The sequence below is a fragment of the Hemiscyllium ocellatum genome, chromosome 7, assembly GCF_020745735.1.
Source record: "Hemiscyllium ocellatum isolate sHemOce1 chromosome 7, sHemOce1.pat.X.cur, whole genome shotgun sequence".
Lineage (NCBI taxonomy): Eukaryota > Metazoa > Chordata > Chondrichthyes > Orectolobiformes > Hemiscylliidae > Hemiscyllium > Hemiscyllium ocellatum.
In genome coordinates, this window is record NC_083407.1 from 39,649,698 (window position 1) to 40,475,618 (window position 825,921).

Below are 825,921 nucleotides of genomic sequence, written 5' to 3' on the forward strand. Positions count from 1 at the left end.
CTGGATTCTACCTTAGACCATGATACCTTTTAAATAGGTAAACCACATTGTCTCAATTTAGTTTTGCGCCCTCTTGTTTGATAACCACCTACTTTCGACCTACTGATTATTTAACTTCTCTATTTTCACTCCGAACCCTCTATAGTGTGATGACTATGGGTCATAATCCCAATGGGCATATTAAGCTTTTAATTGCAACATGACTTTTTTTTCAAAAACGGACATTGAGCCAAAAGATAATGGCAGGTGTAAATTCAGTGACTGTCTGGAAAGAAAGCCTGGACTGTCACACCTGAAGATTTCAAGGCAGTTCTTAAAGTAAGAAATGCAGTACAAATTGAACTGTAATCTCCTCAGTGTAACTGACTGTGAATATAATAGGAAAAGACAATATTCTAACACAGTCATTTTCCCTTTTTAATAATATACAGGGATAGTGTGTGCTAGTACATTAAGGTGACCATGTGTGTCACTGGACTGAAGTGCTTGAGTGTACTAGCCAGAGTTCAAGCACCAATGTGCGATGAAAGTCAGTCAAAGAATAATCCATTAGGCATCCCTACATTGCAGGAAAAGGAATCTGTCACTCTGCGTAATGGCAACTAGTCAAAAGGAAGTAGGACAAAAGAATTTCAGCTAACCTGTACAGCCAAGAAACAGAAACTAACTGTTCAACAATCAACTTGTACTTGCCTACCTCTTTTCAACAGCCCTGAAGTTGATCCTTTCTTTGCTTGTTTTACTCACGGGATGTGAACATCACTAGCTGCATTGGGTAATAAATGCTCGAGGGCAGTCAAGAGTCACCTACAGTGCTGTGTGTCTGGAGTCACGGGTAGACCTGATCTAGTAAGGGCAAGTTTCCTTCCCTAAAGGACATTAATGATCCTGATGGGTTTTTCCAACTATCAACAACGGTTTTATTAAATTCACTGAATTCAACAGTGACAAGATTTGAACCCAGGTTCCCCAGAACATTACCTAGGTCTCTAGATTAATAATCTAGGAATAACAACACTAGACCATTGCCTCCCCCAGTTGATGCCATTAACAAGGCAAGAAGAGATAATGATTAATAGTTATATGGCATTATTGATATGCTCTACAGACTAAAGTTTTAAAACAAAAAGTCTAATATGAATCCAAAATACAACCAGGTCCTCTTTTTAATATCCATACATCTGTAATGTCACTTGTATGCCTGCAACTGAGGTAGAAGCATGTTGCTGTTCAGGATGTCTTGTAGCTTGGGGTGTCCTTAGGTGTATTCTACTGCATATTGGAAGTGCTAGGGTCTCTGGCAGAGGGGTTGAGAAACTCACCTGCAAGTTGCAGAAGAAAAAAAAAATCACTGACCCACTTATGACATTGCAGCCAATGTGGTCAGGAGAGAAGGGAAGTGAGGCTAGGCTTGGTGTGTCGGTCTGTGCCTTTTGTCCTTGGGTTGAGGAACTCTGACCTGGCCCTTGCACGGACTAAAGAAGATCCTGTAGAGGGACATCATTAAACTATGGAGCTACTTAGAATTGTCTCTCCATCCAACTCCTTGGCTGATTTTGTTATCTGTTGCAGGATGCCTCTGCAATTTTGCTGAAATAATTGTTTTAAACAAGATAGTTTTGAATATAAGGTTGACGCTTGTTTACATATGATAATAACACCAATCTCTGAGCCAGCTAACAATGTATTAATACCTGATTCCTTACCCTGCTATTTAATTAAACAAGTTCTGTGCCTCCAGTGAGTTCAATAACCAGTCGTCAACCAATAGCATTGCATCCTCCATTGCATGCCATCAGTAGCTGTAGCCTTTGAAGAAAGTTCAGTATTTCTCTAAACATGATAGCATCTCAACACCATGCAATGAAGGCCACAAGCACTAACCATATAATTCCATTGTCAGTTTTACTCAATGAAACACTAAAACTTGAGTTGAGAGACTAAAATGAGCACTTTGCACATCAGAGAAAACCTTTTTGAAACTTTAAATTATTGGTGCTTGGGTCGAATAAAACTAGTTAATGAGTTAATTAGAACGAATAATGCATGTTAGTTTTGCAGTTATATCGATAGGAATACAGCGAACAAAGGCAAACAAAATGGATTGCTTAAGTTTTAAATATCAACTTGTTTGAATTACCAAAAGCTAAACCCTGAACTAACTTTGCTGAACCCTTTCAAGTTTCACAATATCCTTCCTATAGTAGGGAGACCAGAATTGCGTGAAGTATTCCAATAGTGACCTAACCAATGTCCTGTACAGCCACAAAATAATCTCCCAACTCCTATACTCAATGCACTGACCAGTAAAGGCAAGCATACCAAACACTGCCGTCACTACCCTGCGTATTTGCGACTCCACTTTCAAGGAACTATGAACCTGTACTCCAAGGTCTCTTCGTTCAGCAACATTCCCCAGGACCTTACTGTTAAGTGTATTCGTCCTGCCTGGATTTGCCTTTCCAAAATGCAGCACCTCACATTTATCTAAATTAATTTCCAACTGTCACTCCTCAGTCAATTTGTCCATCTGGTCAAGATCCCATTGTACTCTGAGGTAACCTTATTCGCTGTCCACTATACCTCCAATTTTGGTGTCATCTGCAAACTTACTAACTAGACCTCCTATGTTCACACCCAAATTATTTTTATAAATGACAAAAAGCAGTGAATCCAGCACTGATCATTGTGGCACACCATGAAAAACAATCCTCCACCACCATCCTCTGTCTTCTACATTTGAGCCAGTTCTCCGTCCTTCGATTCCGTGTGATCTAACCTTGTGTTATGGACCAGGCCAGACCCCCTCAAAATATTTCCACAAAATAGCCTGCACCCTAACTTTGTCAGTTGTTTTAAGCAGGCATAAAGTGGATATTCCAGGATTGATGCAGGTGATCAAACCACTTAGTTTTAAACATATTATTTGCAAGATTACTGAATGAAACACAAACAAAAGAAAACACAATATAGAATAATTTACCCTATCTGCAAACCAAACAGACTATCCCAACTTATTGATGTTATTCCAAATTCTTGCAACAATCCCCATAAATACCCCTTGACAAAAAAGGAAACTTCAACACAGGTTCTTACAGGAGAGAGAGAGAGATGATAAAGCAATTCAGCATGGAACACCTTCCATGTGGCTGTCTCTTTGACCAGCAGCTTCAAAACTGGTTGCTGTGAACAGGCAGACTGCTAAAACCCAAACCACAACAAACCAGAGGAAAGCTGAGCTGGGAGAACTGGCCACTCCCCTCTCATTGTACGTGTTTTTTTTTAACTTAAAAGCTTCCCTAAGAAGATCAACCTAGACATTTCAGAGTCTGTCTTTACGACCTTGAAAAAAGAAAAGTCAAGGACAACCTAACCTTGTTAAAGGATCAGCAGCACCAAACCCTGCTCCCCTTTTTAAAAAAACATCAATAAAGATGACATAATTTTAAAACCCCTTAATCTTGTTATGGTCTGTTTCTATGCTGTACACCTCTATGACTATGATTATGTACACATTACATTGACAATAATTATGCAAACATGTGCTACGACATTCTGTTTCGGTCTGTTTTACTCCTGCCACCTCTGTTTCTCATTCGAATCTCGACAGTGCGTTAGCAATCACATTTTCTCATCCTGTCACATGCACTATTTCTAAATTGAATGGCTGTAACAACGTGCTGCATCCAAACAGTCTGGCATTTTTATCTTTAATTTCTCCACAAACCTCAATGATTATGATCAGTATATATGATTGTCTCAGATACGTTACTGGTAACATAAGCATTGAAATGTTGTAAAACCAACACCAAGCTCAACATCTCCTCAACTATTGAATATTTCTACAGATGAATGTCCCATTTCCTGGAGAAATATCCAATAGGCCACAACCTTCTCACGTTCCTCTAAAAGCACAGCACCAACACTCCTCCACGTGATGAAGGAGCAGTGCTCCAAAAGCTAGTGCTTCCAATTAAACCTGTTGGACTATAACCTGGTATTGTGTGATTTTTAACTTTGTAACCAATTACAATCTCCTTTGGCTTTTCTTCCTTGTCAAAATACCTTCTGAGTATATTCACATGACACACTCTGAGATTACTTTCAGTCTGGAGTCCTTATCAAATAGTTCATCTCACTCAATTTCTTTTCAACTTGATAAGGTCCACTCAATCTTGCTTTTAAAGGTTCACCTATCCCTTGAAGTAACACTAATACCTTATCCCCGATAGCAAAATTGTGAATTTTTGATTTCTTGTCTGCTTCCTGTTTCATTTTATGCTGTGATACTTTTAAATGCTGTCCAGCGAACTCCCCTGCTGTATTTAATCACTCCCGAAAATTTGACATATAGTCCAATATGTGGTCTCTGAATTATGACTTACCAATTTATCCTTAATCAATTTTAGCAATTTATACCCAAAAACTAATTCAAATGGACTGAGTTTGGTTGATTCATTTAGTGCATCTCTGATCGTAAAAAGTATAAACAAAATTTCCTTATCCAATCATGTGGATAGTCCTGACTATAAGTCCTCAGCATGGTCTTTAAATGTCTGATGCCAATCTTTTAGCACTCCCTGTGTTTTTGGATGGTATGCAGCAGATTTGAATTGTTTTATTCCTAAACCGTCCAAACTTCCTTGAATAATGTTGATGTAAATTTTGACCCTTCTGAACTGATTGTATCTCAGTGAGTAGTCCATATCTAGTGAAAAATTTGAGTAACTCTTCTCCAATCCATTTCGCTGTGATATTGCATTATATAATGGTCTCTGGAAATCTAGAGGACACATTCAATATTGTTAACAAATACTGATTCCCACTTTTGGTTTCGGATAGGGGTCCTATGCAATCAATTAAGACTCTTGTAAAAGGTTCCTGAAATGCAGGATCAGGTAGTAAAGGTGCGGATTTTATTACTGCTAGTGGTTTTCCAATTACCTGACATGAATGACATAGAACATTACAGCGCAGTACAGTCCCTTTGGCCCTCGACATTGCGCTGCCCTGTGAAACCAATCTGAAGCCCATCTAACCTACACTCTTCCATTATCGTCCATATGCTATCCAACGACTACATAAATGCCTGTAAAGTTGGTGAGTCTAAAACTGTTGCAGGCTATGCATTCCATGCCCATACTACTCCAAATAAAGAAACTACCTTTGACTTTATAAAGCTCTGGTTAGGCCCCATTTGGAGTACTGTGTCCAGTTTTGGTCCCCATACCTCAGGAAGGACATACTGGCACTGGAGCGTGTCCAGCGGAGATTCACACGGATGATCCCTGGAATGGTTGGTCTGACATACGAGGAACGGCTGAGGATCCTGGGATTGTATTCATTGGAGTTTAGAAGATTAAGGGGAGATTTAATAGAAACTTACAAGATAATACATGGCTTGGAAATGGTGTACACTAGGAAATTGTTTCTGTTAGGCGAGGAGACTAGGACCCGTGGACACAGCCTTAGAATTAGAGGGGGTAAATTCAGATCAGAAATGCGGAGACATTTCTTCAGCCAGAGAGTGTGGGCCTGTGGAATTCATTGCCGCAGAGTGCAGTGGATGCCGGGACGCTAAATGTCTTCAAGTCTGATATTGATAAATTCTTGATGTCACAAGGAATTAAGGGCTACGGGGAGAATGCTGGTAAGTGGAGTTGAAATGCCGATCAGCCATGATTGAATGGCAGAGTGGACCCGATGGGCCGAATGGCCTTACTTCCATTCCTATGTCTTATGGTCTTACCTCTGACATCTGTCCTATGTCTGTTATCCCTCAATTTGAAACTATGCCCCTTCAAGCTAGCCATCACCATTCTGGGAAAAACTCTCTCACTGTCCACCCGATCCAACCCTCTGGTTATCTTGTATGTCTCAATTAAGTCAACCTCCTTCTCCCTAATGAAAACAGCCTCAAGTCCCTCAACCTTTTTTTTCCCAAAGTTCCAAAACAATGCAAACAGCATATAAAACAGTAAAGACAAGCCAGGGAACTGTAGATCGGTGAGCCTGACCTCAGTGGTGGGCAAGTTGTTGGAGGGAATCCTGAGGGACAGGATGTACATGTATTTGGAAAGGCAAGGACTGATTTGGGATAGTCAACATGGCTTTGTATATGGGAAATCATGTCTCATAAACTTGATTTGAGTTTTTTGAAGAAGTAACAAAGAAAATTTATGAGGGCAGAGCAGTAGATGTGATATATATGGACTTCAGTAAGGCGTTCGACAAGGTTCCCCATGGGAGACTGATTAGCAAGGTTAGATCTCATGGAATACAGGGAGAACTAGCCATTTGGATACAGAACTGGCTCAAATGTAGAATACAGAGGGTTGTGGTAGAGGGTTGTTTTTCAGACTGGAGGCCTGTGACCAGTGGAGTGCCACAAGGATCAGGGCTAGGTCCTCGACCTTTTGTCATTTACATAAATGATTTGGATGCGAGCAAAAGAGGTACAGTTAGTAAGTTTGCAGATGACACCAAAATTGGAGATGCAGTGGACAGCGAAGAAGGTAACCTCAGATTACAAGAGGATATTGGCCAGATGGGCTAATGGGCTGAGAAGTGGCAGATGGAGTTTAATTCAGATAAATGTGAGGTGCTGCATTTTGGGGTTGCAAATCTTAGCAGGACTTATACACTTAATGGTAAAGTCCTAGGGAGAGTTGCTGAACGAAGAGACCTTAGAATGCAGAGTCATAGTTCCTTAAAAGTGGAATTGCAGGTAGATAGAATAGTGAAGAAGGCATTTGGTGTGCTTTCCTTTATTGGTCAGAGTATTGAGTACAGGAGTTGGGAGGTCATGTTGTTAGGCCATAGTTGGAATATTGCATGCAATTCTGGTCTCCTTCCTATTGGAAAGATGTTGTGAAACTCGAAACGGTTCAGAAAAGATTTACAAGGATGTTGCCAGGGTTGGAGGATTTGAGCAATAAGGAGGGGCTGAACAGGCTGGAGCTGTTTTCCCTGGAGCCTCGGAGGCTGAGGGGTGACTTTATAGAGGTTAAAAAAATTATGAGAGGCATGGATAGGATAAATAGACAAAGTCTTTTCCCTGGGGTTGGGGAGTCCGGAACTAAAGGGCATAGGTTTAGGGTGAGAGGGGAAAGATATAAAAGAGACCTAAGGGGCAACTTTTTCACGCAGAGGGTGATACATGTATGGAATGAGCTGCCAGAGGAAGTGGCAGAGGCTGGTACAATTGCAACATTTAAGAGGCATTTGGATGGGTATATGAATAGGAAGGATTTGGAGGGATATTGGCTGGGTGCTGGCAAGTTGGGTTGGGATATCTGGTCGGCATGGGCAGGTTGGACCGAAGGGTCTGTTTCCATTCTGTACATCTCTATGACTCTTTCCCCAAAAGACCTTCCCTCCATACCAGGCAATATCTTAGCAAATCTCCTCTGAACCCTTTCCAAAATTTCGACATCCTTCCTATAATGCGGTGACCAGAATTGCACGCAATACTCCAAGTCTGGCTGCACAGAGTTTTGTGCAGCTGCAGCATGTCCTCATGGTTCTGAAACTTGACATCTCTAGTAATAAAAGCTAACACACCAAATGCCTTCTTAAAAACCCATCAACCTGGGTGGCAACATTGAGGGACCTATATATCTCGATTATCCAAACGAGATGAGTAGGAACTACTTCGTTCGGATAATTGATTATTCGGTTAATTGACTCAATGCCTTTCTTCTGAGGTTTGGAGTTTTCTGTTAAGGATACGAAGTAGCAGCACACCGTGCCCCCCAGCCCTGTCCAACACCACACCCCCATCCGACTCACCCGTGCCCCACCCACACCCCCAACTCTGTCTGCCCACACCAAAACTTCCACTCCTGCCCCCTGGCTGCCCCCACCCCATCCAACACCACCCCCTCCCTGCTCACCCCCCCGTATGCCCCCAATGCCACACCCCCACCCGCTACGACCCCATCCACCCCCCAATTCTGTCCAACGCTGCTTCCCCTGCCTGTACCCAACCCCTATCCAACACCACCCATCCCCTCCTCACACTGCAACCCCGTCCTCCCCCTGCATGCCCCCCAAACCGGTCTAACACCATCCCCTGCATACCCCTCAACCCCCTCCAACCAGGCTACTGTCTGCACACACCCCACCCTCTGCCTGCTCCCCAACCATGTCTGCCCCACAACCCTGTCCAATTCTGTCCGCCCATCTGCCTTCAACCCCGCCCACCTCCAACTCTGTCCAACACTGCAACCCAACATGCCCCCACAGCCCCATCCAACACTGCCCCCCGCATGCCCCCAACTCCATCCAAAACTGCCCTCCCCGCATGCCCCTAAACCTGTCCAACATCACCCCCCATCTGACCCCAACCCCTGTCTGCCCCACAATCCTATCCAACCCTGCCCACCCCCAAACCCATCCAACACTGCTACCCAGCTACCCCGTGCCCCCACCCCACCATGACACGTCTACCCCCCCCCCCCCCCCCCAGGGCAGACAGACTGGACACCAACAAGAATGCTGCCGCCTTTGGGGAGGTGAATTTGCAAATAGCACACACATGCAGCTACACACACAACTTTTTACTGCTACATTTTTGACAGGTTCTACGTTTACCCTGTACAGGACAATGTTGGAGAGATTATCTGGGGAAGGGAGGTTTAGGGTACATCCCTGTGTAAAATTCCAGGGAAAGTGTGGGGGAAGAGAGAGAGGGTGGGAGGTCAGTCAGTTGGAGATTGTGCTTGGGCTCCCATCGATGTTCAGGACTGTTCTCAGTAGCATTTCAGTAAACCAAGTTAACTTTTAATCACTGTAAACAAAAGGTACGATCATTGTTGGAAACACATCATTGACGTAATGTTTCTATCGGGACCTTGAGATTTTCTGTGGCTAATCCGAAATTCGGGATAATTGACATTCGGATAATCGAGGTTCCTCTGTTCATGGACACAGAGATCTGCTCATCTACACTACCAAGAATCTTACCATTCACCAAGTAATCTGCATTCCTGTTACTCCATCCACCGTGAATTACCTCACACTTTTCTGCATTAAACTCCATTTGCCACCTCTCAGCCCAACTTATCGTTGTTGCTCTGTAACCTACAACATCCTTCGGCACTATCCACAACTGTACTGACCAAAATGTCATTCGCAATTTTACTAACCCATCCTTCTATGCCCTCATCGAGGTCGTTTATAAAAGTGACAAACAGCGATGGACCCAAAACAGATCCTTGCAGTACACCACCAGTAACTGGACTCCAGGGTTAACATTTCCCATCAACCACCATCCTTTCTTTCAGCAAGCCAATTTCTGATTCAAACTACTAAATCACCCTCAATCCCACACCTCCATATTTTGTGCAGTAGCCTACCATGGAGAACCTTATCAAACACGTTACTGAAATCCATGTACACCACATCATCTACCTGTTTGATCACCTTCTGAAAGAATTCAATAAAATTTGTAAGGCACGACCTACCTGTCACAAAACCATGCTGACTATCCCTAATCAACTTATTACTATCAAGATGATTATAAATCCTATCTCTTGTAATCTTTTCCAACACTTTGCCCACAACCAAAGTAAGGCTCACTGGTCTATAATTACCAGGGTTATCTCTACTTCTTGAACAACTATTCCTGTCGACATTGACGACATAAAGATCAAAGCCAAAGGCTCAGCAATCTCCTCCCTGGCTTCCCGGACAATCCTTGGAAAAATCCCATCCAGCCCAGAGGATTTTTCTATTTTCACACTTCCCAGAATTTCTAACACCACCTCCTTGCGAATGTCAATCCCATCTAGTCTCGTAGCCTGTTTCTCAGTATTCTCCTCGATAACATTGTCTTTGTCTTTTTCCAGTGTGAATACTGACAAAAAATATTCATTTAACGCTTCCACCTCTCTCCTCTGACTCCACGCACAATTTCTCACTCCTGTCCTTGATCGGCCCTAATTTCTCTAGTCATTCTTTTATCCCTTATACACCTATAGAAAGCTTTAGGATGTTCCTTGATCCTCCAATCCGCCAATTTCCAAAATTTCCAAGTCCCTTCCTCACTCATCTTAGCTCTGCCTTTACATATCATCCTGACATAAGCCTTCTTCTTCCTCTTGACAACAAATTCAGCTTCCTTAGTAAACCATGCCACCTGCGCTCAACAACTTCCTCCCAGTCTGACAGGTGTATATTTATCAAGATCACAGTAGCTGTTCCTTGAATAAGCTCCACATTTCTATTGTGCCCCCATCCCCTGCAGTTTCCTTCCCCATCCTATACATCCTAAAATTAGTCTAATTGCACTGTAATTGCCTTTCTCCCAGTTATAACACTTGCCCTGTGGTGTATATCTATCCCTTTCCATCGCTAAAGTAAACATAACTAAATTGTCACTACCTCCTCCTCACCTACCTCCAAATCTAACACCTGGTTGGGTTCATTACCCAGTACCAAATCTAATATGGCTTCGTCCCTTGTTGGCCTGTCTACTGTGTCAGAAAACCCTCCTGCACATAGTGGACAAAAACTGGCCCGTCTAAAGTACTTGAACTATATTATTCCCAGTCAATATTTAGAAATTTAAAGCCTACATATTAACAACCCAGTCACTCTCGCTCCTATCGAGAATCATCTTTGCTTTCTTTTCCTCTAAATCTCTGGAACTATTCGGAGGCCTATAGAAACCTCCCAACTGGGTGATCTCTCCTGTTTCTAATCTCAGCCCATCTCAGTTGACGAGGTCTCAAGCATCTTTTCTACAGCCATAATATTGACTAACAATGCCACACCTCCCCCTCTTTTACCATCTTCTCTGTTCTTACTGAAACATCTAACTCCTGGAACCCGCAACAACCATTCTTGTCCCTGCTCCACGTGGATGACACCCTTGTCATCACTAAATGAAACAACTGAGAGAAAACCTTCAAGACCATCAATAATACCCTTACTGACATAAAATTCACTAAAGAGGAGGAAAACAACAGCAACAAACTGCTATTCCTAGATGTCACAGGAGAGTGAACAGCCAATGGGGAACTTCAAACCAGAGTCTACAGGAAAACAACACATACGGACCAAATATTGAACTGCAGAAGCAATCATCCCAACATCCACAGAAGCTGCATCAGAACATCATTTCAATGAGCCACCACACACTGCAGCACAGAGTAACAATACTGAGCATAGGAAAATCACCTATACAATGTACTCAAAAAGATGGGAACCCAATAAACACAGTCTGTCGATTTCTCAGCAACAAACCCAAACAAGCAGACAAAATGCGTCCAAAAACCCTAGCCAATCTCCCCTACATCAAAGACATTTCAGAAATGACTGACAGACTACTCAGACCCTTTAGCATCATGGTAGCTCACAAACCCACGAATACACGAAAACAGCAGCTAATGAACTTGACAGACCCTATACAGACAAGTAAGACTAATGTTATTTACAAAATACTGTGCAAGGAGTGTAACAAACACTGCATTGGATAAACAGGCAGAAAACTAGCCACCAGGATAAATGAACATTAACTAGCCACAAAAAGACTTGACCCTCTCTCACTAGTATCCTTATTTACGGATGAGGAAAGACACCACTTTGACTGGGATCACACATCCATCCAAGGACAAGTCAGAGACATTCACAAGAATTCCTAGAAGCGTGACATTCCAACCGGAACTCTATCAACAAACACATTGACTTGGACCCAAATTACCACCCCCTGAGAAAAAGAACAGGAAATGGCATCACCACAGGAAATGATATCACCACAGAAAATGACATCACCAACCCAAGGAAGCCCAAACATATAAATTAAAGCAGGAAACACCAGCAGTGCTTCGTCCAGAGGCTCACTGAAGATATTACCTAGTAGGGTGATGAAACGTCTGAAAATGAACCTTCCAGCTCAATGAGCAAACCCACATCCAGAATCTCAACCTGAGCTACAAAAAATCTTCTCAAAACCCACTCTGCCTATGTCTCTGAAGTGGCCACATCGAAATCCCAGGTACCAACCCATGCTACAAGTTCACCCATCTTATTCAGCTGCTCCTGATGTTGAAATAGACACACTTCAAACCACCCTTTTGCTTGGTATCCTCCTGCATCCTGAAACCTTATTTCAGACCTCCCTACTGTCAATCTCCTCTATACGCGAACTACAATTTTGGTTCCCATCCCCCTGCTGAATTAGTTTAAAGACACACAAAGAGTATTAGCAAATCTCCCCCCTCCTCCTCCCCCCCAGGATATTGGTACCCGTCTGGTTCAGGTGAAGACCATCCTGTTTGCAGATGTCCCACCTACCCCAGAAAGAGTCCCAATTATCCAGGAATCCAAAACCATCCCTCCTGCACCATCCCTGTAGCCACATGTTCAACTCCTCTGTCTCCCTAATCCTCACCTTGCTAGCACATGGCACAGGCAACAAACCAGATCTCAGTCCGCACGCCTAACCCCGCCACCACGCCAATCTCTGTCCCCGCCCCAATTCCCACCCCCACGCCTAACCTCTCCCCCACTCCCAGCTCCAGCCCCACACCAGGTTCTAGCTCCCAGCCCTGCTGTATTTTCACTCCAGAACTACCCCTCTCTGAGGATAAAAGATCAGTCCTCAGCAGAGGCCTCACCTTCATTCTTCGTAGGATATTTGGAACAGTCCATCTTCTGCAGCTACACTGGCACCACCCCCCACCTTTTCCTCCGCTACATTGATGACTGTATCGGCGCTGCCTTGTGCTCCCACGAGGAGGTTGAACAGTTCATCCACTTTACCAACACCTTCCACCCTGACCTCAAATTTACCCAGACTGTCTCAGACTCCTCCCTCCCCGTCCTAGACCTTTCCATTTCTATCTCGGGCGACCGAATCAACACAGACATTTACCACAGCTAGACTACATCTCCTCCCACTCTGCCCCCTGTAAAAACGCCATCCCATATTCCCAATTACTTCGTCTTCGTCGCATCTACTCCCAGGAGGACCAGTTCCAATACCAAACAACCCAGATGGCCTCCTTCTTCAAAGACCGCAATTTCCCCCAGATGCTCTGCACTGCATCTCCTCTACTTCCTGCTCCTCTGCCCTTGAGCCCCGCCCCTCCACTCGCCACCAGGACAGAACCCCATTGGTCCTCACCTACCACCCCACCAACCTCCATATACATCGTATCATCCGTCGTCATTTCCGCCACCTCCAAACGGACCCCACCACCAGGGATATATTTCCCTCCCCTCCCCTATCAGTGTTCCGAAGAGACCACTCCCTCCGTGACTCCCTCATCAGGTCCACACCCCCCACCAACCCAACCTCCACTCCCAGCACCTTCCCCTATAACCGCAAGAAATGCAAAACTTGCACCCACACCTCTTCCCTTACTTCCCTCCAAGGTCCCAAGGGATCCTTCCATATCTGCCACAAATTCACCTGCACCTTCACACACATCATTTACTGCATCCGCTACACCCGATGTGGCCTCCTCTATATTGGGGAGACAGGCCACCTACTTGCAGAACGTTTCGGAGAACACCTCTGGGACAGCCGGACCAACCAACCCAACCACCCCGTGGCTCAACACTTCAACTCCCCCTCCCACTCCACCAAGGACATGCAGGTGCTTGGACCGCTCCATCACCAGACCATAGCAACACAACGGCTGGAGGAAGAGCTCCTCATCTTCCACCTAGGAACCCTCCAACCACAAGGGATGAACTCAGATTTCTCCAGTTTCCTCACTTCCCCTTCCCCACCTTGACTCAACCCTTAAACTCAGCACTGCCTTCCTAACCTGCAATCTTCTTCCTGACCTCTCCACGACCACCCCCACTCTGGCCTATCATCCTCACCTTAACCTCCTTCCACCTTTCCAACATCCCTCCCCCAAGTCCCTCCTCCCTACCTTTTATCTTAGCCTGTTTGGCACATTTTCCTCATTCCTGAAGAAGGGCTCATGCCCGAAATGTCAATTCTCCTGCTCCTTGGATGCTGCCTGACCTGCTGCACTTTTCCAGCAACACATTTTCAGCTCCAGTTTCCTACCTAAGTGCCAATTTCTGAAGTTCAAATTCCCTCTCTTTCTTCCTTTCCTCTGCTTTTAATGGTAATTTAAACCGTTCAATTTCTGTTACTCTTTCCTCTTCTTTTGCCTCTAACTCAAGCTGCTTCATTTTCAATTGAATTTTAGCCATCACCAAAGATCCTGATGGCATTTCCAGCAAATGTAAATGCTGAGCTATTGCTGTAATTATCTCTCCTTTCCTCATGGAAGGAGGCAGTTCCAACTCCACCTTGTCTGCTAATTCCAGTAGCTTTGCTTTGTTCACCTTTTGTAAAACCCCTAAAGTCACTTTTTCCAGCCCCAGAAAACTATTGGTGACTGCCCCAACTATTGTTTAAACCAACCAAATTCAACACTCAGAACAAAAGACATTAACACCTACCACTCACTCACTGCCTTAGAGTCCCAAATCAGAACCACAGAACAAATCCTGCAAAGAGTGCCCAATCTGTAATGGACCAGGTCGGACCCCCTCAAAATATTTTAAGAAAGTAGCCCAGATACTAACTTTGCTGGTTGTTTTAAGCAGGTGTGTAGTGGATATTCCAGGAGTGATGCAGCTGGCCCAATCACTTAGTTTTAAACAAAATAAAATGTATTTGCAAGACTACTCAATGAAACACAACAAAAACACAATATGGAATAACAATTTATCCAAAAACCAAACAGACTATTCCAACTTACTGATGCTACTCCAAATTCCTTCAACAATCCCCAATTCCCCTTGGCAAAAAAGTAAAAATCAAAGTTCTTTGAGGATGTTACTAGACAAGTTGATAAGGGTCAAGCAGTGGATGTGGTGTATATGGACTTCAGCAAGGCATTTGATAAGGTTCCCCATGGTAGGCTCATTCAGAAGGTCAGGAGGAATGGGATACAGGGAAATTTAGCTGTCTGGATACAGAATTGGCTGGCCAACAGAAGACAGCGAGTAGTAGTGGAAGGAAAGTATTCTGCCTGGAAGTCAGTGGTGTTCCACAGGGCTCTGTTCTTGGGCCTCTAATTTTGTAATTTTTATTAATGACTTGGATGAGGGGATTGAAGGATGGGTTAGCAAGTTTGCAGACGACACAAAGGTTGAAGGTGTCGTTGACAGTATAGAGGACTATTGTAGGCTGCAGCGTGATATTGACAGGATGCAGAGATGGGCTGAGAGTTGGCAGATGGAGTTCAACCTGGATAAATGTGAAGTGATGCATTTTGGAAGGTCAAACTTGAAAGTTGAGTAAAGAATTAAAGACAGGATTCTTGGCAGTGTGGAGGAACAGCGGGATCTTGGTGTGCAGGTACATAGATCCTTTAAAATTGCCACCCAAGTGGAGGGTTGTTAAGAAAGCATATGGTGTTTTGGCTTTCATTAACAGGGAGATTGAGTTAAAGAGCCGTGAGATCTTGTTGCTGCTCTATAAAACTTTGGTTAGACTGCACTTGGGATACTGCATCCAGTGCTGGTTGCCCTATTATAGGAAAGTTGTGGATGCTTTGGAGAGCGTTCAGAGGAGGTTTACCAGGATGCTGCCTGGAATGGAGGGCTTATCTTATGAAGAGAGGTTGACTGAGCTCAGACTTTTTTCATTGGAAAAAAGGAAGAGAGGGGATCTAATTGAGGTGTACAGGAAAAGGAGAGGCATAGATAAAGTTGATAGCCAGAGACTTTTTCCCAGGGCAGAAATTGTTAACACGAGGGGTCATAGTTTTAAGCTGTTTGGCGGAAAGTATAGAGGGGATGTCAGAGAGTTGTGAGAGCATGGAATGCATTGCCAGTAGCAGTTGTGGAAGCGAGGTCAATGGGGGTATTTAAGAGACTGCTGGACATGCATATGGTCACAAAAATTTGAGGGTTCGTACATTAGGCTTACCTTACATGAGGATCAATGGTTGGCACAACATCGTGGACTGAAGGACCTGTTCTGTGCTGTACTGTTCTATGTTCTATATTCAAACACAAGTTCTTACAGGAAAGAGAAAGAGAGAGAAAAAGAGATGGAAGAGGGATTTGATGTGCTGAGAGGTTGATGTGGTGTATATGGATTTCAATAAAGTGTTTGATAACATTCCCCATGCAGAAAATAGAGGCATGGAATAGAGGATGATTTAGCAGTTTGGATCAGAAACTAGCTAGCTGAAAGAAGACAGGGTGGTGATTGGTGGGAAATATTCTTCTTGGGGTTCAGTTCCTATTGATGTAATGCAATGATGTTTTGAGGTCGCTGCTGTTTGTCATTTCTATAAATGGCCTGGATGAGGGTGTAGAAGGATGCGTTAGTAAATTGCAGATGACACTACAGTCGGTGGAGTTGTGGACAGTGTGGAAGGATCTTGTGGGTTACAGAGCGACGTAGATATAATTTTACATTGAGTTTGTGATATGCAGAGGGTACTTGGGGGAAATCAGGAGGGCAAAATGGGGATATGAGATAGCTTTGACAAATAGGATTAAGGAGAATCCAAAGCGATTCTACAAATACATTAAGGACAAAAGGGTAACCAGAAAGAGAACAGGGCCCCTTAAAGATCAGCATAGATAAGCTGCAGAGCTGGGCTCAGAGGTGGCAAATGGATTTTAATGCAGAAAACTGAGAGAAGATTCATTTTGGAAGGAGTAAAAGGAATACAGAGTAAAAAGGAATACTAGGCTACCGATAAGATTCTTGGTAGTGTGGATGAGCAGAGAGATCTGTGTCCATGTACATAGATCCCTGAAAGTTGCCACCCAGGTTGATAGGGCTGTTAAGAAGGTGTAAAGTGTGTTAGTTTTATTGGTAGAGGAATTGAGTTTCAGAGTCAGGAGGCTATGCTGCAGCTGTACAAAACTCTGGTGCAGCCGTAGTTCTGGTCACTGCATTAAAGGACATGAAAGCATTAGAAAGGGTGCAGAGGAGACTTACCACGATGTTGCCTGGTATGGAGGGAAGGTCTTAAGGGAAAAGGCTGAGGGACTGGAGGCTATTTTCGTTAGAGAGAAAGTTAAGACGTGACTTAATAGAGACATGCAGGATGATCAGAGGATTGGATAGGGTGGATAGTAAGAACCATTTTCCTCGGACGGTGATAGCTAGCATGAGGGAACATAGCTTTAAATTGAAGGGTGATAGATACAGGACAGATGTCAGAGGTAGGTTCTTTACTCAGAGTAGTAAGGGCATGGAATGCCCTGCCTGCAACAGTAGTAGACTCACCAGCTTTAAATGGTCATTCGATAAATATATGGTTGATAATAGATTCATGCAGGTTACATAGACTTCAGGTTTGTTTCACAGTTCAGTGCAACATTGAGGGCCGAAGGGCCTGTCCTGCGCTGTAATATTTGATATTCTATTCCTGATGAAGGGCTTTTGCCCGAAATGTCGATTTCGCTGCACTTGGATGCTGCCTGAACTGCTGTGCTCTTCCAGCACCACTAATCCAGAATCTGGTTTCCAGCATCTGCAGTCATTGTTTTTACCCCTCTGAAGAGTAACCCACCCAGACCCATTTCCCTCTGACTAATGCACCCTAACACTATGGGCAATTTAGCATGGCCAATTCACCTTTCCTGCATATCTTTGGATTGTGGGAGGAAACCCACAGAGGCACAGGGAGAATATGCAAATTCCACCCCCAGTTGCCAGAGGCTGTAATTGAACCTGGGACCCTGGTGCTGTGAGGCAGCAGTGCTAACCACTGAGCCACCATGCCACCGCTAGTGTAGTGTTTGACCAGCAGCCTCCACGCAAATTGACTGCTTGCTCTGAAAAGCCAGGCTGCTAAACCCAAACCAAACCAGAGGTCTGTTTCCAAGCTGTACATCTCTATGACTCTAAAAGCTGAGCTGGGAGAACTGGCTACTCCCTTTTAATTGTACAAGTGTTTCTAAAAACAAACTTAAAAGCTTCCCCTAGTAGATCAACCCAGACATTTCGGAGCCAGTCTTTAGGACATCCTGAGAAAAAAACAAGTTCAATCTAACCTTGTTAAAGAAGCAACATCATCACACTTGCTAACCAGTTTACCATGAGAACCTTGTCAAACACCTTACTGAAATCCATCCAGATAAACTCTAACAACACTGGATCTGGTTGTTTAACAGCATTGAAAACAGCATCCTTTTCACTTTAAATCTGATGAAAAACTAAAGGCTTGTAGAGCAAGTTAGTTATAGGTACATTAATGTAGACAAATCCCCAACCTAGAAAGCACTGGAGTCTAGGTTAGGCACATATTTGAGGTAGAGTGTCCAGGGTTTTTACAAGAAAGAAAACACCTGCTTAAATAAGATTTATTAATGCAATAAAATCCTTCAAGCATCCACAACAAGAAATATCTTGGAAATAGAGTACGTTACAGACATATTTTTTATGTGACAGTTCCAAAATCCTTCCACAGCATTAATAATAGTTCAATAAACAATGCTACTATTCTTGTATTGACCAATACAGCAACTGAAGTAATGAGCATATCAAAAATTCACAGTGCATTAATCAGTTTCATTTTACAGGAGTCACATTTTACATTGGAACAGTGTCATAATTATAACTATGCAATTTTAAATATTTGTACTGAAATTGAAATTCAGACCATTATCTACACTACTGCCAGAATCAATACAAGTTTTCTACATGTGCATGCATTGTACTTGTTACATGGTCACTTGAAAAACATTTAATAGCAATTTAGATTGGGCCACTGATGTTTAACATAGAGCCCAAAAATATTCCTTTAAAAGTCTGCTCAAGTATGTGAAAATATGCGGGAATGACATGGAATTATTTTGTATGATAATATTTTAATGGATTAATGATCAAATATTCCAATTTTAAAAGAATGATGTATCTGATGAAAATGCTCCAGCTAGACGGAATTCATCTTTTAACATAACACAGTACATGCGCTGTGGTAAAGATTTGGAGTATGGTGCAGGACGTGGTACAGATGTCCGGAGAATTATTTCACGTCCAGTTGGAGGAGGAAATTCTGAGACTGTTCCTGAGCTTGATCTATGCTCATCAGAAGAACCTGGCTTTCTAAGTTCATCATCAATTGGAGTCAGAGTAGCAGCCTTCAAAACAGAAGAGATTTTGTTTTACACCAATTACATCTGAACAGTGGTTAAAATTAAATTAGCAGTCACAAACAAAAGGCAAAGCAATAATTTAGTGATATGCACAAAATTTAATGAGGAAGCTGTAAGTTAAGTTGACCAAACATGTAGATGCTGAAAATGATTCTGGCAAATATGCTTAAAATAATTCAATAGGCTCAGTGCTTAAAATCATTCAATACCTCTGAAAATAGACTAATATTTTAAAAATGAAAATTAATGAAATGTGAATGTACATTTTAAAATTCAAATCCAACTCATGACACACAACTGACTTGCACTGAATGGACACTCTTTTTGCTGAAAATTAACAATTGATTACAATGTGAATATTATTTTAAGATTTTGAAATATGTAAAAATAATTTGGTAAGAAACACTTTCCATAATATTAGTGACATTCTCTCTGAATCATCTGATGAAGCAGATGGGCCATTAGAATATCTTGTATTTAAATATAATAATGTAAAAGTCAGAGAAAATCTCTATGTTTTACACTAGATTCCCGCCACTTATAAACTATCCTAAAAAGAACTGCATCTACATGAGGCATGATATGAGGGTAATGGAGGAAATGGCTGGTCGTTACCTCTTCAGTAGATTCAGCCAGCTTGAGAAGGGTTGAGAGAATAGTAGTATTAGGAGAAACAATGATGAAGAAAGGAAAGTCAAGTCAGATGGTTAATAAGGGGGTTAAACTAAAGTTAAAATAAATATATTCTTTTTAAAATATGAAAACATACCCCTTTGGCATAAAGCGATCACTATTTAAACTTGGTCATCATTGGTATTTGTTACATAAATCAACCATTAGAAATATCAAAGTAATAGGTACATCAACAGCAATTCTAAATGAGATGGTGATTAATCACCAGAAACCTGTTAATGGCATGCAGCAATTCATTAATTTTACTTCACACTTTGCTGTTGCTGTTTCAAAACAAAAGGGACAGTTTTCTTTGTTATGCCCATTGAACAAATACTGAACCCCAAGTTCTGTTCTGGCTTGTTACTAATGCTGCCATTGAATCTCTTGTTGCCACCATAATGTGCTCTACTGTGTAATATCCGTAAATACCTATAGTACCTGATGCACATATAAGCATTCGTATTGAGGGATAGATCTTAGGGACAACTCCCCTGCTCCTATTCAAAAACTGTAATTATGACTTGTTGAAATGGTTTAACATTTCACCTGAAAGACAGCACATCCAGAAGTGCAGCTTCTCCTCAGAGTTAGAACAGATTTTTGTGCTTAACTCAATACGGAGAACTTGTACCCACAATCACTATTTCAGAGGGGACACCCACCAAGTCATAACTAACACAGAGGACTGACACACTAAATGGCAAGTCATTTGACTTCATTTCGTGGCATTCTGTATAGAGAGCTGAAATGTGTTAATGCAAACAGCACTTCAAATGATTCTGCCCATGTTACGTTGAGCAAAGTCTGAACTGAAAGCATGAACAGCACCGCAGTAGTTCCAAAGATGAGAGTTATTTAGCTACTGTGCATTTTACTTATTTCTTAAGTCCCTTCACATACTTATTTGGATTGGAGCCGTGAATATATATTGCATTGCAATATGTGCTCGGCAATATATATTGCATTGCAAACCATATGGTTTCATATTTAATGAAGAATGAAATTGACAGTGTTCACTTGCACATTCCCTTGATCTATGTCATTAACTGAAGGGAAAAAACTGTACTGCGTTCCATCATCTTTACAAATCGGGCAGAACACCTGACAGAAATAATTAATCAAATCAGTTTTAAGAAATCTGACCGATTCAATTTCAGTTTGTCCTTACCCTCTGTGCATTCACAAACAGTTTGTAAATAATGCTCCCTGTGGGCCCTCGTCCTGCTCCAATGACTGGCACTTCAGGCTGTTCCAAAAGTTGGCTGACAAACCTTATGAAAAGAAAATTAAACCAGTAAATGATAAAAGTCTTCTCACATGCCAATCTTCTGAATGTCTACTGGTATGCCCATTTCAGTTCAATTTTAGACAAATTGTAAAGCTAGATTTGTGTGAAACTGTTAGAAACATTAAACATAGAGCACATATTACACAAGACAGACAAATAATCATTGAGCACATTAAATATATTAATACATTAATAATCCAGACTTAAGCAAAATCACAAATATTGTATTATCGTAGTTGTGGGTATGTTCGCTGAGCTGGGAAGTTGATTTGCAGACAGTTCGTCCCCTGTCTAGGTGACATCTTCAGTGCTTTGGAACCTCCTGTGAAGCGCTGCTGTACTGCGTCCTCTTGAACTTATATGGTTCCATTCCTGTTGCTCGTTGTAGTGGCTGGTATATTGGGTCTAGGTCTATATGCTCATTGAAGGAATCAGTGGATGAGAGCCATGCTTCTAGAAATTCCCTGGCTGTCCTCTGCTTGGCTTGTCCTATGATAGTTGTGTTGTCCCAGTTGAATTTGTGGTCCTTGTCATATATATTTTGTGTGTGTGTGTGTGTGTGTGTGTGTGTGTGTGTGTGTGTGTGTGTGTCTCTCTACACAAGGAACAGCTGGTTTGTGGCTAGTTGGTGTTCGCTGATGTGGATTGCTAGCCGTCTGCCTATTTGTCCCAAATAATGTTATGTGCAGTCTTTGCATGGAATCTTAAATGATGTTTATCTGACGCATGATGGATATAGGGTCTTTTGTCCTGATGAATAGTCGGTTTACAGATGGTAATGAATCCCAGTGGCCGGAGAAGTCTGGCTATCAGTTCCGTGATGTTGTTTATGTAAGGTAGCGTAGCTAGTGAGTTAGGTCGTGGCATGTCCTTGTCGTGTTGTTTGCATCTGCGGTTGAAATTGCGGGAATATCTGTTCTCGGCGAATACTCTGTAGAGGTGTTCTTCTTCCCTTCCTGGGTCGAGTGTGCTGCAATATGCCGGCCACCGTATTGAATAACTGGAAGCAGCAGCAACGGAAATAAATAGATTCCAGAAGACACGGTACAGCAGCGCTTCACCGGAGGCTCCAAAGCACTGAGGATGTCACTTAGACAAGGGACCTGCAAATCAACTTCCCAGCTCGGCAAATATATCCTAACTACGGCAACCAACACCTGAGCTACAAATCTTTACGCAAACCTTGAATACAGTATTATACTAGTAACATTGTAACATTCTAACTATGTCTAAATCTGTACGATAATGCTTCTATTTCAATCCCACTTAACTGAGAACAAGGATACCACTGAATTAATCAATTATTTGCTCATGTAACAAGTGCCACAGCTTGATGTGATACAATTCCCCTAAAGAACGAGGTGCTGCTGTATGTCTACAATGTCACCAAGGCAAGGTACTAAAGATGAAGATAAAAGTGACCTTCTGCCCAGTTCCCAGGGTCATTTAAGTTTCTCAGGACCCTGGATCAAATTGTTTGTGTACTTTCTCAGCCTGCGAAGAATATACCAATAGGAAATCATTTTAGAAATCAAAGCAGCATTTTGTTTTGAACTGCAATATTTATTTTAATGCTTCTGCCTTAATGTTCAGCATGATAAAGCAAAATACAGTTGACTCTCAAAATATTCATAGCAACCTTAGGTCAAAGTTTTATTTTCAAGATATAATCTCTCAGTTTTTAAACAGTAAATTGATTAACATTTTCTTCATTGTTTGAAAAAAACTCAAGTTAAAGAAGAATTAAAAGAAAACAATTACAAGTTTTGAAGGGTAGAGCTTTGCTGTTAAATGGAGAATGGTAACTTTCATTGAAAGTGTCTTGAACATACTGTAATGTTGCAATATGTCAATTATGCATGCTAGCAAAAGGACTTTGACAGTTAGCCATGAATGATTTAGGACAGGTGACCAAAAGCTTCGTCAAGGTGGCACATTTCAAAGAATGATATGGAGGAGCAAGTGTGGGACTAGGGAGCACAAAGTTAAAAATCACACAACACCAGGTTATAGTCCAACAGGTTTATGTGGAAGCACTAACTTTCAGAATGATGCTTCTTCATAAGTGGTTGTGGAGTGTTTACAGGCAAAAGAGTACAGTGTCATGCAACAGAAACTGTATATTGAACAAACCTCAATTGTCAAGTCTTTCCTCTTTGAGAATGGGTTGCAAATTTTGGTTCATTAACATTAAAATTCCAGAGCTTCTTTGAAGGCACCTTAAGGTTTTATAACAAAAGGTGACATCTCAGGTCAAACAATGCATTAAACAGATGAGGTCACAGTCTGTCTGTATTCCAATCTTTAATCAGACTGGTTCTGTTTTCAAAGTGGAACTTACAAAATGTTGCATGGGTTGACTGCCTGCAGATTGTGCATTTTTTGAGCAAAATAGAACGTTTCTGTAAATATAATTGCAAATATAAATTCACCCCACCGACTTGTATATGTGTGTGCATGCATGTGACCGTATGTGAGAGTGTGTGTTTGTATGTGTGAAAGTTTGGTAAAGTATATGGGTGGGTATGAAGGCGTATAAGCCTGTGAGAGGGTATGTGCATGGTGAGTGTGGGAGTGTTTGTGTATGCACATATATGAGATACAGCATTTGCATCAGAGAGGGTCTGCATGAATGTGATAGCATGCAGGAGTGTGGGAGGGAGAGAGTCAGTGACAGTGAGAGTGAAACGGAGATTGACTGTATAGTGCAGTGGGGTCACCTGTAGTCTGACATAAATTTAAGATCCCGGTTGAGGCCATCCTTATGGTTACCAAACTTGGCTATCAGCCTCTGCTCAGCCACTCTGCCTCGCCTTGGAGGATGGTGACCTGAAGATCCGAGACTGAATGTCCTTGACCTCTGAAGTGCTTCAGAACTGGGAGAGAACACCACTGGGTCTGTTGATTGTTGTGTAGTGTTCATTCATCCGTTGTTGTAGCGCCTGCTTGGTCTTGCCAATGTACCACGTCTCAGGGCATTCTTGCCTGCAGTGTATGAGATAGTGCCCCCAGGGGTATTGGTGGTATCTGTGTCGACACTCTTACACGGAGTGGTTAATATGTCTGGGCTGTATGTTGTTGTGGTCGATGTTGTCATAAAGACTGGGCGAACAACAGTCTGTTTAAGGTTTGGCGTTTAAGGGCGAGAAGTGGAGGCGTGGACAAAGTCTTAGAGTCATAGAGATGTACAGCATGGAAACAGACCCTTTGGTCCAACCCATCCATGCCGACCAGATATCCCAACCCAACCTAGTCGCACCTGCCAGCACTCGGCCCATATCCCTCCAAACCCTTCCTATTCATATACCCATCTGGATGTCTTTTAAATGCTGCAACTGTACCAGCCTCCACCACTTCCTCTGGCAGCTCATTCTATACACGTACCATACTCTGTGTGAAAAAGGTGCCCTTTAGATGTCTTTTATATCTTTCCCATCTCCCCCTAAACCTATGCCCTCTAGTTCTGGACTCCCCCACCCCAGGGAAAAGGCTTTGTTTATGTATCCTATCCATGCCCCTCATGATTTTATAAACCTCTATAAGGTCACCCCTCAGTCTCCGACACTCCAGGGAAAACAGCCCTAGCCTATTTAACCTCTCCCTCTAGCTCAAATCCTCCAACCCTAGCAACATCCTTGCAAATCTTTTCTGAACCCATGCTCATCCTCATCGATAACGTGTCGTAGGCTGCGAAGAACATGGAGTAGTTTTTCGGCTCCTGGGAGTACTGGACAATGAAGGGTACCCTATTGGTCATATTTTCAGATACATTCCATTTTGCTCAAAAACTGCACAATCTGCAGGCAGTTAATATACTGTGATAACGAGTTTTATCCCACCATCAGACTAACTATGGACTACTCTTTGGTATCTGTCTTATTCTTGGACACATGCATCTCCATCAAGGATGGGAACATCAGTACCTCACTCTACCGCAAACCCACAGATAATCTCATGATGCTACACTTCTCTAGCATCCACCCTAAACATATTAAACAGCCATCTGCTATGGACAAGCCCTATGCATACACAAGATCTGTTCAGATGAGGAGGAATGTGATGGACACCTGAAGGTGCTTATGGATACCCTCATAAGAACAGGGTATGATGCTCAACTCATCGGCTGCCAGGTCCAATGTACCACAGCGCAAAACCATAATGACCTCTTCAGGAAACAGACACGGGTTGCAACCAATACGGTACCCTTCATTGTCCAGTACTTCCTGGGAGTTGTTGGGATCCATTATTAAGGTTAGGCAGTGTAAGAAACTTTATTGTTAGGTAGTGCTCACGTAAGGTAGTATTAGCAAGTCTGGAACTTGTTAGCTTCACTAGACAACAGTAAGCCATTATGTTACACTAAGAACAGACTGAAAAGCTGATGGCATAGCCTGAAGAGGCCCCAGGGAGGGTGAGAGATAACAGGACATTAGAGCCGTGTCTAGATACACGTAGCTCAAACTGAGGTAATAGAACGTTATCAGGCGAGACCCAATCACATACGAAAATTCTGAGTTTTACCAAATAAGGATGTAACTCTGGAATGCGAGAGAACAAAAGGATAGACAAATTAAAAAAATAGTCAGAACGCCTTCTCCAGTGAGCTGAAAACCTCACTGTATTTGTGTACGGCTCTCTCTCATTAAAACAGCTTATATTTTGAATCAGATCCAGTGTTTCTCTCCTTCAAACGAACACGGGGACGGTAGCCCGTCCTAACAGAGTCAAGAACTATGCCATGTTCTTCACAGCCTGCAACACCTTATCAATGAAGAGGAGCATCTCACCAAGACCTTACCCTACTTCTCACCTTTAAAACAACGGCCCAACCTTAAACAGACAATTGTTCACAGCAAACTGTCCAGCCTTCAGTACAACATTGACCACAGCACCATACAAGCTTGTTATAACAACCACTGCAAGACATGTCGGAGTGTTGACACGGATACCACCATTACCTGTGGGGACACCACCCACCATGTGCATAGCAGATATTCATGCTACTCGGCCAACATAGTCTACCTCATACGCTGCAGGCAAGGATGACCCAAGACATGGTACATTGGCAAGACCATGCAGACTCTACAACAACAGATGAATGGACACCGCACAACAATCAATAGACAGGGGTGTTCCCTCCCAGTCAGTGAGCACTTCAGCAGTCAGGGACATTCGGCCTCAATCTTCAGGCGACCGTCCTCCAAAGTGGACTTCAGGATAGGCAACAACTCAAAGTGGCCGAGCAGAGACTGATAGCCAAGTTCGGTACCCATGGGGATGGCCTCAACAGGGATCTTGGGTTCATGTCAAACTACAGATGACCCCACTGCAACACACAAACACACACGCCCTCTCTCATACACACACTTTCTCACACACACATCACCTGCCTCCACACACACACAGGCTTATACTCCATCACATCCACACACACTTTACCAAGCTTTCACACATTCAAACACACACTCTCGCATGCACTTACACTCACACACTCTCTCTTGCATGCACACATACATATAAATCTATGGGATGAATTTATATTTGCAGAATTAAGGAAGGAAAGTGGAGGTGCGAATTATCAGTTCACTATGAACTCACTGAATACTGGAGCAGACTCGATGCGCTGAACTGCTTACTTCTGCACCAACATCTTATCGTCCTTATGGGTTTTGGAATCCTGGTCCAGTGACATTAGCACAGTTACCCCACTCCAGAATCCAGTTTCCTTTTTATTTCAATAACCCACCTTAAATTTATTAAGTCCTCATATAATGAGGAAGTTCCCTATTGGTTAAGTTCCATAATGAAATCTTCCTCATGGACCAAGGAACCCTGATGTCAGGTTTACCTCTTCAGATCAGAAACTTAGTTCCCTTGGTCAGACCATATATTGGGTTGGCAATGGGACCAAAGCGAAACTGTTGGTTATCAATTGCAAAAGTAATTATCAAGTTACTGATGAGGAAAGCAATGTAATACATCCTTTACCTCTCCAATTCTTCACGTTCCTCTTCCTTTTCACATTTCTTGATTCCAAATTTAGCTTGAAGTGATCTGGATCTTGCAATAATGGCTTCTGAAGCTATTATCTGACCAATTATCTCCTAGAAGAAAAGGTCATATAGTTGTTTCCTTATTTTCTAAAGGCCCATTTTACACAAGTATGAATATTCCTGACAGATAATGCCAGCAAAACTTACTTCCAATTTTTTGATATCAGGGTTTGAATATCTTAGAAGTTTGCTAGCATGAGCAATGATGTGCTGGATTATTTTTCTTACAGAGGGGATATCTTCCATTGATTCTGTTGAAGATGGTAAATAAATTAATTGTACCATTACTACTGAAAGCACAAAGATCAAGCAGTACACATAGAGACCCCATAAATTAGAATACTATGAAGGCTCAACAAACAATAAGATTTAAGAACATAAGAAATAGGATTGAAAGTAAGGCCATTTGGCCCGTCGAGTCCACTCCGCCATTTAATCATGGCTGATGGGCACTTCAATGCCACTTACCTGCACTCTCCCCGTAGGTCATGATTAAGTCAATTAACACATTAGATTAGAATTTTATGAAATGCTGATAACTTCCAATTATAAATATCTTAAAATATTAATGTTATATCTGGTCTATAAACATAACAGTTTTACCTTCTTCTTTAACTTTCAGCAATGCAGCATGCAAAATGCATGGTAGTAAATGTTGAGTCAAATCTGCAGGTTTTAGGCCAACTAAATAGTGAAGAACCTAAAAGGAAACACGTCTCATTAAATGGGTCTAAATCTGTAAACAAGTACAATTAAATATGACTAAAATCCCATGAGTAGAACCTTTACAAAAATTGCAGATACTATTTTATCTTACTACTCAAGACTTTGTAAATTACATCGTCCCTCCTCCCAATGCAAAAAATACCCTTAAGCATATCAATTTTCTGCTGCACATCTGAAAATTCAATCAAATTTAAAACCATAAGTAACAAGTCATATTGAAAAGTTTTCCACGTGGAAACAGTTTGATACCACATGAAATACAAAGCAATACAAAATTACAATACAGAAACAGGTCATTCTATTCAACCAGTTTTTGTTTTCATTTACCCTCAACTTTACTAATCATCCAGTTTTATATTTTCGAGTTAATTTCCTCCTCAACTGCTAACCCAGGCACTAAATTTAAAGCCCTGAGTTCTAAATCACTTAAGTTTAAACTTTATTTATAGCTTTTCATTTTTAACTCCAAAAGAGGTATTTAATGGAATCCTTCTACATTTGGAGCATTTGTTTTGAATCCTCACTCTTGCCAGGACAAGTATTTTGCCACAGAATCACTGAACTTTATATATAAAAAAAGAGGCTACCTTTCAGTCAGTCAGTCAGTCAGTCAGTCATACTAAAGAATCAATTCAAGTTCAAGCTCTTTCCCTTTAATTATTCCTTAATAAACTACTCAACATTTTCTTCCACCCAGTGTTTTCAGTATGACGTTCTGTATCCTAACAACTGAAACTGTAAAAAGAAATTTCTTAAACTCTCCTTTCCATCTTCTATGTAGAGCCTTTAATTACTGACTCATCGACCAATAGAAATAGCTTTTCTCAATTTACCTTATGAAAAATGTCTCAATTTTCAAGACACCCATGTAACTTCTCAGTCAACTTTGATCAAATTAAAAAAAGGTTTCTGTGGTCTCTGCCCATAAAGTCCATCATGTCTGGTATGTGCTAAGTAAAATTTGTTCTGTACTTTCTGCTTGTACTGGATAACCTTACTAAAGAACTGCAGCCTGCATGTTTTATATAGAATTACTGTTGTGTTTGATTTTGTACTGTGTGCTCTGTATTAAAAATTTAGAATCTCTGTAGCTTTTCCAACATAGCCTTATCAACCCTTTCTCCCAGATATTAAAGATGTTTGCATGTGAATTAAGTTTCTGTATTTTGCTTTTTAAAAATTTACTATTGAGCATACATTTCTTGTCCTCCTCCTCCATAATTTCATCTGACGTCTGCTTAGTTTAGCAACTTAACTTCCTGAAGTTATTAAACATAGTTTACATTTCTATTACCTGTAAATTTTGATACTGTGCATTTTTACCTGAGAAATATAACCATTCGCATCCCTTTTCCCGCTGAAAAAAAAAGACTAATCACATAACACTACATTGTACTGAGAACAAAATATGCTGGAGATCAGAGTCGGTCAGGCAGCCTCCATGAAGACAACAAGCTAGTGTTGAATCTAGGTGATTTTTCAACAGAGATACCATATTGTCTGTCCTGTCATCAATATTTTGTAACGGATTATGATCATCTCCTTTTTGATACTATATACATATTATATTTAGACAGCTTCAATGCAACACTTATCAAATGACTGAAAATCCATACCAACACCATTCACTCTATTACCTTTATCAACACATTCCATCATTTCTCTGAAGGGATCTATTAAATTATCTTTCGTCAAAGCCCTGATGGCTATCCTTAATTAACATACAATTTTATTTAATATTATGCCTGTACAGCAGCACTGCCCAATAAAACTGCTGACTAGACACACTTGTGGTTATTGCCACAGAATTTTAGCTACATACACTAATTTTAGACAATATCTTACATATATTCACAACACAACAATTGAGCTTTACATGTCCATTTATTTCAACTTGTGTTATTATTCAATACCAAAAATGCTCAAAGTACTCATTTATATTTTTTGTCTTAGCTCTTTACTGATATACACACAGGAAACTTAAGGTACACACTGTGCACTGACGAGGTCATATGTTTGACAAAGGCATTACTCATTCACTTATCCCGCAGTTAATAATTTGGACAATGATGTTCCCTCAAAGCTTTTCTACAATTAATATTAGGTTATGGTTACTCAGTTGTTACCTTGTAGAAATATATCCTCACAAATGTCTGGAAAAACTTTTTTATTGTGACAGCCAGTCATTTATGGGCTGACTTCCACCAATAATGTGCAACAGGCCTATGTTTCTTCACTTTGAAGGTCACCAACATTTTCAGTACTGTCTCCACAACTATTGTTAGTCTATTTAATTGCTACACCTCCTGCTCATGAATCTTTCATTACCAACATCAGTACTCACCTGTAAAATGAAGCAAAGAATAACTTCATCAAAAAATTTCTTCTCATCTCAAATTCTCTCTAATCTTTATTGTTTTGCTTTTCAAGTGCCCAAGATCCTTTACAATTTTCCCACTCTGCAACCTGCTTTCATATCTCTCAGCAATTTTTGCTTCTCTCGTTATTGCACCATTAATGTAACTATTTAAATTAGTTATACCTTTTCAGCTTCCCTGGTGTCATCAAAGAGGCGTCTTTGTCGCCGAACTGGAATCGGCTTTGCTGTTTCCCATGCCTCCACCCACATGTTACCAGGAATTTTCATTCTGGCACTTAATTCTCCTCTGAGAACCTTGTCACCTGTTTCATCAGTGAATTCTTCCTCAATGTAGTCACGAGGAGAGTACCATCTCACAAAATCTTCCAGACAACAGCCAGGGTTTGCAGCCTAAGAAACAAAATTATTTTCATTGAAAAATCTAAGTTATTTTCTTTGAGACGCAATGGTTATCACTCAAGTATTTATTAAAGAAAATTTACTTCATGTAACCCCATGGAATAAACATCAGCATATTTTTGCACCTAGCCCTGTCCCTCCTCTCCAAAAGGTTATCAATTGGTATTAGCATTCATGGTCTTTCCTCAGTTGCTCTTGATAAGCAGCTTTCTTGACCAACTGCATACCCTCCAACAATGCTATTGGGAAATAGCTCCAGGACTTTGACCCATGGACATGGAAGGAACAGCAATATATTCAGAATGATGAGTGGCTTGGACAGGAACGTGCATGTGGCAATGTTCCCACTTATCTGTTTCCCTTATCCTTTGGGGAGTCAGGAGTCTGAGTCTCTGACCTACTCTTACTGCCACAGTATCTATATGGCTAATCCATTTCAGTTTCTGGTCAAAGGTAATCTCCCAGATGTTGGTCTCAATGCCATTAAAAATCAAGAGATAATGGTTAGATTCCCTCTTGTTCGAGATGGTTGTTACCTGACACTTATGTGGTATGAATATTGCTTGGCATTTGTTCGCCCAAAGCTGATATTGTCCAGGTCGTGCTGCATTATGACATGGACTCTTTCAGTATCTGAGCAGTCATGCAAAAGAACATAAGAAACAGAAACAGGAGTAGGCCATCTCACCCTTCGAATCCATTCCGTCATTCAATAAAATCATGGCTGACCTTTCTGTGGACTCTACTCCATTTAACCTCCCTCTCACCATAACACCTAATTCCATTACTGTTCAAAAAATTCTTAGCTTTAAAAGCATTTACTAAGAAAGCCTCAACTACTTCACTGGGCATGAAATTCAGATTCACAACCCTCTGGGTGAAGAAGTTTCTTTTCAATTTGGTCCTAAATCTGCTCCCCCTAATTTTGAGGCTATGCAATCTTGTCCTAGTTTCACCTACCAGAGGAAAAATCCTCGCTACTTCTATCTTATCTATTCCTTTCATAATTGTATATGTTGCTATGAAAGATTCCCTTTCATTTTTCTAAATGCCAATAAATATAATCCTACTCAGTCTCTCCTAATAGGCCAACCCCCCCAACTCTGGAATCAACCTCGTGAACCTTCTTTTCTGCATCCCCTCTGGTGCCAGTCTATCCTTTCTCAAGTAAGGAGATCAAAACTGCATGAAGTACTCCAGGTCTCTACTCACCAGCACTCTATTGAGCTGCAACATAACTCCCTGCTTTTAATCTCAATTCCTTTGGCAATGAAGGACAAAATTCCACTTGCCTTCCTAATTACCTGTTGCACCTGCAGACCATACTTCTGTGAGTCATGCACAAGGTCACCCACGTCCCTCTGCAAGCAGCATGCTACAACTTTTTGTATTCAAATAATAGTCCTTTTTAGTGTTACTCTACCAAAATAGATGACTTGACATTTATTAACACCATACTCCAACTACCAGACCTTTGCCAACTCACTTAAACTATGTCCCTCTGCAAAGTTTCACAATCCTCTGCACACTTTGCTCTACCATTCATTTTCGTGTCATCTGCAAACATTGACACACATGGTCTCCATCTCCAAATCATATGTAAATTGTGAATAACTGCAGTCCCAACTCTGTTCCCTGAGGCACATCACTAGTCACTGATTGCCAGCCTGAAAAACACTCATTTATCCCCACTCTTTGCTTCCTATTAGTTAAACAATCCTCTATTCATACTAAGACATGACCCGTAACACCATGCATGATGCAGAACATTGCACAATCATGAAGAAACATCTTCATTTCTGACCTTATGGTGGATAGAGGAGCTTAAGATATATGGGTATAGGACACCACCCTGAGAAACTCTGAAAGTGATGCCCTGGAGTTAAGATGACTGATCTCCAACAACCACAATCATCTTCTGTTGTGCTAGGAATAACTCAAACTAGCAAAGTTGTTTTCTGTCTGTCTGATTCCTACTGAATCTAGTTTTGATAAGGGCTGAAAATCTCATCTTACCTTTGGAATTCAAGAGTGAACCAAGGCTAAAATAAAGCCAGAGGCTGACATGGTCCTAGTGGAACCCAAACTGAATGTCAGAAAGCATACTATTGCTAAGCAAAGACTGCTTGATAGCATGTTCATAATCCCCTTGACAGCAGAATGATGGGGTGGTAATTGAGCAGGTTGGATTTATCCTGTTTTTCACATACAGGCGATAAACTGGGCAGTTTTTAAATTATCAGTAGATTCCAGTGGTGTAGCTATACTGGACAGCTTGGCTTGGGGTACCGAATGTTCTGAAGCACAACTCCTTAGTACTGTTACTAGAATACTGGCAAAGCCTATAGCTTTGTGCAGTTTCCAATGCTTTTAGTCATTTCTTGATATCACATGGAGTGAATCAAATTAGCTGAATACAGGCATCTATGATCCTGGGGATCTCTGAATGTGAGCCAAGATGGATCAGTCACTCATTAGTCACATTGTTCAGGCAGAACTAATGTTTCAGCCTTATCTTGATTGAGAACTACTTGGATAGCACATCTCAGGACGTGGTCACTGCAGCTTAGGAGTGTATTGGCAGAGGGGGAAATGGATATCTAATAGGGGTTTAAGAAAATCAAGTAGGTAATGCAGGAGTCCTCCATATTTATCTTGCTTGCTAATTAATATTGTAGCGGTGACGGTGATGGTTCCTCAGAGGAATACAACCACAGCAAAGTCAATGACAGAGGGACAACTTATGTAGGGGAGGAACCAATTAAAGAATACTATTTCGGATCTGGCATTATGGAACAAAAAAAGAGCTAATTAATAATTGTGTTGTTAAAATACCTTCAAGAATGAGTGACCACAATATGTGAGAATTTTACGTAATGTTTGAAAATGAAGTAATTCATTCTGAAGCCAGAGTATTAAATTTGAAAATGGGAAAGTTATGAAGGCATGAGGAACTGGGAAAATACATTAAAATAAGTGACTATTTTTTTAAAAAAGACTATCCATCATCTATTGCATGACTTAAGCAACAGTACATAGAAGATAGGAGCAGGAACAGGCCTTTTGAGCAGCTGAGCCTGCTCCGCCATTCATTATAGTCTTAGCCAATCATCAAGCACAATACCAACCTCCCCCATATTCTTTGATCCTCTTTGCCACAATCTCCCTCTTTCTTGAAAATACATGTCTTGGCCTCAACCACTTTTGTGACAGTGAATTCCACAGGCTCACAACTCTCTAGGTGTTGAAAATTTTCTCAGTCCTAAAAGCTTTACCCCTTCTTCTTAAACTGAGACCACTGGTTCTGGAATACCTCATCATTGGGAACATCCTTCTGCATTCAACCTATCTACTCCCATTTGAACTGTATAGGTTTCTAGGAGACCCCCCTCATTCTTAACTCCTGTATACATAAGCCTAACTGACACAATCTCTCCTCAGTCCTGCCATCTCCAAAATCAATTCAGTAATCTTTGCTTCAGTCCTGCTATAGCAAGAACATCCTTTCAAAGGTAAGGAATACCTTGAAGATGCAAAAACTCAAACAAGGTCAGTCAACCGTGGCTAACAATTGCAATAAATCTGAGGATTGGGAGGTTGAAACTAATCAACAATGGAAGAACAGAATATAAATGCAATCCTGTTGAAATCATAAAAATAGACTTGTCTCATTTCACCTCCCCTTCACCAATCTATCACTATTCAGAAAATAAACAGCCTGTCTGTTATTACTACCAAAGCGGATAATCTCACTGTTATCCACATTGTACCTGCATCTGCCATGTACTTGTTATCAAAATTCCAGTGAAGCTTCTCTGCATCCTATTCTCAGCATAGCCTCCCACCCAACTTTGTGTTATCTGACATGTAGTTTCCTCACTTAAATCATTAATATATTGTGAAAAGCTGGGGTCCAAGCACATCGCTAGCAACCACTAGTTACTGTCTGCCACTCAGAAAAAGGCACATTTATTGCTACGTTTTGTTTCCTGTCTGCCAACCAGTTCTCAATCCTTTTCAGTACATGACCTCCAATCTCATGCATTTTAATTTTGCATGCTAATCTCTTATGTGGAACCTTATCAGAAGACTCCTGAAAATCCAAGTAAACCACATCCACTGGCTTCCTTTTATCCATGTTACCATTCTCATAAAACTCCAGCAGAGTAGTCAAACAATTTCACATCCATAAATTGTTTGGCTAATAGAAATATTGATCCATTACAGAAAGAGTCTGGAGAATCTATAAAGGGGAACAGAAAAGCTTCAGAGAAGCCAAGTCATTACTGAGAAAGATACAAAAAATCTCTCCGAACTAGAGATCCAACTGGCTAGAGAAAATGAGAGAAGGAAGTTAATATTAGTCAGAAGATTGAACTAAAGGAATGAAAATTACTGAGAAATCCCCAGGATCTGATATTCTACATTTCAGAGTGTTGAAGGAGATGGCTGTAGGATTATCTACTAAAATTCTACAGATTCTGTAATGATTCCTGCAAATTGAAGGTAACAAACATGGTCCTGTTATTTAAGGGAACCAGAGAGAAAACAATGAACTTCAGGCCTGGAAGCCTTATATAGATAGAGAAAAACTAGATTCTATTTTAAAGAATGTGATAAATAGAGAAACGGATGATAATGATCTGATTGGGCATAATCAGAATGGAATTACCAATAGGAAATCAGCAGATTCATTAAACATCATTTTTTGAAAATGTTACAAACAAAATTAATAAAAGACTTCAGTGGTCATAAAGTGCTTTGAAAGGTTGGTCATGGCATTAGTCAACTCCAGCCTCCCCACTCCTCTTGACCCATTCCAATTTGCCTATCAGACCAACAGATCCATGTCAGATACCATATCACTCGCCCTTCACTTCTCCCGAGAACATCTTGACAGGAAGAACAGCTATGTTAAGAATCCTGCTCATTGACTACAGCTCAGCCTTCAACACTATTATCCTCGAGATTGATTACTAAACTTAGTGATCACGGACCAAACCCCACTCTCTGCAACTAGATCCTCAGTTTCCTGACCCACAAGCCACAATCAGTGAAGATTGGCAACAATATTTCATCTTTACTAACACTCAACACTGGAGCCCTCCAGGGGTGCATACTCAGCCCCCTACTGTGCTCACTGTGTACCAATGACTTCATCACAAAATACCAGACCAACCCCATTTACAAGTTCGCTGATGATACCACCATAGTTGATCGAATTTCAAATAGCAATGAAATAGACTACAGGCAGGAGGTGGAAGACCTGGAAAATGGTGCATAGGGAACATCTTGACAGGAAGAATGCTAGCTCTCAATGCCGGTAAAACCAAGGAACTCATTATTGACGTTCGGTCCCCCTACACATTAACAGCACAGAGGTGGTAGGGTTGGAGAGTGTCAAGCTCCTGGGAGTGGTCATCCATAACAAGCTTTCTTGGACTCTTCATGTGGATGCACTGGTTACAAAGGCCCAACAACATCTCTTTTTCCTCAGGCAGCTGAAGAAATTTGGCATGACAGCGAATACCCATCCCAACTTCTAAAGGTGCACCATCGAGAGCATTCTGTCTGGATGTATCACTGCCTGGTATGACAACTGTACTACTCAAGATCAGAAACGGTTACAGAGTGTGGTGAACTCGGCCCGGACAATCACAAAGGCCAACTTCCCATCTATAGAATCTATCTATCAGGCCCACTGTCAAGGAAAGGCAGTCAGCATTCTCAAAGATCCATCACACCCTGGCAATATTTTTCTACAACTTCTACCATCAGGGAGAAGGTACAGAAGCCTGAACACTTGCACCAACCAGTTTCAAAACAGTTTCTACCCTACTGTTGTTAAAATACTGAATGGAATCTCAAACTCTTAAAGTTCACCTGCACCTTTGTTTTTGTTTTTGCCCTGACTACCTATTATTTACTATCTATGCTACTTAACTATGTGATCTGCCTGTATTGCTAGCAAGACAAAACTTTCCACTGTACCTTGGCAGAGGAGAAAGTGAGGACTGCAGATGCTGGAGATCAGAGCTGAAAATGTGTTGCTGGAAAAGCGCAGCAGGTCAGGCAGCACCAAGGAGCAGGAGAATCTATGTTTCGGGCATGAGCCCTTCTTCAGGGAAGAAGAAGGGCTCATGCCCGAAACATTGATTCTCCTGCTCCTTGGATGCTGCCTGACTTGCTGTGCTTTTCCAGCAACACATTTCAGCACACATGACAATAAATTCTATTCAATTCAATTCAAGGACAGTTTGACATTGTTTGTTTATCAAAAACTCTCTGAAAACCTAAAGTCCACCCAGAAGGCTAGTGAAAAAAATTAAACCACATGGGATAGGAAGTAATGATTGGCTAACAAACTGAAAACAGAGTGTAGGAATAAATGGATCATTCACACATTGGCAGGTTATTATTAGTGGGGTACTAAAAGAATCAAGATTTGGGTCTTGATTGTATATCTCTCAATGAAATGGGGGTGGGGGGGAATAAAGTGCAATTTTTCCAAATTTGAGAATGACATGAAGCGGGTATGAGTGTTGCAAGAAAGACACAAAACTACTTCAAAAGGATTTAGACAAGTCTCCTGACTGGGTATGAATATGGCACATAGAATATAATGAAAGAAAATGTGAGGTTATCCACTTTGCTCATTAGAACAGATGTGCAGAGCATTAATTAAATGTTAGGAGGTTAGAAAATGTAGTGTACAAATGGACTTGGATGTTCTTGCCAATGAGTTACTGAATGCTAGCATGCAGACTATTCAGAAAACTAATAGAATGTTGGCCTTTATTGCAAAATGGTTTGTGTACAATAATGAAGTCTTGCTTAAAATGTTTAGGAGCTTGGTTAAACTGCAGCTGGAGTACTGTGTGCATTTTTGGTTTCTTTATCTCATGAAAAGTACTATTGCCATAGAGGGAGTGGTTCGTTGAAAATAAATTGGGCAAACTGGACCTATGTTTTCTTGAGTTCTGAAAAATGAGCAGTGATCTCATTAAAACTGCCAAAACACTTAAAAGGGATAACAGGGTAAATGCAGGTAAGATGTTTCCCCTAGTTGGAGAGGGAGGCATTTGAGGAAGAAATAGTAAGAGTACAAGACAAATATATTCCAATAAAGCTAAGAGGGTGGCACCAAGACCAGGAATCCTAGATATCATGGAGCATAAAAGATATAATTAAGAGATAAATAGAAACTTATGGCAAGTACCAAGCACTGAATACACAGAGTCAGAAGTATAAAAATGGGAACGTAAAGGAAATCAGGAAAGCAAAAAGATTGCATGAGAAAGAATCTGTGGATAGAATAAAGAACAACCCAGTGGGAATTTATAAATATATAATGAGCAAGAGAATAACTCGGGAAAGTGTAGGGCCCATAAGAGACCATCATTAAACTTTTAATTCCAGATTGTATCAAACTGAAATTCCATCACTTGCCACAGTGGATTCCAAACCCACATATTACCTCGGTCTCTTGATTATTAGGCCAGAAATAAAACTACTTACACTGATCACCTTCTTATCTATTCATATGTATATCACTTGACCTTCTACTGATTTTGAAGTGATGTTATTGAATTTCTGCTGTTGCACAATTGTGGCTCAAAATAATATATCTAATTAAACAAATTTCTGTGCATAATAGCAGGAAATTCTTTCATTCTGAATTATACTAAATAACAGAAGTACTCTGGCCAATCCTTTCTGTTCCATCAAAAGACAGTAATAACACTTTTAATTGGGTATTATTCTCTTAAATTTTGATGATTAGGGAAAATGAGATTTTGAAAAACCTTTTTACCTTGAAAGATTCCATATCAGACAGCAAACAGGCGCTCTGCATTCTAGCACGCAGATGTGCTCCTTCAGCCGACGTTCCTAGTTTAGCTAATACTTCTGACTGTTCTTCCAACAAATCTTCTGTCATTGGTGCTGGTTCCTGATAGGAAGTTCAGTAAATCAAAAAGATTGTGTTAGGTTTGGTAATTGTGGAAAGGAGGATGGTGAGCAGAAAGCCTGATAAAGAGCAAGACAATACATCTTAAACTGATCTAATGATACACAATCATAATTTGATTATACAATTTTTTTAAAAAATTGTGAAAAATCTAATAAACTATTCCTTTGGCTTTACCACAGCTCTTTTCCAAAATTTGTTGATTTGGGCATAGTTACAAGATCTATAATCCAAGCTGGAAGTGGTGCAAGGGAATGGAAATGGAAAGTATCACATTATCAGTGTATTAATTGTTTCATAGAATATAACTGGTTCCTTTTTCTCTATCAGTATTTCTTGAACAGATGGTGATGCACAAGTATGTGCATATAAATGTGTGTTTTTTTTTTCCATTGATTGTTGTTGACCAGTCTAGCACCAATGATCTTGCTTATTATGACATATGGATATTTTAAAACAAATGAAAATTCTAGGTGTTTACTTTTCAAAGTATTCTGGGAAGAGAAAGTCTGCTGATATCTCTTTACCTCCTCCTGTCACTTTTCAGTTGTTTAAGCAAATCCTTCAGGGACTTTCAATTTAATAACAACGCAAACATATACATTCCATGATTATCACTGAAGCACTACAGTAGGAAACATTTGTCATTTACTTCTTTGTTGCATGGAATCTTCAAATGTTTTGAAAATGTTTAAAAATAACTTTTGAAAGTTTCAATCAAATTTGAAGGAATCAGTTGAAATTTTCTGCACTAATAAGAAATACTCTTCCATGTGACCTGGAGGCCCTCAAAATGAAGGTAAGACGAACAGAAGAGGTTACTAAAAGAGCCAAGTGACTTGCAGACAATAAGGAGAACCACAGACACGAAGGAGAGCTATATGCAATGGAGCTGGAGGATGATAGCTGGGTTTCACACACAGAGAAGGCAGACAGGAACAGAAATAGGAACACAATGAACTCCTGGGAAAAAAGCATATTACTCGCTGGAAGGGGTCAGTTTTTTGTTGGACAGAAACAGAGACAGGAGATTTGGGGGTCAATGTGCAAGCTGCTAAAAAGAAACAATAATTCATGCATTCACACACATTACAACTGCAATCAGATTTAGTAATCAGGATTGGAAATCCTGTCCAATTATTTTCAAGGTGAATTTGAATGTTTCAACTATTAACTCAGCCGAGATCAACAAGTTTAGCAGGGACCAGGAATTGCTTGTCAGTTTGTTTTCTTGGTAAATGCATCCACTTGGCCCAGAGGTCTAACGAAACATAAGGTTGAGGAAACAGGGTTCAGACAGAGCAGTGGAGGGATACAGGATAGCCAGAAGGGACCTGAAGAAAGGGATTAGGAGAGCTAAGAGAGGGCATGAAAAATCCTTGGCGGATAGGATCAAGGATAACCCCAAGGCATTTTATGTGTATGTGAGAAACATGAGAATGACGAGAACGAGGGTAGGTCCGATCAAAGACAGTAGTGGGAGATTGTGTATTGAGTCGGAAGAGATAGGAGAGGTCTTGAATGAGTACTTTTCTTCAGTATTTACGAACGAGAGGGACCGTATTGTTGAAGAGGAGAGTGTGAAATGGACTGGTAAGCTAGAAGAGATACTTGTTAGGAAGGAAGATGTATTGGATATTTTGAACAACTTGAGGATAGACAAGTCCCCCGGGCCTGACGGGATATATCCTAGGATTATGTGGGAAGCAAGAGAGGAAATTGCAGTACCGTTGGCAATGATCTTTTCGTCTTCACTGTCAACGGGGGTGGTAGCAGGGGACTGGAGAGTAGCGAATGTTGTGCCCCTGTTCAAAAAAGGGAATAGGGATAACCCCGGGAATTACAGGCCAGTTAGTCTTACTTCTGTGGTAGGCAAAGTAATGGAAAGGGTACTGAGGGATAGGATTTATGAGTATCTGGAAAGACACAGCTTGATTAGGGACAGCCAGCACGGATTTGTGAAGGGTAGGTCTTGCCTTACAAGTCTTATTGAATTCTTTGAGGAGGTGACCAAGCATGTGGATGAGGGTAGAGCAGTGGATGTAGTGTACATGGACTTTAGTAAGGCATTTGATAAGGTTCCCCATGGTAGGCTTATGCGGAAAGTCAGGAGGCATGGGATAGAGGGAAATTTGGCCAACTGGATAGAAAACTGGCTAACCAGTCAAAGTCAGAGAGTGGTGGTAGATGGTAAATATTCAGCCTGGAACCCAGTTACAAGTGGAGTTTCGCAGGGATCAGTTCTGGGTCCTCTGCTGTTTGTAATTTTTATTAATGACTTGGAAGAGGGAGTCGAAGGGTGGGTCAGTAAATTTGCAGATGATACGAAGATTGGTGCAGTTGTGGACAGTGAGGAGGGCTGTTGTCGGCTGCAAAGGGACTTAGATATGATGCAGCGCTGGGCCGAGGAGTGGCAAATGGAGTTCAACCCTGCCTAGTGTGAGGTTGTCCATTTTGGAAGAACAAATAAGAATGCGGAATACAGGGTTAACGGTAGGGTTCTTAGTCAGGTGGAGGAACAGAGGGATCTTGGGGTCTATGTACATAGATCTTTGAAAGTTGCCACTCAGGTGGATAGAGCTTGTAAGAAGGCCTATTGTGTATTAGCGTTCATTAGCAGAGGGATTGAATTCAAGAGTCGTGAAGTGATGTTGCAGCTGTACAGGACTTTGGTTAGGCCACATTTGGAGTACTGTGTGCAGTTCTGGTCGCCTCACTTTAGGAAAGATGTGGAAGCTTTGGAGAGGGTGCAGAGAAGATTTACCAGGATGTTGCCTGGAATGGAGAATAGGTCGTACGAGGATAGGTTGAGAGTTCTCGGCCTTTTCTCGTTGGAACGGCGAAGGATGAGGGGTGACTTGATAGAGGTTTATAAGATGATCAGAGGAATATATAGAGTAGACAGTCAGAAACTTTTTCCCCGGGTACAACAGAGTGTTACAAGGGGACATAAATTTAAGGTGAAGGGTGGAAGGTATAGGGGAGATGTCAGGGGTGGGTTCTTTACCCAGAGAGTAGTGGGGGCATGGAATGTGCTGCCCGTGGGAGTGGTAGAGTCAGAATCATTGGCGACCTTTAAGCGGCAATTGGATAAGTACATGGATGGGTGCTTAATCTAGGATAGATGGTCGGCACAACATCGTGGGCCGAAGGGCCTGTTCTGTGCTGTATTGTTCTATGTTCTATGAAACACTTTGAATTTATTCCACCGGATGACTTTAGAAATTTATGAAGGTATTCAAGTATTCTGAAAGTACTCTAGTCAGACTTAAATCAGTTACATTGGAAGAAATGTTTCCTTTTGTGCAGAGATTGATAACATTGGGCAAATATTTAAATCTCTTGAACTTTACCTTTAGAGGGGGATTTACGGAATAATTTTTCACCCAGAGGGTAGTGGATACTAGAACTCACTGTCTGCAATAGTTGTAGAGGCAGGACCCATGACAACAATTTAGTATTTGGATGATCACTTGAAGCACCATAGTGTACAAGGCTACAGGTAAACTGGTAGAAAATAGGACTAGAGTAGATCAGTACTTGATGACTAGCAGAAACAATTAGAGGTAGTCCATGACTGTCAGCAAAAATATAAAACAAAACAGATTGGGAGGGATAAACCAACCATGGCTAACCGAGGAAACTAAGGAGTGTATGAAGTTGAAAGAAAAAGAACATAAGAAGCCAAAAGCCAGTGATACTCGGATAAATTCAAAATCCAGCAAAGGAGGACTACAAAGAAAACAAAAGTAGAGAAAATTAACTATGAGGGTACATTACACTGGGGAGGCGGCTTTGAAAGCAAGGAATTGGCAGAGGAATTAAGCAGATACTTTGCATCAGTCTTTGTGGTGAACATCCCATTAATACTAAAGAATATGAAGGAGAAACAAAGTACATTCCCCATCTCTAAAGAAATAGTATTAGACAAACTAATAGGGCTAAAGGCAGGTAAGTCCCCTGGCCCTGATGGCTTGCAATCCAAGATCCTAAAAGAGCTGCCTACAGAGATTGTGAAGCATTGGTTGTAATTTTCCAGAAGTTCTGGAGAAATTCCAGAGGATCAGAAAACTGGAAATGCTAGAGGGGCTGAACAACCTATTCCTGTTCCTATTTTTTATGGTCTTACTGTGCTGTAAAACACCATGACTGCATAATACAATAACACTTCATTTTAAAATGCAGAAGTTGGAAAGTAAAGTTTGCTTTATTCAAATAATTTCTTACCTGCGTAACTGGAATATAAAGTGGATCTCCTGTACGAAGCAGAGTTAAGTTGCCATGCTGATGAAGACGTCCTTCAGGTCTCCACTTATCTTTCTTTCCACCATCTTTCTCCTCTCCTTTTGTTGCGCCTTCTTTCATGTCACTGTCTTGCAATTCTTCTGTGTCACTCAGACATTCAAAAAACTCATCTTCGCTATCACTCCATGAGTCCCAAGATTTCTGTTGAGAAGTTTCTCCTTTGTTATTAGGATATTCTGGTGTTCCTTTGCTATTTGACACCTTCCTTTCCATGCAGTCGCCCAGTGCATTTTCAGCTGATTGTCTCCTTCCATCGTCTCTTGCTTTTTTCCTCTCAATGCAGCAATTCAACATCTTAAAGTTAAAAATACAAGTTTTCACAGGAAGCTAAAAACTTCCACCATTGCCCTTTTCATTCTGAACCTTCCTCTAATGTTCAAGGGTTCCAATGCAATCTCCAAAATAGTGCTGCAGAAACCAAAACAACTCAGTGCCCCTGCTTTTACACAATTCTATGATCACAACGCACACTGCTGATTCTAGCACCTGCCACAAAATTTCAGTTTGGCATTTTTCACGTATGTTTTGATTGTAATTGAATTGCTTCCAATGAATGGGGTGCCATTGTATAGTGTTCTGATTTAAAGTATTGACAATTGAGCAGAGACGGGAAGAGAGGAAGAGGCAATGAGAGAATATTGCATATATAATGACAACCTACCCTCCACCCCCCACCAAATGTTCAAGATTAAATGATATTCTGCTTTGCAAGAGTGAATTAAAATTCAAATAATATGTTACAAACAATGCAAATTAATGGAAGTTGTAATTCTACGTCGGTATGGCAGTCAAAGAATACATGCCATACAAACAGGCCATTCAGACCAAATAGCCCACACCACAATTCCACTAAGAGTTTTGCAGCTTTTCCTTATCAAAATATACATCATTGCAAACTTCTACGCAATCCCCTCACCCAATATATTTATCTAGCCCCCACCAAACGCAATACTCACTACACACATTTCTTGAAGTTGTATGTTCCACATTCACACCACTCCCAAGGTAAAGATACTTTTTGTGATTTTCCTACTTGATTAGTGACAATCTCAGTGATGAACTCTCATGTTTCACAAGTGGACTTGTGACCACACTATCAAAAACTGTTGTAATTTTAAAGAACCCTAAGTCACTTCTTAGCCTAGCTTCTCAAGACAGAAGTGACCCAAACGGTCCATCATTTCCGGACCAGAATTTACTGATTCATCTGCATATATCTTCACTTCTTCTTCAACAATTTTTTTTTTCATGATACTGTAAACACAAATGTGTGTTGGACTCCATATGTGGTCAAACCAAGGTTCCATAAAAGTTTTTAACATTTGTGACCCTTTTTATTCTCTCTTTCTAGAAGTTCCTGGCGCTGAGGCAGCTGTACTAAACACTTTATATGTCTGCTCTGATTCAATCCTCAACCTTGCATCAAATCCTGCCTTATTTGGTTGTTTTAACCCTTTTACCTATCCCTTCCAACCAATTAATTGAAATTGTTGATAACTCTCAATTATTATTCTAGGTTTTCTTTCCCTAATTTCTTCCTCCATCTCCCTTCAACTGTTATGCAGATATGTCCAGTAGTGTGCTTGATGCTTTATCATGTTTGACCAGTTTTGACAGATTCCATTTTATTTGGAAGGGAATACCAAAAATACCAGGGATGATTCCCATTTAGAATTGATATCGTGAAAAGTACCAGACGTTTAAAGTGTATGCGCAGCTCCAATAAATATCAACTTGCCAGAGATATTCGTTAAATTAGTGACACTGAAACATTCATATAAAATGCATATTTCACAGTTCACTAGAACTAAAGGGGAACAATGTTCAATATTACAAAATATCAAGTCAAATTATTTTCTGTTGAGAGCTTATTTTTAAGCAGTGCAATGTATTCAAAAGCTTAATGAGATGGTATAAACTTAATATTTAAAGTTTTTTTCATTCTAAGTAAGGACACAAAATGTTGACCTAAAGTCAAGAAGAACTTTGAGACATTCAGTCAATTCAACACAAAACATTGTAATAAATAAACCTAAAAACGTCTGTCATGAAAGTCAAATGGTACAATTTTCCATCATACCTGCAGTTTTTGATGTAACAAGCAGCATTTTAAATCTGGAGCTCCAGTAGCTAACCTGAAAAACAGAACTATTAACTTGACTCTTTCTTCATGATAGAACTGGACAGCAATACTAAACTTAACAAATTCATCCATAAAAATCTTTTTCTTAAATTTTCACATACTCCAAAACATCTTAAGATTTGGGAATCTAACATCAGACTCTCTTTATAATCTCTGTAGGTTTCAGAATGCGGAACATTATCTTTCATCCCAGAGTTTGGTCCATTAGTCGTTTTTCATGATGCTGTACCAAACGAACCAAAAGTTTGTAATCTGGGATTACAACTGGAAATGCTAAGATTCAAACCTGGGCTACTGAATGCATGGCAGATACTTCACAGTTTAAAAAAAAACTTACCCTGGGATAAGATAATTATTTTCCAATCTGTACCGCATTTCTAACACAAACTCCTGCCATAAATGGGCTACGCCTCTCATTCCGCCATGATAAAAGTTAACCATACAGAGACACAAAGCCAGCTTGTATGTCAGACTGTCTGAGGGAGCAGATTTAAATTGGCAATAAAGATTCTGATAAAAAGAAAACAGAAAATATAATTAGAAATAATTATTTTTATACAAGATATTTACAATTTTTATGACCAGAGCTAATTTTACTTCAATGAAAAAAATGTGGAAGACAAGGTAGTATGAACAGATAATACACCAGATCCAGTAAGACATGAAATGGAAAAGCAGTTCACTTTAATCAACCAAAAAAAAGGAATTAAAACTTTGACACTTTAACAATGCTGCTAACCCCCAATATGCTTTACATGCAATTAACTATCAGGAATGCTAAACCAATATATAATTCCCAACTACTTTTAAGTTGTACAATGTCATGCAGGTTAGTATTTATGGAAATATTCAAAAGTAAAATGAAACAAAACCTTCCTCCATGAACAATATAGCGTGTAAAAATGCAAACGAGAATGTTTAGAGTTCATCGGAGGATAAAAATCAATACAGTTCAAACTGTTGTTAGCAGTACAGAACTTGAACACTGCTGAAAAAAAACTTTTATCAAAGCCCTTCACATTGCACCCACCAAGACAATTTACAAGAATCACAAAATAAAGGGAAAACAATATTTATTTGAGAGGAGAGTCACAAACAGCACAACAAAGAGCCTTTGGCCCATCTCATCTGTGCCAGTCAAACACAACTGTTCTAATCCCATTTTCCAGCACTTGGCCCGTAGGCTGGCATCAGAAGTGCACATTTAAATACTTCAGTGTTACGACAGTTTCTCTCTCTACATCAACGAGTCCCAGAGTCCTAAACTTCATCATGTATTCCCTTGCCTTGTTTGCCCTACCCACATACATTTATCGAAATTGAATTCTATTTGGCACTGATCAGCTCATCTGACCAGCCCCTCAAATCCCCTTGAGTTGAAGTCTATCCTCCTCAGTACTTAGCCAACAACTTTTGAATCATCTACGAACCTAACGATCAACCTTCCTATGTTCAAGCCTAAATCATTTAGACTAATCACAAACAGCAAGAGCCCCAACAATGAACGCTTTGGCTCCCCAGTGTACAAACTTCCAGTCAGAAAAACACCCCTCAACCATCACCCTCTGCTTTCTGCCACTCAACCAATTATGGATCTGTCAAATTTCCATGGATCTATGGACTCCTTCTCTTTGCAATCAATCTTCCACGTGGGATCTTATCAACAGTGTTGATTGGCAGAGGCATGAAGAATGCACCAGTTAGATGATGACAGACAGTTAACTGCCAAGCTTTCCATTTTAAACTAGACAGGTTGACTGATTAGTCAAGGTTTTGCCTCAAGAAATGAACCACAGAATGGCAGTCACCTATTTTGTCAAGTTGAAATTGGTACTGCATGTACAATTCTTTGCCTACTCAGGGTGGTTCAGCACATGTTATCCAATTGTGGAATCACATTTCATGTTGGATATTGTATTTTAAGTTTTGCAAGGGCACTCTGGTTGCACTGAACCAATTTACAATGGGGTTCATAGCATGGCAGACATACAAATCACAAACTAGGTACGTAAAATACACAGGTCCCTCTCTTTTCTGTCCATATAAGAACAGTATACACACATTATACCTGTTCCAACTCAACAAATTAGAAGATAGGTGATAACCATTTTCCGGTTCGTTTCTCAGGGCAATGCCTTGACTAATCAGTATCAACCTGCTTGGTCTAAAAATTAACTAGTTTGGCAGTTAACCATGAATCATTATCCAACTGGTTCATTCTCTATGCCACTACCTAACAAAATCCACTTGCCAACCAATCAGTACTCTCCTCTGAATTTATAAATGTTGCTTTCCCCTCACTTGGTACTTCTTGTGAATTATCCAGGGGAGTACAAGACAAAAAAAAATCCATTTACAGATAACGCAAGAGGCAGAAATGAAGGGGAGAGAAACTTCAGAATACAATATACTTTCAACGTTACTGTTGTGATCCTCAAGGGTTATTTAAAAGTAATGGTTGTACGGGAGAGCAACAAATTTAATATAGGATGGACTAACTAGCTCTGTTCAAACGATTCATTAAAGATGGTTGATTATATACATTTGATTTTCCTAAAAGTTAATCTTGGACACTACATCTTCCTACTCTCCAGTCCTCACATATAATATACAGATTAATCTGTATTGTCTTTCTACTGAATGGGATTACCTTAATAGTGAAAGGTTGCAGAACTCTGAGAAACTGAGAGATCTGGATGTCTTAATGCATGAATTGCAGAAGATTAATATGCAGTTACAGCCAATATAATCAATATGAAAGTTCTGTTTTATTCCAAGGGGAATTGAATGCAAGTCCAGGGAGGTTACACTTCAGTTGTATAAAGCATTGATGTGGTTGCATCCAGAATACTGTGTACAGTACTGGACACCAGACTTACAAAAGAATGTTAATGCATTGGAAACATTTCAAATGAGGTTGCCGTATGTGAAAAACCTAGGCCTGCATCCTCTGGAGTTTCGAAGAGACAGAACTGGCTTAATTTAAACAAACAAGAAAGTCACAGATTTGACCAGGTGAATGTTGAAAGGATATTTTGTCTTGTGGGAGAATCTAGAATTGAGGTCATAGTTTAAAAATAAGGAGTCACACATTTAGAACAGGGATGAAGAAACAATTTACCCCCTCAGAGTCATGTCTCTTTGCATTCCTTCCTCAAAAGGATGCAGATTTTCAATATATTTTCAAAGGCAAAACTAGATAGATTCTTGATTACTAAGGAATGAAAGCTTATCAGGGAAATGCCAGAATGTGGAGCCGAGGTTACAATCAGATCAGTTATGATCTTATTGAATGGTGGAACAGAATCGAAGGACCGAATGGCCTACTGTTATTTGTATGTCCATATGAATCTAATCATCTGAACTGTAATTCTTTCATGGTGCAAAGTTTAAGGACTCAATAACAGAAACTGAATAAGAACTCGAAGCTATATATAGTCTTCCACGACGCTCAGTCGTGCAAGCCACTTTCCTATCCATTTGATGTGTAGACAAATGACAGGAAAAAAACAGCAACTAATTTGCATGCAGTTAGGTCCCACAAATAAATTGAAATAAATTATATCTTGGTCAAGTGATAAATATTTGCTAGGACACAAGGTGAAATTCCCTGATCTTCCTCAAATACTACTTTTGGATGTATTCAGAAGGATAGCCTTTGAATGTGGATTTATGACCTGCACAAGACTTTGAAGTGTACCCAAGATCATGTACTCAAGTCTCGAGTACATCATTTTTGACTCATAAGCAAGAATGCTAATAAAGAATCCCCAGAAGACACTTATGATTTTTGCTTGTGCTTCAAAAGGAATTACATACATAAATCAACACTAAAGTTCATACTAAGTTATAGTTTAGAACAAGAATTTAATAAGAAATAATAATTAGTGAACAACAATTTGTACAGTGCTTTATCAAATTCTGTGGCAAATTTAGCACCTTCAACGGTGACCACACTACTACCATCTGATGTGCTTAGATTAGGATCTTAAGCGCAGAGTTAGGTAGTAAGGAACAAGTATGCCTAAAAACTTATACTAATCATTTATCAAATAATATTTTTCTGCAACATAAGAAAAAAATTCAAGCATCCAACAATTAAATTATTTCAAAAGACTTTCTAGGATTGAATTGAGATGATTCTAGAACGTACATAACTCTCTTCCTCAAATGTAGCGATATTGCTTCCTCTTGAGGTACTACGCTTAGCATTAGACACATCACCAGTAGCATCTGGGAACAGAAACTAAAACACGGAAAATACAAGTTAGATTACATTTAATTTTTCTTTGTCAAAGAGTTGTGTGTGCTTGGTAATTTAATTGAATTGACTATTTAACTCTTGTATCCATATTTAAGATAAATGTATTTTCCATTACAATTCACAACATTTCAATGATTGCTTTGCTAAAGAAACAGAAAATAACTCAGTAACATAAAAATAAATTGCCATCTTATTTCATCAAAAGTCTGAAATTTTTATAATGTATTTTGAAAATGCTTGTGATAAAATTTGGGTTCTTCATCCTTTGGCACAGTGCTCAGTCTTAAATCTTATCAGAATGCATCGCCTGTTTAAAAGCCAACTGCAGTCAGATGCCTCTACCAAGTTTACAGAGAGAAGGTTAATGCAAAATTTAACAATGCCACACCATTATTCAGTTTGCAGTTGAATGACAGTTTCTTAAATCGTTACATTTTCAAAACTGAATAATGGCCATCAACCACATTTTCTGAGTATTAACAATAAAACTTATATAAAGTGAAGACCCTTGTAATTAATTATTTTGGAACTCAGAAAAAGTCATCAGTTTGAAGTTACCAAGAAGCAGCTTTGCTTAATAGAAATGCTCATAGTAATAAAGACAAAGTAGTAAAGAAAACTCATTGTGCTATATTTGAAAAGGGACTTGTGGGACATTAGCTTAGTCTTTCGACCAGAAGTCACCATTAGCCATTCAACCGTGGTTGATAAGTTTCTTAACCCATTCTCCTGCTTTCTCCCCATAACTCTTGATCACCTTGATACTCAAGAACCTGTCTGTCTATCTCAGTCTTAAATATACTCAACGACCTTTGGAGTTATGATCTTCTTACTGTTGGTTGCTCAAGAAGATGAGAGGCTGGATTTTACAAACAGAAACAAAACTGTTGACCTCAAAGAAAGTGCCTACAAAGAATTAGCAACTTCCTTTGCCCAGAGTTAGTATCAAGTTAAGGGAATCTCAGCTGTCCAGCAAAAGTAATGTCATCAAACAGAATAAACAATATTCACAAAGAAGAATTCTCAGAAACCAAATCAGGAGTAAATTACAATGATCTTTTCAGTCTTATTAATTCACTTCACAAATTCTATAAATGATGGATACACATTACAAGGTAAAGTACCAAACTTCAAAAAAAATTGAACAGTACAGAATTTTCTTAATGGAAAAAATTTGCATTATACCAAGTTCTTATTTTGTGGGGAGAATAGGGGCACAGACTTCCCACAGATAACAAAATATGTGAATACTGCTCCTAAGCAACTATCCTATGTATCATGAAGAACCAGGTGAGTCAATGAGAAAACAAAGCTGATGGGGTCTGGGACCAACCGCACAAATATGCTGACGAGCAGATTATTAATCAACGGATAACAGGAATAAGTGTATTTAAATATTAGATCAGTTCACTGGGAACAAAGTGATTGGTCAGCATTATGTCTCGGGACTCGTAGTAAAAACCTAGTTAGACCTCATTTTCATGATACAACGTTTTTATGGGATTTTAATAGCAACATTACAACGTGAAAAGGGAATCTCTCATTAATTAAGTGATTATTGTTTTAAGATTGCACCAGTAAGGACATCAACAGAGTACCCTGTGGAGGAGCAGCAACTTCTGGATTTGTGCTATTGACTGAACACCTGCAAGCACACTGTTGTATGTTTAACAGAATACTGATGGCGAAAGTAGCTTGTAACAACTAATTAGAGCAAAACTATGCCAAACGTAGTCTGGGCCAACTCTAAATATCTAGCTATGACCATGAATCATTTATTTGTCCTTTAGTAAAAAAAATGCACTTAATGAGTTGAACTTGAAAACTGAATGTGAGGGAGATATTCTATCTTCTCACTAAAGGCAAGACAACTTAAGATACATTCAGTAATTAATAGCAATCAGGAAGTAAAAGATAGATTTGAGTTACATTACTGAAAGTGCATGACTTGAAGCTTATTTAGATCTTGAGGCCAAGATAAACATTATCAAACATTTAGGATTCCCCACAACAGTGGTTTAATATGTGAGCTGAAATAATATAGAACAATAAAAACACAATTAGCTGCATTTAGAAACAATTACTTGCCAATTTCCCTACTACTCAAAAATTATCAAGAAGCAAGATTACAAACAAGGTTTCTGTTATTTAATTCTTCAAAACTAACGAATTTTATAATAATATTTAAACTTTTCAGAGTTAGTGGACTTTTAAAAAATCACCTATTATTTTATGATACAACATACAAAACCTTTAGGCCAATCTTGAGTAATTTATACTTTCTCTCTGTCAGAGACAGCAAAGCTACACAAAGAATACAGGTGTTCAATGGGACTGATGTGTGATGATGACTTCACTGAAGAGGTTGAGATTGGTATGAAGCAATAATGTTCATCGGCAGGAGGTCAGCAGCTGTATCTAAACAATGCAACTTTTTAAATAACAATGTTATAAACTTACAAATCAAAGTTTAACGTTTATTTTACTGCTACAGTCTCCTTATCTAAAGATTTCTATAATTTTTGCTGTCTTGAGAATTCAAACTTATTTTCACCCCAAATTTGTCATTGGTTGTATTATTTTCATTGCATAAATTCTCACAAAAATAGCAATTTTAGTAAAGAAACATGTTTATCAGTAGACCAATACGTTCAAACAAAATAATGACTTACAATTAAAATAGAGTTTAGAACTTCATTGTTAATTGGTGACTCTTCCACACGTCTATGCCTATGCATCCGCTTCCGAGCGCTATGAACCATACTTGACATAGTGGATAGTCTAGGCATGTGAACGGTTGTTGGTTCTGTGAGCTTCTGCAATGCTTGGCTGATATCTGTGTTTTCTGCTTAAAAGAAGTATTATTGTGAGCATCTAATTTAGTACAAAGCAACTGTATTTGTTGTGCAAGTCAATCTGTTGTTTTAACCTTTGGTTTCATCTTCAAAAGCTGACCTTCCAAGAAGTTCATCAGTTGATTCCTTTCGACGACAAAGTTTAAAGAACTCGGTAAGAAAATCTCCTATATATATATACACACACACATAAATATGTTAAACCATTTAGAATTTCTGGTAGAATATTATAGCATAAAAAGTGTTACATTTATTTTCATTTGCAGTGCTCCATGTCAAAATGAAATAATTCATACCCAACAAGCACTGGGGGTTATCAGCCTTCCTTACTCTAACAGACCACTGGGGTGCCTGCAGAGCATCAAGGTCCCTGACAAAAAAAAAGTTAATAAACTGTGAAAAGTATTTACAGTTTATTAGCAAGTTAATAGTGCTGTTTCAAAACAGTTGTTACATTGTCAAATTTCCTGACACACAGATTAACATTATTAATTGCTCACAATCTCAATTTAGTTTTCTATTGCACAACTGAAGAATTCAAACCAGTTGAGTTTCAGATGTATTCCTAGAAACCTTCACCTATTCTTTCCCTGCTTGCTTTCATCAACAACAACTTTATTTATCTATACCTTCGTACAATACTCAGAACTTCTGACTGTGAATTAATTGTCACACAGTGTTAATCAATCTTATAGGTTGAATGTGCTCAGTATTCCTCTCAAATTTCAGCAAAACTTAAATCCTAAGAGCTTGTGAAATGGATTAAATAAGAGACTGAATGCCCTAAGGATTTATTCTGTACAAATATGTCATCTTAAGGTAACAAAATGCAAATTATAAATGCTGTTGTATTTTGAATTCTTTCAATAGCAAATTTGCTGTTTTGCAGAAATGCCAAAAGATGAAATATCAACGTTTGAACTTCTATTCAATCATATTTATAAATTTGCTTTAAAAACAATTTTGAATAGTATAATCAAAATTTAAGAAAATCAGTACTTACGAATATACATCATTATCAACAATAATGCCTTCTGTGAGATGAGGCCATGTGGTGGCTAAATGTAATTCACTGAAACACAAATATAACAATAGTAAGGATCCTATCCATCATCATTAAAACTCTTCTATTATTCTTTGACAATTTCTGTAAGTTCCTTCTGGTGAAGGAACACCATTAAATGAAGTTCAATAAACAAGTGAAGTTCGATATCCAACTCAAAGAGTTCAGACAAAATTACAAGGGTGAAAGCACAATTTAGCTACACTGATCTTATCTTTGTGATGCCATACTGCCATAAATCAGTTTTTCATTGTTAAAATTACACACCCTGGGGAGGGTCATCTTATTTACTCACCTGGTACGGTTGAATAAAGATTTCTGGATTTGACAGAAATAATCTTAACTTTAACTTAAAGTTAACAAACAAAAATGTTAACATTTTAGAAACAACTTATGCTATCTAACTGAAGCTCAGTGTTTGCCATGTTAGTTGGCTAGGTAACAGATGTGAGAAAACCTGAGCAACACGTAGGCTACTGATACACCAAGGCCAATAATTTCATTTAAATGATTTACAAAACTATTTTTTCAACATATTTACAAAATGTTTTTCCAAAATAGTATACAAATTTAATATCTATTTCATTGGGGCATTTTAAAAATACAGATGACTTTAATTCTTCAGCCAAAACAAAAGATGTATTTTCATATGAAATTTAACTGGAACTAGTGTAGGAGCATGCCTTTTCTTGTTAAAAATTTCTAAGGACTTCAACAAATCACTTAAAATAACACAAGAACAGTAGACAGAGTACATTAGAACAGCAGGAGTATGGTGGAAACAGTCCACTAATTAGTGCAAGAGTACAAAAAGTCTATGAAACAGCACAAGAAGGTGTGGAGAATCCTCTAAGTAGCACAAGAGTGATGAAGATAGCTCATAAAACATAACAGTAAAATAGATCCTATCAAACAAAGGACAGAACAGCAAAGAGCCTATTAACATGCACAAGTGTCAGAATAGATCTATCAAACGCCTGAGGCTTGAAGAATTTCAGTTCGGAGTAAGTGAACTGAAGCCGAAGCTGCAGACACAATAACACATCTGGGAGAGCAAAGGTTACGTGTACATCTAATTCCAGAGAGTGGATATGGTACATTGAATTGGGTCTTTTCTCTTGGTCAGCTATCAGGAACAGCAGGGTGCATCTGTGAGAAAGGTAAGAGAACCAACAAGGTGGGAGTCATGGAGATTCAGCCTTTGAATTTGTCCAAGAGGTTCAAAAATTGTTTGTATGGATGCCAACAGGGTCTGTATGGTGGATAACAATTGAATCAGACAGCTATGTTGCCTGCCCGGTGCCAGGATTCAGGCCACCTCCTCAGGGCTAGACAGTAACTTGTAGAGGAAAGGGGAAGCTAGAGTGGTGGTGCTTCATGGAGTACCAATGACATAGGTACAACTTGGAAGAAGGTTTTGTTTAAAGATTATGAACAGCTTGAAAGATAATTATCTTTGCAACAATATCACAGCCATAAGTAAGTTGGCTTAGGCTAAACAAAATTAGAGATGAATTTGTGTCAAAGATTGTGGGAAAACTAAGTTTTGACCTTCACACAGTCTTCATCCGAATAATCCTGCAAACAGTATTCTGCTATGTCATATAACTAGGGTGGTAGAGAGGGCTTTAAACTAACCTAATGGGGGTGAGGATCAAGTTTGGAAAGATTCCATGATTCAGATAGAGAAGACAAAAATAAGGGGAAGAGCGATCAGAGTACAAACGAAGTGACAGAGTTTACAAGCTTAACAATTTAACAGTAGATTGGGCTGGGCATTTCAAAAGTAGTAAAATGACACATATTTGAATATGCACAGGATCTGTAACAAAACAGATTAATTGCTTGCATAACAAAAAACAAATATGTACGAGCGGATAGCAACTACAAAGGCATGGTCATATGATGGCTAAACAAATTCCAAGATGGAGGACGGGAAAAAACAGTGCTGTAAGAGTTGGTCCTTTTTTGATGTATTTTAGTTGTTGGAGGTGATTTTCTTGAATTCCAGGAGCAGCAATTACTGTTTTATATACTGTTGCATTGTTTTGGAACTTTGAGGGGAAAAAAAAACAAACCAATGGCACTCAGCACCAGGGTCCCAGGTTCGATTCCAGCCTCGGTCGACTGTCTGTGTGGAGTTTGCACATTCTCCCAGTGTAGAACATAGAAAAATACAGCGCAGTACAGGCCCTTCGGCCCTCGATGTTGTGCCGACTGAAGCCTACCTAACCTACACTAGCCCAATAACCTCCATATGCTTATCCAATGCCCGCTTAAATGACCATAAAGAGGGAAGAGTCCACCACTGCTACTGGCAGGGCATTCCATGAACTCACAACCCGCTGAGTAAAGAATCTACCCCTAACATCTGTCCTATACCTACCACCCCTTAATTTAAAGCTGTGTCCCCTAGTAACAGCTGACTCCATTAGCAGAAAAAGGTTCTCACGGTCAACTCTATCTAAACCCCTATTCATCTTGTACACCTCTATCAAATCTCCCCTAAACCTCCTTTTCTCCAATGAGAACAGCCCCAAGTGCCTCAGTCTTTCCTCATACGATCTTCCTACCATGCCAGGCAACATCCTGGTAAACCTCCTCTGCACTCGTTCCAATGCCTCCACATCCTTCCTATAGTATGGCGACCAAAACTGCACACAATACTCCAGATGAGGCCGCACCAGAGTCTTATACAACTGCAACATGACCTCAGGACTCCGGAACTCAATTCCTCTACCAATAAAAGCCAGTACACCATATGCCTTCTTCACAGCACTATTTACCTGGGTGGCAACTTTCAGAGATCTGTGTACATGGACACCAAGATCCCTCTGCTCATCCACACTACCAAGTAGCCTACCATTAGCCCAGTAATCCATCTTCTTGTTACTCCTACCAAAGTGAATGACTTCACACTTAGCTACATTGAACTCCATTTGCCACCTTTCTGCCCAGCTCTGCAACTTATCTATATCCGGCTGTAACCTGCCACATCCTTCTTCGCTGTCCACAACTCCACCGACTTTCGTGTCATCCGCAAACTTGATCACCCAGCCTTCAAGCCTCTCCTCTAGGTCATTTATAAAAATGACAAACAGCAATGGTCCCAACACAGATCCTTGTGGAACACCGCTAGTAACTGCACTCCAAGATGAACCTACACCATCAACTACTACCCTCTGTCTCCTTCCAGCCAGCCAATTCCTAATCCAAACCTCTAATGCACCCTCAATGCCATACCTCCGTAGTTTTTGCATTAGCCTGCCATGGGGTACCTTATCGAACGCCTTGCTAAAATCCATATACACCACATCTACTGCTTTACCCTCGTCCACTTCCTTGGTCACCTTCTCAAAGAATTCAATAAGGTTGGTGAGGCACAACCTGCCCTTCACAAAACCATGCTGACTATCCTTGATCACATTATTCCTATCCAGATGTTCATAAATCCTATCCCTCACAATTCTCTCTAAGACTTTGCCCACAACAGAAGTGAGACTCACTGGCCTATAGTTACTAGGGCTATCCCTACTCCCCTTCTTGAACAAGGGGATCACATTTGCTATCCTCCAGTCTTCTGGCACTATTCCCGTAGACAACGACGACATAAAAATCAAGGCCAATGGCTCCGATATCTCCTCCCTAGCTTCCCAGAGGATCCTAGGATAAATGCCATCAGGCCCAGGGGACTTATCTATTTTCATCCTTTCCAGTATTCCCCAGACCTCTTCCCTACATACCTCAAGGCCATCCATTCTAATCACTTGTGACTCAATATTCACATCAGCAACAGTGTCCTGTTCCTGAGTGAATACTGACAAAAAGTATTGATTTAGTGTCTCTCCAATCTCCTCCGCCTCCACGCACAACTTCCCACTACTATCCTTGACTGGACCGATACCTACCCTAGTCATCCTTTTATTCCTGACATACCTATAGAAAGCCTTTGGGTTTTCCCTAACCCTACCAACTAAGGACTTTTCGTGTCCCCTTCTCGCTGCTCTTAGCTCTCTGCGTGGGTTTCCTCCCATAGTCCAAAGATGTGCAGGTCAGGTGAATTGGCCATGCTGAATTGCCCATAGAGTTAGATGCATTAATCTGGGGCATACGTAGGGGAATGGGTCTGGGTGGGTTGCTCTTCGGAGGGTCGGTGTGGACTTGTTGGGCCAAAGGGCCTGGTTCCACACTATAGCAAATCTAATCTGATATAATCACTTTAAAAAGGAGGAAGACAGACAAAAGCAGTGACCACATGGTCAGAGAAAGTAACCTATACTGCTGTCTGACACAGGAGTGAATCTGCAGTTACTGCCTTTGCTGTTTGAGTACAAGTATCGTTGGACATCAGAGTACATCTAAGAAAAATGAACAGTGAAATTCACAGCTGAACCTCGGAGAGTTCACAGCACAGGAATGCATAAGTGCATAGTTTTTAAGTGTAGCCTTGCTATAAGTCTACAATAGTGAGCAGACTGGGTTCTTTCTTGATTTCTGTTCTATTGCAATCTGTTTTTTGATTAAATTTTAAAAATATAAGCCACAAGTATTAAGTTAGCAGTAAGACGGTGCTATTTTCTGGATCTGTACATTGTGATGATTGGAATCTCTTCTGGGGTAGAAGTGACCTGTACAAGAAGGATGGATTGCACCTGAATTGGAAGGGGACTATATACTGGCAGGAAGATTTGCTAGAGCTAATCGGGAGGATTTAAACTAGTAAGGTGGGGGAGTGGAACCCAGGGAAATAATGAGGAAAGAGATCAATCTGAGACTGGGGTACAGTTGGGAAAAGGAGTGAGGGCAAGCAGGAATAAAGCAAAGAACAAGGTAGGACTGATAAATTAAACTGCACTTATTTCAATGCAAGAGGCTAAACAGAGAAGGGAGATCAACTCAGGCATGGTTAGAAACATGGGACTGGGATATCACAGTAATTACACAGACATAGCTCAAGGATGGACAGGAGTGGCAGCTTACTGCTCCAGGATACAAATGCTGTAGAAAGGATAGAAAGGGGGCAAGAGAGGAGGGAGAGTAGCATTTTTGATAAGACATTGCATTACGGCTGTACTTGGGGAGGATATTCCTGGGAGTACATCCAGGGAAGACAATTGGGTGGAACTGAGAAATAGGAAAGGGATAATCACCTTATTGGGATTGTGCTATAGAACCCCCATAGTCAGTGGGAAATTGAGAAACAAATTTGTAACGGGATCTGTTATCTGCAAGAATAATAGGTTAGTAAAGGTAGGGGATTTAAATTTTCCAAACATAGACTGGGACTGCTATCGTGTTATGAGTTTAGATGGAGAGGAATTTGTGGAGTGTGTACAAGAAAAATTTCTGATTAAGTAGCTGCATGTACCAAGTGGAGAAAGTGCAAAACTTGACCTATTCTTGGGAAATAAGGCAGGGCAAGTAACTGAGGTATCAGTGTGGGAGCACTTGGGGCCAGCGACCATACTTATATTAGTTTTAAAAATAGTGTTGTAAAAAGGGTAGACAGGATCTAAAAGTTGAAGTTCTAAATTGGAGAAAAGCCAACTTTGATGATTAGGCAAGAACTTTTACAAGTTGACTGGGGGCAGATGTTTGCAGGTAAAGGGACAGTTGGAAAATGGGAAGCCTTCAAAAATGAGATAACTAGAGTCTAGAGACAGTATATTCCTGTTAGGATGAAAGGCAAGGCTGATAAGTGTATGCAGTGCTGGATGACAAGAGAAATTGAGGTTTTGGTTAAGAAAAAGAAGGAAGCATATGTCAGGTATAGATAGCAGAGATCGAGTGAATCCTTCTAAGAGTAAAAAGACAGTAGGAGTATACTTGAGTGGGAAATCAGAAGGGTAAAAAGGGGACATGAGATAGCTTTGGAAAATAGAATTAAGGCGAACCCCAAGGGATTTTATAAATATATTAAGGACAAAAGGGTATTGAGGGAGAGAAATGGGCTCCTCAAAGATCAGCAAGGCAGCCTGTGTGTGGAACCACAGGAGATGGGGGAGACATTGAACAAGTACTTTGCATCAGTGACTACTGTGGAGAAGGACAAGAAGATATAAAATGTGGGGACATAGATGGTGACATTTTGAAAAATATCCGTATAACAGAGGTGGTGGTGCTAGATATCTTAAAATGCATAAAAGTGGATATATCCACAAGACCTGACCAGGTGTACCCTAGAAATCTGTGGGAAATTAGGGAAGTGATTGCTGGGCCCCTTGCTGAGATATTTGTATAGCTACAGGTGAGGTGTAAGAAGATGGGAGATTGGTTAACATGGTGCCACTATTTAAGGAAAAGCCTGGGAACTATAGACCAGTGAGCCTGACGTCGGTGGTGGGCAAGCTGTTCGAGGGAATTCTGAGGGACAGGCTGTATATGTATTTGGAAAGGTAAAAACAAGGACTGCAGATGCTGGAAACCAGAGTCTAGATTAGAATAGTGCTGGAAAAGCACAGCAGTTCAGGCAGCATCCAAGGAGCAGTGAAATCGACGTTTCAGACAAAAGCTCTTCATCAGGCATACAGGCAGAGAGCCTGAAGGGCGGAGAGATAAAGAGAGGAGGGCGAGGAGAAAGTAGCATAGAGTACAATAGGTGAGTGGGGGAGGGGATGAACATGATCGGTCGGGGGGGGGGGGGGAAGAGGAGGGTGGAGTGGATAGGTGGAAAAGAAGATAGGCAGGTAGGACAAGTCATGGGGACAGTGCTGAGCTGGAAGTTTGGAACTGGGGTGAGGTGGGGGAAGGGGAAATGAGGGAACTGTTGAAGTTCACATTGATGCCCTGGGATTGAAGTGTTCCGAGGTGGAAGATGAGGCGTTCTTCCTCCAGGCGTCTGGTGGTGTGGGAGTGGCAGTGAAGGAGGTCCAGGACCTCCACGTCCTCGGCAGAGTGGGAGGGAGAGTTGAAATGTTGGGTCACAGGATGGTGTGGTTGACTGGTGCAGGACTTCAACAGTTTCCTCATTTCCTCTTCCCCTACCTCACCCCAGTTCCAAACTTCCAGCTCAGCACTGTACCCATGACTTGTCCTACCTGCCTATCTTCTTTTCCACCTATGCACTCCACCCTCCCACCCCCCCACCTATCACCTTCATCCCCTCCCCCACTCACCTATTGTACTCTATGCCACTTTCTCCCCACCCCCATCCTCCTCTCATTTATCTCTCCACCCTTCAGGCTCTCTGCCTATATTCCTGATGAAGGGCTTTTGCCCAAAACGTCGATTTTACTGCTCCTTGGATGCTGCCTGAACTGCTGTGCTTTTCCAGCACCACTCTAATCTAGACCCATGTATTTGGAAAGGCAAGGACTGATTTAGGATAGTCAACATGGCTTTGTGCATGGGAAATCATGTCTCACAAACTTGACTGAGATTTTTGAAGAAGTAATGAAGAGGACTGATGAGGGCAGAGCAGTGGTCGTGATCTGTGTGTACTTCGGTAAGGCGTTCGACAAGGTTCCTCATGGTAGATTGGTTAGCAAGGTTAGATCTCATGGAATACAAGGAGAACTAGCCAATTGGATACAGAAATGGCTGAAGGTAGAAGACAGAGGATGGTGGTGGAGGGTTGCTTTTCAGACAGAAGGCCTATGACCAGTGGAGTACCACAAGGATCAGTGCTGGGTCCACTGCTTTTCATCATTGATATAAATGATTTGGATGTGAATATAGGTGGTATAGTTAGTAATTTTGGAGATGACACCAAAATTGGAGGTCTAATGGACAGTGAAGGTTATCTCAGTGTATACCGGACCTTGATCAGATAAGTCAATGGGCTGAAGGGTGGCAGATGGAGTTTAATTTAGACAAATGTGAGGTGCTGCATTTTAGAAAAGGCAAATCAGAGCAGAACTTATATACTTAATGGTAAGGTCTCAGGGAGTGTTGCTGAACAAAGAGACCTTGGAGTGCAGGTTCATAGTTCCTTGAAAGGGGAGTCACAGGTAGATAGGGTAAAGAAGGTGGCATTTGGTACGCTTTCCTTTATTGGTCAGAGCAATGAGAATAGAAGTTGGGAGGTCATGTTGCAGCTGTACAGGACACTGGTTAGGCCACTTTTTGAGTATTGCGTGCAATTTTGGTCTCTATCCTATCGGAAAGGGTTCAGAAACGTTGCACAAGGAATTTACCAGGATTGGAGGATTTCAGCATACAGGGAGAGGCTGAACAGGCTGCCACTGTTTTTCCTGAAATGTCAGAATCTGAGGGGTGATCTTATAGAGGTTTATGAAATCATGAGGGGCATAGATAGGGTAAACAGGTAAGGTATTTTCCCTGGGGTAGAGGATTCCAGAACTGGAGGGCATAGATTTAGGGTGAGGGGGGAAAAATTTAAAAGGGACCTAATGGGCAACTTTTTCACGCAGAGGGCGGTGCGCATATGGAATGAGCTGCCAGAGGAAGTGGTGGAGGCTGGTACAATTACAACATTTAAAAGGCATCTGGATGGGTACATGTAGAGTGAGGATTTCGAGGGATATGGGTCAAGTGCTGGCAAATGGGACGAGATTAGGTTAGGATATCTGGCCGGCATGGACAGTTGTACCGAAGAATCTGTTTCCGTGCTGTACATCTTTATGACTCTAATAGAAACTGATAGGGATAAATCAGTTGAGATACAGTGACAGATACTTAAAGAACTATTTCAGGATATTCAGAATGGACAAAGTGTAATTCCTGAAGGTTTAGTGAGTAAAGGAGTTTTAAACTTTTAGATTAACTGTTTACTATTTTAACAGTTAATGTTTAAGGGATGAACTTTTTTTTGAAAAATCTCATTGTGCTTGCTTGCAATTTGTCATAGATTCAGAGTCATACAGCACAGAAATAGACCTTTCGGTCCAACTCATCCATACTGACCAGCCATCTCAATCTGACCTAGCTCATTTGTCAGCATGTGGCCCATACCGCTTTAAACCCTTTATCTTACTTAAATTTACTCTTTTACATTTCTTCCAGGTTTGGATTGATCTAATCAAGCTCTCTGCTGGAATGAAGGTGAGATTAGCTCATTAAACAGTTGGCCGAAAAACACTCGGTCAATGCCAGACACTAATAATCTGAATCTTGGTAGCACAAATAAAGGGATTAAATGCAGTGGAATTAGAGAGTTTGTTAAGTATGGGATTAAGCAAGGAGAGGAGGGAGAGACTTCTTTTATCTTTCTATCTTTGCTAGCTTCCATGAGACAAAGCTGCAATACAGGATGGAGTTTGAAAATAAAAATCAAAGAGCTACATCACTGGAGAACTGTTAAATTCATTAACCTCTAATCTTCTGCTCATAGTAATTAGAAGAATAATCTTCATTTGTTGCAAGACACCTCAGCCATAAGGAATGCCCATTCTTTGGCAAGTGGCATAAATTGCTGACATATACAAACTCAAGCAGAAACGTGATTTCCATGTGTCAGAACTTGAACAGCAACTGGAGTGGTGCAACTCCCAAGCAAGTTCAGACAGGTAGCTACATCACAGATTCAGAGGATTTGGGCAGGCAAGGAATAGGTGACCACCAGACAGGTACTACAAGAGTACAATGAGTTCCTACTTGAGAATCAGTTTTGCATTCTGAATACCTAGTGAAGACAATAATCCTCAAAGGAGTACAGCAAATATTAAGCCTGTAATACTACAGGAAAACCACCTGAACAGGAGGCATGACACCAAGGCTCCTTCAACAACAGATTCTAAACCTACAATGACTCCTACCTCTAAGGATACAGGCAGCTGGTGCATAGGAACACCACACCTGCAAATTCCCTTCCAAATCCCTCTCAATCCTTATTTGGTGCTATTTCAACATTCGTTCACTGTAGAGTCAAACAACAATCTGGGTGCCCATACACCCAGAGGACTGCAGCAACTCAAGACAGCTCACTGCTTCTTCTGCAAGGCACTTAACTACAGATCTTAAATTCTGACCCAAATCCCATGAATGTTTTAAAAATAGGAAGACAGGAAGAGCAGTGGATTCATTTTTGGGGAACAGATAGGCATTTCAACAGCCATAGATGTGACTCCAGGATGGTATATTGACTTTCTGGTGATGAGATCAAGAATGTCACAGATTGGCTCCATGACATTCTTCCAGAGCAGGGTGATCAGCCAAACATCCTGGTCAATGTTAACAACAATAATGTAAGTTGGAAGAGGGATGTAGCCCTGCAGTTAGAAATGTAGGGAGACAGGTAGGAATCCAGCAAGCACGACATCAAATGTAGTAATTTCTAGATTACTCCATTATTACCAGGGACAAGTGTGTATAAAAACACGAGGGAAAGACAGATAAATTCATGACTTGAAACATAGTCCAGGAGAAAGGCAACAAAACTGAGGTCAAAATGACTAGCTCTGGGGCAGATGACTTTAAACCAATTCTCCACGGACATGGGAACCAAGGAGGAATGTTAGACAGTAATATCAGGGTCCATAAATTGCTGGAAGAAACAGATAGCAGAATATTAGAGAATCATACTTTAATAGGTTGCTCAAAGTCAAGGAGAAATTCAAACATTCAAAAACAAGGTTACACTGTGTGTATCTCCTTTTCTTATATCCATTCATGACATGAGGGCATAACTGGCTGGGCCAGCATTTATTGCTCACCCCTAGTTGCCTTTAAGAAGGTGCTAGTAAGCTTCCACTTGTGTGGTGTATGCAGACCCACAAATTCCTTTAGGAAGTAAGTTCCAGGATTTTGAACCAGCGACACTGAAGGTACCAGCGATATATTTCCAAATCAGGATGGTGGGTGGCTTGGAGGGAGTGAATGTTTATGGATGTGGTGCCAATCAAGTGGGCTGATTTGTCCTGGATGATATCAAGCTGCTTCAGCTGCATTCATCCAGGCAAAAGTGGAGCATTCCATGATCCTATCTTGTGCATTATATGCAATGACAGTCTTTGATGAGTCAAGAAGTGCTCTTGCTGCAGTATTCCAGGCATCGGACATGCCCCTAGTGTGACAGTACCAAGTTTCTGGTCACTGTAACCCTCAGAATGTTGGCAGCAGACAATTCAGCAATGTTAATAATGTCAAATGTCAAAGGGTGATCGTTAGATTCTCTCAAAACACGAGGTCCTGTTCATCAAGCTTAGCTCGAGTTTCAGTGGAACTGTGCAGCAGGCCAAGGACAGAAATATTAACATGAGGACAAGATGAAGAATTGAGTGGCAGGTAAACAGAAGATGTTAGAGGCAACAGAGTTGACAGATGACTGGACCAAGGTATCACAGAAGGAACTGTCCATTAGGAATGCTAAAACAGTTGGACAGAGTAAAATATGATGGTGGCATCATGAAGGAGTTGGTGAAAAGCTATCCATTGAACACAAAGATCTGTGCAGTGCAAAGTGAGGACAAGGAAAACCCCATTGTGGTCTTCAGACATGAAAAAGGGGTGACAGCAGATGTGTGGAATATGTGGTGCAAGCAGCATGGGCCTTGTCAAACACTGAAAGAGGACAGACAGGACAGACAGGATAGCCTCAGTTAAGGACAAAAGAAAATGACATTTCAGAAACAGTATTATGGCATGATTTAGTTTTGGAACAGTTGTAACACAGAATCAGGATTCTGGCGAACAGAATGGAGTCCTTACAGAATCTAAGTCAATGGGCTTACATATTAGTTATCGTTTATCACCAGAAATTGAGACAGACAAGTCAAGGGAAAAGTATTGAAATTGATTGCATGGAATATTTGTGCAAGAACTTCAGAAAAACTTAATAAGGAGAGACAAGCAGCCTTTTAAGCAAACCTCTCAAAGATTTGTAGCACCAGAATCATTCATTGTAGCAAAATTGATCATCTTTGCATGCTGGGCACAGACACTGAGGTTGTATTATATTCAGCAGTTATGTTTATGCTTCAGTCTATTGTTTATAATTGGTAGTAATAATTATATTTAAATAGGTTATATTATCTTGATCTAGTCCAGTGGTAGAACACTTTAACTGATAACAGGTAGGCAAACAAGATTAATTACCAAAACGTAACTTATTAAACTGAAAACCTTTCTTCCACTACAACATACTTCAGGATCAGAGAAATGAAAATAAGAACAAGCATAACCTTATTTTTATATACTGCTTTTTGCATCAAGGAATGGCACAGCCTTACCTTATAGGGTCTTCACATGCTCCAAATGGTAATTTTCCAAATTCTAGACCACCTACTTCTCCTCCAACCAATGCATCAAAATCTATACATGAAGGAAAATTTTGTATGAGGCAATTCGCTCCCATAAGATGTCAGAAACTTTCAAAGTCTTATGTAGCTGAATAACATCTACCTTACATGAATTTACTTTAAATTCCTGAATTATCCAGTCCATTAGATAAAATACAGCAATACCATAGAACTTAAATCAGGTCCAAGAATAATGTCTGGTAAGCTAAGATTTATCCCATACACATCAGTTTTTTTGACTATTCATGATTTTCATAGAATTTAGGCTCGTAATGATATCATTTTGCTCCCCTTAGTCTTGTTTTCAGCAGCTCTACCTCTGACTGGTACCCACGAACATCACGGAACACAAATGATGTACTAACTGTAGAAACAAAAGACTTGGGCATGTATCTAGCTTTCCACAACGTTTCAAATGCTTTTTCAACCTAATTGCTTTGTGATATTGAAAACATGCCAGTTAATTTACACACAGCAATTTGCCACAAATAGCAATGTAATAATGACCAGATAATCTGCTCTTGCAACGTTGACTGAGGGATAGTAACATACAAGCTTTTTCTATCCACCTGGGAGACAAGATGGGGCCTCGATTTAATGTTCCATCCAAAAAGTGGCACTTCTCTCATAGAATCCTACAGTCCATGCTGATTGTCTAAAGAGCACCCCCCACCCTATCCCTGTAACACTGCATTTCCCATGGCTAATCCATCTAGCCTGCACATCCCTGGACGTAATGGACAATTTAGCATGGTCAATCCACCTAATCTGCAAATGAAACATCAGTTTTGATTTTTATGCTTTGGGCGAGATTTAATACATGACTACTAGATGAATTTAATTGCTCAACTGGCCCGTTTCAATATCCCCACTGGCAACAAAATCTCCCTGAATGAATGAAGCTGGAACGGGTTGAACTGGAATTCTCAGCAACCAGAAGACATCTATTCGACTGAGGAACCAATTGATACCCAAGTTTGTAAATCTATCCTGATTTAGTGGTAACTCAGGGATTAAACAGGCACTACTTGGCTTTCACACAATGTTGTGTTTGTGGGTATGTTTGCCGAGCTGGCAAGTTGACTTGCAGATGTTTCGTCCCCTATCTAGGTGACATCGTCAGTGCTTTGGGGCCTCCTGTGAAGTGTTGCTGTACTGTCTCTTCTGGAATTTATTTTGTTCAGTTTCTGCTGCTTCTGGTTTTTCATTGTAGTGGCCGGTATATTAGGTCTAGGTCAATGTAACTGTTGATGGGAGTCCGCGGCTGAGTGCCATGCTTCTAGAAATTCTCTGGCTGATCAATGTTTAGCTTGTTCTAGGATTGTTGTGTTGTCCCAGTCAAATCTGTGGTCCTTGTCATCTCTGTGATGGCTATTAGGGACAGTTGGTCATGGCATTTAGTGGCTAGTTGGTGTTTGTGGATGCTGATTGCTAGTTGTCTGCCTGTTTTCCCTATATAGTGTTGTGTGGGGAATCCTGTAAATTACAGGATGGCACATGATGGTTATAGGGTCTTTTGTCTGATAAGTTGTTGTCCGAGCATGGCGGTTCGGTGGGAGGGCTGTTTGTTCCACCTTTGCATCACTGCTTCTCCTATGAAATGGGTGAGTCCATAGATATTCCATTGATCTATTCAGATATTTGTTTAGGCGAAAGCAAGGACTGCAGATGCTGGCAATTAGAATCGAGAGTGTGGTGCTGGGAAAAAAAAATTCGATATTTCAGGCAAAACATTGATTTTCCTGCTCCTCGGATGCTGCCTGACCTTCTGTGCTTTTCCAGCACCACACTCTCAACTCATATTTGGCTGGTGAATGAGAAGTGCGTCATCAAGCACAGGTCTAGTAGTTTGAGTATACAGTCCTTGTTGATAGGTTCCCATTATGTTGCCTGTTCTGCTTGTCCAGGAGGTTGACTATTGTCTCTGATGGCTAGAGCTTTGTCAGTTGAAGTGAACGGTGCTGTTACATCAAATGACACCATTGTTACGTCCTTGCTTATGTTTATGATCTTGATGTTGTCTAGGAATTCTTGCGATAACTGCACGGAGTGTGTGCCCAAGCACAAATCCATCCCAAACTCTGGATCAGACACGTAGACGATACTTTTGTTATCATTAAGAAAACAGAAATTGAGAACATACACCCGATTATCAACACCATACTCACAGGGATCATTTACGAGAGAGGAGGAAACCAATCAACTCCCATTCCTGGATGTGTTGATACAAAGAACACAGAATGGTGAATGCACCACAAAAGTGTACAGGAAAGCCCCACACACTGACCCAGGACCTGAATTACAACAGCAACCACCCAGACACACAAGAGAAGCTGCATTAGGACCCTGTTAAAAGGGAATACAACACAATACAGTACTTTGAACCTACGAAGGGAAGAACATTTCTACAGGGTATTTGCCGAAAACGGACATCCCCAGAAGCTTAAGAGACAAACAACATGACAAGGACATGCCATGACCTAACTCACCAGCCACGCTACTGTACATAAAAAAATCGTCTTGGAACTGACAGCAAGACTTCTCCGATCACTGGGATTCAGGACAGCCCATAAACTAACAGTCACACTCCAATAACAACTCAGCAGGTTAAAAGACCCAAAACCCATCATGCGTCAGACAAATGTAATTTACAAGATTCCATGCAAAGACTGCATGCAACACTACACAAGGCAAACAGGCAGACAACTATCAATCCACATCCACAAACATAAACTAGCCACGAAACGCCACCACCAGCTGTGGTAGCCACACACACAGATGACAAGGAGTACAAATTCGACTGGGACAACACAACAATCATAGGACAAGCTAAATATAGGGCAGCCAGAGAATGTCTAGAAGCATGGCACTCAGCCACGGACTCCATCAACAAGCACATTAACCTCGCCCCAATATAACGGACACTACAACGAGCAAGCGGAACCGGCAACCGGACGCAGCAGAAACAGAACCAAATGAATTCAAGACGACACAATACAGCAGCGCTTCACAGCAAGCTTCAGAGCACTGAAGATGTCACCTAGACAGGGGACAAAACATCTGCAAATCAACTTCCCAGCTCAGCGAACATACCCACAACTATGACAACCAGTACCTGAGCTACAAATCTTTACACAACCCTTTCTTACAATGTATCCAATCAAGGGACCTAGCTTCAGATCATATCAAACTGGCACCTCACCCATGACTCTCTCATGCCTTTAGTTGCATTTGGTCTCGGGTTCCATAATAATCCAAGGTCTCTTGTGCAACTTCTCATTTAACTGATGGTGGACTCTCCCTCTTTATGGGCATTTAAACGGGCATTGGATGGGCATATGGGGGAAAGTGGGCTAGTGTAGGTTAGGTGGGCTTGGATCGGCGCAACATCGAGGGCTGCAGGGCCTGTACTGCGCTGTATTTTTCTATGTTCTATGTTCTATGATGGGGAGATGTCTGTTGACCCAAAGAAAGTGGACTTGAACCTATAACTTTCTGACTGCATGGAAAGAGTAATACCAACTCAGTCATGGCTCAAACTTCAAAATTGTCATAAAACTTGCCAATAACTACACAGCCTTTCATTTAAGGTCAGAGCTACGAGATTTATGCATATTCTTTTAAAATGTGATTAAGCTTCACCGTGGGGAATGTTGCTGCTGTACAAGAACAGCCAACTCTGCCCAAAAAGTCACATTAATAATTAATCCATGACCATCTGGTCTAATGCTTTCTAGCATTACTTTCCCCTTATTATTCCTCTTTCTCCAGGTAATTAAATCCCTTGTAATATAGGATATACATGGAAACATCACCATCTGCAAGATTCTCTCCAAGCCACTTATTGTCCAGACTTCAGAATATATTGCTGTTCCTTCACTATCACTGGGTCAAAATCATGGAGTTCTCTAAGGGCATTCTGGGTCTATGTACAGAACATGACCACAGCAAATTCACGAAGGCAGCTCGTCACCATGTTCAAGGAAAATGCTGGCCAGACAGCAGCGCCCACCTCCCATGAAAGCATGAAACATACATAGATGGCGTTTCAACAACCTATGGCAGAAAATTTCAAATTCTTAACACCTCTATAAAGAAAAATACATACCGAAATAAAGGCCTTTAAAACATAATGTTTACCTTAAGATCAGAGGAGCCAACATCTATCCATAGCCATATGCAATTATTATTGACAAAATTAAATTGCAATATAATGTTCAACTGTGAAAGGGACCAGGTGTTACTAAGGCAACAGCTTCAAAATATACATTAGGAAGGGCGAAAGGGAAGGTCATAATGTTGCATAAATTGCAGAAATTCAAAACTACAGTATTATCCATGTCCATAACTTATCACAATCTATTTCAAACAGCCAAATTTGAACAAGTAGCCTGAACTATTATGCTTGCCATAACTCTTTCTCCGATATATCAATGATATTATCGGTGCTGCTTCCCTCTCTCATCCAGAAATGGAAAAGTTAATTGATTGCACTTCAAAATTCCAACCCCACCCTAACTTTCATCTGGTCTATCTCTGACTCCTCCCTTCCCCTCCTCGACATCTGTTTCGATTTGTGGGGATAGACTAGCCACTAATATTCACTGTGAACCCAACAATTCCAACAGCTACCTGGAAAACACATCCTCACACCCAGTTTCCTGTAAAGATTCCATTCCATTTCCTCAGTTCCTCCATCTCATATATTCCGATGAGGTTAACTTCTACAAGGGAGTCTTCAAAATGTCCACCTTCTTCATCAACCAAGGATTCCCCAACACCATTGTCAACAGGGCCCGTCTATTGCATTTTCACTCTCACCCCCCTTCCTTCCCACAGGGTTCTCACCATTTACATCCAGAAGATCAACCATCATTTCCGACACCTCCAGTGAGATGCCACCATCAGACACATTATCCTCCCTTCCCTCGTCCACCTTCCATAGGCACTGTTGACTCCAGGACATCTTGGTCCACTCTTCCTTTATTGCCAACACCGTCTCCTGCACCATAGTCCCACAGCACCTTCCCCTGCAACTGCTGCAAGTGTAACACCTGCCCATTTACTTCCCCCCTCCTCAGTATCCAACCAAATATACCTTCAAGGTGAAGCAGCACTTTACCTGCACTTCTCACAATTTAGTCTAATGTATTCGCTACCCAATTGGCAGCATGGTAGCTCAGTGGTTAGAACTGCAGCCTCACAGTGCCAGGGACCCAGGTTCACTTCCAGCCTCGGGCGACTGCCTGTGTGGAATTTGCACATTCTCCCCATGTCTGTGTGGGTTTCCTTCCACAGTCCAAAGATGTGCAGGTCAGGTGAATTCGCCATGCTAAATTGCCCATATAGTGTACAGGGATGTGTAAGTTAGGTACATTAGTCACAGGAAATGTAAAGTAATAGGTTAGGGAATCTGTGTGGAATACTCTTCAGAGAGAGAGTTGGTGTGGACTTGTTGGGCCAAATGACCCGTTTCCATGCTATTGGGATTCTATGAATCACATGGTCTCCTTTACATTGGGTAAAAGCAGCATAGACTGGGTGACCATTTTGCAAAAATCTACCTTCTGCACACAAAAAGGACCCTGAACTTCCCATTGCCCGCCACTTTAACACAACACACTGTTCCCTGACCAACATCTCTGTCTCAGGGTTGCTGCAGTGCTCCAGCAAAGTTCAGAGCAAGTAGGAAGAACAACACCTCAATTTCCACAGATTTCTGGACTCAATATTGAGTTCAATAATTTTAGGGCCTGAACTGTGCATGTCCTAGCCTCCTAGGCTAGTCTCCTATCCTCCTATCACACAGTCTGCCATTACACACATTGTTAGCCACTAACAGTCTCCATCAACAACTATTCATCCACCTAGCCTAATCGTTATCGACCACCTTTTCTGTCCAACTGTTCTTTTCTCTTTTGAACTCTCTCCTTATCTAACGTTTACTCCTTATCCCCTCCCCCAACCCTATCTTCTGCATATAAACTGACATTTTCTTAGCTACCATCAACTGAGGAAGGGTCACCAGACCCAAAATGTTAACTTGATTTCTTTTCACAGATGCTGCCAGACCTGCTGAGCTTTTCCAGCAACTTCTGTTTTTGTTTCTGTTATGCTTGCAAATGGATTGAATATAGTACTGTGAAAAGCACTGCTGTGATATACAGTTACACTGGACCCAAACCATTAACTCTGTTTTTCTATCGCCTTGCACTCAGAGTCATAGATTCCTACAGCTTGGAAGCAGATCCTTTAGTCCAACCAGTCCACACCAAACATAATCCCAAACTAAACCACTCCCACCTGCCTTCTCCTGGCCGGTTTCCCTCCAAGCCTTTCCTATTCATGTAATTATCTAAGTATCTTTTAAAATGTGCACACATCCACTACTTCCTCTGAATTCATTCCGTATGCAAACCATCCTGTGTATAAAAATTTGCTCCCAGGTCTTTCTTAAGTCTCTCTCCTCTCATCTTAAAACTTTGTCCCCTAGGGAAAAGACATTTACCATTAAAATCATGAGCATCAGTAGGGTTATTAATATCTATAAGGTCACCTCTGAACCTCCGATACTCCAATGAAAAATATCCCAGCCTATCTAGCCTCTCTTTATAACACAAACTTTCCATACTTGGCACCATCCTGGTAAATCTCTTCTGAACCTTCTCTGGTTTAATGATACCCTTCTTAGAACAGGGCAACCAGAAATGGACACAGTACTTCTCAAGACATTTGGAAGAACACCATTTGAATGCAGGATGGAATCCATTATAAAATTTACAGAAGGATACAAATATAACACAAGTATCATCTACAAATCAGAAACATTCCAAAGGGTAGGAGGTTAAATATCACTGAATCAAAGACAAGTTCATGGGACCTTACAGAGCTGGGCATAGTTGGGTCTCATGCAGCACCATGTATTCGAGAACATATAGTGTTGGTAAAACTGAATTGAACTGCGTGAGTTGCTGAATTCGGGGTTTAGTTTGCCATGAAGTAACCGGCCATGCAAATGTCAATGAGTGCCTTGAGTGGAACATCAGTGAATAAGCTAGCAATGTCAAATAAACTCCTGAACACTGAATCCTTAATATTTGAAGGAGGTGTTGCTCAAAATTGTTTGTAGCACATTATCTAACTCTATGGGCAATTAATGCTGCAGAACCAGCCATAAATATGATCGGGAGTTAAGGGATTTTATTTTTGTGCATCTTGGGCCACCCACACTTTCCAATGAGCTCGCTTTCTTTGGCTTGCTAATCGAGAAATTAGCCATAAGCATGGGTGATGACTAGTGGCAGCTATTGTTCTAAGTTAAGCAGCCACTCAGCCAGTCTGCAGATTGGCAGGCCAACATATTCACTTCTGGGTTCTCCAGCCACTGCCACACGCAGACCTCAGAAGTCTGTAAAGCAGCTGGAAAAATTAGAAGGAATGTAGCCTACCTTTATTGCTCAATATACACTTGAGGATTCCTTAGTTCCATGAGCTAAAGAAACATCATCATCAACAGCCTCAAATAAGAACCCCAATCATTTGCTCACCATGCATGCTTCTTCCTGAAAGAGGGTGCAAAGACAACTTGCAATACAATGGCTACCCTGATCTCTCACTGTATAATGTGCAAACGCTTGATCTCCTACATTAACTCAGTTCCTCTGTGCACTGCTGCCAGATCTGCTGAGTAACTCCAGCATTTTCTACTGTTATTGGTATTATTAAACGTTATTTCAAAGTGCAAAACTGGATGTATCTCAAAAATTTGAGCAACAGGTAAAGCTAGCTGTTTCACACTGCTACTATGCAGTAACATTAGTGGTGTTCACTACAAATAGAATGCTGCCCACAAGCCAAAAAGATGATCTGTCCATCACACAGATGAATAATGTGGTAAATGAATTTCCCTGTCTAAGAGGTGCTAGGTATGTAAGTCATACATCCTAAAGACTGCATATCAAACAGCATGTCTGAACTGAAAGTTCTGAAGAGTCATACTGGACTCAAATATTCATGCTTTTTCTCTCTTTGCACTTGCTGAATTCCTCCAGCATTTTCTGCGCTGGTTTCACATTTTAATCATCATCAATATTTTGATTTTAATGCTGAGGGTATAGGTTATGTTCTTGAACCTATCAGCTGAGCAAATTTTTATTCAATTAATAAATCTGGAACTGAAAAATGGATTGGGACTGCAGGTGGTGATGAAGGAACCAAGAGAAGAAAACCTACTGAATCTTATCTTCACCAATCTACCTGTCACAGAGTCATCTATGCATGACAGGATAAGACCATAAGATAGAGGAGCAGAATTAGGCCATTCAGCCCATTGAGTCTGCTCCATCATTTTATCATAGCTGATGATTCTCAATTCCATTCTCCTGCTTTTTACCTGTAACTCTTGATTCTCCTACTGATCAAGAACCTATCTCTGTCTTAAACACACTCAATGACTTGACCTCCACAGCCTTCTGCAGCAATGAGTTCCACAGATTTACCATCCTCTGGCTGAAGAAATCCTTTCTTATCTCAGCAGTAAAGTGTTGTCACTTCACTCGGAGGCCAAAGTGAATCCTAGTCTCTCCTACGAGTAGAAACATCTTTTCAGTGCCCTCAGTATTCTGTAAGTTTCAATGAGATTCCCCCTCATCATTCTAAACTCCTTTGAGTAAAGACTCAGGGTCCTCAAATGCTCCTTATATAATAAGACTTGCATTTAGACGTGCACTTGTGATGTCAAGGCATACAAAGCAATGGACAAACTGCTGGAAGATAGGATTAGAATAGTTAGGAGGTTATTTGACCAGCAAGATGCAATGGGCCAAAGGGGATTCTACTATGTTGCAGATCTCTATGACTCCGCAAAGTCCTTAGAGACAAAGGCCCATCTTTACATTGAGGATACCCCCCACGGCATTGCATGGCAATACTACCATAAATTCAAAGAGATTTAGCATTTTAACAGTCAGCTATCAGCAGAATTTTATTCTGTAAATGTAATCTCACAGCCTGGCATATCCCTCATTGTACCATTACTATCAAGCAAGGGGTGAAGGTACAGAAGCCTGAACACACGCACCAGCCGATTTCAAAACAGTTTCTATACTACTGTTGTTAGGATACTAAATGGACTCACAAAGTCTTAGCTTTCGCCTGTACCTGTGTTTTTGTTTTTGCTACTGATTACCTATCATTTCCTTATCTATGCTATTTAACTATGTGACCTGCCTGTATTGCTCGCACTACAAAGCTTTTCACTGTGCCTTGGTACACGTGACAATAAATTCAATTCAATTCAATGTTCTTCATTGGATACCATTCCAGGAGCAGCATCAAGCATACCAGAAAATAAGGTAATAAGCTAGTTAAGCTACAACACAGGATTATTTGCTTGCCAAACAGCAGAATCATGCAACTGGTGATTCCACAACCATTGATTATATTAAATCTCTGCACTCCTCTTACATCAAGTTGGAGACAATTCAACAACTAACCAGAGTATACTGAATATTACAATGACTCGGTTCACCAACGACACCACAGCAGTAGCGCCGCCAGCAACGTAGAAAATTGCTCAGGCATTTATACTCAATGACCACAGCAAATCCAATCATGCAAATTACTACCAGACTATTCTTGATCATCAGAAAAGTGATGGAAGGGAACTTTGATAGTGCTTATGGTATTTTCATAGCAATAACCTGCTCACTAATAGTCAGGTTGGGTTCTGTCAAGGCAAGTCTTCTATTTCAGCCCCAGCAAAATTGAACACCATGAGATTCGGGGGAAAACATTTCACTGCTTAAAGTCATAGGATGAGGACTGTGGCTGTGGAAGATCTATCATCCCTGCCCCAGGTTATTAGTTCAGCTGTTCCTCAGGCTAATATCCTAGTTTTAACTATCTTCTTCCATAAAGTGGCCATCTTTTCATCAAGTCAGAAGTGGAGATACTTACATTATGCTCAGTGGACTGCGGTATTTCAAAAAGGGAACTCACCACCACCACCTTAAGAAAAGCTAGGCTTGGGCAATAAATGTTGGCTGGCCAGCCAGTGACACCCATGTGCCATGAGTGAATAAATAAAGTAGCATTCCCAACTCCTTTATATATAGCAAGACTAGGAAAACATTCAGGCTTGGGCTGAAAAATGTCAAGTAATAGTCCTGTCACAAGCACTAAATACAGACTATCACTTCTCACTGACATTCACTGGAATGACTACCATTGAACTGCCTACCGTCAACATTCCAAGAATTACCATATGACTATAAACTGAACTGGATCGACCATTTACTTACCATGGCTACAAGAACCAATTGGAGACTGGAAATTCTGTGGCAAGTTACTGAGCCCCTGGTTCCCCAAAGCTTCCCTGATTCCTGAAGAAGGGCTTATGCCCGAAACGTCGAATTTCCTGTTCCTTGGATGCTGCCTGACCTGCTGCGCTTTTCCAGCAACATATTTTCAGCTCCCCAAAGCTTGCCCATTATCTGTAAAGCACAGTCAGAAGTGTGCTGAAAGACTCGTCATTTATAGAGTCATAGAGGTTGACAGAATGGAAACGGCCTTTCAGCCCAAACTGTCAAAATGAATGGAGCTTCCTCAGACTCAAAAAGCTCAACAGATTCCGAGACAAAGCAGCTTGCTTGCTTGGCACCTCACCCACCACCGTAAAAATTCAGACCTTACACCACTGATACACAGTGAGATATATACAAAACTAGCAAATGTTGTCGTCCATCTTGTGTCATATACAAGATGGACTACAACAACATACCATGCCTCACTGGGGACCATTAACCAAACCTGGGCCCTCTAACAGTTTATAACAATAAAGACAGTTGACATATGGGAATACCACCTTCCAAGTTTCACTCCAAGCCACACACCATCCTGACATAGAACCAAATACTTATGGAACTAAATCACTATTTCTTTATTGTCGCAGCATCAAAATCCTGAAACTCTGCTCCTAATAGCATTGTGGGCATATTTAGTATAGATCTCCTGAAGCAGGTTCTTCACCGCTTTCTGAAGGACAATTCAGGCAGCAAATGCTGGTTTTGTCAGAAACACCGCCACGCCACGAAAGAATGAAAAAAATTTGCGTAAAGGTAATTTTGTTTTAATTCATGGGATGTGGGCATCGCTGGTTAGGTTGGCATTTATTAAACATTCCTAATTTCCCACAGGACAGTTAAGAATCAACCGCATTGCTGTGGGTCTGGAGTTATAGGTAGACCAACCAGTGAGGGTGACAGATTTCCTTCCCTAAAGAGCATTAGCGAACCAGATGGGTTTTTACAACAATTGACAGTGGTTACACAGTTGACCAAGAGAGAAAATGCTGGAAAATCTCAGCAGATCTCACAGCATCTGTAAGGAGAGAAAAGAGCTGATGTTTCGAGTCTAACTGACCCTTTGTCAAAGCTTTAACAAAGGGCCAGTTAGACTCAAAACATCAGCTCTTTTCTCTCCTTACAGATGCTGCCAGACCTGCTGAGATTTTCCAGCATTTTCTCTTTTGGTTTCACATTCCAGCATCCGCAGTAATTTGCTTTTATATAGTTACACAGTTGACATCAGGCTGTTTTTTTATTCCGATTTTTAATGAATTCAAATTTCACCATTAGCCATGGTGGGATTTGAATTCATGTCCCAGAACACTAGCCTAAAGATTTTGGACTATTAGACAAGTGATATTGCAATTCTGCCACCATCTTTCCACAAATATATACATGAAAAGAATTATGACCTGCTGTTTGTGTTTTTAATTCAATGATAGTGCAGAGAAAGAGAGCTTTGTTCAATGACAACCAACGCAACTCCAAACTTTAAACTGAATAATTAGATACATATTTACAGTCTATGCCATTAAATACGATCTGCCATGTTCCTACCTGGAGGTTGCTGAGGCCAGGAGTATTGTTGCCAGTCTTGAAGGACATATGTAAACCGAATAGCTACACTTATTGGGGGCAAAGGTGTCAAGGGGCATCCCTAGAAGAGAAAAGACACATAGGCAGCTATACCTCCAATTGAACACATCAGTAAATAGAAAAGATTTAAATTTCTTACAATATAGAAGACACTCCACCTGAGCTAAAAACATCAGCAAATTTATCTCAAACTAACAGGTTCAAAAAACTAAAAGGATCTAAAGGCAATAAAAAGGTAGGTGTTTTCAACATTTTTGCTTTGGAGATCATTTCCCATTTTATAAAACAGTTTTACAGATTATTTTAATAGAACAATTTTTTTTGTATAAATGAACTCTACTCAACATACATTTATTACTTAACAATGATACTTTTCCACATGCCAAGCAGAGAGAGGTTTGTGTGAGGGGCATGGGCACCAAATCAAAAGTTGAGTTTGAAGTGTAGCATTGTGTTGCAGATGTAAATTTTGCTTCACCTGTGTAAGTGACAAAGCTCACTAACTGGCTGTTGAATCGAATGGTCATAGCGCTCAAGTGCAGGTACAGAGAAGCATAGGTAGATTCAGGATTAGAGTGGTGCTGGAAAAGCATAGCAGTTCAGGCAGCATCCAAGGAGCAGGAAAATCAACGTTTCGGGCAAAAGCCCTTCATCAGGAATACAGGCAGGGTGCCTAAAGGGTGGAGAGATAAATAAGAGGAGGGTGGGGGTGGGGAGAAAGTAGCATAGTGTAGGCTGTTTCAGGATATGGTTGAAGAGCTTCAGGGCAGAGGAAATGGCCTGGGAGTTGCAGTGGGAGAGGGACTCCTTGAGATTCTTGTAGAGAGAGAGGAGGAAATCTTCTTCAAGGCAGGCATCCTTGCAAGAGGATTCACAGTAAGGTTAAAATCAACAAAGTAAAAGCAATGACTGCAGATGCTGGAAACCAGATTCTGGATTAGAGTGGTGCTGGAAAAGCACAGCAGTTCAGGCAGCATTGAAGGAGCAGGAAAATCAACGTTTTGGGCAAAAGCCCTTCATCAGGAATACAGATAGATTCAGCAAGTCTGGCAACCTACTCATTCTCACCACAGATGCTACCTGAAGTCCTAAGCTTTTCTATCTTTTTTGTTCTTACTTCAGCTTTCCACGATTTGCTTTTGTCACTTTAAAGAAAATATTACAGACCAGATGCCAATGTGAAGACAGGCATGATAAATGCATGAACTTGGTATGGGCTAAGACACAAGCAAAGGTATTTGGATGAGCTGAAGTACATTCTGTAGATAATTGAATGCTCGGTGTTTCTCAATAGTATGTATTCCCTCTCTACAATACAATGTATAAATGAAGTTGGAAAGTTGCCTGCAGGGCCCTGGATCAATTAAACAATAACACTCCACACCCACCTACGGCCACTATTCTGTCCCAAGCAAAACTAAAGGGCTTTTTTTTACACAAGAACATAAGAACTACAAGCAGGAGTCGGCAATTCAGCCCCTCAAGTCTGTTCCGCCATTTAATACAATCATGGCTAAACTCAGCCTCAACTCCTATAACACTTCAACCTTTTACTAATTTAAAAAATCTACTTCCTCCTGCTCAATGTCCAGGGATCCACTACACTCTGGGGTGTAAATGCCACAGATGTACAACCCTTAAAGAGAAACAATTCTTCATCAACTCACTTTTGTAAACCTGCCACCCCTTATCCTAAAACTATGAGCTCTCATTCTAGATTGACCCAAATGAAGAAACACCATCTTCATGTATACTTTGTCAATCCCCTTTAGCACCTTGCATATCTCAAATTAATTACAGTAAAGTGACTGAAGCAAGAAAAAAACTCTGTACCTGCAGAGACCTTCAGAGACAAGGTCAAACAACCTGCATTAACAGGATAGGAAAAAGAAAAATAATGCAACAATAACCAAGGTAAAAAATGAGGTCTGCAGATGCTGGAGATCACAGCTGCAAATGTGTTGCTGGTCAAAGCACAGCAGGCCAGGCAGCATCTCATAGGAGCTCAGAATTGTATGCCCGAGTTTGAATTATACAGAGAGGCTGAATAGACTGCGCTATTTTTCCTGGAGCACCGGAGACTGGCGGGTGACCTTAAAGGTAAGGGATACTGATAGGGTGAATGGTTAAGGTCTTTTCCCCAGGGTAGGGGAGTCTAAAACTAAATGCCATAGCTTTAAGGTGAGGGGGAAAGATTTAAAAGGAACCCGAGGGCAACTTTTTTTTTTACACAGAGGGTGATGCGTATTTTGTAACGAGCTGCCAGAGGAAAGAGTTGGAGGCAACATTTAAAAGGCATCTGTCTGGGTATGTGAATAGGAAGGATTTAGCCGGATATGGGCAAAGTGCTGGCAAATGGGATTAGATTAGGTTAGGATATCTGGTCAGCATGGAGGAGTTGGACTATTTCCATGCTCTACTGCTCTATCACTCTCTGAAAAACAACGACAAAGAGAAAGCAAGAGACCCCAGCTTCAACCTCTTAAAATATAATATTGATCAAAATACATAGACGCAAGTTCCCTTTGAAACCTCATTCACTATTGAAGCACAAGCATGTATAGTGGTAAACTTCCAAGGTTTCAATGTCCACTCACTTGCATGAAAGACTTTTGAAATGTAACATATCAATGGCTAATAATCTTTATCTTTTATGAATTTACAAGTAAAAGCAGCCCACTATGGTTAAACAACAGGAGGGGTATAAACCTTAAAGAAGGAAACCCGATCCACTAACGAGCAAGCTATCTTAAAAGGCTATGGAAACTGGAGAAGGATACAAGGTTTAGATAGGAATTATAATTAGTATCCAATGATTCTTATATATGCTGCAATGCAAAATTCTACCACAGGATTTACATAATCTTTCCAGAAGATGTGGAGCCACGTGAAACACTTGCCTCAGTTATAATATTATTATAATACTAAGTTCTTCCTTGGCATCCTTTTTTGTGTCTGTGCTTCCAGACTCAGCCCTTATGGAACTCATTTCAAAAAATCCTCTGTAGAAGCAACAACCCTTAAACATACCTATCCCACTGAATCATCAGCTGAAATATATGCAGTCTTGAAGATTTCAAAACAGCAATAAGCATTTTGGCGGGTCACAAAGAAGAAAGCGCAGGTGAAAGAAATGGAATTCCTCTACAAATCAGAAGGAGCACCAAAGAATCCAGAAACAGAATTGGCCATATAAGGTGTTGCTGTCGATCAGGAAGTCAGTTGGGGTATAATGTAGTTGTCCTGTTCTCACGTGATCTTGTGTTATAAGAAAATCATGCAATAGATATGCTGTTTAAACAAATGGGGCTGAAATCGCATTGTAGCCAACATATGTAAGGAAAGTTCACATTCCACAAATAACTGTCTAAATTCTTCAACTGCATTAAAGCCAATTTGCATTGAAGAAACACACATTATATCAGAACTGATTATGCTTCCATATTATTTGTCCACCCTTACCCCAGTACCTATTCAAGGCAGGCTGGGCCAGCCAAGCTGTTGCTACACCAGCAGATAGTTCATAGTCTACAGGATGAGTCAAAACCTGCAACTTAAGAGTTCAACATCTGCCTCATTCTCAACACCATTGACATTCACTCCTAAGACACAAGTAACAACTCTTATCCAGTGTCCTGTCAGCAGAAGTTCACTTCAAAATAAAAAGGACTACTCTAGATAACTACACAGACAGAACATGGAAATGGAAGTACTGTGGTGTTTCACAAATACCACATTATAGTAAATCACTGCAGCAACTTAAATCACTTTTCTATTTACATTTTTGGTCTATAGATCAACAGATAAATGAAAAGAATGTCTGTTGATTTAAGATCTGGGATTTGAAAGCAAGTATAGAATGGAAATAAAAGCTTTTCTTTGTATTTAGAGTCAGAGATGTACTGCATGGAAATAGACCCTTCGGTCCAACTCATTCGCGCTGACCAGAGATTCTAAATTAATCTAGTCACATTTGCCAACACTTGGCCCATATCCCTCGAAACCTTTCCTATTCAGGTATCCATCCAGATGCCTTTTAAAATGTTGTGGTTGTACCAGCCTCTAACACTTCCTATGGTAGCTCATTCCACACACACATTACACTTGGGGTGAAAACTGTGCCCCTTAGGTCTTTTTTATATCTTTCCCCTCACACCTTATATCTGTGTCCTCTAGTTTTGCACTCCACTACCCTGGGGAAAAGACTTTGACCATTCACTCTATCCATGCCCCTCATGCTTTTATAAACCTCTAAGGTCATTTGTAGGTTCCAATGCTCCAGGGAAAATAACTCCAGCCTATTCAGCCTCCAACACTGGCAACATTCTTGTAAATCATTTCTGCACCCTTTCAGATTTGTTGTGGGATGAAACTATTAGATGGACAAAATAGGTGGAATTCTTTTCTTTGCCGGTGAACCAGTTGAGAAGCGATGGTTGGAAGGTTGGGGGAAGGTGGCAGAGGAATTTGTGCATCTTGTGCTCTCCTTCTGCAATTTGCCAACCAATCTTGCAAAACTAAAAAGGTGATTATTTACATAATCTATCAAACATGGCATCCAGTGAATCAAGTTGTGTCATACTTTGCAACTATTTCAGAAGCTGATAAGAAGTTTGAACACACAAGTCTCTGACAATCACTTAAAATGTATTTTGTATTACTTCACCCTCCACAGATAACTATATTAAGAATTCAACTTTAGTGACAGTCAAGTATAAATCAGGCCAAAGGATTAGTACTCACTTTCTCTGCAATCACACACATATTTTAGGCACTGAAAGTAGTAATGTAACTTAATGTCATAGAGGTTTACGGCATGGATAAAAGGCCCTTTGGCCATCAAGTCTTCTTCATTTAGTTTATAAATTCATTCCTTTGGGAAAGATCTCAAGATAACAAAAGCACAGAAAAGATTTAGCAACATAATATGAAGGATAAATCTTTATTCAAGAGGGGAGACTAGAGAAACTGGCTCTTACTGGAAGAGCCAAAAGTATCAGATTTTCAAAACTGATCAGTTTCTTAATGATCTTTGCTTCTTAGCAAATGGGAAAAGTCAGTCAACTACCAGCAAATTTCCAATCAAAAGCCATATTTAAAATCATACAAAATGAAAAATGAAGCTGTTGGCATTTGCAAAATTCTAACAGGAATAGTAGAAGCAGCATCCACCCGGCTTTCAGAAAGAAAATAGTAGAAGGCAAAGAGAATGGGGAAAGCTTACAGCATGGAACTAAATAGAGTTTCTTTTTCAAAGAACCTGCACTAGCACAATAGGTCAAATAACTTCTTTCTGCATTGCAAAATTCTATAATTCCAATCATTGTTCAATGCAAGTGTGCACATGTGCATTAATCTGGATCCTCAATTGACCAGTGGCACAACAGAGAAAGTGCCCAACTGTGGATCAGAAGATTAAATGCTGGCTAGCATACATTTTTAGTAGAGGTCTTGCGATACAGTAGAAGTGTCCCTAATTCTGGGTTCAAATGTCTGGTTTTAAGACACATCTGCCTTGGAAGGGTGCTGTAATATATCTGAACAGGTTGGTTTTTAAAAAATTTGTGCAGCAACCTGGAGGATACCAACCACACTGCCCACAATTGCCCCATTTAAACTTATATATGAGATATGTGCAAGTCACAAAACAAAAATTAGTTGGAAGAAACAATCATTCAAATGAAATCCAGAAAAGTATATTTCAAGAGATCAGTTAAAATGCATTTCAAAAGTACTTACAATCTTTGATTTAAAAATATCTAGTAGACCAGACAAATGATTATATTGGTTTGGCACTTTCCGAAGATGAACCATTTCAAAATCTGTCCGCACACCAGGACCTTCGCATGCGCCCACGTACATTCTCCTAGACTTTTGCTGGATTTGCACAAATAGAGTCACCTGACTAATTTAAAATCCACAAATTAATGATTTGCTAACCTCAAAATACTTCATACATTAGTTACATTTAGTCACCACTTCTAAAATAAATCAAATTTATGATGAAACATCTACAAAATATGTTCCAATTTCTTTTCAAGCCTAGTCATCCAGATTTTGTGCGATTTCTTTTGATGGCAATCTACCAACATTTACCACTGACCTGCTGAAATTACAATAACTTCAGGATTTAGCACAAGAGCAGAATGTAAATCTTGAAGTTGCAGTGTCACTCATTGCCCAACTTAGATCAGGCTGTGGTCTCATACAGGCTCATTCTCTTGTAACTCAAATGGCTGAAATGTAGCAAGGTTTAAAAAAAAATTTAATCACTGGTTAGCCAGCATTCATCGTCTGTCCCTAATTGCCTAGAAGACAGGTAAAAGTCAACACTGTTGCTGTGGGTCTGGAGTCACAAATCAACCAGATCTGGTAAAGAAGACTGTGAGCTTTCCTAAAGGACAGCAGTGGACCAAAAGGTTTCCTAACAATGGACAATGGTGTTATGACCACCATTAGATTCGTAATTTCAGGTTTTTATCGAGTTCAAATTTTACCATCTGCCAAGGTGGGATGTGAACCCAGGTACCCCACACAATACCTGAATCTTTATGTCCCAGTGACAATAACATAAGACCATCACCTCACATTGCTGTTAGAAAGCCCATTCAATATTACAGTGTGACCAATTAGGATTTTTAGTGTTGATTTGAGTATTAACTCGAGTCTGAATAACAGATTTAGTGCTTGAAAATACATTTTTTAAAAATAGATAGTGCATTCTTATATGTCACCATTATGCTTAATGAATTTTTCAGACAAATGCTTTTTATAGTTTGTTCGTGATATATTAGCTCGGTCTTTATCTCATGTGTATGCCCCAATCTTTTCTTCACTCTAGACAAAATATTTTCCAAAGTGTTCTGATTTTAGAGCTTTTCACTTCCTGTTTGACAGGGTAAGAATTCTTGAATGTGATTTGCTGCTTGGACAGTTGAATATTAAACATTACAATTGGCACATACATGAGAAAGTAAACTGCTCTGTTTCATTTTAGTTAGATTATAAAATCTAAGTAATTTTAACAGTATCTTGGATTAGAAAATTTATTTTTCAGGGCAGGTTCTATTGTTCACCAAATGTTCTTGGAGATAATGCTGTAAAAAAGCCAATAAAATAGACCATTTTATAGTGTTTAAAACAAAATAGGGTTAGGAAACTTGAAATTGATCGCCAACTCTAAAGGGGGCCTGTATCAAAATCCTATGTAATTGATCATAACTTCAAGGTTTCCACTCTAATTCATGAATGCCTGATACCCTAGAGAGAGTTATAATTTAAAGAGGTACGCCGATGAATGTTGGCTGTTCATAGTCAATCCCACCACTTCCCACCTCCATCAAAATCTGGCCACAGTTTCACCAAATTGACAATTTACTCTCAATGTCATAGAACATTTTTATGATCATTTCTTATTAACAAATGTATGTCACAAACAAGATTCACATTAAAGACGACAGGATTAATACATAAAAAATCTTCAAATAAAGGCATTGATTAGGAAATGTCTAATGCTTAATTACTTTCAATTAGAAGGGGCTTTGGACTTGAATAAATTGACTGACTATAGGTATCACATGTTAATTCAATGACAGACCCTCAGAGATGATTGGAAAGTACCTTGCAAGATTAAACTAAACAGAAGTCTTGTTTTTCAGTCTCTTTGAATTCCTCTTTATCATACCAGTTGAAATCTCCATTCAGAAATGCAGCATTACTACAGCTGGAATTGTGATACAATGTAGCAATCTTAGGATACATTTGAATTAAAGTGCAGAGAAGTGTGCATTTACATGGAGTTGATAGGTTACGTTGTGCTGTAGCACATTAGTGTTCCCAGCTTTCCATCTCCACAGGCCACTTGTGTATGTGGAGAAGCTTCAGAAGGCACTAGGCCTAACCCAAATCCCCAATTTGTGTACATCCTAAATTGGTGATAACACATCTTTACTTCAAAATTATCCACCAGTAAATCAACAGGCCTTGGTAAACTTTCAGGATATCTGAACAAGACAAACTAACTAAGAATTGATATCTAAAGCACAAATGAAATGCATGGGCTACAGTCTGGATATTCTTGCTACAATACACATCAGAAAAAAACGATCATCTTTCTCATTAAAGTGATCACGCAAAGTAAAAAGACATGGAATACTTATTCTTGCAAGTCTTGGAGACCATTTACATGACTTATAACCTAGATAGCTAAAAGATTTTGGGAGATGAGAAATAACAGGTGGGCTTCTAATCTTCTCCAAATAAAAGAGAATTGCCAGAGGATTAAAAACTGGCAAATGTGATTATTCCTTTTTCAAGCATGGTTAAGAACATTCCTAGCAACTAAAGGCTGGTCAGTACTACAATAATCAGGGAAAAAAATTAACAGTCAGTCTTAATGGAGCATTCAGCGCATTTGTTTATACCAGCTCCCTGTACATCAACCTATTCATTTACTCTATTCCTGGAGCTCTGCAAATTAATTTCCCTGAAGTATCCATCCAATTTCAGTTGACTTGGAGAGCTTTGAGATGATTACGGAGAGGCTGCTGAAATTTATGAATGGCATGTCTTATTTGACTAATCTAATTGATCTCCTTGATGGCATGCATTGGATATTTAACAATATGGATTTTAAGAAAGCTTTCAACTAATTGAAATTTGTGCATGGAGAACGACCAAAGATGAAAAACTGATTTTTGAGGGACAAGAAATCATGTCATTATAGCACTTCTAATGATTTATGTGAATGCTTTCGGCCATCTCAGATTGCTGGAATTAAAAGACTTTGTTTTTTTTTGTCTTTGTTTATCTTCTGTTACTATCAAGTCAGCTGGACCATTACAATCGTATAAAATCAAAGTGGCCTTAGCATTTCGATATTCAAACAATAAAGGACAAAGTCCATAATACTAACACAGCTATGGAAAATGTAGGGTTAGTGATTAAGGGGATGGGTCTGGGAGGGATTTTCTGAGGTCAGCATGGACTTGTTGAGCCAAATAGCTGGTTTCCACACAGAAGGGATTCTACAGCCTTGACGAATTATATACATGTGAACAGAAGTAAAGGACAAACAAAGTGATTTGCAAATTATCTTCTAACACAATTAGGAGTAAGAAGAAAAACTGGTCTTGCTAACAATAGCATATCCTACTAATGACTTGCATATTAAAAATATCTTGGAAATGATCCCAAAGACCAATAAAAGCAAAACAGCTAAGCAGCATGGCTTTCCTTAATCAGCACAGATTTATGACTTTGTAACTCAGTGACAAAGAGCTCTTCACATTTAATATTGATGACAATGGTGGAGGAAACAACAAAGGTTTAACAAGATAGATTGCAGTAGAAGAGTAATTTATGCAGACACTGCGGGAGAAAAGCAGTGAAATGTTCTTGGTGCAATTTTTATTATCTTACATGGAAGGGTGATGGAGGTAGAGGAAAGGGAAATGAATGAAATAAGGCAAGACTTTTCAAAGGATGAGATTGTGCCAGTGAGAAAGGTTGTCAGGCCAAAATGCGATCTGACAATAAAGTATCACACTGTCACCCTAAAGTCTTGATAGGTAATTGGTGCAAGGTACAAGCAGACAGGGAGGCAACATTAAAGAGAATGGCATCATTACTTCTTAGCTAGGTTTCTGTCAAGCTTTGCATGGTCAGAGAGAAGAGATCACATCCAGAGTGAGACACAGCCTTAAGTGGGCATAAAGTTCAAGGAATTCAGGCAGAGAGGAAGAAGTGCTTTTCGTTTGCTTTTTTGGCTATGAGTGTTTTTTTTTAAAGAAAAGATAAATTGAAGCTCCAGGCTCAGTGGCGCAGCACTGAACAATGATATCACAGATAAACTACACTGAGTTTGATTTACTGTTGTCACAAAACGTAGGGGGTGTTCAATTTACTGGGGAACGTAGCACGAACAGCCAAATTTCTGGTATTGACACTGGCTCTAATGCAACAAGGAGTACGTCGGGTTCCAAGACATCAATTATGTTAGGGGATTCTCTAGTCCGAGGTACAGACAGACATTTCTGTGGCCAGCAGCGAAAAATCAGAATGATGTGTTGCTTCCCTGGTGCCAGGATCAAGGATTCCTCAAAGGGGAACAGGGGCCAGCAAGAGGTCAACATCCACATTGGAACCAACGACATAGGAAAGGAAAAGGTTGAGATTCTGAAGAGTGATTAGAGAGAGTTAGGCAGGAATTTAAATAAAGAGGTCCTCGAGAATAGTAATATCTGGAATACTCCAGGTGCTATGAGCCAGTGAGGGCAGGAGTAGGAGGATAAGGCAGATGAATGCACGACTGAGGAGTTGGTGTTTGGGAGAAGGATTCACATTTTTGGATCATTGGAATCTCTTTTAGAATAGAAATGACCTGTACTAGAAGGTCGGATTGCACCTAAATTGGAAGGGGACTAATATACTGGCAGGAAAATTTTCTAGAGCTGCTCGGGAGGATTTAAACTAGTAAAGTAGGGAGATGGGGGGGTGGGGGTGGGGGGGCGGCTGTGGAACCCAGGGAGACAGTGAGGAAAGAGATCAATCTGAGACTGGTAAAGTTGAGAACAGAAGTGAGTCAAACAGTCAGGGCAGGCAGGGACAAGGTAAGACTAATAAATTAAACTGCATTTATTTCAATGCAAGGGGAAGGCAGATGAACTCAGGGCATGGTTAGGAACATGGGACTGGGATATCATAGCAATTACAGAAACATGGCTCAGGGATGGGCAGGACTGGCAGCTTCATCTTCCAGGATACAAATGCTACAGGAAGGATAGAAGGGGAGGCAAGAGAGGAGGGGGAGTGGCGTTTTTGACATGGAATAGAATTACAGCTGTGCTGAGGGAGGATATTCCTGGATATACATCTAGGAAAGTTATTTGGGAGGAACTGAGGAATTAGAAAGGGATGATCATTTTATTGGGATTGTATTATAGACCGCCAACAGTCAGAAGGAAATTGAGAAACAAACTTGTAAGGAGATCTCAGCTATCTGTAAGAATAATAGGGTGGTTACGGTAGGGAATTTTAACTTTCCAAACATCGACTGGGATTGCCTTGGTGTTAAGGATTTAGATGTAGAGAAATTTGTTAAGTATGGACAAGTAAATTTTCTGATTCAGTATGTGGATGTACCTACTAGAGAAGGTGCAAAACTTGACCTACTCTTGGGAGATAAGGCAGGGCAGGTGGCTGCGGTGTCAGTGGGGAGCACTTTGGGGCCAGTGACTGTAGAGAAATAGATGGTGACACCTTGCAAAATGTCCATATTACAGAAGAGGAAATGCTGGATGTCTTGAAACGCATAAAGGTGGGTAAATTCCCAGGACCTGATCGGGTGTACTCTAGAACTCAGTGGAAAGCTAGAGAAGTGATTGCCGAGATATTTGTATCATCGATAGTCACAGGTGAGGTGCCAGAATACTGGAGGTTGTCTATCGTGGTACCATTGTTTAAGAAGGGTGGTAATAAGGACAAGCCAGGGAACTATACACAAGTGAGCCTAATGTCGATGGTGGGCAAGTTGTTGAAGGGAATCCTGAGGGACAGGATGCACATGCATATGGAAAGCCAAGGACTGATAGTCAACATGGTTGTGTGTGTGGGAAATTATGTCTCACAAAACTTGGTTGAGTTTTTTGAAGTAGTAACAAAGAGGATTGATGAGGGCAGAGCGGTAGATGTGATCTATATGGACTTCAGTAAGGCGTTCAACAAGGTTCCACATGGGAGACTAGTTAGCAAGGTTAGATCTCTCAGAATACAGTGAGAACTAGCCATTTGGATACAGAACTGGCTCAAAGACAGAAGACAGAGGGTGGTGGTGGAGGGTTGTTTTTCAGACTGGAGGCCTGTGACCAGTGGAGTGCCAATAGGATCGGTGCTGGGTCCCCTACTTTCTGTCATTTACGTAAATGATTTTGGATGCGAGCACAAAAGGCACAGTTAGTAAGTTTGAAGAGGTCACAAAAATTGGAGGTGTAGTGGACAGCGAAGAAGGTTACCTCAGATTACAACAGGATCTTGACCAGATGGGCCAATGGGCTGAGAAGTGGCAGATGGAGTTTAATTCAGTTAAATGCGAGATGCTGCATTTTGGGAAATGCAGGACTTATACACTTAATGGTAATGTCCGAGGGAGTGTTGCTGAACAAAAAGAGACCTTGGAGTGCAGGTTCATAGCCTTGAAAGTGGAGTCGCAGGTACAGGAGTTGGGAGGTCATGTTGCGGCTGTACAGAACATCGGTTAGGCCACTGTTGGAATATTGCGTGCAATTCTGGTCTCCTTCCTATCAGAAAGATGTTGTGAAACTTGAAAGGGTTCAGAAAAGATTTACAAGGATGTTGCCAGGGTAAGAGGATTTCAGCTATAGGGAGAGGCTGAACAGGCTGGGGCTGTTCTCCCTGGAGCGTCGGACGTTGAGGGGTGACCTTAGGGAGATTTACAAAATCATGAGGGGCAGGGTTAAGATAAATAGACAAAGTCTTTTCCTGGCGTCGGGAGTCCAGAACTAGAGGGCATAGATTTAGGGTAAAATGGGAAAGATATAAAAGAGACCTAAGGGGCAACGTTTTCACCCAGATGGTGGTACGTGTATGGAATGAGCTGCTAGAGGAAGTGGAGGAGGCTGGTACAATTGCAACATTTAAGAGGCATTTGGATGGATATATGAATAGGAAGGGTTTGGAGGGATATGGGCCGAGTGCTGGCAAGTGGGACTAGATTGGGTTGGGATATCTGGTCGGCATGGATGGGTTGGACCGAAGGGTCTGTTTCCATGCTGTACATCTCTCTGACTCTATGAACTGAGACACAGCGAAGTGCGTTATTTTGCGGATCGTACCATACAAAGTGCATAAGGGAAGCAGAAAAGACAGCTACTATTTGAATATCTATTACAGGTGACTTTCAGACAGAAGGTAAATGTTTACAGGTTGCAAACTAAAAGACCAGTGCGAAATGTTTGAAAATCAAATTAAGGACTAATTAAAATAGAGATGCAGGGCCAGGCTACATGTTGTACCTGCGTGAAGGTGTGAGAGCTAGCAGACCCAATTGTGACTCATAGTGACAACATCTGTCACAAGTATTGGTTGCTTGAGGAACTCTGACTCAGAGTTAACGAGTTGGAGTCTAAGCTTCTAACATTGCGATACATCAGTGAGTGGGAAAGCAGCTAGATGCTGTGTTTTGGGAGCCAGTAATACCCTTTAGATTGACTACCTCAAATTTGATCAGTGGTCAGGGACAGGAGGGTAGGACTACAAGCGAGATAGGAGAGTGATCTAGGAAGTAATGCTGAAAGAGCCTCAGCCCTTGAGCTTGTCTAATTGGTATGAGATTCTTGCTCCCTGTGTGGGTGAGAGGAGATATAGAGAGGATAAGAAAACCGACCATAGTACCACGGGACCCATTCGGTGGGGTGGGGGGGAAGAAAAGAGAAATGTAGCTGTAATCGGGGATACTATAGCCAGAGGAATAGACACTGTTCTCTGTAGCCAGGATAAACAGACCCAAAGGCTGTGTTGCCTGCCTGGTGCCCAGGTTCAGGATATCTCATTTGAACTGCAGAGGAGCTTGGATTTGAAGAGAGACAATTGAGTTGTCATGGTCCACATAGATAGCATGATACAATAGAAAAAGAGGAAAGAGGTTCTGTTGAAAGAAAATGAGCAGCTAGGGGTTAGGTTAAATGCAGAACCAAAAGGTAATAATCTCCCTGTTACACCTTGAGCCACGAGCAAATTGGCAAAGGGTCAACAAGATTAAAGAGGTAAAGGCTTGGCTCGAAAATTGGTGAGAGAAACAGGCTTGAATTCATGAGACATTGGCACCAGTACTTTGGAAGGGAGCTGTCATGCCAGGACAGACTACAGCTGAATCATGCTGGGACCAGAATCCTGGCAAATCGCATAACTAGGGCTGTGGATAGGGCTTTAAACAGGTGCAGGGGAGGGGGGATGCAGGGGTTCCATTGCATGGAAAAAAAATTAAGTGGGGGAGAGTGCTCATTAAAGATGATTAAACTTTCCTAAACTCGCAAGGAATTAATGGCTACGGGGAGAGTGCAGGTAAGTGGAATTGAAACACCCATCAGCCACGATTGAATGGCAGAGTGAACTCGATGGGCCAAATGACCTTGCATCCACTCCTATGTCATATGATCTTATGTTCTAAACTAGTATTGGCCAGACTATGGGAAATGTTGGAAATCTAACTTCAGGTGCAACAGATAAGGGAATGACTATAAGAAGGGGGCAGTCAATGTAGGTCTGAGGATGTTGTACTTAAATGCAAGCAGTATATGAAGTGAGGTAAATGAGCTTGTAGTGCAGATTGAAACTGGCAAGTGCAATGTTGTGGGTTTCGCAAAGACATGGCTGCAAGGGGAGGAAGGCTGGAATCTAAATATTCAACGATATGTCCTCTATTGAAAGGGCTGGCAGATAGATAGAGAATGATGGGATACCTTGTTTGTAAGAAATGAAATTAAATTGATAGCAAGAAACAATGTAGAGTAGAAGGTGTAGAATCTGTGTGGGTAGACTTAAGGAACAGTTAAGGGAAAAAAAGACCCTGATGGACTGTATACAGGACTCCTACCAGTAGTCAGCATGTGGGCAACAAAATAAATCATGAGACAGAGAAGACGATATTACAATTACAGGGGACTTCAATATGCAGGTGGACTGGGAAAATCATGCTGGTAGCAGATCTTTAGAAAAGGAATTTGTGGAATGACTACAAGAAGTTTTTTTTAAGCAAGTTGTGAGAGAGCCCTCTACCAAATTCAGAATTGCTTGTTCCCTAATGTGTAACAAGGCAGACTTCATTAAGAAACTTAAGGTGAAGGAATCTCTAGGAAGGGCAGTGACTATTATATAATGAAATTCACTCTGCAGTTGTGGGAGAATCTGCAATCAGATGTAATGGTATTACGATTGAGTAAAAGGTAATTACAAAGACATGAGGGAGGAGCTTGCCAGCGTTGACTGGAAGGAGAACCTAGAAGAAAAGATAATGGAGCAGCAATGGCAGGAGTTTCTGGAGGTAAATCAGGAGGCACAGTAGAATTTCATCCCAAGGAAGAAACAACATATTAAGAGGAGGATAAGACAACAAAGCATACAATGTGGTGAAGATTAATGAGAAGCCAGAGGATTGGGAAGCCTTTAAAAATCAGCAAACGATAACTTTAAAAAAAGCAATTAAAGGGGAAGAAAATGAAATAAGATTAAACTAGCTAGTAATATAAAATAAGTTTGCAAGAGTTTGTTTTTAGATGTATAAAAAGTTAAGAGAGGCCAGAGTGGACATTAGACTACTGTTTCCACACTGTAGGGATTCTATGATTCTATGAAAATGAGGCTGAGGTAGTAATAGGGAACAAAGAACTGGTGCGGGAACTGAATCTGTTTTTACAGTAAAGACATTAGCAGCAGACCAGAACTTCAAGAGAGTCGGGGAAAAGGTGAGCATAGTGGCCATCACTAAGAAGGTGCTGTGGAAGTTGAAAGGTCTGAAGCTGAATAAAATATGCAGACCAGATGGACTACACCCAGAGCTCTGAAATACATAGCCGAGGAGACTGCAGAGGCATTGGTGATGATCTTTCAGTTACCACTGAAGTTAGGGAAGGTCACAGAGGACAAGAAAATGGCTAATGTTTAAAAAGGGGAGAGGGGCAACAGACAGGAAATTATAGACTAGTTAGCTTGCTCTCAGTCACATTTAAGATTTTAAAGTCCCTTATTAAAGATGAAGTTGCGGAGGACTTGCAAGCGCAGGGTAAAATAGGGCTGAGTCAGCATGACCTCATCAAGGGGAGGTCATGCCTGACAAATCCGTTAGAATTCTTTGAGGAAATAACAAGCAAATTAGACAAAGGAGAGCTAGTGGACATGATCTATTTGGATTTCCAGAAGCACTTTGACAAGGTGCTGCAAAGGAGGCACTAATAAGATAAGTGTTTATGGTGTTAGGAGCAAAGTATTAGCATGGATAGAGGATTGTCTGACTGGTAGAAAACAAAGAAGAAGAATAACGGGGCTTTTTCAGGATGGATGTCGGTGACGAGCAGGGTTTTAGCAGGGGTCAGTAATGGGACCACAAATATTCCCAATATACATTAACAATCTGGACAAAGGAACTGGGAGCGTTGCTACTCAGTTTGCAGATGAAATAAAAATAGATGGAAGGACAGGTTGTGTTGAGAAAGCAGAAGGCTACAGAGGACTTGGACAGGCTAGGACAGAGGGCAAGGAAATGGAAGCCAAAAATGTGGAAAAGTGTGAAGTTATGCACTTTTGTAAGAAGGATAGAGGTATTTTCTAAATGGGGAAAAGCTTCAGAAATCTGAAGCACGAAGGGACTTGAGTCCGAGTTTGAGATTCTCTTAAGATTTTTGTAAGGAACTTGTTAGCATCTTCCTATGACTACCATCCCTTCACCCAAAGGATATCTGCTCATGGATCGTGAGCAGAAATGTTGCTTCATATCAGGGTGAAAGATGGAAGGGAGTTGAACAAGTCATCATAGGATGGCATGTGAGGTGCAAGACCAAAGATTTCAACAGATATTTGGGTTTTCATTTATCAGCAAAGTGTGGGGGAGTGTCAAGAATCCAAGAAGAAAGATGCACAGTACTGTGTTGCGGAGTTTGATAGAGCAAATGGTAAGGTCTAAACTGTTATGGCAGCAGCAGCATTCACATTAATTCAACATTTTGGTTAGAAGATTGTTTCTGGTTCCAAGATGCCAGAGGTAAATGGAGTCAAGCCTGGAACAGCATTAAGAGAGCAAGAAGATCAAAGAGTTTGGAGGGATGGGGTTTGAGAACTTGGACGGCAAAGTACTTGAGAGACGAAAAGTGAAAGGCAAGATAAGAGAAGAGAGGTCTAAAGAGAAAAGGAGGAAAAGAATAAAAAGGAAACAAAAAATGGGCTTGAATCCATAACGATTCAATTAATTGATCATAAAGTGCAAGATTCCTTCTCTTAGTTTCCATACCAATGTTCCAAATGTTACAGCCCATATAGCATTTTAAATATTTACCTACCAACCAGTGTTTCCCAATGCAATGGAGATGGAGCTGAGCAGAATGTTGCACTTTGATTCACTGATGACTGCATCATTACTTGCTGCTGGAGCAATTATCACAAACTCTCGTAAACCATACCTAGGATGGGAAACATCTGCAGATGAATTTGCTATTGATTGCTATTCACAAATTTCTACACCAATGAAAAAATGCAAGGAGTAAATCCAAAATCTCTACAGATTTTGCTGAAGTATGTCATTTACTATTGACGTTCTTGGGAGGGACTTTTCACAATCAAATATTCTACATATTCAAGCAATATTTCAAAACATATTTTTATTAAACCTGAGTTTCCCCAGTTTGCATTATCAAAATGACAGTGTGCAAATGAAAAGTATTTCTAATGTTGCTGTACAAGGCATTAGTTAATCTGGATTCTGACATTTAGCAGATCTCTTCAAAATATTTTCAGAAGGTGGCCTAGACCCTAACTTTTTCTTATTTTACAAGGTAGATGTGAAGTGCACATGCCAGATGTGATATGACTAGTCAAACTACTCAATGTTAAGCAAAACACAATTTATTTAAAAACTATATTTAAAATGCAAAAGAAAGAGGAATTTAGAACACAACTATTGGAAAACTTAACCAAATAATAGGTACAGTACCAATTACTAATTAAGTGTTCCAATATGGTAACATCCCACAAACACCACTTGCTAAAAAGGTAAATTCAGACACAGATTTTTATATGCAGTTCTCCAATCCAGGAGGAAATGACATCAAGAGAGATTTCAGGGAAAGTAGCAGCTAGGAATCATTCACAGAAACTTCCACCTCTCTGGGACCTCAAACTGCTTCTGACTGATAAAGCTAAAAAAAAATCTAAAAGGCTCAGTCTGAGAGAACCAGCTAGTCCTATTCAAGCTCCTTTCATTGTTCCAACTTTGGAAGAAAACCTAAAGATATCCTAGGTCATTTACTTAGGCCATCTCCAACAGCCAGTTTGACATCTCTGCCTTTACAAACACTCATCAAAAACAAAAAAGTCCAGGGCAAAATTATCTTTTTGAAGTGACAGCACTGTCACACATGCTTTGCTTTGCGTGGGACTGACTGAAACTATTAGCTACAGTTTTAAAGTAAGGGACGCCCAATTAGGGTAAAGAGGAAGACAAGTTTGTTAGTCTGTGGAATGCTTTTCCCAGAGAGCAGTGGAGGCAGAGTCACCTCTGACAAAATCAATTGTGTTGTGTTTGAAGCTGGCAGTTAGTTGGACATGGTTACATTTGAAGCACAAGATGCTTCAATGTTATTACGTTTGATCTTACCTGAGAACACACCAAAGTTTGTTACAAGCGTTTTAAGTATGTCACTCAGATCAATTCAAGACTCAGTCATACAAGGAGTCCATTCAGTTTGAATCTGTCAAGAGTAGAGGCCCCTTGCTGTTAGCTGGCTATGCAGCTGGGGTTCAGGAAAAGTTCCTGGGAAGAATTTACTGATTTTATGCTGTGGCACAGTTTAGGAATTTCAAAAAAAAAACCTCAAGAGCCTTTGATGCTTCAATGGAGGTGAGAGAAGGTGACTGTCCGTAGGCATCTGAAAATCAATACAGCCTTGAGAAACTCAGAGACAGCGCCAACTTAGTTCAGCTGAATTATTTGACTGATCCATGGAGTGGGAATGAAAGAGTCAAATGTGACAGTCACCAGGGAAGAGATTACAATGAGGTAAGTAATTGGTAAGCCAAGTCTGTATTGCAGTTGCTTGAGAAAGTTCTGAAGTTAGATAGTTAAAAATGCAGAACTGAATCTCGTGTGAAGAAAGCAAAGTTTTAATGAGATTTGGTGACTCAGTATCGCTAACATCTGGATGGTTGCTGAGAAATACATGGAATCTATCTTTATTGTATCTATTTTATATGCTCTAAGAGGTGTATGATCACTGTTTGGCGACCTATATTTATTTCATGTTAACTTTGGGTATTCAGAGCATAACTGTAGATTACTTTACTTTTCAAAACTTTGTAAAATAAAACTTATTTTGTTTGCTCAAATATATTGAATCATATATCTTTATCATTAGTAAATACATGGGACTTCAAACTTCATGTAGCTTAAATAAAAATGTTACTGGTCCTTAGACAGATATCAGAATTTAAATGTTTCATCCAATAGCGCTCTAAATAATTTTAAAGCTGAGTTTAAATGGTTCCTGGTTGATAAGTGTAATGACATTACAGCTTTAAGGGATGTATTTTGTCCTTTGTTTTTAAAATGAAGAGAGGTTGAGAGCGGTCTGCTCAAATATAAAGTAAATAGCAGGTGAGGACTTTTTTTTAAAATTGGAACAATAGAAGCAGCCTGACTGGATGGGGTCAAGTTCCCACAGAACCAGAATTTTTAGTTTAGTTTTTAGTAGCAGTTGCTGGGAGTCTTGAAGTTGGATATGGAACTCTTTTTCCTCAATCTGCTACATCTAAAAGATGGGGTTCTCTTCCTGCTGCTAGAAATGCATGTGAGATAATCTATTTTACTGAAACTGCCTTTGCCAAAAGTGCTTATGGGATATTCCTATATTGGAATAGTTAATTAGCCGTAGTTTATCTATGTATAATTATTTTGTTAAGTATTTTGATAGAGTAATGCGTAAGCAAATTCTTTTATCTATACTTTAACTGTAGTGTCAAAATAAAATGTGCTTTGTTTAAAGTCACGTCATTCAATCAATTGACTTGCATCTGGAACACCTGATACTTACCTTTAAAATAAGAAAAAATTAGGGTGTAGACTATCTTAATATTTTTAAGGGGATTTGGGCTGGCCCAAAACACAACGGAATCCTAGGTTATGGGCAGGTAGAGATAAAGTCACAACCAGATTAGCAATTATCTTATTAGATGGTGGAGCAGGCTCAAGGTGCAAAATGCAGTATTTCTGCTATTAATTTGTGCATTCACATGTATCTAACAATTTCAAGATAGATGTAATTGGCTCAGCATTCAATGTATTTTCAGGGCGAGTTTCAGATTTCTTTTGTCCTTCGTAAAAAGTCCTAAGTCTTTCTGATTTCATGTCTGAATGGCACTTGGCTCTAATTTTAAGATCATGCCTTGTTTTTCTGCTTCTGTTACCAGGGAAATTGATTTTTAACTACTCTCAGATCATTATACCATTTGCAAGCACAATGATTACATCACCCCTCAATCTTTTACACTTAAAGAAACAGAATTATGAATAACCTGTCCTTATAAGTTCCAGTAAAGCAGTAGAGATACCACAAACTACGCCGACAAACGGCTTGTTTAAGAGCAAGAGGCAAACGCCTTGTTCAAGCTGGCTTCCCACATGCTTAGTCAGGAATGGGGAGTACAATAAGAAAACCAGAGTATGGAATATTTCAATAGTAGTAGATAATTTTTTTAAATATTGGACTTTTTGGAAATTTTTACATCAAACTACATTCAAATAATTAAGCTAATTAATAATCAACAGTATCTTCCATTCATTCATTTATGTGACTTCTCCATGGTTGCCTTCCCAATGGAGAATATTGTTCTCAAGGTGCTCTGTTATAGCTATCCTAAAATGTGTCAATTTATTTCAACAGTAGTGTGCAATAGAGAGGGACTCAAGATGAGAACTTGTAATACCAGCCCAGGCAAGACTCCATTGTTGTGGATAACTTTACCATACCAACAATACGTATTACCCATCCAGAATGTGTTTTTAAAAAAGGACAGAATATGCTTGCAATCAAAACACATTATCTAGTATCCCTTCACCATTAAAAGCATAACTTAAATGCATAAATGCTTTTAAGACAGCCACTGCTTCCATATAAAAACAAATGGCAGCATGCATGTTGCAATTAATGGGCTGTTGCACTGGGTCAGAATTCAAGTCTGGTTAATACATGTGAACATGTCCCCCCACATAAGATTTTTCCTATTGCTCACTGGAGAGTCATCAATTCTAAATTTGTATGGGCCTAACTGCACTGTGTCATTTGACATTTGCACAAAATTAGAAAAACAACAAAGAGCTTAACAACACTGAGAACATGCCTACCATCTGACAAGACAGTGAGCCCTGGGTGGAAAATCATTGCTCATGGATAGCATATCCTGCATTGCTTCAGGAAGAGCATCTGTTAAAATATAAATTCCTTTTATTTAAGAAGAATAAATCTTCGGTAAGAAAAACAGGAAATAATTCTGTCACAGAACAAATCAAATCCTTTGTGCATAGGCAAGCAAAACTATTGGTAATTAACTGAATGTGATAGCAAGCAAGACCAATTTGCAATATCCATACTTCAAACAAGAATTTAATAATAGGTTAAATCCTAAAAGTTCTACCCGTTTGATCCCCCAGTTCTCTTCACTCACTTATAGGGTGACCTCCTTGGGGAAGTATGGTTGATTTGATTTAAATGATCCACTGCTATAATACGCAAACATATGCACACAACTGGAAATTGAATAAATCCAACTCAACACCTTCAAAAATGTATAACAGAACTCAGTATTTCAATTATACTTTAATATAAGTTTATGATCCCAGCAGATGTTATTACTGAACAAGTCAGATCCCAGAATGAAATCTAACTCGATAGATCATATTTTGATTTTCTTAATTTATTGTGGCAGTCTTTCACTAAAGCATAAGCACACATGGCTGTTGATTTGGATTTAATAGTAGAAGTTCATTACATGAAAGAAATAAAATCAAAACAAATTAAACAAAGCAATGTACATTGAAAGTTTCAAAACACATGGCAAAACAAAACCCCATATAGTTCTCAACATTGGTCTTGAGTAACTACAACGTAACAGAGAAAATTCCCTATTCTCTCAAATTTGTAGGTTTGATTTAACTGCTTCTTCTCTGTTCTGGTTCTGTCACCTACAAAGCCTTTTTCTTTGATTCATACAACTGAAATCTTAGACAGCCCCAGCTTGGAATCACTAATGCAGGTTTCTAATCGAACACTCAGGATTGGAAGTTGTCATAAAGTACAGTCTTGGATGGAACTCAACCAGCCTAGTGAATTCCTTTTAAACTGCTTCCAATACCAGTATACCATTTCTTCAAGACAAGAAACAAAACTATATGCAGTATTCTAGGTGTGGCCTCACCTAACTGCCAGTAAAGTTGTCACACGACTTTCCTATTTATAGCCTTAGCTAATAACACTTAATCATGTCCTGCCATCTTAAGGGACTCAGACACAGACCAAGGTGTCTCTCTCGCACTCTCTGATCCTTAATGCTTCCCAAGATCCTACTATTCATCATGTACTCCCTTGCCTGTTTGACCGGCCAAAGTGCATCAGCTCAGACTTATCTAGATTGAATTCCTTTGCCACTGATCAAACCATCTGGACAGCCTGACTACGTTCACCATCCCAATTTTCATATCACCCCCAAACTTACCGATCAATCCTCTTACATACAGTAAAAGTCCCAACACTGATCCCTGCAAAATCCCACTGGGCACAGTGTTCCAGTGACAAAAACACTTCCCAGTAATCATCCTTTGCTTCCTCCAATCAGCCAATTTTGTATCCAATTAACCAATTTTCTTGGTTCCCATGAATCTTACCTTTGCTGTCAGTCTTTCATGAAGGACATTATCAAAAGTCCAAAGAGACTACGTAGAAAGCAGAGCTTTCACCTGGTCACCTCTTCAGAAACTTCAATCAAGTTGGTCAAACATGACCTCCCCTTAATAAAACTTTGCTGACTATTCTTGATTAATCCCTGCCTGTCCAAGTGCAGATTAATTCTAACCCTAAAATTGCTTCCATTAGTTTCTCCATCACTGAGGTTAGTCTAACTGGTCTGAAGTTTCCTGGTTTATTACCTGCACCCTTCCTAGAAAACAGTATCATGCCGGCTAACTTCCAGTTCTCTGGCAACTCTCCCGTGGCTTGAGAGAGTTTGAAAATTATTGCCAGTGCTCCTGCTATTTCCTCCCTTGCCTCATTTCACCCAGCACTGGAGATTTATCTTCCCTTAAGCCTGACAGATCGCTTAGAACCTCCTCGTTGTCTATGTTAACTTTAAGTACAGGACAGTTCTTCCAATTTCTATACCCACATCGTCCCTCTCACTAGTGAACACCAACATAAAATATTAATTTAGAACTCTTTCCACAAATTACCACTGTTGTCCTTATTCGCCTTCACCTTTCCCTAGTTATTCTTTTATCTTGAATATACATGTAAAATAACTTCCTACATTTTACTTGCCACTGTCTTTTTTATTTATTCATTGTGAAATTTTGAAATGCCACATCAGCATTTATTACCCATCCCTAACTGTCCAGAAGGCAGTTTAAGAGTCATCCACATTGCTATGCATCTGAGGTCACATGTCGATCAGGCCAGGTAAGGAGGGCACATTTTCTTCCCTAAAGGACATTAGTGAACCAGATGGATTTTTCCAACAATAGACAATGAATTCATGATCATCATTAGACTCTTAATTCCAGATTTTCATTGAATTCAAATTTCACCATCTGCCATGGCAGGTTTTAAACCTGGGTCCCAAGGATATTAGAGTCATAGAGATGTACAGCATGGAAACAGATCCTTCGGTCGAATCTGTCCATGCCAACCAGATATCCCAACGCAATCTAATCCCACCTGCCAGCTTCGGCCCATATCCCGACAAACCCTTCCTATTCATATACCAATACAAATGCCTTTTAGATGTTGCAATTGTACTAGCCTCCACCACTTTCTCTGGCAGCTCATCCCATACACGTACCACCCTCTGTGTGAAAAAGTTGCCCCTTAGGTCTCTTTTATATCTTTCTCCTCTCACCCTAAACCTATCCCCTCTAGTTCTGGACTCCCTGACCCCAGGGAAAAGACTTTGTCTTTTTATCCTATCCGTGCCCCTCATAATTTTGTAAACTTCTACAAGGGCACCCCTCAGCCTCCGACGCTGCAGGGAAAACAACCTCAGCCTTTTCAGTCTCTCCCTATATGAGTCTTTGGATTGGTAGTCTAGCCATAAAACCAATAGGCCATTGCCTCCCTCTTTCATGCCTTTGTGTTGTTCTCCTGATTTCCTGGTGAAGTCTCCCCTTATACATCCTGTATTTCTCAAGGGCTGCTTCTGTTTTTAACGTTCAGAATCCACCATTAGCTACTCTTTTGTCTTTATTCAATTTTGTTTATTTCTTGATATCCAGTGTTCCCAGGATTTCTTGGTCACACTGTCTTTATTGGAAGATACTCTCCCTAGTTCCGTCCTGAATTACCCAAAAGCTCCCAGTCCAATTTGGCCAAATGATATTTGAACTTACTAAAATCAGCCCTCTCTCATTTTGAACTTTGATTTCAGGTTTTAAAAAAAAACTTACTCAACATAAATAGCCAGTCATACCTTCTTCAGACTCTTCTTTTATTTCTTTATCAGTCAAATATTCTTGTTTGAGATAATGGTGTGTTATACTGAATTTATAGTCCGCGAAAGAAATTTCATCAGATTTCTCCTCCCACACTCCAGAAGTGAATTCGCCCTGTAAATTCACAACGTTGAGCATTGTTGCTTATAGAACAAATTTTAAATACATAAATAAAGAGTCAACACAATGGAGTTTAGAGGCATGTTTACACTAAAGTCCTCTCAAAAACTGAAGTAACAGAAGCTGAAATTATTATTCCATGGATATGGGCCAAAGAATGTAGACAACGGCTAGTGGCAATTATGCCAATTTTGCAACATTATTTCCACAAATTATGCTAGAAGATGCTTTAGAAACTACCATAAATGAATCCATTATAAACATCTGTGGAAAATTTAATCAACCCTCTAAGCAAAGTAAACATAGAAAATAGGAGTAGGAGTTGGCCAGTTGGCCTTTTGAACCTGTTCTGCCATTCATTATGATCATGGCTGTATTTAAATTGCCTTTATTTTGAACAGTTTTGCTTTTTGTTTTGAAAATTTCTTGATAAAAACATGAAACAGCAAACACTATTATTTTATCTATCCATTTAAGAATATTTAGTAAAACAAACCTTTTCCAAAGGATTCCTTGCAGTGCTTCCAATCAATTTCCAATTGTTCAGCACTTCTTCAATTCTTGATACAAACCTAAACATTTTGAAAGTACAATGTGATGTTAAAACGCTTGAAGTTTATTAATACTTAAATAAAGCCTTAATACATGACATGCAATTTTGGAAGCTTTCTTGATTTTTATACTTACATGTAAAAACATTTCTTAAGACTGCTCTCCAGAAATATTTTGAAACATTTGTTCACCAATTTGAATATACTAGTTTGGACAGCTTTCATTACTTACCCTAGTTGCCTAGAGATTAGTTCAGAGTGAACTGTGGGTCTGGAGTCACATATAAGCCACAATTAAGAATAGCAGATTATTAAAAATGGACCAAAGAGGTTTTTTTTATACAACAATCAACAGTAGTTACACGGTCACTATTAGACCTGCACATGACTCTTAGATTTTACAGAAAACAAATTTCTGCCATGATGGGATTTCAACCCATGTATCCAGACCATTATAATTTAAGAATTGAAGGATCAGTGCTGCGTCCCTCTGCTTTTCATTATTCATATAAAATGATTTGGATGTGAACATAGGATGTATGGTTAGTGTTACTAGATAGCAGTGAACTCCTCTGTTAATTAAACTAAACACCCAGAAAAGCTCACCTCATCTCATAATCTGTTAAAATATATGACGGAGAACTCCCAAATTTCACTATTTAACGAATATAATATAAATTTATTCCTTAACTCTAAAAGTGAACATTAAACAACAACTATTCACAACTCTATGCTCCCCCTTTCCATTAGCTGCTTATTACCTGTCTCCAACTCTACAACAATATACAGTTCCAATAAAACACATTAAAATTATGCCAGCTTAGTTTCAAAACCATACAGTGGCTGTCATCATTGGTGTCTTTCTTTCTTCAGTTAAGCTGTCCCTGGGTCGTGGTCTTTCTTTTTACTGTGAGGATGTTTCATATGAAAAGGTACTTTTAGATCGAGAATATTTCAATCTTTTGGGTCTCTCTCTTGATGGCAGTTACTCTGTCTGACTTTCAACTGCCTTTTTTTAAATACCCCCATGATCAGATCGTCTCATTGGTTCGAGGTTGGCAAAACAATAAATTCAAACTCAATTGGGTTTGGTATTCTGAGGCATAATTTAAACTGATTGGTTAAATTTGAATTGGTGTCAAAACAGCAACCAACTCAGGTATACATTTCACAGCCAAATGTTACATATTTTTCAATTTTCCAATACACTCAGATTGCTAGCTAGTCATAAGCCAGGTGCTTGTATGCTCAGTGCAAAATAGCATTCACTCTCCCTCAAAGGTACATGCCTTCGACTTCATAACAGTTAATGATGACACCAAAACTGGAGATGTGGTAGACAGTGATGAAGGTTACCTCAGAGTATAACAGGATCTTGATCAGATGGACCAATGGGCTGAGGAGTGGCAGATGGAGTTTAATTTAGAGAAATGTGAGGTGCTGCATTTTGGAAATGCAAATCAAGGCATTACTTATACACTCAATGGGAAGGTCCCGAGGAGTATTGCTGAACAAAAATTCCTTGAAGTGCAGGTTCATAGTTCCTTGAAAGTCACGTCGCAGGTAGACACGATAGTGAAGAGGGCATTTAGTATGCTTGCCTTTATTGGTCAGTACACTGAGTATAGGAATTGGGAAGTCACATTGTAGCTGTATAGGACATTGGAATATTGCGTGCAATTCTAGACTCCCTGCTATAGGAAGGACGTTGTGAAACTTGAAAGGGCTCAGAAGAGATTTACAAGGATGTTGCCAGGGTTGGTGGGTCTGAGCTACAGGGAGAGGCTGAATAGACTGGGGCTATTTCCCCTGGAGCGTCAGAGGCGGAGGGGTGACCATACAGAAGTTTATAAAATCCTGAGGGGCATGGATAGGATAAATAGACAAGGTCTTTTCCCTGGGGTGGGGGTGTCCAAATCTAGAGGGCATAGTTTTAAGGTGAGAGGGTAAAAATTTAAAAGGGACCTAAGGGGCAATATTTTTATGTAGAAGGTGGTGCGTGTAAGGAATGATCAGCCAGAGGAAGTAGTGGAGGCTGGTACAATTATAGCATTTAAAAGGCATCTGGATGGGTGTATGAATAGGAAGGGTTTAGAGGAATATAGTCAAATGCTGGCAAATGGGATTAGATTTATTGAGGATATTTGGTTAGCATGGATGAGTTGAACCAAAAGGTCTGTTTCTGTTCTGTATCTCTTTACAACTATGTAACTAACATAATACAATATACTGTACACCAAGAATAAGGATGAATTCATGTAAAAACGTGCCACATTTGCACTTCTTTTCTGATTGCCTCAAGGTACTGGAATTTCTCAAATCAGCCAATCTTTCAATTTAGTGTCCACAAGATATTTTTTTGCCTGTTGTAAAACTGATAATTTTTGGAATAATTTACAGAAAACATAACTTACGCAACTTTTTTTAAACAATGAGGACAAAGTAGCTCAATTTTCAAAAAGCAATATTTTAATTGCACAAAAATTAAATCTGCATAAATTACTGACATTTAATTAACAAAAGCAGTGATACAAATGCAAGTGGTCATAGCAATAAAAACAATTTTCATATACATCAGCAGACCCAAAAAACAGAACTGAATCCATGCTTTAATATATTATGAATCCTTTAATATCCTCTTCACCTTTATCAGATACAGTAAACGCTCTGTATTTAGCATGTTTCATTTTCTCAATTCAAGGTCCCTTAAATTAAACAATACGACAATGAACATTTTTTGAACACCAATTTCCCTATTCACTATTTTAATGCTTTAATCATCATTCTGAGATCATTTAAATATTTTTAACTGAAAAACGAAATTGGAGATATTAAAAGGAGTAATGTATAATTTTGAATTCCCAGAGTAATCCATTACTTGCATCAGTCCACCACAGCTGGGTTAGGCCATAAGACATAGAAGTACAAGTAGACCATTCGGCCCATTGAGTCTTCTCAGCCATTCAATAAGATCACGGCTAGTTTGATTTTCCCCAAGCCTACTTTCTTGCCTCTTCCCCATGATCCTCTTTCTCCATACAAGCACTAACTATACTTAACAATCAAGCCTCCACAGTCCTCTGTAGTATAGAATTCCACAATTCACTATCTTCAGAAAAATTTCATCCTTCTTAATACATGACCCCCTTACTCTGAGATTACACCCTCTGATCATTGACTTTCCACAAGAGGGAAAACCTCTCCATATCTACCTTGTGAAGCTAAGAATTCTGTGTTTCACAAAGGCCAAATCTCTTTTTTTAAAATTCTAATAAATACAAGCCCAACCTACTCAACCTCTCACCATAAGATAATTTCCCCATATCCAACCAAATGAACCTTCTCTACACTGCCTACAAGGTCAAATTATTAGATTCGATTCGATTCAATTAGATTAGATTAGATTCCCTCCCGTATGGAAACAGGCCCTTTGGCCCTAGAAGTACACACCGACCCTCTGAAGAGTAACCCACCCAGATCCATTTCCCTCTGACTAACGCACGTAACACTATAGGTAATTCAGCATGGCCAATCTACCTGACCTGCACATCTTTGGATTGTGGGAGGAAACCAGAGCACCCGGAGGAAACCCATGCAGACATGGGGAGAATGTACAAACTCCACACAGTCGCCCGAGGCTGGAATTAAACCCAGGTCCCGGGAGCTGTGAGGCTGCAGTGCTAACCATGAAATAAGGAGACCACAACTATTTCCAATATCCTCAGTATGGTCTAACTAGTGCCTGTATAATTTTAACAAGACTTCTTTTTTTTATATTCCATTCGATTGAAATAAAAAGCCTATATTCCACTAGCCTGTTCTATTATCCGCTAAATTCTTGTTAGTTTTTTGGGATTTATACACAAGAATTCCCAAATCTCTGTTCTGCAGCTTTCTGAACTCTTTACCCATTTAAATATTATTTAACTCTTCTATTCTTTCTACCAAAATACATAACCCCACATTTCCTTCACAGTAAAGCCCATTTATCACATTTTTGCCCACTTGCTTACCTTGTCCAAATCCCACTACAGACTCTGTCATCCACATCACTTGCCAGCTCAGCTATTTGTGTGTTGTCCTAAAACTTAGGAACAGTACATTTATTTCTCTCATTCAAGTCACTAACGTAGTATAATAATTGTGGCCCAGCATTGATCCCTGTGGCACTCCACAAGTTACTGGGTTGCCATCCTAAAAATATTCCTTTATCCAAATCTCAGGATAACCTCCATCCATATTAATGTTACCCCAACACCATGTAGCCTTACACATGGTACCTTACCAAACTGAATTGAGTAATTAGTTTTGAATTTGATTACTAATGAAGGAATTAATTCCTAAAAATTGCATGGTCAAACTGACAGCCCTAGAAAAGGGAAATTACAACATGAAAGTATTCTTCTTTCTTTTCTTCAGAGGTGAGAGCACAGAAAGACAATCAATTCGCACAATGATGTTGTGAACCAGCCCTTTGGGGATTCTATTTCTTCTTTTCCAAACCAAATCACATCAAGATAGCTTTGAACTTATGTCACAATCCAATTAGTGTCCTTCACACTCAGACATAAAGAAACTATATATTTTGACATAGTGAGTTTCGAGAAGATTTGTAGCTCTGGTTGAGGTTCTAGTACAGTGATGAAATGTCTGAAAATGTACCTCCCAGCGCAGCAAGCAAACCTACATCCAGATATTTTCACATTCACATTCCTATAATTTTACAGATTCGTTAATTAAAGTGTCTTATAACGAGTTACTATTTAATAAACTACAATAGCACAAAGTAGACAAAACATTGTTCCATTCTGAAATGCTGCATGGCTTCGACAAAGAAAAAGGCTTATAGAGCAAATGATTCAATAACTTCAATAAAAAGGTGTCCTGAAGATTCCTTTAGAAGGGAATGGCTTGGGAGAGCTGTCATAAACGACAGATCCCTGAACAACCTAAACTCGTAAAGTAAGTGCAAGCACCTGCGGGTTACGCACTGCCCCGCGTGTACGTCACACACAGACCACAGGCAGTTAATGTACAGGACAGAGCAACAGAACCAGCTGCTCACGCGGCTCTGCCACGGCCGCTCGCGATTCCCAACAGCCACAGCCCTAGCTTCCCCTCAGCCTACCTCTCCCACTCCGACGCCGTCGTAAAGTCCGTGATTTCGAACACTTCCGACTCCGGCTGCCGGAACACAAGAGAGCACAGTGAGAACCATCACGGAGTTGCCGACTTTAGCAACAAACAACATATTTTCACAGGAATAAAGATCCGATCACTCACGTCACTGTCCGCCGCCATCTTGGAATCTGTTTGTTTGTTTGTCAGGCGGTGCCTTGTGGGTAGAGACCCGCCTCCTGCTCCGGAAACACCGACCATCCTCAGTCATCATACCCGGGTCGGTATGGAAACGCCGGTCATCACTGTCATGGGCAGCCTAGAGATGTTACAGTACGGAAACAACTCGAACCAGCATCACTGTGCTGAGGCAATGTTGAAATACTGTTGATCATTGTACTCAGGGGCCTTCACTGTTCTGGGGTGGTCTAGAAGCTCCAGTCTTCAACGTCAGTCATCACGTTCCCAGACCGGTTTGGAAACACCAGTCATCATGATTGTCCTGGGCGCAATGGAAACACTGGCCATTACTACTTTGGAGCGAATTGGAAACACTGGTCATCTCTGGTCATTACTGTCTAGTGGCGATCTAGAAACATTGGTCATCATCACCAGTCACTTCCGACCAGAGACAGTGTAGAAACATCAGTCATCACAGTCCTGGGGTAATGTGGAAACAGAGGTTATCATTGCCAATCATCACTGTCCTAGGGTGGTGTGGAAATATGTGTCATCACCAGTCATCATTGACAAAAGCATCGTCAAGAGAAATTAGAGTTAAGGTTCAGGTCAAGAGCTCCCTTTTGTCTCTGATTTACAGCATCTGCAGTTCTTTCCGATTTTACTGGCTACCATTGTCCTGCAACAGTTTGAAAATAGTGGATATCACTGTCCTGGGGTGGTCTAGAAACACTACTCATTATCTCAGTTTTGGGGCAGTCTAGAAACACAGGTCATCACTAGTCTGGGATGGTCTTGAAGCACTAGACATAAACATCAGTCATCACTTTCCTGAGGCATTCTGGAAACACCAGTCAACATCACTATCCTGGGTTCCTCTGTAAACGTTGATCATCGCCATCCTGGAATGGTGTGGAATCACTGGTCATGTTCACCAGTCTTCAGTGTCCTGGTGCAGTCTGGAAACAGTGGTCATCTTCACTTGTCATTACTGTCCTGGGACAGTGTGGAAATATCAGTTATCATTGGCCATCACTGATCTTTGGTTGGGGGGTGGGTTGTCGTCTGGAAACATAAATAATCACTGTCCTGGAACAATCTGGAAACACTGGACATCATTGTCCTGGGGTATTATGAAAACTGATCATTACTATTGTGGGGTGATGTCAAAAATCAATCATCTCTAATTATGACTGTTGTGCAGCAGTCTGAAAATACTGATCACCTCCAGTCATCATAGACCTGTGGCAGCCTGGAAACAGCAATCATTTCTGGTCTTTGCTGTCCTGGGTGGGCTGGAAACACCAGTCACCACTATCGGCATCCCTGGTCATCCCTGACCTAGGCAACTGTGGTAACACTGGTCATCATCATGTTCATCAGTCATCCCTATTCTGTGGCAGTGTGGAAAAAACAGTTATCATTTTCCTGGGGAAGTGTGGAAACACCAGTTGTCATCACCATTCATCACTATCCTGGGGCGATCTTGAAACACCAGTCATCACTTTCCTGGAGCAGCCTGGAAACAATGCATATCAGTTTCCTAGGTGGTATGGAAACACTTGCCACCTCTGGTCATCACTGACCTGTCTGGAAACTCCACTCATTGCCAATCATTACTGATCTAGGGTTGTGTGGAAACACTGGTTATCACAGTCCTGAGATGGTCTGGAAACAGCGGTCAACATCACTGGACTTTAGTGTCCTGGAGCAGGTTGGAAACACTGGTCATCTCAGTCATCACTCATGTGGTGGTCTGGAAATACCAGTCATCACTGTGAGAAAGCTGATAGCCTTACACATCTGCTACAGGAGATGCGGGAAAGCACTTGACCATGGGGGAGGGGGGGCCATTTGTTCAAAAGAATTAATGACGTTGTTCTTTGTATCAATGGATTGGTGTAAATAAGATGATAACATTTGTTAGCTTGTGGAATATTATGGCAGTACTTCCTTCTCCGGCGGCTGGAAGCTCACATATTTCACAGTTGGATGTTGGATAATTAAATTTCTGGTTTATATTGATGACTCTCAATAAAACTCATACTCAACAGAAAAATAACTTGAAATTTAATAACTTGAGCAGAATATGCATGTAGTAGAACAATCCTCATATATTTTCATGTATACCACACTGAGCAGATTTGAATTTATGAAGCTCAGCTCCCTAATCTTGACTGTTCTGGAATGTGAATGTCTCAATACCCTGACAAGCTAGAAAAACACAAAGGCTGAAACTGACATAGAAAGTTGGAAGATGTTCATGTGAGCGAGAGAGAAAGAGACTGAAAACATTCTTCTGTAAATTACATTCACTGACCAAAGGTTCAAGGAACACTGAGAGAGAGGGAGAGACAGGATGGAAACTGGTGCAAAGGTTAACTCTTTGTGGTCTGATTTGAGTGTCATGGATTGAATGCTTATGTGTTGTTCCCTGGAGCTCGAGATCAGGGAATGTTATGAACTTAATTTGCATTTTGGGAATAGAAAATGATTTTAAAAGAAAAAGTCATTTTGTAGGACAATGGTACCGGGCATGTTAACTAAGAGAGATTGCCTCATGACCTTTTCCACATAGTTTAGACTAGTCTCTCATTATGATATACTGTTAAAAGGGAAGGTTATCTAACCAAAGCAATTGGCCATTTGGCCTGGCTTGATTAGGGTGTCCCACTTTGATGTGCATGGAGCTTAATTAATCAAGTGTACTCAGACCTGTCAATGAGTTTCTCTTCCTCTGCAAACTTTTGTCATTTTATTGCTGCTTATCTGATTAAGGACATATGGTGTTTTTGTAATTTTAATACCAATTTCTGTACAAAGACAACTTGTTTGCAGCAATAAGGACAGTAGCCTGATAGAGCTCTTAGGGGTAACAGCTGGCACCGCTACTCTGCTAATGGTTTTGAAACCTTAGCTCAAGCCTGGCTTGTAGGTATCTATGTTATCGTGTAACATTGATGCCATTGGTAACTAAAAGTAATAATTTAAACTAAACTGTCTGTCAGAGTTTTATATTCCAGACTGCCGTAGAGTACGATCTCCAAGAGAGATGAACCAGAGAGGCTTACAGTTCGAGTTCATTAGGGATTCCCTGAGTTGTCTCAAATAAGTACTTTAACAACTGTCCTGGAGCAATCTGGAAACACCAGTCATCACTGTCTGTAAAAGGTTCACTGGAACTGAAATGTTAACACTGCTTTCTGTCCACAGGTGCTGCCAGACCTTGAGTTTTGCCAGCAATATCTGTTTATGTTACCAGTCCTGGGATAGTTTGGAAACAGCAGACATCATTGTCCAGGGGTGATCTGGAAACATGGTCATCATCACTGGTCATCATTGTCCTAGGGTGGTGTGACAACGCAGGTCATCACAGTTTTCCCAGGACCCTGGACTGTGATGACCGATGCTGATGATCAGCAATTCCATTATACCCCACGACAATGACGACCAGTGTTTCCATTACGTCCCAGGACTGGGATGATGGCCGGTTTCTTCAGAATGCCCAGAACTGAGATGACCAGTGATTGCACTTTGCAACCATCTGGAAACACCGATCATCTGCAGTCATCACTGTCCTGCGGCACGGTGGAAACACCAGTTATCATCATCTGTTTCCTCAGTCACTCCTGGCCAAGGGAGCTGTGGAAATATTCATCACCAGTCCTCAGGTGGTCTGGAAACACTGGTCATCCTGTACTCAAGCAGTCTGGAAACACTGGTCATCCCTGTACTCAAGTGGTCTGGAAGCACTGGTCATCCCTGAGTTGGGGTGGTCTGGAAACACCAGTCATCATCACAGTCATTTCTGTTTTTGTTACCAGTTATCACCTTCCTGAATGGTCTGGAAACAGCAGACATCACTGTCCTGGGGTGATCTGGAAACATGGTCATCATCACTGGTTATCATTGTCCTGGGGCGATCAGGAAACACCGGTTCATTGCCATCATCATCCCTGACCTGGGGGATTGTGGAAACACTGGTCATCATCACTGTCGTGTGGCACTGTGGAAACATTAGTTATTAATTTTCTGGAGTTTGTGGAAACAGTAGTTATCGTCTCTGTCCTGATGTAGTCAAGAAACCCCGGTCACCAATATTGGTCATCCCTGTCCTGGGCCAGTGCCGCTGATCAATGTCCTGGCGTGGTGCCATCACCACTGTCCCAGGTTGTGTGGAAACACCAGTCATCATCATTGTCCTTGGGCAATTTGGAAACACAGGTTGTCATCATTGGTCATTTAGTCCTGAGGTCATCTAGGAACACTGGTCAGCACAGTCCTATGGTGGTATGGAAACACCGATTATTATCGCTGTCTGAGGGCAGAATGGAAACACCTGTCATTATCAAGTCACTATTCTGAGTTGCCTGGAAACACCAGTCATTACTCTGCTGGAGCAATGTAGAAATACCAGTCATTGTGGATCAGTCTGGAAATAGTAGCCATCATCACTGTCCTGGTGTGATCAAGAAACACTGGTCACCAACACTGGTCATTCTCAGTCATCATTGACCTGGGGTGGTTTGGACACTTCAGTCATCACTGTTCCAGGGTGGTATGGAAATGCTGCTGATCATCACCAGTCATGACTGTCCTGGGACAATCATCATCACGGGTTATCTCTGTGCTGGGGATGTCTAGAAACACCAGTCATTCTTGGTCAGGGCAGTGTTAAAACACGGTCATCTCTGCTAGGGCAGTGTGGAAAGTTTGAGGTGCCTTTTCTTATTGGTCTGCCAGTGCTTTACCTCAGGGGAAGATAGAATTCCACAACATTGTGCTCTTTAAACAGCACATTCATATCAATTCTGCACACTTAAGCATCATTCTTCAAAGGACACGTCATTTGCAAGGGCTTGTTTGGTCTTTCTGTTGCAAACACTGATCTCAGACAAGTCATATCTTTCACGGGTGTATTCCTTTACTCTTTCATAGAAAGTTGAAAATTCTTTATCATGTTTCCTTGTCCCAATCCATCTCTCCTGGTTCCTCATCTCACACACCAGCTTATACACGATGTGACCAGTAAACTTCAACAGAGTCTGTGAAGAGTTTCATAGCATTGCTGAAAAAAGAGCAAATAGAGTTCAATGACTTAATTCTTTTGTAGAAGCATAACCATAATATTTTATGGTGCTGTTCTTCAACGAAACTTTGAAAGAAGCTTCTTATAAGTTTCCAGAATTTCAGTAATCTGTCAATAGTTGGTAGTAGAGAAAGCCAAACAATACAGCATGCCAGGCTAATGTACAAGAACTCATGGGGTTTTCCCAAGTAGATGGCAGCTCATTCCCCTTGATGCTCTCTCTACCCAATTTTGGGAATAGCAGTATGCTGTGTAAGTTATCCATCCGAATCCTCTTGGCCAATAACTGCAGGCAGTTCTCATAACACCAGGCTGGCTGTTATCTGCTTGCCTGCATTCCTTTGAAGATTAATTGCCCCATTGGTAATAGGGAAGTGTGGTACACAATAACTCTTTGACATCAGTTATGGCCTCTGATTCTATGGCTTTTTCTTTGTTTTCATGTGTTTTTATATTTGGAGAAGACTACTTACTGATGTATTACTCAGGTGCACAGAAAATACTAAATATGAAATACTAAAAAAATTCAGCTTTAAAGGGGACCCCAGCTTCCATCACTTAGTTAATATTGATATCATTCATTTTGAACTCTTGGTGAGTGTGTACAAATTAATGGACCTAGCCCTTGGCTGGGTCAGTACATTACAAATAGTTTGAGCTTAAAAAATAGCAGAACTAAGTGTATCCAATATTGTAGAGCTAGTGAATAATTGGTGTGGTGAAATGTAGTCACCTCCACTATAAACCCGGTTGTCTGACCACCGTACACATTACTTTTAATTAAATATTATGAAACCATTGACTTCAACCTCTACCACAAATTACAATTATCATACATTTTAGTTTATACATCTGCCTCTGTCTTAGGTCTAACTAAATAGTTTGTGATAATACTGTTGCTGCTAATGGTGCTCCTTTACTCAACTATTCCAATGTTGTAATAAAAACAGTAAGTGCTTTATTCCAATTCTGTCCTTGACAGCCACTCATCTCCTGCACTTGTTAAAAACTCCTGATATCTCCTTTATTTAATTATGCCTCTACAGGGTATTTTGGTATGTTAAAGGTAAATAAATTTGAATTATGTTTCTTTTGGTAATTTGTCACATGAGAATAATGTTGACGTGACAAATATAAAATGCTTATCAAATGTAGTTAAAGGTGAATGTGCTATAATTACAAATTAATGTACGGTTTAATTCTTTAACTGGAACATAAAGGAATGAATAATGATGAATAGTTTGGGCAGTTGAGCAGTCATTACTGATTCGCCAGTAGATTTATATATTTCAGCAACATCTGGTAAAGTTGTCCTGTTATTTTAGAAGTGTATCATCTTAATTAATATATAATAATATATAAATAATCTTATAAATGTATAGAAATGTTCAGCCTTTGATTTCAAATTATTTTATTTATCTGAAACTTCTCACTTTATAAATTTAGCAAGGTTAAAAACTCGTGAGGAATTCTAGGCAGAGTGCTGCATTAATGCCACAGTACATTAATACACAAAGCTATTACACAGCTTTAGATTTTAATTATTGAAGTGTTCATTCAAATAGTGAATTCTCGCATCATCCTAGGGATCCAGAAAAGTTAAAGTATTTTTAACAATAAAATGATTATAGTTTCTGACATACATATGAATAGATTTAGAAAGCTAAACATAATGAATATTTATTCACAATTATATAGTAATGCATTAACATTTCAACACAAAAAGGACATTCAACCCAACGTAATCCCATATGTGCACACAGCTTCTCGATTCATTCATCTTCTTTACACACCCATCCAATCTAATCTTGAAAGTTATTAGTGTTCCTGTCTCAGCCAATAACACAAGTGAATTCCACACGTCACAATACTGCTTGAAGAGTGTTCTTCTTCCCTGTATTCTAAATCTCTTAAATTTAATCTTCTTTCTAGCTGCTTGTTGTTATTCCCTCAACTACTAGAAATAGTATACGTCTATACAGAATCTGGATTGTGGACAGGTTCTGTTCTTGAGTCTGTTTGCAAGTCAGTTTGTACGGACGTCATAGCACAATATATTTGTAAGCCATGTGTAAGTACTGGAAATAGCAGCTCTTTAAAATTACACCCCTGAATGAGATCACAATTGTAAATTGCAGGCAGAGGGAGACTTGGTGAAAATATAATCATTTAAGGAAATGGTACTGAGCAATCCGATGGAGCTACAGGTTGATACGTTTTTGGGTCCTGATGGACTGCTTCCTAAAGTTTTAAAGAGGTGACTAATTAGTTAGTTGATGCATGGTATTTTCCAAAATTTGATAGATCCTGGAAAGGTTCCATCAGACCAGAAAGTAGCAAATGTAACTGCCCAGTTCAAGAAGGGAAGGAAACAGAAAACAGTAATTTAGCATGACATTTAACATGAGAAAGGTCAAAGAATTAACACTTAAGGAGGTCAGAATTGTGTAGTCGGAAAAGCAAGGTAATCTGGAAGAGTCAGCATGGTTTTGTGCAAGGGAAATTGTGTTTAACCAATTTTTTTTGGAATTTCTTCATGGATGAAAGGGAAGCTATTGGCATAATGACTTTGGATTTCTCAAATGCATTTGTCAAGTTTCCACATAAAATGCTATTACACAAAATGCATTGTGTAGGGACAAACACACTAGCATACATAGAGGATTAGCTGGTTGGCAGAAAGCAGGGACTATGCATAAATGGGATTTTCAGGTTGACAATGTGACAAGTGGGAATCCACAGGAGTCTATGGGGCCCTCAACGTTTTGTAATTTATATCAATGACTTGGATGAGGGGATTGAAGGAATGGGGGCTTAATTTGCAGATGACACAAAAATAAGTAGGATAAAATATTGTGAAGATAATAATAATGCAAGATCACACAAAAATGTTGAGTAGATGGGCAAAGGTCTGGCAGATAGAATGTGGGAAAATGTTTGGCAGGAAGGATAAGAATATAAAATGTTATTTAAATGTAAAGCAACTGCTAAATTCTAAGTGCTGGAAGGATCTAGATATTCCAGTGAATAAGTCACAAAATGTTAGTATTCAGGTACAGTTGGTGATTAAAAAGGCGAATGGAATGCTATCTTTTATTATGAAAGGAAGTGGCTGGAGTTTACAAGGGTGAGGGGCAATTTAATTGAATTTGTAAGATCTTAAATGTAAAGAATGCATGTTTTTGTGTCTTTAAGATCTGTGGATGACAATGAGGAAAAAAAATCTTATTACTTATAATAATAATTCTTGTTAAGTACAGAAACATAGTCAACCTTGGACTGAAAATCAGATAAATCGGTAAACTGCATACCTTAAAAATAAATGAAGATTTGGTACAACTCTGGGAATAATGGGCCTTGATTTACAGTGTGCTAACCCAATGGGTCAAACATGAATGTTTCTGACAAGGTGAACATGGAAAGGATGTTTCTGCTTCTGGGTGAGTCCAGATTATAGAACACTTTTAAAATTAGGAATCACTCTTTTGGGACAAAGCGAACAAGTCTTTGTTTCCTCTTATAGGGCTGTGGGATGTTTAAACTCTCTAGCTCAGAAGTCAATGGAAGTGAAGCCATTGAATGTTTTAAAGGTGGAGTTAGATTGATTCTTGTTAGACAAGAGAACTAAAGGTAATTAGGGTTAGATGGGAATGTAGAATTCAGAATACAGATCACCATGATCTTATTGAGTGACAGTGCAGTGGCAGTCCTTCAAATGCTCCTAATTCATAAGTTCATAAATACGACAGCAGCTGTCAACTTAGAGATTGTTTGACCTATGTGGACCTATTCTTTGATCCTCTTTAGCCTTATAGTACTTAGTTTGATAAATAGCTCTTTTCAATTAAGAGAAGAGACATACATTTATATGGTGGATTTAGTAGATTTATGGGCGGCACGGTGGCACAGTGGTTAGCACTGCTGCCTCACAGCGCCTGTAGACCCGGGTTCAATTCCCAACTCAGGCGACTGACTGTGTGGAGTTTGCACGTTCTCCCTGTGTCTGCGTGGGTTTCCTCCGGGTGCTCCGGTTTCCTCCCACAGTCCAAAGATGTGCGGGTCAGGTGAATTGGCCAAGCTAAATTGCCCGTAGTGTTAGGTAAGGGGTAAATGTAGGGGTATGGGTGGGTTGCGCTTTGGCGGGTCGGTGTGGACTTGTTGGGCCGAAGGGCCTGTTTCCACACTGTAAATCTAATCTAATCTTAGTAGCTTTAGGATTTTCCAATTGCATTGCAACTGAAACAGTATTTTTACAGTTTAGTCATTGTTTTAACGTATGACAGCCAACTTGCATACAACAATGTTCGATGAACAATGGTGAGATACATGACAGCAAGGCATTTGATAAGGTTCTCCATGATAGGCTCATTCATAACGTCAGGAGGTATGGGATACAGGGAGATTTGGCTATCTGGAATCAGAATTGGTTGGCTGATAGAAAGCAGAGAGTGGTTGTAGATGGAAAGTATTCTGCTTGGAGGTCAGTGTTGAGTGGGGTCCCGCAGGGCTGTGTTCTTGGGCCTCTGCTGTTTGTAGTTTTTACGAATGACTTGGATGAGGAGATTGAGGGGTGGGTTAGTAAATTTGCAGACGACACAAAGGTTGGAGGTGCCGTTGAAAGTATTGAGGACTATTGCAGGACAGGATGCAGAGCTGAGCTGAGAAACGGCAGATGGAGTAACCTGGGTAAATGCAAAGTGATGCATTTTGGAAGGTTGAACTTGAATGCTGAATATAGAATTAAAGATTCTTGGCAGTGTGGAGGAACAGAGGGATCTGGTTTTCAAGTACATAGATCCCTCAAAGTTGCCGTCCAAGTGGGTAGGGTTGTTAAGAAAGCATATGGTGTTTTGGCTTTCATTAACAGGGGGGTCGAGTTTAAGAGCTGTGAGGTTTGCTGCAGCTCTACAAGTTCCTGGTGAGACCACACTTGGAATATTGTGTCCAGTTCTGGTTGCCCTACTATAGGAAAGATACATAGGCTCTGGAGAGGGTGCAAAGAAGGTTTATCAGGATGCTGCCTGGACTGGAGAGCTTGTCTTATGAAGAGAGGTTGACCAAATTTGGACTATTCTCTCTGGAGAGGAGGAGGAAGAGAGGTTATCTGATTGAGGTATACAAGGTAATAACAGACATATAGAGTCAATAGCTAGAGACTTTTCCCCAGGGCAGGATTGACGGGGACAGGGGTCATAGTTTTAAGATATTAGGAGGAAGGTTTAAAGGAGACATCAGAGGTAGGTTCTTTATGCAGAGAGTTGTGAATGCATGGAATGTGTTGCCAGTGGTGGTGTTGGAAGCAGAGTCATTAGGGACATTTAAGCACCTGCTGGACATGCACATAGACAGCAGTGAATTGAGGGGTGCATTGGAAAGGTTATTTTATTTTATATTAGGATTAATCCTCGGCACAACATCATAGGCCGAAGGACCTGTTCTATGCTGTACTTTTCTATGTTCTAACAACAGTTCATTACCAGGTGGTGATTTCATTAATGATTTCTCCACAAACATCTTCCCGTGAGTGATCATTATCATGCTTTCAAGTTGCAGAAGTGATGTCCTTGATGTTCGTAGCTTTATAATATTTCTGACTCTGGTCCCTTGGCTGATAAATCAGGTCATCCATTCTGGCTTAACATCCTCAACTATCCCAGTGCTGGTTTGTTACAAGAATGCACAATTTCTGTGTACTTAGAGCCATAGAGTCATAGAGATGTACAGTATGGAAACAGACCCTACGGTCCAACTTGTCCATTCCAACCAGATCTCCCAAACCAATTTATCCAACCTGCCAGCACCTGGCCCATATCCCTCAAATCCCTTCCTATTCATATACCCATCCAGATTCCTTTTAAATGTTGCAATCGTACTAGCCTTCACCACTTCCTCTGACAGCTCATTCCATACACGCACCACCCTCTGCGTGAAAAAAATTGCCCCTCAAGTCTCTTTTATATCTTTCCCGTCTCATCCTAAACCTATGTCTTCTAGTTCTGGAGTCCCACACTCCAGGGAAAAGACTTTATCTATTTATCCTATCCATGCCCCTCATGATTTAATAAACCTCTATAAGGTCATCCCTCAGCCTCCGACACTCCAGGGAAAACAACCCCAGCCTATTCAACCTCTACCTATAGCTCAAATCCTCCAACCCTGGCAACATCCTTGTAAATCTTTTCTGAACCCTTTCAAATTTCACAACAAGGAGACCAGAATTGTACACAATATTCCAACGGTGGCCTAACCAGTGTCCTGTACAGCTGCAACATGACTTCCCAACTCAATACTCTGACCAATAGAAGAAAGCATACCAAATGCCTTCTTCACTGTCCTATCTACCTGCGAATCCACTTTCAAGGAGCTATGAACCTGCACTCCAAGATCTCTTTGTTCAGCAACACTCCCTTGGACCTTACCATTAAGTGTATAAGTCCTGCTAAGATTTGCTTTCCCAAAATGCAGCACCTCACATTTATCTAAATTAAATTCCATCGGCAACTTCTCAGCCCATTGGCCCATCTGATCAACATACCATTGTAATCTGAGGTAACCTTCTTTGCTGTCCAATATACCTCCAAATTTGGTGCCATCTGCAAACTTACTAGCTGTACTTCTTATGCTCGCATCCAAATCATTAATATAAATAATGAAAAGTAGTGGATCCAGCAGAGATCCTTGTGACACTCCAGTGGTCACAGGCCTCTAGTCTGAAAAACAACCCTCGAGCACCAACCTCTGTCTTCTACCTTTGAGCCAGTTCTGTATCCAAATGGCTAGTTCTTCCTGTATTCCATGAGATCTAACCTTGCTAACCAGCCTCCCATGGGCAACCTTGTCAAATGCCTTACTGAAGTCCATATAGATCACATCTACACTCTGCCCTCATCAATCCTTTTTGTTACTTACAGTCATCAGCATGGAAACAGACTCTATGGTCCAACCCGTCCATACCAACCAGATATCCCAACCCAACCTAGTCCCAAATGCCAGCACGCAGCCCATATCCCTCCAAGCCCTTCCTATTAATATACCCATTCAAATGCCTTTTAAATGTTGCAATTTTATCAGCCCCGCAACACTTCCTCTGGCAGCTCATTCCATACATGTACCAACCTCTGTGTGAAAAAGTCCCTTCTTCAAAAAACTCAATCAAGTTTCTGAGACATGATTTCCCAGCACAAAGCCAGGTTGACTATCCCTAATCAGTCAGTGCCTTTCCAAATACATGTATATCCTGTCCCTCAGGATTCCCTCCAACAAATGGCCCACCACCGAGGTCAGGCTCACAGGTCTATAGCCCCCTGGCTTGTCCTTACCACCTTTCTTAAACAGTGGCACCTCATTAGCCAACCTCCAGTCTTCTAGCACCTGAAGATACAAATATCTCAGCTAGGGGCCCAGCAATCACTTCCCTAGCGTCCCACAGAGTTCTAGGTTACACCTGTTCAGGTCCTGGGGATTTATCCACTTTTATGCGTTTCAAGACATCCAGCATTTCCTCCTCTGTAATATGGACATTTTTCAAGATATCACCATCTATTTCCCTACATTCTATACTTTCCATGTCCTTTTCCACAGTAAACACTGATGCAAAATACTCGCTTAGTAGCCATAGAGATATACAGCACAGAAACAGACTCTTCAGTCCAACTTGTCCATGCCGACCAGATATCCTAAATAAATCTAGTCCCATTTATGAGCACTTGGCCCCTATCCCTCTGAACCTTTCCTGTTCATATACCCGTCCAGATGCCCTTTAAATGTTGTAATTGTTCCAGCCTTCACCACATCCTCAGGCAGCTCATTCCATACACACAGCACACTCTGTGTGAGGAGATTGTCCCTTAGGTCTATTTTAACTTTTTTCCCTGTCACCCTAATCCTATGCCCTCTTGTTCTGGACTCTTCCACCTCAGGGAAAAGATCTTGTCTCTATACCATATCTGTGCCCCTCATGATTTTATAAACTTCTATAAAGTTACCTTTCCATCTCCAACTCTCCAGGGAAAACAGCCCAAGCCTTCTCAGTCTCTCCCTGTAGCTCAAGTCCTCCAAACCTGGCAACATCGTTGTAACTCTTTTCTGAACTCTTGCAAGTTTCGCATTATCCTTCCAATAAGAGGCAGATCAGAATTGCACACTATATTCCAAAAGTGGCCTGACTAATGTCCTGCACAGCCGCAACATGACCTCCCAAATCCTACACTCAGTGCTCTGACCAATAAAGGAAAGCATACCAACACCTTCTTCACTATTATATCTATCTGCAACTCTACTTTCAATGAATTATTAACCCTCACTCCAAGGTGTCTTTGTTCAGCTACACTCCCCAGGACATTACCATTCACTATATAACTCTTGATTTGCCTTTCCGAAATCAGCACTTCACATTTATTTAAATTAAATTCCATCTGCCACTCCTCAGCCCATTGGCACATCTGATCAAGATCCCATTGTACTCTAAAGTAATCTTCGCTGTCCACTACAACTTCAATTTTGGTGCTATCTGCAAACTTACTAACTATATCTCCTATGTTCACATTCAAATCATTTATATAAATGACGAAAACTAGTAGACCCAGTACCGATCCTTGTGGGACACCAGTGGCCATAGGCTTCCAGTCTAAATGGCAACTCTCCACCATCACCCTCTGTCTTCTACCTTTGAGCCAGTTCTGTATCCAAATGGCTAGTTCTCTCTGTATTCCATGAGATCTAACTTTTGAAATGGTGGGGAATAATATTCACACAAACTTGATAGGACTTTGACTAGTTAAGTTATTGTGGTAAATCATCAGGTGATTAGCCACCATCTTGTGACATACCCTGACATATCTTTGTTTGGGTGTATCCCTACTCTAGTTAAAGACTGTTGCTGTAGTGCCCTGCAAAGATGCTTTCATTTGAAATCCTTCTCTCTTCTCAACTTCCATCTTTCTGCCATCTAAATTTGAAATGTGGATGATGGCAGACCTCATAACTAACACAAGATCAAATACAAGAATATTGAATCAAACTAAGGCTATATGTTAAAGCATAACAGAAATACACAAAGTGTAAAAAAAAATGCATCATAGCATGATAAATATGTGAAACATCAAAATGCCTTTTATATCACTTCCATACAACGCAGTTCATTCGGGAATCAGATCTCCAACCCCAACTGTAGCACATGCATTCTTGCATCAATTTGGTGCAAGAGCATGTGAAATACAATTTCAGTTAATTCTTTTTAATACCTGAATGAATCTATCAGATGCCAGTGTGTGTGTGTAAAAGACTGAAATCTTAGCTGAAGATCTTATTGAAACAGAGGAAAAGGATTTGGCCATTCAGTGTCTTGAACATGATCTGCTATTGACTAATTCTTTGCCCTATTCCTTGATATCCTTAGTCAACAAAAATACCAATAGTTGTCAAATATTGAATTCTTGTTCAGAAGTTTTAGACTGAATTTCAGGCTGAACAGACTTTTTCGCAGTTGTGAGACATTGTGTTACAGGTTATCTATTAACTCATTCGATTTTCAGGTTCCTATTATTCCAGGTTCCTGTTTATTCATTCACAATCCTTTATTAATGTGATCAAGGATAGTCAGCATGGTTTTGTGAAGGGCAGGTCGTGCCTCACAAACCTTATTGAGTTCTTTGAGAAGGTGACCAAGGAAGTGGACGAGGGTAAAGCAGTAGATGTGGTGTATATGGATTTTAGCAAGGCGTTCGATAAGGTACCCCATGGTAGGCTAATGCAAAAACTACGGAGGTATGGCATTGAGGGTGCATTAGAGGTTTGGATTAGGAATTGGCTGGCTGGAAGGAGACAGGGGGTAGTAGTTGATGGTATAGGTTCATCTTGGAGTGCAGTTACTAGCGGTGTTCCACAAGGATCTGTGTTGGGACCATTGCTGTTTGTCATTTTTATAAATGACCTAGAGGAGGGGCTTGAAGGCTGGGTGAGCAAGTTTGCGGATGACACGAAAGTCAGTGGAGTTGTGGACAGCGAAGAAGGATGTGGCAGGTTACAGCGGGATATAGATAAGTTGCAGAGCTGGGCAGAAAGGTGGCAAATGGAGTTCAATGTAGCTAAGTGTGAAGTCATTCACTTTGGTAGGAGTAACAAGAAGATGGATTACTGGGCTAATGGTAGGCTACTTGGTAGTGTGGATGAGCAGAGGGATCTTGGTGTCCATGTACACAGATCTCTGAAAGTTGCCACCCAGGTAAATAGTGCTGTGAAGAAAGCATATGGTATACTGGGCTTTATTGGTAGAGGAATTGATTTCCGGAGTCCTGAGATCATGTTGCAGTTGTATAAGACTCTGGTGCGGCCTTATCTGGAGTATTGTGTGCAGTTTTGGTCGCCATACTATAGGAAGGATGTGGAGGCATTGGAACGAGTGCAGAGGAGGTTTACCAGGATGTTGCCTGGCATGGTAGGAAGACCGTATGAGGAAAGGCTGAGGCACTTGGGGCTGTTCTCATTGGAGAAAAGAAGGTTTAGGGGAGATTTGATAGAGGTGTACAAGATGATTAGGGGTTTAGATAGAGTTGACAGTGAGAACCTTTTTCCGCTAATGGAGTCAGCTGTTACTAGGGGACACAGCTTTAAATTAAGGGGTGGTAGGTATAGGACAGATGTTAGGGGTAGATTCTTTACTCAGCAGGTTGTGAGTTCATGGAATGCCCTGCCAGTAGCAGTGGTGGACTCTCCCTCTTTATGGTCATTTAAGCGGGCATTGGATAAGCATATGGAGGTTATTGGGCTAGTGTAGGTTAGGTAGGCTTTGGTCGGCGCAACATCGAGGGCCGAAGGGCCTGTACTGCGCTGTATTTTTCTATGTTTTATGTTTTCTATGTTTTTAACCTGTTATTTACTATAATACAGTTTCATTTATTCTTTCATAAACACATGGTTTTGTAGTATATTTTACCAGCATAAGATAGACCAAATTAAAATAACCCTTTCTAATTGAAACAACCCTTTCAACCATTACTGCTTTTTCATACCTTCAATTCTTATCAGCCTTTGCTACAAGCAGTGTTAGGCCTAGCTACCTCTGAATAGGTGTGAATATTGTAAACAATATCATCCCTATCAAGTCTCCACGAAACATTATAATATTAATTAGCCTTTACCAACCATCTCCTAGACCTGAATAGAGTACAGAACATTAAACTGTTTCCCCATTAGTATGAAGTTAAAAATCACACAACACCAGATTATAAGTCCAATAGGTTTATTTGGAAACATGAGCTTTCAGAGAGCTGCTGCTTCATCAGGTGGCTGTGGAGTATAAGATCATAAGACACAGAATTTATTGCAAAAGTTTACAGTGTGATGGAACTGAAATTATATATTGAAACCCACCATCAAACTCACCATGGACTACTCTCAACTATCTGTCTCATTCTTGGACACATGCATCTCCATCAAGGATGGACACCTCAGCACCACACTCTACCGCAAACCCACAGACAACCTCACAATGCTACACTTCTCCAGCTTCCACCCAAAACATATTAAAACGACCATCCCCTATTGACAAGCCTACGCGCACACCGCATCTGCTCATTTGAGGAGGAACGTGACAGACACCTGGAAGTACTCAGGGATGCCCTCACAAGAACGGGGTACGATGCCCAACTCATCGACCGCCAGTTCCGACATGCCACAGCAAGGAACCATAATGACCTCCTCAGCAGACAGACACTTGCTGCAACTGACAGTGTACCCTTCGTTGTTCAGTATTTCCCAGGAGCCATGTTCTTCGTGACCTGCAACACATTATCAATGAGGATGAGCACCTCACCAAGACCTTTCCCACACCTCCACTACTTGTCTTTAAACAACCGCCAAACCTCAAACAGATCGTTGTTCGTAGCAAGCTGCCTGGCTCTCAGGACAACTCCATACAACCCTGTCACGGTAGGCGCTGCAGGATGTGTCAGAGTGTGGACGTAGATACCACCATTATATGTGGGGACACTTCCCACTCTGTACATGACAGGTACTCATGTCACTCAGCCAACATTGTCTTACTTATTCGTTGCAGGCAAGGATGCTTGGAGGAATGGTACGTTGGCGAAACCGAGCAAAGGCTACGACAATGGATGAATGGGCACTGCACAACAATCAACAGACAGGAGTGTTCTCTCCCAGTTGGGGAACACTTCAGCAGTCCAGGACATTCAACTTCAGACCTTTGGGTGACCATCCTCCAAGGCAGACTTTGGGACAGGCAGCAGCGAAAAGTGGCCGAGTAGAGACTGATAGCTAAGTTTGGTACCCATAGGGAGGGCCTCAACCGGGACCTTGGGTTCATGTCACATTACAGATGACCACAATTGCACTTTACACACACACAGATACTCCTACACACACACACAAGCACTCCTATACACACATACACACGGCCACACATATACACAGATACGCACACAGACACCCACACACACCCTTACAGACACACACAATCCCACACTCACACATGCACCCCCTCACAGACATAAGACACTCTGCACTCACTACACACACACACACACACATACACTTTCTCACACTCACAACCCCCAATCCAGACAGACAAAGACCAACATGCACACATATATTTTGTGGGATGAATTTGTACTTTCAGGGTTATATTGTACTTTGCTCAAAAACTGCATGAATTCATGTAAAACTCTGTTATCTCACTTTTTTGATTAGAATCAATCTACACATCATGGCATAGACAGAGAACACAGGGGGCTAACACCTTCAACATATTGTCTAGCTATCACCATTGTTAACAGCTAACCCGAGAATGCAACTTTTTAAAATAAAGGTTTTGTGATTTACACATGAAAGAAGTGAAACTATCACGGTATTCTAACAGATGAAAGGCTTAACAGACAATCAATTTTCTCAATGTATAATTTCAGTTACATCACACTGTAAATTTTTGCTATAAATTCTGTGTGTTAGGATTGAGCCTTCCACTACCACCTGATGAAGGAGTGATGTTCCGAAAGCTAGTGTGCTTCCAATTAAACCTGTTGGACTATAACCTGATGTTGTGTGATTTTTTACTTTATTGAAAAAGACCTGGATTGTTTGTTAAGTTCCTCATCTTTTAGAATGACCATGTTAGTTTCAGTTCTTTCATATGTAAAACCCAGAACTTTTTTTAAAAGTTGCATTCTCAAGTGAACTTTTAACAATAGGTGCCATGTTGTCTCAGATAATGCGTTAAAGGCATGAGGGGCCCTGTGTGAGGTTGTCTATACCCCGATGTTCAGACTGATTCTATTTATAAAAAAGGGATTTACAGAATCTTACATGGATTCATGCAATTTCTGCAAGTACAAATTCACCCCAAAAATGTGTATGTGTGTGAGTGTGCATGTAAAGGGGTATAAATCTGTGAAAGGGTGCGTATGGGAGTGAGTGTAGGTGTGTATGTGTGAGCGTATGGGAGAACTTGTGTATGAGAGAGGGTCTGCATCAGTGTATGGGTCTGTAGGAGTGTTTGGTACCCATGGGGATGGCCCCAATGCACTACACACTCACAAACACAATCCTACAGATCTTGTAAGAACGGTATTTCTAAATTCTATTGCCACTTTGAACTTGTGCTCTTACAATTGCTGAATAAAAGAAGCTATTTTTCACACATGGATTTCGGTCTTTATTTGAATACGAAGCCACACAGTTGCCTATCATCTCTGTATGAATTTAGGTGTTTTCTTTAAAAATAAGCCACAAGGTGGTGCACTTTATTACAGGGTTGACAGATAATGCCTTTTCCCATGGGGGAGAAATATAAGGATCAAGGCTCAACATCGAAGTCCTTATCAGAGAACCCTGAAACAAATCTATGATTATACCTTTAGCCTATTTGCAGCCATACTGGCACGCAGGAGGGGCAAATCATTTCTCTTACAACTAGACTTTCATTCAAAGCATTTTGATGAAAATCAAAAAGTAGGAGTTGTGATTGCCAGAAAGATTCAGTTCTTCACAAATAAAAAGTTGCCATATAAAAGTAAATGTTTTGGTCAATGTGATTTGGGCCACAAAATATTCTCATCACAATTATATAAAATATTTTTAAAAATCATGATTGAAAATACTGAATAATACTGAGTATGGCTGAAAATAAACACTGTTGAAGCTTTTCATCTTGCACTCATCAGGACAGAATCACAAAAATACGAAATGTTGAAGAGGACAATAATTTATACTGCATGACAAGATGGTGCTGATTGGTAGCCGAGTAGACACTGATCGGTAGAGGTGTTGACATGGAAAACACATTAGGGAATAGTTATCAGTCAAACAATGTAAATGAAATCTTGTCAACAAGGTGTGGTTTGAACATGTCCCAGATTTAAAAATATTTCTGTATGTATAGCTCTCTCATCTCAAACTCCACACTTCCTTGATCAATTTCTTGGAAACACCTTTGTCTATTTATTTAACAAATTGGGCCTGTGTTCTTCAGAATTTAGAAGGTTAAGATATCATCTGTGTGAAGTCTGCAAGATATTAATAGGAAAAGAGAGTAGATAAAGACAAACTATTTATACTGATTGGGGATTGTGGAACTTGGAGGCAGTCTAAAAATAGGGACTAGACCGTTCAGTGAGGAAATGTTTGGAAGCATTCCTACACAGGAAGAATGATGATAGATGTTTGGAACTCTCTTCCACACATAGCAATGGAAGCTGGATCAGTTGTTAATTTTAAATCTGAGAGTTTTTTGTTAAGCAAACATATTAAGGGATATAGACCACAGATTAGCCTGAACTCATTGACTGATGGTACAGGCTTAAGGGGCTTCTAGTTAGCTTTCTATGCTTCTAGTTAGCCTTTCTATTCAACATGGATGAATATGCCTTTTTGAAGAACAAAGGACATTACAGAATAGGAACATGCCATTCAGCCCCCAATCCTCTGCTAACACATGATGCCTTTCTAAACTAAAACCGTTCTGCCTCCATGCCTTTATTGCCTGCCTATTCACATATCTGTCAAGGTGTCTCTTAAACATTGCTATTATATCTGCTTCCACCACCTCCTCTATACTTTTCAGGCACTTACCACACTCTATAAAAAAACCTACCTCTCACATCTCCTTTAAATTACTCCCTCCTTTATCTTAAACTTATGATCCCCACGGTCATTAACATTTCTACTCTTGGGAATAAAAACACCAACTATCCATTCTATTTGTACCTCTCATAACTTAGTTAAAAATCACACAACACCAGGTTATAGTCCAACAGGTTTAATTGGAAGCGCACTAGTTTTCGGGGTGACGCTCCTTCATAGGAGCGTCGCTCCAAAAGCTAGTGTTCTTCCAATTAAACCTGTTGGACTATAACCTGGTGTTGTGTGATTTTTAACTTTGTAAACCCCAGTCCAACACCGGCATCTCCAAATCATGTCTCATAACTTGATAGATCTCTATCAGGTCTCCCCTCAGCCTCCAGTGTTCAAGTGAAAACAAACTGAATTTTTCTAATTTCTTCTCAGAGCTAATACCTTCCAAACCAGGCAGTAACCTGGTAAACCTTTTCTGTACCCTCTCCAAAGCCTCCAAAAACATCTGGTAGTACGGTGACCAGAACTGTACAAAATATTCCAAAAAATACAGAAAGAATTGCAGATGCTGTAAATCAGAAACAAAAACAGAAATTGTTGGAAAAGCCCAGCAGGTCTGGCAGCATTTGTGGAGAGAAATCAGAGTTAATACTTCAGGCTGAGTGACTTTTCCTCAGCTCTCAGCTGTATGCTTGTCATACCAGAAGAAAACATGTCATTTGCAGCTCCAGACTTTGCTAAAACATCCCCCTGATTTCAATCTTTCTCAAAGCTTGACTTCTGAAAATAGTTCCTGTGTTTTTTTACTGGAAAATGCATCAATTCCCAGTTTATAACTGCTGCACCTTCATCTGATATCCAACTGCATTTGAGCTCTTGTGAAAGGGAATCCTATGCACAGAAAACTGAAAGGACCTCTAGCTTTGATTTACTTGACTCTAATTCATGTGAGCCAATACCAATATTTTTAATTGTAAGAAATTTGTAATGTGTAGCTTAACTTCTTTCTCTTTTTCCCTTAGGGCTAATCGGCCCTAACCTGCACATCTCTGGGCACTATGGGACAATTTTCCATAGCCAAACCAACCTAACCTGCACATTGCTGGACACTATGAGTTGGAAATATGTATATGTGAATGTATGCTGTGAACTATTGAATTTTGAATACACTAGCAAACCCAATTTATTTCAACTCCAAAGTACTTGCTATAGATTATTTTTAGGTTGGACTTCACAAACGGAAATGAAAAGTAAGCAGTTACTAAAATCATTCTGTTGCATACAAAAAAGTAGACATTATTAAATTCACTTCTCCTCTTCTCTGTGACAGTAATCACAATGAAAATGTATCTCTGAAAAACTATAATCGACTCCATGCTAGATCTAATAGGCCAAAGGTGATGAGGTTGACTTTCTCACATGACCAATGTTTATACTAGTATGTGGTGCACTGCACCCTTATTAGATGGTGCTGCCACTGGCCAATGAATCTCCAAATAGAGTTAGTTTGTAGAGCCAAGTCTGTTTTCCTGATCAGCAATTTTATCTGCTTTATGTGCCTCCAAATCAACTGTGTCATGAACATTAATCCTACTTGGTTCAGGAAAATAAAGCTACTTTTGTCCTTAAGATGAATTGAAAAATCTTAAATAGAGAGATCCATTTAAAGGATAATTGAAGTACAGGATGTCAGGACATGGAATTTGGCTAGGCCAGTTATTGGAGGTGTATTTATATACTCAGGGAAATATTGGCACTCCTGTGATGTCCCACCTCTTTGAAAGCATTCATTAAAAATCTTTCACTAAATGTTAAAAAAAATTGTATCCTAATCGATTATCTTTATAACACTCATGGGTGGACAGTTCCTTTTGTTCATGCATGTACTTAATTTTAAGGTAATCCATGATGAACTAGTACTATATTTACACTATTCTTACACCTTCATCTATGATGCTACAAATTTATTGTGAATAAATGCATTTTGTGAAAAAAGTTTCCAAATATTTTTCTGACTCCACCACTAGCTCCAGTGTCAATATATATAGTAATGTCACCGGAAATGTATTAGTTCATAAGATGAATTATCAAATTTAAACTAGCAATTTTGTTTTGTATTACTTAGATAAAAATGTTCAACAATATATTCTGAGAGATGAAGAAGGGAATGTTTTCAGTATTTCTTTTTCTGCAGGTTTTCAAATACATTTTCAGATTATTGGGCCCATGCACCAAATTATTCAGGACCTCCTCCATCACACTGCCCTCAACTCTGCCCCACCAACTCTCCAAACAACTATCCATTAAAATACAAATTATGTAGTCAAAAAGGACAAGAAAATGCTTACATTATTGTTTATATATTGTTTCAATAAAGCAAATTATATCATATCACAATATAGAACACTTAAATGAAAGTGTCCCATTAGTTACACAAAGCATATTTAATATTATACTAAGCTAATTCAGGGACCCCAACAAGTGTCCAAATGATCCAGGCATTAATCCACCCTAAATATTATGTGACCTCTTCAATTACATGCATGAATCTAGCTATGAATTATTCAAATCCATAGAACTTTAACAATTATTTATGGTCATTTAATTACCTTGCACTATTGAAACTATTTTTTTAAAAAAAGTCTCAAACTATTGCTGATAAATGCAACTTAACCTTCATAAGAACTTTGTATGCACAATTGACTTAACTTCATATTTGGTGGCAGTGGTGTGTTGCATTTCATTCGGGCTCTCGGAGTTGCTATGCAACATATGATTTTACGTACAAGGTTGTAATCTGGAGCATTTTAATGTTGATATTCAACTCTTTTGACTGCATTATAAAACACTCGAGATGGGATTAGAACCTAAAACCTGTGATTCAGAGGCAGTGAAACTATCCATTGCACCACAAGACCTCATAATTGGTAAGAATATTAAAAATTAACTGGAAACAATTATGAAAATAGTCTAGAAATTCGGAATCATTTATTGTTTTCCTTAGTACTTTGTATAGTCAAACTTCTGCTATATGCGTTCTTATATATATAGTCACCCTTGTTTTAGTAGTTACATTCTTAACCAAGAAATCAGAGACTGTAGGTTCAAGTCTAACATGAGCAAACTATCTGCATTGACATTTCAATGCAGTACTGAGAGAATGCTCTATTGCTGTAGGAACTGTGTTTCAGATGAGACATTAAGTGAGGTAATATTTGACTGCTCAGGATCCCAACACTTTCAACTAACATTCCTGTAACCAGGCTAATCATTGTATTCAAACCGCCTGCTGTGCTTTCCCATATAATAAGTGACTATGGTTCCAATGTATTTCATTATCGTGATGTGCATTGTAACATTTTTTGGGGGGCTTACTATGGTTATGTAGAATTGCAAGTATTTGTTATTTATTTTTTGCCTGTTTATATTAGTTTTACCAGTTCTTGAAAGACAAACAAAAATCTTGTAACTAAATGCAAATAGAGAAAAATGCTTTAGATATTCTAGGCATGTTGTATAATACTCATGCATGAGAAAATAATTTAACAGGCACACTGAAATTTTTAGAGTGAGAATGATAGAAAATGAGCCAAAACACTGCTGTACTTGATACATATTTTCCAGTGTTGATCACAGCAGCCATATTCATAATGACCTGGTGATTAAATTCAGCTGAGATAAAATACAATAGTGCTTATAAAATTTGCTGTACGAAACAGTGATAACAGCCTCAAGGATATTTGACAGTGATTGCTGTCTTTTTGGAGCAATGGAGTGGAGTCATATTAAAATAAATGAACTTTATTTAATATATATGTACAAAAAAAATACATATTGACAAATCAATTCATCTCGATTTACTAATCATCTTCTCTGCATGAGACTTAAAGAACTTTTACTTTGCTCTTCATTGCTTTTCCCTAGACTATTTCTTAAAATGACTAGTATTTTCCTCATTTCACGTACTCATCACCTAAATATGAAATATAACCTATAGAGGTATCAGCACATTCTGTTGGAACAATCTATTTGCCATTTGCTGGAAAGTGCGGACACACTCTTGTGCAAAGTGTGTAAATTAACTGGTGCTGTCAAATCTTTGAAAAAAAATCCAATGACAGCAAATATCTTAGTCAATTCTCACACAATGCCCAAAATTGAAACTTTTGCATTAAATCTCTTTATAAGGTCCTTTTGGCAGTACTTGGATTTAGAAAGCTTCTGTTTTGTTCCTCCTCCATGAAAGATTATCCTGAGTTTCAACAAGTCCAACCGTTGCTACGGGCAACCAGGATGTAAACTGTAGACGTGTAGACAGAACAACGCCGTGTCTTCGGGAAATAGCGCCGCAGTTTCTCTTTTAGATGTTAAGATAAGACGACCATTGCACTTTTCGGCAGGATTATTCCGAGACCAACGCTCAGAAAATACTGACAGTAGTTTCAATCTTCTTGAGTGTATCGGAGTCCGCACGGGTTCTTTGTCCCACTTTGATTTGACATGTTAGCATCTTCAAAGGTAACACTGTGAGTACATACAGCAAAAAGTTCTGAATAAGAATAATTGGTTAATTTATAAGATTTAACGGTTGTGGTTATTAATTGTTTTATTTTAGATATTAACTTCAGAAAGCTTATAAATCAAAACTGGCAGGAACAAATCGTAACCGATGCAAATTCCTACCAAGTGAGGGTGCTGACACTTTTAGTCAGCAGTGGCCCTGATCTCGACCTCTTTACAGGACATTTAAAGCCTTCTGCACCTGGTATTCCCAAACATTCTTCCATCCAAGTACCAACTCAGCCTGAGTCTGCTTAGCTTCAAGATTAGATTGGACATACGGCACAGAAACAGGACATTCAGTCTGTTTAGCTTCAGCTTCTTGCTACCTTTCTCCAATTATATCCATCATCCCAACCTTCTTTCAGGAGTTTGGCCTTTTTCCCTTTAAATGCACTTTAACCATTCCTGAGACGGGAGTTCCACATTCTCACCATTGTCCGAGTTCAGATGTTTCTTCCGAATTACTTGGTGACTATCTTACATTGATGGCTTCTAGTTTTACTCTAGGAGATCTTGTGGTGCTGTGTGTAAACATCCTTGCGTCTGTGACTACAGATCTAGGGGTTTAAGCCCACACCAGGATTTGATGTGAAAGTACTGTCAATCATGATGCAGCCAAACAGGTGGATGTAAGTCTGCAAATCCTTCCAACATATAGGAAAAGGAAGAGCAGGAGATATTCCTGCCAAGCCATGTGATAGTAAGAACATTGGAACTTCTATCATCACTATTCAGTAGCTCTGGACAGCAATATGTACGTAAAGGTACATGCTGATGCAGCAACTCAGACTCCATGAATAAACTGACACACCATGCTGTTCCCCACAAGAGGAAACATCCTCTCTATATGCTTTACCAAAACATTTAATACTGTTTGAGATCACTTAATCATTCAGCCCTTAGTCTTTCCTTCAAAAGAGACCAAGCATGTCAAATATATCTTGATATGTATACAAATATATTTCTGGTATTACCTTTGTCAACCTTCTCTCTCCTCTGCTCCAGTGCCTCTATATAATATAGCCATCAGAACTGCACAAAATAATCTAAATGTGGTCTAATAAAGGTTGAATACAGATTTAGCACTACTTCCTTGTCCTTCAATTCTACCCTGCAACAAAGATCCCTTTGTTTCTCTACCATACCAAGACATACACATAATTTTGAAAAAGTGGTAACACAGCTAGATTTTATTTTTTCATCCCTAAGTAGCCAAGAACAATCAAAAGTCAGCAACGTTTTGGGCACACCAGGTTTGGATGGCAAGTTTTTTTCCCCCTAAAGGATTTTATAATAGTCTACTTGTGGCATTCAGTTGTCAATTATCCTTTGATGATTGTTGTTTTAATCTTTATTTATAAAATTGAAATCTGTTCCACTACATGTGAATATCCATAAATTGAAGAGGTAGAATGCCAATTGATTCAGAAAGGTGGAAAGAGGAAGAACACCCTCCCTCTTTGCTCCTGATTTTGAAGTACATAATCCCAAGAATAATGCTAATATAGTATTCTATTAAAACCTGACTAGCAACTTCAAAGAAAATCTAACACTAAACTCAAATGCTGACGATTAAATAACAGTCCTGATTATAATCCATTGGGGTGTGAAAACAAATGATACTGCTAGCTTTGCAATCTGAGCCACATACTCAAATTTCTTCACTTATATTGAAAGGTAAACGAAAATCAAAAGGGGAAATCCATGTGGTAATATACAGAAGTTACAGTGAATTTGTAGGATAGTCTTTGAGTAAGATCTTCACAAAATAGTTATTTTATTACATTTAGAATGATGCATTATGGTTAAGAACAGAAAACATTACAGCGCAGGAACAGGCCCTTTGGCTCTCCAAGCCTGCACCAATAAATCTACCACCTATTTTCTAAGGATCTGTATCCCTTTGCTCCCTGCCCATTCATGTATCTGTCTCGATGCATCTTAAATGACACTATCGTTTCCGCCTCTACCACCTCCATTGGCAATGCATTCCAGGCACCCACCACCTTTTGTGTGAAGAACTTTCCACATATATCTCCCCTAAACTTTTCCCTTGTTCACTTTGAACTCATGACCCCTAGTAATTGAATCCTCCAGTCTGGGAAAAAGTTTTTTGTTATCCACCCTATATACACCTTTCATGATTTTGTAGGTCTCAATCAGGTCCCCCCACAACCTCCTTCTTGCCAATGAAAATAATCTTAACCTACTCAACCTCTTCTCATAGTTAGCACCCTCCATACCAGGCATTCCTGGTGAACCTCCTCTGCACCCTCTCCAAAGCATCCACATCGGTTTCCTCCCACAATCCAAAAATGTGCAGGTTAGGTGAATTGGCCATGCTAAATTGCCCATAGTGTTAGGTGTAGGGTTAAATGTAGGGGAATGGGGTCTGGGTAGGTTGCACTTCGGCGGGTCGGTGTGGACTTGTTGGGCCGAAGGGCCTGTTTCCACACTGTAAGTAATCTAATCCAATCTAATCTAATCTAATCATCCTTTCAATAACTTTTCTCTTGAAATCTAATTAAGTTCTTTACTCCTCTTTCACCCCCTCTTTTCAAGCTGGCACTATAATTCTTTCACTTATATTCACATTATTTATCCAATTCAAACCAATGTCTAATCACTCACCGCACTCATTTAGTTAATGCTCTCTTCCTTCTTCTCTATTTTCACAGATCTGGTTGCAGCATACCACCACTCTGCCTAACATTTTTTTAAAAATCAGGTTGATTTCTTAATTGTCTCAATACTGTTTAGCTTCCTTTCCCCTATCTCTACACTTTATGATCATTCATGTTTCACCTTTTCTCCTCATTACCATGCATTCTCCTTGCCATTCATTTCCCACTTTTGGCTTTTCCACCCCTTTCATTGGGATAAATGATCAGGAGAAGGCCATTCAGCCTTCGAAGGTCAGTCACCATTCATAATGAATAACTGATATACTAAACCTATTCACTTATTTCCTTTATTAGTAACAATCTATCAATCTCATCTTAAAATTTCAACTGAGGCAATGCCTGTTACATTTTGTGAGAGATAGCTCTATACCTTGATCACCCTTTGCATGAAAAAGGTGCTTCCTAATTTCTCACCTGAATTGTTGGTTTCTTATTTTTCTCTTGATTCATTCACAGGATGAGGGCATCACTATGCAGGGTGCATTTCCTGCCCATCACTATTGTTATCAAGCTATGATTCTTAATTCTAGGATTTCCACCAACAGAAAATGCTTCTCTCCTTCTATGCTATGAATTTATTTCAAAATCTTAAAAATACAATAATCTCACCATATATCTATCCATATTGTATGAAATGCAGGCTTAATTTATATAAATTCTCCTCATAATCGAACCCTGGAGCCATGGCAACATCTTGGTGAATTGCTTAGCACAGTTCGCCAGATGCTGGTTTGTGACACAGAGTGAAGCCAACTGAGGTCACCACGAAAGCCCTGCCTTATTGACATTGCTTCTGGCCAAGGTTGGTGATCTTTAGGTTTAACTACCACCAGTCATCACTCTGTCTCTAATGATAATGGAGCCTTATAAGGGCCTGTGAAGACTGCTCGTTCCAGGAATAATCCAACCAAGGGTTTGTAGTGTTGCAGCAAAATGTGTTCCTCTTTATTATTACCCTCTAGACGAGTGTTTGCAAACTTTTCAGTAATACAGCACGTTTCATTGAGACAAACAGTTCCATGGCACACCCACTTTTTTCACGGTTATTTCAATTTTGTCCTTTGGCCACATTTATGTTTTAGAATCAAATGATCGATAATGTGCTTTTAACTTAGAACTTAGAACTTAGAACATAGAACAGTATAGCACAGAACAGGCCCTTCAGCCCACGATGTTGTGCCGAACATTGATCCTTATGTAAGATAAACCTAATGTACAAACCCTCAAATTTCTGTGACCATATACATGTCCAGCAGTCTCTTAAATGTCCCCAATGACCTCGCTTCCACAACTGCTGCTGGCAACGCATTCAATGCTCTCACAACTCTCTGCATAAAGAACCTGCCTCTGACATCCCCCTTATACTTTCTGCCAAACAGCTTAAAACTATGAGCCCTCGTGTTAACAATTTCTGCCCTGGGAAAAAGTCTCTATCAACTCTATCTATGCCTCTCATTATCTTGTGCACCTCAATGCGGTCCCCTCTCTTCCTTCTTTTCTCCAATGAAAAAAGTCTGAGCTCAGTCAAGCTCAGTTAGCTCTCTTCGCAAGATAAGCCCTCCATTCCTGGCAGCATCCTGGTAAATCTCCTCTGAACCCTTCCAAAGCATCCACATCTTTCCTATAATAGGACAACCAGAACTGGACACAGTATTCCAAGTGTGGTCTAACCAAAGTTTTATAGAGCTGCTGCAAATGTGTTGCTGGTCAAAGCACAGCAGGCCAGGCAGCATCTCAGGAATAGAGAATTCGACGTTTCGAGCATCATTCCTGATGAAGGGCTTATGCTCGAAACGTCGAATTCTCTATTCCTGAGATGCTGCCTGGCCTGCTGTGCTTTGACCAGCAACACATTTGCAGCTGTGATCTCCAGCATCTGCAGACCTCATTTTTTACTCGAAGATTTTATAGAGCTGCAACAAGGTCTCACGGCTCTGAAACTCAATCCCCCTGTTGATGAAAGCCAAAACACCATATGCTTTCTTAACAACCCTGTCCACTTGGCTGGCAATTTTAAAGAATCTATGTACCTGCACACCAAGATCCCGCTGTTCCTCCACACTGCCAAGAATCCTGTCTTTAATCCTGTACTCAACTTTCAAGTTCAACCTTCCAAAATGCATTACCTCGCATTTTTCCAGGTTGAACTCCATCTGCCACCTCTCAGCCCATCTCTGCATCCTGTCAATGTCACGCTGCAGCCTACAACAGCCCTCTATACTGTCAACGACACCTCCAACCTTTGTGTCGTCTGCAAACTTGCTAACCCATCCTTCAATCTCCTCATCCAAGTCATTAATAAAAATTACAAAGATAGAGGCCCAAGGACAGAGCCCTGTGGAACACCACTCACCACTGACTTCCAGGCAGAATACTTTCCTTCCACTACCACTCGCTGTCTTCTGTCGACCAGCCAATTCTGTATCCAGACAGCTAAATTTCCCTGTATCCCGACAGCTAAATTTCCCTGAATCCCATTCCTCCTGACCTTCTGAACGAGCCTACCATGGGGAACCTTATCAAATGCCTTGGTAGGCTTGATGATTAATTTTTGTGAATTTTATGAGTTGTAACTTTAGTTGGATAGAATATTATTTAAGATGAAACAATGTTCGTTTTACTTTGATTTTCATAACTGTTGTACAAAATTTCATGACACACCTGGACAGCTCTAATGCACACTAGTGTCCCGCATCACATTGGTTGAAAACCATTGCTCTGGTATGATGATCATTTTGTACTTGATTACTACATCTTAATGATTTGTTTAAAAACCTATCTTTTTTGGTCTGAAATAGATGACGTCATATTTCTCTGCATTAAAAGCATCTACAACTGCTGTGTCCACTTATGTAATATGTTACAGTACTATCTGCGATATCACTAATCTTCGCCAAACTTGGAAAATTGATCCTGCATTGTATTCATCTAAGTAATGAATGAATACAGGCATGGTTGATGTTTTGTCATCAATGGAAAAGCAGAGACATTGTCTCCAGCTTTGACGAATGCCTCACCGAGAGATCTGGTGAATCCTGTGCAGAAAACATGAACCCTTTCCATATGCAATTGATTATATTGCTGCTAATAAGAATTCCTAGCAATGAACTGCAGTGGTCAAGCTGTCCAAGCAGCAAATTACATGAAAGAATTAAATAAGAGTAATATATAATTAACACATGATCTTGCCTTTACAAAATCATAGGGATTCCTTCTGAACACCTCAAATTTATCTAAATCTAAATTCATCAGTGTGTCCTTAATTATTGGTTCTAATAATTTCCCTGGATTTTGCTCTGTCCTCTAACCTTCCATTCTGTTCCTATCTCACTGTTGTCAAATAGAAAAAAATCAGGGCATAGGTGCTGAAGGAAGGATAGTAAGGGGACCAGGAGAGGAGGGGGAGTGATAGTTTTGATAAAGGATAACATTACAGCTGTACTTGCAGACAGTATTCCTGGGAAAACGTCCCAGGAAAGTTATTTGGAGGAAACTGAGAAGTAAGAAAGGGATGATCGCCTTATTGGGATTGTGCTATAGAACCCCCAATAGTCAGCAGGAAATTGAGAAATGAATTTGTAAGAAAATCTCAGTTAACTGTAAGAATAGTCGGGTGGTTATGTAAGGGGATTTAACTTTCCAAACATAGACTGGTACTGCTATATTGTTCAGGGCTCGGATGGAGAGGAATTTGTCATGTGTATTCAAGAAAATTTCTGATTCAGTCTGTAGAGATATCCACTAGAAAAGGTGCAAATCTTGATCTCTTCTCAGTAAGTAAGGCAGGGCAGGTGACTGAGGTGTCAATGGGGGAGCACTTTGGGGTCAGCGACCATAATTACTTTAGTTTTAAAAATAATGATGGAAAAGGATAAATTGGAGGAAGACCAACAGTATTAGGCAAGGATTTTCAAAACTTGATGGTGGTGGTGGTGATGGGGGGCGGGGTTGGCGTGTGGGTGGATGTTTGCAGGTAAAGGGATAGCTAGAAAACAGGAAGCTATCAATAATGAGACAACAAGAGCCAAGAGACAGTATGTTCCTCTTAGGGTGAAGAGCAAGGCTGATAGGTGTATGCAATGCTGGATGACTAGAGAAACTGAAGGTTTGGTCAAAAATAAGAATGAAACATATGGCAGGTATAGATAGCAGAGATTGAATGATTAATTAATCATCAAGTTAAAAGTATCAGTTTTTTGATTCTAAAACATGAATGTGGCCAGAGGACAAAATCAGAATAACCATGAAAAAAGTGGGTCTGCCATGGAATTGTATAAATGCAATAGGAATATACTTAAGAGGGAAATCAGGAGGGCGAAAAGGTGACATGAGATAGCTTTGGCAAATAGAGTTAAGGAGAATCCCAAGGGATTTTATAAGTATATTAGGGACAAAGGAGTGTCTACAGAGAGAATAGGGCCCCTTAAAGATCAGCAAAGCTACCTATGCGTGGAACCACAGGAGACGGGAGAGATAAACAGTGATAACTTGACGAACGTCCATATTACAGAGGAGGAGGTGCCAGATGTCTTAAAATGCATAAAGGTGGATAAATCCTGGGATCTGATCAGGAAGATGGAGGCAAGATATTCTACTTCAACTTTCAGAGGCAACACTTTAATATCAATTCCCAAGATTCCAGTAATTACTTTTACTCAAATACATTTGTACTTATAGTTATCATGTAAATAAGCTTTCTTGTTCTTTAAGAACAGTGTTAAAAATCATTCAACACCAGGTTATAGTCCAACAGGTTTATTTGGAAGTACTAGATTTCGGAGGTCACAACCACCTGATGAAGGAGCAGCGCTTTGAAAACTAGTGCTTTATAGTTTGGACTATAACCAGGGGTTGCATGATTTTTAACTTTGCCCACCCCAGTCCAACACTGGCACCTCCAAATCATTTAAGGACAGTGCCTCTTATTTCCAAACTCTACAGTGCTGTACCTTCTACCACTAGTCACTAGATAGTTTATCACAGGACCATGCTAAAGGAGGATTGAGGACAGAGACAGTCATCCGCAGCTGGAATCGAACCTAACTCCCTGGCATTGTGAGGCAGCAGTGCTAACCACTGAGCCACCATGCTGCCCCTGTCTCCCCTCATGCTTTCTCTCATATTGCACGTAAGAAATATCTGCTGGTCTATCAATACAATTCCCACTAGATTGCTAAGCACACAACTTACACATATGAATTTGCATTTCTGTGCAATTATGTAACAAGATAAGGCAAATCAATTTTTAAAATTTGATCTGTTTACCATTTTGATGCAGCAAGATGAAAAAGGATGAAATGAATCCAATGCTCGACTTCTTGGTTACTGCAGCGGAAGGCAAGCTGGAAACTATAGTACAGAGTCGAAATCGAACTAATGACACAGAAACAAAGAGCTTCAGTTTAGAGCACCCTGACATGGGCTGTATGCCTCTCACTGATGCAGCTGAGAAAAGTTATACACAAGTAAGACCCATATTATGTCATACTTTTACCAACTATCATGACCTAAGTTCCCTTCCCTTTATTAATAACTTTATAAGACTACACTTTACTAATTTATAGAGTAAAGTTTCTTTCTGTGCTATTTTCCCAAATGACCACTCTTGGTAACTTGTGAGATTTGCTATCATTGCTAGTGTGTGGTACTCATTAAGACCTACTTGTGGTCATTTGTTGTCCTTGTTTAAGATGGGGATAGCCACAGGAGACTCCTGCATGACCTGCCTCCCTCTCCTACCTTTCCTGGAGGTAACCCATTAACCTGACTGTATCTTTGGTTTATCTCCCTTCCTGCTAGCTTCTGTAAATTCCTCATTGCCTCTACAGCCATTCCAAACACCTATGATTTCCCATGGATTTAACTAGAGTCATAGAGTCACAGAGCAGTACAGTATGGACACAGGCCCTTTGGCCCAAACTGATCCATGCCGACTAAAATGTCCATCCACACTTAACTCATTTCCTTGCACTTGGTCCATATCCTTCTAAACCTTTCCTTCCCATGGATTTGTCCAATTGCCTTTTAAATGTTGTTAATGTACCTGCCTCAACCACTTATGCTCGCAGCTCATTCCAAATATGTACCACTCTCTGTGTAAAAAAGTTGCCCCTCAGGCTCCCGGTTTTTCATTCCCCTCTAACCTTAAACTGAAGACGACTAGTTCTTGATTTCCCAACCCTGGGAAAAAGACTGAGTACATTCACCCTATCCATGCCTCACATATCTTATACACTTCGATAATATCCCCCCTCAGTCTCCGATGCTTTAAAGAGAACACTCCTGGCTTATCCAACCTCCCCCTGTAACTCAGACCCTTGAGATCTGGCAACATCCTTGTAAATTTCTTCTGCACACTTTTCAGTTTAATAACATTCTTTCTACAGAATGGTGACCAAAACTGAACACTCCAAGTGTGGCCTCACCAACAAACTGTACAACTGTAACATAGCTTCCCAACTTCTATACTCAGTGTCCTGACTGAGGAAGGCCTGGGTGCCAAAATCCTTCTTCACTGCCGTATCTACCTGTGACCCACTTTCAGAGAACTGTGCACCTGACCTCTAAGATCCCTCTGTTGCACTACACTCCTTAAAGCTCTACTATTCACCATGAAACTTCTACCTTGATTTGACTTTCCAAAATGCAAAACCTCACACTTACCAATATTAAACTCCATTTGCCATTTCTCGGCCCCATCCCCAGCTGATCAAGGTACTGCTGTAATTTCTAATAACCTTCCATACTGTCCACAATACTGCCTATTTTACCATCATGTACAAACTTACTAATCATGCCTCATACATTTTCATCCAAATCATTGATATTGATAACAAATAGTAATGGACCCAGCACCAACCCCTGAGGCGCTCCAATGATCACAGGTCTCCAATCCAACAAGCATCCTTCCACTATTACCCTCCGCTTCCTACCATTAAGCCAATTGTGTATCTAATTCGTCAATCTCCTACATTTGGTCCACTAGGAAGTTGAGCCATCAGTTTTCGATCCATTAGTGATTCTGATGGTGATAAGACAAATTGAAGTAGAATGGTCATGTAACAAGGTCAGCAATTTTTTTCAAAGGGTTTTAATGCCTGGACCCCACAGTAAACTTCCCCACTTCACTGTGGCTATCTGGTGAACTTGTTCAAACCCTGAACTGGCTTTAGACCAACTGAAAGTCATTAGCAAACTGTGATCCATTATCTGACATTACCTAATCACAGATGACATGTAACAAACATTTCATTCAAGAATCTGACAACTACCCCATGGGTAGTGGAGTTTTCACTTGTATCCAGTGGGAAAAGTAATCAGCGGCAACAAGGTAAAAGCATCCATCAGAGATAAGTAGGTCTGTTCCCATTCATTCTTAAAATTGATATCTGTAACTTTTGTTGTTCAGGCCTACGAATAGCACAGGTTTCACACTCAGCTACAAGGTCCTCAATCTCTTTTGAGATCCTTAGCTCCTTTTCCAGTTCTGAAGAAGAGTCATATCAGACTTGAAATGTGACTCTTTTTCTCTCTCCAAAGATGCTGCCAGACCTGCTGAGTTTCTCTGACATTTTCTGTTTATATTTTAGATTTTCAGTATCTGTAATGTTTTGCTTTTAATTATATAGAAAAATATGTTGTGAAGGAACCTTAAGGAGTTTGCAGACAGATATAGATAGGCTAAGTGAGTGGGCAAAAATCTGGCAGATGGAGTAAAATGTGGAAAAATGGAGAGTGATTTGCTTTGGCAGGAAAAGGAAAACAAAACAGTAAACAATAAAAACATCTGTGGATGCTGAAAATCTGAGAAAAAACAGAAATTGCTGGAGAAACTTAACTCATGGTTCACGAGAGTCAAAACATTAACTCTGTTTTTCTTGCTACAGATGTTGCTAAACCTGTTGAATTTCTTCAGCAATTTCTATTTTTGTTTAAGAAATACAGTATTACCTAAATGGAGTCCACCTGCAGAATTCTAGGGTGCAGAGGGATTTAGGTGCTCTAGTGCACGAGGGCACAACTGCATGCAAGTACAGTAACATAATCAAGAAGTCTAATGGGATGCTATCCTCTACTACAACAGTGTTGAATATAAAAATAGCAATATTATGCTTCAGTTATGCAGAGAATTGTTGACACCATGTATCAAAGACTGTCCAGCGTTATTGTCCCCTTACTTGCAGAAAATGGGAATGCAGTAAAGGCGGTTCGGAGGAAGTTTACTACGTTGATACATGTCATATGGGGAAAGATTGGACAGACTAGTCTTGTGTTCAGTGGATTTTAGAAAAAAGAGGTACAATTTGATTGACATTTGTAAGCTGCTGAACGATCCTGACAAGGTGGGCGTGGAAAAGATGGTTACACTTATGGACGAGTCCAGAATAAGGAAGTGCATTGGAAACAAGGTTGTTAAATCTTTTTATGACAGAGATAGATAGGTTCTTGTTAGGCAATCAAAGGTTGTTCAGAGGTAGAACATGGAATTTGGGATATAAACAGATTAGTTAAGATCGCATTGAATGTTGAAGCGGTATCAAGCAACTGAATAGTTTACTTCTGCTTTTATTTTGTATATTCATAGTCATGCACAAACATAATTTTGACTAATTGTCCCTATGACATGGAATAAAACAGAAGTTGTAGCATGCAGACCAGACTGTGTGTTTGATTCCAGCAAGCAATGAGATTTTATATGAGGATGAGGCTCTTTGTAGAATGAGTACAAGTAAGGATGTGAGTCTAGCAACATTTGCTGATGAGAACTGATTACATAAAAGGTACCTCATCAGTATTTATAGTAAACGATAGAACTATTTCAACAAAATGATGGTGAAAATTGCAACTGACAGACCAGATTAGTAATGTAGACTTGAAAGGTGTGAAACATGATATGTCTATGACATTGTGTAATCATCTTTCATACGTAAATTGGTGGGTATGACACTGGAGACGCCCTTCAAGTTATCTTCATCCTTCTTGGACCCTCTTCTATTACCGGCAATGTTTCATTCCCAAGCCTAAATTCCTGAGGCAGTACCTCAAAATCAGTACCCACAAAGCAGAAGGTTCTACAGGTTGCAACAATGTTCTTTGACACTTTGATTTGCAAGTTTTGATGCCAAAGTTTGACAGTAATGCTAGACTTCAGAGGCTACTGGAGCAAAGTCCCACAACAGTGAAATTTCCCTATCTGCATATAGAGGAATTACCAGTGGAGGCACTGCCAATTTCTGGTTTTATATTTGTTTACTTTAATTTAGCTGAACCCAGAAAATATCGTTACATCAATGTTAGTGTCATCTGGCTGATGGAAGACCCATCCCATTACACTTTGCTTTATCACTGTTCCACAGATTGCAAGCTAGGTTTTTAAGAAAGGATAGATATCATGTTTTTTTTAATCACAACAATGAGACAGTCATACATGTAACTAATTCTGGTGTCTCGGGAAACCAGCTGTCTGCTGTAACCAGAACCAGCTTTTCCAACAGATGTCTATTAAAGTTTTCCTAAATAGGGATCTTCACCAAGTGTTGTGATGTAATGAATAATAGTGTTCTGGAGAATCTATGATGTAACTGTAAGTATGTGAAGGGAGCAAAGAATGACATTACTATCCAGTTACAATTAATGCAATTAGTAAAAGCCAGGCACATTCGTTAAGGTTTGAGGGGAATCACTATGAATCAAGCACCATTTTTGCTGAATGCCCAAAAAAAGGAATGAATTGGGCTTAGCATGATTTTTGTATTTGTTTCCTTCTTAATTGAAGTGGTTATAGCCAAGTGAATTCAGCACATGAATTTTGCCAATTTTTGTAATTTATTTATTGGCCATAACTCGCCTGAGAAGAAGGTGGTGCCACTGTTTTCTCACTAGATTTCTTCCTGAACCATATAACTCACAAGACAAATTCAGAGGATGGTTACAAGACAGTCACATTTGGGTAACACAGGCGTTGCATTCTGGTCAGATTGGGTCAGTACTGCTGATGTCCCTCCCTTAAGAATATTAGTGAATCCACCAACTTAATGGTCATTTTACTCCTGCCACACTAAAACATCTGATAATTTACTTTTCTGAATTATTAGTCCAGGCATCTAAATTATGAGTCCACTAACATATTACACTACAGTTTGAAAGATACATGCACACTTAGAGAAATATATAGAATTCGTATAAAGTACCTTTCATCTTCAAGCTGTCACCAAGCACTTCACAGATTAGTTTCAAAATGAAATTGTTAATTTGTTGACAAAAATACAACCAATCTTCACACAGTAATGTCCTACAAACAGTGCTAAGACAAATGACTAGTTAACACCATAAGACCAGAAGACATTGGAGTGGAAGTAAGGCCATTCGACCCATCGAGTCCATTCCAGCCTCCACTGCACTCTGCGGCAATGAATTCCACAGGCCCACCACTCTCTGGCTGAAGAAATGTCTCCGCATTTCTGTTCTGAATTGACCCCCTCTAATTCTAAGGCTGTGTCCACGGGTCCTAGTCTCCTCGCCTAACGGAAACAATTTCCTAGCTTCCACCCTTTCCAAGTCATGTATTATCTTGTAAGTTTCTTTTAAGTCTCCCCTTAATCTTCTAAACTCCAATGAATACAATCTCAGGATCCTCAGCCGTTCCTCGTATGTTAGACCAACCATTCCAGGGATCATCTGTGTGAATCTCCGCTGGACATGTTCCAGTGCCAGTATGTCCTTCCTGAGGTGTGGGGACCAAAACTGGACACAGTACTCCAAATGGGGCCTAACCAGAGCTTTATAAAATCTCAGTAGCACAACGGTGCTTTTATATTCCAACCCTCTTGAGATAAATGACAACATTGCATTCGCTTTCTTAATCACAGACTCAACCTGCATGTTTACTTTCAGAGAATCCTCGACTAGCACTCCCAGATCCCTTTGTACTTTGGCTTTACGAATTTTCTCACCGTTTAGAAAGTAGTCTATGCTTTTATTCTTTTTTCCAAAGTGCAAGACCTCTCATTTGCTCACGTTGAATTCCATCAGCCATTTCCTGGACCACTCTCTCAAACTGTCTAGATCCTTCTACAGCCTCCCCACTTCATCAGTACTACCTGCCTGTCCACCTATCTTTGTATCATTGGCAAACTTCGCTAGAATGCCCTCAGTCCCTTCATCCAGATCATTGATATATAATGTGAACAGCTGCGGCCCCAACATTGAACCCTGCGGGACACCGCTTGTCACCGGCTGCCATTCCGAAAAAGAACCTTTTATCCCAACTCTCTGCCTTCTGTCAGACAGCCAATCCTCAATCCATACCAGTAGCTCACCTCGAACATCCCCATAGGCCCTCACCTTGCTCAGCAGCCTCCCGTGTGGCACCTTATCAAAGGCCTTTTGGAAGTCTAAATAGACCACATCCACTGGGTTTCCCTGGTCTAACCTATTTGTCACCTCTTCAAAGAATTCCAACAGGTTTGTCAGACATGACCTCCCCTTACTAAATCCACGTTGACTTGTTCTAATCAGACTCTACTCTTCTAAGAATTTAGAAACCTCATCCTTAATGATGGATTCTAGAATTTTATCAACAACCGAGGTTAGGCTAATTGGCCTATAACTTTCCATCTTTTGTTTTGATCCTTTCTTGCACAAGGGGATTACAACAGCGATCTTCCAATCATCAGGAACTTTCCCTGACTCCAGTGACTTTTGAAAGATCTCAACCAATGCCTCCGCTACTTCCTCAGCCACCTCTCTCAGAACTCTAGGGTGTATCCCATCGGGGCCAGGAGAGTTATCAATTTTAAGACCTTTTAGCTTTTCTAGCACTTTCTCTTTTGTAATGGCAACCAAACTCAACTCAGCCCCCTGACTCCCTTTAATTGTTGGGATATTACTCATGTCTTCCACTGTGAAGACTGACGCAAAGTACTTGTTAAGTTCTCCTGCTATTTCCTTATCTCCCATCACTAGGCTCCCAGTATCAGTTTGAAGTGGCCCAATGTCTACTTTTGCCTGTCATTTGTTTCTTATGTATTGAAAGAAACTTTTACTATCATTTTTAATATTACTGTCTAGCCTACCTTCATATTTGATCCTCTCCTTCCTTATTTCTCTCTTTGTTATCCTCTGTTTGTTTTTGTAGCCTTCCCAATCTTCTGATTTCCCACTGTTCTTGGCCACTTTATAGGATCTCTCTTTTTCTTTAATAAATTTCCTGACTTCCTTTGTCAGCCATGGCTGTCTAATCTCTCCCCGGATAATCTTTCTTTTCTTGGGGATGAACCTCTGTACAGTGTCCTCAATTATACCCACAAACCCCTGCCATTTTTGCTCTACTGTCTTCCCCGCTGGGCTCTGCTTCCAGTCTATTTTTGTCAGTTCCTCTCTCATGCCCTCATAATTACCTTTATTTAACTGTAACACCATTACATCCGATTTTGCCTTCTCTCTTTCAAACTGCAGACTGAACTCTACCATATTATGATCGCTGCTTCCTAAGGGTTCCCTTACTTTAAGATCTTTTATAAAGTCTGGTTTATTACATAGCACTAGGTCCAGAATAGCCTGCTCCCTTGTGGGCTCCATGACAAGCTGTTCCAGAAAGCTTCATTTAAGGCTGTTTTATCATAGTGTTAGCAGTAAGACTATGGAAGATCGTCCTGCTCTTTTTCTTGATCAGTACTATGGGGTCTTTTAAAGCTACCCATATGAATAGACAGTACCATAACTAAAAACTCATTGAAAAATGTGCACTTCCAAGAAAGCTACATTTTCACATATTTGCACAATATTGTCTGTTGGATTATTTTCTCAAGTCTCTGAAGAAGATCTTGAATCCAAACTTCCATTTGAGCTACTAAATGAATGTGGCAACATAGTATGCTGTGACTTCAAATGTCTAATGACATCCATACTGACTATACACACTAATCCTGCCTATGTAACCTTTGACAACTAGGTGAGTACTTAAATTCTTTGAAGTTAGACCACAGAATTCCTGACTACCACTTTTGGAAATAAAAGAAATAAAAAGCTTTTAACCAATGATGCATTTTAAAAATATGCTAGGAACAAATTTTGAAGATTGTGACAAGAATCCATTTGAAGTTGCTTGATAATGCAAATGTTATCCAGTAATGAGGGAGTGGTGCAAATGTTTGCCTTAATCTGATTAGGATTGAATCTTCATATACTGAATAAAGTAACAAAAATTTTGACAAGTTTCATAAGACATAATTATTACTCAAATTTCTTTGATAACCTTTTATTTGTAGTCCACATTTTATAGATTCAATGAAATAATCCTTTCTTATCAATCTTCAAAGAAACTGTGATATCCCCTTCAAGGTTCATGGGGAATCAATAATTAATCTTCCTTTGGAGCTGGCTGAGTATGAATTTCCTGAGTAGCAGGCAATGCCCTGCCCAGCTGAAACTCATCACCGGAAAATTTGACCTATTGAGTAGAGTCCCTATCCCTGGACTGGGAGGCCAGGGCTCAAGTCCCACCTGCTCCAGAGGTGTGTAATAACATCTTTGAACAGGTTGATCAGAAACATAGGTGAAATAAAAAAAACTTAAGAGATTACATTTAAAAAAAAACCCAAAATAAATAGACTCTTCATTATTGCCTGCGGCCATATTAATTTGAAAACACCCGATCGCAGTCTTCACTACTAAACAGACTCAGACGTGTTAGTATGATTAGATTAGATTCCCCACAGTATGGAAACCCGCCCTTCGACCCAACAAGTCCACACCTTCGAAGAGTAACTCATCCAGACCCATGCCCCTCCCCTCTGTTTATCCCTGACTAATGCACCTAACACTATGGGCAATTTAGCATGGCCAATTCACCTGACTTGCACATCTTTGGATTGTGGGAGGAAACTGGAGCACCCGGAGGAAACCTGCGCAGACACAGGGAGAATATGCAAACTCCACACAGACAGTCGCCCGAGGCTGGAATCAAACCTGGGTCCCTGGCCCTGTAAGACAGCAGTGCTAACCACTGAGCCACCGTGCCACCCACTGAAGGAAATAAAAAGAATAGTACTTGGACTGGAGACCTCTTGGGAAAACAAAGTGTAGTAGACTTGGGGGCTGTCTTATGACATAGTGGTAGACTCCTTATGTCTTGATAATGAGGCCCAGGTTCAAGTTTCACTTGCACCAGAGGTGCATAATACTTTCTCCGAACAAGTTGCTTAGAGAAATAAACCAAACCCAGGGATGAGTCTGTGGAACTGTCTGTTATAAGCTGGGATTAACCTATGTATATCATGAGCAGTTGCTGTATTTTGGTGTTGAATAATAAAGGATGTTCCTTTTCAGTTGGGTTTCCTGAGTTATTAGAGAGCCAGTCAGACAAGCCATGCACCAACAATTGTTTATTAACTTCAGAATCAAATTTAATGACATCTAAACATATTCATTGAGTTTCCAGATATTTAGTAGATATGCTAACCTCTTATTGAGGTAAATCATGCTTAATCCACAACATCATTACCTTTATCTCTAATTGAACACAGAGACAATTCCAGGATCCACTCCACCTGGAATGGGGATCGAATCTGATTGACAGCAATCAGAAACAAACTGGCTGTCCAGTCAACTGAGGTAGACAAGCAGAAGGCTGGAAGAACACAGCAAGCCAGGCAGCATCAAGAGATGGAGAAATTGATGTTTTGGGCCTAACCCTTATTCAGAACTAGGGGGTGGGTGTAGTGGGAGCTGCACATAAAGGGGGTGGCAGCGGCAGGGTGGTGAAGTGGGGATAGGTGAAGACAAGCAGACGATACGACCCGGTTGGTGAAAGGGAGGAATGAATCTGGTAGGTAGCTTGGAGTAGTGGAGGGGAGGGGGAAGGGGCTGGGAAGGGAGGTATGGGATGTGAAGGGAGGTTATTTGAAAATGGAGAACTCAATGTTGAGTCCTCCTGTCTGCCCAGTGGAAGATGAGGTATTGTTCCTCTAATTTGTGGTTTGGTTCATTGTGGCACTGGAGAAAGCCAAGGATGGTCACATTGGAAAGGGAATAGGAAGGGGAATTAAAAAATGGGCGGTGACTGGGAGATCCAGTTGACCCCTGTGAGCCCGGCTGACATGCTTGGCGAACTGTTCCCTAAGTTTATATTTGGTCTCCCTGATGTAGAGAAGCACCTGAGGCAGTAAACTAGGTTGGAAGAGAGTCTCTGTTTAAGCTGGAAGGACCGTTTGGGGCCCTGGATGGAGGTGAGGGGGATGGTGTGCCAGCAAGTTTTGCATCTTTTCCAGTTGCAGAGGAAGGTACCTGGAGATTCAGGGGTGTTGGTGGGGAGAGTGGTGCAAACCAAGGATTGGCGGAGAGAACAATTCTTGCAGAAGGCAGAGAGGGGTGGGAAGGGGATGATGTTCTTGGTGATGGGGTCGAGTTGGAGATGGCAGAAGTGTTTAAGGATGATCCGTTGGATACCGAATTCTGGTGGGGTGGTAGGTGAGGGCAGTGGGGACTTTGTCTTTATTGCATTTGGTGAGAGTTGGGGTTTAGAGCAGTGGAATGGGGAATGGAAGTGGTGTGGTGGAGGGTCGTCTGGATGACTGAGGGGGGAAAAGCATGTTGTTTGAAATAGGTGGATATCTGGGATGTTTGGGAGTGGAATGTCTCCTTGTCCGAGCAGATACGGCAGAGGTAGAGGAATTGGTAGAATGGGATGGAATTCTTGCAGAATACTGGGAGGGAGGAGGTGTAGTCCAGGTAGTTGTGAGAGTCTTGTGGGTTTGTAGTAAATTTCTGTCTGGAGACTGTTGCCAGAGATGGAAATGGAGAGGTCAAGAAAGGGAGGTGTCTGAGATGGACCTATTGAATTTGAGGGCGGGGTGGAAGTTATGGGTGAAGTCGATGAACTGCTCCAGTTCAGCCTGGGTGCAGAACGTTGCACCAATGCAGTCATCAATGTAATAGCAGAAGAGTTTGGGGCACAGTGCCTGTGTATGTACTGAAGAGGCACTGTTTTTACTGTGTGGGAGGAGGTGCAGTCCAGGTAGTTGTTTTTACTGGGTGGGAGGACCTGAGGCAGCCAACCCCCACAAGGATGCTGAGTTGCTCTGGAAACATATACCTTTACATGTATAATATAGCCTAAGCTATGGATCATGATAATAGAATCCAATTTCTTTCCTTCACATGGCTGGTCATGAATCACTCCCATTCCTACCTGCCATTGGCTCATATTGGAAAGATTTGCAGATCAAAACTCATTGACTGCATTATGAACATGCCTTTGTTGACCATCAAGACCTCGGTTGAGCTTTTGGACAAAGGGGCAGGGATGCTATCCATTGTGCCACAAAACCTCCTTTAGGGTTACTAACAAAGTTAGTTGTAAGGGTCACAATTAGTTCTGTCACTTTAGCTCAGCATTAGCTATTTTATAGATTATGAATGTATGGACAAGACCAGTGTCAGAGATTGATACGTACTAATAAAATGAGTTTAGAATTACACTGACATAATAACATAGACAATCAATTTATTAATACTTGTGTCTTACTAATTAATGTTCCATGAATTTCTTCAGCCTTGCCGAAAGGAGCTGACCAATTCAGTTGCTTATCTCACCTTCCTAAACTTCATGGTAATGTCCTTCTGTGGAGCTGATATCTACTGTGTGGATCAATAAGGCCAACCTATGAGCTAGCAACTATATCTGGACTTGCCAGTTAAAGACACTGAAGATGAACATTTAGGTTAACAATTTTTTTCTTAGTTTCTTTTTATATGTAAATTAATATTTCCTATCATTGTTTCCTTCTACAAGTTGTCCACCTGCAGAAAACAATCATTGAGTTCCTCTTTACTGTCACTGTGACAATTCTTTAATAGAATTAACCAAATGAGATAAATAATGTTGATAAAAAGCCTGAATTGATTGTTTGTCAAAGTCTGGCATTGCTTTAAGGATTACTGTCTGTTGCAAAAATTTCAGTAGACCGGTGATTGTAAGATATGGAACTTGAGGCCCACAGATAACTAAAAATATACAATTGAAAGTAATTTTATGATAGTTTATTTTTAAGAACAGCAGTTTATAGATGATACATTGTTCATCATAAATGAAACTATGTATCTGTGGCAGTGGACGTATTTCACAGATACCAAAGGACAGAAGGATGGTTTGGCAGAGTATATTGGTCTCAATAGCTCGTGAAGATTGGAGACACCGGTGTTGGATTGGGGTGTACAAAGTTAAAAATCACACAACACTAGGTTATAGTTCAATAAGTTTATTTGGAAGCACTAGCTTTCGGAATGCTGCTCCTTCATCAGGTGATTGTGGAGTATAAGATTGTAAGACACAGACTTTATAGCAAAAGTTTACAGTGTGATGTAACTGAAATTATATATTGAAAAAGACCTGGATTGTTTGTTAAGTCTCTCATATTTTAAAATGACCATGTTGGTTTCAATTCTTTCATATGTAAATTGCAAAACATTTTTTAGAAGTTACATTCTCAAGTACACTTTAACAATTGGTGTCATGTCGGCCCAGATAATGCATTGAAGGTTTTAACTCCCTGTGAGGCTGTCTCACAGGGAGTTAAAACCTTCAATACCTTATTTGGGCTGATAGTAGTCATGATTTGGAGATGCTGGTGTTGGACTGGGGTGTACAAAGTTAAAAATCACACAATATCAGGTTATAGTCCAATAGGTTTAATTGGAAGCAATTTAGCTTTCGGAGCGATGCTCCTTCATCCGGTGGTTGTGGAATACAGAATTGCAAGACACAGAATTTATAGCAAAAGTTGACAGTGTGATGCAACTGAAATTATAGATTGAAAAATACCTTGATTTTTTGTTGAGTCTTTCAATTGTTCGAATACCATGATAGTTTCACTTCTTTCATGTGTAAATCACAAAACCTTTTTTTAAATTTGCATTCTCAGGTTAACTGTAACAATTGGTGTTAGGCAGACAATATGTTGAAGGTGTTAGTCCCTTGTGTTCTCTGTCAGTGCCATAATGTTTAGACTGATTCTAATCTTAAAAGTGAGATAAGAGTCTTACATGAATTCATGCAGTTTTTGAGCAAAGTACAATGTAACTCTGCAAGTACAAACTCACCCCACAAATGTATATGTGTGTGTGTGTGTGCGCGCATGTGTGTGTGTGTGTGTGTGCGCATGTGTGTGTGTGTGCATAGGAGTGTCTGTGTGTGTGTGTGTGTATAGTGCAATGGTGGTTACCTGTAGTTTGACATGAACCCAACGTGCCAATTGAGGCCCTCCCTATGGGTACGGAACTTAGCTATCAGCCTCTGCTCGGCCACTTCTGGCTGCTGCCTGTCCCAAAGTCCGCCTCGGAGGATGGTCACCTCAAGGTCAGAGGTCGAATGTCCTGGATCACTGAAGTGTTCCCCAACTGGAAGGGAACACTCAGAGTCATTGAGATGTACAGTATGGAAACAGACCTTTCAGTCCAACCCGTCCATGCCAACCAGATATCCCAACCCAATCTAGTCCCACCTGCCAGCACCCGGCCCATATCCCTCCAAACCCTTCCTATTCATATACCCATCCAATGCCTCTTAAATATTGCAATTGTACCAGCCTCCACCACTTCCTGTGGCAGCTCATTCCATACCCGTACCATCCTCTGTGTGAAAAAGTTGCCCCTTAGGTCTCTTTTATATCTTTCCCCTCTCACCCTAAACCTATGCTCTCTAGTTCTGGACTCCCCGACCCCAGGGAAAAGACTTTGCCTATTTACCCTATCCATGCCCATCATAATTTTGTAAACCTCTATAAGATCACCCCTCAGCCTCCAAAGCTCCAGGGAAAACAGCCCCAGCCTGTTCAGCCTCTCCCTGTAGCTCAAATCCTCCAACTCTGGCAACATCCTTATAAATCTTTTCTGAACCCTTTCAAGTTTCACACATCTTTCCGATAGGAAGGAGACCAGAATTGCATGCAATATTTCAACAGTGACCTAACCAATGTCCTGTACAGCTGCAACATGACCTCCCAACCCTTGTACTCAATACTCTGACCAATAAAGGAAAGCATACCAAACGCCTTCTTCACTATCCTCTCTACCTGCGACTCCACTTTCAAGGAGCTATGAACCTGCACTCCAAGGTCTCTTTGCTCAGCAACACTCCCTATGACCTTACCATTAAGTGTATAAGTTCTTCTAAGATTTGCTTTCCCAAAATGCAGCACCTGAATTAATCTCCAACTGCCACTTCTCAGTCCATTGGCCCATCTGGTCAAGATCCTGTTGTAATCTGAGATAACCCTCTTCGCTGTCCACTACACCGCCAATTTTGGTGTCATCTGCAAACTTACTAACTGTACCTCTTATGCTCACATCCAAATCATTTATGTAAATGACAAAAAGTAGAGAACCCAGCACTGATCCTTATGGCACTCCACTGGTCACAGGCCTCCAGTCTGAAAAACAACCCTCCGCCACCACCCTCTGTCTGCTACCCTTGAGCCAGTTCTGTATCCAAATGGCTAGTTCTCCCTATATTCTGTGAGATCTAACCTTGCTAATCAGTTCCCATGGGGAACCTTGTTGAATGCCTTACTGAAATCCATATAATCATATCTACTGCTCTGCCCTCATGAATCCTCTTTGTTATTTCTTCAAAAAACTCAATCAAGTTTGTGAGACATGATTTCCCATGCACAAAGCCATGTTGACTATCCCTAATCAGTCCTTGCCTTTCCAAATACATGTACATCTTGTCCCTCAGGATTCCCTCTAACAACTTGTCCACCACCAAGGTCGGGCTCACTGGTCTATAGTTCCCTGGCTTGTCCTTACCACCCTTCTTAAACAGTGGCACCATGTTTGCCAACCTCCAATCTTCCGGCACCTCACCTGTGACTATCGATAATAAAAATATCTTAGCAAGAGGCCCAGCAGTCACTTCGCTAGCTTCCCACAGAGTTCTCGGGTACACCTGATCAGGTCCTGGGGATTTATCCAGCTTTACCCATTTCAAGACTAACAACACTATTAACAATACAATCTCTATGTTGGCATTTTATTACTTAAACCAGTAAACAGAACATTCCCCTTTTGCTTTCAGCACAATCAAACTCACACTTCACAGTCTGTCCAATGTTAGCATATATAAACACCTTGCAGCCTTCTTTCTAATAAAACAGTCTGAGGTTATTGTAATCTCATACAATCAAATACACAAGTGTATTGAGTTGCAGATTGCAAAGCAGGTCATATGAGCCCCTCCATTTACCTTAAGTCTCAGACAGAGGATAGAATTTTCTGGTCACAGTGGATGTAAACTCAGAGGTTGGAAGGGCATTTAATCTGGTAGGGTAATGGTGCAACTGATTGCCATCTCCTATCTCCACCAGTATTAAGTTCTGGACAGGATGATCCATGGGTGAACTTCCCAGCCCATTGTTAATGCAGGTCCTTAAGTGACAACTAGCATTGACCCAACTGTAATGGACTTACTGACAAGAGACCCTCCCAGAGATTAAAAAGGATGCAGACTATTTGATGGCGGGGCGGGGGGAAACGGGGAATTTTGATCAAACATGCTCAAAGAATGGTTATGTGCATGGATATGGGGCAGTATTGATGACAGGGAGATGCCCACAGCACCACGTCCTGCCATTGCCTCTGACTCCCTGATACCCTGTTCCCATAACCTCCATCCTTGGAAACCTCTCCCTTTCAGAAATCATCTACTTTTGTCCTGTATCCTTGGGTTAATGCCATTGTCAGTGAAGGGACTCCATTAATGATGCAGTAGGAAGTTCATCTATGGATTTTCCTGCCCAGAATGTAACTCTGGCGCTCCTCAGGCAGAAGTCGTGACCTGTTCTGTGACATTGCTGAGTGCAGGAGTTGCTAGCCAATAGTTATTCAGCATTTCTTACTACAAGAGATTTCTGCCTGTGGGAACCTAATTCTAGATGAAGGCCTGTCTGTGGCTTCAGACTACCCTGATCAGCAGAAGATCCAGTCTTTCATTAAAAGATGCAGAGCAGGTACCTCACCAATTTTGCAACAGCTGGGAGAGACCCTTGCCGCCCCCAGAAGATTCCACCCACAGTCCCAAATCATATTGATCTTCTAATTCCCACAATTCTAACAGGATATTAACAAATGGTGAAAGGAAAAGTTTTTCACTACTCTTTTGAAAAGTACAAACTTAGAAATATTTGAAGTGATAGTGTAGGGTAGGTTGTTGACCTCAAACAATGATGCAGTTCACTCGTGACCAAATTATTGCGGCATTGTTTTTTTTCCTTAAAGCGATGGCTTGGAAAGCATATTTCTAATTCTACCAGTTAAAATCCTTGCACAAATAAGTTATTCAATATGTTGTAATATTTTATTATTTTCTTTCAGTTTGGAGAAAGATTATTGGATATAAATTACAACAAACATGATGGCCACACTCCCCTTGTATTAACTGTACAAGATGTGGACATGTTGGAAAAACTGAGAGATCTTAAACCTGCAGAATACAGACCAACAGAGGTTGTTCAAGAATTTCTTGAACATAACAAGTAAGTTTAAATTTAGTATAATGGAATATATACTGTCTTCAAACTGTCGATTTACCTATTTTGGTATTGGATTCAGGACAGTTTTTCTTTCTTATAAACTATAAAGCAGGTGTAAATGTAAGCTAACTGGGTCCAAATTGCATTGATTGGAAGTTTTCCATTTTTTGTTGAAGTGTAGGGAGTGAGTGTGTTAGGTAGTGACTAACACATCACCCCACTGCCAAAAAAACTTGCCATATCATGTAACGAAACACAGACAGGCAGAGAATAGGTGAGTTTCTTGGTTAATCACAGACTTGGATGTTAGTGCCCTAAGTCCTAAAGTGTGTAGATAGAGCTGTACTCCTCAGGGCTCCAGTGGCGAGAAGGTAGGTTTGTTTTCAACTATTCTTGTGGATTTGAGGTTGCAGAGAGAAGGCAGTCAGGGAGGTCAGTGGCTTGGACAGTGGGGTGGCTTTCAGAGACCACCTTCTTGCACCCTCTTTCTTGCCTCTGATTGCTCTGGGTACATTATGGTGGGCAGGTTAACCTGGCTTCACAGTTGAGAAATTCTCCAACTTTATCACCTTAAAATCTGATTGAAGATTTGTAGCTCGGGTATCCGTTGTTGTGGTTCTGCTCGCCGAGCTGGAAGTTTTTGCTGCAAACGTTTCGTTCCCTGGCTAGGGAACATCATCAGTGCTGTTGGAGCCTCGTATGAAGCGCTGCTTTGATGTTTCTTCCGGTATTTATATTGGTTTGTTCTTGCCGCTTCCGGGTGTCAGTTTCAGCTGCAGTGATTTGTATGTGGGGTCCAGGTCGATGTGTCTGTTGATGGATGTTCTTGCCGTTTCCGGGTGTCAGTTTCAGCTGTAGTGGTTTGTATATGGTGTCCAGGTTAATGTGTCTGTTGATGGAGTTTGGGGATGAATGCCATGCTTCTAGGAATTCTCTGGCTGTTCTCTGTCTGGCTTGTCCTATGATAGTGGTGTTTTCCCAGTCAAATTCATGTTGCTGGTTGTCTGAGTGTATGGCTACTAGAGATAGCTGGTCGTGTCGTTTTGTGGCTAGCTGATGTTCATGGATGCGGATTGTTAGCTGTCTTCCTGTTTGTCCTATATAGTGTTTTGTGCAGTCCTTGCATGGTATTTTGTAAACTACGTTAGTTTGGCTCATGCTGGGTATTGGGTCCTTTGTTCTAGTACTACAACAACTTTATCACCTGCCAGGGAGGATGTTGGTCTGGAAGGTATGTTTTGAGTATGTGGCCATTAATTGACCATTGAACAGCCTAAATTGCTGGCAGGCCAGGAGGTCACGTGTGCATCTTCTCACCCTCAACGCAATTAGTGAGGTGGTGAGAAGGGAATGAGTTTCTCTCCAAATCCTCACACAATTTTCTTTTGAATTATTTCTCTTGCCACCTCCAGAAGGGCAAAATCACACTTAACATCTTGAGCAGCGATTGATATTAAATTGCCAGTTCATGCTAGTTCATCAAAGGCAAAGTTAAATAAACAGTAATATTTTTAAAGAACAATTGAATTAATTTTTTTTATGATTCAATCAGAAGGTCGGTTAGTCAGTACGCAGCCCAAGTGAAAGAAACAGCAGGAAAACATCTGACAGATCTACTACCAAATCAACTATCACTACAAGGTAAAAACCAAAAAGAAACTGTGGATATTGTAAATCAGAAACAAAACCAGAAATTGCTGAAAAAGCTCAGCAGGTCTGGCAGTATCAATGGAGAGAAATCAGAGTGAACACTTCGGGGCAAATGAACCTTCCTCAGAACTCAAGACATCAGTCGACCCGAAACATCAACTCTGATTTCTCTCTGTCAATGCTGCCAGACCTACTGAGCTTTTCTAGCAATCTCTGTTTATCACTCAAAGGTAAACTTCCTTCTATCTGTTTTAACAATGATTTTAAAGGAATTAGAGTGTCAAAATTGCTTGTTTATAATATACTTTATTGGAATATAATGTGAAATAACTTAGATAATGATAATCAATCAATGTATCAATAAATTTGAGACCATTAGAAGGTAAATGCTTGAACCAGCAAAATATTTATTTATTAACAAAGACAAATGAGTTAAATTAGAAATATCTGAAACACTATTAAAAATAATAAATCATGTAAGATAAATGTAAGATAAAATATATGACATTATTTTTATTTCTTTTAATCTGTAAAAGATCTGTCATATCCTAAGAAACTTTGGATACTATACTTAGCCTTTTTTTGTAGCTAACTATCTACAGGAGCAAGAATCAGTTTATTTTCTGTTTATGGATGTTATATCCAGTTCTGAAACCTGATTAAGAAACTTGAGAGTCAAATTGATCCAAATAGAGCAAAATATCATATTAAATTCAACATCACACTGATTCTCATAGCTGAGAGATAATTGCACAATTGTGTATGGCTTTATATATTCACCAGATAATGGTTTTACAATATATTGGGCTGAACATTTCTCTTTTGGCTAAGTGTCAGTTTAGTGAATTTTCATGCAGGTTTTCTCGTAATTTACTAAACCCGCCTCATCAGCTACTGCACCCCTTTGACCTGATTCTAGCCACATCCTACCACCCGTTGTCACTATAAGAACTTGTCTCTCACCAACCATCCCCCCCAAGAGGCTGGCATACCTGGCACCCATGTCTTTTTAAAAAGGCTGCTGTGCAACCAGACAAACATTGGTAATCCTTTGTTGGCAATGAAATGGCACAGCTGCCACAAAGCCATGCTGTCAGTGTTACATAGCTGGCATGGCTGACTCTGCCTCGTATAAACATTCTCTCACCTTTATTACTGGTTAATTGCCAGGCCCTTGAGTTTACCTGTCCTTAGCTATATCCGATCTAAACAACCTCTCTAAGTCACTGTCACTCTGTTTTCAGTGCCCAATTATCGACCCAAAAAGTCACTGTCACTGATCTCAGTTTCCAATATCAAACCAAATCTTGTCAATGGCCAGCAGGGATAATCCACATACAGGCAAGTAATCAGACTATTTCAAACATATGTTTTTGTTGCAATCAGTAAAAGCAAACACAAAAAAATTATAGGCTGCATTCCATCAAGATCAACAACGAAAATTCTTTGCAGTAAGCAGTGAACCCAAAGTTGCTAGGTACATGCCCTGACTCCCATGTCAAGAATTCTCAGAGTTTAGATTGCTTGTGGCAAGTGGTATGATATGAAGTTACATAATCACGAGATAGATGTAAGGGGGTTATGAACAAGCAATAATCCCCCTTGTTGGGCACATTAACTAGTGACAATCACATCTCAGTGCCTGGAATTTGCTTTAAAAATGTAGTGAGTTGCTCCCAATATCAAAACAGGCTTCACTGGACTTCTCATGCAATTCTGCCTGTATTTCTCACAATAGCCCGTGTGCTCAGGCCCCTATAAAATTCCATTTAGAATATTCATTGAACCTTTAAATGGTAAGAAAGAAAATATTATATTTGAATAGGTGAATGGCAAAATATAAGAAGAAGTCTTAAGAGCAGGAGCAAATTTTGCAGATATTAACAAAAATTAAATTAGGCTCTGCTCTTAAATAGAAACAAAATAATTTAAAGGAAGTGCTGTCCATATTGGTTAAAGAAAGTCTGTGGTTTGCAAGCTGAGGACCCTGTCATAATGCAGCATAACTATTTTTAGGTAGCTTCCTGGCATACGGAGAACAGAATTGTCTAAAGGTTGATCTGAGCACCTGCGGTTCACAGGTAACAATGTGTTTCATTTCTTATTGAAAAGAAATTAAATCTGAGCAAACAAAACCATTAAATTTAACGTAAAGGAGTTCTTTTAATCTTCAGTGATGTTGATTAGCTGGAACTTATAATTATTCTAGAAATAAATATTTTGATACTTTTGGCTCGAGAAAAACAGGGAAAAATGAGAAAGTATTTGAATTAGTTGCTGAATCATTACAATGGGAAGGTACAACATATAGTGCCCTTGTCCATTAGGTACAAGATTCTTGTGTCTGGTAGAGATGAGAGCACAGACGGCTGGGAAAAAAATGAAAGCAAGATGCAAAATTAAAACTGCAAGCTTGCAAACATACTTGCAGACTGATTCTGAAATTTCTACACCCTGTCAGTGTTTGATCTTCCCGATTGACCTTGACCAACCATATCATCTTCCTCTGAGCTAGGTCTGACTTCAGCCAGTGGAAAGCCTTCCCCTCCCCTGATTTCCACTGATTCTTGTTTTGCTGGGGTCCTTGATGCCACATTTAGTCAAAAGTTGCCTTGATGTGAAGGACAATCACCCTCTTTAATCATATTTGGATCAAGGCCATAATGAAATCAGGAGCTGAATGAACCAAGCAGAACTCAAACTAAAGTCAGTATGCATGTTATTACTGAGTTAGTACTATTTGATTATCACTCAAGATTAGAGTGGTGCTGGAAAAGCACAGCAGATCAGGCAACATCCTGGAATGGTCAGGAATGATGAAGAGCTTTTGCCTGATTTTCCTGCTCCTTTGATGCTGCCTGACCTGCTGTGCTTTTCCAGCACCACTCTAATCTTGACTCTAATCTCCAGCATCTGCAGTATCCACTTCTGCCTATTTGATATCACTGTTGATGACACCTTCTGTAGGGGTGACCCGTACCTGTTTATACCAAAGTGGGCCATGTCTGCTTACACAAAATGGTTGACAAATAAGACGGTGCAGCCTGTCCCAGCAATAAAACACAAAATGGCGGAGAAGCGATAAACAGGATGAACAGGAAGAATAATTGTCCCAGTAACTGAGGGCATCGAAGGTGTTGGTGGACACTGAATTTTCCTTCTCTAAGGACACCTGGACAAAAGTCCTGCTTATTTTTTTGTTCTACCCACACACTACTGCCTAACTGCGGTAGTGCATATTTTTCCCAAGCACCCATGTTGTGTGTGTGCAGGCGTAGGACACAATGAAAAACAACAGGTGCTTAAATCTTTATTTTTATACCACCACGAGGAAGAAAGGAAACATCCGAGTGGCCAGTGACAAGCAATGCCCTTCTCAAAGGGCAATGCGAGTCTTGCTTATATTTGTCAGCCAGGGCTCCTGAATTGGCCCAGGTTAACAACCCCAATCAAGAATCTCATAGTCAATGAGATCCACCTGGCCCTCAGGGAAGTCTCATTACAACTATGCTGGGTATTGGTGAGGCTGTACCTGGAATGCTGTGTTTGGTCCCTGTATTTAAGGAAGAATGTACTGGTATTGGAGGCAGTTCAAAAGAGGTTCACTTGGCTGATTACTAGGATGAAGAGTTTGACTTACTGAGAATAACTAAACAGGTTAGGCCTTTATATATTAGTGTTTAGAAGAATGAGGTACGATCTATTAAAACATGAAAGATTTTTAGGGGCTTGACAGAGTAAAGGTTCAGATTTAAAAACAAAATACAGCAGATGCTATAAATCTGAAGCAGATTCAGAGAATGCTGGAGAAACTCAGCAAGTCTTGCAGCATCTGTGAAAACAGAAACAGACAACTTTCTGAGTCTGGTATGACTTCTTCAGACTGTTGAGAATGATATTTCCCAAATGGTAGGGGAATCTTAAACGAGGACACATAGTTACAGAATAAGGTGATACTCATTCAAAATTGAGATGTGACAGAAGTTCTTCATCCAAAAGATACTACTGAATGCTTTACTCCAGAGAATTATAGATGTCAGAGTCATACAGCATGGAAGCAGACCCTTCGGTCTAACTAATCCATGCCAACCAGGTTTCCCAAACTAAACTAGTCTCATTTGTCTATGTTTGAACCATATTCCTCTAAACCTTTCCTATTCATGTATCTGTCCAAATGTCTTTCAAATTTTGCAGCTGTACCTGCCTCTGGCAATTCATTCCATATACGCATCACCATCTATGTGAAAAATTTGCCCCTCCTATCCCTTTTAAATCTTTCCCCCTCTCACCCTAAATCTATGCCCTCTAGTTTTGAACACTCCTACCCTAGGGAAAAGGTATTTATAATTCACCTTATCTATGCCTCACATGATTTTATAAACCTCAATAAAGGTCGCCCCTCAACCTTCTACACTGTAGGGAAACAAGTCCCAGGCTAAACTGCCTCTCCTTATAACTCTGTCCCAGTAACAACCTTGTAAACCTTGTTTGTACCCCTTTCAATTCACTAGCACCCTTCCTATAACAGGGTGATCAGAATTGTACACAGTACTCCAAAAGTGGGCTCACCAATGTCCTGAACTGCTGCAACATTATGTCCCAACTCCTATATTCAATGCTCTGACCAATGAAATTTGCAAAATGCCATCATCACCACTCTGTCTACCTATGACACCACTTTCAAGAAACTTTTACTTGAACCCCATGTCTCTGTATTCAACAACACTGCCCAGGGACCTACTATTAAATGTATCAATCCTGCCCTGGTTTGTCTCACCAAAATGCAACACTTTGCATTTATTTAAATTAGTCTCCATCTATTATTCCTCAGCCTATTGGCCCTGCTGATCAAGATCCAGTTGTATCCTCAAATAACTTTTATCACTGTCCACAATAGCACCAATTTTGGTGTCATCCACAAACTTATTAATCATGTTTCCTATATTGTTTATTTAACTAACAAACAATGGGACCCAACACCAAACCCTGTAGAACACTACTTGTCACAAGCCTCCAGTCCGAAAAACAGTCCTCTACAACCACGTTCTGTCTTCTACTGTCAAGCCACTTGGCTAGCTCTCCCTGAATCCCATGTGATCTAACTTCACCAACCAGTCTACCACATGGAAATTTATCAAAGGCCTTGCTAAAGTCCATGTAGACAGCATTTACTGCTCTGCCCTCATCTATCCTCTTGGATGCATCCTTAAAAAACACAATCAAGTTTGTGAGACATGATTTCCCACATGCTGACTATCCATAGTGAGTCTTTGCCTCTCCAAATGCAAGAAAATTTTGTCTCTCAGAATCCCTCCACCTATCACTAACATCAGGCTTACTGGTTTATAGTTCCCTGGATTTTCCATGTGGCCTTTCTTAAATAATGGCACATTAGCCACCCTCCAGTCTTCTGGAACCTCACCCATGGCTGTAGGTGATACAAATATCTCTGCAAGGGATGTCAGGGATTTAAGGAATATGAAGAGCCGGCACGAACAAGGAATGGAGCCCAGGGCAAATCAATCATGAACTGATTGAATGTGGGGGCGTGCTTGAAGATTGGAATTGCGTACTGCAGATCCTATTCCTGATGTTCCTCAAGTTTGCGTTGAGCTTCGCTGGAATAGTGCATCAGACTGAGGAAGGAAATACCAGTATGAAAGCAAGATGCAAAATTAAAACTGCAAGCTTGCAAACATACTTGCAGACTGATTCTGAAATTTCTACACCCTGTCAGTGTTTGATCTTCCCGATTGACCTTGACCAACCATATCATCTTCCTCTGAGCTAGGTCTGACTTCAACCAGTGGAAAGCCTTCCCCTCCCCTGATTTCCACTGATTCTTGTTTTGCTGGGGTCCTTGATGCCACATTTAGTCAAAAGTTGCCTTGATGTGAAGGACAATCACCCGCTTTAATCATATTTGGATCAAGGCCATAATGAAATCAGGAGCTGAATGAACCAAGCAGAACTCAAACTAAAGTCAGTATGCATGTTATTACTGAGTTAGTACTATTTGATATCACTCAAGATTAGAGTGGTGCTGGAAAAGCACAGCAGATCAGGCAACATCCTGGAATGGTCAGGAATGATGAAGAGCTTTTGCCTGACTTTCCTGCTCCTTTGATGCTGCCTGACCTGCTGTGCTTTTCCAGCACCACTCTAATCTTGACTATAATCTCCAGCATCTGCAGTATCCACTTCTGCCTATTTGATATCACTGTTGATGACACCTTCTGTAGGGGTGACCCGTACCTGTTTATACCAAAGTGGGCCATGTCTGCTTACACAAAATGGTTGACAAATAAGACGGTGCAGCCTGTCCCAGCAATAAAACACAAAATGGTGGAGAAGTGATAAACAGGATGAACAGGAAGAATAATTATCCCAGTAACTAAATAGACACAAGGTGTGAAATAGAGGCCATTGACTCCCAAACATCTGAGCGAACAACAGCTAAAATTATCTTAGAGTAATTAGCTTTTAGGACTAACATTATAACAGAAATCAATATTACAAGTGCTATAGCATGTAGTTAATACTAACTGTCTCTTGTATTTTTACACATATTAGAACAATGGGAAATATAAAGCAACAGATGAATTTGATAAAGGCAGCACATTAGAATACAGTGAACATAGAACAGTACAGTACAGGCCCTTCGGCCCTCGATGTTGTGCCGGCTTTTTTCTACTCTAAAATCAGACTAACTGACATACCCTTCATTGTGTATTATCTTCCAAGTGCCTGTCCAAGAGTTGCTTAAATGGCCCTATAACTATGACTGCCAGCATTGCATTCCATGCACCCACCATTCTCTGTGTAAAGAACCTACCTCTGACATCTCCCTTAAACCTTCCTCCAATTACCTTAAAATTATGCCCTTTCATGATAGACATTCCTGCCATGGGAAAAATGTCTCTGGCTATCCACTCTATGTATGCCTCTCACCATTTGTACACTGCTATCAAGTCTCCGCTCATCCTTCTTCACTCCAGTGAGAAAAGCCCTAGCTCCCTCAATCTTTCTTCATAAGACATGTCCTCCAGTCCAGGCAGCATGCTGGTAAATCTCCTCTGCACTCTCTCTAAAGCTTCCACATCTTATGAGGATTCCAGAACAGAACACAATATTCCAAGGGTGGTCTAACCAGGGCTCCTTAGGGCTGCAGCATAACCTTGCAAGTCTTAAAATCAATCCCCGCTAATGAAAGCCAACATACCATATACCTTCTAAACAACCCTATCAACTTGGGTGGCAACTTTGAGGAATCTACGGACATGGACCCCAAGATCCCTCTGTTCCTCCACACTGCCAAGAATCTTGCCTTTGACCATATGTTCTGCATTCAAATTTGACCTTCCAAAATAAATCTCTTCACATTTTTCCAGGTTGAACACCACCTGTCACTTAACAGCCCAGTTCTGCGTCCTGTCAATGTCCCTTTGCAACCTAGCACTTGTAATATTGATTTCTGTTATAATGTTAGTCCTAAAAGCTAATTACACTAAGATAACTTCAGCTGTTGTTCACACTATCCACAACTTCACCAACCTGACAACCCACCCTTCCACTTCCTCATTTATAAAAATGCAAAGAGCAGACGTACCAGAAATGATCCCTGCAAAACGCCACTGGTTACTGAGATCCAGGCTGAATAGTTTCCATCTACCACCACCCTCTGTCTTCTGTGGGCCAGCCAATTCTATATCTATCAACCAGATATCCCTGTACCCCATGCCTCCTTACTTTCTGAATGAGCCTATCATGGAGAATCTAATCAAATGCCATGCTAAAATCTATGCATACCACATCCACAGGTTTACCTTCATCAAAGTGTTTTGTCACATCCTCAAAGAATTCAGTAAGGTTTGTGAGGCAGGACCCCTCCTCACAAAGCCATGTTGACTATTTCTAATCAAGCTATGGTTTTCCAAGTAACCATAAATCCTGTCTCTCAGAATCCTCTCCAATACTTTACCTGCCACTGATGTAAACTGCTGATCTATAATTCCCAGGATTATCCCTCTTCCCTTTCTTGAGCAAGGAAATAACATTTGCCACCCTCCAATCATCTGGCACAAATTCAGTGGAGAGGATGCAAAGATCACTGCCAAAGGCGCAGTAATCTCTTCCCTCCCTTCCTGAAGAAACCTTGGGTATTTGCAAGGTTTGTGAGGGTTTGTAGCTCAGGTTGAGGTTTAGGGCGTAGGTTTGCTCACTGAGCTGTAAGTTTGATATCCAGGCGTTTCATTACCTGGCTAGGTAACATCATCAGTGGCGAACTCTAAGTGAAGCGAAGCTGTTGTCTCCTGCTTTCTATTTATATGTTTATCCTGGATGGGGTTCCTGAGATTTGTGGTGATGTCATTTCCTGTTTGTTTTCTGAGGGGTTGATAGATGGTATCTAGATCTATGTGTTTGTTTATGGCGTTGTGGTTGGAATGCCAGGCCTCTAGGAATTCTCTGGCATGTCCGCTATGTAGATTACACCTTTGTCATCACAAAACGAAACAAGATAGAAGAGACATTTAATATCATCAACAACACCCTCACAGGCATAATGTTAACCAAGGAGGAAGAAACCGACAACAAACTCGCATTCCTGGACGTCACAGTCGAAAGAAAGGACAACGGAGAACTACAAACCTGTGTATACAGAAAACCGACAAACACTGACCAAATACTGAACTACACCAGCAACCATCCCAACACACACAAACGAAGCTGTATCAGAACACTATTCGAATGAGCCACCACACATTGCAGCACAGACAAACTTCGGAAAACAGAGGATAACCACCTATACAATGTATTCAAGAAGAACGGATACTCAAAAAATACAGTCCGCAAATTCCTCAAGAACAAACCACGACAAGCAGACCAAACACAGCCAGAAACCCTAACCACCTTACCATACATCAAAGAAGTTTCAGAAATGACAGCCAGACTATTAAGACCCCTCGGAATCCTAGTAGTACACAAACCCACCAACACTGTCAAACAGAAACTAACAAACTTAAAAGACCCAGTACAACCCATGGACAAAACCAACGTCATCTACAAAATTCCATGCAAGGACTGCCACAAACACTACGTAGGACAAACAGGAAGAAAGTTAGCCACCAGGATACATGAACACCAGCTAGTCACAAAAAGACACGACCGTCTCTCCCTTGTAGCCCTATACACATATGAAAAAAACCCACCATTTTGGCTGGGACAACATATCTATCCTGGGACAGGCTAAGCAAGGACATGCCAGAAATTTCCTAGAGGCCTGGCACTCCAACCACAACACCATAAACAAACACATAGATCTAGATACCATCTATCAACCCCTCAGAAAACAAACAGGAAATGACATCACCACAAACCTCAGGAACCCCATCCAGGACCTACAGCTCAGCAAGCAAACCTACACCCTAAACCTAAGGTATATCCCGTCTCTCTCAGATCTAGTCTACAGGATTCTTAAGGCGAGGGGAGTGAACAGCCAGAAGTCATAGTACACATTGGTACCAGTGATGTAAGTAGGGAAAGTTAGGAGGACCAGACAGAGAATATACAGAGTTGGGTTGGAAGCTAGAAGGCAGGATGAGCAGACTGGTAATCTCAGGATTGCTACTGGTTACAGGTGCTAGTGAGGCTAGGAACAGAGAGCGAGTGCAGAGGAACATGGGGCTGCAGGGCTGGTGTAAGAGGGCTTTAGATATGTGGATTATTGGGATTACTTCTGGCGAAGGCGGGACTTGTACAAAAAGGACAGGTTGCCCTTATCTAGAGGGGCACCAATACCCTGGGCAGAAGGTTTGATATAGCTCTTCAAGGGGGAGATTAAACTGGTTTGGCAAGAGTGTGGGAACTGGAACTACAGATCAGATGATGGAGTAGGTAATGAACAACCAGATACAGTGTGCAGAGAGTCTGTGAGGAGGGATAGGTACTTGATAGGGCAAAGGTGCACTCAGTGTGATGGGTTGAAGTGTGTCTATTTGAATATAAGAAATATCAAGAATAAGGGTGACGAACTTAGAGCATCGATCAGTACTTGGAACTACGATGTAAGCCACAGTAAGGCAGGTGATGGAGGAGATTTTGTCTACAGAGTCAGTATGTGTGAAAGTCAGAAACAGGAAAGGAGCAGTCATTTTACTGGGAGTTTTCTACAGAGCACCCAATAGCAACAGAGACACAGAGGAGCAGATTGGGAGGCAGATTTTGGAAAGGTGCAGAAGTAAAATGGTTGTTGTCATTGGTGACTTTAACTTCCTTAATATAGATCGGAACCTCCTTAGTTCAAATAGGTTGGATGGAGCAGGTTTTGTCAGGTATATTCAGGAATGGTTCCTGACTCAATATGTAGATAGACCAACTAGAAGGGAGGCCATATTGGATTTGGTGCTTGGCAATGAACCATGTCAGGTGGCAGACCTCTCAGTGGGAAAACGGTTCGGTGATAGTGATCACAACACCCTGACCTTTGCTATATTAATGGACAGCGATAGGAGCAGATGGTATGAGAAAGTATTTAATTGGAGGAGGGGGAATTACAAAACTATTAAAGCAAGCACTGTGGTATCTAAATTGAGGACAGATGTTCTCAGGGAAGTGCACGATAGAAATGTGGAGGTTGTTTAGGAATCACTTGCTGATAGTGCTAGACAGGTTTGTCCCACTGAGGCAAGGGAGGGATGGCCGACTGAAAGTATCTTGGGTGACAAGGGACATGGAATGTCTCGTCAAGAGGAAGAAGGAAGCTTACTTAAGGTTGAGGAGGCAAGGATCAGATAGGGCTGTAGAGGGTTACAAGGCAGCCTGGAAGGAACTGACCAATGGACTTAGAAGAGCTAAACGGGGGCATAAAAAAGCTTAACCAGGTCAGACTAAGGAAAACCCTAAGGCATTCTACACTTATGGGAAGAATAAGAGGAGGGCCAGAGTGAGGGTAGGGCTGATCTGGGGTAGTGGAGGGAACTTGTGCCTGGAGTCAGAGGTGGTAGAGTAGGTCCTTAATGAATATTTTCATTCAGTAATCACTACTGAGAGGGGCCTTGACATTTCTGTGGACAGCATGAAACAGACTGATATTCTAGAACATGTTGATGTTAGGAAGGAGGATGTGCAGAACATTTTGGAAAATGTAAGGATAGATAACTCACCTGGCCAGACGAGATATACTCTAGGTTTAAAGGAAGTGAGGGAAAACATTGCTGTGCCTTTGGCAATGATCTTTGCATCCTTACTGTCCACTGGATTTGTGCCAGATGATTGGAGGGTGACAAATGTTATTCCCTTGTTCAAGAAAGAAAATAGGGATAATCCTGGGAATTACAGACCAGTCAGTTTTATGTGTGGACTGGGTAAATTATTGGAGAGGCTTCTGAGACACAGGATTTATGATTACTTGGAAATCATAGTTTGATTAGAGATAGTCAGCATGGCTTTACCTCACAAACCTTACTGAATTCTTTGAGGATGTGACAAAACACATTGATGAAGGCAGTGCAGTGGATGTGGTGTCCATGGATTTTAGCAATGATAAGGTTCCCCTTGGTGGGCTCATTCAGAGAGTAAGGAGGAATGGGAAATCTGGCTGTCTGAATACAGAATTGGCTGGTCCATAGAAGACAGAGGGTGGTGGTTGATGGCAAATATTCATCTTGAAGCTTGGTGACCAGTGGTATTCTACAGGGATCAGTTCTGGAGCCTCTGCTCTTAGAGATTTCTATGAATGACTTGTATGAGGACATGTAAGAGTGGGTTAGTAAGTTTGCGGATGATGCAAAGTTTGGTGGAGTTGTGGATAGTGTGGAGGGCTGTTGTAGGACATTGACAGGATGCAGAACTGGGCTGATAAGTGGCAGATGGAGTTCAACCTGGAAAAGTGTGAAGTGATTCATTTTGGAAGGTCAAATTTGAATGCAGCATGCAGGGTTAAAGGTGCAGGATTCTTGGCAGTGTGGAGGAACAGAGGGATCTTGAGGTCCATGTCCATAGATTCCTCAAAGTTGCTACCCAAAAAGGGTTGCCAAGGAGCTGTATGGTGTGTTGGCTTTCATTAGCAGGGGGATTGAGTTTAAGACCCACAAGTTTGTGCTGCAGCTTCAAAGAATAGTGTGTCAGTTCTTGTCGCTTCAGTATAGGAAGGATTTGGAAGCTTTAGAGGTTGCAGAAGAGATTTACCAAGATGCTGACTGGACTTGAAGGCATGTCTTATGAAGAAAGATTGAGAGAGCTAGGGTTTTTTTCATTGGAGCGAAGGATGAGAGGTGACTTGATAGAGGTGTACAAGATGATGAGAGGCACAGATAAAGTGGATAGCCAGAGACCTTTTCCATGGCGAAAATGTCTATCACGAGGGGGGGCATGATTTGAAGGTGATTGGAGGAAGGTTTAGGGGAGATGTCAGAGGTATATTTTTTACACAGAGAGTGGTGGGTGCGAGGAATGCACTGCCAGCAGTGGTAATAGAGTCAGATACTTTAGGGACATTTAAGCTACTCTTGGATAGGCATATGGAAAATAATACAAAGGATATGTAGATTAGTTTGATCTTCCAGTAGGATAAAAGTTCATCACATAGATTTTATCTTTTTCAACTTAATATTGAACCTTATTATTTTACAGTCTATATTTCCCAAATACTCTCCCACTTTGACGTTCTCCATTTGGCTTCCCCCATTTCCAGTGAAGGGAAGGGGTGTGCTGGATTTGGTCGCAGGAAATGTTCTGTTCCAAAAAATTCTCCTGCACACATTGCAGGAATTTCTCCCATTCCGTGCCCCACACTCTTCCTTTTTCCCAGCCTACCCTAGGATAATTTAAAGCACCAACTATCCTAAACCTACCTGCCTTGCAGATTTCTATAATCTGCTTACAAATGCTGACTTCTACATTCTCCCCACTATTTGGAGATCTATAATAAGTACCCAACAAGATCACTGCTCCCTTTCTGTTTCTCACCTGCAACCATATAGAGTCTAACTCAGGAATGATCTCTCATTCAAGGACCATGACACTATTGTTGACCAAGACTGCTATACCTCCTCTCCTTTTACCTACCCTTTTTCCACTAAAAGCCTTATAACCTAGAGTACAAACTGTTTTAGCTTAAGCCAAATTTTTGTCAATCTCCCAGAGCAAATTCCGTTTCCAGTTCCCCAATTTTGTTTTTTACATTCAGTGCTTTTATATACATACAATTTAATTCTGGATCAGTGGTGCTGGAAGAGCACAGCAGTTCAGGCAGCATCCAAAGTGCACTGAAATCGACGTTTCGGGCAAAAGCCCTTCATCAGGAAGGCTTTTGCCCGAAACGTCAATTTCAGTGCATTTTGGATGCTGCCTGAACTGCTGTGCTCTTCCAGCACCACTGATCCAGAATCTGGTTTCCAGCATTTGCAGTCATTGTTTTTACCTACATACAAGTTAATCCTGCCCTTATCTCTTTTTGCCCATTGGAAGGTGATCATTTCTTTGTTCACTGTCAACAGTGAAGCCTTACCTTACTTCCTTTTCCCCATTCACCATCTCCTCTCTTTTGCCCTCTCTGATACTTACAAATCTAGGCCCATTTGTATTTTGAAGTAGACAGTAGGAAGCAATTTGAACTAAAAATATTTATTCCAAACTCTCTGCATATAACTGTCATATGTATTAATGTGTTGACATAATATAAACAAACCTTTTGGAACAAACTAACAGAGTAAATACCCCCAGCATTTATTCATGTTTAAGAACATGATAAACAATTTATGCTTTTGAAAGCTCTTGAATCAGATTGCTTTTTTTTAAAACCGAAATTAACATTTTTATAATGTCAACTGATAATGTGCCTACTGATTACCCAAAAAGATAGATACCAGCAATCACAGTAGCAGAAATATGGTCGTTTTGACTATATTGGTTAAAACTCTTCCACACATTTGTGACATTGTTAAAATAACATTCTTTCAATGATCAGAATTCAAATGTATTCATTTCTGCACAACAAAGCGCTTCGAGTTGATGTTTTTACATACGTGTTTACAGGATTACAATTAAAATTTATATTGTCTTATTCCATTAACTTGATCCTACTTTATAGAATGATATTTTCAGAATTTAGTGTTTTCAGTTTATCCAGTATTATTATAAGTACTGTAATGTAGAAATATAGACAAGCAGGGGTTAGTTGATTGTCTTTCCCAGCAGGCATTAACTTAAATTGGACTTTGCACTTGTGCAGTTTGATACATCACTGTAGCTTTATTTATATCACCTTTGCATTAGCTGTTGGAAAAATGCCTGCATTGAAATCAATAGACACAGCTTAATCACACATCAAACTTTTCATTAATTTTCAGCAGTTATAGAATTTAGCCCTCTCAGTACCAATTGCACTGGAAAACTTGCAATGTTCATATGATTTTTCTGGCCTCCAGATGTCAACTGTGAATTCAGAAAACACAAACTGTTTCATGAGAAGAAATGAGGGTTCAGCTTCTGAAAACGACAACATTTTGGTCAAACGATCTGATGGAACAAATACAGAATTTCAAAGACCAACACGAGGTATTATTATATTAAATTGTGGATTTTAATTATTTTGACAGAAGATGGAGGATATACAGTTTCTTTATAAAAAGCCTTCATTCAATTACTTCTTTCGCACACTTATAATAGCTTCTTTGTCTAAGGCTACTGTAACTTTAATAGCTATGTATGAATGAAGAGTACACTCATATTTCCTTCTTTAGAATAGGTCATTATTGTTCTCTTTTTAGCGATGCAAAGTAACATCTGGGCATGTTCACGTTGAACATACAAGCAATTCTATGTGATCTGATACATCTACAAATTATACAGACTAGTTACATGCTACTTATGCTGCAGACAGCCTGACTGCACAATAAAGACAAAGGTTGCTAAATATGCAAGCTTTGCAAAAGCTGCAAACAGTGCTCAGTACTGCAGATAAATACTGTGGTGGAGAATAAAGGGAATATTCGTTCAATCTCAATATATAAACCTCATTCAGGTGCTACTGACCAATACAGGTACATCTTGCTATAGTTTAAGATGTTTAACCACAATTTATCTAAGACTGTCATTGTCATGTTATATTTGAATAATTTAAAGGCTCCTTCATTAGGACTGTTCTGATAAATTTTGGTAAGAAAAAATGTTGATGCACCTTTTAATACAAAATCAAATGCAAATGGTGAAGTGATGTGTCAGAATGCAATTTGTGCATTTTAAACAAATGTTTGTCAATATCTCTTTCACCAAGATAGTTCTCTTTTTAAACAGTTCTCTATCTGTAAACATGTATCAAACAACATTTCTATGGCTTTGTATGGATATAGCTTAATAGAAGCAATGTGATGAAATGCAGAACAAACAGAGCACTCTGCCCCCTGAAGAAAGATGCGATTGTCACATGTATGGCAGAAAAGATACTTTCTTTTGCTGTGAGGGTCCTGCCAATCACTGGAGATGTGTAGTGAATAATAAGAATGACAGAAAATATGAAACATTTCAGTTCTTATAGAATACATTTTAAAGATTTTTCCTCTTCCTTCTGTTAGATCTCCATTTGCTGTTTTGTCACACTGCTTTTTTTTTTAACTGGGCAGGTGAAGCATTCTGGGACAGAGCATTTTTTCTTGAGCATAAATATTGCTCCTTCACTAGCCAAGAGAAGTATTCTTGTATAAGAAAATTCTTTTTCAATTAAAATTTTAAGTGCTCTTTTATCTTAAAGCTCTCTACTTCTTCCCTCGAAGGAGATCCCAACAGTCAGTGATGCTTCCTACTTTCATCTGGAATTAGAAATATTGACTAATTTTACTGCAAATTTCTGTCCTTCTCTCAACTTTATCTGGTCCTTGATTTCTTTATTTCCATTGCAAACTCACCATCGCCCACAGTTATCTTGACTATATTTCCTCACACTCTTCCTGTAAAGATTTAATTGTTTTCTCCCAGTTTTTCTGTCACTGTTGCATCTGTTCTGATGATGACAACTTCCGTAGTGCCTAACATGTGTTCCATTTCCTCAAATGAAGATTTCCCTGCACTCTGATTGACATGGTTCTCAGATTCTGCCAACTCCTTCCCCTCTCTCCCAGAACAAACAACTTTCCGCTTTGTCCTCACATTCCACCCCACTTGTCTCTTCAATTATCATCTTCCACCATCTCCTGCATGATTCCACCACCAAACACATCTTCCCCCCCCTCCCTTCCCTGTCAACACTCCACAGTGACCTTTCCCTTCATGATACCCTGGTCCACTCCTCCATCACTTTTAACACCTCTTCAGCTTCAATGACACCTTTCCATGCAATCACAGAAGGTCTAACAATTATCTATTCACTTCCTCTTTCTTCATTGTCCAAGGTCCCAAACACATTTTCCATGCGAACCAGTGATTTACTTATAATACTTGCAATATTCTCTATTTAATTCATAGCTCACAATACAGTCTCCTTACATTAACAAGACCAATCAGAGACATGATGTCTGCTCAGTGGAACATCTCTACCTACAGGAAACTAGATATCAGTGTAGGAGCTATGATGAGTAAGTTTGCAGATTGATGAAAATTGATGATGTGGATAAATAGTGAGGATGATGGGCTGGTCTGATGGGCTGAACAGTGGCAAATGGAATGTAATCTTGAAAAGGATAAGCTGATACATTTTGGGAAGACTAACAAGCCAAGGGAGTACATGGTAAATGATAGGACTATAAGAAGTACAAAGAATCAGAGGGACCTTGGTGTGCATGTCCCTATATCTTTGAAGGCAAGACAACAGGTAGAAAAGGTGTTAAGGCAGCATATTGGATACAAGCTTTTATTAGTCAAGGCATTAAGTACAAGAACTATGGGTTATTATGGAGCTGTCTATGATATTAATTAGAGCACAGTTAGAGTACAATGTGTAGTTCTAGTAGCCACACATCTTGTAGATAGAGCAGAGGTATTCCACTCCGTGGTCATCCACACTGTGATTGCAAAAGATGGGTCATAGAAAATATTCAACAGGATGTTGCCTGAACTGCAGTGATTCAGCTCTGAACAGAGACTAGAGAAAATGGGGTTGTTTTCCTGAGAACAGTGAACATTGAAGGGGGACCTGATTGATATAATGTTCTGAGGGGCACAGACAGTGTGTGGGAAGAAACTTTTTGCCTCAATAGAAAGGTCAAGACTGGGGGCAATTTTCAGGTAAGGAGCAGGGGGACTTATTGCCTGAAAGGGTGGTAGAAGCAGGAGCCATTAAGACATTTGAGAACTATTTAGATGAGCATACAAAAGCTACAGGTCAAGTTCTTGGAAATGGGCTTAGAATAGATAGATGTTGACTGAACAGCATGGATACAATGGCTGAAGAGCCTCTTTCTGTGCTGTACAAAAATGCTCTGACTCTAAGAAGTACCCTTGAAAATGTGTTGCTGGTTAAAGCACAGCAGGTTAGGCAGCATCCAAGGAACAGGAAATTCGATGTTTCGGGCCAGAGCCCTCCTGATGAAGGGCTCTGGCCTGAAACGTCGAATTTCCTGTTCCTTGGATGCTGCCTAACCTGCTGTGCTTTAACCAGCAACACATTTTCAACTGTGATCTCCAGCATCTGCAGACCTCACTTTTTATTCTAAGAAGTACCCTGACCATCTGCTTATTTGCCATTTCAGTGCACCATCTTGCTGTCACACTAACATTTCTGTCCTAGGGCTGCTGCAGAGTTCCAGTGAAACCCAAAAGCAACCTGGAGGAACACCACCTCATTTTCTGCTTAGGTATCCTACAACATTGAGTTCAACAACTTCTATCCATGAACTCTGTCCTCTATTTTGATTACTGACCCCCACCCTTTTTGTGTCTTGTTTGCATAGGTTTACTCTCAGTACAGCTGTGCTCTACATTAACCTTGATCATTAACATCAAATCTTCATCTACATTTCTTCTATTTTACTATCAGCATTCTCTTTGCCTTTTGCTCTGGGCACCTTTGACGTCTATTCCTCTTGATCTTCCTCCCCTCCTTTTTCTACAGCATTAAAACCCATCACTTTTTCAGACCTTTTCAGTTCCAAAGATGTGATTTTGAACTGGAAACATTAACTCCTATTCACTCTCCACAAACACTTGCAGATTGCTGAGTTTCTCCATCATTTTTTGTTTTTAATTCAGATATCCAGTGTTCTCATTACTTTGCATTCTCTTTTAGGACAGACAGAACTTTAGTTTAACTTCCCATCCAAAAGACAACACTTGTGAGACCACTTCTTAGAGCTATACTGGAGTGTTGGTCTAAAAATTTTGGTGCTTGCTTAGGATGTGAACCTAGACCTTTCGGATGTATAGGTTACCAAAACATTGAGACAAATTCAAATGCAAGAGGCCGTGGATTATCAAAAGCATATTAAAATATAATCTATGTTCGTGCCATAGGTTTGATACTGTGAGGAAATCAAGTCCATTAGTTATTCAAACCTTAATACTCACAATGGGCCAATAATGGAATTCATTTAAGAATTACATTTCGTGACATGTTATGGAAATTATGTTCTAATTTAAATGAATTTATTATGTTCATTAATCTTTAAAAATATCTTCAATAGGGCCACCAATTCTTCTTGCTTTCAATACTGCAAAAAATGCATTACAAGAGATGATTTATCTTTACAATGATTTAGAAACAAATAGGTAAGTGTAATTGCATCAATGTTCTGCTGTAGAATTTAATACTTGAACCTTTAAAGTGTAACTTGCAACTTCAAATAAAAATATCATCCATCTGAACTGTTCGAACATAATGGAAATAGTTGCGATTGAACTAAAAGATTTAAAATGATGTTTAGTTGTAAGTTATCTAAACTTTCATAATGCTTGGTAGTTTCAGTAGTTAATACTTAGATTTAAAATTGACAAATTTGAAAATTAGTTTCATGCTAACATATATTTCCTCTTATTGCAAATCAAATCTACATTTGCTGACATTGTTACACAGTCACCATAGAAATAGGAACAGAAACACAAATAGATAAACATGACCTGTTCATAGCCACAACTTTTATCCAATAAGTAAGGAAGCTTTATAAGCCAGACTGTAGGGAATCACATTCCTTGCCAGTATGGGTGGCCTGACCACTCAATCTATCTGCAATCCAAAAAATGGCAAACCTATATGCAGGCACCAACTACATTTGCATCAGTTGGTGCAAATGTAGTTAGGAAACAAAAAAAAGTTTTCTGTTTCTTGAATAAGAAGGGATTTTGTAAGTCAGATATCAGGAACCAATACATTATTTAACTGCTGGTCTATTGATAACTTTGGAATGAAAATTGAATGTTACTTTAAAGGGTGAAAGATCTGTTCTGCTACAGGTAATGGCCAGATTATTAATCCAGAGACCCCAATAATGATCTGGGGACTCTGGTTTTAATCCCGTCATGGCAGATGGTGAACTATGGATTCAATTAAAAATCTGGAATTAAGAATCTAAAGGTGGCTATGAAATTGGTGTCAGTTGTCAGAAAAACCCATCTAGTTCACTAATGCCTTTCAAGGAAGAAAATCTACCATCCTTACCTGGTTTGGACTACTTGCAGTTCCAGACTCTCAGCAATGTGGGCAGTTAGGAATGGCAATAAATGCTGGCCCAGCCAGTGACATCTACACAACCTGTGAATGGATAAAAAAATTACCAAGTCAACAAGTAAAATAATCAACTCTAATTTGTATAATTTGTATAATTTGTATAACAGGTAGTCAGCAAAACAATAATGGACTAATTTAGTGAGGGAGCCATACTCAAAAGGGACCAAGGAACAGAGATGGGGACTACAACACTGTAGCTCCAATTCTCTGAGCTACAAGCTCTAAGAATACAGTTATTGAGTTAGCTTATCACAATGTTGCTTGCTAAAATTCCAAGTATTTGAGGGTGAATGTGCAAATGCATTAGTTAAAATAGGTCTGGGTGGTATATGCTTTGGCAGGTCGGTGTGGACTTATTGGGCCGAAGGGCCTGTTTCCACACTGTAAGTAATCTAATCTAATCTAAGAATAATTTTATCAGTATAAAATTTGCTTATTTTATCTCAAAATCAATGTTAAATAAATTGAAGGAGTTTGCTGTTAGAATAATATACACAAGTTAATTAAGTACCTTTTTTTTAAATGAAAAATGAATTTTGTAACACTGTTCTGTTACATTTGGTGGTTGCAATGGGAAATTAATTTCCAGATTGTTTTGGTGATAAATGTGCATCCTTACTATTCATCATGGTCAGTATACGCCTATCAAGTGTGACATAAAGGGAGGAAGGGAAACTTAATTTGCAGAAGAGGTCAAAATTCAGGTTCCTGGTGGTAGCATAAAGTTTTGGCATTAAGTTAGAAAAATATTTCAAGCCCGTCAGCATTCTGGACAGTGATGATTAGGAAGCTCGTCTGCATTCATTACTGTGGCATGAATACTCATCAACACTGCTGAACCTGTGCATAACAAAAATGTCAAGGAGAGTACATAATCAAAAACAAATGCATACAAAATGACAAATATTAATGATAAACCAGACGAATGGGTATTTTTTGTAACCAGCAGCGGATGACCAAAAGCCAAATAAACATTGATGAAACATTGATGGAAAATTGATGAAAAAAGAAAATTGGCAAGAAATATAAAAAAACAATCAAGAACTTTCACAGGTTTATATAAAGAAAAAGTAAAGTGAGTATGTGATGCTTGGACAACGTGATTGAGGAACTGATAATGAAGAGCAGAAAAAATGGCAATTAATTTAAATCAATGTTTTGCATCAGTATTCATGGTGGAGGACACTGTAAAAATCCAAAAGATATGAGATAAACAAGTTACTATTCGGACAATAGATCTTGTATCAGTTTCCATCACTAGGTATTAAGTAGTTGACAAACTAATGGAACTAAAGCTAGATAAGCCACCAGGATCTGATGGCCCACGTCCAATGGCGTTAAAGCAATCACTGCAGAAATGGTGGAGCTATTGCTCAAAATAGGAGACATTGTGCCATATCAGGGAGGGGTAAGTCACCTGGAAGCTTTTCCCTAGGAGGCACTCACACCCCTTAGATTAGATAATTCAAACTTGATCTGTGATAAGAAAATAACAGCATAGGAACTAGGAGCAGGAGTAGGCCACCTGGACCTGCAGGCCTGCTCTGCCATTCAATAAGATCATGGCTAATCTTTTTGTGGCCTCAACTCCACCTACCTGCCCCCTCATCATAGCCCTTAATTCCTTTACTATTCAAAAAATTATCTATCTTAGCTTTAAAAACATTTACTGAGGAAGCCTCAACTACTTCACTGGGCATGGAACTCCATAGATTCACAACTGTCTGGGTGAAGAAGTTCCTTCTCAATTCAGTCCTAAATTTGCTCCCTCTAATTTTGAGGCTATGCCATCTTGTCCTAGTTCCATTCACAAGTGGAAACATCCTCTCTATTTCTATCTTATCTATTCCCTTCATAGTTGTATGTTTCTAGAAGGTCCTCATTCTTCTAAATTCTAATGAATATAACCCCAGTCTACTCAGTCTATCCTCATAAGGCAACCCCCTCAACTCTAGGATCAACGTAATGAACCTCCTCTGTACCCTCCTCCAGTGCCAGTACATCTTTTTTCAAGTAAGGAGACCAAAACTGCACACAGTACTCCAAGTGTGGCCTCACCAGCACCCTGTACAGCTGCAACATAACCTCCCTGCTTTTAAACTCAATCCCTTTAGCAATGAAGGACAGCATTTCATTTGCCTTCTTAATTACCTATTGTACCTGCAGACCAACATTCTGTGATTCATGCACAAGGTCACCCAGGTCTCTTTCTGCAGAGCAGCATGCTGCAATTTTTTACCATTCAAGTAATAATTCTTTTACTGTTATTCCTACCAAAATGGATGACTTCATATTTATTAATATTCTTTTATTGGTCAAAGTATTGAGTACAGGAGTTGGAAGGTTATGTTGCAGCTATACAGGATATTGGTCAGGCCACTGTTGGAATATTGTGTGCAATTCTGGTCACCTTTCTATCGGAAAGATGTTGTGAAACTTGAAAGGGTTCAGAAAAGATTTACAAGGATGTTGCCAGGGTTGGAGGATTTGAGCTATAAGGAGAGGCTGAACAGGCTGGGGCTGTTTTCCCTGGAGCATTGGAGGCTGAGGGATGACCTTATAGAGGCTTACAAAATTATGAGGGGCATGGAGAGGATAAATAGCAAAGTCTTTTCCCTGGGGTTGGGAGTCCAGAACTGGAGGGCATAGGTTTAGGTTGAGAGGGGAAAGATATAGATTAGATTCCCTACAGTGTGGAAACAGGCTCCTTGGCCCAACAAGTCCACACCGACCCTCCGAAGAGTAACCCACCCAGACCCATTTTGTCTCTGACTAACGCACATAACACTATAGGCAATTTAGAATGGCCAATTCACCTGACCTGCACATCTTTGGACTGTGTGAGGAAACCGGAGCAGCCAGAGGAAACCCACGCAGACACAAGGAGAACGTGCAAACTCCACACAGGCAGTCGCCCGAGGCTGGAATCGAACCTGGGTCCCTGGTGCTGTGAGGCAGCAGTGCTAACCACTGAGCCACCATGCTGAGACTTAAGAGACCTAAGGGGCAACTTTTTCACACAGAGGGTGGTACATGTACGGAATGAGTTGCCAGAGGAAATGGTGGAGGCTGGTACAATGGCAACATTTAAAAGGCATTTGGATGGGTATATGAATAGGAAGGGTTTGGAGGGAAATGGGCCAGGTGCTGGCAGGTGGGACTACATTGGGTTGGGATATCTGGTCGGCATGGACAGGTTGGACCGAATGGTCTGTTTCCATGCTGTACATCTCTATGACTCTATGACTCTATTCCTTCTGCCAGACCTTTCCCCACTCACTTAAACTATGTCCTTTTGCAAAGTTTCACAGCCATCTGCACACTTTGCTTTACCACTCAACTTCGTGTTATCCGCAAACATTGACACAATATATGTGGCCCCCAACTCCAAATCATCTAGGTAAATTGTGAATAAATGCAGTCCTAGCACTGATCCCTGAGGCACACCACTAATCATCAGTTGCCAGCCAGAAATGCACTCATTTATCCCTACTCTTTGCTTCCTGTTAGTTAACTAATCCTCTATCCATGCTAATACATTGCCCATAATCTTAATCTAATGAAGCAACTTTTTCTGCGGCACTTTGTCAAATGCCTTCTGGAAATCTGGATACACCACATCTACTGGGCCCCCGTTGTCCATTGTACTCAATATCTTCACAGAATTCCAGTAAATTAGTTAAGCATGACTTGTATTTCATGAATCCATGCTGTGTCCGCCCAATGGGACAATTTCTATCTAGATGTCTTACTATTTCTTCCTTGATAATAGACTCAAGCATTTTCCCCCTATAGAAGTTAAGCTAGCCGGTCTATCATTCCTGATCTTTAATCTACCTCCTCAAGGGCAGGAGGGATATGTATACCTGAAGAGTTACAATCCCTGAAATTGTCCAATAGTTCTTGTGAGATCTGTGGATGAAAGTGGGAGGGCAGGGAGGCTGAACGTCGTGGTATTGGGAGCAATTCAAGTGGAGGAAAGCAATAGGAATGGAGTAGTGGTAGAGGACAGTATAATTCAGAGATAGACACTGTTCTCTGCAGCCCTGAGCATGAGTCCCAAAGACTATGCAGCCTGCCAGCTGCCAGCAATTTAGAGAAACTTGAAGTGGCAAGGAGGGATCTACTTGTTGCCATCCATATTGGTACTAACAACATTGCTAGGACTGGAAAGGATGTTTTGCTGAAAGATTTAGAATGATATAAAGCTGAACAAAAAGGCAAAATATCCAAGGTATTAATCTCAGGATTACTATCTGAGCTACAGGCAAACTGGCTCAGGGTAAATAAAGTGAAGGAGTTCAATGTCTGGCCTAAAGATTGCTGCATGATGAATGGGTTTCAGTTCACAGGGCACAGGCACCGGTATAGGGTAGAAGGGAGCTGTTCTGGTCAGATGGGCTTCACTTGAACCACACAATCTGCAACCTCATGGCTCAGCATATTCCCCAGTCTACTATTACCATCAAGTCAGAAGAGTCAACTGTGGTTCATTGAAGAATGCAGGAGAGTGTACCAGCATCACCGGGTGTACTTAAAAGTGAAGTGTCAACCTGATGAAACTGAGAACAGGACTACTTATGTACCAAACAGCATAAGCAGCAAGTGATAGAAAATGGCTAAGCAATTCCACAAGTGAATCAGACCACAGTCCTGTTACATCTAGTTGTGAATTTCTGGTGGACAAGTAAACACCTTACTGAGGGAGGTGGCTCCATGAATGTCTCTGTCATCACTATTGGGGGAGCCCAGCATGTCTGTTCAAAGGATAAGACTGATGCATTTACAACAATTTTCAGCCAGACATGTCAGTGGATGATCCATCTTGACCTCATTATAGTCTAACTAGAAACAATAGAAATCTGGGGGCACATTCTCCCCTAGTTGCAGCACAAAAGAAGATGCTGATGATTACAGGTTTGTCATCTCAACTCCAGGACATCACTGCAAGAGTTCCTCAGAATAGTGTCCTAGTCTCAATCATCTTAAGCACTTCATCTATCAGAAGGTCAGAAGTCAGATAATAGTACAATGTTCAGTATCATTCATCACTCCTTAAATACTGAAACTGTCAATGTCCAAATGTAGCAAGACTTGGACAATAGTCAAGTTTTGGACTGACAAATGACAAGTACCATTTGCATCACAAGATTATCAGGCAGTGACCATCTTCAAAAAGAGAGACTCTACCATAGAGGTTTACAAAATTATGAGGGGCATGGATAGGGTAAATAGGCAAAGTCTTTTCCCTGGGGTCGGGGAGTGCAGAACTAGAGGGCATAGGTTTAGGGTGAGAGGGGAAAGATACCAAAGAGACCTATGGGGCAACTTTTTCACACGGAGGTTGGTACAGGTATGGAATGAGCTGCCAGAGGAAGTGGTGGAGGCTGGTACAATTGCAACATTTAAGGGTCATTTTGATGGGTTTTTGAATAGGAAGGGTTTGGAGGGATATGGGCCAGATACTGGCAGGTGGGACTAGATTGGGTTGGGATATCTGGTTGGCATGGATGGGTTGGGCCAAAGGGTCTGTTTCCATGCTGAAAATCTCTATGACTCTATGTGAAGGGGATAGGGTAGAACTTCAAAAGACATTGAATCTTTCCACACCACCATCATGTCTATGTGGAGAAACATGAGGTGTCGCACTTCCTAACGAACAAACAGGCAGTCTAAAATAAGTGTCACTATTCTAAGTAGAGTGCAGGAGCACAGCAACCTAGATATACAAGTACACAAGTCATGAAAGATGGTAAAACAGGTAGAGAGAAATGTTAATAAACACACAGTGTGACATTTAATACAAGAGTGACGAGGTTATGATGAACTATGTAAGACATTTGTTAGCCCTCAGCTGGAGTACTGTGCACAGCTTTGGATATGAACATAAGAATTTTATGAGAATGTTCCAAGGATGAGGCACTACAGTTATAAAGAAAAGTTGGAGAATTTGGCACTATATTCCGTGAGGATGAGATTTGATAGGAGTTTTCAAAATCATAAAAGGTTTGGACAGAGTGGATAGGGAACTGCTGTTCCTGCTTGTAAATAGATTGAGAATACAAGGGCAAAGTCTTAAAAGGTGAAAGAATCAAATGCAAGGTGGGAAAACACAAGTGTTTAGGGTATGGAATGCACTGCCTGGAAATGTAGTGGAGGGAGATCCAATTGAGGCATCAAGATAGCATTGAATGATTAGTTAAATAGGAACAATTTGCAGGATTACAGGGAAAAGTCAGAAGTTTGGGACTAAGCTAAAATGCTCAAAAAGCTATTGCAGACATGGGCTGAACAGCCTTCGGCTGCGTCATAACAAATCTGTGATTCAGTAATTCCATGAAAAGAGATGAAGTGACTTAGCTCTCATTTATAACCATAAACCTCAAAAATTTATTGTGTGTTGTTATGTTTTTGCCATTATGAACATAAACACAGTGGCTAGAAGATCAGGTCAGAGGCTAGGAATACTGTGGTGAGTAACTCACTTCCTGACTCCTCATCAGCTCCATCAGCTCCAAGACACAAGTCAGGAGAAACTCCTCACTTGTCTGGAAGGGTACAGCTTCAGTGACGCTCAAGACTTTTGACATCATCCAGGACAAGGAAACCTTTTTTGATTGGAACCACATTCTCAAAATCCATTATTTAGACCATTGCCCAGTAGCAGCAGAGAGCACTATCCTCAAGATTCACTACAGAAATTCAAAGATCCTTAGACAGTACCTTCTAAACGCACCCAGAACGGCAAGGGCAGCATATATATGGAAACACCACCAGCTGCAAGTCATTCACCATCCTAACTTGGAAATATATCACCGTTCCTTCACTGTCACTTTGTCAAAATCCTGGAATTACCTCCCTAATAGCATTGTGGGTTAACTCACAGCATGTGGACTGCAAGAAGGCAACTCACCACTATTTTCTCAAGGAAACCTTGGGATGGGGATTAAATGCTGACCTAGTTACTGATGCCCATGTCCCATGAATGAATGAAATAATAAAACACTTTTCTGGATTTTGTTTTTCCTGAAAACAAAAATACAAATTTATTCCCATTATAATGGTTGATCAGTTAGGTTTATGCGACAATCAAGTTAATTGTCATTTTACTGGAATCTCACATTTTCCCTTTTCACTCTGCTATTGCTTGTTGCATAGAATTGAACTTCATTTCTTACCATTAGTAAGCAGAACTATTGAAAGATTTTTGAGATTGCAGAAACGTCAACACAATGCATAATGCTGGTGCAGACAATTATTATACATTTTGTTTTAGAAATAGAATCCCAACAGTGTGGAAACAGGCCATTTGGCCCAACAAATCCACACTGACCCTCCAAAGAGTATCCCACCCAGACCCATTACTCTACATTTCCCCTGACCAATGCACCTAGCCTACACATATCTGAACACTATGGACAATTTAGCATGGCTAGTTCATCTAACCTGCACATTTTTAGATTGTGGGAAGAAAGCAGAGCCCCCAGAGGAAACCCACACAGACATGGGGAGAACGTACAGCCTCCACACACACATGGTGGAGTCAAACCCAGGTGTCTGGTGCTGTGAGGTAGCAGTGCTAACTACCGAGCCACCGTGCCACCCCAAGATATCCCCAGGAACTAGATGTCCTAAATATTAGACATGAATGTACGATTATTAGAGTGGAAATGCAAATTCACATCTTTAAAGATATCTTTTTTAAAAATTTCAGTGTTTTACAAGTTTAAAATGATGCATAAAAACTAAATCTATGCAGTAGAAACAAGAACTAATTATTAGTACACATGAATTCATCTACTGTCAATCTGGTCATTGATTTCCTTGCACAGCCTATGTAATCATGGGAGAAAAAAATACTCTAAGCTTTTAAATGTGACAGGGATATGACTAAATAGGGTCAGAAAAGATAATGTTATGTATAATATCATCTATAGTCCAGAGATCACATTGGAAAATAATTGGAAAGGTCTCAAGAGAGAAAAGCTACGTCATTCATCTCTCCCAGATGAAACATTGCTGGCTTCTATAAAGCTAAAGGAGCCACCTTCATTAAATGTGCCAACCCGAAGGAACAAGTGGGGTAAAAATGTGCCGACTACTGAAGACATCACTGGAATGCATGGCTCGGAATCTGAACCAAATATCAATTATACTGAAGCACACCTGGATTACTTGCGAGATTCACAGACTCATAATCAACAAAGTAAGCAGACTTCCATTCTTTTGCTCACTCTTTTTCTTAGTACAACACAATTTTGCAGAGACATAAAAAAAATGCATGAATAATGGCTACTTGGAAGTGATTACCAAACCCTCAAGAGTTTCAGAAATGGTTCAACAGGGGTATAAGTCTAGAACAGATTGTCTTGAGAACAAGCATAAAAATATAATTGTGGTTATCTAACAATTTCTACAATTAAAGTTTAACTTTTTTAAGGAAAGTCTGATTCTAGCAATTCCAGAGCAGGAATATTGATCAGTGAAATATCTGTCAACTTTCTGAACAAAGCTGTTTTAACAAACCTTACTCATCAGTTTACTCAGCAGGTTGCTTTTGGCAGCTCACTTCCACTTTGTCAGAATTTCTGAAAGTGAATGTAGCTGTTTAAGGAGCGGAGCAGGTTCGTACTGAGAAAGGTTCTATGCAACAAAATGGAGTTTCCAGATTGGTCACAGAGTGCTTAGTTGGAACAACTTCTTGATTCAATAGTGCAAGAATAAAATTATTGGTGTGTTTTGCACGCAAGAAAGCCCCCACCCTAATCCCTCAGGAAAAAAGATACAAAAATGATACAAAGGTTTGATTTGTATTGCATACTTCAAACAGGAGGATCAGTATATCCATTTCCAACTACCCCTGTTTTTTAGGGGATTTTCCCTTTGAGAGTTTCCACTCTAGGGTGAACCAGAAAAACAGAGCAATCCCTGAAAGGAAGTGGGTGTCAGAAAAAAAGCTGCATCTAACAGCTATGTATATACAAGACCTGTCTGTACCTTGTATGTTTAATTAAATTAGACTCTCCTTCACAATTTACTGTGCCAAAATTGAAAAGGCATTACAACCCTCAGACTGTCATATCACTAATTATATTCAAGCTGATTAGGAAATGAGTGAAATTGTGATCAGGAACAGGCAGATTAAGAGAAACATTGGATTCCACTTTCAATGTAGATTTGATCATTTCCTGTTATTTAACAGAATTTTAATTTTAATGAAAGAGCTCAAGAGCGGAGGAAAAGATTTTCAGGTAGTTCCCTTCATGTGGTTCAAACATCTTACTGGTTTTAACTAGGATTATGAGTTCCTGTGAAGAATTTCTCTGAAGGGCTTCTCAAAGCTCATGGGAGGCTCTCTAATGTGAAGAGTAATTATCTAGCAAGGCCGTCTTTCTCTGCCATCTCTCTCTTCAGCAAATCATTTTCTTCCAAAATTATTTTCCAGACTTGTAGAGCCGATATGGTGTTGGAAACCGTTGGGGATTAAAATTGAAGGCAGGAATAATTAAGGTCAGGTTTAGTTTGAAGAAGCTACAAGAGTGAAATGAGTCAATCAACAGGACAGTGTGGCTGAAGAGCAAGAATGGTCAAAGTGAGGTGGGGTTTCAACAAATTCTAAATCAAAGCAGCATTTGAAATTCTGTTAGAGCACCATCCCATGGCATTGCAAGGAAATGCTATGCATAAATACAATGAATAGGATCAACCTGAGTATTCTCATTGGACATCTAAATAAGATCAGCTTACATGTTAATTTCAAAATATTGTGGATTGATAGCAATACTGTAAAGTTTTTAGGGTGTGACTGTTCAGTTTGGACCATAACATTTGTGTGCATGCAAACTGCAACATTCCCACCTGTGATACAATCAAACACTTATGAAATGACAATCCATTAGCAAAATAAAATAATTTGTTAAATAATAAGTTAAACGAATCATGTATTCATGATATGGACATTTAATCAGCTTTTCTTTAAGATGTTTTCTCATTTGATTGGAATGAAAACAACTAAACCTCAAGAAATTATATTGATACAAAATTCAAAAATGATATTCAGACAGATTATCTAGTTTTTATTGTAAATCATTTGAACTGCCTTATCAATATTATAATTTCCTTCCAAAATGTTGCTAAATTGCAGATTTATTTGAAGGACAGAAATTGAGATAAACGCTCTGACCCTATATGATTTCATTTTTAGCGTCAAAAAACAAAGTGGCAGCTGATTCAAAGAATAGCAGCACCAATTTCAAGGTTTGTTCCAAATTTATCATCTTAAATGTCAATCACACATAAGGCCTTAGCTTTATTGTCATGAGGGGACTCACCAATACCTTAATTTTCAAGTTTTCCATTCCTTTACATGCTGTTATTCCATTTCTTTTTGGCAGCAAGAGTTTTTAACTCTTGACAACTCACTGCTACCTGGGACCCCAGGGTAATTGCTGACCTTGTTCTCAGCAGTAATTTATTCCCCTCTCTATTCACAGCAACTCTCCAAGATTCACACAAGGCTGTTGAACTACAAACTGGGACACCTTCTTGGTTCAACCACAAACTCCCTGTCATCACCTAAATGCACGGCAGAATCTCCAAAAACTTAGACAAAAAGCAAAATACCATGGAAGTCTCAAAGAAGTCATATTCAACTCGGGATTGCCACCCTTTTATTCTTTCCACAGATGCAGCCAGACCAGTATATTTTCAGTATTATTTTCATCTCCATGTATTCAGCCTGCCAAAGTCCAAACGTAATTTTCAATTGGCAACACAAATCCTCAAAAGAGAAATCATGTCCTTTTAGCCTTTGGTACATTGGCTCCAAGGATATCTTACAGGCAGCATCTGCAAGGAAAATTGACATGATATTGGTTATTACATGTTTTAAAAATAACTATTTCCCTGGCTTTTATTACAATTCCTGACTAAGATTTATTACTTTCATTGAAGTATTTCATGACAAAAGTACATCCCTATGCATAACTATATTAGAAACTCTTTAAATGTAGTTTTATTATCAATGCTGTTTCCATTATAAAAAAATGATTAAAGCTTTGAATGTGGTGTCACTTTAAATATAATGGGGTAGAGTCTAACTCTAAAAACAGGATAAAATAATCTGTGTAACTCCAGATGAAATCTAATCTTTATATTTTTGCAAACCACAGCTGTCTTTACCACAACTGGGCACCAACAATGCAAAGTCTTCGGTGCCTGTGCAACATTTCCCAACACAGGGAAGAAGAGTCACTGATGAATTAAATGAGAGTGATATCTCTAATGCTACTGTTATAACCTTGCCATCAAAACAACATCTATGTCATTTGTTATCACCACTTGAATCAGTCACAAGGAGAAACGGATTTAGTAAACAATCTCAAGCATTGTCTTGCAGCCAAGAAACTTCAAACGATTTCTCTAGTGCCAATGTACCTAGCAACCGAGAGTCAGTCAATATTGCTGAATGTCCTGAATACACTCAAAGCCTTGAACCACAAGACACACTGACATCAGAAACAGGATATGACATTGAAAATAATAAATTGAGTTTACCTCTTCCTATGCCCCTCAGTAATGACTCAGAGGGTGTAGCTTCTGACAAAAAAATCAAACAAGAACTTATAGACGAAGAAACATCTAAACATCTGTTTGCAAATGATGTTACTAATTTAACATCTACAAAAAATACATACTGTGCTTCAGCTGGATCAGAGAAAAAATGCAACCACAAAGAAGCTGAAACTGCAGAGACAATCTTAGATGAAGAACTATTTGATGCTAGTTATTGCAAAGATGATATTGCACTATTGGATGCAATTCATTCTGGCCAGCTGAATTTCGAGACTAGGGAGACCCTTACTAAAGGGAGCATGAATGCAGATCTTTTTAACTGTATAGCCATGGACCCAGAGGAAAATACAAATTTCCAGGCTGCACAAAATTCAAGAATATCAGCTAATGAGGTCCTTCCATGCAACGAAGATATTGAAATAAGCAATAATCTGTTTCCAGACAATAATGCAAGAGAAAACATAAGCCACAAAAGCACTGCTCAAAAGAATTTAGCAAAGAACTTTGGACAAAATGTAACTATTCCAAAACAGGCTGTCAGGACAAAATATGCCACTTTTAGAAAAGAAAACGCAGCACAGAAAGATATGAAAATTGACTTAAAATGTACTTCTGCCATACATGTCACAGTGGCAAAACAATCATCAACCAAAGCACAGCACTTTTCGAAAATGAACCATCTTAAAATGAAAAACACTAGTAACAGCATGTCTTACAAAGCCAATCAAAGTCTCAACATTTTAACGTTAAAAGAAACAGAAAAGAATAAGAAAATAAGCAAGATTAATTGTGTCAATCAAAGGACTATCCCCACTCCAGAACGTATCAACAAATGTAGTGCCAAGTCATTACAGTGCCTCTCCATTCCAACACAAAGTTGGCTGAGGAAGAGTATACTTATGCCCTCAACTGCTCAGTTACTAAAATATAAAAAAAGGCCAAGCCTCCCTACACTGGAAAATCCTGATCTACACCAAGTTGTACCAAAAGTGAAAACAAAAGAACAAGATGGAATTAAGTGCCTCTTGAGAAATGGATCAGTTCCTAATGAACAAAATCTTCCAAATATCAACAGAATTTCAAACAGTCTGAATAAATCACCAGTTCTGCGGGTTTCAAGATCATATGTCACTGATAATTTCTCAGCATTAAAGTATAGTGATATGTTTCAGGAAATAAATCCAACTGAGAAAGGTCCAGGCATTTATGAAATGTTTGGCACTCCTGTATACTGCACCGTGCGAAACTCCACTACTCGTGAAAGTAGTCATAAAGCTATTCAGTCTATGCCACCTAAAAGGCGATCAATATGTAAGAATTCCAAATCAAATCAAACAACTTCAAGAATTACTGCAAAAATTTCAAAACGTAATCTGAATTCTAAACATAAGAAAAGTCCTACAAATGTCATAAAAAAGAGTGTTGATGAGAATGCAGGAGAGAAAAACACTCCTTTATTCGGTGATGAAGGACAAGAAAATGTGATCATTTCTGGCCACAATTGTCACAAAAAAACCTACAGGAAAGAGGCACTATCCTTTGAATTAAATAACCAAGAGAATAATGGTAATCCATCAGATGGTGCAAACTCCCTTCATTCATTATCAAATTATGAAGTTGATCTAGATAACCAGTATTTGTCAACCATTACAGAAATCTCACTTAAGCAAACTTCAATGAAATCTGACATTTCAGAAGATTTATGTAAGGAATCATCATGTACTTCAGTTAATGGAGATGATCTAGGACATGATGCAACTCATCAGTATAAGTCTTCAATGCTCCCAAAGAGTAAGGATGCAGATAGTCTTGCTGCTAATTTATATGAGATACAACAGCAACTGAACATCACACTTAAAGATGGTGTCGACTTGGATAAAGGAAGTGTAACTGTAGAATGCCAGGGGATTACAGATGCACAAGAATCTATAACTGCTATGTCTAATCAGGTTATCTGGAATGTTAGAGAGGATGAAACAGAACCTATTGCCTTATGTACTGAAGACCAAGATAACACCATCTCTTCTACAGTAAAAGCTGCTTCAAACCCAGATTTCAATTATACTGGTCTCTCAGTTCAACCAACGATCAACACCTGGACTGCAGAAGAGGTCTGCCCTCCACATTGCTTTAAGCATGATAGTCAAGACAGTCTTACAGATGATTTGCTTCGTTGTCTGGCATCAGCATTGTTGTTAGAAGAAAAAATTACTTGTACTGACAAAATAGAAGTGACCAAACAGTTTCTACAAAAGGAAGATGATAGTAAGAATGGCTTGTTTCAAAATGGAAATGGAAGAGTAAATGAGAATAGCCTTCAGGTAATTAAAAAAAATTCCATTGATCTTTACGAAAAATCTCTCATGTCAGTAAAAACGTAACAACACAATAAATTGCAATGGAAACTTAAAAGAAAAAAATCAGTTTTTAGGAAAGTTTTTAAGCGTGATTATTTTGTTCCCAACAGAGTGCAGAATATACAGTTACAAAACTATCTAAGACTTCTAGCAGATCAAACAGTTCACTTGGCCATTCCATAGAGTCTGAATGTAGCTCCAGTTGTAACGATGCCATTATATGGACCAAAGGAAATGTGCTTGGCAAAGGAGCCTATGGCACAGTGAGTATCTGTAAATTGCTGTTGATTTTAAAGATGAAATTTTAACACTCAATGAGAATAAATTGTAATACTTTTCTGCTGTTACAAAAATTGTCTATTTGAAAAATATTAAAGGATTAAATGGGCAAAATTGATACAAATAGATTACAGTGCAAGATAATTTGATATTATCCACTTGATACCTAAAAAGGAAACAACAAATTCCTAAATGGTAAAAAGCTACAAATGGTGGACTTTCAGAAAATCTTGTAGCTTATGTACTGAGCTCATTACATTACCATGAACAGGTATAGAAAATAATCAAGCTCTTGTTACACCAGGGCTGGAATGCTGTGAACAGTCCTGGGCACCACACCTTAGGAAAGCTACACTGACTATGGGAGGAACACAATGCAAATTAACTAGAATTACATGTGGAATCCAAGATTTTAAAGAACAAGGAAAGATCGAGCATCTGTTCATTAGTGTATAGCAGGTTACATAGTGATTTGACTGAAGTTTAAGATAGTAGATGAAGCAGATAAAATAGCTTTTGGGGAGGGGGACGGAAATCTATGTTCATTAGTTGGGATGTTTAGGAATTGAGAGCATACTAAGAGTTAAAGCCAGATATTTAAACTGAAATTAGAAACAGCTATTTATTCAAAGGTTGGTAGCAGTTTGGCACACACATTTGCAAACAGCAATATTGATAACTCAGTTAATTTAAAACTGGGATAGATAGATTTCTGTTAACCAGGTATTATGGCATGGGGAAGGGGGCACCTGTAGCCATCAGCAGGTATGCACAAATTAACATCAGCAACTCATGGTTCAATCTTGGTCACAGCTTGATGTCAACTCGGACCCATCTTCCTTGCCCTGCCTTTTGTTTTAAAGAAAAGCAACACTTTGCAATGGTTTGGTGATCAAGGACCATTCGTCAGGCAGAGAACTCAAAGAAGGAGGATGGCACGGAGCCTGGCTCTGTGACTCAGAAGGGAAGAGGGAAGAATAGTAGAGCAATAGTGACAGGAGATTCAATTGGTCGCAACCAAGTCTCCCATGGTATGTTGCCTCCCAGGTGCCAAGGTTGGAGTTGTCTCTGATCGAGTCTACAGGATTCTTAAGGGGGAGGGAGAGCAGCCAGAAGTCATGTTTCACATTCCCTACCAATGACATAGGTAGGGAAAGGGAGGAGTACCTGAAAAGAGAATATAGGGAGTTAGGTTGGAAGCTAAAAGGCAGGATGAGCAGAGTAGTAATCTCAGGATTGCTACCAGTGTTACGGGTTAGTGAGATTAGGAATAGGCAGCAAGTGCAGATGAATATGTGGCTGCAGAGCTGGTGTAGGAGTGAGGGCTTCAGATATTTGGAATATTGGGTTACCTTCTGGGGAAGGTGGGACCTGTACAAGAAGGACAGGTTGCACTTGAACTGGAAGGGTACCAATATTCTTGGCAGGGGGTTTACTAGAGCTCTTCGGAAGGGTTCAAACCAGACTGGCAGGGTTGGGAACCAGAGCTATAAATCAGATGATGGAGTAGGTAGTGAACAGTCAGGTACAGCCTGCAGTCAGTCTATGAAGAGGGAAAAGGTACAATCAGTGTGATGCATTGAATTGTGTCTATTTTAACGCAAGAAGTATCAGGAATAAGCATGACAAACTTTAAGTGTGGATCAGTACTTGGAACTATGTTGTTGTGGCCATTACGGAGACTAAGATATCACAGAGGCAGTAATGGTTTTTGGATGTTCCAGGGTTTCAAAAGGAATAGGGAGGGAGGTAAAAGAGGTGGAGGAGTGCTATTGCTAATCATTATCACAGCTGCGGAAAGGGAGGTCATTGAGGAGGGTTTGTGTACAGAGTTAGTATGGGTGGAAGTCAGAAATAGAAAAGGAGCAGTCACTTTCTACAGACCTCCCCAATAGCAACAGAGACATGGAGGAGCAGGTTGGGAGGCAGATTTTGGAAAGGTGCAGAAGTAACAGGGTTGTTGTCATGGGTGACTTTAACCTAATATTCTTTGGAACCTTCTTACTTCAAATAGTTTGTTTGGACCTGTTTTTGTCAGGTGTGTCCAGGAAGGTTCTTGACTCAATGTAGAAAGGCCGACTAGAGGGGAGGCCATATTGAATTTGATGCTTGGCAACAAACCATGTCAGGTCTCTCAATGGGAGAGCATTTTAGTGATAGTGATAGTGATCACAACACCGACCTTTACTATACTCATGGAAAAGGATAGGAGCAGATGGTATGGGAAAATATTTAATTGGGGGAGGGGGAATTAAATTGGGCACTTAATTTGGGAACAGTTGTTTTCAGGGAAATGCACAATAGAAATGTGGAGGTTGTTTAGGAAGCACTTGCTGAGAGTGTTGGACAGGTTTGTCCCACAGAGGCGAGGAAGGGATGGTAGGTTTAAAGAACCTTTGGTGACAAGGGATGTGGAACACCTAGCCAAGTGGAAGTAGGAAGCTTACTTAAGGTTGAGGAGGCAAGAATCAGACTCAGGGCTCTAGAGGGTACAAGGCAGGCCAGGAAGGAACTGAAGAATGGACTTAGGAGAGCTAGAAGAGGGCATGAAAAAGCTTTACTGGGCACAATTAAGGAAAACCCTAAGGCATTCTACACCTGTGAGCGACAAGATGATGGCCAGAGTGAGTGTAGGGCCAATCATGGATAGTGGAGAGAACTTGTGCTTGGAGTTGGAGGTGGCAGGGGAGGGCCTTAATGAATACTTTACTTCAGTATTCACTAATGAGAGGGACATTGATATTTCTGCGGACAGCATAAAACAAACAGATTGATATGCTCAAACAGTTTGATGTTAAGAAGGAGGATGTGCTGAAAATTTTGAAAAACAAGGATAGATGTTATACCCTTGCTCAAGAAAGGGAATGGGATAATCCTGGGAATTACAGAGCAGTCTATGGTGGGCAACGTATTAGAGAGGATCCTAAGGATTTATGATTACTTCGAAAACTACAAATCTTTAGAAATAGTCAGCATGGCTTTGTGAGGGGTAGATCATGCCTCAAACCTTTTGAATTCTTTGAGGATGTGACAAAATACATTGATGAAGGTAGAGCAGTAGTGTGGTGTACATGAACTTTAGCATTTGATGAGGTTCCCCATGATCGTTTCATTCAGAAAGTAAGGATGCATAGGATGCAGGGAAATCTGGCTGTCTAGATATAGAATTGGCTGGCCCATAGAAGACAGAGTGTGGTGGTAGATGGAAAGTACTTAGCCTGGAGCTGGGTGACCAGTGGTGTTCTGCAGAGATTGATTCTGGAATCTCTACTCTTTGTGATTTTTATAAATAACTAGAAGTGGAAGGGTGGGTTAGTAAGTTTGCCAATGATACAAAGGTTGATGATGTTGTGGATAGTGTGGAGAACTGTCGTAGGTTGCAACGTGATATTGATAGGATGCAGAACTGGGTTGTTAAGTGGCACACGGAGTTCAAACTGAAAAATTGTGAAGTAATTCACTTTGGAAGGCCGAATTGAATGCAGAATACAGGGTTAAAGGCCGGGTTCTTGGCAGCGTGAAGGAACAGAGGGATCTTGGGGTCCATGTCCGTAGATCCCTCAAAGTTGCCACCCAAGTTAATAGGGTTGTTAAGAAGGCGCATGATGTGTTGGCTTTCATTAGCAGGGGTATTCAGTTTAAGAGTTGTGAGGTTATTCTGCAGCTCTAGAGTGCCCCGGTCAGACCACACTTGGAATATTATGTTCAGTTCTGGTTGTCTCATTGTAGGAAAGATGCGGGAGCTTTAGAAAGGGTGCAAAAGAGATTTACCAGGATGCTGCCTGGACTGAAGGGCATGTCTTATGAAGAAAGGTTGAGAGAGCTAGGGTTTTTTTCATTGCAACGAATAAGGATGAGCAGTGACTTCATAGAGGTGCACAAGATGATGAGAAACATAGATAGAGTGCATAATCAGAGACATTTTCCCACCTTTCTACTTCAAGTTATTTATAAAAATCACAAAGAGTAGAGGTTCCAGAATCGATCTCTGCAGAACACCACTGGTCACCCAACTCCAGGCTAAGGCATTTGATCATGTTCTATCACAATGGGGCATAATTTTAAAGGTGATTGGAGGAAGGTTTAGGGGAGATGTCAGAGGGAGTTTCTTTACACAGAGAGTGGTGGGTAGACATAGATTTGCTTGCTGAGTTGGAAGGTTTATTTCCAAATGTTTCATCACCCTACTAGGTAACATCTTCAGTGGGCCTCTGGGTGAAGCACTGCTGATGATTCCTGCTTTCTATGGATTGGTGATGTCATTTCCTGTGGTGATGTCCTTTCCTGTTCTTTTTTCAGGGGGTGGTAAAGGGGTCTAACTCGATGTGTTTGTTGTTAGCGTTCCAGTTGGAATCTCATGCTTCTAGGAATTCTCATGCACATCGCTATTTGGATTGTCCTAGGATTGATGTGTTGTCCCAGTCAAAGTGGTGTCCTTCCTTATCTGTATATAAGGATACTCATGAGAGAGGGTCATGTCATTTTGTGGCTAGTTTTCTGTGTTTGTCCAATGTAGTGTTTGTTACAGTTCTTGCATGGTATTTTGTAAATGACATTAGTTTTGCTTGTCTGTATAAGGTCTTTCAAGTTCATTAGCTGCTGTTTTAGTGTATTGCCAGGTTTGTGGGCTACCATGATGCCAAGGGGTCTGAGTAGTCTGGCAGTCATTTCTGAGATGTCTTTGATGTAGGGAATGTAGAGTTTCTGGACATGCTTTGTCTGCTTGTTTGGGTTTGTTGCTGAGAAATTGGCGGACTGTGTTCATTGGGTACCAATTCTTTTTGAATACACTGGATAGGTGATTTTCCTCCGCTCTGCGTAGTTCCTCTGTGTTGGCTCTTTGAAATAATGGTCTGATGCAGCTTCGTTTGTGGATATTGGAATTATTTCTTCTGTAATTCAATATTTGGTCCATATGTATTGTTTTCCTCTAGACACTGGTTTGAAGTTCCCGACTGGCTGTTTGCTCTACTGTGACGTCTAGGAATGGCAGTTTGTTATTGTTTTCCTCCTCTTTAGTGAATTTTTTTCCAAAACCTCAACCTGAGCTACAAATCTTCTCAAAACTCGCTAAGAGTGGTGAGTGCATGGTTCTCAAAACTCGCTAAGAGTGGTGTGTGCATGGAGTGCACTGCCAGCAATGGTAGTAGAGTCAGATACATTAGCACATTTAAGCGACTCTCAAGAGTAAAATGAACAGTATGTAGGTTAGTCTGATCTTAGAGTAGGATAAAACGTTGGCACAACATTAACTGCCAAATGGCCTGTGCTGTGTTGTACTGTTCTTTGGTCTATGTATTGAGGAACATTGACATAGGCAGGCGTGAGCAGTTATATTATGGGTGACCTGTGAACTAATTGAATGATCCTGCTGTATTTGTTCATTAGGTGTTGGAATATTTTACACAAATATTTAAAGCACAGGAGGTTACCATTCAGGCCAGGTGTACATGTTGATCCCACACACAAATGAAAATTCCAATCTCATCCTACCTCCATGGTGTGGTTCTGATTAGATTAGATTCCCCACAATGTGGAAACAGGCCCTTTGGCCCAACAAGTCCATATGTACAAGAACATTTTCTGATTCAGTATGTGGATGTACGTACTAGAGAAGGTACAAAACTTGACCTACTCTTGGGAAGTACGGCTGGACAGGTGACTGAGGTGTCAGTGGGGGAGCACTTTGGGACCAGCGACCATAATTCTATTAGATTTAAAATAGTGATGGAACATATTAGACCAAATATAAAAGTTGAAGTTTTAAATTGGAGAAAGGCCAATTTTGACAGTATTAGGCAAAAACCTTTGAAAGCTGATTGGGGGCAGATGTCACAGGTAAAAGGGACGGCTGGAAAATGGGAAGCCTTCAGAAATGAGATTAAGAGAACCCAGAGAAAGTATATTCCTGTTAGGGTGAAAGGAAAGGCTGGTAGGTATAGGGAATGCTGGATGACTAAAGAAATTGATGGTTTGGTTAAGAAAAAGAAGGAAGCATATGTAAGGTATAGACAGAATAAATTGAGTGAATCCATGAAAGAGTATAAAGGAAGTAGAAGTATGCTTAAGAGGGAAATCAGGAGGGCAAAAAGGGAACATGAGATAGCTTTGGCAAATAGAATTCAGGAGAATCCAAAGGGTTTTTACAAAAATATTAAGGACAAAAGGGTAACTAGGGAGAGAATAGGGCCCCTCATAGATCAGCAAAGCGGCCTTTGTGTGGAGCTGCAGAAAATGGATTTTCATCAGTATTTACTGTGGAAAAGAATATGGAAGATATAGACTGTAGGGAAATAGATGGTGACACCTTGCAAAATGTCCATATATACAGAGGAGGAAGTGCTGGATGTCTTGAAACACATAAAGGTGGATAAATCCCCAGGACCTGATCAGGTGTACCCGAGAACTCTGTGGTAAGCTAGAGAGGTGATTGCTGGGCCTCTTGCTGAGCTATTTGTATCATCGATAGTCACAGGTGAGGTGCCGGAAGACTGGAGGTTGGCAACTGTGATGCCACTGTTTAAGAAGGGTGGTAAGGACAAGCCAGGTAATTATAGACCAGTGAGCCTGACGTCGGCGGTGGACAAGTTGTTGGAGGGAATCCTGAGGGACAGGATGTACATGTATTTGGAAAGGCAAGGACTGATTAGGGGTAGTCAACATGGCTTTGTGCATGGGAAATTATGTCTCACAAACTTGATTGAGTTTGTTGAAGAAGTAACAAAGAGGATTGATGAGGGCAGAGTGGTAGATGTGATCTATATGGACTTCAGTAAGGTGTTTGACAAGTTTCCCCGTGGGAGACTGATTAGCAAGGTTAGATCTTATGGAATACAGGGAGAACTAGCCATTTGGATACATAACTGGCTCAAAAGGTAGAAGACAGAGGGTGGTGGTGGAGGGTTGTTTTTCAGACTGGAGGCCTGTGACCAGTGGAGTGCCACAAGGATCGGTGCTGGGTCCTCTACTTTTTGTCATTTACATAAATGATTTGGATGCAAGCACAAGAGGTACAGTTAGTAAGTTTGAAGATGACACCAAAATTGGAGGTGTAGTGGACAGTGAAGAGGGTGACCTCAGATTACAACAGGATCTTGACCAGATGGGCCAATGAGCTGAGAAGTGGCAGATGGAGTTTAATTCAGATAAATGCGAGGTGCTGCATTTTAGGAAAGCAAAGCTTAGCAGGACTTGTACACTTAATGGTAAGGTCCTAGGGAGTGTTGCTGAACAAAGAGACTTTGGAGTGCAGGTTCATAGCTCCTGAAAGTGGAGATGCAGGTAGATAGGATAGTGAAGAAGGCGTTTGGTATGCTTTCTTTTATTGGTCAGAGTATTGAGTATAGGAGTTGGAGGGTCATGTTGAGGCTGTACAGAACATTGGTTAGGTCACCGTTGGAATATTGCATGCAATTCTGGTCTCCTTCCTATTGGAAATATGTTGTGAAACTTGAAAGGATTAAGAAAAGATTTACAAGGGTGTTGCCAGGGTTGGAGGATTTGAGCTTTAGGGAGAGGCTGGACAGGCTGGGGCTGTTTTCCCTGGAGTGTCGGAGGCTGAGGGGTGACCTTATAGAGGTTTACAAAATTATGAAGGGCCTGGATAGGGTAAATAGATAAAGTCTTTTTCCTGGACTTGGGGAGTCCAGAACTAGAGGGCATAGGTTTAGGGTGAGATGGGAAAGATATAAAAGAGACCTAAGGGGCAATGTTTTCACACAGAGGGTGGTACGTGTATGGAATGAACTGCCAGAAGAAGTGGTGGAGGCTGGTACAATTGTGACATTTAAGAGGCATTTAGATGGGTATATGAATAGGAAGGGTTTGCAGGGGTATGGCCCAGGTGCTGGCAGGTGGAACTAGATTGGGTTGGGATATCTGGTCAGCATGGATGGGTTGGACCGAAGGGTCTGTTTCCATGCTGTACATCTCTCTGACCAACCTTCGAAGAGTAACTCACGCAGACCCATTTCCCTCTGATTAATGCACCTAACACTCTGAGCAATTTAACATGGCCAATTCACCTGACTTGCACATCTTTGGACTGTGGGAGGAAATCTGTGCAGGCACGGGTAGAATGTGCAAACTCCACGCAGAGAGTTGCCCAAGGCTGGAATCAAACCTGGGACCCCGATGCTGTGAGGCAGCAGTGCTAACCACTGAGACACCATGCCGGTTCTCTAGCAACACATCAAGTACACATCCAACAAGTAGCTTTATTTAATCAGAATGTGTCTTCGACTTATACAATCCTTTCAGGCAGAGTTTCAGATATTCACCACATCCTAAACAAAAGCAAAAAAGCTCCTTTAATCCATTGACAAAATCAATTTCAATCAAAGTTCCCTGGATTTTGATTACCTTAACAGAAATAGCTCCTCCTTGTCTGCAATATCTATAACTTCCATTTCATAACTATATACACTGAAATTAAATATCTGCCAAGCCTTCTTTATTCTAAAAAGAATAGCCAAACTAATCCTTCCAAATAGCTGAAATTCTTTACACTAGAGAGAAGTTTTATGAAGAAGTTGCCAAGATTGATCCAGTGGAGGCTGAATCTTTTCTGTGTTTCTTGAGATGGAGTTAGATAGATTTCTCAATTAATAAGGGAGTCAAATACAATTGGTACTGCTATCACATCAGTCATAATCTTATCAAGCCACAGACCAGGAATGAGGGGCCAAATAGCCCACCTCTGACCTGCTAACCTCAGGGATCTGAAGACATAAATTCCAATGTTCTTCTGATCTTATACATATTGCACAATCCTTCCAATCCCTGTCCATCCCATTGTGTTCCTCATCTTCCCTAACTGCATACCTGTCAATTCTCTAGATTAAGTTCTATTGTTACCTTTCTGTTCAAATGGACAGTCCAATGACATCTTCCTGCAGTCTAATTTTTGTTCCATTGACCACATGACCCTTTTCATACCATCTGTAAACTTCCTACTTACATACCACCCATGCAGGTTTAATCCATATGTGTATTAAAAAGACAGGACAGGGACACAGTACTGAGCCCTTTAGAACTCCACATGCTGACCCTAGCAACTTGCTTTCTTTCACTTAATTTAATTTCCTTGGGATCTTATGAGCTGTTAGTCTTATGATAAACACAGCAGTTCAGGCAGCATCTGAGGAGCAGTAAAATTGACATTTTGGGCAAAAGCCCTTCATTTCCTGATGAAGGGCTTTTGCCCGAAACGTTGATTTTCCTGCTCCTCGGCTGCTGCCTGCACTGCTGTGCTTTTCCAGCACCACTCTAATCTAAACTCTGGTTTCCAGCATCTGCAGTTATTGTTTTTACCTAGTCTTCTGATAAACCTGCTTCTTGGATATTCTCAAAAGCCTCACTAAAAATCTTCATAGCCAGCCTCATTGTCCTTCCTTGTTACCTCCCCCAAAAATTCAAACTACTTTGGCAAATATCAAATACATCTTCACTTTTTAAATTAATCTCTGCCTCCCCAAATTACTTATGCTGTTTCTTTATTTCAATAGTCTTCCCATCACTGGGTTCAGTTCCATGACTTGTCATTACATAGGCTTGCTTCTTTTGCGATTCTGAAATAATTAGGAACAAAACATGTAGTATGACTACTAAAACACCTTTATTGTTTACAAAAACAGAAATTGCTGGCAAAACTCAACAGGTCTCACAGCATTTCAGGGAGAAAGCAGAGGTCTGTAGAAGAGTCACCAAAATATTACTCTGCTTTCTCTCCAGAGATGGTGCTGGACTTGCTGAGTTTTGGAAGCCATTTCTGTTTTTGATTTAGATCTCCAGTTCTTTGTTTCATCACCTCGATTATTCGGCTTATTTGAGATATCCAGTGGTGAAATGTGGTTTTGATTATCTATGGTCATTCTTTTTTTAAAAAGTTACAACATAAAGCTATTTTCTATACAGGCAAGTTTATTCCAATTATGTCCTTTTACTTACAAAAAAAGTGCTATATATGTCATTTCCTTTTTCAACTTTTTAGGTGTACTGTGGTCTAACCAGTCAAGGAAAATTAATTGCTGTTAAACAAGTTTCTTTGGATGCAACAAGTCAAATTGCAGCAGAAAAAGAGTATCAGAAATTAGAAGAAGAAATAGAATTACTGAAAAACTTGAAACATGTGAACATTGTGAGTTTTCTCGGTACAAACCTCGAAGCAAATGTTGTTAGCATTTTCATGGAGTTTGTTCCTGGTGGTTCCATTGCTGGTGTCATCAGTCGATTTGGGCCATTACCAGAACCTGTTTTTGGTACATATACTAAACAAATATTAAAAGGAGTGGACTATTTACATGATAACAGGGTGATTCACAGAGACATAAAAGGAAACAATGTCATGCTTATGCCTAATGGTGTGATAAAACTTATTGATTTTGGATGTGCCAAACGCATGAGTTGTGTGAACATGAATGATACGCACAGTGAAATGTTACTGTCAATGCATGGAACTCCTTATTGGATGGCACCTGAAGTGATCAATGAGACTGGACATGGCAGGAAATCTGACATTTGGAGTATAGGCTGTACAGTGTTTGAAATGGCATCAGGGAAACCACCTTTGGCTCATATGGACAAAATGGCAGCCATGTTTTATATTGGAGCACATAGAGGTCTGATGCCTAACCTGCCCGAGGAGTTTTCTGAGAACGCAAGAGACTTTGTACAGATTTGTCTCACAAGGCAAGTATGTTTCTAAATACCAATAAATTTTGTATGATGTCACAAAATAGGAAGTAATCTATCAATTCAACATCTAGGCAATAGCATGGCAGTGTGGGTTGTGTATTCATTATAGGGTTTGTTCAATTTTATATTGATATAAAACACAAAAGCTCCATGCCAGTATTTAAGTTCCAAAATCTGCTCCTCTTTCTTAATCTAAATGCAACCCTTTATCCTTATATGCTTCCCAATTGCCGCTTCAAATGTATCAAGCCTATTTGCTTCAACCTCCACATTCTTCACACCCATTGGGTGAAGAGATTTTTATCCTACTGAAAGGGGTTGGTGCCTGTTGCACCACAGGAAGATAGTTATACATCATTTCAAAAATCATGTTTATTTTTATATTGTTTCTATTTTTTAAATCATAGTGAAATAGAATAGAAAATTCAATTTTGTAAAGCAGGTAGGTGGAATTGGTTGAAGCAGAGAGAGTTACCTTCGAGGAGCTAAAAAAAATGTAAAACAGCAGCATTGGTGAAACTGCATTGTTTCAACCTGATGCATCTGAACAAGTCAATTTTCAATGGCTTGAAGAGCTACTACCATTGTTCAGTTTTAAGGAACAAAAATTTAACTGCAGTTTGCAATGCCCATACGTACATAATTAAAAATAAAAAATCAAGATGTTTCTAAATTGCCCTGCTTGTCTTTAGGTTTAGTTGCATCAATAACTAGCTGAGATTTCAGCATGCAAATGTGGAGGGTATGACATTGCGAGGACTTACTGTTATGGTTTCTAATATGCTTAACCATCATCTGCTGTCACAGTTTTATTAGAGACGGTCAATGTTTAAAGAAAAAAATCTGAACTCTGCCACAAGACTTTTTAAGAAACTTTATTTTCTACCAAAACAAAGCAAGCTTAACATAACTTAAAATTAATTAAGCTATTCGTTTATTTTCAAAATTTTCAAAGTTAATTTTTGCTAGGACCAATCCAAAAGCCTTGTTACAGTTCTGCAGAATTTACTTTCTTTTTCCTTGATATTCCAATTATTCCCAAGGTAAGATTCTGTAGGGAGGAAGTCCAGCCAGCCTTCAGCTTCCCTTCACCAATCTCTTTATTCAGCTTGGTGGTAGAACCAACTGCCTTCCCAGTTTTTGAAGCTAGCTCTGCTGACTTTCTTTCCCCCCCAATCATAAAACTCAAAAGAACCATTGTGGATTATATCAACTAACTACAAACTATATAGTTGATGCAATGATGATTTTTCAAACTTCTGCAGACACTGGAGTGTCTCCTGTGGATTGGAAAGTAACAAACATCACTATTTAAGGGAGAAAGAACTGGAAACTCCAGACCGTTAGGTTTATACCAATAGTGCGGAAAAATTCTAGAATCTATCATAAAGATGTTACAAATAGACACTGTGTCAATGTGGATTTGCAATGGGAAAAACGTTTGATGAACATGGGGAGCTTTTTTTTTGAAGATTTAATTAACAAAATTGATAAGTGAAAGCTGATGTACATAATGCACTTAGGATTTCCTGAAAGCTTTTGATAAACTGAAGCACGTAAGGGGTAATATACTGACAAATTGAGGATTGGATAACAAAACAATGGGAGAAAGTGGGTCATTCATATCAGTGGGCTGTGTCTAGTGGGGTACTGGAAGCAGTAATTGGGGCCCCAGTTGTTCACAATATATAGCAACAATTTTGTGATGGGACCATCTGCAATATTTCCAAATTTACAGATGATAAGATGTTGAGGAATTTGTAAAGTGGCTTCAGATCAGACTTAGTGAATGGGCAAAAACATGGCAGATGGAAAATGTGGCAAAATGAGACTTTATCCATTTTGGTGGGAGGAATTGAAGTATCAAATTTGAAAAGTGCATAAATGAAAGGAATCTAGATGTCCTTGTCAATAAACATTTGAAGTCTAACATGCAGGTGCCACAAGCTATTTGGAATACTAATATCAATGTACTTTTTGATATCTATATTACAAAACTTAGCATTGTAAGCTGTACGGAGGGTATCTACACACTAAAGTATAGGTCATTAACGTGTACATCAGGAAAAACAAATAAAGGTCCCAAAACCACAGTATAGGGAAACACGGCTATGAAACTTCCTTCAGTGCTGAAAAATATCTCTTCACCACAATCTTGCTTATCACTCAATAAAGTTTATATCCATGTTATTACTGCCTTTTTTAGTCCACAAGCTATAACTTTTCTTAAGCATGTGTGGCAGTATATTAAATGCCCTTTGAAAGTTCATGTACACATCAAAAGCAAACTCTCCTTGCCAATTACCACTTTATAAACTCCAGCAAATTAATTAAATATAACTTTCCCTTTAGAAATCCATGTGGGTTGTTCCTAATCAATCCAATGGATTACTAAATCTATCCTGAATAACTGATTCTAGAAGTTGCCCTACCAAGTTAAACAGACTGGTCTGTAATTGATGAGCTAAATCTTCAGCGTTTTTTTGAACACTGATAGAATGGCTGCAATTCTCCATGCCTTTGGCACTTTACCAGAGTCTAGGGAAGACAAAGTTTGTGGCTTGTGCTAGAATTTTCACTCAGTGCCTTTATTAATCTTGGATTATCTCATATGGTTTAGGTACCTTGTCAACTTTAAATATTGATAATTGACACTTGCTGACTAATTTTGTACCCTTCTAGTATCAGAACTGCCGTCAGAGTCACTATAGCCTAGTTATATCTAGCTCATTGGTAATGACAGATGTGAAGTATTCAGCTCATGCTCGATTTGTAGCATGTAAATAATTTTGGCTTTAATTATTCTATTTTCCACCCTTTTATCATGGATGTGCCTGCATTGGCCAGCAGTTTTTAATTCCCACAATCCCTCTTTGTTTTTGCTACTCCTGAAATTTCAGTACAGGTTCTCACTTATCTTAGACATTTATCTAAAGAAGAAAAGTCGTTTATCTCCTTCCTTTCAACTAAGAAGCTCCAATTTATTTGCCGTTTCCCTTAAGAGGAAAGTTACCCTGACTGTATCCAAACCAACTTTTGAAAATGCTCCACTTGAAGATGGTTCAGCCAGTTTTCACCACTAATCTTTTGTCTTAGATTACCTGACACTTTTGCTTTAGGTCAGTGAAGTTAACAAGCAATTTTCTGAGTTATCTATTGTCCAGCATTATCATCTTAAACCTTATAACAAAGATTATGTCTCTTAAATGTTCCCCCACTTACACGATCTACATAACTCAGCTCAATTCCAAATAGATCCGGCATTGCATCCTTTCATGTTTAATGGGACACATACTATAGACATTTTCCAGAATAAACTGATGCCAATTGTATGAACAAACGTCTGAAACATTTTATTGGAATTATAAACATGTCCCAAAGTAATGTATCAATAATTTTAATTGACAATCTTCTTAAATCCAGTGATCAGCATGAACGACCTTCAGCAAAACATCTTCTGCAACATCCATTCATCACAAAGAAACAAATCAAACATTTCAGGAAGACAACATTATAGCAGAAAATTTCAAGCAACAATACTTTCAAGAGATCCTTTGGACAGCATAAAAAAGGTGTTTCATAAGGAAATAATTTGCATAAAATAAGGCATTTGTGGAACATATTTACACATTCTAAAATGTTTGTGCTATAAACTAAGTAGTATTTTATACTTTTTTTTCCTCAAATGAAGGATTTTACTAACTTTTGAAATTCATACTATGAATGTCATATTTATTTTGCAATTGGATAACTGGGGAATTTTTCACAATGCTCCCTTTGAAAATTTAAGCACCCATGAAAAACAATAAAAACAGCTTCCCTGGGCAATTCTTTTTAAAAAAAAAGGGTTACTGCTTGCATCAGCCTAACTGCAAAAAAAAGTTGAGAATTAAAAGTAGGAAACTGGAGTAGCCACTGCTTTTGAGGTAAAGATCTATCACTTTCAATGCAGATTACAATCGCTGCAGCTTTATTGAATGCACACAAGTAGAAAATTGCCCAGATAGGTTTTGACTGCAAACAGGACTGACAGCCTTCAAAGAGACAAGTGATATTCTCCACTTTCTCTTCAAGTACCTGCACAACTTTTTCAGGGACCAAATGCCCATCTGTGACAGAAATTCACCGGATTCTATAATCCGATCATTGCCCAATTGGTCTGTTCTTAGCCATGAGCAATTTGAAGGTCCACTAAGCATCTAGTAATCTGCTTACAATTGCTCTTTGGGTTGACCTCAACACAGTTATGGTCCATGGAGACATGGTGGTCAAAATGGCTGCATCTCAGGACAGCTAATCAATGAGGGCTCTTCCAGTGCAGTGAGTGTTTCTCAGCCAAGAGGCCTAGTTTCAAGTATACATTTTTGGAGCAGTTAGGATTAACATTTCTGTACTGATGGTTTAGAAAATATCTGCAGCTGTGGCTCAAACATGGACAACAGCTGATCTCAAGTAAGGTGAAATGAATGACTGACATCAAGATCAGGTGCAGGGTGGTGGGTTGCAAGTAACACACACCACATAAGTGTCATGGTAGGACATTGCCATTGGCAAAATTATCTACACTCAACATAGATGAACATTCTTTCACTCCATCATCAAAACAGCAGCTTTGTACATTAACAAAGATCCACTGCAGCAACTCCAGTTCCTTCAACAGAACTTTCCAAACCTAGAAATTCTATTACCTAGGTGAAGTCACAGAGGTTTGAGAACATCACCTACAAGTTCACCACCAAGCCTTGAGACTTGAGAACGCTAACGATTGATCCGAATCTGCATAATCCTTTTGTGCCTTCTTCAAACCATTCCCTTTCCTCAATTCACCCCAAGGTATTAGATCCGGTCCCAGGAAAGTTGGTAGAAGTTCTGGACTACCTTCAGATGCTTGACCAATGAATGGGCATATTTCTGGCAAGTTAATGTCAGTATAAATCAGCATGTGCTTGCTACCACTAGACACACCATGTTAATTTGCAACCAGTTCAATCAGGAATGCCATTATCCACAACATACATCACAATTGTTGTTATGATCATGGCCAAAAGTCAGTTCAAAAAGTGTTGAGTAAATGTTGTGGAAAATAGAGAGAGCTTTTAATTTGTGGTGTCAGCTTTAATTCAGGGGTAACAATCTTGTTCAAGTCAGAATGCAAGGCTAGGTTCCAGCAAAAGAGTTTGACCACAAATTTGAGAGAGATTGCGGTGCAGTACTGAGAATGTAGACATTCTGGATGAATGCTAAACTGAAGTTGCCTCTGCTCATTAAAAGGTTCCATGCACAAATTCCTCTGGTAATAAAAAACACCCAAACAACTACTGGTCATCACCACATTGCAGTTTGTGGAACTTGTGGGTGCAAATAAGTTATTGTAATTTTGGAACAAGTGTCTGCACTCTACAAAACTATTTAGGGTTAGTGTCATGGAGATGACTTGACAACTATTGTATAATTTTGAAACATTTAATAACCACAAATACCAGTATATGGCCATAACTAGTTAAGGTTACTGACTTTATATTTGATGCTTATTTTAAGTCATCCAAAAACGTGCAGGTTAGATGAATTGGCCATGCTAAATTGTCCGTAGGGTTAGGTGAAGGGGTAAATGTAGGAAAATGGGTCTGGGTGGGTTGCAGTTCGGCAGGTCAGTGTGGACTTGTTGGACCGAAGGGCCTGTTTCCACACCAAGTAATCTAATATAATCTGGATGGATATAGGAACAAGGTGGCTTTAAGAGGGATGTGGGACAAATGTTGGTAAGTGGGACTAGATTGGACTGGGATGCCTGATTGGTCTGCACCAAAAGGGTCTGTCTGTTTCCATGCCATATGACTACGATGTTATGAAAGTTCTAGATAGATGCCAAAACTTCAAAATTCAGAGCTAGAGATTAAAATGTTGACGTAGTTGAGGATTGAATGCATCTAATGATTTAACATCTGTAGGTCAACTCAAAGTATATTTTGAGACTTTAGGATACATGTTCATCCCCTCGTATTTTTAATTCATATGGCTTCAAATGTCTGAATACAAAGACTGCAGGTCATTCTGGTATAATGCACATTTCACCAATACAAATAAACTATAATGTGAGATTGGTGAATTTTGGGACACTGGATAACAAATATTCTATTGAACACGCATTGCAATTTTCTGTCTTCTAAAACCCAATTTTGTATAGCAGTTTTCCGTACCATGATTTTCTATAACATAAGATTGCAAAGGAACATAATTGTCATGTTATAGCAGCAATACCTGAACCTTAAAAATTTTAAATCAGTATGGTTGGAGATGAGTCTAATATAGGACATGAGTAAATTCATGAAGTTTCCCAAATTAAAATATGCTACAAAAAAAAAGTCACCAAATGTGACCAGTATCCTAGAGACTTTACAATTCCTCAAACATCCCCCTCTACAGCCACAGCTTCCATCTGAAAGGTAAAGCTGAATAGCTCCTTTAAAAATTTACCAAATGTGAACATTAGAAAAATAAACTACCACTAATAAAACCTATTTATCCAATACAGTTTTTTGAGGGGTGGGGGTGGTGATGGTTAACACAAATTTCACTTCACATCTAATGACTTTTCCAATTACACTGAAAAGGTCTGGGCATTTCACAAAAGACCAATTACACGATTTAAAATGCACTAGTGAAACCTACTAATATTGTGCTAAATGAACAGAATTGATAAAGGCAGCAATATTGTTTTCTGAACATCTGAATAAAAAGCTTCCTAGAAGGCATTCCATCCTTATTGTCTTATTTTTTTGTCTTTTCACATCTTTGGATTTAAATCCTTCACAAACTGTGAATGTTACCAGAAAAGAGAAAACAAAATCATGGTTTTACTCTTGGTTGCATTTCAGTACAGTGGTCCAGATCATTGGCAAGTATGACAGAACTCAAATACACCAAATGCATTACTCAGTTTAATTACAGACAACAAGAGTGAAAGGATGAAATAAAAGAGAAAAAGTTATTTCTCTATCTATCCCAAGAGGTAGAGCTAAACTTTCCAGTTACGCCATCTACACAGCTTTCATTTTGAGTCATAAAGGTGTTCAGCACGGAAACAGACCCTCCAGTCCAACTATTCCATGCCAACCAGATATCCCAAACCAAAGTAGACCCCACCCACCAGTACCTGGCCCATACCCCTCCAATTCATATATCCACCCAAATGCCTTTTAAACGTCGCAATTGTATCAGCCTCCACCTCTGGCAGCTCATTCCACCCTCCGCTTGAAAAGGTTGCCCATAAGGTCTCTTTAATATCTTTACCCTCTCACCCTAATTACCTCGAATTCTGGACTCCACCACCACAGGGAAGAGACTTTATCTATTTATCCTATCCATGTCCCTCATGATTTTATAAACGTCTATAATGGTCACCCCTCAGCCTCCGACACTCCAGGGAAAACAGCCCCAGAGTTCAGCCTCTCCCTATCGCTCAAATGCTCCAATCCTGGAGGAACTTTTCAGGAGTTTCAACTTCAGTATGCTAAGTGGTTCTTCCTAATAGTATGGCCCACTCGTGAAAATAGTCATTATCCAGTTAACTTAAGCACTGGAACCAAAATGGGGTAAATTCTATGAACGAGGGTCATAGATCTCTTTTGTTTTAAAAACAAAGTGCACTCTGACGGTCAAGCTTTTTGCTGTCGGCACACATGCAGACAATACTAGTCAAACTTGGCAGTTGCCTCTGCCATCAATCATCTTCACACTATAGTTCAAGGTTAACCATCGAAAGCAGCATGGAACAAGGTTGAAAGCTTTTAAAATTTGAATTACACCAATGTTTGTTTTCTGTGCAATATCTCATAGCAAGATAAATTTAGTTGAGGATTAGAGATTTTGATTTGAGGAGCTCAAAACGCAATGAACTGCAATGACCAGGCAGAGCCGACAACACAGGATTTCATTATTTCGGTACTCAAGGAGGTTCAAATAAAAAAGTGAGAACTGCTTCAGTAAAATCAGATTTTTCAAGTGCTAGAAATGGCACGATGAAAAGCATTTTACAAATTCATGTGATTGCTTTACCCATGCACACACTTTGTGGCACCGAGAACTGGCACTGATGTGTCCTATAAATAACATAGGCATATGATACTGTTCCTTGGTATATACCTGGATCATATTTAACAAGTGTCTTTAAGAGAAGGGTGGAAGACAAGAAAACTGCAAGATTGCAAACATGATTGATTTCTGACAATTTTCTGATTTGCATTCATGCTGGATGAATACCAGCTTACTGAAATTTATAATTTGACTTAGATAAAATGTAAGTTTGTCACTAAGTCTTTTAACGTTGATAGATTTTAGATGACAAAATCCACTTAATTTGTTGTTAGCTTCCATCAGCATTTGTGTCAATTTAGGTGTAGACATAAGGCACATTGAATGGTTCTGACGGTTTAAGAGCAGCAAGAACTATTTATCAGCATTATGGAGTAAAACTGGACTGCTGTACTTTTTTTCTATGCCCTTAAACAATTTGCAGACATTTTGAAGATCACAAACATCTATGCAACATCTAATAAATCCCAGTTTCTCTCTGTAGGGTCAAACCATCATTGGCAAATGGGAGGCATATTTCCAGGAAAAGGCACGACTGGTTTTACACTTGGAAACCTCAAATGTGTTAAGTTTGGACTTAGAATTCCAAATGCTTAAAATAAAAGCAGTAAAAATATCTATTTGATGGATTAAAAAAAACCTAAAATTCACCTACTGTTCCTGTGCAAAAAATTATATACCCTGATCCAACATCACCCCCATATTTTGTGGCTCAATTATGATTAATACTGGGACAGATTGACATGTCAAAATTAAGGTTACAAAAACCTTGTAACAAATACTCTGAAGTGCTTTGACATATTGCCATCCATGCAGCAAATTAGTAAGAAAACAACTAAGACTCACCCATTCATAGTTTATCTTTTAAGCGAAGATGGAATCAGACTGCATGCTGTATCAGGTTACCAGCTGCATCGAGATGAAAATTGGTCAATTGTTGAACCATAATTAAAACATATCTAGCTAAGCCTAATGATGGACCAGAAACATTTCACCTGAGAATGTAACTCATTAAAACAGTTTTCTTAAAAAAAACTTGACTGCAATCAAGAAACTGAAGATTAAATTATTACTTTCAATTGATTTGACCAAAGTTTCCTGATAATAGTTTTTTTTAAAAAAACTGAGTAGATTTCAGTACATGTTCTGAAATTCAGGATAAAATGATTTGTAAATAAAAAGCATTCCAGGTCAGTAAGAGACAAGTCATTCTTTGCTGTTGAGATGCAGTTTATTTTATGTATACATGGAATGCCTTTGTATTACCCAATGCAAAAGCACACAAATAGCATGAAAATCACCAGCATTCTAGAATTGACAGTTAGCTGATTTTAGGCACTCAATAGGAATTGCAAAGCAGTAACACTGAACTAATACATGAAAATATATCAATAGCGAAATACAACTCTTTGTATTTACTGGGATACAAGCAGCCACGATTAGTGTTTCAGACTACTTGAGAATATAAACCTGCAAATTCATAGATAATCTTAACTGGCTAAGTAACTACAAATCCTTTGATGTCACTTTAGATTGTCTTTGGAGGAAACTATGAAGCCTTTCACCAGCACAAACCTATAATGGCACTACGAACCAATAACTGTTTGCACTGATTGCAGGAATAAACGTCGGTAAACAAAAATCAAATGCAGAACAGAAAATGGAGTTAGGGAGTCAATGAAAAGGGAAATTAAGCCAGATGTGAATGGAACCTACAGCAAGTAACCAAATATAGGGTACCATAAGCAAATGTCTTACCTAACTGAATCTCAAATAAATTAACATGCCTACAAAGGGACACAGTAAATACATAATCGCACAAGCGAAGGATTAACTATTTCATATGTTGTAGGTATAAGCACAAGCACTCTCGATTAGGCAGTATGTTTTAATGTGAAAGATAAATGAACATTAATGTACCAGTGTTGAAAGTGAGTTGCTTCCAAATCAGTTAGGAATTTGCAAAGACAAATTTGAATATTGGGAAGCTCTACTCAACACCAATATTAGGAACAATGTCAGTAAGAAAACTAAACACCTTAAATTTATTTTGATACAGTATACTGGTGTGAAGGCAGCTTTCATGCACGTTATCTGGATTGAAGCCCATACATAACTATTCAAAAATACAAATAGCTCAAAATACACTCTAGGGTTGACAGGAGAGAAGGAAAAAAACAAATTGAAAGTAATAAACATGTTCAAATATGGTTTGTGAAGTCTGGATAAAAATCGTGACTTATTTTAAAAGTACACTTTTTGCTCTAAAATTCTCTACATGTAGGGTGCATTTTACATAGTTAACAAATTTAAGTGAAATTTCTTGAGCTGGACAATAACTTTTGTGGACACCTTAAATATTAATGCTTATGCTGATACTGCTACATTGCCCTGGTTTTCAGCAAGTTCTTACACCAAGTCTGAAGGCTGTGGTGCAACTTGTTCTTCTTTCTGCCACAACAACAGTTGAAACTTTTACGAAAGCATAAGTTGCTGTAAATGCTCAGCAGGTCTGGCAGCACCTGTGAAGTTAAATCAAAGTCAACATTTCTGATCCGGTGATCTTTGAGGAACATTAACTTTGATTTCTCTTCACAGATGCTGCCAGACCTGCTGAGCTTTTCCAGCAACTGTTTTCATTTCGGATTTACAGCATTCGCAGTTCTTTCAGTTTTAGCTCATTACTAATACAAAGAATTCCACCGCATACAAGGTGGTTGGTTCACAATAGGCACTTGCTGTTAAAGTAACCAACGAGTAAGCAATTGTTAGATGTTGCACTGTGTTGACGTGCTTGCAACTCGAAAAACATTGAAGGGTTGCATTTCACAATGGCATGTCTGCAAACAAACCATGAGATCCTTGTAACGTCGATTCACTGATGCCGCAGATGTTTCTCTACCATCTCATACATTACATTCATCATAAATACTGTTGGCTCATTTAGTTCAGTTGAGTATCACACATTTTCCCATGGGCAGGGGAGCCAGACTCTCAGCAAACTATGATGAGAATAGACACTCAAGTCAGGTTTCCTCACTTTGATCATGATATTGAAAAGGTACAGGTGTGATTCTACAAACATGAAGTGTTTAGAAGTAACAGTTAAGATCACTAACAAATCTGTAAAATATTCAGTTAACAGCTGACATTATCAAAACTATACATTGAAGCTGAAGGGGAAGGTGGGTTTCCAGGATCAAACTGCATTTACAGGTCAATTAACAAAGATCAGTACAAAGTAAACTAAAATTTGAAGTGACAGAAAAGCTGGATGCTCTAAATTACAATCTTAAATATTTACTTCAGACGAGGATAATTACACTGTGGCACAGGATCCACTCACACTGTGAAGCAATGTACCATAGAATCCTACAAGCTTACCATGGAAATTTTGTAATTAATTACCCCTTGCAAAAACAGAAGGCATGCACAAGCCAAACAACTTGTTTATTTCCAACTACAAGAACAATAGTACTAGATACCTCCCTGAACTTTTGGTTGATGAGAATTCAAAGAACTGTCTTTGCTTAGAGGTAATAGAAGTTTTGGTAGTGTGAAATTAGAAAATGTATAGCTAAACAGCAATGTTAACGTAATATTTCATTCACCATTGCATTAGGTTCAAACACTTCAAAGCTTATAGTTTTATTATTTAAATAATGTAGCATTATTCACAACAAAGAAAGACAACACAAAGCAACGTGAATAACTATCACATTTATTGATGAATTCAACTAAGAAATTTTCAATGTTAAGAAGGTAATATCTGACCACTGACAACAATTTGTTTTTACATTACTATAATGGCATGAACAATGCTCCAGTCTCGATTACTTAAGACCCAAAACAGTTCAGTTCTGAAACAACACTCAATCATCTTGTAAGCTTTTCTTGCATTATCCTCCACATACAAAATAGTTGGTACAATAATTAAGCTGTGTTCTATCATTTTCAACAGTACTATTTTGGTGTTTCCACAAGTCATAAAAGGTCAGATAATACCTTTTTAAGATATCCTTACTTGTATAGTTGACTGCAAACCTATATATATATATATATATGCCTGAAAAAAAATCACATCATTAACAGTAAATTGTTCCTTTTACTTTATAATCCAAGCATACAGAAGCTGGAAAGTTAAGAGGCTGATTGACACTTTGATCCCTGTAGATTAAGATTTATTTAAAGTAATACTTAGAGCTAACCTAAAAAAATACAGCCATCATACTTATGACTCAACTTCTCTCCTACATGAGCCTTGACAATTTTTTAAATGTTACATTAATAACCCAATGTAATCAAGAAACAGCACATTGCCTGGGTAAATTACTTCAACAAGCCATGAAAATTGTTAAATGCACTTTATAGCAAATTCAGTCATATGTAAACCTCTCTTTTTTTTTAAACTTTTTATACTTACAAGCAGCTCCAAACCTGAGTATTCATAGTACATCTAAACATACAAAAATGTATGTACATTTTTCTCCACTTTCTGGTAAACTAATACAGTTGTCTCTAATGTCCATTTTACATCCCTTTTGTCCTAGAAACATGCAAAAAATCACCATACAATAGAAGGACAAAAATTAAATTTGAAAAAAATTGCACTCCTTTGAAAGATGTGGCAATATGAACATGGGCTTTGACAGATTGCAAAACCAACAAACTGCCACATTATCAGTGTGCACAACGTATTAGGCATTAAACCTTCACAAGCAGCAGTCTGCCGTCTTTAATTTTCAATTGCTGAAATATCGGCAAAATTAAATATGCACATTTCATGCTAGAAGTTACAGTTTTGTAATAATACTATGTAGAGCACAACCCTTTCAACATTCACCTCTGATTATGCTTACGCTAATCTCCTTTTCAAAGTGGAGAATGGGGAAGCAGTGCTCAGATCTAATGGAAGCAGTGGCAGCAATGACTTTTGTCACAGCTGAATTAAGAGGGAGAAGAATTCCAACTTCAAACACAGGCTGCGAATTACGGCTACATGTTCACTCCTTGAGCACTTAAGAGTGACTCCAGCATATCGTAAGTATCTTTGTAGTCCATGTGCTGACTGTTTGCATTGTATTCTGGATTGGCGTTGTGACCGTTGGCCTCTGTAGGTTTCCTATCCAGTTTCATGAGGGTGCTGAGTTGTCCATAGCCCACCTGGTATGTGACAGTGGGAGGAGGGGAGGAGGGAAGGTTAAGAATTAAGTTGTAAGGGTATATATACTGCTTCACAGAGGAGGAAGAAGAAGAGGAAGAGGAAGAAGAGCTAGATGAAGTACCTGCAGTCTTGGAGGTTTTGCTCATTTTGGGATGGTGGTTGTGAGAGGTATCACTGGTGTGCGCCCTCTTGCGTGAAGAGCTGGAGCCAGTGGAACTGCCATCACCGCTCAGACCCACAGGACTCCGCAAAGCTCCTCCTTTCGATGCATCAATACCGTGTCTACTACTCCCACTACTGCTGCTGCTGCTGCTATGCGAATGCTTGTGGCTGCTATGGTGGTGATGATGAGAAGAATGGTCCTTCCGTTTTTCCTTATGATCCTTGTTTGCACGTGGACTTGTGTGCTTGCTCTTACCACTGCCCTCATCTGAGGAGCTGTGTCTTTCAGATGAGGGAACTTTAATTTTCATTTTTAGCTCATCCTTAGAAGCCTTTTCTGTTGGTGGGATAGGTATCCTCAATTTAAGCAAACCCTTGTCCTTTTTATCAGCTGCATGTCTTTCTGATTTTTCTGATGAAATAGGGATTTTCATCTTAATTGGTGAAGTCACAGCATTACTATTATGCTGAATTTGCTGCTGCACCGGTGCACGTTTTTTCTGTTGTTCAACCAGGGCTTGAGCAGCAGAAGCATATTGTTCTTTCACATCAGACTCCAGTGTTTCTAATTTGCGTTTCTGTACTGCAAGTTCTGCAGCAAATTTTTCCCTGTATCTGTCCAAAGCTAATTTTTGAGGAGCTGGTACAGTTGGAAGGGGGAATCCATGATGTTTACCATTACCAGATTTAAGATGTTCATGTTTACTAGATGAGTGCCCTGAAACTTTTTCAGATCGATGATGGCTTTGAGCTAACTGTCCAGATGTTGACTGCTGAATGGAGATCATATCATTTTTGTTGACAGGTACTGACAGATCTTGTTTATGAGAATGAACTTGCTCCATGTTCTGGTGCGGATGCTGAGGCCACTCTTGTTGGGAGGTAGAACTGAATGAAGTGGTAGCCATCATCTCAGGGACATGTGCTGGCACTGAAATACCACCAGAGTTCAATGATGCAGGTAGAGCCGTTGTGGAATTTGATTTAGGAAAATTTGCACTTGAAGCAGGATCACCACCAACAGAACATGTAGATTCATGGGGCCCAGATGAACCAGGAAGAACATTATCAGCTATCTGACCATCTATTTTTGGTTTCTTTGCAGCCTGATTAGCCTTTAAAGAAAACAAAAATGAAGTTAATACTTTAAAAAAGTTAAAATGAAAAAGAATTAATTCAACATTGTAAACTAGAAGCTTTACCCGCCAGTTGCGTATCCTCTTCAATCTGCTTGGAGTTTTCTCCAGTATTTGCAGAAATTCATGTGTTAACTCTGCAAATAAAACCCAAAACAAGGTTAGGCCATAAAAGCATGGTACTGACAATAATTTGTATATGCACAGACAAAAATCATTTTTTTTGCGCAACAGTCAGAAGCACTGGAAGTTTTGAGCTATGTTTGCAATTCTAAGAGCTTCCAGCAAAATAACTTGATCTTATGCAACAGGAAGATAAATTAGATATACTCCTGTGTCTTTTACTGAAACCGCATGTTTTAAAAAGGGGTCTTATGACATTACATCATGCTACGTTTTGGAAAACTAAATTTTGAAGAGCGTGTCAAATTCATCTACTTGAAATTGATTAACTATCAAATCATCGCAGAATATCTAGCAAGAGACATTCAATGAAGATTGCACATATTCACATAGCAATGCAATTTTGGAAAAAAAAAATCGATGAGGATGCTTTTTGAATATCATCCTGAGTTTAAGTGGTGGCATGGGCACGGTGACTCAGTGGTTAGCACTGCTGCCTCACAGCGCTGGAGACCCGGGTTCAATTCCCACCTCAGGCGACTGTGTGTGGAGTTTGCACATTCTCCCCGCGTCTGCGTGGGTTTTCTCCGGGTGCTCCGGTTTCCTCCCATAGTCTAAAAATGTGCAGGTTAGGTGAATTGGCCATGCTAAATTGCCCGTAGTGTTAGGTGAAGGGGTAAATATAGGGGAATGGGTCTGGATGGGTTGCGCTTAGGTGGGTCTGTGTGAACTTGTTGGGCCGAAGGGCCTGTTTCCACACTAAGTAATCTAATCTAAACAAAAAAATAGACAGTGCAATGCATAATTTAAATAAACGTAGATCCTCAGAATGGTTTGTCACACAATATACTCTATGTTCTCTAAAATGAAACAAAACTTCAGGAGATAGATTCTGTACTCTGTGTAGAAACTTGTCACTTTGGGCCTTTTCCCTAAACCACTTCGATAAATTACAGGATACAGACTAGTCCAACCACTGTTCAGGGTGGAAGGAGACACGTGCATACTGTGCATTATTGAGGGCTGATTACGCAGCACACTGGAGCTGCGTAAGATTATTTTGCTGTACAGTTCTATAAATATTAAATTTATATACCATATTAGTACAGTGTTACAAAACAAAAATCACAACACTAGTTATCCACAAACTTACAACTAACCATCAAGTAATTCCAGAGTTACAGATGGATCCACATATTCCCACCAATGTTTTCCATCTGTGGATACAGGTATTTCCCAGTTGGACCACTTGCAAGCCAGATGTATACACACACACGCTATCACGGTAGGTTTGTACTGCAAGCAAAATGTTGTCAGATGCAAACTGCAGTGGAGAATATTGATGATCGGTGAATCATGGAGTGGGGAGGGAAGAATACAAGAGACAAAAGAAAGGAAAGCTTTTTAATTGTGGAGTGAAAAGACAGTCATCAACATCTGCAGAAGGTGGGTCACACTTCCAGCATAAAGCTGAAAATGGGTTCGCTCCAGATAAAGCACAGATGAATTGTCATAAGTGCCCAATGGTAGTATATGCACCACTGTACATTGGCTTAATGAAAAATTATTTTCTTGTTCCTTACTAGATAGTCTCAAACACAGACCTTTTGCAAAATATTTACTAATTGGCCATACTTTATAAGTCTTACAACATTTAACAGTGGGGATAATTTATATTGGTCCAAAAATGTAACAATTCACTCCCACTGAAGTTTGAAAAAAAAACCTATCTGGTAAGGAAAGTTCTCACAGACAAATAATGTTGGAATTTCAGGCAGTAATTCAACTGACATTCAAGTTTTATTAGGCCAATGTACACTGGTTGTTTATACATTTAAATGTGGGTATGCACAAAATATGGACCTACAAACAACAATATATGGCCTGTTCTAATTTCTATATTCTTCCCCATTTCAAACTATATTTTATGCAACATCGGTTTGCACAAATTGTTAACCATCTAAGTAGCTACACATTAACATTGATGCTGGTTATCAAAAACCCATTTCAAATAAGTTCGTAGTAACCTGCTACAAATACCAAATTAGATAAAATATATTGAGCACTTTTATGAACTAAAAGGATACTTGAATGTTTTGGCAATGACAGAACCTCCTACATCAGCATTTTTATTACCCACATTTGGTATCTCCAGTTATTTTAGGGGGCCATTGAATTTCCATTGTAACTGGAAGTACAACCCAACAACTTGCAGTTCTTAAAATGTGCTGCAATGTTTTAATCTGAAAATATCAAAATATTGTTAGAAATCAATTAATTTTGGAAAACAAATTTTGCAATTCAACGAGAAGTGTAAAAATGTTAAATGCTTTCATACTTACCATGATGCTTGTGAATTCTAGGTTAAGTATATCTCTTTGTAATCTTTAGTTGCTATTCAGGCTACCAATTTTTAGAGTTATGCACTCAGAATCGAATTAATGTAACCAGAGAGCACCACTACACTTCTCATTGTGCATTTAACCCCTTAGTGCCCAAAATACCCTTGTACAGTACACCGCACTGCAAACAGAGAGATACCATCACAGTAGATGAAAGGACATTTCTCTGTTGCAACAAGGGTTTGAGACACTTGTTAGGGGGCCCTGCAGTAAGGGAAGCAATAGTGTGCCTGAAACAGTGCAACAAAGAGGGTCAGGATAACAACCTGTTGGTAGCCATGAAATAGGATGTCTGTGCCAAATCCTTGCTTGCTGTAACAAAAATAAAACAGAATTAGCTGAAAGAAAAACTAGACTGTGGACATCAGCATGTACTTAAGTTCAAAATAACCATTGTTCTGTGTACGTCACAATGTTAAAACCAATTATGATATAGGTGGCAGCCATTTGGCCCATCATGCCTGTTATGGCTTATATTATTAGTCTGGCTTCTTCACCTGTTGCCAATCTCTTGCTTTTTCCTCATATACCTGCACGCCATTACTATCCAAAAAAAAAACCAAGCTCCTTTGAATGCCTCCACAGTACCTGATTTGATACCTTAACTCGCTGTGCGAAAAATTTCTCTCAGTACCTTGTTTTTACACACACCACCTTCTGCCCTCTTACTCTGGATTCTTTTACAAGCAAAAACAGCTTCATCCTATCTACTGTCTAGCCCCGTTCATGATTTTGACAACCTGTCAGATATTTTCGCAGCCATCTCTCAAGGGAGAACAATCCCTACTTCCTCAATCTATCCTCATAGCTGAAGATTCTCATGTGGAACCATTCTAATAAATGACTTCTCAACACATTCACATCTGTCCTGCAACATGGTGCCCACAATTGTAAGTAATACTCCGGATGAGGTCTGTCAAATGTCTTCTACAAGTTCAACATCACCTCCTTGCTCAATGTCCCTATTAATAAGGCTGAAAATGCTATAAAACTCTACATGGCCTGCCATCTTCAGTTATCTGTGCACAAGTACATGTATGTCCTTATTTTGGCTCTGTGGTCTTCTGATAAAAGCACACCACCTCACTTCTCTGCAGCGAGATCTTGATAGACAGAGATAGGTGGCAGATTTGGGGGGGGGGGGGGGGGGGGAGGGTGTTTCAATGTCCTTTTGGAATTCCACACTATCCTCCTGGCATTTACACATTTAGGGTAATCTGCAAATTTGGAAATTGTCCCTTACATGCCAAGATCCAGATTATTATATGCCAAGAAAAACAACAGTCCCAAAGCAAATCCCTGGGAATTCCACTACCAACATTACTCCAGCCAGAAAAATATCCACTGATCATTACTCCCAGATTTCTACCACTCAGCCAATTTTATATTCATTTTAGCTTTTCTCATGTCTGTTGGGAGGCATTGTATTCAATTATTACTGGAAACCCTTGTGTACCACATCATAAGCATTACCCTCATCAACCCTTTCAAAGCTCTTCAAAATGTTTGTCTTCAATAAGTTAATCAAACATAATATCCCTTTTAGAAATCCATGCTGACTTTTCCTAATCAACTCCTCTTTTTCTATGCGACTAATGATTCTATCCTGAATAACTGTTTCTGAAAGTTTCTCAGTGAAGTAAAACTAACTTGTCTGCAATTGCCAGTATTAACCTTACAACCTGCTTTGAACAGAGCCATAAATGGGGACAACTCTCCAGTCTTCTGACACCAGAGTCCAGGCAAGACTGAGACTGAGTGGGCATATAGCTGGAAGCCACACTCACTAAAATTCTTTGTGTTTTGGAAATTCATTACAGAATTTTTTTCCTCCACATTCTTTCCCCTAGTTAGTGGTCTGTAGACTTTATTGAGCAATTCTTTCCTTTTTGATCCACAGCTCTAATCAAATGGTCTCCATCCTTGAACTCTCCGAAACATTCTCTTTCAGCTCTAATGCTCTCTTTAGGCAACACTTTAGGCAATGCCCTCTTCAACTTTCTATCTGTCCTGAACAATTCACACCTAAGAATATTTAATGCAGAGTCTTATCCTTAAGCCAGTTAATCACTGTTACATTGTAAATCTACACTGCATTCTACATCTAACTCCTCTGCTTTATTTCCTACATACATGCACGTTAAGAATAGCTTGGACTTTCCCCCGTTCTAACTTCAATTATTATCTTACTACTAAAAAAATTAGTCAGCTGTATCCGTAAGTATTTTGTAAGCCCAGCTAATCAATTTTAATATATATTGGTTCCCAAACCCTAGCCAAGTCAGTTTAAACTCTTGCCAATTTAAATAATTACTCAAAATATCAGTTGTACCCAATGTATATTTACCATTAAATGAGACTTACCTCTCACTAACTGGGTACATTTCACCACATCAGTATGAGGGTGTTCTATAGTAATCTCAAAACCTGCAAAATTAAATCAGTTTATTTAAGCTCAATTCATTTCCAAAAAGAAAATATACTTTTAGGAAAATGCTGATTGCATCTTATCCAAAACTGAATATATCAGTACAAATTGTGGGAATATGATCCAACTTGACAAATAATGTACTGCATACACATGCTTTTGCAGATCAACAACTGTGCACAAACAGGACCGTCTAGAGCTTGCAATAACCTACCAGTTCATCCTCAAAGTTACTGAATATTAAACCCCGAAAGTCTACCCAACCTCAAATCATGACAGCCCCACAATGTGTGCCTGCTTCATTTCAGCAGTTCATGGCAACCCACTTTGACATACTGAAGGACAATAAAACACTAGTTTTGCAAGTGATGCCTGCGGGAGAAAGTGAGGACTGCAGATGCTGGAGACCAAAATTGAAAAATGTGATGCTGGAAAAACACAGCAGGCTAAGTAGCATCCGAGGAGCTGGAGAATCGACATTTCGGGCATAAGCCCTTCTTCAGGAATGCCTACATCCAACTATTGAAAAACATTACATCATAGTATGCACCATAGTACACTGAAGACTGAAAACTTTTTACAGTCTGCATGAACAATAAAAAGTGACTTCAGACGTTTATAAAATCATGAGGGACACAGATAAGGTGAAAAGCCCCAAGTTCTTTCCTCAGGATAGGAGAGTACAAAACTAGAGGGCATAGGTTTAATGTAAGAAGAGAAAGAATAAAGTGGGACCTACTGGGCAATATTTTCCACAGAGGGTGACACATATGAAACGAGCTGCCAGAAAGGAGTTGAGGTGAATACAATTACAACATTTAGAGATATTTGGGCAGATACATGGATAGAAAAAGGTTAAGTGGGTAGACACCAAATGTAGGCAAATGGGGTTAGTTCAGTTTAGGAAACCTGGTGTCATGGATAAGTGGGAAAGAAGGATCTGTTTCCGTATTGTATGATTCTATGACTAATAAAACAAACGGTAGTTGAATACATAACGTGCTCAGAAAAAAAAAGTTCTTCAAAAAGGCTGAAACTTGAGTTATGTGGAGAGAAAAAGATCTAGAGATCACAACACATTTGCTAGGGGATGTGTAACAGGACAGTTATGTACTAAAACTGAGACAATATTGATGCAGTAAAATATCCAAAGTGGCAAGAAGCAGTCTTTGCCCTTTGCTAACAACTGTCGGGGAAGGAGAAAGTGAGGACTGCCGATGCTGGAAATCAGAGCTGAAAGTGTGTTGCTGGAAAAGCGCAGGTCAGGCAGCATCCAAGGAGCAGGAGAAATTGTTGGGGTAGCCCAACTCCAAGGATTTGCGATAAGGGGTCTGTTTAAGGCCAAGTGTCCTACAACCGCCTCCTAGCCAGATAACACACAGGAGGCCTGTAGTCCTCACTTTCTCGCAGAGAAAAATAAATGATGAACCTCATTTGCAAGTCCAGTACATTAAATTTCACAGGACTGAAAGTAAAGTTGTAAAATAAAAACAATGCAGGAACCAGTCACTCCAAAAGCATCTTTATGCATTTGAATTCAGAATTTATGATTGCAGAATCACTCCCCTGAAAGTAGGGTAGTGCCTGCAAGATTTAAAACTGAATGATCCACAAAACAACATTATGAATAGCAATTACAGTAGAAACTCTATATCATTAAGTACTTAACATTTAGTAGTACAGTAATTACTGAAAATATTATCAAAGCTTTTGGTCTTGCACTCATCAGGACAACTTACAAGAACACCAATAATGAGTAAGATCAACACTGGGAAAGGGGTGATAACTGCTATGTTACTCTGAAATAAACAAGTTCGAAAGTCTGGCTGACAATCCTTGAACAGCTGTCCAATTCCTGCTCAGCGTGAGCAGGCATTTCTAATTGAAAGCAAGTTAAAAAAGTGCTTGGAGATTCAGGAGGACCAGACTACCAGATGATAGGTCTCATTGTCATGGCTTGTGTCCACATTGCCCAGGAGACATGAATGACATCCCCTTATCAGGAATTATTCTAGAACTGGTTAAGTGGTTAGGGGAATTGCTAGTTTTGAGCAGCATTCCAACTCAGCGAAGAGCTCCTTTGCATTTGTGAGGACCGTACAGGACATGCATAGCAAAATCAATGCCATGACCAAGTGACATTGATAACCTGATCACCACTTAAGAGGCGGCATGGAGGCTTTCCCATTCATAAGGTATGTTTATCAAAGCATATTTATCAAACACCTTCTGGAAGTACAAATATAACAGACATTTTCAAAAAAATCTTCAGATTAATCAGACACTATTCTCCTTTCATGAAGCTATGCTGACTGTTTGGTCAAATCACGATCTTCCAAAAATATTGATACCATTTTCTTAATTGATTTCAATACTTTTCCAACAATTCACGTTAGACTAACCAGCATGTAGTTACCCACTTTTGACCTCCCTTCCTTTTTGAATAGGAATGTATTATTAGCAGCTTTCTAATCTTTGGTACTTTTCCAGAAAGAAACATGGTTTTGGAAAATTATAATCATTGCATGTACCTCTTTTGGGATCCTACAATGCAAGCCATCAGGGTACTTATCTGCTTTTTGGCCCATTAGTTTGTCTAATACTACTACTAGAGACCGTAATGCCATGTGTTTGTTCTCCAAAACTGTCTCCCCAGATTCATTTTTTAAGTGACACTGACTTATTTTGACATCTCCCTTCCTTTTTAAAAGTATCTAAAAACATTCCTATTGTCAGTTTTTAGATTTTGTTAGTTTACACTATTTTTTTCTCTCATTATCGTTTTTAACCATCCTCTGGTGGTTTGAATTTATTCCAGACTTCAGGACTAAGATGTAATCACCATATACGAACATTGGAAGGAAAAAAAGGCAAACGTCATTGAAGGTTTTAAGGCCAGGCTATTTACCCTTTTCATAATGCTGATTTATGATAATTTCTAACTTGGAACAAAATTACTAGCATCTGAATTTTAAAGTTTTCATAAATGCGGAACAGTAAATTGTGTCATCCACTGTTAAGTAATATCACATCAATCACTAATAAGAGAACAATTAACTTCACTTATATCCCTGTCATTCACTACCCCTGTTCCAAGGTAGAAGTAGCTGAAGTTTGTGCGTCATAACAGTATCCCTGGAAATAATCATTTAGAGTCATAGAGATGTACAGGATGGAAACAGACCCTTTGGTCCTACCCACCCATGCTGACCAGATATCCCAGCCCATATCCCTCCAAACCCTTCCTATTCATATACCCAGGAGAAAGTGAGGGCTGCAGATGCTGGAGATCAGAGCTGAAAAATGTGTTGCGGGAAAAGCGCAGCAGGTCAGGCAGCATCCAAGGAGGAGAATCGATGTTTTGGGCATAAGCCCTTCTTCAGGAATCAGGAGAGTGTGCCAAGCAGGCTAAGATAAAAGGTAGGGAGGAGGGACTTAGGGGAGGGGCACTGGGAATGCGATTGGTGGAAGGAGGTTAAGGTGAGGGTGATAGGCCAGAGAGGGGTTGGGGGCGGAGAGGTCAGGAAGACGATTGCAGGTCAAGAAGGCGGTGCTGAGTCCGAGGGTTGGGACTGAGAAAAGGTGGTGTGGGGGTGGGGGTGGGGGAGGAATGAGGAAGGTGGAGAAATCTGCATTCATCCCTTGTGATTGGAGGGTTCCTAAGCAGAAGAGGCGGCGCTCCTCCTCCAGGCGTCGTGTTGCCATGGTCTGACGATGGAGGCGGCCAAGGACCTACATGTCCTTGGCGGAGTGGGAGGGGGAGTTAAAGTGTTCAACCCCGGGGCGGTTGGGTTGGTTGGTGCGGGTGTCCCAGAGGTGTTCTCTGAAACGTTCCGTAAGTAGGCGGCCTGTTTCCCCAATGTATAGGAGGCAATAAATGGTGTGTGTTGAGGTGCAGGTGAATTTGTGCCAGATATGGAAGGATCCCATGGGGCCCTGGAGAGAAGTGAGGGGGGAGGTGTGGGTGCAAGTTTTGCATTTTTTGCGGTTGCAGGGGAAGGTGACAGGAGTGGCGAAGGGAGTGGTCTTTCTGGAACGCGGATAGGGGAGGGGAGGGAAATATATCCTTGGTGGTGGGATCTGTTTGGAGGTGGCGGTTCCTTTGTCATTTCCGCCACCACCACCCTCTGTCTTCTAGCTTTGAGCCAGTTCTGTATCCAAATGGCTAGTTCTCCCTGTATTCCATGAGATCTGACCTTGCTACCCAGTCTCCCATGGGGAACCTTGTTGAACACCTTACTGAAGTCCATATAGATCATATCTACTGCTCTGCCCTCATCAATCTTCTTTGTTACTTCTTCAAAAAACTCAAATCAAGTTTGAGAGACATGATTTCCCACCCACAATGCCACATTGGCTATCCCTAATCAGCCCTTGCCTTTCCAAATACATGTACATCCTGTCCCTCAGGATCCCCTCCAACAACTTGCCCACCACCGACGTCAGGCTCACAGGTCGAGAGTTCCCTGGCTTGTCTTTACCGCCCTTCTTAAACAGTGGCACCACAGTTGTCAACCTCCAGTCTTCCTGCACCTCACCGGTGACTATCAATGATATAAATATCTCAGCAAGAGGCCCAGCAATCACTTCTCTAGCTTCCCTCAAATTTTTCGGGTACACCTGATCAGGACCAGGGGATTTATCCACCTTTTCAAGACATCCAGCACTTCCTCCTCTTAATCTGGACATTTTGCAAGATATCACCATCTATTTCCCTACAGTCTATATCTTCCATATCCTGTTCCACAGGAAATACTGATGCAAAATTTTCATTTAGTATCTCCACCATTTTCTGTGGCTCCACACAAAGGACGCCTTGCTGATCTTTGAGGCCCTATTCTCTCCCTAGTTACCCTTTTATCCTTAATCTATTTGTAAAAACCCTTTGAATTCTCCTTAATTCTATTTGCCAAAGCTATCTCATGTCCTTGTTTTGCCCTCCCGATTTCCTCCTTAAGTATACTCCTACTTTCTTTATACTCGAAGGATTCACTCAATCTATCCTGTCTGTACCTGACATATGCTTCCTTCTTTTTCTTAACCAAACCCTCAATTTCTTTAGTCATCCAGCATTCCCTTTACCTACCAGCCTGCCCTTTCACCCTGACAGGAATATACTTTCTCTGGATTCTTGTTATCTAATTTCTGAAGGCTTCCCATTTTCCAGTTGTCCCTTTACCTGCGAACATCTGCCTCCAATCAGCTTTTGAAAGTTCTTGCCTAATACTATTGGTCTTTCTCCAATTTAGAACTTCAACTTTTAGATCTGGTCTATGCTTTTCCATCACTATTTTAAAACAAATAGAATTATGGTCACTGCCCCCAAAGTGCTCACCCAGACACCTCAGTTACCTGCCCTGCCTTATTTCCCAAGAATAGGTCAAGTTTTGCACCTTCTCTAGTCGGTACATCCACATACTGAAACAGAAAATTGTCTTGTACACACTTAAGAAATTTCTGTGGCTTCATAACCATTCTGGCCTAAAACGTTAGCCAAAAACTCAATTAAGGCAATTTGTTAAAATTGAATCCAACAATATCTCAAAAATTACTGCGGTGCTGATAGCGTAATATGTACACTATAAATCAAATAATTCGACAGCACCAAGCCTCTTGGCCTTTTATGATAAGTTTGACAGCTGTAGGATTACGGCATCAGCTCTCACATACGATAATTCTTTCATCCTCCCTGCCCAACTTCTTGAATTCTAACACCATAATGGCAACACCACTACCTCAAATGCAGTTTCAAAAAAGCAACTGACCACTCCAGGGTGAGGAAGACTGGCCAAAAGCCAGAACTCAACCATTATCAAAACGTTAAGGGCAAAAAAAAAAATGCAGCATAGAAATCATTATTGAATGAAACCTAACCTAACATTATTGTTCTCCAGTTTTAAAAAAATGCTAAAATATAAACAGATCAAAATGTTGGTGCAAGATGTAAAGCATTAACAAGACTCGTCAACATGGTTCTCGCACCTGTGAAGTTAAATGCTTTGCCCTTTAAAGCATAGCAAGTCATTGTAATCCAAACATGTATTCCAACTTACCCAAGGTTTGCAGAATAATACTTTCAAGTATGACCAGATCTTGGGCCTGTTGAAGGTATGCCTGCAGTTTAAAGAACATATATTAGAGATCAATGGACAGAAGAGTCAAAAGCAGACAAGCTCATTCCTTCATCACTTAAGAACAGCACTTTTCTATAAGTAGTTAGTAAAAGAAATACATATTTTGCAAAGTTACAATGCTAGACCACATTTGTAATTTAGCAGAATTAGAACTTGTAGCTGCACTCAATGCAAAGGAAATTATACTGATTAAGACAAAACTTGGCAGATAAAAGGTATTTTTATAATTTAAAATACAAATTTAAACATTGCATTCATACCTTAAATATTACTGTCATATCATTTATAACTTACATCACTCTTAACATCTAGTGGCTGTTCTTGAGGATTCAAGCAGGCATGCACCACCTTTATGACATGCTCAAGTTTACGTGGCTGTTCCTCTACCTTTGCAGCCAAGAACAAAGCAGCAGGGGAAATAACCTGTTAAGAATTTACAAATGTGAAATGCTTTAAAAAAGACAATTTTGCTTCAATTAATGCCTGTATTAGGACTTCAATTATTCATATTACTTAATGATTTGGATAATTGCATAGAAAGTTACATGTCCAAATTTGCTGATGACAGATGATGTTATGGACAGTACAGATAATAGCTCAAAATCACAAAAGGATATTGATGAACTAAATGAATGGGGAAAACTATGGCAGATAAAGTTCAATGTATGCAAGTGAGAGGTTTTCCATTTTGGACCAAAACAGAATAGATCAGGCTACTTTCTAGATGATGTGACGTTAAGATGAGTGTCCAAAAAGACCTGGGGGTTCAGATGCATAGATCTTCAAAATGTCACAAACAGATGCAAATATCGCCAAGGCAGTTAATGGAATGCTGGCCTTTATATCCAGAGGACAAGAGTTTTAGGACATAAATTATGCTGCAGTTATACAAAACTTCGGTTAGACCTTCTGGGAGTATGAGGGGAGATCTGGGCACTACCTGTTAGGAGGGATATATTGGCATTGGAAGGAGTAAGAGTAGGCTTATAACAATGACACTTCAGTTTGAGGAGAGAGATTATATGAATCAGACCTGGTTTCTCCAAACTTTAGAAGGTTAAGGGTGATCTGATCAAAGTCTACACAATACTAAGAGAAAGGGACTGAGGATAAACTATTTCACAAGCTGGGGAATCTAGAAATAGGGGGCATAGTCTGACAATTAGGGCTAGACCATTCAGGAGAGAGGAAGCGCTTCTACGCTTGAAGGGTGGTAGAAGTTTGGAATCTCTTCCACAAACAGGAGTGGATGCTGAATCAGTGGGTAATTGTTAAAATTGGATTTTTTTGTTTAAGCAACGATACGGAGATACGAGCGAAAGTCAGTTATATGGAGTTCGGCCACAGATCACCATGATCACAGTGAATGGCGTTACAGGCTCAAGGAGCTGAATGGCTCACTGATTGTTACTTAAAACATTGTGCACTTTGATCAAGAATGTTTGAAATGCCACTAGTCTTAAATCAAAAACATTGTCTCAACTTGTTTTCACAATGTCGTTTTAAAGCTCATCTTCCGATATGTAGCAATGTAGTGTTTTTAAAAAAGCCACGTTGTCTTTTAGTATAAATTTTTAAACACCATTAACCAGGCAAAGATGGAAAGATTCAATTTCTGCACGTTTGTAGATAATATTACTCAAAACTTAAGACGGATACAGTCTTTGCACTGATACTAATGTGGACCCAAAAGTCACCCCTTACTATATGACATAAAATATAGTTAATGAAACATGCTGTATGCAGGTAAATAAATAAATCTCACTCCAACCCAAGTGGTTTCTGAAGGCAAGATCAATATTTGTACATGCATAACAGACACTTACCTGTGCATTTAGCTCTAAAACCATTCCAAAGGCAGTTACTTTTTCCTCTCATCACAGTTCAGACAAAGCAACAAATAAACAGGTTTTAAAGGAGGTTGAACTTCAGCACAGGAGAAGGAAGACCTTATTTTCAAATTAATATTTTCATTCACTCCACTTCAACAGATTAAAAAAAATCAATCAAGTAGGCTAGGGGCTGAAGACCTAGCTTGCTTTCAGCAAAGTTGTAAAAGTAAACTGATTAATATGCATCCCATCTTTCAACAGGTGCCAACGGAAGAGACCTCAAATGAGCTTCATAAGGTATTCTATCCCAGAAACAGACATAAAACTACACCCTACAGTACTTTTTAAAACAGATTTATCTGAACTTTCTCCCCTACAAAAAGTTGATCCATCACCTAAAATCATAAGAGCCAAAAAACAAAGATTGCACAGAAGGATCACTGGATCTGAAATACTGACTCTGCTTTCTCTCCATGGATGCTGGCAGAGTTGCTGAATCTCTCCAGCAATTTGCTTTTATTTAATATTTTCATCATCCACAGTTCTTTGCTTTTTAGATTAGAGCCCCATGTCTGGATTACAGGCTCGTGCAATCAACAGACTTGTTCAGCCCACTGTCCCTGCACTGGCTCACTGAACAGGCATTGACTAAGTGTCATTTCTGTGCTTTTTCACAATAAGTTGTTTAAAGGAGGGCAGCATTTAAGGTTAAGACTATCTTAACATCAACTGAACCTCCCTTCAACGTAGGCAGGACATTCGAAACACTAATTACTTAGTATAAAAAGATTCTCATCATATTTGTTTCTGTTGCAAATTACCCCAGTTCTCAAATCAATAACTGAGTGAAGTTTCTATCAACTCAGTCCACCCCCCTCTCATGATTCTGAAAACCTTGACCAAACACCATCTTAATGTTCCCCCCTCCAAGTAAAACAATCCCAAGTCCTCCAATCTATCCTCATAACTGAAGTTTATCATCAGCCCTGGAGCCATTCCAGTAAATCTCTTCTGCGTTCTCTCCAGCGCGTACACAGCTTTCATGAAGTTTGGTGCTCAGAATTGTTCACAACCCTCAAGCTGAAATTTAACTAGGGATTAATACAGGTTCAACATAGGTTTGTGGATCCAGCATTCCAAGCCTATTTTAATAACTTCTGGGATACTTTATTGACTGATCGCTCTACCTGTTCTGCAGCTTTTATTAATTTATGCAAACACCTGAAAACTCTGCTCCTATACATGTTTTAGGATAGTGCCCATTTATGCTGTCTCTACGCGCCCATTCAACCCAACTTGAACATCCCCAACTTCCCTGCATTGATAAGCTGTTGGAATGGCCAAATGTGTTAGACAAATTTCAATGCGAAAGAGTAGTTCTGTAGAGTCAGAGATGTACAGCATGCAAACAGACCCTTTGGTCCAACCCGTCCATGAGGTAAAAACAATGACTGCAGATGCTGGAAGCCAGATTCTGGATCAGTGGTGCTGAAAGAGCAGAGAAAAGTGGATTCCTGATGAAGGGCTTTTGCCCGAAATGTCGATTTTACTGCACTTTGGATGCTGCCTGAACTGCTGTGCTCTTCCAGCACCACTGATCCAGAATCGCCAACCCGCCCATGCTGACCAGATATCCCAACCCAATCTAGTCTCACCTGCCAGCACCCGGCCTACATCCCTCCTCCAAACCCTTCCTATTCATTTACCCATCCAAATGCTTCTTAAATGTTGCATTTGTACCAGCCTCCACCACATTCTCTGGCAGCTCATTCCATACACTCACCACCCTCTGTGTGAAAAAGTTGTCCCTTAGGTCTCTTTTATATCTTTCCCCTCTCACCCTAAACCTATGCCCTCTAGTTCTGGACTCCCCGACCCCAGGGAAAAGACTTTGTTATTTATCCTATCCCTGCCCCTCATGATTTAATAAATCTCTATAAGGTCACCCCTCAGCCTCCGACGCTCCAGGGAAAACAGCCCAGCATGTTCAACCTCTCCCTGTAGCTCAGATCCTCCAACCCTGGCAACATCTTTGTAAATCTTTTCTGAACCCTTTCAAGTTTCACAACATCTTTCCGATAGGAAGGAGACCAGAATTGCATGCAATATTCCAACAGTGGCCTAACCAATGTCCTGTACAGCTGCAACATGACCTTCCAACTCCTGTACTCAATAATCTGACCAACAAAAAGGAAAGCACACCAAATGCCTTCTTTCATTATCCTATCGACCTGGAACTCCACTTTCAAGGAGCTATGAACCTGCACTCCAAGGTCTCTTTGTTCAGCATTACTCCCTAGGACCTTACCATTAAGTGTATAAGTCCTGCTAAGATTTGCTTTCCCAAAATGCAGCACCTCGCATTTATATGAATTAAATTCCATCTGCCACTTCTCAGCCCATTTGGTCCAGATCCTGTTGTAATGAGGTAACCCTCTTCGCTGTCCACTACACCTCCAATTTTGGAGTCATCTACAATCTTAGTTTTACAGTCTTCAATTTACAGTGCAACCAATTTTTCTTTTAAGAAGATTTGGAAATCATTCCTTATGCACCAAAATATAGATTGTTATATAGTAAGGAACAGATAGGGTTGCTGGGAAATCCCATTGAAAATGTTCCCCTAGCCAGAGGAATAACTATGAACCAACCTTTGCCAGCCATTTCTGCACTCATGTTGCTACTGTCCCAGCTATTCTATGTGCTAAACTTTTCAAGATATGTGGCGATGCACTAAATGCATTTTGGAAACCCACATACACAACAAAAACACTACCATCTAACGGTCACCTTTCAAAGATAAACCCACCAAATTCAATAAGATTTCCCTTAACTCATGCTTGCTTTTCCTCATTTGCCCACATTCTGCCACGTGGCTCTTAATTCTATCCTGAATAACTGTCCAAACAGTTTCACTTCTCTGAAGTTAAACGGACTGGTCTGCAATTGCTGGGCTTATCCTTACAATCAAGGGTTCTTATGGCACACTGGTAGTGGTAGTGCCCAAGTCTCACCTAGTCAAGAGGTTTTCATTACATGTCTGAACCAGTTGATTAAGAACATCTGTTTGCAACCACGTTTTGAACAAGAGGGTTAGGTTTACAACTTTCCAGTCTTCTGACACTGTAAGAGTCTTAGGAAGTTTGAAAAGATTGTTGGTGTCTCTGTAATTTTCACACTAACTTCCTTTGATTTCAGTGCACCTGGTCCTGTTTGATTTCCTGCAGCCTATCCAATATCATGTCAATTTTAAACATTCTACTTACCGAGATTCCATTTCTCTTACAATGACCTGGATAGCATCTCCTTGCTTTGAAAATGCAAAATATTCATTTAACACCTCAGCCATAACCCTGACACCACTCAAATCCTCCCCCTGATCAATAAAGGCCCGACTTCTCCCTTTACCAGTCTTTTACTGTTATTGCGCCAACACTTTGGGATAGCTGGCCCTCTGTGTTAGTGGCAAGCCTTTTTGCATAAACCTCCTTTTGATACTAACTAAACACCACTATGATAGCTAAAAATTAGAATACTGAAATTCGGATTTGCCCTTTCTTGAGCAGGTTGCTAAATTACACAAGTAGTATGTATATCTTCATGGAACATTCCAGCCAATGCTTGCATATTCAAATATGGTCAGGTTCTACTTTTTTCTGAAGAAATGTGTCTAATGGCTTCAAAATCTATCCCTAAATCATCAGTTACAACTTGCAATAAACTAATATAGCCCCAAAGCATAAATGACACTGCAGTCTCAAAATCACTTTCACACTGCAAAAGCAGTAATCTAGCTTTCGAATTCTGCTTTTTTGCATTCATAATCTAAAGCTTTACAATTCTTACAAAATAGCATATAACATTTTATTCACCGAGGAAGAAAACCATTGAGGTAACAACCTCTGTTCATATTAGCTTTCTTTACATTACACTTCAAATGATTAAGTGATAAAGGAGGTACCTAAATTATTTTCAGATTGAAAACAATGTGAAAGTCAAAAAAGTAGAAATTCCAACACGAGATGAATATGAAAACCTTGCCCAAGCCTGCAGACGTGATGTTACATCAAGGCCTCATCAACCTGCTCTAGGTGTAGTTTAATTCATGAATACCAACTAATGCAAAGATCCTGCTATTCACAAAGCAGAATAGTCTGGTCCAAAGTGCTCACTGAAGCACGACAAAGAAAAATCAAGATATTCGCTGAACCGATTTGCTGATGGTAGGACTTTGCACTCATTAGCGGTCACATTTGATTGGATATCAACAGTGAAGCATTGAGACATTCCAAGGAAGTGACAGCACACTTAAATGCAAATTCTCTGAATCAGAATTTGGCAGTGAGCAGGGCAGGGATAGCTTAGTAAGAAAGTGTTAGTTTTTGGTGTGTAGAATGGCTAAGTGTTACGTACTGAACTACGTCACTTATCGATTGCAGACCAAAGTGAAAAAGTAAACCTCAAATTTTAAACACTATTGAGCAGACAGAGAATGGAAATTCATGTGCATATTTTCGCCAAGTGTTTGCAAAAGGAAATTTCCTAAGATAGATGCCAGATTTGGAAAATTTTAACAGCAGCTAGAATCCAAACCTTATAATAATGCTTTGAAACCTTTAATGCATGAACCATTTTGATTTGGCACTGCACATTTGAAGAAATGTTCAAAGCTCAAGTGGTAACCACCATTGACAGAACAGCTTGTCTTCTCAAGACCAAAACCATCAAGTAAGACACAAAGAAAATTGCAAAATTGATCACCTTTGCTGATCAAGCGATCAGCCACATCCATGGATCTATTGACCAGTGTGGGATTTTAAGACTGCCTTTTCCAAAGACAATTGATCTTAGGGTGCAGGGTTAGGAACAAATGTGGTGTGCCAGCAAATTCTAACCCTAGAGCTTCTACACTTGTAAAACAACAGCAAGCTTCTAATCCAAAATGCAGTCAATAACATCCCTTGCTGGAAAACCCCACCTGTCAAAAAGCTGAGCTGTCTCCTGGTTTTCTGTCGCTGCAGCCGAACTGTCCATCCTCAGAGAATCCACAGCGATATTCTGCACGCCTGCAAGCTGTTGAGCAGAAAGGACTGAAGTTGTGACACAAATGCCAAATCTGCACAGTATCGAGACAAAAGTCAGGAGTAAGTGACATCCTGCTTGTTTGCATATCTCATTAGGTGGTATCACCTATCCAGACTATCGCTAATACGTTGTTCACAGGACAATAATACTAAAGAAGATTGGAGGGCAAATCTAATCGCGAGACAAGAAGAATGTGGTTGGGCATAGATTTGTGCTTTCACCTCGCAAAAGCTCACTTTTTAAGGGACATACTCCAACAAATATTTAACCTTTGTTCAAAATTAACCTACTTCAGGAATCTACCTTTGAAACATCTACATCACAGAATGAATCAGCACCAATATATAAAAGAGCTCCAACATCGTATGTTTCTCATCAACGAAAAACATTCGCTTAACTCCAGGACCAGACTTTCATAAGATTGTTGAGAAATGTATCGCTTCAAACCTTGAGAGGTTCTGAAGTGTAAGATATCAATCTCATTTAGGATGTTCCTCGAACAATTCAACTTCTACTACAAATTGTGCAGCACTTTCAACTCTCACCAAGAAAGTGACAAGTTTTCTTGCAAGGATGATTTATACCACTTAATTAGAAGATAGACCGCAGCATAGAAATCCAGGACAGGTGAATAAAAGAGAATTGCTCACTAAGTAGTGGATCTCTGGACTGTTGGTCAGGCCTGTGCATTCCTCAACTTCTCTCAAAAAAGTACAGTAGGCAGAACACATGTAATGAATTAAGATCAATTCACAAAAGCCACGAGAAATTCTCTCCTTTGACAGACTTCTCTGGAATTGGATCAAATAAATGCATTACAGGTAACCAGACTGTGATAAAGAATCAGTACATAAGGATGAGGTACCTCATTTTTTGCCACATTAAAAAGGACATTTTGACATGATCCATTTGTATTGCTAACATAAAACCATGCCAAACAATTGCTATGCAATTTATGGCAACGTCTGATCAGCTGATGCCAACGCTAATATTTTTAACCGTTGCTTTTATGCCAGGCAGCACCACAGAAACAATACAGCTCACAGACTGAGTAAGTTGGTGGCAGAAATTGCAGGTAGTGGGTATAATCTAATCCCCACCAACTAAGTCTTAAGAATGAAAACGTTAAAACTGTGGGTTGCATTGAACACATTCTTTCTTGCTGATGGCAGACTTCTTCAGTGAACTGGAATTCAGTGTCACCTCTTCGTAAAGAAAGAAGGAAAATCATACTGATCCAATGGATTTCCTTCCAGCAAATCTGATACTTGCCATATCTTGTTGCCAAGTTTACAAAAGCCTGCACTCAAAATTCTGCTGCACTGAAGGATGCAGACAAGTATTAGAATAATCCAAATTAGATCCACAAAGATTATACATCTTGATTACAGGCGTCAAACTGGCCAAATTTGACCAATCAACCCTGAACATCCAAAGATGGATCAGCTGGATGTATTTAGCACAAAAGTGCACTTAAACTTTTGAAGACATAATGCAGATAGAAACAAGAGTAGCTTTTCTCTGTGCATAAAACAAGGTAATTGAAAAGATACAAATAGCACTGATTCGGGCAGGATCCCTTCTGGCTAATGGGTTGGGATGGTCATATGATCAAAGATTCAATTTCTGTTGAACTTCAAGACTGGCAACAATATAATTGCACGTGTGTGACACGGTCATGTTGAAATGTCTCAGTGCTTCAAAGATAACTTCCCTTATATACAGACTGAAAAAAAGGCCCAGACCTTAACTTCCTGTAAACAAAATCATTTAAAAATTACATTTTTTGTGAAATACAAATTTGCAGTGTTGCATTACCTTAATGATTTTAAATCTTGCCTGCCTATTCTAATTTTCTTCTGGTTGCTCAGTGTTCAATCTGGCCTCTGGTGTTCAGCCAGAGGCCAGATTGCAACATAATACATGTAACTCATGTATACAAAATTGTCAAACAAGTTGTATACCTAGCAGCACCCAGAATGCACAAACTTACAGCACTACGATTAATTAGACGCCAGCACAAACAGGTGACCAGAAACTATATAAAAAGAATAAAAAATACATAAGTGGATATTTCACAGCATCAATGTGCAAAAGGAACTTGCTTGTAGATGCATTGTGCAGTAGGTACAAATTGATCATTTTAAATGTGCACTTGCATACTGATCCTAATTTTGTAAGGAAGTGATTTCCAATTCTGTTGATCTTGTAAAAACATGGAAAATGTTTTACCTCACCCCCAACACTGCCAAGGCATACTTCATACTCGCACCAGTGTTCATTGCGATTTTTTTTATAGAGCAAGCAATAGATGTCAGCAGTTCCCAGACTGTGGGTCATGATCTGTGTTAGGGTCACAAGCTCAAGCTGAGCCAACAATGGTGAATATTAAGCAGATATTTTGGGAGGACAGTCTTGTGAGCAATGATGAGGATCCAGTACATACATATGCATCCTCAGAATATCTTAGATAAAACCACTGGCTTTCACCAAACCCAACCCACATTAAACATTAAAATTGGGTCAGAGAGAAAAGCTCAGCTTTTGGCTTACAAATTAATTTATGACAAAACCATTGCGTTAAACTCTACAGATCATACTAGAACCACATTAAAATGTTATCTGGCGCAAATACAGTAAAGTGACAAATTACAAACTTTCACTAACAACAATTAAAACAGCATCAGATATTCCCCACATCTTCATAGGATCTTTCAATATGAGGTGCAAAAATCAATTAACTAACAGTGCTACCAAATTCTGCTCAGTAAAAAACAAAAACACTTACATTTCTATGAAACCTTGTGAAAGAATGTTGCATATAAAATCTGTGCATATAAACAATTGCAGTGTTGATGGTCAATTGAGAGCTAAAACATCTGTCAAGGAAAGTGCACCCTAAGGACATCAAGGAAACATTGCTTAAGCTGTGACCAAAATGAGACATTGATAAAATAGAATTCAGTGGAAAACCAAAGGTTTAGAACAGTTTTAAAAATTCACCTCAGATATAAAGCATAGGAAAGGAACACAAACTTGAATTTATACCATTGCTTATGACAGAATAGTGCTTATAATAGGTGCAGAAATATTTGAAAACAAACTTAACTAAGAGACCTTAATTTTCATTCTACGCTAACATTGAAAACTTTTATTCAGATAATTGATGCAGTACATCAACCAAGGTATGCCCTGCGCCAGGATGATTCTGGGAGAAAAAGTGAGGACCGCAGATGCTGGAGATCAGAGTTGAGTGTGTGGTGTTGGAAACGCACAGGTCAAGCAGCACCCGAGGAGGAGAATCAATGCTTTGGCAAGAGCCCTTCATCAGAAATTAGACTTGAGCGCTAAGGAGGTAGCGATAAATTGGGGAGGGGGGGGTGGTGAGGCTAGGGGAAGGGTAGCCAAGTGTGTGACAGGTAGATGGAAGTGGTTGGAGGTTGGGGCAGATAGGTGGGAAGGAAGATGGACAGGTCCTTGAGGGCAGTGCCAAGTTGGAAGGTTGGAAACTGGAAATGAGGTGGGGTGGGGGTAAGGGTAACTATTGAAGTGGGGGGCTGTAGGGTCCCAAAACAGAAAATGAGGTGGTGTTCTTCCTCCTGGTCTCGGGTGGTTAGGATGTAGTATGGAGAAGGACTTGAAGTGTTCAGTCACAGGACAGTGGGATTGGTTGGTGCGGGTGTCCCACAGATGTTCTCTCAAACAAGTAGGCGCTTTACCTGCAAGTAGGCGTGTTGTCTCCCCAATGTAGAGGAGACCACAATTGGGAGCAACGGATACAGTAAATGACATACGGAAGTGCAGGTAAAACGGATTGATGCGGAAGACTCCTTTGGAGCCTTGGATGGAGGTGATTGGGGGGGGGGGGGGGGGGGGGGGGGGAAGCTACCAGGAGGGGATTGTGCGTTCTGGGGGGGGGGGGGGGGGGGGGGAGAGAATGGGTGAGGCGTGGACCTACCAATGCAGTTGCAGAGGGAATTGTCTTTACGGAAAGGGTTAAGGAGGGAAGTATATCTCTGGTGGTGGGGTCTGTCTGTAGCAGAAATTGGCACCTACAAACGGAATATATTGCATTAACCTCCGCCATTTTTGCCATCTACAAAGGGACCCCACCACCACAGATATATTTCCCTCCCCACCCTTATAAAGACCATTCCTCCACAGCTACCTTGTCATCAGGCCAATGCTCTCTCTCCCTCTCCCTCCCCTCCTGGCACCACCACTACAGGAATTGCAAAATCTGCACCCACACCTCCAAGGCATCAAAGGAGCCTTCCACATTCAGAGTTTTAGCTGCCCTTCCACACGTCATTTATTGTATCCGTTGCTCTCAATGCATCTTCTCTACACTGGGGAAACAGGATACCTACTTCTAGAGAGCTTCAGAGAACATCTCTGGGACACCTGCACCAAACAACCCCTACATCCCGTGAGGACATTTCAACTCCCCTCCCACTCCGCTAAGGACATGCAGGTCCTGGGCCTCCTTCGTTGCCACACCCTAACCACCCAACGCCAGGAGGAAGAACGCCTCACCTTCTGTCTTGGGACCTTCCAACCACATGACATCAACGTGGACTTCACTCGTTTCCTCATTTCCCCACCCCCCACCATATCCCAGTTCCAACCTTTCAACTCGGCACCGCTCATGACCTGCCCATCTCCCCTCCCACGTATGTGCTCCACCCTCTTCTCCAACCTATCATTACCCCCACCTCCATCTACCTATCAGACTCAACTATCTTTCCTCCCCCACCACCTCATAACTGATGAAGGACTCTTGCCAGAAACACCAATTCTACTGCTCCTCGGATGCTGCCCGACCTGCTGTGCTTTTCTAACACCACACTCTCGACCAGAATTATTCAAGCACATAACAGCAGCACAGAACACCCAACTCTTCTGCACCAACCAGACATCCCAATCTGACAAAGCCTCATTTGCCACTATTTGGCCCATGTCCCTCTCAATCTTTGCTATTCATAGACCAATCCAGAAAACTTTTAAACCTCAGGCCTTTTTCTTTAATATATTTACCCTTTCACTTTAAATCTATGCCATCTGGTTTTGGACCTCACTATCTTAGGAAGACACCTTGGGTCTTCATTCTATCCATGCCCCTAATGAGTGTGTAAACCTCTATAAAAGGTCACCCTTCAGCCTCTAACATTTCTGGGGGAAAAAAGCCCCAGTCAATTCAGGTTAGTTCAGTAGCATTAAATTAAACTCTTGTGGAAACCAAGTAGGACATAGAACATGCAATCTTTAAAAAAAATCTTTGATTAGATTCCCTACAGTTGCCCAACTAGTTGACAATATCTATTAAAGTATACATATTATTTAAGACTTTAGTATAAAAGCTTGGTCTTTGGAATTAACTGATTTCTCTAAGGAGCAAGAGAAAGCAAACAAAAAAAGTAGCCATTTATCTTAGTCATAATAGCATTGAAATACATCAAGTTTTTAAAAATGTAGACATGCACCAAGAATGTATGATGCAGGAAACCCTCAGAATCTGTATATCTTCAATTGTTCCCATAAGGCGCAATTAAAAGGTAGGAACAGAAATTGATTCAAGTGACCAATTTTGGCAAATGGACATGTTGGCCCAAAAGATATTCAAATCGCAGTTCAGAAAGGGACATCTGAACAATATCTTGTCTTATTCAAACATTTACTTGGAACGATGTTGTGATTCCAGTGCCTACTAACCTGTTCACACTGCTCACAACTTCATCACTATTAGCAATGAGCATAATTATATATTTATACTTAGAGACTTCCTAGAAATGTACTTTGAACAAAGACACAGAATTAGCCCGTCACTTCTACTTGCTCACAGATTGCTTAATTATGTATTATAAAATTGACATATTAACATGTAAAAACCACGTTTGTCATAAACTATATAGGTAATGGCCGTGTGAATTCCTTCACTAACAAAACAGAAACAACAGATTAAATGCATCGCATTTCCTTGGTACAGGGCACGTCACTTTAACGCGAAATCATCTCAACAAATTTCTGGCTGCACACCTTTAAAAAAAAGAGGAAACGCGCATCCATATTGTCACAAGAGTTAGATGGCACGACATGATTAGAAATACATTTTCCTATTACCCTTAAATACTTTTCTAATTCATTTTAGAAACAAAAGTCACTAGCACAAAGGCCTTTTTAATATTTACGCTCCAAAATTAGAAGAAAATTCAGCAACTGCAGTCCAGAGAAGGATAAACTATGACCAATGATATCTGAACTAATTGATAACATTCACACAAACAAATGTCCGGGAAAAAAAATCAATTACTTCCCCTCCCTCGCCCAGATATATGATAATCCTCACGAATGAATCACGAACTTATATTTTGCATAATCGACGAGCCTGCAAAATATAAATCTAAATGCAGACGCTTGGGTTTGTTCTTATCTGATAGATTGTATGACTTCAAAGCGTGGCGCCATTAGCACGATTGCCGGTCTGCTGCCGGCAGCCATGTTGTCTTTTGTGCCCTGTTGCACCCTCCAGTTCCATCCTGGATCCGGGCCTCGCTACACCCTTTTTCCATCCAGTGGAGGTGAAGATGGGCGAGAAACGGATCACCCCTAAGTTGGGGATAAGATCGCCCTTGGTCTCGTAAGGTGACCCAGAAACATCGGCAACCTCAGCGGGAAACCGCAAGGAAACGAGGTGCCGCCAAAACGGCGCCTGCGAAAATGAAGCGCTCCGGCATCGGCCGGACTCCGGGCCCCCGAAGCCGCTCCCGGCCACCAACTCAGCACCGCCGACCCTTTAAACACCGACAAAGCTGCTCCCATTCGGCCACCATCCCCCCCCTCCACCCCCTACCCCACCTTCCCTACGGAGCAGGGGGCCGCTCCGGCGCCGCCATGTCAGGCCCGGTAGCTAGGCCTCCCGCTCCCTAACCCTTAATCGCCGACATTTCTAGAGATCGTTTCATCTCCCCGACGGCAAGGATACACATTGAGCCGCTGGCCCATGTCCTGGACTAAATTGGCGGCCTGTTGCCGGTACGAGAGCTCCTTGTCGGTGTCGATCCCGCACCGCCGGGATGGCGTGTTCTCCAGCTGCTCCCGAGTGAAATACCATTTCGACGATGCGGCTGAAGCTGCCATTTACCCGACACCGCGACCAACTCCCAGCGTCGCGCAGCTCGCATGCGCACTGTGGCCCACAAACATGCGCGCAGACAATTACCGGAAGTGAGGGCACCAACCCGATTCTTACCTCGCCGGAAGACCGGGCTGCAATGCATGTTGGGATCTGTAGTCCGGAAGGTGTCTGGGGCAACCTTGCAGTAAAAATCAAGTTTTAGGGCCCCAGTAATGTTATTCTCTTCGTCTCGTTGTCTTCAAGCAACAACAAACACACGATCTGTATGATAATCCAAAGTGGATACAAATTACTTCAAAATGTGAAGTGATTCACTTTGGTATGAAAAAGGCAGAGAGAGAGCGAGAGAGACAATTAACGGCTCCAAAACTGCACATTCCCAGAATCCAAAATAACAGGAAAAGCTGGAAAACCACAGGAGGTTCGGTGGCATTTCTGGAGACAGACAGAGAAAATGTGCAGATCGATTATCGATTACCTTCTTGATGAAAGTGGACGGGGCGCCATGGCTTGTCGGAAATCTACATCAGAACAGAGGGGAGTATCTCAAAAAGGAGATAGTGAAAGTGCAGAGCCAGCACGTTCCTGTCAAGGTGAAGCGTGGGACAAAGTTTTGATTAAATATTGAAAAATGTATAGGATTGGAGAATGCAAAAATAAAGTGACTAAAATAAATTCATAAGGCATTGGTATAGTGGGCAACGAAGATGGTCACCTCGGGATCTTGATCAGGTGGGCCAATGGGTGCAGGAGTGGCAGATGAAGTTTAATTTAGATAGGATGTAAGGGGCTGCATTTTAGAAAGGTAAATCAGGGCAGGACTTATACACTTAATAGTAAGATCCTGGAGAGTGTTTCTGAACAAAGGCACCTTGGAGTGCAGGTTCAGAGTTCCTTGGAAGTAGATAGGATAGGATAGTGAAGAAGGCGTTTGGTATGCTTTTCTTTATTGGTCAGTGCATTGATTATACGAGTTGAGAGATGTTGCAGCTGCGCAGGTTACGCCACTTTTGAAATATTGTGTGAAATTTGGTCTCTCTCCTATAGGAAGGGTTCAGAAAAGATTTACAAAGATATTGCCAGGGTTGGAGAGTTTGAACTATAGGAAGAGGCTGATTAGGCTGGGGCTGTTTTCCCTAGAGTGTCAGAGGCTGAGGGGTGACCTTCTGGAGGTTTATAAAATCATGAGTGGCATGGAGAGTATAATTAGACAAGGACTTTTCCCTGGGGTGGGTGAGTCCAGGACTCGAGAGCATAGGTTTAGGGTGAGAGGGGAAAGACATAATAGAGACCTAAGGGGCAGGTGGTGCTTGTTTGGAATGAGCTCCAGAGGAAGGCTGGTACAAATACAACATTTAAATGGGACTAGGTTAATTTAGGACGAGTCGGACTGTAAGGGTCTGTTTCTGTGCTGTACATCTCTGTGACTCTGTGACTCTATGACTCTCCCCCCCAAAGAACTGTGCAGTGGTCACTCTTATTGATTGTGTCCTGGACAGATGCGCAAGTGGCAGGTCGATTGGTGAGCTGAGGTTAAGTATGTTTTTTTTCCTCTTGTTAGTTCCCTAATTGCTGTAGAACCATTCTGGCAGCTATGTCCTTTTGGATTTGAGGCTTTTTGATGGACATTTAAGTCCCACACCCAGAGTACATTCTGTGCCCTTGACATCTCAGTGCCTCCTCCAAGTGTTCTTAAACATGGAACAGTACAGATTCCTGGAGTGTAGGGGTTGTGGCAGTGGTGGGGAAGCTCTGGAATCATGTATAGGTTATTACAATAGTTTTCTTTTCCTGAAGTTGGTTAGTGATCCAGATGTTTTATGACAATTGCTTCATCGTCCTCATTACTTGTTTTATTCCATATCTTTTATTGAATTCAAATTCCACTATCTGGCACAGTGGGATTCAAACCCAGGTCAGCAGCACATTACATGTGTCGCTGGATTACTAATACAGAAAAAGACTACTTCGTCGCCTGGATAGATCAGATTCCTGTACTTCTATTCTTATGTATGGTTGTGTCACAATATTTTTTCCTTTCCTGTATGTTCTTACATGATTAGACAACTCATTTGGGGTACTAGTATCAGTGCTGGGTAAAGTGGGGACGATATCATTACCACACTGGGATCAGTGTTCTTGCAAATCAGATAATTAGGGAACTAGACAGGGCTTTAAATTAAACAATGAGGGTGAAGGATTAAGTTTGGGTAGATACAGCAAATCAAGGAATATAGTCAAGACAGGAGAGCAAAATAGTAATGTGAGTATTAAGAGTCAGAATATGGCAGGAAGGGATAGGAAGAATAAACCTAAAAATACATCAACAGTCAAGAGTAGATGTTAGAATAGAGTATCTGGATCAGTGGTGCTGGAAGAGCACAGCAGTTCAGGCAACATCCAACGAGCAGCGAAATCGACGTTTCGGGCAAAAGGCTTCATCAGGGATAATCCTGATGAAGGGCTTTAGCCCAAAACGTCGATTTCGCTGCTCGTTGGATGCTGCCTGAACTGCTGTGCTCTTCCAGCACCACTGATCCAGAATCTGGTTTCCAGCATCTGCAGTCATTGTTTTTACCTTGTTAGAATTGAGTAGTAGAGTTGGGGCAGCACGGTAGCTCAGTGGTTAGCACTGCTGCTTCATAGCACTAGGGATCCAAGTTTGATTCTAGCCTTGGGTGACTGTCTGTGTGGAGTTTTTACATTCTCCCTGTGTCTGTGTGCGTTTCTTCCCACATTCCAAAGATGTGCAGGTTAGGCGAATTGGCCATTCTAAATTGCCTGTAGTGTTAGGTGCATTAGTCAGAGAGAAATGGGTCTGGGTGGGTTACTCTTCGGTGTGGACTTGTTAGGCCGAAGGGCCTGTTTCCACACTGTAAGGAATCTAATCTAATCTTTAAAAAAAAGGAGTTTATCTGAACATGCATAGTATTTGTAACAAAATAAATGAATTGAATACACATATCAAAGTAAATATGATCTGATTGCTGTTACAGAGATGGGGCTGCATGATGACAAGGATTCCATCCTGAACATTGAGGAAATATATGACATTTAAGAAAAATAGGAAGCTAGATAAAGGGACAGGAAGCTAGATAAAGGGACAGGAAGCAGATAAAGGGATAGGAATAGCGCTGACAGGTAGAAAACAGAGAGTACACATAAATAGGTCTTTGTCCAATTGACAAGATGTAGTGAGTAAAATACTGCAGGGATGTGTTGTTGGGCCCTCTGTTTTTTGCAATTTATATCAAAGGTTTTGATGAGGGGTATAAATGCAAGGTAGCTAAATTCAAGGATGACAGAAAGATGGGAAAGAAATTATGTGTTAAGAGCACATGAAGCTTCAAGATGGATCGGAATAACCTGAATGAATCGGTAAAATCTGGCAGATGGAATACAATGTGGCAATCAGAACTGTTGTTCACTTTGGCAGGAATGATATTACTTCAGAGTATTACTTAAATGGAGAACCACTACAGAATTCCAAAGTATAGAAAGATCCAGGTGTTCTAGTGCATGAGTCATTAAAAGTCAGCATGCAAGCAAAGGAGGTTATTAAGAGTAATTGGGTGTTATCGTTTATTGCAAGAGAAGTTGAACATATCAGTAAAGATGTTTTGTGTCAATTATACAAGATATTGGTCAGACCATCTGACCAGAATTCTTATCTCCTTTTCTAAGAAAGAATATAAGATAGCATGATGTAAATGCAATGTAAATGTAAAGGCAGTTCAAAGTAAATTTACTAGATCGGTATCTGGAATGACTGGGTTAGCTCATGAGTTAGGTTGAACAGGATGGGCATGTGCCTACAGAAGTTTAGGGGAGTAAGTGGTAACTTAACCTTTCCATCAGGACGTAACATATTTCAATTAAGTGGCCAATGGATAAACATATGGATGATAATGGATCCATATGGGCTTTAGACTGGTTTCACGGATCAGTGCAACATTGAGGGCCGAAGGGCCAATACTGCGCTGTAATGTTCTATGAAGAATGTAGAAAAGATGTTTTCTCTTGTGGATGAATGCTAGGGGATCGTTTTAAAATGTAAAGATCTCCCTTTTAGGATGGAAATGGGTAGAATTGCTTTGTCTGACAGAATTGTACACTTTGGAACTCTGCCTCAGAAAATGGTGAGTGAGGCAGGATCCTGATGAAGGGCTGTGTCCCGAAACGTCGAATTTCCTCTTCCTTGGATGCTGCCTAACCTGCTGTGCTTTAACCAGCAACACATTTTCAGCTCAGATCTCCAGCATCTGCAGACCTCACTTTTTACTCATTGGTTCACACACGAGGATTAAAACGGAATAAACTAGGCGTACTCAATTATATATATTAATTATAGGAAATATATATTAAAATGATACTTCTTAATAATTCTTACAATTTTGTCAGTAGTATTAATTTAAAACTTACGTTATGATTAAATATTAACTTGCTCCACTATTTGCCAGGAGAATAACTAAAACGAGCTTTGGAGATTACTTAAAAATTTCTGCTGTTGAAGTAAATTACAAGAACTACTACAATACAGATGACTCATAGTGATCAATAACTTATCATATTTCGTAGCCAATGGATCCAACTTGCACAGTCAGGGGAACTCACTGCCACTGTTCTCTCTAATAGCCCTTTGTTGTGCACAACGTATATTATACTATGTGCATGATCCCTTTAAAGAAACAGCTGTTGGTTGGTGCATGCCTTGCTTGTCCTTTACCCTGCTTTTTCCCATCTGTCGCACAACTTCTAGGAAACATTGCAGTATTCATTGAACTCCATGTGTCTTGTGCTAACATGCATCTCTGGCATTCTGCTGGCTTAAAACCAAAAATCACACTCTTAGAAGGCAAGGCTTTAGAGAGCGTACGTTGCAGATTCTCTAAGCTGCTAATGGTGTAAGGAATTCTAAACAAAAGCAATGCATTAGAAGTGTTTACATTAATGAAAGGAAACATTGTTTACAATGTCAAGAACAAGGGTTATAAAAGCAATATTAAATGTAAGCAATCGATAATAAAGGTCAGAGGTGACATATTTCAACAGCTTTGGAGTTTGTGCAGTTCATGTCCAAGGTTACTGGTAGATGCAACCTCTATTTCAATATCCGATTGGATAGGGAGACAATGGGTTGGAGGAAAGGGTGAGAGAGGTAAGTGCATTTGGAAATATTTGTTTGGATGGTTGGTAAATGGTAGTACAAACTGGTCCTGCTGAACAACCTTTCTTCGAATAGTAACTTCTATGTTCTAAGTCTGTTGTTTAAAAACGATATAAATATTCTGTGTTGAATGTAAGCATTTTATTGATGCCCACATACAGTGTCTGGGTACTTTAAATACATGACTTTATGCTATTGTAATCGTGCAATAAAACGTGAAAGACCTAATAGTTTTAGTAGATAGCATTTTGTGTTTTATGGGGATTTTCACATTTCTGGCATCAGTGTGATTGGGATAGGGACAGATTGGCACCTAACCTCTGGATTGTCCTCAATATACAGGTTGATTCCATCTCTTTAAAGTGGTTACTTAAAAATTAATACTGATATTTAACAATAACTACTTTCATCTACTCACAGATAGATAAGGGTGAGCATAACTGGCCTATATTTTGCAAATATAAAAGTTTAAAATTTAGTTGTTCTCTGGAGTTTTGCTGTTTTTCTGAGCAGTATGCAAATTTTCACAAAGCATTTGAAATTGATATTTCTACCATTGGTTTCTGTTACTGCTGCTCCATATATAGTTTATGTTAAAATTGCCTTTCTAATACATTGCTTTTTTTTCTGTTTAATCATCATTAAAAATATGTTAGGAACTGATTCTTTGTGAAGTTACCACGATGAGGCGATGCAGACGTTAAATACTCAGTCATTTTTTAAAACATGCCTGTTTTGTTTTGAGTTTTGTAGAATTTATTTAAGGTCATTTTTCTCCAAAGTGAAGAGCCGGGAAGCATCTCTGTTAAAGATGTAATGAAAGAAAATGTACATTTATATGTTGTCTTTTACCAGGTTAGAATTTTCCAAAGCTGTTTTTAGTGAACAAAGTATTTCTGAGGTGCAGTGACTAATGCAATGCCAGAAACACGAAAACTAATTTGTATGCAGCAAAGTCTAACTAACAGCGATTAAATAATGGTCAGATAAACTGTATTTATGATGTTGATTGAGGGATAAATATTGCTCAGGGCTCAAGGGATTGCTCTTTCTTCAAAATAATGCTTTGAGGCATTGGCCTGAGAGGGCAAATAGAAATCTCATTTAACACCTTATTTAAAAAAATTAAACAAGATTCCCAAAATAGGTTTATAATACCGATAAATGTGAACATTGGAAATTAGGAGAAAAAGTTAACCAGACATTCTGGAATTCAGCTGGTGCAGACAAGAAATCTATGGAAATATAGAACTTTTAAATATAATTGTTGTTCTCCATGGAGTTTTGCTGTTTCTGTTAGCAGTATGCAACTTTTGACTAAACATTTGAAATTGATGATTAAGATTTAAGGACTTTAAAGACTGCTTCTGTTGGTCAACACAAGTCAGAGCTGTTTTACAGTAAACAATTAAAATAAACAGGGTTAGATGTCAATTTTAAAATTGTAGTCATCTTATCCTATAAACTGAATTACACAATTTCATTTTGGAAGGTGATTATATCGAGTGCCAAATCCAACTATGTCTCAAACGGTATAGATATTTCTGACCGGACGAATAAAATACATTAAAAAGTGATGCATCAAATAAACTGTTTCTTTTCAAAGCCAAGGAACTCCAGTGCATTTTTGGCGAGGAGCTTATCCTGAAAGACAAATGAAACCATTTTATGATAAATTTGAAAGATTTCTCATTTATATGGATTTAACTTTATTCAGACCATATTTGTTGGATGGTTGTGTTTTCCCACCCTTCCATCTGAAAATTTGATGGGGAATGTATTCCTACCAATGCTCGCTGCACACTTAATATTTAGCATGGTATTAACTAGCTAAGGATGAAACATTTGCTTCCAACTGGGGAGGAAGTTGCACTTTAGAGAACTGCTGGTCCGTTGAATGACTGGCACTTTTATAGCCCAGCTTCGCCAAGTTGAAGCGGTGGGAGAACAGCCAATCCTGACAAACAGGAGGTAATGAAGACCAGACTTGACGGTAAGTTGAGGGCACCAAGGGCAAGTGTGATCTAGGGCTGGTGCCTTTACAGCTGCAGGGGACCTCAAAAAGAGATACCTCCCTCCTTTCACAACAACGATCCAATGCAGCTAAACCTGGCTGGCTACCTTGTTGGGATAGGCCTTGCCCCACCAAAGGTGAAAAAGTAGTCTCAAGAATTTTGCTGGGACAGACCAAGTGAACAGGGTTGCTACTGATACCAAAAACAAAGAACTGCACACATGAGTGCTTGAGTTTTGAAGAAAGGTTCATGGACCCAAAACATTGACAGTGCTTTCTATCTCCACAGATACTGCCAGACCTGCTGAGTTTCTCCAGCTATTTCTATCTTTCTTTCGGGGTGCTACTGCATTTGTCTTGGAAGCAAGTGGTTTGTCCAAACCAAAATCACTCCGATTAACCTGCAGCCAATCTAATGTTTACTATATCTATCATCTGCAGCAGTGCAAAGTCTGTAACAACAACTTTGTCTGAAACACTCCATATACTGAATCATAAAAAAAAGGCTTCCAAAATTCCAACAAATGCAACCACTGTCCCTGTTTGAGCAGGACCTGTTGAACATTTTTCTTTGGAACAAATGAATTTTGATATTGGATTTATGTGAGTGAATTTTCAGTATTTGCCTTTTTGTGTCAGTTATTTATTTATAGAAGTTTATGACTTATATGAGGAAAGTTGGACAGCAGGGATTTGATTGGATTGGATTGTCCAATGGAGATGATTGGATTGTGAGGTGATTTACACCCAAATTGAAGTGGGTAGAGGCAGAACACAGCAGTCAGTTTCCGAAACTAAGGAGAACTAACTGTACATTAAATTTACAGATCAGTAATACTGAAAACAAATTAATCCAAATAACATCTCATAAGAATGTTAATTGTCTCAATAATTACATGTTCACCAGCACTAATTAATATTCTGCCTGAGGTGAGTGGATGACCCGTGTGTATCCAAATATGCCTCTATTAAATAGGAGAGTGATGTGCTGAATTGTCAGGGGTGAAATTTTCCTTTTATATTTGAAAACCAAAGGAGCACATAAGCAACTGACCTGAATGTAATTTAGAACATTGTTCAAGATTGATAGTAAATTTTTACGTCTTCCTAAACTGAGTCAGCATTAAGGATGGAAAGTAGCAATTGACTTTAAGTATTAATCCAGATGTTTCTGCACTGTAGTTAATATTCAGATAATATGTCAGCTTGGTTCAGTTGGCGTCATCATTTTTTGAGTTAGGAGCTGGTAAACTAAAATTCCAGTCCAAATGTTATCACATTCTAATTTGTCACTTCAGTGCAGTATGGAGTATTACATTGCTAAATTGGAGCCAAGAGACTGGAGAAATGTCAGAATGGGAGTTGTATATGTCGGGAGTCCATCTTAAATCTAAGATGAGGAAAAGCTGCATCTGGGATACAGAGAGCAGAATAAAGGCTCAAGTGTGAGCAGGGTGGAAGTTTGACAGGCGGACAGAGAATTATCACAGTGGCCAAAAATTGGAATTCCTTTTCAATAATCCAGCTGGCCTATGATGCTATTGTTGTTAGCATGGGGTAGTTGCCACTAATGTAGACATGTAGTATTATCATATTATGCACACACAATGCTTTGAATAATGCAGATCTCAACATTAATCTTACTTTAAGTTCATCACTGAATTCTTCCATAGATTCGATAAGAGCTCCTGGTTTCAGTTCACCCAATGGGAATGGATAATCTGTCCCCAGCATCACCCTGTCCTAAACCCAAGAGACAGTTATTGGGATCATGTATAAAATTGATTATTTTACAGATAAAGGTTTTAGTACTTTGTTCAAGAGGAAAAGTGCTGTAGAATCCAAAAATCTGAAGTTAAAACAGAAAATGCTGTAAATACACAGGCCAACCAAACACCTCCTTTCAGCCTACAAGTGTGACGTGTGAGATTCTGGTTTTCTGTGTAATTTTCAGTTGGTTTGTGTTCAACTAAGTGAGTCACCATGAGATCACGGACGTCAGAGCATTGCTTCTTATTTGATGTTAGCACAATAGGATCTAATTTCAGGAGCAAATCTACTGTTATTTATATTTCACTCCTGTGACACACTTATTCAGGCTTATGATGAGTCATTGATTTTGATTTGGGGAATAATCACACCTTCAGTACATCACAAAGATATTATCCTAAACAGGTTCATATTCTATGTAGCCAAAGGCAGAGCTTTATGGGAGTAAGCCTTAGCTTGGTTTCAAACTTAGAGTCATAGAGATGTACAGCATGGAAACAGACCCTTTGGTCCAACCTGTCCATGCCGACCAGATATCCCAACCCCATCTATTCCCACCTGCCAGCGCCAGGCCCATATCCCTCCAAACCCTTCCTATTCGTATACCCATCCAAATGCTCTTAAATGTTGCAATTGTACCAGCCTCCACCACATCCTCTGGCAGCTCATTCTATACATATACCACCCTCTGCGTGAAAATGTTGCCCCTTAGGTCTCTTTTATATCATTCCCCTCTCACCCTAAACCTATGCCCTCTAGTTCTGGACTCCCCGACCCCCAGGGAAAAGACTTTGTCTATTTACCCTATCCATGCCCCTCATAATTTTGTAAACCTCTATAAGGTCACCCCTCAGCCTCCGACGCTCCAGGGAAAACAGCCCCAGCCTGTTCAGCCTCTCCCTGTAGCTCAAATCCTCCAACCCTGGCAATATCCTTGTAAATCTTTTCTGAACCCATTCAAGTTTCACAACATCTTTCTGATAGGAAGGAGACCAGAATTGCAAGCAATATTCTGACAGTGGCCTAACCAATGTCCTGTACAACCGTAACATGACCTCCCAACACCTGTACTCAATACTCTGACCAATAAAGGAAAGCATACCAAACACCTTCTTCACTATCCTATCTACCTGCGACTCCACTTTCAAGGAGCTATGAGCATGCACTCCAAGGTCTCTTTGTTCAGCAACACTCCCTAGGACCTTACCATTAAATGTATAAGTCCTGCTAAGATTTGCTTTCCCAAAATGCAGTGACTCGCATTTATCTGAATTAAACTCCATCTGCCACTTCTCAGCTCATTGGCCCATCTGGTCCAGATCCTGTTGTAATCTGAGGTAACCCTCTTCGCTGTCCACTACACCTCCAATTTTGGTGTCATCTGCAAACTTACTAACTGTACCTCTTATCCTCGCATCCAAATCATTTATGTAAATGACAAAAAGTAGAGGGCCCAACACCGATCCTTGTGGCACTCCACTGGTCACAGGCCTCCAGTCTGATAAACAACCCTCCACCACCACCCTCTGTCTTCTACCTTTGAGCCAGTTCTGTATCCAAATGGCTAGTTCTCCCTGTATTCCATGCGATCTAACCTTGCTAATCAGTCTCCCATCGGGAACCTTGTCGAATGCCTTACTGAAGTCCATATAGATCACATCTACTGCTCTGCCCTCCTCAATCTTCTTTGTTACTTCTTCAAAAAATTCAATCAAGTTTGTGAGACTTGATTTCCCACACTTAAAGCCATGTTGACTATCCTGAATCAGTCTTTGCCTTTCCAAATACATGTACATCCTGTCCCTCAGGATTCCCTCCAACAACTTGCGCACCACCAAGGTCAGGCTCACCGGTCTATAGTTCCCTGGCTTGTCTTTACCGCCCTTTCTTAAACAGTGGCACCACGTTTGCCAACCTCCAGTCTTCCTGCACCTCACCTGTGACTATCGATGATACAAATATCTCAGCAAGAGGCCCAGCAATCACTTCTCTAGCTTCTCACAGAGTTTTCGGGTACACCTGATCAGGTCCTGGGGATTTATCCACCTTTAACCATTTCAAGACATCCAGCACTTCCTCCTCTGTAATCTGGACATTTTGCAAGATGTCACCATCTATATCACTACAGTCTATATTAGATTACTTACAGTGTGGAAACAGGCCCTTCGGCCCAACAAGTCCACACCGACCCGCCGAAGCGCAACCCACCCATACCCCTACATATACCCCTTACCTAACACTACGGGCAATTTAGCATGGCCAATTCACCTGACCCGCACATCTTTGGACTGTGGGAGGAAACCGGAGCACCCGGAGGAAACCCACGCAGACATGGGGAGAACGTGCAAACTCCACACAGTCAGTCACCTGAGGCGGGAATTGAACCCAGGTCCCTGGCGCTGTGAGGCAGCAGTGCTAACCACTGTGCCACTGTGCCGCCCTATATCTTCCATATCCTTTGCCACAGTAAATACTGATGCAAAATATTCATTTAGTATCTCCTCCATTTTCTGTGGCTCCACACAAAGGCCGCTTTGCTGATCTTTGAGGGGCCCTATTCTCTCCTTAGTTACCCTTTTGTCCTTAATATATTTGTAGCTTGAAGCTGCCATTGGAGCAGACATTAAAATGATTAACAATATGGACAATATAAGCCAGAATCTTCCTTTCTTTCCAGATTTGGAGAGATTAATTGGTATTGTCATGTCCCTCTTGTGGACATATCATTCCTACTAGGTTGGCAAAATTTGAGATGCTTGCTGTTTCCAATCCATATTTATTACCTCAGCTCCTGTGGCAATTTAGAAGCAAATGATAAAATTGAGCAAATTGATTAATCTTCATGAATTTGCAATCTATTCATTGCATAATGCAAAAATGGTGAACTTAGACTATACATTCACTTTGAAATGGTTGGCAATGTTATTACAATTGTCCACTTGCTTTGATCCACGAATTATTCGTATCTCTAACAGAGCAAAGTGGATGCTTTTTGTTTTGTTACCCATGTTTCACTCGTGCAGAGTGCTCTTTGAAGTTGAATAGCTAGAAGCTAATTTTTATCAATCTTGTCAAATATTGAAGTACGCTTAGTCTACTTTATGACATTGTTGTCCCAGGAACAGTACAGATTGCTGTTGATCAGTGGTACTCACTCACCTTGCAAAATAGTTTTATACTCAACAAGGATTTACGCCTATTTATGGTATCCAAGATTGACTCTCAAGGGTATGAAGTGACATCAACCAGAGTAAAGTCTGCACCTGATAATGTCCAAGCCATTCATGTACTTCACCCTTACACAAATGTGAAAGAATTGTCATTTTCCTCAGTATTACAATCGTTTCTATCTTAACCTGTCTCTAAGCACTCAGAGATAATGGAGTCTACTTGAAAATTATTGCAAAAGGATACATGATGGGAATCGACAATTACACAGCAAACAACATTTTAAATGTTAAAGGCAAACAACATCTGTGGTAGACCTTTTCAACCCACATGCAAAAGCTTTTTGTCACAACTGGTACAGCAGGAACTACGATAGGAACTGTCTTTTCCCAGTGCATTGAAGGAAGCGAAATCCATTGACAGAAACTGCAGGCAAATACTTTATTGGAGAACAGGAAGCACTGGCCTGCATCTTCACTTGTGATCATTAGCATGTATTCCCAAGTAGAAAATCCACCTCTGCATTGATTGCTAAATGCTGACTACATTGTTAGTCTGTCAGTATCTGATCATTGATATCTCTGCATCTACTGATGGTCAGATCTTATTCATTAGTATGACTTGGGGTCAAGTATCTCACAAACAAGTTGATCACATAGAACATCAACCTCAAGTTCACAGTTCTAAATGCAGATGAAAGATACTTCCATTTAGATTAGATTACTTACAGTGTGGAAACAGGCCCTTTGGCCCAACAAGTCCAGACTGACCCTTCAAAGAGCAACTCACCAAGACCCATTCCCCTACAGTTACCCCTTCATCTAACACTATGGGCAATTTAGCATAGCCAATTTACCTAACCTGCATATTTTTGAACTGTGGGAGGAAACCGGAGCACCCAGAAGAAACCCACTTCTCAACGCTGATTTCTGTACTTAGGAAAAACAGGCAAACTGACCACTAAAAATCAACATGACATGTGTTTATTGTTTTGGAAGGTTTAATTTAAAGTAAGGTTTTTAGTTTGTCAAAAGGAAAAGATCCAATTGTTCAGTGTTTGACTATGATCTGGTGATTGATCTAATCTCTTTGATAATGATTGGTGACTGATCTAGTCTCAGTGTATTTGATTGGTTAAGTCTGGGTATTGACTTTGAGCTTCAATTAAATAGAGAAGCTGCTGGAACCTGGAGCTGGGATAAGCATGAGGGTAAACATTTTGTGATTGCATGGATATTTTAAAACTTTTTTATATAAACATGTTACACATTTTGAAAGTGGTGTTATACCTAAATTTGAAATGTATAAAAATTACAACACTTGAAATTTAATTCATCGTCTTGTTCCCAATCTAACCTCTGTCTTCCTCCTGCAGTGTTTCAATGAAGCTCAAGGTAAACTAAGAGCAACAACACTTCACCTTTTCATTAGATGTTTTACAGAAAATAAACGTTGAGTTCGACAATTTTAGATAACTTCTGCCACCATTTTGTTTCCATTTTTTTTCTTTTTATTTGACAGAAGCTGATTCTGCCATTCATACCTCAGCTAGAAATGACTTCCTTTATTTGACTTGTGCCATTGCCACGCTCTTTTGCTGAAATCATGTCTGCCTTCATCTGACCACAGACCTTTTTGTTCTTTTCCACTCACCATTACTTTCAGTGCCTCTGTACTAGCTGAAAACTTATGACATCTGTATCTTTTTAATTGAAATGTTACCTCTTTCTCTCCCTACTTGTGAGACTGGCAGTGTACTTTCAACATTTTCTGTTTTTATTTGAACATTATAACTTTTTAGGCATTGTACTGGTTAATCTTCAATTCAAGCAATGGACTGTGAACAAAAATGTAACAAAATATCCAAACTCACTTTCCCTATCACTTCCACCAACAGCTTTAGTGCAAGTGGATCATGTACTAATGAGTCTGTGTAAAAATGGTTCAGGTACTTTCGAGGGTTTGCCTTGTTGTCCCTCGCACACAAGTCAGGGCGGACATTGAATCCATGTTCAATCCTACCAATGGTATATGGAAAAGCACCACCTATACAGGAAAAAAAGATGGAGAGAACTTTCTTGCTTTTTTTCCCACAGTTATGCAAAAAAATCATTAATATTAAAGTGCTGATATCAAAATATCTCCATATGGATATTTAAATTTTAAATGATAAATGTTATAAAACAGATTAACAAATATGCACATAGTAAAACAAAACTCTTGTAGTTCATAGTCTATTACTTTAGTTAACCAAAATAATTCTGTTCTTTGATACCATGATGCTACTTAATGATTCATTTTGTTGCAATTTCTGTAATTTTGTACAGTAATGAATCTGCAAATAGCTCCCAACTGGCTCATACAAACATGACATTTCCACATTGAAGGTATAATCATTAAAAAAAAATGCAACATATTTATTGAAAGAGGTTGATTTTGGGAAAGGCAGGTTAACTTTTAAATTTAGAAAGTTTCTGCTTTGAGATTCCACTTAATTACACTCGTTCAAACAAATTTGACTACTTGGTATACATCATAAGGCAGAAATATATGCCATAAAGCTTCACAGCCACCTTTCTTGCATTTTGCAACTTTATCTAACTGAAGTCTAGCCTAGAACTTGATTTCCTGGTATTAAGTCTGATGCTTGGAGAATTTGTATTGGAAGAAGTTAGTACATCATCTTGGATCTTTCTGTGGTCTTTATAACTATCAATGTGATGTTTGTGAGATATCTTTCATCTTTAAAGTTGTATTTCGATGCAGCAGTTGTTTTGCTATATGGGTACATCCAAACAAGTTCAATATGTATCAGTGTGAAATGGTTTTGCTTTAATAAATGGTCAATGGTTTTGCATTGACAATAAATCGACTTCAAAGCAAAGCCTTTCCAAGAAATTCCATTCAATTTTAAGCAGATCTGGATTCTATATTTTTAGGTTGAGATTTAGTTTGCTTAACTAGGGTAGTTTTAGAAGCTGTTTGCAATACCTACTGTTTAGATTAGATTAGATTAGATTAGATTAGATTAGCACTGCTGCCTCACAGCGCCTGAGACCTGGGTTCAATTCCCGACTCAGGCGACTGACTGTGTGGAGTTTGCACGTTCTCCCCGTGTCAGCGTGGGTTTCCTCCGGGTGCTCCGGTTTCCTCCCACAGTCCAAAGATGTGCGGGTCAGGTGAATTGGCCATGCTAAATTGCCCGTAGTGTTAGGTAAAGGGTAAATGTAGGGGTATGGATGGGTTTCGCTTCGGCGGGTCGGTGTGGACTTGTTGGGCCGAAGGGCCTGTTTCCACACTGTAAATCTAATCTAATCTAATACCTCAAATTATGTTGTCATTAAAGAGTAAGTAATTAACAATCAGCTGTTAAAGGCTGGATTATATATATTGTTTCTAATATACTCCCTGTACATGTTTCATTTTAGAAGTGCTATGAAAAGTAAGCTATGGGAGTGGGAGAGAAATAATTGACATATCTACTCTTTTCATGTGTAGATTAGAGTGGTGCTGGAAAAGCACAGCAGGTCAGGCAGCATCCGAGGAGCAGGAAAATCGACGTTTCGGGCAAAAGCCCTTAGTCTTATCATCAAGACTGCTGTTAGAGCATCAAAAAATGTTAATTTATATCTGTATCTGTTTTTAAAACAAAGTCACAGTTCAACAAGGCTGCTATAACCATGTAACAGGACAAGACTCTCTGAAGTCACCATCAGCCAGACTATCTATGTTGAAGTATCGATAAAATGGGGAGCCGGAAAAGCACAGCATGTCAGACAGCATCGGTGGAGCAGGAAAGTTGACATTTTGGGTCAGAACCCCTCATTGGTTTGGAGGGGGTGAGGGAGCTCAGAAATAAATAGAGGGGGGTGGGGCTAGGGAAAGGTAGGTGGGATGGTGATAGGTGGATGCAGGTAGGGGTTATTGTGATTGGTCCGTAGGAAGGGTGGGATGGTTAGATGAGGAGCTCCCTTTCTCTCTCCCTAGTCATGACCCAAAATGTTGACCTTTCTGCTCCTTCGATGTGTGACCTGCTCTGCTTTTCCAGCTCCACATTTTATTGACTCTGATTTCTAGCATCTGCAGTCCTTGCTATCTTCAAGTACGCTGAAGTATCTTTTGATCGGGTTGGAATGCTAACTATTGTGTTTTAATCTTCTACAGACGTGATCCTGTCCAAGAAAAAAAGCTTATGGAATTGCAAGTTACACCCATCCCTACAAGACGTACTAATGGCTTTCCACTTTTCCCCTGGAATGGGTTACACACACTTGCCTGTTTGGAATGCAGGTTTTTGTTTTAAAGTTGTTTATGGGATGTGGGTGTTACTGTCTAGATCAGCATTAGTTGCCTAGCCCTGAATGCCTATTGGGCAAGTTAACAGTTAAGCATATGGCAATGCATCTGGAGTCACATCAGGTAAGGAAGGCAGATTTCTTTCCCTAAAAGACATTAGTGCAACAATTGAATTCTTACAACAGTCCACAATATTTCACCATTTATCTCAAAGGTAGCTGTTTTTCCTCCCCAGGAGGCATGGTCACAAGACTCCATAGTAATGAACACAACTGCCTTTTTAATTATAAAATTCTGAAATAGCAGACCTGTTGAAGGAGTTTGTTTCTCCATAGCACATGACAAAACATACACCCTAGCTCTCGCTACGATGGAAAAGCTTCTGGTCTGTAAAAAGCAGCCAGCAACCTATGCAAGTAAAGGCCTTTCATCAAGACAGTGCTAGGCAAATGTACTGTTTTAACTTAATAAACTTGGATATTCATTAAATCAGCTTCCTAATGTGCCTGACAGTTATTTCTGTTGATTCTGAACACTAATAATCAAAACAACTTTAAGTGAATCATAGTTTGCTACAGGAATCAATGTCATAGTCAGTTATATTTAGACATTCCCTTGCCCTGAAAAACTAAGATGTAAGTTGAGATACTGACCTGTACATATGCAGCACTGTGCAATAAATCACTAAAGGTAACAGACATACTTTACACAGTTAAATTAGATAAAATGCGTGACTCTTAAGCCCGAAATTAATGACTTCTGAAGATATATTTCAAGCTAACAGATTTTAAAAATGCAGCATTAAAGTGGAAAAATGTTAATTGGGTTACACAAAATGAGGATTAACTGTATACAAGTTGGCAATATTGTATAAGTAGTCAAATGAATATGGATCTGATTCCATTCAGAAAAGGGTATGTTACCTTCCAAGAGGGTTACTACTTTTTTGTTTAAGCCTTTTTAGATGTGTTTGACTCTCATTCTACTCTTAAGTGGCCAACATGAGGTGATGACTTATGCACTGAATTTGTATAAACAATGGCTCAACAAAAAGGCCAATCTCTAACGTTTTGAGACCAGCTAGGAATGGACATAAAGTCTTAAGTGTTATCAATTATATGAAAATAATTTTTAAAAATATAAAATCATTAAAGTAATTGAGAGTGAAATTGGTCACCAACAATAATGCAACATGATCTTCTAACAATTTGTTAGTCAATTGACAGCAAAAGAAGATGAATGGGCATGATGTTTTTAGGTAATCAATTTTGTATTGGTCTGATTTGCACTATAGAATTGATGGTATTTCACAGACATTGGCACATTCTTTGAGAAACTAAAATGTAATGCTTACCTCCATGGGCAAAACACACTTTCAATTTTGGAAATCTTTCAAATATTCCACCAAACAGCATGCAGCAAATCGCAGTGGTTGTTTCAGCCGGCATACCTAAGAAGAGTTAAATTAGTAAATAGTTCCACATTGAGCAATCAGCAGTCTTTAAAATGGTATTGGATTTTGTGTCCCTTTCCTTTCAGGATAAATCAGCAAGGTTAGATCTCATGGAATACAGGGAGAACTAGCCATTTGGATACAGAACTGGCTCAAAGGTAGAAGACAGAAGATGGTGGTGGAGGGTTGTTTTTCAGACTGGAGGCCTGTGACCAGTGGAGTGCCACAAGGATCAGTGCTGGGTCCACTATTTTTTGTCATTTACATAAATGATTTGGATGCGAGGATAAGAGGTACAGTTAGTAAGTTTGAAGATGACACCAAAATTGGAGGTGCAGTGGACAGCGAAGAGGGTTACCTCAGATTACAACAGGATCTGGACCAGATGGGCCAATGAGCTGAGAAGTGGCAGATGGAGTTTAATTCAGATAAATGCGAGGTGCTGCATTTTGGGAAAGCAAATCTTAGCAGGACTTATACATTTAATGGTAAGGTTCTAGGGAGTGTTGCTGAACAAAGAGACCTTGGAGTGCATGTTCATAGCTCCTTGAAAGTGGAGTCGCAGGTAGATAGGATAGTGAAGAAGGTGTTTGGTATGCTTTCTTTATTGGTCAGAGTATTGAGTACAGGAGCTGGGAGCTCATGTTGCGGCTATACAGGACATTGATTAGGCCACAGTTGGAATATTGCGTGCAATTCTGGTCTCCTTCCTATCGGAAAGATGTTGTGAAACTTGAAAGGGTTCAGAAAGATTTACAAGCATGTTGCCAGGGTTGGAGGATTTGGGCTACAGGGAGAGGCTGAACAGACTGGGGCTGTTTTCCCTGGAGCGTTGGAGACTGAGGGGTGACCTTATAGAGGTTTACAAAATTATGAGGGGCATGGATAGGGTAAATAGACAAAGTCTTTTCCTTGGGGTGAGGGAGTCCAGAACTAGAGGGCATAAGTTTAGGGTGAGAGGGGAATGATATAAAAGAGACCTAAGGGGCAACGTTTTCACACAGAGGGTGGTACGTGTATGGAACGAGCTGCCAGAGGAAGTGGTGGAGGCTGGTACAATTGCAACATTTAAGAGGAATTTGGATGGGTATACGAATAGGAAGGGTTTGGAGGGATATGGGCTGGGTGCTGGTAGATGGGACTTGATTGGGTTGGGATATCTGGTCGGCATGGACAGGTTGGACCGAAGGGTCTGTTTCCATGCTGTACATCTCTATGACTCTAAATCATGTTTATGTGATGGGGGACGTTGAATTTGGAAAACAGTATATCCTGAAATCAGTTTATCCATATTCATATCCTGACAATTGAATTACATTTTTACCTAACAGATGTCGACTATTGTGTTGAATAATTTGTTTCACCTCTATTAAATAAGAAAAATAGAATGGGGATAGTACAGAACTCTCATGGAATTAGTTGGAATAGTATTGATGTTCTCACCAGTCACGGAACAAGAGAATTGAAAGATAAAGGTCACAAAAATTGTCCTCACAGATAGGTGTCACTAGAGCCTGCAGATGTTCCTGAACAGATACTGGGGAGTCTTCTGACACTTGGACCTCTCAGTCTCTGATATAGGGTAAACAAAGAAAAGTAATTTGGGGTTAAAACGATTGACAGGTGGAGGTGATCAGTCTGACTAATTGGATAGTGGTCCTGTATTTATTGGTTAGAAAGGTTCATGCATACGATTGACATTTGGTTAATTAACTACCCCTAGGAATAAGTTAGAATAATGAATGCTTGGAGACAGGGAGTAGTCCGTCTTCAGATGAAAGAAGGATCAGGGAAGATGGGGGAAACTTGAGGATAGAGCTCCCTAATACTTCAGTTGGAGAGCTGTATGCTCCCATCACAAGCTAATCAGATGATCACACTTGGTGATAACCAATTATTTGTCCTCGGGGATTACTGAACTGTTCTAAAGTGTCACAGGTCTCATTCATTTCCTGGCTAGTGAGCTAATGAATAATTTCTAAACTGCTGCTTCTTCATAAACTCAATTTCAAAGAGCCCTTCAGCATATTAATCAAGCACTTCTGGCCTGGAAAGTTCACTAAATAAATTCCACCGAGGTAACCTCTTTCTTACAGTTCTAACCTCGCTTCTCCCTTTCTCAGGAGCAACTGTTTTATACATCTAGTTTCAGTCACAATTCTTCCAGAATTCCATAAGCAAATTGAAACAAATACTTTCCTTTGCCCCTCATTACACTCTGTACCATAGACAGTCTGGCTGAGAAAACAGGCATGTCTGGAGTGAAAAATAACACTGGGTATTATAGAAGTGTGCAACTGAGATTACAAGTATAATCTTGAAACGTTTTCTAAAGAGATTCAGGAGATTAAGTTAAATAACTGTTTACAGAAAGTTAGCATTCTGTGCAGATGTGTGTTTCTTACAGATAGATTAAAACATAAAAGTTAATAGTACAGGTCAAAAAGTTGCAAAAGGAAAGTGATTAAATTAGATTCCTTAAGGTATGGAAACAGGCCCATCAGCCCAACAAGTCCACACCCAGACCCATTCCCCTATCCTATATTTACCCCTGACTGATTCACCTAACACTATGGGCAATTTAGCATGGCCAATTCACCTGACCCGCACATCTTTGGATTGTGGGAGGAAACCGGAGCACCCGCAGGAAACCCACGCAGACACCGGGAGAATGTGCAAACTCCACACAGTCGCCCGAGGTACCTGGTGCTGTGAGGCAGCAGTGCTAACCACTGAGCCACTGTGCCACCCCAAATAGTTGGGAGGAGTTTTTTACTTTTCAACACAGTCAGTTACACTGGGAACAGGCTGTGGTCTGCCTGGTGCCTTGTAGATGCTTAATAAAACCTCTCTACTTTTATATGACACTCCCTTTGAAATAAAACATTCAAGCTAGTAGGGTAAAGTATGCCTTAAAAAGGGATTGAACTCAAGTTGTATAGCTGTGAAAAGACTTTTCAGTTTGTCTTTTTTATCAGAAAAGTATTAAGAATATAATTTATGTAATGTGACTCAATTTCCTTCATTTTTAGAAGTTTTGTTTTAATCCTTTGTAAAACAAGCTGGCAATTAATCCTTTCTACTGACAACTAATTCCTTTAAAATTTACCACACAACATTTGTGTTGCTAAATATTCATTTTGGGCATGATTAAATTCTGAATTTATAAATTTACAAATATAATGAGACATTATTAACACATTGTGCTCGTAACCAGAGTCACAGTAAATTTGTGTGTGTGTGTGTTTTTAGCAGGTTTCCAGGATCACATAGGTAGAATGAAATAATACAAAGGAGGCCCATGGATATAGAGAATTCAAGTACATATCTACAGACATGTATTTGGACTAAAGGTTCTGCCTTCCCAAAGCTTGAGACTGCAGACACTCTTGAAGCAATAACAGGGAGTTTTCTAGCTCCCTATGTACCCTGGTCGCCAACATGAGGTAAACAAAATAAGTGACTTCGCACTAATGTTTTGGCAGAGGACATGTGACCATAATTTGGGAACCAATACTGTATTTATTGGTTAGAAAGGTTCAAACAAATATAATTAAAACAGGATAAACCACCAGACAGAGTGGCTCCCAAATGCAAGGTTGTATCCCTCTTAAAATGGATAAGTGATATTTGTTTGCCAATCATTTTATGTGATAACATGCATCTTTTAATTTTATCCTTTGTGTCTACCTATTTTAATTGAGCCTTCTGGCAAGGAAAGTCAGGACACTATAAAAGCAAAACAAAAAGATACAATATGGTAAAGATTAGTGGGAAGCCAGAGGATTGGGAAGTCTTTCCCAATCAGCAGAGGACAACTAAAAAGGCAATAAAGGGAGAGGAGATGAAATATGAGGGTAAGGTCGTTACTAATATAAAAGAAGATTTCAAGAGTTTATTTCAGAAATAAAGAAGGTAAGAGAGAGGCAAGAATGGACATCGGACCGCTGCAAATGAGGCTGGAGAAGTAGTAATGGAGAACAAAGAAATGCTACAGGAACTGAATAGGTACTTTGTATTAGCTTTTATCGTGGAAGGTACCAATAGTATACCAGAACTTCAAAAGTCAGCAGGCAGCGGTGAGTGTCGTGGCCTCACCAAGGAGAAGGTGCTGGGGAAGCTAAAAGGTCTGAAGATGGATAAATCACCTGAACCAGATAAACTACACCTCAGAGTTCTGAAGGAGATAGCTGAGGCGATTGTAAAGGTATAGATAGTGGTCTGTCAGGAATCACTGGAGCCAGGGGTGTTGTCCGAGGACTGCCTAGTGGCTAATGTAACATTTCAGTTTAAGAAGGGAGGGAGGCAGGAAATTATAGGCTGGTGAAAGGTTAGATTCCATTAATAAAGATGTGATTGTGGAGAACTTGGAAGTCAGCATGAGTGAGCACAGTTTTGTCAAAGGGAGGTCATGCCTGACAAATCTCTTAAAATTGTTTAAGGAGGTAACAGGGAGAAAGTGAGGACTGCAGATGCTGGAAATCAGAGTTGAGAGTATGGTGCTGGAAAAGCACAGCAGGTCAGACAGCATCCGAGGAGCAGGAGAATCAACATTTCAGACTTAAGCTCTTCATTAGGGCTTATGCTCGAAACATCGGTTCTCCTGCTCCTCAGATGCTGCCTGGCCTGCTATACTATTCCAGCACCACACACTCGACTAAGGAGGTAACAAGCAAGCTAAACAAAGGAGAGCCAATGGGTGTGATCTATTTGGATTTCCAGATGAATTTTGGCAAGATGCTTCACAGAGGCTGCTAAATAAGAGCCCATTATGCTAGGGGAAAGGATAAAGAATTGGCTGACTGACCGAAGGCAGCTTCGGGCGGCATGGTGGCACAGTGGTTAGCACTGCTGCCTCACAATGCTAGAGACCCGGTTCAATTTCCGCTTCAGGCGACTGACTGTGTGGAGTTTGCACATTCTCCCAGTGTCTGTGTGGGTTTCCTCCCACAGTCCAAAAATGTGCAGGTTAGGTGAATTGGCCATGCTAAATTGCCCGTATTGTTAGGTGAAGGCCTAAAGAAGGGTAATGGGTCTGGGTGGGTTGTGCTTCGATGGGTCAGTGTGGACTTGTTGGGCCGAAGGGCCTGATTCCACACTGTAAGTAATCTAATCTAATCTAAGCTAAGATAATGGGGGCAAATTGAGTCATTTTCAGGGTGGCAGCTGGTGACTAGTGGAGTTACAGAGATGTCAGTGTTGGGACAACAACTATTCACATTATACATTAATGATCTAGTTAAAGCAATGGAGGGCATTGTTGATTAGTTTGCTGATGAAAAAGATAGGTGGAGGGACAGGTAGTGTTGAGGAAGTGGGGAGACTCTAGAAAGACTTGGGCAGGTTAGGAGAGTGGGCAAAGATATTGCAGATGGAATACAATGTGGGAAAATATGAGGTTATACACATTGGTTGGAAGAGTAAAGCTTTGACTATTTTCTAAGTGGGAAAACATTTTCATGAATTTCAAGCATAAAGGAACTGACTAGTTCAGGATTCTCTTAACACACATCATATCAGCCATGATCGAGTGGTGGAGTAGACTTGATGGTCTAATTCTGCTCTGATATCTTAAGGTCTTTTCACTTCCAAAGAAATTGATTTCTTACTAGCATATAGTTTCATGGGAGGTCAATTAGCTCAGTTAGTTCGAAGGTTGGTTTGTAACAATAAGTGATGTCAGTAGTTTGGGTTCAATTTCTGAACTGGCTAAGGTGACCCCGGAAAGACTTTCCTTGTCAACCTCTCTCCTTGCCTGAGGCATGGTGACCATCCAGTTAAGCTGTCACTAGTTGTCTCTCTCTAATGAGATAGCAGCTGTATGGTCTGGGAAGATTCTGGTGGCTTTATAGTTTCATGGATAATGGTTATTTTAAGGCAATCGTTATTCATGAAACCTTATGCTACTAGTCAGAATTCTAATCAATCGATCTCTATTTCTTGATTCAGGGAATCAATTGTCCAGTTCCCTCGGGTTGATTTGATTTGGTTAAGACCAGCTGCTCTCATATAATTTTAGGGCTTGATCTGCAGTCTTTCAATTTTTTCATTTTCCAGCTAATGTTGACTTTTCTTGCTTCATTTAGCACAATGGGATTGTAATGGACATTAATTTCTCTTGAAAAATCACTTCTAAATTATTTAAAGCAATGTCCATTTTCTCATTTGATATTTTCTTAATAATAGAAAATTAGCTTAGAATTTGTAATGGAATTTTCAGTTATTTTGGTAGTCTGCATGTTGTAATGCACCTTTTGATCAGCAGGCTGAGTATAACTTTGCAGTACAGCCTACAATACTTGTATTGACAGTGATCATGGTTTCAAAAAATAAAAGGTGAACAACAAAGACGATGATGTATGCTATACAATTATTTAAATTCATGTAATATAAACAGCAAGATCAAGCTCAGGACAGAGCAAGGTGCTGTGCAGCCTTGAATCTAATTTAACATAAAGGGTTAGTGTCGAATGCTTTTGTTGTATTAATTTCATAGTTCTCTGTATGCAGGTATATTTCTATAGTGGGTTCAGCTTTAATGCTATTTTCAAACTAAATTCTTAGTTTATGGGCATTGCTTCTGTATGCTCACACACATTACTTTCATTTTAGTATTCATCAGTCTTTCTCTCGACCTGCTCATTAGAGTATAACATTATTAATTTTTCTAACATTAACACACCAATGTACTGACTGTAATTCCATATATACAAATCTTGTTAACAAACCATATCAATGCACTTTGACTGCACTGTAGGATCAAGTCTGGAACTTTCTTCCTGATATAGAAACAAATTTCATCTCTGAGCCTTTAATTTGTAATTGTGGGTGGAGCCTAAAAGGGTCTGAGCAACATGGGCTATGGTGGAATATGTGGCAGAATTGGATGGGAGGTTCACTGAGGATCGTCTTGACATTTGAATAAGGAGTAGAGTACGGCAGCACTCCCAGGGAGGAACAGGACAGCTACCTCAGCCCTGCAAGAGTCCAACAGTTTGCCCACACCACTGTGATGCAGGAACTGGCCCAGTAATGAGACCTTGGATAAACAGATGTTGGATTTCTGACAATTCTAGAAGTTTTAAAATCACTAGTATTAATGTGTGCAGCGTTAAATCAACTAAGTAATGCATCTCCATGTTGGATTACCTGGCCACTGTCAAAGAGGACCTCCTGTTCCAGGAGGAGTGAGGAATACTGCACCTCAGCAGCTACAGGAAATGGTCGAGCTTGGGGCCCCTGGGCCTTCGATTTGGAAGTGGTAGGTGGGCACTCCTTGTACAGAGACTAATTAACATACATGCCCTACTGGTAAAGAATGAGCAGCTGGCCATCCTGCACCAACTCCCACAGCTGTTGGTGAAATCCAGGTCAGTCATTCTGGCCAGAGGCTTCAACTGTATCATCAATGAGGGTGGATGATCCGGAGGTGCTGATGGTGAACTGGACTCCAGAAACAGTTAAAGACGCCAACCTGCACAATGTCTTCAAGCCCTGCAGATAGAGTGCAATGTAGATACAGATGGTCGCAGTCAGACAGACCTATCTTGTTTGTGTCCTGTACATTCTCTGTCAGATCCACCATCATCAAGCCAGTGTTCTTCTCTGACCACTGCCTCCTGCTGACTGACTGTCACCTACAGGACAATCAGCAAACTGGCAAGGGTACATGGAAGCTGAATATTGATCCCAGGAAACATCGAGGAAATCAAAAGTAATTAAGTTGGAGAACCGTGAAACCCCTCTTTGAGTGTCCAGCAGATTGGTGGGAAACAGTCGAGGGGAACATCAAGAGGCTATTTATTATCAAAGATCTTCAGAAGACAAGAGAGATGGGGAAAGCTTTCAAAACTCTAGAGAAGTATGCAAACCTGTTCCTGCTGCAGTCAGTGGAGGATCTCCATGAGGTGCAGAGCTAGCAAGCTGTAATCTTTGCCTTAGAGGCCCTCAAGGTAAACTTCCAGTCCTGGGTCTGCTCTGTGAAGGAGAACAAGACATACTCGCTTTTCTTCTTCCAGAAGTTGTACAGAGAACGCTCTGTGATCAGCAGCCTGAAGGAAGAAGATATCTCGGTAAAGTATTCTCAGTCTGATCCTGAGGATCGACAAATACTTTTATGCCATTCTGTCTAACAGAAAGTCCACTGATCATGTCCTCCCAATTGTTCCTGTCCTCTATTATGGCGGTCTGAGATTACAGCATGTGGGAAAGGCTGGACCAGCCATTATCTCTAGATGAACCGACTAAGGCCCTCGAGTTCTTTGAAAAGAATAAGGCTCCCTGAAGCGATGGCTTACTGGCCGCATTATATTCTGCTCTGTGAGCCTTGATTGGCCAGAACCTGCTGGAGGTATACAAAGTGTGCTTCTGGGAGGTACCATGTGCAAATCCATGAGGAAAGGTATTATCACTCTCATCTACAAGCAGAAGAGGGAGAGGGAGGAAACCAATTTCACTGTTGACTGTGGATTACAAAATCCTGTCTAAGGTCATTGCCACTTGGGTCAGGTCTGCTCAGAGATTGGTGATTCTCCCGATCAAACCTGTGCTGTACTGGGCAGGAAGATCTCTGAGAGCCTCAGACTCCTCAGAGATATGTTTGCTTACATGTAGGACAGGGGGTGGACACCTGACTGGACCAAGAAAAGGCCTTTGACAGGATATCATGCACTTAAATGAGAGATATGCTATCCAAAATGGGCTTTGTGGAGGGTTTCTGCACCTGAATCTGACTGCTGAATACCAACTTCAGTAATACAGTCTCAATTAATGGGTGAGAATTAGAAAGCTTCCCAATCAAATTCGGAGTAGGCAGGGCAACTCACTTTCTCCTGCCTTGTTTGTGTGTTGTATAGAATCTTTTGTCAAGTCCACTAGGAAGAATATGAGCCTGAGAGGGGTTACTATTTCAGGCAGTGGAGGTCTGCGGGTCAAGGACTCCCAGTACATGGATGATGTCGCTGTTTTCTACTGCCATTGTGTGGACTCATGAACATCGGCGACCAGTTTGAACTGGCATTGGGTGCCAAAATAAATTGAGGGAAGAACGAGGCCATGTTCTTTGAGAATTGGGCTGATTGATCCTTTGTCCCCTTTCCCCCTCAGGACAGATTACCTGAAGGTGCAGGGTATTTGGGTTGGAGGGGCTGTGGCATGTGCCAAAATTTGGGTGGAGCATGTCACCAAAGTGAGGCAGAACTAAGCAGATGGAGAGACTGCTCTCCATTGTGGGTAAAATCCTGGTCCTCAAGTGTGAGATACTCTGTGTTGATGTATGTGCCTCAGGTCTGGCCTACTCCCTGAACTTGTGCTGCTTCAGTCACCTGAGCCATCTTTTATTTTGAAGTCACAGATGGACCAGATACAAAGAGACGCCATGTATAAAGTGCTGGACAAAGGAAGAAAGAAAGTACTCAATGCCTTCACTCTGATGGCTGCCTTTGTGTGAGGCTGCATCAAGCTGTGTGTAGACCCTTGGGACGTAAACATCAAGTGTCACTACTTGCCCCTAGTGTTACAAAGGATAGGATTGGCCTTGCTCCCTTGGAATGCTCCAAGTAGTTGGACAAACCTGTATCACCTATCGCTTGTGGAGAAATTTGTGAAGAAAACAACTTTGATCATAGAATCCATATAGTGGCCTGTCAAGTCCATACAGAGCTTCCAAGGAACATCCCACCCAACCCAACCCCTGCATTTCCTATGGCTAACCCACCTAGCCTACATATCTCTGGGTACTATGGGCAAATTAGTATGGCCAATCCACCTAACCTGTACATCTTTGAACTGTGGGAGGAAACCTATACAGACACAGGAAATACATAGTTGCCCCGAGGGTGGAATCGAACTCAGGTGCTAGGTGCTATGAGGCAGTAATGCTAACCATTATCAGTCAGTATTCACAAGGCTCAGTGGTTAACCCTGCTGCCTCACATCACCAGGGAGCCAGTTCGATTCCAGACTTGGGCAACTATCTGTGTGGAGTTTGCACATTCTCCCTGTGTCTGCGTGGGTTTCCTCCGGATGTTCCGGTTTCCTCCCACAATTCAAAGATGTGCAGGTCAGGTGAATTGGCCATGCTAAGTTGCCCATAGTGTTAGATGCATTAGTCAGGTGTAAATGTAGGGTAGGGGAAGGGGTCTAGGTGGGTTACTCTTCGAAGGGCCATGTTGGGCCAAGGGACCGGTTTCCATAATATAGAGAATCTAATCTAATCTAATCAAACATGGAAAACAGTGTGGGTATCTTGCGAATTCTGTCCTGCTGTGCTGTTTAGCACAGATACAAAGCAAGAAAGTTTGTCATAGTTGTCAGCAGGCCTCAGTCAAGTCAAGGGGGATACTCTTCACTCAGGGATCCGGGGACAGTAAATCCAGGTAGCCTTTGATACCGGTCCAAGAGTATGGAAATGGTCAGTGTCAGGATACTGTCCACATAAGGGTTGACAAGCTGAATGTCAGGCAGACCCCTACTCATCTTGACTCTCTGTGCGAATGGGGGCTGTATTTCTTATGACATTAAATAGAGACAAGTTTTAAGGGAGCGGGTTTTGAGAAGATTTGTAGCTCAGGTTGAGGTTCTGAATGTAGATTTGCTCGATGAGCTGAAAGATTCATGTTCAGATGTTTCATCACCATTATGGTAACATCTTCAGTGAGCCTCCCAACGAAGCATTCCTGCTTTTTGTTTATATGTTTGGATTTCTTTGAGTTGGTGATGCCATTTCCTATGGTGATGTCATTTCTTGTTCGTTTTCTCAGAGGGTGGTAATTTGGGTCCAAGTCAATGTGTTTGTTGATAGAGTTCCGCTTGGAATGTCATGCTTCTAGGAATTCTCGTGCATGTCTCTATTTGGCTTGTCCTAGGATGGATGTGTTGTCCCAGTCAAAGTGGTGTCTTTCCTCATCTGTATGTAAGGATATTAATGAGAGAGGATCATGTCGTTTTGTGGCTAGTTAATGTTCATGTATCCTGATGGCTAGTTTTCTGCCTGTTTGTCCAATGTAGTCTTTGTTACAGTCCTTGCAAGGTATTTTGTAAATGACATTATTTTTGCTTGCTGTCTATATAGGGTCTTTCAAGTCCATTAGCTGCTGTTTTAGTCTGTTGGGTTTGTGGGCTACCATGATGCCAAGGGGTCTGAGTAGTCTGGCAGTCATTTCTGAGACGTCTTTGTTATAGGGGAGAGTGGCTAGGGTTTCTGGACGTCTTTTGTCTGCTTGCTCGAGGTTATTGCTGAGAAATCTGCGGACTGTGTTCATTGGGTACCTGTTCTTTTTGAATACACTGTAGAGGTGATTTTCCTCTGCTCTATGTAGTTCCTCTGTGCTGCAGTGTGTGGTGGCTCATTGGAATAATGTTCTGATGCAGCTATGTTTGTGGATGTTGGGATGATTGCTTCTGCAGTTCAATATTTGGTCCGTATGTGTTGTTTTTCTGTAGACTCTGGTTTGAAGTTCCCCGTTGGCTGTTCACTCTCCTGTAATATCTAGGAATGGCAGTTTGTTGTTGTTTTCCTTCTCTTTAGAGAATTTTATGCCAATAAGGGTATTATTGATGGTCTTGAAGGTTTCCTCTAATTTGTTTCAAACCAGCGTCTACAGGAAAACAACAAATATGGACCAAATATTGAAGTACTACTCATAAAACATTTAATCTAATCAACATCTATGAGGTCTCTTTTTTAGGTTCATAAGAAAAGCCTATTGAACTTGTCCTTCAATTCAATGCAATCATGAATAATCACACACATCAGTGCCTTTTAATCATCTCTTCCCCAAAATCCTGTATACATTGGTAATCAGAAATCTTTCAAACTCCACCTTAAACACACCCTGAGTCTCTCTAAGTTTCAGCCTTAACAGCCCTCTGCAGTTGAGAATTCCAAAGGTACACAGCTCTCGATGGTCGAGAATTCCAAAGGTGCACACCCGGTCTGTAGTAGAGAATTCCAAAAGTGCTCAACCCTCAGTGGTAGAGAATTCCAAAGGTGCACACCCGGTCTGTAGTAGAGAATTCCAAAAGTGCTCAACCCTCAGTGGTAGAGAATTCCAAAGGTGCACAGACCTTTGTGATAGAGAATTCCAAAAGTGCACAGGCCTCTGTGATAGAGAATTCCAAAGGTGCACAGACCTTTGTGGTAGAGAATTCCAAAGGTGCGCAGCCTCTCTAGTGGAGAATTCCAAAGATGCACAACCCTCTGTAGTAGAGAATTCCAAAGGTGCACAGCCCTCTGTGGTAGAGAATTCCAAAAGTGCACAACCCTCTGTTGTAGACAATTCCAAAGGTGCGCAGACCTCTGTGGTAGAGAATTGCCAATGTGCACATCCCTTTGGGTAGAGAATTTCAAACGTACACACCCCTCTGTAGTAGAGTATTCCAAAGGTGCACAGCCCTCTGTGGTAGAGAATTCCAAAGGTGCACAACCCTCTGTAGTAGAGAAGTCCAAAGGTGCACAGCCCTCTGTTGTACAGAATTCCAAAGGTGCACAGCCCGCTGTTGTACAGAATCCAAAAGTGCACAACCCTCTGTGGTGAAGAATTCCAAGGGTGCACACTGTCTGTAGTAGAGTATTCCAAAGGTGCACACTCCTCTCTGGTAGAGAATTCCAAAGGTACACAGCCCTCTGTGGTAGAGTATTCCAAAGGTGCACACTCCTCTCTGGTAGAGAATTCCAAAGGTGCACAGCCCTCTCTGTAAAAAAAGAAATTCTCCTCATCTCTGACCTAAGTGACATGTCCCTTGTTTTTAAATTTTGACCTACTTTGTAGGCTTTCCAATCAAGGGAAAGACCATACCTGCATGTACTCTGTCCACCCCTTTTTAAAATATTTTGTAAGTTTCAATGAGATCACCTTTTGTTCTTTGAAACTCTAGAGAATACAGGCACAGTTTACCCAATTTTTCTTCATGGGACAGTTCCAACATCCTGGGAACAATCTGATGAACTTTAGTTACAATAGTTTTTTTTCTAAGACAGGGAGATCAAAGCTGCCCCATTTGAAAATTTCAGTTGTAAATAAAAGGTCATTTAGTCATAGAGATGTACAGCATGGAAACAGACCCTTCGGTCCAACCCGTCCATGCCGACCAGAAGGTATACTGAGGTTTATTCAAAAAAACCACCTTGTTGTGTTTTCTACCTGAATGCAAGTGCTACATGATTATTCAGCAAGCCACTGCAAATAAATTGATTTTCTGCAATGGGTAGGGCATGATGACAGACCCTTGGTCTGCCTCAATTAAGTATGGATCAAACCTTGTGCAAAATTTGTTCCACATTTTGTATAGCCAATTAAAATAACTGGTCCCTGCTTGGAAAATGTCAGTCTGCATCAAAATATATCAGTGCATGTTGTATAAAAATGCCACCTGATGTTTCCTTAAAAGCTTACCCATTTCAGCTGGTGGAAAGGCAATGTGCCAAGTGAAATGGATCGGAGAGACCACCTGCCTTTGACAATGCCACAGCTTTCCTCCTATGATTCCAATTCACCGAGCACAGTCTTTGAATAAAATAACAGGCAACAACTGGCTAAGTATCCCCAAGATTTTGTGTTTTCATCTATTTGTTATCCTGTAATCTACCCATAACTTAAAGTTGGAGGTATTGACCCTGTACGGTGCCCCACAGCTGAGAAGAAATGAAGAGCGTGAAAAGCCACAACCAAGTGCAATTCTACAGTACTGGGATCATTTGCATTACATTGAGGCTACAAGTTCTGAGCATAAACAGGTAGTTTTTCTGCAACCTACTGAAGATTTTAAGTCCATAGTGAAATAGTAAATAGTGAAAAAGAGCCACACATGATTGCAGTCACATAAGTGCTGTCAAAGTGTACCACCAACATTCTTGAATGATATATTGACTGCTTCACAGCTATCAGCAAGCTGAGAGATATTCAATGCAATCTGTATGTAGACCCATTGTATGCCTAAGATTGCTTCAGTGCTGCCAAATATCATTTCACATTGGAATGCAGGCAGAGAAGGAATGTCAGCACTTACTTGACTTTGATATTAGTAAGAAAGCTTCAGATGAGCCTATCTTTGAGTCTCACTCATTCACATTGCCAGAAATCCAAAAGTGAGAATCAGATTAGAATCTACGATTGATCTGCAAACACTAAACCATTCAATACAAGAAAGATACTGACAATGACAATGATAATATAGAGAAAGTGAATGACAATAAACATTTCACTAAAATTGGTTAAGTTATTGGCTACCATTGAATTGAGGTTGCAGAAGAAACAAGGTATCTTATTCTATTCTATATTCTCAACTTTGGAGTCAGTCAGCAGCTGTATTATATCAGCAAATGACTTAGTCTAGAACTAGGGCACACAATGCCAGTGATGCCATTCACAAATACCATTGTACTGAAAATGATGTTAAGGCACATCCACATGCATGCCTACAATGTCTTAGGTAATGCAAATACATGTCAAATAAAGTGTTTGGTCAATGAAAGCAAAAGTGAATTGTTTGGTTATGTGTTCAGTGATGAAGGAGGATCACCCAATCCATGGAAAATTGAAGCCATTGCAAAACCCATGAATTGTGGAGGAAGTCCAGAGTTTGTTTACTGTAATCACATCATTCCTGGCCTCACTATCTTAACTGACCCTTTGTGATTCAACAAAAGAGTCCACTAAGTGGAAGTGGATTAAATTACACAAACATGCTGTGTACTAGGTCAATCACCACCAGTCCGTCTTTCTCTAATGAGAGAGCAGCCCTATGGTTCAGTAAGACTATGGTGACACAACAACAACACTCGATCAAAGGATGGTTGTCAGCAAGTTACAAAAATAATTATTTACTGGGAAAAAATGCTCAGCTAGTCATAAATACAAGTCTGGTGGTTTTGATTTGTTTTTGTGCAGAAAGACAAGATACAGAAGCCATCAATCATTATGATGGCAAGCAGAATGCTATCACCTAAATAACAACATTATTCTCAAACAGAGGAGTTCTCTTAATCACATGAAGAATCTTACTATTTCATTTCCATATGGAAGCTAATTTGAAGTAATAGCTGATCACAGGCATCTTAGTAGGCTTATTGAACAAACCATCTACTTGAACACAACATTGGTTACGTAAATTACAAGTATAAAAATTCTGTGTTGAGTACTAGATAGGCAAGAGAAACCCATTGGAATATCTTTCATGACATCTGTTGCTGACAGTCCTGTTGGTCTTAAGGAAATGTTTGATGAACAATATTGAACTTTATAAACCAAAACACAATGCCAAAGATGTTAAAACTAGCTGATGCCAACAAAACAGTGTGTGGTATCGCACCTTTGTATAACAAGTATAAAATCTCAAAAACTAGAAAAATGCGGTTGAGAGCAGCTACGAACAAATTCACAGACATAACATTGTCTTCATGATGCTCAAAATAAGCCCTTGTTTTATGTAGCAACTGCATTATCATTCTGCAATCATTTTGAGAACATGTTGTACATCTGGTACATGAAGGACAACAGGAAATGCCGAAAACAAACAACTCCTTAGGGCAAGGTTTGGTGCCTTTGGAACTGACTGCCTGGTAGAATATAAAATCAGTGTGTTTGCCAAAGTAAGCAACTACAATGTTCAATCTTTATTATTTGCTCAAGATGTCTGAATTTTCTCGAGATCTCAGAATTGAACTTAACTTTGCAGACTTACCCTAAAGCGCAGTTTGACATTTTGCACTACTGTAATTTATTTTCTTATTTTTGAATATGATCATTCTAGTAAATGTTGTCTAGCTATCACCATTGTTAACAGCTAACCCGAGAATGCAACTTTTTAAAAGAAACGTTTTGTGATTTACACATGAAAGAAGTGAAACTATCACTGTATTCTAACAGATAAAGGCTTAACAGACAATCAATTTTTCAATGTATAATTTCAGTTACATCACACTGTAAATTTTTGCTATAAATTCTGTGTTACGATCGAGCCCTCCACAATTACCTGATGAAGGAGTGACGCTTCAAAAGCTAGTGTGCTTCCAATTAAACCTGTTGGACCATAACCTGGTGTTGTGCGATTTTTAACTTTAACAAGGAGGGTCAGCATACATGTATAGTTGTTGAAATTGTACTTTTGTTCTTCCATCTGAATAATCCTATGTTTCTTGTAATTGTGGCCTGCTGGTTGTCCCTTTAATTTTCCATCTTGCTTCTTGGAATAATATCAGGCCAATTGTTGGTGCTCTCCAAAGTAACGTGTTTGAGATTAAAAAAACAGTTTATAGAGGATTACTGAAATACAGGCTTACCGTGACCTGTGATACAATATACTGCCCACTATTTGCAGCCCTCTGGAGTAGTACTAACCTACAAGCCACGGAAGCCAGTACTTCGACATTCTCCCGTCTATCTTCATATCCCAAGGGTGTACAAATATGGCACATTTTAACTTTTCTGCAGCCTTAAAAGAAAAATAATGCAAAGTACTTAGTTTTCCAATCAATAATAATAGGTTTAACAATAATCCATGATTTTCTCCATTGTCATTTCAAAGCTAATAGAATGCTATCCTTTATTACAGAGGAATTGAAAAGTAATGATGTTATGCTTCAGTTATAAGGGCATTGATGAGACCATGTTTCAAATACTGTGTGCAGTTTTGGTCTCCTTGTTATTTCATAACGAAACTTGAAAACTGGGAACAAATATGAAGATATGACTCTATGGTTTGTCAAGTTTCGGACCAGTGGAACACGAACCTAATTCATCACTCTGGCATTTCACTTCACTTTTGGAAAGAATCAATGGAGTAAATGCTATCATTACAGCAGAGTTCCTTACGGCTGAACAGAAAGCCAGGACCGATACTTCCTTGGATGTTGGCAGGATTTTGCCCTTGTGTTTTTGGAGGTTAGACAATTAATTAGTTGTTATCCAACACATTTTGCTAGCCATTTAGAATGAGTAGCAAATTAATTCGAGCCTCAGCAGGGCCATTGGGAGAGGTGACCGCTGCTGCAACTGTGCCTGGAAGAGAGAAGAACATGAAAGTAGGCTGCCCTCCCAGATAAGTGGGCTTGAGGTGGCATGGGGGGAGGAGAGAAACATCAGAGTTGTACTATGCCTCAACATTTCTGAAGCAACCTGCTGTCGGACATGTGGAGCTCTCTTATAAAAACAAGGGTGCAGGTTGGCAATCTGCATGAGATTGCCACTCCTTGGAAAAAAACAGTCCTTAATCTATTTCCAAAATCTACGCTAGTTTGCATTTAGCAACTATAACTGCATTAAAGATAAATTTCTTTCACTCTTGGGTAGGGATATACAAACTCACTGCTTGAGAGACCGCTGCAAAGAGTGAATTGGATGGCTTGTTGAATTCATTTTTCTAGCCAGCCTTGCTGACGCAGCTCTGTTGAATTTAGGCCAATATAAGTGCAGGTTGCTTTACTAAGTGCACAAAATCTGCAGCATGAAATCAGCAGTTCATCACTGGGTACATCGAGTTACATTGTGCGAGCTTGGAAACTTGGTGAGTAAAGGAATTTGGTGCTGTGAGGGAGAAAATCCAGGCAAAACAACGGACAGATTTAAAACTATAAAGACTAAAAAGTAATAAGTAAGTAATAAATAAATGAGATCAGAGAGAGCAATGAGATGGATGAGGGGGAGAGGGAGCAGTGAGGGGAAGAATGAGAATACTAATGGTTAGAGAGGGCTGTGAGAGGGGCGATAGTTATTCACTATTATGTCTAGTCTGCTGTTTAGATAATCAAAGTGTAGCATCACAGGGAAGCAAGTAATTGGTTGCTGAGCATTTTGCTCATTTCTTTCAAAATTAATTTACATATAAATATTAGGAAGGAAGAGATAAAAAAGAAAAGTAATTAATTGATTGGTCAGTGACTATCTGCTGTAAGCATTTGAGTCGAAATAGCTGGATTAATTTATTACATTTAGGACAGATGTGTAAATAGCTGGATAATAGAAAAATTACACACCTCTTAAGTACACACCTTCCAGGAATGCCAGAAAGAGCTACTTAGTGAGTAGTTCTATTTTTAGTCTGCAGTTTATAGTAAATAGTCTGAAAGTAAGCGAAGGTTTGGCAAGGTAACTTAACCCATATTCAAGGCTCATCCTGTGGCATGTAAGGAGTTCATCATAGAATCCCTACAGTGCAGGGAGAGGCATTTGGCCCATCAACTCTGCACTAACACTCCAAAGAGTGTTCCATCCAGACCCATACCTATCCACATAATGCAACATCCACCTAGTTTGCACATCAAGGAGCAACTTAGTATGGCCAATCCACTTAATCTGCATACTCTGGGAGAAAACTGGAGCACATGGCATGGGGAGAATGTGCAAACTCTACACGTATTGTCACCTAAGACTGGAATTGAACTTAGATCTCAAGTGCTGTGACATAGCCGTGCTAACTACTGAGCCACTGTGTTGCCTGAAAGCTTTGCATGGCTCAGACAAATGTATGTGTATGAAATGTTACAAAATGCAGCAACTTGAACTGAGAACTCAAGTGATGGTGAGAGTCAATGTGGTGCATCAGTGAAGCTGAGAAGTATGGTGAGGCTCAGGTTAATACCATGCTGATAAAAGGGAAAGTGTGGCCGCCAGACAGTCTAGGAATATTAGCCAGGTAGTACAGGATTCCCCTGAGTCCATTACTGAATACTCAATACTGAAGTAGTTCATGTTCAAATGCATCAAGATTTGGACAATATCCAGGCTTGGGCTGATAAGTGGCAAGTAACATCTGTGCGAAACAACTGCCATGCAATGACCATCTCTAATAAGAGATAATCTAGCCACTGCCCCTTGACATTCAGTGGTGCTACAATCACTGAATCCCCCAGTCTCAGCATTCTTGGGGTTACCATTGACCAGAAAATCAACTGGACTCACTTTACAAATATAGTGGCTACAAGAGCATGTAACAGGCTAGTTTCCCATTTAAATACTTACCTAGTGGAATCAGTGACCTTCATTTTGCAGCAGCAGCGAGATCAAGGAGCTGAGTGGGAGCAGTCAAATTGCGCTCTGGGAAGGTGAGTGAACTGATATATTCGGGCAGTGGCTAAACCCGAGACACTACATGTGCAGTGTCTCCCACCCGCCTTCTTCCTCTGACCACGTGCTCCAGTTTTCTCCCATAGTCCCAAAGTATGTGGTGTATTGATAAGGTAAGGCTTTCCTTTTTTATCGTGTGCTGGTAAGTAGTGTGATTGGTAAAAAAAATTATTTCATTTATCTATTATTTGATATTATAGTTGGACTAAGTCAAGCTTAAGAGTGAAAATGGCAGGACTAGTGTTATGCTCCTCCAGCTCAATGTGCGAGCTCAGGGATGCTGCTGATCTCCCTGGCTCCTTCACGTGCAGCTGCAGCTCTTGTTGGACTACATGACGGCTCTGAAACTGTGAATGGACTCACTTTGGAGCATCCTTGATGCTGAGGAGGTCATAGATAGTATGTCTAGCGAATTGGTCACACCGCAGATTAGGATTGCGGAGGAAGAAAAGGCACAGAAAGAGCAGGAAGGCAGTGCAGGTGTCCCTGCAGTCATCTCCCTCCAAAACAGGTATACCTATTTTGGATACTGTTGGGGAGATGGCACACCAGGGGAAGGCAGCAGTAACCAGGTTCATGGCACTGTAGCTGACTCTATGTGCATTCTAAAGGGGGAAGGTGAACAGCCAGTTGTTGTGGTGCTATAGGCACCAGTGATATAGATATTAATTGGGTTCTACAAGCAGAATTTGGGGAGTTAGGAGCCAAGTTGAAAAGTAGAACCTCAGAGGTAGTAATGTCAGAATTGCTATCAGTGCCACATGCTAGTCAGAGTAGAAATGAAAGAACAGGCAGGATGAATGAGTGGCTTGAGAGATGTGCAGGAGGGAGGGCATCAGATATTTGGGACATTTGGACTGGTTCTGGAGGAGGTGGCCCTACGACAAATCGGACGGTCTATACCTGGACAGGATTAGAACCAATGTCATAGGGGGTGCTTCTGCTAGCACGGTTGGGAGGATTTAAATTAATGGGTGGCACAGTGGCTTAGTGGTTAGTACTGCTGCCTCACAGCGCCAGGGACCCAGGTTCGATTCCCAGCTTGGGTGACTGTCTGTGTGGAGTTTGCACATTCCCTCCGTATCTGTTTGCATTCCCTCTGGGTGCTCTGGTTTCCTCCCACAATCCAAAAGATGAGTATTGAGTACAGGAGTTGGGAGGTCATGTTGCGGATGTACAGGACATTGGTTAGGCCACTGTTGGAATATTGTGTGCAGTTCTGGTCTCCTTCCTATCAGAAAGATGTTGTGAAACTTGAAAGGGTTCAGAAAAATTTTACAAGGATGTTGCCATGGTTGGAGGATTTGAGCTACAGGGAGAGGCTGAACAGGCTGGGGCTGTTTTTTCTGGAGCATTGGAGGCTGAGGGGTGACCTTACAAAGTTTACAAAATCATGAGGGACATGGATAGGGTAAATAAGCAAAGTCTTTTCCCTGGTGTCGGGGAGTCCAGAACTAGTGGGCATAGGTTTAGGGTGAGAGGGGAAAAGATATAAAAGAGACCTAAGGGGCAACTTTTTCACACAGAGGGTAGTATGGGTATGGAATGAGCTGCCAGAGGAAGTGGTGGAGGCTGGTACAATTTCAACATTTAAGAGGCATTTGGATGGGTATATGAATAGGAAGGGTTTGGAGGGATATGGGCCAGGTGCTGGCAGGTGAGACTAGATTGGGTTGGGATATCTGATCGGCATGGTTGGATCGAAGGTTCTCTTTCCATGCTGTACACCTCTATGACTCTATGTGCAGGTCAGGTGAATTGGCCATGCTAAATTGCCCATAGTGTTATGTGCAGTAGTCAGGGATAAATGTGGGAGATGGGTCTGGGTGAGTTACTCTTCGAAGGGTCGGTTGTGGACTTGTTGGGCCAAAGGGTCTATTCCCACACTATAGAGAATCTAATCTAATCTAATCTAATGCGGTGGGGGATGGGAACCAAATGAATAGGTCAGTGGACAGTAAGGAGGTAGTAACTAAAGTCTGTAAGGAACTAGAAAATGAAGTCAGCATGACTAAGGGGAAAAGTACACTGGGAGCAGATGATGAACGTAAAGGGACAGGTGATCTGAGGTGCATTTGGTTTAATGTGAGAAGTCTAGTAGATAAGGCAGATGAATTTAGGGCTTGGATTAATACCTGGGAGTATGATGTTATTGCTATTACTGAGACTTGGAAGGGCAAGATTGGCTATTAAATATCCCAGGATATAGATGCTTTAGGTGGGATTGTGAGGGAAGTAAAAGGAGTGGAGGAATTGCATTACTGGTCAGAGAGGATATCACAGCTGTGCTGAAGGAGGGCACGATGAAGGACTTGAGCAGTGAGGCAATATGGGCAGAGCTCAGAAATAGGAAGGGTGCGGTTACTACAGGCCTTCCTACATTGAGTATGAGATAGAAGTACAAATATGTAAATAGATTATGGAAAGATGTAGGAGCAACAGGGGGTGATGATCGGAGATTTTAGTTTTCCCAACATTGTCTGGGATTCACTTAGTGGTAGAGGTTTAGATGGAACAGAATTTGTAATGAGCATCCAGGAGGGTTTTATAGAGCAAAATGCAAATAGTCCAATTCAGGAAGGGACCGTACTGGACCTGGTGCTGGGGAATGAGCCTGGCCAGGTGATTGAAGTTTCAGTCGGGGATTACTTTGGAAATAGTGATCACAATTCCATAAGTTTTAGAATACTCATGGACTAAGACAAGAGTGGTCCTAAAGGAAGAGTGCTAAGCTGGAGGAAGGCCAACTATAGCAAAATTTGGCAGGAGCTGGGAAACATGGATTAAGAGCGGCTGTTTGAGGGTATATCCACATGATGTGTGGGAGGCATTTAAAGAGAGGTTGGTTAGAGTTCAAGTTAGAGATGTCCCTTTGAAAACGAGGGATAGAAATGGCAATATTAAGAAACCAGATGAAATTATGAAACTAGCTAAGAGGAAAAAGGTCGAGGCAACTAAAAACAGATGAAGCTTTGGAAGAATATCGGGACCAATCTGAAACAAGGAATTAAGAGGGCTAAAAGGGGTGATGAAATATCTTTAGCAAACCGGGATAAGGAAAATCACAAAGCCTTTTATTCATATATAAGCAGCAAGAGGATAATTAGAGAAAGGGTTGGATCATTGAAGGACAAAGGAGGGAAGTTATGCACGGAGTCAGAGAAAATGGATGAGATTCTTAATTAGCACTTTGAATCAGTATTCATTGAAGAGAGAGAAATGACGGATGTTGAACTTAGGGATAGATGTTTGATTACTCTAGGCCAAGTCGGCGTAAGGAGGGAGGAAGTGTTGGCTACTCTAAAAGGCATTAAGGTGGACAAATCCCCAGGTCCAGATGGGATCTATCCCAGGTTTCTGAGGGAAGCGAGAGAAGGAAAATAGCTGGGGCCTTAACAGATATCTTTGCAGCATCCTTGAACGCGGGTGAAGTCCTGGAGCGTTGGAGAGTTGCTGATGTTGTACCTTGTTTAAGAAGAGTAGCAGGGATAATCCAGGTAATTATAGACCAGTGAACCTGACATCACTGGTAGGGAAGCTGCTGGAGAAGATACTGAGGGATAGGATCTATTTACAGTTGAAAGAAAATGGGCTTATCAGTGATAGGCAGCATGGTTTTGTGCAGGGAAGGTCATGTCTTAATAGCATTATTTAAGGAAATGAAAAAGTTGATTGATGAGATGTAGATGTCATATACATGGACTTCAGTGAGGCATTTGGTAAGGTTCCCCATATTAGGCTGATGGAGTATGTGAAGTCACATGGGGTTCAGGGGGTGCTAGCTAAATGCATAGAGAATTGGCTGGGCAGCAGGAGTTTCTCAAAGTGGAGAACTGTGATCAATGGTATACCACAGGGATTTGTGTTGGGACCACTGTTGTTTGTGATATAAATGAACTGGAGGAACGTATAGGTGGTCTGATTAGTAGTTTTGCAGATAACTATAAGATTGATGGAGTAGCAGATAGTGAAGTCAACTGCCAGAGAATGCAACAGAATAAAGATAGATTGGAGAGTTGGGCAGAGAAGTGGCAGATGGAGTTCAATCCAGGTAAATGCAAGGTGATGCATTTTGGAAGATCCAATTCTAGAGCGAACTATAAGGTTAAAGGAAAAGCCCTGGGGAAAATTGAAATACAGAGTGGCCTGGGTGTTCAAGTCCTTTGTACTCTGAAGGTGGCAACGCAGGTCGATAAAGTGGTCAAGAAGGCATATGGCATGCTTTCCTTCATCGGACGGGGTATTGAGTATAAAAGTTGGCAGGTCATCTCACAGTTGTGTAGGACTTTGGTTCGGCCACATTTGGAATATTGCATACGGTTCTGGTTGCCACATTACCCAAGGGATGTGGATGCTTTGGAGAGGATGCAGAGGAGGTTCACTAGGATGTTGCCTGGTATAAAAGATGCTAGTTATGAAGAGAGGTTAAGTACATTTGGATTATTTTCATTAGAAACACAGAGGTTGAGGGGGGACCTAATCGAGGTCTACAAAACCATGAGAGATATAGACAGAGTGGATAGCAAGAGCTTTTTTCCCAGAGTGGGGGACTCAATTACTAGTAGTCACAAGCTCAAGGTGAGAGGGGAAAAATTTAAGGGAAATATGCGTGGAAAGTTCTTTACGCAGAGGATGGTGGGTACCTGGAATGCATTGCCAGCAGAGATGGTAGAGAAGGGCATGATAACGTCATTTAAGATGTATCTGGACAGATATGAATGGGTAGGAAGCAGAGGGATATGGATCCTTGGAAAATAGGTGACAGGTTTAGACAGAGGATCTGGATTGGCACAGGCTTGGAGGGCCATAGGGCCTGTTCCTGTGCTGTAATTTTCTTTGTTCAATACTGCAGCGCATAGCTCACCTTCTAACTCCCAAAGTCTGTCCACCATCGCAAGGCACAAGTCAGGAGTGTGATGGAATACTCTCCACTTGCCTGGATGAGTGCAGCTCCAACAACATTCAAGAGGCTTGATACCATCCAGGACAAAGCAGCCCACTTGACTGCCACCACATCCATAAGTATCCACTTCCTCCATCACAGATGCTCAGTAGCAGCAGTGTATACTATCTGCAAGATGCACTGCAGAAATTCCCCAAAGATCCTGAGGCAGCACCTGCCAATCCCACAACCACTTTCATCTGGAAGGACAAGGGCAGCAGATAAATGGGAACACCACCACCTGCAATTTCCCCTCCAAGCCACTCACCACCTCAACTTGAAAATGTAGCGCCATTCCTTCACTGTTGGTGGGTCAAGATCCTGGAATTCCCTCCCTAAGAGCTTGTTGAACTCTCTATGGCACACGGATTGTAGTGATTTAAGAATTTCACCACCACCTGCTCAAGGGCAACTAGGGACAGAAAATAAATGCTGGCCAGTTAACGACACCTGTGACCCATAGGCAAACAAAGGGAAAGATAAACAGTTTTCCATTTTGGATATTAGTGAGGGTGATGATTCCTCAAACAAATGGAGCAAGAGCCAAGTTCATGCCATCACAAGTGGTTGAGCTGCACAGATGGTAGGGGGAAGAAGAATTTAAGGGTAAGATGGCAATAGATTGAATAGGTAAAAACAATGACTGCAGATGCTGGAAACCAGATTCTGGATCAGTGGTGCTGAAAGAGCACAGGATGCTGCCTGAACTGCTGTGCTCTTCCAGCACCACTGATCCAGAAATAGATTGAATAGTTAGGGGAATTGAAAGCTATTGCTGCAGCATTTCATGTGACTCCAGGGTAGGTTGATGCCTGCCTGGTGCCAGATTCAGGGAGGTCATTGAATGGCTGACAGCGTTTGGGTGAGATGGATCAGTCAAACATCACGTTTTACATTGATACAAGGTAATAGGTAGGAAAGTGAATGAAATTCTGAAAGCAGAGTTTATTCTTCCCAATACTATGTGGTAATGAGTTTAGAAATAATAAGATGAGGTGAATATACACGTGAATGGGAGGACGTTAGATTTCTGGGGGGACATTGTAACCAGTTCGGGAGCAGATTGAACCTTATACAAGCATATTGGCTTATATCTTAGCAGGATCGGGAAACTATGATGCTCGCAGGGAGATGTACTCGGGCTGTAGAGGTGCATTTGAACTAGCTTGTCAGGATACATGAAGGAACTTGGTTAGATGGGTGGTGGTTTATCTTGAGGGTCACCACATCTCAGGTGAGGAGAGAGGTTGAGAAGAAGTGTTTCATGGTAACCTCAGCCAATGTGGGGATGTTTTGCTAGCATCATTCTGCACCGCAAGCCAGTCATCCAGCCAACTGAGCCAATTGTTGAGGGCATATGCGTGCCTGACTTCATCTCTAGCTGAAGTTTGATCATGGAGGGGTTCTCCTCCATAATGGTTGTTGAGTGCTAAAATTTTCATTTTAAAATTCAAAGGTCATTTCAAAATCAAGATTCCTTCTCTCTAATTGATCTGGAAAAGCATCTCTTTCTTGAAAGCTGGAGAAAATCTTATATAGGTATCGATGGGGTCTCACTGGGGCTAGGTCAGCACTTATTACCCCGTGGACAATTTACAGTCAAATACATTGCTGTGATCTGAAGTTACACATAAGGCTGACCAGCTAAGGGCAGCAGTTACTCTTCCCTAAAGTAATTAACTGAACCAAATGGATTTTTTTCCTAACAATCAACAAAGGTTTCATGGCCATCGTTAGGCTCTTAATTCCAGATTTTTATTGCTACGGTGGGATTCAACTCCAGGTCTCCAGAATGTTACTTGGGATCTCTAGATTCATCATCTAGCAATGATACCACAAGGCCTTCTCTTCTCCTATTGGTCCACCAGCCTCTAGAGTCTGCTCAGCATCCTTAAACAAGTGAGTCTGCTGCCATTAATTGGCAATTCGAGGCACATCATTGGGTGTCTGTTCCCCACACATTGAGGGTCTCTGACCTCCAGCTGACCCTGATTTTGGTCAGGCTGCCAAAACCGTACAGGGAAAATCCCAGTCTTTGTTAACAAAATGTTACCACAGTCATGAATCTAAGAAGTAGTGCCAATTCCTATTTCTTCCACCTGTGCATTTACATTTCTCATTCAATAAGCATGTGGCACCTAGATTTAGATTGGATTACCTACAGTGTGGAAACAGGCCCTTCAGTCCCAACTGACCCTCCAAAAATTAAGCCACCCAGACCCATTTCCCTCTGACTAATGCACCTAACACTAGGAACAATTTACCATGGCCAATTCACCTGCCCTGCAAATCTTTGGACTGCAGGAGGAAACCCGCCAAGACACAGAGAATATCCAAACTCCACACGGACAGTCACCTGAGGCTGGAATTGAACCTGGGACCCTGAGGCAACAGTGCTAACCATTGGGTCATTGGGCTACCGTGCTACCTACGCTATTTCTTTTAGCAATCAGTCAATGTATAAACAATTTAAAAAGATGTTGGTGCTTACAGCATACACTGGGTAAAGTTCTGGGCAATTCAGATCCCAATCGTTGATATGGGAGCCAATTTGAACTCCAGGAAATCCCAAATCTTTCACACAACGATGCATTTCCTGAACAGTGAGTTCTGGGTCTTGCATGGGCAGTGTACCAAGGCCAGTGAATCTCTTTGGGTGCTCACGTACTGTGGCTGCAATGTCATCATTCAAAATATGGCATAGATCCAGGGTATCCTTGGGTTTTGCCTAACAAAAAAAATCAATGTACTTTTATTTGATATAAGTAACCAAGTTTTCTGAGAATATGTTCTGATAATTCTGTAAATATCATTCTCTGTGCAAGTCATAAAGTTTCTTAAATCCTGAAGAATAATACAAATACTTTTCTATTCTAGTAACAAAATGTACATAAATATGTTGGGCACAATTTTATGCAGAACCTTTTGAGGTTGGCAGCAGGGGGAATATTTAGTTGGCTGCTAAGATGCCAGACGGGCACCTTGCTCCCTACCTGCATTTACTGGTGTTAAGTCTGGGGTGGAAAAGCTCATGGTTGACCTTCCTGTCCAAACATTAACTGACGTCCTTCGGTGCGTGATTTATGCCCACTTAATGACCTCATTCTCCCTATTGCTGGTATTCCAAAATTGGGCAGAGGAGTGTCCATGCAGGAAACCTTATCAGGTTTGCTTGAAAGTCCCTGGAAATGGATTCCTGTTCAAAGACACTCAGTGTCTGAAAGCCACACCCTAAATTCTTGCCTGCAAAACATCTCCCCTCGACATCAAACCCCAGCCCACAATTCCAATTCCACCCTCACTCACTCCTACCCTCAGGTCCATTGTTGATTTTGGGCTCTGTTGGATACATTGCTGGTAGATGCCATCATTCCTAGTGGCACTGCCTGCAATGGAGACCAATGGATCCTATCATTAGTTAGCAGCTCTCAGTGTCTGGATTTCCATCCCCAAGATAGTTAATTCCAGGAATAAGTGATAATGGTCACAAATGCTGGAGTTGCTGAATGTAACCTAAGCAATGCGACAATCTTGCTGTCCAAGTGGCAAGATGGGAGCCTATCACCTAGATTTAATTCTGCCCATTGATTGCTGAAGTGCCTCAATTCAATTATAGAATCATTGATCTTATAAATAATAAAATAATTTCACCAAAACTAGAGTTACATTTTGTTCATTGTTAAAGCATTATGTACATATTTATTCAAAAGACTAGCTACCTGATGTACTAAAAGTGAATGTTTATAATTCATATATAACATATTGTGTGAACTATTAGGCATGGCTGAATAAATTGGGACGTATGTTTTCTGAAAAACTAAACATGGAAAGGTGACTGGTGAACACAGGCGGGTCTCAGTCCAATTGGACTGACACGAGCTGAAAAATGTGTTGCTGGAAAAGCGCAGCAGGTCAGGCAGCATCAAAGGTGCAGGAGAATCGACGTTTCGGGCATAAGCCCTTCTTCAGGAACCTGAAGAAGGGCTTATGCCCGAAACATCGATTCTCCTGCTCCTTTGATGCTGCCTAACCTGCTGCGCTTTTTCAGCGACACATTTTTCAGCTCTGATCTCCAGCATCTGCAGTCCTCACTTTCTCCCAATTGGACTGACACCCCTCTTTGCTTAAGAAAGAACTGTAATGTTTAGCTTTTTACCTTCATTTCTTTATTTCTTCACTTTAATATGAAGAAGACTGTAGTGCTGAACTTTTTCATTTGTATCTTTAGTTTTCTAGTTCTATAACTGGGATTTTGTACTTAGGTATTTTGTAACTATTATACACTTTTGAATTACACACTGTTGTACCACGTACTTGAGTACACATGATAATAGAGCCTAAATTTAAATCTAATCTAGATTTAAATTTATAGTAAGATTCAAAGGGCCAGCTATATATTTTGCAATTCTAAATAAAAATTATTCACTGAAAAAAAACCCAATAAAGATCTCATGTGAAAATTGTTTAGAATTGTGATGATGTAGAACTGGCTATCACAGAGAGTGGCTGAAGCAATTAGCATTTAAAAAGATGTTAATTAAATATATAAGCAAAAAAGGGAAAAAGAATATATTCAAAGGGTAAAATGAAATACAATAGAAAGATGATTGTGAGAAGAATGAATTTTGGTATACACTTGTTGTGCCAATCGACTTGTTCTGTTCTGTATGTTATCTGTAATTCTGTGTATTAAATGATAATCAATTCTAATTGGTAATGGTTGTACAGATGCAAGAACCTGAGATGGCTGGACAATACATTTTTCCAATACAATTGCCTCTGCCTCTGTTTAACACTCACTGAAATCATCACTCATGCCTTTCCTTTCTCTTGGGTCAACTATTCCAATCTTCTCCTGGCTGGCCTCTGTAAGTTTGGACTTACCAAAAATATTACTGCCCAGAATCAACTTCCAATCATTTGTCATCCAGTACTTCCTGACCTAGTTTAACCCTTTGTCAAGAAATATCTCAATTTTAAAATTTTTGTCCATGACTTATGTCAGTCACGAGCTTTTTAACCTCCTCCACACATACAATCCCCTGCTATATCTGTATTCCTCTAATTTACTAGCTCTTGCACATTGCTAATTTTAATTACTTCCTATTTGCGTTCAATTGCATTGGACCTAATTTCGGAAATTCCCTCTGCTTCCTGCCTCTTTGCTCTATTTAAAATCCCCTAAAATTGTATTTCTTTGACTAAGCTTTTGGTCACCAGTATTAATAACTTTTCATGTAACTCGACTCAAATTTATGTTTCATAATTCTACTGTGAAATACCTTGCATTTAAATATTATAAAGAACTGTTAGAACAGTCCCTCCCAACCCTCTAAATCTCTATCATGTTTCTTCCTTCTGATTCTTTTCATTTGCAGTTTGTTTTTTACACGTCTTGGTTGAATCATTTGTTTTCTTTCCCTATTCTAATATCCTGTGTGTTTTCTGATTCAGACACTTTTGATTTCCATCTCTTCCCATGCTATAGAGTGAAAGGAAAACTGTTGAAACAGAAGAAGGAGGGAAGTATAAAGAAAGACTAGCTACTTGATGTACTAAAAGTGAATGTTTACAATTCATGTATAACATATTGTGTGAACTATCAGGCATGGCTGAATAAATTGGGACGTATGTTTTCTGAAAAACTGAACACGGAAAGGTGACTAGTGAACACAGGCGGGTCTCAGTTCAATTGGACTGACACGAGCTGAAAAATGTGTTGCTGGAAAAGCGCAGCAGGTCAGGCAGCATCAAAGGAGCAGGAGAATCTGAAGAAGGGCTTATGCTTAAGGACTTAAAAGAGAAATGAATAAAAGTGAATTGGGATACTGAATGTAAGTGATAGCAGAGACAGTCAAGGTGGATAGGAACACAAAACCAGAAGAAGGAGCCAGATACAACATTTCACTACAATTTAATAATACTGTATTGATAAGACTTAATTAGCTATGAATTAGTTTATGACATCATGTGGTCATGAAAACAAAGATGCAAAAGTGAGAAGATAAAATTGAATCACAAAATAAGGGATGGAAGTTCAAGGAAAAGTGATAAGAGAATGAAAAGAGAAGAGCAAAGGGACAAAAGAAGAAGTAATGAGTGTGACAAAGTGAAAGAGAAGTTGGAAAGTGAAGGAAAAACTACAGAATGAAGAATGAAAAGAAGAAGTGGTGAAAAGGGAAGTAAACATTGAATGAAGGAAACTAGAGAACAAAGGTGGAAAAGGAGATTGTGAAGCATTGTAAAAAAGAAGTGATGGAGGACAGCAAAATAAGAAGTAAGATAGAGAAACATAATGCTATTGAACTGTGTGAGAGAGAAGGGTTTTTGCATTATTTATAAGCAATACAATTTTGTACCACTTTTTTTGTTACTCTTGCTTCTTTAAGCGTGTCTTCTTCGCTATAGTGTAGGATCAGTGAATCAGTTCTGTACAGTACAGTATAATTTGAAACCCTGTAAACCTGATTATAATTTGCACCTGATCAACATTTTATTTTCTACACTCTACATTTCTTTTTACTACATATTCCAAACAGGGCGTCCTATATAATTGACATACTACATTTATGGTTGTTATACCTTAGTTTTTAAGAAGTGTCAGAGGTACAGATTTGATAATAGACAAGCCTTCAGATGGACAACCCAACTCTGCTGTGAACACTATGAAGCATGAAAAAGATATAACTTGTTACAAGGTACTTTCTTTTGCAGGGACAGTGAACAAATAATATAGCCAGAATGGCAGTGCTCAAATCTGGTCTGGTCCACAAACTTACCCAATAGTTGAACATAACAGGAACAGTAGAAAGAGCCTGCATTGTTACACCTGTAAAATAAAATGTTTTGTACTTAAAAATAAGTTTGATTATTTCTGTTGCATTCAGTTTTCAGTTCCATAGGTTACTGATTAATTGTGATGATGGAGTCACATGAGCAGACAATAACTTGCACTGACTGTGATATCCAATTTTTAATTGTTCAATATTTGATTACGAATGTCAATGCAACTTCTTTGTTCTGTGTGCTGTTCGTTAAGTCTTACCTTTTTAAAAATATAATTCAGGGAATGTGGGCCTCATTGGCTGGGCCAACTTTTATTGTGCCTCCTTAATTCCCAGTCTGTGAGAAGATTTGTAGCTCGGGTGCTCGTTGTTGTGATTCTGTTCGCCGAGCTGGGAATTTGTGTTGCAGACGTTTCGTCCCCTGTCTAGGTGACATCCTCAGTGCTTGGAGTCTCCTGTGAAGTGCTTCTGTGATCTTTCCTCCAGCATTGCCGGAGCGCTTCACCAGAGGCTCTCAAGCATTGAGGATGTCACCTAGACAGGGGACAAAATGTCTCCCTAATTCCCATTAAGAAAATGGTGGGAAGCTGCCTCTTGAACCACTGCAGTCCATTTGGTATAGGTACACCCACAATGCTGTTAGGAAAAGAGTTCCAGGATTTTGACCCAGGAATATTGGAGGAACAGCAATACGTTTTCAAGTAACTTGGAGAGAAACCTGCGGATAGCGGTATTCCCATAAATCTGCTGCTATTGTCTTTCAACAGTGTGGTTACTGAAATTAAACTGACGTAAAAAGCTGTAAGCATGAGAGCAGATATAAAAATTACTCAGTAAAACTCCTGTAAATATATGGTAGTATATAGTAGGTCATCTTTGAATATCTGAAAGGTATAAAACCGAACAAATGTCAAAAGAGATAGTGAACCAAATGTTCCCATACTTTAAATGTCCCTTTTGACTGAATGTTGTAAGTCCCTTAACGGATGTCTTTTGTCCCTTATTTCGAGGATGGCTGTGGGGAAATGAGCCTCGGGCCTCATCTTGCCTTGCCTATTGACTTTTTTTATGAGCATGCACACCATGACCGCTAGCCACCAGGGATAGTTATAGTTGCTGCATACGGTATTGTTTCTGAAAAAATTGTTAATATTATTGCTTTAGAGTTCACCTAATCTGATGATAGTGAGTTGGACGGTTATGTTAAGGTTGCACAGGATTTTGGTTAGGCCACTTCTAGAATACAGTGTTCAATTCTGGTCTCCCTGCTATAGGAAGGATGTTGTGAAACTTGAAAGGATTCAGCATAGATTTACAAGGATGTTGCCAAGGTTAGAGAGTTTGAGCTCTACGGAGAGGCTGAATAGACTGGGGTTATTTTCTCTGGAGTGTTGGAGCTGAGGGGTGACCTTATAGAAGTTAATAAAATCATAGATAGGGTGAATAACCAAGATATTTTCCCCAGGTTAGTGGAGTCCAAAACTAGATGCCATAGGTTTAAGGTGAGAAGGGAAAGGGCAACTTTTTTTCATGCAGAGGATGGTGCATGTATGGAATGAGCTGCCAGAGGAAGTGGTGGAGGCTGGTACAATTACATCATTTAAAAGGCATCTCAATGGGTACATAGATAGGAAGGGTTTAGAGGGATATGGGCCAAATGTTGGCAAATGGGACTAGATTAGTTTAGGATATCTGGTTGGCATGATGAGTTGGACCAACAGTCTGTTTCCGTGCTGTACAGCTCTATGACTCTATGATTCTATAGTACACAGTCCTGGGTGGAGAATTGAGGAGTCCAGCTTGAGATGTTGAAAATGTCAGATGTACCATTCCTGGTTTCTGACAGTCTTGGTAATTATATTGTAACTACGCTATCATGTAACAAAGGAGAAAGTGAGGATTGCAGATGCTGGAGATCAAAGTCGAAAAGTGTGGCACTAGAAAAGCAAAGCAGGACAGGCAGCATCTGAGAAATAGGAGAATTGATATTTTTGTCATAAGCCCTACATCAGAATTTGTTGGGGGTGGGGAGGAGGCCGGCTGAGAGATAAATAGATGGGTGGGGGTGGGAGTAGGAGCAACGTAGTTGGGAAGGCTATAGGTAGGTACAGGTGGGGAGTGATGGTGATAGGTTGGAGGATAGGGTGGAGTGGATGGGTGGGAAGGAAGATGGACAGGTAAGACAGTTCAAGAGGGTGGTGCCGAGTTGGAGGGTTGGAGCTGGGATGAGGTGCAGTGAGGTCCAGGTTCAAGTCACACCGGCACCAGGGTATGTAATAACATCTCTCATCAGGTTGATTAAAAAAAAGTTAAACAAAGCATTTAAAAAAGTAGACCCATGCCGACTCTGGTTCTCTTCCATGGTTATGTTCATGCTCAGGTATTATTGGAGAAGGAGCATGTGGTGCCCACCAATGCTCTTGATGGCTTTAGAGAGAGGTGGGCACTGCAGGAGATGCAGTGCTTTATGTTCCCATCCAACTCCATCTTGATTTAGTCCCTTCTCGCTCTCCCTTCCACCCTCACTTCCCCTCTCCCCCCCGGCACCTTTATAGTTTGCATTGCCCGCAATGGATTTGTTTGTAAATATTTAATTGGCTACCTGGGTGTTTTACTGATGGGCAATAGGTAAAAAAACAAACAAAACGTCAGTGACTTTGGTGATGGGAAGGTCACTCAATTTTGTGTGATAACACTTCAGGCTAGAAAAAAAATTAAAGCAGACCCAGAGATGGGTCTTCAGAACTGTTTGTCCTGGGATGTTTATTTATTTATAACTGTATATAACTATTTATGCCATGAGTAGGCTTTATTTTGGTGTTTTTTTTTCCAGTTCCTGCATTATTATGCATATTAAATCCTAAGTGGTCTTATTAAGATAGATGTGGAGAGGATGTTTCCTTCTATGGATCAGTGTGAAATTGATAGATAATGGAGTTCAGATTTTAGTTGCCCACTGTGAGGATGGACAGTCTAGGTGTTGTACATTATCTCAGAACAGAAAGCCAGCAAATATCCAAGCAGTTTGTAAAAGACATGACTACATTTGATGCAGTATTAAGTACAATCGAAAGATATTCTGAGCAAATTAAAACAATGATAATTGATTGGTAAACATTCTACCAGAATTACCAGAGAAATGGGGAGACCATTAAACAATATTTGGCAGCTTTATGACAATCAGCTTCGACACATACGTTTGGAACACTAACTCATTTCTGACCTATTAAATTGAACATACTTCAATGCCAGGAATTAGTGAACACCTTGTTGTGGAGAACAATTGCAATAGTGTAAACTTCAGAACTTTAATAACTGTTCTTGGATTGAAAGACTCAATAAAGATAAACTGTTATAGATAGAATGAAGTAACAATAATTCTGTCTGGAATAAACTATTAAGGGCAAAGACAAACCTATTCAGGAATTGAAAGCAATTAGTCATGTCTGGGAGTTTACATGAATAAAACATTTGACATCTGCTTGATAACTAGTTGCTTTATGCCACAAGGATAAATGACTGCCCTTAATGTGTCTTCAAGCAGACAGTCAACAATGAATGTTACAAGGAACAGGGGAGTTACTTCTGATAAAGAAGCTAGTTTCAGTCTCAGGGACTCTAAAAGAGTAATTAATACTTTGGATGAAAGTACTCTAAAAATCATCAATAATATCACATCATGGACATGAAGGATGAAAATCAAACACCCAAACAATTCAACAGCAGAACTTTGAAGAACACCACTGCACCAGGATTAAACACTGGACACTTCCAGAGACAGACACTATTGGTTGAAATTGTAGCTAAACTCCGCCATTAATTTGGTAATAGCTAAGTTGGGTTGTGAGGTTTAACTTGCCCATTTGAGGGGTTTTGTTTTGCTATTATTATAAATGAAATAATCTTTTAATCAATGTTTCAGTACATGATTGTGATTTCTTAATAAGTAGCCAAATTAAAGGTAATTTGTGGTGAAAAGCCCACAACACAGTGACTTAACCTCAGTAAAAGCTATGATGTTAGAAGTCCAAATTGAGTTTGTTACAATAGATTGGAAGGGGTTTCATAGAAATGCACACTCAGACTCAAGGTCAGAGGCACAGCTTGAAGGAGGAAGGTATAAAGGCAGAGAGTTGTGAATGCATGGAATGTGTTGCCAGCTGTGGTGGTGGAAGCAGAGTCATTAGGGACCTTTAAGCGACTGCTGGACATGCACATGGACAGCAGTGAGTTGGGAGCTGTGTAGGTTAAGTTATTATAATTTGCATTAGGATTAAACCTCAGCACAACATCATGGGCCAAAGAGTTTGTTCTGTGCTGTACTTTTCTATGTTCTATCTGATATTCAAGGATTATGGACAGAGAAATCTCATCAGTCTCAGCATCACTTTTCACATTCCAGTAAGATACCTTCAAAAAAATGCCCAGATTATGGAGGCACTCATTAACTCATAGCACCATATTCAACTCAAAGGATAAAGTGATAGCATTTGCAAAAACATGCCGGCTGTCAAAGAAGTGGACTTCAACACTTGACACATCGGTATGTCTCTGTCCATCATGGACAGTAAAGCAGCACCAGTACAGTTAGTCGCCATTTAGGTTTTGCTTCTCATCTGTGTTGGTGCAAAGTACAGTATAATGAGAGTCAAATTTTTGTCACCAGTTCCTCCCACTCTCACATAACAGCCAAAGGTAGATGGCTATGGACCCTAGTATGAGAAACAACTTATTCCTTATACTGACCTTATTAAATGGATCATTGAACCTATCTTTTACATGTTTGATGCTCTGTAAACAATTTCGCAGAAATACTTCTATTTACCTTTACAAATCAAATTTAATTAATAAAGACAATAAAATTTGTGCTTTTACTCTTGTGTTCATGCAGAATTATTTATCAAAGATTATATCATGTCAAAAACCATTTATTTGACCATTATTTTCAATGGGCCTTCTGATACAGATTTCTGTCATAATTCCTGGTGAAAGGACCAGTGGTCAAGCTGGGACCAGATAATGCAAGGTTGTGGCCTTCTGTGCTAGTTTCTGTGGGACCCTAGGTTTGGACATACCCAAATAAGGGCACCTACCTCAGAGGAGATATGGCTGTGAGTAATGGAGTCTCCAGATGAAGATGAAAACAGGTCACAGGGTTATTGCAGAAGTCAATATTGGGGCTTCTCAGTACCAGTTATGGATGGCCAGATTCCATGGCAAGTGCTGACCTTACCAAGCAGGTAGACACTTAAAATAATGGTCAAAAAGTGTGGGGCTGGTAAGGCACAGCTGTTCAGGCAGCCTCCGAGGAAAAGGAGAGTTGACATTTCGTGTATAAGCTCTTCATCAATGGGTTCATGGCAAGGAAATTCATCTTCCACAAATCAAAATGTGCCAAATTCTTTCAAGTATTTTTCTAATAACTTCACTTTGTTTCAAACAGTTGTGTAGGTGCCTGAAGGGAATATTTTGAAAGGGGAGCTGTCTTTACCACTTTTTCTGACTCTTGGTGCCTTTGCTAAGTGGAAATAGTTCACACAGAATGCCAGCATATTCACCCTGAACCTGCTATATCTGAGTTTCACCTCATTCAACATTTTTACAAACTGATTTGTCAACAGGGTCATCGGGCAGAAATTAGGGGTTAAAACTCCTGCTAATTTTGTTCCTTACATATCACAGAAACACCATCTCTGACAAGATGTCTAGTTAAAACAACAAACCATAATCCTGGTCTCATTTTGGGTTGTACTGACACAGTTTTCAGAGAAATGTGAATGTCCATGCATACAAAAATGACAATCTGGAAGTGAATTGCTGATCCATCCAGGCTAGATTCTTTATAACATCAAAATTTAAAGCAAGTCTCTTAACTTTATAGTAACAAACTGGTAAAACAATACATCTGGAGACTTGCCTATAGAGTTTGTCAAAGCTTCCAGTACCACTACAGAATCCTTTCAAATAGAAGTCATTTTAAACCCAGAAGATACATTTCAATGAGTAAGTCACTGTTTATATGGATGAATTTGGAGAAATTATCAGAATAACATTGGATCTTCATTTACCTGCTTGATCCATTTCTTGAATCCGTACTTGTGGATCCCAGCAGTTTTTTTGTACCACTCTGAATATGTTGCCATCTTTCATCATTTTTGCTTCACCCTTTTAATAAACAGGACATTTTAGGTGATCAGTTGTGGATCTATAGGATGCTATTGCCACAGTGTGTAGAATTTTGGTGATCAGGAATAGAGAAATTGTGTGCTTGGGTGTCTTATGTTGACTCAATGCATTCTGTATAAATTTCCATTGGCAGGTTATCCACAGCTGAACTGTACTAATGGCACGCAATCATTGAGTGATATTTGGAATATTATGTGGAAATCTGTTAACGAGACACTTTCATGATTGTATCAGGCAGCAGTCTCAAGCAGACTGGTGTGGCAATTGTGGAGTGCATGTAAAATGTGACAAGAAACTTTGTAACAGATAAGAAAATTAACTAGAAAATACATTTGAATACAATTTTCAAAATTACAGAATGAACCAAAGTTAAACTACTTTTATTAATTTTGCTTGTCTTATCATTTAATTAACTTAATAATGATGATGCTATGCATAATCATACCTCAGAGTGATGGTGAAGTTGGACCCAACCTTCATATCCATATCTCTGGTAAAAAAGGGAAAGTGTTTTTAGTTGTATAGATATATGCAATTTATATAGCACCTTTCACATCCTTAGATACCCAAAGTGCTTTGCAACAAACTGATTACTTCTGGAGTGTTATTCCTGATGTTAATTATTGTTATTTAAGTAAACATGTAATTACTGATCCAGAATCTGGTTTCCAGCATCTGCAGTCATTGTTTTTACCTTGTTAGAATAGAGTAGTAGAGTTGGGGCAGCACAGTAGCTCAGTGGTTAGCACTGCTGCTTCATAGCACTAGGGATCCAAGTTTGATTCTAGCCTTGGGTGATTGTCTGTGTGGAGTTTTTACATTCTCCCTGTGTCTGTGTGCGTTTCTTCCCACATTCCAAAGATGTGCAGGTTAGGCGAATTGGCCATTCTAAATTGCCTGTAGTGTTAGGTGCATTAGTCAGAGAGAAATGGGTCTGGGTGGGTTACTCTTCGGTGTGGACTTGTTAGGCCGAAGGGCCTGTTTCCACACTGTAAGGAATCTAATCTAATCTAAAGCTAATTTACAAAGGTCCTGCATCAATATTCAAGTTAGCAACTTTATATCTTAACTATGCTCTCTATTTTCTTGAGGATAGCAGATTCTAGTCATGCACCAGAGTGAAAAGGAATGGAGACTTGGGCTGTTGCTTAGGATCAGGATGGTCTATTGGAACATGGCTGACAGGGTGTTCACCCAGCCTCCTGGCTTTACCTTTTCACTGCCGCATTTGAAGCTACAGGAACCTCTTTACCTTTGTCAGGTTTTCTTTGCACTTTGCTTTTTAATGTTAAGGATTTATGCCTCCTACAGACTTGTTTTGTTTCTTTTTACTCGTACCAACTCTATAGATTTGCATCATCATTTTATCGCTTAACCACTCCTACAGTCCAGCCTGCCACATTTCTGTTTTTATTTCTTTCCTGCCTTCTTCTTTTTCTGGTTTTGCATTGGTTTAAAATATACGAATCTTAACATATTCCATTTCTGATGTAAGAAAATTGACCAGAAATGTTGGCTTTGATTTTAACTGCTACCACCCCTCAATGCATAGGGATAGTCGGTGCAGTGTTTAATATCAGGAGTGGTCAACCAGTCCCAAACACTACATTCCTACCCCTTTAAATTTTAAAATGCAGAAAATAGGCCACACTCAAGGCAGCCAAGTCAAGGCCTGATCACTGTACTACAATGAAATCCTGCTATTAAAATCATAAAGCTTTCATGTCCTCAGTCCCAAAGAAGTTTTCTGGACCTGTGTTCCACCAGGTTTACCCTATAAATATCTGTGTTCTTAAAGTTTATTTTCTTTGTCATTGATGCTGCCTGAGCTGTTGGGAGCTTTCATCATAATTTATTCTTATTTAGGAGATCTTGTTTTTGTTCTATTAGAATCATTAGAGTTCCATTAGAGTTAACAATTCTCCTTGGAGAGCTGCTGAAGAGCTAAGTATGCTAATAAGCCAAGGAGCAGGATGACATCACATGATCAGTTGTTTGCTAGACTAAGGATGTACACATAAGTTGTTTTGTAACTGCAAAATATCACTTTGTCTGTTGAATAAACCTGTTTGAGATCTTCAAGTAAATTGAACCTATGCTACTGACCAATCAAGTATAGAACATAGAACAGTACAGCACAGTACAGGCCCTTCGACCCACGATGTTGTGCCAAGCATTTATCTTAATCTAAGATCAACCTAACCTATACACCCCTCAATTTACTGCTGTCCATGTGCTTATTCAGCAGTCGCTTAAATGTCTCTAATGTCTCTGACTCTACTACCGCCACTGGTAGTGCATTCCACGCACCCACCACTCTCTGTGTAAAGAATCTACCTTTGACATTTCCACTACACCTTCCTGCAATCACCTTAAAATTATGACCCCTTATGACAGCCATTTCTGCCCAGGGGAACAATCTCTGGCTATCTGCTATATCCATGCCTCTCATTACCTTTTACACCGCTATCAAGCTACCTCTTTTCCTTCTTCTCTCCAGTGCAAAAAGCCCTAGCTCACTCAACTTCTCTTCATAAGACATTCCATCCAATCTGGGCAGCATCCTGGTAAATCTCCTTTGCACCCTCTCCTAAAGCATATACATCCTTCCTATAATGAGGTGACCAGAGCTGGACACAATATTCCAAGTATGGTCTAACCAAGGTTTTATAGACCTGCAGCACATTTTTGACTCTTAACCTCAGTCCCTCTGTTAATGAAAGCCAAAACACCATATGCCTTCTTAACAACCCTATCAACTTGGGTGGCAACTTTGAAGGATCTATGTACATGCACCCCGAGATCCCACTGTTCCTCCACACTGCCAAGAATCATGTCTTTAACTCTGTATTCAGCATTCAAATTCAACCTTCCAAAATGAATCACTTCGCATTTATCCAGGTTGAACTACATCTGCCACATCTCAGCCCAGCTCTGCATCATGTCAATGTCTTGTTGTATGAGAGTGATAATTTTGTATCAAGGAAAACAATACACAGGTACAGCATGGTGATCAGCAGTTAATTTTCCTAGAAAATGAAAATAGTGGTGTAAACAGGGAAACCACAAGAAAATGCCTTAGACAAGATTTGAAGCAATGGAGATGATACATTTACATGAAGACCAAGAAAATAAATCACTACACAATGTAACTGCTGGTCATGTGATGATATCCTGCTTCTCACACTCAAGTCTAAAAGAAGCACCAAGCTCAATTTGATTTTTGAGCTGGTTAAATTGGTTGTTGACATGGTTGTTTTTTGATCCTGAATTGGGCCATTAAAGCTGTAGGTCCAGCAATGGTGAGGACTTTTGTGTCAGAGAACATGACTGTAGGGGTGCTTTAGGGCTTTGCCACATCAGTAATAAGCTAAATTTGGGGATTAACATGAGAAACTTGCTCGGTCTCAAGGAGACGTGCTGCATGAAAATTGCCCAAATCACAGTTAGCCAAGTATTTTCATGGATTACCTTTCGGTCTATCTGTTATTCAGGATTTGTTTTAGCAGCATATGGACAGTAATAAGGAAAGAGTTGCAAAGGATTTCAGGAGCAGGAGGTATTTTCTAACTCCCAGAAACTGAATGTTGATTATTGAGCCTGAGGTGAGTGGTTAAAATGTCACCGTGTGCTCTACATATTGTAGGCTTTGTCAATCAGGCACTTGGATTATTCAAGTGAAAGTAAATGAAACCACATCAAAGTGATTTCAGGATCAGGGAGATCAGGCAGTATTTGTACATGCCTTAGGAAACGTTAGGACAAAGTGAAGATCTTTATTATGCACCAGGACGAAACTTGCTCAAAAGTGACCTGATCGAAGTTTGTAAAATAATAAGGGGTATAGATAGAGTTAATGGTAGTTGTCTTTTCCCTAGGATGGGGGATTTCAAGATTAGGGAACACATTTTTAAGGTGAGAGGAGAGAGATTTTAAAAATCCATGAAGGGTTTTTTTTGCACAGGGTGGTTTGCTAGTGGAATGAGCTTTCTGAGGAAGTGGTTGATATGAGTACAATTACACATTTAAAAGGCATTTAGATAATTACATGAAAAGGAAAGGTTTGGTGGGATCTGGGCCAAGAGCAGGCAGGTAGGACTAGTTTAGTTTGAGATTATGTTCAGCATGGACATGTTGGACCAAAGTGTCTGTTGCTGTGCTGCATGAATCTATGACTCTATGATTCTTGGAAGTGCATGCATTGCTGATGATTCTCTGGTGATGGGCAAAACCATCGAGGAGCACAACTGAAATCTACACTCACTGACAATGGCACCTTGTCATGAAAAACTTCAACACCAAGAAGTTGCTAGGTAAATGTAGGCCAGACCAATTGTTTTGAGCTCAGTCTATTTAGGTTATGGAACTGTTCCAACTTCAACAACATTGAGGTTGTATGACACATGCCTAGCCACAAAACGATGTCTAGATTTTTTTAAACTTCCTAGTATTGCACATGTCAAATATTTCTGCCATAATATAATCATTAAAAGAGCTCCTAAGGTAAGATGCCTACATACATGGACCAAAGGACTGAATGAATTTTATGAGAATACAGAGGCTCTTTGTGTAGCTCTGGTTGGCAACTGTGGAAAGTCTCTCATATCTGCATTGTCCTCTCATTCTCATTGTTAATCCTTGGCCAATGAGGGAATCGTGGTTCTGAGTTAATGAAAACCACCCAACAATCTAAGATTCCTCAGCAAGGCTTTTCATTTAATATTTAATTGAGACACAGCATCTCTCTTCTCTACATATATCGAAAGATGTCTCTTTATTTGAGTGGTTGGATAGAGAAATTGGACAATTTTTCACAGCACTAAAGCAGCTGGAGAGACTGGAATTTTTTTTTGGTTCTGACAGCAGGCCAATAAAATTTATGCAAGGTGCAACATTATGATAATTGCCTATTGCTTCCATGGTATATTTTTCCTCACCTTCTCACACAAATACAAACATATCAAAGATGGTTAAACATTCATGCAAACTACTAACATATTACCTCATTAGCACATGATTGAAAAGTTATTACCAGATTGAGAATGTTAACCCATATTTTGCTGCACTTTGCCAGAATCAGTGGCATAGTCAGTTAAACGAAGGTTTGCTATCTAGTGTAAATCTTGCCTCTCATCTTCATACAGAGGCCTCTCAATGTTTTACATCCTTTCTGCATCTATTTTTCTTAGAGAGAATTTTATTTACTCTGTTGCTCAACGTGACCCCTTCTACTCAATTATCAAAAATTCTGAACCATATCACCAGACTGTTACCTGTTTTAGATTGGGCCATTCCTTGGGCAGGATGTGACAGTGTAAGTCTATCTTCATTCTTGTACAACAAGCAGATTACCTATAAATCAGACACTTCTGACTGTTGATCTTTGATACAAACGGATGGCTCGCTCAATTTATTCCACCTTACTTTAAGAGGTGTACTAGTACTCTGGCCAATCACAGTTCAAGTAAACTTTCACTAACTGCAAACGAATCATTAAAGTACAAAGTGCAATGTAGGAGCAGAGAAAACATATTCATTTGTAACTGAAAGCACAAAGTGTTTTTGTCATTATTGTTTAAAAAATGATTTATTTTGGAGACTACTCATTCAACTAATGCCATTGCTTATATATCAAGATTTCAGGGACATCGATAGGATAAATATTACACTTCATAAATGCTTAAATAAAACTAAGAGTACAGGCAGAGATATGAACAGTTATAGATTATTGGCCAAACTGTGAGCTGGAATATAATGATATGAAGGAAAACAGACAGACGTTCAGGCACAAGTCACCATGTGGAATCGTGATGTGAGTGTTAGAACTTGGCACAAACGAAAGGAGGTTTCAGGAATTAATATATCTGACTACCTAATAACAGGGAAGGAAAAAGAAGCTGATATGTTGGTATTAAAAATTAAAGAAGAAGTTTTAACAAGGGGAAAGGATGATATGTTTGAGGGGTCAATAATAAAACTGATTTCATTAACATGTAAGGAACAGTATGGGATCATCTTAATGGATCGTACTACCAGTGTCCATGATAGTGCTCAGCTGGGTTGGGCACTACAAACCAGACAGAATTTTATTGCCATCTGCTTTCATTAGAAGAGAGCTGGGTGCATTAGGCAATCATGGATTGTCAAATATTCTTTGGTCATGATACAAAAATCTGGTTTGCATTGTCAGGACAAACCTCAGCCCCAACTGGTTTTGTTTGTTTTGTCCTTTGCTTTCTGTAAATAAAAGTTCATGTTTGTGGTTGATTGATTAGTTGTCTGTGTATAATGTTACACTACTGGGCAAAGATAGTTTGTGAGTATACAATGGGCCCTGGGGACAGGGTGGCCCTGTCAAAGAGTGTACAGAAAAGGTGAAGCTACAGACAGGTAAAGTGTGTGGTGTGGTGGTTAAACTGTGAGTGAGAGAATGATGTTGTATGTGTAAGGGACTGTCGGCCATGCTGACAGCCATGCCAGCCATTGGCTGGTGGCTGTACCATGACATTGGTGGAGAGGGGGAATCTTAAATTTCCAATGCTTACCTGTCACACAGTAATCTCTTAAAGATGTTGCAGACATAAGGGGTGCCACCTTTCAGTAAATGACTGCTGAGTGGTGAGTTTGTCAGGGAATGGTGCAAGGTAAGTCCGGCTGGAATTCAATGTGAGAGATGTCAGAGGAGTGGGCCAGGTAATTAATGTGGTGAGTCTGGTAAGACATTTCAAAAGAACCTGTTAGATTTCATTAGCCACTATAAAGATACAGCCCAAATTATTAATGAGGAAATGGAGACAACATCATATTCCAGCCAAGAAGGAATGAGCATTTATGCATCAGATGGTAGTTCCCTCTGATTTTCTTTATTCACTCACTTCTGGGACATGGGTATCACTGTTGGCCAGAATTTATTGCCTGTTTGTATTTGCCCTTGAGAAGGTGGTGCTTGGCTAGTTTCTTAATGAGAATTTAAATGTGGATTCCAAGATTCCAAGTGGAAGCCACTAATGTATTAGAAAAATACAGGCTAAAAGACGAAAATATTTTTACTGGCCAGGATGACTTAAAGATGTAGTTAAGTTTAGTTGGAGATGCCATATAGGTCATGGGGTTACCCAACCATCAATCAAGCCTTTAATTCTGGTACCAGCTTTCAAAGGACTATTCAGCAGATCCTTAGTGTGTGATATTCCTACCAAAACTAGAATTGAGAATCAGTATTTTTCAACAATTCTGGATATTTCAACAAGATTTCCTGAGGGAATGCCTTTAGAGAAAGTGATAGCAAAAATAATAGTGGACAAGTTAATTCAAGGTGTGGAGAGCCCAAATAAATACTATCAGATCTACCTTCAAACTTTAGATTACAAATATTCAAAGAAATAGTGAATGGCTTGGGAATAAAACAACTAGACTAACAGTTAGAATGGGTGGGTTTTAAAGGAAGTTGGACAGGGCTAGAACTTGTCTTTGCTGAGGTTTTTGAGTGAAACATAGAGTCATAGAAATGTACAAACATGTGAGACCTTGAGAGGTCTTGATAGGTTGGGTGAGGAAAGGATGCTTCCTCTTGTGGGAGAATAATAAAGGTCCACTCATTTAAGACAGAGATTAACAGAATGTTTTTTCTCAGATTGTTGTGAAACTTTGAAGCTTTCTTTTTTCAAAAGGTAGTATAAACAGTCTGAATATGTTTAAGGCGGGATAGATCCTTGACAAGCAAAGGGTTGAATGATCATCAAGAATGGGCAGGAAAATGGAATAATCAGATTAACCATGACCTGATGAAGAGAACAGCAGTTTTGAGGGACCAGTGGCCTATTTCTGCTCCTAATTTGTATGTTCATAAGTTTTGGTGAAAGCACAATGATTTGTAGAGGTTGATAAGAAGACTCAGTGAGTTGCTGCACTGGAGGATGTGTATTATTGTAATGCCAGAAAATTTCAAGGACAGTTGTTGAGATTCTCCCTTATTGGAGATGGAAATCTCCTCTAATATGTATGATGCTTATATTGTTAATCATGTATCTGTGAATAGTTCATAGAATCACAGATTGGTTCCAGGAAAAAAGATGGTCACTCGGCCCACTGCATCTGTGCCAGCTTTCTGCAGGAGTATTTCAACTACTGTCACTCCTGCAATGTTCTTCTTCTTTAGGAATGATCCAATTCCCTTTTGAAAATGTCAATCCCAAGTCCAGAACACTCTTCAACAGTGCATTCTAGATCCTACCCAGTTGTTGTAAGAAGATTTTTTTTCTTAGGTTGCAATTGCTTTGAAAATGTTTCATTGGCTATGAAGCATTTTCGGCAATGTCTTCATGTTGTGCAAGGGACTTAACAATGCAATTTTTAAAAAAATAGCTTGTAGTATGTTAGAACTAACACTAAAGGATTATTACCACAAATGTATCATGATTGGTTGCTATATTTTCTTTGGTGCTAATACAGACTTTATTTTCACAATGTTGGGAACCTATTGGAGAGAATTCTTAGGGATATAATTTATTTGCAATTGGAAAAGCATGGCCTATTTAGCATGAATTTGTATATGACAAGGTATGCCATAGTAACTTGATTGAATTTTTTGAGGCAGTGATACAGATGAGGGTGTTGTCTATATGGATTTTAGTGAAGCTTTCGACAAAAGTCTGTCATGGTAGGATTATCCAAAAGCTTAAGATACATGGGATCCGTGGTGACTTGGCTGTGTGGAGTCAGAATAGGGTTGCCCATAGAAGGCAGAGTGTACTGGTGGAATGTTGTTTTACAGGCTGGAGGTTCATGACTAGTGTTGTTCCGCAGAGATCCAAATTGGGACCTCTGCTGTTTGTGATATGTATAAATGACTTGGATAAAAATATAGATGGGGGGTTAGTAAGTTTGCAGATGCTACAAAGATTGGTGGAATTGTGGATAGTGTAGAAATTTGTCAAGGGATACAGCGGGATATAGATCAATTGCTGTTATGGGTGGAGAAATGGCAGATGGAATTTAATCCAGGTAAGTGTGAGGTGCTGCACTTTATGAGATCAAATGTTATGGAAACGTATACAGTTAATGGCAGGACCCTGAATAATATTGATGTACAGAGGGATCTTGGGGTTGACGTCCAAGGCTTCCTGAAAGTAGCCATGTAAGTAGATACAGTGGTATAGAAGGCGTATGGCATGCTTGCCTTTATTGTTTGGGGAATTGAGTACAAGGGTCAGAATGTCATGTTGCGGCTTTATAAGACTTTGGTTGGGCCACACTTAAGAGTATTGCATTCAATTCTGGTCGCCACATTACAGGAGAGATGTGGAGGCTTTGGGAGAGTGCAGAAGAGATTTACCAGATTTTGCCTGGATTAGAAAGTATGAGGTGTAAGGAGAGGCTCGAAAAACTCAAGTAGTTTTCTCTGGAGCAGCATAGGCTGACGGAAGACTTGATAGGAGTCCATAAAGTTATGAGATGCATAGATGAGCTAACAGTCAGAATCTTCTTGCCAGAGCTGAAATGTCCAATACTAGGAGGCATGCATTTAAGGTGAGGGGGAAAGTTCAAAGGAGACATGAGGGGAAAATGTTTTACGCTTAAATGGTAGGTGTCTGCTAGGGTTGATGTTGGAAGCAGATATGATAAGGGCATTGAAGGGACTCTCAGAGAAGTATATGAATATGCAAGGAATGGAGGGATATGGACCAAAGGCAAGCAGAAAGTAAAAGTTTAATTTGGCATCATGTTTGGCACAACATGGTGGACCGAAAGGCTGAGCTGTACAGTTCTATGTTGTTCTGTGTTTAATGCACAATTTGAAAGTCCTGCATTTCTATGATTTAGCTAAGTTTGCCTTTTAAAAGAAAAGTTAGATTTTCTCTTATTTTAGTAGACATTTTAAACAGACTTGTACATTCCTTAGCATTTAATTGTTAATTCCTATGATTTTTTAAGCACATGTTCTCAAAGTATTGTAGTATTGTTAGTCTTGGTCAGATATGTAGCAGACTTGTTAATAATGTGCAGAAGCTCTTAAAAACAGAAAGTGACCTGTCTTCAGCAAACATCAGTGCACTTTTAAAGGATAAGGGCGTGGGCCAACAGATTGTATGGTGATTCATTTTGTTAGTTCCTTGTTCTATTTACGTATTGCTTTATCATTCAGTACACTCAATTTCTGAGATGTTTGAAAGCTGCTGATAAACAGCATGTGGGCGGCACAGTGGCTCAGTGATTAGCATTGTTGCCTCACAGTGCCAGAGACCTAGGTTCGATTCCATCCTCTCGTGACTGTCTGTGTAGAGTTTGCACATTTTTCCTCTGTCTGGGTGCTGTGGTTTCCTCCCACAATCCAAAGATGTGAAGGCTAGGTGGATTGCCATAGGAAATGCAGTGTTACAAATAAGTTGTGTCCAGGTGGGATGCTCTTTGGAGAGCTGCTGTCAATTTGATGGGCTGAATGGCCTGCTTCCAGATTGTAGGGATTCTGTGAAACAAAATGTTGCCAGGGAAGTCTGTCTCCAGAAAAGCTGGCCAGCCTGCAATCACCATTATCCACAGGGCTGTGTTTAGAGATCATGGTTCACCCGTCTAGAACTATTGAAGAGCTCTGTCTTTTTAGATTCAGGGTCAGTAGGGATGCCATGATGAAATTGTGTCATCTGAAGCAAGCTGCCTTGCAGATAACGTCAACAACAGGAACTTTACTGCCAGAAGCAGTATCCTTCACGCACTTCGCAGAAGTGGACATGTGATTGGTGAGGAAATATGGGAGAAAATATAAACAATGGTTGGGCCTAATAAGTAAAAGCATAATCTATCATCTTCAACAGACAAATAGGGTGGATCTTTGGAAGTAGGAAAAATCCTCAGAAAATGAAAAACTCGTAATCCTTGACATGGAGAAAGGTTTTACAAGTTTCCTCCTTGGCTTTATATTATGATTTCGGAATCTTGTTTATTTTATTTATTCATGGGGCATGGACATCTATAATGCTGGACAAATAGCAAGGATCACCTCTTCATAATTGCCCAGAAGTTTGCTAAGAGTCAACCACATATCTGGAGTCACATGTAATCCCAGGCTAGGTAAGGATGACTGATTTACTTCTGCTACAGGGCATTAGTAAAACAGATGGGTTTATACAACAACTAACAGTGGTTCCCTACACTGGCTTTGGACACTGCTTTTTTTTAACATGACATCATAATTCAATAGTAGAGTATCTGAAATAATTTTAAATATGGCCAAATATTAAACAAAATGCTCTAACAGATAACAGTACATTCTATTTATTCTCTCGTAATAAGAGGGGGTAATTGAAATAACCCTTTTTAATTATGTTGTTTAATATTTCCTTTTCATGGCATCATACTTAGTAACCAAATGATTGAATAAGTTGATGGCAGTTGTGGGTGTAATATTCACAAAGCAGGCTCTGAGGGATAATGATAACAAATTAAATTTTTTAATACTATACTATTATGCAACATTAACTAACTGTTTTTGTAATTTATGAAAGAAGGAAAATCTCTTATTAAATATTGTTGCCGATTTGATTCTGTTACCAACAATCTACCAATTAAAACTAATTGTTGAACAGATTTATATTGCTCAGGAGTTAAGTTGTACCTGAATATTCTCCAAACACATAAACGTAAAACTAAGAAATCCTGCAAGTCTGAAAAGGAAAGGCAAGATTTTACAGCAGAGGAATGCTTTAGTGCATCCAAACAGATTGTGTTGGTATAGAAAGAGAGCTTAATAATGGCCACACAGCATGACTGACTAAAGCCTTGTCAGGGGAAAATAATAAAAAATTGAAATGCAAATTTACTGTATCTAAATAAATGCAACAACCATATCATGATAGATGAAGCAAAGGTACACGTGGAGAGAGGGATGGGATTGACCTAGTAGCTATAACTGAGATGTAGTTGCAGAGTGATCAAAGCAGGAAACTGAATATTATGGGTAGCTTAATTTTCAGAAGAGATAGATAAAATGGAATGAAGAATGGATATTTATCACAGTGAGGATTGGGAGAAGAGAGAGAAACTATCTTTGTCCAGAAAATCAAAATGTAAAATCAGTATGATAGAGCTAAGAAATAGTAAAGGGAGTTAAACTGTTTATAGAAAGATTAATTTATTGAACCATGAATATCACAGTTCTGGAAAGAATATAAATCAGAAACCGAAAGTGTTAGCGTCTATAGAGAGAGAAACAAATTTAATATTTTGAGTCCAATATAACTCCTTTACTTGCATTTAACCAGGGCAAGTGGAAAGTATTCTATTGCATTCTTGACTTGTGCCTTGTAGGTAATGGAAGGCTTTGGGGAACTGGAAACTGAGTTGTTTACTGCAGAATACCAAGCCTCTGAACTACACTTATATCCATAGCATTTGTAGGTAATTTCCTAATTAACCCATTCAAAGTTGTTATTACACACCTCTGAAGTGGGTGAGATTTAAACACAGGCCTGTCTGACTCAAAGTGGCAACATCACATGAACCTTCACTGCTGCATTTGTACAGTTAATCCAGTTTAGTTTCTGATCAATGATATTATTTGAGGCCATTCATGTTTGGGTATTTAGTGATAGTAATGCAATAGATTATGAAGGGGAAGTTGTTTTTGTGGTTGGAAGTGGTCATTGCCTGACACTGGTGTGGCATGATGTACTTTAATGCTATCTTGCTGCATGTTGGAATCAACTGCTTCATTACTTGAGCAGTTACAAATGGGTCTAAACACTGTGCAATTATCTGCAGACAACACCATTTCTGACTTTATGATGGAGGGAATTTAATTGATGAAGCATTTGAAGTTGTTTAAACATAGTAAATAGAAAAGTACAGCACAGAACAGTCTCTTTGGCTGAGGTTGTGCCGCGAATTAATTCTAATGTAAAATAAAATGACCTAACCTACACATCCCTCAATTCATTGTTGTTCATGTACATGTCCAGCAGTCACTTAAATGTCCCTAATGACTCTGCTTCCACCACCGCTGGCAATGCATTCCATGCACACACAACTGTCTGCGTAAAGAACCTATTTCTGACATCTCCTTTACACCTTTCTTCTAATATCGTAAAACTATGACCCCTCGTGGCAGTCAATCTTGCCCTGGGGATAAGTCTCTGGCTATTGACTCCACCCATACCTCTCATTACCTTGTATATCTTGATCAGGTAACCTCTCTTTCTTCTCCTCTCCAGAGAGAAAAGTACGAGCTTAGTCAACCTCTCTTCATAAGGCAAGCCCTCCAAGTCCAGGCAGCATCCTGGTAAACGTTCTTTGCACCTTCTCCAAAGCCTCTGTATTTTTCCTATAGTAGGGTGCCTTGAACTGGACACAATATTCCAAGTGTGGTCTCACCAGGGACTTGTGGAGCTATAGCAAAACCTCATAGCTCTTAAGCTCCATCTCCCTGTTAATGAAAGCCAAAACACCATATGCTTTCTCAACAACCCTATCCACTTAGGTGGCAACTTTAAGGGATCTATGTATTTGAACATCAAGATCCCTCTGTTCCTCCACATTGCCAGGAATCCTGTCTTTAATCCTATATTCAGCATTCAAGTTCGACCGTCCAAAATGCATCACTTCGCATTTATCTATTTCTCAGCCCAGCTCTGCATCCTGTCAATGTCACATTGCAGCCTGCAATAGCCCTCGATACTATCAACAGCACCTCCAACTTTTGTGTCATCTGCAAATTTACTAACCCACCCCTCAACCTTCTCATCCAAGTCATTTATAACAACTACAAACGGCAGAGGACACCATTCAATGCTGACCTCCAGGCAGAATACTTTCCATCTATAACCACTCTCTGCCTTCTGTCTGTCAACCAATTCTGAATCCAGATAGTCAAATCTCCCTGTAACCCATACCTCCGGATTTTATGAATTAGTCTACCGGGGGAACCTTATTAAATGCCTTGCTGAAGTCCATATATACCACATCCACTGCTCAACATTTGTCGACCTGTCTTGTCACCTCCTCAAAGAATTCAACAAGATTAGTTAGGCATGACCTGCCCCTCACAAAACCATGCTGACTGCCTTTAATCACACTTTCCAAATAGTCATAAATCCTATCTCTCAGAATTCTTTCCAAAATCTTACTGACCACAGACGTAAGACCGACTGGTCTGTAATTGCCAAGGATTTCCCTATTACCTTTCTTGAAAAGAGGAACATTCCTCTCCTTCCAATCCTCTGGTATGGCTTCTGTGGAGAGTGAGGAAGCAAAGATCTTTGTTAACGGCTTAGCAACCTCTTTTCCCACTTCCTAGAACAGCCTGGGATAAATCTGGTCTGGCCCTGGGGCTTATCAATCTTAATGTTTGTCAAAATTTCGAACACATCAACTTCATCAATCTTGATCTGTTCAAGCCTGTACTCCAGCTCCTCAAAGTTCTCATTCATAACAAAGTCTTTTCCTTAGTGAAAACTGAAGCAAAAAATTCATTTAGGGCTTCCCCTATCTGCTCAGACTCCACGCACAAGTTCCCTACGCTATCCCTGATCGGCCCTACCTTCTCCCTGATCATTCTCTTATTCCTTACGTCTGAGAAAAATGCCTTTGGGTTCTCCCTAATCCTTCCTGCCAATTCTTTCTCATCCCCCCTCCTGGCTCTCCTCAATCCATATTTGAGCTCCTTTCTAGCAAGCCTGTAATTTTATAAAGCTATGCTAGATCCTTGTTTCCTCTACTTTACGTAAGCTGCCTTTTTCCATTTGATGAGAAGCTCCTCTTTTCTCGTCATCCAAGGTTCCTTAATCTTATCCCTCCTTCTTCAGAGGAGCAAATTCGTGTATCACTCGCAACAACTGCTCCTTAAACAGTCTCCACATGTCTGCTGTGCCCTTTCTGTGGAACAATTGCTTCCAGTCTGTACTTTCCAATGCCTGTCTGATAGCGTCATAGTTTCCTTTTCTCCAATTAAATATCTTCCCTTGGTAAATGCTTCTTTCCCTCTCCAAGGCTATGCTATATGTGAGGCAGTTGTGGTCACCGTCACCAAAGTAATCTCACACCACGAGATCTGACACCTGTCCTGGCTCATTGCAGAGCACCAAATCCAAAATGGCCTCTCCCCTCGTCAGCCTGTCTACATACCGAGTAAGGAAACCTTCCTGAAGACAAAAATGGCTCCATCCAAACCATCTGCACTAAGGAGGTTCCAGCCGATATTGGGAAAGTTGAAGTCACCCAGAACAACAACCCTGCTATCTCAGCATTTTACCAAAATCTGCCGGCCTATGAATTCTTCAATTTCTCTACTGCTATTAGGGGGGGGGGGGGGTCTGCTCCCTTGCTGTCCCTAACTTCCATGCATACTGACTCAGTAGGCAAATGTTCCTCAACAACCTTTTCTGTAGTTGTGATGCACTCACTGATTAACAATGCTACACCCCCTCCTCTTTTTCCATCCTCCCTGTTCTTATTAAACATTTTAAACCCTGGAACATCTAGCAACCATTCCTGCCCCTGTAAAACCCATGTCTCCGTTATGGCCACAACATCATAGCCCCAAGTGCTGATCCATGCTCGAAGTTCATCACTCTTATTTCTAACAGTCCTTGCGTTAAAGCAGACACACTTCAACCAAGCCTTTGTTTCGTCACGTGAGAAACCTTCTCAATAGATTCACTATATCCTGTCATTGCCCCATCTACATCTACCCCCCCTCTCAGATATGTAGCTCTGATTCCCACCCCCCCATTGCCAAACTAGCTTAAACTCTCCCAAACCACATAAGTAAATCACCTACCCAGGACCTTTGTGCCCCTCCAGTTCAGGTGCAACCCATCTTTCATGTACAGGTCCCACCTTCACCAGAAGGTATCCCAATGGTCTAGGTATCTGCAGCCCTCTCTCCTGCACCAGCCTCGCAGCCACGTGTTAAATTGCATTCGCTGACTGTTCCTCACCTCACTATCTCGTGGCACTGGTAGCAAACCTGAGGTCACCACTGTACTCACCCTGCTCTTCAGGTTCCAACCTAACTCTCTGTAGTCACCTTTCAGATCCTAAATCCCTTTCCTGGCTATATTTTTGGTGCCAATATGTATCTCAATCTCTGGCTCCTGAATTCTGGCTCCGGGAGGCAACATACCTTCCGGGAGTCCCGTATCTGACCACAAAATCTCCTATCAATTGTTGTAACTATTGAGTACCCTACCACTAGTGCTTTTCTATTCTCCCCCCTTCCCTTCTGAGCCACAGTGCCAGGCTCAGTGCCAGAGACCTGATAACTATGGCTTTCCCCTGGTAGGCCATGCCCACCAGCAGTATCCACGACAAAACTCTTATTGCTGAGGGGAATGGCCACAGGGGATCACTGCCCTATCTGTTGGTTCCCTTTCCTCTCCCTGACTGTAACGGGTGGTAGTTTGGTGCACCGATCTTTACACCGCTGAGGCTAACTGCCAGCTTGCAGACACCTCCTCCTACTGCTCCCTTGACCATGACCCACCTCCCACCACCAAACCATCATCTCCCAGACCATCCATAACCTCATCACCTTAGGGGATCTCCCATCCACCGCCTCCAACCTCATAGTCCCACAACCCCGCACCGCCCATTTCAACCTCCTGCCCAAAATCCACAAACCTGACTGCCCCGGCCGACCCATTGTCTCAGCCTGCTCCTGCCCCACCGAACTCATCTCTGCAAACGTCGACACGGTCCTGTCCTCTTTCGTCCAAGAGCTCCCCACCTATGTTCGGGACACCACCCACTCCCTCCACCTCCTGCATGATTTTCGCTTCCCCGGCCCCCAATGCCTTATCTTCACCATGGACATCCAGTTCCTATACACCTCCATCCCCCATCACGAAGGCCTCAAAGTCCTCCACTTCTTCCTTTCCCGCCAAACCAACCAGTACCCTTCCACTGACACCCTCCTTCGACTGACCTAACTGGTCCTCACTCCAAACAACTTTTCTTTCCAATCCTCCCACTTCATCCAAACCAAAGGAGTAGCCATGGGCACCTTCATGGGCCCCAGCTATGCCTGCCCCTTCGTCGGATATGTGAAACAGTCCATCTTCCGCAGCTACACTGGCACCACCCCTACTTTTTCCTCCGCTATATCGATGACTGTATCGGCGCTACCTCGTGCTCCCACGAGGAGGTTGAACAGTTCATCCACTTTGCTAACATCTTCCACCCCAACGTCAAATTTACCTGGACCGCCTCAGATTCCTCCCTTCCCTTCCTAAACCTCTCCATTTCTATCTCGGACGACTGACTCAATACGGACATTTACTATAAACCGACTGACTCCCACAGCTACCTAGGTTACACCTCCTCCCACCCTGTCCCCTGTAAAAACGCCATCCCATATTCCCAATTCCTTCGCCTCCGCCGCATCTGCTCCCAGGAGGACCAATTCCAATACCGAGCAACCCAGATGGCCTCCTTCTTCAAAGACCGCAATTTCCCCTTAGACGTGGTTGATGATGCTCTCCACCACATCTTCTCCACTTCCCGCTCCTCCTCCCTTGAACCCCACCCCTCCAATCACCACCAGGACAGAACCCCACTGGTCCTCACCTACCACACCACCAACCTCCAGATGCATCATATCATCCGACGTCATTTCCGCCACCTCTAAACAGACCCCACCACAAGGATATATTTCCCTCCCCTCCCCTATCAGCGTTCCAGAAAAAACACTCCCTCTGCGACTCCCTCGTCAGATCCACACCCCCCACCAACCCAACCTCCACTCCCAGCACCTTCCCTGCAACCGCAAGAAATGCAAAACTTGCGCCCACACCTCCCTCCTCACTTCCCTCCAAAGCCCCAAGGGATCCTTCCATATACATCAGAAATTCATCTGCACCTCCACAACAATCATTTACTGCATCTGCTGCACCTGATGTGGCCTCCTGTACATTGGGGAGACAGGCCGTTTACTTGCGGAACGTTTCAGAGAACACCTCTGGGACACCAGCACCAACCAACCCAACCGCCCCATGGCTGAACACTTTAACTCCCCTCCCACTCCGCCAAGGGCATGCAGGTCCTTGGCCTCCTCCATCGCCAGACCATGGCAACACGACGCCTGGAGGAAGAGTGCCTCATCTTCCGCCTACGAACCCTCCCACTACAAGGGATGAATGCAGATTTCTCCAGCTTCCTCATTTCCCCTCCCCACCACCGTATCTCAGTCCCAACCCTTGGACTCAGCACCGCCTTCTTGACCTGCAATCTTCTTCCTGACCTCTCCGCCCCCACTCCCTCTCCGGCCTACCACCCTCACCTTAACCTCCTTCCACCTATCGCATTCCCAACACCCCTCCCCCAAGTCCCTCCTCCCTACATTTTATCTTAGCCTGCTTGGCACACCTTCCTCATTCTTGAAGAAGGGCTTATGTCCAAAACGTCGATTCTCCTGCTCCTTGGATGCTGCCTGACCTGCTGTGCTTTTCCAGCAACACATTTTTCAGCTCTGATCTCCAGCATCTGCAGTCCTCACTTTCTCCTCAGTAAATACATATCCAGGTACAGTCAGCGATTAAGAAGGCAACTAGTATATTCGCTTTTACTGCCAGGTAATTGGAGTATAAGAGTAAGGAAGTCTTATTAAATTAAATAGATCTTTGTTGAGACCACACCTCATGTACTGTGTAGAATTTTGGTCTTCCTCCCTGAGGAGGGATGTTACTTACCTGAAAGTGGATGCAACAAATGTTCACTTGGTTGATTTCTAGAGCAAGAAGGCTATTCTATAAGGAGAGGTGGCATGGAATGCACCAAAATTCTCTTGAATTTAGAAGAATGAAAGATAATTTCCTTGACATTTTTCAAAGTTTTAGAGATTTAACAGGGTAGACGTTGAGAGATGTATTTCTCCTGATTGGGGGCTGAAGCTCGTGGTCATACTCTCAGGGTTGGTTTGGGATCATGGGGTAGTAATTTTGTACAAAGGAGAAATGTTTTCACTCTGTGGTGTATGTATCTTCGAAGTTCTCTGTCTCTGAGAACTATCAGTACTTAATTGATGAGAATACTCAAGACTTATATCAATAGGCTTTTGGAAGCGAAAGGAACAAAGGGTATGGGAATAGGGCGGGAAAATGGTGTAACCATGATCTTGTTGAGTAGTGGAGCAGGTCTGATCAGATTTATGGCCTGCTCTGCTTTGATGTCTTATATTCTTATCCAACTTCTTAATTTTAAAAAGAAAATCTTAATTTGCTTTTGGTTGGCATTCAAATTGCAGTTACCCCATTTCTCAGACATGAGAACTGAAACATATACTTGAGCAATTAATTTAATATGCAGTACCATTGCTACACACTAGCATCAATTGGAACTTGTCTCAGCTACAGAGATATTCAGACATGGGCAGGTGTTCTATATTAAATTTAATTCTTTGGAGTTGTAATTTTCAGCGTGACTGTGGATCCTCAAGAAATAGATTCCTTTGTAAGACGTGAACATCTTTAAGATTTGTTTCCTATGGGTGTATTTAGGACAAAATGTGAAAGGCATAATTTATTACTAGCACTGAGCATTGATATCAAACCATGCTATTTCTTTCATGCACAAAAAATGCAACCTTTGTGTTTGCATAGACATGTTAAAAAAAAACTGGCAGAGATTCATTTACAGCAACAATCTGGCCAAAGAGTCTGCTTCTGTCTCGTGTGCTGACGTACATCATGCTTTCCGTCAGTGATAACTCATTACAGAGTCAAAGACAAATCCATCTGAGCAGCAAATTATGCCTACCTGATTAGCAATGGTTGAAGTAGGAATGAGCTTTTGGCAGTATGGTGGCTTTCCTGTCTCTCTGTCTGAGTGTGGAAGGTCCAGTCAACCCCCATGTGTAGAGACAAGAATTCCAGCACGGAATTTTGTAGTGATAGCCAGTAAGTTCATTGTGCCAGCAAAACATAATTCACTAAGACTTGGATCATTCACCCACTAGTAAGCAGCATGATCTGGTTTAGACTGACGTGACATAGGTTAGTTTTAACCTATTGATGAAGTGTCGTAACAGTAGTAATGCTGCTCAGTATAAAAGGAACTGAAAATTTGAATTCTTAATTCTCTAGGTATGGCAGCTCTTAATCCTTCTCTATCACCTACTGTACACCACCCTAATAGTAGGCGGCAAGTAGATCATGGCCATGGAAGATGGTTTACATTATGATCCTGTCAGACGATTATACAGCATAATTAATATTGAACTAATAATTAAACAGCTTTATTATTTCCCTTACATTATTCTTAATGGTAACTCCAGGGACAAAGAGAATGTTGAGAATAATGGGACTAATTTAATAGAGGAATGTGTTCCTCTCAGATCCTGTCCATAGTCAAAAAGTCACTCAGTACTGCACTGACTTTAAATCAGGCTGTTCCACAGTTAAAATGTACTGGAGGCAACCTCCATAAGTTAAGAGTGGGACTTCTGTCCTTTCAGAGACAGGGTGGCATTCTGTTGAGAGGTGTCAGCCAATCTGATTGATCGGCAGCTCTGTATTACCAGCAGCAGCAGAACAACATAGTGGACTCTGCCGCAACTACAGAGAATCCCAGCAAGAACTGAAGACTATCAGCTAAGTCTCGAATTTTGGTCACAGCATCTTTTGTGACCTTAGAGATAATGGGGAGCAGATGAGAGGTTAGGTATTAGAGGCTGTGAGGATGCACAAAGTTGGGGATGATTTTGGAGTGGTGCTGCTAGTGGGCAAAAGGTTTACGTCTTCCTTTAGTCCATGCAGTGAAATCTATCAGGTTGATCACTTTATTTCTGTCTTCTCTGGCCAAATGTGCTACTGAGGCAGAGTTGGCGTGAGTTCCTTAAGTGACTATTAAATGGCGCTTCTGTCTGTGAACAACTTCTTTGCTGAGATCACTTTTAATTTTAATAGGTTGTTTATCTGGTTTTGAAATGTTGACTTCTTTAAATCATTGCCTTACATGTAGTCAGAACAAAGTAAATTAAGTTGGGGGATGCGTTTTCCAAGTGAGTGTTGGAAATTTTGTGGTCAGTTGCTGGCTATTGTCAAGTCCAGCCTTACTGACGATTGGGAGTAGACTCTTCGGGTGGTAGTTGGTTGGATTGGATTTGTAATGCTTTTTGTGTACAGGACACACCTGGATAATTTTCCACAATGTTGGATCGATGCCAGTTTTGTAATTGTGCTGGAAGATCTTGTGCAATGTGAATAAATCACTTGACAATAAAAGTTAGAGTTGCAGAATTTTACATCATAGAAAGAGCCCTTCAGCTCATCAAGTTTGCACCATTCATTAAGCACCTATCTACTCTGGATCCCATTTTCCAGCACTTTGCCTGTAGTCTTGAATGCTATGGCACTTCAAGTGGTTATCCAAATAGTTCTTAAATGTTGTGATGGTGTCTGTCTCTTCCAACTTTCCAGGCAGTGAGTTCCAGATGCCCAACACATTCTGAGTGAAAGAAGTCTTCCTTAAATCTCCTCGACACCTTCTGCCCCATAACTTACATCTAAGTCTCTTGGTTATTGATCCTTCTACTAAAGGGAAATGTTTCTGCCCTATTTATGTCTCTCATAAGACCATAAGATATAGGAGCAGAAATTAGGCCATTCAGCCCATCAAGTCTGCTCTGCCATTCACTCATGGCTGATAGTTTCTCTACCCCATTCTCCCACTTACTCCCTGTAGCCCTTGATCCCTTTGATACTCAAAAACCTGTCTATCTCAGTCTTAAATATACTCAATGGCCTGACCTTCACAGCTTTCTGTGGCAATGAGTTCCATAGATTCACCACTTTCTGACTGAAAAAGTTTCTCCTTATCTCTATTCTAAAAGGTCTTCCCTTTACTCTAAGGCTGTTCCCTTGAGTCCTAATCTCTGCCACCAATGAAATATTTTCCTGGCATCCACTCTGTCCAGGCCATTCAGTATTCTGTATGTTTCAATGAGATCTCCCCATTTCTTTCTAAATTCAATCGAGTATAGATCCAGAGTCCACAAACATTCCTCATACGGATGTAAGTTTGATCGCTGAGCTGTAAGGTTAATTTTTCAGATGTTTCGTCACCATACTAGGTAACATCTTCAGTGAGCCTCTGGACGAAGCACAGCTGGTGTTCCCTGCTTTCTATTTATATGTTTGACTTTTCTCATTTGTTAAGGTTTTCATTCCTGGGACCATTCTTGTCAACCTGCTCTGCACAAGCTCCAAGGGCAGTACATCCTTCCTGAAATATGGGGCCCAAAACTGCACACAATACTCCAAATGTGTCTGACCAGAGACTTTTAGAGCCTCAGAAGTACAGCTCTGCTTTCATATTCAAGTCCTCTCAAAATAGATGCCATCATTGCATTTGCCTTTCCTAACTACTGACTTAACGTGCGAGTTCACCTTGAGAGAATCCTGAATGAAAACTTGCAAGTCTTTTTGCACTTCAGACTTCTGAATTTTCTCCCCATTTAGAAAATAGTCCATGACTCTATTCTGTTGACCTCACAATTTCCCATGTTGTACTCAATCAGCCACTTCTTTGCCAACTCTTCTAAACTTTCCAAATCCTTCTGTAGCCACCCTATCTCCTCAATGCTACCTGTTCCTCTACCTATCTTTGTATTGTTTGTAAACTTAGCCAGAATCCCTTCAGTTCCTTTTATCTAGATTGTTAATATATAAAGTGAAACATTATGGTTCCAACACTGAGCCTTGTGGAACACCACTTGTCACCAGCTGCCATCCTGAGAAGGACCCTTTTATCCCCACACTCTACTTTTGCTAGACAGCCAAGCTTCTGTCTATGCTAGCTCCTTGCCTCTGACACTACGAGCCCTTATCTTACTCAGTAGCCTCCTGTGAGCACCTTGTCAAAGTCCAGGTAGATAAAATTCATTGGGTCTCCTTGGTCTAACCTGCTTGTTACTTCCTCAAAGAATTATAGCAGATTTGTTAGGCATGACCTCCCCTTGATGAAACCATGCTGACTTTATCCCTATTTTATTATACACTTCCAAGTATTCAGAAATCTCATCCTTCACAATGGATTCCAGGATCTTACAAAGATCGAGGCTAGGCTAATCGATCTGTAGTTTTCTGTCTTTTGCCTTGCTTCCTTTTTAAATAGGTGTGTCACATTAACAATTTTCCAGTGCTCTGGGACCCTCTCTGATTCCAGCGATTCCTGAAAGATCACCACTAACGCCTCCATTATCTCTTCAGCTATTTCCCTTAGAACGCTGGGGGTAGTCCATCTCATCCAAGTGATTTATCCACCTTCAGGCTATTCAGTTTTTCTAACACGTCCTTGGTGATGGCCACCATACTCAGCTCTGTCCCTTCACTATTGAATTTTTTTGGTATATTCCACCATGAAGTAATTATTCAGTTCCTCAGCCATTTCCTTGCTCCCCACTTCTATTTCTCCATCATCATTTTCCAGAGGCCCAATGTCCACTTTTACCTCTCTTTTGTCCTTTTTCTATCTAAAGAAACTCTTACAGTCTTCCTTTATATTACTGGCTAGCTTACCCTCATATTTAATCTTTTTCCTCCTTATTTCTTTTTTTGTTACCCTCTGTTGGTCTTTGTAAGCTTGCTAATCCTCTGGTTTCCCACTGCCCTTCACCACATTATATGCTTTCTCGTTTGCTTTTATGCTATCCCTGACTTTCCCAGTCAGCCATGGTTGTCTCAACCTCCCGGTACCATGTTTCTCTTTATTTGGGATGAATCTCTGCTGTGTCTCCTGAATTACTCCCAGAAACTCCTGCCATTGCTGTTTCACTGTCAATTCTACCCAGTTCCTCCCTTATGCCTCTGTAGTTGTCTTTATTTAGCTGTTACCTCTAATTCTATCTTCTCCTTCTCAAATTTCAGAATAAATTCAATCATATGATCACTGCTCCCTCAGTGTTCCTTCACCTTATGGTCCCTTATCAAGTCTGCCTCATTGCATAACACTAAGTCCAGTATTGCCTGTTACCTAGTGGCTTTCCACCACAAGCTGCTCCAAAGGCATCTTGTAGACATAATGTACGCATCTCATTCAAGTCCCAATCAACCTTCTCAGCTCTAAGGAAAACAACCCCACCCAATGAAGCCTTTCTCATAGTTCAATTGCTCCAGCACAGTCAACATCCTGGTGAATCTCTTCTGTATCCTCCCCAGTGCAATCACGTCCTTCCTATTGTGTAGCAACCAGAGTTGCACATAGTACTTCTACAATGGACTAAATAGTGTCCATAAGACCATAAGACATTGGAGTGGAAGTAAGGCCATTCGGCCCATCAAGTCAACTCCGCCATTTAATCATGGCTGATGGCATTTCAAATCCACTTACCCGCACTCTCCCTGTAGCCCTTAATTCCTTTTGAGATCAAGAATTTATCAATCTCTGCCTTGAACACACCCAACATCCCTACCTTCTCTGTGCTCCTTGGTGATGCATTCCACAGGCCCACCCTTCTCTGGCTGAGGAAATGTGTCCTCATTTTCATTCTACATAAACCCCCTCTAGTTTTAAGGCTGTGCTCATGGGTCCTAGTCTCCCCGTCAAATGGAAACAACCTCCCAATGTCCACCCTTTCTAAGCCACGCATTATCTTGTAAGTTTTTATTAGATCTCCCCTCAACCTTCTAAACTCTAATGAATATAATCCCAGGATCCTCAGCTGATCATCATATGTGAGGCCTACCATTCCAAGGATCATCCGTATGAATCTCCGCTGGATACACCTCAGTGCTCATATGTCCTTCCAGAGCTGTGTCTTAAACAGCTCCATCATAACCACCCTGCTCTTGTATTCAATGCCTCAGCTAATGTAGGCAGGTATTCCATATGCTATCTTGACCACTTGTCCTGTTACTTTAAAAGACTTGTCAATATGAACTTGTCTCCCTGATCCTATAAACCTCCCAGGGTCCTAACATTCATCATGTACTGTCTTGCCTTGTTAAGATTCTCAAAGTGCACCACCCTATACTTTTCAGGATTACATTCCATTTGCCACTGAACAGGCCATCTGACCAGCCTGTCTCCATCATCCTGAAGTCGAGGCTTTCCTTCTTGCTATTTATCCACAGCAACAGTTTTATATCATCTGTGAATTTATGATCAAACTCCGACATTCATGTCTAGAAGTTGACGGTTTTTGTTTCTGTTGGTTCAACATCTGAAAGCCTGCAACAAATTTGTGCTTTCCTCCTCATTGAAATAATATCTTTTTGGCTTTTTGTAACGTTCTTTTATTTTGACCATGGGAGAATAAAACTTAATTTCTTAAAGATGCAAAGTGATTAGCAATTGATCAGCTGAAATAAAAGAAAATCTGGTATTTGACAGCCATGTCTATTGACACCATATGCATGCTGTGATGTTCACTGCTAAAATTTGCATATGAGCATTGAAATGGGTTTGTCTTCAAACTTGGCTTAAGCTTTTTAACAACTACAGCTTGCTTTTATAAAGGGGCAATTAACATATAAAAATATCGCAATGCAGTTCACTGAAATGCTATCAGAGAAAGATTCTTACTGCACCCAAGAAGAGTCTCTTCAGAAACATTATTAACAGCCTGGTCAAATTAATAGGCCTTCGGGGTGCTTTTAGAGCAGGAGACAGTGGTGGAGAGGTTTCGGAAGGGGATTCCAGAGTTTAAGGTTTAGATGGATACTGGTAATGAGAAATTTGTGGGTGTTGTCACTCACTTCAGGGTCAAATAAGATAGCAAAGTTGTGAACAATTTCATTCAATCTGATACAGTGGTTGAGAAAGGAAATTGAATTGATTGCAATGGTATAGAGTTTCTGGCAAGGACCGTAGATGATGACTTCAATCTTTCCAATGTTTAAGTGGAGGCAATGTCCTTCATCCAGGACTGGATGTTGGACATGTAGACTGAGAATACTGAGGGAGTGGAGGAGTTGAGAGAGAGAGAGAGTTGAGAGAGGGCGGCACCGTGACTCAGTGGTTAGCACTGCAGCCACCAGGGTCCCAGGTTCAATTCCAGCCTCAGGCGACTGTCTGTGTGGAGTTTACACATTCTCCCTGTGTTTGCGTGGGTTTCCCCCGGGTGCTCTGGTTAAAGATGTGCAGGTTAGATGAATTGGCGATGCTAAATTGCCCATAGTGTTAGGTGCATTAGTCAGACGAAAACAGGTCTGGGTGGGTACTCTTCGGGGGGTCGGTGTGGGCCGAAGGGCTTGTTTCCACACTATAGGGAGTCTAAAAAGAAGAACTATGGTAGATGCTGTCAGGTACATGTGAAGGCTTTCATCATTTCTTCAGATGATAACAACAAGGGCCAGAATAGATCCTTAGGGGTTTCCAATATGGATGCTGGGTCAGGAAGGGTTGGAAGTTGGTAGAAAACCAGGATAAGACCCGTGAGTTTAAGTGCCCAAGCTATGGTGTTAATTAGCCTGTGATTGTGAGGAGGCCAACCTCAAACTTCCCCATCCATGACTTAATTGAGGGAAGGTAGGAAGTTGACATGCTCTTCATGAAATGCACCAATTAAATATTTCCCCACCTCCCAGCCCACTCTTGGAGGTGAATTTAGTTCTGATCTAGATCTCTAATGTTTTTTCTCCTTCTTTTGATGACACCATACTTTAAGCATCATCCTTCCTTTGTCACTCCTTTCAACTATAGTGCAATTGTGATCGATACTTCTATGAGTGTGTTAATAATAAACATTCCATTTTTAATATTAATTCATAGGATATTGGCATCACTGACAAGGACAATATTTATTGCCCATCCCCAATTGCCTTGAAGAAGGTAATGGTGAGCTGATGTCTTCAACTGCTTCAGTCTCAAAAGATAGCACTTTATGCTGCAATGAAATCTTATATAGTGTCTGCATATACAAGAGGTGTGCATGTTTTTTAAGAGCTTATTTTCATCTTTTTTTTACATACTTACCCATAACTAAACTAAGGTGAGTGGGAGAGGTGAAAAGATGACATTGAGGTCTGGAAAAACAACAGGCTGCTGAATGTCTCACAGTTTATGACACTTATTGTGATTAATTCACTGGCTTGCACTTATTCTAAGTTTATTCACTGACACACACTCATGTTCATTCCCACTCATTGACTCACTGCCTCCCTCACAAGCTTTCTCATTTTATTTACAGTCACTTATTGTTTTACTGTCATTTACATGTAGGAAAGGATGTTTGTATGTTCTTTGGTGGATAGAGCCTTCATGCTGATGGACCCCAGGACTGCTACATAGGAGGTTACCTCCATGAGGCTGTCAGTATCAGCATATGGTAAAATTCAGACAAACCTAATGAGGATCTTAATTATGTAAACTTGCTGCCTGATTCTATATTGTATACAAAAATATGTATTACTTCCTGCCTTTTGGAAAATTCTTCAATGACAGGACATCTTGGCTAAGCTCCCCCTTCTTTTGCTGGCCACCCAGTCATCAAACACACTGTTATAAAATCTGCTTTGACAGACTGACTCAGTTTAACTCTCTCAATCTCTCATTGCCTGAGTCTATCATAAGAACATAAAAACTAGGAGCAGGAGTAGGCCATCTGACCCTTCGAGCCCTCACTGCCATTCAATATGATGGTGACTGATCTTTTCATGGCCTCAGCTCCACTTACCCACACTCTCATCACAACCCTTAATTCCTTTACTGTTCAAAAAAGTATTTATGTTAGTTTTATAAACATTCAATGAGAAGGCCTCAACTACTTCACTGTGCTTGGAATTCCACAGATTCTCTGTGTGAAGAAATTCCTTCCCAATTCAGCCCTAAATCTGGTCCCCCTAATTTTGAGGCCATGCTCTCTTGTCCTAATTTTGTCTGCCAGTGGAAACATCCTCTCTACTTTTAGCTTATCTATTCCCTTGACAATTTTATAAATTTCTATAAGAGATCCCCCCTCATTCTTTTAAATGAACATAATCCTAGTTTACTCAGTCTCTCCTCATAAGATGACCCTCTCAACTCCAGGAACAACCTAGTGAACCTCTGCTGTACCCCCTCTTGTGCCAGTACCTCCTTTCTCAAGAAAGAAGACCAAAACTGCATACAGTACTTCAGGTGTGTCCTCATCCGTACTCTGTACAGCCACAACATAACCTCCCTGCTTTTAAACTCAATTCCTCTAGCAATGAAGGACAAAATTCCATTTGCTTTCTTAATTACCTGTTGGACCTGGAAACCAACCTTCTGTGATTCACTCAATCGAAGAATGGATATGCAAATATGGAGAAAAGAATATTTAATCTGAAAAGCAGAGAAAGGATTTATAATTGACGCAATGCATATGTTCCATTCTCACATGTTAAAGCGTTTTGTTTAAAATTATAAAGATACCTCTGTTACTTCATAGCCATTTCAGTAAATGGATAGGAATGATGAACTTAGTTAGATTTTATGTTTGAGATGAGAATTCTGGATAATTAATTCTGATAATTAAATATCCTATTTGCTTGTTCATTGTTGTTGTGCCAGAAAACACGTAAGAGTGGCAATTATTTATAATTTAAATAACTAGCTTGGAATGTGTATTTTTGCTAGCAGCAAATTTGCTCTTTTAAATGAGCTGCTGACAATATCTTTCATCCATTGGGTTAGATCTTCTACAATCACTTGACAAATGTAAGTTAAATATTTATTGTCAAACTATACCATGTGATTGATAAAAGGCAGACACCATGGGATTTTTCCAGCCTGTTTGTAGTCTTACATATATTAGCTGAATAAGTAGTGAAATGAATGGTGCATGACATTAATCCACAAGTCACAAGGTTCCATTAAATAATTTATACCACACAGTCAATAGTTAAAGGCACAAAAACACGCACTCAAATGCAGGATTGAATCCAAAATCACTAAATGTTAATGAAGCTTTGGTAAGCTCAAAATCAATCTCATTTTCATTAGTTTGTAACTATAAGACCAAAAGACATAGGAGTGGAAGTAAGGCCATTTGGCCCATCGAGTCCATTCCGCTATTCAATCATGGCTGATGGGCATTTCAACTCCGCTTACCCGCATTCTCCCCATAGCCCTTAATTCCTTGTGACATCAAGAATTTATCAAGCTCTGCCTTGAAGACATTTAGCGTCCCGGCCTCCACTGCACTCTGCGGCAATGAATTCCACAGGCCCACCACTCTCTGGCTGAAGAAATGTCTCCGCATTTCTGTTCTGAATTGACCCCCTCTAATTCTAAGGATGTACCCACGGGTCCTAGTCTCCTCACCTAACAGAAACAATTTCCTAGTGTCCACCAAACTGGACACAGTACTCCAAATGGGGCCTAACCAGAGCTTTATAAAGTCTCAGTAGCACAACGGTGCTTTTATATTCCAACCCTCTTGAGATAAATGACAACATTGCATTCGCTTTGTTAATCATGGACTCAACCTGCATGTTTACCTTTAGAGAATCCTCAACTAGCACTCCCAGATCCCTTTGTACTTTGGCTTTATGAATTTTCTTACCATTTAGAAAGTAGTCCATGCTTGTATTTTTTTTCCCAAAGTGCAAGACCTCGCATTTACTCACATTGAATTCCATCAGCCATTTCCTGGACCACTCTCCCAAACTGTCTAGATCCTTCTGCAGCCTCCCCACTTCCCCAGTACTACCTGCCTGTCCACCTAACTTCGTATCATCGGCAAATTTCACTAGAATGCCCCCAGTCCCTTCATCCAGATCATTAATATATAATGTGAACAGCTGCGGCCCCAACACTGAATCCTGCAGAACACCACTTGTCACCGGCTGCCAGCCCAAAAAAGAACCTTTTATCCCAACTCCCTGCCTTCTGTCAGACAGCCAATCCTCAATCCATACCAGTAGCTCACCTCGAACACCATGGGCCCTCACCTTGCTCAGCAGCCTTCTGTGTGGCACCTTATCAAAAGCCTTTTGGAAGTCTAGATAGACCATATCCATTGGGTTTCCCTGGTCTAACCTACTTGTCACCTCTTCAAAGAACTCAAAGACATGCGATGTGAAAAAGAAAATGTTTCCTCTGGTTGAAACTTGTTACTCAATCAAACTTAAGAAGATGGTAAAATAGTGGTAATGTCACTGAACTAGTAAATCATATGCCTCACTTTGTACTAATGACAGCGATCCAAATCCCATCATCACCACTAGTGGAATTTAAATTCAATTAATAAATTTGGAATATAAAGCTAATCTCAGCAATGATAGCCATAAAACTATCATCAGTTGTTGTAAAAACCAATCTGCTTCATGAAAGACTTTGTGGAACAAAATCTGCCATCTAAAAATGATCTGGTGTACATGTGACTCCGCACCAACAGAAATGTCGCTGACTCTTAACCATGCTCTGAAGTGGCCTGGCAAACCATTCAGTTAAAGGGTGTTTTGGGATACAGTCAACACTGGTGCTGCTCACACGCCATGTGAAGAATTTTTTTAAAGGTTCACATGAATTTTATATTAAACTGTCACTCCTTATCTCGCTGGTTCTGTGTGCAGCTGTTAAAAAGACCAAACCATCGTCCTCTGAGGTCATTCCACTGTTATTTTAATGAATGGAAGTGCACTCTCCTGTTTCTGCTCTTACTGAGTTAATGACAGTGAAGATATTACTTGCACTGCCTTCTTTTCCCAATCCTGCACCATCACCTTTGTCAACCCTAAAGAACTACCCATAGCTCCCTCCTTTGTCTCATGTATGTGCTGCCCTTGAATGATATTATCTGGAAACATAATGAATGAAGGAATGAATGAATGATGACTTATTAATGGTGGCACTGGCAAAGTAGGCAGTGTTTAGGATCCTGAGTCTGTTTGCTCCAGACAGCCACCAGCTCCATTCTTCCCTTTCCCTTTTTGTCTTCTCTCTGTAATACTTAATAAAAATACCCAGTGTTAAAAATATACGGATTGACCTCTGGTGTTTTTAAAATTGCAGAGAAGTAAAAGTAGCAGGTGATGGGATCGGCCTGTGAATGGGATCTGGGTATTTCGGAGGCAACTACAAAGAAATTACTTTTTAGCAAGGCATATTGATCAAACATCTTGCATTTACAATTAAAACAATGTCCTTCACACTTTTGGCCACACAGCCAAAACATCGACAAGGCAATGGGCCTAGAGATTGGCATGGAGCTTAGGAAGGCCCTGCAACTAATATAATCATAGGCCCTGATCTCATTTCCAGAGAGTATTCAAACAGGAATACCGAGAGAGCATTTTGTCAGACTGACAGCAGGTCTTAAAGACCATCGCGACTGACTATGCTGAAAGGAGCCGAGACTGACAAAATTTGAAGCACTAACTTACCTGTACAACATTAAAACTCCTCAGGTACAACTGATGTGAAGACTGAGCTGACAAACCAGCAAAAGGAAAGAAACCCGATAGATCCAATATGCACCTAACTGCATTGGCAGACTCAACTCAGACTGAGTTCTAGCTGTGCAACCAGTCCCTACCAGAGCAACTGCATCAGGCAAACTTCAAAACTGCACTTGGAATGGTGAGCATAACCTCTAGACTGCAGAGTACTAACTTAGTCAGCAGTAGGAGGCAGGTGATTTCAGTGTACTGTGGTTCTTAAATAATAGTGTATTTTAAATAATAGCATGTAATTGTTTTACCTTTTCTTCTATTGTTGAGATACCTGTTTCCTGTATGTTATGTTACCTTTTCTGTGCATAAATAAATGCAGACATTCTTTTTCCCTCACATATCTTTTGCTATTTTTTCACGACATCCTGATTAATGCAGTCTATGAAGAAATTGCGCAAAGGCTGGTATCCCATCACCATGTCACCCTTTATTTACACGTGCACAGTACATTGGCTCTGGCCAGCCAGCTCTGAGTCAGTCACCTCAACTGAGGAGATTCTAATCTCCTGGTTATATATTTTTCTTTTCTTTTGTACTACTGCCGTACAGCAGTGATGCTTATATTTCCAGCACCCATCTTGCGTATGTGTAGGTGCACGACACAGTGAAAACACCAAATGTAAATAACTTTATTATTACTCCACTACTAGGAAAATCACCCATGTGAAAATGTGTTGCTGGTTAAAGCACAGCAGGTTAGGCAGCATCCAAGGAATAGGAAATTCGACGTTTCGGGCATAAGCCCTTCATCAGGAATGAGGAGAGTACCTATTCCTTGGATGCTGCCTAACCTGCTGTGCTTTAACCAGCAACACATTTTCAGCTGTGATCTCCAGCATCTGCAGACCTCATTTTTTACCTGAAATCACCCATGTGGCCAAGGAACCAGTGATAAACAAAGCCCACACTGAGTAATGCTGACTTGTCTCCTATTTACATTCCTTCTTTTCCCTTTTTAAAATTTTAAAAAATTTTTCCCAGCTCCTATGTTGAGTGTGTGTAGGTGTAAGACACAGTGAAGAACAACAAGTTCATAAAACGTTTCATAAAACGTCACCACTAGGAAGAAAGGAAACACCCAAGTGGCCAGTAACAAGCAGAGCCCTCCTCAACAAAGGCAATGCTGAGTGATCAAAATGTGAAAAGAGGGGGCAGGGATTAAATCAAAATGGAGTTGGAGGAGGAAATAAAGCCTTGTGGTGCCCACTTCTCCCTTCCCCAAGTTACATTCTTTTTTTCTTTTCTTAAAAATCCCCACGCTACCGCCTAACTTTGGTACTGTTTATATTTTCACCAGCACCCATGTGGTATGTGTGCAGGTGTGAGACACAGGTGTATAAATCTTTATTCAATTTCCACCACCAGGAAGAAAGGAAAACACCAGGGTGGCCTTTTCAGAGGGCAATGCTGCGTGATCAAACAGTGAAGGGGAGGGTAGGGATTAAATCAAAGTAGAGTTGGAGGGGGAAATAATACACTCCACACCCTGTGGTGTCCACTTCTCCCTTCTCCAGGTCCTAGGGAGTGTTACTGAACAAAGAGACCTTGGAGTGCAGGATCACAGCTCCTTGAAAGTGGAGTCGCAGGTAGATAGGATAGTGAAGGGGCGTTTGGTATGCTTTATTTTACTGGTAAGAGTATTGAGTACAGGAGTTGGGAGGTCATGTTGTAGCTGTACAGGACATTGGTTAGGCCACTGTTGGAATATTGCATGCAATTCTGGTCTCCTTCCTATCGGAAAGATGTTGTGAAACTTGAAAGGGTTCAGAAAAGATTTACAAGGATGTTACCAGTGTTGGATGATTTGAGCTATGGGGAACGTCTGATCAGGCTGAGGCTGTTTTCCCTGGAGCGTCGGAGGCTGAGTGGTGACGTTATAGAGGTTTACAAAATTATGAGGGGCATGGATAGGATAAATAGGCAAAGTCTTTTCCCTGGGGTCGGGAAGTCCAGAATTAGAGGGCATAGGTTTAGGGTGAGAGGGGAAAGATATAAAGAGACCTAAGGGGCAACTTTTTCACACAGAGGGTGGTACATGTATGGAATGAGCTGCTAGAGGATGTGGTGGAGGCTGGTACAATAGCAACATTTAAGAGGCATTTGGATGTGTATATGAATAGGAAGGTTTTGGAGGGATATGGGCCGGGTGCTGGCAGGTGGGTCTAGATCGGGTTGGGATATCTGGTCGGCGTGGACGGGTTGGACCGAAGGGTCTGTTTCCATGCTGTATATCTCTATGATTATGAGGTAAAAACAATGACTGCAGATGTTGGTAACCAGATTCTGGATCAGTGGTGCTGGAAGAGCACAGCAGTTCAGGCAGCATCCAAAGTGCAGCGAAATCGACATTTCGGGCAAAAGTCCTTCATCAGGAATAAAGGCAGTGAGCTGGAAGCATGGAGAGATAAGCTAGAGGAGGGTGGGGGTGGGGAGAAAGTAGCATAGAGTACAATGGGTGAGCGGGGGAGGGGATGAAGGTGATAGGTCAGGGAGGAGAGGGTGCAGTGGATAGGTGGAAAAGAAGATAGGCAGGTAGGACAAGTCCGGACAAGTCATGGGGACAGTGCTGAGCTGGAAGTTTGGAACTAGGGTGAGGTGGGGGAAGGGGAAATGAGGAAACTGTTGAAGTCCACATTGATGCCCTGGGTTGAAGTGTTCCGAGGTGGAAGATGAGGTGTTCTTCCTCCAGGCGTCTGGTGGTGAGGGAGCGGCGGTGAGGGAGGCCCAGGATCTCCATGTCCTCGGCAGAGTGGGAGGGGGAATTGAAATGTCGGGCCACGGGGCAGTGTGGTTGATTGGTGCGGGTGTCCCGGAGATGTTCCCTAAAGCGCTCTGGTAGGAGGCGCCCAGTCTACCCAATGTAGAGGAGACCGCATCGGGAGCAATGGATACAACAAATGATATTAGTGGATGTGCAGGTAAAACTTTGATGGATGTGGAAGGCTCCTTTAGGGCCTTGGATAGAGGTGAGGGAGGAGGTGTGGACACAGGTTTTACAGTTCCTGTGGTGGCAGGGGAAAGTGCCAGGATGGGAGGGTGGGTTGTAGGGGAGCGTGGACCTGACTCTATGATTATGAAATTGGTCAGCCAAAGCTTTCCTTATTGGCCCAGGTTAACAACCCCAATTAATGACCTTGTAGTCAATGAAGTCAACTTGATTCCAATCACTGCAGTCTAGAATCAGGGGTTGGGAGTGATTGAACTGCTTAGAGGGCAGGAGTATAATTGACTGACAACCAAATCCCCACATTTCTTTTTCTTTTTTATCATCTTCTTCCTTGTGATGGCAGAAGGGGTGACTAATGTCCAGGGGACCAGCTAGAATGGGACCCTTGGTGAGGCAGCAGCCTGGCCTGGTGATGGAGCCATGGATTCCTGGTTTTGGTGGACCCAAAGCAGGCTCTCCTGGTTATAGGCATGGTGGTGGTGACAGCCTCTGGTTGTGGTAGGTCTGGAGCCGAAGGCTCCTGTTATCAGAGAGGAGGTGGCAACAGAGGCTGGCTCTCCTGGTTATCAGCAAGGCTGCAGCAGTGGACCCAGGCCTCCTGGTTATCGTTGAGGCAACGGCAGCAGTGGAGCCCGGGGCTCCTGGTCATTGGTGAGGCAGCAGCGGCAGTGGAGCTAGGAGCTCCGGTGAGCCAGAAGCCGCAGTGGAGCCAGGAGCTCCTGGTTATCAGTGAGGCAGCAGCGGCAGTGGAGCCGGGAGCCCCTGGTTATCAGTGAAGCAGCAGCGGCAGTGGAGCCGGGGCCCCCTGGTTATCAGTGAGGCAGCAGCAGCAGTGGAGCCGGGGCCCCCTGGTTATCAGTGAGGCAGCAGCAGCAGTGGAGCAGGAGCTCCTGGTTATCGGTGAGGCAGCAGCCACAGTGGAGCTGGCGGCTCCTGGTTATCAGTGAGGCAGCAACCACAGTGGAGCCGGGAGGTCCTGGTTATCAGTGAGGCAGCAGCGGCAGTGGAGCCGGGGCCCCCTGGTTATCAGTGAGGCAGCAGCAGCAGTGGAGCCGGGAGCTCCTGGTTATCAGTGAGGCAGCAGATTGGAGCCGGGAGCTCCTGGTGATCGGTGAGGCAGTGGTGGAAGTGGAGCAGGGAGCTCCTGGTTATCAGTGAGGCAGCAACCACAGTGGAGCTGGGAGCTCCGGGTTATCAGTGAGGCTGCAGCGGAGCTGGGGGATCTTGGTTGCGCGACGAGTGTGGATTTAGCATGGGATCCTGCATCAGCAGCGCATCGACAGAGTGGGCCCAGTGATGAAGATATGGGCCTGAGGAGTAGTGACTCTGACAATTGTGGGTCCATTTTAAAAAAATTCATTCATGCACAGGATGACATCATCACAGGCTAGGTCACCACTTATTCCCCATCCCTAATTGCCCATAGAGCAGTTAAGAGCAAATCATATTATTGTGGGTCTGGAATTACATGTAGGCCAGATCATGGCAGTTTCCTTCCCTAAAGGACTTTAGTGAATCATGGGTTTTCCCGACAATTGACAAGGGTTTCGTGCTCATCATTAGACTTCTAATTCCAGAATTTTATTGAATTCAAATTCCACCTTTTACTCGAGTAACTTTCAGCAAAGGTTGTATATTATATTAACCTTTTATCTTGTTTAAAGTATAAGGTTGTTTGCTAGTTATTTTAAAATTGAAATACTCGTGAAATAAAAGGGAGCTACAAGGGGGTTATACATGTTTGTAGTTCTTGGACTACTCTGACGTTATACCTGGGGTGATCAAAAGTCATCCCCTCCCCAAACTGTACCTCAGCTGCTGGCATTATCCTTCTTCCTGGCTGAGATTAAACAGATTCCTCTTTCTGAACTTGCTGTCCTGAAACTGCCTTTGCCAGCTTCTGTAATATTACCTAACTTCACATCTGCCTTAGCTGGTGTGCTGTTGATATCCCCACTCAAACTTCTAGATTTGTTACCTCTAGATTAGATTGTTCTAATGCACTCCTGTTAGTCTGTCCTTTACAAGCTTGAGATCATTCAATGTTCTTTTGTCAATGCCCTTGCTCAGACCAAGGGTGAACTCTTATGGACCTCAGTGTGGGTTTGAAGGTGAAGAAACTTTTAAAGAAGCATGTCTTGCCTAGTCCTCACCCACAGCACTAACCTGTCTCCCATTTAATGGAGTGCAGGTGTAGAATGGTCTCCACACTCATGGGACTGTTGAGGCCAATGCATGGTCAGTTAAGGGCCATGTAAGTACCTCAATCCAATCCCTGTTACTATTTCAGCCATAACAGGGAGAGACCCAGATCCCTCTGCCAAGTGAGTAGCCCAGAACCTTTTATGGGTCAAATTGTGTCAGGACTTTTTGGGGGTGGAGGGGGGAGTCCCCTGTGCCTATCGAAGATACACTCCCAAAATGTGACAATCTCTTCAACCATCTCCGTCAATCGTTCAAACCTTACAGCTTACATCTCCAGCCCTCTCGCTAGGATCTGCCATCCAGGCCACACCAATACCCTATACTCACCTGGAGTTCAGCCTTTATTAGCTCCTCTTCCTTGGACACTGTCTATAGACCCAGGAATGGTTATTGCTTGATCTTGGTACCATTGGGACTACAGAGGTGTTGGGAGAAGTGGGTACTGCAGATGCTGGAGATTAGAGTCAAGGTTAGAGTGGTGCTGGAAAAAAAATAGCAGGTTGGACAGCATTTGAGGAGCAGGAAAAATCGAGGTTTCGGGCAAAAACCCTTCCTGATGAAGGGCTTCTGCTCGAAACATTGATGTTCCCTGCTCCTAGAATGCTGTCTGACCTGCTGTGTTTTTCCAGCACCACTCTAATCTTGACTACATAGGTGTTGGCCAATCCCAAGTGCACAGTCAAGTGCACAGGCAGAACTTCCTCCTCGGAAAGGAGCAGAGGCCTCATGGATAGTTAATGAACATGTCTCTGAGTGGTCTCCTCAATGGCAGGGAGGAAAACCCAACCATTTGCAAGTAGAAGTTGTTAAAGATCAGCATGTTAAAAAAAAACAATTTGTTTTATAAATAATCCAAAACCTGCTCCTTCATATACACATAAAGTTATAATTATCCAAAAATTGTTTAGCTGTTTAGATGTCAGCCTCACTTGGTGGTTTAGGCCAGGATTCTAGCCTGAATCTCCAAAAGTGTACCTTATAATTTAAACATTATAAGGAAGTCACTTCTGTCAGACACTGGGTTATCTTAACATTTCTTTGTCCACATATTTGGCAGCCTCTGAGTCCCTGGCACAGACATTGTATTCTCTAGAATCTTCCATGGTCACGTGTCTCAAGTGTGCCTCTAGCCTGTCTTCCAGTGATTCTGTAAACTTTGGCAGGGCCAAAAGCACAAATCAAAACTGGGCAGCTTACTCGCACTTGTAGGTCGAAATAGAGATAAATTGTTTCTTGTGAAAATTGTTTCAAAATGTTTTGACAAGACTGGGCAACTTCAGTAATATTATAATTAAGTAATGTTATTCCACAACATTTCTCACTAGAAGTGACAATTTGCAAAATCAGAACTGTATTTCTCCACAGTCCCAATCTTGCAAAACATCCAGTTACTAATAGAAGTGGATTAACACCATTGTTTAACTGTTTACACAGCAGTTTAAAAAATTAGGTTAAATCTGTTTTCAAATGTTTATAATCTCTTGCCTTATTCTGCATAAATGTTTTATAATGATTTCAGTTGTTGCAGTAATTTGTATACTATTTCCATGTATTTAGCATGTATAACTTCACTGAAAACAGCAACTGTTTGAAATAGGCACCTGTACTTTGGATAGCAGTTGTATAAGATTAGAAGGTAAAATAGTACTGATGGAGTAATGTGGTAATTCACATTTTGTAATAGAACAAGATGTGTAATACTTGGACTGCTACAGTTCAAGAATGTGGCTCACCACCACCTTGTCAAGACAATTAGGAAAAGACAAGAAATGCTAGCCCAGCCAGTGACACTCATACCGTGCAAATTAATTTTTTTGAAAAATGTTTGTGATGAACAGGATCTGGATCAGATGGGCCAATGGACTGAGAAGTGGCAGATGGAGTTTAACTCAGATAAATTTTGGGAAAGCAAATCTTAGCAGGACTTATACACTTAATGGTAAGGTCCAAGGGAGTGTTGCTGAACAAAGAGACCTTGGAGTGCAGGTTCATAGCTCCTTGAAAGTGGAGTCGCAGGTAGATAGGATAGTGAAGAAGGCGTTTGGTATACTTTCCTTTATTGGTCAGAGTATTGAGTACAGGTGTTGGGAGGTCATGTTGCGGCTATACAGGACATTAGTTAGGCCACTGTTGGAATATTGCGTGCAATTCTGGTCTCCTTCCTATCGGAAAGATGTTGTGAAACTTGAAAGGGTTCAGAAAAGATTTACAAGGATGTTGCCAGGGTTGGAGGATCTGAGCTACAGGGAAAGGCTGAACGGGCTGGGGCTGTTTTCCCTGGAGCGTTGGAGGTTGAGGGGCAACCTTATGGAGGTTTGCAAAATTGAGGGGCATGGATAGGCTAAATAGGCAAAGTCTTTTACCTGGGGTCGCAGAGTCCAGAACTAGAGGGTATAGGTTTAGGGTGAGAGGGGAAAGATATAAAAGAGACCTAAGGGGCAATTTTTTCACACAGAGGGTGGTACGTGTATGGAATGAGCTGCCAGAAGATGTGGTGGAGGCTGGTGCAATTGCAACATTTAAGAGGCATTTGGATGTGTATATGAATAGGAAGGGTTTGGAGGGAGCTGAAAATGTGTTGCTGGAAAAGCGCAGCAGGTCAGGCAGCATCCTTCTTCAGGAATGCTTATGCCCGAAACGTCGAATTTCCTGTTCCTTGGACGCTGCCTGGCCTGCTGCGCTTTTCCAGCAACACATTTTCAGCTCTGATCTCCAGCATCTGCAGACCTCACTTTCTCCTCGAAGGGTTTGGAGGGATATGGGTTGGTGGGACTAGATTGTGTTGGGATATCTGGTCGGCATGGACGGGTTGGACCAAAGGGTCTGTTTCCATACTGTACATCTCTATGACTCCATGACTCTATGATAAATCTGAGACAATATGTATTTGGTATCCATCACACACAAACTAGTATACCAAAAGAAGCACCTGGTTAAACGTGGAAAAATGTCCTCCTCATAAACTGGTTTATCTAGAATGAATTAAGAAGGGATGAAATTTATGAAATTGTGGTTTTGATGTGCAAACACAGTTGAAATAGTTAGAGTGCTGATGGTTAGTTAGAAATGTGGCAATTGCCTTTGTTTGCATATTCTATATATTATCAAAATCCTGCAATTCCAGTGCACATTACTTTCACTAATAATTTATCAATATTCATCATGGAAGCTTCCAATATAAATATTTTGCTCACGTGGTTGATGATGAATGAACTAAAAAACTCAAAATGTGTAAGGCAAACCTTTCTTCACCATTTTATTGTTCTTGGTAATTGAAATATTAATTTCAGAAGTAAGGCTTAAAACAGCTAAAGTCCAAACATTTGTTTCACAAATGTAGCTACATTTATTCATTAAATTTATACTTTTTAATATCTCCATTAACGCTGTTATTGGAGATTCTTAAAGCCCTCGGCTTGTAGTTGTAACCATTAAAATCAATGTTGCTGTTTGCAAATTCTGAGGTGGGCAGTGTGGGTTTTGGGCAGGACCATTTTAAAACAAAGATCTTCACCACCTCTAGTGGATGTTGGGACATTCCATCATACACAGGAAGAATGCACTAAGAGAACCTACGACAGATATTGTTTATTCCTTCTGCAGTTAAATCTGGTATATTGAAAGTATATACAAAGCAAACATTCTTTGCCAGGACCAGCTTATTTTGACTTAAGAAAGGAACAGAATTTAACTAAGAAGGAAAGTAGAAATCATATACAAGTCCATTTGTGATGATCATTATAATTGTTGCCTGCATATTTGAAAAGGCAGTCTCCATTTTTATTTATGTTCCTTTAATTAAACTCAAGGACTTCTGTAGGATTTTCAAATACTTTCATTGAAAAGCCATTCAGAGCCTGAGTTTTAGTTAATTTGATTGTTCCCTGAAGGAAACATCATGCCATTTAGCCCAAGAACATAAATTTCTTTAGAATGCTGAGCATAGGAGTGTTCACCGTGGGACTCCCTTTGTCTGACCTTTCTGCAGAACAACAAAAAACTGAAGGATTGAGTGGGGAAGAAGTGCATAGATGTTCATGACAGCAGTTCCAACCTGTTTGCCTCTTTCTCAGTTTACAGTAACATGTACTCATAAGTGAATCTATGTGAAGAGTCATACAACTTCAAGTTTAATTTGGGTTGAGCCAGTGTTTGGGTCCTCACCTTCACCAGGTTTTATGATACATCATCCTGTCAAGCGATATCAAAATAAACAATACTTTGAATTCTTTTGCCATGGCTACCATTGGTGACTTTCATGATTTTGTATATAGCTGTATCTGGGGTCTTTTGGATGTGAGCATAAGAGGTACAGTTAGTAAGTTTGCAGATGACACCAAAATTGGAGGTGTAGTGGACGGCGAAGACGGTTACCTCAGCTTACAACAGGACCTGGACCAGATGGGCCAATGGGCTGAGAAGTGGCAGATGGAGTTTAATTCAGATAAATGCGAGGTGCTGCATTTTGGGAAAGCAAATCTTAGTTAGATTTATACATTAATGATAAGTTCCTAGGGAATGTTGCTCAACTAAGAGACCTTAGAGTGCAGGTTCATAGCTCCTTGAAAGTGGAGTCGCGGATAGATAGGATAGTGAAGAAGGCGTTTGGTATGCTTTCCTTTATTGGTCAGAGTATTGAGTACAGGTGTTGGGAGGTCATGTTGTGGCTGTACAGGACATTAGTTAGGCCACTGTTGGAAATTGCGGGCAATTCTGGTCTCTTTCCTATCAGAAAGATGTTGTGAAACTTGAAAGGGTTCAGAAAAGATTTACAAAGATGTTGCCAGGGTTGGAGGATCTGAGCTACAGGGAGAGGCTGAACAGGCTGGGGCTATTTTCCCTGGAGCATTGGAGGTTGAGGGGCAACCTTATGGAGGTTTGCAAAATTGAGGGGCATGGATAGGCTAAATAGGCAAAGTCTTTTACCTGGGGTCGCAGAGTCCAGAACTAGAGGGTATAGGTTTAGGGTGAGAGGGGAAAGATATAAAAGAGACCTAAGGGGCAACTTTTTAATGCAGATGGTGGTACGTGTATGGAATGAGCTGCCAAAGGAAGTGGTGGAGACTGGTACAATTGCAACATTTAAGAGGCATTTGGATGTGTATATGAATAGGAAGGGTTTAGAGGGATATGGGCCGGGTGCTGGCAGGTGGGACTAGATTGGGTTGGGATATCTGGTCAGCATGGACGGGTTGAACCGAAGGGTCTGTTTCCATGCTGTACATCTCTATGACTCTATGACTCTAAAAGCCTTGGGTGAGTTTTCAATAGCATTGAGAGGAAGAGTGAGGTTTTTGCTGTTCTACATATTTGCAAACTTTGGACTGCTACACGTGGAACTTTCTTCCACCATTGGATCTAATCCAAGGCATCATAAACTTTCCAATCATGAAAAAAAATCCGGTAACTGAATGGGAAGTGAGCATGCAATGGACACTTTGCATCCAAGTGCCTCTTATGCCTACACCCATCCTTAAACTTTTCAGGATACGGCCTTCCAAAATATAATACAAGTACTTTTTGCAGAGGAGAAGAAAATGTTGTAAACTTCTCAAAGAAAGCTTGAGACAACCGTTGGTATTCTGAAAGGTTGTTTCTGGGGACTGGAGCATGGCGGAATGAACTCTATAATATGTTCCTGAAAAGACCTTCAGCTTTGTGTTTCTTTTTTCTCCATATCTCCTTGTTTGCAATGAGGCCTTGAATTGGAGACATTAGAATGGAAAGAAGATGATTTGGAGTTGGAGACCATATGTACAGTGTCAAAATTTTCATATTACACTAAGATGAGTGGCAGAGCAAAGTGTGCAGAGGTCTGTGAAATCTTGCAGAGGAACATAGATACTTTGAGTGGGCAAAGGTCTGGCAGATCAGATACAATGTCAATAAATTTGAGGTCGTCCATTTTGGTAGCAGTAACAGTAAAAAGAATTATTACTTGAACTGTAAAATGTTGCAGCAGGTTGCTATGCAGAGGCACCTGGGTGACCTTGTGCATGAATCACAGAAGGTTGGTTTAGATTAGATTAGATTACTTACAGTGTGGAAACAGGCCCTTCGGCCCAACAAGTCCACACCGACCCGCCGAAGCGCAACCCACCCATACCCCTACATATACCCCTTACCTAACACTATGGGCAATTTAGCATGGCCAATTCACCTGACCCGCACATCTTTGGACTGTGGGAGGAAACCGGAGGACCCGGAGGAAACCCACGCAGACACGGGGAGAACGTGCAAACTCCACACAGTCAGTCGCCTGAGGCGGGAATTGAACCCAGGTCTCTGGTGCTGTGAGGCAGCAGTGCTAACCACTGTGCCACCGTGCCGCCCCTGGTCTGCAGGTACAACAAGTAATTAGGAAGGTAAACGGAATTTTGTCCTTCATCGCTGAAGGGATTGAGTTTAAAAGCAAGGAGGTTATGTTGCAGCTGTACAGGGTGCTGGTGAGGCCACACCTGGAGTACTGTGTGCAGTTTTGGTCTCCTTACTTGAGAAAGGATGTACTGGCATAGGAGGTATAGAGGAGGTTCATTAGGTTGATTCCAGAGTTCAGAGGGTTGGCTTATGAGGACAGACAGAGTAGACTGGGATTATGTTCAGTGGAATTCAGAAGAACGAGGAGGGATCTCATAGAAACATATAAAATTATGAAAGGAATAGATAAGATTGAAGAAAAGAGGATTTTTCCACTGGCAGATGAAATTAGGACAAGAGGACGTAGCTTCAAAATTAGGGGGAACAGATTTAGGACCGAATTGAGAAGAAACCTTTTCACCCAGAAGTTTGTAAATCTGTGGAATTCCATGCACAGTGAAGTAGTTGATGCTACTTCAGTAAACATTTTTAAAGCTAAGATAGATTTTTTTTGAACAATAAAGGAATTAAGGGATACGATGAGAGTGAAAGTAAGTGAATCTGAGTCCACAAAAAGATCAGCTATGACCTTATTGAATGGCAGAACAGGTTCTAAGGGCCAGAGGGCCTACTCCTGTTCCTAGTTCTTATGTTCTTATGTTCTAAGAGCAGCATCATGTTAAAACGTTCATTGGTGCCCGGGTGCAGCTGCAACTACCATCAAGAAATTTGACCTCATTCGGAATTGAACAGTGTGTTCAGCCATCACAGCATACCATAGCTGCAGGACCATCTACAGGCTGCACTTCAGCAACTTAGCAAGATTGTTTCAACAACATTTATGTTAAAACTGAGAAGTAAAAGGTCAACAATTTTGTTTGGAAATCTGAATTCCAATGTTTCTTTCCAAGTCATACTGACCATCCTGACTTGGAAAATTGTTACTGTTCTTTCATAATCACTGAGTTACTTATAGTGTCAGTTGTTGCTCGGTCAGTAGGAATCTTGCCTTTGAAATACAAGACTCTGGATTTAAATTCTACATTAGAGTCTAGTGAAAACATCAAGACTCATTGAGTACTATTTAGTTAGAAGCCGAATCCATGTCCTTTCATTTGAGATGTTAAACAGAAACATCAAGTATTGATAATGATCCTATGACTTAATTTGAAGAACAGTGTCATTGTTCCCAGCGTCGAGACCAATCTTTATCTCTAAATCAACATCACAAGAACAGATGTTATGTTCATCATCATCATATTGCTGTTTGTAGAAGCTTGCTGTGTGCAAATTGGTTGCCACATTTCCCATATTAGAACAATAACTACACTTGAAAATATACTTTATTTGTTTGAAAAAAGCTTGCAATGTCTGGTGGTCATAAAAAGTTTGATGTAAATGCTAGTCTTTAGATTAGACTTACAGTGTGGAAACAGGCCCTTCGGCCCAACAAGTCCACACCGACCCGCCGAAGCGAAACCCACCCATACCCCTACATTACCCCTTACCTAACACTACGGGCAATTTAGCATGGCCAATTCACCTGACCCGCACATCTTTGGACTGTGGGAGGAAACCGGAGCACCCGGAGGAAACCCACGCAGAAACGGGGAGAACGTGCAAACTCCACACAGTCAGTCGCCTGAGTCAGGAATTGAACCCGGGTCTTCAGGCGCTGTGAGGCAGCAGTGCTAACCACTGTGCCACCGTGCCGCCCATACTAAAGTTTACATTTGCACTATCACCATGAGAACTAAAACCAACACGCCCATTCTAAAAGATGAGAGATCCAGATTTTTCTATGTAATATCAGTTACATCACACTGTAAACTTTTCCTATACATTGTATATCCTATGCACATCGGCACCTCCAAGTCATGACCATGAGAACTGTAACAGTAAAAGAGTAAGATCTACCACGGTGCCTGCAAAATAACAATAGATAGGATATGAAAATATCATGCAATCTTGCCAATATTAACCACATCTCAAGAACAAATAAGCAAATCTATTTTCAGTTTCCAGAGTTAGCTAGAGCACTTGATCTGCCTGTAGGTGGTGCAATGTAGGTCATGCTGATATTGCAAGTCATCTTAATTCCCTACTAAAGTTTACATTTGCACTATCACCATGAGAACTAAAACCAACACGCCCATTCTAAAAGATGAGAGATCCAGATTTTTCTATGTAATATCAGTTACATCACACTGTAAACTTTTCCTATACATTGTATATCCTATGCACATCGGCACCTCCAAGTCATGACCATGAGAACTGTAACAGTAAAAGAGTAAGATCTACCACGGTGCCTGCAAAATAACAATAGATAGGATATGAAAATATCATGCTATCTTGCCAATATTAACCACATCTCAAGAACAAATAAGCAAATCTATTTTCAGTTTCCAGAGTTAGCTAGAGCACTTGATCTGCCTGTAGGTGGTGCAATGTAGGTCATGCTGATATTGCAAGTCATCTTACATTCGATTCTAAAACGGTAATATTAATAGTAGATTAGATCTGTGAGACTACATGCATTTTGAAATACGCAGCAGGGCATTTATTAATATTGTACATAACTTATATTTAGGGCAAGACTTATGAGGCGTTTGTGAGTTGTAATATAAGAGTATGTAAAAAGGAATGATTTTTGTGGACTACAAAAAAAAATCAAAAGCATCTGTAACAAACTATAATGGCTGAAATTTGTGTCCATGACTTTAATGCTATTGATCCAACAATTTCAAAGAACTCCAAGTTGGGCCCCGTTCTCCATAAGTTCCAGTTTATACATATTCTACTGTCCAAATCTTACCATGCATCAGGTTGTGCTCAAACATTATACAGTACCTGTCTTTGCTGACCTGTATTATTCATGCCTCCCAGTGACATCACTGTGAAATGCTGATCAATACGTTTAATTCCCTTCATGGCTTTGACCCTTCACTTCTTGAGCCTTTTATGATCTCTAGAATTCTTCATTGCCTTAGACCATAAGACCATAAGACATAGGAGTGGAAGTAAGGCCATTCAGCCCATCAAGTCCTCTCCATGACTGATGGGCATTTCAACTCCACTTACCCATACTCTCCCAGTAGCCCTTAATTCCTTGCAAGATTAAGAATTTATCAATCTCTGCCTTGAGGACATTTAACATCCCGGCCTCTACTGTGCTCTGTGGCAATGAATTCCACAGGCCCACCACTTTCTGGCTGAATAAATGCCTCCTCATTTCCATTCTAAATTGACCCCTATCTAATTCTAAGGCTGTTACAGAAACAACTTCCCAGTGTCCACCCTTTCTAAGCCATGCATTATCTTGTAAGTTTCTTTTAGATCTCCCCTCAATCTTCTAAACTCTAATGAATACAATCGCAGGATCCTCAGCCATTGGGCTAACTATGTTAGGTCTACCATTCCAGGGATCATCAGTGTGAATCTCTGCTGGACTTGCTCTAGTGCCAGTATGTCCTTCCTGGGGTGTGGGGCCCAAAGGACACAATATTCTAAATGGGGCCTAACTAGAGCTTTATGAAGTCTCAGAAGCACATTGTTGCTTTTATATTCCAACCCACTTGAGATAAATAACAACATTATATTCGCTTTCTTAATCACTGACTCAACCTGCAAGTTAATCTTTAGAGAATCCTGGACTTGCATTCCTAGATCCCTTTGTACTTTAGCTTTATGAATTTTCTCACCATTTAGAAAACAATATTCTTTTTCCCAAAGTACAAGACCTCGCATTTGTCCATGTTGAATTTCATCAGCCATTTCCTGGACCACTCTCTTAAACTGTCTAAATCTTTCAGCCTCTCCACCTCCTCAGTACTACCTGCCTGTCCACCTAACTTTGTATCATTCGCAAACTCCACCAGAATGCCCCCAGTCCCTTCATCAAGATTGTTAATACATAAAGTGAACAAGCTGTGGCCCCAACACTAAACCTTGTGGGACACCACTTGTAACTGGCTGCCATTCCAAAAAAGAACCTTTTATCCCAACTCCCTATCTTCTGTCAGACAGTCAATCCTCAATCCCTGTCAGCAGCTCACCTCGAACACCATGGCCCCTCACCTTAGTCACAACCTCCTGTGAGGCACTTTATCAAAGGCTTTTTGAAAGTCTAGATGGATAACATCCACTGGGTTTCCATGGTCTAACCTACTTATTACCACTTCAACGAATTCTAACAGGTTTGTCAGGCACAACCTCCCATTATTAAATCCATGCTGACTTGTTGTAATCCGCCCCTGCACTTCCAAGAATTTAGAAATCTTATCCTTCACAATGGATTTTAGAACCTTACCTACAACCGAGGTTAGGCTAATCAGCCTATAATTTTCCACCTTTTGTCTTGATCCTTTCTTGATCAAGGGGGTTACAACAATAATTTTCCAATCATCTGGGACTTTTCCTGACTCCAATCACTTTTGAAAGATCACAACCAACGCCTCTGCTATTTCCTCAGCCACCTCCCTCTTGGACTCTAGGATGTAGCCCATTGGGGCCAGGAGATTCATCAATTTTTTGACCTTTTAGCTTTTCTAGCACTTTCTCTTTTGAAATGCCTACCATATTCAACTCTGCTCCCTGACTCTCCTTAATTGTTGGGATATTACTCATGTCTTCCAATGTGAAGACTGACACAAAGTACTTATTAAGTTCTTCTGCTATTTCCTTAGCTCCCATCACTAGCCTTCCAGCATCAGTTTGAAATAGCCCAATGTCTACTTTTGCCTCTCATTTGTTTCTTAAGTATTGAAAGAAACTTTTACAATCATTTCTAATATTACTGGCTAGCCTACCTTCATATTTGATCTTCTCCTTCCTTATTTCTCTCTTTGTTATCCTCTGTTTGTTGTTGTAGCTTTCCCAATCTTCTGATTCCCAGTTGTCTTGGCTCTTTATAGGCTCTCTCTTTTTCTTTGATACATTTCCTGACTTTCTTTGTCAGTCAAGGCTGTCTAATTCCCCCACACCCCCAACCCCGGATGATCTTTCTTTTCTTTGGCTGAACTGTGTCCTCAATTACACCCAGAAACTCCTGCCATTGTTGCTCTACTGTCTTCCCCACCAGGCTCTGCTTCCAGTCGATTTTCGTCAGTTCCTCTCCCATGCCCCTGTAATTACCTTTGTTTAATTGTAACACCATTACATCCGATTTTGCCTTCTCTCTTTCAAACTGCAAACTGAACTCTATCATATTATGATTCTGCCTGGTAAGTGTTGCCTTACTTTAAGATCCTTTTTAAAATCCGGCTCATTACATAGCATTAGGTCCAGAACAGCCTGCTCCCTTGTGGGCTCCATCACAAGCTTTTCCAAAAACCATCCCATAAGCATTCCATGAATTCCCTTTCTTTGGATCCACTGGCAACATTATTCACCTAGTCCACCTGCAATTAAAGTCGCTCATGATCACTGTGACCTTGCCTTTCTGACATGCTCTATCTACAGGGGAACCACGATTATCCGAACGTGATGGGTGGGCACTATTTCATTTGGATAATCGATTATTCGGTTAATTAATCAAATGCCTTTCCTCTGGGGCTCAGAGCTTTTAAAGTCTGCCCCCCCCCCTTCAGGAGACTGCATCAGCATACAGCACGTGTGTCCTGCCCCCCGCCCACAACCCCATCCAACATCACCCCCGCACCCAACAATCCCTGCTCCTAACCCTGTTCAACACTGCCCCCTGGCCCCAACACCGGTCCTGCCCCCAACACCATCCCCGCACCCAACAACCCCTGCTCCTAACTCTGTTCAACACTGCCCCCTGGCCCCAACACCAGCCCCGCCCCAACATCACCCGCCCCTTACTCCTGTCCAACACCACCCCCCTGTCCCCCAATCTCATCCAACTCCGTGCGCCATCAAACCCATCCAACACCGCCCCTCCCCCAACCCCGTGCTACCCGCCCCTCCCAACCCCTACCCCATCCAACTCTGCCCTGCCCCAACACTGCGCCCACTCCCAAACTCGCCCCTGCTCCCAACCTTGTCCAACACTGCCCCCCAACCTCCTCCAAAACTGCCCTCCACCCCAATACTGACCCCCCCCACCCTCAACACCATACACACCCGCTCCCTCTCCAGGTCAGCTAGACTGGACACCAACAAGACTGCTGCAGTTTCCTTACACACACACACACACACACACACACACACAACCTTTTACTGCAACTTTTTGACAGGTTCCACCTTTGTCCTATGCAGGACAATGTTGGAGAGAATATCGGGGCGGGGGGGGTAGTTTAGGGTACACCCCTGTGTAGAACTCCAGGGAAAGTGTGGCGAGAGAGAGAAGGCAGGCAGACAGTCATTTGGAGACTGTGCCTGTTTAATCACTGCAAACAAAAGATGCGATCACTGTTGGAAACACATCTTTGATGTAAGGTTTCCATCGGGACCTTAAGATCTCCTTCGGATAATCTGATTTTTGGATAACTAGTATTCGAGTTTATACAGTATTTCCCGGTACATCTTGTGCCTCTGATCCTGACCACTGCTGGGAGATCTATACGTAACTCTCATTATGGTTTTTTTGTCTTTGTGGTTTCACAACTCCACCCTAACAGACTCCACATCATCTGACCCTATGTCATTCAGTGCCATTGATTTAATTTAATTCTTAACTAATGAGACAACCCACCCTCCCCCTGCCCACCTCCCTGTCTTTTCAATAAGTTGTAAATCCTTGGATGTTTAATTGCCAGTCCTGAACCCTCTGGAAAAATGTCTCTGTGATGCCTACCACATCATAATCTTTCACGATGATTTGTGCTGTTAACTCAACTACCTTGTTACGAATACCACAAGCATTCAGGTAAAGTGCCTTAATGCTAACTTTCTTAATATTAGAGATATTGGAAATCATAAGATGTCCTAAGTTATCCTTCCTTTTTGCTGCATTCCTAGCCTGTCTCGAGCTGAAACCCACCTGCACACATGCCCTCCTGCTGCTTATCTTTCCAGTTAACTTTTCACTCGCTGTCGCTTTCACTTTTCCTTCCCCCACCCCCGAGTCAGGTTTAAAGCCCAACTAACCACCCTATTTATCCTTTTCACTAAAACATGAGTTCCGGATCGGTTCAGGTGGAGACCGTCCAAATGGTACAAATCACCCCCCCCCACCCCCCCTCCGGATCCAAAGCTGATGCTAATGCCCCATGAAATGGAATCCCGCTTTCCTACATGAATCCCTTAGCCACGTGTTCACTAACCTAACTTTATTATCCCTATGCCAATTGGCACGTGGCTCGAGCAGTACTCCAGGGATTATGACCCTTGAGAACCTGTACTTCAATTTCCTTTGAGTGCTTGATAATCTCCACAAATGCACCCTAGCTTTGCCTATGTTGTTAGTCCCAACATGGATCACAACAACTGGATCCGCCATTCCCGCTCCAATATCCTTTCAAGCCGGTCGGTGATGTCCTGCACCCTGGCATTGGGTAGGCAGCACACCACGTGGGACTCCCGATCCGGTTTGCATAGGGTATTATCTGTCCCCCTAATTATAGAAACCCCTATAACAACTACTTGCCTTTTTGCTCCCCTGTCTTGAATGGCCTTCTGCACCATCGTGCTGTGATCAGCTAGCTCTCCTGTAAAAAAAAGTCTTGAATCTTATGTGAGTCTTCTCGCTTTGCTCTGAGCTTGACTGGAAGTAAGTCTAAGCATTTGGGCCCAAAATACAGGAATTTTCTGTTTAAAACATGTTGTATCTCAATTTCTACTTTTTAAAAAAGTTTGTTCCTAAAGCCCATAATTTTTGTCATGCCCTTTTGTCATCCCTCCTAAAATTTCCATCTTGGCATCCCTTTTGGTCGGATTGTATCTCTGTGGTATGTCTTTGACCATTTCTCAACAATAATGGCCATGAACAAATGCAAGTCTTTGGAACTATTGTTAATATTACCTTATTTAATTCAGAGAGAATGAAGAGTTGCTTGTCTTAGATCTGGGAAATGTAATAGATAAAAGTAAAAAGTGTAAAATATACCAGTAGACTGAAAACAAGGCAAATTTCAACAAAATGAAAATGGACAAGGTCTAAGCTAAGCAGAAAGAAAAGTTAAACAGGTTGACAATTCCTGCAGTGGGGTATTTTCACTATAGGATGCTAACAGCACTGAAAATGAATAGGCTAGCATTGCTTTGATTGGTGTCCAGCAATATTGACTTGACTGAAATTTGTTGATTTAGTGAAAGTGTACCTTGCTCAGATAGAATTGGTTGGACTCACACCAACTGACAGGCCCTGAACCAGGATCCTGGGAATTCTGGTGCCTGCTTAGCCCTGAGGTGGGGGTGTATTGGTGTTCAGGTTTGTTGGACACACGTCCTTCCCTTCCCACTCCCCCAGAGACATACAAGTCTTGGGCCTCTTCCACCGCCAAGTCAAAGCCACTGGCCAACTTGAGGAAGAACGCCTCATCTCTGCCTCAGGAGCCTTCAATCACATGGCATCAACACCAACTTCATCAGTTTCCAAATCTATCCTCCCCCCCACCTCATTCCAAGTCCAACCCTCCAACTTGGCATTGCCCTCTTGACCTTTCCTACCTGTTCATCTTCCTTCCCACCGGTCTGTTCCACCCTCCCCACTGACCTATCACAATTACCTCCCACCTGCATCCACCTATTGCCTTCCCACCTACCTTTCCCTGAGCCCCACTCCCACCCCTCCCCCCACCTCCTCATTTATCTCTCAGCCTCTTCCCCCTCCACATTCCTGATGAAGGGCTTAAGCCCAAATTGTCGACTCTCCTGCTCCTTGGATGCACTCTTCATTGAACCAGGTTTGATCCCCTGACTTGATGGCAATGGTAGAGTGGAAGATATGCCATGAGGTTTTAGATTGTGTTGGAGTATACTTTGGCTGCTGTTGATGGCCTACGGTGCCTCATCATGCCCAGTCTTGAAGTGCTGGATCTCTCCAAAGTGTATCTCATTTGGCACAGTGATAGTGCCACACAAAACAATGGAGTATGTTCTTAATGTGTCAATGGAACAGTATCTACACAAGGATTGTGTGATGGTCACACTTAGTAATACTGTCATGGACAGTTTCACCTACGACAGGTAGATAGGTGACGGTGAGATCAAGTATGTTTTTCCCTCTTGGTTGTTCCCTAACCACGTACCTGCAGTCTCAGAGATATATCCTCTACTGCTTGACCGGCTCAGTCAACAGTGGTGCTGCTGAGTCACTCTTGGTGGTAGACTTTGAGTTTTGACTTTGACATTCCTGATGAAGGGCTTATATCCAAAACATCAACTGTCTTGCTCCTTGGATGCTATCTGACCTGCTGTGCTTTTCCAGCATCACACTTTTTAGCTTTGATCTTTCTCCACCCAAAGTATATTCTGATTCCCTGCCATCCTCAGTGCTTCCTCCATGAGATGTCTAACATGTGAGAGTACTGATTTATTAGTGGTAAGGTGAGAGGGTTGGTGGTGCATGGCACTCAGCAGCTTTCTTTGCCCATATTTGACTCAATGACATGATACTTCATGGCGTCCACAGTCAATATTGAGGATGCCTTGGGCTACTGTACCCTAACTCTACACCACTTGTATTATCACCTCTATTGGGTCTGTACTGCCACGGGTTGTGGTGGTGCTGTTATTGCTGCCTGAGAGATTGCGTATAAGGCAGGACTCTATGTGTATGTCAGTGTCAGATTTGACTGCTTTGTGGGACAACTTTCCCAATTTTGATATGATACCACAGAAAGGCCATTGTAGAGTCACAAGGCTGTGTTTGCTATTGTCATTCATTTCCAGTGCCTTAGTCAATGTCATATGTCCTGACTGGTTTCATTCATTTGTTCCTTTCTAGCACTTGACAAAACTGAATGACTTGCTACCCTATTTCAGAGGGCCATGAGATTTAACCACATGGCTGTGGGTCTGGAATCGCATGAAGGTCAGACCAGGTAAAAGTGGCAGATTTCCTTCCCTAAGGAGCATTCATGAACAAGATAGATTTTTATGACAAACAATAATGGGTTTATGGTTATCATTAGATTTGTAATTTCAGATTTTTATTGGATTCAACTTCCACCATCTGGAAGTGTTATGATTTGAACTCATGTTCCCAGTGTATTGCCTGGGTTTCTGTTTACTATTCTAGCATCAATATCACTTGGACACACCATCCCATTTGTGAGGTTTAGAGAACAATAGGAAGGGTTAGAAGGGATAAAGTGCAAAATGAAAAGGTCAGCAGATTGCCTAAGTAAAATTTAGTAGTACATTTAAAGAAGATATCAGCATTGAGGGATAAATATTGAACCTGAGCTATGAAGGATGAAAGAAGGTATTTTGCATTTATTATCACAAATGATGTGAGTGAGAACTAGGTTTATATTTACAGATAATAATATAAAATGTACAGATCAACAAATCTTCACTCTAACTCTCTATTCCCAGCTTTCTCATTTAGTTTCCACTTAAATGCAATCCCCTTCAACTTATCTATATGTCAATAATCTTCCCTTTCTTTCCATTGTTCCTATAAAGAGATTCTTTCTAAATACTTATGAGGTACATTCTTATTTTATAATAATTAACCCTTATTCTGAACTAATTGTATAAGTGGTGACAAATCTCCCTTTTTGAAGACATGAATTAGATTTACTAGAGGAGGACATGGTACAATTAGTTAGGCCAACAGGAGAAAAGTGATTGGTTTCAGTGCAGAATTCAGTGGTGCCATCTGTTGCTCTTGATATTTACACTGCTTGTTTAAATCAATTGACTGGAAAACATTGAAGTAAGGTCCTTAACTTACAAATAGGCAACAGTATGAGCAAATGAACATGGAAAATTAAAAGATCAACTCTTGATATGGGATGCACTGGCTAACTTCATTACTTGTTTAAAATAGATGATTTTAATACATTTTATATAATGAAAACAAGAAAAAAGACTTGCCTATTCAGTAACATCCATGAGCAGATTTGTGATGATGAGACATTCATAATATGAAAATGCATTATGCAGTGGGAATGCAGAACAGAAATTTACAACGGTGTCCTCACCAGGTAAAAATTACCGCAGCAGCTTATTCAGCTCCTACTCCCATAATGTATAGGAAAAGTAATTTTCAAGTTATACGTGTAAGTTTGGAGTCAAATCTCAGTCGGATCCAGGGCTTCTGAAGTCATCCACAATCAATTGTTGTAATGTAACTGATTGGAGGGTTTATCAAAGTTCTTTTCTTCCTTTTTGCCATCCTTTGTAGTAATACAATTGTTCCAGTTGTAGAGAAGAGTTTGATGCATATATAGATGAGTCTCTGAAGTAAGCTGTGATGTCACTGTGACCTCAGTAATCATGTGTCCACGTTCTACTCATGAAGAATGTTGTGCTATGACTTTAACATTATGCATAATATAATAACATTGTTTAACAATTACTAAAAAATCTGGTCTGAGCTTGTATTAAGAGCCAAAGAACCCACACTAGAATCCAATCAAATATCTGTTTTTTCTTAATTGCTCCTCTTCAAATTGAAATGTTTCCCAAACAACAAATATATTGATTATTAGTTCCTTGATTTTCCTTTATTTATAATATATTCTGGGTAAGTTACACAATTTGAACTTACACAATAAACCACCCTCTTGCAAATGTAAATTCTAAAGAGCACTTATTACTGTGATTTTTATTACTTGTTTTTATAATTGTTGGCAAAATGCAAGGATGTTAATAAAGGCATGAAAATAGAGAGTGTTAACTTATTCAGAAAAGCTTGAGAGCAGAGTTGCAGGGTGATTTTCAAATTAATCTACCTGAATATCATTTCACAGAAACAATTTTTTCACGCAGAGGGTGGTGTTTGCAAGCCAGATGAGGTGGTGGAGGCAGTTACAATTTCAACATTTAAAAGGCATCTGAATGGGTACATAAATAAGAAGAGTTTAGAGGGATACAGCTGAATGCTGGCATGTGGGACAAGATCAGTTTAATATATGTGGTCGGCACAGACACGTTGAACCGAAGGGTCTGTTTTCGTGCTCTATAACATTAAGTATTAGAATTTTTAATCACTGTTTATTTAACCAATAGGGAAGAACAATCTGAGTTTCAATTACATGTGTGATATGCTAGTTTGCAGCTGGTGTGATAATGAGATGACTTTATATATAATCACTAGAATGTGCCAACATTTTTAGGCAGATACCAGTTAGTGTAAAACCTAAGCTGAAATAGGTGCAAATATGCCATAAAAATTGTGGCTATGTAAGTTCAATCATTGACCATATTCAAGACAGAAATCCATGGTTTTTTGAGATTGATGACATCAGGAATGGGAAAATGGCATTGAGGTAGCTAGCCAGTCATAACCTAACTGAATGACAGAGCAGGTTTGATTGGATGAATGGTATATTGTGCTCCAAGGTGAATTGGCACATTTTGAGATCACAGTAGCAGAATGATTTGCAAAGCATTGTAAGGCAAAACTGGACACAATATTTTCAATAATTACAACAGGAATTACAGCAATAGTTTTAACTCATTGTTGCACAAAAGTTTCAGCGTTTATTTTCATATTCTGTTATTTTGTATGATATGTTTAGAACAGGGAGGGTTGGTAAAATTAAAAATTTTAACTCGGAGATTGTTTCCTGGTTCTTTTAGAAGATTCATGCTCATATTTTGAGCACAGGCCATTTTACACCAAAGGGCAGTATTGTAGAATAATGTTTTTTAAAAATGGTTTTGTAGCTAGATAATGATATATGTTAAACATGACCTAAATATGTAGCAATGATACATGACCTGCTAACTTATGTAATCAATGACAACTTTTACATATAATGTCTTCATGTAAAATCCGCAGTATTTCCCCATTTTTCTGAGTATAGAATCATTTTTCTGAAACACTATTTCCATTAAACAAAAATGAGGCTCTTTGTTAATAGTCATAATTTCCTAATTTATTGAACATTTATTTATTCAAACATATTAAAATGCTTTTGAATAATTTAGCTCCATTAATCAGCTGCTTTGGATTATTATTCAACAATTCTATGACTCTATAACTAAGAAAGATACAGTTGTTTGTTATCTATTATGGTGTCATTAAATGCAACATCTATGCAATTAAGTCTGCAGATTAGGCAACCAATTAAAATGAATTGGAATTTTTAAACAAAATCCATAGTATATCTGTGTGTGTAGTGCAATGGGGATCACCTGTAAGGTGACATGAACCCAAGGTCCCGATTGAGGCCCTCCCTATGGGTACCGAACTTAGCTATCAGCCTCTGCTCGGCCACTTTTCTCTGCTGCCTGTCCTGAAATCCACCTTGGGGGATGGTCACCCGAAGATCCGAGGCCGAATGTCCTGGACTACTGAAGTGTTCCCCAACTGGGAGGGAACCCTCCTGTCTGTTGATTGTTGTGCGGTGCCCATTCATCAGTTGTCATAGCCTTTGCTCGGTTTCCCCAATTGAAATAGTCATACAGGCACAAACTGGGAAGTCCTTTTCCTCATCTTTGGCGTGAGATTTGATGAATTGCTGCATGGCCTTTAAATAATTTGGATGAGGAATGATCATGCCTGCCAGTTATTCATGACTTTGTTTTGTTTTATCATTGCTGAATGCTTGCTTAGTACACATCATATTAGATCCCATTGTTCTAATAAATGGTCTTTCTGCCAGAAAAAAAACAAAATCCATAGTTTACTTTGGCGGCTGTGCTCTCTCAGGAATTCTCTATTTTTTCCCACTGGCAAGACAGTTGTTATTTCCAGCATAGATGGCAGTTTCACATGGTCCCTGCACAATCCCCATTGGAGCAGATTTTGAAGAAATTGCCCAGAAAATTGAACTTTCCATTGGGAAATTACTTTGCATCTGGAACTTTCCTAAAATCTCCTTTTAAATGAGAGAACCTTGGAAGATTCTAACAAAATTAAGTAAAACAGTTACTTAAGAAAAGTTAGACTATTAAACCTATTATGCAATTTCTGACTAAAAACTAAACTAACCCCACAATTGCTTTGCAAACTCCAACTACATTTTCCCCAGAGCTCTAAACCTCTCCTAGACCATGACCTGCCCTCCCTCATCCTCCTCAAAGAACCTGACTCCCTCAATAACTTATCGCTACCCCCAAGACCGACATGAAACAACCTGCATGTCCCATGACTCAAACCATCTACTGGACCAGAATATATCAGACCCCATGCTGTTTGTAAAGCTAACTCCATTGTATCCAACCCAACCCTGACTCGAGCATCCCTCACCTCCCCAGACCAAATTCTCAAAACACTGGTGGATCCCACCCAATTCTGCCACACCCCCCCCTACCCACACCCCGGTAGACTGAACCTGAGCACTCTCCTGCCATTGGATTGAACCTGACCCAGTACCCCAACCAAAGCAAGACCTGCAACCTACCCAAACTGATTCCACTGTACCTGCTCCTGGAGCCATTCTGATGCCAGCCTGAACAACTAGGACATGACCCAATCCCTCTAGGCCAATCCAACTCAACCCCATCCTTGTTGGACCCAACCTAATCCAATCTGATCGGACCCACTACCACATTTTTTTTAACTTGTGCGATGTGGGTATGCCTTGCCTGGCCAAATTTTTACTGTCTGTCTCTAGTTGCTCTTAATAAAGTGATCGTGAGCTGCCTTCTTGAACTGTTGCAGTCCATGTGCTGTAGGTTGACCCACAATGCCTTGAGAGAGGGAATTCCAGGATTTTGGTCCAACAGCAGTGAAGAAACGATGATATATTTCCAAGTCAGGATGTTGAATGCGTTGGGGGGCAACTTACAGATAGTGGTGTTCCCATGTATCCCCTGCCCTTGTCCTTTTAGATACGAGAGGTCGTGGGTTTGGAAGGTGCTGTCTAAAGTTCTTGGGTGAATTTCTGCAGTGTATCTTGTAGATAATATATGCTTTTGAATGTCAAAGGTCGGTGTTTAAATTGTATGTTATTGAAAATAGTCATTGCCTGGCATTTGTGTTGTGTGAATGTTTCTTGCTACTTGACAGCCCAAGCCTGGATATTGTACAAATCATGTTTTATTTGAACATGGACTACTTCAGTATCTGAGGAGTCATGAATGGTGCTGAACATTATGTAATCATCAGCAAATATCTCCACTTCTGACCTTACAATGGAGGGAAGGTCATTGATGAAGCATTGATGAAGTTGGTTGAGCCTAGGACACTATCCCAAGGAACTCTTGCAAAGATGTCCTGGAGCTGAGATGACTGAGCTTCCTATGCCAGGTTGACTCCAACCAGTTGAGTGTTTGCCTCCCATATCCATTGATTTTCCAGTTTTGCCTGGGCTCCTTGATGCCACAGTCAGTCAAATGCAGCCTTCATATCAAGAGCTGTCACTTGTCACCTCATCTCTGGAATTCAGCTCTTTTGTCCATGTTTGAACCAAGGCTGTAATGAAGTTAGGAGCTGAGTGGCCCTGGCTTAACCCAGACTGGGCGTCACTGAGCAGGTTATTGTAAGCAGGTACTGCTTGATAGCATCGTTGATGACACCTTCCATCACTTTACTGATGATTCAGAGTAACACCATCCTTGCCTCTGAAACTGACCTACCACCAGCCCTCCATCCTACCTCCAAACACACCCTACCTGTGCTGGCCACACCTGACCTCCAGGGACCTGCTCTAACCCAAACTCTCTCTCCTATCACCAGACTCTAAACTCCTTACACCTACTCTCCCAATTCTCTGCCAGACATGATTTCTCCACCCTTCTCAACCTACTCACTGCATCATTTACCTTGTCATTTTGCATTCTGACACAGTATTTGATTGGCACATACTCCTACCAGTTATCACCCTATTTCCTAACCAGCTGGCACCTGACTAACCTTATATCCAACATATTTCTCATCTAACATCCTACTCACTTGGCACCTTCCCCCCACTCATCTCTCATCTTACCCCAGCACCCGATGCCCTACCCAGCCAACAGCTTGTTTACCAGACATCCTATCCAGCTAGCACCATACTAATATGGCATCTTATGAGTGGGACATTAGACATTAAGCACTTCCCAGCTGGCATTCTACTTAACACCCTATTTCCTAACCAGCTGGCACCTGACTAACCTTATATCCGACATATTTCTCATCAGACGTCCTACTCACTTGACACCTTACCCCCACTCATCTCTCATCTTACCCCAGCACCCGATGCCCTGCCCAGCTGACAGCTTGTTTACCAGGCACCTTATCCAGCTAACACCATACTAAACTTGCACATTAGACATTAAGCACTTCCCAGCTGGCATTCTACTTATCTGGCACCCTACTTAGCCAGCATCTTCCCCACCTAACCGTCTGGCCTTCCAGCACCCTAACATCCTACTTGCCTTATGTACACAGTTTGACAGAAATTGTCAAAGTGGTTGTGAGGACCCTTAGATTTCAGAATTGTGACAGCTGACTGCAGTGAATCATAGAATCCTGACATTTGTTAACAGCCCATTTTGCCCAAGAAGTCCACTCTGACCCTCCAAAGAGTATGCCACCCAGATACTCTATTACTCTACACTTTCCATGACGAATGTACCTAACCCACACATCCCTGAAAACTATGGGCAATTTGGCATGGCCAATTCACCTAACCTGCACATCTTAGGACTGTAGGAGGTAACCCATGCAGACACAGGGAGCATGTGCAAACTCCACACAGACAGTCAACCGAGGCTGGAATCGAATCTGGGTACCTGGAGCTGTGAGGTAGTAGTGCTAACCACTGAGCCACAGTGCTGATTTAAGAGTGAAGTGTAGATGTTGTTTACCTTTCTCTGATTACTTCCTCTGGACTATGAAAGTACTGTTAAAAAGGAAGTACTATTGTGTTTCTGAGGAACTGCTGAGCAGACCCTTCTCTTAGAAATGTGGAACTCACTTTTTTCATAAACAGAACAGCCAAAGGGACAATCTGCATGAGATTACCACTTCTCAGAACATCAGGCCCATTATCTTTTTTTAAAAGCAGTTAATATGGACTATCAAATTTTAACTTCCATCATCTGATTGCTATGCCTGAGAAAATGGTTTTAAAATAGGACAAACATTGACTAAAATGACTGCCATGATCACCTGACCAGAGACTGTGACACATCTAGGAGAACAATGTGGAATAAATTTAACTGTTCATACTGCAATTAGCGACATTGAAATCAGGTAACTGAGCCAGCATCAAAAAGTTTATATTTCATGTGGAACATTCTGCCACAGAAAGCAACTAGAAAAGGTGAGGACTGCAGATGCTGGGGATCAGAGACATGGGTGGGGTGTTGGAAAAGCACAGCAGGTCAGACAGCATCCAAGGAGCAGGAGAATCGACGTTTTGGACAGGAGCCCTTCATCAGAAATGAGGCTGTGGGTTGAGGGGATAGAGAGATAAATGGGAGGGAGTGGGACTGTGGGGAATGCAGCTGAGAGTGCGAAAGGTAGATAGATTTGGGATCATGGTGATAGGTCAGAGAGGAGGGTGGAGCATACAGATAGGAAGGAGGATGGACAGGTAGGACAGGTCATGAGGATGGTGCCGAGTTGGGATAAGGTGGGATGAAAGGAAATGAGGAAACTAGTGAAGTCCACAATAATGCTGTGTGGTTGGAGGGTCCCAAAGTGGAACATGAGGCTTTTCTCCTCCTGGCCTTGTGTGGTTAGGATGTGGCAATAAAGGAGGCCCAGGACCTGCACATCCTTGGCAGAGTGGGAGGGGGAGTTGAAGTATTCGGCCACGGGATGGTGGGCTGATTGGTGCGGGTGTGGGAGAGGTGTGGGCAGAGGTTTTGCAATTCCTGCAGTGGCAATCCAAACTAGTCACACCTGCCAGCACCCGGTCTATACCCCTCCAAACCCTTCCTATTCATATATCCATCCAAGTGCCTCTTAAATAATGCAATTGTACCAGCCTCCACCACTTCCTCTGGCAGCTCATTCCATACACGTACCACCATCTGCATGAAAACATTGCCCCTTAGGTCTCTTTTATATCTTTCCCCTCTCACCCTAAGCCTATGCCCTCCAGTTCTGGACTCCCAACGCCAGGGAAAAGACTTTGCCTATTTATCCTATCCATGCCCCTCATAATTTTGTAAACCTCCATAAGGTCACCCCTCAGCCTCCGATGCTCCAGGGAAAACAGCCCCAGCCTGTTCAGCCTTTCCCTGTAGCTCAGATCCTCCAACCCTGGCAACATCCTTGTAAATCTTTTCTGAACCCTTTCAAGTTTCACAACATCTTTCCGATAGGAAGGAGACCAGAAACACATGCAATATTCCAAAAGTGGCCTAACCAATGTCCTGTACAGCCATAGCATGACCTCCCAACTCCTGTACTCAATACTCTGACCAATAAAGGAAAGTATACCAAACGCCTTCTTCACTATCCTATCTACCTGCGACTCCACTTTCTAGGAGCTATGAACCTGCACTCCAAGGTCTCTTTGTTCAGCAACACTCCCTAGGACCTTACCATTAAGTGTGTAAGTCCTGCTAAGAGTTGCTTTCCCAAAATGCAGCACCTCTCATTTATCTCAATTAAACTCCATCTGCCACTTCTCAGCCCATTGGCCCATCTGGTCCTGTTGTAATCTGAGATAACCCTCTTTGCTGTCCACTACACCTCCAATTTTAGTGTCATCTGCAAACTTACTAACTGGACTTCTTATGCTCGTATCCAAGTCATATATGTAAATGACAAAAAGTAGAGGGCCCAGCACCGATCCTTGTGGCACTCCACTGGTCACAAGCCTCCAGTCTGAAAAACAACTCTCCACCACCACCCTCTGTCTTCTACCTTTGAGCCAATTCTGAATCCAAATGGCTAGTTCTCCCTGTATTCCATGAGATCTAACTTTGTTAATCAATCTCCCATGGGGAACCTTGTCGAACGCCTTACTGAAGTCCATATAGATCACATCTACTGTTCTGCCCTCATCAATCTTCTTTGTTACTTATCAAAAAACTCAATCAAGTTTGTGAGACATGGTTTCCCATGCACAAAGCCATGTTGACTACCCCTAATCAATCCTTGCCTTTCCAAATACATGTACATCCTGTCCCTCAGGATTCCCTCCAACAACTTGCCCACCACCGAGGTCAGGCTCACCGGTCTATAGTTCCCTGGCTTGTCCATACTGCCCTTCTTAAACAGTGGCACCACGTTTGCCAACCTCCAGTCTTCCGGCACCTCACCTGTGATTATCGATGATACAAATATCTCAGCAAGAGGCCCAGCAATCACTTCTCTAGTTCTTGTGTACACCTGATCAGGTCCTGGGGATTTATCCACCTTTAACTGTTTCAAGACATCCAGCATTTCCTCCTCTGGATATCTGGACATTTTGCAAGATGTCACCATCTATTTCCCTACAGTCTATATCTTCCATATCCTTTTCCACAGTAAATACTGATGCAAAATATTCATTTAGTATCTCCCCCATTTTCTGTGGCTCCACACAAACGCCTTGCTGATCTTTGAGGGGCCCTATTCTCTCCCTCGTTACCGTTTTGTCCTTAATCTATTTGTAAAAACCCTTTGGATTCTCCTTAATTCTATTTGCCAAAGCTATCTCATATCCCCTTTTTGCCCTCCTGATTTCTCTCTTAAGTATACTCCTACTTTCTTCATAATCTTCTAAGGATTCACTCAATCTATCCAATTTTGACTCGTGAACTCCCTATGAATTGAAACATGATCACTACAGGCTCAAAATAATTTGTTGGAACTGACTGACAGGGGGGTTAAAGGGATGCGAGTCCCAAACGCTTTTTCACCTGCTCATAACATATCGTACACACAATTAACATTCAGGCTGTAATTGATATGTACTTGAAAGGCTTTGCTAACTGCTGCTGTGAACACGACAATAAAACCCCTGCGTGATTTGAAGCTAAAAAAAACGCCTTCCGCCATCTGACCTGAAGATTAGATCGAAACCTGTCAGCTCAGACTCCCCGAGGAGTATATATCGATTGTACATGTTTGTGAAGGAACAGCAATTGGAATAAAGCCAGTTACATTCAGTCATATCTTAAATGCACATATTCAAACACACCAATATAAGCCAAGCACATTTCACAGGAGCGAGATTGTTTACTGTCATAAAATCTTCCCGGATTCCCTTCTGAAACTTTTTTTTACAGTGAGGGCTGAAGTTCCGGCTTGGAACAAAGCTTCTTTCACTGACGCCTGAAGTTGACACGGAAAGCCTGAACCGAAAGCTGTGTTTAATCCCTGCAGCGCCTCGATATTTCCTTATTTTGTTTTTTTTTCGAAACAAGGCAAACTTGCCACACTGTGAAGCAGCCTCACAGCAACTCCGACCAGAAACAGGGCTTATTGTTATACTCGCATCGAAAAGCGAAGATGTGAGATTCACTGAGATAGAGGGACGCTTCCTGTTACTTAACGTTCCAGCCTTGGAGACATAAACTTAAAAGGAAAACATTTCTGCCCATTTGTATCTCGAGGCGGGAACACAAGCACACGGAGTTGTTGAATGCGATTAACTTCATGTCTACGTTTTTAACTGCAGCTTGATATGAATGCATCATCAACACAATCCAGTCACAGCTCGACGAGAAGCTGACAGTGGTTCAGAACTGATCTGACGAACTCCGAATTTTAATTAGAGTCGGTTCGTCAACGGCTCTACCCCCAGTCAACCCCACCCCGTTCCAGTTTGCAGCTCTGTGCTGATGAGTCGGGAGTCCTTTTGATAACGCAAGCTCGCGTTGCCATCTCTGCCTTTCTCACTCCATCCCCCTGCGGGCTGTGCAGATATTCTCGCCAGAGTGCCACATTCCCCCCGCGCACGGCTTTAAGGCATGGACTCGCCAGCGTCTGATCCCTCCCCTGCTGCCACAAACCAGGCGGTGACTGAAGCCAGGGACGGCCAGTTCGCCCCGGCATCTGGGCAGCAGAAAGAGAGGCGCAAGATGGACAGAGACACCGAGATGAGAATCAGTGAAAGCGCGCAGTTCGGAGATACAGTGGAGAACCGAGGTGAGTGTGGCTGATAACGGTGGAGGGGAGAGAGGGGCTGGAGGCTGGGAGCTGGCTCATTGCTGGACAGGTCGGGACAACTGGTCTGCGAATCAGTTACCAAGGCTCTGAAAACTTTGACACAGGCACCACCTCACTATTATACAGTGTAAAGCCTTAATTGGCATCGCTGTTTGACTTCAAACAGAAAGAGAAAACCTTACATTAGAGCCATTTGGCAAGTTCATTTATTAATTCTTGATCAAGCTTAAATGCCCCTTCATGCGGAGGCTAAGTTGTCCGCAGCACAGATGCTTTGAAATACCTAAGGCTGTTTATTATTATTAAAACTCCCTACAAAAGCAAGTGCTGATTTTTTAAAAAAAATAATAAAATTTAATCACCAGCCCATGTAGAACTCCCTGGTCTTCGCGGATTTAAGGTGCTGGTGTAAAATGTACAGTCATTCTCGTTTTACACCCAATAATCCCTGCACTCACCTGGGACCATGACTATCAAGCACGAAGTCGCAAAGGATAATTCATTTCTGCATTGACCTTTCTTATAGGTTTACTGGAAAGCAGCCAAAAGCTGAAACCCCATGAAGCTCAGAGCTACCGCAAGAAGGCGTTGTGGGTGTCCTGGATCTCAATTCTTATCACTCTGTCCCTGGCTGTGGTAGCCTTCAGTGAGTACCCAAACATATTCCCTTGATCTTGCAGCTTATCAGAACTCCTTTAATCTTTAAAAGATAATATCTCTTGTCTTAGGCCACTATCAAGTGAATGGGCGATTCCGATCAACAAAGTGAAGGCACGGTAAAGGGCAAAAAGATAAGGAATGCTGATATTTTGGATCTGTTTTGTTATACTACTGTACTGAGGAAAATATTTTCTTCACCCCACCCCCACAACCCTTCTACTGAGACCTAGCGTTTTATTAAACTTCCTTCAGTTAATGTGATATGTGCACAAGTCATTGGGAAATGAGCTTTTTTCTTTTAAAAAATGCATCATTTTGGGCAAGATGCTGTCTTTAATAACAATTTATTGTGAAATAAAACCTTGACTAAACAAAGGAGCAAATCCTAGTGAACCAGGATGTCAACATAAGCTAATGTCTTTTTATTGCAGTTTTGGCTTCCGAAAATGGAATAAATAGTGGTTGTAGTTTGTGGTTGATAGGATAATGCAATAATAGTGTCCTTTGTTGGCCTTTATTAGTTATTAGTACAGGTGTTGAATGTTTTGTGAAAGGTCCATTCTTTGATATGCTTCAGAGAAGGAATTTACAGTGACCTGAGTACAGTTCCTGAATGAACACACGCACATTGGCATCTGAGATTGGAGTGGTTTTGAGTTTGGATTGAAGACTGCAGAGTTTGAAAAGATTCCAGTCTGGTCTGTAGATGATCCCCCACATTTTGGTGAAGTGTTGGAGGTGAGGTGTTGAAACAAAGAGAATGGAGAAAAGAGTTGGTGCAATGACACAGCCCACACACAGACTTGTTTGACTTCACTTTTCACAGAGATGAGTTTTGTGATAATTCTGGTGCTGACACTCATGGTTTACATGACATCATGGAGTGATTATTGAGGGCAACTAAATTTGAGGAGGATGCTCCAAAAGACTTTGAAATTAACTGTGTCTAAGGCTATTAGGATGTTTTAAAAAAAGACTAACTATAGTGGTTGGTGTTGCTTGTTGCACTTTTCTTGAACTAAGTCATCTTCCCACAGCTACCACATCTCCCCAAATGATTTAAGATTAATGGTGAAATCATGCAAAATGTATCTTGGGAATCTTCTGATGATGAAGGCAGACTTAGATAGTGGGGATGATGTGCTAACTAAGGAAAAGATTTGGCAGGAGAATGGGGCACAGAACAGATGTTAAGTAGTAAGCAAGGTCCAATTAGATGTAGAAGGAATGGCAGGACAGTCAAGTAGGTAGAAAAGACATGGTAATTGATAAGGCACATAAGAGTTCTGGATGTTCAAGCAAGGATCTTGCCTGGTAAGATGGATGATGTTAAGGGCATTGATCAACGCATGGGTATGTGATATTGCTGCAATCATTGAGGCAAGGTTGAAGAAAGGACAGGACTGGCAGCTTAACATTGCAGAATAATGAAGTTTCAGGTGGGATGGTGAGAAGAAAGATCGGTGGGGGCATTGAATTATTGATAAAAGAAATCATCACTGCAGTAATGAGGAAAGACATCATAGAAGATCTTCAAAGGAGGCTTTCTGGGTAGAATGAAAATGAAAAAGAGATGATTACATTGCTGGGGTTATACCACAGGCATCCCAACAGCCAGAGAGAGAGAGAGAGAGATAGAGGAGCAGATATATAGGCACATCAGAGAAAGGTGTGAGAGAAACAAGGTTAGAATTGTTGTGGACTTCAACTTTCCCAACATTAACTGGGATCAGATGGGGTGGAATAAGCATCCAGGAGAGCTTTTTGTGCCAATATGTAGATAGTTCTACAAGAGATGGGCAGTGTATACCTAATCCTAGAGAATGAAGCCAGTCAAGTGGTTGAAGTATCAGTGGGCAAGCATTTTGGAGATAATGACCATAATCGTGTACGTTTCCAAATCATTATGGAAAGAGATAAGGAAGTGCAGAAATTAAATGTCTAAATTGGGGAAGTCCAATATCAATATCATTTGACAGATGGAGGATGGGAAAGATTTCTGGCTGTAACAGACTGGTCCTTTTTTGAGGTATTTTAGGTGTTGAAGGTGATTTCCTTGAATTCCAGGAGCAGCAATTATTGTTTTATATGCTGTTGCATTGTTTTGGAACTTTGGAGAAAAAAAAAGTCAAAACAATGACACTTTTAAAAGGGAGAGAAACAGACAAAGGCAGCACATGGTCAGGTCAGTGCAGGAGAGAGAGAGACAGAAACCCACACTGCTAACTGACACAGCAGTGAAGGCTGCACATTTACTGCCTTTGCTGTTGAATTCATGTAACACTGGACATCAGAGTATATCTAGGAAAATTAACAAACAGTGAAATTCACAAATGATCTTGAAGGAATCTGTTTGGGGGAGGTCACAGAAGCAGATAAGTGAATAGTTGTAAGTGTGGCCTTGCTGTAAGTCTGCTGTAGTAGAGTGGGTTCTTTTTTGTTTATATGTTTTATTGAGAAATGTCTCTTGATTAAATTTAAAAATATAAGACCTCGGTGATGGGCAAGTTGTTGGAGGGAATCCTGAGGGACAGGATGTACATGTATTTGGAAATGCAAGGACTGATTCGGGATAGTCAACATGGCTTTGTGCTTGGGAAATCAGATGGGCCAATGAGCTGAGAAGTGGCAGATGGAGTTTAATTGAGATAAATGCGAGGTGCTGTATTTTGGGAAAGCAAATCTTAGCAGGACTTATACACTTAGTGGTAAGGTGCTAGGGAGTGTTGCTGAACAAGAACCTTGGAGTGCAAGTTCATAGCTCCTTGAAAGTGGAGTCGCAGGTCGATAGTATAGTGAAGGAAGCGTTTGGTATGCTTTCCTTTATTGGTCAGAGTATTGAGTACAGGAGTTGGGAGGTCATGTTGTGGCTCTACAAGACATTGGTTAGGCCACTGTTGGAATATTGTGTGCATTTCTGGTCTCCTTCCTATCGGAAAGATGTTGTGAAACTTGAAAGGGTTCAGAAAAGATTTACAAGGATGTTACCAGGGTTGGAGGATCTGAGCTACAGGGAGAGGCTGAACAGGCTGGGGCTGTTTTCCCTGGAGCGTCAGAGGCTGAGGGGTGACCTTATAGAGGTTTACAAAATTATGAGGGGCATGGATAGGATAAATAGGCAAAGTCTTTTCCCTGGGGTTGGGAGTCCAGAACTAGAGGGCATAGGCTTAGGGTGAGAGGGGAAAGATATAAAAGAGACCTAAGGGACAACTTTTTCACGCAGAGGTTGAAATGAGCTGCCAGAGGAAGTGGTGAAGGCTGGTACAATTGCAACATTTAAGAGGCATTTGGATGGATATATGAATAGGAAGGGTTTGGAGGGATATGGGCCGGGTGCTGGCAGGTGGGACTAGATTGGGCTGGAATATCTGGTCGGCATGGATGCGTTGGACCGAAGGGTCTGTTTCCATGCTGTACATCACTATGACTCTATGACTTTAAGTATTAAGTTAGCCTAGAGCCATGGTTTGTAGAGGAATAAGACAATGCTATTTTCTGGGTCTGCAGATTGGAAGAAGTAAAAATGGCCCTTTGTAAATGATGTGCTCTTCATGTCGGATATGGGAGTTTAGGGAGAGTTTACGTGTTCATGAGGATTATATCTGCAATAAATTCCTTTGGTCACGAATGGATTGGATGGAGCAACAATTAGAGGCAATGAAGAATTTATAAGAGCAAGGGGGTGTGATGTATATGGGATGCTGGGTCCTAGAATATAGGAGCAAGAAAGTCTTGTTCAAACTTTATAAAACATTGATTAAGCCAGAAATGGAATGCAGTTCTGGTCATCACTCTATTGGAAGGACATGATTGCACTGGAGACGGTGCAAAGAAGATTCATTAGGATGTTACCTGGGATGAAAAGTCTCAGATATGAGGACAGATTGGATGGGCTGGCTTTGTTTTCCTTAGAGCACTGGAGGCTGAAGGAGATTTTGATTATTGTATACAAAATTTTGAGAGACATAAATGGGCAGCACGGTATCTCACAGCATCAGGAACCCATGTTTGATTACAGTCTTGGGTGACTGTGTGGAGTTTGCAAAGTCTCCCTCTGTCTTCGTGGGTTTCCTCCGGGTTCTTCAGTTTCTTCTCAACAAAATGTGGCCTTGTGTCAAGTGCTGTCACTCTGACCTTCATCTGGAAGTCAGCTTTCTTGCCCATGTTTGAACTAAGGCTGTAGTCAGATCAGGGGTTGAGTGGTCCCGGTGGAACTGAACTCCACCAGCTTACTACTGAAAGACTGATACGTATTTCACATGAAACATTTCCATCTTTAGACATCCCAGGAATTCCATAATTGTGCAAAACAAAACTTGACTTGCTGTCATTCCCTTGCTGTCACTGGATCCAAATCCAGAAACTTTTCCCTGAACAGCATTGTGTGTCTACCTACACCCATTGGACTGCAGCTGTTAACAAGGCACATCACCATTACTTTCTGAAAGGCATCTGGGAGTGGGCAATAAATACTGGTGCAGTCAGCAATACACACATCCAATGAACAAACAAAAATCTCTGAAATATTTAATACATTTGATAACAGATAAACAACTGTACCTGATATTTCTCTAGCAAGAGATCAAACATATTCATCTTAATTAACATTTCATTTAAAACATTTCAGTGTGCAAGATTTGAATCGGAAAAAAGAGGAAAAGATTGAATACTGCAGCAAAAACTCCTACTTAAGACAGCTTTAATGTATTTGCATTCAAGGCACTTTCCAGAAGAGTTATCGAACAAAATTTGACATATTAGGACAGGGAATCAAAAACTTGGTTAAAGAGGCAGACTTTAAACGGTGGCTTAAAGAGATGGGAGAAACAGTGAGAGTTAAACACTGAAATTGAGAATTTAGGACCAAAGCAACTTAACATTCAGTGTGCTGTTTTGGGAATGTTCAAGCGATCAGAATTAATGAGCTTAGAATCTTAAAGGGTTATGGGACTTAAATTACAGCGATGGAGAGTGTTGAGGCCAATGAAAATGTTGAGAACCTTTTAAATTAGGGATGTGCAGCAGGTCTTAATTAGACAAGTGCAGAGATTAGTGTGGGTTCAGGGAATAGCAGAGCTGCAGAGCTTTTGCAGCGTCAGCTCTGTATTTAAGAAAAATACTCCTTTTCATGCTCTATATTGAACAAGCGAAGTTCATTACTTCTCTTACACATTTATACATTGAGCATATTGTTGTATACATTCATATAAAATGCATGAGTAAATGATCTGAGAAATGATTAAGCTTTGCCTTTTCATGAAACTCAATTATTAAAATGTAGTAGTGCACTTTTTCTTAAACTTCAATAAAAACAAATATTTTAGTTTCTCACGTTTTTAATAAAATTTATCCTCAATCAAAAACAAATATCCATTTTCAGTTAGGACTAAATTTGTTTCTGAAAAGTGCAAATTCATTTCTAGATATCCAAATTTTATTCAGTCGAAAGCAAAATAAAGAGCATTGTTTTAACTAGAATCATGGCTATTATTAAAATTCAGATATTGATGAATTATGATTCAAAAATACACATTTCTCCAAAAATAACCAAAGTAAACAGAACAAATGCAGACTGAATTAAGCATATAATGAACAAGCCAGTTTACAAGACTGTAGTTTCAGAGATTGACATAATACCCAAATACTTATTAATACCTGCAACAGTCTATGCCTCATCTGTTTATTCTAAACAGCAATTTATATTTATATAGTGCCTTGAGCCATAGAGCAAGAAGGAAATGGACAGAGAAGATTTTTGTTATATGTAAATGTTGATTGAATGCTTGATTCTAAGGGTATGTTTCAAGCAGTACAGAGTTAAAAATGATATTGAGGTGTTTAGGGATGAAATTCCACATCACAGAGCCAAGATTCTAATGGAACTGTTATTAATGGAACAGAGGCGTGAAAGATGTACAGGCATTAGGTTAGAGTTAGAAGAAGGCTACATCATCATGCATGAGAAGATGCAAAGTTGCATAGGTATGGACATTTTGTATTTATATGGTGTGGAATTCATGGGATCTATGGAGGGTGGCCAGTGGCAAAGCAAACTGGCAGAATCAGATTCAAGAGGACTTAGTCAGTGACAGGTATGAGGAGAAGAGGGAGGAAGAGATATTATAAAGTCCTTAGTGATAGATTGGTGTTAAGTTTGAAACACAAAGAACTCAGGAGAAACTTGCTGACACAACAGGTCCATTGTTACAGAGTGAGCTTGGAGGATGGTCATCCTCAATAGTGAGGTCCATGAACGAATTAGTTTCAAGTTATTATTGGTGTCAGTTAAAGATAACACCATACAAGATACATGAGATTTATATTTTTGAATATGCAAAAAAATCTGTTCACCATCATTAATACCAGAGGTACACATTGATGTGCCATCTTTGTTGCATTGCTTTTTAAGAAAGAATGAGAAAAAGTGTTCAATGTTTTTTGTTATTATTCTGAACAGATTGATTCAGCAGTCTGTTCCATCAATTGTATCTGACAAAATTACAAAGTTAAAATCGACATCTGAATCAAAATGGGTACAATGCGCAAAAACAGTGAAATGTTTTATTTTAGCAGAGCAATGAGGGATACTAATCTGTATCATTGTGGATGATGTAGTTGTTAGTTATTGTGGACCCACTTGTTCAAAAATGTGATGAGAGAACATATTGTTAACATGATATTTTTGGGCTGTGTATTTTAACTTGTAAGATATTGTTAACTTTTCCTGCTCCAAGAATATATCATTGGTCCCCTCCTATTTGGCAGTGACATACTGTCCCTCAGCAACTTCATCTGAAAACACAAGGTTAGCTTTCCAATATGTCTTGGTGACAACCAGCTCTATTTCACCATTGCCCCTCGTGACTTCTTCCCCCTTGCTAATTTGTCAGGTTGTTTGTTTGACTAATGGTTGTCAGGTTGTTTATTTGATTAGTGGCCATTTCCCTCAAATTGAGGTAAAATTAGAAAGACTGAAGCAATTATTTTCATTCCCTCCTCTAAATTCTGTTCCCCAGCTATCGCTGCTCAGTCTGAGATTACGACAGTCTCAGTTTCCAAACTCCTCCAAATTGCCATCACATTTCATCCTTAGGTAAGCTTCTGATCACATATTAATGCCATCACTAAGACACGTATCTCCACCTTTATAACTTTGTCCACCTTCATTTCTGTTTAATCGCTTCTGTGCTGAAAGCCTCTTGCATATTTATGCTACTTCTAGACTTGATTACTCTGATGGAATTCTCACTGCTCTCCCATATGTTACACTTTGTAAACTTGAGGCTATCTAATCCTTTTCTGCCAATGTCTTAGCTTGCACCAGGCCCCCTTCTCCTCAGTGACTTACATTGGCTTCTAGTCGAACAATGTCTTACTTTTAAAATTCTTGTTGTTGTTTCTTAAATCTCTCAAAGGCCTGCCCATTGCTGCATTTGTAAGTTCCTCCAAATCACAACTCTCCAAAATATGTGCATTCCTCTACTTCTGCCTCTTGTACATACATTATTTTAATCATTCCAGCATCAATCATTGCACCTTGAGTGGTCTAGCACCCATCTTTAGGAATACTCTTCATTATTTTCTCTGCCTGTCTACTTTTCTTCATTCAATCATATTGGCCATCATTAGTCGCCTTTGAGAATGTGGTGGTGAGCTGCCTTCTTGATCCACTTCAGACCGTGTGCTGTAGGTTTACCCACAATATCCTTAGGGAGGGAATTTGAGCCTGTGTCATTGAAGGAATGATGATATATTTACAAGGCAAGATGGTGAGTGGCTTGGAGGAGAACTTGCAGGTGGTGGTATTCCCATGTGTCTGCTGCCCTTTTCAGATGGAAGTAAGTCATGGGTTTGGATGTTGCTGTCTAAGGATTCTTGGTGAATTTCTGCGGTGTATCTTTTGATAATATACACAATGCTGCCAAGGAGTGTCAGTGGTGAAGAATATGAACATTTGTGGTTTGGTACAATCAAGCACGCTGTTCTACTCTGGATGGTGTCAAGCTTCTTGGGTATTTTTGGAGTTGAACTCATCAGGAAGTGGGGAGTATTCCATCATACTCCTGACTTGTGCCTTGTTAGAAGGTGGATATGCTTTAAGGAGTTAGGAGGTGATTTACTCTCTGCAATATTCCTAGCCTCTGATGTGCTCTTGTAGACACAGTATTTATGTGGTGGGTCCAGTTCAGTTTCTGGTCAGTGCTAAACCCAGGATGTTGTTAGTGGAAGATTTGTTGATGGTAACAATATTGAATGTGAGGGTTAGGTTGACTTTTGTTGGAGGTGATCATCGCCTGACATTTGTGTGGCATGAATGTCACTTGCGTCTTTTCATCACAAGCCTGGATACTGTCCAGAGCTTGTTGCATTTGAACATGGACTACTTCAATATCTGAGGAGTCATGAATAGTGCTGAACATTGTGCAATCATCAAACAGCTCCACTTCTGACGGTATATTGGAGGCAAGGTCATTGATGAAGGAGCTGAAGTTTGTTGGGCCTAGGACACCTGAGGAACTCCTGCAGAGATGTCCTGGAGCTGAAGTGATAGACTTCCAACAATGAGAATCAACTTCCTATATGTCAGGTATGACTCCAACGACCAGAGAGTTTGCCCCCGATAAATATTGATTTCAATTTTTTTAGCATTCCATGATGCCACACTTGGTTAAATGCAGTCTTGATATCAAGGGTGATAACTCTTACCTTGCCTCTGGAACTCAGTGCCAGGTAGTTCCACACTGTAAGTAATCTAATAACCTTGTAGATTTTGCTGGAATATAATTCTGCTGCTGTTGATGGCCCACAGTACTTCATTGATGCCCAGTCTTAAGCTGTTAGATCTGTTTGAAGTCTGTTCTATTTAGCGCATTGATAATGCCACACCACAAGTCCACCTTCACAATGTATTCTCAATGTGAAGATGGACTTTCTCTCTCACTCATAGTGATAATGTCATGGATAGATGTATCTTTGGCAGGCAAGTTGGTAAGTATGAAGTCAGGCATGTTTTCCCTTCTTTTTGGTTCCTTCACCACTTGCTTCAGATCCAGTCTAGCAGCTATGTCCTTTAGGACCTGACCAGCTCAATCAGTAGCGTTGCTGCTGAGCCACCCATGTTTGTGCACATAGAAATCCTCCATCCAGGGTGTATTCTATGTCCTACCACTCTCAGTGCTTCTTAAAGGTGGTGTTCAACATGGAAGTGTACTGATTTATCAGCCGAGGGAGGTGGTATCTGATAATCAGCAGGAGGTTTCCTCAGCCATGTTTAACTTGAAGCCATGAGATTACATGGGCTCCGGAATTAATGATGAGGACTCTCAGGGAAATTTCCTTGTGATTCTGTATCACTGTACTGCCACATCCACTGGGTCTGGCCTGACAATGGGGTGGGACTTTTCCAGGGATTGTGATAGTGGTGTTTGGGACATTGTCTATAAGATATACGATTCTATGAATATGACTATGTCAGACTTTTGGCACTAGTCCCCAGAGGTTAGTCAGAAGGAACTTCCAGTATCACAGGGCCTTTTCTTTGCCATTGTCATTTCCAGTGCTTTAATAACTCAGGAGACCCAAATGGAAAGGAACATCATTTATAGTTGAACACCAGAAGAGCCTCTACTCACGGTGCACAAAGGCTAGTCCCACCCGAGGACCGACAGTTCCACAGTGCTATGACACACTTCTGGAATAGGTGGGTCTTAGATCCAGGTCACATGGCTCAGAGGAAGGAGAACTTCCACTGCACCACAAGACCCTGAGGGTCGTGGATCTACTTTATTTTCTTTCCATATCCAGAAATGCTCTGACGCATAGCTAAATATTTTCTCTCCATTACCAACTCACAACGACTTATTTCTATTTTTAGCTATTAGACTTCATGGCGATTATTACAAATGAGCAGTGTGTGGGCCATTTCAGAGGGCAGTTGAGAGCCACCTATATTGCTGTGGATCTGAAGTCAGGCCAGATAAGGACAAATTTCCTTCCCTGAAGGATATTTGCTTTTCACCCTTTGAGACATACCTTAAAACCACACTCTTACAGCTTTGAGTTGTCTGACAAAATACCTCCTTTCCAGTAGGACAATGGCAACGTTTAATTATTTTGTTTTATAATGTTCCTGTGATTTTTTAAAAACAACATTTAAGCACTATAGAAAAAGAAGCTGGTGCAGCTTTAGAAATATTCAGTGTAATAAATCTGAGAACAGCTGGTTTCCAATCTGTACTGTCAAAAAGTCAAACCCTCCTGGAGTGCCAAAATATAATAATTAACAGTTGGCCTATAGAAGACTTTGGAAATATGTTTCTCAAAAGCTGGGTGTTATATACTTGTGAATGTTCTGGCTTTGGAAGAAGGAGTGAAAAATAATTCGTGATATGAAATAAAGCTGTGATTTTAGCTTCAATTATTAGAGTTGGTCTTTCTTTCATTTTACTGAAAGTGCTGTAAATTCTGATGTTTAAACATTCTTCCACATAATGTGGGTATCACTGCTAACAGAATGTTAACGATCTATCTTTAATTGTCCTGGAGAAGTTGATAGTTAACAGCCTTCTTGAATCATGCAGTATTTCTAATGTGTACTTTTTTTTAATTGAAAAAGTTTTTTTTTACAAAATTACACAAAGTACAAAAGGTAGTATAATAACTTCATATTACAAAAACATTAACAATAAACTACCTACTACTCTACAAAACAAACCAAAACTATCACAAAGGTGCAGAACAATCTTTCCACATTACAACTCAATAATTAGTTGAATTGGCAAGTTAGTTTAAATTAGCTTACTTTATACTAAACTGACCTAACTTAATTAAATTAAATTAACTTACACCACCTGGGCACATCCCCACCGAAACTCCCATCCACAGGAGTGTGAGCCATTACATCCATCTTTATTCAAGTGCCACACCCCCACCCCACCAAGGTCCCTGGACCACTAAGCCAACCCATCACCGCTGTATGAAGGCCCTGGTTAGAATGGCTGACAAGTCCGTATCTATATAATTTAAAAAGGGCTGCCACATCTTATACGTTTTCTGGTGCACTACATTCATAAGAAAACCAAGGGGAACATGCTCCATCACTAATCTATGCCACCCCATCAGACCTGGGGTTTTTCTGAGGTCCAGCTCATTAAAATGTTCTTCCTTGCACAACATGTGAGAATGTTGAATAGTCTCTTCCCGTGTTCATCTAGTGAAGGCAGATTCGGTAGTCCCAAAAAAAGTGATACTGTATCCGCCCTAACTTCAATTCCCAGGATCTCCTCCACCTCATTCACTATGGCACCTCGGTACCTAGGGATTTTATGACACAACCACAGACAATGTGTAAGGGTGCCAGTGCTTATTTTACATTTCGGACATCCTGGAGATACTCCTTTCTTGAATTTTGCTAATCGCTCCAGGGACATATGGGCTTTATGGAGAAGCTTCAATTACAGAGCCTGCGCTTTATTGCACATCGAGATCTTCTTCATATTCTCCCATATGTCCCCTATGTTTCAGATGAAATTTCTACCCCTAGTTCCTGACTCCAGACTCCATAGAGTTTTTACACATCTTCCATGGTGTCCCCTCTCTGTAAATGGTATAGAGTACTGACTGAGAGAGTGTCTGTGCACCGGAACACTCATCTCTTCATGTCAGACTTGTAGGACTGCGTTAAGAGTATGATCCTTCTCTGTATATAATCCCTAATCAGAAAATAACAGAAGAGGTCCCTACTGGGTAGCCCATATTTGTGACTTAACTGGTCATAAGATATCAGGACCTCTCTGTCAAATGGGTCTCCCAAAACAGAAGACTCCCTGGACCTCCCATGCTTTAAAGCTGGAATCTATTGACCCCGGCCTGAATCCTGGAGTTCCAAACAAGGGGTAAATGGTGTGGTCTTAGGCAGATTATCCTTTCCCTGCTGCATGTTTATAATAATTGGACTTCTACAATGCTTTCTAACAGATTTCATCTTATCCATAAACAACAAACTGAGGAGGGGGCACCTTGTCTGGGAGGCCTCGATGTCAAGCCATATCGACCTCGGATCCTTCCACACCCAGTCACTCACATAAGACAGTAAGGCACTTATTTAGTGTGGCTTAAAATCTGGGAGATCTACCCCATACCTTGTGGGAGTTGCACCTTGGTGAATTTAATAAGAGAGAGCCCAAATAAAGGATCCAAACCAACCATTGAGCCACCGCAGCATTTTCATGGGGTATAGTAGCCAAGGAAGAACATTTTGATCAGGGCTATTTGGCCTAACCATGATATTGGTAATCCCTTCCAATGCTGAAGATCTTATTTTATCCTTTCAAACGATTGCACAAAGTTAGCACTGTACAGCTTGTGGAAAGGTTGGAGGGGGGGGAAGGGGGGAGGGTGCGGGGGGTAATGAAAATACCCAAATAAAGAAAACCTTTTTGTGACCACCGGAAAGGGAATTCCGTTCCATCCTCCAGATCAGGCACTCCCGCCAAGCCCCCATGGGCATGTAAAAATAATATTATACCTCAAGAACATGCCAAATAAATTAATCTTTTGTAATAACCGAGGTACAGACTTTTCTGGGTTAGCCAGAAAAAGAAGAACATCATTAGTGTAAAGACTAATTTTGTGCTCTCCCCTTCCCACCTTTGAGCAACTATTTCAGAGTCCTTCCAAATAGCGTCAACTAGCAGTTCAGTTAGTAAAGTGAACAGCAGCTGTGTGGGAGGACACCCTTATCAGCTCTCTCAATACTAAAATTATCTGATTTTGTGCTGTTCGTGAGGATCGCCAGCATAGGGTCATTAAACAGCACCACCTTTCACCTAGTGAAAGCCCGTCCCCAAGGCCAAAACGTTCCAAGACACCAAAAAGACTTCACCCAGTCAAGTACCTTTTCCACATCCAAGGAGTTCACCAAGTCCGGAATTGACCTCTGCTGACATACCTGTACTATATTCAACACTCTCCTGATATTATTGGAAGAGTTAGGACCCTTAATAAAACCTGCCTGGTCTTCCTTTATGAAAGTGGGCAACATCTTTTCCAATCTCAAAGGTAGCATTTTTGACAGGATTTTAAAATCTAGATTCAGCAGCGGGGTAGGCCTATACAAGGCACAATCCTCAGGGTCTTTTCCTCTCTTTAAAATAAGGGAGATATTGGCCTCTCTAAGAGAGTGCGCAAGGCAGTCCTGACTGTATGAGTGTTTGTGCATACCCAATATTGGCTCGGCCAACATGTTTATGAACGCCTTGTAGAACTAGCTTGGAAACCTGTCCGGGCCAGGTACTTTGCCACTTTGGAGTTGTTTCTCTTGTATAGCTAGGTGTGCTTCAAAAGGGAGGCTTGTTCTGTATTTATTCCTGGGAGGTCCAGATTCTCAAAAAACAATTCAGACCTTGCTACTCCATCCTCAGAACCCTCTGTCCGGTGTAACTGCATAAAATTTTCTAAATGTCATATTAATCTTTTTAGACTCACAAGTAATAGTACCAGTTCTGTCTCTAATGGACACAATGGACTACAGGATACTTTTCTTCCTGGCCAAATATGCCGGGTATCTACCTGGCTTATCCCCATATTTAAATAACCTTTGCTTCGCAAAGGAGACCTGTCTCTTCATCGCCTGGGTAAGTACTGAACTCAAAGCAGCTCGGAAAGCAGTGACCCACTGTAGCTTAGTCATTGACAGTCTGTTATAATATGCTGTCTTGGCTGCCTTCAGTCAGACCTCAAGCTTACCTTGCTGTTCTCCACTCTCCCTCTTCCTGGTTGCTGAATATGAAATAATTAAATCCCTTAAATAAGCCTTGGTGGTTTCACAAAGCATCGATGGGTTACTGCCGAACCCAAATTTGAATTCATGTCCCAGAAGGTCCTAAACTCCCTTGTGAAGTACTTGATAAATTTGCTATCCTTCAAAAGAAATGGATCCATGTGCCAATGCTGCATTTCTATTCTATTACATCTGGTCTTAACATCTAAGTACACTGCCACATGGTCCGAAATGGCTATATTCCCAATCCTGCAGGATAACACCGAATCCAGACAAATTGATCGAACAAAGGACATATCAATTCCTGTGTGGTAGTTGTGTGGGTTGGAGTAAAATGTAAAATCCTTACCATTAGGGTGGAGACACCAACCCCAACTCCCCACATAACTCCACCAACTGTCTAGATTGTGGGCAGATACCCAAGAGATCCCTTGGCATCCTGTCCACCTCAGGGTCAATAAGACGGTTAAAGTCTCCTCCTACAATTGTAAGGCACACTCCAAGAGCCATCAATTTAGAGGATGCATCAATTAAGAATTTAAGGATGTGCGCTGGAGGACAATAGGTGTTCAGGATGCCATACTCCTCCCCCTGTATTAAGGCCTTAAGGATGATGAACTGTCCATGTTCATCCTTAATTTGGTCTACTATCTGAAAGGGAAGTTCTTGTACAAGTATGGGCATTCCTCTGCTTTTAGAATTGAAAGAGGAAAAGATTACCCTACAAAACCCTCCCTGCTGTAATTTTAAATGTTCATTTTCATTCAGGTGTGTCTCTTGTAACAAGGTGATGTCAACCCTCACCTTTCTAAGGTTTGAGAGCACCTTCTTCCTTTTGATTGGGGAATGACTCCCTTTTATGTTCCAGGTGCACCATTTAAATGAACTATTAGCCATGAGTGTACAAAGCGGCCTGCAGCCCCCCTGAGGGGAAGAAGCTTACTCATGGTGTGCTGAGGGGAGAAAGAATAGGATTCATAAAATCTAAAAACTACAAATACTACAAAAACTAAAAAAAACTAATCACTACTCTAATTCAAACAAACATACAAACAATAAATAACAGGAGATTTCCCCTCTTGCCCAAAGGGGGCACTTGTCCCAATCCCTACTACCATCATGATTCCTTCCAGCTCAGGCCGCGTCCCAAACCCAAGCAGTACGGAGACAAAAAAAATCTATTATTTACACTCATGAAAATCAAAAGTGGACGCCCAACCCATCCCCTCCATACATCAGTCAGTCCCATTTATCTTAAAAGAGAAAACCACCCACTCCCAGAAAAAAAAACAAGGAAATAACAAGAATTAGCAAAGATAAGGAAAAAAAAGAAATTTTGTATCTGAACAGTGCCAAGCATATAAAACCAGCAACCAAGAGAGCAAAGGATATACTTTTGTTCGTAATTGTTTCCGACTCAGACAATCTATTTCAAAGAATCAAGGATATCCCTTGCTTTCTCCAAGGAATCAAAGTTGTAAACGGACCCTCCATGGATGAAGCACAGTACTGTCGGGTATCTCACAGACTACTGGATATTCAAGACTCTCAACCTCCTCCTGACTTCATCAAAAGATTTCCTCTCCTTAATTACAGCCCCAGAGAAGTCTTCGAAAAGCGTAATTTTTGACCCCTTGTACACCAGGGACTGTGAGTCTTTTCCCAGCCTTCTGGAGGCTTCCATTATCAGTTGCTTCTCTTTGTAACACTGGAGTCGCACTAAGACCAGGTGGGGGCGCTGCTCCGACCCAGACCTGTGCATCGCGATCCTGTGGCCCGCTCCATATACACCAGCCCAACTTGACTTGCAGCCCTAGAAACTGCGGGAGCCACTGCTCCAGGAAGCTGACCAGGCTCTCACCTTCTTCACCTTCTGGGAGCCCGACGCACTGGAAGTTTTTCTTTTGACTTCGATACTCGAGGTCGTTGACCTGGTCCAGTAGGGCCTGAACCTTGCCTTCCAGTGTTCGGATCCTTCCCTCCGAATTCTCTGCCGCAGTCTCCAATGCCGCTGTCCTTTGTTTGACCACCCCGATGCATTGATCCAGCACTTGGAGCTCCTGCTCAGGCTTCTGCAGCATGGTGGAAATCGGTTCCAGCGCTGACTTGATTTTTTTCTCTGACTTTTATTAAATTTTGTTGTTCCAACAGGTTCCAGGGCATTGCCGCGGGAGTCGGGGCAGTGGCTGTGGGTGTGCCCGGCACTGTAGGGGAGTGCCTGGCTTGCAATAATCCTCATGCTCTCTTCCCTTTAGTTATCTTAATTTCCTCCTTAAAGCATTACAATCAGTATTTAAAGGGTTCTAGTGGTTTTATTTCAATCTGTTCTCTTGATTTTTCATACAGATGGCTAATGAGAGCACCACTTAACTTGGGTTATGGTGCAGAACCCAGCACAGCAGGCCCATAGATTGCTGCCACCTTGGATCCTCCATCTAGTATATATTTAAGTACTGTTAGGGAGGGAGTTTCAGAACTTTGACCCAGTGACAATGAAAGAAATGTGATATCATTTTAAGTCAGGAATGTGAGTAATTTGGAGAGGCAACTTGCAGGCTGTTTGTTCTGATTCTTCCAATGCCCTTTTCCTTTGATGGTAAGTTTGAAACCTATTGCAGGTTTGAAAGTGAGTGAGTGAGTTGATTTAGTGAGTTAGTGAAGTGCACCTGCAATTTGATTCAGCATGTGGATGTACCTACTAGAGACGGTGCAAAACTTGACCTATTCTTGGGAAATAAGGCAGGACAGGTGAATGAGGTGTCAGTGGGGGAGCATGTTGAGGCCAGCGACCATAATACTATTAGATTTAAAATAGTAATGGTAAAGGATAGATCAGATCTAAAAGTTGAAGTTCTGAATTGAAGAAAGGCCAATTTTGATGGTATTAGGCAAGAACTTTCAAAAGCTGATTGGGGACAGATGTTCACAGGTAAAGGGATGGCTGGAAAATGGGAAGCCTTCAGGAATGAGATAACGAGAATCCAGAGAAAGTATATTCCTGATAGGGTGAAAGAAAAGGCTGGAAGGTATAGAGAATGCTGGAAGACAAAAGAAATTGAGGGTTTGGTTAAGAAAAAGAAGGAAGCATCTTTAAGGTACAGACAGGATAGATCAAGTGAATCCTGAGAAGAGTATAAGGGAAGTAGGATGTATACTTAAGAGGGAAATCAGGAGGGCAAAAAGAGGACATGAGATAGCTTTGGCAAATAGAATTAAGGAGAATTCAAAGAGTTTTTACAAATACATTAAGGACAAAAGGGTAACTAGGGAGAGAAAAGGGCCCCTCAAAGATCAACAAGGTGGCCTTTGTGTGGAGCCGCAGAAAATGGGGGAGGTAATAAATGAGTATTTTGCATCGGTATTTACTGTGGAAAAGGATATGGAAAATATAGACTGTAGGGAAATAGATGGTGACATCTTGCGGAATGTCCATATTACAGAGGAGGAAGTGCTGGATGTCTTGAAATGGGGAAAGGTGGCTAAATCCCCAGGACCTGATTAAGTGTACCCTAGAATTCTGAGGGATACTAGAGAAGTGATTGCTGGGCCTCTTGTTGAGATATTTGTATCATCAATAGTCACAGGTGAGGTGCCGGAAGACTGGAGGTTGGCTAACGTGGTGCCACTGTTTAAGAAGAGTGGTAAGGATAAGCCAGGGAACTATAGACCAGTGAGCTTGACGTCAGTGGTGGGCAAGTTGTTGGAGGGAATCCTGATGGACAGGATGTACATGTATTTGGAAAGGCAAGGACTGATTAGGGATAGTCAACATGGCTTTGTGCGTGGGAAATCATGTTTCACAAACTTGATTGAGTTTTTTGATGAAGTAACAAAGAAGATTGATGAGTTCAGAGCAGTAGATGTGATCTATATGGACTTCAGTAAGGTGTTCGACAAGGTTCCCCATGGGAGACTGATTAACAAGGTAAGATCTCATGAAATACAGGGAGAATTAGCCATTTGGATACAGAATTGGCTCAAAGGTCGAAGACAGAGGGTGGTGGTGGAGAGTTGTTTTTCGGACTGGAGGCCTGTGACCAGTGGAGTGCAACAAGGATCGGTGCTGGGCCCTCTACTTTTTGTCATTTACATAAATGATTTGGATACGAGCATAAGAGGTAGAGTTAGTAAGTTTGCAGATGACACTAAAATTGGAGGTGTAGTGGACCGCGAAGAGGGTTATCTCAGATTCCAATAGGATCTTGACCAGATGGGCCAATGGGCTGAGAAGTGGCAGATGGAGTTTAATTGAGATAAATGCGAGGTGCTACATTTTGGGAAAGCAAATCTTAGCAGGACTTACACATTTAATGGGAAGGTCCTAGGGAGTGTCGCAGATCAAAGAGATCTTCTGTGCAGTTCATAGCTCCTTGAAAGTGGAGTCACAGGTAGATAGGATAGTGAAGAAGGTGTTTGGTATACTTTCCTTTATTGGTCATAGTATTGAGTACAGGAGTTGGGAGGTCATGTTGCAGCTGTACAGGACATTAGTTAGGCCGCTGTTGGAATATTGCGTGCAATTCTGGTCCCCTTCCTATCCGAAAGATGTTGTGAAAGAGACCTACAGGGCAACGTTTTGACACAGATGGTGGTACGTGTATGGAATGAATTGCCAGAGGAAGTGGTGGAGGCTGGTACAATTGTAACACTTAAGAGGCATTTGGATGGGTAAATGAATAAGAAGGGTTTGGAGGGATATGGACTGGGAGCTGGCAGGTGGGACTAGATTGAGTTATCATATCTGGTCGGCATGGATGGGTTAATGTTTCAGATCCAGTGATGCTTCTTTAGAATGTGGTGTGCAGTTTATTGCCATTTAAGTGCCACTTGATAATACTTTTGACAACACCTTCCAACACTTTGACAATGATCCAGAAACACGTTTCTGAGCAGATAGCAATGTTGAGGCTGTCCTTGAACAGCTTGGCTGGGGACAACTTGTTCTGGAGTTTCAAATTCCTCAGTCCTGCTGCCAGAATGTTATCTAGGTCCCTAGGCTTTGCAGCATCCAATGTTTCTGACTTATTTTTTAAATCACATGAAATGAATTGTATTGGCTGAGGACTGGCATTGAAGACAAGGGCTTTTTGCCCTGGGCCCCAACTCTTGACCTGGTTACAACGGTCCCACTACTGACCTGAGATCAACTGTCCCACTCCCAGCCCAAGGACACTGAGCTCCTAAGAGCTTGGGCCCATGGTTATTGTGCCTACCGTACTCCTTTGTTCCGGGCCCTATCTTTAATAGTGGGTATGGCTGAGCTGAATCATCTATTAGCACTTCTGGTTGAGCAACATTGTAAATACTCCATCTTTGTATTTTGCACTGATGTACTTGGCTCCCCATCATTGAGCTGGGGATGTTTGTGGAGCTTCTTTCTGCTGTTAGTTGTTTTAAATGTCCACCCCTAGATGCTTGAGTATGGAAACTTAAACACTTTTTGCTGTATTTTCTGTAAAAATACAAGTGACAATAAATTTTTATTCCATTCATCATTTATAGCTGGATGTGTCAAGACAGTAGAGCTTTTATCTGATCTGTTAGCTGTGGAATCACTTGTTTGAGTGTTGGTTATTGTCACTGGAGTAGTTTTGTAACAACTTTTATGACTTGTCACACATTAATGTTACATAACCATCATTCCCTGTTTCATTTGAGTATTTCAAGGACAGGTAGAAAAATGATCTTTTATTACAAAAGGTCTGTGATGTACACATCTCATTCCTTCGTTTAATGAAATACCTTTTTCACTTTGTTGTTAAATTTCAAGGTGAAGGCCAAATGTAACTTGTTGGAGCAGACAGGTGGGACTAGTTTAGTTTGGGATTATGTTTGACATGGACTGGGTGGACCGAAGGGTCTATTTCTGTGCTGTATGTCTCTATGGCTATGACTCTATGACTTTGAGGCAAAGGAATAAGATCTTTCAGATGAAAGAATATCTCCCGTTGTTTATTTAATAACTACATTACTTAAAACAAAGCTATTAACAATATTTACTGTGATTGAATTTACTTGCTAAATAGAAGGTCTCTGAGGGGTTTGACATTCTTTCATGTAGGAGGTAATGAGAAAGAAGCATTTCATTTTACACTCAAAATATCTCAAAGTGCTATACAGCAGATAAATTGTTTCTGAATTGTAAAACTGTAATTTTATACGCAAGCTCAACTGTCAATTTGCCCATAGGGTGATTCAACAATCAAATATTGTGCTCTTGTGATATTAGTTAAGGGTGGATATTCATCAGAACACAAGAAGTAATTCTAACTCACTTCCAAAAGTGCCATTGCAATTTCTGGCTCCAACTGTAACAAAATGTGGGATCGTGCCTTAACATCCTGTTGAAAAGAAAGCACTTACAGCAATGTTGCTCCACTTCAGTGCAGAAGTTCTCTTTTAAATTATCTACTTAAATTCATATTGTCTGAAAATACAGCCTTCAGTTTGAGGGAAGACTGGTACCAGTTGAGTCAAGTCACTCTTAACCAAAGGATTCATGTTGTATTTACACTGTAATATGTGACAGTGAGAGGTGAACGATCACTGTAGTCATAGTGTGAAGGTGACCTGAAAAGTACATGATTTCTGAGAATCGAATTTAAAAAAATCAAGTGCAATCTACTTGGAGTAAAAGTGTGTTGCTGGAAAAGTGCAGCAGGTCAGGCAGCATCAAAGGAACAGGAGAATCGACGTTTCGGGCATAAGCCCTTCTTCAGGAATGAGGAGGGTGTGCCAAGCAGGCTAAGATAAAAGGTAGGGAGGAGGGACTTTATTCTGAGACTATGCCTCTGGTCCTAGACTCTCAAATGAAGAGAAACATCCTCTCAGTATTTACCCAGTCAAGCCCCTGAAGAATCCTATACATTTCAAAGAGATCACCTCTCATTGTTCTAAAATCCAGTGAGTAGAGTCCCAATCTGTTTAGCCTTTGCTCATAAACCAATCCCTCCATACAATGGATCATCCTTGTGAGCCTTCTCTGAACTGCCTCCAAAGAAATTATATCTCTCCTTAAATAAAGGGGCAAAAACTACTTCAGATGTGATCTCACCAACACTTTGTGCAGTTCTCGTAAGACCTCCTTACTCTTGTACTCCAACACCCACACCCACCACCCCCCCCCCCACCTTAATTCTGCATTTCACTATGTGGCATTTTCAAATTATGTTTTTTATTTATAAGCAAAGTGTCCAGAGTATATTCTATTTGAAAAACCAACCCACTTTTACATTGAAGAACATGTGTAGAAGAAGTATGCCATTTTAGCAAAAATAACGAGTTTGCTGATTTATAGCTTTATTCAATTCTTGTGGATTTTTTGAGGAACTAACAAAAATGTATTTGCGTACTTTGAACATGCTTTTGGTAACCTGCACTAGTGCCTGTTAATGAAACACTATCATGTGCTGGTATTTTCTACTGTAAAGAATAATGACTAGATTTTGGTTGGAAGTGGAATCACCTCAAACATGAAGAGAAGACACCAAGCAGCAAGAATATCAGCAATGCACTTTTGAGTAGAGTACCTAATGTAGGAACACATACCAAGATGCTTTGCTGAAGGACAATCAGGGGAAAGAAATCCAAATTAAAGAACTACTGGAAATAATTGTGGCTCTAAGTCAGATCTGAATGTAGAGAAGATCTATGTAGGCCTTAGTGAAGAGTCATCTAGACTCAAAGCGTTAGTTTACTCTTATAGATGCTGTCTGACCCACTGTGAACTCCAGCATGTGTTGTTTTCGGTATAGATTCTAACATCTGCAGTAATTTGTTCTTACGTGATGAAATCTTAAATGGATGAGCATTGTGATGAAGATTCATGATATGATTATTTTGAAACATCCATTTTAAAGTAGGCAGAACCATGTATAACTTTACATTTGATTTATGTTTCTATATTTTGTGGGCTAATAAATTAGTTTATTTTTTTCAGTTCTGGGAGTGGTGCTGAGGCATCTGAAAGTTTGTTTACATGCACCTAAATGATGCTTTTAAAACCTTTGAAATGATTAGTTCAGTACCTTAACATAAGAGTAGAACAGAAGAGGTCTGTTGCATAGCAACAAGGTGTCCTGTGACACAGGGAGATAGAGACAGAAGCCAGGTTTTATTTAGAGTCGTAGAGTCATAGAGGTGTACATCATGGAAACAGACCCTTCGGTCCAACCCGTCCATGCTGACCAGATATCCCAACCCAAACTAGTCCTACCTGCCAGCACCCGGCCCATACCCCTCCAAACCCTTCCTATTCATATACCCATCCAAATGCCTCTTAAATGTTGCAATTGTACCAGCCTCTACCACTTCCTCTGGCAGCTCATTCCATACACATACCACCCTCTGCGTGAAAAAGTTGCCCCTTAGGGGTCTTTTATATCTTTCCCCTCTCACCCTACACCTATGCCCTCTAGTTCTGGAATCCCCGCCCCCAGGGAAAAGGCTTTGTCTATTTATCCTATCCATGCCCCTCATAATTTTGTAAACCTCTATAAGGTCACCCCTCAGCCTCCGACACTCCAGGGAAAACAGCCCCAGCCTGTTCAGCCTCTTCCTGTAGCTCAGATCCTCCAACCCTGGCAACATCCTTGTAAATCTTTTCTGAACCCTTTCAAGTTTCATAACATCTTTCGGATAGGAAGGGGACCAGAAACACATGCAATATTCCAACAGTGGCCTAACCAATGTCCTGTACAGCTGCAACATGACCTCCCAACTCCTGTACTCAAAACTCTGACCAATAAAGGAAAGCATACCAAACGCTTCTTCACTATCCTATCTACCTGCAACTCCACTTTCAAGGAGCTATGAACTTGCACTCCAAAGTCGCTTTGTTCAGCAACACTCTCTAGACCTTACCATTAAGTGTATAAGTCCTGCTAAGATTTGCTTTCCTAAAATACAGCACCTCGCATTTATCTGAATTAAACTCTATCTGCCACTTCTCAGCCCATTGGCCCATCTGGTCCAGATCTTGTTTAAAAGTGAGAGAGCTCTCCAGAAGGTCAAGTGGTACAGTTTTCCATCATGAGATTTGCAGGTTTCTTTCAGAGGAAAAGATCTGTATTAAGAAAGTACAGGTTGGTAGCCTCTAAAAGCTGCCTACACAGAAGAAAAGTTCTGAACTGTTTAATTTCACATAAGAAAAAGCTCTAGAAATAGAAGGCTGTGAAAGAGGAGTTTTAAGGACCCATGTTAATGACTTTGGGTTGGAAATTTTGTTTTGAATGATTTTTATTGTCACGTGTATTTCCAGGGAGAAATACAACAAATTAGAGTGAAAGCTTTAATTTGTCGTCACAATTCTTGACATTTTGATAGTTTACGAATTGAGAAAAATGATAAGATATAGCTTAAAGAGACGTCCATCTACATTTGAGTTCTGAGCAGGTTTAGAGCCATCACCATTTCACTGCTATTTATGCTGGACCCAAATAACGTTAAAGTTACCAATCCTCAGGTGCCCTCTTTCGCTGGACCGACAATTTCGGAGTCTCTCACTGCAGTGCGCCTCATCTATGTTGCCATGATGTCTTTCTGACCCCTGCTTCACTGTCACCAGTGCCGAATCCAGCCAACAGCAGAGTCACCATCTTTCACCACTGGACCTACCTGCCTGACATCGCGTCAGGGCTCACTCCCCTCCGCCACAAGTTCGCACCAAGATAATTTTATAGAACATATAGAACATAGCACATTACAGCGCATTACAGGCCCTTCAGCCCTCAATGTTGTGCTGCCCTGTCATACTAATCTGAAGCCCATCCCACCTACACTATTCCATGTACGTCCATATGCCTGTCCAATGACAACTTAAATGCACTTAAACTTGGCAAATCTACTACCGATGCAGGCAAAGCATTCCATACCCTTACTATTCTCCGAGTAAAGAAAATTCACCATCTATCCATCTTATACCTATCTCCCTCACTTTAAAGTTGTGTCCCCTCGTGTTTAATGTTCCCATACTTGGAAAAAGGCTCTCCCTGTCCACCCTATCTAACCCTCTAATTATCTTGTATGTCTCTATTAAGTCACCTCTCAACCTTCTTCTCTCTTACGAGAACAGCCTCCAGGCCCTCAGCCTTTCCTCGTAAGACATTCCTTTCATACCAGGCAACATCCTAGTAAGTCTCCTCTGCACCCTTTCCAAAGCTTCCACATCCTTCTTATAATGCAGTGACCAGAACTGTACACAATAGTCCAAGTGTGGCTGTACCAGAGCTTTGTACAGCTGCAGCATAACCTCCTGGTTCCGGAACTCAATCCCTCTATTAATAAAGGCCAAAACACTGTATGCCTTCTTAACAACCCTGTCAATCTGGGTGGCAACTTTCAGGGATCTATGTGCATGGACCCCGAGATCTCTCTGCTCATTTGCACTCCCAAGAATCCTACCATTAGCTCAGTACTTTGCATTCCAATTACTCCAGCCAAAGTGTATCATCTCACACTTGTCCACATTAAACTCCATTTGCCACCTCTCATCCCAGCTCTGCATCCTATCTATGTCCCTCTGCAACCTACTACATCCTTCGTCACTATCCACAACTCCACCGACCTTAGTGTCATCCGCAAATTTACTAACCCACCCTTCTAAGCCCTCATCCAGGTCATTTATAAAAATGATGAACAGCAGTGGACCCAACACTGACCCTTGCAGTACGCCACTAGTAACAGGACACCAAGATGAACATGTTCCATCAACTACAACCCTCTATTTTCTTTCAGCAAGCCAATTACTGATCCAAACTGCTATGTCTCCCACAATCCCATTCCTCCGCATTTTGTATAATAGCCTACTGTGGGGAACCTTATTGAATGCCTTGCTGAAATCCATATACACCACATCAACCGGTTTACTCTCATCTACCTGTTTGGTCACTTTGTCAAAAAACTCAATAAGATTCGTTAGGCACGACCTACCCTTCACAAAACCCATGCTGACTGCCCCTGATCAGATTATTCTTTTCTAGATGGTTATAAATCCTATCTCTTATAATTTTTCCAACACTTTACCAACAACTGAAGTGAGACTCACTGGTCTGTAATTACCAGGGTTGTCTCTACTACCCTTTTTGAACAAGGGAACCACATTTGCTATCCTCCAGTCCTCAGGCACTATTCCTGTAGACAATGATGATTTGAAGATCAATGCCAAAGGCTCAACAATCTCTTCCCTTGCTTCCCAGAGGATCCTAGGATAGATCCCATCCGGCCCAGGGGACTTGTCTATTTTCACACTCCACAGTATTTCTAATACCTCTTCCTTGTGAACCTCAATCTCTTCTAGTCTAGATGCAAGTATCTCTGTATCTTCCTCGCCAACATTTTCATTTTCTCTAGTGAGCACTGTCAAAAGTATTTATTTAGTGCTTCCCCTATCTCCTCTGACTCCACACACAACTTCCCACTATTATCCTTGATTGGCCATAATTTAACTCTTGTCATTCTTTTATTCCTGACATACCTGTGGAAAGCCTTAGGGTTAACCCTGATTCTATCCACCAACAACTTCTCATGTCCCCTCCTGGCTCTTCTGAGCTCTCTTTTTAGGTCTTTCCTGACTTCCTTGTAACCCTCAAGCGCCTTGAGTTTTCACATTTTGTCCTAACATAAGCCGTCTTCTTCTTCTTCACCAGGGATTCCATTTCCTTAGTAAACCACGGCTCACGCGTTCTATATCTTCCTCCCTGCCTGACAGGTACATACTTATCTAGGACACACAGGAGCTTTTCCTTGAATAAGCTCCACATTTTTAATGTGCTCATCCCCTGCAGTTTCCTTCCCCATTCTATGCTTCCTAAATCTTTCCTAATTGCATCATAATTTCCCTTCCCCCAGCTATAACTCTTACTCGATGTAGTACACCTATCCCTTTCCATCGCTAAAGTAAACCTAACAGAATTGTGATCGCTGTCTCCAAAGTGCTCACCTACTTCCAAATCTAACACCTGGCCAGGTTCGTTACCCAGTACTAAATCTAAAGTAGCTTCGCCCCTTGTAGGCCTGTCTACAAACTGTGTCAGGAAGCCCTCCTGCACATACTGGACAAAAACTGGCCCATCTATAGTACTCGTACTGTAGTGATCCCAGTCAATATTTGGATAGTTGAAGTCCCCCATGACAACTACCCTGCCTCTCTCACTCCTTTCAAAATTGTCTTTGCTATCCTTTCCTCTACATCTCTGGGAGTATTCGGACGCTTAAAGAAAACTCCTAGCATGGTGACTTCTCCTTTCCTGTTTCTAACCTCAGCCCATTCCACCTCAGTTAACGAGTCCCCAAACATCCTTTCTACAACTGTAATATTGTCCCTGATCAACAATGCCACACCTCCCCCTCTTTTACCATCTTCTCTGTTCTTACTGAAACATCTGAATCCCGGAACCTGCAACAGCCATTCCTGTCCCTGCTCTATCCATGTCTCCATGCCACAACATCGAAGTCCCAGGTACCATCCCATGCTGCCAGTTCACCCATTTTATTTCGGATGCTCCTCGCATTGAAGTACACACACTTAAAACTTCACTTCGGAGCAGTGCGAGCCGGGAGGAGGTGACGTTGGTGCGAGGTGATTTTTGGGAAGGCCGGTAAGTATATTTAAACTTCTTACCTTCAGGCTTGCAAGGGAGGAGCGAGCAAAGGACGTCTGGGAAGGGTAAGTAGAACAGTTTATCTTTGCGTGGTTGCATTACCTGAGACACTGCTTGGGTAGTGTCTCTGACCCATCCTCCTCCTCTAACCTAAAAAAAATGTTGTGGTAACCAGATTGACAAGGTAAGTAGTTTATTTCCTAATCCCTTTTTTTAGTAGTCACTTCGGTAGTTAGAACAGTGGGAATGGAGTGTAGGGCAGAATGTGGGAAGTAGTGTCCCTGCTGACTACATCTATGGGAAGTGCACCCAACACCAGCTCCTCGAAAACCGCGTTAGGGAACTGGAGCTGGAGTTGGATGAACTTCGGATCATTTGGGAGGCAGAAGAGGTTATTGATAGGACTTAGAGAGAGGTAGTCACTCCCCAGATAAAAGATAAAGACAGATGGGTGACAGTTAGGGGACAGAAAGGGAACCAGCAGGCAGCGCAGGGATCCCCTGTGGCCATTCCCCTCAACAATAAGTACCATTTTGGATACTGTTGGGGGGGAAGACTTACCATAGGAAAGCAGTGGGGCACCTGCTGCTCAGAAGGGAAGGGGAAAGAGGAGCAGAGTAGTAGTCATTGGGGAGTCCATAGTTAGGGGGACAGATAGGAGGTTCTGTGGGGACAAGAGAGACTCACGGTTGGTGTGTTGCCTCCCGTATGCCAGGGTCCATGGTGTCTCTGATCGTGTTTTTGGGATCCTTTGGGGGGAGGGAGAGCAGCCCCAAGTCGTGGTCCACATTGGCACCAACGACATAGGTCAGAAGAGAGATGGGGACTTGAGGCAGAAATTCAGGGAGCTAAGATGGAAGCTTAGAGCTAGGACAAACAGAGTTGTTTTATCTGGTTTGCTGCATGTGCCACGTGCTAGTGAGGTGAGGAATAGGGAGAGAAAGGAGTTTAACACGTGGCTACAGGGATGGTGCAGGAGGTTGGGTTTCAGGTTTTTGGATAATTGGAGCTCTTTCTGGGGTAGGTGGGACATCTACAAGCAGGATAGTCTTCATCTAAACCAGAGGGGTACCAATATCCTGTGGGGGGGGGGGGGGGGGGGGGGGGGGTGGGGAGGTTGGGGAGATTCACTAAGTAAGTAAAAAATGAGGTCTGCAGATGCTGGAGATCACAGCTGCAAATGTGTTGCTGGTCAAAGCACAGCAGGCCAGGCAGCATCTCAGGAATAGAGAATTCGACGTTTCGAGCATAAGCCCTTCATCCCGAAACGTTGAATTCTCTATTCCTGAGATGCTGCCTGGCCTGCTGTGCTTTGACCAGCAACACATTTGCAGGGGAGATTCACTAAAGCTATTAAGGTAGATTTAAACTAATACAGCAGGGGATGGGAACCAAAATTATAGGACAGGTACAGAAGAGGATGAGAGTAGGGAGTTCCAAAATCAAGTATCTGACACTGGCAAGCGAGTTTCAGGAAGAGATATTAACTAAGAACATAGTATTGGGTTCATGCAGATGTTTGTTGAAAAGAAGTCAGCCGCAATCAAATTCACCGAACAAAGGACTTTAAGGTGGAAACTGGGTGACCTTCACTGTGGGTTGAAGACGTATAAGGTTGCTGTTGAGGATAAAAGGTTTGAAGCTTTATTTTTGATACATGTAACAAGATAACGTCAACTAGTTCTTGTATAGTGTAATAGCTTTTCTTTTTGTTTATAATAAACTTTAATACTCAAATGTTAAAAATAGCAAAATGAGAATGTGTTCACACTTACTGAAAAGCATGGTAACCAAATTGTAGAAGCAAAACTTACTGGCTTTCAAACCAGATTTCACTCTGGAATCTAACCTGTCCTGTATTATCATCAGCTGCAAACATAACAGTATGCAAGGGAAAAAGAGGGTCTCATTGGGACAGGTAATGAAACAAAAGATGAGTCTAGAATTAAATATGGTCAATATACATTTGGGACATGACTCCATTTCCTTGGGTGACATCATCAATGGATATCATATAGATTGGAATGGATGGAGAAAAGGTGGGGGCGTAATATTTCCCTTGGATCTCATCCCACTGGTATTTGCATCAAGATATGTATTTTAGGGGGATGGTTTTAAAACCTTTTCAGTGTTGTGAAGTTTAATAAAGGGCACAGTTCATGCTTTCTTGTTAAATCAAATCTAAAGAAAATATAGAATCTTAGAATTTTGCAGTACAGGTTGCTCTTCAGTCCCTCATATGTATAAATGCTTATCACACAACACCATAAAATATAAACTCAATGGAAACACTCAGTCCCTCAACAATGCCAACATACAAACAGAACTCAAGGATCACAGAATCCCTACACTGTGGAAGCAGGCCATTCAGCCCATTGACTCCATGCTGACCCCTCCGAAGAATATCCCATCCCCCTACGCTATACTTTTAACCCTCGCAGCATTTCCCATGGCTAATCACCAAGCCTACACAGTCTTAGATAATATGGACAATTTAGCATGGCCAGTTCATCTAACCTGCACATCTTTGGACTGTGGGAGGAAACCACAGCACCCAGAAGAAACCCGCACATACACAGGGAGAATGTGCAAACTCCATACAGACTGTTACCGAAGGGTGGAAATGAACCTGAATCCCAGGCATTGTTAGGCAACAAAGCTGACTGCTGACTACTGAGCCACCGCGCCTCTTCAGGCTTCCTGGAGGAGGTTAAGACAGTTTATCCATGCCATACTTCTGGATAAAGGTTTTTCTTATGTTAGAAAATCGATCTGTGTGCACTGGATTTATTCAGTTTGTACGGGTTATATTTCACATGCTATTCAGGCAAAACTTGATTCCAGAGTCAATCTTTGCTTTTCTTGTGTAATATGACCAATGTGCTGGATTTTACAATTTCCCCCCCCCCCCTCCCCCTCCTCCCACTCCGTGGGCTGGTACAATTGGTAAGGAGGTGGCTTTTTTTAATTCACTAGTGGGACTTGGACATTGCTGGCTGACCAGCATGTAATACCCATCCCTAGTTGCCCCTTGAGAAGGTGGCATTGAGCTGCCTTCTTGAACTGCTGCAATCCATGTGCTGTAGGTTGACTCACAATGCCCTTAGGGAGAGAATAATAAAATATTCAACAATGCGCATGAACACAGGTATAAATTTTAAAGGTGAGAGCATCTAGTGTGAAAGGAAATATCAAGAGTATGCATTTGAAAAAATCCTTAAGCCATGGTGCTGTTAAGTTTGACCTGAGACCACGATTGTTTAAATGATGACTTGTAGCTTCCACAGTAGCAAAATTTGTAAGTACCTTTTGAGTTTTCAATAAATGGATGTGTCGCTGACTTGTTTTTCACTATCTATGGTCTTCTGCATGCTGAAATGATATTCTGAATTCCTGATTCTTCTCTGTCTCTCTACACTGCCCAAAAGCTGTTGCCTGAAATATGTTCATTCACTTATCCCATGTCAAACTTCATTGTGTTTTTCACACTGAATAATTTGGAGGTGATTTTCATTGTAATATCTGAAACTTCCACAAGTGTGTTCATCAAATCAATCTGAGTGCTTGGTTTCAGTCATTTTGATGACAATTTAATTTCAGTCCAGATTGAGTTTTATTTATTGATAGTTCATTCAGTTGGGTTCAACTTGATCACTGCAGCCAGCTTAATTCAAGTATTTTCCCTTTGAAAGGGCCCAATGAAAGGCCCAAATATCAAGATGAGATAATGGAAGTCAAAACTTGCCAGTCCATTTTTACATAAGTGCCCATCCCCTAGCTGCCTGCATACCCTTCAGCTGTCCTCTATAGCATAATAGGTGGAGAGATGCTGAAATTGGCATTCCATGTGCCATATTTTTGAAAGGTCAATTAAATTTATTACCAGTCTGGTTGCATAGGGTAATATACTCTCTGTGCCGTAATCTGGTTGTAAAAACCGAAAGAACTGCAAATGCTGGAAATCAGAAACAAAAACAGAAGTTGCTGGAAAAGCTCAGCAGGTCTGGTTGCATCATTGAAGATAAATCAGAGTTACTGTTTCAGATCTGGTGATCCTTCCTCAGAATATGATTGTAATTTGATGCGATGAAGTGTTTGCGACTTATCGGAGAATCTAATATTTAGTGACATAAATACAAGAGCAAAGTGCTGCAGATGCTGAAAATCTGAAGTAAAAATAGAAAATGCTGGTATTCAGGAAATCTGGCTGCATCTGTCAAGAAAGAAAGCATTCCAATAGTGTGATTATTCATCAAATATACAAAACTAGAAGATAGTTACTAATAATTCAGACAGGGAAATAAGATTTATTTTAAAAAAATATAAGACAGCAATGATATTGTCGAACTCCTTACTACAGGAAATGATTGAGGTCCGTGGTTAGATCCTTTCAGAAAGGAATTAGAAAAGTACATAACAACATGGAAATGTAATATAATACTGACAGACTGAGATTAGATGGGTATTGTGGGAGGGGAGTATAAACATCAATTTAACTGAATGGATTGTCTTGGTGCTGCATTTTCTGTGTAAAAACATGATAATTGCCAATAAAAGAATAAAGAATTTGGGAAACCTCTTTACTGAGAGAGTCATGTAAATGTTAAACTTGCTGTCACGTGGAATCATTAAGGCAATAGGCTAAAATAATTAAGAGAAGGCTAGATAAACATATGAGCAAGAAAGGAATAGCATTAGTGTGAGATGATGTCAGGTAAAAGGAAGCTTGTATCAATCTCTGATACAGATCTGTCTATAAAATAGACTGTTTATTTATATTCTATGTAATCCTGGAGTGTGTAAACCCATCTAATGTAACCACTAAACCAGTTGAAACAGTTTTCTTAAAATATCTACTCAAAATCATTGATGTCAAAAGCTTTTATTTTTTTTCTGCTCTTGACACCAAGGCAGCATTTGACCAAAAATAATGTTGAAAAGCCTAAACAAAACTGTCAGTCATTTGAAATAAGGAGAAAGCTCTCAACTGTAGTCATACTTTCCACAAAGGAATATCACTGTGGGGTTGTTGGTGTTAATCATCTCAGTCCTAGGGCATAGCAGTAGAAGTTTCTCAGCGTATGGTTTGAGCCAACCATCTTCAGATGCTCTATCAATGATCTTCTGTCCATCATGCAGTCAGAACAGGGAATGTTCAGTTACGATTGCACAATGTTTAGCACCCTTCATGATTCCACAAATACAGACAAACTCTGTGTGCTTGTGTATCAATACTCACAGTAGTGGGAAATGCTCATCCTTGGGCTGCTAACTGGCAAGATACATTCATTCACACAAGGGGAAGTCAGCAACCTTCACCAGCAAGAAAGAATCCAATCATCTTCACTTGGCATTTAGTGGCATTGCAGTTGCTGAATACCACACAATCGACATTTCAGGTGTTACCATTGACCAGAAATTGGACTAGATCAATCATGTAAGTATTATTACATGCACAGGTCAAAGGCTCGAAAACCAATGCATGTAGCTCATCTCCCCCAAAGTCTGTCTAGCATCCACGAGGCATAAAATAGGATTGTAATGGAACACTCTCCACTTGCTCAGATGACTGCAGCTCCATCAACACTTGATCTTGATTCCAGTTTGGACAAAGTAGCTCACTTGACTGGTATTCCATCTACTACCTTCAACATTCATGTCCTGTGCCAGCCACACACACTGACAAAGGTACTGCAACAAACCATTAAGCCTCTCCTACAGCATCTTTCAAACCCCCACATCCTCGATTAGCTAGGGAAGCAGATGCAAGCTCCCCCCAAGCCATGTACCATCCTATATTACTGCTTTATCACAGGCATTGTGCCATAATGTTAGATCTCCCTAACAACATTGTGAGTTTCCCTACACCAACTGTTCAAGAAGGTGGCTCACCACCATCTTAACAGAGCATTTGGAATGGGCAGTAAATGCTGAATGTTTTCTTGTTGGTGTTTTTATCTTGTATGTGCATGCTGACTCTCTTAATTGGGCAGTGAGGAATTGATAATCTTTTAAATGGTCTACATGGCCTTGACTAAGAAAACAAGTGTTGTCAGGGAAATTATAATTGTTACTTAGTGCCAAGATGGAGACTCTTAATTTTGCTTTTAATGTAGTTGTAATGGCATTATTGGAAATAATGTAAGCAGACAAGTTACATGAAGCACATACTGATTTGTAGATTTGGAATTCTGCAGTATTGTAGAAATAATTGTGAACCTTTGGCTTGCTGTCTTGATTAGTGACAGCATAATCAGTGACATAGCCCATTTCAGTCATTTATATTGTCAGATTTATCCATAATATAACTGTTAAAGTCTGTAGTCTTGATGGAAATTACAGAATCAGATGGTGAAGAACGCCAGTGAAAGTCGCTATGAGATTATTTCATAAGAAATGCATAGTATGAAAGCATGAAGGAACATAGAAAAATGGACACACTGTTTCACTCTTCAAGATCATAGTTTCTCTGTGACCTACTTTCATATACCCATCCTTGCCTCATACCACTTATCACCTTCTGATAACAGGAATCGATCAGTGTCAGATTTTAAGTAAACAATTTACTGAGAACAGAATTCCAAACCTCCAACCTACTAATACAATTGCTTCCTAATTTGTATTATAAAATCTTTGACTCTAATTTTTAGGCTATGTTACAATTCTGATAACTAGTTGGTGAAGGATAGTACTGGAGCCACAGTCTGCATTTATTGAGAGAGTTAAAAGTTTAAGGAGTGGACCTCCTAACTTATCCCCACCAACATTTCAATGATCATAACTTTAGATATTGCTATGGGCAGATCAAATCCCCTCAAGGAGGTAGCCTAGACCTGAACTTTAATCTTATTTAGAGGCAAGTGTAAGAGCTGCATTCCAGATGTGATTCAATTGGTCAAACTCCTAGACTTTTAAGGAAACACACATTATTCTTACACCACAGTTAAACACAAACAAAAAAAAAGATTTGGCACAACTTCAATTATATTAAACTATTTGACAAAATAATAAATAATAACTACTACTAATCGACCTTCTAATACGGCAACATGCCATAAACATACCCAGAAGCAAAGGCAAATTTAGCAAAACGACATTTACTCACTTGCTATCTCTGTCAGTTCAAGAGAGAAAAAAAATAATGCAATGAATCTAGCAGCAGATAGAATTTAAGTTTTTGCAGCAACAGAGAGAAACCTGTATCTAGCAGCTTCAACTCCAAAACTCCAACTTCAACAACTGAAACCAAAAAAAAACTCTGGGTTTGTGTGAACCTGACTCCACCCACTCATGCTTCTTTTTAAATTAAAAAAAGCCCCAAAACTGTCTTCGATGGAGCAGACCTCAGCACCAGGTTTACAACATCTATCTACAGGAGAAACAGGACAGAATAAAACCTTCTTAAAGGCACATATTATCGCAGTGTGCTCAAGTGAATCCCCACTATCTGTCTCCCTTCTGCATACAATTAACACAATTAGTTCAACATGATTTATGCACTTCTCTGCCTTTAATGGAAATTAGAGTTAATGCACAGAAACAATTTTTCAGAAGAAATCAAGTGAAAAGCCTTCATAATCTGTAAAGAACTATATTATGCTAAGTTCTTCTTGAGAACCCCCAAAAACCTTTTCATGCATGCATATTTTTATAATATATCTTGATAGTTAATGATTTGCACCACCCATTTATTTGCATGATGACCACATGGATTCTGAAGTCTCCAGGTACCCACTCTGACTGAATTCTCAGCATCTAGTTTGCTCGCAGTAATAGAAAGTGGATATTAATGAGTTGAGACCTCCAGTTACAAAGGTCATTAATGTGGGATTGTGTTCAAATAATGACCAAAATCGGTGAGTGGCAAAACTAGTCTCTTTATTCAGCAACCACATTAGCACATGTTTGAGGAAGGGATAGAATCCTGAAATATAGTTCTGATTCTTTGTACACAGTTCTTGAATATGTTAAAATTCTATTACTATGTTTTATCTGTGGTACACAAAAATTTAAGGGGCTTCTGTCCTGGGAGACAGGAGATAAGTTAAAGCATGTGCTAATTGCTGGCTGCTCTTCCTGTCTGGTCCGCTTGCATAATGAAGAGGTGTTAGTCATTTTGTCTTTTAAGTTAGTAAGTGTAAGTATAAAATGCAAGGCCAATATGCTCTAAATAAGTTAGAAATTATACCTGTACTTAATAAAAGAATAAAGGATATTATAATGATTACTGCAGCTGGGTTATGAGATTTGTTTGCTACTTGCCAGTATGAGTTTAATTCATTCATACCATTTCACTTAAACGCTGTTTTGACAGTTTCTTTAAAAGGGATAATGGCCTAGTTAAAAGGTATTTAATAAATACATACTAATTAGGGGAAATTGTTTGGTGTTCTGTAATCTACACAGGTCCAAGAGACATTTGGTAAGGGCTGATTAGTATTATAATCTTTTGTGGAGACATGATGGCGTGCATGGTATTGTTCTGAATATGCTACACGTATTCAGAGGTGGCTAGGCCTAAACACTGCTTGTAGCAAAGGCTGACAAGAATTAAAGGTGTGAAAAAGCAGTAATGGTTAAAAGGGTTGATTAAATTAGAAAGTGTTATTTTAATTTGGTCTATCTTATGAGAGTGAAATATACTACTTGGTTTTATGAATGAATAAATGAATGAATGAATGACTGTGTTATAGTAAGTAATGGGTTAGTACAGTGTTATGAATGAATGAATGAACAGGAACCTGGTGTTAATGAACATAGTGAACTGGTGAATGAGTTAATAAGGATAACCTGTAACACAAAATCTTACATTAACAAGCATAAACAATAAACAATCCCCTTTAGTTGGCAACTTTCTGCTGCCTAGCGAGAATCTCACCTTGATTCCTGGAACTTAGTTCGAAGATAAAATGAGTTGCTCTTGACCTTGAGAGAGGCCTTAGTGGACTTTTCTTGTGATTCTACATTTCTTGCCATACCCCATACCATTCAGCCACTATACGATTCTGTTCCTAGTCTCCACTACTTCCAGCTTTTCATTAATAAGAAAGTAGTCATAAGTGTGTAGGTTAGCTCACTGAGCTTGAAGGCTTGTTTTCAGACATTTTGTCACCATGCTAGGTAACATCACCCAGTGAGAGTCTCAGCTGAAGCGCTGGTGGTATGTCCCGCCTCTTTATTTATAGGTCTTGGTTTCTTAAGGTGGGTGGTGTCATTTCTGGTTCTTTTTTTCAATGGAAGGTAGATAGGGTGTACATCAATGTGTTTACTCGTGAGTTCGGGATAGAATGCCATGCCTCTTAAGAATTTTCATGCAAATCTTTATTTTGCCTATCTTGGGATGTGTGTGTTGTCCCAGTCAAAGTGGTGTCCTTCTTTGTCTGTATGTATAGAAACTAGTGATACAGGGTCCTGTCTTTTGGTGGCCAGTTGATGTTCATATCTCCTGGTGGCAACTTGACTGCTAGTTTGTCTGATGTAGTGTTTTTTACATTTCTTGCATGGTATCTAAATGATGTTAGTTTTGCTGGTGGTATCTATTGGATCCTTTAGATTTGTTAGTTGCTGTTTAAGTGAGGTGGTAGGTTTTTGGGCTACCATGATGTCAAGGGGTCTGAGTAGTCTGGAATTCATTTCCGATATGTCTTTGATGTAAAGTAATGCGGCTATAGTTTTTGGTTGCATTGTATCTGCTTGTTTGGATTTGTTTCTGGGGAATTGGCGAATTGTGTTTATTGGTACCTGTTTTTCTTGAAAACGTTGTAAAGATATTTTTCTTCTGCTTTTTGTAGCTTTTGGGTGCTGCAGCGTGATGTAGTTCATTAAAATAATGTCTTGATGCAGCTCTGTTTATGGGTATAGGGATGATTGCTTCTGAAGTTAAGTATCTGGTTCATAGGTGTTGTTTTTCTGAATTTTATGCTTGTCAGGATATTGTTGATGTTAATGTAAGTTCCCTCTAATTTCAAGGTTTGTGCGAAGATTTGTAGCTCGGGTGCTCGTTGTTGTGGTTCTGTTCGCCGAGCTGGAAGTTTTTGTTGCAAACGTTTCGTCCCCTGGCTAGGCGACATCATCAGTGCTTTGGAGCTTCCTGCGAAGCGCTTCTATGATGTTCCTTCCGGTATTTATCGTGGTCTGTCCTTGCCGCTTCCGGGTGTCAGTTTCAGCTGTCCGCTGTAGTGGTTGGTATATTGGGTCCAGGTCAATGTGTTTGTTGATGGAGTTTGTGGATGAATGCCATGCCTCTAGGAATTCCCTGGCTGTTCTCTGTCTGGCTTGCCCTATGATAGTAGTGTTTTCCCAGTCGAATTCATGTTGCTTGTTGTCTGCGTGTGTGGCTACTAGGGATAGCTGGTCATGTCGTTTCGTGGCTAGTTGATGTTCATGTATGCGGATTGTTAGCTGTCTTCCTGTTTGTCCTATATAGTGTTTTGTGCAGTCCTTGCATGGTATTTTGTTGGCTATCCTTTTCTTCTTCTCTCGTGAATCGGATTCCTGTGAGTGTGGCGTTGATGATCCGGTGTGTATTTTCTATTTCCGTGTTTTTGATGATTACAAACGTGTCATCGACATATCTGACCCAGAGTTTGGGTTGAACTCCCATTCCTAGACGTGATAGTACAGAGAACACCGAACGGAGAATTCACCACAAGGGTACACAGGAAAACAACACACACAGACCAAGTCCTAAACTATGAAAGTAACCACCCCAACACACACAAACGAAGCTGCATCAGGACACTATTCAAAAGGGCCACAACACACTACAGTAGACCAGAACTGCAAAAAGAGGAAGAGGAACACCTATACAAGGTATTTGCCAAAAACGGATACCCGCGCAACTTTATCAACAGATGCCTAAGAGACAGACCACGGAACGAGGACATGCCACAACCAAAAGGACTCGCCACACTACCATACATCAGGAGCGTTTCAGAGCTGACAGCCAGACTACTGCGACCCTTAGGACTCATAACGGCACACAAAACCAACAGCCACGCTCAGACAACAACTCACTAGAACAAAGGACCCGATACCCAACATGAACAAAACTAATGTCGTTTACAAAATACCATGCAAGGACTGCACAAAACACTATATAGGACAAACAGGAAGACAGCTAACAATCCGCATACATGAACATCAACTAGCCACGAAATGACACGACCAGCTATCCCTAGTAGCCACACACGCAGACAACAAGCAACATGAATTCGACTGGGAAAACACTACTATCATAGGGCAAGCCAGACAGAGAACAGCCAGGGAATTCCTAGAGGCATGGCATTCATCCACAAACTCCATCAACAAACACATTGACCTGGACCCAATATACCAACCACTACAGCGGACAGCTGAAACTGACACCCGGAAGCAGCAAGGACAGACCACTATAAATACCGGAAGAAACATCAAAGAAGCGCTTCGCAGGAGGCTCCAAAGCACTGATGATGTCGCCTAGCCAGGGGACGAAACGTTTGCAACAAAAACTTCCCTCTAATTTGTTCTGTTTTGTGATGACGTAGCAGACCCAAAGTTTGAGTTGGATAGATGGGAGGGCAGCTTGTTCAAGTCGCTGCATTACTGCTTCGGCTATGAGCCCTGACTGGCATAAAATTCACAAAAGAGTAGGACAACAGACTAAAGAGAAGCTTAGTGAGTTGTTGCAGTACATTTCATAATGGGTCCATACTTCTGTCAGTGTGTGTGTGGCTGGCACAGGACATGAATGTTGAAAGTAGTGGATGGAATACCAGTCAAGTGAGCTACTTTGTCCAAACTGGAATCAAGCTAAGTGTTGATGGAGCTGCAGGCATCAGAGCAAATGGGGGGTGTTTGATCGCAATCCTGTCTTATGCATCGTGGATGCTAGACAGACTTTGGGGGAGATGAGTTACATGCAATAGAAGATTTTTGTTGTAAAATGGCATTTTGTTTGATGTATTTAAGCTTTACTAAATTTGATTGGAGTCCAAGCCAGCTGTCTTTGAGATGACATTATCATCATAGCCTTTGGATGAAGTCAAACTAATGTCTTCTGAAAATTCTACTTAAGATCCTATGATATGTCTCAGAGATTTATTTGCAATTCATCTGCTTCAGCAGCAACACATTTTGTCAACATATTAAAAATGTATTCCTCTCCTTCATGCGTATCTTTTGTGCTGCACACGATTACTTATTCAGGAAATGGAACACATAAATTGGTTCCAGGCACTTAGTAATGCCACTCTATAACTGTTGCATTTAATAAAAGCAACCTCAAGGACAGTTTTAACTGTCCTCCAGTGGCTCACAGGAAAGTGTATAGCCTCTGCCCAATGTTTTCTTGAGATAAAGCAATAAGTTTTGAACTCCAACCTTATGGAAAATTGTTAGTGAAAGTAAAACTGGACACATTACCACATGGCCAGTTTGGACAGTTGGCTTGCCTATAATTTAGCCATATAAAAGACGAAAGTAAGAAGAATGGTAGGGTCTATTAGAGACCAAGAGGAGTTCAACACATGGAGACAGAGGACATAGTTCAGATACTAAATAAAAAAATTGCATCTGTCTGATACTGCAAAATATATGGTAATGGACGACATAGTTAAGATGAAAGGATGGATACTGAGGAGGTATGAAAAGAAATTGAGCGGTGCGAAAGTTGATGGGTCTCCAGAAACAAATGTTAAAGCCATGGACCATAAGATAAATTCTTGCAATCTTCTTTTATATTACTAGTTATCTTACCCTCATAATTCATCTTCTACCCCCTTATCGCTTTTTTAGTTTTCCTCTTCTGGTTTCTAAAGGTTTCCCATTCTCTGACTTCCCTCTAATCTTCACCACATTGTAATATTTTTCTTTTGTTTCTATGCTGTCCCTGAATTCTCTTGTTAGCTATGGTTCTTCGTCATACCCTATATGCTTCTTCTTCCTTGGGATGCATTTCTACTGAGCCACCCAAATTATCCCCAGAAAGCCCTACCATTGCTGCAACATCATCTTCCTTGCCATGATCCCCATCCAATCAACTCTGGCCAGCTTCTCCTTTGTCTTTGTAGTTTACTTTTACTCAATTGTAATACTGTTGCATACAATTCCAGCATCTCCCTCTCATACTGCAGGGTGAGTTCTATCATACTATGATCTCTGCTCTCTAGGGGCTCCTTCATCTTCAGCTCCTTAATCTCCAAATCAAGAATTGCCTGTTCCTTAGTGGGCTCTATCATAAGCTGTTACAAAAAAAACCTCATAAATATTCCACAAATTCCTTTTCTTTGGATCTGCTATCAAGTGATTTGCCCAGTCCACCTTCATATTGAAGTTCCCGATAATTATATTAATAGTGCCTTTCTTATATACCTTTTCTATCTTCTGACTTATTTTCTTGCCCACATCCTGATTAATACTAGGAGGCCTGCAGTTAACTTCCATCTCGGAATTTTCTCCTTTGAATTCTTCAACTCTACCTACACAGATTCTATGCCTTCTGAAACTTTGTCACTTCTTGCTACTGATTTAATTTCTTTTCTTACCAGTAAGGCCAATCTTCTCCCTCTGTCCACCTACTTGCCTGTCCTTTTCGATAGGACACTTGTCCATGGGTACTTAGTTCCGAGCCCTGATCCACTTACAGCCACGTCTCTGTAATACCCGAAACATCATACCCGCCAATTTCAATCCGAACTACAAGCTCATTTACCTTGTTTCCTATATAGTGTGCATTTCAGTACAACACCCCTAGTCCTGCATTGACTGCCTTCTCATGGTTGTCCCCTTATCTGCTGTGCCCGAAGTTAGATTCCTGACCTTTTCCATACTCTCTGTCCTAAAACTTTTTTGTGGAAACTTTAATAATCTCTGCTGACCCTTCCCCCGCCCCACTTTAACTTTATCCCCAATTTTCTATGCAACTGAATTTATTCAAAGGATGTGTCTGTCACTGGTTAGGCCAGCCTTCATTGCCCATTCCTAATACACTCTTAAGTTCCCTCTGGACCATCACATTACTGTAGGTCTGGAGTCAGATGTAGGCCAAACCAGATGAGGATAGCAATTTGCTTCTCTAAAGGATATTAGTGAACCACATAGTTTTTTTTCCCCTGACAATCAACAATGGATTTATGGTTACTAATAGACAATTAATTGCAGACTTTATTGAATTCAAATTCAACCATCTGTCACGGTAGGAGTTCAACCCAGATCCCTAGAACATAACCTGGGTCTCTGGGTTAATAAACCAGTGACAATACCACTGGACCATCACCTCCCCCTATACGAAACGAGGTATCCTGAGCCCAGGCATCAGGCAGGCTGCACAGGCTTCATGACTCTCGATCCTTGCCACAGAGAACAGTGTGTATTCTCCTGTTTGTTCTTTCTCTGATTACAACCATATTTCTCTTTTCTCCCCTCTCTTTTCTCCCTCCTCCCCATACCATAGTGCTATGGTCAGTTTGCTCATCGTCTCTAAACTCCTGCTGTCATCCACACAAGAAGCAAGAATCTCAAACCTGTTAGACAAACTTAATGTAGGTCTTGGTTGGTCTCCTGCATTGTACCCTTGAACAAACTTGAGGCCATTGAAAACTCTGCAGCCTATGCCATAATTTGCAGCAAGTCCCAGTCTCCTGTCGTCAACTAACTAACATTGGCTCCTAATCAATCAATGTTGATTTTAAAATTCTTATTCTTTTCTTCAAATTTCTCCAGAACTCATATCTCAGTATCACTGTAACCTCCTGCAGCTCCATAATCCTCCAAGATATCTGCTTCTCTCATCTGGTCTCTTATATGTCCCTGATTTTGATTCTTTACCACAAGGCAACTGAAGTGTAAAAGTCGGGATGTCTTGTTACAAGTGTACAGGGCATTGATGAAATCATACTTTCTTCTTAGAGTTCCTGCTGTCCTATGGCTTCTAAAATATTAACATGTACTTATTTCTCATTGTTCAACCTTCCAAACTGAATCATGTTACACTTTTAAATATTAAATTTCATCCAATTTCTATCAGTCCAATTTACTGATCTTCCAACTTTCTGAATTAATTTGCTGTCCAATCTACAATTAATCACAGTTCTATTTTATGCCACAGACAAATTTAATGTTTGGCCCATAAATGTCTGAAACGTCGAATTCTCTATTCCTGAGATGCTGCCTGGCCTGCTGTGCTTTGACCAGCAACACATTTGCAGCCATAAATGTCTGATATGAGTTTATATGTATGTACAGTATGTATATGCATCTTTATATATATATATATATATATATATATATATACACACATACATTTGTGTGTGTGCATGACCTGATCTCTGGCAGTATCACTGTACTTATATCTCACCAAACTGAATTACAATTATGAACATAGTAATTACTGGGAAAAGAATATTAAAAATCCATCTAGTTTATCTTCGGTGATCCTGTTGTCACATGATCCAACTATAATAGATTTGTCAGTAACATATAGGTATAAAGTGGATAAAAGACCCGCTGATGAAAACTTTTGGGAAACTAAAATTCAATGTCACTTGTTCCTCTGCTACGTCGACCATATGTCTCGCTTCAAATTATACACATAAGGCATCCTAAAATATTATTTTCTGAAAGAAATGTATCTAATTTGCATCTGAATGAGTAGACACCATCTGCCTCCACTATACCTAGAAACATATGCTAATCATTTACCAATTACTCACTGAAACATTGGCCTTGAAATTTGCTGAGGGATGTACTGAAATTGGGGAAGATTGTCCAAAATGACATGGGCAATCTGGAAGTAAATTCAGAGCATTGGAGGCTTTTTAATGCAATCAACTCATTGCCACTTGTTATTTTGTTATCAATATCATCATAGATTGATTATCAATTGGCTACAGTGGGCTTGAGTCAGACTACAGTAAACTACAGTATTTAAAGCGATAGTCCAACGATGGAACTTGTAGGAGCTTGGAGTTGAAAACAACACGATAAAAAGCTCAGTATGGATTCAAGGTAATCTAAGACTGTACTCAGCTTTACTGATGTTGCATAGGTGTGCTGTCAAGGTGAATGAGAGAGGAGAGAGATAGTCTTTCCTAGCAATGGGAAGGAGAAACCTGCTACATTTGCAAAGACAACATGGATGGATGTGGCCTAGGAGGTCATCAGCAAGAGGTGCCATGATCCTGCATTCAGTTTAGGAAGCACCTAATGCTTTAGGAAGTGTAATGACCTAATCAGGTCAGGAAAAATTATTACCATTGCACATTCACCCACATTGTACTGTGCACATTATCCCTCTTCCTCATTCTGCCTTGTTAAGCCGACTGCATCTTATCATTCTCCACAACCACTTAACTTGCATGTCCACCAATCCTTTGATTTCTGTACACCACCCCACATCATGATCTACCGCTCCCACTCACTCTTTTCCTTAAATAGTTTCATGCCTGTGCTGACTTTGTAAGCCAGGATGTCCGTAGCTTTAAATAGGATTTCAGCTACCTAAATCTTAATGTAACAGGATCTCACTGACCTGCACCAGAGTGCTCTGTATCACAATGCATCCAGTGCATTTTGAAATGGGAGCTCCATTTAAAGTGCTTGCACTTCTCATCCATTTCACTCCCCACCCGACATGCTGCCTTATTGCTTGACAGCCAAGACTGTCACTGCACTGTTGAATTAACAAAGGCTGGGCCCAGGGGGAATCCCATGGCAGTGCTATCTATTTGAATGTACATTATGTCATTGATACTAAACTCAACTGCATTGTTACTGATTTCATGAGTTCAATGAGCACATATTCATACTTCAGTGATGCATCACGATTGCCATCATATCATAACATAGAGCAATATCAATGACTTCCTTCAGTTGTTTATTGGTAAAACATTAGCAGTGAGAAAAGAGTACAGGGAAGTGTTATTGCTCTCAATATGTAGGACCTGTATGATCTTCATTAAAGGGAAGGTATCCATCACAATGTTGAAACTCATTTAAAGCTGGTTGCTGGACACAGTGAATTCATCTCACTGTTCAATCAGATATATTAACAAGGATTCTGCAACTTGCCACACATCTGGATGTGCAGATCTGTGTAGTGGCAGATTCTACAGAAATAAACTTCAAGCAATTGAGCGCAACATACGTTTTGTTATGGCAGTCCCTCAGTTAGATTTATAGTTTCCTGGAGATTACGCAACACCACCAGTCATTCAAGTTGATGTGATAACTGGTAACACATTTCATGTAAACACTCATTCAAAGCTGGTATTGAGAAAGCTCCGGAATTTTGATGCAGCAACATGGAAGACGTGGTGATACAATTCCAATTCAGGATGGTGAGTGCCGAAGAGGGAAACCTGCATGTGGTGGTGTTCTCATGTAATTTCTGTCCATGTCCTTGTAGATGGTAGTGGTCATTGATTTGAAAGGTGCTGCCTAAGGAGCCTTGGTGCATATATGCAGTGGTTCTTGTAGATGGTATGCACTGCTATTATTGAGCATCAGTTGTGGAGGAAGTGAATTTGTGGTTGTGGGGCCAGTCAAACAGGTTGCTTTGTCCTGAATGATGCCAAGCTTCTTGAGTGTTGTTGGAACTACAATCATCCAGGAAAGTGGGGAATATTCCATCACACTCTTGACTTGTACTTTGTAAATGACAAAAAGGCTGTGTGGAGTCAGGAGGTGAGTTGCTCAGTGCAGAATTCCGAGCCTTTGATGTCTCCTTGTAGCCATGTATTTATGGGTCCAATTAATGTTTGGCCAATATTAACCCCCAGAAAATTGATAACGTGGAATTGAGTGATGATGCTATTGAATATCAAGCGGAATTGGTGATGCTCATTGCCTGGTACAAATATGACGCGAATGCTACTTACCACTTGTCGGCCCAAAACTTGATATTGTCCAGATTTTGTTGCCATTATGTATGAACTGCTTCAATATCTGAAGAGTCATGGATGGTGCTGAAAAGGGTATAATCATCAGCATAGATCCTTAATTCTGACCTTACAATGGAGGGAAGGTCCTTGATGAAGCTACTGAGGATGGTTGGACCTAGGATGTACATTCTACAATTAGACTTCATTTACTAAATGATGTGGATTGGGTGAAGAATTGCACTGGAAACCGATTTAACATAGTCAGTTGGGTTCGCAGTTTGATGCAGTTGCCTGTGCTAGAACCTTCAGATATTAATGTACAGGATCCTGCTTTGTGCATTCAAAAGTAATTCATACACACACTGGAACCTTTTCTCGTGTGTAAATAAAAGGAGGTTATAGAGATAACCAATCTCTGTTACATTTACCATGGCTACATCTGCATCATTCAGAGCCCACCTACCTGGTCTCAGAAGTAAAATTGATGGCTAAGTGTTTCTGTTGCAATTCCAAATCAATGATGACTCAACCAATCAGTACCCACTTTTCATTTTGTATAGACATTGTACCATTTTTCAAGTCTATTTCTTGTATCCTCGCCATAATGAATATGCAAGAAAAGTTCAGAGTCTCCTTTTAGTAATGTTCAAATTCTTCATACTACCAATCAATTATCAGCTAATCATCCAATTCCCTTTTGAAAGCCATGGTGGAACCATAGTCTCAAGCAGTGTACTTTTTCATTTTTCTCATGAAGCCCTTGGCTCACTTTAGAGTCATTAAGTCATAAAGGTTTGCAGTGTAGAAAAAGCCCTTTTATCTATCAAATCTGTGCTGGTCAAAAACAAGCACCTAACTACTCTAATTCCATCATCCAGCCCTTGGTCCATAGCCTTATATGCCTTGGGTTTCAATTGCACTTCAAAATGCTTCTTAAATATTATGGGAGTTTGTGCCTCTATCATTCTGACAGGCAATAAATTCCGGATTCCCACACTTTCTGGGTGAAAAGTCTTCTAAACCTTCTGCCACTTTGCTTAAATCTATACTTCTGTTCATTTATCTTGCCATCAAGGAGAATGGTTCCTTCCTATCTACCTATCTTTGCCCCTCATGATTTTATGCATTCAATCATGTCCTCCCCTCTGTCTCCTCTGGACCAAGACAAACAATCCCAGTCTATCCAATCTCTCTTCATTACTCAATCTCTTCAGTCCAGGTCACATCTCAGCAAATATTTGTATCCTCTGTAGTGCAATCACATCCCTCTTGTAATGTGCATTCCAGAACTGCGCACAATACTCTAGCTGTGGTCTTACCATGTTTTCTACAGTTTCAGTAAAGTCTCCTTGTTCTTGAAGTCTGTGTCTGGTTAATAAAGGCAAATGTCCTAAAGCTTTCTATCCACTTTACCTACCTGTCCCACTACCTTCAGAGACTACCCACTACCTTCAGGGACTGCTCCATTACCTTCAGGGATTGGTGGACATGCACACCAAGGTCCCTCTGATTTTGGTGCTTTCCAGAGTCCTACCATTCACCATGTATTCCCTTGCCCTACCATTCACTATGTATTCCCTTGCCCTACCATTCACTATGTATTCCCTTGCCTTGTTTGTCCATGTGCATCACCTCACACTTATCCAGATTAAATTCTGTTTACCATTTATCAGTCCATCAGAGCAGCCCCTCTATATTCATCTGCAATATAAGGCTGCCCTCTTCATTATTCCTTACCCCATCAATTTTCATATCATTTGCAAATTTACTGATCATTTATTCTACATATCCTGAATTGAACAAAGTACAAACAAAGATCACCCAACTTGATGAAGTATTTGTTGCCTGGACAGTCCAAAGGGTCCTCCATAAAAGTCAGACTGGCATAATGTCTATTTGTTAGGAGGTGTAATTGAAAGGGGCAAGATAATGGATCGGGGGAGCTATGAAAGGATGGTGCAATTGGTGTTAGCACCATGGTAGAGATTGTTATGTAATATACAGAGGAACCTTGATTATCCAAAGGACACAGGCGGGGTGTATTTCATTTGGATAATCGATTGCTGGATAATAAAATGCCTGATAACATAGTTTAGCCAAGCATCGGGACCCTGCGATCTTATTCAGATAATCTGAAATTCGGATACTTGAATGCCGGATGATCGAGGTTCCTCTTGTAAAACTATTACACAAGAATGGCAGAACCATTGTCGCTTTATCCCTTTATTTCATTCAACCTATCTTTCACTTGCTTACTTTAAAGGATTCCTGATGAAACGTCGATTTTACTCTCCTCGGATGCTGCCTGAACTGCTGTGCTCTTCCAGCACCACTTATCCAGAAAATACTTTAAATTAATGTCTTGTTTCTCTACCCTTTGCTATTGTGAAACTTTGTTCACATCTACTCTGCCCAGACTCCTCATGATTTTAAACATCACTTTCAAACTTTCTCCCAAACCTCCCTTCTGTAAAAAGATGAATCCTAGTTCTCCAATCTATTCTTCCAACATAAGGAACTATCCCTAGAACCAGTCCTGTACACCTTTTCTACACCTCCTCTGATCTTTTTACATCCTTCTTGAAGAGTGGTACCCAGAATTACTCTAGCTGAGGCTGAACCATAAATGTTCACCATAAACTACTTGTTTTTGCACTGTATAGCCTTGTTTATAAAATTCAGGGCTCTGTATGTCTTATTAAATATTTTCTGATGCTTTGCTGCCATTTAGTTTTATACATATAGCCCAAAGTTCCTCTGTTCCTGTAACCTCTTTAGAAAGAAGTGTTTTCTGCATTTTGTATTGCCTTTTTCATACTTCACTGTGTGAATTTTTTCTAGAATAAACATCTGACTGTTCCACTAAACTATTCAAGTTCTTTTGAAGTCTGTCCCCATCTTCCCCATCGTTCACAATATTTCTAAATTCTGTTATCTGAAAATTTTGAAGTTGTGCCCTGCATACTCAAATCTTTGCAATTGATATGAATAAGGAAAAGGGATAATCCTCGTAACTACTCCCTGGAAAAACCTTGGTTGATCAGCCTCAGATCTGAAAAACAACCTTTAATCTTTATTTTGTGTCTCCTATCTTTCAGCCAACTCTGTATTCATGCTATAACAGTCCGTTTTATTTCATGAGCTTGTTGGAACGTTTTTTGCTTTTTAATTCAAATTCAAAACCTATTTGTTTGCATAGTTTTCCCATCATGTCTGTACATGGTTGTGGGGCCAAGTTGCTTTTTAACTTCGTATGATTTAAAGCAAAAAACAATGAACAATACAGCACAGAAACAGACCGTTCAGCCCACCAAGACTAGGCCAAATCATGATTCCTTTCTAAACTAAAATTCTTTTGACTCCAAAAGAACCTCTATTCCCTGCCTAATCATATATCTGTCAAAATGCCTCTTAAATGTAGCTGTTGTATCTGCTTCTGCCATTCCTTCTGCAGCACGTTCCACCCTCCATGTAAAAAATATGCCTCTCACATCTGCTTTAAACCTACCCTCCTTTAACTTAAGTCTATGTCCCCAAAAAATTGACACCATTACCTTGAGTAAACATCTCTGACTATCAATTCTATCCACACCTGTCATAATTTGGTAAACTTCTATTAGGTCCCTCATCCTTCGACATTCAATTGAAAACAAATTAATTTTGTCCAATCTTTCCTTGTAGCTAATACCCTCCAAACCTGGTAACATCCTCGTAAACCATTTCTGTACCCTGTCCAAAGCTTCCACATATTTCTTGTGGTGTGCCAACCAGAACTGTACACAATATTTCAAATGTAGTCGAACTAAAGTTCTATGTAACTGCAACATGACTTGCCAATTTTTATACTCTGTCCCCCGACCAATGAAGGCAAGCATGCTATATACCTTCTTTACCACCTTATCCACTTATGTTGCCACTTTCAGGGAACTGTGGACCTGTACACCTAAATCTCTCTACTTGTTGATGCTGGTAAGGGTTCTGCACACTTCCCTCCCGCTCCACTTCACATTTGTCCAGATTAACTCCATCTACCATTTCCCTGCCCCAGTCTCTAGCCTATCTATGTCCTGCCATATTCTCTAGCAATCCTCCTCATTGTCTGCCCTCCCACAATTTTTGTATAGTTCACAAATTTACTGATCAGGCCATTTACATTCTCCTCCAAATCATTTAGATACATTACAACAACAATGGTCCCAGCACTGATCCCCGCAGAAGATCTCGGCTCACAGATCTCCAATCAGGAAAACACTCTTCTACCATTATTCTGTCTTCAATGGCCAAACCAGTTTGTATCCATCTTACCAGCTCACCATAGATCCCATATGACCTCACGGTTTGTATCAGCCTGCATGAGGGCTGTCAAAGGCCTTGCTAAATCCATGTAGACAACACCTACTCTGCCCTCATCAATCATCTTTGTCACTGTCTCAAAAAAACTCAAGTTCGAGACACAACCTGCCCTGCATAAAGCATAGTCTGTTCTGATATAACACGAGAATTCTGTTCCCATGTGATTCCCATGTGATGCATAATAGCAACACTATTTAAGCCAATGGGACTGAAATCACTTAATAGCCAATACAGGTAAGGACAGTTCCTGTTCTACAAATATTGAAATTCTTCAATAGCACTCTTCACATCGAAGAAATGCATATTATCACAGAACTGACTGTGTCACTTATTCAAGGCTATTTTGTTGGAGATCAATGGTGGGGTATGAAAGTAATGTATGCTCATTGACAGGACTGTTTTAGTGCCATTAGTATGAAATTGATGGGGGAATGGGCCTGATGTATTGAGTCATGGGAGTCAGAAAAGTGGTTGATCCTGGTGCTTCCAATTCAGCTGCTCATCTGAGGTCTGGTGTAAGGCAGCCTAAGTGCTATCCATCCTGATGTGATTCAATAAACTCCAAAACTGTGTGAAGAAAATTCTTAACAGAACTATTAGAGAAAAGGTCTTTTCCTGGTAGAAAGCAGCTGTGAAAACTGAGCATTAATGCAGTACTTCAGTGAATTTGAATCCATGTCCTCAATTCTAATATATTCTTGCTTTGCTTTCACTGATGGGCTCAAGAAATCCATGAATGTATCAACAAGTTTGCAAGTATTTTGAAATACAGTTCAGGAAGTGATTAGCATATACTAATAGGTAACCTATCTCTCCTGAGAGGCTTACACAGGAACAGAGTAGTTGCTCCAGTTAAATGCAAAATTAGCAGGTTGGAGCTGGCTTCCAGATGCGCCTGCATTGTTCTGAATTTTCACCCCCATCTATAGCTAAACCCATGTGCTCCTCAAGTTTAAAGCCTCTCCCAATGCTTCAGCAGATTAGCTTTTCACTGATTCCCTCTCAAGCAGAGGTTTGTGCGCTTTAGTTCTACTATGCTGGGCTATGAGTTGGCTTGCATTATCTAGTCCTCTGGAATCCAAATCTGCTTGTATTGCTTTTTCCTCTTTCCTATTGTCTACCTGCTGAATTCACATAATTGGTCTGTGTAACTTAATTCCCTTGGCCTCTCAAAATACTTTAGCTGCCTTCTTTTTTTCAATCCTTTCCTTTAGCTACAATATCCTTTTGTACTACAGTGACTGGACAGCATGTATTCGTACCATTGATTTAGAAAGTAGATTTGCTCATTGGTTTGATTCAGTTTTAAACTTTCAGAATATGTCAGCATCAGATTTGCTTTACGTGCTACGTTAAACATCACTACAATAGTTTCAATTTTTTCACTGTTTCAATTTATTACGCATCAAGATAGTGAGTTGGTTAGCTTAGTCAACTGGCTGGTGCTTTTGTAAAGCAGGGGAACACCAACAGTTTCTGCTCAATTCATGCACTGAATTTACCATGAAAATCCTGCCTGCTCAACCTCCCCCCTCACCTCAGGCATGGTAACCCTCAGGTTAGACTCACCACCAGTTGTCTTCCTCCCTCTCTCATGAGATATCAAAACTATGATGACTTTACCTTACATCAGGATAACCAGATCTGTCATTTTTCACATACATCAATTAATAGTCCTTTCCTGTGTGCTGACTCTACATACAATGTTTTACATTTCTCTCCACTGAGTTTCATTTAACCATCCAGTTCTGATATATATTCTCATGTTTCTGTCCTGTTCAGTCTGCCACTTTCTTTAGCTTTGAATTGCCTGCGAATTTAGCCACTGGGTTTGCGATGTGCTCCGTATCATTTGTTAAGATATTAAAATAAATAAGCCCTATGGCAAACAATTGATGGATGCCTGCCAGGATAATGATAATATCTGTACCATACAAGTTTGAAAATGCCAAACTCATCTGATTTCAGAAGCTAAGCAGTCTCAGGCCTGTTTCATGCTTGGATGGGAGATTGCCTGGGAACACCAGGTGCAGTAGGTATTGCCCTCTTGTGACACAGTATCCCTACCCCTGGACCTGGAGCTGAAAATGTGTTGCTGGAAAAGTGCAGCAGGTCAGGCAGCATCCAAGGAACAGGAGATTGGATTCAAGTCCTACCTGGTCCAGAGTTGTGTAATAATATCTCTGAGCATGTTGATTAGAAAATAGATTAAATTTTTAAAAAGTCTGTACCACCACTATTCTCTGGGTTTAGTTTGTCAACTATTGTTGATTGTTTCCACTGATCGAGAGTGTGGTGCTTATCCCCGAAATGTCGATTCTCCTGCTCCTCGGATGCTGCCTGACCTGCTGTGCTTTTCCAGCATCACACTCTCGACACTGATCTCCAGCAGCTGCAGTCCTCGCTTTCTCCTGTTTCCACTGATGCCCACTTCATTATTTTCAGCATCAACACTTCTAGAAAAAAAACCCCTTGTCAAAGGTTCTACTGAACAGATGTTCATCTGTTCATCGGCTGTCTTACTCATGTGAATATTCCCTGCCTAAGATTGACCTAAATAGTTTGAATGCCCGGGAGAACTGAGACGGTGATGCACATCCACGCTTACATTCAATATAGAGAAAAAATTGGAAGTCTAGGATGAGATTCGATCTTTATTTACTTACAATTTGAAAAGGTGAATTTGGTGCCACTTAAATTCCCCAGACAACGTCCTTGTTCTCCTCTTTGATCTGGTTGCCCCTGTCTCTTCCACATTCTTACAGAAAATTAATTAATTAAATTGGCAAGACTTCCATTTATGAGTTTATGTTGCTGTCTTATTACAGATGATAACAATATCCCAGAAACATGGAATGGAAAGTTTCTTTTTCTTTGTAAAAGGCTATATAGAAATTTAATTTGCAGTAAACACATCTGATTGATACACAACATGTAAAGAAGTTCACACATAATGAATTACGTGGCTGGCAGAAGGGATACATTTCCTGAGGTGGAACGGACTCATTATAAAATTCTTCAGAAATTAAATAAGCTGATGCTTTGTATTTTTGGGCATGTTGAGTGCATTTCACTCATTTACTGGTGAAGTACTGAGCACTGGTGGATGGCAAGTGTAGTGCATGTATCCAAAAATGTAGGATGGGTGAGTAAACAATAGCTACATTGATATATTTTTGTATCATGGTGCATGACAATGGGAAGAAGGGAAGTTCTTACATATAACCACGACATTCAAAATTAGTGAGTGGAGAATTCTATAGCCTTGACATTACAAGGAGAGTTTAGTTTTTCAAGAAATGTCCTCCTGTATGAAATATAAAAAAATTGCAGCACACTCAACATGATGACCCAACTGAAACCTGAATTAAAATAGCTATATATATATATATATAATTAATGATTTGTATAAAGGGCGAAGACTGCCTTGAATAAGAACTGAATAATTAAGCATAAAGCTTTCTTCATCACCAGGCAGCACAGAAGAGCAGGCACTAAGAATGACCAGATTTATTGCATTTTCTTCATGCATTAAGTATCAATTGCTATAGTTACAAATACACGGGGGAATAGTGGTGACGATGTGATTACAATGAAGGACTTAACATTAGAAATTGAATTCAGAAAACATGAATGCACCGCTCTAGTAGGGGTTTCAATTCCCAATCACCAATTTACATTGAATGATAAGGTTCTAAATTGGGAGAGGAGTATTGTGGGATTTCATCTCTCCAAATGTAATAATGTTTGAGCACAAAATCAATTTCATGATAATAATTATCCCTGAAAGTTGCCACCCAGGTGGATAGTGCAGTTAAGAAGGCATACGGTGTGTTAGGTTTCACTCGTAGAGGCATTTGGTTCCGGAGCCGCAATATCATGCTACAATTGATACAAAACACTGGTGCGGCCACACTTGGAATATTGTGCACAGTTCTGGTCCCCATATTTCGGGATGGATGTGGAAGCATTGGAAAAGTTGCAAGGAGATTTACCAGAATGTTGCCTGGTCTGGAGGGAAGGTTTTATGAAGAAAGGCTGAGAGACTTGGGTCTGTTCTCATTGGAAAGAAGAAGGCTAAGAGGGGATTTGATAGAGACATACAAGGTGATCAGAGGGTTAGATAGTGTAGACAGTGAAAGTCTTTTTCCTGGGATGATGACATCAGCTTGTATGAGGGGGTATAACTACAAATTGAGGGGTGATAGACTTAAGACAGATGCCATAGGCAGGTTCTTCACTCAGAGAGTGGCAAGGGTGTGGAATGCCCTGCCTGATAATGTAGTCAACTCAGCCACATTAGGGAGATTTAAACAATCCTTAGATAAGCAACTGGATGATTTTGGGATAGTGTAGGGGGATGAGCTGAGAATAGTTCACAGGTCGGCGCAACATCGAGGGCTGAAGGGCCTGTTCTGCGCTGTATTGTTCTATATTCTAAGACAGTGAGTGGATTTGAGTAATAGCACTTACAGCACTGTCCAGTAAGGAGTCCAGGATTTTGTGAATGAAAGGGTTGCATAAACAAAATTATGTAAGGAGTTAGGCAAATTTGGTGTAGAAAAATGTCCCAAAATAACTTAGAGTTGTAATTAAACAAAGGGAACAATAGGAGGACTGATTACATTGCATAAGGCACTGATCATGAAAGAGTATGTATGAGTGATGCTGAAACTCTACTCAGTCTGATATTTAGCACAGCTATGAGGCACAGACTGGGACAATCCTAGACAGTTGGACAGGAAGTGAGTTGGACACTGGCATGGCCTCCTGATTGCTAATCATTAAAATACCTGAGGGTTCATGTAAACTGTAGAAAGTTAGTTATGTAATAAAGCAAAATTTTGTTATCCAGGACAAGTGTCTCTTCTACTGACACTTATTTGTGGTCTATCCTTCACCATGGAAGACAGGGCAGCCTCCTGGACTAACATAGGAAGGAGGATTGGTGGCAGCAGTCTACCCAATCACAAGCTACCAATAGTTGGTGCTCAGGCATCTGGTGACTATTATTAACAGACTGAGGAAGTAGAGGAAGTAGATTTTAAAAAAAATCCATAAGGATAAGAAAGAGATGGAGGAACAGAGGGATTTACTTAATGTTGAAAATGAGACAACAATGGCCAGTCAAGGCAGCAAGAATGCAAGATGCCATGTCCAGAAAGAAATAGCTGTTAAACATGTGAATGACATGTACTCATCCTATTCATTTTGTGTACTTCAAAATGGAGGTCCAATACAACCAATTGTTCATTTCCACGTATTACCTTTTTTAAATTGTTTTACCGACTGGGTGTGTAGAAGAAGGAACAGATTGACGGGCTCTTTGGGTTATTGAAGAGTATAGTGATAAAGAGGGACACACCCATGAAGAAATTTCAACATAAGAATTTGGAGACTGCTCTCCAGTGTAGGTCAGTGAAGACAGTGGTGAGGTAGATTTGGTGGAGGTGAGATAGAAATAGCAGAATTTTGGATACGTTGAAGTTATGCAAATTAATGGACTATAGGGAAGTCATTGGCATAATGAAACCTGGAGATGATAAAGGCATGGGTAAGCTTTATAGGGGCTGATGGATTGTTTGTATGGGTAGAGGTGGCAATGCAACAGCATTGGAAATAGGTAGACAGTGAGCAGTTTTGAAAAGACATACTTGCCTTGGAGTTGCTATGGTGAAGATTTACTGGACTGGTTCCAGGAATAAAAGGATTATGCTATGATGAGCGGCTGAATAAATTGAATCTTTACTGTCTATAGTTTAGAAAAAAGAGAAGTGAACTAATTGAAACAAACAAGATTCAGAAGATGCTTGAAAGGGCAGGTACTGAGAGGTTGTTCCCCCTTCTAGGGGAATGCAGAATTAGATGGCCCAGTCTTGGGGTAAGGCACTGATTGTTTAGAAATGAGGTAAAGAATAATTTCTTCACTCAGACAGCGGTACATCTTTAGAATACTCTACCTTAGAGGGGTATGGATGCAGTATTGTTAAATATGTTCAAGGCTGAGATGGATAGATGGATAGACAAGCAGACCTTTTATTTCTCAGGGCATCAAGAGATTTGGGAGGTGGTGGGGTTCGGGAAGTGAAGTTGGGCCAGAAGATAAGCAATGATCATATTAAATGAAAGAGTAGGGTTAAGGGGCAGTATTCACCCTCAGACCTTTGGATATGAAGGACAGCATGTAAATTTAAAGGAAAATTATGGAGAAAAGATTAGATGTTCACAATATTCATTAACAACCATTTTTTCACAGAATCCCTGCGTTGTAGAAGCAGGCCATTAGTCCACATTTACGCTCTGAAGAGCATCCCATCCAGACTTTATCCTTGTAACCTTGCTAATGGCTGATCTATCTCGCCTGCACATCTTTGGACTGTGGGAGGAAATAAGAGCACCCAAAGGAAACCCACACAGACATGGGGAGAATGTGCAAACTCCACACAGTCAGTCACTTGTGAGTGGAATCAAACTAGGTCCTTGGTGCTGTGAGGCAGCAGTGCTAACCACTGAGTCACCGTGCTGCCCTTAGATATCACCATAAAATGTGAAATATCCAAATTTGCTGATTACACAAAAGTAGGCAGCATTGTAGACAGTATTGACGACAGCATAGAAATATCACAGGATATTAATAGATTAGGTAAATGGGCAAAGCTGTGGTGGTTATATTTTGATGTAAGCATGTATGACGTTATCCATTTTACAGAAAAAGGTTGATTGGGATTTTTTTTTAAAGACACAAAGTTGATGTCTGATAAGATATGGAAGTTCAGGTGCATATTTCTTTAAATTGCTATGAACAGGTGCAGAAAGTGGTCAAGGTAGCTAATGAAATGCTGGCCTTTATACTTAAAGGGCTGGAGTATAAAGTTCAGACATTACGCTGCAGTTGTCCAACACCGTTCATTCCAACATGATCACAATGGGGGAAACTATTAAAGTACAAGAAAAGAGTCAAGAGAAAATCAACTGCAGCATCTCCGAATATCTGGCAGACCCCACGTAGAGTACTGTGAGCAGATCTGAGTACCTTACCTGAGGAAGGATGTTTTGGCCCTGGAGGGAGTTCAACACAGATTTAGAAGGATGATACCGGGACTTCAGGGGTTAAATTATGAGAAGAGATTAGACAAACTAGCCTTTATTCTGTAGGATTTAGAAGGTTAATGGGTGATTAATTGAGGTCTTCAGGATATTAATGTGAGGTAAATAAAAATAAATCATTTCCACTGGATGATGATTCTAGAACTAGGGGACATTGTCTAAGAATTAGTACTGGCCATTCACAAGAGATGTTAAAAAGTATTTCTACATGCAATGAGGAATGGAGTTTTGGAACTCTACTCCTGAAGTCATGGTCAATGCTAATTCAATTATTAAATTTGAATCTGAGACAACTTTTTATTAAGCAAGTTATCAAGGGATATGGGCTCAAAATAGCTGCATGGAGTTAGGCCACAGATCAGCAATGATCTTATTGAATGGTGGAGCAGGTGAGGTGCTGAATGGCCGACTCCTGTTCCTATGTGTTCCTGTATTGGAAGAACTCTGGAGAAGAACTGAAGACTGCTGAAGAAATAGAATGAGAAGACATTAACTGAGGGAAAATATCAGATGAAGATTACAATGCAGAAAATGGGGACAAACATTAATTACATATTGAACATGTGGAATGAATATTGTGATGTATTGAAATTGTCAAACTTGTCTCTGGAATTCCTACATGACTTTTCAGATATTCAGAGACACTGCAATTGATTTTCTCTTGACTCTTTTCTTGTTCTTTAATAGTCTCCCCCATTGTGATCATATTGGAATGAATACCTGGTGTTTGAAATCAGAGTGGAGCCATTAATCTTTTAATTGCCATGATTTTCACGGTTAGAGCACTTCTCCTTCTGGCAGACAATTATATAATCTGATTTCCAATCCCTAATATGCTGAAGCCGCCTTCCCAACTTCTGTGCTTTAAATGTTTAAAATTCCAGTATTTACAGGTCACTTCCATTTTTGTGCAACCTCTCTTGTGATTTCACTCCCGTTCACTTTGATGGATAAGAAATAAGATAGTGAGGACAGAAATGGAAAAGCCTACCCTGTTGCTATGGTGAACATAGTCCAGCATTAATTGTCTCCTCCTTCTCCATTTTTGAAACCCATTATTATAAATACCAAAACACGTTTGGCTGCTTGAGGGATTGTGAAAGCTAACTGCCTTATGCAAAGATGTGACTGTGAAAGAGTGATTAGAGGCACCATTTGCCTCATTAAAGGGAACTTTGGTTGACTAATATCTAGGCTCAGCAGTACACTGATCAACACACTCTCCGTGATTCATCTGACTCATATGATTTGTATCAAAACCGAGTTGCTGTGCATTTGTTTTGAATTGACAATTGGACAATAGGAGATCCAACTTGGGGCCCTCAAGTGTCCCTACCCCTGGGCCAAGAGATCTGGGTTAAAGTCCACCTACTCCAGATGTGTATAATAACATCTCTGAACAGGTTAATTAGAAGAATAAATAAATGAAGGGCTTATGCCCGAAACGTCGAATTTCCTATTCCTTGGATGCTGCCTGACCTGCTGTGCTTTAACCAGCAACACATTTTCAGCTGTGATCTCCAGCATCTGCAGACCTCATTTTTTACCCGAATAAATAAATGATCCAATTTCATCCCAATAATGGCACAATATCGATGTTTTCTTGGGGAGAGCCTGAGAAGCTGTTCAATTCAAATAATATACAAGCAAGTTGTAGATTTAAGTAAACATTTTGATTTGTAGTCATTATTGAGTGGAACATTTGAAATTGCTTTGTCTTGGTCATTTTTGATAATGTATCTAAGCGTGATTTGTTTTAATTAGGAAGTATAGGTGCTGAAATTAATGGATAGAGATGGACATATTGGACAGACACTAACAAACCACCATGTAATTAACATTCATGCTTTTTTCTATGATACTGTACAAGCACAGCCTCTTACTGATGGGCACAGCAACTTCTCCATTAACAACTTTAAGCCGGTTATAACCTAGACCATTTCCTGATGAATTCTTTACTCAAAAGTCTTTGTAAAGTGAAGATGATCATGTAAAAGCATGTGGCATAATCAGGAAATTGAAACACACAAATAAGAGTATCAGAAAATATTATAAACTCCCTGAGGCTCAGCCAGAATCCGTTGTGAAAGCTTACATTCAAAGCATTAACTTGTCTGTCATTCATGGATATAATTTGCCCTGTTCCACCTTAATAGAACTTTGAGCATGTTTTTTAGCAGCACTTTCATTAATTTTTCCTGTTTATATTTATTCTGCTTAATATCCTGACTCATCACAAATTCTTTAAATAGTGAATAGGGGCACTCTCACTTATAAGGAGCAAGGGATAAAATAAACAAGTTTTCTGAGATATTGAACCTGAGAAAAATGTCGACAGTGAAGATCCAAAGTGTGGGCCACAGGGTGGTTCAGTGGTTGGAATTAGAATGGGAGTTAGAATTAGAATAACCTTTACTGTCACTTGTACTCACGTACAGGAGTAGAGTGAAACGTTTACAATGTTGCCTGTTATGGTGCCATTCAGGTACAAAGTACCTAGGTATAAGTCTTAGACACAAATAAGAAAGAAACCTAGCTGCATTACTTTACAGTGATTCAAAGTACAAATTAGAAATATGATGGTTAAAAGCATAGACAATATTGTCATAGAGATGTACAGCATGGAAAAGGACCCTTCGGTCCAACTCATCTTAAATTAATCTAGTGCCATTCGCCAGACATTACATTGCAATAGCTCAGTGCAGGGGCTTCCATATGTGGTCTGACCACCCGTGCCAGACCCAGACTAACAACTGTTCCCACTCCGCTTCAAGCCCCCATTCTGCTCTGCACCTGATCTGATTGCTCCAAGGTAGGTTTTTTTTGGAACTCGTTCCCTGTGTCGGCCTCCACTCCAGGACTTCACTTCCCCATGCCCACCTCTGCTCCGAGACTTGTTTCCCCGCACCAGCCTCCTCTCCCTCAATTCGTCTCTGGGACCCTCTGGCTTGGATTCGCCTCCTCCATTCCCCTCCGGATAAGTCAAACATTGAAAAAAAATGCAAGAAAGGAAAATAAAATGAGAGAAGAAGAAAAAGAACAGGCGAAGCAGAGGAACTCTGGTTGGAGCATCTTACTCTGCGCCAACTTGTCATGTGTACTGCTAACTCATAGCGCCAGGAACCTGGGTTCAATTCCACCCTCGGGCAACTGTCTGTGTGGAGTTAGCACATTGTCCCTATAGCTGCGTGGGTTTCTGCTGGGTGCTCCAGTTTCCCTCACAGGCCAAAGATGTGTAACTTAGGTGGATTAGCTATGCTGAATTGCCCATTAGTGTCCTGGGATGTATAGGGGAGGTGGATTAGCTATGGAAAATGCAAGGTTGAGGCCTGTTCCTGCTACAGTTGCTGTGTTACTCCTGCTCTCACCGTGGCTACCCTGAGCTGCCTTCTCCTGCTCTCACTGTTGCTGCTTCAGGCTGCCTCCAACTCGGGAGCAATTGCCTGCTCTTGCCACTGGCTGCCTTGGGCTGCCTGTTTACCATCTCCTGCTCTAATCAAAATCTAAAAACTGGAGATTTGTTTTTGATCAGGAAATGTATTTCAAGTGATGAAAACACACCTCATTTTATAATCTTTGTGCCTTGTGCCTTTTCCTTTATTCCCTCTGTGACTTCACTTTTATCTGTGTGGGTTGAGAAAGGACTGGCAGCTTTCCTGCTCACTGCAGCTGATTACATTCAATGGAGTACAATAATACAGAGTCTTTGGACTAAATTTTAATTCAAAATACATGTTTTGAATTGGTGAAAATGGACTCAGATTCATCATATAGAGAGAATTTGTGCATTTGGCTTACAGTAATAGGTTCAAAGAAATGAGGTGAATCTACTGTAGCTATTGGCAATGTATAATACTGTTAATTAGAAACCAGCAATAGTTATCAGTTTTGCAAGTACAGAGATGAGATAGCTGACTTTAATGTTGTTGTGTAATTTGCTCAAAATAAACTGTGTTTATTTACATGAAACCTGATAGCAGTGTTGTGAAACTGCTAATTTCTACAATGCAGAATAATGGGTGTAAGAAAGATTTTGACTTAGTCATAATATTTCAGAAATATTTTTCACATTTTAAATTGGTAAAGAGGAAGCCTGCCATGAAGATAGGTACACAATAACTGGCAGCTCAATTGAAATGTTTCTTTACGCACAATTGCAATAGCTAGGCTTTAAATTTCTTATTGCTTTTATTTGAAGAGGTGCTTTTTACTTTATAGTTTGTATGGGTAATATGTGAAAACACTGCAACCACTTATTTTTTATTTACTGATGAGATATCAGCGTTGCTAGTGTGGTCAGCATTTGTTGCCCATCTGTAGTTGTCCTTGAGAAGATGATGGGGAATTTTCTTTCTTGAACAATTGCAGTCCCATGAGTTGTAGGTAGACCCACAATGCCATTAAGGAGGGAGTTCTAAGATCTTGACCCAATAACACGAAAGGAATGGTAATATATTTCCAAGTAAGGACTGGATGTGGCTTGGAGGGGAATTTGCAGGTGATGGCGTTCCCATGTATCTGCTGTCCTTTTGTTCCCAGAAGATACATTGAACATAGAATAATGCAGCATAGGAACAGGCCTTTTGGTCCACCGTGTCTGTGCTGACCATGATGCCATTCTAAACCCATCCATATCCCTCTATCCCTGTCTGTTTCTGTTTCTGTCTAAGTGCCACTTAAGCTTTGCTAACGTACCTGCAAGGCAGTCATTGTGGGTTTGGAAAATGATATTTGAGGAGCTTTGGTGAATTTATGCAGTGCACCTTGTATACGGTACACATTGCTTCTACTGAGTACTGATGGTGGAAGGACATAATGTCGATGTGGCGACAACCAAGTAGGCTGTTTTGTCTTGGTATCAAACTTCTTGGGTGTTGTTGGAACGGCACTCATCTAGGCATCTGGGGAGTACTCCACCACACTGCTGACTTGTGCCTTGGAGATGGTAGACAGTTTTGTCAGCAAAAGGCTTTTGTATCTGTGAGATAATGCTTACTGTTTTAACCATGAAATGGGTAACTGCAAAGATAAGCATAAACATTAGATAATAGGCACTAAACACTTTATCAGACAATTATAGTATTTACCTGACTTTTAATTTGCATATTATAATTTGTACAGACTAACTAAGGTTAAGATACAATTTCAGATTTGATTTCTTAAAATATGTGAGCAAGTGACTGTCGTGCCATATTATTTTCAAACACTTACATGGTTTTCTGTACTGTAAATTTAAAAGCCATCTGGATCTAGGCAAACAAAAGAATGCACAATGTATTTGATTCTTTTTCCACTTAGCCCAATTAAAAATGTAGATTTGATTTAAAAGGGACTTTTCCATGTGAAAATCAATTGCTAATAGAACATTTATTTAATTGACAGATCATGTATATTAATTTTTCTTCTCTTAATAAGCAATGTAGTTTCAAGAATACTTGACTAGAGAATGAATAGCACTATATCCAATTCTTGCTTCTGGTGTCCATCCAGCAAGCTTATGTGATGCTTCCTCTCCTGTTCCACCTCCTCAACTCCAGTTCTCCACTCAAAGAAGATCTCTTCTCTCTTCCAATATTGATCTCAATTGCATTCTTGATTTTCATCACCTCACCATTGGCACTTGTCTCTTTATTTGCCACGGTCTTAACCTCTGGAATTTTCACCCTAAGAGTTTACATTTTTGTCTCTTTCAACTCCTTTGTTTTGCTTCTTCAAGCCTACTGCTCCCTCTATGGTCTTTTATCCAAAAATAGAGGAATGAAGCATCCTCTATGGTGACAAACATGCTATATAAATGCTTAATGCTTTGTATAGTGCCATGCATTTACATGTAACTGCACTAACAAGGTAACAAGATTCGCAAAGCAGTTTTGAAATACTTCTCATTACATTTTTAACAAATGATTGTCAGTATTAACCATTAAAACATAACTTTGGAGGGAACCAAGATGGCGGCAATCTAGGAGGATCATGTTGTAGAGCTTCACACCCCAGCACAAGCGGGACAAACTTTTAACCCACCCAACCTGGGCTGCTGTGATATCCTGGGACTTTGGAAAGATCGTGGAGTCCAGGAAATTGTGGAAAATTAACTTACCTGTGTTTTTGCCGTCCAGGGATGCCGAAGAAGGGAGAAGGAGCGTCCGAAACTGGGCCCGTGACCCAGCCTGCGGGATCCTCAGACTCGATTACTTACTAGGTCCTGGTGAAGGAACTCACGAAATCTCGTGAGATGTTGGGTAAGCAGATATAGGAGAAGCTGGCCCCAATCTTTCTCATGCTGCAGAAGCATGAACAGCAGCTGGGAGACCTGGAAAAATGGACTGTTGGGGTTGAACACAGAATCACAGTGGTGGAAGCTGATACCAGTTCCTCTAAGGATAGGATCCAAGCCCAGGAGACTAGATCCGCAATTTGCATGACCAAGTGGATGATCTCAAGAACAGGAGATCCTGCCCCGAGACCAGGGGGCAGGAGAAAAACTATTCAGATTGTTGGTCTGCCGGAGAGTAAGGAAGGTGAGCAGCTGGCGGAATTTATTGAGGACTGGTTGCCGAAATTCCTTAACTTTGAGGCTGGAATGAGAGGCTTGAAGATCGAGAGAGCTCATTGGGTCACGGTGCGGAGGTCAGATCTGCATCAACGTCCTTGTCTTCTCTTGGTGCGGTTTCATCATTATCACGATAAGGAGAGAATTGTGGAAGCTTCCAGAATCCAGGGGAAAGATCTGAATGTCTCAATTTACGAGGGCTCGAAGATCATGTTCTTCCAGGACTTCTCAGCAGTGATCCAGAAAAGAAAATCCTATGACGGTATCAAGAGAAGACTGACGGAGTTTGAGATCCAGCACTCTCTGAGATATCTGACAGTGCCTCGGTTCATCTTAGATGGATCTGTACATCTCTTTGACACATTGGAGAAGGCAAGAGACTGTAGACAAATTAACTAATCTGAACAATTTAGCATGTACAAATAGTATTGTTGTTTAGGTATGTTTTTTCTTTTAAAAAAAGTTTGGTTGGGGCGTTATTTTCCTTTTTTTATTGGTAGTAATCTTGTTTAAGTTATGTTTAGTGGTGGTTGAGATGTATATTTTAAATTTATAAGTTAATTTATACCAAAGGATGAGTGGGGTATATACTCCTTTAGTTTAGAAAAGTTTCTTTATTCACGTTGCTATTCCATGATGTATTTTCTTTCTTTTCTGTTTGTGTTTACGTTGTGGCTCTAGCTAGGAGGGGGGGAAATGGTTGGCATGGCTAGATGCCTACTTTTGAACTGTTTATACCCAGTTTAGGTATTTAAATGCCTGGGCTGCAGTCTTGGTAGTGAGGTGGGAAATTGGGTTTTGGGATGGGTAGTTGCCCCCTTTGGGCTGGGAGTGAATTCTCCTATTCAGCGCCGTTGGCACTTTATGTGTTAGTTTGCTTTTTGGTTTTTGTTGTATATAAGCTTTGATAGCTTTGTAGGTTTATTAACTGTAGTGATTTTAGTTTATGTAGTTTTTATGTTTGATGGATCTTGTGATGCTAAGGCTCAGTGATTTATGGTTTGAGTTCCTCCTCTCTGGAATTTAAATGTTACTGCAGAAGGCTATGGCTAATGACTCGATTAAACAGTGAACCTGGAACATCAAGGGGAGTCAGTCACCAATTAAGAGGAAGAAGGTACTTTTGAGCCTTAGAAAGGAGAAGGTGGATATTGCTTTGTTACAGGAGACACACTTGGATGATAGGGAGCATTTGAAACTACAGCAGAATGGCTTTGACTGGGTTTACTTTTCAGCGTTTAATACCAGAAATAGGGGAGTAACTATATTGGTTAGAGGAATCTCCCATTTAAGTAACTAGAGTATGTTAAAGACACAGAAAGGAGGTTTGTAATTGTCAAAGCCCCGATAAATGGGGAAGAATATGGTGTTTTAAATGTTTATTGCCCTCCGCCCCTTCCCCAGAAATTTCTGGTAGATGCATTCTCTAAACTGATCAGTCTCGAGTCCCGGCATATCATTATAGGGAGAGATTTTAACTGTCTCATGGATCCCACAGTAGGGAGGTTGCCCAAAGGCCCCTGATACCCTCTGTACAAACTAAACAATTAACGGATCTGTGTGTGGATTTAGGGTTGGTGGATGTCTGGAGGCGTCTCCACCCTTCAGGCAAGGATGTTTTTTTCAATCCACACAGATGTCACACCAGGATTGATTTATTTTCTGACCCCCATGGCAACCCTGGACTTTTTTTTTAGATTAGACTTACAGTGTGGAAACAGGCCCTTCGGCCCAACAAGTCCACACCGACCCGCCGAAGCGCAACCCACCCATACCCCTACACTTACCCCCTACCTAACACTACGGGCAATTTAGCTTGGCCAATTCACCTGACCCGCACATCTTTGTGACTGTGGGAGGAAACCGGAGCACCCGGAGGAAACCCACGCAGACACGGGGAGAACGTGCAAACTCCACACAGTCAGTCGCCTGAGTCGGGAATTGAACCCGGGTCTACAGGCGCTGTGAGGCAGCAGTGCTAACCACTGTGCCACCGTGCCGCCCACTTGGTGGCATCTTGTACAATTGTTAATATTACCATCTTCAAACATGCCCCCAGTGCACCTATCGGTTAAGATTAAGGATATTACAGTGGGTCCAAGGCACTGGCAAATGGATTCCTTTATCCTCAAGGATAATAAGTTTGTGGAATACTTCTCTAGGGAATTTTGAGTGTTCCTAGATATTAACAGAGGCTTGGTTAATAGCCCATCCATCCTTTGGGAAACTGCCAAAGCCTATGCTGGGGATTAGTTATTTCCTACTCTGCCTGTAGGAAGCAGCAGAAGAGCGAACAGCAATGTCTCCTTGAAGCACGGTTGAAGGCAGCTGAGAAGGCTTACTTTGACAGACTCTCGTTGGTCAAGCTACAGAGGATTCTGGTGCTACAGAGAATTCCATGTTTCATGCAGACAGCAAAGAAGGAGCTTACTTTTGCAAAGCAAAGGTTACGTGATCATGGTGACAGGCCAGACAAATACTTAGCATATCTTGCCAGGAAAAGGAACGCCCCTCAAGCCATTACAGTGATTAGGAAAGGGTCTGGGAACCTAACATGTGACTCTTAGAAGATTAATGTGGCATTACAGAGATTTTACTCTAAGTTATGCCAATCTGAGGGTTGTGAGGAGGGGCAGGCTAAAATGGAGTCTTTTTCAAGGATCTGGAGCTCCTGGGTGAGACCCCTGAACAACAGTCTTTTCACAGTGCCCCCTTACCAGAGCACGACGTGCAGGAGGCTGTGAATCAGCTTCAGATTGGAAAGGCTCCTGGTCCTGATGGACTTCACAGCAAATTCTATAAGGAATTTATAAACATATTGTCAGGCCTGATGCTCAACATTTTTAATGGCTCATACAGCCAAGATTGTCGCCTGCCATCTCTGAGAGGGACCAATATTTCGCTTATTCTTAAAAAAAGGGAGGGTCCCAGAGGACTGGGTTTCATACAGGCCCATTTCACTCTTAAATGTGGACTTTAACATCCTCTCTAGAACTCTTCCGTTAAGGCTGGAGACTGTGTTACCTTCTATTGTTAAAGAGGACAGGATGGGCTTCATAAAGGGCTGCAGATCCTCCAATAATGTTAGGAGGCTGCTTAATGTAATTCTAGCATGTTAACAACAGTCAATACGGGGATTAGTGATTTCTCTAGATGCAGAGAAGGCATTTGACTGAGTTGAGTAGCCGTATCTTTTCTACACTCTGGAGCGGTTTGGCTTGGGCAAAGTCTTTATAAGATGGATAAAGGTTCTCGACAGTGACCCTCTCGCTGCGGTCATCACCAATGGGGTGCGATTAAGCAATTTTAACATTCTTAGGGACAGTTGGCAGGGCTGTTCCCTTTCACCACTTCTTTTTACATTGGGACTTGAACCATTGGCAGAGGCCATTCATAGTGATTCCAATATATCAGCTCCAGAAGTGGGGTCAAAATTACATAAGATTTTGTTGTACATGGACGATGTCCTTTTTTTGTCAAACCCAGCAGTTTCGATACCTCGCCTGATACAATGCATCAGTACGTTTGGTGCCTTTTCCAGGTACAAGATTCATCTTGCAAAGTCAGAGGCTGTGCCTGTGGGTGGTCTTATGAAGGTTCTAGGTCTTGAGGCCGAATATCGATTCTCATTTAAGTGGTCACATAGGGGCTTTGTGTATTTGGGCATATTCATTACTCCATTTCTGAATCAGTTGTTCAAAGCTAATTTTGTTTAATCATTTGACAAAATCAAACAAAACCTTCAACGATGGGAGGCACTTCCGGTCTCATGGTTGATTCGAGTATCGCTTATTAAATGAATATTCTCTTCCATTTGTTGTACCCTTTACAGATCCTCTCCCTGATTTTTGATAAACAAACATTCAGGAGACTGGGCTGCTGGTTCAGCTCTTTTATTTGGCATCATAAGTGACTCCTTATTAAATTAGCTAAACTGCAATTGCCTCACAAATTGGGGGGAGTGGATCTCCCAGACATTAAAAGCCAGCAACTAAAGCTGGCTTTTATCCTACGTGAGTGATTGGGCTTGTGGAGACCCTCTTTCAATATGGTTAGATTTCGATACCTCCCAGGCAAGGTACCCCCTTACTAGCTTGCTGTTTTTGGACAAAATGAGGATAGTTATGGGATATTGCCATAACCCAATAGTTATCAATAGTTAAAGCAGAGGGAAGGCAATAATGGCAAAACATCGTCTCTTACACCTATAGTGGGTATGCTGGATTTTCGACGGGGTTGATAGATTCAGGATTCAAACACTGGGCAGCTGGAGGTGTGTCTTGCATGGGAGATTTATTTGAGAGAGACACAATGATGTCCTTTGATCAGTTGGCACAGAAATTCAAGCTATCTAACAGTGACATCTTCTGTTTTTATCAAGTTAGGGATTTTATTCAAAAAAAAACTATACTTTTAATTGATCCCTACAAATCCAACATAGAGAGGAAGGTGTTCAGTGCTAAGAGTACACTTTCTGCCAGTACTTTATGTCATCAATTGGGGGGTGCCCCATCAGATGAGTTCGGTCAACTCTGCAGTGTGTGGGAGAGAGAGCTAGGCATTGAGGTCTCTTCAGAGCCATGGGAAGATATTTGGGAAAACACAAGGAAGATATCAATTTGCAATAGGACTCATGCTTTACAGTTGAAGATTCTTCACAGGGTCCACTTGGCTCCGGACCGTTTGTCAAAATTTAAGCCAGTGGTATCTTCAACATGTCCCAAGTGCAAGATTGGTAAGGGCACTCTTACCTATTGTCTCTGGTCCTGTGTAGGCTTCAAACATACTGGAGCATGGTGGCAAGTGCAATTGGGTGTAAGGGTAGAGAAGGACTCAATCTCTCTTCTTCTTGGCCTGCCCAGGCTGTTTCCTATAGATGCACATAAGAAAAAACTTTTCAACATCCTCACTTTCTGCACAAGAAAGAATATCTCAGACTCTGCTGTGAAGGCTGGAGACTGTGTTACCTTCTATTATTAAAGAGGACCAGACGGGCTTCATAAAGGGCTGTAGGTTGGGTATCTGAAACCCCCTGGGCCTGTTAGGTTGATGGAAGCTTGTTATGGAGCATATCCCCTTGGATTTTCTCACAAGTATGGTACACCACAAAACTGGAATTTCTGTAGGACAGCTCTTTTTGCAACACCTGGACACAGATTTATCTGCCACACTAATAAGGTTTTTTATATAATTGTAACGATTGTGCTTTATTAGTCCAATATCCATGGAGGAGGAACTGCGAATGTATGAGTGTTTTGTTTGGCTGAGTTAATTATTACTATTTATTAATTTGTTGTTGGTTATTATTTGTTTTGTTAAGTAGTTAGTTGGAGTTTATTAATACATATTTTTCTGCGTATATATTTATACATGAGGTTAGGTGGGTTTAATTTTTCTTTTTTGTGTTTTTTCTTTATTCTTTGTTTTGTATTTGTTGTAATATTTTAAGAAATCTATTTTTCAACAAATACATATTTTTTAAAAAACTTTATTAGATTCCTCTCTGAACTATTGTTCTGCATTAGCAGCTTCAATATGTTCATTTCTGCATAAATACACCAAATACATTACTTCCATATTTCTATGTACTTTACTGCCTGCCAAATCAGCAGAAGGCCTGGAATCAATGAATTTCATGCCAACTCTAGCTAACATACAAGTTCCGCAAATCTATTTCCTCCCTGTCAGATCTGTGGTTGAGCTCAGTATGCTCCTGCATTTTTTCTCAAAATCCAACTTTCTTGATCAGTGATCTGTGTTGACACAAAACCTATGCCAACGGCAACAGTCATGCTTAGTTACATATTATCTTTGCATGCATAAGGCATCCCTAGTTACTTCAAGGACACTAACAGGAACACAGAAAATTTGGCACTAGATCAAATAAAGAGATATTAGAACAGATGACCAAAAGCTGGGTCAAAATAGTCGGCTTTAAGAAGCAACTGAGTTAAAGAGGTAGAGAGGTGAGGGTAGAGAATTGTCATTCTTTCAGCCTGGATGGATGAAGACATTATTACCAGTGACAGAGGGAAGGAAATTGGCACTTGTAGAAGTGCAAAATTAGAGAAATGCAGAATTCTTGGGAAATGATAGGGATTAAGCAGCTGGCAGAGTTAGCACAGGCAAGAACATAGAAGAAGTTTTTGATGAACTCAAAGTATGGAAGGTGGAAGGTGGGAGGACAGACAGGAAAACATTGGAGCCATTGAGTCTGGAGATAACACCTAAGGCACTGAATCAAAATCTTGGGACTCCCTCATATCACTAGGTTGCACCTACATCAGATACAATGCAATGGATTAAGAACATAACTCACCACCATTTTCTCCACCATTAGTAGGGATAGACAATAAATGCTGGCCTTGCCAGTGACTTCCACATCCCATGAACAAATATATATATAAAAACCAACATAGTTAAGGGTTTCAGTGGCAGATGAGCTGAGACTAGGTGGTGATTGGCAATGGTGTGGAAGTAAAAGTCAGTGGTCTTAGTAATGGAGAAGGTATGTCCTGGACTTTAAGTGAGCAAATCACCTAGGTGAAAAAATGGAAAGGAAAGCATGGGGGTGGGGTGGGTGGGAAATATACTTGGGGGAAGTCCACCATCAAAGATGATAGGTTGTTAATTCGCACCAACTCTCTGAAACCTGGTCCACCCAACCCCATTCTCTAGGGTGCTCAATCTCTCCTCATCCAAAAATCCTGGCACTGGAGTCTGGGCCCTTTGATTCATTGCTGTTTTCATCTTGGCTGTGCTGTTGTTGAGGCTGCTAGCAGCTCTTGAGGGTGGGCCCATTTCCCACTGAGAGGCAAATGTTTTGCTCTCTGCTTGTTGAGGCTGCTGGCACCAAAAGGCCTTCCGCTGTAAGTTGATCAGTTTGTGACTGATTTTTGTAATGGGGGAAGGGGGTGTCAAACAATCTGCATGTCACTGTCACTGAACCCTGCTGCTGTTTAATCCACCCCATGCAGTTTGAAGTGATTTGTACATCCCTTTAAGACATCTGTGAAACATTTTCCAAACCAGCAATTTTGAGAACCACCTGATGAAAGAGCAGCACTCCAAAAGCTAGTGTTTCCAATTAAATCTGTTGGACTTTAACTTAGTGTTGTGTGATTTTTAACTTTGTACACCCCAGTCCAACATCAAAAGTGATTTTCAGAATAAGACTTTACCTAAGACAGAACAATTACTAAACAATTTGACTTCTTCTTTGAGGACAATGCTTTTTCCTGTAGTTTAGTAGCAAATTGTTATGTCAGTTAAGTGGTACAATGAGCGAGGACATGTTTTCAAAAAAACTTAAAAGATCCAGAAATTTGAGGAATGCCTAATTTCGGGTTTGTTTGCGCATGGGTGTATATTCATACAGAGTTGCTACTTTTATTGACCAACATTTGGAATGTGCATCCATTCAGATTGAGGAAGTTGGTTTTCAATCAGTGATAACATACAGTATCAGTCAGTTTCATGGGGTTATAGTTAGACTATAGGATGCAGAAGAGATGCTAAATTTGTATAAAGCACTGGCTGACTTCAACTCAAACATTGCAGCTAATTCTGGGTACCACAATTTTAAAAGGCAGAGAAGGTGTTAGGATGTTGAGGAGGGTTTGACATGAATGGCTTCATCTATGAGGAATATCAATTATATGGATAATTTGGAGAGGTTGGTACTACTTAGAGAGAGAGAGAGAGAGAGAGAGCAGCCCTTTGTCTGGTACAACTATAGTGACTTTACATTTACTAGTCTGGACCTCAATATGACAAGATTCCAGCTTTTTTTTTATATCACATGCCTGGTCAGGAATCCTCACTCTTGCTGTCTGCCATTGGCATGTGCTGGAGGGATATACTGGTTGATAATCAACACTTTTGGCCTGTTATGAATGCACCTTCCTTGGCTGTCAGGTCCTTGGATGGGGCTAGAGTTTCTGGCTCTGAGATATGGGCAAGACTGAATGTAATACTAGTCCAACTTGAATGTAGTGGAGGAAAGTTCAGTTGAGACATTCAAGAGAGAATTTGATTTGCAACTGAAAAGAAGACTGCAAGGCTACAGACACAAGGTAAGGCACTTAGAGAATTGTTCCTACAGAGAACTAGCATATACTAACAGATTAAATGACCTCCTTCTGTGCAATCATTCCTCTATGATTCTATGATTACTTCAGCCATGTGTAAATTGGCATAGAATAAGGAAGATTAGGAAGCTGGATGTGTCATTCAGAGACTAATGTGGAAGAAGTGGGTTCTGATTCATGGGTCACTGATATAAACTTTGGGAAAAGTGTGAACTGAGCTTTTGTGATGGACTTCATCTAAACAATACTAGGTTCAGAATCTGGTGAGTTATCGAGTAGAGGTGGGCAAGGATCATGTCAGGAAAGATTGAGTAAATTAAAAGGAAATGATCAAGGGAGAATAAAGGTAATGATAATCAGCATATGGCAGGAAGGGACAATGATTAGAAACTTGAGAGAGTGCCAACAGAGAAGACCACGGTTTACAAAAACAGATTAAAAGAAAAGGGTTTTGTATCTGAATGCCTGTCGCAGATGCAATGAAACAAAATCATTTTCAGTTAAAATAGAAATTCATATCTATGATTTAACAGCTACTACAGGGATACTCCAAGAAATCAAAGCTGGAACCAGAATATCCAAGGTAAGATAGGAAGATACCATCGTAATAAATGGCCTTTGTTCTAAAGTTCAAGATGTGGAATCCATTTGGGTGAGACTAAGAAAACTTTGGTAAGAATTATTTATGGATAACCAAACTGCAATAATAATGTAAATCATAAAATAAATCAATAAATTTGTGTGGTGAGTAACAAGAGTAATATAATAGTGGAACATTTCAATCTACATGTGGACTTTATCACCCAATGCTGTGACGAAGAATTTCTCGAATGAATGTGAATTTCTTTTAGAGAAGGATGTTAGTCAACAAACCAAGAAATAGACTATTTCAGATTTAGCATTGAGGATGTGGAAGGACTTATTAATAACCTTTATTGTAAATGAGCCTTTAGGGAAGAATGTTCAAATATGAAAGCATTTTACCGTCAGTTTGAAATGATATAGTTCAAACAGGAACTCGAGTCTTAACTATGAGCAAAGGAAGCTATAAAGCTATGAGAAACAATTAGCAATGGTGGATTTGGAAACTATTAAAGAGTATGACAGTAGATAAGCAATGACTAACATTTAAAGAACTAAGGTATAGCATGGAACAAAAATATGTTCTTCTGCTACACAAAATATCAGCAAGGAAAGGAACAATGCTCTAAACAAGATTCATATTTGACTCAAAACATCAACTCTGTTTCTGTCAGTGCAGTTGTTGCCATACATGCTGAGATTTTCCAGAAACTTGTTTTTGTTTGATTTCCAGCATCTGTAGCATTTTGCTTTCAAAAGAAATGAAACACTGTAATAGATCAAAGGAATAGGTCTGTTAAATTTCCAAAAGTATGTTAAGCCTGAGGATTGGGAGCATTTTGGAATGCTGCAAAGAAAGACAAAAAAGGATTAAGAATGAGATGATAGAATTTGGAAGTAAAATAGTGAGAAACATAAAAATGGACTGTTAAAACTTCTATAGTTACATGAAAAGAAAAGGATTAGCAAAAGCTACTGTGGATACATTACAACCTGAGTTGGGAGAATTTATAATGGGGAATAAGGAAATGGCAGAGAAACTTAACAGATACTTTATGTCAGTTTTCACAGAGAAAAATACTAAAATGTTCACAGAAATAATAGAAAATTGATGGATAAGTATAAGCAAGGAACTACACAGCTACATTAACAGTAGAAAGTAATTTATTATACTTAAAGTAGATAAATTCTTTGGTCCTAATGATCTACATTTCAGATGGTTGAAAGAAATAGTTTTAGAACAAAGAACAAAGAAAATTTACAGCCCAGGAACAGGCCCTTTGGCCCTCCAAGCCTGAGCTGATCCAAATGTACTGTCTAAACCTGTTGGTCAATTCCTAAGCATCTGTATCCCTCTGCTCCCCACCTACTCATGCATCTGTCCAGATGCATCTTAAATGAATCTACCATGCCTGCCTCTAACACCTCTGCTGGCAATGCATTCCAAACGTCCACCACCCTTTGTGTGAAGTATTTGCTACCTGTATCCCCCTTAAACTTTCCACCTCTCACCTTGAAAGCATGACCTTTTATTATTGAATCCTTCATCCTGGGAAAAAACTTGTCTGTATCTACCCTGTCTATACCCTTCATGATTTTGTTAACCTCAATCAGATCCCCCCTCAATCTCCTTTTTTCTAATGAAAATAAACCTAACCTACTCAACCTCTCTTCATAGTTAGCACCTTCCATACCAGGCAACATCCTTGTAAACCTTCTCTGCACCCTCTCCAAAAGCATCCACATCCTTTTGGTAATGTGGCGACTAGAACTGTACACAGTATTCTAAATGCGGCCAAACCAATGTCTTCTACAATTTTAACATGACTTGTTAGCTCTTATACTCAATACCCCATCCAATGAAGGCAAGCATACTATATACCTTCTTGACCACTCTATCCACCTGTGCAGCAACCTTCAGGGTACAATGGACCTGCACTCCCAAATCTCTCTGCTCATCAACTTTTCCCTAAGCTCATTGTATAATTCACTCTAGAATTAGTCTTGCCTAAATGCTTCACCTCACATTTGTCTGGATTGAAATCCATCTGCCACTTTTCCACCCAACTCTCCAGTCTATCTATATCCTCCTGTATTCTTTGACAGTTCCTTTATGCTTTCTGCTACTCCACCAATTTTCGTGTCCAGCTGCAAACTTGCTGATCATACCAACAGTGTCCTCTTCCAGATCATTTGTGCATATTACAAACAACAGGGCCCCAACACTGATCCCTGTGGAACACCACTGGTCACCTTTCTCCATTTCGAGAAACTCCCTTCAAACTCCCTCTGTCTCCTATTGCTCAACCAGTTCTTTATCCACCTAGCTAGAACACCCTGCACACCATGTGACTTCACTTTCTCCATTAGCCTACAATGGGGAACCTTATCAAATGCCTAACTAAAGTCCATGTAAATGACACCAAAAACCCTTCCTTCATCTATCAACTTGGTCACTACCTCGGAGAACTCTATTAAGTTGGTATGGCACAATCTCCCCTGCACAAAACCATGTTGCCTATCACTGATAAGCCCATTCTTTTCTAAATATAAACAGATCCTATCCCTCAGTACCCTCTCTAGCAACTTTCCCACCACTGACATCAAGCTCACTGGTCTATAGTTACCCGGAATATCCCTACTACCCTTCTTGTACAGGGGACAACATGAGCAACCTTCCAGTCCTCCCGCACCTCACCTGTATTTAAGGATGCCACAAAGATATCTGTCAGGGCACCAGCTATTTCCTCTCTTGCCTCCTTCAGCAACCTGAGATAGATCCCATACAGTCTTGGGGATTTGTCCACTTTAATAACCTCTAGCCTACCCAACACATCTTCCCTACTTATGTCAATGTGATCCAGACTAATCAAATTTCTATCTCTAATCTCAACGTTCATCATGTCCCTCCCCTCAGTGAACACTAATGCAAAGTAATCATTCAGAGTCTCACCCATTCTCTCAGGTTCGACACGCAGCCTTCCTTCATTGTCCTTTAGTGGGCCAATCCTTTCTCTAGTTAAGAATAAAATGCTTTGGAATTCTCCTTAATTCTGCTCACTAAAGCTATTTCATGACCTCTTTTAGCCCGCTTGATTCCTCATTTAAGACTTGCCCTGCTCTTCCGTTATTCCTCCAGGACCCGTTCTGTTCTTAGCTGCCTAGACCTTATGTACGTTTCCCTTTTCCTCTTGGCTAGTCGTACAATTTCTCCTGTCATCCATGGTTCACGAATCTTGCCCTTCCTATCCTTTGCCTTCAACGGGACATGCCTATCCTGCACTATCTTTAACCTATCTTTGAAAGTCTCCCACATATCAAATGTGGACTTCCCTTCATAGCTGTGTCCAATCCACATTTCTCAGCTCCTGCCTGATTTTGATATAACTGGCCTTGGCCCAGTTTAATACTCTTCCCTTAGGACCACTCTCATGTTTATCTATGAGTATTCTAAAACTTACTGAATTGTGGTCACTGTTCCCAAAGAAATCCCCCACTGCAACTTCTATCACCTGGCCTGGCTCACTTCCCAACACCAGGTCCAGTATGGCCCCTTCCCTCATTGGACTATTGACATAGAGATTAGATTAGATTGCCTACAATATGGAAACAGGCCCTTTGGCCCAACAAGTCCACACTGACCCTCTGAAGAGCAACCCATCCCCTTCCCCAAGTTTACTCCTGACTAATGCATCTTACACTGTGGGCAATTTAGCATGACCAGTTCATCTGACCTGCACATCTAGAGATAATAGATGCATTGGTAGTCGTCCTTTAAAATCCTATAGTAATTGGAGTGGTCCCTGTAGATTGTAAGCTGACAAATGTAATCCCACAATTTAAGAGGAACCTTTTGACCTGCTGGCCTTATGTCAGTCATAGGGAAAATTCTTCCAAGTTATGATAAAGATAACTTTATCGTTACTCCATCCCATTCAAAGGATGGGACATTTAGGAAATAGAAGTAGAATTAGGCAAAATTAATATAGATTTCTGAAAGGGAAATCATGTTTGACAAACCTGCTGGGAGTTTTTTTAGGGCAAAATTGGCTGAATGTACATTATGGAATGGATGGGTGTAGCATATTTAGGTTTTTAGAAGGCTTTTGATAAGATCACATTGAACAGATTACTAAGCAAAATTAAAGCACGTGCGATTTGGTGGATTAAGCTGGTATGAGTTGAGAATTTGTTAATGATAGAAATAAGAGGGTAGGAATAAATGGGTAGTTTTCAGGTTGGCAGTCAGTGACTAGCAACATAGTAAGGATCAGTGCTTAGGCATCAGTTATTTATAATCTATATCAATGATTTGGAGGTGGGATTTAATGTAGTATTTCCAAGTTAGCTGATGACATGAAACTAGTGTGAGTTGTGAGGAGAATGTAAAAATGTTTCCAGGGGATTTGGAGAGGCTAAGTGAGTGGGGAATAAAATGTGGAGAAATGGGAAATGATTCACTTTGATATGAAAAACAGAATCACAGAATGTTTATTAAATGGCAAAACACTAAGATGGCTAACTTCAGACGGACTTGGGTGTCCTGTTAATGGACCACTGAAAGTTAACATCCAGATACAGCAAGCAATGAAAAAGCTAATTATATGTTGGTCTTTATTACCAGAGAATTGACATATAGGAATAAAGATTACTTTCTATAATTATATAGAGGCTTAGTATTGCGTGAAATCTTGATCTCCCTGTATAAGGACGGATGTGCTTGCCATAGATGGAGTGCAAAAAAGGTTTATTGAAATAATTCCTGGGATGGAAGCCTATAGATTGATGTATTGGTCGAGATTAAACAGACTGGCCCCATATTCTTTGGAGTTTATTAGAATGAGAGGTAATCTAATTGAATTCGAAAGAATTCTTGCAAGGATCAACATGATGGATGCAGGAACAATATTTTCCCCTAGCTACAGGTTTAGAACCAAGGCGCATAGTCTCTGAATGTGGACAGACCATTTATGTCTGAAATAAGGAGGAATTTTTTCAGACTGTTGTGAATATTTGAAATTCTCTGCCCTGAAGAATCATTGAGTATATTTAAGTCTGGGTTGATAGATTTCTGCGACCAATGATATGGAGAAAGGAATGCAGTAAAATTAAGAGATCAATTATGGTGTCATTTAATGGTGGGTGCAAGCTAACAGAGCTGTGAAGCCTATTCCTGCTCCTTATTCTTATGTTCTTAGCATTTCAATTGCTGAAGGTGTATGGACAAAATTAAGTTAGTGACCTATTTGGTGGACCTTTGCACTGCATTATTGACTTAGATTTCATGTGGTCTTATAGGAGCTCAGAAATGTTGGAAGCATGAACATTCATCATCACAGCCATGAGTCATTGTTATTTCCTTGGCAACACATGTCTCTGGTTAGAAATTTCTGTAGGTCAGATTGTATCAGATGGAACAACTTGTGAAAAGCCCTTCCTGATGAAGGGCTCTTGCCCAAAACGTTGATTATCCTGTTCCTTGGATGCTGCCTGACCTGCTGTGCACTTCCAGCACCACACTCTTAACTTGTCACTGTGTCTGGTGTAATTTGTAATCTATTCCTTTTAGCAATTCCCTCCTTCTTTAAAACTCAAGGAGTTCAATGTGAAGGAAACACTTTCTGAAAGAATAATTTTATACAAAATGTGTCACTGGCAAATAACTCATTAATTGGATAATCATCCATAAAGCTATTTTTATATTGGTTTATTTCCATGTGACTACCCCAGCTTCCGGCAACAGAGACAATTTATTTCCCATGCCTAATTGCTTGATGTAGTGAGTCTTCTTGAGAATTCTGATTCAGTTTAGTAAGTTAATAAGATTGCTTTTCTTTCTAGATAACTTCAGAGGACATTCACAGGCGACTGACTGTGTGGAGTCTGCACGTTCTCCCCGTGTCTGCGTGGGTTTCCTCCGGGTGCTCCGGTTTCCTCCCACAGTCCAAAGATGTGCGGGTCAGGTGAATTGGCCAAGCTAAATTGCCCGTAGTGTTAGGTAAGGGGTAAATGTAGGGGTATGGGTGGGTTGCGCTTCGGCGGGTTGGTGTGGACTTGTTGGGCCGAAGGGCCTGTTTCCACACTGTAAGTCTAATTCCATATGAATGACAGTGGTTTTGCGCTGGAATCGTAGTAATGATAACACATTTCCTTGCCTAAAGAACATCAGAAAACTTTCTTTTAAACTAGTTGCTACTATCTTTTTATATATTTTTCAAGTTGGTACTTATTCAAATGAATTTAATTGATTGAACTTCCATGATGAGACTTAACCTTTGCAATGCTGGATTATTAGTCAAGGAACTTAGGCTTCTCGGTTAGCAGAACAATTCCACTACTCATGCTGTCCTGTTACCATGATACATGAGCTGCCTGATCACTGCATGAATGATCAGCTTATCATCATCCAATTTGCCATTGAAATTAAAGAGTCTCATGTCCATATCATGCCAAGGGAATTACTTCATCCATTCAGAAGTAGCCAATACTTGACTATGAAATTGAGCTAAAAGCAATAAATTATATCTATTGAATTATGGTATTCAAGCAACTTCAATTTCATCTTATTCAACTGCTTTCTGTGGGAAAAATGAGCTCAAAGACTTTTTTAAAAAATTAGTTTATGTTCTCATGCTTTTTACATCTGTATATATTTCTAAATCTGATTTAACAAAAGACTTCTACGTTTTATTATTGTCAGTCCAGCTCATGGATTATCAATGCAGGCTGAAATAGACTTTGTGATTAGTAAATCAAAATAACGTTGTGGTGATTTTAAAAATAATTTACAATTTTGCAATATTACCTATAATATACCAATGGGAGATGTGGAATTTCCTTGAAGAAGGAGGCCATCTGGGCTGTACAGTGTTGGAACTGGTCCTCCTGGGAGCAGATGCGGCGGAGACGAAGGAATTGGGAATATGGGATGGCTTATGCCCGAAACGTCGAATCCCCTGTTCCTTGGATGCTGCCTGACCTGCTGCGCTTTTCCAGCAACACATTTTCAGCTATAATATACCAATGACATATGAATTTTTGAATTTTTGACAGAAAGAAACTTGGAGCAGAAACCGTTATGTTTAACTTAAATTAATGGAATTACAATGAAATGAGGATAGAATTAGCTAAAGTGAACTGGGCAGGAGTGACAGTTAGCAAGTAGTGGAAGACATTTAAGGAGGTAATTCATGACACACAACAAAAACACATTCCAGTAGAGAGGAAGGACTCTAAGAGAATTGTAAACAAACCATGGCTAACAAAGGAAGTTAAGGGGAGTATAATGTTGAAAGAAACAGCATATAAGAAAGCAAAAGTCAATGATAGCCCTGAACACTGGGCTATATTCAGTATCCAGCAAAAGAGAACTAAAAAAAGAGAGAACGAAACTAAGTTAGAAGGGCAAACTAATAAGGAATATAAAAACTGACAATAAGGGCTTCTTGAAATATATAAAAAAGGGAAGGATCTGCTGAGATAGTTATATGGAACAAAAATGGCAGAAGAGTTGAACAGATATTTTGCATCAGTCTTTATAATGGAAGATATTTCAAACATCCCTTTAATATTAAAGAATTGGGGGAGGAATTAAATACCATCAACTTCACTCAATGACCCTTTTACAAAACACTGTTCCGAAGGATCATTGCACCCAAATTTAAATCTGCTTTCCTTCTACAGTTTTTAAAAAAATTGTTCATTTATGGAGGGATATGGACATCGCTGGCTGGCCAGCATTTATTGCCCATCCCTAGTTGCCCTTGAGAAGGTGGTGGTGAACTGCCATCTTGAATCGTTGCAGTCCACCTGCTGTTGGTTGACCCATAACGCTATTAGGAAGAGAATTCCAGGATGTTGACAACGACAGTGAAGGAATGCCGATATGTTTCCAAGTCAGGATGGTGAGTGGCTTGGAGGGGAACTTGAGTTTGGTGGTGTTTCCATATACCTGCTGTCCTTGACCTTCTACATGTGTAGAGGGTCTTGTGTTTGGGAGGTGTTGTCTGAGGATCTTTGGTGAATTTCTATAGTGCATCTTGTAAATAGTACACACTGCTGCCTCTGTGGGTGCTTGTGAATGTAGTGCCAATCAAGCTGGCTGCTTTGTCTTGGATAGTGTCAAACACCTTGTGTTGTTAAGGCTGCACTCATCCATGCAAATGGACAGTATTCCATCACATTCCTGACCTGTAGCTTGTAGGTGGTGTACATTTTCTGGAGTCAGAAGGTGAGTTACTCGCCGCAGTATTCCTAGCCTCTGACCTATTCTTTTAGCCACTGCGTTTTTGTGGTGAGTTCAGTTAGGTTTCTGATTAATATAACTCACCAAATGTTGATAGTGAGGGGGATTCAGTGATGGTAACACCATTGAATGTCAAGGGGCTTTGGTTAGATTGTCTCTTGTTGATTATGGTCATAGCCTGGCATTCATGGGTCTGAATGTTACTTGCCACTTATCAACCAAAGCTTGGATATTGTACAGATCTTGTTGCATTTGGACATGGACTGCTTCAGTGTCTGAGGAATCACAAATCATGCTGGACATTGTGCAGTCATCAGCAAACATCCCCAGTTCTGATCTTATGATGGAGGAAAGGACATTGATGAAGCAGCCTAAGATAGTTGGGTCGAAGAAACTATCCTGAGGAATTCCTACAGAGATTTCCCCTGGAGTTGAGATGACAGACTTCCAACAACCATGACCATCTTCATATGTGTTAGGTATGACTTTAACCCCCAGAGAGTTTGCTGCCTGATATCCATTGATTTCAGCTTTGCTAGGGCTCCTTGTTGCCCCACTTACAGCCTTGTGAGTGCTTGTGCATGCAGCCTTGATGTCAAGGGCTGTCACTCTCACCTCATCTCTGGAATTTAGCTCTTCTGTCCATTCTTTGAACCAAGGCTGTAATGAGGTCAGGAGCTGAGTGGCCTTGGCAGAACCCAAACTGGGTGTCACTCAGCAGGTTATTGTTGAGGAAGTGCTGCTTGATAGTACTGTTGATGACACCTACCATCACTTTACTGATGATCAATTGTAGACTGATGGGATGGTATTTGGCTAGGTTGGATCTGTCCTGCTTTTTATGTATAGAACATACTTGGACAATTTTTCACAATGTCAGATAGATACCAGTGTTGTAACTGTACAGGAAAAGCTTGGCTGGGGGAATAGCAAGTTCTGAAGCACAAGCTTTCAGTATTATTGCCAGAATGTTATCAGTGCCTGTAGCCTTTTGCAGTATCCACTGCCTCCAGCGGTTTCTTGATATCACAAGGAGTGAATCGAATTGGTTGAAAACTGATATCTGTAAGGATGGGGACCACTGGAGGAGGTAGAGATGGATCAACTACTCAGCACTTCTGGCTGAAGATTGCTACGAAAGCTTCCATTTTATCAATTGCACTGATGTGCTGGGCTCTTCCATCATTGAGTATGCAGCTATTTGTAGAGCCTTCTCCTCCAGTGAGTAGTTTAAATGTCCACAACCATTCACGTCTGGATGTGTCAGGAATGCAGAGTTTAGATCTGATCCATTGATTGTGGGATTGCTTAGCTCTGTCTATCATTTGCTGCTGATGCTGTTTGGCACGCAAATAGTCCTGTTTGGTGGCTTCACCAGGTTGACAGTTCTTCTTCAGATATGCCTGGTGCTGCTCCAGGCATGCCCTCCTGCACTCTCCATTGAACCAACGTTGATCCCCTGGCTTGTTGGTAATGGTTGAGTGGGGGATAGGCCATGAGGTTACAGATTGTGCTGGAGTACAATTCTGCTGCTGTTGATGGCCCACAGCACCTCATGATTACCCAGTCTTGAGTTGTGTGATCTGTTCAAAATCTGTCCCATTTAGCTCGATTATAGTGCCACACAACATGATGGAGGTTATTCTCAGTCTGACGACAGGACTTTGTCTCTATAAGATCTGTGCGGTGGTCACTCCTATCAATACTTTTGTGAACAGATGCATCTGCAGCTGGCACATTGGTAAGAATGAGGTCAATGATATTTTTCCCTCTTGTTGGTTCCTTCACTTCCTGCCGCAGATCCAGTCTAGCAGCTATATCCCTTAGAACCTGACCAGCTCAATCTGTAGTACTGCTGCTGAGCTGCTCTTGGTGGTTAACATCGAAATCCCCCATCCAGATTATGTTTTGTGCCCTTTCCATCCTCTGTGCTCCCTTGAAGTGTTGTTCAACATGGAGGTGTACCAATTCATCAGAACATGGTAATCACCAGGAGGTTTCCTTGTCCATGTTTAACCTGAAGCTACGAGACTGCATGGGGTCCAGAGACAATTCTGAAGACTCAAAGAGGAACTCCTTCTCAACTATATACTACTGTGGTGTCACCTCTGCTGGGTCTGTCCTCCCAGTGAGACAGGGCATATTCAGGGATGGTGATGGTGATGTCTGTGACATTGCCTGTATGTATGATTTTATGAGTATAACTGTGCCAGGCTTTGCTTGACTAGTTTCTGAGACAGCTTTCCCAATTTTGGCACTAGTGTCTACATGTTGGTGAGGAGGACTTTGCAGGGTTGACAGGGCTGTCTTTTCTAGTTCCTGGGTCAATGTCAGGTGATCCATCTGGTTTCATTTCTATGAGACTTTATAGCGATTGGTAGAACTGAATGACTCCCTAGGCCTTTTCAGAGGGCAACTAAGAGTTATCCACATTGCTGTGGGTCTGGAATCACATGTAGACCAGACCAGGTGAAGATGGCAGATTTCCTCCCCTGTAGGGCATTAGTGAACCAGATGGATTTTTACAACAATCAATTCATGATCATCAACATTAGATTCCAGGTTTTTATTGAATTCAAATTCCACTATCTGCCATGATGGGATTTGAACAGGAGTCCCCAGAACATCTGGGTCTCTGAATTACTAGTCTAGTGATAATACCATTATGCCATCACCTTCCCTATGCTGCCCTATGCTGAGTTTCTCTAGCAGTTTCTGTTTCTGGGAAGTGTGAGTTTGATTTCCAGAGACAGTACATTTCCAATATTGCTAAAGGACTGGGAGCTTTTCAAAAAGGCAAGTTACTCAAGAGCTATCTTGAGGAAAGTAGCAGTATTTTTAACCTTAGAACATAAGAATTAGGATCACACCTGCTCCTCCAACTAATGTAATCAAGGCTGATCTTCAACCTCAGCTTCATTTTCCTGTATTGTTTGATTCCTTGCAAAACCAAAAAGAAGCTTTTACTGTACTCCTTGGTGGATCATCCTCCACCTACTTAGGTACAGTGAAGAGGTTTTTCCTCTTCTCAGTCTGAAATGCTCAAACTCTTAGCCTGAAACTCTGCCCTCGTGATCCAGATTTGCCAGTCAGGAGAGGCAACCTCTCATTGCATTCTTTATCAAATCTCCTCACAATCTTGTAACATTCCTCAGCAGGTAATGAAGGCTCTAGGTGAATACCACAGCTAAATTTAACAATTCTATGGAGTGTTACACCGCACTAACAATCATGCCCTGCTATCCCCAGAATTGTAGCAAAAGTTCAAGATTTTAACAAGGATTCAGAGATTCCTCAATTTATCTGACTCTCAGTTAAAGATTACAGAAAGCATGGATCAAGTTTCTGCATCAACAAAAATTACTACTTATTACAATTAATTGGACTCTAACTACAGGTTAATAATTATGAAACATTGACTCACAATCTAGTAATTAAAACTCAAATCCCTTTACAAACAGGAAAAATAAACGAGAGTGTTACGGATGGAAGGAAGACTGGGGAGGCAGATTTTATTTCCTGTTCACAGGGATGCTGATATGTTTCTTCTGATTCTTGTGTTGGTCAGAATGTTGCTTATTGGTATTCCTTCTCTGGAGGCTTTCACTGGTTTACAGGATAGGCTTATTAGTTAAAAGTCATAGCTTGCAGTAACTAATGAAAGGTAGAGATACAGGGTTTCTTAAGATTCAAAATAGCTTTCACTGCAGAGAACAGAGTGATTTCCTGAGCTGGTAGAAAACTGGTACCTTCTCTTTACTTTGTTCACGGCACAAATGTTCAGTTACATGAAAACCAATCATATATTTATTGGTAGGTAGAAGGTCATTGTCATTGATAACTGGTCACTAGTCCACAATCTAATATGTTACTTGTTGCAAATAAAAGCTTCATTTGTGCACAATTCTTGAGCTCCAGTTCATCTGCAACCACTACTATGATTCACAGCTGTATAAACAGTGTTCACAATATGTACCAAATAACTTGCTTTCAAATCATGAAACAATCCATTCAATTCCTGGTTATTTTCTCATTTCAATCCACTATTTGAAAAAAAACCACAAAAAAATACAGTTCCTGACACATGTAAAGACAGTGTATGTGGCATAGGAAGCAACTAGCAATATGTAAATATTCCTGGGTATGAGTTAGCATAAGGATTCATCCTTGTACAAGGGGATGCTTTGCTATATTCTAACATTTCCTCCAGAACATTTCTTTAGAACTTTCTAGACCTGAATTTTTGACAGCCATTCACTGGCAAATATGATTGGACCACAAAAAGCAACATTCAATGGTACGCACATCTGCCAAAAATGCTTATTATTTAAAGTTTCTCCAATAGTTCAAAGTTAGTTCCCAGCTTCCTTTTCTATACTGTAAACTATTTTCTCAAACCTCTCTCCCCATCTACTTCACCTCCAACAGAAATATAAAGATTTTGTCAGCAGATTGAAACCATCAACAACTCTCCCTGTCCAACATTTTAGACATCCTCTAAGGATCTTCTTGCCCTAGCCTTGAACTCAAGTCATCCTTAAGATTCTGGATCAGTGGTGCTGGAAGAGCACAGCAGTTCAGGCAGCATCCAATGAGCAGCGAAATCGACGTTTCGGGCAAAAGCCCTTCATCAGGAATAAAGGCAGTGAGCTGTAGGCATGGAGAGATAAGCTAGAGGAGGGTGGGGTGGGGAGAGAGTAGCATAGAGTACAATGGGTGAGTGGGGGAGGAGATGAAGGTGATAGGTCGGGGAGGAGAGGGTGGAGTGGATAGGTGGAAAAGAAGATAGGCAGGTTGGACAAATCCGGACAAGTCATGGGGATAGTGCTGAACTGGAAGTTTGAAACTAGGATGAGGTGGGGGAAGGGGAAATGAGGAAGCTGTTGAAGTCCACATTGATGCCCTGGGGTTGAAGTGTTCCGAGGCGGAAAATGAGGCGTTCTTCCTCGTGGCTTCTGGTGGTGAGGGAGCAGTGGTGAAGGAGGCCCAGGACCTCCGCAGAGTGGGAGGGGGAGTTGAAATGTTGGGCCACGGGGTGGTGTGGTTGATTGGTGCGGGTATCTCGGAGATGTTCCCTAAAGCGCTCTGCTAGGAGGCACCCAGTCTCCCCAATGTAAAGGAGACCGCATAGGGAGCAACGGATACAATAAATGATATTAGTGGATGTGCAGGTAAAGCTTTGATGGATGTGGAAGGTTCCTTTAGGGCCTTGGATAGAGGTGAGGGAGGAGGTATGGGCACAGGTTTTACAGTTCCTGCGATGGCAGGGGAAAGTTCCAGGATGGGAGGGTGGGTCGTGGGGGGCGTGGACCTGACCAGGTAGTCACGGAAGGAACGGTCTTTGCGGAAGGCGGAAAGGGGTGGGGAGGGAAATATATCCCTGGTCCTTCAGATTCTCTCCTATCTTTCCTGGGCCATCTTTGAGCCCAGCTTGCCTACCAGACCTGTCATATTCCCTTGACTCACATCCCGCTGCTGACCATCTTGCATCATTTATATAATGCAAAAAAAATACAGATGTTGGAAATCTGTAAGAAAAACTGAAAGTCAGAAATTAAAACACACATTCACAATCATTGATTTAAAATACTGAGGCTTGCATTCCCAGCCAACACAAATCTCCCACATTTTAAGGTCAGAAAGGCATTAATTAGTTCAGGATGAGACTTCACCTCCCATCTGGGAAAATCCTACCTTAGAGAGCTACTGGCCAATGTGATTGTTGATCCAGCAGTGCCAGATTCGAGTGGTAGCCACTGCTGTGATGACAGGCAAATCCTGAAATGAGGAGGTGATGGAATCCCCAGGCTTAAGGCAACTCTTAGCTATGGGAGAGACCTGACAGACTGGCCCAGAACAATGGGCAATGGAGGTGAGAGCCTGAGCCAATGGGGAGGTATGACCTGTACTGGTGTGTGTTGGGAGTGGGGGGGAGGGGGGCGCAATGGCTGCATGGCAAGATGAGCACATCCAATGGTTACTCATGTGTTTAATTTTTGATACCAGCTCACCTGTTAAAACCTGTCAGGTTGGCTAACTACTTGGACTGTATGCCCCCTTTTTAACAAAAACATTCACAAGTCATCAGTATCACTGGCTAGGCTAGCATTTGTTGCCTATTCCTCATTGCTCTGAACAAGGGTCAACCACATTGCTTTGGGTCTGAAGTCACATATGGGCCCAACTGGATAAGGTCAGCAGTTTACTTCCCTAAAGGACATTGTCAGAAAAAACTTGCTTGGTTGACCAATCAGAAATGGTTTCACAGTCTTCATTAGAATTGTAATTCCATATTTTTGCTTTAATTCAAATTTCACCAGCTACTATGGTGGGATTCAAACCCAAGTCCCCAGAACGTTACCTCTGGAATAATAGTCCATTGATTGTCCCACTAGGCTATTGCCTTACCGTGGGTTTATTAGCAACAGTTTGGATCAAGGTATTTTAAAGTTTCAAAGGGTCTAACAGCGAGCTGGCCACATAATCCCTCCACTGACCCCTTGCTGTATGGGAAACAGGCCATGATTGGGCAGAAAGTGGTGAGCAACTTCTTTGCTTTATTTTATGAGTATTTCCACCTTCTTAGATGGCCATAAAATTCACCTCTATCTCCAACCTCTCATTCAAATTTCTGAACATGTTGTCCCTGAAATCTATGCTCATATTTCTAGAATCCAAGTTTGAATCCCTCAAAACGGGCTTCAGCCCCTCCTGTAGTATGACACCAGAAAAAGGTAAAGTATTACACCTCATCCTTCTTGACCCATTAATACCCTTGGACAGGGGTATGTTTCAAAATGTTCTGAGTGCATCGGGAAGCTTCACTACACTAAAGCTACTTTATGAATACAAACTGTTGTTAATCTGTCTGGGTTGTTCCTGTGCAACTTTATTCATAGAACCTGGTGGAGGAAGAACTAGCAATAATTCAATTATGATATATAAAGAGATCATTTCTTCTTTCCAGTGAGTGAAGATTCATCTTTCATGTCCAATCTCCTGATTAAACCCCAGGATAACAGGATTTATTTCAGAATCATAGCCAATCTTCAGGCTTAAATTTGCCAGTACATTAGTTATTGCAACCTCTTTTGGACTTGTTACTCTTATTGTGATGGAGGGATTTGCTTTTAACTAGGTGGTATACTGAGTTCCTCTTTTCTGGGCATATTCTGAGTTCAAAATCATGATTCTGTAAAATTTTATCCTTGATTCAGTCAACTTTAATAGCAAAAGAAATGTGCTGAGCAGTCCAAGTGCTTTAATGCCTTCTCCTGAAATGCTTTGCCATTGGTAATTTGAGAGCCTAGGGTTGGAAAATGTGATGTATATTCATAAGCAGAATCTCCGACATCTGGAAGAGAGGGCCTGAAAGCCTCAATTATTGAAATAAGTATCATTGAAAATGCGTCATTATTTAATTAAATATTTAAACAGTTTAAGAATCACTTTTTTGTAGTAATTTAAATAGTATCAACTTAATGTTCTCCTTTCAGATTTGTTCTTTACTATAAAATATTTCACACCCACATAATTGCTGCAGTACAGATGCAAATGTTCAAAATGACAGGCATGATGACTCTAATGATGCTCTTGGTTTAATTTATATACTGAAGATGGCATACTATTTGAAAAGCAACATTATGATTGTGACATCTGTCGGAAATGGTAACAGTGTATTTGTCTAGTGGTGAAAATATTGTAATTGACTACAACGTTTGCTCATTAAAGTCAAATAAAATAAATATTGAATCTTTAATCACCATTTTCAACATGTGGAATTTTATCACTTTCAAAACTCTTGGCAATTGAAAAGATCTATCTCCAAGCTGCAATAAAGCGTGAATTTTGACTACACCACCATCCCCTTCTACCAACCAACTTCAGATTAGGTGGAGGCAGTAAGGATAGAGTTAGGGTTTTGCTCATTGCCTTCTTTAGCCAAATGCAGCTTTAAATGGCAGGCAATAAAGACTCTGATAATGTTACAAGGACTCAACTGCAATCAATGATGTTGGGCATTATATGGATGCCTAAACGAAAATGTGTTACTTTCTAAAACATCCTTGTGGGCAGGAGGAGCAATAATGCATTTCTGGACCACACAAGCATGACTTGGCTTCTCTTGTCTTCCTTTCCACTCTTCCCTGATTCCATCCTCCCTTCTCAAACTGATCATGATGCCTTTTGGCACCTCTCTGAAAGACTTTCTTCCTAGGATATATTTTGTCCCATAGCTCCTAACAGGGATCTTAGTTTGTAAGATACAGAAGCAGAATTAGTCTATTCAGCCCTTCGAGTCATAGAGTCATAGAGATGTACAACATGGAAACAGACCCTTTGGTCCAACCCGTCCATGCCAACTAGATATCCCAACCCATCTAGACCCACCTGCCAACACTAAACCCTTCCTATTCATATATCCATCCAAACAGAGTCAAAGTCATAGAGATTTACAGCATGGAAATGGATCCTTTGGTCCAACCTGTCCATGCTGACCAGATATCCCAACCCAATTTAGTCCCACCTGCCAGCACCCAGCCCATATCCCTCCAAACTCTTCCTATTCATATACCCATCCAAATGCTTCTTAAATGTACCAGCCTCCACCACTTCCTCTGGCAGCTCATTCCAAACACGCACCACCTCTACGTGAAAAGGTTGCCCCTTAGGTCTCTTTTATATCTTTCCCCTCTCACCCTAAACCTATGCCCTCTAGTTCTGGACTCCCCGACCCCAGGGAAAAGACTTTGCCTATTTACCCTATCCATGCCCTTCATAATTTTGTAAACTTTGATAAGGTCACCCCTCAGCCTCCGACACTCCACTATCCTATCTACCTGCGACTCCACTTTCAAGGAGTTATGAACCTGCACTCCAAGTCTTTTTGTTCAGCAACTCTCCCTAGGACCTTACCATTAAGTGGATAAGTCCTGCTAAGATTTGCTTTCCCAAAATGCAACACCTCGCATCTGATCCACCATTCAATCATGGCTAATATGCTCCCACCTCCATTTTCCTGCCTTCTCTCCATATTCCTTCAACCCGTTACCAATTAAAAACCTGCCTAACTCCACCTTAAATTAACTCACTGTCCCAGCATCCACTGCACTTTGGGATAGCTCATTCCACAGATTCACAACCCTTTGGGAGAAGTAGTTTCTCCTCAACTCTGTTTTAAATTTGTTACCCCTTATCTTAAGACTATGGCCACTCATCATAGAATGCCCCACAAGAGGAATCATCCACTCCACATCTATTTTATCCACACCTTTTATCATCTTGAATACTGCAATTCGATATCTCTTTGTTCTTCTAAATTCCAGAGAATATAGGCCTAAAATGTTCAATCTCTCTTCAAACGACAAAGCCCTCATCTCTGGGATCAATCTAGTGAACCTCCTCTGAACTGCCTCCAATGTCACAATACATTTCTCAAATAAGGGAACCAAAACTGTGCTCAATACCCCTGGTGCTGTCTCACCAAGACCTTGTATAGTTGCAACAATATTTCCTTACCTTTACATTCTATTCCTTTAGCTATAAAAGCCATTTTCTTTATTATCTGCTGTATCTGCATGCTCGTGATTCATGAATGGGTAACCTAGATCCCTCTGCACTAAAGCACCTTGGTGTCTCTCCTGGTCACCTTCCCGTTTTTTCGACCGAAATGCATGGCCTCGCACTTATCCACTCCATCTGCCACATTATGGCCCACTCTCCAAACCTATCTGTATCCATTTGTAAGGTTCTGATTTCCTCATTGCAATTTATCATCCCGCCTATTTTGTGTCATCTGAAATTTGGCGATAGAGCCTTTTATTGCTGTACCCAAGTGTTTAGTGTAGATTGTAAATAGCTGGGGTCCAAGGGCCGAATCCTGTGGCACTCCACTAGTTACATCTTGCATCCAGAAAAAAAAAATCTGACTCTCCATCATCTGTCCATCAGACAGTCATCTATCTAAGCTAATAAATTACCCCTAATCCTGTATAATCCAACGTAGTGAATTAACCTTTTGTGTGGCACCTTATCAAATGCCTTCCAGAAATCCAGATAAGTTACATGTACAGCATCCCATTATCCACCTTGTTTGTTTCATTTTTAAAGAATTCTAGCAAATTAGTCAAATATAATTTGCTCTTCATAAAACCATGCTGACACGGATTTGGGTTTTCCAATCTAGGTGCATGTTAAGATCACCCATGATTATTGCTGTACCTTAATTGCACACCTGTAATATTTCCTGGTTTATACTGTGCCCCACTGCAGAACAACTGTTTGGGGGCCTATAGAGTACACCTACTAAGTACTTCCCTTTGCTGTTTCTTATTTTTACCCAGGCTGATTCCACATCTTGATCTCCTATGTTTATGTGATTTCTCATTACAGCACTGATCCCTCCTTCATTAACAAGGTCACACCACCTCCTTTTCATTTCATTATACCTTTCCAAAATGCTGAGTACTCCTGGATATTTAATTACCAGACCTAGTCTCCTTGTAACCATGTCTCAGTAATTGCTACCAAACCGTTTCCTTTTGTTTCTATTTGTGCTATTAACTCATTAATTTCGTTTTGAATGCTTTGTAGATTTGTTAAATTTCCCTACTTTGTTATAATTCCTTGATGCATAAAAAATATTCACCTTCCTGGCATCTGACGTCAACAGCTGGGCATATTCTTCCTGCTAATGTTTATATCATAGACTTTCAGAGTAGAGAAGGAGGCCATTCAACCCATGATATATGTACTAGCTCCCAGCTAGTCACACTCGACAGCCCTATTTCGTAGCCCTCTAAATTTATCACTTTCAAATATATATCTACTTCTCTTTGAAACTTCCGATGGAATCTGCCTCCATCACTCTCCCAGGCAGCACATTCCAAATCCAACAACTTTCTAAGTAAAGAAGCTTCTTCTCATCTCACTCCTAGCTCTCTTGCTCACAATTTTAAAATTGTGGCCCTCTAATTACTGATGTCAACTAATGGAAACATAATATCCTTCTTTACCCTGTCAAAATTGTTGATCATTTTGAATATCTCAGTAAGGTCACCTCAATCTTCTCTGTCCAAGAAGAATAAGCCCAGTTTCTCTAATCTTTCCTTGTACCTAAAATGCCTCGTTCCCGGTAAATCTCGTTTGTACTGTCTCCAGGGTTTTAATTTCCTTCCTTTAATAAAAGCACCCAGAACCGAACATAATTCTCCTAATGTGGTTTGCGCAATGTTTATAAACCCAAGGATCCTATAAATCTTCTTAATAACTGTTTCACCTTGCCTTCAGACAATCATGCATGTGAACCCTGAGGTCCCTCTGGCCTTGCATCTCCCTCAAAAGCACTTTGGTTAGGAGACTGGATTGTGTTAGATGGGCTGGGTTATTGACTATGCATGATCTAAAGTCAACTTCTACTGAGTTCACGTTTTAAAAATAGGCTCATTGGAGAGAAATTCAAATTTGACTGAGGCAATATAAAGATAGTAATGGATTACTTATTGTACACTTCTACTGAAACGTGGTGTATAATTGAGGGTCAATTCACTAACCTTCACCATTCTTTTATGTCCTGCTAATCGAATTTCACCCCATATGCTCTGAAATATGCAATTATTTACTGAATCAATCGCACCATTGCTTCAAGTTTAGTGTACATAATAGGCGACATCCGAATATTAACCAGTCTACATTGTTGTCTCTTTAAAAGGAATATTAAACATTCCATCAGACTCTTTAATAAGGGAAATAGGACTGGTGTCAAGCAGTTATTTTTGGATGTATTGTCAATCCAACTTCTACATACCTGATGTGTTGAATGGCCTCCTTCTCTAATGTAAAATTCAATGATCTAAACATTAGCAGGAAGAATATGCCCAGCTGTTGAAGTCAGATGGCAGGAAGGTGAATATTTTTATGTATCAAGGAATTATAACAAAGGAGGGAAATTTAACAAATTTAAAAGCTTTGTATATAAATGCACAAAACATTCAAAGCAAAATTAATGAGTTAATAGCGCAAATAGAAACAAAAGGGTACAGTTTGGTAGCGATTGCTGAGACATGGTAACCATTTACAATGAATACATTAAGTGGCAAGAGCTACTCAAGGTGACTGCTTATCTGCAAAGATTTTGCCATTGTTTTGTTACTATGTTATAAATACTGTGTGACTGTTTGCATTTGTGTGGTGGAAATATCATTTGAACTTATCCTAAATATATTAGTAGATAGTAAAAATAAATGTCAGTACAGCTTCTGTGCTGATTAGACCAATGATGATAGTGATGCTGCATGATCAGTGTGGTGCTAAGGTTGCCTTTCTCAGCATAATGGAGATTCTCACTCGCACAAAGGAAGAATGAAATCAATTGCTGTTTTTATTCCTGATTATCCATTGCAGCTGTTCAATAATAATGGATTTCAGCTGACGACACAATTATAGTTTGGTAAATCTACAAACAGAAAGGGTCTCCATGGAACCAGGTCTTAAACATTGCAATGTCACATAACATGACATCTCCTTGGTTACCTCGTATTATCAAGGCTTTTGTTCAGAATCCAAACTAGAAGCTGGGATCAGGGGTTGGCTACTCAGCCCTACAAATTAAAGTCACCATTTGAACACATGTCTTCAGAGTATTATCCTGGGCCTCTGAATTGCTAGTGTAGTGACACTGCCACTCTACCACCACCTTATCTACAGATTGATTTTTCTATTTCTGCTTGACCGTGCCTAGATTGAGTAAGCATATGTGAGCATTTCAAAGATGCCAAGTGCTTTTGGAAAACTGTCAACACATCAAAATGAAAAGTCTTGTTGCCTGAATCTCTGTTGCTGTAGCTTGATGCCAAAATGCACTCAGCAAAGGCTCAGTGACTCTTGGATGGTTTTGAAGCACTAACTATAGATTTATTCTTGTTAAACCCATACTGACAATTTGAAGGGAGCATAAAAATGAAGTTCTGTGGATGCTTTATAAAATTATGTTTGTCCCAAGTTCTTTTTCATAAATTGAAACTCAACATCTGTTGCATGAATAGATCTGAAGCTTTGTCTAGCTACTTGTAAAGTGTGAGATTTATTCCTATGGGTATTTTGGGCCAACACAGATTCTATGTGACTTCTGTTCTCTTTTAGCTCTTTCTGTTCTAGGGTGTAGATTTGCTCGCTGAGCTGTAGGTTTGATATGCAGACGTTTCATTACCTGGCTAGGTAACATCATCAGTGGCGACCTCCAAGTGAAGTGAAGCTGTTGTCTCCTGCTTTCTATTTATATGTTTGTCCTGGATGGGGTTCTTGGGGTTTGTGGTGATGTCATTTCCTGTTTGTTTTCTGAGGGGTTGATAGATGGTATCTAGATCTAGGTGTTTGTTTATGGCGTTGTGGTTGGAGTGCCAGGCCTCCAAGAATTCTCTGGCATGTCTTTGTTTAGCCTGTCCCAGGATAGATGTGTTGTCCCAGTCAAAATGGCGGCTTTTTTCCTCCGTGTGTAGGGCTACGACGGAGAGAGGGTCATGTCTTTTTGTGGCTAGGTGGTGTTCGTGTATCCTGGTGGCTAACATTCTTCCTGTTTGTCCTATGTAGTGTTTGTGGCAGTCCTTGCATGGAATTTTGTAGACGTCATTAGTTTTGTCCATGGGTTGTACTGGGTTTTTTAAGTTTGTTAGTTTTTGTTTGAGCGTGTTGGTGGGTTTGTGTGCTCCTAGGATTCTGAGGGGTCTTAGTAGTCTGGCTGTCATTTTTGAAACTTCTTTGATGTATGGTAAGGTGGTTAGGTGGCTGTGTTTGGTCTGCTTGTGATGGTTTGTTCTTGAGGAATCTGCGGACTGTATGTTTTGAGTATCCGTTCTTCTTGAATACATTGTATAGGTGGTTCTCCTCTGGGACAGGCTAAGCAAAGACGTGCCAGAGAATTCCTAGAGGCCTGGCACTCCAACCACAACACCATAAACAAACAAATAGATCTAGATACCATCTATCAACCCCTCAGAAAACGAACAGGAAATGACATCACCACAAACTCCAGGAACCCCATCCAGGACAAACATATAAATAGAAAGCAGGAGACAACAGCTTTGCTTCACTTGGAGGTCGCCACTGATGATGTTACCTAGCCAGGTAATGAAACGTCTGGATATCAAACCTACAGCTCAGCGAGCAAACCTACACCCTAAACCTCAACCTGAGCTACAAACCTTCACAAATCTTTCTGTTCACTTTCACACTTTAGCATATGTACAGGAGTACAAGAAACATCAGAAATAATTAGAAACACATTAATCTATCAGCCATGATTTAGTAACATCCTTAACTCTGCTTTAGAAACCATGTTTCTAAAGGTGCCGATATTGGACTGGCGTGGACAAATAAATCTGTTGGGCTATAACCTGGTGTCATGTGATTTCTGACTGCTTCAGAAGGTGGAGGGCTAAAGTCCCACTTTGTAGACTTGGGGACATAAAAGTCTAGGCTAACCATGCCAGTGTAGTGCTGAAGGCATGCTGTGCTAATACTTTTATATGAGACATTAGCTTAAGTCTAGCCTCTCAGCCACAAAACATTCCTTGATACTTTTCCCAAACCCTATCCACCATAAAGCATAAGTCAAGAGTGTGATGGATTACTCTTGACTTGCCTGGAAAAGTACCGCTTCAATAATATTTATGATTGACACCATCCAGGACGAAGCAGTTTGCTTGATTGGTACTGTGTCCACCATTTTAAACATTTTGTATTTATTTCTTGTAACGTGGGCATACTCTCCATGACGACACACCATGGCAATAACATGTATCATCTAAAACAACCCCTGCAGCAACCCTTGAAGCCTCATTGATGGTGCATTTGAAACCCACAACTTCTATGACCGAGAAGTAGAAAGGTAACGCGTACAGAAACAACACCACCTCCAAATTGCTCTCCAAACTACACCATCCTGACTTGTGATAACATCTCTATTTCTGTACGATCACTGGTCCAAAAACCTGGAACTCTCTTGCTAAAGGCACTGTGGGTATATCCACACCAGATGGAGTGCTGCAGTTTAAGATGATGCACACCAACACCTTTTCTATTGCAGTTATGGATGGGCAACAAATGCTGGCTTTGCTAGATCCATGAAAGCACTTAAAAAAAGAAACCGGATATTATGCATGGTATCCTAGCCAATACTTATTTCTCAATCAATATTCCTAACCAAACAGATTGTCTGGATTGATCTCTGCCTAAAGGTGACAAGGCAAGTGATAGGAAGGGCAAATAATTGAGCACGTTGGTAAGATACTTACCCTTTCCTTCTACATCAGCAATCCAGTTCTGGGTGGGAATGTCCATGGGTGACCTTTCTAACCTGCCAGAAATTAAGGCCTGAAGTGGTCAATTAACAGTAACATGATCTCAATCCTCCAATTACCAATTACGTACCTTCCATCAATGTGGACTTCAACAGCTTCCTCATTTCCCCTTGCCCCACCTCATCCTAGTTTGAAACTTCCAGTTCAGCACTGTCTCCATGACTTGTCTGGACTTGTCCAACCCGCCTAGCTCCTTTTCCACCTATCCACTCCACCCTCTCCTCCCTGACGTATCACCTTCATCTCCTCCCCCACTCATCCATTGTACTCTATGCTACTCTCTCCCCACCCCACCCTCCCCTGGCTTATCTCTCCATGCTTCCAGCTCACTGCCTTTATTCCTGATGAAGGGTTTTTGCCCAAAACGTCGATTTCGCTGCTCGTTGGATGCTGCCTGAACTGCTGTGCTCTTCCAGCACCACTGATCCAGAATCTGGTTTCCAGCATCTGCAGTCATTATTTTTATCTTCCCAGCAAACAAGTAAGTGGCTTGGAGGGAATGGTTTCTTTAATATGCCCCTATCTGGGAGCGGGAGCATGTGGGGTCAATGGTTTGGGTAGGGATGCTATAGTCACTGAAAGTCACTTCTCAGCCTTTGCCTCTCTCCCCTTGATCCCAAACTCATGATCCCTCTTAAAAAAAAATTGATCTTCTCAGCTGTGCGGCTCTTTATGATTCTACAGCCTGGTCTTCTATCAGACCCTCCCAAGTGTCTAGTGCATGCTGGCTTTTGATTGGGCAGGATGGGAAGTCAGTGCCAAGAGTCCTATTAGGCCATAAAGCCCACTGGGGGTGAATCGTCACTAGTGGGCATCCGGTGTTAGTTGCTTTTGAAGATATCGACTTCCAATAACTATTTTTGTCGCATTGCTGGTTGTGAATCTAGCTGTGCCCATGTTGGTTGCCTTGTTTCCCCCAAAATGACTGCATTTTGAAAGTAATTAATTGGCTTTAAAGTCTTTGGGACATCCTGAAAGATTGAAAAGCACCTTGTAAATGCATGTAATTTATTTTCAATACTACACATCGCTCTACTTTTCCACTATATCCATTGAAATTCAAGCCTGATTTTACTGTACCTTAATGTGCGGTGAACTGCAAAGATAAAAGAGTTTTTATTTGCTTGTCTTCTGTTTTTGAAAGTGGTAATGCATTGAGAATTTTGTGTCATATACAGTGTTACAGTTTATTATTTTCTGTATGAATATTCTTTTGCTTCCAGAAATTGTAGACATGATTCAGAGATGCCGGTGTTGGACTGGGGTGTACAAAGTTAAAAATCACACAACACCAGGTTATAGTCCAACAGATTAAATTGGAAACACTGGCTTTCGGAGTGCCGCTCCTTCATCAGGTGGTTGTGGAATTGTGGAAGTAGTTACTTGCTGGAATGATATTTCATATTAACTTGGCTGAGCTGTTTTGCAGAATCCTTCAATTCAAAACATGTAATGCACATACAAAATCTTTAGAAATGAGGAGTCAATTTGGGCAATCTACCTTGCATATGAATATGACAGGGTGTTAAGTATAACAGCTCATTCTGAGAATACTAAAGATCTGATTCTAAAGCTAGTATAGGTAGGATGCAGAAGAAAATAGAAAATGGAATCTGTTACTTAAATTATATTGAATGTTTTCTTTAATACATTTGTGAGGAAGCTATTCCAGTATCCTGGATCATTATTGGAGGCAAAATTAAATCTAAACATATTGGAACTAATTATTTTTCGTGCCAAAGATTTTTATTCACTCATGGGAGATGAGCATCTCTGGACACTCACCATTTATACCTATTTCCAGTTAAGCATCAACCACATTGTTGTGGATTTGGACTCACATGTAGATAAGGAAAGCAGTTTCTTTCCATAAAGGACCTTATTGAACCAGATAGGTTTTTCCCAACAATTGGCAATGTTTTCATGATCATTATTAGACTTCAAAATACAGATATTTATTGAATTCGAATCCCACCATTTGCCGTAGCAGGATTTGAATCCAGGCCCTCAGACTGGATAAATTGTCTCATGACAATACCACTAGCCATCAGGTCCCCCATTTTATGGTCTCACTGTCTTGTTCCGGATTACTAATTCCAGATTAACTTTCAATGAGACAATGTCAGATTATTTATAAAATGATTAGATAGGCAGAAAAAAATTCCTTTTATTGCATTTGATTATGTTAAATGCACAGATGGCACAAGTCGCTAGTCTGTTCTCGCAAACAGTTATGACAGCTTCATTTCAAACTACCAAAGTGTTATTTACTTTGAATAATTCACACAAATCTACTTTCAATTTTATCATCCCCATCGTTAACTTGTGTGCTCATGGCCTATGGACCAACTGCAGTCTTCACCTGGAACTGGTTCAACATCCATCTGTACATTCAACAACTCTGTCAATGAGATAACAATTTTCTATCCTCACACATAAAGCAATCTTCTACCTGCATTCTGCTAGTAATTCCTGTTTTTGTGAGTTTCGTTTACTTTCTGGAGGAAAGTAAGTGTATAATATTGAATTGGATGAGTCCTAACAATCATAGTGCTATAAAAGCATTCCTGTAATAATACGGCTCCCGCCAGTGCTGGGTATTCTGGGCCTTCAGCCCCCAGGTCATCTCCTCTGTCCGAAAGCTCTTCAGCCATGTCCTGAAGCAGACTCACTACCACAGCCACATCTCCTTCCTCAGTGCCTGCTGTTCTCCTGCTCAATGTCTATAGCACTCTGTTTTCTTTTGCTTTTTACAGAGAGTCAACTGCAGTAGCTTTTATGCTTGCAACCAAGGGAACTATAAGGTAGAATGGAAACAAAAGCTAGTATTAAAAAAATGATAAGCATGTAATCTGATGTGTAAGCAGTGACTGCACTTAAGAAGGAATCCATTGGCTGCACAGTGCTTTGGGAATTTATTGTACCTAGGAGACATTTAATCATCATTCTTGTACCTTGTGGTATGTTTTGGAATGATGAGAAATTGATACCTAGTGGTAATTAAAGCATGAATTGTGATACAGCAGCCTGTTTGGAGTTTGACGTAATCTGCCATGTTGAGAATGTTTGCTACAGTCATTCCTTCCCATGGAAAACCACTTCTTCCAAACAAATTCCAGTCATTGAATTGTTTATAATAAAATCGCATAAGTCCTAGAAGATGATTCAATTGTTCTAAGAATATTCACCAGCTAAAATGCAAAATATTTAAATGCCCAAATTTCTAAAATATAGAACATGTGCATTATGTGAAAGAGTAACTTGAGACTTGTAACTGAGAGCAGTTTCAAAGCAAAACCTGGAGGAATGTAACTCCAAAACATGCTCCAGGGAGGTTGGAGACTGAGCTAGGGGATTAGTGAGATTCTGATTTGTGACTGTCGATTGCTGACGTTCCACATGAACGATAGACAAACAAAATAACACTAAGGTGAATTAGCTTAGGTATATGTGGAGCAGCGAATACATTGAGAAGGGAAGCTACACTGAAAACTCTAAGCTTTCAGAACAAGGGCCCAGATTTTTGCCACAATGGAAAAACTCTTCATGTCAAAAATAGCAGGTTTACCTAAACATCTTCAGTTCAACCCTGAATATGGGCAGTGGAATATTTTCTCAGGGTGGAAATAGGATTTTTAAAGATTCATTTGTGGAATGTGGGCATCGTTGGCTGGCCAGCATTTATAGCCCAACTCTAGTTGCCCTTGAGAAGATGGTGATGAGCTGTCTTTTTGAACCATTGCAGTCCACTTGTTGTGGGGTTGACCCACAATGCCATTAATGAATTGCCTGCAGGCACATTTTATGGAGGCCATTGACTATTTAAATCATTACCCGTTTACACTGGAATGACTTGTTGATAGCCTTGGAGTGTAAAACCCTAGGTTTGCAAATAGACTTGGTAAGAGCTGGTGAACTTTGTGGAATCATTTAGATAGCTAGTGTACCCTTTTGAGTCTGAACACATGATAGCTTTGAAATGGGTCAGGTGTTCCTTAGGCTAGCACAGGTGCCTTTTGAGTTGTTAAAAGAAGTGTAATGAGCATAAAAGTGAATAAGCTCATTGCTGTCAAGACCACTGAATCTGCAAATAAAACTGTCAAAATTGTCAAAAGCACATGCCAAGTGAGCCCGTCAAAAGGGCTGCCAGAAATGTCAGTGTGCCTGTCAAATGGAGGTGTCAAGGCATTTAAAAGTTCAACCTTTTCAATCTTTGAAAATATGTGCAGACCCTTCAGTCCAACTCATCTATGCTGACCAGATATCCTAAATTGATGTAGTCCCATTTGCCAACATTTAGCCCATATCCCTCTAAACTTTCGCTATTCATATACTCATTCATGAGACCTTGGAGTGCAGGTACATAGTTCCTTGAAAGTGGAGTCACAAGTAAACATGCTAATGAAGAAGATGTTTTGTATGCTTATCTTTATTGGTCAGTGCATTGAGTATAGGAGTTGGGAAATCACGTTGTGGCTGTACAGGACATTGGTTAGGCCACATTTGGAATACTGCATTCAATTCTGCTCTCTGTGCTATAGGAAGGATGTTACACAACGTGAAAGGGGTCAGAAAAGACTTGCAACGATTTTGCCAGGACATGAGAGTTTGACTAATTAGCAGAGGCTCAATAGGCTGGGACCTTTTACTTGGAAGATCGGAGACTAAGGGGTGACTTTATAGAAGTTTATAAAATCATGAGGGGCATGGATATGGTGAATATCCAAGATCTTTTAGCTCAGGTGGGAGAGTCCAAACTAGAGGACATAGGTTTAAAGTGAGAGAGGAAAATTTTAAAAGGGGCTTGAGGGGTAACTTTTTCACGCAGAGGTTGGTGTATGTATGGAATGAGCTACCAGAGGAAATGGCGGAAGCTGGTACAATTATAACACTTTAGAAGCACCTGAATGGGTAAATGAATAGGAAAGGTTTAGAGCAATATGGGCCAAATGCTGACAAATGGGACTAAGTCAGATGGCTGTCTTGTTGGCGCAGATGAGTTGGACCAAGGAGTCTGTGTCCATGCTGTATGACTCTCTGTTTTCCAAGTGAGTTTCTAAAATGAGCCCTTTGTAAATATGATCTCTTCAGTTCTGGTTTTACTAAAACAATTATAGTTTTATTTGGGTACTGGTTCAAACCTAACGCACCAAATAGGTACCTATCATTGCTCGGTCCACATAAGAGTAATTTTCGACTTTATCTCCAGGGTCGTACCTGGCTTCTGGCATTTTTTCATAATTTCAGATGAATGAAGATCTAGCAGTTTCTTCAGTTAGTCAGTGAATGATTCCACAAGGTGATGGGTATTGAAAATGGCCTCTTTTAATTCTTATTTGTTCTAGTTCCAATGCAACCTTGGCACATCTGAAGCATATGTCTCTACAGTTCAGCAGATCGATAATTTCCATTTATGTGACCGTGAAAACTAATCTGCTTGCTCTTCCTTCTCACAGAATTGTACCAATTTTAAAAAGTCAAATACTTTGTATTTACTGACTTGGTAACTTGCTGAAATAAATGAACCAACTTTATAAGAATTTATTTTCTGTTTCTTACATATTTTATATACATCCTCTTACAGCTCCAACTTATTACTGCTGCAGTACCAAGGATATTAATATTTGATCAGCTTAAAATCAAAATTCTTTTTATGACTCCATTTCATTAATATTGTACAGAATTCCAAAAGGTCAATGAATATTTAGACAGGAAAAATGAAGACAGAATCCTCAATGTCCTCATATCTATCAATTTTTTACAATTCTTGGTATTCTTGGGTAATTTTCTTCCCCAAGCAGTTGTGAACAGGGAATTTAATTTCCTTTAATACTTATCCCTACTTTAGTGTATCTAATGAAGTTGAGAATGAGGAAAAAGACTTTGCTGTAATCATTGCAAAGAACAACTCAGATTGAAGATTGACTTGTTTGCATCCTAACTGGAACTGGTCAGTGGTTCTACAATTCTCAAAAATAAACATGACCAGTAAATTCCAACAGCTATTGGATGATTGTGAATCTGAGTTATAGATGTGAAAACATTTCTAAACAGGCTGTAAAGTATCTTTCTGCCACATGCAAAAACTTCACTTTCTACGACTGAATAATGTGATGAAAGGTATGAACTAAATATTGCACCAGATTTTCCAATGTATAAGATTGCCACCTTGGCCTTTTATTTTATGAAAGAAGGAAACTGCACAGGGCTTTCTCAGAATCACAGAGGCATTCTCCCATTCTGACAGTTCTTTCTTGGTGTTACAACCATTAGACAAAAGAAACTCATGTCCTCTTTTCACAGCAGTCAGTTGCTGCATTCCGAAATGTAACATTTCCTGACAGCTGTAGTGAAAGGGCAAGTGGATAAGTAATTGTGATGTTTGGGTGTTGGGAGGGTAGAGTGCCAGATGGGAAGGAGATGTAAGATGCCAAATAATTGGGTTGCCAGGTGGGTAGGATGCCAGGGTGCCAGCTGGGGATGACGAAGGAAATCCAGCCAGTTACAACCGTTCCAGGAAGACGTCTCAGTGCTAGCACCTTGTGTGTGCAGAATAACTTCAGAATCAGAGCACCATTTGTGACAACCCATGACTTATCCTTTATTCATGACTTTAACTACTACTAGGTCAGAATATTTTAAAGTTAACACTGCTGAGTTTTAATTTGTTTGATTTTGCCTCAAATTGTTTGTGTGTCTGTATTGAGTTTTTTTTAAAAAATGATATATATACATACGTTTGCAACTTTGAGTAAATTTGCATTTGGTAATAAACCATTTTGTTTTCTAAATACACCAGGTTAACTTGTTCTTGAAAAAAAATGAAGGAACTGTGGATGCTGTAAATCACATAGGAAAATAGAGATTGCTGAGAAAGCTCAGCAGGTCTGGCAGCATCTATGTAGAGAAATTAGAATTCTGAGGAATGGTCACTCGACCCAAAACATTATCTCTAATTTCTCTCCACAGATGGCTGCCAAACTTGCTGAGCTTTTCCAGCAGTCTGTAACTTGTTCTTCATACTGAACCTGACTTTATCTGAGACCTATATAATTGGCCACATCACAAACCTGTGGTGCTGGAAAAGCACAGCTGCTCAGGCAGCATCCGAGGAGCAGGAGAATCGACATTTCGAGCATAAGCCCTTCATAAGGAGTGAGGCTTCATTCCTGATGAAGGGTTTATGTTCGAAACACCGATTCTCCTCCTCCTTGGATGCTGCCTGAGCAGCTGTTCTTTTCCAGCAATTCACTTTTGACTCTGATCTCCAGCAGCTACCATCCTCACTTTCTCCACATCACAAATCTGGCTAAACCTAAAATCTGTTGTGACCAGTGGAGGAATCAGACTAGAAAAGGAAACGATACACTTCTCCAACCTCAATCATGACATAAAGTATCTTGGGGCTCATTTGAGTAGCATATTGGAACTGTACAAGAGTTTAATGAACCAAGGGTTTTAAGATTAAGGTTTTTGCCTCCAAATGTTACACAGTGTGAGGAAGATTGCCAAAATTGCCCTTGTTCTAAGTGAAGTAATACCTTAGACTAACAGTAATGATATTGTCACTGCACTCTACCACCTTCTGCAGTCACAACTTAGCCGTTGGAGCATGGTAAGGACTGCATTCAGAGAAGGTTCATTCGGATGACCCCCATAATAGAGGGATTGTCTTATGAGCAAAGGTTAAACAGGTTGGGACACTGCTTTTTTGGAAGAATGAACGTCTATTTCTTTGGAACATAAAGGATTCTTAAGGGACTTGACAGGGTAAATGCTGAGAGGATGTTTCCACTCGTGCAAGAGCCTAGGACCAGAGGGCATAATCTCAGAAAATAATTGTACCAATTTAAGGTTGAGATGAGGAGGGCTTTCTTCTTCCTTGTTCATGAGTCTGTGCAACACTTTGCCACAGCGATCTGTTGTGGGCAGAGTAATTGTGTAATTTAAGACTGAGCTAGATAGATGCTGAAAAATGTGTTGCTGGAAAAGCGCAGCAGGTCAGGCAACATTCAAGGAGCAGGAGAATCGATGTTTCGGGCATAAGCCCTTCTTCAGGAATCATTCCTGAAGAAGGGCTTATGCCCAAAACATCGATTCTCCTGCTCCTTGGATGCTGCCTGACCTGCTGCACTTTTCCAGCAACACATTTTTCAGCTCTGATCTCCAGCATCTGCAGTCCTCACTTTCTCCTGAGCTAGATAAATAGCTAGATTCTTGCTCAGTAGGGGAATCTAGGGTTATGGGGAAAGGGCAGGAGAGTTTGAACTGAGGAATGTTGGATCAGCTATGATCCCATTGAATGGTGGACCATGCCCAAAGGGCTGAACAGGCTATTCCTGTTCCTATTTCTTATGGTCTTGTGCATTGCCAGCAGCTGTGAAAGTGACTGTGACAATGAATGTTTGATGTATCAGGCTCCATTCAGGTTCAAGCTGAAGCTGTTTGCAACATCTTGCCACTTGCTGTCCACTGTTCATAAGCAAGGTCATTCAGGTTGTCCATTATATGAGAGCTGACTACATTACATTCTTGCTTGCCAAAGAGAAGCACGTGGTGTAACCAAACCTTCATGAGGATCGCAGGCAGTTTCATTGTGACTTGCCAATAACTGAACTTCATGCATGTGGTTAGCAGGGACTGCACATCAACTGCACAAGGATGGTATGGTGTCTCAGTGGTTAGCACTGCTACCTCACAGTGCCAGGGACCTAGGTGCAGTTTCACCCTTGGACACTGTGTGGTTTGCACGTTCTCCCATGTTTGCTTGGGTTTCCACTGGGTGCTACAGTTTTGTCTCACCAGTCTAAAGATGTGTGCGTTAGCCATGGGAAATGTAAGGTCACAGGGATAAGCTAGGGAGGTGGGTCAGGGTATGCTCTTTGTAGGGTCATTGTCGACTTAATGAGCTAAATGGCCTGCTTACACATTGTAGGGATTCTGTGAAATCTAAAAATATTGCAAACAAAAACAAATCTACTCACTCAACCTCCGGCAGGTTTGTGCTCATATATAATAAACTGTGCAGATGAATGCTCAATATATTGTCAGCCGCAATCATGCCCATCATTCTCTAGCCATTCATTGTGCCTTCTGTACTCAAACCATTTTATCAAATCAAATGGTGGCTACTGGGTGCCCAAGGTCTACCTGGCCACATAGCCGGTAATTCCAGTGCAATTTATGTGCTGAAGCTTTGAGCTTTGCATCAGAAATCATGGGAACCTTCTCTCTTGCCTGTTGTTTTGTCAATTGTGTTTTTGCTTCTCTAAATCTTCCACAGCCAATTATCTTTTGTGCAATAAGAAAGGAAGGCTGCCTTTAATACTCACTGAAACATGCACTCACCAAACGCACTGCCAATTCTCTTTTCAGCATGCAAACAGTCAGCAATGCAGGTTTCCTGCTTGCTGCCTCAACTGATTAAGTGCTGGGCGATCAGTTACCTGAATTCCCTGGTGCACAAACAGATCAAAATGCAATTTTCCTTCATGGTGTGAACTATTGCAAACACTCTCAATTACCTTCCAATACACAGGAGGGCATTTGATTGAATGGAAATAGTTGCTGAGTTGAACAGAATTTGAGTATTTCTGCAAAATGAGACAGACTGTCAAACTTCAAAAGCGTTAACTTTGTATAATGCTTGAGAGAAATGAACTGATTGGTTGGCAAGTCTAATTTCGTACAAAAACACACAATTTAAATTAAAACACAGGAGACAATAGTTCCTTGATGTATTCTTCATGGCAATGACTTGACCAATCTCAGTCAATTTGACAATCAATAGCATACTACTTGTGTGATATATATTACTGTTTAAAATTTGGCATTTCAGCATTTGTCCTGAAAAGTGCAAGACAAAAGCTTTAATCACGCACTTTTCTGTCAGCAGTACTCAGTGGAAATAAACATAACATATGTTGGATGTATGAATGACTATTACAGCGGAATTAACAGTTTATTCTAGAATTTAAATGATAGTTACCCATTTAGCATTAGAGAGTGCAAATTCTGTTTTCTGTCTTAAACTGAGCATCTTGAGTGCCTACCTCAATGTCACCACAGAGATTTCAGAAAAGCAGTTGTTTGGTTCAGATTAATAGATCAAAACAGTAAATCCAATTAATATCAGTAGTCTTGACTTGTCTCGAAAGTAGTATGGTGATCATGTAATTTGCACAGAATTTGGAGGTGCCCTGAATTTACATGAAGGATTTTCTTTACGTCTATTTTTTCTTCAATGTGTTAACATGAAAATGATCAGGTTTTAATTGAAGAAATAATTTTATTCGTTCATAGGATGTGAATGTTGACAACTAAGCGAACATTAATTTCCCATCTCTAACTGCCCTGGAGAAGATGATTAGTGAGTTGCCTTCTTGAACTGCTGCTATCCTCAGGATCGCAGTTCCCTCTCAAAGGTGTAAGCAGGGGAGATTCAGTAACAGTGAAGGAACGACAGTATATTTCCAAGTCAGCATGTTGGGTGACTTGGAAAGGAACTTCCCTGTAGAAGTGTTCCCGTGCATCTGCCGCTCTTGTCCTCCTAGGCTGTAAGGTTTATGGTTTAGAAGGTGTTGACGGTTGACAGAATGATGAAGTACTTTGATGCATCTCATAGATGATGCACACTGCTGGCCATGAGCATCGATGGTGGAGGGAGTCATTGTTTGTGGCTATGGGGTCAGTGAAAAAGGCTGCTTTTCCTAGAATGGTGCCAAACTTCTTTGTTGGAACTACATTCATCCAGATAATTGGATATTATTGCATCACACCCTTTACCTGTGTCTTATGGGTCACACAGGCTATAAGGAGTCAAAAGATGAATTATTCACTGCTGGATGCATAGCCTATAATCTATTTTTGCAGCCACAGTATTTATCCAGCTGATTCAGTTCAGTTTCTGGTTCATGGTAACCCTCAAAATATTAACAGTGGGGGATTATGGTAATACCTCCGAGCACCAACAGATGATTGCTAGATTCTCTTTTGTTAGAGATGGTCATTGCCTGATACTTGAGCAGTGTAAATGTTACAAGTCACTTATCAAACCAATCCTGGATAATTCAGTTTGTGAAGAATTATGGGTGGTGCTGAACATTGTGAAATAACCAGCAAACACCTCACTTCTGACTTTATGATGGAGGGAAGGACATTGATAGGTCATTGATGAAACAACTGAAGATGACTGGACCTAGAACTCTACCTTGAGGAGCTCCTGCAGAAATGTCCTTGGATTAAGATGATTGACCTCTACAGTCACAGCCATCTTTCTTTGTGCTAGTTGTGGCTTGAATCAATGGAGAGTTTTCCTTCTGACTCTAGTTTTGTGAAAGCTTTTGATGCCATTCTCAGTCAGATATAGTCTTGATGTCAATTTCTGTCATTGTCACCTTACCCCAGAAGTTCAGCTGTTTTGTTCATGTTTGAATTAAGCCTGTAGAGATGAGAAACTGAGAAGCCAAGGTAAGCATTAATGAGCCTATTATAACTTTGCCACTGGATAACACAGTTGTCAACTTCTCAAATCACTCTGCTATTGCTCGAGTGTGCATTAATAGGGTGGTAATTAGCTCAGCTAGATTTGTCTTGCTTTTTGCGGATAGGACAGGTCTGGGCAATTTTCCACATTGTCAGTTATATGCCAGTGTTACAGCTGTACAGATTGGCTAGCGGTGCAGCTCATGCTGGAATGTAAATCTTCAGTACTATTTGTGATGATACTATGACTTTAAGAAGTGTATTTTGTCCTGGTGTTTTATTTTTATGAAGAGAGTTTGAGACAGAGGTGGTAAGCGGTTTGTTCAACTCAATGAAGTGGACAGCTTGTGAGGCCTTGGGGCTGTTTTTAAATAAGTAGGCTGGATAGGTTGGGAATGTAAGAGATCAAGGGGTTACCTCATTAGAGGTTTATAAAATCATGAAGGGCATAGGATAAGGTAAATAGCAAGGGTCATTTCCCTAGGGTGGGGGAATTCAAAACTGGAGGGCATATTTTTAGGATGAGAGGAGGAAGTTTTAAAAAAGACATGAGAGGCAACGTTTTTACACAGAAGGTGGTTCATGCATGGAATGAACTGCCAGAGGAAGTTACGGATGCAGGTATAGTTAAAACATTTAAAAGACATTTGGATAAGTACATGAAAAGTTTAGAGGGATATGGGCCAAACACAAGTAAGTGGGACTAGTTTAGTTTGGGAACATGGCTGGCATGCATGAGTTGGATGGAAAGGTCTGTTTCCATGCTACATGGCTCTATGACTCTAATAGAAATAGCGTGAAGATATGGGGTCAAGCTCCCAGAGAACCAGAATTTTAGTTTAACATTCACTAGCTGCTGGGCTTTGGAAGCTGTCATATGTGTCTCCCTGCAACAACAAAATGCTTGTTTTCTCTTTCTGAGGTTTCTCTTGATGTTCTTTTTTTCCTGGATGGAGAATTGCATGCGAGACAATCTATCTTACTGACTTTGCCTTTGCTGAGGAACAGTTGATGTTTAGTAGTTAAATAATTTAGTTAAATATTCCATTAACTACAGAGTACAATGGGATCTTGATAGATGGGTCAATGGGCCTAGGAGTGGCAGATGGAGTTTAATTTAGATAAATGAGTTATGAAGATGTGGTGTACTGTACCTTTAAGAGAGCTATAAGCAACAGAACTATCTGACAGAACCAAGTAAAGTAACATTTGGTCAAACAACTCAATTAGCTGGTTGACTAGAAATGACAAAACATTTGAATTAGGCCAATCAGTTTAAACTATATCCCAAAAAATACCAAACTCTAATCCAGTTTAAATTTAGTATAATGACAATCTTAAAAGCCAATGACACAAGCCAATGCTTTGGGGGGTTAAAACCGGGGAATACTGAACAGTTGGGAGGAGAACTGCCAACCCCCACCATATAAAAAAGACTGCCCGAAAAATACCGCTCTTAAAGGTACCTTTATTGATTAGTAACCTGCAAAACAGAATCCCCTAGAAGAAGAAAAGAAGACAGGAAACAGAGAAAACTGAAAGCTGTCTGGTTTTGAGATAAGAAATTTTGTTTTGTAAATCGTAATTGGGAGTTTCATCAGATTAGTATTGTGGAAGGGAAAGGTAAAAGATTGGTTAGAGGAAGGAGTTGAAAATAGTTGTTAGTTAATTATCCTCTGTTATATTTTAAGAAATAAAGTTGTTCATTTTTACTTTAAATAGTTCTTAGCCTCTTGAAGTTTTACAGATTACTGCATTGGATAAATCTTTCTGTGTTGCTGCTTTAAATTAAGCAGGAGGGTTCACCCCATGTCGTAATAGATTTGGGGGCTCGGGTCCGTGGTTTGACCTGGTTTAGACAGATTTGAATAGATTTGGGGGTACGAATGTTCCCAGCAGATTTAAACATTTACAGGTTAAGTCCTAGGTCTTTAAATAAAACGTAGGTGAGGCAATTTGTTTACTTTTGGGGACTTGTGGTTGAGTAAATTAAAAGTGAGAGAAATGGCTCTTAAAATTGCTGAAGAGGCTCTGGGATTTGAAGATGATTCTCAAATTTGCCAGGAAAGTCTAGAAGGAAAGAAAAAGGCCATACATTTAGAATTAGCAGTCAGATTTAGGTTTAACCAAGGACAAAAGTAAAGCTAAAATTGTCAAGGAGTTACTCAAACACTTAGGTGTGTCAGAGAAACAGACAAGTGCAGTAGAGGTAGAAAAACTTAAATTACAATCGAGGAAAATGGAGCTAGAAGATAAACAAAGGGAGAGAGAAATGGAAAGACAGAGGAGAAAGAGAAGGAGAGAGAGAAGAGAGGGAGAGAAAGGGAAAACATAGAGAGTAGTTTCTTAGCTGAGCAAAGAGAGAGAGAAGAAAGGGAGAGAGAAGAGAGAGGAAAAAGAAAGAGAGAGAAGGTTCTTAGCTGAGCAAAAAAAAGAGAGAATTTGAACTTGAGAAGTTGCGACTCAGCAAAGTCAAGTTAACAGGATGGAGATTAAAAGAGAAGGTAGTGCTATATATAAATATGTGAAACCTCTGCCACATTTTGATGAGAAGCCTTCTTTATTTCATTTGAAAAATTGGCAAGGCAGATGGAGTGATCTGAAGATTTATCGGTAATGCTAGTTCAGACTAGACTGGTAGGCAGAGCTAGTGAGGTATTTGCCGTGCTGTCAGATGAGGTTTATGAAGAGGTTAGCAGGCTATTTTAAGTGCTTACAAATTGGTACTAGAAGCATAATAAACTGCAGTTCAGAAACACAAAGAAGGAACCGGGTCAGACTTATGTTGAATTTGAAAGAATTAAACATAGTCATTTTGATCGATTGCTGCATGCTTTGAAAATAGATAAGACCTTTGAGGCTCTAAGAGAGATTATTCTGCTAGAGGAGTTTAAAAACTCACTTCCAGAGATGGTAAGAATTTATGTGGAAGAACAGAAAGTTCAGGAAGTGAGAAGGGCAACCGAATTAGCAGATGAGTGCATGTTAATGCATCAGACAAGCTTCCGGCCAGAATTTCGGCTTGTGGGGGATAGAAGTTGGGAGAAAGGGAGATCCTATACAACTAAACCAAGAGTTGAGAGCGCTTTTAAAAATTTACCACAGGATAAAGAAGAGCTGAGGAGCTGCAAGAGCTCCTCAGCTAGGGCAGGGGCTGGGTATGGAGTTAATACCTGACCTCAACAAAGAATTCGCCTTGGTGGATAAAGTTTACTCAGAAAGAACAGGGAGAGAAGGACAAAAGGTAATAATTTTGAGCGATACAGGATTTAATCAGTCGCTAATAGTAAGGGATGAGCAAATGTGCAGTCTTTCTGATCTGTTACCCGAGAGTGTGGTAATTTGTGGGATACATTAACAGATATTTGGCATTCCCTTTGTAAGATCAGGTTGGAGTGCCAACTCAAGACTGAGGAATTTACAATGGGAGTAATTGATAGGGTGTCAGTTCCAGGAATTCACTTTGCTCTTGGGAATGATTTGGCTGGATCCAAGGTGAGAGTGATTCCTCTTGTTGTGGAGAAGCCCAACGAAACTAAAAAACTGAGGAATTACAGCAGAAATATCCTGGTATTTTCCCAGACTGTGTGGAAACCAGATCCCACTATCATAAGTCACAGCACAAAATAAAAAGTAAAGAGGAAGATCAACGAGTTGAGTTCAGTTAGCGGATACCCTGTTTGACGTAATGGTACAAGAAAGACCTGAACAGACAGGGGGTCAGACAGAAGTGTTTACTCCTGTAAGGATTAAGAGACTTGCAATAGCAAGACAAGACCATAAAAGTTGTATATGTGGACATGTATTCAGAAAAGGAGGCAGACAATATTTCAGAGTGTTTTTATCTGAAAGATAGAATGCTAAGATGGAAATAGAGACTACTGCAGGTTAGTGCAGGGGTGAAGTGGGCCGAAGTGAACCAGATTGTGTTACCAGTACCATACAGACAGGAAGTGTTACGGGTAGCACATGAACTATTTGTAGGAGGTCACCTCGGGGTATGAAACACTCAGGCTAAGGTACAAAAACATTTTTATTGGCCTGGAATGCAGAAGGGTGTGGTTCACTTTTGCCGTACATGTTATACATGCCAAATGGTAGGTAAGCCAGAGGCGGTAATAAATCAGCATCTTTGATGCCAATTCCCACATTTGAAGAACCTTTCACACGGGTTAGAATTGATTGAGTAGGTCCCCTCCCAAGAACTGAAAGTGGGAACCAGTACTTGTTAACCATAATGGATGTGTCTACCAGATTTCCGGAGGCAATTCCATTATAGAGCATCAAAGCAAAAAAGGTGGTAAAGGAGTTAGTAGATTCCTTACATGGTATGGGCTACCCAAAGAGATTCAGTTGGACCGAGGGTCAAATTTACTGCTAGGCTGTTTAAGGAGGTTACGGATTGCTGAGGTATACAACACTTTAAATCCAGTGTGTTTCATCCTCTATCCCAGGGAGATTTAGAAAGGTGGCATCAGACCTTGAGGACCATGTTGAGTGCATACTGTCAGGATTACCCGAATGTTTGGATAAAGATATCTCATTCGTATTGGTTACCATTAGAGATGCCCCAAACGATCTACTCAGTTCACTCCATATGAGATAATATTTCGGCATGAAGTGAGAGGCCCTTTGAAATTAATTGGAGGAAAATTGACAGGACCAAAGTCAGATATCTCACACTTAGATTATGTATTGGAGGTGAGGGAGAGATTAAATAGAGTAGGAGAGTTAGCTAAACAGCAGCTAAAGAGGGCTATAGAGTAGAATGAAGCACGTGGCAGATAAAAGCTCTGAGACTCAGATGTTTTCCCGACGGGAAGATGTGTTAGTACTGTACCCAGTGATAGCAGATCCTTTCAAGGCCAGGTTTAGTGGTCCCGATCAAATTGAGAAAAAGTTGAGTGAGGTGAATTATCTAGTAGAGATGCCAGATGGGGAAAAAAAAGGTATCGAGGATGTCATGTGAACATGTTGAAACCATATTATACTAGAGAGAAAGAACTGGAGAATCAGGTGTTAGTTACTGTCCCGCAGAGTGAGGAATCAAATCCAGGCGATGTGGATTTTGATATGCCTCAAAATAAATTTAAAAATGAAGTCCTTGAGAAGTGGGATAGGTTAATAAGCAAACTGTCTCAGGAGCACAGAACACAGATTTTGTTACTGCAATATAAGGACACATGTAAGAATCAGATGGGGAAGACTAATGCTATTGTACATGAAGTAGATGTAGGGAATTCTGCTCCAATAAAACAACACCCTTATCAGCTTAGTCCTTTCAAAGCCAGACATATCCAGATGGAGGTGGAGGCCATGGTCAACAAGAACATCATCGAAACAAGCTAGACCAAGTGGAGTTTGCCGATTATCTTAGTTCCAAACCAGATGGGACTCAACGATTCTGTGTGAATTGTCAGATGGTCAACATTGTTACAAAATTGGATTCATATCGAATTCCTAGATCGGAGGACTGTATCGAGAGAGGCGGACAAGCCGGTTACATAACCAAGTTGGACTTAATGCGTGGTTACTGGCATGTACCTTTCAGAGACGGCGAAAGAAATTTCTGCATTCGTAACCCCAAATGGGCTTTATCAGTTTAAAGTGATGCCCTTTGGAATGAAGAACGCACCTGCCACATTCCAGAGAATCATGAACAGAAAGTTGTGGCTGGGTTAACAAGCTGGGTTAACAAGCTGTGCAGTCTTTTTGGATGATATAGTGATCCTTAGTAAGTCCTTGAAAGATCACATGGTACAGTTGGCAGAACTCTTTGAACAACTATGAGAAGTAAAACTGGTGTAAACTCACATAAAACTGAATTTGCGAAAGCAGAGATGACATTCTTAGGACATAACATCGGTCATGGAAGCTTGACCCCATGGAACGCAAAGAGGAAGGCAATCAAGGAATTTCCATGACCAATCTCGAAGAAAGAGGTGCTTTGATTCTTAGGACTTAGCGGATTCTATCGGAAGTTTGTTCCAAATTTCAGCATTGGAGTGGCACCGTTAACCAATTTGCTGAAGAAGACACAAAGTTTCGGTGGACAGAACTATGCCAGGAGGCATTCAACCATCTGAAAGCCACTTTAACCACCAAACCAGTTTTATCTACACCAAACTTTTCAAAAACTTTTAAAGTTGTCATCGATGCTAGTGACATAGGAATTGGAGCTGTACTCCTACAGGAAGATGAGGATGGGATTAAACTGCTAGTGGTTTACTTTTTGAAGAAGATCAACACTGCAATTGCAAAACAGCTATTGAGTTTGGTACTAGCCTTACAACATTTTATTGTGTATGTCACAAAAGATGTGTCAGAGATGGCTGTGTGCACAGATCACAATTCACCTACGTTCTTAGAATGATTTAAAGACAAGAGTATGAGACTATTTCATTGGAGTATTCTGTTACGGACTTTTAATTTAAAAATCATACATGTGGGTCGTAAGAATGTAATTGCAGATGCATTATCGCAGATTTAACTGATAGAGTTTAGATGAGATTTGTATTTATTTAATGTTTTACACACACATATATATATATATATATATAGAGGAAGTTAAGTTATATGGAAGAAGTTAAGGTGAACTTATATTAGAGTTATCTGTATGTTAGGATAATATGTTTACAAACTGGAAAACAAAACATTTTTTCATTATGATAGTTCATTTTTTTCTTTAAGTGGGGAGGCATTATGAATATGTGGGTATATGTTCCTTTAACAGAGTTAAAAGCAGAACTACTGACAGCACCAAGTGTTCTGAAAACAAAAGTAACATTTGTTTAACCAACTTGATTAGCTGGTTACCTGGAAGTGACAAAACAAATTTGAATTTGGCCAATCAATTTAAACTATACCCCAAAAAATACCGAACTCCAATCCAGTTTGAATTTCGTATATTGACAATCTTAAAAACCAATTACACAATCCAGTGCTTTGGGGGTTAAAACCAGGGAAAATTGAACATAAGGGAGGAGAACTGCCAGGCCACCAGCATGTAAAAAGACTGCCTGAAAAATAGCTCTCTTAAAGGCACCTTTATCGATCAGTGACTTGCGAAGCAGAATCCCCTAGAAGAAGAAAAGAAGACAGGAATACAGAGAAAACTGAAAGCTGTCTGGTTTGGAGATAAGAAATTTTGTTTTGTAAATCTTAATTGGGAATTTTATCAGACTGGTATTGTGGAAGTGCAAGGTAAAAGATAGGTTAGAGGAAGGAGTTGAAAATAGTTGTTAGTTAATCATTCTCTCTTATACTTTACCAAATAAAGTTGTTAAATTTTAGTGTAAATAATACTTGATCCCTCGAATTTTCACAGATTACTGCACGGGATAAATCTTTACTGTGTTGCTGCTTTTATTAAGCAGGAGTGTTTACCCCATGTCTTAACAAATGTGAGGTGCTGCATTTTGGAAAGGCAAATCTGGGCAGAACTTGTGCACTTAATGGTAAGGTCCTGCTGAGCAAAGAAACCTTGGAGTGCAGATTCATAGTTCCTTGAACGTCAAGTCTCAGGCAGATTGGATAATGATGAAGGCATTTAGTGTGCTTTCTTAATTAGTCAGAGCACTGAGTCTAAGAGTTGAGAGGTTGTGTTGTGACTGTAACAAGACATTGGTTAGACCACATTTGTAATATTGTGTGCAATTCTGGCCTCCCTCTGATGGGAAGGATGTTGTGAAACTTGAAAGGGTTCTGAAAAGATTTACAAGGATGTTACCAAGGTTGGAGGACTTGAGCAACAGGGCGAGGCTGACTTGGCTGGTGCTGTTTTGCCTCGAGCATCGGAGGCTGAGGGGTGACCTTTTAGAGGTTTATAAAATCATGAGGGGCATGGATAGAGTAATTAGACAATGTCTTTTCACTGCAGTGGGGGAGTCCAGAACTAGAGGGTATAGATTTAAGGTGAGAAGGGAAAGATTTAAAGGACCTAAGTGTCAACATTTTAATGCAAAAGATGGAATGAAGTGTATGGAATGAAGTGCTAGAGGGAGTGCTGGAGGCTAGTACAATTACAACATTTGAAAGGCAACTGGATGGGTACATAAATAGGAATGGTTTAGAGGGATTATGGGACAGGTGCTGGCAAATGGGACTAGATTAATTTAGGATATCTGGTCAGCGTGGACGAGTTGGACTGAAGAGTCTGTTTCTGTGCTGTACACCTCTATGGCTCTAAGTTTTCCAATAAAGTTATTACTTAACTCTTCTTTCTTTTGTATTTTGACTGATGTAAGAATAAATTATGTTTTACTTCCTGCCTGGTAGTTTGATCAGCCGAATTGAATCTAGAACACTTGCTTTTAAATGTAAGAAAAAGTTGGGGTCTAGACAAACTTCTTAATATATTTTGTGTGGCTTTGGTCTTCTGCATAGCATATTGTTGGGATTGTCAAAGCCGATAACCTTTGCACTATTCAGTGCTTTCAGTCTTTTCTTGCTCTCATATAGAGTGAATTGAATAGTTTAAAGACTGGCATCTTTGATGGTGGGGACCTCAGATGGAGGTTGAGTTGGATCATCCAATTGGCAATTCTGGCTGAAGATGGATGTAAATACTTTAGCCTTGTGTTTTGCACTGACGTGTTCGCCTCCCCCATCAGTGTGGATGGGGATGTTTGTGAAGCCTGCATCTCTTGTGAGTTGTTTAGTTGTTCCAAATGGATGTAGTTGAGCTGAAGAATTTAAATCTGATCTGTTGGTTGTGGGACTGCTAAATTCTATCTGTCCATTACTGGCAATGCTCACTTGATACTTCAAAAATATCAGCCCTATTTCAAAGACCTGACTGAATTTCTGACTTTATTACAGTGATATTGAAATGGTTGAAGAGAGTAAAGGGAGAAGTTTTGACAGCAGGCAAGTCCAAATTACAAATGTGCAGCAAATTGAGATACAGCCAAATGTGGATGGAAGGAATCATGACTCAAAGTAAGATCAGAGAGAGAAGGAAGATGGGAAGGTGCACAGACAAAAAAATTGAATAATTTTTGAATTATTTGAATTACTTGAAAAAGTAAACTAAACTGGGACAGCAAGGACTGACTCTCAGTGCGGGATCAAAAATTCAAACAACAGCAGGAGAGTGAGAAAGAAACGTCATTTATATCCATGAGCAATGCCAACTAATATGTCTTTGTAGACCTGAAATTACTTGGTTTAATAATTATGTTACCATATATGCCTGTTTTAATTTATATTTGCAGCCCTGCCATTGACTTATTCCTATTATGGAAAGGATGAAATATTAGATGTACTGTGTCAATCAATTGTGTTGCCGCATTATGACAACACTGACTGGTTTCTCTGGAGCAGCATTGTTATAAATAAAACAAGTATCTTCTATAGCAGTACAAATATCAGTTACTCTAGAATTCAACATGCAAAGCAATAATCCAAAGCAAGGAATTATTGCAAGTAGTAATCTATACATTGTCAGATGTCTTTGTAAACCATATACTTTCCACTTGAATCTGAGACAAGGTGGCAATGCTAATGTTTTTCTTTGCATCCTTAGATGATGTAGCTTTATTCTGTTTTTCTCTTTAGGATGTTGAAACAATCTGTCACTGCTACATTAATATATGTATGCAAAGAGATTGACTAGTTAGATAAACTCATTGTGGCACCCTTTAGAGTTGAGTACCATTTATCAGTGGAGCCTTGTGGGGCGATAATTGTGTTCCTATCTTTGGTAAAAGTCCCACCATCCCAAAGGTGTTCTATGATATTTCTGTATAGTTTTAAATAATGTCAGGTCTGTGGCACTGTGGTTGTGTTCCTACCTGAACACTGGATTTTATTTCAGGGGCGAACATATTGTGTGGAATTTTATAAGACCCTGAGTGATGTTGGCTATGGTAAGATTTGTGGCAAAAGCATGTGAAAAGCCTTACTCCCCTGGAGGTGTATCATAATTTGTCTAAAATGATTGAGTATAAATGACTTGTTGAACAATCAACTTATCTGCAGCTACAATCAATCTTATTATTTGCAAACTAAGAAACTTATCCAAGGTTTTTGAAGAATAGGAGCAAGCCAATCCCATCTGAAATTGGGCAGTACTCTAGCTGAGCTAAACATGAAGAATGGGAAAATGAGACCTGCTTCCAGTTTAACTGACAAAGACCTACTGCCACATTAACCTTGTTTTCTTCATGCTGCAGTGGAACCCCACCTGAAGGGGAATGCTCTTTCAGAAACTGGCAGCTTCTTTTAAGATTTTGTGAGCTGTTTTTAATTTTGTTTTGTGCTATAAAATTACAATGCAGGACTAATCAAAAGAGATACAAAATGTAATTGCCCAAAAGCCCAATGTAGACCATCTACATTTTGGTAGCTTAATGCATGAGTCATTCCTGAACATTTGAAATTCAACTACAGGAGCAAACATATACAGCAAAATCTTATAGGAGTCTGAGTGACATGGGAAATTATGTGACTTGTGACAGAATGGTGCAAGAAGTCCAGAGAAGCCTATTTAAACATTGGGAGCATCTCGTACTATCTTTTATGTTTTAGACAAATGGCATAACAAATGTCTCATTTGACACCAGCAAATTGCAAATTAAGGGGATTATGGCTTGTTAAACACCTTGTTGATGACCAAATTTGCTTCATTAATATTTAGGTTCTCACCTTACCAAAAGCTAGAAGTCAAGTGAACTTGACCTGGTCCTTGGCACTGCCTTCAGTAATAGACACCAAGGCCCCAGAAGAGATCAGAAACATGGATGTGGCCTCAATGCTTAAATAAAGCAATGCTACTTCTTGTAGAATTTTGCAGAACACTTCTCAATTTATTAGGGCAGTTGATCACAAGTAAGGACTGTTGGGCACAGTCTTTGTGTCCCTAACTCTGGGTCAGAAGTCCCACATGTATCAGATATGTCACAATGTGTCGAAAGACGTTGTTTAAATACCTATATGTTACATTTGTGGGAAGGATTTGTAGTCTGAATGTGCATGGCTGTGAATATCTATATGTTTGAGATGCTGTCGCCCAAGTTTCTCTATGCAAGCCTCCAATCTAATGAATCTTCACTGAACAGTCTCCAATGAAATAAGATTTTTTTAAAAGATGATGAAAACTGGTCACAGTGCTCCAGATGTGGTCTTTGGAGTAGAGAAAGGTTCATTGTGCACATCAAGGAGACCAAACATAAGCTTATAGTACAGATCACCAAGCATCTCAGCCGGGCCCGCAGGGGCCAACTGGAACTACCAGTCGCAGTCTATTTTAATTCCTCTTCCCACTCTCTTCCCAACATGACCATCCTTGGCCTCCTCCATTGCCACAATGAACCAAACCACAAATTGGAGAAACAACACCTCATCTTCTGCCTGGACAGCCTACAGCCCAGAGGACTAAACATTGAGTTCTCCAACTTTAAATAACTGTCCTTCCCATCCCCCAACTCCCTTCCCAGCTCCTCCCCCTCCCTTCCACTCCTCCTTGCCACCAACTGGATTCACTCTTCCATTGATCAATCAGGTCTTACCTCTACCTGTCTTCACCTATCCCCACTTCACCACCCTGCTCCCTTTATCTGCAGCTCCCCTTATACCCATCCCCAGTCCTGAAGAGTGGTTACATCCAAAATGTTGACTTCTCCATCTCCTGATGCTGCTTGGCTTGCTGTGTTCTTCCAGCTTCCTGCCTGTCTACTTTTGTGGATGTCCAGTTGGTAAATTAGATCTTTTCACTATCGTGGTATTAGATGATTGTTGTTTTCTTAGCATTATCTTTTCTCACTGATATTGACAATTCTTGTTTCGCAGGCTGCCTTGCTATCTGAACAATGTCAGTTAAAGATTTGTCAGTAAACTCAATGGATTGTACGGATCCTTCTTGTTCTTGAGACAAGCTGTTCTGCTATAATATGTATTTCTTCAATGGGAATTGGCTTTAACGTGATTGAAGAATTTAGACTGTTATTTATGGAATGCAGACGTGGCTATAATGCGATTCCAATCAAGAGTGTGGTGCTGGAAAAGCACCATCATCAGGAAGGGCTTATGCCTAAATATCGATTCTCCTGCTCCTTGGGTGCTGCCTGACCTGCTGTGCTTTTCCAGTACCACACTCTGGGCTCTGATCTCCAGCATCTGCAGTCCTCACTTTCTCCTATAATGCGATTCTAGCCCCATTAGTTTAAATGGCACTGCTATTGTGTGATATTCTTATAACCCAAGATCTCACGAGAAGTGAACTATCACGTTATATCAGAACCGACTGTATTTGCTTCTACTGGCAATGTTTGCTCATTTTTTCATCTGAACTTTCTTCAGTAGTGATTAAAATGGAAACATTTCCACCAGTTCTGAAAAGTCACATATTCTTCCTGTTCATAGAATGTAGCATTCTTTATGCCAACATAGGTAATATTAATAGATTCTTCCTTCACCATAAGTCTGAAATGCACAATTAAATCTTCACATGGCTGTTGCTTCACTGGCTGATCAGCAAGTTTGATTCTGAACTAATTATTCTCTGGAAACTGATCAAACTCAAGCTTCTATTACAAAATCATGGGGATTGGTTAGCTAAGCTGCCAGATTTGCAATGCAGATTGTCGCCATGCCGACTGAGGTCACTATGATTGACCGTCCTTGCCTGAGATATGGTAACCCTCAGGTTAAACCACCAACCACTGTCTCTATCTCTGTCTCTGTCTCTCTCCAATGGGATAGTGGTACAGTGATGACTTTACTATATTTTACTTTTTACTGCAAGGATATTAAGGTTAAGACACACTTGAAGGCTCAAAAATGAGAAGTATTAATTGTGAATAACATATATTTTCAACTCTCTTATGCTCCTTACATTGTCAAGTCATTTGTGGCATGCTTTTATTCCTGGAGAATGTAGTCTCATCTCAGTAAGCTACAACTTTTGTTTCTTCAGCTATGGTATTGGTCTGCTCGACCAATGACACTTGTCCATAAGCTTGTAACGGCATCAGATTGGGTGGAACCTAATGCACTGTCCAACTCTAACCCTTTGAAAACCATAGCTTTATACAACACTACTGAGTATCAGAACTAGATTTTTTTTCAGTTTTGACCTGAAAGTTAGTCCAACCTTATAGAAATGTGCCAATATTTGCAAATTTGTATGTGATAGTGTTTATATCCAGTCAATGTGATTAGATTAGATTAGACTTACAGTGTGGAAACAGGCCCTTCGGCCCAACAAGTCCACACCGACCCGCCGAAGCGAAACCCACCCATACCCCTACATTACCCCTTACCTAACACTACGGGCAATTTAGCATGGCCAATTCACCTAACCCGCACATCTTTGGACTGTGGGAGGAAACCGGAGCACCCGGAGGAAACCCACGCAGACACGGGGAGAACGTGCAAACTCCACACAGTCAGTCGCCTGAGTCGGGAATTGAACCCGGGTCTTCAGGCGCTGTGAGGCAGCAGTGCTAACCACTGTGCCACCGTGGTTTTAATCTAATTTTTTTATCTTATTAATATTGTCTGCAAGTTGCTTAAATTTCAGTTGAGACAACTTGATAATTTTATTTTAAGTACTGTTTTAAAAAACCGCAGGTGATTTGTGCGGTTGTGAGATTAAAGACCAAAATAATTTTACCATGGAACTTTCTCAGCATGACCTTTGTACGTATCAAGTACATTCTGCTTCTCTGTCAAATTATTCAGTCTTTCAATCATTTTGATGTGTGACATTAACAATGTCTAAATATAAAATTGTTGCTACATTGCTCAGTAATGGTTTCCATGGAAAATGTCATGCTTTAAGGAACTTGCAGAATGGATAAAATGTATTTGCTTGCTGTAGCACATCAGATGAAGTGGTAACAGATTTTTAATCAATAGGACACCTTCTAACATATCTCTGACATCTGACTGATCCATTATCCTAATCAGCCAACATTTATCACAAAAAGGAGAATTCCTTGTTTTTCTAAGTCTTTCCAGATAAATAATTTTGACTTCTGGGTAATCCACTGCTAATTTATATATAATGCTTATTCTATTTAATTTAAAAAAGCTTTCATGGGATTTACTTTGCTTAGTATTAAGTTTTTTTAAAATATAAAATCATGTGCACATATTTAATATTAATCTTAAATCTGTGTCCTGTGGTTCTTGACCCATCTATCTTTTCCATATAAACCTTTCATGATTTTGAATATTTCTATCATATCTCCTCTCAACCAACTAAGCACACTGCTTACTGGTTGCTAGCTGCCAGTTTATTGAAGTGTTGATGGAATTGTTATGTTTTCAGAATTCTTCTTGATATTGCCTTGCAGTCAGTTATAGAATTACAAAACCAGTGCCAATTTGTTCTGTGCAGCAAACTGTCTGTAAGTACACCTCATGGAAATTGCATTCTCATTGCATGAGTTTTACCTGATAGAAATGGAGATGGTTGTGGCTGTTGGAGGACAGTCATTGCATTCTGTATGACACCTCCACAGGAGTTCGTCAGGGTAGTATCCTTGGCCCAACCATCTTCAGCTGCATCACTGACCTTCCATCCATCCTAAGGTCAGAAGTGGGAATGTTCACCAATGATTGCATAATGTTGAGCCCCATTTGCTATTCCTCAGATACCAAAGCAGTCTGTATCCAAATGTACCAAGACCTGGACAATAGACAGGCTCACACTGTAAAGTAGAAAGTAACATTTGCACGACTGAAATGTCAGGCAATGACAGTTTCAAACAAGAGGGAATCTAACCACAACTTCTTGACATTTAATGGCATTGTCGTTACTGATAGTAATATATAATGGTAATTGCCATTACCATTATTGAAACCCTACCATAACTTCCTGGTGGTTATCATTGACCAGAAACTAGACTAGCCATATAACTATACAGGCTACAAGAGGTTAGGAACCGTGCAGAAAGCAACTCACCTTCTGACTCCCAAAGCCTGTCCACTACCTACAAGTACAGCTCCAACAACACTTAATGCTTGACCATGATCCAGGACAATGCAGCCTACTTGATTGGAGCCATATCCATAAACATGCTCTACATCCACCACCATTGCTCAGTAGCAGCAGTGTGTACCATCAACAAGATGCACTACAGAAATTCACCAAAGCTCATTATAAAGCTTCTAAACCCAAAACCAATAACGTTTAGAAGGACGATGGTAGCTGATATGTAGGAACACTACCACCTGCCAGTTCACCTCAAGACCACCATCCCTTGAGTATCATTGTGTCAAAATCCTGAAGCTCCATCCCTAAGGCCATTGTGAGCCTACCTGTGCCAAATAGACTGTACCTTGTCAAGAGTAACTCAGGATGGACAACAAATGCTGGCCAACACCACACACATTCCATGAATGAATTTAAGAATAGATGATTTGGAGAGAACAATTTTGGGCTTGAAAGAGTAAATTTAATTCAGACTACAATTTCCAGCAGTCCAGTTGAAGTCAAGGGCCCCAGGTCCATGGGACCACAAGCTCCTCTCCAAACCACTCACCATCTTGACTTGAGTGAGGGTTTTAGGATGGCGGGATTTCTCTTCCCATCTAAAGATTGGCACTGGTACTGTTTCAGTGAGCATTAATTACTGGATTCTGTCCATCACTTGAGTTGAGATCTGCCAGCCAATTGCATTGGTCAGAACCTCTCTACCTCCTGCAAGACCTGAAGCTGTTGTGAACAGGACACAGTAGAAAATCCAGGATCAAGAAGGTATGGAAGGGAATGGCGTTAACACTGGGGGATTTTGGTGTTAGGGGGAGACGTGAGAATATTGGTGCAGAGACTGATTTGTGTGTGTGTGTAGGATAAGGGGATGGGGTGGTTTTGTTGTAACTTTGATAGATGGCAGCTGATCAATGTGCTTCCCCACCCAAGGCCTGAGTATGGTCCTTTTCCAAGCTTTCCCTCACCTCTGAACACCACCTCACTTCCCACCAACCTGACAATTGAAGCTTGGTGGGAAACAGCCATTTGATAGTTACAATTTGGCCATTTAAAAGCCTCATTTGGAGAAAGGGCAGGCAGGTCCGCTTAACTCTGACATGACCCACCATACATTTGAGAAGTTAGGGCTGGTACAAGCTCAATGTGAGGTAATCTGAGAAACTTTATAGATCGACCTTCAAATATACCCCCCAACCCATTCATAATCTTGGAATTCCTTTTCTAACAACGCTATGTACTTATATTGCATAGACTGCAATAGTTTAAGACAGTGGCTTACCACAACCATTCCAGACATAGTAAGTGATGGGCAACCCGCCGTTGACACATTTATTCAATGAAAGAATGAAAAGAAAAAAAGGATAAATTTTAGGAGTCAAATATTTAAAAGACTTACAGTAATATTCTACCCGTAAATGGTTAGCCCTTCATTACTGTGAAGGGCTAGAATTATTACCCCAGTAACGTTCATTTCTAATATATTGATAATTATTGAGTTTGCCCTTTTGATAACATATCGTTGAGTAGTTAAGCAAATAAGTAGTTTGAGTATTATTAAAACTTTAATTACTGTTGAAAAATCGTTAGGCTATGTCGAGTCTGCTTAAATATCACTTGAGCTTTCATTTATTTATGCTATTGCCTGAAGCCTGGAGAAATCTTCTGCTGAAATCAGACCTACTATTACCTCTAGGGAAAGCAAAAGGTAAGTTAAATGTCACAGTAGGTGCTTGCCCAACAGAAAGCATATTGCGGCAAGACCTCTGAAAGTCAGTTCTTATGTTCCTTTTGAGACATCAGGATATTTATAGTTGAAGATTGCAGAGTAATATAGAATTGTATTTCTTTCGCGACAATTGGATTTAATGTTACTTTGGAATTTTTTGTTAGATAGAGAATGGAAGCAAAAATTCTGCTTTGAGAATAATTGATAACCTGGTGTGCAGACTGTGCTTAAAATTACGCTGTGGAGTGTAAAATATGGCTCAAGTTTCTGCTCCAGTTCTTGACATAATCAGACACAGATTTTCTCCCAAGACTGTGCCCTTACATTAAAAAATATTCTTTGATATTTTTAAGAATGGTAACCTCCTGCAGTTTGATTAATAAATATGTAAATAGATTTATCATAAACTAAGTCTTTCTAATAAGTGTATCTAGGCCACCATCTGAGTGCAGCCTGATTTTAAACTGAAAATGATTTCAAAAAATAATAGATAACTTCATTTTGGTTTCATTAGTGTATGATATCTGTAAAATACTTGTTAATTTTATTTTCAAAGTCTTTATTCATATCATTATACTAAAATGGCTTAATTTTAGAAACATAGAAACATAGAAAAATACAGCGCAGTACAGGCCCTTCGGCCCTCGATGTGCCGACCGAAGCCTAACTAACCTACACTAGCCCAATAACCTCCATATGCTTATCCAATGCCCGCTTGAATGACCATAAAGAGGGAGAGTCCACCACTGATACTGGCAGGGCATTCCATGAACTCACAACCCGCTGAGTAAAGGATCTACCCCTAACATCTGTCCTATATCAACCTCTCCTTAATTTAAAGCTGTGTCCCCTAGTAACAACTGACTCCATACACGGAAAAAGGTTCTCACTGTCAACCCTAATCATCTTGTACACCTCTTTCAAATCTCCCCAAACCTTCTTTTCTCCAATGAGAACAGCCCCAAGTGCCTCAGCCTTTCCTCATACAATCTTCCTACCATGCCAGGCAACATCCTGGTAAACCTCCTCTGCACCCGTTCCAGTGCCTCCACATCCTTCCTATAGTATGGCGACCAAAACTGCACACAATACTCCAGATAAGGCTGCACCAGAGTCTTATACAACTGCAACATGACCTCAGGACTCCGGAACTGAATTCCTCTACCAATAAAGCCCAATACGCCATATGCCTTCTTCATAGCACTATTTACCTGGGTGGCAACTTTCAGAGATCTGTGTACATGGACACCAAGATCCCTCTGCTCATCCACACTACCAAGTAGCCTACTATTAGCCCAGTAATCCATCTTCTTGTTACTCCTACGAAAGTGAATCACTTCACACTTAGCTACATTGAACTCCATTTGCCACCTTTCTGCCCAGCTCTGCAACTTATCTATATCCCACTGTAACCTGCCACATCCTTCTTCGCTGTCCACCACTCCACCGACTTTCGTATCATCCGCAGCCTTCAAGCCCCTCCTCCAGGTCATTTATAAAAATGACAAACAGCAATGGTCCCAAAACAGATCCTTGTGGAACACCGCTCGTAACTGCACTCCAAGATGAACCTTTACCATCAACTACTACCCTCTGTCTTCTTCCAGCCAGCCAATTCCTAATCCAAACCTCTAAGGCACCCTCAATGCCATACCTCCGTAATTTTTGCAGTAGCCTACCATGGGGTACCTTATCGAATGCATTGCTAAAATCCATATACACCACATCTACTGCTTTACCCTCATCCACTTCCTTGGTCACCTTCTCAAAGAACTCAATAAGGTTTGTGAGGTACGACCTGCCCTTCACAAAACCATGCTGACTATCCTTGATCACATTATTCCTATCCAGATGTTCATAAATCCTATCCCTTACAATTCTCTCTAAGACTTTGCCCACAACAGAAGTGAGACTCACTGGCCTATAGTTACTAGGGCTGTCCCTACTCCCCTGCTTGAACAAGGGGACCACATTCGCTATCCTCCAGTCTTCTGTAGACAACGATGACATAAAAATCAAGGCCAATGGCTCCGCTATCTCCTCCCTAGCTTCCCAGAGGATCCTAGGATAAATGCCATCAGGCCCAGGGGACTTATCTATTTTCACCCTTTCCAGTATTCCCTGGACCTCTTCCCTACATACCTCAAAGCCATCCATTCTAATCACTTGTGACTCAATATTCACATCAGCAACAATGTCCTGTTCCTGAGTGAATACTGACGAAAAATATTGATTTAGTGTCTTTCCAATCTCCTCCGCCTCCACGCACAACTTCCCACTACTATCCTTGACTGGACCGATACCTACCCTAGTCATCCTTTTATTCCTGACATACCTATAGAAAGCCTTTGTGTTTTCCCTAATTCTACCAACCAAGGACTTTTCATGTCCCCTTCTCGATGCTCTTAGCTCTCTCTTTAGATCCTTCCTGGCTACCTTATAACTCTCAATCGCCCCAACTGAACCTTCACGCCTCATCTTTACATAGGCCGCCCTCTTCCCTTTTACAAGGGATTCCAATTCCTTATTAAACCACGGCTCCCTCACAAGACCCTTTCCTCCCTGCCTGACTGGTACATACTTATCAAGGACACATCAATAGCTGCTACTTGAACAAGCTCCACATATCATTTGTGTCCTTCCCTTGAAGCCTATTTTTACAATCCACACATCCTAAGTCATGCTTCACCGCATCATAATTTCCCTGCTCCCAGCTATAACTCCTGCCCTGCAGTGCACACTTATCCCTCTCCATCACTAAAGTAAAAGTCACCAAGTTGTGGTCACTGTCCCCGAAGTGCTCACCTACCTCCAAGTCTAACACCTGGCCTGGTTCATTACCTAGAACCAAATCCAGTATGGCCTCACCTCTTGTTGGCCTGTCTACATATTGTGTCAGGAAACCCTCCTGCACACATTGGACAAACACCGACCCATCTAACGAACTCGAGCTATAGCTTTCCCAGTCAATATCTGGGAAGTTAAAGTCCCCCATAACAACCACCCTACTACTTTCACTCTTCTCCTGAATCATCCTTGCAATACTTTCCTCTACGTCTCTCGGACTATTAGGAGGCCTGTAGAAAACTCCTAACAGGGTAACCTCACCTTTCCTATTTCTAACCTCAGCCCAAACTACCTCAGATGGCAAGTCTTCCTCCATCGTCCGTTCCACCGCTGTTATACTATCCTTGACATGCAATGCCACACCTCCCCCTCTTTTACCCCCACCTCTGACCCTACTAAAACATTTAAACCCTGGAACCTGCAATAGCCATTCCTGTCCCTGTTCTACCCACGTCTCTGTAATGGCCACAACATCGAAGTCCCAGGTACCAACCCACGCTGCAAGTTCACCTACCTTATTTCGTATACTTCTCGCATTGAAGTATACACACTTCAAGCCACCTTCCTGTTTACCGGCACCCTCCTTCGAGATCGATGCCTTGTTCCTAACCTCCCTACACTCAAGGTCCTGTACCCTAAAGCTACAGTCCAGGTTCCCATGCCCCTGCAGAGTTAGTTTAAACCCTCCCAAAGAGCAAACCTCCCCCCAAGGATGCTGGTGCCCCTCAGGTTCAGGTGGAGACCATCCTGTTTATAGAGGTCCCACCTTCCCCAGAAAGAACCCCAGTTGTCCAGAAGTTGGGGCGGCACAGTGGCACAGTGGTTAGCACTGCTGCCTCACAGCGCCTGAGACCCGGGTTCAATTCCCGACTCAGGCGACTGACTGTGTGGAGTTTGCACGTTCTCCCTGTGTCTGCGTGGGTTTCCACCGGGTGCTCCAGTTTCCTCCGGGTGCTCCGGTTTCCTCCCACAGTCCAAAGATGTGCGGGTCAGGTGAATTGGCTATGCTAAATTGCCCATAGTGTTAGGTAAGGGGTATATGTAGGGGTATGGGTGGGTTGCGCTTCGGCGGGTCGGTGTGGACTTGTTGGGCCGAAGGGCCTGTTTCCACACTGTAAGTAATCTAGTAATCTAGTAAACCGGAATCCCTCCCTCCTGCACCATCCCTGTAGCCATGCATTTAACTGTTCTCTCTCCCTATTTCTCAACTCTCTATCACGTGGCATGGGTAACAAACCAGAGACAACAACTCTGTTCGTTCTAGCTCTGAGCTTCCAACCTAGCTCCCTGAAAGCCTGCCTAACATCCTCATCCCTCTTCCTACCTATGTCGTTGGTGCCAACGTGGACCACGACCTGGGGCTGCTCCCCTTCCCCCTTAAGGACCCGGAAAACACGATCAGAGACATCACGTACCCTTGCACCTGGGAGGCAACATACCAATCGTGAGTCTCTGTCACCCCCGCAAAACCGCCTATCTGTGCCCCTCACTATTGAGTCCCCAATAACTATCACCAGAGGCCTGAACCTCATTGCTTACCCCAGGTAAGTCGTTCCCCCCACAAGTATCCAAAACGGTATACTTGTTCTTGAGGGGAATGACCGCAGGGGGTCCCTGCACTGGCTGCTTCCTCCCAGTCCCCCTCGCTGTCACCCATCTGTCTATAACTTTCGGAGTAACTACTTCCCTAAAGCTCTGATCTATGACCACCTCTGCCTCCCGAATGATCCGTAGTTCATCCAACTCCAGCTCCAGTTCCCTAACACGGTCTTGGAGGAGCTGGAGATGGGTGCACTTCCCGCAAGTGTAATCAGCAGGGACGCTAATGGCTTCCCTCACCTCAAACATCTTGCAAGAGGATCATTGCACTGTCTTTGCTGCCATCCCTCTAAAAGGTAAACTTTAAAAAGAAAACTGGATCTAAAGAAACAAACAAGCAAAATGCAGCACTTACCTGCTTACCACAACGTGTCTTATTATTAGGTTAGAGGAGGAGGGCGGGTGGGAGGCTCTATCCCTGTAGTGCCTCGGGTTCCTCGCCTGCACGCTTTTATAGGGGAAAAAAATCCTTCCCAGGTAAGCTAGCGCGACACCAGCTTCCGGGTCCGCTAGGCGCTTAAAAAAAACTTTTAAATTTTAAAAAAAACAAAATCTGGACTATACCGCAACTTTAAAAAAAACACCACCAGACAGCTGTTACCTGCTCCGCCAAGAGAGTGAGGCCGAAGGCTTGGAGCTGCACGCTTTTATAGGGAACAAAAACCTTTAAGAGATTCCCCAAGGCACATTTACAAAAACCTGCCATGGTGAGGTTTTTAGACTATTTTGTTTTGCAGCTGGGTTAGCTTCTTCTGCAATGTTTTTCAAACCAGTGCGAAACACTGTGGGAACTTGATTTTTTTTTAAGATTTCCTACAGTGTGGAAACAGGCCCTTCGGCCCAACAAGGCCACACCAATCCTCCGAAGAGCAACCCTTCCAGACCATTCCCCTACCTTTACCCCTGACTAATGCAGCTATGCCTATGGGCAATTTAGCATGGCCAGTTCACCTAACCTACACATCTTTGTGACTGTGGGAGGGAACTGGAGCACCTGGAGGAAACCCACGCAGACATGGGATGAATGTGCAAACTCCTCACAGACAGTTGCCCAAGGCTGGAATTGAACCTGGGTCCCTAGTGCTGTGAGGCAGTAGTGCTAACCACTGAGCCACTATGCTGCCCCTGTATGCATTGTATGTAACTTGAACTGGAAATACCTCAATCACTTGTGCTGGTTTATCTAATTTTGGGCAAATTTCATTGACTAAGCCAACAGAACCAGACAGAGATACTGCACAGGAACTTCAAAAGTAGCAATAATTTTGATATGTGCATATCTTTATATGTTGCAAAAAATGATCTGGTAGAACACGACAAGTTGATTTTCTTTTTCAAATTTGCATCATTCATTTGTGTGCAAGTTTGTAATATTTTTTGCTGAAATTCATTTCTTGATAAGATTGAAGGTGTGAATAAGTTTTAGTTTTAAATATCTGTATCTCTCTCGGGAAAAGGAAGTCTAATGGTATTGAGGAGATCTACAGTTTTAAGGTCCTGGGAAAGAAAAGTTTGGAGCAAAAGACACTTAAGTAACGATTTTCAGTAAGTTTACAGGTTTTGAGAAGGAATGATAGGATCACTATATCTTGGATTCAAAATGAACCTGTGAGAAAAATTCAGATATGCTTGATTGTGGTAGCAATATTAAAAAAGAAAATGGCAAAAAACATTGTGATGAAAGGAGGTTGAAGTTTAGATAGATGTAAAGAAAAAAACATATTTGCACTTATTACTTCTTTACAGAAATTTAGTGGTTGCGCAAAGTCATAGAGATGTACAGCATGGAAACAGACCCTTCGGTCCAACCCGTCCATGCCGACCAGATATCCCGACCCAATCTAGTCCCACTTGCCAGCACCCATCCCATATCACCCCAAACCATTCCTATTCATATACACATCCAGGTGCATTTTACATGTTGCAATTGCACTAGCCTCCACCACTTCCTCTGGCTGCTCATTCCATACACACACCACCCTTTATTGAAAAAGCTCCCCTTAGGCCTCTTTTGTATCTTTCCCCTATCACTGTAAACCCTTTAAATGTCCTCTAATTCTGGACTCTTCCGCCCCAGCGAAAAGACTTTGTCTATTCATCCTGTCCATGGCCCTCATGATTTTATAAATCTCTATAAGGACACACATCAGCCTCTGACACTCAAGGGAAAACAGCCCCAGCTATTCAATCTCTCCCTATTGCTCAAATCCTCCAACCCTGGTAACATCCTTGTAAATCTTTTCTGAATCCTTCCTTAGCAATTTGACTGAGATAGAACAATATTCAAAGGTCAAATAAGATTGAACGCATATGATTGCACTAGTTGTAACTTCTCAGACATTGAAGATGTTATGTTAAAATGTAACAAGATTTTGAGAATGTCCAGTCTTAGGCTGACAAGTGATAAGTAACATTTATGGCATACAAATGTAAGGCAATGACCAAGGTATCATTCTTGTAAACCTATGTAGTGTTCCCTCCAAGGCCAATATATTGTTTCAAAGTTCCACAGTATTATAACTAACTATTGTATGCAAACAGATGGGTTGATTTCTGAGTATGTGATTTTAAAGTTAAAATATTTCCACCAAAATTGTTTTCTGTCTCAGTGAATGGTACAGTTATAAAAATTTGCCTCTTTGGTAGACAAGTGGGCAGCATAGTGGCACAGTGGTTAGCACTGCTGCCTCACAGCGCCAGAGACCTGAGTTCAATTCCCGCCACAGGCGACTGTCTGTTTGGAGTTTGCACATTCTCCGTGTCTGCGTGGGTTTCCTTCGGGTCTCTGGTTTCCTCCCACAATCCAAAAATGTGCAGGTTAGGTGAATTGGCCATGTTAAATTGCCCGTAGTGTTAGGTGTAGGGGAATGTGTCTGGGTGGGTGCGCTTCGGAGGGTCAGCGTGGACTTGTTGGGTCGAAGGGCCTGTTTCCACACTGTAAGTAATCTAATCCAATATTTGTGTCCCCAATGTATGCAGTGCTAAGGAAAATGAAAAAAAAAACTCACCAAAAATGCATAATTTCTGACTCGCCTGTATGTTGTGAAGTATTTGAGTAGTATTTTTCAAGAGAAATTTTCAAGATTAGAGTAAAGCTTTTGTTTGCAATTTGTGATTTAGATTGCCTATTGCCATGACAACTGGTGTTACAGTCTCCATACAGACTGACAACTTTGAAGAGATTTAAGATTCCAGTTATGACCTAAGAGTGACAGGGCAAGGTTTCATGCTTTAAAATCTTCCCTGTAACAAATGACAAAAAAAACCATGATTGACTAAAATCTATTATCTTTTATTCTTCTATATTATAGAAAATAGCAGAATATCTATCTTAGAGATATTCTTTTCTAGATGGATAAATATAGTCCCATGTGCCAGCATTTGCCCAATATCCCTCTAAGCCCTTCCTATTCATGTACCCATCTGAATGCTGTAATTGTACCAGCCTCCACTATTTCGTCTGGCAGTTCATTCCATACACACATGTGAATTCCCCTTCCCCTGTGCCTGACTAGTTTAAATCCTTTTGGGTGTCCGGAATGCAGCACTTTACATTTGACTTTACAATAAAAAATAAGCTAGGATCTGGGCTACCTTCTTAAAATGTTTTGAGAGTGTCTGGTCTGGTCCATAACAGTTGTGATAATCAGCAGACAGTGTTTTTTTGTGATATTGAATAAGGGAAAAATATTGGCGAGTACATTTGGGATTGATTCACTTGCTCTTTAAAATTGTGCCATAGATCTTTTACATTCAATCAAATAGACTGGTGCAACCTTTTTCTTTAACATCTTTTATGAATTGAGACACCTCTGCCAGTGCAGCATTCCTTCAGTACTACCATAACGTCAACTATGATTGTTGTGCTCAAACCCTGTATTATGATTTGTTGAGAGTGTTACCAAGTATTTCCATGCATAACTTATCTTGTCTTCTATAAGGTGGGGAATGTGAGTTTGGAATGTCCTGCTGAAGGTTGCTACTCTCTATTTATAGAAAGTATACTCTGCTGCAATTGTGACCATGAATGGAGTGAATGTTTAAGATGATGAGTGGGGCGTTGATTAATCAGGCAGCTTTATCCTTGCTGGTCTTGAGCTTCTTGAGTGCTGTTGGAGCTGCACTTATTGTGGAAAGTGGATGATATTGCATCTTGCTCCTGCTTGTGCCTTATAGCTGATTATCAAGTTAGGACTTAAGTTATTTGCTGCAGAATTCTCAAACTCTGAGCTATTCTTGGAGTGAGCTATTCTTGGAGTGACAATATTTATCTGGCTGGTCTGGTTAAATCTCTAGTCAATGATAACCCTGACCCTGTTGATAGTTGAGAATTCAATGATGGCAGAGCCATTAAAAATTAAGATGAGAAGGTTAGATTCACCCTTGTTTGAGATGATCATTGCCTGGCATATGTGTGACATGAACGTTTCTTGCCACTTGTATGCCCAGCCTTCATTGTTGTCCAAGTTTTGCAGCATATTGTCACAGACTGCTTTATTACCTGATTGTTTTTGTATCTGTCGGAGGAGCTGAGACTAATACAAAATGCTACGCAATCATAGAGCTATTGAGATGTACAGCACGGAAACAGAATCTTCATCCAACTCATCCATACTGACCAGATATCCCAACCCAATCAAGTCCCTCCTGCCAGCACCTGACCCATATCCCGCCAGACCCTTCCTATTCATATACACATCTAAATGTCTTTTAAATATTGCAATTGTACCAGCCTCCATCACTTCCTCTGGCAGCCCATTCCATACACATACCACCCTCTGTGTGAAAAAGTTGCCCCTTAGGTATCTTTCATATCTTTCCCCTCTCATCCTTAACCTATGCCGTCTATTTCTGGACTCCCCCACCCCAGGGAAGAGACTTTGTCTATTTATCTTCTATTTTATAAACCTCTATAAGGTCACCCCTCAGCCTCCAACACTCCAGGGAAAACAGTCCCAGCCTATTCAACCTCTCCCTACAGCTCAAAACCTCAAAACCTTGGCAACATCCTTGTAAATCTTTTCTGAACCCTTTCAAGTTTCACAACATCCTTCCAACAGAAAGGAGACCAGAATTGTACGCAACATTCCAAAAGGACCTAACTAATGTCCTGTACAGCCACAACATGACCTCCCAACTCCTGTACTCAATACTCTGACCAATAAAAAAAAGCATACCAAACCGCCACATTCACTATCCTATCTACCTGCGACTCCACTTTCAAGGAGCTATGGACCTACACTCCAAGGTCTCTTCTATCAGCAACACTCCCTGGGAACTTACCATTAAACTATAAGTCCTGCTAAGATTTGCTTTCCAAAAATGCAGCAGCTCTCATTTATCTAAATTAAACTCCATCTGCCACCTCTCAGTCCATTGGTCCAACTGATCAAGATTCAGTTATAATCTGAGGTAGCCTTCTTTGCTATCCACTACATCTCCAATTTTGGTGTCATCCATAAACTTACTAACCTATACCTCTTATGCTCGCATCCAAATCATTTATATGAATGAGGAAAAGTAGTGGACCCAGCACCGATCCTTGTAGCACTCCACTGGTAACACATCTCCAGTCTGAAAAACATCCCTCCACCACTACCCTCAGTCTTCTCCCTTTAAGCCAGTTCTGTATCCAAATGGCTAGTTCTCTCTGTATTCCATGAGATCTATCCTTGCTAACCAGTCTCCCATAGGGAGGCTGGTCGAATGCCTTACTTAAGTCCATATAGATCATGCCCATTGCTCTGCCCTCATTAATCCTTACTTCTTCAAAAAACTCAATCAAGTTTGTGAGATATGGATTTCCCACGCAAGAAGCCATGTTGACTATCCCTAATCAGTCCTTGCATTTCCAAATACAATCCCTCAGGACTCCCTCCAACAACTTGCCCACCACCGACATCAGACTCACTGGTCTATAGTTCCCTGGCTGTCCTTACCACCCTTCTTAAACAGTGGCACCACGTTAGCCAACTTCCAGTCTTCTGGCATCTCACCTGTGACTATCGATGATACAAATATTTCAGCAAGGGGCCCAGCAATCACTTCCCTAGCTCCCACAGAGTTGTATGGTACACCTGATCAGGTCCTGGGGATTTATCCAATTTTATGTGTTTCAGGTCATCCAGCACTTCCTCCTCTGTAATCAATCATCAGTGAAATTCCCTATTTCTGACTTTACAATGGAATGAAGACCATTAATGAAGCAAATGAAAATGTTTTGCCCAAGATGATTAATCTGAAAAATTCCTGCAGTCAAGTCCAGGGCTGAGATGATTTGCCTCCATTGCCACAAACATTTTTCTTTGTGTAATGTATGACTCCAACCTATGGAATGTTTAATGACCTCTCTCCTCCCCAATTTCCATTGACTCCAGTTTTTCCAGGATTCCTTGATGCCAGTGACCATTTATGCCACTTTGATAACATCAGCACTCATTCTCAGCTTACTTTTGATGTTCAGCTCTTTCATCCATCTTTGGAGCAAGGTTGTAGTGTGTTCAGTGACATTGTGCATCAGTGAGTAGGTTATTGCTGTGAAAGTGCTGTTCTGATCTTCAATTTCTAGATCCTCATAATAGGTGCCAAGTATGCAATGATGTTCCATTCATGTTAATTTGCCCTCTCTCACTTTGACATAGAAAGTCACAAAAAATGTTGGTTGTTTATGATGTTTCCATGAACTCCTAGTTAATACAGTGTATGATAAAGGCCATTAAAATGCTAAGGAAAATTATTATAAGCTGACTGTTTAAGCCAGATTGTGCACAGAGACTTGAGTACCAAGTTGGCAAATATCAAGACTCAAAAAATAGCCCCTATTTGCCTATCAATTTCCCCCAGCATGACAAGGTGCATATTCTGAACAAAATCAATTTATGTTTCTCACTTAGCAATACCATCTGAAAGCACAGCACTGATGATCATATCTAGCTCTATCTCACCACAACATCTCTAGATCAATCACTGTCTCTATTGTGCCAGACTGTTTATTGAAAGTCCAATACTGGATGGGCAGAAATTCTTCCAAATAACTGTTAAGAAGAAAAAGCCATTGTTCTCAGTCCCTGCTACAGACTCCATTCCTTAGCCATTGACTCCATTTTGTGTCCCAACAACCATCTGAGGCTGAACGGACTGCTGTCGTATTTGATCCAGACATGAGGATTTGACCAAATGTTTGTGTCATTTGGTACTGCCAATTTCCAGTTTAGTAATATCACCAAATTCTGATCCTGCCTCAGCTCACTTTCATCCATGCTTTTGTTACCTCTTGACAGAATGATTCCAACACACCTGACAGTTCTCCCATGTTCCATGTTTAGTAAGCTTGAAGTAATTCAAAATTCTGCTGCTATGTCTTACTCAAAGTGTGGATATTTGTGAGGCCGTCTCCATCAGTGAGTTGTTTAATTGTCTACTACCATTCACTACTGAATTTGCCAGGATTGCAGAGTTTAGATCTGATTCATTGGTTATGGGATTGCCTAGTTCTGTCTAAGCTGCTTATGCTGTTTGACATATAAGTAGTCCTGTTTTGTACCTTCACCAGGTTGACACCTCAGGTAACCCTGGTGCTGCTCCTGGCAAGCCCTCCTGCACCCCTCATTTAATATGGGTTATTGATCCTCTTGCTTGATGGTAATGGTTGAGCAGGGGGTATGCTAGGCCAGGTAGTGGGCGGCACGGTGGCACAGTGGTTAGCACTGCTGCCTCACAGCGCCAGAGACCCGGGTTCAATTCCCGCCTCAGGCGACTGACTGTGTGGAGTTTGCACATTCTCCCCGTGTCTGCGTGAGTTTGCTCCGGTTTCCCCCCCTAGTCCAAAGATGTGTGGGTCAGGTGAATTAGCCATGCTAAATTGCCCATAGTGTTAGGTAAGGGGTAAATATAGGGGTATGGGTGGGTGGTGGGTCGGTGTGGACTTGTTGGGCCGAAGGGCCTGTTTCCACACTGTAAGTAATCTAATCTAAATCCCATTGACTTGTCAACTCTGTGCTCTATATGGCACCTGTGTAAGCAATAGCTCAGTTTTTAAATTCTCATGCTTGTTTTTAAATTTCTCCATGATCTCACTCTTCCTATTTCCTTCAGCCCTACAATCTTTTAAGATTTCTGCACATATCCTTCATCTTACTTTCTGGATTTTTTTCCTTAAACCCCTCAGCTTCTTTACCTTGCTTCCTTCCTTTAAGACACTCCTTAAAACTAGGAATAAAAACAGAAAATTCTGAATATACTCATGTAAAAGTTGAATTTTTTAGACTTTTTTTAAGGTTAAATTTATGAGGTCAACAACTACGTGGATACTACTTTTGATGGGCTGAAATTCATGCTACAGTCCAAAATACTATATCATTAGCAGAATCCCAACTGATCTTGAATTGAATAAAGAAAGAAAACACAATGATTCATGATAATATGACTGTACTCCATGAGTGCTACAGGGCAACGGGGCTCAGCTGAACTGCACACAAAGGGAGGTTGTCACCTGATGTGACAACTTTTGCACCAAATTGATGTGAAGTGTACATGAAAACACAGAACAACATGATAAAGAAAATTCATTTCCTCATTGTAACATTTATGTACAGGATAATACCTTGACTCACAAATGTTGATTTGTTACCTGTGAAGAACTGGGGTCGATTGTTACATGAGATGTATGAAAAATTCCAGATTTTTTGGTGAAAGATAGGGGGTTGCCTTTTACACGAGGTTGACATTTACTCGAGTATATACGGTATCTATGGCAGATCATGCATCTCTTGTGGAAAGAGAAGAAGAGTTATTGTGTCAGGTTGATGACCTTTCATCCGAATGATTTGCTCCTGGAAAATGTTGAAGATATAATAGATTTTAAATAAATGATTTGGCACAGAAAGGAGGATGGACGAAAGAAATAAAAGGGAAGATCAGTGAAAGGGCAGAAGACAAGAGAAATTTGATGAATGTTCAAGATAAGGCTCATGTTCAAAGCAAATGAGATGTCAAGGGACAAAGAAAGCTCCAAAATATGGATCCAAAGGAAGTATAAATGAAAATCACAGAATCATCATGAATCATCCATCTAAAAGGACTAAAATTGTCTAAATCAGTGCTGAGTCCAGAGGCTGTAAAATGTTAAATTGGAAGATAGTGTTGGTCTTCAATATTGCATTGAGTTTCATTTAGAATCAAAAATGTTGTGGGTGGATGACAGCAGACCCAATCCAGGAAATACCCCCAAAATAACCTTTCCCTTTCCCGGTGGTCATTTGACTAGTGTGAGTTGTGCATTGTAAAGTTCATTAAAACCTAACATATTGATCAGAATTTTCTCATCTGCCTTCTGTGGCTTAGTTTCAATTTTGTTTGACAATTCTCTTGTCAAATGGTTGAGGGGTGCCTGAAAGGTGCTATTTAATGAAAGCAGTTGTTCCATACGATATTTAACCATTGACTTTATTGAATTATCTTTAGATGTCAAAAAGAAACTTCTCAGCAAATTCCCTTGATTGAACAAGTTATGCAGTTGATTTGTAAGATGTAAGTGTGCAGAGCCCATAGACAGTGTTGGCAATGTGGAATAGTCTTGTTTCATGCTTGTTGTGTTCTTAAGTGGGAATTAGTGGATAGAATAAAAACAAAGATGTGTTTTTCCCAGTGTAAACGTTAAATATTGATCTTCAGTTCCTTCTGTGAAGTCTGTTTAGAATTAGATTAGAGCAGAGCTTTCCATTAGATCCAAAGGATACACACAATCTGTTCTTCTTGAGTGCCTTATTTGAAATGTATTACAAAAATACATTTATAAATATTTTAATGCTTTCTGTACTAAAAGCTTTTGTCCCTATCTAGTGGAAAATATTTGTTCACAGTTCATAGATTCTACTCGCCCTTGGCATCAGCCCTACGGACCTGACACTCCCCACCCTACTGTCTCCCAACACCCTGATGTCCAACCCCCCCAGGATCCAACATCTTCCACAGGACCAGATACCCATCTCCCCATCCCGCCCCTGCATCTGTTACACAGCCTCTCATCTGCCACCAGACTCGACACACTCCCCACTGACATTTCCATCATCCCCACTGGGACCCCTTTCTTCCTCTCTTCCCTCCAATGTCCTCTGTCCACCCTCACCCAACATCAACCAATGGACCTGAATGCCCATCTTCCCTACCAGATCCGATATCTGGTATACCTCTCATCCTACCCATCTACCACTGAACCTATCTAGCACTCTGGCACTCTGCCACCTGACATTGTTTCATCCTACCAACTTGACACCTTAAGCCCAAACCTAACTTAAATATCTTTACACAGTAGCTCTTCATGCTGGTGAATATGTAAATCACAGAATATAGCAACTATTGCCATGAGAAAAGGGCATGATTCAAATTTCCCTGACTGTACTGCACTTTGAAGGAACTGTTAAATTTCAGATATGCTGCAGTTCTCAAGAGAAGCCAGAATCCAAATTTCCTCCCAGAAAATTAATGGAAAATAGTCGGAGCAATATGGCAACCTCATTGTGATTGCCATTCCTTGAAATCCATCCCAATGATATTTTAATGTACTAAACACAACATTCTTTGTTTCACTTCTTCAGTTTTAACTTCAGTGTTAAGTCTCCTGATTTAGCTTTGAGTATTCATTTTTTAATCAAAATGAATTTGCCCTGCAATCATCAGTATAGACGATGCTGTATTTTACTGCATGAAGATTTCATTTTTGTAAATATATTTTAATATTAATTTGCTATATATCCTGAGAAAAACATCAGTGTGGATGCAGAATTTGAATCCAAGTCCATTCACCCATTTTACATTTTTACTTACATCTGTTTGGTAAGATGCTGGAAATTGCTTACTTTGTTATTTATATCGCAGAAGGGGCATACACCGTTGTGGATTCAGACATGCATGCAGTAAAGACTGGGCCAACCTCAAATATTCACACTGTGCACTCTATATTCAAAGCCTCTCTGCTTCCTTTGCTTGACCAATGTTGATATCTGGATGCTGAGATTAAAAGTTGAAAAATGCAAGCCTTCAACTCTTTTTATCCAACTGTTGACATCATTCTGTAACTTGATTGACTAGGTGTGTATATATTGGAGAAATACTGAAGAAAGGGTCATCCAAATGCTGCATTGCAGGGAAGCTTGCAAACATGACGAGAAGGCCATAGAGATTGATTCATTGCACATGCGAGTCACTAGCTGCCAGAAGGACATCCTGAGCAGCAACTCTCCCCAACAATTAGCTTCATATATATTAGCTTATGGAGGAACTTTCCTCTCAAGTATTGATCTTAAGCCATCGGCAACATTGGTCCTTTTGACGACCAGTATTAATAGACAAAAGACAGCACTCTTCAATATACTCAGTTTGTCTCTGGCTGTGAATGAATTGACTTAGTAGTAGAATGTATAGCTCCTCAATTGTTTTTACATATTTGTTTCAACCCTAAATATTGAATAATGAAAAGACAGAACAAGAATATGCAGAGTAAATAACACTCACCTGAAATGGAGGAGCAAATTACTGCAGATGTTGGAATCTGTACTGAAAACAAAAAATGCTGGAGATCACAGCAGGTAAGGCAGCATCCACGGAGAGAAAGAAAGCTAATGTTTGAAGAGTCATCTAGACATGAAACGTTAGCTTGCTTTCTCTCCATGGATGCTGCCTGACCATCTGAAATGGATTTGTTTCTTGGCTGTTCATCATCATCCATAGTTGGAAAGATGCCATATTTTGCACCTTGGGTCAGATATAACAAAATGTGCTATTTCCTCTGCGTATTCTTCTTCTGTCTTTTCATTATTCAATATTTAGGATTGAAACAAGTGTGTAAAAACAATTGAGGAGCTATACATTCTACTACTAAGTTAATTCATTCACATCTGGAGACAAACTGACTATATTGAAGAGTGCTGTCTTTTGTCTATTAATACTGGTATTCCAAGGCATTTTAACTTCCTCCAGGCCAAAGCACTCTTGACAGCTGCTGGCTTTGTTCTGCAAGTGAGCATCAATAGACATGTTTGTGGTCAGGTGATTTGAGTCTGCCAGTAATCTGGAATTTGCTGAAATTGTAGATACATTTTAAAAATGTCTTCATCAGCTATATTTAATTTTCTTTGTTACTGGTTGACATCAAAGGGCAGCAATCTGTCAGCTCACAAGCTCCTCTAGAGCCATGAAGAGAGAAGATAGAAGAATGTTGTCACAAAGAGACATTAGTTTGGATCTAATATTAAGAGTATTGGTGAAGAGTTAATATTTTCTGTATTAAAAGATTAATAGTCTCCTCCTGTAAATTATATGCATTTCCAGAAAATTTCTAGCCTCGCTGCTGCTAATTTAATAAAACATTTCACTAATTTATAGTCAAAACCAGTGTGTGATGAAGTGTTTACCATTTTCTGAGGTCTTGGATATCATGAGAACCTGTAACATCATCAGTAAGTGGAATACACAGTCAGGGTTTCTCTATAACTCCTGTGACTACCAGATCATTAATTTATCAAACACAGTTTAATAGGGTCTGAGAACTCATTTTGGGTGAACATGAGAAACATTTTTCAGGAAGGAACTAACATTATATTTATTATTAATGCAATAAAACGATATAGCACAGGAACAGAGTGTTTGGTCGACATGTCTGTGACAACCAAGATGCTATTCTCAACTAATCCAACTGCTTGCAAATGGTCCATATCCCTTTATTCTTTGTATGTTTATGTGTCTTTCTAAATACCTCTTAAATGCTGCTATCATTTCTGCTTTTACCACCTCCCCTGGCAGCGCATTCTAGAGACCTACTACCCTCTGTGTGAGAAACTTTCCTTGCACATCTTCTTTAAACTTTACCCCCTCACATCAAACCTCTGCCCCATATTATGTGATATTTTCACCCTGGGAAGGAGAGTCTGATTATCTATCCTATCCATGCCCCTCATAATTTTAAATACTTCTATCAGGTCACCCCTCAACCTTCAATGTTTGTCCAAACTCTCCTTACTGTTAATACACTTCAATCCAGGCAACGTCCTGGTAAACCTTTCTGTGTCACCTCCAAATCCTCTACATCCTTCCTATAATGAAACGATCAAAACTGTGCACAGAACTGTGGCTTGACCAACATATTATATAGCTGCACCATGATATTGCCAATGTTATACTCAATGCCCTGACCAATGAAGGTAGCCATGCCCATATGCCTACTTCACCAACTTATCCACTTGTGTTGTCACTTTTAGGGAGGTATGGATTGGACCCTAAGATCCCTCTGGATCACAAAGAGTTCATCTATTAAAAGTATACTTAACTCTTGCATTTGACCTCCCAAAATACATCACCTCACACTTGTCCAAATTAAATTCCATCTGCCATTTCTCTGCCCAACTTTCTAACTGATACTGTATGCTGCTATAACCTCTGATAGCCTTCCTTACTATCCACAATGCTACCAATTTTCATGTCATCTCAAACTTACTGATCAGAGCATTGACATTTTCATCTAATATTTTTTGTATAAAATAATAGAGGTCTGAGAAATAATCCTTGTGGAACACAACTGGTCACAGCAACACCCTTCCAAAATGACCCTCTATCTTTTTAAGATATCCAAAACCTCCTTCTTCTTAGTGTCAACATGCCTTAGAGTAACAACAAACCCCTCTTTAAACTTACCACCATCTATGTCTTTCTCCTTGGTGAATACTGATGTGAAGTACACATTGAGGACCTCACCTACTTGCTCTGGCACCATATGTAGATTCCTTTAGTTCATCTACCCTTCTCTGAGTTATCCTCTTGCTTCTAATATACATTCATAATGCTTTGGGATTCTTTTAATCCTCCATGCCAAGGATATTTCATGACTACTTCCTGCCCTCCTAACTTCTTTAAGTTTCTGCTTCTTTTATACCCATCAAGGGTCTTGTTTGATTTCTGGTTCCTGAACCTTACACATGCTTTCTTTTTTTGTTGAGGTTCCTGAAGCTTGCTAGCCTGACAGGATTGTGCTGGTCCTGAACTTTGGTCAACAGACTTTTAAAAGATTCCCACATATCAAATATGGATTTATTGTCAATTGGCTGCCTCCAATCCAAATATTCTAGTTCCTACCAAATACTGTTAAAATTAGCCTTCCCCCACTTCAGCACTTTTATCCAAGAATCAATCTTATTCTTTTCCATGACTAGTTTAAGAATTAGGAAATTATGATCATTGTTGTCAAAATGCTCCCCCACTGAATGTTTTTCCAGGCTCATTCCCCAATACAAGGTCTCATATGGCTCCTTCACTCAATACACTATCTACATATTGTTTCAAGAATAGCTTCTGGATGCAACTAACACACCTTGTCCATCTAAGCCCCTGATACTAAGGAAGTGCCAGTGAATATTTGGGAAATTAAAATCACTCACTACCACACGCTGTTATTTTAAAATCATTCCATGATCTGGGTGGCACGGTGGCACAGTGGTTAGCACTGCTGCCTCACATCGCCAGACACCTGGGTTCAATTCCCGCATCAGGCAACTGGCTATGTGGAGTTTGCACATTCGCCCCCTGTCTGCGTGGGTTTCCTCTGGGTGCTCTGGTTTCCTCCCACAATCCAAAAAAAAAATGTGCAGGTTAGGTGAATTGGCCATGCTAAATTGCCCGTAGTGTTAGGTGCAGGGTAAACGTAGGGAATGGGTTTGGGTGGGCGTGCTTCGGAGGGTCATTGTGGACTTGTTGGGCTGAAGGGCCTGTTTCCACACTGTAAGTAATCTAATCTGCTTACTTATCTATTTCTCTAATTCCTACGGCTTTTGGGAGGCTTATAGTATGACCCCATCATAGTTAAAGTTAAAGTTCTAAATTGGGGCAATTACAATTTTGATGGTATCAGACAGGAACTTTTAAAAGTTTACTGGGGGACGCTGTTCACAGCAAAAGGGACATCTCGCAAGTAAAAGGCTTTCAGAAGCAAGATAATAAGAGTTCAGGACTAGCATGTTTCTGTTAGTGAGAAGGGCAAGGCTGGCAGGAGTAGGGAACATTGGATGATGAGACATATTGAGGTTCTGATCAAGGAAAAGATGGAGGCATGTGTTAGATACAGGCAACTTGGTTCAAGTGAATCTCTTAAGAAGTATGGGAGTGTAGGAGTACACTTAGGAGGGAAATCAAGAGGGCAAAAAGGGGACATGAGATAGCTTTGGCAGAAAAGGTAAAGGAGAATCCAAAGAGATTCTACGAGTATATTAAAGGCAATGGAGTAATTTGGGAGAGAATAGGACTCCTAAGATCAACAAGGTCATCAATGTGTGTAGCCATAGGAGATGGGTGAGCTCCTAAACAAATATTTCTCATCTGTATCTACTGCAGATAAGCTAGGGAAGCTAGGGAACTCAGGAACTAAATAGTGATACTTTGAAAACAGTCCACATTACAGAAAGGAGATTCTAGAGGTCTTAAAACATGTAAGTGTTGATAAATCCCCAGGACCTGATCATGTGTATCCTAGGGCATTGTGGGAACCTAGGGAAAGAATTACGAGGCCTTTAGTGGAAATATTATTATCATCGATAGCCAAGGATGAGATGCAGCAAGACTGGAGGATGGCTAATATTGTGCCATTGCAAGAAAGGTTGCAAGGAAAAGCCAGGGAATTATAGACGGGTGAACCTGATGTCAATGTTGGAGACAGATCCACATGCATTTGGAAAGGTAAGGACTGATTAAGGATAATTAGCATGGCTATGTGTGTGGGAAGTTGTGTCTCACAATTTTGATGAAGATTTTTGAAGTGACCAAGGAGACAGATGAAGGTGGATTACTTTAGCAAGGCCTTTGACAAGAATCTGCATGGTAGACTGGTTAGTAAGGTTAGATCACATGGGATCCAGAGAGACCTAGCCAATTGGATACAAAATTGGCTTGACAGTAGAAGACAGAGATGGTGGTACAGGGTTGTTGTTAGGACTAGAAGCCTGTGACCAGTGGTGTGCCGCAAAGATTGGTGCTGGGTTCACTGATAGTCATCATTTATGTAGAGACAGTAGAGGCCCTGAAGAACTTCACTGCAAACTACTTTGAAATCATTAAGTCTGAATTTTCCAAATCAGGAGAAACTTCTTTATCTGAAGATTTGAAAGAATGTTGATCTTGCTACTATAGGGAAGTAATTGTAGTGATATACTTAAGGGGAGATGTGACAAAATTTGAGGGAGAAGGGAATAGAGAATAATGATGGTAGATTTAGACAAGGAAAGATAGGAGGTGGTTCAAGTATAGCAGAAACAGTAAAGTGGTCTACTGTCCTGTTTTTGTGCTGTATACCTTATGTAATCCTGTATAAAATCACTTTAGTCGCTCTCACCTGACCACTTTGACAATCGGTTGTCAATGAAGGTTTCCACATCTGTTTACCTCTGGTCACCACTGTCTGCTCAAAATATCATAAATTCCAAAATGACAATCAAAATACAGTATCTGGAAAAAAAAAGCATGATCACAATATAGATTCTTGTCTGAAGGGATATTGTGAGATTTGATTATATAATGTATTCATATATATATAAATTCAGTTTATTGGATTTGTGGATGAAAGAGAATACTTGTGTAGACAAATTAGCTGCCACATTTCATCAGAGGTTTACTACAGAATCTATCTATGATTTAATAATTTTCCATTTAATCTGGCTGTAACTTGCTGATTATTTTGTTACCTTTCTTTTTCAGCTGTTTCTGTCATGCGGCACAGTGCATCATCCTTTGGATTTGCTGTAAGTAATATTGTGTAAATAATCACAGAGAAAAACTGAAAAGTGACTCACCAGAGTTATCTAGGGTTGGTCTAAAGCAAATTGTTCAGCATTCTTTTAAAACTTAACAATGTGTGATTCTGCCCTAAAGTTAATTATGAAAGCGCGAACTAGGAGTTGAAGCACATTTTAATTTTTACACTTCATTATTGATTGTTGCAACAATGTGGATCTAGAAGTTACATCAGTTCAGAATGCAACAGCAGTTTGTCACTCCTATACAGCAATTCTATTTACATTACAGCATAGAAGGTAGTACAGCTTTAGACTCCTATCACTTAGTCGATTTGCTGTTTCCTATCATTCTGCCAGTTGCTTACATAAAGCAAGTATGATGATGGACGCTAATGAATGCAAAGGCAAATGTAATAGTTGTGGTGGGTATGGATCGTTAAGGGGTTTAGAGTTCACTAGACACTCTCTTTTAGATATCATGTGTGGTCACTCAGTCAGTGTATCATCTTCACCAAGTTGGTGGCCATACTGTGACCAGAGTGGTGATGAAACAGATGATAGGATGCATTGTAGATTACTTACAGTGTGGAAACAGGCCCTTCGGCCCAACAAGTCCACACCGACCCGCCGAAGCGCAACCCACCCATACCCCTACATATACCCCTTACCTAACACTACGGGCAATTTAGCATGGCCAATTCACCTGACCCGCACATCTTTGGACTGTGGGAGGAAACCGGAGCACCCGGAGGAAACCCACGCAGACACTGGGAGAACATGCAAACTCCACACAGTCAGTCGCCTGAGGCGGGAATTGAACCCAGGTCCCTGGTGCTGTGAGGCAGCAGTGCTAACCACTGTGCCACCGTGCCGAAATTGTAGCTTGGTATAGTCTGGGAAGAGCTCCAGTGTGGTCCAGATAAAATGTGCCACATCATCCTAGCACACTATGTTTTGCACAGTTGGAGCAGGCGATTGTGTGATGTGATAGCTGCTGGGGACAATGGGAGCATTCCTCTGAGGAGAAAGATGGCTGGGGGAAGCTTGCAATGCGGATGTCCGAGCTCAGCTGAATTGAGTGCTACAAGGTAGGCAGGAGCTGAATGATAGCCAGTTATAGAAGATGCCAGTTCTGTAGACTCGTGGACTGTCAAAGCCAAGGTGCTGGTATATGGTTTGCATTGTGGGTGCTAACTGCAACCTGCATTCATGTCCATTGTGTTCCCTTTTGATGGCTGTCAATGAGACCTCATGTTTAGGCTTTTCTGAGTGGTTGTCTGCATGTGATCTTCACCTGTAGACAGTGAACCACAGGCTAATGGAGAAGGGGTACCATGGACTCGGGGCTTCAGACAGGATATGTCTAAAGACAGAGCTTAAAAATGTGTTGCTGGAAAAGCGCAGCAGGTCAGGCAGCATCAAAGGAACAGGAGAATCAACGTTTCGGGCATAAGCCAAAGAATGCCTGACCTGCTGCGCTTTTCCAGCAACACATTTTTAAGCTCTGATCTCCAGCACCTGCAGTCCTCACTTTCTCCTATGTCTAAAGACAGGTAACTCATGAGGTCTGGTGGTTAAACAGCAGCAGGGTGAGGGAACAGAATTGTACAAACAAGAGAATGCTAGTGGTGCTGGCTATGTGCTGTGGATATTGTAGCTTTGTGACTGCTGTACCATTATGCTGCTGTGATTGACAATGCAGAATTACTAATGCTTGTCTGTGTGTACAGTGACCTTTTAAAAATGGTGTGGCGTGTAAGGGCTGCTGTTCTTTTGATGGATATTCAGTGAACATTGCATTGTTCTGACAATGATAAGACGGGGGCTAGGTAAAGTATGCCATAGAAGGGTTGGGTAGTTAATAAGGCATGATTGGTAAGATGTGGCCTGCTCGGCCGCCTAGCGAGAATCTAACAACTCAATGTAAAATGCTCAATATATAATCACATTGAAATTATTGCAATTTGTTTGTATGTCAGATTAACTCTTAGCACTGAATTCCACCTGCAAAATAATATATTACCATTCAAAATACTGTATTCTGAAAGTCAGACCAACCATGATGTCAGGATTTTAGAGATAACCCCATTTATTATATCATGTATTTTTCCATGTTGATACTGCATGATACCCATTTTCAAAAAGACATTTCTGCCATTTGTTTTAGTTTGATGCTACGTTGGATGTGTTGTCTTCTGCAATAGTGCTGTGGCGTTACAGCAATGCAGCCGCTGTGCACTCTGCCCATCGGGAGAATATGTAAGTCATGTTAAAATTAATGATGGTTATTCATCAAGATTACTGAAAGAAGTAAATATCTTGTGTCTTGGTACATTTCTGATTTGGCTTAAACATATCCTGTGGTTGAAATGAGCATTGATTAATTTTATAAATTGTACAATGAGGGAAGAAGTAGATGCTCAAAGAAGAAAAGGAATTCTAAATTGAGTTAGTATGCTCTCCACAAGCAATGTGCTTGGTGTTTTACCAGATTAGCTTGAGACTGAGGCAATGCCAAAACAGATTATATTGACATTTGTCTAATATAGCATGCATGATTGTTTGATGCTCAAGAGAGATGAGTGCACCTCCAACAACACTAAAGCAGCTTGAAACCATCCAGGATAAAGCACTGCACTGGTACCACATTCATTAATATCCACTCCCTCCATCACTAACATTCAGTAGTAGCAGTATGTACCATTTGCAAGATAGAATCATTGTGTTATACAGCAAATAGGCCCTTGGCCCAACTACTCCATGTTGACTAGATTTGCTAAACTGAACTAGACCCATTTGCCTGCATTTGGCCCATTTCCCCCTAAACTTTTCCGATCCAAGATGTCTCTTAAATGCTGTAGTTGTACCTACCTCTACAAGGATTGGTGCAGGGTCCACTACTTTTCATCACTTATATAATTGATTTGGATGTGAGCATAAGCGGTATAGTTTGTAAGTTTGCTGATGACACCAAAATTGAAGGTGTAGTGGACAGCAAAGAAGGTTACCTCAGATTACAATGGGATTTTGATCAGATGGGCCAATGGGCAGAGATGTGGCAGATGGAGTTTAATTTAGGTAAATGTGAGGTGCTGCATTTTGGGAAAGCAAATCTTAGCTGGACTTATACACTTAATGGTAAGGTCCAAAGGAGTGTTGCTGAACAAAGAGACCTTGGAGTGCAGGTTCATAGCTCCTTGAAAGTGGAGTCGCAGATAGATAGGATAGAGAAGAAGCATTTGGTTTTGCTTTCCTTTACTGGTCAGTTTATTGAGTACAGGAGTTGGGAAGTCATATTGTGGCTGTACAGGAGATTGATTAGGCCACTGTTGGAATATTGCGTGCAATTCTGGTCTCCTTCCTATCGGAAAAATCTTGTGAAACTTGAAAGGGTTCGGAAAAGATTTACAAGGATCTTGCCAGGTTTGGAGGATTTGAGCTATAGGGAGAGGTTGAATAGGCGAGAGCTGTTTTCCCTGGAGCATCGGAGGCTGAGGGGTGACATTATAGAGGTTTCCAAAATTATGAGGGGTATGGAGAGGGTAAATAGACAAAGTCTTTTCCCTGGGATGGGGGAGTCCAGAACTGGAGGGTTTATGGTGAGAGTATGGTTTAGGATGAGAGGGGAAAGATATAAAAGAGACCTAAGAGCAACTTTTGCACATGTATGAAATGAGCTGCCAGAGGAAGTGGTGGAGGCAATTGCGACATTTAAAAGGCATCTGGATGAGTATATGAATAGGAGGGGTTATGTGGGTCAGATGCTGGCAAGTGGGACCTGATCGGGTTGGGATATCTGGTTGGCATGGACAAGTTGGACAGAAGGGTCTGTTTCCATGCTGTATATCCCTATTACTATGACTTCCTTTGGCAGCTCATCCCATATACACACCAACCTTTATGGAAAGATACCCCTCAGATCCCTTTTAAATCTTTTTCTTCTCATCCTAAACCTATGCCCTCTAGCTTTGGACTCCCTTACCCTGGGGTGAAAACCTTGGCTATTCACCTCATCAATGCCCTTCATGATTTTATAACACTCTATAAGATCATCCCTCAGCCTCCTACACACCAAGCTCATTATGACCATCTCTGTCTCCCTCATAAAGGACATGAGGAATTGGCTCTCCTCCTTCAGTTAGCACTTGCTGCCTTCAAGTTGTTGGCCATGTATCCTTCAAGAAAGAGTGAGATTTATAAGTGAGTGCTATGTAATCTGGCTTATGTGGTTGTCATGGTTACAAACTGCAAGGTACGGATGTGAGGCCTGTGACTGCAATGAGTGTGTGAGAGTGAAGCAAGGCTTCTGAATGTCAAGTATGCATCCAGATAGAGATTGTTGGTTGGTGAATAAAGTCTGATATGTTGTGCAGTGTGAGAGGCTGGGTAAGCAGGTGGTAAACTACCTCCCTCCCCTTCCTGGACCTCTCCATCTCTATCAATGACGACCGATTCAGCACTGACATTTTTTACAAACTCACCAACTCCCACAGCTACCTGGATTACACCTGTTCCCACCCTACCTCCTGCAAAAATGCCATCCCGTATTCCCAATTCCTCCGCCTCAGCCGTATCTGCTGCCAGGAGGACCAGTTCCACCACAGAACACAACCAGATGGCCTCCTTCTTTAAAGACCGCAATTTTCATTCCCACGTGGTTGAAGATGCTCTCCAATGCATCTGTTCCACATCCCACACCTGTGCCCTCAAACCCCACCCCTCCACCCACAACAAGGACAGAACCCCTCTGGTCCTCACCTTCTACCCTACCAACCTTTGCATAAACTGCATCATCCGCCGACATTTCCGCCACCTACAAACAGACCCCACCACCAGGGATTTATTTCCCTATCCACCCCTTTCCGCTTTCCACAAAGACCATTCCCTCCATGACTACCTGGTCAGGTCCACGCCCCCCCAACAACCCACCCTTCCCTCCTGGCACCTTCCCCTGCTATGGCAGAAATTGTAAAACCTGCACCCACACCTCCTCCCTTACCTCCATTCAAGGCCCCAAAGGAGCCTTCCACATCCATCAAAGTTTCACCTGTACATTCACCAATATCATTTATTGTATCCGTTGCTCCTGGTGGGGTCTTCTTTACATTGAGGAAACTGGATGCCTCCTCGCACAGCACTTTAGGGAACATCCCCAGGACACCTGAACCAATCAACCCCACCGCCCCTGTGGCCCAACATTTCAACTCCCCCCTCCCACTCTGCCGAGGACATGCAGGTCCTGGGCCTTCTCCACCACCACTCCCTCACTACCCAATGCCTGGAGGAAGAATGCCTCATCTTCCGCCTCGGAACACTTCAACACCAGGGCATTCATGTGGACTTCACCAGTTTCCTCATTTCCCCTTCCCCTACCTCACCCCAGTTCCAAACTTCCAGCTCAGCGCTATCCTCATGACCTTTCCTACCTGCCAATCTTCCTTCCCACCTATCCGCTCCATCCTCCTCTCTGACCTATCACCTTCATCACCACCTCCATCCACCTATTGTACTCTTGGCTACTTTCTCCCCAGCCCCACCCCCTCCCATTTATGTCTCCACCCCAGAGGCTTGCTGCCTTCATTCCTGATGAAGGGCTTTTGTCCGAAACATTGATTTTCCTGCTCCTCAGCTGCTGCCTGACCTGCTGTGCTTTTCCAGCACCACTCTAATCTAGACCTCAGCATTCAAAGTTAAGTTCACTCAACCTGATCACCTTGTGTAGTGCTATTGAACTTCATTTTGTCCTGCATCAAAACCCTCAGGACTTCACTCCTGACATTTTGCTCCACAGCCATCTACCTCTATTGTTTCTGAGCATGTGTGGAGTGCCTTATGCCCTGCCTCCCTTGGTTCGACACATATGTTCTCCTTTGCATCTCTTTGAACTAGCCCTCCAACACAGTAGCTGAAAACAATGGAGCCCATTTTGCTGTGATGTTGTTGATGTATATTTTGTTCTACAACTCTGGACGGCACAAATTTCTGTATAAAGGTTTATTTTCAGATAGCCAACGAGACATTCTCAATGTCCCCAAGAGTAGTCGTGTGTCTATTTTGTGGGGACACTTCTCCACGAATCTCTGCCCTATACACAAAGACAGTATTTTTAAAGGGATTAAACAAAAGGTTTATCACTTACATGGTTGATAGTCATTACATAGTTTAAGATAGGTAATTATGAATTTACAAAACCCGATGAATGTTGATGTCCTGTCATAACTTGTGAATGGATTACAGGGACTGATTATTGTATTCTTCATGGTCATGTGTTGATGGGAAGAGATTAAAACAGAAGGGCATTGCCTGTTCTCAGTGGGGGATTCACATACCTATGCTAATATGGAGGGGAAGCAAGACAGTGGGAGCAGGAGACAGTTTAACAGGGTTGTGGCCAAGGTTATCAGGCTTGTTTGTGAAGGACAAATGCTTTTGTCTGAGGCTGCAGAGGAATCCACATGTATGTCTCCACTGGACCCCTTTTCTGGGATACAGTCAGCCTCTCCCTACTGAGATGTTCTGTCTATTCTGTAAGAGGACAGGCTACCAACTGATCCTGTCGTGAGTCTCTTTGGCAATGGAACGTTTAACCCTTGAGTTCCCAAAATGCCTTGAAAGAGAAGTAAAACATGGAACTGATCGCTTTGTGGCTTTCTAACTTCTTCAATGTCTTTAATTCTTCCTCAATGTTATAAATGGGGAGAGAGAGCAAGCTAACATTTTGAGTCTAGATGACTCTTCATCTGAGCTGATGAGGACTCATCCAGATGCAAAACATTAGCTTGCTCTCTTTCCATGGATGCTGCCTGGCCCACTGTGATTTCCAGCACTTCTTGTTCTCAGTACAGATTCTAGCATCTGCAATAATTTGCTCCTATCTATGTTACAAATGTGGTATTAGGTTTAGCATCTGCTCTAGTCCCACAATGCATCTCCCCTTAAATGTTGCAGAGTGACTTTGAATAATGCAGACACTTAAGCTGTGCAGCATGTCATGGTTTTGGGGGCTCTACAGCCAGCCGTCAGCAATATTAAGGGCTGGCTGTACCCTTTGACCAGCAGGCAACACAAAGTTGACATAATAGTTATGTTAATTTGAACAGGCACGAGACAATGGCACATTTCAATTCCTGTGTTTGTTTTCAGTGCTGTCAAATTCAGTGTTGTTGTGATTGTAACTAATTTGAAAATTTCCTTCTTTCAGCCAACTGTAGAACCTGATATAATTTTAATCCCTTGAGCTCCTTAATTAAAGACTGAAACACAAGTGAATTCAGTGCCTATGTAATGTTATTTAAATGTTGAAATACAGACCTGATAATGCAGTAGGTGGCACGTTAGTCATCCTTACACAATTAAAACAAATTGTGTATTTTGCTTTTACTGGTTGAAGAGACTTAATTTTGGTTCATTACTTCGAACATGCTCAACAGCAATCTATTCATTACTCTGCCGAGACTGGAGCAACACAGTATACGTGGAAGCGGAACTCAGTACACTCAAAATAAAATATGTTAACATATTCAGATGGAGAATTTGCTGGGTATTTAGAGTCATAGAGATGGACAACATAGAAACAGACTCTTCGGTCCATGCCAACCAGATATTCCAACCCAATCGAGTCCCACCTGCCAGCACCCGGCCCATATCCCTCAACCCGTCCTATTCATATACCCATCCAAATGCAATTGTACCAGCCTCCACCACATCCTCTGGCAGCTCATTCCATCCTCTGCGGGAAAACGTTGCTCCTTAGGTCTCTTTTATATCTTTCCCCTCTCACCCTAAACCCATGCCCTTTAGTTCTGGACTCCACGACCCCAGGGAAAAGACTTTGTTTATTTATCCTATCCATGCCCCTCATAATTTTGTAAACCTCTATAAGGTAACCCCTCAGCCTCCGATGCTCCAGGGAAAACAGCCGCAACATGACCTCCCAACTCCTGTACTCAATACTCAATAAAGGAAAGCATACCAAATGCCTTCTTCACTATCCTATCAACCTGTGACTCCACTTTCAAGGAGCTATGAACCTGCACTCCAAGGTCTCTTTGTTCAGCAACACTCCCTAGGACCTTACCATTAAATGTATAAGTCCTGCTAAGATTTGATTTCCCAAAATGCAGCACCTCACATTTATCTGAATTGAACTCCATCTGCCACTTCTCAGCCCATTGGCCCATCTGGTCAATGTCCTCTTTAATCTGAGGTAACCCTCTTCGTTGTCCACTACACCTCCAATTTTGGTGTCATCTGCAAACTTACTAACTGTACCTGTTATGCTCGCATCCAAATCATTTATGTAAATGACAACAAGTAGAGGGCCCAGCACCGATCCTTGTGGCAATCCACTGGTCACAGATTTCCATTCTGTAAAACAACCCTCCACCACCACCCTCTGTCTTCTACCTTTGAGCCAGTTCTGTATCCAAATGGCTAGTTCTCCCTGTATTCCATGAGATCGAACCTTGCTAATCAGTCTCCCATGGGGAACCTTGTCGAACGCCTTACTGAAGTCCATATAGATCACATCTACCACTCTGCCCTCATCAATCCTCTTTGTTACTTCATCAAAAAACTCAACCAAGTTTGTGAGACATGATCTCCACACACAAAGCCATGTTGACTATCCCGAATCAGTCCTTCCCTTTCCAAATACATGTATATCCTGTCCTTCAGGATTCCCTCCAGCAGCTTGCCCACCACCGAGGTCAGGCTCACCGGTCTATAGTTCCCTGGCTTGTCTTTACTGCCCTTCTTAAACAGTGGCACCACGTTTGCCAACCTCCAGTCTTCCGGCACCTCACCTGTGACTATCGATGATACAAATATCTCAGCAAGAGGCCCAGCAATCACTTCTCTAGCTTCCCACAGAGCTCTCGGGTACACCTGATCAGGTCCTGGGGATTTATCTACTTTTAACCATTTCAAGACATCCAGCACTTCCTCCTCTATATTCTGGACATTTTGCAAGATGTCACCATCTACATCACTACAGTTTATACCTTCCATATCCTTTTCCACAGTAAATACTGATGCAAAATATTCATTTAGTATCTCCCCCATTTTCTGTGGCTCCACACAAAGGCTGCCTTGGTGATCTTTGAGGGGCCCTATTCTCTCCCGAGTTACCCTTTTGTCCTTAATATATTTGTAAAAACCCTTTGGATTCTCCTTAATTCTATTTGCCAAAGCTATCTCATATCCCCATCTTGCCCTCCTGATTTCCTTCTTAAGTATACTCCTACTTTCTTTATACCCTTCTAAGGATTCACTCGATCTATCCTGTCTATACCTGACATATGCTTCCTTCTTTTTTTTAACCAAACCCTCAATTTCTTTAGTCATCCAGCATTCCCTATACCTACCAGCCTTCCCTTTCACCCTGACGGGAATATACTTTCTCTGGATTCTTGTTATCTCATTTCTGAAGGCTTCCCATTTTCTAGCCGTCCCTTTACCTGCAAACATCTGCCTCCAATCAGCTTTCGAAAGTTCTTGCCTAATACCGTCAAAATGGGCCTTTCTCCAATTTAGAACTTCAACTTTTAGATCTGGTCTATCCTTTTCCATCACTATTTTAAAATGAATAGAATTATGGTCGCTGCCCCCAACGTGCTCCCCCACTGACACCTCAGTCACCTGCCCTGCCTTATTTCCCAAGAGTAGGTCAGGTTTTGCACCTTCTCTAGTAGGTACGTCCGCATACTGAATCAGAAAATTGCCTTGTACGCACTTAAGAAATTCCTCTCCATCTAAACCTTTAACACTATGGCAGTCCCAGTCGATGTTTGGAAAGTTAAAATCCCTTACCATAACTACCCTATTATTCTTATCTAAAACAAATTGAGTTCACTTTTTTGTTTGTCAAAAGTCCCTAAATTTTATCAGAAGAATGATTTTTCATTTTGTCTTATTTTCTGTTTTGATGTAGCCTGGGTATAACTTATACAAGATAACTCAAACATATAGGAAGTGTTGTTAGTTCTTTACAGTTCTGGTGTACATTTATACTTATTGAGAGATTTATCAGAAACTTTTTTAGGTCTTAGAATTATTTTCTTAGTATTCCAGCAGTTTATGATTAGATTACTTACAGTGTGGAAACAGCCCTTTGGCTCAACAAGTCCATGCCGACCCTCCGAAGAGCAACCCACCCAGACCCATTCCCCTACATTTACCCCTTCACGTAACACTACGGGCAATTTAGCATGGCCAATTCACCTAACCTGCACATTTTTGGGAGGAAACCGGAGCACCTGGAGGAAACCCACGCACACATGGGTAGAATATGCAATCTCCACACAGACAGTTGCCTGAGGCGGGAATTGAACCCGGGTCTCTGGCGCTGTGAGGCAGCAGTGCTAACCACTGTGCCACTGTGAAGATTATTGCTTCATAACTACTGTATGAGAAACAGCTGTCTGTGATTATTGTGGTGAAATAATTAGTTCCTAATAATTGTACTTTGAGATTACAACTATATTAACTCCTGGGTCTGCTTCATTATATTTATTTCTTTCCTGAATTGCTGATACTTTCACAAGAATCATGCCTTAGTGCTGTTCTACTTCAGAAATTTTCCACTGAGGTAGGTCTCCCTTCTTTCTTCCTCTTCCTTGTGGCATGAGGTATAGGCACTGTTGACAAGACCAGCATTCATTGTCCATCCCTTGAATTGAATGGTTTGGTAAGAGTCAGTTCATTGTTGGAGATCTGGGATTACATTAAGGATCAGACAAGGATGGCAGATTATGACATTATTGAAGCAGATGGGTCTTTACAAAAATTAATGAAAGTTTCATGGTCGCCATTTCAATTCAAACAATTGTCATTAATGGGAATTCCAAAGCCTACTCTGAACTTCTGGCCCAGTGACATTATCACACAAGACCATCATTTCCACAATTGTTTCTTTACTATTACTGAAACTCTTTGTAGTTTAGGAATTCTAATCATGGCCATACCTGATAAGTTCAAGAGAAATCTTGTAATGCTGCACTCCTGCATGGAAACTGTACCAAAGAGGTCAAAAATAGATTTGACAATATTTTGGTCCTGATTCTCCTGCACTCCCTGTGCTACTCGTATCTATCCGTTGCAGGATACAACTTCCTCCAAGTTAAGAAAGCAGGATCGGAAAGTGTTTTGCAAGTCAATATGACATTGCTGCTGATGGAAGGGCTGCAGACATCAGTGAATTGGATTTCATGGGATCTCTAAAATGTATTTACTCAAAAGGAGGAGCAACTGATCTTTGAAAAGAAGCTAGACAATATGGCTGATGAGATTTATGTGTACATTTTAAACTATTTAGTGGCATCTACTCACAATTGTTCATTCACAGAACGCTATGAATAAATGTGAAAAACAAATTCAAGGAAAAGATATCCAAGAATGATCAGTTCAGAAAATTCTCAGGAAGGCCCCTGGAACATGAGTGTTTTTAGAGCCATATGACTGAATTTACTTGATATCATGGAAACTGCGTTTGGAGGAGTGGGCTGGGTAAGTGGGGAGGGGTATGCATTGAGACACCACCCTCTGCTTTCTTGTCTTGGTGCTTCTTCAGAGACGTATTGAAAACCAGGTCAGCCAATTAATGTCCACTTGGGAGATACTTTGCACCAATGGCAGTGTTATGCAGAGGTACCATTCCATGTCATGTATGACATCAGTTATAGAGTCATAGAGTCATAGAGATGTACAGCACGGAAACAGACCCTTCGTTCCAACCCGTCCATGCTGACCAGATATCCCAACTCAATCTAGTCCCACCTGCCAGCACCCAGCTCATATCCCTCCCATCCCTTCCTTTTCATATACTTATCCAGATGCCTTTTAAATGTTACAATTGTACCAACCTCCACCACTTCCTCTGGCAGTTCATTCCATACACGTACCACCCTCTGTGTGAAAAGGTTGCCCCTTAGGTCTCTTTTATATCTTTCCCCTCTCACCCTAAACCTACGCCATATAGTTCTGGACTTGCCGACCCCAGGGAAAAGACTTTGTCTATTTATCCTAGACATGATTTTGTAAACTTCTATAAGGTCACCCCTCAACCTCCAGCGCTCCAGGGAAAACAGCCCCAGCCTGTTCAGCCTCTCCCTCTACTTCAAATCCTCTAACCCTAGCAACATCCTTGTAAATCTTTTCTGAACCCTTTCAAGTTTCACAACATCCATTTGATAGAAAGGAGACCAGAATTGCACACAATATTCCAACATTGGCCTAACCAATCTCCTATATAGCCACAACATGACCTCCCAACTCCTGTACTCAATACTCTGTTCAATAAGAGAAAGCATACCAAATGCCTTCTTCACTATCCTATATACCTGCGACTCTACTTTCAAGGAGCTATGAACCTGCACTCCAAGGTCTCTTTGTTCAGCAACACTCCCTCGGACCTTATCATTAAGTGCCTGTGTTCTGCTAAGATTTGCTTTCCCAAAATGCAGCACCTCGCATTTATCTGAATTAAACTCCATCTGCCACTTCTTAGCTCATTGGCCCATCTGATCAAGATCCTGTCGCAATCTGAAGTAATCTTCTTCATTGTCCACTACACTTTCAATTTTGGTGTCAACTGCAAACTTACTAACTATGCCTCTTATGCTCACAATCAAATCATTTATGTAAATGACAAAAAGTGGAGGATTCAGCACCAATCCTTGTGGCACTCCACTGGTCACAGGCCTCCAGTCTGAACAAAACCCTCCACCACCACCGTCTGTCTTCTACCTTTGAGCCAGTTCTGTATCCAAATGGTTCGTTCTCCCTATATTCCGTGAGATCTAACCTTGCTAACCAGTCTCCCATGGAGAACCTTGAAATCCATATAGATCATGTCCACCGCTCTGCCCTCATCAATCCTCTTTGTTACTTCTTCAAAAAACTCAATCAAGTTTGTGAACCATGGTTTCCCATGCACAAAGCCATGTTGACTATCCTTAATCAGTCCTTCCCTTTCCAAATACATGTACATACTGTCCCTCAGAATTTCCTCCAACAACTTGCCCAGCACTGATATCAGGCTCACCGGTCTATAGTTCCCTGGCTTGTCTTTACTGCCCTTCTTAAACAGAGGCACCACGTTAGCCAACCTCCAGTCTTCCGGCACCTCACCTGTGACTATACAATATCTCAGCAAGAGGCCCTGCAGTCACTTCTCTCGCTTCCCACAGAATTCTCGGGTACACCTGATCTGGTCCTGGGGATTTATCCACCTTTTTGCTCAATGAAAGTGGTGTCCAGGAAGCCATTGAAGCTGGACATTTCACGTCTTAGTAACATGCTGTGGAAATGCACTGCTGTCCCTGAATATGCCTGCAGAGATCTTTGCCCTCCCACCCAAAGTCATTTCTTTTAGTTCAGTGCAGCCCCAAGGCTCTTCCTTGTTGAGATGCTCTCACTCCCTGCCTGCCTACCTCAGTAGCACCCTGTGCAGCTGCCAGCCTGACATGGATGTGATTAGTACGATGGCTGGTCCAAAGGAAGCCACTTAAGGAGGTTGCCTTCTTTAAGTTTGTACCAATGGTGGTCATGGAGAGCTGCAGTGGCTCAAGATCCTCACATGGGCCTTGATACCTCCTGGAGAAACCAGCCCATACAGGGGAAGTTTAACTTATTCAAAAGCAACCTAGCTATATCAGGCCCATAGGATGCAATGGTCAAGGGAATAAGAGTGATTTTGCAGAGACTTCAGACTGTTGTTGAACTATAGGACAGAAGTTAATACCGTCCCTGTAAAACTTTTAGGGGTGAGGAGGTATTTATTCAGGTGGGAGCTTGGCTGTGTCTTCTCACTTCCACCCCAATAAGTGCATGGTTGAGAAGCTCTAAGAATGGACTTTCTGTTCCACTGTAAGTTGAAGCCCTCACTTTGGGAAATAATCCTTAGTTCTTGGTGCCTTACTTCCAAATGAATGACATGAATGAGATACAGTGAGCACCCCCTTACTCAAAGATATGCAATCCCACATTGGGAAGGTTAAAGGCACAGATAGCACTTGCTGCTGATACCCCTCCCTACAGTCCCCACCATGTGATTTTCTCCCGCACAACAAACTACCATCACTCATTGGCCTGGGATCCAACAATGATATGAGGATTTGGGAGGTTATCGAGTTAGCATTGAGAGCGACAATCATCTCCCGGGTAACGCTGGTCAAGTTGCTGATTTGTCAGCAGCGCTTAGTGGGTGTGACTTCTACCCACTGGGTTCCTTGATCCCAGGGAAAGCCCACTTGCTGTCCAGTTAGGTCACTGAGTGAGAATTAATTCAGCAGACCTTTCCTAAAAAGCTGATGTGAGACACCCATCACCTTCATTAAATTGGGCCCATTGTGGGCAGTTTAGATTTTTTTTGCAGGATGTCACAGCATTGAAACTTGTGTAGAACAGTTATGATAGATCAGTTAAGAAAATGCTGGAAGTTTATTTTGGGTCTGAGAAGATTGCACAGCTTAACTCTGATCTCTATGATTACACAGATTATTGATAAGGTGAATAATAGAAAGTAATAGCTTGTTTACACTCGCCATTGTTACAGGATCACACAGGATGGATCACACAGAAACAAGCAGTCCATACCAATGTTTATACTCCACTTGAACCTCTCTTATCTTTCCTCTTTTAAGACTAATATTTGATTTGATTTAGAATTAGATTTTACTGTCACATGTATCAAGTACAAAAGTATAGGAGTACAGTGAAAAGTTCTTAATGTCACCACGCACAGTGCCAGTTTAGATACAACTATCAAGGTATAGAAACAAGTTACAGTGGAACAGAAAGTCCATTAAGAACAAGGTAGAAAAAAATAAGGAACAAAGTTGCAAGTTAAACATTACAATCCTTCTTAGTATTAAGTCTTTCTGAAGTGCTCAGCTATGTGGGGATCACACTTCCTACAAGGGCTCAATCTCCTTCGCTTTGGCACGCTTTCCCTGCGCTGGTTCAATCTCCCCTGCTCTCATTGTTGCTGATGTTGGTGGAACCTCCATCACTGCATTGGGCACACTCCTGGAATCTCAGACTGCCAGTGCCCGATCCAGGTGCCGTCCACATTGATCCTTGGCCTTATCTTTGGTCCATGCGCCAGGCATCGGGAACTCACCAAGAATCCTGGGTTAGGCCCTCAGCTAATGCCTCGCACTGGACACCTTGCCGACTGCCAAATTCAATGAGCTAGAAACCGCCACTGCTACTCTCAAGCAGATAAGTTATTTGAAAAAGACAGCTAAAGGATAAATACTAAAGCTACAAGAAGAAAAGATAAATGAGAAAAGAAGAAAAAGAAAGGGAAATAGAGCAGATGGATTTAATGCGCCTATTCCGCTGCTATCTTGCGGAGATACCGATCTAATTGGCGATGGTTAAGGAAAATACCAAAGCATTTTATTTGTATATAAGGAGCAAGAGGGTAACTAGAGAAAGGGGAAAGTACAGCAGGCAGCATCCCAAGGAGCAGGAAAATTGCCATTTTGTGCCGGAGCCCTTCATCAGGAATGAAGGGCTCTGGATGAAGGGCTCCGGCCCTAAACGTTGATTCTCCTGCTCCTCGGATGGTGCCTGACCTGCTGTGCATTTCCAGCACCACCCTATCAACCCAGATCTCCAGCATCTGCAGACCTCACTGTCTCCTAACTAGAGAAAGGGTTGACCTACTCAAGGACAAAGGGAAGTTATGCGTTGAACCATAGAAAATGGGTGAGATTCTTAATGAGTACTTGGCATCAGTATTCACCGAGGATAGGGACATGGAGGATGTTGAGGTTAGGGATAGATGTTTGATTACTCTCATTAAAGCCAGCATAAGGAGGGAGGAAGCATTGGGTAATCTAAAAGGGATTAAGGTGGACAAGATCACCGTTCCAAATGGGATCTATCCCAGGTTACTGAGGAAAGCAAGAGAGGAAATAGCTGGGGCCTTAACTGATATCCCTGCAGTATCCTTGAAAATGGGTGAGGTCCTGGAGGACTGGAGAATTGCTAATGTTGTCCCCTTGTTTAGGAAGAGTAGCAAGGATAATCCAGGTAACAATAGACTGGTGAACCTGATGTAAGAGGTAGGGAAACTGCCGGAGAAGATACACAGGGATAGGATCTATTTACATTTGGAAGAAAATGGGCTTATCAGTGATAGGCAACATGCTTTTGTGCAGGAAATTTAATAAAATTTTTTGAGGAAGTGACAAAGCTGATTGAGGGATGGACTGTAGATGCCATATATATAGACTTCAGTAAGATATTTGTTAAGGTTCCCCATAGTAGGTTGATGGAGAAAGTGAGTCAAGAGTTTGGTGCTGGAAAAGCACAGCCAGTCAGGCAGCATCCGAGGAGCAGGAGCATCGATGGTTTGGACATAAGCCTTTCATCAGGAATGAGGCTTGTGGAGTGGGGGCTGAGGGATAAATGGGGAGGGGGGAAGGTAGCTGATGAAGGTGAGGGGGATGGTGATAGGTTGGAGAGTAGAGTGGAGTGGATAGGTGGGAAAGGCACTGGACAGGTCAAGGGGGTGGTGCCGAGTTGGAGACTTGGGACTGGGATAAGGTGGGGGGAGGGGAAATTAAGAAACTGGTGAAATCCATATTAATCCCGTGTGGTTGCAGGGTGCCAAGACAGGAGATGAGGCATTCTTCCTCCAGGCGTCGGGTGGTTAGGATATGTTGAAGGAGGAGGCCCAGGACCTGCATGTCCTTGGTGGAGTGGGAAGGGGAGTTGAAGTGCTCAGCCACGGGGCGGTGGGATTGGTTGGTGTGGGTGTCCCACAGGTGTTCTCTGAAACAATCCACAAGTTGGCGTCTAGTCTCCTTGATGTAGAGGACAGCACATGGGCTACAGTAGATGACATTAGTGGAAGAGCAGGTAAAAATTTCTGTCTGACATGGAAGGATCCTTTGGGGCCATGGAAGGAGGTGAGGGGGGAAGTGTGAGTGCAGGTTTTGCATTTCCTGCACTGGCAGGGAAGGTGCCGGGAGTAGGGTGGGACGGCATGGATTTGACAAGGGAGTTGCGGAGGGAATGGTCTCTCTGCAATGCTATTAGGGGTGGGGAGGGAAATATATCTCTTGTGGTGGGGATTGTTTGTAGGTGGCAGAGGATGACATATACGAAGGTTGGTGAGGTGGAAGGTGAGGACTGGGGGCTCTGTCCTTGTTGCGTTGGGAGGGGTGGGGTTCAAGGGCAGATGTGCTGGAAGTGGAAGAGGTGCACTGGAGGGCATCATCGACCACATGAGAGGGGGAATAGTGATCTTTAAAGAAGGAGGCCATCTGGTATTTTCTAAGGTGAAATTGGTCATCCTGGGAACAGATGTGGCAGAGGCTGAGGAACTGGGAATAAGGGATAGCATTTTTACAGGTGGCAAGGTGGGAGGAGGTACAGTCCAGGTAGATGTGGGAGTCAGTCCTCACTTTCTCCTGATGCAGTCCAGGGGGTACTAGCCAGATGGATCAAGAACTGGCTGGGCAACAGCAGACAGAGAGTAGTAGCAGAAGGGCGTTTCTCAAAATGGACAACTTGACCAGTGGTGTTCCACAGGGATCTGTGCTGGGACTACTGTTGTTTGTAATATACATAGATGATCTAGAGGAAGGTATAGGTGGCCTGATTAGCAACTTTGCAGATGACAGTAAGATTGATGGAGTAGCAGATAGTGAAGGTGACTGTCAGAGAATGCAACAGAATATAGATAGATTGGAAAGTTGGGTGGAGAAATGGCAGATGGAATTCAATCCAGGCAAATGCGATGTGATGCATTTTGAAAGATCCAATTCTAGAGCAAACTATATGGTAAATGGAAAAGCCCTGGGGAAAACTGATGTACAGAGAGACCAGGTCCAGTGTACCCTGAAGGTGGCAACACAGGTCAATAGAACAGTCAGGAAGGTGTAAGGCATGCTTTCCTTCATCAGACAGGGTGTTGAGTACAAGAGTTGGCAGGTCATGTTATAATTGTATAGGAGTTTGTTTCAGCCACATTTGGAATACTGCATACAGTTCTGGTCGTCACATTACCAGAAAGATGTGGATGCTTTGGAGAGGGTGCAGATGAGGTGCAGGATGCTGCCTGGTATGGAGGGTGCTAGCTATGAATATAGATTGAGTAGATTAGGATTATTTTCATTAGAAAGATGGAAGTTGAGGGGGGATCTGATTCAGGTCTACAAAATCATGAGAGGTACAGACAGGGTGGATAGCAAGATGCTTTCGCCCAGAGTGGGGGACTGAATTACTAAGGGTCACAAGTTCAAAGTGAGAGGGGAAAAATTTCAGGGAAGTATGTGTAGAAAACTCTTTGAGCTGAGGGTGTTGGGTGCCTGGAATGCATTGCCAGTGAAGGTGGTAGAGTCAGGAACAATAGTGTTATTTAAGATGTATCTGGACAGATACATGAATGGGCAGGGAGCAAAGGGACACAGATTCTTGGAAAATAGGTGACGGGTTTAAATAGAGGATCTGGATTGGCACAGGCTTGGAGGGCCATAGGCCCTGTTTCTGTGCTGTAATTTTCTTTGTTCTTTGTTCTAATCCTTTGTTCCTATCTCCTCCTGTGTTTTTATGTGGCTTCTCCTTAAATGTATTTATTAGCGAGTTGTATTTTGTCACCACTCTTTGGGTAAAGGAGTTTCTTCTGAATTCTTTATTGGCTTTCTTGGAAACTACCTTAAATTGATGACCTTTTAATTATGGTTTTCTTGAGGAAACATACTCTCTGCATCCACTATATCAAAGACTTAAATAATTTTGAAGACCAGGCCACTCTTAGAATTCTATTTACAGGGAAAAAGACAACTGATCTATTGACCTTTCTTGATATGCATGTCATACAATTCTGGTATCAATTGCTGTGAGCATTACACCTGAATCTAGTTATCCCCAATGGACTGCACACATGTACTTAAAATTCAAGAAGCCTGCTTCATATTTTCCCATGTCTACTGCATCCCCCTACTTCCTAATTGAGATTCACTGAGACAATTTGTCACGTCTCTCCTGCCTCAGCTATTTAAGATTACCAAATATGTAATTGGAGAAGCTTATAACTCAGTCTGTGGGCTACATTACGATTAACATAATTAAAAATTGTATGAAAAGGATTAAGTTTAGAGAGATGCTTTAAAGTTCTGGCTACTTGCACGATTAAAGAGCCTGGATGAACATTGAACCTTCTCAATTTCATGGATTTAACGCTGACTTTAATTAGATGTCATTGTGTGATAGATGAGCCCACTGCCACAATTGATAAATGCAGAGGCATGGAAAGATTATTCCCCTGATGTTGCCGGAACAATGACAGAATCAGAAGATTAGCATCCACCATTCCATTAAACCAAAATATCTCTTAGATTTATTTTTTGTTAATGGCTTGCAAAAGGTGTTAATCTAAAATTGAATACAGAAAGTAAAGTCAGAACTCTATCATAACCAAATGGAACTGCCTGGTATTGCAATACTGTATGCAGCATTACACTACACTATGGAGCAGCTGCAATTCCCTACAAACTGAATCCTCAATCTTGGCAAATCTGTGTAGGAAATCCAGTCAAGCAAAAGCTTTCTTAATAGCTGTGAGGTGAAAATGGATGACACCCTAGCCCAGGATAATCTTGTTAATAATACTCACAGGATGCAACAGGCAATGCTATGAGACAGAAAAACAATGGGAACTTGGCATTAGCTGACCCGAAAGAAATCCTTCAAATATCACATTGAGTTTGCTACTGCTGCAGTGCATCGACCTTTAACATCCTTGGTATTACCATTGACCAGAGACTGAGGACTGGGCATCTAAATACTTTGGCAATAAGAATAGTCAAAAGTCATGGATTTTGTCATAAGTAACTCACTTCCTGATCATGTACTATCTAAAAGGCACAAGGTGGGAGGTTTCTTTGGGAAAGGTAGTGAAATATCTTCCAAATGTATGGATGAATGCAGCTCCAGAAACACTCAACTAGCATGATCCAGGACCAAGTGATCTGTTCAATTGGTACCCCATTTGCTATCTTAAGTATTCACTCTCTCTGTCACTCCCGCTGACACACTGGCAGCAGTGTATCATCTACACAATCCACTGCACCAATAAACAAAACTTCCTTTTACAGTACCTTTTCAAATCTATAACCTTAACTATTGTGAGGGCCAAAGACAGCTGATGCATGTGAACAAAACCATTTGCAAATTCTTCTATAAGCCACATAACATCCTGACTTGAAATTGTGTTCTCCCTCTTTCATTGTTGCTGCATCAAAAGCATGGAACTCAAAGGGTGCCCATACACAATCATACAGTATCCTCAGAAAGAAACAAATTACTGCATTGATATAGTGCCTTTCGTGATCTTGAAATATCCCGTAGTGTTTTATGTTCAAGGAGGCATTTTTAAAATTTATTCACTGTTGTAGTAATACCGAGCCTATTCTGCACATGGCAAGGTCCCAAAACCACTACATTTTGTTTTGACTCAATGAGTTATTGGAAACTTTTGGCTCAGAAAGCTTAAAAGACTAAGGGAAGCAATCTCCCTTAGTCTCCTCTTTAATAATGGGATCTTTTATCTGGTTGCCTGGAAATGTGGTGGAGACAAGTTCAATTGAGGCATTCAATTATTGGTTAGAAATGGTGTACAGGGATATGGAAAAAAGGCAGGAATTTGGCATTCGGGAATAGAACTGGAACAGATACAAAGGACCAAGTGGCCTCCAGCTATACCATAATGATTCTGTGATTTACATAAATTCAAAAAAAAAGCACTCAGTTTGACATCTCATCTGAAAGATGGCATCACCAATAATTTAGCCCTCTAGCAGCACTGCATTGATGTTATAGCTGTATCTGTGTGCTTGAAGTTAGATTTTAACCTTTGAATTTCTGATTCCAAGCTGAGAAGGTACTGTCAATAAACCCGCGGCTGATGAATTCTTGGAACGTAGACAGATGGAACGTATGATTATTTTAGCACAGGTGAGCAGTCATTTGTGGAAAAACCAGCCTTCCCTCCTGCAACTGCCCCAGCTCCTGGTCAGGAATAAAAATCTAGTGAATTTATCTAGTTGCAGATTGTGTTATTTCTGGTCATTAATCTGGATGGCACCACTTTGTCCAGTTATTTGACGAGGACCATGCACAAACAAAACTGGACAGGAACTGAAGCTGAATTACAAACTTCAGTGAAAGTTTTAAGTGCCTTCTGGTTGATGCTGGTGTTTCATGAGATTTGGATTCTTTATTCCACTGACATCATGTCCTCAATAACCTGAAGGGAACTTAAGGTTAAACTAGGAAAATAGAGTACTTACATGGAATTAAGCCTTTATCACGTCTTGTTGAAGAAATTCTTTGCTTCTATCAATCCATGAGACCTCTCTGTGACAAAGGCACACTTGCCAGCAGAGAGTTGGCTTACCTGCTCAAGCCCCGTTCCTTGGTATCCTCCCACATTGTGGCCACCTGCTGCTAGGAGAGCAGTTACACACTTTGCTGGTGAACACTTCCTGTCCTAGCAGCTCTCTAGCACATAGTGACTATTTATAAAGCATGTGTGATCAACAGATTTATCACACCACGATAGCTGGAATGTTAGATCCACATTATTTTCAGCATTCTCTTTTTGCATCACCAATAGAGCAATTAGTAAAGGTTGGGGTGACATCCCATCTTTGCTTACAAAGACCTGTTTAACCTGTTGCCTGTAGAGTCATACAGAATAAAAACACATCCTTTAGTCCAACTCAGCCATGTCGACCAGGTATCCTAAACTGAATAGTCCCATTTGTCTGTGTTTAGCCTATATCCTTCTAAATTTTTCTTATTCATGTATCTGCCCAAATGTCTGTTAAACGTTGTAATTGTACCTGCCTCTACCACTTCCTCTGGCAGCTCACTCCATACATGGATAACCCTTTGTGTGAAAAAGTTACCCCTCAGGTCTCTTTTCAATCTTTCCCCTCTCACCCTAAATCAATGCCCTCTAGTTTTGGACTTGCCTGCCCTTTGGAAAGGACTTTGGCTGTTCACCTGATCTATGTTTCTCACGATGTTATAAACCTCTATAAGGTCACCTCAGCCTCTGACGCTCTGGGGAAAGAAGTTCCAGCCTATCCAGCCTTTCCTTATTACTCAAACCCTCCAGTCCTGGCAACATTTTTGTAATTTTTTTTCTGTACCCTTTCTGGTTGAACAGCATCCTTTCTATAGTAGGCAACCAGAATTGTATGTAGCCTTAGCAATGTGGCCTTAGCAATGTGTTGTACTGATGCAATACAATGTCCCAATTCCAATACTCAGTGCTCTGACCAATGAAAGCAAGTGTGCCAAATGCCTTCTGCACCATCCTGTTTACCTGCAACGCCACTTTTAAGGAACTATGAACCTGCACCTGTAGGTCCCTCTGTTCAACAGCACTCTCCATGGTCCTACCATTAACTGTATAAGTCCTATCCTGATTGTGTTACCGAAATGCAATACTTCATATTTATCTAAATTAAATTCCTTCTGCCATTTCTCAGCCCATCTGATCAACATCTCTTATCTCTTAGATAACCTTCTTCACAATCCACTATATGACCAATTTTGGTCGCATTTTCTACAGGTTCCAGGCTCTGCAGCAGATCACTCATATTGGAGTCTGGTTCAATCAGGTCTCCTGGAGTCACACAATTGAAAGTACTTGTGCTTTCATTGCCATCTACTGGCAGGTCATCCCTCTGCCATCTTTTACAGTTGGAGTAGGCCTCCTAACAGTGGATGCACCCTCAGGATTCACAATGCACAGGTTGTTCCAAGATTCCTCATTGCATTCTGATTCCACTTCACTCGAGTCATTGCATACTGACACTTCACATTATGCCACATCTTTGAGTGAGCTGCGAACCTCACAATATCCACCTTTGGCATTGAACATCTCCCATCTGAAGACCATTTTATAAGGTTGTTCTCCAGTTACTGGTTCAACAACATAGGTGCGGATTACTGTGTCCAGCCACTTGGTGATTCTGTGAGGTTTAGGATCCCACAAATCCTGCATCTCATTCCAACTTTGGAGGAATACCCTTGCACTGATTGGAAGCTCGGTCCTGTCAGCCTTGAATTGTTTTCCTTCTCAACCATTCTCTTTCAGTCCTCTTGATTATTGAATGCTTGATTCCTTTCATGTAATATTCAGCTATCAACACACTGACCTGGCCATCTTCATTAGAAAGTGCAGTGAGTCCAAGGAGATGCTCCACAGGAAAGAACTGGCTCCCTGGCAAACAAGAAATGTTGTTGGGGAATACTTTGTGGGTTGTTGGGTGCAGTTACAAGCTTGTTTATGCTTGTTGGGTGCTGTTACAAGCATAAACTAGCTCTTGAAGATACACCGGCCACTTTTGTTTGCTCTCTGGAAGCAAGGTACACAGACAATCAGCGTGGCTGAAACCATCCATACTGCCCATTGTCCTCTGGAATCAGGGATGGTGCAGCTCTTGGAAGGGCCTTAGATCTTGCAAATCACCTGTAGGACCTTACCTTCGAAATTATGCCCTGATCACCATGAATCTGACATGGAACACTGATATGGGTAGACCAGTCACACTCTGAGGATGGTTGAGGTCTGTTGATCACAGGTGAGAATGGCCTTTGGGAACTTGGTGAAAATATCCTGTTATGGGGTCAAGGATTATAATATCCATGGCAAGAGTGTGTGGAGATTTCTTGGTAACCAATTGTCCCATACTAGGCTGAAGTTAGTTCCCTGCTGTGGCCAAAGTACACCTCTCACAGTTCAGACAGTAGTCATCAATATCAGCAACTATCTGGAGGTCAGGATATTACTGGCCAGCACAGTAGTCTTTTCTGTCACTTGATGTGCTGCTTGATCATGAGCCACTAGCAACTCTTGACCCTTGAAACTATCAAAAAAGATGAGTTGCTACATACCTCTCTGTCTCTCTCCTTGTCGTGAACCAGCCAATGGAGGACTCCTTTCTCCTCCCTGATTCCTTTCCATTACCTCAACAGTTTTGGTGCTTGTTTGGATCACCTTCCTGTGGCGTCGTATGTTGATGTCCACACCAATCAGCGAAAGCTGCCTGAGGTCCTCTTCAAGTTAAATGCCTAAGATAAGAATATAGGAGAAAGTGAAGACTGCAGATGTAGGAGAGTCAGAATTGAAAAGTCTGGCACTGGAAAGGCCAAGCAGGTCAGGCAGCATCCGAGAAGCAGGAGTGTCAACGTTTCGAGCATAAGCCTTTTATCTAAGTTGAAAACATAGCTGGATCTACCCCTCTGGACCTGAGTTAGATTTTATTCATTAGTACATTAGTGCCACTGCATTGAATCTTCGTGTGACTGTCATAGGGATCAGGCTTGCAATGCTGAGTTTAACTTGGAGCTTGGATATTACATCAGCAACAGCCCCCTCTAGCTGGTCTGGGGTTGTCAGAATAAGAATGCGGGTCTCTTTAATGCTCAAATCAATCAGCTGCAGAACTGTTTGGGATCAGACAATGCTCATTAGAGATTTGTGTTTAAGAGCTGAGTTCTCGAGCTGTTTGACACTTCTGGTAGTGTCCCTAGCTCTGAGCCAGGAGGTCTGTGTTCAGATCCCACCAGCTCCAGAGATGTATTACAACATGCCTGAACAGGTTGATGAGAATTATCTAAGAGCTGAGTTCATTATTCTGCCACGGTAGGTAACTTGCCGGCAGATTCTTAAAATAAAAACAGAGTTGAGTCCTTACCAGTTTGATTTAGTCCCCTGCATTGTTTGCAATTTGAACTTCCTCCCTGTCTTGTTTTCACAAATGCATGCACACACCCTAAGCAGGAAGCTAGTTTCTGAACAGGCAAAGGGCCCAGAAGGGAAACATCAAAATTTCTTTGTTTCGTTCTATAGGTTTACAGTCAAACGTTTGGATTCTCTGAAAGTTATTTGCTCCCTAATTCATGGATATGGATATCAATTTATGAAACGGAATGGGATTTTTTTTTCCATGGTCAGCCTTCTGATTAAGGGCAATAACATTTACATTATTTTTGCCTAACTTGTACCTGACCTGGAATCAAAAGAGAATGAGTTCAGCTGCCCATGAAGTCTCTGTTGCTTGAAGCTTGGCTGATATTTGAAAGTAAATGGGTGGGTTGTTATCTGCAAGCACTTCAAACTCTGCACCAGTCAGATTGTCTCTGAACCTCTGGGAAGTAGCCACCTCAAAGTTAGCAGTTTAACTTCCATATTGGAATAATTCTGCACTTCCTTTTTCTTCAGCTAAAAACTCTGACTGCCATGGCTGATAACCACTCTTTTGTGCCCTTTAACCACTGAAAGCACCACTGCTAGGCCAGGTCAGTCAGCATTTGTGGAAAGAGAAAAGGAGCTACCATTTCAAATCAATCGTGACTTTTCTGCAGAATGTCCTGAAGAAGAGGCATTCAACTTGAAATGTTAACTGCTTCTCTCTACACAGATGTTGCTAGACCTGCTGATTTTTTCCAGCACTTCATTCTCATTCAGCATTACTTACATCATTCTTAGTATTTTGCGTTTGTCTTAGCTGTGCAGACATCTTTGCCATCAAAGGAACGACTATAATTGAGATGCAGCCTTCAGTTGTGGTGTTCATTCAAATGAATTGAAATAGGCAGCCATGGTGGCTCAGTGGTAGCACTGCTGCCTCACAGCACCAGGGTCCCAGGTTCGAATCTAGCCTCGGGCAACTATCTGTGTGGAGTTTGCACGTTCTCCCTGAGTCTGTGTGGGTGTGCTCTGGTTTCCTCCCACAGTCCAAAGATGTGCAAGTCAGGTGAATTGGCCATGCTAAATTGCCCATAGTGTTAGATACATTAGTCAGAGGGGAAATGGGTATGGTGGGTTACTCTTTGGAGGGTTGGTGTGGACTTGTTGGTCTGAAGGGCCTGTTTCCACACTGTAGGGAAACTAATCTAATTTAGTCCCAGAACCTGATCTGCAAACTAACTGAAGTACTGTACACCAAGTGTATAGTCTATACAGTCAAACAAACTCCTTCAGGAATATAACCAAGATAATCCAACTCTAAAGCAGGTAACAATGGGTTGGAGGATGGAGTTGACTCTGTAGGTAAATTAGAATGTTGAGAGACTATGTAGGAATCCTTCGTACTCCTCCTTTTAATAAGAATCTCTTATGGCAGCGTGTAGAAAAGACACTACAAACAAGCTCACACAATACATCAGACCAATAGAATGAAATATGTCAAATGCATTGTATATATGCAACTTTATGCTCATGAAAGCAGATGTTGAATCCTGTAAGTTCTGTGATCAGTACATTTGCATGATATTCTTTAGATATTAGAAAACATTGTTTTGCACATAACCACTTTGTTTCTGCAGATATTTCTATGTGTGTGCCTAAGGTAAATTAATTTCGGTCCTCTTGATTTTAGATTATAAACAAAAATCCACACAATTCAAATTAGAGTATACAACCTTGAAAGTTGGTCATGCAATAACTTAGAAAACACTCTAGTTAGTAGCCGAATGGGCACTTGCTGCCTTAACAGTTCAATTCTGTATTTCATTTGTTTGAGTCATTCATGGATATGGGTGTTGCTGGTTGCGACAACATTTGTTGGCTATCCTTAATTGTCCCATGAACTAACTGTCTTGCTGGGCCAGTTTCAGGGGGCAGTTCACCATGGCGCTGTGGGTCTCTAGTAGGTCAGACCACAAAAGTACAACTGATGTACTTCCCTAAGGGACGGTAGTGAACCAGGTGGGTATATACCACAATCAACAATGGTTGCCATTAGACTAGCTTTTACTTGTATAAAAATGTCACCATCTGCTATGGTGGATCTGGTGACGTTACCACTATTCCATCATCTCCCTGCTATTTTGTAATACAGTATGTTCCCGTTTAAAGTTGCTCAGTAAACTTTGTTTCATTTTAATGCTGTTACTAAAATAATGACAATATATTTGCTTAATATTGCTTGCTACAGACTTCCTGTGTGACTTGCCTCTTCTCAAGAACTTTCCATCGTGCTTTTGCTGCCACTGCACTCAGTCCCCAAGTTCCTTCAGTTTTACTGCTGTCCTGAGGTCCTTTTCAGCAAACCCACACCCGGTCTGTTCTCATAGCTGTTGTTGTGTTCTTATCTTAAAGACTCTAGTGTTCATTTTTTCCCGGCTGCCTTCTGAACTTGCAGGGAAGACCTGGGCTCCAGTTATTGGCAGAAGTTGGCCAGTAAAGGAGGTTTTGCCTGCACTGACCAACAATTACCATTAGATGGAGCCTGGTGCATTTAAACTTCATCTGTGCATTTAATTTTTACATTTATTTATAGTAATTACAATTGTGTTGTATATCTTCTATATTTTATTTTCAATGTTTATTTATAAATTAAGAAATATAGGTATTTAGGAATACTTTTTTTTCAATATTAATATTGTTTTAAAATTGATGCATCTCGTGATTTAGTTTGTTTTTCAAGTAATTTCAGTGAGGAATATACAGTAATGTACACAAACAGTACAGTATTTCAACATGCACATTGTTTTGCTGACTAAAAAAATCCTGACTTTAACCATGATCCTTATGAGAAATCATGCTTCACTTAAAGTCACTAGTCTCAGCAATGAAGCCATAACTTTAAGTGAAGACTTGCTACACAAGAGTACATTGGGAAACTTACAGACTTGGCATTTAAACAACAAATCGCAATTTGTTTAGCTTACCAATGGGATCGTGCTCTTTCTGGCAAGGACAGCATTTATTGCCCATTTCTAATTGACTTTTAAAAGTTGATGGTGAGTCAACTTTTTGACGGTGGTTATTTGTGTAGTGTAGGTACATCCCAGAGTGTTGGTTAAATCGAGTTCCAGTATTTTGACCAAGTAACTAGAAACAACAATATATTTCCAAAGCATATGGTGTGTGACTTGGGTGGTAATGTGAGGTAGGGGTCATTTCATTTGCATCTGCTGCCCTTGTTGCTTTCTGTAGCAGAGATCACAGTTTTCACGAGGCTTTTAAAGGAGCCTTGATAAGGAGCTGTAATGTAAATAGCACGTGCTGTTTCACTGTGCTCTGGTGATGGATGGAATTAATCTTTAGGGTAAATATTAATGTAGTAAATGCGAGGTTGAAAAATAGAAACATTCCTCAAAAGCTAAATTAAACTGGAGAAGAGCAAAAGAATCTAGAGACACAGGTGAAACAATTGTTAAAAACAGCATTGAAGTCTTAACAGAATAGGGATATACTTCTGTCAGGGTACAAATCAAAAATGACGATTGATCTCTCAAACTGTCTGACCACATTCAGTGACAATAAGCACATACACACCCAGGACCCTCTGCCTCTGTACCTTCCTTCGAATTTCATCCTTTCTTTTATAGTATTTATTGGCATTCTTTCTACCAAAATGAATAATTGCTTACTCCTCTGCCACTGTCCTTCCATTCTATGAATGTTTATATATTCTTTTGAAGTTTAGTACCATCCCCTTCCACACACAATACTTCCATCATCCACTGATGTTGAAATTGTTGTCTTTACACCATGGTGTCGATCTTTTACATATATCAGGAAGAGCAGGAGATCTAATGCTATTCCCTGGGGAGGTCCACTGTAGATCTTGTCCATTAACCACTACTCTCAATGTTCTGTCAGATAGTTTTGTTTCCATATTGCCGTGTTATTTCTTTAATTCCAAGGGTTTTAACTTTGCTCACATGTCTGTTGTGAGGCACTCTATCAAATGCCTTCTGTTGACTTTTTCTGTTACTTGTTCAAAAAACTCCAGTGCCTCCACCTTAGTCCAGTCCAGCTCTCAAAGCTTTCTTGAGGTAAGTGATAGGCCCTGAGCCTGGTTCTCCCTATTTCATCCAAGTCTGCTTCAGGACTCATATTTTTCCTGAGGTAGATGAGAGGTTCAGTGCCTAGACCTCACTTTTTTTTTAGATTAGATTCCCTACAGTGCAGAAACAGGCCCTTCAGCCCAACCTGACCCTTCAAACAGTAACCACCCACATCCATTCCCCTACTCATGCACTTATCACTATGGGCAATTTAACTTGGATCAATCCATCTAACCTGCACACCTTTGGGTTGCGGGAGAAAACCAGAGGACCCAGAGGAAACATACATACAGACATGGGAGAATGTGCAAACTCCACACAGACAGTTGCCTGAGGCTGGAATCAAACCCGGGTCCCTGGCGCTGCAATGCAGCAGTGCTGACCACTGAGCCACCATGCCTTGATCCTCTCCTTCCTGATTTCTTCCATTCTGGGCATTCTGAGATTACCATTCTCCTGTGAGTTTATTTTCTTTCATGTGTTTTTTCCAGCTCCCTGTTTTCTCCTCAGCTAAGCAATAAGCCTTGAGGTTGGGCCTTAATTTATTTCCTTCATAATGCACATATGCCTCTGCTACATTCCTTGACAATCAAATTTATCTAAAAGAAATAGGATATTATCATTTCTTGAAAGAAAGAAAATATTGATAAAGCTCAAATATTACACGTACAGATCTGACTCATCTTGTATATTTAAACAAAGAATTCTGTAGAACATTTGCTTCCATTCATCACTTTGTTTAAATATGTTTTCCCTCTGAAGAACATAAAAATAAAATGTGATAAATTGTATAATAATTGACGTTTGGACTTAATTTGTTTTATTTTTGCCCATTTATTGCATTTATTGCCCATCCCTAATTGTTCAGATGGCAGTTGAGAGTCAACCACATTGCTGTGGGTCTGGAATCACATGAAGGCCAGACCAGTTAAAAGGATGGGAGACTTCCTTCCTTAAAGGATATTAGTGACCCAGAAGGGATTTTGCTCTGATTGGGAATTGCCCTTCACTAACGCAGTATATTTTCCATAATTAAGGACTGGTGTAGTCCGGATTAAAGTGGGACTTTTGAGAATAAGTTATTGCAGTAGTTGAACTACATTTAAAAAGAGAGGAATTTAAGATAAAATGGGGAGGAGGGCAGAAAATAGACAAGTTTAAGAATGAAATGTAAGAGAAAGTTATAATGCTAGCATTAGAATTACTCATTTCACTTATATCTAATAGCAGAAAATGACTCTCAAATATGTACAATTTCGTTCTGGTGAAGTGAACATCATTGGTTCAGCCAGAAATTCTTGCTCATGCTGAATTGTCCTTGAGAAGTTGTTGATGAGCTGCTTTTTTGAACAACTGGAATCCATTAGCTGTAGCAACACCCATAATGCTGTTAGGGAGGGATTTCCAGGATTTTTGACCAGTGACATTAAAAGTAATATATTTCCATGTCTGTAACAGTGGTTTGGAGGGAAACCTGGAGGTTGACGGTGTTCCCATGTACGCACTAGTAGTGAACGTATGTTTAGAGATGGTGTCCAAGGTGTCTTGGTGAATTTTAGCAGTGCATCTTGTACATGGAACACCCTGCTGCCACTGAGCATCGGTGATGGAGGGATTGACTGCATTTGGAACTGTTGCATGCAAGTGGGCCACTTTATCTTGGATGGTGTAAAGCTTCTTGGAGCTGCATCCATCCAGTCAAATGGAGAGCATTCCATCACATTCCTGACTTATGGCTTGTAGATGTAGACAGGCTCTGGGGAGTCAGGAGGTGACTCAAATCTTGGAGTACGAGGGTTTGACGCAGTGGCATTGAAGGAATAGTGATATACTTCAGCGTGGTTTTCAGGGGTTGATGCTCTCCAGTATTTACTGCCCTTGCCCTTCTCAATGCGAGGGTTTGGAAGATGCCGTCTAAGGGACCTTGATGAAATTTTAAGGTCAGATTCCTTTTTTTGATTCAAATTCCATCATCTGCCCTGGTGGGATTGAACCTGGACTCCCCAGAGCAATCCAGGATCTTTAGATTATTAATCCATTAAAAACACTATTCCATCACCTCCCCGCACTATGTTGCACTTATAAAGTGACATCAAGATACAAAATGCCAGCTTTGAAACTAATAGAGCAAAATTATGTGCATTAATTTTGTAACACTATACCAGACATAGATGCATGTAGTCAGCAGCTGACCAAAATAGTTTTGTCATGGTACATCACTGTTAGGGAGAGAACTGCATCTTCAGCATTAAACAAATGTAAGTGATCTATATCTGTATGTTCCAAAAGATCTAATAATTATTTTATAACATAATAAGTGCATTGTGTTGATGCAGGAAGTATATGATGTAAGTAATAATTGAATCAACACACATTAGGAAAAGCACTAGTTGTCTAGCATTGATCTGAAAACTCAATTACTGACTGTTATATCATCTGATTTCTTATAATATATATTTTGTAAATGAGTCACTATATTCAATTTTAAATACGTTGTGACCCTGGTCTGACAGAAAATCCCACTACCTGAAAGACCAGTGGTGCTTTGATGGGTTTTCAATATTCAGCTTTGCTGAGATAAAAATTAGTTAATGCAGAATCTGTACATTTGAAACAAAAGAGGTAAATACCAGAAGCAGTAATTCAGGCACAGCATCTGTGGTTAGAAGTAACAATAGATCTTTCAATTAAACCTGTTTTGATAAAGGGTCTTTTTGTTTTAAACTTTGTTACTGTTGGCAAAGTCAGCCTTATTTCAGAAGCAAATTGGAAAAATTGCTAGTTGCTCAGAAATTCTGAAATCTTGCCAGCTTAGATTTCTATCTAGTTGTTGCTTTGTAAAAATCTCAGCTCTTCTGCAAAGGTGCAATATTGTACCCTTACATCTTTTATAAAGCCATTGTTTATTAAAGTTGATACACTGTTAGGAGTAAACAAGCTGTATTTTTTATAAAAGAGCTAGTATTTTAACAACAATGTTATTAAAATGAGTGCCTCTTCATCCACTGAAATATTTTCCAGTGGTCCTCTTTACACTGAAGACATTACCAGTCATGGTGCTGTTGTAATATAGTCAGGAAATTCCACAACTATCTTGAAGTTTGCATGTACAAGTCATTTTGATTAATTCATGGAATATGGCGTTTCTGGCTAAGTCAGCATTTATTGCTGTTGAAAAGGGAGAAGTGAGTTGTTGCCTTGAAGCATTGCAGTCCATGTCGTATAGTTACACTTTCTGAGTTGCTAGGAAGGGAATTCCAGAATTTTGACCCAATCATGGTGGAGGAACACCTATGTTGTTCCAAGTCAGGATCATGTGAAGTTTGAGGGGAGGGGAGCGGAGACACCATTGCAAGGTTCACATGTTTTTAATGCTTTGATTTTCTAGGTGGTAAAGTCATGAGTTTGGAAGGTGGTGATTTGTTGCAGTACAATTTGTAGGTGGTACCCACTGATGCTGCTATGCATTGGCAGTGCAGGGAGTGAATGTTGAAAGTGTTAGAATGATTAAAATAAGGCTTATCCTGGATATAAAAAATGAGGTCTGCAGATGCTGGAGATCACAGTTGAAAATGTGTTGCTGGTTAAAGCACAGCAGGTCAGGCAGCATCCAAGGAATAGGAAATTCGACGTTTCGGGCATAAGCCCTTCATCAGGAATGAGGAGAGGGTGCCAGGCAGGCTAAGATCTTAGCCTGCCTGGCACCCTCTCCTCATTCCTGATGAAGGGCTTATGCCCGAAACGTCGAATTTCCTATTCCTTGGATGCTGCCTGACCTGCTGTGCTTTAACCAGCAACACATTTTCAACTGTTATCCTGGATATATCAAGCTTCTTGAATTATTGGAGCTGCACTCATCCAGCCAAGTGGGAAGAATTCCCTCTTTGACGAGTCAGAAAGTGTGTCTCTTGCCACAGAGTTCCCTGCCAGTTATAGATATAATAAACAAATGAACAACATAACTATGTCTCACTTCTACTCCAACAAAAAATCTTGAAGTATCATTTGTAAAATTTAAACATTTATCATGTTTGGTTTCTCCTTCCAAATCCAAGATATCACTTCCCAGCAGTTCTAAAAGAGGTACAAATATTAAAATTCAGAAAAATGCGCAACAAAGATTCTTAGTAGATTAATTATTTTCAAGGGCACGGTGGCACAGTGGTTAGCACTGCTGCCTCACAGCGCCAGGGACCTGGGTTCAATTCCCACCTCAGGCGACTGACTGTGTGGAGTTTGCACGTTCTCCCCGTGTCTGTGTGGGTTTCCTCCGGGTGCTCCGGTTTCCTCCCACAGTCCAAAGATGTGCGGGTCAGGTGAATTGGCCATGCTAAATTGCCCGTAGTGTTAGGTAAGGGGTATATGTAGGGGTATGGGTGGGTTGCGCTTCGGCGGGCCGGTGTGGACTTGTTGGGCTGAAGGGCCTGTTTCCACACTATAAGTAATCTAATCTAAAAAAAGTGTGACAATGATAGTGGCTTTTTGGTGCTGCATCACAGATTTTCAAGTGATGCAAGGGAAAATGAACAAAAATAAAATACTGTATTAGGATACAGGAGGGGAAAGATTAAATTGACAAAAGCCTTTGTCGTTCAAAAGCCAAAGGGAGTAGTCATCATGTAAATTAGAGAAAAAAAAGGTGTCGCTGGAAGATTTATGAGTGGCAGGATTCAAATTGTCCACTTGCAAAGTTAACACTAAGAAAGAAAAAAAGAGAAAAGCTGAATCAGCAAAAACAAAATGCAAACCAACATAGTGGTAGAGGTTGTTAACTAAAATTGTTGAGTCTGCAAGGCTGGAGAGTGCCAAGTTGAAAGATGAGGTACTGTTTCTGGATATTTCTTGGACCTTTATTGGAATTTTGTAGCTGGTTAGGGACAGAAAGATAAACCTGGGAGCAATGAGAATTGAAAGAAGAAGCGACAGGAATCTCAGAATCATGCTTGCAGACTGATCAGAGGTCTCCTGCAAAGCAATCGCCCAGACTGCATTTGCTCTCCCTTGTACGGGGGACAGCATTGTGAACATTAAATACGTGTTGAAGGAAGAACAGGCAGATTGCTGCTTCACTTGGAAAGCGTGCTTGGGATCTGGATTGATTAAAGGAGACAAACTGATAATAGGGCAAGTGTGGTATTGCCTATAATTTAATGTAATGGTGTCATTGGAATAAGAGTTTGGGTAGTTGATTGAAGATGGAGCAGGAATTTGCAAAGGGAATTGTCCCTTTGGGAATGCTGCCAGGAAGGGGAGCAGAAGAGATCTTTGGAGGTGGCAGAAATTCTGGAGGATGACACATTGAAGACAGAGGCTAGTTGCTGGAAGATGAGGACAAATTGAACCCTACAATGGTTCTGAGAGAGGGGAGGAGTGAAAGCCATGGTACATATCATAAAGGGCCCAGCTTATCATGGCAGGGAAAGCTTGTGGGGGTTGTATTCCATTGGCAACCTTTAGGTGCCTGATAGTGGACAATTGAACAGCCATTGATAGAGTTCTACACCACTGTAAAGCTGCCAAGCAGTCTCCCTACACTGGGCTGGGTGGCCCTTTCTAAAGTGGATTAAATACTGTGGGGGTATGCAATGGTCCTTAATTGGCTGCCAAGTTGGCAGTTGTGCCACTAAGATTTCTACCACTGACATTATGACATAGACCTCAGGCTTGTCTTCTAATGCTGGTCATTGTCACCTAAAGACATCCTGGCACAGGCTGTGACAACTGCAGAGGAAACACTGATTTGAGAGCGAAGACAGAGAGAGAATGTTACATGCATTGAACTATTCAAGTGTCAGAGCACACCTATCCTACTTACCTTCCAAAGGTATACTTTGAGAAAGACTTCAGTTCTGCACTTCAATTCTGTCTTTCCAGCTGGCAAGGAAAAAAAAAACTCAATCTGCGCAATTTGGAAGCACTAGCAGGTTTTCAACTGCAATATGTAATTGAGGCAGGCAAATGCTTGACAGGGATTTCCTGTGAGTTTGCCTCTAGGCTGTGACTGATCAGGAGGAGGTCCTCATGCCAACAATGGGGAACAGAGACTGCCCCACCACTAAGAAGCCTGGATGAAGGTCACAGTGGAGGTCAGCAGCTGTGAAATCGTCCAAACTGCCATAGGAGGCTGAATGGCCTCTTGCAAATGGCCAGGTGGAATGTGTGACTGTTTTATGGATGGACCAATATGAGAATATGTGAGGGTGTGTGGGCCAAGTGTAGTAGGTGGCATGAATAGACATGTATGGTGTCAGGAAATTCTTATGGACAGATGTTTCTGTAATCTAACACCTGTTCATTTACAAAGAACCTCACAAAGCACTGGCTGCAGACAATAGGTATATTGGGCACAAAACTGAAAAGTGGAAGATTCATAACAATGGTCTTTTTACTTTAATGTAAAAACAAAGACCAGGATTAGGCCATTCAGCCCAAGATGCTCTGCTATTTAATATGATCACAGCTGATCTCATCTTGGTCTCAGCTCCGCATTGCTGTCCATTCTCCATAACCCTTCAGCTCATACAAATTAAAAATTTGTTTATCACCTCCTTAAATTTACCCAGTGTCCTGGAATCCACCATTGTCTGGGGTAATGAATTCCACAGATATGAGAAGAATGATTTGCATGAGAGGAGTAGTAAACTCAGGACTGCTACCTGTTCCAAAGGCTAGTGAGGCTAGGCGCAGAGAGTGGGTGCAGCTGAACATGTGGCTGCAGAGCTGGGTTACGAGGAAGGACTTCAGATATGTGGATCATTGGGGTACCTTCTGGGGAAGATGTGACCTGTAAAGGAAGACGGGTTGCACCTGAACTAGAGGAGCGCCAATATTCTGGGCTGGAGGTTTGCTTGAGTTCTTGGGAGGGTTTAAACTGGTTTTGGAGGGGGATGGGAACCGGAGCTCTGGATCAGAGGATAGGGTAGCTGGTGAACAGGCAGATACAGCGTAAAGAGAGTCTGTGAGAAAGGATAGACAATTGATAGGGCAAAGTTGCAATTAGTGTGACAGGTTGAAGCGTGTCTCTTTTAACACAAGAAGTGCCAGGAATAAGGGTGATGAACTTACAGCATGAATCAGTACTTGGAGTTACGATGTTGTGGCCAATACGGACACTTGGATATAAAATAAGAAATCATAGAATCTCTACAGTGTGGAAACAGGCCCTTTGGTCCAACAAGTCCACACCGACCCTCCGAAGACCAGACCCATTCCCCTACCTTATTACTCTACATTTACCCTGACTAATGCACCTAACCTACACGTTCCTGAACATTATGGACAATTTGGTATGGCCAATTCACCTCACCGTACATTTTTGGACTGTGGGAGGAAACCAGAGCACCCAGATGAAATCCATGCAGACATAGGGAAAACGTGTAAACTCCACACAGACAGTCACCAGAGGCTGGAATCAAATCCGGGTCCCTAGTTGTGAGACAGCAGTGCTAACCACTAAGCCACCGTGCCAGAGGGGGAGGGGCAGGAATAGTTTTGGAAGTTCCAGGGTTTTGATGTTTCAAAGGGAATAGGGAAGGAGATAAAAGAGTTGGGGGAGTGGCATTGCACTCAGGAACAGTATCACAGCTGCAGAGAGGGAGGTCATCAAGGAGGGTTTGTCTACAGCGTCATTATGGGTGGAAGTATTTTGGTTATAGTGACCGCAACTCCCTGACCTTTACTATAGTCAAAGAGAGTGATAGGAGCAGACAGTACGGGAAATTATTTAATTGAGGGCGGGAGAATTACCGTGCAATTAGGTAGGTACTGTGGAGCAGAAACTGGGAGCAGATATTCTCAGGGAAATGCATGACAGAAATATGGAGGTTGTTTAGGGAGCACTTGCTGAAAGTGCGAGTATCCCACTGAGGCAAGGAAGGGATGATAGGGTGAAGGTCCTATATATATCTTGGATATAAAGAGATATGGAAATCTAGTCACGAGGAAGGAGGAAGCTTACTTACAGTTGAGGAGACAAGGATCAGACAGGACTCTAGAGGGTTACAAGGCAGCCAGGAAGGAAATGAAGAACAGACTTAGGAGAGCTAGAAGGGGGCATGCAAAAGCCTTGGCGAGTAGGATTAAGGAAAATCCTAAGGCGTTCAATATTTGAGTCATAGAGTCACTGAGGTATACAGCATGGAAACAGACCCTTCGATCAAGCCCGTCCATGCCGACCAGATATCCCAACCCAATCTAGTCCCACTCCCCTGGCCCATATTCCTCCAAACCCTTCCTATTCATATACCTATCCAAATGCCTCTTAAATGTTGCTATTGTACCAGCCTCCACCACTTCCTCTGGCAGCTCATTCCATACATGTACCACCCTCTGTGTGAAAAAGTTGCTTTTATATCTTTTATATCTTTCCCCTGTCACGCTAAACCTATACCCTCTAGTTCTGGACTCCCTGACCCCAGGGAAAAGACTTTGCCTATTTACCCTATCCATGCCCCTCATAATTTTGTAAACCTCCTCAGCCTACAACGCTCAAGGGAAAACAGCCCCAGCATGTTCAGCCTCTCCCTATAGCTCAAAACTTCCAACCCTGGCAACAGCCACTTATGTGAGGAACAAGAGGTAGGTTCTTTACACAGAGTGGTGGGTGTGTGGAATACACTACCAGCAGTGGTATCAAATCAGATACATTAGGGAGATTTAAATGACCCTTGGATAGCCACATGGATGATAGTAAAATGAATGGTTTGTGGGTTAGTTTAATCCTGGAGTAGGGCTGAAGTGCCTGTACTGTACTGTGTTACGGAATGTCCACAAGAGGCCAAGGATGCTGACTGTGCTCTCTGCGGTGTGGTAGTAGGCCATTTGCCCCGTCAAATCCACACCGACCCTCTGAATAGCATCCCACCCAGACCTACACTACTCTAGGGATAATTCTGTAACCCTGCATCTCAATTGGGAAACCCATCTAAGCTGCACATCTTTGGACTTGGAGAGAAAACCAGAGCACCTGGAAGAAACTCACGCAGATACAGGGAGAATATGCAAACATCACACAGACAGTTGCCAGAGGCTAGGATCGAACCCAGATCCTTGGCACTGAGAGGCAGCAGTGCTAACCATTGAATCACTATGCCACCCAGAGCCAGCCAGAAGGGAAAAACAAAACTGGGTATTTCTCTGTTTAATGTGACAGATGAGCTGGACATCGATTGAAAGGAACCCTGATTTGTTGAGAAAGGATTGCCACATGGATGCAAGGCCTTTGCTATTTGGGGAATCCAACAATCAATCTCTCAGCTTTGCTGGTCTGTCCTGCGCTAAATGCAATGAATTCACTGGCAAGCCTGAAGATTATTATATATCACTACCTTGATGCAGTGACAAGCTGTTGGTTTTGAGATGCCCAAAAACTAATGGCTGATGCTGGAAATACCCAGATATAAAAATGTTTAAAGCCAGTGTTACCTTCAAAGTGCCAGGAATAGTGTGGCCACCAACACAACTGGAAAATATCTTTCAACCAACATTTCACAAAGTGATGTAACTCTCTCCTTGGCCAAGTGCAGACTTTGCAGGCACTAATGCTAACGGGTATGTCATTCGTAACCTGTACACTGTTGTCTGATGTTGTTTGCCTGCTTCTGGGGGACTGTCTGGTGTAATCATGTTCCCTTGCCTACCTGGACAACAAGGTGCAGCAGTCCTCTTCTGTCTCCTCTTCTCCTCCCTAGTGCACTCAGCTGATGAGGGACAGTAAGCTCAGGGTGCTATAATGGAGTCCTTGAAGACCACCACAGCCCCAACTTCAGGCCCTTTCTTATGGGAGTCTCTGAGAAATATGAGGGAAGAACACTGAGGCTATACAGGGACTTAAGCTCAAATTTGAGGGTTTGAGCAACTGAGCCAGTTTAGTTTGACAAGGATAGAATGATAGGTGAGTGGGAAAGACTACAGGGAACAAATAGGATTGAAGTTTAGAATAATTGAGAATGGGAGGCATTGAATAAAATAACAAATAACATTCAAATAACAGGTGGCACAGTGGCTCTGTGGTTAGCATTGCTGCCTCACAGCGCCAGGAACCCAGGCCTTTTTTCCAACCTTGGATGACTGTCTGCGTGGAGTTTGCAAGTTCTCCTGTGTCTCTGTGGGTTTCTACTGGGTGATCCAGTTTCTACCCACTGTCCAAAAATTGTGCAAGTTAGGTGCACGCTAAATTGCCATAGTGTTCAGGGATGTGTAAGTTAGATGCATTAGCCATGGGAATGCAGTGTTACAGGGATAGGGTTGGGGGAATGGGTCTGAATGGGATGCTCTTTGAAGAGTTGGTGTGGAGTTGTTGGGCCAAATGGCCTGTTTCCACACCATAGGGATTCTACGATTTGTAAAGCCCACTTTTTTCCTGATAGAAATCTGAAACTCACCACCAGAAAGAATGGTAGAAGCAGAAACTCTCATAGTGCTTAAGAAATATTCAAATGTACATTTGTGATGCCAAGGCATCCAAGGCTGTGCGCTAAGTGCTGGAAAATGGGAATAGAATGGTTACTGGTTGTTCTTTTTACCAAAGCAGATGTGATGCACAATGGTTCTTTTTCTGTGCTGTATTACTCTGACTTGCAAATGCTCCCACCTGTACCAGGAGGCTCTTCTGCTCCATCCAACCACACCAGTTTACAATGCCCTTGTAACACCTGCTCATACCTGGCAATACTCACTCCCAACATGTTTCTGATACACTGAGCAAAATGTGGAGTGTCCCATATAAAATCTGTATCAATTTCCTTGTTAAACTGAATTGCAAATTGGGCAGAAGAAATAGGATGGCAGGTGAAGGACAGTGCGCCCAAAGGGGACATCTCTGGAAAGAATAGATGATATATTTTAGTCATATAGCTCTCCTCAAAGATCCATGTCTGAGACATCAGTTTCCATCAATGCTTTTGACCTTCAGGGTGACTCCAGCTCTATTTTTCTTTTCACTGACATGTCTTCCGGTTGTAGGAATATAAATATGATTAAGTACTTGGAAATTTTTTTTATCAGAGCAAAGGAAACTACAGATTATTTGATAAATGTGTTTAAGATTACCAAGGGATAGGACCGTGTAGATAGATAATGACCATTACTAATGATTGAGTGAACTAGAACGCGGATACATGGAATTAAGATCAAATGTAACTAGGTTAGGACAAAGTAAATATATATTTTTTGACTGATACAAAGGGCTGTGAAATTGCATGGAAGGCTCAACTGATGTACAGATTGACTCAAGGAAGATGCTATTATTTTAGAATCGGTACACCTTGTTAAAGGAAATTGGAACAAAATAATGCAGAAAGGTGCATATGATTATTATTACCACATACACGGAGGATGAACTCTAGCAAGGACAGGTTAGGCTGATTAACTAATTTCCATGCTGTAATTTCTCAAAAAAAATACAGGGTGGTTCACCAACTTGTTGTTCAGAATTAGACCCTGAATCAATAACTTCAATTGTTCAGAACAGATCACACACTGCTCCAATCACCTGCATATACTATACTGTATATGTTGGAGGGTGGCACGGTGGCTTGGTGGTTAGCACAGCTGCCTCACAGCACAGGGTCCCAGGTTCAATTCCAGCCTTGGGTGACTGTCTGTGTAGAGTTTGCACATTCTTCCCGTGTCTGGGTGGGTTTCCTCCCACATTCCAAAGGTATGCAGGCCAGGTGAATTGGCCATGCAAAATTGTCCATAGTTGTTAGGTGCATTAGTCAGAAGGGGGGGTGGGTTACTCTTTGGAGGGCCGGTGTGGACTTGTTGGGCCAAAGGGCCTGTTTCCACACTATAGGGAATCTAATCTAATCCCATGAATTTATGGTATTGTATTCTAAAAAAAGTGCCATTAGAACAACAGTCCTAAAAGTTATTTGAAGCTGCTTTATTAATTTCCATTCATTTCTTTTTCACAGAGCTTGTGCCATTTTGGGTGTTATATTTCTTATTTCAACTCTCTGCATTTATGGTAAAGCTATTCACGACCTTGCTACAAAGCTGCTTCCTGAAGTGGTAAGAGAATTTCGCTTTAATTGTTATTGCTTTGGAGGTAACGGGGATCTGCTCCGCCCAAGCTGGGTGGCCAACAAGTATCAACATTTGAAAATTATTGGTGGCATGTGGGTGGGGGTAAAACATTGAGATGAAACCCTGGCCAGAAAATTCTCCAGTAAATTCCTCTGGCCAAAAAAATCCACGATCCTGACTTTGCCTTATGCACTACAAATCATGCAGATGGAAATGGAGTTTCTGCTGCCGTTTGAAAACAGCTCCCAGAAATTCTAATAACTTTTACTTTTGTCAAGGGTCTTTGTAAGCTGTGTTGTTCCCTTTGATGATTTAACTTCTGTTTCAGATTTCCTGGAGAGTTCCTTTGAGAATACCCAAGACCACACTCCCAAATCACAATGGGTAAATGGGTCAGGACTAGCAGATGGAGTTTAATTTTGGATAAATGTGAGGTATTACATTTTGGCAAAATAAGCAAGGGTAGGACTTATACAATTATAACACTACCTGGGTAGTGTTGTAGTACAGAGAGTTCGAGCGATTCAGGCACATAATTCTTTGATATTTGCATCACAGGTAGTTAAGTAGGAGTTCAGCATGCTTGCCTTCATTGCTCAGACCTTTGAGTATTGGAGTTGGAACATCATGTTGAGGCTGGACAGGACAGTGTAAAGCCTTGTCTAGAGTATTGTGTGCAGTTCTGGTTGCGTTGCTATTGGAAGGATATTTTAAAATTGGAGAGGGTTCAGAGAAGATGTATCAAGACATTGCCGGGAATGGAGAGATTGCATTGTAAAAATAGGCTGATTAGACTGAGACTTCCTTCACTGGCATGTAGGGGGCTGAGGGATAGCCTTAAAGAGGTTTATGAGTAACATAGATAAGATGAATAGCAATGGTGTTGATCTCAGGGTGGGGGAGTTCAAAATTAGCAGGCATATTTTCAAGGTGGGAGGAGAAAGTTTTAAAAAGGACATGTTGGGTAACAGAGACTGGTTCATGTGTGGAATGAACTTTCAAAGGAAATGATGAATACAGGTATAGTTACAAAATGTAAAAGACATTTAGATAATTATATGAATAGGAAAGGTTTGGAGAGATATAGGCTAAATGCAGGCAAATGGGACTAGTTTAGGTTTGGAACAGCATGGACTAGTTGGACCAAAGGGTCTGTTTCCATGCTGTATGACTCGATGACACATAGGGGATGAATGGTTATTAGTTAAGATACCAAGTTTTTCTTGAGTTGAAATGTGAATGCAGAAGAATTCCACAGTTCAATTAGCCTATGCCAGTTCTATAAATATAATGCTGTAGACTGGTATGACAAAGGCATTCTGATATGTTTCTTTTTATTGCTGTTTCTAATAAACTAAGTGGTCACTTTGTCTGTAACAATGTAATATTTTTAATGAGATTATAATTCAATAAATGTTTATTATCTATGGTTCAGTTTTTAAAATTATACAAAATATTTATCATAATCATGCATTGTAGAAACATTATTGCTTTAGGACAAGTATCTCTTTCACCAATATGTTTCATTCAGGCACGGCAGAAGTGCATAAATAATCATATATTTTTGATTTTAAAAATAAAACGAACAGAGAGAAAACATTTGGGTCCATTAGATCTTCTCTTTCAATAGATTGTGTACAATTTAACTTGTTCTGACTTTATTTCATCTTTTAAAAGGTTCAGGGATTATTGCAATCAATTGTGCAATCAGTTCCCTAAAGGTAATCTCTCAAATCTCAAGAATTTTCCATTTCCGCTATTTGGTACAATCTTTCTCCATTTCTTAAATAGTGCCTATGCCCATTAGGCTTGAGGAGAGCATTTACAATTTTAAAAATTCATTCATGGGATGTAGATGTCACTGGTTGGGTCAGCATTTGTTACCTTCAATCTGCAATTTGAGAGGGAGAGGGTACAGTCGGAAGTGACAATACTTCTGTTGAATAAAGGGAACTATGGAGCTAAGAGGTAGGAGCTGGCCAAAGTTCAATGGTGCAATACCTTGGCAGGGATGACTGTGGAGGAACAATGGCAGATATTTCTGTGTATAATGCAGAGGTTGCAGGATCAGTTCATTCCTAAAAGAAAGAAAGATCCCAGGAGGAGGCATGGGCGGCCGTGGCTGACGAGGAAAGTTAAGAAACATATAAAGTTAAAAGAGAAAAAGTATGACACAGCAAAGATAAGAGGGAAAACAGAGGACTGGGAAGCTTTTAAAGAACAACAGAGGATTACTAAGAAGGAAATACGTAGAGGAAAAATGAGGTACAAAGGTAAACTGGCCAAGAATATAAAGGAGGATAGTAAAAGCTTTTTTAAGTATGTGCAAGGCAAAAAAATGGTGAGGACTAAAATTGGGCCCTTGAAGACAGAAACGGGAATATATTACGGGGAACAAAGAAATGGCAGAAGAATTAAATGGGTACTTCAGATCTGTGTTCATTGGGGAAGACGCAAGCAATCTCCCTGAGGTAATAGTGGCTGAAGGACCTGAACTGAAGGGAATTTATATTTGTCAGGATTTGGTGTTGGAGAGACTGTTAGGTCTGAAGGTTGATAAGTATCCGGGGCCTGATGGTCTACATCCCAGGGTACTGAAGGAGGTGGCTCGGGAAATCGTGGATGCATTGGTGATTATTTTCCAGAGTTCAATAGATTCGGGATCAGTTCCTGAGGATTGGAGGGTGGCTAATGTTATACCTATTTTTAAGAAAGGTGGGAGAGAGAAAGCAGGAAATTATAGACCAGTTAGTCTGACCTCAGTGGTGGGAAAGATGCTGGAGTCTATTATAAAGGATGGAATTACGGCACATCTGGATAGTAGTAACAGGATAGGACAGAGTCAGCATGGATTTATGAAGGGGAAATCATGCTTGACTAATCTTCTTGAATTTTTTGAGGATGTAACTCTGAAGATGGACGAGGGAGATCCAGTAGATGTAGTGTACCTGGACTTTCAGAAAGCTTTTGATAAAGTCCCACATAGGAGGTTAGTGAGTAAACTTAGGGCGCATGGTATTAGGGGCAAAGTACTAGATTGGATTGAAAATTGGTTGGCTGATAGGAAACAAAGGGTAGTGATAAACGGCTCCATTTTGGAATGGCAGGCAGTGACCAGTGGGGTACCGCAGGGATCCGTGCTGGGACCGCAGCTTTTACAATATATGTCAATGATATAGAAGATGATATCAGCAATAACATTAGCAAATTTGCTGATGATACAAAGCTGGTTGGCAGGGTGAAATGTGATGAGGATGTTAGGAGATTACAGGGTGACCTGGACAAGTTAGGTGAGTGAGCAGATGCATGGCAGATGCAGTTTAATGTGGATAAATGTATGGTTATCCACTTTGGTGGCAAGAACAGGAAGGCAGATTACTACCTCAATGGAATCAATTTAGGTAAAGGGGCAGTACAGAGAGATCTGGGTGTTCTTGTACACCAGTCAATGAAGGCAAGCATGCAGGTACAGCAGGTAGTGAAGAAGGTTAATAGCATGCTGGCCTTCATAACAAGAGGAATTGAGTATAGAAGCAAAAACCTTCCCATTAAGTGTATACATCCTGCCCTGTTTTGCCCTCGACTTTCCGAGGCTTCTGCAGCTGTACAGGGCCCTGGTGAGACCACACCTGGAGTACTGTGTGCAGTTCTGGTCTCCAACTTTGAGGAAAGACATTCTGGCTATTGAGGAAGTGCAGCGTAGGTTTTCACGAGGTCAATTCCTGGAATGGAGGGATTACCTTACACTGAAAGACTGAAGTGACTGGGCTTGTATACCCTTGAGTTTAGAAGACGGAGAGGGGATATGATTGAGACATATAAGATTATTAAAGGATTGGACATTCTGGCAGCAGGAAACATGTTTCCGCTGATGGGTGAGTGCCGAACCAGAGGATACACCTTAAACATACGGGGTAGACCATTTAGGACAGAGATGAGGAGAAACTTCATCACCCAGAGAGTGGTGGCTGTGTAGAATGCTCTGCCCCAGAGGGCAGTGGAGGCCCAGTCTCTGGATTCATTTAAGAAAGAGTTGGATAGAGCTCTCAAGGATAAGGAATCAAGGGTTATGGAGATAAGGCAGGAAGCGGATACTGATTAGGAATGATCAGCCATGATCACATTGAATGGCGGTGCAGGCTCGAAAGGCAGAATGGCCTACTCCTGCACCTATTGCCTATTATCTATTGTCTACCTCCCCAATTGGTGGTGAGCTGCCTTTTTGAACCCTTGCTATTCGTGGGGTATAAATATACCCATAGTATTGTTAGTAAGAGAGTTTCAGGGATTTGACCCAATTACACTGAAGGAACTGTGAACTAACTTCATGTCAGGATGATGTGTTGCTTGGACACAAGCTTCAGGTGCTGGGGTTTTCATACATTATCTGCCCTCCTCTTTCAAGGAAGAGCTCAAGGGTTTGGAAACTGTTGTTGGAGGATCGTTGGTAAATTGCCTCAGTGTATCTTGTGTATAGTACACAGTGCTGCCACTGTGCATTGTTGGGAGAGGGCATGCAGTCAGATTGGTAGATGAGATGCCAATCAAGTGGGCTGTTTCATCCAAAACAGTTTTACATGGCTGGGGTGTTGTTGGAGCTGCTTTCATCTAGACAAGTGGAAAGAATTCCATCACCTTTCTGACTTTTCCTTGTAGCTCCTGGGCAGGAATTTGGGTGATCATGGTAAGTTAGTTGGCACAGAATTTCTGGCCTCCAATCTGTCCATGTAGCCCCTAGTCCAGTTCAGTTTCTGGTCAAGGGTAATCTTAAGATATTGATAAGGAGGGTGTCTATGATGGTAATGCCATTAAATGTATAGGGAAGTTGGTAAGATTCTCTTTTGTTCAAGTGGTGCTGGCACTTGTGTGCCATGAATGTATATTCTCAGCCAAAACCTGCTGTGCTTTTCCAGCACCACACTCTTGACTCTAATCTCCAACATCTGCAGTACTCACTTCCACCGAAACCTAAGTATTGATTACATCATGATGCATGTGAACATGCATTATCTAAGTATCTGAGGAGTTGCAAATAAGGAATATTGTGTAATCATTAATGAATGATCCTCAGTTCTGATCTTATGATCAAAGGAAGATAATTGTGAAAGCAAAACAGAAGATGATTGGGTTTATACATTACTCTGACGTAATGTACAATCTAGTCCCATTTGACAGTCTCTCTAAACACTTCTTATTCATATACCCATCGAGAGTCTTTTAAATATTAGAATTATACCAACCTCCATCACTCCCTCTGGCAGCTCATTTCATACACATACCACCCTCTGCGTGAAAAGGTTATCCCTTAGGTCTCTTTTATATCTTTCCCCTTTCACCCTAAACCTATACCCTCTAATTCTGGACGCTCATATCCCAGGGAAAAGACATTGTCTATTTACCCTATCCATGCCCCTCATGATTTTATAAATCACTACAGGATAATCCCTCTACCTGTGACGCTCCAGGGAAAACAGCCTGAGTCTATTCAGCCTCTCCATATAGCTCAAACCCTCAACCCTCGCAACATCCTTATAAATCTTTTCTAAACCTTTCTCTGTCACAAAACATCGTTCTGGTAGGAAGGAGACCAGAATTGCACACAATATTCCAAAAGTGGCCTCAGCAAAGTCCTGTATAATTGCAACATGACCTCTCAACTCCTGTACTCAATACTCTGACCAATAAAAGAAAGCATACCAAACGTCTTCTTCACTATCCTATCTACCTGTGACTCCACTTTCAAGGAACTATGAACCTGCACTCCAAGGTCTCTTTGTTCAGTAACACTCCATAGGACCTTCCCATTAAGTGTATACATCCTGCCCTGTTTTGCCCTCGACTTTCAGAGGCTATCTGACCAGATTTGATTTGTCCTCCTTTTTGTGGACAGTAACACCTGGGCAATGGTTCACATTACTGAGTAGAGCCAGTGTTGTTGCTGGAGTGGAACAGATTGTCAACTAGTTCTGAGCCACATATCCTCTGAATTATTGCCAGAATCCTGCCTGGGTCTAGTACCTTTTGCCATTTCTCAAAGAGTATAAAGGCAGTAGGAGTACTCTTAAGAGGGAAATCAAGGGGACATGAGCTAGCTTTGGCAAATAGTGTTAAAGAGAATCCAAAGGGATTTCCTAAATACGTTAAGGACAAAAGGGTAACTAGGGAGAGAATACGGCTCCTCAAAGATCAGCGAAGCAGCCTTTATATGGAGCCGCAGGAGAGGAGGGAGATACTAAACAAGTGTTTTGCATCATTGTTTGCTGTGGAGAAGGACATGCAAGAAATCGAATATAGGGAAATAGATGGTGACGTCTTGAAAAATGTCCATATTACAGAGGAGGAAGTGCTGGATGTCTTAAAATGCACAAAAGAGGATAAATCCCCAGGACCTGATCAGGTGTACCCTAGAACTCTGTGGGAAGTTAGGGAAGTGATTACTGGTCCTATTGCTGAGATATTTGTATCATCGGTAGGCACAGGTGAGGTACTGGAAGACTGGAGTTTGGCTAACATGGTGCCATTATTTAAGAAAGGTGTTAAGGACAAGCCAGGGAATTATAGACCAGTGAGCCTGACATTGGTGGTGGGCAATTTGTTGGAGGGAATCCTGAGGGACAGGATGTACATGTGTTTGGAAAGGCAAGGACTGATTTGGGATAGTCAACATGGCTTTGTGCATGGGAAATCATGTCTCACAAATTTGATTGAATTTTTTGAAGAAGTAACAAAGAGGATCGATGAGGGCAGAGCGGTGGACGTGATCTATATGGACTTCAGTAAGGCATTCGACAAGGTTCCTCATGGTAGACAGGTTAACAAGGTTAGATCATATCGAATACAGGGAGGACTGGCCATTTAGATGCTGAACTGGCTTGAATATAAAAGACTTGAATATAGAATATAGGCGGTGGTGGAGGGTTGTTTTTCAGACAGGAGACCTGTGACCAGTGATGTGCCACAAGGATCGTCATTTATAGAAATGATTTGGACTTGAAAATAGGAGATATAGTTTGCAGATGACACCAAAATTGAAGGTGTAGTGGATAGCGAAGAAGGTTACCTCAGATTCCAACGGAATCTTGATCAAATGGGCCAGTAGGCTGAGGAGTGGCAGATGGGTTTAAATTTAAATAAATATGAGATGCTGCATTTTGGAAAGGCAAATCAGGGCAGGACTTACATACGTAGTGGTGAGGTCCTGCTGCTGAACAAAGAGACCTTGGAGTGCAGATTCATAGTTCCTTGGAAGTGGAGTCATGGGTAGGTGGATGGTGATGAAGGCATTTGGTATGTTTTCCTTTATTGGTCAGAGTATTGAGTACATGCGTTGGGAGGTCATGTTGCAGCTGTACAGGACCTTGGTTAGGCCACTTTTGGAATATTGCATGCAATTCTGGATTCCCTGCTAACGAAAGGATGCTGTGAAACGTGAAAGGGTTTAGAAAAGATTTACAAGGATGTTGCCATGGTTGGAGGGTTTGAGCTATAGAGTGATATAGGCTGGAGCTGTTTTCCCTGGAGCATCGGAGGCTGAGGGGTGACCTTATAGAGGTTTATAAAATCATGAGGGGCATGTATAGAGTAAATAGACATTTTCCCTATTGTGTGGGTGTTCAGACTAGAGGGCATAGGTTTAGGGTGAGAGGCTAAAGATGTAAAAAGGACCTAAGAGGCAACTTTTTCCCGCGGGGGTGGTGCATATATGGAATGAGCTGTCAAGAAAGTGGTGGAGGATGGTACAATTCTAATGTTTAAAAGGTTCTGGATGAGTATATGAATGGGAAGGTTTAGAGGGATATGGGCCAAGTGCTGACAAATGGGACTAGATTAATTTAGAATGTTTGGTTGGCATGGATGAGTTGGCCCAAAGGGTCTATCTCTGTGCTGTACATCTCTATGACTGTATGAGTGAATTAAATTAGCTGAAGGCTGATAGCTGTGATGTTACGCACCTCAAAAGGAGGCCAAGATCATTCAAACCCTTGGCATTTCTGCCTGAAGATAGATTCTAGTGTTTCAACATTATATTTTCTAAGATGTGCTGGATTCATTTGTCATTGATGATGAAGATATTTGGAAACTCTCCTCTTCCAGTTCATTAGAACAAAGTGAGAACTGCAGATGCTGGAGATCAGAGTCAAGAGTGTGGTGCTAGAAAAGCACAGCAGGTCAGGCAGCATCTGAGGTGCAGGAGAATCAATGTTTCGGGCACAGGCTCTTCATCAGGAATGAGGCTTGTGGGCCGGGGGACTGAGAGATAAATGGGAGGGGGTGGGGCTGAGGGCAAGGTAGCTGAGAATGCGAGAGGTAGATGAAGGTAGGGGAGAAGGTGATAGGTTGGAGAGGAAGGTAGGGCTGATAGGTGGGAAAGACTATGGACTGGTCAAGAGAGTGTTGCCGAGTTGGAAGCTTGGGATTGGGATAAGATGGGGGGAGGGGAAATGAAGAAACTGGTGAAATCCACACTAATCCCGTGTTGTTGCAGGGTCCTAAGGCAGAAGATGAGGTGTTCTTCCTTCAGACATCTTTCCTACTTATTCACTCCACCTTCCTCTCCAACCTATCACCTTCTCCCCCACCCTCATCTACCTTCCCCCAGCTCCCCCCCCCCCCCCCCCCCCCCACCCCCATTTATCTCTCAGCACCTGGCCCACAATCCTAATTCCTGATGAAGGGCCTATGCCTGAAACATTGATTCTCCTGCTCCTCAGATGATGCCTGACCTGCTGTGCTTTTCAGCATCACAATCTCTTCAGTTCATTGTTTAATTGTCCACAAGCATTTATAATTGGATGTGGTCGGACTGCAGATCTTAAATCTGATATGGGATCTCTTAGCCCTGGCTGTTGCATGCTGCTTCTACTCGCTGACATGCAAGTAGCCCTGTGCTGTAACTGCAGCAGTTCGACGCCCTATATATAGATATGTCCGGTGCTGCTCCCAGCGTGTGTACCTACGCTTTACAGTTAACAGTATGATGTAAGGTGTGTGATTTATATATAATTTAATATCATTCATTTTAGAGTTTGGATTTTGAATTAGTGTCATGCTGTTTCTGGCTTGAGAGATTGTTCTTTTTTCACTTTAAAAAAAAGGTCTTTTACTGAACAAGCATACAGTGCTGCAGCTTTGATTCTATGCAATAGTATCAGAATAAGAAGTTGTCCAAATGAGGCAGCGATGATGAGCAATTTCTTCTCACGAAGGGTCATGAATCTATGGAATTCTTTATTACAGAGAGCTGCAGAGGCTGGGTCCTTTTTTTTTGACTTGATTTATTATTGTCATGTGTACTAAAATACAGTGGAAAGTATTGTTTTGTGTGTTAACCAGACAAATCATACCTTACATAAAAATATCAAGGTAATAGAACAGAATGCAGAATATAGTGTTATGGCTACAAATTCTATTCAAAGCTGCAAATGGGAAATCATGTTTAACCAATTTATTGGAGTTCTTCGAAGAAGTGACTTGCACTGTGGATGAAGAATGGCCTGACAATATACTGTACCCAGGATTTCCAAAAGGCATTGGTTAGTATGCCACATAAAAGACACAATGCAGGAGCGCATGATGTAGCGGTTAACAGATTTGCATGGATAGATAATTGGTTGACTGACAGAAAACAATGGCGTATTCATCAGTGGGTCTTTTTCTGATTGTAAAGATGTGACAAATAGAGTCTTGCAGGGACCTTGGTTTTTTACAATTGATAGTTTGTATCAATTCAAAGTTTGGGAGAGGATTTGTAGCTCGAGTGCTCGTTGTTGTGGTTCTATTTGCCAAGCTGGGAATCTGTGTTGCAGATGTTTCGTCCCCTGTCTAGGTGACATCCTTAGTGCTTGGGAGCCTCCTGTGAAGCGCTTCTGTGATGTTTCCTCTGGCATATAGTGACTTGTACCTGCCGCTTCCGGTTGTCAGTTCCAGCTGTCCGCTGCAGTGGCCGGTATATTGGATCTAGGTCGATGTGGTAATTGATTGAATCTGTGGATGAGTGCCATGCCTCTAGGAATTCCCTGGCTGTTCTCTGTTTGGCTTGTCCTATAATAGTAGTGTTGTCCCAGTCGAACTCATGTTGCTTGTCATCTGAGTGTGTGGCTACTAAGGTTAGCTGCTCATGTCGTTTCGTGGCTAGTTGGTGTTCATGGGTGCGGACCATTAGCTGTCTTCCTGTTTGTCCTATGTAGTGTTTTGTGCAGTCCTTGCATGGGATTTTGTACACTACATTGGTTTCGCTCATGCTGGGTATCGGGTCCTTCGTCCTGGTGAGTTGTTGTCTGAGAGTGGCTGTTGGTTTGTGTACTGTTATGAGTCCTAGTGGTCGCAGCAGTCTGGCTGTAGTTCAGAAATGTTTTTGATATATGGTAGTGTGGCTAATCCTTTGGGTTGCGGCATGTCCTCATTCCGTTGTCTTTCCCTAAGGCATCTGTTGATGAAATTGCGGGGGTATCCGTTTTATGGTGAATACATTGTATAGGTGTTCTTCTTCCTCTTTTTGCAGTTCTGGTGTACTGCAGTGTGTTATGGCCCTTTTGAACAGTGTCTTGATGCAACTTCTTTTGTGTGTGTTGGGGTGGTTGCTTTCATAGTTTAGGAGTTGGTCTGTGTGTGCGGCTTTCCTGTGTACCTTTGTGGTGAAATCTCCGTTCGGTGTTCTCTGTACCATCACATCTAGGAATGGGAGTTGGTTGTCCTTTTCTTCCTGTCTAGTGAATCGGATTCCTGCGAGTGTGGTGTTGATGATCCGGTGTGTGTTCTCTATTTCTGTGTTTTTAATGATTACAAAGGTATCATCTACATATCTGACCCAGAGTTTGGGTTGAATTTGCGGTAAGACTGTTTGTTCTAACCTTTGCATTACCGCTTCTGCTATGAGTCCAGAGATGGGTGAGCCCATGGGAGTGCCGTTGATTTGTTCATATATTTGGTTGTTGAATGTGAAGTGTGTTGTGAGGCACAGGCCCAGTAGTTTGAGTATGCAGTCTTTGTTGATAGGTTCCCCCCTACCCCCACTGTCTTGTTGTCTGATATCAATGACTTGGAAGGCATGGCAGCTGTTTCTAGATGACACAAAGGCAGTTTGTGAAGAGGACATGGGAGGATGCAGATAGATATAGCTCGGATGAATTAATTGGTAAAAACCCGGCAGATGAAATATAATTTGGGCAAATTTAAAGTTGTTTGATTTGTAAGACAGAATAAGAAAAAATGAAAACTATCTAAATAATATCATTTGTAGAATGTGAGCTGTTGGGTCAGCCTATGGCCAGAGATGGCACAAATTGGCAATCTGTGGATTTTTAGTTGGCATAAATAGAGCAAATATTTTTACTGCAGTAACTGAATTTGCTTGCTTGGTTCAATATTAAAGTGAGACCATAAGTTAGGACAATGATAGCTTTGAGAAGATAAATCCAAGGTCATAGGGTCTAGGCAGAACAAAGAATCTTTCAAATTAATATACATGCAGTTCTGGTGCAGATGTCTGTAAGAGGCAGTCTGATAAAAGATGTCTGGGAACAGACAGCCCTTTTGTAGTTTAACAAGCATTAAAAAAGAAAAGTATGAATCCTCAATAACAGAGACAAATGGTAAGGTAAAAAGGGAACAAGATTATATCTTGTAAAACTTCAAGAGTTCAGACAAGTTCACTGACCTGTGAAAATGATTGCATTTCAGTTCTATTAATGGAATAGGTGTTGTCTTGTTAAGTAAAAGAGTTAGTGTAGAAATATTTAAGTAGAGTCAGTAAATTTCACCGCAGAAGATGGCATGTGACTGGAAAGAGTTATAGTTGCAGCTGCAAGATAAAGGGGCTGTGTTTACTTGACCTTCCAAGGAGAGGTGGGACAGAAATTGTTCACAACTCACTGGCTAAAGAATTCTAATATTAGATATAATCATATAACTTTGCATATAACTAACTTTATGTTAGAACTGATATTATGAATTTTATAGAAATTAGTAGGAATTAGCATGTTTTTGTACCTCCTGTGCTTAGGATAGTAGGAAATATAAAATGAGTAACAGAATTTGATAAGGATAGTAAAGAATACAATGAATAATAGCATTCAAACAGTCCTTAGAGATAAATAAGCCTGGCAAATGTCTGAGAAACAGTGTAACTGTTGTAAATTAATGGGGTATGTTGTAAGATCCCAAGGCCTGATGTTAATGATGTGAGATAAACATCATGAGATCATGGGGAACCTAGGGCTGTTGATAGGGGTTTCCATCATTGATCGGGTGTTTTACAGCATTAGTTGTGTAGATTAGGGGGGGTGGAACAATGACATTAATGTTGCATGTAATTAGTTATTGCAACATGAAATGCATGTATCTGATGCCTTTATCCTTCTAGATGGTAGAGGCAGAAATTTGGAAGGTGCTGTCAAAGGAGCATGGTGGTTAGCACTGTTGCCTCACAGCACCAGAGACCCGGGTTCAATTCCCGCCTTGGGCAACTGTCTGTGTGGAGTTTGCACATTCTCCCCGTGTCTGTGTGGGTTTCCTCCGGGTGCTCCGGTTTTCTCCCACAGTCCAAAGATGTGCAGGTTAGGTGAATTGGCCATGCTCAATTGCCCGTAGTGTTAGGTGAAGGGTTAAATATAGGGGAATGGGTTTGGATGGGTTGCTCTTCGGAGGGTCGGTGTGGACTTGTTGGGCCAAAGGGCCTGTTTCCACACTGTAAGTAATCTAAGCTGAGTTAATTTATACAATGCTACTTGCAGAAAGTACACATTGCTGGTATTGAGAGTGAGTGCTGGCGGGAATGGATGTGCTGCCAATCAAATGGACTACTTTGTCCTGGATGGTGTCAAGCCTTTTGAGTGTTGTTGGAACTACACCCATCCAGGCAACAGGGAGTATTCTATCACACTCCTGACTTGTGCTTTAAAGATGATGGACAGGCTTTGGGGAATCAGGAGATGAGTCACTCACTACAGGATTTCTAGCCCCTGACTTGCTATTTGACCACAGGGTTGTTTTATAAAGAGAGGTTGGAGACACTGAGTTTGTTTCCACTGGAGTTGAGAAAAGTGAGGGGTGACTCAATTGAAATACATAAGATGATTCCTGACAAGATGGCCAAGGAAAGAATGTTTCCTATTTTGATTGGCTCCAGAATCAGAGAGCACTGATAAAAAATTAGAGGCCACCACTTTAAGACACAGATGAGGAGAATATGTTTCTTTGATTGTACAGCAGACAGTAGAGGTGGGGGTTATTGAATATTTTTAAGGCAGAAGTAAATAGATTTTTGTTAGGCAAAGGAAACAAAGATTATTGGGTGTAGATGGGAATATGGAATTCAAAGCAAAATAGATTAATCATCACTTTATTGAATGGCAGAGTAGGCTCACGGGGCTAGCTTTGCTCTTAGTTAAGATGCTCACATGAACCATCTTTTCCCCTTGGCCTGATGGTTTCCTTTCTGCTACAATCATGGAAATCACAAATCATGACCCTTCTGTTCCAGTGTTGACATGGATTAATTTCCATCCCTGCCTTTACAGCCTGTATCAAAAGTGTGCTCTTGAATAACTGAAATGAAACAGTAGTGTTTGCTGGCTAAAAGGTATTAGGAAGTATTTATGGTGTGTACAGAGTTTGAATATCATGAATTAAACTTGAAAATAGAGCTTGTGCTTTCTGGGGACAAGATTTTACTGATCTATTTTTGGCAAAATATAATTATTAGGATTAATCTAAGCAATTAATGACACAAAATTCACACTAGATATTCAGCTCCTCTTATTAGTTACAGACTAATTTATTTCAGCAACTCAGCATATATATCAAACTGTCAGTATGTTCTTGTTACTGCAGTATTTGAAGATATTCGTGCAGGCATTCTTTATCCAAAGAACAACTCTGAGAAGGATATGACAATGAAAGATGATAGATTTAATGTGTTGTACAGTGTTGACAGAAAGGCATCCAGCCATCTCACTTTCTAACTCTCAAGAGATTTTGATGTTTCAAAAGTGCAATGATGTTTTAAGTGCAATGAGTGTCTGCATTTTTCACCCTTTCAGGCACTGAGTTCTAGACCATCACCATCCACTGGGTGAAAACTGTTTGTCACCTCCCCTTGAATCTTCAACTTGAATTCTATGCCTCCCTGCCCCCAGCCCCCCCCTCATTGATCAAACTCTCTGTTATGGGAAATCTGTCCTTGCACTTCATTTGATTTAGGCCCTGCATAATTTCATAAACTCCAATTATTATCTTGCCATCAGTTCATCTGTTTAAAGTTAAATGTCCCCAGCTTTTCCAATCTCTCCTCAAAGCTAAAATTCTTAAGTCTTTGCAGACTGCTCTTTACCTTTTTGAATGCAGCCACACCCTATCCGTAATGGAGTGGCAAGACTGTAGCTAGCTGTGTCTAACTAGTGTTTTATATCTCGATAACCTCTCTCTTCTTATATTTGTATGCTTTAGCTAACAATTGAAAGTATCCTATGTATATTATTAGTCAACTTATCTGTCTGTCCAGTCTCTTCCATGGATCTGTGGGCATGAACTCCAAGGTCTCCCAGTTACTCTATACAATGTAGAAATCTATCATATACTGTGTATTCCTTTCACTTGGAACAAACATGTCACTTCAGTCTTCTTCAGATAGAATTTCATTTGCCATTTTCTGACCCCTTGACCCATCTATTGATACATTTCTGCAATTTATAGCTTTCTTCCTCACTATCAATTGTGCAGTCAGTTTTTGTGTTGTCTGCAAACTTCTTAATCACCATTCCTATATTAGTGTAACTAATTGAAATATAACATGAAGAACATGGACCTAATATTGAGCTCTGAGAAGCCCTGTTAGAAACAATCTTCCAGTCTCAAAAACTACATGTTTACGATTACACTTGGTTTTTCTGTATCTGAGACAATTTTTGGACTTAACTTGCTAATTTTCCAGTCTGTCATGTCAGACCGTGTCAAAATTTTTTGATTACATTAAGCATACAGTACTCTTTGACGCTCCTTGTTAGGTCTCCAAACATCAAATATAATCAGAAATTACCTTGCCTTAACCAGTCCATGTTCACTATTCTTTGTTAATCAGCACCTTTCAAAATGTCACTCAGAATTTTTTCCAACAATTTGCTGACAAGTTCGGCAAACCAACTTGTAAATATTCAGTCTATGTCTTCCTCTCTTTTTAAATAATGCCCCAACATTAGCAGCCCCACAGTTTCCTCGTGCTGTGCCTAAGCCAGAAAGGATTAAAAACTGAAGATCAAAGCCACCACGATTTCCTCCTTTGTTTCTCCGAACAATATTGGTTACCTTTCATCTGGGCCACATGACTTATCTATTCTCAAAGCTGCTGAAACCTTAATATTTTATGTCATCCAATATTTCACACTCCTCCTTAATTATAATGTCTGCATATTCTCTCTCTTTTGTAATTTTGATTGACATAAACTATTCTTTTTAAGATTCATGCTTCTGTCTTCTCCCTCCACACTTAAGATACCTTCATGATTTTCAATGTACATTACTTTTTCCTGAATGTATTTATAAACCACCCTTGGGTTTTACTTGTCAATATTTTGTGTTCTCTTTTGTGCTTCCCTGACTTTGTCGATTAGTTTCATTCCCATATTTTCTAATGGGAGAAAGTCTATTCTAAGGCAGTATTGAGCTCTTGACATCTGAGAATCAGCTTCCCTTTTTTTGGGTTAAAACTGTGGTTAAAGAGTTCAAAATTTACATGGTGCTTGAAGGAAAATGTAGAAGGTATGGGCTATTTTTATAATTCATTGCCTTTCAAGCCATCTTAGTTTGTCAGTTTATTAATATTTAATGAGCTGTTAGCAGCAAACTACTATCATAATACATTAGTGCTTTAGCTTTGGGACTAGATGGTAATCTCAGGTTTATCTAACATTCATGTTTCAGATTCTGAAGCTGCTGATCTTGACCTATTTGTCAGATGAACCAAACAGTACACTATGAGAAAGTAACATCCATTATGACTTGCATGAGAGCACCTTTTCCAACCGAGAATAGAGCTGCATTAATGTAGATTCAGAACTGTTTCCATTCATTTGCTAATTGTTTGAAACAAAATCCAACTTCCCATCATAAATTTGTATCAATTAATTAAATAAATAAAGATGGCTGGGCAGGTGATGTGCTGTGGTTGTATGATGTGGGAGCTGGCTGATCCCATTGTGAGCGGCAGTGACCACATCTGCAGCAAGGGTTGTTTGCTGGAAGAACTCCGGATCAGAATTGATGATGTGGAATCTGAGCTTCAAACTCTGCGGCATATCCGGGAGGGAGAGAGTTACCTGGATGCTTTGTTTCAGGAGGGAGTCACACCCTGTACATTAAGTAATTCAAATTCAGTTAGTCATCAGGAACAACAGGGTGTGACTGCAAGAGAGGCAGGTGGGGGGATTCTGAGTTCAGAAATGGAGGAGCCTCAGCCTTTGACCTTGTCCAACAGGTATGAGATTTTTGCTCCCTGTATGGGTGAGTAAAAGGGCTGTGGACAGGATGAGCCAGCTGACCACGGCACCTTTGTGCAGAAGGCAACTCAAGAGGAGGAGCAAAAAGACAAGTAGTTGTTATAAGAGATTCTATAATTTGGGGGACAGATAGTATCCTTTGTGAGCTGGATCAGGAGTCCCGCATGGTGTGTTGCCTGTCCAGTGCCAAGGTGCAGGACATCTCCGATCGGCTTGAAAGGATAATGGAGCACAAGGGGGAAGCTCCAGTTGTTGTGGTCCACGTTGGCACTAACAGCGTAAGCAAGGCTAGATAAAAACAATGACTGCAGATGCTGGAAACCAGATTCTGGAGTAGAGTGGTGTTGGAAAAGCACAACAGTTCAGGCAGCATCTGAGGAGCAGGTAAATCGACATTTCTGGCAAAAGCCCTTCATCAGGAATGAGGCTGGGAGCCTTGGGGGTGGAGAGATAAATGGGACAGGGATGGGGCGAGGGAGAAGGTAGCTGAGAGTGCAATAGGTTGATGGGGGTTCTGTCCGTGTTGCAGTTGGAGGGGTGGCATTCGAGGGGGGAGGTGCAGGACGTGGATAAGATGCACTGGAGGGCATCTTCAAACGTGTGGGAGGGGAAATGGTGGTCTTTAAAGAAGGACGCTATGTGGTGTGTTCTGTGGTGGAACTGGCCCTCCTGGGAGATGGAGAAATTGGGAATAAAGGATAGCATTTTTGCAGGATGTAGGGTGGGAGGAAGTGTAATCCAGGTAGCTGTGGGAGTCAGTGGATTTGTCAATGTTGATTTGGTCATCTTTGATGGAGATGGAGATGTCCAGGAAGGGAGGGAGGTGTCAGAGATGGTCCAAGTGCATTTATGGTTGGGGTGGAATGTGTTGGTGAAATTGATGAACTGTTCAACTGTGGGAGCACAAGGTGGCGCAGATGCCTGATTCCCCCTGATCCTCACCTTCCACCCCACCAACCTTCGCATAAATCACATCATCCGCTGATATTTCCGCCACCTACAAACCACCCCACCACCAGGGATATATTTCCCTCTCCAAACCTATCCACTTTCTGCAAAGACCGTTCCCTCCGCGACTACCTGGTCATGTCCATGCCCCCAAACAACACACCCTCACCTCCTGGCACCTTCCCTTGCCACTGCAGGAATTGCAAAACCTGTACCCACATCTCCCCCCCCCCTCACCTCCATTCAAGGCCCAAAAGGAGCCTTCCACATCCATCAAAGTTTCACACGCACTTCCACACATTTATTGTATCCGTTGCTCCCAATGCAGTCTCCTCTAGATTGGGGAGACCGGCCACCTACTTGCAGAGTGCTTCGGAGAACATCTCCGGGACACCCGCACCAATCAACCCCACCATCCTGTGGTTGAACACTTCAATTCCCCCTCCCAATCTGCCAAGGACATGTAGGTACTGGGCCTCCTCCACTGTCATACCCTCACCACCCGATGCCTGGAGGAAGAACACCTCATCTTCTGCCTTGGGACCCTCCAACCCCAGGGCATCCACATGGACTTCACCACTTTCCTCATTTCTCCTCCCTCCACCTTACCTCAGTTCCAACCTTCCAGCTCAGCACTGTCCTCATGACTTGTCCTACCTGTCAATCTTCCTTCCCACCTATCTGCTGTACTCTCCTCTCTGACCTATCACCTTTACCCCCACTTCCATTCACCTACCGCACTCTCATCTACCTTCTCCCCAGCTCTACATCCCTCCCATTTATCTCTCCACCCCCAAGGCTCCCAGTCTCATTTCTGATGAAGGGCTTTTGCCCAAAATGTTGATTTTCCTGCTCCTCGGATGCTGCCTGACTTGCTGTGCCTCTGCAATTTCTAGCCTGGCTCCATGCAATATCCTTGAATGACTTCCACCAATTCTAGTAACACATCAACTTTAAGTACAAACAGCCTTTCCTCTCCGCTATTTTAGCTCTCCAGTATTTCACCACTTAAAAGTACTCAGTTAGTACTTACGAAGTTTTCAATTAGGACAAACATAGCAGCCAATGAATGCATAATTCTCATAGTGGTGCAGCTATTGTGCCCCTACTTCTGAGCTAAAAGGTTTGACTGTTTGAAGATCTGTCAGAAGACCTCCACCAGTGGTAAATGTGAATAGGTCGATTTAAAATATTTTATTCTAATATTTTTATTTCTGTGATGTCCTGTTCTATGTTTTATATTTGAACGCAATGTTATTATCCTGACCTCTGGGCCAGAAAATCCAGGTATAAATCCAAGCTGCCCCAGAGCAGGTGGATTAAAAATATATCAGTAAGAATATTAGCACAGAACAGGATTAGAAGCATTAACTAAAATTAATGTGTGCCACTTTCAAACTGACATTGCGGTAACTTCTGAGGTAGTGCAATTCAGGCAAGGGACTGGGCAGGAAGGAACATTAAAACATGGAAATGCGTTGTCAGAACTTTCATAAATTAGGAGGCACACATTCATCACGACAGTAATCCATTGCCTCCCTAGTTCAAGGGTGAAGGACACTTTGGGTCGGGTGCAAAACATTTTTCAGGAGAATGGAGTGAGCCGAAAAGGGTGATATATGTCACCAATTTCACAGAGGAGGAAAATAGCAAGCCACACAGTAAGCTGCACAGTAAGGTACACAGTAAGGTACACAGTAAGCTACACGGTAAGGTACACGGTAAGGTACACGGTAAGCTACACAGTAAGCTACACAGTAAGGTACACAGTAAGCTACACAGTAAGGTACACGGTAAGGTACACGGTAAGGTACACGGTAAGCTACACAGTAAGCTACACGGTAAGGTACACGGTAAGGTACACGGTAAGCTACACAGTAAGGTACACGGTAAGCTACACGGTAAGGTACACAGTAAGGTACACAGTAAGCTACACAGTAAGATACACAGTAAGGTACACAGTAAGCTACACAGTAAGCTACACAGTAAGATACACAGTAAGGTACACAGCAAGGTACACAGTAAGCTACACAGTAAGGTTTTTCAGTCCTAGGTAATAAGTCAAAAAGTAACTGTTAAAGATAATTAATTGTGAAATACTCCCAGTGCTCAGAAACACTCCTCAAAGTAAGGAGTATCAATGCACAGCAGGGGTCAGATTCTTGAATAATTGCTTCTAATTATAGATCAGCATCTACCTATTCAAAAAAGTTGAACATCTGCAATATTGCGACCAATGTTCTTTCAGGAAGGTTCAATGGTGTACCCTGAGGAGTTTTGAAAATAACTGGTCGAGCTGTGCGTATTCACAGGTATAAAAATGAAATATGGATTAGAGTGAAATTTTTTCTTTTGAGACTAAGTATGGAGGCAGACTAAAATCTTGGGAGAGGGAGTCCCTCTGCTTGCGGGCAAATCAATTTTTCATTCTCAACAGATTGCACATTCACACACAAGCAAAATGTCAAGGGTTATGTGAGATGGGCTGGAACTTCTGTACCACACCAGGACCATCCAGGCTCCAACAACCAGATGCCATATTTGAAAGGAATGAGTTGTATTCAGTTCTATGGGACTTGATTAGCAGGACCCGCTAGAGGTGCATGACAGTATGATTCTGGCAGGTAGCATGTGCAAATCCTGAGGAAAGGTATCATCATCCTCATTGACAAAAGGGAAGGGAGGGAGGTAATTCAACAGTGGTGACTAATTTCACTGTTGAATGTGGATTATAAAATCTTGTCTAAAGTTATCGCAAATTGGGTCAGGTCCGCTCCGGGATTGATGATTCACCCTGAGCAAACCTGTGCTGTACTGGGCAGGACAAGCTTGGAGAGTCTAGTGCTCCTAAGGGATATGACTGTCTACGTGCAGGACAAGGAGAGTTGACACCTGCCTCACCGGCCTGGACCAGGAGAAGGCCTTTGAAGGGATATCGCACACCTACATGAGGGATGTGCTTTTCAAAATATGCTTTGGGGAGGGATTCTGCACTTAGATCGACTGCTCTACACTAAATCAGTCATTCAGTCTCAATCAATGAGTGGGAATCAGAAAGCTTCCTGATCTGATCTTCCCTGTTTTTTGTCTTTGCACAATTGTGTTCTTTCATTTCAGAAAAAAGGTTTGATACTTCCCATACTGGCTGAAGTCACAAAGAACTCTCCTTCTCAACCTCTTTTCTCATTTGAGACATGGGGTGATTCTCAGGTTAAACTGACCACCAGTCATCTCTCTCTCTCTCTCTCTCTCTCTCTCTCTAGTCATTTGGGACTTTACCTTACCTTACAATCTTTAAGTAAGATCACATATGTTTGAGACTGCTCAGATGCTGATGGACCCAGTGAATCTTCACACTTCCAGGCTGTCAGCTTTTGTGCAAAGAAACAGCTTTGTTACAAAGGAGCCAAATTATTGAAATTTGTGCCCTCCATAGCTTGGAGGAAATAACAGCAAAGGGCAAGCTGTAGATGTTGTCTACATGGATTTTAAACAGTGTTTGATAAAGTACAACAAAAGAGGATGGTTAACAAATCTGTAGCTCATAAAATAGGAAATTTAAAAAAAAGGTCTGAGGTAAAAAATTGCTTTAAGGCCAGCAAACAGCAAGTCATAGTCGATTATTGTTTTTCAGGCAAAAGAATAATAGACCATGATGTTTCCCATAATTCAGTGTTAGAGCCAAGCTTCCTTCTAAAATTTTCTTCATCCACATATGGAGTCAATTTTGTTAGGAGCAAAATCAAGGTAACGTATGGATACATGCCATTAAGAAGAACAAACGAACATCTATAAATTTAAAAATCTCCATAAGTACAATAGGTGTAGAAATAATACCATTCCCAGCTTATGTTGACATAACAAGTCCACAAATTACAAGATTTATTTGAATTAACTTTGCCATGGTGGGATTCAAACTCATGTAATCTAGGTTTTAACTTCAGTATCATAAGCACTACACAACCAAATAGGAGTGTCATTTTGAATTGTAGCTGGTATTTCAATCATTTTACAATGAAAAGTGAATTGGCAGCAATAGCTGAAAACAAGACAGGATTTTAATAATTTACTAATAATCTGCTATGAAAACAAAAAGTACTGTAAAAACTCAGAAATTCTGCCAATAATTTGTCAGCATCAGTGGAGAGAGATATCAGGCTAATGTTTAGAGTCTGATATGACTCTTTGTCAGTTGAAGAAGTCATATCGGACTCAAATTCCAATTCTGTTTTTCTCTCCAAAGATGTTATCAGACATGTATAATAATTTACTAACTTTTTCAATTATCCCTGCATACGAGTTCTCCACTCTGCATCCAACCATAAGTAGCAAGCTTGGATGTATCACACCTACCTCTATACTTCTTCTTCATCTACTCTCAAAGGGCACCATTCACTTATTGCTCAGTACAAGCAATGAATTAAACTTGACATTTTGCTACTCACGACTCAGTTATCAGCTCCGTACTTTCCCCAGAGGAATTCTTCTAAACAACTTCTAAATACCATAGAATGGAAATGAAGCAAGATGAAAACCTTGAGTAATCCATTATGTAAATGGCAAGGGACCTCTGCCTCATCAGTTTAAAACATGCAATGGCAGTCTAACCCAGTCATTAGTGCAAATGAAACTGCTGTATACAGATGTAAGTCTTAAAGGCACTATGATCTCTCAAATGTTAAAGTTATGAAATAATTTAAGTTAAATGAATAAAGCAGTTCTTGTCACATGTTCCTTAAAATATGCAGACCAAGAAATTTGACAGTTCTGGTGTACAGCTGGAAAACAGCAGTGTTAAGGAACAAAGTAGGGATATGTGCCTGTTTTGCACCAGGAGAGCATCATCCACCATATTCATTAAGGTTTTAATACACATTGTCATAGAGATGTACAGCACAGCAACAGACCCTTAGATCCAACCAGTCCATGCTGACCAGATATCCCCACCCAATCTAGTCGTACCTGCCAGCACCCGGTCCGTATCCCTCCAAACCCTTCCAATTCATATACCCATCCAGATGCTTTTTAAATGTTGCAGTTTCTAACCTCAACCACTTCCTCTGGCAGCTCATTCCTTACACGTACCACCCTCTGTGTGAAAAAGTTGCCCTTTAGGTCTCTTTTATATCTTTCCCCTCTCACCCTAAACTTATGACCTCTGGTTCTGGACTCTGCCACCCCAGGGAAAAAAACTTATCCTATCCATGCCCCTGATGCTCTGAGGCATGGATAGGATAATTCAGCCTCTAACAATCCAGGGAAAACAGTCCCAGCCTATTCAACATCCCCCTATAGCTCAAATCCTCCAACCCTGACAGGAATATACTTTCTCTGGATTCTTGTTATCTCATTTCTGAAGGCTTCCCATTTTCCAGCTGTCCATTTACCTGTGAACATTTGCCCCCAATCAGCTTTTGAAAGTTCTTGCCTAATACCATCAAAATTGGCCTTTCTCCAATTTAGAGCTGAAAATGTGTTGCTGGAAAAGCACAGCAGGTCAGGCAGCATCCAAAGAGCAGGAGAATCGACGTTTCGGGCATGAGCCCTTCTTCAGGAATTCCTGCTCTTTGGATGCTACCTGACCTGCTGTGCTTTTCCAGCAACACATTTTCAGCTCTGATCTCCAGCATCTGCAGTCCTCACTTTCTCCTTTCTCCAGTTTAGAACTTCAACTTTTAAATCTGGTCTATCCTTTTCCATCACGATTTTGACATTAATAGAATTATGGTCTCTGGCCCCAAAGTGCTCCCCCATTGAAACTTCAGTCACCTTCCCTGCCTTATTTCCCAAGAGTAGGTCATGTTTTGCACCTTCTCTAGTAGGTGCATCCACATGCTGAATCAGAAAATTTTCTTGTACACACTTAACAAATTCCTCTCCATCTAAACCCTTAACACTATGAAGTCCCCAGTCTATATCTGGAAAGTTGAAATCCCCTACCATAACCACCTTATTAATCTTACAGATAGCTGAGATTTCCTGACAAATTTGTTTCTCAATTTCCCTCTGACTATTAAGGGATCTATGATACAATCCTAATAAGGTGATCATCCCTTTCTTATTTCTCAGTTCCACCCAAATAATTCCCTGGATGTATTTCTGGGAATGCCCTCTCTCAGTACAGCTATCTCTTATCAAAAACACCACTCCCCCTCCTCTCTTATCTCCCTTTCTATCCTTCCTGCAGTATTTGTATCCTGGAACATAAAGCTGCCAGTCCTCCCCATCCCTGAGCCACGTTTCTATAATTGCTATGATATCCCAGTCCCATCTTCCTAACCATGCCCTGAGTTCATCTGCCTTCCCTGTTAGGCCCTTTGCATTGAAATAAATGCAATTTAATTTATCAGTCTTATCTTGTTCTCTGCTTTGTCCCTGCCTGCGCTGTTTGACTCGCTTCTTTTCTCAACTGTACCAGTTTCAGATTGATCTCTTTCCTCAATATCTCCCTTGGTCCCACACACCAACAACTCCCCCCTCCCACCCACCTTACTAGTTTAAATCCTCCTGAGCAGATCGAGCAAATCTTCCTGCCAGTATGTTAGTCCCCTTCCAATTTAGGTGCAATCCGTCCTTCTTGTACAGGTCACTTCTACCCCAAAGGAGATTCCAATGATTCAAAAATGTGAATCCTTCTCCCACACATCAGCTCCTCAGCCATGCATTCATCTGCTTTGTCTTCCTATTCCTGTCTTCACTAGCTCATAGCTCTGGGAGTAATCCAGATATTACTACTCTTGAGGACCTCCTTTTTAAATTCCTGCCTAACTTTCTGTAATCTCCCTTCAGAATCACAACATTTTCCCTTCCTATTTCGTTGGTTCCAGTGTGTACAATGACCTCCTTCTGGCCCCTCTCCCATTTGAGAACATTCTGCACCGTCTCTGAGACACCCTTGATCCTGGCACCAGGGAGGCAACACACTATTTTGAGTTTTTGCTGCTGGCCACAGAAACATCTGTCTGAAGCTCGGACTAGAAAGTCCCCTAACACAATTGATCTCTTGGAACCTGACGTACCCCTCATTGCATTAGAGCCAGTCTAAATACCAGAAACTTGGCTGTTCGTACTATGTCCCCTGAGAATCCATCACCCAAATAACATACTTGTTTGAAATGGGGATAGCCATGGGCCTTTTTGATATATTTGAGATCAGCATTAAGCTAATTTCATTTAAAAATTGGGGACCTAATGACCTTTTCAGGAGCATTGACAAATTGGTTTATGAACACTGCAGCACAATTGGACATGTTTCTCCTATTGCTAGTTTCTTGATGTGCACAGGAAAAGTCCACAATTTATAAAATGACCTCTGAAGACTGATACCCTAAAAAAAAACAGAAAGGTTTTTACTTATTTTATTGCAGATCCACACAAAGCTTGAGTGAGGATTTTGGCTTCACCTCAAAACCAGAGGCTGCTACTGGCTAATGGCCAAGCAATCCTGACTACCTCCCACTAGATGATCTTGCTGCCCTTCTATGTAGGGAAGCTGCTTGTGGGGTTGTACATCATGCCCATAGCCAATAGGCACTTCCTTAATGAGGTCAGAGACTGATTTGCAGTGATTGTGCTGCCACTCTTATTAGGTGTGAGCTGTGTGCACTCCATCTAGATCCCACCTTGGTTTGGCTGAGTTTCTGAGTTTCTAAAGCCTAATTCCTCCCAACACAAATAACATAACAGTCTCCATTTCATTCCCATGTCAAGTGCATGGAAGTAGGAGGATTTCTGGCTTTGGGAACTTGATCTTTAAAAATGTCTGTCAGCTCAACCCATTTTAGCCCAGCAGGTGTGGACTGGATTGGGAATCAGCCTGAGTGAACTGGGAAAAACTGAGGAGGCTGCCAGTTTATGAGGCAATCCATTCAGAAAGACAACCTTGTGGCTCCAGTACTTCATTCAAAACCAAAATAAAATTAAATAGAAAACATTCTTCCAGCCTTCAGCCTTCTACAATTCTATATCCCATCACGTCTACTCAGTCCCTCACAGTCCAGGTATCAAATAATCCATTCTATTCCTCCATGGTCTCTCAAACCCCTTATGCCACCATATAGCCCCTCCTATATCCCACATACCCTCATACCTTCCCATGCCCCTCTATTCATACTCCATAGCCCCTCTTAGTTCTGATACAAACTTAGTGCCTACTTGCACCCACCATCCGTTTCCTCTTCACCTGCCATGGCAACACACTTGGCATCTACAAGAACTCATGCAAACAGAAGAAAAGATAGTTCTATTACTATCTTTCTATACTACAGGCAACACCATTAAGAAAAAAATCTCATGCATAAAAACAGTTTTTGACGGGTCTTGACTGCTTCGATACATCCTGACAATTTTCACATTTGTTGACACTGCTTGCCATTTTTTAACCCAGGTCAAACTTTGTGATAATCTGATTCCCGATGAAGGGCTTTTGCCCGAAACGTCGATTTCGCTGCTTGTTGGATGCTGCCTGAACTGCTGTGCTCTTCCAGCACCACTGATCCAGAATCTGGTTTCCAGCATCTGCAGTCATTGTTTTTACCTAATACAGTTAACAACATATCCAAGTATTTGCAAAGGTGTTCAAGAAAGTGTCACAAAATGGATTTTCCAGCAAAGTTAAAGCCCATAGAATAAAAGAGAAAGCAGCAGACAGAAATGAAGTTGGCCGATTGACAGGAAACAGAGAACGGTGATGAAGATTGTTATATGATATGAGGAAGTTACTTAGGGGATTTACCAGTAGCTACAAGACCACTGCATTTCTTTATATATAATAATGAGGTAATTTTAAGTGAACAAGGCACAATTATAAAATTTGAAGTTGACATGAAGCTTTGAAGTAGTGTGAATTATAAAAAGGATAATAGATTTCAGCAGCGTATTAACAAGTAGAATGGATAGACATGTGGCAGGTAAAATTTAATGCAGAGAAGCGTAAACTTATAATATTTGGTATGAAGAACGAGAAGAGAGAGATTAATGTAAAGGATACAATTCTAAAGGTGTGCAAGAACAGACTTGGGTTTTTATCTGTATAAATAATTTAAGGTTGTGTGGCAGATTGAGAGAGTTTTAAAAAGCGTATTGGAAATAGAGGCATAGAATTCAAAACATGTAAGTTATGATGACATTTTCTAACACATTAGTTTGGCATCAATGAGAGCACTATAGCTGGAGCTACACTTTAGGAAGGATGTGAAAGTTTTACGGAGAATACAGAAAATATTCACTAGCATAGTTTCAAGGATGATGGACTTCAGTTACATGGATATATTGGAGAAATTGAGGTTGCTTTTTTTGGGGAAGAGGAGGTTTAAAGAATATTCAAAATCATGAAGTATCTGGACAAATAGGGAGAGACAGTTGGAAGCGTTGAAAATCAGAGAGCACCAATTGAAGATGGATGACAAAAGAACCAATAAGACATGCAGAACCTATCTCTACAGCAAATGTTCAGGTTCTGAATTGAACTGCCTGAGTACAGCAGATTCATTTTAAAATGATAATTGGAGAATTGTTTGAAGAGAGGTTCTCAAGGCTACTGGGAAAAGGCAACGGAAAGGGAACAGCTGAGTTGTTCTTGCAAAGAGCCAGCTGGAACACAATATGCTGAATGGCCTTTCAATAAGGCAGAAGGACATTTTTGGATGACCTTTAAAATTTTCTTGATTGCATGTTTAATCGCTTGATGTCTTGGATGATCATTTAGATCATTATTACCTTCTTAAGATAACCTCCTGAAAGCTCAGAAAAAAGAGCTGTTAGTAGGTCTCATCGTGGTGCTTTTGTACATTTCAAGTGGGTGTTTTCTATTGTCCCAGTTCTCAGCTAGGATTGATCTTTATTTCTTATGGTATTGAACTCAGAAATATTTTGGTATTTTGGCATTTGTTTTCAGTTTTAATGAATATTCAGGTTTTTAAAATACCATTTTACTCAGTTTCAGAGTGCTAGAACAATGACAGTGAAAATTAAAAAAACATAAAGATTGAAGTGACATATTTCATGGCTGCCACAAAGTTTACATTTTTCCTTCTGGTTAATGACACCATTCTAATAAAATGAATCAGTTTGTTTTGCTGTCAAAAACTAATATCTCTGAATTCTCAAAGATATTCTTGTTTATATTTAGGAGAAAGTGAGGACTGCAGATGCTGGAGATCAGAGCTGAAAATGTGTTAGACCAATTACAAGTCTTTTTCTTGAGCATTGCGGAGGCAGTTACCAATCAGCATACTCTTGTTTCTGAAACTATTAAACAATAGGAAGGGTTTAGAAGGCATATGGGCCAAGTGCTGGCAAATGGGACTAGGTTAATTTAGGATATCTTGTCGGCATGGATGAGTTGGACTGAAGGGTCTGTTTCAGCTGTACATTTCTATGACTCTGTGAACACAGTTGGATATTGCACTAAAACATGTATTTTTTGTTTTTAGGATGATTTCCTTTTTAGTGTTTCCATCATTAGTGGAATACTCTGCAGTATTCTGGCTGTGGTTAAGTTTATGCTTGGAAGAATCCTCACAAGCAAAGCTCTGATAACTGATGGTGAGTATTGACACTTCACAAATATAATGTTCTGATATAGGGTCAATTAAAATACTTGACAGCAAAATATTCTTGGCGTTCAATAGGAAACAGGAAGGTATGATACATTGGAGCAATGCAGTACAAACTCTAAACATCATGACTGAAAAAATATAGAGTTGAGAGTGAGGTGCTGGAAAAGCACAGCAGGTCAGGCAGCATCCGCGGAACAGGAGAATCGATGTTTTGGGCAAGAGCCTTCATCATGAAATATATACAGACAATAGAATGATATAAAGTATAGTACATTTGGCTCAGCACACCTGAGAGAGTAATAGCTGCCTTTATTCATTCCCAAATTTCTGATATTTGACAGGTTTTAATATTAATTTCTTTTAAATACCTGTGAAAAGCAATTTCATTTACTTAAAAACGTGATTACTTTTAAACTGTGATTCCTAGATCCGTTCTCTCAAACCAAATAAGGGAAACATCTTTTCAGCATTCATCTGCCAAGTCTCCTCAGTATATCAAATGTTTCAAGCAGATCATCTCTCATTCTTCTGAACACGAATCAATACAGTCCCAAATTAATCTTTTCTCATTCGATAACCCAATATCCTAGGTATCAGCTGGTTGAACTTTTTTCAAACAACTTCTAACATATTTTCATCCTTCTTTAAATAAAGAGAGCAAAATACTTTAGATGTGGCCTTGCCAACATTCTATATGTGTGTAGCAAAACATCCTTACTTTTATATTTTATCCCCTTTGCAATAATAGACAACATTCCATTGGCTTTTCGAATCATTTATTATGCCTATACAAACACCAATCTAACTCTGCAGTCTCTATTTAAATAACGTTACTATTGTCTTCTTGCCAAAATGGATAAGTTCATATTTCCCATGTTATTCTTCATCAGCAAATCTTTTGTCCATTCACTTAATCTATCTATATCTACACATTCACACCTTCGTCCAAGTAAATGCTTGAGGCCCCAACACGGTTCCCTGTGGCATACCATTTGTCATATCCTGCCAACCCAAAAACAACCCATTGATTCTGCTCTTCTGCTTTCTATTAGCCAATGAATCCTCTATCTGTCAAGTATGTTGTTTGTTACTTTCTCAAAGTCCTCTATGAAATTAATCAAACATGAATTTTCTTTCAAAACCATGTTGCATTAAGATTTTCTAAATGACAGGCTCACCGGTTTGTAGGTTTCTGCTATCTGTCTCCCTTATTTTTGAATAGAGGAGTACAATTTGCAGTTTGCCAGTCTCATGGGAATCTAAGGAATTTGGAAAAGTAAAAACAGTAAATTCACTTGATCAACAGAATTGGTTGGCGAACAGAAAGCAGAGGACCAGAATAACTGAATTGTTTTTGGTTGACAGGGTGTGACAATTGGTGTGCCCCAGAGAACAGTGTTGGGGCCTCAAATATTTACATCTGTTGTCAGGAAAGTGTTAGAATCATTTATTAAGGAAGCAATATCAGAACATTTAGAAAGTCAGAACATTATCTTATCAGAGTCAACATGGTTTTATGAAGGGCAAATCATATTTGACTAATTTGCTAGAGTTCTTCAAAGATGCAACAAGCATGGTGGATAATGGGGATGCTGTAGGTGTAATTTATCTGGACTTCTTGAAGGCGTTTGATAGGGTGCTGCACAAAAGGTTAATTCACAAGGTTGGGCCATATGGGATTGGGGTAATTTATTGGCCTGGATAGATGAGTGGTTGATGACAGAAGACAGAGAGTGGGAATAAATGTTTTTTTTTGGATGGCAAGATGTAACTAGTGGGGTGCCATGGGGTTCAGTCATTGGGCTCCAGCTATTTGCAGTTTACATTAATCACTTGGACACAGGGATAGAAGGCTCTATCACCAAATTTGCAGACAACACAAAAATAGGCAGGATGGTAAATTACAATTAGAAAATAAGAACTTATAAATAGATATAGATAGTTTAGGAGAGTGGGCCAAAATGTGGCAGGTGGAGTTTAGTGTGGGCAAGTGCGAGGTCATGCATTTGGGTCAAGAAAATGGGAAGGTGACCTACTGCCTTAATGGGAGAGATTCTGGGTGCTCCATTGTAGAGGTATCTAGGTGTACTCTTTCATGAGTCACAGAAAACTTGCACGCAGGTACACATAATAAAGAAAGTGAATGGAATGCTGACTTTTACGGCTAAAAGATTGGAATATAAAGGTTAGGAAGTATTATTGCAACTATATAAGGTATTGGTGAGTCTGCACCTGAAGTATTGTGCACAGTTTTGGTTCCATTATTTGAGGAAAGATGTCGTGGCATTGGAGGCGGTTCAGAGAAGGTTCACTGGATTGATCTCAGAGATGAGGGGTTTGTCGTATGAAGAGATAATGAACAGATTAGGCCTATACTCTCTGGAATTTGGAAGAATGAGGGGAGATCAAATTGAGGTATTCAAGATGATAAGAAGTGCGGATGAAATAGACATGGAGAAGATGCTTCCTCTTGTGGGGCACTCTAGGATAAGAGGACATAATCTTCAGATAAGCAGTAGCAAATTTAAAAGAGTTGTGAATCTGTGGATTTTGCTATCTCAAAGTGGGACCGTGAGAAGTTTAAGGAGCAGTTAGTCTGATTTTTAATTGGTAATGGTTTGAACGGATATAGAGAGAAGGTAGAAAGATAGGGGTGAGGAGTATATCAGTCATGATCAAATAGCAGAGCTGACTCAATGGGCTGAATGGCCTAATTCTGCTCGTATATTTTATGAACTTATGAACAGCTACTTCTTTTAACATCCCTAGGATGAAGTCCATCAAGGCCAGGGCTCTTGTTAGATTTTAGTCGTTATACTTCTCTCAACACTTTATCCCTTGTGATTGTAATTGTTTTAATTTTTTGCTGTGATCAGCCATGATTAAACTGTCAAGCTTGAGAGGCTGAATTGTCTACTCCTGCTCCTAGTGCTTAGTTCCTTTCATATTCCAATTTGTAATTATTTCTGGGATGCCGTTTTTATCATATACATTGAGGACTAATGCAAAATATCTGTTTAATTAATCTGCTATTTCCCTGTTTTTCATTAATAAATTCCTAGACTATCTTTAGAAAGCCAATGCTCTGATTAATTAATCTTTTCCTTTTTAAATAATTGTAGAAACTCTTACTAGTTGTTTTTATATGTCCAGCTAATTTCCCCTCATATTTATTCCTCATTCATCTTTTGGTCATACTTTGTTGATCTTTATATTTTACCCAATCATCTGATTTTGTGTTCCACCTTTGTAAATGTATATGCCTTTTCTTTCAATTTGATACCATGTTAACCTGTTTAGGTAGCCATAAATTTAACTTGCTTGTTTCCTTTAGAATCATTCTTTCTCACTGGAACATATATTTACTGAGTATCCTGAAATATCTCCTTAAATGTCAACCACTATGTCTCTATTGACCTATATCTTCTCAGTTCACTTTAGCCAGTTCAGTATTCCAGTCCTCATAATTGCCCTTGTTTAGTTTTAGAACACTTGTCTTAGATTTAATATTCTTGCCTGAAACAAAGTACATAAATCAATTATTTTATGGTGACTGCTACTCAGGAATGCCATTACCATGGGGTAATTAATTAATCCTGTCTCATTGGACATTCCCAGATCTCATATCACATGAACTCTGGTTGGCTTTAGAACGTGCAACATGCTGGAAACTCTGAGTTCATATTCTGATTACCCTTACCAACCTGATAGATCCAATCTATATGTAGATGAAAATTACCCATGGTTATCGTTGTACCTTTCTCACAAGCCATATCGGTTCTGTCACTTCTTCCTGTATACTCTGTTCTACAGTGTGGTTGCTGTTAGGGAGTCTAGAAAGCACTTCCACAGGTGACTTCATACCTTTACAATTTCACATTTCCAACCAAACTGATTCTACACCCTAATCTGCAGAACAAAGACATAACACTGCATACATTTAATCCTTGTTTGATTGCAATCATTTCCAAACATTGGCCAGACAATTCCACAATTCAGTTTTGTGTGCGTGTGTAGTGAGTGCAGTACACACACACACACACACACACACACACACACACACACACACACACACACACACACACACACACACACACACACACACACACACAAAAACCCACAAGCACACATATATTTTGTGGGGTGAATTTGTACTTGCATGGTAACATTGTACTTTGCTCAAAACCTGCATGCATTCATGTAGAACTCTGTTATCTCACTTTTTAGAATCAATCTAAACATCATGGCATAGACAGAGAACACAGGGGGCTAACACCTTCAACATATTGTCTAGCTATCACCATTGTTAACAGCTAACCTGAGAATGCAACTTTTTAAAAAAAGGTTTTGTGATTTACACATGAAAGAAGTGAAACTATCATGATATTCTAACTGATGAAAGGTTTAACAGACAATCAATTTTTCAATGTATAATTTCAGTTACATCACACTGTAAAGTTTTGCTATAAATTCTGTGTGCTAGGATTGAGCCCTCCACTATCACCTGATGAAGGAGCGATGCTCCAAAAGCTAGTGTGCTTCCAATTAAACCTGTTGGACTATAGCCCAGTGTTATGTGATTTTTAACTTTGGAGAGGGAGAATTATTGATCTTTAGTGACTGCCTAATCATGTATAAACTATCATCCAGCCAAGGAAGGAAAAAAGTGGATTCTATGATTGCTGTTTTATTCAGGAGCACATTTTAAAGTCACTTAAAGGAGGGAGAATGAATGGAGATGTGGAGAGGTTTAGGGAGGGAATTCCAATGCTTAAAGCCAAGGCCACTAAAGGTACAACTGTTCAGGGTGGGCCAAAGGATGTCAGGGATCCACCAGAGGTCGGATTGAAAGGTTATGGACTTCTTGGAGGACAAATTTTTGTAAATACATGTGACCTTCAAATTCTCCAATTAAACATAGGTACAATTAGATCAATCTTTCTTTATAGATAAAGTTAAAAATCACACAATACCAGGTTATAGTCCAACAAGTTTATTTGGAAGTACCAGCTTTCAAAGCGCTGCTCCCCCATCAGGGTATAGATATGCATCATCAGGATGATGAAGGGAGTGAATAATGGTCGATCTGGTGCAAATCATGCTGGCTGCTTTGTCCTGAATGGTGTCAAGTTTCTTCAATATTTGATCAACATTTGATTGAGTCCCTATTCTGGTCAGGTGAAGGGTATTCCAAAACATTCCTGACTTGTGTCTTGTAAATGCTGGGCAGGCATTAGGGAGACAAGAGGTCCCTTACTCACAACACAATTCCTAGTCTCCAACTTGTCTCTGAAGCCACAGAATTTGTGTGACTGATGCAGTAACGTTTCTGACCAGTGGTAACACCCCAGGATTTGATAGTGAAAGATTCAGAGATGGTGGTGCCATTGAAACTCCACAGCCCTCACCGTCATCCAAATAAGCACACAGGATCTCATGCCTTTTGCACAATTGCAAAGGTGAAGGCTCCTGCAGTCTTGCTTTTTGAGTTCCTTTATTTGCCTCACTGGCAGGCACACACTCTTTTCCCTGTCCTCTGGTCAATAAGAAGGCTCTGTCCTAAGGGAAGTGACGCTTTCCTGTTACAAACAGGCAGGTAACGTTCTCCTTTTCTGATGTGCCGCAGTCTCTGCAGAGCAGCCTCAAAGCTCATTAATTCTGAGCTAAAGCTGCAGATGTGTTTGCCCTGGGTCACCATGGCATCTAGAAGCATTTATATATCCAAAACTGACAGATCACTTGTCTTGCCACCCTTAATCACAATTCCAGCTGGCAGTCTCCCTTTCACTTGCTGTTCCAGTTAATGCTGACTGTCTCTGAGTCTCTGCTATGGTGTTTTTGAAATATATTCTTTATTAATTACTGTTGAACAGGTAATTGTTTTTGCATTTATATCCCATTTCAGTTTACGTTTGCAAAGGTCCAGCATTAACTCCTACAAATTTATTTAAAACTATTTTGAATCTGTTGGTCAAGGAGCCAGTCTCTGAAACATACTTCATTTTGTTACACTGCACCATCTGGCAACAGTCCAGCTGTTGGAATTCATTGTTATATTCCTGTCTTTTTGTCTTGTAGGTTTTAACTCCTTAGTTGGAGGCATCATGGCATTTTCTATACTGATCAGTGCAGAAGTCTACAATCATAATCCTGGTGTCTGGTATTTGGACGGCACTATAGGGATTCTCATTGGAATGATCATCCTTGCATATGGAATAAAGTAGGCTTCAACTTTTTTTCTGAGGATTCCAGCCAGATTGTCTGGTCTCTGGAATATTGGAGACTGAACTTGTGACTCAAGCTACATCCTGACATCCTTCAGAAATCCAAATGCATTGGCCTCTGGGATATTGCCTGGAGAGTTTTCGGGCAGCTCCCTTCCTCTGTGGAATACTCCACTTAATCACTCTGAAGTAGATTCAGAGATTTTGGAATAGTTATCCAGGAATTGTTAAAGAGAAATATTCTAGTTAGACACTGTTGAAAATGTGTTGCTGGAAAAGCACAGCAGGTCAGGCAGCATCCAAGGAGCAGGAGAATCGACGTTTCGGGCATGAACCCTTCTTCAGGAATGAGGAGAGTATGCCAAGCACGCTAAGATAAAAGGTAGGGAGGAGGGACTTGGGGGAGGGGCGATGGAAATGTGATAGGTGGAAGGATGTTAAGGTGAGGGTGATAGGCCGGACTGGGGGTGGGGGCAGAGAGGTCAGGAAGAAGATTGCAGGTTAGGAAGGTGGTGCTAAGTTCAAGGGTTGGGACTGAGACAAGGTGGGGGAGGGGAAATGTGGAAACTGGAGAAATCTGAGTTCATCCTTCGCGGTTGGAGGGTTCCTAGGCGGAAGATGAGGTGCTCTTCCGCCAGCCGTCGTGTTGCTATTGGCTGGCGATGGAGGAGTCCAAGGACCTGCATGTCCTTGGCGGATTGGGAGGGGGAGTTGAAGTGTTGAGCCAGGGGGTGTTCCCTGAAACGTTCTGCAAGTAGGCGGCCTGTATCCCCAATAGAGAGGAGGCCACATCGGGTGCAACGGATGCAGTAAATGATGTGTGTGGAGGTGCAGGTGAATTAGTGGCGGATATGGAAGGACCCCTTGGGGCCTTGGAGGGAAGTAAGGGGGGAGGTGTGGGTGCAAGTTTTGCATTTCTTGCGGTTGCAGGGGAAGGTGCTGGGAGTGGAGGTTGGGTTGGTGGGGTGTGTGGACCTGACAAGGGAGTCACAGAGGGAGTGGTCTTTTCGGAACACCTCTGGGACACCCGGACTAACCAACCCAACCACCCCGTGGCTCAATACTTCAACTCCCCCTCCCACTCCACCAAGGACATGCAAGTCCTTGGACTCCTCCATCGCCAGACCATAGCAACACGACGGCTGGAGGAAGAGCGCTTCATCTTCCGCCTAGGAACCCTCCAACCACAAGGGATGAACTCAGATTTCTCCAGTTTCCTCATTTCTCCTCCCCCCGCCTTGTCTCAATCCCAACCCTCGAACTCAGCACCACCTTCCTAACCTGCAATCTTTTTCCTGACCTCTCCGCCCCCACCCCGGCCTATCACCCTCACCTTAACCTCCTTCCACCTATCGCATTTCCAACTCCCCTCCCCTAAGTCCCACCTCCCTACCTTTTATCTTAGCCTGCTTGGCACACTCTCCTCATACCTGAAGGGCTCATGCCTGAAACGTTGATTCTCTTACTCCTTGGATGCTGCCTGAGCTGCTGCGCTTTTCCAGCAACACATTTTCAGCTCTGATCTCCAGCGTCTGCAGTCCTCACTTTCTCCTAGTTAGACACTGTGCCAACATCAGAACTTACCTTTCTATGATTGAACCACACCCCTTCCCCAAGTGCACTTCTGCCTAATTCCCAACCTGATTGGGCCTCACCATCACCTCCCCCACTACTACCCCTTGACCCTTAACCTCTAGCCGTCTTATTATCCCCATGACCTGACCCGATTACCCTTTCCAAACTAACCTGCCGAGCTATCCATCTCACCCACTGGCACTTACCCAATTCACTCATCTGTCACTTCACTTATTTCTCTTTCCACAGAGTTTAGTTTGAATGCCAGACCTTCTGAAATTCCAATGCATATCTCTTGTCTAGCCTGTCCTAGGATGGATGTGTTGTCCCAGTCGAAGTGGTGTCCTTCGTCTGTGTAAGGATACTAATGAGAGCTGGTCATGTCTTTTGATGGCTACTCGGTGCTTTTTAGATTAGATTAGATTACTTACAGTGTGGAAACAGGCCCTTCGGCCCAACAAGTCCACACCGACCCGCTGAAGCGAAACCCACCCATGCCCCTACATTTACCCCTTATCTAACACTACGGGCAATTTAGCATGGCCAATTCACCTGACCCACATATCTTTGGACCGTGGGAGGAAACCGGAGCACCCGGAGGAAACCCACACAGACACGGGGAGAATGTGCAAACTCCACACAGTCAGTCGCCTGAGGCAGGAATTGAACCTGGGTCTCTGGTGCTGTGAGGCAGCAGTGCTAATCACTGTGGCATCGTGTTGCCCATGTGCTGGTGTATCCTGGTGGCTAGTATTCTGCCAGTCTGTCCGATGTAGTGTTTGTCGCAATCTTTACAGGGTATTTTGTATATGACATTTATTTTGCTGGTTGTTGGTACATAGTCATTTAGGTTCATTAGTAGCTGTTTCAGTGTGTTGGTAGGTTTGTGGGCTACCATGATGCCAAGTGGTTAGCATATGGTAGTCATCTCGGAGATGTCTTTGATTGATGGTAGGGTGCACCCCCCACGCAGCCGGACTGTACACCAACAGTAAGACTGCTGCTGCCTTTGTGGGCAAGTTTCCAAATACCACACACACAGACACAGCACTGCAGGTATTAAATAAAGTTCTCACTCTATCCTGTACAGGACAAATGTTGGAGAGATTAGGTTGGGGGGGGTGAAGGTTTAGGGTACACTCCTGTGTAGAACTCCAGGGAAAAAGTGTGGGGGGGGGGGGGAGAAAGAGAGAGAGAGAGAGAGAGGCCAGGAGGTCAGTCATTAGGAGACAGTACCTAGACTGTCCAGGACTGTTCTCGGCAGCATTTCAGTGAGCGGAATTCATTTTTAATCATTGTACCTGTAAACAAAAGATGCAATCAAGGTTGAAACAGCTCTTTAACATAATGTTTCAATGGGGACCTTGAGATCACCTTCAGATAATCAGGTATTCAGATAATCAAAGCCCCTTTGTAACGAACTTTTCCTAACTGTAGACTAAGGGTGGGGGCGAGTGAGAAGAGTAAATAATAGGTGGAGAGGGAGCTCAGAGAGAGAGAGAGGACAGCAATTGGGTGGAGAAAGGAACAGGTAATGGAGAGCCAGGGAGAATGAAAAGCTGCTAATGAGAACCATTAGTCAGCGAAAATGGGTTGTCGGTATTGAAAACAACCTATGACAGGGCTAGGAGTGGGGGAAATGACATGGGAGAGGATGCTCAGGTCTCACTAAAATTATTGAACTCAAGATTAGATCCTGAAGGCTGCAGGGTCCTTAAGCAGAAGATTTGGTGCTATTCTCCCAGCGTGCCGAGTTTTGCTAGAACAATGAACAGGACCAAGACAGAAATATTGGCCAGGGAACATGGTGGTATGTTGAAGCAGCAGGCAACTAGAAGCTTTGGGACATTTTTGTAGAAAGAACATAGGTGTTCTGCAAAGTGGTTGCAAAGTCTGCATTTTGTCTCCTCAATGTAGAGGGGACTACATTGTGGCTGCAAATGTGTTGCTGGTCAAAGCACAGCAGGCCAGGTAGCATCTCAGGAATAGAGAATTCGACGTTTCGAGCATAAGCCCTCCATCAGGAATATGAAGGGCTTATGCTCAAAACGTCGAATTCTCTATTCCTGAGATGCTGCCTGGCCTGCTGTGCTTTGACCAGCAACACATTTGCAGCTGTGATCTCCAGCATCTGCAGACCTCATTTTTTACTCGGGGACTACATTGTGAGCAGCGAATAAAATGCTGGTAAATTGTTGCTTCCCCTGGATAGTGAGGAGGGAGGAAGTAAATGGCTTGTGTTACAAGCTCTGCAATTACATGGAAGGGTGTCAAAGGGGTGTAGGGAGTTATTGAACATGGAGGAGTGGACCAAGGTGTCCAAAAGGGAACACTCCCTGTGCAAGGAGGGAAAAGGAATATATGTGAGATAGTGTCAACCCACTCTCCAGTGATGTGATGATATGGCTGGCAACTTATGATCATATGGCTTATGATATGAATGTTGGTAGGGTGGAAAATGAAGATGGGGAGACCCTATCATTGTATTGTGGGAAAGAAGGGGTGAGGGAAGAAGTGTGGGAAATGTGTTGGACACAGCCAAGAGCCCCGTCAACCCCATGTGGTAGGTGGCATCATTCTATATGATGGAGATGGCAAACTGGGAGAGGAGAGTGGAGTCTTTATAGGAATTGGGGTGTGAGGATAGATAATCCTGGTAACATGAAAGGTGGTGGGTTTGTAATGGAGTTTGTTGGCTGGCTTCGCCCCATAAACAGAACAGATGTTGAGGAAGGTGAGGGAGAAGTCAGATAGACGAGGGGAGGGAGGAGTCTGATGGACCATATGCAGGTGAGAATGGGTGGAAATTGGAAGCAAAGTTGATTAATTTTTCCAATTCCAGCTCAGAGTGGGAAGCAGCATCAATGATAGCATTGACGTATTGGAGAAAGCGTTTGGGGAGGGGTCTGAGTCAGATTGGAACAAGGAATGTTCCACTAACACCACAAAAAGATAGACACACAATGGTGCCCTTTTGGGTATCAATGGCCACCCTTTGAGCTGAAGGAAATGAGAGGAGTTAAAGGAGAAGTTGTTCAAAGCGAAGATGAGCTTGGTCAGGTGGAGGAAGGTGGTGGCAGATGGGGACAGATCAGATCACTTTTCCAGGAAAGAGCTTGAAGCCCCAAGACCATCCTGATGGGAGACAATTGTAAAGGGATTGCACAGGTGAAGAGGCAGCAGTTGGAGCATGTGAACTGGAGGTTCTGAAACTGACAAAGTATCAGATTAATCGGAGGTATAAGTGGGAAGGGACTGGACAAGGGCCAGTAACAAAAAAAAAGTAGGAAAAGATGACTTCCATGAAGCAGGAGCAGGCAGAAACAATGGGTCTGTTTGAGCACTCCTATGATTTTACGGAGAAGATAAAAGCAAGCTTTGTGGTTAGGGATTATAAGCTTAGAGCCCATGTGGAGGGAGATAACTAGGTGAAATAAAATTAGTGATCATGTGCACAATAGCCTGGTGTTTGTTTGTGGTATCGTGGTCCAGAGAGACAGGAAGGGGTGTCTGGGAATTGGTGCTCAGCATCTGCATTGCAGAGGTCAGTATGCCAGACAACAGTACATCCTTGTTAGTAGGCCTGATTGCAAAATCAGGGTTGGATCTCTGAGTACGAAATACCAATCTTCGCCTGAACTGATTGTTCGAATGAATGAGAGGGAACAGAGATATTATGGCAACTGATATCATGTTGACAGTTCTCGATGAACAGGTCGAGAGTAAATAAAAGGCCAGAAGCAGGGGTCCAGTTGGAGGGAGTTTGAGGCAGAGGAAAGAGTCTGTGAAATGTGCAGAAGACTCTTATCCAATTAACTTGGTATGGAGGCGAAGGAAGAAAGATCTTAACCAATTCATCTTCTCTAAGTCATTCCTGCCATCCTAACATCAGTCTGGTAAACTTTTATTGCATTCCCTCCACATATACCGCATGCTGTTCCTCAGTTAAAGAGACTGAAACTGATATATGCAGTGTTTGCTATCAGATATTCAAAAGTATCTGATTTAACATCACAAATGGGAAGTTACCAAAACTAGACAGAACAAATACTCACGTATTGAAATAGTAAGAGAATCTATAATCAGAGACAAAAACAGAAATTGCTCAAAAAGCTGAGCAGGTCCGACAGCATCTGTGGAGGGAGATCAGAGTTAATGTTTCAGGTAGAGTGATCCTGATCTCCGTCCACAGATGCTGCCAGACTGCTCAGCTTTTCCATCAATTTCCATTTTTGTCTCTGACATACTACACCCATAGTTCTTTTGTTGTCTTTTGAATCCATAATCCTGTTTAAAACCTTTTTACCATCCTTCAGACTTTTAAAAGAACTCCCAATTATCTTTCCAATGATCCAATAAGGATCTTTTCCAATGTCCTTACGGTTTTTATAAACTGGAAAGTAGAACTAAATAAACACTATTATTGTAACCTATTCAAGATGCTCCACAAGTTCAACAAATTTCACTTATAAACATTGTTCCATAAATAAAAGAATTGCATTTAGATTTTACAATGTTATAAATATAGCCATGCAAGTTAACATGTCAATTAATAACTCCATACTTTGCTTTGCTCTTCCACTTTAGACTTTCATTTTCCAAGGAATATGTACTTTTCTTGTTCATTCTTACCAACACAATTTCTTTCATCTATTGTATGATTACTCTATAATGGTTTTGACTTGCAACAGCTATTTGTGTCAACATGAATTATTGGCTATCGCTTTGAGTTATGGCATAGCTGTGTATATATTCACATTTAGTAGGAAGTAACAACATAATAGTTGAAAATTTTCAACTGTGAAACGCGCTAAGTTGACTAATTACACGGAAGAGATTGGCATGCAGTTTTAGTAGCAGCTATGCCAAGTTTGTTTTATTAGAGGATGCAAAGTGGGACATTTACTATAGTTAGACTTGGGGGCAATTCTTCCCCCTCCCCCCGTACCCAGAGATACTCTTACAACTGAACATTCTTTTCTTCTCATCACCAAATCACCCACAATACTTTTTCTCAGCTATTAGCCAGTATCAGAAAATCAGGAATTCTGAAATTAATTAACTAAAAGGTGAAGGAAGGTAATGAGAGGGGAAGGGGGTAAATTGAAATGGAGGTGGAACAACTGTTAACTAGTTTATTTGAAATTACTCTCTAAGAAACATCAATGAATATGGAATTCATAATAATCAAGCATCCAAATGGCTCTGTTACACTAGCTGTCAGCAGCAATCACCATACAAAAGCTGGGTGGTGTTAGCTATCATTTGCAGCTAGGCCAACTTAAATTTGGCATCCAGTTCTATTTGGCTGCAGCTAATCTGTGCCATTCCTATCTTGAGGTAAAATGTCCATCTCTGGGTCCTGATCCACCACTTCTGAGAGTACATTAATTACATGTGAATGGTGTGTTCCCAACCATTTATCTTTACAAAGGGAACGTCACTAATTATGGGTGGATTGTGTTTGGTTACAATGAATACTCAATGTGGAGTGAGATGTGCAAACAGCTAATGTTAAAAGATAGCAGCAGTTCAATAAAGAACTTACCATGATCTTGGGATGTTCCAATGCACTGTAAAACTAATGAAGTACTTTTGAAGTGTAATTATTGTTGTAACATCGAGTATTCAATTTATGTCTGACAAATGGCGTAATCATAAATTAAATTGAGGAAGAAATATTGACCAAGCGGGATACTAGCGGGTACTCCCCTTCTCCCAAAATTTATCACCTAAGAGGATGAAACATTTTGTTTTAAAAGGTCACCCAAAAAACACCTTCTGACCACGCAAAATTGCCTCAATTCTGCTTCTTAGAAAGAGTCAGCCTGAATTATTTGTTTGCATCTCTGGAATGTAATTGAAACTTTGAGTCAAAAGCTGCTGAGACACTGCTTACACCTTAGGAAAATATTTATTAGCATACCAAAAGTTTACTGTTTTGCCATTTTAACATATTCAGGTATTAAAATAAATAGGCTGAAAGTCATATCTTGCCTCACTAAACTCAAAAGTTCTGGCATTTATGTCAAAGGTTAATTATCAATTTAAATCTTCTGTTTACTTCTAGGCTTCTGATTGACACAGTGCCACGAATAAAACAAACGCATAATTATGAGAGCTTTGAATGATAGACAAGAAGAAAATATGCTGTGGTGGCTCAGTTCTATAGGAATGAAGACTGCAAGATTTGGAATGAATCAATCAAGACAATGGCAGTGACTGTAAAAGAAATGGTCACTGTCCTATATCCCATTTAACATCAAACCTAGTGGACTAAACTCAAAATGATGCTAAACGTGGTGAACTTGATATTTTTAAAAAATTGAAGATGCACCTCTTTGTTATGTATTATTTTTTTCAGGAGCAAAGGGTAGATTTTAACTAGTAGATCACTCATCAGAAAAACATGCTAAGCAGTGGCCCAATCTGCCAGGGGCAGGCCTGGTCACTTTTGAGGGCTGAATGTCATTATCAGGATGAAGCATATGGCTTGCTGGCACTGGATCAGACTGGACAGCTGGGTCTAGAACAACATGACTGTTCTTGTAAAACCTAAAATAGTACTCCTCTTTGTTGCTAAAGAACATTAAACTTACCACTTAGGAGCATCTTCCATTGCATCATTCAATAAATCTGGCTACATATGGATTTTGTTATGTTCTGCTTAGTTGTGCATCATTTACAATCAAGCTGACATGTTCATCAATTTGTACAAAGAAAGAGCAACGTCTTGAAATAACAAGTATTTCAACTGGACAGAAGACTCCTTTATATATGGTGGTAGCAAGTACTAGTGTAAATGAAGTGGTAATGGGATACTGCTTCATTTATTCTAATCGATCACAGTTAAAATCTACTCTGTAAAGTTCAATATACCTTAGGCAATCAGATGAAAGTGGAACTAACACGCAATATTGAGGAGCTTTTAGATTCTTTATCACCTATTTCATACATTATTGGCCAGATCTTCTAGTAGCAGGGTGAAGATGCACTTGAACCTACCCTCTCGGTGCATGGTCATTATATTGAGGGGAGGTTCAGATACACACAGATGCATAGTAATTGCATAGAATATATAAAATTACAGTGGGCAGATTGTATCACCCGAAACACTCCATATGTGCCATACATTGTTCCTTGGTAGTGCTGTGCATCAAACAAAAGGGCATTTGAACTTCTGTGTTATCTTGCACTAAATTACATCCAGACTTCACTGAAAATACCACTATGATCATTAATATAAATCCCAAATTAATGATTTGCACATATCCTTATCCTACACATCCATGGTCATCACCTGTACAACTAGGTTTAAGAATAGAATTGGGTATGATGAATTAATAGCAATACCAAAGTTCATCCTAGTTTTTGCCTTTTCCTTAGTACTGAGCCAGTTTGCTGTGTGTGACCGTGTCTAAATTGAAATAAACTGGTCAAGGCCTTCAACAGGGGTGAGAACTGAAGATCATGGTAAATGTAATTTTTAATATGTCACTGCCACCCAAAATAGAAGTTACATGATTTTAGAAATTTACATTGTGAAGGCAGGCCACTAGAACAGTGGCTGCTAATTCTTTGATACAGCAATCACCAACTATTCTGTGTAATTTTGTCCCATTGCCTTGTATATGTTTATGCTTTAAAAAGTTATTAAATGCTCCCTGAAAAACAAAATGAGCCTTTGATTCACCCTTGTGCTTTGTAAAGCATTCATATCCTTAACTTTTACATTACACTACAATTTTCAGTTGATAACCTCTCAGCAGTGCAAATCAGAGGAAATAATCTGAATCCAAATAGGCTAACCCAGAGACTCCATATGTGCCATACATTTGTTCCTTGGTAGCGCTGCGCATCAGACAAAAGGGCATTTGAACTCCTGTATCACCTTGTCAAAATGAAAAGCTGAACAACATTGATACTAAAGTGCTGTTTTGAGATCTTGAGTACAACTTGACATAATACATACAGCTAAATGCTTAAGTATGCACATTTATTCTGTTCACCATGTTCAATGAATGAACATCATGTGCAGGTCCAAGATATTTGGTATAATAGTAGAGTACTTATTGATCAATTTTCCCCACAAATTGATTCATGTCTATGTTGTAGTTAATACACCAACCTTGAAACCATACAAGTGTAATATTGGGCTGCTTAATTTCAAATATAATTTTTTTCTAGTGGAATACTACTTTGATACAGATAAGTGAACTTTGAAAATAAGTTATTAAAATAAATCAGATTGGCTAAAAGATCTGAGTTGATACTCGACTGAAAAATTTCTCAATGATTGAACAGTGCTGATATATTGTTGATATAAGAAAATCAATTATATGTAAAATTGGGCATGATTTAAGAGCAGTTTTAAATGGCAAAACAGATCTCCACACTGATAATCAAGGTGTTATGCTGTAACCAAGTTTAAAGATATTGTATTTGAATGACATCGAGTAGATATTTTATTGAATATTTAGAAACACTGAAATTAACAATTAAAAACTAGAAATGAACACCTTTTCTAAATAAGTCTTAGAAATGTTTATAAAAAGACATTATCTCCTCAACTTCCACTTATGAAAAGATAAAACCTCTAAACTACAATATAAATCTGCATTTATACAGTACCTCTGAGCTCTAGAGTGGGACCTTTTCAGATGAGAATGCTGCAACTGAGCCATAGCCAGAACATATGAGGTGATGTATCACACATTGCTAATATCAAATTGAACATAGACTGAAGTAGTGAAGTGATACAATATTCAGTGGGAGAGAAATGTCACATCAAACCCTTAAGCCAAGTAATTTCTGAAATTCTTACAAGGCTAAAAATCAAAGCAGAATCAAAAAATGCAATCAATTAAATAAATTACTTTCTTATTCTTTCCATCTTTAAATAAATAAGACAACCAAAATCTTTATCAAAGTTTAGGAAATATTTGAGACAATCGTTATGAGCTTTAAATCATCAATAGTTAAGTTCTGGAGGTTAAATTATATTGTTACCAAACTCAGGGAAGGCCTGATTTTAAGCAACAAGTTAGAATAATTACATATGTAAGTGTGAGCACAGAGACGGGAATTTAAATTTTTTGCCTGCACTTTGATGGAATCTTTACTGTATTAGTTTAATATGTTGTAACGTGCTGCAATTAAAAACATATGCAGCACAATCTGTGCATGAAGTGTGCTTCAAATTCTTCAGTGAAAAGATACAGCATTTAACAGTATTGATGATAATTAAGATAACTTATGCTCCAATAACTTTCTACTCTGTATATTTATACAAGACAATGTACAAACCAATGGAAGAAATTCTCTTCACTTAAAAGATTTATTAAAAAATAAAAGATGTTTCCTGCTCATCAAAACTGTGGAAACAATTTCTTAGCAGCTTTCAAAGCACACCTCACTTCGATATATGCCACTTTTGCAAATATACAGGAAATCCATTCCTTACTTCATAACTTTATGCATTTGGTTGAAATTTTGACTGTTATGAAGTATATATAGTATTATACAAGTTGATAAAACAACTTTATTACCCTTAAAAAAGCACATAATTTACATTACATTGCATCTTAGCTACAGGAAATGTTTAATATTTACAAGCACATCACAAAAGCAAAGCAAGTTACAAAGCATCTAAAAAAGTAAATTATGTTTCTTTTATTTACAAATGTGCAAACCTGTTTGGATATACGTCCGGTCAATGAGGTTTAGCTGCTGTAGCTTAACTGTATGTCACTACCTTTCATTTCCAAATGCCACACTTTTTTAAACATTGATTTAAAAAAAATCCTTTGCTGATTGACACACCTCATTCACATAATGGAAATCAATGATACGACAATCTGTGTTATCAACATTACAATTGCAATATGAGCATGAAATGAGCATATGTAAATTGTGTATCAACTGTTCTAAGAGTTGTAAAATCATTCATCAACAGCACCATTGTAATTAACCATCTATCATTTTGATACCTCATTATTTTTATTCATTCGTGGGATCCAGGCAAGGCCAACATTTATCACCCATCCCTGATTGCTCTGGAAATGTGTGAACAATATTGGTCATTTTAATACAATCCTGAAGACATTTTTGGGATATGTTGGAAATTAGAATTTCATTTATTTCTGCAACATTGATGTTGTTAAATGTGATTTAATCATCTGATAAACATTTTCCTTCAATTAAATAATTTGCAGAGAAATTAATGATTCTACTGGTTTTCTTAACAATTTAGTTACATGAATATTTAATTGAAATTATATTGTAGCTTATTTGCTGTGTGGCTAAAAAAAAAACGAACATTCTGCCTAAAATGTAAAACAATCCTGAGCCCGAAAAGAAAGTGCAAAAATATGAAATTCCACTTCACTGTATAGTAAACACGATTTTACAAACAAGGCTTTTAAAAATGTTTACATCAGGATGTTTCTATACAAATAACAGCAATTATTTTTCAAACTGGAAGCTGCTACTTAAAATGCCCATTAAACTAATTTACTCATGGTCTGAAATAAGTCTAATTAGAATCAATTGACACTGGCTAAAGGGCAGTTACTTCATAACATTGCCAGCAACCTAAAGATGTCCTAATAAAAGCCAAAAAGATTATAGTGTTACAAATACATTCTGGGAACTCTATTTATTTCATAGTAGTTCGATACTCTTTTAGTTCAACCATTTAAATCAAAACTCAAGCCATGATTTAAAACTAGTATTATGTATTTCAAGCAGTTATTACTGCCAACATCAGCATATGACTCTTTACTCAAAATAACTGACACCACTAGTCACACTTAAAAGGAAATCACACCTGAAAGAACAGCTACCAGGATGCTTTGACCAGTTGCATGATTACAATGTAACATTGAATTGGATCTTCATTAACCTGGAAATAAGACCTTGAAAACAAATAATTTTTGGATTTTTGCCGGAATTAAAATTAAATCAAAGCTTATTGAGCAGCCTCTTGCAGCATATTTAGTTATCAATCATTATTTATTGTTGTCTAACTGACCTTCATTTCATTTGCAACATGATTTTCCGAATTTAGAATATTTACTAGTTCACCTGCAACTCTCAGCTGTATGCCAATCCTTCTCAAAATCAATTTTCTTCTATACACAAGTTGGACAAGGAAATTGAATAATTTGTTAAAGTTTTCTTATTGAAACGTTCAGCAGGGATTCATTAATGTTTATTTTCTTCAAACAAATACTTTAATTTTAACTCAAAAACACATTTTCCTTCAGTATTTTTTAGGGATGCCTTCAGAAACAGTTAACCAAATGCTTGGTCCTTATGAAGACTTACTATCCCCTGCCTTTCAGCACAATCTATTTTGTATATGGATAAGGAACTGCTATACACATTCTTGGCATAGGGCAACTTGTCCTTTCATATAGTCTCTGCATGGACAGATCCTTTTATGGTTTCCATTTGAACCTGCACAACTGAAGAGCAGCAAATCACTCTGGAAAAAGCAACGTTTCTTGTTTTCGTCATAAGCCGGAACAACAATATCATTCACAGATTCAAATGACAAGCATTCAACTCCATACCTGCATGTAACAAAAATAATTTAGTAATTTCATCAGCTTTAATCATTTACAGCACAGCTATAATTAAGAATAAATGTCTCAAAAGAGCTTTAGTGTTAAATTTTCCTATGAAGGTACATGGTAGACTAGCATAAAAGTTGATCTAAAACATCAGTACTGTGCATTACTAAGTATTTGTTAACCAATGTAAATGTTGATTAAATCTATATAAAATATACTATGAAGGAAACCTAGAGTCATACAGTACAGAAACAAACCCTTGGTCCAACCAGTCCATGCTGAACATAATCCAAACTAAACTAGTCCCACCTATCTCCTCCTGGTCCATATTCCACACCACTCCCCTCTCCCCCAAACATTTCCTATTCATGTATCCATCCAAATGTCTTTTAAATGTTGTAATTGCACCCGCATCCACCACTTCTTCAGGAAGTTAATTCCACAAACAAAATCACCCTGTATAAAAACTTTACCTCATCTCTTCTTTAAATCTCTCTCCTATCATCTTAAAAATGGCTCCCTAGTCTTGAAATTCCCCATCCTAGGGAACATTCAACTATCATCAACTCTATCTATACCTCTCATTATTTTATGAACTTCTATCAGATCATCTGTCGACCTCACATGTTCTCGTGAAAGAAGTCCCATCCTTTCTTTCTAAATCAAATCTTCCATTCCCAGCAAAATCTCTTCTGAACCCTCTCCTGCTTGATAATATCCTTCCTATAACTGGGTGACCAGACTGGACACAGTATTCCAGAAGAGGTCTTACCAATGTCCTAAGTCTATACTCAAAAATATTGTTGATTAACTTAGAAAACCATAAATTAAAAGTCATAATCATGTGTTTTACTATATTATTCATCATATATAACTGCTTAAATATACTTACTTCTGCAAATCACTGTCTTTATTCAGATGTTGAAAGAAGGAAGGTTCACATATGAGTTTATTTTCTTGACAGATTTGCTTACAAGATTGCCTGGGAGCTGCAACTTTAACTTGGAGCACACTCAGTGGAGGCCACATCACCTGACCATGGCAGAAATCCTATAATAATTAGTTGAATATTGTATTATAAAGTAAATTCATTATGTAGATAGCAAAATAATATTTCTCCCATAAATAAACAAAATTAATTAGAACAAAGGCATTTACTGATGCAAATAATGGCACCAAATATTATCAGCTTTAAATTGGTACATTTGAAGGAAAGAAAAGTGCTGGCTCTATTTTCAAGCTAGTCAGTTTTCCTTTAACACAGAATTAGATTACACTTGTAAATTTTCTTTTAATAAGCAAGTCCAAATGACCATAAGAAATAGGAACAGGAGGCAGCTGTTTGGCTCCCAGGGCCTGCTCCTTCATTCAAATGGATCATGGATGGTCAGACATGATTAATGTCACTTTCCCACACTTTCCCCATAACTCTCGATTCCACTACTGATCTAAAATTTCTGTCTCAGCCTTAAATGAACACAAGGATTCTTGCTCCATAGCCCTCTGTGGCAAGGAGTTCCAACGTCTCTCAATTCTTTGAGAAGAAATTCCTCCTCTTCTCAATCTTAAATTGGCACTCTTTTATTCTGTGACTATGCTTTCTGGTCCTAGATTCTCCCATGAGCAGAAACATTCTCAGCATTTACTTTGCCAAATCCTTTAAAAATCCTTAAGGATGTGCCTTAATGGAATCACCTCTCATTTAAATCCAACCAGTAGAGTCCCAAGTTGTTTAGCCTTTGCTCAATACCAGAGATCATTAAAGTAAACCTTCTTTTAATTGCCTCCATGGAAAGGTTTAGTATTTCCTTAAATACAGGGACCAAAACTACTTAGAGTACTCCAGATGTGGTCGAATCAGTACTTTGTATAGTTGCAGTAAGACTTTCCTACTCTTACTCCAACCTCCTTGAAATAAGTGCTAATATTTCATTAGCTTTCCTAATTACCTGCTGGACCTGTGCGCTAGCTTTGGATGTTATGTACGGAATTACCTACAAGTTCCTTCACGTTGCAGCTTTTAGTAGATTTTCTCCATTTAAATAATACACTGTTCTTTGGTTCTTCCTTCCAATTGAATATCAGATTTTCCAACATTATAATCAACTTGACACCTTTTTGCCCACTTAACCTATCAATCTCTTTCTGTAAATAGTCTTTTCCCCCTTATAACCTGCCTTTCCACTAATTTTTGTTTCCAAATTTGACTACAGTACATTCATCTCCTTCTTCAAAAGTTATTAATACATCTTGTAAACATTCGCTGTCTCAGCACTAATGCGCATGGAACCCCACTGGTTACAGGTTGCCAACCTGAAAAAAACTTGCAGTTTTCTGCTCATTAGCCAATTCTCTATCCACGCCAATATATTACCTCCAGCACCATGGCTCTTACATCATGACTTAACCTTTTGTTGGATACCTCGTTGTCAAATGCCTCCTGGAACTCCAAATACAGATTCCCTTCTATCCAGTCTGGTTGAGACTTCCTTGAAAAGCTCCAGTAATTTAGTCACACACAATGACATGAAGACATTCTCAGCTTGATTATAATTTTCCAAATGTGCTATTTCTTAAATTTTCCAATACTTGTCCAACAAAAGATATTAGGCTAAACAGACTATAGTCACCTGCTTTTTGCTTCCCTTTAATTTTGAAAGAATGTCACATTGGCGGGTTTTCAGTGCAGTGGCACCTCTCCAGATTCCAATAATTTTTGGAAAATTACAATCAATGTATTCACTATCTCTTTGAGGATCCTAGGATGCAAGCCATAAGGATTGGACACTTATCTGCTTTTAGCCCCATTAGTTTATCTGTCTAAGGCCACCTCTTTAATGATGGTGATGATGCCTAGTTTTTCCCCGTATTCTTTAGTGTTAATGGAATGTTCAAAGTATATCCCACCACAAAATGTGATGCAATGTATCTGTTCAACTCCTTGCCATTTCCTTGCTCCCCAAAACCATTTCTCAGTTTTATTTTCTAAGGGGCTCATGTTTACTTGGACCTCTCTTGCTTATATATTATTAATCTCTTGTCAGTCTTTTTTTTAAACTTCCTTGCCAATTTGCCCTCAGTTTATTTTCACTGTCTTTACTATCTTTTTAAGTTTCCTTTGCTGGATTCTGAACTTATCCTAGTCTTTGGGGTGATGATTGACATTGACTTCCTTGTATGCTGCTTCTTTCAATTTAGTCTCCTGCCTAACATCATTGCTTAACCATGGTTGGTTTATCAGGCTCTTATATTCTAGCAAGGAGGAAAGATTCTATTTTTGATGAAAGTCTGAATTACTTCCTGAAATGTCTGCCACTGCTTGCTTATTGTTATTCCTGCTAACCTATCAACCCAGTTCACTTTAGATAACTCTATGCTTATATCACTGAAATTCAGTTTATTTAAGTTAAACACAGTTGTTTCTGATCCATGTTTCTCACTCCCAAATTGAATATTAAATTCTATTATGATATGATCCAAACATTACTCAGGTTATTCATTAAACCTGTCTCATTACAAATTGCCAGATTCAAGACAGTCTGCATCCTGGTTAGCTCCAGATATATTGGTCCAGGAATTTGCTAAATTGTCTGCAGTGTCCAGGCATGTGCAAGCTAAGTACGCTAGCCCATAGTATATGCAGGTTTACAGGGATACGGTAGGGGCATGGGTTTGGGTGGGATGTTCTTTGAGGGCCAATGCAGACTTGATGGGCCGAATGGCCTCTTTCCACACATGGGTATTCTATGAAACTATCTCTGCACTCCATGAATTTGTTGCAGCTATCCTTTCCAATTTGATTAACCCAACTCAACATGACATTTAGAGTTACCCATAATTCTTGCTCTACTCTTTTTAGATGCTCCTAATATTTGTTGATTTTTAATCTTTTACACTGACGGACTACTGCTTGGGAGTGTGCACACTACTCCCACTGACGTCTCTGTTTCTCCCCGTTCTTTTTAAAACCTCCAAACGGACTCTACATCATTGGAGCCAAGATTATTCTCCCAACTGTCCTCAATTCATTTCTTATTAACAATGCTACTGCCCCCTCAACCTCCCCTATCCCTCCTGTCCCTCCAAAAAGGTCCCAGTTTTGATCCCTTTGCAACTATGTTTCTCTAATGGCTATGAGATCATATTCAGTTACCTTGATTTGTATCTTGTGTGTCTACCTTATTCCAAGTGCCTCATGCATTAAGAAACAAAGCATTTAAGCATGTTGTGTTATCAAATTTCCTGATATTTTTATGATTCTTTGGTGCAAAGGCATTGGCACATTTTCTCCCTTCCTTTTATTTTCTGGTAATAATCAACTCCAACATTAACCTGCAATCTTACCTTGGACTGTATAATTTTCTAAACAATCCAACCCTTCTCCCCACACTATTTAGCTGAAAGCCCTTTTTTATGAAATTCAACAGGATTGCAGTACCAGCATTATCCAGGCAGAGCCCGTCCCACCAGAACAGTTTTCGTCTTCCCCTGAGCTAGTGCCAATGTCCTATGAATTCAGACCAGTTTCTCCAACACTGATCTTTCAGCCACACGTTTTTCTTTAATCTTTTTGATCTTATGCCAATTAGTTTAAGGTTAAGCTAATAACCTGGATATTATTACCTTTTCAGACTCAAAATATAGCTATCCTATCTAATCAAGCAAAAACAAATTGGAAAAACCCAGCACACTTGCAGCATCTGTAGAGACAAAACAGGATTAATGAGTTCAGTGACCTTTCTTCAGAACTAGCAGCAGCTGGAAAATGATTGACAGGCATAGGAGTGCAGAAGAGAAGAGTGAACAGATTGGTGGAGATGGGGGTGAGGGGGATTAGGAAGGGCAAGGAAATGGAGGAGGACAAAAAGGATTGTTCATGGTATGCCAGGGAAGAACAGAAGCTAGTTAAGTGATAATGGGATCTATAAGTAGTTGAAAATTGGTTGGCTGTGCTGAATGCAACCCATTTCTTGACAGGACTTAGGGTTGTGGGGGTAGGTACTTCTCAGTTGACAATGGATCTCACACCCCATCCAGTCAATTTAACTTACTTATAGGATTACATTTCACAACGTTTTTGCACATTGCAGTGCCATTACCAAAAAAGTGGAGATGATTTATAGCAAGGAATTCAAATGTGACCAGTAACTTGAGGAGACTAGTAGATAACACACAGGAAATTGAAACAGGTTAAAGTCACTCCACAAAGTGCTGAGATGAGCCTGATTTGACATTCCATTACAGACTTTTTTTTAAAAATTGCATGAATACTGCAATAGCAAGATGAAAAAGGAAAGAACAGTGGAGGATGGGTAGAAGTCATGCTTCTCCATCTACTGATGACATCCATTCACTAAATCTAATTTAAAGAAAAAATTGGGTCTAAAACTGCTGAGTTAAAATGAGCATACATTAACTGATTTTGAGAGTAGTTGCGCTGAATGTTTTCTAAACATTTAAAATAAATAGCTGCAGTGGAAGAAAAGGGAAATACTACAGGCATCTGGAGTTGACAGTAAAACTTGTGATATGGTTTGGTTGGGAAATATTTGAAAAGTAAATAGTTTAAAAGCATGGTGAACAAGTAATAAGTCAAAAGGTGACAAGAATCTAACCAAGGGAGCAAGCTGTGTGCGAAAGGTTGTTGAATGAACACTTCACTTTGGTTTTCACTTTGGAAAGGAGAATATAGGTATGGAATTCAGGTAAAGCAACTGAGGAACATGCACGGTTTGACATGGGAAATGGGGACATTTCGAAGGCTCTGTCACACTTGAAAATGGACAAATCTCCTGGCCTTGATGAACTGCATCCAAACCTACTATGGGAGGTGAGGCAGGAAATTGCAGGGACTATGACAAATTTAGAATTCCTTCCTGGTCAAGGGCGTGGGGTGGGAAGCAAAAAAAAAGAGTGCCAGAGGACTTTGGGACAGCTAATGTGCCTTCATCTTTTAAAAAGGGATGGTAGAGATGAAGCAGGAAACTACAGACTGGTGAGTCTCACATCAGTAGTAGGGAATCGACCAGAGAAAATTCCAAAGGAGCAAATTAATATCCACTTGGAAAGTCATTGGTTAATTAGGGGTAGTCAGCATAGCTTTGTCTAACAAATATAGACTTTCAAAAATGTGATCAAGTGTGTGGAGGAGGGAAGTGAAGTTGAAGCTTGACAGCATCCAGGACAAAGCATCCCACTTGACTGACACTTCATCCACAAGCATCCACTCGCTCCACCACCAATGCTCAGTAACAATGGGTATCATCTACAAGATGCAGTAATTCACCAAAGATCCTCAGACAGTATCTTCCAAACCCATGACCACTTCCATCTAGAAGGAGGAGGGAAGCTGATATATGGGAACATTACCACCTTCAAGATCCCCTCCAAGCCACTCACCATCCTGACTTAGAAATATATTGCCATTCCTTCATTGTTGCTGGGGGAGAATCCTGGAATTCCCTCCCTAATGACATTGTGGATCAAATGACAGCAAGTGGAATGCAGCAGTTCAAGGTGGTAGCTCACCACCATCTTCTCAAGGGCAATCAGGGACAGGCAATAAATGTTGACCAGCCAGCGATGTCCACATCCCACAAAAACAAACAAATATGTTAAAAAAAAATCAATTTTATATGGATCTTAGCAAAGCCTTTTATAAGGTCCCACGTGGGAGACTGCTTGAGAAAGTTAAATCACATGGAATTGAGGGAAACTTGGCAAAATGGATCAGAAACTGGCTTTGTAATAGGACACAAAGGATAGTGGTACAAGGCTGTTCGAGTGTCAGGAGGCCAGTGTCCAGCAGTGTACCACAAGGATCACTCCTGGGACCCTTATTGTTAATTATGTACACAGGTGATATAAATGAAAATGTGGGGGAAAATGTTAAGCAAATCTGCAGATGATAGGGATTGGTAGAGCAGTAAATAGTAAAGCTGATGGTTGTAGGTTACAGGAAGACATAGATAGGTTGGTCAGATGGGCAGAGCAGTGGCATATGGTATTTAACTCTGATATACAATTTGATAGTTTTAACAAGATGAGGGCCTATGGCTGCTTGCCTTCATTAGTCAGGAAATTGAGTACAAGAGTCAGGATATCATGTTGCAGCTTTAAGACTTTGGCTAAGCCACACTTAGAATAGTGCATTCAATTCTGATTGCCACATTACAGGAAGGATAGGGGAGTTTCGGAGAGGGTGCAGAGAGGTGCTGCATGGATTACAGGGTATGACTGATAAGGAATGGCTAGAAGAGCTCAGGTTGTGTTCTCAAGCTGTGGAGGCTGAGGGGAGACTTAATAGAAGTCGATAAAATTGAGAGTGCATAAATAGGGCTGACAATCTTACAACTCCCCCCTCCCCTTCAACACTAGAGATGGGACTTTTACTTGGACTTCCACACACGTCATTTACTGTATCTGGTGCTCCCAATGCGGTCTACTTTACACTGGGGATACAAGACAGCTACATGCAGACCGCTTCAGAGAACATCTCAAGGAAACCCACATCAACTAATCTCATTGCCCCGTGGCGAACACTTCAACTCCCCCTCCAACTCCACCATGGACATGCAGGTCCTGGGCCTCCTTCATTGCCACTTTCTAACCACCCGATGCCTGCAGGAAGAACACCTAATCTTCTGCCCTGGGATCCTCCAACCCCACAGCATCAACGTGGATTTCACCAGTTTCTTCATTTCCCCTCCCCCCCCATTTATCCCTGATCCATCTCGACATTACCCTCATGACCTGTCCATCTTCCTTCCCACCTATCTACTCTAGCCTCCTCTTCGACCTGTCACCATTACCCCAACTCCATCCACCTATCGCACTCACAGCTACTTTCCCCTCCAGCTCACAGCCTCATTCCTGTTGAAGGGCTTTTGCCCGAAATATCGATTCATCTCCTCCTCGGATGCTGCCTGACCTGCTATGCTTTTCCAGCACCACATTCTCAACTGCCAAAGAGGTTTACCAGGGTGTTTATCAGCAGTGTATTAACTATGATGAGAGGTTGGACATACTAGGATCTTTTTTGCTAAAATGTCAGATGCTGAGGGACGAGTTGTTACAAGTACATAGAATTACGAGGGGCTTGGATAAGACGAAGAGTCTATGCAGGTTTTTGTTACACAGAAAGTGAAACGCACTTCCGGGGAGGTGGTAGAAGCAGATATGATGGCAATATTTGAGGATTTCGACACACACATGAACAGACAGGGAATAGAGGGATGTAGAACATATCCAGGATTAGTTTAGAATGGCATTGTGGTTGGTGCAGACATGGTCGTCTCAAGGGCCTGTTCCTGTACTGTTCTATGTACTCTCACAACTCTTGTAATATGCAGGTTGTTTAGTTGCACTAGCTTCGAGATTAGAGTGGTGCTGGAAAAAGCACAGCAGTTCAGGCAGCATCCGAGGAGCAGGAAAATCGATATTTCGGACAAAAGCCCTTCATCAGGAATAGAGGCAGAGTGCCTGCAGGGTGGATAGATAAATGAGAGGAGGATGGGGATGGGGAGAAAGTAGCAGAGTACAATAGGTGAATGGGGATGGGGATGGGGATGAAGGTGATAGATCAGAGAGGACGGTGGAGAGGATAGTTGGAAAGGAAGATAGGCAGGTAGGACAAGTCATGGGGACAGTGCTGAGCTGGAAGTATGGAATGGGGTGAGGTGGGGGAAGGGGAAATGAGGAAACTGGTGAAGCTCACATTGATGCCCTGCAGTTGAAGTGTTCCGAGGCGGAAGATGAGGTTTTCTTCCTCCAGGCGCCTGGTGGGGAGGGAGTGGCAGTGGAGGCAGCCCAGGGCCTCCATGTCCTCTGCTGAGTGGGAGGGGGAGTTGAAATATTGGGCCACAGGGCGGTGTGGTTGATTGGTGCGGGTGTCCCAGAGATGTTCCCTAAAGCGCTCTGCTAGGAGGCATCCAGTCTCCCCAGTGTAGAGGAGACCGCATTGGGAGCAACGGATACAATAAATGATATCGGTGAATGTGCAGAAAAAAACTTTGATGAATGTGGAAGGCTCCTTTGGGGCCTTGGATGGAGGTGAGGCAGGTGGTGTGGGCGCAGGTTTTGGGATTCCTGTGGTGGCAGGGGAAAGAGTCAGGATGGGAGGGTGGGTTGTTGGGGGGCATGGACCTAACTAGATATTCACGGATGGAATGGTCTTTGTGGAAGGCGGAAAGGGGTGGGGAGGGAAATATATTCCTGGTGGTGGGATCCGTTTGAAGGTGGCGGATTTGGTTTATGCGAAGGTTGGTAGGGTGGAAGGTAAGCACATGTCCCTGTTACGGTTGGAGGGGTGAGGTCTGAGGGCAGATTTGCAGAATGTGGGCGAGATGCGTTGGAGGGTATCTTTAACCACGTGGGAAGGGAAATTGCAGTCTCTAAAGGAGGCGGCCATCTGGTGTGTTCTGTGGTGGAACTGGTCCTCCTGGGAGCAGATTCAGTGGAGGCAGAGGAATTGGGAATACGGGATGACATTTTTGTAGGAGGTAAGGTGGGAAGAGGCATAATCCAGGTAGCTGTGGGAGTTGGTGGGCTTGTAAAAAATGTCAGTGTCAAGTTGGGTGTCATTAATGGGGATGGAGGGGTCCAGGAAGGGAAGGGAGGTGTCAGAGATGGTCTAGGTAAATTTAAGGTCAGGTGGGATGTGTTGGTGAAGTTGATGAATTGCTCAACCTCCTCGTGGGAGCACGAGGTAGTGCCAACGCAGTCAATGTAGCAGAGGAAGAGGTGGGGAGTGGTGCCGGTGAAACTACGGAAGAAGATGGACTGTTATATGTCGCCAACAAAGAGCCAGGCATAGCTGGGGCCCATACAGGTGCCCCTAGCTACCCCTTTGGTCTGGAGAAAGTGGGAGGATTCGAAGGAGAAATTGTTGAGGGTGAGGACCAGTTCAGCCAAACGAATGTGTGTGTTGGTGGAAGGGTACTGTTGGGGATATCGGGAGAGGAAGGAACGGAGGGCTTGGAGGCCCTGGTCATGGCGGAGGGAGGTGTAGAGGATTAGATATCCATGGTGAAGATGGGGCATTGGGGACCGGGTAAACGGAAGTCTTGGAGGAAGTGGAGGGTGTCGGTGGAGTCTCTAGGTCTTAACTGACCTAATTAGCAGTGATTAAAAAGGCTGCTACAGATCAAAATGCAGGCTTTGGAAAATTTTATATGGTTAAGTAAAGATACACGTGAGACCACAAAGATTTCGAGTGCTCTGCCAAAATATTTGTGGCATCCTCATACATCACCTCTAACTACTGGCCAGCTTCACATAAAGGCCTGAAAATGCTTTCTCACACTAACCGGTGAATTGTAGCAGAACATCCATTCAAACTCCATAACCGGCTAGAGGCATTTAAATGGGACCTGAATGATAATGTGGCTATGATATGACAATTTTTGCTTACCACCACCATAAGGACGCCTTCTATCTTAAACGGTGACTGATCATGGCTATTCATCTCCCTTCTTCTTCCCCAAAATGGTGAAAGGAAGACCAGAAGTGAAAAATTCTGCTAATAGTTATTACAATGATGAAACATTTTAAAAGCCATCAAATCCTTAATTTCTTCCAAAGACCACATGTAAACTGCTTTACCAAAAATCCTATCCAAGGCTAAGTATCTGCAAACCTCTCTCCCTGCTTGCACAAGTAAATTAACCCAAACACTTGAACATGTCACCTAAATATCATATAATTAACTGTGTTTTCTGACATGACATTTCCAAGGCTCTTGAAGCTCTTTTTAAATAGAGCTAGATTGATATTATTGCATTTTGCAATTATGCATTTTAACAACTCATGCATAATTTTACCTACAACAGGATTGTACTTTGGCAACCCAAATTGTTACTGAGATAGTTTACTAATCTTGACCAAGTTAGAGGGTCACGTAACTTGAGGGGCCACTTGAGATGCCCTACCTTTTGCTAGTGACCAAATGCCTCCATCAAGTCAAGTTATGGAGATTGCTCTGCAAATGTGGAAGATGCCCAAACAGACAAGAGCCCTCTTGTCCCAGACTATCACAGTATGCCCGAAGTCATTAGTGGCAATTTTACAAATCAGTCAGCACACCTCAAGCTCAACTGCTGATGTGGCACAATGAAGTAGCAGCATGAAAAGATAGACTCAACAACAGTGATGTCACAGTGGATGCACAGTGTAAACCTTTTGTACAATCTGATACTTTTTTTTTAAAAAAAAAGCACTTCGTCAAAAAGACCTATGATCTGTTTCAATGTGTTGCATTTCTGACTATTTTTGTTATCCTTATGAACAATATTGACAAGCACTGATCAGCATATGTGCTTTGTATGGTACAGTGCAAAGAGTGCTGACACTTATTCTTTGCTACCCTCTAGAAAGTGGGGATGCTAGATGCATGTTCTGGTTCTGCAAGTCAATCAGGATAGTTCAGACCCTCCACATCTAAGTGTCCCTTATGGTTTAAGTCATAAAAATACAAGGCCCATGTAACCTTTCAAAGCTTCATGACGCATTTGGCAGGCATCATCAACAGATCATTGGGAATGAATTAACTTACAGTGAATGGCAAACAAAATAATTTATTTTAAGATTAAACTGAGGGCATGAATGTATTTGTGTCATAATTGGTTCATAGTCCTGATTCTTCCTTTATTTTTGTAGCAAAAATATTCTTCCTCAAAACTAGTCACTATTAGCTTTTCTTGGACCTGTCTGCCTCAGCTCAGCACTGCTGTGGTCTCTTCAGCATGCTCATCAACATCTGCTCCCTCAGCACCTCTATCAGACTTCCTTGTCCAACACGACTGCACCATCAGCCCCTCTAAATCTCTTTCTGTCACAGGGTTAGGTTGTGCAGGGTGCAGCAAACAATCTCAGACACTGAATACTAGAGTGCTCCTCACAATTGGACCAGAAAACCAACTGACTCTTCCAAGACTGCCTTAATGGATGCATATGCTGCACTGAAGCACTATTTAGCATGAGCTAGAGGACTGTGCATGGAGGTTAATTAACCATGCCCCCTATGGCTATCGCTGATCACCGATGAGCCATCCTAGATATCTGTGGAGAAAACATTTGAGGAATTGGTGAATTGTGCAGCCATACATGTCATGACATGTACATTAATAGCACGCATACATCTGCAGAAATTGTTGCCTGTGGTCACAAGTTAACTGATCACTAGGGAGTGAAGTACCTTCCAAATCAGGAACCTGGTTGGATGATGCCATGAAGTTCTGAGTGCACATGCACGCAGTTGATAACCACTTATACTGAGGGAAATCCAGCGATGGCTAACAATCTAAAGACGTTGGTTCCTTCATTCTCTGGATATTTAGTAAACTAAAACTGTATTTCTTTCCTGTAAAGCTATAAGTAAACTCATGAATGCACATATGTGATATCTCCCAATTAATAATCTATGTTCTTACTTGCTCCTTGAAAAGAGCCAGTGGCTGGGATGTTCAATGCTGTTGTAATCTTCAGCACCACAAGCTGAGTGTCAACCACACCTAGTCTTAAGACATCTCTGGCATTGGCTTCCACCCATCTGCAGGTAGCTGTCATATGTTCAGCTTTAATGATCCTGGTACACCTCTTCTGGTTCTGCACATTTGTCTACCACTGCAGTTCTCTTCAGTGACATATTTCTGGTTCTGCTGGCACTGGATATTCCTCCTCCTCAACCTCAGCAATATATATATATTATACATACACAAACTAGTATAATTGCTGGGTTAAATTACACAAACATCTGGCATGGAAACACTGACCTGTGCACAAATATCAAGAATAAGATGTTTGCTTTCCATTCAAGAGCCTGACATAGTCAAGCTATCTTTTGGGCCTTTTCAGACTGCTCACGTTTTGACTGGAAGCCTGCCCTGAAACCTCCTCTGCACAGTGAAATGTATCATCCAAATACCACCATTGGCTTTCCACTTTTCATTCTGCTATCTGCAAAATTTTTGTAGTCTTGATGTTTACAATGTTTTCTTGGTATGTGGTAATTGGCTCACAGACTCTTGGCACCCTTTACGATTCCCCAAGATACAGCCCTATAATCATGGAATCCAGAGCCTAACTAATAGTTTTATTCCTAATCCTGGTCTTTCAGATACATGAGCCAGTGAATATTCCTGCAAAGCAGCATGTGGAATAACTATATCCCATCACCATTGCTGATGAGCCTTAAGTAGCCTTCTTCTCAGAGTTAAATGAATCATGGAGTGAACATGTGCAAACAAATCTCAGGGCCCCACACATTTGTAGTGTGCATTCTGTGAGGCCTTCCTTTTCAAGACAACATTCACCATCTAATGGCATCAGGCCCACTTTACCCCCAAACCCTACACTACATATCCATCCCATTATTCTAGATTGTCTTGCCTTTCCTTCAGAGTCCCCTCTTTTCAATCTTTGATGAATCAGTCCTTCAAAAATCTCCTTCGAAATTCCTGTTCTGATTTTATTCACATTCAGATCCCTGAAGCCTACATTTGCTTTCCAGCATCCCTTATTCAATTCTCCTGTTCTTTCTCCCTCCCCAATGCACCAAATAACATGTGTTCCCCACCCTAAATATGCTACTTCCATCTTTCATTATACACTTCTTCCCAAATGCTGTGATTCTCTCCTCCCACATCCCAATTTTCACCACTCAAATTGTCAGGATCCTTTTCAGTGACCCTGACAACTGTTTCAAGTTGCACAAAACTTACTATTCCTCTCTATCTACTCCACATTTTTCTGAACCTATTGAGTGGAGGCCCTTTTATGGATTGATACCCATGTTGGTTTACGTCCCATTTGCCTACCTTCACCCTCCTCTCTGACCTATCACCATCATCCCCCACCTTCATCTACCCATTGCATTCCCAGCTACCTTCATCCCCGCCTCTATTTATCTCTCAGCCTCCTTGAGAAACCCTCTCCATTCCTGATGAAGTGCTCATGCTCAAAATGTCGACTTTCCTGCTCCTTGGATGCTGCCTGGCCTGCTGTACTTTTCCAGCACCACACTTTACGACTCTGATCTCCAGCATTTGCAGTCCTCCCTTTCTCCACATTTATTAACCCAGTTAGGTTTTACCTGTTAGACAACAAGCATTTAACTACAAACAAGATCAAAGTGACAGAGATAATCATGCTCCAATGCTCAATTGGGTTCTGTTGAGGCCACTCGGACAAAAGGGTAACTAGGGAGAGAATAAGGCCCCTCAAAGATCAACAACGCAGCCTTTGCGTGGAGCTGCAGAAGATGGGGGGGGGGGGGATACTAAATTAGTATTGTGCATCAGTCTTTAATGTGGAAAAGGACATGCAAGATACAGAATGCACGGAAATAGACGATGACATCTTGAAAAATGCCCATATTACAGAGGAGGAAGTGCTGGTTGACTTGAAACACAAAAGTGGATAAATTCTGAGGACCTGATCAGGTGTACCCTAGAACTCTGTGGGAAGCTAGGGAGGTGATTGCTGGACCTTTTGTTGAGTTATTTGTATCATTGATAGTCACAGGTGAGGTGCCAGAAGATCGGAGGTTGGCTAATGTGGTGCCGCTGTTTTAGAAGGGTGGTAAGGACAAGCCAGGGAACTTTAGACTAGTGAGCCTGATGTTGGTGGTGGGCAAGTTGTTGGAGGGAATCCTGAGGGACAGGATGTACATGTATTTGGAAAGGCAAGGACTGGTTAGGTAAAGTCAACATGGCTGTGTGTAGGAGAAATCATGTCTCACGAATTTGATTTAGATTTCTGAAAAAGTAACGAAGAGGATTGATGAGGGCAGAGCGGTGGATGTGATCTGTATGGATGTCAGTAAGGCGTTTTTGACAAGGTTTCCCATGGGAAGACTGGTGAGCAAGGTTAGATCTCATGGAATACAGGGAGAACTAACCATTTGAACACAGAACTGGCTCAACAGTAGAAGGCATATGGTGGTGGTGCAGGGTTGTTTTTTCAGACTGGAGGCCTGTGACCAGTGGAGTACCATGAGGAGTGGAACTGGGTCCAGTGTTTTTCATCATTTATGAAAATGAATTGTATGTGAGCATAAGAGGTATAGTTCGAAAGTTTGGAAGAAGGTGATCTCAGATTACAATAGGATCTTGATCAGATGGGCCAATAGGCTGAGGAGTGGCAGACGGAGTTTAATTTAGGTAAATGCAAGGTGATGCATTTTGGGAAAGCAAATCTTAGCAGGACTTATACACAATGTTAAGGTCATAGGGAGTATTGCTGAACAAAGACCTTGGAGTGCAGGTTCACAGCTCCTTGAAAGTAGAGTTGCTGGTAGATTGAATAGTGAAGGCAGCGATTGATCTGCTTTCCTTTATTAGGTAAAAACAATGACTCAGATGCTAGAAACCAGATTCTGAGTTAGTGGTGCTGGAAAAGCACAGCAGTAGAGGCAGCATCCAAGGAGCAGTGAAATCGATGTTTCACTGCTCCTCAGATGCTGCCTGAACTGCTGTGCTTTTCCAGCACCACTAATCCAGAATGCTTTCCTTTATTGGTCAGAGTATGGAGTAGAGGAGTTGGGAGGTCATGTTGCAGCTGTACAGGACATTGGTTAGGTCACAGTTGGAATATTGCGTGCAATTCTGGTCTCCTTCCTCTCGAAAAGATGTTGTATAACTTGAAAGAGTTCAGAAAAGATTTACAACGACGTTGCCAGGGTTGAAGCTTTTGGGAGAGGCTGAACAGGCTGGGGCTATTTTGCCTGGAGTGGCGGAGGTTGAGGGGTTTATAAAATCATGAGTGGCATAGATAAACAAACTCTTTTCCCTTGGTTGGGGGAGTCCAGAACTAGAAGGCATAGGTTTAGGGTGAGGGGCGGGGCGAAGATATAAATGAGACCTAAGGGGCAACTTTTTCACACACTGTGGTATGTGTATGGAATGATCTGCCAGAGGAAGTGGTTGAGGCTAGTACAATTGCAACATTTAAAAAGGCATCTGGATGGATATATGAATAGGAAGGGTTTGGAGGGATATGGGCCGGGTGCCGACAGGTGGGATTAGATTGTGTTGGGATAGCTGGTCAGCATGAACGAGTTGGACCGAAGGGTCTGTTTCCGTGCTGTACATCTGTAACTCTAAGTGGCTCTAACTACCTTCATGAAGCTCAACATGATACCTAGCAAAGCTGCCCACTTGAGTAGCACCCCTCTCCACACTTTCAACAATTCCGCTCCTTCAAAAGCAACGTACAAACTTGTGACTTCTACAACATAGCAGGGCAAGAGCATCAAACACATAAAACATCAATAGAAGTTCCACTCAAAGCCATAAACCTTCCTGGCTTGGAAATAAATTACCATTACTTTAATGATGCTGGTTCATAACCCTGGACTTTTTTTTTTAAAAAGTATTATAGGCATACCTACACCAGATGGACCGCAGTAGTTCAAGGTCGTGGCTTACCACCACTTTCTCAATGGCAATTAGGAATAACAACCATTGTTGTTCTTGCCAGTAATGCTAACATCCCTTGAAAGAATTAAAACAAATATTTTAAAAAATCCATGCTCAACTTCTACTGAGCAAGTAATACGAATATACATAATAAGAAATATAAACAGAAGTAGGCTATCTGACCCATTGAGCCGCCTCTGCAATTCAAGACGACCATGGCTGATCTTTTCATAGACTCAGCTTCACTTGCCTACCTGCTCACCATAACCCTTAATTCCTTTACTGTTCAAAAATCTGTGTCTTTCAACAAGGTAGCCTCAACTGCTTCACTGGGCAGGAAATTCCACAGATTCACAACCCTTTGGGTGAAAAAGTTTCTCCTCAACTCAGTCGTAAATCTGCTCCTCCTCATTGAGGCTATGCCTCCTAATTCTAGTTTCCGCCACCTACGGGAACAACCTCCTTGCTTCTACCTTATCTATTCATTTCATTATTTTATACATTTTTCTAAGATTTCCTCCCCCCCCCTTCATTCTTCTGAATTCCAATGAGTATAGCCCCAGAGCATTCAGTCTCTCATCATCAGCCAACCCTCAGCTCTGGAATCAGTATTATATCGTATTCCTTGTATAAAATAAGCTGTATCAATCATTCTTTCCAACATTAAACAAAAAGCAAAGACTGCAGTTGCTGGAAATTCTCAGCAGGATAGGCTTGAGCAAACAGAAGAGTTAACACTTCAGTACACGCTTGGAAGAGTTTATATTTGAAATAGTAACTCTTCTGTTTTTCACATGGTTGCTGTCTTGAGTGCCTACTATAATTACGTTTACATAACACTAACATACCACAAGAAAATTTAACCTGGCTTTTCTGAAACCAAAGTTATATGGTGCAAAATACAGAGACTTTAATCAGATGGGTGAACAAATTAAACAAATAGATTTAATTTGTTAAGTAAAGACAGCAAGGAAAAGAAACAGAGGGAGCAGTTATAAGCAAAATCATCTAATGCAATTGAAATTTGAATATTCAATATTTCAAATTTATACAACATTCATTTGAAATAATAGTCTGAGTTCAATGAAAAAGAATGAATCCTTCTGAACAGCATTTAAATACTGTAATTATCTCAACTACTCTTCATTTAATTACAAAAAAAAAATCAACCAGCAATTCTATCTTCAAAACACAAACAGTGACTCATCTGATTAAACAGTAATTTTCCAGGAGATTTCTTAAGTCAACATTTCTAGATTGCACAATAAAATAAATTACCTGATTTTCAATAAAAGCACTGACTCTCTGCAACATTCCTTCACAGTTGAATTCATAAGGCAAATATGGCTCAATCTATTAAAAAAAGTAGTAAAAAGTCCTGATGAGTATTGGCAGCATCATGCACAATCAGATCTCTGATGCAAATTTTACTGAAGCTTGCAAACGGTTAAGGGTTCGATGCTGATCATTGTGGAACTCATTGATTCGGGTTTGCCAACCTGAAAGTTATTTCTTTATCCCTACTCCCAGCTCAGCTTTTGTTAACCAACCAATCCTGCATCCACAAGAAAATGTTCCCAGTGCAATGGCAGGTATGTAGCCTTCATGCCCCGAAGACTGACATCATATCAAACAAACATCATTTTGGCTATACACGAACAGCAAGGTATTCACTGTACTCAACCAGTCTGTCTTTCCAACAAAGTGTCTGACATTAGACGTGATTCTGCAAGTGGACAACATTTGGTGGATAATTCGGAATGCAACAAGAATTATCTACACAGTCATTTTAGGGTTGTCAGTCAGGTTTGTAGTATGGCACGTGTGGTCTGGAAAGTTTAGATATTCATACATTAGGCCCTGCTGTTCTCTTCAGAAAGAGAACCTACACACTGCAACAGTTTCAACTCAACAAAATAACTGGTAGCCACTTGTTGGTTCATTTCTCAATCTGACACCTTGACCAAAGCTTACCTGTCTGGTTTAAATTTAAACAGAGCTGGTCAATAAACTGGTCATTATTAACTGGTGTATTCTCTATTGCAAAACCTCTACCGATCTGAATTCACTTGCCAACCAAATCATCCTCTCATGCAGTGCAAATATTTCTTTTCCCCTTTATGGTATCCTTGGAAAAATTGTCCTGAGAAGCGCAAAATGAAAAGCATTGACAAAAATCAGTATTTTTCAGCAACACTGAAGTTCTGTACTATCAAAAGTCTATTATCCACATTGAGACCTATGATGAAGTTCAAAGCAATCAAACATGATTGCCCGGTCATAAAATCTAGTCCCTTTAATTCGCCTTGCAATATAATCCCATAGATATCTTCCTGTCCTAAGTTACCGTTAAAAGCCCAGATGGTTTATAGACCTTTAGAAAGAATACAGATTCCTCTACTATCCTCAGCCAGTGTTCATATGTATGCATTCTGTGGCAGCGAATCACTGAGGAACAATCACATAAACCCCGATTGATTTTTTTTTCTGTCTCTACCTCTGAAAATAATTGCATTGGTTCATTTACAAATCAAGGAGTGCGATCAAGCAGTTTCTTTCAGTCTTCATTTCACTATTTGGTGACTGTTAATCTTGAAGCGATATAACTATTTCCTAAGAAGAAATATACAGTATATAAATGACATTACATCCTCAGGATGTAATATGTAATATTTTCGAAGTATAATTATTTCATGTAGCAAAATCTATCAAATGAGGTGAATGACAATTTGATCAGTTTTTCTCAATGCTAAGATATTCTGCTCTTCTGAGGAACACAAGTGATAGTCAGTGAAGAAAGCAATCAAAACAGTTCAGAAACCTTTGCTCAAGGACAATTAAATTTTAAAAATTGAGTATAAAGTTACTTGTATAACTCTACTGACCAACAATATTCAGAGGAGTGCCAGTGAAATTGATAGTCCACTTCTAGTTTATTTCATTAGAAGTGAGCTCCATATTTCTCACCAGTAATTCTGATCCCACAATTTGCTTCAGAAATGCAGAGTGTACCTGAAATCAAACAGTTTATCTTCTTGCAAGATATTTTGGTGGGGCTGTTGGCTGGAAGAGAATCAAACAACATTCCACTTTGCAGCAGAGTGCCATGCTCACTGCTTTAAGTATCTAGCAGCATAGCCAGATACTTCAATATGTCCTATGAGAAAGTATGTAGATATTGTCAAATCAACGTGTTGAGAGATGTTACTACATACTTCTGGAACAGATGGGACTTCAACCCAGGTCTCCTGACTCCATGGCACAGTGGTAGTGCCCCTACCGCTATGTAAGCTGAGGGGTAAAGACAGCATTGGTTAAATGAGTAGAGTGCCAGATGAGAGATGGGAGTGCTCATGGTACCTGGGAGGGAGGGGTGACATCAGGCAGATGGGAGTAACAATCTGGTAGGATGTTGTCAGGTCTGTAGGGTACCATATCGTATCTTGCCTGGAGAAGATGGGATAGTAGCAAGGGTTTAAAGGTTGATGGGTGTACGAGAGAACTATTGGGTCCCAGAGGTTGAGGGCATTGGAGGGAGAGGTTGCAATTGGATTGTGGGTATACAAGTCATTCTATTATCATACACCTTTTGTCAACCTGAATTCGCTGTAACACGATTGAAATGCAGATGCTGTTTCTACAGTGTGAACATTTAAAATGTGCGTTGGCTGTAACGCGATTGCAGCATCGATACTTTAAGCGCTGTTTCTAAAGGGCAATTTACAACACGGTCGCACAAGAATGCAACCACTGCATTATAGAAGAACTGACTTATGTTCATTGCGGGTAGCGGGTAATGATAGTTAATAAAGGATTGAGTTGGGGCACGTGGCAAGTTTGGAGGGATGGGGGACACGACCAGTTCAGCAGCTACCAAGGAGTTACACTAAATTTTCAATTCTTTAGCTTCTCCTGGGTAACTATTAGTTATGTTAAAATGCATGCCTCAAACCTTAATGGACTATTTTGGATTGATTCCAGACATGGGAACTGCATATGAGAATATTCACTTTCCCAGGCAATTCCCATGGAGTCCACTGCATCCGGATTCCACATGATCTTTGGGTGCAGTTCTAGTTTGTGTAGCTCCAATAACTATTAGGCCATTGAAATATCAGAGCCTGTAAATTCATGTAAGTTCAGGTAATTGTTCCAAATAATTGAAATACTTAATTGTCTTTATTGATCACACTGTACTGTCCTTCCCTAAATGTTCTGCTGTCTCTACTTGAATTAACATTCCTAGAAACTCAGTTCAAATTTACTGTTTCAACATGCTCAAAACCAAAAAAAAAACAAGCCTTAGTCTCAGACCTATTTTAGAGATAATTTTACCTTCTGATTAAGTATAGCCTTCACTGCATGCTCCACTTCTACTGGGTCATCAATGTTAACAGTCCAGACATGAGGTTTTCCAATAAACACTTCTGCATATGGATGCTGTGAGGTCAACTGCAAGAACACATTGGACTTGTTAGCACGAGTCGAAACAGGACACAAATTATAATAAAAACGAGCACAATAATTTTAATACATAGAACCTTTTATCTAGTAAAAACACAAGATGATTCATAGGAGCCTTAACAAATAAAATGTGGCATACACCTTACAGAAAGCGGTTCAGAGGTTTATTGAATTGATACTCAAAATGAGTAAGTGGAGGATAAATTAGACAGGATGGACATGTTTCCACTGGAGTGTAGAAAAGTGAGGGGTTTGACTGAAGTGTACTGGATCCTGAATGATCATGACAAAGTGAATATGTAAAGAATAGGCAGAATCTTAGGTGTCTGACTAATCTGAGTATGAGGAGATATGTGGCAGCATCAGACAAGTAGTCCAGTAAAATGGGTCTTAAAATTGGGATCAACTTGTTCCATCTTTTCTGCTCTGGTAGGACACTAGGCATCAGCCTATCAGGGAATGTTCTATGGGTGCCTGATGCACCCCAAGACTACGGACATTGGCATCCATTATGTGCGAGCCTCTAAGAAACCTCAAGGCACATCTCCTATTCACTCAAAGGATATCCAGACCCCTACCCATAAAACAGAATGACTACCACTTCATCTGTTGCGTCTACAGCAAACATCAGCAACTGTGCATGGCAGCTCTGGACTGAGTGTTTGTCTGTATGCACAATGGACGTTTAAGGACTGCACAGGCACAAGCGATGCTTGCAAATCTTGGGATACCAGCTGAATGGTGAGGTCCTCAAGAACAGTTCATGGTAGTATGAGCTGGAGTTGGACTTGATAACTGTCATGGGTGAGGTAGGTGATCAATGAGGCAGGTTTGGTAAATATGGTGAGAAAATTCATTAGATCTTGCACTGGAAACCCCTCTTCAAAAAAAAAATTCCTGTCCTTGTTGCCAGAATCACATGGGAGATGGTGCTTTACTGAATTTGCTTTTGCCAAGTTGGTTTATGGGATGTTACTATTTTGGAACAGTTGCTGTTTAGTAGTAATAGTCCATTATTTTGTGAGTTGGAGAGATGTACAGCACAGAAACAGACTCTTTGGCTCAACCCGTCCATGTTGACAGATATCCTGAATTAATCTACTCCCATTTGCTAGCACTTGGCCCATATTCCTCTAAACCCTTCCTGTTCATATACCCATCCAGATACCTTGTGAATGTTGTAATTGTACTAGCCTCCACCAATTCCTCTGACAGCTCATTCCATACACACACCACCCTCTGTGAAAAGGTTGTCCCTTAGGTCTCTTATATCTTTTCCCCTCTCACCTTAAATCTTTTAGATCCTTCCCCTTTCACCCTAAACCTATGCCCTGCAGTTCTGGACTCCCCCAACTAAGGGAAAAGATCTTGTCTATTTACCCTATCTATGCCCCTCATGATTTGCTAAACCTCTAAAAGGTCACCCCTCAGCCTCTGATGCTCCAGGGAAAACAGCCCTAGCCCATTCAGCCTCTCCTTATAGCTCCAACCCTGGCAATGACCTTTTAAATCTTTTCAGAACTCTTTCCGATAGGAAGGAGAACAAAATTGCACGCAATATTCCAACAGTGACCTAACCAATGTCCTGTACAGCTGCAATATTACCTCCCAACTCCTATACTCAATACTCTGACCAATAAAGGAAAGCATACCAAACGCTTTCTTCACTAACCCATCTACCTTTCAAGGAGCTGTGAACCTGCACTCCAAGGTCACTTTGTTCAGCAACACTCCTTAGGACCTTACCATTAAGTGATCAATCCTGCTAAGATTTGCTTTCCTAAAATGCAACACCTTGCATTTATCCAAATTAAACAGGATCTGCCACTCTTCTGCCCGTTTGAACAAGATCCCATTGTAATCCGAGGTAACCTTCATTGCTGTCCACTGCACCTCCAATTTCAGTGTCATCTACAAACTTACTAACTATGCCTTCTACCTTCATATCCAAATCATTTATATAAATGAAGAGAAGCAGTGGATCCAGCACCAATCCATGTGGCACCATTCGCTGGTCATAGGCCTCCAGTCTGAAAAGCAACCCTCCTCCATCACCCTCTGTCTTCTACCTTCAAGCCAGTTCTGCATCCAAATAGCTAGTTCTCCCTGTACTTCATGTGATCTAATCTTGCTAATCAGTCTGCCATGAGGAACCTTGTTGAATGCCTCATTGGAGTCCATATAGATCGCGTCCACTGCTCTGACCTCAATGCTCACCATTACCTCTTCAACAAACTCAACCAAGTTTGTGAGACATGATTTCCCACCCACAAAGCCACGTTGACGATCCCTAATCAGTCCTTGCCTTTCCAAATACATGTCCATCCTGTCCCTCAGGATTCTCTCCAACAATTTGCCCACCACCAATGTCAAGGCCACCGGCCTATAGTTCCCTGGCTTTTCTTTACCACCTTTCTTAAACAGTGACACCATGTCAGCCAACCTCCAGTCTTCCGGCACCATATTTGCGACAATTGATGATACAAATATCTCAGCAAGGGGCCCAGCAATTACTTCCCTAGCTACCCAGAGTTCTAGGCTATACCGGATCAGGTCCTGGGATTTTATCCAATCTTATGCGCTCAAGATTTCCAGCACTACTTCCTCTGTAATATGGACATTTTTCTAGATGTCACCACTGATTTCCCCATATTCTTTATCTTTCACATCCTTCTCCACAGTAAACCCTGATTCAAAATACTCATTTAGTATCTCTTCCATCTCCTGCTGTTCCACACACAAGCTGCTTTGCTGATCTTTGAGGGGCCCTATTCTCTCCCAAGTTACCCTCCGGAACAGGGCAAGAAACTATCTTCTTAACACAGCAGACTGAAGCATTCTGAAATTAACAGGAGAAGTCTGAATATATGAATTTGCTATTCTAAATTAATTTAAAGTCATAGGTATAGAAGGGGGAAGAAATACTGGATAGAAAAAAAATACACTAGGTTGTAAAATTTATTTTAAAATCTCTAACAATTAAATCATAAGATTGTGAAATACAGGTAAAATAATTAATTTCAATTTAGTAGGCAGTCAATATCTAATGAATGTAGGTTTGTTCGCTGAGCTGGAAGGTTCATTTCCAAACACTTCGTCACCATACTAGATAACATCTTCAGTGAGCTTCTGGATGAAGCTTGTATCGGATGTTAAATGAAGTTTTGGATTCCAGTTGATTTGAGCAAATAAATTATCTTTACTATAAAGACAGAATAGACAGGAAAACTTCCTTTCGACAAGGGCATACACAACTGCATTAACAAAATTCAAGTCTCCAAATCAAAAAGTTTATTCAATCTCTAGTGATAGTTCAAGACATCAGTGGTGATAAAACTGTTGGAAGAGAAGCGGTGTAACAGGATTTACAAGATTTGGAAAGACAAGGATTGATTAGAGATAGTAAATATTGATTTGAGCTAGGGAAATCATGTCTTACTAACTTGATTCAGTTTTTCGAAGAAGCGGTAAAGAAGATTGATGAAGGCAGAGCAGTTCATTAAGTTCCACATTCTAGACTGATTAGCAAGGTAAGAGCACATGGAATTCAGGGGGAGCTGGCCAATTGGATGCAAAATTAGCTTGAAAGACGACAAGAGGGTGGTGGTGGAGGGTTGTTTTTCAGACTGGAGGCCTGCGACCAGTGGTATGCTGCAAGGATCGCTACTGAGTCCTCTGGTTTTCTGTCATTTATATAATTTGGTTACGAATGTAGGAGGTACAGTTAGTAAGTTTGCAGATGACACCAAAATTGATGATGCATTAGACAGTAAAGACGTTACTCAGAATACAATGGGACCATGATCAGACGGGTTAATGGAGTTTAATTTAGATAAAAAGGCAAGGTGTTGCATTTTGCTAAGACAAACCAAGGCAGGACTTACTCAGTTAATGGTAGGGTCCTGGGGTGCAATGCTGTCCAAAGAGACCTGGGGGTGCAGGAGCACAGTTCCTTGTAAGTGAAGTCACAGGTAGGCAGGGTGACTGTAGCATTTTGCAACCTTGCCTTTGTTGGTCAGGGCATTGAGTACAGGAGTTAGGATAATCATGTTGCAGCTGTACAAGAAATTGGTTTGGCCACTTTTAGAATACTGCACTCAGTTCTGGTCTCCTTACTATTAGAGAGATGTTGTGAAACCGTTCAGAAAAGGTTTAAAAGGACGTTGCTGAGATTGGAGGATTTGACCTATAGGGAGAGGCTGAATAGGCTGGGGCTTTTTCCTTGGAGTCCTGGAAGCTGAGAGATGACCTTATAGAAGAAATTTATAACAACACGAGGGGAAAGAAGAGGGTCAATTGCTAAGGTCTTTTTCTCAGGGTAGGGAAGTCCAAAAGTGGAGGGTTTTAAGGCGAGAGGGGAAAGGTTTAAAAAGGGACCAGAGGGGCAACTTTGGTACATGTACAGAACAAGGTGACAGAAGTAGAAGTAGTAGTGGAGGGGAGTACAATTACAACATTTAAAAGCATCTGCCTAGGTACATAACTCAGAAGGGTTTACAGGGATATGGGCTAAATGCTGGCAAATCAGACTAGATTAGTTTAGGATATCTGGTCGGCATGGACAGGTTGGACTGACTGACCGTTTCCATGGTGTATAACTCTGACTCTAAATGCTCACCTCTCGAAGTGTTGGCTTGCCTTTGAAAAACTCCGTGTTCTTGCTACTTTTTGGGGGATTAAACCGTGGATTCAAGAAAGCACAACCATTAGCAATGGCTTCTAGAGGAGCTGGTCCTTCATATGGAAAACCAAGGCCAACAAACAACTGTAAAAAAAAGTTTTTTTTACAATACAGTGCAAAACAAACATTAAGTACAGATCAGAGGTGAAATGTAAACATGCCCATAACATCATAACAGATAACAGTTTGGTATTAGAGTGATCACAAGCATACTAAGAACAATAATGCCAAACAAAAAAACAAAGTCTGCTGGCCACTTTAAAACAGACAATAATGTAAAACGATGACAACTACAAAAGCCTAACACAAAATAATAAAATATGCAGAAAATACAGTGGGCTAAATTGGCACCTAAATGCAAAGCTGCAGAATATTACTTCAAAACTAGAGGGATTTTCCTTAACTTTCAGAAGAGAAAAAGCAAGCAGAAATAATAATGCACCAATACACAAAATGTAATTTTGTAACAAAAAGCAATGAAATTATTTATAATGATTCTTCTGTTCCTATTTCAGAGGAACTCCTCCAATTTTTTGTCAACTTTCCCTTTCTGTTTATGATGACAATGACTTTCACTAACTCTCATACCAGGAGTTGCTACTTTAGTGGATCAAAATTGTGATATGCATGGCCTGGATTTCCAGATCTCATGAACTATCACAGGGAACGGAATGGATGTTGGGGTTAAAATTTCTTGCTCTACGGGTTGTACAAAGCATGTGTTGCAAACCAAGATGCACAATGCTGGTTTGAAATTATCTTGCATGAACATTATTTGGATAATCTGCTAGCATAAGTCATCCTTCCTTAGATACTCAACCAGTTTAAGGAAATAAATATTGGCTTGTTTGTTCAATACTCTGTCCCAGCAGGATAGGTGGAGGGGCAATCTCCAGTGCCCTTGGAATGCTTTGCCAACTGTTCAGCATCATGTCCTCTGCAACAATTTTTAAAGACACTAATGCTAAGATATAGCCCCATTTTCACTCCTCCCCATGCAATTTTGGGAAGAGGGCTAAAATATGTTGTTAACACATAGCTGTTCAAATCAGACATCCCATTTTCTGCATTAAACCGAAAATTGGTCTCTTCACTACTAGAAAGTCTCTCACATGGACACTGGTCTTCAAAGTTGATTTTGCAAAAATGGTGCAATATTCACCATGACTCCATAAAAGTCAGTGATTGTACCTTACAGAAACAAATTCAAAATTTTTTAAAAATCTACTTTCTAAATGCTAGTGATTAATAATATTTCATATGAATGACTTCAGAGCAGCCGGTATCCCATCAAGTCATCCTTCATTTACACGTGCACTGGACTTGACACTGGCCCAGCTTTCTCAAAGCCATTTCTCCAAGTTAGCAGAAACTCTGACATTGCTGCTTATAATCAGTCAGCTGGGGCCCCCTGATTAGACCAGATTGACAGGCCCAATCGGGGAACTCATTCTGGAGATCCACCTGCTGACATTTTTTGTTACAATCACTATAATTGTTTCTCCTTTAATTCCAGGGACAAAGGCCAGTTTTTTTCACCATGTAGCTTTTCCTGGGGAGTTTGTGCACCCGGTACAGTTCCTCCAACTCAGCTCTGGTTATGGGCAGTGTACTAGACTGTAGCCCGCCTCTTGCGCCCTGAGTATCTCTGAAGAAATTCATCCTTTACTTCAAGTAGAAAAGACATTACAGGCTGTGACATCCGCTGTGTTCATCTCAGACTTTAAGGTTTCTTCTATGCTAGATGAAGGGGAGAACCCACAGGCTCTGACATTCCTTCCAGCTGTTCTGAGAGGCCAGATGCTTTGCTCCTGCCCTGTCTGCAGGTTTGCAGCTTTCAGGTGGTTCACATACTTGTTCAGAACGGTCTTATCTGCTTAAACTTTGTAAGTCACAGGACCGGACATAGTGTTGACCATTCTTCTGATCCATGCAGGACTATTTCCATGGTTTCAGCACCAAATTTCATCCCTTGAAGTGAACGGTTGCTCTTTAAAATTTGCATCCTATATAGATAGGGCGATTAAGATGGCATTTAGCATGGTTGTCTTTGCTGTTTAGGCCTTTGAGTGTAGGAGTTGGGACATGATGTTGAGATTGTACAGATATTGGTGAGGCCTCTTCTGGAGTACTGTATTCAGTTTATTACTCCCGGTAATGGGAAGGATATTATTAATCTGGAGGAGGTTCAGAAGAGATTTAGCAGGATGTGGCTGGGATTGGAGGGTTTGAGTCAAAGAGAGTCTGGGACTCTCGTAGGTTGAAAAGTGCCTTTATAGAGATTTATAAAATAACGAGTGGCATAGATAAGACAAATGGCGCATGTCTTTTTCATAGGGTCATGGATTTCAAGATTAGGACACATACTTTTAAGGCGAGAGGAGAAAGATTTTAAGATGAGGAGCATTCTTTAATTTTAAACTCAGTGGTTCATGTGTAGAACGAACTTCCAAAGGAAGTGGTGGATGCATGTAGTTACAACGTTTAAAAGACATTTAAACTGACATGAATAAAAACATTTGGATGGATATTGGCCAAGGGCAGGCAGGTGGACTGGTTTAGTTTAGGATTATGGTTAGCATGGACTGATTGAACCAAATGGTCTGCTCCTGTGCGTATGCGCTGAGCATCAAGTCTGGCATTGGCATTTCTAATGACGTTTCACCTTCCCATTTCCCCCTCAAGTTCTGGTACAGATGTGGGAGTCGGAGCACTTTTGATTGCAGTCATTTGATCTTCCATCGTGTAACCTGGTCTTGACGAATGTGCAACCCAAATAGGTCACTTTGGATGCTTGGAACACATATGTTTTTACTTTCTAAAGCATACACATTGGAGAAGCATCTAAGGAGTATATCCAAGCTTTCTAAATGCACTTTATTGGTCTTCCTTGTTACTAGCTAGTCATCCAGATAACTGACGACCTGGGGTACACCTTGTAAAACGTTCCCCATCATCTGAAAAGTGGCACAGGTCGATAACACCACAAATGGCAGTCTTGTACATTGGTACAAACCCTTACGGGTGTTAATTGGAGTATACTTCTGGTAATCCTCATCTAATTGCAATTGCAAGTATGCATGACTCATCTCCAATTTAGTGAAGATCAGCTCCCCTGCTGGCTTTGCCTACAAGTTTTCTGTGCAAGGGATTGGGAATTTATCCATCTTCAGGAAGCTGTTTAGCTTAATTTTAAAATCACCACAAAGGCAAACTGACCCATCAGGCTTCTCAACCAGTACAACTAGTGCTGCCATTCTGCGACGGTTTATATTGGCTTGGTGATTCCTTTGCTTTACAGCTTGATTTCTGCCTCCACGTTTGTACACAAAGCAAATGGCACCAGGCAACCTTGTAGCATCGTGGAATTGCTTCAAGGTTAACATGCAAGTTGGACTTGGCTCCTTTGATACTTGCTAGACCTTCCTGGAAAACCTTCGGATATTTAATCAGGACTTCACTTGGGCATCCATTTTCTAATTGAAAAAATATTGAGCCAATCAAGGTGAATCTTTCTTTACCAATTTTGCCCCATCAGCTTGGCCGGAGTCTTTTACTACAAATCGGTGGTAACTGAACCAGATGCTTTTCACACGAGACCAGAACCGAAGGTGTACCTTTAATTTATAAAGGCTCCCCAGTATACCTTCTCATTTAACAAGGTCTTACATAAACTGAAGAACTGGGCTCCAAAACAAATTCTGTTAAAGACTGATTCTGCAATCACAGATACAGCTGCATAGATACCAACCTCCAATAGAACCTGGTGACCGTTTAACCCAATGTTTATTTGGGTCCTGATTTGGCTATTGCTAAGCAATTTAGCCGTTCCAAACCAGATGCAGGTGAGCTCTGCAGGTTGTGCACTCTCCCGGAAACTGGCCTGTTTTCTTACTCAATTTATACCTAACGGGACTCTTTTGAGCTTGCATACCGATAGCAATTACAGTGGCTCGCTAGATCTGGTCCTGAGAAAAATGTTAACCGTTTGGCTGAGGTTTACCTTATTTTAGGGTTTTGATGTGGGCTGATCTAGAGTCCCTCTGTATAAAATGGTGTCATGAGTGAGGCGATGCAATTTCCTTCAATCAAGTGGCGCTTCCCCTAAGTTCAGTTGACCTGGCAAGGTTTCCACTTCCATCGGCATATCCTGTAACTCATATGTTCTGCATGCCATATTTTGTAATGATAAAGCCAGTTGTAATGCTCGTTTGAAGTCCAGTTGGACTTCAGCTAGAAGGCGCTTTTGCATATTGACATTATTAATCCCACATACCCCAGTGTCTCAGCATCTCATTAACTAAAGTCACATAATTCTGTCACTGATTCCTCTGCTTCTCGAACTGCTGAGTAAAAGTGATCGCATTTCAGAATTGTGGCGGCTTGGGGTCATAATATTCCTTAAACCTAACAACTCTTGAAAGGTATTAATATCTGGCGCCTCAGGAAATGTTAGGGTCCTAATAATTGAAGCAGCAGCGAGTCCACAAGCTGTCAGAATAATTACTTGATGCATTTCATCTGCTCCACTGTCTCTTGTATGTAAGAAACACCACATTCTTTCCACATACTGGACCCAGTCTTCGATGGAAGCATCAAATGAGTCAAGCTTCCCAGATAATGGCATAATGCCAGAAATGTTTACCCCAGCTTGAAGACGACTGTTGAGGTGGAATTTCTTCAGAAACATATTTCCTTCACTTGTTGCCAAACATAACTCCACAAATGTTAGTACCCTATCACCAAATCACCCTGTATTTACATGTGCATAGTACTAGAGACTGGACTGGACTCCTCAGAGTCAACTCCAAGTGAACAGAACACTTGACACTCCTGTTTATATCTGCCAGCCAGGGTTCCTTGACTGGACCCAGTTAACAGCTCCAGTCAGGGAGCTCCTTCTGAGGTCCACCTGACTGACTTTGTTACAATCACCACATTATCTTTCTACTATAATGCACCAAAAAAAAGTCAATTTATTTTTAATACTTCAATTTGAGAGAAATTGAAAACTGAACATTTGAAGTAAATGGTTAGAGTAAAAGCAATAGGGGGTGCAACTGATCTTATAATATGAAAAACAAAAATTTATTTACAAAAAAAGGTTCTAAACTTTAAAAATGAGGGACCATTACTGAGGATCTTTTAAGATGCTGCCTTATTACTAATCATTCATACATCAAGAAAAAGCTCCTGATAGTCTGTAGAAAGTACCTGTTCTAAAACTCAACCTTTTGGCTGCAATGTATATGGCTTATTTGAGCAATATTGTGGGCAGTCTTGCGTTATCCAGGGCTTGCATTGAAGCTGCAGATAATTTATTTTAGAATCCTTCTATTTGCTGAGCAAGAGACCTTCAATTTTTTTTTATATTTGTGAATCCAAGACTCAAAACAATAGATATGCTTACACTAGTGCTCATAAACTTTGGATCTCCAAAGAATAGTATGGAATGTTGAAGATTTCACCTGTGAAACTGTATACTCCCAGATGCGTCTCATCCATACATGTGAATGTAATCAAATCTATAAATGCAGGCAAATAGATAAAAATTTACCTACAATGGTGTTTCTTTAAAAAAAAAGACATTTTTCTGTAAGTTGAATGGCTTGACTGGACTTGCCCTTTCTCAACATTATTAAAAAGTGAAAGCAGCAGCACTAATATGTCACTGATTTAATATTGGATAAACAAAATTAACCAAACATGTTGTGACTGATGACATCAGAAAACACAAATGCAAGCTAGCAACCAAACAAATGAAATTCAGAAGTCAGATTGAAATATTTCAAGGCTTCTCTGCGAATTGCAAAACACAGTGATGAGCACTGCTGCCTCACAGCACCAGAGACCCGGGTTCAATTCCCACCTCGGGCTACTGTCCGTGTAGAGTTTGCACATTCTCCACTCATCTGCGTGGGTTTCCTCCGGGTGCTCCGGTTTCTTCGGTTTCTTCCCACAGCCCAAAGATGTGCAAGTCAGGTGAATTGGCCATGCTAAGTTGCCCGTAATGTTAGGTGAAGGGGTAAATGTAGGGGAATGGGTCTGAGCCGGTTGCTCTTTGGAGGGTCGGTGTGGACTTGTTGGGATGAAGGGCCTGTTTCCACACTAAGTAATCTAATATAATCTAACCTCCATTTCCATTCTCAACCTTCCCCCACCCCCCCCACCACCCATAAATAGAGGATACCACCCCCCTCAAATTTAGCAACAATTGCCTCCCTCTTTTTCTGATAGATTGATTCCTGAATTTATGCTTTACCTGCTCTCACATTGAGCTGAAAAACATAATTTACCTTGCTTTAATATCATTCACCTTGACCTTTCTTTTACCTTCACCTCGTTTGCCTGACTCTTCCTTTCCTTGTCTTCTCTCCATTGTTTTTGTTCATTTCCACATGGGATTAGAGAATCGCTGGCTACACCAGCATTTACTATCCATCCCTAATGACCCTGGAAACAGTAGAGGTGAGCTGCCTCTTGAACCGCTGCAGTCCTGGGGTGTATGGATGCCCTCATGGTGCTGCCTGTAAGCAAGTTGCAAAATTATGAACCTGCTACAACGAAGGAATGGAAATATAATTCTAAGTCATGATGGCATGTGACTTGCAGGTAGTGCACAGGTGCATTTGCTGCCTTTGTCCTGGAATGAATGTTGATGGTGGTGGATGGTGTGCTAATCAAGTGGATGGCTGTGTCCTGGATGGTGTTGAACTCTTATTGGAACTGCATTGGGCAAATGGAAAGTATTCCAAAACACTCCTGACTTGTGCTTTGTACATGATGGCAGATAGGCACTGGGGAGACAGAAGAGTTAATCACTGCAGTTTTCCAAGGTGTTGACTGCCTTTTGTATCCATAGTATTGACCTGGCTGGATCAGTTCAGTTTCTAGTCAATGTTAACTCTCAGGACGTTGCAGGGCCAATGAACATTAAAAAGGGGCAATGGTTAGATTTTTTTTCATGTCATGTGTGCTATGAAGTGTTGTGTATTCGTTAAGTATGATGGACTGCCACTGTGTGTCTAATCATGTGATGCAAAACAGTCATCAGCCATTTGAACAAGAAACAGCTTACTCTATCCTTGCTGCCTGTACAGTAAACACATTATTAAAACTCCTGTTATTGTTTAACACTTTGATCTCCTAACCCTTCTGGAAACGTAATAGAAAGAATACGAATAAAAACTGCTTAGAGATCCACCAGATCAATACACTGATTCATTGAAAAAATATAGAATCACAGTCCTAACAGCAAAACATACTGATAAAAATGAGGAAAGGAATCAAAAGACACCCTGGCTGCACTGAAGCAGATAGTCAGTTTTAAAACAAAAAGGTGAACAGTGCAGAAGCAGCTTGCTCCATGCTGAAGGAACACACTAAAAAGAGTAATCTACATTGAAAGAAAGACTTTGAGCTAGTAGTGCAGACTCAAAAGAAAAATAGGTAGGCTCAGAAATAGCTCATGTTAAATGGGGAGAGGCAAGTCAGCGCGAAGGTTTTCATTGTGCAACACAGGGCCTCCCATTTTAATAAAAGAATTTTGGGAAATTTTGGCACCATAGGAATTACATGATGAAAATAACGTGCTGGAACTTCCACACAGTGAAATTCCACTATTTTATTCAAATTAATAAAAGTGAAGCAGATATAGCCTTTCCAGAGTTCCTGATTGTTTGGCGGAGGAATAAACTTTTTAACTTCTGAGAAGTCTGGCACAGTTCAGAAAGCAGAGTTCCAAAATGTAAGAAGAAATAGTAGGAATTCTACAGTAGAATTATTTTCACCAAAACCACTGGTGATTTCTGAAAGGTTTGGATTCAACAAATGCAACCAGCGTGGTGGGGAATCTAGCTCCCAGTATGTTACAATTAGAGATGTTAGCAGAATGTTGCATATTTGAAGGCAACTTGAATTATGCTAATCAGAAATTGAAGTGGAGTTTAAGATGAAACAATTCAGAAGAGACTACAGATGAAAAGAAAACAACTTAAAGCTCTGGAAATAGCACTTTCAATGGAATTAGCAAGCAAAGATGCTCAATACATAAGCTTGAGAGGGAGGGCCCCCCCACCCCCCCCAAAATAAAACAGCATTTGATATGGTCTCCTCTAATTGCAGAGACCAAACATAGGCTGGATGACTGACTTGTGGAACATCACTATTCAGTCTGAAAGCAGGATGGAATTTCCTGTTACTTATCATTTCAATTTTCACCGTGTTCTCACTCTGACGACTGCCCGTGTCTTGCTAATGTTCCTTATTTCTTGATCACTCCACAATTATCATTAGTAGAATAGCAATTCATTATCTTGTAGACAAGAAACAAAAAGAGTACAAATAAATGGCTCGTTTCCCAAGTGGCAGCCAGTGACTATGAGGTACCACAGGGATCAATACTTGGACTCTAACTATTCTCAATATATATTAATAAATTAGAGTGAGCTAAAGAATATTTCCAAGTTTGCACATAACAAAGCTGTGTAGGCAGGTGAACTGCAAGGATGCAGCAGAGATGCTTCAGTATGATTTAGACAAATTGAGAGAGTGGATGAAATACAATGTGGATAAATGTGAAGTTATCCACTTTGATACTAAAAACAGGAAGGCAGATTACCTGAACGGTAATGGATTGGGAAAGGGAGAGGTGCAACGAGACCCAGGTGTCATTCTACAAGAGTCGCAGAAAGTAAGCATACAGGTGCAGCAGATACTGAAAACAGCAAATGATATTGTGGCCTTCACAGCGAGAGGATTAGAGTACCTTTGCATGCCTTGCTGCAATTGTACATACCTTGGAGAGATCACACGTGGAATATTGTATGCAGTTTTATCTCGTTATGAGGATGATGTTCTGGCCATACAAGGAGGGTAACCAAAGTTTACCAGACTATTCATGGGATAGCAGGACTAATGCATGATAAAACACTGAATTTGTTATGACTGTATTCAATGGAGTTAAGAAAAAAAAAATGAGGGTAGGAATCTCAGAAAACTGTAAAATTCTAACAGGACTTAATAGGGCAAACACAGATGCTCCTAATGACCTGGAAGTCCAGAACCAGAGGTGACAGTCTCAGGATATGTGGTGGCCATTTAGGATTGAACTGAGAAAATAATTTCACCAAGAATGTAGTCTACCTGAGCAATACTCTGCCACAGGTTGAAGCCAAAACACTGAATATTTTCAAAAGGAGGAGATACAATTTTTAGGGTTAAATAGATCAAAGAGTATACAGCAAAACCACAATCAGGTATGAGCATGATCAACCATGATTGTACTCGACAATAGAGCCAGCTGGAAGGGCCAAATGTCCTACTTGTGTTCCTATATATGCTGATTGGACAGCAAAGCAAATTTGTAAGATCTGCCTTAGTTGTATATTCTATTTAAAATGTAACTTGTAGTTTACAATTAGAGTTGACAGCAATCTGGCTGTTAATGACGTTCAATACAAGTTGATTCTTTATTGTACAGACTAGATGGTGACTCATTTAGTAAAATATAATTTTGAACAGAAGGCATTGTAACTTAGTTCCTGCAATAAGGACCTGGGACTTTGGATTTCTCCCTCAAAAGAAAAAAGGTTATGGTCTTAAACAAAATCACAACTTATTTGGAATTTTTGCTTGTATCTATTTGCTCTGCATGTCCAGCATTCTCAACATAGCTTTCTGGCATTTTCTGCTTTTAAGTATAGCATATGAAATAGTTTATTTTTACATGAAATAACCTAAATTTACTGAAAAGAAACAGTTGTTGAACAGTTTGGACACAGATCACATGATATGCAGAAATGGTATGAGTTTTCAGTGAGACAGGATAATGTACTGGGAAAAAAAAAAATCAAACAGTGTAAAATTTGTACATTCCTACTGAAGATGAAAATCCCGTGTATGGTGTTTACTTTATTATTTAATAATAGAATGGAAGTGTTTTAGATGTTTTACTTGGTTTAACTTTGTTACTGATATAACTTGATCTGACAGTGGAACAGCTTCATTATGGTACAGTCTTTTGATATAGAGCTTCATTGTGAAAATCTCTAAATACAAAAAAAACAGCTCAGACTGAGGCATTCCCTTGCAGCTAAAAATAGAATATTTGTGTTTTCTCAATGCACAAAATTTTTTGTTTTTAAAAAAATTACAAGTCAAATTAATTTCAGAAGCTTTGTATGCAATCAAGATGAACAAATCACATCTTCAAATTCGAAAACCCACTTTATGAAATTAAACAAATTGGAAAAAAAAGGCAGTAGCTTCCATCACTTCTCGATGTGGGTTGTTTTGCCTTTTTGTCCACTAATCTATTTCTCTCCACATGATTTTATAAAATTCCAACATAATGATTGTTAGAAATCAATTTGGATTAGCACAAATGTTCAGAATTCTACAACTTCAAATTATTTTTTCCCTGTATGTACATTTATATTCTGAAGCAGAGAAGTGATCGTCAACAATGCACACGTATCACACTTTGTACCTTTGTTTCCCTTAGAAGAAGTTGTAGATCACGTCCACTCAGTATCCCATGGTTTTTCACATAGCTAGGAATGTGGACTGTGCTCGTTCCATGAACAGTGCCATGAACTTCTGTGTAGCTATGGATTATATCTAAGTAAGACCTCCTATCCTGAAGAGAGACAGGAGAAGAAACACATTTAATTTACTGGAGTCTGAATTAATGTACGAGAAAGCAAAATATTTAGATCATCTCCTTCTTGATCATTTCCTGAAGTGGAATTACAGCAATAAATCTTTATGTAATGTGTGAAATTGAGGAATAGAAGAAGTGAAAAATGCTTGGAGAATGATCCAAGAGTATAACTCAGTCATTACAGATGGGGCATTATGCCAGCCACACAACCTCATTAAAGCACACCTGAACTTAAAAGATTACAAATAATCAGTGACCAACAAGAAGACTATAACCAAACTTAAAGTCTGAAAATGTAAAATTCTGGCAGTGTCATTGTGGTATTTCCATTGTACCAATAATCCTGAGACTCAGGCTAATATTCTGGGTTTGTATCCCACAACAGCAGTTAGTGAAATTGAAAATAATTTAAAAATATGAAATTTTAAAAAAGTTAGTCTAATGGGAGAACATGGAACTATTGTTGTCGCAAACCCTTCTGGTTCAATATCCTTTAGGGAAGAAAAATTGAATAGAATGTCAAAATTTTTTTTGTTTCTTCACTGGATCTTTTTTGTAAAAATGCCATAAGTGTTTAAAGTAATCATATTCCAGTACCTATATTAATAACAAATCAAATATAAAACAAAACAAAGTCCATCTTTGTACAATTTACAGTTCATGGGTTCCTAACATCAAGGAAAAGACTGGAACCACATTCTCCTATGCTGCAAAAAGCAGATATCAAAAGCCACCAAATCCATCTCGTCTGTGCATTTTCAGACACAACGGATAATTTAGCATGCCCAATGCAACTAACTTGCACATCTTTGGACTATGGGAGGAACCAGAGCACCTGTCAGAAATCCATGCAGACACAGAAAACATGCAGACTCCACACAGTCACCCAAACTGGAATCAAACCCAGGTTGTTGGTGTAATGAAGCAGTAGTGCACAGTACTGAGCCAGTGTGCCACATCTGCCCTTACTGTTTTAAGGTTGGATACCTGTGATCTGTGGTATGCCGCAAGTATTGGTTGTGGGTCCACTGCTTTTTGTCATTTATATAAATGATTTGGATGAAAATATAGGAGGCATGTTTAGTAAGTTTGTAGATGACATGAACATTGGTGGCGCAGTAGACAGTGAAGGTTACCTCAGAGTACAACAGGACCTTGATCAGATGGGCTGAGGAATGGCAGGTGGAGTTTAATCTAGATAAATGTGAGGTACTACATATTGTTAGGGCAGGACTTATAACTTTAACCTTAAAAGTTCTTGGGGTGAATTGCTGAACAAAGAGAAGTTAGAGTGCAGGCTCATAGTTCTTTGAGCGGAAGGTGACATCGCTTCACTGACCTTCTGCTCAAATAGAGTATAGAATTACAATGAAGGACTCTCAATTACCACGAGAAAGATAGATCATCAGACATATGCAGGAATGTAGAGTTGAAGTTAAAGTCACATGAGCCACGATCTTACTGAAAGATGACGCAGGATCAAAGGTCTGAATAGTCTATTCTTCCTTTCTCATATGTTAGTACATCACACCAAATCAAAGGCAAGTCAAGCTTGAAATATCAAAAGATTAGCTCCAATAAGCCCTATGAAAATATTAATCTAATACCGCAACATTCTGCAAGAATGTTAAATCCATGAATAAAGAAACATGTTGGCATTTTTGCCATTGGAACATGTCGTCAATGAGAACGGCTAGCAGTCCAAGAATCAAAATATGTCAAGTAATGGATTCATGGGTTAGTGGCAACTGGACGGCTTTTGATTATCCAAGTGTATTTTTCCGAAGGTGGTAAATATGACGACAACGTATGGTTTTTCAAAGAAGTGTTTATCATGTTGAACTTTTAATACTTTACACCATGCAAAATAATTACCCATCAAGGCTAATTTACTTGACTTTATATCCATCATAACTTTACTGATATTTCTGCAATTAGAGAAAGTATCTCACTCTCATGCAGCTTCATCCCAATTTACACATTTTCTGTAGAAACCCTTGATTTTGAAAACCAATTAGTTCAACACAAGCATTTTACTTATGAACTTCAAAATACAGCTGGTCAGTATACATTCAGTGACAGTCCTGTACTAACACAGTTACAGTTCAGCTTTGTTGTAGGATTACCAAACTTTCACAGCATTCCCTCAGTTTCAAGAAAATGAAACAACAAAAGTGGGGTGCACAAGCAGATAGCAGGGAATTGAGAAATCATGATTATGGGATCCCATTCTTGCACTTCTGCTCAAATTATGAAATATAGTATGAAACGGACTGGTAGGCTACAGGAGATACTTATTAGGAAGGAAGATGTGTTGGACATTTTGAAAAGCTGAGGATAGACAAGTCCCCCGGGTCTGACAGGGATATATCCTAGGATTATGTGGGAAGCTAGAGAGGAAATTGCAGAATTGGCAATGATCTTTTCATCTTCACTGTCAACGGGGGTGGTGCCAGGGGACTGGAGAGTGGCAAATGTTGTGCCCTGTTCAAAAAAGGAAATTGAGATAACCCTGGGAATCACAGGCCAGTTAGTCTTACTTCGGTGGTAGCCAAAGTAATGAAAAGGGTACTGAGGGATAGGATTTATGAGTTTCTGGAAAGACACTGCTGATTAGGGACAGCCAGCACGGATTTGTGAGGGGTAGGTCTTGCCTTACAAGTCTTATTGAATTCTTTGGAGGTGGTGACCAAGCATGTGGATGTGGGTAGAGCAGTGGATGTAGTGTACATGGATTTTAGTAAGGCATTTGATAAGGTTCCCCATGGTAGGCTTATGCAGAAAGTCAGGAGGCATGGGATTGTAGGAAATTTGGCCAGTTGGATAGAGAACTGGCCAACCGGTCAAAGTCAGAGAGTGGTGGTAGATAGTAAATATTCAGCCTGGAGCCCAGTTACAAGTGGAGTCCCGCTGGGATCAGTTCTGGGTCCTCTGCTGTTTGTAATTTTTATTAATGCCTTGGAAGAGGGAGTCACAGGGTGGGTCAGTAAATTTGCAGATGAGACGAAGATTGGTGGAGTTGTGGATAGTGAGGAGGGCTGTTGTCAGCTGCAAAGGGACTTAGATATGATGCAGAGCTGGGCTGAGGAATGGCAGATGGAGTTCAATCCTGTCAAGTGTGAGGTTGTCCATTATGGAAGGACAAATAAGAATGCGGAATACAGGGTTAACTGTAGGGTTCTTAGTAAGGTGGAGGAGCAGAGGGATCTTGGGGTCTATGTTCATAGATCTTTGAAAGTTGCCACTCAGGTGGATAGAGCTTGTAAGGCGGCCTATGGTGTATTAGCAGAGGGATTGAATTCAAGAGTCGTGAGATGATGTTGCAGCTGTATAGAACCTTGGTAAGGCCACATTTGGAGTACTGTGTGCAGTTCTGGTCGCCTCACTTTAGGAAAGATGTGGAAGCTTTGGAGAGGTTGCAGAGGAGATTTACCAAGATGTTGCCTGGAATGGAGAATAGGTCGTACAAGGGTAGGTTGAGTGCGCTAGGCCTTTTCTCATTGGAACGGCGAAGGATGAGGGGTGACTTGATAGAGGTTTAAGAGATGATCAGGGGAATAGAGTAGACAGTCAGAGACTTTTTCCCCGTGTACAACAGTGTGTTACAAGGGGACATAAATTTAAGGTGAAGGGTGGAAGGCATGGGGGGGGGATGATAGGGATAGGTTCTTTACCCAGAGAGTGGCGGGGGCATGGAATGTGCTGCCTTTGGGAGTGGCAGAGGCAGAATCATTGGCGACCTTTAAGCGGCAATTGGATAGGTACATGGATAGGTGCTTAAGCTAGGACAAATTTTCGGCACAGCATCATGGGCCAAAGGGCCAGCTCTGTACTGTATTGTTCAATGTTCTATGTTCATACTTCTGAAGCGCTTTCATGCTTAAATGATCAAATTGGCAATTTGAACTTGACTGATACTAAGTATTGTTATCAGGTTGATAGTATGTATTGCACCTTTAAGACAGTGAATGAACACTGTTCTGAGCTGAGAGCTTACAAGCACCTGTCAGATGGCAAGCGAGCAGTCTCAGAGTGGACTGAGAATTGAAAATATGTAACATGTTGTTAGAGTACATTAAATGTCTTGAGGGTTCCTGCCTCTTGTATCCTTTCAGGTAGTGACTATTGGATACCCACAAACCTCCAAGTGAAACACTGTTAGCTCCATGTCATAAGATCATAAGAAACAGGAGTAGAAGGAAGGCCATTTGGCCCATCGTGTCCACTCCACCAGTCAATCATGGCTGATGGGCATTTCAACGCCACTCATCTGCACTCTCCCCATAGCAAGGTTAAGAATTTATCAATCTCTGCCTTGAAGAAGTTTAACGTCCTGGCCTCCACTGTGCTCAGTGGCAGTGAATTCCAGAGGCCCACCACACTCTGGCTGAAGAAGTGCCTCCTCATTTCTGTTCTAAATTGATCCCCTCTAATTCTAAGGCTGTGCCCACAGGTCCTAGTATACCCACCTTTTGGAAACAACTTCCAAATATAAGAAGAATGTGACTGCACTAGACAGGGCGAGGAACAGATTCACTAGGATTTTGTCTGGGTTGCAGCAATTCAGCGATGAAAAAAGATTAGATAGGCTGGAGCTATTTTCCTTTGTGCATGGAAAACGGAGGAGGTAGGGTATCTGATTAAGGCATACAAAAGTCCTGAGGGACATAAACAGGGTAGCTAGGGAGAAACATTCCCGTTAGGAAAGGGGTCAATAACGAAATGGCATGATTTCTCCTTATGGAGCAGAAGGTTTAGAGGCGGTGTGAGGTAAGAGTGTTTCATCTGGAGGCTTGTGGATATCTGCAAGTTGCTGCCTGAAAAGGGTGCGACAGGCAGGAACCTCAAGACCTTTAAAGTACTATTTAGATTAGCACTTGAACTCCATGGCATAGAAGGCATTGGAAAATGGGAATAGAACAAATGGACGTTTGATAACCAATATGGACACACTGGGCCAAAGGGCCTCTTTCTGTGCTGAAAAACTCCCAGAGCTTTGTGACCAAAGATGGTTTATTCAGTATCTGATAGCAAATTGTTTCAGAAAAGTAATTGAAGAGTGTTACAACTCTCTCAAGTATCCAAGAAACCAATGTTTCTGCAGAAAATTGTCAATATCTCCAAAATAGATTTAGTATTCCAAAATTCAACTGACAACCATCTCAAATTAAAAAGAGAAAATATAAACAAAACAGTTACAGCAATTTCTTACATTAGCAGAGAAATAATGCATAACTAAAATGATTATAATGGTGACCATTTAACCCATTTTAGTTTATCCATCAAGAAGGACCCTTAATCTTCCCTCTGAATTATTTTAGATTATTACATCTTTTACCACTTCAACTACTCTATGCATGCAGGAAGGCTCATTTTGTGAACCACTCAATAATACTTGCAAATATGCTTTAGAATTAAGCCCCGTCTTCAGAAATTAATCAATTATACCCACATATGGTATAAAGTTCTGGTCAACAAATCTTATTTTGTAGAAGCAGTATGCACTACAGAAAGAAAAACACACAACCCATAAGATTTTATAAAAATGTAAAAAATATATAGCAATATAAAAATAGACAGTTTAGTGCTTTCCAAGATAAAAACAGATATTGCTTAGGTAAGAGAAAAGGTTGAAAATTATGAACCCGAGGAGTTACTCCTCTCAGAATCAGACTGATAAGAGTGGGAAGACAAGTGTAGATGCATCTTAAATGGAGGATGAGACGTACTACATGTTGGGAACAAATACAGAAATTAGAATGTATATTTAAATGGGAAACTCATGAATAAACATACACAGGGACTAAGACACAGAATTTGATTCAAGGTTGAACACAGTGATAAAGTGGTGGGTGTTTTGAAAACAAAGGTACAGAATACAAGAATAAAAAAATAAAATTGTATAAAGAAGTGGGGAAGCGACAGTTTGAGTTCTGATTGCAGATTTTTGTCATGTTAGAAATTCTGTGTTCAGCACAGATTGAACAAAAACAACTAAGATGAGAAACTACTGATGAGTAACATGGGGTCATACAAGTATAACAAAGAAACAGGATGGTTGTCAGTATTTATACTCTATTTGGGAGTTCCCTTTTTTTTCCCCTTATCTAAATCTACCTTTGCAACCAGATATTCCCTTCTTCCTCAAATGCCCATCAGCCTCCCAATGAATACACAAATTATTCACTTAGAGTCAGAGAGTCATGGAGATGTACAGCATGAAACAGATCCTTTGGTCCAACCCATCCACGCTGACCAGATATCCCAACCCAATCTCGTCCCACCTGCCAGCACCCGGCCCATATCGCTCCAAACCCTTCCCATTCATATATCCATCCAAATGCCTCTTAAATGTTGCACCTGTACTAGCCTCCACCACTTCCTCTGGCAGCTCATTCCATTCGCATACCACCCGCCGCGTGAAAAAGTTGCCCGTTAGGTCTCTTTTATATCTTTCCCCTCTCACCCTAAATCTATGCCCTCTAATTCTGGACTCCCCAACCCCAGGGAAAAGAATTTGCCTATTTACCCTATCCATGCCCTTCATAATTTTATAAACCTCTATAAGGTCACCCCCTCAGCCTCAGACGCTCCAGGGAAAAATAGCCCCAGCCTGTTCAGCCTCTCCCTAGAGCTCAAATCCTCCAATCCTGGCAACAACCTTGTAAATCTTTTCTGAACCCTTTCAAGTTTCACAACATCTTTCCGATAGGAAGGAGACCAGATTGCGCGCAATATTTCAACAGTGACCTAACCAACGTCCTGTACAGCCGCAACATGACCTCCCAACTCCTGTATTAAATACTCTGACCAATATAGGAAAGCATACCAAATGCCTTCTTCACTACCTATTTACCTGCGACTCCACTTTCAAGGAGCTAATGATCACTCCTCCTGGATTGAAAATAGGTCTAACATGCTAGCACTATTAATTTGAAGCAGAGAAGGTTAAATAATATTTTAACAGGTTGAAGGAGTTAATAAAATAGAAGAAAGCAATGCAGTGCAACAATGGAATGAGAAACGGTTGTCCTTTCAAGTCCCTTTCCATTTTAAGTGCTTGGAGTAAAAAGCCACAATATTCTGAATTTAAGGGTATGAATTTAAATAACTTATCCTTACAATTTAATTCTGAATCTTGTTGTTATTATCCTAAATCTGCACTGTATTCCCAATAAGACAAGTCTATCTTTTGAGGTGCAGCGCACAAAAACCAATATAATTTCTGATGCGGTCTAATGAAGCTTTTATTCAACTAAAATACCACTTTATCATTGTGATTTCTCATCTCCTTAGAGAAAGAAGTCATGTCTACTTAGCTGCTTAGGCTAAAATGCTTGGAGAAAGTAGAAATAGCATATACAGGAAATATTCTGATTGCTGACAGAGTCTGACAACAGATGCAAAAAAAAATTATTTTCAAGTGATAAATAAAGCCAGTCGTTAATAATTATCCTGGAAGAAAATGAGGACTGCAGAGGCTGGAGATCAGAGTTTAAAACGTGGGGCGCTAGAAAAGCACAGCAGGTCAGGCAGCATCCAAAGAGCAGGAAAGTTGCCGTTTCGGGCATAAGCCCTTTATCATTCCTGACATTATCCTGCCCACCAAGTGATAGGTACAGATTTAAACATGATATTAAAAGGCAACGATAAAAACCAGGCAGGTGCAAGGACTCAACAATTTTGTTTTTAATCATAGCCCATCTAAGTTCAGTTAAATAAATATAACTAGGTAATAATTCTCATTGTAGAATGATTGCTGAATCTATGTACCTTCCAAAAATGATCCACTTTGCCATATACAAGAGACTGATTTTGTCTTTTGATATCATCAAGATGACTAATATCACTGGCATTGAGATGTTGTTCAACCACAAATCCTAGGAAGCTGTTGTCAGGTGTGTGAGCTGCAAAGACAGGCAAGGCAAAACACCACATCATAATTCGATCAAAATTATCAAACACAGTAAGGATCTTAGGAATCAATATTTGGTCTTGGTATATGTTCCTGAACATTTTAATAATGATAATCTTAGTAATCCAAACCAGAATTGGGAAGCATCACATTGGTGAAAAACTGAATGGCACATATTTAAAAATGAATCAGGTAATAGCAATAAATATCTTCTCAACCAAAGTAACATTAATGAAACATTGAAAAGATAGCAGTCATTATCAGTACTTAAATCAGCAACTGTGACAATTTATACAATTACAAGTAAGTTACTTCTTTACAACAGCCTTAACATTCACATCTCTTTTTATTCTCTTTATATGCTAAAAACATATATAAGCCAAAGAGGCCACGCAAACAAAATGAATGAGCACTATAAAGTAAGTTAAGAGCCATATGTTGCACTCTGCGAAGATGCACAAGACGGAAGGTTCTCAAGCGCAAAGCAACCTGACAGAAATATGCAAATCTCAGGGGTCCCTAATCTCTAAAGTCTAAAAGCCAAAATAAGTGAGTTATCAGAGGGCAGCTAAGATGATCGGCTGGGCCTAGTAATTTGCTAATGCCAACTTGCATGGATAATAGGTCGAGGAAGATGGTGGCCATGGACCATGCACATACACTGTGCTGCATACATTGTCGGCTACGGTGGCACAGTGGTTAGCACTGCTGCCTCACAGCACCAGGGACCTGGGTTCAATTCCCGCCTCAGGCGACTGACTGTGTGGAGTTTGCACATTCTCCCCGTGTCTGCGTGGGTTTCCTCCGGGTGCTCCGGTTTCCTCCCACAGTCACAAAGATGTGCGGGTCAGGTGAATTGGCCATGCTAAATTGTTCGTAGTGTTAGGTAAGGGGTATATGTAGGGGTATGGGTGGGTTGCGCTTCGGCGGGTCGGTGTGGACTTGTTGGGCCGAAGGGCCTGTTTCCACACTGTAAGTAATCTAATCTAATCTATTCAGCTGGGTGCAACTGTAAGGTTTATACTGTGACTTTCACTTCAGGAACTTGCACCATCTAGTTTCTCAGTGAAGGAGAGCATAAGTCAAAGTGGCAGAGAAATAATATTAGTTGGGCTAATTAGTTAATGAAAATGCATAACTAAAGGTGTTTGCTGCTCAATAATAAGATTCTGAAGTTGCCTTTCAAAGCTCAATCAGGAAATTGGAAAATCTTTCCTCAGAAATTCAGATTTTTAAAACATTCTTGCTTACATCCCCAAAATTCACACTTTTGTCCAAGCCACACCACAACAGGAAAACTGCTAGTTTTTCAAATTCAAATGCGGTGCGCAGGGACTATTAAATTTCAATGAAAGACTGCTAACTGAAGTGATTGGAATTCATGGAAAAGCAATGTAGCTAAAGCAGACCAAGCAATGAGTACGCGATAGGGGAATTAGATCAGGAAGAACAGGGAATAGTTTTGCAGTAGTGCTGACCAAGTGGGAATGAGAAAAAATGCTGTCAGACGCAGCTTACAGTATGCAAAAAAAGAGAACTTACTAAGAACAACTTACTCATTCATCTTCAGCAATCTGTTCATCACAAATGCATAAACACTATATGGCAACTATATTGCAAATGTTGGCTTCACATCAAGCATTCCCTTCATTCCCACTTTTAATGGGGGTGGGGTTGCCTTATTAGTAAGAAATGAAATTAAACCAATAGTAAGAAACTAAGTAGGGTCAGATGATGCAGAATTGAGGAACCACAAAAAAGGTTTAAAAAAACATTTTTGGATTCATGTACAGGCCTCCAAACAGTAGTCAGGAACTGAGACAAAAGATACACCAAGAAACAGAAAAGATGAGTAGGAAAGACAAAGTTACAGTGATCATGAGGGATTTAAATATGCACGTGGACTGGGAAAATCAGTTTGGCAGTGGATTGCAAGAAAAGGAGTTTGTGGAATGTCTCGGAGTTGCTTTTGGAGCAGCTTGTGGCGGAGCCCACTAGGGAACAGGACTACTGGATTCAATGTTGTGTAATGAGACAGACTTGATAAGGGAGCTTAAAAGGTTAAGGAACCCTTCGGAGGCAGTGATCATAATACATTTGAATTTACTGTGAAATTTGAGAGGGATAACTAGAGGCATGAGGAAGGAGCTGGGTAGAATTGACTGGGAGGGGGGTCTATCATGAAAGACAGTGGTAGGAGTTTCTGGGATTAATTCAGGAGGCATAGCAGAGATTCATCCCCCCCCCCCCAAAAAAAAGCAGCATAGTACAGGGAGGATGAGACAACCAAGGCTGACTGGGGAAGTCAAGGAGAGCATAAAAGCCAAAGTAAATGCATATCATGAGGCGAAGGGTAGTGGGAAACCAGAGGAATAGAAAGCTTAGAAAGACCAGAGTGCAATAAAAAAAGGAGGGAAAACAATAAATATGAGAGTAAGCTAGCTAGTAATATGAAGGAAGACTGTAAGAGTTTCTTTAGATATATAAAGGGCAAAAGAGAGGCAAAAGTGGACACTGAGCCACTGGAAAATGACACTGGAGAGATAGTAGTATGGAACAAGGAAATGGCTGAAGAATTGAATAATTACTTCGCTTCAGTCTTCACATGAGTAATATCCCAAAAATTCAAGAGCGAGGTGGCAGAGCTGAGTATGGTGGCCATCACGAAGGAGAAGTTGCTAGAAAAACTGAATGGCCTGAAGATGGATAAATAACCTGGACCCGTTGGACTACACTCCAGAGTTTAGATTAGATTACTTACACAGTGTGGAAACAGGCCCTTTGGCCCAATAAGTCCACACCCTCCATTCCCCCCTTCACCTTAACACTATGGGCAATTTAGCATGGCCAATTCACCTAACCTGCACATTTTTGGACTGTGGGAGGAAACCGGAGCACCCGGAGGAAACCTATGTAGACACGGGGAGAATGTGCAAACTCCATACAGACAATTGCCCGAGGCAGGAATTGAACTCTGGTCTGTGGCATTGTGAAGCAGCAGTGCTAACCACTGTGTCACCGTGCCACTCACTAAGTTCGAAGGGAAAGAGCTGAAGAGATAGTGTAGGTGTTAGTGGTGATCTTTCAGGGATTGCTAGAATCAGGGAGGGTCCGAGAGGACTGGAAAATCACTAACATGTTACCCCTGTTTAAAAAGGGAGTAAGGCAAAAGATGGAAAATTACAGACCAATTAACCTAACCTCAGTCATGGCAAAGATCCTGGAATCCATTGTGATGATGATTTTCTGAATACTTGAAAGAGTATGGTTAAATCAGGCTAGGTCAGCATGGTTTCATCAAGGGGAGATCATACCTGACAAATCTGCTAGAATTATTTGAGTAATGAGCAGGTTAGACCAAGGAGAGCCAATGGATGTTATCTACCTGGACATCAAGGCAGCCTTTAACAAGGTACTGCACAGGAATGACTGAGTAAGATAAGGGAACATTGTATTAGAGGCAAGTTGCTTGCTTGGATAGAAGCTTAGCTGTCTGGCAGAGAGACAGAATGGGGATAAATGGGTCCTTCTCAGGGTGGCAGCCAGTGACAAGTGGTGTTCCACAAGGCTCAGTGTTGGAAGCACGTTTCACTTTATATATTAACAATCTAGGTAAAAGGAACTGAGGGGATTCTGGCTAAGTTTGCAGACAATACAAAGATAGGTAAAGGAACAGGGAGCATGGCGAAGGATTTGGATAGGTTGGTGCCTGGGCAAAGAAGTGGCAGATCGAGTGCAATGGGGAAAAGTTTCAGGTCACGCACTTTGGAAGGAAGAATAGTCCATGCCTCTATCTTCTAAATGGAGAGAAAATTCAGAAGTCTGAAGTGCAAAGACATTAGGAGTTTGTCTGGGATTCTGTTAAGGTAAACTTGCAGGTTGAGTCAGTAGTTAGGACGACAAATGCAATTATGACATTTAATTTTGAAAGGATTTGAACATAAAAACAGGAATGTATTTGGAGGTTGAAAAGACTCTGGTCAGACCACATTTGGAGTATTGAGAGCAGTTTTGGAACCCATATCTCAGGGAGGATGTACTGGCTATAGGCCAGTGGTTCAGGGGAGGTTCACAAGAATGGTCCCAGAATGAAAACCTTAACATATAAAGAAATGTTTGAGGACTCAGGGTCTGTACTTGATAGTGTCTAGAAGGATCAAGGGGTTCTAATTGAAACATACAGAATACCAAAATGGCCTGGACCAAGCAGGTGTTAGGAAGATGTTTCCATTGGTATCAAAAGACCAGGACTCAAGTGCACAGCATTGGATTAAAGGGAAGACCTTTTAGAACAAAGATAAGGAGAGGCTTCTTCAGCCAGAGTGGTGAATCCATGGAATTCATTGCCACAGAAGGCTGTGAGGCCAGGTCACTGAGTATATTTAAGAAGAATATAGAAAGGTTAAGAGTATCAAGGGGATCAAGGGTTACGGGGAGAAAGCAGGAGAATGGGGTTGAGAAACTTATCAGCCGTGACTGAATGGCAGAACAGACTCGATGGGCTGAATGGCTTAATTTCTGCTCTTATGTATTATGGTCTTGCATCACTGCAAAAGACAAAGGTTAATGCATTTGCACTCATCTTTAGACAGTCCATTTCAGCTTTCTTGGAAGCTTCAAACAACAAAAGCCAGCTGTCAGCCAAGTTGATTTGTTCTATTTAACATCAAGAAACAACTGAAGGCATGAGATATAGCAAAGAAAACAGGGCCAAAAAACTAGTCCAGCACTCCAGAACTAGTCATGCACTTTGCCAACACTGTTTTAGTACAAACTATTGACATGCAATGTGGAATACAGCCAAGGTAGGTCTTGCCTAAAATATCAGAGTGAATCAAAATGGCCAACTGTTCCCAGTATCTACTTTTCAATTTTGGCAAATTGATGAAAAGTATAACAATGCTATCAGTGCCACATTGAGGGAGATGCAATGGGTTAGTGACATTATTGCTGGGCTGCTAATCCAGAGACCCAGGTAATGTCCTCGGAACCAGGGTTCAAAACACGCCACACCAGATGGTGGAACTGAATCCAATTAAAAAATCTGTAATTAAGAAACCAATTATGGGACCATTAATCCATTGTTGTCAGGAAAACCATCTTCTTCACTAACGTCCTTTAGGGAAGGAAACTGCTATCCTTATCTGGTCTGGCCTACAGATCAATCCTGATTTACAGTGATGTGGTTGATCCCTAACTGTCCTAATTAAGGATAGGCAATAAATGCTAGCCTAGCAAGTGATGTACTTATCCCATGAATGAATTTAAAAACACTTACACAGCAATTACATGCTTGCTAATTCAGTCTTTGGGTTTTGCCAGGGACATTTTGACTTCTGAACACATGACAGCATTAAGCCAAACTTGGATAAAGAGCTGTATTTATGAAGAAAGTGACGGTGAAATGCTGCCCCAATGGCAGAAAAAAAGGAGTTTAGCAAAAATGAAATCAATGAGATTCAGGGGAAAAACAGTTACCAAGGAATGAAGTCATATTTAGAATCAAATAAAGAGATCATTGAAGTCGTTGCTGACCAACCATCCTAGTCCCAAGAGAACACTGCAGGGAGCTCATCAAGTAGATAGTTTCTAATCAAACTTTTCTGATTTTTTTCCCCAAAACACCCCTGTGGCCAGTAGGACATGAACCTAGGTCTGCTGGCCATAAGGTCGAGACAACACAACTGCATCACAAGATTCCTGCTTCAAAGGGTAGTGTTCTAGACTCAATTATCTTCAGCTGCCTTACAGATGATCTCCCCTCCAATATCAGGCATGGAGTTGGTTGCCAATGATGGCAGAGTGTTCAATACTATTCATGACTCTTCAAATGCTACAGACAGACATGGACTGCTTGAATACGACACGGATAACATTCAGGTTTCAGCTGATAAGTGGCAAGCAACATTCAAACCACACAAAGAGTCAGCCAACGACCACGTGCAACAGAAACAGATGGGCTTTGTCACTTACAGTAGGCAAGATCTTTGTCTGACAAAGCCTAACAAACTGGAGTGAGTCTTTTGAGGAATGATTCAGTTGTGTAGTTTAGGGTACTGCAATTGATGTTGTTTATGTGGATTTTATCAAATTCTTTGACAAAGGTCCCATACAGCAGATTGACAAAAGGAGTTTAAAGCATATAGGTTCAGAGTAACTTGGCAAATGGGATCCAAAACCAGCTTAGTGGTAAGAGACAGAGGGTGATTGTAGAAGGGGATGGAGCCCAATGTTCAGTAGCGTACCACGTCTATCAATCTGAGCCTTTTACTGTTCATGATGTACATAAATAATAATAGATGAGAATGTTGTGGTGGGGGGCATTATATGAGGATTGGCCAGGTGGTTAATAGCAAGGAAGGAGGTCTTAGGTTACAGTAAGATATTGACAAGTTGGTCAGATGTGACAAGATGGAATTGAACACTAAAAAACAGTGAGGTGATGCACGTTAAACTAACAAGGCAACAGTACTGAATGAATGGCAAGGCAGTGGAAACCTCAGGGGAATCCTGGGGTGCCTGTCCACAGAATCCTAAAAACAACATGATGGATTAATATGGTGACTAAGGCAGCATACAGGGCATTTGCTTTTATTGTGCATGGCACAGATAAGAGTAAAGGAGGTTATTCTGGAGTTGTACAAAAAAAAACTTTGATTAGGCTGCAGCTGAAGTACTGCGTGCACTTCTGGTCACTGCAGGTTACACATGATTGCACTGAAAGTGAATGTGTGGTAAGCAGGATGCTGCCTTGATTAGAGCAATTACCTATGAAGAGAGGCTGAATAGTCTCAGACTGGTTAAGAGCAGGTAAGAATGGGGGGGGAGGGGCGGGACCTGACTGAGGTGTAGAAACCTCCGAACCTTTAAAAAGTACATGGATCAGCACTTGAAATGTCATAACATACAAGGCAATGGGCCAAGTGCCAGAAAGTGGGATTGATGGGCCAAGGGCTTGGCAGGAAGGATTAGGGAGCATCCAAAAGGCATTTTACACATATGTGAGGAATAAGAGAATGATCAAAAAGAGAGAGTAGGGCCGACAGGGATAGCATAGGGAACTTGTGTATACATGAGTCTGAGGTGGATGGGGAAGCCCTAAATGAGTTTTTTGCTTGTCTTTACTAAAGAAAAAGGATCTTGTAGTGAATGAAACCATTGAGGAGCAGGTAAGCATGCTGGAACAGATAGAGATTGAGGAAGCTGACATGTTGAAAATTTTGACAAACATCAAGATTGACAAGTCACCAGGGCCAGACCCGCTTTGTCCTCGGCTGCTTTGGGAGGCAAGAAATGTGATTGCTGCGCCACTTGGAGATCTTTGCATCCTCGCTCTCCACCAGAGTTGTACCAGAGGACTGGAGGGAAGCAAATGTAATTCCTCTCTTCAACAAAGGAAATAGGGAAATCCCCAGCAATTACAGACCAGTCCGTCTCACGTCTGTCACCTGCAAAGGTGTTAGAAAGGATTCTGAGGGATAGGATTTATGACCATCTGGAAGAGCATGGCCACATTAAAGGCAGTCAGCACGGCTTTGAGAGGAGGTCATGCCTCACAAATCTTAGAGTTCTTTGAGAATGTTACTAGACAAATTGATGAGGGTCGAATGGTGGATGTTGTGTTTATGGACTTCAGTAAGGCATTTGAGAAGGTTCCCCATGGTAGGCTCGTTCAGAAGGTCAGGAGGAATGGGATACAGGGAAGTTTCTCTGTCTGGATACAGAATTGGCTGGTTGACAGAAGACAGCGAATGATAGTGGAAGGAAAATATTCAGCATGGAAGTCAGTGGTGGATGTTCCACAGGGCTCTGTTCTTGGGCCTCTACTCTTTGTAATTTTTATTAATGACTTGGATGAGGAGATTGAAGGATGGGCTAGCAAGTTTGCAGATGACACAAAGGTTGAAGGTATCATTGACAGTATAGAGGGCTGTTGTAGGCTGCAGCGGGACATTAACAAGATGCAGAGATGGGCTGAGGGGTGGCAGATGGAGTTCAACCTGGATAAATGCAAAGTGATGCATTTTGGAAGTTCGAACTTGGAAGTTGAGTACAGGATTAAAGACAGGATTCTTGGCAGTGTGGAGAAACAGCGGGATCTTGGTGTGCAGGTACATAGATCTCTTAAAATGGTCACCCAGGTGGACAGGATTGTTAAGAAAGCATATGGTGTTTTGGCTTTCATTAACAGGGGGATTGAGTTTAAGAGCTGTGAGATCTTGTTGCAGCTCTATAAAACTTTGGTTAGACCGCACTTGGAATACTGTAGCCAATTCTGGTCGCCCTATTATAGGAAAGACGTGGATGCTCTGGAGAGGGTTCAGAGGAGGTATACCAGGATGCTGCCTTGAATGGAGGGCTTATCTTATGAAGAGAGGTTGACTGAGCTTGGACTTTTTTCATTGGAAAAAAGGAGGAAGAGAGGGAACCTAATTGAGGTGCACAAGATAACGAGAGGCATAGATAGAGTTGATAGCCAGAAACTTTTTCCCAGGGCAGAAATTGTTAACACGAGTGGTCATAGTTTTAAGCTGTTTGACGGCAAGTATAGAGGGGATGTCAGAGGCGGGTTCTTTACGCATAGAGAGTTGAGATAGCATGGAATGCATTGCTAGCAGCAGTTGTGGAAGCAAGGTCATTGGGGATATTTAATAGACTGCTGGACATGTGTATAGTCACAGAAATTTGAGGGTTCGTACATTAGGTTCTCACATGAGGATCAATGGTCGGCACAACATCGTGGGCTGAAGGGTCTGTTCTGTGCTGTACTGTTCTACGTTCTACTGTGCTGAGAGATTTTGAGAACAGCACTGAATTCTCTTTAACATTCAATACTAAGACTAGTCATGAATCCTATACTAACAATTTGAGGGCACTAATTAACTGAATTGGACCAGCCATGCAGCACCAAGTGCACATCAGAGCCCCTGAATTCTGCAGGGATCAACTTGCCTCGTGACTCCAGAAAGCCTATTCATCATCTACAACGTATGAGTCAATTATGTGATAGCATACTCCCCACTTGCGAACAAAGTGGTCAACACCAACTTAAACAAAATACTCCATTTAATCAGCACCCTATCTACCACTGGCATAAAGCGACACTATTTGCAAGGGCCTTGATATATACTGGTGCACTTCAAAGTTTCCCTCTGAGTGAGGCACAATCCTGATTGGGAACTATAATTATGTTTCCTTTGTTATCACATCACAAAACTGAAACTCTTCCTAACTCACTCAACTTTGGAAGACAGTCAGCTCTGGGCATGAGGAGCACACAGCATCAAGAGAGGACAAAGGAGACTGCAGGGATGAGGCAGACCTGCAAGGAGCATTCAGTTTCTCTTCAAACACTTGCAGTGAAATTGAAGAGTGATATCACGGGAAAGCAGTAAGCTGATTGGTTGGTGAGTAACTGACTGTACTTAAATAGCTCAAGCTAAAGGAAACATTATTTATTGAAAACAGGATTATCTATATTTGTTCTAGTCTAAAAGGTATGTGTAAATGTTGGAGAGGACAGCCGAGAGAATGTGTAACTGGTCATGTATGAAGAATCTTGGATAATAAGATTTACTGTCCTAGATGACCATATGCGCAGGAAGTGATCCCAGGTGCTGAAGCTGGAATTTCAGGATTTGGAGCTTGGGTAGTGCCTGGAGACACAGTGCTAATCCAGGAGGCTATGACTTGCATGGACAAAATGTTTAGAACATAATGCAGTACAAGCCCTTTGGCCCTTTATGTTGCACTGACCTGTGGAACCAATGTGAAGCCCAATCCTATACTATTTCATTTTCACCTATATGTTTATCCAATGACCATTTAAATGCCTTTAAAGTTGGCGCATCTACTACTGTTGTGGGCGGGGCATTGCACACCCCTACTATTCTGAGTAAAGAACCTACCTCTGACATCTGTCCTATATCTATCACTCAATTTAAAGCTATATTCTCGCGTGCTAGTCATCACCAACCAAGAAAAAAAGACATTGACTGTCCACCCTAACCCTCGGATTATATGTCTCAATTAAGTTACCTCTCAACCTTCTCTCTGATGAAAATTTTCAAGTCCCTCAGCCTTTCCCCATAAGACCTTCCTTCCATATGAGGCAACATCCCAGTAAACCTCCTCTGAACCCTTTCCAAAGCTTCCACATCCTTCCTATAATGTGTGACCAGAACTGTACACAACACTCCAAGTGTGGCCACACCAGAGTTTCGTACAGACTTGATATTGTGGCTCCAAAACTCAATCCCTCTAAGAGAAAGCTAACACACCGTATGCCTTCTTAACAACCATATCAACCTGGGTGGCAACTTTCAGGGATGTATGCACATGGACACAGATCTCTCTGCTCATCTATACTGCCAAGAATCTTATCATTTGCCCAGTACACTCTATTCCTGTTGCTTCTTCCAAAGTGAAACACCTCAGATTCACTTTGAGGTGAATTTAAACTCCTCCCATTTAAACTTTTCCACATTAAACTCCACTTACTACCTCAGTCCAACTCTGCAGCTTATGTCCTCTGTAACCTGCAACATCCTTTAGCACTATCCACAACTCCACCGACCTTAGTGCCATCTGCAAGTTTACTAACCCATCCTTCTACGCCCTCATTTTTAAAAATGACGGTAGTGGCCCCAAGATCCTTGCAGTACACCACTAGTAACTGAACTCCAGGATGAATATTTCCCATCAACCACTACCCTCTCTCTTCTTTCAACTTGCCAATTTCTGATCCAAACCGCTAAATCACCCTCAATCTCATGCCTCTGTATTTTCTGCAATAGGCTACCATTGGGAACCTTATCAAATGCCTTACTGAAATCCATTTACACATCAACTCCTTTACCCTCATCCACTTGTTTGGTCACCTTCTCAAAAGAACTCTAAGGTTTGTGAGGCACAGCCGACCCTTCACAAAACAGTGTTGACTATCCCTAATCAACTTGTTCCTTTCTAGATGATTAGAAATCCTCTCTTATAACCCTTTCCAACACTTTATCCACAATCGAAGTAAGGCTCACGGTTTACAATTACTGGTTGAGAGGTAACCATACAGCAGCTGAAAGGACAGCTCAAAAGGAATGGGTGACAAACAGACAATCTAGGAGGAACAGGCAAGTAACTGCAAGAGTCTGCTGGGGTCCCACTCACTAACCGGTAAACCATTTTGGAAGCTGATGAGGTTGCTGGTACCTCGAAAGAACGCAGTCAGAGCCACGCTTCTCGCACAAGCATCTTAACTCAATAGGGGGTAAAAAAGAAGAAGAAAAAAGGAGCTATAGTGATAGCTTTAATCAGAAGTGCAGACAGGCATTTCTGCAACCAAAGACGAGACTCCAGGATGACTTGTTGCTTCCCTGCACAAGGGTCAGGGATGTCACTGGACAGCTGGAGGGCATCCTGAAAAGGGGAAAATGATAAGTTAAAGGTTGTGCTACATATTGGTGCCCACAAAGATGTGGGCAAAGTGAGGATTATTGTCTTACATCAAGAATGTAGGGAATAGGCAATAGATTAAAAAGCAGGAGCTCAAATGGTTGTAATCTCTGGATTACTCCCTGTGCTCTGTGCTAGCAAGTATAGAAATAGGAAAATAGGACAGATGAATGCATAGCTCAAGAGTTGACGCAAGAGGGAAGAGCTTTAGATTCCTGGGTCACTGGGACTGTTTTTGGGGAAGATTGGATATGTACAAATGAGATAGTCTGCATTTGAACCATAGTGGGGCCAACATTCTTGCAGCTAAGTTTGCTAGTGCTGTTGGGAGGCGTTTAAACTGGTCTGCCAGGGGAGGGGACAATATTTTGATGAAATGATGACACATCATGCCACAGCAAAGAAGGCAAGTCAGAGTGAGTTCAGTTATGTTCAGTATCAGGACAGTAAGGCAAGACATCTTCAGTAGAAGGTGGCAACAGCAACCATTTCAGCAACAAACATTAACAGCAAATTATTCTCCACAAAGTGGGTTGTAGTGGCATTACTTTTGCCCAGGGAGATTTGAGCAACTGGACTTAATGCTAGTAATTTAATAAAAAGATGAAGTTTTACAGCTTAGCATCACAATGGAAGGCCCATCTGCATTCTGCTTCCAGAATTCTGTCAGTGCAGAGGTCAGCCTGACACAATATCCTCATGCCTGTAAAGCTAGGAAAATTCAGCCCAACTTTTCTCAAACCTACATATCTAATTTACACACATCTAATACATTCCTTTTCTATCCCCTAAACCATAATAATAGACTTGACTATCAATAGATTTAAATTCAACTTGATCAGCAAATTAAAACTGTTTTAAAAGAATAGAAAGCCAAAATATCACAGAATAAAGACAGTAGAAGTATAAGGGAAGAACGCACTTCAGGGATCAAATTAATCACTAAAAACTAATGAACATGCAGAAAATACAATTAAAATACAGCAGTATTGGCCTTAATATAAAATGGGTGCAAGTTTATTCATGGCACAAAGCTCTGGTAAAATTGTATTCAGGGTACTGCAATGCAGTTCTGGACACACGATTGGGACTGTATTACATTGGCATTATTACTAGGCTAGTCATTCAGGTCCTGGACTATTGTTCCAGAGTTCTATATCTCCATGTGACTGAGGAAACTTAAATTCAATTAATTTGTAAAACTGGAATAAAATGTTATTTGCATTAATGTCAATCATTAAGCTACTGGATTGTTCTAAAAATTCAAATTAGATAATTAATGACTTCAAGGAAATAGATGAAATGTTCTTAAATTTCTACTCTGCACTAGATTACTCATTGATCTTTTCACTTGCCTATTTTCAGTGTTTAGTTCTTCAATAGTTTCAGAGTTTTGCAATTAGAAAAAGCAAAATTTTTGTACAACAGTTTTTAAAATGTCAATTGGTTGCATGTTGCGCATATCTTAGACGTTGGCAGTAGCCTAAGCATTGTGATTACTGTATAAAATTAATTTCTAATATTTTATATTTGACCAAAATGTGTGCATTAAATTGGTGACCTGCTTGTATTCTAATAGTGAAGAATTTAATCCTCAAGTTATTTAATGCAAAAAAAAAAGAGTCAAATGGAATAAATTACTTACGGAACATGGTGTAGAACTGCTGTGGGTTCAGGTTCCATTTACCCCATGGGGTTTTGTGGCCCTTAGACTGAGCATATTGAGCACTATTAAATTCTGGTTCTGTACCAAATGAATCCAGCACTCTAAGCATACACCTGAAAAAGGTGAAAGGAGGCAGGTAAGGAGAAAACACCAAAAAGGCAGGTAGTTATAAATAAGGCAGGTATAACTGCACTTATGTATATTTACATGCTTAATGTAGCTTTGTGCTGGGAGTGTAACCTTTAGTTAAGAAGTAAAGAGTTGTGGTTGACTGTATAGTTTTATCAATAGAATCTTCCCAATGAAGATATGTGAGTGTCAAAATAAGGTCATGAAAATGAAAACACTTTTGAATGACTGGATTAAAAGTAAACTAATCAGTCTGAAATCTTTTACAAATTTTTTCTACAAATGCTGCCCAAGCTGGAATGCTTCCCCGTATTTTCCGCTGTATTTCATATTATATTAACTGATGTATGAATAGCAATAATATTTCCAGTCATTTAAATTAAAGGAAAAAAAGAATATTGTAATGTGTATACAAATTTGACAATTCTTTTTACCAGTTGAATGGGACAGCATGGTGGCACAGTAGTGAGGCAACAGTGCTAACAGCACCAAGGAGCCAGGTTGAATTCCAGACGGAGGTGACTGTGTGGAGATTGCACATTTCACTCTCTCTCCCTCCCTCCCTCTCCCCGGCCAAGTCTGCATGGGTTTACTGACCATACTCATTGCCCTGCAGTGTTCAGAAATATGTAGGCGAGATGGGTTAGTTATGGTAAACCTTCTAGGAGAAAGTGAGGATTGCAGATGTTGGCGATCAGAGCTGAAAATGTATTGCTGGAAAAGCGTAGCGGGTCAGGCAGCATCCAAGGAGCAGGGGACTCAACATTTCGGGCATGAGCCCTAAAGAAGGGCTCATGCCCAAAACATCGATTCTCCTGCTCCCTGGATGCTGGCTGACCTGCTGTGCTTTTCCAGCAACACATTCTCAGCTTAGTTATGGTAAACATCAGGATTGGGTTTGGGCAGATAGGATGCTTTTCGGAGGGTTGCTGCTGACTCGATGGAGTGAATGACTTTTATCCGTACTGTACCGATTCTATGTCACACAAGTTTAACCACTTGGCCACTTGATTAAGGCAAACTAAGTGGTATAGAGGTAATGCCTTGCAATCTGGAGGCCCACCTGTAATACATTATGGATTAAAACTCCCCCCACAGCCACCACTAGAATTTAATAATAAAATTTCCAGATTAATAAACACTTCAGCCCATTCATTTTCACTATTATATTAAGCAATGGTTGAAGAAACCGAATATTACTGCAAATTTAATAGGTGCTGACTATGTACTAGGTTAAGCACTGAAGGCATGTTCCAGAATTATCTGTTCCCTTAGTCAAGTTGTTCCAGTACCGCTGAAAAGCTAGCATCCACCCAGGAGGTAGAAAATTGCCCATTAAAACAAAAAGCAGGATCTACTCTATCAGCATTGTTAGCAACCCCTTTTCATTACTACTGCTATTAAGTGCTCAGCAATAGCCTGCTCGTTGACAGTCAGTTCAGATTCCACCACGGGCATGATCTGCTGGCTAAACGTAGCCATTGACCAAACAAGAGGGGAGGTGACATTTACTCCCTTGACGTCAAAGTCACATTGAACTGAATGTGACATCAAGGAGCCCTAGAAAACCAAGGTCAATAAGAATCAGGAAAGATCTCTGCATTCACCGCAGTCATATCTAGCACAAAGGAAGATGATTATAGTTGTTGGAGATCAGTCATCGAACTACAGCTGCTACATCAACCACCGCTCCTTTATCATAAAGGTCAGAAACGGGGACATTCACTGATGATTGCACAATGTCTAATCCATTTCCTTCTCCTCAGATACCAAAGCAGCCCAAGTCCAAATGCAGCAAGACACCAGACACTATGTGGTCTTGCACTGTTAAGTAGGAAGTAACAATCATACCACACAAGTGGCAAGCAATGACACCTATACAAGAGGAGAGAATCTAACCAATGTAATTATGGCTTATAGGACTACCTGGGAATTTCTAAAGCTTTCTGCTGAGCATTTTGAGAGTCATTGAATAAGTATGGCATAGATGGTGGGTCATTCAGCCATCCACTACTTATGGCTCTGTAGACTAATGCAGTTGTTTCTATTTACCTGATGTACACCCATAGCTTTGCATGTTATTTCCTCCAATCACCTGGCATTCAATTTTCTTTTAAAACTGAATTGTTTCCACTTCCAAAAGTTCTGCACCACTTGTGGCTTCTCAGATACTGAAGCAGTCCATGTTCAAAGCAAACAAGACCCGGACAATATCCAGACTTCGAACACAGAACATTGCAATGCAGTACTGGCCCTTAGGCCCAAGATGTTACGTCAACCTGTGAAATGAAGCTGAAGTCTATCTAACCTACACAATCCCATTACCATCCATATATCTATCCAATGACCATTTAAATGCCCTTAAAGTTGGCATGTCTACCACTGTTGCAGGCAGAGTGTTCCATACTGCTACTACTGAGTGAAGAAATTACCTCTATCATATATCTATCACCCCTCAACTTAAAGCTGTGCTCACCATCACCATCCAAGGAAAAAGGCTCGCACTGTGCACCCTAACTGATCCTCTAATCATCTTGTCTCGAAGTCACCTCTTAACCTTCTCTCTAACAAAAAGCAGTCTCAAGTTTGTCAGCCTTTCCTCATAAAACCTTTCCTGGATACCAGGCAACATTCTGATAAATCTCCTCTGCACCGTTTCCAATGCTCCCACATCATTCCAATAATGCAGCGACCCGAAATGTATGCAGTCCTTCAAGTGTGGCCGCACCAGAGTTTTGTACAGATGCAACATGTTGTGGCTCAGAAATTCAATCCTTCTACCAATAAAAGTTAACACACCATACATCTTTTTAACAACCCCATCAACCGGAGTGGAAAATTTCAGGGATCTATGCACATGGACACAGATCGCTCTGCTCATCCACACTACCAAAGAATCTTACTTACCATTAGCATAATACTCTGTATTCCTGCTACTCCTTCCAAAGTGAATCACTTCACATTTGTCCACATGAAACTCCATTTGCCACCTCTCATCCCACCGTCGCAGCTTATCCATCCTTCTATAACCTGCAACACCCTTCCTCACTATCCACAAGTCCCCTGACTTTAATGTCATCTACAAGTTTACTAACCCATTCTTCTACACCCTCATCCAGGTCATTTATAAAAATGACAAACATCAGTGGCCCCAAAACAGTGGCACATCACTAGTAACTGAACTCCAGGATGAACATTTTCCATCAATTACCACCCATTATCTTCTTTCAGCTAGCTAATTTCTGAACTAAACCGCTAAGTCACCCTCCATCCCATGCCTCCGTATTTTCTACAATAGCCTACCATGGGGAACCTTATCAAACGCCTTACTGAAATCCATATACACCACATCAACTGCTTTACCCTCATCCACCTGTTTGGTCACCTTCTCAAAAAAGAAAACGCAGTAAGGTTTGTGAGGCATGACCCACCCACCACAAAACAGTGCTGACTATCCCTAATCAGCTTATTCCTCTCTAGATGATTATAAATCCTCTCTCTTATAATCCTTTCCAACACTTTACCCACTTTACCCAAAATAAGGCTCACTGGTATATAATTACCAGGGTTGTCTCTACTCCTCTTTCTGATCAAGGGGACATTTACTGTTCTTCAGTCTTCTAGCACTGTTCCTGTGGACAATGATGACAAAGATCAAAGCCAAAGGCTCAGCAGTCTCCTCCTTAGCTTCCCAGAGAATCCTTGCATAAATCCCATCCAGCTCAAGTGACTTATCAATTTTCACACTTTCCAGAATTGCTAACACCTCCTAGTGAACCTCAATCCCACCTAGTCTCAGCCTGTATCTCCGTATTCTCCACAACATTGCTTTTTTTCTCCCCCCATGTGAATAGTGACAAAAATGTTAATTTAATGCCTCTCCTATCTCTTCAGACTCCACACACAATTTCCCACTACTGTCCTTGACGGGCCCTAATCTTATTCTGTCATTCTTTGATTCCTGACATAGCTATCGAAAGTTTTAGGGTTTTCCGTGATCCTACCTGCCTAAGATTTCTCATGTCTGCTCCTGGCTATTCTTAGCTCGCTTTAGGTCTTTCATGGCTAACTTAAACTCTCAAGCGTCCTGAGTTTTCACATCTCATCCGAACATAAGCCACCTCCTTCCCCTTGACAAGAGATTCAACTTCTTTAGTAAACTACACTTCCTTTGCACGACCACTTCCTCCCTACCTGTTAGATACATACTTAGCAAGGACACGGCAGCTGTTCCTTGAACAGGCTCCACATTTCAACTGTGCCCATCCTCTGCAGTTTTCTTCCCCATCCCATGCACCTTGCCTAGTTGCATCATAATTGCCTTTTCCCCAGCTATAACTCTTGCCCTGTGTTATATACCTATCCCTTTCCATCGCTAAATTAAACATAACCAAAATTGTGGTCACCATCACCAAAGTGTTCACCTACCTCGAAACCGAACACCTGGCCTGCTTCATTACCCAGCACCAAATCCAATGTGGTTTCGTCTCTTGCTGGCCGATCTACATACTGTGTCAGGAAACTCTCCTGCACACACTGGACAAAAACTGACCCATCTAAAAAGGTACTCAAACTATAGTATTTCCAGTCAATATTTGGGAAGTTAAAGTCTGCCATAAGAACTACCATTACTTTCGCTCCTATCCAGAATCATCTTCATAATCCTTTCCTCTACATCTTGGAATTCTTCAGAAGCCGATAGAAAATTCTCAACAGGGTGACTTTTCCTGTTTCTAACCTCAGCCCATACAACTCAGTAGCCGAGTCCTCAAACATCTTTTCCGCAACCCTAATGCTGTACTTGACCAACAATGCCACACCTCCCCCTCTTTTACCACCTTCCCTGTTTATACTGAAACATCTAAACCTTGGAGCCTGCAACAACCCTGCTCTAGTCATGTCTCCAAATGGCCACAATATCAAAGTCCCAGGTACCAACCCATGCTACAAGTTCACCCACCTTATTCTGGATGCTCCTGGCATTGAAGGCTTGGGCTGACAAGTGGCTAACGTTCATACCAAGCATATTCCTGGCAACGACCATCTTCGATATAGTCACTTGTCTAACTCCCACCCCTGACAGTCAATGGCATGATTATCACTGAACACCCCACTTTTAATATCCTGGCAATTACTACTGACTAGAAACGTTGAATCAACTGGACTCACTACATAGGTACAGTGGCATCGAGACCAGGTCAAAGGCTAGGAATACTGTAGCAAGTAACTCCTCTTAATTCCCCAAAGCTGTTTAATTGTCTACGTGGCACAAGTCAGGAGTGTGATAGTATACTCTGTTTGGGTGGATAGGTGCAGCTCCAACATTCAAGCAGCTTAACACCATCCAGGACAAAGCAGCCTGCTTGATTAGCACCATTACCAATGCTCAGGAGCAGCAGTACTATGTACAAGATGCACTGCAGACATGCCAAAGATTCTTAGACAGCACCACCCAGAAGCGAATCAAACAGTCAGGGCCAAAGCAGAGAACAAGGTAGGGCCGATAAACTAAACTGCATTTATTTCAACGCAAGGAGCCTAACAGGGAAGGCAGATGAACTCAGGGGATGGTTAGGAACATGGGACTGGGATATCATAGAAATTACAGAAACATGACTCAGGGATGGGCAGGACTGATAGCTTAACGTTCCCGGATACAGATGTGACAGGAAGGACAGAAAAGGGAGGCAAAAGAGGGGGAGTGGCATTTTTGAAAATGGATAGCATTACAGCTGTACTGAGGGAAGATATCCCAGAAATACATCCAGGGAAGTTATCTGGGTGGAACTGAGAAATTAGAAAAGGATGATCACCTTATTAGGATTGTATTATAGACCCCCTAATAGTCAGACCGAAATTGAGAAACAAACTTATAAGGAGATCTCAGCTATCTGTAAGAATAATAGGGTGGTTCTGGTAGGGGATTTTAATTTTCCGAACAGACTGGGATTGCGATAGTGTTAAGGGTTCAGATGGGGAGAAATTTCTTAAGTGTTACAAGACAATTTTCTGATTCAGTATGTGGATGTACCTATTAGAGAAGGTGCATAACTTGACCTACTCTTGGGAAATAAGGCAGGGCAGGTGACTGAGGAGTCAGTGGGGGAGCACTTTGGGGCCAGCGACCATAATTCCATTAGATTTAAAATAATGATGGAAAAGGATAGACCAGATCTAAAAGTTGAAGTTCTAAATTGGAGAAAGGCCATCTTTGATGGTATTAAGCAAGAACTTTCAAAAGCTGATTGGGGGAAGATGTTTGCAAGAAAAGGGACAGCTAGAAAATGGGAAGCCTTCAGAAATGAGATAACAAGAATCCAGAGACAGTATGTTCCTGTTAGGGTGAAAGGAAAGGCTGGTAGGTATAGGGGATGCTGGATGACTAAAGAAATTGAGTTTTTTGAAGAAGTAAGAAGGAGGATTGATGAGGGCAGAGTGGTAGATACGATCGATATGGACTTGAGTAACACAGTCAACAAGGTTCCCTATGGGAGACTGGTTGGCAAGGTTAGATCTCATGGAATACAGGGAGAACTAGCCATCTGGATACAGAACTGGCTCAAAAAGTAGAAGACACAGGGTGGTGATGGAGGGTTGTTTTTCAGACTGGAGGCCTGTGACCAGTGAAGTGCCACAAGGATCGGTGCTGGGTCAACTACTTTTCATCATTTATATAAATGATGTGAATGTGAGCATAAGAGGTATAGTTAGTAAGCTTGCTGATGACACAAAAATTGGAGGTGTAGTGGACAGTGAAAAGGGTTACCTCAGAATACAATGGGATCTTGATCAGATGGGCCAACGGGCTGAGAAGGGGCAGAAAGAGTTTATTTTAGATAGATGGGAAGTGCTGCATTTTGGGAAAGCAAATCTTTGCAGGACTTATACACTTAATGGTAAGGTCCTAGGGAATGTTGCTGAACAAAGACCTTGGAGTGAAAGTTCATTGCTCCTTGAAAGTGGAGTCGCAGGTAGAAAGGATAGCGAATAAGGTATTTGGTATGCTTTCCTTTATTGGTCAGAGTATTGAGTACAGGAGTTGGGAGGTCATGTTGCGGCTGTACAGGACATTGGTTAGGCCACTGTTGGAATATTGCGTGCAACTCTTGTCTCCCTCCGTAAGGACGCTGTGAAACTTGAAAGGGCTCAGAAAAGATTTACAAGGATGTTGCCAGGGTTGGAGGATATGAACTGTAGGGAGAGGTTGAATCGGTTAGGGCTGTTTTCCCTGGAGAGTTGTAGGCTAAAGGTGATCTTATAGAGGCTTATAAAATCATGGTGGGCATGGATAGGATAAATAGACAAAGATTTCTCCCTGGGGTGGGTGGGGGAGGGGGTCCAGAACTAGAGGGCATAGATTTAGGGTGAGAAGGTAGACATAGAAGAGACCTAAGGGGCAACGTTTTCACACAGAGGGTGGTATGTGCATGGAATGAGCTATCAGAGGAAGTAGTCGGGGCTGGTACTATTGCAACATTTAAAAAGGAATCTAGATGTGTATATGAATCAGAAGGGTTTGAAGGGATATGGGCCTAGATTGGTTTGGGATATCCAGTTGGCATGGACATATTGAACTGAAGAGTCTGTTTCCGTGCTGTATGTCTCTAAGACTCTATATATTCCAAAGGTTTAAAAGAAATACAGGTGGTAGGGTTAATAAAGTATAACAGAAGAAAACAAAGTAGTTGAACAAATTACTTAAGTATTAATTAAAACACATTAAAAAAAAAGATGACTGGACAAGTAATAGATGGATATTATTAAACTGGAAAAGGTTCAGAACAGATTTACCGGGATGCTGCCAGGTATGGTAGGTTGGAGTTGTAAAGAAAGGCTGGATAGGCTAGGAGTTTCTTTTTTAAAAAGATTCCCTACAATATGAAAACTTGCCCTTTGACCCAACAAGTCCACACCGACCATCCAAAGAGTAACCCACCCAGACCCATTTCCCTCTGACTAATGCACCTGACATATGGGCAATTTAGCATGGCCAATTCACCTGACCTGTACATTGTTGGAGTGTGGGAGGAAAGTGGAGCACCTGGAGGAAACCCACACAGACACAGAGAGAATGTGCAAACTTCACAGTGTCACCCAAGGCTGGAATAGAACCTGGGTACCTGGCGCTGTGAGGCAACAGTGCTAACCATTGAGCCACTGTGCCGTACAGTTGTTTTTGGAGGTTGAGGAGACCTAGTTAAAGTTTATAAAAGCACAAAAAGGTATAGATAGAGTTGTGGTAATTGTCTGCTTCCTAAGATGGGAAAATTTAAGACTAGTGGACACATTTTGTAGATAACAGGACAGAGATTTTAAAGAGACATGAGGAGCAAATGTTTTTCCCCCCAGAGGTTGGCCTGTATATGCAATTAATATCCTGAAGAAGTGGTACATGTGGATACAATTACATTGCTTAAAAGACTTTTGGATAAGTACATACATGAGAAAGGTTTGGATTGATATAGGCCAGGAGCAGGCTGATGGGGCTAGTTTAGTTTGGGATTATTGTTTGGTGTCGACTGCTTTGACTTGAAGGGACTATTTCCATGCTATATGGCTCTGTGACTTTGTCATGGCTGCAGATATGATCAGGGTAAACACATCTGAAGTATTTACAACTCAAGCAGCTTTAGCTTAAGAACTTGTGCACTGGAGGCCAAACCAGAACACAGTGAAGGAGAAGTTACCTGGTTAGTTTGTACCATGAGGCAGTCACACCTCTTAGGGCAGGGCTTTCTCAGTTGGTGATTGGTCAGGGAATAGAAGGTGGTACTGTCAATAAGATAGATAAAAAGAGCCATAGGCAAGAGTGCACAAGCCTCAGCCTTCATAATTATGCAACAGGTTTGAGGTTCTTGGAGTAAGAACGGCAGGATGGGTTAGTTAATTGGCCATGGGACAGTGGTACAAAAAGCCATTCAAGTTGGGCAAGTGGAAAAAAATGTAGTTATGGGAGATACTAATAGTAAACAGGCAACAATCCCCATCAGACACCCTGGACTAAAACCCTCTGAACTTGGGATGTGAGTTTGTGGAATTCACATTTCAATTAAGACTCCTTAAGCTCTCTGGCCGAAATAGATAAGGAAACATGCGAGCCTGTGGCAGCTGTCTGCAACAGGGGTGGAGCATGTAACGCTAAAGAAAGACCCCCACAAACACCTCAGCTAAAGACAAGGAACACCAAGCTGCAGAGCAAACAACTGAGACATTCTGGAGTCTACAAAAATACAAAACCATTCAACTTTTTAAATTAGTTTCCTCAGGCAGAGTTATGAACATTCCACACCATTGTACTGCATTCAAACCTGTTTGCCTCGGAAAGCAAAGACTTCACACTACCAGTGAAACTTTAACGTACATCCATCCAAGAGAAATACTGGGCATTCAAAACTATCAGAAACCCATTCACTTTAAAAATCGGTGAACCACTTACACTTCATCTAAATGATCAGGAGGCTCATTCAGCCCTGAGGAGGAGGAATAACAGCTCAGTAATCAAATCCAAATTTGGCAGGAGAAAGAGGAACCAATAGTTGATATAACTGGAGAACTCAGATTTCCTGGGTGATGGTGGGTTCGATTCAGAGAGAGGTTTAGCCAGAGTAGAGACAATCAGCAACAGCCAGTCGCAGTCAGTCACAGACTCAAACCATAGCAGATTCAGGAAAAGAAAGAGAACATAATTATCTTCGCATTCACAAACCTCCACACACTAACGAGAAGCAACTGGAGAGCTGAAATACTGAACAGGGTAGCGCCAGCAACATCCACCACTGTCCAAACTGACAGAACCACTGAACACAAGCTCATTGAAACCCTCTGTCCCAGCTCAGTTAGAAAAGGTTGGGACGGGTAAGCTTCGGGGCCGGTCTTCCAGGACACCCTCAGGGAAGGGAAGCAGGAAAAGACCCAGGGATTAGTGTTTTTTTAGTTTCTCCAGTTATCCAGTATTAACAGCTCTCTAATCTGAAACCCACAGTATGAATTCAGGGCAGCAAGGGTTAACTAGGGTGCTAGTTAGCTGTCAGATAAGTCTCACTTCGCTTGAGGTTTTTTGAAATATTCATTTTCTTTTTCAATTATTGTACGTATTTCAAATTTAGCTTGTTTTAATAACAGCAACTTTCTTTGCCTCTGAAGCATCTGCCTCCTGTGTTTTTCATTCCATCACATCTTACTACATAAACCAATGTTAGAACTAGGGTATTGGTTTCAATAAGCCAACCAGCACTCCTATATGAGGGATATATTGTTCTACACACCTAGAGGAGAATGTATTGAGAGGGGAACCTCTAACCTAGTTATCATAGACCACAGAAGTACCAATGACGTGCACTTGGTAAGGGTCTGCCTAGATTGGCAGAAGAGTGGAGCATCAAAAAGAGAATGTAAAGGGAATAATCTCTGGATTATCATCTGAGCCAGGAGTTGCCTGGCTGAAGGAACACAAGATCCAAAAGGAAGTTTGCTTGGCAAAACCTGGAATTGCCAGCATTGATTCATATACTACAGCAACAATTTCCATCGATTCAGGCAAATGAAGCAACCTGCTTGCAGGTTCTCCATTTTAGCGATAAAGCGACAGCAGATATCTGGTACATGTGTACAGTATTTCTATTAGGACTGCAGATGGTGGAGATCAGAGTCAAAGAGCATCATGCTGATGCTGAAACCTCGATTCTCTTGCTCCTTGGAAACTGCCTGACCGGCCGTATTTTCCAACACAACACTCTACAATATTTCTTTTTCATGTTTGGGGAGAACAACAAAACAGCATGGAAGTATGCACTTAATTTATTCAAATTACAAAATTACAACATTACTGCCAACTTGGCCATCGCATGAAAGGATTCAAACTCCTGTTTGGAAGAGTAAACACTGGACTTGAAACAGTGTACTTTCTCTCCACAGATGCTAATCAGTCTTGCTGAGTTTTACTAATATGTGCAATTTTTTGTTTTATTCTATTGCTGTAAGTAAACATGTAGGCCCACCAGGTGAAGGCAGCAATTGAAATTAGCCTTCAAAGGGGAATTGAGTCTATGGGCAGGAATATCCTCCTGCAACTACACAGGGATCTTGGCAAGACCATAATGGAGTAGTGTGTGTAGTTTTGATTTCTTTATCTGAAAGAGGATGTTGTGGCCACGGAGGTAGTGCAACGAAAGCTTATCAGACCAATTCCTAGGATGCAGGACTGATGTATGAAGGGAGACTGGATTGGTTAAAGTTTACTGGACGTCACTTTAAGAAGAATGAGAAAGAATTTCATAGATTTGAGATTCCAACAGGACTAGATGGGGTAAATGCAGGAAGGTTATTTCTGTTGACCGAGAAAACCGAAATCATGAGTCACAGTTTAAGGATGCAGTCTAAGATAAGCCATTAGGGACTCACGAGTAATTTCTTCACCCAGTGGGTGAAGCTCTGGAATTCTCCAAAGAAGATAATTAAGGCCAAGACATTCAATGTTTTCAAGGAGCTAAATAGAGCTCTTGGGCTAGGCCTCAAAAGGGTATGGTAGAAAGCAGATACAAAGTATAGAATTAGATGATCACCCATGATCATAGTGATTGGCTTGAAAGGCCAGATGGCCTGTATCTATCTTCCATGTTTCTGAGATTCATGAAATGCATACATGACTCAAAGGTTGGTGTGGGAGAAATGGATTCCAGTTTCTGGGGCACTGGCATCAGTTATTGTGGGCTGAAACAATGGCTTTGTGCATGGGAAATCATGTCTCAGAAACTTGAGACTGGTTAGGAAGATAAAATTTCACGGAATACATGGAGAACTAGCAATTCGGATACAGAACTGGCTCAAAGGTAGAAGACAGAGGGTGCTGGTGGAAGGTTGTTTTTCAGACTGGAGGCCTGTGACCAGTGGAATGCCACAAGGATCAGTGCTGGGTCAACTACTTTTTGTCATTTACATAAATGATTTGGATGCAAACATAAGGAGGTACAGTTAGTAAGCTTGCACATGACACCAAAATTGGAGGTGTAGTGGACAGCGAAGACAGTTACCTCAGATTACAACAAGATCTTGACCAGATGGACTGAGAAGTAGCAGATGGAGTTTAATTCAGATAAATAGGAGGTGCTGCATTTTGAGAAAGCAAATCTTAGCAGGATTTATACACTTAATGGCAAGGTCCTAGGGAGTGTTGCTGAACAAAGATACCTTGGAGTGCAGGTTCATAACTTCTTGAAAGTGGATACACAGGTGGATAGGATCATGAAGGCAGTGTTTGGTATGCTTTCTTTTATTGGTCAGAGTATTGAGTATAGAAGTTGGGAGGTATTGTTGTGGCTGTACAGGATATTGGTTATGCCACTGTTGGAATACTGCATGAAATTCTGCTCTCCTTCCTATTGGAAAGATGTTGTGATACTTCAAAGGGTTCAGAAAAGACTTACAAGAATGTTGCCAGGGTTGGAGGACTTGAGCTATAGGGAGAGACTGAACAGGCTAGGGCTGTTTTCCCTGGGAGTGTCAGAGGCGGAGGGGTGATAAGGTTTATAAAATCATGAAGGGCATGGATAGGGTAAATAGATAAAGTCTTCTCTCTGGGGTGGGGGAGACCAGAACTAGAGGGCATAGGTTTAGGATGAGAGGGGAAAGATATAAAAGAGACCTAAAGGGCAACATTTTCACACAGAGGGTGGTACATGTATGGAATGAGCTGCCAGAGGAAGTGGCGGAGGCTGGTACAATTGCAACATTTCAGAGGCATTTGGATGGGTATACGAATAGGAAGGGTTTGGAGGGATCTGGGGCGGGTGCTGGCAGGTGGGACTAGATTGGATTGGGATATCTGGTCGGCCTGGACAGGTTGGACCGAAGGGTCTGTTTCCATGCTATACATCTCTATGACTGAATCATTTGGATTGTACACTTGGACTGTGTAAGTGTGCACTGAAATAAATACATAGGATTGATAGACAATAAAAAAGTACTCCTTAAATGGACAACCACCTCAGATTTAGGTATGGCAGAGAAGGATTGAGATGTCTTAGGACGTGAGTCACAAAAGGTGAGCAAACACATACAACAATTAAAGAAGGCAAGTGGAATATTTCAGACTGATGTTATGTTTCCATTATACAGGGCAGCAATGAGACCACAGCTCAAATACGGTGTGCAATTTTGGTCAAATTTAAAAAGAATGTAAATGCACCTTTGACAGTTCACAAAATATTTATTGTTATTTGAAACCTGGAATAAGTGGGTTGTCTTACAAATGATATGTTTGAGAGGCTGGTCTTGATTACACTGGAGCTTAGAACAGTAAGGTGACTTCAGGTTAAAGGGACAAAGGCTATGAGTAGAAAGCAAGAACAAGGTTCAGGGCTGGATGATCAACCAGGAGTATAATGAATGGCAGTACAGGATCAAGTGGCTGAATGGCTTACTCCTGCTAACTTAATTGAAGTGCATAAGATGCTGAACAGTCTTGACAAGATGGATGTGGAAAGGATGGTGCCTCTTGTGGCTGAGTTCAGCATTAGGGTGCACTATTTAAAAATTAGGGGTGCATTTCTAGGGCAGAGATGGCAACATTTTTCCGTCTGAGGATTGAAACAATTCGGAGCATTCAACCTCAGCAGGCAGTGTTAATGAGTATTTTTAAGGTGGAATTCTACTAATTGTTGGGCAAAGGAAGCAAAGATTATCAGTGGTAAATAAGAATGTAGTATTTGAAACATATGACCTATAATCTCATTTATTATCAGAGGAAACTAAAAGGGCCAAAAGGCCTGTGTCTGCCCCTCATTGCTATGTTCACAGTGAAATGGCAGATATTGGAAAACCTAGAGTGTGAAAATTCATTACAACTTCCAGAACACATCTGCATTTTGGTTCAAACACAAGTTCTTGCAGATCAGAGTTTCCCTCTTGGATGGGTGCCTGTCCCCTTCTAAAAAGGGATCAGATCTTGGAATGGAGTCATAACAGCAGGACCACTTAGCAGTTGCCATTGCTAAACACAGACCTGCATGCTGTCACTTGTGCTTACTGCATAGAACTGGACAATGTGAAAGGGGAGACAGGGACACAAATCTTCATGAATCCTCATCCCTCTATCGTTAATAGAGATGCAAGTGTGCCATATAAGAGTAGTTGCCTTCTGCTTCTGGCCACACAAAAGGTAACTACTCCTCAGCCCATCTGCTAGTAATACCTGCACCTCAACTTGCCATGACAATACATAAGGATCCCAAACCTGTCCAGGAACCCATGAGAATGCCAGGACAATTCACCCCTCTGGTAGTCCTGTTCAGTTGATGGTTAATGGGAATTCCCAGGATGTCACAAGATGGCAGCAAGGTAAAACACTCCAATCAGAGCCCCTCTGCTTGCCAGTTTTTTTTTCTCCAACCACCGCCTCCCTAAAACTTTTAAATTACTCTTTTCTCCAGGTAGGGGTAAAGGGAGAGGAGTTGTGACTGGAGATCAGGTGGAAGCTTAGCACACAGGCCATGTCCCACAGTGGCAGTAGAGTGGCACGTGGGGAATACAGAGTCCCAGAATGGCATGAAATGAATCTTGTTACAGTGAGACTCACCTTGCTGTTGCTGCTGTTGAGTGCCAGTGAGCAGCAGTCTGGAGCAATGCAGGATGTTTGTTGGATTTAGGCCTGACTTCACATGCTGCGCCGCTACTTCATTGGACTATAATGTAAAACCTTTTTGCAATGTTATAACTACCTAATTTCTAACTCATTCTCAGACACAGTAATGTTACTGCTTTCCTTCCAAATCTCCTTTGTATAAGATCACTTTAAGATTTTTTACCTTGCTATTTGTACCCAAGATGACACCATTAAAAGGCAGCCGTGTAAAAACTTCTCACTGTACTCCTGTACTGGAGTACAAATGACAGTAAAGGATATTCATTCATTCAGTGATGGTATTGAAAGTCATGGGTAGGCGGCTAGATTTTCTCATAGTGGAAATGGTTACTGATTGGCACTTGTAACATTCACACCAAACATGTTACTTGTCTGCCTGGATATTGTACACATCTTGCTGCATTTGAGCAAATGCAGGTAAATGAGATTAGTATAGGTTGGAGTATATTTTTGGCACGGACATGATGGACCAAAAGACATTTTTACACTGTAGGATTCTATGCATTGCTTCAACATGAGAAGCTGTGAATGGTGTTTAATATTAATAAATGCACGCTCAACATCCTGATTTAATGACAAAGGGAAGATCATTGATGAATTAGCTAACTACTTGAGCAAAAAAAAATCTACATTGAGGAACTTCTGCAGTAATGTTCTACACTGTTCTGACTCTTCCAGTTACACTAACACTGGTGGACTATAAAATGTTATTAGGAAGGGAGTCCCAGAATATTGGGGTGGCACGGTGGTTAGCACTGCAGCCTCACAGCTAGGGACCCGGGTTCAATTCCAGCTTCAGGCGACTGTCCGTGTGGAGTTTGCACGTTCTTCCAGTGTGTGTGTTTTTCCCCTCGGGTACTCTGTTTTCCTCCCACAGTCCAAAGATGTGCAGGCCAGGTGAATTGGTCAGGCTAAATTGCCCATAAGGTTAGCTGCATTTGTCAGGGGGAAAGGATCTGGGTGGGTTACGCTTCGGAGGGTCGAGTGTGGACTGGTTGGATCAAAGGGCCTTTTTCCATACTGTGGGGAATCTAACTTAATCAATATTGATCCAGCAACATGAAGGAACAATAACAGTTCCAAGTTAGGATGGCAAGCGGCTTCGAAAGCAACTTTGTAGGAGGTATCCTTCTAGGGGGCACAAGTCACAGGTTTGAGAGATGCAGCCAAAGAAAGCCTGGTAAGTTGCTGCAGTGTATCTTGTAGATGACACACTGCTGTTATTGTACGTCAGTGGCATAAGGAATGAATATTCAAAGATGTTAGATGGTGCAAATGGTATCTCGATTGTTGGCAATGCTACACTTATCCAGGTAATACAAAAGTATTCTTCAGCACTTGATTTGTGCTTTGTAGGTGGACAGGATTTGATGAGATACGAGGCAAGTTACTTTCCTCTGAAAGTCTATTGTGTTTCCAAACAATGCAAATTTCCAGGATACTGAGAGGAGATTCAGCAATTGTAATTTCACAACAAGTCATGGAAAGTTGGACAGATTCCCAAGAGATGGTCATTACCCGACAGTTGAGTTGCACAAATGTTATGATTCAGAGGCACAAATTTCTAGCCAGTGACCTAGAAGACAATTCATGTTACTTGACTACCAATGCTACCAAAGGTCTCGGCTTTCGTCAGCATGGAATGATGATTGATCACAGCCTTTCAGGATAGGTACAGCCTTTTGACGGCATGGTCTCTCCCATATCATCAGTTATCGCAACGTTTACTTAAAAAACTAGGTAACTTAGTTTCATGCTTGTGTCTCATGCACACCTTGACAACTTTCTGTTCCTTTCCCAGCACAAAGAATTTTCCTTATTCAAGTGTCTTTGGAACTCCCCGCCACAGAGAGCTATAGGTGCAGAGTGTTTTTGTACATTTAAAAGCCTGATACATGTGGATTCTTGATCAAAAAGGGAATTAAAAAAGGTACTGGGAAAATGCAGGAAAATGGATGGGTGAAATTCTATTAAAATGGTGGAGGCGGCTTGATTGGGACTGAATAGCTTACCCCTCTTTCTATTTCATGTGGTCTTAAAATCACCCCGCCATGTGTCTGTGACACTACTGCTGTCCTAATCTGTGTAGCCACAACTCTTCCCTGTGAAGTTCACTTCTTTCACAGAGGAACCTTCTCCTGAAAGAACAACATCCTTGACACTTGAAAAAACCTCTCTGTCTATGCTGCAACTCTGTCCACATGCTCTCATACTCCTCTCAGCAGATCTCCTGCCAGGATCATATGCCAAAGGAACCTACACCCAAGATCAAGAGCTTCCCTATCTTTCCTGGATAAAGACTGCACCTGCAGTGAACTCTATTACCTTTGAGGCAAAACTGCTTGATTCTATGGCTGCAAATTGCCAGGTTGTTGCTGGCTTTCAAACTTTGCTGTGACTCTACCTCCCCCACACCCATCACTGAATCCAGAAGAATCTATAAGACTTCAGTCTATTAGCTCAGCAACAAGTTTATTGATTTGCAACTGCTTATTTTGAAAGCATTTATCATCTACATACAGGTTTCCATACATTGCTGGTAAAGTAGCGATGATATTGAAGGGTGACCTGACATTGTTTGAAAATAATTCATTCCCCCACCACCACCCTGTTATATTGGTGTATGGTCTGTAGACAGAGTCCAAAATACTTTTTCCCACATCTCACTTTATTTGGATTTGTAAACTCTAGGCAAAGTGGCCAACTTTGTAAATAAACTAGGGAGAAAGGGCAGAATTGGAAGATGCACATGCAGTCACCTATGGTGGTGGAAAATTAGACAATTCATTGGCGGAAGAATCATATTCCATCAATAGACAATAGGTGCAGGAGTAGGCCATTCAGCCCTTCGAGCCTGCACCGCCATTCAATATGATCATGGCTGATCATTCCTAATCAGTATCCTGTTCCTGCCTTCTCTCCATAACCCTTGATTCCACTATCCTTGAGAGCTCTATCCAACTCTTTCTTAAATGAATCCAGAGACTGGGCCTCCACTGCCCCCTGGGGCAGAGCATTCCACACAGCCACACTCTCTGGGTGAAGAAGTTTCTCCTCATCTCTGTCCTAAACTGTCTACCCCGTATTTTTAAGCTGCGTCCTCTGGAAGCCCAGCATGTCAATGCAAAAAAAAAAAAAAAAAGGTTGAAGCATTTGCAACAATCTTCAACCAGAATTGCATTGTGGACAAATGTTGCTAGGACGGTCACTGACCTCACTGCCTCCATCTTTATAATCTCCCAACCCTAGACAGCCCACTTCTACTTCCTTTCCAAACTCCACAAATAAGACTGACCCAGTAGGCCCATTGTATCAGCCTATTCCTGCCCCACCAAGCTCATTCCCTCCTACCTTGACTTCATCTTCTCTACACTTGTCCAGACCCTGCCCACCTACATCCACAATTCCTCTAATACCCTCTGACATATTGACAATTTTCAGTTCCCTGGCCCTAACTGCCTCCTGTTTACCATGGATGTCTGATCCCTCCATTCCCCACCAGGATGGCCTGAAAGCTCTTGGCTTTTCCTCAGGAGGTCAGAACAATTCCCATTGACCATCACCACCACTCCTCCTCTTCTGCTTAGCAGAACTTGCTCACACCTGAGCAATTTCTCCTTTAATTCATCTCACTTCTGACAAGTCAAAGAAGTGACTATAGGCACCTGCATGGTACCAGTTATGCGTAACTCTTCATAGGGTATGTGGGATAGTTCTTGGCCCCCTCCCACAACTCTACTCGTACACCAACCATTTCAGTGCTGCTTCATGCTCCTGCCCAGACTTTGAAAAATGTGTTCATTTTGCCTCCAAGTTCAACCCTCTAACTTTCACTGTCCATTTCCAACACTTCCCTTCCTTTCCTTGACCACAGTCTCCATTTCAGGGAATAAATTGCCTATTGCCACCCATGACACAGCCACTGGCTCCCACAGTTACCTTTACTACAGCTCTTCCCACCACATGTCCTGCGAGAATTACATTTCATTCTCCCAGTTCCCTCACTTGTGTTGTATCTGTTCAGAGAATGTCACCTTCTAAAAAAAGACATGACTTCTTTCAATAACCATGGTTTCCCACCTACTGCAGTTGACAGGGCCCTCAACCGCATCCAACCTGTCACCATGCTTCTGCCCTTGCCCCTTTGTCACTCAACAGCATGATCAGGTCCCCCTTGTCCTCATTTTCATCACACTAGCCTCTACATTCAAAGGATTATTCTTTTCGTAGAATCATGAGGGGCATAGATAGGATAAATAGACAAGGTCTTTACCCTGGGTGGGAGAGTCCAGACCTAGAGGGTATAGGTTTAGGGTGAGAGGGGAAAGATTTTAAAAAGTGACCTAAGGGGCAACGTTTTCCACACAGAGGGTGGTTCGTGTATGGAACGAGCTGCCACAGGAAGCGGTGGAGGCTGGTACAATTACAGCATTTAAAAGGCAGCTGGATAGGGATACAAATTTGAAGGGTTTAGAAAGATATGGATCAAGTGCTGGCAAATACAACCAGGCTAGGTTAGGATACCGGGTGGGCATGAGCAAGTTGGATCAAAGGGTCTGCTTCCACGCTGTACATCTTTAGGACTCTGCTATTTCAGACAATTCCAGCAGAACACCACCAAACACATCTTCCCCTCACTCTCCACCTGCATTACAAAAGGGATCGTTCCCTCCGGGGAACACTAGCCCATTCCTCGACCACCAACACTACTCCACCTTCCCACATAACCTCAGAACGTGTCCCTTCACCCGCTCATCATTCAAGAGCCTAAAACAGTCTTTCCAGGTGAAGCAGCATTTAACTTGTACCTCCTCAATCTGGTGTATTGCATTCATTGCAATCAATGTTGCCTACTCCACATTGGGTGACCGCTTTGCGGAACACCTCTGGCCCATACTCAAGCATGACTCCAACCTCCCTATAGCCAGTCATTTTGACAGTGTCTTGCTCACATGCCCACTTGTCTGTCCTAGGCATGCTGCAATGCTCCAGCAAATTATAGCTTAAACTGGAGGAACAACATCTCAGTTTCAAAGAAAGCCATTTACAACCTTTTGGACTCAAGATTGAGCTCAACACCTTCAAGGATTTGAACAATATACAGGCTTTAGCTGATAAGCAACATTCTTGCTGTATATCAGCCAGGCAATGACCATGTCCAACAACTAAGCAAATCTAACTACTGCTCGCTTAAAATGGTATTAGTGCTGCTGAATCGCTGAAAACTTGTAGGGGGGGTTAGGGGAGGTGGTTTAAATCATTCACCGGAAACAAGTAATTCAGCTCCCCCTGTCTCCCCAAGTCTTTCTATCACCTACAAGGCACATCAGGAGTGTCATAAAATACTTCCCACCCGTCTCGATGACTGCACCTCCATCACTCATGAGAACAGTCATGAGTGATGGAAACAGCCCACTTGACTGGCATCAAATTCTAAAACATTCACTTCTTCCAGCATTAATGTATAGTGATACAATTTATAAGACTACAGAAGTTTACCAAAGGACCCTTACACAGCACTTTCCAAAACTATAAAAACTAATTATTTGGAAGGACAAGGGCAGCTGATACATTGGAACACTGCTTGCAATTCTCTCTCCAAGCCACACCATCCTGACTTGAAAATATATCACTGCACTGACAGCACTGCTGGGTCAAACTCTTGGAATTCCTTCCCTTCAGGCATTGAGAATGTATAAACATTAACTGGATTGCAGGGGTTCGAGGTGGCAATCCTCACTACCCTCAAGGGTAATTAGCGTTGGATAATAAATGCTGGCCTAGCCAGCAACGTTCACATCACTCGAATTAAAAAAAGTAAATTGGAAAACAAGATGAGATGGAGTGGGTGGAGCAAAAGTAGACAATCTCAGAAACCTAAAAAATTCTAATGGATACAGAAAGGATGATCCTGATGGCAGAGTCACAGCCTGAGATTTAGTGGTCACAATCAAAGATATAGAGGAAACCATTTAGGATGGAGAGGAGGAGAAACCTCTTCACGCAGGGAATGGTGAGTTTGGGGAATTCATTACTGCAGACAGCAGTTGAGGCAAAAACAGCACAAGATTTCAAGGAATTAGGATATCACACTTAGGGCTATAGTAATCAGAGAGTGTGGGGGTAAAGCAGGAATAGACTATTTAGAGTTGGATGATCATAAATGAATGGTGGAGTGGACTTGAAAGACTGAATTTCCTACTTTTGCTCCTAGTTTCCATTGTTTGATAATGTCTCTCAGCCCTAACTGCTTGGTGATCCAGTTATAGAGAAAATAAAAGGAGGCTCCTCGACTGCCGGATTAAGTCCAAGTGGCTACTCAGTATGGCCTCTGGTCACTTCCAAAATGTGTCTTTTAGAAAACCTCCTGCATATATTCTAATATACTCTAAAAGCACGACATTCAACAAAGGATTAATCAATAATTGTTGGTGCTTCCTTTGCAATTAGGAATTATACATCAGGCAGACAAATCAGAAATCTAAACAAGAATAATTTCTGGATGGTGCTAACACCTCCACAGCTGGTTCTAGACTGGATTCAAGCTCTGTCCCTCTGGGTGAGCTGATCAGCTCTCTAAAAGGCCAACATCCCTGACTACATACATAAAAATAAAAAGGGGAGGAGTGTTAATAAAAGATATATCCAACAATAAATCAAGATTACACAGGCATTGTTGACAACACATGCACACTCTCTGGAATATTTGCAAACATAGCAACCATGAAAGAACGAGCAGTACCTCCATCCCATAAACTACACTGACATGATTACTCTCAAGGTTATGGCGGTTACTCGAGGACTTTTGTTGTTTCAGGAACCTGTTCTAATCATACCATATGGAACCTCCCGTTATTCCATAGATACATCCTCTGATTAGCTGTGACACTGCTGTTGTTTTCTCCTAGGGTACACATGGGCAGCTGTCTCACCCCAGTTCCATTTGGACCTGCTCGGCATTCTGAGAGATATCTCCTTACAGCCCTCTCCATTGGGGAGATGCAGCGACCAGCTGTTCGACAGGTCTCCTCCACACCAGTCCTTCCCTAGTATGTATACTATGACAATAGCCCTGTTTGTGCAACCACCATCGCTGCGATCCATTTTCTCCAGACAGGATGCTGGCCAATATGGTATCTCCTGCCAAATACCCTCGAACTTGAGCTTCATGCCTTTCTGGACAATAGTGCTCCTTGATTTCAATTTACCTAACTGGTCTCTTCCAGCCACAATAAGTTAAACATGGTCCTCGGCTTGCAGTTGAACAATAAAGACGTCAGTAAACACTGACTGGTCACCTGGGGCACATTCCTACACATCCTTAGGAACTTGCTGATTCACTGCCCTAATGAGCCCTCTACTTGTGAAGCCTTTAAGGCCTGCTTCAAGGTTTGAACAAATCTCTCCACCTGGCAGTTTGTTGCACAGAGGAGATATCATACATAAGACTCTCACTTGCTAAGGGGTACTCAAACTCTCATCAATCATGACTTGATGGGACTTCTAAACATGGCAAATGTTCCATCCATTTGGTCTATCATTGCTTCTGCTGGAACCAACTTAATGGCTGCCACATTGGACCACTTGGAATGGGCATTAACGAACACTAATAGCATCTGTCCTTCTCAGTCCCATGAAATGGATGTAAATTTGCTGAGACTATGTTGGAATCCATTCACTTGAGTGAAGGCACCTTTGTTACTAACCTGCAGGGTTCACATGATCCCATTTTTCCCCTCAAATTTGAAGTTTGCTCTTTGAAAGATGTACTCCATATGTAGTACTACAGAATTTCAAGTGAAATCAAATGAAATTTCAAGTGCAAAATAGACATTCCAAAACACCAAGCTCATAGCTCTCTCTTGGTTTCTCCTCTCCCCATAAGAATGGAGCTGACCATAACGAAAACACTACAAGACATAGGAGCAGAATTCGACCATTTGGCTAAATCAAGTCTGCTCCACTATTTGATCCTGGCTAATGTTTCTCAACGGAGTCTAAGATAAAAGGTAGGGAGGAGGGACTTGGGGGAGGGGCGTTGGAAATGCAATAGGTGGAAGGTCAAGGTGAGGGTGATAGGCCAGAGTGGGGGTGGGGGCGGAGAGGTCAGGAAGGCGGTGCCGAGTTCAAGGGATTTGACTGTATCGTAACCTCCACATACATCATATCACCGGTCGTCATTTCTGCCACCTCCAAATGGACCCCACCACCAGAGATATATTTCCCTCCCCTCCCCTATCAGTTCCGAAAAGACCACTCCCTCTGACTCCCTCGTCAGGTCCACACACCCCACCAACCCAACCTCCACTCCCGGCACCTTCCCCTGCAACCGCAAGAAATGCAAAACTTACGCCCACACCTCCCCATTTACTTTCCTCCAAGGCCCCAAGGGATCCTTCCATATCCACCACAAATTCACCTGCACCTCCACACACATCATTTACTGCATCCGCTGCACCCGATGTGGCCTCCTCTGTATTGGGGCGACAGGCCACCTACTTGTGGAACGTTTCAGAGAACACCTCTAGGACACTCGGACCAACCAACCCAACCACCCCGTGGGCTCAACACTTCCACTCCCCCTCCCACTCCACCAAGGACATGCAGGTCCTTGGACTCCTCCATCGCCAGACCATAGCAACATGACGGCTGGAGGAAGAGCACCTCATCTTCCGCCTAGGAACCCTCCAACCACAAGGGATGAACCTAGATTTCTCCAGTTTCCTCATTTCCCCTCCCCCACCTTGTCTCAGTCAAATCCCTCCAACTCAGCACCGCCTTCCTAACCTGCAATCTTCTTCCTGACCTCGCCGCCCCCACCCCGGCCTATCACCCTCACCTTGGCCTCCTTACACCTATCACATTTCCAACGCCCCTCCCCCAAGTCCCTCCTCCCTACCTTTTATCTTAGCCTGCTGGACACTTTCCTCATTCCTGAAGGGCTCATGTCCGAAACATCGACTCTCCTGCTCCTTGGAAGCAGCCTGACCTGCTGTGCTTTTCCAGCAACACATTTTCAGCAGCTAATGCTTCTCAACTCCATTTTTCTGTCTTCCCTCCATTACCCTTGATCCCCTTACTAATCAAGAACATACCTTAAATACATTCGATGAGTGATATCCACAGTCATCTGCAGCTATTAGTTTCATAGGTTAGCCACTCTGGCTGAAGTAATTTTGCCTCTGCTCAGTTCTAAAGGGTTATCTCTTTGCAGAGGCTGTATCCTCGGGTCACAGAGTGTCTCCTACTAGGGGGAACACAGTCTCCACATCTACTCCATCCAGACATCCCGGTATCCTGTAACTTTCAGTCAGATTCCGCTCATCCTTCTAAACTTCACTGTGTACAAGTCCTCAACAGGTGTTCATATGACAATCCCTTCATCCCCAGGATCATTCTAATAAATCTTCTTAGGAAACCTTAGAGTACCAGCATATCCTTCCTTAGATCCAAGGCCCAAAACTGCTCAGAATATTCCAAATGCAGTCTGATTACAGCTGAAAATGTGTTGCTGGAAAAGCATAGCAGGTCAGGCAACATCCAAGGAGCAGGAGAATCGGTATTTCAGGCATGAGCCCTTCATCAGGAATGCCCGAAACGTCGATTCTCCTGCTCCTTGGATGCTGCCTGACCTGCTCCGCTTTTCCAGCATCACATTTTCAGCTCCGATCTCCAACGTCTGCTGTCCTCACATTCTCCTAGCAGTCTGATTACAGCCGCAGTATAAATTTCTGCTCTTGAAATGAATGCTGACATTGAATTGCCTTCCTAACTGCCAACTGAACCTGTTAACCTTAAGAGAATCCTGAACTAAGACTTATACCCCTTTGTGCTACTGATTTCCAAAGCCTTCCCATTTGCAATAGGGTACACATCTATTCTTCCTTCCATCTTACTCTCCCACACAATACTGTCACTTCTTTGCCCTCTCTCCTAGCCTACGCAAGTCCTTCTGCAACCTCCGACTTCCTCAAAAACTACCTGCACCGATTTGTCTCATTTGCAAACTTAGCAACAATGCCCTCAATTTCCTTTGTACACATTAACAGTGTGTAATGTAAATAGTTATGGTCCAAAACAATTCCACTAGTCACTTGCTACCATCACAAAAAAGGCTCCTTAATCAATATGGAGTTCTGTCATTCAGTCAATCCTCTATCCATGCCACTACCTTATCCCTATCATGGGCTCTGAGCAGCCTCCTGTGTGGCTGCTTGTCAAAGGCCTTCTGAACATCCAAATAGATCACATTGACTGGCTCTTTGTCTAATCTTTGTGTTACCTCCACAAAAACATCTAAGATTCGTCAGGCATGACCTCCCATTGTGGAAGCTAGGCTAACTCAGCCCTATTTCTCCACGCACTCCCAAGTACATTGCAATTTCATCCTTGGAAAGATTTTATAGAGTCCATACTAATGGCAGTATGTAGTATTGAGAGGAACCTCGATTATCCAAACTTGATGGGCGGGCACTATTTCATTTGGATTACAAACTATTCGGTTTATGAGCAAATGCTTTTCCTCTGGGGCTCGGAGCTTTTAAAGTCTGCTCCCCATTCAGGAGACTGCAGCAGCACACAGTATACGAGCCCCACCCCCAACTCCATTCGCCACCGCCCCCTGTCCCCAACATGGGCCCCTTGCAAACAACCCCACCCCCAACCCTGTGCAACACTGCCCCACCCCCAACACCGAACCCCTGCTGCTGTGCAACATCGCCAACCCCCTGCCCCCAACACCGTGTTACCCCCTCCCAACTTTGTCCAACACTGCCTCACCCCCCGCCCCCAACCCTGTAGACACTCGCCACTCTCCAGGGCAGCTGGACTGGAGTCCAACAACCATATTGCTGCTGCCGCCTTTGTGGGGTAAGTTTCCAAATAGCGTGTGCACACAACTTTTTATTGCAACGTTCCACCTTTGTCCCGTAAACAATGTTGGAGAGAATATCTGGGTGGGCAGGGTTAGGTTCCACCCCTCGGGAATGTGTGCTGGGGGGGGAGGGAAAGAGAGAGAGAGAGAGACACACACACACAATCATTTGGAGACAAATGACTAAACAAAAAATGCGATCTCTTTGATGCAACGTTTCCTTCGCGACTGCAATAAATCGGTATTCGAATAATTGAGTTTCCTCAGTAAATATCATTGCAACAGTGGAACAGGCTAGTACATAATGCAAAGAGTAGCACTTACTGATAATGAACCCAAGATGGACCAAGTGTTTTCTTAAATTGTGTCAAACCAACAATATCAATATAGATTAGTTCTACAATCTTATCACCACGAGTAGGGCAACCCGACCTGTTACCCATCACTTTCTTCATTATTCTATAAAAGTAAACACAGATACAATATTTTCAAAACCAGAAAATTCAAAGCATATTTAAGAGTTAACAGTGACAGACAAATTCTATCACATTTATAATGGTAAGGGCCACTAGATTTCTTAAAAACAAAAATGTACAAAGTGCAACAGATGCTCTGCAAGAAAAAAGAATGCAACTGGTCAATTTAATTGAAATGTGCAAAATTTGAATGTTTTGTCAGCATTCAATTCTACCACTGCCAGAATTGCTCTTGCTTCTATTCTGCCTCTGCTTAAAAGGACTCAATTTACCAATTCTGCTTTGGTTGCTGCGAACTTTCTCAAATATGTTTAAAATGCTTCTAGTCCCATTAGTTTTACAGTATTCAGTTTGCTACAACTGTTTCAAGATGCTGACAACTTCTGTCCTAGGTCTAAAAAAAAAATGACATTACACTCTAAGCCAAACTGGGGACACAATATATGCACACTTTTATAAACTGCAGTCATAATGCATGGCTGAGAGAGATTACATTACAGCACTAGAGTCTGGTAACTGCTCCAATCAAAAAGTTGCATGATACTAAATTTTGCTATCTTCATACAGATCTCATCTGTAAAAATACCAGAACCACATTGATTAACATTTTAATTAATCAGTTTCCAGTTAGAAAATTAAGATGCAACTAATGCACTTAGCAATCCACAATCAAAGGCCAATATTCTGAACACATCCACCATGACAGAGACACAAATTTGAATTCAATTGTTATAAAAAACACATCTGGTTCATGAATGCACTTCAGGGAATCTTGCTTGAAACAGAAGTGAATTCAACTAGAGTCCACATTATAATTTTCAAATATAAAATCATGGCCAAAATTGTAACATGTATTGAGCTATGTTTTGAGACAACATAGCAAGATTTGAGTTAAGCATAAACAGAAAAGGAAAAGCACGCCTTACATACAAGTCACAAACTGTGACATTATTAAAAACAGAAAATGTTACAAAGCTCAAGAGTTCACCAAAAGATGACCAGAATTAATGCCTCCATTCACACATTTTTCTCTACAAAAATTGCATCTGATCAAACATTCAGCTTTTATAGAAATGTCAAGTTAAAATCAATTCAATGATAGCACACATGATAGTTGCCCCCAATGAATAGCAAGTTGGCACAAATAAATCAAAATCCATGTGTTTCAGGCTAATATTGCTATAGCTTTCTTTCACATGAATATACATTAATATACTTTATGTATTCATCTACTCTTAGTACTTGGAATTAATCAGAAACAATACTATTCCTACAAATTGACTCAGCAAGAAAGAGTTTCACAGTGTGGGATTTTATGCAGGTTAAACCCTTACTCTTTTAGTTCAGCCAGTGAAGCTGAAATCCTAATGTCATGGCCGAGCAGGTAAAGGGTTGTAATCAAATCACTCCACTGAACTAATTCACCAAGAGGGCCACCGCTGAAGGCATTCTCTGCAATCTTAAATCCTGATTCCTTTGTTAAAAGGCCAAGATGGATTAGAATCTAAGAAACAAAAATGCACACGAATTACTGAAGAAAACTTAAAAAGTATTTTATAATATATAAAAAATCATTCTAACTCTAAAACAGGCAATGAAATCTACATGCATACAAATCTTGGAATACAGCTACAATGGAGTTCAGTTAACTCAATTGGTTTGATGATTGGATTACCTTGCAGATTGACAACAGCACAGAGTAATTTGAGTTTAACTCACTACCAGTCCCCCTTCTTTTTCCTCTCTCATGAGTGTGCATCCTGTGACCCTTTGGGATTATGGCAACTTTCACTGCTTCAATCCTGATAAACCAAGTTGTTACAGTCCAATGGAAGTTAGTCATCTGTACAAAAACTTGCTTTCTTGGTTCACTATGCTGCTCAATCATGGAATTTTTGAAAATATAATTGAAGCATCTATATACTAACATGGCATTTATTTAAAACTCAAAAGTGGGGAGTTCTTGCATACACACACGGATACAACTTCAGATAGGCAACATTTTATGTTGTTGATATTATAGGAATGGAGTAATTTTTGTTTCAGCAGCAGAAAGTGCAGGAGTGTCGAGCAGGAGGCAGAGAGGTGACAAGGTTACATAGTTGGGCAGTTGCTTTACCTGAAACACTACTCAGTCAGTGTCTCCCACCCATCCTCCTCCTCTGACCAAAAAATAAACGTTCTGTGCGTCGGTAAAGTGACAAGTATTTTCTTTCGCATTTTTATTTTTTCAGCTGTCTATTGGGAAACTTAGATTAATGAGAATGGATGTTAGGACAGTTGAATTTTCCTCCTGCAGTACGTGGGAGGTAAGGGTCACCTCTCGTGTCCCTGCTGACTTCATTCGAGGGAAGTGCACTCAACTCCAGCTCCTCCAGAACCGTATTAGGGAACTGGAGCTGGATGAACATTGTTGATCAAGGGTAGTATTCCAGCAGCTGAGAGAATGTTTGAGGACTCATCCATAGAGGTAGTTTGGGCTGAGGTTAGAAGCAGGAGAGGTCACCCTGTTGGGGTTTTCTATAGGCCTCAAACGTTCCACAGATGTAGAGGTAAGGATAGCAAAGATGATTCTCGATAGGAGCAAGAGTAATAGGATAGTTGTTATGGGGGACTTGAACATCCTCAATATTGACTGGGAGTACTATAGTTCCAGTAGATGGCTCAGTTTTTGTCTACTGTGTGCAGGAGCAGTCTCTGACATAGTATATAGACAGGCCAACAAAGGGGCAATGCCATATTGGATTTGTTATTGGGGAATGAACCTGACCAGGTGTTGGATTTGGAGGTAGGTGAGCACTTTGGTGATAGTGATCACAATTCAGTTAGGTTTACAATAGCAGTGGGCTTGGGTATATACCACAGGGAAAGGGGCATAACTAAAAGAAAAAAGGTAATTATGATGCGATTAGGCAAGATTTAGGATGCATTGGATGGGGAACGAAACTGCAGGAGATGGACACACTTGAAATGTGGAGCTTATTCAAGGAACAGCTACTGAGAGTCCTTGTTATGTATATACCTATCAGGCAGGGAGGTAGTTGTTTGGGGAGGGAGGGGGTGCCATGGATCATTAAAATTGAAGCTCTTGTCTAGAGGAAGAAGGCTTGTAAGGATGAGGAATGAAGGCTCAGTTAGAGGACTCGAGAGTTATAAGTAAGCCAGAAAAGACCTAAAGAAAAAAAAAGGGTTAAGAAAAGCCAGGAGGGGGCATGAGAAGTTGTTGGCAGATAGGATCAAGGAAAATCTTAAGGCTTTCCATAGATATAATCAGGAATAAAAAACAATGAATTGAGTAAGATTAGGACCAAAGATAGTAATGGACAGTTGTGCGTGGAATCTGAGGACATAGAGGAAGTACTTAATAAATACCTTTCATCAGTATTCACATTAGCAAAGGGCAACATTAGTGAGATACAGGCTACAAAATTAGATGGGATCGAGGTTGACAAAAGAGGAGATTTCAGCAATTTTGGAAGATCTGAAAATAGATAAAACCACTTGGCCAGATGGGATTTATCCTCTGATTCTCTAGGAAGCCAGGAAGGAGATTGCGGAGACTTTGGCTTCAAATCTTTAAGTCATCATCATGAACAGTAGTACTACCAGAGGCCTGGAAGACAGCAAATGTTCCCTCGTTTAAAAGGAAGGGAGTCGGGACAACCCTTATGATTATAGGCCAGTGAGCTTTACTTCGGTTGAGGGTAAAGGTGCTGGAAAGGGTTACAGGAGATAGGATTTATCATCTGGAAAGAAATAATTTGATTTGGGATAGTCACAGATTTGTGAAGGATAGGTCACGCCTCACTAACCTTACTGAATTCTTCAAGACAGTGGCCAAACAGGTGGCTAAAGGTAAAGGTAAAGCAGTTGATGTGGTGTATATGGATTTCACACGGTAGGCTAGTACACAAAATATGGATTGAAGGTGATTTAGTAGTTTGGATCAGAAGTTGGCTCAATGAAAGAAGACAGAGGGTAGTGGTTGATGGGAAAATGTTCATCCTGGAGCTCAGTTATCAGTGATGTGCCATAAGTATCAGTTTTGGGGCCACTGTTGTCATTTTTAAAAAATGATCTGGATGTGGGCGTAAGAAGGATAGGTTAATAAACTTGTAGATGACACTAAGGCAGGCAGAGTTGTGGATAGGGCCAAAGGATGTCGTGGGTTACAGAGGGACATAGATAAGATGCAGAGCTGGGCTGAGAAATGGCAAATAGAGTTTAATGCGGAAAAGTATGAGGTAATTCACTTTGGAAGAAGTTACACTAGGCTAAATGGTAAAATTCTTGGAAGTTTGGATGAGCAGAGAGATCTCAGTGTCTTGGTGCATAAATCCCTGAAAGTTACCATCCAGAAGGCACATCGTGTGTTGGCGTTTATTTGTAGGGGACTGAGTTTTGGATCCACAAAGGTACAGCTAAAGCATGACAAGACACTGGTAAGGCCACACTAGACTATTGCGTGCACTTCCAGTCACCATATTATAGGAAAGATGTGGAAGCTTTGGAAAGAGTTCAGGAGGAGATTTACCCGGATCTTGCCTGGTATGCAAAGGTGGTCTTATGGGGAAAGGCTAAAGGAACAGAGGTTGTTTTTGTTGCAGAGGAGGAGGTTGAAAGGTGACTTAATTGAGACATAAGATAAATCAGAGGGTTAGATTGGGTGGACATAGAGATCCTTTTTCCCCTCAGATGATGGCTAACACGACAGGACATAGATTTAGGCCGGATATTAGGGGTAACTTTTTCACAGTAGTAGGGGCGTGGAATGCCCTGCCTGCAACAGTAGTAAACCAACTGAAGTTAAGGCTATTTAAATGGACATTGAATATCCATATGAATAAAACTGGAACAATGTCGGTTAGATGGGCGGATTACTTTCACAGGTCGGTGCAACAGAGGGCAAGACTGCGCTGTAACATTCTAGGAGTACGTCTGAATTTAGAAGTGCTTTTGAGAACAGGAAGGCTAAGTAATTGCAGTTGGCAGTCAAACATCCCTAAATGAATTGTGCAAGTTTAGATCTGATAACTCAAACTTTCACTTCAAAATGTTTGGGATAGAAAGCTTTTTTTTGTAGCTCAGGTTGAGGTTCAGGTTTAAAAATTTGCTCGCTGAGCTAGGAGGTTTGTTCTCAGACTTTCATATATAGCGTATTCAAGAATAACTGACACCCGATAAGCACAGTCAGCCGATTCTTAAAACAACAAACCCAAAGAAGACAACATGCTCAGAAACTCTACCCACATTATCAAAGGACATCGGAGACAACTACCAAACTACACCAACCCCTTGTCACCTGGTAGCCCGCAAACCTACCAACAAACAACTACTGATGAACCTGAAGGACCATGTACCAACCAGGAAAATGAATGTCACATACAAAATAGCCTACAAGGATTGCAACAAACACTACAAATTGGACAGACAGGCAGAAAACTAGCCACCAAAAGTCATGATCAGCTATCACTAGTATCTTCACACACATACACAATTCCTAAGGGCCTAGCATTCAAACCAAAACTCCAACAAACACATCAATTTGGACCCCATTTACCAACATCTGAGAAAGAGAACAGGAAATAATATCACCCACACGAACAGACTAAGACACCCAAATAGAAAGCGAGACAGAACACCAGCACTTCAACAGAACTCATTGATGTTATCTAGCATAGTGACGAAACGTAGGAGAACCAAACCCACCAGAGTAGCGAACAAACTTACAACCTGAACAGAAAGCCATCTTCACTGAATTCTATATATCCCCTTAAAAAGATACAGGTGATGAACATAATAGAATTCATCTTATGGTGTTTAAAATAACAGCGGCACATCAGCATAACTAACATTAACACAGCTTTTGACGGAATGTGGAATCAAGGAATTTAAACAAAATTGAAGTCAATGGGAATCAGGACACTGTCTCCTGGCTGGAGTCACAAATAGCCCAAAAAATTATGGCTGTGGCCAAATGGAGGAAAACTCCCTGTTGGGAGTTTTCTACAGGTCTCTGAATAGTTCCAGAGATATAGAGGAAAGGATTGCAAAGATGATTCTGGATAGGAGCAAAAGTAACTGGCTAGCGCTTATGGGAACTTCAACTTTCCAAACATTGACTGGAAGTGCTGTAGTTTGAGTACTTTAGATGGGTTATTTTTTTGTCCAATGTGTTCAGGAGGGTTTCCTGACAGTATGGAGACAAGCCAACAAGAGGTGACGCCACACTGGATTTGGTACTGGTTATGTCATCTCGGCCAGGTTTTGTTTATGTTATGTTTACTTCAGTGATGGAAAGGATTAGGTATATACTAAAGGTCAAGAGTTATAGCTCTGGGTAAAGACATTTATGATACAATTAGGTAAGATTTAGGAAGCATAGAAGGGAAAGGAAACTGCAGGGGATGGGCACAATTGAAATGTGGCGCTTATTCAAATGACAGCTACTGAGTGTCCTTGATAAGTGTGTACTTGTCAGGAAGGGAACCATAGTTTACTAAGGTAGTTGAATCTCTTATCATCAAGAGGAAGAAGGCAGCTTATGTTAAGATAAGATATGAAGGCTCAGGTAGGGCATTTGAGAGTTACAAGTTAGCCAGGAAAGACCTAAAGAGAGAACGAAGAGAAGCCAAGAGGGGACATGAAAAGTTGTTGGTGGGTAGGATCAAAGAAAATCCTAAAGCTTTCAATAGGTAGACCAGGAATAAAAATGACTAGAGTAAGATTAGGGCCTGTTAAAGGACAGTACTGGGAAGCTGTACATTGAGTTGGAGGAGAAAGAAGCTCGAAAATGAATATTTTTTGTCAGTATTCACAATAGAAAAAGACAATGTTATCAAGGAGAATATGGAGATACCGGTGACTAGACAGGATTGAGGCTGCAGGCTGGAGGGACACAAATAAGCTGCAGAGCTCAGCTGAGAAAAGTGGCAATTGGAAATTAATGCAGATTAGAGAGAGAGATAATTCACCTTCGAAGGAGCAACAGGAATAAAGAGTATGGAGTTAAATGTTAAGATTCTTGGTAGTATAGATAAGCAGACAGATCTCAGTGGCCATGTACATGGATCCCTGAAAGTTAACAACGCAATTAACCTGGGTGGCAAGGCGGCATATGGTAAGTTAGCTTTTATTGGTAGAGGGATGGTGTTTCGGAGTCATGAGGTCATGTGACAGCTGTACAAAACTCTAGTGCAACCACACCTGGTATACTGCGCACAGTTCTGATCACTGTGTTATTGGAGGGATGTGGAAGCTTTGGAAAGAGTTCAGAGGTGATTTACCAGGATGTTGCCTGATATGGAGGGAAGGTCTTATGAGGAAATGGTGGGGGGCTTGAGGTTGTTTTTGTGATAGAGAAGATGGAGAGATGACTTAATTGAGACATAGAAGATAACCAGAGGGTTAGACAGGGTGGACAGTGCAAGCCTTTTCCCTTGGATTGTGACGGCTAGCACAAGGGGACAGCTTTAAAATGAGGGGTGATAGACAGAGGACAGATGTCAGAGGTAGTTTCTTTACTCAACAGTAGGGGTGTGGAACACCCTGTCTATAAACTTAGTAAACTTGCCAACTTTAAGGGCATTTAAATGGGCACTGGATAAACATATGGATGCAAATGGAATAGTGCAGGCTAGCTCGGTGCAACATCAAGGGCTGACGGGTCTGCACTGCGCTATAATGTTCAATGCTCTATGTCTCAATCCCAGGACAGTTTTGAGTGTCTAAATTTTCATCTACTTCAGTGAACTATTTTCCATTAGATGGCCAGAAGTTTGGCAATTTGCTGATGATTTCTGTGTACCACTCCATATGAGACCCTACAGATGAAGCAGTTCTTGCTTGGATACAGCAAGATCTGAACATATTCAAGCTTGGAATGAAAAGTGGCAAATACCAGGCAATGAATTAACCAACAAGGAGGAATCTAGCTTTGTCCTGTTGACATTCAACAGTATTACTGTGGCTAGATCCCTCCATTATCCTCAGTCATTAATAATCAGATGCTTCACTTCTTCAGCCACAAAATCTGACTACAAATTCAGGTCAAAGGCAAGACATTTTGCAGGAAGTTATTCATTCTGACTTCGCCAAACCAGATTCATCAAGTACAAATCAAGTTGTGATGAGTGCAGTTCCAATAACACTTAAACAGCTTGGCATCAAGCAGCCCCTTGGCAACCCATCCAACACTGATAATCCATGGCAGCAGCATGCATCATTTACAAGATGCACTGCAGCAACTGACCAAGATCCTTCAACAGCACCTTCCTAATCTGAGGAGAGCAAGACAGCAGGTGCATAATACACCACCAAAAAGACACCCTTCCAAATTTTATACCATACTGACTGGTTGTCTATTGCTTTTAATTCATTGTTGCTAGTCCAAATTCTACAAACTCTTTACCAATAGCATGATGGGAGTACCTCTTCTAAATGAGTTGCAACGATCTTAGAAACTAGTACACTATTACCTTAAAAGCAGTCAGGGGTAGACAATAAATGCTGGTCCATGACATCCAAATCTCATGATTCAGGCAAGTCTTAAACGAAATGTTCTCGTACTGACCTTTTTACGCTTGATTTCTAAATTTTGTTTTTCCGCAAGTGATTTTACAGCTTCTATCCAAGCACCTGCCATTCGATTTATTCTTAATCGCATCCATCGAAATTCATCATGTGTAGACATCATTTTAAAGAGGTAATTGAAATCTGTTCGAATTTCAGCCTGTGATAAAGATATTTTAATTACTACATGCTTTAATTGCACTAGTTCAATACATGTCAGAACACGTTCTCTAGCTTACTATCAAACTGAATGTGTAAATAAAATCACAACTAAATTCCCAGAGTCTAACAAGTTCCAGTATTTCCCTCTAATTTGGGGATGGATTATGAGACAAATAGTAATTAAGTATTATAAAACAGAGTTATTGGTTACAAATTTTTCAATTAGAATTCTTGGTTATGACAAGCAAGGAACAAGGCCAAACTCATAAGGACTTATTTTTCAGAGTCAAAATGACTGATCGGTGAATGAGACAGATACCTAACTTGTTCCATACTGTGCTGTTCAGTGTAGTTTCGTCAAAAAATGAAAAACCAGTGGCTCTGTTAAACAGTGTGCGCGCATTAAGGAATGCAGGCAGATGTGCCAGAGAGATACTATGGCCCTACTTAAATGGCTCTGTCATTTAGAAGACAAAAAGAAACAAGAGAGCTGTAATCTTCACAGCTACTACTAAACACATCCTCATCTTGGAATGGATGTAGAAATCTTTCTGCAGCAGTGGACATAAAATGTACGATATCCTTCAGATGTCTTCTGGTCGGAGCAAATGGATGTCTTTAGAGAGGTACAGATATGAAAGAACACCATTAAACTCAGAAATGGTAAAGAGCCCTAAAAGGAGAATCCAGCATGCATCTTTTTGGCCAGTCTGCACCTCATTCCCTGAAGAAATCTGAAACAGAGACATGCCATAGTTGCATATAGTAAAGAGCACATTAAGATTCAGCTGTACAAACAAGTACAGACGAAAAAAAAAATTTAAACTGTCAAAGTGACTTGATGAACTTCCACAAATTCTCTTATATAACCAAACGAAGTGTAGAAGGCAAACAATTTCAGAAAACTATTTGCTGCGATGGAAGATAGCTGCTGACATGGTTAGAGAAATTAATCTGCTTGTGTGTTGCAACTTGGATGTGCCTGCAACGTATCCTCATTGATGAATTTTGGAAGGGAGTTGTTGGGCTATAGGAACATTTAAATATTAATAAGACAAAATTCCATATTAATTTACAATTAAAGCATTTCAAAATAGCATTGGAGATATGTATTCAGCATCTTGAATTTACTGATTAATGCAATTTACTCTGATGTTTGGTTTTATTGTGCAATAACAATTTAAATGTATTCTTGTGCGGTTTTAGAAGTCCAATCAAAATGATTAGGTGAACCAAAATAAAACAGTTCATTAATACACTATTTAAAGAATGCATCTAAAAGAAACAGGTACCTTTTCAATGCCCAGGTTATAATCAACATTTAGCTGAGGCTGTGCCAGTATAGAGAATGCTGAAGAGCATTTAAAGTTTCAACCCAAAACTAGGAATGTAATTGAAACAAAGCCTTAAATCATTAATTATATTATTGGTCTCACCACCTTACTACCTTTTTGGTTTCAAAAATTCCTTAAGTACAGAACTGTATGAGAAAAGAAAGAGCTCTGACATTCTCACTTATTTCTTTAAAAGTGATTTTGTATATGCCATTTGGTCTACAATTTTAGGTATTAATTTTTTCAATTTTTGTGATATTCAATCCCAATGGAGTTCAGAGCTGAAAATGTGTTGCTGGAAAAGCACAGCAGGTCAGGCAACATCCAAGGAGCATGAGAATCAACGTTTCGGGCATGAGCCCTTCTTCAGAAATGAGGAAAATGCCCAGCATGCTAAGACAAAAGGTAGGGAGGAGGGACTTGGGAGAGGGGCGTTGGAAATGCGATAGGTGTAAGGAGGTCAAGGTGAGGGTGATAGGCCGGAGAGGTCAGGAAGATGATTGCAGGTTAGGAAGGCGGTGCTGAGTTCGAGGGATTTGACTGAGACAAGGTGGGGGGAGGGGAAATGAGGAAACTGGAGAAATCCGAGTTCATCCCTTGTGGTTGGAGGGTTCCTAGGCGGAAGATGAGGCGCTCTTCCTCCAGCCGTCATGTTGCTATGGTCTGGCGATGGAGAAGTGGGAGAGGGAGTGGAAGTGTTGAGCCACGGGGTGTTGGGTTGGTTGGTCCGGGTGTCCCAGAGGTGTTCTCTGAAACGTCCCGCAAGTAGGCAGGCTGTCTCCCCAATATAGAGGGGGCCACATCGGGTGCAGCGGATGTAGTAAATGATGTGTGTGGAGGTGCAGGTGCAGGTGAATTTGTGGTGGATATGGAAGGATCCCTTGGGGCCTTTGAGGGAAGTAAGGGGGGAGGTGTGGGTGCAAGTTTTACATTTCTCGCAGTTGCAGGGGAAGGTGCCAAGAGTGAAGGTTGGGTTGGTGGGGGGTGTGGACCTGACGAGGGAGTCACGGAGAGAGTGGTCTTTTTGGAACGCTGATAGGGGAGGGGAGGGAAATATATCCCTGGTGGTGGGGTCCGTTTGGAGGTGGCCGAAATGACGACGGATGATACGATGTATATGGAGGTTGTTGGGGTGGTAGGTGAGGACCTGGTGGTGACTGGAGGGGCGGGGCTCAAGGGCAGAGGAGTGGGTAGGGGAGGAGATGCGGTGGAGGGCATTGTCGATCACGTCTGGTGGGAAATTGTGGTCTTTGAAGGAGGCCATCTGGGTTGTACGGTATTGGACCCAATTACAGACAGCTTAATCTAAAAATGTCCAACAGCACCCAAGTTCCACCCCCATGGTAGATATTCTCAGATGACACAGTTGACTTCCAGTGATGATTACTATTCCTGCTATAACATTGTCACGTTATTTGCTCCTACTAGATTTCTAAACGCTCACTACCCTTCACGTGGCATCACAGATTAATCTTGCACCTTTCCCATACATTCCACAACTGGCACCACAGTTTAATTATGCAATTTGAATTCTCTGCAGCGGTTAGTGTGAGCATCAGGATTACACAGCATAATTGGTTACGTAATCAATACGAACCAAATTCTGTTGGTCAGTTTCTTCCCGAGGACTCTTTGCTCTCCATGGTAGAGGGGGACACCAATTTTCAACCTATCCTCAAGGAGAAAAGTTACATTAAAAACTGGATAAACAGAACTAACGAACAAGAAAAAAACCTAATTATTCTGAAAGCTATTTTTAAAGGATGAGACAGCTACATGTACAAATGGTAATAATTCTTTTAAATACAGCCCACAATGCTAACTTCAGACATCTCCAGTATGAGCAAACATATTGCTTCATTCAACATCAATGTGTAATACAAAAGTGCCTAACAAATGGACAATTTAATATGCTAATGAGTCAATATTAAGTGTGTATTCTGGCTATCAAGGGAGTGCAGCGTAGGTTCACGAGATCAATTCCTGGAATGGTGGAATTACCTTACACAAAGACTGGAGCGACTGGGCTTGTATACCCTTGAGTTTAGAAGACTGAGAGGGGATCTGATTAATAATCTTATGTCTCAAAGGTTTGGACACTCTGGAGGCAGGAAACATGTTTCCGCTAATGGGCGAGTGCTGAACCAGAGGACACAGCTTAAAGATATGGGGTAGACTATTTAGGTCAGAGATGAGGAGAAACTTCTTCACCCAGAGTGTGGTGGCTGTGTGGAATGCTCTGCCCCAGAGGGCAGTGGAGGCCTAGTCTCTGGATTCATTTAAGAAAGAGTTGGATAGAGCTCTCAAGGATAGTGGAATCAAGGGTTATGGAGAGAAGGCAGGAACAGGATACTGATTAAGGATGATCAGCCGTGATCATATTGAATGGTGGTACAGGCTCGAAGGGCAGAATGGCCTACTCCTGCACCTAATGTCTATTGTATTTTATTTTGCACAGAACTTGTACATTTTAACATTTACAAATATTTCTTAGTTTTGTTATTAGTGGTTTCTTTAAATTAAAAGTTTGATGTTTTACCCTATTTCTCAAGCTCAAAGATCTACAAAACAATTGCATGTGCAATTTATTATCCAATTTTGTCAGAGAACAAAAAAAAAGCATATTTTACTTATTAAAGCTTACCACCACTGACCTCGCTGAGGTAAATAAAAAATGAGCAAATGGACCCATCCACACCATAGCTGGCATAGCAAGGATCTGACCGCCACATAGTCTTCATCCACTGTAATTGAGAAATAATACATGTAAGTTTAATCTCTACATAGATTAGTCTACTGGATATTACTGTATATAGATTACATTTATTTTTCTTTACTGTGGATTGTGGAGCAAAGATGAATAGGACTCCATTAAAACAAGGATTATGTAAGGGGTCACTATACCTTTCAAAAGGAGAACAGGTGGCTGGGGGGGGGGTGGTCAAAAAGAGACGAGGTAGAGGAGAAGGAGACAGAGACGGAGAGAAGAGTAGAAGATATTTTGGAACTTAATTGTGCTGTGGTAGCTGTGATTAGAGGTAGCTCCGCCAAATTCAGATTGATGATTGGGTTTTCAATTAGGGCTCAATGTTTTGGTCAGGATTCATCAGCATCATAACAACTGATTGATTTCTGGGCAGGTGGACAGCTTGTGTAGGACAATAGAGGCTGAAGGTCTCCAGATTTCAAGAGACAATATCGCTCTCATTTTCACTCTCTGCAGGGAAGTAATTAAAAACTGAAAAATAGTGAGCTATTCTCTTCCAATATTCGCCAGAAGCTCTTGCCCCATAACAGTGACTGAGAAACTGAACAATGTTTCATCACCCCCGTTAAACTGATAAGATCAGAGGAGTTGGAAGCAGCAAAAGGGTCACCTCGTTCTCTCCTATAACTAGGACTAGTGCAGATTTAAAGTAGGTTTTGTTGCTGATAACTTGATGGGTTGAAGGAACTCTTCTGTCTTGTACTATTCTAATTTAGATTGGTGCTATTAGAATTGCTTCCCCAACATTTTACTTCTAACCCTAACACATAGGGGAGAGCCACTCACCCCTACATCAAAGACATCTCAAAGGACTGCCAGACTACTCCGATCTTTTGGCGTCATGGTAGCCCACAAAGCCACTGAAAGCAACTAATGAGCTTGAAAGACCCAATACAGACAATAAACAAAATTAATATAAATTTACAAAATACCTTGCAAGAACTATAACAAACACTAAATTGGTCAGAAAATTAGCCACCAGGATACATGAATATCAACTATCCACAAAAAGACATGACTCACTCTCACTAGTAGCCTTACATACAAAGCAGGAAGGACACCACTGACTGGGACAACACATCCATCCTCAGACAAGCTAAGCAGAGGCAGGCACGAGAATTCCAAGAAGGATGACATCCCAGCCTAATCTCCATCAACAAACACATTGGCTTGGATCCCAGTTACCACCTCTTGAGAAAAGAGAACAGGAAATGACATCACCACAGGAAATTGTGTCACCAACCCAAGGAAACCTAATCATAAAGAAAAAGCAGGCCATGTCACCAGTGCTTCATTCAGAGGCTCACTTTTTTGTTACCTGGTATCGTGACGAAACGTCTGAAAACGAACCTTCCAACTCAGCAAGCAAACCTACATCTACATCTACAACACACATCTCAAATGTGGACTTCCCTTCAAATAGCTGTGTCTAATCCACATTTCCCAGCTCCTGACTAATTCTGATATAATTGGCTTTGGCCCAGTTTAGTACTCTTCCCGGAGGACCACACTCTCCATCATTGTGGTCACTGTTCTAAAGAAATCCCCCACCGCAACTTCTCCCACTTCTCCTGGCTTGTTCCCCAGTACCAGGTCCAAAAATGGCCCCTTCCCTCGTCGGACTATTGACATATTGCTCTAGAAAACTCTTCTGCATGCTTTGCACAAATTCTTCTCCATCCAGACCTCTGACGCTAAGTGTATCCCAGTCACTGTTGGGAAAATTAAAATCTCCCATCACCACTACCCTACTGCCTCTACATCTATTCATAATCTGTTTACCCATTTGTTCTTCTACATCATGCTCATTGTTGGGAGGTCTGTAATACAGTCCCAACAATGTAACTGCACCCTTCTTATTTCTCAGCTCCACTCTGCCTCACTACCCAAGACCACCTTGGGTGTCCTCCTTTAGCAGAGCCAGGATATCGTCCCTGATCAGCAATGCAACTCCATCCCTTCTTACTTCTCTCCCTGTCCTGTCTGAAGCGTCTATATCCTGGAACATTTTGTTGCCTATCATCATGCCCTTCCTTCAACCAAGTCTCTGTGGTGGCAATAATGTCACACTCCCAGCACCAATCCAAGCCCTAAGTTCATCTGCCTTACACACTATACTCCTTGCATTAAAGTAGATGCATTTCAGGCCATTAGTTCTTTTGTGTTCACCTGCTCTCTGCCTATTCTTCCCTTTGTTAATGTTATCTTCATAATTCTTACACAGTCTCCACCTCGCTGCTTACTTGTTTTCTCTTCTGGTTCCCATTCCCTGCCACATTAGTTTAAAACGTCCCCAACAGCAGTGGCAAAAACTCCCCCAAGGACATTGGTTCAGGTTTGGTTCAGATGTAGACCGTCCCTTTTGTAATAGTCCCACCTTCCCCAGAACCGGTCCCAATGTCCAACAAATCTGAACCCCTCCCTCCTAAACCATCTCTCAAGCCATGTGTTCATCCTGCCTATTTTATCATTTCTACACTGGCTAACACGCGACACTGGTAGTAATCCCGAGATCACTACCTTTGAGGTCCTCCCCTTTAACTTCTCTCCTAGCTCCCTGAATTCTTATTTCAGGACCTCATCTCGCTTTCTACTTACATCTTTGGTGCCTATATGCATCAAGACAACAGGCTGTTCACCCTCCCCTTTTAGAATGGTCTGCAGCCAATTTAGGTCTTGAAGCATTTTTGCATTACTTTTCAAAACAAAAAAACAACAAAAATCGAGTGCTGATAGCTAAAACTTTTCAAGTCCAGAGTTTGGATCGAAAAAGATAGTGTTTTTTGATGAATTATTACAGGACTTTATTGCAGTAGTCCAGTAAATATACATGTGAACTTACAAAATTCAAATGCAACAGATTAGTTAGGAAAATGCACCTAGTGAGTAATTTCACATCAAAGACCTGAATTTGGGTGTAAAGATTATAACTTTGAAAGTTTTTAAGATGATACAATGTAAAAAATAATGGCTTGGATAGTAACAGACATCATGAAGCAATAGAATTGGTTAATTGGGTTAGGCCACAACATGGTAAATGCAATCCAAAGGTGTTGAACAAGACAATCTTTGCAAAGATAACATGGAGTGGGAATGTAATCTAAATTTTGATAATGCAGTTACGTAAGAACCACTTTGGACGGATATAATGAATCATACCGGACAGAAGTCACTAAGAGTGGATCGCAGGCTACTGCACTGTAAGGCACAATGCACGACAAAGCATACAACAAGAAATACTGGGTTCTTGTGATAGGGGATAGAATAATCATGAAAAAGTCAAATCAATACATTGTAAAAATCAGAAAGGCAGTAGTCACCTGGATGAGGAATTCAGATAATGCTTGAGACAGCATATTATAAAATTTGGCTACAGTAAATTTATACTAGTCTTGCCTAATGTGTAACATGGTTTTTTAAAGATTAAATTCCCTGCAGTGCGAAAACAGACCTTTTGGCCCAACAAATCCACTCCGAAGAGTAACCCACCCAGACCCATTTGCCTCTGACTAATGTACCATCACTGGTTAATTTAGGATGGCCAATCCACTTGGCCTGTGGGAGGAAACCAGAGCACCCAGAGGAAATCCATGCAGACACAGGGAGAATGTGCAAACCCCACAAAGACAGTCACCCTAAGCTGGAATCGAACTGGGGTCCCTGGTGCCAAGAGACTGCAGTGCTGATTAATGAATTACCTCAGAGCAAAGACAACCCAAGGCAACAGGGACCAAGACAATTTAATTTTCCATAAAGGGAGAGAACTGGGTCTAAAGTAAGTATTTTGAAACTAAATAAGCCTGAAAGTGGAGAGACCAGAAGTGAAATTGACTTATTTAACTCTATCTCGAATGATGTAGATCAAAGGGATATTTAGGTAACATATTCCTACTGCAGAAAGATTCTAAAACAGGACCTACCATCCGTAGCTAACTAAAGAAGTTAGAGAATGCTACAAATGATAAAAAAGTATACAATTATACCAAGACGACCAACAGGTCAAATAACTGATTAGAATATAATGAATGGCTGAAAATAACTAAAAAAAAGGTTCAATAGGAGGAAAAAATTAGAATGGGAGGGGAAACCAGCTAGAAATGCAAAAATAGAGGGCAAGAGTTTACACATCTGTCCAAAAAAAGGAAAAGAACAAAGTGAGTGCTAGTTCTCTGAAGAACAAGAATGGACAGTTAATAGTAGATAAGAAAGAAATAGATAAAGTGAACGAATAAATAAGTTGCTTCTGTTATAAATATGGAAGATACTAAAAAAAAATCCATCAAAAGTTGCAAATCAGCAGATGGAAGGGACAGAGGAACTTGCAATCTTAATATTGGTAGTAATAAATGAACAGATGGTACTGCAGGGTGACTTGTCACTGGAGCCAGACAAACTTCATCCTAGGGTTTTCAAAGATGTTGATAATAAGGTAACTGAAGCATTGATATTAATTTTCCAAAACATTTCTAGCTTTTGGAAAAAGGTTTGATGGACTGCAAAATATTAAAAATATACCCTCTATTCAATGAAGGGAGGCAGTAAACAGGAAATAATGGGCCAGTTAGATTGATGTGCGTCATGGGGAAGGTGTGAAAATATAATGAGATAATAACTGTACACTTAGAAAAACTCAAGGTAATTAAGAAAAAAAATCATCATGGTTGGCCAAAATGTAGAATTGGTTTTATAGAATCCCTACAGTGTGGAAGCAGGCCCTTTGGCTCAACAAGTCCACAAAGAGTAACCCACACAGACGCACTCCCTCTACCCTATACTTACCCCGGACTAAAGCACCTCACCTACACATCCCTAAAAACTATGGGCAATTTAGCTTGGTCAATTCACCTACCCTGCACATCTTTGGATAATGGGAGTAAACCAGAGAACACAGGAGGAAGCCTGTGCAGACACAGGGAGAATATGCAAACTCCACACACATACCACACACCCCACACAATCACCAGAGGCTGGAATCAAACCCGGGTCCTGGTGCAGTGAGGCAGCAGTGCTAACCACTAAGCCACTGTGTGGCTGCACGTGGAAAAAAAACATGCATTATGGAACAAGAGTCACTACCATATTTGGATTGCCAGCAGGCATCTGGTAAATGCTGCCAAGTTAAAAAAAAGTATTTGCAAAGAAGGAGCTCGTGGTATATGGGTTAACAATAATAGCACAGATACAAGATAAGTTGGCCAAAAATAGACATTTTTTAACTTATTTATTTATCGAAAGCAAATGATTGCGAATGCTGGAAATCTGAAAAAAAAATAGAAAATGCTGGAGAAACTTAAGCCTTGCATGTGGAATTAAATATGACTTCTTCAGAAATAGTAGACCTTTCTGTCTGATGGGCTTCACTGGTTATGTCCTGCCAATCAGGAGTCTGCACTGTGACCACCTTTTTTTTATAATTTTTTTAACTGCTTACACGAAGGGAGCTAGGTTTGCTGGTGACACAAGCAGGAAACTTACATTGTGGGAAAAAAGAGAGTCAAGGAAGTTGCAGACAGATATGGACAAATTGAATACATTGCAAAATATCTGGCAGAGTTGTTGTGGTTCTGTACGCCGAACTGGAAATTGGTGTTGCAGACGTTTCGTCCCGTCTAGGTGACATCCTCAGTGCTTGGGAGCTTCCTGTGAAGTGCCTCGGTGTTGTTTCCTCTGGTATTTATACTGGTTTGTCTCTGCCGCTTCCGGTTGTCAGTTCTAGCTATCCGCTACAGTGCCCAGTATATTGGGTCCAGGCCAACGTGTTTGTTGATAGAATCTGTGGATGATAGCCATGCCTCTAGAAACTCCCTGGCTATTCTGTTTGGCTTGTCCTATAATAGTAGTGCTGTCCCAGTCAAACTCATGTTGCTTGTCATCTGCGTGTGTGGCTACAAAGGATAGCTGGTAGTGTCGTTTTGTGGCTAGGTGGTGTTCATGGATACGGATCGTTGGCGTCTTCCTGTTTGTCCTATGTAGTGTGTTGTGCAGTCCTTGCATGGGACTTTGTACACTACGTTGGTTTTGCTCATGCTAGGTATTGGGTCCTTTGTCCCGATGAGTTGTCGTCCGAGAGTGGCTGTTGGTTTGTGTGCCGAGTCCTAGTGGTCGTAGTAGTCTGGCTGTCAGTTCAGAAATGTTTTTGATGTATGGCAACGTGGCTAGTTCTTTGGGTTGTGGCATGTTCTCATTCCATTGTCTTTCCCTTAGGCATCTGTTGATGAAATTGCGGGAGTATTAATTTTTGGTAAATGTATTGTAGAGGTGTTCTTCCTCTTTCTTTTCTTTCCATTTCAGGTGTGCTGTAGTGTGTTGTGGCCCTTTTTGAACAACGTCTTGATGCAACTTCTTGTGTGTGTTGGGGTGGTTGCTTTTGTAGTTCAGGACTTTGTCTGTGTGTGGCTTTCCAGTATACCTTTGTGGTGAAATCTCTGTTCGGTGTTCGCTGTACCATGTCTAGGAATGGGAGTTGGTTGTCCTTTTCTTCCTCTCTAGTAAATCAGATTCCTGCGAGTGTGGCGTTGATGATCCGGTGTGGGTTTTCTATTTCTGTGTTTTTAATGATTACAAAAGGTGTCATCCACGTATCTGACCCAGAGTTTGGGTTGAATTTGCAGTAAGACTGTTTGTTCTAATCTTTGCAATACAGCTTCTGCTATGAGTCCAGAGATGGGTAAGCCCATAGGTGTGCCATTGATTTGTTCATATATCTGGTTGTTGAATGTGAAGTGTGTTGTGAGGCACAGGTCCAGTAGTTTGAGTATGCAGTCTTTACTGATAGGTTCCCTGTTTTGTTGTCTGTTCTGTATGTCCAGCAGGTTGGCTATTGTTTCTCTGGCTAGGGTTTTGTCGATAGATGTGAACAGTGCCGTTACATCAAATGAGACCATAGTTTCTTCCTTGTCTGTGTGCATATTTCTGATGATGTCCAAGAATTCCTCTGTTGACTGTATAGAGTTTCTGGATCCGCTGATCAGGTGTTTCAATTTCTGTTGTAGTTCTTTAGCCAGTTTGTGTGATTGTGTACCTGGTAGCAATACGATGGGTCTGAGTGGGATGTCTGGTTTGTGCACTTTAGGTAGTCCTACAGGAAAGCCTCACACACAGACCAAGTCTTGAACTACAAAAGCACACGCACACACACACACACACACACAAAGAAGTTGCATCAAGACACTGTTCAAAAAAGGGCCACAACACCTGAACTGCAAAAGAAAAAAAAACAGGAACAAGAACACCTCTACAATGCATTCGCCAAAAACGGATACCCGCAGATGCCTAAGGGAAAGACAACAGAATGAGGATATGCCACAACCCAAAGGACTAACCACATTACCATACATCAAGAACATTTCTGAACTGACATCCAGACTACTACGACCACTAGGACTCATAGCAGCACACAAACCAACAGCCGCTCTCAGACAACTCATCAGGACAAAGGACCCGATACCTAGCATGAGCAAAACCAACGTAGTGTACAAAATCCCATGCAAGGACTGCACAAAACACTACATAGGACAAACAGGAAGACAGTTAAATGATCCGTATCCATGAACACCAACTAGCCACAAAACGACACTACCAGGTATCCTTGTCAGCCATGCGTGTTGCTTAGTAGCCACATGAGTTCGACTAGGACAACACCATTATAGGGCAAGCCAAACAGAACAGCCAGGGAGTTTCTAGAGGCATGGCACTCAACCACAGATTCTAACAAACACATCGACCTGGACCCAATATACCGGCCACTGCAACGGACAGCTGGAATGGACAACTGGAAACGGCAGAGACAAACCACTATAAATGCCAGAGGAAACAACGCAGAAGCACTTCACAGGAGGCTACCAAGCACTGAGGATGTCACCCAGACAGGGGACGAAACGTCTGCAACAAAGTTTCCAGCTCAGCGAACAGAACTACAACAACGAGCGCCCGAGCTACAAATCTTCTCACAAATCTGGCAGAGTGTATAATGTTGTTCTTCCTGACAAAGTGACAACAAAGCAGGATATTACTTGAACTGAAAATGACTTCAGAAATTCAGAAGGAGGAGGATTTGGGTGTTCTGGTGCATAAGTCACAAGGAGTTAATGTGCAGGTACAGCACTTAATTGGGCAGGTTAATGAGCTATTCACCTTTAATTACAAGGAGCATGGATCATTAAAAAAAAGGATATCATGTTTCCATTATACATGATATTGATGACCTCACATCTTGAATATTGTGTGCCGTTTAAGTAAGATGCAAATGTATTGGATGTGGATCAGTGGTGATTTACTAGATCAATAACTGGAATGATGGAGTGGTGTTAGGAGGAAAGTTAGACCAAATGGTCTTACTTCCACTGAAGATCAACAGTGAAGGCTGACTTGATTGAAACACGCAAGATCCTGTATGGTCTTCACAAGGTCGACATAAGATAAAGAGGCTTCCTTTCATGGGTCAGTCCAGATTAGGGGGCACTAGAGTAAATATTGCTCCTTCAGAATAGACATGAAGGGAACCCATTTTCTTCCCCCCTCAGAGGGTTGTGCAACTTTATTTTCTCGACCTGAGGTATGATGTTGCGAAGATCAAATATTTTTAGGTGTCAGCAAACCAGCCTAGGAGCACACACACAAGATTCATTGAAGAAAAAAAGTATCTGCACGTGTCTTGGTCTTCAGAAACATCTGCAGCTTTTTGATTTAAACACTCTTTCAGACTTTAGTTATATTTAAAACTATTCAAAAATATATAGTTAAAGGTCATATAGAAAAGCTAATCCATTTGGTAAAGAAGGGAATGAAAACAAAAAATTATTTCCACACAAGTGAAAAGTACAATCCTGAATGGCAACCCCTTACCAACCCTTCTGTAAATCTTTCCTGTTTGTTTCTTCAAGTGCCAAGAAGCAATTATGTTTTAGGTTCAGATTTCTTTTTCTAACCTGGCTGTTAATCAGACATGATGATAATTTGGAAAGCTACTACTTAACATAATTCGAGTTTGGGGTGAGGGATTATTGGAGAAAGAGGGATGTCTTGATCAGTGTTTATGATAGTCACTTAGTGATTTCTGTTATCAAGTACACGTCTATTAACACGGGGACAGGATCTGATACACCTTGGCTATATTGCACCATTCCAGGGTTCACACATGCCCAGGAGGTTTGACTAAAACAACACTCAGTAAGTAAAGAGATGTTAGATGTCGGAGCAAAGTGGTGGTTGGAAGGGAACCAAAGATATTGTTATCTGCAACAATAAAAGTAACATATTAGAAATAGAAATAATTTTCAACATAGATTTGGTTTTACCTTCAATTTACTCTCACAGTGAGGGAAGCCATCCATAGGAGGCAATTCACACTGTTCCTGGGCTCCATTGATTAGATCTGCAGAGGAGAAAGAAGTGATTCTTTCAAATACTGGGCAAGAAGTTTAAAAATCCTAACAATCACTATCTGCTGAAAAAGATATTGTAACATAATGTAACACAACCGACTTCGACAAGAATACCAGATTACCTTTGCAAAGGTTTTGCCAAATACATTAGGTAGGAAAGTTTGGCACCAATCTAGAAATGGTAGCTATTAGAGCAATTAAAAACATTAAACACCATTAGCTATAGTTCTGTTAGCCCAGAATCTGCAGTTTTATTAATTACTATAGCAACTGTAATTAACATGCTCACATTATGGGAGTATATTTTATGTACTAGAACAATTAAAAGATAAAGCATAGTGTAATAAAATGTCACAAGAGCAAATGATAAACAAATCTACTTAATATAGACAGACATTCACAAATAAAACAAAGTTCTTACATTCTGACAACATTCATAAAATGTGACAAAAGGGTCATAATTTGAAACATCTTGTTACACTATATCAAATTTCTACTAACTATAGCGATCTTTGTAACTTGGAAACGAAAGATAATTAGAAATGCTTCATGGCAGCCAGAAGCTGAAAAGATAATGAGGATGATTTTCAATCATATTGCCATGTTCTCCTCAAATTTTACTATCATTACAGCATGCAGAGATTGTTTCCCCCTCCCCGAGATTTAAGGAAAAATACATTCAATTCTATATTGGAAAGCAGGTAAGAGTGACAATATTGATCAAAAAGGACTCAAAAACAGGGAAAAATACAATGGATTAGTGAAGAACTCAAGATAGTTTTCAAGCTAATTTTTTTTCAACATTTAGGTTTTATTTTCAAACATCAAAAGACAAAACCTAGCAAGTCATTTTGTTTTAAGAAAAATCAAAGAGGCAAAGAAACAAATCACAATTATTTACGAAGTGAACACAATGAAAATTTTGGAATAGCAAAAGCTTTCCAAACATTAAGCCAAGAAAGGCACATGAACGAAATTTGAGGGTAAGAGCGAGAACAAGAAAAAGAAACTAAACCAAGGAATTTTAGAGGTGCAAATTAATGCAGATGCTGGAACCTGTATTGAAAACAATGCTGGAAGTCAGTGGGTCAGGCAGCACCCGTGGAGAGACAGCAAGCTAACATTTCCGTCCAGATGACGACTTCAGAGCTTGCGCTCTCACCATGGATGCTGCCTGATCTGTTGCGATTTCAATGAATATTACAAAAGGTAAAAGTAGTAAATAACACTATGTGCACAAGTGTAGGACCGAGCAAAGATCCCACCAAGGACAAGACCTTGGACTTTTCCAATATCTAAAATAGGGGATAAAATCCTGGAGTGAAATTGCAAACATGCAATAGAGCCAGCAGAATGGGGATTTCTGACTGGGACTACTGTTCAGACTGGAATTCCTATTTACACCACCTGTCTAAAAGAACAATCAATTGAAACTAACAGATTCCAGCCAGAGACAGAAAGTTTTTACACTTCCAGCTACCCAGCAGACAGTACTGAGCCTAAAGAGTAACTAGGCATCCAATTTCAAATCAAAATCCATTCACAGTTTCCAGAAACAGGAATCTGGAGGTGATTCAAATCATTTAAAAATCAAATTAACTGATTGCAAACCAGAACCCGCTAAAAGGAAGTCTTTTAGAACATTTAAACAATGTGTATCCAGTCTGGTAATATCATGCTTACTCTGTCATCTTTAAAATGTATTACAAAATGCAGGCAGGTAGAAAGTTGTGTCAGAAGTGTTGTGCCCACTCATTGAGAGCACAATATCTAGTTATTCAAAATAAAAAAAATCTTACGATATTCTTATTAACTCTATGAATTTTCAAAACTATTGAAATTTCACAATGATGTGTTGCCTTGGTTTTACTTCAACAGCGAAAAGCCCTTCAAGAACAATTCCTTCCTCATCACCCCAACACCAAAGACAATGACAAACAGAGTGGCCTAAAATCTTCCAACATCCAGGTGGGGCAAATAAAAATCTAAGTCAGTGATGCATCTCATCAACCTGAAGATGCTCTGGTAAATGCATAATCTTGTGCAGGCAGTTTAAACTGTTTAATTGCCGGTTTAACCCTTTCCAGAATATTACACAATTCCCCAGTTTATTCAGATTGCCTGAACCATGTTTGTAGTATTATTTGGAACATTTCATAGCAAATGTAAAGCCTGCTAAAGCCTTCAACATTACACCAGTAAGTCATCTGCCATGCCAAGGAGCAATAGCAAGCATAACAACATTTAACCAGACTTGGAAATACTCACCCCTCTTTCAACTGTTCATCATGTCCTTAGTAGTGATTACACTAACACTCCTTCATCTAAGCAAAGGTATCTATTCCTACCCATGCTCAGATCATTTTGAGCGCGAGCAGCAGCGGAGGTTAGACGAACTCGAAAGACTGCAGCTAAGGTGAGGCAGTTTTTAAATTACATACCAGTAGCGGACAGCAGTGTTTTCCCATTCACAGAAGGAGCGGGAGCAGCGAAGGAAGTGACGAGGACCAGAGGGGCAGCCGGGAAGGAAAGTAGTGACAATATATATCAGCAAGGTAGCTAAACCAGAGACTCTACAACTGTAGTGTCTCCCACCCACCCTCCTCCTCTAACCTAGTTAATAAGGTAAGGTTCATTCTAAACTTCCTCTGTTGTGGTTCTGTTCGCCGAGCTGGAAGTTTTTGTTGCAAACGTTTCGTCCCCTGGCTAGGCGACATCAGTGCTTTGGAGCCTCCTGCGAAGCGCTTCCTTGATGTTTCTTCCGGTATTTATAATGGTCTGTCCTTGCCGCTTCCGGTTGTCAGTTTCAGCTGTCCGCTGTAGTGGTTGGTATATCGGGTCCAGGTCGATGTGTTTGGACCTGGACCCGATATACCAACCACTACAGCGGACAGCTGAAACTGACAACCGGAAGCGGCAAGGACAGACCACTATAAATACCGGAAGTAACATCAAAGAAGCGCTTCGCAGGAGGCTCCAAAGCACTGATGTCGCCTAGCCAGGGGACGAAACGTTTGCAACAAAAACTTCCAGCTCGGTGAACAGAACCACAACGAGCACCCGAGCTACAAATCTTCGCACAAACCTTAAACTTCCTCTATTGAATATATGTTTGCTATAAAATTTATAGCAATTTGAACTAAGCTTTCTTCTTTAGTACTGAGTGGGTGTTCAGATAAGTCGGGTATGGATGCTAGGGAAGTTGCTTGCTCCTCCTGCAGAATGTGGCAGGTGGGAGACATGGCACACATCTCCGCTGGCTACATCTGCAGGAAGTGCACCCAACTCCAGCTCCTTGAAAACAGTGTTAGGGAATTGGAGCTGGAGCTGGACGAACTACGGATCATTCAGGAGGCTGAGAGGGTAATTGAGAGGAGTTACCAGGAGTTGGTCACTCCTAAGGCTCAGGACAAGGATAGGTGGGTTGCAGTTAGGGGGAAGAAAGGGACAGACAGCGTGCAGAGATCCCCTGTGGATATTCCCCTCAGCAATAAGTATACCGTTTTGGATACTGCTGGGGGGGGGGGATGACGACCTACCAGAAGAAAGCCATAGCAGTTAGTTCTCTGGCACTGAGCCTGACACTGTGGCAAAGAAGGGATGGGGGCAGAATAGAAAAGTACTCGTGGTAGGGGAATTGACAGGAGATTTTGTGGTCAGGATCAGGATTCCCAGAAGCTATGTTGCCTCCCTAGTGCCAGGGTCCGGGACGTCTCTGATTGGGTGTATAAGGTTCCAAAAGGGGAGGGCGAACAGCCAGAAATCGTGTTACATATTGGCACTAATGATATAGCCAGGAAAAGGTTCAAGGATATAAAAAGTGATGTCAGGGAGTTAGGATGGAAGCTACAAAGCAGGACGAACAGAGTGTTCTCTAGTTTACTACCAGTGCTACGAGATAGTGAGGCGAGGAACATGGAGCAGGCGCAGCTTAACATATGGCTGCGCAGCTGGTGTAGGAGGGAGGGCTTAGATATATAGATAATGGAGATGCCTTCTGGGGAAGATGGGACCTGTACAAGGATGGGTTGCATCTGAATGGAAGGGGACCAATGTCCTGGGTGGAAGGTTTGCTACAGTAGTTTGAGAGGGTTTAAACTAGTATGGCAGGGGGATGGGAACCTGAGCTGTATATCGGAGGTGAGAGTTGATACAGATGAGGCAATAGCAAGAGGTAGACCAGCTAGTGGGAAGGATTTTCCTGGGAAGGAACCAAGGGATCAGCTGAAGTGTTTGCTTTAACGCAAGGAGTATCAGGAATAAAAGTGATGAACTTAGTACAAGGTACTGATCCATGCTTTATGATGTTGTGGCCATAACAGAGACATGGGTTTCTCAGGGGCAGGAATGGTTGCTGGATGTTCCAGGGTTTAGAGCATTTAAAAAGAATAGGGAGGGGGAAAAAGGAGGAGGGGATGTAGCAATACTAATGAGAGAGGGTACGACAACTACAGAAGCTTCCATTGTTGAGGAAGATCTGCCTACCGAGTCAGTATGGGTGGAAATTAGGAACAGCAAGGGAGCAATCACCTCGTTAGGGGTTTACTACAGGCCCCCCAGTAGCAGCAGGGAGATGGAAGAAAGCATAGGTCGGCAGATTTTGGAAAAGTGCAGATGTAGTAGGGTTGTTGTAATGGGTGACTTCAACTTTCCCAATATGGATTGGAACGTCCTTCGAGCAGAAGATTTGAATGGAGCTGTTTTTGTAAGGTGCGTTCAGGAGGGTTTCCTAACTAAGTACGTTGACAAGCCGACGAGGGGAGAGGCCATTCTAGACTTGGTGCTCAGAAAACGAGCCAGGGCAGGTATCAGATCTTGTGGTGGGAGAGCATTTTGGTGATAGTGACCACAACTGCCTCACATTCTACATAGCTATGGAGGAGGAGAGGATTAGGCAAAATGGGAGAATATTTAATTGGGTAAGAGGAAACTATGATGCGATTAGACAGGAGTTAGGAAGCATGGATTGGGAGCAATTGTTCCGTGGTAAAGGCACTATAGACATGAGGAGACTGCTTAAGGAACATAGTTGTTGCAAGTGATGAATAAATATGTCCCTCTGACACAGGCAAGAAGTGGTAAGATAAAGGGACCTTGGATGATGAGAGCAGTGGAGCTTCTAGTCAAAAGGAAAAAAGGTAGCTTACATAAGGTGGAGGAAGCTAGGGTCAAGCTCAACTCTAGAGGATTACAGGCAAGTGAGGAAGGAGCTCAAAAATGGTCTGAGGAGAGCCAGGAGGGGGCACGAAAAAGGCTTGGCAGAACGGATTAGGGAGAACACAAAGGCACTTTACACTTATGAGAGGAGTAAGAGAATGGTCAAAAGAAAGAGTAGGGCTGATCAGGGATAGCATCGGGAATTTGTGCATGGAGTCTGAGGTGGTAGGGGAAGCCCTAAATGAGTTTTTTGCTTCTGTCTTTATGAAAGAAATGAACTTTGTAGTGAATGAAACCTTCGAAGAGCAGGTGTGCATGCTGGAATGGATAGAGATAGAGGAAGCTGATGTGCTGAAAATTTTGTCAAACATTATGATTGACAAGTCATCAGGTCTGGACCAGATTTGGAAAACGAGAAATGCAATTGCTTTGCCACTTGCGAAGATCTTTGCATCCTTGCTCTCCACTGGAGTCGTACCTGAGGACTGGAGACAGGCAAATGTAATTCCTCTCTTCAAGAAAGGAAACAGGGAAATCCTCAGCAATTGCAGACCAGTCAGTCTCACGTCTGTCATCCGCAAGGTGTTAGAAAACAGTCTGAGGGACAGGATTTATGACCATTTGGAAGAGCATGGCTTGATTACATGCAGTCAACACGGCAGTGGAGAGGGGCAGGTCATGCCTCACAAATCTTATCGGAGTTCTTCGAGGACGTGACTAGAAAGGTTGATGACTGTCAAGCTGTGGATGGGGTGTATATGGACTTCAGCAAGGCATTTGATAAGGCTCCCCACGGTAGGTTCATTCAGAAGGTCAGGAGGAATGGGATACAGGGGAACTTAGCTGTCTGGATACAGAATTGGCTGGCCAACAGAAGACAGTGAGCAGTAGTAGAAGGAAAATATTCCGCCTGGAAGTCTGTGGTGAGTGGTATTCCACAGGCCTCTGTCCTTGGGCCTCTACGGTTTGTAATTTTTATTAATGACTTGGATGAGGGGATTGGAGGATGGGTCAGCAAGTTTGCAGACGACACAAAGGTTGGAGCGTCGTTGACAGTACAGAGGACTGTTGTAGGCTGCAGCGGGACATTGACAGGATGCAGAGATGGGCTGAGAGGTGGCAGATGGAGTTCAACCTGGATAAATGCGAGGTGATGCATTTTGGAAGGTCGAATTTGAAAGCTGAGTACAGGATTAAGGATAGGATTCTTGGCAGTGTAGAGGAACAGAGGGATCTTAGTGTGCAGGTACATAGATCCCTTAAAATGAACAACCCTACCCACTTGAGTAACAAGAAAGCATGTGGTGTTTTGGCTTTCATTAACGGGGATTGAGTTTAAGCGTCGTGAGACCTTGTTGCAGCTCTAAAACTTTGGTTAGACCATTTGGAATGCTGTGTCTGGTTCTGGTCGCCTTATTATAGCAAAGATGTGGATGCTTTGGAGAGGGTTCAGAGGAGGTTTACCAAGATGCTGCCTGGACTGGAGAGCTTATCTTCTGAAGAGAGGTCGGCTGAGCTCAGACATTTTCCATTGGAGAGAAGGAGGAGGAGAGGGGACCTAATTGAGGTATACAAGATAATGAGAGGCATAGATAGAGTCGATAGCCAGAGACTATTTCCCAGGGCAGAAATGGCTAACACAAGGGGTCATAGTTTTAAAATGGTTGGGAGGAAGGTATAAAGGGGATGTCAGAGGTGGGTTCTTTACACAGAGTTGAGAGAGCATGGAATGCGTTGCCAGCAGCAGTTGTAGAGGCAGGGTCATTGGGGACATTTAAGAGACTACTGGACATGCATACGGTCACAGAAATTTGAGTGCGCATACATGAGGATCAGTGGTCAGCACAACATCGTGGGCTGAAGGGCCTGTTCTGTGCTGTACTGTTTTATGTTCTATCATCCGATTGGTCTTTCCCACCCTTCGAATTTACCTCATTCTACCATACCCCAATCCCAAGGGGCCTCTATAAATCTCCTGGCCTTTATGTTCCCCCTCCTATCTAGCCTTCATCTCTCCTCCTCCAGTCCTCTTTCTTCCTTGTCATTCTACCCCAATCCCATCCCCATCTCCTGCCCATCATTGATTTCCCCACCATTCTAGCCCTACCCAGCTTTCCAAATCCTGCCATATCATCAGCATCTCTTGGTCCTTTCCTCATCACCGCTCTCTAAACTTCTCTCCACCAACCCTTCCCCTGCTCCCCCCCCCACCCTACTAACCACCACGTAATTGGAGTGTGGATTGAGCAGTGCCCAGACAGGAGCAGGGGTAATAAGAAAAACAGAGTTAACATTTCAAGTCCAACATGACTCTTCCTGTTTCTCTCTCTCCCAATGCTGCCAGGCCTGCTGAAATTCTCCCGCTTTGTTTTATTTCAGATTTTCAGCATCTGCAGTATTTTGCTTTTATTTACATTCCAGGTGCTGGCCCTTCAAGGTTCCCAGTTCAGAAAGCCCAAAAACCGGTTTAATAATTCACTTGCTACAAGCAAGTCAGTCCTGATTTCCATGAAATGAGGTGTCTACTTTATTCCTGAGACACAGCAATGCAAATGAGAATTCAAAGAAGTGAACAGGAAAAGAAATGAATTTGCAAAACAGACAGGGGGGAAAAAAAATAGGGAATTAACTGAATGCAAAATAGTCAATAGAGATGTCAAAGCTCTTCCAAGTTTAAAAAAGGTACCCAGGAAGTACAGCCTGCTCTTATTGCTTTGCTCTAATTGTTTAAGCAAAATATTGTGGCTAACTTTCTACAAAGGAAATTAAATATGTGCCACTTAAATGAATTACAGACAAAGATTATGTACTTACCTGCCACATTAACCTTCTCAACAGTGACAGAGTTGGGGCTCACAGTACTTGTAGCATTAGTAGAATTTATACCTGTCCCATTTAAAATCATCAGGTTGTCTACTTTTGACTCCAATTTTCCAAGACGTTGTAAAATGTTATCAAGGAGAACAGCCAATGTCTTCTTCAAATCTGGAAAATATTTAAATATAATTTTAGTGAGATTTCTGTTAACAATTTGACTAATGTGGAACAAATTCATCCTTTCCTCAAAATTACAAAAGGAACATATGATCCTTGGATGTGTGCGCGCGTGTGCGCGCACGCGCGCAATACTTCTAAAGAGCACCCAAATATGCCAAAAAAGTGCAGCCATGCTCATAATAGACTATACAAACAGTAAATTTAACTGAAGAAGTGAATAATCTTTTATTATGCACTTCAGTAGTGTGCTTCCAAAAGATTATATGAGGGGGTAAAATATATCAGAGTTATCATAGTTTGTCACCGTCACTGAGGACTTGAGCTCAAAACCATCATGGTAAGTGGTGAAATCTGAATCGAATTAATGAATCTGGAATTAAAAGCTCACCAAAATGGTGATAAACATTGTCAACAATCAGCCAAACAGGAAACAACAATACACAAAGTTCTGTTAATTCTACTTACTACTCCTTATTAACACCTTGCTATTTATCCTAAAATTGAAAGAGCTGTCCCACAGACATATTAGGCAACTGCCTGACAGCATGCAACACATGATTCTGAGATTACAACTGCATCCCAAATACCACTTTCATTCAGGAGTTTGTCCAATCCTACTGACCAGACCAGAGGTGAGAGCACAAATGGTAGGAGGGGGAGCTGCGTTTAGAGTATGGAACCTAACATTACCATCAGGTCAAACATGAACGAAGACATCTGTGATTATCTTGCATCACCATCAATTGATGACTCAGTTTTGCGCCAATGTTGAACACCACTTTGAGGGTGATAACAGTACAGAATCTACTCTGGGTGGGGACTTCAATGTCTGTCAGCAAAAGTGGCTCAAGTAGCACCAGTGACCAGACTGGTCAAATCCAAAATCACATGGAATACCTGAGCAGCCAGTGGCAGGTGATGAAGAATCCACTAAAAGACAAAAACAAAGTGGTTTCTGCCCTCACCAACCTATCTGTAGCAGAAGTCAGGAGCAAGCATGTCTAGCTTCACATTGAAGATACCCTTCATGTTGGCTAGTGGTTTCCACAGATTCACAACCTTGAGAGATGTAATTCCTTCTCAGCTGTTTTAAATCTGCCATCACCTAGCCTAAAACTATGACCTCGTGATCTCATTTTAGTTTGCCCCACAAAGGGGAAACAGCCAGTCTACTTTGTCAATTTCCTTCAGTATCTGACATTCCTGAATTGGATCTCCCCCAAATCTTTGAAACGCTAGTGAGTTTTGGTCTAAACTGTTCAATTTCTCCTCATCACAAGCCTTTTGTTTTTCAAATTAATCTGGTGAACTATCTGCAATGCTATCACATCCTTCAAGTAAAGGAACCAAAAAACTGTACACGTTGTGTTCTAGATGTTCCAGGCAACAACTCTTCCCTGCTTTTGTACTCCATTTCTTTAGCAATAAATGCCAAAATTCCATTTGCCCTCATTATCTGCTGTAGATGCAAATTACACTTCTGTAATTCACGCATGAGGACACCCAGATCCCTCTGCACCAAAGCAGGTTTCATGTTCTCTCCTCTTAGATAATTACTTGCCTCTTCAATCCATTTTGGTTTGAGGAATAAAGTTAAACTCGATCTGCCAAATTTTGGTCCATTCACCCAAGCAACCCATATGGATATGCAAATTTATTATTTCTTCATGGCAACTTACTTCCCTACCTATTTTAGGTGTTATCTGCAAATTTGGCTCTACTACCTTTGATCCCTATATCCAAGTCATTAAGATCAATTGTAAATTTTTCTGGCCTGAAGTCCCCGTGGGATGGACCATATAGCACCCACTAGTCATGACTTGTCAATTGGAAGGCACTGTATACTGCAAAGGCTATTGTCCCTGGCAGTATTCCAGGAAATATATTGAAGGCTGGTGCTCTATAGCTGTGCACTTCTGCAAGCTACTCTTGTAGTTACAGCATTACCATCCAACGGGGAAGGTTGTCCAAGTATGTTCTGTTCAAAGAAAGGAGAAAAAATACAACCTAGCTGAATACACCCTACTTCGATTCTAAAGTGATAGAAATGGTAATTGACAGCAGTATCAAACAACACTTACCTCAACTGCCCAGAGAAGGTTATTATTGAGGTTCAGCAAGGCTTGCATTGCTTCTCTCCTCCTACAGCCTGGGCCCAACTAAGGACAAAAGAATGGAACTCAAGAGGGAAAGTTAAGGCAGCTACACTTAATATCATGGCAACACTGCATAGTGAATGCGGCACCAAGAAGCCCAAAATTGAAGTTAAAAATGGAATCATGTGAAAGATTTTTCACTAGAGTCACACCTAGCAAAAAAGGTTTATGGTCATGGCTGTTGGGAGGTCATTCATCTAAGCCACAGGGTATCAGTGCAATAATTCCTCAGGAGTAGTGTTTCAACCACCTCCAACAGTGCATCAATTATTGTGCCTACCTCAAGATAGGAAGTGGGGATATTTGTTGATGATTTCATAATGCTCAGATCTGTGAAGTCAGATACTTAAAGCAGTTCCTGGCCAAAATGCAGCAAGACCTGGATAATATTCGGCCTTGGGCTAACATTGGCAGCACACAAGTGCCAGCCAACGACCAACTTTAAAGAGACAGATTCCAACCATCAATCTTTGATAATATCACCTTAGCTAAATACCCCATAAATCAACATGCAGGGTTCTCACTTAGCACAAACCAAAATGGAACAGCCAAATAAATATTTCAGCTATAAAAAGGAGAGGTTAGAGGCTAGGAATTCTGTGGGTACTAACTCACCTGACTTCTCAAAGCCCATTCACCATTTACAAAGTACAAGTCAAGAGTGAGAAGTAATACTCTTCAACATCGCACATCTCAAATTCATTCACGATAAATCAATCCACTTGATTGGGACCCCATCTAATATGCTCAACATTCATTCCTTTCCCCAGACACACCGTGGCAGCAGTGGATACCATCTGTATCATAACTGCAACCATCCAATGCTTCAGACAGCACTTTCCAAACCCAAGACCTCTACAACCTAGCAAGATAGCCGACAAGGTACACCACACCGAACTCTCATTCCTACGTGCATTAGGGACAGCCAGTGATAACCACCTCCCACGCAGGAATTTTTAAAAATGTTTAGAGAAGTATTCTTTGCCAAATTGTTGAAATGTAGAATTTGTTGCTACAAAATGTGGTGGAAGGAGAATTCAGGAATTAGATTTAATTTTCGAAAAAGTATGACATTGAAGCACATTAAAGACAGAACCGTGAACATGGATTCTTAAGCGTCTTGTGCCATTTTAGTTTGGCTGAACAATAATACATTCACAAAATGAATGAATGAATTACTGAGCAAATATCAACAACCAGTTTCCAATTTTAGGCCTTTTGAGGCTGTGTGGATACACAGACTTGAGAAGCACAAAACTGCTTTCACTTTAACAAGGGTCAAATCAAAATGGTGACTTCATGAAGTCTGATTAATATACCTGAAAATGGTGTTCACTCAAAAACATACATTTAAAAATAAAACAAAGTATGCCCACCAGTGGACTGCATTACTGAAACAAAGTCTTAAAAATATAAAAAACTATTTTCTGGTTATTTTGTGGTTGCCAATTTTTATTGATTAGAAAAATACAGTCCAATATTTTGAAAAACACCTAATAGCATTTGCATACCCAAAAAAAGAGTCAGCCTAAATTGTTAGAGCTACTTCAACTGCTTTAGAAACAATTAACAAACTCTTAAATATCGGGAGTTCTTTCACCTCAGGATCATGGTGAGTTTTAAGGACAGGCATCCTTTTTGTAGCAGTTACACTTATTTGATTACAATCGAGCAACAACTCCCAAGTTTCTGTTTACAGTAACTCAAAACAAAATCTGGTTTTTCTTCTTGCACTACAGCAGTCCTCCTGCTCTAACTTCTTTGAGACTTCATAGCAGTCAGTAGAATGGAATAGGCCATTTCACAGGGCAATTGAGAATCAACAACATTGCTGTGGGTGCAGAATCACATGCAAGTCAGACCAGGTGAGGATGGCAAATCTCCTTTCATGAAAGACATTAGTGAACGAAATGGGCTTTCTAAATGGTCAGTTGATTCTTAATTCCAGGATTTTTAAATTGAATGCAAATTCCAGCATTTGATGTGGCAGGATTTGAACCCAGACCCCCAGAACATTTCTAGATTAGTAGTATAGTGATAAATACCATTAGGCCATCACCTCCTCAGGAGGAAACACCTTTTCCACATCCACTTTGTGATGAAGATTTTGTACACTTCAATGAAGCCACTCCTCTCAACTCAGCTTGCTCAATCTATCTTCATTTGACAACCCACTCATTCCAGCTATCAATCCTTTCAAATACCTCAAATGCATTCATGTTTCCTTAAAAAGATTACAACTACATTTGAAACATAATTTTATGCAGGGTACTGGTGAGACTAAGGATGTTATTCTTCTTTTATATTCAACTCCGCTAAATCTTAATTATTTGCTGCACTTGTGGACTAACTTGGTGAATCATTCACTAGTACACCTGATCCCTTCCACTTTGGAATTCTGCACTTATTCACCCTTTAAATACTACTCCGCACCTTTTATTCTTATTGTCAAAATGAACAGCTTCACATCTTCCTACTTTATATACACATCTACTCATTCACTCAACCGGTTTACAACCTCGTTTTTTTTCCCCACAAGGCATCTTAGCTATCTTGGTGTCACCAAGAAGCTTATTTACCATGACTTCACTTTCCTCATCTAAGACACTGATAGCATTGCAAAATGCTGAGACCTCTGGAGCAGACCCTTATGTGACTCTAACATATTCTGTCAAGCAAGAAGAAAAAAATAGTTACAGACAGTATTTTCTGCAAGCCAGGCTGCTAACCTTGTATTTTAAAATAATAAGTTATTGTTTAGATAACTCCTGTTGGTGGGATTGTATGAAAAATACAAAATGGTCAAGAGCAGCTTTTGAAAATTAAATTCAAATATCATTCCAAGGTGATGCACCGGTCCCCAAAGGCTGCCATTGTACCAGTGGACACCACAGACAGCAGAGTACAGACATAACCATGGAAAAGTGCAGATGTGTGCTGCAACCTTGACATGGCTAACTACCTGAACCTTTTCTTGTTCCTAGCCACATTGGCCAGGCACTAGGGCAGGCCTATGGGGTTGCCCTCCAATCTGTCCAACCCGCTCTGAAAAGTTTGCCTATTACTTAGGTGCGTGACCTGAAGAGCAACCATAATTTAAATGTACTTCTGTCAAATTTAACAGGGACTGCAAACAAAATCAAGCAAAATAAACAAAATATCATTTCATTCATAGAAGTGATGTGCCTTGACAACAAATGAATCTGCTCAAATGTTTGTGGCATTGGACTGCCGCATACACCGTTGCTCCTTATAAAAAGGACCCTCCACAAGGAATCTTGTGGCCGGAATGTAAGGTGCTAATGAGGCATAGCCAGGTGGAAAACAGAATTAAAAAAAAAAAGAGAGGGTGCAGCAGCAGTCCCTGCAGGAAACTGCCATTTTAAAAAAGGCATGAAGAAATTTCTTGGAGATGGCTCAAATTATTGGCTGCATAATCACAAGGAATGTTCAGTATTCAGGGCCACTGTCAAGTTCTGGACAGATGGGTCAGCTCATCCAGAAGCTTGCTGCTTGTTTGAGGAACCTCAATCTCCTGTGCATTTGTGGCCTGAGTACCATAATAAGGAGGTTCTAGATGATTCAAGCCTTACACTGGCCATTTTCTAACACACTATTGCTCCAGTGTCATCCAGCCGACCACTCCTCCATCCAACACATCCAAGTCTAATCATCCCAGCATCCTGAACACACTTCCACAAGCAAGCCACTTGTGAAGGTACAAGTTCTTGAGCAACAGCTCCCTTATAACAGCTGGCATCTTTATATGGAGTGCACTCCAACAAGAACTGACCATGCCCCAAAGCTTGATCAAGTCAAATTAAAATGAGAAATTCCTGGAAGGCAGCCTGAAGATGCATCCACTCCATAAACTAAAACTATGCTGGAACGATTGCCATGCATCTGGTACAAGAAAACGTGTCAGAGTACACGACTTTGGAGATCGCAAAAAAAAGTTTCAAAATATTGTAGAATCTAAAAAGGTGAAAAGTCACTATCTGGGGGTGCAGAGGTTCACCAACACCTGACTATCCTAGCTAAGTGGGAAATTCAATATCCAGTTTGGTTGTCCCAGAAAAATGGAGTTGATTTTCTTTGGTTAGGTTTGGTGACAAATTCCTATGGAAGGACCAAAGGGGCCAGCTGGTACTGCAGCGTAGCAGCATTCCGCTGGATTATGATCATTCAACCCTGCAAGACAATACTTGGAGCAGTTCTGCCCAGCATTCTACATGAATAGACACTTTGGTTTCCAACTCTTGTCAATTTACTGTCAGATTCCTCAGCAGACAAAGCTGGATAGCTAGTTAGAGGAATGAGTAGTTCTCTGCTTGGAGTTCATTGGCAGGGTCAATTTTCTACAGACCAACCTGTAGTTAAAATATATTCCAGTTGATCCCTATGAATGCAGCTGCAGAGTAGACCTCCTGGCACACATATCCTCCTCAGGGTTCACGAACATGAATAGCACACTCTTAGCATAAGCCGAAAGAATCACCTCCACACCCAGCCAGCGCAGAGTCAGAATCTTATAACCGCTTCTGCAAGGGGAGCTAAAATTGGAAGAAAAGGCTCCTTCCCTCTTAACTCCCTAAGGATGCCTTGGAAGGAATTTTGGTACCATTGCTCCACATTCCTGCCAATTGCTGGAGTTGGTTTTAATCTCCACAATGTCAAAGCAAAGCACAAGAAATCCCAACTGTTCAATGCTTTCTGAACTCTCAATGACTAAGCTTCCGCTAAAAATAATTCTGGAGTTCCACTATGGGGACAAGGGGACACAACTGGGAGCACATGGGCACCCAACATCTCATGTGCCCAGTGCTCATAACAGACACAAACCTCTACAGAGATCACTGTTGCCAAACTTAGATCATCCTATGCTGAGTGCAGGGGATGGTCCTGGGTCGTGAAGACCATCTTATAACCACCATAATATGTTGTTATCTCTTTCTGCATAAAAACTTTATTTGGCACCTTATTGAATACATTCTAAAATTCAAATACAGGACATCTGCAGACTCCTCTTCAAGCAGTAACATGCATTTTATTTTACTGCTCAGAGTTTAGGAGTTGGAACTTCATGTTCCTGTTGTATATTATGTTGACAAGGCCACTTTTGAAGTACAGTGTACAGATCTAGTCGCCCTACTATAGGAAGGATATCATTAAATTGGAGAGGGTGAAGTAAAGATGTACAAGATGTTATAAGGACTGGTGGGCTGGAGTTATGAGGCGCTGGATAAGCTGGGACTTCTTCGCTGAAGCATTATAAGTTGAGGGGTGAGCTTACAGGAGGTTTATAAAGATCATGAGGGTCATAGAGAAGGGGAACAAACTGTCTCTTCTCTAGGGCTGGGAGTTCAAAACTAGAGGGCATAATTTTAAAAAGGAGATTTTAAAAAGGGACCAGAGAGGCAACATTTTTCATACAAAGAGGAAGTGATAGACACAGGTACAGTTACAACATTTAAAAGACTTTGGTACGAGCGCATGAATGATAAAGGGTAAGAGGAAAAGCAACAAATGGGATGAGTTTAGTTTGAGATACTTTGGTCAGATAAGTCGTCCCGAAAGGTCTGTTCCTGAGTGTATGACTAGAAGTCAATAAATTTGTTAAATAATTTGTTTCTCAATCTTCCTGATTACTGAGGTTTTCTGAATTACTCAACTATAAAAACTTTATTCCTAACAGATTTTAACACCTTCCTCGTTACAGATATCAATCTAATTGGCAATAATTTCCTTTTCTACTGCCTGCTTCCCTTGGTCAATGAAAAGTTTACATATACATACCTCGTGTCTCATGGAACCTTCCCAGACTCTAGCAAGCTTTAGAGAATTTTAATGCATTTACTATCTCATTGGCACATTTCAAAATTTTGGGAGGAAATCCATCAAGGCTTACGAATTTAACATCCCACAACTCCATCAGTTTACGTATAATCAATAGGGAAGTAGTACTAAATTTTAACAAATTCCTCTCCTCCTTCCGATGTTATTACTATTAGAAAATTCCAGCTATTACTGGAATTTTTATATTCTCTATAAAAGGAGGAAGCGAAATACTTGCTTATTTAATGCGCTTTGCTCATCTGCTATTAACTCCTCAATATCTATCTAGAAGATCAACATTAAAATTTACTCAGCATTTAAAATACTTGTAGAAATTTACTGTTCCTCATTTCCAAAGAAATTCTAGTTGCTGATTTCTTGAATCACAGAAAATTGTCTCTACTGGACTTCAAAAAAAAAAGAGAAAGGAGGGATGACTATATCTGCCAAAAATGAAACAGAACTGCATTGGATATGGACAAAGGAGCTAAACTCCAGAAAAGGAGAGAGTGTGGGGAGTGAGACTGCTCTTGGAGTCAAGGCAAAATTTGTCTCAAGTTTAATATCAAGGAGCAAAATTCTTGTCATTGGAAGTCAGAAAGAAACGTCTCTACCAGTTGAAGAAATATGTATGAAAAAGATAGAGGTTGTGATTGTTGAAGATCATTTATCGGAATTTGACAATATTGTTGCAAGAGTTATTCAGGGCTTGGCAGCTTCAATTGCTTCAGAGGCTATCCTTTCGTCATAACAAGGTCAGAAGTGTGGATGTTCACCAATTATTGCACATTACTTCAGAACAATGTTATTCCTCGGATACTGAAGCCGGTTTCCATATGCAGCAAGGCCTAGACAACATCCAAGTTTGGGTACTAAATGACAAGTAACAGTCATGTCACACAAGTGCAAGGCAACTACCACCTTCAACAATAAATAAATTTAATGAATTATCTCCTCTTGACATTTAATGGTGATATTAGTTGCTGAATTCCTCAAAATCAATATGCAGCGGGTGGGGGGGCTTAGTAAATGTTGGTATTACTGATCTGAAACTAAATAGGGCCAGCCATATAAGTACGGTCACTATAAATGCAAGGCAGGGACTAGGAATTGAGGTGATAGTGAGTAACACCTCCAGATGCACTACAGCCTTTCCACGATCTATTAAAAAAAAATGTGATGGAATACTCTGCTCTTGCCAGAATGGCTGTGGCTCCAACAGCACACAAAGCTTGAAACCATTAAGAAAAAGACAACCTGCTTTACAAAGTGCTTAAACATGCACTTCTTCCAAAAACAATGCACAGTGGCAATGCATATCACATACAAGTTGCACTGTAGCAACCTGGCAAGGATCCACTGACAGCAACTACCTGCACTTCTAAACACCGAGAGGATCAAAAACAGGAGACACATAAAAGCTAGGAAATGCTAGCTTCCAGTCAGGTGTTTCAGCATCCTGACTTCGAACTCTACTCCCACTCCTTCAATAATCAACTTGTAGAACAATAGCTGTACATGCACCAGGCTCAAAAGCAGTGGCTTCCCCATATTTAGGGAAATTAGGGAGGGGTGTATAAATTGATTTAGCTTGTGATATGGATATCCTAGGGAAAAAAAACGAAAAAAATTGTTTTCTTTGTTAAAGTTAATACTATATCATAATTGCATTCTAGTTAACTCAAGTTGGCTGAAAGAACCCAAAGATGGTGTAATATCACTGGAGTGGCAGTCCTAACATTAACTATAGCACAAATGACTTGATCAATAGGTTGAATCCATGCCTTATATAAAAGGCTAATATTTACCCAATTAGATTCTATTAAGATCAGTTAAAACTAAAAGAATTAAAAATCAATATTAAAAATTCATATAAATGTAACAATATTTTAGAAACTATTAAGAGGAGTAACTTGCCATATGCCGTCATCGTGCCAACATAGGGCCCATCTGCGACATTTTGGTTTTCTTCTGCTAATGCTTTGATGTATCGTTTACTTAGGTCCAGAATCTGCTCCCGAAGCATTGTACTGCTTTCATGTTGTGTCCGTTGTTGGATGGTGAAGTGCAGTAACATCATTCCCCATATGAATCCAAACGTTACCAAAAAAAATCCTAGCTTTTGTGAAGATAACTTCCATAGATGAAAGGTCGCCATTATTTTCAGCAGTGAAGTTATTCCAGAGTGAAATATGCATTAATAAAGTACATGATCTTATTGGTTATGAACCCAGATTAGGCTGCTGTTCATATATGTGTGAAGTTCTTCTTTTAGGAAAATCATCTTCAGTCAAGGAGTTCAGATTCAGTTACATTGCCATAACCAGCCTAGGGCAAAGAAAAAAAAAAGATAAAAAGGTTCACAAAATATTTTTGCACATTGAAAATGCCACCCATTTTGGAGGCAGGAACATCCAAAAAAGATTTTCCTAAACAGAAATCAGATTCACCCACTTGTAAATTTTAAAAAGTTTGCATTAGTTACAAGAGGTCACCAGAGTAAAAATAATTAGGCAACAATGGTCTGCAAAGAAATTTAAGTAACTTCAGAAATTAATAACATTTGAATATTAAACTCAAATTTAACTTCCCTTAGTTTGGCGTTTTCCCCTGTTTCTCTTGCTAAAGTTGGCTTGAAATTTTTTCATTTTTTTTTGTAAAAGTTCTCAACTGCCAATGTTATTGCAAGGTTCTCTCGTGATATACTTAATTTGTATTTGTAAAGTGCTGCATAATTTGTTCACACTATTCAAAATGCAAGATCTGCTTTCACATTGCAAATAAATCTACACTATAAACAAAGAAAACTTGGCAAGCAAAATAACATTGAGCAAATCACAAATTACTACCTCCTTTCCATTTGAACATAGTGTTCACTACTTTGTTCTACAGGTGGCTTGGAATCGCAAGGATTATGCATGTTCTGTACTGTTAAATTCTGATCACGAATTAACAAGTTACTAATTTCATTGTTAATTGCTGATGTCCACAAATTTAGCACACCTGTTATACCAAGATTTGCTGGTGACCAGTGACTTTTTACTGAAGAAACTGGTTCAAGGCTAAACAAATTATTCACTTTCAACTATAATTAAAATACACAGTAATTTAACCTTACCTTCCCAGCAAAGGAGAATTAAACTGTATCAGCTCTGCTTCACACCTCACCAAAATTTAAGACAGGACAGACAGACAGACAAATACCTGCAGAGCAGTTTATGCAGAACTACTCACTCAGTTCACTTAATTTTGTATAATTTCCCACACTTCAGATTCTACTTAGTAGATTTAATATAGTACATATGAAGAATACACTTAAGTGAACTTCATCTTTCACATGAAGTAACTACACTGCTGTCTTTTACATATTGTGACGTTCAAATTGTTTCAAAACATTAAGAATACAGAATACTTTCTCATTCAGAATTATTGTGCTGTTGGGTCTAAACAGCACAAGTCTCCATTAAATGAACACTGAACAGAAATAAGAGCAATGGAATTTCATACATGTTCTTCAAGCCTGCTCTGCTGATCAGAAAAATCTTGGCTGGTTATTGGCCTGAGTGCCATCTTACTACCTGTTCCCTACATCTGCGGACTATGAGAGACCAAAAATCTCTAAGCTTAAATATATTAAGCAATAAAGTATACACAACGAACAGCATTTCAAACATTCACAAGAATTTCAAGAAAGCAATTTCTCATCTTCAATATCAAAGGATTGACTCTTTATTTGTATGCCCATATTGTAGATTCACCACTGTTCTTTACTTCAATCCTTATCTGGTCTGGCCTACACCGGACTCCAGATTCATAGACATGTGGTTGTTGAATTGTGACTTTCTATGCCATTACAGTAACAAGGGAAATAAGGGATAGGCAACAAATCTTTGTGCCAACAATGGCCAAGAGCACATGAAAAACCCTCCCAAGATTGCCTTCCCAACTGCTTGCTGCAGCTGCATGCTTATTTCACATGTTCCTTGTGCAAATCCAAACAAGATCCTCAGAGTGCCAAACGCTCACACATCTTTTAAAAAAAGTGTTTTATTCTCACTACCAGCTGAATAACCTTTTCCCCCATCTACCACCTTGTTATCCTACTTAACTTGCATACATCTCTTTGCAGTCGAGTTAACTTTATCAGCAACTTTAGTTGTTACTGAGTTCTCAAGTCATTAACATACAACAGCCAATACCCTTTCAACAATCCTTGCAATATTCTGCTGATCACAGCCTAAAAATGTTAAAGTGTCCAAGGCACCCCCATGTTTTGCTTCCTGTGCATCAGCTAATCCTCCATCCATTTTTACACATTTTTGCAACTCTATGAACTCTCACCTTGCATATCAACATTGTGGGTACCACCTCAAAATGCCTTTTGAAAATTCAAGCATACAACAGCCACTTGTGGTGCAGTGAATAATCCCTATCTCTGAAAAAAGGCAGCCTGTGTTCAAGTCCCATCTGCTACAGAAACATTGTCATATGTCTGGACACAACAGTTCCTTGCTCCCCTTTGTCAATCTTAACATTTGAACTTCAAAACAAAAGATTGCTAATGAATTTGTCAAAATGATTTCACTTGGGCAAAAGCACAGACTTATCTGGTAATACCACATTTTCTAAACACAAAATAAAAAGTGATTCGAGTGCTTTCCCCAGTGACGATGCCAACATTTTTGGATCATTGGAATCTCTTTTGGGGAGAAGTGGCCTGTACAAGAAGGACAGATTGCACCTAAATTGGAAGGGAATAATATACTGGTAGGGAAATTTGTTAGAGCTGCTCGGGAGGATTTAAACTAGTAAGGTCGGTGGTGGGGGGATGGAAACGACCCAGGGAGATAGTGAGGAAAGAGATTAATCTGAGACTAGTACAGTTGAGAACAGAAAGTGAGTCAAACAAACAAGTCAGGGACAAAGGTAGGACCAAAAAAAGTTAAGGTGCATTTATTTCAATGCAAGGGGTCTAACAGGGAAGATAAAAACAATGACTGCAGATGCTGGAAACCAGATTCTGGATTAGTGGTGCTGGAAGAGCACAGCAGTTCAGGCAGCATCCAAGGAGCAGCGAAATCGACGTTTCGGACAATAGCCCTTCATCAGGAATAAAGGTAGAGAGCCTGAAGCGTGGAGAGATAAGCTAGAGGAGGGCGAGGGTGGGGAGAAAGTAGCATAAGAGCTTCAGGGCAGAGGAAATGACCTGGGAGTTGCAGTGGGACGGGGACTCCCCAGATGAACTCAGGGCATGGTTAGGAACATGGGACTGGGATATCATAGCAATTACAGAAACATGGCTCACGGATGGGCAAGACTGGCAGCTTAATATTCCAGGATACAAATAGTACAGGAAGGATAGAAAGGCAGACAAGGGAGGAAGAGGTGTCACATTTTTGATAAGGGATAGCATTACAGCTGTGCTGAGGGAGGATACTCACGGGAATACATCCAAGGAGTTATTTGGGTGGAACTGAGAAATTAGAAAGGGATGATCACCTTATTGGGATTGTATTCTAGACCCCCTAATAGTCAGAGGGAAATTGAGAAACAAACTTGTAAGGAGATCTCAGCTATCTGTAAGAATAATAGGGTGGTTATGGTAGGGGATTTTAACTTTCCAAACATAGACTGGGACTGCCATAGTGATAAAAGGTTTAGATAGAGAGGGATTTCTTAAGTGCATACAAGACAATTTTCTGATTCAGTATGTGGGTGTACCTACTGGAGAAGGTGCAAACCTTGACCTACTCTTGGGAGATAAGACAGGGCAGATGACTGAGGTGTCAGTGGGGGAGCACTTTGGAGCCAGCGACCATAATTCTATTAGTTTTAAAATAGTGGTGGGAAAGGATAGACCAGATCTAAAAGGTTGAATTTCTAAATTGGAGAAAGGCCAATTTTGACGGTATTAGGCAAGAACTTTCGAAAGCTAATTGGAGACAGATGGTCGCAGGTAAAGAGATGGCTGGAAAATGGGAAGCCTTCAGAAATGAGATAACGAGAATCCAGAGAAAGTATATTCCTGTCAGGGTGAAAGCAAAGGCTGGTAGGTATAGCAAATGCTGGATGACTAAAGAAATTGAGGGTTTGGTTAAGAAAAAGGAGGAAGCAATATCAGGTATAGACAGGATAGATCAAGTGAATCCTTAAGAGTAGAAAGGAAGTAGGAGTATACTTAAGAGGGAAATCAGGAGGGCAAAAAGGGGACATGAGATAGCTTTGACAAATAGAATTAAGGAGAATCCAAAAGGGTTTTTACAAATATATTAAGGACAAAAGGATAACTAGGGAGAGAATAGGGCCCCTCAAAGATCAGCAAGGCGGCTTTTGTGTAGAGCCGCAGAAAATGGAGGAGATACTAAATGAGTATTTTGCAACAGTATTTACTGTGCAGAGAGATATGGAAGATATAGACTGTAGGGAAATAGATGGTGACATCTTGCAAAACAGCCAGATTAGAGGAGGAAGTGCTGGATGTCTTGAAACAGGTAAAGGTGGATAAATCTCCAGGACCTGATCAGGTATACCCGAGAACTCTGTGGGAAGCTAGAGAAGTGATTGCTGGGCCTCTTGCTGAGATATTTGTATCATCGATAGTGGTAGGTGAGCTGCTGGAAGAGTGGAGGTTGGCAAACATGGTGCCACCATTTAAGGGCAGCGGTAAGGACAAGCCAGGGAACTATAGACTGGTGAGCCTGACCTCGGTGGTGGGCAAGTTGTTGGAGGGAATCCTGAGGAACAGGGTGTACATGTATTTGGAAAGGCAAGGACAGATTAGGGATAGTCAACAGGGCTTTGTGCATGGGAAATCATGTCTCACAAACTTGACTGCTACCTCAAAAAACTCAGAATTGAGGAGGACAGAGCAGTAGATGTGATCTATTTGGACTTCAGCAAGGCGTTTGATAAGGTTCTTCATGGGAGACTGATTAGCAAGGTTAGATCTCATGGAATACAGGGAGACACAGAACTGACTCAAAGGTAGAATTCAGAGGGTGGTAGCGGTGGAGGGTTGTTTTCAGACTGGAGGCCTGTGACCAGTGGAGTGCCACAAGGATCGGTGCTGAGTCCTCTACTTTTTGTTATTTACGTAAGTGATTTGGATGAGAGCATAAGAGGTATAGTTAGTAAGTTTGCAGATGACACCAAAATTGGAGGTGTAGCAGACAGCAAACAGGGTTACCTCAGATTAAGGCAGGATCTGGACAAGATGGGCCAATGGACTGAGAAATGGCAGATGGGGTTTAATTCAGATAAATGCGAGGTGCTGCATTTTGGGGAAAGCAAATCTTAGCAAGACTTATACACTTATTGGTAAGGTTCGAAGAATAAAGACCTTGGAGTGCAGGTTCATAGCTCCTTGAAAGTGGAGTCGCGGGGAGATAGGATATTGAAGACGGCATTTGGTATGCTTTCCTTTATTGGTCAGAGTACTGAGTACAGCAGTTGGGAGGTCATGTTGTGGCTGTATAGGACATTGGTTAGGCCACTGTTGGAATATTGCGTGCAATTCTGGTCTCCTTCCTATCGGAAAGATGTTGTGACACTTGAGAGGTTTCAGAGAAGATCTAAAAAGGATGTTATAGCCCTTCCTTATGAAGGGCTTGTGCCCGAAACGTCGAATTTCCTGTTCCTTGGATGCTGCCTGACCTGTTGCGCTATAACCAGCAACACATTTTCAGCTCTAAAAAGGATGTTGCCAAGGTTGGAGGATTTGAGCTATAGTGAGAGGCTGAACAGGCTGGGGCTGTTTCCCTGGAGTGTCAGAGGCTATGGGGTGACCTTATAGATGCCTACAAAATTATGAGGGGCATGGATAGGGTAAATAGGCAAAGTCTTTTCCCTGGGGTCATGGAGTCCAGAACTAGAGGGCATAGGTTTAGGGGGAGAGGGGAAAGATACAAAAGAGACCTAAGAGGCAACTTTTTCCACGCAGAGGGTGGTACGTGTATAGAATGAGCTGCTACAGGATGTAGTGGAGGCTGGTACAATTGCAACATTTAAGAGGAATTTGAATGGAGAAATGAATAGGAAAGGTTTGGAGGGATATGGGCTGGGTGCTGGTAGGTGGGACTAGATTGGGTTGGGACGTTTGGTCGGCATGGACCGAAGGGTCTGTTTCCATGCTGAACATCTCTATGACACCAAGAGAAAATTACATTCAGCAAGCTAATCAGAATTGTGTCATCATCTTGTTAATTTCCATGCCTGCAAGTGTCAGCTGTGACTCAGTTGACAGCATCCTCAGCACTGGGCTGAGTTCAAGTTGCAGTCTAGATCTTCAGAAAGATCATTTCAGTGCAGTGCTGAGTGTGCTGTACTGTCACAGGTGCTATCTTTCAACTGCAATGAAGATGAAACTAAATCCCATCTCACTTTGAGTCGATGAGAGATCTTGCTTTTGTCCCCCTGCCATGCCACTCCAAAAAAAAGAAATATCTCTAATGTCCTAGTCAATATTTGCTAAAAACCATATCACAAAAACAAAAACTCATCACATCACAGTTTAGTGTGCGCAAAATGGACTTGAGTTTCCTACACTACATTACTTTTGAAGTGTAGTCAATGTAGTTGGTGAAAGCATTGTTGAAAGGAAGCAAGATGAAAATATTAGAGAAAAACAAATCCTACAAATATATAATGAAAAAGGCAGAGATGAAATAGACCAAGTCAGAAGGGATTTGTCAGATTGTACCAGTTTCTGTTAATTTAAAACCCCCTTAGAGAAAAAGCATCAGATGTAAGAGAAGTGCACTGGTGGACTAGCTACAAAAAGGACAGGAACAATTGAATGTACTATCTACAAATTTAGCTATGCCACCACAATGCAAATATGCAGGTTTGTTAGAAGCGTGCAGAGTAGATGGATGGATAACCACTTTAAAACATGGAACTGCATCCAACTGCACTCGGGCAATGAATGGCTGGATACCAAAGTGAAACAAAGTGTAGCAATTCCAGATAACAAGGATACAACCCAACTAGATTTGTTTGATCAATCTATACCAGAATGAATTGCAGCACTCGGAAATAATGTAGTAACAGGCTAATCAAACATATCAATCAGTTTTCAAGGTTTGCACATTAACTTTGCCAAACTGTGATAACCATACAAACGTACAATACATTTGCAGCTATAATTTGTATTTATACAGCAAAATTTCAAAAACAAAGACAGTTCACAGGAATATTCTCAGGTAAACTTTGACACCAAGACACGCACAATATTTGGACAGGTGATCAAAAACATGGTCAGATTTAAGGAGTGCCTTAAAAAGGAAAAGGCATATGGCAACGGAAAGGTTTAAGTGAAAACCACTGGAGAAAGTTCTGAAGGACAGAAGTAATCTTCACTCAAAGAAGCAAAAGTTTGATGTAAAATAGTTTGCATAGACAGACACAGGTCATGCCTAACATTTTGATGGTTAGTGATCAGGTGTGTAGATAAAGGTAGTTTATATGAAAGTCATCAAAACCTTGAGCAAGGTCCCATATGGCATACTGATAAAGATGAAGAGCAGGAGATTTAGAAGGGTTTGGAAGAAATATTGTTTTCAGCCAGATGGTGGTGGGAATCTGGAATGCACAGTCTTGGAGGGCAGTAGAAGCAGGAAACCTCACAAATCTTCCCAATGTGGCTAAGTGCTTGAAATGTCTCACCATTCGAGACTGTGTGTCAAGTACTGGAAATTGGAATTAAATGCAGATAGGTCAGTGTAGATTCAATGGGCCGAACAACCACCTCTGTGCTGCATGACTGCATTCAAAACTTAAACTAGAAATCGGAAAACTCCGCTATCAATTGTAGGACAAGGGGAAATAAAAAAAACCAGGGAGACATGATCTCAAAGTTAAGGAGTTTAAGAGGTATGACAAACACAGAGATCAGGAATAAGATGAATAAGTTTTGGAGGTGCTGTTAGACCAGACTTTGTACTAGTTCAGAGTCCTCACAAAATGGGACTTAAGAGTTAAGAGGTAGGTTGCATTTGCGATCTTCACCACTAGGTGGCATAGTGCCTATACAGGTTGCAGTGTCACAACATTATCTATGCATTTAGATTTGACATTCTACAGCAAACTTCAAAGTGCTTCCAATGCTACCAGGTCCAACCAGTCCTACCACCCAGCCACAGAATGACACCATGAAAACTTGGTGAAAGTGAGGATTGCAGATGCTGGAGTCGAGAGTGTGGTACTAGAATCTGATGAAGGGCTTTTGCCTGAAACATTGATTCACCTGCTCCTCGCATACTGCCTGACCGGCTGTGCTTTTGCAGCACCACACTCTCAACATGAAGACTTAAGTAATTCTAGCTAGTTTTATTATTAGCATTTTATCTTTTCTTGAATTTTGTCTGTTTGTCTTGTGCGCATTTGGGGATGAAAGCAATATTTACTTTGTTTAATTTTGCTCTGCTTAAGTTACTTATTATTAATTGAATTTTTGGCTTAAGCAAAATAATTTGTGTCTAGAATTGATTATTCAGAGTTCAAGAATGGTTACTCAAAAGTCTAATTAGAAACCCAGAAGGTCAACTTTCTGGAATTTTAAAAGCTTTAGTTTTATTCCTTTGCAAACATGGAGGTAGGCAGGCAGATTTAATTCTGTCTATCTGTTTCATAACAATATTCAATGGCATTGCCATCACTCAACCATTCACTATCAACAACAGGGGGTTACTTTTGACTAGAAACTGAACAGGGCATCCTTACAAAAAAAAAGTGACTCAAACAAGTTTGTGCAAATTCTGTAGTGAGTAACCCCCCCCCCCCATATGAAGCATTCTAGCTCCTCAAATCTGTTCACCACTGCAAGGTAAAATTCAGAAATGCAATGAAATTCTTTCAGCTTGTCTGAATGACTTCAGCCCCAAAAAAAACTCAAGCAGCTCAACACCACCCAGGATAAAGCAGCCTATTTGATCCGTGCCCCAGCAAACACTTGGAACATTCGTTCTCTCCACAACTGACAGTGGCAGCAATGTTACCATTTACACATTTGGCCTTTGACATGTAGATCATAATTGATTGGTCAGTTGCAGAGTTTCTCACTGCCTGCAAATGTGACCGTTAATCTCGTTAGCTAACCTTATGCCACTGCTTAACTTCCATTTCTGGAAGCTGCAAGATTGTGAAAAGTACGTACTCAATAGACTTTGCTGGCTTGTATTGTTTTTCAATTTTGTCCAAATGGGCCATTATTGCAGGAAATGCAAGTTTTTTTTGGTAGCCATGGAAACAAATAAGAAATATCCTAGGAAGTGATGTGTGATGCCAGTATATCAGTTATGAAAACAGAGGAAGCTATTCAGCTTACGTCCATGCAGACTCTCTGCAACAGTATCCAGCTTGCACTGTTTCTCTGCAGTTTTTCTTCCCCTTTCAGCTGCTTAGCTAATAGGTCAGTGCAGGACCAAAGGAAAAAAAAGGGTATGCTGCTGCCCTGCATTCAATATTCAAGCAATACAAGCCAACCAAGGGCTCTGGAAACAAATCACAAACACTGGAAGGCAGTCGCAACATTTTGGATATTCCAGTAGCAAGGATCCACAGGCTGACTTGCAGCATGACTGTCACAAACTACAAGGTGAAGCAATAATGAGTGACGAACTCCGACCATATTAAAAAAAAACAAAAAATAACAACTTCCATGTAGAAAGGGAGCTTCTTTTCACAACTGCTAAGAGTTTTAGCCTTATATGTCACTAAAGTACATAAATAAGTAAAAAGAGAATTTGGAAGGACACTGCAGAGTGATGCATTGTAAATTGAAGGATAATTTTCTCTTGAAAAGCACACTTTAGAGAAAACATGCATGAGCTGAAGGTCCTTTTAAAGGTTCAATAATCATTTTTTCTAAACCAGCAGCAAAAGCCAGGGCCTGCACTGAAGCATCATCTCTCATTTGCCAATTTGTGCAAGAACAAGAAATTATTCAAGAAATAATTAAAGTAATGATTGAGGTCAGTAGTGCTTTATTCAAAGATTTTAAGAACAAAGTAGTAACGTGATCCAGAGCACGTCAACTGGTGCTTTGCAGTAGCAAGACAAATGAAATCTTTGTCTGACGATGTCTTTCAGCAACAAGATCTGAGGAAATGTAAATGCTTTTCATTGCAGCTTGATTTTACAAATCCACATGATTGACAGCCTAGCAGATTGGTTTAGTGAGTTCTTTTTCCCCTTAGAGGCATAACTGAAGGAGAACATTTTTCACAATTTTGCCATTAAAAAAGTGAAGATGTGAGGAAATCTACAACAAATTTAATAAGTACAAGTTTTTGGAATGTTTTCCTCATCAAGAAACTGCTTTCCATCACAACTGATGATATATCAGACATACTTGGCACTAACAAGGCCTCTATTGCAATTTGCAGAAATGGTTCTTGTTTCCACTCTGGCAGAGTTATAGACACTCCTCATGTAATCAAAGTTAAGATTGTAAAGCTGATTTGAGTAAGAGCACTTCACATAGCGCGTTTAAATTACTCAATGAACTAACCCTCCAAACTGATCTGAAGTGGTCAAGTCAAGAGAAGGTAAAAAAAAACAATGACTGCAGATGCTGGAAACCAGATTCTGGATCAGTGGTGCTGGAAGAGCACAGCAGTTCAGGTAGCATCCAACGAGCAGCGAAATCGATGTTGATGAAGGGCTTTTGCCCGGAACATCGATTTCGCTGCTCGTTGATGCTACCTGAACTGCTGTGCTCTTCCAGCACCACTGATCCAGAAGTCAAGAGAAGGGCTTACAAAGAGATTCCGATCTGTCACCTGAAGTGGTAATTTTTCTTAAAAACAAAAAAAAAGTGCAGTAAGATGTTAGACAATGTGCAATTACTTGGCTTCAGGCTCCTTAGGAGACAAGACAAAACTGTACAAGCTGAACTTTGAACTGCAGGATAAAGGATAAAAACTTAACACGCGATCAGTGTCATGAATGTATTCAAATTGACACTACATCTGTGATCCACAATTTCACTTCGACTCTACGGAAGATACAAGGAGACAATCAAAGACAAAAAAATGGTTTCACCCAGAAAGGTTCGGAGAGGAATTCCACAGGCGTTTTCAGGAATTAGATGTAATAGAACAAATTGTCACGTTTGTCTCAAATCTACTACTTCAAGTAGATGTCAGTGGATTAACTATCTTATAGTATGAGGTGTTTGATTTATAAAGCAGGTCAGTTAATATGGAGATAAATAATTTGCAAAAACATTGAGCTGAAAGTTAGAGAAAGACACAGCAATTTATGGGGACACATCAAAAATTACCCATTCCTTTCATCTGTGATTTAAAGTGCTTACTTTGACTCCACATACAAACCAGGAATAAGAGTATGCCATTCTGCCCTTCAAGCTACTCTACTATTCAACAAGGTCATGGCTGATCAAATTTTAAACTACAGACAGCATTCACCCAAATAAAAACAGTCATGCCCAGTATCAGACGTGCCTCACAAAATATTTGGTGGACTGTATATGACTAGCAGTCAGAAACAATAATTCAAACTTCAAGGTACTGGCAGATAAAATACAGTCACAAGCGTCACACAAACTTGGAGAGTAGAAGACATAAATTTTAAAAACATTTATTCATTATGTAGGACAATATTTTGCTTCGTTTGCACATAATTTCAAAGCGTGATCTTGTACTTAAAAAGATTGAAGACCACTAATCTACAGATGCAATTGAACAACTCACTAAGACTCATTACATAGCAGATTCCACATCTGCAATCTCTAACACACAGAAGGAAAAGGGAAGCAGATATACAGGAACGTCACCTCTGCAAGTTGTCCTCCAAATCTCACAACATTCTTACTTGAAAATATCTCATCTAATTTCTTTGCTGTTGCACCAAAATAGGAGAACCCTCCCCAACTACACTACGGTTACATCTCCATGACAGTTGATAGTGGTTCAAGAAGGTGGCTGAATGCCATCTTAAAGGGCAATGAAGGATGGGCACGGAGTGCTGACTTCAGAAACACGAGTAATTTATTTTAAAGGGGACAGTCATAACGGCTTTCATCTAATCTCTCCCTAATTTCCAGTGTTTTATCTTGTATAACATTGAACCTTTCTCCCAAATTCACAACATAATCAACATTAAATTTTACCCTTGGACTTTTTTTTCCATACATTCAACTACTTTGTTACAGGAACACAGAAACTTGCCATTCCGCCTGTTAATTAATCATTTAATTTGATCATAGCTAATTATCTACCTCAATAGAAGTTTTTAACACTATCTCCATATTCCTTAATATTTACAGAAATCTATCAATTTTTGTCTTGAACATGCTCAGTGATTGAGCTTTCACAGCTCTCTAGGGTAGGGAATTACAAAACTTCACATCTCTGAGTAAAGAAATTCTTCCCCATCTGCTTTTAAAATGGATTACCCTCATGTCCTGGCTGTTGAGTCAACAGCTAGGTGAAATAACCTAACATCTACCCTGTTATACTCCATAAGAATTTTATAAATGTGTCAATTAAATCACCCCCTCATTCTTCAAAACTCTACAGAATACAGATCCAATTTCCTCACTCTTAAAACAATCCTACCATCCTGGAGCAATCTGGTGAACCTTTGCTGAACTCCCTCAAATGGAAAGTATAGATATTTTCTAATCAACTTGCTCAGATTTGTTATAACACATCTGTGAACCCAGATCTCCTGTGTCAGAGGTAGAGAGGGTACCACAGTACAAGAGGAGTCAAAAGTACAGCATAGAAACAGACCCTTCAGTCCAACTTGTCCATGACTACCAGATAGCAAATGGGACTAGATTAATTTTCAGCTAGCATTTGGCCCATCTCTCTCACATCCTTCCTATTCTTATACCCATCTAGAGGCCATTTAAAATATCATAATTGTACAAATGTCCACCACTGCATCTGGCAGTTCATTCCATAAACATACCACCTTTTACAGGAAAAAAGGTTGCTACTTAGGCCCCTTTGAATACCTTTCCCCTCAAGCTGGGCAGCATCAGGTGGAGGAGAAGTCAACATTTCAGGTGTAACTCTTCTTCAGCACTGTGGATGGGTGTAAGAGGAGCTGCAGATAAGGGAGGAGCTGGGTGAGGATTTTGGTTGGGGAGAGGGGCAGGTTGGAGAGGTAGGGATAGTTCAACACAGGTAGAGGGTATGACCTGGCTGGTCAATGGGAAAAATGAATCCAGTTGGTAGCTGGAAAAAAGCATCAGTCAGAGGAATGGAAAGGAGAGGGAGGGGTTTAAAAGAGAGGTTATTTGAAGTTGGAGAACTCAATGTTGAATCCTCCGGGCTGTAGAAGAGTCAAGCCACTCCATCCAAGAGTTCCTTAACAGAGACACCAAGGTAGAGGGCAACATGGTAATGATTTCCTTCAATGCGACAGCCCTATTCACATCAACAAACATCACCCTATTCAAAGGAACACTGGCCTCACTGCTAGATGAACCAAGGACACAAACACCTGACAGCACAAACTCCATCAGCAAGGACAGAATCCTCAAACTAGATCTGTGCGTCACAACCCACTTCACTTTCAACTACAAGATTTACAAACAAATCAATGGGACCCGATGGGATCATTAATATCAAGGTTCTTAGCAAAAGCAGTTATGCAGAGGTTAGAACGAACAGCTTTTACCAAATCCCAGCCCAAGCTTTGGGTCCGCTATGTGGATGACACCTTTGTCATCATGAAACATTAATAAATTAGAAACACACACACATAAACATCCTTACTGGTATAAAGTTCACCAAAGGCGAAGAGAACATCAGACTCCCCTTCCTCAACATCACAGTAGAATGAAAAGCCAATGGACAACGGGAGACCAGCATCCACAGGAAAGCCACACACGCTGACAAACAGAGCTGCATCAGGATATTACTTAAAACAAGCCACAACACACTGCAACACCCAGGAAGTACAAGTAGTCGAGGAAAAACACCTATTTAACATATTCAGGAAAAACAGGTACCCAGTAAGCGCAGACTACCAATTCCTACACAATAGATCGAAACAAGAAAGCAACACGCCCAGAGACTCTAGCCATTTTACCACACATTAAAGACATTTGAGATGACAACCAGACTACTCCAGTCCCTAGGCATCATAGTAGCCCACAAACTTACCACCACAGCTGCTGATGAACTTCAAGGACCCTATACCAACAAACAGCAGAACGAATGCGATATACAGAATACCCTGCAAGGACTGCAAGCAATATTACATTGGACAGATAAGCAGGAAACTAGCCAGCAGGATACAGGACCACCAACTAGCCACCAAAAGACATAACCAACTATCACTAGTATCCATACACACAGATGAAGAGGGACACCAGTTCGACTGGGACAATTTATCCCTATTGGGACAGGCTAAATAAAGACATGCATGGGAATTTCAAGAGGCCTGGCATTCAAACGGGAAAGCCATTAACAGACATCAATTTGGACCCCATTTACCAATCTCAGAAAAAGAACTGGAAGTGATATCACCCATTACAACAGACCAAGACACAAACAACTTCGGGACAGAACACCAGCACTTCAGAGGCTCACTGATGTTACTTAGCATGGTGACGAAACGCCGGAGACCAAATCTGCCAGCTCAGCGAGCAAACGTACAACTTAATGATACATAACTGTTTATGTTGTTTGCTTGTAAAAAGCTCCCAAAGTAAATAAATTTCCATTAGTCCCCTCAACTTTCTTGTCGAGTTTTAAAAAAAATGAAATCACCAGGGCTACAGAAATATTGACGTTAATCATTAACCAATCCCATGTGCTCTAATTTTATTTAATAAGCTCCTACATGGGGCCTTTAACAAAAGCATTACCAAAACCCAAAAGCACATAATCCACCAGTTCTTTTGTCTGTGCTACAAGTAACATCTCCAAAAAATTCTAACTCATTTATTCATCACTACTGGCCTTCCAGATGTCCACGCTGACTCCACCCAATTTTGCCATTTTTTTCCCTAATGCCTAGTTATCACAAGCATTAATTGTTGATTCTAGCATTTGCCCCATGACTGTTAGCAATGTAAAGATCTGTAGTTCTCCCCCCTCCCTCAACCAGGATTACATTTAGTACTTTTCAGTCAGTAGGAATCTTTCTAGAATTTACAGAATTATGAAGGATATCACCTGTGCATCCACTCTCTATTGATACTTCCTTCAACATTCTAGGATGAAATTCATCTGGTCTGTGAATATCAAACCTCAGTCCAGTTATTTTTTCAATTCTCTATTAACACTAGATATTGCTTGGATGCCCAGTGTTTCCAGTTTTCTGCAATTCTTAAAAGAAAGATGATACAAGAAACTTTAGTTTTGATGTTATCTTCTCTGTTCTCCAGTATTAAGTTTCCAGTCCCCACCAGTATTGGGTCCATATCTGTCCTTGCTAATCTTTTCCCTTCAAAATTTGAGAAGCTTTTGTCTGCCTTTAGGCTTTCCCATTAGATTGCACTCATACATTTTTCCCTTTCTTCATTTTTTTTGGTGGTTCTTTGCTAGGTCGTAAATTGCTCCCAAAAATCAGGTTTACCACTGTCCCTGATACCCTTTTGAATTACTTCCTTTGATCGAATGCAATCTTTAAACTTCTTTCAATGGCCATGATTGGTTTCATTTATCTGCTTGACCAAATGATTATTTCTTTAAAATACTGGCCACTGCCAAATAGTTTTGTGCACTTTTCCAATCCACTGGAGCCAGTTTATCTGCAGTTTCCTTTGCTCAAATTTAGGACCCTAGTTTCCAAAGAAACTATGTCATATTCAAAACTTAACACAGAATTCTGTCATCTTATGGCAAGTATTTCCCCAAGGTTCCCCACCCTGTCTCTGCCAATGTATTTTATCAACAGCATGAATTTATAAAGGTAGAGCAAACAACTAGGAGAAAGTGAGGACTGCAGATGCTGGAGATCAGAGCTGAAAATGTGTTGCTGGAAGAGCACAGCAGGTCAGGCAGCATCCAAGGAGCAGGTGTGTCGAAGTTTCGGGCATGAGCCCTCCATCAGAAATGTAGAGCAAACAACTGTATATGCCAGAATTCTGAAAATAAAAACTGAAAGTGCTGGTGAAACCTAGCAAGTCTTCAACTCTCTTCCAAAAAAAGAATCATGCTAGGCTCAAAACTTTCACTCAGTTTCTCTTTCCACAGATGCTGCCAGTTTCATCACTTTTTGTTGGCATTTATGAAGTTGTTTAATGTACTAAATGTCACATGGTACATCAGTGAAGAGTAATCATACAGAGGGAAAGTTCTTACATGGCTGAAAGATATTAGAGATAGAAACTGACCACAGAACAGAAAGAATATTGTAATTTGCTGCACTGTTAGACCAGAGAGCAAACACAGATCAGCCAGCAGGGTAATGATAGATAAATAAAGCTTGGTGTAAACTAGCTCACCGGCAACACTTGTACAAGTTCAGGTCTATGTCAGGTGAAAGATTAGCGGAGATAGAACTTAAAAGAATCTTTACACTGTTGCAACACTAACATTTGTATTTTTCACACCAGCTACAGCAATGACCTCTGAGCAAGACTACCAACTCAGCCAGCTTCAGCAAATGGTTTATTAACTGGTTGAGGCAGGAAAAATATTTCACATTTGGTCCACACAGTTGGCAGGCAGCATGCTTTTGTTCCTTCAACCTGAGCCATATGCGAATTTTGCACATAAACGTTTCACAAATTAAATATATTCAAAGACACAAACACATATCATGGGAGTCAGATAACCATTTAAATCCGATTCCAGGCTTATCGCAAAATTCAAACCAAATACTCTTCCCCTTTAATCAAGCTACCTTGCAAGCCTCCAACTCTTGTGCTGCAGATACTTAATACTTAAGGGAAAGGCTATTTCACTTAACACAAAAAATGAACATTTCTTTGGACCGAGTAACCTTGGAGAGCTCTTTTTTTCCCCTCGTGATCCAGCTACAGGGCAAATACTCACGTAATTCAATGCTTGAGCAGTGAGGGCTCCTTTTGTTATTTTTAAATATCAATGAGTAAGAGGTCACTGGGTTCAATGTTGCTGAGAGAGATGGCCAGCAGCCTTGACAAACCCCATACCTCCCGCATCGCAACAGGGCTGCCTCACCCACCCTGACAGACACTAATTGTTCACAATTCGACTAGCAATACCGACTGGGGAAGATACACCACGGAGCAATAAAATAAAACACTGCAATTCACAATTTAAACAAAAAGAGCCCGCAAAGGAACAGCGGGGGTTGGGGTGGGGAGGGGGATACATGAAATTGGGGCCGGTGGAGGGGGTGCAGCCTCACCTGGAAGGCGATCTCTAATACCAGTCATGCACCAAGTCTCTTATTTTATACAGACCCACAGTTAATTGGAGTTTAACGGTCACTCGCTGCCTTCGTTTCTCCGAGGGTACCGCAGCACTTTTTTTTGGGTTAAATTCAGGTTTTAACTGTTCTCCCAGTACAGCGCGCAACCCGAAACGCAGCCTCGCTCGAGCTCCTTTTTAAATCGCTCGGACACAATCGGCCAAGGAGCGGCGCCGGCGCCGCCGAGCATGCGCCAACACTGCCCCCACCCCCACCACCGCACTCCGCGGGCGGGCGGATGGCGGCGGTGCTTCCCTACATCCCTCCTGCTCGATCTCTCACCTGCATCCACCAACTCTCCCGGTATCTTCCACCTCCCTCACCATTTCAGGACATTAGTCGTACCACCATCACGCCCCGCCGCCGCCGCCTCCCCCAACCTTCCTCGTAACCCCACGGGCTACGGTGGAAGATTCCAGAAGGTGCACGGCCGAGCGTCAGTTTCGCAGCTCGAGCATCAAAGCTCGGCCTTGCTCCGGGGTCCTAACTGTCCGTGTTCCCTTAGCTCTCTCGCTATCTGCCTGTATCGATTTGAGCTGAACAACAACCACAATACGGCAGGGAAGGGCGCTTGAGCTGGTCACGCACGCGCGTGCTGAAACACTGCCACCCGCTGGTACGGTCGAGCTCCTACAGGGTGCCACTCCTCTCTTCCCACTCCCCGCGGCCGGTGCCAGCACTGAGTAGAGTACGATGGATTGTGCTCTGAAAGGGTACAGCAACTGCACATACACAAAACAAACACACGCTTTCAGGAGCTTTATTTTAAGATATCCAATTGAACCGTTGTTTTAAATTTGTCTTTATTTTGCTAGTTTTTGTTTAATGAAACGATTTGGTTCGTTATTCTCCCCCTTCCCAGCAAAACGTTCACCTTTTCGCTGAGCGGTGTGACTCACTTTCGTAAAGTAGTCTAGAACAAGAAGGTCATTGAGCACGCTTCCAAAATAAGAGACATGATGCTTCCCAATGGATTTCTCCCCTTCCCCTACAAAAATCTACCGTTTCTGCATATGTTAAAGATTTCAGGCAAATAAAAATTTCAAAGCTTTCCACTGTTAATACAACTTTTCGAAAGGGTGCATATTTTAACTCATTAGAATTTTCTAAAAGTGATACATTTTGTGAACACTTTATGTCGTTTGTTGTAACAAGTATTTATATAGCAGCTTTCCCATAATAAAACATCCCCAGGCACTGCACAGAGTTGTTGTGGAACAAAATGACGTCAATGTGCATTGGAAACGTTAGGACACATATTCAAACACTTGGCCAAAAAGCACGGTTTTAGAATTGCCTTAATGGAAGTAATCCAGGTCAATGGTGCAGATGTTTATTGAGACAAATCTAGGTGTGGACAGCATATGTGTAACTAATTCTCTTATAAAAAAAAGTGTGGATGAGGAAAAAAAAGGGGCTGAAAAATAGATCTTTGAGGATACCGCAAGTGACAGCAGAATCTAAAAATCTAAGAATGGGAATAGAAACCTTGATGCCAATTTTTGGGCTAATGAGTGCAGCTCACCCAGTGTCAAGTGGCATAGGCTATAATTTATGGCTTTGATAAGACCTTTAGTACTATGGTGGAGACCGAAACCTAATTGGGGGCATTCAGACATGGAATTGCACAAAAGGTCGGCATAAGTTGGAAGCCAATTGAATGTTAAAGGATTTTGGAGAGGATAGGGTGAAATTGCAGTGGAAGGAGTGGTAGTGTTAGTTTTTTTGAGGAGAGGTGTGATGCTAGCAGTTTTGAAGGCAAGAGGGAGAAAATTTAACAACAGAAAACTGTTAACAATGTCAGCTAACATAGAAAATTGGAAGGGAAGCTGTGTGCTCAACAGTTTAGTGGGAATAGGATCAGAGATCAACGTTGTTGTTGTTGGTGGTGGTTGAGAGTGGGGTGTTGGGTGGGGAGGTGACAGCATTTCCATGAAAAATTAACTTGCAGATATAAAAGTTAAAAAGCAAAATATCGAGAAAAGGAAATCATTGTTAGCAGGGCAAATTACTTCAATTAATCAAATTAAGAATATTGGAAAAGTCATAAAGTACAGCAAAAGGCCTTTTGGCCAGTTCGAGTCTGCACAAGTCAAACAATCACAGGCTGGCTATTCTAATCCCATTTTCCAGCACTTGGTCTATTGCCTTGTATGTGCCCGAGTATACGTTTAAATACTTTAGAAATATTTTAAGGTTTCTGCCTCTACGTGATGGGTTCCAGATTCTCACCACCCTCTAAGTGAAGAAATGTTTCCCTACACCTCCTGTCTCTTAAATCTATGCCACCTGGTCATTTATCTCTTCAACAAGGGGATACATTCTTTCTGGTTCACCCTGTCTATGCCCCTTATAATTTTATACATCTCGATCATGTCCCCCCTCAGTCTCCTCTACTCCAAAGAAAACAACCCCAGTCTAATCACTCTCTCTTTATAACTAAAAATCTCCAACCTATGCAACATTTTGGTAAATCTCCACTGCATCCTCTGCAGTGCAATGACATCCCTCCTGTAATTGGATTCCAGAACTGCACACAATACTCTAGCTGTGGCTGAACCAACATTTTTACACACTTCGAACAGAACTTACATGCTCTTAAACCTAATGCCTCGGCTAATTAAAACAAGTATCCCATAGGTCATCTTAAACATTTTATCTGAGATATACAGCCAGTTATGGACCGATGGCAGAACATATTTATACCAGAGGATCATGTTAGATTTTCAAAGTGGAGGCTTGATAACAATTATTTTTCTGGGTCGATAGATAAAACCAGAGAGAAGGAGTAGTTAGTTGTTAACTATATGCTTTTGCTCTAAGGTTTGACATCAGGAGGTCAAGAAAGCACTTGGACAAATGGGAGGAATCTTATTTTCATTGGCAAGTTAGTAATCACAATCAGGTTTAAAAAAAGTCTGATGCTCTACCGACGGAGTTGGGAGGGCATGTTGTAGCTGTACAGGACACTGGTTAGGCCACTTTTGGAATATTGCAAGCAATTCTGGTCTCCTGCCTATTGGAAGGGTGTTGTGAAATTTGAAAGGGTTCAGAAAAGATTTACAAGGATGCTGCCAGGGTTGGAGGATTTGAGCTATAGGGAGAGGTTGAATAGGCTAGGGCTGTTTTCCCTGAAGCATTGGAGGCTGAAGGGTGACCTGAAGGGAGGGTGAAGGGCGGCACGGTGGCACATTGGTTAGCACTTCTGCCTCACAGCACCAGAGATCTGGGTTCAATTCCCGACTCAGGTGACAGACTGTGTGGAGTTTGCACATTCTCCCCGTGTTTGCGTGGGTTTCCTCCGGGTACTCCGGTTTCCTCCCACAGTCCAAAGATGTGCAGGTCAGGTGAATTGGCCATGCTAAATTGCCTGTAGTGTTAGATAAGGGGTAAATGTAGGGGTATGGGTGGGTTGCGCTTTGGCGGGTCAGTGTGGACTTGTTGGGCCGAAGGGCCTGTTTCCACACTGTAAGTAATCTAATCTAATCTTATAGAGGTTTATAAAATCATGAGAGGCACGGATAGGGTAAATAGACAAGGTCTTTTCTCTGGGGTGGGGGATGCTGCCTGAACTGCTGTGCTTTTCCAGCACCACTCTAGTCTGGACTCTGGTTTCCAGCATCTGCAGCTCTTGTTTTTACCTATATAAACAAGCCAGTTGAACAAGCAGTAATTCAAGTTTGGGTTGCATTTGAACTAGTGCCAAGGGGTGTACAGATGCAGCTGGGTGGCAAGAAAAAAAAGGTGATTATTTAGTGGATTAGACGCCAATTTTTGATGACAAAAGCCTTTTACCTGCAAAGAACCATGTAGAAACTGTGGGCTGGGAGCAAAATGATTTCCACCAGCAACAGAAGCTATCTTTCTGTTGTCTGTAGTCAAAACTCATTTTAATTCTGAGGAAAAGCCAATTAATCTTTTGTTTAGCAGTTGTTGTAAGCTGTGACTTTTAACTAATAAGTTATCAACCTTTTGTAAATGAACAAGATACCTTGTGTTTCTTAAAAAAACAAGTGGTAGCATCCAGAGATTAATGACTGAAGAGCAAAGTTCTGACCAGCATCAGAATCATAAGGATAATCTCAGCAACCATGACTAGGAATGATTGCACTGCCATACAGCTTGCTTTCACCTGCAATCTATCTTTCCTTGTCCATGTATTTGTAAGGGGAAGTTTTATTTAATCACGAGATATGATTGTCGCTGGCTGGCCAACATTTATTGCCATCCTTAATTGCCCTCAAGAAGGTAGTGTGAGCTGCCTTCTTGAGCCGTTTTAGTCCATGTGTTGTACGTAGATCCGCAATTTTTAAGTGGATTAGAGTTTTAATTTGTAGTGTTATATTGCTAACAGTTTATAACTGTTTAGAGTCTAATCACTTGAAATAAATATGATGTGGAGGTGCCATTGTTGGACTGGAGTGGACAAAGTTAGAAATCACACAACAACAGGTTTATATGGAAGTACAGCTTTCAGAGCACTGCTCCTTTGTCAGGCAGCTAGTGGAGCAGGATCATAGGACACAGAATTTATAGCAAAAGTTAATAGTGTAATTCAACTGATGCAATAAATCAAACAAACCTAGATTGCTGTTAAGTTGTTCATTAGGGTGGCATGGTGGCATGGTGGCTCAGTGGTTAGCACTGCTGCCTCACAGTGCCAGGGACCTGGTTCAATTCCAGCCTGGGGTAACTGTCTGTGTGAAGTATTGTAGGTTAGGTAAATTGACCATGCTAAATTGCCCATATTGTTAGGCTCATTAGTCAGGGGTAAATATAGGATAGGGGAATGGGTCTGGGTGAGTTACTCTTAGGAGAATCGGTGTGGACTCGTTGGGCTGAAGGGCCTGTTTCCATATTGTAGGGAATCTAATCTAATCTTTTCAAATGGGTTGTAGGTTTCAATTTATTAATATGTAAACCCCAGAACTTCTTTCAAGTCACATTTCCAAGATAACTTAAAGTTTTATAAAAAAAAGGTGACAACTCAGCTCAGACAATGCATTAAAGGTGTGAGATTAGAGTCTGCATGTATTTCCTTCTTGAGTCAGACTGGTTCTCTTTCCAAAGTAGGAATTTACAATATGTCACATGGATTGACTGCCAACAAATTCATAGAGTTGTACAGCACGGAAACAGATCCTTCGGTCAAACTCTTCCATGCTGACCAAATATCCGAACCTAATCTAGTCCCATTTGCCAGCACTTAGCCCATATCCCTCTAAACCCTTCCTATTCAAATACCCATCCAGATGCCTTTTGAATGTTGCAATTGTACCAGCCTCCACTATTTCATCTGGCAGCTCATTCTATACACGCACCAACCTCTGTATGATAATCTTCTCCCTGAGGTCTCTTTTATATCATTCCCCTCTCACCCTAAACCTATGCCCCCTATTCTGGACTCCTCCACCCCAGGGAAAAGACTTTGTTTATTTATCCTATCCATGCCCCTCATGATTTTATAAACTTGCATGAGGTTAACCCTCAGCATCTGATACTCCAGGGAAAACAACCCCAGCATAATCAACCTCTCCCTATAGCTCAAATTTTCCAACCCTGGCAACATCCTTGTAAATCTTTTCTAAACCTTTTCAAGTTTCACAAAATCCTTCCGATAGGAAGAAGGCCAGAATTGCATGCAATATTCCAAAAGTGGCTTAACCAGCATTCTGTACAGCCACAACACAACCTCCTAACTCCTATACTCAATGTTCTGACCAATAAAGGAAATCATACCAAACGCCTTCTTCACTATCCTATTTACCTGAGACTCTACTTTCACAGAGCTATGAACCTGCAAGTAAAAAATGAGGTCTGCAGATGCTGGAGATCACAGCTGAAAATGTGTTGCTGGTCAAAGCACAGCAGGCCAGGCAGCATCTCAGGAATAGGGAATTCGACGTTTCGAGCATAAGCCCTTCATCAGGAACCTGCACTCTTTGTTTAGCAACACTACCTAGGACCTTACCATTAAGTGTGTAAGTCATGCTAAGATTTGCTTTCCCAAAATGCAGCACTTCACATTTATCTAAACTAAACTCCATCTGCCATTCCTCAGCCCATTGGCCCATCTGATCAAGATCCCATTGTAATCTGAGGTAACCTTCGTTGTCCACTGTACCTCCAATTTTGATGTCATCTGCAAACTTTCTAACTTATGCCTCCTATGTTCATATCCAAATCATTTATGTAAATAACAAAAAGCAGTGGACCCACTACCAATCCTTGTGGCACTCCACTGGTCACACACCTCCACTCTGAAAAACAACCCTCCACCATTACCCTCTGACTTCTACCTTTGAGCCAGTTCTGTATCCAAATGACTATTCTTCCTGTATTCCATGAGATCTAACCTTGCTAACCACTGTCCCATGGGAAACCTTGTCAAATGACTTACTGAAGTCTGTGTAGATCACGTCCGCCACTCTGCCCTCATCAGTCCTCTTTGTTACTTTTTTAAAAAACTAAATCAAGTTCATGAGACATAATTTCCTACAGATAAAACCATGCTGACTATCCCTAATCAGTCATTCCATGAGACATTTTATAAATTTCTACTTTGGAAATAGGACCAATCTGACTCACGATTCAAATACATACAGACTCTACCCTCACACCTTTAATGCCTTGGTTGACATGAGATGTCGCTGAAAATGTGTTGCTGGAAAAGCGCAGCAGGTCAGGCAGCATCCAAGGAACAGGAAATTCGATGTTTCGGGCATAAGCCCTTCATCATTTCCTGATGAAGGGCTTATGCCCGAAACGTCGAATTTCCTGTTCCTTGGATGCTGCCTGACCTGCTGCGCTTTTCCAGCAACACATTTTCAGCTCTGATCTCCAGCATCTGCAGACCTCACTTTTTACTCTGACATGAGATGTCACCTTTTTTTATAAAACCTTAATTTATCTCGGGAATGTGACTTGAAAGAAGTTCTGTGGTTTACTTTTAATGAATTAAAATCTGAAACCCTTTGCAAAAGATGAAAGATTTAGTGGCAATTTAAGTTTGTTCAATATATCACATCAGTTGTATGACACTATGATCTTTTACTACAAATTCTGTGTCCTATGATCCCGCTTCACAAGTTACTTGATGAAGGAGTGCCACTCCAAAAGCTTATACTTGCAAATAAACTTGGAGGACAATAACCTAGTGTTGTGTGTGTTTTTAACTTTGAAATAAAATGTAATTCTTGTTAAATGCAGAATCCTGGTTAGGGTTTACTATCACCCGTGGGTAAAAATCAGTGAATTTGAGTAATTCTGTGTACTTATTTTAATGTCTTTAACTGTTGTGTTGGCTCTAGGTATAGTGTGGGAGCTTGATTTCCAGCATGCTACCCCAATGAGTCGTTTCAGATGATCTAAGCTATTATCTTTGGCATCCTCAACGTTAATCACTGTACTCATGTTGGCTATGCTTTCATCGGCCCAGAACCTAGATTCTGGGATTTCCTTTGTAAACCTTTCCTCATCTCTACCTCTCTTTCCTCATTTAAGAGATTTTAAAAACTTTTCTCTTTAAGGCTGACCTGCCTGAAGATTGTGTTAACTGGTTTTGTGGCAATCCTGTGAATGGCTTCAGATCATGTATTGTATGAATACTTGCTGTTGCTATTCCTAATTGCCTTTAAGGATGTTTTGCGTTGCCACTGCCTTAAAATATCTGCAGGTCAAAGATGCATTAATTATGCTGTTAAGAATTGTCACCCAATGACAATGAAGGAACATTCCCAAGTCAGGATGCTGGGTGACATGGAAAGAAGCTTGCAGGCATGATGTTCCATGCATCTGTTCGTCTAGATGGTAGAGGTCGCAGATTTTGAAGGTATTGTTGAAGGATCCTTAATGAGTTGTCAAAGCGCATCTTATTTGAAAAATGTAGTGTTGGAAAAACACAGCAGGCCAGGCATCATCCGAGGAGCAGGAGAATCGACATTTCAGGCATAAGCCCTTCTTCAGGAATGCATCTTATGACTGGCACACACTGCTGGTACATGAGACCGGTATTGGTGGATGCAGTTGTTTGCATTTATATAGTATTTAGCGTCTTGAAACTTGTTGAATATAAGCTCATCCAGGCAAGTCTTGATTATTCCATGACACTCCTGGTTTGTGCCTTGTAATTGCTGGACAGGCTATGGAGAGTCAGGGTGAGCTCTTAGCCTCAGAAGTACAATAGCAAAAAACAAATTTGAATCAGAGGATGGAGAACACATGTGTGGAGGTAAGAAATAACAAGGGGAATGAAACACTGGTAGGAATAGTCTGTAAGCCTCTAATTGTAGCTATTCAGTAGAATTGAGAACAGATCAGGATAGATGAAAATGTGTTGCTGGAAAAGCGCAGCAGGTCAGGCAGCATCCAAGGAACAGGAGATTCAACGTTTCAGGCATAAGCTCTTCTTCAGGAATGAGGAAAGTGTGTCCAGTAGGCTAAGATAAAAGGTAGGGAGGAGGGACTTGGGGGAGGGGCGATGGAGATGCGATAGGTGGGAGGAGTTTAAGGTGAGGGTGATAGGCCGGAGTGGGGTGGGGGCGGAGAGGTCAGGAAGAAGATTGCAGGTTAGGAAGGCGGTGCTGAGTTTGAGGGATTTGACTGAGACAAGGTGGGGGAAGGGGAAATGAGGAAACTGGAGAAATCTGAGTTCATCCCTTGTGGTTGGAAGGTTCCTAGGCAGAAGATGAGGCGCTCTTCCTCCAAGAGCGCCTCATCTTCCGCTTAGGAACCCTCCAACCACAAGGGATGAACTCAGATTTCTCCAGTTTCCTCATTTCCCCTCCCCCCACCTTGTCTCAGTCAAATCCCTCGAACTCAGCACTGCTTCCTAACCTGCAATCTTCTTCCTGACCTCTCCGCCCCCACCCCACTCCGGCCTATCACCCTCACCTTAAACTCCTCCCACCTATCGCATCTCTATCGCCCCTCCCCCAAGTCCCTCCTCCCTACCTTTTATCTTAGCCTGCTGGACACACTTTCCTCATTCCTGAAGAAGAGCTTATGCCTGAAACGTTGAATCTCCTGTTCCTTGGATGCTGCCTGACCTGCTGCGCTTTAACCAGCAACACATTTTCAGCTCTGATCTCCAGCATCTGCAGACCTCACTTTCTCCAACAGATCAGGATATAATGAGAGTGTGAAAAAAAGGCAGTACATTAATCATGGGTGACTTTAATCTTCAAGTAGAAAGGGATTGTCAGATTGGTAGAGTTACCCATAAGAAATAATTCATGGAAAGTGTTAAGTGTAATTTCCTGGAACTGTGTATCATGGATCCAACCAGGGATCAGGCTGTTTTTGACCTGGTGATGTGTAAGCTGCAGGTTTAATTAAGATGTCAGAGTAAAAGGTTCCCTCAGAAACAGTGAACACAACATGGTAGAATTTAACATTAAGTTTGAAAGGGTGGAACTTAGATCAGATAAACAATTACATTAAGCTTAAATAATGATAATTGCAAAGGAATGAGGCGGAGCTAGCTAGAGTGGTTTGACAAAGGAGTTTAGGAACAAAGGCAGTTGAGGAAAAATCATTGACATTTAAGATTATAGTTGATGGCTCACAGCAAAGACATATCCCCGGAGGAAGGAAAGATTCTGGGATGGGGATAAACAGGGCAATTAAAGTTGACATTCAAAGAAGTAGTTGCTGATGTAGTGGATGCACTGGGAATAGTAACTTTGGGAGAAAAAGCAACTTCTGATTGCAAATGTGTAGTTAGTAAAGGCAGAATCAGCAGTGAGGGAGTCAGCAGGGTGCTTTGGCCATTTCATTGCCAAGAACAGGGTGGAGAGAGGGCTGCCTTTTTCTGAGTCTGGGAGAGGGTCAGCTTCTGGTGGGTCTGGGTAAAGAGAAGGATGGTATCTGGAGTGGGGACAGCAGGCTGCAAATGGAGACAAGTAAGAGTGACAGCACTTGTCATCGAGGCTGCATTTGATTGAGTGTGACATCAAGGAGTACGAACAAACTGGAGTGAATGGAAATCAGGGACAAACTCTTTGCTGGTTGGAGTCTTATCTGGCACATAGGAAAATGCTTGTGGTTGTTGTAGGTCAATCATCTTGGCTGCAAGTGATCTCCGCCAGAGTTTCTGAAGATAGTGTCACACTCCCAACTATTTTCAGTTGCTTCATCAATCACCCACCCCCATCCCCACATCCTAAGGTCAGAAGTGGGGATGATTGTTGATGATGTTGAACACCATTCATGACTCCTCAGATACTGAAGCAATCCATTATAAAATGTAATAAGACCTGGACAATATCCAGGTTTGAGCTGACATATGGAAAATATCATTTGCTGTACACAAATGCCAAGCTATGAACATCTCCAATATAAGACAGTCTTATCCCTTGGTATTCAATGGCATTGCCATCACTGAATTACCTACCAACAACATCCCAGGGTGTTCCATTGATCAGAAGCTCAAGTAGACTCACCATATAAATACAGTGGCTCAAAAGCAGGTCCCAGGATGGGAAAGCTGCAGCAAGTAACTCAGCTCCTGACTCCCCCAAACCTTTCCACCAACTATAAGGCATAGTGTGATGCAATACTTGCAACTTGCCTCAATCGTTGCAGCTCCAAAAACATTCAAGAATCTTAACACTCTTTGGAACAAAACAGCACTTGAATGGCACCACATCCACAAATATTCAGTTCCTCCACTACCGATGCAGCAATGTACAATCTACAAGATGCACAGCAGAAATTTGCCCAAGATGCTCAGACAGCACCTTCTAAACCCATGACCCCATTCCCATCTAGAAAGACAAGGGCAGCAGATACATGGTAAATCACCACATGCACGTTCCCCTCCAAACACCCACCATCATGACTTAGAAATAGATCATCATTCCTTCACTGTCTCTGGCTCAAAATCCTGGAATTCCTGCCTAATTGCATGTGGGCCAACGTACACCACATAGACTATTGTGATTCAACAAGACGGTTCACCACCACCACCTCGAGGGCAATTAAGAATGAGCAAGAAGCCAGTGACACTAATATCACACAAGAGAATGAAAAGAAATTAAAATCCCACCCGATTACTGCCAAGGTGTTTTTGCACTTTTCACAGATAGGCTCATATATTTGCTGTGCTATCTTGTTCTGACTGTTTTGGGCTCTATCGTACACTTGCAATAATGTGGCAGTCCTTCTTTGTTCCTTAGTTCATTAATATGGTGGACACAACCATAGGACTCATGTGGACACAACCACCTGATGAAGGAGCGATGCTCCGAAAGCTAGTGCTTCCAATTAAACCTGTTGGACTATAATCTAGTATGGTGTGATTTTTAACTTTGTACACCCCAGTCCACACTGGCACCTCCAAGTAATGTATAGCAGTGACTGACAATTTAAATACGTAATGTTTTAAGTTAAATTTGGTTAAGTGGAAAATAGATTGAATTTTAGCAAATAAATTCAAAGTAATTTAACATATTTTTAAGTTGAGGAATGTTTGTAACATGTATAAGGGTTATAGAATTGTTACAACACAGGGCAACTATTTGACACTTTGCATCAAGTACTGCCACTCCTCCATCATCTCCCCACGTTCCTGAAAATTCCTCCTCTTCAGATATTTAGAGTATTTAGAAAATGTGGTAACATTTATATCACAAAACAAGGCACTATGTCCACTGTGACTGCACTTTCTGGAAAATGAAACATCAGTCCAATCCTATTTTCAAACACTTGGTCTGCATTTATCAAAGTTAAATGCCTTAAGGCGCATATGTAAACACCTTTTAACTAGGATGAAGGTTTCTGTCCTTATTACCCTTTTAGGCAGTGAGGTCCAGACTCCTCCTACCTTCTGGTGAATAGATGTTTCCTCTTTTCCCCAGTTATCCTTCTATGAAACACTTTTACTCTGTACTTCCTGGTCACCAAATATCTCTTCTAAGGGAAATAACATCTTTCCAGGCACTCTAGTCAGTCTCCTCACAGTTTTGTACACCCTAATCAAATGTTCCTTCAGCTTCCTCAATTGGAAGGGAAACAATCTCATCCTATTCAATCTTTCCTCATATCTGAAATTTTCAAGTCCTAGTATCATCCTCAAATGTATCCTCTCTACATTTTCAAATGCAATTGCATCCTGTTTATTACCTTTAGAGATCCGTGGAATGCATCCCAAGGTCTTTTAAACGTTCCTCTAAACCTCTCCAGATCCTCGCACTTATTGTATAATCCTAATCCATGATTACTTGAGATTGTCCTGCAATTCAGAATTATTTATAGTAATTTGCCTACTACCAAAATTTATTGACTGGCCTGTAATTATTTGATCTATCCTTGCTCCATTTTTAAAGATGGACATAATGTTAGTAGTCCTTCCATCCTTTGACACTACACCTGTGTCCAGTGAGGATTGGAAAATGATTCTCAGAGCATCTCTAATTCCTCCCTGGCTTCTTTTAATTACATAGCATCCATTGCTTCTGGCTCTGGCAAGTTATTACCTTTCAAGAATGTGACTCCCCTTAATGCTTCCAAATTCCAGATATTTATCACATTCAATGCTTCACACTTCTCCGTACCACAATGCCTACATTATCACCCATTTTTATGAAGGCAAATATGAAGTATTCATGAAGAACCATACCTAAATCTTCTATCTGTACAGATGCGTTACTTTTGGTCTTTTATATTGTGATGGGGCCTCTAAAAGCAGATGGCGATGGTGAGGGAGCATACCGACTAGAGTTCCAAAGCAGACTTCTGGACGAAAATGTGTCTTGGTTAGAAGGAGGCCTCATGAAGATGGAGGGACATTGACAAAGAATTTCCTCAGCCAAATGTGAATTGCAGATTTAATTCTATGTAAATACTAGTATCTTCATTTCACATTATTTTTCATTCATGACTATAAAGACCTGATGCGAGTGGAGTGAGCTGTCTGTACACTACTCACATTACAATGGGTCATACTGTTTCCTTAATCATCCTCCAACTCCGGATGTATGGATAGAATACATTAAGGTTCTCCTTGATTTTATTTGCCAATAGTATTTCATGCTCTCTCTTTCCTTTCCTAGTTTCCTTTTTGAATTCACCCCTGCATTTTCTGTTTTCCTCTTGATTTTCAATAGTGTTGAGTTCTTCGTGTTTAATATAAGTTTTTCTTTTCTAACTTACCTAGCTTAATATGATCCTTGACAACCGGGGGCTCTACATTTGACCTTATCACTCAGTTTTCATCGTGGGAACATGTTTTCTCTGAAGCCTGTAAATTTCCCCTTTGAATGCCTCTGATTCCTTTAAAACTGATTTACCGTATAGGAGGTTTATCCAGTTTGCTTGAGCTGAATCACAGCTTAGCTTAATAAAGTTGGCCATAAGCCAACCTATAACTTTAATTCCTCTGCTACCATTAACCTTTTCCACAATTATGTTGAAACTGAACTATAATCACTATCACTAAGTACTTTCCCACAGCCACACTAATGCAGGGTCTGGAAGAGTGTGGTGCACAAAAATAAGTTTAAAGAAATATGGTGCTAATCACTGGGGCAGTGCTTTCAGCAGAATCCTAGTTTGGGCATTACTTCCCTCTCTCAAAAGCCCCAATGTACTTATAAACAAGCAGGAAGAGAGCACAGCTCTGGGACAGTGTCCAGCACTCAAGATCCAATACTGAAGTGAGAGCCTTAGTCCCTGTGATCACTGGTTTAGTCAACCATATGAATTCTGGGTGAGCCTTGGCCACATGCCCTGCCATGCAGAGGCGGCTCCACTAAAAGACAACAGGAACTGCCAACATTCGGAATCTCTACAAGGCACTCAAACTAGAGCTTGGGAAATTCAAGTATGAGTCACCAGTCAGTGAAAGGTTACCCTTACATGTAGAATTGGTGAGGAGCAGCTTTTCCAATTGGATAGGTGCTCATTTCCTGTAAATGCTTTTGTAGATTAAATAGTGAGCCAATTAGTAGTAACTTTGGGAGAAAAGCAACCTCCAATTGCGAGTGAGTAGTTAGTAAAGACAGAATCAGCAGTGAGGGAGTCACCGGGGTGCTGGGACCATCCAGTTGTTAAGCAGGGCTGAGAGAGGGCTGCCTTTTTCTGAGTCTTGGAGAGGGTCAGCTTCTGGTGGGTCTGGGTAAAGAGAAGGATGGTATCTGGAGTGGGGATAGGAGGCTGCAATTGGAGACAAGTAAGAGTGGCAGCCGTTGTCATCAAGGCTGCATTTGACTGAATGTGGCTTCAAGGAGCGCGAGCAAACTGGAGTCAATGGAAATCAGGGGCAAACTTTCTGGTGGTTGAAGTCTTATCTGGCACATAGGAAAATGATTGTGGTTGATGTAGGTCAATCATCTTGGCTCTAGATCATCTCCGCCAGAGTTTCTGATGATAGTGTCACAGACCCAACCATTATCAATGCTTCATCAATGACCTACTCTCCATGCTAAGGTCAGAAGTGGGGATGTTTGTTGATGATTGCACTATGTTCAACACCATTCGTGACTCCTCAGATACTGAAGTAGTCCACATTAAAATGTAATAAGACCTGGACAATATCTAGGTTTGAGCTGACAAATGGAAAATATCATTTGCAGTACACAAATGCCAAGCTATGACCATCTCCAATATAAAAAAATCTTTTCCTTTGGTATTTTAATGGCATTGCTATCATTGAATTAGTGACCATCAACATCCCAGGCTGTTCCATTGACCAGAAACACAAGTAGACTCACCATATAAATACAGTGGCTTAAAAAATTAGGTCACAGGATGGGAATACTGCAGCAAGTAACTCAGCTCCTGACTCTCCAAAGCCAGTTCACCACCTATAAGGCAGAGGTCAGGAATGTGATCAAATATTCCAACTTGCCTGGATGCCTGCAGCTCCAAAAAACACTCAAGAATCTTAACACTATTTGGAACAAAGCAGCACTTGATGGGCACACCCACAAATATTCCGTTCTTCCACTACCGATGCAGCAATGTGTACAATCTACAAGATGCACAGTGGAAATTTGCCCAAGATGCTTAGACAGCACCTTCTAAACCCATGACCACTCCTATCTAGAAGGACAAGGGCAACAGATACATGATAAATCACCACATGCATATTGCCCTCCAAGCACCCACCATCATGACTTAGAAATAGATCATCATTCCTTCACTGTCTCTGGCTCAAAATCCTGGAATTTCCTGCCTAATGACATGTGGGTCAACATGCACCACATAGACCAAAGTGGTTCAACAAGACAGCTCACCACCATTTTCTCAAGGGCAATTAGGGATAAGCAAGAAGCCAGTGACACTAATATCACACAAGAGAATAAAAATAAATTAAAATCCCATCCGATTACTGCCTAGCTGTTTTAGCACTTTTCACAGATATGCCCATCTATTTGCTGTACCATCTTATTCTGACTGTTTTGGTCTCTATTGTACACTTGCAGTATTGTGGCAGTCCCTCTTATGTTTCTTAGTTCATTAATACAGCTTTGTTTGATGATCCTTCTAATATATTGTCCCTCCTCATAGTTGTAATTGTTTTTTTCCGAGCCAAAATTGCCTGAGCCCTTTTTAAAACTTTTTTTACACAACTGGATCTGGTATATTAATAAATTATTTTTATGTAACTTGGCAGTGGCTGCTGTTCAATTTTTGGATCAAGAAGAATGTCTTTGCTGAAAACGATCCTTTCCTTACTTGTTCTCACATGTGCACTGTCCTCCCAGGAGATGAGTGAGTAGGATTTACAATTAGGAGCACTGATTTTAACTGTTGAACGGTTTGCAGTTCAAACTGATTGTCAGCTGACATCAGTTGAAATTAGGATTTCTCTCATGTTTCAATCGGCCCAATTCGATTTCAGTTCCTGCTGCACTCAAGAACAGCATTGAGCAATGCCTGATTTATTATCTAAGAAAATATAACTAAAACAACAAAATTTAATATGAAATGGATTACAACAATGGCTGTTAATTCTTAAATAGTATCAGAATCATGAAAACAAATGTATCTTTTTGTCTTTGTACATAACAGCTACAATAAAACAATATGTTTACTATTTGTTGTTTGTTCATACGCTGAGGAAAACTACACTGAGAACAAAGTGATTAGAATTTAAAAGGAGTAAATGGATAAGTAGCTTAATGTTTTAGTGTTTGACGTTTTTCAACAGCGCTGTGAGCAACTTGTACATGATCATTTTCGTCACTTTTGAAATACCTGTAAAGTTGACACATAGTATCACATCACTGATAAATAACTTAATGTGCAATTCTTCATTATCTCATATACCCACATCAACACAGCTATTTTATCATGCATATTTGAGATTATGAAGTTTCCGAGTTGTTTTAACAGTTACAAAATATAAGTTACATATTGTTCTAATCCACTGAATATGAAAATAAGGATCTGACACTGCCACTAAATGGATTCAAAAGCAACAAAACTGGATAACAGGACTTCTTATCAAGATATCAAGTAAGTAGAAGGTGTGGTTGTGACCAAATGTGCAGCATCCTTAACAGTGTGTTGCAACACTATGCATTTATAATACATTTTAACATAGTAAAACACCCCCAAGATACTTGGTAAAAACAATGACTACAGATGCTGGAAACCAGATTCTGGATCAGTGGTACTGGAAGAGCACATCAGTTCAGGCAGCATCCAACGAGCAGCGAAATTGACATTTCGGGCAAAAGCCCTTCATCAGGAATAAAGGCAGTGAGCTGGAAACATGGAGAGATAAGCTAGAGGAGGGTGGGGTGAGGCGAGAGTAGCATAGAGTACAATGGGTGAGTGGGGGAGGAGATGAAGGTGATAGGTCAGGGAGGAGAGGGTGGAGTGGTGAGGTGGAACAGAAGATAGGCAGGTTGGACAAGTCCGGACAAGTCATGGAGACAGTGCTGAGCTGGAAGTTTGACACTAGAATGAAGTGGGGGATGGGGAAATGAGGAAGCTGTTGAAGTCCATATTGATGCCCTGGGGTTGAAGTGTTCCGAGGCAGAAGATGAGGCGTTCTTCGTCCAGGCATCTGGTGGTGAGTGAGCGGCGGTGAAGGAGGCCCAGGACCTCCATGTCCTCAGCAGAGTGGAGGGGGAGTTGAAATGTTGGGCTACGGGGCGGTGTGGTTGATTAGTGCGGGTATCTCGGAGATGTTCCCTAAAGCGCTCTGCTAGGAGGCGCCCAGTCTCCCCAATGTAGAGGAGACCGCATCGGGAGCAACAGATACAATAAATGATATTAGTGGATGTGTAGGTAAAACTTTCATGGATGTGGAAGGCTCCTTTAGGGCCTTGGATATAGGTGAGGGAGGAGGTATGGGCACAGATTTTACAGTTCCTGCGGTGGCAGGGAAAGTGCCAGGATGGGAGGGTGGGTTGTAGGGGGGGCGTGAGCTGAAAATGTGTTGCTGGTTAAAGCGCAGCAGGTCAGGCAGGCGGAAAGGGGTGGGGAGGGAAATATATCCCTGGTGGTGGGGTCTTTTTGGAGGTGGCGGAAATGTCGGCAGATGATTTGGTTTATGCGAAGATTGGTAGGGTGGAAGGTGAGCACCAGGGGCGTTCTGTCCTTGTTATGGTTGGAGGGGTGTGGTCTGAGGGCAGAGGTGCGGGATGTGGACAAGATGCGTTGGAGGGCATCTTTAACCACGTGGGAAGGGAAATTGCTGTCTCTAAAGAAGGAGGCCATCTGGTGTGTTCTATGGTGGAACTGGTCCTCCTGGGAGCAGATACGGCGGAGGCGGAGGAATTGGGAATACGGGATGGCATTTTTGCAAGAGGTAGGGTGGGAACAGGTGTAATCCAGGTAGCTGTGGGAGTCGGTGGGTTTGTAAAAAATGTCAGTGTCAAGTCGGTCATCATTAATGGAGATGGAGAGGTCCAGGAAGGGGAGGGAGGTAGTCCAGGTAAATTTAAGGTCAGGGTGGAATGTGTTGGTGAAGTTGATGAATTGCTCAACCCGCTCGCGGGGGCACAAGGTGGTGCCAATGCAGTCATCAATGTAGCGGAGGAAGAAGTGGGGAGTGGAGCCAGTGTAATTATGGACGATCAACTGTTCTACGTAGCCAACAAAGAGACAGGCATAGCTGGGGCCCATACATGTGCCCATGGTTACCCCTTTGGTCTGGAGGAAGTGGGAGGATTCAAAGGAGAAATTGTTAAGGGTGAGGACCAGTTCGGCCAAACAAATGAGAGTGTCGGTGGAAGGGTACTGTTGGGGACGTCTGGAGAGGAAAAAACGGAAGGCTTGGAGGCCCTGGTCATGGCGGATGGAGGTGTAGAGGGATTGGATATCCATGGTGAAGATGAGGCGTTGTGGGCTGGGGAAATGGAAGTCTTGGAGGAGGTGGAGGACGTGGGTGGTGTCTCGAACGTATGTTGGGAGTTCCTGGACTGGGGGGGATAGGACAGTCTCGAGGTAGGTAGAGATGAGTTCAGTGGGGCAGGAGCATGCTGAGTCAATGGGTCGGCCAGGGTGATCAGGCTTGTGGATCTTGGGAAGGAGGTAGAACCGGGCAATGCGGGGTTCCCGGACTATGAGGTTGAAAGCTGTGGGGAGGAGATCTCCTGAAGTGATGAGGTTCTGTATGGTCTGGGAGATGATGGTTTGGTGATGGGGGGGTGGGTCATGGTCTAGGAGGCAGTAGGAAGAGGTGTCCTCCAGTTGGCGTTTAGCTTCAGTGATGTAGAGGTCAGTGCGCCAGACTACCACTGCACCCCCTTTATCTGCTGGCTTAATGGTGTGGTTGGGATTGGAGCAGAGGGATTGGAGGCTGCGCGTTGTGAGGGTGAGAGGTTAGATTGGGGGAGGAGGGTACATAGGTTGAGGCGATTAATGTCCCGGAGGCAGTTGGAAATGAAGAGGTCGAGGGCAGGTAATAGGCCAGCGCTGGGTGTCCAGGTGGATGCAGTGTGTTGGAGGTGGGCGAAGGGGTCCTCGGAAGGTGGGTGGTAATCCTGATTGTGAAAGTAAGCTCGGAAGCAGAGGCGACGGAAGAATTGTTCAACGTCACGGCGTGTATTAAATTCATTGATGCATGGACGGAGGGGGATGAAGTTGAGTCCTTTGCTGAGGACTGATCGTTCGTCCTCAGTGAGGGGGAGGTCTGGAGGGATGGTGAAAACTCGGCAGGGCTGGGAGCTGGGATCTGGTGTGGGTGTGGAGTGGGAAGTGGGGTCAGAACCAGTACCTGGAGTGGGTGTGATGGTGGGGGGAACGGGGTTGGAGTCATGAGCAGGGGTAATGTGCCCCTCAGGGTTCTGGGGGGTGGAGGTAGTGACAATGGGGTCTGTGGGGGGGGGCATGTCAGCAGACTACAGGTGAGTGGCGCTGGTGGGGGCAGAAGTGGTGGCAGACACGGCAGTAGGGATGGCGAAAGTCACTGAGTGTGTGGCATCAGAGATGACGTGAGGGCCGGAAGTGGCTTTGGGAGTGGCCATGATGGGGGGCGGAAGTGACATCATCAATCAGCGTGGGAGTGGAAGCTGCATCAGTCGCATGGCTAATGGCGTTTCCGAGGCCGGGGGAATCTTCTGGAATGTTTGAGGAGCACTGATTATGGAGGTGGGTGGATAAAAGTTTGTTGTACTTACAGTTTTGGATGTTTGAGATGGAGTTGACGTACTGTTTGTTGAGAGTATGAATTCTCCTGAGGATGTAGTACAGAGTGGGTCCTTTGCAATTCTGAGAGAGTGTGGCCCTCAGCTGAGGCAGGGCTGACTGTAGAGAGGTTAGGTGCCGGCGCATTGCTGCAAGCGTGGAGCGGAGGATCCTGAAAGAGAACTGTTGCTGGTGTTTTTGAATCTGTAGTCTGTACTGTTTGTCCTGTTCGGGTCCGAACTCTGCTGGTTTAAAAGTGGTTTGGAGTGCGTGTGGGATGAGTTGGTTATGGAGGCAGGCACTGAGGAAGCAAATGTGGCTGTGGTACCGAGTTTGTTTCACGGCATGGTTGAAGAGCTTCAGGGCAGAGGAAATGACCTGGGAGTTGCAGTGGGAGAGGGACTCCCACCCTCTTGTCTCTATGCTACTCTCTCCCCACCCCACCCTCCTCTAGCCTCTATGCTACTCTTTCCCCACCCCACCCTCCTCTATCTTGTTTCTCCATGCTTCCAGCTCAATGCCTTTATTCCTGATGAAGGGCTTTTGCCCGAAACGTCGATTTCGCTGCTCGTTGGATGCTGCCTGAACTGCTGTGCACTTCCAGCACCACTGATCGAGGACCCCCAAGATACTCCACAAGGGTGCTGTCACACTGAAGTTGAGATTGAGACACCAAGCAATCATTAGGAAAGGTTACTAAAAGTTTGGTTAACAAGGTACCTTTTAATGAACTTTTAAAAGCCAAGCAAGGTGAAGAGGTTTAGGTACCAGGGAGCTAAAAGTTTGTTACAGCAACAAACATCAGGAATATATAACAGAGCAGAATCAGGTTTATTTTGCAATGATTGATACAAAATCCATGGTGAGGCCACAGAAGTGTTTGAAGATGTGCATAAAAATTTTAGAATTAAGGTGTTCTTGAAACTGAAGCCAATGTTAGTCAGCAGAAGCCGCTAAGATGAATTATGCGTAACAGTCTCTTTTTATGTGTGACATTTTCATTCGTTGTGCTTCCAATGCAAAACAGGATTGGCCAAAAAAACTTGGAATTAGATTTAACAAAGGGAAATGAAGAACCGTCGTTCATCCATAGCTGAAAATTCAGTGAACTCCTGTGTAGCATTCTTACTCATAAAAGGAATTTTCTGAATGAACTCCATATCTTGCTGGAGGCAATAAGGAGCACCTTGGAGGATGAATGCATCAAATTCCATCCCAGGCACCAACATATGAGGTGCAATGCTTCCTGCACTGAATAGGGGCATCATAAAAATACTGAATCTTATCGTCTTGTCAGAAATCTCTACAGACTGGTCAATCCAAATGTTTTGATCAGATGGTCTTTAGGCCTTGAGGGGTTTTTACTCAGAGTGGTGGCAACTAGTTTCCGAAATATTCAGGATGTTATTTTACATCATCTGTAGAATTAAACTAATACCATCACATATACTGTCATAGTGGTCAGTGGGCGCAATAGACAAAATGGCATGCTACATTCTGCAGTTGTAGTTGCAGTTGTATAAGACTCTGGTGCGGCCCCATCTGGAGTATTGTGTGCAGTTTTGGTCGCCATACTATAGGAAGGATGTGGAGGCACTGGAACAGGTGCAAAGGAGGTTTACCAGGATGTTGCCTGGTATGGTAGGAAGATCGTATGAGGAAAGGCTGAGGCACTTGGGGCTGTTTTCATTGGAGAAAAGAAGGTTTAGGGGTGACTTGATAGAGGTGTACAAGATGATTAGGGGTTTAGATAGGGTTGACCATGAGAACCTTTTTCCACGTATGGAGTCAGATATTACGAGGGGGCATAGCTTTAAATTAAGGGGTGGTAGGTCTAGGACTGATGTTAGGAGTAGATTCTTTACTCGGCGAGTCGTGAGTTTATGGAATGCCCTGCCAGTAACAGCAGTGGACTCTCCCTCTTTATGGGCATTTAAACGGGCATTGGATAGGCATATGGAGGAAAGTGGACTAGTGTAGGTTAGATGGGCTTGGATCGGCGCAACATCGAGGGCCGAAGGGCCTGTACTGCGCCGTATTTTTCTATGTTCTATGTTCTATGTTCTATTCTGTTTTCTTGATGGCATCCTCTCTGTTGCTAATAGTTCATGCCCCTTTCTAAAATACCTTTCTCAGCTTCCAACTTATTTTGGTGTCACAGTGTTGAAACAGGCTGATCTTGAGTTTACGGTGGTAATTCAACCTCAGGAATGTAGTAACCTTGAGAGAGGACCAACCCTTGTTTGAAGAAATTTAGTGTAAAAGAGTGCAACCAACCACAACCATTCTCCAAGAGTCACTTTGGCACAGAACCGGAATAGATTTGTAAAGAGGCAAAAGTGAGGACTGCGGATGCTGGAAATCAGAGTCTAGATTAGAGTGGTGCTGGAAAACCACAGCATGTCAGGCAGCATCCGCGGAGCAGGAAAATCAACGCTTCGTGCAAAAGCCCTTCATCAGGAAGGGCTTCATTCTGATGAAGGGCTTTTGCCCGAAACATCAATTTTCCCACTCCTTGGATGCTGCCTGACATGCTGTGCTTTTCCAGCACCACTTTAATGTAGACTCTAATCTAGATTTGTAAAGAGCCAAGAGATGGCCTCAGATAGACAAAGTAATATCAAAGAAACCCTACTCTCAGTATATACATGAATATGGAACATAAAGCATTACAATGCAGTACAGGTCCTTCGACCCTCGATGTTGCGCTGACCTGTGAAACCAATCTAAAGCACATCTAACCTACACTATTCTATTATCATCCATATGTTTATCTAGTGACCACTTAAATGCCCTTATTGTTGGCGAGTCCACTAATGTTGCAAGTAGTGCATTCCATGCCCTTACTACTCTGAGTAAAGAACTTATCTCTGACATCTGTCCTATATCTATCACCCCTCAATTTAAAGCTATGTCTCCTCGTGCTAGCCATCACCATCTGAGGAAAAAGGCTCTCACTACCCACACTACTTAATCCTCTGACCACCTTGTATGCCTCTATTAAGTCACCTCTTAACCTTCTTCTCTCTGATGAAAACAGCCTCAAGTCCTTCAGCCTTTCCTTATAAGACCTTTCCTCCATACCAAACAGCATCCTGTTAAATCTCCTCTGCACCCTTTCTAATGCTTCCACATTCCCTTCTGTTTCAAAGTCTTTGGTTCTGAGGAAGATCTGTTATTTGATTTTTAAATTAGATTGGATGCCTGGAGATGAACGGATTGGTGTGTTTCCCTCCTTGCTTTCTGAATCAACCATTTCTTCCTTAAGCTGACCTCTTTGATCACAGTAGTGCTCGAAAGTTTGTACTTCCAAATAAACCCGTTGGGCTATAACCTGGTGTTGTGTGATTTTTAACTTTGTCCACCCCACTCCAACACTAGAACCTTCACATCATGACCTCTTTAATCACATCATCATAGGAAGGGAGAGACCTGTTGAGTCCAGTTGCCTTCCCTTCTTTGATTAAATTTTGTTCTATATGTCTGTGTCATTTTCCTTTTCCTCTGCTTCCTGTTCTGCCTGTGCCATAAGGACATATATGGAATTTTAGCTGTATGAATCGTTTGATAAGATTTCCATTACCAAGGCTTTGAAGTAAGATGGTTCCCTGGCTTTAATTGTTAAGAACAGTTTATGGAATTCTTTGTTAGTAATTTAGCTAAGAAAAGATCTTTCTAATTTATATAGTAAATGCTGATCAACCTGTTCAAAGGTGTTATGACACACCCCTTGAGCAGAAAAGACTTGAATCAGGGACTACTGGTCTGGAGTTAGGGGCATAAATACTGTGTGACAGAGCCCTCAAATAACCATAGTCCCAGAGAGGTGCAACTGCATTAGAGGGAGAGAGAGATAGAGACACACAACTCATGGTGAGTTTCACTTGGGAGTTACTATACCCCAGGCAAGAGACAAGTTTGAGAGGACAAGGCCTTCATGTTAATTTTACTGGTGAAGACATTGAACCCATACCATTGGCAGATCTCTATATCACAAACCAGCCATCCAGCCAACTGACCTAACTATATTCTACATTGAGATACCAATGTTAACCTGGGAGCTTGTGCAGGTTGAAATTTAATGAAATGTGAAAGACTCACTGAATTTCATAAATTCTTTCAGCCTCCAGAAGTTAATGAATGTTAAAAGATTTAACTCAGTGAGCAGGTTGGTGATTGATATGTTTCAGAGATTGTATCTTTTCAATTGATGCAGTAGTTTAAATCTGTTTTGGAGACATTTAAGTATTGCATCAGATTTCTAGCTTAACTGGTTAAATTACATTACTTAACTCTATTTTATGGAATGTGGGCATTTCGCCGCCAGCATTTATTGTTCATCCCTAATTATCCTTGAGAATGTGATGGTGAGCTGACTTCTTGCACCACTGCAGTCCATTTGCTATAATATCCTTAAGGAAGGTGCTCCAGGATTTTGACATTGTAACACTGAAGGAATAGTGATACATTTCCAAGTCAGGAGGATGACCCTCCAAACCACTCACTATCCAGACTACTACATGAAAATATTTAACATATTTCTCTAAATTTTGGTCGAGAATATTATCAACTGTTCCATCAGAATGTAATACTAAACAAAGGACAGATGTTTCTGAAAACAGAATTAGAAAGAAATTAGAAAGAAAACTGATCTAGTAGTCTCTTGATTGAAAAAGTCAATTGCAGCACAGAGTGTTTACAGGAAGGGAAAAGAAATAAAGGAGAAAGCAAAAAAGAAATAGGCAGGACCCCTCCCCTGAAAAAAAGGACAAGGGAACTAATTCAATGCTAACTATAAACTTGAAAAATGTGTCCGTGATTAAGTAAAGACAATTACTAACTCAATAATGATAAAAAAAACATGAATACAATTTATATAAAATTCACAGGCAAAGAATCAATTTTTATTTGAACTTAATTGTTTTGATTTAGGCCGATAATAAAATTGCACTCTCAGAACAGTGAGTGTCTTTCTCTGAAAAATGGCTCAGAACAAACAAGATATGTGTTCCAGGACTGTATTTTTTACCAAGCGCACTTAGCAGCCTCATTAGCAAGGTTAAACAGAAGGATAAACATATTTTGCACAGCTCATGACATTTTTCTTAATACTCTGCACAATGATTTGGTTTGTTAAAAATGTGCTAGTCTGCGAATTGAGCATTCATCGACATCAAAGCACTGACAAAGTCTACAATATGTAGGACGATACTGGTTAAGCTTGTGAGGCTTTAAAGATTCAGAAAATGAAATTGGGTCATGTTGCTGCAGCTTTCCCATAAAATATTAAAAAGACTTCTCTGTTACTGTAACAGAGACAATGATTTTCTATTTTTTTTCTCAAACGATCTACTCACTGAGCAAGAACTACAAAATAAATGTTGATTGTTTTTTGACCCTTTGAATCACTAATTTCCTGAATCACATTTATTTGCTACACGACAGGAGTTGTTTCAACTTTTGGAAGAAAAGACATTGCAGAATTTCACATGGTTTTGAGAAAAAATATTTAGCCACAACCACCATTTGCCCACATAAACATTGCACCCGCAGAAAAATAAATTAATTTTAATAACTGAAAACTGTCCATTTTATTTAATTCACAACACTTCTCACCAAATGAAATCAAAGGAAAAACAAATATAATGCTGGTGCAATTGACTTAGTATTAACAAAATAATGTTAGTCATTAACACTTAAAGAATTAATTCAAGTTAACCAAAATTATAAAAGTGGTGGCTATACATACTTGTATAAACTATACCTTGAGAAGCAGATTTAAAGTATGGAGCACATTGAGACTTGCTTAAAATAGAATCATATATACACACACAATGTATTTCTTTTATACATTAAAGATGAATGCCAGTTTTGTCTTTTAAAACTTTCTACTATTTCTATTCTATCACTATGCTAAGGTGCAGCCTCACCCCAATATCCAGAGGTGAGATGAAGAAGTTTACTGACTGCTATGATCTGTTGACTTTTTGATTTTGGCAACTGTGGATGTAGGTTTGTTCGCTGAGCTGGAAGATATGTTTTTGGACATTTCATCACCATACTAGGTAACATCATCAGTGAACCTCCAGATGAAGCATGTCCTGCTTTTTATTTATGTGTTTAGGTTTCTATCTTGGCAATTGTGCTTCTCGTGCAAGTGTGCTCTGCACAGCCTGAAGGTAAGGGGTTCATTGGCAGAAGATAGCCGTTCCTATTAGTGGGATTTCACACAATAATAGAGCCACCTATTTGCTCTGAGATATCATGAATCACAAGGCAGGAGGAAAGGAGTGCTCAGGACCAGAAGATTTCGACTTTAGCACAATACCTAGACTGATGCTGCTGATGTATTGATTTGAATGCTTGTCTAAGTTTCACATGATATGCCTGCGTAAATGCATCAGCTCTATCATGAATAGCTGCTCCCGTACTTTCTAAAGTCCATTAGTCAACCAGCTTTAAGCCATTCTATGTTTAGGGGTGGATTTTACCTGAAATCAGGTAAATATCAATTTTGGGGAGCTTCATTCATGTTGCTATGGCAGTTTGCTCATGCTATTTGTACACTCAATAATGATGAAAGTATTTGTCACTGCTGGGATTCCCCTCAACAATGCAATTTTAAAACCCAGATGTGTGGCAAGCCACAGGTTATCAGGCAGGAGTCGCCCTTCATAGTTCATATAGTGGGAGGAGTATGAGAGACGAAAGCTTCTGAGGGCACATAGTTGGCACAGCTGATAATTCATTACAAATTCTCACTCACATCCATACATGTGTCACTATTTTACAGCATCAGCAGTCAATTAACAGTCATTGTAACTACAGGTATAAGAACCACGCTACACAAGCTACCCATCCTTCGTGTCATCCCGTGTTAGAACCCTGTCAAAGGGAGTGCTACTTTTTCCCTAATGCTCAGCATAACATAACAGCGTCTCATTGTTCAGTGCAGGAGCATTACAAGTTGGAACACATTGTAATGGCTGAAAATGTTCACTTTGCAAATGTGAAGAAATAAAATACAAAAAAGTTACATTTGCTTCTGGGGGCAAGGACTGTTTGACTTTCACAGTCAATGAATAATCACTGCACTAAGTTCACAATATTTGGAAACAATCATCGATTATGTCAGGATGGCACTGTGACCCATTGGTTAAAACTGTTGCCTCAGAATACCAAGGACCTGAGTTCAATTCTAGTTTCGGGCGACTGTCTGTGTGGACTTCCCAGTGTTTGTGTGGGTCTCCTCCAGGTGTTCGGGTTTCCTTCCATAGTCCAAGATGTGCAGGTTAGGTGAATTGGCAATGCTAAGTTGCCCATAGTATCCAGGGATGTGCAGATTGAGTAGATTAAACATGGAAAATACCGGGTTCAGGGATGGATGGGTCTAGATGGACTAGCTGTGCCTAATTCAATGCTATGATTCTATGAAGTCCTGTCTGACTTGATGTACCTGATGTTCTCTTATCATTGTAGATGGTGGTGTCCCAGGTGTTGAATGTACTCATCATCCTCCTTGGAAGACTGTTCTTGTTTTCCAAGTTCAGCACCCATTGCATTTCCTCTGTCTGTCGAGCAAACATGCAAGGATTCTGCAGTGGACTGTTTGCAAGATATCCCTAGACCAATCCAAGCATTGGAATCTCATTTTCAGCAGGTCTGCTCCACAATGGCCCTTAGCTCTACCTTCAACACCGTAATCCCAACAAAGTTCATCTCCAAACACTGATACCCAGTAGTCTGCTTCCCCCTTTGCAACTGGATTCATAGACTGCAGTCAATCAGGATAGGTGACAAGACCTCCTCTAAACCAATGCCCTATAAGGCTGCATACTCAGCCCATTACTACACTCATTGCACACTGACAACTGTGTAGCCAAATTAACTCTGTTTACAAATTTGCTGATGACACTACTGCAATGGGTCAGATCTCAAACAACAATGAGACAGAATACAGGAAGGAAATAAAGAGTTTAGTGGCAGAGTGTAAAGACATCAAATTCCTGATGAAGGGCTTTTGCTCAAAATGTCAATTCTCCTGCTCTTCAGACGCTGCCCGACCAGTTGTTCTTTTCCAGTAACACACTCTCAACTCTGATCTCCAGCATCTGCAGTCGTCACTTTCTCCATTCAATTCTATTACCCTGGTGTACTTATGTAAGATATGATTTGTCTGGATAGTACGCAAAACAATACTTTTCCCTGTACTTTGGCACTTGTGATAATAATAATTCAAATCAAATTAAATTAAATTTGTACCTACACTTGGCCTCATTCACCGGATTGTGAAATGGTGTTATGAACCATGCTTGCAGAGTGTAGCTCACATCCACCAGGACCCACCTTGTAAGGCATCCAGTCCTTAAAATGAAGCAAAAACCTGGATGTTCTCAAAGATATAAATCTCATAGCAGCTCCCAGGGCACCTGCCACAGACTTCAACGTTTGATACTAATGGTCATGTTGATGGAATTAAATCTTTTTCTACTTATTAAGTCAATTATGCTATAATATGGCCTTCTCACCGTGATGTGTATGTAGTCTAAAGTGTCCTGCACCTGGAGAAGCCCGCAACATTAGCAAAGCCTACTGCCTGGGTGTGGCACTGATCTTGTGGAAATGAGATGAAGTGTAATCTGGTTAAAACTGCATCTATTACATGGCTGCGCAGTGGCTAAGTTGTTAGCACTGGGGCCCACGTTTGATTCCAGCCTTGGGTGACCATCTGTATGGAGTTTCCACATTCTCCCTGTCTCTGTCAGTTTCCATTGTGTGATCTGGTTTCTTCCTACTGTCCATAGGTGTGCAGGCTAGATGAACTGACTGTGGTAAATGAGGGAATGTAGGGTGTGGGATTGGCTTTTCAGAGGGTCATGCAGACTTGATGGGCTGAATGGCCTCTTTCCACACTGTAGGCAGTCTATAACATTATGGGTGATACATTTGAGGGTTGTGACATCTCACACAGGTTTTCAACAGCCGGTGAAATAAAACTCACTGCAGCTTTCACCTTCACAGCTACTGGATTAAGATGGACACTGACTCCTTCAGGTTGTAGGTCCCACTCTTGCATTTGGTATGGTTCTGTGAGGGTTACCCAGGACATCCACATTCAGTGGTGAATGTGCATTAGTCATTTGGACAATATAGCATCAAGGACAATTGGCTCTGGATCTTCTGTGGATCTCAAAGGGACTTTTAGATGTGACTTTTGCTGCTGGTCCTGGGCTTGCTGGCACTTTTATTGCTCCTCAATTTTCTGTGCCTTCATGTCACCATGGCCCCACCATGTAGACTCCTGCTATGGCTGGATTGATTCATTGTCATGGTTTCAATGACCTTGCATAGAGGACTTCAGAAATGGAACAGGCCCTTAGTAATGTGAACAGTCAGTATTTGCTTTACACTCACATGACCGTTTAACATAGTCCTCAGTATATGGACAATATTAATGGAGGACTTCAACAAGGCTGGCCATGGAATGCCTCTTCATGGACTGTTAACATCTGAACTCTATTTTGTTGAATGTAGTATATTGTGCAAGTAGGATATTATAATGCTGTATGATTGATATTATCTTGTTTCCATCCCCGAGATCATCCAAGAAACACAGCATTGCATATAGGAGCATGTTAACAAGTACTTGCAGTTCAAGTTAAGAGGAAATTAGCTCCATGTCCTTGTACAGGCTATACAACTTAGATTGTCTTTGTGAATAGTGGTCTACAAGTGCCTCTTTGACAAAGGTAACTATGATCAATCTCTAATGATGTCATCATGGTCATATCACTGCATTAATCATCCAAAGTCCTAGATCCAGAACTAATGTTCTGGGCACACAGGGTCAAATCCCACCATTGCTGATAATGAAGTTGAATTCAAATAATAAATTTGGAATTAAAAGCTACTCTACCGACAGCCATAGAGCCATGTTCAATTGTCCTAACTACCCATCTGAATCACCAATGTCTTATAGGGTAGCAAGTTAATTTTCTTTAACTGTACAGCCTACATGTGATTCCAGACTTACAGCGACATAGTTGACTCTTAACCACTCTCTGAAAAACATTAGCCAGTCATTCAGTTCAAGGGCAATAAAGAATGAGCAATAACTGCTAGGCCAGCTAGTGACACCTGCATTAAAGATTAAAAAAAAAGACATGGTCAAATTGGTTGTGACCAGGATTTGCACCATACTGTGATTGCGGGTGTCTTCAACCTGTACTGAGTAAATGCCTGACTGATGAAATTTCCTTTTGAAGGGCCTTACATTGCTCATGAGCATATCCTGCATGCTCAGAATGGCATAAAAAGATTATTTTGCCCACTCCAGGTATGGCTGCAGTAATTTCTATTTTTATTGCACATTGAGGGTTCCCCTGAGTATGGTAACACTTTGCAATATGTCATAGGCTTAACCTGAGAATCAAACAACTTCTCCCACCCCAACCAAACCTCGATGATCTTTTTCTCCACACGTTCCTATACAACTCTTTTATTTACCTCCTTACCCCATAATGTTAACCTCAGCCCTGGCACTACCCATTAGTCATGCCAACCATTGGGCTGCACTGTCCCCTCCAACAGGGTGGTTATAACCATAGATGGCCCTTGCCCAAATAGTAATCTATATTTTTCAATATACTACCATCTTCCCATCTATATGGTGATGTAATCCCTTTTACAACTATTGTCCCCTCTGCATCTCAGCATGCTGCCTCCAATTCCCACAATTGACTTTTCCAACTTCTCCACAAAAGTAATGCCTTGGTAGTTCCCCTTTGACTTTCGTTGACTTGATCTCCAGACTGACAATGGCCTAACACGAAACAACTTGGATGGATGGACAGACTCACTTTTGACAACTCTGACAAGCTGCCTGACTTTGTATCTGTGCTAAACAGCAAGGCAAGACAAGGACTATAAAGCTTCAAGTTCTGAATGAGGTGGCAAGACACCAAAAGGTATGCAGTAATGTTATTAGCAACAAAGTAGTGCAAAGTGTGTGAATGCTAAGATTGCAAGTGAGGAACCTTGAAGTTAACCCTGCTTGAATGTATGAGATGGATGCCTGTCCTTGCGAACAAAGTGTCCTGATAACAGCATTACAATGAAAGGTGCTGGCATGCTTCAAAGTGCAGCACTGATGTAGAGAATGGTGTTGTAAGTGGGTTGGAGATGTGCAACGATAATGTGTTGAGGCTAGTACATGTCCAATGCTTGTCTGAGGATGGGTGGGGAGAGGGGACACGGTGGTTTGCTGCCTATGGAAGGTTACCTCAGATGTTGGTGATTGTTGCCTAAAATGGAGGCCTGGCGGCGCAACCAGTGAGCTGGATCTGCCAGGTAGCCCTATGGCTTTCAACAGCAATTGTTGTCCACTGCAACCAGCCTTTTGACTTAGATCTCGCACAATCTTAGATTTCACCTCAATGCTACATCTAACCCTGACTTTAAGTCTAACCTAATGTCCAATCATCTTTCTAATGGTATCAACAGAGAATTGTGAATGCTGAAGTGGATGGTATAAATCAGCAAAAAGAAGTATATTTGCACAAGTGAAACTCTATTTTTAATGCCCATTGTATGATTCTGGATCAGTGTCTACAACTAATGCATAGTGGTATATATAAGCATAGTATAACTTGTTCAACCACTTCATCTAGACAGATTTGTTCAGAATCAACAAAAAATCAAACAGACACAGCCTATGCGGAAAGCTATTTGTTGCATGTTTTAGCCCATATGCATGTTAGATACAATTGTTGAAAAAGTAACAATTTGCCAACACTCTCTTTAAACTTTAGTATTGCTACACAGTCCCTTTAAGTTTTTTGCATGGTCACATCTGTTCATATTTAATTAGAATAAAGACTGTAAATAAAGTCACTATAATCCTACCAGATAATAGGTCCACTCTTTTATTAGAGAGAGATGATTCATGATGGTTTAACCTGAGGGTTACCATACCTCAGGCAAGGGGCAAGGTTTAGGCACAGAATTCTTCATGGCAACTCAACCAGCGCAGGAATTGAACTCATACTGTTAGCATCAGTCTACAAACTGACCATCTAACCAACTGAGCTAACGTCCTTTATGTTCTGTACTTAGGCAGTTGTATAGTGGCAAACCAGAAAAGCTTTGAGAGGAGATTGCTTCATACCACAATGCTCAATCTTCCCCACTACAAAGTCCAAAGTCGAATCTTCCCATCCTGCTGCAATATTTGACCATCTCTATACAGATGCAATGTTCTATATTTCCCCAGAACCTAGTATCTAATATTTTTCACCTCAACCACATCCAATGTTTATTCTTTCTTCGCACTATACTGTGTAATCTTCCTCCTCCTTCCACCTTTACCACGCTGTATGCTCTTTCCTGTACCCATCTTCTCAGAGTAATGACCTACCTTTCAACTCTATTCTGAGTTCCAGTGTTTTCTCCTCCACTTGCCAGGTTACATTTGTATAGGTACTTGACAATGATGATCCAGCTTGTCAGAAAATAAAGGCTAGCACTTATTTTAAGCGGAAAATATTGGGTTTGGCATGGATTAATGTAGGTCAATTGTTTTGTAGAAGATTAATAAAACTGTAAACTGGATTAAGCAAGTACTTTAGAAAGAAGTAGGGAATTTAGTTAGCTTAATAAGTAAGATTTAGATTTAATTCTTTTATTTCTGTTCAAGAAAGGTCTGCTGTTAAGGCAGAAACACAATCGTGCAAAAGTGAAACATGGTTGAACTAGCAATAACCTTTGAGGTTTTTTGAAAGTGGAATGTTGATGAGCCTGTACCACACTGAGGAAAGTACCATTAGACAAAACATTGGGGATCTCAACACTGTGAGTATAATACAGGTTCTGAGAAGGAGGTAGGAAGAGGGATGCCTGTATCCTTGCCAGTTTGAAGCTGTGGAAACAATGTATTTGTTTAAAATGGATAGTTTTAGAATTCACGTAATATACTGTTTATGTGGCTTACAATGAATATATGTCTGAGATTTCTTGTTGAGGGCAGAAATTTATTTTGGAGTCTTCTTTGGTGCTCTCCCAATGTGTTGGCAAAATAAATGGGGATGGTTAAGCTTTACTTGAGTCTCTTACAATCACTAGTAAATTTATCCACCTCAACAATTGGTGCTGTGAGCAGGCTATTCATATTGAATTGTTAGAACGGCTCTGCAAAAGGCTAGGCATATTTTACTTATCACCTGTAGCTAGTGCAGTAAGAGTAGGAATGATCCAGTCAAGTATTAGAAGAATCTGAAAGAATCTGAAGGAATACTCAGGACAGGATGTGCTGAGGGAAGTCCACTGTGGCTAGGCTAAATCTGCACTGGACAAACTGTGCTGTGGCTGATGAAGTGAGAGAAGCCTAATTCATGCTGGACAGGTGATACTAGGTCTAGTGCATAGCTGCACTGGAACCAAAGATAGAATAAACCTTATTCACACAGGAGTAATCACACTGACCCAAGTGAATTTTGGAAAGCCACCCAGACAAGGGAATCTTACGTTTACAAGAATAAAGAGCCATGTGGATTTGTGAACTAATTGTACAAGGCGAGGCAAGAGAATGAACTCAAAGTACTTTTGAAGTATAGCTACTATTGTAATGTAGGGAAAACAGTAACTCGCTCAATCATGACAATTTCTTCGGGAAAGTATTGATAATCTATTTTTGAGATATTAATCAAAGGATAGATAGCCCAAATATTCCCATGTTGACACAGCGCAAACTAGAATTATGCATCAGAATTATGTGAAATCCCAGGAGCAACAGATTCTGTGGGAATAACCAGGGAAACTTCAGATTCCGATGGACAATACCCTCCATCTGGAACATCCAAAGAATCTATTTAAATTAGAGAATGTAGTGATTTCCACTTCATTTAATAGTTACTGAGGAAGGTTAGATGATTGATACTGTTCTAACTCATGGATAACTATTAAATTGCCCTTCTGACACATTCCACCACCCACCCAACTACATCTCCCTTGAACACTTAACACCTTCAGACCCTTGAAATCCATCAACTTAGTCCCTACCCTAAAGGCTCCATTATTTCCTTGGCATCCTATACACCTGATGCAATAATCCCTTAGCCAACTGTCATCATAACCCAACACTTGCTCTTTCACAATAGCTGTCAAAGTGGCTGGCTGTACTGCTGGATGTTTAAATCTCTGAATGCAGCACATTGGCTGCTATAAAGTTCTTGGTTTCTGAAGGAGCCACCATCGCAATTTCCAGTTAGAGCTCAGTCCTAAGGGAAAAATAGGAACAGAGAGACAATCAGACTGTCATTGCCACTCTTCAGAATACCTGAAACAATATTTTCTAACACTTTGAAGTTAGTCCTTTGTTCTTCAAACGATCTTTTACTTCTACATTATAGAGCAAACAAGGCCTTGATTTAATATCTCGTTCAAAAGACAATTCTGATAGTGCTGCACAGATCAGGACTGTGCTGGAATGTAAGGCTAGAGTGTTGTTTCAAATAACACTTAATACTGAGACAGTTAGGCATCCAAATAAGGGAAGGCTATATTCTATCATACGCACATGAGAATACAGCTTGAGAGCGATTGCTCATTGGCTGAAGGTTTCTATATATACTTATACACTTTCCAGTCTACCATTTATCACTTGACCATAAACAGTACAAGACAATTACAGTATCAATGTCTTTTTAGAAGGCTGGACGATTCCCCAGTTAATGGAGGCTTTGTAAGACTGGTCAAGCTCCTGCTATGCCCATGTCCAGTGACAATGTCTCTTGAAAATGCAAGCAGTTTTCCACTCAAAGCAATAAACTCTCCGTAACGCTAACCAGTTTCTAATTTTACGTACATTTTTGTATAACAAAATGACTCTTGTCTCCTTTGTGCAGTTCTGAATAAACATACATTCAATCTGTTTTGTTTTAACTGTTAAAACTTCAACAAAGGGTTATCCAACACCAAATTTCCAGTCTCTATAAATACCACTATACCTGTATATATTGATGTACTTATCTTCTGTACTTAATTATACCCCCTTTGGCCCTTTGCCCATGCCCAAGGAAGTCCCAATCATTAATGATTCTTGCTTCTTAACCTGGATTCTGGTACGGTAAGGCCTCATTCCATCCTTGCAGTCATGCACAGGTCTTCTCTACACACTAGCAGCAAGCCATGTATTTGGGTACAGGGAAGTCTTTTATTTCTATCTTCCACAATCCCTGTATTCTCAATATTTCTCAATATCATTTCGAAGTTAACACAATCTTGTTTCGGTAAGTTAGGTTCACAGGTTCCAAAGCGTCTGTACAGCAATACAATGTACTTACCCAAAAGCTCCTCCCCAATCAGCACCTATGTTGACAGCAAGCTCCATACTCACCAATAAATCCAACCCAAATTACAAGCTGCAGCACAACCTGCATATGGGAAACAATTCTAATGGGGAGATAAGCATCAACTCTAATACCCAAATCCCAAACTGTTTGCCATCACCGTGCATTGTTCAGTTTGATTTCCACATCTTCCCCTGGTTATTTAACTTCCTGTTGCAGTCACTTGTACTTCTTTGCTGCTTTCCAGGCCCCTCTCTCAACTTCTATCGAATTTCTCATGGTTTTGGGATTCACTTCCTTTTGGGAAACAGATGTCTATTCAAATCCCATTGGTTCTGTTCATCTGCTCACAAGGGGAAGTGATGGGGCCAGGTATGAAAACAGAAATGTCAGTTGCTAACTGGGCTTTTGATACCATCATATAGGTTGGATGAGTCTCACTGTTTGTCTCACAATATTCCCCTTCTCTATGGTCTGCGGCCTGTATTGGTTCATGGTGGGCACTGGAAATTTCAAGGGTAAACTTTAGGGTGGTATGTTACCCTATACAGGCTTAATTTCCATCCCTGTAGTCTTGCACAGGCATTCTCTACACACAAGCAGCAAGCCATATATTTGGGTACAGGGAAGTCTTTTATTGCTATCTTCCATGATCCTGTATTCTGAAGTGTATTGCTATTATGTTGATTAAATTTAAATTGAACACAAAATTCTATTTGAATATTGCATTTCTCAATATCATTTCGAAGTCAACAAAATTTTGTTTTCGATAAATGCTGTAATTCATCAATAAATTCTCACTAGGTCTAAACATATATTTTTTAAAAATTATGCTTGAAATTGGATCAAAGACTGGCGGCACAGTTTAACTACGTAGTTATCCTATGCAGTCATGTATATTTAATCCAGTTAAGTGACTTCTCTTTCCCAGGCTACAAACACTGAACAGATCAGCCAATATGTATATATTGCATTAACACTGACATTGATTGGTCCATTTGAGAACAAATAATTTGAATACCACTTAATCTGACTCAAGAAACTGTGTACAGCTATAACAGGGTTATAAAGTTGAAACTTCAATGGATGATAGTGATGCTAGATTTTTACATGACAACTTTAAGTATAAAGGAAACCACCAGTACTATGCTTTGCAACCTCAGGCAAAGCATATTTCCCAATCCTAATTGGATTAGAGTCATACAGTCATAGAGACCTCCAGCATGGAAACAGGCTCTTTGGCCCAATTTGCCCATGCTGTCCAATGTTTTGAGGAGGTGACAAGTTGATAGTTAAAGGGGAACTGGTAGATATAACATATCTGGAATTCCAAAAGGTGCTCAATGAGGTAGCACATTAATCTGTTTAAGATAAGAGATCACAATGCTATGAGTAGTATATTGGCATGGATAGAAGATTGGCTAATGAATAAGAAACAGAGTTGGGATAAGAGGGTGGGGGAGAGGCATTTTCAGGATCAATTAATTACAATATATTAATGCCTTGGATGAGGGTAGTGAATGTACTACCCAATTTGCAAATGACACAAAAATATATGGGAAAGCAGGTGGTGTGGATAATACAAAGGGTTTACAGAGAGCAGTTATCCGATGGGACAAAAATTTGGCAGACGGAATATTAATTGGGAAAATGTGAGATTACATACCTTGATATATAGAATAGAGGACTTGAATATCATTTGTGTGGTAAAAGATTATATAAATCAGTAGCATAGAGATATTTTGAAATCTTTGTGCATAAATCACAAAATGCTGGCATACAGGTTTAGCAAATAATAAGTAAGGTAAATGGAACATTTTCCTGAATTTGAGAGAGAATGGAGTAAAACCATAGGGAAGCTTTGTTAAAACTATTTATGTCGTTCTTAAGACCTCACCTAGAATACTGTGAACAGTTTTATTGGAGGAAAGATATGTTGGCTGGCAGAGCAGAAAAGGTTCACTAAGTTGATCTTATAATTTTTTAATAAGCCAGTTTTATAATAAGGAGAGGTTGAGTAGCTTGTGCTTTGTGCCCAATGCAGTTTAAGAGAATGAAACAATCCTATCAAAAAATACAAGATGCTTAAGTGTTTTGACAGGTGAAATGCAAAATGGCTGTTTCCCCGTTTGGATGTGTCTAGAACCAGAGGGCATGACCTCAGAGTAATGGATTGCATATTTAAGACAAAGATGAGGAGTAATTTCTTTTCTCAGAAGGTGGTAGATTTATGGAATTCCTGCAGAGGACTGTAGAGGCTAGGCTGTAGAGGCTAAGCTAATCTAGACAGAATTTTAATCAGTAAGAGAATCAACGGTTATGGGGAAAAAGCATAAAAGTGGAGTTGAAATTATCAGTTAAGCCATGATCTCATTTATTGGCCATGCAGACTTCATTGGACCAAATGACATGCTTCTGTTCCTATTCCCTATGGTTTTTATACCATCTATATAGCTATTCTGCATCTGCTTAATAGGCATCCAAAATTGTTGGACTTAAATCCTGACATGGGCCTTAAACTGCAACCTTCTAACTCAGAAGTAGGCATGCTACCAACTGAATGACAGCTGACTAATGAGAAAAAGGATCTAAATGTGCGTTAAGTTCAAGGGACCCCTGCATTCGGTTTCTTCTGCCATTTGCACTCCCCTGCATTCAACCTTCAATAATCTGTGTCATTTTTGCAGATATCTCAGCACATGGGTTAAGTATTCTGAACTCATTATGATAGGGTGTTATAGCCAGTTCTTGATATTGGTGTTATAAATAATATTACAGTGAACCTAGCATTGCATGTCTTGGATTCTTAATAAAAGACAATTTTGCAAGAATGGAAAATTTGAACTTATTGCTAGAGTTGCAGTATTATTTATTTACTAGTCAATTTTAAGACAACATCCTAGATACATTATAAATGAATGCAAGCAAAACTGAATCACTCCATGAAACAAACTGAAGAATGTCATGATGACATTATGGTACTTTAATTATGTCCCACGTTATGCTTTAGGTGGAATCTATTCTATTTGACTTAATTCGCATTTATAACTTACTCTTGCTGTTGAGATAACTGTTGTTTCATTTCCAGTATTCTTCACATGGAAATGTACCATCTTTTGATTTTATGATTAATTGTGAGCAGTAGTATTTATCACCATTTAATGAGTTTCAGAACATATGTAATGTGTGACTCACAAATTGTTGCTAAAGTATACTTCTATTTTTACAATAATGTTCTTTGGCAGTTAAGAACATTTGATATATTATTTTGTCAGCCAACTGTATGCTTTTGGACTACAATACACTAATTATTTGGTTTATTATATTTATATGTTATGTTTTTTTTAGTTGTGTAAGATGTTGCTGAAACAATGAGATCATTCTTTAAGGTGACCTTTATGAAAGTTGTATTGATCAGTGCAAAATATTCGATGGAATAATGCATTTACTAATATTGAGAATAGCATCAAGTTCCATTCCAGGCCTCAAGCAGTAAAATCAAGGCTGGTATTCTAGTGCAGTTCTGAGTGAGTATTGTATCATCAGAGGTGTCATCTTTCAGATGAGACATGAAACTGAGGCCCCATTTACCTCTGTAATCAGATGTAAAAGATTAGTAGCACTCTTTTGAAGAGAAGCAAGATCATTCTCTGTGGTATCCTGGCCTGTACCTATACCTCAGTCAACCTCACAAAAAAATACAAATGATCCAGTTATTAGAGCTGTCTGTGGGAGTTTGCTGAGTGTAAATTAGCTGCTAGATTTTCTACGTTATAACAGTGACTACTCTTCAATTGGCTGTAAAGTGCATTAACGTGTCCTGTGGTAATGAAAAGTATGACATAAATACAATGCTTTCTATCTTTCTTATCTTCAGTCATCTTAAGTACGTGCAGTCTAGGATTGTGGTCATTATAGTGTGCTTTGGACAAGGCCAGACCCCTCAAAACATTTTTAAGCAGGTAGTCTAGACTATAACTTTGCTATTTATTTAGTTAGGTGTATAGTGGATATTCCTGGAGTAAATTATCTGGTTCGACTGCCAAGTTTAAACAAACAAAATTTATTTACAAAATTAAGGAATGAGACACAAAGAACAGAAAACAGAATACTGGATAACTTATCCTACCCAAACTTAATGATGCTGTTCCAGAAATACTTGCAACAGTCCCAATACACACATCCCTTCGCACAACAGTAAACAATGGCACACACAACTTACAGTTCAAAATCATATGGGCAGAAGGACAAAGAGAAGGCTTCCAATTTCCCCTGTGACTCTTACTCAACTCACTCCTGAACCGAATTGAACTGCACAGCTAGACAGCTGGCCATTCCCCCTTGATTATACCAGTTTTCTAAAAGACCTTTCAAGCTTTTGGCCTGAAGCACTATCTGTTAGGGTAAACAACAAGGCCCCAATGAACCATCCAAACCTCAGACACAATGGAGCCTGTCCAATTACCCCCTCTCTGAAAAAGAAATTCAAGGGCAAAGTAACCTTGTACCAGACCAACATTGTGACAAGTGGCATTAAAATTATACTCAGTTCAAAAAGGTTACAGAGTCCTGGAGTTGAGGAGGAGAAGAAGAAAAGTTAGCTGTAGTGGAGGAGAAGATGGGCCAATTGGAGGGTGAGGGGAGGAAGGTGGTAAAGGGTGAGATGTTGTGAAGGATAAAATATTTGTTGCCCAAACTCTGGGAGAGCAAGAGAGTAGACCCAAACCTGATGCAGCATTATAGCCCTGTGCTTGATTGAGGATGCAACTCTGAATCTGGGGGTTGTGGTCCCAAGCCTGGAGATGAGGGGAGAATTGTAACCCCAAGTCAAGAAATGTGTTTTAGTTCTGAGCCTGTGATAGGGAAGGGGCTGGTGATGTTATGAGAATATGAGAAAGGATAAGGAGGGGTTGTTGTTGCATCAAGCCTGGGGGTCGGACGGTGAGAAATTGTTGTATCCCTGACCCTAGGACTGGGATTCCAAGAAGGTTTTGTAGCCCAGAGCTAGAGGATGGTGTGTGAGAGAGGGTATAGCCCCAGATGTGGGTGGTAGTGGGGGTCAAGCAACTCAATTTGATATGATTTCAGCAGACCTGAAGGTGCTAGCCTGAATCTTGAGTAGTCTCAATACGACATGAAGAGGAGAATTAGAGTGCCAGGAGGAATTTCAAGACTGTGTTCTGAAACACGTGAAAGTTAATATAAACTTTCTTTGAGCATTTTTATTTATAACCTGATTTTACCTTTTTTTTGTCTTGCCCCTTTAAGTGTAAAGTTTGCTGGGGATGTCAGATGGCCTTGAGCAGTACCACACCCTGAGTGTTGGACAGAACAATGTCCAAAGTTTAAGGTTCGGAAGATACTGTTAAAGTCGCCTTGATAAGTTAGTAGATTTTATTTTTCTATTATATGCTGTTAAATTTAATTCCATTGCATTTTATTACTCCCGATGTTGCTGCACTTATCTTGCTTACCAAATGTTTATCGTCCCTCCCACTGAATATCCCTTGTTTTTAATCACAGAGTTGGTCACCTTAATGGAGTGGCTGAAGGTATTGGAGAATGATCAGAATGAAGAAGGATTGAAGAAAGCTGCTGTGAAAACATTTGAAAATACATGATACAATTTGTTTATTTTTGTTGATATTAGGTGCACCTCCCTGCAGTTATGATATCAATTTGCCTGCACACACATACAAGCTGTGATCACTTTTGAATGCTTGATTGTGGAATAATGATCAACCATGATCAGAACTTATTCTAAATGACACCATTTGATGTCAATTGATGCTGGCTGCAGTTTCAAGCATTTTAGAACACAATCAAACACTATTCTTTTGTTTTCAAGTAAGATGCTACGTGGCTTGTCACAGAGATGCAGCAGAATCTTGTCAAACAAGGCAGGTAGATTCTCATTGGTGAGGTGTTACCATGGGAATGCAACAGAGATTAGCTCTCTTCATGACCCCTTTTCCCAATGAAACAGGTGTAATATAAGTAAGAATTACTTTTGCTGACAAAAAAAAGAGTCTTGTGTGCCAATATATGCAATTTCTAAAATGCACAAGTACAGCAGCGCCTCGACTTACAAACTGAATCCATTCTGGGAACCAGTTTGCAAACCGAAAAGTTCACAAACTGATTCAATTTTCCCATTGTTCGGATATTCAAAGCACGCATAGCAAAGCAGAACAATGACAATGAAACCACGGGCTTTTTGCATTCGTACCTTCATTCCTACCTTGAATTTCGTACATACGTTGAAGCAAAATTTTATGTACAATCCTGCTCGTAAACCGATTTTGTGAACGGGGTCGTTCGTATGTCGAGGCGCTACTGTACATTACCTGTGAGACCGATTGATAAACCTTACCCGATTTCAACTGGAATTCTTAGTACAGTCTGGATTATTTAATAAATGTGGTCCATTAGCAGAAACACATCTCATGTTGGGCATAATGTTCCAAATCAAAAATTGAAATATTAAAGGGTGTGGGGAGCATGCTTGATTCTGCAATAATAGATACAGGAGCAGAAACGATCCCAGGCAGTTTTTAGGTGCATTTCTGTGTGGGAACATTTCATTAATTTCTAATCTGTACACAAACCATTGGGATTATCTTCATCTGATTAATTTGAAAAAAACCCAGCAATATTGGGTGGAGGATGGCTTAGATTTGCACAAGATATTATGCCACTACGAAGTTAAAAAACAAATGTACCATTCAAAATTAAGCAAAAACGTTACAGAAAGTAATCTGGAATTTAAATTGAAGGCCAAATTACCAAAAGAATTAAAATAATGCTGCAAGTGAAAATTGAAACCAGCAGTCAAAACGGAAAATGAATTATCATATCAGATTTAAAAGAACAACAATGGTGTACAAGGACATGACCCAGAACTTGACTATCAATTACAAATGTGTTCAAGCATCCTGCTTCAGTAATCATTCTGTTTGCTCCACTAATCTTCAGATGCTTTGTGATTCTTGGTGTGCGAAAAGCTGAATTTAAATCCTTCCTGCAATCCTGCACAGGGTCAAAAGAATGAGTCTGACAGCAGGTCAGAAACCAAACCCAAGTTTTTATGTTACGTTTTGTTCTTTATTTAGATGTGTAGATGGGGAATTGAATTACATTTCTGACTGGAATGCTGAGATTTTATTGCATTATAAGATTTGAATGAGTCCAATTTCCAGTATCGCCTGTGCCTACCAACCTGCTTTTGCATTTTCATTTTAACTACATTTAAACCAATTATAATTCCCAAACAGGGAAAATCTAAGGATCATTCTACTTTGCCTGCCTCAAACACCTTCAGGTTGCAGAAAATTTGCCTCTCCACAACCTGTGCATGACCTATATATGTCTAAATTATAGATAATAAGCTCAAAAATCTATAGTGCTTGGGCGAACAAAGTGTTTCACAAACTTGAAGACTGCTATCTAGAAATGGATTGGAAAGTAAAATAATTTGGTAAATTATTGTATCAGCCTAAAAACAGTGTAGAGAATTAATTGACATCTAAGAAAAGTAAGCAATGCAATTTAATTCTTTAGTAGTCACTTAATTAAAGTATGCTGGAGAGAATACTTTCCAGAATTTTATTGCCTTAAAATAGGTTCGTTGAATATTTGCATCAAAGCCAATAACAATAAAGCCTGTAGTATCTATCCAGAATTGCCCGACTAAATTGAAATAACGCTGCAGACCTAGGGATAATAGCAACATAATTCCTTTCTGTACCCTTCCGAGATGTACTGTAATGATATACCCTTTATTTCCTTTCTCCTCATTTAATATCAAATAGTAGAGTCATTGAGTCATACAGCATTGAAACGGATCTTTTGATCCAATTTACCTGCGTCAACCAGGCTTCCCAATTTGACGTAGTCCCATTTGCCACCATTTGGTACATATCCATCTAACCCCTTCCTATTCATATTCTCATCCAAATATTCTTTAAATATTGCAATTATACCCATCTCCACCACTTCCTCTGGCAGCTCATTCTATTCACGTATCACCCTCTGCATGAAAAAGTTACCCCTCAGTTCCCTTTTATAACTTTCCTTTCTCACCTTAAACTATGCTGTCTAGTTTTGAATTCTCCCAACTTTGGATAGAAACCTTGGCTATTCTATCCATGCCCTTCATGATTTTAGAACCTGCTATAATGTCATGCTGTAGCCTCCAGGGAAGAAAGCCCAGCCTATTCAGCCTCTCCCTTTAACTCAAACATTTCAACCCTGACAACATCCTTGTAAATCTTTTTTGCAATCTCTCAAGTTTAACAATCTCTTTCCTGTAAAAGGTTAATCAGAATTCTTTGCAGTATTCTAAAAGTGGCTTTACCAATGTTCTGTACAGATGCAACATGACACCAAAGCATAATAAGTTAAATGCACATGAAACGTCAGCGCAGCAAACTACATGGAGGAATGACCATCTTTTCCATTACAAAGTTAAAAAACTAAATGCCAATACAAAAATAAGCCAAAATCCTACTGAAAATTAGTATGGAATTTAAGTTGGATGTCAAATTTTTTTTAAAAAATTTTAAAATGCTGTAAATGAAAACTAAAACAAATTGAATCTGACTGCCAGCAGTCTAAATTGAAAGTGATTAATTATATCAGATTAAAAGAATAACTATGGTGTACAAAGATATGAACCAGAACTTAACTAAGTTCAATTATAAATATTACTGTGACCACTGCAATCTTTCCAGCCTACTGCTGGTTAGTTGTAACAATTGTCTGAGGTAGACAGCATTACCATTTAAAATATAAATCATGCTCCTACGATGTACAGAGGATAATTTTTTATTATTTTGAAACAGTACAGGAAAAACCATGTATTGCTCATACTTCACCCCATTTTAGTTGATGCAGCCAAAAAGTGGCAGCTATATCAATTTCTAATTATCTTAGTGGATCTGGGCGAAGCAGGAATAATTCTCCAAGCTCAACAAAACCAACCCCGCCCTTGGCATAGTAGGTCATTCCATCAAACATATCCCAGGCATTTTCATTACCCTCACTGCATGAACTATCAGCCTGGGAACAGGTTTTCTGGCTTGCTGATTGCCAAGGATCCTTATTACCTGATCCCAGTCTGTTAAAATTGTTGAGAACAGTTGTAATACTGATTTTACATCTTGCTTGATTTTACTCTATTCTTAAGGAGAGTATTTCATTACAGGTCTTAAAATCTTTGACAGGGCATAAAATTGCTATTCCCCAACCCAGTCCTCCAACATATGAGTTCAACACCCTGCCGGGAATTATACAATTTACCTCTTACAAAGTGCCATAACAATAGATCAGCATAAAGAAGTAATATGGACAATTTTATCATTTAAAAAAAAGCACAGAATTTGGAATTGAAATAAGGACTACTGCAGACAGAAACACCATAGATGTAAATTCACTCATGTGGAGACCCCATGGAATGTTGTTCCTGTAGAGTGTCAAGGAAACCTCAAGCAGGGAGCAAGCGATATAACAGGAAGAGATAATTAGAGAGTATACAATCACCACCCTCTCAACAGAAAGCCATCTCTTGCAGACATTTTTATTTTGCTTTTCCCCTCACCAAGGTCCTGTAGAGATGCAACATGCCATCAAAGCATAATAAGTTAGATTTTGAGCTACAACCCAATGCGCATGAAATGACAGTACAGCAAACTATATGGAGGATTGACCATCTGTTCCATTACCAAGTTAAAAAAATAAATGCCCATACAAAAATAAACCAAAATCATATTGAAATTTAGTATGGAATTTAAGTTTGATGTCAAATTAAAATAAAATTAAATTTATCTGCAAATGAAAATGAAAATAAATGGAATCTGACTGCCAGCAGTCTAAATAGAAAGTGATTAATTATATCAGATTGAAAGAATAACAATGGTGTACAAAGATATGACCCAGAATTTAACTAAGTATCAACTACAAATGTCACCGTGACCGCTGCAATCTTTCCAGCCTACTGCTGGTAAGCTGTAACAATAGTCTGAGATAGAATAAGAAAAGGATTTAAAAATAACACTAACTTTGGGTCTGTATGTGCTAGTGGAAGAAGGCGTGCTAGTGAATTGAGCTTTATTTTTACTTGCACTAATGTGTGGTTAAATCCACAGTTGACCACTCACTGATCATCCCTGCGTTGTAGGCGAAAGGACTTTTATGCTCTGAGTTTTAGATGCCAGTCAGCTTACCAGTTAGTTGAAACAAAATAGAACAGACGACTTTCTAACTCTGAGTGCTCTTAGCTGACCACCACAAGGAAACAGGACAAAATCATTTTAACTAACCTGAAATTTATTGTTTTTTGATCAATGTTTCAGTACCTACTCTTCATGAAAGGCCTAAAGAGACTGATCCATATTGCTTTTAAATTTTATCATTTATTGGGCTTATTTCTTTGTCCTAATCTGCGTGTACATATGATTTTTAAAAATTTAGACGATAGTAATTTTTTTGTTTATTTAAAGAAACCTCATTAAATTAACTTGCTGTAAACATAAATTCACTTGGTTTGGGGGAAACACTTTCACCAAGTAAGGATCCTTTCTAAATTAATTTTGTTGTGACCGACCAGGGAGGCAGATGTATAAAAAAGGGGGAGCTATTTCATTTCTCATCATTCAGGTGTTGAACAATTTGGGGTATGTGTCTCAAAGTACAATAGCTTGAGGAACCTCACCTGGGGTCAAATTACAATAATAACAAAAGGTCTCTTTTGTGGCAATTTGCAAAAGTTCCAAATTACTTTAGAGAAACAAAGAACAGTAAATGTTGAAACTGCTCAGCTGGTCTGGCTGCATTTGTGAAGAGAGGAGCAAAGTTTCAGGTCAGTAACCTTTCAGCTAAATTGGAAACTGTTAAAAGAATTAGCTTGAAGCAAATGCAAAGACAGGAAAAGAGTTATTAGGGAAATGATTATTGGTTGTGGGGGTTGGTTGGGGAGTTGTTTGGAGGATTGGGTCTGCTGGTGTTGTGAAGTGGAGGTAGACACTGAATGCAGCTGGCACAGAGGAAAGCTTTAGTTTGATTACAATGTGAGCTCAATAAAAGGGGAGGTATACCTTTGGATTCTCCTAGCCACCTTCGTGGGCGGCACAGTGACACAGTGGTTAGCACTGCTGCCTCACAGCGCCTGAGACCTGGGTTCAATTCCCGACTCAGACGACTGACTGTGTGGAGTTTGCACGTTCTCCCCATGTCTGCGTGGGTTTGCTCCGGTTTCCTCCCACAGTCCAAAGATGTCAGGTGAATTGGCCATGCTAAATTGCCTGTAGTGTTAGGTAAGGGGTAAATGTAGGGGTATGGGTGGGTTGCGCTTCGGTGGGTCAGTGTGGACTTGTTGGACCGAAGGGCCTGTTTCCACACTGTAAGTAATCTAATCTAACATGTTGGAGCATTCCTGTTCAGCTGCTCAGAGCTACCTTGTGCCCAGTGTGAAAAATGGATACTGGGTTATTGAATAGATCTATAGAGAAATAGTGTCAGACATTTAAAAATGATTTCAGAATACTCAGAACAAGAACATTTCTTTATCATAACTATGCCTGAAGGTGGGAGCACTGGCAGTCTACCATATTAAACTTAAGGAAAACATTTAAAATTGTGCGAAGAATATAAAGAATGGCAGTGAATGAACTAAAGCGTTAAACAGGAACAAGACATGAGAGAATGAGAGGAAACTATCTAGAAAGGTACTGCACCTGATGAAGGGACAATGCTCCAAAAGCCTGTGATTTCAAATAAACCTTTAGGACTATAACCTGGTGTCGTTTCACTTCTAATCTTCTCCACCCCAGTCCTACACCAGCACCTCCACATCATAGAAAGGGAAAAATGGATAGCAAGAGTTTCTAAAAATATTTAAAATAATAAGAACAAGTGTGCACTAGTCCTCTACTGAGAGAGAATAGGGAGTTAATGATAGATAAGGAAGTGGCAGATGGAATAAATAAACATTTTACTTTGGTCTTCACAATGGGAGATACAAAAACATTTCAGTTATAGCTGTAAACCAGGAAATGAATGGTAGAGAGGAATTAAAGGTTAGATCCCCTACAGTGTGGAAACAGGCCATTCTGCCCAACAAGTCCATACTGACCCTCCGAAGAGTAACTCACCCCTCTCTGGCAAATGCACCTAGCACAATGGACAATTTAGCATGGGCAATTCACCTGACTTGCACATCTTTGGATTGTGGGAGGAAACTGGAGCACCTGGAGGTAACCCACACAGACACAGGGAGAATGTGCAAACTCCACACAGACAGTTACCCAAGGCTGGAATCAAACCTGGGACCCTGGTGCTGTGAGGCAGCAGTGCTAACCACTGAACTGCTGTGCTGCCCCAAGGGCAATTCCAATCTCTTCGGCCTTGATTGACCTCATCAGAGGATCTGAAAAGAGAAGGTGGGATGTGACGAATAGAATCCTGACCTTATCAAAGGGGATATTAATAAAAGTATTGAGAGGCAGCAAAACAAGTCAGTTGCCGACACTGGTTGACCATTCAATTTGTCTTCCGGGGTGTTGGTGATGGAGAAATATTAATTGGAAATACACACAGAGATTACAAACCAGTCCCATTATTTAGAGTTCAGTTAAGGAATGACTGAATAATTGACAAAATTGTAATTAAAGTAGTACAAGAAAACCTTACAGACATGGTGTCTAGGGGCGGCAGAATAGCTAGGGGGTGGCACGGTGACTCTATGGTTAGCACTGCTGCTTCACAGCACCAGGGACCCGGCTTTGATTCCAGCCTCAGGCGACAGTCTATGTGGAGTTTGCACATTCTCCCTGTCTCTGCATGGGCTTCCTGCAAGTTCTCCAGTTTCCTCCCACAGTCCAAAGGTGTGCAGATTAGGTGGAGAGTCCAGGCTAAATTGTCCATAGTGTCCAGTTGGATTAGCCATGGAAAATACAGGGTTACAGGGATGGGGTAAGAAGATGGAGAACGTGAGGACTGCAGATGCTGGAGACCAGAGTTGAAAAATGTGGTGCTGGAAAACACGGCAGGTCAGGCAGCATCTGAGGAACAGGAGAATCGACATTTCAGGCATAAGAAGGGCTTATGCCCGAAAGGTCAACTCTCCTGTTCCTCGGATGCTGCCTGGCCTAGGGTAGGAAGATGGGTCTGGATGGGATGCTGTTTGGAGAACGGGTGTGAACTTGTTGGACTGAATGGCCTGCTTCCACCCTGTAGCGATTCCGTGATCTATTCTATGATCTATGTGTCTGTGTTGGGATCTTGGGTTTTATAATGTATGTCAATGACTTAGATGAGGGAAGTGAAAACATGGTACTGAGATTTATCGATGACACAGTTGTGTTATGCCTTCTGGTCAGTATATTTTTAAGAAACATGTTTTATCACATTATTATGGCATTTTACTTGAGGATGTGAAGGTCTCAGAAACCATCTCAGTTGAAGTAATTTGAAAATGACATGATTCATAGAGTCCTGGAGTTGCACAGCACAGAACCAAACCCTTCAGTCCAACCTGCCAATGCTGACCAGATATCAATAGACAATAGACAATAGATGCAGGAGTAGTCCATTCTGCCCTTCAAGCCTGCACCACCATTCAATATGATCATGGCTGATCATCCTCAATCAGTATCCTGTTCCTGCCTTATCTCCATAACCCTTGATTCCACTATCCTTGAGAGGTCTATCCAACTCTTTCTTAAATGAATCCAGAGACTGGGCCTCCACTGCTCTCTGGGGCAGAGCATTCCACACAGCCACCACACTCTGGGTGAAGACGTTTCGCCTCATCTCTGTCCTAAATGGTCTACCCTGTATTTTTAAGCTGTGTCCTCTGGTTCAGCACTCACCCATCAGCGGAAACATGTTTCCAGTCTCCAGAGTGTCCAATCCTTTAATAATCTTATATGTCTCAATCAGATCCCCTCTCATTCTTCTAAACTCAAGGGTATACAAGCCCAGTCGCTCCAGTCTTTCAGCGTAAGGTAGTCCCACCATTCCAGGAATTGATCTCGTGAACCTACGATGCTCTCCCTCAATAGCCAGAATGTCTTTCCTCAAATTTGGAGACCAGGTCTGCACACAGTACTCCATGTGTGATCTCACCAGGGCCCTGTACAGCTGCAGAAGAACCTCTTTGCTTCTATACTCAAGCCCTCTTGTTATGAAGGCCAGCATGCTATTAGTCTTCTTCACTACCTGCTGTACCTGCATGCTTACCTTCATTGACTGGTGTACAAGAACACCCAGATCTCTCTGTACTGCCCCTTTACCAAAAGTGATTCCATTGAGGTAGTAATCTGCCGTCCTGTTCTTGCCACCAAAGTGGATAACCATTCATTTATCCACATTAAACTACATCTGCCATGCATCTGACCACTCACCTAACCTGTCCGGGTCACCCTGTAATCTCCTAACATCCTCCTCACATTTCACTCTGCCACCCAGCTTAGTATTATTAGCAAATTTGCTAATGTTATTACTAATATCATCTTCTATATCATTAATACATATTATAAAAAGCTGCGGTCCCAGCACTGATCCCTGCGGTACCCCACTGGTCACTGCCTGCCATTCCAAAATGAAGCCGTTTATCACTACTCTTTGTTTCCTGTCAGCCAACCAACTTTCAATCCAAGTTAGTACTTTGCCCCCAATACCATGCATCCTAAGTTTGCTCACTAACCTCCTATATGGGACTTTATTAAAAGCTTTCTGAAAGTCCAGGTACACTACATCTACTGCATTTCCCTCATCCATCTTCAGAGTTACATCCTCAAAAAATTCCAGAAGATTAGTCAAGCATGATTTCCCCTTCATAAATCCATGCTGACTCTGACTTATCCTGTTGCTACTATCCAGATGTGTCATAATTTCATCCTTTATAATAGACTCCAGCATCTTTCCCACCACTGAGATCAGGCTAACTGGTCTATAATTTCCTGCTTTCTCTCTCCCACCTTTCTTAAAAAGTGGTCCAACATTAGCCACCCTCCAATCCGCAGGAACTGATCCCGAATCTATCGAACTCTGGAAAATAATCACCAATGCATCCACGATTTCTCGAGCCACCTCCTTCAGTACCCTAGGATGTACATCATCAGGCCCCGGGGACTTATCAACCTTCAGACCTAATAGTCTCTCCAACACCAATTCCTGGCAAATATAAACTCCCTTAAGTTCAGGTCCTTCAGCCACTGTTACCTCAGGGAGATTGCTTGTGTCTTCCCCAGTGAACATAGATCTGAAGTACCAATTCAATTCTTCTGCCATTTCTTTGTTCCCCGTAATGTATTCCCCTGCTTCTGTCTTCAAGGGCCCAATTTTAGTCTTAACCATTTTTTTGCCTTTCACATACCTAAAAAAGCTTTTACTATCCTCCTTTATATTATTGGCCAGTTTACCTTCGTACCTCATTTTTTCTCTGTGTATTTCCTTCTTAGTAATCCTCTGTTGTTCTTTAAAAGCTTCCCAGTCCTCTGTTTTCCCACTTATCTTTGCTATGTTATACTTTTTCTCTATTAACTTTATATGTTTCTTAGCTTCCCTTGTCAGCCATGGCCACCTATGCCTCCTCCTAAGACTTTCTTCCTTTTTGGAATGAACTGATCCTGCATCTTCTGCATTATACACAGAAATATCTGCCATTGTTCCTCCACTGTCATCCCTGCTAAGGTATTGCACCATTGAACTTTGGCCAGCTCCTTCCTCATAGCTCCATAGTTCCCTTTATTCAACAGAAATTTTGCCACTTCCGATTGTACCCTCTCCCTCTCAAATTGCAGATTGAGATATATAAATTAACCTAGTTCCATTTGCCAGCATTTGTCCCCTATCCCTTTATACCCTTCCTATTCATGTGCCATCCATATGCTTTTTAAATGTTGTACTTATATCAGTATCCACTGTTTCCTCTGGCAGCTCATTCCATGCATGCACCACGCTCCGCATGATAAGGTTCCTCCTTAGGTCCCTTTAAATATTTTCCCTCTTAGCTTAAACATATGACCTCTAGTTTTGGACTCCCCTACCCTCTCATCTTAAACTTTTACCCTCTAGTTTTGGACTCTACTAGCCCTGGAAATGAACCTTGTCTATTTACCCTATCCATGCCCCATGTGGTTTTATAAATTTCTATAAGGTCACCCCTCAGCCCTTCACCTCTCACCCCTCAACCTCCAATGCTCCCGGGAATTCAGCCTCTCCCTATTGCTTAAATCCTCCAATCCTGGCAAAATCCTTGTGAATCTTTTCTGAACTGTTTCAAGTTTCACAAAATCCTAATAGGGAGATGAGAATTGAACTCAGTATTCAAAAGGTGACCTAAGCAATATCCTGTACAGGCGCAACATGACCTCCCAACTCCTATACTCAATGCATTGCCCAATCAAGGCAAACCTCCCAAAGGCCTTCTTCATAACCATTTCTGCGTGTGAGTATAGATAACCATATAGATCAATGGATAGTTATTGACCAGCTAGGAGATAGATTTTAATCAGGAAAAGTAATTTTAAGTTCCTTCAAGATAAATGAAATTTCCATGTGCCCCTTTCCTTTAAAATAAAATTCCAAAGTTACAGTACAACCAAACTAAATGCTCTAGACCTCTGCCAAAGAGTTGTCTGGCTGTCTGTCTGAGAAAAACCCAGTGCCTCAAGTTCCAAATTCAAATAAAATGGCAATTCATTGACTCTGATAATAGACTGAAAGTTACAAAGCTCTCTTAAAAGAAACTGCAGCATTTAATCAGAACAAAGCAGCTTTCTTCATCAACAAGCCTTAACTCTGTCTAGAGACTGGTCAATTTCACAATTTTCCATGCAATGCCATACAACTTACAATCAGTTATTTTTCGCCCTTTATTTACACATTTATCAAACAAACAAACAAGGAACAAGGAGTAGGCCATTCAGCCCATGGAGCTTGTTTCACTATTCAATAAGATCATGCCTAATCTGACTTTAACCTCAACTCTATGTTCATGTGTCTCCTTGATGATTTTTCATTCCTTTGGTAATCAAGAGTCCATGTACCTCTGCCTTAAAAATATTTAAACATTTTGTATCCACTGCCTTTTGAGGAAGAGAATTCCAAAGACTCATAATCCTTTGAAAGAAAAAAATGTTTCCTCAATTCTGTTTTAAAAGGGTGCACCCATCCTCCTGACTTTTATGGTTTTGTTTTAGGCTGTAGGTTCTCCCACAAGGGGATACATCCTTTCAAAATGCACCTGGTCAAGTCCCCTGAGGATCTTATATGTTTTAATAAAGTCACCTCTGACTGTTTTAAATTCTGAACGATACAGACCTAGCATGTCTAGCTTTTTCACACTAGCCAATCCGCTCACTCTAGGTATGAATAGAGTAAAGTTTCTCTGAACTGCATTAACATCCTTTTATAAGTGTGGTGATGGGTTCTGTACACAATACTTAAGCAAGTATCAGCAGTCTCACCAATGCTCTGTATGAGTGATTTAAAAATCACACAACACCAGACAATAGATCAACAGGATTGTTTGGAAGTACTAACTTTTGGAGCACTGCTTCTTCATCGGGTGGCTGTGGGGCAGGATCAGAATACACAGAATTTATCGCAAAAGATCACAGTGCCATGCACGCAACTGACTGATGATATAGCAAACAAACCTAGATTGCTATTAAGTCTTTCATCTTTTAGAATGGGTCGCAGGTTTCAGTTCATTAATTTGTAAATTCCTGAACTTCTTTCAAATCGCATTCTTGAGATAACTTAAAGTTTTATTTAAAAAAAGGTGATATCTCAGCTCAGACAATGCATTAAAGGTGTAAGGTTACAGTCTGTCTGTATCCCAGTCTTGAGTCAGACTGGTTCTATTTCCAAAGTAGGAATTTATAAAAAGTTACATGGATTGACTGCTGGCATTGACTGCCTGCAAATCATTTGTTTTTGAACAAAATGGAGTGTATCTGCAATTACAATTCTGTAAGTGCAAATTCACTTCATAGACTTATATGTGTGTGTGTTCATGTGAGGGAGAGAGAAAAACAGTGCGTGTGAGTGTGTGTGTGTGTGTGTGTGTACGTACTGCAGTGCAGTGGGGTCACTTGTATTGTGACGTGAACCCTATGTCCCGGTTGAGGTCATCCTCATGGGTACTGAACTTGGCCATCAGCCTCTGCTCGGCCACTGTGTTGTTGTGTGTCCCATAGTCAGCCTTGGAGGATGGTCACCCAAAGGTCTGAAGCTGAATATCCCTGACCACTGAAGTGTTCCCGACTGGGATGGAACACCCCTGTCTGACAATTGTTGTACGGTGTCTATTCATCTGTTGTTATAGCATGTGCTTGGTCTTGCCAATGTACCATGCCTCGGGGCATCTTTGCCTGCAGTGTATGAGATAGATAGCATTGGCTGAGTCACTTGAGTGCCTGCTACATAAATGGTGGGTGGTGTCCCCACGGATAGTAGTGGTATCCTTGTCGATACTCTGAAAAGTCTTGCAGTGGTTGCCCTGATAGGGTTGTATGGTGTTGTGGTCAATATTGTTCTGAAGTCTGGGAAATTTGCTGCGAACAAACTGTCTGTTTCAGGTTTGTTGGTTGTTTAAAAACAAGATGTGCAGGCATAGGGCGAGGTGCTCATCCTCATTGATAATGTGTTGCAGACTGCGAAGAACATGGCGTAGTTTCTCTGCTCCTGGGAAGTACTGGACAATGAAGGGTACCCTATCGGTCACATCCCGTGTCTATTTCCTGAGTAGGTCATTACTGTTTCTCGCTGTTGCACGTTGGAACTGTCAATCGGTGAATTGAGCATTGTATCCGGTTCTTATAAGGACGTTCTTCAGTCTCTCCTGGTGTCTGTCATGTCCCTCCTCATCTGAACAGATCCTATGTATGCATAGAGTTAGTCTATAGGGGATGGCTCTTTTAATATGTTACGGGTGGAAGCTAGAGAAGTGCAACATTGAGAGATTATCTATAAGTTTGTGATAGATTGCGGAACCGAGGTCCCTGTCCTTGTTGGAGATGTACATGTTCAAGAATGAGACAGATACTAAAGGGTAGTCCATGTTAAGTCTGATGATGGGATGAAACTTGTTGATATCACTGTGTAGTTGTTTCAGTGACTCCTCACCCTGGGTCCAGAGGCAGAAAATATTGCAACTATATATGGTGTCTAGTGCTGGTTAGAGGTCTTGTGCAGCAAAGAAGTCTTGTTCTAAGTTATACATGAAAATTTTAACATACTGGGGTGCAAATTTGGTCCTCATGGCTCTTCCATGTGTCTGGATGAAGAACTGGTTGTCAATGGTGAAAATGTTGTAGTCTATGATGAAGTGGATGAGTTGTAGGATAGTGTTTGGAGATTGGCAGTTGTTGGTATTGAGTACTGAGCCCTTTGCCGCGATGCCGAAATTGTGGGGGATGCTGGTGTAGGGCACTGATACATCCAATGTGACGAGGAATGTTCCCAGTTTGACTAGTCCGTGGGTGCTGAGTTTCTGTAGGAAGTCTGTAGTATCGCGACAGACACTGGGGGTCCTCTGTAGATTGTTTCAAGATGCCTTCAACATAGCCAGAGAGGTTCTCACACAGGGTTCCATTGCCTGACACAATGGGACAAGCAGGTGTGTTGGCTTTGTGTTTCTTCAGACGGCAGTAGAAGTCCCCTCCACGAGAAGTATGTGGGATGAGAGTACATAAGGAACTCTGTAGGACTGGATCAAAAGTCTTTGGTCAGATCAGCTGGTAGTTGTCTGTAATGTTCCTGGTTGTTCAGTTGTCAGTACACTTCCTTGCAGAAATTCATTCTATTCAGAATGACAATCACCCCTCCATTATCTGTCGGTTTGATGACAATGTTGCGATTGGTTTTGAGAGCATGGATGGCATTGCATTGAGATTGGGTGATGTTTTGCTCTACCTTGTGGGTGCAGCTGATGAATCTGGCACTTACACATTTCCTGACAGCTTGAGCATGCGTGTCAAGCACAGGGCACGTGGGCAAGGCCAGGGCAGGTCAAACCATGTACTCATGTGACTCAGCCAGTGTTATCTATCTCATACGCTTCAGGCAAGGATGCCCCAAGACATGGTACATTGGCGAGACCAAGCAGACGCTATGACAACGGATGAACAGACACCACGTAACAATCACCAGACAGGAATGTTAGATCCCATTCGGGAACACTTCAGCAGTCAGGGACATTCGGCCTTGGATCTTCACATGACCATCCTCCAAGGTGGACTTCGGGATACGCAACAACACAGAGTGGCCGAGCAGAGGCTGATAGCCAAGTCTAGTGCCCATGGGGATGGTGTCAACAAGAACCTTGGGTTCACATCACACTACAGGTGACCCCACTGCATTACACACACACACACACACACACACACACACACACACACACACACACACACTCTCTCATTCTCCCTCTCTCTCTATCTCTCTCTACCTTGTGTGCACACATACACACGTATGAGTCTATGGAGTGAATTTGCATTGACAGAATTGTGATTGCAGATACATTCAATTTTGTTCAAAAAGCACACAATCTGCAGGTAGTCAATACAGGCAGCCAATCCATGTACCATTTTATAAATTCTTCTTGGGAAATAGCACCAGCCTGATTCAAGATGGGTTACAGACAGACTCTAACCTCACACCTTGACTGCATTATCTGAGCTGAGATGTCACCTCTTCTTTTAATAAAATCGTTATTTCAAGAATGCGACTTGAAAGAAGTTCTGGGATTTACATATTAATGAACTGAAACCTGCAACTCATTCTAAAAGATGAAAGATTTAACAGCAATCTAGGTTTGTTTGATACATCATATCAGTTGCATGCATGACACTGTGAGAATTTGCTATACATTCTGCATCTTATGATCCTGCTCCACAGCCACCTGATGAAGGAGCAGTGCTCTGAAAGCTTGTACTTCCAAATAAACCTGTTGGTTTATAACCTGGTGTTGTGTGTTTTTTAACATTGTCCACTCCAGTCTGATACCAGAACTTCCACATCCTGTATAACTGAAGCATAACCTACCTAGTTTTGCATTCAATTCCCCTTGCAATAAAACATAACATCCCAGTACCTTTCCTGATTGCTTGCTGTACCTGTAAACTAACTTTCCATGACTTATACAAAAGACACCCAGATTTCTCTGCATCTCAGAGCTCTGCACCTTCTCACTGTTTTTATTCTTTCTGCCTAAATAGACAATTTTGCACTTTCCCACATTCTACCCATTGGCCAGACCTTTGCTCACTCACTTAACCTATCTATAATCCTTTGTAGGCTCATTCTATCCTGTGCACAGCTGACTTTCTTATCCATCCTTCTGTCATCAGCAAAATTAGCCAGCATACCTTTGATCCCTTCATCCAAATCATTTATACCATGTAATAAGTTGTCCTTTGGAAGGTGGTGATGAGCTGCTTTTTTGAACCACTGCAATCCATCGCACAATGCTATTAGAAAGAGAATTCCCAGATTTCGATACAGCAACACCAAAGAAGCAGTGATATATTTCCAAGTCAAGATAGAACATAGAACATAGAACATAGAAAAATACAGCGCAGTACAGGCCCTTCGGCCCTCGATGTTGCGCCGACCAAATCCTACCTAACCTACACTAGCCCAATAACTTCCATATGCCTATCCAATGCCTGCTTAAATGACCATAAAGAGGGAGAGTTCACCACTGCTACTGGCAGGGCATTCCATGAACTCACAACCCGCTGCGTAAAGAATCTACCCCTAACATCTGTCCTATACCTACCACCCCTTAATTTAAAGCTGTGTCCCCTAGTAACAGCTGACTCCATTAGCGGTAAAAGGTTCTCAGTGTCTACCCTATCTAAACCCCTAATCATCTTATACACCTCTATCAAATCTCCCCTAAACCTTCTTTTCTCCAATGAGAACAGGCCCAAGTGCCTCAGCCTTTCTCATATGATCTTCCTACCATGCCAGGCAACATCCTGGTAAACCTCCTCTGCACTCGTTCCAATGCCTCCACATCCTTCCGAAAGTATGGCGACAAAAACTGCACACAATACTCCAGATGAGGCCGCACCAGAGTCTTATACAACTGCAACATGACCTCAGGACTCCGGAACTCAATTCCTCTACCAATAAAGCCCAGTACACCATATGCCTTCTTCACAGCACTATTTACCTGGGTGGCAACTTTCAGAGATCTGTGTACATGGACACCAAGATCCCTCTGCTCATCCACACTACCAAGTAGCCTACCATTAGCCCAGTAATCCATCTTCTTGTTACTCCTACCAAAGTGAATGACTTCACACTTAGCTACATTGAATTCCATCTGCCACCTTTCTGCCCAGCTCTGCAACCTATCTATATCCCGCTGTAACCTGCCACATCCTTCTTCACTGTCCACAACTCCACCGACCTTTGTGTCATCCGCAAACTTGCTCACCCAGCTTTCAAGCCCCTCCTCTAGATCATTTATAAAGATGACAAACAGCAACGGTCCCAAAACAGATCCCTGTGGTACACCGCTAGTAACTGCACTCCAAGATGAACCTAGTCCATCAACTACTACCCTCTGTCTCCTTCCAGCCAGCCAATTCCTAATCCAAACCTCTAATGCACCCTCAATGCCATACCTCCGTAGTTTTTGCATTAGCCTACCATGGGGTACCTTATCAAACGCCTTGCTAAAATCCATATACACATCTACTGCTTTACCCTCATCCACCTCCTTAGTCACCTTCTCAAAGAACTCAATAAGGTTTGTGAGGCACGACCTGCCCTTCACAAAACCATGCTGACTATCCTTGATCACATTATTCCTATCCAGATGTTCATAAATCTTATCCCTTACAATTCTCTCTAAGACTTTGCCCACAACAGAAGTGAGACTCACTGGCCTATAGTTACTCGGGCTGTCCCTACTCCCCTTCTTGAACAAGGGGACCACATTCGCTATCCTCCAGTCTTCTGGTACTATTCCCGTTGGCAATGACGACATTAAAAATCAAGGCCAATGGCTCTGCTATCTCCTCCCTAGCTTCCCAGAGGATCCTGGGGTAAATGCCATCAGGCCCAGGAGACTTATCTATTTTCATCCTTTCCAGTATTCCCAAAACCTCCTCCCTACATACTTGGTGATGGTGAGAGGCTCAGATTGAAATCTGCAGATGGGTAGTGTTCCCATATAATTACTGCCTTTGTCCTTCTACATACTAATGGTCATGGATTTAGAAGATACCATCTAAGATGTCTGGATGATTTTCTGCAGTACCTTTTGTAGATGGCACGCCCTGCAGCTACTGAGTGTTGCTGGTGGTAGAGTGAATATTTGTTGATGTGTTATCAATCAATGGACTACTTTGTCCCAGATGATGTTAAACATCTTGAGTTTTTTATCCACTTGAGGGATATGGGCATCACTGCCTGGGCCAGCATTTATTGCCTGCTCCTGGTTGCCCTTGAGAAGGTGGCACTGAATTGCCTTCTTGCACCGTTGCATTCCCTGTGCCACAACGCCAGTAAGGAGGTCATTCCAGGATTTTGACTGAGTGATGGTAAATGAATAGTGATATATTTCGAAGGCAGGATGGTGATTGTGGCTTGGAAAGGAACTTAAAGGTGGTTGTACTCTCATGTATCTGCTGCCTTTGTCCTTTGAGGTGGTAGTGATAGTGAATTTGGATTAGAAATTGCTGTCTAAGATGCTTCAGTAAGTTTTATTCAGTGCATCTTGTAGATGATATGCATTGTTGCTTCTGAGCACCAGTGGTGGAGGGAAAACAGTTCTAAGAGCTTCACTCATTCAGGGAGAAAGTGAGGACTGCAGATGCTGGAGATCAGAGCTGAAAATGTGTTGCTGGAACAGCGCAGCAGGTCATGCAGCATCCAAGGAGCAAGAGAATCAATGTTTCGGGCATGGGCCCTTCTTCAGGAATCTCCTGAAGAAGGGCTCATGCCCGAAACGTCGATTCTCCTGCTCCTTGGATGCTGCATGACCTGCTGTGCTTTTCCAGCAACACATTTTCAGCTTCAGTCATTCAGGCAAGTGGGGAAGTACTACATGATAGTCCTGACTTTGCCTTGTGGATGGTGGACAGCCTTTTGGGAGACAGAAGATGAATTACTCACTATAGAATTCTGAATTTCTGACTTTTTGTTGTAGCCACAGAATTTATATTGCTAGTCAGTCTCTGGTTAATGATAAACTCAAGATGTTGATTCTGGAGTATTTAGTAATTGTAATATCACTGGATATCAAAGGGTGATGCTTGGATTCTATTTTGTTGGACTATTGACTAGCATTTGTGTGATGCAAATGTTACTAGCCACTTGATAGTCCAAGCCTGGTAATTGTCTTGGTCTTGCTGAATTTGGAAAATGAGTTATTTCAGTAACTGAAGAGTTGTAAACAGTGTTGAATTTTGTGCAATCATCAATGAACATCCCTACTTCTGATCTTATGATGGAAGGAAGGTCATTGATGAAGCAGCTGAAGATGGTTGGGTCTAGGACACTACCCTGAGGAACTCCTGCGGAGATATCCTGGAACTGGGAAGATGTCCTGGAGCTCCAACAACCGCAAACGTCTTCCTATGTGCCAGCAGAGATTCCAATTGGATTTTTCCATCTAATTCACATTTAATCCAGATTTTCTCTGATTATTTGATGTCAAAAACAGTCACATGCTACCTTGATTTCAAGGGCAATCATTTCACCTCTCCTCTGGAATTCAACTGTCTGTCCATGTTTGAACTGAGGCTGTAATGAGGTCAAAGTCAGAAGTTGCACAATACCATGGAGTCATAAATGCATAGAGTTGTACAGCCTGGAAACAGACCCTTCTGCCCAACTCATACATACTGACCAGAAATCCATTTGCCATCATTTAGCCCCTATCCTTCTAAACCCTTCTAATTCATATATCCATCCAGATACCTTTTAAATGTAATTGTATCAGCCTTCACTACTACCTCTGACAGCTTGCTCCATACACGCCCCACCCTCTGCATGGAAAAGTTGCCCCTCAGGTCTCTTTTAAATCTTTCTCCTCCCACCTTAACCCTATGCCCTTTTGGACTCCCCAACCCGGCTATTTACCCTATCTATGCTCCTCATCATTCCGTAAACCTCTTTCAGGTCACCTCTCAGTCTCTGATGCTCCAAGGAAAATGGTTGCAGCCTATTCAGCCTCCCCAGATTGCTCAAACCACCCAACCCTGGCAACATCCTTGTAAATCTTTTCTGAACCCTTTCAAGTTTCACACTATCCTTCCTATAGTAGGGAGATGAGAATTGCATAGTTTTCCAAAAGTAGCCTAAACAATGTCTTACACATCTGCAACCTGACATCCCAACACCTGTACTCAAAAGGGCAAGCATACCAAATACCTTCTTCACTAGCCTATCTACCTGCAACTCCACTTTCAAGGAACTATGAACCTGCACTCCAAGGTCTTTTTGTTCAGCAACACTTACCATTAAGTGTCTGAGTCCTGCTCTGATTTGCCTTTCCAAAATGCAGCACCTCACATTTACCTAAACTCCATTTGCCACTCCTTGGCCCATCAGCCCACCTGATCAAGATCCTGTTGTACTCTGAGATAACCTTCTTCACTGTCCACTACACCTCCAGTTTTGGTGTTATCTACAAACTTACTAACCATACCTTCTACATTCATATCCAAATCATTTATATAAATGATGAAAGCAGTGGACCCAGCACCAATCCTTTTAACACATCGCTGATCACATGCCTCAAGTGTGAAAAGCAACCCTCCACTATCACCCTCTATCTCCTACCTTTGAGCTAGTTTTGTATCCACCTGACTTCATTACATGGATGGACAAGGTCATAAATCACACAACACCAGGTTATAGTTCAACAGGTTTACTTGAAATCACAAGCCTTTGGATCACTCCTCCTTTGTCATGTGAAGTTTTGAACACAGGCACAGAATATATAAATGAGGAGGTAATGGCAAGTCTTGTGATTTCAAATAAACCTGTTAGACTATAACCTGGTGTTGTATGACTTCTGACTTTGTCCATCCCAGTCCAACATTGGACCTCCATGTAATGAGGTCATGTGCAGCATGGCTCTCATGCAACTCAAATTGGGCACCACAGAGCAGTTTATCGCTGAGTAAAAGCTGCTTAATCTTGCTTTTCTGTTTCTCACTTCTGGAAAAAGGACTCTCCAGGAATTAAATTTAGATTCTGAGCACTTTCTTTGCTGTAGACAGGAATAATTCAGCTTCAACCATTCAGGCAGAATAGTTGCACTACTCTTGACGCAGCAAGAACTCTATTTCCTTCCCTGCTGTGACAGCTGATCTATCAGAATGGTATCACTGTTAAAAAAGAATTTTCTTTGCAAATCAGGAGGTTTTAAAGATGTTCCAACATGTAAGCTGGGGATTCAGACTGGTAACTGGAAGATCTGCTCAACTGCCACCCCAGCATCAAGACAGATATCCAGCCCTAGACCTACAGAATGGGTCATCACCTTGTAGCAATCACATGCTTCAATTCAATAAGTATAAGACAATTCTAACAAAAGAAAATGCTTTCAATTATAAGGAAAAATGTAGATGGAGCAGGGCTGCATTTGAACCTGTCAGTTTATATGGGCCATTTTAAGTGTTTCTACTATACATTGTCTGAGTTGTCAAGCTTTCAGTGAAACAGTAATCAATGTTGGATCTGCAGTTTGCAAAGTCGCAAGAATACAAATAGAAAATCAATTTAAATCCAGTTTTTATGAGGAAGAATGATTAATTCTATAACATATTTATATTCACAGTGAAAAGAAATTACAGGTGAAACTCAGCAGGTCTGTACGAAAGCAGAAAGAGTCCGGTGACTCTTCGTCAGAACTGTCTACCTTTCTATTTTATTATGGATCAACCTGCATTGCCTGTTTCCAGGTTTTGTATGTTTCTTTTTTCTATTTCTCTTAGAGCTGCCTGGTTTGATTTTTAAGGAGCTCCAATCTGAATGGTGCTGTGGCTGGCCAGGCAGATATAAGATAATCCAGAAATTAGAAGTTCTTGAACTATAAAATTGAGATGAACCAGATACCTAATTTTCATGATTGCAGAGTGCATTGTCAAAGAATTATTATGGACTACAGTTTACAGTGTGAATCAAAATGCTGTATAACTAAATTATACTGTAATGAGTTAAAAATAATTCAATATTTTTCAAAATGTATAATCCATGTAGCATAATTTCATCTCCCTATAGGAACATGGTTTAAGCAAATGATGTTTTGATTGATATAACCATAATTCAATGTTCTTCAGTTATGGCTGAATCAAAATTTTGCTGGAACTTTGGCCTGAGTCACAGCTAGTTATCGAGCATAAATCCTTAGCACCATATTTGACCTGGAGATCATAGAGCAAAAGAAAAGAACAGGAATTAAATTCTTTTTTTTAAAAAAAACAAGTCATTGGAATTCCTCAGAAGTAAGGGCCATGTATTATCTTCTCTCTTGACCTTCTGAGATTTGTAGTGGAAAAAAGAAATCCTTACAGTGAAATATTTCTATTTGTTCTTTTTCAGATCCTGGAGCATATTGCAAATGAACACAAAGTGTAGGTCACGGTCCTTTTTGGAAACAGAGGCAAAAATAGTTAACTTATAAACATGCATTCTGTAACCATGGTCAGTCCAGTTTCATTCCTTTTGTTCCTCGCTAATAGTTGATACAACTGAATTGCTCACTCGGCCATATCAGAGGATAGTTAAGAGTGGGGGAGTTTATAAGAATGTCAATTAAATGAATTTATAGGAATAAGAAAGCTGAAAATGTGTTGCTGGAAAAGCGCAGCAGGTCAGGCAGCATCCAAGGAACAGGAGATTTGACGTTTCAGGCATAAGCTCTTCTTCAGGAATGAGGAAAGTGTGTCCAGCAGGCTAAGATAAAAGGTAGGGAGGAGGGCTCTGCAGATGCTGGAGATCAGAGCTGAAAATGTGTTGCTGGAAAAACGCAGCAGGTAAGGCAGCATCCAAGGAACAGGAGATTCGACGTTTCGGGCATAAGCCCTTCTTTAGGAATGAGGAAAGTGTGTCCAGCAGGCTAAGATAAAAGGTAGGGAGGAGGGTTCTGCAGATGCTGGAGATCAGAGTTGAAAATGTGTTGCTGGAAAAGCGCAGCAGGTCAGGCAGCATCCAAGGAACAGGAGATTCGATGGTTCGAAGAAAGGACAGGGTTGAAGCATTTTCAGCTATCTTTAACTTGTGAACAACTCAATTCAACCAACAATATTCTGAATATTGTTAAGTTCTGATTAGAAACAAACATTATAGGCCCAGACAGTATTTTGATATAGTACTGAGGACTTGTACTCCATGACTAACTGTGACTCAAGAAAAGGTTCCAGTAGAACACTAATAATGTGGAAAAAAAATTGCAATTCTGTGAAGTCCATAAAAAGTAGGACTAATTCAAACTAACAAATTACCCACACAATGACTCAACTTTTGAACACTGACAGAGGCTGTCATTGCTAATGCTGTCAATTGCCCCTTTAACCTGCTGACTAACAGTTTGAACTCTGTCAGGGCCATTCAGCCCGAAACGTTGATTTTGCTGCTCGTTGGATGCTGCCTGAACTGCTGTGCTCTTCCAGCACCACTGTTCCAGAATCAGGTTTCCAGCATCTGCAGTCATTGTTTTTACCTTATTACAGCCTTGGTCCAAGCACAGACAAAAGAAGGGAACTCAGGATATAAGAGTAACTGCCCTTGACATCAAAGCAACATTTGACCACATGCGGCATCAAGAATCCCGAAGAAAATTGAGGCCAGTTGAAATCAGGGTGAAGACTATCTGACTGAAATTACATCTGTCATAAAGGAAAAGGTTGTGGTTGTCGGAGGCTGATCTTTTGAATGACAAGAAATTCTTGGGGTTGTGCAATAATCCCAACCGCCTTCAGTTACTTCACTCATGTTCCTCATTCAATTGTGAACCTGACTTGGGTTTCGCTGATGGTTGCAAAGTGTTCAGTTTCATCTGTAAAAACTCAGACTATGAAAAAATCTTTGGAGCAAGACCTGGGCCATAGTCATCCTTGGACTCATAAGAGGCTGGTCTCATTCATGTCACACTAGTGCAAGGTGGTGCCCATTCCCTATAAACATGAGTCTAACCAACACCTTTTGACATTCAATGCCATGACTATGCACTATTGATTGCAACATAATTAATATCCTGTGACGTTATCACTGACCTCAATGGATCAACCAATCAGCTGGCTGCAAGTGTAAGTCAGAGCCAATGTGCAATGATGAGTGTTGAAGAGCATGGCAGAGCCTCATTTCTCAAAATGAAAGTCCTAATACAGATATGTTTAATAATCATTGATATTTTACTTAAGATTTCAGGGTCAAATGGATACTAAAACATAGAATAGAATAATGGAAAGATAATGTATTGATAGAGGCCATTTGGTGCATCTTCAGTAGCTAATCAGTTATTCCCACTTCACTGCTCTTTCCCCATAGCACTGTCATTTGTTTCCTTTCAAGTATTTGTCGACTCCACTTTTGGCAGGTACACTGAACTTCTTCTACCAGCTCTTTGGGCAGCAGACCACAACAACATCCTGGTACTCATCTAGTTAATTTTTAAAGAATTACTTTTTGATGTGATGTGGATCATGAAATGTGGGAGTCATAAAGACATAGAAAACATACAAAATAGGAGCAGAAGTTGGCCATTTGACCCATCACTAATTGTCCTTGAAAAATTAGGGAGTTTCAGAGGGCAGTTAAAAGTCAGAAACATGGTTGTGCATCTGGAATCACATACAGGCTAAACCAGGTGAGAATAATCTATTTCCTTCCTTAAAGAGTATCAGTGAACTCAATTTTTTTAACAATAACCAGCAGCCAACATTACTGAGATCAGCTTTATAATGTCACATTTATCCATCAGTCGCCATATTTACAGTGCAGTCACATTATCTTTACCTCAGGCCATGTAATCCTTCCTAAAAGGAATTGAACATAAACACATCTACTGATGATTTACAAATGTTTTATAAAAGTTTAGCACAGCTTTCTTGTTTTTGTACTGTTTTATTAATAAAGCCAAGGATATTGTATGATTTATTTTATAAACTGTTTTCTCAATACCTCCTGTCATTCTGAAAGATTTGATAGTATGTGCTGTCCAGTTTCTCTGTTCCTGAACTCTGCTTCCTTGAAATAGTACCAAATTTTAATCGTAAAAACAGTAAATAATTTTTGATATTCAATGTAATTTCTGTGGAAAATTAAATTGCTGTCTGACAAATTGAGATTTGCTGCCACCTGGTGTATAAGTGTAGTATTTTTAATTTCTTTTTAAAAAAAATAAATGCTCCCAAAAGTCTGCAATTGTCTCGTTTGTTTTAAAAGATCAACAAAAGTAATGTGGTAATTCATAGACTTGCTTGCATTTCGTTTTTCCTGTGCTATTTGGAAGAATGTATTATTTGTTTTAATTAAACAAACTTTTTTGTATAAACAAATCACATGATGAAAATAAGTAAAAGAACATCAAAGTATTCAATTTATTATTGATAGTCTCAGTCAGAAGATTTTCACCATAAGCCCTCTGTTTCTTCAATAATTTTATGGGAACCCTGACATCCACTTGAACCAGCAGATGGAGCCTTGGTTTAGCAATCCAGTTCGTCCTATGCAAGTAGAATTAAAAACAACTTTCAAAACTGTTAAAGATGCTGACATCATCACATTTCATAGAAAAGCATAGAATAACAGAACAAAAATAAACTATTTAGCCCAACCAGCTACTCAATAAGATAATAGCCCATGGTTATAAGGGCAAGATACTGCCATGGATAGAGGATTGGGCAAAAGTGAGGATTGCAGATGCTGGAAACCAGAGTTTAGATTAGAGTGGTGCTGGAAAAGCACAGCAGGTCAGGCAGCATCTGAGGAGCAGGAAAATCGATGTTTCAGGCAAAAGCCCTTCATCAGGAATGCTGCATGGATAGAGGATTGGCTGAATGGCAGAAGACAGGGAGCAGGGATAAAGGGGTCTTTTTCAGGATGGCAGCCGGTGACTGGTGGCGTTCTGCAGTAATCAGTATTGAGGCCACACTATTCAGGTTATACATTAATGATCTGGACGAAGGAAGTGAGGACATTGTTGCTGTGTTTCCAGATGTCACAGAGATAGGAGGAGGGACAGGCAGTGTTGAGGAGGTTGGGAGACTGCAGAAGGACTTGGACAAGCTAGGAGAATAGACAAAAGTGGCAAATGGAATACAAAGGGGGAAAGTGTAGGAATTATGGAAGCCCAGGCTATTTCCCAAATGCAAAAAGCTTTGGAATTCTGAAGCACAAAGACACTTTCAAGTCTCAGGATTCTCTTAAAGTTAACTCTTAAAGTTCCTGACTCAGGCGACAGACTGTGTGGAGTTTGCACGTTCTCCCCGTGTCTGCGTGGGTTTCCTCCGGGTGCTCCGGTTTCCTCCCACAGTCCAAAGATGTGCAGGTCAGGTGAATTGGCCATGCTAAATTGTCATAGTGTTAGGTAAGGGGTAAATGTAGGGGTATGGGTGGGTTGCGCTTCGGCGGGTCGGTGTGGACTTGTTGGGCTGAAGGGCCTGTTTCCACACTGTAAGTAATCTAATCTAATCTAATTAACTCAGGATTCTCTTAAAGTTAACATGTAGGTTTAATTGGCAGTTAAATCAGTTTCAAGTCAAATGTTGTGGGAGAAAATATGGGCCCTGGCTGTCCCGTGGCCCACAAAACAGACAACAAAAACTGTCTGCACTTAGCCACTAAGCCTACCCACAATACCTCAACTTGGCCCCAGACATCATACATACCTCAGGACATGACTCATCCAGCCCCAGACCAAGAGAATATACTTCTTCAGATTAACTGATAATGATCCTCCCACTCCACAATAGCCCAGGTACCTCTGATGTTCTTAGGGCACAGCTGCTCCCACTAGGAGTCAGGCCTTCACAAAGGGTACCAGATAAGGAGGCACCAAAGGTACTTTGCTTGCCCCCTCAACAATACAAACACATTGATAATACCAGGATGAAACCCACTCACACCTACTCCAACCAAGGATCTCCTGAGTCAATTAAGAAACTCATTGTCACACACTGTCCACTTGAATCTTTTCAATGAATGAACTTTATTTTTCTTTGTTGCACAACTCACACCATTGTCTCATAACTCACACTTCATTGTTGTAAGGGTATAAAACTCTTCGAGTAAAAAATGAGGTCTGCAGATGCTGGAGATCACAGCTGCAAATGTGTTGCTGGTCAAAGCACAGCAGGCCAGGCAGCATCTCAGGAATAGAGAATTCGACGTTTCGAGCATAAGCCCTTCATCATGAAGGGCTTATGCTCAAAACGTCGAATTCTCTATTGCTGAGATGCTGCCTGGCCTGCTGTGCTTTGACCAGCAACACATTTGCAGCGGGTATAAAACTCCACTATATTCTCTGTTCAGGGAAGATGTTGTGGTTCCTTCTGAACAGCCTGTTCAGTGACTATTTCAGTGGGATCAAGTCTCTTCCACAATATTGCTGTTTGTTAGGTAAATCCTTGTCAGTTCTCAGTCCGATCTGTGTGTTTGTGATCTCTGATTAATTGAGCTAAAGTCTCCAACAATATAATGTTAGTATTCATTTGAAGAAGGCTAGAATACAACAGCATAAATGCTCAGGATGTTTAATGTGATGGTCAAACCGCATTTGGAATATTGTAAACATTTTTGAGCCCCATATCAAAGGAAGGATATGCTGGCATTGGAGGGGGTCCAGAGAAGGTTTACAAGGGATAAAGATCCTGTCAATTGAGGAGAGGTTGAGGACTTTGAATCTGTATTTGACGCAGTTTACGAGGGGGGTTGGGGGCATATCATTGGAATTTACAAGGAGGCCTGGAGTGAAAATGATTAATAAGATCCAAGGACACAACCTAGAGTGAAGGGATGATCATTTAGCAGTGAGATGAGAAGCAATTTCTTTAGCCAGATTGTGGTTAATCTGTGGAAGACATTGATGTAGAAGGCTGTGGTAGACAAGTCATTGGATGTATTTAAGACAGAGATAGATAAGTTCTTATTAGTAAAGGGATCAAAGGTTATGGGGAGAAGGCAGGAAAATGAGGTTGAGAAACATATCAGCCACGATCAAATGGCAAATCATATTCCATGGCCCTGGCCCAGTTCTGCTCCTGTACCTCTTGGTTTTATGACCTGTTTTGGTATCTGAGGGTTCATAAATGTTGCTGAGCAATTTGAACCAATCAGTGAACAGCCCCCATTATGATGGAGAAAGATAATTAGATCATTAATGAAGAAGGTGAAGCTGGTATCAGCAATAACATTAGTAAATTTGCTGATGACACAAAGCTGGGTGGCAGGGTGAAATGTGATGAGGATGTTAGGAGATTACAGGGTGACCTGAACAAGTTAGGTGAGTGGGCAGATGCATGGCAGATGCAGTTTAATGTGGATAAATGTGCGGTTATCCACTTTGGTGGCAGGGACAGGAAGGCAGATTACTACCTCAATGGAATTAATTTAGTTAAAGGGGCAGTACAGAAAGATCTGGGTGTTCTTGTACACCAGTCAATGAAGGCAAGGATGCAGGTACAGCAGGTAGTGAAGAAGGCTAAAAGCATGCTGGCCTTCATAACAAGAAGGATTGAGTATAGAAGCAAAGAGATGCTTCTGCAGCTGTACAGGGCCCTGGTGAGACCACACCTGGAGTACTGAGTGCAGTTCTCCAGTACAAATTTCCTCCAAATTTGAGGAAAGACATTCTGGCTATTGGAGTGCAGCGTAGGTTCACAAGGTCAATTCCTGGAATGGAGGGATTACCTTACACTGAAAGACTGAAGCGACTGGGCTTGTATATCCTTGAGTTTAGAAGACTGAGAGGGGATATGATTGAGACATATAAGATTATAAGAAAGGATTGGACACTCTGGCAGCAGGAAACATGTTTCCACTGATGGGTGAGTGCCGAACCAGAGGATACAGCTTAAAAATATGGGGTAGACCATTTAGGACAGAGATGAGGAGAAACTTATTCACCCAGAGAGTGGTGGATGTGTGGAATGCTCTGCCCCAGAGGGAAGTGGAGGCCCAGTCTCTGGATTCATTTAAGAAAGAGTTGGATAGAGCTCTCAAAGATAGTGGAATCAAGAGTTATGGAGATAAGGCAGGAAGCAGATACTGATTAGGGGTGATCAGCCATGATCATATTGAATGGCGGTGCAGGCTCGAAGGGCTGAATGGCCTACTCCTGCACCTATTGTCTATTGTCTATTGGTTGGGGCTAGGACATGAATTTTAGGAACTTTTGGAGTATTATTCTGGGAGAGTTAAGTGACCTTTAATAACCACGAATATTTTGCTTTGTTGTGGAAGAGCTGGTGTTGGACTGGAGTGGACAAAGTTAAAAATCACACACCATCAGTTTATAGTCCAATAGGTTTATTTGGAAGCACTAGTTTTCGGAACACTGCTCCTTCATTAGGTGGTTGTGAAGCAGGACCATAAAATACAAAACTTATAACAACAGATTACAGTGTCATGCAGCTGAAATGATATATTGAACAAACCTAGATTATTGTTAAGTCTTTCATCTTTTAGAATGAGTTGCAGGTTTTGGTTCATTAATATGTAAATCCCAGAACTTCTTTTAAGTAATATTCTCAAGATAACTTAAGGTTTTATAAAAACAAAGTTGACATCTCAGCTCAGAGAATGCATTAAAGTTGTGAGGTTTGAATCTGTCTGTATTCCAACCTTGAGTCAGACTGGTTTTATTTCCAAAGTAGAAGTTACAAAATATTACATGGATTGACTGTTGGCATTGACTGCCTGCAGGTTGTGCATTTTTTCAGCAAAATAGAATGTATCTGAAATATAATGCTGCAAATACAAATTCACCCTATAAACTTATACGTGTGTGCACATGAGAGAGTGTGCACGTGAGAGGGTGTGTGTTTGTGTGTGTAAGCTTGGTTAAATGTGTATGAGTGTGATGGAGTATAAGCCTGTGAGAGGGTGCATGCATGCATGTGAGTATTGGGGATGTGTGTGTGTGTATATATGAGAAAGTGTGTGTATGAGAGAGGGACTGCGTGAGTGTGTGAATATGTATGTCTTTTTCTCTCTCTCTTTCTTCTGTCTCTCTTTGCTCAGCCAAGAACCTTCTCTCTCTCTCTCTCTCTCTCTCCTCTTTATCTCTCTCTCTTTCTCTCTTTGTCTCCCTTTATTTATCTTCTAATTTCATTTTCCTCAATTGTAATTTAAGTTTTTCTATCTCTACCGCACTTATCTGTTTCTCTGACACACTTAAGTGTTTCAGTAATTCCCTTACAATTTCAGCTTTACTTTTGTCCTTGGTTAAATCCAAATCTAACTTCTTTGCTAATTCTAAATGGATGGCTTTTTTCTTTCCTTCTAAACTTCCTTGCAAATGTGAAAATCATCTTTAAATCCCAGGATCTCTAGCAATTTTAAGAGCCATTTCTCTCACTTTTAATTTAATCAATCACAAGTCACTGAAATTAAACAAATTGCCTCACCTACATTTTATTTAAAGAATTAGAACACTAACTTGCAAATGTTTAAATCTGCTGGAATTTTTTTGTAACCACACATCTATTCAAATTTGTCTAAACCAGTTCAAATCATGGACCATAGCCCTCAAACTGTTACGACAAGGGGTAAACTCTCCTTCTTAATTTAAAACCAGCAACACAGAAACAATTAATCCCATGCGGTAATCTGTAAAAATTCGAGTAATCAAGAACCATACAAAGTAAAAATTAATAACTTTATTTGTTAAAGTATAACAGAGAATAATTAACTAACCATTATTTACAATTTTTTTCCTCCATCTTTTACCTTCCCTTTTATAATACTGGTCTGATGAAACTGCAAATGTGTTGCTGGTCAAAGCACAGCAGGTTAGGCAGCATCTCAGGAATAGAGAATTCCCAATCAAGATTTACAAAACAACACCTCTTATCTCAAAACCAGACAGTTTTAGGTTCTTGCCTTTGGATCTTCCTGCATCTTCTTTACTCCTTGTTAGGAATTTCTGCGTCACAGGTTACTGATTGAAAAGGTACTTTTAAGGGAGATTTTTTTTCAAGCAGTCTGTTATATGCTAGGACTTGGCAGCTCTCCTCCCAACTGTTCAATTTCCCCCCAGTCTTATACCCCAGAGCATCGGATTATGTCATGGGCTTTTAAGATTATCAATATACTAAATTCAAGCTGGATTGGAGTTTGATATTTTTCAGGGTATACTTTAAACTGATTGGCTGAAAGCAAATTTGTTTTTGTCTCCAGGCAACAAGCTAATCGAGTTGTTTGACCGAGAGTTACATTGTTACCTTATTGGGAACACTTGGTGTTTTGTCCAGTAGTTCTGCTTTTAGCTCTCTTAAAGGTACACCCACATCTTCATAAGATTTGGAAGGGTTCCTCGACGTTGCAGTCTGTCAAATGCTACCTTGATTTCAAATGCAGTCACCCTCAAGTTCAACCTTTTTGTCTGTATTTGGCCTGAGACTATAATGAGGCTCAGAGCTGAGTAGGCCTGGGAGAACCCAAACTGAGCATCAGAGATCAGGATGGCATGATCACTGTTTATTAACATAAATATTGGTAAAACGAGGTACAAAACTGAAGCTTTTCATCTTGTCCTTATCTCTCAATGAGACGTATAGTTTCATGTACTCCACCAGTCACTGGGCTGTGGTACAATGTACAAATTTAGGGAAGGACCTATAGTTACCACTTCTGACTTGAATGGTGCCCAATTTACCTCAGATTACCCTGGAAGGAGAAGCAGTCTCCTAAATCTATGCTTTTTTTTATACTAAGCACACTCATGGTTTTCTCCACTAACACGATGTAAGATGATGTGAGTTGCAGTGTGACACCAGATATTTTAATCATCCATCCAAATAACTAGTCAGCTATAATAAACAAAGTGTCTCATCGACCAGTGACAGTGTGTAGTATTCCAATTGTACTCAACCAACTCATGCCTGCAAACCTCAGAACTACATGTCCAACATTTGATGTGATTCTACTACTGAACAATATTCACTAGATAATCTGGGCTAAACTAATAACTACAGTGGAAACCAATTAATGATTCTCAGTTGGGCTCACAGTGAGATGCATTTGCATGTGCTAAGAGCTACATACGCAAAACCCTGTTTTATGTCATTAGAATAGATTTGTACATATATGGCACCTTTTTCACTTGGAACCGGGTCACAAGAACTGCCAACCTCTGCTGAATTCCCTATTACAGGTAGTTCTTGTAATGCGTTTGTTGCATTCTTGTGCGGTGCCGCATTACAGAAAATTCACACTTTAGAAATTGCGCTTAAAGTATTGGGGGATGTAATTGCATTGCAGCCAATGAACATTTGAAAAGTTAGAGCTTTAGAAACAGTGTCCCCAATTCATCAATCATGTTACAGCAAATTTGCGTAAACTAATTGCACATTATAGCAGAATGACCTGTATTGTATCCTGAGTAATCAGTCCGAATGCCCACCCAACAGTCACCCAGTCCCGACTAGACTGCACACTTAGCCCCACACCCTTGACCATCCCAGAACTTGACACCTTCCCGAACTCACCCAACTGCCCACTCACCACTCATTCATTCATTCATCCACTCAATTATTTATTCATTGCCCATTCACTTGCTCACTCACTCACCCACCCATTAATTCATTCAATCATTCACTATCTACTCATTAAATTACAACCTTGCTCAGAAAAGCTTTGAAACCTTTAAAGATTTGCCTGTGTACAACAGCGAGTGCCAGAAAAAAGAAAGTGTCCTCTCCCGCTTTCATCACCCCACATTCACTAGGCTTATCCTAAAGAGCTAGACTATTTTTACTTCAGTCAGTATCAGACATCCCAGCTATAAATGCACAAATCCATTGGTGTGCAGCATGTTTTGTGAGTAGGAAGCTCTGGGGTATTTTATCCAGGAATATTTCATATTCAGTTCTGCCTTCTTTTGAGGCAGGTCTCCATTGTCACCACAACATCATATTTGCATGTGGCTATCTGTGCCAACAGCTCATCGACCTTATTTATCATGCTTCTTGCATTTACGTCTTGGCACGATAAATATGAACAATATTAAATATTCCCCCTTAATCTGACCTTACAGCTTGCCATTCCTTACTCTATTGCTCTTGATCACCTTTGTGCACCTTGATTTTTTTCTAATGTTTCATCTTGGTTCTGAACCCTCTGCAAAAGTAGTTGGATTTCCCATCCCAAAAGTAATAGAAAGCAATCCAAAGAAAACATCACTTCCTGTACTGTTGAGGGGAAATCCATTTGAGTGTATATGACCTGTCTGCCCCATAATTTGTCCCAGTGCTAGGATTCTAATGCCCTTTCTCCTGAAACACCTCTCTAAACATGCATCGACTTGTACTATCCTCCCATTTCTATACCTCATGCCATGAGGAGTAAATTATAAGCGATTATCTCAAAGATCCTGCTTCTTATTCTCTTTCCCTAACATCTATCCCTGTTCCTACCCATGTTATTGTTAGCAATATGGGTCAACGTCTGGTTGTTTGCTGCCAGTGATATCTTGGACCCAGAAATTAGGGAGGCAACATACCATCCTCTAGGCATATCTTCTCTTCCCATCAGTCCAATAAGGCAGCTGTTCCTCTAGGATACTGTGCAAATTGGGAGACCCTGATGTTTTTCTGGTCAGATGCTTTCTAAGTCTCAATTACAAATTTTTTCTCTTCCACCAGGGAAAGCCCTGCCTCACTGTAGAAGCTGTGTCTGGCTGGTGGATCCTTTGAAAAGAAAGTTGTTGCTCCTTACAGATTTGTTTTGTATTTGGAGAACATAGCACACTTTTGGGCACTTTCCCCAGTGAAATCAGCTGTACCTCTGGCATTTGGATAGCCTTATAAAAACACTCATAACTACAAAGGAAATTCTAAGGATAAAAGTTCTATCTAGATAAGCTATGGACATTCTGATTTCACCCAAGTGACCACATAAAACAATCCGGGAGCCAGAGGAATCTGATAGTTAAAGAAAAATATTTCAATTCAATGTTTTACACTAACATAGATTATCACTCAAGATATTAACAAGAAATAAAAGAGCAGAAAGTGTATCAGATACATTGATGACAACCTGGAGTTTTATTGTTTCATTGTTTGTTTTAAAACACTTACCTTGTTTAAATTTTGAGTCAGACCACTTTTGATGGTCATGCTAAAGGACACTTGAAATTGATGTTTCACATCAGAGGTTCTATCCAAATCCCATGAGCTCTATTTAATGTTAAGCATTGCAATTTTTGAAGAAGAAATTGCTTCACAATTTCAGGCCGATTCAGTATAGAAAGACAACAGGCAGTTGGAATTCATAGTGTTCAGAAATGGCCACTTCGCACCAGCATCTTTTGATTGACCACCTGTGACATTTGGGAGTTTTTTTAAAATTAAGTCATATAACCTATTGATTTAAAACTACTTAAAAATTAAAACAAAATGGTCTTATCTATTTTATGTCACAAAAACAAACCAAAGAATAATTTGATTCTTTTGTTTGAGAAATTGGATCCCAGAAGGGCTTCAACCACAATCCACAATGATTTTGCTGTCTTCATGTGGATGTCTAAGCCCCACTAATACCTGACTTCAATGGTGACAGGAAGTTTTTAAATTGTCAGTAAAAATGCTCCTCAATGCTCTGCCTGATGAATAGTCACTTGTCCAAAAATTGCTCGTACAACTATACTGCTGGTGGGTCACCATTTTTGTCATTCACCTCATTGGGCTTGATTTGTGTAGGCATATCTTAAACCTCTGCGCAGCTTCAAATGATATCATTATAGAAAAATTAGTGTTGCTATACATTATGTCAAACTTGACTTCAAAGTAGATATCATCAAACTGAGTTTGCAGTTACAGTCAAGCTGTCTTACAATATTCCCTATTCATACTCGATTTTTTCAGTACAAGAAGCTCAACTTTAGAGTCAGTTCAGCAGCAGAGGTGTTTCAACATGTAAAGCTCTGGTTAGACTTATATCCAGTTCTGGCCACTATACTTCAGAAATGATGTGGAAGAGGGTACAGAGAATTTACCAGAATGGTTTTCAGGATGAGGTTAGTTTGGAAATGACAAGCTTAGGTAAGGTAGAAATAGAATAGCTCTCCTCACTGGCTATTGCTGCAAGAACTAGGGATACATTTCAAATTTGGGCTAAAGATTCAGGAGACTGTGAGCCTGTTGGAAGCAGAAATAACCAATAATTTCAAAAGGAGATTGGATGGTGATTTGCAAAAACTAACCAGGCTAAGATTCGGTACGTTATTTGGTCTCCTTTATAACAAATGACTACCTGGTTCTGTATGATAAAATGTTTTCAGAAGCATAACTTCCCTTCACCCTTAAATCCTGTCAAAAAAATCAGTTGCTGAGGCATCCGTTGGCTAATTTTGACTAGCCAAAATCTGGCCAAATGTAAATCATTTTAAACGATGAAATGCAGTTTCACAGATTATTTTGTCAATATTATGAAAGAATGACACATTAATGGAGTAATCCCAGATTGCATGCAAAGGAACTTCTCAGACAGGATTGCCAAATCTTACTCACAGCTTAATAACAAAAGCCTGATATGAATCATGACTCCAGGCTTGGGTGGTGATGTTTCTCAGAGTCTAATTTTGTTAATTTAGTTAGTTATTTGTTTTTTGAATTAATTTGAATGCAGGGACCAGCAATGATAACAGATAAAGGGAGGAACTGAGGGACAGCGAGCTTATTTCATGAATAGCTTACATTCCTTATGTTAATTATTTTTGAGCTAGTTCTTATTTTCTTCTCACACCCAAAGACTTAAGGCCTACCGTATTGAGATTTCATTGCCATCCAACATCCTGTCTCCTGGTTAAAATCAGATTCATATTCTCCATTTCTCAAAAGAAGCAATAATGGAGTTTTATTGATTCATGGTGAATGTCAGGAGTTGAGTAGGAGAAATGGGCTCAATTTTACTATCAAAGTCCCATTCTTCGAAGTTGAATCATTTTTGGCCCAAAAGGATCTTCTCCAAAGAACTTAATCATTTGCATGTTGATGGAGGAACACAGTAATGGAAAGTGAGGGGCTGAGTTAGTCCTCCATCCTTGCTGATATACCCCTCCCCCACTCCTGCAAACCCACTTCTCACTCTCACATACTTGTGGCCTAGGCCCTTTGCCAATGCTGAGCCACTGATAAGCATATATTGCAGGGAGCAACCATTAATTTCAGTTGTGCTCCCTGCAATGAACACCTGCCGTTTCTCATCCCAGATAGGGGCCAATGGTGAAATCACAAAGGCACACCATTGACCACTTCCATGCCTGACCGGCAGCTAAAAGGCGAACCTTACCCAAAGGAGATAACACAAGCTGCTTGTCAACTTTTTTGTGAGTAGAGCTTTATCTATGGTCATGACATTGGCATGAAATTCTTTTCAGATATATTTACGTGACAGAATATTGCTGCAACTGCTAAAACCAAGTCCTCGTGACCAAAAATCTTTGCTTCTTCAACACTCACGTTTAGGTGCCTGATATTCCATCTCAAGCTGAGCATGCTCAGATTCCGACAATTTGCACTTATGAGTATTTATGTTCCTGGCATTCAGTAACATAAAAGAATGAAATATTAATAGATTAATTCAAATTAATACAACATGACTTATTAGGCCTATGCGCCAAAACATAACCACAAATTTGGAACAAAAATCTAAAGTAAATCTGGACTCTAGGCTTGTTTCTTAAGAATACAATTTGAATGTAAATCACTTCTTAAAAATGTGTTGCTGGAAAAGCACAGCAGGTCAGGCAGCATCAAAGGAACAGGCGAATCGACGTTTCGGGCATAAGCCCTTCTTCAGGAGATCACCTGTCTAACTTAGGAATTAATTGAAGTATAATGACCAACAAAGCAAAACCTCAAGAATGGAGCTGAGAGACAATGAGGTTGCTTCATAAACAAGTTTGTTTTCTGGAATTTTCTTTCCCTATTTCCTTTCTACTCATGAAGATTTTGAAACACAGTGGTGTTTTGTTCCACAGTCTCCAGGAATCCTCCAATACTTCACTCAAATGTTGACCGTATTATCACTGCAATGACTCCAACAGAGGCCGATATGCCATCACCAAGTCACCTTTAATTTTCACAGGAATAGTTCTTGATGAGAGTACTGCGTCATACAGGGTCAGGCACCAAAGTGTGAGTATGTCTGACAGTCAGACTTTTTATATGTCAGTCATGGCTTCCAGATTAACAGCTCAATTAGGGAACTCATATCCTTTGAGGTTGAACTGCTGACCTCACTACAATCACTACAATCACTGTCATCATACTATTGGAACATTCTGATATCTCTATCCAGTCTATATCAAAATTTACACTTTTCATTATGATCACTTGTGGTGTACAGAAGCTCAATTTTACTTGCTTCCCTAAAATAATGCAAAAGGCCTCAATTCAAATACCTCACAGGTAAAAAGAATTCTGGGTATGCCAAGATGGAGGATGGGAAAAATTTCTGGCTGTAACAGCTGCTCCTTTTTTGAGGTATTTTTGGTGTTGGAGGTGATTTTCTTGTCTTCCAGGAACAGCAAATACAGTTTTATATGTTTTTGCGTTGTTTTGGAACTTTGGAGAAAAAAAAGTCAAAGCAACAGCAGTTTTAAAAGAGAAAAGAACAGACAAAGGAAGCATATAGTGAGGTCAGTGCAGGAGAGACAGAGAGAGAAAAAAACCCCACATTGCTAACTGACAGAGTTAGCAGCTACAGCCTTTATTGTTGAATTCATGTATCGCTGGACATCGAAGTACATCTGGGAAAATTAAAAAACAGTGAAATTCACAACTGATCTTGGAGAAACCTGTTTGGGAAAGGTCACAGCACAGAAGCAGATAAGTTGATGTTAAGTACGGCCTTAAAAGTAATCTGCAGTAGTGAGTAGAGTGGGTTATTTCTTGATTATATGTTTTGTAGAGCTATGTCTCTTGATTAAACTTAAAATGTATGCCATAAGTATTCACTTAAGCTGGAGTGTTTTGTAGAGGAATACGACAGTACTATTTTATGGGTCTATAGATTGAAAAAAGCAAAATTCGCCTTTACTGGAGTGATATGCTCTTCTTGTTGGATGTGGGAGTTTAGGGAGTGTTTATAGGTTACTGAGGATTATGTCTGCAAAAAATGCCATTGGTTGCAAATCCTATCAGATCGAATGGATCGGTTAAAGAGGCAGTTAGAGGCAATGAGGAATTTACAAGAACATGGGGATGTGATGGATGGCAGTTATAGGAAGGGGGGAACGTCTCAGATATAGTAATATAAGTGGGTTACCTCCAAGAAAGGTAAGAGAGGTAAGCAGGTAGTGCAGGAGTCTTCTGTGGCTATCCTCATTTCAAACAAGTATGCTGTTTTGGAAAATATAGGAGGTAATGGACACTCAGGGGTATGTAGCATGAACAGCCAAATTTCTGGTATTGAGACTGGCTGTAATGTAATGGGAGCTACGTCAGGTTCCAAGCGACTGATTGTGTTAGGAGACTCTCTAGTCTGAGCTACAGACAGATGTTTCTGTGACCAGCAGCAAAAAATCAGAATGGTGTGTTGCTTCCCTGGTGCCAGGATCAAGGATGTCTCAGAGAGGGTGCAGAAAGTTCGCAAGGGAGAGAGGGACCAGCAGGAGGTCATTGTACACATTGGAACCAACAACATCGGAAGGGAAAAGTTTGAGATTCTGAGGGGAAATTACAGAGAGTTAATCAGAAATTTAAAAGGGAGGTCCTTAAGAGTAGTAATATCTGGATTACTCCTGGTGCTATGAGCTCATGAGGGCAGGAATAGGAGGATAGAGTAGATAAATGCATGACTGAGGAATTGGTGTACAAGAGAAGGATTCACATTTTTGGATCATTGGAAGCTGTTTTGGGGTAGAAGTGACCTGTTCAAGAAGGATGGATTGTACATAAATTGGAGGGGGACTAATGTACTGGCAGGGAAATTTGCGAGAGCTGGTTGGGAGAATTTAAACTAGTATTGTGGGGGTGGGGGGGGGGACCCAGGGAGATAGTGAGGAAAGAGATCAATCTGACACTGGTACAGTTGAGAACAAAGGCAAGTCAAATAGTCAGGGCAGGCAGGGATACAACAGAGAATAAGATAGTACTGATAAATTAAACATTTATTTCAATGCAAGGGGCCTAACAGGGAAAGTACATGAACTCAGGGCATGGTTATGAACATGGGACTGGGATATCATAGCAATTGCAGAAACATGGCTCAGGGATGGACAGGACTGGCAGCTTAATGTTCCAGTACACAAATGCTACAGGAAGGACAGAAAGGGATGCAAGAGAGAAGGGGGAGTAGCATTTTTAATGAGGGATAGCATTACAGCGATGCAGAGGGAGGACGTTCCTGGAAATGCATCCAGGGAAGTTCAGAAATGAGGCAAAGAGAGTTCAGAGGAAGTATATTCCTGTTAGGGTGAAAGGGAAGGCTGGTAGGTGTAGGGAATTCTGGATGACAAAAGAAATTGACGGTTTGGTTAAGAAAAAGAAGGAAGTATATGTAAGGTATAGACAGGACAGATCAAGTGAATTGTTGGAAGAGTACAAAGGCAGTCGGAGTACACTTAAGAGGGAAATCGGGAGGGCAAAAAGGGGACATGAGATAGCTTTGGCAAATAGAGTTACGGAGAATCCAAAGGATTTTTACAAATATATTAAGGACAAAATGGTAACTGGGGAGAGAATAGGGCCCCTCAAAGATCAACAAGGTGGGCTTTGTATGGAGCCGCTGGAGATGAGGCAGATACTAAACGAGTATTTTGCATCGTACTTACTGTGGAAAAGGACATGGAAGATGTAAGGAGATCTCAGCTATCTGTAAGAATAATAGAGTAGTTATGGTAGGGGATTTTAACTTTCCAAACATCGACTGGGACTGCCATAGTGTTAAAGGTTTAGATGTAGCGGAATTTCTTAAGTGTGTACAAGACAATTTTCTGATTCAGTATGTGGATGTACCTACTAGAGAAAGTGCAAAACTTGACCTACTCTTGGAAAATAAGGCAGGGTAGGTGACTGAGATGTCAGTGGGGGAGCACTTTGGGGCCAGCAACCATAATTAGTGATGGAAAAAGACAGACCAGATCTAAAACTTGAAGTTCTAAATTGGAGAAAGGTTAATTTTGATGGTATTAGGCAAGAACTTTCGAAAGCTGATTGGAGGCAGATGTTCGCAGGTAAAGGGACGGCTGGAAAATGGGAAGCCTTTAGAAATGAGATAATGAGAATCCAGAGAAAGTATATTCCTGTCAGGGTGAAAAGAAAGGCTGGTAGGTACAGGGAATGTTGGATGACTAAAGAAATTGAGGGTTTGTTTAAGAAAAAGAAGGAAGCATATGTCAGGTACAGTCAGGATAAATCGAGTGAATCCTTAGAAGAGTATAAAGAAAGTAGGAGTATACTTAAGAGGAAAATCAAGAGGGCAAAACGGGGACATGAGATAGCTTTGGCAAATAGAATTAAGGAGAATCCAACGGGTCTTTACAAATATATTAAGGACAAAAGGGTAACTAGGGAGTGAATAGGGCCCCACAAAGATCAGCAAGGCAGCCTTTGTGTGGAGCCACAGAAAATGGGGGAGATACTAAATGAATATTTTGCATCATATTTACCGTGCAAAAGGATATGGAAGATATAGACCATAGGGAAATAAATGGTGTCATCTTGCAAAATGTCCAGATTACAGAGGAGGAAGTACTGGATGTCTTGAAACGGGTAAAGGTGGATAAATCCCCAGGACCTGATCAGGTGTACCTGAGAATTCTGTGGGAATCTAGAGAACTGATTGCTGGGCCTCTTGCTGAAATATTTGTATCATTGATAGTCACAGGTGAGGTGCCGGAAGATTGGAGGTTGGCAAACGTGGTGCCACTGTTTAAGAAGGGCGGTAAAGACAAGCCAGGGAACTATAGACTGGTGAGCCTGACCTTGGTGGTGGGCAAGTTGGTGGAGGGAATCCTGAGGGACAGGATATATTTGGAAAGGCAAGGACTGATTCAGGATAGTCAACATGGCTTTGTGCGTGGGAAATCATGGTTCACAAACTTGATTGAATTTGTTGAAGAAGTAACAAAGAAGATTGATGAAGGCAGAGCAGTAGATGTGATCTATATGGACTTCAGTAAGGCGTTCGACAAGGTTCCCCATGAGATACTAATTAGCAAGGTTAGATCCCATGGAATACAGGGAGAACTAGCCATTTGGATACTGAACTGGCTCAAAGGTAGAAGACAGAGGGTGGTGGTGGAGAGTTGTTTTTCAGAATGGAGGCCTGTGACCAGTGGAGTGCCACAAGGATCAGTGCTGTGCCCTATACTTTTTGGCATTTACATAGAACATAGAACATAGAACATAGAAGGATACAGCGCAGTACAGGCCCTTCGGCCCTCGATGTTGCGCCGACCGAGTCCTACCTAACCTATACTAGCCCAATAACTTCCAAATGCCTATCCAATGCCTGCTTAAATGAACATAAAGAAGGAGAGTTCACCACAGATACGGGCAGGGCATTCCATGAACTCACAACCCGCTGTGTGAAGAATCTACCCCTAACATCTGTCCTATACCTACCACCCCTTAATTTAAAGCTATGTCCCCTAGTAACACCTGACTCCATTAGCGGTAAAAGGTTCTCAGTGTCGACCCTATCTAAACCCCTAATCATCTTATACACTTCTATCAGATCTCCCCTAAACCTTCTCTTCTCCAATGAGAACAGCCCCAAGTGCCTCAGCCTTTCCTCATACGATCTTCCTACCATTCCAGGCAACATCCTGGTAAACCTCCTCTGCACTCGTTCTAAAGCTTCCACATCCTTCCTATAGTATGGCGACCAAAACTGCACACAATACTCCAGATGAGGCCTCACCAGAGTCTTATACAACTGCAACATGACCTCAGGACTCCGGAACTCAATTCCTCTGCCAATAAAGCCCAGTACACCATATGCCTTCCTCACAGCACTATTTACCTGGGTGGCAACTTTCAGAGATCTGTGTACATAGACACCAAGATCCCTCTGCTCATCTACACTACCAAGTAGCCTACCATTAGCCCAGTAATCCATCATCTTGTTATTCCTACCAAAGTGAACGACTTCGCACTTAGCTACATTGAATTCCATTTGCCACATTTCCGCCCAGCTCTGCAACTTATCTATATCCCGCTGTAACCTACCACTTCCTTCCTCACTATCCACAACTCCACCGACTTTCGTGTCATCCGCAAACTTGCTTACCCAGCTTTCAAGTCCTTCCTCTAGATCATTTATAAAGATAACAAAAAGCAATGGTCCCAAAACAGATCCTTGTGGTACACCGCTAGTAACTGCGCTCCAAGATGAACATAATCCATCAACTACTACCCTCTGTCTCCTTCCAGCCAGCCAATTCCTAATCCAAACCTCTAATGTATCCTCAATGCCATACCTCCGAAGTTTTAGCATTAGCCTACCATGGGGAACCTTATCGAACGCCTTACTAAAATCCATATACACAACATCTACTGCTTTACCCTCATCCACTTCCTTAGTCACCTTCTCAAAGAACTCAATAAGGTTTGTGAGGCACGACCTGCCCTTCACAAAACCATGCTGGCTATCCCTGATCACGTTATTCCTACCCAGATGTTCATAAATCTTATCCCTTACCATTCTCTCTAAGACTTTGCCCACCACTGAAGTCAGACTCACTGGCCTATAGTTACTAGGGCTATCCCTACTCCCTTTCTTGAACAATGGGACCACATTCGCTATCCTCCAGTCCTCTGGTACTATTCCCGTTGACAATGACGACATAAAAATCCAGGCCAATGGCTCTGCTATCTCCTCCCTAGCTTCCCATAGGATCCTGGGGTAAATGCCATCAGGCCCAGGAGACTTATCTATATTCATCCTTTCCAATATTCCCAAAACCTCTTCCCTGCATATTTCCAGGGCATCCATTCTAATTATTTGTGATTCCATATTCACATCAGCAACAGTGTCCTGTTCCTGAGTGAATACTGAGGAAAAGTACTGATTTAATGTCTCTCCAATCTCCTCCGCCTCCACACACAACTTCCCACTACTATCCTTGACTGGACCGATACCTACCCTAGTCATCCTTTTATTCTTGACATACCTATAGAAAGCCTTTGGGTTTTCCCTAATCCTACCAGCTAAAGACTTTTCATGTCCCCTTCTCGCTTTTCTTAGCTCCCTCTTTAGCTCCTTCCTGGCTACCTTATAACTCTCAATCGCCCCTACTGAACCTTCACGCCTCATCTTTACATATGCCGCCTTCTTCCCTTTCACAAGGGACTCCAATTCCTTACTAAACCACGGCTGCCTCACAAGGCCCTTTACACCATGCCTGACTGGTACATACCTATCGAGGACACGCAGTAGCTGCTCCTTGAACAATCCCCACATCTCATTAGTGTTCTTCTCTTGAAGCCTGTTTTTCCAATCCACACAACCTAAGTCATGCCTCACTGCATCATAATTTCCCTGCCCCCAGCTATAGCTCTTGCCCTGCGGCGCACGATTATCCCTCTCCATCACTAAAGTAAAAGTCACCGAGTTGTGGTCACTGTCCCCGAAGTGCTCACCTACCTCCAAGTCTAACACCTGGCCTGGTTCATTACCTAGAACCAAATCCAATATAGCCTCCCCTCTTGTTGGCCTGTCGATATAAATGATTTGGATGCGAGCATAAGAGGTACATTTAGTAAGTTTGCAGATGACACCAAACTTGGAGGTCTAGTGGACAGCGAAGAGGGTTACCTTAGATTACAACAGGATCTGGACCAGAGGGGCCAATGGTCTGAGAAGTGGCAGATGGAGTTTAATTCAGATAAATGCGAGGTGCTGCATTTTGGGAAAGCAAATCTGAGCAGGACTTATACACTTAATGGTAAGGTCCTAAGGAGTGTTGCTGAACAAAGAGATATTGGAATGCAAGTTCATAGCTCCTTGAAAGTGGAGTCGCAGGTAGATAGGATGGTGAAGAAGGTGTTTAGTATGCTTTCCTTTATTGGCTAGAGTATTGAGTACAGGAGTTGGGAGGTCATGTTGCGGCTGTACAGGACATTGGTTAGGCCATTGTTGGAATATTGCGTGCAATTTTGGTCTCCTTCCTATCGGAAAGATGTCGTGAAACTTGAAAGGGTTCAGAAAAGATTGGCATGGATGTTGCCAGGGTTGGAGGATTTGTGCTATAGGGAGAGGTTGAATGGGCTAGGGTTGTTTTCTCTGGAGCGTCGGAGGCTGAGGGGTGAACTTATCGAGGTTTATAAAATCATGAGGGACATGGATAGGATAAATAGGCGAAGTCTTTTTCGTGGGGTGGGGAAATCCGAATTAGAGGGCATAGGTTTCGGGTGACTAGGGAAAGATGTAAAAGAGACCTAAGAGGCAACTTTTTCATGCAGAGGGTGGTACGTGTATGGAATGAGCTGCCAGAGGAAATGGTGGAGGCTAATACAATTTCAACATTTAAAAGGCATCTGAATAGGTATACGAATGGGAAGGGTTTGGAAGGGTATGGACCAGGTGCTGGCAGGTGGGACTAGATTGGGTTGGGATATCTGGTCGGCATGGACGAGTTGGACCGAAGGGTCTGTTTCGGTGCTGTACATCTCTTTGATCCAGTGAAAGAAAGTATGTCTAAACGTATCAGATAATAAATGAACTCTTTGAACCAGTCCATCTGCTGTATTTATTTATGATGTAAGGGTATTCTTCTAGCATAGGTCAAGATTTAACAAATACATGATGGAAGAAAGAAGGAGGAACTTGCATGGAGGAAAAGCAATTTATAAAGGAGTACATAAAGGGACTACAAGAGGATATAAAAATTGAAATTGCAGGAAAATTCAGCAGGTTGCAAAATCTGTGGAGAGAAAACAGAGTTAATATTTCATGTCCATATTTTGGATAAAGATCTGGCAAATGGAATATCATAGGAAAAATGTGAAATTGCCTATTTTAGCAGGAAGAATTAAAAATACGTATTATGTATGTTTGCGAGATTTTAGAGCTTAGGTGTAAGGAGTCCTCGTGCATGAATTACAACATATTATTATGCAGATACAGCAACTAATTAGGCAGTTTAATAGAATGTTATCGTATATTGTGAGGGGGAATTGAATACAAAAGTAAGGATGTTCTGCTTCAGTTATGCAAGGAACTAGTAAGATCACATCTGGAGTATGAGTATTTGTCACCTTATTTAAGGAAGAACAAAAGTGCATCAGAAGCAGTTCAGAGATTTTCTACACTAATATCTGTGATTGGTTAGTTGTTAGAAAAGGAAAGTAAGGGGTCACTCATTTGGCATATGTATAAGATTAGGTAAGATAGGATTAGGGAGGAGTTTGTCCACATTAAGGAGGAGAAGGCATTGGATGTCTTGAATATCATTTAGATAGATAAATCCCCAGGACACGATGGAATCTATATCTCAGGATGTTGAGGGAGACAAGGGAAGAGATTGTTGGGAGCTTGTTAGAGATCTTTGCATCCTCATCAGCCACAGGTGAGGTCCCAGAAGACTAGAGAATAGCCAACATTGTTGCTTTGTTTAAGAAAGGTAACAGGGCTAATCCAGGAAATTATTGGCTGGTGAGCTTTACACCAGTGGCAGGGAAAGGATTGGAGAAGATTCTTAGGGAAGGGGTATGGTCACATTTGGAAAAAAGATGGATTTATTAGGGATGGCCAGCATATCTATGTGCAGGGGAAATCCTGTCTCACAAACTTGATTGAGAATTTTGAGAAAGTAATGAAGATGATTGATGATGGTAGAGCAGTGAATGTTGTGGACTTAGCTAAAGCATTTAACATAGGTTTTACTGACAAACTTGACAAGATCACTGATGGTAGGCTGGTCCAGAACGTTAAGTCATATGGGATCTATGGTAAGTTGGTTAATTGGCTTGGGCATAAAAGGTAGTTAAGCAAAAGTGAGGACTGCAGATGCTTGAAATCAGAGTCTAGATTAGAGTGGTGCTGGAAAAGCACAGCAGGTCAGGCAGCATCCGAGGTGCAGGAAAATCGATGTTTGGGACAAAAGCGTTCAACAGGACTTTCATAAAGGGTAGTAGTGAAGGGCTGTTTTTTAGTGACTAGAGGTGCTCTAGAAGGATCAGGCTTGAAGGGTACTACTGAGGCTTACTTCTTCCCCTAATTCATAAATACCTAACATTTTTATAACCTCAAGCTGATGCGTCTAAAGATTTTCATTCTCATTTAAGAGTTTGCTTCATGTTCTCTATAAATTGCACAAGCTGCTTTTAACTTCTTGAGAATTATTTATTTGATCATTTCTGCATGAAAATTTACAACATTTGAATTCTTTCAATTAACAACAGGGGAGCAATCATTTTATTCAAGTACACAATCTCTTAAAACAGCAAGCATTGTAATTCATTCATTGCCCTAGATCTAACCACTTATAATTGCCTACGACCTTTTGAAATAGAAGGCATCCCACATTGACAATCGACAGTCGTAAAATATATTGTGTAGCAACCATCCAGTAGTCGAACTCCATGGAGCGAAATAGCATGCAATCATTCCCTATTTGTCTTATTGACAAAATTCTTTTTAATAGTTCTCTTGACATTAATGGGTTTACACATTTTTTACACACATATGCCCACTTTTAATAATACTAAAGATCACCTTACCAACTCCAAAGGACCTTATCTCTACTGAAGGTTAGCTTAACTCTACTAAGGGCAACCTACCGCCATCCACACCAACCCCCTCCCCCCCTCATCAAAGACATTCCAGTACCAGACCTGAGGCCTTTCCTCTTCAATGCCGTGCTATGGTTATCCAAACCAATGCAGAACGTTCAGACCTGCTCGTACCAGGCCTAATCTGCACACTTTGGTTACATAGCCCAAAACTATGAAAATCCTAATTCAGTGAAAGAAACTGATGTTTAAGTGGCTGGTTGCATCCATAAAATTCTCACTTACAATTCATGTCCTGAATTCGTTCATACCTTCATCAAAATGAGAAGAGTCATCTTTTGGTTGGGATAACTCATGAATTCATCTGCCATTTTCCCGTGATGGATAGGCTCTCTGTTGTGACAGAAATGCAGGCCATTAATGTTGTCTAAATATTCTCATCCTTGCATTCAAGTTTCTTCATAACTTGCCTCTCCCTATCTCTGTAACCTATTTGTACACCAAACTCTCTGAGAACTGCATGTTTCTACTAAACTGTTTTCTCATATCAATTGCCCCTTCATTGTTGACTTCAGCTATTTTGACCCTAAGAATCAGAGAATATGTATAGTACAGAAAAAGGTAAAAAATGAGGTCTGCAGATGCTGGAGATCACAGCTGAAAATGTGCTGCTGATTAAAGCACAGCAGGTTAGGCAGCATCCAAGGAACAGGAAATTCGATGTTTCGGGCATAAGCCCTTCATCAGGAATGAAAAAGGCCATTCTGCCATTGAATCCGCCCCAGTCCTGTGAAAAGCATCCCATCCAGACCCAGCCCTGTAACCCCAGATTTCTCACCTTGCCATATATTCTTGAACACTATGGAGAAATACACGTGGCCAATCTAACTAGCCTGCATATCTTTGGACAGTGGGAAGAAACTGTAACACTTGGCAGAAACCCACTCAGGAGAATGTGCAAACTTCACACAGAGTGTCACCCAAGGCTGGAATTGATCCCAGGTTCCTAGCGCTGTGAGGCAGCAGTGCTAATCATTGTGCCACTGTGCTGCCCTACACTTAAGTCTATTTTCCACTTCTTTAACACACACCTTTAAAACCTTGATGAAGCGTTTGGTCATTTCTCTGGCTCAGTGTCAATTTTTGTCTGATTATGCTCCTGTAAAATGCTTTAGAATCATAGAATAGTTTCTGGGCAGGAGATCATTCAACCTATCATGCAGGTGCCAGTCCTCTGCAAGAGGAAGTGACCCATCAGCTCAAATTCATTTTCTTTGGTTTACAATCCTTCCATCAGTTCATTCCTGTCTACTCAAATCAAATGCCTCAAGATTTTGAACACCTCTGTCAATTAACACCTCCCAAATCTCTCTTCTCCAAGGCAAGCAGAATCAATAGACTGAATGCTACCTTTTTTATCCAAATGCAAATTAGAATTGAATCTTTTGGAGGCACTCTTGCTTTGATTCCTAGTGAGATTTTTTTCCCCATATTATGTACCAAATGTGCTTCATTTACTATCTAACCCATCCCAAGGCATTCCTCTTGTTGAATCCTAGTCCCCTTTAAACACACAGAATTCCATATCACTCAGTAGATATCCAACAATAAACTAGGATCCCTGGTACCTGGGCCATATTTAAAAGGCTGCTGGCCACCCTGATGAGCACTGACATTCTAAGGTTGCCCTGCTTTGTCAAGGGCAGAGTCTAAACATGGAGGAGAAGTGAAAGATGACACTGTAATTCTCCCACAGGGACTTCCAGGCCCCAGTAGAGGGGGTATTGCAAAGGAGAGGAGTCTTCTTCCTGGAAGGACTGGCAAAGGAGGCTACTCCACCAGACCCTGGAAGTCTAGTCTGAGGTTGCCACCCGAGTCAGTACAGTCTCCATAGTACAGAGGAATAGCCAGCAGTGTCATAAGGAGGTTAGTTAATAACTGTGGTGTGGGAAGCTCAAATATTTTCACTTAACTCTTATTGGCTCCTTTAAAGCAGAGAGCATGCTGCTTTGTAGCCATACTATTACGTGCAGTCTATTAATAAATATTGTTAAAACGTAACCTGGAAGTCCAGCCTAAGTCTGTACGATGACTCAAGTAATCCATCTGAGAATCGCAAGGACAGGAACACAGCCAGACACAGGCAGCCCACAGACACCACATCAGATCCACTTCAGCTGCCACCCAGGCAGCATCATCAGTGGTAATGTGTTTGATTCAAAATATGGTTTTACTAATATATAATCTTCCATTGACATTGATGGGCCACTTTTATCAACAATTATTGCCCTCTAGACTTTTGCCATTCAAATTTTGAAAATAATCAGCAGACAGCCTTCAGTATTAGGAGAGTTTTGCCCAGGCCTCAAGCCTGCAAAATCAATGAAGCTCTGACTTGTTTTGCAGAAAATAATCCTGTTCCATAAGTGGGTAGGCACCCAGAGGAATCGATCATGGCCTTGTTTCACATTCTGTTAAATCACAAGTACATCTGCTTTTGAGGTGTCGCAGAGATTAAAATTAACCACTAATAGTGTCCAGGTAAGCATGCCATGTAATGATTTGGTAATTGCTGTAGTTTTACAAGTAATGATATGTACCCAACAATAATTGATATAAATGACTACCTTGCTTACTGACTTAATTATGCTATTGTTGAACCACTGTCAATAAATTTGACTAGCCTGTTAAATCCATGCAGAGAAATCAGAAGTACAATTATTACCATCTGGCAAGCTATTTTGAAGTCAAAGATTACCTGTCTGTGTTCAGATGAATCAGTAGCAGGCAGATAATGCATCCCTTTTTGCTTGTAAGAACAGTTTAGGTTTTAAGAGTGCATTCAAGCAAATGTCCACTTTGATGTGAGACAGGGAAATCATGTTAGAAAGCTTACTTTAAAAGATTTTTTTGAGGGTTGTAATGGTGTCATGGCGTGGAGGTGCCAGTGTTAGACTAGGGTGGACATGGTCAGAGTTCAGATGGCAGCAGGTTATAATCCAACAGGTTTATTTGAAATCATAAGTTTTTGGAGTGTTCCCCCTTTGTTAAATGAAGTGAGAAAAAAACAGACAGGCACAGAATTTATAGACAGAGAGATAAATGGGCAGAGTGATCACGAGATCACACAAATGGTGTGAATGGAGTGTTGATAAGTTGAATAATAGGTATCTGTAGGTCATCATGAGTGTCAGACTGGGTGATTAAAATGTCAACAGCTGAACAACAAGTAACGGGATGACCTATAATTTGATTAAATAAGGCAGAGAGGTACTTACAAATAATTAATAATAAGATGGTGCTGGAAACAAACTAAATAACTGGAATAAAGTAATAGGTATAAGAGTCACATGCCGAGGGTCTAACCGAAGTGATAAGTAATCCAACACTGTACAAACAGTTACAGTAGAGAGATCATAACAATTTATTAAGGTTTTGATATCAAAACAGGACAGTAAGGAAGATTTTACAGATATACAACAACGTGTTGGGATTACATGTAGTGCAAAATGAACCCAAGATCACAGCTGAGGCCGTCTTCATGAACTTGGCCATCAGTTTCTGCTTGGCAATTCTGCATCATTGTGTATCTTGAAGGCTGCATTGGAGAACATTTACCCGAAGTTCGGAGGCTGAATGCCCTTGATAGCTGAAGTGTTCCCCGACTGGGAGGGAACATTCTTGTCTGGCAATTGTTGCGCAGTGGAGAAAGTGAGGTCTTTCTCCACCAGTTGCTGATGAAGGGCTCTAGCCTGAAATGTTGATTCTCCTGCTCCTCAGATGCTGCCTGACCTGCTGTGCTTTTCCAGCA

The 825,921-nt window shown here is 40.9% G+C and overlaps 6 protein-coding genes across 13 annotated transcripts; 2 read left to right on the forward strand and 4 right to left on the reverse strand.

Moving 5' to 3' along the window:
- Window positions 1-18,340: 18,340 nt before the first annotated feature.
- rab3gap1 (RAB3 GTPase activating protein subunit 1) lies at window positions 18,341-107,829 on the reverse strand. Of its 2 annotated transcripts, none has more exons than XM_060827132.1 (24): window positions 107,790-107,829; window positions 107,635-107,690; window positions 102,452-102,527; window positions 101,814-101,949; window positions 98,485-98,563; window positions 94,430-94,549; window positions 83,103-83,268; window positions 77,325-77,424; window positions 65,353-65,434; window positions 53,165-53,233; window positions 52,458-52,531; window positions 52,236-52,328; window positions 51,979-52,151; window positions 49,196-49,288; window positions 45,380-45,552; window positions 44,980-45,034; window positions 42,822-43,193; window positions 38,439-38,576; window positions 30,389-30,616; window positions 27,724-27,820; window positions 27,268-27,371; window positions 27,056-27,171; window positions 20,948-21,050; window positions 18,341-19,089 (listed from the first exon to the last, which is right to left on the reverse strand). In XM_060827132.1, exons 1-24 carry the CDS (start codon window positions 107,805-107,807, stop codon window positions 18,847-18,849), a joined length of 2,964 nt encoding a protein of 987 aa, XP_060683115.1. In that variant the 5' UTR covers window positions 107,808-107,829; the 3' UTR covers window positions 18,341-18,846. The 2 variants fall into 2 exon arrangements, with proteins under 2 accessions (XP_060683115.1, XP_060683114.1); XM_060827131.1 differs by having other exon boundaries at window positions 51,979-52,154.
- A 23,005-nt stretch (window positions 107,830-130,834) lies between these two features.
- Window positions 130,835-206,477, forward strand: map3k19 (mitogen-activated protein kinase kinase kinase 19). The gene is made up of 10 exons (XM_060827745.1): window positions 130,835-130,907; window positions 132,596-132,788; window positions 140,506-140,692; window positions 156,597-156,757; window positions 185,993-186,261; window positions 188,260-188,312; window positions 189,227-191,950; window positions 192,097-192,249; window positions 202,257-202,954; window positions 206,384-206,477. Exons 1-10 carry the CDS (start codon window positions 130,835-130,837, stop codon window positions 206,475-206,477), a joined length of 4,605 nt encoding a protein of 1,534 aa, XP_060683728.1.
- Window positions 206,478-214,752: 8,275 nt separating this feature from the next.
- Window positions 214,753-242,701, reverse strand: LOC132817055 (cyclin-T2-like). Of its 3 annotated transcripts, XM_060827134.1 has the most exons (10): window positions 242,500-242,697; window positions 238,306-238,387; window positions 228,895-229,023; window positions 228,520-228,580; window positions 222,403-222,465; window positions 220,305-220,350; window positions 218,797-218,960; window positions 217,580-217,650; window positions 216,337-217,492; window positions 216,081-216,214 (listed from the first exon to the last, which is right to left on the reverse strand). In XM_060827134.1, exons 1-10 carry the CDS (start codon window positions 242,652-242,654, stop codon window positions 216,174-216,176), a joined length of 1,968 nt encoding a protein of 655 aa, XP_060683117.1. In that variant the 5' UTR covers window positions 242,655-242,697; the 3' UTR covers window positions 216,081-216,173. The 3 variants fall into 3 exon arrangements, 2 of the variants coding, with proteins under 2 accessions (XP_060683116.1, XP_060683117.1); XM_060827133.1 differs by having other exon boundaries at window positions 214,753-217,492; XR_009644851.1 differs by lacking the exons at window positions 216,081-216,214; window positions 216,337-217,492; window positions 217,580-217,650 and having other exon boundaries at window positions 218,871-218,960; window positions 219,979-220,350; window positions 242,500-242,701.
- A 6,699-nt stretch (window positions 242,702-249,400) lies between these two features.
- acmsd (aminocarboxymuconate semialdehyde decarboxylase) lies at window positions 249,401-302,824 on the reverse strand. Its single transcript, XM_060827746.1, has 10 exons — window positions 302,768-302,824; window positions 297,940-297,984; window positions 297,377-297,473; window positions 291,303-291,352; window positions 287,015-287,251; window positions 276,858-276,951; window positions 260,422-260,517; window positions 256,645-256,817; window positions 251,478-251,576; window positions 249,401-249,463 (listed from the first exon to the last, which is right to left on the reverse strand). The coding sequence occupies exons 1-10, from the start codon at window positions 302,822-302,824 to the stop codon at window positions 249,401-249,403; spliced, it is 1,011 nt and encodes a 336-aa protein (XP_060683729.1).
- Window positions 302,825-303,839: 1,015 nt separating this feature from the next.
- Window positions 303,840-590,903, forward strand: tmem163a (transmembrane protein 163a). Of its 2 annotated transcripts, XM_060827842.1 has the most exons (9): window positions 303,840-303,884; window positions 360,917-361,386; window positions 361,934-362,053; window positions 505,916-505,959; window positions 508,121-508,212; window positions 546,705-546,801; window positions 574,688-574,799; window positions 580,892-581,033; window positions 588,683-590,903. In XM_060827842.1, exons 2-9 carry the CDS (start codon window positions 361,209-361,211, stop codon window positions 588,741-588,743), a joined length of 846 nt encoding a protein of 281 aa, XP_060683825.1. In that variant the 5' UTR covers window positions 303,840-303,884; window positions 360,917-361,208; the 3' UTR covers window positions 588,744-590,903. The 2 variants fall into 2 exon arrangements, with proteins under 2 accessions (XP_060683825.1, XP_060683824.1); XM_060827841.1 differs by lacking the exon at window positions 303,840-303,884 and having other exon boundaries at window positions 360,603-361,386.
- A 1,027-nt stretch (window positions 590,904-591,930) lies between these two features.
- On the reverse strand, window positions 591,931-735,870 carry mgat5 (alpha-1,6-mannosylglycoprotein 6-beta-N-acetylglucosaminyltransferase). 4 transcript variants are annotated; one of them, XM_060827136.1, is made up of 17 exons: window positions 735,584-735,870; window positions 717,836-718,246; window positions 707,745-707,915; window positions 699,687-699,763; window positions 690,278-690,367; window positions 689,221-689,292; window positions 686,129-686,287; window positions 678,891-679,060; window positions 677,405-677,539; window positions 651,420-651,553; window positions 638,185-638,318; window positions 630,238-630,387; window positions 619,686-619,832; window positions 614,939-615,055; window positions 611,882-611,956; window positions 595,081-595,238; window positions 591,931-594,188 (listed from the first exon to the last, which is right to left on the reverse strand). In XM_060827136.1, the coding sequence occupies exons 2-17, from the start codon at window positions 718,074-718,076 to the stop codon at window positions 593,990-593,992; spliced, it is 2,229 nt and encodes a 742-aa protein (XP_060683119.1). In that variant the 5' UTR covers window positions 718,077-718,246; window positions 735,584-735,870; the 3' UTR covers window positions 591,931-593,989. The 4 variants fall into 4 exon arrangements, with proteins under 4 accessions (XP_060683119.1, XP_060683118.1, XP_060683120.1 ...); XM_060827135.1 differs by lacking the exon at window positions 735,584-735,870 and adding an exon at window positions 735,239-735,435; XM_060827137.1 differs by lacking the exon at window positions 735,584-735,870 and adding an exon at window positions 731,668-731,688.
- Between the last annotated feature and the right edge of the window lie 90,051 nt (window positions 735,871-825,921).

What these genes read in the sequence shown, in the direction of transcription:
- rab3gap1 (XM_060827131.1), bottom strand. An exon ending in GCTCACTGTCTTGTCAGATG is followed by an intron (nt 94,550 to 98,484) that starts GTAGGCATGTTC and finishes TTCCCATCCTAG; the next exon opens with GTATGGTTTACGAGAGTTTG. An exon ending in TGTTTGTGAATGCACAGAGG is followed by an intron (nt 19,090 to 20,947) that starts GTAAGGACAAAC and finishes TCTGTTTTGAAG; the next exon opens with GCTGCTACTCTGACTCCAAT.
- map3k19 (XM_060827745.1), top strand. Translation starts at nt 130,835, where the DNA reads ATGGGATTAGAACCTAAAACCTGTGATTCAGAGGCAGTGAAACTATCC. An exon ending in CTGAGAAAAGTTATACACAA is followed by an intron (nt 140,693 to 156,596) that starts GTAAGACCCATA and finishes ATTTTCTTTCAG; the next exon opens with TTTGGAGAAAGATTATTGGA. An exon ending in GTACAGATTTGTCTCACAAG is followed by an intron (nt 202,955 to 206,383) that starts GCAAGTATGTTT and finishes TCTTAAATCCAG; the next exon opens with TGATCAGCATGAACGACCTT.
- LOC132817055 (XM_060827133.1), bottom strand. Translation starts at nt 242,654, where the DNA reads ATGGCAGCTTCAGCCGCATCGTCGAAATGGTATTTCACTCGGGAGCAG. An exon ending in TCACAAGGTTTCATAGAAAT is followed by an intron (nt 229,024 to 238,305) that starts GTAAGTGTTTTT and finishes AATTCTTAACAG; the next exon opens with GTTATTTCCCCTGCTGCTTT. An exon ending in AGAGGATACGCAACTGGCGG is followed by an intron (nt 217,493 to 217,579) that starts GTAAAGCTTCTA and finishes TTTTCTTTAAAG; the next exon opens with GCTAATCAGGCTGCAAAGAA.
- acmsd (XM_060827746.1), bottom strand. Translation starts at nt 302,824, where the DNA reads ATGAAGATAGACTTACACTGTCACATCCTGCCCAAGGAATGGCCCAAT. An exon ending in AACTTCACCATCACTCTGAG is followed by an intron (nt 297,474 to 297,939) that starts GTATGATTATGC and finishes GTTTATTAAAAG; the next exon opens with GGTGAAGCAAAAATGATGAA. An exon ending in AGTGTGTTTTGCCCATGGAG is followed by an intron (nt 256,818 to 260,421) that starts GTAAGCATTACA and finishes TTTCCTGTATAG; the next exon opens with GTGGTGCTTTTCCATATACC.
- tmem163a (XM_060827842.1), top strand. Translation starts at nt 361,209, where the DNA reads ATGGACTCGCCAGCGTCTGATCCCTCCCCTGCTGCCACAAACCAGGCG. An exon ending in CATCATCCTTTGGATTTGCT is followed by an intron (nt 505,960 to 508,120) that starts GTAAGTAATATT and finishes CATTTGTTTTAG; the next exon opens with TTTGATGCTACGTTGGATGT. An exon ending in CAAAGCTCTGATAACTGATG is followed by an intron (nt 574,800 to 580,891) that starts GTGAGTATTGAC and finishes TTTGTCTTGTAG; the next exon opens with GTTTTAACTCCTTAGTTGGA.
- mgat5 (XM_060827136.1), bottom strand. Translation starts at nt 718,076, where the DNA reads ATGGCGACCTTTCATCTATGGAAGTTATCTTCACAAAAGCTAGGATTT. An exon ending in TGGCACGATGACGGCATATG is followed by an intron (nt 707,916 to 717,835) that starts GCAAGTTACTCC and finishes AATATTTTCCAG; the next exon opens with ATTTGAAGAAGACATTGGCT. An exon ending in GCAGTTCTACACCATGTTCC is followed by an intron (nt 638,319 to 651,419) that starts GTAAGTAATTTA and finishes CTGTCTTTGCAG; the next exon opens with CTCACACACCTGACAACAGC.